Source organism: Chiloscyllium punctatum, chromosome 7 (genome assembly GCF_047496795.1).
Source record: "Chiloscyllium punctatum isolate Juve2018m chromosome 7, sChiPun1.3, whole genome shotgun sequence".
Classification (NCBI taxonomy): domain Eukaryota; kingdom Metazoa; phylum Chordata; class Chondrichthyes; order Orectolobiformes; family Hemiscylliidae; genus Chiloscyllium; species Chiloscyllium punctatum.
Window position 1 is genome coordinate 98,872,883 of NC_092745.1, and position 1,153,433 is coordinate 100,026,315.

The following is a 1,153,433-nucleotide window of genomic DNA, read 5'->3' on the forward strand; positions in this document are numbered from 1 at the left end:
TGCAGCAAGAACATTTTGTGCTCAGGGATACACAGCCAGCCTGAGATGCAGACTGGTCCAGTCTGCACTCTTCATGCTCACTCGCTTTCAGCCAACTTGAATGCTCACAAATTGCAACTCTTCCTACCATGCTTTGCACATTACCCCTCACCAAAGGATCGTAGCGTCATAGTACTGCAGTTTTGTATTGCCATTCAGTGCAGATGTAAAGGCAGAAGCATGGCATGGTTTTCAATGAGTTAAAGGCCTAACTTAGGGGGTGCCGGCACAAATTTGGGCAGCATGGTGGTCAGTGGTCAGCACTGCTGCTTCACAGCACCAGGGACCCAGATTCGATTCCACCCTCGGGCAACTGTCTCGTGTCTGCGTGGGTTTCCTCCGGGTGCTCTAGCTTTTTCCCACACTCCAAACATGAGCAGGTTAGGTGGATTGGCCATGCTACATTGCCCATAGTGTCCAGGGATATGTGGGCTAGGTGGATTAGCCATGGGAAATGCAGGGTTACAAGGATAGTGTAAGGGGCTGGGTCTGGGTGGGCTGCTCTTCAGAGGGTCAGTGTGGACTTGGTGGGCCAAATGGCCTGTTTCCACACTGTAGGGATTCTAGGATTCTATGATTAATTTAGATATCTGGTTGGCATGGACGAGTTGGATCAAAGAGTCTGTTCCTGTGCTGTACGCTCAATTACCTAACATTCTGAATGACATCTCAAGATAGCTGAAGATGAATGACCAATTTAGTGTGTTTTGTTTTACTTTCACAATTGTGATTAACTCCTTGCTTTGGATATGCTTTGGAAATGAGTTCTGAAAGGACTAGACGCGTTTAGACACTCTTCCAGCACCACTAATCCAGAAAGCGTTTAGACACTGGTCGATTCCATTGGTAGGTGGGATGATCTTGCGTTTCCAAGTCAGGTAGGTGGAACATGATTCACGAATTGGTGCCACATCTCCACAATATTTCGGCGCCTAGTGTAACATGATGCAACACCTGACAGAATGTCAACTGTAGGGCTTCTTCATCCAGTATATGTTTTTTTCCTTTGGATGATGCATTGTAAAATAATGCATCAAACTCCCCCTGCAAAATCTCAGTTATTACGTGGTTGGCATTTATTTTGAAAGCACTACAGGGTGAGAAAAAAAACAATTTCAACCTTCGTTTTCATTTTATTGTTAACAAATTTCTACTCCCTTTCCCGGCTTTGACCATTCGCCGATCACGTAGACGCGAGAAGAGCCTTCAGCTGGCTGTGGTGGGGGCGGGCACTGACAGAGTGAGTGCAGCCTCTGTACAAATGAGATTGCAGGCGAGAAGGAGGAGTCTTGATTGGAGTGGGTCATTCAGTACAAGAAAGGCTGACGCAACTCACTGGATCAAATCTGTCTGGAAGGTCTCCACCAGAAGACAAAGCGAAGAATTGTCTGTATGTGTATGTGTTCTTTGTAAAGCGCTCACTGATGATCAGACCTGCCAACATACAGAAAGGTAAGGGCCATGCCATCGTTTTACAGTGTTGCATCGTTTGTCTTGAACACCCGTTTCTCTCATTGATTTGGTATGCTTTGCTATAGTGGAGGGATTTTTTTTCTCTCTCTCTCTTTGTACACTTACTGCAGCAAGCAACGTCTTCACTAAGAGCTGGCTGGGTTAGGCTTTCGGTGAACGTGGTCAGTATAAGAGTACGTGTCGCACAGGCTTGAAATATATGTGGTGTGTTTTATGTTGGCTGTAAAGAAACTTAGTGCTTTGGGAAGGGGCTCCTTTCATTGCAAACTGATATTGACGAGAACACGTGGCAAATCGTGCTGCCAGCAAACGGGAACATTAATCTTGTAAAGAACTATACGGAGCACTGTAAAGAGTCCCAGTCATGTGTAATGGTAACAGCAGCCCAAGTGTAAATGTATGACAAGTGTATTCCATAAGCCGGGTGCACGTTAAAGTCTGCTGTTGCTGTTAGCGACACCGTGCTGTAAATACAGAATGCTAACCTCTCTGGATGTGGACATGCACTGCATCACTAACTGTGCGCCTCGTCCTGTTACGAAGCGATCACGTTGAAATAATTGCCGCATTTGCACGCTTGGTAATTTTGCTTTGCTAGTGTGCAATGCTTCAGTCTCATGTGCTTTTAGGAAGGTAGAATTATTAATTAAGACGACAATGTGTGCTTTAAAAAAAAAACCCTTGAGTATTTGGAAGTTTCTGTAAGAATTAATCCCCCCCTCCCCACTACCCCCAACGCGAAACTGAACGTCTGTAATGGTACAGCGCGGCATCTGCAAAGACAACATACAGATTCAGCCGAGGACGGAAATTTACAGCAAGCTTTTCAGTATCTTAAAAGAGAAAGGACAGAGTGACATTTTGGATGTTAAGAGACTTCAACAGGGTCATGAAATCAATTAGCCCCTTTTTAAAAAAAATTCTCTTTGAAGATGTCAGCAGATATGCTGTGCATTTTTAACGTTTTCTCCATTTCTAAGGATGGACTTCCTGGCGCAGGTTCGTGCAAATATTTGGCTAAGCAAGAAAGAATGGCTTGCACTAGATTGAAACTAAAACATAAGCCATTGGAACATAGATAACGCTGATAGGACAGTGTTTCTGTAAAGCCCTGACAGTCATAGAGGGTTGAACTGGAGAAACCTAAAAAGCAAATTAGATCAAGTGAGAGGTTCTTTTCCATGTAGGATTTTGGTGAGTGAGCAGTCTCCATGGTCAGTTCACGACTGATTCCATGCAAACAAGTCAAATTCAGTTTTGCGGGTTTTCCTTGTGAGATTATGAATTTTGACGCTGTTGATTTCTTAATCCAGCACCACAGGCACTAAATTACTGTGCCCATAATGCTTCAACTGCTCCCGTGTGCTCTGTAAGAATGACTATTTCATTAATTTGACATTTTGTTTTGTGAATTATTTTTAATCAGGGGCACAAGGGTCCGAAGAGTGGCAGATTAAGTTTAATTTAGATAAACGTGAGGTGCATGCATTTTGGGAAAGGCAAATCAGGACAGGATATGTAGACTTAATGGTAAGGTCCTAGGGAATGTTGCTGACAAAGAGACCTTGGAGTGCAGATTCATAGTTCCTTGAAAGCGGAGTCACAGGGAGACAGGATAGTGAAGAAGGGTTGGTATGCTTGCCTTTATTGGTCAGTGCATTGAATACAAGAGTTGGGAGGTCATGTTGCAGCTGTACAGGACATTGGTTAGGCCACTGTTGGAATATTGCATGCAATTCTGGTCTCCCAGCTATAGGAAAGATCTTGTGAAACTTGAAAGGTTTCAGAAAAGATTTACAAGGATGTTGCCAGAGTTGGTGGATTTCAGCTATAGGGGGAAGTTTAATAGGCTGGACCTATTTTCCCTGGAATGTCAGAGGCCTTATAGAGGTTTGTAAAATCATGAGGGGCATGGATACTGTGAACAGCCAAGGTCTTTTCCACAGGGTAGGGGTGTCTAAAATTAGAGGACATAGGTTTAATGTGAGAGAGGAAAGATTTAAAAGGGATCTAAGGGGCAACTTTTTCACACAGAGGGTAGTACGTCTATGGAAAAAGCTGCCAGAGGAAGTGGTGGAGGCTGGTACAATTACAACATTTTAAAAGACATCTAGATGGGTATATGAATAGGAAGGGTTAGAGGAATATGTGCCAAATGCTGGCAAATGGGTCTAGATTAACTTAGGATATTTGGTCAGCATGCAGAGTTGGACCGAAGGGTCTGTTTCCATGCTGTACAACTTTATGACACTATGACTCTAAATGATCAATGATGGTCATCGGATCTTCTGTACATTCTTTTGTCCATAGCTGGTGGGATCATCGCAGTGGACTATCCTGGAATTGGAGACTAGTTTTCATGAAACATAGGCTTCAGGAATACAGTTTGGGTATTCACTTGGCCACAACTGTTGGGACTGGTGAAAGTGAAAGCAAATGATATGGTTAGTGTGAGAAAGAGGTTTTGCAACAATCTGCTACTTCTACAACTATGTTGCAGCAAAGAATTGCAACAAACACAAAGCACTGTGATTGTTAGATCCAGAATTAATGGGAGTTACTTTTATTGTTGTTTCAGATTTCTTATTGCATGATACTCCCTTGGTCTCAATTTAACAGCAGTGTTAGCCTTTTTACATATTTTTGTGCACCTTCTTTTGTCTAGATATTTATCTATGCTGTTCTTCCTCTATTGCTGGATAGTTCCTTTTCATTGGTTTGCCACTTTATTCATATCTGTCGTGAGGCATCCTTAGTCATTCTTGCACCATTACAAAACACAAACATTTTACATTTAACTATTTTGTTTCAAGGATGTCCACTGATTAACATCAAACCACAATCTTAACATGTTGAGACTATATCATTTCATATCCAGGTCGTATTTATATTGTGAAAATTCCAGTATTCTCTTTGTATGAAACAAAAGAAGGATTTTTGACATATTTATTCATCTTCAATTATTGTTCAATACCAATTTCCTTCTAGTATAAATTTTTACAGGAGTTCTCAGACCAATGGCTATGCCAAGGAAGAAATAACTTGCATTTATATATTTCATGACTTGGGTTGTTCCAAAGCACTTCACCATCTTAAAGAATACTAGGGTTTAGTCACCGCTACAAATGCTACAACCAATCCAACAAATAGCAATAAATTAAATGAATAAAAAAAAAATTTGATTTCTTTGGATGGTTTTGATTGAAGAATGAATGTTGGCCAGAATTCCTGCTCTTGTTCAAATAAAGGTAGACAAGCAGGAGGCTGGAAGAATACAGCAAGCCAGACAGCATCAGGAGATTGAGAAGTCAATGTTTCTGGTGTCACCCTTCTTCAAGACTGGAAATGGATGCAAGAGGAGCTACAGATAAAGGGGGGGACGCGGTGGTGAGGTAGGGATAGGTGAACGCAGATAGAGGGTACAACCTGGTTGGTCAATGGGAGGAGTGAATCTGGTTGGAAGGGTTGATCAGAGGAATGGAAGGGAGGGAGAGGAGCTGAGAAGGGAGTTGGGGTATGGGAAGGGAGGATATTTGAAATTGGAGAACTCAATGCTGAGTCCTCCGGGTTGTAGGCTGCCCAGGTGGAAGATGACGTGTTGTTCCTCCAATTTCCAGTCTGATTCGCTGTGGCAATAGAGGAAGCCAAGGATGGTCATGTTGGAAAGGGAGTGGAAAGGGAGATTAAAATCAGCAGTGACTGGGAGGTCAGGTTGGCACCTGTGGGCCCGGCTGGGTGCTAGGTGAAATCTTCCCTTAGTTTATATTTGGTCTCACTGATGTAGAGAAGACACATCAGGAGCATCAGACACAGTAAACTAGGTTGGAGGAGAGACAGGTGAACCTCTATCTCACCTGGAAGGACTGTACTGGGGCCTGGATAGAGGTGAGTGGGGTGGTATGCCAGCAGGTTTTGCATCTTTTACATGCTGGCGGGTTTGACATTGTATTGGACCTTGTATGTCAACCTGAGAGGCCGAAGTGTCTCTTCATGTTTAATTTATCATCCAAAAGTCAGCTTTTTCTTCAGTATTGTACTTATGTATTAGCCTAAATCATGCACTGAAATTTGGGTTTGAGATATAGCCTTCTGATTCCAAAGTACAAGGGTTACCACTGAGCCAAGCTGAGACACAAAAACCTGCACTGTCTATCTATTGATTTCACTTGCGCACTTTAGGCAATATGTGTAATAATATTAAACCAACGCACATTTTCTTTTTTTTCTCTCCTCTTTGGTATCTAAGTTGTGATTCTTCATATTTGGGCCTGGAGGTTAGATTAGATTACTTACAGTGTGGAAACAGGCCCTTCAGCCTAACAAGTCCACACCGACCCGCCGAAGCGCAACCCACCCAGACCCAGGTTGTAACCAGGGAAAATGAGAGTAGAGAAAGGACAGGCATCACTGAGGTAAAAGATTGTATTACCTTTCACCACATTAAAAGAAACATTTAGATCATAGTCACTTCTTTAGTCCTGTCTCAGGATAATAATAAAGGAAAAATTTGATCGATTTTCTTTGCTCTCGTTAGCCCTGTCAATCTGTGTTCTGGTTAGTTCAAGGCCTGGAATTCTGAGGGTGGTAATAGATCTCTTCCCTAAGCTACTAAGTCGGAGATGAATTGACTTGCTATCAGCATGGATCTACGGTACCTTACCATTGGAAGAGGAATGCTGGAATGTATCTAGTGTGTATAGATAGAATAGAAGCTACCTTTGAAGTTGTTTGGATTGGGAAGCTCTTGTGCAGCGAAAGCAGGAGAGGACCAATTTGAGATTAAATAATGATTCCAACGGGATTTCTCCCTCTTCAGACCCTGTTTGGGGGCAGGCCCAGAATGTGTAACTGTGCGTATTATAATTGTGGGGAGGCAATGGCCCTGTGATATTATTGTTGGACTGTCAATCTAGAGACCTGGGCAACATTCTGGTGACCTGGGTTCACATCCCATGGCAGATGGTAGAACTTGAATTAAAAAAATATCTGGAATTTAAGATAACTATGAATCCAGTGTAAATTTTTGGGAAAGCCCATCTGGTTCACTAATATCCTTTAAGAAGTGACTCTGCTATCCTTACCTGGATTTGATTTATTGTTATAACATGTACCTAAGTAAAGTGAAAAGTTTTGTTTTGCATGTAGTACAGGCAGATCATAATGTACAAGGACAGATAGACCATAGGGTGTTTAGACAGAGCAAGGCATACAAGGTTGCGGCTGCACAGGAGGTGCACAAAAGCAAGGTTAGCATTGGACCTGGTCAACACTACCAGGCCACTATTGGAAAGACTGCCAGCAGACTCAAAGATCAATCCCACCCTGATAATGTTTTTCGACACCCTCTACCATCGGGGAGAAGGTACAGAAGCCTGAACACACACAGCGACCACTTTCGTAACAGTTTCTACCCTACTATTGTTAGAATACTGAATGGACTCACAAACTCTTATAGCTGTGTTTGTTTTTGCTGCTGTTTACCTATTATTTACATATCTATGCTGCTTATTTCTGTGAACTGCCTGCATTGCTCACAAGACAAAGTTTTTCACTGTGCCTCGGTACACGTGACAATAAATTCAATTCAATTCAATTCAGATTTGAAATTAGAGAGGTCCACTCAGCAGTCTAATAACAGCAGGGAAGGAGTTGTTCTTCAACATATTGGTGCATGAGTTCTGTACCTTCTGTCTGACGGAAGAGGTTGGAAAAGACTATTACTGGGATGGGAGGGATCTTTGATGATATTGGCAGCCTTTCCATGGCAGCAAGAAGTGTCAGTGGAGTCCATGGATAGGAAGTTGGCTTCCGTGATTGTCTGGGCTATGCACACAACTTTCTGTAGTTTCTTACGGTCCTGGGCACAGCAGTTGGTGTACAAAGCCATTATGCACCCAGATAGAATACTTTCTATCATTCATCTGTAAAAGTTGTTGAGGGTCCTTCTGGATTTGATGAATTTCCTAAGCCTACTGAGGAAGAAGAGGTGTTGCAGTGCTTTCTTGACCATTGCATCTACATGGGAGGTCCAGAACATGTTGTTGTTTAAATTCACTCCTAGGAACTTGATGCGCCCCACTCTCTCCACCTTGGCCTACATGTATCTGGCCTACGTGTGACTCCAGACCCACAGCAATGTGGTTGACTCTTAACTGCCCTCGGGGCAATTAAGAATGAGCCATAAATGCTGGCCTAACCAGTGACACCGTCATGCTATGAATGGAATTTTTAAGAAATTCATTTTAAATGAGAGGTATACTTCATTCAGTTTATTTCCCATAGTTATGGCTTCAGTAATGTTGGTATTGAGTATATACAATGACACCCAAAATTGCTTGGCAAAAAAATTGGGGGTAGAGTTAATATGAAATTAAATTGCACTTGGAGGAACAAGAAAGGCTGAATGGCTTCTTGTGCTGTGCCAATTCTGTGATTTTGGGTGATTCCAATTTACCTCAGGTTGTTGACAAGGCTGTAGCAAAATTAACCACCACCAGCTGGTGTCCAATCAGCTGGGTACATTCATCAAGGCGGAATTGTGCAGGCCTCTCTTCAGGATACTTCACATTCTCTAACTTTGGGATTGGTGATAGGATAAAGAACTTTGTTAGTGCATTTCACTGAATTTCAGTGCTGCCTCCAGTGCCTATTTAGGAACTTATGGGCCCACATCTTCTGCAACGGGGACTGCTGCAAGCTGATTTTGACAGTGAGAATTCAGCAATTAATACAAGCATCAAAATATTTTAAATTCTGTTTTGCTTAGTGCCGGGCTGGACAACAGAATCCAAAATCTCATTGATGTTGATTTTACCAGATTTTCTTGGGCTTGTCCAAACAATAGTGGCAAGGGGTATGTGTGTAGGAATTTCGAAATTGTTATTTATAACTAATACTCCTCAGTCCTGATGACAATTTAAAAAAAAAGGAATTATACAACTAGCCATTTCAAAACCTGTGAGGAGACTTAGTACTACAGACCTTTAAAGCTGCTGAAAAGAGAGGCAAGTGCTTAATGTCCTTTAGAGAAGGAAACTGCTATCCTCACATAGTCTGGCCTACATTTGACACCAGACCCACACTAATTATGATGCAAAGATAAGTGGAGGGGCAGGTAGCTTTCTGGAAACAGGAGGCTGCAGAAGGACTTGGACAGACTAGAAGAGTGGATGAAGAAATGGTAGATGGAATACAATGTGGGAAAGTGTGAGGTTATGCACTTTGAAGGAAGATAGACTATTTCTAAATGGGCACAGACTTTGCAAATCTGAAACACAAAGCAACTTAGGAATCCTAGTTCAGGGTTCTCTGGGTTAAAATATAGATTCGTTAGAAAGGTAAATATAATATTAGTTATCATTTCAAGAGGGATACAATACAAGAGCAGAGATGTACTGCCAAGGCTGTATAAGGCTCTGATAAGACCACTTTTGGAATGTTGTGAGCAGTTTTGGGCCCCCTGTCTAAGGAAGGAAGTACTGGCCTTAGAGTGGGTCCAGGAAGGGTTTACAAAAATGATCCTGGGGATGAAGGGCTTGTCTCATGAGGAACAGCTGAGGAGTTTGAGCTGGTTGTCGATGAAGTTCAGGAGGTTGAGAGGGGACCTGATTGAAGCTTACCAATCCTGAGAGGTCTGGATAGAGTGAATATGGAGAAGATGTTTCCATTAGGACCTGAGGGTACAGCCTTAGAGAGAAAGGGTGACCCTTTAGAACTGAGATGAGGAGGAATTGTTTCAGCCAGAGGATGGTGAATCAGTGGAACTCATTGCCACAGAAGGCTGTGAAGACCAAATCATTGAGTGCATTTAAGACAGAGGTAGATAGGTTCTTGATTGGTAATGAGATCAAGGGTTGAGAAAGCTCATGTCAGCCATGATCGAGTGGCAGAGCAGACTCTATGGGCCCAATGGCCTAATTGTACTCCTATATCTTTTGGTCCTAGCGCCCAGTATAGTTGACACTTAAATGGCCTCTGGGCAATTAAGGATGGACAATAAATACTGGCTTGATAAGCAATGCCCACATCCCAAGAATAAGTTAAAATAAAACTTATTGTCCAGTATTGATCAGAACAAATGTAAGAATGCCAAATTTCAAATGACTACAATAATTTATACTACCATAGAAAGCTGTGCTGTCAACTGTGATTGGCCAAGGCATCACCATGGCAATAGCAATCACGAACTGTAGGTTCCCAAGATCACAGATAATTGAAAAGAAGTGTCAGGCCTTAAAATACACCTTTTGTCTCCAGAGAAGACATTTCTGCACATAAGATGAGGCTACAGCAGTTTGTCAGCCATAGGCTTACCAAATCGTAGGCCTGCTCTCTCACTGGAGAGAGATTATTGGTAATAATTTAATCTGGAGGTCATCACATCTCAAGTGAGGGAAAGGCTGAGAAGAAAAATTCCTTCTGGTAATTTTAGCTGGTGTAGAAATTGAACCCATGTTGTTGGCATCCGTTCTGTATTACAAGCCAGACATCCAGCCAACTGAGCTAAACGACACTCTAGCAAGTCTTGCATAGTCTGGGAATCACATCCACCAGTAAATATTTTGTTTTGAGTTTCATAAGCACAAGCTGCCTGACTACATTCTGCTGCCTATCTATTAAGGTGAATAACCAAATGAACACACAGATGATTTCATAAGCTAACCTCTTAAGCAATTGAAAGATAGTCTTAGCAATGGTGACCAAAACGTTATCACTGGCTATTCTTAAATCCCCTCCACCATTCTTATCTGGGCTGCCTTACAACTGACTTCAAACCCACCGCAATGGGTTGACTCTTCAGTGACTTCTGAATTGGCCCAACAAGTCAGTCAGTTCAGTGGCAATTAACGATAGGTACTAAGTGCTCCATTAGAAGTGAATCACACACACTTTGAAAGAATAAGCTTTAAAGCTTTCTATCTAAGTTTTGAAGATATGTAAAAACCCAGCCTCTATAGAATAGGATAGAATAGGAATAGCCTTTATTATCACCATGGTCCTCTGTAGTATAGAACTCTGCAAATTCACTATCCTTTGAGAGAAAACAAAACCTTCCTCCTCTCTTTTTTTTACCTGGTGCGTGGTGCTGAACTGGAACTGGAAACTTCCGTGTCTTCAGTGAATACCCCATTCTGATCTTTTAAGGAAAAAAAACCCGAAAAACAAAGAACTACGGATGCTGGAAATCTGAAACAAAATCAGAAATTGTGGGAAAACTCACATTTATTTAATTTCTATAAGTTGTCATAAGCCAACTAGTGCTAGGTCAAGGGCTGTAACTTTATTTACTATAATGGACTGCGGCTCATCCTCTGAGGAGCTGACTTCTATCTTTTCCAAGGCAATGGCAGATCCTATCATGTTATCACCTGATTTTGTTACTGTTACCTGTCGGGCAACTTCCACTTCCTGGTTCTGCTGGTGGTTCCTTATTGGGTTGGTGAGCTAGCCCCCTGTCTAATTACAATGAGCAGGAGAATCGACGTTTCGGGCATGAGCCCTTCTTCAGGGCTCATAAATAATATTCTTGCATTCCCAATACAGTTGAAGTTTCATGACAGGACTCAAGAATTTGTCCTGGTGTCAGGTTCCTGTTACTGCTTTGAGAAACCTTCCTGATGTCTGTCATGAAGCTGGTTTTTTCCAGAAATAGCAGTGATCCACAACATCGAGATGTCTTGCAATGATATGACAATGTTAACTGAAAAAACAGTCTGCAGTTCCTTCACGACGTCATAAATTCCACAAAAGTTTCTGTGAACCTTTCCCAGAATGCACCACTGGAATTTTAGATTTGCACAGTAGTAAAACCAATGCCCAATAGAGATACTTTTGAGGAAACAAGGTCAAGCTGCATTGGCAGGGATAGAATGAAGAAAGGTTTTCTTTCTCATTAGCCTACTCTCTGAGAGTTTTAAAAAATTCTTTCACAGGATGTGGATGTTGTTGGTTCAGTCTGAATTTACTGTGCATCCTTAATTGTCTTTGAGAAGGTGGTTGTGAACTGCCATTTTGGGCCACTGCTGTCCATATGGTGTAGGTACCACTGTCCTATTTGGAACAGAGCTCCACAATTTTGACTCAATGAAGGAACAGCAATATAGTTTTAAGCCAAGACAGTATGTGGCTTGGAGAGGAGACCCTTTGGGAAGTCAGGAGTTGTTAGATGCTGCAGAATTCCCAGCCTGTGTCCTACTGTTATAGCCACAGTGTTTGCATGGCTGGTCCTGTTCAGTTTCTCATCAATGGTAACATCAAACATGTTGGTAGCAGGGAATTCAGCAAAATAATACCATTTGAACATCAAGAGGAGATGATTAGAGTTTGTCTTGTTGAAGGCAGTCTCTGCCTCACACTTGTGTGGCACAAATGTAGCTTGCCACTTATCAGTCTAATCCTGAATATTGTCCAGATCTTGTTGCAGATGGGCATGGACTGTTTCAAATTCTGACAAGGGAAAGCCATTAATGTAATAGCTGAAGATGGTTGGCCAAGGATTGGCCTTCAAACAACCACAGTTACCTTCCTTTATGTTAATACTTGTGCACTCTGGCTATAAATCCTCAAACACCAGAATAAGAATAATAATTCGAATCACTACAGTGTGGAAACAGGCCCTTCGGCCCAATAGGTCCACACCGACCCACCAAAGAGTAAACCACCCAAACCCATTCCCTTACATTTCTCCTGAATAGTGCACCTAACCTACACATCCCTGAACACTATGGGACAATTTATCTAACGTGCAGAAGCAGAAGTCGATGTGTGCTCCTCATGTGTATGGCTTCTCAGTGGGAGCAAACAAGTGTAAAAGTTACCATTTCATGCCAAAACATTCAATCACAAGATTAATTATCTTGAGTGCAAAATTCACCCAATAATGTCTACTATTTTTAAACAAACTTTCATCTGGATATCTAGCTCACACTTCCATTGTGAGCCCTAGTAACTCTTACTGTGTTTTCTATTTGCCAGGTATTACCAGTTGAGATCGAAAGCAAGGGAAGGAATTGAGAAACCATATTGAGGTAAGGTGCATCACTATTTGCAAGATTTCAAAAGACAAAAACAAATCTCCTGCCTTCTCCAGGCAAAATATGATTACTGAACAAGTATGTTTTTATCTGCTTCCAAATCACTGCTTCTCCAGGTCTTAATGTTGTCGGTATAATTTGCCTGATCATTTATTAACTGTCAGGATGACTAGGAGTTTAAGGATCTTTAAAACTGGTACTATTTAATTCACATTCTGGAAAACGAGCGACTGAGCTGGTTCTGATTATAGATGTCAGTCCATCAAACTTCTTTATCCCAGCAGTAGTCAAAGATTCAAAAAAGCTGACACTGGGATTTGGGAGCTGAAGGTAAATGCCTAAACTGAACCATGGATATCCATCTTTGTAAATCTAAACTAAAATGGACTCAATATGGTATTTAGGTAGATCTAGATCATGATCTAGAATGGTGAAGCAGAGTTGAGGAGATAAATGTCCTGCTCATATCCCATGTTACTATGTTTCAATGTAAAAGCAGCCAAGACCTTCCATTCTTGGTACTGCACGTGCTTTTAAAAATGTCTGCTTCAGAGAAGCATGTTGTTGATCAGTTGATATATACATGAAATCTTTCCCCCCAAAAAGCCATAATTGTTGCTTGTCTTTGAGATCATTTCCTCCATATGAAGTTTGATTTTTATTGATTAAAAAGCCAAACCCAAAAAAAACCCAGCTTACACATAAAAATAATGGTCAAAATCCTGGACGCTTATATGATGTCATTGAAATTTGACTTTTATTTTCTCCCTTTCAGCATGACCCAATGGCTAAATAATTGCACCCTCAAACCCTCAATTTTTACTCTTCATATGATTGGATTTGATGCAGAACTTAAAAAGCAGCACATGTAATTTGACTGAAAACAAATGTATGATGTGAAAGTATCAATCCACTAAGGCCAAGACAGAGTAGAAATTAATCATTTCAAGATTAAATATATTTGTCATATTCATCAAATTTTAATAATCATTATGTGAATGCTTTGTAAATGATCTATAACTATAATAACAATTCAGTTGTTGAATCAGAATGCTCTTTAACCTATCCTTGATCTATCAATATTGTTGACAGTATGTATAGAAGGAACACAGTTAATGTTTCAAATCAAGCAACCCTTCATGAGAACAGTTCTGACTAAGAATCACGAGATTTGAGCATTAACTTTGTTTCTCTCTCTACAAATGCTGTCAGATCTGCTGAGTTTCTCCAGAACTTTCTATTTTGCCTCTTCTTTATTGAGTACTCATAGATTTTCCCTTATCCACCCAAAGAAATAAATGAAATCAATGTCTTGCCTTCTCTGCTCCAGCTACAGTGTCATAAATACTAAAACTTTACTTAAGAATTCACTTAAGAAACCTTGAAAAATACCTTCAAAAATAGGTATTCTGATATGCCAAATATAAGAGTAAACCATTGCTACTGATTAGGGTTATTGTCATCTGTGTTGCCTCCTTGAATATAGTTATGAAGTAAGCTAAACATAGACCCAGCGGGCTGCTCTCCCATTAGCATGTGATAACTAGTGGACCAGTTTAACTCAAGGATCACCATGCCTTAGGTAAGGGGAACATTCAAGATGGAAGGACTTTAATGGCAACCTCAGTTGGGTATACAAATTGAAATATACTGTTGGTGTACCTCTACTCTGCTAACCAGTCCCGTGCATCCACATATATGGTACTGATAAGTCAAACATTAACTCATGGTGTAAGAAATTGAAACTGACTATAATTCTGGATGTAACATGTGGTGGCTGAATAGGGGAATCGACCTACATGCTGGGTACATGTACTTGGGGTGGCCAAAGAAATTGGGCTGCTCTGCATGCAGGGTCGACTAATATGCTGTGATTTATGAAAGCTGTTCATGTTATCCGAATAGAATCTCACATTTTAAACAATATTGTCAAACCTCTCAGTGGTTTGAAGTAGTCCCAAAATCTCTAATCTATCCTCTAACTATAATCTCTCATGCCAATCCTTTAAAGTACTGGTTATATCGTGGTTATAGTGTCATTTTTATAGACTAGAGACCTAACCAGAGACTATTGCCTAATCATTGCCTTGCATAACCATATATATTTACCCTTGTACTCTGTGCCTCTATTTATAAAGTCAAAAATGTTCCTGGATATATTATTTGTTTATTACCTTCCCTCATATTTATGGGGAATGGAACATTTGAATCTCTGCGTCTTAGTTTGTCACACTCCTAGCATTATTTAGTTGAGTTCATAAGTCCACTTTTTTTTTCAAACCTATAATGGTGTTTAACATCAACTTGGTAAAGGAGTAAGAGGGCAAACTAGAGGTGTGGACCAGCTTACCGGAAGGAAAACTTGCTCTTTTTGGCATAATGTCGATAAGCTACTGAGTGTAGAATTACCATAAATGCAAGGAAGAAACATAGGCCAGTGTATGACACCAAAAGAAAAATAAAAGCGTTGGCAAGTATTACAGTTATAAATCAACATGGCTATCAGAGAGGCCTTAGAGTCATAGAGATGTACAGCACAGAAATATATCCTTTGGTCAAAATCGTCCATGCTGACCAGGTATCCCAACACACCTGCCAGCACCCAGCCCACATCCCTCCAAACCCTTCCTATTCATATGACCATCCAGATGCTTCTTAAATGTTGCAATTGTACCAGCCTCCACCACTTCCTCTGGCAGCCCATTGCATACGCGTACCACCCTCTGTGTGAAAAAGCTGCCCCTTAAGTCTCTTTTATATTTTCCCCTCTCACCCTAAACCTATGCCCTTTAGTTCTGGACTCACTCACCTCAGGGAAAATACCTTTTCTGTTTACTCTATCCATCCCCCTCATGATTTTATAGACCTCTATAAGATCACCCCTCAGCCTCTGACACTCCAGGGAAAGCAGCCCCAGCCTGTTCAGCCTCTCCCTATAGCTCAAATCCTGCAATCCTGGCACATGCTTGTACATTTTTCTGAACCCGTTTGAGTTTCACAACATCCTTCCAATAGGAAGGAGATCAGAATTGCATGCAATATTCCAAATGTGGGCTAACCAATGGCCTGTACCGCCGCAACATGACCTCCTAACTCCTGTACTCAATATTCTGCCCAATAAAGAAAAGCATACCAAATGCCTTCTTCACTCTATCTAAATGCAACTTTACTTTCAAGGAGCTATGAACCTGTACTCCAAGATCTCTTTGTTCAGCAACACTCCCTAGAACCTTACCATTAAGAGTATAAGTCCTGCTAAGATTTGCTTTCCCAAAATGCAGCACCTCGCATTTATCTGAATTAAACTCCATCTGCCACTTCTCAGCCCATTGACTCACCTGATCAAGATCCCATTGTAGTCCGATGTAACCTTGTTCGCTGTTCACTACACCTCCAATTTTGGTGTTATTTGCAAACTTACTAACTGTACTTCTTAAGCTGACATCCAAATCATTTATATAAATGATGAAAAGTAGTGAACCCAGCACCAATCCTTGTGGCACTCCACTGGTCACAGGCCTCCAATCTGAAAAACAACCCTCCACCACCACTCTCTGTCTTCTGCCTTCAAGCCAGTTCTGTAGCCAAATGGCTACTTTGTTGGTCAAGCCCAGGCTAGGTGAAAATAAGACCAGAAATCTAAGTTAATAACAATTCAATAATCCAGTGTTTATGTGGACAAGTAGGAAGCACATCACCTCCAAAAAACAGTTTGATGAAGTCACCTGGATACTCCTGCATTACACAACTTTAAATCAGTTCGAACATACACATGTAAAACCTGCATGTTTACATTTCCCCATTAGAAGTATTGTACACCCTCTAATAGTCAGCGGGAAATTCAGAAACAAATTTTTAAGGAGATCTCAGTTATCTGTAAGATTAATACACTGGTTTTGGTAGGGGATTTAAACTTTTCAAACATAGACTGGGACTGCCATAGTGTTAAGGGTTTAGATGGAGAAGAATTTGTTAAGTACAGACAAGAACATTTTTTGATTCAATATGTGGATGTACCTACGAGAGAAGGGTCAAAACTTGACCTACTTTTGGGAAATAAAGCAGGGCAGGTGACTAAGGTGTCAGTGGGGGAGCACTTTGTGGCCAGCGGCAATAATTCTATTTGTTTTAAAATAGTGATGGAAAAGGATAGACCAGATCTAAAAGTTGAAGTTCTAAATTGGAGCTTGGCTTTTTTTGATGGTATTAGGCAAGAACTGTGGATAGTGGTTAGCACTGCTGCCTTACAGCACCAGGGACCCAGGTTCGATTCCAAGCTCGGCGACTGTCTGTATGGAGTTTGCACATTCTCCCCGTGTCTGCGTGGGTTTCCTCTGGGTGCTCTGGTTTCCTCCCACAATCCAAAGATGTGCAGGCCAGGTGACTTGGCCATGCTAAATTGCCCAATGTGTTAGGTAACTTAGAGGGAAATGAACCTGGGTGGGTTACTCTTTGGAGCGTCGGTGTGGACTTGTTGGTCCAAAGGGTCTATTTCCACTCTGTAGGGAATCTAATAAAAAAAACTTTCAAAAGCTAACTGGGGGCAGAGGTTTGCAGGTAAAGGAATGGCTGGAAAATGGGAAGCCTTCAGAAATGAGATAAAAATAGTCCAGAGACAGTATATTCCTGTTTGGGTGAAAGAAAAGGCTGGTAGGTATAGAAAATGCTGGATGACTAGAGAAATTGAGGGTTTTGTTAAGATAAGGAAGGAAACATTTGTCAGGTATATACAGGATAGATTGAGTGAATCCTTAGAAGAGTATAAAGGCAGTAGGAGTATACTTAAGAGGGAAATCAGGAGGTCAAAAAGGGGACATGAAATAGCTTTGGCAAGTAGAGTTAAGGAGAATCCATTAAGGACAAAAGGGTAACTAGGGAGAGAATACGGCCCCTCAAAGATCAGCAAGGTGGCATTTGTGTGTAGACGCAGGGGATGGGGGAAGATACTAAATGAGTATTTTACATCAGTGTTTACTGTGGAAAAGGGCGTGGAAGATATAGAATGTAGGGAAATAGATGGTGACATCTTGAAAAATGTCCGTATCACACAGGAGGAAGTGCTGGATGTCTTTCAGTCATAGAGGTGTACAGCATGGAAACAGACCCTTCGGTCCAATTCATCCATGTTGACCAGCTATCCGAAACTAATCTAGTCCCACCTGCCAGCACCTGGCCCATATCCCTCCAAACCCTTCATATTCATATACCCATCCAGATGCCTTTTAAATGTTGCAATTGTACTAGCCTCCACAATTCCTCTGGCAGCCCATTCTATACACACACCACCCTCTGCATGAAAAAAATTGCCTGTTAAGTCTCTTTTTTATATCTTTCCTCTCTCACCCTAAACCTATGCCCTCTAGTACTGGATTCCCCCACCCCGGGGAAGAGACTTTGTCTATTCATCCTATCGATGCCCCTCATAATTTTATAAACCTCTATAAGGTCACTCCTCAGCCTCCAATGTTCCAGGGAAAACAGCCCCAGCCTATTTAATCTCTCCCTCTAGGTCAAATCCTCCAACCCTGGCAACATTCTTGTAAATCCTTTCTGAATCCTTTCAAGTTGAGATAAGAAAGATTTAAAATGACCTGAGGGGCAACGTTTTCACACAGAGAGTGGTTCATATGTGAAATGAAGTGACAGAGGAGGTGACAAATGCTGATACAGTTACAACATTTAAAAGACATTTGGATAAAAAAAACGAATAGGAAAGGTTTAGAGGGTTATGGACCAAATGTATGGGACTAGTTTAGTTTGGGACTTGACATGGAAGAGTTCGACTGAAGGATCTGTTTCCATGCTTTATAACTCTATGGCTGAGTTCTTAAAGGAATGGTGACACTGTGTAAAGATAAAAACCTAGAGTCAAGAAATTATCAGTCTAAAAATAATTACTGCTTGGATTAGTATGTGAATTTTAGTATTTGTGTGTAAGTATTTTTGACATTCGTTTATCTGCTGTTTTTGTGCAAACATTTATCTCAAGGGTTAATGCAGTTGCTAAAATAATGGACAGAAATGTCATATGTACGTGTTAAGCATTCACCTAATAATATCACCAGCAGTTGTTTCGAAGCTAATGTCTAGAAGTGAGAAATACAAAAATAAAGCCGTGTTTAAAGTTTTCAGAATGTTCAAACACTGGTAAAAATGGAAGTGAACAGAAAGAAAGGTAGATGGACTGAAAATTCAACAAAACCTCACATAATGTACAGTAGCAAATTTAAAAAAGACAAGAAAAAGAAATTGAAATTCAACATATGTAATCAGAAGTTGAGGAAAAGGATTGTATGGCCTGTTACTGTGTTGTAACAGTACAATAAATATATGGTTTTGCACTTCTAAGAAATGAGCACTGTTGTTTACAAACACTGTGGGCGGCACGGTGGGCACAGTGGTTAGCACTGCTGCCTCACAGCGCTGGAGACCCGGGTTCAATTCCCGCCTCAGGCGACAGACTGTATGGTGTTTGCACGTTCTCCCCGTGTCTGCGTGGGTTTCCTCCGGGTGCTCCGGTTTCCTCCCACAGTCCAAAGATGTGCAGGTCAGGTGAATTGGCTATGCTAAATTGCCCGTAGTGTTAGGTAAGGGGTAGATGTAGATGTAGGGGTATGGGTGGGTTACGCTTCGGGGCGGTGTGGACTTGTTCGGCCGAAGGGCCTGTTTCCACACTGTAAGTAATCTAATCTAATCTAAGAACCATTAGACTAATTGGAATAAAATGTACACGGCATTATAGCCTCACAAAACCTGGTGACTGTTTGTGTGGAGTTTGCAAGTTCCCTCTGTTTCTGCTGGGTGCTCCAGTTTCCTCCCACAGTCCACAGATGCGCAGGTTAGGTGGATTGGCCATGGGAAATTGCCATATAGTGACCAGGAATGCGCAAGCCTCTTTTTCCCTGTAAGTTGCATAAAGAGGTCCAGTTAATTACTGATGCTCAGCCACATATTTTAGAGTACTTTAGTTTAAAGTACAAGATGCAATTGCTGGTTCCTTTTTTAATAAGATTCTCTATGTCATGGGATTAAATCAGAAAGAAAAACTTGAAGAAGCACATCATAAAAAGGATTGTGCAAGTAGGAACCATAACCTAAATAGGACTGCCCCACAACACTATTTAACATGAAACAAGAAATCTAAAGAACTGTGAATGCTGGAGATCAGAAACAAAAGCAGACATTGCTGGAAAAATTCAGCAGTTCTGGCAGCCTCTGTGGAGAGAATTAACATTTCTGAAACAAAGTTTTGAAGAAGGGTCACTGGACCTGAACCGTTAATTTTGCTGTCTCTCTGTAGATACTGCCAGACCTGCTATGCTCTTTTCAGCAATTTCTGTTTTTGTTACTATTTAGAATGCACTGATTATGGAACCTTCCTCATGGTATGTGATTCAGTACCGAGAGGCGTTTTTGTTAATTCAGCAAGAAAACTCAACGGACTCATCCCTAAAAAGATTTGCTTAGGAAAGGGTGGAGATTTTTAAAGTTACTGAACACTTGAAGTAGTTTTCATTGTTTTTATATAATCAACTAAAAAGTTTTAGAGGAATGAGATAGATTTTCCGAAGTAACAGTCAGAAATGGATGGATGTTATATAAGACTCTACAATTCTACGCGCAGTTTAGCTTTGTTCCTGAACTCATGATGTGTTTGTCCATTCTACACAGTCCAATGTCATAATGATATCCAAGGTATTTTGACTATATGTGAAGGATTCTGTCAAAGCATTGTATTCATTAACTTCTGAATTGGAGAAGTGTTTCCTTCCTTTTTATTGTTGAATTTCTTGTACAATGCATCGTGGTGGCTCAGTGGTCAGCACTTTTGCCTCACAGCACTAGGTCTGTGTGGAGTTTGCATGTTCTCCCCATGTCTGCATGGGTTTCCTCCGGGTGCTCTGGTTTCCTCCCACAATCCAAAGATGTGCAAGTTAAGGGTGAATAAGCCATGCAAAATTGCCCATAATGTTCAGGGATGTGTATGTAAGGTACATTGGTCAGGGGTAAATATGGGTTAGGGGATTGGGTTTGAGTGGGTTACTCTTCGGAGTGTCAGTGTGAACCTATTGGGCCGAAGGGCCTGTTTCACAATGTAGGGAATCTATGAAATCCACGACTAATGCCAAATCATTGAGGACCTTCTATAATATAATGGAGCTTGTCAATATAAAAACAATGAGTTGTGTTCACAAATAATGAAATGAAGGAATATCTTGGTACACAAGGGCATTCTGCTAATTTTAAATACAACAAGCCTGAAACTTTGAGGGAGCAAAACTGAGGCTGTTTTCTAAACAAATTTACAAACTCATAAATCAGACTTCAGACCCTTAAAGTGAAAGCAAAGCTAAATATTCATTCCTGCTAACTTTCACATTGTCAACAACAGACTGTTAGGTCTCTACCTGAATACTACAGTGAGCTTGCAATTTGCTAAGTTTACTGTGAACATTAATATTTCTAAATGATGAATCATTCATGTATCATAAATGAAAAAGGTGGTTGGAGTACAAGTTACTTATGAAATGTACCTATGTAGAAAGGAGTCAAATGAGTTGTGAAGTGTACTTCAGCTTTTGATTATTGCCATTGAAAGAGGAGACAGAAGTGTAGAGTAAAGTGAGGAGGAGATTGGGAGATTGTACATTGTGGTAAGAGACAACAATGACTTCAAACTGATATGTGTAGATTAAAAAATGCATTGACATTTTACAGTGGAAATACATGTTGAAAAAAAATTGTAATACAATCATCTTTAATCTGGAGGCTGACTGCTGCTGATGCCATTGAACTGGACTGGAATAAAACACACTGTGTCACATGTCATTTCAGAGTGTCCAAGGTTTCTGGATTAAGCAGACAGAGAATTTCATTACAACCACAGCAAGAGAGAGACAGAGGGCAGTAGTGACTGAACAGACTTGAACAGACAGAAATCCATGAACAGCGTATTGTAAAAGCTCGGAACAATCATATAGACCATGGTTGACAAAAGCTCAGAAGCCATGCTGGTAAGACCTGAAAAATAACGTAAACTTTATTTAATGTAAAATGATGGTGGTAAAGTATGGAATTTGTTATCTACCCGTAGCTTGAGTTTTGAATGTATAGCTGTCTTGCATTTTTAAGCTGCAGGCTTAGATCCACTATTGGTGTCTTATTGGGTTCAGTGGTGTCAGTGCATCTACAATTGGGATGAGTATCCTATTTTTATAGGAAGTTAAATCACACAGCTTTATATCGACTTACAAAATAGCATAGCTGTAACACAAACAGCACTTTATGATCTTGGGCTAGTCTGTTAGGATTTTTCCACAGTTCTTCAGTCTTGAAATGTATACAACCTGTATAACAGCTAATTTATTTCATTGCAAGATGAATGTAGAAAATAACATGTATGTTGAGACTTCTTTAATTCAAATATTGTAATCTACATTTGTGTAACAGTACGAAATATATCATGCCACCTCTCTTTGTAGAATTAATCATACTGTTCCTTCAGTGTTTTAAACTCTCTGAGCCTGACTAAGCTTACAAAGTTCTCTGTTTAAAAACCCGATCATTGCCAGAGGATCTTTCATCATTTTGTTCATGAAACCCAAAGGTGGGTTTTTTTTTCCCTACTCAGTCTCCTTGTGTAGGGGTTGGTTGAATAAGTTGCGATCTAACCTTTTACTGTGCCCCCCTTTTGAAACCAGATGCAAGCAAAACTCACCAGTAAGAACATTTCAGCCCTTTGTGGTGACAGCATTTGCAGGGCACTCAGGAATTTTTTTGAATGCCCCAGATAGAAAATAGTGGATGGTTTTAAGGCACATTCTCTGAATGACTACAGTAATGTATTTTTAAAATTGGGCAAATCCTTTAATATTATCATTTAGTTAAGGCACATTACTATTTGTTTTGTGGGAAAATTCATTATATTGCTTAAGTTTGCCATTAGAAGGTGAGTTATCAAACTTAGCTGAACTCATCAGTCGTGCAGATTTTCACTAGTGTCTGGTTCTGAGAAATAGGAAGATTGCATATAAAATAGAGCAAAGAACTCTGGATGCTGGAGGTCTGAAACAAACAAAAATAGAAAATTGCTGGAGAAATTCAGCAAGTCTGGCAGCCTCTGTGAAGAGAGAAAACCTAGTTAATATTTTGAAACCAGTGGGACATAAAAATGGGACTAGGTCAACTTTATAAGAAAGATTTCTAAACATACATGGACTACATTTTATCATTAGAGAAGTTTGACATTGCACAAAAAGGTTATGAGTTTTTCTGGAGCAGAGCAATTTCATCAGTGCTTATAATTTAGAATGCCTTTAAAAGATAGTTGCATATTATTCAACAATGTCAAGACTAGAGTGGTGCTGGAAAAGCACAACAGGTCAGGCAGCATCCAAGGAGCAGGAAAATCAACGTTTCAGATTCCTGATGAAGGGCTTTTGCCTGAAACGTCGATTTTCCTGCTCCTTGAATACCATCTGACCTGCTGTGCTTTTCCAGCACCACACTAACCTTGACTCTGATCTCCAGCATGAGCTGAAAATGTGTTGCTGGAAAAGCGCAGCAGGTCAGGCAGCATCCAAGGAGCAGGAGAATCGACGTTTCGGGCATGAGCCCTTCTTCAGGAATGAGGAAAGTGTGCCAAGCAGGCTAAGATAAAAGGTAGGGAGGAGGGACTTGGAGGGGCGTTGGAAATGCGATAGGTGGAAGGAGGTTAAGGTGAGGGTGATAGGCCAGAGAGGAGGTGGGGGCGGAGAGGTCAGGAAGAAGATTGCAGGTTAGGAAGGTGGTGCTGAGTTCGAGGGTTGGGACTGAGACAAGGTGGGGGGAGGGGAAATGAGGAAACTGGAGAAATCTGAGTTTATCCCTTGTGGTTGGGGGGTTCCTAGGCTGAAGATGAGGTGCTCTTCCTCCAGAGGTCGTGTAGCTATGGTCTGGCGACGGAGGAGTCCAAGGACCTGCATGTTCTTGGTGGAGTGGGAGGGGGAGTTGAAGTGTTGAGCCACGGGGTGGTTGGGTTGGTTGGTCCGGGTGTCCCAGAGGGTTGGGTTGGTTGGTCCGGGTGTCCCAGAGGGTTGGGTTGGTTGATCCGGGTGTCCCAGAGGGTTGGGACACCCGGACCAACCAACCCAACCACCCTGTGGCTCAACACTTCAACTCCTCCTCCCACTCCACCAAGGACATGCAGGTCCTTGGACTCCTCCATCGCCAGACCATAGCTACACGACCTCTGGAGGAAGAGCGCCTCATCTTTCACCTAGGAACCCTCCAACCACAAGGGATGAACTCAGATTTCTCCAGTTTCCTCATTTCCCCTCCCCCACCTTGTCTCAGTCCCAACCCTCGAACTCAGCACCACCTTCCTAACCTGCAATCTTCTTCCTGACCTCTCCGTCCCACCCCCACTCCAGCCTATCACCCTCACCTTAACCTCCTTCCACCTATTGCATTTCCAACGCCCCTCCTCCAAGTCCCTCCTCCCTACCTTTTATCTTAGCCTGCTGGGCACACTTCCGTCCTTCCTGAAGAAGGGCTCATGCCCGAAATGTCGATTCTCCTGCTCCTTGGATGCTGCCTGACCTGCTGGGCTTTTCCAGCAACACATTTTCAGCTCTGATCTCCAGCATCTGCAGTCCTCACTTTCGCCATATTCAATAGTGTATCAGTTTTTCACAGATTGTTTACAGTGAGGCTAATAACGTCAAATGTGACCATTCATATCAAACCAAATGACTTGTTGGATTTCTGTCAGCAAGGAATTCAACAGGCCGCCCTGTAAAGCAGCAAAAATCTACTGCCAACAAGTTATGGATTTCTGTGTTTAACTGCATATCACAGTTACTGTCTTGCTGGCAAACACTGACAATTTTGGTGTCAGAACTATTGCAAAATCTAGGCATATTCTGCCAGTATTTCAGAACAAACCAGCATTGATTTACCAGTGCTTTATCTCTAATTGCTACTAAAACTGGTTTGTCTTTCAAATGAATAAAGTAAAATAAATCTAAATTCATACATGGCATACACCGGAAAAGCAAAATTGGCCCTGAGTAGGGGCTTATGATCTGCCATCCAGCAACTGTGCATTTTCTGAATTGAGTTTGATGTGACTGTTGTTACAGACAGAGGTTGTGCGTTCCCTTTACTTGCCATGATCAGTATTTTTTATACCTCATGGCTCCTTCACAATGTAACTTTGCACAAGTTCAAAGGTATTTTTCAAATAGAGGGTAGTGTTTTGGTTGATTCCAGCATTCTGCATTGTTTAACACATTTAAGATTCATACAGACGAGCTTGGATGGGGATTACCATCCTAATTCAGGCCGATAAGGTACATTCAGTTCCATCTGCCACAAATTGAGTTTTGATGGTCTTTCCTTAACCAAAGGGATGTGTGAACTCCATAGATGGTTGTCACAGTCGACTTGTAATTTGATGATGTTTTGAGAAATAGGACTGTCTATAATTCAAATGTCAAAGATCTCAAAATTTGCTGCACATAAACCTTTGTGTCATCATATCATTTCATCTGGACCTAACCCCATCTGAGGTCTCTGATCAGTCTGCAGTCAAACCTTAAAGTTGCCGACACTTCGCTTGAATACTTCCATCTCTTTTCTTAGAAAAAAAACCTGGCTTCTTCTCCTTCCAGTGCTTTGCATATGTCTTCCCAACTGGTAATGAGGTGCTCCGACCTGGTAACAGAGACCCTGCCCTGCATAGTGAGCAAAGCTCAAAGAACGTAACTGGGCCCTGGTTACTCTCAGTAAAAAGCAAAACTCCTTGGCCAAATTTAGGAATGTTCAGATCTGAATTTAACGTATCTCCTAATACTTTGGAATGTATAAGTAAAATAGCTATTGCACTTTATTTATAATAAAATAATTGCTTGTTAATTTGATGTAAACCAACCTCCCAGAGTTGGGAATGATCTTTTTTAATATTTAAAGATTCCTTTATCCTTGTGGCTGATAATGAGAGAATTCATTTCCCTTTTAAGAAAATTATCTAATAGCAAGCAACAGATTTTAAAAAGATTTTAATGGATGCTGCCTCATTGTGATTTGGGATGTTGGCAATAAATTGAGAATGCTATATACTCCTCCTATCTTATTGGTACATTTATATTGAATGTTAATGGAGAATGATTGCACAGGTAAAAATCTTTAAAAATGGTGCATTCTAGTTCATTTGAAGCACCTTTACCCTTCACAATGGATCAATAAAATAAACTTAAAACAGGAAAAAACAAATTGACATTGATGTTTTCAAAAAGACTCCACTCAGCCAACTTCAAACACATGTTCTTCCCTCACTAACCTGTGCCTCTCCCTGTCACCCACCATCCCCAGCCCCATGATCAAAATCATAGACAGTCATTCCAATCAGCACGAAGAGACAGACACTGCTAAGTTCAACCTGCCAGTCACTGTAGTACATAATTGGGTCTTTCTCCTTGATTTCAATGTGTTCATTTCCTCCACCTTGTTTAAAAATCCTCTGCTTCCCATGTTTACCTTGATATTCTACTTTCCCTTGCCTACATTTAATGAGGATGTTGTGTCCCCCTCCTTCCACCTCCTCCAACACCTACAACTGCATTCTTTCACCCACTTCCAAAATGGCCAGCTCACTCTTCACTTTTTCTCCTCAACTTGCTGGACTAAATAGAGCAATCTTTAGTAAAATTCAATCTGGTCTCTATTCTTTGTACAGCAAAAATAATTTTAAAAATGCTTTAAAAATGCTAATGGCTTACGATATTTGGCACAACTTTTACAAATTTGCATTGGCTGAGCTGAATAGTTCTAACCTTGAAAAGAGAAATCTCACACTTTGCAACTGTTTCCACTGTTAGTCCTTGCAGATTGGATGCACCCTTTTTTAGTTCGAACGGGTCTTGACCTCTGGCCTTCCCAGGGCACCCCATGTCCTGGAATTGAATGATTGAGTTTCCAATGATACCTACCATGTCAAGCAATAATCTCACCACTCAAGATATTCAAAAAGCTCGTCTTGAAAGCTGAGTCCTAATTGGTGGAGTGAAAGGCAGCTACTCTGGTATATCAAGATTAATTTCAACTTCGGTTCAGGCAGGCACTGGCAAGCCATTTTACCTGATTGTTATCCTATTAATCTCAGTAGGATTCAAAAGGTTGAGGTTCTTAAACAGATGGACAGTCTGTTCCGATCTTGAAGGAGCAAAGTTGAAAATTATTTCCATTGTGAGAATATTTACTGGAAATCACTTTGAACGATGTTTGTTGTCTCAAGCTGTGTGTGAACATCATTTGTGTAGCTGGTTCATCTGTATCTAGCACATTTCAAAACTGAATTCAGTTTCAACTTCCTAAAATCTACACTGTGAATTTAGATAGCTGCCACAAGTAGCAATTAAGATTCCTGAATTATGTCAATAGAATCAGAAGCCTTTTTAATTATTGCTTGATTTGGAACAGTAAACAGAGGGAATTGCTTTCCTAAAGAATCCCCATTCTATTTTGTTCAAACATGTACTATATTTACAATATTCTGTTGGAAAAAAATAAGCCCCTAATTGCCTGACCATATTTAAATTAATATAGCTAATTACTTCACCTTGTCCCCCTTATATCTCTCTCAGACCTAACTATATCAGTAAGGACTGCCTTTGTAACAGCTTTGTAGGCATGTCTAAACCAAATGGACTGCAATGGTTCAAGAAGGCAACTCTGGGCCAACTAAAGATAGGAGGTAAATGTGAGCCCAACCTGCAAAGCTTGCATCCCATAAGTAAATGAAACAAAAACGAATTTCAGAATTAGATAACCACAGTAATTGAATTGAGTTGAATAATTTATTGTCACTTGCATTTTACAATGTATAACACATTTAAATACATTCCATCTGTTGCTAACTTTTGGTGTTTCTTTGCTTGGATAATGGCCTTTTTATTAATTGAGATTTGAAGTGAGCTCATTTGCAGCTAGTTGAACCGATCTATGTTCAAAATGCAACTTGGACTTCCCATTATATATTATTCAAATAGAATAATTTTACTTGGGTATTTGAAAGAGGATGAGGATGAAGATATGGAAGAGGTTAGGTTGAAAATGTTGAAGAGGCTAGATTGCTAGACGTCAAGCATCAGGCATTACTGAAGTTTTGGTTGGAGGATTCCTAGGCGGAAGATGAGGCGCTCTTCCTCCAGCCATCGTATTGCTATGGTCTGACGATGGAGGAGTCCAAGGACTTGCATGTCCTTGGTGGAGTGGGAGGGGGAGTTGAAGTGTTGAGCCACTGGGTGGTTGGGTTGGTTGGTCCGGGTGTCCCAGAGGTGTTCTCTGAAACGTTCCGCAAGTAGGCGGCCTGTCTCCCCAATATAGAGGAGGCCACATCGGGTGCAGCGGATGCAGTAAATGATGTGTGTGGAGGTGCAGGTGAATTTGTGGCGGAAATGGAAGGATCCCTTGGAGCCTTGGAGGGAAGTAAGGGGGGAGGTGTGGACGCAGGCTTTGCATTTCTTGCGGTTGCAGGGGAAGGTGCAGGGAGTGGAGGTTGGTTTGGTGGGGGGTGTGGACCTGACGAGGGAGTCACTGAGGGAGTGGTCTTTTCGGAATGCTGATAGGGGAGGGGAGGGAAATGTATCCCTGGTGGTGGGGTCCGTTTGGAGGTGGCAGAAATGACGACGGATGATACGATGTATATGGAGGTTGGTGGGGTAGTAGGTGAGGACCAGTGGGGTTCTGTCCTGGTGGCGATTGGAGGGGCGGGGCTCAAGGGCGGAGGAATGGGAAGTGGAGGAGATGCGGTGGAGAGCATCGTCGATCACGTCTGGGGGAAATCTCTCCAAGGCCCCAAGGGATCCTTCCATATCTGCCACAAATTCACCCGCACTTCCACACGCATCATTTAATGCATCCGCTGCACCCGATGTGGCCTCCTCGATATTGGGGAGACAGGCCGCCTACTTGCGGAATGTTTCAGAGAACACCTCTGAGACACCCGGACCAACCAACCCAACCACCCCGTGGCTCAACACTTCAACTCTCCCTCCCACTCCACCAAGGACATGCAGGTCCTTGGACTCCTCCATCGCCAGACCATAGCTACACGACCTCTGGAGGAAGAGCGCCTCATCTTCCGCCTAGGAACCCTCCAACCACAAGAGATGAACTCAGACTTCTCCAGTTTCCTCATTTCCCCTCCTCCCACGTTGTCTCAGTCCCAACCCTCGAACTCAGCACCACCTTCCTAACCTGCAATCTTCTTCCTGACCTCTCCGTCCCACCCCCACTCCGGCCTATCACCCTCATCTTAACCTCCTTCAACCTATCGCATTTCCAACGCCCCTTCTCCAAGTCCCTCCTCCCTACCTTTTATCACACTGTCCTCATTCCTGAAGAAGGGCTCATGCCCGAAACGTCAATTCTCCTGCTCCTTGGATGCTGCCTGACCTGCTGCGCTTTTCCAGCAACACATTTTCAGCTTTGATCTCCAGCATCTGCAGTCCTCACTTTCTCCATACTCAAGTAGTTGTCAAGGTTGTTGCATCTTCTGTCACTGCATTGGGAAGATTCATTAACTGATTGCAGTCTTTAATTTGTTTCTCTCCTGGTACCAGTACTTTGAGAAGGAGCAATCTTCAAGCTTGTGAACCTCTTTACATGTGGCTGTTAAGGATATTAGGAGTGAATTAGCTTCAGTCGCACATTGCCTGTTAGGACTGGCCTATCCCAAACCTACCAATGGAAGGAGATTCAGATCAAAGTGTCAATTATCTAAGCAAAAGTTTACATTCATACCAAATGTAAATTGTTACGTCCTGAGACGTTGGATTGAATCTCAATCTTTGTTGGATTGAATCTCAATTTGGCACCTTCAGAAGCATATTGCATTATTATATTGATTTTTGGCACTTGATGTGGTATTTTAGCACAGTAAAGGATATCTTGCTAATTCAAACCCAATTAGCAGTTGATCAATATTACTTCAACCCCTCTTTATTGATTTGATGCTGAGATTTCTATAGACTCAAGATTGGAATTTTGGTTCAAAACTGAATACATAGAAATTAAAATGTGATGTAGGCCATTCAACCCATTGTGGCAGTGATTTATTTAGTTATAGAGTCATAGAGACTGCAGCATGGAAACAGACCCTTTGGTCTAACTCATCTGCACGAAACAGACATCCCAATCTGGCCTAGTCCCATTTGTCAGCATTTGGCCCTTATCCCTCAAAACCCTTCCTATTCAAGTACCCATCCAGATGCTTTTTAAATGTTGTAATTGTACCAGCCTCCACCACTTCCTTTGGGAGCTCATTGCATACACGCACCACCCTATGTGGGAAAATATTACCCTTCGGGTCCTTTTTAAATCTTGCCCCTCTTAAACCTATGCCCTCTTGTCTTTTCACCTTATCCATGCCCCACATGATTTTACAAGCTACTATAAAAGCACCCCTCAACCTCAAAAACTCCAGGGAAAAAAAAACAGCCTCTTCAGTCTCTCCATATGGTTCAAACCCTTCAATCCCAGCACCAGCCTTGTAAATCTTTTCTGCAGCATCTCAAGCTTAACAACATCATTCCTTTGGAAAGGTGACCAGAATTATATGTGGCTTTTTTAAAAGTGGCCTCACTAATGTCCAGTACAGTCACAACGATACTCAACACTCATTGTTCTGATGAATGAAGCCTAGCATACCAAACCCCTTCTTCATCACTTTGTGTACCTGCGACTTCACTTTCAAGGAATGTTACACTATGAAATATTTGTTCAGACACGTTGACATTGTTGGCTCAGCCCATCATTTATAGCCCATCTATAATTGTCCAGAGGGGTAGTTAAGAGTCAAATAGATCGTTGTCGACTATTGCAGGTAAGGAATGCAGATTTTGTCCCCTAAAGAAAATTTATGAACCAGATGGATTTTTATGAAAATTAGTTGTGGTCATGTGGTTGCCATTAGGCTAGCTTCCTTTGTTTTATTGAATTCAAGTTTCATCACCTGCAGTGGTGGGATTTGAACCCATGTCCCTTGAAAATTTTGGATTACTAAGCCATATTACCAACACAGCACTTAATCATGCTCACCTCGATGTGAGAAAATAGTCACATTTGCCCACTCTGCTCTCTGCTTTATTCATCTATCCCATTCAATCTTGAATCTTGACATTGTTTCTGGATGGATAAGTTCTTAAGTCAAATCCTTACATGCTAAGAGGCTTTTATTCCAGTGTGGTAAATGTCTAGTTATGTAAGGTAAATTGTTTTTTTTAGGTCTTGCTTATTAAAGGTTTACAGTTTTCTGCACCTGGCTTAATGCTTGAGGAGACAGCACTCTCAGGCTAGATGGGCTTTATTTAGCAAGATTTCTACCTCTTGCTCATCAACAACTGTCAAGTCTTGAAAACTAATAATGATCAAATTACCCTCTTAAAGTAGAGCAATTCACTCTTGGACATCTTTAATAAGTTATTTGTTGCAAATAATGTCAAAATAAGGAAGTAAAATATTGCCAGTTCATTGTGTTCTTATTATTTCTAAATCATATTTTGGTGGAGTCTATGTATGGCTGATTCTATTTTTAACACCCAATTTATAATAACATATTTAAAGTGATGTTGGGACCAAACAAAACTTTGAACCACCAGTGCAATTTTATATTGTTACTTCTATTGTTAGGGATATTTGTTTGTCAGGCACCTTTATCAGGAAATAGATTCCTGTGTGTATCATAGAACAAAGAACAATATCGCACAGGAACAGTCTCTTCAACGGATCGTGTTTTTGCCAACCACGATGCCATTCTAGACTAAACCCATCTGCCTGTACATCGTCTTTATCCCCCAATTCCCTGTCTGTTCATGTGCCTGTCTAAATGCCTCTTAAACCTTGCTAACATAAATGCTTCAACCACCTCGCCTGGCAGGCATCTGCCACCCTCTGTGTAAAAAACTTTTAGCGCACATCTCCTTTAAACCTTCCCCCTCTCAGATTAAGCTTATGACCCTTAGTATTTGAGATTACCACCCAGAGAAATGATTCCAACGATTCACTCTGTCTATGGCTATTGTAATTTTATATACCTCTTGTGGAGATCAATACACCTTAATTCACTCAGTGTACCATTCCACATAGTTATAATGAATTTCAACTGAGAGTAAAGACAGGGACAAATGTCTTACATCCCTGGTTATCATGTGCTTTGTAAAGATTAGAGAAATTCCACTCCTTACGCAGCACGTAGTGTTGGTCTTTCATCAATACTTTTAGCAGTGAAATATGGCTCAACACTCCGGATGATGTATAGGATTATTAGTTACCTAAAGGCCATTGGCCCTCACCCTGTGAAATAAGTGTGTATAATGTTCATAAAACTGCTTTTCAGAGAATGTTGGCAAAATGATCAGTCCAAAAATTTATATTTGGACTGAAACTTGTAGGCTGCAAAATGATAGTGCTTGATTTACTGGATGGAAACGGGCTTCTAAAAGGAGTTTGGAACTCCATATATTAATACATAGGGTCCTATTCTTTGCAGACAGAAAGAACTTGAAAGGGCAGGGCACCTGTTTCAACTCAACAAAATAGGTAACAGGTATAATAACATAAAAACCTCAGATACCAGAGATCTGAAACAAAAACAGAAATTGCTGGAGAAACTCAGCAGCATCTGTGGGAAGGGAGCAGAGTTAATGTTTCAAGTCCAGTGACTCTTCGTCAGGCATATGTGAGCTCATTCCTCAGGATAATGCCTTAACCAGTCAGGTGCAACCTGCCTGATTTAAAATTAGATAAAACTTGGAAGTTAACCGTCAACCGTCATAAACTGGTGGATTGTCCATGGTGACACCTCAACCAATCAAAGTTCACCTGCTAACTAGTCAAGACTCGCCTTTCATACAGGATAAATGTTGATTTCTCTTCATATTGGTATTCTTGTGGAATTGTTCTGATGAATGCAAGCTTTAACAAAATGTGTCTGTTTTTGATCAATACTTAAATAAGGTTTTTCATGATGTACTGGAATGCTTGATCAGAGGGAGGAAAAGGGAAAACCGATGAACCAATCATGGAAAGTTTATAACAAAGACCCATGAAACTGTGTTGTTTGTTCCACCAAAAATGGATGCAGAATAACCGAGATGTAAAATAAAGAAACTAAATGTTGGACAAATGAAATGAAACCATTGCAGAAAAAAAAGTCATCAGTATTTGAATGAGAAGTAAATTTGGGACATGCGCTCGCAAATATATTCAAATGGAAATAATAAGGAAGGTCAAAAATGAGAAAAATAAATGGAGAATTAGTTTTATGTAAGAGTATATTAGTTAGAGCCTGTAAGATACATAAAACTGCATGAAACAGCCATTAGTAACTGGATTGATATGAAAACACTGTGACCCAAATTTTCCTTGGAGGTTGCATGAATTGACCAAAATGCAAACAAAAGGGAATTGTGTTTTGTTCATATTCCTGTGTTTCCTGTGTTGGAAATTGCTGTTAAAGTAATCAAAATGAGCTTAGGAGCACATCCTGTGTATAGTACATACTCCATTGTGCTGGTAGTGAGGAGGTGGGTATTGATTTCACTGACAAATTAAACAGACTTATTCGATGTTGAGCTTGCTAATTGCTATTGGAACAACACCAATCCAGGCAACCACTGCGCCTTCCCATTTGAGATTGAGGGATCATATTGTGAAACTCATCTAAAGATGAGGCTCCAGCCTCATCTTTAGACATGGTATTCACTGACTGAATTAATTGAATGTCTAGTTAATTGTGCCCTCAAAGATGTCAGTGGTGGCACACTCCGTAATGAGGTGGTAAGAGAAACGTTTGGGTTTTCTACTGTTCAAGGTGACTGTTACCAACCAACTAGGAGCCACAAATGCTACCTCCTACTTCTCAACTGAAGTGTTGATGTCTTTTAAGTTCTGTTGCAACCTGCTTTCTGTTTCATTGGGATGACTGGAAGTGAATGTTGTAGAATCATCAATGAACAGAGCGAGTCCTGGCCTTATGACCGAAGGAAAGTTCTTAATGAAGCAAATGTGCTGCCCTAGGAAACTTTGATTGCAATACCCCAGGATGATTCATAGAATGCTTACAGTGTGTAGACAAGCCATTTAGCCCAATAAGTCCTCACCGACCCTCCAAACAACATCCCACCCAGACGCAAACCGCTACTGGTCTACGTTTCCCCCGACAATGCAGCTAGCCTACACATCCCAGAACACTGTGGGCAATTTAGCATGTCCAATTCACCTAACCTGCACATCTTTGGATTGTAGGAGGAAACTGGAGCACCAGGAGGGAACCCACACAGATATGGGGAGATTGTCTGTGTGGAGTTTGCACAGTCACCTGAGGCTGGACTCAAACCCAGGTCCCTGGTGCTGTGAGGCAGCAGTGCTAACCACTGAGCCACCGTGCCACCCTTAAAATTAAAATTTGACACTTAATCTAATATTGTGCTCATTGTCAGTTCATTGAAAGCCAACTATGAATTTGACCAAGTCACAAGCAAAGTTAATAATGTACTCTGACCAAAACATTAAGCTATTAGGAAAATACACTGCCATATGCAAACATACATTCAAATTTAAAGCTTTGAATTTTAAAATCGCCACAGCTTTTAGCATTTGGTGTAGCCTTTGTAGTCATGGCTATAGCTAGGTGGAAGTTCTGGGAGCTTGTCCAGACATTTATCATACATCAAACAGCCTGAAGAGCTCATTTTCAGTTGGCCTTTGATCATTGGCCTTAATTGCTTTCCTAACTAAGGCACTCATGGCTTGTGGTTAGTGTTTTGTGTCTGATCCAACCTTTCTGTAAATGAATTGATCATGAGACAGTGTTAGCAAATTGACACATGACCCACAAGTGCAAAATTGCATTCCTCTCTGCTTCACTTCTCACGGCCACCAGCTTCCAAAAATCTTTTCCTTACTTTAGAAAACAACATGAGACAACCAAGCTAAAGTATCAGCTTCATACTGGCAGCAACAGGCAAGCCAAGCAGTGAATGAGAATATGCCAATGAGATACATTCATTGTCAATGTTTTGATAATCTGCTTTGCATGTTGTGTAGTTGAGGATAAACATCCTTTATCCTCACTCATGTTACATTTGAACATCGTGGCTGATATACCAGAAAATATATTTTATCCCCTATATACTACTTTTAGCACTGATGGTATGCAATAATCAGCCTCATACAGCTTTGACCATCATTTTGTGAGCAGTCACCAGAAGTGTTTGCATTTGGTCTCCATTGACCATGATTTTGCTAAGAGCTTTTGGTGTTTGGTATTGAGGAGAGATACACTTGTGATTTATCTTGCATTTAACATGCATCTCTACATGGATTAGAATTGTGAAAATATCTTAAGCCAAGTAGACATGGCAGAACCTGAATAAAAAGGAAGTGAATGTCGTGAAGGAACAATATAAAAGTAAGAGTCAATTCGTTTTATGGAATTAATTGAAACAGAAGACAGTGATGAATTAATTATAAATCAAACTATTTGTTTAAATTAGGATTGTGACTTTACCAAATTTGTTTACAGTCAATCCACAAAAGCCAACTGTAAACATGCAAGGTTGGTTATGTAACTATTGGCTGAAACATCAAACAAATCGCAAAACACCAGCCTCTGTGTATTTTAAAAATTAAGTCTTTATGAAAGCGTGATTTTCAGACCACAAAATAGGGAGGCCTCAGTCCTGACTGTTAATGCTCAGAATAACACAAAGAAAAGACAAATGTTCCACTGCATTAACTATTGGATTTAAGGAGAAGAGTTTGAATGAGAGATGTCTGGGGTCGTCCACAATGCTGTTAGCCTTTCGGATGCAGTGTCTGTAATGGAGGGAAGAGAGACCCTGATGATCCTTTCAGCTGTCCTCACTATCTGTTGTAGGGTCCTTAGTTCTGAGACGGTGCAATTCCCAAACTATGCAGTGATGCAGCAGCTCAGGGTACTCTCAATGAACCTGCTGTAGAATATGGTGAAGTTGGGGGGGGTGAGAGGTGGGCTTTCCTCAACTAACACAGCAAGTAGAGATGCTGCTGGGCTTTTTTGATTATGAAGCTGGTGTGGAGGGACCAGTAAGACATTTAGCGCCTTGAGCCTGCTCTGTCATAAGATCGTAGTTGATTTGATTGTGACTTGATATTTTTTGTCCGTCTGCAATACACATTGACTCCCTTGCCAGTGTAGTAATGCCTCTATTGCTCTCCGGGGAAGAGAAATCCAGAGACTAATTACTGTTGGTGGAAAGCTATGATGAATGTCTTGACGTCATTGTGAAAAACATATCTTATGAACCTCCATTAAGATCCCAAGATATATCATTTAAATTTCAAAACTAAAATTTGACGGTGTCTTTGTTGGATAAAGCTTCTTGATGTAAGTGGTAAGGAAGTTAGAAAGATCACAGTCATTAAAGGTTTTACAGATACAAGGTGACATTTAGGAGTAAAGCTTCTATGTGCCTCCGCAGAGTGTTGTTAAAATAGGTCAGAAAGTAACTGCAAAATCCTTGAATAATTCTAGCGAGAATTTAAGCACTCTTTGTATATCTGGTCCAAACTGGGTTTGTATATTTCTAATTATTTCAGTTCTAAATTAATGTTTCTCGTATTTATGACTTACATTTATCAAAGACATGCTGTACAACTATGAGCTGTAATGAAATGTCACACTGGAAATATGACCACTTCCTCTTGCATCAAGAATTGTTTAATGCAATGTCTGTTTTTTTTGGGCTGATTTTAATAGGGCTGAAGATTTTCCATGCCCTTGCCATAGGAGGCGAAGTATGTCAGGAGAGAATTGCAGTTGGTAGATCTTTTGATTTCAAGCAGTATTTTAAAAGTGCACTTAAATCCAGACAAGCACATCCGCTGTCCCCAATCAGATCCTTTTATACAAAGCCAGAATCTTAAGACTTTATTTGCTGTCAATATTCCAACATTTAACAAGGTTCCAAAATTCCCCGACAGGAAAGGAACCTGGAGACTTGCATGATTTCTGGGAGCAAATTTATAGAAAATTGATTGTAACGTTTATATGCAGCGGGTTGGTTAGCTCAGTCAGTTGCATAGCTGGTTTGTAATGCAGAGTGATAACCACAAGCATAGGCTTCATATCCTCACCAAGGTTATTATGATGGATTCACCATCTTCACCTCTCCCCTCACTTGGGCCTGTCATGGCCCTCACACTAAACTACCACCATTTGTCTCTCAAATGAGAGCTCAGTGTATGGTCATGTAGGGCTATAACAACTTTCTTCTTTGAATTTGAATGATAGAGTCTGGGAATCTTTTATCTGCTGCATTCATCTGAATGTACTAAGGGATTCCTGTCAAATTCTCCTTTGTATCCTGCAGTTGTGAGTCTTTCTGAGTCACTCCTGCTGTGTTCTTGAGTGAAATAAACTTGTTTATAGCATGGAAGATGCAACACACCCTGCATTGCAGTTGACATTCCTTTTCCCTTATGTGGAAATGTTAGAGATTTTGTTCTTGCTGGGAAAGGGATTATTCTTACACAATAAGGGTGTAAGTATTTTTCAAACTATTCAGAATTTTTTGACACACCTTTTCCCTATACTGCCCGAAGTGTGAAGAATTAATGAACTGGTCATCAGGAGAGACTCAAAGGTTGGAATAAAAAACTTTGTCCCAGGAAACAAGTGAACGATAACATTGAAGTGGATTGGAAAACAATTTACCTTCAAATTCAATGCCAATGAATCGCAACAACTTTGTCTATTTCAATTTCTTAGTTATGAAATATTATTAACGACAACTAATATTCACATTGCAATTAACATTGCATACCTGAAAAATTCTAGGATTTTAATGACATTATCTGGCCTTCTGGTCTTGATGGTCTACTGAGTTAGAGAGGTTCAGTGCTCAAGCTGGAAGGTGGATTGCTCCAAGCATTGTAACAGTTATTATCCAAATCTTTTATTCAGTCACTCTCTGAACTAACAATGTGCAGCTTTTTTGAGATTATTTTAGCCAGCAATGAGTGCCTGGTTTTAAAGGGGAAGCATTTTAAAAGTTATTAAAGGGCATTATAAAGTATTCATAAAATCCAAATGTTTGTAAATTCAATCTTGATGCTGCTGTTGATACTCCTATTGAGGTCTGCACTTCCAATAAGAAACTCAAATGCATAACTTGCACCAAATCAGAAAATAGTCACAGCCTTTGAAATGGAGCACAGCTCCTTAATTCGTGGAACTGGAATTTCGTATATAATTGAGATAGTTAGGATGCAGATATTACTAAAAGGTCCAGACAGTTGGGATAGAGATCTTTCCAATAGATACCTAATTAGAATTAAAATAGATTTGAGTTGTCCCTGTGAACCACAAGATCTCAGTGAACAATAGCAGATATGAAATGACCAGCTTAATTTGAAATTTCTAATATTCAATAACTCATTAAGCAACTTTACTCAGTCACAAAACCTTTATACTTATATATTTTCATTTCTTTGTATTGTGTGTATGTGTGTGTGCTCTGTAATTCTAAAACAACATTTATTACATAAAAATAGTGAATGCTGCCAAGTCTTATGTAAGTCTGCAAAGTGCTGTCAAGGACTTGTATTCTTGTAACAATTCATACAGCTGTAATACAATCAGTATTGGATTCACAGAGAGGAGAGACAAAAGTTTCTTGCTGAATGAATACTAACTACTGATCAGAAGAGACGTTTCTGTGTTCAAAAGTCTAACAAATTATGGGATTTGAAGCAAGCAAGCAGAAAACATAGAATTACCTGTTATTGCAACATTCGCTTTGATAGATTTGGTTATATCACTACTATTTCAACCTTGAGTGCAATGCACTGTACATTAGTAAATTATTAGTAAATGTCAAGAATCACAATTCACTATTCTGTGAAGGACAAAGGGCTAAAATTGCACCACAGTTTATTGGCCTGTGGCCTGAGCTTCATTTTCATTCTTATGTAGTCTCTCATTTGGATCATGACTTTGCTTGCAAACCCTGGTCACCATTACAGCAGAAGGTTAGGACGTATGTCTATGATTATCACATCAGCCTGTCTGGGTTTGATTCTAGGATCTTATAATGAAGTTTAAACCATTGACTGATAAATGTCAAAATTGTGTGGCCAATTCCCCAATGCATTTGTGAAATGTAAATGTTTGAAGATAAGAATGAATTTGACATGACATGTTTAGAAAACTATGCTGTTTACCTAACCAATCCACTTTACCGAACTAGTTTTACCACTGAAACATTCAATACTCTCAGGGACAGAGACGAAGAGTCTACACATCAACTCTGTCATAAGAAATTTGAACAGAGCTGCCTGGTCAGTGTAAATTTTATATAGGAATTAAATATGTTTCTGAATGTAAAGGTCGGTGAATAGATATGAGGAAAAGTCAGGAAGATTTTGGTTTAAACTTTTAAAAAAGTAAGCTTTTAGTCAAATGGCAGAGGGATTGGTTAGTTTAATTTGCTAGACAGCTGGTTTTCAATGCAGAGTAACATCAACAGGTGGGTTCAATTCCCAGACTGGCTGAAGCTCCCATGAAGGGCTCTCCTCAAGATCTCCTCTCAGCTGAGGTGTGGTGACTCCCAGGTTAAACCACCACTGCTTGCCTCTCGCTAATGAGACAGTGGTCCTCTGGAACAATGGTGACTTTACCTTTCACTTACTAAAATTTTCTATGTTCACATCTCAGTCTTTGGGAATCTGGATCAGTTTGAGTGGCTCAGTGTAAATTTTTTGATTTCCAAAGCTGTTGCAAAATACCTTTGGCCATTTTATTACATTTTAAACATGATATAAATTCAAGTTATTGCTGCTGAGGATTTATTCCTATGAGGAAGACTTACAGAATTGAATGGTAAACCATTCATGTTCATGAACACAAATGAACTGAAAATTAAACTAAATCTTTTGAAGATTTGGGTAATACCATTATGATTCACTTGTACTTATTCCCCATTAAACCATTTGAAATTTGTGCAACATCCACTGCATAACTTAAACTACCAGAGAGCTGATCCTATGTAGCAAAAATAGCTTGGCCTTTACCATTCCATCTACTCAATTTACAAGTGGCTATATCAGTGGTGACAGTTATTGGAAGATGTTACTGTATTAGAAGACGAAGAAGCTTCTTATTCAGTGAACTATAACAAGGTTGAGTGGTTCCATAACCAGAAATTGATTTGCAGTCTGTCATCTCAAATTTAATCTTTAATTGAGAACAAAATGTCTCTATGTACCTCATCACGTGCAGTGCCGTTGACATAGATATTTAAACACTGAAGTGTTATTCTCAATACTTACTCAAACTATACAGAGTTTGCGTAATATTGATGCAATTCATCCCATTTTTACTTGCTTCACTCCTGCATGCCTAGACTGGCTGTAAAATGTACAGCAATGAGCTCTTATACAACCATGGTGTTCAGTTTTGCAAAGGCTTCCCAAAACTTACAGCATTTAGCAATGAAAATTTTAAAGACAATTTCTGTTGATTTCCCTGAAGTATTGAATTTCCTCCAGTCTCAGAGAAAATTGTGTTCTTTTTAATTCCTTTCGGTAAAATCATCTTTGGGAACCAGCCATAAAGCCTATTGAATATAGTTATATACAATTTATAATACAGGTCATTCGGTCCAAGTGATTTATACTGATGTGTATTTTCCACACATGTTTCGTCCACTCTTCTTCCTTTAACCCTACCAGCATTTTGTCTACTTTTTTCCTTCATGCTCTTGCCATCCCTTAAACACAACAAGGCCTTAATTACTTCATGTGAAAGCATGCACTTTCTGAGTAAAGAGGTTTCACCTGAATTCTTTCCTGGATTTAGTGATGATCTTCTTATCTTTATAACATCTAGTTTTGATCTCTTCACAAACTAAAACATATTTTCTTTAACTTTTTCTGTCTGTTATAATTGCTCAGTTCTGGAGTTAGTCTTGAAAATAGATTTTGCACCTTGATCTATTATTTTTGTAATACGGAGGTCAAAGTTGTTTTAATGTCATCTAATCACACATTTCTGGTGAATGCCATTTGATGCTAAGCCAAGGGTAATTCTTTGTCACTTGGTGACAGGTGTAATGAACAAATCGCATGATTTTGTCAAGTAAATTGAATTTTAACACACTGCCTTTATTTGAACAAATATCATCCTTATTTTTAAATATGGTCATGGTCCATGCCTCCACACCAGCCTGTGGTATATATGTGGCCTTCCAATTCTGGCTGCTTGTTCCTACTTGAATTTAATCCTTCCATCACTGACATCTGTGCTTCAGCTACCAAAAATCCAAGATTTACAACTCACGCCTTAAATCTCTCTTGCCTACCTCTCTTTCCTCCTTTATGACTTCCTGAAAATTCAGTTCTCTAGAAAGCTCTGACTCATTGACCTAAGTCTGTGACATGGTGTCAGATTTTGTTTGATGGTGCAATTATATAGCTCCTTATGATATTTTCCTACATTGAAAGAACTATATGAATGCAAGTTGTTGTTGTTATTGTTGTTGACTGTGACAGCCATCTAATTATCTGATTTATTTCAGACTGTTACACATAAGAGCTGACGCCTGTGATCAGCTGATTGTACCACTCTGTTCATCATGTCTGCTGGGAACAGAACAGATGTCTGCCTTCTCCCCTCTGGGGCAGTACGACATGTCCATTTATTCACTTTATATATTTAGTTTAAATTTTGTAGCCTCAGTTGGTTTACCAGAAAGCAAATAATGACTGGCAGATGCACAGTATGAGATTCAGATGACAGCAGCTGAGGCATTTGTGTATGATCGTGAAGACTTCAATCATTCGGTTTTGCAAAGCATTCATCCTGAAGGAATTAAAGTTTGCATGTGCATGTATGCATGATGTGAAATTCAAAGCGAAATATCTTGGATATTCAAAGAAATTGTAATTTACAGCATTCCTCCTTACCCTTGAAGACCAGGATTGAAACAATTTCTCTAAGTAGGCAAGGGAGAAAGAGGAAAGGAGGCAATGAGGTCTGCAGATGGTGGAGATCAGAATTGAGAGTATGTTGCTGGAAAAGCACAGCAGGTCAGGCAGCATCCGAGGAACAGGAAAATCGACGTTTCAGGCTAGAGCCCTTCATCAGGAAAGCTTAACAGGTTGAACTTTTCTTCATAATGTATGTCCTTCATCCCAGGAATCAGTTGAATTCTCTGCACACGTCCATGGAAACTATAACCTTGAAATGGAATTTGAATAGATTTGTTTCTGTAATACCTGGGTTTGTTACAGCATTACAGGTTAGCAATAAGCTATCTAGGCTAAGGGGATTGATATTCCCTCGAATGGTTGGCAAAATGGTTAAGCCGATTCATGTTCCGAACTTGATGTCCCCCATTTTCCAGCACGAGATCTTTCATGTTTTGATATAGTTTCTCCTTAAAAGGGAAGTGTTGCTGTCAATTTGTGGATGATTATCTGATGTGGGGAGTTCTCTTTTTTTTCTCACATTGCATCAAAAGGAATGGAATAGGGACCTATTACATCTAAAGGACTGGCATAAAGCACCTAAGGTTGCACCCAAAATAGTAGTTCATCTGTCTCATCCGTCATGTTATTCTGCCAGATAACCAGATAGCTCCAGTATTGTTTTAAATTTGATTAATTTAGTCAAGGTTGTTCCCTCCTAAGTGGAAACATATAACATTAAGTTTCTGCCTAGATCCATTATTCTCCTCATAACTGAAACAACGTGTGCTTATACATTTTTACAGCCAGGATTTATGCATTAAGTTGAGCTGCTTGCAATTTCCCCTTAGCCACAGAAATGTAATGTCAACGTTATGTGCAGTTGCCGAACAAAAGTTTCACTGAAATAAGATGGATTGACTTTCCTTCAGATTTTATCATTTTTTACTCTTCACGGTTGTCTTCTTCTGGGAGGATTCATAGATTTGTAGAAGATCTTAGAATCTGTTTGGCACAAAACTTGTTCAAGCCAGTGTTTATGCTCCCACCAGCTTCTTTTCACCCTGATATTTCTTCCAGCATTGCTCTTGATGTTTGTTGATAGCCTTGCTGATACCACATCTGGATTATTGTCCACACTTCTGTCTCCTTATTTGGAAAGAAAAGGTTATAGTTTCCATGGAGGTGTGCAGAGAATTCAACTGATTCCTGGGATGAAGGAATACATTATGAAGAAAAGTTCAACCTGTTAAGCTTTCCTGATGAAGGGCTCTAGCCTGAAACGTCGATTTTACTGTTCCTCGGATGCTGCCTGACCCGCTGTGCTTTTCCAGCAACATACTCTCAATTCTGATCTCCACCATCTGCAGACCTCATTGCCTCCTTTCCTCTTTCTACCTTGCCTACTTAGAGAAATTGTTAAGTAAACACAAAAGCTCAGCAAAGTCTGATACCATCTGTGGAGACAGCAACTGCATTATAAACATCATCAACCTTTCATTAGAACAGAGTAATATTAGTTATGTAGCACAGAGTAAGCATATGAAAGAAGGAAAGGTGGGAAGAAGAGCAAAAAGGTAAACTGGAGGCTTTTGATAAACTGAAATCTAGAAGAGATTAAATAACAGAAGTTTTCATCATGTAATTCCCAAGGAAGTAATAATGGGGTGAGTAAACATTAAGAGCAAAAAGGTAAAGTCACCATAGTCATACCACACTACAGCATTGCTCTCTAATTAGAGAGAGACATAACTGGTGGTGGTTTAAGCTGAGAGGTACTACACCTCAAGCAAGGGGCAAAGTTAAGAGGGAGAGCCCTTCATGGCAACCACAGCTGGCACAGGAATTAAACTCATGCTGTTGGCATTACTCTGCAAAATGCCAAATGGCTAAAGCAACCATTTAGCCATCTGAGCTAACTCATGAGGTGCATAGATAAGGTGAATGGCCAAAGTCTTTTCCCTGGGCTGGAGGAGTCCAATACTAGAGGGCGTAGGTTCAAGGTGAGATGAGAAAGATTTAAAAGGGATCCAAGGGGCAATCTTTTCACGCAGAGGGTGGTGCATGTATGGAATGATTCTCCTGAGAAAGTAGTGAAGACTGGACCAATTACAACATTTAAAAGACGTCTGAGTGGGTATATGAATAGAAAGGGTTTAGAAGGATATGGGTCATATGAGGCAAATAGGACTAGATTAGTTTAAGATATCTGGTTGGCATGGACAAGTTGGACTGAAGGGTCTGTTTCCATGCTGACATCTCTATGACTGTCTCAATTGGACATGGAAGGAATGTTTCCTGTTGTGGGTAAGTCCAGAAGTAGTCAACATTCTAAAATTAGGCAGTTGCTCTTTTAGATCAGAGGTGAGGGGAAATGTTTTCTCACTTGTGTGACTTCAAACTCTCTGCCTTAGAATGTTGTGAAGGAGGGGTGATTGAATATTTTATGGAGGAGGTAGACAAATTCATGCTTGACAAGGAAATCAGAGATTATTGTGACAGGAGCTAGGATAGTTGAACATGTGGAATTCAGAACATAAATAGATCAGTTATATCTTATTAAATGGTGGAGTTGGCTTGAAGGGCCAAATAGTCTACTTCTGCTCCGAATTCATATGTTCAAGAAAGATGCATCAAGTTGAAGTATGAGTGAGATTATAGTTGTTGTCCAAAGCCAAACTGAAGGAAACAAAAAAACAAAAGATAAACCAAACCAATAATAAAACAAAAGGCAGCAGAGGCTATGATCTTTAATCGTCAAACTCAAAACTGAATCTAAAAGGCCTGAAGTGACTTGTCCAAGGTTTGTTTGGGCTTCTGTCACTTGCAGCTCTATTAAACACATCTTGTCCTCCTTTTTAAGCATTTTGGACAGCTTCCTGCACCACACCTTGGTTAACTTCTTAGTCACATTTAACAACTCATCTCTTTGTATACCACTTTTCCTTATAAGCATAGGAGATGCAACATGTGATCTTTTTACCTCCAGTTTTAATCGTATAAGAAACTAAACATTTTTTCCAAGTGAAACAGTGATATACATGCAGTTATTTCACTATAGTAGACTTGTGATGTACTCTCTTGAGAATGGAGAGATTAAATGCTGATTTGATGATCCCTTTGAGAAACATTTTTGTTAAGTTTGAAAACGTGACCCCAAGCTTCTAGTTACCTGTCATTTTAATTATGCGCTTTGCTTTCATTCTAACCTTCCTGAACTTGGCATGCTGCAATGTTCCCCATTTTGTTTTGTATATCTTTGCTGGTTTGATTTTGTTTCTTCATTTCCATTTGTTTTGTTTAGATACATCTCTTCTGTAAATGCCTTTACTTGGCCCACTATCACTTCTTTTGGCTTTGAACCAAGAAAACTACCTGTTCATTGTTCCTGCCCTGCATGCAAACGCGCACCCTCCCTTTTATTCATCTTCTCACCCTCCCTCTGTTAATTTGTTCAATTACATTTTTAACTTTTCCCAGTTCTGATGAATGTTCACAGATGTAAAAGGCTAACTTTTTTTTCTCTCTGCTGATGCTGCAAGATCCACTGAGCATTTATAGAATTTTATTTAAGATTTCCATCATCCATAATATTTTTAAAATGGGAAGTTGCGATTCATAGCTGTGAGACCTGACACTTCAGATCAAGTGGAGCTTTTGATTTTTGCCTCCACCAAAACCGTAAATTGATCAGTGAAAAACTCTTTAATGAACTAGAGTTCGAAACCCACCACTAATATACTTGGATCTGACCATGTCTCTAGGAGGTCAACAATATACTGGTCTTTATTGTGTCAACATTGATACTTGGCTCTTTATTAAACATTGCGGCAACATGGAATTCAATGAAGGGTAAAAAACAGACATGGGATCCCAAATGTATTAACTTACATCAGAACAGGACATCCTCAATGGCTACCTGGATGACATTAACCTATCAGAACGTCAGTGATCCCAGAGGAGCTCAGTAATCCGTGATCCTCATTCACTTTAAGCAGTCCCTTGCAGGTTTACCAAGGTACCCTTTCCAATAGTTGCCTGCTGTGCAACACCTCTTGACTGTGTAATGTGGAACCAGCTGCCATCAGTCTAACAGATAGCCTCATTGAGGTGGGTGAAATTTCAGCAACAAGCAGTCATATCATTACAGTTTGCACTTGAGGGCTTCCATAGTCAACATTAGTTGAACAAAAATATGGCACACCTTAACCTTCAAATGAGGAAGAATAAAGGGCTGGTATAATTGCAATAGCAAAAATAATGATTTCTCCTAAAAGGTAGCCCCTTTACATTTTTAAATTGATGACCTTTGAGGAAGAGATTGCTACGTTTTGTATTAAGGGTACTCTCTCACAGAACAGAACACCTTTAAAGATTTGGAGGAGTAAACTATATAATTTAATAATTACATAATAGTTAAACACTTTCCTGTCTAAGTCATAGAGATGTACAGCATGGAAACAGACCCTTTGGTCCATGCTGATCAGATATCCCAACCCAATCTAGTCCCACCTGCCGGCCCATATCCCTCCAAACCCTTCCTAATCATATACCCATCCAGATGCCTTTTGGATGTTGCAATTGTACCAGCCTCCACCACTTCCTCCGGCAGCTCGTTCCATTCATGTACCACCCTCTGTGTGAAAACATTGCCCCTTAGGTCTCTTTTACACCTTTCTCCTTTCCCCTCTCACCCAAAACTTATATGCTCTAGTGCTGGACCCCACCCCCCCCGGGGGAAAATACTTTGTCTAAAATTAGATAAAATTCTGTAGATAATGTTATGGATGAAATATTCTGTAGTGCTTGGAACAGTGAGCAAATGATTGTACATGTCTGCACAGGACATCTGATGGAGATGTGTGGTCAGGTGGGCTGCCTCCAGCAGCATCAAGAGCCCAGCTTGGACCCATATGTTCCATGAAATCTGGATGTCCTCATGTTTTCTGTTTGATTTGTGCTTCATTTGCTTCCATTGCACTTCTTTCCACACAGGATTTCGAAGTGACAAGAATTTTCTTTATCAAACAGCTGGGTTGCCATGAGCAAAATGCTTAATAACCCACAGAACAAACAGACTGTGTTCTCTTTAAAGCTGAATAAAACCCAAAAGCATTGGCCTACAAATTCTATGCATTATGTAAGCGTTTAAAGTGAAAATTGAGGTTCAATGAAAGTTGTCATGCTGATGATCGCCAGTTTTTGCTTTATGGGTTCAATTGGCTCTGCATAATGTTCTGAGGGGGATTGCTACTCACATTTAAAGAAAATGATGCATATACCAAATTGAAAGCCCTGGTGATAGCTGCTGAATAGGTATCAAGAAGCTATTCGAGTAAGATTGCTTCATTTGAGATACAGTTCTGAGTGTTGTAATATTTAATTAATGAATCATAATAAAGACCCGTATCGGTAAAGTGATTGCCAAGATAATTGGAATAGTGTTCGAAAAGTTTTGGCTGCACCTTTCACTTTGTTGTCAAGTTCCTACAAGTTAGGGCCACCAAGCTTACTGTCAGTACAATTGCCTCATGGCTTATCAGAAAAAATGGTTTTGTAGGTTCAGCATTTATTCTGCACTTCTAGATTCCAACATATTTGAGATTTATGTGTTTCTGATATTAAAAGCCTTCATACGTCAGCCAGAAGCATTGGACAGAGGCCATACCACTACTGCCCATTATCTTTACATGAGAAAGATTTTCATTTTCTAAGCTTAAGGCAATAGAAGAAGTAGAAAAATATTAAATTGGAGGATTCTCTAAGTTGTTGACCAGCAATATAACGTTATTTGCTAATCTTTCTCTCCTCTATTTATTTATGCTATCCATTGTAGTATAACACACGATGTAAACTGCAATTAGAGAGCTGTCTTGTTTTTATCTGAAAAATAACCATGGGAAGGAGACCCCAAGGGTCAAAGTTTGCTTTAGCACCCATCACCTCACATTACCTGATTCTTTCCCTATGACACTGGTGAATAGCAGCACAAATGAATCTGCCAAGCAGGTACAGTAAGTGATATGGAGGAGGGAGCACAATTTAAAAGGTACAGAAGAATTAGCCCACTGTTAATTTGAGTCTCATATGTGACCTCAAGCATTTAATACAGCAATTTGAATTTTTCCCATGTACCATTTCCAAGTGTGGCAATGACTGTGGAGGAGTCATGTTTTAGCACCCATCATAGAATCATAGAATCCCTACAGAATAGAATGAGCCCCTTTGGCCCAACAAGTCCACACCAACCCTCCAAAGAGTTAACCCACTCAGACCCATTCCCTTACCCTATTACTCTACATTTACCCCTAACAAATGCACCTAACCTACATATACCTGAACACGATGGAAATTTAGCATGGCTAATTCACCTAACCTGCACAGTCTTGGATTTTGGGAGGAAACCAGTGCATCTGGAGGAAACCCATGAAGACACTGGGAGAATGTGCAGGTAACCCAAGGCACGAATCAAACACTGGTCCCTTGCACTGTGAGGCTGCAGTGCTAACCACTGAGCCACCTCACTGCCCCTCGTATGAGGTTTAACTACTTCACTGGACTATACAGAGGCATGTTGAAAGTGGATGCTTCAGGACTACTTGGAGTGGACTCTCTGTGGTTGGGTTAGGGTTAGGCAAACAGTGGCAAGACCATGTAGGCACCAACCTTACTCTGATGCCTCTTTATATTGTCCTTCACAATCAGCAAGTGAAGTGGTCTGTTCAGAAGGATCCTATCTCCAGAAGCTGCTAATTAAATGCAAAAAATCAATGCTGCAAAAATTGAGTGTAAAATACTAAAATATTGGACCATATTAAAAATCTGTAGCATATTCAGTTTGATGACTGAATGGCAGATTTGGGTATGGAATAGGTTATGAACCTATCACTCAACTATATGCCTCATGACCTTCAATTGACATTAGTGCCAATGGCAACCTGATTACATTTAGCCCCATTGTTAGTTCTGGTCCAGAGGGAAACCTGAGTTTTTCAGTACACAAGTAAAAGTTTAGGAACTTCTCAAGCTGAATCTTAATTTTTTTGGCTAAGTGTGAGCTGTGTGGAGCTTTTCAGAGGGGTTGTCGTGTAAGGCTTATTGAGTGCTCTTGCTATATCTTATCAAGCTGTCCTTACTAACTCACAACGTTGCTCTTAACGGCTTCCTTCCTGTCCAGTTCCAGCCCCATCCTCCCGTGCATCGCTGCCAAAATATCGCAGAATTAACTGGCATCCCTTGTGCTTGCACTACCTTTAAAGCCTGTTGTACACCCAGACAACATTACAATTGAACAGTACAGTAATAGAGGCCATGCTTCAGAACATGTTCAGAACATCTTTTCCAGAACCGTTCTGAAGAAGGGTCACTGCACCCAGAATATTAAGTCTGCTTTCTCTCCACAGATACTACCAGATCTGCTGAGTTCTTCCAGCAATTTCTTATTATGTTTCTGATTTCCAGCATCTGCAGTTCTTTGGTTTTTTTGATTACAACAATATTGCAACTGCAGCTCAAGATAACGTGTTTAAGTGTAGAAGCATCCTGTAACTGGATTGGAGATGTGCCATAAGCATTCTTAGTGGCTGGCACGTATTGGATGCCAGTGAGGAGTGGCTTATGAGGAGTACATGGCCAGTGCCCATGGAGCATGCCCTGAGATGTTTGTGCCTGGTGTCTACAACAGAGGTCTTTTGGAGCAAGCAGTGAGCTGAAGTTGTCGGGTACCTGCTCTCACTTCCATATAGAGAATTTTTGGTGTCCAGTTTGTTGGGTGCATTTGTTAATTTAGGAAGCTGGATATCAATGAAGTGAGTTGGGTAATTAAAAATACATTTAACAAGCAATAATCCCCTAATTGGCAACTCATCACTACATAGTAAGAAACTCACTTCGCTGCTTGTTAAAAGCATGAAAGTTGGAATGAGATACTCCCAATGTCATGTTAAGCCTCGTTGGATTTCTTCTTTTCCTGATAGATAGATACCAGGTTTCAGAAAGAAGTGAGTATAATTAGTAATTCAAATTTCTCAAAAAGAAGCATCCTGAAGTTTGCATAACGTTTACAGATAATGGAACTGATTTGCTAAAATCATTTGGTTATCAGAATTTGTTTATGGCAGATGTTTGCTTTCAGCTTTCTTAGCTCCATGTTCACAGCCAATGTTAGGATGTTATAAAATTTGCTAAAACAAAACATATTATTAATGCTTGCCCAATCATTCAGACAACAAATTACTTTTGAAGTGCATTCACTGGCAAATGTTTTCATAAATCAAAATTTTCAGCAGGATCCATTACATACACAAAGGCAAAATACTCCAGATGTTAAGAATTTGAAATAAAATGGAAATATGCAACAAGTCAGTATCTGTGGAGAATGCTACAATTTCAGTAGAGTTCAGAAACTGTTTTTCAAAAAATTAAATCCAGAACTAAGCTATTTGCGATCAGAACTAAGCGATAATGTTACATGGTTTGGAAGAGAAGTTTTTTTTGCCATATCAGAGACAGACAAGGCAAATATTAAATATTATCTGAGATGACCTCTGATACACCAGCGTTCGGAATATACGTAAGTTGAACATATATTAACAGACAAATTGTTGTTGATTGTCAATTATGAATTATACATTAAATGGCAAATGTATTTAAGACAAATCTTACAAATTTACTCAGCAGTTCACACAGCCAGTAGGTCATCAAACTCGGTCACAAAGTCCCCTCAGACTCTTGTCATCCTGAAGAAGGATTTTAGCTTTTCTCCTTCTACAATGTAGCCTGATCACAAGCCAACCCAAATATTCCACAGGCACAGTCTCCAATACAAATGGCATATGCCTGTAGAACCTCTGAAATGTGGTCTGGATGTCGTAGATCAACTAGTATGAAACAGCTGCAGCAAACGTATTCTCAGTTTCTGGAGCTGAACTCTCTCTTGTCACTTGGCTTGTATTGAACCACTAGACTCACAGACCGCTTTTAGTGAGCTTGGATGATTTACTTGGCCTCAGCCAATTTCAGCCTGAAGTTTTGGGTTATTTAGATTTCAATTTTTGCTATCTTAGAGACTGGAGGGATTAGATATTTTTTCTTTATTCATTCATGTGATGAGGGTGTTGCTGGCTAGGCAGCATTTGTTGCCCATCCCTAATTACCCAGATGGCAGTTAAGAGTCAACCACATTGTTATGGGTCTGGAGTCACATGCAGGCCAGAACAGGTAAGGATGGCAGTTAAAGGATATTGGTGAACCAGATGGGTTTTCCAACAAATGACAATGGATTCATGGTCATCATTAGATTCTTAATTCCAGTTTCTTTTCTCTGTTTTGCCTTTCACTTTCTATTTTCAGTTAGGGGCTACCTCAAAGAACACAAACTTGGCCACCATGAATTCCATGATGAGAAAATCTGAATTAACAGTTCAAGCTGATGATCTGTTATCAGAAAGTTTAATTTCCCAGCCCAGTATTCCAGAGCTTGAGGACAACTTCAAACCTGATAGTCCAAGAACACTGAGGAAGTGCTGCACTGTTGGAGGAGTCTTTTGATCTAGATCTTCAAAAGAGAAGACATTTTGGACTCAAAACTTTAACTCTGTTTCTTTCTCCATTGATGCTACCAGACTTGCTGAGTTTCTCCAGCTCCTTCTGTACTTTGCTTTCATTTTGATGGAAGTTCATTGATCTGACATGTCAGCTCTGCTTCTGTCTTCACTGATCTCGCTAAGTATTTCTTTCATTACCTATCATTTATACATAGACTGGGCTGACAATTCAGGTTTGTGTATCAACAGTTGGTAGCACTCTCACCTCTGAGACAAAAGATTATAAGTTCAGGTCAAACTCAAAGACGTCAATGTCAAAGTCAAGATTGGCACTCTAGTTTATTCCTGGGGCAGATCTACATTGGTGGGGCTATCCTCTTTTTGATATGATGTTAAGTTGAGGTTTGTCTGTTCTCTTGAATGGGTATAAAAGATCCCATTGCACTATTTTAAAGAAAAACATGGAAGATATTCCCAATGTCCTGACCAGTTGTTCCTTATCACTCAGTTGATGGATGATCTCTGTGGGTTGAGATTTGGCCTGCTAAGTCCCATGAAGATTCACAACAGAAACCTGTTCACAGATTAGTGAGGATGAGGTAAAGTATGTTTTTGCCTTTTGTTAGTTATCTCACTACCTGCAGTAGACCAATTCTAGCAGGCAGGTAGGACTGCTAAGTCCTTTAGGATTTGACCAGTTTGGTCTGTAGTGTGTTGATGAGCCACTTTTATTGGTGGAAATTGAAGACTGTACGCAGAGAACATTCAGCACCCTGAATCCTCCCTCAAGTGGATCAACCTGGAGTACTGATTCATCAACCGAGGCAGAGTATGGTTCTGTTTTTATCATCACATTTCTGTGCTGCAGTGAGACCTCAATTATGCATTGGAGACACATAAGAGCATTAGGGAAATTCCAATAGCATTACCTCACTGGCATTCCCTGGTCTCAGTGGGAGAACTTAAAAACAAATATTAGTGACTTCCTAGAAGCAAACTTTACAAGCACTCAGGCAAAACTCAGCAAAATCATGATTATGATTTTGAAGGCTGAAAAGTGTCTTTTAGTCAGTATTCCAGGGAGAGGTCAAAGAAAAAGTTACAAAAGACATGCTGTAGCTTTCCTTTGAAGAATGGCAGAATTGACAGTAATCACTATGAGTTTGCCACCAGTCATTTACAACTGACAATTGCTACCAATAATTTGCAATTGACAAGTTATCCATCAGGGTTTGAGTTCAGATATATGTGTTACATGCAGAACCCTGTCCTTTGTAGCCAAAAGGAATATGTACGCACATATAACCATTTTCAATGAGGAAAGGAGAGAGGTAATATCAATTATATTTCATCAGTAAACTAAACTAAACTAGTTAAAATTCTTGCTGCGTCTCCTTGCTAATCACGGCCCAGTCATAATTCTGTTATGCTGGATGAGTTGATAGTTCATTTCTAAATTTAGCTTTCTTTCAGGCCTGATGAGTGCAAGATGAAAGTATTCAACTTTATGTCTTTTCTTAGCAATGATTCAATAATTTATGTATTTGTAACCCATGTTCACTTCACATCTCTGTCTGATTTAGTTTCTTATTTTTAAGTAATATTCAAGTATTAAGCATATCATTAAAGGAATTGTATATCACCTTATTTTTTTCTTAACAAACTTTAATGCCTGATTTTGTTGAAATTCATTTGCCAATGATAAGCCCATTCTGCAAGTTTATTAATGTCTTCTTTAATTTGCTGCAGTCCCTATTTGGTATCATCCTAATTTAGAATTACATTTTTGATTATGGAGTCTAAAGTTGTTAGTATATGTTGTGAACATCAATGGTCAAGGACTGATCATGTGGAATCAGACCTCCCAAGCTATGCCATTTTAGTTGGATACCCTCTGTGCCTACCCTCTGCTTTCTATCTACCAGCTATGTATAACCCCTCATTTCACAAGCTTTGATATTATACAATAACTGATTATGTGTTACCATATCAAAGACTTTTGAAAATTCCAAACAATTAACAAAGTAAACACTTATTCCATGGAATTAAAATCAATATGGCATGAAGGAAAAATGTGGAACTCTTGACAAATGAAGTGATCAAACGGGAAAAATCAAAAGAAATGAGGAAAATCAGGAAAGTGGATATGAGTGATGTCAGTTCAGCTATGATCCTATTGAATGGTGGAGCAGACTTGAGGGACTGACTGGCTTACTCCTGTTTCTATTTCAAGTGATCTTTTGGTCTTAAGTGCAGAGTTATTCCCTATCTTTCTAATTGCCAGTGTCAAGATGACTATTATTTTCCTTCTATTCAGTTAGATTCTTGAAATCTAACCTACTCCCTCCAAGTTCCTGTGCCAGTAAACTTACCAGTAAACATGTCACTTATTTTAAGATTTGTGTGCTATACTTGGGTAAGCTTGGAGCAAAATGTTTTTCATGTTTTTAATACTTTCGGATTTAAGAGATACAACTGAGTCTATCAACAGTCATCGCTTATTATTGCATGTGACTAAATGTTTCGTGTTTCCTATAAGATTGGAATTAGCATAGCGAGAGTCTTGCACAATCTTATATTTTGTAGTTTTGTTAAAGCGCATTAACATTTAAGTTGTGCCTGTGATTTACAAGCCATTCAGTCAAAAACTTCAGATATTCATGCTGATTGGAAATGAACTATTGTACCATAATATTTTATTAGTTTAATTGCTTTGGCAGAGTTTTAAAGTAATTGACAGAATTTTAACATCTGTTGATTGGGTGTTTTGGACTCAAATTGGGGGTGGTGCAGAATTTCTAAGTAGGTCGAGAAGAATATTTCAATCTGTTTACTTCCTGGTCTTACTGAGGTAGGGCGGAGGACAAGTAACTTATCTCTACCAGGAGGTTGGTTGACATTTTAAGTGCTTGGATTTAAATTGGTCCATTTAACTGGGAAATATGGGTGCCCCAGCAAATCACAGCAAGTCTTGTATACGTCATTGGGCCAGGAGGTAGAAGATTTGTTCCTCTCAGTCACTGAAACCCTCCCTAGATTGTATCTCCCTTTCAAAGCCTGTACAATAGCTGCCTCCAGCCCTGCTTATGGAGGATTAGTTCTGGTCTCACTCCAACTAGCTTGGAAACCAAGTCCAGACAACCTGACTGATTTTCAGGCCAGGCACCCATCTGGGCCAAAAATTAGGGTCTTGAAGTTATACCTCCACAGAATGTAAGGTAACCACAACTTCTCGGATTTTCATATGCAGCCCTTACCCTCCTACCTACACTCTCAGTATTTTGGTATCACCTTTTCAATGAAAAGCTCCCAAAGTTAAACACGTAGAGATGCAAAAATGTGGATTTTTGGACCAAATCTGATTTATCTACATTGTACCAGGCAGAAACAACTCCAAGGAGAGTAGTTTTGCCAGGATGTGTATGTCAGCCATTGGTCTTCTGTAAGAAGCAAACCTGTGGACTATCCACCTCTTTCTAGACACGTGTCTATTTTTTACCCATGTTCAGACAAAAAAATTGCAAATCAGGGAGAAGTGAAATAAAATTAGGAGAGAAAAAGAGTATCAGTGTTCCAAAGAAGAGATTTCAGCTGACAAAACTGCTTAATATAAGAGCATAAAAGAAGAGCAAATACATCATTCAGCCCCTTTGAGCCTACTCCCTTCTGATTAGATTACCTACAGTGTGGAAACAGGCCCTTTGGCCAAACAAGTCCACACTGACCCTCCAAAGAGCAATCCACCCAGACCCATTTCCTACATTTACCCATGATCTAATGCACCGAACACTATGGGCAATTTAGCAGGGCCAGTTCACCTGACCTGCACATCTTTGGATTGTGAGAGGAAACCAGAGCACCCGGAGTAAACCCACGCAGACACTGGGAGAATGTGCAAACTCCACACAGACAGTTACCCGAGGCAGGAATCAAACCCAGGACCCTGGCTCTGTGAGGCAGCAGTGCTAACCACTGAGCGACTGTGCTATCATGGCTGATCTGAATTTGACCTCAACTCCAGTTGCCTGTTTTCTATAACCCCTGACTCCCCCAGAAGATATTTTACTAAACCTTAAATTTAATAACCCAGCTTTCACAGAGAAATTCATATTCACCTCCATCTAAAATTAGAGATCCCTTATTTTGAAACTGTGCCTCTCGCACATCACATCTTATAACATCTCCCTCAAAATCTTACACCTTTCAATGAGATTACCTCTCATTCTTCTAAACCCCCATGAATATATGCCCAGTCTGCACAAAAACCAGCCTTTCTTCCAACCAGATCATTGTAGTAATCAAGCTGGTGAAGACCACCAATTTCCCCTCCAGGCCACTGACTTCGGAATATACTGCCGTTCCTTCAGTATCATTGGGTCAAAATCCGGGAATTCCTCTATCACAGCATTGTGAGTCAATGGACAGCACATGGGCCGCAGTAGCTCAAGAAGACAGCTCACTATCACCTTCTCAAGGGCAATTAGGGACAGAAAATAAATGCTGGCCAACTCATGTTCACCATTCCATGAGTGAACAAAAAACAATTCCCTGAATTGTTTCCAATGTGAGTATCTCCCTCCTTAATTCAGGTGCCATACACAATTGTCGATAGAAGGAACTCAGTTTTCTGCTGCACTCACCTGGCAAAAAATGCCAATATTCCTTTTGCCTTCCTAATGCTTAATGTCCTTGAATACTACCGGTATTTCAACTACAAGTATTCCTACACCCCTCTCTGCCACAGAATTTTGTGATCTCTCTCTTACTCCATTTAAGCGATATTTTGCTTTTCTGTTCTTCCTACCAAAGTGAATAATCTTACATTTTCTCACATTTGCCAAAATTTTGCTTCCTAACTTCTCCAATGCACATTCCTTTGCAGACTTTTTGTATCCTCTTTGCAATTAGTTTGCCACTTATCTTTGTCTCATCAGCAAATTTGGCTGTGATACACTTAGTTCCTTTCTTAAAGTAATTAGATTACTTACAGTGTGGAAACAGGCCCTTCGGCCCAACAAGTCCACACCGACCCGCCGAAGCGCAACCCACCCAGACCCTACCCCCTACATTTACCCCTTCACCTAACACTATGGGCAATTTAGCGTGGCCAATTCACCTAATCTGCACATTTTTTGGACTGTGGGAGGAAACTGGAGCACCCGGAGGAAACCCACGCAGGCTTGGGAAGAATGTGCAAACTCCACACAGTCAGTCGCCTGAGGCGGGAATTGAACCCGCATCTCTGGCGCTGTGAGGCAGCAATACTAACCACTGTGCCACCGTACCGTCCATTGATATGGATTGTAAATAATTGAGGCTGTAACACTGATGCCTGCAGCACCCCACTGGTTACAGATTGTCAATCTGAAAATGACCCACTTTTCCAGACTGTATTTCCTGTAAAGTAAGTCCGATCTCTATATTTGCAAATATATGGCCTCAAACACCACAAGATCTTAGCTGTGCAATGAACCTTTATTGATATCTTACTGAACGCCTTCAGAAATCTAAATAAATATGGAATCTATCAGGAGCCTGATCACTGTGGGCAATGACGAGATTTGTGGCAAAATTGTATAAGAAATCTGACAAGGCTTATCTCAACATAAAGAGTAACTTGCTGATTCCATGCATTTGCCATGTGGCGCGACCCTAGTTTCTCACCAGGCAGTGGCAAATTGCTAGTTAAGGAGGATTAACATTATTACATGCTTATTACATGCTTTACCAATGACACAGCTCACCTCATTATTCTTCAGCTTCATGCTCTAACACCTGCTGCCAGCAAACTAAATACTGCACATTCTCAACATGGAAGACAGAAAGGGTGCGGTGACTTCAGCTTGCTGCTGGCTGTGAGGAGCCCCCCTGTTAATCACCACAAAACAGCATCTCAGGCTACATCCATGGGCACTAGCTGCATGTGCCCCTCATTCACAGACTTTGACATTGACATCCCACCTTCGCTAACCCCTCAAGATGCTCATGGCACCTCCCCAATTGCAGGACCCGACTAAAGCACAGAGCTGCATTGCAGGGTGCATTGGAAACTAGCTTTGAAATGCTGCTGAAGAATACAAGTTAGAAACAAAGAAACTGCAGATGCTGGAATCCCAAGTAGATGGGCAGGAGGCTGGAAGAACACAGCAAGCCAGGCAGCATCAGAAGGTGCAGAAGATCAAACCTGAAACGTTGACTTCCACACCTCCTGATGCTGCCTGGCTTGTTGTGTTCTCCCAGCCTCCTGCCTATCTACTGTTGTTGAACACAGGGCCAGACACCCAGTTCACATTGCATGAAGGAGGCTCCATAACACATTCAAGGGCACTGGGGACTGCAGGCTGGGGACAAGGAGAGATGACAGTTTTGCAGAAGGAAATTGTATTCTAAGGTGTTACATACATTGAAGCATGGACAGAAACAGGGTCATGCAGAAGAGGTCTTTATCCAAGGTCAAGAGCACCCTGACTTTGGGTGGAGGCTCAGTTAATGACCACATCTGGCATAGTCAGCTCATATAACAGGGGTCTCTGGTGGTTGAGGGGGGATGAGGTGAGCATGGGCAGGCTCATGAGTGAGATTGGGTAGGGATCTGGATACGCGTGAAGTCTTTGAGATTCACAGGATGGGCGATGGGAAAGGGATCTGGATGTTTGAGCGCTCACCAACAAATGTGAGGTTATGGAGTCATATTATCATACAGTAGAGAAACAGGCCCTTAGGCCCACTATGTCCGCCGACCAACAAACACCAAGCTGCACTAATCTCCTTTACCTGTATTTGGTCCATAACATAATATGCTCTAGTATTTTAAGTGCTTATCCAGATGCTTCTTAAATGTTGAGAGATTACCTGCCTCCACCACTTTCTCAGGCATCATGTTCCATATTTCTACCACACTTTGGGTGATTTTTTTTTCTTAAATTCCATCTAAACCACTTACCTCTCATCTTAAACTTGTGCCCTCTGGACTTTTACACGTCTGCAATGGGGAAAGGATTGTTACGATCTCTTCTGTCTATGTCTGTCATAATTCTGTATACTTCAGTCAGATCCCCTTTACCTTCCCCTGCTCCTTCAGCCCAGGCGTATTCTTGGTGAATCTCCTCTGCAAGCTCTGCAGTGCAATCGAGTCATTCCAATAATATGGTGATCAGAACTACACACAGTACTCCATCTGTGGCATAGCCAATGTTTTATCAACTCCTGACAAGACTTGCTTGCTCCTGTATTCCATACCTCAGTTAATGAAGGCAAGCATCCTATATGCCTTCTTCACCACTCTGTCTGTGCTGACACTTCAGGGTTCTATGGACTTGTACACCATGGTCTCTTTGTTCTGCAGAAGTCCTTCGGGACCTACCATTCATTGTGCATATCCTTCTCTTATTGGACCTTTCAAAGTGTGTCACCTTGGACATATCGAGATTAAATACTATCTGCCATTGCTCAGCCCAATTTACCAGCTGATCAATATCAGAGTGTTGCCTGAGACCCTCCACCTCACTATCAACACCATTACCAATTTTTATGTCATCTGCAAACTTACTTCTTCACATCCAAGTCATCAATGTTCATAAAAAGCAACAAGGTCCCAGCACCTATCCCTGTGACACACCATTGGTCACAGCATGTGCGCACGTTACTAGAGAGTGCTGGACCTGCCGTTCTATGGCAGATGCCAACCTACGGATGGTCTCCACAACATGATTTCCTCCAGTTTCTGGTTACTGAAGGCCATTGTCTGACATACCTGTCTGCCAATCCTGTTCTTCGCAGGGATTAAGTCCCTATTTGCCAACACATCACCAGCCTGGTGCAGAGCAGATGCCTGGTCTCCACGTACAGGCAGTCTGGGGTGTTCCTTCCTCAGCTGGCTGTGGAGCTATTGTAGTAAGGTGCTCACCAGTGTATTTTCTCACACTTTCTAAACCTGTCATTCACACTGAGATGTCATTATCTGACCTGGTTGGGGAGCAGGAAGCAGCCTTGCAATACTTCCTCGGAGACCTTGGTACTGTAGTCTTTAGAGGTCAAGGAGGTGGCTTATGATGAAGCAGGCTACTCTGCTTAGGTTGTTGACATCTCACTGGTACCTGCATGTCAGAGAGATCGTCTCCTTCTGTAGGACTTGATGCCAGACACCATCACCCATTCAGACTCCTTCTGCCCTATTGTGGGCTGTCTTCTCCTGGAAAGAGAGAAACAAAGGGACTGAGTGAAATGAAAGTGGGTGGCATAGGCTGGTAGTGCTGGTGCACAGCCTTGAAATGTGGTGTTCTCGGTGGGTGAGTAGGCAGTGCAGGGATCATGCAGAATTAGTGGCCTGAAATGTTAGAGGGTACTGTTGGGGAGCGTGAGGGAAGGTGACATAGGCAGTGGCGAGAGTAGCAGAACATGAGCCTTGGTAGGGGATAGTTTCAGTAGCAGGGACAGTGAATGTGAAATAGCAGAGAGAAGAATGTGGCAGTTTCAGTGGTGAGCAGTGAAGGTCATTTATCTCCTTGTGCCACTGCTAGCTATCCCTCCAGACCTTCTAAACCACACTAGTCTGAATGGCTGCCTCAAACCAAGCTGCCAGGGTCTGGTGTTGCTTGCTTCTCTGTGGTCCTCTGAGGATAGGCCTCCATCCTGTGGACAACCCCCTCCACCACCTCCATGTTCCTGACCAAGAATCATGTTGCAAACCTCTCCTTCATCATCTCCAGAATGAGGACTTTTTAAAATATGGTGTGGGACTCAAGGATGCTAATCTTTTGAGAGATATCAGTTCAGTGGCAAGTTGCTTCAAGAAGAGTGTCGAGAGAGTGGTGCTGGAAAAGCGTAGCAGGTCAGGCAGCATCCGAGGAGCAGAAGAGTTGATGTTTCGGGCATAAGCCTCGAATGCTGCCTGACCTGCTGTGCTTTTCCAGCATCACACTCTCGACTCTGATATCGAGGATCTGCAGTGCTCACTTTCTCCTGCTTGAAGAATAGCTTGTGTTAAGATGGCAGTAGAATTGGATGTGAAGGATGCTATGGGGTGAGGTAGATTATTGATGAAGTGAAATTGGAAAGATATGGCAAGTAATCTCCCTAGAACTCATGACAAAAAAAACTTCCAAAAATATTCAGTGCAACTGGCGATTAGATTAGATTCCCTACAGTGTGGAAACAGGTCATTTGGCCCGACAAATCCACACCAACCCTCCGAAGAGTAACCAGATCCATTCCACTACAATTACTCCTTACTAAAACACCTAATACTATGGGCAATTTAACATGGACAATTCACCTGACCTGCTCATCTTTAGATTGTCCAAAAAGTGTGAGCATCAGCTGTATATCTTACTTGTATCCCTTTATCCAAAACTGTTCATTTACATCCTCAAAGAGAACCAGTTTATATGTCAAACATGACTTCACTTCCGTAAATCCGGGTCAACTCTGCTTGATTATATCATGACATACTCTGCTATTACTTCTTTAATCATTGATTCCAGCATTTTCCAATGATTGTTATTAGGCTTAATTAGCTTAAAGTTTCCTGCTTTCTGTCTCCATCCCTCCTTTAATACAACTGGCTTCCAATACACAGTGACCATTTCAGAATCTACATAAAATTGGAAGACTGCAAACAATGTATCTCCCACCTCAGTTTCTATTTTAATATCCAACAATGCAGGACTCAAGTTCCAGGGACCTTTCTTTAGGTATAATGATTGTTTTAATTTCTTCCTCCCTGTTGCCCTCTGATTTTCTACTACTATTGGGATACTTTTAGTTTCTGTGTAGTGTGAGAGAAAACATAAAAAAGTTGTTCACTATCTCCTTCATTTTATTGCCATTATTAATTTCCCAGCCTCATCATTTAAAAAACAATGTTGGCTACTGATTTTATTTTTTAATGCCTTGCTCACCTCCCCATAATGTATTTTCTTTATCTATCATTCTTTTATTCATCTATAAATTTCATAATCTTCTGCCTACCACTAATTTTTAATCCTGTGCCTTTCTTTCAATTTGAAACCATTTCTGATAACCAACTTCCCTGGTTAGCCATGGATGGCATAACCTTCTTGTAGAGTATTTTTTGTATTTGTATTTGAAATGTAACTTTGTTAAAAGTGTATTTTTTAGCACTTTCTGTTCACAGTACAGTCATTTATATTAGGTGGACAAAGAACAGGAGGGGAATATCACAGTTTTTAACATAAATACTTGCTATTAACAAGTTGGACAAATAATATGGAGTATTTTATGTTATCAAGCTTCAAGTAATTTTATTTTGCCTTCAACGTCACAGTTTCTTACTTAAGTAAATTTTATGAGCTAATACCCTTGAATGATGGTCCTGACAGGAAGCTCTACCGTCGCTCTTTCATTGAATGGATATCTGAAAAATTACCTGTCCTTTGCTAAACAGAAAGATACCATACTATAGTGAAACCTAGGGACCATAGCTATTCTGATATCCAAAATGCACCCACTTCATTGAGTTTTCATCAGTTTTTGTAGGGCTACGAGGGCTAAGTGGGCTAGTTCTTTTCCCATAGCAACCATATCCACAAGCAAATAACCTAAAATTAACTGTACTGATGCAGAAGACATTATTGTCCTTCACTGTTGCCTGCCTCATATTGCAGTTGAACCTAATAGGTTCACCAGATCATTTTGGAGAGCACATCCAATCACAGTCAACCACATTCACTTGCTTAAGGGGTAAGTGGGGTGTATTCCTACTTTCTTTGTGCAATATGTTGTCCTCTCCAATCCAATTACATGGAATCGCTGACCTCTCAGTTGAGTAATTCTTCGAATACTCTGCAAACAATCATTATATTTTGACCTCTCATGGCAGTGAAAGGCAGTGGTTTCTCAAAAGCTCAGTTATATAATCATGTTAGCAATTTTGAAGCTTGCACACCAGCTACTATTGACAATATTATCTCATATTTTACTCTGTATGAGTGCCTGGAGACGGCAAGCTTTAAAGAGCGGCCTGTTTATAAAAGCTATGTAACAAAATGCTTACAGCACTGTGCCAGCATTTTATAGCCTCCAGTTTCTGATAAGCAACAAATGTCTGTATTGTAATATACATGACTACTAACAAAGAAGGCGACATCCTCAAAGCACAGCTTCCGAACTTTAATGTCTATCTTTGGAGGTAATGGTGAGCCAGCTGCAGATATTTTACATACCCCCATCCCTTGAAAATGAAGCTTAACTTCAGATTGGTCTGCAGGTTTGTCAGGAGATTCAACACATTTGATAGTTGAGTAAGGTAAACAAATGATATGTTTTGTTAGTTGGAGGTGATTTTCATTTTCTCCACAGTAAAGCTTCTTGTTTAATTTGCAAATGAAGCTTCATGCTGCGAATAGAGAAAGCCTCTTTAAGGCCAGCCTGTGAATGGAAAGTGGAGTGTTTTTGTATGTAACATTCTAGTGGCTGTGCAGCATTCTGCTTTTAATGGTCTTTGACTGGCTGAGCTCAGAGAAATAGATGCAAAGTCAAGTCCAATCACTGTTATAGCTTTTCAACAATTTGTTTTTGCTTTTTTAAAGGAAAGGCAAAAAGTGGGAATATTTGTACTTTAATGAACTGTGCAAATAGACCAATGTTTAGGTAGTCCGGGAACACACTTTTACTCAAAGAATCGCTTGAAGCTTTTCAGTAGTAATACCTGAAGTCACACGAAACCAGGTTATATTCCAACAGGTTTATTTAAAATCAAGCTTTCGGAGCACTGCTCCTTCAGCAGGTGAAGTGATTTCGCCTGTTGGAGCAGTGCTGCAATAGCCTGTGATTTTTAAATAAACTTGTTGGAATATAATCTGATGGCATGTGACTTCTGACTCAGTCCACCCCAGTCCAACATCAGCATCTCCACGTCATGGTGCTTCAGGACTGACTTCTTATTTTAGCCAATTCTAGCGAATGTGAATTCAATATTTCAGAATCTCTACCAGTAATTAAAAGCAAGGCACTTTACATGTGTCAGTGGGTTTTGCAGTTTATAAATTACAGCTAACAACTTGCTTTCCTATAACAGTCTGCATATGTGGAAAGGCATCTGAGACCCTTTAATGTATAGGAGGGGGAGCATATGGCTGTTTAACAGAAGGGCCATAAAGTGAAGAAGTCACAATGGTAGGCTGAAGAGGGTTTTTGAGGATGTGCTTTGTGATGTAAAGGGAAATAATGAGCTAGAAGGACTGAGTTGCCTTTGAAATGTGGTTCGATATTTTACAAGGCACAATGTACTCCACCCAGAATAAAAAGTTGGTCAGGAAGCCCACCCACTGAAAAGACAGCTGCCCTCAGCTATTTTGCATTTAGCGGGTATTAATTGGATCAAGACAGGACTTTCGCTCCCATTTGGGAAAGAAGTCCTGCTTTATAAAGCTGCTGGCCAATCTGATTTGTCTGATAGCTCTGTTATCCCACCAAAGGCAGGTTTAAGTGGGACTATAACCAGACGCTGGCACTATAACCAGAAGCTGAAGGTCATGGAAGGTGGAAGCTTTGTTTTATTCGGTCGTGGGATGTGGCTGTCACTTTTGAAGTCAACATTTATTCCCCATCCCTAATTGCCTAGAAGGCTGCTTGGTGTCATTCACACTGCCATGTGTTGGAATCACATATAGGCCAGACCCGGTAATAATAGCAGATTTCCATCCCTAGAGAACAATAGTGAACACAACAATTGACAGTGGTTACTTATTCTCTATTAAGCTAGCTTTTTATTCCTGACTTCATAATTAAAATGAAATTTCACATCTGTCATGGTGCAATTTGAATGCATGTCGCCACAATATTAGCTGGGGTTCTGGATTAATTGCCCAGTGACACTAGGCGATCAATTCAGTTCCTGGACTGAAGATGAATCCAGATCCTGCTCCTCGGATGCTTCCTGAACTGCTGTGCTTTTCCACTCTAATCCAGAATCTGCAGTCATTGTTTTTACCTTGAAGATAAATCCAGGGTATCAGTGCGACCTGGCCAGCAGACTCCAATGAGGTGGGTACTTGAGTGATTGGGGCAAGAGTTAAAGGGGGATTGACTTTGCAGGATGCCTCTAATGGACAGACAGGACACCCAAAACAGATTCCCATGTTACTTTTCTGACAGCAGCTTACCAGTAAGAACTGCTCGGCACCCATTTTGGTGGCATGTGACTTCTGACTTGGTCCACCCCAATCTGTACAGTTGAGATCACTGGCAAAGTGTAATGCAGCAGAACAGATTGAAATACCAGATTATTCACTCATATTTGCTTGAGTTGATTTATTTTTTAACTTTGCCAAATCAGAAGCAGCTAAGTCGACAAATAGGATTCACTAGACCACAATCCATGGTGCCATCTCATGTCTCCTTCATTATGATAAAGAGAATAGGCATGGCGATTCAAAGGAAAAACAAATCGAAAATGTTTAGACAAAGGGTAGACAATTTTAAAAAGAAGGAAAACTAATGATTGTGGATACTTGATAATAGTGAATGTTGTTGTATAAGCTACTGCTGTTCATGGAGATGATTGTAAATGGGGCGTTCTTTTGTAGTGCAGTTTGCTTGTGTAGTGCAATGTGCTAAGGTGACTGTCAAAATGTAGGTTTTCAAAACAACTTTCATAGAGCAGTCGTTCATTTAATTTGAAATTTAGTAGATGATTACCTGTAATATGCCTTTGTATAAGCTATAAAATGTCTCTTTTTGACAAACAGATAAGCCCATTTTGAGCTGTTCCTGGTTTAAGGGATGGTCAATTCATATCAAATACAGAAAGCTGAATGTTACATTTATCTGAATTAAAAGTAACTGTCAGTATAGAAGGGACTTCTATGCTCCTAACCAGGAAAAGTGCCTTAGAAGATAATAAGTGTTAGTTCTTGAGGATTCAACAGCTGCAGAAAATTCATAAAAAACCTAGAATGGCTTCAGAATAGAAGAAAGCACTTAGCTCTTCATGTGTATATCAACTCGCTGCAAAAGTGACTCATCAAGCCCTGTTCTCCATCATTTCCCCATGACCCACTAAACTTCACCATAAAGCCAAGTGTGGTAGAAGCTTTGAAAAGAATAAATAATAAATCAATTGAACAGCCATGTAAGTCCTGACATCTCTATAGGAACTTGCCACTGCTCAACGCCAATTTCATGTGCCCAGTTGCAGCAGATTGCACCTGAGGCACAAAATGTGTGCTGTATTTCATGGACCCAGCTCTTTAGCAAAGTACTATGCAGGAAAAGAAACAAGCACAACAGGGTTAATGAATGAGTTGCCCAATAATGCACAACCCCCTTTACAGAGATCACAATCTACTGGAAGGAAACTGGGCATTGGTGTGCATGTCAGTGCTGTGATGTTAGCTGTAGAATTTATCTATTATTTACTGCCAATTTAGGTTTCTGGATTTTGGGTTAGTAACCGGTGGGCTTTCCGTGTGCTTGAAGTCAAAATTTAACTTGTACGTATTTCTGTCGTCATGTTGATTTCTTTTAAAACATTTTTTGAAGCCTGACTTTACAGTGAGTGGGCTTGTGTGCACCACTAATGGACTTTTGTTTACTTTAGATTGTTTAAGACAGCCTAAGAATAAAGAGTAAGCCATTCAGGACTGAGATGAGGAAGAATTTCTTCACTCAAGAGAATTGTGAACCTGTGGAATTCTCTCCCACAGAAGGCTGTTGGGGACAGTTCATTAGATATGTTCAAGAGGGAGCTGGACATGGCCCTTGCGACTAAAGGAATCAAGGGATATGGACAGATGATGGGAATGGGATACTGAGATTATATGATTAGCTATGGTCATATTGAATGGTGATGGAGGCTCAAAGGGCCAAATGGCCTACTCCTGCACTTAATTTCTATGTTTCTATGTTTTGCAATCTAAAAGGTAAATAATGAAGCTGCAGGGCTTTCTAGAGACTTCTGGAATCTTTTTTAAGCTTAAGGAAAACACGTTATAATGTAGAAAGGGAGACATTTGGTTTCAGTTTTTACTTTGTTTGGAGCAGTCCCGTGAAGTGCTTAGAATAGGAGGGTTATATAGCCCCATGGTCTTGAGAAGGGAAGAAAATATAGTGAACCAAGCAACTTTTCAGTGAAAAGTTAATGTTAGTCTGAGACCAGAAGTGTTGGGACAAAACCATGAAAAGATTACTTTAAACTATGTACTTTGAATCTCAGGTGTATGATAGATCCAGGAGAAAGTTATCTGCAGTTCCAGTCTAAAAGTTGAATTGTTGAAAAGATATAAATGATTTAAACAAATCAAAGTGTTAGATGCAATAACTCTGATGTGAGTATTGCAAGAGTAATGTTTTTGGTTACTTTACCAGGATGCATTTTAGATATTATACAAAAGCTGTTTTGTTTATTTTCAATTGATAGAAGAGTGTTTGGGGATTAAAGCACACATTTTTAATGTATGTTTTAAAATCTTTGCAATTATATTAAATGTGGATGGTTTGGTTTCTATTTTAACTTAATTTTGGTTAAACTTCAATTTTACCTTTGAGGCAAAATCTGCAGCATTTTGTGTTTTTGTTTTAATCACAGGCTACTTTGCTAAAGCCAAAACAGAACAAAAATGAGTTATCAAGCCATGGTTTCAGTCTGAGATCTGACTTATCTAGTACAGTAGTCCCTCCCGTACCCATAGGGGATACATTCTAGGACCTACCGTGGAGACCGGAAACCATGAATAGGAGTGAACTCATTCAGTTAAGTGGGAAACATACCTTCCTAGCAGTTTCCTGGTCCCTGGTTTCAGAATGTTCCCTATAATATGTTCACCACGGGAAACGATTCCACAGATGCGGGGGTCGCCCTGTATTAATATCAACTGGGACCATAATAATCTACTCGTCTGTTGGCCAACTTCACAATGTAATTGCTGAGATTTTCTGTACACAAAAAGGAGAACACGTGAACAGAACCAGCCTGAATTAATAGAGATGAAATGCTGCTTAGGATACTTACAGCAAACACTTTAAGAGCACTGGCTGAAGAGTGAATTTTATTTCAAAAGGAAAATCCTACCAAGTTATGAAACTTGAACTTTTGAAGGAATGTTTTATGCTTCGCTGATGCGCCAGATGCTTAATGGCATGTAACCGACCCCTTGAGTCCGGACACCAAAATATAGTGGGCATTTTTGTTGCTATCCTTCAAAACACCAAAGAGCTCCTTCAGTTATATGACAGCTTCCTTTTAAATTGAGAAGTTGGAATATTTTTGCACTTTACAGTATTGTCTGGTCTAGCGAGAAGCTCCCAAAGCCTCCGCCAGTGTTGCTGTTGAGCTGAGTGCCAGAGCTTGTATAAGAGTAGACTAATTCTGATAACTCTCCACCACCACGCATTTGGTGAAGATCCAACCTGCATATTTCTACTCCATCCAATCCTGTGACTCAAAGCAGAAACATGCTGCCTTAATCCTTTTTTAAAAAAACTTTCAGAGGTGAGCACAAAATGTGAGTTATTCAGGGTATTTCACAAGTCTCTTGACAGAATGTCACCCAATTTGCATTAAAATTTCCAGTTTTCTGTCGGTTATTGTTATTTCCTTGTGACCTTGTGATTTTACAGTGAAGTGCAATTCCACTGACTCTTCCAAATTGTATTCTTCCATAAACTTTTACAACGTTTTTCAGTGTTGATTTAAATGCAGTGATCAGACATTTGTATGACTGTTATTTCTGAGGGCAGTCTGATAGCTAACCACAATACTGGTAACAATCAGAGCAATTCAGTGAGTTGCTATTATACAAGGAATCAAAAAACCTGCCACCCCTGCTTTCCTCTCTGTGACTGTCCCCTTCACGATCATGAATACCTGGGATCTGGGGGAGGGGCAGTTGATGGTGGGAGGCCAAGTGATGACATCTTCCAGAATATGTCCAGTTAGAGTTGGACATCCAATAGATGTTCTAAAGGTGCCATCAGTAATGAAGTCTCAGCAGAAAAAGAATAGTGACAATTCCCTGACAGTACAAAGTGATGAGCTGGTTGCTTAAAGGAAGGAGGAGAAAGTTCCACACAGATTTTCTCCCTTCCAGCCCCGCTAAACAGGGACTTTGAACAATTTGGAAGAAGTTGTCAAAACACCAGGACAGTTGGTGAAAAACTGTCACGGCAACACCAGGACATCTGATCAACGTCCCTTCAGACCCTCACCCCCCCCCCCCCCTCCCCCACTTCTTCAGTCCTCCTTTCACCCACAGTATTATTTTCCTGCCTGTGTGTGGGTGATCTCTTATTTCTTGGAACTTATCTCAAAGCAGCTGTTGACATGACATCACGAGCAAAGATATTCAGTTCCAAAGATACTATCTTAATAATCATACCAGAAGACATCAATGTAATTAGATAGCACAAGATCAAATGTCACATGATCAGTTACCATGTGATCCACTGTCACGTGTTTACATGTCACATGATCAAGGCTTGCAAGAATACCCCCCAAGAACCCCGCAATAATATCTTTATTTTGTAAGAGTTTTGTTGGGCATGTCTAAACTCTCAAAGGAGCCAAACTCAGAGCATCTGATAGATTGATTGCATGAGTGCTATTTAAATATTGCTGCAAAATGACAGTGGATTCCACCATTATATTATCACCTTTCATTTATGTGAAAATTGACAGCATAACTGGAACTGGTCTTCTGTGCTTGGATCAAGTTTAGAATCAACCCTGCTTTTTTTCATTCTGTAGAGGAAGCTGGATTCTGAGTGAGTGATTAAAGTCGATTAGAGGCTGTGCTTCTTGAGCAAACAATGGTTTCATGTTTACTATCTGTTGGATTCAACAACCATTAGAAACAGGGCAGTCAATCTCAAAACCTGACATTAACTGTTTCTAATCAGCAAAAAAGGTTGCATTATTTCCTTCCACAGGTCAAGGTAAAGTTGCCTACCAATAGCCAATTGGTTCCTGCTGCATGGCTCCTTGCAGGAAACTTTTTGTGATCTCCTCTTTTGCCATGTCATATTGGTAAACTAGAGGATTTGGCCAATATCAAATTTGGCCCCTTCCCAAACTCAGAGTTCTGAAGTGGCACCCGCACAAAGTAGACTAAACAAAACCAGAGGTTTTGTGACAGTGATGGTTTTGACGTATGTGATTGGCCTTGAGCAGTAGATTCTTTCTATCACATGCTGCTTTGTACATAATCCTCTTGAACTGACTAACAAAATACGTGCAATATAGTGTGGGGAAGATCTACATCGATCCCAATCAAAGCAATCACTGCTGACACAAAGTACATGTTGTTTTTATTCTTATATGGAATATGCCCATTGTCTGCAAGGTTGACTGTTATTGCCCATCCTTAATTGCCTGTGATCTGATTGGCTCTGGATTACCAGCCAAGTGATAAACCCACTTGCACTGGTGATTCAACTTTGGGACAAATTTACTACAGGTGAAAGTGAAGACTGCAAATGCTGGAGATCAGAGTCAAGATTAGAGTGGTGCTGGAAAAGCACAGCAGGTCAGGCAGCATCCGAAGAGCAGGAAAATCGATGTTTCAGACAAAAGCCCTTCATCCAGAATTAGATTTACTACAACCTAAGAAAGCTTCCTCTCTACATGGACTGTTAATTTTTGTAGGGAGTGTTGTTTCTGATGGCATGGACCTAAAATGCTACATTGATAACAACACAGAGAGGTCTGGTGTGCAAAATAGAAAAAAATAGTAAATGTTGTTCTCCTGAGATTTCTGAGGTACATTTGCCCATCAAAATTTTACATTTCATTTATTGTCTGATGTTTCATTCAATGGACACCTTTCCCCTGTATGAGAAAATTGTACATTCAAGTTTCAACAACTTATTCAATGTTACTCTGGCGGAATGACAGACCCATTTGAATGACGAGTTAAGCTGAGGTCCCGTCTTCCCTTTCTGATGGATAAAAAAAATGAAAGCAGGGAAGATCTTCCTGCATCTTGGATAACCTTTATCCCTCAACCAACATCTAAGTACCTGAAAATTTGATCATTATTCCATTTCTATTTGTGGTATTTAGCTGTGAGCAAATTGGCTGTTGTGCCGTCTTTATTATTGCTATATGGTAAAAAACACACTTAATTAGATGTCAGGTGGTCTTGGATGATTGGTGGTAATGAAATGCTGTGTACAAATGCAAAGTTTTCTTATTTTACGTGCCTTGGGAGTACTTGACACTGTCATTAGGCACTTAAGGTAGAACAATGTTTCATTTCCTCACGTAAACATCACTTGCCATTCGATTGAATTGAACCCCTTGTTAAAAGTTGGAAAAATAGTGAGCACTGCCCAAAAGTATGATCATTACTGTCAAGATCTAGGCAAGTATTTCCTATAACAATTTTTATTTTCAATACCTCTTATGTTGACAGTTGTTAAAAAATGTAGGCTTGTGATGTTGAGTAGGCTTTACCAATTGAATCCTGTATTTTCCAAAGAAAGTGATCTCTGTGATATTCCCACATCCATTTTCTTTGCATCTGTTGTCAATCCTTATTTTATTTGTTCATGAAATATGTGTTAGGCCAGCATTCATTTCCCATTCCTGGTTCCCCTGGGAAGGCTGCATGAAGCTGCCTTTTTGAACCACTGTAATCCATATGGTGTAGGTGAACCCAGAAAGCTGTAAAGGATGGAGTTCTGGGATATTGATCCAGTAACATTGAGGGAATGGCAGTATATTTTCAAGTCAGCAAGGTGGGAGGTTTGGAAGGGAAATTGCTGTTGGTGGTGTTTCCATGTACTCGACCTTCTAGATGGAAGTTGTTGTGTGTTTGCAAGATGCTGTGTAAAGAAGCCTTTGTGACTTCTTGTAGTGCCAGTCAAATGGGATGCTTTGTCCTGAATGGTGTCAAGTTTGAGTGTTGTTGAAGCTACACTTATTCAAAAAAGTGAAGAGTATTTCATCACACACCTGACTTTTGCCTTTTAGATTGTGGACAGGCTTTGGAGAGTCAGGAGGTAAGTTACTTGTAGCAGAGTTCTTAACCTCTAACCTGCTCTTAGAGCCATTGAGTCATACAGCATAGAAACAGCTCCTTTGGCCAACCATGTCTATGTTGACGAACAAACACGAAACCGTATTAATCCCATTTACTTGCACTTGGTCCACACCGTACAATGCCCTGGCATTTTAATTGCTCCTCCAGATGCTTCTTAAATACTGGAAGGATACCTGCCTCCACCACTTTCTCAGGCAGTACATTCCATATTTCTGGTAAAAACAATGACTGCAGATGCTGGAAACCAGATTCTGGATTAGTGGTGCTGGAAGAGCACAGCAGTTCAGGCAGCATCCGAGGAGCAGTAAAATCGACATTTCGGGCAAAAGCCCTTCATCAAGAATAAAGGCAGAGAGCCTGAACCGTGGAGAGATAAGCTAGAGAAGGGTGAGGATGGGGGTGGGGAGAAAGTAGCATAGAGTACAATAGGTGAGTGGGGGAGGGGATGAAGGTGATAGGTCAGGGAGGAGGGTGGAGTGGATAGGTGGAAAAGAAGATAGGCAGGGAGGACAAGTCATGGGGACAGTGCTGAGCTGGAAGTTTAGAACTAGGGTGAGGTGGTAGAAGGGTAAATGAGGAAGCTGTTGAAGTCCACATTGATGCCCTGGGGTTGAAGTGTTCCGAGGCAGAAGATGAGGCGTTCTTCCTCCAGGCGTCTGGTGGTGAGGGAGCAGCGGTGAAGGAGGCCCAGGGCCTCCATGTCCTCGGCAGAGTGGGAGGGGGAGTTGAAATGTTGGGCCACAGGGCAGTGTGGTTGATTGGTGCAGGTGTCCCGGGGATGTTTCCTAAAGCACTCTGCTAGGAGGCGTCCAGTCTCCCCAATGTAGAGGAGACCGCATCGGGAGCAACGGATACAATAAATTATATTAGTAGATGTGCAGGTAAAACTTTGGATGTGGAAGGCTTCTTTAGGGCTTTGGATGGAGGTGAGTGAGGAGGTGTGGGCGCAGGTTTTGCAGTTCCTGCGGTGGCAGGGGAAGGTGCCAGGATGGGAGGGTGAGTTGTAGGGGGGTGTGGACCTGACCAGGTAGTCATGGAGGGAACGATCTTTGCAGAAGACGGAAAGGGAAATATATCCCTGGTGGTGGGGTCTGTTTGGAGATGGCAGAAATGTCGTCAGATGATTTGGTTAATGCGCAGGTTGGTAGGGTGGAAGGTGAGCACCAGGAGCGTTCTGTCCTTGTTATGGTTGGAGGGGTGGGGTCTGAGGGTGGAGGTGCAGGATGTGGATGAGATGTGTTGGAGAGCATCTTTAACCACGTGGGAAGGGAAATTGCGGTCTCTAAAGAAGGAGGCCATCTGGTGTGATCTGTGGTGGAACTGGTCCTCCTGGGAGCAGATGTGGCGGAGGCAGAGGAATTGGGAATATGGGATGGCATTTTTGCAAGACGTATGGTGGGAAGAGGTATAATCCAGGTAGCTGTGGGAGTCGGTGGGTTTGTAAAAAATGTCAGTGTCAAGTCGGTCATCATTAATGGAGATGGAGAGGTCCAGGAAGGGGAGAGAGGTTTCAGAGATGGTCCTCCAGGTAAATTTAAGGTCAGGGTGGAATGTGTTGGTGAAGTTGATGAATTGCTCAACCTCCTCACGGGAGCACAAGGTGGCACCAATGCAGTCATCAGTGTAGTGGAGGAAGAGGTGGGGAGTGGTACCGGTGTAATTACGGAAGATCGACTGTTCTACGTAGCCAACAAAGAGACAGGCATAGCTGGGGCCTGTACGTGTGCCCATGGCTACTCCTTTGGTCTGGAGGAAGTGGGAGGATTCGAAGGAGAAATTGTTAAGGGTGAGGACCAGTTCGGCCAAACGAATGAGAGTGTTGGTGGAAGGGTACTGTTGGGGACGTCGGGAGAGGAAAAAACCGAGGGCTTGTAGGCCCTGGTCATGGCGGATGGAGGTGTAGAGGGATTGGATATCCATGGTGAAGATGAGGCGTTGGAGGCCGGGGAAATGGAAGTCTTGGAGGAGGTGGAGGGCGTGTTGAACGTATATGGGGAGTTCCTGGACTAGGGGGGATAGGACAGTGTCGAGGTAGGTAGAGGTGAGTTCAGTGGGGCAGGAGCATGCTGAGACAATGGGTCGGCCAGGGTGGTCAGGCTTGTGGATCTTGGGAAGGAGGTAGAACCGGGCAGTGCGGGGTTCCCGGACTATGAGGTTGGAAGCTGTGGGTGGGAAATCTCCTCATTCCATATTTTTGCCATCCTCTGGGACAAATGTTTTCTCAGATCTCCTCTAACCCACTTGCTCCTCTGGTCTTTTACACAACTGCCTTGGGAAAAAGATTCTCACTATCTATTCTGTCTATACCTCCCATAATTTTGTACAGCTCATGAGATTCCCCCTCAACCTCTTCTGCTCCAAGGAAAACAAACCAAGCCTATACAGACTTCTTTATTCTGGTGAATCTCCTCTGCACCCTCTCCAGTGCAATCACATCCTTCTGATAGTGTGGGAACCAGAACTGCATAGTACTCCATCTGTGGCCTAACCAATGAGTTATCAAGTTGAAAATGGATGTCTGTGCTCCTTTTTTCGATGCCTCAGCTTACGAAAGCAAGCATCCCATCTACCTTCTTCACCATCCTGTCTACCAATGTTCATATCAATGGACTTAATAAAACAAAGTCTGCTAACCAACCAATCAATCAGCATCCTTTCTCTCATGCAGTATAAAGCATTTTTCCCTTTGAAAATTTTGTATTTCTTCTATCTAACCTGATGAATGTGAAATGAAAAGCTTTGATAGCATATCTGTTTTACTACCTGCAGTCAATTCTTTGTTTCTTTGAAATGCCTGCACAATTTTCACTGCATCCTAACCTCCATCCTGAATCCATGTAATTTTCACTAACACTTGAACTTTATCTCCAAAACTCCATTATGCTGATTTATCCTTATAGTCTAGGTTACTCAAGTGTGACAAGCTTCATTCTGCAGTTGTCCTTTGTAAGTCCTTGGGTGTACAGAACCAAGGTCTTTCATAAAGTATTTATCATTATAGCTAACAACTCTTTTTTTTTGTTTTGGTTCCCATTAAGATATTCATCCAACTCAGTTAATTAATATGGCTTCATATGGGCGGCTACATTGCTGCCTTACAGCCCCAGGGACTGGGTTCAATTACTGCCTCAGGCAACTGACTGTGTGGAGTTTGCACATTCTCCCCGTGTCTGCAGTGGATTTCTTCCGGGTGCTCCGGTTTCCTCCCACAGTCCAAAAATGTGCAGATTAGGTGAATTGGCCATGCTGAATTTCCCGTAGTACTGGGTAAATGTAGGGCACTGGGTGGGTTGCTCTTCGGCGGGTCAGTGTGGACTTGTTGGTCCGACGGGCCTGTTTCCACACTGTCAGTAATCTAAAAAATATTTTAATCTCATCTAAGTACATATAAAGATTAAATTTTAACAGGAAACTTGTGTGATGAGCCTTACTTGCTCTGTGTGATTTTTTTTTTCTTAAAAAAAAGTATAGAACTTTGAGATGTGTGCTGTTGCTAGTTATTCAACTTATAATTCAGTTAAACACGGACGTGCATATCTCAATTACCATCATAAAAATGTCTTAGGCATATGTTTGCTACCCTGATTTATTCATGACTGAGACATATACCTCTACTCCAATAGATATACTTATTGAGGAGACTTTTCCCATAATAATATAAAAATTCATGAAATATCAGTAGGAGTAAGCTATTGAGCCTCTTGAAGCTAACCTGCCATTCTAGGCCTTGCCTGCTCTGATTGTCGCCTTGACTTTACTTTCCTGCTTATATCCATAATCCTCAACTTTCAGAGTCAGTCAAAATATGTTTAAGTCAGATTAACTACTGTATATTCTTTGACTCAGCTTCTACTGTTGTTTGAGCAAACATTCCAAACACTATCAATCCTCTGAAGTGAAGAAATTCCTCCTCATCTGGCTGTTCATTGAAGCAAAATTGGTTACAACAATGAGAAGACCATTGGTCCAACCATCTCGCTAGTCTACAGCATTTCCTTGAGACATTTGTAGTAACCAAGAATCCCATTTTTTGAAAAGATTCCTTTTTATTCCTTTTCTTTAAACCCATTAGGGTTTTTGATTTCACTAGGTTTGTCAGCAAATGATCTATGTGTGCCTTATGCCTTGCCTTAAATTTTGTTTTTCACTATTTTTCCCAAGCCACCCACTGTCAAATGACCAGTACCTACCATTGTGACTAGGATGAAGTATGAAGGCAGTGTGTGATGTTGGAAGGCAGCTGACTAGATTTGAATATTACTAATGTCAGAATGGCTTGAGTATTTTGCATACTTGCTTAATGATTATCAAGGATAATTATGTACACACCCAAGAATGTTTTTCCGGCTTAATACATGTGAGAAAACAATTACAAAATGCTTTTGCAAGAAACGTAGGAATGTTGTAGTTAATGCACAAAAAGGTGTCCTTTTCATTCAGGTAGTTCTACAATCTTCCTCAGATTTCTATATTCTACATTACTTATTTTGATTAATTTTGTCATTCTCTTTTTCTGCTATTCTACACCCCTAACCCCCCCACTCAGAAATCCAGACTCTTCAGTGAATCTTTTGTCTTTTATTCCCTCACTGTTCTAGTATCATTGTACTGCCATTGAGCCAAAGATAACTTTATTGTTGGGAGGTAATGTTGCGGCTATACAGGACTTTGGTTAGGCCAATGTTGGAATATTGCATGCAATTCTGGTCTCCTTCCTATCGGAAAGATGTTGTGAAACTTGAAAAGGTTCAGAAAAGACTTTCAGGGATGTTGCCAGGGTTGGAGGATTTGAGCTACAGGGAGAGGCTGAACAGGCTGGGGCTGTTTTCCCTGCTGCGTCAGAGGCTGAGGGGTGACCATATAGAGGTTTAAAAAATTATGAGGGGCATGGATAGGATAAACAGACAAAGTCTTTTCCCTGGGGTCAGGGAGTCCAGGACTAGAGGGCACAGGTTTAGGGTGAGAGGGGAAAGATATAAAAGAGACCTGAGTGGCAACTTTTTCATGCAGAGGGTGGTACGTGTATGGAATGAGCTGCCAGAGGATGTGGTGGAGGCTGATACAATTGCAACATTTAAGAGGCATTTGGATGGGTATATGAATAGGAAGGGTTTGGAGGGATATGGGCCGGGTGCTAGCAGGTGGGACGAGGTTGGGTTGGGACTAGGTTGGGTTGGGACTAGATTGGGTTAGGATATTTGGTTGGCATGGACAGGTTGGACTGAAGGGTCTGTTTCCATGCTGTACATCTCTATGACTCTATGACTTAATTATCTAGTGTAATTTATAGTGTGCTTTGTTAGTGCCCTTATCTAAAAGTTTCCAATCAAAAGCAACAGCTAAGTCACTCAAAGTTAATTGCATCCACAATTGAAAATTAAGCAAATAAATAGTGTAATGTTTTCACTTCTAAGTAAACAAAGTTAATGTCCCTTGACAAGAATGTTAGCCACCGATCTTATTGCTGGGTACAAATTGTCTTTAGACGCAAAATTTATCTCTTTTCTGTGACAATCATAGTCAGTCCACACTGAGGTAAATATGTGGAAAAGGTGACTGAAAGAGCTGGTAGAAGAATGGAATTTCTCATGGAGGCAGTGCCACTTTTGAAACTTCAGGATGCTGCAAAATCTGGAAGTTCTGCTTGGCAATACATTGCACAGCATGAATAACCACAGGTAAGAGGATCACTGGTGCCACTCTCAAATATGAAAACAGTAGATTTAGAGAGCAATTGTGGCATGGCCAGACCACCTGTCTACTGGCAGAGACTTGCTGTGCTATAGATGATCACAATCTTAGCTTAACTACCATGCAAAGCTGGAGTTTATACCTGTATTTTGTGATCATATTCTAGCCCTATTTGGTAAGCAGCAAAATAAGATCCATCTCTTGTTCTTGGATTCAATACACTTGAAAGTCTTATTATGGAGGAGTAACTTTCATGAGGATATCCTACCCTATGCCAACATGCATGCATTATGTTCGAAAGTTTAGACTACTGTATAAAGTAGCTGATTTACAGTCATAAATGTTACGACTGCTTAACTGTTTAGTGTTTATGTTACGAAAGCAAGTGATTTGTAGTTAGACTTGAGGATACCATCAATTTGAAAAGGCTTCAGAAAAAAAGCAAGCAACATATCACTTCCATCTATGGAACTCCTTGCCAGTCATAATCTGTAATTTTGATTTTGAAATTTTAAAAAATTAACTGCATATTAGTCTTTCCTTCTCAAACAAAACTGAGAACATATGCTAGCCCTGTGGAGAATATGGAAACTTGCTTACAGGTATTCAAGTGCAAAGTCTCTAAGTATTTATGAACCTACTGTCTTCTAGTTGTAACATAAAATATACAAAAAAAGGATTCAAAACTTCAGGTCAGAGAAACTGCTAACTTTGATCATCATTCCGGTTTTCCTCCTACATTTTTTTCTGCCCATTTATCAAAGTGGCTGTCGCATTCTTTGAGTATCTGGGTGAGTCAATACAAATTGCAACTGCCAGCAGCTCCAGCACTGAATTCTGTTTCCAGTTAAGTAGGTAAAATGAGCAGAGAGAAATAAGCAATCGGAAAGTAGGAGACTGAAGAACTTGTTAGTTAGGACAAAAGCAGATCAAAGGTAACAGAGAAACAAAATGAAGAAGAACTGCAAAGGGAAAGCAATTAACAAGCAAAATATCCAAGATACAACTGATTTTTATAACATTTGCTTCTATCTGAAAACAAGGCATTTTGTTTGTATGAAATCAAAATACCTTAATGGTTTGTTTCCATATATTTCTTGATGTTTCTTTCTCATTGTGTATAGAGGAGAAATCAGGATTACCAATAGAACGTGGAGATTTTTTATGGTGTCTTCCAGAAAAATGTGCATGATCAGGGCAAACTATTCTTAGATGTTGTCATTTTAGGGAATGGAATCCGCAGTGTAAAATCTGATACTAGGGCGGTTTGCCATCTTTCATACATTGATACATTAGGAGGCTTCAGGACTCTGTGACAAACGTAGTCAAATGCAGGGCATTGAAACCTGGATGGGAGGAGATTAGCAACTGCAGCAGAAAGTAGCACATAGCACAGCGACAGCTGAGTTTAAAATTGCATTATTTTCTGTAATTCAGAAATTGGAAAGGTAGATAAACATTTTGCGTGAGCTGTTTCTCCATTGATGGCACTAATTAATTCTGTATCGCAGAAAGAACTTTTGTTAATATTGTCTTCCACAGCCGCTTCAAACATTTCACAGCCAATGAATCATTTTTGAAGTGTAGAACATAGAATATAGAACATAGAACATAGAAAAATACAGCGCAGTACAGGCCCTTTGGCCCTCGATGTTGCACCGATCCAAGCCCACCTAACCTACACTAGCCCACTATCCTTCATATGCCTATCCAACGCTCGTTTAAATGCCCATAAAGAGGGAGAGTCCACCACTGCTACTGGCAGGGCATTCCATGAACTCACAACTCGCTGAGTAAAGAATCTACCCCTAACATCTGTCCTATACCTACCACCCCTTAATTTAAAGCTGTGCCCCCTCGTAATAGCTGACTCCATACGTGGAAAAAGGTTCTCATGGTCAACCCTATCTAACCCCCTAATCATCTTGTACACCTCTATCAAGTCACCCCTAAACCTTCTTTTCTCCAATGAAAACAGCCCCAAGTGCCTCAGCCTTTCCTCATACAATCTTCCTACCATACCAGGCAACATCCTGGTAAACCTCCTCTGCACCCGTTCCAGTGCCTCCACATCCTTCCTATAGTATGGCGACCAAAACTGCATACAATACTCCAGATGCGGCCGCACCAGAGTCTTATACAACTGCAACATGACCTCAGGACTCCGGAACTCAATTCCTCTACAAATAAAAGCCCAGTACGCCATATGCCTTCTTCACCGCACTATTTACCTGGATGGCAACTTTCAGAGATCTGTGTACATGGACACCAAGATCCCTCTGCTCATCCACACTATCAAGTATCCGACCATTAGCCCAGTACCCCATCTTCTTGTTCCTCTTACCAAAGTGAATCACTTCACACTTAGCTACATTGAACTCCATTTGCCACCTTACTGCCCAGCTCTGCAGCTTATCTATATCCCGCTGTAACCTGCCACATCCTTCCTCACTGTCAACAACTCCACCGACTTTAGTATCATCCGCAAACTTGCTCACCCAAACTTCTAGCCCCTCCTCCAGGTCATTTATAAAAATGATAAACAACAATGGTCCCAAAACAGATCCTTGTGGATCACCGCTAGTAACTGCTCTCCAAGATGAACCTTTACCATCAACTACTACCCTCTGTCTTCTTCCAGCCAGCCAATTCCTAATCCAAACCTCCAACTCACCCTCAATGCCATACCTCCGTATTTTTTGCAGTAGCCTACCATGGGGAACCTTATCAAACGCCTTACTAAAATCCATATACACCACATCTACCGCTTTACCCTCATCCACCTCCTTAGTCACCTTCTCAAAGAATTCAATAAGGTTTGTGAGGCACGACTTGCCCTTCACAAAACCATGCTGACTATCCTTGATCACATTATTCCTATCCAGATATTCTTAAATCCTATCCCTTACAATTCTCTCTAAGACTTTGCCCACAACAGAAGTGAGACTCACTGGCCTATAGTTACTAGGATTATCCTTACTCCCCTTCTTGAACAAGGGAACCACATTTGCTATCCTCCAGTCTTCTTGCACTATTCCTGTAGACAACAAGGACATAAAAATCAAGGCCAATGGCTCCGCTATCTCCTCCCTTGCTTCCCAGAGAATCCTAGGATAAATGCCATCAGGCCCAGGGGACTTATCTATTTTCACTCTTTCCAGAATTTCCAACACCTCTTCCCTACATACCTCAAAGCCACCCATTCTAATTAATTGTGACTCAGTATTCACATCGGCAACAATGTCCTGTTCCTGAGTGAATACTGACGAAAAGTATTCATTCAGTGTCTCCCCAATCTCTTCAGCCTCCACACGCAACTTCCCACTACTATCCTTGACTGTTCCTACCCTAGTCATTCTTTTATTCCTGACATACCTATAGAAAGTGTTAGGGTTTTCCCTAATCCTACCAACTAAGGACTTTTCATGTCCCCTCCTTGCTGCTCTTAGCTCTCTCTTCAGATCCTTCCTGGCTACCTTATAACTCTCAATCACCCCAATTAAACCTTCACGCCACATCTTTACATAGGCCGCCCTCTTCCCTTTAACAAGGGATTCCAATTCCTTATTAAACTACGGCTCTCTCACACGACCCTTTCCTCCCTGCCTGATAGGTACATACTTATCAAAGTAATCTATTTAACTCCTCTGCCATTTCATAGTCATAGTTATACAACATGGAAACAGACCCTTCAGTCCAACTAGTGATAGAGTCATAGAGTCATACAGCACAGAAACAGACACTTTGGTCCAACTCGTCCATGCTGACCATTTTCCCAAACTGAACTAGTCCCACCTATCTCTGTTTGGCCCATATCCCTCCAAACCATTTCTATTCATGTACTCTTCAAATGTCTTCTAAACGTTGTAACTGTACCTGCACCCATCACTTCCTCTGGCAGTTCATTCCACACACTAAAGAATTTGCCCCTCATGTCCTTTTTAAATATTTCTCCTCTCATTTTTAAAATATGCCCCCTAGTTTTGAACTCCCCACCCGAGGGTAAAAGACTCTGGCTAATCACCTTACCAGTGCACCTCATGATTTTATAAACCCCTATAAGATCACCCCTCAACCTCCAATGCTCCAGTGAAAAAAACCTTTCACCTCCAGCAACAACATCTTGGTAAATTTCTTTTGAACCCTCTCATGCTTAATGATATCCTTCCTGTAGAAGTCAACCAGAACTATATACAGCACTGCGGTAGAGGCCTCACCAACGTCCTGTACAACCTCAACTGACATTCCAATTCCTATACTCAAAAGGTATGAACAATGGATGCAAGCATGCTAAACACCTTTTTAACCACTCTGTCTACTTGTATCACAATTTCAAAGAACTATATACCTGAATCCCTAGGCCTCTCTGTTCTATAACATTACCCAGGGCCCTACCATTAATTGGATAAGTCCTGCCCTTGTTTGTTTTACTAAAATGCAATACCTTTCATTTATCCAAGTTAAACTCCATCTGCCACTCCTCAGCCCATTGATCTAATCGATCAAGATTACATTGTAATCTGGGATAACCTCTTTCACTGTCCATTATATCACCAGTTTTGGTGTCATCCGCAAACTTACTAACCATGTCTCCTAAATTCTCATCCACATTGTTTATAAGAATGGCAAATAGAAGAGGACCCTGTGATGCTCCATTGTGGAACATCACAGGTCACAGGCCTCCAATCGAAAAAACAATCTTCCACCACCATCCTCTATCTCCCATTGTAAAGGCTATTTTGTATCAATTAGCAAGCTCATCCTGAATCCCATGTGATTTAACTTTATTGATTAGTCTACCATGCGAAACTTTGTCAAAGACATTACTGAAATCCAGGTAAACCATGCCTACCACTCTGCCCTCAACAACCTTTGCTGACTATCTCTAACCAGTCCTTGTCTCTCCAAATGCACGTAAATCCTATCTTTAAAATGACTTCCAGCAACCTACTTACTACTGATGTCAGGCTCACAAGTCTTTAGTTCCCACGTTTCACCTTAGAGCCTTTCTTAAATAAAGGTAGAATATCAGCCAGCCTCCAGACTTCCAGCACCTCACCCATGGTTATAGATGGTATAAGTATCTCTGCTGGTGGTCTCAGCATTTCTTCCTTAAGTTCCTGTCATGTCCTGGGATACACTTGATCAGATCCAGAGATTTATTCATCTTCATATTGTTTAAGATATCCAAGAGAACTTTCTCTTCTGCAATGTGAACTGTTTTCAAAACATCGGTGTATATTTCCCTGAGTTCTCAGCTTCCATTTCTTTCTCCACAATAAAAACTGATGTGAAATATTCATTTAGTTTCTTTCCTATTTCCTGAGGTTCAAAACATAGATAATTTCATTGATCTTTAAGGGGCCATATTCTCAACTTGTTCCCTAAAACCATTTGTCTAGATTCATTTTCCAAACGGACTAAATTCACATTGACCTTTCTTATTATCATTTTTTTTATTCCTTGTTAGTTTGCCCTCACTGTTTATTTACTCTGCCTTTATCGTTTTAGTTATCCTTTGCTTGATATTGAACTTATATTAGACTTTGGGTCAATCGCTGACTTTGGCCTCATTATTTGCTTTTTCTTTCAACTTATTACTTTCTTTAACTTCCTTGGTCAGCCATGATTGGTTTATCCCTCTCTTAGAATCTTTACTCCAAACTCTTTGCTGAGAGTCATGAATTACCTCTTAAATATCCACCATTACTTGCTTCCTGTCATTACTGCTAATCTATCAGCCCTGTTCACTTTAGTTAACTCTATCTCTATTTCATTGTAATTCCCTTTACTTAAGCTAAACACAGTTGTTTCTGAACCAAGTTCTCATTCTCAAACTGAGCATTAAATTTATCATGTTATGATCACTACTTCCTTGGGGATCTTTCACTTTGAGGTTATTTATTAAATCTGCCTATTATCAGATCCAAGATAGCTTGCTGTCTGTGGAACACCAGACATCAGGGATGAATTGGTGGATGTAATGGGCTTGCATTTTGTTATGACGAATAATACTGATAACCCAAGAGCTTACCTAATGTAATATAAAACCCTGGAAATTCAGGAATAGTATGCTCCATATCACATTCTAAATCTGTGCATCAATGTTTTTGCCCATTTTTCTATTTCTTACCAACCATTACATTTATCATTGATTCTTTCCCTCACTCTTGAAGATTGAAACTTCCATCTTGAAATTTCTGTTACTATAATTCTGTATAAAATCAAAATTTGTATTTGTTTTATAATTTATCAGTTTAAACTTCATGTTCCTTGGCAGTTTATGCACTTAACATGAGTGTTATCACTGAGAATATTAAAGGGAATACTCTTCCTTCTGTGCAGTTAAAAAATGTAAATAGTTATTACATCTTCTGGTATAGTTTTATTAAGAATATCATTCAAGAAAACCTATTTAAATGGACAGTCACTGATTTACGGCGATAATCTGTAAAGAACTTTAATTTTTCATACACAGCACAACATAGCCTTCTGTGTTTGAAGCATTAATTAAATCCTTTCTTGTGACTGAGAAGGAAATTAGATCCAGCTCCTGCAGATGAATAGATCAATACTAATCAGAATTCGCTGAATAGGAAAAAAATTGTATTCGGTAGTCTGAATTCTATATGAGTGGTAAAGGTCTGTGTTAACAATTATGAAGACATTAAGCTCTAATAGACATTGGAAGGAAAAAAGCAAAAGTATAATTTGAAAGGAAGTATGGAAAAAATTTAAAATATGCAAATATGAAGATCTTGGTATGGAGGGAACACTGTAATTAAAAATAAATGACTTCTTTGATGATTGTAGCTTATTAGAATAAATGGCAATAAATAACCAGCATTGCATGGCATTGGACATGAAATGAAACACAACAAAGGGGATCAGGCAGATACATATGGAATGATTTCAGTAAGTTCCTCCACCTGGCACTGAACTTTACATGCAAAGAACGCAGGTTGGGAGTCTGAACATGAAGCTTAACAGACCTGACATGATTTTGCACTTAATTTTGACTGTGAATGGAATATCCTGCAGGGCCACCTGACTTCAGTGCCAAAGTTTCAAATTGTCCAATAGCTCAATTTGAAAAGGGTAAAGTTGCAAAATCAGTTATTAGTGCGAATGGACTGGTTGGCACTTGTATTGAATGTTTCGGAGCGAGGATGTAAAGCAACAGTATACAATGTATTGGGGGGGGGGGTGCTTTTGGCTTCTCTGTTACCAAATGTAATGAAGGTATTCACAAACAATGATAGAATCTTATAGAACACAGGGAGACCATGTGATCTGTTGTGCTTGTGCCAAAATGTTTGAAGAACTCTCCAATTAGCGCCCCCCCCCGCCTAGTTCCTTCCATTCCAATTATGGAAGAGGACCAATTGGCACTAGATAACTGGCATACAATCTGTGGTTAAAATCAACAGATTTGGAGGCAAGAGGAAGCTAAGTATGGTCATACTTTTTTTGCAAAATTGCATATTAACATCTATATTAGAAAGCAAAGGAACAACAGACCATATGGCATTGACAAAGGCACTAGAATGACGACACATAGACAGCCACATCAACCCTGCAGAGTCTTCCTCACTAATATCTAGGAGCTTGTGCAAAACAATGGGAGATGACCAGTCAAGCAACAGCCTGATATAGTCAAAGTCATGGGATCTTCCCTGACAATGTCCAAGACATCACCGTCATCATCCATGAATATGTTTTTTCTCACCAACAGGACTGAAGTGCCTGAGGTGGCAGTACAGCAGTATGCTAAAGGGAAGGTGTTACTCTGCTAATTCCTGTTATTCACTCTGCATCACATGAAATCATATGATATCAGGTCAATCACTGGGAAAAAAACCTCCTCCTGCTTAACACCTATTTTCCATCTAACTGATGAATCCATACTGTTCAGTGTTCGTCACCATTTGAAAGAACCATTGTGAATGGCAAGAGAACAGAATACTTTCTGGATGGGTGACTTCAATATCCAATGCTCATAATGTTTTGGGAGTAGCACTACGAGCTACGAGCTGGCCAGGTGACGACTAAACTGGAGCAGTGGCAAGTGGTGAGAGAATTAACAACAGGGAAAATCTTTCTTGGCCTTATCCTCTCTGATCGACTTATTGCAGATGCATCTGTGCATGTCAGTATTGGTAGGACTGAATATTGAATAGTCCCCTTGTGGGAAAAAAATCCCATCTTGCCATTGTGTCGTGTGGCTCTATCGCCATGCTAAATGGGATAGACTTTCAATAGGTCTATCACCTTAGAACTGGGCTTTATCAGAGCATTGTAGACCATCAGTGGGAGCAGAATTGTATTCAACCATAATCTGTAACCACATATCCCGACATATGCCCCATTGTACCATTTCAATCAAGCCAAGATCATCACTGGTTCAATAAAGAGTGCAGGAGGGCATGTGAGGAGCAATACCTCACACACATAAAAATGAGTTGCCAACCTGGTAAAGCTACAACACAGTGACTACTCACATTACAAAGCCTAAGGAGCATGCAATAGATGGCTAAGCAATCCCACAACCAAAAATTCAGATCTAAGATCTGCAATAGTGCCACATCTAACCAGCAATGGTTGTGGAGAATTAGACAAAAATACAGCAGGTGGAGACTTCACAAAAATAAAGATGGGGAACCCAGAACATTAGTGCAAAAGGCCCGGCTCGAGCTTTTGCATTCATCTTTAGTGCAAAGTGCTGAGTGGATGACCAATTTTGGCTTCCTCCTGAAGGTTCCCTGTCTTCAATCAATTCAATTCAACCTCTGTGATGTCAAGAACATGCTGAAAGTAGTGGATACTGTAAATGTTGTTGGCACTGACATTTCAGCAATAATATTGAAGAATTGTGCATCTACTACATCCTGAGCCTAGCTGTTCCATTATAGTTGCAACACTGACCTTTACTGGACAATGTGGAAAATTGTCTACATATGTCATGTGCACAAAAAGCAAGACAAATCCAACAGCCAGTCACTGCACCATCAGTCTACTCTGGAACCTAAGTAAAATGATGAAAGGGTATTAACATTGCTATCAAACAGCACTTACATGCAAGGGAATAATCTGCTTAACAACACTTAGTTTAAGTTTTGTTAGAGCCACTTGGTTCCTGGTTTCATTACTGCCTTGGTCCAAACATGGATAAAAGAGCTGAATTACAGAAGGGCCGTGAAGGTGACTCCCTTGACATCAGGCAGTATTTGACCAAGTGTGACATCAAGGAGCCTTAGAAAAAATTGGAGTCAATAAGAATAAAGGACAAAACACTCTGCTGTTTGGAGTCACACCAAGCAGAAATGAAACTGTCTATGGTTATTGGAGGTCAATCGTCTCTGCGCTAGGACATCATGGCAGGAATTCCTCAAGTTCACACATTTTCAGCTGCTTCATCAATGACCTTCCTTTCCCATCATAAGGCCTGAAGTGGGGCTTTTCGCTGACTTTTACACAATGTTCAGCACCATTCGTGCACCAGGAGGTCTGTGTTCATATGCAGCAAGACCCCAACAATTTCCAGGATTAGGCTTATAAATGGCAAATAATATTTGCACTATATAAGTACTAGGCAATGACCATCTCCAACAATTGAAATTCTAACTGTCGCTCCTTGAAAATTCATTGCTATTTAACCCTCCACTATCAATATCCTGGGGCTTACCATTAACCAGAAACTGAATTGGATTAGTCATATAAATACAGTGGCTACAGGAGCAGGTCATAGGCCATGAATTCTGGAACAAGTGACTCACCTCTTGACTGCCCGATGCTCGTCAACCATCTCGAAGGTACAAATCAGGAGTCTGATGGAATACTCCCCACTTAGCTGGATCAATGCAGCTGTAACAATACTGCAGAAGCTCAACACCACCCACAACAAAGTAGCCTGCTTGAGTGACATCCCATCCGTGACATCAACATTTACTCCCTTCATCACCAATACACTATGGTAGCAGTGTGTATCATCTACAGGATGTGTTGCAGTAACTTGCTAAAGGTGCTTTGACAGCCCATTCCAAATTTGTGACCTCTGCCATTTAGAAAGAACGGGCAACAGATATGTGGGAAACACCATCACCTGCAGCTCTCCTCCATGACATTCACGATCCTGATTTGGAATTATATCACCATTCCTTCCATGTCATTGGGTTAAACCTCTGGAACTGCTTCACCAATACCATTGTGAGTGTACCTCAACTCCACCTTCTCTAGAGCAATTAAAAATGAGCAATAAATGCTGACCCAGCCAATAATGGCCTTTATTCGTCAGTGCATTGAGTATATGAGTTGGGAGGTCATGCTGCAGCTGTACAGGACATTGGTTAGGCTTCTTTTGAAATGCTGCATTCAATTCTGGTTTTCCTGCTTTAAGAAAGATATTGTGAAACTTGAAAAGGTGCAGAAAAGATTTACAAGAATGTTGCCAGGTTGGAGGGTTTGAGCTATAGGGAGAGGTTGAATAGGCTGGGGGTGTTTTCCCTGGAGCGTTGAAGGCTGAAGGGTGACCTTATAAAAGTTTATAAAGTCTTGAGGGGCATGGATAGGTAAATCGTCAAGGTCTTTTCTCCAGTGTAGGGGAGTCCAAAACTAGAGGGGATAGGTTTAAGGAGAGAGGGGAAAGATTTAAATGGGACCTAAATGGGCACATTTTCACGCAGAGGGCAGTGCGTGTATGGGATGAGCTGTCAGCGGAAGTAATGAAGGCTGGTACAATTACAACATTTAAAAGGCACAAACAGGAAGGCTTTAAAGGGATTTGAGCCAAATGCTGGCAAATGGGACTAGATTTATTTAGGATATCTGGCCGATATGGATGAGTTGGACTGAAGGGTCTGTTACTGTGCTGTACATCTCTATGATTCTATGACTGAGAACATCTCCCCTCCTCAATCATTCTCCATCTACCTAGAGAAGGCGGAGAGCAACGGATAATTTAATGTCCTAACTCAGACATTCATTTTCAGCCTTCCCTTCCCTTTGCTTTTGTGCTACCAAATATTTGTTCTGGGACTGCTGGAGCCAGCAGTCACAGAATTGTGGGCGGAGCCCAAATTAAGTTATTCTCTTTCATTTAATCTATCCTCTGAAATTGCACAAAGCAACCTGTCTGAGAGCGGGAACTCAATGCACAGATATTGCAAGTGCAAAATCCAGATTCCCATACTGAATGAAACAGCATATGGGAAACCAATATGTGGCCACACTGGACAGTTGCTATCTTAATGATTGAAGCTTGGAATGGGAACTTGGCAGTAGATTGTTATTCCTTATTACAGCTATTTGGATGGACATGGGAGGAATATACTGTCACTAAGTGATATTGTGCACTCCTGTTACAGCAGATTGCATTGACCATATTAGTTATTTGGTTTTAATAAGTATGCTGTAATGGAAAGGTTAAGTTAATTTAAAAAAATAGATTTTGTCATGAAAATAATGGCACAGCTTTGGATTAGTTTTGAAAATGGGCGAGGTTTAACTGATTGAATTTTGACATTAATTTCACTACAGAATAAGATCAAAGTGTTCATTCTATTGATGAGCAATTTTATTGTGGGTCTGGTGGCACAGCCTGCCTACTCCAGAAGCTTACAAACCTGACAGGGAACCAGCACAATCTACATAGCTGTTTTATGCAAATTTAAGGATTAAGGATTCAACTCTGCTACAGCAGCAGGAATACAGAGATCTGACCTATGCTTCGGTTGACAAATGGAAATTCTATGTACTGCAATGCAGGAACAAGACACTACAATTTCTCTTGCAAATTAGAAGTGTGATAGAATATTCTGCACTTGTCTCGTTGAGTCCAACAACACTAAGAAGCTTGACATCATCCAGGCAAAGCAGCTGGCTTAATCAGCATTCCATCTATCATCTTAAATATTCCCTCCCTTTATCGCTGCTGCACCATGGAGTGTATAATTTATGACCAGATGTTCCACTGGACTCGCCACATAAACAGAGTGGCTACAAGACCAGGTCAAAGGCTAGGAATACTGTGGCAAGTAGCTCACCTCCTGACTCCCCAAAGCCTGTCCACCATCTACAAGGAATAGGTCAGGAATGTGATGAAGTATTCCCCATTTGCCTGCGTGGGTGTAGCTCCAACAATACTAAATAAGCTTGTCACCATCCAGGATAAAGCAATCCACTTGATTGTCACCATATCCACAAATATCAACTCTGTCTACCACCACTGTTCAGTGACAGCAATGTGTACTATCTAGAAGATGCACTGCAGAAATTCACCAAAGAAACTTACACAGCACCTTCCAAACCCAAACCTTCTAGAAGTATAAGCAGATAAATGGGAATACTGCCACCTGTAAGACCCCCAAGAAACTCACCGTCCTGACTTGGAAATACATTGCCATTCCTTCAATGTCACTGGGTCAAAATCCTGGAACTCCCTCCCTAATGGCATTAATGGTCTACCTTCAACAAATACTCATGGTGATTCAAGAAGGCAGCTCACCACCACCTTCTCGAAGCCAAAGCCCAGCCAGCAATGCTCATGTCCTACTAATGAATAAAAAAACTCTATATGATGACTTTGAACTATATCATTGTTCCTTCACTGTTGCTGCACCAAAAACCTGAAACTAATATCTCTAGCAGCATACCCACACACCACGTGGACTACAGTGCTTCAAGATGGCAGCTCAGCATCCCTTTCTCAAAGGTAATTAGGGATGGACATTAGAGAAAAGATAGGTTGGAGATTCTTGTACATTGTTTCAGCTGCGGTCATCGAAGGATGTAGAGTGTATTTGTCATGCCCCTAGTTTGTGCCTTGTAGAAGATGGACAGTCTTTGGGGTGTCAAAAGAGGTGAATTAGTCAACACAGAATTCCAAGTCTCCCGTATGCTTTAGTTGTTACAGTATTTATGGTTAGGTTTCTGGTCATTGGTGACCCCAAAGGATGTTGATGGTGTACGATGTAGCAGTAGTAATGCCATTGATTGCTGGGGGGGTATTAAGTGGACTAAGCAGGCAGTACAATGTTGCTGTGCTGCCTCCCCTATATGAGTTATCATGATTGCCATCCCAATGCTGTCTATTTTAGTGCCCAGTTTCCCTGAAGAATAGAAAAATAAGGTTAGAAATCATTTTTTTTTTCTCTTCATAAATATTGGATTTCATCTTGCATGTTAAGGCTGGTAAGTAACACATTCCAGTCAGAATCAAATGTAGGCCACATTCCCAGCAAGGCTGTCCTCAGTTATTCGAAAGGTTTGAGCTACTTTCAGCAGGACAGCACCTAGCTCCTGGCAATAAGATACCGTTTCTTGTCAGGAGCAGATGGAATATTCTCATTGCTGAGCTGACGTTGCTAAGTATTGTGCTTTACTGACTGATCAGGAACTGACAGCGCATAAAGCTTTTAATAGCTATTTGCTATCAATAGTATGGATTTTGTTTAGCCTGGAAGCAACTTTGATTGAACTGATGGCACAGTGACTAAATGCACCTCTTAGAGTGTAACTCCCCTGCTTCAAGAGTTTCCAGCTTTGTGCAAGGCTGGCTTAATTTAGCTTGACACACAATGACTTGATGGGAAATCCAAGGGCATTTGGATATCATATGTGGATGAGATCAGGAAAGTGGAACAGTGATATTCTCAAGGTCTGATACCTGGTCAAATGGCACAAGCGTGAAGAATAGGCACATGTCTGAAACAGGAGTAGTGCCCATGGAGCTGTATCCTAGTTTATCTACAGAATGCAGTGTTGGCGTGGTTATGTTACTGGACTGATAGTCCAGAATCCTGCATCTGTTATTCAGAGATTATAAATGTAAACTCCCACCACGGCAGTTTGACAATGGGGATTCAATTTAAAAAGAAATCTGGAAATACAATAAAGATACCAATGGAAGTGGAGCCCTCGACTCAGTCTACATCTAATTCCAATCCCATACCAATACATGAATCTTAATAAAAACAGAAAGTGTTCTAGAAATTCTTCAGGGTCGGGCAGCATTTGTGAAGAGAAATAGAGTTAGTATTTCAAGTCCAATGCAACTCTTCATTGGAACCAAAGGGACTAGGAGAAAGATAACTTGCATGCTGTCAACATGTTTCACTTGTTCCTCCTCCCTCTTTGTCATGAGAGTGCCCAGAAGAAAAGGCAGAAGGAGTGCTAATGATACTGGAGGAGAGTTATAGAAACATGGGTCAGTGGTAGGTGTGAATAGCACTGCTGAGAGAAGCGGGGGTAAGGAGGTTGCAATCGAAATGAAGGAAAGTGCTTACAAATCTCAAATTGTTGAGTCCACTGAGACCTGAAGGCTGTAAAATGCTATTGTACAAAATGGGGTATTTGGCATTCCTGGAACAGGCTTGCAACAAGTCTGGGACCCCAATATTAGCACAAGAATAAGATGATGCATTGAAATGACAAGCAATTGGAAGATTGGGCTCATTGTTGCAAACAGAGTGGAGACATTCCACCAAGGTGTCTGCCCAGTTTGCATTTGATCTCACCAGTGTAGAGGAGACTGCATTGTGAACAACAAATACAGTACAGCAGATCAAATGAAGTATAGAGTAAACCGCCACTTCACCCGGAAGGTAAACCTTGGGAGAGTGAGGGGAGAGGACCCATGGGAAGATGACATGGTCAGGGAGGGGGCAGCTCGGGTGAAATGAGGAAGTTTTAGGAGTGATAGTGGTGTGGATGAGGGTGTCACAAAGGGAATGGCACTTACAGAATTCTGACAAGGAGAGGAGAGAATGATACATTGGGTTGAGATCTGCTAGAGGTGGCAGAAATAGTAAAGGATGATCTTTTGAATGCAGATGCAGCTGGAGTAGAACATGAAGAAAAGGGGAACCCTATTAATGTTCTGGGTAGGAGGGGAAGGGGTGTGGGCAGAGTGTGCGAAACAGGTTAGGCATGGCCTTGTCAGCCACAATGGGGGTGGGGTGTGGATGTGGTCCTTGGTTGAGAAAAAAGAGAAGATATGTTGGAAGCAACCCTGTGGAAAGTGGCATCATCAGAACAGATGAAAGGGAGAAACTGGGAAAATGGAATGAATGGAATGACTGTGTATTGAGTCGGAAGAGATAGGAGAGGTCTTGAACAAGTACTTCTCTTCAGTATTTACGAACGAGAGGGACCGTATTGTTGAAGAGGAGAGTGTGAAAATGGGACGGGTTGCACCTGAACCAGAAGGGCACCAATATCCTGGGGGGTAGGTTTGCTAGCACTCTTCGGGGGGGTTTAAACTAATTTGGCAGGGGGATGGGATCCGGACTTGTAGTCCAGCAAGTAAGCTAGCTGTGTGTCAGGATGTCCAAGACTGTAGGGAGGCTGTGGAGAAGGTAGCACTGACAGGGACTACTTGCGGACACAGAGATGGGCTCAAGTGCGTATACTTCAATGCAAGGAGTATCAGAAATAAGGTGGGTGAACTTAAGGCGTGGATCGGTACCTGGGACTACGATGTTGTGGCCATCACGGAAACATGGATAGATGAGGGACAGGAATGGCTGTTGGAGGTTCCTGGTTACAGATGTTTCAGTAAGATTAGGGAGGGTGGTAAAAAAGGAGGGGGGGTGGCATTGCTAATTAGAAATGGTATAACGGCTGCAGAAAGGAAGTTTGAGGGGGATCTGCCTCTGGAGGTAGTATGGGCTGAAGTCAGAAATAGGAAAGGTGCAGTCACCTTGTTGGGTGTTTATTATAGGCCCCCCAATAGCAGCAGAGATGTGGAGAAACAGATTGGGAAACAGATTTTGGAAAGGTGCAGAAGCCACAGGGTCGTAGTCATGGGCGACTTCAACTTCCCAAATATTGATTGGAAGCTCTTTAGATCAAGTAGATTGGATGGGGCGGTGTTTGTGCAGTGTGTCCAGGAAGCTTTTCTAACGCAGTATGTAGATTGTCCAACCAGAGGGGAGGCCATATTGGATTTGGTACTCGGTAACGAACCGGGACAAGTGGTGGGCTTGTTAGTGGGTGAACATTTTGGTGATGGCGACCACAATTCTGTGACTTTCACCTTGGTTATGGAGAGAGATAGGTGCGCACAACAAGGAAGTTTTTACAATTGGGGGAAGGGAAATTACGATGCTGTAAGACAGGATTTGAGGAGCATACGTTGGGAGCATAGGCTGTCAGGGAAGGATGTGGTGGAAATGTGGGACTTTTTCAAGGAGCAGATACAACGTGTCCTTGATATGTATGTACCGATCAGGCAGGAAAGAAATGGTCGTGTGAGGGAGCCTTGGTTGACGAGGGAGGTTGAATGTCTAGTAAAGAGGAAGAAGGAGGCTTACATAAGGTTGAGGAAACAAGGTTCAGACAGAGCAGTGGAGGGATACAGGATAGCCAGAAGGGACCTGAAGAAAGGGATTAGGAGAGCTAAGAGAGGGCATGAAAAATCCCTGGCGGATAGGATCAAGGATAACCCCAAGGCATTCTATGCGTATGTGAGAAACCTGAGAATGACGAGAACGAGGGTAGGTCCGATCAAGGACAGTGGTGGGAGACTGTGTATTGAGTCGGAAGAGATAGGAGAGGTCTTGAACAAGTACTTCTCTTCAGTATTTACGAACGAGAGGGACCGTATTGTTGAAGAGGAGAGTGTGAAACGGACTGATAAGCTAGAAGAGATACCTGTTAGGAAGGAAGATGTGTTGGACATTTTGAACAACTTGAGGATAGACAAGTCCCCCGGGCCTGACGGGATATATCCTAGGATTATGTGGGAAGCAAGAGAGGAAATTGCAGTACCGTTGGCAATGATCTTCTCGTCTTCACTGGCAACTGGGGTGGTACCAGGGGACTGGAGAGTAGCGAATGTTGTGCCCCTGTTCAAAAAAGGGAATAGGGATAACCCCGGGAATTACAGGCCAGTTAGTCTTACTTCTGTGGTAGGCAAAGTAATGGAAAGGGTACTGAGGGATAGGATTTACGAGTATCTGGAAAGACACTGCTTGATTAGGGACAGCCAGCACGGATTTGTGAAGGGTAGGTCTTGCCTTACAAGTCTTATTGAATTCTTCGAGGAGGTGACCAAGCATGTGGATGAGGGTAGAGCAGTGGATGTAGTGTACATGGATTTTAGTAAGGCATTTGATAAGGTTCCCCATGGTAGGCTTATGTGGAAAGTCAGGAGGCATGGGATAGAGGGAAATTTGGCCAATTGGATAGAAAACTGGCTAACCGGTCGAAGTCAGAGAGTGGTGGTAGATGGTAAATATTCAGCATGGAGTCCAGTTACAAGTGGAGTTCCGCAGGGATCAGTTCTGGGTCCTCTGCTGTTTGTAATTTTTATTAATGACTTAGATGAGGGAGTCGAAGGGTGGGTCAGTAAATTTGCAGATGATACAAAGATAGGTGGAGTTGTGGACAGTGAGGAGGGCTGTTGTCGGCTGCAGAGGGACTTAGATATGATGCAGAGCTGGGCTGAGGAGTGGCAGATGGAGTTCAACCCTGCCAAGTGTGAGGTTGTCCATTTTGGAAGAACAAATAAGAATGCGGAATACAGGGTTAATGGTAGGGTTCTTGGTCAGGTGGAGGAACAGAGGGATCTTGGGGTCTATGTACATAGATCTTTGAAGGTTGCCACTCAGGTGGATAGAGTTTGTAAGAAGGCCTATGGAGTATTATCGTTCATTAGCAGAGGGATTGAATTCAAGAGTCGTGAGGTGATGTTGCAGCTGTACAGGACTTTGGTTAGGCCATATTTGGAGTACTGTGTGCAGTTCTGGTCGCCTCACTTTAGGAAAGATGTGGAAGCTTTGGAGAGGGTGCAGAGAAGATTTACCAGGATGTTGCCTGGAATGGAGAGTAGGTCGTACGAGGATAGGTTGAGAGTTCTCGGCCTTTTCTCGTTGGAACGGCGAAGGATGAGGGGTGACTTGATAGAGGTTTATAAGATGATCAGAGGAATAGATAGAGTAGACAGTCAGAAACTTTTTCCCCGGGTACAACAGAGTGTTACAAGGGGACATAAATTTAAGGTGAAGGGTGGAAGGTATAGGGGAGATGTCAGGGGTGGGTTCTTTACCCAGAGAGTGGTGGGGGCATGGAATGCGCTGCCCGAGGGAGTGGTAGAGTCAGATTCATTGGCGACCTTTAAGCGGCATTTGGATAGGTACATGGATGGGTGCTTAATCTAGGATAGAAGTTCGGCACAACATCGTGGGCCGAAGGACCTGTTCTGTGCTGTATTGTTCTATGTTCTATGTTCTAAGTCCTTCCTGGAAGCAGGGTGTGAGGAAGTGGAGTCAAGATAATAGTAAGAGTTGGTAGATTTCTAATAGATACTGGTGGACTGGTTGCCCCCACCTCCAACCCCAGATACAGAAACAGGGAAGTCAAGACATGAGAGGGAAGAATCGAGATGAACTAGATGAAAATGAGCAAAGGATAGAAATTAGAAACAGATTTGACAATTTTTCCAATTCAGGATGGGAGCAGGAAACACCTTTGAGGTGTTGACTCTTAACTGCTATTTGAAAATATCCAGTTACATTTTGTATCAATTTATTGTCAAGAAATGTAGCAATTTCTGGGAAAGCATCTTTCTGGTTTTTGTAATACATGCGAGCTTTGTCAGTAATACTAACGCCGTCTGTAAGAATTTAATAACTTAGGAAAAGGATGGGGGTAAAGTCAGAAAAAAAAACAAAATTCACTGGAGTTATTAATTGAACTGTAACTGTGGTATTGAGTCTTTGACAGGAACAAAATTTAGTTTTTTGTTACAGACGAGGAACTCGCGAGAGAAGCAGTGATATGCAGCAGGAAAGCAGAGACAGAAATGAAAAGGATTAAAAACAGAAGGAAAAGTACAGCGGTGTCATATTCTCATTAACTACTTTCAGCTCTGGTGAAAGTAGAACTGAAAATATCTTGACCCTTGGCTCGCTGGTGAGTGGAATTTTCCACTCCAAACTTAAACCTCCCACAATCTTTCTAGAAGGAGATAAATGTTGGGATTCAGCCAACCAAGAAGCACTAAGAAAAAATCATCTTCAAAATTTAAATTCATGTTTGCTTAAGATAAATCAAGACATGCAGTCAACAGGATAAGGAAGTTGAGAAAAAGAAATGATTGAATTTGGAGATTTCTTAGTTAAATTCTTGCCTTAGTCTATCCTTTATTGTCAGTTTTGGTGTAATGAGGTCTTTGATACTTGAAAGCATTTTGAAATCCTGTACAGAGAGAGAGATGTCTACTTAGATTAGATTAGATTCCTTACAATGTGGAAACAGGCCCTTAAGCCCAACAAGTCCACACCAACCCTCCAAAGAGCAACCCACCTCCCACAGACAAATGCACCCAATACTATGGGCAATTTAAAATGGCCAATTCACCTGACCTGCACATCTTTGGACTGTGGGAGGAAATCCACGCAGACACTGGGAGAAAGTGCAAACTCCACACAAACAGTCACCCAAGGCTGGAATCAAACCTGGATCCCTGGCACTGTGAGGCAGCAGTACTAACCACTGAGCCACTGTGCCACCCAAGAGACTCACGTGTATGTACAAACTCATATAACAATGTCCTTATATTGAAATACTCATTGAAATGGAATTAAATGCAACCATTAAATTGAACTGAAAGTAATTATGTAAGCTAAGGTGTAGTTATTTCTCAATAAACACAAGGTTCCTGTGTTACATAATGTATAGTAGGATCAATGAAGTAAAAGGTGTAAGGAACTGAGTCAAACAGTGTTCATTTACAGCAACGAGATGTCATCAAAGGTGTAGGCAACAAGTGAAATAGAAAGGTTAGTTAATCTGGTAATATCCTTTGTGAAACTACGAACAGTTTTTAAATTAATAATTTTGTATTTAGTTCTGCACGTTAATTTAGTTTAAATTTCTTACCCACGTTGTATCTTCTCTCCCCACTAATGGGCATAATTTTGTAGTGCTCACTGGAATGGGCAGTTGAGCAGGGGGAAATGCATGGAAAGCTGAAAGTTTTCATGAACAGCAGAAATACTGTGCAACACTTACTGAGCAACAGGAAGGGGCTGATATGGAAACCTGCCTTCCAGTCAGAAGAAGGCAATTAAACTCATTAATAAGACATTCGAAACTAGTTATCAGAAGGATTCTTGGTAATCCAAGATGGAGGATGGGAAAAATTTCTGTCTATAACAACTGTCCTTTTTTGAGGTATTTTAGGTGTTGGAGGTGATTTCCTCGAATTCCCAGAGCAGCAATTACTGTTTTATATGCTGTTGCATTGTTTTGGAACTTTGGGGAAAAAAAAGTCAAAACCACAGCAGTTTTAAAAGGGAGAGGAAAAGACAAAGGAAGTTCTTGGTGAAGTCAGTGCAGGAGAGAGAGAAAGAAACATACACTTCGAACTGACAGAGCAGTGAACCTGCACAGGTTCAATCTTTGCTGTTTGAATTCATGTATCGCTGGGCATTGGAGTGCATCTGGGAAGATTAACAAACAGTGAAATTTACAACCAATCTTGGAGGAACCTGTTTAGGAGAGGCCACAGCACAGAAACAGATAAGTGAATATTTTAACTGTGGCCTTACAGTAAGTCTGCAGTAGTGAGTAGAGTGGGTTCTTTCTTGATTTTATGTTTTATTGAAATATGTCACTTGATTAAACTTAAAATATAAGCCATAAGTATGAATTTAACCTGGAGCAGTAATACGACAGTGCTATTTTTCTGGGGCTGCAGATTGGAAGAAGCAAAAATGGCCTTAAGTAGAGTGAAATGCTCTTTTTGTCGAAAGTAGGAGTTTAGGGGAGTTTACGGGGTACTGAGGATTATATCTATAATAAATGCCATTGGATGTGAACCCTATCAGATCGAATGGATCGGTTGGAGAGACATTTAGAAGCGATGGGGAATTTAAAAGGGCAAGAGGATATGAGGGATGGCAGTTTTTGGAAGGGGGAAAAGTCACAGAAACAGTCACATAGATGGGTTAAATTCAGGAAAGGTTAGAGAGGTAGGTAGTTAGTACAGGAGTCTTCTGTGGCTCTCCCCATTTCAAACAAGTATGCTGTTTTGGAAAATGTAGGGGGTGATGGATTCTCAGGGGAACGTAACATGAACAGCCAAGTTTCTGGTATTGAGACTGGCTGTAATGTAATGTAATGCGAGGTACGTCAGGTTCCAAGAGATCAATTGTGTTAGGGGACTCTCCGGTCCAAAGTTCAGTTTTCTGTGGCTAGCAGCGAAAAATCAGAATGGTGTGTTGCTTCCCCGGTGTCAGGATCAAGGATGTCTCAGAGATGGTGAAGAATGTTCTCAAAGGGGAGAGGGTCCAGCCGGAAGTCATTGTACACATTGGAATCAACGATGTAAGAAGGGAAAAGGTTGAGATTCTGAAGGGAGATTACAGAGAATTAGGCAGGAATTTAAAAAGGAAGTCCTCGAGAGTAGTAATATCTGGATTACTCCCGATGCTATGAGCTAGTGAGGGCAGGACTGGGAGGATAGAGCAATGAATGCATGGCTGAGGAGCTGGTGTATGGGAGAAGGATTCACATTTTTTGGATCATTGGAATCTCTTTTAGGGTAGAAACGACCTGTACAAGAAGGACGGATTGCACCTAAATTGGAAGGGGACTAATATCATGGCAGGGAGATTTGCTAGACCTGCTTAGGAGGATTTAAACCAGTAAGGTGGAGGGGGTGTGGGACCCAGAGAGATAGTGAGGAAAGAGATCAATCTGAGATTGGTACAGTTGAGAACAAAGGCGAGTCAAACAGTCAGGGCAGGCAGAGACAAACTGGAGAACAAGGTAGGACTGATAAATTAAACTGCATTTAATTAAATGCCAGAGGTCTAACAGGGAAGGCAGATGAACTCAGGGCATGGTTAGGAACATGGGACTGGGATATCATAGCAATTACAGAAACATGGCTCAGGGATGGGCAGGACTGGCAGCTTAATGTTCCAGGATACAAATGCTACAGGAAGGATAGAAAGGGAGGCAAGAGAGGAGGGGGAGTGGCATTTTTGATAAAGGATGGCATTACAGCTGTGCTGAGGGAGGATATTCTTGGAAATACATAGGGGAAGTTATTTGGATGGAACTGATAAACAAGAAAGGGATGATCACCTTATTGGGATTGTATTATAGACCCCCTAATAGTCAGAGGGAAATTTAAAAACAAGTTTGTAAGGAGATCTCAGCTATCTGTAAGAATAATAGGGTGGTTATGATCGGGGATTTTAACTTTCCAAACATCGAGTGGGACTGCCATAGTGTTAAAGGTTTAGATGGAGAGGAACTTAAGTGCATACATGACAATTTTCTGATTCAGTATGTGGATGTACCTACTAGAGAAGGTGGAAAACTTGACCTACTCTTGGGAAATAAGGAAGGGCAGGTGACTGAGGTGTCAGTAGGGGAGCACTTTGGGGCCAGCGACCATAATTCTATTCGTTTTAAAATAGTGATGGAAAGGATAGATCTAAAAGTTGAAGTTCTAAATTGGAGAAAGGCCAATTTTGACGGTATTAGGAAAGAATTTTCAAAAGCTGATTGAGGGCAGATGTTCACAGGTAAAGGGACGGCTGGAAAATGGGAAGCCTTCAGAAATGAGATAACGAGAATCCAGAGAAAGTATATTCCTGTTAGGGTGAAAGGAAAGGCTGGTAGGTATAGGGAATGCTGGATGACTAAAGAAATTAAGGGTTTGGTTAAGAAAAAGAAGAAAGCATATGTCAGATATAGACAGGATAGATGGAGTGAATCCTTAGAAGAGTATCAAGGCAGTAAGAGTATACTTAAATAGAAATCAGGAGGGCAAAATGTGGACATGAGATAGCTTTGGCAAATAGAGTTATAGAGAATCCAAAGGGTTTTTACAAATAAATTAAGGACAAAAAGGTAACTAGGGAGAGAATACAGCCCCTCAAAGATCAGCAAGGCGGCCTTTGTGTGGAGGTGCAGGAGATGGGGGAGATACTAAACGAGTATTTGGCATCAGTAGTTACTGTCAAAAAGGACATGGAACTTATAGTATGTAGGGAAATAGATGGCGATAGCTTGAAAAATGTCCATATTACAGAGGAGGAAGTGCTAGATGTCTTGAAACACACAAAAGTGGATAAATCCCCAGGACCTGATCAGGTATACCCAAGATCTGTGGGAAGCTCGGGCATTGATTGCTGGGCCTCTTACTGAGATATTTGTATCATCAATAATCACAAGTGAGGTGCCGGAAGACAGGAGGTTGGCAAACGTGGTGCCACTGTTTAAGAAGGGTGGTAAGGACGAGCCAGGGAACTAAAGACCAGTGAGTCTGACGTCGGTGGTGGGCAAATTGTTGGAGGGAATCCTAAGGGACAGGACGTACATGTATTTGGAAAGGCAAGAACTGATTAGGGGTAGTCAACATGGCTTTGTGCGTGGGAAATCATGTCTCACAAACTTGATTGAGTTTTTTGAAGAAGTAATAAAGAGGATTGATGGGGGCAGAGTGGAAGATGTGATATATATGGACTTCAGTAAGGCATTTGTCATAGTTTCCCACGTGCGACAGGTTAGCAAGGTTATATCTCATGGAATACAGGGAGAACTCGCCATTTGGATACAGAACTGGCTCAAAGGTAGAAGACACAGTGTGGTGGTGGAGGGTTGTTTTTCAGACTGGAGGCCTGTGACCAGTGGAGTGCCACAAGGATCGGTGCTGGGTCCTCTCCTTTTTGTCATTTACAAAAATGATTTGGATGCGAGCAGTTAGTAAATTTGCAGATGACACCAAAATTGGAGGTGTAGTGGATAGCAAAGATGGTTACCTTAGATTACAACGGGATCTTGATCTGATGGGCCAATGGGCTGAGAAGTGGCAGATTGAGTTAAATTTAGATAAATGCAAGGTGCTGCATTTTGGGAAAGCAAATCTTAGCAGGACTTATACACTTAATGTTAAGGTCCTAGGGATTGTTGCTGAACAAAGAGACCTTGGAGTGCAGGTTCATAACTTCTTGAAAGTAGAGTCGCAGGTAGATCGGATAGTGAAGAAGACGTTTGGTGTGCTTTCCTTTATTCATCAGGCTATTGAGTACAGGAGTTGGGAAGTCATGCTGCATATGTACAGGACATTGGTTAGGCCACTGTTGGAATATCGCATGCAATTCTGGTCTCCTTCCTATCAGAAGGATGATGTGAAACTTGAAAATGTTCAGAAAAGATTTACAAGGCTGTTGCCAGGGTTGGAGGATTCAATCTATAGGGAGAGGCTGACCAGGCTTGGGCTGTTTTCCCTGAAGTGTCAGAGGCTGAGGGGGGCTACCTTATAGAGGTTTATAAAATTATGTTGGGCATGGAGAGAATATATGGACAAAGTCTTTTCCCTGGGGTGTGCGAGTCCAGAACTAGAGGGCATAGGTTTAGGATAAGAGGGGAAATATATAAAAGAGACCTAAGGGGCAACTTTTTCACACAGAGGGTGGTATGTGTATGGAATGATCTGCCTGAGAAAGTCGTGGCGCCTAGAACAATTGCAACATTTAAAGGCATCTGGATGGGTATATGAATAGGAAGGGTTTGGAGGAATATGGGCCAGCTGCTGGCAGGTGGGACCAGATTGGTTTGGGATATCTCATTGGCATGGACAAGTTGGACCGAATGTCTGTTTCCGTGCTGTACATCTCTTTGACTCTATGACATGGAATTTGAAGGTGTAGCAGGGTTTGCACAAGACTCAGACAGGTCTGACTCCAGAAAACTGCCCAGCAAACCCTGATATCAATTGAAATGGAGGCACTGAGCATCACTGCACTAAGCTTGAATATGACCCCTGCTGTACCATTGATCCTCCTTCCTGTGACCCCAATCCTGCCCCAGGTAACTCTGTCTGAGCATCTACTGCTCCTGGTGATATCGATATGATGGAGAGCCATGAGCTTCTGATTGGCTAACAGCTTTTGGGGAAGAGAAGGGGTACTTCTGCCCGACTGGGGATTTAACCTGATGTGATGCCCAACGTTGTCCACATAAGTGCCTTCTAACCTTGCAATTGTGTCAGATCTCCCAGAGAAAAGCAATATCAAATTTCCAAGCAGTAGGCAAGACTCTCATTGGCAACAGTTCGATCTGCCCCATGTCTGATATCTGTAAGACCACTCTTCAAGTGCTGGGGAATGCAGAACTACAGAGCATGGAGGGAAGACTGAGACTCTGTTTTCCCTTCTTCCCTTCTGTTTCATACCTCGCAAAGGTCTAGCTGATCAAGCATGCATCTGATGCAGAGGAAAAACCTGGTGACACAGCCAAGCAAGTGCCACTCCATCGTCGTGGCATTACAGTCACATGTTTTGAATTTGTTTTTCCATAGACATGTTAGCATTCAAAAGACCACGGCCTTGAAATAGCTGCTTTCTGCATGATGTCAATGTATAATCACAGGAAATAACATCTCTGTTGAAAGCAAAATGGTGTGCAAGCTTTTTTTTTCCACTCCAGGGTCAAATGCCCCCAAATTGCCTTGAACTTTTCGCCATTGCTTAATGCAGCTGCCTGGTTCTGAGTGAGTTGATTTCCACACATCATTGTGAAGGCCAACCATGCTGCAATTCTGAGTTTCCAACTTTTGCGCACACACTACAGCTCAAACTAAACAAGTCACACTAAGAGTTATAACCTGCAGATTATCTGCAAAAACATGAGGAAGTGAAGAGCTTGAACCTTAAACTCTGTGAATCTCATTGCTAGCAATTTGTGTCACTGAGGCAGATTCTTTGAAGCAATTTTTTCTCAGGCATTCTATCTACCCAGCCATATACTGCTTTTCCATGTCATCTGACAGTGTGAAATGACTGGGTACTTTTCATGCACATTAAGTACTTTTTAGCGCAAGAGTGGTATTTTTGTGGTTATACCATTTATCATTCTGAATGGAGGAAATGAGTCACAGGATGGTGCAAGCGAGGCAGGGAGCAGTCAAGGTGGTTTCACTTCTAACATACAGGAAAACCAGGTCATGGGAGGACTAGTTGGAGAAGATGTTTGAAAGAGGAGGTGCAGTTTGGGATCTCTGTCCATTCCTGCATGTGTACCTGCAACCAATCCGAAGGAGAGTATGTGTTAATCTGGTCTATAAACAATAATTCTGTACCAAATTGCAGATTGATAGCCATACTTGATTGTAAACACAGTCAGTTTCATTTCTATGCAATTGCTTTTTTATGACCTGAGAAGCTTGCAATTGTTGTCTGAGAATTCTGAATCAATCACATTATCTCTTATCAGGCCCTGTTGATAAGAGAAATGAAACCCATTCTGATGAACTGTGCATAGAGCACAGCTCATTGATGGATTTTTCAATGCATCTGAGCTTTCATACCTGTGCCTCCTCTCTGACGTGTTAGACAGGGGGGAGCCTGCACCCCCGACTAGCAGCTGATCTGCAGGGCTCTTATGCCTGTCGGACCACAAATTGTTTTCAGGGCATTTCCCACCAAAAGGTCCTGTCCTTGATAGCTATCTGACCATTCTGGGAATGGTGGCTATTACTTGGTCTGCATGAGCCATTTAGTGCCTGACCACGAGGAGCCATGGGTTCAGAATGAAGGGTAAATTGTTGGGGTTGGCAGAGCAATATCCTAGGGCAGGAAAAAATTGGCTGCTGCCCAGACAAAATAAAACTGCTAAAACTTGTGAATGACTCAAATTGGTTTGACTCATCGTGTATAGCTCACAATAGAGCTCCAGTGTATCCAGTATGATCATGTCTAATATTATTGATTTTTTAAACTGGTTTTGCTCTTTGTTGGCAGGCCTTGGGTTGGCAGGCCTTGACTCAGAGGAGTGGGAAAGGACAGGCCTAGCATGCGGAGAGGGTCACGTAGCTTGGGGAATTGAGTGAATGCTGTGGAGGCAGTGGTGAGGGGGTGGAGGGGAGACCTGGAGAAACCTCATTAGGCCAGGAACCTTTGGAGGGGCCACCCCCTTTGCCTATGACCAGCATGCATTGCAAAAGCTGCCAAGTATGGACAATTGGCAGAGGCCTTTTCCATCACTGGCTAAATACCAGCCAGCTGAGAGCCTCATTTGACTGATGGGTAGAAAGACATAGGCCCTAACTGGGAATTCACCAGAGCCCTAAATGTTTGGATGTGTGGTTAGGAGTTATTTCCTCATAATAAATATAAAGATATAAATACATAAAAATTTAATTCAATTCCGTCCTTTATAACTTCCATTTGGACTATAACAATAACATCTTGATTAAGCTGCTGCCTTGAAATCATTTGTGGTGTTTATTACTTTTCATAAGTCAAAGGAACCTTCTGACATGACAGATTTGTAATAGAAATCATTCCCAGATATCTTGCATTCTGAGTGTAATTCATCGTATATGAGATATTGTGGTATTAATAATAGTTCCTTCATGCTGTCTTCCAATTACATAATGAACATATTGACAGCTTTATTCACTGATCATTCCCATAGAACACTTTTTCTTTAATATTGTTTATAACTACGATTAACACTTTTTTTTCTTTGTTATACATTGTTGGGCACTAGCCTGGTTCTGACCATTAGATCATTAGTGCTTCCTGCATCAGCAATCTCAATAAATCCTTTCCCTCCATAATCCAAGATGGTAAGAGGCTGAGATGAAGCTAATCATTCCTTCCAAGAAGTAGAATGCATTAGGAGTGGATTACAAAAATCATGAGAGGCATGGATGGGGTAAATAGACAAGGTCTTTTCCCTGAGGTGGAGGAGTCCAGAACTAGAGGGCATAGGTTTAGCGTGAGAGGGGAAAGATATAAAAGAGATCTAAGGGGCAACTTTTTCATGCAAAGAGTGATGCATGTGTGGAATGAACTGCTTGAGGAAGTGATGGAGGTTCGTACAATTGCAACATTTAACAGGCATCTGGATGGGTATGTGAATAGGAAGGGCTTGGAGGGATATGGGCCAGGTGCTGGCAGGTGGGACTAGATTGGATTGGGATATCTGATCGCCATGGACGAGTTGGACCGAAGGGTCTGTTTCTATGCTGTACAGCTCTATGACTATGACTAGATGAACCTGCCAGCTGGCAACTGAAGCCATCCTACATTAGTTGTTTGGGGAATGAGGCTGTATGCCTGCACTTAAGTAGAGGCATGGCATCCTTAATAATCTTTTGAAAATTGCATTAAAAAAGATAATCTAGCATTTAATATATGAGAAGTATTTTACAGAGAAGTCATGTGTGCTAATCTTTCAAATTTAGCAATTTAATTTGCATGGAGTTCAAACTGATGGGATTTTCTTTTGAGCAAATCCAGAAGCTCATGTGAATGACTTTGTGCCTAACCAGCTATTTTTAATGTGTGTGGGTCCACAGCATGTTACTGCCTATAATTTAGAAATAATTAACACAAATTATCCATCTTGCTCAGGGAGGCCACAAGGATAGGCTGTTGTGGGGCAAAGAGAAGTCATACTGTGCAACAGGAAGGGCACTTTAGAGTTTAGTCTGTGTTATAATTGCCCTTTGTCTACTTGATGCTGTGTGACAGAAGTGAAAAAAAAAGACACAATTTGCTCAGTTCAAATGTCCCCCGTTTTAATGAATCCAAAAAGTGAAGGATTGTTTAACTAACAGTCCAGATGATTTTCTCCAGCTCTGAAATTTCACTTTTCTGGCTAATCCCTGATCTGAATTACAGATGCGTTACTGAATGTGTGAACACAGACTTGCCACGTTAACATCATTGGAAGCCAAAATGCTAATTTTACAAGTTAAGAGCAGCAGTTCAAATATAAAATGGTAACTTTGTCCCTAATGCTGAGAACTTTGTTGCATTCATGATATGTTTTGTTTGCATTCAGAATCCAGTAACATTTAGTCCAAAGTAGTAATTTAGTGAAGAAAAATCACAAATGTGATCTTCTAATAGTAATCAAGCAGATTCTGTGCTGACTGCGGCCTCAGATTGAACTTTCGTTCTAGTACATTATTTACCATTAAACAACCTTCCAGAACTAAACATTAAATTTAACTCCTATTTGCCGTTGAGTTATCCTTGTAAATACAACTATTTGAGTAGCCATTCTTTCCTGTTACTGCATCGAATGGTTTAGAGATCCCCAGCATCAGAAATGCTAAATTGACCTTTACTCTTTACTGATATTGGGTTGGATTTTGTGCAGCTTAACATGATGGGAAACATGGAGGCTGAGGCCACAAATTATGGGAATGTCCTGTGTCAGTCTCCTGGTTGATTAAATAGGAGAGCAGAAGGGGCTGACTTGGGATTCCCATCCACCGGCTGGAGGAGCTCAATTATGTTCAATAAGAAGTCACTGACACCCATTATTCCTGAGCTTGATCCAATTCAGCAGCAGTTAAAAGTTTAAATTGCTTTCCCACAGTCTCAGAAGGCTGCCCCAGCATCTCCTAGAGGCTTATTCAGTGGCCTCCCTGAGATGGAGATGGGGCAAAGGGATTGCATTGTCATTCACTCAATGTGCTGTCAAGGGACCCAGCATAAGATCACTGAAACATGTGGCTGCTGAGAAAGACTCTTGACCTTCACCCCCATCTCATCTACACCAACAGCAAATTCCATCCTGCCCTCACTCACCTTTGGCCAGGGATTTGATGGTGATTCTGGACAAACAGTGCTGTTACCAAGCTGCCATTGGCAGCCTCTGCAGCTGGGAGCTTCAATCCTAGGGAAGGTCTGCCATTGGTCATTTCCATGCTTAAAAGATCCTTGACTTAATCAGATCTGTCCCTGGGGAACTGCCAGATGTTCCCTGCAGGTCACTGGCGGCAGGGTAAGACCTCTGTCATGCCAACAAGTCACAGGTATTGGGTGAGGTAGTAGCAAACTATGGCTAGCATCACTGCATTATAGCAGAATGTATGGCTATCCCAACCACATTTGTATTCCATATCTGGCTGGTGAAAGTTTAACCATTTTGCACGGATGAGGTTTAAAGGCACACACGGCATAGTCTCATCAAGTTGTGCGATCAAGGGTGCAAGAAATGTAAGTTTAATTATGCAATGTTGTATTTCTGTGTCTAAAATCATTGACCAGATGATGGACTATAGCAAAAGGAATCAGACATCAAATAGTTGATTATGGTATATCTGGAACAAGTGCTTGACTTATTTGTTTGTTGTAGGATTCTATCACAAAAAAAACTCAAAAATTCTTGCTTATAGAAATAATTGGAAGACAATTCAAAAGAGCAACTCTACATCTTAATTGAAATGTTTTTCAAAGTAATGTACATAAAGGGTCGAAAAGTGCGACGCTGGAAAAGCATAGCCAGTCGGGCAGCATCTGAGGAGCAGGACAGATGACATTTCAAGCATAAGCTCTTCATCAGGAATGTGGGGTGGGGGTGTTGGCCCAAAGGAGCTTAGAGATAAATGGGAAGGGGGGGGGGGGGGGGGAAGGTAACTGGGAATGCTGTATGTAGATGAAGATGGGAGAGGTGATGATGATAGGTCAGAGAAGAGGAGTGGATAGGTGGGAAGGGAGATAGACAGGTAGGTTAGTTCAATAGGGTGGTGCTGAGTTGGAGGGTTGGATCTGGGATGAGATGGTGACAGAGGAAATGAGGAAACTAGTGAAATCAGTATTGATCCTCTGTGGTTGGAGGGTCCCAAAAAGAAAGATGAGGCATCCTTCCTCCAGGCATTGAGTGGCTCGAGTTTGGCAGTGAAGGAGGCCAAGGACTTGCATGTTCTTGGCAGAGTGGGTTGCGGAGTTGAAGCGTTCGGCCACAGTGGTGGGGTTATTTAGTGCGTGTGTCCCAGAGATGTTCTCTGAAACGTTCCACAAGTTGGCGTCCTACCTTCCCAATGTAGAGTAGACCACATCAAGAGCAATGGACATATTAGATGATGTGGAAATACAGGTAAATCTCTGCCAGATGTGGAATGATCCTTTGGGGCCTTGGACAGAGGTGGGGGGTGATGTGGATGCATGTTTTGCACTTCTTGTGGTGGCAAAGGAAGGTGCCAGGAATGGAGAGTGGTTTGGTGTGGGGACGTGGCCCTAATAAGGGAGTGGTGGAGGGAATGGTCTCTGCGGAACACAGATGGGGTGGGTAGGGAAATATATCTCTGGTGTTGGGGTCTGTTTGTAGGTGGCAGAAATGGCAGATGGTGATGCGTTGTATCCGGAGATTGGTGGGGTTCAAGGTGAGGATCATGGGGGCTCTGTTCTTGCTGTGATTGGAGAGGTGGGGTTCAAGGGCAGAGGTGCGGGAAGTGGAGGATTTGTGCGGGAGGGCATTGTCAACTACATGGGAAGGGAAATTGCAGTCTGCCTTGCGACCTTCCAACTACACAGGAGTTTCACCAGTTTCTTCATTTGCCCTCCCTCACCTTATTCTAGATCTAACCCTCCAACTCGGCACCCTCTTGAACTCTCCTACCTGTCCATCTTCCTTCCCACCTATCTGCTCCACCCTCTTCTCTGACCTATCACCATCACCCCCCACCTTCATCTACCTACTGCATTCTGAGCTACCTTCACCCCAGCTCCACCCCCCTCCCATTTATCTCTCAGTCCCCTTGCCCTTTACCCCCACATCCCCCCATTCTTGATGAAGACTCGTGCTCGAAACATCGACTCTCCTGCTCCTGGGATGCTGCCTTACCGACTGTGCTTTTCCAGCACTACACTTTTCAACTCTGATCTCCAGCACCCGCATTCCTCAATTTCTCCTAATGGACACAAGAGTCAAAACATTTGTTCTGAGACTAAGTAATATAGAAATAGCCCATTTCACCCAACCATCTGTTAGTAGCATGGAAACAACTGCTCAAATTATGCGCTGAACCTCGTTTCTGTATCTGTATGACGATATTTTCCTGACCTCTGTTCTAACATCTTTTACGTATTATCTTGCATCTATCAGCCTGCTTCCAATAGGTTCCTTCCATTTCTTCCTAATATTAAACACTCCCAAAAAATGCTGATAACCACATGCTAACAAGAAAACACCCCATTCTTTATCTATTTTGTCATAATTGATTTTCCTACACCAATCAGCATCTTAGGGTTCTGTAGAAGAGTCATGTTTCGTTCAAAATGTTAATTGCTTCGCTCTACACAACAGATCCAAGACCTGCTGAGTAAGTACAACATTTTTAGTTTTTATTTCAGATTCTCAACATCCTCAATATTTTTGCTTTTGTTTTATCACCCTAGTAAGCTGTATTATATCCTTTCTAAAGCCTCAAAATTTGTAGAGCCCTGTGTTAGAAATATTACTCTAATTGAGGTCTTATCAAGACTCATCATTTAGCTTTTGGCTTTTATGTTCAATACCTCTTGAGATTCAACTTGTTACTATTATTATTCTTAAAAGAGCCAATTTAAGTAACAATGACTGGAAAAACATTTCTCGATGTTTGTTCGAGTTCAGTGGGGTTTTGGAAGCTTGGGTGGAGCGGAAACATCTTGCAGTCAAGGTCAGCAGTGCTAGAAACAGAAAGTAAAAGAAATGAGAGAAAAAAAATTAAAATGCTGCTTCTCTGACAGATAGTGGAAAATTACTTCAGGCACTAATCCAGATAGTAATCACAAAATAATCTGCACATTCTGCAGCGTTACTGTATCTGGACGGATAAATCATACAGCAACTAAGCTTCCAAGATACACCAACTTTGAAATTTTAGCTTGTTTTAAAATACTTACATACTTATGTAAGGCATAAAATTACATTTCCTACACCAAAGCCTTTTCCAATCCACAACAACATAGCTTAAGCACTGCTAAAGATTCACCACAAGATTAACGCTCCCCATTCTCGTCTTTTGAGACACAATCATAGAAAATGTGCAAGACAGAATGAAATTTTAAAAACTTATTCTTTATGGACTGTGGATGTTGGTGACAAGGCCAGCATTTATTGCCCACTCCTAATTGCTCAAATCGATGATGGCTTGCCTTCTTGAATTGCTGCAGCCCAGGTTGTTCAGATCATCATATCTGTGTGGCTGCAAAAGAGCAATGTTATAACTTGTGCCCTATGGCCCTCAAGGTTGCCGTATTTCAAATACATGTATCTCTTAAATGCAATGAGGTTTTCTGCCTCTACCACATAATCATAGTATTCTCATTGAGGTCTTATTAAGGTTCATCTTTTGGCTTTTATGTCTATACTTCTTGAGATTCAACCTATTATTAGAGTCTTGTGTTTAAAAAATAACACAGCTAATTTAAGTGACAATGGCTGAGAAAACATTTCTTGATGTTTTTGTTCGCTCCAAGTATTTCGTAATTTTATATATCCCAAATAAATTTTCCCTCCGTGTCCAAACAAAACAAATCCCCAAGACCTTTCCTAACAGCAATGATTCTTCATTCTCGGCAACAGCCTTATAAATTTCCTGTGTACCCACACAGTGACCATTACAGTATTCGTTACTCTGGCTGTGGTCTCAATATTGTTGCCTACAGTTTCAATATAACCTCTGAGATGTAAAGTTTATGTTTCCATTTGTAAACTATCCCATAGATCTTCTTAAACACTTCAATTTCTGATATCTTCATGATTCTGTCATGCATACTAGATGGAACATACACTCCAGAGTCCTTCAGTTTCTCAAGGTTTTCAGAATCTTACCATTTGTTGTGTATCCCAATGCTATGTTTGCCCTCAACAATGAATGCATTTCCACAAATTTCTCTAGATTGCATTCCATTTGCCATTTTACAGCCTACCTGACCAGTCCATTGAAAGCTCCTCTCTCACTATTGTTGGGCCACCCATACTTCACATTCCTCCTCCTCCTCATTTGCACTTATTGCATTAGCCCCTCTCTGGGAAAACCAGTGTGAAGTATTCATTTAAAAGCATGCCCACTTAGAACATAGAACAGTACAACACAGAACAGGCCCTTCAGCCCACAATGTTGTGCCGACCATTGATCCTCATGTAAGGTAAACCTCATGTACGAACCCTCAAATTTCTGTGACCATACGCATGTCCAGCAGTCTCTTAAGTATCCCCAATGACCTCGCTTCCACAACTGCTGCCGACAACGCATACCATGCTCTCTCAACTCTCTGCGTGAAGAACCCATCTCTGACATCCCCTCTATACTTTCTGCCAAACAGCTTAAAACTATGACCCCTCGTGTTAACAATTTCTGCCCTGGGAAAAAGTCTCTGGCTATCAACTCTATCTATGCCTCTCAGTATCTTGTACACCTCAATTAGGTCCCCTCTCTCCTTTTTTCCAATGAAAAAGTCCGAGCTCAGTCAGCTTCTTTTCATAAGATAAGCCCTCCATTCCAGGCAGCATCCTGGTAAACCTCCTCTGAACCCTCTCCAAAACATCCACATCTTTCCTATAACAGGGCGACCAGAACTGGATACAGTATTCCAAGTGCAGTCTTACCAAAGTTTTATAGAGCTGCAACAAGATCTGACGGCTCTTAAACTCAATCCCCATGTTAATGAAAGCTAAAACACCATATGCTTTCTTAACAACCCTGTCTACTTGGGTGGCAATTTTAAGGGATCTATGTACCTGCACACCAAGATCCCGCTATTCCTCCACACTGCCAAGAATCCTGTCTTTAATCCTGTACTCAACTTTCAAGTTTGACCTTCCAATATGCATCACCTTGCATTTATCCAAGTTGAACTCCATCTGCCACCTCTCAGCCCATCTCTGCATCCTGTCAGTGTCACGCTGCAGCATATAACTGTCCTCTATACTGTCAACGACACCTCCAACCTTTGTGTCGTCTGCAAACTTGCTAACCCATCCTTCAATCTCCTCATCCAAGTCATTAATAAAAATTTCAAAGAGTAGAGGCCCAAGAACTGAGCCCTGTGGAACACCACTCACCACTGACTTCCAGACAGAATATTTTCCTTTCACTACCACTTGCTGTCTTCTGTTGACCAGCCAATTCTGTATCCAGACAGCTAAATTTCCCTCTATCCCATTCCTCCTGACCTTCTGAATGAGCCTACCATGAGGAACCTTATCAAATGCCTTGCTGAAGTCCATATACACCACATCCACCGCTCGACCCTCATCAACTTGTCTAGTAACATCCTCAAAGAACTCATTAAGATTCGTGAGGCATGACCTGCCCCTCACAAAGCCGTGCTGACTGCATTTAATCAAGCCATGCTCTTCCAGATGGTCATAAATCCTGTCGCTCAGAATCCTTTCTAACACCTTGCAGACGGCAGACTGACTGGTCTGTAATTGCCGGGGATTTCCTTATTTCCTTTCTTGAAGAGAGGAATTACATTTGCCTCTCTCCAGTCCTCAAGTATGACTCCTGTGGACAGCGAGGATGTAAAGATCTTTGCAAGCAGTAAAGCAGTCACATTTCTTGCTTCCCAAAGCAGCCAAGGACAAATCTGGTCTGGCCCTGGCAACTTGTCAATCTTAATGTTTGTCAAAATTTTCAGCACATCAGCTTCCTCAATCTCGATCCATTCCAGCATGCTTACCTGCTCCTCAATGGTTTCATTCACTACAAGGTCCTTTTCTTTAGTAAAGACAGAAGCAAGAAAACTCATTTGGGGCTTCCCCTACCTCCTCAGACTCTGATCGGCCCTACTCTTTCTTTGATCATTCTCTTATTCCTCACATACGTGTAAAATGCCTTTGGATTCTCCCTAATCTTTCCTGCTAAGCCTTTTTCGTGCCCCCTCCTAGCTCTCCTCAGACGATTTTTGAGCTCCTTCCTCGCCTGCCTGTAACCCTCTAGAGTTGAGCAAAACCCTTGCTTCCTCCACCTTACATAAGCTGCCTTCTTTCCTTTGATGAGAAGCTCCTCCGTTCTCATCATCCAAGGTTCCTTTATCTTACCCCTTCTTGCCTGTCTCAGAGGAACACATTTATGCATCACTCGCAACAACTTTTCTTTAAACAGTCTCCACATGTCTATAGTGCCCTTTCTATGGAGCAATTGCTCCCAGTCCATGCTTCATCACTGACGTCTGATAGCATCATAGTTTCCTTTTCCCCAATTAAATATCCTCCCATTGTGCCTGCTTCTCTCCTTCTCCATAGCTATGTAGAATGTGAGGCAGTTGTGGTCACTATCACCAAAATGCTCTCCCACCACAAGATCTGACACCTGCCCCGGCTCATTGCCGAGCACCAAATCCAAAATGGCCTCTTCCCTCGTTGGCCTGTCAACGTACTGAATTAGGAAACCCTCCTGAACACACCTTACAAAAACAGCTCCTTCCAAACCATCTGCTTGAAGGAGGTTCCAATCAATATTGGGAAAGTTAAAGTCACCAATTACAACAACCCTACTACATTCACACTTTTCCAAAATCTGCTGACCTATGCTTTCTTCAATCTCCCTGCTGCTATTGGAGGGCTTGTAGTAAACCCCTACCGTTCCTAATTTCTACCCATACTGACTCAGTAGGCAGACCCTCCTCGACAATGGTAACTTCTGTAGCTGTGATACCCTCTCTGATTAGCAGTGCTACACCCCCTCCTCTTTGTCCACCCCTCCCTATTCTTTTTAAATGTGCTAAACCCTGGAACATCCAGCAACCATTTCTGCCCCTGAGAAACCCATGTCTCTGTTATGGCCACAACATCATAGCATCATCTTTCACCCTTACATGCAAAGTGACTTTCTAGTTTGTTATTCGCCTTATTCTTCCCTTATTTATCTGCATGCCCTACATCAATTTTGAAGTATCTTTGCATTTCTAATAATCTGACCTGCTACGGAATCACACAGCTTTGCAATAGTGCAGAAGGAGGCCATTTGTTCCATTCTGCCTGCACTGGCTCATCAAACAAGCACCATTACCTAGTGTCAAACCCCTGCTTTTTGTCCCATAGCCTTGCACACTAATTCTATCCAAATAATCATCCACTGTCCTCGATAACGCCTCAATTTAACGTTCCTCTACCATTCCATACCCCAACTACTCACTGTGTGAAAAAGCATCTTTTCTCACATCACCCTTGCTTCTTTTGAATGGGAACAGCTTCTCCCTATCTACCCTATCGTCACTCCCACACCTTCTTACATCTTTCCATTAAAGTGGAAGCGAGGTATGCACACAGTACTCCAGGTGGGGTACAACAAACGCCTTATGTAGGTTCAACATCACTTCCTTTCTCTTGAACTCGCTGCCGCTGTTAATAAATCTATGCTTTATTAATTGCTCACTCCACCTGTCCTACCACCTTCAATGATCTGTGCACATATACTTCCAGGTCGCTGTGCCCCCGCATGCCCTTTTGAACTGTATCCCCTAGTATATATTGTCTTTCTGTGTTCCTCCTGTTGAAATGTATCACTTCACACTTTTCTGCACTGAACCTCATCTGCCACCTATTCGGCCACTCCATCAACTTGTCAATGTCTTTTTGGAGTTTTATTATGCCTTCCTAACAGTTTACAATTCTTCAAAGTTTTGTGTCATCTGCAAACTTTGAAATTGTCCATTGCATACCAGAATCCAAATCATTAATATATATCAGGAAAAGCAAGGATTCCAATACCAAGCCCTGGGAAACTCCAAAGCAAACCTTCCAACAGCCTGAAAAATATCCAATGACTATTAATTTCTGTTTTCTAACACTCAGCCAATTTTGTATCCATGTTGCTACTGTCTCTTTTGTCCCATGACCTAGAATATTCCTAACAAGTCTTATCAAACTCCTTCTGGAAATCCATGTATACAATGTCAGTAGGGTTACCTTCATTGAGCCTTTCTGTTATCTTTTCAAAAACTTCAGCTGGTCAGTTAAACACAATTTTCTCTTTAGAAATTTGTGCTGATTCTTCCAATGCAATCCATCTTTTGCCACGTGACTCCTAATTGTATCCTGAATAATTGTTTCTGGATGTTTCCCCACCACTGAAGTTAAACTAACCAATGTGTAATTGCCAGGATTATCTTTACAACCTTTCTTGAAGTAGGCTGTAATGTTTGCAATTCTGCAGTTTTCTAGCATTCCCCCTCCCACCATCTCCTGACTCCATGGACATCTGAAAGATAATGACTATTGTCCTCAATTTCTACTCTTACTTCCTTCAAAATCCTTGGATCCATCTCATCTGGTCCCAGTGAGTTTTCACCTTGAAGTATCAAGTTTATCCAAGACTCCTAATAATTTTGAACCCTTCTAGTGACAGAGTTTGCACCTCTGTCACCATAGCCTGGGGAACATCGCACTCTTTTGTATTTATTAACACCTCAACCATGTCTACAGATACTGTGTAAATCCTCTTTTTGGTCTATACTCAGCCCTACTCCTCCCTAATCACACGTTATATGCCCATCAAAGGTGTTGGCATTCCCATTTATAGAAACTGTCATTCTTTTTTCAAAAATCATCTTTGTCTCTCTGAATTACTTTGTCAACTCCCCACTAAAGCTTTGGTATTCCTCTTGGTTCTCTATTGCATTTTCTGCCTGACACCTGTCATAAGCACACTTTTTCTTTCTAATGTTAATTTCTACCTCCTTTGTCATGAAAGGAACTCTTGTTTTGTTTGTCTTACTTTCCCAGTTGAAAAAATAGAATTAGAATTAAAATTAGAATTGGCTTTATTGTCACATATGCTCACATGAATACAGTGAAAAGTTTACAAATTGCCACTTATGGTGCCATTTTAGGTACCCAAGTACAGAATCTTAAGTACAAATTCTTAGGGAACAAAAATGGAAAAGTAGAGAAATGAGAGGTCCAAGAATAAAATAGAAAAATAGAGATATAATATTCAGAATAAGTCAATTTACCTCAAAAGTATCCCAACTGTCTGCTTTTTGATGGAGCCCATTGTTCAGTTACTGCTTTCCTGTCACCCTCTTGTTCCAGTCAATCCTGCCCAGCTCTGTTCTTGCCCCATTGAAGTCAGCTATCTGCCAATTGGTTTTTCTTAGTCTGGATTGTTGCATGTCATTCTCACCACCATCTTGAACCTTATGAAACAATGATTACTGTCTCCTGAGTGTTACCCCACTGACACTTGATTCACTTTGTGCACCTCATTTCCAAGGACCAGGTCCAACAATGTATCCTTTCTTGTTGGACGAGACACTTATTATTGTAGTAAACTCTCCTGAACACTATCTAGGACCACTTGCCCTCACTGTTCCTCACATTATCAATATCCCAGTCTATATTTGGGTCATTGAAATCACCATTATAGCTTCTCTATAATGTTGTCAGTTCTTTGCAATTTCCCTGCATATTTGCTCCTCTATACCTTTCCAATAGTTGGTGGTCTATTGACTATATCATGCAATGTAATTGTTCCCTCTCTACTCCTTAGCTCTAGCCAAACTAACTCTGTCCTTGAACCCTCTGAGACAGTCCCTTTCTTCAGCAATGTAATGCCCTTCTTAATGAATACTGTTACTCCTTTCCCTTTCCTTCCTTTACTATCTTCCCTGAACAACTTAGACCAAGAAATATTTGATATCTTTCTAGCCCTTCCATCTATTTTCACTTGTAACACTCAGTCTTATTTACTTTACTGCATTCAACATATATTTACAATTATATTTTCTGCAGTATTGAATTCTTGGCATCTGGCATAAGCTTTCCTGTCTTTACATGGTGGGGGATGGAGCATACTTGAAAATTCTGTCCTTTGGTTTTCTAAATCTTTCCTATCCCCTCTTGCAACACCTCTTCCCAGTGCTCTGATGCTAAGTGCACCATAAGAATCTACCCCATCCTCAATTGGTTTGAATTTCTACATCTTCATCATCTAGAAGGATACTGATAATACAATTCATTACATCACTGGTCTATTCATGTGTTATATTGGTGCAGCAATGGTCTGTTCCGTGGGTTATATTGGACCAGATATTCCAATTTCCATTGGAATCATTTCAAATGACAGTAATCCTCTTTAAAATTACCTACCTATCTGTCAGCAATTTTTCCAGCCAAGATTCCGAGTCTGGCATTACAGCCAAACACATGGCCCCTTCATAAAATACTTGATGCTATATTTTGGGAGTGAAAGGTCTCAAAGGCACTTTGACAGCAACTGAAAAGAGTAAAATTTTTAAAGTAAGTGAGGGAGTAGTGTGGCATTTTGGTAAGATGGATAGGGTAGGATGCCGTGACTCTGTCCATTGGAATATCTTTGCCTGTGTTGTAGGAGTTGTCAATGAAAAGGTTATATCATTTCACAAGTGGTCACTTCAAAGGGTTGTGCTGCTGCAGCAGTAGTTTATTCATGGACTTTATTGGTGCAGTAATGGTCTCTTGAGGGTATTGTGTAGTTCCAAAGTGGATTTTTAGGAATTGAATTGCTTCATTAATGATTCATTCAGCTCTTGTATTGCTGCAGTAACGATTAGTAAGGAGCATGCATTGCTGCATTAATGGTTGTGCATGGGTTATCTTGCTGCAGTCGTGGTTTGTTTAGGGATTATTTTGTGGAAATAGCTGTCTGTTTGTGGGTTGCATTCTACAGGAGTGATTGGTTCAGGGATTACATTGCTGTAGTCACAGTCATAGAGTCATACAGATGAACAGCACAGAAACAGATCCTTCGGTCCAACTTGTCCATGCCGACCAGGTATCCTAATCCATTCTAGTCCCAATAGCCAGCACTTGGCCTACATCCCTCTAAACCCTTTCTATTCATATACCCATCCAGATGCCTTTTAAATGTTATAATTGTACGAGCCTCCACACTTCGTCTGGTAGCTCATTCCATACACGTACCACCTTCTGTGTGAAAACTTTGCCCTTAGGTCCCTTTTATATCTTTCCCCTCTCACCCTAAACCTATGCCCTCTTGTTCTGGGCTCCCCATCCTCAGAGAAAAGACCTTGCCTGTTTATCCTATCCATGCCCCTATATAAGGTTACCCCTCAGCCTGCAATGCTCCAAGGAAAACAGCCCCAGCTTATTCAGCCTTTCCGCATAGCTCAAATTCTTCAACCCTGGCATCATCCTGGTAAATCTTTTCTGAACCTTTTCAAGTTTCACAACATTCTTCTGATAGGAAGGAGACCAGAATTGCACGCAATGTTCCAAAAGTGGCCTAACAAATGTCCTGTAGAGCCACAACATGACCTCCCAACTCTTTATATTCAATGCTCTGACCAATAAAGGCAAGCATACTAAACACTTTCTTCACTATCCTATCTATCTGGGACTCCACTTTCAAGGAAACCCCATTCAGGAGGCTGCATTGCTGCATTGTTGCAGTAGTGGCCTGTTCAGGCATTATATTATTATGATTTGCCATGTTTCCTCACCTATTTAATGTCGACCATTAATTACTGTAACCTGTGTTTTCACTGTGTCAGCACTACGTTGATTTCTTGTAAACAGCTGTGTTTCAGTTTACAATCTTGTTCAGTTTGTGTGGTAATTGGCCATGCAAACGTTTCCTGGTTGTTTCTTTTATCAGTTCCATCTTTATGCTATTACTTTCATTTTGCTTTAACTGTTGCGTCTTACTACTGATAAACATGTAGCTATAATGTTGACTGTTCCACTCCAACTTCCTCACCATTCCCCAATTTCCATGGAAAGAGAAACACAGAACCATTATATGGTTAGGGGATTGAAAACAATCCCTTGTCTATCTAGTTAAAAAGACATACCGGAAGTTTTATAAAAGCTTAGTAAATCTAAACTGATTCATTTGAACTCGCTGACCAGAATTTCAATAATTTTCAATAAATATGGAGTTTACTTTCTTGTCTATTCTCTTCTCCAGTAAATACTTGTCAAGCACATCTTAATTACAACAATCCGTGTTAATTACTCTGAATGACAGCAAGTACCCCATTATCACTACTCTTCATATATTGGAGGTCTGCAATACACACATCATCCCTCTTATTACTACCAAACCTTCCCTGTTTTAGCTCAATCTACATGAATTTTGGTTTTTGTTTCTTCTTGTTCATCTTATCTTTTCTTGCTATTGTCACTATGTTATTTCTAATTGACATAGCTGCCCCACTTTCCCTTCTTTGACTCCTATCATTTCGATGTACGTTATACATGTGTATATATTCATAAGTATATCCATGTACATTATATGTGTGTAGTCATCTACCAAAAGAAATTTTCCTGGGCTGCCATTGCCATTGTATATATAAAATGAACATTAGGCTTTACAGGAATGTTCTGAAAATAAAGAAAACTAAAAAATCTGAGTTAGTAGAACTGCATTAATGTGACCAGTGATGGGCCTTGGGTTTTTCTAGCATTAAATTTGAGCAATACTATTTCACTGAATGGGATCATTGAAATTTAATTACTTTCTAATTACACTCTTAATAGGGTTAAACAAAATAAATAGCCAGGATAATAGATACCTGGGAGTGGTTGCTAGGCAGTCATCTCATTAGGACTTTGTATCTCGAAGTGTGTAAGCAAAGTTTAGAAGTTAAATTTAAACCCTGCATGGAATAACACCTATTAACGTCATCTTTTATAACATGCTGGCAGATCTTCTGTCAGTGCTTTGGGCAAAAGATGAGCATACTTGAGTTTGTGGCAGGCCAGTTTCAAGGGTGTGCACACGAGCATCTCCATAATGGTGGTTGTCGGGTTATAACTTATAATGTGCCAAATTTGGATGTTGAGTGCAAGTTGATGGGCAAAGTAAAGATATTTAAAATGAAGGTTAGCCTTACTGTGTGGCATGGTAGAGTGTAGAAGGATGGATACATTTGAAGCAAAAGTTATAACTTGACCTCTTCCACTTTTTAAATGTATTCCTATATACAGATCTAATCTATGCTGGCTTTATTTTTTTGTATATCACTTCTCTTTTGTTAGTATGTATGTTATATTTTAGCATTTGCAACTCTCAAAACATCCAGAAAGCAGAACCATTCCAATCTCACATGTTTGTTAAGGATTAGACATAAATTTAGCACTGTAATAATGTTTCTGTTGACTGAGAAGTAAAAGTAGTACACCAGGACACTATTGTTTGTCAATCCAATAAGTTTATTTTGAGGCTGCTGCTGGTTGGCACAAGCCAGGAACTGGTAGCACCCCTGTGATGTAAACAAGAGTAGAAACAGACACCTTTTCATACCATGAGAGTTCTGTTTCAGATCTAACTTGACCAGACAAGTAGGTAGGTGTCAGTGAGAAATTCATAGTTCACACATTTTTCCGACAGTTGTCCCCTTTTCTTGTCAAATGTTTTCTTTTTACTCTCTTGCCTGTCTCAATTTAAAAATAAAATGTAATCTGTTTTTCTAATTAACCTGTTAAGAGATGTTATTACACACCTTTGGAGCAGATGGGACTTGAACCTGGGCCTCCCAGTCCAGGGTATAGTCACTACCACTGCACCACAAAAGGGCCCTTATTGCCGTTCTTAAAACGAGGTTGCTTTATATTCTCCAGCTGCTGGCTACCTCTGAGCTGCTGTACTTCTGATGGAATGCAGATGATTCAAGTTTATGACATGATTTCCTGGAGTCACTCAATTCCAGATCTTCACTTTTCCTGCTGATCACTCTTAAGTACACCATGCAATAGCTTAAACTTCAAACTCCATGAATTAGAACTCTGCTCCCTACTCTGCAACTGGATTCTTGACTTCCTGACCTGCAGACCACCATCAATAAGGGCAGGCAACTACACTTCCTCCACAATAATGTCAACATTAGTGCCCCACAATGATGCGTACTCAGCTTCTTATTATACTCCTTATACACTCACGACTGTGTGACCAAATTCAGCTCAAACTCAATTTACAAATTTGGTGATGGCATCACCATGGTGGGTTGGATCTGAAATAATGATGACACAGAGAATAGGAAATTGGTAGAGAGCTTAGTGGCATGTTATAAAGACAACAATCTTTTCTTCAATGTCAATAAAATGAACTATTTGGTCATCGACTTCAGGAAGCGGTGTGGAGGACATGGTCTGTATCAACGGTGTTGTGGTGGAGGTGCTCAAGCGCATCACATTCCTAGGAGTAAATATCACTAACCATCTATCCTGGTCCATCCATGTCAACACTACAGTCAAGAAAGCAGACCAACGCCTCTACTTGCTAAGAAGGCGAAGGAAATACGGCATGTTGACGATGACTCTTACCAATTTTTATAGATGCACTGTAGAAAGCATCCTATCTGGGTGTAGCACAGTGTGATATGGTAACTGCTCTGCCCAAAACTGCAGGAAGTTACAGAGAGTTGTGAACGCAGCCCAGAGCATCACAAAAATCATCATACCTTCCCTTGATTCTGTCTACACTTCCTGCTGCCTCAGGAAAGCAGCTAAGATAATCAAAGACTCCTCCCACCCAGGTTATACCCTCTTCACCCCTCTTCTATGGGACAAAAGGTCCAAATGTTTGAAAACACTTACCAACACATTCAAGAACAACATCTTCCTTGCTCTTGTCAGATTTATGAATCGACCTCTTATATATTAGAGTTGATCTTCTCCTGCACCTTTTTTTGTAGCTGTAACACTTTTTTCTGCTTCCTGTCCTATTACCCTGACACATTAATGTAAGGTATGATTTGTCTGGTTAGCACGCAAAACAGTACTTTTCCCTGTATCTTGGTACATGTGACAATAATACAGTAAATCAAACAAATCAGAAAATTACTTTTTTTCAGAAAATAGCATGGCCAAAAATAACCACTCTTTCAAATATTCTTATCTTTTTATCACACCAGTATTTAGAATGTTCAAATCAGTTGATGTGAAGGTGGGGCTACCTACACATTTTATAAATGGTGGAGGCTGGGATTGAATCTGAAGACAAAAATGAGAAGTTGTAACTTTTTTCCTGATTCCGTCCTATTTTTAACGCTTTTGTATTTGATGAGCTTTGAGACAATTTGTGTGGTTCTCTATTATCGCTAATAGCCTGCAAAAGAAAATAGGACGAGTCCAAGGCTTCCTGGCTCTCAGCGTGAATTTGGCAGGATTGTCCAGTTCTAGCAGTGAGTTACAGGCTCTTTATTCAAGCAGAGAGATGACAACAAGTATCCCAAAGACTACTTCTGGCAAGTGTCTGTCCTGTGCAACAAAAAATTAGTATAACTTCAGAGTAGAGGAGGCTTCATACATTGAGTTTCAGATAGGAGGGCAGATAATTGTACGGAAGTGGCAAAAGTGTTGAAAGAACTGTTGCATCGTCAGATGAAATGAGGCAGACTTAATTCACACATTAATCAACTCTGACCAACGACTACTTTTTTCAGTTGGTAGCTAGTAGTCTGGGAAAGAAAGGTATGAAAGAGACAAGAATGATTTTCAGACTACCAAGAAGAAGTGGGAAACTTTGTATTCTGGTCCCATGCTGGTTTACTTTGTTATAATTTATATATTTTAAAATGTGCTAATCATAATTGCAATGATCAGGGAAAGGATGTGGAAATTTGAGTATGGTAGGTTGAATGTGAATGCAATGTCTTTTGTAAAAGTTGTCTTGTATTGAGCTAACCCCAGTACTGAGAAAAACCTTCACTGACCAAGGGGAAGTTTGTGTCGGATTCAAAGCAGCATTGTTCGAGGCTCCAGGGGTGATGGCGTGAGGTGCTTAGGAATGACATTTATCAACAAAGTGCATTGTCCCCCCTGCCTCTCTTTCTGTGATTACTCAGGGAGTCCCTGACGACTCAGTGTGGCTTCCACCGTGTGATACAAGGCCCTGGCCTTCTTAAAAAGTCTGCCAGTATGCATTTTGAAAACATTTTTTTAAAAATCACTTCGGCCAGAGTGGGCAAAGCGAGGGACAAACAGAGAGACGGAGAGAGAAAGCTTTCTGAGTGGTGGAGTGGGTGTAAGTAAGTGCATTACTGGGGCATGTCTATCTTCATATTTATGGCAGCACGTAGTATCCTGTTGCTTTCATGTGAATTTGACAGATGGACAATTCAGCAACACTTGTAAGCAACTACACCAAAAAAAAAATTCGTTATGGCATATTGTCGGAATGGGATTTATATCGAGAGCCAAGTGTTGAATGATTTTTCTGATTTTTTTGCCACGGAGGCAGAAGCGTGTTCTTTTGGTAGACAACCGAAACTTCTTTTCCAACAAATGTATTTTATTGCAAAGTTCAAAAAGCTAAAGGGTCAACATTAAACTCCTCGTTAGGAATGGGGCTTTTTGCGGTAGGTGAAAAATTATCAGTTCTAAAAATATATTTTATCCATAAAGCACACACTACTGCTTTATTCTGAGATTAATGAGCAACTGAATTTGAAAATAGTGGTTTTTCTGATCTTTTTCAGTGGGAAAGGTTTAAGGAGGACAATCCATAGAAAGACATCAAGTTGCCAGATTTAAAGGAAATAGTGACATTAGTTTATCAAGCAAAGAAAATGATTACCTTATAGACTTTCAACTCAGTCTGTTGTCTATAAATATTTAAGGTGATTGTATTTTGTAGCTGTCATTGTACGTATTTTGATCTTGGGAATTATTTGAGATTTGTAAAGTTCCTGTTCGATAAATTTTACTATGGAAAGTGATTGTACATATCACCCAGTCAAAGTTAAGAGAACTGTCTAGTGCATAGTTTGAGTGTTATGCAGTGTATGATCACCATTCATTGGGAAAGTTGGAATCTTCTCACAAAAGACTAAAATGCAATTCTAAGAACAACAAATGGTCTTCTGTCATAGAAATGTCACTATGTAAGCTATTGGAAACAGATATTCCTCAGGTTGTCTGTGCAATAGGTCCATCACAGTAGAAGTTAACTGTTCCTAGAAGACTACTAACCTTTGTACATAGATAACTGTCTATTGATATTGTCAATGTTATAAACAATATGGTCTCTCTTCTTACCTCTGGGATGAACGTGACTGCATATGAGTACATAGTTAAAATGTTACACAGAAGGCTGAATAAAGAGATAATTTAACCTAAGTAAAAATTATCTGCCAACATTTGGGAAATTTAGTTCCAATATTTCAAATTACTATGTTGTTTAAATAAAATAGCAGCTGCAGTGTTCACATATGCAACCCTGAAAGCAAGGCATCTTTAAAATTGAAAAGCCCTATTTACAATGATGCCTACAGGAGTAACTGTGGACACTAATATTCTAATGAAACATGTCGCACGTGGGCTTACAATACAATAGAGGAAATATGCTTATCTCTTCACTACATGTAAATGATTGAAGACTGTTAAATCCAAGCAAATGCTTTCTTCGTTCATGTTATCTAGTAAAACTTTCTTTCTTTACTCATTTTTTGTAATTAAAATTATTTTCCTTTGAACACATGTTAAATAGACTACTCTTTGATTATAACATTAACACCCTAGACATGAATAAGTAATTAAGACAAATTAATTTAGAAACAAAATACATTTCAACATCCTTTATAAATCTGTAGTGGAAAACATATTTATAAGCAATTCATTAGGCTTGCATGTGAAACCATGGCATTTCTTTGAGGATTTTTCAACTTGTGCTTTGCATGCTACTGTAATGCTGCATTATTTTACTTCCTATATTAAAACTGTTCTTAAATGCACTTGATTCCATTATTTTAAAATGTCACACATGTAGCAAAACACCCTGGAAGTTTTGTATTCCATTAGTTAGATTCTCAAATTCATGCTTGTGAGTACCTCTAGTTGCAAATGATCATGAGGCCACAGTTCAATTTAAATAAAATATTAAAAAGGAGAGCCCAGTACAAAGAAAATTTGCAAATTCATGCAGTTACATGAATTATATAAAATCTTTTGAAAGATGAATTCCCTGATTATTGTACAAAATCTAATCTCAGTCATTGCAAAATTTTCTGTTCTGTATCAGCTCAATTGTTTCCCATTAATCTGACGATATTTTCTCAAATAAACTTTAAAAATAGCTAAAGAGAGCTGTGAAGTTTTCTGTGATTTTGAGATGCCGGTGTTGGACTGTGGTGCACAAAATTAAAAATCACACAACACCAGGTTATAGTCTAACAGGTTTAAGTGGAAGCACTAGCTTTTGGACCACTACTCCTGAGATTAATCTTCTGTGTCCTTTGTTTTCTGTAATTTGAGAAGTGCAATATATCTTCCTTCTTAGATTCGGATCACTCTTCAAATCAGTCATTCTGTCTTTTGAATACAAGAGTTTGTAGATAACTCAGTATTTTCTACATTTCTGCAAACTTCATGTTTTGTGCACTATGCTCAGATAAGTCTGTTTTTTTGGGACAAATGATAGTAGAAGACAGCAAATTCAACGCTGAGTCAGAAGAAATTTGGAGATAACCATAAGTGACTTTGTATAGGTGAGGGATGTGGTAACTAGAAAACCCAAGTTTGTAGCAAACACTAAAATGCTCACAAACTTGGACAATAAGTAAGGATCTGTTGAGAAAAATGTGCCTTTGAAATACGATGCTGAGACATATGCTTAAAATTCCACATACAGACTGTAGACAGATGGAGAGGTACTTGAAAAATAAGACAAATGAGGAGGTACTTAAAATTACAAGTGCAAAATGAACTCTAGAAAGTGAAATGAAAATGTCATTGTGCCTTTTAATCAGGGCTGAAAATCTACAGAAATCTTTTCTAGAAGACAAGGTGAAGGGCAGCAAAAAGGGACACAGTTGGGTAGGGTTGGCTCAGGTAGAAAATTCTGATCTTGCTAATGATACCTAGATTATGAAACAGTTTTAAAAGCTTAGCAGTTTAAAAAAAACTAAGTTACATGAATGAATGCTACATGTGTTTCTGATTGGTGAGTTTTCTCATGTTTCTGTCCCGCACTCATTTTTCAAAATTGTATGCACCCAACATATTGAGTTTGGTCCTGTAAAATCAATAACAGGCTTAATATTTAATCATACTTAATATCTGTCAGTGAACAATATGTCTAAGTGTTAGTTTTGATTCCTTTCCCACACTTTAGTAGGGATTGTTGTATAATTGTTGTATAAGGACTTCCAGATCCTAGTGCAAACTTGAGATGATGTCTTGGAGCTGCCTCCCACTGAGCATAGCTTTCACAATACTAGAACAGAATGGGGTAAAGAGTAGACTGGTTAAGAACAAAATAGTATAGATTAGAATAGAGTGGGATAAGATAAAATAGATAGAAACACATTTAGATTATAGTCTCAATCAATGGTAAAATCAAGGCCTGATATATTTCAAATTACAACATATTTAGTATTAATGTGCATAAATAGAGTTCTAAGGAAGCCAGTGTCTGGAGACAGTTCTTGACCTTGTCTTCTCCTTAATCAGTTTACCTTCAATCGAAACTTCTTAGACGTGGGCATACAACCACACAAAAAGAATGCTGATGTTATATTCATAGAACGAGGAAACTATGTAGCCAGAACCTCATCAAGAAGTGAACTGTTTATGTTTTGAACAATCAACACCTGGAAGTGAACTTCAATGATGTAATCAAATGAGGGGGCTGGGCAATATTGTAATCCTGACAGTTTCGTGTTTCATATTTAACCATGAGTTAAACCATGTACTCACTCTCATATATAATAGAATGCAAGGAGAGAATTGAGAACAACTTTCTCATCCAGTGTTCTGAGATGATTGTGCTGGAGGACAGGATGGATCTCTTTCCTAATTGTACTAGTTAGTGCACCCATTTGATCAGTGGATTCAGACTTCCCATATTAGTAAGATGTCGACTGGTAACCATGGAGTTTGGGAAATTTGAATCTACTGATAAAATTACAGACACACCAAAGCAGGTTACCAGCCATATGGGTTAATTTATAGTATGTCATTGCAGAGCTTGTAAAGATTTATTCCATTGTCTTTGTGTGAGGTAAATGTCATGGCAACGAACAATAAGCAAAACCAACAATAACAACGTCTCTGAATATAGTTTATACTTGATGGCATCTGCACTCAGGGATTAAAGACTATGACATAATCAGTGAGTGACAATCAGAGAGCATTATAAAAGTCCCTCTAATTTAATAACAGATCTGTTTTGTTAAATACCATTGCACAATTGACATCTTTTAGCAGTCAACTCTGGGATAAGTTTATGTCAAAAGGCTTATTGTTTGGAAACGCCCGCTCTTGTAAAATTATACGAGGCTGCCTACCTCCTTTTTACACATCAGTGTACTGAAGGGTTTTGAGTTGCAAGAGTTTTACACTCCTTCCTTATTTCATGAGCTCAGGCATAATGAAGTCTCACTGTTTGTTGGTCAGAGAAAGCAAAAGTTGCAGTTTCATAATACAGACCTCAAAGAAGGTCAGTCATGTTCAATGCAAATATTTGCATCAAATCTAACTGGTTGCGCGAGAATCTGGTACTTGTCAATGATTTACTTCTGTTCATATTTTGTTCGTGCTTTTGCGTATTCTGTGAAAACCTGACAAGACTATGCTAACAATCTTATTTGTAGGTTATCTGATGCCAATGCACCAATTGATTTTATTGAGCAAAAGAAAATCCTGCAGATACTGGAAATCTGAGATAAAAACTGAAAATACTGTAAACACAGCAGGTCTTGCAGCATCTGTGGAGAGAGAAACATTAGGCAGAACCTTATATAATCCACTGGGGGGCTGAGTGACATGGGCTATGGTGAGATTTGTGCCAGAACTGGATGAGACACCTGACAATGCCCATCTTGGGAGCTCACTCCATCTTTTATGCTTTTGACAATCGAAACAGTGAACATTCCCACAAGGCAGCAGCAAGTGGGTGGTTAAGGGGGATTATTGCTTGTTAACTATTCTCTTCATAGCCCAGCTCACGTCATTAATAATCAATCTCCTATCATGCCAAATGCACCAAAAGCTATACCTAGAGAAAAACTCAACATGGAGAACAGAGTAGCTACCTGGTAATTTCAACTCATTGCTTGGTCCAAAGGTTAGACACAGGGCACCAACATCTCTTGGCATGCTCCGTGGATACCAGCCACATGCACTGTACATATACAGACTTTGACACCCAATTCTCAGCCTATTTGGATGCTCATAGTATCCCTGCCTTGCATTGCATTGCCTTGCCTTGTCCCCAAAGCCAGAAATACCAGGCTTATATTCCTACTATCTTGCCTTGCCAGTTAACACAGACACAAAGGGAGGCAGCTTGTCACAGTTGTCAGCAGGCCTCAGTCAAGTCAAGGAAAATAGCCTTTGGTCAGGGAGATCCAGCACAGTAAGTTAATGGCAATACTAGCTCAGGGATTTGGATACAGACAGTCAGTCACTTGATGCAGTCAGAGTCAGGAAGTTCTCCATATAAAGAGTAAGGGAGTGGGATGTCAGGCTGCAGTCCTTCTGTCCTATTGTGGATTGTTTTCCTCCTAGACTGAGGGAAAGACAGGCATTGAATGAGATAATAGTGGCTGGCACAATTGTTATTTTCACTCAGGGGTCCCAAGCAACTGAGTAGGCAGGACAGAGGGCATGCATAGTTAGTGATGTTAGGATTGGAGTGGGTGAGAGCGAGCAAGGGAAGATGTTGCAGGCAAGTAGCCAGAGTGGGAGAGCATGAGTTTTGGTGGAAGTTAGCAGCGGTAGCAGAGATAATGGTAAGATTTCAGTGGTATTGTAAGATGGTAAGATGGTGGTATTTACGATGGCAGAGCAGAAAAGTTTGTCAACCTTCTTTCTACAGTGCTGGACCATGTTGACATGATCTGGTGCCATGGCCTCCACTACTGGCCCTGGGGAAAAGGAAGTCCTGCACAACCTCATCTAATAGAACCTTCAGGGCTTTGCCCACAAAGCAGGGCATCAATTTTCTCATCTGTGTCTGGAGCAAATATCAGGAATTGCGCAGGGCAGCTCTGAACTGGCGTTGCTTATTCTGGTAGAGAATGGGCTTTTAAAGATGGCATAGGTGCAAGGGATGCCAGTGAATTCCAGGATATCTGCTGACTGGTGAGTCGTCCCAGAAATGCCAAAATGCAGCTAGAATTGAACTTGAAGGAAACCATAATGGTGGCGTCCGTATTTATTATGTTGGGTTTGGTAAGGTATGATGGGAAATTTTGCAAGATTGTGGTGTGGAAAAACCCTCCAAAAAACATCTGACACTACTAACATTTAAATTACAAATAAAGTAAGAGTTAGCCCACTGTTAATTTTTCAGATTAATGACTTTTCAGCCAATATTTTTTGAAGTTTAGTATATAAAGCAACACATTTTTTGGACAGTGGCTTTTTGCAGGTTACACTTGAATGTTCAGTTTGTAATTGCACACACATGATGGGAAAGGTGATAGGGACACATGGTATATTTGGTTGAAATCTCTGCTTGCCCAGTGTGAGTGGTAATTGAACTCGAACCGGCACAGAGATTTGCACTATTGCAAAGCTTGCATAGTCCTATTGCTGTGAAATACAGAGTTTGAAGATAGGGAAAGTCAACAGCTGTTTTTGCACACCTCCCAGTGGTCTGCAGAGCTTCATCTGATGCATTGGAATGTACTTGTTGCCTGTTTCCTTGATTAGTGAATGATGCATGCAGTTAAAGAATGTGATACTTAATTATCATTGACTGATTAATTAGTCTGTATTATTAATTAGTTTGATTGCATCAGGATTAGATGCCAGGTCTATATCAATACAATTATACAATACATATTTTGCAATATAATTTAAACTGAATTGTTAAAGCTCTTTTTGAAATGCATTCAGATAACTTTGTATTATTGTTCATGCAAGAAGAAACTTCCTTCAATACTGCTCAGTTTTTATTCTCAGAAACATCATACTTCAGGGTTTATTACATAATCCTAATGTTTTCAAATTTTTAGGAGATATAATCACTGTCTTGGTGCATTTGTTCCAAGCTCCTGAGTAAAGATAATAACCAATTTTCTGAAGCTCTTGTCTTAACTGCAGTCAGCTTCAATTAATCACATCTTTGTATGAGGATGTTGTTAACCTATTAATAAGATCAATGAATGCAATTTATGTTTGCCTCTGGGAGTTTAAAACAGTATTTTAAAAGCCAAAAAATAGCAAAACTTTAACCATGGAATACATCTGACTGCACGAGCATAGCTTAAGAGACTTTTTTTAAAAATTATGCAACAAACAAGCTATGAATATTTGTTCTTACCTCAGTAGATAGTGGTTGTGTAGGAGGTTTTTGAAATGTGTTTTTTAACAATGGCAAGCTAACAAAGCATTCGGGAAGATGTATTTGGGGATAAATTCTCATACTTTCAGGTGAGATATTTTGGCTATCGGTCATTTGAAGCACAGCATTTAGAGCAGATTGAAAGCAACTTGCCTGACTCCTTTTACAGAAGATCGAGGAATAAGGAAGCTCCTTCTTGCAAAATATCTGGTCAAAATGCCCACATGGATAGCCAGATTTTCAATCACTGTTGAGGTGAGGGACTCAGTGTAGGTACAGTTTAAAAATTGTGATGTTGGGACTATCTCTGGATCCAGGCACTGCTGGGACAGTTTACAGTTTTCAAAGTGCTGTCAGGGTTAGGGGAGAGAATTGGAAACCTGCACATCTTTGGACTGTGGGAGTAAACAAGAAAAATCCCACACAGATAGTCATCCAAGACTGGAATCAAGGTAGGGTGTTTGACATTGAGGCTGCAGTGCTAACCATTGTGCCACTATGCTATCCTTACTGCTGCTTCTGGCTTGTTACATGTATGCTCTATAATGAAGACTGATGGGAAATATCTGATTAACTCATCTGTGCTTTTGAATTGTTAATTCTTCAGGCTCATTTACTGTTGGACTAATGATCACTTTGTTAATATTTTCATATAAATAATTATAGAACCCTGCATGATCTGTTTTAACTATCTATTTTAGCTTTCTCTCATACTCACTCATAATTATTCCCTCATTAGTGTTTTTGGTCATTCTTTGATTTTTACAACAATATATATTGTCCAATTATCTGACCTACTACCTGTCTTTGCACAATTAAATGTTTTATTTTAAATTGATATTATATTAAAATTTCTAGTAAACCCATTGATGGTAGGTTTACTTTCAAACTTGATCGTTTGAATGTATCTATTCTCTTTTCTGAGATATCCTTTTAAATGTCTGCTATTGGCTGTCTGTTGACCTGTCTTTTAACCTAATTTGCCAAGTCACTTTAGGCAGATTAGCTTTCATTGTATTAATTGTTTTTTATTTTTCAAAAATAGTCTTGGACCCACTCCTCTTTCCCTCAAATTGAAACCTTCGCTATGAGATCACTAATACGTTTTCATTCTACATTACCAATTCTAATACAGCTTGCTTTCCATTCACCTTCAGAACATGCTGTTCTTAGAAATTATCTTAAGCATTATATGAATTTCTCATCTCGGCTATCTTTACCCACTTGATTTGTCCAAAATTGTCTAATATAAATTAAATCTCCCATGATTATTGATGTGGTTATTTTTAGGGGGTTTGTACCCCATTCCCACAATTGAGCTCTTCCCTTTTTTCATTTCCCATTTCTACCCAAACTGTTCCTACCTCTCTGTTTCCTCAGCTAAGGTCATCCTAAGTTTCTAATATCATTACCAACTAACAAATCCCTCCACCTAGGTGTCCTGTGCTCTTCAGGATACACATCCCAGTCATGTCATCCATCTCAATAATGACTAATAGATCATACTTATTCATTCTTATTTATTTTCTCGATCTATCTGTTTTGGTTTGAACGCTTGATGCATTCAGATTTTTAAAAAGCACTTAGTCTAATGCACTTACTCATTTTTGTAAATTCTAATTTTATCTGTTAGTTGACTTGTATATTTGTTACTCTCTATCCTGTTTGTCATCTTCTAGTCATATTTTCTATACTAATACCTTTCTCTTTGGCCTTGACTCTACTCTTTTTTTTATTTACGACATCTTCCCAAAGATTATGACCATTGATGTTCTGCTTTTTGATGTGGCCCCTAGCTAATAACTATATAGACACTCCTTCTTTGTCCTGTCTACATTGTTAATACCTACGTAAACCATGATGACTGGATCCTGCCTCTCTCGCTACAAATTCCTCTCCAGTCTTGTGCAGATTTTCTAAAATGTGGCACTGGGTAGGTAGGCAAGACAGCTTTCAGGACTCACGACCCCTACTGCTCAGTCTTCCATCTGTTGCTGTAGATCTGTTTGCTCTGAATCAAACTGCCATCCAAGAACTGCTGCAGCTGTGACACATCACCTATCCTGCAATCCTGAATGTGTTCTAAGGAACTTTTAATTATTTTATTGTTATATATTCACCCATGTTTTCATATGTTTTCCACCATTTGTTATACAGTTTAACCACTTAACTCTAGCACCTTATTGTAAGTCACAATCAAGAGTCAACATAGGTCAACGAGGATTGGGATTAAGCTGCTTCTTAATTAGCCTTTTCCACTGAAGGCTCTGTTAAAACCTGGTTTAAGACCAGCAAATACAGAATTTAGACTGTAAATTTCACTTTAATGTGAATTTATAAATAAAATCTATGTTAGGTTTGTATAAAACTTAAAAAAAAGAGGCCTGCCTTACCCATCAACTGCAAACACTGTCACAGCACTCTTCTCATCTCAACCAAATCCCTTCAAGAGCCTCACATTGTAACAGCTCCTGTACCAACACACTCAATTCACCCTGTATTTGTTTTGGCCTGCGTACATCTTCTGGAAATAGTCAGTCTAATCAAGAATATAAAGTTTCAGGTCATATATAAACCTAGATTAGATTACTTACAGTATGAAAACAGGCCTTTCGGCCCAACAAGTCCACACCGACCTGCCGAAGCGCAACCCACCCAGACCCATTCCCCTACATTTATCCCTTCACCTAACACTACGGCCATTTAGCATGGCCAATTCACCTGACCTGCACATCTTTTGGATTGTGGGAGGAAACCGGAGGAAACCCACACAGACACGAGAATGTGCAAACTCCACACAATCAGTCGCCTGAGGTGGGAATTGAACCTGTGAGGCAGCAGTGCTAACCACTGTGCCACCATGCCACCCACGGTGAGATCTGAATCTCATTTATGAATAAATAAAATAATAAACTGTGGTTGCTGGAAATCTGAAACAAAAAACAGAAAATTACTGGAGGAACTCAGCATCTGTGTTCTGACCTGGTTAATGAGGATTGAAATTCATCTGCTTCTTAAATAAGCTCAAAGTTCTGAAGAAAGGTCACTGGACCCAAAATGTTTAACTCTGCTTTCTCTCCACAGTTGCTGCCAGATCTGCTGACTTTCTCCAGCAATTTCAATTTTTTTATATTGATAATATTATATAAATGTCATTTATGGATACTTGGTTGACAGACAAGACTTGACACCTGGTTAGGATGTATTTGTAAAATCAGTCCTTGCATACTAAATCCAAGTTACAATTTGTGCCCATTCATAAAATAAATTACCCTGTAAATTAAATAAGGGTTGTTGGGCTACATTGAGCACACATGATTTGTTCTACTGTTTTGAGTTATTTAATCTCTTATTACATAGTTTGGGCAATTATATGTGAACTATATAATTTGTTTCTTTTTTAAATCAAAGATGCTACCACAAAGTTCACCAACCTTCCATAAAACAAAGACAAATGGGATGATAGACTTGACACATGAATGCTGAAGGAATATTTAGAAAGTGCAAAATCTGCCTCACCTATATTACTCTGTCAGTTTATTCATACTCTCCAAGTGGAATGATGTCATAGTATCTATGAAGATACATGTGTCAATTACCACCTTGTTTGACAGTGAGGCAGTAACAACAGTAAAACAAGGATGAAAACCCAATTGTAAAATATCATCCATAAAGCCTGAATTTTGTGAAAATTCTTGACAGTGATCTGTGAGTATTTTGCCATCATTATCCTACTGAAACTGACTGCAACTTCAGGACTTAATATATGGGCAGATGAGTATGTCAGTCCTGAGTTATGTTATGTCACTCGCTGCACTGTTATGGCCTGCATTATGCTCCCAATGCCATGAACCACTACCCACATGAGAGCCAATAACCAATTAACTCACCTCCTGACTGTCCATCATTTGCAAGGCACAAGTCAGAAGTGTGATGAAATACATCCCACTTGTCTGGATAGGTGCATCTCCAACAACACTCAAAAAGTTTGACACTATCCAGGGAAAAGCAGCCTGCTTGATTGGCACCATATCCACAAGCATCCACTCTCTTCACCACCGACACTCAGTAGCAGCAGTGTATATTATTTTGAAAACGCACTGCAGAATTTCACCAAAGATCCTGAGACACCACCTTCCAAACCCACAACTACTTCCATCCAGAAGGACAAGGGCAGCAGATACATGGGAACACCATCACCTCACGCTTCCCCCACCACCCCCCACCCCCCCACCCCACCAAACCCCTCATCAACAGTAATATATCGCTGTTCTTTCACTGTTGCTACATCAAATTCCCAGTATTCCCTCCCTGATGACGTTGCGGGGCAAACCACAGTAGGTGGACTGGAACAGTTCAAGAAGGTAGCTCAACACCACTAATGCCCTTATCCCACGATGAATAAAAATAAATTAAATCAGTTTTAGTGGAAATCTCCTCTCAACATCACTATTACAAACTCCAAAGAAAATCACATATCCCTCAATCAGAGGTAAGTGGATTTTCAAAAAGTGATTTGTGTAATGACTATTACTGGACAGCAGATCTGGCCATGAAAATGTAATTTACAATTAGAAGAGAGTTAAATATTTCCATTGTGCTGAATTATGAGGATCTTTCAAATAACTTTTTAAATATATTTTAAAATCATTTTTGATTATATTCCCCCACTTTTACAATCATCTAATTTACGTGTACTGAACTTTATTTTTCTGTTTGGAATTTTTCTTTAAAGGGGGAATTAAATATGACAGCTTTGCATTTCCTAGCTGTCATGAGAGTTTTTGAATGTGATAAGCTGTTTGTACTGTTTGTTGACACAACCTCTATTCTGACCTCAGAATCCCCATTTAAAAATATTGCAATCAGCTGCATAATGAGAGGATGGGGAGTTCTTGCTATTGCGATCAGTAAATCCCTCAATGAGACTTCCCTCAAGGTCAGTGTTGAGGGCCGTTACTTCACTAACTTAGCCAATAAGTGTTGTAAATACTTTATGGTAGCTGGCGAAAGCTCACACTAAAAACAAGCAGATTATTGAAATGAACCTTCATGAGGTGCAGATAAACCATGCTGCTTATTGAAGTTGTAGTCCTGTGTTCAGTATTTGAAAGAGGCTAAAATCTCAGCATGTTCTAGCTGTGGACGTGTATTCAGTTGTTGATTAATCCATCTACACCTATAATAATTGTGTTCACAATCAGTGATGCATCAACACACCTTTAATTCATTTTTGAGCATAGAATGTGCAGCAGAGAAATATCAATTTTCCCAAACCAATCCTTACCATCTTTGATTCCTGTAATGCCCATTACAAAACTATGACCAATATGTAATAATTTAAGCAGACTTCAGTATAGAGGCACACACCATTATAACTAAATAGGTATTTTTAAAGTATACGAGCATTTGCCATTTAAAAAAAAACTCATTTAGAAGCTGTTCATTGAACACCAATCCTGGTCAAAAGAGTTAATGTACACCTCAGGAAAGGAGGCCTGAGGGATGCATGTGATTAATTCCTAAGAATCATTGAGATGTACAGCACAGACACCGTCCAACTCATCCACGGCGACCAAATATTCTAAACTAATTTAGTCCCATTTGGCCCATCTACCTCTACATTCTTCCTATTCATTTACCATCCAGATGCCTTTTAAATGTTGCAAGTGTACCAGCCTCCATCACTTCCTCTGGCAGCTCATTCCATGCATGCATCACAATCTGCATGAAAAAGTTGCCCCTTAGGTCCCTTTTAAATCTTTCCCCTCACACCTTAAAACTGTGCCCCCTAGTTTTGGACTCCTCTACCCTGTTCATGATTTTGTAAACCTCTGTAAGGTCACCTCTCAGCCTCCGACGCTCTGGTGAAAACACCCCCAGCGTTTTCAACCTCTCCCTGTAGCTCAAAACCTCCAACCTTGGCAAGCTCTTGTAGATCTTTTCTGAACCCTTTCAAGTTTCACAACATCTTTGCTATTGGAAGGGGACCAGAATTGAATGCAGTATTTCTAAAGTGGCTTAACCACAATTTCCTATTCAGTTGCAACATGACCTCCTAACTCCTCTGCTCAGTGTACTGACCATTAAAGGAAAGCATACCAACGCTTTCTTCATGGCCCTATCTACCTGCGACTCCACTTTCAAGGAACTAACCACCTGTACTCCAAGGTCTCTTTGTTCAGCAACACTCCCCAGAACCTTACCATTTTAAGTTTATAAGTCCTACCCTGGTTTGCCTTTCCAAAATACAGCACCTCACATCTATCTAAAATAAACTTCATCTGCCACTCTTTAGTGCATTTGCCCATTTGATCAAGGTCCTCTGGTACTTTGAGGTAACCTTCTTCACTGTCCACTATACCACCAATTTTGGTGTCATCTGCAAACTTACTAACCAAACCTCGTATGTTCACATCCAAATCATTTACATAAATAACAAAAAGCAGTGGACCCAGCACTGACTCTTGTGGCACACTGCTGATCACAGGCCTCAAGTCCAAAAAACAACTTCCACCAACGGCTAGTGTCTCCTACCTTCAAGCCAATTTTGTATCCAAATGTCTGGCTCTCCCTGTGATCTAACTTTGTTAACCAGTCTGCCATGTGGAACCTTGTCAAACCTTGCTCAAGTCCGTACAGACAACGTCCATCACGCTGCCTTCTTCAATCTTCCCTGCTGCCACTTCAAAAAGTTGAAAAGTGTGGCGCTGGAAAAGCACAGCAGATCAGGCAGCACCCGAGGAATCTTCAGCATCTGTAGTCCTCGCTTACTACTTCGAAAAGCTCAATCAAGTTCATGGAGTATTGAAAAAGAGAGACTAATTTGTATCATCGATAGTCACAGGTTAGGTGCCGGAAAACTGGAGGTTGGCTAATGTGGTGCCACTGTTTTAAGAAGGGTGGCAAGGACAAGACAGGGACTATAGACCTGTGAGCCTGATGTCAGTGGTGGGCACGTTGTTGGAGAGAAGCCTGAGAGACAGGATGTACAAGTATTTGGAAAGGCAAGGACTGATTATGGATAGTCAACATGGCTTTCTGTGTGGGAAATTGTGTCTTACAAACTTGATTGAGTTTTTTGAAGAAGTAACAAAGAGCTTTGATGGCGGCTGAGTAGTAGAAGTGATCTATATGGACTTCAGTAAAGCGTTCAACAAGATTCCCCATGGGAGACTGGTGAGCAAGGTTAGATCTCATGGAATACAGGGATAACCTGCCATTTGGATACAGAACTGGCTCAAAGGTAGAAGACAGAGAGTGGTGGTGGAGGATTGTTTTTTTGACTGGAGGCCTGTGACCAGTGGAGTCCGACAAGGATCAGTGCTGGGTCCACTACTTTTCATCATTTATCTAAATGATTTGGATGCGAGCATAAGAAGTGTAGTTAGTAAGTTTTCAGGTGACACCAAAATTGGAGGTGTAGTGGACAGCAAAGAAGGTTACCTCAGATTACAACAGGATCTTGATCAGATGGGCCAATGGCTGAGAAGTGGCAGATGGAGTTTAATTTAGATAAATACAAGGTGCTCCATCTTGGGAAAGCAAATCTTAGCAGGACTTATACACTTAATGGTAAGGTCCTAGGGAATGTCGCTGACCAAAGAGACCTTGGAATGCAGGTTCATAGCTCAGGTAGGATAGTGAAGAAGGCATTTGGTATGCTTTCCTTTATTGGTCAGAGTATTGATTACAGGAATTGGGACATTATGTTGCAGCTGAAAAGGAAATTGGTTAGGCCGCTTTTGGAATATTGCGTGCAATTCTGGTCTCCTTCCTATTGGAAAGATGTTGTGAAACTTGAAATGGTTCAGAAAAGATTTACAAAAATGTTGCCAGGGTTGAGCTATAGAGAGAGATTGATTAGGCTGGGGCTATTTTCCCTGAAGTGTCAGAGGCTGAGGGGTGACCTTACAGAAGTTTACAAAATCCTGGGAGCCACGGATAGGGAAAATAGGCAAGGTCTTTTTTCCTGGGATGGGGAAGTCCAGATCTTGAGGCCATAGGTTTAGGGTGAGAGGGGAAAGATATAAAAGAGACCTAAGGGGCAACTTTTTCACACAGTGGGTGGTACATGTATGGAATGAGCTGCCAGAGGAAGTGTTGGAAGCTAGTACAATTGCAACATTTAAAAGGCATCTAGATGGGTATATGAATGGGAAGGCTTTAGAGTGATATGGGCTGGGTGCTGGCAGGTGGGACTAGATTGGGTTGGGACATCTGGTCAGCATGGACGAGTTGGACCGAAGAGTCTGTTTCCATGCTGTACGTCTCTATGACTCTATGACAAGAAATGACACAAATCTTTTCCAGTCTACTTGTGTCTGTGGAAATTTTGATTGCAGTAATCAATTGCATACTCCATTCACTTTAAAACTTTGGAAAGCCAATACAGCAGGTACACAAGAAATCTCATTAGGCTGCATGTGGGGTCACTATATCAATTCTTTAGTGTCATGAGACCTCTCAGTAGACCACACTCAGTCCTCAGCAAATGGGATAGAGCCTCACAAAATAGCATTTAATTTCTTTGGTCTGAGGACTTCGCTCACATATCTGTTTTCACCAGAATTTTCAGAATGGATTAAGTTCTGTACTAACACTATTTTTGAAATTTGCCTGAAGTTCATTCCATTGAGTGAAAATGAGGTGGGCCCTACAACAATCAGGGGAACTGACGTGGCAAATTACCACCTGTTTGGTGAAAATATACAATGAGGCTAATGAGACAGTGGAACAGCCAGTTTTGATGTTGTGTAAGTGAATAAGGTTTGTATGAGTTAAAAGTGGACCAAACTCTGTTTAGGTAGTCATGATGCAGAGATGCTGGTGTTGGACTGGGGTGGACAAAGTCAGAAGTCACACAACATCAGGTTATAGTCCAACAGGTTCATTTAAAATCACAAGCTTTCAGATCACTCTGCTCCAAAAGCTTGTGATTTCAAATACACTGGTTGGACTATAACCTAGTGTCTTGCAACTTCTGATTGTGTTTAGGTAGTGAATGTTGACTAAATCAGAGGCATGGGAAATAGAATGTGCCTGGAAAAATGAGTTAGAAGTGTTTATAAAAAATGGCCATATTAGAATAATGGCATAGATTGTATTTATTTAGAATTAAAAGCCAATTCTTTCGGGTTCAATGTATTGATATAGAGAATTTTGTTTCAGCAGAGGAATGCATCTATTGGTGCCTTTTATTCTGGAAGATCATTACTGGATATATTTAAATAACAACAACAAAAATTTGTGTTAAGTAAAAAAAACAAAAACGCTGAAGAAACTCAGACTGTCTTCCCTAATACATTGCTTGGCTCTTCCAAACTAGTGCAATTGAGCAAAGAAGGCACAACATGCAAACATATGCTTCACAAAAAGGCAGAACGGGTATTAAGAAATGACTACTCATAGTGGAGAAGCCCTGTTAGTACTTAAAATGAGTATATATCTCAAGGAAACATTCTCTTCTGTCCCAAAGACTTTATCCTTTTTAAAGGCTTGAGGGAAGGGAAAAAACAAGAAAATGTGAATGGAGTGCAAGACACTGAATAGTTAGAAGGGAGAGAAGCAAAGAAAAATAGCATAAGCTAAATACCGAAAGCTAAGAACAGCAAGAGGTAAATGCAGAAACAAAAGAGAATGGAAGGAGACACAGGAGCAGCAGTGAAGCGGGGGAAGGAGAAAAAGCACATTGGATCCTGAGATCAAAATATTTCCAATCTTCATACAACATAAGTGTGGTGTAAGTGTGATGTATTTACATTCATCTGGATGAAGAACACTATACAGGAAAACAAACAAATGTTACAAGAAGAATGGTTGTCGCAAGAGGTCCAGCTATGATGCACAGCATTGAACAGAAGAAGCAAATAAAAGAGGATTGCAATTATGAGATTTTATCTAATATCTTCAATCTATTGGGAAATTAATTGACATTTTACATGTTACAATATTAGCTTGAATTCTTGAGGACTAATAATTGAAAAGAGACTTTAAATAATCCTTTCCATTTTAATTGAGCGGGAGCAACGTTATTACCATGACAGAATCACTTCAGAGATTTTCCTTTACCCATTGTTGACATCAATCACTCCTAGATCAAAGAAATTATAGTGTGGATACAAGGCAATGTTCCTTTTACTCTGCTCAAATAATGTTTTTCACTGTCAACACAATATCAACATCTGTCATAACACTTGCACCTCCACACCACTATCCTTATGGTCTTTCTGAATAAGACTGCCAATTTAATGAGAATTTGTGCCACTTTGTGAGCAGTTTTTCAGCTTTGCTAATCATGCCCACTGGAAACTAGATTAATACTGTCAAACACACAAGACCTTTAGCAGCTGTGAGAATGAAAAGTTTGATCCCTCCAGTCTGGACTGGATTCAAATCTGGATCCAAGATTGGAAAGAGTGTATTATAATTCACTGTTTCACCCAACTCCCACAACAGAAGTCTTTCTTCTCTGCTTCTGGATTCAAATCCTGGTTCTAAAATGGAACAGCAGTAGCCTTGTATATGTTGCTAGAAATGCTGATGAACCCAGGGAAGCAGAGGAATTATTTTTGCGCACACGTTTCATTAATGTCAAGTACATTGATGTTTTGCTATATCTAGTAAATGGCCCAGACTGGTATCCTTTTCCCTTCACAAGAACAAAACACTGCAGCCACGTGCAGGAAGCAGATTGAGTTGCCTCCCAGTTATGTACAGAAATTGCCGGCTGTCAGATCGCGGCAGTCTTACGCGCTAATTAAATGTTCTGGTTAAGTGCACAGCATGCTTGATGCCAACCTCTGACAGTATGAACAAATGCAAAATGACATTTCATTTTTATTTTTGGTGGGGTGGGGGAGAATGAAGCTGTTCTTGGCACATGACAGATGCCCATGTCTGCATGACTACCAAAGACTGTTCACTCAGAGCGAATCGAGAAGTAAATAAGTTGATGCTCCTTTAGCAGCATAACGTGAACTGAATGCTGTAAAATTCATGAATTTTGATGAGTTTAGGATTTTGACTTCAGTATAAAGCAAATCTGATGTTTTTCAGCATGAGAAGTAAAAATTAAGAGCACAGAATAACTTATTCAAATGAACTAAAAAAACTAAGGATTAGCAATGTGGGTATATATTACATAACAGGAATGCAACTGAAGGAAAGGAATTTAAAATACCAAGTGAAATGTTTAACATTACCAGAACATTACAAAAATCAGGGGTATCTATTAAGGGTATTCAATTGTCCCTTCAAGGATTTATCTTTTGACTTGCTATAAGATCTGCCTAACCTGGTTCAGATTTTGGTGAAGGAATAGTCATAAGACAATCATCACACTTGTATTTTGTAGCCCACAGATGTCTCAACGGCTTTTAATTTGCAACATTGAAGTCCTAGAGATAACTTCCAGGATAGTACCATATATCGGGGATAAGTGACCTGGACGAAAAGGACAAGCAACTGCATGTGTTCACCAATGAATCCGATTTAAAAGTTCCCATTGAGGCACGCAGAGTGTAATAATGAAGTATACATTAGAATTTTGAATACATTGTAAAATCAGGCAAAGTAAGCAAAATAAAGAAAGGCATAGAAGGAAGGAAGGAAGGAAGGAATGTGTCTGAGAGAGAGAGTGAAAGAAAGGAGTTAAAAATCACATTAAGTCTCCAACAATAAATTGATTCTGGAGAATGGAGTTCCACCCTTGTCAAATTTTCAATGCCAGAGACATTCCTTAGCAATAATTAAAATTTAAGTTGATGTAAATTTTCTTAGTCCTGAATGTACACATGCTGTTCCACCCAAACCCAAGAACAGAAGTCTTTCTCCCCACATTGGCCTGCTTTCAAATCCTGGATCTAAAATGGAACAACAGTATACTTTTACAATCTTAATTTTGATAGAATTAGGAACAATACAGGAAAGGAAACAAATCCTTTCTATAGACAATTTCCATTGATTCCAAGCACCTACTCTGGCATTTACCTAAAGTAATTCAATGAGGAATCTAGAAAATCATACAGGATGTAGCACTCGGTTATTCTAAAAATGTGATGCAAACCTGATGAAGCTATAAAGAAGAACAGTATGCAAATGTATCATGCTATAGTCAGAGATAAGTTACCCCTCAGCTAATGAATTGGATCAAAGTCCTGTCACCTTCAGTTGTGATAATTAAGCAATATTCGACGGAGGAGGTTACTTGAATTTCCCCATCTTCAATGATACAGAGGGCAAAATGAAACGTTTGCAACCATCTTTGCCACGTGGGCGGCACGGTGGCACAGTAGTTAGCACTGCTGCCTCACAGTGCCGGAGACCCGGGTTCAATTCCCGCCTCAGGTGACTGTGTGGAGTTTGCACGTTCTCCCCATGTCTGTGGGGGATTCCTCCGGGTGCTCCGATTTCCTCCCACAGTCCAAAGATGTGCGGGTCAGGTGAATTGGCCATGCTAAATTGCCCGTAGTATTCGGTAAGGGGTAAATGTAGGGGTATGGGTGGGTGGCAGGTCGGTGTGGACTTGTTGGGCTGAAGGGCCTGTTTCCACACTGTAATGTAATCTAAAGTGCATAGTGGATGATCTATTTCAGCCTCTTCCTGACATCACAGAAGCTAGTCTTCAGTGAATTCAATTCACACTTCATGATATCAAGAAATGGCTGAAGGTATTGGATCCATCAAAGGCGAAGGACCCTAGCCAACATCCTGTCTGTGGTGATAAAGAATTGTGCTACAGAACTAAACATGAATCTCATTGGCAAAATACTTCAACTGGAAATTGGGAAACTCAGCCAATTGATTTTGTTTATCTCCCCATAAATACTCCCAGATTTGCAGAGTGTTTCCAGTGCTTTGTTCTTGTTTCTCAGATTTGGAACAGCCATGATATTTTAATTATCAAAGTAAATTGTGGATTGCCTACTTATGTACTTGCAATAATGAAATTGCTCTCATCAATAGAGCAGTGGAGAGATTAACCTAATTATTTTTAACACCTGTGCTAAAGAAAAAGGAGTTTCTGGGAAAATATGCTTGTTTATAAGTTAGCACCATAGACACAGATAATCGAGATAAGTCTTATTTCTTGTTTCTCATCCTAATATTCTCTGATGTCTTGCTATTAGAAAGTGGCACTACTTACTTGTCTTTGTTGAAATACTGAAGCCAATATTTAGTCTCATTTGGCTGCTTTGAGTTACAAAGTGGGTGGTTGTTTTGATAATCTTCAGAATCTATTGGCATTGTCTGAAAAATGTTATATTTAAAATTAAACACAGTAAACCATGTCCATGTATGTGTCTATTGTCTTCAAAGTTTAGTTGATTTCCTCAGCCACTGGAAGCATTCTATCTTCTACATTCAGTGAGTTTCAAAGCTTAGTGACTGATTAGTTCGTAGAGCGGTTGACTGTGTTTTTGCAGATGCATGGTACAGCTGTGGTGAATAACTTTGTGAAATTTGACGATCTGTCCTGTTGTATTCCTAGGTAGAGAATCATTTGTAGAGTGGAACAGCACGTCATTAAGAATGAGATCAAATCAATTTTATTGTAAATAAAATCTAGCCAAGGTGTAGGCATTTTATAATCACAAATCATTCTTGTCGCAAGTATTCAGAGGTTGTTCAATTATTATTTTACCTCATATTGGCTAAAATGTAATAAACATAGGAGGGATAGGTGGTGGATTACTCCATGTCAGCTTTTTTCTGTACGATAGATTTTGGGTTTTATGGTCCAGTAAGTACTCTTACTTGCTATCACTTTCATCAGTGATTTGCCTGGCTGGAGCACTTTTTGTCTCATTCCTCTTGATATTAAAATTATGATGGTATTCCACTGTTACCAGTGTTACTCCTATCTTTCTGGTGTATGGATAGTACCAACCCAGATATTAGCAGCTTAACAGTGACTCTTCAACAATACCCCTAGTCTGATTAATTTCACTACAGCAAATTATATCCTTCTTTGTAGCTTTCAATTGCAGTTTCTCCATCGTCATCACCTCATACCTACTGCCTTAAAGACAAGATTAGATCAGATTCCATAAGGTGCCATGTTATGATTATTGTGAACACTAATCACTGCAGGACATTAATGAAGCTGCTAACTATTTACAATCTTCTACAAATCAACATGAGAATAATTCACCTGATAACAACTAACAGTGGGCACTCACAACACACTTGGAGGTGATGGAAATTATTCAGAGATGCACGTAGCAGGTTTTATGCCATCAAAAACAAAAGTTAATGAAGGTAAACCTTCCTTCTTAGAAGAATTTAAGAAGGATTATGGTTCAGGCTTTTAAAATAATGAAAGGTTTAGATGAGGTGGATGTAAAGAGGTAAATTTAGAAATTCGTGTCCAGAAACGAAAATAATTACGAACTGATTATAAAATAAAAAAAGTCAGAAGGTTAGATTATTTTTTCTTTCTATAGAGTTGTCAAGAGACATATATCAAAGTGCAACACATTTTGTCATACCAAAATATTGCTGAATCATCTAGAATAAATTCCAGATTCAGGCCAACAGAATTGCATTTGTGTTTGGGGCATAAAAATAATTATTTTAAAAAGTGATTGAACTAAATTCTGAAAAGGACCTTATGATAGCAACCTGGTCGGCTCAAATGACTGTATCTTAATTTGTCCAACCTTCTATAAAGCATAAAGGATGACTGATGTTTAGAGTTGAGCTATACACCTCAGAGCTGACTCAATCTTTGATGGGACTTCTGTGAGACATCATTAATTGTTGAAATTGCAAGAATGTTTCAATTCATTTTAGAAGTGGGATTATTTATTAAGCAACTTTATTATTTTACTTTAAAACCTAAAATATTCCAACTGACATTTCCATAATAACTGCCTGCTGCAATCATCAAAGTATAATTACAAATACAGAAAGATCTTGTAATCTAAAGAAAAGGCTTTTAAGGCAGATTGGATGACCAGCAAAATTTTACTGATTTTAATGATGGCATATAACTCCTTACAGCAGTTAAATTCCTCTTTTAATAGTTGGATCATTGTGAAAGTGTAATAAGTGAAAACATTGTGTGTTTGTCAACTCTGGGTCATCATTTCGTTTAGATGCTTTGATGAAAATGTAGTTTTCAACTGATTATGTGATCAGTTGGAGTAGCTTGAAGTCTGACCAGAAAAACATTGTAAGTGGCAGGAAGCCATGGTATACAATTGTGTCATAAAACCAGAAACAACTGGAAAAACTCAGCAGGCCTGGTGGCATATATGGCAAGAAAAACAAAGATAACGATCTGAGGAACAGTTGTATCACTGAAGAAGAATCATATTGAACATGAAACATAATTTGGCTTTCTCCTTCTAGGTACTGTAAAAACATTAGAAGCAAAAACAGAAATTGTTGGAAAAGCTCAGCAGGTCTGGCAGCATTGTGGAGAGAAATCAGAGTTAACCTTTTGGGTCCAATGACTGTTCCTCAGAACTTTAGGAGTTCCTCAGGTTTTTGTCACAACAATTTTATATGATTCTTATAATATTGATATTCAATAAGATTTTAATGTGGATTTAAATATTGTGTGTAAATTTATAGTCAAATAATCATAACAATTTTCAATATTCTATGATACTGTTTTCATTCCTATAACAAAATATATTATTGATTCTTGCAATAAATATTCAGAAGCAATAACAAAAGATCGTAGTCTCCTATTTGTATCCTCACAAACCTATTTATAAACAAGGGATTGAGAGTAGGCCATTCAGCCCCTCAAGCCTGTTCTGCCATTTAATGAGATCAGACCAAAGATCTGTTTCCATGCTGTACATCTCTATGACTCTGTGACTCTATGGCTGATCTGTGGCCCATGTCCCTTAATACTTTTGCTTAACAAAAATTTGTCTGTCTCGGATTTGAAATTAGCAACTGATCCTGCATCCACTACCATTTGTGGAAGAAAGTTCCAAACATCTACCATCCTTTGCATGTAGAAGTGCTTCTTAACATTTCTCCTGAATGGTCAGGCCCTAATTCTTGAACTATGCTTCCTAGTCCTAGAATTTCCAATCAGTGGAGATTTATCTACCCTGTCTTTTTCATGGTAAGACTTGAAGATTTCGATTGGATTCCATATTCGAGCAAAAACGGGCCTAATTTGTATAATTCCCCTCATAACTTAAGTCCTGAAATCCAGGTATCATTCTTTATAACTTGTTTTTTACTCTCTCCTAGGCCAACATGTCCTAACTAACAATGTCTTAGAATTCATAATTTAGGATTCTGCTTGATGATATTGGTAAACTTTATAATAGAAACAACCTTTTTTTAATATATACCTCACATACACTTTTCATGAGTTAATTTGCTGGTTTGAAATTCCTGGAGGAAGAGGACATTTCAGTACAAAGCTCAATCTGTTGCTGGTAAAATTAAGTTTCTGGAAAAGCGCAGCAGGTCAGGCAGCATCCAAGGAACAGGAGAATCGACGTTTCGGGCATCAGCCCTTCTTCAGGAATGAGGAAAGTGTGTCCAGCAGACTAAGATAAAAGGTAGGGAGGAGGGACTTGGGGGAGGGGCGTTAGGAATGCGATAGGTGGAGGGAGGTCAAGGTGAGGGTGATAGGCTGGAGTGGGTGGGGGCGGAGAGGTCAGGAAGAAGATTGCAGGTTAGGAAGGCGGTGCTGAGTTCGAGGGATTTGACTGAGACAAGGTGGGGGGAGGGGAAATGAGGAAACTGGAGAAATCTGAGTTCATCCCTTGTGGTTGGAGGGTTCCCAGGCGGAAGATGAGGCACTCTTCCTCCAACCGTCGTTTTGCCATGGTCTGGTGATTGAGGAGTCCAAGGACCTGCATGTCCTTGGTGGAGTGGGAGGGGGAGTTGAAGTGCTGAGCCACGGGGTGGTTGGGTTAGTTGGTCTGGGTGTCCCAGAGGTGTTCTCTGAAACGTTCCGCAAGTAGGTAGCCTGTCTCCCCAATATAGAGGAGGCCACATCAGGTGCAGCGGATGCAATAGATAATGTGTGTGGAGGTGCAGGTGAATTTGTGGCGGATATGGAAGTGTCCCTTGAGACCTTGGAGGGAAGTAAGGGGGGAGGTGTGGGCGCAAGTTTTGCATTTCTTGCGGTTACAGGGGAAGGTGCAGGGAGTGGAGGTTGGGTTGGTGGGGGGTGTGGACCTGATGAGGGAGTCACGGAGGGAGTGGTCTTTTTGGAACGCTGATAGGGGAGGGGAGGGAAATATGTCCCTGGTGGTGGGGTCCGTTTGGAGGTGGTGGAAATGACGGCGGATGATACGCTGGACATGGAGGTTGGCGGGGTGGTAGGTGAGGACCAGTGGGGTTCTGTCCTGGTGGCGGTTGGAGGGGCGGGGATCAAGGGCGCAGGAGCGGTTTTGGAACTGGTCCTCCTGGGAGCAGATGCGGCGGAGAAGAAGGAATTGGGAATATGGGATGGCGTTTTTACAGGGGGCAGGGTTCCAAAACTGTACCACCCAGATGGCCTCCTTCTTCAAGGACCACAATTTCCCCCAGATGTGGTCGACGATGCCCTCCACCGCATCTCTTCCACTTCCTGCTCCTCCGCCCTTCAGCCCCGCCCCTCCAACCGCCACAAGGACAGGTCCTCACCTACCACCCCACCAACCTCAATGTCCAGCGTATCATCCGCCGTCATTTCCACCACCTCCAAATGGACCCCACCACCAGGGACATATTTTCCTCCCCTCCCCTATCAGCGTTCTGAAAAGACCACTCCCTCCGTGACTCCCTCGTCAGGTCCACACCACCCACCAACCCAACCTCCACTCCCGGCACCTTCCCCTGCAACCGCAAGAAATGCAAAACTTGCGCCCACACCTCCCCCCTTACTTCCTTCCAAGGCCCCAAGGGACACTTCCATATCCGCCACAAATTCACCTGCACCTCCACACACATCATCTATTGCATCCGCTGCACCCGATGTGGCCTCCTCTATATTGGGGAGACAGGCCGCCTACTTGCGGAACGTTTCAGAGAACACCTCTGGGACACCTGGACCAACCAACCCAACCACCCCGTAGCCCAACACTTCAACGCCCCCTCCCACTCCACCAAGGACATGCAGGTCCTTGGACTCCTCTATCGCCAAACCATGGCAACACGACGGTTGGAGGAAGAGCGCCTCATCTTCCGCCTGGGAACCCTCCAACCACAAGGGATGAACTCAGATTTCTCCAGTTTCCTCATTTCCCCTCCCCGCCCACCTTGTCTCAGTCAAATCCCTCGAACTCAGCACCGCCTTCCCAAACTGCAATCTTCTTCCTGACCTCTCAGCCCCCAGCCCACTCCGGCCTATCACCCTCACCTTGACCTCCTTCCACCTATCGCATTCCCAACGCCCCTCCCCCAAATCCCTCCTCCCTATCTTTTATCTTAGCCTGCTGGACACACTTTCCTTATTCCTGAAGAAGGGCTGATGCCCGAAACGTCGATTCTCCTGTTCTTTGGATGCTGCCTGACCTGCTGCGCTTTTCCAGCAACACTTTTTCGGCTCTGATCTCCATCATCTGCAGTCCTCACTTTCTCCTCGAAAATTAAGTTCCTGTAATGATCTGAAATTTTTCTTAGTTTGGTATTTTAAACTGACAGTAAGCTTGACTGGAAGATTTGTATTACTGGGAGGTAACGATATTAGAACCAGATCCTTTAATGATCGGAAATTTATCTTCGTTTGACCTTTTAAATTGACATTAGGTTTGACTAGGAAGATTTGCATTGCTGCGAGGTAAAGATAATAGAAGCAGGAAGAGCACCCCACTTCCAACAGTCACTCACTTCACCATCAGTGCAGAGTGGCAATAATCTTCAAGATACAGTGCAGCAACTCGCCCAGGCTTCTTTGAAGGTACCTTCCAAATATACAACCTCTACCACTTAGAAGAATAAGTGCAGCAGCTGGATGGGAAGTTCCCCTCCGAGCCACTCATGATCTGCACTTGAAATTGTAACACCGTTCCTTCAAGCTGGTTTGTTGATAATTATATAATTATGGTACTCCCTTCCTGACAGCATTACACCCCAGGGTTCTGCAGCAGTTCAGTAACACAACTCGTTACCACCTTCCTGAGGGCAATTGGGGATGGGCAATCAATGCTGGCTTAACCAGTGATGTCTCCTTTCCACGAATGAATGTTTAAAAAGCCACCTTTCCCAACTAGCAGCAAAACTTCAGATCTTTTTGCAAAGAAAATATATCTGAAAAGAGGGGATAAAATAGTTTGATTAGTACACGAGAGACCAAGCAATGCCCAAAGGAAGAATTATAATTGGTGCAAAAGACCAGATGGAGCAAAAATAAAACAAAGGGATATTGAAAGACTGGGGCCTGGAGATAAACATGGTGACGTAATGTGCAGGCCAGTGAATTATTGTGTTTATCACTTTGACCAAAGTGGAAAAACAATTCATGCCTGGTAGTTAGCAAACACATTGTTATTTTGATGACCTCCAAGGGCAGTAGCTTCTCAATGGATCATTCACCTACCATGAACTTTATTGAACCGTAAAACTCATGTGCTGCATTGTTGAATTGCTTTTGTTTAAAAATTGCCTCATTTTCCCAGTGTCATCCCCTGCACTGCCCAAGGGTGGGTGCTGCAATCGACTGCCACTGTCTGCTTGCAATATGGCTGATAGAAAATGCAGAGAATCAACTTTGTGATTGTGGTAGGGTGACTCGCTGCCCTCATTTTACTATTGTCCTTGTGAGGAAGTGCTGACCTTCTACATTGTATTCCCCCATTAAGCCAGGGCTATGATGTTTGAACCATGCAGATTCTAACATGTCCCCCACATTTCATTATCACATGCTATGGCCATATCCTGTTTGGAAAAGTCCATGCATATATATGCTTAACCTTGCAATAAATTTCACCAGCTTCACTGTCTTGACTGTACTCCAGCTACTCTTCCAGGTTACAGGGAATGCAGCTACAGATCTAATTCTTTTCATTTATTTCAACAGCTTTTTATCACTGATCAAATTCAGAAAGTAAGGGTTTTGCACTGCAGTATTTCTCAGACCTTACAGTGCAGACAATAAGACAAATGATGTAATTGTAACAATGATAGCTCATATAGGCAGAATCATACAGGGGCCTGAGATAAATGGGCTACAGCAAGATTCATGGCTGAAGTCCAGTGAGGCCCAACTCAATGTCAGGAGCATCTCGTGCCATCTTTTATGTTTTAGACAAGCAGCGTGACACGTTAAAGGATATTATAACTGTACATGGTAAATACCTTGTTAAGATACATTGTGAACATGGACAGGTACCTAGCTCATTGGAATGGAGCAGGTTGCATATCAGAGCTCCACTCTTGCTTTCTTAGCGCTTGTTCACTTAGCACCTCCCTGCTTGCTAACAGCATCCTGGCCTTGTCACGTCTTACTGTGCCAGTTAGTGCAACTGCACAACCAGGCAGCTTGTCTCGCTGTGCAGCAGTCCTCAGTGAAGGGGATTTAGCAGTGAACACATCAGTCTCATACCTGCATCAACAATCTACATAGTAAATACACTGCATGTGCAGCAAGCAAACAGCCAAGGCTCCAAATCTTAGTGGAATAGCCCTCACCAAATTCCAAACAGGAGATTTCAGCTGACACAGTAAATCAAGGGCAGCCTCGTATACCAGTGCAGGGGATAGGCCACAATCAAGAGTCCACTCAGGGTGATCTCAATTGGGTGCCCCTACAATCCAGACAGTAGGTCACAGTCAGTCATGATGCTGTATAGCAGCCAGTCCAGGGTTGGGAAAATGTCCAGCCTCCAGTCTGCAGCTGGGGCACTTCTTATATGGGGCTGTCCAATGGGGTCGCTTAAGGGGGTGGGTCTGCAGAAACTAAGGGGAAGGGGAGATTTGGGGAGAGGTAGCACATTTGCTGTAAGAAGGGACTGCAGCATCCAGATATTAGGGCTTTTAAAGGGAAAGAAGATGGCGCACACAAACCCTTTAACTGTACAGGACACAGACCTATGGGATCATTATTCCCAGGCCATCTGAAAGCATCGACCCATCTGTGTGTTGGCATTCCTTGTCACAGACATTGCTGAACAATTTGACAGATTCTGTTTTGAATACAGAGGCTTCAAAAGAACAGGAATGCTGTCCAAGGAGGGCCAATGGTATTAGCATGACCCACAGCCATCTAAACCCATTGTTCCTCTTGCTTCAAGATCATGCAACAGGCTCTCAACACTGACCTCCATCCATAGAGTCAAGTGGTGCCTCATGTCACAATGACATTTGGGCCTATACAGAAAGACTGACAATCAGATTTAAGATTAAGTTTGTGACATTTATACAAAAGTATAAAATCAATTGCAATGCATTGTCTCCTGTGCTACCAAAGTAGCCTTAATAAGTTTGCTTCATTCTCTTCTTCCACATACTCCCTGATTGCACAGCTAGGGTGGTAGGAGCCTGCTTGATAGCGGAGCCCATTGGCCCTTGCGGTTTTTTATGGCAATTCTGTGAATGGATGTGTCTGAATGAGCCACATGCCAAGAGATTTTCTTGCTAGAGGCAGGTTGGCTCAGTGGTTAGCACACAGTGCCAAGGACCCAGGTTCGATTCCAGCCTCAAGTGACTATCTGTGTGGAGTTTGACATTCTCCCTATGGATTCTATGCACCTTCCTCAGTGTGAACTTTAAAGAGTAGGCGCAAGTCAATAGGGAGGATGTGGAGACCCTGGCCAAGTCTGGAGAGTGCTAAGAGGAGACCTTTGAAGGACCTGCGAGAGTTTCCACCTCTGGCTGGGTGTCTCATAGTATTGCCCTGTCTCCTGTTGAGGAAGGTGCACCTATGCCAGGGTACCTATGCCTTGTTGCGATGCCTTTGATCCTGAGGACCAATGGCTGGGGAATGGAGTGCAGGTTGTACACCTCACCAGCCAGATGCAAAGGAGGTGGACCTGTCTCTTCGTGGTGACTCCAACCTCACACTGGCTGTGGAGGGATTGTTGCATGACTTGCTGCAGGTTCCATTATACTCATCTCCTGTTCCTATTCCTCCCTGTGTAGTGGATGAAGTCCCTGATTGCTGACAACACAGTGCCCAGTCTTCAACAAGTGCCTGATATCCAATAACCCTCTGAGTGCCAGCAACCTGGAATGTTTCTTCCTTAGCCCCCTGCCGAGCTGTCACAGTGAGGTGCTCACTACTTTGTGCTCCCACACTCTCAAAGTCCAACACTCCCAGTAGAGGTGTCAGTACTTGAACAGGAGGGGGCGGTGACGTAAAAAGCCATGTCCATGTTTCACCTGAGGTTTTGGTACATTTATCCCCCTGAGACCAGACCGGAAGGATGTGGTGGTGTGACCTCCCCTACTGGTCCTCTGGAAAGTGGACAGCCCTCCGTTGCACCAACCCTTCAACTAAGACCTCCAGCTCCCTATCTGAAAAACGTGCTACTATTTTTCCTTTTATCCAGTAGCTTCACAATCTGTCTTTCAGTGAGTAGCTTTGGAATGCCGGTACTAAACTCTGTGCAAAATGGCTTTTTAATGAAGGTGCTGCACAAGGGATGCTGATCTTTTGTCGGATTTAGTGAGTTGTTCCAGGAATGGTGCGTGGTAAGATGGAGACAGAATTGGACTTGCAAGAAACCACAGAGATAGGATGGGTAGTTAATGAGGTGAGTTCATTAAGATACAGTGAGAATATTTCCTAGACCTCACAATGAAAAGCCCTGCAAACAATTTGACACAACTTGGACTTGGCCACAAATATTGTAGGATTCAGGCCTACAGAATTTCAATCAAATCTTCAGCTTTAATACCATTATAAATTGGAGGGATTGTTACAGATTGGCAGAGTTCTCTTTTGCACTCCATGATGCTGGCAGCCTTCAATTGTTAGCCTGTTCCCAGGAGTGTAGCATGAGCTCGGCTTTTCAGCTGTGTCAATAATATTAGTTGAGCATTAGCCAATTCACAGTGGGCTACAAATGTCTTTGGTAAAATAGTCTTCTGTCTCCTCTACTGGCGCAGAAGTGAGATGCACTTTGAGAGCTCCCTCTGACTTTTGTGCAATGCTGGTAAATGTAGAGGTGAGAAGCCTTGGTCACTTAGCTTTTTCTGATGCTTTTCATCAGTTCTCAGAGCTGACAATATGGCAGGGCATCAAAAAAAAAGTCTGCGACTTCGAGAAAAGGGAGAGCAGAAAATGCTAGTTTACTTGGTCTTTCTGGAGAACCAGAACAGAAAGTCCTTCTCAAATTGTGCACCTTAGGGCCTGGTGTCATTCAATTGTTCCACTCCACAGAAGCCTTACCTTAGTGCCATAGAAATGGGAGAAAAACAGAGTAAACACAGTAGCTTAGCCACAATGTGGTATCATCATCAATTGCTATATAAATAACATAAAATGCTTAAAAGATAATGATTGGATTAAAAGAGCCCCAACCGGATTAAAAATGTCCTGATGGTTCCCTCTTGTGATGCAGTAGTAGCGTCCCTTTCTCTGGACCAAGAGAACCATGTTCAAGTCCCACCCGCTCCAGAGATGCATAATAACATCTCTGAAGAGGTTGATTAGTAAAATAGATGAGAAAACCCCATGAAATGGGAAAAACGTGTCCCAATGGTAATATCTTTCCTTCGGTAGATCTCTGCAGTATGTCATTGACAGTAGAAAAAAACCTGTAAATATTGAAAGTCCATAACTGACAATCTGCCTTATAAAATGCATGTATTATTGAACACTGTCTTAAAAAATGAAAAGTCTTTGTTTATACTGCTGCAATCTCCCCACCCCAACCTTCTGACGTTCCATTTCAAGGCAGTGGGAGATATGATAATAGACACATGAACACAGTCAGATCTGTCACTCCAGCTGCTTTATTATCCCAATGAGGACTTGATGGCACATTAAAGTACAAGTTACATTGCAATTATGTTACTAAAGAACTTTCTCAAATAGTACAATCTTCCTGAAAAATTATTTGATGTGTGTTTTGTTTGTTTATAATCTCATGTCGCCATTACGTAAATCACATCAAATAGATCACAGTGTAATGTCACCTGATAAAGACTGCACAAGGTTTCTCTTCATTATGGGAACTGCCAATCACTGTTATACTGTAGTAGGAGGATACAGACAAATATCCTCCTACTAAACATACAGTTTCTTTCCTATAGACTAACACATGCAAAAGTCATAATATATAACTGTTCATCCTTCCTGTTTGTATTTCCTGTGTTATCCAGGCCCTAAATATTATTTGAGGTTTTGAAATATTGACCCTGAATGGTTTGCACTGAAAACTGACTAGAGTTCAAAATAAAGAAATTAGAGCAGTTTTTCATAAACAGTAAAAGTTAAAGGAAAACCCACGAACTGCTACAAACCTGAAATAAAAACAGAAAATCCTATAAGTTCACTCCAGGACAGTCAGCATTTCGAAAGGCAGATAGAACATGCATAAAATGGCTAAATCTATCACCTAGATCTTATCTTGCAATGCTGTCAATTTTCAGCAACAGATCTGAAATAATCAGCACCTTCATGTGGAGATGAGCGGAGCAGTAATGAATATATCTGTCCCACTATATGGCCTCATCTTAGCACTAGGCAAAAGTGGGGACTGCAGATGCTGGAAGTCAGAGTCTAGATTAGAGTGGTGCTGGAAAAAAACTCATCTCAGCATTAGGTCTTATGTTCTTGTGCATTCAAAAATTGTCAACAATCAAGATGTTACTGATCAATCAATTGCTAGGATTTAGTGTGATTTATATATACTCTGCTTCACACAAGTGGAAGAGTCTGTAGTGACAAATCAGGACTAACTCACTTTCAAAGAGTTGACCCGATACAATGGACTGAATGTAATGCTGTCTTGTGATGAGTTTGGACATAGGTGGTGGCCCTTGGGATATAGGGCAGGTGGCATTTAACCAAGTAGGAGAGTGACAATTGAGAACCATGTTACCTTCCTACCTCTGCTCAAATTAAAACCAGAGTAAGATGCACCTGTATGATCTTTCCAGCCCAAAGTCATTTGAGACCATTGTAATATTTGCCATGCTTGCTTATGAATTCTATAGGTAACCCTCATTGTCACACAATCAGAAGCTGATAGAGGGACCCACATCGGGGAGAACAGTCACTAAGAATCTGCCCTTGACTTAGCCAGCAATTCTGTCCCCAGTGACAGCCGTCCCATTGTCACTTAGCTCTGGCCTAGAGCCTTCACTGATCCAGGATTCTGGTGGGTGCATTGTCAGTAGCTATCAGTGCTCCCACAGTGACACAGACAGCAATGAGGAGCTGCTGGCTGCTGATTAGGCTGCAGCTCTCAATGGTTAAAACAATGACTGCAGATGCTGGAAAGCAAATACTGGATTAGTGGTGCTGGAAGAGCACAGTAGTTCAGGCAGCATCCAACGAGCAGTGAAATCACTCAGTGCCTGACTAGTACTGAACACAATGGACCTTTCCATTGGTGTAAAGGTGATGCTTCAGCCAGCGGACATGACCCCTACCAATTGTATCAGATTTCACAAGTAGGCTGAATGCTTCTCCTGAGCTGTAAAAATCCTACATTTCTATGACAGACCAGATAGGTCTGTATATAGTTGTATATTCATTTTCTGTAGTGTTTGAAAGACAGTGTGCATGACAATGTTCAGTCACATCTTGAAGCTGGATTCAACCAGATTGACAACAGAAAGATCTTTACAACATGAAGATACGGTAGTCAGGCAACATCATCAGATCACAGTTGGTTCTTGATTTAGCAGAGATGGTCAATGACTGGCAGAAGTAATAAGGATGCATTGGTCTGGAAGTGAAACAATTCACAATGGCTACAGTGGTAAATGCTAAGACACAGTAATGAACTTTTCTCAGTCTGACCACGCTACACTCAACCCTGAATGCTCCACACTGACAAAGTATTTATTGGCAAAAGTATTTCCCTAATGATGACATTTTCACCTTAATAAGCATAAATTTCAGCATGAGAAACACCATCATATTGAAATTCTCTTGTGTTTCAGTGTGAATTCCGGATAAGGATGGGTCTGATTGACAAATGGCTTTTGTGAAGCAGGCCATCCATTTTTAACAGGAATTGGCTCTACATTCCCAAGCTTTGGGAATATACACAGCTGTTTGACCTGTGATAGAGCACTTGCACATAAATAATTTGTCAAAATAATTATTTAAATGACAGCTTCATTAATGGGAAGGGCTGGACTGAGAAAGTGAAAGTAATACCAGCATTATTTTCATCAGGAACCTCATGTTCCTGCAGCCATTTCACTGTCCATTGTCATTCAGAACATTAGAAGAGAGGTTGTGTGAATCTTGTGATGGTAGAGGTTCTGCGTTTGCAAGGTGTTGTCAAAGAAGCCTTGATCCTGCAATGCATCTTGGATATAGTACACATTGCTACCACTGTGCTGGAGGGAGTGAATTTTTAAGCTGGTGGATGGAGTACAGGTCAAGCAGACTGTTTTATCCTGGATGATGTTGAATTTGTGTTGTTGGATTCAGTACAACAACAATTCAGCGGAGGGTATTCCATCACGCTCCTGGTTTCTGCCTTGTGCAAGTGGACAGGCTTTGTGCAAGGGCGACTATTTAGCATGTGGCTCAGTTTAATGTCAACAGTTACTGTTCAGTTCACAGAACTGCTGAGGAGCTGAAGACCTGCCTCCTTGCCTGTCTCACCTTTGATGTGGAGCGGGGCCCTTCAAGCTGGATAAATAATTGTCTTACTCTAATAGGGAGTGATGCCTCTGATCCCTTGTGAAATAGTTATCCATCTATCTTTAGGAATAGATGCTAGTAATCTATTACTTTTGCTAGTAATAAAGTCATTTGGCATGCTTGCCTTCATTGATCTGAGCATTGAGTACAGGAGTTGGGATGTCATGTTACGGCTGTACAGGATATTGATGTGGTAAAAACAATGACTGCAGATGCTGAAAACCAAATACTGGATTAGTGGTGCTGGAAGAGCACAGCAGTTCAGGCAGCATCCGACGAGCAGCGAAATCAACGTTTCGGGCAAAAGCCCTTCATCAGGATGGCTTTTGCCCGAAACGTCGATTTCGCTGCTCGTCGGATGCTGCCTGAACTGCTGTGCTCTTCCAGCACCACTAATCCAGGATATTGATGTGGCCACTTTTGGAATATTGCATTCAGTTCTGGTTACCCTGCTATAGGAAGGATACGATTAAATTGGAAAGTGTACAAAAAAGGTTTACACGGGTGTAATTGGGACTGAAGGGTTTGAGTTAACAGGAGAAGCTGGATGGGCTGGAACTTTTTTTCCTGGGGCGTAGGAAGGGTGACCTTACAGGTGTTTATAAAATCATGAGGGACAAACTGAGAGTGAAGAGCAAATGTCTTCTCCCTAAGATAGGGGAGTTCAAAACTAGCAGATTTAGGTGTAAGCTGAGAGGGAAGATATTTAAAAGGGACCTCAGGGGTAGCTTTATCACACAGAAGTTGATGCGTGTATGGAATGAACTGCCAGAGGAAGTGATAGATGTAGGTGCAATTATAACATTTAAAATACATGCTGACAGGTACCTGAACAGGGAAGATTTGGAGGGATATTGGCCAAATGCAGGAAAATGAGGCTAGTTTGGTTTGGGAAACCTGGTCAGCATGGACAAGTTGGACCGAAGGGTCTGTTTCATGCTATATGTCTCTATGACTCTATAACATAGCTACTCAGACTTTCCAGCTTCTGACTGCTTTTGTCATCCTATTTATTTGGCTGGTCCAATTTAGTTTTTGGTCAATGGTAACACACAGGGTTGTGGATAGTAGAATATTTTGGAGGAGTTGAGAGCCTTAACAAACTTATCTGAATATGTAGCTAAACAATATTCTGTAATTGATGCTACAGTCTTGAATTTGGCTGTTAGAAATGGGGGTAAACATGTCTGTCTGGATTCATGATTTGGAGATGCCGATATTGGACTGGGGTGTACAAAGTTAAAAATCACAGAACACCAGGTTAGTCTAACAGGTTTAGCATTAGCTTTCAGAGTGCTGCTCCTTCATCAGGTCCACAAATGGTGAAGGAGCAGCACTCCGAAAGCTAGTGCTTCCAAATAAACCAGTTGGACTATAACCAGGTGTTGTGTGATTTTTAACTGTCTGGGTTGGGGGTGTTGGAAAAGTGAGAGGATTATGTTATACTACCATTATACTTATTAGACCAAGAAAAATATTGTTACATTGTGTTTGATAATACAATGAAGAATTGCTTTAGTTCATTCCGGTGAAGAGTTCCATTGTGTCTCTTAGAGTGAAAAAATCGTATTGTTGCAACTCTTTATCATACAATGCACTTGCAATATGTCCCAATATCACTTACAGGTTTAATATGAATCTCAGTAATACATATTGGAGATCTGATGATGTAAGCTTTGTGCTATGAAAATAATTACTAGGAATTCAAGTGTGGAGCTCAAAACAATAAACATTGTTTGGAATGTTCAAGAGGAATTGACATTTTTTTATGTAAACATATAATATGTAATCTTACGAAAAGTAATAGAAAGGTTTGTGTACAATAAGAAGCTTTAATAACTGGAGTTTTCTCATAAATAATTTCAACATAATTACACCGCACAGTTTCAACTAAGGTTGATGAAAAATTATACTTTTGCTCTAAGTACTTTCAGAGGATATTAGGCAAATGGAAAGAAAGACTGAAGATAATTGAAAGAACAGATAGGTACAGAGGGAGAGATTAATGAGAGAACAAATGACAGAAGAACTGAGGTAATGAGAGAATGCAAGTATTGAGCAAATATGTTGGGCCAAAAACATATTAAAACTTACATTATTAGTTTCAAATTTCTTGCTTGGTATATTTGAATTGACAGTTGGATTATCAGTAATAAAGAAATAATTTTTCATTTAAATGTCATCTCAATATATTTCTTAGAAGCACTTTAAACACTCCATACCAAGTGAATTACTCTTTAAGAATAGTCAGTATTCTGTGGGTGAACACAGTATTCATTTCTGGGTGCAGTGACTACTGGCCTGTTTTGATTTGGTTTGAAAATGCATGGGGCCGCTTGCCTAGATTCTGCATGAGAGGATTTTAAAGACCTGTATGGAATGGTTACAAAAACGTTTTGCGTTTTAAAAAAAATTGGTTTTGGTTGGTAAATGTTGATTTTTAGTGACATGGATGTTGTATCTGTGGTTTATGAACTGACAACTATTTTGATTTAGTGTGCAATACCAGAGCATAATTCATAAAAAATTTAAGTAATTCTGTCTCTACAAATCTGATATTCATGAGGATTGACTATAAATGGCTCTCAAGATCTGCCATCATAATACTCAACCATAATAATGTCATGATATAAACTCATTGAACATATTAATTGAACATGAAATAGTTAACCAAACAGTGATTCTTGTGGGACTGTTCCTATGATTCGACAATCTTGTCAGGAAGCATTAGGAAGGGAATGTGGTTAGGAAGTTACACAGCTGCAACTGGACTGTCCAGACTGAAGATGCCATTTGCAGATGGCATTTCTCAACTGATTTTCCCAGGGCTTCTTAAAGTTGGATAGCTGTTATAGGCTTTTCCCTGGAAAACTGTAGCTCCCACCTGATCACCCCCACTTGCTCTTACAGACCCCCCCCCCCCATTCCACTCTTACATTTCTGGCAAGGGATCACAACGATTTCCGGCCTTGGATGGAGCCATATTGGGAACCCATGGATTGCAATAAGTGTTTTCCTCGGATCACACTTTAATGCTGCATCTCTGAAACTCACTACTTATTTTTAACAAATTTATACATTGCTTGACAATTGAGGACTTCAGAAGTTAGATGTGTCCAAATTTATTGAAGTGCTTTTGATTAATGTTGAATATTTTCATAAATCCTGTTTAAAATGTTGCAACCGTCTTGAGCTACTGATGCTGGCTTTCACCTGGCCTATTCTTCTGCCTCCCTGTCTCATCCCTTGACAGCATTCAAAGATTTAGCCAGGCAAACCCCAGCCCTCCACTCCGAATTCAGCCAGGGCCATATGGAGTGAGCAGCTTGGAGATGCACGTGATGAGGACAGCTGTGCTTTTGGTTTTGTCTGTCCCTATGGGAGTGTACCCAGGTTTCATTTTCTGTCCATTGCAAATGAATGGCTTGAAAATCAAACGCATGCTTGGCTTCCACATGCGTTTTCTCATGAAGCTGAGAGTATAATGTCATAAGCAAAGGAATAAAGTGGCACTGGATTCCAAAATTAGTTCAGTGCCATTAACAAGGTAAAAGGCAGAAGTGCGATCATATTTGTCTGCAGTTCCAAAAACACTGAGTTTTGTCTGAGTGCAGTTCCAAAAACACTCAAGAAACTCAAATGCCATCCACCACCTTCCCCATTCACTGCCTCGTCCTCTGACATACAGTGTCAGCAGTCTGTATCATCCTTTGACAGCAACTTAAAAAAAAATTATAGATAGTCATCAATTATGGACAGAATCTTAGAATCCATTAGTAATCAAATTATTGAGTATTTATAACTTGATAGGATGGTTTTTAAAAAATCCAGTACAGTTTTGTTAAAGGCAATTCATTCTTGACAAATGTAATCGGATTTTTGTTTTGAAGAAAGAACTGATTTTATACATTAAGGAATGTAATAGCTTTAATGTATATCAATTTTTAGAAACTCCTCAGTAAGATGTCACATAGGAGGGTATGACAAAAATTCAGCTATAAACAATAAGAGAAAATTTTAAAACATGGATGAAAGATTGACTGGCAAGTAAGAAAAAAAGGATAATTGCAACTGTGTAGATATTTACAAATCAATGTATTTAGAGATGTTACTGCATAGCTTTGGAGTGGGTGGGACTTTAACTGGGCCTCTGGTGCCAAGATAGGGACACTACCACTGCATCACAAACATTTGCTTATAAATGGAAAAGGGATATAAAGGATGTTGAAATTATAGAGTTGTAAAGACGTATAGCATGGAAACAGGCCCTTCATTCCAACTCATCTGCACTGACTAGATGTACCAATCTGACCTAGTCTTATTTGCCAGCATTTTGCCCATATCCTTCAAAACCCTTCCTTCTCATGTACCCATTCCGATGCCTTTTAAATGTTGTAATTGTACCTGTCTCCACCACTTCCTCTGGCAGCTCATTCTTTTCATGCACCACTCTCTGCATGAAAGACTGAACCTCCAAGTCCTTTTTAAATCTTTCACCTTTCACTTTAAATATATACCCTCTAGTTCTGGACTCACCTACCCGAGGAAAAAGACCTTGGCTATTCACCCTATCCACGCTCCTCATGATTTTATGAACTTCTGTAAGGTCACCCTTCAGCCTCTGTGCATCAGGGACAAAAACTCCCACTTATTCAGCCGCTCCCTATAACTCAAACCCTTCAGTCCCAGCAACATCCTTAGCAATCTTTTCTGAACTCTGTCAAGTTTAACAACATTCTTCCTGTACAGGGCAACCAGAATTGCACGCAGTATTCGAAAGGCAGTCGCAACATGACATCCCAACTCCTGTACTCAATGCTGTAATCAATTGCTGAGTCAATTTTGTTTGTTCTCAATCTGCATATAAGTGATTTTGAGTTGGGCTATTTAAATATATTAGATAATGCAAAGGTGAAGAAATTGACTAGTGCTGAGATGACTTATAAAAGCCTTAAGTAACACAAGATTACCCAGGCAGATGCAATGTAATTTAAGGAAAATAAAGAATAGAGGGAATGCTCAATGGAAAGATACCAAAGGTGTGGAGAACAGATGAACCCAAGAGAACAGTACATAATTCCTTGAAATTCTCAATTCCAGCAGGTAAAACCACAAAACATTTATTATGTAGGATATTAAATCCATGAGCTAAGGAAGTATGAGAAATCTGTTAGATAGAGATGGGTAACTGTGCCTGGTTTTGAGTGTTGTAGAGAATTACATTATTGATTTAGCAGTAATACAAGAATGAGAAATTTGAGGCGAGATTGTAGTCTGGTTTCTGCTAGTATATGGAAAGCTGAGAATGAGACTGAACAGGGTTTTAAAGGTCTGTCTAGGGTTTTTCTTAGGATGAATGGAGATGTAATTGAAGAAGGGAACTTTGCAACTTGTGAGAGAAACGGAAAGCATTTGAAACAGATGAAGATACAGGAATAGAGGGGAACAGCAAAGCAACATGCTCTTTATAATGTCATGATGCTGTAAACTTCAATGATTACATGTTTACAAATGCGGATCATCCTACAGTTCAACATAACCAGTTCTAAGATACCTGAAAAAAGAAAAGGAACAGGTGTGGAAAATTGAAAAATATCTAATGGAACATGAAGTATAGGTGGGCAAGATTAGAGAGTGTTTTGCCTATTGTAGACTTAAGCCTATTGTGTGTTGTAAGAAGAACACAGAGAAGTGTTCCAGAACTTGGCTTTACTAATGACAAAGAAAGTGAACTCCCACTCAAAGCATTCAATTAGACTTTAATTATTTGTCTATTTTTCACATATCAACATTAACCACATATTAATAACAGTCAAACTCAAAGAAGCACATTCGTTTTACAGGAACTATCTTAATTATAACATTGGCTTTAAATTCAACTGAACAGGGTGCAGTGAAGAAGTTTGAGGCTGATATCAGCATCGGAGATCTGAGGTAGAAAAGACCGAAGAATTTAATCTTTAAACACAATAAAAACAAAGGGAGGTGGAGGAGGCTGTATAGCCTCTTTAGCCTGCCCTGCCATTCAGTAAAATCATGTTGACCTTTCCCTCACTACCCTTTTCCTGACCAATCCCAACTTGATTCCCATAGTGTCTAAAAATCTATCAATCTCAGTCTTGAATATGTTCATCAACTGAGCATCCACAGCCAAAGACCCTTCAAGTGAAGAAATTTCTCTTCATCTCAGATCTGGGCCAACAGCTTATCCTGAAACACTGACCTTTAGTCTTAGATTGTGCAGCCCAGAGAAGTAGCCTCTTTGCATCTATCCTGTTAAGTTGTGTAAGGATTTTATAAGCTTCACTGAGATCACTTCACTTTCAATTTTCCAACCTCCGGGTCCATTCTATTCAGTCACCCCTCATTTGACAATCCTTTCACCCCAGGAATCAGTTCAGTGAACTGGCGATATATTCCCTCAGAAGCATATGTATCCTTCCTTTGATAAGGAGATCAAAACTGTTCACGGCACTCTAGCTGTGATTGCACCAAAACATTTTATATTTGCAACCAGACTTTTTATACTGCAACTACTTTACAAATAAAGGCTGATATACAATTTACCTTCAAGATTGCTTTCTATATCTGCATGTTAGCTTTCTGTGATTTGTATACAGACTTCAAAAACCTTTTGCATAGCCGCGTCTCTCGCTATTGCACAGCAACATCTCCCGCTTCCAAAAATAATTGTTTTACATTTCAGATCAACAAATGAATAATTTCATTTTTTTCCATAGTCGTCACATCTGCCACCTTCTTTCTCAATTATTTAACCTTTCTATATCTTCTTACGACCTCTTTGTGTCCGCCTCATCGCTTCTTTTTCACCTATCTTCACATAATGTGGATACATTACAATTAGTTCCCTCATCTGAGTCATTGACAGTGATTGTAGATAGAACACAGAACATAGAACATTACAGCGCAGGACAGACCTTTCGCTCCTCGATGTTGTGCCAACCTATGAAACCAATCTGAAATCCATTTAATCTACACTATTCCATTCTCGTCCATATGCCTATCTAATGATCATTTAAATGCCCTTAAAGTTGGTGACTGCACTACTGTTGCAGGCAGTGTGTTCCATACCTCTACTACTCTCTGAGTAAAGAAACTACCTCTGATATCTGTCCTATATCTATCAGCCTTCAATTTAAAGCTATGTCCCCTAGTGCTAGGCATCGCCATCTAAGGAAAAAGGCTCTCACTGTCCACCCTATCGAACCCTCTGATTTTCTTATGTCTCAATTAAGTCACCTCTCAACCTTCTTCTCTCCAACAAAAACAGCCTCAAGTCCCTCAGCGTTTCCTCATATCACTGAAACCCTCCTGCAAACATTGGACAAAAACTGACCCATCTAAAGTACCTGAATTATTCCCGGTCAATATTTGGAAAGTTAAAATCCCCCATAACAACTACCTTGTCCCTCTCACTCCTATCGAGGATCATCTTTGCTATCCTTTCCTCTACATCTCTGGAACTATTCAGAGGCCTTTAGAAAACTCCCAACAGGGTGACCTCTCCTTTCCCGTTTCTAACTTCAGCCCATACTACCTCAATAGATAAGTCCTCAAACATTCTTTCTGTAAATGTAATACTGTCCTTAACTAACAATGCCACAACCCCACCTTTTACCGTTTTCTCTGTTCTTACTGAAACATCAAAATCCTGGAACCTGCACCAACCATTCCTGTCCCTGCTTTACCCATGTTTCCGAAATGGCTACAACATCAAAGTCCCAGGTACCAACCCAGGCTGCAAGTTCACCCACCTTATTCCGGATGCTCCTACCGTTGAATTAGACACACTTCAAGCCAACTTCTTGCTTGGCAGTGCCTTCTTCCGACCTTGAAACCTTATTCCAACCTCCTCTCAACCTCCTGTATTTTTGAACTACAATATGGGTTCCCAACCCCCCGCTGAATTAGTTGAAACCCTCCCGAAGAACATGAGCAAATATCCCCCCCAGGATATAAGTACCCCTCTGGTTCAGGTGTAGACCATCCTGTTTGTAGAGGTTCCACCTACCCCAGAAAGTGCGCAAATTATCCAGGACTTCAAAACCCTCCCTCCTGCACTATCCCTATAGCCACATGTTCAACTCCTCTCTCTCTCTATTCCTCTCTTCACTTGCACATGGGGCAGGCAACAAACGAGAGATAAGAATTCTTTTTGTCCTATCTCTAAGCTTCCACCATAGCTCCCTAAATTTCTGCCTTAAATCCCCATCTCTCCCCATCTCTCTTCCTACCTATGCCATTGGTGCCTCTGTGGATCACAACTTGGGGCTGCTCCCCTCCCCATCAAGGATCCCAAAAACATGATCAGAGACATCTCGAACCCTGACACCTGGGAGGTAACACACCAACCTTGAGTCTCTCTCTCGTTATCACAGAATCTCCTATCTGTCCCCCTAACTATGGAGTCCTCAATGACTACTGCTCTGCTCCTCTTCCCCCTTCCCTTCTGAGCAACAGGCACAGATTCTTGCAGCATCGAATTACTATTAACCAAAAACAATCTCTTTACTCTTTTTTTTGTTCCTTCGTCAAGCTGAATTCCTTGCCATCCTCTGATCATTTACAATTGGCAATTGCTTCTTTTTTTTTCGTGGTTGCATTTAAGGGGAAGGTGATGGCCTAATGGTATTATTGCTGAACTGGTAATCCAGAGACCAAGGTAATGTTCCAGGGACCTGGGTTTGAATCCAGCCACGGTAGATGGTGGAATTTGAATTTGAATTCAGTTAAACATCTGGAATTAAGTGTCTAATAATGACCATTGTTGATTGTTGGGAAAACTCCATCTGGTTCACTAATATCCTTTAGGGAAGAAATCTGCCATTCTCACCTGGTCTGGACAATGTGTGATTCCAGAACAAAAATAATGCAATTGACACTGAACTGCCCTCTGGGTAATTACGGATGAGTAATAAATACTCGCTCAGCCAGCGATGCCTGTGAAAGAATTTTAAAAAGCGTGTGCTGCTGATTATTCCCTGGGTTTGTGAATGCTCCATTAAATCCCATTTTGGTTTAACATAAATGACCTCTAGCAACTTAATTAATGCATTGGATGTCACAAATAGGCTTGAAAACAATACACTGCTTTTTCTAAAGGAAAAACAGATGTAAAGAAATCAAAAGCCACTCCTGTTATGGACTGAAAAGAAGAACAATGAAAATAACCTAATTAACCTCACTTTCTTGTCTGTGACACCTTTGTAGGTATCCATTCAGTGATTTATTTAAATGTTAACTACACATCATATCATTTATATCTCAATACCATTAGCAACTATTATGTTACAAGTCCCAGATCCTGTCAGGCACAGGCAGTGAGACCAGATGGTTAAGACAGGCATTCCATAGTTTGTCTACTTAATCCATCTGGGAACTACCCTTGAGCCCTCGTAAATGGGCTCCATTATATTAAACTCTAGATGTTGGATCAAGAGTTGACCCTTGTTTTGATCAAGTGAATTCACCACTGGGAATGCACATCAAAGGCTCATGAAACAGGGAAAAAAAAATTTCATAGCAGCGTGGACAGAAAGTTGCTGATGGTTTTGATTTTTTTTTTTGCAAATGTATCAATTTCACAGAATTTAATGGACATTTGACAGAGCAACACACACACCAAAATAATGTAGCAAGTGGCATGACAATGGAACAGTAATCAAAATAGAAGACTCTATACCAGAGCCAATAACTTGCATTTGCTTTTACTGAACCAGAGATTTATGACAATAAATTAATAGAGAATTGCAAGAGCTTTCTTCACCAAACAATAATTGATTTTCTCACTGTTTAAGGTGTTTTTTTAAAATTATTTGTTTATTCGTGGAATGTGGGTGTCACTGGTAATGCCAATATTTATAGCTCATCCCAAATTGCCCACGAGAAGGTGATAATGCACTTCCCCCATAAAGTACAAACCAATTTAAGATGCGATTATTATTGATTATCTCACTTTCCTACAAAACAAGTTCAATTGATTCCAAGGTAAAAACAATTACTGCAAATGCTGGAAACCAGATTCTGGATTAGTGGTGCTGGAAGAGCACAGCAGTTCAGGCAGCATCCGAGGAGCAGTAAAATCGATGTTTCGGTCAAAAGCCCTTCATCAGGAATAAAGGCAGAGAGCCTGAAGGGTGGAGAGATAAGCTAGAGGAGGGTGGGGGTGAGGAGAAAGTAACATAGAGTACAATAGGTGATTGGGGGAGGGGATGAAGGTGATAGGTCAAGGAGGAGGGTGGAGTAGATAGGTGGAAAAGAAGATAGGCAGGTAGGACAAGTCATAGGGACAGTGCTGAGCTGGAAGTTTGGAACTAGGGTGAGGTGGGGGAAGGGGAAATGAGGAAACTGTTGAAGTCCACATTGATGTCCTGGGGTTGAAGTGTTCCAAGGCGGAAGATGAGGCGTTCTTCCTCCAGGCGACTGGTGGTGAGGGAGTGGCGGTGAAGGAGGCCCAGGACCTCCATGTCCTCGGCAGAGTGGGTGGGGGAGTTGAAATGTTGGGCCACAGGACAGTGTGGTTGATTGGTGCGGGTGTCCCAGAGATGTTCCCTAAAGTGCTCTGCTAGTAGGGGTCCAGTCTCCCCAATGTAGAGGAGACCGCATTGGGAGCAACGATACAATAAATGATATTGGTGGATGTGCAGGTAAAACTTTGATGGATGTGGAAGGCCCCTTTAGGGTCTTGGATGGAGGTGAGGGAGGAGGTGTGGGCACAGGTTTTGCAATTCCTGTGGTGGCAGGGGAAGGTGCCAGGATGGGAGGGTGGGCGGGGGGCATGGACCTGACCAGGTAGTCACAGAGGGAATGGTCTTTGCAGAAGGCGGAAAGGGGTGGGGAGGGAAATATATCCCTGGTGGTGGGGTCTTTTTGGAGGTGGCGGATGATTTGGTTTATGTGAAGGTTGGTAGGGTGGGGTCTGAGGGCAGAGATGTGGGATGTGGATGAGATGCGTTGGAGGGCATCTTTAACCACATGGGAAGGGAAATTGCAGTCTCTAAAGAAGGAGGCCATCTGGTGTGTTCTGTGGTGGAACTGGTCCTCCTGGGACCAGATACGGCGGAGGCAGAGGAATTGGGAATACGGGATGGCATTTTTGCAAGAGGTAGGGTGGGAAGAGGTGTAATCCAGGTAGCTGTGGGAGTCGGTGGGTTTGTAAAAAAATGTCAGTGTCAAGTCGGTCATCATTAATGGAGATGGAGAAGTCCAGGAAGGGGAGGGAGGTGTCAGAGATGGTCCAGGTAAATTCAAGGTCAGGGTGGAATGTGTTGGTGAAGTTGATGAATCGCTCAACCTCCTCGCGGGAGCATGAGGTGGCGCCAATGCAGTCATCAATGTAGCGGAGGAAGAGGTGGGGAGTGGTGCCGGTGTAATTACGGAAGATCAACTGTTCTACGTAGCCAACAAAGAGACAGGCATAGCTGGGGCCCATACGTGTGCCCATGGCTACCCCTTTGGTCTGGAGGAAGTGGGAGGATTCAAAGGAGAAATTGTTAAGGGTGAGGACCAATTCGGCCAAACGAATGAGAGTGTCGGTGGAAGGGTACTGTTGGGGACATTGGGAGAGGAAAAAACAGAGGGCCTCTAGGCCCTGGTCATGGCGGATGGAGGTGTAGAGGAATTGGATATCCATGGTGAAGATGAGGCATTGGGGGCCGGGGAAACAGAAGTCTTGGAGGAGGTGGAGGGCGTGGGTGGTGTCTCGAACGTATGTGGGGAGTTCCTGGACTAGGGGGGATAGGACAGTGTTGAGGTAGGCAGAAATGAATTCAGTGGGGCAGGAGCATGCTGAGACAATGGATCGGCCAGGGTGGTCAGGCTTGTGGATCTTGGGAAGGAGGTGGAACTGGGCACTGTGGGGTTCCCGGACTATGAGGTTGGAAGCTGTGGGTGGGAGATCTCCTGAGGTGATGAGGCTCTGTATGGTCTGGGAGATGATGGTTTGGTGATGGGGGGGGTGGGGTCATGGTCCAGGGGGCAGTAGGAAGAGGTGTCCTTGAGTTGGCATTTGGCTTCAGCGGTGTAGAGGTCAGTGCGCCAGACTACCACTGCACCCCCTTTATCTGCTGGCTTGATGGTGATGTCGGGATTGGAGGGCTGCACGTTGTGAGGGTGAGAGGTTGGAGTGGGGGAGGGATGTAGACCGGTTGAGGTGGTTAATGTCCCGGTGGCAGTTGGAAATGAAGAGGTCGAGGGCAGGTAATAGGCCAGCGCGGGGTGTCCAGGTGGATGCAGGGTGTTGGAGGTGGGCGAAGGGGTCCTCGGAAGGTGGGCGGGAGTCCTGATTGTGAAAGTAAGCTCGGAGATGGAGGCGATGGAAGAAGTGTTCAACGTCACAGCATGTCTTAAATTCATTGATGCGTGGACGGAGTGGGATGAAGGTGAGTCCTTTGCTGAGGACTGATCGTTTGTCCTCAGTGAGTGGGAGGTCTGGAGGGATGGTGAAAACCCGGCAGAGCTGGGATCTGGTGTGGGTGTGGAGCTGAGAGGGGGGCGGAACCTGTAACTGGAGTGGGAGTGATGGTGGGGGGAATGGGGGTGGAGTCATGAGCAGGGATGGTGTTCCCCTCAGGGTTCTGGGGGCCGGGAATGGTGACAGTGGGATCTATGGGGGGCGTGTCAGCAGAATGCAGGTGAGTGGCATTGGTGGGGGCGGAAGTGGTGGCAGACACAGCAGTAGGGGTGGCGGAAGTCACTGAGCGTGTGACATCAGCGATGATGTGAGGGGCGGAAGTGATGTCACGTGCGATGCATGAGTAATTGTGAGGGGTGGAAGTGGTTGTGGGAATGGACATGATGGGGGTGGAAGTGACATAATTGATCAGCGTGGGGGTGGCAGCTGCATGGCTAATGGCGTCCGAGCAGTTCCAGAGGCTGGGGGAATCTTGTGGAATGTTTGAGGAGCGCTGGTTATGGAGGTGGGTAGATAAAAGTTTGTTGTACTTACAGTTTTTGATGTTTGAGGTGGAGTTGAAATACTGTTTGTTGAGAGTATGAATTCTCCTGAGGATGTAGTACAGAGTGGGTCCTTTGTAATTCTGAGAGAGTGTGGCCCTCAGCTGAGGCAGGGCTGACTGGAGAGAGGTTAGGTGCCGGTGCATTGCTGCAAGCGTGGAGCGGAGGATCTTGAAGGAGAACCGTGGCTGGTGTTTTTGAATCTGTAGTCTGTACTGTTTGTCCTGTTCGGGTCCAAACTCTGCTGGTTTAAAGGTGATCCGGAGTCCATGTGGGATGAGTTGGTTACGGAGGCAGGCACTGAGGAAGCAAATGTGGCTGTGGTAGCAAGTTTGTTTCACGACATGGTTGAAGAGCTTCAGGGCAGAGGAAATGACCTGGGAGTTGCAGTGGGAGAGGGACTCCCTGAGATTCTTGTAGAGAGAGGAGGAAAACTTTTTCAAGGCAGGCATCCTTGCAAGAGGATTCGCAGTAGGGTTAAAATCAACTAGGTAAAAATAATGACTACAGATGCTGGAAACCAGGTTCTGGATTAGTGGTGCTGGAAGATTCCAAATTCAACTTATGCCTGGAGGCACTACCTTAAACCAAGTTTTTCTCTGGGTGTTTTTACAAGTGTACTCAATATTTGTACCAGAAAATAATTAATAGAAGATGCTCTAGCTTATCAGCAACATAAACTGCATCCCTAAATATTCAGAACTATGTATAATTTTCTGTTTTAATAAAATATGATCTGTGTTTTACAAGTTATTTTCTAAAATTAACTTAAAGAACTGCAGAAGCTATAAATCAGAAGCAAAAAAAAAGCAGAATTTGCTGGAAAAGCTCAGCAGGTCTGGCAGCATCTGTGCAGGGAAATCAGAGTTAACGTTTCAGGTCCGGTGACCCGGTGTTCTGAGGAAGGCTCACTGGATCTGAAATGTTAACTCTGATTTCTCTTCACGATTGCTGCCAGACATGCTGAGCTTTTCCAAAACTTCTGTTCTATTTTCTAAATATTCTCGGCAAGTCAGTAAAATAGAGGGCATGGAAAAGCAGAGTTAGTGGAAGGCTTTGGTGTTGAGGGGATAGGTGGCAATGGGCAGCAGGCAGAGATAATATTCTGTAAAGGGCCCAGGGAACGTGCAACAGGTTACAGCTGAGACAGTATTTTTGGCAACATGGTTGTGGAAGTGCTTAGAGCAAAGAGAAAGAGGTGGACAGTGGGCCGTGGGAATACATGAGGACTTGTCTGTTTAGTTTTATGTTTCATGGGCTGTCTGTAAACACTGAAGCGGGAACCTGTCATGGCAGCTGACAGGAAGGCCAGATGTTTTTCTTTAGTAGGTGAGTGGGTCCATCTCGCATAAGAAAAAAAAACAAACCAGTCAGAATCTCAAAACAATAGAGACGCAAAAAGAAGATAAAACGTTCCTTCTCACGTCTTTATAAAATAAATCAATGAGGAGACAGAACAAAAAAAACTTTTTTTTAACAAAGATACACCAAATAAAGATGTAAACCTTATAAAAAGGAAACTTAAATAGTGATGTTCTTGCCAATGCCCAATATACAATCCAGACTCTGCAGTTTCCACTGGTTTCAGAAGGCCTCAAGCATACTAGTGTTTTTCTGGTATGATTCCATGGGATGAATTTTATGTTTTTATGCCTTTGTCTAAGCTGCATCAGGTTTTTAGAGGACCATTGCATTTTCTCATTATAGCTCACCAAATTCACCTCATTAACTACCTTCCCTTCCATTACGGCATCCCTCATATCTGATTCCAACCCTATCCCTACCACCTGCCATTGCCAGGTCTATTCAGGATATCCAAACATTAACAGAATCCCTTGCACTCTTACCATCTTTAAAAGCCCCTGTCAGTTCAGAGCTACCTTGCACAGTTCCTGATGTTTGGCTCAGATGTGGGAGACAGGAGGAAACTGTCACCCTTGCTTTGCAGGCAGGGACCTGCTGGATGGGGTGGGGCACAGGCAGGGCTATCTCTTCCCCCAATACCAGCAGTGGAAGCCACAAGCGAGATTGACACCCAGGTTAAAGCAGGCTCAGCCACTGGAGGAATGCTCAAGACCAAAGAAAGAAGGTCAGTGTCCCTCTGCCAGCATATAGATTCTCTCCAATACCTCGCTCTATCTCTGCTGCATCACGATGAGTCTGTACTCAAGAAGTTGGCTACCACTTCCAAACTGGAGAAGATGGGCTCCAAGCCCTGTATAAAACCCGACATGAATTGGTGTTGGACACCTCCATGTTCTTTGGCAGTAACCAGAGATTTCTGATAGGCCTGTACAATGCAATAAGCATTCCCATCAGATAGGATTGATTAGATTAGATTACTTACAGTGTGGAAACAGGCCCTTCGGCCCAACAAGTCCACACCGCCCCGCCGAAGCGCAACCCACCCATACCCCTACATCTACCCCATTACCTAACACTACGGGCAATTTAGCATGGCCAATTCACCTGACCTGCACATCTTTGGAGTGTGGGAGGAAACCGGAGCACCCGGAGGAAACCCACTCAGACACGGGGAGAATGTGCAAACTCCACACAGAGAGTCGCCTGAGGCAGGAATTGAACCCGGATCTCTGGCGCTGTGCCACCGTGCCGCCCACCAAGATTGAGAGATAGTGAGAGACAACTATGACCAAGACTTGCCTGTGGGCAGTGCACATGTGATGATGGCCCATCCATCCGTTTTTTGTAGACAGCCACCACAATGTCCTCATCTGATTCTTCTGCAAAAAGAATTTTTAGTGATAGGGTGTCTGTGCTACCCTTTTCCAATGCCTTGCCTGCTGTATTATTCCATACAGATCCTGGTAATATGTTATTCTCTAAGGTACAAGCCTTCTTAATAACCAAAATGGTAGCTGCGAGTTTAAAAGTGAGTGATAATATTTCTTATTCATTAGTATCTTCCTTATACACTTAATGGTAAGGTCCTAGGGAGTGTTGCTGAACAAAGAGACCATGGAGTGCAGGTTCATCGCTCCTTGAAAGTGGAGTCACAGGTAGATAGGATAGTGAAGAGGGTGTTTGGTATGCTTTCCTTTATTGGTCAGACTATTGAATACAGGAGTTGGGAGGTCATGTTGCGACTGTACAGGACATTGGTTAGGCCACTGTTGGAATATTGCATGCAATTCTGGTCTCCTTCCTATCAGAAAGATGTTATGAAACTTGAAAGGGTTCAGAAAAGATTTACAAGGATGTTGCCAGGGTTGGAGGATTTGAGCTACAGGGAGAGGCTGAACAGGCTGGGGCTGTTTTCCCTGGAGCGTCGGAAGCTGAGGGGTGACCTTATAGAGGTTTACAAAATTATGAGGGGCATGGATAGGGTAAATAGACAAAGTCTTTTCCCTGGGGTTGGAGAGTCCAGAACTAGAGGGCATAGGTTTAGGGTGAGAGGGGCAAGATATAAAAGAGACCTAAGGGACATTTTCACGCAGAGGGTGGTACGTGTATGGAATGAGCTGCCAGAGGATGTGGTGGAGGCTGGTACAGTTGCAACATTTAAGAGGCATTTGGATGGGTATATGAATAGGAAGGGTTTGGAGGGATATGGGCCGGGTGCTGGCAGGTGGGACCAGATTGGGTTGGGATATCTGGTCGGCATGGACAGGTTGTACAGAAGGGTCTGTTTCCATGCTATACATCTCTACGGCTCTATGACTATTCTCTTCCATCACTGCCTGACCACTTGCAGTTCTTGCACTACAGCAGTGAGAAAGCTTCAATGATTCTGATGAGAGGAAAGGTGGAAGGCAAGAGCTACATTCTTATAACATCTCGACTTGTAAATCAGAAGAAATTATGGGATGACAGGGAAATGGGATATGAGAAGGAAGATTAAGATTGAACTCTAATCTTGATGGTTTCAGTGCCACCACTGGATATAGGTTTCACCATGGCTGCACTGATGATGCTGAACACCATCTTCTCCATCAGGTTGATGATGTGCAGCTTTGGCTGTCGCTTCCAGTCATTTGCAGCTGCTTTTAGTTATGTGATACCTTGTCGTGCACAAGAGAGGGAAGTGTATCAGTGAGTGTGGTGCAATGCATTTCGATTATATGGCTGTCATAGTTGAATAGTCAGTAACTTGGTGTGCAGTTGATGAGATGTGGGCATGTGTGTCTTGCAGCAGTGCTGTGTGAGGGTGAGGGGAAGGTGGATATTAGATATGAATCATGATTTGTGCATATTATTGGTGGGTGAATGATATGGGTGTGGTGAATTGAACAGAGTCTGATGCTGACATTTGACGCATTCACTGATCTTTATCAGTCATGTGACATCATTGAACATCTGAGTGTGTGTCCAGGTTGTTGGGTGTAGTCTTTGGGTGAAGCATTTGTGAATGTTCTTGTTTACTTCTAGATATTTATCAAAGATTGTTCATAGATTATAAATTTCCTTTGTTCTTACTCCAGGTCCAAATCCAGGCTACGTTTCTCAAATTTCAGCTTCAAATCTGTTATTATTTCTTTCTTTTATGATTTCAAAGATCAAGGATGGCACGATGGGTCAGCGGTTAGGACTGCTGCCTCACAGTGCCAGAAGCCTGGATTTAATTCCACCCTCGAGTGACTGTCTGTGTGGAGTTTGCATGTTATCCTGTATCTGCGCTGGTTTCGTCCAGGTGCTCCAGTTTCCACTCCAGTGTCCAAAGCTGTGCAGGTCAGGTGGATTAGTCATGGGAAACCCGGGGTTACAGGGATGGGATGAGTCTGGGTGGGATGCTCTTTGGAAGGTCGGTGTGGACTCGATGGGCTGAGGGCCTGCTTCCATGCTGTAGGGATTCTATAATTTAAATTAGATGACTCATTAAGTTTACTGTTCTAAAATGATTATACCACATTGCTTTAAGTTTGTTAGGCAACAAAGAATAATGAATGTCTCAAGTCATTAGGAATGAACCCTTTGGGATGATTTGAGCACAGATTCCTGATATCACTTCTAATTCTGTTTCTCCAAGGGCTTTTAAATGTTTTGTTGGTATTATGTGTCCCGCCTGGAGCTTTTGCAGCATTTGTCAATTTTGAAGCATTCTGCATTTCCCACAGCATAATAATGGTCCTTTATTTATCTCTGTGCTGAAGGCACTGACAGAAAGCTTTGAACTGTGGTCATTGGGTCAATGGTCAAATGCATTTTTGCATCTGGACGATCTTGACAGAGGCAAGTCATCACTCACAATAACTACCAGCCTCTCAGGGGCGGGTGGTGTCTAAGCACCACTTGTGGGATGTTAAGGTGCTGCTGGAATGGAGACCTAAGTCCAGTACCTGAAGATAGTTTGACAGTGGCCAGCGAGAGGACTCCGAGTTGAAAACTGTGGTGCTGGAAGAGCAGAGCAGGTCAGGTGGCATCTGAGGAGCACTTTACAAATTAATTTCTTCAGTATAACCTTCTAACTAATACCAATTTCCTTCAACACGTCATTCTCCCTAGTCACCTGGATCTGTAAGTCTGGGAAATTTCTTATATCTACTTCAATGTAAACAGATAGAAAGTAATTATTTAGCTTCTCTGCTATTTCTCTATTTCACATTATAAATTCTCCCAAGTGCCTCTAATGAACCCAGATGGATCTTAGCCAAATATTTCCTTTTTCATCAAAACGGCATGGATCAACTGGAGACAATCTTGTGCAGGGCGTTCCTGGCATTTGTGGTTGCATGTATATTTAATAAACCACAAACCCTTCAAAGCACACCTCTACCTGTGGGGCTACCATCCTTCCAAGATTGCTAGTCCCTTGATTGGGCTAAGAGTCTCAACAGCCTGCAGCCAGCTAGAACTGGAAGATGGATATGTTTGCCAGTTCTTCAAGTCTTTCAGGCATAGATGGAAATGAGGAGTTAGGTGTGGAAGTGATCCCAAGCCACTAGTATTTTTAAGGTCCTATTATATGCAGTACATTACTGTAGTTGATGGAAATGACAGCACTATATGATGTTATACAGCTTCACTCCTGAGTCTTCGGATTCTTTTACCTGCATCACAACAGCATTAATCGGTTCAACCGAGTCTGCCGAAAGATGGATACATTATATTAATTAGGCTTGCTTGTCTTTATGAATTAGAAAGTTAAAGTGGATGCATGAGAATACAACTGAACCTTTTGCTGCCAATAATTTGTAACTTAAATAACTCCCCAGTAATAGGATCCGAATGCAGACAAGCAAGGTATGGTTGAGGTTAGCATGAAACACATACTTTTGGATTAGTAACTGCATTATTTTCTGGAATAACCTTTTTTTTCTGGGTGACTAATTAAAATAAAAAGTTTCCTCCATTCTAATTTGGTTCCAAAGTATGTCATTATTGGTCTCAGGAAATCTCGCTGTTGCTTTCTGCCCTTAACAATCTTGCAGTATGGCTGGTATTGGCCCCTACTGTGAAACCCAGTTTTAGTTGATTAATTTTGCTACTATAACATCAATATCTAGTGTACCGATCCTGAAAATGTTCTTAATGTCTACAATTCACAAAGTAAAAAATAAACCCTTTTACAGTATTATTACAGTTCCCTTTAGTTCCATGCTATATTCTCAAAATTCACAAAGATATTGATGTGAGTGGAATCTACTAATCAGATGCCAGGTGCATTTTTCTTTAATATAGTTAAAATTGGGACTATTCTCACTTAAATTCTGTTAACTCTCATAGGAATAGCTTTCCCTGCAATTGTCTAAACTGTTTTGCTTATGGCTTCTATCTTCCATAATCTGAGAAGACATTCATTAACAAACTTGGTGTGGGCCAGTCAATGGCTAACACACCATGAATGGATGACAGCACATTAGATTAGATTAGATTACTTACAGTGTGGAACAGTGCCAGCTTTTCTTCAGTAGGTTCTTTCAAAACTGAAATGGAAGAATTTGTTATTAAGTGCACAAGTTGTTCGTATTTTACCTTCCAACAGCTTGTAAATGGGAAGAAGACTCTTAGGGAAAGCTGGAGAGTTCCTGAAGACTGGTGTGAGAATCACAATGCTCAGCTTCTGATGAATGCAGTACACAAGCTTTGTGCTATCTGCTCATTTTAGGTGAATCAAACTTGTAGCCCAGTGCTAAATTCCAGTAAGCCTTACAACACTTTAGCCAGCACTAGTTAAAACAGGCTTGCACCTCTTAAAGGACCAGTGCAACCTGATTAGAGAGGTGCAGCAAGTAGTTGGGGAAGTTACTTTCCCAACAGAGAAGGGAAGGTTCTAAGATTCTGCTGTGATGGCCTTGGTTCAGGATGCAGAGAGGAAGAGGGTTGTTCACAATCCAAAAAGGACCATCAGGCTCTCCAGAGTGACACTGTGGTTATAACCTCCAGATATATCACATCAGCCTCCACCATGTCTGCCACCTACAAACAGACCCCACCACCAGGGATATATTTCCCTCCCCACCCCTATCTGTGTTCTGGAGAGAACATTCTCTCCGTGACTTCCTTGGAGGTCCATGCACCCCCATCAACCCATCCTCTCCTCCCGGCACCTTCCTCTGCCACTGCAAGAGGTGCAAAACCTGTGCCTACACCTCCCCCCTCACTTCCATCCAAGGCCCGAAAGGATCCTTCCACATCTGACAGAGATTTACCTGCAGTCCCACACACATCATCTACAGGCTCCGTTGCTGTCAATGTGGTCTCCTGTACATTGGGGAGACAGGGCACTAACTTGCGGAACATTTTAGAGAACATCTCTGGGACACATGCACTAAACAACCCCACCATCCTGTGGCCAAACACTTCAACACCACCTCCCACTCCACCAAGGACATGCAAGCCCTGGGCCTCCTCCACTACCAAACTCTAGCCACCCAATGCCTGGAGGAGGAATACCTCATCTTCCATCTTCGGACCATCCAACCACACAGGATCAATGTGGATTTCTCCCCCCCCCCCCCAACCTTATCCCAGACCCAACCTTCCAACTCAGTACCGCCCTCTTGAGCTGTCCTGCCTGTCCATCTTCCTTCCTACTTATCTGCTCCACCCTCCTCTCTGACCTCTCACCTTCACCCCCACCACCTATCGCATTCCCAACTACCTTCCCCCCCCAGCCCCACCCCCCCTCCCATTTATCTCTCAGCCTCCATGGGCCACCCCCACCCCACCTCTTCCCCCCCCCAAACACACGCACACACCATTCCTGATGAGCTTATGCTTGAAACGTTGACTCTCCTGGCCCTCAGATGCTGCCTGACCGGCTGTGTTGTTTCATTTCTGGTGAAACGTAAGTTATGAGAAATACAGTAGGAGAAGATTTCAATCAGACTGAACCATAAGTCTTATTCCTGCACTCAATTTTAGCTGGTTATCCCAGGTTCTGAGTAATTGCTACCAGTTAGTTTGGCAGAGTCTACAGAAAGGGTTGATGTCATAGTGGTTACACTGACAATTACTCACTTTGGTGCACGATAACATTTATGAAGAAGTGGGGCAAGATCTTAAAATATTGAAATGATGTCTAGAACAACTTTAGGTATATTGAGGTGCACATTATTGCAAATGCTGGAATCTGTCCTGAAAACAAAAAGTGTTGGAGATCACAGCGGGTCAGGAAGCATCCATAGAGAGAAAGCAACGTTTAACGTTTAAGTCTAGATGACTCTTCGTCACAGCTGAAGTGAAGTGTGGAGGGAGCAGCATTTATGCAATGGGTTGAAGTGTCAGAGAGGGTTGGAGTGCTGAGGGAGGAAGGATGTTGGTAGTTCAGATTAGGTGATCAGAATGGGAGAATGGCAGAACAATGTGACTAACTGTCAAACTGGAAAGAACTGACATTCCCATTGGGGTGGAGGGAGGGCAGAGAGGACATGGTGACAGAGAATGTAACAAATTAAAGCTAAACGAAAGGGAAAGAATGGATTCACAATTTGGAGGTGTTGAACTCAATATTGAGCCCTGAAGGCTGTAAAGTGCTTGGTCTGAAGATGAAATGTTGCTCCTCCAGTTTGTGCTGTGATTCACTGGAATACTGCAGCATGCTGAGGACAGACATGTGAGCACGACACTGTATAAAATGACCAGCTACAGGAAGTCAGGGGCATGCTTGTGCATGGACTGGAGGTGTTCTGCAAAATGGTTACCCAGTCAACATTTGGTTTCTCCAATGTAGAATAGGTCACATTGAGTACAGCAAATACAATACACAACGTTGGAGGAGGTATTGGTGAAATGCTGCTTCATTTGGAAAGACTGTTTAGGCCCTTGGATGGTGAGCAGGGAGGAGATGAAGAGGCAGGTGTTGCACCTTCTGCAGTGGAGTTGCCATGGGAAGGGAGGGGATCGTGTAGGCAGTCGTGGAATGGACTAGGATGTCCCAGGGGGAACAGTCCCTGCAAAATGGGGGAGTGAGGGGATGATGTATTTGGTGTTGGAATTCTGCTAGAATTGGCTGAAGTGGTAGAGGCTGGTGGGATGAAAAGTGAGAATAAGGGGGACACAATCACACTGTTGTGAGTGATGGGAAGGTGCAAGGGCAGAAGCACAGGTAATAGGTCAGATGCAGTTGAGGGTGCTGTCAACCACAGTGGGAGAGAAACCATGGTTATGGAAGAAGGAAGCCATGTCAGCAGCATTGTTTTGGAAGGTGGCATCATCTGAACAGATACGACGTAGGCAAAGCAACTGGGAGAATGGGATGGAATCCTCGCAGGATGTGGGGTGTGAAGGGCTGTAGTGAAGGTAGCTATGGAGATCAGTGGCTTTGTAGTGGATGACAGTGGACAGTTTATTCCCCAAAACAGAGATGGAGGTGTCAAAGTGTCAGAAATGGAAGATGTAAAAGTTATAGAGGCAAGCTGGAGACAAAATACAAATACTTTAGTCCTGCTGGTATCAGAAATCAGCATCAACAAGCAGAAAATGATTAATTGCTAAGATTGTTTTCCTTTTAATGGCTAAATCCTACCTGTGAGCTGCAGCATATAGTCACCAAGTAACCTTGGATGTCATGTTTCTTGTATGTTAGTTGCCCCGCAGAGTAGTAACTCTCAGTTATAAAAAGGGCCTTATTACATTAAACAGCTAAAACTCAGAATAGTCCTATACAGTGCTGTCACATAAATGCCATTGCTCACTATTTATTGAAGGCTTAACTCACTTTAAATTGGTTATCATCTGGTGAAGTACTGGATTAATTAATTAGAATTCATTAAGATTACATGCAACAATTTCACACAAAGTGTATCTAGCATTAATATTTTAGTGCTCTTTTCTGAATTGAATATTACACCCAGTAATACAGTTTCTTGTGTTTCCAGATCAGGTTTATACCTGTCAATGCAGAAAGCCAATAGCTACAAAATGGTTACTTTCCCTTATAAATGGCTGCCTAGATAAAAGTCTGCAGTATTTCTCTGCAGAGGTCAGTGAATTGTGTTTAATCCCTGGTTCTTCAGTGCACCATGTACCATATTAGCATGCCAATTTCTAGTCAATGCATCCACTGCATTCAAGCGTGATTTTGATGAAGTGGTTGCAGTACATCTGTTTACCCTGCAGCATATTTAATGGGAAACAGTAAAACTCGGAAAAACACTGAAGCACTGAGTATGTTAAGGTTTGAGAACAGTTTGTCCTTAGATTAACCTTATTCAGAGAAATCTCTGCCATGTAATCTACTGTGATTCTGTAGTCTGCTTTTAAATAAATACTGAATACATTCTGTAGTAGCTTTTGTAAAGCATATGTGCTAATGCTGGGACCACAGCAATTGAGCTGCACAGATGTCTGAGTGCTCTCTTGTAATTAAAATACCATAACAACAAGTGTCACTTTTAAAATGTTTTTAACATTAATTTGTACCAATAGGACTTCCTTCTAAAAGTGGTAGTACCTTCTGTGCACTCTCTTACTTTTCAAGATAAGGGGAAGGTTAACACTTGAGAGACATGACACTTTTCCAGAAATGAACATTATGCTATCAATGTTAAGAATGTTTGACAATGTATACAAAATGTTGAAGAAAAGTGTGTCTTCGTGTGATGTGGAATTAAAGGCCAGAGGTAATTCAAAGTTGCGACTTATCACTTTTATTTTCTGTACTTATTTTTAAATTTCCATTATGAATTGTCTGGCCCAGATTTGAAATAGAAACAGTCTGTGCAAATTTGTAATTTTCACATTGCATCTTTCTGCCATTAATGATGTTCGAATGCCCCTACTGTGGAAAGTGAAATTAGTGAGAAGGGTATATTACACTTGCATCATGAACGTGAGCATAACTTTATAATAGGATAAACTGAGAGTAGGTATATGGAGGGATACATTTGTTCAAATATTAAAGACTATCATATCCCACAACTTTAATTGAGATTCTTAATTTGCTAATGTAACTTGCTTGAAGTAGCAGTGTCTCTTATTTGTAAATCTTCATGGCTTTAATTTAAAAAATGTCCAGTTGGCTTGTAACGTGAATGAATGCACCCAGGTGCCTGGAACATATTTGTGCAGAAGCTGTTGAACAGGATGCTTTCCCTCATTGAAGTCAATGGGCCATACAATTGTTCTGTATTTTTTTCTTAAAGGAGAACTGTACCCTATTGTAAACTTCACAAAATAAAGGACTCCATATGCCAAGTAGTCCACACGCATTGTGGAAGAGTCTCCACAGAGTGCTGTATTTTCCACTACCTAGAGTGCTATTACTTCTCCTGCGACAAGACACTGTGGGTCAGGTGGCATCTTTGCGGGTGGCTTGATTGCTGTGGTTATCTATGTGATCCTTACAAAATTTAGCAACAATAAAATAATATTCATTTCAAAGAACTTTGTGGAAGGTTAAATACAGTACAATGTTTCAGAACACAAAGCTGTGCTCAGCCTGTCTTTGGAAAGATATGTTAAATGATAAGATTAGAGCCAAAATGAGGATAACAAAAGATAAGACAAAGAACTGTGGATGCACGCGATCAAAAACAAACAAAGGTTGGCAAATGTAATTTCCTGACAATTTCCACAATATTCTTTCATAATTAGATTGCATGTCAGTGCACAGTTCCATTTTCTGTTTCATTTTCCTTTAGTTTTGCACTTTCCTGCTTTGTACTGGTTAAATAGATGTCAGTGCTAGGAAACTGATACCTGTACGTATTGCATCATATTTTCATCTCAAATGTTTTTACGTTAGCTATGAACTAGATATAAGACCTGTCTCTTGCTCTGGAGCTAATAGATACCAGATGTTAGAGGGGGGTGCATTAGGAAAACAAGGGCAGGAGTTTGTTGCAGAGGCATATCCATACAGGACTATTTCTTCCAGTAGAGTAGCACCACAGCTGACTTTTCAAGACCAAATTGTCCTTAGGCATGTGGAAAAAATTTGTTGACTGTTTGTAGTTTCATGTTACGCCCATCTTCCTCTTGAATTTTGTGCCAAAAGGCATGGTTGTTCTAAAGCACTGTGATCTCCATCACTGGTAGGATGACATAGCAGGTCCCAAATCAATGACAGCTAGAAACCTTATGCTGTTGGCACCGATCTACTTCCCACCAGCTATCCAGGCAAACAAGCCAAACATCTTCCTTTTCAAGGAGTCTTGAATAAGATGCCGACCAGGATTCTTTCCTCCTCTTACTACCTGCCATTAGTGCATGGTGGAAATGTTTACAAGTGGAAATTCAAATCTCAGTCTGTTATGAGCACCATTCTTGGCCATGAATTCTTCAAGTGAGACTTGAGTTGTAAGCTTCTGACACTGAGTCAATGACGCTACCCATTGCTCCACAAGATCTCATTATGTCCTATCCCCGCAAGGAATTAGATTGGAAGTATCGCAGTTCATTCATTTAACACCGTGGCACCAAACGTGTGTATGTGAAAATGGATCGGTTCTGATGAAGAGTCATCAGACTCAAAATGATAACTCTGCTTTCTTCCCACAGCTGCTGCCAGACCTGCTGGGTTACTCCAAATTTCTGTTATTGTTTCAGAACTCCAGCATCCGCAGTTTTGTAGTTTATTATTATGGCACACGTAGGCCCCATTGCAGCTTTTCTTCTCCTCTGGCTTACAATCAACAATCCCTTTGTCTGCCAACCTTTCTTTCTTTCTTTCTTTCTTTCTTTCTCTCTCGCTCTCTCGCTCTCTCGCTCTCTCTATCTATCTCAGTTCCATTTCCATGTATTCCACTTCCCCCCCCTACCACCCACCCTCTGTCATCAGCATAAATTTCACCATTTCTTAGCTGTTATCAGTTTTGAAGAAGGGTCACTGGACTTGAAGACTTGAAACATTAACACCATTTCTCTCTCCATGGATGCTGCCAGACCTGCTAGATTTCTCCAGAAATTTCTATTTTTGGTTCTGTCAGATCTTTAGCATTCACGGTTCTTTGTTTTAACTTAGAGTTAAAAGAATTTCAAGTAATGTTCCCTGATCTCAAAAAAGATTTAAATAGCTGACTCACGTTTATTCCCAGACTATCATATCAATCAAACTTGTGGTTAATTTGAGCAAAGGCATGTTTCTTCATTATCCTTGGTGGGAAGCTAGCTTATTCTTCGATTTTTAAGTGAACTCAGAAGGAAACATTGGACACTGAGAGGATGTTTGGAGTACAGAGTATGAAAAAATACAATGTTCCCTACTTCTTGCTGCACACAATACAAAATCCATCATTGACTGGAAAATGGCTAACCTTTTTAAGAGGAGAGGGAGGTAGAGGACAGGAAATTGTAGGGCAGTTAGCCCGACATCTGTCGTTGGTAAGATTTTAGAGTCTATTATGTGGTTGTACAGGACAGTGGTTAGGCCACTTTTGGAATACTGTATGCAATTCTGGTTTTCCTGCTATAGGAAGGATATTGTGAAACTTGAAAGGGTTCTGAAAATACTTGCAAGAATGTCACCGGGGTTGGAGGGTTTGGGCTGTAGGAAGAGGCTGAATAGGCTGGGGCTCTATTCCCTGGAGCATCGAAGGCTGAGGGGTGACCTTTTAGAGGTTTATAAAATCATGAGGGGCATGGATAGGGTGAATAGCCAAGACCTTTTCCCAGGTTGGGGGTGTCCAAAACTAGAAGCATAGGTTTAAGGTGAGAGGGGAAAGATTTAAAAGGGACATAAGGGGCAATGTTTTCACACAGAGGGTGGTGCATGTATGGAATGAGTTGCCAGAGGAAGTGGTAGAGGCTGGTACAATTATAATATTTAAACATTTACATTACAACATTTGGATAGATGTATGAAAAGGAAGGGCTTAGAGGGATATAGGTCAGATGCTGGCAAATTGGACTAGATTAATTTCAGGTATCTGGTCGGCATGGACAAGTTGGATCAAAGTGTCTATTTCCATACTGTACATCTCCATGACTCTATTCAAGATGAGATTGCAGACTACCTGGAAGTGCGTGGTAAAATAGGGCTGAGTTAGGTATGGCTTCCTGAAGGGGAGGTCATACGTGACAAATGTGTCAGAATTCTTTGCGGCGGAAACAAGTAAATTAGACAAAAGAAGACCAGTGAACATGATGTATCTGAATTTCCTGAAGGTGCCACACAAGAGGCTGCTAAACGACATGGCAAAGTATTGGCATGGATAGAGGATTGGCTGACTGGCAGAAGGCAGAGGTAGGGATAAAGGCATCTGCTTCAGGACGGCAGCTGATAATTAGTGGAGTGCTGGGCCACAACTATTCACATTATACATTAACAATTTGGACAAAGGAACTGAGGGCAGTGCTGCTAGGTTTGCAGATGACACAAAGATAGGTGGATGGACAAGTCCTGTTAAGGAAGTGGAGAGGCTGCAGAAGAACTTGGACAGGCGAGGAGAGTGGGTAATGAAGTGGCAGATGAAATTGAATGGGGGAAAGCGTAAGGCACTTTGGTAGGAAGGATATAGATGTATACTATTTTCTAAGATTTGAAAATATGAGAGAAAAAGGACTTGGGAGTCCTAGTTTAGGATTCTCTTACGGTTAACATGCAAATTCAGTTGGCAGTTAGGATGGCAAATGCAGTGTAGCATTCATTTCAAGAAGGCTAGAATACAAGAGCAGAAATTCACTGCCAAGGATGTATAAGGCTTTGGTCAGACCAGGTTTGGAATATTGTGAGTAGTTTTGGGCCCTGTATCTCAGGAAGAATGCACTGGCCTTGGAGTCAATCAAGAGGAGGTTTACAAAAATGATCCTGGACTTGTCACATAAGAAACAGCTGAGGACTCTGGGTCCGTACTCAATGTAGTTTAAAAGGATGACAAGGGACCTGATTGAAACTTATAGATTACTGGATGGAGTGAATGTGGAGAAGATGTTTCCACTAATAGGAGAGACTAGGACTCGAAGGCACAGCCTTAGAGTGAAGGGATGACCCTTTTGAACTGAGATGAGGAGGCGTTTTTTCAGCCAGAGGATGGTGAATCAGTGGAACTCATTGCCACAGAGGGCTGTGAAGACCAAATCATTGAGTATATTTAAGACAGAGGTAGACAGGTTCTTGATTGGTAATGGGATCAAGGATCATGGGAGAAGGCGGGAGAATGGGGTTGAGAAACATATCAGATGTGATCGAATGGTGGAGCAGGCTTAGTAGGTCAAATGGCCTAATTCTGTTCCAAACCTTGCGGTTGTATGGTCATCGTCTTGCCTTAAATTCAAATATAACACAGAAGAATATTTGCATTCTTTGATTTGCACCTCTTAAATAAACCTTCGCTTTTCTTCAGACTGCTGAACATATTCTTAAAAGCATTCTCAATACTTTTTCTCTCGTAATTGTTTCTTTGCTCTATCGATGGCAAGAGTCCATGCCATTGTTGAATGTACTGCTAGCATTGCTTTGTACTCCTATACGTGCACAATAGTAAGTTATCTGTCCATAGTAAGAATGCTATGGAACTTAAACACAGAATTTCCTCACTACACGAATGTTGCATATCTTCCAGTAGCCAGACTTGGTATGGACAATATTGTGGGGTTCTGATGGTATTAATAGCCTCTTGATGTGTTGCCATTTCACAATATTAACTGTAAAAATCATCTGTTCGCAGGGATTCTATTATACCCAAGCGATGTGGTATACAATGTGCATGTCAGTATAACTTTATGGTGTTTTGCATGCCTTTTCACAATAAGATAGCAGTTTTTTGAAAAGAACGGGTTCTGAACCAACTGTTACATATCTTGAAAGCATTAATTCCAGCTGGTTTTGATTCAATGCATGTTAACCACTTTCACTGCTTTGCCCAGTCCTCATGTTTAAGCCAGGCAAGTGAGTACCTGTAGACCTTCATTTTTTTTAAACAAACCTTCAGAGATGTTATGACACACATCTGGAGAAGGTGAGACTTTAACCAATGTCTCCAAGCCCACAGTTAGTCACTGCATCACAAGAGCTCTTTTGATGGACTTTCTATCAGAGCAGGGTGAAGGATTGAACCTTATTTTTGTACAGGCTTCACCTTACTCCCATACATGGCATTTCTAACAGTAGTTACAGGACAAGAGAGGAGTTGGAATTTTGTATATTATCCAGTTTTCTGAAGAAGTAGCACTGGGATTGATTGAAGCACCTCTGGGGATGAATCTGAATCTCCTTATGTGTGTGTGTGTCTCATTCATTCAAATTCCAGAATTAAGCTGCTGTTCTTTATTTAGTACATGCCCAGGATGTGATCTGCATTTCATCACTCAATACTGAAATAACTCCACAAAGGCCATTACCCCATCACATGACACCCTTTACTTACACGTAACTAGTGGTTAGCACTGGTCCAGCCAGCACAGAGCTGGCTCCTAGAGTGAGCAGAACCCCTGATACTCTATTTATATCTGCCAGGACTCCCAGATTGCTCCGGGTTACAGCCCCAATCAGTGAACTCAATCTAAGTCTGAACTTATTCCAATCATTACAAATACAATTACAGTGTATTCTGGATCTCAGTTCATCACTTGATAAATTTATTGGCAAAAAAATTTGGCTCATTTGTGTTTGGCTTCCAAAATGGCGTAATTGTGGTGTTAACAGTGCCAAATGCAATTTTGACAAAGCAATAACATGAACACAGGGATTGTCTGTCAAAAGAATATGGACTAAGCAGCATGTAATCAGAATCATGTTGGAGCTCACCAGTACAGTTCATGTTGTACCATGACCATGTATAGCTAAGTACACCAGTGGCACGACTAACCCTCACCAGTGCAATTTAAAGGAGTCAGGTTAGTTGCTATTTGATTTCCACAGCCCCTTGCATTAATTGTAGAAGTGTTTTTTAGAGCATAAGAAACAGGAGTAGGAGTTGGCCATTCAGCCCCATAAGCCTACTCTGAGCAGGTGGTCTATCTCCTGCTCCCTTCATAACTTACCTATTAAAATGTTGATAGTGCAGTTCCCTGTTCCCCACATTAGCTGTTACTGTGAAGGGTTCTCTCCAGACACTGTCCCTGTTCCCTTTAAATGTGCTGTCATCACCCCTCTCTACCCTTTAAATTACCATCCCATCTTCAGCTTTTCCCATCCACAGTCGTCAAACATGTAGTCATTTCTCAAATGCATATCTGTTTTTCCTGAAATTCTTATGTTTGAATCCCTGCAGTTAAGTTTCTGCTCATATCATTTTACTCTAATACTGCTTTTCAAAATCACAAATGATATCCTGTGTGACTGGACAAAGATAAACTAACTCTTCTTAACCAGTCTGCAGCCTTGGCTGTTAAGATTTCTCTAGTGTCTTCCTCACTGTTGTCCAATTGAGTGTGACTACATTCATGTGGTTACATTTTTATCCATCTCACTGTAGCTAGGGAATCACCTATTTTGACTTCTGTTTCTAGTCTCACACCATTACCACGGATATCAGTCATGGGTCTACATTTGGCCCTCTAGTTTCTCCTTGACCTGCTGCTCTTCAATGCAAGACAACTAAGTGTAATTGGACATGGATCCTTCTGGTCTGCCTGGCCCAGTACTTGGATACACATTGTAAATGCAGTATTTAGGGAGCATAGAGCAGAGTCATTTCCATCCTTAGTTTTCTTATTGTGGAAGTGGGATGGTTCCATGCTGTCAGAAGGGAAAGAATGCTGAAGTCTAATTGTGAATTAACATGTGATGGTACAGTAGCATTATTAGAATCCGGCCATGATTTTCTAAAAAAAAGAGTCATCCACTCCACCAAAACCAAGCAACAAATGTATTGGACCAGTTCCATTTGCTATTGAAAAACTGGCTACTGAGAACAATGGCCATGTGCAGAACGCTGGATACTCTGTAGTGGAGCTGTGGAACTGTTTGTAACTAGCTAATTCTGTATCTCGCCCTTTTGTCTGGATTCAAATTCCACACACTCCGATGAAAATGAAAGCTCTAATTCATTGATGCTAACATTCTATCAAAGGGCTACATTGTTTCATTTAACATAACGATTATCTTTTGTTAATCCTATTTTGTGGAGTTTACAGAGACACAAAGTTTGCTACTGTAGCAGCTTCCTTCAGTTTTGCTTATTAGTTTCAATAGTTCTTTTTTATATAGTTTATCCTGTGTTTTATTATTCTTCTCAAAGGCAGTCACATAATGGATTATGGTTTCAGCAGTACTGGAACCTTAGTCTGTAGTCATTTTCAGGTATAAGCTTAGACAGATGATCACTGGGCTATTTCAGATATTCAGGGCATAGATTTTATATTTCAACAAGAGTGACTGGATAGCAATTGTAATATTTTCGCCTTAAAACTTTCAGAAATGCTGAAGTCACTGTGACCTACCCATGTCCCTTCTACCTGACACTAAAATGGAAATCGGTTTTGTCACAGATTCATAACAAAATAATGTGGCATCCTTTTGGACTCATGAGATTTTTGATTTTCTTTTTCCAGTTGACTGCTAATATTTCACTCTCACACATCAAACATGGATTAAGATTAAAGCTAAAACTGGAACTGTATTGCAGTTCCTTATCTACTCTCTCACTGATTTGTTTTTTGTAACCCATTGCTTGGTTCTATAGAACCTTTTGTGCAGCAGATTGCTGAGAATTGTTCCAACTTAATTCTGGGTTGGCTCAGCCTCAGATGGTCCTGGATAATGAGACATTTCTCCTGAGGAAGGAAGAGAACCAGAGACAGGAAGTTAGAACAAGCTGGGTTTCTGATTAACTGGCAGCCACAGAAGATTGGGAACAGATAGCTTGCTGTCCATCTTAACTTAGCATGATGTTCTATAGGACAGTTGGTTATGCAGACTTGAAAATAAAAACAAACGTATAAAGACTGAACAATTTTTATGTTTTAATGGCAACATGCCAGAAAATATGATTGGGCTTACTTCCAGAGCATTGATGATTACATTTGAACATTTTATTTTTTGCAGAATGGTGCTATTCCAGGTGAGATGGTGAAGAAAGATGAAAACTTGAAGCGTGGGAACTGGTCAAATCAGATAGAATTCATCCTGACTAGTGTTGGCTATGCTGTAGGCCTTGGAAATGTCTGGAGGTTCCCTTATCTGTGCTACCGAAATGGTGGAGGTATGTAGAAATTTGGTGTGTCAGAGTTTGTGAAGGCATGTGCAGGTGCCTTCGAACTTATGTGCATGAGAATACATACTTGTTAATGTTTAAGAGTGATGTTTTACATGTATATATTTTTCTGTGAAAATTTGCATGTGTATGTGAATATGAGATGATCTATGTATAAAGTGTCAACTATATCATTCCTCTTTCATCACCAGCATACAAGTATGCACTGTAATATGGAGATGACCAGATTCTGAAGGGCAAATGGGAGAGGGAGGAAAAAGCTATGCAAGCACAGCTTGTAGTTAGTCACTATCCATTTTGTTTTCTTCTTTTTTGTGAAGAAATCAAAGGCTTCAATCAGCTACTTCAATGACATGATAAAGTTGGCTATGAAAATGCAAATGTTACCTTTCCATTCCTGGCACATTATAGTGCAGCTGATTTGTGGTCAAACTATACCTTGGGCACAGATTTGTCATAGTTCCTGGATTCATAAGGGTTCCTGAATCCAAAAAGTTAATCTGAGTTTTAATCTGAGCCCTTACTGTGAGACACTACATTCAACTTTCTGATGCTGTTCCTTTAGCCTTCAGAAAAACACTTATGCAGTACTGTCCTGTTGAACATGCTAAATGCTTCCTCAAACCTAATATTGGCATACTTTATAGTTACAATCTCTACAAACTTCTTTCACTCTTTTCCACAGGTAATCCCATATATTTCCAAGAAGTTAGACATAAGCATAAATATACAAGTAGACTGCCTACTCTCAGTAGTGATTGGCTCAGTTGTACAATGAAGTTAAAAATGGCAGTATTAATTTCTAACATACAAACAAGATAAATGTCAGTCTGAAATAAAATCTATATGTTTGACGCATCAGCTTCATAAAGATTTTCTTATGTATAACACTGTCATGTGACAGACATTCTCTTCTTCTCATTCTCTATTTTTTATGAAATTCATTCACAGGTTTAGTTTCTTCTACTTGTATCACATTGCCAGATGTACTATTTTCTGGATGTTTCCAATAAAGTGTCCTAGAATCAGATGTCTTTTATTTTTATTGTTAACATTCTCAGATGTCTGTTATTCTCACTCTAACACATTACCAGAAATCTGTAATTCTCATTGTGCCATTTACTCAGCTGTCTATTATTCTACATATACCATAATGGTAGGTGTATTATTTTCTGGATATTTCTAATAAAGTTTGATTCTCTCTGTATCCGAGAAACTTGTGTCTGTTATTCTCATTGTGTCGCACTCTCAACTGTCTGTTATTCTCATTTATATCATTTTCTCAGCTGGCCATTATTCTTATGGCGTCATTTTCTCAGCTGTCTGCTATTCTCATTGTATTGCATTTTCAGCTGTCTGTTATTCTCAGATCACCACTTCTGCAGTGTCACACATTCTCCAACTGTCACATTCTCGAATGTCTGTTTTCAATCAGCCTCATTCCAAGATGTCTGATATTCTAAATGCTTAGGCTGTTTTCCTGAGAAAAGAGAAGGTTAAGGGATAATACAGTAGAGATCTTTATGATTATGGAAGAGTCATAAAATAATAAAAAGATTTTTCAACATGTGAGGGAATTAAAAAATGAGACATCATAAATATAAGGCATTCATAAATAATTCCAATAGGGAATTTAAGAGAATTTTTTTTTACCCAAAGAATTTTAAGAATGTGAGGAGTTTTGAGAAAAGTAGCATAGGTGTGTTTAAGGAGATGCTAAACTAACACAAAAGGTGGGACAAATTAGGCGGATTACTGATGGGGTTAGATGAAGAGAGGTAAAATATTAGTGTCAAATGCAAATAGCAACATGGACAAGTTGGATCAAATAGTCTTTTCCTCTGGTATAGACCATTGGTTACTCCATGTAGGACATTATCAAGTGTCTGTTATTCATATCCCAATACATTACCAAATGCCTATTGTTCTTGGTGTTTATATTTCTGTTACCTCCAGAAAGTTTCTCAGAAATCTATACTTTCTGGTGTCCCAACTATATTTAATATCTACATCATAATTATAACTGTTATTGCATGGTGTTATTTTTCATTGGAACCATGTAACCCGCATAATTTCAGATTCTAGTGTCAATATATAATATTAAGGATGTATTATTTTCATTTATAAATCTATTATTTGTGCAGTTTCTTTAGTGAATTAGCTGTAAGTGATCCACTTTCTGGTGATTAGTAGCAATAATTCTTTTTGGATTATCTAAGAAGAAAAATTACCACTCAAATAATTTCTCAAATTTATTGATATAACAATATGTTATACTAAAATATCTCTCAGTGAGAAGAATGCAGCACCAAAATATGCCACAGCAGAGCAAAATGCTCCAAAGCCTTTTCTCCTCTGCTTCACTGCACATATTCATTCAGAATAGGATTTGCAGGGGAAATGTTTAAAGATATGCAAGTTCTTCAGAAACAAGACATAAAGTATTTTCAATATACTTTTGGCCAAATCGAAATAGCTAATCTAATCCTGGGCAAAAGGATCCATTGTAAAACATACACAAGATCGAGTCCCTTTTGGTTCTGCTTTGCAGTAGGTCAACCGAGTAGAGATGAAGAAAAACCCACCTCCTAATATATGCCACTTTTAGAACAAAACAGCCCAATGTGTTGGGCTGTATTCAATGACAGCTTTACTTAAATTTTACTTCTGACAATTTTTCCACAGTCTATTGTGGCTTGAATGACACCAGGACAATTTCAAATGCTGAATTAAAACGTGGTTTCACCTATTGAAGTGATTTGAGCTATTAATTTAAATAGCAAACTTGCTTTCTTCTATCTTATGTTGTTGTAGTTGCACACCATATTTTTCAGAGCAATATGAGGCTATACAAAAGACAAACCTAAATATTTGTATCAAAAAAAAACTGAAGAACTATAGATGATTGAAATCAGAAGCAAAAATTGCTGGAAAATCTCAACCAACTTAGAAGAGTCACTGGATCCAAACCATTAACTTTGTTTTCTCTCCACAGATACTTTCAGACCTATTGTGCTTTTCTAGCTATTTCTGTTACTGTTTCTGTTACTAAACCTTTTGTTTTATTGCATCTTTAGGAAAATTAGTATAGTGTTGATTTTCATGATTTCAGAAAAGGCTTGACCTACAATCGCATGAAATTAGAACATTTAAGATCCTACTTCATCATCAAAAGGATGTTTTTGAGGTCTTGTTAACTCACTTTGAGGTTTTAAGCTTTTGCAGTTACATTCTGCCCCGTTTGTTCTCTGCATTGACTGGTTTTCTGCAGGGTAGTTTGCCATTGGTGCATTCAGAGATTTTTTTACTTTATTCAACATTGTTGTTGTTGTCATTTAAATATTACCATGCAAAGCGGTGAGGATGGAATTTTACTTGGGCATTAAACACATAAATGCGGATACAGCAAAACCTGCGGTGTTTTATACTGATCCACTACTATCCTTATGTCTATATTTATAGATATGCCCTGTGTACATAACTGAATAAAGAAGTGTAAGTGCTGGAGATCTCATAGAGTCATAGAGATGTACAGCATGGAAACAGACCCTTCAGTCCAACCCATCCATGCCGACCAGATATCCCAACCCAATCTCGTCCCACCTGCCAGCACCCAACCCATATCCCTCCCAATCTTCCTATTCATATACCCATCCAAATGCCTCTTAAATGTTGCAATTGTACCAGCCTCCACCACATCCTCTGGCAGTTCATTCCATACACGTACTACCCTCTGTGTTAAAAAGTTGCCCCGTCGGTCTCTTTTATATCTTTCCCCTCTCACCCTAAATCTATGCCCTCTAGTTCTGAACTCCTCAACCCCAGGGAAAAGACTTTGCCTATTTATCCTATCCATGCCCCTCATAATCTTGTAAACCTCTATAAGGTCACCCCTCAGCATCCAATGCCCCAGCCTGTTCAGCCTCTCCCTATAGCTCAAATCCTCCAACCCCGGCAAAGTCCTTGTAAATCTTTTCTGAACCCTTTCAAGTTTCACAACGTCTTTCCGATAGGAAGGAGAACAGAATTGCACTCAATATTCCAACAGTGGCCTAACCAATGTCCTGTACAGCCGCAACATGACCTCCCAACTCCTGTACTCAATACGATGACCAATAAAGGAAAGCATACCAAACACCTCCTTCACTATCCTATCTACCTGCGACTCCACTTTCAAGGAGCTATGAACCTGCACTCCAAGGACTCTTTGTTCAGCAACACTCCCTAGGACCTTACATTAAGTGTATAAGTTCTTTCCCAAAATGCAGCACCTCGCATTTATTTGAATTAAACTCCCATCTACCACTTCTCAGCCCGTTGGCCCATCTGGTCCAGATCCTGTTGTAATCTGAGGTAACCCTGTTTGCTCTCCACTACACCTCCAATTTTGATGTCATCAGCAAACTTCCTAACTGTACCTCTTATGCTCGCATCCAAATCATTTATATAATGACAAAAAGTAGAGGACCCAGCACCGATCCTTGTGGTACTCCACTGGTCACAGGCCTCCAGTCTGAAAAACAACCCTCCACCACCAGCCTCTGTCTCCTACCTTTGAGCCAGTTCTATATCCAAATGGCTAGTTCTCCCTGTATGCCATGAGATCTAACCTTGCTAATCAGTCTCCCATGGGGAACCTTGTCAAATGCCTTGCTGAAGTCCATATAGATCACATCTACCGCTCTACACTCATCAGTCCTCTTTGTTACTTCCTCAAAAAACTCAATCGTTTGTGAGACATGATTTCCCATGCACAACGCCATGTTGACTATCCCAAATCAGTCCTTGCCTTTCCAAATGCATGTACATCCTGTCCTTCAGTATTCCATCCAACAACTTGCCCACCACTGAGGTCAGGCTCACTCATCTATAGTTCCCTGGCTTGTCCTTACCATCCTTCTTAAACAGTGGCACCATGTTCACCAACCTCCAGTCTTCCGGCACCTCATCTGTGACTATCAATGATACAAATATCTCAGCAAGAGGTTCTACAATCACCTCTCTAGCTTCCCACAGAGTTCTAGGTAACACCTGATCAGGTCCTGGGGATTTATCCACCTTTACCCATTTCAAGTACATCCAGCACTTCCTTCTCTGTAATATGGACATTTTTCAAGGTGTCACCATCTATTTCCCTACAGTCTATATTTTCCATATTCTTTTTCACAGTAAATACTGATGCAAAATACTCATTTAGTATCTCCCCCCATTTTCTGCGGCTCCACACAAATGCCACCTTGTTGATCTTTTGAGGGGCCCTATTCTCTCCCTAGTTACCCTTTTCTCCTTAATATATTTGTAAAAACCCTTTGGATTCTCCTTAATTCTATTTGCCAAAGCTACCTCATGTCCTCTTTTTGTCCTCCTGATTTCCCTCTTAATTATGCTCTTACTTCCTTTATACTCTTCTAAGGATTTACTCAATCTATCCTCTATACCTGTCATATGTTTCTTTCTTTTTCTTTACCAAACCCTCAATTTCTTTAGTCATCCAGCATTCCCTATACCTACCAGCCTTTCCTTTCACCCTGACAGGAATATACTTTCTCTGGATTTTCGTTATCTCATTTCTGAAGGCTTCCCATTTTCCAGCCATCCTTTTACCTGGGAACATCTGCCTCCAATCAGCTTTCAAAAGTTCTTGCCTAATACCGTCAATTTAGAACTTCAACTTTCTCCAATTTAGAACTTCAACTTTTAGACCTGGTCTATCCTTTTCTATCATTATTTTAAATCTAATAGAATTATGGTCGCAGGCACCAAAGTGCTCCTCAGTCTGAAACAAAAACAGAGATTGCTGGTAAATCATAGTTAATGCTTTGAGTCTGGTGACTGAAAATTAGAATCGTTCTGATGATGAGTCACCAGATTAAATGTTAACTCTGCTTTCTTCTCACTGATGCTGCTAAACCTGCTGAGTTTCACCAAAAGTCCCTTATGTATATTTTGACATGTCAGGTTGTTACAGTGATGTTATCTGAAAGTATTGTTACTAGCATTAGGTGAAGTGGGTTGCAAGGAGGTTTGTGTGGAACGTTGAACCTAATGACCTGTTTCTATAATGTATGTTCTGTGAAATTTTGCATAACCAACTAATAAATGACGATGAGAGACAGTGAAGACTAAGATGCTGGAGATCAGAGTCAAAAAGTGTGATGCTTGAAAAGCACAGCCAGTCAGGCATCATCCGAGGAGCAGGAGTGTCGACATTTCGAGCATAAGCTGTTCATCAGGAATTCCTGATGAAGAGCTTATGCCTGAAACATCAACTCTCTTGTTCCTTGGATGCTGCCTGACCGGCTGTGCTTTTCCAGCACCACATGTTTTGACTAATAAATGACAATATTTCGCCTGAACAACTCTATCTGGAGAAGTGAAGGCTACATTGGCATGAAAATACAGGGAATGCTAAACAGAGGAATAGGCCATCTGCCAATTTCTGCCAATTAAATGAAGTTTGTTATGTTGGTGTCATGTGTATAACATAGGACACACCTGAATGTAGTGCCCATGAGCAGCTGGCACTGGTCATTTCCAGGACTGATTGGAAATGTTATCAGCAGCTTGTAAGCAGGACTGGATCATTGATGTAAGTTTTATCTGCACTGATGCTCCATTGCTGCCCATTGAGCTGGCGTAAATTATCTGTCAAAAACTCGGGGAAGCTGGTATTATCCAAAAATACTTAATTATGAGTAGCACAATGTTCTAATTTGCACATTTATGTTGGTATTTTTTAATAGATTGCATTCTTTAGCGATCAGTAAACAAGACAATTACCCAATTTAATGAGGCATTCCTACCCTAACCTATCAGACTTTATTACCTGAACTGAGGCGATAAGTTAAGTTAAATTTAACCACTGATGCATTCTTGCCTAAAGGAACATTCCAATCTAAAACTGAGGCGTAGTACAAACTGTTCTTCGAGATACTGGCTGTACAGTCTGTAATGATGGGTCTTCTTTTTTTAAAGGTGCATTTATGTTTCCCTATATCATCATGCTGGTCTTCTGCGGTATTCCTCTTTTTTTTCTGGAACTTTCCTTTGGGCAGTTCACCAGCCAAGGCTGCCTTGGTGTATGGAGGGTTAACCCTATGTTCAAAGGTAAGAAGGTCCATTTCAGAAATCACCGTGCTGTACAACAAGGAAAATGCATAGGCAGCACGGGAAAGCTCGACATGGGAATGTAACTTAAGAAGGATCCCGTGTTTAAAGGATATTGGAAGTATTTTCAAGCAGACACTGGAGTCATGTTTTCACAATGCAATTTAAATGCTGGCAGAGAATATTTTGTACAGCAACAAGATGTAATATCTGCAGCGATTTTGACTTGTATAACTGCAAACACCAGCTACGTCACAATCAATGAAAACACAGGACAACTATTTTAAAATAACTATTATCATGATGTTTGTTACGTTATATTACAGGAACTTGAGATACATATTAAAGAGTAACTGTTGCCTTTTATGAAAATCAAATAATTTTGAATACAATGTCATGTAACTTGATCAGACATTTCATGTTCATCGCATAATTTTGTTGCATTCTCTAGTTGTTCTTATACTTTTTTCTGTATGTTCATACATGCTAATCCATCAGGGAAAGAAAAAGAGGGTTGGATATTATCAACTGTGAACATCCCTCCCCACCCTCCACGCCCTCTTCTGTCCACCCATCCCTGTGCTTTCCCTGCCTGATGACAATTTATCTTCAACAACTTTGAACCAAATGCAGCCAAAGTATGTGCTGAATTTAAATGCCAGTAATAACACTGGTGCCTCGACTTTTTCTTAATAGACATTTGTGAGATGGGTGTGACCCTGTCAAAGTTTCCAGAGAAACCTACTAAGGTACAGCAGAATGACATATCAGACTGTTTGGAATAACAGAAAGAAACATCCAACGCATTCCCAGTCCTAGTCCTCATTCTCCCTCCTAGAAACACCATGATTTTGTGTCTTGCACCCCTACTACAAACCCTGGCACTTCTGTGTTTTGGGGCACATTCCCTTTGATTTATTTGGTTTAAGCTTCATTGTCCTATGTACTCAAGTATAGGAGTACAGTGAAAATTGTACAATGTTGCCACACACAGCGCCATCTTAGGAATGAAGGTACCGAGGTCCAAAACCTAGCCAGAAGTAGTAAAAAGAAGCACAGTTACATAAGCCCAAGAACTAGGAGCAGAAGTAGGCCGTCTGGCCATTGGAGCCTGCTCCGCCATTCAATAAGATCATGGCTAATCTTTTCATGGCCTCAGCAACACTTACCTCCCTTCTCACCATAACCCTTAATTCCTTTACTGTTCAAACAAAAATCTACCTTGGCTTTAAAAACATTTACTGAAGAAGTCCCAACCACTCCACTGGGCAGGGAATTCCTCAGATTTACAACCCTCTGGGTGAAGCTATTCCTTCTCAATTCAGTCCTAAATCTGCTCCCCCTAATTTTGAGGCTACACCCTCTTGTCGTAGTTTTACCAATCAGTGGAACCATCCTCTCTACATCTATCTTATCTATTCCCTTCATAATTTTATATTTTAATATAGGATCCCCCCTCATTCTTCTAATTTCCAATGAATATAATCCCAGTCTACTCAGTCTCTCCTGTTAAGCCAACCCCCTCAACTCCAGAATCAACCCAGTAACCTCCTCTGCACCCCTTCTCGTGTCAGTACATCCTTTCTCAAGTATGGAGACCAAAACTGCATGCAGTATTCCAGGTGTGCCCTCACTAGTGCTCTATACAGCTGCAAAATAACCTGTCTGCTTTTAAACTCAGTCCCTTTAGCAATAAAGAACAAAATTCCATTTGCCTTCCTAATTACCTGTTGTACCTGCAGACCAACCTTCTGTGATTCATGTACAAGGACACCCAGGTCCCTCTGCATAGCAGCATGCTGCAATTTTTTACCATTCAAATAATAGAAATTGCAGTTAAAATAGAAAGTTAAACATAAAGCATTACTATTCTTCTTAGAATAAGTAGTAAAATAAAGAAATAAAGTTAAAAGTTAACATGATAGTCCTTCCTAATATTAAATGGAAGAATAAAGGTAAAAGTTCAACAGTTTTCTTCCAAGATGGCGGTGACAGAGTAGCAGCAGTGTGTTTTGAGTTCCTGGTTAAGGGCTCATCCACCTCCGTCTGCTTTCTTTGTTTCTTTTTTTTCCAAATTTTTCCCATTGATCCCAGTCGCATCTTGATTGCCAGTATTGGTCCCAGCTCAATTCTCACTCCTGATCCAACCAGTTGTTCCTTGCCTTGCTGCACTTGTCAGGTGCACCTCCTATAAGGAACAATTCAGACACTCCAATCTTCACCCAGCACCCATGCCAAATGCCCCAAATTAAAATTGTGGGCATCCTTATTGTCTCTGAAACTGATTCTATACTAATTCATTGTGTGCATACAGAAAATACTGGCTTGAACCCAAGATATGCCAGACTATGTAGAATTTACCTTGTGTCTTCGCTGCTGTTCCTGCTTACCTGTTTAGTCTAATTGCTCCATGGATTTATTGCTGCTTTGTTCCATTATGTTTTTGTAAGGAATGCAACTTTTGTTCAACTTTGTTCTTGTCGTTCTGAAAAATTATCTGTAGTGGGAATGGCACGGATGATACTTGCCCTTAGAATTCATACGTCTAAGTTGCAACAATTTAAAATGTGATACAAAATTGACACCCGGGAGCCACAGTTGTGAAGATTATTGCTGTGCATTAGATGTGACAATATTTTTAAGTGCACTCCCTAAAATTAGAGCCCACAGTCTAATTAGATGTATAACAGAGAGGATATCTTTCTCTAAGGTCAGATAGAGTATTTCCATTTTGTTCACATGCTTCATGAGTGTAGCATTTCCTGACAGGAATAAAAACTAAACAACCCTGAGAAGTATAAAGTAGAATTGTTTGATTTATATTCCTTATTCTTGTGAACAGGAGTGGGGTATGGGATGATGGTGGTTTCTACATACATTGGAATCTACTACAATGTGGTCATCTCCATCGCCTTCTACTACTTCTTCTCCTCCATGACTACACTCTTGCCTTGGTCATACTGCACTAACCAGTGGAACAAGGAGGATTGCAGTAGCATGCTGAACCCCAACAGAACTGCCAACATCAGTGATCTGTCACGTAACATCTCAACATTGCTGAACCAAACTGCAAAGCGGACCAGTCCTAGTGAGGAGTACTGGAAGTAAGAGCAGCCTTTCCAGTTAAGAATAATGTAATGCTGTGGGTCCTTGATGTTAGTAGAAGCTTTCTGTTGTTTCTTTAGTTCCAATTCTCAGGCACAATTCCAAGAGCATTAGCAGTCATTTGGTTCCTCACCAATACACACTCTCCCTGTCTAATGTTAATGTTTGGAAATCTATAATGGGCACCATTTTGGTAGACGTGCCTGTCAGGCCCACAGATAATGCTTGCCCATTACTCTTCCAATTTTGACAGCGAGATTCTAATTGTGGTCACCAGTGTCACCTTGGACATTTCTATGACACTCGCCTGTCAATGGGAGTGTTTGGGCATCGTAGTGGGACATATAAAACTGTTCTAGCCTCCAATTAGAGTCTGTACCTTAATCAAAAGAAAACTGTTGTCACTTGAATGTGCAAGATTTGAAACCCCAATTCATTCTGGTCCCATCCATTTTCACATCTGCTATTCGTGGCAAGGATTGCCGAGGCAATTCTGGCTTCTGTTGGGACGCTGTGAAACTGGAACTGCTGACATAGAAAATGCCCAATTCCTTGTTGCCCTCTTACAGGCAACTGCAGGCGTTGATGTATGGATGGGGTCTGGACTTCTGAATTCCAGGCTAGTTTTCTCCTCACCCAAAAGCATCACCAAACTTACAGCAGCAAATATGAGGAAGGGGCTACATGTTTCAGGGTTTTATAAGTTGAGATTTTATGACCAGCTGAAGATGGGAACAGGTGATGCAAGGGGAATCCCAAAGGTACTGGCATCAGGCAGTATTTGGGTTTTGCCTCCAACACTGGATTCCCTTGTGTACAGGGCCTCATCAGTTGTGCTCCTATTTTCATCAGCACGATTCCATTCACTCCGTTTTCAAGTAGTCTGCTGCTATGCCAAAAGCTTCCTCCATGTATGCCTTTGCTTTTCTAGCAGCTGCCATGCCTCATTCATCCTCCAACTGTCGAGTTTTCCTCAGATCTTCATTTGAGTTCCCAAAATGTGTGGATAGATTCTGAGGGAAAAGGGAGATCCTTGAAAAGACGGCGTCTGACTTTGCTGTGGGAACTCCCCAGTATAGACACAGATGTTATTAAGTCCTGCTCAACAATACAGTCAAAGCCTCCTGCTCAGTAGGACACCCTTGAGATTTCCGAGGAAGGAATTCCGGTGCCTGGAACAGTTGGTTATTGCCCTCTTTTTCCATCCTGCAAGGGTCTCCAACACAATGGTATTCTCATAACATTGCCCTAGAGCGAAGGATGGAGATTAAGGACAGTGAGTCCTGACATTGATGGGAGTGTGGTGGAGAGCATGAGGTAAAAGAGGAGTATGAGGAAAACGAGGCAGAGGGAGTTGTTACTGAACAGAGAGGCAGTCTTGCTGGAAGACAAGGTGACTTCTGTTGTCACCATCTGCGAAGTGGACTCACTTCTCTCCTTTGCAATCCCCAGTGTTAGATCCAGGTTCTCATCAATGAAGCAAATAGACCAGGGTGCCAAGCTTCCAACTCCCCTATGACAGCTCTTTTCCCTCCAATACTTTACAAGGCTTTGGTACGAACAGCAGTTTCTCCCTGATGATGATCAGCAGCTTCATTAATGGCTGCCGTGAGGACTCTAAATTAATCCCACACTTCAGCTGATCTACCTCCGTTGCTGCCCTCACTGGCTGTAAATGGACAGTAAACCTGTTGCTGTATCAATTAAGGCTTCAACCCCAGTGAAAGTTTGAATTACAATCAGTTTGCCAGCAGAGGTAGGGTTCAGTCAGAAAAACAGACCCAGCTCCATTGGGAAAAAGTGAGGACTGCAGATGCTGGAGATCAGAGCTGAAAATGTGTTGCTGGAAAAGCGCAGCAGGTCAGGCAGCATCCAAGGACCAGGAGAATTGACGTTTCGGGCATGAGCCCTTCTTCAGGAATGAGGAAACTGTGTCCAGCAGGCTAAGATAAAAGGTAGGGAGGAGGGACTTGGGGGAGGGGTGGTGGAAATGTGATAGGTGGAAAGAGGTTAAGGTGAGGGTGATAGGCCGGATTGGGGGTGGGGGCGGAGAGGTCAGGAAGAAGATTGCAGGTTAGGAAGGTGGTGCTGAGTTCGAGGGTTGGGACTGAGACAAGGTGGGGGGAGGAGAAATGAGGAAACTGGTGAAATCTGAGTTCATCCCTTATGGTTGGAGGGTTCCTAGGCGGAAGATGAGGTGCTCTTCCTCCAGCCGTCGTATTGCTATGGTCTAGCGATGGAGGAGTCCAAGGACTTGCATGTCCTTGGTGGAGTGGGAGGGGGAGTTGAAGTGCTGAGCCACGGGGTGGTTGGGTTGGTTGGTCCGGATGTCCCAGAGGTGTTCTCTGAAATGTTCCGCAAGTAGGCGGCATGTCTCCCCAATATAGAGGAGGCCACATCGGGTGCAGCGGATGCAGTAAATGATGTGTGTGGAGGTGCAGGTGAATTTGTGGCGGATATGGAAGGATCACTTGGGGGCTTGGAGGGAAGTAAGGGGGGAGGTGTGGGTGCAAGTTTTGCATTTCTTGTGGTTGCAGGGGAAGGTGCCGGGAGTGGAGGTTGGTTTGGTGGGGGGTGTGGACCTGACGAGGGAGTCACGGACGGAATGGTCTTTTCGGAACACTGATAGGGTAGGGGAGGGAAATATATCCCGGGTGGTGAGGTCCTTTGGAGGTGGCAGAAATGACGACGGATGATATGATGTATATGGAGGTTGATGGGATGGTAGGTGAGGACCAGTGGGGTTCTGTCCTGGTGGTGATTGGAGGGATGGGGCTAAAGGGTGGAGGAGCGGGAAGTGGAGGAGATGCAGTGGAGAGCATCGTCGACCATGTCTGGGGGGAAATTGCGGTCTTTGAAGAAAGAGGCCAATACCGAACAACCCAGATGGCTTCTTACTTCAAAGACCGCAACTTTCCCCCAGATGTAGTCGACGATGCCCTCCATCGCATCTCCTCCACTTTCCGCTCCTCCGCCCTTGAGCCCCCCCCCTCCAATCGTCACCAGGACAGAACCCCACTAGTCCTCACCTACCACCCCACTAACCTACATATACATTGTATCATCCGTCGTCATTTTCGCCACCTCCAAAGGGACCCCACCACCTGGGATATATTTCCCTCCCCTCCCTTATCAGCATTCCGAAAATACCACACCCCCCGTGACTCCCTCGTCAGGTCCACGCCCCCCACCCTACCAACCTCCACTCCCGGCACCTTCCCCTGCAACCGCAAGAAATGCAAAACTTGCGCCCACACCGACCCCCTTACTTCCCTCCAAGGCCCCAAGGGATCCTTCCAAATCCACCACAAATTCACCTGCACCTCCACACACACCATTTACTGCATCCGCTGCACCCGATGTGGCCTCCTCTATATTGGGGAGACAGGCCACCTACTTGCGGAACATTTCAGAGAACACCTCTGGGACATCCGGACCAACCAACCCAACCACCCCATGGCTCAGCACTTCAACTCCCCCTCCCACTCCACCAAGGACATGCAAGTCCTTAGACTCCTCCATCGCTAGACCATAGCAACACGACGGCTAGAGGAAGAGCACCTCATCTTCCGCCTAGGAACCCTCCAACCACAAGGGATGAACTCAGATTTCTCCAGTTTCCTCATTTCCCCTCCCCCCCACCTTGTCTCAGTCCCAACCCTCAAACTCAGCACCACCTTCCTAACCTGCAATCTTCTTCCTGAACTCTCTGCCCCCACCCCCACTCCGGCCTATCACCCTCACCTTAACCTATTTCCACCACCCCTCCCCCAAGTCCCTCCTCCCTACCTTTTATCTTAGCCTGCTGGGCACACTTTCCTCATTCCTGAAGAAGGGCTCATGCCCCAAACATAGATTCTCCTGGTCCTTGGATGCTGCCTGACCTGCTGCGCTTTTCCAGCAACACATTTTCAGCTCCATTGGGAAAACCCAGCCCTGTGTATCAATAGGCTTAGTCACCAGTGGGACGTTATGATTCTGCCCTTATGAAGTCCACACACACACAAATTTGGACTAAGATCATAGAATTCAATTATGAACCTGAATTCTGGCTAAATTTTATTTCCCTTTCACTAACTGGGTTGGGGAGTTGAGTATAATTGAAATGCCATTCCTACCCGCTGCTCAAGCTGAAACGAGTGAACTCAGCAACAGGTATCAAACTAGGGTTTGAACCTGGAGTCTTTTTGGCTGTAAGATTTGCATCATACTGTGCAACTCATTTACCAACCAAGGCATTAGGCAAATATTTATCATTGCTTCAGTTCTCAAAATTGCCTTGACAGCATTAAGAGGGGCTGTGATCGCAGAATGGTTAATTGCATGACTGAGATTGCTAATTGCTCACTCAGCTTCCTGTTGATTTCTGCGTGGGAGCTCAGAAGGCTGTGAAGTCCAAGGCTGTGGCAAGAGAACATGAGATATCATGAGATCATGTGGATTGGTCTTAGGAACACTGTTTCTTAGTTCCTGTGCATATTAAATAATTGTTTATAAATAAAAACCCTTCTGTACCAAGAAGAAAATAAAATTTTCTCTGTTACTGCATCTCTATCACCAAAGAATAGTGTATGCCTTGAGAGCAAATCTAGTCTCTTCTGTGATGATCATACCGTGTTCTTCACTCCACCTTTAATGGCAGCTGTAGGATTGGGTGTTCATCCCTTCTGGGATAATCAGAGGCACAAACCTGTGTCCTGGTGGATGATGAACAGCGTACCATCCCGACAGTGATTCTGTCAAAGGTGGATGGATCAGGCTTCCTCACCACCACTGTGCAGCTAAGAACTGTGCAAACTTTTACCCTAAAAATAACAGCTGATGTTAGAATGCCTCCTGCATATCAATATGGAAAGCATTGAGGCAATGAATGACAACAATTCGTTCGTTCTAAACTGAACAGAAGAATTACAATGGAATTTGTAACTGATAAGTGAAACAAAACAATGTTTCTAAGTCAATACTAACTGAACACAGAAGAGATTAGAGCCTTTTGACTGGTTTGCTGCTGGAAATAAACAGCTATCTGTCAACCAGCTATTGAATAGCTGGAAGTAATAGTATGTTTTTACAGGATTTTCTCTGTACTATTAAAATGAAGGAAGCCATAGTTCTGTTGAAACATTTCCCCACCATAAATCTACCAAATCATTCAGCTACATTAATGTTTAACAGCAATCTGATTGGATTGGAGATTGTTATTGATCTCTATTCTCTGATTGCTTGAAATCAGACAGCGAGAGGTTGGGTGTTTTAGCATTTGAGTGCTACCAGTCTCCCTGGAGCTCTAATGTGGTGTCAATTGCAGGCACACACATTTGTGCAGTGCATGACATCAAACTGATGCAGTCATTGTCATGTATGCATGCCCATGAGAAGTATGCAGAGTAGGCAGATCATGACGTTCCTCAATGTCCTACACACTGTATAGTGGTTTCTCTTAAACTCACATTGCAGAACATGTTCAACGGCAGTTCTCTTTTGGAAATATCAACTGATTATAGATTGAAGTAGCATTGAGGAGCAGTATATGAGACCTTTATGCTCCATTAAGGACATCTTCACTGAAATAGTCCACCTGCTGCAGCCAAACTACAATATCAATACAGAGTATTGATGGAAGGAAGTGATGCTACCCCTTGATAAATCATTGGTCAGATCACACTTGGAGCATTGTGTTCAGTTCTGGGCATTTTATTTAAGGAAGGATGCTAAAGGCTTATCAAGAGTGCAAAGGGGATTTACTAGAAGGATATCAGGAATGAGGGATTTTGGATAGAAGGAAAGATGAGGAAAATTGGGCTTATTCACTTTGGTGCTGAAAATGTGTTGCTGGAAAAACACAGCAGGTCAGGCAGCATCCAAGGAACAGGAGAATTGACGTTTCGGGCATAAGCCCTTCTTCAGGAATGAGGAAAGTGTGTCCAGCAGGCTAAGATAAAAGGTAGGGAGGAGGCTTATTCACTTTGGAGCAGAGAAGCTTAAGAGATGACTTTATTAAGGTGTTCAAAACTCTGAACAATTTTGACAGGGTAAAGAAGGATATATTTATGTTATTTGGTGTGTCAGTAACTAGAGGTCACAACTGCAAGATTGTCAGCAAGAGAGCTGGAAGTGAGATGAAGAGAAACCTCTTTACTCAGAGATTTGTTAGGATTTGGAATGCGCTGGCAGTGAAAGGGGTGGAGGCAGACCCCATACACAATTTCAAAAAAGAGCTGGATATATATTTAAAAGTGATGAAGTTAGAGGGCTATGGTGATAGGACTGGAGAATGTGACTAACAGGGTAGCTCTTTTTGGGTTGGTACAAACATGATGGGTTGAATGGCCATCATCTGGACTGTAAAATTCTATGATTTTATGCTCAGTGCCTGTGACATTAAACTTTTTTCTATCCTTAGGCTCTTCTAGATGAGAATTAGAGATATTTGCAACATTCACAGTTTGGCATCTAATGTTGCAACGTCAAGATAGATGAACCTTGAAATCTAAAGAAAGCAGGCAACACTTAATTTTGACTTGCAAGGGATAAACAGGCAGTGTGAGCAAGTAACTTTCCAAGAATTACGAACATCCTCATGTTATAGGGTGTTATTGTCTGCACACATGTCAGTTTATAGACATTAGATCTCATCTCTCCCCTATAATGGAACAGAAAGGGTTCCACTCCCTCAACATCCAGCTAGTATGTTACCATAGTGAGGGTGGCAGATCAGTAATCATGAGCCACAAAGGCTTTATTTGACAACAGTTGATTGTGCCACTTGTATTTGAACCACCAAGGCAACCATAGGGTGGTTACTGGGTGAGAAGGGCTATCTGCTGGTCACAGAGCTAATGTTTCAATTTGCCATAATGAAATAATATGTTCACTCCTTGGCCTACTCAGGGCAAACTCTATAGTACTTGGAAGAGTGGGTGTTTAGGTTCATTGTAGTCTCCTGACTCCCTCATCAGGGACAGCTCCTGCCATCAGGTATATGAGAGCAAGAGATATACGTTTTTGTCCAGCTGCCCATGAAGGACTCATCTCACTACAACAGTAGTAACTAGAGCATCAATTCCCTGTTCACCAACAGTCTCACACTTCCTTTTAACTCTGCTACTGGCCATCATAGCAACCACTTGGCCAAAATGCAACATTAAAAGCCACCAAAAATAAACATCTCAAACCAAAACATATATATCTTATAATTATGCCATGTTGCATGCAGATGTCATCTAATTATCAACGTTCTTCACGTCATGTGGACCTTTGGCATATCTTAATCATCCTTCTGTATTTTTTTCATGCCACGTTCCTTTGCTTGCCTTAACAGTTTTCTCACAGTGGCTGTAAAATGGCTGATGGGAGGATGTTAAATTCTAATGGAAAAGCCTACAGATGGTCTTTGAGGATGACCTCAAGTAGCTCTGTGCTGGAGACCACACAGTTTCAGCTAGCTAGCTGACAGGGACTAGCAAGGACTACTAGCCAGTTCTAATCATCAATTGGAGGAAAGATCACTGGACTGTTGGGCCACCCTGCACACACTGCTGCCAAGGCATCAGCTGTCGGAGCTTGTGTAGCACCAAGCTTTAGCAACTTAACTTTTCGGTGTTTTATTCAGTCTTTGGGTGGCTCCACAAGTGTGTACATAAATTTGGTCACCACTTTCATACTGGAATGAATGAGCTCCAAGCTGTGCCAAGCTGATGCTCAATTCTTCAATGTTCCTTCACATTAGCTGGTGGCATTCCTGCAAGCTTCCCAATGCACTGTACATATCTATCAGTGTATCTCTAAAGACTGCTCCAGCAGTGTCCTCATCTGTAACTTTGCCTGTCAGTGAGCATGTCCATATGCTGTTTGCAGCCCACCCAGGTACAGATCCTGTCTTTCAGTTAAGGTCAGTGCCAGTGTCTGCTGCAAATGAAAATCAAGTGATGAAGCAATGTCTTCTTTATCACTCGTAATGGAGTTCCTCCACTGCCTAGGTAGCCTGCATCTCTTGACTGTCAGAAAGGAAAAAAATGTCAGAGTGAGGTTGGGATGCGTGGAGAGGAGAAAATTCAGAGTTGCATGCTTGCACCACCCCTCATCAGCTTAGATGCCATAAGAATGTTTGAGATGACGGGGTGAGGTGGGATACAAGAAGTAATATTAATTATGAGGATGTGGTTATCTTCAATGGTTTTAGTCCTGTTGTTGACCATTGCCTGAACAATGGGTGTCTCATAAAAAGTCCTTCATGGGGATTAGAATGTGCACCTGCACCAGTCTCCCTCAGATTGACTCTTAGCTCTCTCTGGGCAAGAAGGAAGGGGCAATAAATGCTGGCCTAACCAATGATACCCACATTCTATGAATGTACAGCTCTGCCCTATAATGAAAGAGAAAAATGTGTTGTGTAGCCCACTTGGTTGATATTGCAATCATTGTTGACTAATTGACAGTGTGTACAAACTGAGATGTGGATGTGAGAAACGGAACAGTGTTAAGCTGCAGGGAAGTGTATGAATTTTCATGGTTGTTCGAGTTTCTTGGCAGATCAATGATGGGGAGATGGTGACTTAAGCAATAGCTGAGCTACTCGGGTAGTTGATGTGATAAGGTATTTGAAGACATATTCATTGACCTTGACCATTCATGTGTGATCTTTGAGCTCTTTGACACTGCTTCCAGGTCTTTAGAGTTTGACTCTATCCATTGATTGGTGTGTCTAGAGGCCTTCCTTCCCCAGACCAATGCCTGAAGGACATTTCTCCTAAGACCTGCAGTGTCGTGCCTACGAATGGTAGTTGTTCTCTCCCTATTGAGTTATTTTTCACTTTTTCCAGCTACCTCCAACCATAACATCCAGTGACTGGTCCCACCACATATTGCACGTCCCCTCTAAGAGGTGCAAGCTAACCATAAGCAATGCATGATAGCTTTAAGTGATGTTAGCCATTCATATTGTTATACATCTGCTGCTGCATCTAGGTAATCAACAGTGTAGTTAACACTGGCTAAGTACAGAAATCATTGAAATAAGTAGGGCAACAAAGTTACACTGACTGCATTGCAGGTTACTGTTCCATTGTGAGTCCTTGACCATTTTTTGGGGGTATTTAATTTGATCCCAGTTCCCTGAATTGGTCTTCAGCAGATTAATCAGTAACTTTGTTATTGTAGATTAAATAATCTGTAATTAATTTGTGGGTCAAAAACAAAAATAAATTACGACAACGTGAATTTCAGAATGTTTGATCCTGATGGAGAATATCAAAAACTACAAGATTCTGATTCAGAAGTTAGAGACTCACGTGCAGGCTTGGTGTTGTCAAAATCTGATGCTTTCCCATCTTTCATATCATTTTACCAATACCATTTATACCCATATCTGTTGAAATAGTCATCAAGATAAAATATACCCCTGGGTTGGTTAGACAGGAGCCGGGTTAAGTATCTCATTTGCTGATCTTTGTGAAATGTCAGTATAAAGAAATGTACTACTGAGTCACTTGCCATTGATTGTAATGTGTTCTACTGAAATGGCTAGCATTAGAAATATAGTAAGGACAGCCAGCCTGATTAAAAGAAACATTCTGAATGCATTTTTAAAACCATTAACACAGGGGTGTCAAATCTGATGCCATGGAAACATAAATTATGCCAGGACCAAATTACGCCAGAACCCATTATTTTCTTTCTGTTTCTGCAGAATTTGCAAATAGGCTTTCCTGGGTCAGAGGGTGTGTACTGTGGGAGGGGACAGGGGATAAGGATAGTGGAGGGAACAGAAACCTTTCCCAGACTGAGAGTTTGCTTGTTCCACAATCTTGTTGAGGAACAGTCAACCAAGTATACAGAGTGAAAGCAGGTATTCTGATCTGCAAACCAGCAGATGTGGATCCCAGCGTGACTCTAAAGCTGTCACTGACTTGGAATCATTCCAGCACCCAAACTTCTCTCAGAATAGGTATCCACCTGCCAGGTTTTAAGGCCTGTTAGGACTAAGAGTATATGGATGCTTAGTGACAATTCCAACCACTGGCATATTTTAAATGCTGCACAATAAATCTTTTCTGCAACATTGTTTTATCGGAAATCCTGCCCATAGAATATACTTATGATTTAACTATTGAGAGTTTGGGTGTGGAATATCGTTTTCGAAGGTTGCAGAAAATGTGTCAGCTGTTATTGCCATGAATGGTTATAGTATTTTACCTGCTGTGCTCCCCTTTTAATGGCGAAATCAGCTATAAGTATTTGTTTCTTATTGCGATGTTGTCTTAATTTGTTTTTCTTCCAAAAATCCCAGTTCTCTGTAGAAGCTGAGACCAAGGTAAGTTACAGAAAAGTCACGTGAGTTTGATGGAGGTGAAAACAATATGCTGGCCTTGGAATTTGGACTGACTGTGATCATATTTATTGACAGCTACTATGTGCTGAGGATATCCAACGGCATTGGTAATTTTGGGGAGATTCGCCTGCCTTTGCTGGGCTGCCTAGTTGTAGCCTGGGTTGTGGTCTTCCTCTGCCTCATTAAAGGAGTCAAGTCTTCAGGAAAAGTAAGTGCACTGTTCATATTTACAAATACACAAATGGCAACACAATGTCTTGAAGTACGGGTGTAGCTGACTGCAGCTAAGGAAACCTATTTGGTGGAAGAAAGGGGGAGGAAGAACTGGAGTGGTAGTGACTTCTAAAGAGAGAAAAGCTAGCGTTTCCAGATCAGAAGCAATTTTACAGATTACAAGATGAATCTCCTTAACAGGCCCCACTTCTCCTGTATAAGGACTGACAGATGGAGGCTTCATCCCTGAACCTGTACAAATCGGATATGTCAGGTGGAATGTATTGTTGCTGACATTGATCCTATTCCACTGGTCAAGGAGCCATTGGGAAACCTGCATCACCTCTTTGGGGAAATTAGGTGTCTATTTGGCACTTAACTGGCTGGAGTTGGGCCTCCTCCAGTATTCAGGGATATTTAGCAGTGCCTGCAGGAGTGGTGGTTGCTGCTGGTAGTACTTCCGGGATCATCGATGGATCCCTGGACTCAGGTAAGTGAAGCAGGAATGGGAGTCTTGGGAGGAGAGGCAGGAAGGTTAGAGGCTGGAGCAGTTCGGTCACTTTCAGAGGCCACTCACTTCCTAACGTCAGGTGTCTCGGTCAGGCATTAAGTGGAGGAAATCTATGCTGTTTACATTTAATTCTTGACTCATCACTAAATTCAGGAATAGTTAGTGTCAGTTGGGTCAAAATAATCCTAATTGAAATTGTGCCGTAAGTGAGCGATGGACCACATTGGCGGGTCCAACGTAAACATAAGATGGTTTCCTGTTATTGGGAAATTGATTATGTAGATTTGGTCACCATGTTCTCTGACATGATGGACAGGATTAAATCCAGCCCAAAGAAGTCAGTAGAAGCCAAAGCAGATAGATTCTTCCTGCTGAGACCCCTCTCCCTAACGATGTATCCAAGAAAGCAGCTCATTTCTGAACTTGGACCCGAAACATTTCTGCCCTAAACTACAATATTAACAGAAAGATACAAGAGAAATAAATACCTGGGCATTTTATAGATTAAAGGGAAATTTATTGGACTTCTTATATATCACTGTGACCAATCTGATTTCTCCCAATACCACACTCAAATCTGCATTTCTACCTGTTTCAAAACTGTGCTGAACTAAGGAAAGGTATCAAATCAAAATATGTTCCATGTTGTCAAATATCTCACAGTAATACTAAGCATGGCTATAGAGAGTGTGAGCAATTTTAATTCTCTCTGTAAATAAAAGGGTCTGGAAACTTACATTAAAATTAACAGAATATTAGTAATGTTAAACTCATCATTATCAAAAATCCAAAAACAGCAAATGACATTTTATGCACCTTGCATCATGACCCAAGTGTTAACTTACACAAGCAATTGTGAAAATCACTCCTTCAGCTTTTTTTTCAAAGTTCCAATGCTTTCATGATTACCACTTGGTGACATTTTGGGCTCACATCAGTTCCTATGGTGATAAAAACCTGACTGTCACTGCTGGTTCCTCACATCATCAGCTCAGGTCTGAGCTGCATTAGCTACAAGCCCGAGCAAAGGCAAGGCACTATGTTGCCGTTTCAGTTCTTGTGATCATAAAATGGGCCACCTCAGATTGACTGCTCACTGCACACTTGAGTTGGTTTTCCTTGAATAAATAAAGTATGTGAGATATTAAAATGCTAAGGCATAGTAGGCTGTGGACCAAGTACATGTAAATGGGATTACTGTAGTTTGGTGTTAGTTGGTCCTCATAGACATGCTGGGTCCAGGGCCTGTTTCTAAGCTATATGACTCTATATGTCATGGGACAGCCACTTCAGTAACGCCCATTTTACCCTGTCACCTCAAGAAAGGGTCAGGAGTTGGTCAGCTGCAACTTTGAGGGTGAGCACAGGTTAACTTTAATGGAAAAATAAAGATTAATTAATATAAGATAATGCATTGTGAAACTTCTCCACAGCCAAACAGTAGCCACATGCTTGCAAATTTAAGGGGTCAGTAAGTCAACATTCTTCCCAGTTGTTTGGTTGATCCCTTAATTAATGGTGAGAAAGATCTAAGGAAGAAAATAAATAGCTGAACAATTTTCTGCATTCCTCAGTTTCAACAAGTTTACAACAGTCAGACACTTTCTGGAGTATAATTAAAGAATACACTCTCCCAGTTTAGAAATTAAGGAAATCACAGATACAGTGCTACAGGAGCATCGCCTGTGGCTGTACTCAACAGATATAACGTTTTTGCTGCCTGTATTGATGTGGGCAATGTCTGCAGAGAGTGGATGTGCAAACTGACTACTGCACCACAGCACAGAGCACCAGTTACCTGGGGGAATGAAACATAATGTGGTAACAGGAGGAGACTGTAAGTACAGAAGGATAGGTGATCACTGCACGTTCCAAATGTTGTGTTGTCTGTGATGAGCCAGAGTTACAGAGAGCTCCTCAAGGTTTGAGGGGCTAGCGGGCACATTCCACTACTGTTTCTCAGAGTTTTACTTAGAAGCTTTGCAAAACATAGTTTATTATGGCCCACTTCATATTTTAGAATGGGAAGAAACTTCCTTTCTCCACAAGTAGTGGTTACTTTCTACTAATCTTTGGACCCTGCTGAGCATAAATTTTGGATTCAGTTTTTCTTTCGTATTGCTCTATTTCTCTCCGATATTGCGAGCATAAAACCTGCTCAATGAGGAGTGACAATCATATATTACTTCGTTTTGCCATACCCAGCATGAATACTTACTCTGCTGTTTTCTCTAGGTGGTGTACTTCACAGCAACATTCCCATATGTTGTGCTGACAATTCTGTTTATTCGTGGAATTACTTTGGATGGCGCTGTCGATGGCATAAAGTACTATCTCACGCCACAGTGGGACAAGATCTTAGATGCAAAGGTGAGTTGACCACAAAGTTTGCAACATCATCAGAATCCAGTCAGAAAACTCCTGTATTCTTGAAGACTGTGTCATGGCATTATACTGTATGGTTTTGTAACACGTTCAGTGTGCATCTTACTACTGGGGGCAAAAGACTGAATGGAGACCAGTCACCAATTCACTGGGAGAGAAAAGTGAAGAGTCAATTTCAACGAGCCCAACTTTTGCAGTTTCCCAACATCCCATAATACAACAATGGTAGGAAATCTTAAAGGAGTACACATAATTTCACCATTTGTTGGAAGAAGTAATTATGGTCTTGACTGCCATAATTGTGCTGAATTTCAATCTGGTTATTGAGATCAGTGATGGTGCTAAGCAGAAGTAGGGCATATTAATAGATGGAATTTTCGACTTCAGCGAGCTATACGCTTGGCGGTCGTGAGTTGGTCACCACCAGAAATGAAGTGCAGAAATGCAGTTCAACTTGTTCCCACCATTTTCTACCCTCACTGAACTCGAAGATTTCACCCAATCTGAGAAAGTATGCTAACCCTGGATGCTACTGCCAATGTCAAAGTGACCAGTTACAACATAGCCCTGACAAATGATGGTCAAGTTGTTATTGATGTTGTCCTGAGTAAATAGATAAATTCAGTTGAATTAAGCAATAAACATGGGAGACAATGTATTTATTTTTAAAAAGACTTGAGTGCAGAAAAGGATTGCTAGATCGTGCGCTGTTTGTGAAGGCACATTTCCAGTGTGGAGTATCTGCCACTCATAAGGATTAGTATGTGGGGAAAAATTCTGAGGAGGAGAGTCCTCACAGAAAATTAAGCAAATGTCTTTGCTGCTATGTTTTATAAATCGTTAAGACTTTTTTTTTCATTCTATTTCAGGTCTGGGGTGATGCGGCTTCCCAAATTTTCTACTCCCTCGGATGTGCCTGGGGTGGCCTGATAACCATGGCCTCATACAACAAGTTCCACAATAATTGCTACAGGTTAGCGTGTATTGTCAAGTACAGAACAAATACAGCATGTTATTTTAATTCCTAATTTGTTATAGAATCATAGGAGCAAAAAATACACCTTTAGGCCCCTCAAGTTTCTTCCATCTCTCAATATGATAAAGGCTGATCCTTGTCTCAACAGCATACTCCCATGAACTCACATTACCCCTGATGCTTAGTGTCGAGAAATCTAGTTTTTAAAATATATTAAGCTTCATAAAGGTTTAAATTTTCTTGGCTGCTCTTAGTGTCAAGAGAAACCAAGTTTCTCAGTCTAGACCCAATTAATGGTTGATTTAAGTATGTAAATTCATATGAACATGGCCTGTTATTTTTCTATGATTAGACTGCACCGAAGACTGAGCTGGGAAAGAAATAATGCAAAGAGGGAACTGCGAAAAACAAAGCAGTCTCTTCCTGTTTAATCTTAATGAAGCAATCCTTTGAAAAATGCTATGACATGGATTGAAAACGAGAAGATATAACTTCACTATAAATCATTCTTAATTTCTTTAGTTTGAACACCCACAAGAGCGATACATCTTACTTGCTGCAGTGCCATTCCAGATTTTTTTTTCTTTTTGATAGACTTGCATTTTATATGTTCATGCAGAGTTTAGAATAGAGTTTGCCAATCACATTTCTTTGAAACAAGTACTACTTTAATATTGGACAATACAAACATTGCTCCTTGCAAAACATTGCTCCTTGTAATGGTATAGTAGCTGATTGACTGGACTATTAATCCAGACACTTCAAGCTAATGCTCTGGGGACTAGATCTTAAATTCCACCACATCCTCTGGTAGAATTTAAATTCAGTTATTAAATGGGGAACTAAAAGCTAGTTTAAGTAATAGTGACCATGAAATCATTCTTAATTGTTGTTCTGGTTCACTAATACCCTTCAGGGAAATAAATCTGACATCCTTACTGACTCCAGAGCTGCAGTAATGTGTCTTCAATTGCCCTCTGAAAAAGCTTTGTATGCCACACAGCTCAAGGGCAAGTTAGGATAGGTGACAAATACAGGCCTGACAAGTAATGACCACATCCCAAAGATTTTAAAAAGTATTAATATTGAAACACGATTGAGGTAATCCAGACAGCAGTACTACTGCAAGCATGGAACCTATGTGATTGCATCCAAAGATGCAATAGTTACAGAGATATTAGGATATTTACATAATCAGCAGTCAATCAAAACAAAATCAGAGCTGTTCACCTGGGAAGTTATGACGCAGCTACCCCCCGCACAGTTTGAGTGACAAGAAGAGTGCTCTTACTTTATGCTATAAATATATGGATTTCTAAGTTAACATTCAAACCTTTTCACGACATTATGGAATGCACCTTCCAAAGCCATCAAGTCATGGAATGGGACACAAATCTAAAACTTCTAAGGCAGGGACACTACGCACTGCTCTACAAAACCTCACTGTATTAGGATACATAATGATGGTAAATACAGCTAGAGCATTCTATAATTAACAACAAGCACCAACATCTGCATGAAAACGTTGCCCCTTAGGTCCCTTTTACATCTTTCCCCTCTCACCCTAAATCTATGCCCTCTAGTTCTGGACTCTCCACCCCAGAGAAAATACTTTGTCTATTTGTCCTATCCATGTCCCTCATGACTTTATAAACCTCTATAAGGTGTCCTCTAAGCCTCCAGCATTCCAGGGGAAACAGCCCCAACCTATTCAGCCTCTCCTTATAGCTCAAATCCTCCAACCCTGGCAACATACTTGTAAATCTTTTCTGAACCCTTTCAAATTTCACATGAATAGGAAGGGTGTAGAGAGATATGGGCCAAGTGTTGGCAAATGGGACTACATCAGGTTGGGATATCTGGTCGGCATGGACGAGTTAGACCAAATGGTCTTTTTGCATGCTGTACATTGCTATGACTCTAAGCCCAAAGAAGGTGGAATGGCAATGCTAAATTGCCCAAGGTGTCTAGTAATGTGCACGGTAGGTCGGTTTACCATGCGGGGTGATAGGGTAGGGCTGTAGGTCTGGATGGGATGCTGTTTGGAGGGGTGATGTGGACTTGATGGGCTGAATGGCCTGTTTCCACACTGCTTCCACAACCACCAACACTGTACCCTCCCATCCTATGGCACCCTCCCCTGTAACCGCAGAATGTTCAGTACCTGCCCCTTCACCTCCTCCCTGCTCACCATCCAAGGGCCTAAACAGTCTGTCCAGGTGAAGCAGCATTTCACCTGTACCTTCTCCAATCTTGTGTATTGTATTCACTGCACCCAGTGTGGCCTACTCTACATTAAAGAAACCAAACGTAGACTGGGTGACCGTTTTGCGGAGCATCTCTGGTCAGTGCACAAGCATGACTCCAACCTTCCCGTAGCCGGTCATTTTAATACAAAGTCCTGCTCACATGCCCATGTGTCTGTTCTCAGCATGCTGTAGTGTTCCAGTGAAACATATTGCAAACTGAAGGAACATCTCATTTTCAGATTAGGCATTTTACAGCCTTCTGGACCTAATATTGAGTTCAGCACCTTCAAACTGTGAAATTTTAACTGTTACATTCTGTTATCATGACCTCTCCCCTCCCTCTGTCCCAGACTGTCTGTCCCAGACTGTCTGTCCTTTCAAGTCTGGCAGGAGACACGCCTTTGTTCTGCCATTCTCACAATCCGCTCACTTTATTCGAACTATCAACATCTTTTCTCCACCAGCGCCCTACACACACTATACCCCCAGCCACCCCCAAAAACTGTGGCATAAATGCTGCCCCCTCCACACTTCACCTCAGCTCTGATGAAGAGTCATCTAGACTCAAAAGGTTAGCTTGCTCTCTCTCCATGGATGCTGCCTGACCTGCTGTGATCCCCAGCACTGGTTGTTTTCAGTCCAGATCCCAGCATCTGCAGTAATTTGCTCCACACTCGGGATTCTATGATTCTAATAACCATATTTTTATGATTGTTGATGACAGCAGACAACAATGTGCTAATTTTACATGTTGATATTTATTCCTAATATTATTGTAATTCATTTATTCGTTGCTGATGCATTTCAAAATGAATAATCAATGATTGGGTGCATATTGTGCTTGAGGCTTTTATGCATATTTTAGTGTATAAATTTAGAGCTGTTTGGGGGAAGCAGATCTGAAGGGCAACGCAGGTGCATGCAGTGAATTATCCAGAAAGTGCAAGTCATAGACAAATTTAAGTATCACGTTGTCTCTCCCCTCTTGATCCCATCGATGTTCAGGTTACGCTACTGCTGCAGCCACTACTTTTGGCAACTATCCAGCGTTTGCAAGCTTCTAACTGACAGTAGCTGGCTCCAAGACTCCCTAATGAGGCCTGGGCCTCTGAACAAGATCACCAAGCAATGTGCTTGGCTGCATTCGCTCACCAGAGCTTCCTGCTTTGACAGCTGAAGTGGATTGTTGATTTTTATTGACATCCTTAAATGGTTGTGATAAGTCATTCTAACTGAAATCTCTTCTCAATGTCTCAGTGTTATTTGGACAAGATTAAGGAGTGTGAAGTGTTATTGATACTTTAATGATCTTTCAAATTGATATTTTTATATGGGCGTTGGAAAAGCTGTTGTTTTAAACAAAGGAGAGTTTGTGAATTTTTTTTTCTCTGAATAGTTCAACATGTTATTGGCTCATTGGTTATGTATAGAGTGGACATTGGGTAAAAGGGGCCTGAGGTGGCATGGACATTATAAGGGGTCATATTGAAGGACACAAACAGCCATTAAGATAGCATGGAAAGGCTAAAGGGCCAGTTGGAGTGATCGGGGGTATATGACTTGACATAGAATGTAATGAGTCTGTGGTGGTATGGGAAAATGACACAACTGGATCAAATCCCTTAGGAACCAAGATGGGTTTTTTAATCACTCCTCCTCCATACTTGCTACACTTCCACCAAAGCCATTAAAGCTTCGCTTCTGAAGTTAGCAGACCTGACCCAATTACACAACCATTCCTCGAAAGCAAAAACTATGTGTATGGGGCCCATTTGACTGCAGTAAGTCAGGGAAATTCAGTGCCTTGACTAAGGAGCAAGGGCCCATGTGAGGCTCCACTCACCCCTGCTTATTTTTCCTCTTGCAAAAGGAAAAACTGCAAGGTGTTGCAGAAACTGCTAAGAGTGACTGAAATGTGTTGCCACTTTCTTAGGGATTCTATCATATCTGGCAGAGAACTGCTGAAGACACTGCTCCATTTCAGACCCTCATTTAAAGTGTGATATAATAGTAGTTAATGGTGCGTGAAAGGTGCTTGATGCTAAATTCTCTCATTGCTTTAATCCCTTAAGTCATCCTCATAATCTCACTTCCATCTGTTACTGTTTTTCTTCTTGCTGCTGCAGGGACAGTATTATTATCAGTATTACCAACTGCGCGACCAGTGTTTATGCTGGGTTTGTCATCTTCTCCATTCTTGGATTCATGGCTGCGCATCTGGGGGTCAATGTGTCGGAAGTAGCAGATCATGGTCCTGGACTGGCCTTTGTGGCCTACCCAGAAGCCCTGACGTTGCTGCCGATCTCACCCTTCTGGTCCCTTCTCTTCTTCTTCATGTTGATTCTGCTGGGACTGGGTACTCAGGTAAGTGGCATTTGACACAATGTTCCCTTGGGTAGCAGATTTCAATTAGAACAAGGAATAGACAAACTGATAAAAACTGCTTTGGATAAAACACCCTGGGGGCAAGCCTTCAGAGTATAGTTTTCTTCATTCTCTTTGGTTTTGTACACTTCAGAAACTTCAATGAAATTCAATGATGTGACTCTACTTAAAAGTAAACCAAGGCTGTTTTGCATGGTTGGAGAAGAAATGGTTAGATCTTGTGTTTTGCATGAAATCAATGATCCAGTCTTGAAACTTGAAAACACCATATGTTGTTGTAAATTATGTCATATAATTAGCAAAGAAATTTCAAAACAGATTAATGAGGTTTTATATTTTGATTAGAGAATAGTCATGTACATCTTGGAAAATATCATAAATAGGGTTGAAGCAAAGGCATATACATAAATCTTAGCGTATAAACTTATAAATTACTAAACAAAGTGATATGGATTAGTAATACCTTAAAAGGACAGTATAGAGGTATTTACAATTATGAAAACTACTATAGAACAGGGACAGAGCAAATGTTTTCACTTGTGGGGATAGGCAAAATTAAGAGGCTTTCAATAGAAGATCTAAAAGCGAAGAAAGAAGAAACTTCTTTGCCCAGAGAGTGGTGGGAAGAGATAGTTGTTGAAACAAATAGTCTGGATGCATTTAAGAGCATCTGGATAAGTAAATGAGGGAGCAGAGAATAGGGCTTTATGCTACTTGAATTAAATGAGAAAGCATTGGATGAGGCCTAAGTGGAGCAAAACTGACACTGTGCACCAGTCAGGATGAATGGCCTTTTCTGTGTAATATAATAGGTGCAATTCTATGTAATAAATATCATGACTTCATTTTCAAATAATGCTTCATTTTTCATGACATTAACCACATCTCATTATTATTAGGATTGCTGTTTTCACATGATTAAATTGTTTCAAGATAAATTTGACATTAATATGATTTAAGAATTGTTGAAGACATTTACATTCTTATCATAGAACAAGAGACAATTCATCTTCATAATCTAGCACTTTTGCAATGAAATATTGTATATTCAATGGTATTTATGGAAAATGTCTTATGACTGAAGGAATTGGTATATGATGAAGTTACAGAAATGCCTTTTCCCCCTTGGGACCTTGACTCAAATGCATCCCAGACAGATGGGATGGAAATCTCTTCTGTTTGGTGGTTTGTCAGTGGTCAAAGTGATGCCTCGTGTGGAAAGTGGAAATGTCAGACTGGTGTAATAGGGGTGATTTTTTGACATTGAGAATATAAGAAATGAGTTGGGAAAGTGTAGGAAACTTTACTGGGTAACTATTCCATGCTGTTGTCGACCTGGGAGCACTTAATGCTGACATTGAGTGTGAAGAGTGAAAAGAAGTGAACACCCCAGCACTGACAGCCCACGCCTTAATGAGCGCAAAAAATTCACCCAATTTCTTGTGTTTTTTTAAAGATCATACCCATGGGTAGCCTGCGATACGATATTTATACAAGCCAACCAGGTAACACATCATGAGGAAATTAAAAGAGTGTTATGTCCGTTGGATTCATGAATTGTATAAATATTGCATTATGCTGCTATTTATACAATGAAGGTGGTGAGAAATGTCAGCCCTTTCATTGTACAAAATATTTTTGTTTTCATTTTTTTTTATTAGTCCGGTACTTTATTTCCATGGAGATGGAGAAGTACCTGACACAACTTGTCACGCTGTTGTGAAAGATTCAACATGGCTGTGCAGATTAGGGCATCAGCCCAGAGACGAAGGCCACTTTCATTGCATAAAAAAACAAATTAAACCGCCCCAGGGAGGAAAAAAACTTATACTGCAGTACCATTAACATGATGCCTGGGCTGAGTCACAATCAATGTCATTAACATCTCATCAATAACCACACATAATTTTACTCACAACCAGGTTCCAATATGATTTAGATAATATATTTTCAAATAGCAATATTATGTTTAATCATTTCTAACCACCATCTGAGAGTACACTTTGATACATGTAAGATTACATGTTGGCATCTTGTAGTTAGTACTGAGGTATTACCAGCTTTTTTCCCCCCATACAGCGGAATTGCTGGAGTATTGTGTCCAAATCGGGTCAACATACTTTAGGAAGGATGGAGAATCCTTTTCTTTACTAGAATGCGACAAGAGATGAGGGATTTCAGTTACCTAGAAAGACAGAGGTTAAGGAGAAATTTAATAGAGGCATTGAAAATCATGACGGACTTTGATAGAGTGACTAAGGAGAAACAGTTTTCATTGGCAAATGGGTTGTTACCCAGTGATGCAGATTTACAACAATTGGCAAAGGAACCCAAAAACGAGGTGAGAAATTATTTTATGTGTATATTGATTTGAAATGTACTAAGTGAAAGGGTGGTGGAGGCACATCGAATTGTGACTTACAAAGGAAAATTAGATAAGTACTTGAACGGGAAATTGCAGAGCTAAGGGAAAGGATGGGAAATGGGACGAAGTAGATAGATTGTTCAAAGAACCCGCATGGACATGATGGGTTGAATTCCTTCCTTCAGTGCTGGATTAATATAAGAATACCGGGAATTAAAAAGCACTATATAATCTGTTTTATGTCATTTAAAATGCAGTTTGCATACATAATGTATAGCATAGGTTGCTGTGAATTATGTTATATAATGTAAATTACATTGAATAATGTACTTTATACTAAAATGAAGTTAAAGTACAGTATATGGTATCGAAAATACACAATGTGATATTTGCACTATTATACCACATAATATATTTAATTATATTCTGCAATTTATATTACACCGCACAGTATAAAATTTTCCTTCATAAACTTAATAGTATCTGTGCTGTATAATGTAATTTATGTGCAATATTTGCTATTTGTCACGTTGCAATGTAAATTGTTCCATATAATACTCCACTGAGGATACTTATTTGGTAACACTGTATTTACATAACTCAAGTGTGGTGGATGCCTGAGCTGCAGCAGCTCCAAGGATTAATTAACCATTTTACACAGAAGAGCAGTCCTTAGTTGGAAAATCACACTGTATACAGGAAGAGTAAATACTTGTGAGATTTGACCCAAGGATTCAGTTTGAGGTAAATTACTCCCCAATTAGTCACTACCGAAATACTTCCAACCATCTATTGAGAATACATCGGTCTTTTTATAAAATGACATATTATTTTGAAATATGTGCACAATATTTAATATATAATTTACATCAGGTAGTGCCATTTACCCTATATGGTATAGAATAACTTGTATAATAAATAGTAATGCTTTTGTTTCCTTCCTAGTTTTGTCTGTTGGAAACATTGGTCACTGCAGTTGTTGATGAGATTGGCAGTGATTGGATTCGTAGGCAAAAATCCTATGTGACGCTGGCAGTTGCCATTATTGGCTTTCTTCTGGGAATCCCACTAACTACCCAAGTAAGACTATTGAAAATGTGCGTTTGCCAATCGGTGCTTTATTCCATTCATATTGACAGAGAAAAATGACCACATTCAACAACTTATATTAGAAAACGTAATTGGGCCTAGTTAGAAATGGTTTGATTTATCAGATCTACTCTCATGGTTAGTTTATTCCTTAATATATTTTAAGGCACATTTCATGTAGCAATAAATCATCTGTTTTTTCCTTTACAAAAATGAGTTATGTTTAATTCAGATTATTTCTTTCTTTAAGACTTTGCAATTTTTTAACCACATGCTTAAACCTCTCTTAATTTCTCTGAGTAATTTGTTCCTGTATCAGATTTTAAAACATTACATCTGTGTCTAATGTTTCAAATATGTTCCTAATATGCTCCAATGCTCTATGAGCCCTTTCGTTCTCAATTTGTGCAAACGCAATCAAAAATGTTTTAAAAGGAACATCTAAAACTAAAGGAAAATGTGTCTTATTATCAAATTTAATTAAAAGCTAATTTGAAATGTATTAATTGTTAGATAGGGTAACTGTGAAGAGGTACTACTTTCTTAAAACAGATACTAGCTATGATTAAAACCCACATCTCAAGAATGGATTAGTTTTTATAGAAAATATTCATGTCCTTTTTTCTGTCTGTCTGCTGCAGGCTGGCATTTACTGGCTCCTCCTCATGGATAACTATGCAGCCAGTTTTTCACTTGTTGTGATTTCCTGCATTATGTGTATCGCCATAATGTATATCTATGGTAAGTATCAGTGAAGAATTATGCTGCCACAGTGTAGACCAAGATGATCTAATATCAATAGACTGAGTATGACTAGCAGTGCACAGCTGGTATTGCTTCGAAAACTGGAGAACTAAATATTGTTCTTTTTCAGACAAAATTGTATTAGTTATGCAAAACTATCAGACGCGATGGATTGAATGGTTCTTTCTCAAAATACAGTTCTTGCATTCAGCTGGTGTCCTTAGCAAAAGCTAATTTTGTTGGCACTATTTATGGTAGCATCTGAAGCCACCAATTGCATTGCTATTCTGCAACTGATAGAAATGTAACATTCAACTTTCTCTGAGAAGGTACAAAAGGATTCTTCTTATATTCTACTAACAAAAGTTAACATGCGAGAACAGCAGATCCACTGGTGTGTCTCAATACATCACAAAATAAGTACTTAACCATTTCAAATAATGTTGCAAACTTACAAATGTTACGTTGGCATACATGCAGCTATTTTATAACAAGAAAATATATATGAACAGGACTCTGTAATAAATTGCATCACTCAAAATGCTTGTTTTTAAAAAAAGTCATTTTCAGTAACTGAAATATATGTTATTGAGAAAGGACTTTATATAAAAGAAATAAATTGATAAAGAAGTATATATTTTTCAAGTGAAATCCTTATACATACAAGAGCAATGCTTAGGCAGAAAACCACCCTGTACACAAAGTTAAAAATCACACAACACCAGGTTATAGTCCAATAGGTTTAATTGTAAGCACACTAGCTTTTGGATCGGCACTCCATTATCAGGTGATTGTGTCGCACAACCATCTGATGAAGGAGCGGCGCTCCAAAAGCTAATGTGTTTCCAATTAAACCTGTTGGACTATAACCTGGTGTTGTGTGATTTTTAACTTTGTACACCCCAGTCAAACACCGGCATCTCCAAATCATGACCCTGTACACAGGAAGTGTAAGTACTTGTGGGTAAATACTTAGTGTTTTCTTTAAGCATTTTAGACTCTTTTGAAATAGTTTGGCCTTGATGTAATTGATCAGAAAAGAAACTGTTAGCTGATGACAGTACATGCAATACTGACTATGTGCAGTGCACAACTCCTGTTAGCCACTTAGCAAAGAATTGCAACTAAAGAATTGCAGATGCTGGAAATTGGGAACAAAAACAGAAATTGCTAGAAAAGCACAACAGATCTGGCAGCATCTATGGAGAGAAGCAGAGTTAATGTTTCAGGTTCAGTGTCCCTTTTTCAGAACAGAGAAGATTCTAAAGAAGGGTCGCTGGACCTGACACATTAACACTGCCTTCTCTCCACAAAATATGCCATCTGTTTTTGTTCCTGTAGCACTTAAACCAGCAAAGTGATAGCATCCAACAAAAATCTGGTTGGGAAACAAAAATTGGAGGATTGGAAGTTTACTTATTCAGGTAAAATTATGTTGTGCCTTCTTAAGAAAAGTAATTGTCTGTCTGTGTATCTGTGAGAGAAAGATGAAGAAAATCTGACAGGCTGTGCTGATTACTCATCAATTTTACTCATCGGTGTCCAAGTTACAATCCGTGAACTTCAGAAAGCATACTCAATTGACATGCAAGCACAGAGATGTTCCAGATTCAAATTGGATTTTTGTTTTATTAGAGTTCAATTTTGAAAGCAGACACAAAAATTATTAGCATAGTTGCTTACAAATTTATCCTTCACAAGTTTTAGGATGGAATTTAATGCATTATTTGCTTTCATTGACTAATGATGCAAATATAACATAAAGAAAAAGACTATTAAATCTCTTGTTTCAGGACATCATAACTATTTCAAGGATGTTCAGATGATGCTTGGCTTTCCACCTCCAATCTTCTTTCAAGTCTGTTGGCGTTTTGTGTCACCCAGCATTATATTTGTAAGTAATTGTTATATTTTTAAGAAATGTTTTCAGAGCCAGTGTGAAGTACTTTCTCATATTTTCACTTAGAAATGATATTGGTTTTAAATGCTTTGAGTTTACAGTCCTGTCCTTTCACTTCCAAAGCATGGATTCTATATCCAGACTCAAGAGAACAGGTTTTTTTTCTTTAAAGCCTTTGAGGATATAAGAAGAAATGAATCATGTGCTGAAATGAGGTCCCACATAGTTGCCTCCTTACTTCACAAATTTATGTGTAAATTTGGAACCTCCATAAAAACAGAAATGGACATAATTTTCAATAGTTGGCATTATTTAGATAACTACCCAAATGGATGATTGGTTTAGGAACTGAAAAATGTAGTTGTCGTGCAGTGGAGGCAAGAGTTACCTATTCCATGGTAGATGGCTGGAGTATATTATTGAGATGGAGTAGGAAACGTTTGACCCCAGTTATGTTTTGACTTCCATTAATTGGGCGTGGGTGGCATGGTGGCACAGTGGTTAGCACTGCTGCCTCACAGCGCCAGAGACCTGGGTTCAATTCCCACCTCAGGCGACTGACTGTGTGGAGTTTGCACGTTCTCCCCGTGTCTGTGTGGGTTTCCTCCGGGTGCTCCGGTTTCCTCCCACAATCCAAAGATGTGCAGGTCAGGTGAATTGGCCATGCTAAATTGCCCGTAGTGTTAGGTAGGGGTAGATGTAGGGGTATGGGTGGATTGCGCTTCGGTGGGGTGGTGTGGACTTGTTGGGCCGAAGGGCCTGTTTCCACACTGTAAGTAATCTAATATACCCAGTTCACAAATCCATGATACTGACATTGGATATTGGAGTGGAAACTACAGCTTTTCCTAATCTTATTATATATAAAATTGACCTTAAATACGTGGAATACCAACTGTTTAATGACCTCACTGTAGTTTGTAGAAAGTTCCTATATAAGACGATAGGAACAGAAATTAGGCCATTCAGCCCATCAAGTCTACTCCGCCATTCAATCATGGCTGATAAGTTTCTCAACCCCATTCTACCACTTTCTCCTCATAACACTTAATCCCCTTTACAATAAAGAAGATATCTATGTACATTTTAAATATACTTAATGACCTGGCTTCCACAGCCTTCTATAGCAGTGAATTCCACAGATTCACCTCTCTGGCTGAAGAAGTTTCTCCTTATCTCTGTTCTAAAAGGTCTTCCCTTTACTCTGAGGCTGTGTCCTCTGTTCTAAAAATGTGTTGCTGGAAAAGCCCAGCAGGTCAGACAGCATCAAAGGAGCTTGGCACACCCTCCTCATTCCTGAAGAAGGGCTTAGAACATAGAACATAGAACATAGAAGAATACAGCGCAGTACAGGCCCTTCGGCCCTCGATGTTGCGCCGATCAAAGCCCACCTAACCTACACTAACCCACTATCCTCCATATACCTATCCAATGCCCGCTTAAATACCCATAAAGAGGGAGAGTCCACTACTGCTACTGGCAGGGCATTCCATGAACTTACGACTCGCTGAGTGAAGAACCTACCCCTAACATCAGTCCTATATCTACCCCCCCTTAATTTAAAGCTATGCCCCCTTGTAATCGCTGACTCCATACGTGGAAAAAGGTTCTCACTGTCAACCCTATCTAACCCCCTAATCATCTTGTACACCTCTATCAAGTCACCCCTAAACCTTCTTTTCTCCAATGAAAACAACCCCAAGTGCCTCAGCCTTTCCTCATAGGATCTTCCTACCATACCAGGCAACATCCTGGTAAACTTCCTCTGCACCCGTTCCAGTGCCTCCACATCCTTCCTATAGTATGGCGACCAAAACTGCACACAATATTCCAGATGCGGCCGCACCAGAGTCTTATACAACTGCAGCATGACCTCAGGACTCCGGAACTCAATTCCTCTACCAATAAAAGCCAGTACGCCATATGCCTTCTTCACTGCACTATTTACCTGGGTGGCAACTTTCAGAGATCTGTGTACATGGACACCAAGATCCCTCTGCTCTTCCACACTACCAAGTAGTCTACCATTAGCCCAGTAATCCATCTTTTTATTACTCCTACCAAAGTGAATCACCTCACACTTAGCTACATTGAATTCCATTTGCCACCTTTCTGCCCAGCTCTGCAGCTTCTCTATATCCCGCTGTAACCTGCCATATCCTTCCTCACTGTCTACAACTCCTCCGACTTTCGTATCATCCGCAAACTTGCTCACCCAACCTTCTAACCCTTCCTCCAGGTCATTTATAAAAATGACAAACAGCAATGGTCCCAAAACAGATCCTTGCGGAACACCGCTAGTGACAGCACTCCAAGATGAACCTTTGCCATCAACTACTACCCTCTGTCTTCTTCCAGCCAGCCAATTCCTAATCCAAACCTCCAACTCACCCTCAATGCCATATCTCTGTATTTTCTGCAGTAGCCTACCATGGGGGACCTTATCAAACACCTTACTAAAATCCATATATACCACATCTACCGCTTTCCCCTCATCTACCTCCTTAGTCACCTTCTCAAAGAATTCAATAAGGTTTGTGAGGCACGACCTGCCCTTCACAAAACCATGCTGACTATCCTTGATCATATTATTCTTATCCAGATGTGCATAAATCCTATCCCTTACAATTCTCTCTAAGACTTTGCCCACAACAGAAGTGAGACTCACTGGCCTATAGTTACTAGGATTATCCCTCCTCCCCTTCTTGAACAAGGGAACCACGTTTGCTAGCCTCCAGTCCTCTGGCACTACTCCTGTAGACAAAGAGGACACAAAAATCAAGGCCAATGGCTCTGCAATCTCCTCCCGTGCTTCCCAGAGAATCCTAGGATAAATGCCATCAGGCCCAGGGGCTTATGCCCGAAACGTCGATTCTCCTGCTCCTGTGGCTGCCTGACCTGCTGTGCTTTTCCAGCAACACATTTTTAAGCTCTGATCTCCAGCATCTGCAGTCCTCACTTTCTCCGCGGGCTCCAGTCTCTCCTACCAATAGAAACATCTTCCCAACATCCACTCTGCCCAGGCCATTTAGTATTCTGTACTTTTCAATTAGTTACCCCCCCTTATCCTTCTAAACTCCATCAGGTACAGACCCAGAGTCCTCAAACATGCTTTATATTATAAGCTATTCATTCCCGGGACCATTCTCATGAATCTTCTCTGAAAATGCTTCAGGGCCAGTTGGTCCTTCTTGAGCTTTGGAGCCTAAAACTGCACACAATACTCCAAATGTGGCCTGATGAGAGCCTTATAGAGCCTCGGAAGTACATCACTGTTTTTATAGTCAAGTCCTGTCAAAATAAATACCATCATTTGCATTTGCCTTCCTAACTACTGACTCAACCTACATGTCTACCTTGGGAGAATCCTGGACTAGAACTTCCGAGTCTCTTTACATTTCAGACTTATGAATGTTCTCCCCATTTAGAAAATAGTCCATGCCTCTATCCTTCCTACCAAGGTGCATTACCTCACATTTTCCCACATTGTACCCCATCTGCTCCTTCTTTGGCCACTCTCCTCATCTGTCCAAATCCATCTGCAGCGTCCCTGCCTCCTTAATGCTACCTGACCTACTACCTACCTTTGTATCATCTGTAAACTTAGCCAGAATACCCTCAGTTCTTTCATCTACATAGTTAATGTATGAAGTGAAAAGTTGTGGTCCCAACACTGAGCCTTGCAGAGTACCACTTGTCACCGGCTGCCACCATGAGAAGGACCCTTTTATACCCCAGACTTCTATCCATGCTCGCACCTTGCCTCTAACACCATGGGCCTTTATCTTACTCAGTAGCCTCCTTGTCAAAGACCTTCTTGAAATCCAGGTAGATAGCATCCATTGTTTCTCCTTCATCTAATGTGCTCATTACTTACTCAAAGAATTCTAGCAGATTTGTCAGGCATGACCTCCTCTTGATGAAACCATGCTGGCTCCGCCCTATTTTACCATACACTTCCTTTCAGAAAGCTCATCCTTCACAATGGATTCCAGAATCTTACCCATGACCGAGGTTAGGTTAATTAATCTGTAATTTTCCATTTTCTGCTTTACTCCCTTTTTAACAGGGGTGTTACTTTAGTAGTTTTCCGATTGTAGTGATTCCTGAAAGCTTACCACTAATGCCTCTACTATCTCTTCAGCTATCACCCTTAGAACCCTGGGGTGTAGTCCATCAGGTGCAGGTGATTTATCTACTTTCCAGTCATTCCGTTTTTCTAGCACCTTCTTGTTGGTGATGGCCACATACTCAGCTCTGACCTCTCACTCTCTTGAATTTTTGGGAAATTACTCATGTCTTCCATTGTGAAGACTGATGAAAAATAATTATTCAGTTCCTCAGCCATTTCTTTGTTCCCCACTACTATCCCTCCTGTGTCATTTTCCAGTGGCCAAGTGTCCACTTTTGCCTCTCTTTTGACCTTTACATATCAAAAGAAACTCTGACAGTCTTCCTTTATATTACTGGCTAGCTTGCCCTAATATTTAATCTTCTCCCTCCTTATTTCTTTTTTTGTTGCCCTCTGTAGATCTTTATAAACTTCCCAATCCTCTGGTTTACCACTTTTCTTTGCAACTTTATATGCTTTCTCTTTTGCTTTTATGCTATTTATTAATTTATTAAGATTACATTTATTAAGGGGGATTCTTGTGTGAAAATTAACAATAGGAATTCTGTTATTGCTCAGCTGCTGCAGCAGTTCAAGAAGGCAGCTCACCACAACCTTCTCAAGGGCAACGCTAGCCAATGATGCCTACATCCCACAAATGAGAAAAACTGAACAATTCCTTGTCTTCCTTGGTTTTAATATTTCACTATATCACACCATCCCCCATGTTCTGACGACTGTTTCTGGCCTCTGCCTGCTTCATTAGAGTCATAGAGATATACAGCACGGAAACAGACCCTTTGGTCCAACTTGTCCATGCCGACCAGATATCCAAAACCAGAGTCTAGATTAGAGTGGTGCTGGAAAAGCACAGCAGGTCAAGCAGCATCCGAGGAGTAGGAAAATCAGCGTTTGGGGCAAAAGCCCTTTGCCTAGATATCCCCAACCCAATCTAGTCCCACCTGCCAGCACCCAGCCCATATCCCTCAGAACCCTTCGTTTTCTTATACCCAGCCACATGCCTTTTAAATGTTGCAATTGTACTAGCCTCCACCACTTCCAATGGCAGCTCATTCCATACACATAGCACCCTCTAGTGCATATTTAAATATTTCTTCAATATTGAGGGTTTCTTCCTTTACCACCCTTATGGGCAAAGTGTTCCAGATTCCCACCACCGTCTGAGTGAAAATGTTTTTCTTACAATCCCTCTAAACCGCCTGCTCCTTACCTTAAATCTATGCGCCCTGGTCATTTAACCCTCCAACAAAGGGGAAGTTTCTTCCAACTACCCTGTTTATGCCTTCATAATCTTATACATTTCAATTATTTACCCCTCTCAGTCTCCTCTGCTCCAAGGAAAATAAACTCAGTCTATCCCAATCTCCTTTCATAACACAAACTCTCCAGCACAGGTAAACCTCCTCTGCTGTCTCTCCAGTGCAATCACATCTCTTCAATAATGTTCTTAGATATTTTCACATCAGCCTGTTCAGATATTATAACCCACCTCTAGATTAGGTGGGATTTGAAATGGCCACTTTGGAAAGAGCCAAAGTGGTCCACTTCCTTCTTCCTCTGTCTGCAGTTTCCTGTGAACCATCTCTCTTTATACCACAGCCATATCAGGGACTAACATAAGGAAGCATTAATGATTTAGGACACTGCTATGTTGTACTATGTACATTAATACATCAGTATAGCTTTCCCTTTATGACTGTGCATCACCAGTTCATACTAACAGCAAGTTCAGTCGACCAATAAAAGGCTGATCCTGCTATGTATTTCTTTTATTAGGATCTTTCTTTACCACTACCCAAGGCAACAAACAGACTCAGGATTTGCCCACCAATAAGTTGCTTTTAATTATATCCTTTCAAGTAGTGAATGCAAGAAAGAAATTGCAGTGACTGTGTAAAGTCTATAACATTTTCATTAAAAAAACTTTTGGGAGAGATCTTGTTCCAGGACTGACTTGATCTTATTTTAGTGAATAAGAAAAAAATTTTCACCCTGAGAAACTTAAAATTTTAAGTTGAATTTGCTTTTATCACAATTACCGTTAAGTAAATGAAATCAATAGATTTGAGTGAACTCATTTATACATTTGTTTGATTTTTCCAGTTCATACTGATCTTCACTGTGGTCCAGTATAAACCCATCAGTTACAATGACTACATCTACCCATCCTGGGCGATCATTCTTGGTTTCTTGATGGCTTTGTCTTCAGTAATCTGTATACCCATTTATGCCATCTGGAAGATATGCATGTCCGAAGGATCCACATTTTGGGAGGTGAGTGGACAAGATAACAAATTGATAGATTTCTGTATGCCAAGAGGAAGTGACAAGCAATGTTAATTTGAGAAAGTTAAATGAAAGCCACAATGGTAGCTTAAATGATGAATGGAGAAAACAAAATATACCAAAGCAGCTTTTAGTTGATACCTGACATGGCTTTTAAAGATTCCTTTCAACAATTCTAACTTTTGTTCTAGTATTTTGTTATTCTTCGAAGTAAAAATCAACAAACTTTACTTCTACCATTTAATAAATGATGTTGCCTCCTTTCCAAATGAAAACATCTCAGTGTTTGTAAACTCCTCTGTATCTCAACCCTGTGATATTAGAGATTAACTGTATGATCCGATTCTTCACTGTCTGCATCACTTCAAATTCTTAACACCCATAGATGGCAGTCATGACTTGGCTGGTACCATTCTCACCACTGAGTCAGATTGTTGTTGATTCAAGAATTAATTCAGCACTTAAGCACAAAGCACTAGGCTGGCACTCCAGTGCAGTCCCAATGGGGTGTAGTGCTGTCAGAGGTGGCATTTTTCATTGAGATGTCAAACTGAGGCTCAGCCTCCCCACTTGGGTAAGCAGAAAAAATTCTGTGCCAATACTTTTCAAGCAGAGAGGGGAGTTAATTCGGTTTCCTGGCCAATACTTGCTCCTGAATCAATATCAACAAAAATGTGATCTGGTTATTATCAATTACTTTCTCTGCTCAACCATATTTCCTACATAACAACAAGTTTTTTTTTCAAAAAAAAGCTATTAAATTGGCTGTAAAGCAAAATTGTCCACTGTGCTCCTGTAATTGAGTACACATGACAATAAAATCTAATTCTAAAACTTTGGGCCAACCTGAGGTCATGAAAGGCCCCATATAAATACATGTGTTTATGAGTTTTGAGAAGATTTGTAGCTCAGGTTGAGCTTCTGGATGTAGGTTTATTGAGCTCGAAAGTTCATTTTCAGATGTTTTGCCACCATACTAGGTAAGATCATCAGTGAACCTCTGGATGAAGCACTGATGGTATGACCCACGTTTTATTCATGTGTTTAGGTTTCCTTGGGTTTGTGACGCCAGTTCCTGTGGTGATGTCATTTCCTGTTCTTTTTCTCAGGGGGTGGTAAATGGAATCGAAGTAAATGTGTTTGTTGATAGAGTTCCGGTTAATGTCATACTTCTGGGATAGCATATCCATTCTAGGACAAGCCAAACAGAGACACGTGCGAGAATTCCTAGAAGCATGACATTCCAACCAGAACTCTATCAACAATCACATTGACTTGGATCCTATTTACCACCCCCTGAGAAAAACAGCAGGAAATGACATCACAACTGGAAATGGCATCACCAACTCACAGAAACCTAAACATACAAATAAAATGCGGACCATACCACCATGGCTTCTTCCGGAGGCACAATGATGATGTTACCTAGTATGGTGACGAAACATCTGAAAACAAACCTTCCAGCTCAGCGAGCAAACCTACATCCAGAACATGTGTTTATTTCAAGTAAACTGAATATGGTCGTGAAGATAAAATGGAAATATTACAGTTTGTAATGCTGCTGAGAAAGAACAAGCTAAATAATACAACTAGGAGAAATACGTAATGTGAAAAAAGGAGGAAGAATAAATAAAATTTGAGTTTTTTTCCTGCATTAAAATTATTATTAGTATGTACGTGGTTTGCAAGTGGTTAATATTCCTGTAATAAAGTTACTTTAGAGTCTAACTGTTATAATACAAGCATTTGGTTCAACTCAAAGCTTAGGCTTGGTTAATAAAATTAAGCACCATAGCAGCAATGCTGTGCCATTCGGATACCTGATTTCATAAATATTTTACTTATAGTGGGGCAGGCATCAGGTGACTGAGTGACCAGTGGGCTACTTGAGGTCCTTAAGTAACCGATTAATGGTCACTTAAGGGTTTCCTCAAATCACCATTTAGATTTTACCTTTGGCAGGGGAGTCTGGCACCAAGTGGTGACGTTGTCTGTTGAAATCAGGGGGCCAATTTGCAAGGTGAAGGCATGGTCTTTCTCGTCAAGCACTCTGTGCCCAAATGTTGCCTCTTTAAAGAGCTATTCTTTCCCCTCCCCCTCTCAAGCATTGCTCCAACACTATTTACTGACCCCCTTTCTCCCCCACCCTCAATTCTCCATTCACCTCCCGGAGCCTGACAGCCTGATCCCAATAAGACCCTGGACTTCACTTTACAAGAGCTCTATAAATTGTCCCAAAATTGTTCACCTCTTCTAATAGGGCTGTTAGGATTGAGGTTTGGCAGCCATTTGATTGGCTTATTGAAGGTAGAAATATTTCCACAAGGGCAGGCTGAAGTGTCCACTTGAACCATGAAACAGCCCAGCAGCTGCAACTAGCTGCAGAGTGACCTGGCCAAGAGGGGATAAGCTCAACTATGACCTAGCCAGAAAATAGAGTTACCATCCACACTTCATACTGCTCAGCCTTTGATGTCTAGATTTCTTAGACTTGCTACCAGTGGCATCATAAAACAGACCATTTTAACTTTGTCTTAAATTGATTTAAAAAGACTTCTTATAAGGGCATTTATGATTTTTCAGAAACAGGTTTGCTAACCATAGCATAAATTAGCCACTTTGATCTGACTACTAATGACTACGAAATGAATTGGTATCTGGTCAGAGTCAAATATCTACTTTGAAATAGATTTCTTTCTCCATTAATTGAATTAGTGGAGAAACTGGATATGGCAGAATAGTCTTGGTATTAAATAATGGTCATGTTTAAACTAACTTAGTAAGTTAGTTATGTGGTAATTAGAGTTCCTGTGTTCTGCTATCAGTTCATACAGCTCAGTATAGACATTCAGCATCATTATTGCTTTCTTGCTTTCCCAGCGTGTGAAGAATGCAAATAAACCAAGCAAGGACTGGGGACCAACTTTATTAGAGCACCGCACTGATCGATACGCAACAGTTGGCAGCTCATCGTATGAGTTCAGTCTGGAAATTCAACAACTGAATCCAGATAAAGAGCGAGAGAAGGAGCAAATACCAATAGAAAATATAGAACACAACCTCACCATACAGGGCAGCAATGGTTCTGCCAGAAACCAGGAGCTTAATGTGTAGTCAAAGTCCTTTTAAATCAAAGAAGACAATTAATTGGGGTTAGGAGGGTGGGGTTTGGGAAATAGAGCCTTTACTTATGCCGAAAGGTTCATTCCCTTTAATTTCTTATCTGATCTATGGAATTTGACAAGTAGTCAACACAACTTAATTGATTTTTTCAGGTATGTGTGTTTTTCTTCCTCTTTTCATTTTTTTATAGTTATCGATAGAATCTCATAACTTAATATTTAAACCTGATTTTTTTTTTCAGAAATTGGTTATGTTTGTTGTCATTTTGTGGAATGCAATACGTTATATACACACTGTTTGCCTGTTAGTACAACTGATAGCTGATCAAAATGTTTCCCAGTCTCAATATAGGTTTTCTTTCTCTCTGGGTCTCATTTCTTTTGAACATCTGTTTGTGCTTGTCTACTCCACACCATAGCACTGTGTTTTATCAACATCAGAATAGTTATTAAGTAACACAAAAGAACAATCTGAGGAAGAAGCTGAAGGTAATGCCCATCTTATTGTGACAGCACATTTTCAAAGTAACCTACTGTTTACCAAGCCAAAACTATATCGGAGATCCGAATTACACTGTTCACTGTATTTGGTAGCTTTGTAATTTTATTGGCTCTGTTTCTAATGTTTTGATATCTATATATTATTTTATATATGTGTTAATTGGAACAAACTTTCCCCCATAGTAAGCAGTTTCCATGAAAGCTTTTACAGAAAACACAGAAAGAAGTTATATTACATATATTTAAGTTAATTTTACTGAAGCTCTAAACCAGTTGTACAGCTGCAGCTATTGGATACAAATAGATCATTAGATGTTTTTATCCATCCACAAAAAGTGATCTGTCATTGAAATATCTTTTCTTGTTTGTTATGATGATTTGTCTATCAGTATCTCACTCAGATGCACTCTTCATTATCAGCACTGCTGCAGAAGAGAGTCAGCATGAGTAAACCAACGGTACAGTGTGCATGTCCAACACAGTATCAGGCATGCATGAATACATAGGAAAATTTGAACATATTATTGATGTGTCAAATGCTCATCTTTCAAAATCTATTGGTACAATTTTAAGATATACTTTAACCTATTGTTTATCTGATACATAGTGGGAATTAACCAATTCAGAACAGTTGTTATCAAAACGTTGCATAGGTTTTTAAGAGATTGTGATGTGTTCACGAAAGTTGTAGACATTAGACATTAAACATTGGCCCGATCTGAGGGGCTACCAGCTGACTATTCCCCCAAGACTAAGCCAATCATTTAATTGTTAGACAGTACTTCTATCATGCGCAGAGGACACTGAGATTCTGGAGCTGGGTTATTCGGTGGCAGTAGCTGTTTAACAGACTGTAATTGCTTTTCAAGACGTATCCAATTCTTTTTTTGAAAGATTAGTTTTGGAATTAAAGGGCCAATTAGGTATTGGAGGCTGCAATCCAGGAAATCCTAGCAGATATAAGAACCTGATACAAAGTTGAGAACCATCCAAATATTCCTCATTCCTGAAGAAGGGCTTATGCCCAAACGTCGATTCTCCTGTTCCTTGGATGCTGCCTGACCTGCTGCGCTTTTCCAGCAACACATTTTCAGCAGCAACTATCCAAATATAGCAACTTTTCAATTATTTTCTCACCTTGATTCCCTGGCATATCTTTTTAAACCAGGTGCTAAAAGTGTCTGAAGCATTGGTGCACTGCTTCTGTTGCCTTATGAGTCTTTAACAAAGTTGGATTTGTGCGAGTATGCAAAATTACAAATTCAGCACAAACCTTGACCCACTTGTTGGATTGGAAGAAGTAGAGAAAAGAAGAAATTTCTTTGAGCAGCAAAGTACTTTTTTAACATAATAGGACTGGTTGAATATCTGAGGCACCCCCCTTTTGACACCCATCATGCCTGTCGAAATAAGGCAGGAGTAATCTTGAATGTGTAAATCGAGGTCTCTGCCTGTTACAGGACCTCCAAATGCTGTTTTCATGGGCTCATGGTGAAATTTGTGCCATTTTAGGCTTGGAGTTAAAATGTGCACCTAAAATTTTAAAATAATTTGACAAAAAAGGGAGAAGATGTTCATAAATCTGCAGTGCTTAGTGTAAGGAGAGATAGAACAGCACAAGCAGATGACTTATCCCTTTGCTGCTTTGGTACCTGTATTGTCCCACAAACCAAGTTGTAACAGAATGGGTCACCTTATTTTCTTGAAGCCAAAGCTGGCTGGTTGAAACTGATGTACAGTTGCATTGATGTATCAAGTTATGTGTTAAGTGCTTAAATTGTACAGTGTGCATTCCAGTCTGAACCTAACTAACCCAGAATGGGTTTCTGCCAAGAGATGCCGTGCTTAGATCCAAATTTTGATCAGATTGGGAATTTCCATACAATGGAAAGAGACAAAAATGTTCCATTCGATTTCAGTTTCTGGAACAGAATTATGTTTATATCGGAATGCTTGCATGATGGGAATGGTCATGATGGGATTCTGTGCTTGGCTGTGATACACATTTATGTAGATTCCATTGCATTTGCTTGATAATGTGAAATCTTGATTACATGGAAGTATGTAATATAACAAAATAGGTATTGCCATTATGAAGTTGAAAATTTAATTGCCTCTCTCTTAATTCTCCTTTCTATCCCTTTCCCTTTTTCATTCTGTCCTAAAGTTGCTCTTTTATCATCTAAACTTATTCTTCTTTTCAATACGGAGTTTAATCTAGTCCAAGTAATTGAGATATCAGCCAATTAATATTGTGAATTTTATTAACTGCATTTGAAGATAGTTGTAGTCTAAGAGTCGGAGAATTTGGGTTCAGGTCCTGCTCCAGAGACTTAAGCAGAAAATCTAGGCTAATGTTCCACTGTAACACTGAAGTCATGCTACATTGTTGGAGGTACTGTCTTTTGGATAAGACATTAAACTAAGGCCCATCCTCCCGTATGATGGGTGTAAAAAAATCCCATGGCACTACTTTGGTCAAGTGTTCATTCAGGCCATCATTGTACTTCAAAAGTACTTTGTTGGTTGTAAAGTGCTTTGTGACAGCCTGAGGCCATGGAACAGCACGTATATATGCAAGTCGCTCTTTTTTGATCTAGAGGAGACCCGAACAGTGTGCAATTAATCTCTCACCTTTCAAGCCATTATAATATAGTTTGTTTTGCCTACAGGCTATACAACATATTCAATCACATTTATAATCTAATGGGAAATAGTTTACAAGTTACAACCAAAACAATTAATTTATGTGTTCAATTATACCCCTGAGCTGCATATACTGGCTCTTAATTCATGTTGAGAAAACAGTAGGTAAACTTTGCTGACTTCCTTTAGCAAATAGTAGGGACAAGTATTTTCTCACATAGTTGAGTTAATCGCACTTTGTATTTCAGTCTAAAGGTAATCAAGGTGAATTAAGTGTATACAGTTTCCAGCTCAATGACTCTAAACTATTATAACATTGATATATTGTTAATTAATTAGCATTAACATTCATTGATAAATTTCATTCTAGCTTAAAAATGTTTTTCTTTATTTGTCAGGTAACTAAGCAAAACATGTGGGATGGTTAAGGTTAATTCAATAAAATTTAGTTTGCATAAGGGAGTATTTAGTAACTAGTGGCTCAGTGAAATTTGACAGATATGTCAGTTGAAGGTTTGCTTAATTTCTGCAGCAGTGAAAGTAATTGCCAACCAAGTAAGTTTTTTCACCGGTGCCAATGCTGCTTCATTCAACAGAGACTGGAGACATTGAAACTTAGATTTTCGAATCTGTGTTATTTTAAAGCCAGCAGTAAACATTCTAAAATTAAATAAGTGTATTTTATTGGGTTTTCACTTGTATTATAACAACACTGATCAGAAAATTCAGTTTATGTCTCCTGTTACTACATAATGTTGAAAACCTTTACAATAGTTTTTGCACATACATCTACAGCAAACATCTTTTTCTGGATGATATTTATGCTGTTGCAGACCTTGAACAGTACAGCAACACCTTGAACCGAATCACAGTAACATCACGTGACTTTTCTCATGACATACAGCAGAGTGAAATAAAGGGTCACACCAATATTATACCACCTCCATATTTTACAGCATACTGACATGTCTTGATTTGGTGAGAGGATTTGGGGGTGGTGAAGGTTAGGTAACAATGCTCACTCTTCAGTGAAGCTCACTCAAGCACACACCTTTATAGTAAAAGCAATGATCTGGATTGAACCATATTTCTGGTTCACCAAATGTTTTCATTATTCTCAGTTCAGTTTGTTTTCTGTGCATGCACTTCCTCTATCTCTTTCTCACAATTACCAAGCCTTTCAACCTTTTACCTATTTATAGCTGTAAATATGTAGATTTGTAATCTATCAAGTGTTCCATCGCACCTAGCAATCGTCCTTTCTTTCACCTTTTCCGAATAGCATTCACTCAGTAAAGGTAATTGGAAAGACATTTGTAATCTGTGCTTCCTTCCTACCTCTGCCTTTTATCTATATAAAATACTCATGCTGTATTTAATGTATGATTTAAGTTGAGCACCGCCTTGCTTTCCTGATTAGATGTATGTGCCAGAAAACAAAGGAAGTTTTTACTTTCCAATGTGCCAATAGCTCAAAATGAGAACTATAATTGTGTACACAGTATTTTCTTGATAGTGTATATTGTTTCAAGTGACTGTAATCTGTAGTCTTATATGAACAGTTTACTTGACTCTTTCAGTGTTTAGGAGAAAAGATAAATATATATTAAAGAAGCTACTTGTGTAAATCTCTTTCATTCTGGGGTCAATTACATAGACTGGAAACTATAAAATATTCACATCTCTGTAAGAGTTATGATTTTGTCATTGTATTTTGCGTATTGTGCATTTCATATATTAATATTCAGCACTTAAAAATACCTAACATTGAGGAGAAATCACAAATTGAGTGAATGTTTGACAAAGCATCTCCATTCAGGGTAACAAGTTTCCTTTGTGCCTCTACCTCCTGGATGCAGTTATTGCTGAAACATTTTCAAGTTAAAGTTAAGAAATTTGCTTTTAAGCTAAATGGTCCAGAGGAGACCGACATGGCTACTTCTCATCTTCTTCTTCAATTGAGTCAGTGATAACCAGGTTTCAGTCTAATTTGCATTGTGGTTTGTTAAAAGAGGTATTTCCCCCCTGAGCTGTATGTATTTACTTTGGTCTGATCTCTGCAATTATTGACACTGTGTGGGTTACTGTTAATTTGACTGACTTTAAAAAAAGTAAATTGAAACTTTTCCAACAGCTTGAACATTTACCAATGGAATCCAGCCAGCTCCTCCTGGTAATAATAGACATTTCTACATCTGCCATTTTTTATCTCTTGTCAATAATTCTCCATGCAGGAAGTTTGGTAAAGTATCTAGTTTACTAGTCCACAGGAAGTGTCAATTGATACTGAGAATGTTCCGAAGAGTGCAAGCAAATGGCCCACATAAAGTCACCCTTTAAATTTCCCTTTTAAGCTGTTAAGCATGGGAAGACTGAGTATTACCTCCACCAATCATAAAATATGAAATCAGGAACACATTATTTCACAAAATGAAGCAACAAATCCAAATTACTAACCATTCCATCCCACTGGTAATTGCTACACTCAATAATAATTCTCTAATACATATGAGCCTACTGAGGAGGTACGCTTCAGTTACAGTATATGTACAACTGGTTGAGAGACTTATACACAAAATGAATGTGGAAGAGTACATATTTCAGGTGGCAGGGTGAAATGTGTCTCTTTAATTGACATCTATTTAGTAGACTCGGTGATATTATGGATCAAATGGAATAGAAGGGAAACTGTCATCATTTCCCAAAGTTGGATTTTAATGAACTCGAGGCAGATTAATTTATACTGTGCTTGACATAATTGTGTTTTGAGGCTAACAGTATTACAATTTGATGAAGGGCTCTGGCCTGAAACGTTGATTCTCCTGCTCCTTGGATGCTACCTGTCCTGCTGTGCTTTTTCAACAACACGTTCTCGACTCTGATCTCCAGCATCTGCAGACCTCACTTTCTCCTAGTACCACAATTTGCATTCCCCAATTTGCTGCTCTTCACTTGAACTGTCAGAAAAAGAAGGACCAAAACACTGTTTAACTTTCCTTTGTTTAATTGGCCCAATATTTGCTACCACTGATGCTAGAGAACTGGTATAACAGAAGGAGGATTTACTCCAGGACACCATTTCAGCACAGTGTTCATTACATCAAAGAAAATCTGCTGTAAACTTTATTAATTGACATATGAACCAGTAAAGCTTTAAAGGGTAACATGCTGATTCCAGAGTATCGATTTTAGAATCTGTCAGAAATATACATTGTAAAGAAGTCAGCATTTTTTCAATTGTTTATTTTTATCATGATGACCAAACTACTTGATGTTTCTTGTGCTTTTTTTCACCAAACTAATCAAGTAGTCAGTGCTTTAATTCCTAAGCAGTATGAGTAGGCCATTCAGCCCTTCAAGCCAGCTTCACTATTCAATAGGATATGGCTGATCATCCAACTCAGTACCTTGATCCCACTTTCTCTCCATAGCTTTTGATTCTAGCTCAAAGAACTGTATCTAATTCCTTCTTGAAAACATCCAAGGTTTTGGCTTCAATTGTTTTCTGTTGCAGAGAATTCTACAGGCTCACCACTTTCTGGGTGAAGAAATTTCCCCTTATCTCAGTTGTAAATGGCTTACCCTATATCCTTTACTGTGATCCTTGGTTCTCAGTTCCTTGTAATTAGGAATATCCTTTATGGCTTTTATCCTTCTAGTTTATATCAGAATTTCATAGGTTTCTGTGAAATCCACTCCCCGCCCCCCCCCCCCCCCCCCCCCCGCCCACCATTCTTCTAAATTCTAGTGAATATAGTTCTAACTGATCCAGTCTCTCTTTATATGTCAGTCCTGCCATCTCAGGAATAAGTATGGTAAACTTCTGTTGTACTCCCTTCATAACCAGAAGAACATTCCTCAGCTAAGAAAACTAAAATTACACATGTTACTCCAGGTGTGGTCTCACCAAACACCAGCACGACATCCCTGTTTCTGTACTCAAATCCTCTCACTATGAAGGCCAACATACATTTTTTGTTCATCATGGCCGAGTGCACCTACATGCTAACTTTCAGCAACTGGTGTACAAGGACACCCAGGTCTCATTGCACTTTCCCCTTTCCCAATCTATCACCATTCAGTTAATAATTTTTCTTCCTGTTTTTGTAATCAAAGTGGATAACTTCACATTTGACCACATTATTACTTTATCTGCCATGCATTTGCCCACTCACTTGTCCAAATCACACTGAAGCATCTCTCCATCCTCACAGTTCACTCTCACCCAACGTTGTCACATCTGACTAACCCACTAGCCACTGCCTGCTATAGGAAAAAATCACATTTATTCCTATTCTTTGTTGCTCAAGTTGCTAACCAGTTCTCCCAGTCCCAAGCACTTTAATTTCATATGCTAATCTCTTTGTGGGAGCTTAACGAAAATCTTATGAAACCCAAGTAAATCATATCTCCTTATCAACTTTACTAGTTTAACCTTGAAAGATTCAGGTAGACTTGTCTGCAGATCAGTGCTAACTCTGTCTAATCTTGGCATTGTTCTTCAAGTGCTCTGCTATTAAACCTTTTAGAAGAAGAAAAAGAAAAATCCCTACATTGTGGAAACAGGCCCTTCAGCCCAACAAGTCCACATTGACCCTCCAAAAGGTATCCCACCCAAACCCATTCCCCTATTACTCTAGATTTACCCCTGACTAATGCACCTAGCCTGTACATCCCTGAACACTATGGGCAATTTAGCATGGCCAATTCACCTAACCTGTACATCTTTGGATTGTGGGAGGAAACTTGAGCACCCAGGGAGAATTTGCAAACTCCACACAAACAGTCGCCTGAGGCTGGAATTGACCACTAATCCTTTGTGCTGTAAAGAATCAGTGCTAACCACTGTGAGCCACCATGCCACCCCAGTGGAGTTGAGTATTTTTTCTATTACAGAGGTACCTCGATTATCCGAATGACACGGGCAGGGAGTATTTTGTTTGGATAATTTAATCGAATGCTGGATAACACAGTTAGGCAAGCATCAGGACCTTGCGATCTTGTTCAGATAATCAGAAATTCAGATAATTGTATGTTGGATAATTGAGGTTCCTCTGTATTGATGTCAGTCTATTGTTGTGTTTTCTCAACCTCATTTTAAATAATGGAGTTGCATTGGTCACCGTGCAATCTGTTTCAGAGTCTGTAGAATCGGGAAAGACGATTTCCCGGGCATCCTCTGTTTCTAGGGCCACTTCCTTAAGTACTCTGGGATGGAGATTATCGAACTCTAAGAATTTTATCAGCTTTCTCTAAACACCATTTCCTTATTAATACGGACTTTTTTCAGACCCTCCCTCGCTCGAGACCCTGTGCTTCCCAACATTTTGAGGCTTTATTTGTGTCCTTCTTTGTGAAGGCAGAACCAAAATATTCATTTAATTAGTCTGCCATCTCTTTGATCCCAGTAGAACTTCCCGTGTTTATGACTACATTTGTCTTTGCTAATCATTTTCTCTTCATAAACTTTTCACTATCCGTTTGTGTGTTACAAATTTGTAATCTCAATCTGGAAAGTAAAGCATTTCTGTAAAACAGTATGTTGGCATATAACTAAAAATTGCAAATTGACTTAAAGTTCCTGAGTGGTGATGGTACTAAAGCAACCTGCCTATCACTTGGCCTGAAACCATAAGCCTTAGTGAAGTAATATGGCTGAGCAATGTGGGAGGTTTATGTTTTTAAAAGATCACATAATTTCAGTAGAAAGTGTTTTTCTGAGGGGTTTACTGGAAACACATTGGGATAGAGAAAAAGGAATATACTATAAATTTGGTTTCAGCTGATCCTGACACAATGACCAGTGAAATTGTGAACTCCTCGTTCAAAAGTAGGTTAACGATATTTTAAATTTTTCTGAAAAGAGAGATGTTGCAATTGCAAAATCGAAAACAAAATATATTCTGTCAGATGAAATCCCACAATTCAAATGGAATTGTGCTAATAGTTACACCAACAACTAAGATAATCAATTGAGCGCATAACATGGCTGATGTATACTAAGTGACTGACTCTGTACAGTCAAAGACTGAGATCACAGCATCTTTCTGTTTGTAAATCAAGTGGCGGGGGATGTTTATCATGAAAAGGCGATGCTGAAATTTTGTAGGAATTCTTCTTCAGCCTAGAACATTATAATGTCTCTGAATGTTTTCATAACCCTTTGCCTGAAGTTCTACTGAATATTCACTACCTTGATAACTAGGACCCAGTGGGGGAAGAACGTGGTTTCTGGTCAAGGGTGATAACTGGAGCTGTGAGACTGAAGATTGTACCATGTCTTATAATGGAATAATGTCCTGTCCATAATATTAATGACTGTCAAATTAAATGGACCAATTAGGGCCAATCCAGATTGCAATCATTGTTAACATTGGATCAGTCTCAACTCTGAACTCCAATTCACAGCAGAGAAAATGAATCAAATGTTGGGTCTATGTTGTTTTGGCTTTGTGAATAGATTTAATTCTGGATCGCATTTATTCTCAATATGTAATTTGGGTTTCGGTTCTCTGAGCTGGTAGACTCTTTTGACCACTTACTGAAACTGCCACATTACACATTGACATCATATCAACAAATATATACTTGATTTTAGTGCTGTTTTGTCAAAATGAGTTTTCAATCAATATCAGAAGCTAGCAAGAACAAAAATAACCAAAAGATCAAACTATGTGTTGAAAATACACAAACAGAAAACAGCTACCAGCAAAGAAGAGGAACAAATACAAGAACTCACCACATTCTGGAAAAACTTTCTAACCATTTCTTAGTAACCGAGCACATAATATTGGCCATAAATGCCAACAATTTACTCCTAGCTCCTTCAAATTGCTGTAACTTCTAAGGAGGTTTGACATGAAATATATACAAGGACCTCACCACTCCCACTTTAGTCAAGCATCTCCTGGGATCAACTATTCATCAAAGAATGCTTGCTGACAGTCAAGGAGGAAGGTTTGTTGTGTGGCTAGTTGACCCACCCCAACATGTACCATGTAACCAGACTCAAGGTAAACTGCATGGAAGTTACTATACAGAGACCAGCCATACAGCCTACCTAGCCTCTGCAAGTGTTTATGATCGACAAGAGGCTCCTCTGAACTCACAACCTAAAACAAAAGGTAAAGTCGTCATAGCCTTACCAGGCTGTTGGGATGCTCTCTTAGTACAGAGCGATAACAAATAGTGATTTAACCTGAAGGACATTACGCCTCAGGCGAGGAGAGAGGTTACAAAGGAGAATCATTCATAGCAACATCAGCCAGTGCAAGAACTGAACCCCCTTTACCTTACCAAATAAACACACCATTAAATTTTTATCTCTGTTACATTTTTGGATTGTCTTCAATGTTACTCATATCAACCACTCTATCTGGCAGCACATTCCATAATCTTATCAAACCTTGGGTGAAGAGATATCTCCTAAATTCTGTATTGGAATACTGACTATTGTATATCTAGATTAGATTCCCTACAGTGTGGAAACAGGCCCTTAGGCCCAAAAGGTCCTCTCCGACCCTCCAAAGGCCCAGACCCATTGCTCTACATTTCCCTCTGACTAATGCACCTAACACTATGGGCAACATAGCTGGGCCAATTCAGCTAACCTGCACATCTTTCTTTGCATTGTGGGAGGAAACCCACACAGACACAGGGAGAATATGTAAACTCCACACAGTTGCCCAAGGTTAGAATCAAACCCCGGTCCCCTGGCACTGTGAGGCAGCAGTGCTAACCACTGAGCCACCGTGCTGCCTTTTATTTAGTTTTATACTCAGCCACATACACTCACTTGGCAACATCTTTGCCAAGTTTACCCTCTGAAATCCCTTCATAATTTTAACGATGACTAAATGATCACCCAGATACTTACCTACTGGTCTAATTGTGCAACTTCACTCTAATTACATTTGAAGTGTGAGAATTATTTTTAAAATGTATCAAAAGAATGAATACTCTCACATGGAGAAAATTGTTTTTGTGTCATGACAAGGTTACAGGCAGGATGCATCCATTGTTGACTCAGACTCTTAATTCCCACCCTCCCTTAAACCAGACCCAAATAAAGGGAGGAAACTGCAAACCTTGAACAATCTGAAATACAGATTTATTCTTGAGATAATGATGCAAACAATCAGCAAACAAGGCAACATTTGTAAGGAATGAAAAATATCAATGTTCCAGACTTCATCTTTCATGTATGTATTCTGGTTCACAAAAACTTAGAATCCCTAGAGTGTGGAAACAGGCCCTTCAGCCCAACAAGTCCACACTGACCCGCCAAAGAGCAACCCACCCAAACCCATTCCCCTACCATCCTATAGTTACTACTGACTAGGACAGCTAACCTACACATCCCTGAACACTATGGGCAATTTAGCTTGGCCAGTTCACCTAACCCGCACATCTTTGGATTGTGGAAGGAAACTCACGCAGACACGAGGAGAATGTGCAAACTCCCCACAGACAGTTGTCCAAGGTTGGAATCAAACCCGGGTCCCTGGTGCTGTAAGGCAGCAGTGCTGACCACTGAGTCACCATGTTGCCCACTTGTTAAGAAGGCACTTAACAAGAATTGAAGAAACAAGGTGGAGTGGGATAACATTCAGAGAAAACAAATGATCAGGCGGTGAGGAGGAGATGGTTGTATGTCAGGCCTAATAGTACAATCATAAATACAAGTTATGGAGAGCAGAATGAAAAGGCATGTCTTGGATTATTATGATCTATGGGCTAGCCAGATTCCAGGTTGACATATAGACTATAAGTTTTATTTTTACAATTTGGTAACTGTGGTTGTTAGTCACTGAACATATTCAAACAATGCTGCTCATGTACATTCAAAAGAATGTAAGTTTATTGCAGAAAAAGAAAACCACTAAATACGTGTCTGACAACTTTCAAAGATTGAACCATAAACAGCAGAAAGATTCAACCTTTTTATCAGCAATATCCTTTGCAGACACTCAACCCCAGTGAATTATCACTCCGACCTTTTACTTAAAATTTCTTACTAAACTGACAAGTTCACATGTTCCTATCAATGACACACTGCACATTCACTAAATATGATACCCTCTGTCAAATTGTTGAAAAGATGCAAAGTTAACTTTGAAGAAAGTTAAAAACACTAACTTAATGATACTTCTCTGACTATTTTGTGGTTACGAAAATATCTGAAGACTCTTACAACTCTGCTGTCTGAAGACTTGCACAAACTAAAAGCTGCTGATGTAGATATTTTCTTCTGAATTCATCTTGATTGTGGCCCCTAGCCATCTGTCCCTGTTCACTGTAAAGGTTCCAATTAATAAATACCCAAGCAATCATCTCCTATGTAGATCGCTAGTCACTTAAGTCCCAGGCTTTCTTGGAAAGGCTGGTTTGAGCTTCCTGTTCACGAATGATTTTCTAACACTTAAGAGAATCATCTTCACTGAACTAAAAGCAAAAATCTGTTTTAATTGTAGAATCCAAATTTGCAGAACAAAAATGATCATATACCACAAAACTGTTGAAGCAGGTCAGGTAAATTACAGACAGGAATATAGAAATCTGGAAACCATCTCCTGTTATAAGCTCAATGAAGTTAACAGCACATTCTTATTTATCTTAAGCTGAAACCCCACCATTGCACAGTGTACGTACTGCCTTAAGAAGACAGCAAACAGACAGAAAAAAGATCAACCAAAGGGGACTCAATACCATCCACCATGTACACAGCAGGTACTCATGTGACTCAGCCAACGTTATCTATCTAATACACTGCAGGCAAGTATGCCCAGAGGTATGGTACATTGGCGAGATTAAGCAGACACTACAACAACCGATGAATGGACACCACACAACAACCGCCAGACAGATATGTTCTCTCCCAGTTGGGGAGCACTTCAGCAATCAGAGACATTCGGCTTCAGATCTTCGGGTGACTGTCCTCCAAAGCGGACTTTGGAATAGGCAATAACGCAAAGTGACTGAGCAGAGGCTGATAGCCAAGTTCAGTACCCATGGGAATGCCCCAACTAGGATCCTGGCTTCATGTCACACTATAGGTGACCCCACTATACTATACACTCTCACACACACTCTTACATACTAACATACTCACGCAAACCCTCTCTCATACACACGCTCTCTCTCAGACATACACACATAAAGCCCCCACACTCACCTCAGGACTCAACTTCTCACAGACTTATACTCCATCACGCTACTGCATACTACCAAGCATGCACACATGTAAACACGCACTCTCTCACTCACACGTACATGCACACTCCTAGAACAGTACAGGCCCTTCGACCCTTGATGCTACACCAACCCATGAAACCGATCTGAAGCCCATCTAACCTACACTCTTCTATTTTTGTCCATTTGTCTACGCAATGACCATTTAAATGCCCTTAAAGTTGGCAAATCTACTACTGTTGCCAGCAGGAAATTCCATGCCCCTACTACTCTCTGCATAAAGAAACTACCTCTGACATCTGTCCAATATCTATCACCCCTCAATTTAAAGGTATGTCCCCTCATGCTAGCCATCATCATCCGAGGAAAAAGGCTCTCACTGTCCACCCTATCTAACCCTCTGATTATCTTGTATGTCTCAATTAAGTCACCTCACAACTTTCTTCTCTCCAATGAAAACAGCATTAAGTCCCTCAGCCTTCCCTCATAACACCTTCCCTCCATACCAGGCAACATCCTAGAAAATCTCCTCTGAACCCTTTCCAAAGCTTCCATATCCTCCCTATAACGCGGTGACCAGAACTGTGTGCAATACTCTTAAGTGCGGCCGCACCAGATCTTTGTACAGCTGTAGCATGACCTCATGGCTCCGAAACTCAATCCCTCTACCAATAAAAGCTAACATACTATATGCCTTCTTTAAAACCCTATCAACCTGGGTGGCAACTTTCAGGGATCTATGTACCTGGACATCGAGATCTCTCTGCTCATCTACACTACCAAAAATCTTACCATTAGCCCAGTACTCTGCATTCCTGTTATTCCTTCCAAAGCGAATCACCTCACAATTTTCTGCATTAAACTCCATTTGTCACCTCTCAGCCCAGCTCTACAGATTACCTATGACCCTCTGTAACCTACAACATCCTTCTGCACTATCCACAACTGTACCAACCTTAGTGTCATCCGCAAATTTACTAACCCATCCTTCTTACCATCATTCAGGTCATTTATAAAAAAGACAAACAGCAGTGGACCCAAAACAGGTCCCTGCAGTATACCACTAGTAACTGAACTCCAGGATGAACATTTCCCATCAAACACCACCCTCTGTCTTCTTTCAGCTAGCCAACTTCTGATCCAATACTTTAAATCACCCTCAATCCCATGTCGCCATATGTTGTGCAGTAGCCTACCATGGGGAACCTTATCAAATGCCTTACTGAAATCTATAATACGCCACATCAACCGCTTTACTCTGTTTGGTCACCTTCTCAAAGAACTCAATAAGGTTTGTGAGGCATGACCTACCCTTCACAAAATCCTGTTAACTAACCCTAATCTACTTATTCCTTTCTAGATGATTACAAATCCTATCTCTTACAACCTTTTCCGACAATTTACCCACAACCGAAGTAAAGCTTACTGGTCTATAATTACCAGGGTTGTCTCTAATCCCCTTCTTGAACAAGGGAACAACATTTGCTATGCTCTAGTCTTCTGGCACTATTCCTGTAGAAAATGACAACATAAAGATCAAAGCCAAATGTTCAAAAATCCCCTCCCTGGCTTCCAAGAGAATCCTAGGATAAATCCCATCTCGCCCAGGGAATTTATCTATTTTCACACTTTCCAGAATTTCTAACACCTCCTTGTGAACCTCATTCCCAACTTGTTTAGTAGCCTGTATCTCAGCATTCTCTCACCAACATTGTCTTTTTCTAGTGTGAATACTGATGAAAAATATTCATTTTGCGCTTCCCCATCTCCTCTGACTTCACGTACAACTTCCCACTACTATCCTTGAATGGCCCTAATCTTACTACAGCCATTCTTTTATTCCTGATATACCTGTAGAGAGCCTTAGGGTTTTTCTTGATCCTATCTGCCAACAACTTCTCATGTCCCCTCCTGGCTTTTCTTTACTCTTTCCTGGCTAACCTGTAACTCTCAATTGCCCTAAATGAGCCATCACATCTCATCCTAACATAAGCCTTCTACTTCCTCTTGACCCAAAGTCCTTGGTAAACCATGGCTCATGCACTTGACAATTTGCAGATTCATTTTATTTATGCTAAAAAAAAAGCACACAGCCTGCAGGCCGTCAATCCATATAACATCTTATAAATTCCTACTTTGGAAATAGAACAAGTCTGACTCAAGATTGGGATACAGACAGATTCTAACCTCAAACTTTTTATTACATCGTCTGAGCTGAGATGTTACTTTTTTTATAAAACCTTATGCCATCTTGAGAACGTGACTTAAAAGAAGTTCTGGGATTTACATATTAATGAACTGCAACCTGCAACTCATTCTAAAAGATGAAAGATTTAACAGGATTCTAGTCTTGTTCAATATGTCATTTTAATTGCATGGCACTATGATCTTTTGCTATAAATTCTATGTTTCATGATCATGCCCCACTAGTTACCTGATGAAGGAACAGTGCTCTAAAAACTAGTACTTTTAAATAAAACTGTTGGACTATAACCTGCTGCTGTGATTTTCAACTTAATAGGAGAAGGCAGGGTTACATTTGCAAATTGTACCAATGGTTATCATGTCTTAAAACCCGAGGGATATATCCAAGCCGAATTGACAGGTTTAACCTAATCAGTTTTGAGCAGTCAACATGTATTCTTAAATATGGCTCAGCTCATGAAGAAATAGGAGAGTAATTTTAAGGTTACAGAATAATGAAACTTTATTTTCATAGATTATATCATTTAAGGGATAAATCCCCATTCTTTTACCAAATTCAAAATGCAAAGGTATAAATCATAGAGCTCGATCTATATAACCGCAAGTTTTTGTTTGTTACATTCATACCTTTTTGGAACAGCACAGTTTTATTTGATATTTATTTCTAATAGTTTTCTTACACATCAATATAACTTAAAAGAGAATTGCTGAACTTGAATTTGCTGTTGAACTGCACCAATTGCAATAAAGGTTTGGATCAGATTTGTGTGTTTAAATGCTACAGGTGTAATACTTCATTTGACAGAAGCCAGATTAGACAACCAATCACAGCTGCAATGGTGAAGTGGGTGGCGATGGGTGAGCAAGGCTTTTTATAACAGTGAAAATATGGACCAATGGACAATGGCAAATCAGCACAATATTTCATTATAATGATCATTTTTAATTTGACTATTACAAATTAATTTGCAGACAACATGCTCTTTTCAAAGTTAACTGTGCACTTTTTCAACAATTTGAAGATTTACAAAAAAAGATTGATCCTGCTGACGCTTTCAAGAATCTAGCTAACATTGACTATTCATTCAGTAGCAATGCTCAGCAAGATTACTTTGCCATTGATACTCAGTCAGACAAACAGGATGATAAAAGCATGACTTTGGCCATTTTCCATCAGAAGAGTCATTGATCTAAAAGTAATGTTTTTTCTCAGATAAAATTTTATCTACTCTGGGTTTCTGTTATGAACTCTCTCACAATTTGTCTATCACTACTTCTCAAGTACTGCAGGCCAAACTATGCTGAGAAAATGATCACGAGAATCTTATCTTTGCTCACACCTTTGCTAATTCCTTGAAAGCGGGTCAGTCAACCTCATAAACTGATAGTTTTCTTTTGAATTCATTCATTGGATGTAGGTGTCACTGGTTGGGCCACTATTACCCACCCACCAGGAGTTGTCCATGCTCGTTTCAACTTGTTTCCCAATACTATCCATTACAGAGACTCGATTCCAGAAAATAAAGGTCTCTTATCTCAGCTTTGTAAATATTTTCTAAGCAAGGCTTTTCAGTTTGTCTTTTTTTTGGAATAATGAGTTTTTTATAGTCTGTTGATATGAACATCTTGCAATTATGATTGCCTACACATTCTCAGTTCTGGCAACTTAAGAATTTCTATCCACACTGTCCTGGCCTGGAAGCGCTACATACTAGAAATCAGATTTGTTGAGGAGACAGTTTCCTCTGTACTGACTTAAGTTGCTTGCCATGAGAAACTGTTCTCTTCTGAACTGAACTCTTAATTCTTCTGAACTAAAACATTGAGCTTTGTTGTAAATGCAAAACTAATTGTTTAAATATGTTTACTCTGCTTGTCATCAACCCAGCAATATAAATATTTTATCAATTAACACTACAGGATTGTCTAGGCATTCCATTGCAGTCACATGTTTTCTTGGAACGGATCCATTTAGGTCATGGTTCCAACTTGAGTTTATGACCTTCAGAAAAATCTTCACATTACTAACCCATATCTATCAGTCTTTAAGATATAAATCCAAAAATATAACTTTTATGATACATCTTTAATCATTGAGGCATTATGTAATGGACTCCTCTGTCCATGACATTCTTAGCAACTGCTGGAACAAGAAAATTATATCCACTGTAGATCTTCCAGTTTTGATATCATACTGGAATTCAGAGGAGATGTGTTCAGTTAGCAGCTACAGTTTTTCCAAGTCCAACTCAGAGAGAATATTTATTCCACAAGGCTCAGCAGGGACATCCCCCAATTTTTGTTGCAATCACTGTGGTCACCATTACTATTGTAAAGTCACAATTTTTACATCTTGCATATCCTGATATGCTGCTCTCTCCTCCAGTGGGATGAGAAGTTTACATAGGTACTGCGGTGTTGCCAATTTCTCTTGCGTGATGATATCAGGCAAAACAAAATCATCACTGGAGCTTTGCCTTCTAGAAAACCACTACAACTTCACTAAGGCCTCAACATCCTTCCCAAAGTGTGGAGTTGCAAATAGAAAATGATATTCCAATTGAGGCCTAACCATGTTTTGCAACACCTGTCACTTGTACTTGTATTCTATTTTGCTGTTATTAATATGCTTTTTATGGATAGCAACCCTCTATTCCTGATGAAGGGCTTTTGCCCGAAACGCTGATTTTCCTGCTCCTCGGATGCTGCCTAATCTGCTGTGCTTTTCCAGCACCACTCTAATCTAGACTCAGGTTTCTAGCATCTGCAGTCCTTGTTTTTACCTTCTAAACTTGTCTTGTAACCTTCAAAGATTCACACAACCCAGAGCTTGCTTCTCTTGCATATTTAAAATTGCATCATTTCGTTCAAATTGCCTCTTACTTCTTCCAACCAAAAATCCATTATTTATTTGCATTAATTGTATCTGCAAGGTACGAGCCATTTTATTAATCTTCCTCATTTCTCCAGGTAATGGTTACTGGCCTCCTCACTTATTTACTACATTTCTAAGTTTGCATCATCTCCAAACTTTTAAATTTTGTGCAAGTCCAAAGTCCAGGTCATTGATAGGCATGGGTGGCCGTGGCTGACGAGGGAAGTTCAGAAACATATAAAGTTAAAAGAGAAAAAGTATAACATAGCAAAGATAAGTGGGAAAACAGAGGACTGGGGAGCTTTTAAAGAACAACAGAGGATTTACTAAGAAGGAAATACGCAGAGGAAAAATGAGGTACGAAGGTAAACTGGCCAATAATATAAAGGAGGATAGTAAAAGCTTTTTTAGGTATGTGCAAGGCAAAAAAAATGGTTAGCACTAAAATTGGGCCCTTGAAGACAGAAACAGGGGAATATATTACGGGGAACAAAGAAATGGCAGAAGAATTGAATTGGTACTTCAGATCTGTGTTCACTGGGGAAGACACAAGCAATCTCCCTGAGGTAACAGTGGCTGAAGGACCTGAACTTAAGGGAATTTATATTTGCCAGGAATTGGTGTTGGAGAGACTGTTAGGTCTGAAGGTTGATAAGTCCCTGGGGCCTGATGGTCTACATCCCAGGGTACTGAAGGAGGTGGCTCGAGAAATCGTGGATGCTTTGGCGATTATTTTCCAGAGTTCGATAGATTCAGGATCAGTTCCTGCAGGTTGGAGGGTGGCTAATGTTGTACCACTTTTTAAGAAAGGTGGGAGAGAGAAAGCAGGAAATTATAGACCAGTTAGTCTGACCTCAGTGGTGGGAAAGATGCTGGAGTCTATTATAAAGGATGAAACTACAACACATCTGGATAGTAACAGGATAGGTCAGAGTCAGCATGGATTTATGAAGGGGAAATCATGCTTGCTTAATCTTCTGGAATTTTTTGAGGATGTTACTCTGAAGATGGATGAGGGAGATCCAGTAGATGTAGTGTATCTGGATTTTCAGAAAGCTTTTGATAAAGTCCCACATAGGAGGTTAGTGAGAAAAATTAGGGTGCATGGTATTGGGGGCAAAGTACTAATTTGGATTGAAAGTTGGTTGGCTGACAGGAAACAAAGAATAGTGATAAACGGGTCCATTTCGGAATGGCAGGCAGTGACCAGTGGGATACTGCAGGGATCAGTGCTGGGACCGCACCTTTTTACAATATGTATTAATGATATAGAAGATGGTATTAGTAATAACATTAGCAAATTTGCTGATGATACTAAGCTGGGTGGCAGGGTGAAATGTGAGGAGGATGTTAGGAGATTACAGGGTGACCTGGACAGGTTAGGTGAGTGGGCAGATGCATGGCAGATGCAGTTTAATATGGATAAATGTATGGTTATCCACTTTGGTGGCAAGAACAGGAAGGCAGATTACTACCTAAATGGAATCGATTTAGGTAAAGGGGCAGTACAAAGAGATCTGGGTGTTCTTGTACACCAGTCAATGAAGGTAAGCATACAGGTACAGCAGGTAGTGAAGAAAGCTAATAGCATGCTGGCCTTCATAACAAGAGGGATTGAGTATAGAAGCAAAGAGGTTCTTCTGCAGCTGTACAGGGCCCTGGTGAGACCACACCTGGAGCATTGTGTGCAGTTCTGGTCTCCAAATTTGAGGAAAGACATTCTGGCTATTGAGGGAGTGCAGCGTAGGTTCACGAGGTCAATTCGTGGAATGGCGGGACTACCATATGCTGTAAGACTGGAGTGATTGGGCTTGTATATCCGTGAGTTTAGAAGACTGAGAGGGGATCTGATTAAGACATATAAAATTATTAAAGGATTAGACACTCTGGAGGCAGGAAACATGTTTCCGCTGATGGGTGAGTGCGGAACCAGAGGACACAGCTTAAAAATATGGGGTAGACCATTTAGGGCAGAGATGAGGAGAAACTTCTTCACCCAGAGAGTGGTGGCTGTGTGGAATGCTCTGCCCCAGAGGGCAGTGGAGGCCCAGTCTCTGGATCCATTTAAGAAAGAGTTGGATAGAGCTCTCAAGGATAGTGGAATCAAGGGTTATGGAGATAAGGCAGGAACAGGAAACTGATTAGGAATGATCAGCCATGATCATATTGAATGGTGGTGCGGGCAGAATGGCCTACTCCTGCATCTATTGTCTATTGTCTATTGCCAAAGAACAATAGTCCTAATATTGATCCACTGTTAACAACGCTCCAGTCAGTAAAATGACAACTCATCACTGTTCTTTGCTTTCTGTCCCTTAATCACCCCTACAAAATGATACAACAGTTACAGTATTGCAGGTGGCCATTCAGCCATTTGTTTTGTGCCAGTTATTTGCAAGTAGCAACAATTTTTTTTAAGTTAATTAGCCAAATTCCTTTTGGAATACAGACATTCCTACTGTTGAGGTAAATAACAAACAATCACATCAGCTAAATTGAAAACCTTGCAGCAGTACAATGCAGTCTCATGTAAATAATTCCTTTTGAAGCTTATATTGAATCCTTCTCCACCATACACTGTCAGGCAGTGCAATCTAGATTATAACTATTCGTCTTTTCTCTGATTTTCTTTCGGGGATGATTCTCATTGGGAGAGCCAGGAAAGGCACGACGGGCCAAATGCCTTCCTTCTTGTGCCATAATAATTCTGCAATTCTTATTCAGGGTCATGGACTTTAATTGGATTGGTCCATAGAATAGTTATTTGCAATTGTGCTCTACAGGCTAAAAATGGGAATGATTCACAACCTGATAATCAGCTTGTTTATCTCCATTACAAATGTGCCTTCCATGACCAGCAGGTCCTGCATTGGACTCAAATCAGGAATGTCAGACACAGGGTCAGGAATACTACCCCAGGGCCACGAACATTCTCCATATCCTAACTACCCGGTACATAAAGGAGGTTTTGTTAATCACCTTAAATCTGGCTCTCAATCCTTCCACCAACAGGTCAGGCCTTTCATGACTTTGAACCCCTTTATTAACTATTCTCTTGATCTTCTCCAATCTATCCATGTAGATGAGGCTCCTCATTCCTTGAATTATTCCCCTTTTTCTTCACCTTGCTCGTGCCTTCCAAAATTATGATGCCCAGAACTGGACTAAATATGTCACCTGAGGTTGAACTATCATTTTATACTTTACTGTCTCTTTAACGTTGCAGGATTCAACTGTCTCTAGATCACTTTTTGAATATAAAATGAAATATTGATTCAAGCAACATCATTATTTCTGATGAAGAGTAACTAGACTTGAAGTGTTAACTCTGCTTTCTTACCACAAATGCTGCCATGAGTTTGCCAGCAATTTCAGTTTTTGTTTCATCAACTTACTGACTGCTTTTTAATTGATGTTCAGTACCATGTTGCCACCTTGTGGCCTTTTTGTGTTTTACATGTTCAGTTGCAATATGGAGTTAACCAAATTATAGTCCAACAGGTTTATTTCAAATTACAAGCTTTCGGAGCGCTGCTCCTTCATCCAACACCGGCACCTCCACTTCATAGCAACCTGTTGGACTATAACCTGGTGTTGTGTGATTTTTAAAGTTGTAACACAGACCAATGAGGTAAATAACGAACAATCACATCAGCTAGGAGAAAGTGAGGACTTCAGATACTGGGGATCAGAGCTTAAAAATGTGTTGCTGGAAAAGCGCAGCAGGTCAGGCAGCATCAAAGGAGAAGGAGAATCGACATTTCGGGCATAAGCCCTTCTTCAGAAAAATCTGAAAAAATCTGAAAACCTGAAGAAGGGCTTCTGCCCGAAACGTCGATTCTCCTTCTCCTTTGATGCTGCCTGACCTGCTGCGCTTTTCCAGCAACACATTTTTAATCACATCAGCTAACCTGAAAGCCTTGAGGCAGTACAATGCAGACTCATGTAAATAAGAAGATAGGTAAATGCATTTAATTTCTGCACACATTTTTATTCTCAGCAGGGAGATACAAATAAATCAATGTGTTCACAAGAGGATGAAACTTACCATTTTTTGGCTCAGTGCAAGTCACGTTGAGTTTGGTTGTGTGATTCTCACTACGAGGCAGAGTGTCTCTTCACTGTATCTGAAACTTACCACATTAATCGCTGTTTGAGTTCTCAGGGCAAGAAACGCACTCTATCTTTGACCCATTTTACCATGGCCTGTTCTGGAGGAACTCACAGCTCAGTGAGGGTCCTCCATTGGACCAGCATCCTTAACTGGCCCACAATCTTTCAAAGCCTGCAGGGTGCCTGCAGAAAGGTTGCCATCTACGAGCTGGGCTTCTTGACTGTGTCAGGTATCTGGAGAGATGTTGCAGAAAGAAACTTCTCGGTCCTTGTGAATGGGGTGGGGGAGAGGAGTGCTTTTCCTGTAGGACCAGCAAAGGAGGCCACACCACCATCCCATGTCACTGTGGTCACAGACTGCTATCCAGCTCAGTGCCATCTCTACAGCAAGGAAGATATGCTGCCTTCCATCATAGGCTTCCTCTTTCTAGGTTCCCATTCTATTAACTCCACAGGCCTCACACTTCCCCAGGTCACCATCCAAGTCACATGCATATGATTAGAATTGCTTGCTTTCACCCACTTCCTCCTTAATTTCCATAACAGAGGTAACAGGATGACCATAACACATCCCTCAAGTGGCCTGACCTGCCAGCACTAACCCTCATCTACCCAGACCCTTAACTGGCAGGCAATCATGTCCCTGACATTGATGGCATTCCCCACACGCATGGACCGGCTCTTGTGGAGACAAAGACTGACCGTGACGCTGCTCCCTGCACTGCCACATTGACCAGATTCTTGACTGTGCCTAAAGCCTGGGACCAGTATGGGAGGTTGCACTGAACTAACTGTGCTGGGTCCCTCTGACTGATAGGTGCCTCCAAGGATTTCATTGCAGACAACTTCCCTGAGACTTTCAGCTATGTTGCACTGCTTGCTGCAAATGTCAGGTGATTTGCACAAACATAGCCACATGACATATGTACAACTGAGGAATGCTACACAACACAGCACCTTCCTCATTGTCTGAATTTCCCAAAAATTCATGTGCACTGTTTGAATAAACCTCATCTTTCTGAAATGTACTTACTAGTTTGCCTGAATAAAAGAAAAATCAAAATGTGGCCCTCTCATGCCAAAAGGTTAGACAACCAAGAGTGAACAGAGCTAAGTAATCCCACAACCAAAAAAACCAAAGAACTCCAGTCCTGCCACAGAGTTGAGAGAGTGTCAGTGGACAATGAGGAGGAGCAGTCTACATAAACATCCTTACTCTAAAGGATAGTGGAACTCAACAAATGAATATAACAGACAAGGGTGGAGGATTTGCAACCATTTTATCCAAAACTATTGAATGAATCGTCTACCTCAGCCTCTTCCAGAGGTCCCCAGCATCATGGCCATGAACCAGATAGCCAATTTGATTCATTCCACATGAATTCAAGCAACAGGGAAGGTTTTGTGCTTACTGTCTCCTTAATTCCAGACGCAGTTGGAAACTGGCAGCAGATGGATCAGAAGTAAAATTCTCAAAGTATTACCACCTCCCAGGAACTTTGAAAATACATCCCAATTTCCAAAACTAACATTTGATAATGCACCATACAGCAGATGAAAGTATCTCTACATGCTGAAAATATTTTATTAAGTATTTCACTGCTCAGAAAAGATCAAACAATCATGATTGACTTTCAATCTTCCCTACCTTCAGATCTGATCTTCAGAGTTTGCTGACTTATCAGTCATTACGAAGTAAAAGGCTACTGCAATTCAGCCAAATGTCACTCAGTAATCTTTTTAACATTTTGTTCGATACAAATGTTTTTAAGTATCAAAAAGCCCAGAAGGTCAGGCAGCATCCACGCAGCAGGGGAGTCAAAATTTTGGGCATAAGCACTCCATCAGGAATGATGGCGGGGGGAAAGGGGGTTGAGAGATAAATGGAGAGTAGGTGGGAGGTGGGGCTGGGGCAGATGGTAGCTAGGAAAGCATTAGGTGGATGCAGGTGGGGGGCGGAATTGTGATAGGTTGGTGGGGAGGATGGAGTGGATAGATGGGATGATGGACAGGTAGGACAGATCAAGACGATGGCGACGAGTTGGAGGGTTGGATCTGGGATGAAGTGGGGGTGGGGTGTGGGTGGAAGAGGACATTCGGAAACTAGTGCGGTCGATGTTGATGCCATGTGGTTGAAGGATCCTGAGGTGGAAGAGGAGGTGTTCTTCCTCCAGTTGGTGGATGGATTTGATTTGGAGGTGGAGGCGGCCCAGGACTTGCAGGCCCTTAGGGGAGTGGAAGGGGGGTAGTTGAACTGGTCAGCCACAGGGAGGTGGGGTTGTTTAGTGCACATATCCCAGAGATAGTCCCTGAAATGCTCTGCAAGTTGGCATCCTGTCTCCCTAATATAGAGGAGACCACATCGAGAATAACGGGCACAGAAGATGAAGTGGGTGGATGTGCAAGAAAATCTCTGCTGGATGTGAAAAGATCCTTTGGGGTCTTGGACAGAGGTGAGGGGAGAGGTGTGGGCACAGGTTTTATACCTCCTGTCATGGCAAGGGAAGGTTGGAGGGGGACGTGGACCTAATGAGGGAGTCGCGGAGGGAATGGTGTCTGCGGAATGCAGATGGGGGGGGGGGGGGGGGGGGGAGGGAAATATATGTCTGGTGGTGGGGTCTGACTGTAGGTGGTGGAAATGGCAGAGGATAGTGCACTGTATCCAGAGATTACAGTGGAAGGTGAGTACAGGGGCCGTTCTCTCCTTGTGGTTGGAGGGGTGGAGTTTGAGGACGGAGGTGTGGCAAGTTGAGGACATTGTTGATTACATTGAAGGAAAACTACGGTCCCTGAAATAGGATGACATCTGGGATATCCTGGAGTGGAATTGCTCCTGCGAGGGAGGTGTCTGAGATGGTCAATGCGAACTTGAGGTCAGGATGGAAGGTATTGAAGTTGATAAATTGTTCAATCTTCCCATGGAAGCATGAGGTGGCGCCAATATAATTATCAATGTAGCAGATGGTGCCAGTGTAACTATGGAAGATGGACTGTTGTATGTACCTGACAAAGAGGCAGGCATAGTTGAGGCCCGTGCGGGTGCCCATGGCTACCCCTCTGGTCTGCTGGAAGTGGGAGGATTTTAAGGAGTTGTTGAGGGTGAGGACCAGTTCTGCCAATCAAATGAGCATATCAGTGGAGAGGGACTGGTGAGGTTGGTGGGAGAGGAAGAAACCGAGAGCTTGTAGACCTTCGCCATTGTGGAGGGGGTGTGGTGGTGGTGGAGGTATATAGGGGCTGGATGTCCATGGTGAAGATGAGGTGTTGGGATCCGAGGAATCGAAAGTCATGGAAGAGGAGAGGGGCATGGGTGTTGTCCCGAGCATATGTGGGGAGTTCCTGGCCCAAGAGGGACAGGACAGAGTCGAAATATGAGTTCAATAGGGCAGAAGCGAGTGGAGACAAGAAGTCGACTGGGTCAGTCAGGCTTATGGATTTTGGTAATTGCCCCCCACCTGCATTCACCTATTGTCTTCCCACCTACCTTTGTCCTCTCCCCACCAGCCCTACCCCCACACCCCTATTTATCTCTCATCCCCCCCCCTTTCCCCCCCCTTCCCCCCCCCCCCCCCCCCCCCACATTGCTAATGAAGGGCTTATGCCCAAAACATAGACACTCCTGCTCCTCGGATGCTGCCTAACCTGCTGTGCATTTCCAGTACCACCTTTTTTGACTCTGACTCTCCAGCATCTACAATCCTCACTTTCTCCAAAAAGCTGGATTGGTTTTATTAAAATTACAAAGAATGGCACTCCAGTGTTATAACAAGCTCCAGAATAGTGTTCAAGTCAAGCAAAACATTAGATCAGGGTCTAATTCTATCAAGTGGGGGAGGGAAGGAAAAGACAAATACAAATACAAGGCAATAGAGTCATAGAAATGCACAACATGGAAACAGACCCTTCAGTCCAACTCGTCCATGCTGACCTAAGGCAGAGGAGAATAATGCTTGGAGAAATATGGATGCAAAGGCAGAAGAGAAATAGGAAAGGGAGGGCAGCAAAGGTGAGGAGATGGAGGAATAAGCAAAAGGAAAGCTAATAGGAGAAAAGTGAAGACAAAGAAACGAGGACATAAGGAAAGAAACGAGGACATAAGGAAAGAAACGAGGACATAAGGGAAGAAACAGGAGGGCGACAGAGGAATAAGTATGTGGCAGTAATAGGGTTAGTGAGTACTGTAAGGGGCACATTTGAAAGACACAAAATGGTGGACAAACTGATTAAAGCAGAATGAAAAGCCTGCTCCAGCATTTAAGTGAAACAATGGTACTTTTGAGAAGGGATTATTTTGTATTTTCTCTTTAGTTACGACAGTTGGGAAAATACAAGAGGAGTAACAGAATTTAATAGAGAAAGCAAAAGAATACAATGGTCACCAGAATTCAAGCAGACCTTAGAGAGTCTGGGACAAAGTATAACTAATAAACTTGGAATGTGAATTAATAGGATGCATAGAAGGATCCCAAGGCCTGGAGATTACAATGTCTACTAAACATCATGATATCATGGAAATTTAGCGCTGTCCAGATGAGTGTCAATCATTGATGAGATGATTCACAGGATTGGATGTATAGATTAAGGGGAAGGGCACAATAACCAGATTGTTTTTGATTACCGTAACACTAAATGTATAAAATATAGTATCTCACTGTGAACAGTCACTGCATCATTGATCTCTCTTCCAATCAGAGCTGAGCATTAAGAGAATGAATACCTTGAAAAAATGTCCATATTACAGTAGTGGTGCTGGATGTCGTAAAATGCATAAACATGGATGAATCCCCAGGTCCTGATCAGGTATAACCTACAATGCTGTGGGAATCTAAGGAAGTGATTGCTGGACCCCTTTCTGAGATATTTGAATCATCGATAATCACAGGTAAGGTGCCAGAAGACTAGAAGTTGGCTAAATTGGTGCCACTTTTAAGTAAAGTGGTAAGGAAAAGCCAGGGAACTATAGACCAGTGAGCCTGACATCAGTGGTGGGCAGGTTATTGGAGGGAATCCTAATGGACAGGACTTACATATATTTGGAAAGGCAAGGATTAGGGATAGTCAACATGGCTTTGTGCATGGGAAATCATATCTCTCAAACTTGATTGAATTTTTGAAGAAGTAACAAAGAGGATTGATGAAGGTGGAGTAGTAGATGTGATCTATATGGACTTCAGTAAGGCTTTCGACAAGGTTCCCATGGGAGACTGATTAGCAAGGTTAGATTTCATGGAATACATGGAGAACTAGCCATTTGGATACAGTACTGGCTCAAAGGTAGAAGACAGAGGGTGGTGGTGGAGGGTTGCCTTTCAGACTGGAGGCCTGTGACCAGTGGAGTGCCACAAGGATCAGTGCTGGGTCCACTGCTTTTCATTATTTAGATAAATGATTTGGATGTGAACATAGGAAGTATAGTTAGTAAATTTGCAGATGACACCAAAATTGGAGGTGTAGTGGGCAGCGAAGAAGGTTACCTCAGAGTACAATGGGATCTTGATCGGATGGACCAATGGGCTGAAGAGTGGCAGAAGCAGTCTAATTCAGATCAATGTGAGGTGTGGAATTTTGCAAAGGCAAATCACAGCAGGACTTATACACCTAATGGTAAGATCCTAGGCAGTGTTGCAGAACAAACAGACCTTGGAGTGCAAGTTCCTTGAAAGTAGAGTCACAGGTAGATAGGATAATGAAGGCAGAATTTGATATGCTTTCCTTTATTGGTCAAAGCATTGAGTATTGGAGTTGGGAAGTCACGTTGCAACTGTACAGGACATTAGTTAAGACACTTTTGAAATATTGTGTGCAATTCTGGTCTCCCTCCTATCAGAAGGATGTTGTGAAACTTGAAAGAGTTCAGAAAATATTTACAAGGATGTTGCCAGGGTTGGAGGATTTGAGCTATAGGGAGAGGTTGAATAGGCTAGGGCTGTTTTCCCTGGAGCATCAGAGGCTGAGTGGTGACCTTATAGAGGTTTAGAAAATCATGAGGGGCACGGATAGGATAAATAGACAAAGTCTTTTCCCTGGGTTGAGGGAATCCAGAACTAGAGAGCATAGGTGTGGGGTCAGAGGTGAAAAATTAAAAAGGGACCTAAGGGGCAACCTTTTCAGGCAGAGGGTGGTGCATGTTTGGAAAGAGCTGCCAGAGGAAGTGATGGAGGCTAGCACAATTACAACATAGAATAGGCACCTGGATGGATATATGAATAGGAAGGGTTTAAGAGGAATATAGGCCAAGGGCTGGCAAATGGGACTAGATTAGTTTAGGGTATCTGGTTGACATGGATGAGTTGGACCAAAGGGGTTTTTTTTCCATGCTCTACATCTCTATGACTCAATGTGTCAAGGCAAGATTCAAGAAATCTTGCATGAACTGGTGATTGCTTGAATAGGAATAAAATCTGTCACGTGCCTGAATCCTGCTTGCCTCCTGAGTCTTTGTCCTGGGTTAGGGGTTACACATCTACAAATGTGAAAAGGATTGGGAAGAATCACAAAAGGCTCTCAGTGGAGACGCACAATTGGGCAAATACTGGAAGTCATGCTTAAAGAAAACATTACATTGGATTAGTTAGAGATTGCTCCAGAATGAGTGCCAAGGTCCAGATACATGTGACAGGAGGATTTTATTTTAGTCACATAGATACAATAGAAATCCAAATGGAGAACTCAGCTGTCAATAGTGCAAACGGTGAGCATGAGGACTGAACAGTGACTAACTGAGAAACATTATTAGTAGTCCAGGAAATGCATGTTGGAAAGAGTGAGGATGTTACAGATCAGATGAGAAATGCTGAATTTGGGAGTCAGGAGCAAGCTTACAGAATGAGAAGCAGGCTGCAAAATAAAAATAGCATCGGGGTAGATGGAGAGAACCCAAAACTGGCTGAATGGAATTTTGTCCAGAAATCAGAATTTAGGCTTTAAAAATAATTTGAAGGGAAGCATGAATTGGTGTTGAGGAGGTACTCTTCCATAAGTAATCAAAATAGAAGAGTCAGGATGCGAGGATAAATTAATAAAGAGAAAGGGAACGCTAACCATTTAGATTTCACAGAAAGACATTGATCCCAGCTGTGTTAAAATGTACACTTCCACTTTGTACAGGTCCCTCCTGCCCTTGAACAGATGGCCATGCAGCAAGAATCTAAAGCCTTCCCTCTAGACATGCATTCACTGGTCTTATCTTATTATTCCTGTACTCGTCAGTGTGGAGCAGTGGACACAAAATGGAAATAAATGGCCACCTTACTTTTACATTTTTGCAGGGCTAGAGACAATAAGAAGCACAGAGGACTTCAAAAGGAAATGACCCACACAGAGGCTCATAGGAGCTAAATTTTACATAAATGGAACAATATTTTCAGTTAGAATTTCCTCACTTTTTAACCTCCCACTTTTTCCAATTGCCTGATTGTATGAGCTGAAAAAAATTAATCTGCCCTACAGTTCCATCTATTGCTGAGAGTCCACACTGTAAACAGGGTGACCCTTACAACCACGGAATGGTTTTCTGTGGTTTATCACAGCCTGAGTATATTATAGGGAACGCTCCAGCACCAGGCAGGAAGCTGCCAGGAAAGGACATTTCCCATTTAAATGAATAGGTTCACTCCTATCTGTGGCTTCAGGCTTCTGCAGTAGGTCCTGGAACGTAACCCCCGCGGGTACTTGGGGGGGGGGCGCTATGTATATAGCTACAACCCAAAGGAATCATCTTGATCCGGGCGATAAATAAAGTGGGCACAAGTCAATTGAAAGCCAATTTTAAATCTCTCCCAATTTTATTTACAATAGCATCAATGTCAGTCCACACTTCGCAAAAAAATGCTTTAAGTGCATTTTGGATAGAATCAAATGTACATCTGCTTCCTAAAAAAGCTCTCACCATTAAAATGACTTAGTTAATGCAAAGAAAGCAAACATCTTTGGGATCTACTTTATTTTTATTTTATTTAGCACACATCTTAAAGTAAAAATGAGGTAGCACAGTGGAAGTAAACTATCAAAACAGTGGGAACTTTAGCATTTATTCTTTAATCGATTTAGGTCAACCCAAATTAATCCAAACTTCAAAATGGAGGCCAGCTCGCTGGAACATTTAGGCTGGATTCACTGTTCAGGCACTGCCAGCCAAACTGTCTACTCGGGCTCTTCTCACTCTGTGCATGTTCCTGGGCTTTTCACCCGAAGGTGGCGATGGAATGAGAACACGACCATCCTGTTTAGGTATTGAAGATAATACCTCAACAGAGTTTCTCAAATTTGATGACAAAGTCCTCTTACTTTCTGTGGTGCAATGATTATCTGTTCGGATGGAGGAAGAAACTGACTGCCCCCAAACAGCGAAGTTATTAGGAGATTCTGAATACGCCAATGACTTCTGAACATCAGCTTGTAAAAGTAGCGATCCTTCAATGCAAGTTCTATCAGGTGTAGACTCAATTTCTCGCTTATCAAATGGTCCTGACACATCACCCATTAGATGTAGTTGAACTTTACTCTGGCCTTTCATGTTAGACTGAGGATGAGCAGCACATGTATTTTCTGATGTAGGACAGCTTGCTGAAGCTCGCTCATCGTGGTAACTAGGCAATGATAAGTCCACTGCCCTAAAAGATGTCCTGTGTGAGGATGTTGCAAGGGCTTTTAAGTTCCCAGTTCCATTGGAACTGGATTCACCTTTAGTCGAAATACTGTGTTTTTTTATTTTCTGTTCTAGATCAGCTTCTGACAGGTCAGCTGCCAATATGGAGTATTGAGTTTCTTCTGATGTCTTGGCTGCTGTGTTGCTCCACCTCGATATGTTTCTACATCAAACAAAAAAAATGCTTTATGTGGAATGTGATGGTACATTAAACTCTGCTATAATAACACTCGAGGCGGTCTTTCTTTCATGTAAGTAGTGCAAGACATAGGAGAGTAATAGTAGTAGCCATGTTCAGGACAATATTCTGGTACAGTGCACCAAAGTTCTGCAAAAGCTCTGCAGGCTGATAACTCAGTTTCACAGCTGCAACTGCTCACTTACTAAGTTACTGATCTCAGTTATACCATCATGCTGAGACAGAAAGCAGAGGCCAGCCTTATCCTTCCTATGAAAGGAAACAAAATGAAAGGATAATCATTCTGGAGAGTTATTCTCATGTACCTCCTAACAGCCAGTTACACCATAATCTCCAGAGATTCCCACCATCCTAGATGCCAATGAATTCCATTCACCTTATCTCACATCAAGAAAGGCTGAAGGCAATAGATGCAAAAAAAACCTACAGACACTGATAATATTTCAGCAGCAGTACTGAAGATTAAAACAACCCATGCCCCTGTCAAACTGTTCCAGTACAGCTACAAACACTGGTGTCGACCTGACAATATGGCAAATGAACTGGATGTGTTCTATTCACATAAACAGGAAAACCTAATTAACTGTATCATCAGTTTACTTGTAACCATCAGCAACATGACAGAAGGTGCTATCAAACAATCCTCCTCACTCAATTAACTACTCAACAACACTGAATCATATAAACACCAACTCTCAGTGAAAAGAAGAGGGTTATGGGTCTGTGGGGAGATTAGTGATAAGGAAGTGTGAGATTATGAAAGGATTTGAAAACTAAGAAGGAATTTAAATATCGAGATGTTGCTTGGCCAGTTCAGTGTGGATGAGTTAACACAGGGGTGGTAAGCAAACAGATGGGAATCACAGGCACAGGCAGCAAAGATTAGATAGCTACAGTTTTATGGATGGTACAACGTGGGAGCTAACCATCAGTGCACTGGAATAATAAAGTCCAGTGGTAACAAAAGCATGAGGGTTTTAAGCAGCATATAGATTGAGTCTGATGTGGAAAATGTTGATGCTCCAAAGATGAAAATGGGTGGTCTTAACAATGGTGCTGATACATGATCCAAATCTCTTTTCGGGATCAGGTACGAGACGAAGATTATGAATAGTTAGGTTCAGGCTCAGACAGTTGCCAGGAGTCAGGAGGTAGTGAAAGTGTTTATGGACAAAGTCGAACACAATTGCTTGTGTCTTTGCAATATTTAATTGGAAGTCATTTCTGCTGAACCAGCTGTCAGACATGCAACATGATAATTTAGCAACACTGGATGAGTATAAGGAGTGGTGTGACAGAGCTGATAGTGTGTACATGAAAAAAACAAATGCTGTGTTTTCAAAGGATGTCACTGAGGGGCAGTTTGTAAATGTCAAACATAGAACTTTGGGAAACATCAGCATGGAATTGGAAGGTATTGGTGTGTTCAAGGAGTTTGGAAAGGAAAACGGCATTGGAACCGAATTTGAGGTTTACAGGACAGTTGGAGCAAGAGGTATTTTTGAGGAGCTGGGCGACGTTAGCAAAATTAAATGTGAGACAGTACCCGAGGATCAACAACTACTAATAATATCAGCTCACACAGGGATCAGGAAAAGTAAAGGAACAAGGAGTGGATTACATGGACATGATTAATTCATAAATACATGAGAGAAGTTTGAAGAGAAGCTAGGGTAAGATACAAGTTCGATATTAGGACAGGAGGCAACCTTAGAGGCAGTTTGTCCTGATGGGATAGTGGAAGAGAGGAAAGTAGAAGAGACACCTGATATGTATATCTAAATCTTAATGTGAAAGAGATCTCTGAGGTCCTGGCAAGGCCACAATGTGGCACCAAGAGAACTGGAGTATTGGTACCTGCTCTAATATTTCCTCAGAATATTGAAGTGGTTCCAATTTGATAGCCCCTGCCACAACAGCTTGGTCATTGTGGGGGGTACAGGCAAAAGATGCTATTGTCTGCCCCTTATTGTGTTTGAGAAGGTGGCAGTCAGCTTTCTTTAACCACTGTAGTCCATGTGATTTAAGTACATTTGGTGTTATGACGGAGGATGTACCAGCACAGTGATAATGACGCAACAATAATGTGGCTCTGAGTCAGGATAGTATGTGTGGTTTAGAATGGATCTTGCAGATAGTGATGTACTCCATCTACAGCCCTTTTCAAGGTGATAAAAATTGTAGACTTAAACATGTTGTTGAAAGAACCTTGTCAGGTTGCTGCAGTGCACCGTGTAAATGGTACACACTGCCACTGTGCAACACTGCTGGAGAGAATGAATGTGTAGGTGCTCGATGAATTAGAACATTGAATAGTACAGTACAGTACAGGCCCTTCGGCATTCGATGTTGTGCTGACCTTTGATCATACTCTAAAATCAAACTAACCTACATACACTTCAGTTGTACGATCTTCCATGCGCCTATCCAAGAATCGCTTAAATATCCCTAATGTATCTGACTGTACTACCACTGCTGGCAGTGCATTCCAAGCATCCACCACTCTCTGTGTAAAGAACCAATCTCTAGCATCTCCCCTAAAACCTTTCTCCAATCACCTTAAAATTATGCCCCCTCGTGATAACCATTTCCACTCTGGAGAAAAGTCTCTGGCTTATCCACTCCATCTACGCCTCATCATCTTGTACACCTTCATCAAGTCACCTTTTATCCTTCTTTGCTCCAATGAGAAAAGCCCTAGCTCCCTCAAGCTTGCTTCATAAGACATGCCCTCCAATCCACATCATTCTGGTAAATCTCCACTGCATCATTTCAAAAACTTCCACATCCTTCCTATAATGAGGTGATCGGAACTGAACACAATATTCCAAATGTGGTTCAACCAGGGCTTTACAGAGCTGCAACATAACCTTGCGGCTCAAACAAAATCCCACTGCCAATGAAAGCCAACACACCATATGCCTTCTTAACAACTATCAACTTGGGTGGTAACTTTGAGGGGTCTATGGACATGAATCTCAAGATCCCAGTGTTCCTCCACAATCCAGCCTTAAACTCTGTATTCTGCATTCAAATTCGACCTTTCAAAATGAATCACTTCACGCTTTTCCAGGTTGAACTCCATCTGCCACTTGCCAGCCCAGCTCTGCATCCTGTCAATGTCCCGTTCCAAACTATAAGAGCCCTACACACCATCCACCGCTCCACCAACCTTCGTGTCATTGGCAAACTTACTAACCCACCCTTTCAATTCTTCATCCAAGTCATTTATAAAAATCACAAATAGCAGAAGTCCTAGAACCGATCCCTGTGGAACAGCACTGGTCACCAAGCTCCAGGCTGAATACTTTCCATCTACGACCACCCTCTGTCTTCTATGGACCAGCCAATTCTGTATCCAGACAGCCAGATTTCTCTGTATCCCATGCCTCCTTACTTTCTGAACGAACCTACCATGGGGAACCTGATTAAATATCTTGCTAAAAATCTATGGACATCACATCTACTGCTCTACCTTCATCAATATGTTTTGTCACATCCTCAAAGAATTCAATAAGGCTTGAGGCAAGACTGTCTCTCACAAAGCCATTCTGACTCTCTCTAATCAACCTATATAGTTTTCCAAGTAATCATAAATCCTGACCAATAATTTGCCCACCACAAATGTAAGACAATTGATCTGTAGTTCCCAGGATTATCCCTAATCTCTTTCTAGAAACAGGGAATGACAATTGCCACCCTCCAATCATCTGGCACTACTCCAGTGGGCAGTGAGGGCACAAATGTCATTGCCATTCGCGCACTAATCTTTCCCCTCACTTCCTTCGGCATATTCTGTCTGGACCAGGGGACTTATCTATCCCTAGGTTTCTCAAAATTTTCAGCACTTAACATCAACCTGTTTGAGCATCTCAGTATGTTTCATGCTGTCCTCACAAAATGTCAAGGTCCCTCTCAGTCGTGAATATTGAAGCAAAGTATTCAATAAGGACCTCTCCTACCTTCTCCGACTCTAGGCATAAGTTCCCTCCATTATCCTTGACCGACCCTATCCTCACTCTGGCCACCTTCTTGCTTCTCACCTGAGTGTAGAATGCCTTTGAGTTTTTCTTCATCTGAACTGCTAAAAATTTTTCTCATGCCCCTTCTAGCTCTAAGTCCATTCTTCAGTTCTTTCCTGCTACCTCGTAACCCTCCAGAGCCCGGTGTGATCTTTGCCTCCTCAACCTTAAGTAAGCTTCCTTCTTCCTCTTGCTGAGATATTCCGCATCCCTTGTCATGCACCGTTCTTTCAATCTACCAACCCCTCCTTGCCTCAGTGGGACAAACCTGTCCAGCACTATCAGCAAATGCTCCCTAAACAGCCTTCACAATCAACTGTGCTGCTTTGTCCTGGATGATGCTGGTCTTACTGAGAATTGTTGGAGTTGCATTCATCCAAATGAGTGGAAAGTATTCCATCACACTCCTGTCTTGTACATGGTAATCTCTGACAAATACACAACTTTCTGGCCACTTGCTGTAACTTCACTCAAGGGGACTAAATGTCAATTGTTTTCTAGCACTGAAAAAGTGCCTTGGGACCTTCTATTAATTTGCTGCTGCTCAATGACATTGTCAGCAGGCCGCAGTGTAAGCTGCTGCTTCTTCCTGCAGTTGAGCCTAATGTTGAGACAAGCGGCAAAGATTTCCACAAAGCAAGTCAATGGTAAAGCACAAGCTGAAATGCACCCAAGGAGTGTTTTCAGTGCAAGGACAGATACTTGCTTTTTTGAGTGATTTATCACGTTTTCAAACTTTTGCGACACTCTGTCACAAACTTCAGAATCCTGTCATCACATTTATAACAGGCTTTAGAAGTCTTCTTGGGACTGCCCTTCAGTTAACAGCACACAGTTCTCCTCTCCACCACCACCCTACTCTCCCTCCCTCCCCATTTCCAATATCCCCTCAGCTTTTGCTGTTAATGTGAAAGAAAAGTCTAGGCCTTTATTTTAAAGGCAATACTGAAAAGCAAGTTGTCATTGTCATTACCATTTACCCTATTCCCACAATTCAGGAGCAGAATCAGTCCTGTTTACTGCATTTTTAATAGCAGAGCAACTCTAAAATATTTTGTGAATTATATTTTTTCCTTGTGGTACAATTTGATTGACCAAGTCAAATTGCCAATGGGACTCATAACATCGTTTCATTTTTGTGCATGTTCTGAAAAATCATGATATTCACTAGACTTTTGCCATTAAAGTTTGGCAATAAAGCAGACTGAGGGGGAGGAGTTTGGGGAGTCTATCCTTGCGATTATAGGAAGACGGCAATCAACCTGTTTCAGCATTCTAGCAGATTACAGCTGACTTGCAACTTAACTTCACTTTCCCCATCTTGATACCTTATCCTTACAAAAATCTATCAACCTTAAGTTTGAAAATGTCAGTTGTTCCAGCATCTATTTACAAGAATAGGTTTTTGCTACCCTTTCTGTGTGAATAAATATTTCCTGATTTCACTCCAAAATGGCAGAGGTCTACTCTCAAGATAATAATAATGTTTTGTTACGATTCCTTTGGTTACAAAAGGAAATTGTTTACTTACATTCACCCTATTAAATCCTTCATTGTTTGTAACATCTCAATTAGGTTAGGACAATGAAAATCAAATTCATGCATCCTGCTCTCAATTTCTCTCCTTAAGGCCCATTAGCCCTCCCCCGCCCAAGTTCCTAACACATTGCTCCAGATGGAGTCTTACTAAGGCCACATGCAACTGAATATAAGTTCATCTTTGAATTTCAATCTTTATGATTAAAATCAACACTGCAATAGTACTTTGATTACATTTTGTTTCATGCATGAGTGTTTCAATAATTGGGTGAAGAAACAATTTTTTGTTTTATTCCCCTACAGATCCAGATTTCTCAGAAGCAATTACCGATTTTTCTAAATTAGATCTAAAGTGAAAGTCCTCATATGCCTACATTGAATTCCAGCTGTTACACTTTTTGTGTACTGGATCAGTCTCCTATGTCCTTTTGCAACTACTTGATTTTATCTACAGAACATCCTGTTCCTAACTTAGCACCATCCATAAACTCAGATGTAGAATTTTGACCACTAAATCTGAAGTATCCACTTCTGTTCTCCCCCAGCACTCCACCTTCCCTACGCCACCTCCCTCACTGTTGCATAAATGCTGTCCCCTCCACACTTCACTTCAGCTCTGAAGAGTCATCCAGACTCAAATCGTTAGCTTGCTTTCTCTCCATGGATGCTCTCTGTCCCACTGATCTCCAGCACTTTTTGTTTCACCATAAGACATAGCAGCAGGAATTAGGCCATTCAGCCCATCAAATCTGCTCTGCCATACAATCATGGCTGATTAGTTTCTCAACTCCATTCTTACACTTTATCCCTGTAACCCCTTTACAATCAAGAACCTATCTATCTCAGTCTTAAAATATACTCAATGACCTGGCCCCCACAGCCTTCTGTGGCAGTGACTTCCATATATTCACCACTTGCTAGCTGAAGAGGTTTCATCTTATCTCTATTCTAAAAGGTCTTCCCTTTAGTCTAACGCTATGCCCTCAGGTCCTAGTCTCTCCTACCAATGGAAACATCTTCCCAACAGCCACTCTGTCCAGGCCATTGAATATTCTGTAAGTTTCAATTAGATCCCCCTTCATCGTTCTGAACTCCGTCAAGTATAGACCCAGAGTTCTCAAAATTTCCTCATTTGTTAAGCTGTTCATTCCTGGGACCATTCTCGTGAACCTCCTCTGAACACGCTCCAGGACTAGTACATCCTCCCTAAGAAATGTGGCCCAAAACTGTGCACAACACTCGAAATGTGGCCTGATCAGAACGTTATAGATCCTCAAAAGTACATCCCTGCTTTTATATTCAAGTCCTCTCGAAATAAATGCAATCATTGCACTTGCCTTCCTATCTACTGACTCAACTTGCAAGTTTACCTTGAGAAAATCATGGACTAGAATTCCCAAGTCTCTTGCACTTCAGACTTCTGAATTTTCTCCCCATTTAGAAAATAGTCTCTATTCTTTCTACCCAGGTGCATGACCTCACACTATCCCACTTTTGGTCCATATTCATTTATCTAGCTTTAAAAATAGCAAGAAGTTAAACTGAGGCTCCATTACAGATCCCTGGACCTCACCACTTATCATATTCTGCTAGAGAATGAACCCTTTAATCCTTACTCTTCCTTTCTCTTGTCTTCTAACCAATCATGTACCCATCACATGTTTGGCCTATACTCTTTGCAATCTATCTTCGCTAATTATCTTTTGCACAAATCCTCATCAATAGTTTCTGGCCACCTGTGTAGACAACATCCACGACACTATGCTAACCACCAAGCTAATAACATGCTTAAAAACGAGAAGCCTGGACAAAACAGCCCAATTACCACCCCACCCACACTTTCAACATTAAGTCCCTTCACAACTGACGGCAAGTGTCAGTAGTATGTATCATTTACAAAATGCACAGCAGTAACTCACCAAAGCTCCTCCGACATCATTTCAAAAACCTGCAACCTCTATCATTTAAAAGAGCATGGCAGCAGATGCATGGGAACACAACCACTTTCATTTCACCTCAAGTCACATACCACCGTGACTTGGAACTATTTCATGGTTCTTCACTGCCAATGGGCCCAATTTCCTGGACCTCTCTCTCTCTAACAGCACAATGTGTCCTGAAAACTCAACAGCTGCCGCAGTTCAAGAAAACAATTTACCTTCACCTTATCCAGGGCAATTAGGATGGGTAATTACAATCTAAGTGCATAATTTTAATTGCAGTTTATTTTTTAATTTGAATTTTGAACGAGGACATGTAAATATTGGTTTGTGAATGTGGAAGAGTTTAATAATTTGTTTGCATTAGGCGAGTTTAATGAGTAGATAAGAGGAGAATGATATATTTGTTAGTTTAGGGATCCTTAAATTGATTTAATAATCTGCTGAACAGATCCCTCAAACAAGCAAAGTACTTTAGGTGTAAAATACCAGAGCCTCCCTGCTCACCTATGATCTGAGGAGGAAGAAACTGCTCTGAATACATGTTACCTGCAGGATCTTTTTGAGGACCTGCACCCAGGTGGTTTGTGAACCTGTAATAGACTTTGTATTGATGGTGCCTGCTGCAGGTCACGTTCCAGAATTTTCCGTTCATCTTTCAACTCTAAGGATGAAAACAAAAGCTTTTAAGACTATTTACTATAGCCTTTCAAACAAGTGGGCATGAGTTACAAAACGGAAAGGATGAGAACTTAGCAGATGAGGGAAATAAAATGTTTACTGTTTATCCCAAACAGAATATGCATTCAGTTTAAACACAGTATTAGGCGAGTAGAGAATTGTGTTTGGAACATATCAGACAATGATTAAATGATTTTTGAATTTATGAGGGAGAATAATCTCCCATTACAATAAATGACTTTGAATTGAAGCCATCAACATTCTTTAGCAACTCGTTACAAATTTTAATAAAATAGGGTTTAAAAAAGGGCATAGATAGATGAAACTGGGGCTTCTTCTGGCATATATAAAGCAAACCGCGAGTTAAATCAGCTGATTTTTTGTTTTACTAATTCTTCGCTTCTTCAACGTTCAAACTTCTCATATTTGTATAGTTTTCAGCGTGTGAAGTCAAAAAGGAGAACCATCAGCCATTGAATAACACTCTACTTTGATTTAGCATTCTTTCTAATACTACAAGGCTCTTACCTGAAACTGTTATAGTTGCAAGCTTGTAAAGGGGTTAATAATTTTAAAGATCCACAAACATAGCTAAAAATATTCACACTTTATAAATGTTTAGAAGGGAGGTTGAAAAGGGAGAGGAGAATATGATTTTAATGTTATTCTTAAACATACAGTTTGCTGAATATCCTCACCAATTCATTGTACATTAATATTTGCACATAAACCTTTGTTTCCATTATATTGAACATTTAAAGTGGTTGACAAACCAATGTGGGGGCAGCACGGTGTCTGAGTAGTTAGCACTGCTGCCTCTCAGTGCCAGGGACCCGGTTCAATTCCAGCCTTGGTGACTGTCTGTGTGGAGTTTGCACATTCTCCCGTGTCTGCGTGGGTTTCTGCCGGGTGCTCCGGTTTCCTCCCACAATCCAAAGATGTGCAGGTCGGGTAAATTGACCATGCTAAATTGCCAATTGTGTTAGGTACATTAGTCAGGGGTAAATATGGGGGTTTGGATCTGGGTGGGTTACTCTTCGGAGGGTTGGTGTGGACTTGTTGGGCCGAATGGCCCGTTTTCCATACTTTTGGGAATCTAATCAACTTATGAGATAGTGAGGACTGCGGATGCTGGAGAGTCAGAGTGGGTAGATGAGGCCCTGGAAAAAGCAAAGTAGGTCAGGCAGCATCTGAGCAGCAGGGAAGTCAATGTTTCGGACAGAACCGTTCATCAATCTGATGAAGGGTCCTGTCCGAAAGATCAACTCTCCTGTTCCTCAGATGCTGCCTGACCTGCTGTGCTTTTCCAGCGATAGCCTACTTATAATCTATTGTCCTGCCTTTTTCCTCCATAACCCTCTATTCCCTTACTGATTTAAAAATCAGTCTATCTCAACCTTGAATATAGATATCAATCAGACCATGATGGCCCTCTGCAGTAAAGAATTCCACAGATTCATCACCCAGAGAGAAATGAAAATCCTCTAATCTGACTTGAATGGATAACTCTTTATTCTGAGATAATGCGTTCTGGTTTCAGACTCTCCGAAAAGGGGAAAGCCTCTCCACATTTACACTGGCAAGAACCCGAATAATCGTAGTGCTTCAGTAAGGTCTCCGTTAGTTCTCCTAAACTCTGAGTACATTCCTGATGAAGGGCTTTTGCCCCTTGGATGCTGCCCAACCTGCTCTACTTTTCCAGCACTCCACTCTTGACTCTTGAGTATAAACCCGACCTACTCGGATGACACGGTGACTCAGTGGTTAGCACTGTTGCCTCACAGCACCAGGAACCCAGATTCGATTCCCGCCTCGGGCAACTGTCTGTGTGGAGTTTGCACATTCTCCCCGTGTCTGCATGGGTTGCCTCCCACAGTCCAAAGATGTGCAGGTCAGGTGAATTGGCCATGCTAAATGCTCGTAGTGTTAGGTAAAGGGGTAAATGTAGGGGAATGGGTGGGTTGTGCTTCGGCGGGTCGGTGTGGACTTGTTGGGCCGAAGAGCCTGTTTCCACATTGGAAGTAATCTAACCTAATGAGTCAGGGGGAAATGGATCTGGATGGGTTACTCTTTGGAGGGCCGGTGTGGACTTGTTGGGCCGAAGAGCCTATTTCCACACTGTAGGGAATCTAAACTCTAATCTACTCAACTCTCCTCAAATAAAAATCTTCCATACCCAAGCATCAACCAAGTGAACCTTAGTATATCTTTTCTTATATACAGAACCAGAACTCTTTACGGTATTCCAGCCATGGTCTAATTTGTACATTCCCTTTGGAATAAAGGCCAACATTTCATTTGCCTTGCCTATTACCTACTGTATTTGGAGGCTAGTCTTTTGTGAATCATGTATGAGGACATCAAAATCCCTCTGTGCTGCAACTTTCTGCAATCTTTCCCTTAATATAATAATTAAACAACATTCAGGTCTTCTTTTCTTCCTGCCAAAAAGTGTGTAATCTCACATTTTTTTATTATTTCCCATCGGCCAAGATTTTGCCCACTCCCCTCTGTAGACTCCTTGTGTCATTCTCACTACTTGCCTTCTCATCTATGTTTGTGTTATCCATAAATTTGTTCTGAGGAAGGATCACTGGACCCAAAACATTAACTCTGATTTCTCCTCAGAGATGCTATAAGACCTGCTGAGCTTTTCCAGCAATTTCTTTTTGTGGATCCATGTCACTAACATATGTCATAAATAACTAACTCCAGCACTGATGCTCATGTCATTCCACTGGTTACAGGTGGCCATCCTCAAAACACCCCTTTTATCCCAAATGTCTTCCATAAGTTAGCCAATGCTCTATCCATGCTAATATACTACTCCCAACACCATGTGCTCTTATCAACTTTCCTTATGTGTAGTACCTTATGTAATGCTTTTTAGAAATCTATCCTACCTGCTGAGAGAACTACTCGCCTGAGCACATTATAGGTTGCTAAATGCTTTGCTATTAGTCCTTGATAACATTTTCCCGAAAACAGATGTCAAGCTAAGCGGCTTATAGTTACCCCTCTTGTCTCCCTCCCTTTTGAATGAGGATATTACATTGGCAATCCTCTGATCCACATGGACCTTTCCAGTAGACAAGGATTCTTGGGTGATTACAACCAGCGCATTGACAATTACTGTAGATACGGCCTTTATCATAGGCTGCAACCCATTAGGTCCATGGGTCTTATCAGCCTTTAACCCCAGTAATACTTTAATGATAAAGGTAGTATTTATCCTCTTGCGCCTCCCCTCTTCACCTCAAACAAACACTGCTAACCTCTTCATTATTTAGTAAGTTTGGAATGCCATTCTATCATTTACGCTGGAGACTTACACAAAATATTTGTTTAACTCCTCCACCATTTCCTGGATTGCCATTACTAGTTCCTCAGGCTCATTTGCTAAGGGCCAAATGTTCACTGATGCCTCTCTCCCTTTTTAGACATTTCAAGCAGCTTATACTGTTCATTTTTATTTTACTAGCCAGTTTAACCTCAGTTTATTATTTTCCTGCTCATGTTATTTTGGCCATCTTTTGCTGACATTTAAAACTTACCCTTTCCTCCAAATGACCACTGATCTTTGACACGTTATGTGATTTTATTGATACTGTCCATAACATCCTTTATTAATCATAGTTGGTTTATCCTCTTCCTAGAACACTCCTTCCTCACTAGGATGTTGCTGAGTCATGAATGTTCTTTTTAAAAACGTCTGTCAATGTACATTAACAGTCTTTTTTGTTTTAAAACTAAACTCCTTTCTCAGTTTACTCCAGCTGACCCCACCTTAATTACATTAGTAAGCATGATATAGAACTCAAAACACACATAATAAAAATATACCTGCAATTGATGGAATTGTACTTTGCATCATTGAATTCAAGCTGCAATTATGTTCTTCTTCTATGCATTCCTACAAAAGGAAGACAGTCATATATTATCATTCCTTAACAAAGGCACTGGTTCTCCAATTCACGCTCTGCAAAAAGCTAGGGAGCAGTTCTAGCTTGGTGAAGCCAGTGGTCAGTTGTGCTTGAAACTAAGTACTACAGTGAAGGCACCAGAATCCAGAGGAGGATAGACTCAAGAAAGGAAATTGAACAACCAGAATAGGAGCAGGCAATGAGGCAATGCACAACAAAGCAGCACTTGGGATGCAGTTTCAAGACCACACTGGCAAAAGTGAGCAACTGGAACCCTTTTAAACTTTAAAGAATTAAAGTTACATGAGAGTTGATTACCCACCATGACATAATATTAGGAGGGTGGAGGGGGTATGGAGGTGATAGTGAAGAGTTACCAAGAAGCCTATGAGATCTGAATTGATTAAATTTGCTACTTGGTCCGTGCTGTGGTTTGTTCAGTCAATATCAATCACCAATATTTGCTACTATAATCTGGGATGCTAGAATAAGTTGCATATGTATCGAATTACTATTCTAATGCTGCATAATGAAGTTTACTGCTGTTTGTTAAAACAGTGGAGGGTGGCTATAATCTCTTAGTAAGTCTTCTACATCTCTCACTTTGTCAAAATTGTTCCTTTGCTAGATTATAACATTATTTGGAAGTCTGGTCAGAGATCATAGCAGGACTAACACTGTTAGATTGCCATATATTTTAGTTGAACACAATTATTTTACTGGAATAAAGTTCAGTCAAATATTTTCAATTGCCCTTTTTGAGCTAATATCAGAGACAAGTTTGAACACCATTAACTTTGAATGATCATTTATTGATTGAGAAAGGATTATTGTAATAGAAAAAGAAAAGTGACAGAGTGGACTAAACAGAATAAAGAATCATAGAATCCTTACAATGCTGGAACAGGCCCACTCAGCCCATCGAGTCCACACTGACTCTCCAAAGAGCAGCCCACCCAAACCCCTACTCTATCCCTGTAACCCCACATTTACCACGGCTAGCTCACATAACCTGCATAACCCTGGATACTACGGGACAGTTTTAGCATGGTTACTCGATATAAACTGTATATCTTTGTAATGTCAGAGGAAACTTCTTTAAGATGCATTTTCTCTTACTATTTTCTCCTTTATTACCATATACTTTCTTTGATATACTCTCACAGTAGCTTTGCAAATTTGGCCCAAATTTGATACTATATATTTCTGAGGATAAACATGATTCTAAAAGATTGTTGATCTGTAATTCTTGTGAAAAACAAGCATAATGTTGCACATGTTTGTGGGGCAGGGGTGGGAGAGAATTGTTAGGGATTTTAAAATCAATCACTAAGGATTTTCCAACCAACTATTCCAAAAGCCCCAAATCTTTAGCAGTTGGTAACTGTAATGATCTGAACTTCTGACAAATTACCTTACAGTTCAAGATCTGATGTCATATACCATGCAAATTCTGACAAAAAGAAAATAATTCCTTTATTTTTGCTTTACCACCACTGCTACTTACATTTATAAAATTTCTGCTTGGTCTTATGTAAAATATATTAGTAAACTATGCTGGACAGTAGCAGGGGAAAAACAGCGGTTTTTCCAAAGTACATCAGTATCACCCTGGACAAACACTCACCCAATAACCACACCTCGTCAACAACTGCCAAAACATTTTTTAAAAAGCAGTGAAACTGATCAAGTTACTGCTAGAATGTGAGCCAGAACACTCCATTTTGCAGCAGTGATCTGTACTTTGCTGCAGACTAGCAATCTGACTCACGATCGCAGCTATGACACACATATTGTGGATTTGCAACTAAATTCCACCATGAGGATATTGTCAGGAACGCTTAAATCCATTCCAACTTCTGGATACCATTCACCATGATGACACCACACATTGTGTGACAGAAAAGGTCATGAGCAATACGGACTTTCCCACTTACAAAGATTTGAAAAATCTTCCAAACAAGTGCTTAAAATCATACAGTCCATTCTGTAGCTGCAGCATTTAATATTCATCCAGAATATTCATCCAGTTAGCATCAGCCCACTATCCTGATAGACAGTAATCAATTTCTCAACTCAGGCCCAGCAGCTGAGATCCCAGGGCTGAACCTTAATGAATCTCCCTACATGTGGGCAGCAGTCCCAACTCCATTGGTGAAAGATGGGAAAGAATGTGATTGCAACCATGAATTCCAAACTATGGCACACACGGCATCAATGATCTGGCTAAGAATCAACGAAAGAGGCACCTCCTTTTACAATTCACCAATGAAGGAGTCAGTCAGATGGATAACTAGACAATCCATTGCAAGATTCTGTCATCATACTATAGTTGCATGGTGAAAACTACACCAACTATAGATGTGATCTATATGGACTCCATTAAGGTGTTCGACAAGGTTCCCCATGGGAGACTAGTTAACACGGTTAGATCTCATGGAATACAGGGAGAACTCGCCATTTGGATACAGAACGGGCTTAATGGTAGAAGACCGAGGGTGGTGGTGGAGGGTCGTTTTTCAGACTGGGGGCCTGTGACCAGTGGAGTGCCATAAGGATCGGTTCTGGGTCCTCTACTTTTTGTCATTTACATAAATGATTTGGATGCGAGCATAAGAAGTACAGTTAGTAAGTTTGCAGATGACACCAAAATTGGAGATGTAGTGGACAGCAAAGAGGGTTACCTCAGATTACAACAGGATCTTGACCAGATGGGCCAATGGGCTGAGAAGTGGCAGATAGAGTTTAATTCAGATAAATGTAAGGTGCTGCATTTTGGCAAATCAAATCTTAGCAGGACTTATACACTTAATAGTAAGGTTTTAGCGAGTGTTGCTGAACAAAGAGATCTTGGAGTGCAGGTTCATAACTTCTTGAAAGTGAAGACGCAGGTAGATAGGTTAGTGAAGGCGGCGTGTGGTATGCTTTCCTTTATTGGTCAGAGTATTGAGTAAAGGAGTTGGGAGGTCATTTTGCAGCTGTACAGGACATTGGTTAGGTCACTTTTGGAATATTGCGTGCAATTCTGGTCTCCTTCCTATCGCAAAGATATTGTGAAACTTGAAAGGGTTCAGAGAAGATTTACAAGAATGTTGCCAGGGTTGGAGAATTTGAGCTATAGGGAGAGGTTGGATAGGCTGGAGCTGTTTTCTCTGGAGCGCGGAGACTGAGGGTTGACCTTATAGAGGTTTATAAAATCATGAGGGGCATGGATAAGATAAACAGACAAAGTCTTTTCCCTGGAGTGGGGGAGTCCAGAACTAGAGGGCATAGGTTTAGGGTGAGAGGGGAAAGATATAAAAGAGACCTACGGGGCAACTTTTTCACGCAGAGGGTGGTATGTGTATGGAACGAGTTGCCAGAGGAAGTGGTGGAGGCTGGTACAATTGCAACATTTAAAAGGCATCTGGATGGTATATGAATAGGAAGGATTTGGAGTGATATGGGCCAGGTGCTGGCAGGTGGGACTAGATTGGGTTGGGATATCTGGTCGGCATGAACGAGTTGGATTGAAGGATCTATTTCAGTGCTGTACACCCTGTGCCATCCCTGCCCTGACTCCAGACTTCTTGCATGGCCCAGCTGTCACCCCAGTTTGTGCTTCTGCGTGTTCTTTTTTAAACTTAGCCCTGGATTTCTTCTTCAGTTGGTTGCCACTCCTTGATGCAACCTTCTACTCTCCGTTGAAGTCATGGGCTCCATCTCATGGTAGAAATTAGTTGGTGCGGGTTATCCTGGCCGACTGCAGTAAACCTGCACTGAACAATGTTTACCATCAGATGGAGCCTGGGCAATCAAAGTAGTTAACTATTAGTGAGTAACTATCTTCAACAATAATGCGCTACACTTCATAAAATTTTTGTAATATTTATTTAATTCAATTTATTTTGCTAGTTATTTCAGCTGGAAATGCAATTTCTTTTTGTTAAACGAAGAATGCTCCTTTCCAAAATTCTGTTTTAGACTCCAGAAGCATTAGCTAGTTTAGCGTAAAATTTTAGGATTCCTTTTGGAAACCACTTTTACTTCTGCCGATATTTTGATATTTTTAACTGCGTTCACAAATCAACTCTCCAGCCCCTGCTTGATGTCTGTGCTATCATTTGTGGAACATTTTGGAACATTTAAGAAGTTAATCAGGGCGGGATATCGGTAATTTGGCTTGGCAGACATGTGCATAATAACTTTTATTTAACTAGAAGAACAAAGTATGACTGTAAACCTTTGGCTGTGATGAAATGGCAAGTTCCCAATTTAACTACTAAATTAAAATGAACAAAACAGTACACATCATATGCAAACATACAAGGTGGGCTGCAGAAGATAACACAGTTGGAAGTGACCAAGCTTAACATTAATAAGTAGTTAACTTGTAGAATGGATATCTACTTTTTTCTGGCATTATCCAAATTCAAAAGTCAAAAGAATGCACAGAAATGAACATAGAACTATGTACGACAAAGCGATGTTGACAGAGCAACTAATCTGTGAATCTGCGGAAATGGTCAAGTAATAGTGCTAAACACTAGTGTTCCAGACCAATGCCAATTAATCACATTCCTCTTCTAGTTGTCATGCTCCACTCTGCTTCTTTTTCCTCTCAGCTGTCCTTCTCCACAACTGCACCTTCCTTAATCTCCTTTCCAACTCACCATTACTTTGTAGCAAACATCTTCTGCGACAAATCACCCAAAGTTCAAAACCTTTTCTCAGTCTGAATTTTGATTTTTTTTTTATATTCAGTCGTGGGATGTGCATGTTGCTGGCTGGCCAGCATTTATTGCCCATCCTTAATTGACCTTGAGAAGGTGGGGATGAGCTGCCTTCTTGAATTGTTGCAGTCCTCATGCTGTATATTGACCCAAAATGTCATTATGGTGGAAATTCCAGGATTTTGAACCCACAAAAGGTGAAGGAATAGTGATATATTTCCAAGTCAGGACGGTGACTACCTTGGAGGGGAATTTGAAGGTGGTGTTCCATACATCTACTGCCCTGGCCCTCCTAGATCAAAGTGGTGTGGGTTTGGGAAGGTGCTGCCTCGTCATCTTCAGGGAATTTCTGCAATGCATCTTGTAGATAGTACACACCGCTATTCCCGAGTGTCGGTTGTGGAGGGAATGGATGCTTGTAGATGTGCTGCCAGTCAAGCGACTGCTTTGTCCTGGACGGCTTCAAGCTTCTTGAGTGTTGTTGGAGCTGAACCCAAACAGGCAAGTGGGGTGTATTCCATCACACCCCTGACTTGAGCCTTGTAGTTGGTGGTCAGGCTTTGCACTAGTCAGGTGATGAGTTTTTGGCTGCAGTATTCCTGGCCTCTGATCTGCTCTTGTAGGCTCCACATTTAAATGGTGAGTCCAGTTGAGCTTCTGGTCAACAATAACCTCTAGGGAATTTGACAGTGCCAGATTCGGTGATAGCAACACCACTGAATGTCAAGGGGTAGGGTTTGGATAGGCTCTTAATAGAGACAGTCATTGCCTGGCATTTGTGTGGCACAAATATTTGCAAATTGTCAGCCCAATCCTGGATATTATCCAGATTTCATTGCATTTGAACATAAATTGCTTTAGTATCTGAGGAGTCACAAATGGTGCTGACTATTGTGCAATTATAGGTAAACATCTCCACTTTGGACTTTATAATGAAAGGGAGGTCTTTGATGAAGCAGTTGAAGATGCTTGGGCCTGGAACACTACCCTGTGGAGCTCCTGCAGATGTGCTGGAGCTAAGATGCCTGACCTCCTACAGCCACAAACATCTTCCTATTTGCCAAATATGTGCATAACCAGACTTTGTGCCTTTCAGCATTCACAATCACAGTTGAATTGCATGATCCATTATGCACTCTTTATGAATTTAGATATTCTTCAGTCTTGTCCTTAATGTCTTTAAGGTCTCAGTTATGGCTCGGTGGTAGTAGTCTTTTCTGAGAAGTGAGAGTTCAAGCTTCATTACACGTGCTTAAGTCCACTAAAATCAAGTCATTTTAGTGCAGAACTGAGAAATGTTGCATGTTTCTTGGACTCACTTTGTTGGACATAAAAGATCTCCAAGTAATAGCTTAAAGAAAACTAGTGTTCTGGCCAATATTTATCACTCAATCAACATAATTAGAATATTATCTCACTCCTGTGTATGAAAATACTTTGTGAAAATTAACTGCTGCATTTTTTAAAAAATGTGCAGGGAGTACACTTGAAAATACACCATTTAAGTGGCTATAAAGATATTTGCGATATCCTGAGATTGCAAAGGATCTAACATAAATATTGATTTGATCTCGGTCCAGATCACCAAACTTATGTTGTAATCTGGCTAAGGACCAGAATCTTCTAGCTTTGAAGTAGACAAAGAAAGAGATTCAGGGATTTATTAAGAGAATAAAGTCTGAAGATTCCAGAATTTGGAACAAAACAATAAACTTTACAATACAAAGTTAGAACAGTAATACAATTCACATGTGCACCTTATTTCTAACACGCAGAATAAATGCGAGATTAACATGGGTAATAGACTGCAATCAAACACCCGTACAGCACACATCAAGTAACAAATGTGGTAAAGACAGATCACTATGGATTTTGGAGCAATTCTCTCCAGACTTTAAAACATTTTGGGTCATCAAATCTCACAATCTCACTAAGAATCACAATTCGTCACTTTCTCCAATCTGGCTTTGAAAATCCCTGTCACAAGCTGCTCTTAATGATTTCTCTTGTTCTGATTTATTACCTGTTCTCCCAGGACTCAGAAACTGTAGTGCAGTGGGAAGGGAGATTAAGGACAGCGTAATTATAGAGTCATATAGCTCAAAAACAGACACTCGGCACAACTCTGTGCCGACCAGACACCGAATCTGACAGGATCCCATTTGCCAGCATTTGGTCTATATCCGTTGAAACCCTTCAATTCATATACCATTCAGATGCTTTTTAGAAGTTGTAATTGTACCCACCTTCACCACTTTCTCTGGTAGCTTGTTCCACACAGGCACCACCCTCTATGTGAAAAGGTTACCCCACAGGTCCTTTTTAAATCTTGCCCCTCTCTCATTAAATCTATGCCCTCCAGTTTTAGACTCAAGTTTGGAAGTTTGGAAAAAAACCTTAGCTATTCATCCTATCCATGTCCCTCATGATTTTATAAACCTCTAAAATCACCTCTCAGTCTCCGACACTCCAAGGAAAAGAGCCCCAACCTATTCAGACTCTCCCGGCAGCTCAAACCCTATAAACATCCCTATAAACATTGGTTGGCAACACTCCCCAGAGCCCTACCATTAAGTGTATATGTCCTGTACTGATTTGCCATATCAAAATGCAAAACCTCACATTTATCAAAATTAAACTCCACCTGCCACTCCTTGACCCATCTGATCAAGGTCCCATTGAACTCTTGAGATAATCCTCTTCACTGTCCACTACACCACCTTTTTGGTGTCATCTGCAAATTTACTAAACATCATCCTATATTCAGATCCAAATCATGTATATAAGATGACGAAAAACAGTCAGCACCGACCCTTGACACACTGCTCGTCACAGGCCTCCAAACCACAAAGCAACCCTCTACCACCACTCTGTCGCTTACCTTCAAGCCAATTTTGTATCCAATTAATTACCTCCCCCTAGATCCCATGTGATATAACCTTACTAACCAGTGTATCATATGGAACCCTGTCAAATGCTTTACTGAAATCCATATAGACAGCATCTACCACTCTGCCTTTTTGTCACCTCATCAAAAAAACTCAATCAAATTAATGAGACATAATTTCTCCCACACACAGCTGAGGAAGATGACAGACAAAAGAAACAGAGTGGAGCATGACAATTAGAGCATAACAAACATAACTCGAGCTCTTCAACAACGGATAGCTTCATCAAATCCGTTGAATTTGGTTGAGTAACAGTACCACTTCAAATTTATCCTTCTTCCACTATTCTTCCATCACTTTACTTTTTTTTGTTAAACTCTTCAATTCTTACACTATTCTCTTGAAGTCTTTGTAGCTATTTTGTTCCTTCTCTATTCTAAGTATACTTTGCACAGCCTGACCCATGATCTCCAATTTCTGTATTTGAAGTTGTCAAAGGGCCCTAACTCTACGTCGTGAAGATCTTTTTTTGTGTCATCCCATTATACTTTCAATACTAATTTCTTCATATGGAATTCGATACAGAAGTCTTCAAATAAATTGTGATAACTAGTGAGATATTAGCCCCTTTCTTCTGTGACAAGCATTGGTCAAAAAACTGCACACCATTTTGGCAAATGGGAGTTATGTTATTTTAATAAAACACTGCTCAAATGTTTTGCTGAAAGAGAAGTTGTTCTGAAAAAACATTTTCCATCAGTTTTCCTGAAAAACTAAAATGAAATTTGTCAATAGACTATGGCAGGTTTCAAGAATGCCCAGAATACTTCCGCAGTCATGATTAATTAATATCACTGTCACTCAGATTATTCCCATGACAACATGCCAATTGAAGCTGAAGAAAGTAAATTGTTACCTCAGCTAATATAAGGTACATAACAGCTGCTGTTGTTGGAGACATAGCTTTGGGATTTAATCTACCAACACAACTCTTAAAAAGCTGCATGTCATTTCAATAAACTGGGATATTGCCTACAACTTCAATTAGTGGTGTTCTGAAATCCATGGTTGACTGAAAAAGCATTTTTAGTTGTGTAAAAGGAGATGGATTTGGCATTTGTCAAAGTGTCAGAAGATGTTTTCCATTTGCAAAAGGTTTCCTGTGTAATGATGGAAGAACATTGGAAACCTTGCCAACAATCTATCTGAGCTTTATACTCTCAAACTCTCCTGACAAGCTGCAGCTGCTGGAGTTGCCAGTTCAAAAAAGCAAAATTTATGTTCAAAGTTCATGATTGGTCTTCTTTTCTGATTACATTGCAATTTAATGATGCCATCTAGCTGGGGAGTATAAAAATAATGGGTACAAGGAAGTACTTGACTTGGAAGTACAAGGCACAACTTAAGAAAACTGCAGATAACAAACTTGTAAATATTGTGATGTGTGATTAGAATAGTTCCTGTACTTCAAGAGGACATAAGCAGGCAGAATGGTACACACAGCATTTAATTGAGTAGGAACAAGTGAGGACCGCAAATGCTGGAGATCAGAGTCAAAAAGTGTGGTGCTGGAAAAGCACAGCAGGTCAGGTTGGATCACGAGCAGAAGAGTCGGCGTTTCAAGCATAAGCTCTTCATCAGGAATGTTGGGGGGGCAAGGGGGTGAGAGATACCACTTGAACTTCCCCTCCCACTCTGCCAAGGACATATAAGTACCGGGCCTCCTCCACCGCCAAATCCTAGCCACCTGACAACTGGAGGAAGAACACCTCAACTTCTGCATTGGGACCCTCCAACCACATGGAATCAATGTTGATACCACCAGTTTTCTCATCTCCCCTCCCCCCACCTCATCCCAGGTCCAACCCTCCAACTCGGCACCGCCCTCTTGAACTGTCCTACCTGTCCATCTTCCTTCCCACCTATCCGCTCTACCCGCCACTCTAGCCAACCACCATCAGCCCCCACCTTCATCTACCTATCGCATTCCTAGCTACCTTCCCCCAGCCAAACCCCCTCCCATTTATCTCTCAGCCCCCTTGCCCACTGCCCCCCCCACTCCACATTCCTGATGCTCAAAATATCCACTCTCATGTTCCTCAGGTGCTGTGCTTTTCCAGCGCCACACTTTTTGACTCACACAGCATATGATGTTGAGTGCTGCAGTCATGACGTAAAGTCAGTGGGTGTAAAGTTATACATTTTGGTATGAAAAATGAGGACAAGGAATGAAATGAAGGATATAATTAGGTGAATTGACCATGCTAAATTGCCCGTAGTGTTAGGTGAAGGGGTAAATGTAGGAGAACGGGTCTGGGTGGGTTACTCTTCACCGGGTCGGTGTGGACTTGTTGGGCCGAAGGGCCTGTTTCCATACTGTAACTGATCTAATCTAATAATTCTAAATAGGATGTAGCTACAGCGATATCTAGGCTGTATGTACACAGATCATAGGGGAGGTTGAGAAAGCAGATTTAAAAAAAGGGGGTATCCTGGGTTTTAGAAGTAGAGGCAGAGAGTACAAAAAGCAAGGAAATTATGGCGAATCTTGGATTGGCTTCAACTGGAATAAAATGTCTAATTCAACACACTTTGGGAAGGATATGAAGGCATAAGAGATGACATAGAAAAGATTTACAGGAATGGTTCCAGTAATGAGGTACTTTAGATGGGGATTGGGGAAGTTGTTCTCCATAGTGAAGTTAAAGAGAAGGTTTGATGGAGATGTTCACAATCATGAGGATTCTGAACATAACAGATAGACTATTCCTAGAGTTGAAGCATCAAGAACCAGAGAACACAAATTTCAAGAAAGTAGCAAAGGAACTGAAGGTGACATGAGAGAATTTTTTTTATTTTAATACAATCAGCGGCTAATCTCTTGAATAGCTTCCCTGAAAATGTGGTGGAAATAGATTCAATTGTAGACTTTCAAAAGGAAATTGGTTAATTATCTGAACAGAAATAAATATTGCAGGGCTATAGGAAAAAGGGAACTAAGTGATATTAGCTAAATTTCTCTTGCATGGAGAACAGGGTCAATGACTTATGTGACTCTCCAGCATCTGCAGTCCTCACTATCTCCTGATCAGTAACTTCTTCACAGGTTGTAAATATCCTATGATTTTATCAGAACAGCATTAGAGTTTCCCACAAATGTATACTGATGGATTTCGAACACGTTGCAATTTTACTGAGACTTTCTGTTTCTTGGAATATAGGGACAGGAGTAAGCCATTCAGCCCCTGGAGCCTATTCCAAAATTCAATGAGATTCTGGCTGATCTGTGGCCTAATTTCGTATACCTGCATTTGGTTCATATCCCTTAACAACTTTGTTTAACAAAACTTTATCTATCTCTGATTTAAACTTAACAACTGAGCCTGTCACCACTGTCATTTGTGGAAGAGAGTTCCAGACATCGACCATTCTTTGTGTGTAGTTTCTGCTTTTGTTGTGTTGGTATCATAAATTAATATCTGTATTCCACCAACATTTGTAAAGGGTAGTGCTAGCTAAACAGACACAATCTGCTAAAATGCTAGTCCTGATAATGAAAACTTTTAAACAGAATTCATCCCAAAGGTGGGTCTTGATTTCAACTGGCTACCTCCTTTGGTAACTTGGTTCATTGTGGCTTATGGAATGTAATTGCTCTGAAATATACTCTTTCGAAAATAAAAAAAAAAGTAAAGAGTTGAAGTCTCCCCAGGTGAAGTTGAAAAAGAACTGTGTATTTATGAACTCAGCACTCTTGCAACTATAAAACAACAGACAATCAAAAGAAACCAGAACAAAAACTGCTGGAACAACAGAGTACAATGGGCAGCACCTGTGAAGAAAAAGTGAAGTCAACATTTTGAGTTCAGTGACCGTTCTTCAGAACTGCAAGGAGCTAGGAAAAGTTGATTTTTATGATGACGACAGGGGTGGGGTGAGGGAGGGTAAGTGGATAGGTGGAGGTAAAGATCAGGAGAAAAAGTCGGTAGGGCAGATAAAGGAATGGGTGATAGAGTAAACTTCAGAACTTTAATAACTGTTCACAGACTGAAAGCAGCAGCAATAACTCTGGAATAAACTATTAAGGAACAAGGACAAATGTATACATGAATTGAAAGCACTAAGCCACGTGTGGGAGGAGAAGGCAAAGCTACAGGAACAAAACTGTTTTAACAACTGCTTGATAAATAGGTGCCTTATGCCACAAAGACAATTGATTACTCTGCAGAAGTATTTGAGGAGTTAATCTTAATCTGTGTCTTGAAAAGGACAGTCAATGCCAAATGTAACAAGAAACAAAGGAACTACTTCTGATAAGGTGGCAAGCTACAGATTTAATGGTTCAAGAGGTGTAGTTAGTCAATAATTTGGATGAAAGAATCTAAAGGGTTAACAATAATGTTACGCCACAAACTTAGAATTCAATTCCGGAATCCTCAGAATAGAACTCTGGAAAACAACAAGGTCATGTCCAGAGACTAGACACAGTTGGGAGGAATCATACTAAATTTCATCTTTAACCTGGTAGTAATCAAGTTGAGTTGTGAGGCTTAACTTCTTTACTGAGGGATCTTATTTTGGTTGCTATATGTAATAACGTTTAAATAATTGTTTCAGTATTTGATTGCCTGTGAGATTTCTTAATGAAAAGTTTTATACAATTATAGTGATCATGTTAAATTGACATTAAATAGTAAATGTATTACCATGGATAATTACACTATGACTCAAATTACACATTAGCCCGTGTTGAGTATTTTGTGGCCAAAGATTACATATCTGGCCCATGGGATTAAAGTGAAGCAAATTGAGCTGGATATGAAAGCACTGTTGTTGTATTCATCCACTTATTCCAAATAAAGGTGTGATACTTGTGGAATTTCTTCCATCTTTTCCTTTCTCATCCCCAATATCTCATACTTGGAATGGTTTAAAGAATCAATATTTACATCATTACTCATTATACTTGCCTTGAAAAAGTCAGTTGAGATACTTGAATGCTAAGAAATTGCAACATGTTGCTGTGCAGAGGGACTTGGGTGTCCTTGTGCATGAAGGTTGGTCTGCAGGTGCAACAGGTAATAAAGGCGGCAAATGGAATTTTGTCCTTCATTGCTAAAGGGATTGAGTTTAAAAGCAGAGAGATTACATTACAGCTGTACAGGTTGCTGGTGAGGTCATACCTGGAATATGGTAAGAAGTTTTGGTCTCCTTTCTTGAGAAAGGGTATACTGGCACGAGAAGGGATGCAGAGGAGGTTCAATAGGTTGATTTCGGAGTTGAGGGGGTTGGCTTTTGAGGAGAGACTGAGTAGACTAGGATTATATTCATTGGAATTTAGGTGAATGAGGGAAGATCTCATAGAAACAAATAAAATTATGAAGGGAATAGATAAAAGTAGACTGGATGTTTCCACTGGCAGGTGAAACTAGGACAAGAGGACGTAGCCTCAAACGTAGGGGGGGGCACATATAGGATTGAATTGAGAAGGAATTTCTTCACCCAGAAGGTTGTGAATCTGTGGAATTCCCTGCCCAGTGAAGTAGTTGAAGCTTCCTCAGTAAATGTTTTGAAAGCTATAATAGATAATCTTTTGAACAGTAAAGGAATTAAGGGTCACAGTGAGAGGGCGGGTGAGTGGCTCTGAGGTCACGAAAAGATCAGTCATGATCTGGTTGAATGGCGGAGCAGGCTCGAAGGGCCAGATGGCCTACTCCTGCTCCTAGTTCTTATGTTCTTCTTTTCATAACAGAAGCCATTAAAATTGTATTGTAATTTCTAGATTAAAGAAACACCATCTTGTAAAGTTCATGATGGAACTAATACAAGGACACAATCAATTTTTAAACTACTGATTTGCTAGTTCAAACATCTGAGTTTCATAATTTTAGACAATTGTTGAAACTAAATTATGAAGAAAATGTTACTAATATATTTCCTGATTTGACATGCAGAATGGAGGAGAGAGTGAGGACTGCAGACGCTGGAGATCAAAGTCAAAGAGTGTGGTGCTGGAAAAGCACAGCTGGTCAGGCAGCATCCTAAGAGCTGGAGAATTGACGTTTCGTGAAAAGCCGATACACCTGCTCCTCGGATGCTGTCTGGCCAGCTTGATATGCAGAATATCATATTCCAGTCATATCTGTGAAGTGAATATGCAGGATTCCTGGGTGATTGTAAAAATAGAGTTTGGGATAGTGTTGCTTTATTTACAGAAATTTCTGTATTTGCAAGTAACTAGTTCTACAGTAATACAGGAATGTCCAAATATAGGACTTTACTGAAAGTTAACTTTCTGTAAATTTGTGCAATTAGTATAGGCAATTCTACTTCTTCAGGCAAACGTCACAGAACATGGAAATTTTTTTGGATCTTGGCAAGCAAGGCCTTTGAGGTGAACTTAGAGCTCAATAAATCAGTATCATAGACTATGTAACTAATGAATTATATCAGACTCTTTAAGGCCATTTACCTGTAGGAACTGGATATGTTTCTCCAAAGTGTTGCATTCCTCTTGTAAAATAGATCTGGAGAAGATACATACATATCATTAAAACCCAAAAGAATTTATCAAAGTATCTAAACATGGAAGCTGAACTACTCAGATCCTCACTGAAAGATGCAGTATAAACTGTCCAAATTATTTTGGATAACATCTACCAATTATGATTTGGAGATGCCGATGTTGGATTGGGGTGTATAAAGTTAAAAAATCACACAACACCAGGTTATAGTTCAACGGGTTTAATTGGAAGCAGCACTAGCTTTCGGAGTGCCTGATTAAGGAGCGGCGTTCCGAAAGCTTGTGCTTCCAATTAAACCTGTTTGACTATAACCTGGTGGTGTGTGATTTTTAACCATCTACCAATTATATTTCAAATTTCCATACAAGGTAAAGACCAATAATTAAATACTGCTGTTAACAGTTCCTTGCTAACTTGAGTAATCAGATGTCATTGACTGGGATTCAATGACAACAGCATAATTAAAGTAGCTTCTTTTATATAAAAGACTTGATTTGCACCCTCTCTACTGAATACTACATCCCTGTAAAACCTAACGGTTTCCGGACACTTTCACCATAGGTATCTAGACAGTAACGAAAAACAGAATCAAAGAACAGGAAAATTAAATTCATTATTTCCAACATTTAAAAGCTCAAAAATTATCAATGACATATTGTGCCTAATATCTCTACAGATCTATGCAAACATACTCAAATTATTTGAATTATCTTCAGTTTATCACTGTCCAACATCTCAGTGTTTGCAGCTAAAAACGTGGATGTAAACATTATTTTTTCCCCTTAAAGGTCTATTTTCTAATCTTGACATGGCTGTAGATATCAAACAATGGAGACACCACCTCACAACAGTATAAGTAAAACCTCAGCATATTAAACTGAACACAAGCATATCAGTAAATGACACCCTCTATCAGACATTCTTTAATGCATCTGATCGAAAACATAACTGAAGGCGTATTCCTGGTATAGGTCAGACAAAGGTGTTTTTTATTTGAACATTTAACACTGGCAGGTACACAAGACTCTGCTTTTATTATACTTTTGCTTGGATACACTCTGATGACATAAAAGAATATTCTAAACAAGCAATGACTTTTGACACACATTGTTGTAATTCAACAGATCAGAGGTTTATGGTGATGTGTTACTGTCTGTAGTCAATAACAGTGCTACATTCACAGTGTCTGAAGATCATAGTTTTAAACCCCAATCCAAAGGCCTGCACCCATAATCCAAGCTCGCACATCTGTACACTGCTGATGTTGTGATGTACTGTTGAAGGTACCATCTTTCAGATGAGATATTAAACTGAAGTGCCACCTGTCCTTTCAGATGCACACGAGAGATTCCAGGGAGTTGTTCTCAGATGAGGATGATAGTTCTCCAATTATCTTCACCAATATTTAAAACTGTTAATGAGTAACACAACAAAATAATTCAACAGCCATTTATCTCATTCCTTCTTCTGAAACTTTGGTGCATATAAATTAGCAGTCATCTTTGCAGACATGGTAATAGTCACAACGCTCCATTAGATGCAAAGCACTTTGGAATGCCTTAAAGATTGACGATAGATGTCCTAAAAATGCCTCTGCATAATTTGCATTTATTTCCCTCTTGCCTAGCTGACACACTATGAATGATACTGCTCCACACTCAATGTACTACAGGCAGGCTTAATTAGAGCACAGCAAGTCTTCAGCCCCTCAATGGAAACAGCCCTCTGGATCTGATCAATCTAATTGACCAACTGCTCCAGCAGAGTTTGTAGTGACACTGCCAGAACTGCAATAAGTCCTAGAGTAAAAGCCCCAATACATTCCTTTGGTGGCCTTTGTTTTTGTCCTATTCTGTGGGATCTACTATTCTTTACATTTTTATAAGCCCTTTGATTTAATTTTATGGTGTCCCACCCCTTATCTCCTCTGATGCCCAGGGCTGTATTTTTTTTTGAGGTGGAGCTTTTCCGTCTTATGGGTACAAAGTGCTTCTGAATAACTAAATGTTTCTTTGTACACCCTCCACTGTTCCCGGGTTGTTTTATCTATTAGCAGAACTTTCCAGTTTACTGTGGACAGTCTCTGCCACATCGGCAAAAGTGAGGACTGCGGATGCTGGAGGCCAGAGTCAACAGTGTGGGGCTGGAAAAGCACAGCAGGTTAGGCAATTTTCGAGGAGCAGGAGAATCGACATTTCGGGCAAAGGTCCTTCATCAGGAATCGGGCTTTTGCCCAAAACGTCGATTCTCCTACTCCTCGGATGTTGCTGTGCTTTTCCAGAGTCACACACTCGACTGGAGACTCTGTCTCATCTCATCCCATTGAAGTCTGCCTTACTTAAATCCAAAATTCTAGTATCCAATCTTCACTTATCTCTTACAAACACTACATGAAACTTGATCATGTTATGATAACTATAACATAAGAGTGGCTGTTCAAGTTCACGTTGACCTTCATTTGAGGTCTGTTATTTTGCAGGCCTGTTATTTTAATTTTCTGTACCATTCTAGTCTTGGTCGGCAACACTCAATGTGAGCCTCATTTTACAACAGTTCCTTTGTCGTTAAAACAGGATTTCTACACTGAATTCCCTTTAGAGTCTGGCACTTAAATTTACAGTTTGCATTCCTTTGATGAGTCTAGGAATTCAGTGCAATCCAGATGGCAGCTATTACACTTGGAAACAGTCAATGTAATAAGATTAAAAGACAGCAGTTGGTTTTCTCTTATGGACGACAATGTATTTGAAAGTACACTCAGTTTTTTGCAGATGTTTTACTGAATCAAAGGAACATTCTTAACATTACCAATATGTTAAATTCAATATGAATAATGAGGATTGGTAATGTTACAAGTAACAGTGCAACTCAGGAATTTCCACAAAATAAAGAACAAATTGATGGAAGAACACGTCGTTTGGTCATTTTGTAAGTGTGGACAGTCACAAAACAATTTTATATGATTTTAATTATGAATACATAACATACAAGTGCCAATAATAAATTAAACAGTAAAGTGACTTTTTTGTTCAGGGAAGTTATGCAATATGGGATGGGTGGACAATGGAAAATTCACACTGGTATAGTAAGAGATGCTTTTCTGAAGTTGGTGCAATTAGAGGTATTTATGTTGTAGCTATCTTTTGTGTCAGTTTTATGATTTTATATGTAGAAATATGAAACAAAATTATAAAATAGTTATATCACAGCACGAGGCCATTTTGACTATTAAACTTATGCTAAAGAGTAACACTCCCTTGTCTTTTTCCTGTAGCTCTGCAAATTCTCCTTGGATAATTATTCAATTTCCTTTCGAAAGCCAACCTCTCAGGCAGATATGAACCATCGCTACTTTAAACAAACTGATCCCATACTGTCATCTGTATTTTTGCCAATCACCTTAAATCAACATGCTTTGGTTCTCAATCCTGGCATTATCGAGCCATAGAGATGTACAGCATGGAAACAGACCCTTCAGTCCAACCCGTTCATGCCGACCAGATATCCCAACCCAATCTAGTCCCACCTGCCAGCACCGGGCCCATATCCCTCCAAACCTTTCCTATTCATATACCCATCCAGATGCCTTTTACATGTTGCAACTGTACTAGCCTTCACCACTTCCTCTGGCAGCTCATTCCATACACGTACCACCCTCTGCATGAAAAAGTTGCCCCTTAGGTCTCTTTTATAAATCTTTCCCCCTCACCCTAAACCTATGCCCTCTAGCTCTGGACTCCCCCACCACAGGGAAATAACTTTGTCTGTTCTTTGAACAGTTCATCCACTTTACCAACACCTTCCACCCCGACCTCAAATTTACCTGGATCGTCTCAGACTCCTCCCTCCCCTTTCTCGACCTCTCCATTTCTATCCCAAGTGACCGAATCAACACAGACATTTACTCAAAACCGACCGACTCCCACAGCTACCTAGACTACACCTCCTCCCACCCTTTCTCCTGTAAAAACGGCATCCCATATTCACAATTCCTTTGTCTCCGCCGCATCTGCTCCCAGGAGGACCAATTCCAATACCGAACAACCCAGATGGCCTCCTTCTTCAAAGACCGCAATTTCCCCCCAGATGTGATCGACGATGCTCTCCACCGCATCTCCTCCACTTCCCGGTCCTCCGCCCTTGAGCCCCGCCCCTCCAATTACCACCAGGACAGAACCCCACTCCTCATCTACCACCCCACCAACCTCCATATACATTGTATCATCCGTCGTCATTTCTGCCAACTCCAAACGGACCCCACCACCAGGGATATATTTCCCTTCCCTTCCCTCCCCTATCAGCGTTCCGAAAAGACCACGCCCTCCGTGACTCCCTCGTCAGGTCCACACGCCCCACCAACCCAACCTCCACTCCCGGCAACTTCCCCAACAACCGCAAGAAATGCAAACCTTGCGCCCACACCTCCCCCCTTACTTCCCTCCAAGGCCCCAAGGGATCCTTCCATATCCGTCACAAATTCACCTGTACCTCCACACACACCATTTACTGCATCCACTGCACCCGATGTGGCCTCCTCTATATTGGGGAGACAGGCTGCCTACTTGCGGAACGTTTCAGAGAACACCTCTGGGACACCCGCACCAACCAACCCAACCACCCAGTGGCTCAACACTTCAACTCCCCCTCCCACTCCACCAAGGACATGCAGGTTTGGACTCCTCCATTGCCAGACCATAGCAACACGACGGCTGGAGGAAGAGTGCCTCGTCTTCCGCCTAGGAACCCTCCAACCACAAGGGATGAACTCAGATTTCTCCAGTTTCCTCATTTCCCCTCCCCCCACCTTGTCTCAGTCCCAACCCTCGAACTCAGCACCACCTTCCTAACCTGCAATCTTCTTTCTGACCTCTCCGCGCCCACCCCCACTCCGGCTATCACCCTCACCTTAACCTCCTTCCACCCATCGCATTTCTAATGCCCCTCCGCCAAGTCCCTCCTCCCTACCTTTTATCTTAGCCTGCTTGGCACACTTTCCTCATTCCTGAAGAAGGGCTCAAGCCCGAAACATCGATTCTCCTGCCCCTTGGATGCTGCCTGACCTGCTGTGCTTTTCCAGCAACACATTTTCAGCTCTGATCTCCAGCATCTGCAGTCCTCACTTTCTCCTATTCTTTGTATCTATCCTGCCTGGACCTCTCTTGAGTTTGAACACTTCTTACCAAGTTATTTCTCAACCATATCTTCTGAAGAGAATAATCCCAATCAAATTTATTAATGTAACTGAAGTATCGCATTCTTGAAACTATTCTCAGATCTATTTTCCACCTTGTTGAAACCATTCTGATCTCTCCCAAAGTGTAATGTTCAGAACTGATCACTATACTCTAGTTGAGTTTCAACTAGCATTTTATCATAACTTTCCTGTTTTTGTACTCTTTATTAAATCAAGGATTTCATGTACTTTTTAAAATCACTTTTAGAGCCAATAATTACTGATGGCATGAACATAATTCAGAGGAATGACCTAAGTTCAGGGAAGTAGAGTGCAAAAATAGCTTGGGTAGACATGAGAAATGATAAAGGAAAGAAGCCAGTTGACAGAATGGCTTATAGCAAACAGTAACCTTACAGTGGGGCAGAGTGTAAAGTAGTAATAATGAGAGCTTATTAGAAATGCATCATGGGGATTTTAATTCATATATACACTACAAAAATCAGATGGATAAAGGTAGCCTAGATGAGAAATTCATGCAAAAGGTCTTCACAATAGTTCCTTGGAATGAAATATTCTGAGGCCAATCAGAGAGCAAGTTTAATTAGACCAGGTATTGTACAATGAGATGAGATTAATGAATGACCATAAGATCACAAGGTACATGAACAAAATTTGGCCATTCAGCCCTTTGAGTCTGCTCCACTAATGAGACCATGCCGATCTGATAATCCTCAATTCTGCTTTCCCTCATAATTAATATGCCTCTAGGTAGCTTGATGACACTATGGCTTTAAGAGATGTATTCTGTCCTTTTTTTTAAAAACGAAGAAAGATCGAAATTAGAGATGCTGATCGGTCTGTTTCAAACCCCTAAAGTAAACAGCTTGTGAGGCATTGGGGTTTATTTTTAAGGTTGCAACAAAAGCAGCCTGAATGGGGTCAAGCTCACACAGATCCAAGGTTTTTAGTTTTAGTTTCTTAGTAGACGTTGCTGGGATTCGGAAGCTGTAGTACATCTCTCCCTGCTGCTCTCTCTCAGTTTTCTCAATGTTTTTCCTCCTGTTCTGGAGAGTTGCTTGTGAGACTATCTATTTTACTGAACTTGCCTTTGCTAACGATGAGTCTAGATTAGAGTGGTGCTGGAAAAGCACAGCAGGTCAGGCAGCATCCAAGGAGTAGGAAAGTCGACATTTCAGGCTTTGCTAATGATGTACTTATGGGATGGTACTATATTGGAACAATTAATTAGTAGTCAATATAAATCAACTATTTTCGATAGAGTTGCAGTTCATTCAATTTTTTAAAAAGTCTGTATTTTAACTGTAGTGTAAAAATGAAGTGTGTTTTATTTAAAGAAGAGTAGTTTGGCCAATCAAATTGCATCTGGAATACAGAATCTTGCACTTGCCTTCAAAATAAGAACAAGTTAGGGTCTAGACCATCTTCTGAATATATTTTGAGGGGGTTTGGTCTAGTCCATAACAGTAGCATTGATCATAATATGACTGAACTTCACGTTCAGTGTGAGAGAGTGAAGGGTGGGCTCAAGACTGGTATTATACACTTACATAAAGATAATTCTTAGGGTATTAAAAAGCTAAAGTGAACCAGCAAATTAGGCCAAGAGGTAGGTTACAGATGTGCAGAGGTAGATATTTAAGGGAATATTTTAGAATGCACAAAACAGATACATTCCAACAAAAAACTAAGGGGAGGGTACACCATGTGTACTAAACTATAAGTATTATGGCATTAAATTTAAAGAAAAAATACAATTGTGTGAAGATAGGGGACAGGTTGGATTAGACAATTTTTTTTTGAAGAAAAGTAATGATTTCTAAAATGAGGAAGGGAAAAAATAAAGTACATGAGACAGCAGAAATATAAAGATGAGTAGTGACAATTTTTATAGATTTTTTAAAAATACATTAAACATTGGTCCTTTTGAAAAATAGAAAGTCAGGAAATCACAGAAGAACTGAACAGGTCATTTATATCCTCTACAGTAAAGAACATTGCAAGTAACATCCCAGAAATATTTCTAAATCACAAAACGGGAGGGAGGAACTCAAGGACTTTGTGATAACTTGGGGCAGGTATAAAATAGGAAATGAATAAAGTTTGAAGCATGTGTAGCACAACAATCATGGATGACTTCAATCTGCATATAGACTAGGTAAACTAATTGAGCACAAAAGCTGTAAAGGACAAGTTTCTAGAGTGCCTTCGGGATGATTTTCTCGTGGTGCATTTTGAAGAGCCAATAAGAAAACTGTCTATTTTAGATATTGCACCTTATGATGAAAAGGGCTTATTATTAATTTTGTTTGTACAAGGGATGAGTGCCCACAATATGATAGTTTCAAACATAAAGTAAGATTTTGAGGTAGTCAAATCTGAAGCAAGTTAAGTTAAAAGTTAAGAAAGCAAATTATGAAAGCAAGAGGCACAAGGTGAGCGTTCTGAATTGGGAAAATACATTAAAAAGCAAGACTACACAGGCAATGGACAGTCTTTAAATACAAACTGTTACAGCAATTATACATTCAGCCAAGCTACTAAAATACATAACGTCAGATAACCAGGGCTGACAAAGGAAATTAAGGATTGTACAAAATTAAAAGAAAAGGCTTATAAAGATGCCAAAAATAGTAATAAATCTGAGGACTGGAAATGTTGTTAAAATAGTGAAAGAGGATCAAGAACCAATAAGGAAAGGAAGAACAGGCTATGAACAACCTAGCAAAAAGCATAACAATGAACTATAAAATTGAACTGTAAAAGCTTACAGGTATGTAAAAAAAGTGTCTGACAATTGTGGATCATTAAAAGCAGAGTTGGAAGAATGTAAAATAGAGAAACAGCAGAGAAGCTAAATAGTTATTTTGTGTTTGTTTTCAGAAAGGAAGACACAAGATATCTCCCAGCATGAGACACCCAGAAGTGTCTGAAGACACTGACGAGTTGAAGGAAATTAGTGTAAGAAGGTTGTACTCAAGAAAGTAATGAGGCTGAAAGTTGGTAAATGCCCAAGACCTAACAGTCGATATCCCAGGGTGTTCAAGGAGATGGCTACAGAGATAGTTGATGTATTGGCAATCAACTTTCAAAATTCCATTGATTTTGGAATGATTCTTGCAAACTGGAAGCTTGTAATTTTCATCCACTTTTTAAACAAAAGGAGCAAAAGGGAACTACAGATCCATCAGCCTTCCATCAGTAGCTGGGAAAATGACTATTTACATTCTTTTTAAGGCAGTGAGTGGGTCTTGAATCTTGGCAGACACTGGGTATGTTTTGCAGAAAGACTGAGTCTATGGTCTTTCCCCACTGCACCTTACCAACAGCTGCCCCAAGCTTCAGTGCATCCCTCAGGATGTAGTCCTGGACCTTGGAACATGCCAGTCAGCAACACCTTTTTTTGTTAAAACTTCACCTGGTTGAGGTCAACTCTTTGCTCTGGAAGAGCAACACATTTTGGGCAGACAAGAAGAAAAGAGTGTTTTTAACCTTGTTGATGGTCCTTCAGGTGCAGTTGATGTTTGTCTCGGTGTGTCACAGAGAACAGCCCATTCAGCAGGGCCTTGGGTCAGGGAGCTACTCAGGATGAACCACAACAAAAACCACTGCATCTCACTCTAGAGCTTCTTTGCAAAGGCAAAAGAGATGTGTGCAGGCATACATGAAGGATCTGATGGGTACTGTCCTTCTCCCCAACAGGCCAAGCAATGCTTTAGCGCTTGATGGAAAGTTCTGTCAATGAGGCATTCTGTCAAGTGACTTTGGTAGTCTACTCCAGGAACCACCAGACAGGATCAACCCTCTTCTTTAACAACAGGGCCTTGAGGACTTTACATGCTGACTACTGCCTGATGGACTTGTTATCAAAAGTGTTTTCATTTACAAACTTTAGAGAGTACCTTACAAGTTCTTACATACCTAGCTCCCCCAAATCAACTGATGGGCGTACATGCCTTATCCAGATTCCCTTCTATCTCTGATTGGACTAGCATGTCATGTGACCCTTCCTCAGCACTCGAACTTAAAGGGGCCAACTACTACACAAAGAATAGGAATAGCTGGATCATTCTCATACAGGCAGATAGTGACTAATAGGGTACTGCAAAGATCAATAGATGTATCGATGATGTGGAAATATTCGCAAATTTGCAGATGATACAAAGCTAAGCAAGAATTTTTTGAGTGAGGAAGATATAAAATGTTTTCAGAAGGGTTTGAACAGACTTCGTGATTGGGCAAGAACATGGCAGATGGAATTTAATGTGGAAAAACATAATGTCATCCATTTGGTACAAAGAACAGATGCACAGACGACATCATAAATGGAGAGATGTTGGAAAGGGTAGGAATGCAAAGGAACTTAATTGACTCTGTTAGTAAATGACTGAAGTCTAACATGCAAGATCAAAAGCTATAAGGAAGGCAAATGTAACATTGTTTGAATTGGGGAAGCAGAAAAGATCTTACCCAAAATTTGATGTTAACAACCCCAACTTTTGGATGAGCTCTCAGGAAAAAAAGGTAAGGGGTACATTCTGAAGAGATGACAGGCTCTTTCATTCCTAGTGCAGAGGATGCTAACCCCCTCTTAAAAATCTTCTAAGCATCAGCATGACATTCCACAAAACATCATCCAAAATGGCGCAGTTTTAACAATAATACCTAAATGCCATAACTGGGACTTCCCTTTAATCATTTAGCAGTTATATGAAAAATGACAAAGACAATATTTTTCATCACTCACTGTGGCAATTTGATAATACTTTTGTAAATATCAGAGATCTCCAAAAAATGTAATTGATACTCACTGCAAATGTGCCACAACTTCATCAATATTTCTGACATTAATCTTGTCTTTTATGGCATTTATATTATCCTTGTAGTTGGAATTGGAAAGGCCTGAAAGGCTAAAAGAGGAAGGAGTCAAGGTTAAGGAAAACATATTTCTGAAAATCTGTATATCTTTTCATAATAGTTCCTTACAAAAATCTTGATCTTACACAATTAAAATTATCTTAGCTGTTGTTTCAACCAAGTCTCTAAAATACTGGGTGGAAATTTCCCCACTTTGGTGTGGCATGGGTATTGGTGAGGAAGATGGGAAAATGTGAGAGAACATAAATCAGATTCTGGATACAGAGAAATTTTCCCTTCAAGCTGTAAATGGTGAATCCAGAATCCTGTCTTGAGTAATGACTACTTTATTTCCATGCATCTTATTAAAATCCCAATTCACATTATTTATATGCCATTTCAAAGTCTCCATCCTTTACTTAAAAACTAGACAGGGCAAATTCCCAACAAATAAATCAAAGCAGGTACCTGGTGGCTGCAGCTCACTGAATGTTTGCTACATCGTGTCAAGTACAAAGAGACCTATTTGTACCTGTTCGTTGCTCCTGTTAGCTATCCACTTTTCTATCTACACCAACATATCACTATTAATCAAAGTCTCTGAAAATAAGGCAACACTAAACGACCCCATGCTGTACTGTCAACTTGTGACATTTTACTGTAGCATAAGACTTGTTCAAGATTATAAAGAAATGCAAATATGCCAATCAATAGCAGTAGTTCATGTTGGAAAAATAAAGCCAAATTCAATTGGTGATATCAGCTGACATTTTACTTTACTACCAAGATATTAAAAAGTCAAATCAGATGAAACTGCCTCTGCAACTGTGCACAGAATGTGTGAGACAGCTTATCTACCACACACAACTGAAGGTACACTTAATTAGATCATTAATTTGCAAAATAGATTATGATGAATATCCATTCAGGAAGAATGATAATAGACTGAACATAAAATCACAAGGATATGATCACTGCACTACATGGTCAAAAGATCAGGTCCATTTATCTTGGGCTTTCATAGCAGGAGTCCTTGAGAACGATCACATAGCACATTAGTAAATTTGAAGAAGGAAGACAGACGCTGCCATGATCAACAGAACATGGCTGACTGCAGACTGTGTTGAACATCACTGATTTAATCACAGACAATCTGTTATGAAGATGTATGTGTACCTTTAAGAGAGGGAAAAGCAGCAGAACTACCGGACACAGCACCAAGTGTTCTCGATAAGGCAACAATGCAACACTGGGTCAATTAGTTCCTTGCCTGGAGACAAAAACAAATTTGAATTCGGCCAATCAGTTGAAATTATACCCTGGAAAAATACCAATTTCCAATCAAGTTTCAATTGAGTATATCGACAATCTTAAAAGCCAATGACACAATCCAATGCTCTGGGGTATAAGACCAGGGGAAAATTGAACAGTTGAGAGGAGGACTGCCAAGACCTAGCACGTTACAGACTGCTTGAAAAGAATCGCTCATAAAAGTATTTTTTCGACCCGTGACACAGAAATTCCTAACAAGGAGAAAAGACGACACAGGAAGATCTGACGACAAGAACCTACAGCTGCCTGATTTCGAGATAAGTGTTGTTTTGTAAATCTTAAATGGGAGTTTTAGCGGACTAGAATTATGGAAGGAAAGATAAAAGATAGGTTAGAGAAAGAAATTGTAAATAGTGGTTGGTTAATTATTCTGTTATATTTTAAGAAATAAAGTTGTTAACTTTTACGTTATATAGTTCTTGGCCATTCAAATTTTTTGGAGATTACTGCATAGGATAAACTGCATTTTCTGTGTTGCTGGTTTTAAATTAAGCAGGAGAGTTTACCCAGTGTCATTATAGTTTGGGGGCTCGGGTCCGTGATTTGAACTGGTTTAGACAGAGTTGAATAGATTTGGGGGCACAAAAAACTCCCAGCAGATTTAAACACTTACAGATCTTTAAATAAAACATAGGTGAGACAATTTGTTTAATTTTGGTGACTTGTGGTCAATTAAATTAAAAGTGAAAGAAATGGCTCTTAAAATTGCAGAAGAGGTTCTGGAATTTGAGGACGATTCTCAAATTTGCCAAGGAAGTTTTGAAGGAAAGAAAAAGGCCATACTTTTAGAATTAGCAAATAAGTTAGATTTGGGTTTAATCAAGGACAAAGGTAAAGCTGAAATTGTAAAGGGCTTACTCAAACACTTACGTGTATCAGAGAAACAGACAAATGCAGTAGAGAGAGAAAGATTTAAATTCTAATTGAGGAAAATTGAGTTAGAAGATAAATAAACAGAGAAAGAGGGAAAGAGAAAGAGAAAGGAAAAAGAGAGAGAGAAGGTTCTTGGCTGAGCAAAGAAAGAGAAGAAAGGGAGAGAGAAAGAGATAGAAAATGTGAACTTAAGAAGTTGCAGTTTAGTCAGCAAAGTCAAGTTAATAGGATGGAGATTAAAAGTGAAGGTAGTTATATATATCAATATGTCAAAACTTTGCCACATTTTGATGAGAAAGATATCAAAGCTTACTTTATTCCATTTGAAAAATTGGCGAGGCAGATGGAGTGGTCCAAGGATTTATGGGTAAAGCTAGTTCAGACTAAATTGGTAAGCAGAGCGAATGAGGTATTTGCTGCACTGTCAGATGAGGTGTCAAGAAATTATGAAGTGGTTATACAGGCTATTTTAAGTGCTTATGAATTGGTACCAGAAGCATATAGACAATTGTCCAGAAACACAAAGGAAGAACCAGGTCAGACTTAGGTTCAATTCTTTTAGAATTCAACAGTCATTTTGATCGAGGGAGAATGCTTTGAAAATACGACATTTAAGGCTGTCAGAGAGATTATTCTGCTGGAGGAGTTTAAAAACTCACTTCCAGAGATGGTAAGAATTCAGGTGGAGGAACAGAAAGGTCAGGAAATGAGAAGGGCTGCAGAATTAGCAGATGAGTGCATGCTGATGCATAAGACAAGCTTCCAGCCAGAATTTCGTCCTGTGAGGGATAGAAGTTGGGAGAAGGGGAGATCCTACACTACTAAACCAAGACTAGAGAGCACTGTTAAGATTTTACCACAGGACGGTGGAAAGGAGGTGAAAGGCCTCAGGTGTTTTCACTGTGGTAAAGTGGGACACAAAGACAGTGCTGTCGTTAAAGGACGCTGTGGGAAAAGATGTGGTAAAAGAAGCTAAGCCAGTGGCAACAGTGAAGGTAGTAAAGGAGACCCCAAGAAGAGCTGAGGAGCTGCAGGAGAGTGCACAGCCTAGGCAGGGGCTGGATATGGAGTTAGTACCCGACCTCTGCAAAGAATTCACCTCAGTGGATAAAGATTACTCAAAGAACAGGGGGAGAAGGACAAGAAGTTATAATTTTGAGAGATATAGGATCTAACCAGTCGCTGATAGTAAGGGACGAGCAAAAATGCACTCTTTCTGATCTGTTGCCCAAGAGTGTGTAAATTTGTGGGACAGATGGACAGAAGTTTAGCATGCCTCTATGTAAGATCACGTTGGCGTGCCAACTTAAGACTGGGGAAGTTACAGTGGGAGTGATTGACAAGGGTGTCAGTTCCAGGAATTCAGTTTGTTCTTGGGAATGATTTGGCAGGATCAAAGGTGGAAGTGACACCCTTGGTGTGGAGAAGGAAGACCAAGAAACTGAGAAGTTAAAACAGAAATATCGTGGTATTTTCCCAGGCTGTGTGGCAACCAGATCCCACTATCATAAGTCACAGCACAAAGCAAAAGGTAAAGAGAAAGATGAAAGAGTTGACGTTCAGTTAGCGGATACCCTGTTTGATGTAATGGTGCAGGAAAAACCTGAACATGCAGAGTCAGACAGAAGTGTTTAGTCCTGTAAAAAATATATGTGTGGATGCGTATTCTGAAGAGTTATTATCTGAAAGATAGAATCAGATGAAGAGACCATGGCAGGTTAGTGCAGAGGAGAAATGGGCTGAAGTGTACCAGATTGTGTTGCCGGTAATATACAGACAGGGACTGTTACGGATAGCACATGAGCTACCTGTAGGAGGTCACCTGGGGTTATGAAAGACTCAGGCTAAGGTACAAAAAAAATTTTATTGCCCTGGAATGCACAAGGATGGGGTTAACTTTTGCTTACGTGCCATACATGCCAAATAGTAGGCAAGCCACAGGCAGTAATAAAACCAGCACCTTTGTTGCCAGTTCCCGCATCTGAAGAACCTTTCACGCTGGTTATAATTGATTGTGTAGATCCTCTCCTGAGAACTAAAAGTGGAACCCCGTACTTGTTAACCATAATGGGGGTGTCTACCAAATTTCGGGAGGCAATTCCATTATGGAGTATCAAGGCAAAAAGGGTAGTAGAGGAGTTAGTAGCTTTCTTCACACATTATGGGCTACGCAGAGAGATTCAGTCGGACCAAGGGTCAGATTTTACTGCACAGCTGTTTAAGGAAGTTATGAATAGCTTAGGCATGTAGCACTTTAAATCCAGTGCATATCATTCTGAATCCCAGGGAGCTTTAGAAAGGTGGCAGCAGACCTTGTCGACCATGTTAAAAGCTTAGTATTAGGATTACCAAATGATTGGGATAAAGATATCCCATTCATATTGTTTGCCATTAGAGATGTCCCAAACGTATCTACTCAGTTTCCTTCCTTTGAGTTAATATTTAGTCATGAAGTCAGAGGCTCTTTGAAACTAATTAAAGTAAAATTGACAGGACCAAAGTCAGAGATCTCACAATTAGATTATGTATCGGAGATGAGGGAGAGATTCAATCGAGTAGGTGAGTTAGCTGAAGAGGGTACAGTGTAGAATGAAGCAGGTGGCAGATAAAAACTGAGACTTGGATGTTTTCCCCAAGAGAATATCGTGTTAGTACTGTTACCAATGATACTTGCTGTGCGAAAAAGATTCTTCTTACAGTACAATTGCTTCTTTTGCAAATCACTTTAACCCGATTCAGTCTTGTTCATGTTCCATTTACAAGCAGGAATAGTGTCTCCAGTCCACTCTATCCAGCCTGCTCATGATTTTGCAAACCTCTACCAAATCTCTTAGACTTCCCTTCAAAGAAAATTCTTCAATCGAGCTTCATAACTGATTTTCATAATCCCTTGAACCAATGTAGGAAATAATTTCTGCATCTCTCCAAAGCATTCACATTCTTTCTATGATGTTGTGCTGTTACGACACCAAGACAGATAAACCAATTCAGGTAGGAGAAAGTGAGGACTGCAGATGCTGGAGTTCAGAGTCGAGAGTGTAGTGCTGGAAAAGCACAGCAGGTCAGGCAGCACCCGAGAAGCAGGAGAATTGACATTTATGGCATAAGCACTTCATCAGTTTCCAGCACTACAGTCTCGACAGATGAGCCAAAACAGCATTTTTTACCTCTATATTTGCAATACAGTAAAATTGAACTGAAGATCCCTGAATAGTCACTCCATAGTTCCTAACCCAGACTTCACCAATAATTAATTTTCAGAGGCCAATGTTGTATCTTAAAACAAAAGACCTAATCTTATTAGATACAGAAAAACTTTAGCCGAGAGAAAATTAAACAACATGTTAAGTTGATTATTGTCTGTGCTTTAAACCCAAAAAACATTTGTTTTCAGTCCCCATTTACAGACAATACGGATAAAAAGTCAAGGATAAATAAAAGAAAGCAACAAAGCTAGTCAGATTACTGAAATTGCTTTCAGAATGTGCTATTTCATAGGCATAAATATGGACTCCTTGCTGCTTATCTGATACCTTAATAAGGGTCACCATCTCAGTTCACAGGCAACGGCTACAATACTTAACTCAGCTCTCTAATCTTCAGGCTTCCAGAAGCTGATGTATCAGATTAGGCAGGAAGTTTTCAAATCTTCATGCTGTCTCAGCAGTAGCCCAGAACCATCTCTTAGAAAACAGTTTAAAGAAGAACCTTAATTCCAGTTCTTTCATGATAGAATGGTAGGCCTCATTACCATTCAACAACTGCTATCCGCTCAAACAGAATTGCCAAAACCACAATGCTCCTCCTGGGGATGCTGTGTCGGTTGCTTAATCAGCCTATTAGCCTCCAGGTCTGACTTCACGAACAAACCAATATCACTTACATTGTGAAATACTGCAACCTAGCGCACCGTGAAGAATGCAGCATGAAGACCAATGTAACGGTAATGACATTAATGTCATCAAGTCTTCTGATACAACATTTCTTATACTAAACCACAGCTAAAAGCAAGGCTTGTACACCTTTGTAAATGTGGGAAGAGCAGTTATCATCAGTCATACCTGGCTAGGAGGATATGGAACAGGGCAAACCGAACAGCAAATTAATACCACCAGAGGTTTTGAACACAAATTATTAAATGAACCCTTGGAATTTAATTCATCTCAAGCACAAATCATCAGTAAAATGTCACACTGTTGACAAAGTTCCTGTATGGTAGCCTAGTGGTAAGGTGTGAAATTAAGGTTAAAAGTACTATATGTTGTGGACTATAAGTAGAAAATAACAAATAACTTAGGGCTGTAAAACATTGAGGTTTTATATGTTGACTTCAAATGCCCAGGTGCAATATCATTGCCCTCATCACAAGAACAAGATGTAATTCAATTATATTAGACATACAATTATAACACAATCATTGGAAAAATCCTGTAATATTGTCTAATCTTACCAACCTTCCATTCTCATTTCTGTTGCTGGTTTCAAAGGTTCTTAGTCCCACCTGCTGGTTTATCAAATTCACTGTGCTTGCAGGATTATTCATGGTGTTTTGAACTTTACTTTGTCCCATTGCAAAACTGACGACATCAGGATTATAAGGTGCAAGTGCATCATTCTTATCCCTAAAGAAAAGAAATTGTATCAGCCATGACTCAGACAAAGAAACCAGTCAGCCTATTATTATGCTAAATTTTACAAATGGTTGTGGTAATAGTAAAATAATATGGTTTATTCCACTCTCTATTTCTCCATACTTCTTTTCCATCTGTGTGAAATTCAAACCCTTGGGAATCTCAAGCCCTTTAAAAATACAACAGATGTCCAATTGGAAGCAATTTTACACTATGAATGTACCATGACCTACTGTAAGGCTGGAATAAACAGGAAAACTCATTATCTGTTGAGATATATAAATTATATTCTTTAGATGGAAACCAACACGCTAATTAGTTGCAGTTTATAACACTTTTAATCACAAACTCTTTTCTCATAATAAAAACTGATCATGCTCTAGAATGTAGAAAATCTTTATATCTAATAACATCAAAAGATCCCGACAGGTATATCTTGGGTTAATGCAAAATTGGGTCAATGATCCTAAGTTTCATAAAGATAAAAATGATTACTCTACTCAAACCTGATCTTCAGAAGGGAAGTATGATATTTCTTTTCCCTATTTTAGAATCAATTTACAATCTCACACCAGGGGTCTGATTCCAGATTTACAAATATTAATTCCATGGGATACAATAATTCCCATTCAATATTATTTCATTCAGAAGAGCTCGTCAATAAATTCTCTGTGAAGCTAGGTATGTACCAAACGTAATACTATTAGTTTAAAAGCAATTGTAATGAGAGGTCCTTCTACTCTACAGCCATGTTAAATGTTGACCTCAAATGGACAGGACAAATAGTTAAACAAACTATGAAAGGTTGGAAAGTGTACATGTGCAAAGGGACTTGGGTACCCTAGATAATAAATCGCTGAAAGTGAATGTGCAAGTGCAGCAAGCTATTAGGAAGGCTCAAGGAATGTTAGCCTTGTCACAAGAGCAGTGAAATCTTGTTTCAGTTATATAAAAGCTTGGCCAGACTGCACCTGGAGTATTGCATGAAGTTTTGATTTCCTTATCTCAGGAAAGATATTACAATTGGGAGGGAGTGCAACAAAGGTTTGTCAGCTTTTCTGCTAGGTTGGTAGACTGTCCTCTGAACAGACAGTAGGCAAACTAGACATATATTGTCTCGAGAGTTTAAGATTGAACAGTGATCTCATTGAAGCCGACAAAATACTTAAAAAGAATTCAGGGTAAATGCAAACAAGCACAATTTAAAAATAAGGGGAATCCAATTTAGAACAGATACGAACAGCACTTTTATCTGAAAGGGTTGTTTGTGCCCCTTTGGAATTTTCAAACCCAGAGGGCCATGGAAGCTCAGTCTTTCGAATATATTTAAAGTAGAGGCTGATAGATTTCTGATTACAACTAGTGTAAAGGATTATGGGGATAGTGCAGGTAAAAAGGTATTGAAGTGTTGCATCAGCCATGATCATATTCAATGCCAATGCAGACTCAACAGGTTGAATGGCCTACTCCTGTCCCTCTATTTACTCAACGTTCCACCCAAATTACTGATCACATCCTATAAATGCTCTCACTTTCAAAATTTATTACACAAACAACTTGCATATTGATACAGTACCTTGACTGTAGTGAAACCCAAGGTTCACATCAATTCTATAAAATTAAACAGATACAATGACATAATTGTGCTAAAATCTGACTGGAACATTAACTTACAGTGCAGCAGAACAGATGGTAAGAATCTATCTCCATGACACATGCCAGCTATAGTAAAATAAGCTGGAACATATCACCCTGAGGATAATTCTTATGTGGTACAGAACTTTTTTTGAAAAGGCATTTGATGAAGTGCCACATAAAGTTATTGTGGAAAATAAAAGCTCATGGCTTAGGGGCAACATATCAGCACAGATAAAGGTCTGGCTGGTTGGTAGAAAACAGACTGCGTGCATAAAGGGGCCTTTGCCTGATTGGAAGGAGGTGATGCATGGAGTACAGCAGGGTTCTTTGCTGGTGCCTCAAGAGTTTGGAATTTACATTGATTTGGCTAATAAGTTACAACATTTAAGAGGCATTTGGTTGGGTATATGAATAGGAAGGGTTTGGAGGGATATGGGCCGGGTGCTGGCAGGTGGGACTAGATTGGGTTGGGATATCTGGTCGGCGTGGACAGGTTGGATTGAAGGGTCTGTTTCTGTGCTGTACATCTTTATGACTATGACTCTAAAAGATAAATGCATCAAAATGAGCATCCATGTGTCTCAAAGCTGGTCCTTCTCTCAAATTTATTGTGCCCTTGAGTTTTTTTTTTCCAAGAGAGGGGTAATTGGCCAGGCTCCAACAAGGGCTGGGTTTTAAAGGTTTATTAGGGCCCGCTTTGTTTAGCCCGAACATATAATGCTTCCAGCTGAAGGCTTTCATGTCTTAAAAACAGATATAATCAAAGGGGAGCAGCCAGCTAGCTGTGTAGCTAGCATTTGTTTAGAATAGAATTAGTTCAGCAGCAGGGTGTATGAAGAAAGGCTGCTGCCATTAAGTTCAGCCTGGTACTTTCTCTGGCTTAAAACCTGTAAGCCTTTGTTTGATTCTACCTTTTGTGCCAAGAGGGTGTTTATGGGGATTAATGCAAGTACTTTTGGAACAGCATCATTAACTCAGGATAGTTGGTCAGGTTTTTGATAGGATAATTAAACCAGTATTCTATTTTCTGTTCTTTGTATTTCATTCTGTAATCTCATATAAATTGTTTGTTTAAAACTTAGCAGTCGGACCAACTAAATCAGGAATATCCACTGTACACTTACCTGAAACAAATAGCAAAGTTACAGTCTGGGCTACCTGCTGGAAAATGCTTTGAGGGGTCAGGCCTAGTCCATAACACATGTCAATGGCCTTTGTTCAGATTATTGCTCCTGCATATCATGCAGACTAGCAAATGAGTGATCCTGCAAAGTGCCCAATCTACCTCAAATTGTTGTGGAAAGGCAAAGTATTTCAAAGATTTGAAGAACAAGTTTGGGAAGCTGTTTCATGCTGCTACTATTCTGGATAAGTGTTATTTCCATTAACATAAGGTACAATTTGTCCAAAATGTCATTCTGAGTACCACTTGATTGAGAACAACCTAATTTGACTCAACATCGAGTACCAGTGCCAGGTATCTAGGCTGTACATCCGAGTGATTGGATGAATGAGAAATAGGGTACTCATTGAGCAGGGTTCCCCTACTCTGCTTTAAGACCAATCCCCACTGAACCACACCTGATACTCTAAAAGTAAGCAAGTGTTTAAGTAGGACCTTCAATGGACAGAATAACAGTTGAAACTGGAGTACCATGGTTTGGCAGCCTTCCAGGGGTGTATCCCTCATTAGGTATGAATCTAGCAAGTAAAACAGCCCATGAGAACTGTTAAACTTAAATTTCTAGGAACACCTCCAAACAGAACTGGCATTAAGTGCTGGTACTGCAAACACTATTTAAAAGAAAAGTCAAACTTCCGGACCCCAGCAATTATCACAAGGCATGAGTGATGGAAAGGAATAATAAAATGTCGAAGGAGTGAATGAATTTAAATGATTGCAGATTTCACATCAACATTATTTCACCTTCAATATTATAACATACAGAATATCACCTCAATTTTTGTAGTCAGTTCTTTGATGACTGATGAGTACACCATCCCTGGGTCGCCATACCTGTCTACCTCCAGTCACACCCACCTGTCCCTGATCACAGGCCAAATTTTAATGACCTAGTCTGAGGGTTGTGACCACCCCTGGAAAATAAGAAGCCTTTCCAATCAAATAAACAAGGCTGCCCCTTCTATCTGGCCTGGTTGTTTGTTCCATAGAATGTTTTGGCAAGTCCTTCAAGAATGATGCAGGCATAAGGGTGGCAATCCCAGGCTGTGGGGTGCAGGACAGAGCCTCCCCCCGTTTATGAATAATGTCGCCACTTTCTGCTCAAATCTGTTGGCGAGCAGACCAATGAGCATCAAAACAAGCTCAATTGGCCTCGATGACAAAAGGGAAATCACAGCAAGAGCGAGGCCATTTTCTTCGGGTGCTGAGCTAACTAGCTTTTTTCCTCTTCACACCCAGGTCAGACTATCTGAAGGTGTTGACGATATGATTCAGAGGGAGCACAGGTAGCATTAAAAACTGAAAGGAGCAAGTAGTGATGGGCAAAACCAAACCTGGGCATTTACAAGTGATCATGCTTTGTCACTGTGGGCAAGAATCTGGTCATCAGGTATAAGGGCCGCTCAGTGAGTTGTCTGGTCCATTCCACACGCCTGTTCTATTGCGATTACTTAAATCACCCTGCTCTACATTTCAAGGTCAAAAGTGAACTGTACTCTTAGGGAGAAGATACATAAATATCACATTAAATTGGGAATATATTCTTGGCAAACAAACATGAAATGCCTCTAAAGTCACTAAGGATAGGTTGCCATGGAACATTCCCAGCAGTTGACTACATCATACCATCTAACCCCTGCAGAAACACTTGTGCAGAAAAGTTAGGTTTGACTCTGAGACCATCAGGCAGTGGTCCACACGAAACATTGGAGAGGCCTTGATGGTAAAGGAAACAGTAGACTTTCTCATATCATTCTCTTAACACACTGTCAAAATCTAATCAGACGGTTACGGAGTAGGAGAATAGCGGCAGCAGCAACTCGAAGGGCGGGAGCTTACACCAGGGGCTTGCTGGGAGCGGTGAATCACTGATTTGTGCTTTTAAATTTGAAGTCAGAGAGCAAAGATTTCTGGGGAAGGAGGGACTTCTTATTTTTATTTCCATCCTGCTACATAAGTCAGTGTCTTCTCAACCTGAGACCCTATCTTTGTAGGGCCTCCCACCCAACCACCTCCTCTAACCTTAAAGACCAAGGACATATCAGGTAAGCGTCTCTTTTTAACTTTGTGACTAAGGGACTAACAGGGGTGGCAGTGCAGGGAGAGCAATGTTCCTCCTGCATGATGTTTGAGGTCAGGGAAACCATTAGTGTCCCAACCAAGAACATTTGCAGGAAGTGCACCCGACTCTCACTCCACCAAGACAGTTTTAGGGAACTGGAGCGGGAGCTGGATGAATTTCGAATCATTCTGGAGGCAGAGGCTGTGATAGATAGGAGCTACAGGGAAGTAGTTACTCCTAAGCAAGAAGAAAGCTGGGTGACTGTTCGAAAGGGTAAAAAAGTGGAGGGATCCCCTGTGGTCGTTCCCCTGAAAAACATGTATACTGTTTTGGATACTATTGAGGGGGACGACTTACCGGGGCAAGCAGTGGGGCCCAGGTCTCTGTCACAGAACCTGTCCCTGTTGCACAGAAAAGAAGGAGGGTAAGGAGGAGTGTGTTAGTCACTGGGGACTCAATAGTTAGAGGCTCAGATAGAAGGCTTGTTGGGAACAAACGAGACTCGCGGTTGGTATGTTGCCTCCCAGGTGCCAGGGTCCATGATGTCTCGGATCGTATCTTTGGGGTCCTGAAGGGAGAGAGTGACCAGCCTCAAGTTGTTGTCCATTTAGTACCAACGACATAGGTAGAAAGAGGGATAGGGATGTAAGGCAGGACTTCAGGGAGCTAGGGTGGAAGCTGAGAGCTAGAACAAACAGCATTGTTATCTCTGGATTGTTACCCATGCCACGTGATAGCGAGGCAAGGAATAAGGAGAGATATCAGCTAAACACGTGGCTGCAAGGATGGTGCAGGAGGGAGGGTTTCAGGTTTTTGGATAATTGGGGCTCATTCTGGGGAAGGTGGGACTTGTACAAACAGGGCGGTCTTCACCTGAACCAGAGGGGTACTAATATCTTGGGTGGGAAATTTGCTGGTGCTATTCGGGTGGGTTTAAACTAGCTCAGCAGGGGGATGGGAACCGGAGGTATAGTTGCAGTGCACAGGAGGATGAGAGTAGGAAGGACAGGGACAAGATTTCAGGGTGACAGGAACGTGCTGGCAGACAGCAAATTGGTTTGAAGCATGTCTACTTGAACGCCAGACGTATCCGAAATACGCTTGCAGCATGGATAGGTACCTGGGACTTCGATGTTGTGGCTATTTCAGAGACATGGATAGAGCAGGGTGTGGAATGGATGTTGCAGGTTCCAGGGTTTAGATCTTTCATTAAAAACAGGCAAGGTGGTAAAAGAGGGGGTGGCATGGCCTTGTTAGTCAAAGATAGTATAACAGTGACTGAGAGAATTTTTGATGAGGACTTGTCTACTGAGGTAGTGTGAGCGGAGGTTAGAATCAGGAGAGGAGAGGTCACACTGCTTGGAGTTTTTTATAGGCCTCCGCAGAGTTCAAGGGAGGTGGACGAGAGGATTAGCAAAATTATTCTGAGTAGGAGTGAAAGGAACAGGGTGGTCATTATGGGGAATCTTAACTTCCCCAACATTGACTGGAAATGTTATATAGCTCTAGTACATCGGATGGATCAGTTTTTGACCAATGTGTACGGGAGGGGTTTCCTGACACAGTATGTTGAAGGGCCAACAAGAAGGGAGGCCACACTGGATCTGGTGCTTACTAATGAACCAGGCCAGGTGTTTGATTTCGTTGTAGGTGAGCACTTTGGAGAGCGTGACCATAATTCAGTTACATTTAGTTTCGTGATGGAACGGGATAGGTACGTGCCACAAGTCAAGAGTTATCGATGGGGCAATGGGCAATTATAATGTGATTAGACAAGAATTAGGATGCATAAAATGGCGTAGCAAAATGCAGGGGATGCAGACAATTGAAATGTGGAGCTGGTTTAAGGGACAGATATTGCATGTCCCTGATAGGTGTGTCCCTGTCAGGCAGGGAGGAAGTAATAAGGTAAGGGAACCGTGGTTTACTACAGAAATTGCATCTCTTGTTAAGAAGAAGGAGGCTTACGTGTTGATGAGGCAAGATGGTAAGATGAGGTGATGGAGAGTTACAGATTAGCTAGGAAGGATTTAAAGAGAGAGTTAAGAGGAGCAAAGAGAGGACATGAGCAGTCTTTAGCAAATAGAATAAAGGAGAACCCTAAAGCTTTCTTTAGGTATGTGAGGAATAAAAGGATGATTAGGGTAGGAATAGGGCCCGTCAAAGATAGAAGTGGGAAGTTGAGTGTGGACACTGTAGAGATCGGAGAGGTGCTAAATGAACATTTCTCATTGGTGTTCATTCAGGAAAAGGAGAATATTGTCGAGGAGAATGAGGTATGAGATATTAGACTAGAAAGGATTGAGGTTAGTTACGCACAGGTGTTATCAATTCTAGAAGGAGTGAAAGTAGACAAGTCCCCTGGATCGGATGGGATTTATCCGAGGATTCTCTGGGAAGCTAGGGAGGAGATAGCAGAGCCTTTGGCTTTGATATTTGAGTCGTCATTTTTTACAGGTTTAGTACCAGAGGATTGGAGGATTGCAAATGTTGTGCCATTGTTCAAGAAGGGCAGCAGAGATGACCCAGGTAATTATAGACCAGTGAGCCTTACTTCTGTTGTAGGAAAGGTTATGGAAAGATTTATAAGAGATAAGATTTATAATCATCTAGCAAGCAACAATTTGATTTCAGATAGACAACATGGTTTCGTCAAAGGCAGGTCGTGTCTCACCACTCTCATTGAGTTTTTTGAGAAGGTGACCAAGCATGTAGATGAGGGTAGGAGAGTTGAAGTGGTATACATGGACTTCAGTAAAGCCTTTGATAAAGTTCCACATGGTAGGCTGATGGAGAAAATGCAGAGGCATGGAATTGAGGGTGATTTAGCAGTTTGGATCAGAAACTGGCTTTCTGGAAGAAGGCAGCGAGTGGTGGTTGATGGAAAATATTCAGCCTGGAGTCAAGTTATGAGTGGTGTGCCATAAGTATCTGTTTTGGGACCATTGCTGTTTGTCATTTTTATAAATGACTTAGACGCAGGCATAGGTGGATGGATTAGTAAATTTGCAGACGACACTAAAGTCAGTGGAGTAGTGGACAGTTTGGAAGAACATTACAGGTCGCAGGGGGACTTGGATAAACTGCAGAATTGGACTGAGAGGTGGCAAATGGAGTTCAATGTAGCTAAATGTGAGGTGATGCACTTTGGGAAGAATAACAGGAAGGCAGAGTACTGGATTAATGGAAAGATTCTTGGTAGTGTGGATGTGCAGAGGGATCTTGAAGTCCATGTGCATAGATCCCTGAAAGTTGCCACCCAGGTGGATAGTGCTGTTAAAAAGGCATACGGTGTGTTAGGTTTCATTGGTAGAGAGATTGAGTTCCGGAACCACAATATCATGCTGCAACTATACTAAACGCTGGTGCAGCCACACTTGGAATATTGTGTACAGTTCGGGTCGCCCCATTACAGGAAGGATGTGGAAGCATTGGAAAAGGTGCAGAGGAGATGTACCAGGATGTTGCCTGGTCTGGAGGGAAGGTCTTATGAGGAAAGGCTGAGAGACTTGGGTCTGTTCTCATTGGAAAGGCGGCGGCTAAAGGGGGGATTTGATAGAGACGTATAAGATGATCAGAGGATTAGATAGGGTAGACAGTGAAATACTTTTTCCTCGGATGAGGACGTCAGTTTATATGAGAAGGCGTAACTACAAGTTGAGGGGTGATAGATTTAAGACAGATGTCAGAGGAAAGTTCTTTACGCAGAGAGTGGTAAGGGCATGGAATGCCCTACCTGCTAATGTAGTCAACTCAGCCACATTAGGGAGATTTAAACAATCGTTAGATAAGCACATGGATGATTTTGGGATAGTGTGGGGGGGCGTCGAGCGGAGAATGGTTCACAGGTTGACACAACATCGAGGGCCAAAGGGCCTGTTCTGCGCTGTATTGTTCGATGTTCTAACATGAAACTGTCTATCGTGGCATGATATATTAAAAATAAGCATATTAACTGAATGGTGAGAGATTGCACAGATCCTCAATGCAGTTTGAGCTTGGTGTCTACATGAATGAATTATAGAAGATTAGTATGTGGATAGAGCAAGTATTGAGGAAAGGTAATGGAACAAAGAACAAAGAAAATTTACAGCCCAGGACGTAATGGAATGCTCCTATGTATTTAATTCTTCCAGCAATAAAAAGGTTGGGAAGTTATACTACAGCTATGCAGGGCACTGGCGAGGCCACATTAGGAGTTCAGTGCACAATACTGGTCACATTATTTAAGAAAGGATACACGTATGTTGAAAGTAGTCCTGAGATTTACCAGACTTATATTTGGAATGAGCATGTTATCTAAAGAGGAAAAGGTTTGATAAGCCAGGCTTGTAACCACTGGAAATTAGAAGAGCTAGAGGTGATGCGATCGAAACGTACACAATCCTGACAGGTTGGATGTGGAGAGAATGTCTCCTCTTATCGGAGAATTAAGATCTCAAAGTCTCTGCTTATATGAGAGGTCACACATTTAAAGTAGAGATTAAGCAAAATTTATTGACTCAAAGGATTAGAAGTCTGGAACTCTCTCTCTGAAAGGACAAAATAGTGGAAGCAGAGTCTTTGAACAGTTATAAACCAAAGCTGAATATATTTTATTTAAGCACAGATGTAAGAGGTACTCAGGGATAGGGAAAATGTGAAATTGAGGTTACAGTCAGATTGGCCATGATCTTTTTAAATGGGATAGCAGGTTCAAGGGGCTGAATGATGTGGTCTCAGTTCATTCAATCATAAGCCACTTGGCAAATGTCTAACTACCAGAACTTTCAATCAAGCACCAAGATGCAAGTTGGATGTTGGTAAGAAAGCTGACCCTTCCTTCCTACATGCCCAGAGTCTCTCATCCCTCCATATTTTGCCCTAAAAGTGGCTTTGGTGTGGAAGAGACAGTGTCCATCTCTTTTTGGAAAGTGCCTTTGGAAAGAAGGTTGAGAGAGAGAAGTGATGGATTTTGTTGCGGTGTGTCCGAAGTGGCTTCATGATGCTGTTCTCTATGCTCTACAGACTGTTGTCAGGGATGGACGTTGGGATTAACATCAACTAGAGCTGGAGGACCATCAGCATAGTGAAAAACGCATTTTGATCTTTGCAAAACTCACTGGACCTCCACTGCAAAGAGCTGTTCTTCACCTGTGTTGCAAGTTGGCACATTCCAAGATCTAAGACCATGTTCTGAGGGATGCACTACAGATTGGAGCAGTTGCCAGAGACGCCCAGTGGGGAAAAGTCAGTGCCTAAGTCCTATGAGTCATAATACACCAAGGGATGGAAACGGTATAAATCTTCAGACGGTATGCCGGACAAGGAATTGTGAATATCAAGAGTGCTGAAATTGTATTAAGGTATCTCAGAGGTACACGTGGCGTACAGAAAAGTTGATTATTTTGCACACGGTGAAATATTCAATTTGAAAAGCTTTGCTCATACACTGCCTGCCATGGAATCTATACTGTAAAAATCAAAGGCATTGCAATCATATTGAGACATCTAAAAGTGAACATGGTGGAAAGGAAATTGCATTTTACTACACTTGGTGGTTTTCAAGTCAAAAGGTTTTGTAATGTACTTCTAGAAATATAATGAATAAAGTGCATTCTTGGAGAAAACAGCAAGCCCAAAGTCACCACAGAAGATGCAAATGAGTCATCTTCTTTCTGTTCATGTGCTTTTTATTTGGTTACAACACGCATCAAGGTGCATGGTAGACATCCTCTTGGCTGCTCTTCTCTCTAGCAGCTATAATCACAATGATGTAGTGCAGAATTTGTCTCATTGTCTCTTCTGCTGACTCTTTGGAAAGCTATCTAGTTACTCTTAGGTTCCCTGCTTTTATAGAGACAATATTTCAGGACTTTAAGTATTCATCAACTTTTCCTTTCATAATTAGTATATTACACACAGATACTCTTCCAAATGATTGAGAATTGTCAACAAATTTTACTATTGCTGAAAAATGTTCCCTAGTGATGATTAGAAAGGGCAGCTATTTTTTTTTAAATCTATAAAATCAACATTCTTCTTAAATTATTTGCTTTTCTCAATAATAGAATAGTTACTATTAGCATCAGAAAAGAATACAGACAAACGTAGGTGGTCATTTCACACCCTCTCGAAGAGCTTTTTTGTTTCCCTCCCAAAATTATAGAGAGAAATATATAAAAGAAAAACAGGTTTTAAATCTTGGGACAACCATCAAAGCAATTCCATATTATTAATCTTACAGTCTACATAAATAGTTTGATGTAAGCTTCTTGCTGCTAATTAAATTCAAAGGATTTAGACTGTAGTAATACTCAAAGGCAAATCAGTTCTTATTGCAAATGAAACTAAACAACTAGGGAGCAATAGGTGTTTTTCAGTCCTTCAAACCAAGGGGCTGGAAACTTGCTGAAAATTATAGAACAGAACAAATACAAGAAAGATCAAGCAAGAAGGTTAGATCTTTTATTTTTAAAATGTTGTTTAACTGCAGTGTTCCAGCTTACCTTATTCGATAAATAGACTGGGGTTGTTTTCCTTGGAGCATCAGAGGCTGAGGGGTGACCTTAGAGAGATGTATAAAATCATGAGGGGCATGGATAGAGGAAATAGACAAGGTTTTTCCCCCTGGGGTGGGGGAATCAAGAAAGAGAGGGGCATGGTTTAGGGTGAGAGAGACCTAAAAGGGACCTAAGGACAACTTTTTCACACAGAGGGTGATGAGTGTATGGAATGAGCTACCAGAGGAAGTAGTGGGGAGGCTGGTACAATTACAACATTTAAGAAGGCATCTGAATGGGTATATGAATAGGAAGGGTTTAGATGGATATAGGCCAAGTGGTGGCAAATGGGACTACATCAATTTAGAATATCTGGTCAGCATGGACGAGTTGGACGGAAGGGTCTGTTTCTGAGCTGTACATCTCTATGACTTGGTGAAAGAATAAAGAAATCTTGTGAATACTCTACCTGCCCTCCTTTTGTGCTCTTTTTTGAACATCTAAAAGCAGTAATTGAATTTCTTGTCTAAGCAGATCTTTGATTGCAGGAGACTCTGGTAGGGCTGCACGTGAAGCTTGCAATTGAGAAACTGTCAATCTGGTTGCTCTCATCCCTTGCCATATTTCCATTAAAGTGGACACCTAAAATAGAGACCAACATACAAAGCTATAAACAAATGAACAAGTTGATTGCCGCACTGAGTGAATAACTAGAAAATAATGGCTAGCCAAGAATGATGATACTTCACTGGGGCACACTAAGTCTGTAACATATTAAGGAGTCACATAGCAATCTAAATTAGAGCAGTTTAACTCCAACAGTTTTTTTTTGACAAGCTGATTTTAAATGCACATTTTAGGCTAAATTATTCCACGTAGTATGAAATTCTATTTTTGGAGTTTGATTAATTGAAAGTTCATGCCATTTGAAAACAATAATTTTCAGTGGATTTCTGTGATCACGTCGAAAAGAAATGGGCTGTTAGAGACCAAATCAGCATTTCCCTTGCCCTCCCACACCCCAAACCCCACCAAAATATTTCATGGAGGTAGCCTAGACCCTAACTTTTACTTTATCTTAAAGGCAAGTGTAAGGTGCTGTGTTCCAGATAACATATGATTAAATTGGTCCACAGCTAAGCTTAGAGTCATAGAGATGTACAGCTCAGATACAGACTCTTTGGTCCAACTTGTCCATGTTGACCAGATAGGCTAACCTAATCTCGTCCCATTTGCCAGCACTTGGACCTTATCCCTCTAAACCCTTCCTATTCATATACCCACCCAGATGCCTTTTAAATACAGGGAGAACTAGTTATTTGGATACAGATTTGGCACAAAGGTGGTGGTGGAGGGTTGTTTTTCAGACTGGAGACCTGTGACCAGTGGAGTGCCATAAGGATCAGTGCTGGGTTCACTACTTTTCATCATTTATATAAATGATTGCGATGTGAGCATAAGAGGTATAGTTAGTAAGTTTGCAGATAACACCAAAGGTGCAGTAGACAGCGAAGAAGGTTAGCTCAGATTACAACTGAATCTTGATCAAATGGGCCAATGGGCTGAGAAGTGGCAGATGGAGTTTAATTCAGATTAATGCGAGGTGCTACATTTTGGGAAAGCAAATCTTAGCAGGATCTATACACTTAATAGTTAAGGTCCTTGGGAATGTTGCTGAACAGAGACCTAGGGTGCAAGTTCACAGCTCCTTGAAAGTAAAGTCACAGGTAAATAGAATAGTGAAGGCTGCGTTTGGTATGCTTTCCTTTATTGGTCAGAGAATAGAGTACAGGAGTTGGGAGGTCATGTTGCCGCTATACAGGACATTGGTTAGGCCACTGTTGGAATATTGCGTGCAATTCTGCTCTCTTTCCTGTTGGAAAAATGTTGTGAAACTTGAAAGGGTTCAGAAAAGATTTACAAAGGATGTTGCCAGGGAGCTATAGGGGGAGGCTGAACAGGCTGGGGCTGTTTTCTCTGGAGCATAGGAGGCTGAGGGGTGATCTTATAGAGGTTTATAAAATCATGAGGGTTATGGATAGGATAAATAGACAAAGTCTTTTCACTAGGGTCGGGGAGTCCAGAATTAAAGGGCATACGCTTAGGGTGAGAGGGGAAATATATAAAACAGGCCTTAAGGGAAACTTTTTCACACAAAGGGTGTTACGTGTATGGAATGAGCTGCCAGAGGAAGTGGTGGAGGCAACGTTTAAAAGCCATTTGGATGGGTATATGAACTGGAAGGCTTTGGAGGGATATGGGCCAGTTGCTTGCAGGTAGGACTAGATTAGGTTGGGTTATCTGGTTGGCATGGACAGGTTGGACCGAACGGTCTGTTTCCCTGCTGTTCATGTCTATGACTCTATAACTCTAAATGCTCTCATTGTACCAGGCTCCACCATTTCCTCTGGAAGCTCATTCCATACAGCGACCACTGTTTGTGTGAAAACGTTGCCCCGTAGGTCCCTTTTATATCTTTTCCCTCTCACCCTAAATCTATGCCCTCTAGTTCTGGACTCTCCCATCCCAGAGAAAAGATCTTGTCTATTTATCCTATCCATGCCTCTCATAATTTTATAAACCTCTATAAGGTCACCCCTCAGCCTACGATGCTCCAGGAAAACACCCCCAAGCCTATTCAGCCTCTCCCTATAGCTCAAATTCTCCAAATCTGGCAACATCCTTGTAAATCTTTTCCAAAAGTGACCTAACAAATGCCTGTACAGCCACAACATGACCTCCCAACTCCAATACTCAATGCTCTGACCAATACAGGAAAGCATATGAAACTCCTCTTCCACTATCCCATCTACCTGCAATTCTACTTTCAAGGAACTATGAACCTGCACTCCAAGGTCTGTTTGTTCAGCAACACTCCCTCGGACCTTACCGTTAAGTGTATAAGTCCTGCTCTGATCTGTTTTTCCAAAATGTAGCATCTCAAATCTATCTAAATTCAAACTCCCTCTGCCATTCTTCGTTCCATTGGCCCATCAAGATCGCGTTGCACTCTGAAGTAACCTTCAAAGTTTGGGAGAAGATTTGTAGCTCGGGTGCTCGTTGTTGTGGTTCTGTTCGCCGAGCTGGGAATTTGTCTTGCAAACGTTTCGTCCCCTGTCTAAGTGACATCCTCCGTGCTTGGGAGCCTCCTGTGAAGCGCTTCTGTGCAGTTTCTTCCGGCATTTATAGTGGCCTGTCTCTGCTGCTTCCGGTTGTCAGTTCAAGCTGTCCACTGTAGTGGCCAGTATATTGGGTCCAGGTCAATGTGTTTGTTGATAGAGTCTGTGGGTGAGTGCCATGCCTCTAGGAATTCGCTGGCTGATCTCTGTTTGGCTTGCCCTATAATGGTAGTGTTGTCCCAGTCGAATTCATGTTGCTTGTCGTCTGTGTGTGTGGCTACTAAGGATAGCTGGTCGTGTCGTTTCGTGGCTAGTTGGTGTTCGTGCATACGGATCGTTAAATGTCTTCCTGTTTGTCCGATGTAGTGTTTTGTGCAGTCCTTGCATGGGATTTTGTATACTACATTGGTTTTGCTCATGTTGGGTATCGGGTCCTTTGTTCTAGTGAGTTGTTGTCTGAGCGTGGCTGTTGGTTTGTGTGCTGTTATGAGTCCTAGTGGTCGCAGTAGTCTGGCTGTCAGTTCAGAAATGCTCCTGATGTATGGTAGTGTGGCTAGTCCTTTGGGTTGGCATTTCTGAACTCTTTCAGAAGAGCAGGTAGGGCTTCACCCTGAACTCAATAAAGAGGATTTCCTTGCAGAAAATGGAGAGCTCAACTGAGAAGGCCTTCCATACAAACGTCTTTAAAAAAATTCTCCAACACTTACAGTGATCTGTCATTGACCTCTTTTAAAGAAATTATTCCAGGCTATTTCCATAAGACTTGAAATCAATCAATTTTTCTACAATCAAAATTTGAATCCTCTCAGAAATATTAAATACAATGTATCGTAACATCATGAATAATCCAAGTTAAACTGCTGGAGGTTAATTTCCAGAGGAATTGCTTGGAATGTTATGTTAACTAAATATAGAACTACACTTAAAGCATACTGTGAACAGCTCTCGTCATCGGAAAACCTACAAAAATTATTTATAAAAGGATGATGCCTGAACTGACGGATTTATATTTTAGATTAGATTAGATTAGTTACAGTGTGGAAACAGACCCTTCGGCCCAACAAGTCCACACCAACCCTCCGAAGAGCAACCCACCCAGACCCATTCCCCTACGTTTTACTCCTTCACCTAACATTACAGACAATTTAGCTTGGCCAATTCACCTAACCTGCACATTTTTGGACTGCGGGAGGAAACTGGAGCACCCAGAGGAAACCCACGCAGACACAGGGAGAATGTGCAAACTCCACACATACAGTTGCCTGAGGTGGGAATTGAACCCGGGTCTCTGGCACTGTGAGGCAGCAGTGCTAACCACTGTGCTCCCACCATCAAACAGGAAAGGCTGGAAAGGCTAATGTTCCTCTATCTAGAAAGGAGAAGGCTGACAGGTGGCTTAATAGAGAGCTTTAAAATAATGAAACAATATAACTGGTTAGCTGGGTAGGTGATTCTACTGGTGAGGTTCCAACTCAAACTGGTTCATTGTTTACATCTAAATTTGTTAAAGCTCGCTTGGCTTTCCTACTAAAATGAGAGAACAAGAAAAAATTAAAGTATTAAAGATCCTTTATTGATTGCTTCTCACCACGTGGCAGGGGAGCCCAGCAATCCCGAGTGCGTGCTTACACACTAGGTAGTGCAGCAGGCACTCTCCCGTGTAATTACACAAGGCTGTTTATATCTTTTTATAAAAGAGGCATTTCCTGCAGTTTCGTGTGCAACTGCCCCCCAATTCAGTTACTGCTGGGACATGTTGGGGCAGGACTACTGCTGGGACATGTTGGGACAAGCCTTTGTTTTTTATTTTCTTTGTTGACACTTGGCCATGCCCAAGCTAACCACACCCTGCTCCGACACGATTTTGTTTAACATATCAGTTATATCAGTTTCAAAAAGTTTCATATGGTAAGAGATTAGCAACAGCACAGATGTTTACGTGGGTTTTCAGCTATTTGTTAGATATGATCTCACATAGCTCTCTAGCAGTATTGCTGTAGACAATCGGACAGATCTAACTGATAATACACTATTAAGCAACAAACTTCAGGCCACTATTAGAATTGAAGATATTTTAATGTTAGTTACATCCGTCCCAATGGAGCTCCAGATCTGTGTGATGATACCATGGCTTTAAGTGTGTTTTGTCCTTTTTTTTGTGAAGAAAGGTTGAGACCAAGATACTGAGCTGTCGGCTCAAAGCTAGTAAAGTAAATAGATTACGTGGCTTTGGGTTTTTTTTAAAACAAGTTGGAACAATAGAAGCAGCCTGGTCAGGCTCCCACAGAACTAGGATTTGTAGTTTCAGCTTTCCTGCAGTTGCTGGGGTCATGAAGCCGAATATAGAAGTTCTTATTCCTCTCTCTCTCTCTCTCTCTCTCTCTCTCTCTCTCTCTCTCTGTGTTACAGATAAAAGCCAAGGTTCTCTTATGAATGCAAACAAAACAACTCAGTGTAAAAAGAAAACAATACAGTACAGATCAACAAGTAAAATGTAAAATTAGATAACTTCAGGAAAGCTCAGAACAAATTAGATTGTAAATTAACACATAAGGAACATAACTTACAAAAGGCCTTAAATATCAAACACTTTTTGTGATGGGGGTGAGGAAGAGACAGAAAATCCTCTCCTGCCCTTACTCTCTCATCACTGCCTCCTCACCTCTTCCCTTCATTTTGCCCACTTCTCAACTTTATTCCAGCCTCTACACAGCTTCCCATTCAACTCCATGCTCTCCTTCAACCCTCCCCTATAAAGCTAATGTTTTTGGGGAAAATACATTAATCTCATACAAACGCCTTAATTCAATATCTAGTTAGTTATTTGCGTGCAATTATGTCCCCAATGATCCAACATTTACTAATGTGGTCACAGCATGTTTATAAATATATCTACAATCTTTCCAAATTGAACACACTACCACAATGTGAAAAAGTACTTTGCTTAGGATTTAAACTAAAATACATTTGAAGGAAACTTCATTTTTTGAACTTCAATTCAAATCCATTCCAAACAAAAGGACAACATTAAAAAGATCTGAATGGTAAAAGTCTCTATTAGCTTCAAGTGAAATTCCAGAAAGAGAAATTCAATAAAACATCCAACAGGAATAGAAAAGCAATTGGAAAAAGCTATTCCACAGAAGGATCCTTACTCAAGTTTTATAGATGATCATAGCATTCCTGATACATCAAGAATATAGCTCCCAGTTTCCAATTACACTTTTAATGCTCAAAGACATGATGAAACTTTCAGTCACCATACTATACTCTACTTTTTTGATAACTGTCTTTACTCTATGACACTGAGCAAAAATGCATTTAAGAAAAATCCTACCGTTTGCACCTGCTGTTCAGTATTAAGTGCATATCAAACATGTTAAGGCTTGTAATTTAAAGTAGCAAATTTAAGAACAGGAATGGGCCATTCATCCCTCAAACTTGCTCCGTATTCAATGAGATCACCATTTATCCACCATTGCTTCATACGTCTTAAAACACTTAAACTAAAAACTACTTTTCTTAATCTTTCATGTAATTCTCTATTAGTTTATCATTTCCTTTTTTAAAAAAAACAAAAACATTGTTGGGAAAACTCAGTACTCCTGGCAGTGTCGGTGGGAAGAAAGAAAAGTTAACATTTCAAGTCTGGTGACTATCATTTTTGAGTTTCACCAATAATTTTTGTTTTTGTTCGTTTCACCAACATCTGCAGTTCTTGAAGTGTATTTTCTTTTTACATTATGACTTGTGTATAAATGTTTATTAATGGCATGAAAATGTGCACTTAGAGTGCCTTTAACATAGAAATATCCCAAGAACCTCCACAGAGTCATAATCAGAACAGAAGATCTGGATGTGGGTTTGCTCGCTAAGCTGGGAGGTTCATTTCCAGACATTTTGTCACCCTACAGGTAACATCATCAGTGGGCCTCAGGCGAAGCAGTGTACATGATTCCTGCTTTCAATTGATATGTTTGCGTTCGTTTGGGTTGGTGATGTCATTTCCTGGGGTGATGTAATTTCATATTCTCTCTCTCAGGGGGTGGTGGATGGGGTCTAACTCGATGTGTTTGTTGATAGAGTTCAGGTTGGAATGCCCTGCTTCTAGGAATTCTCCTGCGTGTCTCTGTTTGCCTTGTCCTAAGATGGATGTGTGGTCCCAGTCGAAGTGGTGTCCTTATCTGTATGTAAGGATACTAGTGAGAGAGGGTCATGTTGTTTTGTGACTAGTTGGTGCTCATGTATCACGGTGGCTAGTTTTCTGCCTGTTTGTCCAATGTGGTGATTGTTACAGTCCTTGCACGGTATTTTGTAAATGGCATTAATTTTGCTTGTTGTCTGTATAGGGTCTTTCAAGTTCATTAGCTGCTGTTTTAGTGTGTTGGTGGGTTTGTGGGCTATCATGATGCCAAGGGATTGAGTAGTCTGGCAGTCATTTCTGAGATATCTTTGATGTAGGGGTGAGTGGCTAGGGTTTCTGGACGTGCTTGTCTGCCTGTCAGGTTTGTTCCTGAGAAATCAGCGGACTGTGTTCATTGGGTACCCATTCTTTTTGAATACACGGTATAGGTGATTTTCCTCTGCTCAGCGTAGTTCCTCTGTGCTGCAGTGCATGTTGGCTCGTTGAAATAATGTTCTGATGCAGTTTCGTTTGTGGATGTTGGGATGATTGCTTCTATACTTCAATATTTGGTCAGTGTGTATTGTTTTCCTGTAGGCGCTGGTTTGAAGCTGCCCATTGGCTGTTCGCTCTACTGTGATATCTAGGAATGGCAGTTTGTTGTTGTTTTCCTCCTCTTTAGTGAGTTTTATGGCAGTAAGGGTATTACTGGTGATCTTGAAGATTTCCTCTAATTTGTTTCGATTAGTGATGACAAAGGTGTCATCCACGTAGCAGACCCAAAGCTTGGGTTGGATGGTTGGCAGAGCTGTTTGTTCGAGTCTTTGCATTGCTGCCTCTGCTAAGAACCCTGATATTGGAGATCCCATGGGTGTTCCGTTGGTTTGTCTGTAGGTTGTGTTGTTGAAGGTAAAGTGTGTGGTAAGGCATAGGTCCAATAGCTTGATGATACTATCCTTGCTGATGAAGGTAGTAGTGTTTGGTGTATGTGTCTTTGGGTCTCTAATAGTGTAGTCAGTGTTTCCTTGGCCAGGTTAATAGTAATTGATGTAAACAGGGAGACCATTTTGTCATCCTCTTCTATCTTAGTATCTTTGATGGCCTTCAGGAATTCTTGGGTGGAGTGGATGGAGTGGCGCGAGTCTTCTACTAAGTATTTTAGTCTTTGGTGTAGCGCCTTGGCTAATCTGTATGTTGGTGTTCCAAGTAGCGAGACTATGGGTCTGAGACTCACTAAGAACAGAAGATATTAGAAAGTGAGAAATTCTTGGTGAAAGTAGTAAGTTTTTAAAGGGAACTTTAAAGGATAAGGAGGAGTATTGGATGAGAATTTAACAGCATGGGTGCCAAACATCCGTATACAGTCGTTAATGGTAGGGCAAAAGATAGAAAGAATCCACAAGAAGCCGAAGTCAGAAAAATAAATTGAGACATTATTAACAGTTGGATGCAGTTGCAAAGGTAGGGAAAAACAAGTCCCTGAAAAGATTTAAACAGGTAGACAAGCACTGTAAACTGATGAGGTTGAAAATAAATGTAGGAAAGGACTGACTAAGGAGTATAACTTTGTGTGAGATAGAATGGAATAGTAGAGTCTTGGATGAACTAAAGTCCAACATTTAAATTCTTAAAACTATAGCTCATCCAATACTGATTGTAAAAAAAGTAGCCAGGCAATGGAGGAGGCAAACTAAAACTGAGCCCCATCAACATATATACCAGCTAGCAACATATCTTCAGCGGGTAGAGGCTTAGCGGTCGAGGCTAAGGCTCCAGTACTAGGAAACACCGGAGGTAAAACGTATGCAGGCAAGATGGAAAACAACTGTTAGAAGATGGAAACCAGATAAACAAGAACTGATGTAGGAATCACAAAGTTAATGCTGGACTGTGTAAAACTGATGAAGGGCTTATGTCCAAAATGTCGCTTTGCTTGCTCTTCAGATGCTACCTGACCAGCTGTACTTTTCCAGCACCATATTCTCGATTCTGATCGCCAGCATCGAGAATCCTCACTTTCTCCTCATTAGTGTAAAACATGTAATTGTTACATGACTACCAATGCTTTATTACCATTTTCTGATTGGCAAACAGTAACTATTGGGGTACCACACAGAGCAGAACTAGAATTACCATATATGTTCATTACATTTAGTTCCATCATCTAAATCATATCTCAAAATCTGCAAATGACACAAAATTGTGTGGAGATGTGAGCTGTGAGGAGTGAGAGATACTTCGGTGTGACAGCTACAGGTTGAGTGAGGTGGCAGATATAGTCTAAGTGGATAAATATTGGTAAGTGGATAAACTTTGGTAACAAAAATAAGAAAGCAGATTATTGCTTGAATGGCTGTAAACTGAGCCATGGGAATGGTCAACAAGACCTGGGTATACTCATGCACCAGTTGCTGAAAGAAAGCATGCAGGTATCGCAGGCAGTAAAGGCAGCAATCTATACATTGGCCTGTACACAAACAAGCACATCTTGTTGCAATTATACAGGCATTGGTGAGGTCATATCTGGAATATTATGCAGGGTTTTGGTCTCCTAATCGGAGAAAGGATGTTCTTGCTATAGAGGGAGTGCAACGAAGGTTGACCAAATTGTTTCCTGAATGGGAGGACTGACATATGAAAACAGACTGAGTCGGTTAGGATGGTGCTCACTGAAGTTTAGAAGAGGGGAATCCCACAGAAATGTATAAAATTCTAACAGGACTGGACAAGTTACATGCGGGAATGTTTTCCCAATTGTGAGTCAGTCCAGAACCAGAAACTATGGATAAGGGGCAAATATCTTTTCGGGCTTGCGTTAACTGGTCAGTACACTAGAACATCATGTGATGATACAAGACATTGTGAGGTCACTTTTAGAATTGTGGTTGCCCTTTTACAGGGAGGAAGTTGGTAAAACTTGCAAATCTTTTCTGCACCCTTTCAAGAATGTTGCCAGGATTGGAAGGAGGGGTGGAATAGGCTAGGGCTATCTTTTACCCCTGGAGCATCAGAGGCCGAGAGGTGACCTTATAAAGGTTTTTAAATCACGAGGCGCAGGGATAGTGTGAATAGCCAAGGTCTTTTTCCCTGGATGGGGAGGGTATTCAAGACTAGACAGCATAGGTTTAATGTGGAATGGAAAGATTTCAAAAAGACGCTGAGGAATAACTTTTTCAGACAGATCATGGGGTGTGTATGGAAGAAGCTACCAGAGGAAATGGAGGACACAGATACAATTCAACATTTAGAAGGCATCAGGATGGGTTTTAGAGGGATATGAGCCAAATGCTGGTAAATAGGACTAGGTCAGAGTGGGATGGCTGGTCAGTACAGTCGAGTTGGATCAAAGGGTCTGTTTCCACGCTGTATGACTATGACTCATAACAAAGATGAGGAGACATTTCTTCTTTCAGACAGTGGTGAACTTGTGGAATTCACTATCACTAAGTGGCTGAGATGAAAACACAATCTTTTGGCCTCAACCATTTTCAGTGGTAATGAATTAAAGTAGGAGACAGATAGTGTTGTTATTACTAAAAGGATCAAGGGATATGGGGAAATGGAGAGATTAGGATATCAAGCTTAATGATCGGCCATGATCATATTGAATGACACAGCAGGCTAGAGGGGTTAAGTGGCCCACTCCTGCTCATATTTTTTATGATCCTATATGTAAAATAGGCTGCCAATTCACTCTCTTTTCACATTAAGTCAACATCTACTCTCCTTTTACATTTCATATATCTGTAAAGCTGACATAGCCTTACCACACCGTAGGAGGTGACAGATGGTGGTTTAATCCAAGGGTCACCAGACCACAGACAAGGGGAGAGGTTGAGAAAGAGAGAGACTCATTCATGGTAACCTCAGTTGTTGCAGGAATTGAACCCAATGCCATTGGCATTACTCTACATCACAAATCAGCTGGCCAGCTAACTAATCTAACTGAGCTTCAAATATTTGAAGTGTATCTACAAGGAAATAAGGCACTGCACAAGGAAGGTCGAGTGCTTTATCAATATCTTGACCAAAAGTTCAGTTTCCTACTGGAAACACATCCCATATGCAGTATTCTGTGTTTTTGTATATGCAGAACTACTTATAGCCCAAATGATAGATAAATATGCAAATATTTAAGTAAATATTAGCAAAGTCACTTACTACTTATTGGCATCCTAGTTATTTTGCTGAATGGAATTATTTGTGCTGTAGATACAACTAATCGAGAAATAATGATGCTGTGTCTACATTCTAAACTGCAGTCAGTCAATCTCACAGCTTGCAGATCCATCAATATGAGCTTTGTTTTACAGTTTTAAATTGCGTCAAATGGAAATGCTTCAGTAGCCATGTCAAGTGAACTATTGAGGTAAGCATAAAGGGACAGGGAAATGAAGGGCGTAGAGGTTAGACATTTTCTGTTTATGTGAAAGACAATTCAAATTGTTAACCCAGTTCTGGTTAAGCAGCATTTTCTTTCTGGAAAGGAACACATGAAGAAAGCTGTTTAGTTTTAATACCCACAGTGGCCTCTCTATATTCCAGTCAACATTACTTAAATTAGGCTTCCAAAAAAAATAAAGACATATTCTGAAGAGTAATGTAGTCCAGATAATACACAATTGATACCCCTTCCTTTTGTATAGGGACATATCTAGTTCATAGTTACAACATCCACAATGTAGCATGAGAGTATAAAGATGCAAATATAATCAATATTTAAGTGTCACTACAATAAAACCCTTTTATGATTGCAGAACTGGTGTGCCTTCCCTGTGACTTTTGTTTTAAGACTGCTTTATTTATCCTGGCCACATTTATTTTATAAAACTGGCCATTGGGGAGGAACTATAGTGTGATAAGTAGGATACACTAGTTTAGGCACCCAGCATGAATAAATCACCTACATTGCTCAATGATAGATCGTGCTTGCAACAAGCGAGTTTCCCTGTTGCAGTTTAAATAGACCAAGTCTATATTGACGTTTCCATTTCTCAGCAGCTTTGCCACCAGTACGTTGATTCCACCTCTTCCCTTCCTCTGCCTTGATCTCCATCAATGCTACCTGCCAACTTACAGATGGTGGAACTGACTATCTTTTGCACAAGAGTTCAAAAGCCTCTGGGAGGCGTGCAGGTATACTGTGTACACAGGTGCCACATATAAAGGAGAGGTGCAATGACAACATGCTTGGGACAGAGGGATTACAGCAAGTTAAAGTGTGTGTGTTTTTGGGGGTGGTTGCACAAAATTGAGAGAGCTGGAGCAGGGGTGATTGCAAGGAGGCAAAGGGAATGTGCAACAGCAGAGTGGGCAGTTACCAAGAATTGCAAAAGGAGGAGTAGGGGAATCAAGAGTTGTGACATCAGGAGGAGAATCATGATAATGAGGACAGAGAGGATTCATAGAATCAGAGTCATACAGCACAGAAGTAGACCCTTTGGTCCAACTGATGAAGTTTCCCAAACTAAACTAGCCCCAATTGCCTGAATTTGGCCCATATCCCTCTCAAGCTTACTTGAGAGTCCAAATGTCCTTTGAATGTTGCAACTGTATTTGCATCCACAACTTCTTCTGGCAGTTTATTTCACATACAAACCATCCTGTGTTAAAAAAAATTGCCCCTCACGTCCCTTTTTATATCTTTCTCCTCGCACCTTAAAAAAATATGTTCCCTAGTTTTGAACTGCCCCATCTGAGGGAAAAGACCTTTGCTATTCATCTTATCTATGCCTTTCATGATTTTATAAACCTCTATAGGTCATCACTTAGCTTCCAACGCTCCAGGGAAAACAGCCCCAGCTTATTCAGCCTCTCCCTGTAACTCAAACCCTCCAGTCCCATCTGAGATTCGACCAACTATGGTGGGGTCGTCAGCATACTTGTAAATGGCATTAGTCTGGTATTTGGCGACACAGTCTTGGGTATACAATGAGTTCAGTAAGGGCTGATTATGCACCCTTGGCGGGGGGGGGTTGCGCTCCAGTGTTAAGTGTTAGTGACAATGAAATATTGTCCCCAATCTTCACGGATTGTGGCCCTAGGTGAGGAAACTGAGGATCCAGTTGCAGAAAGTGGGGCTTAGTCCGAGATCACTAAGTTTAGTGATCAGTCTCAAGGAGATAACAGTGTTGAAGGCTGAACTGTAGTCAATGAGTAGGATTCTTACAGAGCTGTTCTTGGGATGAGTGAAGGGCAAGTGATATGGCATCCGACATGGATCTGTTGGTCCGACAGGCAAATTGGAGTGGGTCAAGAGTAGTGGGGAGGCTGGAGTTGATTAATGCCATAGGCAAAATTGAGGACTGCAGCTGCTGGAGATCAGAATCTAGATTAGAGTCGTACTGGAAAAGCACAGCAGATCAGGCAGCATCTGAGGCGCAGGAAAATTAACATTTCGGTAAAAAGCCCTTCATCAGGAATGATTAATGCCATGACCAGTCTTTCAAAGCACTTCATGGCCACTGAAGTTAGGGCCACTGGGCAGTAGTCATTGAGATATGTTACATGAATCTTCTTAGGCACAGGGATGATTTGGCCCTCTTGAAACAGGCAGGGACAGTGGGCTGCTGCAGGGAGAAGTTGAAGATGTCAGAGAAGACATCTGCCAGTTAATATGCACATGCTCCGATTGCATGGCCTGGTACTCCATCTGGTCCCATCGCTTTCCTTGGATTCACACGAAGGAAAACTGATCTGACCTCTGCTGAGGTGACTGTTGGGTTAGGTTCATCAGGAGTTACAGTCATAGAGTCATAGAGATATACGGCATGGAAACAGACCCTTCCGTCCAACCCGTCCATGCTGATCAGATATCCCAACCCAATCTAGTCCCACCTGCCAGCACACGGCCCATATCCCTCCAAACCCATCCTATTCATATACCTATCCAAATGCCTCTTAAATGTTGCAATTGTACCAACCTCCACCACTTCCTCTGGCAGCTCATTACATACCTGTACCACCCTGTGTGTGAAAAAGGTGCCCCTTAGGTCTCTTTTATATCTTTCCTCTCACCCTAAAATGATGCCCTCTAGTTCTGAACTCCCTAACCGCAGGGAAAAGACTTTGCCTATTTACCCTATCCATGCCTCTCAATTTTGTAAACCTCTATAAGGTCACCCCTCAGCCTCCAACACACCAGGGAAAACAGCCCCAGCCTGTTCAGCCTCTCCCTACAGCTCAAATCCTCCAACCCTGGCAACATCCTTGTAAATCTTTTCTGAACCCTTTCAAGTTTCACAACATCCTTCTGATAGGAAGGAGACCAGAACTGAACGCAATATTCCAAAAGCAGCACAGTTCATTGTGGAGGTTCTTTAGGGAGCACTTGCTGATAGTGCTGGACAGGTTTGTCCCACTGAGGCAAGGAGGGGTTGGTAGATTGAAAGAACGGTGCATGATAAGGGATGCAGAATATCTCAGCAAGAGGAAGAAGGAAGTTTATTTAAAGGTTGAGGAGGCAAAGATCACACCGGGCTCTGGAAGGTTACAAGGTAGCAGGAAAGAACTAAAGAATGGACTTAAAGCTAGAGGGGGCATAAGAAAGTTTTAGCAAGTCAGATTAAGAAATACTCGAAGGCATTCTACACTTACCTGAGGAACAAGGTGGCCAGAGTGAGGGTAGATTAGATTACATTACAGTGTGGAAACAGGCCTTTCGGCCCAACAAGTCCACACTGACCCGCCAAAGCGCAACCCACCTATACCCCTACATTTACCCCTTACCTAACACTACGGGCAATTTAGCATGGCCAATTCACCTGACCTGCACATCTTTGGACTGTGGGAGGAAACCGGAGCACCCGGAGGAAACCCACGCAGACATGGGGAGAATGTGCAAACTCCACACAGACAGTTGCCCGAGGTGGGAATTGAATCCGGGTCTCAGGCGCTGCGAGGCAGCAGTGCTAGCCACTGTACCACCGTGCCACCCACAAATTATTAAACTCAAACAGCAGGATTAGAACCCAGGTCCCCAGAACATTATCTAGCTCTCTGGATTAACAGCACAGTGATAATACCACTAGGCCATCACCTACCCCTTAAGGAAGTGGAACATGCGGGCATCGATCCCACTATCTCTCGCATGCAAAGCGAGCGCTCTACCATTTGAGCTAGTCCCCCCTGTAGGGCTGGACAGGGATAGTGGAGGGACTTATGCCTGGAGTCAGAGAAGATAGGGGAGGTCTTAATGAATACTTTGCTTCAGTATTTACTACTGAGAGGGACCTTGACGTTTGTGAGGACAGCATGAAACCGAGATGCTCAAACAGGTTGACATTAAGGAGGAGGATGTGCTGAAAATTTTGAGAAACATAGGGATAGATAAGTCCCCTGGTCCAGACAGGAGATACCGAAGGTTACTACAGGCAGTGAGTGAAAAGATTACCGCACCGTTGGCGATAATCATTGCGTCCTCACTGTCCATTGGAGTATTGCCAGATTGGAGGGTGGCAAATGTCATTTCCTTGTTCAAGAAAGAGAATAGGGATAATCCTGGGAACTACAGACCAATTAATCCTACATTTATGGTGGGCAAACTATTGGAGGGGATTTTGAGAGACAGGATTTATGATTACTTGGAAAACTATAGTTTCATTAGAGATAGTCAGCATGGTTTGAGAAGGGCAGGTCTTGTCTCACAAGCCTTGTTGAATTCTTTGAGGATGTGACAAAATAGACTGATGAAGGTAGAGCAGTGGATGTGATGCACATAGATTTTTAGCAAGGCATTTAATCAGGTTCCCCATGGTAGACTCAGTCGGAAAGTAAGAAGGCATGGGATATAGGGAAATCTGACTGTCCAGATACAGAATTGGCTAACCAATAGAAGACAGACGGTGGTCGTAGATGGAAAGTATTCAGGCTGGAGCTTGGTGACCAGTGGTGTTCTGCAGGAATTGGTTCTGGGTCTTCTGGTCTTTGCGATTTTTACAAGTGACTTGGATGAGGAAGTGGAAGGGTTAGTAAGTTTGCCAATAACAAGGTGGTTGGTGGAACAGTGGATCGTGTGAAGGGCTATTGTAGGTTGGAATGGGACACTGACAGGATGCGGAGCTGGGCTGAGTGTGGCAGATGGAGTGATTCATTTTGAAAGGTCGAATTTGAATGAATGATACAGGGTTTCAGGCAGGATTCTTGGCAGTGTGGAGGAGCAGAGGGATCTTGAGATCCCTGTCCATAGACCCTTAAAGTTGTCACCCAAATTGATAGTTGTTAAGGTGGCGTATGGTGTGTTGGCTTTCATTAGCAAGGGGATTGGGTTTAAGAGTCATGAGATTATGCTGCAGCTCTGTAAAGTCCTGGTTAGATCCCATTTGGAATGCTGCGTTCAGTTCTGGTCACCTCGTTATAGGAAGGATGTGAAAGTTTTAGAGCCGGAACAGAGGAGATTTACCAGGATGCTGTGGATTGGAGAACATGTCTTATGAAAAAAAAACAAAGTTGAAGCAGGTAGGGATGGCTTTTCTCATCGGAGCAAAGGAGAATGAGCGCGGACTTGATAGAGGTATACAAAATGACGACAGGCATAGATGGAGTGGATAAGCCAGAGACTTTTTCCCAGAGCAGAAATGGTCATCATAAGGAGACATAATTTTAAGGTGACTGGATGAATGTTTCAGGGAGATGTTAGAGGTAGGTTCTTTACACAGTGTGATGAATGTGTGGAATGCACTGCCAACGGTGGTGGTAGAGTCAGATACATTAGGGACATTTAAGCAACTCTTGGATAGGTGCATAGAAGATAGTACATGAAGGGTATGTAGGTTAGTTTGATCTTAGAGTAAGATCAAAGGTCCGCACAATGAGGGCTGAAGGGCTTGTACTGTGTGGATTGTTCTATGTTCTATATTCTGGAAGTGGGTGGAGGCAACATTCTGTCTCACAAAAAGCATGTAGAATCCCGATAACTGTCTAAATGAAGTGTAAATTACAATTGATAGTTATTTGCTATTACTCCCCTACTATTGTCAAGTTAAACTATAATTCAATCTCTTCCAATCAGAAATGTTTTCTGGCCAGAAGTATGTTGCACCTGCATTGACTTGGGGGAAAGGTGGAGTCGGGAAATTGTCTGTATGATGATTCCCCAGGATCAGGGCATTAGTATTTGCATTATTTCAGAGGATGATCTAATTCTGCCATTATACATGTGACTAAGTGATGGGGCAGGGGGGTGTTGTCTTGAGTGGCAGGTGACTATGGGGGAGTGGCTAGAGCATCTGTAACATTGGTGGGTATTGAGAAGACTTATAGCTCAGGTTGAGGTTCTGAATGTAGGTTTCCTGACTGAGCTGGAAGGTTCATTTAGAGTCACAAATGTACAGCATGGAAACTGACCCTTCGGTCTAACCTGTCCACGCCAACCAGATATCACAACCCAATCTAGTCCCACCTGCCAGCACCTGGCCCATATCCCTCCAAACCCTTCCTATTCATATACCCATCCAAATGGCTTTTAAATATTGCAATTGTACCAGCCTCCACCATTTCCTCTGACAGCTCATTCCATACATGTACCACCCTCTGCGTGAAAAAGTTGCCCCTTAGGTCTCTTTTATACCTTTCCCCTCTCACCCTAAACCTATGCCCTCTAGTTCTGGACTCCCTGACCCCAGGGAAAAGACTTTGCCTATTTATCCTATCCAGGTAACATCAGTGAGCCTCCAGAAAAAGCTTCATAAAGCTAAATCTTCCAGCTCAGTGAGCAAATCTATTTCCATATCTGTAGCATTGCCAAGTGACTTGTACATGGGGATGTATTTTCTTTGTTCGGGGTCTCTCTTCTGACTTTGCATGCTCGCAAAGAGTATCAGAGGGGTTAACCAGCTTGAACAAGCTTTATTAAAGTTTTAACAGTTTGCAGAAGTTGGTGTGTGCAAATTGCATCTCAGCTTCTTTTTCCAAGATTTCGCACACAATATATGGTAGGAACGGTGGGATTCCAACATACACGGAGCTTCCAGGTGGACTAAATAAGCAATTGTCTGAGTGTTGGTTGCGTGAGACTGATGAGCCCACAAAAGGTAACTTGATCTCTCTCTCTATTACGATCCCGACAGCAATCACTGGCCCAGAGACGTCGCAAACAGAATTGCTAACCCCAGCCCACTAACCGAAACAGAACAGGCAACACAGCTCATAAACACGAACAGAGACAGTCCCTAACCAAAACCCTGGCACGGGGAAGAGGCCACCACACAGGTTAACACTCCCTGGCAACACCAAGAGATGTGCTTGATCATGTCCCACGCCCCCCAACCAAAAGACCAATCCAGAGGATTTCATTGATTCTGTTACAAGCACAATTCAAATGTATCAAGCCACACCATAGGACCTCTTCAGTCTGTGCTTCATGGCTTTGACCCCAACCAAGGGTTCTAGCTGGAAAACCCTGTTCAGGGATTACAATGATTGGGAGGCATTTTCCAGAGCCATTCCCCAGCCTGGGGACCAAATCCAGGTGATAAGAGGGGCTCTCCAAAGAACCCTGCAACAACTGGTAGATATAACTAAAGGTATTGGCATGCCAAAGCAGGGGGCAGCCGGTTCAGGCTTTTGGGATCAGCTTTGCTCCACATACTCCACCTATGCAGGTGACACCGCTTATAATGCAGGATAGAAAACTGGCTAACCGGTCGAAGTCAGAGAGTGGTGGTAGATGGTAAATATTCAGCATGGAGTCCAGTTACAAGTGGAGTTCCGCAGGGATCAGTTCTGGGTCCTCTGCTGTTTGTAATTTTTATTTATGACTTAGATGAGGGAGTCGAAGGGTGGGTCAGTAAATTTGCAGATGATACGAAGATAGGTGGAGTTGTGGACAGTGAGGAGGGCTGTTGTCGGCTGCAGAGGGACTTAGATATGATGCAGAGCTGGGCTAAGGAGTGGCAGATGGAGTTCAACCCTGCCAAGTGTGAAGTTGTCCATTTTGGAAGAACAAATAAGAATGTGGAATACAGGGTTAATGGTAGGGTTCTTGGTCAGGTGGAGGAACAGAGGGATCTTGGGGTCTATGTACATAGATCTTTGAAGGTTGCCACTCAGGTGGATAGAGTTTGTAAGAAGGCCTATGGAGTATTATCGTTCATTAGCAGAGGGATTGAATTCAAGAGTCGTGAGGTGATGTTGCAGCTGTACAGGACTTTGGTTAGGCCACATTTGGAGTACTGTGTGCAGTTCTGGTCGCCTCACTTTAGGAAAGATGTGGAAGCTTTGGAGCGGGTGCAGAGAAGATTTACCAGGATGTTGCCTGGAATGGAGAGTAGGTCGTACGAGGATAGGTTGACAGTTCTCGGCCTTTTCTCGTTGGAACGGCGAAGGATGAGGGGTGACTTGATAGAGGTTTATAAGATGATCAGAGGAATAGATAGAGTAGACAGTCAGAAACTTTTTCCCCGGGTACAACAGAGTGTTACAAGGGGACATAAATTTAAGGTGAAGGGTGGAAGGTATAAGGGAGATGTCAGGGGTGGGTTCTTTACCCAGAGAGTGGTGGGGGCATGGAATGCGCTGCCCGTGGGAGTGGTAGAGTCAGATTCATTGGCGACCTTTAAGCGGCATTTGGATAGGTACATGGATGGGTGCTTAATCTAGGATAGAAGTTCGGCACAACATCGTGGGCCGAAGGGCCTGTTCTGTGCTGTATTGTTCTATGTTCTATGTTCTACACCCCTCGGCCCAGTTTAATGCCCTCCTATTACAACATATCACAGAGGGGATAGGAGCTGCTATTAGAACCAACAATGACATGAGTGCTCACTTAATATTGGTATAGTCCTAACGACCCTAAACAGACAACAGTCAAGCATGAAATGATACAGCACGCCTTGTCTGCCCCGTTACAAAGATTCTAATGTCCCTGTTGCAAGCCCTGATGCCCTCACAAACCACCCAATGGAACCCCACCATTGTCCCCAAGGGTGGGTCGACAAATATGACCATACAAATGCCACTCACCCAAATGGCTCCAATGCACATTTTCATCGTTCCCCTTACACCCATCCACCCCCTTTCCCCAACTACCATGGTCACCCCCGACCCAGTGGTAGTCCTCCCCCACGGACAGTTACACATCCAATACAGATATGTTTTCACTGTGATGCAGACAGACATTGGCAGTGCAACTGCCCACTCTTGAACCCGCGATATGGACCCCCAGGCAGGGGGTAAGTTCACTATGTTGGAGACCCTCCCCAGCCTGACTAACCTCCCCCCCCCACCCACCCTTCTGCTTTACCCTGTCCTGACTAACAACCCAGAGGATGAACCTATAGTGCGCTTGACTGTTGGGGGTAAAGAAATCCCCTTCATGATTGATAGCGGCACCACCCGAGATCTCCTGTGCGCACTAACATAGGTTGGACTCTCTCACAGCTCTAAACATCTTAGTGGTCTAACTGGACAGGAGAGGCAGTATCCCTCTAACAGAACTACTCACTGTTCAGTTTAGTCCCCATACCTGCACTATCCAAATCACTCAAACCTCTAATTTAGGCGTTAACCTAGCAGGGAGGGATTTGTTGGGTGTCCTTCAGGTTGAGATTCTCTGCCTTGGTGAGGGCATTATAGTTAGACAATTCTACCAAGAGACAATTCTGAATCTATTGCTTCCCCAATAGTGGGCACTCTAATTACAGCCAAGGAATTTTACGTCTCCTATACAAGTCTGTGATCCCCATGTAAACCTTTGTTACGATTCCACCAGAGCCTGCACTGAACTGGCAGCCATCTTCGCCCTCTTCCGAGTCCATTGTCACAGGACACATTGAAGGTAAAGAGGGATCTGCCATCTTAGTAGACATTCCTCTCCACCTCTGGAACCAACCAGGGTTGGTTTCTTCCCACATTGCCTTTTTGGTAAAAGGGGGCTACAAAGCAAAGGCTCTGGGATTTTTAGCACACCAGTTACAGCAACAGTTGGACCCTGGTATCACTCACCAGGCCCAAATGCTGACCTACAGGAAGTTATTTCTCTAGCCCTTACACCGTGGTGGGTTCACTTTGCCACTACCAACCCTGACACAAACCCTCAGAAGAACCCTTTTCTGACCTCTGGTCAGCTGCTAAGCATGAAGTCAGATGCACCTCTATGGGTCCTCAAAATTCAGATTACATCAGGAGCAGAACTCCCTTCAATACCCTCTAAGACTAGAGGCCATAGAGGGGACATCAGCTTTGATAGAGTTATTCCTCCAGCAAGGAGTTCTATTCCCCTGCAATCACCCTGTAACACCCCCATTCTACCGGTCCCGAAGCCAGGATGCCCAAACTGGAGGTTAGTACAGGATCTCCAACAGACCAACAAAATAGTGCAGCCACTACCCTTGGTCGTGCCAAAACCTGTGACCATTCTCAGCAACACGCCTGCCAGCATCTGTGTTTTCACCACAGTTGATGTGCAGCATGCATTCTTGGCTCTCCCCCAGCAGCTGAGCCACAATATTTACTTGTTTTCACCTTTAAGGGTCAGCAGTACACTCGGACATGCCTCCTTAAGGGATTTATCCATTCGTCCACTCTATTCTCCAGGTATGGCACCGGCAGCTCTGACAGCTCCACAGTCGTCTAGCATGTGAACGGCCTTCTCCTAGCTAACTCCTCAGAATCTGCTAACATTGCAGATACCAACCATCTCCTAAATGCCCTCCACTCTTGGGGATACATTATACCATCCAATAAGGTTTAGTGCGCCCAGCAACAAGTTACACTCCTAGGGATGTTGCTCAGCACTTCACAATGACAGTTGACCCCGGACCGCATCACACCCATCCTGGAGACCCCTCCACTCACGAACGCTAAGCAGATGCATGCCTTTCTAAATTTGATTAACTACTGCCAGCAGTGGTTCCCCAATGTTATGTTACTTACCAAGTAGCTAAACCCCTTTAGCGTCCAATGAGGCCTCAGGGACTTCTGGTCTTCCACTAGGGTGAAAGACAGCTTTCAATTAATTTAAAGGAGCCCTTGCCAGTGCCCTGGCCCTCAGGAGACCACTGTATGACAGATCCTTGCAGCTGTATGCCAGTATGTAGAGGACTGCGCAACCACTGTTTTAACCCAGACTCAGATCATAAGAGGCCGTGGCCTATCACTCAACTCGCCTTGACCCTGTCGCCAGGGGACTCCCACAGTGCTCACAAATTCTGCCGGTTATATAAACCCTTGTGACAGCTGCATCCAATATAACCCTGCAGAAACCCTTGATCGTCTATTTGTCACACACGATTGTAGCTCTCCTCACTTCCTACCAGACCAAACACCTTTCACAAGCTCGACTCAGCTGTTATGAGGTAGCCCTTCTTAACAACCCCCTTCCTGACCTTCTACTCCTGTTCAACCACTAACCTGGCAACTTTCCTCAGTGCCCCACCAAGAGGAGCTTCCCCATCCTCTCATGACTGCCTTAATACAACTACTTCTTGACATTCCCCAACCAGACCTCTCAGATGCTCCAATGCCCACACTGGATTTAACCCTCTTTGTAGATGGTAGTCATCAATATCGCCCCTAGGAACGCATCTCTCAGGATGCGCAATCAGCACCCTCATGGACACATTAGAAGCAGCCTCCCTCCACCCCACTGTTTTCAGCCCAGAACTCTGCGTTGACACAAGTCTCTATCCTGGCCACAGGGAAAACAAGTCAATTTCCACACAGACTCTCAGTACGCCTTAGGCGTGGTTCACAACTTTGGCCAGCTTTGGTCCCAGTGAAGATTCCTGACCTCTTCGAGCACTCCTATTCACAACACTATGTCCAAAATCTCCTTAAGGCCATCCCCCTCCCCAAACAATTGGCCATAAATCAAATGGCCCATATCATGAACACTACAGATGTCAGCCATGGCAATGCCAGAGCTGACCAAGCTGCCAAGGTCACGGCAAGGGCTTGCAATTCAATCATCTCCACTATTAACCGGTAGGCACCCAACCAAAGCAAAAGGCATTCCAGGCATTGTCACGGCACAGCGTTTACAGGGGGTTGCCCCTGATTCAGAAAAGCAGATATGGAAGACACACAGGGGCTCACACTCTGCATCAAGAGGACTCTGGATCACTCCAATCGGTCAAGTATGCATACCTGATACCTTGTTACCAGTACTCATTGATTGGCTTCATATCAATACACACCTTGGCAAGGAAGGAATGACTAATATTGTGTTGAGAACCCAGTGGCACCCCCTACTGGGCAAGGCAATTCAAAAGCACATCAGATCATGTTTGATACCTCAGCAAAATAATGCAGGTCAAGGGGTGTGGTGTGTAACAGGAAAAACTCCCTTGCCAGCAGGTCCATTTGAATGTATTCAGCTTGATTTTATAACAAGTTACAACATTCTCACATCAGGACTGAATTCCTATGCCCCAGAACTTGCCATGCTCCTAGCCAAGCTGTCCTGATACAGTTACTGTACAACTGGCATCACCAACAATGTGAAAAATTGCTCAGGCATGTCCATTCCACAAAAGCAGGACAAATCCAATCCTGTAAATTATTGCACCATGAGACTACTCAATTATCAGCAACATACTGGAAACTGCCATTAACAATGCGATCAAGCAGCACTTACTCTCCACTTATTCTCCGTTTGGACAGATTCAGCTTCTGGCCTAATCCCAGCCTTGGTGGACGGACGGATGGAGCTATTGTTGTCACATGCAGAGGTACAGTAAAAAGTGTTGTGGTGCATGCTATACAGGCAGATTGTACAATACAAAGTGTAATGCAGAACACTGGATTAGTGGTGCTGGAAGAGCACAGCAGTTCAGGCAGCATCCAACGAGCAGCGAAATCGACGTTTCGGGCAAAAGCCCTTCATCAGGAATAAAGGCAGTGAGCCTGAAGCATGGAGAGATAAGCTAGAGGAGGGCGGGGGTGGGGAGAGAGTAGCATAGAGTACAATGGGTGAGTGGGGGAGGAGATGAAGGTGATAGGTGAAGGAGGAGAGGGTGGAGTGGATAGGTGGAAAAGGAGATAGGCAGGTTGTTCAAATCCGGACAAGTCAAGGAGACAGTGCTGAGCTGGAAGTTTGAAACTAGGATGAGGTGGGGGAAGGGGAAATGAGGAAGCTGTTGAAGTCCACATTGATGCCCTGGGGTTGAAGAGTTCCGAGGTGGAAGATGAGGCATTCTTCCTCCAGGCATCTGGTGGTGAGGGAGCGGCGGTGAAGGAGGCCCAGGACCTCCATGTCCTCGGCAGAGTGGGAGGGGGAGTTGAAATGTTGGGGCACGGGGCGGTTTGGTTGATTGGTGTGGGTGTCTCGGAGATGTTCCCTAAAGTGCTCTGGTAGGAGGCGCCCAGTCTCCCCAATGTAGAGGAGACCACATCGGGAGCAACGGATACAATAAATGACATTAGTGGATGTGCAGGTAAAACTTTGATGGATGTGGAAGGCTCCTTTAGGGCCTTGGATAGAGGTGAGGGAGGAGGTGTGGGCACAGGTTTTACAGTCCTTCACCACCGCTCCCTCACCACCAGACGCCTGGAGGAAGAACGCCTCATCTTCCGCCTCGGAACACTTCAACCCCAGGGCATGTGGACTTCAACAGCTTCCTCATTTCCCCTCCCCCACCTCATCCTAGTTTCAAACTTCCAGCTCAGCACTGTCTCCTTGACTTGTCCGGACTTGTCCGACCTGCCTATCTCCTTTTCCACCTATCCAATCCACCCTCTCCTCCTTGACCTAACACCTTCATCTCCTCCCCCACTCACCCATTGTACTCTATGCTACTCTCTCCCCACCCCCACCCTCCTCTAGCTTATCTCTCCATGCTTCAGGCTCACTGCCTTTATTCCTGATGAAGGGCTTTTGCCCGAAACGTCGATTTCGCTGCTCGTTGGATGCTGCCTGAACTGCTGTGCTCTTCCAGCACCACTAATCCAGTATTTGCTTTCCAGTATCTGCAGTCATTGTTTTTACCTCACTGTTTTTACCTGTAGTGCAGAACATGCTGTTACAGCTGCAGAGAAGGTGGAGACACAGGCAGTCAAGAGGGACAGGCAGAGGCAGATCAGAGGTCCATTCAAAAGTCTCAATAGCAGGAAGGGCAAATAAAAAAAAAAAGTGTATTCCATTAGACATCAAGGAATCCAAGTTAAATTGAATCAGGAAATAGTCATACATTTTTGGAGTCACAGCAATCACAAAGACAGAAAGTTATGGTTGTTGGGGAAAAAAAAAATCAATCAACTCAGCCACAAAACATCGCCACTGTTCCTCTGGGTAGTGTCCTTGGACCAAGTCTCTTCAGTTACTTCATCAATGACTTTGCCATCTTCATAAAAGGGGAGAGGGTAGAGATGTTTGCTGATACGTGCACAATGTACAGCACCACTTGAAGCTCATCAGATGGTGAAGTAGTCTATGTCCAAAGACACCAAAATCAGGTTCAGGTGATAGCTAACAACATAAGCACCATTCAAGCGCAAAGCCATGGCCATCACCAAACAATCTCTCTGACACTCAATGGAACTACCATCACTATCTTGAACCAACATCCTGAGGTTCACCATTGACTAGAAACTGAACTAGACTAGCCATCTTAACAAAAGTAGATCAGTAACAGAATTTTACAATGCGTAACTCATCTCCTACTTTTCTTTCCAGCAGTGAAGGCCTCTGAAGTCTGTGCATGGCAATGATTTCAGAACTGGAAGTTAACATTGCAAAGTGCCAGCTCTAATAACTGTGCACAGAAGTATGGAGCGGTCTCACCTTAAAGGGAATGCTGCTTCTGACTACTCAAAAGCCTGTTCACCATCTATAACACACAAGTCAGGTGTGTGAAGGAATACTCTTCATATGCTTATATAATGCAGTTCCAATAACAGGTTTGACACCAACCAGCCCACTTGATTGGCACTCCATCCACCACCTTCAATAGTCACACCTTTTGTAACAGATGTACAAGTGCAGCTCAAAATTAACTGCAGTAACGCACCAAGACATTGCCTTCCAAACCAGTGACCTCGAACACCTAGAAGGGCAGTGGCAGCAGGCGATGGTGTTCACATGCAAGTTTCCCTCCAAGCTACACATCATTCTGTTCCTGGGTCAAATTCTTGCAATGACATTTCCCCCCCACCCCCCAAACAGCATTATGCATGTACTTGTACCACATGAACTGCAGCAGCTCACCAACACCTTCTCCAGTACAATTAGGGATGGAAAACAAAAACTGCCCCAAGCATTGGCTAATAAAAAGAAAAAGTATTTTTCTAGAAAATACAGGACTAACTTTACCATGAAACAACTCCAACAAAGTGCTAGCTGTGTCCAAAGAGAAGTCTGAAATTTTACTTAACTAGTAATTTTCCACTTCAGTTGCAGATTTACTATGGCATTGCTCGTGGGTAGAGCTTTAACTCTGGATCCTCTTCTTTATCTCATCTTCACTTGAAAAAATATAATCTTATGTCCAACCAAAGGTATAACAGATACTGGTTCTCAATCACACTTCCCATAACCTATTTGCAGTTCTTCCTGAACCTGTCATTACTGTTCCACTTCTCAATAAAGTTCCCACCTACACTAATGTACATCTGGTCATTTGATCTGAAGTGGATTCTGGCACCCTTGCTGGTGGTGAGCTTGGTGTTGGGAGAAGCACGTAACCAAAATGGATGGGAACTCTATTGCATAAGGAGGAGTAAGCCATTCAGCCATCAGAGACGATTCCAGCAGTCATAGCTGGTCCGATAAACCTCAACACCACTTTAATGTGTTAACCCCATAACACTTGATACCCTTATTGACTAAGGATTGTTTTCAGCTCAGCCTTGAATATACAAATTGACTCAGCTTCGACAGTGAAGAGCTCCATAGAATCACTACCCTCAGAAGAAATTTTTCTTCATCTGTCATAAGTGGGTGACCCCTTACTCAGATTATGCCCTCTGGTCCTAGACAATCCTATAAAGGGGAATCAAACTCTCCACATCTATCATATCAAGTCCCCTAAAAATCATACATGTTTCAGTAAGTTCACCCCTCATTTTCTGAACTGTAGTGAGTACAAGCCCAAACTCCTCAATCACTCCTGCGAAAATCCATCCATACCTGGGATCAACCCAGTGAGCTTTCTCTGGATTACATCCAATGCCAGTATATCTCTGCTTTGATAAGGGGACCATATTGTACACCTTACAAGATCATAGTTCATCTTATCATTACCTCAACCATTCCCAACTACCCAGATAGGCTCATGGAAGCAAGGGGTAAAAGCTTATCTAGCTGGACTTTATAAATATTCTAATACTTGACTTCCACTGTCATTTCAGGAAAAGAGATCCAAAGACTGCCAGCCTTGAGGGGAAAAAAAGCTTCATCTCTTAAATGGGCAACATCTTATTTTAAAGAAATGCTTATTAGAATTCAACAGCAGGATTTCATAATTAATTGCTTCACAAAAGCTGGTACTCCACTGTCTTTTTCCATCATTTTATCATACGTACAGGAGCAGTCAAGAAGTGACAATTTTTACTGTGCATTTCTTCCACAATTTTCTACTGCTGACGTTAAATCTCCAACACCAACCCAGATGAAGTTTCCAAATGTGAAAGGCAACCATATGGGACAAAACATCTCAGGCACTCCGAACCTTTAGCATCTAATTTTGAATACATTATGATAATATTCGTGCATTTTTCTAATTATTCACATTATGAAGCTTTCTTTCTTGCTATATAAACTTAAATTGTACAAACAAAATGGGCAATTTTATTTCTTGGGTTTCTGCTGATGCAAGCTATTGGATTCATTGAGATTTTGATATCAGTAATTTGGCATTTGTTCTACAATTTATTTATTTCAAAATATTTATTTCAAATTATGACATTTTAGTGTTTGGTGGCGTAATGCCACTTTCATATGCAACATTTTTGATGAGTCCAATACTTCCAAGATGTGCCAGAATAAAATTATATTTATCTTTCTTTGAGGAAAGATAATCTTGCCTGTAAACTATCCATGCAGGTATCTGCTTTGGTGAGCATGTCAATAACCAGAGGTCACAAATTTCAAATTGGAAAGGATCTGGAGAGAAGATGATATCCTGTTCATGCAGGGTTGCCACATGTACAACCGCTGACCTGAAATGGTCATGAAAGCAAAATGCATTAAATGATTTTAAAAAGGGAGTTAGACAGGTACATGACGATTTGAAATTTTCAGGGTTATTGAAAAAAAGGGACTGTGTAACTAAGTACAACAGCTCGTTCAAAGAGCCATCACCATTCAGATCTAATAGCTCCTTCTGTGCCATAAGTTTCTGTGAATTTAGATCAGAAACACCTGACCAGTCAAACAGCTTTATCCCCAGGGTTAAGATAAAACTGATCATTCTCACCTCTGCATGCAAATCCAGGCTGAGGTCGACTAAAGATGCTCCTAAAATCTTCCGGATTTCATTTCTTTCGCTTGGAGGGACACATTCCTCTATTATGTTCCATAGTGATGAAGGGTTTTCAACGTTACCATGAAATCTATTATCACCTTCAGCACAGTTCACATTCATAGCTGTGTGTCAAATCCAGATGCATTAGAAATCAGGGAGGCCTGTTCTATTTGAAAATTCCCCAATTATTTCTCCTGTGATAGAACTGCACAGACTCCTTAGTACCAGCCAATGCACTGATGGATATTCTAGCAATTTATGCACGAGATTGTTTTTAAGAAAAAAAAAGGAAGGAAGTGGCAGGACTACAATGGGGCCTGAAGAGGGAAAGCAGGGACAGTTGATTTACATAATAGGGCGATTGTAGGTCTATGTGCTTTAACCGGACACAGCAGGCTCACGAGGCGAGGAAATTTTATTCATTGTAATGGAGGTCCAATTGTGTCTAAAGTTGAATTGTGAAGCAGCCTGCAATCATCTCAACTGATTAGCACTTGTTATGTTGACAGAAAACAGAAACACTCCATTTACATTCTAACACTTGGCAGAGCAGATAACTTGCACACTGTGCCAATCTTCATATTCAACTGCCTGTTCTGCTAAAACTCAAAATCAAGTTCACAATTCTGCCAAATATCCAGAGGAAATTCATTAACAACTATCACAGAATGATAAGTGGGTTGAACAACTAAATTCCCAAAGCACCAATAAAAAAAAAGTCACAATATATTAAAAATGAAGTTCAACTTTTGCACTGTAATGGACTAGAAGGTCCAACTGGATAAAAATCGACTTCAGGACAAGCACAAGTTGTAATGAAAGGTCAGAGTTGTGATAAACAAAGGGTCAGTGCTTTCCTATTTACAAATTATTCATTTTTGGAATACAAACGAGAATTTCAAATTTGCTGATGTAACAAAACATAAGAGGAATAAGAAACAATGACAGTGAAAAGAATCACCTACAGCATCAAATGGACAAGCAAGCAGAATGGCAGACTATTTAATACAGACAAGGCTGAACTGATGCAATTCCACAAAAGGAAAGTAGAGTAAATACAAATTGTGTGCCAGAACTGAGGGACCTTGGGAGGTTCATTTTCAAACCAGTCTTTGAAAATGGAGGACACATTAAGAAAATAGTTAGCAAAGCTTACAGATTCTTGGGTTTCACACAGAGCTGTTCAGTACAAAATGAGAGTAGTTATGCTGAATCTTTATAAGTGTAGAGAACCCTTAAAGTATTCCCAAAACACCAAATAGTCAAGGAGCAAAAGAGGAGGGAGGAAATAAATATTCTACCACTAGAGAAAAAGTGCTTGTCAAATTAACAGGTTAATGGCTAATATGTCAACTGGACATGATGGGCTAAACACTAGGATTTTAAGGGAAGAAGCTACACAGATCATGCATGCACTGGTACTACTCTTCCAAAAATCCCTAAATTCTTGGACATACTAGAGAATTGGAAAACTGCCAGTGTAAAATGCTTGAATCAAAAAGGAAGGGAAACAAAAACAGAAACGTTACCACACAAAGGCAGACAGCTGAACCAAATCAGCCTTTTGACCTCTGTATTTACAACACAGTAAAATTAAACAAAGACCCCCAACAGTCACTAATGGCACCTGACCTGATATTTGAATAACCAATCCCAAATCTTTGTGAATGAATAAGTTTCTAGGCCCTGTATTTGTACCTTAAAAAGACTTGAAGAAAATTAAATAACAGTAATTTAATTAATGTCTCTGCTTTAATCCCAACAAGTGAGTTTTCAGCCCCCATTTACACACAAGATAGACAAACAAATGCAACTAAGGAATAAATAAAAGAAGCAACACAGGTCAAATTACTTAAATGGCTTTCATAATGCACTGCTTCACAGGCACAGATGTGGACTCCTTGGTTACTTTTCTAAAACTGCGAATTAGCATCACTTCTCAGTTCACTCGGGTATACATAACAATCCTTCTACTTTCTACTCTTTAGGCTTTTGGCAGCTGGTGCAGGAGATTAGACAGACAGCTGTTAAATCTTCATGCTGTATTGTCAGCAGCCAAGCTCATCTCCCCTGAAAACATCATTCAAAATAAAACTTCAATTCCGTTTCCAAGTGACAGACTGATTGTCTTCATCACCCACGCCACACACATCCTTCCCTCCCAACCCCCTCACAGAGGCCTCAATTACCATCCAACATCTGCCATCTGCTTGAACATAGGGTTTCTTCCAACTTACCAGAACCAATTCCCAGATACCGATCTCATTAATAGTAGAAGTTGGCTATCTGTTTAAACACAATAGTCTTCTCTGGCTCACTGTCTGCAGCAAATCTTTTAATCAAGAATTAGCCTTACAAACAAGCAATTTTTTGGTTTGTTCCTTCCCTTTTACTACGAGCTGTCCTAAAGTCCACAAGTCATCCTCAGTTCACAATTCCCAGATCATAAAACTCCAAACCAAAATTGATAACAAAAAAGAAATAAAAATAATGCAATATCAGCACAGGATCTAACAGTAACAACAAGTTAGTGTAATATTTGACATTGGGAAAGCGGAGCATTTTCAGGATAGAAATTTAACTAGTGGAGTGCCACTGTAGTAGGTGCTGGAGGGACAGAATTAATTACAATATATGTTAATGACTTGAAGAAGAAGGTGAATGTACTACAGACAAGTTTGCAGGTGAAACAAAAATAGATAGGAAGTGGTGAGAATAAAAGAGTGAAGAGAGCTGTGTACAGGCTCAGTGAGTAAGCGTAAATTTGGCAGATGAAATGTGAGAAAATGTGAAGTTATCCACTTGGGTAAGAAGAATAGAAGGGCTGAATATTATTTAAAATGGAGAAACTTGCAGAAAGATGTCACATGAGGGATTCAGAGCCCTTGAATATGAACTAAAAAATGATAGTATACTAAGTTAAGCCAACAGTAGGAACAATAAATGAATTATTGGCCTTTATTCCAAAGGATGTGGAGAATAAAAATCATCTTGCTCAAGTATAAAAGGCATTAGTCAGACCATATCTAATATGCAGTGAGCATTTTCGGTTCCCTTTTCTAAGGAATGATTGTCTAGCATTGGAGGCAGTCCAGAGAAGATTCACTCTTAACCCCAGGTACAGAGGGATTTTCTTGTGAGGAGAGATTGTTTAGGTTGAGCTCAGAAGAAAAAAGGTGAGTTTATTAAAACACAAGAGCCTTAAGGGGTTTGGTAGGGTGGATGCTGAGAGGTTGTTTTCACTTATGGAAGAGTCTCGGACCATAAACACACTCTTAAGAGTAAGGGTTCAGCCATGTAGTACAAGGATGATGAGGATTTTTTTCCACACTCAGGTCACTGAATCCACTGAATTCTTTACCACAGCGGGTTTGAGGCTGGGTCATTATTTGTATTCAGGCCAAGATAGATTTTTCAATCAGTATAGCATTTAAGCGCTATGATGAAAAGACTTTTATCTTGCTGAGTTGAGAATGATCAGATCAGCCATGATCTTACTCAGTGGTGGAACAGACAGGATGAGCTGACTAACCTACTTCAATTCCTACATCATACAATCTAACTTTTGTTAGGCCACAACTGTTCACAATGGCTGAGAAAGGATACAAGGGTGTCTAAATAGGTGCAAAGAGAAATTTAACAGAATGGTTCCAAAGAGGTGAGATTTTCAGCTGGGTTGTTCTGTTTGGAGAGAAGGGGATTGAAAGGAAATTTAAGATATAAAGCGTACAAGATGACAACAGATTCATGCAAGGTAAGTATTGAAAACTGTTCTAATCGGCTATTCTAAGGGCCAGAAGACTTAGATTTCAGTTTTGGGCAAAAGTTGCAAGAGGGTGAAGGGGAAGCTTATTCTTTTCAAAAGTATAAAGTGTAATGAGTGGGAACCCACTATCAACAAGAGCCAGCATTTAGTATCCATCCTAAATTGCTTCTGAAAACATGGTGAGCTGCCTTCTTCAACCATGCAGTCCCTACAATGTAGACATACACAATCTATTTTGTCAGGCAGAGAATTCCACGTTTTTGATCCAGTGACAGTGCAGTGATCTAGTTCCAAGAATGCATTTAATTCTAGATGTTGACTTAAGTATTTTTGTCAGTTTTAGCAAAAATTTCACAATTCACAGAACACAGATGTGCATGACTAAAATCATAATTTCAGTGAATGCCACTCACTGTGTAAAGAAGGTCATTGCATGGACAGAATATAATGCAAAGAATGACTAAAAATAAGGATGAAAAAATAGAGCATGAGAGAAAATTATTCAGAAATATAAAAATAGATAAGAGTTTCTATAAATATTTAAAAAGAAAATGATTTAACAAGATGAGTTTTAATCTTATAGAAAAAGTTATTTTGTATTATTAGTTCTTCAACTAAGGAAATGGCAATGGAACAAGTATTTTGCATGAGTCTTCACTGTAGAGAATTCATGATGAAGGGCTTTTGCCCGAAACGTCGATTTCAAAGCTCCTTGGATGCTGCCTGAACTGCTGTATTCTTCCAGTACCACTAATCCAGAATCTGGTTTCCAGCATCTGCAGTCATTGTTTTTACCTCTACTGTAGAGAATACACCTAACTATGGTTAAGCCACATTTGAAGTATTGTGTGCAATTCTGATCGCCAAACAGGAAGGACACGACACGAGAAAGAGTGCAAAGGAGGTTTACCAGGCTGCTCCCTGGATTGGATGTATTAGTAATAAGGACAGATTGGACAAACTTTGATTGGTTTTGCTATAGAGTGTCAGACGCTGAGGGTTTTACCTGATAGAAGTATATAAAGTTATGAGAAACATGCACAGGGTGGACAGACAGTCTTTTTCCCCACGGTGGTAATTGAAAATACTAAGACTCTTAATATAAGATGGGGGGGGTGATGTTTAAAGGACAGGCGTGGCATATTTTTTGTAAAACAAAAGTTAAGTGGAAGGTGCCTGTCAAGGGAGGTGGTAGAAACAGATGCAATAGCAATGTTTTAGAGGTACTTCAACAGACACGTGAACAGCCAGGGAATAGGAGGAGAGGGACCCTGGGATGCATGCAAAATGGGATTAGTTTAGAACGGTCAGCATAGACATGGACAGAAGGGCCTGGTCCTGTCCTGTACTGTACTAACTTCATTCCCAGAGCAGCAAAAAATAAGGCAATGGAAAGGAGGGGAGGAATTCAGGAAAATTACCAGAGAAGTGGTACTGAGCAAATTGCTGACAAGTGCTTGGGTCCTGATGGCCTTCATCTTAGGGTCTTAAGAGTGGCTAATGAAATAGCTGAGACATTGACTGTAGTTTTCCAATGTTCCCTTGATTCAGGGATGATCCTATTACATTGGCAGATGGCATTCTCCCAATGACTATTTGTAAAGACATTATAGCAGGCATTTAGATCATTAGTTCAAAGAAATCAGGCTTGCTTTTGTGCAAAGGAAACTAGCTTTGACCAATCCACTGAAATTGTTTAGAGAACATGCTGTAGATAATTAGGAACTGCTGGATGCCCCTGTTCTTAGATTACCAGGACGCATAAGGTACCACATCAAACATGGATTACAGAAAGTAAAAGTTAGTCATACAGAGGACAGCATATTAGCACGGTTAGAAGTTTGGTTGACCAACAGAAATCAATAGGGCAGGAGCCTTTTTCTTCAAGCTAGCAAAATGTAACAATTGTTGTACTACAGGGTTTGGTGCTGGAATCTTAACGGTTTACAATTTACATGAATAACTTGAGAAAACACAGGAGGTATGGTTATCATATTGGCTGATGGCACAAAGATAGAAAAGTGGGTTGTGAAGATGACACAAGGGGGTTACAAAAACATATCGTTGGATTATATGATGGGGCCAAAGATCTGGCAAGTGGAGTAAAATGCAGGAAAGTCTAAAATTACCCATTTGCAAGAAAAATAAAAAAAGTGCAATATTTAAATGCTGAGAGATTACAGGGCTCAAATGCAGAGAGATCTGGGTATCCTCATACTTTAATCACAAAAGATTTTATGTGGGCACAGAACTAAATTACAAAAAGGTTATAGGATTATAAGAGGACTTCAACACAATAATTTAGTTATGCTTCAGTTATACAGGACACCTGTTTGATTTGATTTATTGTAGTCACATATACCTCAGTACAGTGAAAAGCTTTGTTCTGCAAGCAGATTAAAGCAAACAAGGACATACAGACCGTAGGGTGCTCAGACAGTGACAGGCAGACAAGGTTATGGCTGCACAGGAGGTAGACAAAGGAAGATCAATATTAGCAAGACCAACAATTATTTGAAGTTAGAGAAGTGTTGAGCCCATGAGTGGAGTACTGCAGTGTATTGGTCTCCCCAGCGAAGGATGTCAATGCACTAGCAGCAATTCTGAGAAGGTTTACCAACCAGTACGTAAATGAAAGAGTTCTCTCATGAGCAAAGTCTGGAGTTTCGAAGAGCAAGAAGTGACTGGTGTCCAGAACAATAAATTCTAGAGCAGTCTTGACAAGGATGTGGAGAACACAAAGAATCGAGAAATAGGGATCGCCCATTTAGATTAGATTCCCTACAGTGTGGAAACAGGCCCTTCGGCCCAACAAGTCCACACCTACCCTCCAAAGAGAAACCAACCCAGACCCATTCCCCTACATTTACCCCTGATGAATGCACCCAACTACGGCCAATTTAGCAGGCCAATTCACCTAGACTGCACATATTTTGGACTGTGGGAGGAAACCCACACAGACATGGGGAGAATGTGCAAACTCCGCACAGACAGATGCCTGAGGTGGGAATTGAACCCGGGTCTCTGGTGCTGTGAGGCAGCAGTGCTAACCACTGAGCCACCGTGCCTAAAAGACAGACAAGAGGAAATCACATCAGAGGACAGAGTACCTTTGGAACGCTCTTCCTGGAAAAAAGGGAATTGGAAGCAAGGTCTTTTCCCCAGGGTAGGAGTGACCAAAACTTGAGGGCATAGGTTTAAAGTGAGAGAAAAGATTTAAAAGTGACCAGAAGGGCAACTTTTTAAATTGAGGGTGGTACATATAGAACATAGAACAATACAGCGCAGAACAGGCCTTTCGGCCCCCGATGTTGCGCCAACCTGTGAACTATTCTCAGCTCGTCCCCCTACACTATTCCATCATCCATGTGCTTATCCAAGGATTGTTTAAATCTCCCTAATGTGGCTGAGTTAACTACATTGGCAGGTAGATTTAAAATAGCGATGGAAAAGGATAGACCAGATCTAAAAGTTGAAGCTCTAAATTGGAGAAAGGCTAATTTTGACAGGATTAGTCTAGAGCTTTCGAGCGCTGATTGGGGGGCAGATGTTCACAGGTAAAGGGACAGCTGGAAAATGGGAAGCCTGCAAAAGTGAGATAACGAGAATCCGGAGACAGTATATTCCTGTTACGGTGAAAGGCTGGAAGGCAGAGAGAGAATGCTGGATGACTGAAGAAATTGAGGGTTTGGTTAAGAAAATCCTTAGAGTATAAAGGCAGTAAACATATAGTTAAGAGGGAAATCTGGAAGGCAAAAAGGGGACAGGAGATAGCTTGTGGCAAACAGGGTTAAGGAGAATCCAAAGGGTTTTTACAAATACATTAAGGACGATGGGGGTAACTAGGGGGAGAACGGAGCCCCTCAAAGATCAGTAAATCAGTGATGGGGAGGGGGGAAGGGGGAGGGAGGGAGGAGCGGGGGGGGGCGGGGAGGGAGGAGCGGGGAGGAGGAATGGGAGCGGGGGGGGGGAGGGAGGAATGGAGCGGGGGGGGGGGGAGGAATGGGAGCGGGGCGGGGGGGGGAGGAATGGCGAGCGGGGCGGGGGGGGGGGGGGGGGGAGGAATGGGAGCGGGGCGGGGGGGGGGGGGGAGGAATGGGAGCGGGGCGGGGGGGGGGGAGGAATGGGAGCGGGGGGGGGGGGGGGAGGAATGGGAGCGGGGCGGGGGGGGGAGGAATGGGAGCGGGGCGGGGGGGGAGGAGGAATGGGAGCGGGGCGGGGGGGGGGGAGGAATGGGAGCGGGGCGGGGGGGAAGAAGGAATGGGAGCGGGGGGGGGGGGAAGGAGGAATGGGAGCAGGGGGGGGGGGAAGGAGGAATGGGAGCAGGGGGGGGGGAAGGAGGAATGGGAGCAGGGGGGGGGGGAAGGAGGAATGGGAGCAGGGGGGGGGGGAAGGAGGAATGGGAGCAGGGGGGGGGGGAAGGAGGAATGGGAGCAGGGGGGGGGGAAGGAGGAATGGGAGCAGGGGGGGGGGAAGGAGGAATGGGAGCAGGGGGGGGGGAAGGGGCAGGGGGGGAGGAATGGGAGCAGGGGGGGGGGAAGGAGGAATGGGAGCAGGGGGGGGGGAAGGAGGAATGGGAGCAGGGGGGGGGGAAGGAGGAATGGGAGCAGGGGGGGGGGAAGGAGGAATGGGAGCAGGGGGGGGGGAAGGAGGAATGGGAGCAGGGGGGGGGGAAGGAGGAATGGGAGCAGGGGGGGGGGGAAGGAGGAATGGGAGCAGGGGGGGGGGAAGGAGGAATGGGAGCAGGGGGGGGGGAAGGAGGAATGGGAGCAGGGGGGGGGGAAGGAGGAATGGGAGCAGGGGGGGGGGGGAAGGAGGAATGGGAGCAGGGGGGGGGGGAAGGAGGAATGGGAGCAGGGGGGGGGGAAGGAGGAATGGGGGGAGGGGGGGGGGGAAGGAGGAATGGGGGGAGGGGGGGGGGAAGGAGGAATGGGGGGAGGGGGGGGGGGAAGGAGGAATGGGAGGGGGAGGGAGGGGGGGGGAAGGAGGAATGGGAGGGGAAGGAGGAATGGGAGGGGGAGGGGGGGGGAGGAGGAGGAATGGGAGGGGGAGGGGGGGGAGGAGGAGGAATGGGAGGGGGAGGGGGGGAGGAGGAGGAATGGGAGCGGGGGGGAGGAGGAGGAGGAGGAATGGGAGCGGGGAGGGGGGGGGGGGGGAGGAGGAGGAGGAGGAATGGGAGCGGGGGGGGGGAGGGGGGAGGGAGGGGGGGAGGGGAGGAGGAATGGGAGCGGGGGGGAGGAGGAGGAGGAGGAATGGGAGCGGGGGGGGAGGAGGAGGAGGAATGGGAGCGGGGGGGAGGAGGAGGAGGAATGGGAGCGGGGGGGAGGAGGAGGAGGAATGGGAGCGGGGGGGAGGAGGAGGAGGAATGGGAGCGGGGGGGAGGAGGAGGAGGAATGGGAGCGGGGGGGAGGAGGAGGAGGAATGGGAGCGGGGGGGGAGGAGGAGGAGGAATGGGAGCGGGGGGGAGGAGGAGGAGGATGGGAGCGGGGGGGGGAGGAGGAGGAGGAATGGGAGCGGGGGGGAGGAGGAGGAGGAATGGGAGCGGGGGGGAGGAGGAGGAGGAATGGGAGCGGGGGGGAGGAGGAGGAGGAATGGGAGCGGGGGGGAGGAGGAGGAGGAATGGGAGCGGGGGGGAGGAGGAGGAGGAATGGGAGCGGGGGGGAGGAGGAGGAGGAATGGGAGCGGGGGGGAGGAGGAGGAGGAATGGGAGCGGGGGGAGGAGGAGGAGGAATGGGAGCGGGGGGGGAGAGGAGGGGAATGGGAGCGGGGGGGAGGAGGAGGAGGAATGGGAGCGGGGGGGAGGAGGAGGAGGAATGGGAGCGGGGGGGAGGAGGAGGAGGAATGGGAGCGGGGGGGAGGAGGAGAGGATGGGAGCGGGGGGGAGGAGGAGGAGGAATGGGAGCGGGGGGGAGAGGAGGAGGAATGGGAGCGGGGGGAGGAGGAGGAGGAATGGGAGCGGGGGAGGAGGAGGAGGAATGGGAGCGGGGGGGAGGAGGAGGAGGAATGGGAGCGGGGGGGAGGAGGAGGAGGAATGGGAGCGGGGGGGAGGAGGAGGAGGAATGGGAGCGGGGGGGAGGAGGAGGAGGAATGGGAGCGGGGGGGAGGAGGAGGAGGAATGGGAGCGGGGGGGGAGGAGGGGAGGAATGGGAGGCGGGGGGGAGGGGGGAGGAATGGGAGCGGGGGGGGGGGGGAGGAATGGGAGCGGGGGGGGGGGGAGGAGGAATGGGAGCGGGGGGGGGAATGGGGGAGGTTGGAGGGAAGGAATGGGAGGGGATGAGGGAAGCGGGGGGGGGGAATATCAGAGCGGGGGGAGGGGGATCGGAGCAGGGGACATGGGGGAGAATGGGGGCGAGCGGGGCGGGGGGAATGGGTGGGGTGGAGTGGAATGGGAAGGGGTGGGGTGGAGTGGCATTGGGAGGGAGGTGGGGGGATGGAGGTGGATGGGGGTGTGGAGGGGGAGGGGGAGGGGGAGGGGGGGGAGAGGGGGAGGGGGGGGGAGAGGGGGAGGGGGGGGAGAGGGGGAGGGGGGGAGGGGGGGAGAGGGGGGAGGGGGGGAGAGGGGGAGGGGATTGGGAGGTGGGGGGGGAAATGGGAGGATGCGATTAGGAGGTGGGGTAGATGGGGGCGGGATTTAGCCGGAGAGTGTGACTGAAACACCGAGAACGGCACTTGGCACGCGGACTCAGGCAATGTCGGCCGCAATGTGCACTCACCTCCGCCTCCACCAAACCTCAGCTCTGCCCGGACACTGACCCTCCCTGACACCGTCGCCATCACAAACTCTCATCTCCCAAGGCCCACCTCTCGCGAGAACAGCCGCCGCCAATTTACGATCGTCCAACCCCTAAATGGAGTTCTTCTTAAAGCGAGACCCAGCAGCAAATCCATGCAGGGTCAGTGCATCATCCAGGTGCTGGTCACCAGCATAAACTTGATCACTTCCACAAGCACAAACTACTGGAGATGTGCTTGAACGAAAGAACGTGCAATATTAACAATTACAGAACTCAGCAGGGGGAAAACACTGAAATAAAACCAAGAACTACAGATACTGGAGATCTGAAACAAACAAAACCAGAAATTGCTAAAGACACTCAATTTGCCTGGCAGCATGTGTGTGTGTGTAAAGAGAAACAGAGTTAGCATTTCGACTCCTGTTTCTCTCTCCAAACATGCTGCCAGACCTGCTGATTTTCTCCAGCAATTTCTGTTTTTGTTGCTGAAGGAAGATCAAATTGAACTCGCAATGTTAACTCTTTACTTCTCTCAATAGATACTGTTGAGTTTCTGACTTGGTTTCAGATTCCACTATTTCCCTTTAAGATCAAGTTCAGAACTGTTTTCCTCCCTTTCAGAGTGCAATTGCTGCTTATAAATTTTAATATTACACATCAAGATCAGTTTACTCAAACATGTAGCTGGACAATTAAAACCCATTTTGTTCCAGTGTTAAATTTAAAGTTTTCAACTTATGCACGTAGCCTTTCTAAGTCAGTTATTTCTGATATGCTTGAACTGAAGAAGATGCAATATTAATGGTTACAGAACTCACCAGGAGGGAAACACTAAAAATAAAACAAAGAATAGTAGATGCCAGAGGTCTGAAACAAACCCAGCCAGAAACTGCTGGAGAAACTCAGCAGGTATCTGTGGTAAGAAAAACAGAGTTAATGGTTCTAATCCAGTGACACATCCTCAGAACTGATAGCTGCTTGGAAAAAAGATAGTATTTACGCTGATGATGTTTAGGGTAGTTGGAGGTGAGAGAGAGGCGGAAAAAAGGTAAGGCAGACAAAGGGATGATCTATAATAAGCCAACAAAGAAGCAAGACTACATATATGATAATGGGAACTATGAGTGGGTGAAAATGGCTTGGCTGTGCTAAAAGCAATTAATGTTATTATAGAACCTGAAAACAATGTCATATAATGATAAATAAATGAAATTGCATAAATGCCTGTGTAATCAGTATTCCATTTCAAGCTATACATAAACAGTACAGAACTTAAACATTGGTAAAAGGAGACGATAAGTTGAAGCTTTTCACCTTGCACTCATCAGAACCAGGATGCAAGAAATGGAGTTAAAAATAAACAACGCTATTTTATAGGAAGAAGTACTGATTTGCTGGACCATTCTTAGCAAAGGCAACAGCCTGGCCAATCAGAATCTTCTTACCTGGTCTGAGAATTAAGATTGACAGTTAAATGGTCTTGTTGCATCTCCCTGTCAATGATGACTCAACCAGTCAGCACCCTCTTCTCATGCTGTATAAAATGGTTTATCTTTTATTCAAGTCTTCCGTCCTAGCTCGGATGATTGCATGTTGAAAAGCTTCAACCTCCAGTCTCCTTTCAGCAAATGTAAAGCTTGCCTCCTGTTTCCTTAATATATGTTCAGATACAATCCAATTAACACCAACGTTTTCATATGCCATATTCTCTGAAGTTAATCAATCTTAAATGTGGCTTGAATGATGAACACAAGCTTCAGAATTAATAATTATAATTTTGCATTTGATGTCAGACAGTCGGCTCCTTTGCGCTACTTGCGCTCACTGGTGGATTGAATAAGTTACGTAGCCAGGCTGTTTTATTTAGATTCAACCATGAAATGGTTATTTACAAAATTGTATCGGAAAGGATAATGCAAGGTTGTAATCATATAAATATTTAGAACATTGCAAACATTGAATTAAGATTGTAGATGCTTGAAAGTAGGTATACCTTATGCATAATATGCATACTCCAATGTACTTATGATGCCTCTATTATTGATTGGGTGCTGTGCTGGTCTCACATCACAGAGCACAGGTGTTATCCTGAATCAGGGGTGTACTACATCCCAACATGTCCATGAATGCTCTTTGAAGAATAGACCTCCAACGTTAAAGCATTGTAATATCATTCAAAGCATAACATTGTTATGATTTCTGCTGATACTTGATTTTCTATTAAATTACCATGACAATCTTTTACTGACAGTCTCTGATTGAAACACAAGGCTGCAGATTTCTCTTTAACAATAAAAGAGAAATTTTATGTGTAAAATTAGTAAAATTAAGTTAAACCAAACTAATTTATCTAAATATAACATGGAGTCATAGAGTCGTGCAGCACAGAAACAGACCCTTCAGTCCAACTCATTCACACTGACCAGACATCCCAATCTGACCTAGTCCCATTGGCCAGCATTTAGCCCATATCCGTTTAAATCCTTTCTCTTCATAAACCTATCCAGATGGCTTTTAAACATTGTAATGTACCTACCTCCACCACATCATCTGGCCGCTCATTCCTTGGACACACCATCCTCTGCATGACCATCAGGTTTTTTTAAAATCTTTCTCCTCTGACCTTACACCTATGGCCTCTGGTTTTGGACTCCCCATGCTAAGGTTGAAAATTGTCAAAACATGAAGCAAAACCAAATCCCATCTACTCCCTACTAACACCACCTTATAGTTTCTTAAAATCCAGAGAATGCTTCCTTCTCTTGCAAATCAGTGAGTTTGATTAAACTACTTTTCTCATTAGTTCCTGTCCTGTAAGCAGTGAAACATTTTCCTTGAATTCTTGCACAAGTGAAACCTTAGACTTGCCCTGCTTTGAATAGCCAAAGCGAACTTCTAACCAAACACTCTGGTCTGGAGTTTTCACAAGCAAAGCCTTTTACTGTGGTAAATTATTTCCTTAACGGGTTGAACAATCCCTTGTCTAGCAGAACCTTTGCTTGTATATGATCAGTTAAATCTTCTTCAAACTGCCCCCAAACCTTACCAAATTCTGATTTTCTCTAGATTAAAATCAAGTCTCGATTATTGTAAGCTCAAAAGCAACCTAGTACCTTTCAATGTTTTCTTTCTCCTGTTGTAAATCCATACAATATAGACAAGCCTCCGTGAACACTTCAGGACATACAGGTTTAAAATCATGTTTTTGGAACGATTGATCTTCTCAATGTCTAAAATCCTTTACAAAATACATCAATACCCACATACCACAAGTTTGAAATCCAAACTGTAAATCATACATCTTTCATTACAACACGCAGGTTCACAAAATTTTCTATTTGAACAGGTCATTCCTGAAGAAGGGCTTATGCCCAAAACATCGATTCTCCTTATCCTTTGATGCTGCCTGACCTGCTGCGCTTTTCCAGCAACACAATTTTAAGGTCAGTCATAATCCAACAAAGGGAACTGAAATAACAGGAATTGCCAACATTCCTCAAAATATATTCCAATTTTAGTAAACGTGGAGCACAGAGCTGTCAATCAAGTCAAATCACAAAAGATCTTTCACATTGGTCAGTTCCTTTCAGGGACCTTTCATTATTTAGGGCTAGTGATTGTAGTACGAAATGCAGCGATTGTAATGCGGTTAGCCAGCTCGACCTCATAGAATAGGAGGTCACTGTTTGGACATGTTAACCTCATCCAATCAGGAAGCCCTAGCTGACAGATAAAAAGGGGTGTGTCAGAGATACTGATACTCTGATAGCTGACTCTGGAGGGGCAATACTAAAGTCAAGGACTGTTCATGGGCAAATAAAATGGAGTAGGTGACAGGGTACATGGAGTTAATTCATAAACAGTCTTTGTTATTTGAACAGATGGTAGTATTTCCATCATTGTTTGTAGAGATGTTTCCTAAGTAAGGTCAAAAACAAAATATTTTGAAATTCCATTGAGCATAACACCCCTTTCAAGCTTCAGCCTACATCTGACAAGTGGATGCAAAATGACTAACTCACATGCATTTCTATGTGAACAAACTGAGGTAGTAACTAAACAAACTTGATCTAATTAGGTTTTATTTATATTAACAAAAGAAGACTAGTTTCCTTTGAAAATAATCATGTACACCAGACAGCATTGCATATTTCTTAAACTCAGTCCAAAAACATTACTTTGAAAATGAAGCAACAAAGTTGTATTTATCTTAACTGAAAGTTTAGGTAAAGAAAAAAGACACAACAACATTATAGATGAAAGTGAGTGAGAATTCTTTATTCATCATATACTTCTTTAGTGAGTTCAACATATCTCTTCAGAGAGGCGATATGGAAGCAATGGGCCGAATGGCCTACTTCCACACTGGAGGCATTCAATAACTTCACTCATTTACCTGATTCAAATTGTTAAATTTGGAAGTTGACATAACCATAGCAGATGAAATTCAAAACAGCTAAATTAAAAGGATCATATTTACTCTATGCATAATGTTGATCTGGCTAGAAAAAGGGGTAAAGAAATTTAAAGCAATAATAGACTTAAGACGTAGCCCATCCAATGAGTGCAATGTCACAAAATACAAAGCTGACAAAATATTACCCAGTAAAGTAAAGTCATTACAGTGGTGCATATCCAGACATCTCTAAGAATACTGAAATTGGAATAGATATAGAGAGCTTCTGGCAATTTCCTTAGTTTCAGTTCCCTGTATTAACTAGAAGTGAACTACCTACATAGTAGATCATGCATGCAACCCAGAAATGGTTCTACAGCACTACATAATTGCTGTCCCTTGCTTCAAAGAGAATTCATATACCTCTTTGTGATATTATAAACTTCAAAAATTTAATAACTGTTCATGGATTAAAAGAATCAAGATAACTTGTTACATACGGAAAGAAGCAGCAACAACTCACTAGAATAAATTATTAAGGGACAAAAACAATTAGCACTAAGCAAGGAGTCCAGGCTACAGAAAAAAGACTGTTTTGACACCTGCTTGATAACTAGATGCCTTATGCCATAAGGACAAATGACTGCCTTGCTGAAGAATTTAAGCAGTTAATTACAAGACAGGATGTGGCTTAAAACAAACAGTTTAGGCCAAACATAACAAGGAACAGAGAAGTTTAATTCTCATAGCAGCAAGCTGTACACCCATGGAATCCAGACAAGTAATCAATGTTTTGAATGAAATGAATCTAAAGAAACATCAATAATATCATGGACTTGAAGGACAAAAACCTGTATCAAAAAGCAACTCCAGAACTCTCCCCTAGCAGAACTTCAAAGAACAACACGACATAAGAATCGAACCCTGAATGCATCCAGAGACAGACACTGTTGGTTGCCATCGTAGCTAAGTTCCATCATAAATCAGGTAATAGCCAAGTTGAGTTGTGAGGCTTAACTTGTTTACATGAGTGGTCTTATTTTTGTTGCTATGTGTAATAAAGTTCAAATCATTGTTTCAGTACTGGATTGTCTGTGAGATTTCTTCGTAGAGTCAGAGAGATGTAGAACACAGAAACAAACCCTTCAGTCCAACTGGTCCATGCCAACCAGACATCCCAACCTAATCTAGTCCCACTTTTCAGCACGCAACCCATATCTCTCCAAATCTTTCCTATTCATATACCCATCCAGATACCTTTTAAATGTTGTAATTGTACCAGCCTCCACCATTTCCTCTGGCAGCTCATTCTATGCACACGCCACTCTCTGAGTGAAAATGTTGCCTCTTAGGTCTCTCTTATATCTTTCCCCTCTCACCCTAAACCTATGCCCTCTAGTTCTGGACTCTCCCACCCTAGGGAAAAGACCTTGGCTATTTACCCTATCCATGCCCTTCATGACTTTATAAACCTCTGTAAGGTCAATCCTCAGCCTCCAAAGCATCAGGGAAAACAGCCCTAGCCTATTCAGCCTCTCCCTATAGCTCAAATCCTCCAACCCTGGCAACATCCTTGTAAATAATTTCTGAATCCTTTCAGGTTTCACAACATCCTTCCGATAGGAAGGGGATCAGGATTGCACTCAATATTCCAAAAGTGGCCTAACCAATGTCCTGTACAGCTGCAACTCTTGTACTCAATACTCTGACCAATGAAGGAAAGTATACCAAACGCCTTCTTCACTATCCTATCTAACTTCGACTCCACTTTCAAGGAGCTATGAACCTGCACTCCGAGATCTCTTTGTTCAGCCAACTCCCTAAGACCTTACCATTAAGTATATATGTCCTGCTAAGATTTGCTTTCCCAAAATGCAACACCTCACATTTATCTAAATTAAATTCCATCTGCCACTTCTCAGCCCATTGGCTTATGTGATCAAGATTCCGTTGTAATCTGAGGTAACCTTCTTCGCTGTCCACTACACCTCCAATTTTGGTGTCATCTGCAAACTTACTAACTATGTTCAGTAAGCAGCTAAATTAAACTTCTGTTGATTTACCTGCAACATCTTGAAGCAGTTCAATCCCTAAAATGACAACTATGACACTCAAACATCGAAACTAGGAAGGGAAGTAGGTCCACCATTCAATCTGATCATGGCTGATCCTCAATCTCAATGTCATGTTCCTGCTTTCTCCCCATACTCCTTGATGTCTCTAAATCTACAAACATTTATCAATCACTTTCTTGAATATATTCAGTGACTTCACCTCCACTGTGTTCTCCAATAGAGAATTTCACAGATTCACTACCTTTTGTGTGACAAAACCTTTCTTCATCTCAGACCTAAATGATCTATTCCATATTGTTAGACTGTATCCATCAGTTCTAGACTCCCCCAAGCAGCAAAAATATCCTCCCTATACCTACTCTGTCCAGCCCTTTTAGAATTTTACACATTTCAACCAGATTCCCTCCCATCCTGCTAAATTCTAGTGACCCAGTCAAATCAATATTTCCTGCTAAGACAGTCCTGCCAACCCCAGTATCAGCCGAATGAAACCTCTGATACACTCCCTCCATGGAAACTATATGCTTTCTTAGAGAGTCTACACAATACTTCAGGTGTGGTTTCACCAAGGCCCTGTATAGTTTCAGTAGGATATCCCTATATCTGAACTCAAATTCTTTTGCAAGGAAGGCTAGAATGTCATTTGCCTTCCTAATTGCTGGCTGCACTTGCCTGTGTGCTTGCATTTACTGGTTTACAAGAACACCCAGATCCCTTTTTACATCCATACTTCTGAATATATCACCATTTAAAAACATAGGTTTACACACCTAAGTGTACAACTTCATGTTTAGTCATGTTGTAACAGCCATGTGTTTGCTAACTCACTCAATTTATCTTAATCACTTAGAAGCCTCCATGCATTCTCTCAGAACTCACAATCCCACTCACGTTTGTGTCACCAGTAAACTTGGAAATATTTCTCATGGTTTCCTCATCCAAGGTACTCTTATGGTCACATATAATGAATAGCTGTTGCCCTAAACACTGATCTTTGCAGTACCCCACAGTCATAGCCTGTCACTCGGAAAAAGACGCATTTATTTTCACACTCTGTATCCTGTCTGTCAATCAATTTTTGATCCATGCTAATATATTAGCCCCAATCCAATAAGGTATAACTTTACCCACTAAGGGGTTTTATGAGGAACCTTACAAAAGGCAAATTAAATTCAAAAGTAGTGATCTTATGATCAACTTGTAATGCACCTTAGGCAGGCCACATTTATGCTGCACTGTTCTGGTCTTTATTCAATAAAAAGAACATAGATGCAGTGGAGAAAATACAAAAGAAATGGAAGACACCTGACCAAGAAATTACAGCAATTTGAAGCATTTGAGCAGGTTCTGTCTCTTTTGTTGAGAAAAAGAGAAAATTGAGAAAAAGACCTTAGAGAGGTTTTTATATCAATAGATTGGTTGGTCAGGTTAAGTGTGAAGGGAACATTTTCACTTGCAGGAGAATCTAAAACTAGGGAACATTGCACAAAATAGATAAAAACAAGAAATTTCTTGACTCAGAATAGTACAATTGTACAACACAATACTGCAAGCAGTGGTTGAAGCAAGTAGCTTAGAGGCTTTGGAAATAAAACCAGATGAACACAAGAGAAAGGGGAATAGAAAGACTTGTCTGAAATAAATGGATTGGGTTGAAATTCAGGTAGAGTACATACAACAACATGGACTCATTGGATCTAATAAGTTGTTTCTACAACTCTAAAGCCAATGTATTTTTATTTTTGTTCTTTTTTAAATTGTGGCTTAGTATGAGAAAAGAACTGTTTTAAAATTAGGGATTGCAAGGATTGTTGTATGGTTCGAAAGCAAGTAACTTGATACTTATTGTGTAAACTGTGCACAGCATTGGATTACAGCAGTGGTTGCAGATGAACTGGAGATGAAGAGTGTGTACTAATGGAGCTTTCATTGACAAAATGTAACAGATTAGTTTGTGGGCTAGTTACTAGTTACCAATGACAATGATCTTCTGCTTGTTAACAATTACGTGATTGGCTCTCAGGTACCTGACCAGTTTGGGGCTGTGAACAAGATGCAGAGAAGCATTTGGACTACCAGCTCTCTTGTTTCTCTCTATAGTAAAAGCCAATTTAAGCCTGATGAAAATCAGCTTATCTTTCCTCTAACAGGTTCTATATGCTGTGATGTTTAATTAATAAGCCTGAGACATTTTATAAAAGAACCAGCCACCATGTGCCTCTTGAAAACTCATGAAAACACCTAGAGAAGAATGATTGAGAAGCAGTGTTCAGGCCAACACAAGAATCATAAGAAATATCTGAACAACCCTTGTGAACAGGAATCACTGAACTCTTTTCCTAGCTTTTCACTCCAGTCGTAATCTGTTTTTTCCTCTGTGTCTAAGGGGAGTTTATAAGGGGATTAAACTTTTAATTAATAGAGATATATGCTGACTGTTCAGAACTGCTTAGGGTGTAAATATTTCTAATTAATTCTGTGAAGTACAGAAACATGACCTGTGCTTTCTGTCAATGTGGATCTGAAAAGCAGATACATTGGGGAATCTTCACATATGCAGGAACTACATGGCCAATATCAGTCGTAGAACGAAAGCATAGGGTTTAAATGTGCCATATGTTTGCAAAGGTTGGGATGTTATACCAATATTGTGACAAGTTTACATAAACAAAACTGATTATAAATGTGGTCATAGGAATTTGTAATAAACAAAATGTGGCACAAGAAACATTGCAAATGTATTAAGAATAAATCAACTTGTGCAGAAAAAAAGTGTGCATAGATCTAATTCATTAATTTGAGACATATATTACTAATTATTATTATTATTATTCAGTTACAGGAATTTGCCTGATTTCATAAATCCCCTAGGATTGACCTTACTGGAATCATATGTCTGAACTGAAGTTGTGTCATTCATCTAACCCTGACGTGGAAGTCATTCAGCAGCATCATAAAATTTGGGCAATGGCTATTCAATTAATTCCCACCTGTCAACCTTTTTTTGAAAAGATTCTGTAAAACAACAATAATTTGTATTTACATTTTTTAAAAAAACTGTTCCAATGCACTTCCGAACAGGATTAGCAAATGCATTTTAACATTAAATTGAATTGAATTTATTGTCATGTGTATCGAGGCACAGTGAAAAGCTTTGTCTTGCAAGCAATGCAAGCACCTCACCTAATTAAATAGCATAGATAAGTTAATAGTAGGTAAAGAGCAACAAATCAAAAGCACAGGTACAAGCAAGTGCTAAGAGTTTGTGAGTCCATTCAATATTCGAACAACAATAGGGTAGAAACTGTTTTGAAACAGGCTGGTGCGTGTGTTCAGGCTACTGTACCTTCTCCCTGATGGTAGAGGTTGTAGAAACACATTGCCAGGGTGGGATGGATCTTTGAGAATGATGGCGGCCTTTCCTTGACAGCAGGCCTGGTAGATGGATTCTACAGATGGGAGGTCACACCAACAGATATTAGGACAGATAGTTGAAAGCCGAGTCAAAGAGCCAGGAGAGAAAGAAAGATGCAGAGATTCAGAGAGTAAATTCCAGCAGTTAGGGTCCAGACAAGAAGATCAAATTCAGCAATAGGCTGGAATTAGAGGGAGAGATTTTGCAAGATTGTCAGGTTAGAGGACGTTACAAGGATAGAGAAAATGAAGGCATTTAAAAACAAGAATAACAATTTTAAAATTAAAGCAAACCCCAAGTGATTCTATGAATTCAGAGATGATTGGTGAATGGAACAATGTGTGTTAGAACATGAGGGAAAGAAACTCTTGGATAAACTCAGTGGTATGTAAAATGGATGATGAAATGCTCACCAGGATAGCATTGGAATAATTAAGACTAGAAGTATTAAACAGATGGATGAGTGGTTCAGTAGCAGATTGGCTGAGATAGGGAAATAGTTGGCAATGTTACTGAGCTGGAATTAGGTGGTCTTGACAATTAAGTGAATTCTTGCCACAAATGAGTTTGTTATGCTGATGCAAATTGGAACTCTCATGGGTGCCTTTTGAAATACTGGATCTGTCTTTTGGTGGCATTCTATTCCACAAAAAAGTAAATGAAATTTAAACATGCAAATGTTATAAATGCCTTGATATGATTTCACACACTTCATACCACAGAATCAGAGGAAAATGATGTAAGAGATGTTATTCACTCAGATGAACGAAACCTGATGAGCATTAAGGTAAAAACTGAGGTTATGTCCCTGAGTTACAGATTGCGTTGTGTTTTAATAGATGAATAAATAAGGGCATCTCAAGTGCAATCATTTCTATCCCTGTACATCAAACAAGAATTTCCTGAGTGTAATTGTTTCCTGTTTTTCCTGTTTTTATTTCAGGCCTGTCAGCACGCTCAATTTTCCTTTCATCTTTAAAATTGTTGCTGCTTACATTAGCTTGTCCTTTGTAGCTCTTCACTTGATAAACAACCAGTAGAATCTATGATTTGTTTTAAATGTGACATTGCATGATTCAATGCCTTATAATGAAATTCCATATTAAATGCAAATATCAAAATCTTCATTCTGATTGGTGATTGCTTGGCAGAACAGGCTCAACAAGCCGTACAATCTTCTCCTGTTCTATTCTTTGTGTTCATCAGCTGGAAATCCCATTACGGAATAAACTCCACAGCACACTTTAAAACTCAAATACTGTGTGTACTTAAGTAATGATCAAACCTACAAAAAACTCAACCTGTACTTCTAACTTAAAAATCCAATCTCACTCTATTTACCATGCACTCCCTGCTAAAGACAACCTGGAATACTGTGAATAGTTTTGATCCCTTTATCCAAGGAAAGATATGTTGGCATTGGAGGCAGTCCAGAAAAGAGTTAACATTGATCCTGGGTATGAAGGGATTTTCTTAAAAGGAGAGGTTGAGTGGGTTGGGTTTGTAATTATTAGAGTATCGAAGAATGAGAAGAGACCTTATTGAAACATATAAGATTTTTAGGGGACTTGACATGGTAGGTGCACAGAGGTTGTTTTCCTTAGCTGGGCCAGAGGGCGTAATCTCAGAAAGGTAGGCCACCAATTTGAGACAGAGATGAAGAGGATTTTTTTCTCTCGTAAGATAATGAATCTGTGGAATTGTTTATGGCAGAGAGCTGTCAAAACTGGGTTGTTAAGTGTATTCAAGGCTAAGATGGACAGTTTTTCTTATCATTAAGGGGATTGAGGCTTATGAAGAAAGGCAGGAGCTGAGGATTCAGAGGAGCTATGATGAGTCAAATGGTCTACTTCTGCCCCTACATGTTGTGGTCAAACTCATCCTGTGCAAACCTACTCATTGATAGGACCAGACAATAGGACACTTTCATTTGGGTCTGAAAGTTTTAATACCAAGGAGAGCCATAAGCACCATGTTGACGTCATGAGGATTTGTGAATCTTGAAGGAATGAGATTTAACATCTGGTTAAATCAATACCTCTCTAATAATCTGTCATGTCAATGTAACCTGTAACTAGTTGCTAACATGCAACAGATTATATCTTGTTAATTGTAAGAGAATCTTCTAATTGAACCAGGAAGTGTTTTTTTCTCTACTACATTAGACCAAGCAGGCTCTGAGTTTTCTATATTTAAGGAGATTACTGACAGCTTTCTCCCTCATGAGCAGCAGCTCATACAGCATAGTGCACTGGCATCCCTATGAAACATACACCATTGAATGTGGCTGTTCAGCTCCTCGCATCTGTGCATGGCAACATGTCATCAAGGTTACCACCTCATGGGTGCATGCTGGGTTCCCACACGTCCCATCCTCTAATGTGGCAACTTGATATCAAGAAGGAATGTCTGATGCACAGTTCAATTCATACTTAAAGTTGTTGAGACTGCAAAGCAGACAAATAATTGTGCAGCAGCTAGGGATTTCAATATACCAAAGAATATTAGAGATTAGAGGAAGCTTAGGAAGATGTCTAAGAGTAAATAGCAAAGTCTAGCATGTGGCCACTGTTGAAAGACTAAGTGCAAAACATGTCAATGCAAATTGTCAGAATGGACTCTACTTTTTGAGGATTTGTCCAAATTGTTGCCCTGAAACAAGTGAGAAAATTAGGCATTGTAAATTTCAAAGCATTTCTGAATGGTGTAACATGTTTATGAACAGAATCAATATTGTTCTGTAAGAGAAGACAAAGTTTCACAGCCCCTCTGAGGAGAACCTGATAACAGGCGTTTTGGATTTCAGCTATTTTTAATCAAACATGAACAAAAGCATGAATGAGTTTTGACATGTTGGCCAGTCAAAATAGTGAGCAAAGTTGAAGAGAAAACGATATTAGTGAAGATGGGACAAAATTTAAGCCAATGATGATAAACCAGCAATTCCTAAATGAAGTGGTCATCCATGTTCATGATAAAGGATGAATTTGAAGGTGGTTTGAAAATTGTATGTGGAAAGCTTGGAGATTCTGAGTAGGAGTAAAGAAAAGTCTTCTCTTCTGGGTTATGTCCAGATCACAATTTGTTGATTTGATCCTAGAATTTAATCACAAAACAGTGATACTGTTGTAATTTGTGGAGGTTGAACCAGCCTTGGTCACCCATTCAATGCCTCTCTAATATGTCCTATTAAGATAATATGAGAAAAAAGCAGAATGTTTGGATGATCAGAGAAGAGATTCTTCAGGGGAGGCAACATAGCATTTTGACATGAACAATCCTGTGGGTGTTTTAGAAATTTGGAGTGTGTTCAACTCATTCAATAAATGTGAGATAACTTGATGGCACAGAAAATGGTTTGTTGCTTTTTTTTCTTCTTTTGTGTGGATATTGTTGGCTAGGCAAGCATTTATTGCCCATTGCCACTTGGCATTGAGGAGGTGGTGGTGAGTTCGCTTTTTGTAGTGTAGACACACAAATGCACTCATAGTGCAATTTGGAAGGGAGTGCCAAATGTTTTGATCACATGACAGTGAAGGAATTGTGATATCGCTTCAAGTCAGGATGGTATTCGGTTAGGTGGGAATCCTATAGGTGGCGGTATTCCATTGTCTTTGATCTTATGGGTGGTAAAGGTTGTGGGTGTTGGATAATGTACTGCAAATGAGTCTTCGTGCAATGCTGAATTGTATCTTGTTGAAGATGATACACAGTATTGCCATTGCTGCTGGAGAGATTGAATGTTGAAGGTTGTGGATGGGGTATCTATCAAATGAGCTGCTTTATCCCAGATATTTTCAAGGCTCTCAATTATTTATTGGTGGACAGACTTCAAGGAGTCAGGGCTTGAATTACATGCTGCAAAATTCCTAACCTCTAACCTGCTCTTATAGCTGCAATCATTATGTTGCTGGTCCAGTTCAGCTTCATGTCAATGGTAATAATCAGAGTGTTGATTGTGGAGGATTCATTAACGGTATTGCTAAATAATCTCACTCTGGTCAGTTATTTACAACTAAAATGGCAAGCCTGCAGAGCATATATCTGATCCCTTGGTTATGGTATCACAGCTCTGTCCTTTGTGTTCAGCTTACATTACTTGGCCTGCAAGTGTGGTTACTTTACCAGATTGACATCTCATTTTCAGGCATGTTTTGTCACATGTTGCTCCTGGCATGTCCTCCAACATTGTTTACTGAACAGAATTGAACCCCCATTTGATCATAAACAGGGAGAGAATATGCTGGACCATGAGATTTCATGTGGTTTGATTGTGCGAGAAAACAACAAGGAGCAATCAGCGTTGACAGCAAGGTGGAGAATTAAGTTGACAAGCAAATATATGCTCACAGTTGTGCTTGCCAATTAAACAGCGAGGTTTTAAGGAAAAAAAATCATTGACCTGAAATGTTAACTGCCGACCTTCTGAGTTTTTTTCAGACATTTCTAGTTTTCATGTCAGACTACTAAATATCTGCTGTACTTTCCTTTTGTACATTAATGTCTTGCTGAATACGTATTAATTTTAATTAATAGCATTTGATTCAACTTAGAAGAATTTTTTTAAAAGTATCATTAAAATTTATTCATCAAAAATGCAATGAATAAAGCTGCAGCCTGTTTTTTGTGGGCACCTGGCAAAATACACAAATCTATTAACACAACAGGAAAGGAATTTTGCTTCATCATTCATCATTGCTTCTTGTGTTAAAAATCTTGTATTCAATAAATGTAACTTGAGACTGACACTTTGTGAGTCCAACTGGTGCGTCCTATAAGAGCGTATGATGCTCTAAATAATAAGCTATTAGAATAGTGTACAATATTAACCTTGGATGAAGCAACAGATTATTTATAATTTATCTGACTTTTGTAATCTTCTATTTTGTCATGAGCCGCAGTGGTCCCTTTGGTTGAGAAGTCTACAATTAAGTTTTGCCATTCTTTACTTGGCAAAGTAATGTCTGATTTAAGGCTCCATAAACCTGGTGCCCCTGCTAGTTAAGCCAAGATGATCAGGACATCCCAGCCCCTTATCTTTGAGTCAGAAGGCTTGACTTGGAGTACCATCTGTCCAGAGGTGTGTCAGAACATCTCTGAACAGGTAACAATATCTCAAACCTAACTCCTTGACATAGCGGTCCTTACACCCAATAATTCTAATCTAGGATAGAAACGCCTTGGTATTATGGTGCTATGGTAAGGCCACATTTGCAGTATGTGTGTAGTTCTGGTTGTCCTACTATGGAAAGGATATTATTAAACTAGAAAGAGTGCAGAAAACATTTGCTAGGATGCTACCAGGAGTGGTAGGTTTGAGTTATAAGGATAGGTTGGATAGGCTGAGACTTTTTTTTCCCTGGAGTGTAGGAGACTGATAGAGGTCTATAAAAATGAGAGGAACAGCTAAAGTAGATAGCTAACAGCTTTTCCCCATGGTAGGGGAGTCCAAAACTAGAGGGCATAGGTTTAACTTGAGAGGGGAGAAATAACAAAAGGGTTCAGAGGGACATATTTTTCGCAAAGCAGGTGGTGAGTGTCTAGAACAGGCTACCGAGGTAATGGTGGACGGGAGTACAATTTGTCATTTAAGAAACATTTAGACAGGTTCATGGATGGAATAGGTATGGAGGGATATGGACCAAAAGCAGGCATATGGGACTAGTTTAAATTGTGAAAATTGGGCGGTATGGACAGGTTGGGAAAAGGGCTTGTTTCCATGCTGTAGACCTCTTTGACTCTATTTTGTTCTCCAGCACAGACTCAGTCCCCTGAACTGAGTGGACTCCAAATCTCCTGGTTTTCAAAATTCCTTTTTAAATATTTTTTTCTCTGTAAAGAAACTTCCAATAAAAGAAACAAATGTCTTCCCTAAACGAAGGGGGAAAAAGACAAAGAAACTCTCCTCCTCAATACCAACAGGAGCACACAGACTGTGGCACCATCCAGCCCAGAGTCAGGTTCCCCAAACCGAGGAGACTCTAAATCTCCTGTTTTTTTTAAAACATTAGCCCCATACTACTGCCGAACTGCGGTAGTGCTTATATTTTCCCCAGCACCCATGAAGTGTATGTGCAGATGTGAGACACAGTGAAAGACAAGTGTACAAATCTTTATTCAATTTTGGTTTGGAGATGCCAGTGTTGGACTGGGGTGTACAAAGTTAAAAATCACATAACACCAGGTTATAGTACAACAGGTTTAATTGGAAACACTAGCTTCTTCATCAGGTGGTTGTGGAGTACACAATTGTGAGACACAGAATTTATAGCAAAAGTTTACAGTGTGATGTAACTAAAATTATACATTGAAAAATACCTTGATTGTTTGTTAAGTCTCTCATCTGTTAGAATGACCATGTTGCTTTCACTTCTTTCATATGAAAAACACAAAACGTGTTTTAAACTTACATTCTCAGGTTAACTTTAACATTGGGGAAACCGAGCAGAGGCTACGGCAATAGATGAATGGGCACCGCACAACAATCAACAGACAGGAGTGTTCCCTCCCAGTTGGGGAACACTTCAGTGGTCCAGGACATTCGACCTCGGACCTTCGAGTGACCATCCTCCAAGGTGGACTTCAGGACAGGCAGCAACGAAAAATGGCCAAGCAGAGGCTGATACCTACATTCGGTACCCATGGGGAGGGCCTCAACTGGGACCTTGGGTTCATGTCACACTACAGGTGACTACCATTGCACTCTACACAAACACAGACACTCCTGCATACACACACACACACAAAGGCACTCCTACACACACACAGACACTCCTATACACAGACACACACACTGACACAGACACACACTCCCACACTCAGACATGCACCCTCCACAGACTTTGACCTGTCTACACTCATATACACTCTCTCTCACAGACGCTCACAAACCCCCACCCCTGATACATACACATACACATATACATTTGTGGGGTGAATTTATACTTGCAGAGTTACATTGTACTCTGTTTAAAAACTGCATGCAAGACTCTGTTAACTCATTTTTTAGATTAGAATCAATCTAAACATTATGGCACAGACAGAGAACACGGGCTAACACCTTCAACATATTTTCTGACACCAATTTTTAAAGTTAACCTGAGATTTGTGATTTACTTATGAAAGAAATGAAACTAACATGGTCATTCTAACAGGTGAGAGCCTTAACAAACAATCATGGTATTTTTCAATGTATAATTTCAATTACATCACACTGCAAACTTTTGCTATAAATTCTGTTTCTTACAATTGTGTTCTCCACAACCACCTGATGAAGGAGCAGCGCTCAGAAAGCGAGTGCTTCCAATTAAACCTGTTGGACTATAACCTGGTGTTGTGTGATTTTTAACCTATTTTTATTGGTCCAGCACGTGCGAGGGGGTGGGACGACTCTTGGTATCTGCAATGACACAAGATAGGCAGGAAAATCAAGACAAATCAATAATCCGGGCAAAGAATCCCTCCCACTGAGAATAAGAATTAAACTCATGTCCTGAGCAGACATTGTAGCGTCAAGCACTCGCTGGGGGGAATAAAAGAGACATTTGGGTGACGAACCAATAAGCATAAGCAGTGACTTTTGTTTTGCGTTTTGTTTACAGCTGGAATTTGAACGTTTTGCAAATTCTACATTTACAGCTGCTGCTGCAGTTACTCCCCTCCTCCCGAAATCCACAAAGATAGATCTCGGCGTTTTCCCAAAAGAGTTTTAAAAATCTGTTCGAGCATTTATTTGAAACGAAAGTATTTCTTTGCAGTGACCGCCGTATCCAAACGTCTGGAAACGGAGACAGTGGAAGGAGACCGGATCGATACAGCAGCATTCCTGCGCATTTGGACGGAAGGTGCCTCCCCAATCCCAGATGCTCCAAACAATTCTCCCGCATCATTGCAGCCGCCGGATTTACAAGGAGCCACCAAGCGGCATGTCAGTGCAGGCGGGCCAGCTGCTTTTCGCCCTGCTCCTGGCACTGTTAGGAGGGCACAGCCTGGCATTCTCAATGCCCAGGACTTGCGAGGCGAACGGCAGGGTGTATTATGTGGGTGAGTGGTACACGCTGGAGTCGGATCCCTGCAGCCAATGTGAGTGCACGCTGGCCGGCCCAGTGTGTGCCCCTCACACCGAGTGTGTACCGCTGCCTCCAGCCTGCATCCATGTCAGCCACTACCCGAGCGACTGCTGCCCTCGCTGCGAGAGGATCGGCTGTGAATACCGCGGAGCTGTGTACGAGCTGGGCCAGCACTTCCAGGTATCAAAGCGGCCATCCAGAAATACCATTGTTGCAGGGGACAGATTTGGCATTTTGTGAAGGAGGACTCAGGGGCAACTAATCCCAATTAGATGATAAACTACAATTGGGATTCTCACAGAAAGTTGCTTCATGTCTGTCTAGCTGTTTCTGTTCCCTTTCTGGTCCATCTGGTCTGCTTTCTGGTGTTTCATATTCTCTCTCTCTCTCCGAATTTTTTTTGTGATATTACTTTGTTACATGACATTTTCGTCTCCACCCGACATTTGTCTTTGTCTAACCCTTAAACTCGCCAAATCCTTTGCGATCATCTTTATTTCACGGCTTCGTTTCTTGCTGTCTCTCTACTCTCCTGTTTAACGCTATGATCCGTAAATGTTCATTCCCCAACTTTTGTTCCAGGTTTGTTTTCTGTAGTCTTTCTTTCCGCAAGGCTGCGTAGATGTGCAGTCAGTTTAATCCCTTGAGCGCTGACAATGCTTTTCAAGAATATTCCACTCAAACAGTCTGCTGTGGTTAAAATAAACTTTTTTGTTAATGTCTACCACAGAAGATTTTGGAACAGCTGTCTGGATAACAGCACATAAGCATTCAATTAACTGTCTTCTCAGAAAGAATAGTGATATTTATTGTTTTGTGTTCACACTTAAAAGGGTTGTCTGAAATACAGATGTACTTCACAGGTAGAAGCACTTTGATACAGAACACTATAAACTACACTTCAAAAGTACTCATCCTCTTTAGTATGTCTCCCTCTTGACTGTGCTCTCACCAGCTGTCCAATTTCCACTTTTCAGCAAATTCTTTCAAGATGTTATCAATTTAGATTTGTGCTTTTGTCTCTGTCTGAATCTCTCCAATTCTGTCTCAGACTGTCCCTCCTACAACACCAAAATGGCTCCAACCAAAGTCATGAATGATCTATTCTGGTACCATCATGTGTCACAACTCCTCATCGTTGTAGCCTTTAGCACAGATAAAAACATCGTTCAAAAAAAAACTATCCATCTCCTCTTTCAATACTTTCAGTGATTTAGCCTCCAAAATGCTATGGGGAAGAGAATGCCAAATATTCACTACTGTCTTGGAGAAGTCATCAAGATGAACAGCACGGAAACAGACCCTTCGGACCAACTTGTCCATGCCAACCAGATATCCTAATCTAGTCCCATTTGCTAGCACTTGGCCCATATCCCTCTCAACCCTTCCTATTCATCTAACCATCCAGATGCCTTTCAAATGCTGTAACTGTACCAGCCTCCACCACTTCCTCTGGCAACTCACTTCATACATGCATCTGTGTGAAAAAGTTACCCTTTAGGTCCCTTTTATATCTTTTCCCTTTCATCCTAAACCTATGCCCTCTAGTCCTGGACTCCTCCACCCTATCTATGCCCCTCATGATTTTATAAACCTCTATAAGGTCACCCCTCAGCCTCTGGCACTCCAGGGAAAACAACCCCAGCCTCTGACCAGAATTGTACACAATATTCCAAAAATGGCCTAACCAATTTCCTGTACAGCTGCAACATGACCTCCTAACTCAATACTCTGACCAATAAAGGAAAGCATACCAAATGCCTTCTTCACTATCCTATCTATCCACTTTCAAGGAGCTATGAACCTGCACTCCAGCATCACTCCCCAGGGCCTCACCATTAAGTGTATAAGTCCTGCTCTGATTTGCTTTTCCAAAATGCAACATCTCATATTTATCTAAATTAAACTCCATCTGCTACTCTTCAGCACATTGGCCCATCTGATCAAGATCCCGTTGTGATCTGAGGTAACCTTCTTCACTGTCCACTACACCTCCAATTTTGCTGTCAGCTGCAAACTTACTCATTATGCCTCCTATGTTCACATCCAAATCATTTATATAAATGATGAAAAGTAGTTGACCCAGCACTCATCCTTTAGTTTTTCAGTTGTCTCGCTGGGAATTTTGAATAGTGAGAATGGAAGTTAGGGCAGTTGAATGTTCCTTCTGTAGAATGTGGGGGGTAAGGGTCATCACTAGTGTACCTGCTGACTGCATCTGCGGGGAAGTGCACCCAACTCCAGCTCCTTGAAAACCGTGTTAGGGAGCTGGATCTGGAACTGGATGACCTTCGGATCATTTGGGAGGCTGAGGGGGTTATTGAGAGGAGTTACAGGGAGGTAGTCACATCTCAGGTGCAAGAAGGTGGGAGATGGTTTACTGTCAGGGGACAGAAAGGGAACTGGCAGGCAGTGCAGGGATCCCCCCTGTGGCCGTTCCCTTCAACAGCAAGTATCCCGTTTTAGATACTGTTGCGGAGGATGACAGGCATAAGCCATGGGGTACAGTTCTCTGGCACGGAGTCTGTTCCTGTTGCTCAGAAGGGAAAGGGGAAGAGAAGCAAAGCAATAGTTAGGAGGATAGATGGGAGGTTCTGTGGGAACGAGAGACACTCACATTTGGTGTGTTACTTCCCAGGTGCCAGGAATAATGATGTCTCTGATTGTGTTTTTGGGATTCTGGAAGGGGAGGATGAGCAGCCCCAAGTCGTGGTCCACCTAGGCACCAACGACAGAGGTAGGAAAAGGGATGGGGACTTAAGGCAGAAATTCAGGGAGCTACGGCAGAAGCTTAGAGCTAGAACAGACAGAGTTGTTATCTCTTGTTTGTTGCCCGTGCCATGTGCTAGCGAGGTGAGGAATAGGGAGAAAGAGGAGTTGAACACGTGGCTACAGGGATGGTGCAGGAGGTAGGATTTTGGATACCTGCATAATTGGGCCTCTTTCTGGGTTAGGTGGGAGACCTCCACAAAAAGGATGGTCTTCAACTGAACAAAAGGAGTACCACTATCCTGGGGGTGGGGGACATTTGCTCATGCTGTTCGGGTGGGTTTAAATTAATTTAACAGACGGGTTGGGAACCTGAATTGTAGTTTGAGCATACAGGAGGTTGAAAGTAGTGAGGTCAGAAATAAGGTTTCAAGGATGCAAGAGTGCACCGGCAAGTAAGAAATTGGTTTGGAGTGTGTCTACTTCAACACCAAGAGCATCCGGAATAAGGTGGGTTAACTTGCAGCATGGGTTGGTTCCTGGGACTTCGATGTTGTGGCCATTTCAGAAACTTGGATAGAGCAGGGACAGGAATGGTTGTTGCAGATTCAGGGTTTAGATGTTTCAGTAAGAGCACAGAAGATGGTGGTGGATGGCTGGGGGGCATTGTTCACCAAAGACAGCATTACAGTTGCAGAAAGGACATTTGAGAACTCATCTACTGAATTAGTATGGGCTGAGGTTAGAAACAGGAAAGGGTTACCCTGTTGAGAGTTTTCTATAGGCCTCCAAGTAGTTCCAGAGATTTAGAGGAAAGGATATCAAAGATGATTCTCGACAGGAGTGAGTGACAGGGTAGTTATCATGAGGGACTTCAACTTTCCAAATATTGACTCAGAATACTATAGTTCGAGTACTTTAGATAGATCAGTTTTTGTCCAATGTGTGCAGGAGGGTTTCCTGACATAGCATGTAGACAGGCCAATAAGGGGCGAGGCAACACTAGATTTAGTACTGTGTAATGAGCCAGGCCAGGTGTTAGATTTGGAGGTGAGGTGAGCACTTTGGTGATAGTGACCACAATTCGGTTATGTTTACTTTTGTGATGGAAAGGAATAGGTATATACTGCAGGGCAAAAGTTATAGCTGGGGGAAAGGCAATTACGATACAGTTAGGCAAGATTTAGGAAGTATAGGATGGGGAAGGAAACTGCAGGGGATGGGCACAATTGAAATGCAGAGCTTATTCAAGGAACAGCAAGGGAGCCGTGATTTACTAAAGAAGTTGAATCTCTTGTCAAAAGGAAGAAGAAGGCTGATGTTAGGATGAGACATGAAGGTTCAGTTAGGGCACTTTTGAGTTTCAAGTTAGCCTAAAGACGTAAAGAAAGAGTTAAGAAGAACCAGGAGGGGACATGAGAAGTCATTGGCAGATAGGATCAAGGAAAACCCTAAAGCTTTCTATAGATATATCAGAAATAAAAGAATGACCAGATTAAGATTAGGCCAATCAAGGATAATAGTGGGAAGGTGTGTATAGAGTCAGGGGAAATAGGAGAAGCACTAAATGAATATTTTTCATCAGTATTCACACTAGAAAAAGACAATGTTGTTGAGGAGAGTACTGAGAAACAGGCTACTAGACTAGATGGGATTGAGGTTTACAAGGAGGAGATGTTAGCAATTCTGGAAGATGTGAAAATAGATAAGTCCCCTGGGCCGGATAGGATTTATCCTAGGATTCTCTGGGAAGCTAGGGAGGAGACTACAGAGCCGTTGGCTTTGATCTTTATGTCGTCATTGTCTCCACAATTAGTGCTAGAAGACTGGAGGATAGCAAATGTTGTCCCCTTGTTCAAGAAGGGGAGTAGAGACAACACTGGAAATTATAGACCAGTGAGCCTTACTTCGGTTGTGGATAAAGTGTTAGAAAAGGTTATAAGAGATAGGGTTTATCATTTAGAAAGGAATAAGTTGATTAGGGATAGTCAACACAGTTTTGTGAAGGGTAGATCGTGCCTCTCAAACCTTACTGAGTTCTTTGAGAAGGTGACCAAACAGGTGGATAAGAGTAAAGCGGTTGGATTTCAGTACGACGTTTGATAAGTTTCCCCACTGTAGGCTTTTGCACAAAATACAGAGGCATGAGATTGAGGGTGATTTAGCGGTTTGGATCAGAAAATGGCTAAATGCCTTACATTGAATTGAATTGAATTTATTGTCACGTGTACTGAGGCGCAGTGAAAAGCTTTGTCTTGCAAGCAATGCAGGCAGTTAAACAGCATAGATAAGTAAATAATAGGTAAACAGCAACAAAAACAAAAACATAGGTACAGGCGAATGTTAAGAGTTTGTGAGTCCATTCAGTATTCTAACAACAGTAGGGTAGAAACTGCTACGAAACTGTCTGGTGCATGTGTTCAGGCTTCTGTACCGTCTCCCCGATGGTAGAGCTTGTAGAAAAATATTGCCAGGTTGGGATGGGTCATTGATAATGCTGGCAGCCTTTCCTTGACAGCGGGCCTGGTAGATGGATTCTACAGATGGGAAGTTGGCCTTTGTGATTGTCCAGACCGAGTTCACCACTCTCTGTAACTGTCTCCGATGTTGAAAGGTACAGTTGCCATACCAGGTAGTGATACATCCAGACAGAGTGCTCTTGATGGTGCACCTATAAAAGTCAGCAAAGGTATTCGCCGTCATGCCAAATTTCCTCAGCTGCCTGAGGAAAAAGATACATTGTTGGGCCTTTGTAACCAGTGTGTCCACATGAAGAGTCCAAGAAAGCTTGTTGTGGATGACCACTCCCAGGAGCTTGACACTCTCCACTCGTTCCACCTCTGTTCTGTTAATGGGTAGAGGGGGCATGAGTAACATCCTGTCGAAAGTCAATAATGAGTTCCTTGGTTTTGCTGGCATTGAGAGCTAGGTTGTTCTCAGTGCACCATTTTTCCAGATCTTCCACCTCCCGTCTGTAATCTGTTTCGTTGCCATCTGAGATTCGACGACTATGGTGGTGTCATCAGCGAACTTGTAAATGGCATTAGTCTGGTATTTAGCGACACAGTCATGTGTATACAGTGAGTACAGTAGGGCCTGAGTACACACCCCTGGGGGGGGGGGGGGGGGGGGGGGGCTCCAGTATTGAGTGTTAGTGAGGATGAAATATTGTCCCCAATCTTCACTGATTGTGGCCTGTGGGTCAGGAAACTAATGATCCAGTTTCAGAGAGTGGCACTTAGTCTGCGATCACTACGTTTAGTAATCAGTCTCGAGGGGATAATAGTGTTGAAGGCTGAACTGTAGTCAATGAGTAGGATTCTTACGTAGCTGTTCTTGGCGTCAAGATGTTCTAAGGAGGAGTGAAGGGCACGTGATATGGCATCTGATGTGGATCTATTGGTCGGATACATTTCAGATTTAAATGGTGTCCCTTTATTTTGTAACTATGTCCCCTAGTTCCTGTTCCCTCATTAGGGGGAACATCTTCTCAACACCTACGGTGTCAAGCCCCATCAAAATCTTGTGCTCCAATTCTTCTAAGCTGTCATGAATAAGGGCCTAACCTGTTTAACTGTTCTTGATAAGTCAACTGCATTACCATAGGAATCAGCCTTTTGAACTGCCCTCAGTGCTGGTACGTTTTGTTAAATATTGAGACAAACCTGAACTCAGCGCTGCAGTTGCGGCCTCACTAACACCCTGTATAGTTGTTATAAGTTGTAACTATTTTTTAAACTCCAACCCTCTGCAGAAAAGGTCAAAATTCTGTTTGCCTGTTTAATTACTTGCTGTGCCTGACATTTTCAGTTTCATGCATAATAATACCCACATTCCTCTGTGCTACATCTTTTTACAGTTTCTGTCCATTTTAATAATAGTTTGCCTTTTGATTCTTCCTAATAAAGTGCTTGACTTCATTTTAAACTCCATATGCCAAGTTTTTGCTTCTCATTCAATCTATTTATATCTTATGTGCTCATCACAACATGCCATCCCATCTATTTTTGTATTGCCAGCTAATTTGGGTACATTACGCTGTGCCCCTCCTCCATATCATTAATGTAGATAGTAAAAATTGAGCCCCTCAGACTGATCCTTGTGGTACTCCACTTGTTACATCTTTCCAACCTGAAAATCCTGACTCTTTGTCTTCTGCAATTTTCAATCTATGGAAGGTCAAGTCCATTATCTTGGCCTCCAGAAGAAACTTTGTACCCTGGAGACTCCTCCTACTCAACATTATGTAAACTTGCAACATTTTAAAATCAGGAACAATACGGGCGGCACGGTGGCACAGTGGTTAGCACTGCTGCCTCACAGCGCCAGAGACCTGGGTTCAATTCCTGCCTCAGGCGACTGACTGTGTGGAGTTTACACATTCTCCCCGTGTCTGCGTGGGTTTCCTCCAGGTGCTCTGGTTTCCTCCCACAGTCCAAAGATGTGCAGGTCAGGGTGGATTGGCCATGCTAAATTGCCCGTAGTGTTAGGTTAGGTGTATGGGTGGGTTGCGCTTCGGCGGGGCGGTGTGGACTTGTTGGGCTGAAGGGCCTGTTTCCACACTGTAAGTAATCTAATCTAATCTAATTCCATGCTCATAACTTTGGCAAAAACATTATGGTAGGCCAATAGCAGGGAGACAGGAAGTTTTGCATGCTTTGAGTTAAGATTACTGGTCTGTTGCTACTAATATAACCATTTTAAGTAACTTGTTTTCCAAAGTTGTCATTAGAATGATTCTTATTCTTGGCAAATATTATGGAACCTGAACTCATAACATTTTGTATGATTTCCAAAATAGCATTAGAAAGGGTTCTATTGTATTTGATATCCATAAATCAAAGGACATTACTTCCAGGAATTTTTCACAAAAGTTTTGAAAGGTAACAATTTGAATTGGCTAATAATCCAAGTTGAAGCAGGTGGACTTAAATGCCTCAATCCATGACTTTTGTATTTTTTGTTTTATAGTTATTGTGTCAGGTTGGCTCAGAGTTATTGGCAGAGCTTTTTGCCTCAAGTAAGATGAGGCATTGCTCTGATTTTATTGTGAATTTTGTTCATTCTGGATCCATTGGACTATTTAGATTCAGGATGTCTCAGGGTAAAAACAAGGACCGCAGATGCTGGAAACCAGAGTCTAGATTAGAGTGGTGCTGGAAAAGCACAGCAGGTCAGGCAGCAGCCGAGCAGCAGGAAATCGACGTTTCAGGCAAAAGCCCTTCATCAGGAATAGAGAGGGTGGAGAGATAAATGGGGGTTGGGGGAGTGGGGGGGAGCTGGGGAGAAGATAGCAAAGAGTACAATCAGTGAGTGGGGATGGAGGTGATAAGTCAGAGAGGAGGGTGGGGAACGTTAGCAGAGTGAAACTCATAAAATATTTTCAGAGACTAAACCAGTTTTGGAGTTGGTGAGCAACATTGTTTCCCATCAAAAATTGAGAACCAGCAAATCCATTGTCTTTAATCAAAGGTCACTTCATCCTTTGCTCTTATCACTGTCTGGGTCTGAGAGAAATTGTTTGTAACCCTAGCACACTATTTGATCCCTGCTGAGCTTCTGACTCCATGTCTGTTCAATCAGCAAAAGATTACCTCCTCCTTCTCTGTATCATCACCTGACTCAGCTCTTCCCATGGTCCCTCTGTTCGTGAATGGAGGGGTTGAGTTATAAAACTAGTTCGTATAGGCTGGGACTTCTTCACTGGACTGTAGGAGGTTGGGGGGTGACCTTATAGAGGTTTATAAAATCATGATGGGCATAGATAAGGAGACTAGAAAAGGTCTTTTCCCTCAGATGGGGGAGTTCAAAACTTGGGGGCATATTTTTAAGTTGAGAGGAGAATGATTTGAAAATGCCCCCGGGGCAACTTGTTTTACACAGAGAGTAGTTAGTGTATGGAATGAACTGCCAGAGGAAGTGGTCAACGCAGGTACGGTTTAAACATTTCAAACACATTTGGATAAGTACATGAGTAGGAAACACTTGGCCAAACACAGGCAGGTGGGACTAGTTTAGTTTGGGAACATGGTCAGTGTGGACTAGTTGGACCAAAGGGTTTGTTTCTATGCTTAACGACTCTGTGAAACCTTAATTCATAGCTTTATTACCTTTAGACTTGACTATTATTGTGTTTTCCTTACTGGACACCTGTTCTCTACCTTCATAATGTTTCATTTGCCCAAAGTCTGATGTTGTTTCCTAATTTAGACCCAATTCTGTTCACCCCTCTACTTGCCAACCAACACTGGCTCCCAGTTTGAAATGCAGCAATTTAAAAATTCTCATCCTTACTATCAAGTTCCTTAAATTGCTTTTTTTTTTAAAACACCCACCCTTCTGGTAAGATTAGAATCAACTGTCTCAATATTCCGGCATGTGGTAGTGTCAAATTCTATTTCATAATGTTCCTGTGAAACATAATCCAGGCATCAAAACAAAGCAAATTGAATTTATATTGCAACTTTTTCTTGGATGTTCCAAACAATTTTGTAGTCAATGTAATACATTTGAAGTTAAGTTAAAAATATCAGACACAGTAAGAATGTGGGGGCCAAGAGGCGGCAGTGAACTAGAGTGGGCTGTTAATTGTTGAAAGTGTTGACATTTTTACTGTAACTGTAAATTTTATTATCAGAAGGTGGCTTCTGGCTCAATATTAGTAAAATCAGTGTTAGCTCAGAATGGCTAGTGTCAGGAACAGGTGAGTCAACATAGGATGGGAGATTTTCTTTCTCTGAGAGGATGTGAAATTCACTTCACCAAAAAACGAAGGCAGGGTCATTGAATAATTCTAAGGCAGAGGTAGACAGATTCTTGTCAAAGAGTAAAGTAGGTGGGCAGAAAAGTGAAGTTGAGGCTATAATCCGATCAGCTCCAATCTTATTGAATGGTGGAACAGGCTCAAGAAACCTTCTCCAGCTCCTAATTTGTAAATTCACGTGTACTTTCATAAAAGCAGACTTTCATCTCTTAAAACACTTGGTTAACAAAAGTATCAATCTCATTCAAAATTAATAATCTATTAAGCATCAATTAGCATTTGAAGAAGAGTTTCAAACTGTTACATAAAAGATTTGACTCTAACTTAAATTCGCCCACTAGTTCTCGACCCTTCAATTAGCAAAAGTTGTTGCTCCCTGTCTATACTAGTTATTTGCCTTAGTACCTCTTAAACTTCACTGAAATTACACTTTTCATAGGTTCCAGGGAATTCAACTCGAATTGTTGCAATCTTGCTTCATAACTTAACCTCTGGAGTCTAGGTATCATCCTGGTAAATCGGTCATGTTTCCTCCAAGGACGATATATCTTCAAAAGGTGTGGAACGTGGAGTGTTCACAGTACTCCAAACAGTCTTTAGGCTTTAGTATAACTTTCACATTTTTGTCCTCCAGATAAAAAGACCAACATTCAATTAACACTGATTATTTGCTGCACCTTTTCATAATATGTTAATCCATTTATATGGGATCCTAAGTCTCTGTGGACCTCCAATGTTATAAGTTTCTTTTCAGTAAAAGGCTCTCTGACTTACCTATTTAATTAAGACATTGACCTGACAGTTGCCTACACTGAAATCCATTTGCCACTGTTTCACGGACTTGCTTACTTTATTAATATCTCCTTATAATTTATGTTTCTATATACACTGCTCATACTGCCACCTACTTTTGTGTCATTGGCAAACTTGGCTAAATAGCTTTCTAGTCTGTCAGTAAGTCTTCAGTAAACTTAGTGATGTCCCAAAACAAATCACTGCAGGCTGACAGCACACCACTAGCCAGCTCTTGTCACTTGGAGGATCTTCCCAATATCCCTAGTTTCTGATTATTGACCTGTTAAAGAAATTGAGTAGCAACGATGTGCCTTCAATCCCACGAGTTCCAATTTAGCTTAACATCATCAATTGCCTTCTGGAAGTTTGCATATATAACATTCATTTGCACTAATTTGCCCTGTAATTTAGTCAACTCTTCAAACGGTTCAGTCAACTTCATCATGGATATACTATCCTTTACAAATGAATATAAATTTTCAAAGTGTTCAGTACTCTATCCTTAAATATAGACAAATAATTTCTAACAATACTGTTAGTGATCTGTAATTCCCTGTTATCCTTCTCACTTTTCTCCAATAATGGAGTAACATAATTTTGCATCTAAAGGAATTGTTACTAAACCAAAAAAATCTTTGGAATACGGCAACAAGGGTTTTCATCTGTTTTGTTTTAAACTCTTGGGATGGAAACTATCTAGTCCGAGGAAGTTGTGACTATCGAGTGCCATTATTTACTCCAGTGCTAAAATTTTGCTTAAGAAGCAGCCTGTTAGCTTCAATAACTAATGTTTAAGATAATGCGACGGCAAAGTTTTATTTCTGATTTGACTTAAGTAAACTTGTCCCTCTGAGTGGAAAGCAATTGCAAACCATCACTGACTAAAACACCAAGAAAAGATGGTTCAGCAAATCGCGATCCAAAGACCTTCGTTTGGGCAGGAAACTCATAGAATGGAATTATTTTGCTTATGTAATCTTGTTAAGCTTCCCTGGGATTTTCAGAATGCCACCACCCTCCTGTACTGCAAATATTAATGCAAAGTTATTATTCAATGTTTATCATTTCTTTGTTTTCATTGACAATATCACTAGGCAATTCCTGATCACCCTGTATTTCCTAAATATTATTGTAAATGTGGTAAGCCTTTATATCATGCAACAATATTTATCTTAAACTGTAAGATTTTACTTGAGAATGTGAAGTCCCAGATTGGGTATTTTTAAAAAACCTGTTCAAATATGTGATGACACACTTCTGGAGTAGGTGGGACTGGAAACCTGGCCTTCTAGCCCAGAGGTAAGGACACTAACACTGCACAGAGTGGGAGATATTTTTAAATAATTTGTTCAGATATGTTATGAGCAGGTGGGATTTCAAACCCTACCTCTTCATTCCAAGGTACGGACACCATCACTGCACCACAAGAACCCTGAAGTCCAAGAATAAGCTGGGAAAAATGTGCCAGTGAGGATAAGTGTCAGAAATTAGATCATACGTAATGGTTTAGATGAGGTTGGACACTTCCCTCCAATTCAAATTCTACTCAAGAATGAACACCTAGCCATGAGTGCCGGAATTGACATCTGTATTAGCACCCCCGCCTTCGAACGGCCCACCACACAACTCTGCTCAACTGCAGTTGTTTTCAATGCCCTAAGTAAGAGTATAGTTTTTGAAAAATGAGCAATTTTCAAGGATTCTGATGACTTGCCTGGCTGTATCTCACCATGGGATCCACGTTCAGCCTTTTGAAGATTGGCATTGCTCCATTCACTCGACATATTGGCTGCCAGACAAAAGCTGAAGCATCAGTAAGAACTTTTAGTTTGAAGGTAGACTTAGACAACAGAAAAAATGAAATTAGGATGCTTTTTAAAAAAAAATACAAAACATTGTGGCAATCTGGAGCTCTGATTTACCAAATGTTTATGGATCCTAAGGGTCAATTGATACTTTTAGGACAGGGATTAATGTGGAGTTGACAAACTATCCTGCGATATTAGATATGAATGGTAGAACATTCTCGAAGAGCTGAATAGCAAATTCCTGTTTCAAATTTCTTGCCTTTAATTCATTTTATGACAGATTGCTTGCAAACCTTCATGTGAATATTTTCATGTTATATTTCAGCCATCAGAGTGTGAACAATGTACCTGTGACATGGATGGCATTGCACGCTGTCTAGTTGCTGATTGTGCTCCACCTGCATGTGTTAATCCAGAGTATGAGAAAGGAAAGTGCTGCCCAGAGTGCAAGGATGGTAAGATTTAAAAATTAATATAGCTCACTGAATGGGAAGACATTGGAAATTATTTGGTCATGTGGGAATGTGTTCCTAATTGAAGTACCGGTTATTTTCTCACTTAACTGCAGAGACATCTTGAGGTGAGAGAACAGTCCTGCAAATCCTAGATTAGACCATTTTGGAGAGACTTACTCAGTTTTCACCACAAATCATTGTCGTTCTTCCCTTTCATCTCTCAATGCAACTGCATTGTAGCAAATACCTATACCAAATGTCATTGTTCAAGACATAAAACATTGCGGGCGGCACGGTGGCACAGTGGTTAGCACTGCTGCCTCACAGCGCCAGAGACCCGGGTTCAATTCCCGCCTCAGGCGACTGACTGTGTGGAGTTTGCACGTTCTCCCCGTGTCTGCGTGGGTTTCCTCCGGGTGCTCCGGTTTCCTCCCACAGTCCAAAGATGTGCAGGCCAGGTGAATTGGCCATGCTAAATTGCCCGTAGTGTTAGGTAAGGGGTAGATGCAGACGTAGGGGTATGGGTGGGTTACGCTTCGGCGGGGCGGTGTGGACTTGTTGGGCCGAAGGGCCTGTTTCCACACTGTAAGTAATCTAATTCCTTCTATCCGATAAAGATTTAGCTAACATATATGGTGATCATGAAACAGTCTGTTTTATTTGGGAAGGACAAATACAGATTAGGATCAGCTTTGCTAAATATTGCTATTTTATCAGCAAATATGAACGTGTGTGATTTTGATTTGACCTTTTGACTCCTGCTTCCCTACTACACCTCCCACCTTGATCTCTCAGACTGCTGCATGCCCACACAGCTTAGCAGGAACTTTGCTCCTGACTCCTGAAAACCTTTTGATCATCTATAAACTCAAGTCTAAAGTGCAGTGTGGTGAGTGGAGCTTGCTATGATTCTGTGTCAGCACCTCCAAAACAGACTAAATAGATGAGGCACATAGGAAATGCCCATCCAAGTCACAAACCGTCCAGATATGGCAATATATTGCTATTATCACTGCATCAAAATCCTGGGAACTGTGCCTCATCAGTTCTGTGGGAGTACCTTCAGCACACGGATTGTAGTGGTTAGGAAGGTGGCTCACCATTCCCGTTTCTATAGCAACTGAGACAGGCAATAAATTCCAGCAACATCCATATACCATAATTTGTTTTTAAATGTCCTATACACTAATTGGGTCAAACCTTGTCCTTTTCCTTTCTGGTAGAGGAAACTGATTGGGTTGATACTTGGGATGGAGTTCATTTAACACAGTGCTGGGAGAGGGGGTGAAGGGGGGAATTGCATGGGCTGCTTCTGTGTTTGACCTATTGTTTTGTTTTAGGGAATAATGAGAGATGCACTGCTTACCAGCATTTTGTATTTTAAGTACAAATGTGATGGACAATTCTTGGTCTCAATTTCTCCCTTTTTAAAATATTTTAGACAATAGATAATAGACAATAGGTGCAGGACTAGGCCAATTTGCCCTTTGAGCCAGCACCACCATTCATTATGATCATGGCTGATTATCCTCAATCAGTATCCTGTTCCTGCCTTATCCCCAAAATCCTTGATTCCACTATCCTTAAGAGCTCTATCCAACTCTTTCTTGAAAGTATCCAGAGACTTGGCCTCCACAGCCTTCTGCGGCAGAGCATTCCACACACCCACCACTCTCTGGGTGAAGAAGTTTCTCCTCAACTCTGTTCTAAGTGGCCTACCCCTTATTTTTAAACTCTGTCCTTTGGTTCGGGACTCATCCATCAGCGGAAACATGCTTCCTGCCTCCAGAGTGTCCAGTCCTTTAATAATCTTATACGTCTTAATCAGATCCCCTCTCAGCTTTCTAAACTCAAGCATATACAAGTCCAATCGCTCCAACCTTTCAGTGTAAGGTAGTCCCACCATTCCGTGAATCGACTTTGTGAACCTACGCTGCACTCCCTCAATAGCCAGAATGTCTTTCCTCAACTTTGGAGACCAAACCTGCGCACAATATTCCAGGTGCGGTCTCACAAAGGCCCTGTACAGCTGCAGAAGGACCTCCTTGCTTCTATACTCAATTCCTCTTGTTATGAAGGCCAGCATGCTATTAGCTTTGTTGACGGCCTGCTGTACCTGCATGCTTGCTTTCATTGACTGATGTACAAGAACACCTAGATCTCGTTGTACTGCCCCTTTACCTAATTTGACTCCATTTAGGTAGTAATCTGCCTTCCTGTTCTTGCCACCAAAGTGGATAACCACACATTTATCCACATTAAACTGCATCTGCCATGCATCCGTCCACTCACCTAGCCTATCCAGGTCACCCTGTATTCTCCTAAAATCCTCCTCACATTTCACCCTGCCATCCAGCTTTGTGTCATCAACAAATTTGCTAATATTACTTTTAATACCATCATCTATATCATTAATGTACATTGTAAAAAGCTGCAGTCACTGCCTACCATTCCAAAAGGGAGCCGTTTATCTCCACACTTTGTTTCCTGTCAGCCAACCAATTTTTAATTCATGTCAGTATTTTGCCCCCAATACTATGTGTGCTAATTTTGCTCACTAAGCTCCTATGTGGGACTTTATCAAAGGCTTTCTGAAAGACCAGGTATACTACATCCACTGGATCTCCCTTGTCCATCTTCAGAATTCCATCCTCAAAAAATTCCAGAAGATTAATCAAGCTGACTTCCCCTTCATAAATCCATGCTGACTCTGACCTATCCCGTTATTGTTATCCAGATGTGTCGTAATTTTCTCTTGCATAGGTCTCTTCCTGCCTTTTATATACACACTTTATTTCATTTCTTTGATGCATTCAATATTTCTTTGTGTGCCTGGCTGAAGTAACCATTAGCTGAAAAATGTGTTGCTGGAAAAGCGCAGCAGGTCAGGGTGTGCCAAGCAGGCTAAGATAAAAGGTAGGGAGGAGGGACTTGGGGGAGGGGCGTTGGGAATGCGATAGGTGGAAGGAGGTTAAGGTGAGGGTGATAGGCCGGAGAGGGGGTGGGGGTGGAGAGGTTGGGAAGAAGATTTCAGGTCACCATTGCAGTAACCATTACTTTGCTTAACAATCTCTCTGCTTGGAATATTGGTTCCATTTTCTATTTTTTTTCCTCATCCTCCAATTTAAATTCTGATCTTATTAAATACAGGGCAACCGCAGTGTAGCGAATCCATTCATTTAAATGGGAAATTTACCTCTCCAGCAGCCCCGATTCCTGGTTCTGGAATGTTCCACATAATAAGTTGGGGACGCAGTAAACTGCGGGTAACTGAAACCATGGTAACCGGATCTGTGGATACAAAGGTCGCCCTGTACTTGCTTCTCTTTTCATTTTTTGTGCTGAGGAAGTGCAATTAGGCCCTGCCCAAATTGTTAACTTATACTGACTGATCCTTCTGTTTTATGTAGAGTCAGAGATGTATAGCTTGGAAATAGAACCTTCGGTCCTCTCAGACTTTGATATTTTTGCTTTTCTGGCTTTAATTCTTTTAAGTGTTGCAACCTGATAACTTGATTCCTTCATCTCCAATCCATAGATCCACAATGAATAATTTGAATTTTTTTCTCCACTATTTCAAATTTTAAGGTCCAAATTGTTACAGCGACTTCACGCAAAGTCATGTAATCCCAGGAGGGACCACTGTGTGGGTTGACAAGTGCACCAGCTGCCACTGCCATGATGGTCAGGATGTTGGTTACTGGGAAGGCAATCGTGTAGCCAAGTGTGTGATGGTTCCTAATTGCATTTTGAATGATGATCAGAATTAATGAATACAAGACTGTAGATAGTATTGATATTTTTTACATCTCCTCAGTTCCCTGATATATTCTGAAGGATGATTGATGTTAAAAAAAGCCATGGATCTATAATTATAAACTGAAGTTTAATGAAATACACAATTGTACAGAAGATTAACCTTTCTTATTACAATGGTTCTGTGGATTACTTTTTGTCCTTAGGCTCCATGATCGTTAGATATGGTTTATTTTTAATAACAGAGCATATTTGCATATAATAGGAACTGCTCAGTGTATTACATTGTTAATGATACCAGGAGGGAGAAAGAGAAATTATCTTTCAATGTGAGATTCATAACTCACTGTTAAATTGATTTCATTGGACGTAATATAGAACATTTTCTTTAAATTCTGTTGCTTAGGAAGGATTAGAATAGCAAATTCTGTTGTTAAGTTAATGAATATTCATAATTTTTTCCACATAAAGATTACAATGGAAGATCCATTAGCATTTTAAATGCCATCAGAAATGTGTTGGAATTTCACCATAATTCAATTCTTCCAGCTGAGTGATTCTTCTCAATAAACCTGCCAGTGTGAAACAAATAAACCCCCAACTGGAACCAAAGGTTTTGTATTCCACAATTAAATTTGCTACCACTTTGAAGTCAAAGGAATTAATTTTTCAACACCACAATGTTTTTCCCAACAATGATCAACTATTCTCTTCCGTGTTTTGAGTGAAGAAGTTAGGAACATTCAAATAATAATCGACAATGAAACATCCAACTGTCCATCCCTGTTCCACAGACTATGATGTCTGGTGCATCACAATACATACACTCCCCATTTTACCCAAAAAGCAAGCAAAACAAAACCTAAGCCAATTTGGGAAAAACAAATGTGAGAATGTCCTCTTTGTATGTCTTAAGTGATCAAAATAAGTGCAGGAGACCAATCTGACCCTGATAAATATTATACAGTAATTACCTTCTTTACAAGGTGATCTCTAGGTAGGAACAGATCCAAACTTGTCTTTCACTGCACAAACCAGTAGCCTGTTGTAAAAGTCCACTTTTCTCTTAGAAAGGCACAGTCTTCTGACATCTAACCTTGCTCTGTCTTTATGTTCACCTGCCTCTCTTCCAACCTTGTTTACTGCATCAGATGCTCCCGATGTGGTCTTCTCTACATTGGGAAGACCAAACGTAAACTAAGGGAACGTTTCACCAAGCATCTCAGTCAAGCACACATGGTCCGACCGGACCTCCCAGTCACCGCCCATTTTAGTTCCCCTTCCCATTCCAACATGACCATCCTTGGCCTCCTCTAGAGGAGGACAACACAAACCAAACTGAAAATTGGAGGAACATCACCTCATCTACTGTCTGCACAGCCACCAGCCTGGAGGACTCAACATTGAGCTCTCCAATTTCAAATAACCTCCCTTCCCTTCCCCTCCCTTTCACTTCTCCTGGCCACCTACCAGATTCATTCCTCCCATTTACCAACCAGGTCATACCCTCTGCCTGTCTTCATCTGTCCCCACTTCACCACCCTGCCCCACCACCCCCTTTATTTGCAGCTCCCCGTATATACACCCCCAGTTGAAGAAGGGTTACACCTTAAACACTAACTTCTCCACCTTCTGCTGCTGCTTGGCTTTCAGCGTTCTTCCAACCTCCTGCCTGTTTACTGTCTTTGTGTAAACCAAGCCCCGACATACTTAGTTGAAGAACCTGTCTAGATATAACAAACTCCAGCTTGCTTGGAGTTTCTTCCAGATATGATTGATTAGTTCAGATGGATCACTTTTTGTTTCATAATTGAGGATAAAGGTGTAAGAGAGTGACCAATATAGCAGCTGATTTTCATTCCAAGCTGAAACAAAGTTTAAGGTTCAATAATTGTGTAATTATTGATTTGGGACCAGTTCAAGCTTCCTCTTGTCAATCAGTATTTAAGTTAAAGTCAAAATTACTTCTAATTGAGATCTGTGCATCTTTTCAATCAACTGCTGACATAATGCGATGGATATCCCAATGCAATGATCATAATTTAGAAACTGCAAACTTACAGTATAATGGTAGGCATTTAGTCCAGTGTTCCTAAGCTGACTGTTATAGCCTTTTGAGTACATGCTCAAATATTTCAAAGTATGACAAGTGTCGTTCCCATTACCATACTTTAAGACAGTTAGTTCTAGACCCTGACCACCCTTTGGGTGAAAAATTGTCTCCACAACTCCTTTCTAATCCTGCTACCAATTACTTTAAATTTATGTTCTGAATTATTGCCCTCTCTGATAATGGAATTTTATTTTGCATGTACTCTGTCTGGGTTTCTCATAATTTGTACACTTGTATTAAATCCTTGGAACTCCTGTTGCAAAAAAAGGAACGTAAACCTATGCAAATTTGCCTCATAGCTAAAATGCTTCATTCCTGAAAACATCCTCATAAATCGCCTCTGTAACCTCTTTGATGTGACCACATATTTCCTGTAACATGTTTCTGAAAATTATGTTGCACAGAAATATTAGGTTAGGTTCCCTACAGTGTGGAAACAGTCCACACCGACCCTCCGAAGAGCAACCCACCCACACTTACTTCCCTCTGACTAATGCACCGAGAACTATGGACAATTTAGAATGGCCAGTTCACCTGACCTGCACATCTTTGGACTGTGGGAGGAAACCCACGCAGACACGGGGAGAATGTGCAAACTCCACACAGACAGTCGCCCAAGGCTGGAATCGAACCTGGGACCCTGGTGCTGTGCGGCAGCAGTGCTAACCACTGAGCCACCATGCCACCCCATGTCATTAATTAATAGGTTCATGGAGAATTTGAATCAGTGGAAATGTACTATATTATAGGGCTGGGGATATATTTTGTGGTTAACTCATACTATATTGCAAGACTTTACTGTGAAGTTACTAAGAAGTAATTTGGGAAACAATCAGTTGGAGAATTGTGCACAGAATCTTTCCTTATGAAGGGTTTTTGCCCGAAACATAGAATTTCCTGGTCCTCGGATGCTGCCTGAACTGCTGTGCTTTTCCAGCGCCACTCTAATCTAGAATCTGGTTTCCGGCATCTGCAGTCATTGTTTTTACCGAATTGTGCAAAGAATATAAGGTTGAACAATCCAGTGGAAAATGAAAAAGTAAACAAGGAATAATCAAGGGTGACATAGGATTAGGAGCAGGTCAGGAATTATGAATGGCAGGAGTTGAAGAAGGAATGAAGAGGAATATGAATACTGCCCAGACACCTTGCATTCACTTTAATGGTGGATAATGTTGCTCTTCAATAGCACCTCAGTACTGCACTTTTTTTCAAGGCTTTTTAAGGCTCTTGTGACGCAGTGATGGCACCTCTACCTCCTGAGTTCAAGTCCCATCTATTCTAGAGCTGTGTCATAATATCTCTGAACAGCTTGATTAGAAAGTATCTAGATCTCTACTCAAGTACCTTGAGTGAGGATGAACCTACAATTTTATGACTTGGAGGAAAGAATGCAAATCTTGAGCCAAGCTGACAACAGCAGAGATAGTTTCAGAATGAAGGAAGTGTTGAATTGAACTTGAAATAAAGGCTTGTGAGAGGAACAGGGATGCTTCCACTTAACAATTAGACTGCTGCACTGTTGATCATGTCTATCTTCTGTTATGCATGTTTAAAAGTAAGTGCTTTTTTATACAAAGAGAAAGCACAGCAACCTTCAGATGTAACTTTCTTTCTGCTTGAATGACTCCATGCATATTTGCTGACACTGATTGCTTACAACTGTGTGAAGTCCATGGAAAGAAACTTACAGCTAAATTAAGGATTTACTCACCATCACTTGTTTCCCATTGCTGCACAGCAAGGGGACAAGGCTTACAAACAACTAGGTTGCCCTGCAGATAGTCTGCCTTTCTGAAAATTATGCATTTAAAAATTCTTGGCATGCATTATATCCACTCTCTACACCAAATGTGGAATGTTCATTGGACTCAGGATGGAGGCAGTCTTTCATTGCATCTGGGATTGTAGTCAATAGTTTAGATACAGGAAACATCACTGTCACATTCCTGGTGAAGTATCCCATTTCCTGGTTAAGTATCTTCATTTAGGATAGTTAGAGCCAGCAGTCTTTACTGCAGAAAATCCTATGAACCTAAATTCCACTACTTGGAAGAAGTTATGTTTCTGAATGGAAACCTTGATTAGAGAGATTGCAAACACAGGAAAGGTGATTTTAGAAATTAATTTGTGTTAAATTATTTATTTTGTGTCACTTCTATTGAAACCTTATTATAGCATATCTTCAGGATACAAATTAAATGAGATGGCGACGAAAGTGTTTATCAAAACTATTGCGTTTTCACTGGCTTCAGTTATTATCTTTGCTAATTGTTTGTTAATATTGATTGGTAGTTTTGTACTTCCTTCGTTTGCTACCTGCTTGATATTTGTTCATAAGTTCCCAGAATAGTTGCATTTATTTTTGCTTTTAATGATAATTATCAATGTTCAGTCTCAATTGTGTCATCTTATGATTCTGCAGCATAATCAAGAATACATCATAATTACTATCTGTACATATCACATGACTGTCATATTTACAAATCAAATTATGGATTGCTAAGGGAAACCATTACAGATTAGGAATTCTAGAGTCCAGTCCAATACTGATCTCATGAAAACTGGACGTGCAAATATTGCTTGGCTCCAAGATAACAACAAACAGGAGTGATGCTCCAATGCAATATTTGGGTACAAAGGAAATAGAAAATGTAACAGCTATCGTTTCTATTTTGCTCCTTTCACAAGATAGCTAAGTTATGAATTTTCAAGCATATTAGAATTTGTAATTTGAAGTAGTTATCCATAAAGCATATCTATCCGTAAAACCCTAGTGCTTATCATTTTGGTTACTGATGATTAAAACTCATGAATATATTTGTAATGTACTCAGTTGCAACGTTTAAAGAAAAGAACAAGCTGGACTTGTATCAGTTTAGAGGAAGATAACAGAATTGCTGAGCCACTAATATTGGTTGATTTTCAATCTTGGTTTACTGTCCCTTGCATGTTCATATGTTATTATTGTCCTGAAAGGAAAACTGAGGAGAAACTAAACAGACCTTTCCATTGGACTACATTCTAGTTAGTCAACTTGGATGTTACAATGCGAATAGAAATAGACTTATTTGATGATTTTCTGTTACTTCCTTCCAATGGCTAAAGACTTCCTTTTGCTGCACTGTTGTATGATAAAGCTGAAATTCACAGTCTATTCTGTTAAAAAGTCAAACATTTTTTAAAAATTGAGAAAATAAAAGACCCAAGAACGTAGTGTGTTTGAGAATGATGGAGTGCTGGAAATTAATATCACACTGATGCACAAATACAATTAGCACCAGGGGAACCACAATGAAAATGAGTCTGATCTAAAAGAGCTGTAAGCTGTGTGTTCAATATTGCATTGTATTTGAATGTAGACCACTTTAGTCAATACTGTATTCATAGCAAGATTTTACTTTCTTTCCATTCGCAATAATTTGGTGCATTGGTTGTTTTACCTGCAAAGTCAAGTTTCCTCACTGATTACTTGTCTTACATATGGTTCTGCAGTTATCAGCTCAGCCCATACAAGAGCAAATTCCAAGGATAATTATAAATTGGACCCTATTCTTTAAAGAGCATCACCGTATTGTTCAAATATCACAACATAGTTTTACCTTTAAATTGGCGTATACTTTTGTCAACTTTCTTTTAAAATGTCATGAATTCCCAAAATTTTAAAAAGAAACCATTCAATAATAAGTAAGACATTGCGATCTATCTAGAAAATGCAATCAACTCAGCTGCTTGATTGGTTTAAATAAACATGCTCCAGTTGACTCAGTATTTTTTGGAACTACCTATGCAAATAACATCACTCAAAATTTTGTTTCCCATTGGTAAGATCTGCTATTAGAATGATCTCAGAGAATGATTGAATAATTACTTCATCCTTCTAGTATTTGTGCAATGTTCAACAGCAACCTGGAATAGATTGCTTCTTTGCAAATCTCAATGTACTGTTCATTCAGAAATCATCTTTATTTCTGTAAAATCTGTATTACAATGGTACAAATGCATTTTCCATTACTGTACTATAATAAAAGTGGAATACAGATGTTAATGCCCATCTTCAAATTCATTCATATTATAACAAAGCACACCTCAATGTTTGTATGTGCAACACGGTCTTGTATGATTGCCAATTTTCAGTCAATTTTTAAATAATCTATCTTAGTTCTCAGCAGTTGGTTCATATGATGCACACTGAGATGACTATGAGAACATGAAATATTTTACCAAATGATTTCTTTAACTCCTGTACTATTTTTAATTAAAATATATTCTCTCAACATCTTTTCAAACTGGATTCTGCAATTTTATTAAAAGGCCTGCATTTGTTTCAAGACAAATTGGCTATAAAATATTGCTGATATATCAAAATACCCATGATGGTTTAACTGGAGAGTTATGAGGATTGATGTCTCACTAAAACTCTTCCTGTTACCTTCAACAATGTTTCACCAATATTATTCAGCATCTCAAATGTCTTCTCCTCAGTAAGGTCATCCTTACCCCTATCATGATCAACAAAATAATAATCCTTCAATTAGATTAGATTACCTACAGTGTGGAAACAGGCCCTTCAGCCCAACAAGTCCACACCGACCCTCTGAAAAGCAACCCACCCAGACCCATTCCCTTACATTTACCCTGACTAATCCACCTAACACTATGGGCAATTCACCTAACCTGCACTTCTTTGGATTGTGGGAGGAAACTGGAGCACCCGAAGGAAACCCACGCAGACATGGGGAGAATGTGCAAACTCCACACAGACAGTTGCCCGAGGTGGGAATTGAACCAGGTCCCTAGCACTGAGAGGCAGCAGTGCTAACCACTGAACCACCATGCCACCCATTAAGGGCATAGCCAGACTGGTTAATCCTATGGGTGCTGTCAATTAACAAAAATCTTAGGAAATAGCTCAAATAAAACCATAGTACAAAAGAAATGCTAGATATACTCACCAGCACTGAATAAAGTGACTGAATCTAGTAAAGGAAAACAGGTTGAATCCAGATGAGGTGTGAATAACTACATACCAACCATCTAAATGCAACATAAATGGATAAAGAAAGAAACAAGCCAGCAAAATAAGTAGAAAATAAGAACATAGAATAAAATGAAGACGGAGATCATTATTTAATGTTATTCAACTCAATTTTAAGTTCAGTAGGTTGGAGAGTACAGAGTTGAAAGATGATTGGTTTTTACATGAACTTGCATTGTTTTCACTGAAGCACTTTACTAGGCCATGGAAAGAAAATTCCCAATTGAAACAAGGTGGAGAATTAAAATGGCAAGGGACAAGATCATGCTTGTAGTCTGAATTGAATGAGATAATCTGCAAAGTGTTTGGTTTCCTACTGTTGAGTAAATCACATAGTCAACAATGAGTACAGTATACAAAACGGAAAGGGGTACAAGTACATCACTGCCTCAATTCCAAGGAACATATAGGCTCTTGGGTCACATGCAGGAAGGTAGCAATGAGACACATTGTATCTCTGATGCTTGCACAGAAAGGTGTGGCTGCGTGCCAAAGGGAAGGGTATTAGAATTGAATCAAGAGTCAACCATGGTGTCATGGTAGGAATGATTCCTCTTGAATGCTCAAAGGGGAAGGTGGGGAAGCATGTGTTTTGTTGGTGCCATCACACTGAACTTAGCAAAAATAGTACAGGATAATTCATTGTATATGGAGTATGGTGGAGTAGAGTTGTATACTTAGAGGAATCTGATAGGTAGGGCAAGTGGTGAGATTGAAAGTGGTCAAATGGATCAGACCTGGTGGAGGAGTCTGCCAATTATACTGGATGAGAATCTTCAGTTGAAGAATAAGGAAGATATGTTTGCATGTGCTCTTGAGGAAGGTTGCATCATCAAAACAGATGTTACAGAGACAAGACTATATGGAATTTTCTGTAAAGGCAATTATGTCAATATTATCACTGCCCAATTTCTGAGGTATGTTCGAGTACACCTTAATAAGACAACCAAAACATCCCAGTTATCTCGCAGCTGTGACTTGCTTTTCCTGATCTCTGACAAAGTTGTTGGTTTCTATGCAATACATTCTTTCAAATGCTTATTTTTAGCTTCAAGCTTGGCTAAGTCCATGAAATGTTTCTGAAGTGAAATGTCGCCTGCTGGTGTAAAACAGAAGGAATTCCTGCTTTATTACATAGTGTGTGTATGAAAATGGTGTGATATTACTCAGCGTTAAAACTTCTTCCTGTTGCAGGTAAAATTAACTGATCCCACAGGGAAGCATCTGAACCAAAGTAGAATTGGGTCCGAATTGCTAGCTGCGCACAATCTATTCATGCATAATATCAGTTTCCATAGATCACAAACAACATGCACTCAGCATTTTAGTGCACAAAGCAGGTCACTTTCTGTGATATTTGTGAGTACTAAGTCAACTCTTGGATTGCAATATTTTACCAGATGGAGTGAGTGTGTGAACTTATGGCTGGTTCATTGTGGTCAGGCTTGCAGGCTGCTTTTTGGACATCAACCCACAACCATGGAGATGTAACAGCATGGATACAGACCCTTCAGCCCAATTCGTCCATGTTGACCAGATACTCTACATTAATCTAGTCCTATTTGCCAGCATTTGGCCATGTTCCTTTAAACCCTTCCTACTCATATACCCATCCAGATGCCTTTAAATGTTGTAATTGTACCAGCCTCCACCACCTCCTCTGGCAGCTCATTCCATGCCTGCTCCACCCTTTGCATGAAAAAGTTGCTCCTTAGGTCCCTTTTAAATCTTTTCCCTCTCACCTATGTCCTCTAGTTTTGGACTCTCCTACTCTGGGGAAAAGGCCTGAGCTATTCACCCTATCTATGCTCCTCATGATTTTATAAACTTATATAAGGTCACCCCATATCCTCCAATTTAACATGAATAGCATGGTAGGCTAATGTTTTAATACTTATCACAAGTTTGTTTCATCTCTCTTGGCTGGATGCATGGCTGCCCAGGGATAACACATTACTGCTTCATGCATTTATATGGGAAGCTATATATATATAGATCCCCATCCGTGTGATTTGATGTCTTCCATCTCTTGTTCTCAAATGTCAAAGGGAAGAGGCTTCAAAAATTCAAGATTAATAACACAGAACATGCAGCTGAACACATTTCACAAGCGAAGGTACTTGTTGAAGCTCCTCAAATTTCAAACTGAATTCATCATAGATATTTTCACATCAATGGAGTTTGATATCTTTGAATTGTTAGGAGGTTTTCATGGGCATCTGACAAGCCATCACCAACTCCAGCCTTATAAATCAGCACAAATATAATGAATGACAGTGAACACAAGTTAGAACAACATGGAGGAATAACATATTGGCATACAGGACAGATTGAGACTAAATGACAAAGGTAACTGTGGGAGTAAAGAGGTAATAATATTTACATCAGGCAGCTCCCACAAACAAGGACACAAATGGCTTGAGAGGCTTTGCAGTCTTACTGCATAGTTAATGGAGAAAATCATGGAAGTCAGTCATAATTTGTACAGGGAGATTTTGGGGGCCAGAAAAGAGTGCTAATTCGGGTGGTGATTCTGGGTGGAAATTTGCATATGCTTCCTGCTCAACATTCTGAGTCTCAATAGGTTGAATAACACCTGAAAATGGCATTGTTCAGCCCCACCTGACCCTCACCAAGTTTGGAACTAAAAAAGGCATCAATGTATTTGACCAATGGCAAATAGGCTGAGGTGAGGTAAGATTAATGGAAAGCAATATTGAAGCTGGATGATGTTTGGGATATACAGAATCAGTGCTACAAGGTAAGAGTTCATATTCAAGACAAAAGGCTGGAATTGGTCCAAGGCTTACCTGTGTCACTCTTTCTGGTCACATCTACCTCAAACTTTGTCTCACATCAAGGTTGTTTGAAGGCTGCAAGAACATGCAAGTAACCTTTTAAGCATATGGCATCTTTTGACCTCAAAAAAACAAGTTCACAAATTCCCACTTTGACCATTGTATTCCTCGTTCCTTAACAAAAACCATGAATATGATAGACCATAAGTCGTAAAGCAGAAATTAGGCCATTCAGCCCATCGAGTCTACTTCACCATTCAATTATTGAAAAATATGGTGCTGGCAAAACACAGCAGGCCAGGCAGCATTCGAGGAGGAGAATCGACATTTCGGGCATAAACCTTTCTTCAGGAATGAGGCTGGTGTGCCAAGCAGGCTGAGATAAAAGGTAGGAGGGAGGGAATTCAGGGGAGGGGCGCTGAGAATACAATAGGTGGAAGGAGGTGAGGGTGAGGGTGATAGGCCGGAGAGGGGGTGGGGGCGGAGAGGTCGGGAAGATGATTGCAGGTCAAGAGGGCAGTGCTGAATCCGGGGGGGTTGGGACTGAGATAAGGTGGGGGGAGGGGAAATAAGGAAGCTGGAGAAATCTACATTCATCCCGTGTGGTTGGAGGGTTCCTAGGTGGAAGATGAGGCACTCTTCCTCCAGGCGTCATGTGGTCAGGGCCTGGCGATGGAGGCGGCCAAGGACCTGCATGTCCTTGGCGGAGTGGGAGGGGGAGTTAAAGTGTTCAGCCATGAGACGGTTGGGTTGCTTGGCGCGGGTGTCCCAGAGGTGTTCCCTGAAACGTTCCGCAAGTAGGCGGCCTGTCTCCCCAATGTAGAGGAGGCCACATCGGGTGCAGCGGATGCAGTAAATGATGTGTGTGGAGGTGCAGGTGAATTTGTGACAGATATGGAAGGATCCCTTGGGGCCTTGGAGGGAGGTGTGGGCGCAAGTTTTGCATTTCTTGCGGTTGCAGGGGAAGGTCCCTGGAGTGGAGGTTGGGTTGGTGGGGGGTGTGGACCTGACAAGGGAGTCACAGAGGGAGTGGTCTCTCTGGAACGCTGATAGGGGTGGGGAGGGAAATATATCCCTGGTGGTGGGGTCTGTTTGGAGGTGGCAGAAATGATGGATGATGATACGATGTATCATCGTTTGTGGGGTGGAAGGTGAGGACCAGTGCAGTTCTGCCCTGGTGGCGATTGGAGGGGCGGGGCTCAAGGGTGGAGGAGCGGTGGAAAGCATTGTCGACCACGTCGGAGGGGAAATTGCGGTCTTTGAAGAAGGAGGCCATTTGAGTTGTTCGGTAGTGGAATTGGTCCTCCTGGGAGCAGATGCGGCAGAGGCGGAGGAATTGGGAATATGGGATGGCGTTTTTACAGGGGGCAGGGTGGGAGGAGGTGTAATCTAGGTAGCTGTGGGAGTCGGTCGGTTTCTAGTAAATGTCTGTGTTGAGTCGGTCGCCCGAGATAGAAATGGAGAGGTCTAGGAAGGGGTCTGAGACGTTCCAGGTAAATTTGAGGTCGGGTTGGAAGTTGTTAGTAAAGTGGATGAACTGTTCAACCTCCTCGTGGGAGCTCGAGGTAGCGCCAATACAATCATTGATGTAGCAGCGGAAAAGGTGGGGGGTGGTGCCAGTGTAGCTGTAGAAGATGGACTGTTCCACGTATCCGACGAAGAGGCAGGCATAGCTGTGGCCCATGTGGGTGCCCATGGCTACTCCTTTGGTTTGGAGGAAGTGGGACAATTGGAAGGAGAAGTTGTTAAGAGTGAGGACCAGTTCAGTCAGTTGAAGGAGGGTGTCAGTGGAAGGGTACTGGTTGGGTTGGTGGGAGAGGAAGAAGCGGAAGGCTTGGAGGCCTTCGTGATGGGTGAATGGAACTGTATAGGGACTGGATGTCCATCGTGAAGATAAGGCATTAGGGACCAGGGAAGCGAACATCATGGAGGAGGTGGAGGGCATGGGTGGTGTCCCGAACGTAGTTCTTCGACTAAGGGGGACAGGACAGTGTCAAAATATGCAGAGATGACATGCAGGTCCTTGGCCTCGTCCATCGCCAGACCCTGACCACACGATGCCTGGAGGAAGAGCACCTCATCTTCCACCTCGGAACCCTCCAACCACACGGGATGAATGTTGATTTCTCCAGCTTCCACATTTCCCCTCACCCCACCTTATCTCAGTCCCAACCCCCGGATTCAGCACCGCCCTCTTGACCTGCAATCTTCTTCCCGACCTCTCCGCCCCCAACCCCTCTCTGGCCTATGCTGTTAATGTAACACAGGAGGAAGGAAATAATGACAAACAAAATTAAGTTGAGATATTGACCACTGAACACAGCTGCAATGCTTAAAGTACATGCAGGATCCACTCTACAGAGTCCCAAAGGTTCCTCTTGGGGGCAGAGTGTATCACATAGCATGTCAAAATAATTGTTATTAGTTCAGTCTCTGTTTGTAAAAGAAACTAAGGAAATGATAAAGGTGTGTTTAACTCCTGTTGTACTGATCACAGAATTATAAATGGCCAATGAAACCTACACACCCTAGACAGGATAGTTCTAGGTCCATCATTTGTCAAAATGGCAAATCTTGATCCAAATTTGGCAACAAATGCCCAAAGAATGTAAATTTCCTGTAATCCCTCTACCTAGAAGAAAGAAAACAGCTCCCACAGTTAGCACAATAAGTGAAAGTAAACTCTGGGAAAATTCATCAAAGGAGACCTAAGGCCTACAGATGCAGAGAACTAGCACGTCGGCGCCCATTTGTATGATCGGCAATGGTGAGCACAATGTGGGAATCTCATTCTAGGTAGTTCTCCTATAACGCCATAGTTGTGTTCCAACAAAACCTCACTTAATAGAAAATCACTGAATATAAATAATGGGGCCTCTGGGAAAAGTGGGGCTGGGGCAGATCAGCAAACAATATCACTCATGATCACTCAAAAATCACCCAAACGTCTAACTTAAAGTATAGCACTGTCTGAATGAAGGTATAAATCATATCTATCAATGAAACAAAAATAAAATTAACAGTACATTTTTTAAAAAATTGTTAATTCAGGGACAGATGACCTTCATGGTGCGTAAGGTAGACTCCCTCACTCTGTTAAGCGAGCTACATCACATATTCTCTCCTCATGCTCAAAACACTTTACAATATCCAGCTTCTCTTCCAGTCTTTTTGTGTTCCACCCAGAATTTTATCTCGGTACGCTTCTTGCTAACAGTCTTGTCACTATACCCCTCCATTTTTTCCAACAAAAGGGATAAATCCAAGAGTAGTGTACCTTTCACAGGAAGCTGTTCAATGTGTCTCTCAGGAAGCTGCTGTCTGTACAGTACCTCTCACAGAAAGATGCTCTGTCGGCAGCTGACATTGGCGCATGCGCAGGACTCAGGGCACAAAACGATTTCTGCTGGAATTGTGCTTTTGTGAACAGAGGTAAACATTCTGGAAAATACTGTTTCTTAATTCCTCAGGAACATTACAAGCAAACCGTGTTGCTGGAACATGTGCTGAGAACTACATATATATAATATATATGTGTGTGTAATACTTGGGTTCATTAATGTATTGCAGTTTTATGTGGAGGGACAGGGTATGGGGAAGAAAACATGGGGAAAACATAAAACAACAAAATACATCAGCAATTTGTATTGACCATAGCAAGTGCACTAAACACAAATGACAGCATATAATAAACTATACTCACAAATGTTTGTACAGTAAGGAAAACAGCACTAACAGACTTACCCAGTGCGGGGACATGAAAGGTTCCTCAAGATGAATTAGCATAATTATACCTGACTAATGCAGCGGAGAAAAATGTGAGGCTATAATAATTGTAGAGCTTACTCTATGATCAATACATCTCTTGGTGACACCACCACAAAGGTTATGGTGCCACTGTTAGGAGCCTACTAAGGTGCGACCATTAAAAATTATGAATCGTAACTGTGATTAAAACATCAATCAACTGAAATCAGCCAATGGATCACATTACATATTTCAGGTTATCAACTAACCAACCATACGAATTGTTGCTGGTTAGGGTGGAACACGGTGCTGTGAACTCACAAAATACAACTGTGATTAAAGTAGCAATCAATTTAAGCACAAAGACTGATTTCTAACAAAACTGCTAAGAATTACTATTAAGTTTAACATACTGTTACTATGATTTCACTGTATTTAAAGCACTACTACAAATTATTACAGAAGTTAACAATTAAAGTTCTGTGTATTGTTATTTAACTGTAAACCAAGGATAGCCAAAGGCACCAACATACAAGCAGCTTCAGGCTCCAGACATTTCAAGTTCAAGGCAAGGCAAGACAATATGCTCTGGTAGATTCCATTTCTATTCTCTTTCAGTCAGCTCTCCAGAGCCTAGATGCATATGTGCCATAGAATGGAAATGAACACAAAGAGAGGGAAGCCTAGCAAGTAATCACACTGTGAAAATATTGTCTCCATCAGCATCGTTGGCAAACACCTTCTATCTGTTCAGCCAGTTCAGGGACATATGGTAATGTCATACTAAAATAACAATACTATCACCATATGTAGAAGCTATGGTTAGCGAGTTTGCAAATGACACCAAAATTGGAGGCGCAGAGAACAGTGAAGGTTACCTCAGAGTACAATGTGATCTTGATCAGATGGGCCAATGGGCTGAGGAGTGGCAGATGGAGTTTAATTTAAACAAATGTGAAATGCTGCATTTGGAAAGGCAAATCAGGGTAGCACTCATTCACGTAATGGTGAGGTCTTGGAGAGGGTTGCTGAACAAAGAAACCTTGGAGTGCAGGTTCAAAGTTCCATGTAAGTAGAGCTGCAGATTGACAGGATATTTAAGAGGGTGTTTGGTATGCTTGCCTTTATTAGCCAGTTCATTCAGTATAGGGGTTGGGAAGTCATGTTGCGGCAGTACAGGACATTGGTGAGGCCAAGTTTGGAATATACCATGCAATTCTGACCTCCCTGCTATAGGAAGGATGGTGTGAAACTTGAAAGGGTTCAGAAAAGATATACAAGGATTTTGCCAGGATTGGAAGATTTGAGCTATGGGGAGAGTCTGAATAGGCTGGGGCTATGTTCCCTGAAGTGTCGGAGTTTGAGGGGTAATCTTATAGAGACTTATAAAATCATGAGGGGCAGGTGAACAGCCAAAGTCTTTCCTCAGGGTGGGTGAGTCCAAAACTAGAGGGAATAGGTTTAGGAATGGGGCAGGGAGGGGGGGGGGGGGGTGGAGAGATTTAAAAGGGGAAACCTTTCACACAGAAGGTGGTGCATGCATGGAATGAACTGCCAGAGGAAGTGGTGGAGGCTGGTATAATTACAACATTTAAGGGATGTCTGGATTAGTATATGAATATTGAGAAAAAGCAAGGACTGCAGATGCTGGAGATCAGAGTCGAAAGTGTGGTGCTAGAAAAGCGCAGCAGGTCAGGCAGCATCCAAGGAACAGGAGAATCAATGTTTTGGGCATAAGCCCATCATCAGGAATAACAGAATTATAGTCAGCTTTAGTGTTTGATCTGTTATTTTATGAGAGAGTAGCTGGAAGGGTCAGAATTTATTATCCATCCCTTATTGTGCTTAAGGTGGTGGTGGTAAGCTGACTTTTGAATCACTGCAATTCACCCATTGTAGATGCAGCCACATTGCTCTTAGAAAGATGATCCGGGTTTTTGACGCAGTAACAGTGAAAGAACAACAATATTGTTCCGAGTCAGGAATGGTGTATGGTTTGGAAAAGAACTTGCTGTTCCTAAGTCACATTAACATCTTGTTAGAATCAGATGCATCACTTAATGTGTCCAAAGTAATAAACATTCCTTTCATCATTCAAAAGAATGACCAGCAATCTGCTTGTCTGAGAATATTGATTTCAGATTTACATTTGGTTTACAGATGTGCAATAAAAAGAGGAAGGAGTCAAAGCGGAAAAGTTTTCATGCCTCCAGATTGCTCTACTGTTCTTCTGCTGGCTTTTTATGTCTGTGTGCCAAAACATCAAAGCTGTGTAATGTTTGTTTATGGTGAAATGAAAAGTGGTGAAATTCAATTTTGGTGAGGACACAATTGGGCAGTAGCAGAACTGTAAACTTCAAAAGAATGGAAAAGTGGATTGTGCACTTGGGATTTCACTGAATTAAAGGATTTCAATTCCTTTCTGCTACTGCTATGTGCAACTACTATTGCCAGAAGAACAGCTGTCATGTTTTGTCACACTAATTTGTCTTGTGCTGTCTTCATTCATCCACCATAAGATAAGACGCAGGAGCAGAAGTACACCTTTCAGCCCAATGAATCTGCTCCATCGTTCAATGACAGCAAGGCTGATCTGATTATCCTCAACTCCACTTTCCTGCCTTTCCTTATAGCCCTCGATTCCCACAGCGATTAAAAAAACTATCTCAATCTTGAATATACTTAATGAGCCAACAGATACCTCCTCATCTCTGTCTTAAATGTATGACCCCTTATTCTGAGATTGTGTCCTTTTGTGGATGTAGGTTTGCTCGCTGAGCTGGGAGGTTCAATTCCAGACATTTCATCACCTTACCAGATAACATTTTCAGTGGGCCTCAGGCGAAGCAGTGTACATGATTCCTGCTTTCTATTTATATGTTTGGGTTTCTTTGGGTTGGTGATGTTATTTCCCGTGGTGATGTCATTTCCTGTTCTTTTTCTCAGGGGTGGTAAATGGGGGTCTAACTCAATGTGTTTGTTGATAGAGTTCCGGTTGGAATGCCATGCTTCTAGGAATTCTCATGCGTGTCTCTGTTTGGCTTGTCCTAAGATGGATGTGTTGTCCCAGTCGAAGTGGTGTCCTTATTCATCTGTATGGAAGGATACTAGTGAGAGATGGTCATGTCGTTTTGAGGCTAGTTGGTGTTCATGTATCCTGGTGGCTAGTTTTCTGCCTGTTTGTCCAATGTAGTGTTTGTTACAGTTTTTGCACGGTATTTTGTACATGATATTAGTTTTGCTTGTTGGCTGTATAGGGTCTTTCAAGTTCATTAGCTGCTGTTTTAGTGTGTTGGTGGGTTTGTGGGCGACCATGATGCCAAAGGGCCCGAGTAGTCTGACAATCATTTCCGAGATGTTTTTGATGTAGAGGATAGTGGCTAGGATGTTCTGGATGTGTTTTCGCTGCTTGTTTGGGTTTGTTGCTGAAACATCAGCGGACTGTGTTCATTGGGTACCCATTCTTTTTGAATACACGGTGATTGTCCTCTGCTCTGCGTAGTTCCTCTGTGCGCAGTGTGTGTTGGCTCGTTGAAGTAATGTTCTGATGCAGCTTCGTTTGTGGATGTTGGGATGATTGCTTCAGTAGTTCAATACTTGGTCAGTGTGTGTTGTTTTCCTGTAGGCGCTGGTTTGAAGTTGCCCATTGGCTGTTTGCTCTACTGTGACATCTAGGAATGGCAGTTTGTTATCGTTTTCCTCCTCTTTAGTGAATTTTATGGCAGTAAGGGTATTATTGGTGATCTTGAAGGTTTCCTCTAATTTGTTTTGTTTAGTGATAACAAAGGTGTCATCCACGTAGCAGACCCAAAGCTTGGGTTGGATGGTTGGCAGAGCTGTTTGTTTGAGTCTCAGCATTCCTGCCTCTGCTAAGAATCCTGAAATTGTCCAAGAGTAGAATTGAACCTGGATCCCTGGAACTGTGAGTCAGAAGTACTAACCATTGAGCCACCATGTGATTCAACCTAAGCCTTCAGAGAGACTGGAACCAAAATCCAACAGTGAGCCTACTTGGCCAATTTACCTCAATTCAATAAGCAATCATAGTGGGATTTGACCCATATCCCTACAGAATTGACCTAGGTCTTTCAATTACCACTCCAGTGACATTACCACGACAATATTACCTCATATACAAACACTCAAGGACATCCTTCATCCAACAATATCTTGGTTGATCCTTTTTCTTCCCTCTGGAGACATCATTGTAGCACTTTGGATCTGATCGAGTAACCGGAATACTGATATTTTCTTGAAATTTTCAAGGATTTCCTCATCTGTTTCATGAGGAGCACATGACTTCCTATAACTCTATTTTCATCTGTAGTTCTTATTTACTTATTTCTGAGGCATATGTGAAGGTGGATAGAATGCAGCAATTTCAGATTTCTTGTTAAAGCTTGAGGTTTCTTGTCTTCCTTTGTCTTCACAAATTTATATCTATATCTATCCTCCTAACTACGTGTCACATCTGCCATCTTGTTATCATTTTTTTTCTCTAAAAAGCCAAACTTGTCTACTTTACCCAGTTTGAGACCATCAAGTTCAAACTTCACACTTGTTTCTTCTAAGAAATTCCTTCCAGCTATCATTACTTCTGTCTTTTTGGCAGCACCACTCCCCACCTCTTCCTCCGCTACATTGATGACTACACTGGCACCACCTCTTGCTCTCGCAAGGAGGTTGAGCAATTCATCAACTTCACCAACACATTCCACCCTGACCTTAAATTTACCTGGACAATCTCTGACCTCCCTCCCTTTCCTGGACCTCTCCATCTCCATTAATAACGACCGACTAGACATCGACATTAATTACAAACCCACTGACTCCCACAGCTACCTGGATTACACCTCTTCCCACCCTACCTCCTGCAAAAATGCCATCCCGTATTCCCAATTCCTCTGCCTCCACCATATCTGCTCCCAGGAGGACCAGTTCCACCACAGAACACACCAGATGGCCTCCTTCTTTAGAGACTGCAATTTTCCTTCCCACGTGGTTAAAGATGCCCTCCAATGCATCTCATCTACATCCCGCACCTCCGTCCTCAGACCCCACCCATCCAACCGTAACAAGGAAAGAACGCCCCTGGTGCTCACCTTCCACGCTACCAACCTTCGCATAAACCAAATCATCCGTCGACATTTCTGCCACCTCCAAACGGACCCCACCACCAGGGATATATTTCCCTCCCCACCCCTTTCCGCCTTCCCCAAAGTCTGTTCCCTCTGTGACTACCTGGTCAGGTCCACGCCCCCCCTTCAACCCACCCTCCAATCCTGGCACCATCCCCTGCCACCGCAGGAATTGCAAAACCTGCGCCCACACCTCCTCCCTCACCTCCATCCATGGCCCTAAAGGAGCCTTCCACATCCATCAAAGTTTTACCTGCACATCCACCAATATCATTTATTGAACCTGTTGCGCCCGATGCGGACTCCTCTACATTGGGGAGACAGGATGCTTCCTAAAAGAGCGCTTTAAGGAATATCACTGGGACACCCACACCAATCAACCACACCGCCCTGTGGCTCAACATTTCAACCCCTCCTCCGACGCTGCCGAGGACATGGAGGTCCTGGACCTCCTTCACCGCCGCTCCTTCACCATCAGATGCCTGGAGGAAGAACACCTCACCTTCCGCCTCGGTACACTTCAACCCCAGGGCATCAATGTGGACTTCACCAGTTTCTTCATTTCCCCTTTCCCACCTCACCCCAGTTCCAAACTTCCAGCTCAGCACTGTCCCCATGACTTGTCCTACCTGCCTATCTTCTTTTCCACCTATCCACTCCATCCTCCCCCCTGACCTATCACCTTCATCCCCTCCCCCACTCACCTGTTGTACTCTATGTTACTTTCTCCCCACCCCCACCCTCCTCTCATTTATCTCTCCACCCTTCAGGCTCTCTGCCTGTATTCTTGATGAAGGGCTTTTGCCCGAAACGTTGATTTTACTGCTCCTCAGATGCTGCCTGAACTGCTGTGCTTTTCCAGCACCATTCTAATCTAGAATCTGTTCATATTCAATCCACATTCTAAACTGGATTTTATCCAATCTACCAAATTTTTCAGTGCCTCTTCTGACTCTGCAATTAAGTGCTGTGCTCTGAGCAAATTGCAGGTTTCTTATGTTCTTGCCTCCAAATTGTATCCCTGGAAGCACCTCCAATTCTGATCATCTTTTCAGTGGACAGGCGAATACTTTTGGTGACAGATATGGCTGTTTCATACACCCCTTTTCACTTGAAATTTTACTCAATTGTCTTTTTTTTGTCCTGATACTCACTATTTAGGATCCAATATGGATAAATTTCACAGTCAATATCACTTTTCACCAACCCATCTATGAAATTTTACTGATAAGCATTATCAAAAGCTTTTTCATAGACTATTTGTAAAAACTTTGTAAACCCAGGCATTTATTATTCCTTTTTTTTCCTTTAATTGCTTTATTTTTTAATAACTTTGTAACATTCAATATTAGAAATTTACAAGAAACTTCTTATGTTATATGGTAGAAAACATGAGCATACAGTAATTCTTAAAGCTGCAAAGAATATTCAGCAGTCAAAGAGTTAAAAACCATTGTGACCCATAATGACCTTGCAGGCACATCTTCTTGTAGATAAGGTCTTACCAAAAACAAAAGTAATCTGGCATAAGGTTCGGTTGCAATGATCCTTCAGAGAACCAGATCCAAACAGACTAAGTTTTTTTTCGTTAGAGGAAGCCATCTTAAAACAGACCAAGAATTTTGTTAAAGAGTACTAAAGAGATTGTATAGAGCTGCATTTCCCACTTGATTTCACACAAAAAGAGCTTAAGAACAATAAATGCTCCCAGATTAGTGTATCCAGGTCTCATCTTGTTTACATCTCTTAATTGTAGAAGGCAGTATTTTAGCCACTTCATACAGCAAGAGGATCTTTTCCATTCTGCTTGCCTTCACATGCTTTGTTAGTTTTATTTTTGTAATTTAGTCACCATAATTCTTTGGAGAGACAGAACGAGAAAAATGGAGAAAGATAGATTGGAAGATTGTCCATTGTGAGGCTAATGGACCAGGAGAACCACCTTAAGAATAGTATGACCTGCTATCCTCTTGAAGGCCGAGGTGGTGGTGTGCCAATGTCCACTGTGATGTTTGTGTACATCGGGTATTTGGCTACATTCACCAGTTTGTATTTCAAGGAGTTGATCCCATCTTGCTTCATTGTAACTTTAGTGTTCTGGATTTTTGTAAACCTGAAAGAGAATTTAAATTTAAATATTTAATCAAGACAATTAGTTGTCAAAAGATTCCTTTTAAAAGGTTAAATATGGTTGGGTTTTCTCTCACTGCAACTTGTAGACTTAGTAAACCTTCAAAAAATGAATCTCATGTCCTCAGAACCAACTAATAGATCTCAGGTTTTTTGAAAATATGAATGGTTACTGCCTTCTATAATGTATCACTGAGTGAAAATTACAAATGACATAGACGTAGAGTCATACAGCACAGACATAGACCCTTCGGTCAAACCAGTCCATACCAAACATAATCCCCAAAAAAACTAGTCCCACCTGCCTGCTCCTGGCTCATATCCCTCCAAACCTTTCCAATTCATGTACTTATCTAAGTGTTTTTTGAACAGTGGAACAGTGCCCACCTCCACCATTTCCTCAAAGTTCATTCCACACATGAACCACCCTCTGTTTAAAAAAAATTGTTCCTCATGTCTTTTTTAAATCTCTCTACTCTCATCTTAAAAGATATACCCCCTAGTCTTGAAATTTCCCATCCTAGGGAAACAACACCTACTATTAACCCTATCTATACCCCTCATGATTTTATAAACCTCTATAAGGTTACCAATCAACCTCCTACGCTCCAGTGAAAAAAGTCCCAGTCTATCCAGCCTTTCTTTATAAGTCAAGCCTTCTGTACTCGGCAACATCTTGATAAATCTCTTCTGAACCCTCTCTGATTTACAGGGCGACCAGAACTGCATACAATATTCCAGAACAGGCCTCACCAATGTCCTGTACAACCTCAAAATGTCTTCCCAACTCCTGTACCCAAAGGACTGAGCAATGAAGGCAAGTATGCTAAACACCTCTTTAACCACCCTGTCAACCTGTGATGCAAACTTCAAAGAATTATGTACCTGATCTCCTAGGTCCCTCTGTTCTACAACACTATCCAAGGCCCTATCATTATTTGTATATGTCCTGCCCTTGTTTGTTGTACCAAAATCCAATACCTTGCATTTATCCAGATTGAACTCTCATCTGCCACTTTTCAGCTTATTAACCCATTTGAAGAAGATCCCTTTGTAATCTTAGAAAAACTTCTTCCCTGTCTACTATGCAAAGTTACTAACCATGCCTGCTATATTCTCATCCAAATCATTTATATAGATGACAAACTTCACACGTTAAAAGAGGTGTTGCATCAGAGACAGACAGCTGATCTCTTCTAACATATTGGCAGTCTTTTTGTCAGTGTTAACAGGACAATGAGCCTGCTGACCCCTGTTTGAGGTCCTGAATTAGCTCCCACAGAACTATTTGCTTAATAGATTTCGACCAGTGTGCAAATCCCTTTAGGATTGGGCAAGTGGTTGAAAGTACAGACTTAAAAGCTCAAAACCTTCATTTCCTGAGTCTCTATTATGCTCTCATGAATTTAATGAAAAAAAACCTGGAATTAAGAGTCCCATAAATTATTGTCGATGGCTGGAAAACCCATCTGGTTCACTAATGTCCTTTAGGAAAGAAAATTGCCATCAATATCCTCGTCTGAATAACATACTGTTGACTCAACTGCTCTCTGAGTTATTAAGGACTGGTAGTAAATGCTGACCTAGCCAGCGATGCCCACAACCCGTGAATAACTTTTTTAAAAATGTCGAGTCTCATGGAGATCAGAATATGTGAGAAAAAAAAACTGTTCCTGTGTGCCAGTGCCTTCGAATGAGGGCCCTCAAGTGTGTATAAATAATGTGCCTGCTACTGGGTTAATAACAGCCATACTAGGATGGGGCATCTAACTGGGCATAAATTGCTGAGCCACCTTCATTCAGGAAAGAAAGTGCTCCTCCAGCCTCAAGTATTAACCATGTAGACTGTGTTGCTAGTCAGCATTACATCCACCTATCTGACTGTCACCTCAACCCATCATCTCAACATGCAGATTGGCCCCATTCTAGATGCACATTCCTGATGATGCCCGAAACTTCGATTCTCCTGTTCCTCGGATGGTGCCTGACCTGCTATGCTTTTCCAGTACCACACTCTCGACACGCATTCATTCACCCCCTTCTTCACTCATTCTCTCTTTTCCTCGTCAACATCTGTTTTGATTGCAACTCCTTGCCCTTTAATGACTTACCCAAGAGTCACTGCTACCAACACAATCGTTTAAATATCAAAAACCCTTCACTGGACAGTTAGAAACATAGATAACAGCAACAGGTGTAGACCATTCAGCCCATCAAGCCTGCCCCACCACTCAACACTATCATAACTCAACACCATACTCTTGCTCTCCCTCCATACTCCATGACATCTTTAGCATCTAGAATCTATATTTCTTTCTTAAATAAATTCAGTGACTTCATCTCTACAGCGTTCTGTGGCAGGTTTGCCATCCTCTGAGTAACAACACTTCTCCTCATCTCAGTCTGATATGCCCTAATGCATATTGAAGAACAAAGACAGTACAGCACAGGAACAGGCCTTTTGTTTCATCAAGCCTGGCCAACACATGATGTCTTTCCAAACTAACAGCCTTATGCCTCTATGCAGTCTGTATTCCTTTATTCCTGCCAATTCATGTATCTGTCAAGATATCTCTTAAACGTTGCTATTGTATCTGCTGGTGTCACCTCCTCTGGCAGCACATTTCAGGCACTTACCATCCTCATGTGAAAAACTTGCCTCTCACATCTCCTTTAAATTTCTCCTCTTTTACCTTAAACCTATATTCTCTAATAGCTGACATTTCTGTCCTTGGAAAAACACTCTGACTCTGTTATATTCATGCCTCTCATAACTTTGTAAGCTTCTACAGGGTTGCCCCTCAGCCTCCATACTTAAGTGAAAACAAATCAAGTTTGTTCAATCTCTACCCATGGCTAACACCGTCCAAGGCAACATCCTGGTCAACCTTTTCTGTACCCTCTCCAAAGCATTCACATTTTGATGGCAATGTGGAACCTTAACTATGCGCAATATTCCAAATATGGCCCAACTCAAGTTCTACACAGCTGCAACATGACCTATCAATTTTTATCACCTCACATTTTTTCCAGATTAAATTACACCTGACATTTTCCTGCCCAAGTCTCCACCCTATCTATTTCCTGCTGTATCCTCTGGCAATTCTTCTCACCATCTGCAGCTCCCACAATTTCTGTGTTGTTTGCAAACTTCCTGATCGGACCATCCACATTCTCTCCAAATCATTTATATATATTACAAACAACAGGGATCCCAACACTGATCCCTGTGGAACACCACTGGTCACAGTTCTCCACATTTCGTACAAGGCTCCGACAATTTCCTTCCTCATATCCCTCAGTATTCTGGAATAGGTCCCATCAAGACCTGAGGACTTTACTAAATACCCAACACCTATTTTACATCAACATGCACCAGAAAATCAACATACCATTCTCTGGACTCAGCATCCATCATGTCCTTCTCCTTTGTGAATACAGATGCAAAATATTTATTAAGAACCTTACCCTTTTTCTCTGGCACCACCTGTATCTTGAAACTGTACCCCTTTATTCTGTATCCGTTGTCAGGCGAAACATAATCCCTGGAGCATCACAATGTTTCAATGAGATTCCTTCCCATTCCTCTAAACTCCAACCGTACTGTTACACCATGAGTCCAGTTTGAACTGGTAATTTACTGCAAATGAATTTCTATGTTATACGGTTATTGTTTTGACTCATATACTTCAGCACTGGCCATCAAAATACTTTTAAACTTACACAAACTCACTTTGAATTTAAAATACAACTTAAAAATAATCTTTCATGGAATCGGTCAAAACATCACAAATTGGTCAAAATGAAGAACACTTTTTTTTAGAATGCATCCAAGTCTGTTTGCGAAATAAGTCTTTTTCCAAGTCAAAGAAAATAGAAAACAGTATTGAAGATTCAAAGCTAATGTGATTGAAGGTAAAGTGAATGAAGCAGGAATTGGCTCTAATTAACTAACGAGAAAAGTGATCAGCATTGCGTCCTCAAATCTGAGATGGTATTATAAAAAAACACATTATTTCTGTAAGATTACAATGTGGATTCTTCAATAGAAAGAGTTGCAATGATAAATAGATAAAACTGGATAGAAAATTAAAAATGAAATAAATCACGGACTAATAATGCAAAATATAGCTCTGAGGAACACAGAATTATAGTGTGGTGGTGGAAATGGAACTCAGATGTTAAAAGGAAATGTGAACAAGTCGAGCTGATCCTACACTGATCCAGGTACTGGAATGCACATCCTGGACAAAATCCAAAATTTGACCATATAGTCCTATATCTTGCAGCTAATCATCAAAGCCGCAAACTATTGGTTTCAAAACCTTACAAAAAACTCTCAATAAAAGCAATGCAAACTGACTTCCCCAATCATTTAATACCAACATAGGTAGAAAGAGGGAAAGGGATGTAAGGCAAGATTTCAGGGAGCTAGGGTGGAAGCTGAGGGCTAAAACAAACAAAGTTGTTATCTCTGGATTGCTACCCGTGCCATGTAAAAGCAAGGCAAGGAATAAGGAGAGATATCAGCTGAACACGTGGATGCATGGATGGTGCAGGAGGGAGGGGTTTCAGGTACTTGGATAACTGGGGCTCATTCTGGGGAACTTGGGACCTCTACAAACAGGACGGTCTTCACTTGAACCAAAGAGGTACGAATATCCTGGGTGGGAAATTTGCTGGTGCCATTTGGGTGGATATAAACTAGTTCAGCAGGGGGGTGGGAACCTGAGGTGTAATTCCAGTGCACAGGAGGATGAGAGTAGGGAGGACATGGACAGGATTTCACGGTCATAGGCATGTGCTGGCAGACAGCAAGCTGGTTTGAAGTGTGTCTACTTCAACGCCAGAAGTATCCAAAATAAGGTAGGTGAGCTAGCAGCATGGATAGGAACCTGGGACTTTGATGTTGTGACCATTTTGGAGACATGTTTACAGCAGGGTCAGGAATGGATGTTGCAGGTTCCAGGATTTAGATCTTTCATTAGCACAGGCAAGGCGATAAAACAGGGGGAGGTGTGGCCTTGTTAGTCAAGGACAGTATAACAGTGGCTGAAAGAACTTTTGATGAGGACTCGTCTACTGAGGTAATATGGCTGAAGTTAGAAACAGGAGAGGAGAGGTCATACTGGTGCAAGTGATTTTACAGGCCTCCGCAGAATTTCAAGGATATGGAGAAGAGGATCAGCAAAACGATTCTGGGTAAGAGTGAAAGGAAACAGGGTGGTCATTATGGAGGACTACAACTTCCTCAACATTGACTGGAAATGCTATAACTCTAGTACATCGGATGGATCAATTTTTGTCCGATGTGTGCAGGAGGGTTTCCTGACATAGTATATTGAAGGGCCGACAAGAGGGGAGGCCACACTGGATCTGGTGCATGGTAATGAACCAGGCCAGGTGTTTGATTTAGTGGTAGGTGAGCACTTTGGACAGTGACCATAATTCAGTTACATTTAGTTTACGATAGAAAGGGATAGGTACATGCCACAGGGCATGAGTTATCGATGAGGCAAGGGCAATTATAATGCGATTAGGCAAGACTTAGGATGCATATAATGGGGGAGCAAAATGCAGGGGATGGGGACAATTGAAATGTGGAGCTGGTTTAAGGAACAGCTATTGCGTGTCCTTGATAGATATGTCCCTGTCAGGCAGGGAGGAAGTAATAAGGTTTGGGAACTGTGGTTTACTACAGAAGTTGCAACTCTTGTTAAGCGGAAGAAGGAGGCTTATGTGATGATGAGATGAGATGGTTCTGATGAGGCAATGAAGAGTTACAAATTAGCTAGGAAGGATTTAAAGAGAGAGTTAAGAAGAGCAAAGAGAGGACATGAGCAGTCTTTAGCAAATAGAATAAAGAAGAACCCTAAAAGCTTGCGATAGGTATGTGAGAAATAAAAGGATGACTAGAGTAGGAAAAGGGCCAGTCAAAGACAGAAGTGGGAAGTTGTGTGTCGATCCTGTGGAAAGGTGCTAAATGAATATTTCTCATCAGTTTTCACTCAGGAAAATGAGAATATTGCAGAGGAGAAGAATGAGATATGAGATATTAGACTAGGAAGGATCAAGATTAGTAAGGAAGAGGTGTTATCAATTCTAGAAGAAGTGAAAGTAGACAAGTCCCCTGGGCCAAATGGGATTTATCCGAGGATTCTCTGGGAAGCTAGGGAGGTGGTGTTGGAGCCTTTGGCTTTGATCCTTGAGTCGTCATTGTCTACAGGTTTAGTACCAGAGGACTGGAGGATTGCAAATGTTGTGCCTTTGTTCAAGAAGGACAGTAGAGATAACTCAGGTAATTATAGACCAGTGAGCCTTACGTCTGTTTTTGAAAAAGGTTTGGAAAGGATTATAACAGATAGGATTTATAAGCATCAATCAAGCAGCAACTTGATTGCAGATAGTCAACATGGTTTCAACAAGGGCAGGTCAGGTCTCACAAACCTCACTGAGTTTTTTGAGAAGGTGACCCAGCACGTGGATGAGGGTAGGGCAGTTGGTGTGCTGTACATGGACTTCAGTAAAGCCTTTGACAAGGTTCCACAAGGTAAGATATCAGAGAAAATGCAGAGGCATGGGAGTGAGGGTGATTTAGCAGTTTGGATTAGAAACTGGCTTTCTGTAAGAAGGCAGCGAGTGGTAGTTGATGGAAAATATTCAGCTTGGAGTCCAGTTACTAGTGGTGTGCCACAAGAATCTGTTTTGGGACCACTGCTGTTTGTCATTTTTATAAATGACTTAGATGCAGGCATAGGTGGACGGGTTAGTAAGTTTGCTGATGATACTAAAGTCAGTGGAGTAGTGGACAGTGTGGAAGAATGTTGCAGGTTGCAAGGGGTATTGGATAAACTGCAGGAATGGGCAGAGAGGTTGCAAATGGAGTTCAATGCAGATAAATATGGGCAGTACGGTGGCACAGTGGTTAGCACTGCTGCCTCACAGCTCCAGAGACCTGGGTTCAATACCCAACTCAGGCGACTGATGGTGTGGAGTTTGCACAATCTCTCCGTGTCTGCGTGGGTTTCCTCCAGGTGCTCTGTTTTCCTCCCACAGTCCAAAAATGTGCAGGTTATGCGAATTGGCCATGCTAAATTGCCTGTAGGGCATACTAAATTGCCCGTAGTGTTAGTGAAGGGGTAAATGTAGGGGAATGGGTCTGGGTGGGTTGCGCTTCGGCGGGTCGGTGTGGACTTGTTGGGCCAAAGGGCCTGTTCCCACACTGTAAGTAATCTAATCTAATCTAATAAATGTGACGTGATTCACTTTGGGAAGAATAACAGGAAGGCGGAATACTGAGTCAATGGAAAGATTCTTGGTAGTGTGGATGTGCAGAGGGATCTTGGAGTCCATGTACATAGATCCCTGAAAGTTGCCACCCAGGTTGATATTACTGTTGAGAAGGTATATGGTGTGTTAGGTTTTATTGGTAGAGGGATTGAGTTATGGAGCCATAATGTCATACTGCAACTATACAAAACGCTGGTGCGGCCGCACTTGGAATATTGTGTACAGCTCTGGTCGCCCCATTACAGAAAGGATGTGGAAGCATTGGGAAAGGTGCAGAGGAGATTTACCAGGATGTTGGCCTGGTCTGGAGGAAAGGCTGAGAGACTTGGGTCTGTTCTCATTGGAAAGAAGAAGGCTAAGAGGGGAATTGATAGAGACATATAAGATGATCAGAGGATTATGATTTGGAGATGCCAGTGTTGGACTGGGGTGCACAAAGTTAAAAATCACACAACACCAGGTTATAGTCCAACAGGTTTAATTGGAAGTACACTAGCTTTCAGAGCGCCGCTCCTTCATCAGATGGTTGTCCTGATGACAGTCACCTGATGAAGGAGCAGCGCTCCGAAAGCTAACATGCTTCCAATTAAACCTGTTGGACTATAACCTGGTCTTGTGTGGTTTTTAACATCAGAGGATTAGATAGGGTAGACAGTGAAAGTTTTTTTCTTGGGATGATAACATCAGTTTGTACGAGGGGGCACAGCTACAAATTGAGGGGTGATAGATTTAAGACAGATGTCAGAGGCAGGTTCTTTACTCAGAGAGTGGTAAGGGCATGGAATGCCCTGCCTGCCAATGTAGTTAACTCAGCCACTTTAGGGAGATTTAAAGAATCCTTGGATAAGCACATGGATCATGATGGAATAGTGTAGAGGGGGTAAGCTTAGATTAGTTCACAGGTCAGTGCAACATCGAGAGTCGAAGGGCCTGTTATGCACTGTATTGTTCTATGTTCTACAATCTACATAATGCAGCAGTGCCTTCTAATTTCATCACAAGAATAAAATTCACACATTCCACCTTTCTTCACTGTCATCCAAATCATCTGAAATGAACCAGAACACATTGACTTAACCTTTCAATAGATACTGATAACATGAAACTAGTCAGTAGTTTTTGCTTTCACTAGGATTCCTTGGCACGTAAACAGACATCACGTTGCTCTAGAATGTCAGAAGTACAGAAGCCACAAGGGAAATTCTATTCGCCAGACTCTGAAAGGTAGTTAAACACAGAACACTTGCTTTCTGGCACTATTCTCCAAAGCCACTGATGATTCTCCTTCACTTTCCTACTGCACTTTTATGAATTCATCATGAATACTATCTACACCTGCAGATTTACTATTAACCAGGCAACAGAGCAGGGAGTTCGCTTCCTCCCAGTGAACAGCTTAATTAAGGTTTATCTGCATTATACATCAGTTTTTCCAGATGGACCATTACTATAGATTGTTTAGTTAGTTACCAACTCAGCACATTCCTCTCTCTAGATCCTAAGAATGCTCTGATGGGTTAACTAAAGAGCATATGTCAATCACTGGAACCATATCAAAGGAATCCTTTTGACCATGATTAATTACAGATTTTAGCCAAAACATTAACAATTCTAAGATAAGCCTGGTATGCTGGCTTGTCCATTGCGCACATATTATTTTCAAATGTTCTGCTTAGCTGGGTCAAAATCCTGGAATTCCCTACCTAATGGCACATGAACTGCAATGGTTCAAGGAGGCACCATCTTCTTGAGGGTAACTAGGGATGGGTAATACACTAGGGCCAGACAGCAACATCCATGTCCAATGGAAAAGTTAAATAAACCTTTTAACACATGATGGAATCTGAGGTGCTGCTAATTGAACATTTCACAGTTTTGCGGAGGAGGTGGAAACAATCATTCCCAGGAAAGGCAAAGTCCAAACATGGGTTCCTTCCCATCCAAACATTTAGTATTTCTAATGGAGAAAGAAATTTTGTGAGGTAGTCCTGTGCTTTCCTAATGCAGCAACCTTTAACAGATGTTCAAGCTATTGCCCATTTTAGACTCTTATGACCATGGGTCCCACTTGTTTTTCTGGCAAATTGCTTTAAACAGATTGGCCAAAAGCTTCCATTTCATTTACTTTCCAAATTCAATTCCCAAATCTCAATCTTTCAGTTGCCAGTGCTTGCTGTGTGCATTGGATGATGGAGTTTGCACTGAGATTTCCTCATGATTTGTCTTAGGAACATCAGTAATCACATTCCTCAACTTTCAGCCAACTGAAATCAAATGTCCAGCCCATTCTTCTGCAGACTTAATGCATTTGGATTTTTTTTTAGAAAGACTGAAATATATATATAGACTCAGAAGCAAAGATTTTAGCCTTCTCTGTTCTGTGAAGTTTCTGAATACTTGTAAGCCACAGTGAACACAGATAGACCAACTGATTCATTTTCCAGTGTAGAAATGCACTTTACTGGGAGAGGCTATATTAGTCCAACGCATTCTCAGAACAGAGCTGGTTATGAGAGGTCATGCACTTTAGTGAGCAACAATTTTACCTATCTCATTGTAATTCATTACACGCAAATAACTGATTATAGACCTGATTTTACACAAGTGACCTAATTGTTATCAGGATAAAATAGATTCCAACTTTCTGAATATCTAATCATGTCTGCATTTCATTGCATGGAGAGCTGCAGGTGGCAGAACCATACAATGGAAGGTAACCAATGACAGGAGAACAAATCTTTTGAGGAGTGGCAATCTGATCCTTTTTACCTAACCTGCCCCTGAATGTGTTTCACACCTGAATGCCCAGCATAAGCCTCTTGAGAAATATAGAGCAGACATGATATAGGAGACTTCCAGCACTTGCACAACTAGTACTGGAGGCTAAATTACACCACTGTTTACAGCAGTAACTCTCACACTCCAGGGCTTAAAGTTCCAATTTATGATAGCAAATGGGTAAAGGGATCAAGTGGCTGGTGTGGATAAGGGAATAGGGATTTGGGAAGTGGGTGATTAGTAGAGTCTCTAGGAAATGTAGGTGAGGATGTAGGGTTCCAGGTGGGCAGGAGCATAACCTGCCTGGTTGGATGAGACGGTGAGTTTGCTGTTGAGTGCTCATCAGTTTGGAAGAACCAGTTGGGTGTTGGGAGAAGAGATGTATGGGAAGGGAGTTGAAAGTCAGATGTCCGCTGTTGGAGGGTAGGCCAGAATGTCAGTGAGAATGGTCAGCTGTCAGTAGTATATTTATCCAGGGATTACAGTAGGTTGTAATCTCCTCTCTAACACTTCCTGATTTGCTATGAAGGTAAGTAAGTTGGAACCCTAAGTCTTCAACTCAATTCATCATGCAATTGGAAGGTTAAATCTTCTAGGCAATTACTGCATAGTCATCCCATAGCACATCTGTCAGAGTATGTCATCCCACACCTCATCCATCTGGGTATGTCATCCCATAGCACATCTGTCAGGGTCTGTCATCCCATAGCTCATCTGTCAATGTCTGTCGCCCATAGCTGATTTGTCAGGGTATGTCTGATCTTTGATTCTCCTTAAACCAGATGATCTGTGTCAGTGTTTCAACTCAAGGTTAGCACCTCGTGCATTGCCTTGAGTACCTCATAACAATAATGAGTACTTTCTACATGGTGCATTTTACATACTAGGATTTCCTTCCACCATCTAACAGTTGCATCGGCATGTGTTATACAAGCACAATGACACCTCCAAGAAACTGACTTCATTAAATTGGTCACATTCTTCAATTATAAATAACCATAGAAATTCTACATGTGCTAATTGCTGAACACTGAATACATTACTTCCCATTAAAGAAAAGTAAAGGTTCCATGTTTTTCCTAAATTAAAATCATATATTCCTCATGAAGTATGAGCTATTACATTGGAAGGATGAATGCCCGATAAGGTCAGAGGCAAAGTTTAAAAAGTCAATGAAATTGCATTTGGCAGCTGTAGATGTGGATTTACATTAAATGGAGATAGACTAGGTTCACAATGGTTCATACTGAACTGGTGCCATGCACAATGAACAGGGAGGAAAGAATGGCAGGCATGAATCAGTCTTGATATAATGCTCAATACAATGGAAGAGGATGAATGAAATGTGAAATTTAAGAATAGATTAGATTAGATTCCCTACAGTGTGGAAACAGGCCCTTTGGCCCAACCAGTCCACACCGACCCTCCGAAGAGTAACCCACCCAGACCCATTTCCCTCGGACTAATGCCCCTAACACTATGGGCAACCTAGCATGGCCAATTCACCTGACCCGCACATCTTTGGACTGTGGGAGGAAACTGGAGCACCCGGAGGAAACCCACGCAGACACGGGGAGAATATGCAAACTCCACACAGACAGTCACCCGAGGCTGGAATTGAACCTGGGACCCTGGTGCTATGAGGCAGCAGTGCTAACCACTGAGCCACCATGCTGCCCCGTGATATAAAATACACTATCATTGGCATTGACAAAAGAACTAGAAACAAATAACATCCATTCTGCATACAGGATCCCAGCAACGCCAAAGAGGGAATGATCGGTTAATCTGTTTAACTTGTGGTGTTGGTCAAAGGTGAGGCATTAGTTGGATAACTAGAGAACATTTAGTCATCTTTCAACAGTGACACTGTAACATTAAAAACATTGAAACAAATGATGTTAATTGAACATCATGTCTCAATGCACTTTTCTTTCATTAGAGTGCCAGTGTGGGCGTGTGGTATGTGCTCAGATCCTAGAGCAGGGGATGAAATCCAAAAAATGTTTGAGTCATCAAACAGGTCACAATTGCCATGTTATTTATTTGGCACATTTATTTGGCAGTAATACTACACATACCCAAGGCCCTCCAAGAGGTTCCGCTATCCTGGGTTTTTTAAAAAATACGCACCTACTTTTCTCTCATTCTCTTTATCATCTTTCGGTGTGGCCACCTCAGTTTTCAAACTACTTTTGCCCTCTATTTTAATTTCTCACTTCTCCACCCCTTGAAGTGGTAAATGAAGCAGAACAACATAGTCAAAATGAGCATTTGGTCATTAAACCTTGTAGTTAAATAGCAATGCTTTGGGAAATGGCTCCACTAGCAGGTTCCTCTCTTGACATAATGACGGTAGTCCATCATTGTTGTTTGTTGTCCCTCCCTCGTCAAATTCATGAACAAGAAGCAAACACTACCTGAACATTTGCACTGTATTCTGGTCTCCAAAATACTTAAAATTACATAACCATATCCACTACTCTTGTTGCATTTGCATAAAGGTCCAAAAACTCAATTATGCCTCTTTCAATCTCGACTCACTTAGCTCTCATTCTCACTAATGCTACATTGTTGCTTATTCCAATTACTCTTCCCAATCCTGCTATTATATTTTCTATTCAGCATTTGACCTAACAGGGAAGGAGTATGAATGGTGTAATAATACGATATAGGGGATAGAACAGTGATCACAATAATGTGCTTTTGTTCAGCCTTCCAAATCCGAAAAGAAAAATTGAAGTCAGTAGTTACTTTTAGGCTAACAGGAATTTCCAGCCTTATTCAAGTAGATATGAACTACTGACTCTTTACCAAGATATAACAGTTGGTGATGCTGTTGAGTTATAGCTGAAAGATATACCAGCCTCTCGGGAAGATGAAAATCCTTGAAAAAGTATGAAAAGTCACAGGTAGTGCAAGTCTGATTCTTTTTATAATTCAAAAAGGTGCTTTAAAAGCAAACAAACCACAAATCTTCATTGATTTACACGGGTATAGTTTTAGCCCCCCCCCCAGAATGGGCAGGGCAATGCTGAGATAATTAAACAACTAAAAATAGGAAAACTAACCTGGCCTTAATGACTATTTAAGGGCTTCCTCCCACCTCCACTTCTATTTTGGAATAATCCTGTACTGTTATTGCCTGTGGGGTCAACACTTGCCTGGAATTTTAAAGCCACTGAAACATAAAACTAGGAGCACTGAATAAATCAGTGACTTGACATCTATCTTGCTATTACTCTGCAGTGACCCCCAAAGTTTCTCAAACTTCAGAATCATGAGCTTGGGCTGGGAAATCTGGAGATATTAACTGTACATCTAAGCATTGAGACAAATTAAGTTCCTCTGTAATGGAATTGAAAACAACAGATTTCAGGTGCCCATTCATGCTCAAAGAAAACAAACCTTGCATTCCCTCTTTTGCAATGTAATCAGTGCCCTGTTTAAACTATTCATTATCATTGAATCTACTTTTGCTTCAACCACTGAAATGCATCATTTGGCTGGTCACATTTATAATAGCTCTCGAAATGAGCATCCTAGTTTACTGACATTCTCCTGACTTTTCCCCACATTCTTGCATGTTGTTTCTACTTAAATATTCATCTAACGCTCTCTTGAATGCCTGTATTGAACTTGTCTTCATCATACTTCCAGGCAGCACATTCCAGACCCATTTAGATCTGCTATTTTATATCTCCCCCCCACCACTGTCAGTCGGGTCTCCCTGTGCTCTCAATCTCACGCCTGTCGCTTGTGGGAGATAGTCATCGCCTGACGCTTGCAGTGCATGAATATTATTCATAAGTCCAAACCTGAATGTTGCCCAGGTTTTGCAGTATACTGGCATAGACGGTTTCATTATCTCAGGAGAGGTGAATGGCACTGAATACTTTGCAATCATCAGCGAACAGGTGATGCTATTCAGACACACGAGCTTTCATTTTTTTTCCACACAATAGTTGTGCTATTAACCAGAGTCATCAACTAAAAAGGAATCGTAATTCTATAAGCTCAAAATCTGTAATTATCTGAATGGAACCGACAAACAAGATTATCACATTATTTTGAATTACTCGATGCTGCTGACCATTAGATTCCTGATAATATCCCTGAAAGCCAGACCGAGACACAATATTACATTAAGGATAGATTTGCCATATAATAATGTCAAGCTCTTGTAATGCCCTCAGTACATCATTTCCCATATACCAAGTAGTGACATCACTGGCACAGCAGAATGCATCAATGTAAACTTGAAAGAAAAACATCAGCTCTGCTCATCTCAGCATCTCATTACTTTATACTAATTTCAAGCAATGGCTTCTAATCTCATTAGCCTCTCTGGTTACCGAGAGACCTCTACTCGGTTAAAGGAACACCATACTTGGTTTGTCTTTTTGACTTTCTCTAGAGGTAACAAAATAACGGTGGTTCCAATAACTTTTAGAGCTTTTGTTCTGTAAAGATTAGAATTAATGTTAGAATATCAAAATAGTTCATCAATGTACTGCATTGATATTGTCCTGTCAATTTCAGACAACACAGTTTGAATCACAAACCCAACTATGGTCACAGAATGAGACCATATACAAGTTTTGCCAGTGGTCTGATTTTTTAGCATTTGAAGTCTATGAAGAAGATGATACCACAGTGAAACTGTTGAAGGTAATTATTTATTTTCTAACACTAAGGTAGTTATTTATTTTCTAACACTACCCATTGCTGATTTCCTTGAGTTTTAGGCGATATACCTCCCAATAATGTTGCAAAGGATTGTGCTCTACCATGAGAAAAGACCAGTGTTACGTTACTTTCTGACCCCCTTGAACAATGACATTGCAGTGATGTACAGGAGTCAAGTATTTAGATTTTTTTAGCACTAGTTTTGTGTTACAGATCACTTGGTGTCTGAGTTGCATTTGAAACATGCAATTTTACATTCCATTTGTAGTGTGGATCTTTTGGGTGGTGACAGCAGAGGCTCCAATTTTCTTTCCTTAACATAGCTGACCAGGAATCTCTCCTGCACTTGTTGCCTGCCTTCAGTGTGTTTTGGCAGAAATTGCAGGTTGCGAATCAAACTATTTGGCTAAATTATGAACACGGAGAAAGTGAGGACTGCAGATGCTGGAGATCAGAGTCGAAGAGTACGGTGCTGGAAAAGCACAGCCAATCAAGCAACATCTGAGCAGCAGGCGAGTCAATGTTTCGAGTGCCCACAAATCTCTCAGCCCCCTTGGACCACCCCCTCATTCCTGATGAAGAGCTTCTGCTCAAGACGTTGACTCTCCTGCTCCTCGGATGCTGCCTGACTAGCTGTGCTTTCCCAGCACCATACTCAACAAATTATAAATACATCATCCTTGGTGATAAGATTCTGGTGTGGGACTCGAAGCGGGAGTCTCTGACTCAGAGGCAGGTATCCTATCGAGTGTGCCACAAGCCCTCCCATTAATACAGATACTACAGCCCTGTCTCTGGGTTCTAATAGTTAAATCCAACACAGTCAATAGCCACACTGGTTTAAAATTGGGACCAAGGTTTCCTTATGCACAGATTCACAGCCTTACCGCAGATGGAGAAAAATCCTCCTAAATATTTTCAGAAAGTTATAAAATGCAGAGAAGTGGTTTTTTTTTAAGGAATTCGATGAGTTTTTTCTAATGTATTGCATTAACTCAGGTCTGGTTTGATCGTTCATGCAAAATGCAAATCATTTCTACATAACGCATATTTAAATTATTCTCTTTCCTCCAACAGCGCTACCCTATGGCATGCTCTAATCTTCAGGTGAAAGGTCTGGCAAACTGCTCTCCTTCCCCAATGTTAATTTTAAAGTCCAACGTAGCGTGTAGGTGTGTAGGTTTGTGACCCAAGGAAAGATGTGTTCTTCACATTCTGGCTTCTCTTTTGCCTGTAGGGAAGCAGGCTGTCCTCATTCTGAAGAACAATATCAGGCTCCAATCCTGTAGCAGGCTTTAGCACTACTCACAGCCCCCCATCATCCCCTCCTTCTACCCTCTCCACAGGCACTGGCAGACCAGAATATATGACACCATCATACTAACTGCGCCAGTCATTGAGTCTTCATGTCAAAAGGCACAAATCTGTGTGTCACACCTACCTCTGGGGGTTGGGCTCGTTGTGCTTATCTCGTTCATGCTTTATCATTCGGTATTTTCCAATCTTGGAGTCTGGTCGGGACACTTTCATACCTTTCAGTGTTATTCTGAAGAATAACGATAGATTTTTAAAAATGTCATTCAAAAGCCAGCAGAGCAGTTTCTCAAAAATAATTTAAAATATTAATGTATACTGCAGAAATAACTTGCTGATTCAATAATTTACAGCAACAAGAACCAAAATCATTAATTCTTTAGTGCATTCACTCTGGCTGCCATTGTGTGTTCAAACCTGAGAAATTTCAACTGTCACCAATTTATGTATAGAAATTTATGTATAGAAAATAACTGATGAACTGGTGTATTTTAAAACAAGATTCTAATCTCAAGATTCAGATCGTAGTTATAATTACAGGCAATAGTTATAGTTACTTGCACTGTATTTCAAATGCTTAGATAGTTCCTTATTATCATTTTTAGAAGCTCTGCATACCACATCAGGCTGAGAATGACAGTGATGAGATGCTGAGAGAGAGAGTAATGAGGGGACAGATCTAGAATGTTGGATGTAAAGAGAGAGGGCATTGATACAATATTGGAGGCAGAGAGGGCAGTAACAAAATGTTGGAGGCAGAGAGAGAGTGCAGTGATGGTTGTTGGAGGCAGAGAGAGGGGACAGTGATAGGATGTAGAAGCACAGAGAGGTTCAAGACATGTTGGAATTGCAGGAAAACTAGAGATAAGGCACATCAAAGTTCTTGAGAGTGGTGATTTGTGGGATCTCATAGAAAGGAAATGTATATATGACAAATGGAGAATATATAACTTCAAACACATTTCTTTCATTTGAGATTTCTGTTACTTTCTCATCTGTACTGAAATCATGGAAGCTGCTTGATGCATCTTTTGAAGCATTCTGACTTGAATATCACCCTTTATGTATTACACCATGCACATCTTGTGATATGGATTTAGAATTCCAAGAAGTTAGTTTTAGTGATATGAGTTTTATCCTGTTATATTAAAAAAATCTCATTGTCGAATAGCTATAGGGATAAGAGGTATACAATTATTTTACTATTGCAAAATTTCTTTCATCCACGAGAAAGCACTTAGTTTTCTGAATATTGTTCTATCCAGTCCAACTCCAATTCTATCAAAATATCCTGTCTCCCACTAAACTGATTGTAAATTTATAGACTCTGACATAAACTCCTTAACTGTCTCATCTCATACTGCCTCAGTGATCTCCTGCAGCTTTGTGTTTCCACACACCTCTGCTCCTCCATTAACAGGTGACATTTTGGGTTAAACTCTCACTGTTCTATCTTTGCTGGCTGCATGTTCAGTCACGACACATAATTCCATTCTCCTGAACCACAGCCAATGCTCTCTGCCTCTTGCCTGCTCTGATTTCAAGTTCTTCCTGGAAGTTCTCCAACTGTATTTTTATCCCTCCCTACAAGTGCATTATCTCCCTTCTTGCTTCTTTAGCCCTTACTTAGTATGAGGAACTTTGAGATATTAAAGGATTCTCCAGGACTGGATGGCCCCTTCATGTCACAACAACTGTACAGAATAATTTAGATGCGGCTATTATTATGAACCAGACCAGAACCCCTCAAAATATGTTAAAAAGTAGCCTAGACCCTAAACCTTTCTTATTTTAAAAGCAAATGTAACATGCTGTGTACTAGATGCAATTTGAATGATCAAAATACCCGATGTTAAGCAAAACACAATTTATTTAAACACTATAATTAAATTGAAACTAAAGAAAGAACTTACAATAACTTAACTCAATTGGAAAACTTAACTAAATAATATACTGTAACTATTACTAATTAACTGTTCCAGTATAGTAACATCCCATAAACACTTCCCTTGGCAAAAAGGCAAATTCAGAAAAACACATTTTGTCTCAGATGCACTCTAGGAGCCGAGGAGAAAAATAATTTGGCTATACTTGAGAGATAGAGAAATAGCTTCCACTTCTTCAAACCCACAATAGCAACTGCTTAAAGATGAATGTAAAAAAAAACTCCTCGAAATCCTGGTCTTTGACAGCTGGCCACACCTATCCAGGCTGCTTCTATTGTCCCAACTTCAAAAAAAAACAAGACCTCACAACCTGTTTACTCTAGTGGCTTTGGGAAACTGCACATCACCTCTGCCTTACAAGCTTTCTTCAAAACAATCAGGACAAAATAACCTCTTAAAGCTACAGCATTGTCACACTATTCAGAATTAGGTAGATTGCTGGTGAACTGGATTCCACAATCAGGCAATCTATTTGATCTACTGATTGCATCACTGGTATGCTGACTGCATCAAAATAAACAGGCCATTTTTAACATCAAAGAGAGTGACAGTCCATTTTAGTGAACTGTTAGGAAGCAGTTCTGCAATTTAAGCATAAAATAAGATACCTAGCTTGTATTCAAATGCACCCTGCAGACATTCCTTCATAAATGTTGTGCATTCAAGATTTTCTTTATGCATTAGTGCTTGTCAGTGTTTTTGTTCCTTTGATTTAAAATTGGATGAAGACAAATGCAAAACTAAGGCAGAAACATCATATGTATATATATTATGTAAAATAACAGATGTTCATAGAATTCAGTGGAGAGATGCAAAGAACTCTTCATAATTTTCTGTCAAGATATGGGCTTATATGCAACAGATTCTAATTTTAAATAATTTTAATGCCACTACTTACTGGAAATAGCCACAAGACCATCCCAATCACTCAACCATATGCCAGTGATTGTTCCTTTGGTCCCATGTGATGAACAACTACAGCTTGATATCTCAATGCTATCCAATGATCAGCTGTCATGTTCAATTAGGAACTGGTTGTTGAGGGGAATATACAGATTGAGAGTTAAGGTGCTGATGCAGCAGGAGTTAAGATCTCCAGGTCCTCAATGAGCAGAGGACAGCTTACTGTCTAACTCCATCCAACTCCTTCTCTCGTCAAAACTGGGAAAGATGCCTTGTGTTTCAGCCTGTTCACATATAAGTTATTCACTCAAAAGCTGTGACATGTCTAAAATATGTGGGTGCCTAGAATTCGATTCATTTTCTATGTCCTATTTTCTATCTTTCCCACATTGACCCTCACCACCACCTTATGAGTTGTTCTATAAATCTAAGTCCATCACCCTGTGGCAAAATGCACAATAAATATCTCATTGCATCACAATAGTGTAATCATATTCTTTTGAACATGGGAAGTTCTAACCCGTAATTTATTTAAGGAGTTAATTATCTGCAAAATTAGCAACTGGCAACTAACATGCCCCATGTAAATGTAAAGCAGTAAGTACACCTGGAAAAAAAATGTCTTCCCCATTATGTTTCCCTTTCATTCAACAATTTCTGAGGTTTCCACCAAATGAAACAGTGAAGGCCAATGCAGCATGGTTCATCACATTGCAGAAATTATAATGTAGGAAGAGGTGGTATGACAGATTGCTCTTGAATGGATTCCAATTCTTCAACTGGAGCTATCTAGTTGACTCCTATTACCCATATCAATTTGTCTTTTCATTGAAATAATTACTCAGTTCCATTTTACATGCTGCTAGAGTGTGTGCCTCATTAGGCCCTTGTGGTAATAAAACGTTCTATGTGTCATTTAGCATTCTGAAAGAAGAGGAACAGCACAGATGAGGGATAGAAGTTTGTGAAGCAATACAGGTGGCACATGACATCCACCTGCTGGTATGCTCACATCAGAGAGTAACGACAACAATATTGCGAACTGCAATTCAGTAATGTGCAGTGGTTGCTGTAAGATCAAGGAAGCTGGAATAGAATTTGTTCATATGCGGTATATGGGCTTACTTTTCACTTCTATCATTAGCATTGCTTTGGCAACCTGGATAAAATGGACAGGCTTTACCAAAGTAATTCATTAACTTAAATCAATGCTCATTTTTATTTTGTCATGCAGAGGGTAGGCAGCAGAAGTCGTGTAATGTTCACAGAATGAATAGTGACTCTATATTCAGTCTATAAAATGCTAATATATTGTTCCCTAACCTGGACAAACAGCTGCTTATTCACCCAGTACCAAATCAAGAAGCACAACACTAAAGGTCACCATTTCTGGATCTGAGCCACATGCAAACTGGCACAGGGCAAATCAGATCGGGGCATGAAGGTATGGCTTAAAGACTGGTGTGTGAGAAGTGGGTTCTGATTCATGGGGCACTGGCATGTGCAATGGGGAAGGTGAGATCTGGATCAATGGGATGGTCTCCACCTGAACCATGCCGGGGCTGGTGTCAGGCATAATTTTACTGAATGGTGGAGCAGACTCAAAGGGATGAGTGGCCTACTTTTGTTCCTGTCTCATATGTTCTTCAGACCATAAGATGTAGGAGCAGAATTAGGCAATTTGGCCCATCAAGTTTGCTCTGCCATTTAAATGTGGATGGTCTGTTTCTCAACCCCATTCTCTTGTCTTCTCCCCATAACTCTTACTAATTAGGAACCTATCTATCGCTGCCTTCAAAGATGACTGGGCCTCCACAGCCTTCTGTAGGACAGGGTTCCACAGATTCACCACCCTCTGACTGAAGAAATTCCTTCTCATCTCAGTTCCAAAGGGTCAGCCCTTCACCTTAAGACTTATAGAATACCAAGAGGCCTCGAGAGCACAGCCTCAATGGGGTGGGGGGTGTTCTAATTGAAACTTAGAGAATACAGAATAGTCTGGATAGAGTAGACGTTAGAAGATACTTCCATTCAGTAGAGACTAGGACCTGACGGCACAGCCTTAGACCCTTTAGAACAGAGATAAGGAGAAACTTCTTCAGCCAGAGAGTGGTGAATATATAGAATTAATTGCCACGGAAGGCCGTGCAGGCCAGGTCATTGAGTATATTTAAGACAGAGATAGATAGGCTCTTGATTGTCAAGGGGATCAAAGGTTACAGGGAGAAAGCTGGAGAATGGGGTTGAGAAACTTACTAGCTTGATTGAATGGCGAGGCAGACATGATGGGTCGAATGACCTAATTTCTCCTCCTATGTCTTATGCAGATGGATCGAACATGGCTAAGGGCCCTGTCAATCATGGTAGTGAGGAATCTTTGGTTGAGGAAAAAGCTGGACATTTCTGAGGCACCCTGGGGAAGATGGCTTCACTGGAATAAATGCAATAGAGACAGAAAACCTGAGAGAATGGAATGGAGCTCTTACAGGATCCAGGATGTGAAGATGTTTGTTCAGGTAACTCTGGGAGTCAGTATATTTATAGTATGTACCAGTTGTCAGCCTATCCCCAGAAATGGAAACAGAAAGTTTGAGGAAGGGAAAGGAGGAGTCAGATATGTACCAGATGAAGGTGGGGACAGAGTAAGAATCGGAAGCAAAATTGATAAATCTTTGTGATTCTGAATGAGAGAGGGAAGCAGCACCAATGATGTCACTAATATACCAGAGAAAGAGTTGTGGGGAGGGTCCTGAGTAGGATCGGAACAAGGAATATTTGTGGGATCTATGAACACACTTTTGACCTGAAGAAAGTGAGAGGAGTTAAAGGTGACTTTGTTCAAATTAAGGACAACATCTGCCAGAAAAGTGGTGGACGGGGCAGTTCAGGCCGTTTTCCGTCAGGCTCACTGGTCTATAGTTCCCTGGCTTGTCCTTACCACCCTTCTTAAACAGTGGCACCACATTAGCCAATCTCCAGTCTTCCGGCACTTCACCTTGACTATCGATGATACAAATATCTCAGTAAGAGGCCCAGCAAACACTTCCCAAGCTTCCCAAAGAGTTCCAAGGTCCTAGGGATTTATCCACTTTTATGCTTTTCAAGACATCCAGCACTTCCTCCTCTGCAAAATGGAGATTTTTCAAGACGCCACCATTTATATCCCTACATTCTATATCTTCCACGCCCTTTTCCACAATAAATACTGATGTAAAATACTTGTGTAGTATCTGTCCCATCTCCTGCGGCTGCACACAAATGCCGCCTCTCCCTAGTTACCCTATTGTCCTTAATGTATTTGTAAAAACACAAACTTGATTGAGTTTGTTTGAAGAAGTAACAAAGAGGATTGATGAGGGCAGAGTGGTAGATGTGATCTATATTGACTTCAGTAAGGTGTTTGACAAAGTTCCCCATGAGAGACTGATTAGCAAGGTTAGGTCTTGGAATACATTTGGATACAGAACTGGCTCAAAGGTGGAAGACAGATGGTGGTGGTGGAGGGTTATTTTTCAGACTAGATGCCTGTGAACAGTGGAGCGCCACAAGGATTAATGCTGGGTCCACTACTTTTCATCACTTATATAAATGATTTGGATGTGAGCATAAGAGGTATTGTTAGTAAGTTTGCTGATGACACCAAAATTGGAGGTGTAGTGGACAGTGAAGAAAGTTACCTCTGATTACAACAGGATCTGGACCAGATGGGCCAATGGGCTGAGAAGTGACAGATGGAATTTAATTTAGATAAATGTGAGGTGCTGCATTTTGGGAAAGTAAATCTTAGCAGGACTTATACACTTAATGGTAAGGTCCTAGGGAGTGTTGCTGAATAAAGAGGCACAGTGGTTAGCACTGCTACCTCACAACACCAGAGACCCAGGTTCAATTCCCACTTCAGGTGTGGAGTTTGCACATTCTCCCCGTGTCTGCATGGGTTTCCTCCGGGTGCTCCAGTTTCCTCCCACAGTCCAAAAATATGCAGGTTAGGTGAGTTGGTCATGCTAAATTGCCCGTAGTGTTAGGAGGTGGGGTAAATATAGGGGAATGGGTCTGGGTGGGTTGTGCTTCGGCGGGTCGATGTGGACTTGTTAGATCGAAGGGCCTGTTTCCACACTAAGTAATCTAATCTAAACCTTGGAGTGCAGGTTCATAGCTCCAGGAAAGCTGAGTCTCAGGTAGATAGGATAGTGAAGAAGGTATTTGGTATGCTTTAGTTTATTGGTCAGAGTATTGCGTACAGGAGTTGGGAGGTCATGTTGTGGTTGTACAGGACATTAGTTAGGCCACCGTTAGAATATTGCATGCAATTCTGGTCTCCTTCCTATCAGAAAGATGTGAAACTTGAAAGGGTTCAGAAAAGATTTACAAGGATGTTGCCAGGGTTGGAGGATTTGAGCTATAGGGAGAGGTTGAATAGGCTGGGGCTATTTCCCTAGAGTGTCGGAGGCTGAGGGATGACCTTATAGAGGTTTACAAAATTGTGAGGGGCATGGATAGGATAAATAGACAAAGTCTTTTCCGTGGGGTGGGGTAGTCCAGAAATAGAGAGCATGGGTTTAAGGTAAGAGGGAAAAGATATAAAAAAGACCTAGGAGGCAACTTTTTCACTCAGAAGATGGTACGTGTATGGAATGAGCTGCCAGAGGAAGTGGTGGAGACTGGTACAATTGCACCATTTAAAAGGCATTTGGATGGGTATATGAATAGGAAGGGTTTGGAGGGATATGGGCCAGGGGCTGGCAGGTGGGACTAGAATGGGTTGGGATATCTGGTTGGCATGAACAAGTTGGACCAAAGGGTCTGTTTCCATGCTGTACAACTCTATGCATCTACGACTCTACAACTCTAAATGGAGATCCCTGAGACCATTCTAAAGAGGCAGCATCCAAAGCTCATGAACTGAAATTCTGAAATTGACGTAGAGCATCAGAGGAATCACAGATGTAAGTTGAAAGGGACTGGACAAGAGGAGAAAATAATTCAGCTGAAGTATGAAGAGATGAGTTCTGTGGAACAGGAGCAGGTAGAAACAATGAGTCTGCCCAGGCAATCCTGTTTGTGGAGGTTAGGAAGGAGTTAGAAGTGGGCTGTACAGGATTGAGGGACTATGATCTTAGAGCTCTGGGGAGGAGATTGATATATAAAATGAGATTAAAGATTTCATCCATAGCCTGGGATGAAATATAATCATTTAGATTTCACCATAACACTATTGCTCACAATACTGAACACTGTAAGATACTTCTGTTATTGAGAAAAATAGTTTCAATTCATCAAGAGCGGGGTCCTACAATAAGTTGTGCCAAGCAACTTCAAGAAATCCCATTACCTCCCAAACTTTTAGAATCTTCACAGATGCAGATGCTCTTAGTACCTGAATAGATAACTGTACGTAAGGTATCTACACTGGACATGTCTCACTTTAAACAACTGAAAGCAAGAAAACTCTTACAAATATAGTTCTTAGCCAACTCTTCACTGGTTTGGATGCAGTTCCCTTGTTTTATTTTCGAACATGTTCCAGTAGATTGTTGGCCAAAATTCTACCGTAAGCCTTACCAAAAGAATCCGATAAAGTTCATTTTAAGAGATGTCAAGAATGACAGACAACTACCTCAAACCCCTCCTAATCAATATTAGACATGTCAAAATTCAATCTTTGTGGAGGGAAATTCATAGCTGGATCCTAACTGCTCCACACATAGGTACAAACATCAGTAGCACATTTTCAATTAATGATTGGGAATGAGAAAGCTTTTCAGTCAATTCTAGAGTCAGACAAGGCTATCGTCTCTCTTATATCTTACTTGTGCACTGTATCAAACTTCATGAAGAATGCAAGGTTAATGGAGGTAACAATCTAAAGCAGTATAGGCCTGCAGGTCAAAGGCTCCCTGTATATTGATGATATTGCTGTCTCTGCACAGATTGATCAGAAGCTGTGACCATATGATCAAGGAACAAGAATAGGTCATTCTATCCTCAGAGGTAAAAACAATGACTGCAGATGCTGAAAAGCAAATACTGGATTAGTGGTGCTGGAAGAGCACAGCAGTTCAGGCAGCATCCATCGTTGGATGCTGCCTGAACTGCTGTGCTCTTCCAGCACCACTAATCCAGTACATTCTATCCACAGCCTGCTCCACCATCCAATCAGAATGATTTTGATGTCAACTCTACATTGCTGTATATCATTCATCCTCTTGGCAATCAAGAACCTATTTCCCTCTGCCTTCAAGCTATTTAAAGTTTCTGCACCCACTACCTTTTAAGGAAGGGAATTCCAAATACTCACAACCCTCTGAGGTTAAAAAAAATGTTTTCTTGTCTCTGAAATGGGTGCTCCCTTATTTTTAAACAATGGCTCCTAGCTCTTGATTCTCTCACAAGTGGAATCATCCTTCCCACATTCACCCAGTCAAGGCTCCTCAGCAATCAACTCAATCAAATCCAAGGTATTAGTTGAGTAAGCATTTTCTGAACTGCTTTCAACAGTGATCAGTATGTATACATTAAACTCCAGATGTAGTGCAGTTCACACCACTTTCAGAAGTCAAATCCTATCAAGGCAAGAGTGAGGCCATGTTCTGTGAACTGAATTAATTTTGCCCTCTCACCATCAGATCACACCATTTCATGGAATATGACTCAGGTTGATCAGGGCTTGTGCAATAAACTGAAACGAGAACATGGGGGTTTAGATCAGACTGGTGCTGGAAAAGCACAGCAGGTCAGGCAGCATCCAAGGAGCAGGAAAGTCGATGTTTCAGGCAAAAGCCCTTCATCAGGAATAGAGGCAGGGAACCTCCAGGGTGGAGAGATAAATGGGGGTGGGGGGGTATGGCTGGGGAGAAGGTAGCAAAGAGTACCGGGGTGGGGGTGGTGATGGAGGTGATAGGTCAGAGGAGAGGGTGGGGGAAGGTAGCAAGGAGTACAATAGGTGAATGGGGGTGGGGGTGGGGATGGAGGTGATAGGTCAGAGGGGAGGGTGTAGCGGGTGGGGGGGGAAGGGAGATTGTCAGGTAGGACAGGTCATGAGGACAGTGCTGAGCTGGAAGTTTGGAACTGGGGTAAGGTGGGGGAAGGGGAAATGAGGAAACTGGTGAAGTCCACATTGATGCCCTGGGGTTGAAGTGTTCCGAGGCGGAAAATGAGGCGTTCTTCCTCCAGGCGACAGGTGGTGAGGGAGCAGTGGTGGAGGAGGCCCAGGACCTGCATGTCCTCGGCAGAGTGGGAGGGGGAGTTTAAATATTGGGCCACGGGAGATGAGATTGATTGGTGCGGGTGTCCTGGAGATGTTCCCTGAAGCACTCTGTGAGGAGGCATCCAGTCTCCCCAATGTAGAGGAGACCGCAACGGGAGCAACGGATACAATAAATAACATTGATGGATGTGCAGGTGAAACTTGCCAAGGTAAACCAGGGACTGGGGATGTGGGAGTGACGCCCCATCTCCATTGTTCATAAGAACCTGATCATTGGGTGTGAGGTGCTCTCCATGTCCTGCACAAATCACTGGTCTAGCCCAAACCCTGTTCCTGCACCATGCCATCACTCACATCAACTTCCATTATATCTGGACATTAAAGGTGGATTGTGTTCGCAGGAGCATTATCCGCAAATCTTCAGATAAAGAGGTGTAAATGAACCTAACATCACCTTTGCTATTGGCTGCATTGAATTGTACCTAGGTCCTCAGTGTGGGTGGCACGGTGGCACAGTGGTTAGCACTGCTGCCTCACGGCGCCAGAGACCCAGGTTCAATTCCCACCTCAGGTGACTGACTGTGTGGAGTTTGCACATTCTCCCCGTGTCTGCGTGGGTTTCCTCCGGGTGCTCCGGTTTCCTCCCACAGTCCAAAAATGTGTAGGTTAGGTGAATTGGCCATGCTAAATTGCCCGTAGTGTTAGGTGAAGGGGTAAATGTAGGGGAATGGGTGTGGGTGGGTTGCGCTTCGGCGGGTCGGTGTGGACTTGTTGGGCCGATGGGCCTGTTTCCACGCTGTAAGTAATCTAATCTAATCTAAAAACCAAGAGATATTGCATGCTGAGGTTTTACCTGTCCCCATTATTGAAAAGGATGGATCAGGCCATACTGCTGCTGAACACTCCATTTGGTTGGACTGTGTCATTCACCTGCTCCTAATAGAAACGTTTATGTTGTAAAATACCACTGACCACAACTCACGCAATATCCTCAAGGCTCTGCAGGAAAATATGATGGTGCATCCTATTGGACAATTCCGTAAGACACGATAGAGGTCATCTGGCAGACTGCCTCACCTCCCAAACTTACAAATAAGCATCAAGATTTTGTCTGCTGGTTATAAGAAGGCCCTGAGCTATCACATTTTCATGTACAGTCAACATCTGAGTACCAAAACTTACATCTGTTGAGACAGACTGTGGTGGGGAATAAACTGTCGCTACCACCATCTTCTGAATTGTATCTTTGCAAACAAATTCCAGAAAGATAATGTTTTATTTTGCTGAGTTTCATTCCTAGCTCCTTCATAACAGAAGCATGCTGTGCTATATGGGCTGTTCCCAGGACACATGCTGAGATAAATATAAACTGCTGCTGGAGGACTTATAATTCGGTGAATGATTTTCATAAAACTTGCAGCCCTTGCAGTGAAGGAGCTATAGTTGACTGAGTGTTGTAGACTGATGCAGTCACAGCTCCATGACAAAATGCCAAAGGCCATTCTGAAACCTGTGGAAGCCATTGTCATGGTTCAGTAAGGAAAAACTTGTCGAAGTCCTTCCTATCATAGCACACAAACCCATGAAAAATTATTCAGGCTATTATGTATCAAAGGTAGTTTGACATGAAATGTAAATGTATAATGTAATTATAACTGGTAATTAATGCAGTGAGGCATCACAGAATGCCCTGTACAGTACTAGGAAACATTGAATTTTATTGCACTTCCTGTCATGTCAAAGTTGAACTGTTATGTTGTCTACTTTTATAAATTTTATGAATAAAGCATATTCTTTTAAAAAATATTGACTCTTCGGAAAGGTTGCACTGTTGTCTATGAGGAACATTTACAGGAATGCAGCTCGATTACTCAATTAGCGAGTAATCAGATCAGCCATGGTCTTTATTGAATGATGGAGCAGACTCGTCAAGTCAATTGGCTTACTAATGCTCATCTAAGACTAAGCTAAATACACTCTGTTAAGATAATAATGGAATCGTTTCGATCGAAGGAGCACAATTATGCATTATAACAAAATTACATTAAGACTGATGAGTGTTCTTACATTTGTCAAATATGTCAAATTGAGATAGTTTTTCATTACAGCACTAACATTCCTCATTTTGTTCAAAAAAGCAAATTAAACCCAGAATTAATTTTTACAATAGAAAACTATGCATTGTGTGTCATTTTTTGTTATTAGGTATCAACAATCAAACCTCACCATCACCTTCCTTTCAACCGGTTACATTCTATTTATAGTTATAAGCATAGCAGCTCAGTCTTTGTTGTGGTTTTGAAAGTGCTTGTTTATCTCTTGTTATCTGTGCTATAATGAGAATTGGTACATTCTGACTCGCTCAAGAGTGAAAATGGAATCAGACAGTCGATGACAATTGTTTTGTTCAGGTTCATATGCTGAATGCTTGGCTCTCAAGGGCTGATGGGAAAAGCAGCTGCTTATGTAAAATGGAATTGTTCCAGAATTAGTGTCAGAATCTGTCAGCTATAGCGCAATATGTAATCTCCTCAATTCACTGGAGTGGCAAAAGTGCAACGACTTTGTTCATCTTACAAAGATCTTTCAATAGGACACAATGTGACACTCTCTCGTCTACACAAAACCTGACATTTGTTTAATAATCACGGACATTAGGTCTGGTTATATTTTTGAATTGCTTGCACAGTTCCACAATTGCATTTAATATTTTTCTATATGTCATTTAATGTCAATTGGAAGTACAAAGATTGAACACAATTATTAAGTTATATATTGAGCTGTCCCAGTAAATCTTCCCCGTACTCAGATATTGGAACCAATGTGCTTTGACAGAATTGTCAGAACTTATTTGCTTCTAGATAATAACTCTGACCTCGTGAGCGATTTTTTAAAAACACAACATAACTGACACTGAAAACATATGAGACAGCAGTGATCATCCAAAACAAAGTCTGCTTCACAGTATGCCTGGCAAACGATAGAATACAAAGTCAAGATTCAGAAAGGAATTATGCAGAAAATGAACAAACTACAAGAATAGGCAATTTCAAATATGTTAGAAAGTTCCCTTCCTGCTGCACTTCCTTTTTGGTGGATGGGGTAGATAGGTGTGGTCAGGTGGCTACTAGACTGGCTAAGAGCTAAAATCAGGCATACTGGGAGTTTTGGTCAAGGTAGTTTAAATTTGGATGTCAGTTAAAACTGTAGCCAGGACCTGTTGTGATGTGTAGTTTCCTGTGTTTACCAAATAGGGAAAGTCTCATGGTGTTTCTAGACACTCTGACACCTTATTACCTTATATGGAGCATGGACTATTACTGTTTATGATTATGACTTATTTGGGAATGGTTTACCAATAAGCTCCATTGGTTGAGATTGAACAATGTGATCAGGCTTTGATCATTCACTGACTGAGTGAAATAACTCCGTAGAAGCCAGTAGCCCATCACCCTTTTTAACACATGACTAGTCCTTGACTTTAGTACTGCCTTTTCAGAATCAACTATCAGAAGGTCAGTATCTCTGTTGCTCCCTATTTTATGTGTCAGCCAGGGCTCCCTTTTGTGGACCAGATTAACAGTTGAAATCATGGAACTCATGTTAAGGTGCAGCTGGTTGATCTTTTTACAATAATAACATCCCACCCCACCTGAATCTAAGGACATAAGCTGCTCCTTTATCTTGGAGAACCTCCTGGGCATTTTAGCACCAGATTAGGTTCCTCTGACTTGGCATTTGATACAGGGCAGCGTGTAATGCAAGGGAACTCAGTTCTTGCACCAGGAGCACCTTGGCAAAATTTCATTCACTCCTTCCTGCGGCAATGACGTTAAGGCAACTACATCCATCTCTGATTCTGAGAGCCTATCGATGCTTGACGGAGAGGGTGAACTCACGGGTTCCAGCAGCCTTTTTGACTGTTCTGAGGGCAGGGTACATTTTGCTCTTGCACTGTTTGCGAATTTGCATTTTTCATATAGTCCATGTGTTTGTTCATGGACCATTGTGTTTACCTGAACCTTATACTGATCTTGACCTCATGTCAACCATACTGTTACACATGTGGGGCCATTCCCATGATTCTGGCTATATTCTTTAACTATGTTTGTCAATTCTTGAAAGGTTTTAGTATCTGGTGCTTTAGGGAAAGTTAGGCTCTTAATAACAGTAAAATCCGCAGCTCCACAGGCAGTCAGGAGAATTACTCATTGCTTTTCATCTGCCACAATGTCTTTTGCCTGGGAAAAAAAACACAATCTTTCCACATATGGGGCCCAGTCCTCGACAGCAGGGTCAAATGAGTCAAGCTTCCTGTAAAAAAATGCTTACCCCAACTCAAAGATGACTGTTATGAGGAAGTTTATTCAGGAACACACTTTACTCTCGTTGTCACTTAATTAATTCCACAGAGGCTGGTATCCCATCATCCTTTATTTACACATGAACAGTCCTTGACAATAGGACTGCTTCTTCAGTGTCAGCTATCACAGTGTCAGTATCTCTGACACTCCCCCATTTTTTCTTTTTTTTCTTTAATTTTTTTTTCCTTCTTATTTATGTTGTGTGTGTGCACGTGTGAGACACAGTAAAAGACACAAGGTGCATGAACTTTTATTCAGTTTCCATCACCAGAAAGAAAGGAAACACCCAAGTGGCCAGTGACAAGCAGTGCCTTCACATCAAAGGGCAATGCTGCATGATCAAACAGTGAAGGGGAGGGCAGAGGTTAAATCAAAATAGAATTGGACAGGGAAATAATACACTCCACTCCCCGCGATGCCCACCTCTTCCTGAACAACTCCAGGGTGTTGGTGGACACTGCGTGCTCCTTCTCCAGAGACACCCGGATTCTAACGTAACCGCGGAAGAGGGGCAGGCAGTCAACCCTAATGACCCCCTCCACGGCCCGCTGCCTGGACCTGTTTATGGCCAGTTTGGCCAGGCCCAGGAGTAGACCCATGAGGAGGTCTTCAGACCTGCCCTCCCTCCTCCGTACCGGGTGCCCGAAGATCAGGAGCGTGGGACTGAAGTGCAACCAAAATCAGAGAAGGAGGCTTTTGAGAAAATCAAAAAGGGAGTACAAGTACCCACACCCAATATATACATGGTCCATGGACTCCACAGCACCACAGAACAAGGACGCTCCCCTTTTTATCTGTCAACTAGGACTCCCAGATTAACAGCCCTAATCAACTAACTTACATTCTATGAGGTCAAGCTGGCTGACTTCCTTACAATCATGACACTGAGTGCCAGGGATCTTACTGGAAATGGAGAATGTTTAAAGATAAGTTGGCAGAACAAAGGAATTTTCTCAGAAGCCTTTGTGACCACATTTGGGAAACATGCGCCCTAAAGTTCAGAGAAGACAAAGAACCATGACGCAAGACCTACATGGAGAACAAAATTGGCTAATTTACACAAATTGGGGTAGTATTTGATTCAAGCCAAATTTTTAGAATTAAAGTAGTAGTTATGGTTAAATGTTGATAAAGTTACAGCTAAGGTAGAGTTACGTTAAATGAAGTGAGTGAAAGTCAAAGCTAAGTGAGATGAAATAAGAAGTAAATGTTGCAATGAATGTATGATTTATATTGAGCATTGGTACTTAAAGAGTTAAAATAAAACAGATTGGTTTAATTCAATTTTGAGTCAGTTCCCTGCCTTTCGTCTGTCACACATGGGAAGATTGCCTGGCGAAAACATTTGAGTACTCCTTTTTGGGCAACACAGGTGTCACTATGTCACTGACTGGTAGTCGGGAGAATCAAGCTTGGTTGAAATAGATTTAGCTGTACAATATTGTTTTAGACCACCAGCAGCAAGTTTGCCTTCAAGCATCGGATTTGTAAAATTCTTTATGAAAGGAGATGATAAAACATTTTTTTTGAATGGAGGTGACACATGGCTAAAGAATCGGGAGAAATTGACAAGATCCTGAGTTCCATGTTTCAACCAAATCGGCTTCAGATAACCTTTGTTGCTAGGCCCCAACTTGACACTTGTGTATAATGCCATGAACCTGAGCCAAGAGTTTACTGGAGTCTGGCTCAAGTTATTAACTACTTTATTGGGAAGGCACTACATGTTCTCAAGACACATGCCAATGTGACAAATAATGTAACTAATTTGATATTGATATGTAATTTTTCAGGACCAGCTTTTATTGATAAAAGAGTTTCTCCATCAACTCAGCAGGTAAACTTTCAGTGAACTGCCTGCTGATTTCCATTTCAGTCGTATTTCTAAGAGCCAGATATCAGGAAACCCACACTGCTAATGGCTCAATGAACTCACACAAAAAACTACCCATCAATTGCCTCCTGCTCCATGACATTGTTTCAGTACTAGTCATCCTCAGACAAGTACTGCATAACAATCACATCATTCTACAGCCAACAGACACAATGCAGAGAACATGTCTAGCACGACAAGTTAAATTTAAAACATCTTTCAGTGTTAAATTCGATGAACTGTCCAAAGATTCATTTAAATATTTGTGAACTTCAAACTTGCTAAATTCCTGTGCATGTGCCTATTCTGTGAAAGATCTAGAAAGCGTTCTTATTCTGAATGCCATGAGTTGGTAGCAAGATAAAGTGCCACCTGCCAAACAATAATGGCTTTCGCCAGCCAGCATACTGACAGAGTACGTACAGCAACATAAAATGGCATAGAGTCATAGAAATGTACAGCACAGAAACAGATCCTTCGGCCCAACTCATCCATGCCAACCAGATACCCTAAACTAATCTAGTCCCGTTTGCCAGCACTTGGCCCATATCTTTCTAAATCCTTCTGAACCATACACCCACCCAGATGCCTTTTAAATGTTATAATTGTACCAGCCTCCACTACTTCCTCTGGCAACTCATTCCACACGTGCACCACCGTCTGCATGAAAAAGTTGTCCCTTAGGTCCCTTTTAAATCTTTCCCCTCTCACCTTAAACCTATGCCCCCTAGTTCTGGATTCCAGCACCTCAGGGAAAAGACCTTGCCCATTAACCCTATCCATGCCCCTATAAACCTCTATAAGGTCACCCCTCAGCCTCCGCCGTTCCAGGGAAAACAGCCCCACCCTATTTAGCCTCTCACTATAGCTCAAAACCTCCAACCCTGGCAACATCCTTGTAAATATTTTCTGAACTGTTCCAAGTTTCACAACATCCTTCCTATAGCAGGGAGACCAGAACTGCACACAATATTCCAAAAGTGGCCTAACCAATGCCCTGCACAACTGCAACATAACCCTCCAACTGCTGTACTCAATACTCTGACCAGTAACAGAAAGCATACCAAATGCCTTTTTCACTATCCTATTTACCTGTGACTCTACTTTCAAAGAGCTATGAAACTGAAGTCCAAGGTCTCTTTGTTCAGCAACACGCCGGAGGACCTGACTATTAAGTGTATAAATCCTGCCCTGATTTGCCTTTCCAAAGTGCAGCACGTCACATTTATCTAAATTAATCTCCATCTGCCACTCCTCAATCCATTGGCCCATCTGATCAAGATCCTGTTGTACTCTGAGGTAACTGTCTTCGCTTGCCACTACACTTCCAATTTTGGTGTCATCTGCAAACTTACTAACTATACCTCTTATGTTCACATCCAAATTATTTATGTATATGACAAACAGTAGTGGATCCAGCACCACAAAAGATTCAGAGTTGGAAATTAGAGTCCATCAATTTATTTGGAATTGATGTGGACTAAAATAGTAGCAAAACACCATGCATTTATGAGCGTGGTTTTAATACCTGTGGACGTGGGCTGCAGAGCTAGTGGTAGGATCCTACCACTGACATATCTGGCAAATAGTTGTCTGCTGTTTGAGATTCTGATCCTTTAAGGGCATAACATCCACCTCCAGGAGCTGCTGGTCAGTCAGAGGCCCAAAAGCCCTTCATTCCAATAGGGCACCAGGAGCAATGGCCAGGATGGCAACAATGACAAGCCCCCAGTATGAAGCAGGGGCTATTTATGCTAATCAGGCATGGACAAGGGTTTGTTCTTGAGGGAATAAGTGTAATCTTCCTAGTTGGCGGTCCTTAATGCCTGGGAATAGGGTCCATGGTCAGGACTGGCCCAATGAATATACAAGGAGGTTACTGGCTTTTACTGAGCTGCCTCTTCAAATAGTGTAAGATGGCCTATGTCTGGCTGATGCAACACTCAAGGGCTTCAACTCATGTCGCAAGGCCATTCCCAACTTTTCTCTCTTGAGCCAATTTCAAGGAATTCATTCTTTCCCAATTCTGTGCCCCACACCCACCCAAAACAATGGTGGAATTAACTTTTACCATATCATGCCTTTTAAAGATCTCAATATGTCAAAAGCACTTGATGGCTTATTTAGTAACTTTAGAAATTCAGTCCCTGTTGATATCTTGGGAAAAATGTCAATCAATTTAAGTACAAGCTCTTATCAATAATAATGAGATAAATAACTCGGTGTCTTGTTTACTTCAAAATCATGGTTGAGATATAAATGTGAGACATGACATGAGAAAATCCTGTTTTGTGGAAAATACCTTTGTCTTCATTGGCTTTAAAGGGCAGATGGGGCTGCAATCTGTCTCATTCAAAAAGTAATGCCTCAAATCAATGCAGTAATTTTTCTTCATGCTAAGCATGGCTATGGGGAAGGGTACTAACAAAATCAGACAATGTTCCACCGGAAATAGAACACATAGAACATAGAAAAGTACAGCACAGAACTGGCCCTTCGGCCCATGATGTTGTGCCGAGGATTATTCCTAATCTAAAAGAAAACAACTTTACCCCTCAATTCACTGCTGTCCATGTGCATGTCCAGCAGGCGCTTAACTGTCCCTAATGACTCTGCTTCCATCACCACTGCTAGCAACGCATTCCATGCACTCATAACTGTCTGCGTAAAGAACCTACCTCTGACGTCCCCTCTATACCTTCCTCCTAATATCTGAAAACTATGACCCCTCGTGCCAGTCAATCCTGACCTGGGGAAAAGTCTCTGGCTATTGACTCCAATCCATGCCTCTCATTACCTTGTATACCTTGATCAGTTCACCTCTCTTCCTCCTTCTCCCCAGAGAGAAAATTCTGAGCTTTGTCAACCTCTCTTAGTAAGAGGAGCCCTCCAATCTGGGCAGCATCCTAGTAAACCTCCTCTGCACCCTTTCCAAAGCCTCCATATCTTTCCTATAATAGGGCGACCAGAACTGGACACATTACTCCAAGGACTTGTAGAGCTGCAGCAAAACCTCACGACTCTTAAGCTCGATCCCCCTATTAATGAAAGCCAAAACATCATATGCTTTCTTAACAACCCTATCCACTTGGGTGGCAACGCTGAGGGATCTATGCACTTGAATACCAAGATCCCTCTGATCCTCCACACTGCCAAGAATCCTGTCTTTAATCCTATATTCAGCATTCAAGTTCGACCTTCCAAAATGCATCAACTTTGCATTTATCCAGGTTGAACTCCATCTGCCATTTCTCAGCCCAGCTCTGCATCCTGTTTATGTCGCATTGCAACATACAATAGCCCTCAATACTATAGACGGCACCTCAACCTTTGCGTCAATGGCAAATTTACAAACCCATCCCTCAACCTCCTCATCCAAGTCATTAATAAAAACTACAAAGAGCAGAGGCCCAAGAGGCCCTGTGGGACCCCACTCAACACTGACCTCCAGGCAGAATAGTTTCCATCTACAACCACTCTCTGCCTTCTGTCAGCCAGCCAATTCTGAATCCAGACAGCCAAATCTCCCTGTATCCCATACTTCCTGACTTTAAGAATGAGCCTATCATGGGGAATCTTATCAAGTGCCTTGCTGAAGTCTATATACACCACATCCACTGCTCCACCTTCATCGACCTGTCTCATCACCTCCTCAGAGAACCAATAAGATTTGTGAGGCAGGACCTGCCCCTCTCAAACCCAAGCTGACTGCCTTTAATATGCTATGGTTTTCCAAATAGTCGAAAATCCTATTCCTTAGAATTCTTTCCAAAACTTTGCTGACCACAGACATAAGACTGACTGGTCTGTAATTGCCAGGGGTTTCCCTATTCCCCTTCTTGAAAAGAAGAACAACATTCGCCTCCCTCCGATCCTTCGGTACGACTCCCTTGGAGAGTCATGAAGCAAAGATTTTCTCCAGCAGCTTAGCATCTTCCTTTCTCGCTTCCCGGAGCAGTCTAGGATAAATCTGGTCTGGCGCTGGCCAGTATCAATCTTAATACTTGCCAAAATTTCCAGTACTTCATCAATCTTGATCTTTTCATCCTGTTTCCCAGCTCCTCAAAGTTATCATTCACAACAAGATCCTTTTCCCTTGTGAAAACCAAAGCAAAAATCTCATTTAGGGCTTCCTCTATCTGAACAGACTCCAAGCACAAGGCCCCTATGCTATCTTTGACCGACCCTACCTTTTCCTTTGATCATTCTCTTAATCCTCATGCATGAATAAAATGCCTTTGGGTTCTCCCTAATCTTTCCTGCTAAGCCTTTTTTGTGCCCCCTACTGCTCTCCTGTCCATTTCTGAGCTCCTTTCTAGTAAACCTGTAATCCTCTAAAGCTGTGCTAGAGCCTTGCTTCGTCCACCTTACGTAAGCTGCCTTCTTCCTTTTGACAAGAAACTCCTCTGTTCTCATCATTCAAGGCTCCTTAATCTTACCCCTTCTTACCTGTCTCAGAGGAACAAATCTGTGCATCACTTGCAACAACTGCTCCTTTGTGGGTGGCACAGTGGTTAGCACTCCTGCCTCATAGCGCCAGAGACCTGGGTTCAATTCTCGCCTCAGGCGACTGACTGTGTGGAGTTTGCACGTTCTCCCCGTGTCTGTGTGGGTTTCCTCCGGGTGCTCCGGTTTTCTCCCACAGTCCAAAGATGTGCAGGTCAGGTGAATTGGCCATACTAAATTGCCTGTAGTGTTAGGTAAGGGGTAAATGTAAATGTAGGGGTAGGGGTATGGGTGGGTTGCGCTTCGGCGGGTCAGTTTGGACTTGTTGGGCTGAAGGGCCTGTTTCCACACTGTAATGTAATGTAATCTAATCTTAAACAGTCTCCACATGTCTGTTGTGCCCTTTCTGTGGAACAATTGCTCCCAGTTCTGTGCTTCCCAATTCCTGTCTGATAGCATCATAATTTCCTTTTCCCCAATTAAATATCTTCCCTTGGTAACTGCTCTTTTCCCTCTCCAAGGCATTGGTAAACGTGAGGCAGTTGTGATCACTGTCACTAATGTGTTCTCCCACCGCGAGATCTGATACCTACCCTGTCTCATTGCTGAGCACCAAATCCATATGGCCTCTCCCCCCATTGGCCTGTCTACATACTGAGTAAGGAAACTGTCCTGAACACACCTGACAAAAATGGCTCCATCCAAACCATCTCCACTAAGGAGGTTCCAGTCAATATTGGGAAAGTTGAAGTCACCCATAACAACAACCCTGTTACATCTGCATTTTCCCAAAATCTTCCAGCCTATGAGTTGTTTTATCTCCCTACTGCTATTAGGGGGGGTGTAGAAAACCCCCAATGCAGTGGCTGCTCCCTTGCTGTGGTAAAAACAATGACTGCAGATGCTGGAAAGCAAATACTGGATTAATGGTGCTGGAAGAGCACAGCAGTTCAGGCAGCATCCAACGAGCAGCGAAATCAACATTTCGGGCAAGGGCTTTTGACTGAAACGTCGATTTCACTGCTCGTTGGATGCTGCCTGAACTGCTGTGCTCCCTTGATGTTCCTAACTTCCACCCAAAGTGACTCAGTAGACAAACCTTCCTTGACAATCTTTGTTTCTGTAGCTGTGATGCACTCTCTAATTAGCAATGCTACACCTCCTACTCTTTTTCCACCTTCCCTGTTTTTTAAAATGTTCTAAACCCTGGAACATCTAGGGTATGGATTTAAGGAAAATCACGCTTGTGTACATATAGTTGCAGTTAATTTAGAACTACGTAGATATATAACCGAGAGTAAACTGTCACAGCTATATAAGATACTACATATAGGTCCCAGATTAAACTTGAACAAATTAATTAGTAAAACCACCCAAAAGTCGATTGAATCATAGAATCCCTACAATGCTAGAGGAGGCCATTCAGCCCATTGAGTCCACACCGACTCTCCAAAAAGCATCCTACCCAGACCCAGACCCCTAACCTATCATATTTTCCATGGCTAATCCAACTACCCTGCACATCCCTGAATACAATGGACAATTTCAGCTGGCCAATCCACTCAACCTTCACATCTTTGTACTGTAGGAGGCAAGTGGAACACCTGGAGAAAATCCATGTAGTCACAGGGAGAATGTGCAAACTCCACACAGACAGAACCCGTGTCCTTGGTGCTGTGAGGTAGCAGTGAGCTGTTGTTGGTTATATTGGTTTAAATACAATGTGAATAATGATTAGCAAGGAAGAAAATGACAACAGTGGTAAGAGAGAGATAGGTGGAGAAATTGCTCTCTGAAAAGGTGCAGATTTACAGTCAAAGTCAAACAGCACGGAAACAAACCCTACTGTCCAACTTGTCTACGCTGATCAGACATCTGACCTAGTCCCATTTGTCAGCATTTGGCCTATATTCCTCTAAACCCTTTCTACCCATTTATCCATCATTTATCTTTTAAATGTTGTAATTGTACCTGCCTCCACCACTTCCTCTGACAGCTCATGCTATACCACCTTCTGCATGAAAACGTTACCCCCTAGGTTCTATTAAAATCTTCCCCCTCTCACCTTAAACCTTTGCCCTCTAGTTCTGGACTTCCCTACCCATGCCCTTCATGATTTCATAAACCTCCAGAAAGTCACCCCTCAGCCTCCGACGTGCCATGCGATAAAGCCTTCGCCTATTCAGCCTCTCCCTCCAATCCCTGCAACATACTTATAAATCTTTTCTGCACCCTTAGGTTTAACAACATCCTTTCTATAGCAGTTTTCTTCAGAACAGGGTAGGTGCAGGGGGAAACCTGATCGAGGTGTATGAGATCATGAGGGACATGAGCAAGGTGGATTGAAAGCAACTTGTTCCCTTAGTCAAAGGATTTAATAGGAGCTTTTGGAAGGAAATTGGGGAAAGAACAGGGGAGTGGGACCAAGTGGAAAGGTATTTCAGAAATCTAGCAGATGATGGATTGACTAAATGGCCACCTTCTATTGCGATTGATTCCATGACACAATGACAAGGCAGTCAGAGCAGATGTAAGGCTTTAAAGATGTTTTGTGACATTGTTTGAAAGTGTATGCATGATGATATAGCAATATTTAAACATTACAGGCACTGTTGACATCTCAGTGCCATTATCAGAGGAACCTGTAGGCATTTCTTTCAGTTATAGTATGTGAAACGGCTATTTTTCCATTAAATTGCTAGCCCTTGGAAAGTAGTATTCTTAGAAACAGCTGACATTCCCATGGTTATATGCAGAGAAAGTTATTTTTAAAAGTATATACGCACAAATCACAATTCAATCCTTTTTCAGCATGACATTTGTGTGACTGCTCATCCTAAAAATGATCAAGAATAAAAAATGGCAAAACAGGCATTGAATTCAGGTAATGCTTGCAATTTATCTTCTACTTCATGGAGCACGAATCCACAGTCTGCTGAGGAGGCTTCCACTTGACAGCTGCTAATGTTCCAACTGTGACAAAACATAGCAGTTTCTATCAGGGTGAGTGTACATCTGCTTCCCTCTGCTGATTGGGTTCACTGTAGACAGCCTCAGAAAATCAACGCCAAAGATTGGACCAAGTTTAGTTTTGGTGGAAACTGAACAACACTGGGCTCTGCCTGCTTGCATATCAAGACAATTATAATTTACAGTGGCAACGTTCTTTTAATAAATGATCATGTTTTTCCAATTCACAAAGTAGAAATAATCTAGATTGTCTATGCTTGACAAAATAGAGTTTAAGAAGATTAATGTGCACCCCCCCCCCACCTTTAGATTCTAATGGACTTATGTATTTCCAGTGTCTTCTGTTTTAATTACAGAAGATTGCGACAGAATTGAAGTCCAAATAAGTGGATATAGTAACTCAATAATCCATTTTCCAAATAGTGTATCCAATGATATTTTATCAAATAACCAATAAGCAGTGAGGGAAAGTTTAGGACCTGAGGCCATAATCTCAGAATAAGGTGTTGCATGTTTAAGGCAGAGATGAGGAAGAATTTCTTCTCTCAGAAGAAATCTTTGAAATTCTTTGGTATAATGGACTGTACAAAATGGGTCATTAAGTCTATTCAAGGCAGAGGTTTTTAAATGGTAAGGGAATTGAGGCTTAAACAAAGAGCTAGGAACATTACAGCACAGAAACAGGCCCTTCGGCCCACCAAGATTACGTTGACACATGATACCTTTCTAAAATAAAAACCATTGCCTCTATGTGGTCTCGAACCCTCTACTTCCTGCCTATCCATGTACCTGTCAAAATGACATTGAACATATCAGCTTCTACCACCTCCTCTGGTAGTGCATTCCAGGCTCTTAGGTTGCATTCCAGGTTGCTCTGTACAAAAATACTTACCTCTCACATCTCTTAAATTTTCCCTCAATCACCTTAAACCCATGTCCCCTCGTAATTGACATTTCTACCCTGCGAAAAGGAATCTTCGCACCACCCTCTGTGTGAAAAATCTGCCCTTTAGGTCACTTTTAAATCTTTCCCCTCTCACCTTAAATGAATGCCCTCCAGTTTTGAACCACCTACCCTGGAAAAAAGACCCTTGGCTATTCACCCTAACCATGCCATGCGTGATTGTATAAACTTCTATAAGGTCCCCCCCCCCCCCCCCACCCCCCCTCAGTATCCGAGGGAAGAAAGCCCCAGCCTATACAGCCTCTATGACTCAAACCTCCCCAGACCCGGCAACATCCTTGTAAACCTTTTCTGAACCCTTTCAAGTTTCATATTTTTCCTATAGAAGTGCGAATATAACTGAATGCAGTATTCTAAAATGTTTTTTTAAATTATGCTTTGAGTTCTGATGTTTGCTACAGTGAGGATGAATATTTTTGCAAATAAGAAAAACAAATGCTTCTGCATCATAAAATGGCTAGTATTTAAAACAGTTTTGATATCCAGCATTAATAAGAAACTTCTGTGCAGCTCACTAAAATGAACAAACTAGCTGCCTCAAAACCAGACATGACAATACTTTCTGCATGGCTGCATTAGAGACACATAGTAGGTTTCTGCAGGACTGCTCAAGGGTATCTAGAGGAATTGTGATGGGTGCCTTTTCTGGTGGAATGATATTACTGCATTCAATTAAAATGAATTGACTTAATCCTCAATTGGTGGTGTCAGTTTACATTACATGGGTGAGGCTACTTGACATTTCTTACATGTCTAGGTCCAATCATTAATTTCTTTGGAAAACAGGAAAGTCTGTAGATGTAATTACTGGTGCTTAAAATTGGCCAGCAGGAACTGTGGTACAGATATGCAAAATACATTTTAAAAAGGAATATTCAGGATAGGAATCCAACATCACTTATCTTGATCACGGACATGTAGGACATTGAATTGGGACACTGAATAAAATAATCTTTTGACTGCTCTTTTTGAGTCCAACCTTTCTGGCTAATTGTTATGCCCAAGACAGTCCCAACGCCCAACATTTAGATTAGATTACTTACAGTGTGGAAACAGGCCCTTCGGCCTAACAAGTCCACACCGACCCGCCGAAGCACACCTACCCAGACCCATTTCCCTACACCTAACACTATGGCAATTTAGCATCATCAATTCATCTAACCTGCACATTTTTGGACTGTGGGAGGAAACCGGAGCACCCGGAGGAAACCCACACAGACACTGGGAGAATGTGCAAACTCCACACAGTCAATCGCCTGAGATGGGAATTGAACCCGGGTCTCTGGCACTGTGAGGCAGCAGTGCTAACCACTGTGCCACCGTGCCGCCCACATAGTTTACAAAGTGTATCTGGTCTGTCCTGATTTTTCAGAACTGAGAGATTATTTTTGTCAGAAGGAGCCTTTGAAATGGCTCAAATTAACATTTCCACAGCTCTTTGACTGTGGAACATAATGGCCCAATTTTAATTTTTGTACAAATGATCAATTTTGAGTGAATTAGGCTCTCATCTCATGAGCTTAAATTTTCAGAGGATGGGGACACGTGCTGCATGCCCCAGTCTACCTCTGGAAATTCCAGCCGCACTCTAGCTCACTCTAATGGGTACTGCTGAAACTGCAATAAAACCTTAGGAAGCAGAGCTCTGGACTAAGAGAAATTAGGTCTGAAAAGTGACGGGAACCTAGAGAGGAGGGCAATGGAGAATGGGTTTTCAAGGCTAGTTGGGAAGGAACACAAGGGGTTGTACCTGTTATGTGCATAAGGTATATCTTCCCCAACCTTCCTGCCATCTTTTTTCACCAAGTTATTTAAATGTGGGCCTTCTGAATCTTGACTGTCAATACCAAATGTTTTATCACATGGGCTGCATAATGTTCAGACCAACTAGCTGGTTAACAAGCTCAATTAGCTATCAAGTATTTAGTTTTTAAAAATTGCACAAGGCTCTCAGTTTGGTGCTTGTTTGCTGACCCTGTTATATGGATCAGGTTAGTGGTGGGGGAATGCAGTGGGCTGTCTATTTGCCATGTGTTACATTTTCCTGTAATGGCCAAACATATGCTCCAGGTGAGGGGGAGGGCTGCAAAGTGCAGCTCCATGTGGTAGTCAGCAATAACTTTTTTTCATCCTCATTAACCAATGGCTCAAGTGTGATTCTCCCAAACATCGCCCCATGTACAGACTTGAAGTTTTCCAACAATTTAAAACCATTTGAAATAAGAATTGATTTCCATATAGCTGGCAGTGAGGCATAATGCAGGTTCAGGTCCATATGTTGTCAAACAGTGAGTCACTGACTTTAGGTGGAAAACTTCCAGAGAAAAAGCAAGAACCAACAACTCAGAAAGCTCTACATGCCTCCTTACAATATCCCAGCCGGGGGGGGATAGAATAAGATGTGCCACTGTAAACCCATGTGGAAAAGAGAAAGAAACAAGGACATATTTGTCAGAGTAATGGGAAAACAGATCTGTATTAGAGATCAGTATTTCATTCTTGTCAGTGTGCACTGCTTGAAGGCAGGTCTTTGGGCTCATTGCCTGCTAATTCTTCATCTGGAGCTATTTTCTCAGCAGATTTTGTCAGCGATGGTTGCCATTGACTTTTCAGGGGCAATATGAGGAGCCAAGTCCAATGACCACATGACTCAGGTCCAATGACTCAGCCAGAATGGGAACTGAACGTATGCTGTTGATGTCATTCCAAAGGACATGCTCTCAAGTTAACTGAAACAACTGGGAACCCATTTACCTTGTATTGGTCACACAGCAATTAATAAAAATCATTTAGATCAGGCTTACAAATAGCTTTTGTAAGAGCGTGACCAGTCAGATTAATTCTGACAAAGAAATCAATAGCCCACAGATATTATTCTATTGTGTGGAACATATCATCAGTTCACATCTGTTATCCCCTGATATGAATCCTTTTGCCACAAAAGCCCATTACCTCCTCAAAAATGACACACCTAGTTAACTCACATCATTGAGCTTTGGTGAACATTATGAACATTGGTGTTCCCGATTACTATGCATTTTTTAAAAAAAGAGTAATTATTCCATTAAATTATAAACTGTATCTTCTTTTTTCTTGACCCTCCAACAAAAACAAGCCATTAAATAGAAAGAAGGTTAATCAGATAAAACTTTGGGAACAATCAAGAAAACATGCAGCTGTCAAAAATTCTACTCTTCAATGATAACGACAGAAATTGTGGAGACCACTCATATAAATGATATGCATCTTTAACAGCTAAGACTACTTCCTAACACACTGGCAAAACACTTGTGAAATGTCACTTGGAATGTCAGAATCATGCAACAGAATTAAATTTGTACTTTTTTTTTCAGTCAACCTATCTAAAACATCAGCATTATAGACTTGTGATGCTTCATTATTCTGTACTTACCTTTTGGTGAAATGCAACAACTTGGAGCTGAGGGAAAGCCAGCAGATATGGCTTGTTCGGACTTACAGAAAAAAATTCAAAGATTAGTGTGTAAAATTAAAGCACATGGAATTGGGAAGAGAATTGGTGTAGAAATGGATAGAAAATCGGTTGGCAGACAGGAAACAATGATTAGGAGCAAGGAGATTTATTTTTCCCAAATAGCAGGCATCAACTTATAAGGTATAGCAGGGATTAGTGATAGGACCCAGCTATTCACAATATGTATTAATGATTTGGGTGACAGAACTAAATATCTCTAAATTTGCAAATGATACAAAGTTGGATGGAAGTCTGAGCTGTGAGAAGGATGCAGAGATGTGACAGTGTGATTTGGAAAAGCTGGGTAACTGGGCAAATGCATGGCAGATGCAATATAAAGTTAATAATTGTGAGGTTACCCACTTTGGGTGCAAAAGCAGGAAGGCAGATTGTTTTCTGAACGTTTATAAATTAAGAGAAGGGAATATGCAATGAGACTTGGGTGTCCTTCTACACCGGTAATTGAAGGTAAGCAGGCAGTAAGGAAGGCAAATGGCATGTTGGCCTTCATAGCAGGAGAATTTAAATACAGGAGCAGGAATGTCTTCCTGCAATTATACAGATCTTTGGTGAGACCACACCTGAAATACTGTGTACAGTTTTTGTCTTCTTGTCTGAGGAAGGATGCTCTTGCCAGAGAGGGAGAGCAGCATAGGTTTACGAGACTGATTCCTGGGATGGTATAGCTGACATATCAGGAGAGCCTGAATCAGTTAGGAGTATAATCACTGGAGTTGAGAAGAATGGGTGATGTCTCCTAGAAACCGAAAAAAAATTCTAACAGGACTAGATCTCCCCCTCTCTGAGGATGAACGATCAGTCCTCAGCAGTGGCCTCACTTTCATCCCCCTATGCTCCCAGATCAATGAGTTCGACACGCGGCTAGATATCGAGCATTTCTTCTGCCGCCTTCGCCTCCGCGCCTACTTCTTCAACAAGGACTCTCGCCCACCCTCTGATGACCCCTTCTCCCGCCTCCAACACACCCCATCCACCTGGACACCCTGTGCTGGCCTCTTACCCACCCTCTATCTCTTCATATCCAACTGCAGCTGCGACATTGACCACCTCAACCTGTCCACCCCTCTCACCCACTCCAACCTCTCACCCTCACAAAACGCAGCCCTCCACTCCAACCCCAACCTCACCATCAAACCGGCAGACAAGGGAGGCGCAGTGATGGTTTGACGCACCGATCTTTACACCGCTGAAGCTAGACGCCAACTCGCGGACACCTCCTCCTACTGCCCCCTTGACCATGATCCCACCTCACATCACCAACCCATCATCTCCCAGACCATCCATAACCTCATCACCTCAGGAGATCTCCCAACCACTGCCTCCAACTTCATAGTCCCACAACCCCGCACCACCCGTTTCTACCTCCTGCCCAAAATCAACAAACCCAACTGCCCCGGCTGACCCATTGTCTCAGCCTGCTCCTGCCCCACTGAACTCGTCTCTGCATACCTCGCCACAGTCCTGTCCCCCTGAGTCGAAGAACTCCCCACCTATGTTCGGGACACCATCCATGCCCTCCACCTCCTCCATGATTTTCACTTCCCTGGCCCCCAACGCCTTATCTTCACGATGGACATCCAGTCCCTATACACTTCCATCCCCCATCACGAAGGCCTCCAAGCCTTCTGCTTCTTCCTCTCCCGCCGACACAACCAGTACCCTTCCACTGACACCCTCCTTCGACTGACTGAACTGGTGCTCACTCTTAACAACTTCTCCTTCCAATTGTCCCACTTCCTCCAAACCAAAGGAGGAGCCATGTGCACCTGCATGGGCCCCAGCTATGCCTGCCGCTTTGTCGGATATGTGGAACAGTCCATCTTCCGCAGCTACACTGGCACCATCCCCCACCTTTTCCTCCACTATATCGATGATTGTATTGGCGCTACCTCGTGCTCCCACGAGGAGGTTGAACAGTTCATCCACTTTACTAACAGCTTCCAACCCGACCTCAAATTAACCTGGACCGTCTCAGACTCCACCTTCCCCTTCCTAGACCTCTCCATTTCTATCTTGGGCGACCGACTCAACACAGACATTTACTACAAACCGACCGACTCCCACAGCTACCTAGATTACACCTCCTCCCACCCTGCCCCCTGTAAAAACGCCATCCCATATTCCCAATTCCTCCGCCTCTGCCGCATCTTCTCCCAGGAGAACCAATTCCACTTCCGAACAACTCAAATGGTCTCCTTCTTCAAAGACCGCAATTTCCCCTCCGACGTGGTCGACGACGCTCTCCATCGCATCTCCTCCACTTCCCACACCTCCGCCCTTGAACCCGGGCCCTCCAATTGCCACCAGGACAGAACCGCACTGGTCCTCACCTTCCACCCCACCAAACTCCGGATACATTGTATCATCCTCCGTCATTTCCGCCACCTCCAGACAGACCCCACCACCAGGGATATTTTTTCCTCTCCACACTTATCAGCATTCAGGAGAGACCACTCCCTCCGCGACTCCCTCGTCAGGTCCACACCCTAACAACCCAACCTTCACTCCCGGCACCTTCCCCTGCAATTGCAAGAAGTGCAAAACTTGTGCCCACACCTCCCCCCTCACCTCCCTCCAAGGCCCCAGTGGATCCGTCTATATCCGTCACAAATTCACCTGCACCTCCACACACATCATTTACTGTATCCGCTGCACCCAATGTCTTCTCTACATTGGGGAGACAGGCTGCCTACTTGCAGAACATTTCAGGGAACATCTCTAGGACACCCTCACCAACCAACACAACCGTCCCGTGGCTGAACACTTTAGCTCCCCCTCCCACTCCGCCAATGACATGCAGGTCCTTGGCCTCCTCCATCGCCAGACTCTGGCCACACGACACCTGGAGGAAGAGTGCCTCATCTTCCGCATAGGAAGCCTCCAACCACTCGGGATGAAGGTAGTTTTCTCCAGCTTCATCATTTCCCCTCCCCCCACCTTATCTCAGTCCCAACCCTTGGATTCAGCACCGCCCTCTTGACCTGCAATCTTCTTCCTGACCTCTCCGCCCCCACACCCCCTCCGGCCTATCACCCTCACCCTCACCTCCTTCCACCTATCGTATTCCCAGCGCCCCTCCCCCCTACCTTGGCACACCAGCCTCATTCCTGAAGAAGGGCTTATGCCCGAAATGTCGATTCTCCTGCTCCGAAAATGCTGCCTGGCCTGCTGTGTTTTTCCAGCACCACATTTTTCAACTCTGGTACTCTAGCATCTGCAGTCCTCACTTTCTCCTCAATGTTGGGGGAGTCTAGTATCGGGACTTTTAGTCTCAGGTTACTGGGTAACTGTTTAGGATTGAACTAAGGAAATATTTCTTCATCTAGTGAGTGGCCAGCCTGTGGAAATCTCTACAATAGAAAGCAGTCAAGGCCAAAATATTGCATGATGTCAAGGATGTATTGGATATAGCACTTGGAGTTAAAGGGATGAAAGGACATGGGGAAGAATTAGGAACAGGCTATTGAGTTCAAAGAGCCACCATGATCATAATGAATGCCAGAACAGACCTGAAAGGCCAAATTTTGCTGTTATTCCTCATTAATGTATAATGCATTCACAATAATGTGATTAGTCCTGTGGCTACTGAACTACACCCAGATATTTTGTTGGAATCACTTGTGTACTTCAATCCCTGAAGTACAATGAGTACTGCTATATCCCCTCACCTTCTTCTTTTGTTCCCTCTCCTGAGTGTTTTATGCCTAGGAATATTTTCTTGCCAATCCTGCCACAGCTACAGCCAGATCTACATCACTATGAATTACTTTGCCATTTTAATCAATGAGTCAAGATCTCCAATCTTGTTTCTTATGCTCACAGCATAAATGCACATCAGTCTACATTTCCTAGATTAAGTTAGTTATCTCCTAGTTCCTAGTTTATTTCCTAGTTTAGTTAGTCTTTCTAAGTCAGGAGTGGAATGAAAAATCTTGTCCTGTTTAATCTACTTCAATATTTCTGCCTTAGTTTTGTCCATAGGCCTAAATCCTACATTTCCCTCTGAGAAGCATGTATCTGTATACAGAACGACCTGGGTAGGACTCAGGTTTAGGTTAAGTGGCAAATAACATTCATGTCGCTCAAATTTCAAGCAATGACCATCTCTAACAGGAGAGAATCTGTTTCCTTTTGACAGTGAATAGCATTAACATCATTGGCCCTCCACTATAAACATTCCAAGGTTTACCACTCCCATAAAGTGAACAAGACACCAAGATAAATACTGAGGCTATGAAGTCTGTGGTCAGTAACTCATTTCCTGTCGCCCAATGACTGTCCACAATCTACACGGTAGAAGACCAGAGTGTGAGGTAAATAACCTCCACTTGCCTGAATGAGTGCAGTTCCAAGAACACTCACAAAGCTTGATACCATGCATGGCAAAGCAGCCCACTTGATCGGCACTCAGTCCACTGCCTCCATCACCAAAGCACGGTAGCAGCAGTATATACCATTTATAGGATGCACTGCAGCAATTCACCCAGGTTCCCTTGACAGCATCTTTGTAATCATCTGCAAGGGCAGGTCAGGAGATACAACCACTAGGAAGTTCCCCTCCAAGACACACACAAGTCTGATTTGGAACTATATGGCTATTCCTTCAATTTCCTTGTGTCAAAATCTTGAAACATCCACTCTAATCATACTGTGGATGTCTGCAATGACTGTGACATATTGTCTAGCTATCACCATTGTTAACAGCTAACCTGAGAATGCAACTTTTTAAAAAAAATGTTTTGTGATTTATACATGAAAGAAGTGTTATAACAGATGAAAGGCTTAACAGACAATCAATTTTTCAATATAGAATTTCGGTTACATCACACTGTAAATTTTTAATATAAATTCTGTGTGTTAGGATTGAGCCCTCCACTACCACCTGATGAAGGAGCGACGCTCCGAAAGCTAGTGTGCTTCCAATTAAACCTGTTGGACTATAACCTGGTGTTGTGTGATTTTTAACTTTGCAATGACTGCAGCAGTTTAAGAATGCAGCTCACCACCACCTTGGGATGGGCATACGTAATTGCCTAACTAGTGACACCCACATTGCATGAGCAAATAAAAAAGCCTCACACTTCCTTTCACCCACTTCCTAACTTTAGTTTAAATCTATCACCATATCTCTAAAATATTAACCTAATACAATTCACTCCTGTCTCGCAACAATTTCAAATACCCACATAACCGAATGGCTCTCTGAGGCACCAGTGGTGTATTTGCACACAATCTTACTCACCAGACACTAGAATCAAGGCATTAAATATGTAAATGAAATTAAAAAGATTATAATCTCTGCCCTGCCTGATTTCCAGAGTTTGCCAATTAAGAGGTACAATTGCTCAGCCTGGCACCCATGTGCTAAACACCACGGAACTGGTCAAAAAGCACATGCCTGCTGCAGCATTTTAAATCAATGTCTGACAGAAAACCCCTCTGGGGCTCAAATGCTCCATTCCTGAATCACTGAGAAGTAACTTGGCTCAAAAGGTTCATTTCTGCTTTGTGCATTATACTGTTGCAATGAGATGCCATTCTTTTTCCACACAACCATTGCTCCTCACATAGATAAATTGCACCTCAACTCACTTCATTACAAATACTGACCCGCTGCATTCATCAAGTGACATTAAGGTTCTCACACACAGCATAAACAATTGTGGTTGGGGTTGATATAGTGAGAGCGGGAGCTAAACAGTCACAGACTTGCAGAATGCGAAAGATAAGTAACACTAAAGATATTATTTATTTCAAAATCAGTTAAATATGTATGGTGAAAGATGTTTAAACTACTTTTGACAGTTATAACAGACATCAGGACAACCTTTTCAGAAATATTCAATTTATAGTTTTTTTAATATCTATAACTGTACTTAAAATAGATTAGAACTTGTGCATCCCACAGATAAGCTTGAATTTTACGTAGCCCGTCATCATCTGATAACTGCACACATGTAACTTTAGGAGAGGCCCTTTGCCAGTGGTTTGAGTCAAACCTCTCTCATTAAGTCAGAGGCCAAAGGAAACTGACACAGAATTCCTGCCTGCTAGCAATGGGATCCTATTAATTATTCAAATGAGAGTCCTCATTCTTGAACCCCTTGCAATTTAGTGGTGGCTCAGGAATTAAACAGAAGCTCTCCAGCTCTCCCGTACCCTTAAAAGATTTGTTAGTGGCCAGCTTGAAAGCTCCTCTAACATCCTTGCCTCCCAACCACTGACCCCATTTCCATGCCCGCCATCAGACATTCACTCACTGGACCTCTGAGGTGCATTGTTGCGAACTGTCACCACTCTCTGCGACTGCCTGGAAGTACTCGGTAGTTCCTTCATTTCCTGAGACCCCAATCATGGAGAAAGCTTGAATCTGGACACCTCTGAAGGACATCTCTCCTCATGTCCCCAACCCCCACCATTCCCCCATATCTCTCCCCACTCACCTACCATGGCACTGATGGGAATTCCCCACAGGTTCTCAAAAACAGTGGGCGAGACTCTTTTCAGCCCAAAAAAATCCTGTCTTGATTCCTGGGGGCTATTACTCAGAACTGCAATGTTATAAATAAAATTTCAATTAGGTTGTCTGAGCATGAACACAGTACCTAATTTCTCGAGATACAACAGCGTCAATTGACTACACGAAGGAATACTTCTTTCTTTAGCTGCTAGTAGTTTCCACATAAGATTTTTAACAATATTTGCTGAGATATTTGTCTCACTGATAGCCTCAGGCGAGGTGCTGGAAGACTGGAGGTTGGTTAACGTTGCACCACTACTTAAGAAAGGTGGTAAGGAACAGCCACGGAACTATAGACCAGTGAGCCAAACATCGGTGTTGGGCAAGTTGTTGGAGGAAATCCTGAGGGACAGGACTTCTTTGTATTTGGAAAGGCAAGGACAAATTAGGGATAGTCAACATGGTTTTGTGTCACAACCTTGATTGAGGTTTTTGAAGAAGTAACAAAGAGGATTGATGAGGGCAGAGTGGTGGATGTGATCTACATGGACAGTTGTAAGGTGTTCGACAAGTTTCCTCATGGCAGAGAGGTCAGCAAGTCTAGATCATATGGAATACAGGGAGAACTAGCCATTTGGATAAAGAACTGGCTCAAAGGTTGAAGATAGAGTGTGATGGTGGAGGGTTGCTTTTCAGACTGGAGGCCTGTGACCTGTGGAGTGCCACAAGGATCGGAGCTGGGTCCACTACTTTTCGTCATGTATATAAATGATTTGGACGTGAACATAGGAGGTATGGTTAATAAGTTTGCAGATGACACCAAAATTGGAGGTGTAGTGAACAGTGAAGGAGGTTACCTCAGAATACAACAGGATCTTGATCCAATTGGCCAATGCGTGGCAGATACAGTTTAATTTTGATAAATGTGAGGTGCTGCATTTTGGAAAGGCAAATTAGGGCAGGACTTCTACACTTAATGCTGAACAAAGAGACCTTGGAGTGCAGATTCATAATTCCTTGAAAGTAGAGTCGCAGGTAGAAAGGATAGTGAAGAAGGTATTTGGCATACATGCCTTAATTGGTCAGTGCTTTGAGCACAGGAGTTGGGAGGTCATGTTGCAGCTGTACAGAACTTTGGTTAGATCACTTTTGGAATACTGCGTGCAATTCTGGTCTCCCTGCTATAGGAAGGATGTTGTGAAACTTGAAAAGGTTCGGAACAGATTTACAAGGATGTTGCCAGGGTTAGAGGGTTTGAGCTATAACGAGAGGCTGAATAGGCTGAGACTGTTTTCCCTGGATCATCGGAGGCTGAGGGGTGACCTCATAGAGGTTCATAAAATCATGAGGGATACAAATATGGTAAATAGACAAGGTCTTTTCCCTGAGGTCAGGGAGTCCAAAATTAGAGAGCATAGGTTGAAGGTGAGATGGAAAAGATTTAAAAGGGAGCTAAGGGGCAACTTTTCACACAGAGCATGGTGCGTCTATGGAATGAGCTGCCGGGGAAGTGATGGAGGCTGGTACAATCACAACATTTAAAAGGCATCCGGATGGGTACATGAAATAGGAAGGGTTTGGAAGGATATGAGCCAAATGCTGGCGAATGGTAGTAAACTTATCTAGGATATGTGGTCACCATGGGCGAATTGGACCTTAGGGTCTGTTTATGTGTTGTACATCTCTATGACTCTATTTTACAATTTCAAAACCTTTACTGAAGCATATGCCTTCTGTTTATTTTCTACCATGTCTCAATGGGACTTAAAAAGTGTTCTGATTACATAACTGTTGAAGGTTTTGATTTCTGTTCATTGGTATAGAAGCCATGCAGATGAGTGTGGTGATGGTGGGGTGGGAGTGGTAATGGTGATGATTTCAAAAACCCAGAAGCAGTGTTTTCTGGTCCCCACTGAGCAATGCTAGAGCTCTGGAAAATCCAGACGTTGTTCAGGCCTAGTGCAAGTTGGGGGTTTGTGAAAAGCTGCTTGAGAGGGAGTACAGTTTGTGGAGTCCAGGGGATCGTAGACCCAGGAATGGAAGGTGATGGACCGAAATAGGGAGCAGTCTTTGAGGCAGTTCGTGACAGATTGGCTTTTAAGAGGCCAGTTCAGCAAAACTGAAGAATTGTAACTCATTTTGCAGTTTAATGAGATTTAATGATCCACCACTGCATTGATATATGAGGTGGGAATTGCTGAGAAATCTGCGAGTTCTAAGTTGAACACATTTGTTATTTGATGTACATTACGGTTGTTCAATCATAGTCTTTTATTCGTTTTTTTACATGTCAATTCTGTGTGTAAGAAATAAGCAGTACATGTATTGTCGATCATATTACTATTCTCATGCTGGAGAGTAAAGTTGTTCGTTTTTTGTTCCAAGCAGTGGAATCTTGTGGCTTTATTCACTTTGTAAGTCTCAGGATCTCATGTCATTTACTTTTAAAGTTGAAGTTACTGGCTTCTAACTAGATCACAACATAAGTTTGGTAGTTTGATCTGGGATCGTAAGAATGTAAATGTAAAAATCACACATTAAATACATTTGAATTTGACCTTTTCTATCATAATAAACCTGGCTCTTCTGCTATCTATCTCGCATAACCAAAACTATTTTTAATAAATTCAAGTAAATTTCTCTGTATACACCATAAGTAATTCCTTGAGAAACAAGCAGAAAAAAAATTGGTTAATCAAGAGTTGATTGGGACAGTGGTTTGCCTGTACTTTTACCCGATGATCCCAAGTTTAAAGCAGTGTAACTCCCTCAACCTACAAAAGGACATACAAATCTCAGCTAAAAAACTGTTCTTAGCTCCTCCTAATATTGTATCCTGTCACAACAAGTTTTCTTCAGTCATCTGGTTGGCATTCATGAAAACACAACACCACACTTAAGCAATCCCTGCAACTAGAATTTGTACGTTCCTGATATTTTCTTTACCCACGGAGGCATACCCAAATTAAGATATTCAAACACTTTAGTAGGTATGCCACATGAAGGGTCATAAGTTCCAAATTTTAATAAATGTATTGTTCAGCTTCCTGCTGCTTACCCAGGTTTAGTGTACCAGGTTTCAGGGCTTACTGTTTTAAAAAAAAACGTTTGTAAGAAATGGGTATCACTGGCCAATTATAGGCCAATTAGCCTAACCTCGGTTGTTGGTAAAATTCTAGACTCCATCATTAAGGATGAGGTTTCTAAATTCTTGGAAGAGCAGGGTCGGATGAGAACAAGTCAACATGGATTTAATAAGGTGAGGTCGTGCCTAACAAACCTGTTGGAATTCTTTGAAGAAGTGACAAGTAGGTTAGACCAGGGAAACCCAGTGAATGTCGTCTATCCAGACTTCCAAAAGGCCTTTGATAAGGTGCCTCACGGGAGGCTGCTGAGCAAGGTGAGGGCCCATGGTGTTCGAGGTGAGCTACTGATATGGATTGAGGATTGGCTGTCTGACAGAAGGCAGAGAGTTGGGATAAAAGGTTCTTTTTCAGAATGGCAGTCGGTGACAAGCGGTGTCCCACAGGGTTCAGTGTTGGGGCTGCAGCTGTTCACATTACATATTAATGACCTAGATGAAGGGACTGGGGGCACTCTAGCGAAGTTTGCCGATGATACAAAGTTAGGTGCAGACAGGCAGGTAGTACTGTGGAAGTGAGGAGGCTGTAGAAGGATCTAGACAGTTTGGGAGAGTGGTCCATGAAATGGCTGACAGAATTCAATGTGAGCAAATGCGAGGTCTTGCACTTTGGAAAAAGGAATACAAGCATGGACTACTTTCTTAACAGTGAGAAAATTCATAAAGCCAAAGTACAAAGGGATCTGGGAGTGCTCGTCGAGGATTCTCTAAAGGTAAACATGCAGGTTGAGTCCGTGATTAAGAAAGCGAATGCAATGTTGTCATTTATCTCAAGAGGGTTGGAATATAAAAGCACCGTTGTGCTACTGAGACTTTATAAAGCTCTGGTTAGGGCCCATTTGGAGTACTGTGTCCAGTTTTGGTCCCCACACCTCAGGAAGGACATACTGGCACTGGAGCGTGTCCAGCGGAGATTCACACAGATGATCCCTGGAATAGTAGGTCTAACATACGAGGAATGGCTGAGGATCCTGGGATTGTATTCATTGGAGTTTAGAAGATTAAGGGGAGATCTAATAGAAAGTTACAAGATAATACATGGCTTGGAAAGGGTGGACGCTAGGAAATTGTTTCCGTTAGGCGGGAGAGACTAGGACCCGTGGACACAGCCTTAGAATTAGAGGCGGTAAATTCAGAACAGAAATGCGGAGACATTTCTTCAGCCAGAGAGTGGTGGGCCTGTGGAATTCATTGCCGCAGAGTGCAGTGGAGGCCGGGACGCTAAATGTCTTCAAGGCAGAGATTGATAAATTCTTGATGTCACAAGGAATTAAGGGCTACGGGGAGAATGCGGGTAAGTGGAGTTGAAATACCCATCAGCCATGATTAAATGGTGAAGTGGACTCGATGGGCCGAATGGCCTTACTTCCACTCCTATGTCTTATGGTCTTATGGCAAAGCCAGCATTTGTTGCTCATCCACATATTGCACTTGAGAAGGAGATGGAAGTGAATTTGAAGACCCAGATTAATACTGGGGACCTGGCTTAGTTAGAGTCACTAACTCTATTACCGTGGGTGGAATAATCTGTTCCCTTGAACTGTGCGTGCAATAGCAGGAAATGTGGGATAATTTTGCAAAATGAAAAAAGTCAATTTCGACATTGAGAAATGGGTTTAAATTTTCTCATTAAGGTTGAAAGAGCAAGTTCAAAATCTCACTAAGGTACAGCAACTGCCTTATTTCCATGCACTTTCAAGTTATTAATTGCGCAGCCTGTTTCATTTCTCTGCACCTTCCAATTCTTAATCCTGCCTAAGCATTTAAACAGCAACAAGTCCCAAGGTGAAAGCCCGAGCTGTTAATTTGCTGCAGCAGCAGCAGATTGCCATTTGCTTCCTCAGACCTTTATCTAACTCTCTTCATCACAAAGTCTCTGCAAGTTCCATGGACACTCTGCTTGCCCACCTTTCATCAGAGGGAGTCAGCATTGGAAAATCAAAGCCTCATTATATCATCATGTCTGCTCTCAGACTAACTCACAAACTGATTCAGTCCTTCAGGTCTTCTCTTTGAAACTCAGGGACACTTACACCTTGTGAGCATCTGTCAGTTCACTTTCTGTGCAAGAACACACTTATCCACACAGGATGCATCTTATGTGTCTTAGCTTCATTGCTGACTCACATTACACACACTTGCAGGCTTCCAGGATTTGTGACTTGCATTGCTGTACAGCACAGAGGAAGAGTCAGGCAAGTTAGCACAGTTCAGAGCACTAAACAGGCCAGTAGATTGTGTGGCAATTATACCCCAATTGCTTCAACTAAATGGCCAGTTGTGAATGTCTTCAGTGGGGTCAAATAGAAATACAGTCAGTCAGCTGATACACTCAGTCAAGAGGCTCGTTCATGGTCAGAGCTGCATTCAAATGCAACCAGTCTGGGCATTACTCGTACTTTCCGTAGGATGTTGAGAAAACATCATTTTGAGGGTGGGCCAATTTTTCCTGCAGCAAGACAAAGGGAGTGACTAAGTATGAATATTGTAAGGAAAAGCAGTTGATGATGATGTAAAAGCAGATGTGGTGAGGTGCTTCCAGTGAGTGAGCAGAAGTATAGAGGCAAGAAGGGTTAATAGTTTGGGAGAATGAGCTGGGTGCAAACTGTTGAGTGGTCATGACACATCAATAATGAGAGTTGCAGAATGGCAGTGCAAATTGCTATTCCTAACTTGCAGTGAAATATTATGCAGCTGTGATTTATGCAGAGGACCAGGCAGTGTAAACATCACAAAGTCCTGGCAGCAGCATGATTGAATGGCGGAGTGGACTTGATGGGCTGAAGAGAGAGGTGTAGAAGGGGCCTGTTGCATAATTAATAAGACAAAGAGTGGAAGAGAAATATCATCGTTGGCCAGTGAGGACCCAGTGCCATGAGTTTCACTCAAAATAAATCCTTTGCCAAAAAGATGGGAAATTTGAATCCATTGACTCCATTCCAATCTTTTCTTTCAAGGCAGGCTGTTAATTATTCATCCAAGAAGGCAACATCTGGGAAACTGTGAAGTCTGACCTCACCTCTTCAGAGGATTCTCAGGGTGGCATGTAGAGATAAGTCCTAGGAAGGAACCAATGAGAATAAAATATTTTTGCATCTTCTGTTCCTAACGCAGCAAATTGAGCTTCTTGAAAAAAGTAATTAATTCAGTCTTCTTGAAAAAAAATCACCTTTCCACCTTTTGCAGCCATTACAAGATTCGCACAGGGACTCACAACAGCTCCAAACTACTCACTAAGTGTTTAAAAAGGTGTCCCTGAGTGGGATAATGGAGTGACTGGGAACTCCTCTGGAGACAAGCTTTCGGAGTGCAAGGAGTCTCCTCATCAGAACTTTTTATTTTCGTAAGAAGAGGATGGAGCTCCATTTTTAATTTACAATCATGCACTTAATAGCCTAACTAGAGATTTCAAAGCAAGTCAGGTAGCATCCAAGGAGCAAGAGAGTCGATGATTCGAGCATAAGCCCTTCATCAGGAATTCCTAATGAAGAGCTTACGCTTGAAACATCGACTCTCCTACCCCCCGGACGTTGCCCGACCCACTGTGCTTTTCCATCACCTCACCTTTCACTCTGATCTCCAGCATCTGCAGTCCACACTTTCTCCTAGAGATTTCAAAGGCTGAACAATGTGTTGCTTGGTAGTAATACAAAAATTTCAAAGTAGGATGCATTTACACATCAAAATAGGCAAATCTCACTCCAAATAACTAATTTGATTAGTTCGCTATTAAGATCGTGACAAAAATATAATTTTGTCATGTTTACATATCTTGCCCATGTGGCTTTCAACTTTTTATTACCTATGTTTTGACAATGTTCTTAAAAAATTAAAATGGCTGCCCAGGGAAAATGAATCTCTTTCAGCCAGACGATCGAAAATTACTTGATACAAATGTTTGGAGGGGGACAGTGCAGTTAAAATGAAAATATATACATTCAATAATCAGTGGCTCCTTTGAGAAATGTGATACATAACTGACACAGTGCATCAATCTAATCTCCTAAAAGATAACTAACAACGTTAATACTTCCCTGGAACTAATGTGACCATGTATCAGCTGGTTTATTAAATATCTCAGTAGGGAGCATCCACAAGTTTACAAATTTCTATGACACAAGCAATTTCTAAATCAGGAAAATATTTTCTTTGAAGGAATTATAACTCGGCACTTCTATGGTATAGCCGATACCCATGAGTGATTGGAACATTTTAAGCAGGTGGTTTAAATATTAAACAAAGAAATTTGGAATTTAGAACAGAACAGCATGAAAAGTAGGAGCAGGAGTATACCATTCAGTTCCTGGAGCCCATTGGCCCATTCACAGATATCGGAAGTGATCTGCCTCAACACCATTTCCTTGTATTACCCCTATATCCCTTGACGTTTTTTAATATGCTTATGATGAACACATTCCTCCAATGATTAAGCTTCCACAATACTCTGGTGCAGAGAATCCCAAACATTCTCAGCCCTCTGAATGAAGAAAATCATAATCATCCCAGCCCACAATGGCCTGCTCCTTATTCTGAGACTGTGTTGTGACTGTGTCCCCTGGTTCTTGACCTTCCCGGCCAGAGGAAAGAACCATCCTGCATTTACCCTGTCAGTCCCTGTTCGAAATTGCTACGCTTCAATAAGCTCATCTCTTATTCTTCTATACTCCAGACAATATCGGCTCAGCCTCATTAAACTTTCCTCATCGGACAATCCATCCATTCCAGGAATTAGTTTGGTGAACTTAAGTTGCACTCCTGCAGCAGTAAAAATACTTTTCCTTTGCTAAGGAGATCAAAACTGCACACAATGGTGACAAGAGTGGGAAAATACAATCTGAATGAAAACATCTGATTCCTAACGTTGAGGAATAGCTTTCTGATTTTCCTCTCAAGGCGTAAATAGTGACCTCAGAATTTAGCCATTGACCAGTCACTATCTTATTCTATGCACTTGAATTGCTTTAAATCATTAAAATACCTTTCTTTTATAGGCCATTTCTAATTCTTCTCCCCTTCTCCAAGAAGGTACAATTTCCCAACATATAAATCAAAGTGGGTACCTGGCAGCTTTAGCTTACCAAATACTTATCCAAACCATCATCCAATTATTTCTTTGCAACAATGCTCCATGATCACTCTTGTTCTCAACCCTTCATTCATGCAGGTCAGCAACATCAAAGTGCCTGCCTCGGAACATCATGCTTGCCCTAAGAATAACTCAGGCGCAACATCAACCCATATACATTTTTTTTTGGAGTTCAGGGGTATCTCAAACTTGCTTGTTTCTGCCAGGTTGTTTTGCACAGAGGGAGAGACACATATCTCATGTAACTACTCAGATATGTTTGCACACATGCATTTCATGGAGCTCTATTTTTTTTCTTAAAATCACTCACCTTAGTGCTTACTTGGAGGCTGCCAGTCACTATCTACCTCACATTTCTTTCTTGTTGATAAAGGGGAAACATTAGATGTAGTGTATTTCGAGTCATAGTGTATTTAAAGGTATTCAATAAGATGCCAGATAAAAGGTTAATACACTAGATAAGAACTCACTGTATTGGGGCTAATGTATTAGCGTTGACTGGGGATTGGTTAAAACACAGAGGACAGAGGGTCAGGATTAAAGGTCTTTTTCGTGTAGAAAGTTGTAATGAGTGGAGTGCCACAAATATCAAAGATAATTATTTAGTGTTTATATTAATGATTTGATGGAGGGGAAGAGAGGAACGTATGTAAATTTACTGAATAGGTGGGAGGGTCTGTTGTGATAAGGACATAAGGAATCGGCAAGGGGATATAAATAGGTTTAGTGTGTGGGTCTTTTTCATGTTGGAAACAAGTAACAAGTGCAGTGCCACAGTGATCAGTCAAAGATCAATTATTTATGATTTATTTTCATGATTAAATGGAGAAGAAAGATTGTCATGTTTCCAAATAGGGAGGAGGGTATGTTGTGATGAGGTCATAAGGAATGTGCAAGGGATATAAATAGGCTTGGTGAGTGGGCAAAAACTTGGCAAGTGAAGTTCAATGCAGAAAAGTTTGAGGTTATGCTCCTTGCTTGGAAGAATCAGAAGCCAAACTATAATTTAAATGGAGACAGACTTCAATAAAATTGTACTGTTCAGGTATTTGGGTGTTCTTGTGCATGAAACACGAAAATGTTAGTATCCAGACACAAGTAATCAAGGAGGCAAGTGACATTTTAGCCTTTATTGTTCAGGGGTTGGAATTTAAAAATATGGAAGTCTTGATATGACTAAATAAGATGTTGGTGAGGCTGAACCTGCAATGCTGCGTACAGGTTTAAAGTCTCTGCATTTAAAAAAGGATACATTGACCTTGGAGACAGTTCAAAAAAGATTCACTAAGCTGATTCCCGAGATGCAGGGTTAACTTATCAGATGGGACACGATCTTACTAAATGGCGAGGCAGGCGTAGGAGGCGAAATAGCCTAATCCTGCACATTTATTGACTGCAGCACTAACTTACAGGCTTCCAGCCTCTGTGTGGGTCACATAGCTTATTTTAGCGCACAAGGTCTTTTGCTCAGAGGCTGCTAGCATCGAGGGGTTGCATTGTTTTTTAGTACAGAGGGTGGAGGCGGGCAACTTGTGACAGTGGGGAGTACTGAATAGTTAGGCTATCAGTTGGGGCTGAACATTTCACTGTGCAACACCACATTATATCAATGTCAGAGCTACAGCAAGTACTCACTGCCTACATAACAAACACACTACTTGGCCATGTGTGAAATTCAAAGGAAGTAGTTCCTAGTTGGTGAAGGAGGGCTACAGTCAGTCAGGTGTTACTACCACAGTCAAACAGCTTGTCCTATTCTGGTCCAGAGGCTTAGCCACAGACAGTCGAATACTTGGTACTATCAGACTTTGGAGACCCATGTCGTTGGTTGTCCAGGAATTGGGCCACAGTCAATCTTGCAGATTAAGTGTAAGCGAACTGGAGGTTACAGGTATGGTAAACTTGATGCTGTAGAGGCAACAGGCCAATTTTTCCCAGATACACCGAAGACATGAACGGTAGCAGATTAAATGGACATAGAGTCATTGAGTCATTGAGTCATAGAGATGGAAAGCACAGAAACAGACCCTTCAATCCAACTCGTCTAGGCTGACCAGATATCCTAATCTAATCTAGTCCCATTTGCCAGCACTTGGCCCATATCCCTCTAAATCCTTCATACTTATAAACCCATCCAGATATGTTTTAAATGTCGTAATTGTACCAGCCTCCACCACATCCTCTGGCAGCACATTCCACAAACGCACAACCCTCTGCGAGAAAAGGTTGCCCCTTAGGTCTCTTTTATATCTTTCCCCTTTCACCCTAAGCCGAAGCCCTCTAGTTCTGGACTTCCCTCACCCCAGGGAAAAGACCTTGTCTATTTACCCAATCCATGCCCCTCACAGAGTCATAGAGATGTACAGCATGGAAACAGACCCTTCGGTCCAACCCGTCCATGCCGGTCAGATATCCCAACCCAATCTAGTCCCTTCTACCAGCACCTGGCCCATATGCCTCCAAACCCTACCTATTCATATACCCATCCAAATGCCTTTTAGATGTTTCAATTGTACCAACCTCCACCACTTCCTCTGGCAACTTATTCCATACACGCACCACCCTCTGCATGAAAAAGTTGCCTCAGAGGTCTCTTTTATATCTTTCCCCTCTCACCCTAAACCTATGCCCTCTAGTTCTGGACTCCCCGACCCCAGGGAAACGATTTTGTCTGTTTATCCTGTCCATGGCCCTCATAATTTTGTACAGCCCCAGCCTGTTCAGCCTCTCCTTATAGCACAAATCCTCCAACCCTGGCAACATCCTTGTAAATCTTTTCTGAACCCTTTCAAGTTTCACAACATGCTTCCGAAATGAAGGAAATCAGAATTGCATGCAATGTTCTGGACAGCCGCAACATGACCTCCCAACTCCTGTACTCAGTACTCTGACCAATAAAGGAAAGCATACCTACCAAATGCCTTCTTCACTATCCTATCTACCCGTGACTCTACTTTCAAGGAGCTGTGAACCTGCACTCCAAGGTCTCTTTGTTCAACAACACTCCCTAGGACCTTACCATTAAGTGATTAAGTCCTGCTAAGATTTGCTTTCCCAAAATGCAGCACCTCACATTTATCTGAATTAAACTCCATCTGCCACTCCTCAGCCCATTTGCCCATCTGGTCCAGATCCTGTTGTAATCTGAGGTAACCTTCTTCGTTGTTCACTACAACTCCAATTTTGGTGTCATATGCAACTTACTAACTATACCTCTTATGTTAAAACCAAATCATTTATATAAATGATTAAAAGTAGTGGACACAATACCAATTGTTGTGGCACTCCACTGGTCACAGGCCTCCAGTTTGAAAAGCAACCCTCCAACACCACCCTCTGTCTTCTACCTTTGAGCCAGTTCTGTTATCCAAATGGCTAGTTCTCCCTGTATTCCATGAGATCTAATCTTGCTAACCAGTCTCCCATGGGGAACCTTGTCGAATGCCTTGCTGAAGTCCATATAGATCACATCTACCGCTCTACACTCATCAGTCCTCTTTGTTACTTCCTCAAAAAACTCAATCAAGTTTGTGAGACATGATTTTCCAAGTACAAAGCCGTGCTGACAAGCTGTCCTTGCCTTTCCAAATACATGTACATCCTGTCCCTCAGGATTCCCTCCAACAGCTTACCCACCACCGACATCAGGCTCACCGGTCAATAGTTCCCTGACTTGTCCTTACCACCTTTCTTAAACAATGGTACCACATTAGCCAGCCTCCAGTCTTCTGATACCTCACCTGTGACTATTGATGAAACAAGTATCTCAGCAGGGGGCCCAGCAATCACTTTCCTATCTTTGCACAGAGTTCTAGGGTTCACTTAATCACGTCCTGGCTATTTATCCACTTTCATGCATTTCAAGACATCCAGCATTTCCTCCTCTGTAATCTGGACATTTTTCAAGATGTCACCATCTATCTCCCTACAGTCTATATCTTCCATGTCCTTTTCCACAGTAAATACTGATGCAAAATACTTGTTTAGTATCTCCCCCATCTCCAGCAGCACCACACAAAGGTCGCCTTGTTGATTTTTGAGGGGCTCTATTCTCTCCCATTACCCTTTTGTCCTTAATGTATTTGTAAAAACCCTTTGGATTCTCCTTAATTCTATTTGCCAAAGCTATCTCATGTCCCCTTTTTGCCCTCCTGATTTCCCTCTTAATATATTCCTACTGCCTTTATACTCTAAGGATTTACTCAATCTCTCTGTCTTTACCTGACACATACTTCCTTCTTTTCTTAACCAAACCCTCAATTTCTTTAGTCATCCAGCACTCCCTAGGCCTACCAGCCTTTCCTTTCACCCTAACAGGAATATACTGTCTCTGCACTCTTGTTATCTCATTTTTGAAGACTTCCCTTTTCCAACCGTCCCTTTACCTGTGAATATCTGTACCCAATCAGCTTTTGAAAGTTCTTGCCTAATACCGTCAAAATTAGCCTACCTCCAATTTAGAACTTCAACTTTTAGATCTGGTCTATCCTTTTCCATCACTATTTTAAAACTAATAGAACTATGGTTGTTGGCCCAAAGTGCTCACCCACTGACACCTCAGTCACCTGCCCTGCCTTATTTGCCAAGAATAAGTCAAGTTTTGCACCTTCTGTGGTAGATACGTCCACATACTGACTCAGAAAATGCTGTTGTATACTCTCATCTAAACTCTTAATGCTATGGCAGTCCCGGATTATGTTTGGAAAGTTAAAATCCCCTACCATAACCAACCTATTATTCTTACAGATAACTGAGATCTCCTGACCAAATTTGCTTCTCAATTTCCCTCTGACTATTAGGGAGTCTACAATACAACCCCAATAACGTGATCATCCCTTCCTTATTTCTCAGTTCCACTCAAATAACTTCCCTGGATGTATTTCCGGGCATATCGTCCCTCAGTACATCTGTAATGCTATCCTTTATCAAAAACACCACTCCCCCTCCTCTCTTGCCTCCCTATCCAGTTGTATCCTGGAACATTAAGCTGCCAGTCCTGCCCATCCCTGAGCCACATTTCTGTAATTGCTATGATATCCCAGTCCCATGTTCTTAACCATGCCCTGAGTTCATCTGCCTTCCCTGTTAGGTCTCTTGCCTTGGAATAAACACAGTTTAATTTATCAGTCCTACCTTGCTTTCGGCTTTGTCCTTGCCAGCCCTGACTGTTTGAGTCACTTCTTTTCTCAACTGTACAGGTCTCAGATTGACCTTTTCCTCACTATCTCCCTGGATCCCCCCACACCACCTTAATAGTTTGAATCTGCCTGAGCAGTTCTAGCAAATCTCCCTGCCAGTATGTTAATCCCCTTCCAATTCAGGTGCAATCCATCCTTCTTGTACAGGGTACTTCTACTCCAGAACAGATTCTAATGACCCAAAAATGAATCCTTCTCCCAGACACCAGTTCCACAGCCACACATTCATCTGCTCTATCCTCCTATTCCTAACCTCACTAGCTTGTAGCACCCGGGAGTAATCCAGATATTACTACCCTCGAGGACCTTCTTTTTAAATTTCTGCCTAACTTTCTGTAATCACCCTTCAGAATCTCAAACTTTTCCCTTCCTATGTCGTTGGTTCCAATGTGTACAATGACCTCCTGCTGGCCCCTCTCCCCCTTGAGAACATCATGCACCCTCTCTGAGATATCCTTGATCTGGGCCCCAGGAAGACAACACACCATTCTAATTTTTCACAGCTGGCCGCAGAAACATTTGTCTGTGCCCCTGAATAGAGCATCCCCTAACACAATCGATCGCTTGCAACCCAACATATCCCTCATTGCATTAGAGCCAGTCTTGATATCAGAAACTTGGCTGTTCGTGCTACATTCCCCTGAAAGTCCATCACCCCCCCCTACATTCCCCACAACAGCATATTTGTTTGAAATGGGGACAGCCACAAGAGACTCCTGTACTACCCGCCTACCTCTCCTACCTTTCTTGGAGTTAACCCATCTACCTGACTGTATCTATGGCCTTCAGCCCTTCCTAAAACTGCCATCCATCACACCCCCTAGCTCTTGTAAATTCCGCATTGCCTCTAACTGTCGCTCCAACCAATCCATTCAATCTGATAGGATTTGCAACCAATGACATTTACTGCAGATATAATCCTCAGCAACCATTAAATTCTCCTAAAACTCCCACATCCTAGAAGAGAACATATCACTCTACTAAAGGCCATTTTGCTCCTTCCAATCTACAGGCCCAGAAAATAATTCCACGTTATTGCTCTCCAAAACACTGCTCCAGGCTAACTTAATACTTATGGCTTTTCTTTTTAAAATTTAATCAAGAGACAGATCCTAATAAAAACATATAATCAAGAAAAACCCACTCTACTCTATTGTAGATTTACAGCAAGGCTGTACTTAAAACTGTGCGCTTATGCAGCATGCAATGCTGAAAACTGTAGTCCACAAGCCATGGTGCATGCTCGAGTTAGAGTAACTGTTGGCCCTATGAGTGTGAGGTAGCAGAGGGAAGATGGTGGCACTTATGCCAATGACCTTCTTCCTACAGTGCTGGCATTCCTCTAGACGGCTGAGACTACTTCAATCTGGGTGGCAATCTCAGACCAGGCTGGCACTGTCTGGGATTGTGGCATTTTCTTTTGGTCCTGGTGGAACAGGAACTTCGTCTGCACTATCCTGTACACCACCCTGTCCAACTGGAACTCCAGCACCCTGCCCATAAAGCAAGCACTGTCTTCCCCCTTTTTGCCATGAGTGGGGTAAATGTTATAAGCCATGCAGGGTAGCTCTGGACTAACAGAGCTTCTCCGGTTGTACAATGGCCTTTTCGATAAGGCACAGGTGCAAGTGATGCAGTTTAATTCCGGGAGCTCCAGTGAGTGGTGAGTTGCTCCAGGACTGGTGCATAGTGAGATGGAGTATAAATTGGACTTGATACTTGCCATGAGGACTGAAATGCCAGTTGATGTGGTGAATTTGGTAAGAGATGGCAAGAAAAATTACTTCTCCGCACGATGAGAATCACTTCACTAAACTCAATGTGACTTGCACTTAGCCAAAAATAGCAAGATACAGCCCATAGTTATAACAGAGAGAGAGAGAGAGAGAGAGAGAGAGAGACAGACAGACAGACAGACAGACACACAGACATCTTTTGGCCCATTGTGACCATGTTCATATCCCACCTTTCAGCATTTTGCCCAAAACCTTGTATGTAATGATGTCTCAAGCGATTATTTAAATATTTCTGAAATGTTGTGATGATTCCTGCCTTTACCACCCTTTTACAAAGTAATTTCCAGTTTGCCTCCACCCTCTGGGTGAAATCATTTTTGCTTAAATCCCTCTAAACCTCTTGCCTCATACCTTAAATCTGCGCCCCTGGTTAATGATAACACCACTAAGAAAAAAAGTTCACAACTATAAATCCATTTATGCACATCATAATTTTGTAGGTGTCAATCAGATTCCCCCTCTGCCTTCTTTACTCCAAGGAAACCAACCCTATTCAACACAGTGTCTCATCATAGTTGAAGAACTCTATTCTATCTAACTTTACACAGTGTTCCAATATCCTCTGCAGTCCCATCAAAATTTTCCAACTTTTGTATTCTATGTCTTGACTAAAATAGGCAAGTATCTGATATGCCTTCTTAACCACCCTGATGAAGGGCTTATACTTGAAACGTAGACTCTCCTGCTCCTCGGATGTTGCCTGACGTGCTGTGTTTTTCCAGCACCATGCTTTTCGACTCTGACTCTCCATCATCTGCAGTCCTCACTTTCTCCTTCTTAACCACCCTGCCCACCTGGTCTGTTGCCTTCAAGGACCTGTGTACATACACAAAAAGATGGGGATGATCCTCAGTATTACCCAGGGTCTTACCATTCAATGTGTACTCCCTTGCCTTGTTAGTTCTCCCAGACTGCATCACTTCACACTTCTCACGATTCAACTCCATCTGCCACTGTTCTGCTCATCTGACCAACCTGCCTGTATCCTCCTGTCATCCTCGCTGTTTACCATGCTGAAAGTTAATTTGTCTTAAACAGTAACTTAACTGCTTTAAACTGCGATTTTTGGTTACTTGATAAATGTAAACAAAAATTAGACTTTAAAGAGATATTAATCCTTTTGATCTCCTCAGTTATCCAGCTCTTGGCTTCACATATTGTGCACTCAAGAAACACTTAGCATTTTGCCTGAAATGGTAGAATGTTGGACTGTATAGCATTACCCTTGGTACATTTAATGTAAATTAGCATTCTTATCTCCTTCTTTGTATAAATCACCATATATGTTTGAGCACCAGTCTTTAGTTTGATTTAGCATTTCATATCGTCAATCATCCAGATTGGAAGGAGACATAGTAAAAAGACTGCATAGGTTCCACTTCACAGTCCTGATTTAAATAAAAGGGTAACTTGTAGTTCTTAAAAATGTGTTGCTGGAAATGCACAGCAGGTCAGGCAGCATCAAAGGAACAGGAGAATCGACATTTCAGGCATAAGCCCTTCTTCAGGAATGAGGAGGGTGTGCCAAGCAGGCTAAGATAAAAGGTAGGGAGGAGGGGCTTGGGGGAGGGGCGTTGGGAATACGATAGGTGGAAGGAGGTTAAGGTGAGGGTGATAGGGTGGAGAGGGGGTGGGGGCGGAGAGGTCAGGAAGAAGATTGCTGGTCAAGAAGGCGGTGCTGAGTCTGAGTCCGACCCATTGTCTCAGACAAACCTGACTGCCCCGGCTGACCCATTGTCTCAGCAGACTCTAATTGGATATGGTGGCAAAGTTGGCAACAAGATATCAGAAACAATTTTCTTCTTCATTGTTCAAAGTTACCTTTAATCACTAGATTTCAGTCAATAGCACTGTGCGCTGGGCAACTCAGTTAGAAATAGTGCTCCTAACCATTATCACCAGAGTGAACACATGTTGATATCCCAATCCACAAACTATGATGCCACAGCAATATAATATAAAAGCTGAATCTACAGGATCATTAGACAGTTCAGCAAAAGCAGGGATGTTGTTGTTTATATATCTTTATCCTCTTCCCTTAGAGGGAGGTGGAAGACTTGCTGGCTGGTTGATGTTCTGTCAGGTCAGAAGGTGAATGTTCTTTCCATGGCTATAGTGGGAGGATGTTCCAGGTTTCCATAGCCCCATACTATGAGGAATGAAGTACAAATATCCCATAACCTCCCTTATTCATAGTTAAAGTTTGGTCTCCACTTACTGGGATTGTAGTGAGTAGGATTCAAACTCTACACTTTCTGTATCAGAGGCAGGAGATAAGCATTTAGTAAATTTTCATGCCATCCAGAACAGGGTGGTCAGTCAATATATTCTGTCTGCATTATAGTACTGTACCCGTTGAAGAAATGTAGAGAAGGCATGAAGAATGACCTTCAGCATACTAAATATTTGTCCTCCATACAGATTTTGCTGTCACAGTCAGCACCACCAGTGTACAAGGGCTTTGACTTACACACTTCAGGCTTTTGAACACAGGACTGTGAGAATAAAAAGAGAAATAGCTACAAGATGCAAACACTTCAAGGCAGCAATTAAAAAACTTTGCAGGATACTCAAATACTCTCTCCTGGTGAGGAGGGAATATTAGTAATTCATAATATCTATGTTCTGAAAGAGTGCAGAGACACTTACTGCTGATGGACAAATGAATCAAGGCAGCTCCCATATTCTAGGCAGTGAAACTTGTGCTGGACATTGCACGTTAATTAAATATTAAAGCAAGTGAAACTCTTCATTTGACATAACGGCATGGGTTGACAGCAGATGTTTGCATTGCAATGTAAAATCAATCTTTGTCTCCTAGAAACCCATCAATATAATGGAAATGAATAGACTTTGCACTCAATGATATTGCTCCTCGGCAAAATGCGATTAACCATTCTGCACTGGCAAACTTGGAATTCATGATTCTTCTTATGCAAGAATGGGCTTACTTGGTTGATGTGGCAAGTTCCTCCTTGAATTCATCTGAAGCTATACAATGAGGCACAGTCATAATTGTTTTGATCCATAATTTATGTTGTTTTGTTTATTGAGGAACTTTGCAGATCTTCCTATAGAGGTAGCAAAGAACCTAGAAGACCTCTGACATGGATCTTAATGTCTTTACATTTAACCAGGAGGAAAATACTCAAGGGAAACCTTGGTCTATCGATCAGTTGGCTGTAGCATCTATAAGTGTGGTACTGGCAAAGCACAGCAGGTCAGGCAGCATCCAAGGAAGAGAGTCTGCATTTTGGGCATAAGCCTTTCATCAGGAATGAGGTTTGTGGGCCGGGAGGACGGAGAGATAAATGGGAGGTGGGTGAGGTTGGGGAGAAGTTAGCTGGGAATGCGATAGGTGGATGGGGGTGAAAGTGATTGGTCGGAGAGAGGGATGGAGCAGATAGGTGGGAAGGAAGATGGACAGGTAGGACCGTTCAAGCGGGCTGTGCCAAGTTGGAAGGTTGGGATTGGATAAAGTGGGGGGAGGGGAAATGGGGAGACTGGTGAAATCCACATTGATCCCATGTGGTTCATGCTTAGCATTCCTGGCTACCTTTCCCCCACAGCCCCAATCCCCTCACATTTACCTCTCAGCCCTCTTGGTCCATAAGTCTCATGCCTGATGAAGGGCTTATGACCAAGATGTCGACTCTTGTGCTCCTCGGATGGTGCCTGACTAGCTGTGCTTTTCCAGCACCACATTCTTCGACTCTGATCTCCAGCATCTGAAGTCCTCACTTTCACCTAGCATCTCTAAGATGAAGTAAATATTCTATTGTGCTGTCTTGCTGGCCTCATACCTAAGTTCTTTTCCATCCCTCTTTCTGTTCCTCCCCAGGAAATAAGTCAGAATGGGGGTAAACATTACGCAAGTTCTGGGGAAACTCACAAATAAGAAATAAACATTCTCAAGATAGATTTGACAGCAACCACCCCAGTCGCACTTAGGCTGCTGTACTTAATTACTTGGGAGGTATGTCATTTTCCCATCTCCCAGGAGCACGTTAATCAGGGCAGTGATATGAAGAGACTCTAATTGGTCAATTAGTGATGAGTTGGGAAGGCTGACCACGGGCCTTCATGCCCAGCACTTACTTTTGAGGTGGCAGGAAGCATCTGGGAAACTTCCTGTGGCCAACTGTTCAATCATTTGTTCTTCACTTCCACTTCTTGGCAGAAGAAAATCCCAGTCGATATCTTTTTTTAACAGTATCATTACTGTGTAGGAAGCAGGTCATTTGACCCATCGGATTCACACCAACTTTTCAAAGAGCATCCCGCCCAGACCCATCCTAACCCAGTAGCCCTGCATTTCTCATGGCCAATCCACCAGCATATACACCCCGAGACACTATGGGAAATTTATCATAGCCATCCACCTAACCTGCACATCTTTGGACTGTGGGAGAAAACCAGAGCACCCGGAGGAAATCCATGCAGACATGGAGAATGTGCAAACTCCACACAGACAGTCACCCGAGGCTGGAATTGAACCCTAGCCCCTGGCGCTGTGAGGCAGCAGTGCTAACCACTGAGTCACCGTGCAGCCCCATTGCTGTTCCACTGCTGGAAGTGCAACAAATACCTTGCTCGTATTGGTAAATGGAGTTTTCATCACACAACCAGCAAAGATACAACACAGTTGAGAGCAAATGCAAATTTTCAACCATGTTGGCTAGAGTGAGTGTCATGGATGTTCGATATGAAAGGAATGAATTTACACCTTGGGAGTTTCTACAGTACTCAACTCCTCAGAACAAAACAAAAGGAGGTGATATTCATTACACTTTTCTTCAGCTTTACAGGATCAAATTATTTCTATTCAATCTCATTGGAACATAGAAGATGACTTTCCATCAAACACAATTTCTTGTCAGGCAATAACATTTAAGTGGACCATTCTCTTCCATTATTCATGTCCCATTATTCACCAAGGTCATATTTTGCACATTAGAAGTAAGCTAACATTTCAGGACCAAATATATTTTCTGCTGAAAACAGACATGGGTATTGCAACAAAGGATTAACATCCAACTGTACCTTCCAATCAGAAAACGTATGTACTTTGTACAGCCTGCTATTCTAGATGACAGTAACTTTCAGACCAGCACTAAACTCCTGCTTAGTGGCTTCACATCTCAGCAGGAGGCCCACGTTTGTGTGACACCAACATCATTTAAAGTCAACCTGTGCTCTTTAAAGTGCTGGGGAAGAGTGCGGCTCACAAGATGCCTGCATTTGATATATCAGAGGATAGAGCATGCTCCAGGCTTTTTTCAAGTGGCACTAAGAGCCTGTATATAAGTGAAAGAGAGAAAGGCCCGTCCATCCAAAGAGACTACAAGATTCCCTTGACAAACTACGCATAGGCAACGAAACTAGACAGCCATCATGGTCTATACAGCCCCAAGGGCCTGGGTACAGTGTAGGAAGAAGGTCAGTGACCTTATATTAGTGGGCAAGGTCAGAAAATTCATCATCAGGTGTCATATTGTTACAACTAATGCACTTGTTTCACACATTGATCAATTCAACATATCCCTTTGCACTCATTGAACAAGAATCACAACCAATCATGATTCATACCTCACATTCATAACATCATCTGATCCTCACACATTTAGTGATGTTGAAAACCTCACACCCAATACTCATAACTCGCATGTATTGCCAGCTGTTTACCAATTAAGAGCATGTCATGCAAACACATTGCACTGCATTCACTCACATCCTTCCTTCCTTCCTGCAGGATAAGGTGGTGGTAAGATCGCGGGAATTAACTAGCAGGAGACAGCTGTGGCTTTATATGCTAACCCAGATGGAGGTGATAGTGCTTATCATTAGTACAATGTCTAGGTCTGAGGCCTTGGTCAACATGGGCAAAAATCATCGAAGGTGACTGTGTGTTGGCATCTAACCTTCATTTTCAAATCCTGTTCCCTCCTCATCGCTGAATTTCTGATTTACAAACTCTGGTTCAAGAAAGCAGTTGTTTCTCTCTACTCCACCTCCCTTTTCAATAAACTGACTTATGTGACTTTATGCTTTTAGATACTGAAGAACTGTAAAATGGCTAGGTAGAGATGGAGGAGCTACAGGAAGATACGGTCACTTTCTCTGATACCAAAGGATTTTGGACACAAAACACTTGGAAAATTGACACATATGTCACTGGCAAAAGTCTGACAATTACCTTGTGTAGAGTGTAGTGTTGTATGTTGCCTTAAAGAAAGTGCACCTTTAAGCACTCCATGTGTTGACAATGTGATGACAATGTGACGAATTTGCCTGGCAATCAGCCAGCTATGTATCTGCAAGTGGCGCTCACGGAAATTATTATTCTATAGTTGTTGTAATATCTGCTTCATAACTTTTCATGTGTTTTATTGCTTCAAATAAACTAACTCATGGAGCTAATTAATTATTAATGAATGCCTCATTAATAGGCCATCATCTTTAACACTGCATGGTGAACGGCAGGATAAGTCCTATTGTGCTTGAGCAGTCAGCAAGCAGTTAATCTACAGGTGGAATGTCTTAAATCAAGTTGGTGTATGAGAAAACTCTTGGTGTTTTTGTTCACTACAGCATCGGAGAGTGTTCAAAACACAGCATGCTGCTAAGTAGACAATCCCCACTGAGAGACCAGTTTAACTCAATTGAGAATGACAAATGGTCAGGGCGTGTGCCAGATCAATAGCAAGCAATGTCAAATCAAAGATACAAATCACACAACACCAGGTTATAATCCAACAGGTTTAATTGGAAGCACTAGCTTTTGGAACAGTGCTCCTTCATCAGGTGGTTGATGAAGGAGTGGCGCTGCAAAAGTTAGTGCTGCCAATTAAACCTGTTGGACTATAACCTGGTGTTGTGTGATTTGTAACTTTGTACACCCCAGTCCAACACCGGCATCTCCAAATCGTCAAATCAAAGATGTGTTGTTAGAATGTCCACAAAATTCTCCAGTTTAGACTGGGACACAACAGATCTCCGAAGAGAATGTGAAATGTTCACATTAGATGCAAACATTACAAGGCCAGCATTTGTTATCCATCTCTAACTTGAGAAAGTAGCTATGAACTGCCAACTTCAAAAACATACATTAGCCCATACAGAGTAGCTACACTAACCAAGTTATTAAGAAGGGAATGAAAGGAATTTCATCCAGTGTCACTGAAGAAACAACAATATAGTTCCAAGGGAACTTTGAAGGAGAACTTGCAATTTCTGGTGTTTCTATATTTCTGCCACCATTACCATTCTAGGTGATAGATATTGTAGGTTTCGAAGGTGCTGCCAAAGGAGGCTTGCTGTGCTTCTGCGGTACCTCTTGTAGATTGTATACACTGTTGCCACTGTGCACTGGTGGTGGAGAGAGTGAATGTTTCAAGTGGTGGAGAATGTGCTGATCAAGCTGGCTGCTTTATCCTGGATGAGCTTCAGAGTTGTTGAAGCTCCACCCAGACAAACCAGGAAATCCCATCATTAGTTTGATTTGTCCCTTGTAAATGATAGACAGGTACTAAGGAGTTGGGAAGTGAGATATTCATAACATAATTCCCAGCCTTTGGTCTGCTTTTGTAGACACAGTACTTATAATGGGTGGTCAACTTGGAATTCTGGTCAATGATACCTGCCAGGATGTGGATGGAGGGGATTCAGCATTTACGTAAAGCCAAGGGCTCACGATAGTAAGTAAACATTTTGACTAACAATGCAACATCCAGTGGATATTAATCAGCAAGTATTCTGAAAGTAAGTGATGATACTGGAGATAGCAGTGATGGGGTGGGGATGGGGGGAGGGGGGGGTTCCTTTTTGCTGTACACAAGTTTAGTCTTTTAGGTCAAACAATAGCTTTAGCTGGAATGTTGAGGTCAAAAATGGCACCATGGCATTAAACCAGTATTATACATTGACTAGCATCACAATGTATGACTCTTGTCCATGTTTACCAATGACTTTACCAGAATGGATATAATGTATCCATTGTTTGTGACTTGCTTCTCAATCAAGTTGTTAAATTTAAATTTAGTACCGATGTTTTAATTAAACGTAGATACTATTCATTATGTTTGCTCATTTTTTGATTTTCCACTCTTAGTTTTCCCTGCTGCCTACAATAAAATATGACACCCTCTTCAACAATACAATCAGACTTCTGCTGAAACCTCCAGTGATGCTCAATACTGACAGTGTTATCAATGCCATCAGCTGTCTTCATCAATCACTAGCCAATTTTTGTATAACCTAAAGTCAAAAAAAGGCAGGTCTAACCAAATTTGTTGGCAAAACTGGTTAACTACCAGGAGCAAACGGCCTTTTCTGAAAGAGAGATTGCATTTAGAATTCACTGTTTTCAATTGGTTTGTACTTGCTTGCTTTATTATATGGTTTGGTTCTCTCAAGCATTTGTCTCTATTTAACAAGACAACCATAAAATAGTGTTCATTTTATCCTACAGGGCACTTAAAGAGAAATAGAAGGACAACAGAGTTTGAAACAAAAACAGTAGAAAGAATACGACTAGATGAGAAAGGAATTGAGAGCAGAATAGAAATGGATGGCAAAATAGAAATTTTCAACAGCAAGCAGTCATTGTTACAATATATCAGTGCCAGCTCTTTGTTGATGCCAAATAAAACTAATCTCCCATTCTCTATCAATAGCTACGTATCTTCAAATTTTCACCTAATCTACCCCTAAAAGCTATTTTCCTGCTTCAATCACTCCCTATGGTCACACATCCTATCTGTGAAATGTTTTCTTTCAAACTTGTTTGTTCTAGTGGAAGAATTTAATTGTTTCAAGTTTATCGTAACCATTAGCCATATCCTAGGTGCACAACTAGACAAAGTAATTAGTAAAAAAGTAAGAATCCCTCGCTGCAAAGTTTATTTTTATATAATTACTAAAATGAAGCTAATCTCTGACAGGATCATAAACCAGCATTAAATCAAACTCAAACAAGGTTCCTTCAATTATGACATCTGCATTATCTTTCCTAATCAAAACTAACTTGGATAATTCTGATAATTCAATGGCATAATGATCTAAGTACCTGTATTGTCTTACCTGTTGTAAATATCATCATCTTCACCACCCCAGCCCCAGTACTCATTAGGGAAGCCATTAATTTTTAAAAATTGCTCCTTGCTCAGTCCTGACACCCCACCAAAGTAGCCACTGTACGGCAACCTAAGCAGAAAAAGAAAACAAATTAGAGAAAAAACATTGACAGAACAATGACCATCAATTGTGCAACACAATTTCATTTTTCCACTGAACAGATTAATATTTAAACTTTGAAACTTTATCTGCCCAAATTTCAGAAGCTTAACGTTTGACCTTTTGGGCCGATTACAGCATTAATTTACTGTTGATTTGCTTTGCTGCAGGACAACATACAATCAAAAAAATTGAGAGCAAGCTGCCATTTGTATGACAGTTATAGAGTGCTGTGAATTACCTAACAGGGTAAAACCATTCAGAACCCTTTCTGCACTGTTTCTTTGCCTGAACATACTGGTTGATTTGCATTGCAGCAGTAACATGTAGTCTGAACACTTCTATTTTTCGAGTAAGATCTGGGCCATTCTATTTTCAATGAGTGGCAACACAAATACAAATAGGATGTCAGACTTCTGCAAAATCATTTGCCATATGGATTCCTGAAGTTGTATTATGAGGCAAGATTGAACAGTTTAGGTCTATGCTCGCTGAAGCTCAGAAAAATGAAACATATTAGATTCTGATGGGCTTAACGCATTGATGCTGGGAAGATGTCTCCCTTGAGGGAGAGTCTAGGACTAAATGGTGCAGTTTAAAACTTAAGAACTTCCCATTACGATGGAGATGAGGAGGAATTTATTTTCTCAAGAGGATTGGTTAGTCTTTGAAGTTCTCTTGCTCAAGGAGCAATGGAGGTTGGGTCACTGTTCGAGGCTGAGTTTGACAGATGTTTGGTTGACAAGGAAGTCAAAGGTTATGGGTGAAGGTGAGAAGGTGAAGTTAAGGCCACAATCAATGGGGAAACTGTGCAGCAGGCTCAATAGGCCTACGTATATCTTGTAGGAATTTATTCTTGGACTAGAAACGAATTGCAAATACTTCCAAGAAGAGCACAGAGAGAAACAACATACGTGCAAATGATTGACAGTCAGAAATCAGTTTAAAAATTTAATTAAGGAGATAGATCATTCCTAGAAACTTTGTTTTGTTTGATCAGTAACTATTTCTCCATGCTTGAGATTTATAAGAAGTTACACGCTGACAGTCATTGCCTTGTTTTAACAAGTGGAGAGATAAGGAATTCTCAGATCACAGTTTTGATGCTTATCAAGAAGTGAGCTCCATTACATCCATTACAGAGACGACCACAAAGCTCTGAAGGTTTTTTTTTGTTAAGCTCGTAAGCTGCAATTCATCTTCAGGTTTAGCTCGCTGTCAAGAGAGTTGAAGAAAATGTGAATGAGATGAAAATAGTATTCTACAATCATAGTTACAGATGATTCAGCAAAGAAAGCCTGTGGGTCTTACTGGGCAGATCACCAAGTGTGTCATTTCAAGTTGCATGATTGCAGAAAAGGATTTTTACAGGGTTTTTGACAGCTCTTTTGCCACAAAGTCAATCTTAAAAAGTGCTGAAATGCTCTTTGGCAAATCTGCATTGCATTCTGCTCGCACTTTAATTCACACTGGCATCTCTCCAAGGCAAAAAGCAGGTAATCTGTCTGTTGTTATTTCTTGCATAGGTAGCTAATGCAGCTCAAGCGTGAGTGTTTTGCAGTTGGTACTATGCCTATGGGGAACAAACATCTTCCTAGAAATGTGAGTAGTGACAGTCTTCCTGCAAAGCTGATTTTGCATATTTTAATGACCTGGAGATTATGTTGTCTGCACTGGTATCACTTCCACCAACTTGTCATCTTGTATGAACTTGCTTAACTTCCTTCATCACATCAAACAACATAAAAGTTATGCTCCTGCACAGACGCTACAATAATTTTGCACTTGAGTATTCTGTGAAACCATTTTTGACAACTCCCTGCACATACAAACCAGCAACTCCCAGTCAATGTAAATCATTTACCTGCAGCTTCTTTTGCAAGGCTGTACTTTTTAATGGTATTTGAGCTGATACGATAATAGATGCCAATAGTTAAGGAATAGTTTTGGATCAGTATTTTCTACTTCAGTATGCCTGCTGCATGTTAATAGTTCACAACAAGAATTTGTTCATCTCATAACGTATAATTTTCCTTCTACAAAATTAATGGTTGAGAGAGTGGTAATTGCTGGCCACAGCATCTCATGTCAGCACAAAGCACACATGGATAAGTATAATACACGGTCTGTGTCAAACAAAGCTCCCTGCATTTGGCCCCAGCACATCAGTTTGCTGATTCCCTTACTTAGATTGAGTCAGCCTATAGGCCTTTTACATTTATATTTATTGCCTATTTGTTCTGAACAATGGAAGGTGGCACAGTGGTGAGCACTGCTGCCTCACAGCACCAGAGACCTGGGTTCAATTCCAGCCTCAGGCAACTGACTATGTGGAGTTTGCACATTCTCCCCGTGTCTGCGTGGGTTTACTCCGGGTGCTCCGGTTTCCTCCCACAGTCCAAAAAATGTGCAGGTTAGGTGAATTGGCCACGCTAAACTGCCTGTAGTGTTGGGTGAAGGGGTAAATGTAGGGCAATGAGTCTGGGTGGGTTGCTTTTCAGAGGGTCAGTGTGGACTTGTTGGGCCGAAGGGCCTGTTTCCACACTGTAAGTAATCTAAAAAGTAATCTCAAATGGGTTACAGCTATTCTAAACCCCAAAAGGCTGAAATTAACAGTGGAAATGGAAGGCAGAGTGGGACTCTGGTCTCATTAGGTTTTGGCTCTAACCCCACTCTTAGATGTAAGGGTAGCTAACTTAAATAGTAGAAAGGGTGCAGGACATAGATAGGATGCACAGAACACTCACAGAAGACTGAAGGCCTGAAAAATAAGGCAAGGAGTGTAGGTGCTCAGAAAATGCCTGGCAGTGGGCAGGGCACAGGTTGTGTAGTGGTGGGGTTGGAATGAAAGTTGTAGGTCTGGGTTAATAAATAGTTGCTGTCAAGGCAGCAATGTGGTGCAGCAGGAAGATATAAAAGTTCTCTTTCTTTAAAAAGGAAATGGAAGCAATTGAGGGAATGAATTATGTGGGCGAAAAGGATAGCAGTCAGACTGATGAACAAAGCAATAAACCTCACAGAATTAGAACTATAAGTGACTTACTGAAGACATATACCAAAAGGAACAGACTGGAGTTAGGGGCCAGAGATCTGCCGAGAATATGGCATGTACATTGAGAAGGGATGCTGATGACTGATATTTTTGTGAATCCCAAGACTGTGTGGTAGTTCAGGAAGAACGTTCTTAGCCTCAACTAGAGCTGTAAAGGTAAGCTGCCTACTATCTCTAACTTATCCCTTTGTTCATTATCCTTATAGTGCCGTAAGATTCAGGGGTGAAAGTAAGATTTGACAATAGGAAATACTGACTGTAGATTTTAGCCGTATGGATTCAGATGTCTATGTTTTGCTTAAAAATAAAGATGCTGATGAACATTCATGTGGGGACAAAGGTAAGACATAACAGAAGAGGGAGAAGCAAATGTTTGCTCCTTTTGTGACCTGAGAAAGCAGTTTGCAGAATTCTCCCCAACATTTCTATTGTAACTGCACTGTAAAAGATCCTGAGGTCAGAAATGGTGCTATATAAATGTACACACCTTTTTCTGTACTTTCACAGCTGAGAACAGATTTCAAATTTTTTTCAAAGATGACATTTGTGAGAGTTCAATAATTTATGTAAGTTTATAATGAAAATATTAATTTAAGGATAAGGCCTTAAAATGCAGTGAATTGTGTCTGTGCATTTTGTCTAATTATCCATCAGCCATCAGCCACTTGATTTTGATGGGAGATTTAGTAATAAATAACTAAATTGAGGGAGCACATTTTAATTAAGTTAGTCATTTTGCCTTGCTTTAAAAAACTGCAAAAGCACGATTAAAAATAAATGCAGATAGTCATCACACAAATTTGAATATGGTAAAGTCTAAAGCTTGAAACAAAACAGAGCTCTAATCATGCAAAGGCAAAACTTGGCACAGTTAGAGCTTCTGAGTGCATGACTGAATAAATATAACAGGCAGATGGGAAAAGCCTACACAAAAGATTGCTGAGAGTTCACCTACTGACTGCATGGCTTGCATTCTCAACAGGGAAGATGTCAAAAGAGAAAACAGAGAAGGAAACTGTAGGGAAAATCTAACAGCCAGAATGTGTTAAGTGCATACATATAAACCATGTACAACTTTATACAACAGTGCGTAAAAGGCCAGAAAATACAACAGCGGCAACAAGAAGATTGAATCCTAAATTAAAGCACGTGACGAGACAGACTTAGCACAGAAATGTTCAGAATTCAATGGCAGAAAGTTAAACTGAATAGGTAGATTATGTTGCTGTCTATGATATGACCCTTTATGCATTTCATTATGCTGCAGTGCTCTTTATGTTGTTTGGATAATGGGTCAACAACCATGACGATTGTAAACGGCTTTCAAAATCTAATTTTCAAATTTTAATGATAAAAATCAGAGGCTGAACATTGTTGACATACTCTTCTGTAAAATATGTAGCACTTCCCCACTGACTGCACTTGATCCTGTCAGAAGTTAATTGTCATTGTGATTTTCCAAATTTTAAGGCAAAAGGATTTTCAGGCAATCAAGTGTAGATGTGAAAATGGATGAATATAGCAACGATACTAGGTTTATTATTTTGGAACATTAATAACGATATACTTAAAATTGAAGTATAACAATACTTAGCGGCATACAAAAGGTACGGCTTGAAGCTGTTGTGAATTCATATCCACAAGATAACTTGGCCAAAGGGTTTCTAATTAGGCAGAAACAAAGGAAATGGGCAAGCTGCTTATCATAGAAACATACAAGCAGCAGCTATTTAGTTCACTGCTGCCTGTTTAAAAGTACAGTTACGATGAGTCATATAACCACACTTTTAGGATAGAATATCCTTCATTGTCATGGGCATCCAATCACGGATGTACAGGAGTACAGTGAAAAGTTTACAACGTACTCCCATCTGGTGCCATTTTAGGTACAAAGTACCTAGGTGCAGATCTTAAATACAAAATACAGAAATGAAGGGAAAAAGAGAGGAATGAAAATTGCATTAATTACAGTTGTGCATAGCGGAAGATGGAAAAATGACAATAAAGTTAAAAAGACATGCATTACAGGCTTTCAGTAGATCAGCGCAAGGGGCTCCCACGTGTGGTCTGCCTCAGTTTACAAGTCGCTGGCAACTGGCACCAGTCCCCAGTCCAACAACTGTCTTGCTCCACTCAGGTCACCAACCCAGTGACCATCTCCACTCGGGCCTCCAACCCACTGACAATCTCCACTCGGGCCTCCAGCCCACTGACCATCTCTGCTCGGGCCTCCAGCGCACTGACCATTTCTACTCAGGCCACCAACCCACGGACCATCTCCACTCGGGCCTCTAGCCCACGGACCATCTCCACTCGGGCCTCTAGCCCACTGACCATCTCCACTCGGGCCTCTAGCCCACTGACCATCTCCACTCGGGCCTCTAGCCCACGGACCATCTCTGCTCGGGCCTCCAGCGCACTGACCATTTCTACTCAGGCCACCAGCCCACTGACCATTTCCACTTGGGCCTCCAGCCCACTGACCATTTCTGCTTGTGCCTCCAGCCCATTGACCATCTCCGCTCAGGCCTCCAGCTGACTGACCATCTCCTCAGACCTCCAGCCCACTGACCATCCCCACTCGGGCCTCCAGCCCACTGACCAGCTCTGCTCGGGCCTCCAGCCCACTGACCATCCCACTTTGCTCGGACCTCCACTCCACTGTCTGTCCCTGCTCTGCTTGGGACTCCAGCCGACTGGCCAGCCCTGCTCTGCTCAGACCACCAGCTCATTGCCATCTATGCTCAGGCCTCCAGGCCCCTGGCCATCCTCATTCCGCTCAAGCCTCCAGCCCACTGACCATCCCGCTCTGCTTGGGCCTCCAGGCCCCTGACCAAACTCGTCCCACTCGGGCCTCTAGCCCAATGGCCAGCCTAGCTCTGCTTGGACCTCCAGCCCACAAGCCATCCCCACTCTGTTTGGGCCTCCAGCTCACTGGCCATCCCTGCTCCATTCAGGCCTCCAGCCCACCGGCCATCTGCACACCGCTCATGCCTCCAGGCCCCTGACCATACCCCCTCCGCTCTGGCCATCTTTATTCAGGCATCCAGGCACCCGGCCATCCCCACTCCACTCAGACCTCTAGCCCACTGGTCATCTCCTCTCCGCTTGAGCTCCAACTCACTGGCTATTCCTTTACACTCATGCCTCCAGCCCACTTGCCATCCCCACTCAGCTCAGGCCTCCAGCCCACTGGTCATTTCCTCTCTGCTTCAGTCACCAGCATGCTGGCCATACCCGCTCCACTCAGGCCTCCAGCCCACTGGTTATCTCTCTACTCTGGCCTCCAGCCCACTGGCCGTCCCCACTCCACTCAGGCCTCCAGCCTACTGGCCATCCCCGCTCAGCTCAGGCCTCTGCCCGCGGCTATCCTCATATTGTTCAGTCCTCTAGTCTGCTGGCTTTTTATTTGTTTCATGTGCACCTTAGATATAGATTTGTTCGCTGAGCTGCAAGGTTCATTTCCAAACATTTCGTTACCCTTCTAGGTAACGTCTTCAGTGGGCCTCAGGCGAAGCAATGCTGAAGATTCCTGCTTTCTATTCATATGTTTGAATTTCTCTGGGTTGGTGATGTTATTTCCTATGGTGATGTTATTTCCTGTAGTGAAGTCACTTCCTGTTTCTTTTCTCAGGGGGTGGTAGATGGGGTCTAACTCGATGTGTTTGTTGATGAGAGTTCCAGTTGGAATGCCATGCTTCTAGGAATTCTCATGCATGTCTTTGTTTGGTTTGTCCTAGGATGGATGTGCTGTCCCGGTCAAAGTGGTGTCCTTCCTCCTCCATATGTGAGATACTAATGAGAGAGGGTTATGTATTTTTGTGGCTAGTTGGTGTTCATGTATCCTGGTGGCTAGTTTTCTGCCTGTTTGTCCAATACTGTGTTTCTTACAGTTCTTGCATGGTATTTTGTAAATGATATTAGTTTTGCTTGTTGGCCGTATAGGGTCTTTCATGTTCATTAGCTGCAGTTTTAGTGTGTTGGCAGGTTTGTGGGCTACCACGATGCCAAGATATCTGCGTAGTCTGGCAGTCATTTCTGAGATGTCTTTGATGTAGGGGAGAATGGCTAGGGTTTCTGGATGTGTTTTGTCTGCCTGTTGGGATGTTGCTGAGAAATCAGCGGACTATGTTCATTGGGTACCCATTCTTTTTGAACACCCGGTATAGGTGATTTTCCTCTGCTCTGCATAGTTCCTCTGTGCTGCAGTGTGTGTTGGCTCATTGGAATAATGTTCTGATGCAGCTTCGTTTGTGGATGTTGGGATGATTGCTTCTGTAGTTCAATATTTGGTCAGTGTGTGTTGTTTTCCTGTAGGCGTTGGTTTGAAGCTTCCCATTGGCTGTTCGCTCTGCTGTGACATCTAGGAATGGCAGTTTGTTGTTGTTTTCCTCCTCTTTAGTGAAGTTTATGCCAATAAGGGTATTAGTGATGGTCTTGAAGGTTTGATCGTTGCTTGCTGCTTGCTCTGCTATGAACCCTGATATCAGAGATCCTATGGGTGTTCCATTGGTTTGACTGTAGATTTTGTTGTTGAGGGTGAAGTGGGTGGTAAGGCATAGGTCCACTAGCTTGATGATATCCTCCCTGTTGATGAAGTTAATGGTATTTGGTGTATGTGTCTTTGGGTCTTCTAATAGTGTAGTCAGTGTTTCCTTGGCCAGGTTAATGTTGATTGAAGTAAACAGGGCTATTACATCAAAGGAGGCCATTATTTCATCCTCTTCTATCTTAGTATCTTTGATGGTCTTCAGGGATTCTTGGGTGGAGTCGATGGATTAGCGTGAGTCTTCTACTAAGTGTTTTTGTCTTTGGTCTAGCTCCTTGGCCAATCTGTAAGTTGGTGTTCCAGGTCGCAAGACTATGGGTCTGAGGGGGGCTCCTGGTTTGTGAATTTTGGGTAATCCATAGAAGCATGGTGTGTTGGATCCATCTGGTTTCATTTTTTGGAAGTCAGCCTTATTTATTTCTCCAGATTTCTGAAGTTTTTTGAGTAGGGCTGTGATTCAGTTCTCTAGTTGTGGGATCAGGTCTATCGCCACTTGTTGGTAAGTGTTGGTTTCTGTAAATAGTGTATTTGCTTTTTCAATGTAGTCTCTTCAATTTAGAATGACTGTTAAGCGTCCTTTGTCTGCAGGTTGGATAACAATGTTTTTATCTTTTTTCAGTCTTTCTAGTGCTTTCTTTTCTTGTGTATTGAGTGTGTTTCCTTCCTTTTTTCTGCTTCATGTTGGTGTGACTACCTGTCTGATGGTTTGCTAGGTTTCTTCCGTGAGTTGGTTGTCTTTTAGTGTTGTTTCTAATGCTGCTAAGAAATCTTTCTTGTCTGCATCCTGGTGGTTGTAATTTAGTCCTCTTACTAAGACAGCTTTTTTAGTGTCTGTTAAGGTTGGTCAGATAAGTATTTTATCCATGCTTCCGTGTTGTCATTGTTGTTACTTTGTGTAAGTTTGTCTAGTTTTCTGTGCAGGTCTTTTTTTTTACTTTCTGTGTTTGTTGCTGTCTAATATCTATGGCTTGTTGTACTGTGTCTGTCCATTCATGGTCTGTCGCATGACTTAGTAAAGATTTTTGATGCAAAATTTCCCAGTTGTATTTATGGAGTCTGTTATGGGCATCCTTAATAATTTCTCAAAGCATTCTGCGGCCGTTTTGCACTGCTATTCATATGGCTAGTGGGGTGTTAAGGGACAGTTTGTATTGAAGACATTTAGGTCGTACCTATTTCCTTAGGCATTCGTGCAGGAAGTACAGCTGTTCGCGGGTGGCACTCTGTCAGATGGCATTCGTTTCCCAATTTCGGGCCAGTTTTAACATATTGTGCCCATAGGTCTTAGTGAGTTTTGAGAAGATTTGTGGCTCAGGTTGAGGTTTTGGATGTAGGTTTTCTCACTGAGCTGCAAGGTTCATTTCCAGACATTTTGTACCCTACCAGGTAACATCTTCAGTGGGCCTCAGGTGAAGCAATGCTGAAAATTACTGCTTTCTATTTATATGTTCGGGTTTCTTTGGGTTGGCGATGTCATTTTCTGTGGCAAAGTCACTTCCTGTTCCTTTTCTCAGGTGGTGGTAGATGGGGTCTAACTCGATGTGCTTCTTGATTGAGGTCCGGTTGGAATGCCATGCTTCTAGAAATTCTCATGTGTGTCTTTGTTTGGCTTGTCCTTGGATGGATGTGTTGTCCTAGAAGCATGGCATTCCAACCAGAACTCTATCGACAAACACACTGAGTTAGACCCCATCTACCACCCCCTGAGAAAAGGAACAGGAAGTGACTTCACTACAGGAAATAACATCACCACAGGAAATGACATCACCAACCCAAAGAAACTCAAACATATAAATAGAAAGCTGGAATTTTCAGCATTGCTTTGCCTGAGGCCCACTGAAGATGTTACCTAGTAGGGTAACGAAACATTTGGAAATGAACCTTGCAGCTCAGCAAGCAAACCTCCATCCAAAACCTCAAACCGAGCTACAAATCTTCTCAAAACTCACTTGTTCACCTTCTTCTTGAGATAATTTCTGGAATCTCTTTTACAAGTCAAGCATTCCAAACCTGGCAACTCAGTGAAAAAAGAATAGCTTCTTGCCAATGACATAAAATCTATGAGCTCTATTGCTAGGAACTTCCTTGGGATTTCTCCCACTCAGTTACTCTGTCACTAGCAGATGTGCTCGTCATAAAGAGGGTTTCTGCTGCTGTTAAGGCAGTGGAGGCAAAACATTGTCAATGAAATTCCTAACCCAAGTGAATGACAACTGGCAAATCTGTTCCACAGTAATTGCTCCCTTCCAAGAGCTAATCCAGAGTCATCTTGTCCTTATTATTAAGTGTTTTTTTTCAAAAGATATTCTTCATTCTGAATGTGATCATTAATAAGACCTTACCTTCCCATTATATTGTTCTACAAACTTTGAAGAGCATTTTTTTCTCCCCCTCTAATTTCTTTTTCAAATATGAGATCATCATTCATTAATAGCCCACAGTGCTCTTGGTGCTCTGAACATTCCCATTAGAGAATGATTTTTTTTCTCTAAAAATGTATTTCTTCTGTTGAGCCAATTAGGTGAGAACACTGGCCAGCTCTGCACTTGAAATCATCTGCAAACCTTTTTCAGTCTCGAAGGCTTGACAGCATTGTGTGATTGCCAATGAGGCTTTTAGGTCAGGAGTCTCTTTGAGGTAGTTGGGCTCCTCCAATTCTCATTTAACTTTGATCGGGTTCGAGTTTCTTTGGTGCTCAACATTAAGCTTCACCTGGGCATTCTGTATTCCCAACATCCCATTGTTTGATCATCAAGTTGTTGATTGAGAAAACCCTTAGACGTTTCCATGGCTTGATGCAACTCCTTTGCAAAGTCTACAGTCATTTAAGCAGATTCACAAGTTCTGAGTGTTGACTTCTGACATAATCTAATTTAAACGCAAGCATATTCTTTCTCCTGTCTAGATTTTTATCAGATACTTGCAGTTGTTTACTTGAGGGACTTGCTCCAAGGCTTGATGCTTTTTAAAAAAAAGTATCAAATTCATGTTGGTGCTCTCTGAGCATGATTATAAAAATGCCTTGCATACAGTTAGCTTTTACCAATAGAGCTGGTGCATCATCCCGTCTGCCTGAAGCTTCAATATCTATGAGTCCTTGCAGGAATGCTGAGACCTCTTTAATAATTTAAGATCCCTTTCTAACTCCAGAACCGAAGCCACCCCAGATGTTTGGAACACTGTTGGCTGTAGAAAGTTTTGAATCTTCACTTATTATTGAATAAGGCCTTCTTCCACTGCTTGACTGTAAAAATGAACTATAGTTATTCAACTTCCATCACCTGATTTTAGTACCTAAGATTTTTTTGGTGAAAGATGATTTTTTTTGTAGGCTGTTATGCTCACCTGACAAGTCCAGGCAATCCACGTGGAATATAGGAAATGATGATTTGGAGATGCCAGTGTTGGACTGGGGTGTACAAAGTTAAAAATCGCACAACACCAGGTTATAGACCAACAGGCTTAATTGTGACAACCACCTGATGAAGGAGCAGCGCTCCGAAAGCTAGTGCTTCCAATTAAACCAGTTGGACTATAATCTGGTGATGTGTGAATTTTAACAATATAGGAAACAGTTTACATTAGAATTACCATTTTAATGAGCAGGCACTAAGATGTTTATAAATTTGCTTCTCTTGCTTTCCTCACACTTGAATGAAAATTTCACATATTCTGCAATGAAAGTTTACCTATGGAGAACTCAATTTGTAAAAAGCAAATGAGCTGAGACACAGAATAGACAAACAAACCATTTTCAAACAGCTTGCTTTGGAACGGCAAAGAGAGAGAAAGAAATATAATTTGACAGGTAACAGAAAGCTGAAAGCTCTTCTCTCCCTTTCAGAAAACAACATTGAGAAAGCAACTTGGAAAAGCCATCATCCATGGAGAAATCAAGGTCATCTGTCAACTCCAGCACTCTGCCCTAACGATTCAGCTGTTCTCACTCTGCAACTCAAGAACTTTGAACTACAGCTGTCTTTACCCTTCCTATCTGGCTAGGCACATGCCTCCTCACTGTTTGATGTCACATTTATTATAGACATTTCCAAGACAGAAGGTAATACAATTCTTCTTTTTTTCACTCAAGAAAATCTTGAAATGGGTCTCTTCATTTTGATCTAGTTAACCAAGCTACAACTGAAATGGGACAACTGCATGCCAAACTTTGCTTGGCAACCGACGAAGTTCTGGTTAAAAAGAAAGGGGTTGCTTACCCCTCCCTGCTTGGTTATAACAAATATCAAGGCTTCAATTATTTGTGCCTATTCGTTGCATTTACCCTGCACCACTGGCAGATCCTTTACCATCAGCTGCGTTGTCTGTAACCTTGTTTGTTGTTTGTCATGTTCACATCTCACAGATGTGGAAGTGCAGCTGACAGCTGCTGAAACCACAGGACGTCATCCTCCTTCTGCTTCCCTGTGATGTGCCATTCTTCATGACAAGGAGGGTTTTTTTCCCTTCTAACTGTGGTTGTAGTTGCCATTGTTGCATGTCCTTTTGAACAGTGATGCCCCAATTCAAGAGATCAGCAAGATCTAGAACTTCTACCTCCTCAATTAACGTGAGTGGTGGGTTTTTCTCTACCTGACCATCCTGAAAAAGCAAACTAAAGTCTAGAACCCTCTCAGGTAACTGGTTACTCTTATCTTTTCTCACTTCCTCTTGCAGCCTCTCTTTTAAGAGTAAAGGATGCTCTGCATTATCTTCTTGTAGTCTTCAGCTGGAGAGTCTCAACGAGAGAGTGAGTCCTGTGTACTGAGTCAACTCCAGTGTCTAATCAAAAATAGTCAAAGCAAATGATGTAAGATGTTTCAAGACCTTTCTTCCATTGTAATGAAATGCAGCATGCTTTGGTCCTCTCAGCTTGTATTCTCTTTAGCTTCTTGCTCCCTTTCCTTTGCTGCCAATGCATCTCTATACTATGCTTATGACATGCTGTAACATTAGCTGGGCCAACCTCCTGCACATGGAGTCTCTCTGTGTTGTTGCTCGCACCCTATTTGTTTGTCAAGTTTCTGCAGCTGAACCTTTTTAAAGTACTCCCCATCTTGGTAAAGGTTGGTAATCTACAGTCATTTTCTATTCACCGTGGCCGCTTTTTTAGATTTACTTTTGCTTGTTATATTGTTAGCTGTGGACTTCCTCTCTTGCTTTTTCAGCTTCCTGGTGTTTTTTTTCCTCTCCTGTCTGTGACCTTGATGGGCCTTGATGTCAGTCAACTACTTTTTCTTGTCACTGCTGGGCTTCTGTACAGGTTTTTCCACCTCTTATAGAGACAGAGTCGACAGCATGGAAACTGACCCTTTGGTCCAACTAGTCCATGCCGGCCATGTTCCCAAACTAAACTAGTCCCACCTGCGCTTCGCCCATATCCCTCCAAACCTTTTCTATTCATGTACTTATCCAAAAGTCTTTTAAATGTTGTAAAACTGTACCTTCATCCACCATTTCTTCTGGCAGTTCATTTTACACACGAACCACTCTCTGTGCGAAAAAAGTTGCCCCATGTCCTTTTCAAATCTTTCTTCTCCCATCTTAAACTTATGCCCCTAGTTTTGAACTCCCCCACCTTAGGGAAAAGACCCTTGTCATTCAACTAGTTTATGCCCCACATGATTTTATAAACCTCAGTAAGGTCGCTCCTCCAGCCTCTCTTTATAATTCAAACTATCCATTCCTGGCAAAATCCTGGTCTATCATTTTTGAACCCTCTCCAACTTAGTAATATCCTTCCTAATAGCAGGGTGACCCGTTCTGCACAAAGTACAACAGACAAGGCTTCATCAATGGATAACCTCAACATGACATCCCAAATCCTATACTCAGAAGTTTGAACAATGAAGGCAACTGTGCTAAACCCCATTCAAAACCACCCTGTCTACTCTGGCACAAATTTTAAAGAACTATGTACCTGAACTCAAAGGCTCTCTGATCTACAACACTACCCAAATCCCTACCATTAATTGTATAAGTCCTGCCCTTGTTTGCTTTACCAACCAGGTGGCATGGTGGCTCAATGGTTAGCACTGCTGTCTCATAGTGCCAGGGACCTGGGTTCAATGCCCATCTCAGGTGACTGTCTGTGTGGAGTTTGCACATTCTCCCCGTGTCTGCGTGGGTTTCCTCCGGGTGCTCCGGTTTCCTCCCACAGTCCAAAGATGTGCAGGTCAGGTGAATTGGCCATGCTAAATTGCCCGTAGTGTTAGGTAAGGGGTAAATGTAGGGGTATGGGTGGGTTGCGCTTCGGCGGGGCGGTGTGGACTTGTTGGGCCGAAGGGCCTGTTTCCACACTGTAAGTAATCTAATCTAATCTAATAACTTTCTTCACTCAGGGTGGATTGCTAGAATGGCCTCACACTTCACCTTTGGAATTTGCTGTCTTTCTCTGCATCTCTTCAGGCGCTCCTTGTCATTTGCCTCTAGTTTCGTGGGCCTGGTCATTGTTTCTATAATTTTATGTAGATAAATGATTTGAAGTTGGGCACCACGTGTAGTGTGTTAAACTTTTGGATGACACTAAGATGAGTGGTAGAGCAAAGTTGGCAGAGGGCTGTGAAACTTTGCAGAGGGACATGAATTGTTTGAGTGAGTGTGCAAAGGTCTGGCAGATCAAGGACAATGTTAATAAATGTGAAGCTATCCATTTTGGTAGGAATAACAGTAAAAAGGACTATTACTTAAATGGTAAAAAATTGCAGCATGCTGCTGTGGGTGTCCTTGTGCATGAATCATAGCGGGTTGGTCTGCGGGTACAGCAGGTAATTAAGGCAGAAAATGGAATTTGTCCTTCATTGCTGAAGGGATTGAGTTTAAAAGTAGGGAGGTTATGTTGCAGCTATACAGGGTGCTGGTGAGGCCACACCTGGAGTACTGTGTGGAGTTTGATCTCCTTACTTGAGAAAGGATGTAACGTGCTGGGGTGCAGAGGAGGTTCACCTCCCTCATCCCCAGCACCTCCAAACCTATTACATAGCTATTATTTTAAATTTGAAAAATCACAGACCTGAAACATTAACATTTTCTCTCTCTACAGGTCCAGCCTAACTTGCAGGGTGTTTCCAGTAACTTCAGCTTTCGTTATAGCAGTAATCATGGCCTCAAACCCCACTGGAAATGTCCCTGGTAGCATGTACAGCCACATGAATGATTAAACCAGGGCTTCATACAGCTTGGAATAGGGACTTCTGTCAGAGATATAAAGCAATTGCCTTGTATGGGTGCCCCTTCGTTACAAAGAGTTGCACTCAGGAAGTGCTTAATTATTCACCTTGACAGTCAAAATTCTAGGCATAAATTGTCATTAAGAAGTGACTGATGCTTTTGTACCAGACAAGCTAACTCAACAGCACTAAAAAAAAAAGCCCTTTAATATACGGCTTGTTTGAATTGAAATGTGCTTCACAGTGGGGTATAATAGGGCAATTGTTTGGCAGTTAGGAAGCGACACTGCAGAATTACTGAACGACTGAAGCATTTGCCCACTTCTTTCCCCGTGATCAGCATACTCGCAGGCATCTTTTCTCTCTCTGCCAACTATCTGCTCCAACATAGTTAAAAGCTTGGAAGGCAGAGGGGATAAAAAGACTAATCAAATTGGATGTAATCAAATTGATATCAATGATACAAAGTGACAGGATTTAAGACAATTCCTTGGTTTGCGCATCTGGGCAAATGCAGGATTTTATGGAGGAAACTTGCAAGTGAAATTATTTTCAAAATAAATCAATCATGACTGGGGAACACCATGATGCAAAATTTCCCATCCATAGGAAAGTTACACAAGGAATTGGATGGATGCAAGACAAGTGGAGTTTGCGTTGTCCACTATGAGACCAGTCAACGACATTATTCATAATTTAAATTCAATTTGTCAAATAGCAACTTTCAAATAGAAGGGGATTGTCATCCAGTAATAAGGTTAAAATTTCAAAGGGGAATTTAGTTTTTAGTTTTAGTTTTACTCACTGACTGTCCTGGGAAATCTAATATTGCACTTACTTACATAGGTCTAACATTCCTCAAATGACATTAACTTACCTCAAATCAGCTTAATATAAGAGAACAAATTACTGACCAATATAAGATTCCAGTTTTTTTACATATACAATAGGGGTGGCCACACAATTTTACAGTAATTCATTCCCTTACATATATTTTAATCATATTTTTATTCCGTTCTATTAATAACATATGAATTCAGGTCCCAGGACAAATTTTATTGATTGGCTTTAAATTTCCCAACAAAGAAGTTGTATTATGCAGCACTCCTTGTGACAGGAACATCTGCAAAGTTTACATTCAATTTCTTTATCAGAAGGGAAATTTACTGCCAGGAATACTAAATATTTCAATGGGCAGGTTGGTGAGGGCTTAATTTGAATAATAATTGCCAATGAACAAGGGATTCTATTATAGCACAGTCTCAGTGAAGCTCTTGTCATGTCTGCACCCTGTAGGAGTGCTGCCTTTAAACTGAAGATGTAATTACTTTGCCAAGTTTATTCTCTAAAAATACTGTAAATTGAGAATTAGTGTCCTTCTCCTGTATAGCTCTCTTTATAATGATTTTGTCAAAGTTTTGGGTGTTATTTGGTCAGCTTATGTTAACAGTTTCAGAGCACAATCAGCAGTATCAGTTCTGTGAAGGTGCTTTTTGCCTTCCTTGGCTTCAGTCTGTAATATGTCACCCTGTTTATCTTTTTATTCACTCACAGGATGAGGGCATTGCAGGCTAGGCCAGCATTTATTATTACTAATTGCCCAGCAGAGTCAACCACATTGCTGTGGATCTGGAGTCACATGTAGGCCGGACCAGGTAAGGATGGCAGTTTCCTTCCCTAAAAAACATTAGTGAACCAGATGGGTTTTTCCTGACAATCTACAATGGTTTCATGGACACTACTGGACTGGTTACTTGTTATATGCCAGTCTCTTAAGGCCACTGGATGCCAATACATAAAATGGAGACACAAATGTAACAATGTTTGGACATGCAATACATATAGTAGTTTGTACTGAGAGATCTGTGTGCATAGTCAGTGAATGCCTTTCCCAAATATGAAATGTTTCTGACGTGCTGTATCATCTGAACCACCAGTTACTGCTGGAATTTGTGTGCCATGCTTAAAACAATTACTACTTATTATTCATTCAACTGTAACTCCTGGTTACCCAATATTTGTTCTGTAGTCATGCCTAGGTCTCAGTTATTTTTTATGAGACACTCCCTTGTATCCTTTCTTTTTTAACTGTGGTACTTTGAATTTGCATGCTTCAATGCATTTTTGATTACTGTACTGTTTTGCAAAACAGCACCAAGGGAGACAGGCCAAGTGATATATTAAAATATGAAAGATGCATGCACTTATTTCCTATTATGCATGTAATTCTTTAGGACTAGGTATCAACTCAATGTAGATCATTCATATTCAAGGGTAATGCAAGAGTCGACCAAAGATCCAGACACCTGCTACTGAGGTCAATTTACCCTCTAGTGCAGGTACTTGAACCTGGGCCTCCTCTCTGAATCACTGTTATTGTGTATTTATTACATTGTTATTGTGTAGTTATTCAGCCCATTTATCAGGCACCACTTCTTCAAATGAGCATCTTTGCTTCATACGGATCTCTTGTTTCTCCATATACCCTTGCACACTATTTCTATCCAAATAATCATTTAATATCATCTGAAATACATCAATTCTCTCTTGAATGCCTCAAAAAAATAAGAACTCTACACCCGTGCCACAACAGCCCTAGATGACAATGATTACACCTTGATGTACTCACTGACTGGGCAAATATATGATTTTCAACCAGAGAAACCTGGTGTGGTCAAATGAGGAGAGGTCAAACAGGGAGGCAATTTGACTCCCCATCACCTTATCAAAGCATCGTACTAAAATCTCAATGGTAACCTGGAACAATAAGATGTAGATTTACTGGTCTCTATTAACTGGTGTATCTGTTGTATGACAGTGTTGTACAAGATGGTCCCTTGAAGAATGAACCAGGACATGCAAATTAAATTACAAAGGTAGTCTCGCTCCTGCAACAATAAATGGATGACTAGCAATATGACACTGTCAGTGGTTTCTGACTATCGATCGTAGTTTTGCCAAAGGTCCAGGGCAGCTCGTGGGTATTAAGTCTAGCATTGCAGTGAGTTCCATTAGTTGTTGTCTACAATATTTATTAACGAAGCTAAATATTGAGGATGGTTCATTGTCAGTAACAACCATTATCTCACCTGAATCCAAATTTGTCCATTGCAATGGCAAAATGTCGTGGCTGGTCATAGCAGTGGTACAGGTTTCTGTCATCCATAGGAATCAAGTCCACATCACTGAATACAAAACAGTCATATTCTTCATCCTTCAGCACTTCTATGTAGCCAATATTCAGCAACTTTGCTCGGTTAAACATGCCTTCCCCGTGCTGCGAAACAACAAAAACATAGAAATACATGTAAGATATACAACTCATGTATGTGAACTCAGAGATGGCAGACAGGTTGTAAGTACAGACAACAATAAATAAATTGAAATATTTCATAAGGTATTGATACGATCTTGAAGTATTGATGGTGATTACAATTTGTTGTGAACATCCTGTAAATAGTGGGCATTCACAAAGTTCTATAACTTGTTCCATTTAAATGTAATTGGATATACAAGGGAACTTCGATTATCCGAACGTGTTGGGCGAGCACTATATCGTTTGACTAATTGATTATTCGGTTAATCGATTAAATGCCTTTCCTCTGGGGCTCAAATTTTTTAATAGTCTGCTCCCTGTTCAGGAGACTGCAGCAGCAGCACATGGTGCACGAGGCCCCTCCCCCGCCCCGCCCCCATCTGACACCGCCTCCAACCTCGTGCAACGTCTCCCCTGCCCCCAAATCTGTGCAACACCTCCCCTGCCCCCGAAGCCTCCCACGTCCCCCGACACCTCCCCCGCCCCCCCCAACGCCTCCCCGCCCCCATGCCTCCCCAGCCCCCAACGCCTCCCCCATCCCCAATGTCTCCCCCGCCCCCAACACCTCCCCGCTTCAAGCCCGTGCAACACCTCCCCCACCCCCAACATCTCCCCCACCCCCAACACCTCCCCACCTCAAACCCTGCAACACCTCCCCTGCCCCCAACACATCCGCGCCTCAAACCCGTGCAACACCTACCCCCGCCCCCAAAACCACCCCAGACCCGTGCAACACCTCCCCTGCCCCCAAAACCACCCCAGACCCGTGCAACACCTCCCCTGCCCCCAAAACCACCCCAGACCCGTGCAACACTTCCCCCGCCCCCAAACCTGTGCAACATTTACCCCCGCCCTAACACCTCCCCGCCCCAAATCCCGTGCAACACCTAACCCCACCACCAACACCTGCCGGCCTCCAAACCCATGCAACACCTCCCCCACCCCGAACACCTAACCCTGTGCCCAACACCTCCCCCCAACCCCAAACCCATGCAACACCTCCCCCACCCCAACACTTTCCCCCGACCACAAACCGGTGCAACACCTCCCCTGCCCCCCACACCTTCCCCCGACCCCAAACCGGTGTAACACCTCCCACCGCCCCCAACACCTACCCCACCCCCAACACCTACCCCTGACCCCAAACCCATGCAACACCTCCCACTGCCCCCCAACACCTATCCCATCCCTAAACACCTCCCACCACCTCCAAACTCGTACAACACCTCCGCGCCCCAACACCTACACCCGCCCCCAAACCTGTACAACACCTCCCTGCCCCAATACCTCCCCCCACCCCCAAACCCGTACAATACCTCCCTGTCCCAACACCTACACCTGCCCCTAAACACGCACACCTCCCCCCACCCCAACACCTCCCCCGCCCCAAACACGCCCGACACCTCCCCCTGCCCCCAACACCTCTCCCCGCCCCCAAACCTGTGCAACACTTCCCCGCCCCAAACACACACATCTCCCCGCACCCAAACACCTCCCCCCGCCCCAAACCCGTACAACATCTCCCTGCCCCAACACCGACACCCGTCCCCAACACCTCCCCCACCACCAGCACCTCCACCTGCCCCCAACACATCCCCCACCCCCAGACCTGTGCAACACCACCTCACCCCCAGCACCTCACCCCCCTCCCCCCCAACACCATTCCCGCCCCCAAACACGTGCAACAACTCCCCCAGCCACAAAACCTACACCCACCCCCAACACCTTCCCCTGCCCCCAAACACGCACAACACCTCCCCCCGCCCCCAAACACCTCCCCTGGCCCTAAACACGCACAACACTTCCCCCTGCTCCCCAAACACCTCTGCCCACTCCCAAACACCACCCCTGATCCCAAACACACGCAACACCTCCCCCGCCCCCAAACACTTCCCCCCACCTCCAACACCTCCCTTGCCCCGAAACACCTCCCCCTGCCCCCAACACACACACCTCACCCTGCCCCCAAACACCTCCACCTACCCCAAACACCTCCCCCTGCCCCCAAACACCTCCCTCTGCTCCCAAACACCTCCCTCTGCTGCCAAACACCTCCCCCCGCTCCCCAACACTCACCTCACCCGCCCCCAAACACCTCCCCCGCCCCAAACATCTCCCCCGTCCCCTAACACCTCCCCCCACCCCCAAACATCGCCCCTCACCCCCAAATACCTCCTCCCACCCCCAAACATCGCCCCCTGCCCCCAAACACGCACAACACCTCCCCCTCTCCCAAACACCTCCCTCTGCTCCCAAACACCCTCCTTTGCCCCCAAACACCTCCCCCTACACCCAACACACACCTCCCCCTGCCCCCAAACACCTCCCTCTGCCCCCAAACACATCCCCCTGCTCCCAAACACATCCCCCTTCCCCCAAACACGCACACCTCCCCCTGCCCAACACGTACCTCCCCGCCCCCAAACACCTCCCCCACCCCCAAACACCTCCCCCCACACCCAAACATCTCCCCCTGCCCCCAAACACGCACAACACCTCCCTCACCCCCCAACACCTCCCACCACCCCCAAACATCTCCCCCTGCCCCCAAACACGCACACCTACCCCTGCTCCCCAACACACACCTCACCCGCCCCCAAACATCTCCCCCACCCCCTAACACCTCCCCTCACCCCCAAACATCTCCCCTCACCCCCAAACACCTCCCCCCACCCCCAAAAACGCACAACACCTCCCCCGCTCCCAAACACCTCCCTCTGCTCCCAAACACCTCCCTCTGCTCCCAAACACCTCCCTCTGCTCCCAAACACCTCCCTCTGCTCCCAAACACCTCCCTCTGCCTCCAAACACCTCCCACTGCCCCCAAACACCTCCCACTGCCCCCAAACACCACCCCCTGCCCCCAAACACGCACACCTCCCCCTGCCCAACACGCACCTCCCCCGCCCCGTAACACCTCCCACCACCCTCAAACACCTCCCATCACACCCAAACATCTCCCCCTGCCCCCAAACACGCACAACACCTCCCTCGCCCCCCAACACCTCCCCCCACCCGCAAACACCTAACCCTGCCCCCAACACACACGTCCCCCTGCCCCCAAACACCTCCCCCTGCCCCCAACACACACCCCCCGCCCCCAAACACCTCCACCAACCCCCAAACACCTCCCTCTGCCCCCAAACACCTCCCTCTGCTCCCAAACACCTCCCTCTGTCCCCAAACACGCACACCTACCCCTGCTCCCCAACACACACCTCACCCGCCCCCAAACACCTCCCCGCCCCAAACATCTCCCCCGCCCCCTAACATCTCCCCTCACCCCAAACACCTCCCCCCGCCCCCAAACACGCACAACACCTCCCCCGCTCCCAAACACCTCCCTCTGCTCCCAAACACCTCCCTCTGCCCCCAAACACCTCCCCCTGCACCCAATACACACCTCCCTCTGCCCCCAAACACCTCCCTCTGCTCCCAAACACCTCCCCCTGCCCCCAAAAACCTCCCTCTGCCCCCAAACACCTCCCTCAGCTCCCAAACACCTCCCCCTGCCCCCAAACACCTCCCCCTGCCCCCAAACACCTCCCCCTGCACCGAACACACACACCTCCCCCTGCCCCCAAACACATCCAACTACCCCCAAACACCTTCCCCTGCCCCCAAACACGCACACCTACCCCTGCTCCCCAACACACACCTCACCCGGCCCCAAACACCTCCCTCGCCCCAAACATCTCCCCCGCCCCCTAACACCTCCCCCCATTCCAAAACATCTCCCCTCACCCCCAAACACCTTCCCCCCACCCCCAAACATGGCCCACTGGCCCCAAACACGCATAACACCTCCCCCGCTCCCAAACACCTCCCTCTGCCCCCAAACACCTCCCCCTGCACCCAACACACACCTCCCTCTGCCCCCAAACACCTCCCTCTGCTCCCAAACACCTCCCTCTGCCCCCAAACACCTCCCCCTGCACCCAACACACACCTCCCTCTGCCCCCAAACACCTCCCCCCGCCACCAAACCTGTGCAACAACTCCCCCACCCCCAGCACGTCCCTCGCCCCAAACACTTTTCCCGCCCCCAAACACACACAACACCTCCCCCCGTCCCCAACACATCCCACCGTCCCCAATCACGCACAACATCTCCCCTGTCCCCCCAACACCACCCCTCACCCCCAAACACCTCTGCCCCGCACCGCCAACATGTACAACACCTCCCCCTCCCCCAAACACTAACCCCGCACCCTCAACACCTACCCCCGCCCCAAACACCTCCCCTTGCCCCCAAACACCTCCCCTTGCCCCCAAACACATGCCACACACCCCTGGCCCCAACACTTGCCCCAACCCCCAAATACCTCCCCCCGCCCCGAACACCTTCCCCATCCCCAAACACCTCCCTCTGCCCCCTAACACCTTCCCCACCCCCAAACACCTCCCTCTGCCCCCAACACCTTCCCCACCCCCAAACACGCACAACACCTCCCCCACCCCCAATCATCTCCCCTAGCCCCCAAACACCTCTCCTGCTCCCAAACATGCACAACACCTCCCCGTCCCCAACACATTCCTCTAACCCCAAACACAACACCTCCCCCGCCCCCAAGTACCTCAGCCTGCCCCCAAACACGCACACCTCCCCCTGCCCCCAAACACCTCCCACTGCTCCCAAACACCTCCCCCCACCCCAAACACCTCCCCGCCCCCAAACACCTCCCCCGCCCCCAAACACCTCCCCCCAAACGCACACAACACCTCCCCACACCCCCAAACAACTCCTCGTCCCCAAACACCTCCCCCCACCCCCAAACATCTCCCCCGCCCCCAAACACCTCCCCCCAAACACACACAGCACCTCCCCCGGTCACCAACACCTCCCCACACCCCACCAACACTCCCCTCACCCCCAAACACCTCCCCTGCCCCCAAACACCTCCCACCACCCCCAAACATATCCCCCTGCCCCCAAACACCTCCCCCTGCTCCCAACACCTCCCCCTGCCGCCAAACACCTCCCCCTGCCCCCAAACACGCACAGCACCTCCCCCGCCCTCAAGCACCTCCCCCTACCCCCAAATACCTCCCCCTGCTCCCAATCACTTCCCCCGCCCCAAACACCTCCCACAACCCCCAAACACCTCCCATCATCCCCAAACACCTCCCATCACCCCCAAACATCTCCCCCTGCCCCCAAACATGCACAACACCTCCCCTGCTCCCCAACACCTCCCCCTGCCACCCAACACCTCCCCTGCCACCAAATACCTCCCCCTGCTCCCAAACACCTCCCACCACCCCCAAACATCTCCCCCACCCCCAAACACGCACAACACCTCCCTCGCCCCCCAACACCTCCCCCCACTCCCAAACACCTCCCCCCACCCCCAAACACCTCCCCCTGCCCCCAAACACACACACACCTCCCCCTGCCCCCAAACACCTCCACCTACCCCCAAACACCTCCACCTACCCCCAAACACCTCCCCCTGCCCCCAAACACCTCTCCCTGCCCCCAAACACCTCCCCCCACCCCAAACATCTCCCCCGCCCCCAAACACCTCCCCCGCCCCCAAACACCTCCCCCCAAATGCACACAACACCTCCCCACACCCCCAAACATCTCCCCGCCCCCAAACACCTCCCCCCACCCCCAAACATCTCCCCCGCCCCCAAACACCTCCCCCCAAACACACACAGCACCTCCCCCGGTCACCAACACCTCCCCACACCCCACCAACACTCCGCTCACCCCCAAACACCTCCCACCACCCCCAAACATCTCCCCCTGCCCCCAAACACGCACAACACCTTCCCCTGCCCCCAAACACGCACAACACCTTCCCCTGCCGCACAACACCTCCCCCTGCCCCCAAACACCTCCCCCTGCACCCAACACACACCTCCCCCTGCCCCCAAACACCTCCAACTACCCCCAAACACCTCCCCCTGCCCCCAAACACGCACAACACCTCCCCCGCTCCCAAACACCTCCCTCTGCTCCCAAACACCTCCCCCTGCCCCCAAACACGCACACCTACCCCTGCTCCCCAACACACACCTCACCCACCCCCAAACACCTCCCTCGCCCCAAACATCTCCCCCGCCCCCTAACACCTCCCCCCATTCCAAAACATCTCCTCTCACCCCCAAACACCTCTCCCCCACCCCCAAACATGGCCCACTGGCCCCAAACACACACAACACCTCCCCCGCTCCCAAACACCTCCCTCTGCCCCCAAACACCTCCCTCTGCCCCCAAACACCTCCCTCTGCCCCCAAACACCTCCCCCTGCCCCGCCCTCAAACACCTCCCACCACCCCCAAACACCTCCCCCCACACCCAAACAAATCCCCCTGCCCCCAAACAAATCCCCCTGCCCCCAAACACGCACAACACCTCCCTCGCCCCCAACACCCCCCACCCCCAAACATCTCCCCCTGCCCCCAAACACGCACAACACCTCCCCCTGCCCCCAAACACGCACAACACCTCCCCCTGCCCCCCAACATCTCCCCCTGCCCCCCAACATCTCCCCCTGTCCCCCAACACCTCCCCCTGCCCCCAAACACGCACAACACCTCCCCCTGCCATCAAACACCTCCCTCTGCACCCCAACACCTACCCCTGTCCCCAAACACGCACAACACCTCCCTCTGCTCCCAAGGACCTCCCCCTGCCCCCACACACCTCCCTGGCCCCAAACACCTTCCTCTGCCCCCAAACACCTCCCCCTGCCCACAAACACCTCCCTCTGCTCCCAAACACCTCCCTCTGCCCCCAAACACGCACACCTCCCCCTGTCCCCAAACACCTCCACCTACCCCCAAACACCTCCCTCTGCTCCCAAACACCTTCCTCTGCCCCCAAACACGCACACCTACCCCTGCTCCCCAACACACACCTCACCCGCCCCCAAACACCTCCCCCGCCCCAAACATCTCCCCCGCCCCCTAACATCTCCCCTCACCCCCCAAACACCTCCCCCCACACCCAAACACCTTCCCCCGCCCCCAAACACGCACAACACCTCCCCCGCTCCCATACACCTCCCTCTGCTCCCAAACACCTCCCCCTGCACCCAACACACACCTCCCCCTGCCTCCAAACATCTCCCCCCGCTCCCAAACACGCACAACACCTCCCCCTGCCCCCAAACACTTCCCCCTGCCCCCCAAATCCTCCCCCTGTCCGCATCCACGCACAACACCCCCCCCTGCCCCCAAGGACCTCCCCATGCCCCCAAACACCTCCCTGGCCCCAAACACCTCCCTCTGCCCCCAAACACCTCCCCCTGCCCCCAAACACCTCCCCCTGCTCCCAACACAGACACCTCCCCCTGCCCCCAACACACACACCTCCCCCACCCCCAAACACCTTCACCTACCCCCAAACACCTCCCCCTGCTCCCAAACACGCACACCTACCCCTGCTCCCCAACACACACCTCACCCGCCCCCAAACACCTCCCCGCCCCAATCATCTCCCCCGCCCCCAACACCTCCCCCCACCCCCAAACACCTCCCCCCACCCCCAAACACCTCCCCCGCACCCAAACACGCACAACACCTCCCCTGCTCCCAAACACCTCCCTCTGCTCCCAAACACCTCCCCCTGCACCTAACACACACCTCCCTCTGCCCCAAACATCTCCCTCTGCCCCCAAACACCTCCCCCTGCACCCAACACACACCTCCCTCTGCCCCCAAACACCTCCCTCTGCCCCCAAACACGCACCTCCCCCGCCCCCAAACATCTCCCACCACCCCCAAACACCTCCCACCACCCCCAAACACCTCCCCCAGCCCCCAAACACGCAAAACACCTCCCCCTGCGCCCAAACACCTCCCCCTGCTCCCAACACCTCCCCCTGCCGCCAAACACCTCCCCCTGCCCCCAAACACGCACAGCACCTCGCCCGCCCTCAAGCACCTCCCCCTACTCCCAAATACCTCCCCCTGCTCCCAAACACTTCCCCCGCCCCAAACACCTCCCACCACCCCCAAACACCTCCCATCACCCCCAAACATCTCCCCCTGCCCCCAAACACGCACAACACCTCCCCTGCTCCCCAACACCTCCCCCTGCCACCCAACACCTCCCCCTGCCCCCAAATACCTCCCCCTGCTCCCAAATACCTCCCACCACCCCCAAACATCTCCCCCGCCCCCAAACACGCACAACACCTCCCTCGCCCCCCAACACCTTCCCCCACTCCCAAACACCTCCCCCCATCCCTAAACACCTCCCCCTGCCCCCAAACACACACACTCCTCCCCCCGCCCCCAAACACCTCCACCTACCCCCAAACATCTCCCCCTGCCCCCAAACACTCCCCCTGCCACCAAACATCTCCCCCTGCCCCCAAACATGCACAACACCTCCCCCTGCCCCCCAACACCTTCCCCTGCCCCCAAACACGCACAACACCTCCCCCTACCCCCAAACACCTCCCCCTGCCCCCAAACACCTCCCTGGCCCCAAACACCTCCCTCTGCCCCCAAACACCTCCCCCACCCCAAACATCTCCCTCGCCCCCTACACCTCCCCCCACCCCCAAACATCTCCCCTAACCCCCAAACACCGCCCCTGCCCCCAAACAAGCACAACACCTCCCCCGCTCCCAAACACCTCCCTCTGCTCCCAAACACCTCCCCCTGCCCCCAAACACGCACACCTCCCCCTGCCCAACACGCACCTCCCCGCCCCCAAACACCTCACCTGCCCCCTAACACTCCCACCACCCCCAGACACCTCCCCCCACACCCAAACGTCTCCCCCTGCCCCCAAACATGCACAACACCTCCCCCTGACCCCCAACACCTCCCCCTGCCCCCAAACACCTCCCACCACACCCAAACATCTCCCCCTGCACCCAAACACGCACAACACCTCCCTCGCCCCAACACCTCCCTCCACCCCCAAACACCCCCCCGCTCCGAAACACCTCCCCCTGCCGCCAAAAAACCTAATCCTGCCCCCAACACACACACGTCCCCCGCCCCCAAACACCTCCCCCTGCGCCCAACACACACCCCCCCACCCCCAAACACCTCCACCTACCCCCAAACAACACCCCCTGCCCCCAAACACCTCCCTCTGCTCCCAAACACCTCCCTCTGCCCCCAAACACGGACACCTACCCCTGCTCCCCAACACACACCTCACCCGCCCCCAAACACCTCCCCCGCCCCCTAACATCTCCCCTCACCACCAAACACCTCCCCCCACCCCCAAACACCTCCCCTCGCCCCCAAACACGCACAACACCTCCCCTGCTCCCAAACACCTCCCTCTGCCCCCAAACACCTCCCCCTGCACCCAACACACACCTCCCTCTGCCCCCAAAAACCTCCCCCTGCCCCCAAACACCTCCCTCTGCCCCCAAACACGCACACCTACCCCTGCTCCCCAACACACACCTCACCCGCCCCCAAACACCTCCCTTGCCCCAAACATCTCCCCTGCCCCCTAACACCTCCCCCCCTTCCAAAACATCTCCCCTCACCCCCAAACACCTCCCCCGACCCCCAAACATGGCCCACTGCCCCCAAACACGCACAACACCTCCCCCGCTCCCAAACACCTCCCTCTGCTCCCAAACACCTCCCTCTGCCCCCAAACACCTCCCTCTGCTCCCAAACACCTCCCCCCGCCCCCCAAAACCTTCCCCCGCCACCAAACCTGTGCAACAACTCCCCCACCCCCAGCACGTCCCTCGCCCCAAACACTTTTCCTGCCCCCAAACACACATAACACCTCCCCCCGTCCCCAACACCTCCCACCGCCCCCAATCACGCACAACATCTCCCCTGTCCCCCCAACACCGCCCCTCGTCCCCAAACACCTCTGCCCCGCACCGCCAACATGTACAACACCTCCCCCTCCCCCAAACACTACCCCCGCACCCTCAACACCTACCCCCGCCCCAAACACCTCCCCTTGCCCCCAAACACATGCCACACACCCCTGGCCCCAACACTTGCCCCAACCCCCAAATACTTCCCCCCGCCCCGAACACCTTCCCCATCCCCAAACACCTCCCTCTGCCCCCTAACACCTTCCCTGCCCCCTAACACCTACCCCACCCCCAAACACCTCCCTCTGCCCCAAACACCTCCCTCTGCCCCAAACACCTCCCTCTGCCCCAAACACCTCCCTCTGCCCCCAACACCTCCCTCGCCCCCAAACACGCACAACACCTCCCCCACCCCCAACACCTCCCCCTGCCCCCATACACATCCCCCTGCCCCCCAACACCTCCTTGGCCCCAAACACCTCCCTCTTCCCCCAAACACCTCCCCTTGCCCCGAAACACCTCCCTCTGCCCCCAACACACACACCTCCCCCTGCCCCCAAACACTCCCTCTGCTCCCAAACACCTCCCTCTGCTCTCAAACACCTCCCCCTGCTCCCCAACACACACCTCACCCGTCCCCAACACACACCTCACCCGCCCCCAAACACCTCCCCCGCCCCAAACACCTCCCCCCATCCCCAAACATCGCCCCCTGCCCCCAAACACGCACAACACCTCCCCGTCTCCCAAACACCTCCCTCTGCTCCCAAACACCTCCCCCTGCCCCCAAACACCTCCCCCTGCTCCCAAACACCTCCCCCTGCTCCCAAACACCTCCCCCTGCCCCCAAACACCTCCCCCCACCCCAAACATGCACAACACCTCCCCCGCTCCCAAACACCTCCCTCTGCTCCCAAACACCTCCCTCTGCCCCCAAACACCTCCCCCTGCCCCCAAACACGCAACCTCCCCCTGCCCAACACGCACCTCCCCCGCCCCCAAACACCTCCCACCACACCCAAACATCTCCCCCTGCACCCAAACACGCACAACACCTCCCTCGCCCCCCAACACCTCCCCCCACCCCCAAACACCCCCCCGCTCCGAAACACCTCCCCCTGCCGCCAAAAAACCTAATCCTGCCCCCAACACACACACGTCCCCCGCCCCCAAACACCTCCCCCTGCGCCCAACACACACCCCCCCGCCCCCAAACACCTCCACCTACCCCCAAACAACACCCCCTGCCCCCAAACACCTCCCTCTGCTCCCAAACACCTCCCTCTGCCCCCAAACACGGACACCTACCCCTGCTCCCCAACACACACCTCACCCGCCCCCAAACACCTCCCCCACCCCCTAACATCTCCCCTCACCACCAAACACCTCCCCCCACCCCCAAACACCTCCCCTCGCCCCCAAACACGCACAACACCTCCCCTGCTCCCAAACACCTCCCTCTGCCCCCAAACACCTCCCCCTGTACCCAACACACACCTCCCTCTGCCCCCAAAAACCTCCCCCTGCCCCCAAACACCTCCCTCTGCCCCCAAACACGCACACCTACCCCTGCTCCCCAACACACACCTCACCCGCCTCCAAACACCTCCCTTGCCCCAAACATCTCCCCTGCCCCCTAACACCTCCCCCCCTTCCAAAACATCTCCCCTCACCCCCAAACACCTCCCCCCACCCCCAAACATGGCCCACTGCCCCCAAACACGCACAACACCTCCCCCGCTCCCAAACACCTCCCTCTGCTCCCAACACACACCTTCCTCTGCCCCCAAACACCTCCCTCTGCCCCCAAACACCTCCCCCCGCCCCCCAAAACCTTCCCCCGCCACCAAACCTGTGCAACAACTCCCCCACCCCCAGCACGTCCCTCGCCCCAAACACTTTTCCTGCCCCCAAACACACATAACACCTCCCCCCGTCCCCAACACCTCCCACCGCCCCCAATCACGCACAACATCTCCCCTGTCCCCCCAACACCGCCCCTCGTCCCCAAACACCTCTGCCCCGCACCGCCAACATGTACAACACCTCCCCCTCCCCCAAACACTACCCCCGCACCCTCAATACCTACCCCCGCCCCAAACACCTCCCCTTGCCCCCAAACACATGCCACACACCCCTGGCCCCAACACTTGCCCCAACCCCCAAATACTTCCCCCCGCCCCGAACACCTTCCCCATCCCCAAACACCTCCCTCTGCCCCCTAACACCTTCCCTGCCCCCTAACACCTTCCCCACCCCCAAACACCTCCCTCTGCCCCAAACACCTCCCTCTGCCCCCAACACCTCCCTCTGCCCCCAACACCTCCCTCTGCCCCCAACACCTCCCTCTGCCCCCAACACCTCCCTCTGCCCCCAACACCTCCCTCTGCCCCCAACACCTCCCTCGCCCCCAAACACGCACAACACCTCCCCCACCCCCAATCATCTCCCCTAGCCCCCAAACACCTCTCCCGCTCCCAAACATGCACAACACCTCCCCGTCCCCAACACATTCCCCTAACCCCAAACACAACACCTCCCCCGCCGCCAAGCACCTCAGCCTGCCCCCAAACACGCACACCTCCCCCGCCCCCAAACACCTCCCACTGCTCCCAAACACCTCCCCCCAACCAAACATCTCCCCCGCCCCCAAACACCTCCCCCCAAAAACACACAACACCTCCCCACACCCCCAAACATCACCCCGCCCCCAAACACCTCCCCCCGCCCCCAAACACCTCCCCCCACCCCCAAACATCTCCCCCGCCCCCAAACATCTCCCCCGCCCCCAAACACCTCCCCCCAAACACACACAACACCTCCCCCGGTCACCAACACCTCCCCCCACCCCACCAACACTCCCCTCACCCCCAAACACCTCCCCCGCCCCCAAACACCTCCTACCACCCCCAAACAACTCCCCCTGCCCCCAAACACGCACAACACCTTCCCCTGCCCCCCAACACCTCCCCCTGCCCCCAAACATGCACAACACCTATCCCTGCCCCCCAACACCTATCCCTGCCCCCAAACACCTCCCCCTGCCCCCAAACACCTCCCCCTGCACCCAACACACACACCTCCCCCTGCCCCCAAAAACCTCCAACTACCCCCAAACACTTCCCCCTGCCCCCAAACACCTCCCTCTGCCCCCAAACACGCACACCTACACCTGCTCCCCAACACACACCTCACCCGCCCCCAAACACCTCCCTCGCCCCAAACATCTCCCCCGCCCCCTAACACCTCCCCCTATTCCAAAACATCTCCCCTCACCCCTAAACACCTCCTCCCCACCCCCAAACATGGCCCACTGCCCTCAAACACGCACAACACCTCCCCCGCTCCCAAACACCTCCCTCTGCTCCCAAACACCTCCCTCTGCCCCCAAACACCTCCCTCTGCCCCCAAACACCTCCCCCTGCCCCCAAACACGCACACCTCCCCCTGCCCAACACGCACTTCCCCCGCCCCCAAACACCTCCCACCACCCCCAAACACCTCCCACCACCCCCAAACACCTCCCCCTGCCCCCAAACATCTCCCCCTGCCCCCAAACACGTACAACACCTTCCTCGCCCCCCAATACCTCCCCCCACCCCCAAACACCTCCCCCCACCCCCAAGCACACACAACACCTCCCTCGCCCCCCAACACCTCCTTCTGCCCCCAAACACCTCCCCCTGCCCCCAAACACCTCCGCCTGCCCCCAAACATCTCCCTCTGCTCCCAAACACCTCCCCCTGCCCCCAAACACCTCCCCCTGCCCCCAAACACGCACACTTCCCCCTGCCCCCCAACACACACCTCCCCCCTCCCCAAACACCTCCCACCACCCCCAAACACCTCCCACCACCCCCAAACGTTTCCCCCTGCCCCCAACCAATTCCCCCTGCCCCCAAACACGCACAACACCTCCCTCGCCCCCCAACACCTCCCCCTCCCCCGCCCCCAACACCTCCCCCAGCCCCCAAACACACACACCGCCCCCTGCTCCCAAATACCTCCCCTGCTCCCAAACACTTCCCCCGCCCCCAAACACCTCCCATCACCCCCAAACACCTCCCATCACCCCCAAACATCTCCCCCTGCCCCCAAACACGCACAACACCTCCCCTGCTCCCCAACACCTCCCCCTGCTCCCAAACACTTCCCTCGCCCCCAAACACCTCCCACCACCCCCAAACACCTCCCATCACCCCCAAACATCTCCCCCTGCCCCCAAACACGCACAACACCTTCCCCTGCCCCACAACACCTCCCCCTGCCCCCAAACATGCACAACACCTATCCCTGGCCCCAAACACCTCCCCCTGCCCCCAAACATGCACAACACCTATCCCTGCCCCCAAACACCTCCCCCTGCACCCAACACACACACCTCCCCCTGCCCCCAAAAACCTCCAACTACCCCCAAACACCTCCCCCTGCCCCCAATAATGCACAACACCTATCCCTGGGCCCAAACACCTCCCCCTGCCCCCAAACATGCACAACACCTATCCCTGCCCCCAAACACCTCCCCCTGCCCCCAAACACCTCCCCCTGCACCCAACATACACACCTCCCCCTGCCCCCAAAAACCTCCAACTACCCCCAAACACCTCCCTCTGCCCCCAAACACGCACACCTACACCTGCTCCCCAACACACACCTCACCCGCCCCCAAACACCTCCCTCGCCCCAAACATCTCCCCCGCCCCCTAACACCTCCCCCCATTCCAAAACATCTCCCCTCACCCCCAAACATGGCCCACTGCCCTCAAACACGCAAAACACCTCCCCCGCTCCCAAACACCTCCCTCTGCTCCCAAACACCTCCCTCTGCCCCAAACCCCTCCCTCTGCCCCCAAACACCTCCCTCTGCCCCCAAACACCTCCCCCTGCCCCCAAACACGCACACCTCCCCCTGCCCAACACACACCTCCCCCGCCCCCAAACACCTCCCACCACCCCCAAACACCTCCCACCACCCCCAAATAACCTCCCCCTGCCCCCAAACATCTCCCCCTGCCCCCAAACACGTACAACACCTTCCTCGCCCCCCAATACCTCCCCCCACCCCCAAACACCTCCCCCCACCCCCAAGCACACACAACACCTCCCTCGCCCCCCAACACCTCCTTCTGCTCCCAAACACCTCCCCCTGCCCCCAAACACCTCCTCCTGCCCCCAAACACCTCCCTCTGCTCCCAAACACCTCCCCCTGCCCCCAAACAACTCCCCCTGCCCCCAAACACGCACACTTCCCCCTGCCCCCCAACACACATCTCCCCCCTCCCCAAACACCTCCCACCACCCCCAAACGTTTCCCCCTGCCCCGAAACAATTCCCCCTGCCCCCAAACACGCACAACACCTCCCTCGCCCCCCAACACCTCCCCCTCCCCCGCCCCCAACACCTTCCCCAGCCCCCAAACACGCACACCGCCCCCTGCTCCCAAATACCTCCCCCTGCTCCCAAACACTTCCCCCGCCCCCAAACACCTCCCACCACCCCCAAACACCTCCCATCACCCCCAAACATCTCCCCCTGCCCCCAAACACGCACAACACCTCCCCTGCTCCCCAACACCTCCCCCTGCCACCCAACACCTCCCCCTGCCACCCAACACCTCCCCTGCCCCCCAACACCTCCCTCTGCCCCCAAACACCTCCCTCGCCCCCCAACACCTCCCCCGCCCCCCAACACCTCCCCGTCCCCAAACACGCACATCTCCCCCTGACCCCCAACACCTCCCCCTGACCCCCAACACCTCCCCCGCTCCCAACACCTCCCCCGCCCCCAACACCTCCCCTGCCCCCCAACACCTCCCCTGCCCCCCAACACCTCCCCCACACTGGGCAACACCTTCCCCACCCCCAACACCTACCCCAAACCATGCAACACCTTCCCCACCCCAACCCCGTGCAACACCTCCCCCACTGCCAAACCCATGCAACACCTCCCCGACCCCAGCACCTCCCCTGCCCCCAAGCCCATGCAACACCTCCCCCACCCCCAATACCGCCCCCAAACCGTGCAACACCTCCCCCGACCCCAAACCCGTGCAACACCTACCCCCTGCCCCAACACCTCCCCGCCCCCAAACCCATGCAACACCTACCCCGCCCCAACACCTACACCACCCCCAATATCTACCCCGCCCCAATCCCGTGCAACACCTACCTCGCCTCAACACTACCCTGCCCCCAAACCCGTGCAACTCCTCCCTGCCCCCAACATCTTCGTTGCCCCAAACCCATGCAACACCTACTCCACGCCCCCAACATCTTCGCCGCCCCAAACCCATGCAACACCTACTCCACGCCCCCAACATCTTCGCCGCCCCAAACCCATGCAACACCTACTCCCCGCCCCAACACCTCCCCCACCCTCAATCCCATGCAACAACTACCCCCAACTCTGTGCAACACCTAACCCCGCTCCCAACTCCATGCCACACCTACCCTCGCTCCCTACACCTCCCCCCGCCCCAACTCCGTTCCACACCTACCCCCGCCCCCAACACCTACCCCTGCCCCCAACTCCATGCAACACCTCCCCCCTCCCCCAACCCTGTGCATCACTGCTCCCCCGCTCCCTCTCCGGGGCAGCTGGATTGGACACCAACATGACTGCTGCTGCTACCTTTGTGGGGTAAGTCTCCAAATAACTAACACACACACACACACAACTTTTTAACAAGTTCCACCTTTGCCCTGTACAGGACATTGTTGAAAAGATTATGTGGGGAAGGGGAGTTTAGGGTACACCCCTATGTAGAATTCCAGGGAAAGAGTGGGGGGAGAGAGAGCGCGGGCAGTCAGTCATTCAGAGACGGCGCTTTGCTTAATCGCTGTAAACAAAAGACACGATCACTGTTGGGACCCCGAGATCTCCTTCGGATAATCCAATTTTCGGATAATCGGTATTCGGAAAATCAAGGTTCCTCTGTACACCTGAAATGCTGTGAACAAAGCTTTGAATCAAGAGCTAAGAAGTGCTTTTGGCTGGATAGCTGTTTTTCAGCTGACATGAACACACGCCAATGGCCTCCTTCTGTGCCATAAATTTTCCTGGTTCTATGTGGGAGACTCTTGTATTTCTGTATTATTGGATAACTAATCTCTTTAAATGAATTAGAACTATTTTATTGATCAATGCAATCCATGTTTAATATTAATGTAATTTTGAGAAGGAATATTAAACTTTTTGATGTGACTTTTGACACTCATGGAATGCTATGACAATGTCATTAGACTAGTGACTAGCCTAATAATGTATCAATCTTGATGTCATATGCAAACTTACTAACAATACCTCCTAAATCATTTATATAATTAACGAATAATATTGGACCCAGCATTGATCCCTGTAGCACACTACTGGTCACAGGCCTCCAGTCTGAAACCAACCCTCTACCACCACCCTCTGTCTTTGACCGTCAGGCCAATTTTGTATCCAATTGGCTAGATCTCCCTGGATCCCATGAGATTTACCCTTACTCAACCTATCCTGCAGTACCTTGTCAAACACCTTGAAATGTCCATGTAGACAATGTCTATCACACTGCCCTCATCTGCTTTCTTAGCTACATCTTCAAAAAATTCAATCAAATTTGTGAGACACGATTTCCCATGCACAAAGCCATACTAACTATCCCAAGTAAGTGATTGCCTCTCTAAATGCTTATAGATCCTGTATCTCAAAATCCCCTCCAACAACCTACCCACCACAGACATTATGCTCACCGGTCTGTAGATCCCAGACATTTTCCTGCAGCCTTTCTTAAATAAAGACACATTAGTCATCCTCCAATCCTCAGGCACATCATCCGTGGCTGCCAATAATATAAATATCTCCTTTAGGGGCCCTGCAATTTCCTCCCGAGCCTCAGACAAAGTCCTGGGATACACTTCATCAGATCCCGGGGACTTATCTACTTTACTACGTTTTATGACTTCCAGAACCTCCTCTTCTGTAATGTGGACACTCTTCAAGACATCAGTATTTATTTCCCTAAGACCCACACCTTTCTCATTGGTAAATACTGACGCGAAATATTCAGTTAGGATCTCACCCATCTCTTGTGGCTCCACACATAGATGACCTCATTGATCTTTCACGGGCCCTATTCTCTCCCTAATTACTCTTTTGCCCTTCTTTCTTTGGATTCTCTTTTATCTTATCTGCCAAAGCCATCTTGTCTCCCCTTTTAGCCATCCTGATTTCTCTCTTAAGTGTACTCCCCCACCATGACTGATGGTAAAACTTGAATTCAATTCATAGATCAGGAAATAAAAATGAACCTAATAGTGACCATGAAGCCATTGTCAATTGTTTTGAAAACATATTTGGTTCCCTTATTTTAGGGAAAGTGATCTGCCATCCTTATGCAGTCTGGCTCCAGACGCACAAGAATATCTTCTAAAATGTCAAAAATCACACAACACCAGGTTATAGTCCAACAGGTTTAATTGGAAGCACACTAGCTTTCGGAGCGACGCTCCAAAAGCTAGTGTGCTTCCAATTAAACCTGTTGGACTATAACCTGGTGTTGTGTGATTTTTAACTTTGTACACCCTAGTCCAACACCGGCATCTCCAAATCATTCTAAAATGTCAGAAGTCACACAACACCAGTATATAATCCAACAGGTTTATGTGAAATCACAAACTTTTGGAGCGCTGCTCCTTTGTCAGGTAAAGTGGAGGGACCCGCACAGGTACAGAATTTATAAGCTGAGAGATCATTGCAAGGTAATTCCAGGTAAACAAGTCAAGTGATAGTATGAATGCAGTGAGTGGAGCGTCAACACGCCCAATAAGTCTTTGCAGGGATCAAAAGTGTAAGACGGCGTGTGTGAAGTGTCAACAGCTGAACAGCAAGTGAAGGGATGACCTATGATCAAATAATTAAGGCACAAAGACCATTGTTCGCAGCAAACTACCCAGCCTTCAGGAGAACAGTGACCACAACATCCCACAACCCTGCCACAGCAACCTCTGCAAGACATGCCAGATCAATGACACAGATACTACTATCACACATGGGAACACGACCCACCACACACACAGCAGATACTCAGGTGACTCAGCCAATATTGTCTACTTCATATGCTGCAGGCAAGGATGCCCCGAGGTATGATATATTGGAGAGATCATGCAGATGCTACGACAATGAATGAATGGACACCACGGAACAATCGCCAGACGGACATGTTCTCTCCCAGTCAGGGAACACTTCAGCAGTCAGCGACATTCAGTCTCCGATCTTCGGGTCAGCATTCTCCAAGGCAGCCTTCGTGAGACACAACTGTGCAGAGTCATCAAGCAGAACTGATAGTTACGCTCCATACCCATGAAGACAGCCTCAACCGTGACCTTGGGTTCATCTAGCACTACATGTAGGTAAAAACAATGATTGCAGATGCTGGAAAGCAAATACTGGATTAGTGGTGCTGGAAGAGCACAGCAGTTCAGACAGCATCCAACGCTGCTCGTTGGATGCTGCCTGAACTGCTGTGCTCTTCCAGCACCACTAATCCAGTAGCACTACATGTAACCCATCACACTGTTCTGGTAAAGTCTTCCTTATTGTTCTGTTTCAAACCATCATCCCGATAATTTGTTATGATCTCTCTAACTTGATTAGTTTGTACGGTTTTTGATTACTTGTTAATTTAGTTAAACCTTCATTTACTAATCATGTAATCCAGCCATTTGGTTCGTCCCTAGCACCACCTTTTGAGTTTTTTTTGTATTTATCTCTCTGCTTTAATTAATTGGATCATAGGTCAATAACTTCACTTGCTATTCAGCTGTTGACACTCCAATCACACCATTTGTACTGTCATTTAACACTTTACCTGGAATTATCTTGCAATGATCTCTCTGCCTATGAATTCTGTGCCTGTGTGGTTCCCTCCACTTCACCTGACGAAGGGGCAGCGCTCTGAAAGCTTGTGATTTCAAATAAACCTGTTGGACTAGTACCTGGCGTGGTGTGATTTCTGACTTTGCCAACCCCAGTCCAACACTGCCACCTCCACATCCTGGCTCTTAAATGCCCTTCAAGAAAGCCACTTGGTTGTCTCATACTGGTAAAAACAATGACTGCAGATGCTGAAAACCAAATACTGGATTAGTGGTGCTGGAAGAGCACAGCAGTTCAGGCAGCATCCAACGAGCAGCGAAATCGACGTTTCGGGGATTCCTGATGAAGGGCTTTTGCCCGAAACGTCGATTTCGCTGCTCGTTGGATGCTGCCTGAACTGCTGTGCTCTTCCAGCATCACTAATCCAGTGTCTCATACTGGTAAAAAGTCCAAAGAAAGTTGGCAAGTCCAAAGGGACATAACCGCTAGACTGGGTCTCCAGTAGGTCATGAGTGAAGCAACAAAAAAAACCTATTTGACCTCATCCTCAACAACCCACCAATGTTGGTAAAAATGGCCATCACAAAATTCTTATGGGGACAGAGTGCCACCTTAAGGTGTCATGGGACATCAGCAGCAGCAAAACTGTAGTCAATCACAACTTGTAAGTTCATTGCCGTCCACTTGTCCCATTCTACCCTTGCCATCGAGCTGTGGAGAAACCTTGATTCAATAAAGAATACAATCGGGCATATCAGGAGCAGCACCAGTTATACCTAAAACTGAGGTATCAACCGAGTGAAGTTACACCACATGCATGCCACACAGTGAAAGCAGTAAGTCTCAGACAGAGTTAAGTGATCCTACAAAGAGAAAATCAGATCTAAACTCTATAGTCTTACCACATCCAATTGTGAATAGTGGTGAGCTATTAAATATTAACAGTAGTAGGTGGTTTCACAAACATCTCCTTGCACAATTAGGATTCCAGCACATCAGTACAAAAGACATTTTAAAACCATTGCATCCATTTTCCGCCAATTACCTGATGATCTACCTCAGCCTCCCCCTGAGGCCTTCTGCAATTCAGATGCCTTTGGCCAATTCGATGTGCTATCAAGAAACAGCTGAAGGCATGGGATATTGCAAAGGCTACAGGCGCTGACAATATTCCAGCAACAGTACTGAAGACTTGTGCTCCAGAACTTGCCACACATCCAGTCAACTTCTTCCAGTACACCTACAACACTGGCATCCTGACCTGCAAGATGGAAAATTGCTCAGATATATCCTGGGCATAAAAAGCAGGACAAATTCAACTCAATTACCACGGTATCAGCCTTCTCTAAACAGCAGCAAACTGATGAAAGGGGTTCTTGACAGTTCTCACAAGCAGCTTCTGCTCAGCAATAATCTGCTCACTGCTATACAGCTTAAGTATGACCAAGGCAACTCAGCTCCTAACCTCATTACAGCATTGGTCTAAAAACATGGACAAAAGAATTGATTTTCAGAGAGTGGCAGCCCTTGATATAAAGGTTACATTTGATGGGATGAAGGAGCCCTCACAAAATTTGTATCATAGGGAATCAGGAGGAACAATTCTCCCCTGGGTAGAGTCATACCTAGCATAAAAGAAGATGGTGGATATTGATCATCTCAGTCTCAGAACATCACTACAGGAGCTCTTCAGGGTTTGCTTGCTTAATCTAATCAACCTATTCAGGTTATTACACACCTCGGAAGCAGGTGGGATTTAAACCAGGACCCCTCAGTCTAGGAGTAGGGATACTACTACTGTGCAACAAGAGGGCCCCAGTTCTTCAGATTGTTTTTAATTACCTCATTTTTCCAATCAACCTGTTCAGCGATGTTATTACCCACCTCTGGACGAGGTGGGATGTGAACCCAGGCCTCCTAATGCTGGGACAGGGACACTACCATTGCACCACCAGATGGCCATTCAGTTCTTCAGGACTATGTCTTAGGCTTAACCATCTTCAGCTGCTTCAACAATGACTTTCCTTCCATCATAACATTCATGCCACACAAACACTGAAACAGTGATAGTAATGCCATTGAATGTCAAGTGGCAATATTTAGCTTTTCCCTTGTCGGAGATGATCATTGTTTCAGTATTTGTGTGGCATGAATGTTAGTTGTATTCCTCTGCAACCTTTCACTATAGAAAATCATTCTGTGGAAAACTGCTACAAAAAATTGTGTTGTCGAAGATTGCTAAGAGAAAATCGTCATACCCGTTCAGTTGAAAGTTCACGTTATCTGAACGTCTACAATTCATCAGTCGAGTTACAGCTAATTCACGCTGACGAAACGTGCATTATCGCAGAACGACTTGTAATCAGGTTCCTTCAAATTCACCTTCCAAACTTGCAGTCTCTACTATTTAAAGGGCAAGGATAGCAGATGCATGGGAACCTGCAAGTTCCACTCCAATCCGGTCTTCAAATTATATTGTATTGTGAAGTTAAAATCCTAGAACTCCCTTCCAGACAGTACTATGGCTGTACCTACACCACACTGACTGCAGCGGTTCAAGTAGGTAGCTCATAAGCATCTACTCAAGGACCATTAAGAATGGACAATATACACTTGACCGATCAACCTCTTGTTTAATAAACTGTATACTGTACACACAGTATTTATTTTCAAATTAATTTCTTTCACACGTTTAAATTCACACCAACTTGACTCAACTCCTGTCCTCACATTTTATTATCTTTTAATTAGTATAACTAATGCCAGCCTGGGAATGGGGTAATCTGCTCTGTTGTGACCAACTAGCTTTTAAAAGAATCCCAGATGTTAGATATGGATTTAACCTCAAACAGCTGCCCCCAATCTAATTTCTTCAGTTCCTGCCTAACACTGGAGTAATTAGTCTCCCTCCAATGTAGCACTTTCACCCAAGGACCAGTATTATCCTTATTCATAACAACCTTAAAACTTACAGAATTGTGATCATTATTCACAAAATGCTCCCCCACTAAAACTTTGATCACCTGGCCAGGCTCATTCCTCAAACAAGATCTAGTACAGCCCCTTCCTAGTTCTACTATCCATATATTGTTTCAAGACATCCTCCTGGATGCACCTAACAAATTCTGCCTGATCTAAGCCCCTGGTAAGGGAATTCCAGTCAATCCTGGGGAAGTTAAAATCACTCACTACAACAGTCCTGTTGTTTTTACATCTTTCCACGATCAATTAATGGTAGGGTCTCGGGTAGTGTTGTGGAACAAAGAGGCCTAGGGATGCAGGTACGTAATTCTTTCAAGTTTGTGTCACATATACACAGGGTGGTTAAAAAGGCATTTGGCACACTTGCCTTCATTGCTCAGTCCTTTGAGTATTGGAGTTGGGAAGTCATGCCGAGGTTGTACAGGACATTGGTGAGGCCCCTTCTGGATATTGTGTCCAATTCTGGTTTCCCAATTATAGGAAGGATATTATCAAACTGGAGATGGTTCAGAAGAGATTAGCCAGGATGTTGCCAGATATGGAAGGTTTAAGTTATAAAGAAAGGATGGATATACTGGGACTATTCCCAGTTGGAGGTCAAAAGGCAACCTGATAGAAGTTTATAAAATGATGAGGGCTCATGATAGAGTTAATGGTAGTTGTCTTTTCCCGATGATGGGGAATCTCAAGACTAGGGGCCACATTTTTAGGTGAGAGGAGAACAATTTAAAAAAGGCACGACAAGCATTTTTTTTAAAAAAGCTTGTGGGATGAACCTCCTGAGGAAGTGGTGGATGTGGGTACAATTATAATGTTGAAAAGACATTTGGATATGTATATGAGTAGGAAAGGTTTGGAGGGATAAGAAGCATGAGTAGGCAGGTGGGATTCGTTTAGTTTGGGATTATGTTCAGCTGTTTGGGTCAAAGGTTGTGGTTCCATGCTGTATGACCCTACCTGCCTTTATGTCTGTTTCCTCCATCTCCTGCTGGCTATTGGGAGGTCTATAGCACAACCCCATTATAGTGTTTGCACCTTTCTCATTCCAGAGTTCTACCAAGATGACGTGACTGGGTGAGCCCTCCAAACTGTCCTCTCATAGTGCAGCTATGACATTCCCCTTAACCAGCAATGCCACTGCTCACCTCTTCTACATACTGGATTAGTGGTGCTGGAAAAGCACAGCAGTTCAGGCAGCATCCAACGAGCAGCGAAATCGACGTTTCGGGCAAAAGCCCCTCATCAGGAATAAAGGCAGTGAGCCTGAAGCATGGAGAGATAAGCTAAAGGAGGGTGGGGGTAGGGAGAGAGTAGCATAGAGTACAATGGGTGAGTGGGGGAGTAGATGAAGGTGATAGGTCAAGGACCTCACCTCTTCTACATCCCTCTCCATCGTGCCTGAAACATTTACACCCTGGAATGTTGAACTTGCCATCCTGCCCTTTTCTCAACAAACTTTCTCTAATAGTTACAACATCATAGTTTCACGTACTAATTCAGGCTCAAAACTCATCAGCCCTACCTTTTATACTTGTTGAACTAAAATAAATACACTTCAGAATGTTGCATTCAACCACTTGGCCATGCCTTTTCTTCCTATCAGATTTACTTGATTTAACCTCTGCCTTCTCCTCAATCTTTTCACATGATGACCTACTGCTTTGGTTCCCACCTCCCTGCCACACTCGTTTAAACACTCCTAGTGGCACTAGCAAATCTCCCTGCAAAGATATTGGTGCCCCTCTAGTCTAGGTGACACCATCTTTCCTGTATATGTTCCTCCTGCTTTGGAAGAGATCCCAATGATCCAGAGACCCTCCGGTTAAATTCACCACCAGTCATCTCGAGTAACACTAAGTGGAAATGGATGTGACCACTCTGGGAGTAGGTAGACTGAGATTGTTTTCTGTCTGAGAATGTGGTCTCTACTTGTGTACAATGAGAGACTCTTCAAAAGCAATCAGATTAAACAGGCACTTTCACATTACAATGTCAGCTATAATCATAGAGTCACAGAATTTCTACAGTGTGGAAACAGAACCTTCACCAAACAAGTCCATATTGACACTCTGAAGAGTATTGCACCCAAACCCATTCCCCATTACTCTACATTTACCCCTGACTAATGCACCTAACCTACTTATCCCTGAATCCTATGTACAATTTAGCATCTCCAATTCACCTAACCTGCACATCTTTGGATTGTGAGAGGATCATAACATCCTGCATGTGAAATGAATGCAGTGTCTAACAGTGTGAAATATAAATACTGGTCAGAGGCAATCTTGACCATGTCATAAATCATTTAAGATTGAAGGTAGTCATCTTTGAGAGAAAGAAGTAACTACAGGTGATCATAAAAGCAGCATCAGCAGGCCACAAAGCAACAAGATAAGTCAAGATCTCAGAGCCTTCACAATGGCAGCCCTATTACCAAACTTTATCAACATAACTGGCTTCTCTCAGATGAAGTGTGCCATCGATTACAGACATTGCATTGACAGCATCATATCATAATGCAACTGATGCCACCAACTGAAAAAGGTTTCATTCCATCAATACAGAAATCATCTCTAATCATCAGTACCACATTAGAAATGTGTGCCAGGTAGCCTGGGAGCTGCCATACTGCCCATTTCCTTGAAATCTTGGATGTTCCTGCTTCATTTCAAGGGCCAGTTACAAGGGCCACTCTCTGCAACCATGGCTGATGATTCCACTACACATTCCACTGAGGCCAAGCAGTTAGAACAAATACAATACTGGCCATTTTCCAAACAGGGCCAGGGTGGAGTAGAGGATAGGCCTTCAAGAGGCAAGGATCTGATTCTTGGATCAGTTTGAAGTGGGCGGTTTCTAGTACACTGTGGATAGAGTGTGCCACATAATCCAAATACGCTCTGCACTGCACAACTGAAACTGGTAAAGCACGGTTGTGATACAGTGGCAAGTGGTTGTAATTGTTTTGTACTTGCATTTTGTACACAGGGTACACATTGGCCATTTTCCACAATGTCCGGTAGATACCAGCATTAGAGACATGCCCAGCTCTGGAGAATAAGTCGTCTGTACCATTAGTTATCCCTTTGTCTGCCCTCTCTCTCTCTCTCTCTCTCCACCTGTTCGGTTACTCCTCCACACTGCTCCACCACTAGCCCCGACCTCCACAGTCAAGAACTCCTTATCTTCAGCATATATACCACCTTTTTCTAGCTACTAATAATTCTGAAGAACGCAACCTGAAATAATAACGATGCTTTCTCTCCACAGATGCTGCCAGACCTGCTAAGCTTCTTCAGCAGTTTGCATTTGTTTCGGATTTACAGATACCGCAGTTCTTTGTTTTCTTTTGGTGCTTAACTCACAGCTACAGCTCTTCTAGACATGCCCACCTCGAAGAAGTTCTGTTCCTCTCTCCAGCAGGATTCCAATCCTAATCTTTGTTTGTCATTAATTTTGTTGGGTCTCCTAGTTTTGACAAAGTATTTGCCGAAGCTCATTTCCACAGCCACACCTCATTCCTCAGTGACTTTTTCCGGCTCAGACTCACCCCACGTGGATTCCAACTGAAGTTTTATCCTTTGTGTTTTGAATCCACCCAGGATCATAGGGATCTCCATGACGTACACCATTTCTCAAACAGCTGTTCTCACTGCATCCTGAGATCCACATTCAGTGTCATGTGCTGAGAAATGCACACTCTCAATCTCTTCCTCCACCAGCATCGCCTCACAGTGTCCCAGAGTGGTCCTGCACCCTAGTTCCACTTCATTCTCCAACTTGTTTGACATTGAAACAAGAAATGTTTTCTTTCAGAAATTAAGAAATGCAAGCTTCAATGACTCAAAAGCCCATCTAGAATCTTCCAGCCCTCTCTTTCCCCATGTCTATCCCTTCTCCTCCTCCCACATCTTGTAAGATATTTACCTGAACACCTTTATCTTTGTCTTTTACCCATCCTTCTACCTGTCATGACATGGGCTGCTTCAGCACAGCCAACCCATTTTCATCTACTTATGGTCCCTACTATCAGCTTTTCTTTCTCCCTGGCTTAAAATTACCCACCCTTTGTCTGCTGAACTGTCTTTTTCTCTCTCTCTGAGCTCTGTTTCCATCTATTTGCTTACTCCTTCACACCCCACCCCCATCTTTCAGCATTTATACCCCTTTCCTAGCTACCAGAAGTTGGTGGCAACAGTGGTGCACAATCAGGAGGGAGATGGCCTGAGAATCCTTACTATTGAGTCTGGACTGCATGATGCGTCATGGCATCGAGTCAAATGTGGGCAAGGAATCCTCTTGCTGATTACCTCATCCCTCCCCTCCAGCTGCTGGATAAATACTCTTCCATGTTGGACACAACTTGGAGGAAGGACTGAGGGTGGGAACAACACAGGATATACACTGATGAAGACATTATGAAGAAGGGTCACTGGACCCCAAAATACGAATTCTGCTTTGCCTCCAGATCTGCAGAGTTCCACAATTCTTTATTTTATCCTCAGCACTAATGCAGAAACATTGTCAGGATTCACAGCATTTGCAATATCCAAAAGTATTCCCTTGCTTCTTGATATCATCTGGAGTGAATTGAATTGGTTGAAAACTGGTGATTGTGGAGACCTCAGGAACTTGCTGAGATGGATCAATACTTCAATCTTATCTTTGCACTACAGTTTCCTGGATTTCCCTATAATTGACGATGGGGATATTTATGGAAACTTCATGTCCTGTTATTTGAAAAAAAAAGCATATTTTTAATCAACCTACTCTGCCATAAGAGGGCCCCAGACACTACTACTTTTTTTATTTAGCCTATTTTTCTAGTCAACCTGTTCAGAGATATTATTGCACACCTCAGGAGCAGATGGGACTTGAACCTGTGCCTTTCAGTCCAAGGGTAGTGACACTACCACTGCATCACAAAAGGGCTCTTTGTTGTTTGATTATCCAATACCATTCCCAACTGGATATGGCAAGACTGCACAGCTCACATCTGCTTAGCCCTGTCTATCACTTGCGACTTTCCTGTTTGGCCCACAAGTAGTTTTCTCACCCGATTAGCACCTCCTTAAGTACGCCTGGTACTGCTCCTGGCATGGCCTCTTTATTGACACAAGGCTGATCACCTGACCTGCTGGCAATGGTACAGAAGGGGATATGCCAGATCATGAAGTTACAGATTGTAGTTGAATACAATTCCACTGCTACTTATGGTCAACATCACCTCATGGATGTTAGAACTGTTCAAAGTCTTTCTTATTTAGCATGGTGTTAGTGTCATACAACACAGTGGAGTGAATTCTCAATGTGAAGATGTGACTTTTATCTCATTAGGACTGTGCAGTGGTTATATGTGACAGATACATATGTGACAGGTAGATTGGTGAGGATGAGGTCAAGTGTATTTTTCCCATTTGTTGGCTCCGTGCCTAACTCGGAGACCACAGACCAAACCTTGGAGCTATGTCCTTGAGGACTGGGCCAGCCCTATGGTACTGTTAACCCGTTCTTGATGATGGACAGTGATGTCTTCATCAGTGTATATCCTGTGTTGTTCCCACCCTCAGTCCTTCCTCCAAGTTGCGTCCAACATGAAAGAGTACTTATCCAGCAGCTGGAGGGGAGGGATGAGGTAATCAACAAGAGGTTTCCTTGCCCACATTTGACTTGATGCTATGATGCATCATGCAGTCCAGATTCAATATTAAGGATTCTCAGGCCATCTCCCTCCTGATTGTGCACCACTGTTGCCACCAACTTCTGTAACTGGTGGTAGTTGTGTCTGAGATATTGTCTGTTGGATATGAATCTTGAAAGAATGCCAGTGTAACACTGCTGCTTGACTAATCTGACAGACATCTCTCTCAATTTTGGCACAAGCCCCCAGATGTTAGTAAGGAGATTTTTGCAGGGTTGATAAGGCGCTGGTGCCTGGGTCCATCTAGTTTCATTACTTCATTTACTTGTATCAATCCACTATACCATCTGAAATGCTAGGCTATTTTAGAGCCACACACAATAATGTGTGTATAGAGTCACTCATGGGTCAAATCAGGTAACATTGGCAGATTTCATTTCTTTATGAACATTAAAGGACCAGATAGATTTTTATGATAATTAACTGGTTATTGCCATTAGGCTGGCTGTAAGTTCCTTGGTTTACATTGAATTGGTTTTTCACTATCTGAAACTGTTCAAATTGAACCCTTGTCCCCAAAACAATAGCTTGAAGCTCTTGAATGCAGGGACATTACTATTAGACCACCCCATATCTTATACCAGTGTTCAAACAGATAAAAGCAAACCACTGAACATTAAAAAAATACAGGCAGCTTAGCCATCCTTGCGGTCTCTTTTTGCTTCACTTTGTACCCAGTTCACAACCAGAAAATAACACTCTCCTACAAGTGACACATCCACATCCGAATGTTACCAACTACAAAAGAACCAATGTACCAGAAGACAGTGTAATGAAGTTGGAAACACAGAACATAGAACAGTACAGCACAGAACAGGCCCTTCAGCCCACGATGTTGTGCCGACCATTGATCCTCATGTACGCACCCTCAAACTTCTGTGATCATACGCATGTTCAGCAGTCTCTTAAATATCCCCAATGACCTTGCTTCCACATCTGCTGCTAGCAACGCATTCCATGCTCTCACAACTCTCTGTGTAAAGAACCCGCCTCTGACATCCCCTCTATACTTTCCTCCAACCAGCTTAAAACTATGACCCCTCATGTTAGCCATTTCTGCCCTGAGAAATAATCTCTGGCTATCGACTCTATCTATGCCTCTCATTATCTTGTATACCTCAATTAGGTCCCCTCTCCTCCTCCTTTTCTCCAACGAAAAATGTCTGAGCTCAGTCAACATCTCTTCATAAGATAAGCCCTCCAGTCCTGGCAGCATCCTGGTAAACCTCCTCTGAACCCTCTCCAAAGCATCCACATCTTTCCTATAATAGGGTGACCAGAGCTGGACGCAGTATTCCAAGTGCGGTCTAACCAAAGTTTTATAGAGCTGCAACAAGATCTCACGACTCCTAAACTCAATCCCCCTGTTAATGAAAGCCAAAACACCATATGCTTTCTTAACATCCCTGTCCACTTGGGTGGCCATTTTAAGGGATCTATGTACCTGCACACCAAGATCCCTCTGTTCCTCCACACTGCCAAGAATCCTAAGAAATATGAAAAGTATAAACTGGTGTAATAACTGAGACTTCAATTTGAAAGAAAACACCTTTGAATGAATGAGGATGCTGTTTTAAAATGGCTTCAAAAGCACCTCACCTGGAAGATGGTCAATAGACAATAGACAATAGACAATAGATGCAGGAGTAGGCCATTCTGCCCTTCGAGCCTGCACCGCCATTCAATATGATCATGGCTGATCATTCCTAATCAGTATTCTGTTCCAGCCTTATCTCCATACCCCTTGACTCCACTATCTTTAAGAGCTCTATCCAATTCTTTCTTAAATGAATCCAGAGACTGGGCCTCCACTGCCCTCTGGGGCAGAGCATTCCACACAGCCACCACTCTCTGGGTGAAGTAGTTTCTCCTCATCTCTGTCCTAAATGGTCTACCCCGTATTTTTAAGTTGTGTCCTCTGGTTCAGCATTCCCCCATCAACAGAAATATGTTCCCTCCTGCCAGAGTGTCCAGTCTTTTCATAATCCTATACGTTTCAATCAGATCCCCTCTCAGTCTTCTAAACTCAAGGGTATACAAGCCCAGTCGCTTCAGTCTTTCCGTGTAAGGCAATCCTGCCATTCCAGGAATTGACCTCGTGAACCTACGCTGCACTCCCTCAATAGCCAGAATAGTCGTGTTGCACAGTGAACTACAAAACAGATGCAGAAAGTACATTGCTAACGAACTGATTTGAACAAAACAAAATCTTCATCTTACAATAATGAATAAACAATTCATCTACAGGAACAGCCAGGGACAAAATGAACCTTATCAAAACCTATTTTACAAAACAGATACTAAGGACAGTTGAACCACCTTGATAGTTTTGATAAGCTTAAAGCTTCTTTACTAATATGGATTGCCTCCATTGTGTGCCAATAGTCAACTGTCACCTGATCAAAACCCCCCTTTTAAAAAGCTATGATAAACCTGTTCGTTTGTTGTCAAAGGCAATATCATCAAGAGGATTCCAGAACAGAACAGGCGACAGTTTTCTCTCAACATTATTTCAAGCTTGGATTCTATGTTTGTTCTGTGGGAAACAACACAAAGATAGTTATTTTAAAAAATGAGGAGAATCTGCTCTAGAAAAGGACTGATTTCAGTTTATTAGAGACCAACTACCAGAAGAATAACCAGCTTACATTGCCATAACTCCCAGTGGGACTTCCAGATAACTGAAGAAATATTACCATGTATAATTCTTCAACTGTTAACGTTTCTATAGACACGTCCAACAATTCTGTAACTTATTCCATTTCCTCATATATGTACAGTGCAGAATCTTTTCTACCTTTTATCGTCTTATACTTTATACCTTTTAATAATGTTTACACTTTTAACTGAATTAGTTTCTTTAAAATGAACTCTTTTAACAAAAACAAAATACCACAGATGCTGGAACTCTGAAACAAACACAAACAGCTGGAGAAGCTCCACTGGTCTGGCAGCATCTGAGAAAAACAGGATTAACAATTCGGGCTCAATATACCTCCTCTTCACAAAATTCCAAAAATGTGGTCCTACTGGATCTGGAACAGCAACTATTTCTCTCCACTAACGACATCCTGAGTTTCTCCAGTAATTTTTGTGTTTAAAATAAACTCTTTACTTGCTAATTCAGAAGATATGGCTGAAAACTCAAATTGACGTAACAACCAGAACCCTTGGTGAGAATAATTTCCAGATTCTCACCACAAGTAGTGTGGAAAAATGATTCCGGCTTCTATCGCAAATAGCATGGGCTCTATTTTTATCATTATGAGCTCTCATTCCACATTGGTGGAAATAGTTTTGTGTATCTAAGCAATTGAATAATTCCTAAGTTTGAATAACTCTCCGACATCTAAACATAAGTGATCCAAGCAAAAATAATACAAACTGCCCTTATACCCATTATAGTCAGCCAATGTTTCCCACTATACATTTTCCTTCCAGTTGAACTTTCACTTCCAACATCATTATGTCCAAAGCTGCATACATTTATAGAGAACTATATTTTTCTATAATTTGGGTAAGTGTGTCCACCCTGTCCATATGTTTTGCTGATTCCTGGGAAGGCAGGACTGACATATGAGGAAAGGCTGGATTGACTGGGTTTGTACTCACTGAAATTTAGAAGAATGAGGGGGAGGGTCTCATTGAAACATCTAAATCTCGACAGGATAGATGCAGGAAGAATGTTCCCGATGTTGGGAAGTCAGAACAAGGTGTCACAGTTTAAAAATAAGGGGCAAGCCATTCAGGACTGAGATGAGGAGGAACTTCTTCACTCAGAGAATTGTGAACCTGTGGAATTCTCTCCCACAAGAAGTTGTTGGGGCCAGTTCATTAGCTACATTCAAGAGGGAACTGAACATGGGCTTTGTGGCTAAAGGGATCAAGGGATATGGGAGAGGGCGGAAATGGGATAATGAGATTGCATGATCATATTGAATGGTGGTGCAGGCTCAAATGGCCGTATGGTCTAATCCTTGCAACTATTTTCGACGCACTTTTCCTCATTGGTTTTAATTGTCTGGATTTTCACTGCTCATCACCCTAACCAACCACCCACCAACCCCAACTTGTTTGGATCTTTCCTCAATGCACTAGTAACCCCCTTCATTGCAGGTATAGATGTCTCTCTAATTAAGGTCAATCCATAAGTACAATCTTCTCTGGCTACAAAAATGTTCCTCCAAATCTAAAAGCCTTTTTTCTATGCTCACTATTCGGCAACATTTTGGTGATGCTAGGCTCTCTCTCCATCTGTCTTTGCACATCACATTGGGAATAATTGAGATAGAGATTACCACCACAGTTTAAACTGCTAAATCTAGAATTAAACTCTTTGAAATCCTTTTGACAGAAAAACACATTTTGCCAGCAAAGGTAATCTCCAAACACGGGGTGAAACAAGACAATTGTATTTTTTCTATGAAAGACACACTTGTCTTTTTTCCACAACTTATTGGGTTACCAGTTTTAAGAACAATATATAATCAGTAGGGAGGAAATTGTCCATCATATATACAGTTCTTAAATGGCTACAGTGACTTTAAACACATAAAACCAACTTTTGAATTAGTAATGTGATTTGAGCTAAGCTAACTGGGAGGGAACATGATTATATGTTCCAAAGCCCATTAAGAAAACACGAGGAAAATTTTGACAAAATGAATGCAGTAGCTTATTAATAATAAATGTTCTTTTCTCCTCCTGTCTTCTCAGGGGAAATAATTAACATTTGACCAACTCATTATTACCGGGGAATGAAGGGATACTATGTGCTGATGTCTTTCAAATTGCAATAAAGCACACTGGATGGTCAGATTCCACTCAGGCTAATCTCAAAACATCAAGCAGTAATGAGTGCAATTTTAGCATTCACCATTATTAATTGGAAACTGTGTCTTAAAGTAGCATAACTCTGGTTGCATAAGCAATGTTTGGCACAAACGTAGGCTGCTATTATGATATGTGTTCCTCACATGTTTGTGCCATCAAATTTATCTTTTTATTCTGCACTGTTAACCGATCAGCAATTTACCATCTCCAAATTAGTGTTCCACATACTTGCAGAGAATGTTCATATCTGTTGAATTGTTGGTTTATCAATTCTCAACACAGTCAATAAATACATACTTTATTTATCACTGGAAACAACACCTACAGATTAGCAGATCACACATTAATCGCCATTCTTAAAATGGGATGAAGTGTCTAATTTTTAAGTCATTTTTAATGTCCTGACACATTAGCTGTTAAACTGTTAACCCACATTATCTCTGCTGCACTTTGTCAATGCCAGTAATTAACTTGACATCACCTTGGCGACAATGAATCGAACCTATAACATGAAGAAGTGCATTATATGAAAGAATCTATTTGCTTTTGTTTTGTCATATTCTTTTCAATCTTCCTGTCAATTGGTTAGAGCATTTAAACTGATTAAAAATTAAGCCTTGTCTAACTTTCCATCTTTAACATATATTAGAGATGCAAAGATCAAGTTAAATGTAGGATTTTATTTGGTTCCCCCATTGCACTAACATTTTAACTATCTTCAATCTTTCAATTCCAACTACTTAGCAGGTGTGAACGTTTAAATGATGTATCCAAAGAAGTCTCCATTTAACAATATCTCATCTTCAAAAATACAGCAACCTCTAGCCAAATGTTACCATACAATAGTAATGATTGTTGTTCATGGCAATTATTGCAGCTCTTAGTTAATCGAAACACCATATAATTTCAGATTGAGGTGCTCCAAAATGCTCCACATCTGCAAAACCAGGACAATGCACTCCTGCCATTTCTGTAGATGCAAGGGAATTCTTTAAAAAACAGGATTTTGATTAGTCTTTGCATGTCAAACAATTTATCCCCTCACAAATAGTATTTAATGATTACGTCTAAAAGGAAATTAGGGCTACACCTGCGACAGATAATAAAATACAGTAAATTCTAATTCAAATATGATCGATTTATCAGCTCTACTTTTGCTTCAATCCATAATCACAAATATAGGATCATTGATGATATCCTATTCCCACTACTTCATAATACTTTTAATTCTCTGGCACACAATGTTAACTTGCTGTCTTAGTGTCCAATCTATGACCATTAGGTAGTAGCACCAGTTTAAGTGCAGTTGCATACCAGAAATTAGCTATGATGTAGCTCAGTGGTAAACATGGCTGCCTGAGAGCACCAGAGGCATTGGTTCAATTCCAGTCTCGACCAACTGCCTGTGTGGAGTCTGCTTGTGTTTCCTCCTGGTTTCCTCCGACTGGCCATGCTAAATTGCCCATAATGTCCAGAGATATGCAGGCTAGGTGAATTAGCCATGGGAAAAACAGGGTTCTAGGGTTGGGGTTGGTCAGGGTGGGATGCTGTTTGGACCGTCGGTGTGGACTTAATTAGCTGAATAGCCTGCTTCCAGGCTGTATCAAAGTTTTTGTAAAGGTTTGTTCATGGGAGGTGGATTACTGTTTAGGCCAGTATTTATTGCTTATCTCTCATTTCCCATAGCCATAGTTCTGCAGTCACATGTGGACCATCAGGTAAAGGGGACAGATTTCCTTCCCCAAAGGATGACCCAGATGCATTTTTATGACAATGAACAGTTGTTATCTGATCACGATTAGATTTTAAAAAGATTCCAAATTTTTATTGAACACAAAATTCACCACCTGCCATGGTGGGATTTAAACCCAATATTCCCAGCATTTTAGCCTGGGTTGCCAGATTACTACTGCAGGGACAGGCCATTATATCACTGCCTCCTACTAAAAATTCAGCATTTAGCTTTGCCTCAGGCCATGACCAAGACCAATCCAACTATGATTGCTACTAACTATACTTAAATTATAAGTAGCAAATATCTCTACAGTTATGAAAAATGATCAACACTGGCTTATATTAGAAACAATTCCTGCTTTCAATACCACTTGAGTGCCAGTGCCTTGAAAAGTAAGCAAAGTGAGAATCTCTGTTACTTTTCAATCAAATGTAGCATTTTTTTCGCATTCCTGGTTTAAAGATGGAGGTTTCAAGTTTTCAGCAGGCAGGCCAATAATTTCCCTTTGATGTTGCATAATATATCTGGCAATGGAGCAGGCCTCCTTTATCAAGTCAACTGGGCTCCATGCCTTGGTTTTTACTGGTTCCAGGAATAAAAAATTGAATTTCTCTTCAGCCTGTAAAATAGGCTGTCTATTCAATCAGATATATGCTTTGCGAGACAGTAAAGCTATACAGTGACATATTGTAATTTGTCAGACTCACATTTCCACTGCCAACCTTCTCTGTCACCTACGTTTACTTATTTGCTCCAGTATTGATTATGTTAAAATCAGTCCCTAAGTGAGGCTATCCAATTTGTTTGGATTCCAGATGGGATACTCACACCAAATGGATTTGCTCCAGGTAATATAATAAAAGATAAACCACCACAGTCCAAGAGGACCATGTGGCTGCACTGTCATTGGAGGGAGAGATGACTGGTGGTGACTTTAACCTTAGGGTCACTACAGCTCAGGCAAGGGGCTAAGTTAAGAAGGCGGAACCTTCATAGTCACTACAGGAACTGAAAAACAATTACTGAAAAAGCTCAGCAGGTCTGGCAGCAACTGTGCAGAGAAATCACAGTTCACGATTTGTGTCCGCAGTTCTTTCAGTATGGGAATTGAACCGATGCATCCGCAGTTCTTTCAGTATGGGAATTGAACCGATGCTGTTGGCATTACTCTGTATCACAAACCAGACCTCCATCCAACTGAGCTAACCAGCACTCAAGTAAGGAGGGATGAATTGGCTCCCCTTGTTGACTCAACCCATGTCTTGGTTAATTGCAACAAGGTGATTTCAAAAGTGATTGCTTCCCTCAAAACCTTTACCAGCCCAAATGTGCCTTCACTTTAAAAGGAGCCAACTTAACCAGGCTTTTTCTTGAGTCAAAGAAAGAGTGAGATATCAGTTACTAAAATGTGTAAATAAATATCAAAACTTGACACACATACACACATTAGTAATCAGAAATGAGTTCAAATAGTAAAAGCGAAACAAAGAATAAATAAGTCAGTTTTTGGAATGTCTGTGATGAACAGATACTTAATTTTTAAAAATGCTATGGAATTACCCTCCTTAAAAACATTTCACAATCTATTTTTTTGTGTGGGTCAACCTACAGCACATGGACTGCAATGGTTCAAGAGGACAGCTCACCAACATCTTCTCAAAGACATTTATGGATGGGCAATAAATGCTGGACCATCTAGCAACACCCATGTCCCATGAGTCAATGAAAAAAGGTTGTGAAATGCTTCTGTTGGGGTGGGTAATTGCAGTTGTACCAACTTTTTGATTTGAGTCGGTGTTTGAAGACCGTTGAATGCTGCAGTTAGTGGAAAGTTAGTTTCCTTCAACAGTGGCTTTTGCTGACTTGACTGGTTTTCAGCAGACAGAAAGACTGTATTTCTTCTCTGTATACACACAGGGCTGTCCAGTGGAAATTATTACCTGTATCACCTCATGACGTGTTTTTACCACAGTGGCAGTGAAACCCAAGCTAGAACACAGAAACCATCACTGTATCTATTGAAAACCGATATAGATAAATGTTTGCATGAGAATCAAGGGATAAATCATTAGAGTGAAGTAGGAAGGTGGACTTGAGGCAGAAAATGAACTAGGATTATATGGTGATTAAATGGTGAAAAGTGTTTGATGGCCTCATGGTCTATTCTTTAAGTCATTACAGGAAGGACACCAGTTTGTCATGTGTTGATGGCAATATCCACTTCAGCCTCTGAAGTATTTACTGAAACCACTAGTGGGCTGTAATTGAGCTCTGTCAAAATTACTAATCATGTCAGCAATGTTTCCAAATTCATTGCTTACTTTATTGCAGAGCAGTCATTTTGCTCAAATCTACTGCAGTTGTAAGGTGGCAGAATAACAGTACATGGATTGTTTATAAAAGTGTCATAAAGCCAAAGTGATACTCATCGTCATCGAATGGATTGGATGGAGAGACATATAGAAGCAATGAGGAATTTGCAACAGCAACAGTATGTGATGGATGGCAGTTATAGAAAGGGGGGAAAGTCTCCGATACAGTCACATAATGGGTTAACTCCAGGAAGGGTAAGAGAGGTAGGCACCTAGGGCAGGAGTCTTTTGTGGATATACCCATTTCAAACAGGTATGCTGTTTTGGAACATGTAGGGGGTGATGGATTCTCAGGGGAACGTAGCACGAACAGCCAAGTTTCTGGTATTGAGACTGGCTCTAATGCAACGAGGGGTACGTCGGCTTCCAAGAGATCAGTTGTGTTACAGGATTCTGTAGTCTGAGGTACAGACAGACGTTTCTGTGGCCAGCAGAGAAAAAGCAGAATGGTGTGTTGTTTCCCTGGTGCCAGGATCAAGGATGTCTCGGAGAGGGTGCAGAATGTTCTCACGGGGGAGAGGGGCCAGCAAGAGGTCATTGTCCACATTGGAACCAACGATATAGGAAGGGAAAAAGTTGAGATTCAGAAAGGAGATTACAGAGAGTTAGGCAGGAATTTTAAAAGGAGGTCCTCATGGGTAGCAATATCTGGATTACTCCCAGTGCTACGAGCTAGTGAGGGCAGGAATAGAAGGATAGAGCAGATGAATGTGTGGCTGAGGAGCTGGTGTTTGGGAGAAGGATTCACATTTTTGGGTCATTGGAATCTCATTTGGGGTAGAAGTGACCTTTACAAGAAGGACAGATTGCACCTAAATAGGAAGGGGACTAATATACTGGCAGGGAAATTTACTAGAACTGCTTGGGACGACTTAAACTTGTAAGGTGGGGGGGTTGGGGGTGGGGGGGGGGGGGGGAACCCAAGGAGATAGTGAGGAAAGAGATCAATCTGAGACTGATACAGTTGAGAACAGAAGTGAGTCAAACAGTCAGGGCAGACAGGGACAAGGTAGGACTAATAAATTAAACTTCAATGCAAGGAAGGCAGATGAACTCAGGGCATGGTTAGGATTGGAATATCATAGCAATTACAGAAACATGGCTCAGGGCAGGACTGGCAACTTAATGTTCCAGGATACAAATGCTACAGGAAGGATAGAAAGTGAAGGAAGAGAGGAGGGGGAGTGGCATTTTTGATAAGGGATAGCATTACAGCTGTGCTGAGGGAGGATATTCCCGGAAATACATCCAGGAAAGTTATTTAGGTGGAACTGAGAAATAAGAAAAGGATGATCACCTTATTGGAGGTTGGCAAACGTGGTGCCACTGTTTAAGAAAGGCGGTAAAGACAAGCCAGGGAACTATAGACCGGTGAGCCTGACCTCAGTGGTGGGCAAGTTGTGAGAGGGAATTCTGAGGGACAGGATGTACATGTATTTGGAAAGGCAAGGACTGATTAGGGATAGTCAACATGACTTTGTACGTGGGAAATCATGTCTCACAAACTTGATTGAGTTTTTTGAAGAAGTAACAAAGAAGATTGATGAGGGCAGAGCAGTAGATGTGATCCATATGGACTTCAGTAAAGCATTTGACAAGGTTCTCCATGGGAAACTGGTTAGCAAGGTTAGATCTCATGGAATATAGGGAAAACTCGCCATTTGGATACAGAACTGGCTCAAAGGTAGAAGACAGAGGGTAGTGGTGGAGGGTTGTTTTTCAGACTGGAGGCCAGTGACCAGTGGAGTGCCACAAGGATCAGTGCTGGGTCCTCTACTTTTTGTCATTTACATAAATGATTTGGATGCGAGCATAAGAGGTACAGTTAGTAAGTTTGCAGAATGACACCAAAATTGGAGGTGTAGTGGACAGCGAAGAGGGTTACCTCCAATTACAACAGGATCTGGACCAGATGGGCCAATGGGCTGAGAGGTGGCAGATGGAGTTTAATTTAGATAAATGCGAGGTGCTACATTTTGGGAAAGCAAATCTTAGCAGGACTTATGCACTTAATGGTAAAGTCCTAGGGAGTGTTGCTGAATAAAGAGACCTTGGACTGCAGGTTCATAGCTCCTTGAAAGTGGAGTCGCAGGTAGATAGGATAGTGAAGAAGGAGCTTGGTATGCTTTCCTTTATTGGTCAGAGTATTGAGTACAGGAGTTGGGAGGTCATGTTGCGGCTGTACAGGACATTGGTTAGGCCACTGTTGAAATATTGCGTGCAATTCTGGTCTCCTTCCTATCGGAAAGATGTTGTGAAACTTGAAAGGGTTGAGAAATGATTTACAAGGATGTTGCCAAGGTTGGAGGATTTGAGCTATAGGGAGAGGCTGAACAGGCTGGGGCTGTTTTCCCTGGAGCGTCGGAGGCTGAGGGGTGGCCTTATAGAGGTTTACAAGATTATGAGGGGCATGGATAGGATAAATAGATAAAGTCTTTTCCCTGGGGTCGGGGAGTCCAGAACTAGAGGGCATAGGTTTAGGGTGAGAGGGGAAAGATATAAAAGAGACCTAAGGGGCAACCTAAGGGTGGTACGTGTATGAATTGAACTGCCAGAGGATGTGGTGGAGGCTGGTACAATTGCAACATTTAAGAGGCATTTGGATGCGTATATGAATAGGAAGGGTTTGGAGGGATATGGGCTGGGTGCTGGCAGGTGGGACTGGATTAGGTTGGGATATCTGGTCGGCATGGATGAGTTGGACCAAAGTTTCCATGCTGTACATCTCTATGACTCTATCCCAGTGGCATATTTTTCCCCTGGGAGACTTCCCAATTTTGGGAGTTAAGGAGCTAAAGAATGTAGATCAGGTCGCAGTATAGACTCAGGGAGAGGACTGAAGATCATGGGCTCGGGTATAATCAGGTTGGAAATGACAGAACTCTGTGGTGTTAGAGGTGCCATCTTTTAAATCAAATTGGTCTACTCTGGTGAAAATGTTTATGGTAATTTCTGGAGAAAACCAGCTGGGGATTTCTCCCAGCATTGTGCTAAGACAGTATCCCTCAAACAATATCACCAAGACAGATGATCTTCTAAGTTATTGCAGTGCTGTTTTCGAATCCTGCACAGAACTGACTGCTACATTTCCCACATCACAACATTGACTACACTTCAAAAGGTGGCAAACTCTAAATGGAAACTCATTCTTTTCGTTTTGTCACATTGACATCCTTTCTACATTAAACAATGATGCTTTTGAATGCAAAGCATGTTGTTGCCATGTACGAAACACTGACACGACGCTTGTCTCACAACTTTTCACCGCGAACAATGCTACTTTAAAAGCAGCACTGAAGAAAGAAAAATGGAGAGAGAAAAAAATTAATTAAACCAAGGGGCAAGTAAGGGAAAAAAAATGAACTAAACAAGAGAATGACAGGGTTTGGTTTTTAGTTCTGATGTCTCCTTAATATGAAGTGCTGCTCTGAAACTGAACTTTTCCTTTAGTTCTGACAAATATGAAGTGACAAGTTCCTATGTTCACAGTCAGACAGTCTCGTGCTGGGTTCTAAATAATGCCATTAAACAGGAATGAAAACATCAAGCTTAATGCCTTCCATTAAATTCAAAGGCTGAGTCATCTAATCACATCCCCAACGTATACTGAACTGCTGGGCACATAAATCAAACTGATAGAAGTACTGCTCACAGACGCTAACTATCTCTATTACAGCCTATATGGAGATTGGAAAGGCTGAATGTGGAGATAACACATTGGAGGAAAAGCTTTAGCCCTTAACAGCAGATAATGCTGTAGTTGCATTGTAAAACGAGAATGTATTCTTTTTAAAAAGGCTCCAGTTTTTGAAAGAATAAAGGCTGCAGTGCAATATGGATAAGAAACTCTTACAATGCTATCATTCAACTTCCAATAATTTTGTCAAACAGTCCTTTCTTTACATATCCAAATTGTCAGGAAGTGTGCTAATGATGGAATTAACAATAAAGTTGTCATAATTTAATTAGTCTACTTATGCAACTCATCCAGACCATCCAGATATCTTAAATTAACCTAGATCTATTTGCTGGCATTTGGGTCACATCCCTCTAAACCCTTCCTACTCATATACCCACCTGCCTTTAAAATGTTGTAATTGTACCAGCTTCCACCACTTCCTCTGGTAGCTCATTCCATATACACACCAGCCTCTGTGTGAAAACGTTGCCCCTAAGGTCCCTTTTAAAATCTTGTTCCTCTCACCTTAAACCTATGCTCTCTAGTTTTGGACTCCCCTACCCTGGGGAAAATACCTTGACTATTCACCCTATCCATACCTCTCATGATTTTATAAACCTCTATAAGGTCACCCCTCTGCCTCCAACGCTCCAGGGAAAATAGCCCCAGCCTTTTCAGCCTCTCCCTATAGCTCAAACCCTCCAACCCTGACAACATCCTTGTAAATCTTTTCAGAACCCTTTCAAGTTTAACATCATCTTTCCTCTAGCAGAAGAGCAGAATTGAATGCAGTATTCCAACAGTGTACATCCACAACATGACTTCCCAACTCCTATACTCAAACTATTTACTAATATCTTTATGCCATAATGTGGAGGTGCTAGTGTTGGGTTAAGGTGGACAAAGTCAGAAGTCACACAACACCAGATATAGTCCAACAAGTTTATTTGAAATCAGACCCTTCAGACAGCCTTTACCTGATGAAGGAGCAGCGTTCTAAAAACTTGTGATTTCAAATAATCCTGTTGTGCTAGAACCTGGTGTCATGTGACTTCTGACAATATCTTTATGCATAGTAAAAATGAGTCAACTTGCTAAATGTTTGTTCATGTGTGAACCATTTTTTATTCAGCTCCAAATACACACTTTGGACCAATTCAGGGTTAATGATTTTAAAAAGTCACCACTGGCAACCCACATTTGTCTGATATTAACATAATGAAATATGTTATTTTGCAGGACCATTATAAAAGAAAGTATAACATTGAGTCACAGAAGAAGCCATTGGGGGAGAAAAGCAAAAAAAAGTTTGGTCAAAGGAGAAGGGTTCTCCCTGATTTATTATTTTTCTCTCAAATTTTCTTTCTTAATAAGAATTTTTCTTTCTTAATAAGATTTTTAAAAAGTGGTATTGTTATCATTGAAAAGCTGTGAGAAACTTTGTGTTAGAACTTCATAGAAGCACAATACAACAACATGCTTTGCATTTAAAAAACATCACTGCTTAACTTAGAAGTGATGTCAGGGTGACAAAAGCAAAAATAATGAATTTGTATTTCAGGTCTGTCACTTCAGTCGCCACCTTGGAAATATAGTAAATGTTGTAATGTGGAAAAGGCAACAGTCAGTTCTGCACAGGATTTCCAAACAGCACTAAATTAGCAGATCATCTAATTTGGTGATATTGGTTGAGGCATAGTTATTTTAGCACAGCACGATGTGGACTATGGCAAGATATGTGCTAGACTCAGATGAGAAGTCTGATGAGGTCCATCCTGATGTCTCATGACATTCTTTATGCTTTGCACAAATGGTGTGTTATGTTTCTTGCTTGCAGTGGCAAGTTGCTAGCTAAGCAGAATTATTACTTTTAAACTCATCATTCATCCAACTTGCCTCAAAAGTTACCAAACAATCTAGATGTTGAGAAAACATGGAAACCAGAGCAGATAACATGGCGGATTCAGCTCACTACTCACCCCAAGCGATTCAAACCGTATGCAGTCTATAGCATGATCCTTGGGAACCAGCGATGTGCACCCCTTATCCACAGACAATAGCACCTGGCATCTGCCAAGGCCTGAGGACCATCATGGCACCGTTTAAATACATTGGCACTGTGCTCTGGAAGCACAGACCTCCCTTGCAGGATATACCATTGAAATTCTGCAACAGGGTCACTCTGCAAGCACAGATTGGCTCACAGCTCAAGGGGTTGGATAAGGCTACACTTCAGGGTTGCTCATTTGCTCTCTTAGCATCACTCAATTAGTTGCTCACCTGCTTGCTGATAACATGCCTATGTTGCCTTGTCTTGCTGTGCCAATTAACACAGTCACATAACCAGGCAGCTTGCCTTGTTGTGCACAGTCCTCAGTCAGGGGAGCTATACATCTTGCTGTACAGCAGTGTGCGACATCAATTCACACATAACCATGCGCCAACAGTTTTTGCAGTAAACACACTGCCCCAAGCAAGCAGCCATGTCACAAAGTCCTAGGGGAATAATCCTCACCAAAGTCGATGGGGGGCACCTGTCAGTCAGAGAGTTCAACTGGCACAGTAAGCCAAGGGCAGTCTCCCATACCAGTGCAGGGGATTGGCCACAATCAACTGTCCACTCAGGGTGATCTCTACCAAGGAATCTGTGCCTCTGTAATCTGGGGAGCAGGTCACAGTCAGTCCTGTGGCTCCAGTGAGGCTAGTCTCCGGTGCAGGGCAAACACAGTCAGCGAAACATGAAGCCACTAGTCAGGAATCAGAGCACTTCTTGTCTCAGGCTATCTGGTAAGATTTCTCAAGGGGGTGAGCCAGTGACAGGTCTTCAGGTCAGTCTACAGAAACTAAAGGGAAAGGGGGTTGGGGGCAAGAGTGGCCATTAAGACTTGAAAATGTGACTCAGTAAATAAGACTTCAGGAGTGGAGTGGGGAGTCTGCTGATGGAATTACCATTCTGCACCATCTCCATACTGGTGACCTGGTCTTTTCAGGATATGTCAAGGATACTTCTAAGACAGCAAAAGTGGAATTTCTTCAGCCTTTTCTCTTGTCTAGCAAATATCGTCCATGTCTGACCTGTGTAGAAGGATGCACCGTGGACACAGGCTTGTCAGCTCCCAGTTTGGTGTTCTCAGTTGGGGGGGTTGTTACTTCACACTCTTTACTCAGCTTGCACATATCAATTGCAACCTTTGTGGTATGTGTACTGATTTCAGCATCAAGTGACAGATTGCTGGTGATTGTGGGACCTAGCTTTGTGAAACTATCAAAAACCTGCAGCGACACATTGTCAATGCTAAAAGATGGCAGTTTGGCAACTTCCTGGGCCACGGCACTTCTTGTCTGGTACTGCTAGGCAAATCAAACTTTTCACAGGCAATAGAGTTAGTCCAGGAACAAATTAGTGCAGATACTGGAATCCATACCGAAAACAACAAATCTCTCTCTTTATGGATGCTGTCTGACCTGCTGTAATCTCCAGGATTTGTTGTTTTCAATACAGAGTCTGCCCATTTACTGCTGCAGACGCCACTTGCTGTGGAATGCTGGTTCAGTTATCATAAGCATGGAGCAACTCTCTAATGAGGGGACTTGGATTACTTTCGTCTTGGATTTATCCAGAGACTCTTAGAAACCTAGGCCTCTTCCAAAAATAGTTAATTAACAGTTTGAAAGAAGGAATTCCAGAATGCACTGCCATAATATAACAATATACAATATCTCTGCAATTGTTCTGTGAGGAAACGTTTAACCTGTTAATATAACTCTGACCACATTGCCATTTCTCTCCCTCTACTTTGATTTTGAGAGTTTTGTGCCAAGCTAACAAATGCACTGATGCTAGATTATCTAATCATGTGTCTCAGATGTCCAGGCTATAGATTTTACAAACGCAAACTTTAGAAACTCTCACAAAAATAATAAGTATTGGAGGACTGACATTGTGACTGAAATTCTCTTCTTGTATCACTAGAAGTCACTAGAGAATAGTTGATATACAAAGTTCAAAAATAATGGTTGGCTAGTGATAACAGTGTAGTGCAATATCAGAGAAGCAAGCAGCCTCAGAATCCAAACTCCAGGCCTATATTGTAAAGGTCGAGAGGATGATTTAGGCTGGAGGCTCTCCTGCACAAGACATTGGTCTGTTTCCACAGCTTTTTGTTTCGTCCTGGAACAGGTCACTGGCCTGTCGCTAGATTCTCCACATCAAACATGATTAAGCACAAGTCTTTCCTATTTTCACCACCTCCAATGGGAGCACTGCAAATATTTACAGGCCGATAATTAATCTGTTTGACCACATTCCATAGGCCATCAAGTTCCGGATTAGGACTTGAACACAGGGCTTCTGGCTCAGCTGCAGGGATGCTCCCCAACACATTCCAATACCTCCACAGGAGGATGAGGGGATGCCACATGTTACATGGCAAAACCTTCTGAGCTCAGCAACCTGATGCCTGGGAGATTTGAGGCTAATCCCCTCTCCTGAATGTATAAATTGGTGTAAATTTTTCAAGTCTGTTGTGACCTAGTCTGATGAGTGCAAAATGAAACATTTCGACTTCTTGACTCCTCTGGGCAATTAGAAACTCACTATTTCAAGCAATTCATGAGCTGCAGTAATCCAAATTGACAGAATTTATTCAATCAAGAAAAATGAGCACAAGTGACAGTGCTGGGTTTACACATTGTGATCTTCAGATCAAGGCCAAATTTGCTGTCTGCCTGGAGATGTATTAACTGAAATAAAGGAAAAGGGCTACTCTCTAATTAGATGGAGATGACTGCTGTGATGGTGAATTTAACCTGAGAGTCATCATGCCTCAGGCAAGAGAGGAGTTAAGAAGGCAGGACTGTCATGGTAACCTCAGCTGGTGCTGGGAATTGAACCTGTAAGCTGGTATCAGACTGCATTGCAAAACAACCAGCCATCAGCGCTCACTCACCCCTGTTTAACTGAAATAGTATATCCAACATCACTGACATTGACTTTCTATTAGTAACTTATCAAAATGAAGGACATTAACCAATACAATAAAAATCTTATTAAAATATCTTGTGTTTCTGGTCTGGAATGTGAACAATCATTTTTTGTATTCTGACCTTTGAAAGGTTTATCTACTCCCGCATAAGTTATTTTGCATTTCTGAAACAAGTTCTGCAATTTAAATCCAAAAATCCAGGCTGCCACTTCAATGTAGTGCTAAGGCTGCACTATTGGAGGTGCTGTCTTTCAGACATCAATTCACACTAAAAAAAGCTTATCTTCTCATTGTCACACTGCTATTTGTGACTGTGTGCAAATTGGCTGCCACATTTCCCAGAATAGTGACTATACCTCTGAAGACTGGAACTGCTCGGAGATGTTTGGTAATTATGAAAAGTGCTATATCTCAGAAATAAGCAGAAGTGACACTATTTTCTGAGCGTAACTGGTGTTATTTTCAGTGCTTCAAAATGTCTACTTGCCTGTCCCAGTTCTAGCTTCTAACTCTTTCTACAACTTTGAATCCACACCAGGCTTAACAGTGAGCATTAGAAGTATATGGACTAAGTTCAAAGTTGTTAATACATCATACACAGCACTTGCAGAATTCAGGAAAGCAAATGAACAGCTTAAAAAAGCTACAATTTATAAAGTATTACAAAGTCCAAATTACCATTGTGATAACATTTCAAACAAAGTACTTCATTGGTTACAAAACAGTTTGAGACATAGAAGTTGTGAATTTTTCTACAACTGAACAGGTTAACTTATTTGCCTTACAATTTCAAAATGCATATTGCATTTTTTTCACACTGAATGCTGAAGCCTAATAATTACATATAAAAGAAATTAGCTCCAGTGGGAATACAGTGGGACATAAATGTGTCATAATCAGTTGTATAATAAGGGGAAGAATAATTAAAGTACTCAAATCCAGGAAGTGAGGTTTTGTCGTGCAACACTTACTTTCTAAGAGTCTTGGGGGAACACTTCCCACAGGAATCTTTTTTACTTTCGGCACTTCAATCCACTTTTCAATATTTTGATGTTAATTATGATTTTCTTCTTTGCATCCTTTTTTCTAATCTTTCCATATATCTTTTACATATTTGATTCTTCCTTTATCTTGATGCAAAAAATGAACCTAACCCTGATGTTTCCGTGCTCATGTCGTTCCATCTTTAAAATAGGAGTGTTAGAATGGGACTTGAACTAATGAAATTGCAACACTTAATATAATTCAAAATAGCAGGGTCAAAGATGAAAGAAACAGAAAGACAAAATGCTGTTGCAACTGCAAAGTAATCTGAAACAATTGTTAACCTGTGGTTTGACCAACTGCAGAATTGACATACAGCACCCTTGAGATTTTCCATATTGCATTGACATTTTCCTGAAACCAATGGTCACTTCCATTTATTTTCAGCATTTGTTCTCCTTCAAGAAACCAGAAGGTGGATAAGCATGAGAATGCATTGCAGATATGTTGCAAGAAGGGGGCTCGCTCTGTTATCTTCAGCATTGCAACTTATTACAGTCCTATATATTTCTCAAACAAAAAATGGCAATTCTGTACAACTGTTGCATTCTGGTGCACATGCGAAATGAGCAGTTCAGTTTGTCATGCAGTGATTTTGATCAGAAGCTGGAAAGTAATTGCTCCAATACTGCCTGTAGTTTATCAGGGATTCATATTTTGAAACTGGTGTGTCTTAAATGATTTGTTCTCAATGTTCAAATCTAATTACACTATCTAGATCCACATAAGGATCCAGCACATTCTCATTCTTTACCCCTGGAGTTATGGTTCTGTCAATTTCAAAAGTGGTGGCAGTCAACAAGTGTAGAAAACTGCATTGTTTTAAATCTCATCATAATGACAAGCAGAAAAATTGATCAGCTATCAACCATGTACAAAGTGAACTAATATTAACTGCTGCAATCTATGAATGCTTTCAGGAAATAAAAAGATACATTACCTGGAAGGACAACAACTGTTTGGGAAGGGAACATGTTAAAGTCAATCACTATCTTGATTTTGACCTATATTGTCAATGTTTTTACTGCTACTGGTTTTAAATCCTGTCTCTCCTCAGTGTTGCTTAATAATTTTCTCCACACAACAGGAGTGCTTCCAAAACTGACCCACAACCAGCTTCTCAAGGCACCTAGGACTGGGAAATAAATGCCAACCTTGCCACACACTGAGAACAAAGAGATGGAGAAGTTAAAAGATCATCAGAAGAGTGGAAAAAAGGATAGAACCCAAATCTGAGAAACTGAGATAGTTTATTGTCACATATAAAAGGAAGAAGAAGTAACAAAGAGGATTAATGAAGACAGAGTGGTAGATGTGATCTATATGGACTTCACTAAGGCATTCGAAAAGATTCCCCATGGGAGACTGGTTAGCAAGGTAAGATCTCACGGAATGCAGGGAGAACTAGCCATTTGGATACTGAACTGGCTCAAAGGTAGAAGACAGTGGGTGGTGGTAGAGGATTGTTTTTCAGACTGGAGGCCTGTGACCAGTGGAGTGCTACAATGATCGGTGCTGGGCCCACTACTTTTCATCATTTATATAAATGATTTCGATGTGAGCATAATAGGTATAGTTAGTAGGTTTGCAGATGACACCAAACTTGGAGGTTAGTGGACAGTGAAGAAGGTTACCTCAGTTTACAACGGGATCTTGCTCAGATGGGACAATGGGCTGAGAAGTGGCAGATGGAGTTCAATTTAGATAACTGTGAGGTGCTGCATTTTGGGAAAGCAACTCTTAGCAGGACGTACACACTTAATGGTGAGGTCCTAGGGCTGGGGTGGGGAACTGCGGCCCTCTAGGCCACTTTGTGTGGCCTTTTGAATGAATCCAAATTTTGCAGATTAAATCTTTTATTATTTATTAATGTTTTTTTCGTCCTTTATTATTTTTATTTTAATCTTAAAATGAATGTATTTAAAATACCAGACAGTAAAAGAAATACAATGACAGGTTCTCTGACTTTGAGAATCATGGCATCACACTCAAATTAGCATTTCAACCTCACCTAGTTGATGTCTCCAAGGCTCCTGAAGAACTACAGATGGAATTGATTGAGCTCTCAGAAGATGACATTTTAAAGTCCTTAATTGACGCTAAGAAAGATTCCTGATGAAGGGCTTTTGCCCGAAACGTCGATTTCAAAGCTCCTTGGATGCTGCCTGAACTGCTGTGCTCTTCCAGCACCACTAATCCAGAAGCTAAGAAAGATCCGATTGATATATGGAAAAATATGCATGAAAAATGCTTTCTTGCTTTTCAACCACTTATTGCTGCGAATCTACAATCTCTTACTTAATCAAAATTAAGACGCCCTTAAGGTCACAAATGATAGTTATCCATCTAGAGGATTAGCTAAAACTGCAGACCTCCATGCTGCAACCAAATATTCAAATGCTTTCCACCAAAAAGCAGTCACAACAAAGCCATTAAGAGATTAGTTAACTTTAGAATTAACATTTATTTTTCTTTTCTTTTAGTTAGTAATGATAGTTAGATTTTTACAAAATAATGTGAATTTTGATGAACATACAATTGAAGTTTCTTGGATGCGGCCTTATTAGATTACAACTAACATAATGCGGCCTTCAAACATGAAAAGGTTCCCCACCTCTGTCCGAGGGAGTGTTGCTGAACGAAGAGATCTTGGAGTGCAGGTTCACAGCTCCTTGAAAGTGGAGTAGCAGGTAGATAGGATAGTGAAGGAGTCGTTTGGTATGCTTTCCTTTATTGGTCAGAGTATTGAGTGCAGGAGTTGAGAGGTCATGTTGTGGCTGTACAGGACATTGGTGTCCAGGACATTGGTTAGGCCACTGTTGGAATTGTGTGCAATTCTGCTCTCCTTCCTATTGGAAAATGTTGTAAAACTTGAAAGGGTTCAGAAAAGATTTATGAGGATGTTGCCAGGTTGGAGGATTTGAGTTATGGGGAAAGGTTGAATAGGCTAGGGCTGTTTTCCCTGGAGCGTCGGAGGTTAAGGGATGATCTTATAGAGGTTTGCAAAATTATGAGGGTATAGATAGGATAAATAGACAAATCTTTTTCCTGGGGTGGGGAACTCCAGAACGAGAGGGCATAGGTTTAGAGTGAGAGGGGAAAGATATAAAAGGGACCTAAGGGGCAACTTTTTCACGCAGAGGGTGATACATGTATGGAATGAGCTGCCAGAGGAAGTGGTGGAGGCTGGTACAATTGTAACATTTAAAAGGCATCTGGATGGGTATAAGAATAGGAAGGGTTTGGAGGGATATGGGCCAGGTGCCAGCAGGTGGGACTAGATTGGGTTGGGATATCTGGTCGGCATGGATGAGTTGGACTAAAGGGTCTGTTTTCGTGCTGAACATCTCTATGACTCTAAGTAAATTAAGTTCTCTTTTTATTGCTCTCTTCTCTCTGTAAGTGGAAGTGAGGACTGTAGATGCTGGAGATCAGAGTTGAGAGTGTGGTGATGGAAAAGCACAGCAGGTCAGGCAGCATCTGAGGAGCAAGAGAATCGACATTTTGGGCATGAGCCCTTCATCAGGAATGAGGCTTGTGGGCTATGGAGGCTTAGAGATAAATTGGAGGGGGGTGGGGCGGGTGGGGGGAGGGGGAAGGGGGAAGGTAGCTGAGAATGTGATAGGTAGATGCAAGTGGGGTTGAAAGTGATAGGCCGGAGAGGAGGATCAAGCGGATAGGTGGGAAGGAAGATGGACAGGTCAAGAGGGTGGTGCTGAGTTGGAGGCTTGGGACTGTGATAAGGTGTGGGGAGGGGAAATGAAGAAACTGGTGAAATCCACATTGAGATGGCTTCTGATTTATGTTACTAATTTTATTTATTTTCCCATTCAAAATCTGTAATCCTGTGCCCTAAAACCCCAACAACTCTCTGGTTAAGAAGTCAAACTTTTAAATGACTCACCATAAACTGCCTCAAGGGTAAAAACAAAAGGATAGTTTATTCATGCATTCACTCTGGGGATTATTTCACCACACAGACAAGCATACAAATAAGACAGAAGAGAAAGAGAATATGTTGACACCAGCCACTCTTTTATGACATAGATAGGGAGGAATTTCTTCTCTCAGAGAATAATAAATATGTGGAAATCTTTACCACTGTGCTGTTGAGGCAGAGTCATTAGGAATAGTAAGAAGGTTCTGAAGAGGTGTCTCTGGACTCGAATGTTATCTCTGCTTAGGTGTTCCAGACCTGCTGAGTTTCTCCAGCAATTTCTATTTTTGTTTCCGTCGTATGACTGGGACTTCCAGTTGAGATACTCAACTGTGGTTAGCACTGCTGCCTCACAGCACCAGGGACCTAGGTTTGATTCCAGCCTCAGGCAACTGCCTGTGTGGAGTTTGCACATTCTCCCAGTGTCTGCGTGGGTTTCGTCTGGCTGCTCCGGTTTCCTCCCGCAATCCAAAGATGTGCAGGCCAGGTGAATTGGCCATGCTAAATTGTCCATAGTGCGAGATGCATTAGACAGGGGTAAATATGGGGAATGGATCTGGGTCACTCTTTGGAGGGTCGGCGTGGACTTGTTGGGCTGTAGGGTCTGTTTTCATACGTAGGGAATCTAATCTAAAAGCCATCCTAAATATTTATGGGTGGCACTGCTGCCTCACAGCACCAGGGTCCCAGGTTCAATTCCAGCCTTGGCGACTGTCTGTGTGGAGTTTGCACATTCTCCCAGTGTCTGCGTGGGTTTCCTCCCACAGTCCAAAGATGTGCAGGTCAGGTGAATTGGCTATGCTAAATTGCCCACAGTGTTAGGTGCATTGGTCAGAGCGGAATGGGTCTGGGTGGGTTACTCTTCGGAGGGTCGGTGTGGACTGGTTGGGCTGAAAGGCGTGTCTCCACACTGTAGGGAATCTAATCTAATAGTCAGACCCTCATCAAAAACTTTAGGAGGTGGCAGTAGAGGCCATTTGTACCATCTTAGACATAATGTCCTTCAACAGTTTTCTTTGTTCCAAACTGGCTGAGCATAAACATCTCTTCAGCAAATCCCTTGTGTTGGCTTGACTGGATTGTCTTTACAATTAAAGGGTGTGTAATCTGAGAGGATAATGCAAGCTTTTGATTCCTGGTTACTGCCAATCAGAAGTTTCCAGAAATTGTGATCCATTGGCATCATGTGATCAGTGGGATCATGTTGTCAGTCTAACAAAGTGCCAATTTTTAAGTATAATTTAAGCATGAAAATGTAGTTTTTTTAAAAAAAGAAATTTAAGATTGATCTTGTCATGGTTTTTGGGCAGGAAAACATTCAAGTCAAAATAACTTTTGATATTCAAAGAACGGATCAAGATCCAAAAGTCATTATTACATTTTCAAATGGGTATAATTTTAATCATAGAGGAAAGTTGAACAGACTGTTGGATGGGGCATTCCAGACAGTGTTCAACCTGGCAGGACCATTAAGATGTAATGAGAAGAGTGAAGAAACAATAGACTTACTCACGTCAGATGTGAGGAGGAAGTAACTAAAGACTGGAGCTGATCAGGATACAGATAGATAGAGACTAAGATGCTACAAGTTGGAGATGAAAGGGTGACAAATGACTTTTGTAAGTTGTTTGAAATTGTTCAAGAAAAGGATTTATATCTTAAACTGGAGAAATGGCACAATGTATAAAATCCCTGAAGAGGTGGATCAGTGGATATTTGATAACTGGAGAGGAGTGACCGTCCACTTTGTAGCTGGAAAAGCATTTTGTATCATCATTGTTGAATAAAAAATGAAGCCTGCTGATAACATACACAGGAAGAACAAGATGCATTTGAATCAGGTAGGTTTTCAGTTTAGATTTTCTCCTTGAGAAGATTTACTGCAAAAGATTGAGAATACCAGTGAAAGTTCATAACTTTATTGATTTTTAAAAAAAACATTTCAAATCATTCACAGAAAAGCTCTCTGGATGGTTCTGAGACATTACAGGATTCCAGATAGTCATCTCTTAGAATCTTTTTATGATGAATCTACAAGTTGTATCAGGGCAGATGGTTTCAGATTTTTGTTGCTGTACATTAAGGTTGCCTCTGATTTCTATTCAGTGTCTACATTGTCAGAGACAGGGACTGCAAAGGAGACTGCTTTGTTTGAGCAAGCAGTAAATGTTGAGGCCTAGATTTAGCAAAAATGAACAACTACTTAGATTTCGCAAAAATATTCTGAGTATAAAACCAAAACCTACCAAAGTGGGACCCAGAGAACCAAGGTAACAGAGACAGGAGAGAATGCTGTCAATACTGCTGGGTGTGTGAATGAGAGAGAATAATAATAATATAATATAATATGAGAGAGAGTAATAAGTTTGCCTGCCTTCCAAATTAAATAACTGATACCAACAAGCACAACAAAGGAGGTAAGGCAACAATCAGCCTTCTGTTCAGTTTCATAGGTCAACAACTGGAAGAGAATGAAGATGAAATATAGACAGCAAAATTAATCTCTGGAATATTACTGTCCTCCTATCTCTACTGTATAACTTGAATGCATAGCAGATGGTGGAAACACACAAAAAGAAGATAAATACGTTCTGCCAGCTTTGCTCATGATGACACTTGGATGTTCACTGGAGAGACCGTGTCATTAATGTGGAAGTGTTATACATTACAGGTCAGCCACAGTGGGTAGAGTAATCAGTGCGACACAGAACATAAAACATTGAAAAGTACAGCACAGAACAGGACATTGGGCCTACGATGTTGTGCCGAGGATTAATCCTAATGTAAAATAGGATTTTACGCTGACCTACGCACCCCTCAATTCACTGTGCATGTCCAGCAGGTGCTTGAATGTCCCTGATAAAATATACAGGAAGAACAAGGTGCACTTGAATCAGGTATATGGTACGGTGTTTGGTTTATGTCATCCGGCTAGCTTGGGGCAAGTACACATAGGAGGTCTTGGGCTGGATTCTACTTAAAGAGCACACAAGGTTCTACTTAAAGGGCAGGCAAGCCACTGGGGTTCAAAGAGAGACCAATTGCGCGATGGCCAGAAAACAGGAAACACCATCAGGAAAACAGTTTAATGGTGACAATCACACACTGGACAGATCTCATTGGAAGAAATGGATTGCTTCACATGCTAGGAGATACAGGAGGTGATAGTAAACTAAATATTGTGCTCCCACCACTTTAGTTTGACACTATTAGTATCATATGGTTTCAGTGATGCAAAATAGGAGCAGAGACAAGTTGAAACACAAATCAACTTCCTTCACATATATTTTGCAATCTCTCCAAATATATTGTTGCGTTGGCAATTTACAAAAATGTCAATACTAGTTTGTTGCAGCTCCCTATCAACCCCAGTCATGTGGGTGTGAAAGAACAGTTCTCACTTTAGCTAAGTGGCAAGTTGTTCTAGAAATGGCATGTGGTAAAATGGGTGGAAATCAGACGTGAGAGAGGTCATGGAGGCAAGGTAGGTTATTAATATAGGGAGTTTTGTAAGATATGGTGAGAGTACTCACTACACCTTGCATCAATGAACTTGCCAAAAGACTAAATGCAGCTCAGACTTAGCCAAAAGAATTCAAGATTCAGCCCAGAGTTAACATTTTGAGTGCGATATGACTCGTCTTCAGAATCCTCAGTTCCAAATAAGAGTCATATGAGATGCCTTTCCTGAACATAAATGGATGACAGCCACGTTGGTATTTTAGATATTTATTTCCAATTAGCCCATTGAGATAGGCCCTGAGCATCTGAAATTTCTGTCTTTAGCACAACTGGAATCTGAGCTTGTTGGATTGCTTAAGCATAAGATTCTAGAATTGTAGGTCAGTTGCTAACTGATCTCTACAGGGACAGTAGGACTCCAAGCTGAAGATGGCAGCCTTCCTTGGACTCTCCATCTCTGTCTCCAAGTTACTGCCTAGAAAGCTGGGAAGCTGACACTGCCTACAAGAAGGTAGACTACTGAGGCCAGATCACTGAAGAAAGTATGACAGGCCAATGACATCCAGGAAGTTGTAACTCAGGTAAACTGATTTTTTCAAATACTTCCAGATTTACCAAACTTGTCTTTATAACTGTGGTGATTGGAACCAAGTGGATTGACTATAAGATCCCTGATTGTGTTTGTTCACCTGGGCCAATCAGGGAGTCCTGGCTGACAGATATAAACAGGGGATTAAGGGCACTGCTTGTCACTGGCCACTTGGGTATTTCCTTTCTTCCTGGTGGTGGAAATTTGAATAAAGATGCGTGCACCTTGTGTCTTTCACTGTGTCTCACACCTGCACACACACACACAACATGGGTGCTGGGGAAAGAATAAGCACTAAAAAAAATTTTAAAAAATAAACAGGAGTGTCCAAGGTGCTGTTCACTCTGAGAGTTGGATCTGAGGGAGCTGGGTCAGTGTCAAGTACTATGCATGTGTAGATAAAGGGAGACTTCGTGATGTGATACCGTCCTTTGTGGAGTTATTTCAAGCTCCTCAAAAAGTTCTAACAGATTTGCTGGGTTTGACATCCTCTTGACAAAACCACATTGACTCAGCCCTTTTTTGATCATGTAGTTCCAACTGCTCCACAATCTCATCCTTAATAATGGTCTTTGAAATGTTACCAACTAGTGAGGTAGGGCTAACTGGCTTATAATTTCCTGTGTCCTGCCTCCTGCCTCCGTCCCTAAAACACAAGATGGTTTTAGGCTTGTGCATTTTCCTGCAGTTTATTGGTTTATTGTGTTAAGAAAAGAGGGGATTAAGGGCACTGCTTGTCACTGGCCACTCGGGTGTTTCCTTTCTTCCTGGTGGTGGAAATTTGAATAAAGATGCGTGCACCTTGTGCCTTTCACTGTGTCTCACACCTGTGCACACACAACATGGGTGCTGGGGAAAAACAAATATTACTGCAGTTAGGCGGAAGTGTGGGGGTTAAAAAAAAGACAAAAAAAAATTAAAAAATAAAACAGGGGATTCAGAGAGCCAGCTGACTTCAGGGACTGACTCCGAGCTGGCTGGTCGCAGCCAGTGTACTGTGCATATGTCAATAAAGGGTGAGCCGATGACAGAATACCAGCCTCTGTGCAGTTATTTCAATAACCTACCTCATCTCCTGTCCTATCTACTTTAATTGTGTGTGTGTGTGTTTGTTGATAGAGGAGGTCCTCTTTCTTTTGAATGTTTTGTTAATAACCCTGTCTTCGATTTGGAAACTGACAGCCAGAATTTAGAATTAGAATTAGATTAGATTAGATTACTTACAGTGTGAAAACAGGCCCTTTGGCCCAACAAGTCCACACCGACCCGCCGAAGCGTAACCCACCCAGACCCATTCTCCTACCTTTACCCCTTCACCTAACACTAAGGGCAATTTAGCATGGCCAATTCACCTAACCTGCACATTTTTGGACTGTGGGAGGAAACCAGAGCACCCAGAGGAAACCCACGCAGACACGGGGAGAATGTGCAAACTCCACACAGAAAGTCACCTGAGGCGAGAATTGAACCCGGGTCTCTTGGCGCTGCAAGGCAGCAGTGCTAACCACTGTACCACCGTGCCACCCACAATTAGGTTTATTGTCACATGTACTCAAGTACAGGAATGCATGAGTACAGTACAACGTGTACGAAATCACTATTTGCAGTGCCATCTGAGGTACTAACATACCTAGGTACAAAATCTTAGGTATAAATTAGAAAAAAATTAGGAAATAAATGTAAAAGTTCAGCATTACAGTCCTTCTAAAGCAGGGAGTTACACACTTGGCTTCACCTCAAGGCTGGGAGTCCACACCAGGAAACATCCTTTGGCCTTCCTCAGTAAGGGGCAGGATGAAAAGGGAAAACTGAAAAGCAGACTATACCTCATTATAGGAGAAAGTGAGGACTGCAGATGCTGGAGATCAGAGCTGAAAATGTGTTGCTGGAAAAGCGCAGCAGGGATTGCAGCATCCAAGGAGCAGGAGAATCGACGTTTCGGGCATAAGAAGGGCTTATGCCCGAAACATCAATTCTCCTGCTCCTTCGATGCTGCCTGACCTGCTGCGCTTTTCCAGCAACACATTTTTCAGCTATACCTCATTATATCAGGCTTAAGAGAAAAGCAATCATTTTTTCAAATCATCCCTGTTCCTTCTTTGATATCAGTTCTTCTAAATGTTAATTTGTTGGCTGCTAGGTTGCACAGATAAACAACTGTGTTGAGCAGCATACCTATGAGCACTGAAGAGAAGGTCATTTGGCCTAATAAGGCAGATCTTTCCACAGTTCGTGTTGATCTACTCCAGGCATGGGTTTGATCCAACTACTTCACCTCCTAAGGTTACGGTACTGCAAAATATCTTTCCAGTGAAAATTCTCACACAAGATTGCAAAATCCATTTAATCCAAGAACACTTTGCTTTTCACATGACATTTCCAATCTCAGCAGCATATTAAATACCCTATTCAATTGACTAATTCAGTTTATTCACCCTTATAACATTCAATTCTAATTTCCCGTTCTTAATCAGATATTGGGCCTTTTATTCGAGACAGATGGCATCTTGGAAATATTTTTAAAATCTTAGCCATCGTGCAAAAAAATCTGCCCACAGGAGGAGACATTTGATATTATTGCTGGCTCTGTACCATTACTTCACAGATCTCAGCCAAGAGACATATGTGAGGAAATAAGAGCTGTGGAACCAAATCATCTCTCCTCAGTCACTCAATGGGTAATTGCACTGTGCTGTCTGCCTGACACAAAGCTCCTTTACATTGGATGTTTCTGGATATTGAGTGATGCCCGTGTGTTGACTCTTTGTGGATATCTTGTTAAAGCTGTCAACCTTGTCCTAATTTCTGGATTAGTGGTGCTGGAAGAGCACAGCAGTTCAGGCAGCATCCAAGCAGCAGTAAAATCGATGGTTTGGGCAAAAGCCCTTCATCAGGAATGATACTTTTGCAGTTTGAAAATGCAACCACTCGGATAAAGGGGCAACTTTTAACAACATAGACATGCGGACTGAATGCACAGAAGTTGTTTTCCAATGACTAATCCAAAGAAGTACCACGTACAAAATCATCGATAAATGACATACAAACATGGCAGAGGAGGAGTAGGGGTCTCAGTCCCTTGTGTCTGCTTATCGAATGTGCGCCACCCAATAACATTATGGCTCAACTGCCTGTGTACTCTCAATAACATTTCACCATCTTGCTTACCATGAATCTGTCCACCTCTAGCTTAAAAAGCAGTCAAAAACCCTGCTTGTATTGCCTTTTCAGGAAAGAAGTTTTAACAGAGTCACAATCCTCAAAGTGAAAATTCCTATCTCTGTTCGAACAATGAACAACTCTGGATTTTTAACCAGTGATGACTTTGTTTTTGATTCACTCACCAAAGGAAACATTCTTTATACATGCATGCTATCAAAACCCCACATGACAGTTGAACCAAACTAGGCTAGAGTGGTGCTGGAAAAGCACAGTAGGTCAGGCAGCATCAGAGGAGCAGGAAAATCGACGTTTTGGGCAAATGCCCTTCATCAGGAATAGAGGCAGGGAACCTCCAGGGTGGAGAGATAAATGGGAGAGGGTTGGGGGTGGGGAGAAAGTAGCAGAGAGTACAATGGGGAGGGGAGTGGGGCTGGAGGAGAGGAGTGGGGGTGGGGATGGAGGTGAAAGGTCAGAGAGGAGGGTGGGGGAAGGTAGCAAAGAGTACAATGGATGAATGGGGGTGGGGATGAAGGTGATGGGTCAGAGAGGAGGGTGGAGCGGATAGTTGGAAAGGAAGATAGGCAGATAGGACAGGTCATGGGGTCGGTGCCGAGCTGGAAGGTTGGATCTGGGGTGAGGTGGGGGGAGGGGAAATGAGGAAACTGGTGAAATCCACATTGATGCCCTGGGGTTGAAGTGTTCCAACATGGAAGATGAGGTGTTCTTCCTCCAGGCGTTGGGTGGTGAGGGAGCGGCGGTGGAGAAGGCCCAGGACCTCCATGTCCTCGGCAGAGTGGGAGGGGGAGTTGAAATGTTGGGCCACAAGGCAGTGTGGTTGATTGGTGTGAGTGTCCTGGAGATGTTCCCTAAAGCGCTCTGCTGGGAGGCATCCAGTCTCCCCAGTGTAGAGGACACTGCATTGGGAGGAACGGATTCAATAAATGATATTGGTGGATGTGCAGGTAAAACTTCCTATCCCCCATACTCCAGGAACTCCCCACATACGTTCAAGACACCACCCACGCCATCGACCTCCTCCAAGACTTCCGTTTCCCCAGCCCCCAATGCCTCATCTTCACCATGGATATCCAATCCCTCAACACCTCCATCTGCCATGATCAGGGCCTCCAAGCCTTCCGTTTCTTCCTCTCCCGACGTCCCCAACAGTACCATTCCACTGACACTCTCATTCATTTGGGTGAACTTGTCCTCACCATTAATAATTTCTCCTTTGAGTCCTCACACTTCCTCCAGACCAAAGGGGTAGCCCTGGGCACATGTATGGACCCCAGCTATGCCTGTCCCTTTGTTGGTTACGAAGAACAGTCCATCATAGGTAGTTACACTGGCAGCACTCCACATCTCTTCCTCCACTACATTAATGACTACATTAAGAGCGGAATGGGGATGGAGGAGGGAAGTAGGCTGGAGGAGGGGAGTGGGGCTGGAGGAGGGGAGCGGGGATGGAGGAGGGGAGTGGGGCTGGTGGGGAGTGGTCTGGAAGAGTAGAGTGGGGCTGAAGGAGTAGAGTGGGTCTGGAGGAGGGAAGTGGGCTAGAGGAGGGAAGCGGGCTGGAGGAGAGGAGTGGGGCTGGAGGAGGGGAGTGGGGCTGGAAGAGGGGAGTGGGGCTGGAAGAGGGGAGTGGGGCTGGAAGAGGGGAGTGGGGCTGGAAGAGGGGAGTGGGCCTGGGGGAGGGGAGTGGGGCTGGGGGAGGGGAGTGGGCTGGAGGTGGGGAGTGGGCTGGAGGAGAGGAGTGGGGCTGGAGGAGGGAAGTGGGCTGGAGGAGAGGAGTGGGCTGGAGGAGAGGGGTGGGGCTGGAAGAGGGGAGTAGGCTGGTGGAAGGGAGTGGGCTGGAGGAGAGGAGTGAGGCTGGAGGAGGGGAGTGGGCTGGAGGAGGGGAGAGTGACTGGTGGAAGGGAGTCAGCTGGAGGAGAGGAGTGGGCTGGAGGAGAGGAGTGGGGCTGGAGGAGGGGAGTGGGCTGGAGGAGGGGAGTGGGCTGGAGGAGGGGAGTGGGCTGGAGGAGGGGAGAGGGCTGGAGGAGGGGAAAGGGCTGGAGGAGGGGAAAGGGCTGGAGGAGGGGAGAGGGCTGGAGGAGGGGGGAGGGCTGGAGGAGGGGGGAGGGCTGGAGGAGGGGAGTCGGCTGGAGGAGAGGAGTCGGCTGGAGGAGGGGAGAGGGGCTGCAGGAGGGAAGTGGGCTGGAGGAGAGGAGTGGGGCTGGAGGATAGGAGAGGGCTGGAGGAGGGGAGAGGGGCTGGAGGAGGGGAGAGGGGCTGGAGGAGGGGATTGGAGCTGGAGGAGGGGACTGGGATTGGAGGAGGGGACTGGGATTGGAGGAGGGGAATGGGGTTGGAAAATGGGACTGGGGTTGGAGGAGGGGACTGGGGTTGGAGGAGGAGGCTGGAGGAGGGGAGGGGAGGGGGCTGGTGGAGGGGAGTGGGCTGGTGGAGCAAAGTGGGGCTGGAGGAGGGGAGTGAGCTGGAGGAGGGGAGTGGGCTGGGGGGGCTGCAGGAGGGAAGTGGGCTGGAGGAGGGGAGTGGGGCCGGAGGAGAGGAGAGGGGCTGGAGGAGGGGACTGGGGTTGGAGGAGGGTTGGAGGAGGGAGGTGGGCTGGAGGAGAGGAGTGGGCTGGAGGAGAGGAGTGGGCTGGAGGAGGGGAGAGGGACGGGAGGAGGGGAGAGGGACGGGAGGAGGGGAGGGGGCTGGAGGACGGGAGGAGGGGAGGGGGCTGGAGGAGAGGAGTGGAGCTGGAGGAGGGGAGTGGGCTGGAGGAGGGGAGTGGGGCTGGAGGAGGGGAGTAGGCCGGTGGAGGGAGTGGGCCGGTGGAGGGGAGTAGAGCGGAGGAGGGGAGTGAGCCGGAGAAGGGGAGTGGGCCGGAGAAGGGGAGTGGGGCTGGAGGACAGGAGTGGGCTGGAGGAGAGGAGTGGGCTGGAGGAGGGGAGTGAGCTGGAGGAGGGGCTGCAGGAGGGAAGTGGGCTGGAGGAGGGGAATGGGGCTGGAGGAGGGGAGTGGGGCAGGAGGAGGGGAGAGGAGCTGGAAAAGGGGAGAGGGGCTGGAGGAGGGGAGTAGGGCTGGAGGAGGAGAGTAGGGCCGGAGGAGGGGAGTGGGCCAGAGGAGGGGAGTGTGGCTGTAGGAGGGCAGAGGTCAGTGGGCCGGAGGAGAGGAGTGGGCTGGAAGAGAGGAGTAGGGCAGGAAGAGAGGAGTGGGGCTGGAAGAGAGGAGTGAGGCTGGAGGAGTGGAGTGGCCTGGAGGAGAGGAGTGGGGCTGCAGGAGAGGAGCTTGGTTGGAAGGGAGGAGTGTGGTTGGAGGAGGGGAGTGGGCTGGAGGATGGGAGTGGGGCTGGAGGAGGGGAGTGGGGCTGGAGGAGGGGAGTGGGGCTGGAGGAGGGGAGTGGGCTGGAGGATGGGAGTGGGGCTGGAGGAGGGGAGTGGGGCTGGAGGACGGGATTGGAGCTGGAGGAGGAAAATGGGATTGGAGGAGGGGACTGGGGGTGGAGGAGGGGACTGGGGGTGGAGGAGGGGACTGGGGGTGGAGGAGGGGAATGGGGTTGGAGAATGGGACTGGGGTTGGAGGAGGGGACTGGAGGAGGGGAGGGGACTGGAGGAGGGGAGTGGGCTGGAGGAGCAAAGTGGGGCTGGAGGAGGGGAGTGAGCTGGAGGAGGGGAGTGAGCTGGAGGAGGGGAGTGGGCTGGGGGGGCTGCAGGAGGGAAGTGGGCTGGAGGAGGGGAGTGGGGCTGGAGGAGAGGAGAGGGGCTGGAGGAGGGGACTGGGGTTGGAGGCGGGTTGGAGGAGGGAGGTGGGCTGGAGGAGAGGAGTGGGCTGGAGGAGGGGAGAGGGGCTGGAGGAGGGCAGAGGGACGGGAGGAGGGGAGGGGGCTGGAGGACGGGAGGAGGGGGGGCTGGAGGAGGGGAGTGGGGCTGGAAGAGGGGAGTGGGCTGGAGGAAGGGAGTGAAGCTGTAGGAGAGGAGTAGGGCTGAGGAGGGGAGTGGGCTGGAGGAGTGGAGTGGGCCGGAGGAGGGGAGAGGGCTGGAGGAGGGGAGTGGGCCGGAGGAGGGGAGAGGGCTGGAGGAGGGGAGCGGGCTGGAGGAGGGGAGAGGGCTGGAGGAGGGGAGTGGGCTGGAGGAGGGGAGAGGGCTGGAGGAGGGGAGAGGGCTGGAGGAGGGGAGAGGGCTGGAGGAGAAAGTCGGCCGGAGGAGGGGAGAGGGCTGGAGGAGAAAGTCGGCTGGAGGAGAGGAGTCGGCTGGAGGATGGGAGAGGGGCTGCAGGAGGGAAGTGGGCTGGAGGAGAGGAGTGTGGCTGGAGGAGGGGAGTGGGGCTGGAGGATAGGAGAGGGCTGGAGGAGGGGAGTGGGCTGGAGGAGGGGAGTGGGCTGGAGGAGAGGAGTGGGCTGGAGAAGGGGAGAGGGGCGGGAGGAGGGGAGTGGGGCTGGAGGAGAGGTGTGGGGCTGGAGAAGGGAAGTGGGCTGGAAGAGAGGAGTGGGCAATAGGTGGGGAGTGGGGCTGGAGGAGAGGAGTGGGGCTGGAAGAGGGGATTGGGGCTGGAGGAGGGGAGTGGTGCTGGAGGAGGGGAGTGGGGCTGGAGGTGAGGAGTGGGTTGGAGGAGGGGAGTGGGGTTGGAGGAGGGGAGTGGGTTGGAGGAGGGGAGTGGGGTTGGAGGAGGGGAGTGTGTTGCAGGAGTGGAGTACGGCTGGAGGAGGGGGAGTAGGGCTGGAGGAGAGGAGTGGGGCTGGAGGAGGGGAGTGGGGCTGGGGGAGGGGAGTGGGGCTGGGGGAGGGGAGTGGGGCTGGGGGAGGGGAGTGAGCTGGTGGAGGGGAGAGTGGCTGGTGGAGGGGAGAATGGCTGGTGGAGGGGAGAGTGGCTGAAGGAGAGGAGTGAGCTGGAGGAGGGTAGAGGGGCTGCAGGAGGGGAGTGGGCTGGAGGAGGGGAGTGGGGTTGGAGGAGAGGGGTGGGGCTGGAGGAGGGGAGTGGGCTGGAGGAGAGGAGTGGGCTGGAGGAGGGGAGTGAGCTGGAGGAGGGTAGAGGGGCTGCAGGAGGGGAGTGGGCTGGAGGAGGGGAGTGGGGTTGGAGGAGAGGGGTGGGGCTGGAGGAGGGGAGAGAAGCTGGAGGAGAGGAGTGGGGCTGGAGGAAGGAATTGGTCTGGAGGAGGGGAGTGGTCTGGAGGAGGGGAGTGGGCTGGAGGAGGAGAGAGGAACTGGAGGAGGTGAGTGGGCTGGAGGAGGGGAGTGGGGCTGGGGGAGGGAGTTGTGCTGCAGTAGGGGAGTGGGGTTGGAAGAGGGGAATGGGGCTGGAGTAGGGGAATGGGGCTGGAGTAGGGGAATGGGGCTGGAGTATGGGAGTGGGCTGGAGGAGAGGAGTGGCCTGGCGGAGGGGAGTGGCCTGGCGGAGGGGAGTGTGCTGGAGGTAGGGATAGGGCTGGAAGAAGGGAGTGGGCTGGAAGAAGGGAGTGGGGCTGGAAGAAGGGAGTGGGGCTGGAGGTGGGAACTGGGGCTGGAGGAAAGGAATGGGCTGGAGGAGAGGAGTCTGATGGAGGAGGGTATTGGGGCTGCGGGAGGGAGTGGTGCTGCAGTAGGAGAGTGGGGCTGGAAGACGGGAATGGGGCTGGAGTAGGGGAGTGGGATGGAGGAGGGGAGTGGGGATGGAGGAGGGGAGTGGGGATGGAGGAGGGGAGTGGGGCTGGAGGAGGGGTTTGCAGCTGGGGGAGGGGAGTGGACTGGAAGAATGGAGTGGGCTGGAGGACAGGAGTGAGCTGGAGGAGAGAAATGGGCTGGAAGAGGGGAGTGGGCTGGAGGAGGGGAGTGTGCTGGAAGAGGGGAGTGGGGCTGGAGGAGAAGAGTGGGGCTGGAGGAGGGGAGTGAGCTGGAGGAGGGGAGTGGGCTGGGGGGGCTGCAGGAGGGAAGTGGGCTGGAGGAGAGGAGTGGGCTGGAGGAGAGGAGTGGGCTGGAGGAGGGGAGAGGGACGGGAGGAGGGGAGAGGGACGGGAGGAGGGGAGGGGGCTGGAGGACGGGAGGAGGGGAGGGGGCTGGAGGAGAGGAGTGGAGCTGGAGGAGGGGAGTGGGCTGGAGGAGGGGAGTGGGGCTGGAGGAGGGGAGTAGGCCGGTGGAGGGAGTGGGCCGGTGGAGGGGAGTAGAGCGGAGGAGGGGAGTGAGCCGGAGAAGGGGAGTGGGCCGGAGAAGGGGAGTGGGGCTGGAGGACAGGAGTGGGCTGGAGGAGAGGAGTGGGCTGGAGGAGGGGAGTGAGCTGGAGGAGGGGAATGGGGCTGGAGGAGGGGAGTGGGGCAGGAGGAGGGGAGAGGAGCTGGAAAAGGGGAGAGGGGCTGGAGGAGGGGAGTAGGGCTGGAGGAGGAGAGTAGGGCCGGAGGAGGGGAGTGGGCCAGAGGAGGGGAGTGTGGCTGTAGGAGGGCAGAGGTCAGTGGGCCGGAGGAGAGGAGTGGGCTGGAAGAGAGGAGTAGGGCAGGAAGAGAGGAGTGGGGCTGGAAGAGAGGAGTGAGGCTGGAGGAGTGGAGTGGCCTGGAGGAGAGGAGTGGGGCTGGAGGAGAGGAGCTTGGTTGGAAGGGAGGAGTGTGGTTGGAGGAGGGGAGTGGGCTGGAGGATGGGAGTGGGGCTGGAGGAGGGGAGTGGGGCTGGAGGAGGGGAGTGGGGCTGGAGGAGGGGAGTGGGCTGGAGGATGGGAGTGGGGCTGGAGGAGGGGAGTGGGGCTGGAGGACGGGAGTGGGGCTGGAGGAGGGGATTGGAGCTGGAGGAGGAAAATGGGATTGGAGGAGGGGACTGGGGGTGGAGGAGGGGACTGGGGGTGGAGGAGGGGAATGGGGTTGGAGAATGGGACTGGGGTTGGAGGAGGGGACTGGAGGAGGGGAGGGGACTGGAGGAGGGGAGTGGGCTGGAGGAGGGGAGTGGGCTGGAGGAGCAAAGTGGGGCTGGAGGAGGGGAGTGAGCTGGAGGAGGGGAGTGAGCTGGAGGAGGGGAGTGGGCTGGGGGGGCTGCAGGAGGGAAGTGGGCTGGAGGAGGGGAGTGGGGCTGGAGGAGAGGAGAGGGGCTGGAGGAGGGGACTGGGGTTGGAGGCGGGTTGGAGGAGGGAGGTGGGCTTGAGGAGAGGAGTGGGCTGGAGGAGGGGAGAGGGGCTGGAGGAGGGCAGAGGGACGGGAGGAGGGGAGGGGGCTGGAGGACGGGAGGAGGGGGGGCTGGAGGAGGGGAGTGGGGCTGGAAGAGGGGAGTGGGCTGGAGGAAGGGAGTGAAGCTGTAGGAGAGGAGTAGGGCTGAGGAGGGGAGTGGGCTGGAGGAGTGGAGTGGGCCGGAGGAGGGGAGAGGGCTGGAGGAGGGGAGTGGGCCGGAGGAGGGGAGAGGGCTGGAGGAGGGGAGCGGGCTGGAGGAGGGGAGAGGGCTGGAGGAGGGGAGTGGGCTGGAGGAGGGGAGAGGGCTGGAGGAGGGGAGAGGGCTGGAGGAGGGGAGAGGGCTGGAGGAGAAAGTCGGCCGGAGGAGGGGAGAGGGCTGGAGGAGAAAGTCGGCTGGAGGAGAGGAGTCGGCTGGAGGATGGGAGAGGGGCTGCAGGAGGGAAGTGGGCTGGAGGAGAGGAGTGTGGCTGGAGGAGGGGAGTGGGGCTGGAGGATAGGAGAGGGCTGGAGGAGGGGAGTGGGCTGGAGGAGGGGAGTGGGCTGGAGGAGAGGAGTGGGCTGGAGAAGGGGAGAGGGGCGGGAGGAGGGGAGTGGGGCTGGAGGAGAGGTGTGGGGCTGGAGAAGGGAAGTGGGCTGGAAGAGAGGAGTGGGCAATAGGTGGGGAGTGGGGCTGGAGGAGAGGAGTGGGGCTGGAAGAGGGGATTGGGGCTGGAGGAGGGGAGTGGTGCTGGAGGAGGGGAGTGGGGCTGGAGGTGAGGAGTGGGTTGGAGGAGGGGAGTGGGGTTGGAGGAGGGGAGTGGGTTGGAGGAGGGGAGTGGGGTTGGAGGAGGGGAGTGTGTTGCAGGAGTGGAGTACGGCTGGAGGAGGGGGAGTAGGGCTGGAGGAGAGGAGTGGGGCTGGAGGAGGGGAGTGGGGCTGGGGGAGGGGAGTGGGGCTGGGGGAGGGGAGTGGGGCTGGGGGAGGGGAGTGAGCTGGTGGAGGGGAGAGTGGCTGGTGGAGGGGAGAATGGCTGGTGGAGGGGAGAGTGGCTGAAGGAGAGGAGTGAGCTGGAGGAGGGTAGAGGGGCTGCAGGAGGGGAGTGGGCTGGAGGAGGGGAGTGGGGTTGGAGGAGAGGGGTGGGGCTGGAGGAGGGGAGTGGGCTGGAGGAGAGGAGTGGGCTGGAGGAGGGGAGTGAGCTGGAGGAGGGTAGAGGGGCTGCAGGAGGGGAGTGGGCTGGAGGAGGGGAGTGGGGTTGGAGGAGAGGGGTGGGGCTGGAGGAGGGGAGAGAAGCTGGAGGAGAGGAGTGGGGCTGGAGGAAGGAATTGGTCTGGAGGAGGGGAGTGGTCTGGAGGAGGGGAGTGGGCTGGAGGAGGAGAGAGGAACTGGAGGAGGTGAGTGGGCTGGAGGAGGGGAGTGGGGCTGGGGGAGGGAGTTGTGCTGCAGTAGGGGAGTGGGGTTGGAAGAGGGGAATGGGGCTGGAGTAGGGGAATGGGGCTGGAGTAGGGGAATGGGGCTGGAGTATGGGAGTGGGCTGGAGGAGAGGAGTGGCCTGGCGGAGGGGAGTGGCCTGGCGGAGGGGAGTGTGCTGGAGGTAGGGATAGGGCTGGAAGAAGGGAGTGGGCTGGAAGAAGGGAGTGGGGCTGGAAGAAGGGAGTGGGGCTGGAGGTGGGAACTGGGGCTGGAGGAAAGGAATGGGCTGGAGGAGAGGAGTCTGATGGAGGAGGGTATTGGGGCTGCGGGAGGGAGTGGTGCTGCAGTAGGAGAGTGGGGCTGGAAGACGGGAATGGGGCTGGAGTAGGGGAGTGGGATGGAGGAGGGGAGTGGGGATGGAGGAGGGGAGTGGGGATGGAGGAGGGGAGTGGGGCTGGAGGAGGGGTTTGCAGCTGGGGGAGGGGAGTGGACTGGAAGAATGGAGTGGGCTGGAGGACAGGAGTGAGCTGGAGGAGAGAAATGGGCTGGAAGAGGGGAGTGGGCTGGAGGAGGGGAGTGGGCTGGAAGAGGGGAGTGGGGCTGGAGGAGAAGAGTGGGGCTGGAGGAGGGGAGTGGGGCGGGGGGAGGGGAGTGGGGCTGGAGGTGGTGAGTGGACTGGAGGAGGGGACTGGGCAGGTGGGGAATGTGCTGGGGACTGTGCTGGTGGAGTGGGCTGGGGGAACGGAGTGGGTCTGGCGGAGCAGGGTGTGTTGGGGGAGCGGGCTGGGGGAGCAGGCTGGGGTGTGGCATGTGCTGGGGTGCTGGGGGAGCGGGCTGGGGAGCAGGCCATGGGAGTGGGGTGGGCTGGAGGAGCGGGCTGGGGGAGCAGGGTGGGCTGGGGGAGCGGCATGGGCAGGGGGAGCGGACTGGGGAGCAGGCTAGGGGAGAAGCACGGGCTGGGGGAGCGGCATGGACTGGGGCAGCGGGCTGGGGGAGCGGGCTGGTGGAACGGGCTGGGGGTGTGGCGCGTGCTGGGGGAGCAGGCTGGGAGAGCGACGCGGGCGGGGGGAGTGGCGCACCCTGGGGGAGCGGTGCGTGCTGGGGAAGCGGTGACTGCTGGGGGAGCGACGCGGGCTGGGGGAGTGGGCTGGGGGTACGGCGCATGCTGGGGAAGTGGGCTAGGAGTGTGGCGCGTGCTGGGGGAGCGGACTGGGGGTGCGGCGCGTGCTGTGGGAGCTGGGGGATGTTCTGGGGGAGTGTTCTAGGGGAGGGGAGTGGGCTGGGGATGGGCTGGGGGAGTGGAGTGGGCTGGGGGAGTGTTCTGGGAGAGGGGAGTGGACTGGGGTAGTGTTCTGGGGGAGTGGGCTCTGGAGGGGAGTGGGCTGGAGGAGGGGAGTGGGGTGAGGCAGGCTGGGGGAGTGGGGTGAGGCAGGCTGGGGAAGCGGGCTGGGGCAGCAGAGTGGGGACAGTTGTGGGACTGAGGACCGGTGTGGGCAGTCACCAGCTCGTGAGCCTAGTTGGAGCTGATCTACTGCAGTGTAATGTTTATCTGTAGTTGTTTTGTCTGATTGTAGTATTTATCCTTTTATCTTCATGAAAAGTTATTTTCTAACGTATACTACAAATCACTGCTAGGTTATTTAACTTCTTTTTCTTTATTTCTCTGTTGTATCTCAGATTTATTTATATCTAGCTACTTTGTTACTGAGCTCGCACCATGAAGGGTGACAGCATAAACTTTTTGTTTCTGTGCTTGAGGACACGTGACAATAAACCTAATTCTAATTTTAAGTCATTGGTCTAATTGTAAAAAGGTTGAGGCCCCAGAGTAAGCCATATGGCATACTGAATGTAACACCTTGCCAACCAGAAAAAGACCCATCCTGTTTCCTAGCTATTGGACAATCCTCTATCCATGTCAATACATCACCTTATAAAGCATGGGCTGATATTCATCCAAAGACTTCTTTTAGTTGATTAATCCAAACCTGGCCGACCCACGAAGATGATGGTTTGAGGGGTTGAATGCCCACTCTAAATCATCGTCCAGATTGCTCAAATATAAAAATTGTCATTAAATCATGCACTGGCTCCAGAAAAAATGGACAGGAATAAATTGTGCATACATTTTATTTAATCCTGATAATTTGCTGTGATTGACTGTCGATACTGTGGAGAAATAAACACAAATCTATGACTTAAGCTGGGAGAGGGAGATCTGGTGATTCTGACTGATCTCAAGCTTTTCAATGACTGTCATTTCTAGTCACAGAGTCATAGATGTACAGCATGGAAATAGACCCTATGGTCCAATTTGTCCATGCTGACCAAATATCCTAACCTAATCTAGTCTCAGCACTTGCCCATATCCCTCCAAACCCTGCCTATTCATGTACCCATTCAGATGCTGTTTAAATGTTGTAATTGTACCAGCCTCCACCACTTCCTCTGGCAGCTCATTCCATACACGTACTACCTTCTGTGAAAATGTTGCCCCTTGGGTCTCTTTTATATCTTTCCCCTCTCACCCTAAACCTATGCCCTCTAGTTCTCTCAGAATCCCCATCCCAGGGAAAATACCTTGTCTGTTTATCCTATCCATGCCCCTCATGATTTTATAAACCTCTATAAGGTCAGCCGTCAGCCTCCAACGCTCCAGGGAAAACAGCCCCAGCCTGTCCAGCCTCTCCCTATAGCTCAAACCCTCCAACCCTGGCAACATCCTTGTAAATCTTTTCTGAACTCTTTCAGGTTTCACAACATTCTTCCAATAGGGAGACTAGAATTGCACGCAAAAGCGGTCTAACCAATGTCCCGTACAACCGCAACATCACCTCCTAACTCAATGCTCTGACCAATAAAGGAAAGCATACCAAACGTCTTCTTCACTATCCTACCTACCTGCGACTCTACTTTCAAGGAACTATGAACCTGCACTCCAAGGCCTCTTTGTTCAGCAACACTCCCTAGGACCTTACAGTCAAGTGTATAAGTCCTGAGTGGACCCGGTCAAGATAATTGGCTGTAGACAAGATAAAATATGCATCTTGTATTGAACAAGTTCCAATTGCTGACAGCCACAATAATCTGCTTGTTCAGCCTCCAGTACTGCCTCTATTGTACAGACTGTAAGAAAATCTTGCCAGGTCTGAATGCAGAAAACGATGTGAAGGACAGGAATGTGCCTACAGTTGACAATCCTGGCCAGCTGATAATTATCACATATACAGTACACAATGGGGATTAAACACAAATGCATTCATCAATTGAAAAGTGAAAAGTTTTCCTTCTTCTTGCCATGTAATGTCAGCACTGAGCACTCCGTCCAGATCCACTGCATTACAACTTTGGCACAATTCAGAACCACCTCCAGCTGCCAAAAACTGTGCACTGGTCGACAGGACATCAATTTCTACTCAGTAAACCAAACAATCCAAATCTGTGGCTTGATGAGCGTTGCAACTTTCGGAAGGGGTTAGAAAGAGTCAAGAAAGTAGAGACGGCCTTTGTCATCAACTCGTATTCAGTGGATACCAAAAAATTGCGCGAGGGTCCATCCTCTTGGGATCATTGAAGTGAAAGAATGGGAAGATTTCATTTATTAGGCTGCAGTTTCTCAAAGGAACTGTACAATGCTTTATTTGAACAAGAAGCAATTTAAGAAATAGAAGTTTAGCACAATAAAAGCAAGTTACTTTAGATAGCTCCCATTAAGGAACATCCACATTATTTAGACAACTGTTGCAAAATCAATTATTTTAACTGAGAAAGCAATGAACAAGCAGTCTTGTTTTCCACAACAAAGTTATAAATTCTGTTTACTAAATAGCAAACACTCAAACCCATTGGCAAAGTCAACAATAGCACAGAGAGCAATAGAATCCACTCAGAATTCTAGAAATATGAGGAATTCCATGTTATAACATGGAGAAAATGACAGAAGGCAAAGAATCTGCTTTCTCACTTTGATGTCTAGTTGGGGGAACAAATGACAAACAAATCCCTGCATATATCAGTGCACTCTCTTTAGGATGTTAGAGCCAGGAATTTCTCCTGACTGGTGGCCAGCCATTGTGTTCACCTGCCCTTTTCTCTCCCATCTTTATTTTTTCTTTTGTCCGTCTTGTAGTGTGGGAATGCTGAAGAAAGATATCTTTGGCCAGTAGAATCTGGTGGCCAAGTGATGTTGGATGATATTTGTCTAACAGCCTCCAATCTAGCTTCCTTTCTGTCTTCATTCTCCTATTGTTCTAACTTCTGTTCTAATTGACAAGACTTGGGCACAGCTGAAAATGTGTTGCTGGAAAAGCGCAGCAGGTCAGGCAGCATCCAAGGAGCAGGAGAATCGATGTTTCGGGCATGAGCTCTTCTTCAGGAATGAGGAATGAGGAAGACTTGGGCACAGCTGAGCACATATGGCAGCAATCGTATAAAACAAATACACAAAAAGGATGCCTCGACAGATAGAAAAATGGGATGCAAAAACAGGCTTCCATGATGTGGTGACAAATGGATAAACACAGGGACCAGTACTCGGGGTCCAGCTATTCACAATATATACCCAGAATCTGGATGAGGGAATTAACTGCAATTTTGCTGACAACACAAACCCAGGTAGGATTCCAAATGGTTTGGAGGACATGAAGTAGTTTTATGGCAAGCACAACAAGCTAATGGAGTGAACAAATACATGGCAGATGCAGTATAACATAGGTAAGCGTGATATTGTCCAATTCGCTAAGACAGCAGAATGACAGTGTGCTATTAAAATGGTGATGGATCTGGAATTGATGACATACATGGAACCTGGGTTCCAGTCACTGAAAGCAAGCATTTAGGTCCAACAATCAGTTAGGAAGGCAAATGATGGCCTTCATTGCAAGGAAGGTTTGCGTACATGAGCAAAGAAGCCTTTCTGCATAGGTACGGGGCTTTGGTGAGACAATACCTTGAGTATTTTGTACAGTTTTGGTCTCCTTGCCTAAGAAATATACACTTGCCTTCGAGGGAAAGCAGCAAAGGTTCACCAGGCTGGTTCCTCGGAGGTCAAGTTTTCCATACGAGGAGAGGTTAAGTTGATTAGGCCTGCATTCATTGAAATATAGATGAATGAGAGTTGGTTGCAGTGAAACAAAGTTCTGAGATGGCTGGATGCAGTGGTAATGTTGCCTCTGGCAGAGGAGGGGTGGGGGTTCCAGGGTGCAGAACAAGGTGCCACAACATCAGAATATGTAGTAGGCCGTTTTGGCTGAGGTAAGGAAGCATTTTTCATTCAAGGGTAGAGAACCATAGAATTCTCCACCTTATAAAGCTGTGGATGCCATGTCACTGAATATGTTTAAGGAAGAAACAGAGTTCTAGAGGTTAAAAGTGTTAAGCGTTATGGGGACAGAGTGGGAGAGTGGCACTGGGATAGAGGATTACCCATGGTTGTGCCGAATGACCTACATTTTTTCTCTCTCTTTATTCATTCACAGAATGAGGGCACCACTGGCTCAGCAGCATTTATTACCCATCCTTAATTGCCCAGAGAGCAGTTAAGAGTTGACCACATTGCTGTGGGTCTGGAGTAACATGTAGGCCACACCAAGTAAGTATCCTTCCCTAAAGGACATCAGTAAACTAAATGGATTTTTCCAACAATCAACAGTGGATTTATGAACGTATGCTCCCATTTTACTTAAATCTACATTTCAACATGGTATTTGCCTCACAGACAAACTGCAGCAGCACTTACCTTTACTCATATTGTTGTAATAGTTATTTCAGGTGGATTTGAAATAGAAATATGGCCACGGGTGCAAAGACATTGACTATGCTCCATGTTCCCAATTAAAAATGATGCAGCAAGCATTTAGTTGGCTTTAAAAAGAATTGCTGCTTTTTTTCAGTAGGAGAATGCAGGTGAAATGTCTTTGTGGTGGAATTAAGGAAGTAGGGTTTAAAACACCTTATATTTTCCCCCAACACAGGCAATATTTAAGAGTGCATTCCATTTGTTTGGCAAATCCACAAGACTCCTGATGAATAATTAGAAAATGTGAAACCCCTTTTTCTCTTCACTGTAGTTCAAGCTAAAGTAAAAGGACTCTGTATAAAGTACATAACCCTGAAATCAATTTCTTTATAATTTTACAATCAATTGAATTCAGTTGCACTACAATACCTGGCTGTGGTTATTAATGATACAAAACAAACAAGGTCATTACATGGGTCTTTATTGCTTGAGTAAACTATAATTAATCTCACAGCACCACTGAGCTAAATTCCCTTGCCTCAGCATCCACTCAGTGCCCAAGCTTAACATTTCCTTTAAATTGCTGTCTGGATTTTACCAGAATACATGTTTAGCTACAGAAATTTCAAACTACAGGTGCAGCATAATAAAGAAGAATACATATTTGATAGCAATACAACTAAAAGGATCTGGATTGTCCTTGAGTGCCTTTTGAATATCTTCCCCTTGTAACATTCAGACACACAAAAAGCCTAATACTGTGGATAATATTAATTTCCTGAGCTTTCACTCATCACTTCATAGGTAGTGCAATTAAAGAATTTGCTTAAATGAAATATACTCTTGCATGTGAGCAGCTCCTTATCAGGATATGGTTAGTATCCCTGTCTGACATGTGGGAGGCCAGGGCTCAATTCCCCACAATGGAGCATGTAGTAAATCTGTGCATTGCAATGCACAAGCAAGGCTGTGTTTTTTTTTAAAAGAGGTGACGGCATAATGATATTATAACTGGACTGTTAATTCAGAGATATGTAGTTTTCTGAGGACCAAAGTTCAATCCCTACCACAGTGGAATGTGAATTCAAAAAAAGAAAATCTGAAATTAAGAGTCTAATGATAAGTATGAAACCATTACTGATTGTCAAGAAAAACCCATCTGGTTCCCTAATGCCCTTTAGGGAAGGAAATCTGCTTACCTTACCTGGTCTGGCTGCATGTAATTCCAGACCCACAGCAATGTGGTTGACTCTTAACTGCCCTCTGGGCAATTAGAGATGGGCAGTAAAGGCTGGTGACAACCTCATCAAGTGAATAATAAAAAAAAAAGTTTCTGTAAGATTTTCTCAGTACATCAATTGCCAGTGTTTTGAAATCTCTACAGGTTCCAAAGGCATCAGAATTAATTTTCCCACCGGATTTCAAAACTAGCTGAAGTAAGAATTTGAGAACCTTTCATATAGATTTTTGCATGAGATTCTATTTTCAATAACAATCAGAAAGAAGATGTCGGCTGATAGGTATGCAAGAAAGATAAAGTACAAAAGGACGGTTAGAGTGTCAATGCTTCATTATGTTCAAAATCTTTATGAATGGTCAAATAAAAGCAAAATACTGTGGATGGTTCTAAGATTAAAAGAGAAAATGCTGGATAAATTCAGCATGGGGAGAAAGTGAGGACTGCAGATACTGGAGATTAGAGAGTGAGGTGTTGGAAAAGCACAGCAGGTCAGGCAGCATCCAAGGAGCAAGGGAGTTGACATTTCGGGCAAAAGGGGAGCATTGCTGGCAGTAAAACCCTCTCTTGACAATTTCTATCAGACCTGATGAGTTTCTCCAGCATTTTCTGTTTTCATAACTTTTATGGATGGATTTTTCAAATGAATTGAAAATGAACTGAAATATAAACTTTACAATCTTTCAAAACACAGTGAGCATGTACACCAATATCAGATCCTTCCTAATATATTGTTTTAGCTAGTAAAATGTTCTTGCTAGAATTCCTTCTTTGTTCCTTTATTGAATCATTACCCTCTGAAACAGATCTCCTTTGAGGCCTCGCTGAGAGAACAATATGGTCTGGAGACTCTGGTGAAAAGCTATCGACACAACCTTCTCCTTACCTCTCAGTATTTCCTCTTCCTTCTGTAACTGCTCTACCTATACAAGAAAGTCAGACATATAACTCTAATTATGCTGTAGAGTAAGCAAGATAAGGTCTTAATAAGGGAAAGGTAAGAAGAAAACGTTTTCTTCCTTAAAACTGCAAGAACCTTTTCATATAGATTGCTGCATGAGATTCTATTTTCAATTACAATGCAGAAAGAAGCTGTAGACTGACAGGTATGAAAGAAAGAGAAGTACAAAGGGATGGTTAGAATGATAGGTCCAGTCATGAAATGTTCAGACTAGCACAGTGGGCAAAAAAGTTGCTTATAATCTCTTCCCTGAAAGCTGATGCTTTACAGAAAGTCTGTCTTGACTGTAACAAGGTTAGCTAGGTGGGCCTCATATAGTAGGAGTTTCCTGATTGAGGCTGTTAATCTGTCCAATCAGGGAGCCCTGACTGACAGATATAAACAGGGGTGTCACTGTTTTTTTTATGTAACTGGATTGTCTTTTTATGTACTAATGTCATTGTTGTTGTCGTCATGCTTGAAACTGGGATTTGGGGTTTGTCCTCATTTCTCTGTAAACTGGTTGAAAGGTAGGGTTTGGGACCTGGCTTTGCTGCTCCTCTCCCTTGTAAAATTGCTGTTCTATACAGCTGTAAATGTAAACTGTGTTTTGTAATTGTTTAATAAAATTTTTTAAAAAACAGGAGTGTCAGAAATTCTGTTCACTCTGAGAGCTGGCTCAGAGGAAGCCAGACTAATGTCAAGTACTACACACATTTAAATAACAGGTGCCTTGGTGAGGGGATTTTAGCCTCTGTGGAGTTATTTCAAGTTGTGGATAATCAAAATGTAAATTTATGAATTCAAAATGTAATCTATTCCCTTATGTCATGAGTTTGAATTAAACCAAGGCTTTTCAATGTAAGTCCATTGTTTCTGCTAGACATCCGATATTCTAGCTAAAGAGACCGACTCAATTTGATGATTAATAAATGGTAAGATTTACATTTCAATTTATTATTATGAAGACAACTGGCTACTAGACATCCATTCAATTTTTGATGGACATATTTACTGGTCTAAAATAGACTCAATAAAATGTATTGGGTATCAAACGCATTCCTACACTAATTATCAGCGTCTTTCACTGTTCCTTCTGACACTGTCTTGGGGAGACAGTTCTACAAAAGATGAGAATAATGAGCTTAATTACGTGGCATTAAGCAGGCACTAGAAAAATGCTCACTTTGCCCTTTCCATTCAGTTCTCATTTAAAAGTAATTGTCCCGCTGCTGATATTTAATAGGTTGAATCATATTGACAAGAGCCTGGAATAGCAGTACTTAAAGAACCAGTTACCCATTTCCCAATAGTAGCCAAAATGAAAGCACAAAATACCTCATCAGATCAAAAATAATGTAATCAGGTGCAGCATGGTAACGCTACACCTCTGTTGCTCTCGAAGGTGATGTGAATCCTTGATATAATATAATATCACATAAAATAAGTCTGAGGATTCACTTTTCCGACTCTTCTTATCTGGAGATATCAAATTAAGATATAAGAATTCTACTATCAGCATGTCTTACACAGATGATCAAGGGAAAAATCTTTTCATTTGTGAATTATAAACTTGGATGGTTATTAGATTATTACCTTATCCCAAAAGTGATGAGGACAGATATCTGCAAATTTACTGTGTGACCCAGTTTGATCAGAAGTAATTTAGATACAGGCATTTTGTAAATAATTCCCTATAAATGACATCAAAGATGAAGCAGTAAAAAAACACAAAACCATAAAATCTACACATGGAAGCAGACCATTCAATCCACCATATCCATGAATAAGAACAAAGAACAAAGAAAATTACAGCACAGGAGCAGCCCTTCGGCCCTCGAAGCCTGCGCTGATCCAGGTCATTTATCTAAACCTGTCACCTATTTTCCAAGGATCTGTATCCCTTTGCTCCCCACCCATTCATGTATCTGCCTAGATGCATCTTAAGTGATGCTCTCGTGCCCGCCTCTATCACCTCCGCGTTCCAAGCATCCACTACCCTCTGCATAAAGAACTTTCCACACTCTTCCCTAAACCTTTCCCCTCTCGTGAGCTTGTGACCCCTAATAATTGAGTCCCCCACTCTGGGGAAAAAGCTTCTTGCCATCCACCCTGTCTATATCTCTCATGATTTTGTAGACCTCAATCAGGTCCCCCCTCAACCTCAGTCTTTCTAATGAAAATAATCCTCATCTACTCACCTCTCTTCATAGCAAGGAATAGGGATGTAAGGACAAGCCAGTGTGTATAAAGATAGGCCTCTTCAGAAAACATTAAGCTTTAAATGGAAATTAAGTAAGGTGCACATTGCATTGAAAACATCACTATTGTATTTCTTCCAACATTGACTTAACGTTTCTATGAGTCAGCTGAAAGGGAAGCCACACAGCATCTCATTTAAAACATGCAGCAAGGCTTATTCACAACCGGTCATTTGGAGATGCAAAGATGGATTAAAGTTTTGATTTTCTCTCCTTCACTGTCAGTTTTCCCATATGTCCTTTCCAAACAAGTCAGCTCAGCTCGGCATGAAGGATCAAAGCTTATTTCCAAATGAGGTAGTTCAGCAATTTATTTTCAATCTTTTCGTTTTGGTCACATAGGCTGAGATGAAGCAGTCATTGTGCATGGGGCCAGTTGTCTTCGGGTGACAGGCACCTCTAACAGCGAGGGAAAAGGGCAATTCAACCTCTCAAGAGCCGACTACTGAGTCTCTATCAAAGTGTCACATTCCCCACTGCACCCTGGCCCAACCACAGAAGCTGCCAGCCAGTCGTCCTCAGGTGTATCTGGCTCCCCACAAAAAAAAATGGTTTTGAAGTTTAATAACAGTTGCCCCAGGAATTGGTTTCATTCAGTTGTCTGGATCATTGGTTTACAGTGTGATGCCAACAGCGTGGGTTCAATTCCCATCACCGGTTTGAGGTTAGGATGAAGGACTCAACCTCTTCCCTCACCTGAGGTCTGGTGGCCCTCAAGTTAAGTCACCATCAGCCACTTCTCTCTAATGAGAGAGCAGCCCCTATGGTCTGGTAAGACTATGGTATCACAACAGCAGTTGTCCCCAATGCTGATGTAGGATGCAAGCCTGCCAATCCATTCACAGCAAGGTCCTATGGATAATCATGTGATGACGACTAGAAAATTTATTTCAAGAATGTTAGTGAGAGATAAATGAGACTCGGGACACCAGGGATAACTTTCACAAAGTGAGTATTATGAGACTTTTCTCCCCCCACATCAACCTGACAGGTAAATGTCTAAAAACAACAGAAATTGCTGGGAAATCTCAGTCAGTCGATAGTATCTCTGGGGAGAAAGCAGAGTTAATGCTTCATGTCCAGTGACCCGTTATCAGAACTGATTGTAGCCAGTGAAAGATAAGTATATATGCTGAAGATGGGGTGCTGGGAGGGGGAGGAGTAAATGATAGGTGCAGATGGAGCCCAGTCAAACAAAGGAATGTGTAAAGGGCAGCCTGGAGGAATCAATAGCTGCTAATGGAGATCATTAGTGGCTGACAATGGGTTGTTTGTGGTAGCAGCCCATGTGATGACAAGGCCCAGGGTGTGGGGTTGGGGTAAAAGGTCGTGGGAGAAGGTCCTCAGGCTCTAAAATTATTGAACTCAATAGAGTCCAGAAGTCTGAAAGGTCCCCAAGTGAACAATGTGGGGTGTTCTTCCAGCTTATATTGAGCTTCACTGGAGCACTGCAGCAGGCCTGTGACAGAGATGTTGGCCAGGGAACATGGTGGTGTATTGAAATGGCAGGCAACAAGTGGCTCAGAGTTATTTAGCAGACACAACATAGGTGTTTTGCAAAGCAGTCACCCATTCTGCATATTATCTCCCTAATCTAGTGGAAAACACACTGTCAGCAACAAATACAGTTGACTGAGTGAAATCCAGGTAAACCATTGCTTCACCTGGAAGGTGCATCTGGGGCCTTGGACAGTGAGGGGGGAGAACCGAAATGGACAGGTATTACACCTATCTACGATTGCATGGGAAGGTATCTTGGGGGTGTGGTTACATATTGAGAGTGAAGGATGAGTGGACCAAGATGTCCCAGAGGGAACAGTGCCTGCCTTGTTTTTACCTAGTTGATTTTAACCCTACTGCGAATCCTCTTGCAAGGATGCCTGCCTTGAAGAAGATTTCCTCTTCTCTCTACAAGAATCGCAGTGAGTCTCTCCCTCTCATTTATTTCTCCACTCTGCAGGCACCCTGCCTCTATTCCTGATGAAGGGCTTTTGCCCGAAACGTTGATTTTCCTGCTCCTCGGATGCTGCCTGACCTGCTGTGTTTTTCCAGCACCACTCTAATCTAGACTCTGGTTTCCAGCATCTGCAGTCCTTGTTTTTGCCCTCTGTGAAAGGCTGCAGGGGGTAAAATGGGTCATATCTAAAGGATGGCACCTGTGATACTGCATTAATTCTTTAGTTCTATCTTTACTTATTAGTCTAGGTTGTGTGCTCAAGTGTCTGAAGTGTAACTTGAGCTGAAAATCTATTGATTCAGAAGGAATCATTCTCTTTGTGCCCAAGTTATCCATGTAGATGAGCATAACAAGGATAGCAAACATAATAAGCACAACCCTTTATAAATACGTCAGTAATAAAAGAGTCATCAAAGGATGGGTGGCAATGATTAAATACCAAAAGGGAGAACTCATGCAGGCAGAGAACATGGCTTGGGTGTTGCATCTGTATGTATTAAAGAAAGCATGTTGTCAATGTCACAGTAACAGGGAAATTTGTTTGTCATGCAATTACATAAAGAAGAGGCACTGAAAAGCTTGGTGTTGTGTAAAGGTTCAGGAACTTGGAGCAACCCTGCAATGATGTCATGGTACTGCACATCACTGAGCAGAATAAGCACAGCATGGGCAGAATTAAACTTCATTAGAAAGACTGGGAGAGTATATGGTGATTAGGCCAAACAAGATAAGAGCCAGGTATATCTATGATTGCCTTGTACAGCAGTGTTTAGTATTAATGTATAACAAGTAGTGTTACTTTGATCTCAGAACGTGAAGACATTTCATGACATTGCCTTCTCCTTGACCATTCTGTCTCAAACCAAGACTCATTGTCTGGCTTGAAACTACACAATTCTACGGCCTGGCATGAAACCACACTTTAAAAGATCATGGCAATGATGGGATGCAATGCCTAGAAAATCATGATACCAGTGAAGATTGAGAAACACGCCTGAGATCATCTGGAATATAGAAAATAACTTTTTCAAGCAATTGTATGTACAGCTATAGAACCAGCAAAGCATTCCCAGCTGCTGTGAAGGAAACATCACTGAACAGAAACCTCCACCTGAGAAACCAGCAGAAAGTTTAGTAATTTGCTTAGACTGTGCTCCCGTTATCAAAAAGTGACCTAACAATGATCAGTTTGGGATTTGTACACTCTGGCAACAACATTATCTTAGTCAGTCTCCAAAAGCAAACAGAACGCCAACAAGGATGAGTAAAAGAAGGATCCTTGTTATATCACTGTGTGCACACATTACACCAAGGATGGTCTGGACCTTAATTCACGGACTGAATCATGAAGGCTTACTTCAAGTATAGGCAGTACTTTCTTACTGTTGATGGTTTAGTGGTTTTCAATGGTCAACTAGTGCACTCACAAAATGGTCACACAACTGGAAGATCAACATGCAAATACTTCCAATACATGCTGGTGGTAGCAGTAAGAATGAAATATTCCTGCTCACCATGTGGTGGAAAGCAAATGGGAGCCTTCACCATCATTACTGACTACTCTGGATTACACTATGCATTTAAAGTAACAAGCGGTCATAGTAACTCATTGCCACCTTCTCAAGTGCAATTTGGAACAGCAAAAAATGCTAGCCTTAGCAGTGAAATCTAATTGCTAACAAATGGCCCATTAAACGTCCTCCACGATTCAAAAAGATCAGGAACTTAACAACTTCACTTCCTTATCCCCACATTCACACCTCTTCCGGCTGCGTCTTTTATTTCTTGGTCCCATTCCTCTTTGGTTCTGCATCATCAACTTTTGTCATGTAATGGTTAAATTTCTTCCCCAGAGCAACGACTTCAAACCTTGCCAACTTCTTCCAGTTCTGAGGAGCAGTCACTGAGCTAAAACAATAACTTTCTCTTCAAGTGATGCCAGGCCTGTTGAGTATTACCAACATTTTCTGTTTTTAATTTCCTTCTTTCCTTTGTATCCAATTCTCAGGTTTTTACACACTAATTAATGCAATATCAATAGTTCTCTGGTACATTGAATTTCAACAGTTGACAATACTCGTAAGGAAGAAATTTATCTTTTCAGTCTGAAATAACCAATCCCTGCCACCATCCCTTAAAGCAATTAAGGGTTTTGACAGGCCCAATGCAGGAAAACTAACCACTCCTCTCAAGGTGGAATTCATAAGGAAAGATGGAATTCAGCCATTCAGAGAGACTCCATCTACACAAAAGGCATTAGAAGTCTAGAACTCACTCCCTCAAAATGCTGAATCAGTTGGCGTTTTTAATACTGATATTGATAGGTGACTGCATTGGGTATCAAGGGATATTAATAGTTGAATAAAATACAGATCAGTCATGAAACAGCATCACAAAACATATAACAAATGGCAACAGGCTCAAGATGCTAAATGACCGATTTCTTTTCAAGATTTTTTCATATGATGTGGGCATCGTTGGCAACATGGCATTTATTGTCTATCCATAACTGCACTTGAATGGATTTGTTTGCTGGACCATTTCAGAGGGCAATAAAAGTCAACCTCAATCCTATTGATCAGGAACCAGGTAAGGCTGGCATAGTTTCTTCTGTAACAATTGATGGAACTTTCATGGCACCATTATTAAAACTTGATTTATATTCAAAATATATAAACTGAATTTAAATTCCATTAGCTGCCATCGTGGGACTTGAATGCCTCGTCAAGACTTGAGTCTCTGGATTACTAGTCTAGTGATTTTACCATTATGTCATGGCCTCCTCTACATTTCAAAATTGTCATTTTCTGTGATTTCTTTTGAAATCAGCCATGGTCTCGTTGAATGGGTGGTACAGACTCAAGGTGCTACTCCTGTTCCGAGGATGTCTTGAGAATGTGAAAGGTAATATAAAACATAAATGTTTAGCTTGCATATGTTTGGATCTGTTGTGAAAATATGTCGCCAAGATTAAAACAATGTCAGAGAAATATCTGAAGCTGAGCTGGACTGTTGGGCACTGTTGTAAGAACATAATATTGGGGTTCTCAAACTGTGGGTCATCAACTCCCCCCATGAGATCACTGGGTAAACAATTGGAGAGACAAGCTCTGAGACAGCAATGGGAACTGTATATCAAAGACTCAGATTTGACAAAGTGTAAATGGGATCAGATGCAAATTTCCTTTACATGCACATGATTATTTTTGCCTGTGGGTATGGCCTGTTTATGAGATGTGGGCATCACTGGCTGGCCAGCATTTATTGCCTGTCCCTAGTTGTCCTTCAGAAGGTGGTGGTGAGCTGCCTTTGTGAACTGCTTCAATCCATGAACTGTGGGTTGACCCATAGTGCCATCAGGAAGGGAATTCCAGGATTTTGATCAAGCGAATGTGAAGTAATCCAATGTATTTCCACGTCAGGATAGTGAGTGGCTTGAAAGGGAACTAACAGGTAGTGGTGTTCCCATGTATCTGCTGCCCTTATCCTTCTGGGTAGATGTGATCGTGGGTTTTGAAGGTGCTGTCTGAGGATCTTTGGTGAATTGCTGCAGTGTATCTTGTAGATAGTATACACTGCTGCTACTGAGCGCCAGTCGTGGAAAGAGTGGATGCTTGTGGACGTGGGTCAGTCAAGTGGGCTGCTTCATCCTGGATGATGTCAAGCTTTTGTGTGCTGTTGGAGCTTCATTCAGCCAGGCAAGTGGGAATATTCCATCTCACACTCCTGACTTGTGCCTTGTCGATGGATAGGCTTTGGGGAGTCAAGAGGTGAGTTACACGTCACAGTGTTCCCAGCCTTTGACTTGCTCTTTTAGCCAGTTTGTTTATGTGGCCAGTCCAGTTAAGTTTCTGGTTAGTGGTAACCCCCAGAATGTTGATAGTGGGGGATTCAGTAATGCTAACACCATTGAATATCAAGGGGCGTGGTCAGATTGCCTCTTATTAGAGATGGTTATTGCCTTGTATTTGTTTGGTGCAAATGTTAGCTAATCCAATGAGTCCTGAGGCCCAATCACTGATATATACAGAGCCTGAAGAATAATAGTTGTTAATAGCCTTTGTTATTTTCTGTGCCTTTGAAGTCTCATCCCCCTCAACCACTCTGCTCAACATCTCAATTTTCATATTGCAGTTGCAACAAGTTGAACCAATTCTTCCCTTGAGGTCACAGCAGTAAAAGGTTTGGGAGTTTGTCACTGACATAAGAAATAGAAGAAGGAATAAGGCATACAATTGTTTGAACCTACACCATCAATCAATGAAGTCATGGCTTATTGTTGACCTCAAATCAACTGTCTTATCTGATTGTGTATCTCTCAATCTCTCTGCAGCCCAAAAATCTATCTCAGCTTTAAAGATTCTCAATGAGCCAGCTTTCACAACCCTCTGACAGAGGGAATTCCAAAAATTGACAACCTTCCCAGTCAAAAAAATCATTCCTTTTTTTTCATGGAATCAGAATAGAATATCATGATTACAACATAGAAAGACATTATCTAGCCTGACAACTCAGTGCTTGTGCAACTTAGTGACACCTCTACCTCGCCCCAACAGCACCTACCCTTCTCCCAAAGCAATTTATTTTCTCTTCAAATGCTTATCCAACTCCTATCAGACAGTACCAATTAAATCCATCTCTGCCATCCCCTCAGACAGTGCATTCCAGATCCTTACAACTTGCTGAGAGAATCAAATTTGTCTTCTAACGGGTCTGTGTGCACCAATCCTGTAATTTGGGCATCACTTTTGTGACTATAAATAGGCTACAATAGAGACAATTAATCTTCATGTTCCAGTATTTAACAACATCACATCTATCATAATATGAAATGTTAAAAGGCTCAGCCTGATTAGGTAGCCAGTGAAGAATGAACTTCATAAAAGCTTTAGAAGTTCTGTTTGCACAAGGATATCAGATGCAGCTCAGCTCAGTATGATCACTTATTGTACAGATGTAACTTGGAGAACTAAAAGGTACAATGAGCGTCAACCGCAGCTGATGAAGCAAAGAAAATACAAGATCTCAGCTCTCTTCTGACAGAAGTGGTTCATACAATTTTATTGCATTGCATCCAGGTTTCTTTTCTTTCCCCCCAAAGCTTCAGACAGGCTTTGGCAGGATTGGTGTATGAAGACAGTCTGGATCAGTTCAGAAGAATGAGGGGAGATGCCAAAGAAACCTGTGAAGTCCCAACCGGGCTACACAGGGTAAACAGGGAGTCCAGAACCAAGGGTCACGGTCTAAGGTGTGGAATAGGCTGGTTAGGACTGAAATGAGGAGAAATGTCTTCACCCAGACAGTGGTGAGCCTGTGGAATTCTCTGCCACAGAAAACAGTTAAGACCAAAACATTGAACATTTTCAAGAAGGAATTAGATATACTGAAGGGATTTGAAGAAAACAGGAACTGGCGTTTGAGTTAGATGGTCAGCCATGATCATATTAAATAGTGGAGCAAGCATGAAGAGCTGAGTGGCCTACTCCTGCTCCTAGTTTCTATGTTTTCATCCATCTTGGCTAGACAGGGCTGCTTACAGAAAAAGTCAACGTTGAAACATCTTTTACCATCTTTACTGGAAGTGCCAAGTGGATAACAAACTTCAACCTTCCTTTGCGGTGCCTATCATCACGGATGTCAAACTTCACCAAATTCAATTCACTTCATGTGACACCAGGAAACAGGTCAGAGCACTAAATGCAGCAAATACCTCAGTACATTTTAGTTTTAATGGTAAGATCATGGTTCATAACCAGCCACACTTCTAGCCAAGATTAGGGATATCAGGAAAATTGTTGACATGTATTTAAGTGAGACCTTCAAAAATAAAATTGAGGTATATAGTTCAATGATTTAGAAACAAAACAAGGGCAGGAGAGAGAAAAATGTGAAAACTGCCCAGCAACAGGTATCTTCTGACACTGGGAGATCAGAGACAGAAACAGTTTCCTTTTCAAAAAGACAGAATCATCCAGAAAGTCAGTTGGTGTGCAGGTTTCTTTCAGAGATAAGCAGGTATTTCAGGGAGAAAAAGCTTGCCAGAGAAGCAATGTAGATTAGCAGACCCCATGAAAACTCAGCAAGACTCAGGGGCTTGAGTGCCTTTAGATATCCTTGCCATAGTGAGCTCAGGTATATAGATTCTTGATCAGTAGGTGAATAAGGATTATGGGGAAAGTGCAGGAAAGTGAACATGAACTATGTTGGATGAGTAATGATTCTACTGACTGGCAAAAAAGCAGTCCTGAGTCATTTAATGTCATTAAGAGAAATGGGATGTAGAAATGGAATTAAAGGAATCTGTGTTAAGAAATAAGCGACCTGTGTAAGCAGTTTAAGGACCTCACAAACAGACAATACTAAAGAAACTAAAGAGTCTATACAGATGCTTATCAGAAAACAAACAAGTGCAGGCATGCCAAATGAACAAGTGAAAATGGTGCGTCCCTTCACTGAAGTTTGAACATTGTTGTTGTGGGTAAAAATATTGAATGACTTTCTCAAATAGTTTTTATACAGTGTAAAATGGTTTTGTATTTTTCTACCCTTCATTTGCAATAAATTGAATGTACATTTTTTTAAAAGTACATTGGCAGCCTCTCGTGAATATGTTCAGTGATAACCAAATTTTAAAAGTAAAAATTATCATCTATCAAGCCAGGTTTCACCTTGGGATCTTACTTTCCAATATTACCTTCAGCTGCGATCATGACAAATATGAAAAACATCAACAACACGTCTCTCTTGAGAGCAGGTCTCTTAATGGTATTATAAGATTACAGATACAAAGATTAATTAGCTCAGTTGGCTGGATGACTGGTTTGTGATGCAGAAAAGCCAAAAGTATGGGTTCAATTCCCACACAGTCAGACATTACCATGTCCCTCACCTGAGGTGTGGGGACCCTTGGGTTAATCCATCACCAGTCATCTCTCTAATGAGAAAGCAGGGCAATGGTAATTTCTCTTTTACTTTATTCATATAATCACATGTAAATAAAATCTGTTGGAATAATAAATTTTGCTTACCAGACGACATACACAAGTAATGCTGCATACTGTAAATAAGTCTAGTATTAAAGTAGAAAAAAGGAGTCTGTTTTCCTACTTCACCATCTGTCTTTGTAATGAATTAACAAAGGATAGTTTCCTAAAAGGTGAAAAAAGTGAGATTTTATTTCTAGACAGGAGGTTGTGATTGGAGTATCCTCATAAGGAGTTGGCTGAAATCAGGTGAAAATTGTTTGGATATGATTACTTACTGAATTTCTCTGCATCCAAACCCACAGAAAATTAATTATACATTAGACAGAGGTTACATCCTTACTGAAGAAAAAACTGGGTCTTAGCATTATTGCTTTCAAATAAAGGTTAAATCAGAAGCCAAGTATTTTGTGGGTTGGATGTCCAATTAGATCTGAAAGAGATTTGGAACTTCTATTCAATTTCATGGATGAAACATTAAAAAAAATCTATTAGAAGCCTATGAGGCATGGTCATATTTTGATAGTTCTCAAAGATGGATGATCATTCGAAAAAGGGAAAGAAAACAGACTTTAAACAGATTTTATAAAAGGATGAAGAAATTCAATTTAGAAGTCCTCATTCAGCGCTTACATTTGAATTGTTGGATTATTCTAGGATGCTGCATATGTTTAGGTGCCTCATCTTGACAGGCATTCAGTTCTCAGAAAAAGGGATCTATTTGAATCAAATGTTTGCTGCTTCAAAAACAAAACATCTTGGGAAGCAGTCATTTCCAGAAGCCCTTGTGACACAGATGGGACATTCTGCTGTCTCAGATGGAAGACTTGATGATCGCAGCCTTTTAAGATCATTCTCACATGTGGCATGTCAGTACAAGCAGAAGGGTTACAGTCAAAAGGAGTGAAGATGAAGGCATTTTTAACAGATCTGGAAAATACCAGGTTTGGAGTCGCAATAATAAAGAAATGAACACCAGAAACACCAGGGGAACTGTTAAAAGGTGCTTTAAATGTGACTCAAAATGTCATTTTGAAATACCCAAAGTGGAATAGCAGGGTTTTTAAAGCGATGTATGATCAAGAATTCAATAGTTGAAGAAAATGAATAATGATTAGTGAGGAAATTGCACAAGTCAGAAGAAGCTGTAGTTCAATCATGAATGTCCTCACCATAGACCCACTTAATCGTGCCATGTTACACAGTGGTTGCATCTTGGCAGTGTGTAGAACAGATTGGTTAAAATGTTATTTAGATTCACTCAGTAGTAATGTCTAAATAATGCCAGGGCACAGAGAAATTCCACTTGTTCAGGTTCAGACCATAATGACGTGATTGAAAACAGTGCTTATTCCCTGCAATATTACTGGTGTAAGACACGATATACCTTACATACAGACCTAACCTCTGGTTAGATATTGTTGCTACTGAGTAGGCCTCCCAAAGGGGGGAAAAAGATACAGATGGAATTGGATATGAGAAAGTAATTGCTTTTGAAAAGTCAGTAAATTGTCAAATTAGAGCATTTATTGTATCTCATTAACAAAAAGAGAATTTCTTATTAGAAACTTAAAGTAGTATTAATGGCATCAGGTGAAAAGAATTTGAGAAAAACAAAATTATCTTAAAGTTATATCAACAATTGCTTATCTGGGATCAGTACCTGATTTTCTACTTCATCAAGGTAATTTCCATCTTTCCATCTCCATCAATGACGACCAACTTGACACCGACATTTTTTGCAAACTCACCGACTCCCACAGCTACCTGGATTACACCTCTTCCCACCCTGTCTCCTGCAAAAATGCCATCCTGTATTCCCAATTCCTCCGCCATATCTGCTCCCAGGAGGACCTGTTCCACCACAGAACACACCAGATGGCCTCCTTCTTTAGAGATCGCAATTTCCCTTCCCATGTGGTTGAAGATGCCATCCAATGCCTCTCATCCACATCCTGCACCTCCGCCCTCAAACCCCAACTCTCCAACCATAACAAGGATAGAACCCCTCTGGTCCTCACCTTCCACCCTATCAACCTTTACATTAACCGCATCATCCGCCGACATTTCAGCCACCTCCAAACAGACCCTGTCACCAGAGATATATTTCCCTCCCCATCCCTTTCCGCTTTCCGCAAAGACCGTTCCCTCTGTGATTACCTGGTCAGGTCCATGCCCCCAAACAACCTACCCTCCCCTCCTGGCACCCTCCCTTGCCACTACAGGAATTGCAAAACTTGCACCCACACCTCCCCCCTCACCTCCATCCAAGGCCCCATGGGGCCTTCCACATCCATCAACGTTTCACCTGCACATCCACCAATGTTATTTACTGTATCCGTTACTCCCGATGCGGTCTCCTCTACATTGGGGAGACAGGATGCCTACTCACAAAATGTTTCAGAGAACATTTCCAGGACACCCGCACCAATCAACCCCTCCGCCCCATGGCCTAACACTTTAACTCCCCCTCCCACTCTGCCAAGGACATGGAGGTCCTGGGCCTCCTCCATTGCCACTCCCTCACCACCCAACGCCTGGAGGAAGAACACCTCATCTTCCGCCTCGGGACCCTCCAACCCCATGGCACCAATGTGGACTTCACCAGTTTCCTCATTTCCCTTCCCCCCACCTTACCCCAGTTCCAACCTTCCAGCTCAGCACCGTCCTCATGACCTGTCCTACCTGCCAATCTCCCTTCCCATCTACCCGCTCCACCCTCCCCTCTGACCTATCACCTCTATCCCCACTGCCATTCACCTATTGTACTCGTTGCTACCTTCTCCCCAGCCTCCCACCCCCCCACCACATCCCCCCCCCCCCACTTATCTCTTTGCCCTGGAGGTGGCTCCCTGCCTCTATTCTTGATGAAGGACTTTTGCCCAAAACATTGATTTTTCTGCTCCTCGGATGCTGCCTGACCTACTGTGCTTTTACAGCACCACTCTGATGTTAACCCCAAAATTTCTACTTCATCGTCTGGCTTCAAAATGAATTAACAAAGGGGGCCTGCTAATACTCCGACTGAGCAATGGGAGCTTCATTCTGTATGAGATTATCCTCGAACCAAGAAATAGCTTACAATAACCACATTTTCCTGATATTCAAGTCAGCATCTTTTTCTTTTTGCTTTCTTTACAACAATAAAACCAAGTTATAGAAGTAAGCAATTGAATTGTGAAGAAAGGAAGTTGCTTTGAATCCAATATAAATTTGATTCTATTGAATCTCACAACTATTTTGTTAGACATTTTGAAAACGGCTATAATTTCACTGGTTCCTTTAGATGTTTTGAGTATTTATCAGGAGCAGCAAATGGCTCTAAAGATCCAATTGTGTTAAAAACATTTCAAGCCTCATTGATATTAATGTGACAGTAGCTGGTCAGGTTAACCAGAATGGTTTGCTAATGTGGTTCACTCTAGACTATAGCTTTTGAGTTTATTCCAATAAACTTAGGAATCTTATACTAATTATTCAAGATATTGCCTTGAATATCACTGAATAAGTCAGTTTTTGTTACATTGTACTCTGATATTTATTAACTGGAAATTGTAGATCACGTTTCCATAATTGAGACTGTTTGTTTTAATCCATTCAATCCTCACCTATGGTTCTGAGATGAGTTAGGATGGTCTGCAGTGGATAGTGCACGGACAGAATTTATTTATGGTCAGTGTTTTGGTATGTGAGATGCCTACTTTCTTACTATCAGTGTGAATGTTCCCACTTAAGTAATTCCAGGAACAAGCTTTTTGGAATGCTTAAAACTAAAGGGTATTTTTATCTTCCACTTACTCCTGGAGGTTTACAATTCACTCAGTCGATTCACTCATACCATCATTTGCAGAAAGCTTATGTATTACGCATGGTCATCTCAGTCTCCCTTCTGTGGTCGGCCTACAGTTTCTTAGAGGAGATTATGCTTTTATTTGATGTGAATGTCTTGTAAGCTGAGGCTCTTTAGGCTTTTTATTGCTGAATTTCCAGGAGGTTAGTCTCAGGCAAACCTAACATTGAAAGTTTGGTGAAAGCCCTTTTCCCATTTTTCAAGTTTTATTGTTTCCTTCTGTGGCTGCTCAATTGACTTGCGACTGGTTTGATGGTTTTTCTAACGGAATTTTGTCTGCACGCAGCCTCTCCTGTTATTTTTAAAGTAGCTTAAGCTGAAGGATTCCTCGTGACTTACAATAGTTCAAATACTTTCTGCCAAGACAAGGTAATACGTTGGTAACACATCTTGCTTTTCACTGGACATTTGAAATTCACCAGTCTCGTTAGGCCGAACATAAGAACCATGAGTAAAAGTAGGTTATTGAGCCCATTAAGCTTCCTTCTACCATGTAATAAGAATATGACTGCTTCGATTGCAACTAAAATCCACACCTCCACCTAACCCTGATGACACTTCACCACCTTGCTTAGTAAGAATCTACATGCCACAAATCTATCCACCATCATAGGTCAACAGGACCCATTTCACATTCAGCTCACACACACAGAATGTCTGAGTCCTTGGAATATGTGTATATCTCGAAATGTCTTTAACTGTCCATATGAATTAGATACTTCTTTGAGATTCAGAAACTTGGACTCAAAATGTCACATGATTTGCAGTAGCCCTTTCAAATAGATTTTGTTCTCAAAACTTGAAAATATTATCTGCATGTTCATAATGCACAGGAGCACAAGAGTGTTTAGGCAGGAGATGGTGTGAATTGTAGAGAATGGCAGGTCAAAGACTGACCCAGAAATTTGAGAAGACAGAAATACACAGAAAACAAGTCTGTACCAGCTTAAATTCCTGAAATGTAAGCTTTGCATAATTGAAAAAGGAGAAATCCGTATGGGCATGGATGGTAGCATCTGGAGCACAGACAGAAGCCACAAAAATACAATAATTAGAACAAAACATAATGAAGCAGGCAATCGGATCTGCATCCTATTCAATCAAGGCTGATAATGTTTTGCTACCCCATTCTTTTGCCTTTTACCTGTAGCCTTTGATCACTTTATTAATCAAGAACTGCTTGGTATCTATCTCTACCTTAAATACACTCAATGACTTGGCCTGCACAGCCTTCTGCAGCAATGAGCCCCATTGATTAACCACTTCTGACTAACGAACTTGCTCCTCATCTCAGTTCTAACAGGTCATCCCTTCATTCTGAGGCTGTGTCTCATGAACCTTTCTCTCCTATGAATGGAAACATCTTCTCCATGTCCAATCTATCCAGGCTCCTCAGCTTTCCACAAGTTCAGATCCTCCCTCATCCAAGTAAACTCCATTGAGTACCAACCCAGAGTCCTCAACCATTCTTCATGACAACACTTCATCCCTGAGCTTATTCTTACAAACCTCCTCTGGTCACCCACCCTCAAATCCAGCACATCCTTCCTTAGGAGAAAGTGAGGACTGCAGATGCTGGAGATCAGAGCTGAAAAATGTGTTGCTGGAAAAGCGCAGCAGGTCAGGCAGCATCCAAGGAGCAGGAGAATCGATGTTTCGGGCATAAGCCCTTCTTCAGGAATGAGGAGGGTGTGCCAAGCAGGCTAAGATAAAAGGTAGGGAGGAGGGACTTGGGGAAGGGGCTTTGGGAATGGGATAGGTGGAAGGAGGTTAAGGTGAGGGTGATAGGCTGGAGATGGGGTGGGGGCGGAGAGGTCGGGAAGAAGATTGCAGGTCAAGAAGGCGGTGCTGAGTCCAAGGGTTGGGACTGAGATAAAGCGGGGGGGGGGGGAATGAAGAAGCTGGAGAAATCTGCATTCATCCCTTGTGGTTGGAGGGTTCCTAGACGGAAGATGAGGCTCTCTTCCTCCAGGTGTCGTGTTGCCATGGTCTGGCGATGGAGGAGGCCAAGGACCTGCATGTCCTTGATGGAGTGGGAGGGGGAGTTGAAGTGCTCAGCCACGGGGCGGTTGGGTTGGTTGGTCCGGGTGTCCTAGAGGTGTTCTCTGAAACGTTCCGCAAGTAGGTGGCCTGTCTCCCCAATGTAGAGGAGGCCACATCGGGTGCAGCGGATGCAGTAAATGATGTGTGTGGAGGTGCAGGTGAATTTGTGAAGGATATGGAAGGATCCCTTGGGGCCTTGGAGCGAAGTGAGGGGGGAGGTGTGGGCACAACTTTTGCATTTCTTGCAGTTGCAGGGAAAGGTGCCTGGAGTGGAGGTTGGGTTGGTGGGGGGTGTGGACCTGACGAGGGAGTCACGGAAGGAGTGGTCTTTCCGGAACGCTGATATGGGAGGAGGGGGAAATATGTCCTTGGTGGTGGGGTCTGTTTGGAGATGGTGGAAATGACAATGGATGATACGATGTATCTGGAGGTTGGTGGGGTGGTAGGTGAGGACCAGTGGGGTTCTGTCCTGGTGGCGATTGGAGGGGCGGGGTTCAAGGGTGGTGGAGCGGGAAGTGGAGGAGATGTGGTGGAGAGCATCATCACTCACGTTTGAGGGGAAATTGCAGTCTTTGAAGGAGGCCATCTCGGTTGTTCGGTATTGGAATTGGTCCTCCTGGGAGCAGATGTGGCGGAGGCGAAGGAATTGGGAATATGGGATGGCGTTTTTACAGGGGGGCAGGGTGGGAGGAGGTGTAATCTAGGTAGCTGTGGGAGTCGGTCATTTTATAGTAAATATCCGTGTTGAGTCAGTCGCCCGAGATAGAAATGGAGAGTTCTAGCAAGGGGAGGGAGGAGTCTGCGACGGTCCAGGTAAATTTGAGGTCAGGGTGGAAAGTGTTAGTAAAGCGGATGAACTTTCAACCTCCAAATGCAGTCATTCTAATCAGAGTGCTTAAGTTAAATGTCAACAGGATTGTTCAATATGATGGATAACGAAAGATGTATGCAAATGAAGAAACACCTTCAGTTTACTTGATACCATTCTGAAATACAAATCTACTTATCCTTCCTTCCAGTAAAGAACACTTTTGAGATGAGGCTCTCTTCCTCCAAGTGTCGTGTTGCCATGGTCTGGCGATGGAGTTTCTTGGTCTCAACCACTCATTCTGATGATCTTCTCTAGCTGTTGGTTCATGCTTGATTTAACAAAGTATGTTCTGTGATAGTACTATGGCTTTAAGAGGTACATCTTGTCCTGATTTTCTTTTGAAGAGAAGTTTCAATATACAGGTGAGAGCTGTCTATTTGTTTCCAATAAACAGCTTGTGAGGGCTTGAGTTTTTTTGTAAAAGTTGGAACAATAGAAGCAGCCTGAATGGGTGAGGTCAAGCTGCTTCAGAGCCAGGAATTTTAATGTTAGTTTTTCAGTAGTGGTTGCTGGTATTTTGAAGCTGCAGTGCATCTCTCCCTGCTATGCTCTCTCTCTCTCTCACACACACACACACTTTTGTCTTGATTTTCTTTTCCTCCTGGACTGGTGAATTGCAAGTGAGACAATCTGTTTTATTGAATTTGCCTTTGCCAAGGGTGTGTTTATGGGATGTTACTATATTGGAACAGTTACTGTTTCGTAGCTAAATAATCCCGTATCCTGTTACATTTTTAAATAGAATTAAGTTATTCCAATTTCTTCTTTCTCTTGTTGTAATTTAGCTATACTGCATGAATAAAGTGGTTTTGCTTCAAGGCTGATGGTTAGACCAATCGAATTATATCCAGAACACGCCTGGCATTTGCCTTTAAAATAAGAAAACGTCAGGCTATCTTCTTAATATATTTTAAGGGGGTTTGGCTTGGCCCATAAAAGTATGAATATATTTAGCTAAATTTGTCATTTACAAAACTGAACCTTTATTTGCCAGATCTGAGACTATTATTTGAGTATCCCCATTTAACAAAATATCCTTTGTGAAAATTATATAGAACAGCCTGGCATTCCAAACTGAACGCGATCAACAAACACATTTTCTTAGATCCCATTTACCATCCCCTGATAAAAAGAATGGGAAAGGACATCACCACAGGAGATGTTGCTGCCAGAGGAAATGACATCACCAACCCAAAGAAACCCAAACACCAACAGAAAGTGGGCCATACCACCAGTACTTCATTTGGAGGCTCACTGATGATAATAACTCATATGGTGACAAAGCGTCTGAAAACTAACCTTCCAGCTCAGCGAGCAAACCTATATCCATCTATATGACTCTATGACACTATTCCCCTTGCAATGAATAGCACCATTCAATCTGCCACCCTGATATTGGCTGTATCGTACATTTTAACTTATTTTGTGATTTATGTACTAGGTTGGCTAGGTTGCTTTGTACCATCGAGTTGTGTAATTTCTCTACTTTTTAATAGTATACTATTTTTTCCTATCCTTCTTGTCAAAGTGGATAAGTTCACATTTTCCAATGTTATCCTCCATTTACCAATATTTTGCCCATCCGTGTAAACAGTCTATATCTCTTTGCAGACTGTATTCAGCCTTTATTACCTATCTTGGCGTCATCAGCAAATTGTACCATACAGTCAGTCCTTTTGTCCAGATCATTGGAATAGAATCTAAGTCAATGAGGAATCAACCCTTTAGTTCTCCAGTTGTTACAGCTTATCAACCCAAAAAACACCTATCAATCCCTACAATCTGCTTCCTGTTATCCATGATAACATGTTACCTCTACACCACGTCTTCTTATTTTGTATCATAATATTTGACATGGCACCTTACAAAATTCTTTATGAAATCTGGGAAAACCAGATTTAAAGGTATGCAGTGTTTGTTCTTTCTCCAATTAAAATAATTTAAACATTATTTCCTTTCCACAAAACCATGCTGACTCTGTCTGGTCACATTTTGATTTTCCAGACAGCTTTGATCTCCTCAAAATGGACTCGAGCAATTTCCCCATAGATTTATTGTGATATCTTATAAAATAATAACATACAGCCACAACATGACCTGCCAACTCCTGTACTCGGTGCTCTGACCAATAAAGGCAAGCATACCAAATGCCTCCTTCACTATCCTATCCATCATGGGCGGCACGGTGGCACAGTGGTTAGTACTGCTGCCTCACAGTGCCAGACACCCGGGTTCAATTCCAGCCTCCGGCGACTGACTGTGTGGAGTTTGCACATTCTCCCCGTGTCTGCGTGGGTTTCCTCCGGGTGCTCTGGTTTCCTCCCACAGTCTAATAATGGGCAGGTTAGGTGGATTGGCCATGTTAAATTGCCCGTAGTGTTAGGGGCAGGGGTAAATGTAGGGGAATGGGTCTGGGTGGGTTGCGCTTCGGCAGATCGGTGTGGACTTGTTGGGCCGAAGGGCCTGTTTCCACACTATAAGTAATCTAATCTAATCACAGCTACAGAAATTAAGGTTGTTGAGGAAGGTTTGTCCATCCATACTGAGTCAGTATGGATGGAAGTTAGGAACAGCAAGGGAGCAGCCACCTCATTGGGTGTTTTCTACAGATCACCTAAAAGCAATAGGGAGATTGAAGAACTCATAGGCTGGCAGATTTTGGAAAAGTGCAGATGTAGCAGGGTTGTTCGTATGGGTGACTTCAACTTTCCCAATATTGACTGGAACCTCCTTAGTACATATGGTTTGGATGGAGCCATTTTTGTCAGGTGTGTTCAGGAGGGTTTCCTTTCTCAGTATGTAGACAGGCCGACGAGGGGAGAGGCCATTTTGGATTTGGTGCTCGGCAATAAGCCTGGACAGGTGAAAAATCTCACAGTGGGAAAACACATCGGTGACAGTGACAACTGCCTCACATTTACCATAGCCTTGGAAAGGTAAAGGAGCAGTTACAGAGAGAAGATATTTAATTGGGGAAAAGGAAATTATGGCGCTATCAGGCAGGAGTTGAGAAGTACAGATTAGGAGCAATTGTTCCACAGAAAGGGCACAACAGACATGTGGAGACCATTTAAGGAGCAGTTGTTGTGGGTGAAGCACAAATTTGTTCCTCTGAGTCAGGTAAGAAGGGATAAGATTAAGGAACCTTGGATGATGAGCACAGAGGAGCTTCTTGTCAAAAGGAAGAAGGCAGCTTACGTAAGGTGGAGGGAGCAAGAGTCTAGCACAGCTTTAGAGGATTACAGGCTTACTAGAAAGGAGCTCAGAAATGGAGAGGAGATCCAGGAGGGGGCACGTGAAAGACTTAGCAGGAAGGATTAGGGAGAACCCAAAGGCATTTTACTCATATGTGAGGAATAAGAGAATGATCAGGGAGAAGTTAGGGCCAGTCAGGGGGGCAGAGGGAACTTGTGGTGGAGTCTGAGCAGATAGGGAAAGCCCTAAATGAGTATTTTGCTTCAGTTTTCATGAGGGAAAGGTACCTTGCTGTGAATGGTAACTTTGAAGAGCTGGGAAACAGGCTTGACTAGATCAAGATTGATGAAGTTGATGTGCTGGAAATTTGGCCAACATTAAGATTGATAAATCCCCAGGGCCAGACCAGATTTATCATAAGTTGCTCTGGGAAGCGTGAAAGGAGGTTGCTAAGCTGCTGGCGAAGATCTTTGCTTCCTCACTCTCCACAGGAGTCGGACCAGAGGATTGGAGGGAGGCGAATGTTGCTTCTCTTTTCAAGAAGGGGAATAAGGATATCCCTGGCAATTACAGACCAGTCAGTCTTACGTCTGTGGTCAGCCAGGATTTGGAAAGAATTCTGAGCAATAGGGTTTATGACTAATTGGAAAAGCATAGCATGATCACAGGCAGTAAGCATGGCTTTGCAAGGGACAGGTCCTGCCTCACAAATCTTTGAGGATGTAACGAGACAGGTTGATGATGGTCCAGCAGTGGATGTGGTGTATGTGCACTTCAGCAAGGCATTTGATAAGGTTCCGCATGATAGGCTCATTCATAAAGTCAGGAGGTATGGGATACAGGGAGATTTGACTATCTGAATTCAGAATTGGCTGGCTGACAGAAGGCAGAGAGTGGTTGTAGATGGAAAGTATTCTGCCTGGAGGTCAGTGTTGAGTGGAGTCCCCCGGGGCACTGTTCTTGGGCCTCTGCTTTTTGTAGTTTTTATAATTGACTTGGATGAGGAGGTTGAGGGGTGGGTTAGTAAATTTGCTGATGACACAAAGGTTGGGGGTACCGTTGGTAGTATCAAGGGCTATTGCAGGCTGTAGTGCGACACAGACAGGATGCAGAGCTGGGCTGAGAAATGGCAGATGGGGTTCAACCTGGATAAATGCGAAGTGATGCATTTTGGAAGGTTGACCTTGAATGCTGAATATAGGATTAAAGACAGGATTCTTGGCAGTGTGGAGGAACAGAGGGATCTGGGTGTGCAAGTGCATAGATCCCTCAAAGTTGGCACCCAAGTGGATAGGGTTGTTAAGAAAGTATATGGTGTTTTGGCTTTCATTAATAGGGGGATCGAGTTTAAGAGTCGTGAGGTTTTGCTGCAGCTCTACAAGTCTCTGCTGAGACCACACTTGATATAATGTGTCCAGTTCTGGTTGCCCTATTATAGGAAAGATACAGAGGCTTTGGAGAGGGTGCAAAGAAGGTTTACCAGGTGCTGCCTGGACTGGCAGGCTCGTCATATGAAGAGAGGTTGACTAAGATTAGATTAGATTACTTACAGTGTGGAAACAGGCCCTTCGGCCCAACAAGTCCGCACCGCCCCGCCGAAGCGTAACCCACCCATACCCCTACATCTACCCCTTACCTAACACTACGGGCAATTTAGCATGGCCAATTCACCTGACCGGCACATCTTTGGACTGTGGGAGGAAACCGGAGCACCCGGAGGAAACCCACGCAGACACGGGGAGAACGTGCAAACTCCACACAGTCAGTCGCCTGAGGCGGGAATTGAACCCGGGTCTCTGGCGCTGTGAAGCTTGGACTTTACTCTCTAGAGAGGAGGAGGAAGAGAGGTGATCTGATCGAGGTATACAAGGTAATGAGGGGCATGGACTAAGTCATTAGCCAGAGACAAGGCAGGATTGACTGGCATGACGGGTCATAGTTTGAAGATATTAGGAGGAAAATATAGAGGAGACGTCACAGGTAGGTTCTTTATGCAGAGAGTTGCAAATGCATGGAATGCGTTGCCAGTGGTGGTGGTGGAAGCAGAGTCATTAGGGACATTTAAGCAACTGCTGGACATGCACACGGACAGCAGTGAATTGAGAGGTGCATAGGTTAGGTTATTTTAGTTTAGATTAGGAATAATCATCGATATAACATTGTGGGCCAAAGGGCCTTTTCTGTGCTGTACATTTCTATGTTCTATGTTCTACGTGCAACTCTACTTTCAAGGAACTATGAAACTGCACTCCAAGGTCTCTTTGTTCACTCCCCAGGTACTTACCATTAAGTGTATAAGTCCTGCCCTGATTTGTTTTACTAAAATACAGCACCTCACATTTATCTAAATTAAATTCCATTTGGCACTCCTCACCCCACTGGCCCATCTTGTCAAGATCCTTTTGTAATCTGAGGTAACCTTCTTCGCTGTCTACCACACCTCCAATTTTGGTGTCATCTGCAAACTTATTAACTATACCTCCTGTGTTCACATCCAAATCATTTCTATAAATGACGATAATCCTTGCAGCATACCACTGGTCACAGGCCTCTAGTCTGAAAGGAAACCTTCTACTACTGCCCTCTATCTTCTACCTTCTAGCCAGTTCTGTATCCAAATAGCTAGTTCTCCCTATATTCCAATGTAATCTAATCTTGTTAACCAACCTACCACGAGGAACCTTGTTGAATGACCTAATGAAGGCAATATAGATCATGTCCACTGCTTGCCATCGTCAGTGCTCTTTATTAGTTCTTCAAAAAACTCAATCAAGTTCATGAGACATGATTTCCCACGCACAAAGCCATGCTGACTATCCCTAATCAGTCACTGTCTTTCCAAATACAGGTACATCCTGTCCTTCAGGATTCCCTCCAACAACTTGCCCACCACCGAGGTCAGGCTCACTAGTCTACACTTGCCTGCCTTTTCTTTAAATAGTTGCAACACATTATCCAATTGCCAGTCTTCCAGCATCTCACCTGTGACTATCGATGATACAAATATCTCAGCAAAGGGCCCAGCAATCACTTCCCTAGCTTCCCACAGAGTTCTAGCGTATACCTGATCAGGTCCCAGAGATTTATTTACCTTATTTCATTTTAAGATGTCCAGCATATTGTCCTCTTTAATATGGACATTCTTCAATACATCACTGTTTATTTCCCCACATTCTCTATCTTCCATAGCCTACTCCATAATAAACACTGATACAAAATACTCATTTAATATCTTCCACCATTTCCTACAGTGCTACGCATAGGCTGCCTTGCTGATCTTTAACCGGTCCTATTCTCTCCCTAGTTACTCTTTTGTCTGTAATGTATTTACAGAATCCCTTTGGATTCTCCTTAACCTTGCTTGCCAAGGCTATCTCCTGTTCCCTTTTTCCCCCCCCGACTTCCCCAGTAAGTATATTCCTATGGTCAGTCTACTCTTCTGGGGATTCACCTGATCTATCCCGTCTATACCTGACACATGCTTCCTTCTTATTCTTGACCAAAACCTCAACTTTTTTTGTCATCCAACATTCCCTACACATACCAACCTTACCCTTCACTCTAACAGAAAAACACTGTCTCTGGATTCTCATTATCTCATTTCCGAAGGTTTCCCATTTCCAGCCATCCTGTGAACATCCACATCCCCTCCTCCAATCAGCTTTTGAAAGTTCTTGCCTATTACCATCAAAATTAGCCTTCCTCCAATTTAGAACTTCAACTTTTAGATCTGGTCTATTCTTTTCCATCACTATTTTAAAACTAATCGAATTATGATCACTGTCCCCAAAGAGTTCCCCTCAGTTACCCACCCTGCCTTATTTCCCAAGAGTAGGTCGAGTTTTGCTACTTCTTTAATAGGTACATCCACATACTGACTCAGAAAATTTTCTTGTGCACACTTAATAAATTCCTCTCCTTTCAAGCCCTTAACACTATGCCAGTCCCAGTCTATGCTTGGAAAGTTAATATCTCCAACCATAACCATCTTATTATTCTTACAGATAATAGAGACCTCCTTACAAATTTGTTTCTCAATTTCACGCTGACTATTGGAGGGGTCTATTGTACAAGCCCAATAAAGTGATCATCCCTTTCTTATTTCATGGTTCCAGCTAAATAACTTCCTTGGACGTATTACCAGGAATATCCACATAAGTAGAGCCATAATGTTACCCCTAATCAAATACGCCATTTCCCCTCCCCTCTTGCCTCCCTTTCTACCTTCCTATTGCATCTATGCCCTGGAGCATTAAGCTGCCTGTCCCTGAGCCACATCTCTCTAATCGCTATAACATCCCAGTCCCATGTTGCCAACCACACCCTGAGTCTATTGGCCTTACCTGTTTGGCCTCTTGCATTGAAATAAATGAAGTTTAATTTATCAGTCCTATCTCCTTTTCCACTTTATTCATGCCTCACCTGGGTGTTTGACTTGTTCCTTTTCCCAACTGTATCAGTCTCAGACTGATCTCTTTCCTCACTATCTCTCTGAGTTCCACTTTCTCCCTTACTAGTTTAAATCCTCCTGAGCAGCTCTAGCAAATCTCCCTGCCAGTATATTAGTCCCCTTCCAATTCAGGTACAATCGGTCCTTCTTACACTGGTCAATTCTATCCCAGAAGAGATTCCAATGATCCAAAAATGTGAATACTTCTCCCCTGCACCAGCTCCTCAACCGAGCATTTATCTGCTCTATCCTTCTATCCTACTCTCACTAGCTTGTGGCACTGAGAGTAATCCAGATATTATTACCCTTGAGGACCTCCTTTTCAAATTCCTGCCTAACTTCCGATATTCTCTCCTCAGAATCTCATCCTTTTCTCTTCCTATGTTGTTACTTCCATAGTACACAACAACCTCCTGCTTGTCCTTCTCCCCTTTGAGAATGTTCTAAACTCTCTCAGAGATATCTTCGATCCTGGCACCAAGGAGGCAACATTCTGATGTCCTGCTGCAGAAAAGTCTGTCTGTGCCTCTGACTAGACAGTCCCCTATTACAATAAATCACTTAGAACCCAATGTATCCCTCATTACTTTCAAGCCAGTCTCAATAGCAGAAACCTGGCTGTTTGTGCTACATTTCCCTGAGAGTCCATCACCCCCTACATTTTCCAAAACAGCATACTTGTTTGAGATGGGGATGGCCACAGGAGAGGTCTGCACTACTGCCTTCCTCTCTTCCCTTTCCTAGTGTTAATCCATTCACCTGACTCCTGCACTACCTGCTTTTCTCTCCTACCATTCACCTGACTGTATCTTTGGTTTATCTCCCTTCCTGCAACTACCATCCATCACACCCCCTAGCTCCTGTAAATTCCTCATTGCCTCTAACTGCCGCTCTAACCACTCCATGCAATCTGATAAAATTCTGAACCAAACACACTTCCTGTGTAATAATCATCAGTAACACTGAAATTCTCCCTAATCTTCCACACCTGACAGGAAGAGCACATCACCTTACTAAAGGACATCTTTGCACCTTAACAATCTGCAGGACCAGAAAATAGCAGTCCTACTGTTCTATAACCACGGCTCCAGGCTAACTTGTTACCTCGGGTTTATATTTTTAATGTTTAATCAAGAGACAGATCTCAATCAAAAATAGCCCACTCTATTTACTACTGCAGATTAACAGTAAAGTTACATGTTAAAAACTAGCCACATAGCTGCTCTTCTGTTGTGAGCTCTTCCATGCAGGTATTTTCAAGGTCACCTGTGAATTTCGCTGTTTGTTTATTTTTCTTAGACAAACTGCAATGTCTAGAGATACTTGAAACCAAACAGCAGAGTAAGTTAGCTGTACAGATTCGCTTCTGGGTCAGACAGCTGTGCAGGTTAATGTCTCTGTTTGATTCACTTCCCAGGTGGCCACCGACTTTGCCTCTCTTCCCCCTTTTTAAAGTGCTGTTGTTTGGATGTTTTTTTTCCCCAAAGTTCCAGAACAATGCTAAAGCTTATAAAACAGTAATTACTTCTCGTAGAATTTGAGGAAATGAGCTCCAGCACTGAAAATACCTCAGAAAAAAGGAGCAGCTTTTATAGCCACATTTACTTTCTGTCCTCCATCTTGGATTACCCCGAATCCTATCAATATGATTTAACTTATCATAACAAATACTAAAAGAGACATAAAAATGTTTAAGCAAGAATAAATAATTATCAAAGGAAAGGATTCAGTGGTAATGCAGAGTAAGAAATATAGAAATTAAAGATGTAACTAATAGTGAAAACACAGATACTATTGACAAGGGAAACAATCTTTTAGTAGAGGTGGACGAAAATATAAACTGAGCAGAATATCATAGACTTTAATAAAGACAGGGCTAAGACAGAGGAGTAGCAGTAGTATCAGCTATCAAAATCACATAAGGGAACTAGAGAGAGAATTTAACTGAGACATTACTTGACTTGAAATGGCAACTGTTTCATGCTGCAGACATTGCCTGATCTGTTGAGTTTTTGCTTTTAGCTTTGAGGGAGAACTTGCTCCCCAATCAACACTTCATGAAATTCTCTTCATTGCATTCAAAAACAAGGGAAAGAAATATCTATCACAAAGAGATAAGAGTTCAATGCCATATAGCATAACTCTAACAACAACCCATTGTTAAATTAACAAACTTATTCAATGAGAGGAGTACTTTTTAACCTTATAGCCATTATTTCTGAGTTAGAACAATTGTTGTGTTTTGATATTCTCATTCTCCTGAATTTCACTAGTCATGATTTTGAAAGAATTTGGGAGTCAATGAGATCGTAATTGATTTTAATTCATTAAAGAAGTATGAATTAAGAACTGAGAAGCACTCTGGCTACTATTTCAAGAAAAGAAACATTCAAATTATTTGCTAAACAATCACATTCAATGTGTCCATAATTATAGAAAAGCAAACAGCACGTTAACAACACTGCCTCATGGCTTTCAAGACATCTAATGGCACCTCAAACAAGCTGTAGGCGGCATGGTGGCACAGTGGTTAGCATTGCTGCCTCACGGCGCCAGAGACCCAGGTTCAATTCCCACCTCAGGCGACTAAATGAGTTTGCACATTCTCCCCGTGTCAGTGTGGGTTTCCTCTGGGTGCTCCGGTTTCCTCCCACAGTCCAAAAATGTGCAGGTTAGGTGAATTGGCCATGCTAAATTGCCCGTAGTGTTAGGTGAAGGGGTAAATGTAGGGGAATGGGTCTGGGTGGGTTGCGCTTCGACAGGTCGGTGTGGACTTGTTGGGCCGACGGGCCTGTTTCCACACTGTAAGTAATCTAATCTAATAGCACAGTTTCAAATATTTGTCTTGCATCACACATCATCCAATAGCCAGCAGGATGACCTCAGAATGGAGGTCTTACAGAATATAGTCTCCAGCTGTTTCCCCAGAGCATCTGGTTTAGGAGATAACCAGTCCAGCAAATTAAAATAAACAAAATTAAAGCAAATTTACACTCAGCTTTTCCTTTGACAACACATTAAAATAAGAAAGAAAGTGAGTTGTGTGCATCTTGTAAATAAAACCTAATCCAAGAGTTAGCCATTTTACAACAAAATCTTCTTCAAGAATGGGTCAGAAAGCTCAATTGGTTGAAAGGCTGGTTTGCCAACAGTGTGCGTTCAATTCCTGCAACAGCTGAGGTTACCATAAAGGACTTTCCTTCTCAACTTCTCCACTCTTCTGAGGCTTGGTGCCCCTCAGGTTAAACCACCACCGCTCTTCATCTCTCTGATGAGACAGCAGTCCTATAGTTCACTTAGACATTGTGACAGGAAAAGTAGGATTGATTACAAAACAGATTCTATTAAAACAATAGTTAGAGAAAGCATCAATGGATACTGATTAAGTCTTTCAGCCCTGGCTCTGAAGTAAATACTGCTCCTTTATTGGCACTTTCTAAAAGTGAGCTTTTAAAACTTTGTAAAATATATTAGCACAATTGCTCTTATGGACCAAAATAAAGAACTGAAGCTTAAGAAGAAAAAATGAAAACTCTCCTTGTAGGAAAATGTGACTCCATGAAGGAGATAACTAATTCTATGCAGGTAGACCATGTTTAAAATTGTTAAGTAGTAAAAATGAAAAAGAAAGAAACAGAGAAATAGTAAAGAACAAGGATTCTTGAAACACAGTGGTAACGTCCCTACCCCTGAGCCAGGAGACTCAGTTTCAAAACCCACCTGTTCCAGAGGTGTGTAATAACATCTCTGAACAGGTTGTTTAGAAAATAAAAAAAACCATAGAGATGTCCATGACATAGATGCTATTGTCTGCTTCCCCTCAACGTAAACTCTCAAGGATTGTGAAGCAATAATGCGGGTAATTTATTTAAACATAAAACTAAATACACACAATATTCACTGGGAGCTAAGTGAATTAAAGCTGCCTTTTATCACAACTGCTCATAAACTGCCTACAAATCATGGGAGTGCTATACTGTATTGATTGAGATATACCTAACTTCACCTGCGGAAAGTGCACCCAACTCCAGCTCCAAGAAAACTACATTAGGGAACTGGAATTGGAGCTGGATGAACTTCGGATCATTTGTGAGGCAGAGGGGGTTATTGAGAGGAGTTACAGGGAGGTAGTCACATCTCAGGTACAAGAAGAAGGTGGATGGATAACCGTCAGGGGACAGAAAGGGAACCGGCAGGCAGTGCGGGGAACCCTTGTGGCCATTCCCCTCAACAACAAGTATACAGTTTTGGATACTGTTGGAGGAGACAACTTACCAGGGGTAAGCCTTCGGGTGCAGATTTTTGGCATGGGTTGGGTACGTTTTGGCGCCGATCATTTGGCCCCACCGTTTTGGCTCTAAACTATTTTGGCGCTCATTACTTTGGTGCTGAGCTGTTTTGGTGCCAATTCAGAATTTTAAAAGTAGTCTTGTTTGGTTAAAGAAGAGAGGATGACTAACAACCCGATGTAATTTTCTCAACTAGCAAGAGTTGATAGTCAAAGCTGTAATGATCCACTGTGGATTCAAATCTCATTTTGTAATCATTTTCTCATTTAACAATTGTTAATAGTCATCTACTGCCTTGAGGACACTTAAGCCCTTCTGTCTTCACATTGGAAAGCTGTAATACAATTTTCTTTCTATTTTCTTATACAGCTCATACATAGAAGAATACAGCATAGTATAGGCCCTTTGGCCCTCGATGTTGCGCCGATCCAAGCCCACCTAACCTACACTAGCCCACTATCCTCCATATGCCTATTCAATGCCCGCTTAAATGCCCATAAAGAGGGAGAGTCCACCACTGCTACTGGCAGGGCATTCCATCAACTCACGACTCGCTGAGTAACGAACCTACCCCTAACATCTGTCCTATACCTACCACCCCTTAATTTAAAGCTATGCCCCCTCGTAATAGCTGACTCCATACGTGGAAAAAGGTTCTCACGGTCAACCCTATCTAAACCCCTAATCATCTTGTACACCTCTGTCAAGTCACCCCTAAACCTTCTTTTCTCCAATGAAAACAACCCCAAGTGCCTCAGCCTTTCCTCATACGATCTTCCTACCATACCAGGCAACATCCTGGTAAACCTCCTCTGCACCCGTTCCAGTGCCTCCACATCCTTCCTATAGTATGGCGACCAAAACTGCACACAATACTCCAGATGCGGCCGCACCAGAGTCTTATACAACTGCAACATGACCTCAGGACTCTGGAACTCAATTCCTCTACCAATAAAAGCCAGTACGCCATATGCCTTCTTCACCGCACTATTTACCTGGGTGGCAACTTTCAGAGATCTGTGTACATGGACACCAAGATCTCTCTGCTCATCCACACTACCAAGTATCCGACCATTAGCCCAGTACCCCATCTTCTTGTTACTCTTACCAAAGTGAATCACCTCACACTTACCTACATTGAACTCCATTTGCCACCTTTCTGCCCAGCTCTGCAGCTTATCTATATCCCGCTGTAACCTGCCACATCCTTCCTCACTGTCAACAACTCCTCCGACTTTTGTATCATCCGCAAACTTGCTCACCCAACCTTCTAACCCCTCCTCCAGGTCATTTATAAAAATGACAAACAGCAATGGTCCCAAAACAGATCCTTGTGGAACACTGCTAGTAATGGCACTCCAAGATGAACCTTTACCATCAACTACTACCCTGTGTCTTCTTCCAGCCAGCCAATTCCTAATCCAAACCTCCAACTCACCCTCAATGCCATACCTCCGTATTTTTTGCAGTAGCCTACCATGGGGAACCTTATCAAAAGCCTTACTAAAATCCATATACACCACATCTACTGCTTTACCCTCGTCCACCTCCTTAGTCACCTTCTCAAAGAATGCAATAAGGTTTGTGAGGCACGACCTGCCCTTCACAAAACCATGCTGACTATCCTTGATCACATTATTCCTATCCAGATTCCTATCCTATCACTTACAATTCTCTCTAAGACTTTGCCCACAACAGAAGTGAGACTCACCGGCCTATAGTTACTAGGGTCATCCCTACTCCCCTTCTTGAACAAGGGAACCACATTTGCTATCCTCCAGTCTTCTGGCACTATTCCTGTAGACAACGAGGACATAAAAATCAAGGCCAATGGCTCCGCTATCTCCTCCCTTGCTTCCCAGAGAATCCTAGGATAAATGCCATCAGGCCCAGAGGACTTATCTATTTTCACCCTTTCCAGAATTTCCAACACCTCTTCCCTACATACCTCAAAGCCATCCATTCTACTTAATTGTGACTCAGTATTCACATCGGCAACAATGTCCTGTTCCTGAGTGAATACTGACGAAAAGTATTGATTCAGTGTCTCCCCAATCTCTTCAGCCTCCACACGCAACTTCCCATTACTATCCTTGACTGGACCTATTCCTACCCTAGTCATTCTTTTATTCCTGACATACCTATAGAAAGTCTTAGGGTTTTCCCTAATCCTACCAACGAAGGACCTTTCATGTCCCCTCCTTGCTGCTCTTAGCTCTCTCTTCAGGTCCTTCCTGGCTACCTTATAACTCTCAATCGCCCCAATTGAACCTTCACGCCTCATCTTTACATAGGCCGCCCTCTTCCATTTAACAAGGGATTCCAATCCCTTATTAAACCACAGCTCTCTCACACGACCCTTTCCTCCCTGCCTGACAGGTACATACTTATCAAGGACACTCAATAGTTGCTCCTTGAACAAGCTCCACATATTAATTATGCCCTTGCCTTGAAACCTACTTTTCCAAGCCAGGCGTCCTAAGTCATGCCTCACCGCATCATAATTTCCCTGCCCCCAGCTATAACTCTTACCCTGAAGTGCAACTTATCCCTCTCCATCACTAAAGTAAAAGTCGCCGAATTGTGGTCACTGTCCCCAAAGTGCTCACCTACCTCTAATTCTAACACCTGGCCTGGTTCGTTACCCAGAACCAAATCCAGTATGGCCTCACCTCTTGTTGACCTATCTACATATTGTGTCAGGAAACCATCCTGCACACATTGGACAAACACCGACCCATCTAACGAACTTGAGCTATAGCTTTCCCAATCAATATCAGGAAAGTTAAAGTCCCCCATAATAACCACCCTATTACTTTCACTCTTCTCCTGAATCATCCTCGCAATCCTTTCTTCTACATTTCTAGGACTATTAGGAGGCCTGTAAAAAACTCCTAACAGGGTGACCTCACCTTTCCTATTCCTAACCTCAGCCCAAACTACCTCAGATGGCGAGTCTTCATCCATCGTCCTTTTCACCGCTATAATACTATCTTTGACAAGCAATGCCACACCTCCCCCTCTTTTACCTCCACTTCTGACCCTACTAAAACATTTAAACCCTGGAACCTACAACAGCCAATCCTGTCCCTGCTCTACCCATGTCTCCGTAATAGCCACAACATCGAAGTCCCAGGTACCAACCCACGCTGCAAGTTCATACCAGAAATGGCTGAAAACATTCTAAGCAAGAGAGACAAACCAAAATTTTCACACGATGGTTATCTATATGTATTGGCGCCAAAACAGCTCAGTGCCAAAGTAATGAGCGCCAAAACAGTTTAGAGCCAAAACGGCGGGGCCAAATGATCGATGCCAAAAGGACAGCGCCAAATAGTCTCATTCCGTTTGGCACAGAGTCTGTCCCTGTTGCTCAGAGGGATGAGGGGAGATGAGCAGAGCATTAGTCATTGGGGACTCCATAGTTAGGGGGACAGATAGGAGGTTCTGTGGGAACAAGAGATACTCATGGTTGGTGTGTTGCCTCCCAGGTGCTAGGGTTCGTGATGTCTCTGATCATGTTTTTGGGATCCTTGAGGGCAAGGGGCAGCAGCCCCAAGTTGTGGTCCACATAGGCACCAACGGCATAGATAGGAAGAGAGATGGGGATTTAACACAGAAATTCAGGGAGATAGGATGGAAGCCTAGAGCTAGGATAAACAGAGTAATTATCCCTGGTTTGTTGCCCATGCCATGTGCCAGCGAGGTGAGGAATAGGGAGAGAGAGCAGTTGAACACTGGCTACAGGAATGGTGCAGGAGGGAGGGCTTGGATTCTTGGATAATTGAGGCTCTTTCTGGGATAGGTGGGACCTCTACAACCAGGACGGTCTTCACCTGAACCTGAGGGGTACCGATATCCTGGGGGGACAGTTACTAATCCTCTCTGTGTGGGTTTAAACTCATTCAGCAGGGGAATGGGAACCTAAATTGTAGTTCCAGTGTCCAGGAGGTTGAGAGTAGGGAGATCTGAAACAAGGTTTCAGGGTCACAAGAGGGCACCAGCAAGCAAAAAGTTGGTTTGAAGTGTGTCTTGTTCAATGCCAGGAGCATCCAGAATAACTTGCAGCATGAGTTAGTACCTGGGACTTCGATGTTGTGGCCGTTTCAGAGACATGGGTAGAGCAGAGACAGGAATGGATGTTGCAGGTTCTGGGATTTAGATCTTTCAGTAAGAACAGAGAAGATGGTAAAAGAGGAGGGGGTGTGGCATTGTTAGTCAAGGAAAGTATTATGGTTGCTGAAAGGATATTATAGGGACTTGTCAACTTAGGCAGTATGGGCTGAGGTTAGAAACAGGAAAGGAGAGGTCACCCTGTTGGGTTTTCTATCGGCCTCCGAATAGTTCCAGAGAGTTCGAGGAAAGGAGAGCAAAGACAATTCTCTATAGGAGTAAGAGTAACAGGGTAGTTGTTACGGGGGACTTCAATTTCCCAAATATTGACTGGGAATACTATTGTTCAAGTACTTTAGATGGGTTAGTTTTTGTCCATTGTGTGCAAGAGGGTTTTCTGACAAATTATGTAGACAGGCCAACAAGGGACAAGGTCCCATTAGATTTGGTATCGGGTAATGAACCCAGCCAGGTGTTAAGATTTGGAGGTAGGTGAGCACTTTGATGATAGTGATCATAATTCAGTTATGTTTACTTTTGCAATGGAAACCGGAGGTCAAGTGCTACAGCTCGGGGAATGGCAATTATGATGGGATTTAGGATGCATAGGATGGGGAAGGAAACTGCAGGGCATGGGCACAATAGAAATGTGGAGCTTATTCAAGGAACAGCTACTGCATGCCCTTGATAAGTATGTACCTGTCAGGCAGGGAGATGATGTGCAGGCTCAATTAGGGTGATCGAGATTTACAAGGTAGCCAGGAAAGACCTAAAACGAGAGCTAAGATGAGCGAGAAGAGGACATGAGAAATTGTTGGTGGATAGGATCAGGGAAACCCTAAAGCTTTCTACAGGTATATACGGAATAAAAGAATGACTAGAGTAAGATTAGAGCCAATCAATTATAGTAGTGGGAAGTTGTGCGTGGACTCAGAGGAGAAAGGGAAGGCTAAATGAATATTTTTCATCAGCATTCACACTGGTAAAAGAAAATGTTGCCAAAGGAAATACTGAGATACAGGCTACTAGACTTAGATTGGATTGAGGTTCACAAGGCGGAGGTGTTGGAAATTCTGGAAAGTGTGAAGTAGGTAAATCCCCAGGGCGGGATGCTAGTTATTTTAGGATTCTCTGGGAAGCCAGGGAGGAGATTGCTAAGCCTTTGGCTTTGATCTTTATGTCATCATTGTCGACAGGAATAATACCAGAAGACTGGAGGATAGCAAATGCTGTTCCCTTGTTCAAGAAGGGGAGTAGAGACAACCCTGGTAATTATAGACCAGTGAGCCTTACTTCGGTTGTGGGTAAAGTATTGGAAAAGATTATAAGAGAGGGATTTATAATCATCTCGATAGGAATAAGTTGATTAAGGTTAGTCAACACAATTTTGTAAAGGATAGGTCATGCCTCACAAAACTTATTGAGTTCTTTGAGAAGGTGACCAAGCAGATGGATGAGGGTAAAGCCATTGATGTGATGTATATGGATTTCAGTAAGGCATTTGATAAAGTTCCCCATGGTAGACTACTGCACAAAATATGAAGGCATGGGATTGAGGGTGATTTAGCAGTTTGAATCAGAAATTGGCTAGCTGAGAGAAGGCAGATGATGGTGGTTAATGGAAAGTGTTCATCCTGGAGTTCAGTTTCTAGTGGCGTACTGCAAGGATCTGTTTTGGGTGCACTGCTGTTAGTCATTTTTATAAACAACCTGGATGAGGATGTCGAAGAATGGATTAGTAAATTTGCGGAGGACACTAAGGTTGGTACAGTTGTGGATAGTGCCAAACAATGTTGTAGGTTACAGAGGGTCATAGATAAGCTGCAGAGCTGGGCTGCGAGGTAGCAAATGCAGTACGAGGTGATTCACTTAGGAAGGAGTAACAGGAATGCAGAGTATCGGGCTAATGGTAAGACTCTTGGTAGTGTAGATGAGCAGAGAGATCTTAATAATGTCCATGTACATAAATCCTTCAAAGTTGCCACCCAGTTTGATAGGACTATTAAGAAGGCAGACAGTGCGTTAGCTTTTTTTTAGTGGAGGGATCAAGTTTCAGAAGCATGAGGTCATGCTGCAGCTGTACAAAACTCTGGTGTGGTTGCACTTGGAGTATTACATGCGGCTCTGGTCACCAAATTGTAAGAAAGATGTGGTAGCTTTGGAAAGGGTTCAGGGGAGATTTACTAGAATGTTGCCTGGTATGGAGAGAAGGTCTTATGAGGAAAGGCTGAGGGACTTGAGGCTGTTTTCAAAAGAGAGAAGAAGGTTGTGACGTGACTTAATTGAGACATATAAGATAATCAGAGGGTTAGATAGGGTGGACAGTGAAAGCCTTTATCTTGCGTCGGTGATGGCTAACATGAAGGGACATAGCTTTAAGTTGAGGGGTGATAGATATAGGACAGTTGTCAGAAGTTGTTTCTTTACTCAGAGACTAGTAGTGGTGTGGAACGTACTGCCTGCAACAGTTGTAGACTTGCCAACTCTACGGGCATTTAAATGACCATTGGATAGGCATATGGACGAGAATGGAATAGTGGAGGCTAGATAGGCTTCAGATTAGTTTCACAGGGCAGCGCAACACCATGGGCCGAAGGGCCTGTACTGTGCTGTAATATTCTACATTCTTTGTAGAAGTTATGTGCATATCATATCACAAATATAGTAAAAGAATATAAATTATTATACTATATTCCATCTTATATTAATTCCACAGTTCAAAACTAAAGTCTAAATAGCTTAAATATAACTGGCAGGCTACATGTGTAGAACATTAACAAATCTAGAAGGTCATAACCATAAAATAGCTTTTGATAATTAGAATCTTTTCACGATAGATCACTTATTATTTTCAGTACAAGTAGATGTGGTAATTATGGTTGTGCCTAAATTTTGTGCCGTACAGTCTTTGATACTTTGTGCTAATACAACCGAATGTAAATTTAACCCTGAAGGCCAGAAAGAAGTAGTAGCTGTATTTTACTGAACTTGAGTTTAACATCAAGATCATCATAAAGCGAAGTTGAAAGAAATTGGGAGAAAGAGAGACAAAATTGAGTATACGAGGCCATAGTGAAAATATCTTCTGTAGCCAGCTTCTTTTGTAACCTCACCTTTTATGCAATTATTCAATATAAATGGCACTGACAATACACAGTGAAATATTTACAGTTCAACAACAGCATGAAATTGTGTCACATAAAGCCACCAAATCTACAATTTCTGGTCTTGGTCATTTGCTCATTCAAGGTTTAATAAACATCCAAATGTTTTGAAATTGATAAGGTCTGCAGGAGCAGCCCATTTGGCCAATTGAATCTGCTCTGCCATTCTATAAAATTGCAACTGATCTGATTGTGTGGGCTTCCCCGATAACCCTTGATTTTCTTGTCAAGCAGAAGACTGTCCAGCTCATCCATGGATTTATTCAATGACCCAGCTTTTACTGCTTCCTATGATTTTTAGTTTAGATTCCCTACAGTATGCAAACAGGCCCTTTGGCCCAACAAGTCCACACTAACCCTCCGAAGAGTAACTCACTCAGACCCATTCCCCTACCCTATATTTACCCCCTGACTAATGCACCTCACACTAAGGGCAATTTAGCATGGCCAATTCACCTGGCCTGCATATCTTTGTGATTGTGGGAGGAAACTGAAGCACCCAGAGGAAACCCATGCAGACACGGGGAGAATGTGCAAACTCCACACAGACAGTCACCCAAGGTTGGAATTGAACCTGGGTCCCCGGTGCTGTGAGGCAGCAGTGCTAACCACTGAGCCACCTTGCCGCCCCAACGTGAAGAAAATAAAACGCGAGGAACAGCAATCCCTCCTGATCTTAGTCTGAAATGGGAGACTCCTTATTTTCAAAATGTGCCCAAACTTCTAGATTCCTTTGCAAGAGGTTTGTACTCTCTCAGCATCTATCCTGTCAAACCCACTTAGGATTTTACATGTTTCAATAAGGCCACCTCTCATTCTTCAAAATTCCAATGGGTGCAGGTCAAACCTATTTAACTTTTCATTAGGCAATCCCATTGTCCTAGCCATGAGCTAGTGAAGGTTCTCAGAACAGTTCTAACATAAGTATATCTCCCCTTAAATAAGGAGACCAAACATGGTATTCCAAGTGTGTGCTTACCGATGTCCTGTAGAATGCTTCATCCCCCATACAATAAAAGCAAACATTCCATTTCCATTCCTAATTACTTGCTATACCTGCATGTCAACATTTTGTGATTCATGTACAAGGATTCCTCTGTCATGCCATATCTGGAGTCTCTCTCCCACTAAACCATATTCTGCCTTCTGTCCTGCAAAACAGAACATCATCTCATTTTCCCTTAATTTATTTGTATTCCTTGGCAAAATCTTTGTATTCACCTCACAACTTATTTACCTAACTATCTACATGGCTGCAGCAAATTTAGCACCAATATAATTGGCCACTTCAGCCAAGTCATTAATGTAAATTGTAAGTTATAGAATCATAGAGATGTACAGCACGGAAACAGACCCTTCAGTCCAACCCGTCCATGCCGACCAGATATCCCAACCCAATCCAGCCCCATCTGCCAACATGCGGCCCATTTCCCTCTAAACCCTTCCTATTCATATCCCCATCCAAATGCCTCTTAAATGTTACAATTGTACCAGTCTCTACCACTTCCTCTAGCAGCTCATTCCATACACATACCACCCTCTGTGTGAAAATGTTACCCCACAGGTCTCTTTTATATCTTTCCCCTTTAAACCTAAATCTATACCCTCCAGATCTGGACTCCCCAATCCCAGGGAAAAGACTTTGTCTATTTATCCTATCCATGCTCCTCATAATTTTGCAAACCTCTACAAGGTCACCCCTCAGCCTCTGATGCTCCAGGGAAAACAGCCCCAGCCTGTTCAGCCTCTCTCTGTAGCTCAAATCCTCCAACCCTGGCAACATCCTTGTAAATCTTTTCTGAACACTTTCAAGTTTCACAACATCTTTCCAATAGGAAGGAGACCAGAATTGCACGCAGCATTCCAACGGTGGCCTAAATAATGTCCTGTACAGCCACAACATGACCTCCCAACTCCTGTACTCAATACTCTGGCCAATAAAGGAAAGAATACCAAACACCTTCTTCACTATCCTATCTACCTGTGACTCCACTTTCAAAGAGCTATGAACCTGCACTCCAAGGTCTCTTTATTCAGCAACACTCCCTCGGACCTTACCATCAAATGTTGAACCCGGCAACATTTCACTCATTATAGCTTACCTACTTGGAAATATGATTTGGAGATGCCAGTGTTGGGCTGGGATGGATAAAGTTAAAAATCACACAACACCAGATTATATTCCAACATGCTTATTTGGAAGTGCAAGCTTTCAGAATGCTGCTCCGAGCTACCTGATGAAGGAGCAGCGCTACGAAAGCTTGTACTTCCAAATAAACCTGTTGGACTATAACCTGTTGTGGCATTTTTAACTTCACCTGAAAAAATCCACTTCTACTCACTTTGTTTCCTGTTAGTTAACCAACCTCTTAGCCATAGTAGTATATTACCACAAAAATCATGAACTCTGTCTTCTACAGTTACATCTGATGTGGTATTGTACTGAATTTCATTTGGAAATTCAAATACACTACCTCATCAGTTTCCCTTTCATCCACCCTACTTGTTGCATCCACAAAGAAATCTTATAATGTATCAAGCACCATTCCCCTTTCAAAATATTATGCTGACTTTGTCTGTCTGATTTATGATGATTTTCTAAATGTCCCACTATTACATTCTCAATAATGGATTCTTGCATTTTTCCAATAATGGATGTTAGTCTAACTACCTATGGTTTCGTGCTTTCAGTCTCCCTTCATACTTGAGTAGTGACGCTATATTTGGGGATGGTCCAATCTTTAGGAACTTTCCACATTCTTGGAAGATTATAAGCAATGAATAACAGAAGTATTACAGTGCTGAAAGAGTCATTCAGCCCATCAAGCCTGCACTGGATTGTTAAAGGAGCTAGAATCACATTCTTTAAGACCCTAGAATATAGGCCATCAAGCCGAGAGGATTTGTCAGCTTTTAGACCATTAGTTTTCCTTGTGATATTTCTCTAGTGATAGCGATTGTTTTAAGTTCCTGCCTCTCTTTTGCCTCTTGATTTTTCTTATTATTCTTGGAATGTCGTGTTTTTCACAGAGAAGGCAGATTCAAAATGTTTTTTTTAACTCAGTTATTTCATTGTTTCCCATGATTCTTTCCCCCAGTCTCTCTCTCTCTAAAGGAGAAAGTGAGGACTGCAGATGCTGGAGATCAGAGCTGAAAAATGTGTTGCTGGAAAAGCGCAGCAGGTCAGGCAGTATCCTGAAGAATTTCCTGAAGAAGGGCTTATGCCCGAAACGTCAATTCTCCTGCTCCTTGGATGCTGCCTGACCTGCTGCGCTTTTCCAGCAACACATTTTTCAGCTCACTCTCTAAAGGACCAACATTTACTTTCGCTACTCGTTTACTTTTTATACAAAAATTAGCATGTAAACACATTCAGTAAAAGTTTATATACATATAAAAGCTTTTACTGAATGTGTTTACATGCTAATTTTTTCTCAAACTACCATTTCACCCTTGTTTAAAATTCATCCTTTGCTGACTGTCAAAACTTTCCCAGTCTCTGGTCTTCCAGTAATCTTGCCAGTATTGCTCATTTTTCTTCCAATTTCGGTTTCATCTTTACTTCCTCAGTTGGCCACAGATGGTACTTTCATCTGGTAGAAGTTTATTTTTCTTTTTTTAGTGAAATACATTATTATTTAGAATTATGAATACCTCCTTAAATGTCTGCCCTTGTTTCTCTAGCATCTTTCATTTTAATAAGATCCAAGTACGAGGGATGCTGGAGTTCTGAAATAAAGCAGAAATTGCTACAGAAGGAGAAAGAAATTTTACATTTCTAAGCTGATACGACTGTTTGAAAAAGGATCATGGCATCACACAGTACACAATAGACCCTTTGGTGCATTAACTCTGTACTACAAAAGTACACTACAACCTACACTCGTCCCACTTTCCTACACTAGACTGTAATCTTGAATGTTGTGATGTTGGACTGGAAATGTTAATATTGTTTCTCTCTTTATAGATACTGCAAACCTTTCTCCAGCACTTGTTTTAATTTTTGTTTCACCTACTTTTCGATTCCACTTTAGTCTACACTATCTAAGTACCTTTATTTGGAGTTAAAGCTTAGCTTCAGGCCCAAGATTCTCAGAACTAGTCTAAATATGGCATTCTTAAATGTTATGATCATACTTCCTAGATGCTCTTAATTAATCCTGTCTTTGAAGTCAGTACTAGGCTAAAATTGCCTCTCTCCTGTGAGTTCCAGAATGTACTGGTCTAAGAATTTGCATCCAATTATTGGGAAAATTACTGCAAAATTAAATTCTGGACACTTTCAATAATAATGATGAGAAATACTGCAAAGTAATTAACTCATTAAAAGTCAGAATTCAAAATTCAGTTCTAAGTGCATGTATAAACGTTTCAAATCAAACTGTTTATAAAATGTCCTCATCCTATGTCCAGCTATTACTGTCCTGGAGTTTAATTATCAATGGAATTATGTCTTAATTACACTTTTTAGAAGGTTAAAACTATTATTTCACTTGATCTCTTTTAATATTCCCCAATCTCACTTGTCCCTCGGAGCCTGCATGTCCATTTATTGAAAAGTAGAGATGGTGCAAATACCATTCTTAAGTACTTTTCTGAAAACCTGGAAGCTTGGTCCATTCCACTTGTGCTTTAGAGCAACATTTCACCTCCACTAAGCCCCTTTATGAAACAATGTGATATTCAAAACTGATGCAAAATGAAGCCATAATAATGCTTTGTGAAGTGTAACAAGGACCTTGGAGTCATTACAGCACAGGAGGAGGTCATTCAGATTATAGAGTCCATGCTGTTTTTCTGTAGAATAATTCATCAGTTCCATTACCCCATTCCATCCAGTAGCTTTCCAAGTTCATTTCCATCAAATACTCATTTAATTTATTTTTGAAATCATTCATAATCACGGTTTCTCTTACTTTTACAGGCAGAGTGTTCCAAGTCATAAAATATTCTTCCTCAAATCCTCTCTATGTCTCTCATCCAATAGCCTTCAACTAACTCCATCCCCAGCCCATGTAATTTGAAGCGTTCTCAAATATTAAAGAGAATATAAGAGAATATATTACTTGTTCTCTATTCTTTATTTTAACTTCTCTGCTTTAGCCATCATCATAAAATGGAATGCTGCACTTAACATTTCACCAATCTGCACACACTAATCTTTTCTAACTCTTTCGGAGTTTTCTCTTTTCAGCCATTTGCTTCTCTATCTTGTGAGGCATGCTTTTCCTTCCAAATTCCAAGTCTCTTTCAGTGCTACTCCCGGTCTTTTAACATGATGCTTTCACAAACAGCTTGGTGCATGGGGAAAACAGAGACTTGGCTTAGAATATTTCCATTGAGGCCAATTTACATTATGAGCAGCAGGAATCAAAGGACAATCACTGGGAATCCCATTGCTGAACTACTACTATCTCCATCATCTGGTAGCTCACTAGAACAGGGCAAATAGAACTTCATTGTAACAGAGGATGAAAATTGTGCCTGCCATTTCCCACATGGCAAGTTCTTAATCTCAGCCATGCCTTTACGGAAGACACCAAGGTAGTGGCCAAGTCACCCCAGACCCTCTTGTGCATCTCCGAGCTGGCAGTTAACAGAGTAGCTAGTAAGGTATCTGCCTGCCCTCTCAGTCAGGCTATGATACATGTTGTATGAAAACCTAAAGAGGGGAAGGTGAGAAAATATGTCTTTAATATCACATTGGCGAAGGGAAAACCGAACTCACAAATTTGATTGATGCTATGTCACATTCAGGTTTGGGTGGACTGACAGTCATCTCAATCTGGAGTGAGAAAATTATCTCTTGACACATTGTTTATACATAATTTTCTGTGCCACCACAGAGAGAATAATTAATAAAATTAATTAATAAACATATAGGAAGCCAACTGTTGATTATTGCTTTGACTAGCAGGTAAATTGGGTAATTCACTTTAGGAACAATATGAAGTGCCATACTATAGTGGACATAGTCTAATAATCCAAAGGGCCAGACTAATTCAGAGAATGAGTGTTCAATTCTAACTAGAATAGCAAGAATTTGAATTTGGCTTAAACAACTGGCAATAAATAAAAAGCCATCAGCAAAAGTGATTGCTCGGCTGTAGAATTGTTCTAAAAACCAAATCACTTTGCTGATGTTCTTCAGGGAAGACAGCATGCTGTCCTCATCTAGGTTAGCCTCAATGTGGTTCCAGACACATTCGCAAATGATTGACTCAGTGCCCAGTGTTTGAGTAAACTAGTCAGTTGTATGAAGTTCAAGGTAACTAGGGATGAGCAATATATGTTAGCGGCACTTACTTCCAAGAGTGAAAAAAAACCCTTTATCCAGTTTGTAACACATTTCTACCTGCACTTTATTATAATAGATCAAGCGTATTCCATTCTGCACATTTTGGCCCTACCAAAGCCATTCTGTGTTGTGTAAAGCCATTTCTTTAAGGCCACCCATCTCTTTCCCTTTAAGCAATGAAGGAATAGCCAAGACAGTCTCCAGTGCATGAGCACACAAAAGGAAACAAAAACAAACTGACTTTCAATTTATGTGGTCCCTTTGATATCCTCAGAACAAACCTTTGCAGGCAATTAAGTAGTTCTGAAGTAACTGCTACTATTGTAGGCAAAGATACCAAGCAATGCACATAGCATATCCTCACAAATGTGGTGAATAACTAGTTTATCTGTTTGTGTGATGCCAATTGAGGGATAGATTTAACAAGAACACTGGGACGGTTCCATTTTTTTTCAAAAAAGTGAACTATGCCCAACTGAGCAGGGAGACAAGGTCTTCATTTAACATTTCATACAAAAAAAGGTATCTCTATGATTGCAGAATTCCTTCAGTATAATGCTGTACAATATTTCTTCTTCACTCAAAAACGATTTAGTCTCATTTGTCAGTGTGTGGCTTTGGCCATTTGTAACAGGGCCGTTGTGCTGAACGCTGGTAATGTGTACCACACAATGGTTGCCTTATTAATCCATTATTTCCCATTCCATAACTTGACTTCATAATACTGATGGTTAGAAATTTACAAAAAAAGAAAACCAGTTGTACATGTTACATCTGTTTTGTTCTAATCTACCACATTTCTGCATCTTCCTGAACAAACAAATATTTCAACCACACTTTTTCTACTTTCTGATAATAACTGACATCTTCCAAAAAGTATTTTTTGGGACTGGCGTTTGCCTATATTTGACAACTAAAAGGACTGTGTCCAAGACAGTTAAACAGAATTGAATTCGCTTTGAGTGCCAACCTAGTCCAAAGCATTCACAAATAATCAATACTCTTACAGGCAGTGTCAAGATGCTTCCCTGATTAATGAAGCTTCTTAAAAACTGAAGTAAAAAAACACCAAGATAACTGCTTTAAGTGTAAAGTAATCCTCTACCACAACCTTTGAAAAGAATGGAATGAGCTGCCAGAGGAAGTGGTGGAGGCTAGTACAACTGCAACATTTAAAAGGCATTTGGATGGGTATATGAATAGGAAGTGTTTGGAGGGATATGGGCTGGTTGCTGGCAGGTGGGACTAGATTGGGTTGGGATATCTAGTTGGCATGGACGGGTTGGACCAAAGGGTCTGTTTCCATGCTGTATATCTCTATGACTCTATAATAGAGTTGTGGCATGTTGCAAAAAACTACATCTAACATCACAGCTCCAATCTTTCTTGAGTTAGTCAGAAGTCACACGACACCAGGTTGTAGTCCAACAGATTTATTTGAAATCATAAGCTTTCGGAGCGTTGCTCCTTCATCAGGTGAAGTCTTATGATTTCAAATAAACCTGTTGGACTACAACCTGGTATCATGTGACTTTTGACATTGTCCACCCCAGTCCAACACCCGCACCGCCACATCATTTCTTGAGTTAAATATAATGCTTTTAAACTCGAGGTGAAGGGCAGCCCAGTTGTAAATGGGAAATTCTTTCACTGGTTGCAGAAACTTGAAACATTCTCCTGATCTTTCACTAAAGTTAGAGAGGTTGATTTTGTGTGAAATTCATGGCTAAGACGCAAAGAAAATACGTGGAGGGGGTCTGTACCCTTCATAGATGTTCATCCACAGTGCCACCATCACCACAAAGCAATACTGTATTATTAGATATCTTCCAATCAATCTCTTCAGCAATATTACTCCACACCTCTGGAGCCGGTTGGACTTGATTACAGTCCTCGTGGCTCAGAGGTAGGGACACTAACACTATGCCACAAGAACCCTGGATAATGTTGCAGTATTACCCAAAACAATTAACTTAAGACATCTGCTCACAGGCTGTCTCTGATCATCAACTCTGAATCACAAAACAAAGGAACAAGAGGAAATAAGCAGCAACATGTCTAGTGTAGGTACATCCCCCTTTTGGATCTGTAATAAGTTGCACATCCCCCAGTATCATTTTCCACCTTCCCATTGTAAATTATGTAAAAGGATACAGCTGATCACAAATTCTAATTAATCAAATACCTTTCGTTTACTTCTTGGATGAGAATCAGACGTTGACATTCCTCTGAAGTAATATTGGCGACTAATTTGAATTGAAAATATTTCTCTAGAGCAGTAGGCTTGACAGAATTAGAGTAGACACAACAACTTGCAACTCAGTGAAGATGAAGTGTCAAACCTGAAGAAGTTGGAGAATCATTGTAATTTTGATCTTTCATGCAGATAGAGTCATAGTCATAGAGATGTACAGCTCGGAAACAGATCGCTCGGTCCAACTTGTGCTTACCGACCAGATATCCCAACCCAATCTAGTCCCACCTGCCAGCACCCGGGCCTATATCCCTCCAAATCCTTTCTATTCATATACCCATCCAGATGCCTTTTAAATGTTGCAATTGTACTAGCTTCCACCACTTCCTCTGGCAGCTTATTCCATACACATACCACCCTCTGCGTGAAAAAGTTGCCTCTTAGGTATCTTTTATATCTTTCCCCTCTCACCCTAAACCTATGCCCTCTAGTACTGCACTCCCCGACCCAGGGAAAAGACTTTGTCTATTTATCCTATCCATGTCCTTCCATGATTTTATAAACCTCTATAAGGTCACCCCTTAGCCTCCGACGCTCCAGGGAAAACAGCCCTAGCTATTAAATCTCTCCCTATAGCTCAAATCCTCCAACCCTGGCAACATTCTTGTAAATCTTTTCTGAACCCTTTCAAGTTTTAAAACATCTTTCCGATAGGAAGGAGACCAGAATTGCAAGCAATTTTCCAACCGTGGCCTAACCGATGTTCTATACAGCCGCAACATGACCTCCCAACTCCCGTACTCAATACTCTGTACAATAAAGGAAAGCATACCAAACTCCTTCTTCACTATTCTATCTACCTGCAACTCCACTTTCTAGGAGCTGTGAACCTGCGCTCCATGGTCTCTTTGTTCAGCAACATTCCCTTGGACCTTACCATTAAGTGTATAAGTCCTGCTAAGATTTGCTTAAACAAAATGCAGCACCTCACATTTATCTAAATTAAACTCCATCTACCCCTTCTCAGCCCATTGGCCCATGTGATCAAGGTGCCGTTGTAATCTGAGGTAACCTTCTTCGCTGTCCACTACACCTCCAACTTTGTCATCTGCAAACTTACCAACTATACCTCTTATGATCGCATCCAAATCATTTATATAAATGATGAAAAGTAGTGACCCGGATTACAATGTCAAGGAGATAGATGATAGCAAATCAGATATAGCTCATTTAAATATAGTTGTGTTTTGATATTCAATTGACATACTAAGGGCAAAAGGTGTAAAACCATAAAGTGGAATCATATAAATCAAATATGATCAACAGCTCACGCTCATAATTAGCTCCATTGAAATCCTTGGCTTACAACAAGGCATCACCATCTCAATGTCAGACTTCTTGTTCAGGGACTCACCTGGTTTATAATATAAATTCCATAGTTGATCTTCTGCCTGCGTAGAATGGGGTGTAAGTAATGCAGCCAGAACTTCAAATGATGTTCCCTGTGCCTGAATGGAATTATGATGGCAACTCTTTGCTTAGCGATGCAGTCTGAAGGCTTGTATTTGCCACCCATTCGTACATCTGGATTTTCCCGCTGAACTTTCTCCATTGTCATCAGTGAGTTGAATTCTATCAGCAATCTTCCAACTGCAACATAATTTTTTCAAAAAAGGAAAAAAAAAATTGTCAATCGATACACATATATTTGCAAAGGGTGTTTTTCTTTTGTAAAGATATCATATGAAGGACATTCGGAAACCCTAGAGGCCAACGGTCTGCATTTTCACTTCCCCAGTCTGTCAGGTGTGGATGTAGGTTTGGAACTCGGGTGGTAAGGTCTCGGGGTCTCAGACGTTGAGATTCCCCATATTTTGTGGTGAATGGCAGGGTTGCCCAGTCGGGTACACTAGACCACGCAAACAATTACTGCCTGGATTCAGCAGCCCAGCCAGGACATAGTTGCTGGATTTCCTGTGGAAACCAGGCCATCCATTGATAAATTCAAATTGTGAGCAACAGTAAGGCTTACATTTCAACATACCACCATGTTTTCTGGCCAACATTTCTGCCTCAGGCCTGCTGTCCTATTCCAGTGAAGCTCAGCACAAGCTGAAAGAACAGCATCTCATTTTCCACTTGGGGATCCTGTTGCCTTCAGGATTCAATACTGAGTTCAATAATTTTAGGACCTGAACATCTTCAGCTATATCCTTGATCCACCCCCACATCCCAGGCCTTGTCATGACATGCATTGCTGTCAGCATAGTCAACCCATTTTCACCTACTTATAGTCCCCATTATCAGTGTTTCTTTCTCCCTCTGCATACTATCATTCATCCCTAACTGTTGTTCTCTCCCTTTGTGGCAAAAATTCTATGTCTTATGACCTTATACTCCACAACCTGGTGAAGGAGCAGCGCTCTGAAAGCGAGAGCTTCCAAATACATCTGTTGGACTATAATCTGATGTTGTGTGATTTTTAACTTCTCTCTCTCTCTGGTATCCATCTCTGCCTATCTGCTCAGTCCCTTACCCCATCCCCACGTCAGCTTACATACCACCTTTTCCTAGCTATTATCAGTTCTCAAGAAGGGTTACTGGACCCAATGTTAACTCTGCTTTCCTTCCACAAAAGCTGGCAGACCTGATGGGTTTTTTCAGCAATTTCTGTTTTGCTTAACAATCAAAGGGTCACTTTAATACTAAAGTGCAAACTTGCACTCGCCTTGCAACAGGCAGTATTCCAACTTCCAACCTTCATTAATGCTGGAAATTTGTGGATTTGAGCTTATATCCTGATTTTTTTATAAATTAAATCATCCCCATGCACAAACACAATGAATCCAAAGCCTCTAATTATTTTGTGGTTAAAACTTCTTCAGCTATGAGAAAAAACGTCTCTAGCTATGAGAAAAAACTCAGTCGCATTCCCAAGGATGTGACATTCCAAATTACTTTTCCTATATATAATTTTCTTTAAAATGCAATATTATATAGGTTGAAAGGTAGATTATTCAGGAATGCTACTTAGCTTCATTAATTAGCCTCATAATTGAAATTGCACAGCAGCAGATTGAAATATAAATGTGTATACGAATTCCAAATCATAGTCTTGTTCCCTGAGCAGGCTGCTTCCATTACGTGGTGTCATTCTGCTTAAAATATCATTGAGATCAGTAGACACATGAAAAACAATCTCTGGGGACTTCATTAACATACTAACATTCACAAGCATCTGGGTATAAAAGTTTTAAGTTACTATAATATGAAGTAAAAGTTGCTAGTCCTCGCCAAGGCACTGAAGAATAACCCTGTAAGTAGACAAACAACAAAAGGTTTTGTTGCAAATCAGCTCTGCCAGAGACTGCCATCAGCCGTCTTCAAATCATAGAATCCCTAGTGTGGAAACAGGCCCTTCGACCCAGCAGGTCCACACCAACTCTTCAAAGACTATCCCATCCAGACCCATTCCCCTATGACTCTACATTTATCCCTTAGTAATGCATCTAACCTACAGTCCCGAAACACTTTGGGCAATTTAGCATGGCCAATTCACCTAACCTCATCTTTGGACTTTGGGAAGAAAATGGAGCACCTGGAGGAAACCCACGCAGACACGGGGAGAATGTGCGAACTCCACACAGATAGTCGCCTGAGGTTGGAATTGAACCGGGGTCCCTGGCACTGTGAGGCAGCAGTGCAAATCACTGAGCCACCACGCCCCCCTTCTCTATAGGTCAGTTGTCTATTGACTCTTTTGTACTTTGTAACAAAAAATGGGTAGGAAACCTTGCTCTGCAGAGTTACTGATAATACTTTCCCTATCCACATCACCAAAACCTGATTGTAAGCATGGACTTGTGACAATCCAACAACAAAAGACAAAAGAATGAAAATAGCTCAACAGGTGTGATTCAACTTCAACAAACTGAAATTCAGTGTTGCATACCCTATCATCACCCACATCAGTATTGGACATCGAGTTACTATGTCCCCATGACAATGGTCCCAGGACTTTGGTGAGCAGCCATCAATTTTTCACTTTATAATGAGCAGGGGTGTTCATTATGATACTAAACTCAATAGATTACAGAGAAACAATTTGCTCCAGAGACAAAAGAAAATAGAAATTAACTTCCATCACGTGATTAAAAAAAGGCCAATAACATTTCCATTCACTTCTTCAGGTTCGTAAATCCTTGAAAGCAGTGTTCCGCATAGACAGGGTGGTGAGGAAGGTGTTTGGTATGCTTGCCTTTATTGGTCAGATATTGAGTATAGGAATTGGGACATCATGTTGCAGCTATACATGACATTGGTGAAGCCACCTTTGGAATACTGTGTACAATTCTGCTTGCCATACAAAAGGAAGGATGTTGTTAAATTAGAAAGCATGCATAAAAAAATTTACAAGGCTGTTGCTAGGACTGGAGGGTTTGAGTTATTAAAGAGAACTTGGATAGGCTGGGACTATTTTCTCTGGAGCATCAGAGGCTGAGGGATGACCGTATAGAGGTTTGTAAAATTATATAAATAGATAAGGTAAATAGCCAAGGTCTTTTTCCAAGGGAGTCCAAAATCATAAGCCATATACTTAAGTTGAAAGAACCAAAATTTAAAAGGGATCTGAGAGGCAAAGTTTTCACTCAGAGGGTGGTGCACATATGGAATGAACTGCCAGAGCAAGTGGTAGAGATGGGGATAATAACAACATTTAAAAGACATTTGAACAGGTACATGGATAGGAAAGGTTTACAGGGATGCGGACCAAATGCAGACAAATGGGACGAGTTAAATTTAGGATACTTGGTTAGCATAGATGAGTTGGACCGAAGGGTTTGTTTCACGCTGTATGACTTTATGACTCTAAAAACGCATGCTCTAACGCACTCCCAGTCTTTGACCGTGACAGGATTTTGAACACAAACATGAAGCTCCTGGTCTATATATATGATGATATACTATAATGTGGGAGATTTTGTGTTACATTGGGTCAGTTGTTTGGATTTTATAGCACATTTGCTTTTGCTTTTCTCATATTTTGCTGGTGTACTACAAGAACAATGGCCTCATGGGATCATTGTTGAACACGTTATGTAAATCATGTAATTAAGCCAAAGCTGGTTCGACAAATTGTGTCAACCACGTGGATAGGATTAACTTTGGGGCCACAGCAACTGTGGAAACGATTTATTCCCTGCAAATATTTCTGTCTAACACAAGTGTCACTAATTAAAATTCAGTTTACAATAACTAAAGCCTAAATTTGTAGCAATTGATCAGGATAAATTGACAAACATATTAAATTTTACAAAAGCAAATTAATTTATTTCTACTTCTCAAAGGAATAATACCACAAAAACGAGTTAAGCAATTAAATCATTGGATATTTCAACAAGACCTGTCAGCCTGACTTCAGCGGTGGATAAGTTGTTGGAGGTGATTCAGAAAGATAGGATTTGTATGCATTTGAAGAGGCAAGGAGTTTTTAGGGATACTGGATTAGTGGTGCTGGAAGAGAACAGCAGTTCAGGCAGCATCCAAGTAACTTCGAAATCGACGTTTCGGGCAAAAGCCCTTCATCAGGAATATTCCTGATGAAGGGCTTTTGCCCGAAACGTCGATTTCGAAGCTCCTCGGATGCTGCCTGAACTGCTGTGCCCTTCCAGCACCACTAATCCAGAATCTGGTTTCCAGCATCTGCAGTCATTGTTTTTATCCAGTTTTTAGGGATAGTCAGCATTGTTTTGTGCAAGAGAAATCATGTATCACAAACTTGATTGAGGTTTTTGAGTAGTAACCAAGAAGATTGAACAGTGAAAGGCATTGTTTACTTGGACTTCAGTACAGCCATTGACAAGGTAACCATAGGCAGCATCTGAGGAGCAGAGTTGACATTTCGGCCATAACCACTGGAAACATTGACTCTCTCCTGAGATGCTGCCTGACCTACTGTGCCTTTTCCAGCGCCACACTTTATCGACTCTGACTCTGCAGCATCTGCAGTCCTCGCTGTCTCCCAGACTAATTGGTAAAGTTAGATCATTTGGGATTCAGGGTGATTTTGCCAATTGGATACAAAATTGACTTAATGGTAAGACTTAGAGTGTGGTGGTGGAGGGTTGTTTATCAGACTGGAGGCCTGTGACCAGCGGTGTTCCACAGAGGTTGGTGCTGGGTCCACTTTTCTTTGTCATTTCTATGAATGATTTAGATGGGAATATAGGAGGCATGGTTAGTAGGTTTGCAGATGACATTTATGTTGGTGGAATGGTGGACAGTAAAGAAGGTTATCTAAGGTTACGAAGAGATCTGGTCAATAGGCTGAAGAGTGGCAGATGGAGTTTAATTTGGATAAATGTGAGGTATTGTATTTTGGTAAAAGAAACAAGGGCAGGGCTTATACAATTAGAAGTGGTGCTTTGGGAAATGTTGTAAAACAGAGTGACTAAGTGGTTCAGGTACATAATTCTTTGAAATTTGTGTCACATGTGGACAGGGTGACTAAGAAGCCATTTCGCAGACTTGCCTTTATTACTCAGATCTCTGAGTACACAAGATGGGTCATCATGTTGAGGTTGTACAGAGTGTTGACGAGGTCTCTCCTGGAGTACCGTATCCAGTTCTGGTTGCCTTGTTATAGGAAGGATATTATTAAGCTGGAGAGAGTTCAGAAAAGATTTACCAGGATGTTGCCACGAATACAGGTTCTGCGTTATAAGGAGAGGCTAGATAGGCTGGGGCATTTTTCAGTGGAGCACAGCAAGTTGAGGGGTGACCATAAAGAGGTTTATAAAATCATGAGGGGTATAGATATGGGAAATGGCAGGTGTGTCTTTTCCAGGTTGAGGGATTTCAAGATTGGGTGCATACTTCTAAGTGGAGAGGGAAAGATTTACAAAAGTCATGGGGGCATTTTTTTAAACATGGAGTGGTTCACGTGTGGAATGAAATTTCCAAAGTAAGTGGTGGATGCAGGTACGGTTACAACATTTGGTTAAGTACATGAATAAGAAATGTTTGGACGGATATGGGTCAAACACAGGTAGGTGAGGCTAGTTTAGCTTGGGATTATGGTCGACATGGGTGAGCCAAAGAGTCTGTTTCCATGCTATATGGCTCTGTAACTCTAAGAGCAATTGGCAGGTTGTGAAAAAATACTTTCGGCTGTCCCATATTTTACAGCAGTGACCAGGGGTTCTGATACTAAAAAGCTAATAAAAATTCATTGCTGCACAGCTTAGCAAAAGCAAACACCTGGAAAAGCAGCAATTTCTTCTTAAATTTTGAATATACAGCAATCCAATTCCTCATTTTACCAAAGCTTAATACAGTCTATCATGTTTAAATGGACTGTAACAGCTACTTTGAGATTATCACACTGACCTTGACAGAAGTCCACAGCAGTGGTTCCAACCACTAGCCAGAAAGCCAGGAGCAAGTCAATCATAGCCATTCTCAGAAGATCCGATGCATTTCAATGGATATCAGACATTAAATGTCTGCTGTCAATAATCTTCTGCAGTTAACGGCAAAAATTTGTTGTGGAATGTCAATGAGCTCGTTCAGTGGATGAAGCCCTATTGGGGTGGAGTTGGGGTTATGTTGGCAGGGACAATTACTATCCGCCTGATATCATTTCACGGCTCTGCAACCAGTTTCGTTTTTGACAAACTTGCAATAAATGTAGAAAGACCGTCTTTTTTATTTGAATGATTTTCTATGACTATACAAAGCCTAATCACACAGCAATGGCATTGTCCTGTCCGTGTCAAGTAGAAAAAAAATATCAGGAAATATGCATTGCGAGTTAATGAAATAATTGGATTGGTGCACCTTTCATACTTCAATGGGATTAAACTTTTCACCAAGATTGGTTTGGGATGTGAAATGAGTGGCCAATCTGATTCCAATATAGTCAGTTTCCCACTGGCAAAGTGTGGTTAAAATTTAATCAAAATTAAACTTGACATTTATTGAGAGGAGCAAAAGTAACATTTGCGCTGGTACAATGCACAGGATTCTGCTACAAATCAGTCTGATTATGTTAGCCCTACTTGGTACAGATGATCTTATGACACATGATCTTATACAGTAACCTATAAATGTCAAAGGTGCTGGAGATGAGAAGCAGGCATTATAGGACAGCTGTTGAGAGATCAACAGCCAACAATTATTCCAAAAGTTCTGAGGGGCTTCACCTAAAAAAAAAGAATTCTGATACTTCACTCTATAGGAGTTCCCACACGGAAGGGTCAACTTGATCCTTAGCATTTTGTTAGATGCTCCTCTTTGAGTCTACGCAAGAAGTGGGAGGAGGGCCTGAGGTGATAGTGCAGAGGAGAAGGACAGGTAAGCAAGATGGACATCCTCCTCACTGCAGGTGTATAACATCCCTTCTCTGGACTCCAAGAACTTGTGCATCTTCTCCTTCAGTCCCACCATTAAGTAACCTCCCTGTGTGTCAGCCAGTACATCTGATATCCTTGGTGGATGGTTGAGCCTTGATCCCATATGTATTATTCAATTCAGTCCTTGATTTCAAAGCTTACAGGAGTCTGTGTTAGAACCACCAGGCATATCCAAATTAAACCAGCAATTTTGACTAAAATGGCCTGTTAAAACCATTATGTGGAGGAGCCAGTGTTGGACTGGGGTGGACAAAGTTAAAAATCATGCAACACCAGGTTACAGTCCAACAGGTTTATTTAGAAACATTAGCTTTCGGAATGCTGCACCTTCTTCAGGTGGTTGTGCAGTAGGACCAGAAGACACAGAATTTGTAGCAAAAGATTAGAGTGTCATGCAAGTAAAATGATATATTTAACAAGCCTCAATTGTTGTTAAGTCTTTCATCTTTTAGAATGGGTTACAGGTTTTGCTTCATTAATATGTAAATGCCAGAACTTCTTTTAAGTCACGTTCACAAGTTAAGTTAAAGTATTTTAAAAAAGTGACATTTCAGCTCAGACAATGCCTTAAATGTGTGAGTCTGTGTGTATCCCAATCTTGACTCAGACTGGTTCTATTTCCAAAGTGGAATTTACAAAATATTATATGGATTGACTGTCTGCATTGACTGTTCACCGGTTGTAGATTTTTTGAGCAAAATAGAGTGTAACTGTAAATACAATTCTGCAAATACAAATTCACCTCATAGACGTATATGTGTGTGCGTGTGCAGGACTCAGAGCAAGATAAAGACAGAGATAGATAGGGAGAGAGATATAGAGAGAGAGAAAAGAGTGTAATGGGGTCACCTGTAGTGTAACATGAACCCAGGATCCCAGTTGAGGCCATCCTGACGGGTACCAAACTTGGCTGTCAGTCTCTGCTCGGCCACTTTGCATTGTTTCCTGTCCTGAAATCCGCCTTGGAGGATGGTCACCCGTAGATCTGAGGCCGAATGTCTCGAACCGCTGAAGTGTTCCCCGACTGGGAGGAAACGCCCCTGCCTGGCGATTGTTGCATGGTGTCCATTCATCCATTGTCACAGCCTCTGCTCAATCTCATCTTGCCTGCAGCGTACAAAGTAGACAATGTTGGCCAAGTCACATGAGTACCTGCCATGTAGATGGTGGGTAGTGTCCCCACGTGTAATGGTGGTGTCCATGTCGACACTCTGAACGTCTTGTAATGGTTGCCAGGACAGGGTTTTATGGTGTTGTGGTCAACGTTGTCCTGAAGGCTGGGCAGTTTGCTGTAAACAATGATCTGTTTAAGGTTTGGCAGTTGTTTAAATGCGAGAAGTGGAAGCATAGGGAAGGTCTTGGCAAGGTGCTCATCCTCATTGATAATCTTTGGCAGGCTGCGAAGATCATGGTGTGGTTTTCCGGCTCCCGGGAAGTACCGGACAATGAAGGGTACCCTACCAGTTGCAACCCGTGTCTGTCTCCTGAGGAGGTCATTACGGCTTCTTGCTGTTGCACGTCGGAACTGGCAAGCGATGAGTTGAGCATCATATCCTGTTCTTATGGCAGCATCCTTGAGCACTCTCAGATGTCTGTCACTTTCCTCCTCATTTGAACAGATCCTGTGGGCATGTAGGGCTTGTCCATAGGGGATGGTTGTTTTATTATGTTTAGGGTGAAAGCTGGAGAAGTGTAACATTGTGAAGTTATCCGTGAGTTTGTGATAGTGTGAGGTGTTGAGGTGCCCATCCTTGATGGAGATGCACGTGTCCAAGAATGAGACATATACTAAAGAGTAGTCCATTTCTTCCTCTGGACTCATGGCGAGGAGTCACTGAAACAACTACATAGTGACATAAATGATGTTTCATCCCACCATTAGACTTACCATGGACTACTCTTTAGTATCTGTCTCATTCATGGACATCTTTTCAATAGCAGGAAGACCAGAACTGAATGCAGTATTAAAAAAGTGGCCTAACCAATGTCATGTACAGCCGTAACATGACATTCCAATTCTTAAACAGTTGGTTCTGCTATAAGGTGAAAGTGAGGACTGCAGATGCTGGAGATTGGAGTCAACAGTGTGGTGCTGAAAAAGCACAGCAGGTCAGGAATCATCCGAGGAGCAGGAGAATCAATGTTTCGGGCAAAAGCCCTTCATCAAGAATGTGAATCTCTCTCATTCCTGATGAAGGACTTTTGCCTGAAATTTCGATTCTCCTGCTCCTTGGATGCTGCCTGACCTGCTGTGCTTTTCCAGCGCGACACTCTTGGTTCTCCTTTAATGCGGGTTTCTTCAATACGAATTGGCTACAAGGTGATCGAAGAATTTAGACTGTCGTCTGTAGAAGGTGAACTTTCCTTACCTGTATTGGCTTTAATGTGATTCTGGCCCCTTTGGTTTAAATGGTGCTGCTATTACGCAATTTTCTTATAATATGGGATCGCACGGGAATTAAACTATCGCATTATATCAGAACAGACTGATACCACTGACTCAGAGGAGTCTTAGCATCTGACCTCCTGCAGTCACAATATTTATGTAGCTAGTCCAGTTCAGTATGTGGTCAGCGGTAACCTCAAAGATGTAAATGGTCAGAGATTCAGCAATGGTTGCTGTAAATCAGAAACAAAACCATTCTGAGGAAAGGTCACTGGACCCAAAATATTAACTCTGACTTCTCTCCACAGATGCTGCCAGACTTGCTGAGCTTTCCCAGCAATTTCTGTTTTGGCTTCTGGTTAGATTGTGTCTTGTTGGAGATGGTTATTGCTTGGCACTTGTATGGTGCAAATGTTACCTGATAATTGTCAGCCCAAACCTGAATACAGTCCAGGTGCTTCTGTATTTGGACATGGGGGACTGCTTCAGTATGTGAGGAGACACAAATGATGCTGAACATAGTACAATCATCGCCAAACACCTTCACTTGCAATCTTAGAATGGACAAAATGTCATTGATGAAGCAGCTGAAGATGGCTGGGCTGAGAACATGACCCTGAGGAACTTCTACATAGACTTCCTGAAGCCGAGATGAGTCAACACCAAGAACAACATCCATATTCCTTTGCCAGGTATGACTCCAACTTGTGCAGAATTTTCTCCTGATTCCCGATGATTTTAGTTTTGCTCGGGCTCCTCAATACCAAATGTCAAAATGTTGATTTTATTTCAAGTGCAGTCACTCTCCTCACCTCTTGCATTCAGCTCCAAAGTAGGTGCTGCTTGATCCCACTGTTGATGACCCCTTTCATCACTATTGATATTCAAAAGTAGACTGTTGGGGCAGTAATTGGCAGGGTTGGATTTGCCCTTGTTTTTGTGCACAGGACATAGCTGGTTTATTTTCCACATTGTTGGGTAGATGCCAGTGTTGTAGCTGTACTGGAGCAGTATGGTTAAGGATGTGGCAAGATTTAGAGCACACACCTTCAGTACTATTGCCAGAATGTTGTCAGAGCCAAGAGTGTTTGCAGTATCCAGTTCATAGAGTCACAGAGATGTACAGCATGGAAATAGACCCTTCGGTCTAACCCATCCATGCCGACCAGATATCCCAACCCAATCTAGTCCCACCTGCCAGCACCTGGCCCATATCCCTCCATACCCTTCCTATTCATATACCCATCCAAATGCCTCTTAAATGCGCAATTGTACCAGCCTCCACCACTTCCTCCGGCAGCTCATTCCATAAACGTACCACCCTCTGCGTGGCACGGTGGCACAGTGGTTAGCACTGCTGCCTCACAGCGCCGGAGACCCGGGTTCAATTCCCGCCTCAGGCGACTGACTGTGTGGAGTTTGCACGTTCTCCCCGTGTCTGCGTGGGTTTCCTCCGGGTGCTCCGGTTTCCTCCCACAGTCCAAAGATGTGTAGGTCAGGTGAATTGGCCATGCCAATTGCCAAATTGCCCGTAGTGCTAGGTAAGGGGTAGATGTAGATGTAGATGTAGGGGTATGGGTGGGTTACGCTTCGGCGGGGCGGTGTGGACTTGTTGGGCCGAAGGGCTTGTTTCCACACTGTAAATAATCTAATCTAATCTAATCTAATCTAATCTAAAAAAAAGTTGCCCATTAGGTCCCTTCTATATCTTTCCCCTCTCATCCTAAACCTATGCCCTCTAGTTCTGGACTCCGCCTCCCCCACCCTTCCCACCCCCCCAAGGAAAATACTTTGCCTATTTATCCTATCCATGCCCCTCATAATTTTATAAACCTCTATAAGGTCACCCCTCAGCCTCTGACACTCCAGAGAAAACAACCCCAGCCTATTCAACCTCTCCCCATAGCTCAAATACTCCAACCTTGGCAACATCCTTGCATATCTTTTCTGAACCCTTTCAAGTTTCACAACATCTTTCCAATAGGAAGGAGACCAGAATTGCACACAATATTCCAACAGTGGCCTAACCAATGTCCTGTACAGCTGCAACATGACCTCCCAACTACTGTACTCAATACTCTGACCAATAAAGGAAAGCATACCAAATGCCTTCTTCACTATCCTATCTACCTGTGACTCCACTTTCAAGGAGCTATGAACCTGCACTCCAAGGTTTCTTTGTTCAGCAACACTCCCTAAGACCTTACCATTAAGTGTATAAATCCTGCTAAGATTTGCTTTCCCAAAATGCAGCACCTCACATTTATCTGAATTAAACTCCATCTGCCACTTCTCAGCCCATTGGCCCATCTGGTCCAGATCCTGTTGTAATCTGAGGTAACCCTCTTCGCTGTCCACTATGCCTCCCATTTTGGTGTCAAATGAAACTTACTAACTGTTGTTGCTTGGTATCATGTGGAGTGAATGGAAATGGCTGAAGACTGGTGTTTTTGATATTAGAGAATTCTGGAGGAGTAGATCATCAACTTGGCACTTCTGGTTGAAACTTGTAAATGCTTCAGCCTTAGCCTTTCCACTGGAATGCTGGGCTCCCCCATCATTGAGGATGGGAAATTTGTGGACCTTCCTCCGATGAGCTATTTAATTTCTCACCAATATTCACGACTGGATGTAGTGGGACACAAAGCTTAGATCTAATCTATTGATTGTGGAATCAATTAGTTGTGTCTATCACTTGTTGCTTATGCTAAAACACACAAGTAGTCTTGTTTGGTGGCTTCATCAGGTTAACATCTCATTTTCGGTGTACCTGGTGCTGCTTCCGGCACACTCTCCCGGACTCTTCGTTGAACCACCATTGATCTCCTGGCTTGATGGCACCGAGACAGTGAGGATATGCCAGACCATGAGGTTGTAGATGGTGTCTTATTACAATTCTGTTGCTGCATGTGGCCCATAGCACATCACAGGTGCTCAGTCTTGAGTTGCTAGATCTATTCAAAATCTGTTCCATTTCGCCCGCTGAAAGTGCCACATGACATTTTGGAGGGCATCTTCAATGTGAAGACAGCACTTTGTCTCCACAAGGACTGGGCAGGGGTCACTCTTATTGATACTGATTTTGGTGGAAGAAAGCTGCAGGAGACACAGTCCATGGAGAATTCAACGACATGTTGATGAAGGGACATTCAAATGAAATCCCAGAGATGAAAGCAACAACCTCCAATCTGCCAGGTAATTGCTCTGACTTTTAAGTCGGGAATTGTGACTACCTAGTGTCTCAGGAGAGGAGGGGACAGTTGTAGGTGTTTTCTAATCAACCTGCTTAGAGATGTTGTTATACACTTTAGGAGGAAGTGGAATTTGAATCTGGCCTCCTTGGCCAGAGTTAGGTACACTACCACTGCACCACAAGAGCTCTCATGTGGAAAGCTAATAATGTAAAGTAAATGTATGGAAATAAGCTACGTATTAAAGAGATTCAGAACTTGCTATTGAAACGTTAAGGTGAAAATCGGAACTTCCCTTCTAAATGTTAGACTCTGTTTTTTGCAATCGTATCAGATTTTCCCACATTTCTTGCCACTGCTCACACCACAGAAGAGCTGGGCAAATTCAGCTCATGGTTATTTTTCTGTGATGCATTTTGGCTGGAAAAATGAGAAGGCACCACACTTCTTGGAAAATAAGAGTCTAACTGGTTACGTGCAAAGGATTTCAGAAGCTCAGGTTCATAACAAAATTGCAACAGCTTAACAGGACCAAAAGAAAGTGAAAACATTCAATTTCCCAAGGAATAGAAATGAAAATTTCAATTGAATTGAGAAAGGAAGTTGTGTTAAACTTGCATAGAGCAATAGTCGGTATATAGTCAGAATACTGTTAAGACTTTCTGTCTCCACAGATATTGCCAAACCTGCTGAGTTTCTCCAACATTCTTTCTTATTTTTGAATAATGTACAGAGTTTTGATCTCAATGTTACAAAAACGATATAGACACTGGAGAAAAGACTGATTCTGGAATGCAGGGGCCCCCAAGCAATCTCTCCTTTGATGTCAAAACACAATTGCACCTCCAGTAATCATTTTATATTTAGCTCTAACATGGGCAATTTTCCAAACATCTCATCTTTGCACACTGACTTTCATCTTCATGCTACAGGGGTACCTTCATACCAATACTAACAAATGCTTGCCATTACTCCACAGCTTTCCTCCAGCAATGGCATGGCAAAGCGCGGTTGCAGCAGTGTAGTCGATTTAACAGAAGGGACTCAAGGATTTGGGGTGGAGGAGCATGGATCCAGGCCCATGGCTGAGCTGGAAGCAACAGCTGTTCCAAAGACTACCTAACTTATCGAGGTAAGACTATCAGATTAACTTTACTGGTTTTCTTTCAGGCGTTTTTTTCTGTGTTTTAAGATGGCGTCAGAGAGAGGCCGCACTAAACAACACTTCGCACTGTATTTGTAACAAACATACATGACAATAACTCAAATCAAATCAAACCAAATCAAATCAAGCTGCTTCAGACTCTTGGGAATTGTTACTGCAATCTGCTTACAAGTGCAGTTTAAAGTGTTGGGTAAAAAGTCACCCTCTGTTGCTTGTAACATGTTTAAATAAAATGAGGTTAGACACCAGTTCACTCTGCATGCCATGAAATGGGCTATAATTTGTCACTAACTGGAAATTACAGTTGATAGATAGTTCGTACAGAAAAGAATGGGATAGTATATCAGGAGTAATTGTTCAGAAATCCGGATAAGCACACTAGAGATGTGGAGATATTTAAGCTGTGTAATCATCACTCAGTTAGACACTGACAAATGAGCAAAATGTATAAATACTTGCTGACTTGTCAATTGTGGGGAACAATCTTAACTAAACACAATATTTGTTTAGCTTAATGGGCTGGGAAGACATGGACATTGGCAGATGGAAGTCAAACATATCAGGTAACTGAGCATCATAAAGAATTACTTCACTGATATATTTCAAAATTCACAAGAAAAGTTTCAGAATATATTGTATTTAAACAATTTACTTTGATAAGCAACGGTCTACCTTAGCAGTTTTGAAACATAAGCCACTAGCTGGAAAGGATGAATACCAACTACACAGAGAATTCAATGCAATCCATTAAGATGAAATAACCCATCACAACTTCTGCCTTATTTATTAATGATTTTGTAATTTAAAATGCAATTTATGGAGAATTTAACCTGGTGACATGATAATTGCTTTTCACTTTGCCAATCCAAATAATTCGAAGGCTTTCTGAGTTTGGAAAGTGATTTTGAAAAATTCATCTATTCTTTATAAAAATTCATTGTCTTGATTAATGTGGTGGGCTCATTTAAAACAGTAAAATAAATGATCTAAGCACATTTTTACAATATTCTATACTAAATTATGTAATCAGTTTCAGTGTAGATATAACTCCAGGCATCGCAATTCATCTGGTTGTTTCACATAAATTCAATGTTCATTTTGGCTTTATATGGGCAAACTCATAAGAATGGTGAGATTATAAATGGATTTGTGCAGGGCTTACCAGAATTGGCTGCTTCTTAAAACTGGTATATGGGGGCTGGCTCAGCATAGATACCAAATTAAACTATTATGCAGTCTATGCAGGATCAGCAACAAGCAAGCTTAAGTATTATTCTCCAACAGCTAACCTATAGTCCACTGCAAAACATTCAGTACAGTAACACAGTGGAACAGTGCACACAGATCTGCAAAACTGCCAATTCGTCGCTTTTAAATTTGAATGCAGAAACATAGAAATTAAGTGCAGGAGTAGGCCATCCAGTTTCTCATGCCTGCACTGCTTTTCAATACGATCATTGGTGATCAAACTAATACCCTGTTCCTACTTTCGTCCCAAACCTTTTGATCCCTTTAGCCCTAAGATCTAACATCTTCTTGAAAACATTCAGTCGTTTGGCCTCAACCATTTTCTGTAGTACAGAATTCACAGGTTCACCACTCCCTGGGTGAAGAGGTTTCTCCTCATCTCAGTCCTAAATGGCCTACCCTTTATCCTTTAACTGTGATCACTTGTTTTGGTCTCCCTGGCCATTGGGAACATCCTTCCTGTGTTTGCCCTGTCAAATCCTGTTAGAGTTGTCCGGTTTACTATGAGATCCCTCTCATATTTCTAAACTCCAAAGAACATTGTCTTAAACAATCAAATTTCTCTTCAAACAACAGTCCTGCCGTCCCAGGAATCAGTCTGGTAAACTTTGTTGCACTCCCTCCACAGCCGGAACAACCTTCCTCAGATAAGGAGACCAAAACTGCACAATACTCAGGTATGGTGTCACCAAGGCCTATAAATTTGCAGCAAGACATCCCTCAACATGCTCAAATCCTCCCACTTTGAAGGCCAAGTTCCATTTCCTATCTTCATCTTCTGCTTCATTTGCTTGTTTGCTTTCAGCAACTGGTGTACAAGGCATCCAGCTCTTGTTGCACCTCCCCTTTTCCCAATTTATTATCATTCGGAAGATGAGAATCGACGTTTCGGGCATCAGCCCTTCTTCAGGAATCCTGAAGAAGGGCTGATGCCCGAAATGTCGATTCTCCTGTTCCTTGGATGCTGCCTGACCTGCTGCGCTTTTCCAGCAACACATTTTCAGCCCTGATCTCCAGCATCTGCAGTCCTCACTTTCTCCTCCATTCAGAAGATGAGCTGAGTTCCTGTTTCTGCTAACAAAGTCGATAACCTCACATTCGTCCACACTTAGTCTGCCATGCATTCGCCCAAATATCTATGGTCCAAGCATTCATTCCTGCGGGACACCCCACAAGTTACTGCCTACCACTCCAAAAATGACCAGTTTATTATTACTGTTTGTTTTCTGTCTGCCAATCAGTTCTCTATCCATGTCATCACACTACCCAGAGTCCCATAAGCGTAAAATTTACATGCTAGTGTCTTTTCACGGACCTATCAAAACCCTTCTGAAACTCCAAATAAACCATATCCTCTAGGACCCCCCCCCCCCCCCCCCCCCTTATCAAGTCTACTAATTCTTGAAAAATTCCAGTAGATGTGCCAAGTATGATTTCTCTTTCTTAAATCCGTGCTGACTCTGTCCAATCCAGTCACTGTTTTCCAAATGCTCTGCTATTGAAGCTTTTATAATGAACTCTAGCATTTCCCAAAGACTGATATGTGGTTAAATGGTCGATATTTCCTTATTTTAAATCACTACTGCCTTTTTTTAATAGCGGGGTTATATTAGCTGCCCTCCAATCCATTTAAATGAAACATTTGTGTACAATATATTTTTTAAACTTGCCATTATCATTGCACTCGTTATCTTGTATTTATATCACTGGCAAGGCTTCCTGTATTGTCAATCCTTACGAATTAGAAGGTGACCGCACATCACAATGTGCACTGAATTCTGCTGTTGTTGTGGAACTCTCACTACTAGTTGTTAAGTCAGGCTGATGAAGGGGACTAAGCTATGAAAACTCTCACTGCTGTTGTGTGTTCCAGCAACTATCTGGGAAAATAATTGCTTCATTAGTCATGTCCTATGCTATGCAATTTCATCTACAGGACTAATCTGTCTCTATGCTGCACTCATTTGAATTCTACATTTGAATATTTTCATTGCTGTGGATCTGGAGTCACATGTAGCCAGGCCAGGTAAGATTAGCAGGTTTCCTTCCCTGAAGGCCATGAGTGAACTAAGTGTATTTTTAAAACAACAATTGACAGTAGTTTTATGGCCATCATTGCCAATTATTGGTATCCAATTCAATTCCTGATTTAGTTAGTGGATTTAAATTCCTCCAGCTGCTGTGGGATTTGAACACGAGTCCCCAGGAGAATTATCCTGCGTTTCTAGATTACTGATCTAGTGAAATTACCAGTGTGCCACCATCTCCCCATCATTACAAGCGTTCATATAATAATTTGTGCCATTGCAAATTTATGCTGATTTTGCTGTGCACCTAAACAGTCAATACTGAAGGGACTTTTAAAATAATAACCACAACAGAATGTAAAGACACTCTTCACTTCTGTTACATATCTGATGGGACCAGCATTGAATTAGCAATCAAATTTCACCATAAAACAATTTCACATTAATTACCACTGCAAGAGACCATAAGTCTCTTGCGCACGGTCATAAATAGGTCAGAATCCTTTCTACTTTCTCCATACTGTAAGTACCACAAATCAGAGTGTATGAGTAAATGTGGCATACAAAGTCATCACATTTTTATGGCCCTAAAAATCACATTTGATTGCATGCTCTCAATGTAGAAATCAAACGTGTTTGCAGCCAGAACATGCTTCACTCACATTAGTTGTCAGCCTCATTTTTTTTTCTCTCCCCACAAATACATATTTCGTTTACTCGTATCTTGTAAGTGGGTGTAAGGGTTCAAGTGGGTGATACAGGCTGTGTGAGTATACACCCATTCTTTGTGTTGGATGTAGACAATTTTTCAAAATGGTGACTTGACATGCCCATGCTGGGATTTCACTTTTCTACATGGCATAAACATCAATTCCCATTTTTAGAGGGATTTTTAGAACTTCAAACATTGATGGATCAGTCATCATTATGGTATATAAAAACAAGATAGTTTTTCTTGTTATTAACACCAGCTTTACACCACAGTGACCACTCCCACAGTAAGTCACCCAGACCTAATAATTTTGATCATTTCCAAAATTTTTTTTTAAACTCAGTGGCTCAGTGGTTAGCACTGCTGCCTCACAGCGCCAGGGACCCAGGTTCAATTCCGCCTCCAGCAACTGTCTGTGTGGAGTTTGCACATTCTCCCCGTGTCTGCGTGGGTTTCCTCCAGGTGCTCCAGTTTCCTCCCACAGTCCAAAGATGTGCAGGTTAGGTGAACTGGCCATGCTAAATTGCCCTTAGTGTTAGGTGCATTAGTCAGGGATGAATGTAGGGGAATGGGTCTGGGTGGGTTGCTCTTCGAAGGGTCGGTGTGGACTTGTTGGGCCGAAGGGCCTGTTTCCACACTGTAGGGAATCTAATCTAATCTAATCACTTTAAGTTCACAAAACAATTTTTAAATCAAAAGTTTTGCAATTCTGCTTTTTTCCAGCAATATGCCAAGTTACATTCCACTTTGTGTATTTCTTATTGCGGTCAAATAGATCACTCTTGAGGACACAAAGCCAGTGCCTGAAGGAATATTGTACGGTATGTTCCTATATCTGCAAACTAGGTTCATCCTTGGGTCTGGGCCAAAGAACCTATGTAACAGCTTTGGGAATTTGGGTGCAGCTTTAAAATTGCAACTGAATGTCCTTGATACTTTGCGCTTTAAGTTAACAGGGCATGAAACCTTTACTGTCTTTTAGGTACAAATTGATGGGAAATTCTGGGCCACATTCATCAGATAACATTGCTAAACATGAGGAAGTTACATTATTCTTATTCTGATTTAAACAATGAATACTGAGGGCATATTCAAAGGAACTGGCTTAGGGGTGTTACAGAGCCACAGCGTGCAAGACAAATTCAAGTGGCAGCTGAAGTATCATTTGGTTAATGACTATATTTCTACTGAATCTTAATTCAACTCCTGCGCACTGTCAGGATCTGCAATTTTGCTCAGCCAATTACTCCAATAATATCATCAGCACCGTTTTAAAATACAGCCACAAAGAATTGCATGCTTAAAGACAAGGGGAATGCTGTGCAACACTTTCACAGGGACAGACGTCACCTTCATAGAAACTTTAAAAAAAAATAACCAATGTAAGAGCTGACTTGTTTCCAAGATGTAATTGGAATTCTAATGGTGATTAAAAGCATGGAGAGCGAGAGACAGACAGACTGAGAGACTGGTATCTCCTCAATTAAATCCCATTTAGAGCCAAGTTGAATTCATTTTCTTAAATTATTCCACCTCCTCCTCCTAACTAACTACACAGCAACAATGATTCTGTACATGGCTCCAACTACACCGCAGACTTCAATTACAGAGGCACGGATTTTCTGATAGTCAGATAGTTGCTCCTGCAGCGTAAATGGGATAGGCTCCTTGGAAACCCGCAGAATTACTGATATAGAAGACTCTGAGGAATTGCTCAGGCAAATGAAAATTTCCCGGTGCCTGGAACCCTCTGAAAGAATAGCTTTAGATTGTAGATTTGGAGAGTTCCCTTGCTCTTAAGTTAATAATTAGCCATGAAAAACTAGACTATTAAAAACAGAGTCTAATGCCTGGGGAGCAATTAAATTGACCCCCCAATAAATCACACCCACCTCCACCCATTGAAAATCATTTAGACCCCCTCCATTAGCCCTTGATCCTGACCTGATACCCCTCTCTCCTGGGATTAGACAGCATCCCACAGATCACCCCATCTGCTGTAACTGGCAGTACACCCTGCGTCAGCAGATATAACATTGCCCCTTCTGCTGGAGCTGACACACTCCCCTCTCCCCAAGAACACAACCCCACCTCCACCTAGCCTGCCATTGGCCCCAATAACCATCATTGCTCAACTCCGGACATAACATTTTCTATTCCCAGAGCGGTGTCTCTAGAACCCAAAAACAACTGTCTCCTCAACCCTGGCACCTGCTCCCTAATATCCTCTACCCATCGAAACACTCCATCATGTACGTGGCCCTCCTTCCCACCTTACGGTCTGGCTCATACCAACCCGACACCCTGGCACAATACATAGCTGACACCCTATTCCCGACTTACCTGGCAGTTCTACCACTCGGCTCCTGTATATTATCCCCTACTCACATGCACCCTGCCTAACTGGCACCCTAACCTCATGCTTACCAAACACACTGACCTTATCACAGGAGCTGTCAAAGTGGCTGTGATGCTGGACATTTAATGCATAGAATGCAGCAACTACTATTGTGAAGAGGTTTGACTTCCCCAGACAACTTACACTATGAGAGACTAAAGGTCCACTCTACATTTCTGAAGTAGCTCAGATCAGAATCTTCTGTTAGAAATCTTCTTTACATAACAATATTGGAGCAGTGACAATCTGATTGTCATTTGGAAAATGTGGCCCATAATTTCTGAAGTCATTACGAGCATGATCACAGGGAATTATTGGCAGGTGCACGTGAACAGCATTCATTCAATGCCTTTATTCATACATTTATTCAGAGCAATAGCACCACTACATTTCAGCAAGTACATTAATTAATACTTTGGTCCGACAATATATTTTTGCAAAAATATTCTTTCCTTTGCATTTCAATTGAAAAGTTATTCTGCAGAGGAAATGAAAAGACAACACTGGCTGTTAGGAATGTTAATTAGAATCAAGTTTAGGTAGGTGTATAATCACATGACTCTGGCATTCCATTTGGCTACAAGCTTTGTACATTGTACAAGCTTTGTACAAGCTACAAGCTACAAGTTTTGCTCAAGCTACAAGATATTGGCTGAGTGCCTGAAAGAGAAAATATTTCAGGTGGAAAAGGACAGGGACATCAGTACAGTTATTGCATTGCTTTGATGACACAGATGTAATGGGTTGAATGTTCGCATTCCATGCAATATCATTTTATAATTTTAAGACAATGAAACCCATTCCAGCCAACAGAACTCAGCCACCCTGTAATATTGCAACTACCTCCACCCACTGCAGCACCCAGCTGGTTACCGAAATGAGTCCAGGGTTTTCACCTTTACGACCTGATGATTTGTTACACACACGGAAGGAAGAAACTCCTGATATCAATCAACACTAATATAAACTGATTGGAAGCAATGTCTGAGTTCTAGTTCCAAAGTTAACTTAATAGTCCAGCAGCTTTTCTTATCGCCTTCATTATTTTATATACACCTAAAACTGTCTCAGAAGAGGCCTTTGTTTGAGGATGCGAGGCCCAGGTTTTAGTTCCTCAGAAAATAAATGTGGACTATCCCATTTTTGCACCAATTCCAATGCTACACTGCTTATTGATTGTTATGAAGAACAAAATTTTCCATAATATTCAGGGTTCTGACATACCACAGCACAATGCAATTTGATTGTTGTTTGCCATGACATGGGAACATAAGAGCAGGAGTAGGCCATTCACCCTTTCAATCCCACTCCAGCATTCATTCTACTTAATGCTGATTATCAACTTCAATGCCTTTTACCCACACTATCCCCATATCACTTTACATCTTGGTATTTAGAAATCTGTCAATCTCGAACTCAAACATAATCAATGATTGCACTTCCACAACTAGCCGAAAGTGGGTACTGCAGATGCTAGAGATTAGAGTCAAGGTTAGAGTAGTGCTGGAAAAGCACAGGTCAGGCAGCATCCGAGGAGCAGGAAAAGGCTTTTGCCTGAAATGTCGATTTTCCTGCTCCTCAGATGCTGCCTGACCTGCAGTGTTTTTCCAGCACTACTCTAAGCTTGGCATTTCCACTACTATCCAGGGTAGGAATTCCACAAATTCCTAACCCTCTTGGTAAAAATACTTCTCCTTAATATACTAAACAGGGAAATCAGGAGTGCAAAAAGGGGACATGAGATAGCTTTGGCAAATACGGTTAAGGAGAATCTAAAGGGATTGTCCAAATGCATTAATGATAAAAGGGTAACTAGAGGAAGAATACGGTCCCTTAAAGATCAGCAAGGCCCCCGATGTGTGGAACTGCAGGAGATGGCGGAGGTACTAAACGAGTATTTTGCATCAGTGTTTACTTTGGAGAAGGGTAAGGAAGATATAGAGCATGGGGAAATAAACAGTGACAGCTTCAAAAATGTCCATATTACAGAGGTGGTGGTGCTGGAAGTCTTAAAATGCATAAAGATGGATAACTCCCTGGGACCTGATCACTGTTTGTTTTTTATCTGCTCAATTGTTTTCCCTGGATTGTCAGAGGCTGAGGGGTGACCTTGTAGAGGTTTATAAAATCATGAGGGACATGGATAGGGTAAATACACAAGGTCTTTTCCTTGGGTTGGGGTGAGTCCAGGACTAGAGGGCATATGTTTATGGTGAGAGGGGTAAGATTTGAAAAGTACCGAAGGGGCAACTTTTTCACAAAGGGTGGTGCATGTATGATTTGAGCTGCCAGAGGAAGTGGCGAAGACTTCTACAATTACAACATTTAAAAGACACCTGGATGGGTACATGAATATGAGGGATTTAGAGGGATACGGGCCAAGTGCTGACAAATGGGACTAGATGACATTAGGATATCTGGTCAGCATTGAAATAAACCGAAGGGTCTGTTTCTGTGCTGTGCATCTCTATGACTCTAAGTGTAGCCTAGAACTCTGTGGAAAGTTAGGGAAGTGATTGCTGGGCCGCCTTGCTGAGATATTAGTAACATTGATAGTCACAGGTGAGATGCCAGAAAACTGCAGGTTGGCTAACGTGGTGCCACCATTTAAGAAAGGTGGTAAGGAAAAGCCAGGGAACTATAGACTGGTGAGCCTGACCAAAACTAGAGGGAATAGGTTTAAGGTGAGAGGGGAAAAGATTTAAAAGGGACCTAAGGGACAACTTTATTCATGCAGTGGATGATGTGTATATGGAATGAGCTGCCAGAGGAAGCAGTGGAGGCTGGTACAATTACAACATTTATAAGGCATCTTGATGGATCTATGAATAGGAAGGGTTTAGAGGGATATGGGCCAAATGCTGACAAATGGGACTAGGTTAAGTTAGGACATCTGGTTGGCATAAATGAGTTGGACTGAAGGATTCGTTTCCATGCTGTATATCTCGACTGACTCTTCGACTCATCTCAGTTCTAAGTAGCTTCCTCTCTTTTCTAAAAAAAAACTCTGCCTAAACCTAACTTGATTCCCAACTCCCCAAGGATTTACAATTTTTTTTCTCTGATCAAGCTGTTTCAAAGTATCACAACAAATCTGGGTAGCAGGTGGGACTTGAACCGAGGACTCCTGGCTCAGTGATAGGGACATTAGTACCACACTGCAACAGTACACCAGGATTCTATACAGCTGAAGACAGCTTTTGCTATATCTGTACTTAAGTTATCCTGCAATAAAAGATAACATATAATCAACCTTCCTCATTGTTTTCTGCACCTGTGTTAACCTTCGCGCAAATTGTTGAAGAGGACACCTTGGTACTTTTGTCCATCTACATTTTTTGATCGTTTGCCACTCAAGAAATACGCTGCATATCAATTCTTTTTACTAAAGTAGATAACCCCATATTTTCCACATTACACTGCACCTGTCATTTTGTTGCCAACTTAGTGCAAATTCATACCAACCCATAACCCCACCCCTTTGCCCTTACACTATGTAAACACCTAACGAGTCATACTGAGATGAAATAAAGTTAAATTCTAAGTGACTATTGCAGACTTTATTTTCGAAAAATGTTCTTTTATGAAAGCCCATTCAATATATTGGAATACCTCAACTACTCAACCTGTTATAAAACAAACATTTGTATTCATAGTTGAAAAGTGTGGTGCTGGAAAAACACAGCAGGCCAGGCAGCATCCGAGGAGCAGGAGAATCAACATTTCGGGCATAAGCCCTTCTTCAGGACATAGCCACACTTCAAATGCTTATAATTTTTCAGAGCTGCCAATCAAACTGCGAGCTGACAGGCACCCCATTAGGATAGATCAGTCATGTAGCTCTAATCCTACAATGAAAACCCTCAGGCTTATGTCAACAGAGAGAATGAAACAGCAATTTCTGATATTTTATTAAAATCTCAGCAAGGGAGCCCAGCAATCACTTCCCTACCTTTCCACAGAGTTCTAGGCTACACTTAGAGTCATAGATGCGCAGCATAGAAACAAATCCTTCGGTTTGTTTCGATGCTGGACTTACCCCAAAGGGTCCATTACCTGTACAAAATGGTACCCTATACACAAAGAGCTCCAGACAGATCACATATCAAAAAAAAATCTATCAATGGCCTTTCCCTCTGAAATATGGATGGTCAGCAACAATTGCACAATGTTCAGCACATTCACAACTCCCCAGATGTTGAAGCTGACCATATCCATATGCATCACCAAGACTACGGTAACATTCAGGAATGGGTTGACAAGTGACAAATTTAAAAAATCATATTCTCGGAGACTTCTTTAGTTGAACTCTGGGTGTGAGATTCCATCGTATGAAGCCAATGAACATGCAACAATATAGATAATTAGTAAACACTAGCATTTCTCCAGGTTCAGCAGTTGCTGCTGTTTATGTAGTCAATGAGGAGAGTGACAGAATTGGGCAAGGGTTTCATAAACATGTTTTGTTTCATTATATTTCCTATAGTAGCTCCTTAGTTTCCAGTCAAAAGGGAAACATTCTTAAAGACAAGCTTGCACTACCAAGTAAATGAAGACAGAGAACGAACTTTGACAAAAACCACTTAATACGGATTTTAAACAACATATTAATCAGTTGCCAATTCTGCAAATGGTTAAGAAGCAGTGTATTATTATCAACAAGAAAACAGAAATTGTTGGAGAAACTCAACAGGATCGGCAGTATCATTGGAGATAAAGCAGAGTTAACATTTTGGGTCCAGCAACCTTTCTTCAGTGTGCTATATATCCATGGCTCTTTCAAGCCTTCTGCATTGTATGGAGCAAAGTTAGAACTGGTCAGAGATCCAGTTCCTGATGGAAATTTTCATCTAGTTGTCACAATGCAGTCACAACACGGTTCTCATAGAAGTGTTAATTCTCAAAGCTATATCTTTGGCTTGGTGTTTTTGTGTCCATTTCTATTGATTCACATCTGAAATATTACTTCCATTGCTTTAATTTATTTGCTACTCTGTATTTTATCATGGGACCAGTGAACAAAGCATTCCAGTCTGAAGAACAAACTATCCAACATAAGCCAGCAGTTTAGAAAGTATATTTGGTGTTTAGTGGTTATCACAAGTAGAAATCCAAAAGTTTAAAAGCTTGAGAAGTTCTTTGTGTCACCTTAATCTATTGGGGTCATTTTAATCTCACTCATCAGCTTGGAAGGAGATAGGTTCAGGTCAGCTGTCACTTTTTTTAAACACAGCACACAATTCCACTCAGTATGTTTTGTTGTTGTGCATCAAATACAAGTAGCCAATGATCTACATATTTTTAAAAGGAATTAAGTACAGTATGACAAGCTTACAATTTAAATTATTTTTGTAATTTTTCTTATAGAATATTTGATTTAAACTAGCCTTCAATTCAAAGGATGAGGGAAGATGGTAGTGAGCTGCTTTTTTGAACTGTGGCACTCCTTGGCATGCAGGGATACCCACAATTCTGTCAGGGAGAGAGTTTCAAGATCTTGAGCCAAAAACTGAAGGAAAGCAAAACAATTCCAAACTGACAAAGAGACAAAGGTAGGTTAGGGCCTAGAAACAATCATTATCATTGAACAGGGAGTGTTGGGCAAGCTGATGGAGCTAAGCATAGACAAATCTCCTGGCCCTGGTGGAATGCATCCCAGGTTACTGAAAGAGATGGCAAGATAAATAGCAAGCGCACTTGTGGTAATTTTCTAAAATTCACTGGACTCTGGGGCAGTTCCAGCAGATTGGAAAACAGCAAATTTGATGCCACTGTATAAAAAGGGCATTAGAGAAAAAATGAGGAATTACAGACCAGTTAGCTTAACTTCTGTAGTGGTGAAAATGCTTGAGTCTATTATCAAAGAAGAAATAGCAATGCAGATAGAAATTGTCCAATTGGGCAGGCGCACCATGGGTTCATGAAGGGTAGGTCACACTTAACTAATCTTTTGGAATTCTAAGAACTCATTACCTGGACAATGGGGACCCAGTAGATGTGGTGTACCTAGATTTCCAAAAGGCCTTTGACAAGTTGCCGCACTAGAGGCTGCTGCATAAGATAAAGATGCATGGTGTTATGGGTAAAGTATTAGCATGGACAGAGGACTGGTTAACTAACAGGAAGCAAAGTGGGGATAAACGCTATTCTGGTTGGCAATCAATAACTAGTGGCATTCCTCAGGGGTCAATGTTGGGACTGCAAGTATTCCCAATTTACATAGATGATTTGGAGTTGAGAACCACGTGTAGTGTGTCAAAGTTGCAGATAACACTAAAATGAGTAGTAGAGCAAAGTGTGCATAGGACTATGAAACTTTGCAGAGGAACATAGAAATTTTAAGTGAATGGGCAAAGGTCTGGCAGGTGGAATACAATGTTAATAAATCATCCAACCTGAATGGTAAACCGTTGCAGCATGCTGCTATGCGGAGAGACCTGGTGTCCTTGTACATGAATCATAGAGGGTTGGTGTGCAGGTGCAACAGTTAATTAAGTAAGTAAATGGAATTTTGTCCTTCATTACTAAAGGGATTGAGTTTAAAAGCAGGGAGGTTATGTTGCAGCTGTATAGGGTGCTGGTGAGGCCACACTTGGAATACTGCGTGCAGTTTTTGTCTCCTTACTTGAGAAAGAATGTACTAGCACTGGAGGGGGTGCAGAGGAGGTTCACTTGGTTGATTCCGGAGTTGAGTGGGCTGGCTTATGAGGAGAGACTGAGTAGACTGGAATTATATTCATTGGAATTTAGAAGATTGAGGGGGGATCTCATAGAAACATATAAAATTATGAAGGAAATCCATAAAACAGACGCGGAAGGGACGTTTCCACTGGCGGGTGAAACTAGCACAAGGGGGTATAGCCTTAAAATTAGGGGAGCAGGTTTAGGGCCGAATTGAGCAGGAACTTCTTCAGCCAGAGGATTGATAATCTATGGAACCCCCTGCCCAGTGAAGTGGTTGATGCTACTTCAGTAAATGTTTTTAAAGCTAAGTAGACATTTTCCTGAATAATAAAGGAATTAAGGGTCACAATGAGAGGGTGGGTAAGTGGAGCTGAGGCCACAAAAAGATCAGCCTGGATCTTATTGAATGGCAGAGCATGATTAAAAGGCCAGAAAGCATACCCCTGCTCCTAGTTCTTATGTAAATCAGGATGGTGTGAGATGTGATGGAGAACTTGCATGCAGTGGGGTTTACGTGCATCTACAGGCCTCGTCCTTCCAGACAGTAGAAGGTGAGAGCTTGGAAGGTGCTGGCAAGGGAACTTTGGAGCTTTACTGCTTGCAATTGTTTTGGACAATACACCAGAATATGTAGCTAAAAGTACAGCTTGTAAATACAATTAATTTGGGCAGACATTCATTCAATCCTGCCATTTTTTTTTCATTTCTTCCCATTAAACTCTGCAATACAAACCAATCTGTGGGGGGTGATTGGTCTTGCACAAATATACTAAATGTGCCTCTTGTGAATCAGACCAAATCCATTTCCACTATTTCAGATGCTTGTTCCCATTTACATCAGTCTGCTGATTCATTACTGGCTACTTCACACTGAGCCAAAGCCTCCTTCCATCCTCTACAACTGAAATCTATAACCAGTGAGAGGAACACTGAACAGAATCCGATCTGGGTGTAGCCTTTCTAGACAGAGGCTAAAAATCAAAACTTCAGGCCTTCACTCACCAAGCAGTCAGGGAGGGGAACAGCTCAGCACTTACTGTGCTGAGTTTAAAAATCAATCCAAATGTGACATCACAGGAAAGCTATGAGTTGATTTGATTGTTGAACAGCTAATGTTGTTCTTTACATAAAGTCAAGTCATAAGTCAAAGTACTAATATAAAGTATTGTTATATTTTTCAGTCAACATGCTCAGACATATTATGACACACCTCCAGGGCAGTTGGGACTTGAACCTAGACCTTCTAACCCAGAGTCAATTGCAGTGCCACTGTACCACGAGACTCCTCTGAATAAAGTGCTTGTTATATATTCAATATTGTTTAAACTAGAGGAGGTAAAGTACAGAGTGTCATTTCTGGGTAAGTCATGTCCAGGAAGCATGGTCACACTGGATATTCCCTTCTGTGTGATGTGGGAAATCAAACTCTTTGGGTTCAGGGTTATCATGTATGCAGGAGTTGTCTCCAGCTGCAGCTACTCAAAATCTCTGCTTTGCATTTGAAGCAGTAACTGTATTCGCTATGGAGAATCCACTCGTATGAGACCTTCATAGTAGCACAAACAGTGAGGTGGTCATGCCACAAGTGAAGAGTGCGCAGGACAAAAAGAAAATGGTGACCACCAGGCAGTGTAAAAGCACTCGGCAGTGCAGAGTACCCTGGGTCCATCCCCTCTTCTAACAGTGGTTCTGCTTTCATTGTTGGAAAGGTAACAGCATTGTTAAAAAGGAATGTGGTCCAAGCAGAATATTGGGAGCGAGGAAAAAAATTAGAATGCATGACTATGGATAGGTAATAGTTAATATTTAAAGAGCAAATGCATGCATTGCAACAGTTATACATTTGTTACCACAACAGGCAAATTGACCCAACCATGGCTAGCAATAAAAATTAAGGAGAGTATTAGATCCTACCAGGAATCAAATAAAGTTGCTAGAAAAATGTAACAAGCCTAAGGATTGGGAATAGTTTAGAATTTGGCAAAGGCAGAACAGGAGATTGATTTAGATAGGAAGAATTGAGTACAACAGTAAATTTGCCAGGAACATTGGAGTGGACTGTAGAAGCTTCTGTAAGGATGTAAAAAGAAAAATAATGTTTCGTAAGGAAAACTGACACCTCTTATTGTCTGAAATGGGAGAACTGATAATCAAGAACATGGAAAGGACAAGGCAATTGAAAAACTACTTTAGTTCTGTCTTCAGGAAAGAAGAACAAATAACATGCTTGAAATGTGAGTGAATTAAGGGTATAGAGAAAGGAAGAATTGAATGAAATTTGTATTGCTGAAAAAAATTAATGGGAGTCAAAGTTAATAATGGGCATGTCTGATAATGAATTTCCCGATAGCTTTTAGTAAAGTCCCAAACAAGAGGTTAGTGTATAAGATTACAGCACATGGGGTTTTGGATAATTTACGGACATGATTGAAAATACTTTAGCAGACCTAAAATTGTCAAAATAAGTTGGTCTGAAGAAGTCATTTTAGATGAGGGAACCAAATGTAATGCTTCAATGTTTACTCATAACACAAAACTGTGAGCGATGAGGAGGACACAAAGAGGCTTCAATATGCTTCAGACAAGTTGACTATTTCTATTTTCATTCATTCTCAGGCTGTGGGCTTTGCTGAATGGGCCAGCATTTAGTGCCCATCCCTACTTGCTTCTGAGAAGGTGTTGGTGAGTTGTCTACTCGAACTGCTGCAGTCCATTTGTTGCAAGTACACCCACAGTGTTGATAGGGAGAGTGTTCAGGATTTTGACCCAGTGACAGTGAAGGAAAGGTTATATATTTCCAAGTCAGGATGGTGAGAGGCTTGGAGGAGAACTTGCAAGAAGTAGTGTTCCATGTATCTGTTGCCCTTTTTATTATTAGGTGGAACTAGTTGGGGGTTTGGATACACCTCCTACAGAACGTTTGTGAGTTTCTGCAGTGCATCTTGCAGATGGTACACCTTGCTGCCACTGTGCATCAGTGGTACAGTGAGTGAATGTTTGAGGATGGACAATGCAATTTAAATGGACAAGTTATTTACTTAAGTAGGAAAAACTAAATGAGTATTATTCAACTGTGATAAAATTGGCAAGTGTTGGTGTAAGAAGGGTTTACACCAGTTACTGAAAACAAGCATGTAAGTGCAGCAAGCAGGAAGGAAAACTAATGATTTGTTGGTCTTCTTTGCGAGACGGTTTGAATATAGGAGCAAAAATGGTTAGCTGCAGCTACACAGGGCCTTGACTCTACATCTAGAGCATTCTGTGCAGTTTTGATCCTTTTATCTAGGATAAGATATATTCACCATTAAAGGAGTGCACTGAAGGTTCACCAGATTGATTCCTGGGACGGCAGGACTATCGTATTAGGAGAGATTGGGTCAACTGGGCCTGTATTCACTTGAGTTGAGGTGAACGAGAGGAGATCTCATTGAAACATGGGGATGCTGAAGGGATGGGGCTGTGCAAAATAAGGGGCACAGTCTCAGGATACAAGGTGGGCCATTTCAGACAGAGATGAGGAGAAATTTCTTTACTCAGAGGGTGGTGAATCTGTGGAATTATCCACCACGTAAGTCTGTGATGGCAAAATCAGTTAAGCATATTTAAGAAAGGAATACATTTCTAGACATGGGGAATGGGGAGAGAGTGGCAGCATGGCATTGAGATAGACAATCGATTATCATCATATTGAATGGTGGAACAGGCTTGATGGACTGAATGGCCTTCTCCTTGTCCTGTTTTCCTTATTTCTAAAATAGACAACTTTTCACTTAGACCATAATGGAAACTTCGAACAGAAACTCCAGGTACAAAATGTTCCACTTGTCCATTAACACCTCCTACATGTACACAAGACAAAACACTATTAAATCACTGAGTTAAAATTTTAATCAGATCCCAATGGGGAAACCGGAACATGAAAACTTTATTAGATCGTTTGAAACACTCAAATTGCGTGATAGTTAATTCACTGGCAGGCATCCATAGAAACAAGCAGTAAGAGTAAGCTGCTTGACATTTCAGATTTGAACCAGTCCATGAAAGAAAAAGAGACAAGCAAACAGTCAGTTGAGCTCCGTTGTTTGACTTTCTAGTGCTTCTTTGCAAAGCGAAAACTCTCTTATCCCTTTCATTACGCAATTTGCCTGTGAACATAAATATGTCTAACTACAGAAATAAAACCAGAAAATGATGGAAATACTGCTGAGGAGATGGTGGTGTAGTGGCAATGACACTGGACTAGAAATCCATGCTAATATTACAGGGTGCGTGTCCAAATCCCAAATGGTGAAATTTGAATTCAATAAATATCTGAAATTAAAATAACTAATGACAATCATTGATCCGTTACCAACTGTCCCAAAAACTCATCCCTTTCCTTTAAGGAAGGAAATCTGCCACCCCCTACCTGGTCTGAACTACACATGGCTCTAGACCTACAGAAATGTGGTTGCCTTGTGAAATGGTCTAGCAAACCACTCAGTTACATCAAACCTCTGAGGACAGTAAACAAATATATTAAATGGAATGGACCACCCAGCACTGAACTCAATATGCGAAATGACAGTGATAGACATAATTCTGTCCATCCTGTAAAGTCCTCTTTACCAATATTCAGGGGCTTGTGTCAAAATTGGGAGATTTGTTTTACAGAATAGTCAAGCAACTGCCTGACACAACCATACTTATGGAATCATACTTTGCAATATGTCAGACATTGTACTGGTAGCAGGATAAACCCAGCAGAGGTGACAGTGCCGTGGTATATATTCAGGAGGGAGTTTCCCTAGGAGTCTTTAACAGTGACACTGGACCCCCATGAGTTCCCATGGCATGAGGTCAAACATGGGCATGGAAACATCCTGATGATTATCATCTGTCCACCACCATCACACCACTGTCCCTCCTCCCACCCCCAGCTGACAAATCAGTACTGTTCCATTTTGAACGCACTTTAAGTAAACATGGAAGGGGCTAAGGGCATAAAATAGACACTAGGGGGATGTCAATGTCTATCACAAAGAATGGTTCAGTAATAATGCTACTGATTGAATTGGTCAAGTCCTCAAGGACACAACTGCTCGACTAGGTCTGTAGCAGATGGACAGGGACCTAACAAGGGGCAAAATCTGCATGATATCATAGGAACATGGGAATTAAGAATGACAATTCAGCCCTTCGAGCCCGCTCAACCATTTAACATGACTGATCTTATCCTGGTCTCAACTCCACTTCCTGCCTGCTTCCTCAGCCCTTGATTCTGTTTTTCATCAGAAACCTATCCACTTACTTCTTGCATCTGTTGATTGATTCTTCCTCTGCTGTGAGTTCCACAGATTCACAATCCTCTGAGAGACTTAGTTTCTCATCATCTCAATTTTAAATCTACCTTCTTTCACTCTATATCTTTGACGTCTTCTTTAAGATTGTCACAAAATTGGGAGCATCTGTTATCATGATTCCTGAAGAAGGGCTCATCCCCGAAACGTCGATTCTCCTGCTCCTTGGATGCTGTCTGACCTGCTGCGCTTTTCTAGCAACACATTTTCAGCTCTGATCTCCAGCATCTGCAGTCCTCACTTTCTCCTCAGCATCTGTTATCATCCCAATTGTTAACATCCCCATCTGTTATCAATCCCCTGAGCATTTTATATACCTCTATCAGATCACCCCTCTCATTCTTCTCATCTCATTGAGCAATCTGCACACATGCATCTGTGCATGATAAGTATCTGTAGGAGTAACTACCACACAGTCACTGTGGAGATAATGTCCCACCTTCATATTGTGGATATCATCCATCATTCTATGTGGTACTATTACTGTGCTAAAGGGGACAGATTTCAAACAGATCTCACAACTCAACACTGGGGTGGTGTGGACCAAAAGCATCAACACAGAATTGGGTTCAATCTCAATTTATAACCTCACTGCCAGCATAACCAGTCTCCATTATTACTATCAAGTCAGGGATCAAAACTGGTTAAATGAAAAGTTTAGAAGGGCATTTCAGGCATTCTTAAAAATAAGGTTACAACTAGGTGAAGCTAAAACAAAGGTCTCTTTGCATGGCAGAACCAGCATACAATAGATAATATAAGCCATCCCACAACCAACAATCCATAACCAAGCTCTTCAGTCTGGCCAATTCTAGTGTGCACAGGGGTCTACAAACAAACAGCTAACAGGAGGTGGAAACCTTTACAAGTAACCCCATTCTCAATGATGGGGAGCCCAATTACATCAGGACACTAGACAAGTCTGGAGTACTTACACTACGTTCAGTCAGAAGTGCTGAGTCGATGATCTATCTCAGCTTCCTCCTGTGGTCCCTAGTGTCAGAGATGTTAATGTTCAACCAATTCAATTCAATCCATAGGATACTGAAGACTTGTGCTCCAGAACTAGCAGCACTCCTAATCAAGCTGTTCCAATACATCTTCAACTCTGGCATCTATGTCATCTACCACACAATGTGCAAAGTTATCCAGATTTGTAGATGACACCAAAATTGGAGGTATAGTGTATTGGACAGCGAAGAGGGTTACCTCAGATTACAACAGGATCTGGACCAGATGGGCCAATGGGCTGAGAAGTGGCAGATAGAGTTTAATTCAGATAAATGCGAGGTGCTGCATTTTGGGAAAGCAAATCTTAGCAGGATTTATACACTTAATGGTAAGGTCCTAGGGAGTGTTGCTGAACAAAGAGACCTTGGAGTGCAGGTTCATAGCTCCTTGAAAGTGGAGTTGCAGGTAGATAGGATAGTGAAGAAGGCATTTGGTATGCTTTCCTTTATTGGTCAGAATATTGAGTACAGGAGTTGGGAGGTCATGTTGCGGCTGCACAGGACATTGGTTAGGCCACTGTTGGAATATTGCGTGCAATTCTGGTCTCCTTCCTATTGGAAAGATGTTGTGAAATTTGAAAGGGTTCAGAAAAGATTTACAAGGATGTTACCAGGGTTGGAGTATTTGAGCTATAGGGAGAGGCTGAACAGGCTGGGGCTGTTTTCCCTGGAGCATCAGAGGCTGAGGGGTGACCTTATAGAGGTTTACAAAATTATGAGGGGCATGGATAGGATAAATAGACAAAGTCTTTTCCCTGGGGGTTGGGGAGTCCAGAACTAGAGGACGAGAGGGTTTAGGGTGAGAGGGGAAAGATATAAAAGAGACCTAAGGGGCAACTTTTTCATGCAGAGGGTGGTACGTTTATGGAATGAGCTGCCAGAGGATGCGGTGGAGGCTGGTACAATTGCAACATTTAAGAGGCATTTGGATGGGTATATGAATAGGAAGGGTTTGGAGGGATATGGGCTGGGTGCTGGCAGGTGGGACTAGATTGGGTTGGGCTATCTGGTCAGCATGGACAGATTGGACCGAAGGGTCTGTTTTCATGCTGTACATCTCTATGACTCTATGTCAGGAGTATTCCAGGACAAATTGCTGCTGTTTCGGTCTAATCTCAATCATGACCAAAGTGATGGAAGGGATCATCAACATTGATATCAAGTGGCATTTGCAAAGGAACAGCCTGCTCACTGATTTTTAATTTGGGTTCATGGGGGCCACTTGGCATCTTTATAACATTGGTACAAACATGGACAACACTCCAGAGGTGAGGAGAGAGTGACTGCTTTGGTTGCATTCATCCAAGTATGGCATCAAGGAGCAATTGGAGTCAATGGAAATAAATGGGAAAACTCTCCGCTGGTTGGAGGCGGACCTAGCAAAAAGCAGACGGCTATACTTGTTGGATGTCAATCTTCTAAGCTCCAAGACATTTCTGTAGGCATTCCTCAGGGGAGTGTCTTAGGTTCAACCACCCTTAGTTGCTTCATCAATGACTTTCCTGCCATTATAAAGTCAGAAGCTGTAACATTTGCTGATGATTGCATCATGTTTAGCATTTTTTATGACTCTTCTGATACTGAACCACCCAGAGTACATGTGGAGTAAAACCTGAAGAATGGTCAGGCTTGGGCAGGGACATGGCAAATAATGTTTATGACACATAAGTACGAGTAGTGGCCGCCTTCAACAAGAGAAGATCCAACCATTGGATATTAATTTTCATTGGTAAAATCATCGCTGAACTTTCTATCAACATTTTCGGGGATAACAATGACCAGAAACTGAACTAGACCAGTTATTTAAATAATGTGGCTATAAAAGCAGATCAAAGCTAGGAATTCTGCATTCACTTTCTGTCTGCCTAATAACTTTCCACCATTTGCAAAGCACAAGTCAAGGATGTGACTGAATACTGTCCACTTAACTGGACAGTGCTGTTCCAACTACATTCAAGAAGTAGCCTGCTTTTTGCTACCCCAACCAGCATTTTCAACATTCACTCTCTTCACCATCAATATACAGTGGCAGCAGAGTGCACTATCTACAATGTAAAGAAATGCAAGGTGCGCCTATGAATAGCGCCACCAATTGTACAGATCGTCAAAATATTTTATGAATAAAGTATATTTTTGAAATAAAAAAATAAACAGTGCAGCAACTCACCAAAGCTCTGTCACTACCATCATTCAAATATGCACCTCGATGCATGAAGGCAGCAAATATATGGGCACTTCACCACCTGCAAGTGCCCCTCCAAGTCACACGCCATCCAGACTTAGAACTATATCACTGTTGCAATGTCAAAATCCTGGAAGACCATTCCGACCAGCACTACAGCTATTCCATTACCTCCAGTACTGCAGTGGTTCAAGAAGGCAGCTCACTCGCACCTTTTCTATAGCAATTAGGGATAGACAATAAATATTAGTTATGTCCACATTCCCTTTAACAAATAAAAGAATTGTCAGGCAATATTTATGGAGGTAAACAGAATTAACACTCTATGACCTTTCATCAGAAACTGACATGTTAAGTCCATCTCTCTCCACAACTGCTACCTGAGCTGCTGAGTATTTCCAGGAACAGAAACTTACAGTCTCCCACCAAGGGGTTTTCAGGTGAATGAACAGGTGTCCTTCCCTCTGCTCTCCCAGATGCCCCATGACCTGTCTGCAATTTTACAGGCACATGAGTGAAGTCTAGGGCACCCTTTCCAAAGATGTCCCAAATGAGGCCCTTAATTGGCAAATTATTGGCTGCTTAAGGGCTGTGTCCTACAATATTGAAATGTCAGGAGGATTTCAGGAGCAGGAACCCAAAGATGTGGGAAAGGCTGTGTCGGAGGGAAGGCAGTTTCATCACTAGGCCCATTTATAGATTAGATCCAACTCCCTTTTCCCATTCTGCTCATCGTCAGTGTTTCATCCTTTGCAACTGCCCCATAAAGCCTGCCCTCCAGTCCCTACTTCAAAATCCTGAACCATACTTGGCCAGATTGCGGGGACTGTTTGTAATGCGGGCTGTGGCCAGCCGTTCCAGTGGTGCTGCTGGATCCATAGAGCCATTTGCCAATCAGATTGGTCAGCAGCTCTCCAGGATAGGACTTCTTCTCAATAGAGCATTAAATGGCAGGCTGCAGTGCTTTCAACATTAGCGGAAATGCCTTCCCTGCTCTTTCGTCAGTGATGACTATTAGAAACTAAGTCATCCAAAGAAATTGCCCGAAACATCAATTTTCCTGCTCCTCGGATGCTGACTGACCGGCTGTGCTTTTCCAGCAACACTCTAATCTAGTGTCTGATTTCTAGCATCTGCAGTCCTCACTTTTGCCCAAAACAAATTCTGCCCCAGTATGGCTGGTTTCTACTTTGGGGTTCCAGCATCTGCAATATTCATTGTTTTTGTATTAGTTTCGAACTTTAGAGCTGCAGTGTGGTGTCTCTATTCTATTCCTGCATGGGTAAAGGCTTAACAAATGGAATATCAAAGATGGCCTCATCTTTACACCTGCTTGACACCTTAAATTTGGATTAGCCTTTGAGAAACCAGTCTGGAGGGCACATTATTTTATTAAATGAATTGTTATCTATTTTAGGATTACAAACTGTCGGGTAGAGCTCTTTCCACCTTCTCAAAAACAATTTATGGTCTCCTCTAAAAACCATACTCTCTGCTCAAAATATTTGGATTGGATTGAGGTCTCTTATTGAAGCAAATTAACTGCTTTTAGCAAGGGGGTACATGTTGAGATTATCTTCACAGACAAAAAAAAATTGCTGATGGATGTATAAAGCCTCAATGCAGAGCTACCAAAGTGATCTCCACACACAAAGTTGCAGAGGTCCTTTGGTCCAGACAAAGTTTTCAACTGTTGCCCAGCACAACAAAGGGCACAGGAGTAAATTTGAAAAAAAAAAGTCCCAATGCTTGGCTTACTAAATTAATTCTTAAAGTGGTTTTGAAACCAGTGACAACATTCCAGCCTGACATAGGCAGGAGCCCAATTAAAACCGGAAGAAAGTGAGAACAGCAGATGCTGGAGATCAGAATCAAAAAGTGTGGTGCTGTCAGGCAGCATCTGAGGAGCAGGAGAGTCGACATTTTGAGCATCCAATTCTTGAAACATCAACTCGCCTGCTCCTCGGATGCTGCCTGACCGGCTGTCATTTCCAGCACCAACCCTAATTAAAACCGCCACAACCTATTCTTTCACTTGAAATGGTTGATATTTGAACTGATTTCATCTTCTGTGTTACTATTCGGTTTTGTGAAGCAAGTAAATCAATAAAGCTACTCATATTCAGAAGATCTGCACAGAGTTCAGACTTGGATGGATGGCCATGAAAGGATGGGAGTTGTCCGTTTCGAATCTTCACAACCTCACCTTGGAGAGCTGCATGACATCATGAACAATTCATGGGTCAATTAACAGTGCTTGGGATCTGAATGTGAATGATCCTCCAACGACCATCACGATCCCTACATCAACTATAGGAGAAAGTGAGGACTGCATATGCTGGAGATCAGAGCTGAAAAATGTGTTTCTGAAGAAGGGCTTATGCCCAAAACATCAGATTGTCCTGCTCCTTGGATGCTGCCTGACCTGCTGCGCTTTTCCAGCAACACACTTTTCAGCTCATCCTAAATGGCATCCAGGTTTAATGAGCTCTTGAAAGTCATAACTTGACGGTGGAGGGTCAGCCGCACCCCGGATAGAAGATTAATGTAGGATATCCATCCCGATCCAGAATTCAAATCCCCAGTCACTGGAACTGGTGGAGTGGGGTTCCCTTTCTATTGAGAGGTGGGAAAGCTATCACTAAGTTCATAAGGATTTTGGGCATCTCATACGCATGACATTTCCACAAGGCGGCAGGAATAAGGAGATAAAATCTGAAACAAAGTTCATAATTTGTGTATTCCTATGTCCTCATTCAGATGCTGGATACTAATAAGATCAGATGCTGCTGCCATCATCTGATCTAAGGTGTGACAGTGGGTAATAAGATTAGTAACCATCTAATCCCTAGCCTCGGGGTGGGGAACGTTTTTACACTGGAATGCCACATTTTATTTAACTGAGATTCTACTAGGCCACATGCTGAGAATTTAACTTAAAGAACAAAATGCCATTTCTTTTTTAACATATTTACTAATTTTAATTAGAGTCTACTATTATATGAGGACTTCAACCAAAATAAAAATTCAGCGAAGACATATTATTTGTTTGGCAAAGTTGACAACAGAACTAGTAATAAGTGAATAATTTAGACAACAAAAAATTTGATGTTTTTTTTGTGATTGTTTATTGCAAGATCGGAATCAGACATATTTTATCCAACATTGTTGACCTTGGCTCTATCTGGTCCGCCAGGTGTGTATCCATCATCTGAGATCTCAAGCACATTTCAATTTGTGTCACATATAAAAACATTGATTCGCAATGTGCCAAAACAGACAGCATTCAACAAGCATGTTGACATAGACATTGGTATTCAACATCATTTTTCCATATTTCAATGGGATCCTGCTTAACATCAAATAGAGACTTCAGAATATTGCCTTCTGAGGGCTCAATCAATTCCAGCTGCAAGTCATCAGGTGCTTTGGAAGCATCAGCCAGGTGTGGTTGAAAAGCTAGTTTCAGCGTGAGATCATGTTTCTCAAAATCTGCAAACCTTTCATTGTATTCTTCAATCAGGGAGTCTAGAAGAGCTGTGTATATTCTTTCATGTCACATTTCCTGAATGATTTGCTTGGATCCTGTTCAATAACTTGCCAGTTCAGGCAAGTGTTCAGCTGGAAGTTCTGATCGGGTAAGGAGAGTTTTGAAAAAGGTCAGTCTTTTCTGAAATGCCTGGAATTTTAGCTACTTATCAGATATACATTTAGTTTCACCTTGCAAAAAACATTCAAATCTGTTTGCTTTGACATTATATCACACAAAAATGCCGAATTTTTGCAAAAATAAAAATTCTACAAGTATTTATCCTTGTGACAACCAATGTAGTTTAGAATGATATGGCAGATCCACATTGAATATTTCATCATCAAGCTGAAGCATTTTGCAAAATCAGCAATGGCGTGGTGCATTCGCTTGAATGTAGTTTACAATACCATAACTTCCTTTAATGTGTCACTTAAAATAGAAGATTTGGCACAGACAATGAAAGGAAACCAAACTATCTGGATCTGGCAATTATTTCATAGTAATGCAACAAATCCTTCATGTTTTCCTCTCATGGAAGGTGTACTGTCTGTGCAAACACTTACTAAACTACAGAAATTCAGTTTTGCTTCACAGCATTTTTCTGTGAAGATGTCAATTCCACATGTCCTCGCCATAAGGGCGCACAAAGCCAGTAACTCCTCATGGCAGTGAAAATCTACAGTTATAACACAAATAAAAAATAACACCTGCGCTGAGTCTGTAATGTCAGTGGATTCATCCAGAGCAATCGAATAATAAATGTCTTCGCTTTGGCATGTTATATGAATTTGTTCTGTTATGCTGAGAGCTAATTCATTTTGCTGATTGGATACAGTCCTTTTTGAAAAAGGTAGTGGTTTGTACTTATTAAACATATTTGAATCTAAACATCCTACAACTTCAACAATGCAATCTTTTATGATTTCCACCTTGTTAAATGGCTTACCTCTTCTTCCAATATATATACTACTTTATAAGTTGCTTCAGTGATGTCAGTCCCTTGTACTGACATTGTTTTAAATACTTGCTGCTGCTTTTGATCTTTCATTCTCTGAAGTGCACACTTTCGGTGTTCTCCTTCCAGTTTAGCATATTTGTGGTCCTTATGAGTTGCATAATGCTGATATGCAGTGTATTTTTTCACTGTTGCGATTATGGCGTCACAGAGCAAACACATCATTTTATCTTTTCACAGTGACTACGTATTACTGCAATTCCTATTCTTTATTGAACTCTCTGTTCTCTTCCTTTAATGCTTTTTTCTTAGTTTTTGTCATGACTGGATTACCAGTAAAAAAACCATTTAAATGGTACACTGATTTAAAAAGGTGGATTTAGTATTTGCAAACAAATAGGCAGAAGGTCACAACTAATACCCCAAAAGGCTGCAGGTTCCCCACCCCTACCCTAGCATATACTAATGTGACTGCAAAGATGAATTTTGTACAGGTACCGACACTGATGGCTATAGTGCAATGCTGAATAGCATTCTGTCTACCCATAATAAGCAAGTTTCTAATTAACAACCCAAAAATAAAACAATATACATGTCTGCATAATACGATTGTACATCACATTGTTCAAATTTGATCAATTTCTCTCATCATTTTCCATCCTCCTATCCTGGTAATCTTTTCTGAAATTAAGTTGAAGTACTAACATCTACCTCATTTATCTTTGTGGTTCTTCAATACTAGTAAGAAAATAATGCTGAATGGCTTCCAAAGGATCTTGCTCAAACCATACATATCAAATTATTAAGGGAGAAAAAAAGACTTCGAAAATGATAAATTTATCAATTTGGCCAAAGTCACACCATCGAGTTCTAAATCACTTTGGTACGCAAAACTCCCATTTTATCAAACTTTTGGCAAGGTACTCAACATCCGGCAGATGGCAAGCTGATGTGGTCACAGTCACAGAATCAAAAAATTATGCCCCATAATTCAGGGACAATCGTAAAACGGATTCCAGCCATCTTTCTCTAGTTGGAGAATGCTTTCACAATCACAATTGTTAAGCAATGGGTCATAATAAAATGCTGGATTTAAAAAAAATCAATAATGGGATATGGGTGAGATATGGGCCAGGCCATCATTTTATTGCCCATTCCCATTTGTCCTCGAGATGTTGGCGGTGAGTTGTCTTCTAGAGCACTGCAGGTACCTGCAGTATTCTTTGGAAGACATTTCCACAATTTCGACCCAGCAACAATGAAGGATTAGCAATTCATTCCAAGCCAGAATGGTGCATGACTTGGAGAGGAAGCTGCAGGAAGTGATGCCCATGGAGGTAGTGCCCTAATTTTATGGATATTTCTGGCTTGTCAAGCAATAGTGGGTTCAATCTATGTTCTATGTTGGAGCTTTGATGCCTTGCCTTCTAAATTTTCTATTATAGCAGAAGAGTGGATTCAATAAGCTGGCAATGATCATGTCTCAGCAAACAGCATTATATCCAGAGACAAAAAAATAAATAAAATGAGCAAATATGTGCATCATTGCTCAGACTGCTGCAGTTGGATTTGTTCCTCATCCAGGAAAATTACTGGGCCTTCAATAATTGAGGGCATGGCACCATTTAAAATGTTCTACTTCCTGGTTTCATATATTTAGAGTATCAAAGCAATGCGCCAGAGTTGGAAAATACTGATGCAAGACGCTCTCATTGAACTCAGTTCCTTTAGCTTACTCCACCATTCAATCATGGCTGATCACATTTGAACTCTATCCACCTGCCTTGGTTATATTACTGTTTATGCCTTTAACCAGCAAAATCTATCAACATCAGTTTAACTAGAACTACGGTTTTTTGTGGAAGGGAGTTCCCCCGAGGAAGGAGGACAGTTTCCTATTTTTACCATGAAGTGCCAGCCATGTTCAGTTGGCAGTTTTGTTGCTCCAAGTCAGTAATCGGTTAAATCACACTGCAGTGACTCGGATTCCACAACCAAGGCTGGTATTCCATTGTAACATCAAAGGAGTATTGCATTGTTCAATAATTCATCCTTTAAATGAGATGTTAAGTGAATGCCCCAGCTTCACTCTCAGATGGATGTAAAGATTCATTATTTCCAGGGAAGAACAGGGGATAGGCAGGGATTTCTACAGTGATTACACTCCAAAAGTCAGTACGTCTTTGATAATAAAGTACTTAAAGATATCTAGATACATACATGTCAGTCTTTCAATGGCCCGACGCTGACTTTAAGGTCATTGTCCTCAAGAGTGGAAACATCAAATGACTTCAATCGAATCACTACATTCCAAGAAATCCCAGCCTTATTTGTGTAATCTCTCAAATTTTTACTCTTGGAGCCTGGTAACATTCTGGTAAATGTGTATTACACTAGCTTCAGAGGAAAAAATATCCACCCTTTGGTGTGCGCAAAATGTACACGATACCCCAGCTGTGGTGCTGTCAGGCTTTTCAGTGTACATGAACAGAGAATTCTTGGGTTTGAGCTTTGTTTACCATAGATGGGACGGAGCAGGATACGGGAGGGGAAATTATATCAGCCATATTTTGCAATTTACCACAAAAATCTAAATTTGAGCAATATTAGTCATGCAGAATAACAGGCAATCAAATTCTTTATTAAAATGTATTAAATTTGTACAAATTATGTATAATGAAAAGTAACAAGTTGGTAAGGAAGCACTCTTCCTCTGAGCAGAACATGAGGATCCGATAACTTTACTGTTCCAATACCCATCTAAATCCAATCTAGGGAGGATTTGGTAACTTTGTTTTTCAAAAATGTGTTTACTGCTGATGTATATTTATCCTGAAATTCAGGCTCTTTGTTATTGAAAATAAAATGTATTACTATTCAGCAAACAGGCCAAATCTCCCTCAAATTCTGTCATCACTCAGTTGCACTGTGTAACTTTTCTGTACATCAACGTCAATAGAACTGTTAAATTTCCCTTTATGTTTGGGTCCCTAATGGGCAATGGCCTGTGGACTGATTTAAAGAAACCTAGTCGAGCAAGAAGAAGAAAGGAGACTGAATGGACAGATTACAGGGTAATGTCAAAAGATGGCAGCCCAGACGTAACATAGATAAATGTTGTTGTAAAAATGATGAACAGTCAAAAGTACTGTACAACAGCTTGAAAGCAACAACTCAGAAAACAAAACAGAAAATTGGAGACAGTAGTCATAAAGACAGCCAAAAGAGAAACCAAACATTGATTCTCAGGGTGGAAACAAGAAATAGGAGCAAAAGGGAGGGCTGAAACAGTAAATAGCTGAAACAGTCCATCGAGTCTACTCAACTATTCAACATGATAGCTGATCTTCAACACCATTTCCTTTCCCATTTTGCACACACCATATTCCTTGTTTCCAACAGGGCCCAAAAAACCATCAATCGTGATCCTGTGTGCGTGCAGCAATTGAATATCCACAGGCTTCTTTCTGGGCGACAAGGATTTTTATTGCTCTGAGTGAAGCAGCCAAAAGCAAGAGCTACTTCCATTTGGGGCCAGGTTGGACTTTCCCATGCAACTACATTCTTGTCAGTTCATTACATGGTCATGTGTTACTATCCAGCAAGGACTGGCAGAGATGGCTGAGGCCAAATGGGACTAAGGAACAGATGATGGATGGGAGTTTATAAAGGGATAATTAGGTGAGAACTTGACTGGTGTGTGTCTATAAATATTGTGGACAAGTAATTAATCTGTTGCAGATGATGGCATTAAAATTGGAATAAAACTCTGAATAGAAAAGTACATGCCATAATTCTGTAGAACCCCAGTTAACCTCTGATATTGATCAGCATATACATATAACACACCAGATTTACTGGGAAGGCAGGCAGTAGGTCCTCCCCCTGCAAGTACATTCAAATGCCATATTTACAAGGTATCTGAATAGCAGTTTACTCTCTGTAACCAAGGAGCACCACTCCCTCTCTGCTCTTCACCCCTACTCATTGTTGAAGATGCCAGAGAGCAGACAAAGTATGGCACCACGCTCTTGCAATATTTCCCTGGAGTTTCTCCAAAAGACTACCCAAAGAAAAGGGAAAGATCATTGTCCTGAGGATAGTAACATGAAGCCATCCTGACAGACAAAGCTACACCAATGCCCCTTCCCGTGACCACCAGCTGTCCCAAGTGTTACAGAGCCCGCGGTCGCAGCATTGATCTGTACAGCAACCTATGGACTCAGAGTGGAAGTGTCATCCTCGTCTGGAAGGGACCGCCAATGATATCATGATACCCTCTGTACACTCATGACTGTGGGGCCAACGTTTGTCCGACATCCATCTACAAGTACGCTGACATCATGACATTGTAGGCTAGATATCAAACAATGACAAAACGGAATACAGGAAGGAGAATGCTTGGTGGTGTGGTGCAATGATAACAATCGCTCCCTCAATGTCAGCAAAACTAAAAGACTGATCATCGACCATCTACAAAGATTGGAACTGAGGCGGAGATGGTCGTGAGTATCCAGTTACTTGGAGGACGATCTATCCTAGAATATTCACATTGATGCGATGGTCAAAAAGGCATAACAACATTTCTTCTTCCTCAGCAGGCTAAAGAAATTCAGCATGCCCATAAGGACTCTCACCAACTTTTACAGATGCACCATAGAACGCGTTCTATCTGGTTGTATCACCGCTTGTTACAGCAACTGCTCTGTCCAGGACAGTAAGAAACTACAGATTGTTTTGAACACAGTCCAGAGATTACGCAAGCCAACCTTCTATCCATTGACTTCATCTGTAGTTTATGCTGCTTTGGAAAAGCAGCCATCATCATCAAAGACCCCTCCCACCAGGTTATAATATCTTCCAACCTCTTCAGTCAGGCAGAAGATTCAAAAGCTTAAACACATGTACCAACAGGTTCAAGAACAGCTTCTTCCACACTGTTATCAGTCTTCTGAATGGTCCTTACAAGTTTCAAATCTAATGCTGATCTTCCCTTTGTGTACCTTCATTGCAGCCGTAACTTGGCATTCTTTGCACTGTTTTATCATCCTATGATCTTTGTATGTTGTGATCAGCCTGGCTTGCATGCCAAACAAAACTTTTCACTGAACCTAGGTACATGTGACAATAATAAATAAAATAAAATCAGTCATTAAAGATGGCAGGACAGGCTGAGGGAGCATTTAACAAAGCATACAATATCCTGGGCTTTAGCAAATAGAGTACTGGAGCAAGTTAAGTGTCAGCTGGAATATTGCATCCAGATCGGAGAAACAATGTGAAGCCATTGGAGAGTCAAAACAGGCTTGTGAGAATGGTTCCAAGAATGAGGAAGTTGAATATGAAGATAGATTGAAGAAGCTGAGATTATTCTTCTTGAAGGATAGCCAAGAGGAGATTTGATTGAAGTATTCAAAATCATAAGCTGGAAGGAGAAAATGTGCCTATATGTGAAAGGATCATGGATAAGAGGGCACAGAGTTCAACTAATTAGTGAGTGAAGCAAAAGTCATATGAGGCAAACATTTTCACACAATGAAATATTAGGGTCTGGAATATACTCAGAGTGTGACGGGGACAGCTTTAATCAAGGCATTTAGCCGAATGTTTGATGGTTACTTAAAAAGGAACAATGTGCAGGATTACAAGAAAAAAGGCAGGAAAATGGCAGTGGTACGTTCATTTGGACAGCCAGTTATAGAACAATGGCCACTTCTTTGCCTGTGACAACTGTGCTGTGATTATCAACCTTTGGCTCCCACAGGAAAGTTATGGAAACATTCTGAGTTGATATTCTCTCAACTTCACATTTCTAGATTATTCTACATGAAAATGACAATGACCAATCAAGGGTGGGCATCCTCCCACTTCCTCCAGACCAAAGGTGTAGCCATGGGCACACATATGGGCCCCAGCTATGCCTGTCTCTTTGTTGGCTATGTAGAACAGTTGATCTTCCGTAATTACACCGGCACCACTCCCCACCTCTTCCTCCGCTACATTGATGACTGCATTGGCGCCACCTCGTGCTCCCGTGAGGAGGTTGAGCAATTCATCAACTTCACCAACACATTCCACCCTGACCTTAAATTTACCTGGACTATCTCTGACACCTCGCTCCCCTTCCTGGACCTCTCCATCTCCATTAGTGACGACCGACTTGACACTGACATTTTTTACAAACCCACTGACTCCCATAGCTACCTGGATTACACCTCTTCCCACCCTATCTCTTGCAAAAATGCCATCCCGTATTCCCAATTTCTCCGCCTCCGCCGTATCTGTTCCCAGGAGGACCAGTTCCACCATAGGACACACCAGATGGCCTCCTTCTTTAGAGACCGCAATTTCCCTTCCCACGTGGTTAAAGATGCCCTCCAACGCATCTCGTCCACATCCCGCACCTCCGCCCTCAGACCCCACCCCTCCAACCGTAACAAGGACAGAACGCCCCTGGTGCTCACCTTCCACCCTACCAACCTTCGCATCAACCAAATCATCCGTCGGCATTTCCGCCACCTCCAAAAAGACCCCACCACCAGGGATATATTTCCCTTCCCACCCCTTTCCGCCTTCCGCAAAGACCGTTCCCTCCGTGACTACCTGGTCAGGTCCACACCCCCCTACGACCCACCCTCCCATTCTGGCACTTTCCCCTGCCACCGCAGGAACTGTAAAACCTGTGCCCACACCTCCTCCCTCACCTCTATCCAAGGCCCTAAAGGAGCCTTCCACATCCATCAAAGTTTCACCTGCACATCCACTAATATCATTTATTGTATCCGTTGCTCCCGATGTGGTCTCCTCTACATTGGGGAGACTGGGCGCCTCCTAGCAGAGCGCTTTAGGGAACATCTCCGAGACACCCGCACCAATCAACCAAACCGCCCCGTGGCTCAACATTTCAACTCCCCCTCCCACTCTGCTGAGGACATGGAGGTCCTGGGCCTCCTTCACCGCCGCTCCCTCACCACCAGACGCCTGGAGGAAGAACGCCTCATCTTCCGCCTCGGAACACTTCAACCCCAGGACATCAATGTGGACTTCAACAGCTTCCTCATTTCCCCTTCCCCCACCTCATCCTAGTTTCAAACTTGCAGCTCAGTTACTAACTCCTTGACTTGTCCGACCTGCCTATCTTCTTTTCCACCTATTCACTCCACCCTCTCCTCCTTGACCTATCACCTTCATCTCCTCCCCCACTCACCCATTGTACTCTGTGCTACTCTCTCCCCACCCCCACCCTCCTCTAGCTTATCTCTCCATGCTTCAGGCTCACTGCCTTTATTCCTGATGAAGGGCTTTTGCCCGAAACGTTGATTTCGCTGCTCGTTGGATGCTGCCTGAACTGCTGTGCTCTTCCAGCACCACTAATCCAGTATTTGATTTTCAGCATCTGCAGTCATTGTTTTTACCATAAAAGAGATGTCAAGGTGCCGGGTGCAGGTCCAGGGCCATAGTTTGTCGAAACCTAGTCCTAGGATACAATCATGAGGTTAGGACTACAGGGGAATCTTCATTGTCCGAATATCAATGATCCAAAAGAGATCTCAAGGTCCCGATAGAAACATTACATCAAGGATGTGTCTTTTGTTTACAGTGATTAAAAGTGAACTCGGCTGACTGAAATGCTGCCGAGAACAGTCCTGGATATTGTTGGGAGTACAGACATCGTCTCCAAATGACTGACCTCCCGCTCTCTCTTTCTCTCTCCCCACACTTTCCCTGGAGTTCTACACAGGGCTGTACCCTAAATCCCCCTTCCCCAGATATTCTCTCCAACATTGGTGTGTGTGTGTGTGTGTGTGTGTGTGTGTGTGAGTGAGTGAGTGAGTGAGAGAGAGAGAGAGAGAGAGAGTATGTGCGCACGCGCACACTTTGGAGACTCAACCCCTCCAAAGGCAGCAGCAGCAGTCTTGTTGTTGGTGTCCAGTCCAACTGCCCCGGATGGGATTAGGGGACATGTGGGGGGTGGTATTGGAAGGGGTTTGCGGGGGGGTGGGCGGGGATGGTGTTGGACGTGTTTAGGGGTGGCAGACTGGTGGCGGTGTTGAACGTGGTTGGGAGGCAGGCTGGGGGTGGGGTCGGGCAGGAGGTTAGGGGACAGGGAGCTGGCGAGAGGCAGTGTTGGACGGGTTTGGGGAAGGTGAGCGGGGGCTCATGCGCAGTGTGCTGCTGCCCGTCTCCTGAACGGGGAGCGGACTTAACAGAAAATTCCGAGCCCCAGAGGAGAGGCATTGAATCACTTAACCGAATAATCAATTATCTGAATAAAATAGTACCCGCACAAGTCGTTTGGATAATCGAGGTTCCTCTGTAATGCCCTCTTCAGGCAGGTGCCTGGTCCAACAGGCTCAGTAATTCTGGAATCCATCACAGGAATTTTGTTGGTGCTGGGCCCAAAACGTAGGGCCTAGCCCAACAGCGTTTAATGCCCCAAGTTCCAATTCACAACTTTCTGATAATAATACATTCGTATTGTTTTCAGAAAAACAGCCACTTAAAATAAATACAATCTGTCAGTACTTTTTTCAATGTGAACAACTGCAGGGACATACAGGTGCATTTTTTCCACGATTGTCGAGAGCCACTGTGCATGATGCAATTCCCACAATTATATTTCACAATGTGATTTCATAAGGGACCCCCACGTATGCAAGTATATCCCTCCTAATTCCTGCAGTTGAGTGAAAAACCCAGTGTTAGCCAGGTCAACTGATTCCCATTCCATATCACATTCATACTGAGACAAATTATATCAGTTTCTCAATGAATAACCAGAGAAGCTTCAGGCTCCACCACCAAAACAAGTGGCAGCACAACATCAGGAATGCAGAGCCTTCAATGTTAAAAAAAATTCCAAAGCATTTTTGCTGATAAGAACAGTAAAGTAAGATAAAAGAAATGGATGTCACAAATGTCTTAACACTGTGTGAGCCTAAATAATTAAAGTTTGTTCTTTGAAGATCACAACATGATTTCTCTCTTTGAAGAGCTTCATATTGAGATATTTCAAACGAACCTCCAATGCAAGCAAATTTGCCTTTTATACTCTAGAAGTTAACAGAACTTGCCGCGCAACGTATGTTCCTGCATTTTGTTTTAAACACTATTTTGATTTAAAGGAACAACCATTAAATGAAAAAAGAAAACTCATTTTGGGCAAAGGGGTAAGAATGCTCAAGCAGATCACAGAAATCACACCAACACAGAATTGTTGCTGTTCACTTGGTGTCCATTAGGCCCATCATATCTGCACCAGTTCTTCAAATGAAGAAACTAACTTAGCACCTTTATCCAACCATTTACCCATAATCCCACACCTCATTTCTACATAAAGAATCATCCAATAACCTTCTTGGATACCTTCTTTGAAGTTGCCTCCACCACACTTCCAGGCAGTGTATTCCAGATCCAAACAATTTACTCTTGCACTACAATTTCTGCCTCTCACTCTTTCGTGTACGTTTGTTCATACCATGTATTTGATGCTTGCCCCTTGAACTGAGCGGCTTATTAAGGTCATTTAAGAGCGCAGACAAATCTGATAAGAATTTTTAGAACCTATTACTAGCAGTGTCAGTAGGGTGAAACCATTGGTTGCAGTATATTTGAATACTCAGAGAGCTTTTGAGAACGTACCACTCAGGAAACCTCGGAACATATTAAGCATAATTCCAGCCTTGGGCAACTGTCTGTGCGGAGTGGGTTTCCTCTGGGTGCTCCGGTTTCCTTCCACAGCCCAGACATGTGCAGGTTAGGTAAGGCCACTGTTGCCAAGTTTGCAGATGACACAAAGATAGGTGGAGGGACAAGTGGTGCTGAGGAGGAATGAAAGCTGCAGAAGGACCTCGACAGGCTAGAAGAGTGGGCAAAGGAGTGGCAGTTGGAATACAATGTGGGAAAGTGTGAGGTTACGCACTTTGGTAGTAAGAACAGAGGCACAGACTGTTTTTTAACTGGGAAAAGGCTTCAGAAATCTGAATCACAATGGAACTTGGAAATCTAAGTTCAGGATACTTTCTAAGGTTAACATGCAAATTCAGTTGGCAATTAGGAAGACAAATGCAATGTAAGCATTCGTCTTCAGAGGGCTAGAATACCACAGCAGGGATGTACTGCTGAGGCCTTATAAGGGTCGAGAATGTGGTGCTAGAAAAGCACAACAGGTCAGGCAGCATCCAACGAGCAGGAGAATCAATGTTTCAGGCATAAGCCCTTCATCAGGAATGAGACTTGTGGGCCGAGGTAGCTGAGAGATAAATGGGGCTGGGAATGTGATAGGTAGATGAAGGTCGGGGAGGTGGGTGGAACAGATAGGTGGAAGGAAGATGGACATCTTCCTTTCCACCTAGTGGCTCCACCCTCCTCTCTGACCTATTAATCCGGCATCTGCAGTCATCACTTTCTCCTGAGGCTGTATAAGGCTCTGGTCAGACCATAGTTGGAATATTGTGAGCAGTTTTGGGCCCCATACCTGAGGATGGATGTGCAGGCCTTGGATGTGGTCCAGAAGAATGATATCAGAAATGATGGACTTGTCTTATGAGTAGCAGTTGAGGGTTCTGGGTCTGTAGTTGATGAAGTTTAGAGGGTTGAGAGGGGGATTTGATTGAAACGTAGAGAATACTGAAAGGCCTGGATAAAGTGGATGTATGATGTTTCCATTAGTAAAAGAGATGAGGACCAAGTGCACAGACTTAGAGGGAAGGGACAACCCTTTCGAACGGAGATGAGAAAGAATTTCTTCAGCCAGTGGGTGATGAATCTGTGGAACCCAATGCCATAAAAGGCTGTGGAGCCCAAGTCATTGAATGTATTTAAGACAGAGGTAGATAGTTTCTTGATTAGTAAGGGGATCAAGGATTATGGGGAGAAGGCAGGAAAACAGATTGAGAAATATCATCCACGGTCAAATGGCGGAGCAGACTTGATAGGTTAAATGGCCTTATCCTGCTCCTATATTTTACATCTGAGGGATTTGCAGCTGTGGCTGAAGTTCCATCAACTCCAGTTAGACCCCACCACCAAGAACATCTTCCCCTTCCCAGCCCTCTCTGTCATCCATAAGGACCATTCCATTCGCCAATCCCTGGTTTGCACCACTCTCCCCACCTATCCTCCTGAACCCTCAGGTACCTTCCCTGTAACCAGGAAAGATGCAAATTCCGCCGGCACACCATACCCTTCACCTCCACCCAGGGCCCCAAATAGTCATTCCAGGTGAGACAGAAGTTCATCTGCCTCTCCTCCAGGTGAGACAGAAGTCCTCCAACCTAGTTTACTCTATCCAGTGCTAGCGAAGTGGTCTTCTCTACATCATGCAGACCAAACATAAACTAAGGAAATGTTTCGCCAAGCATTGAAGCTAGATCCGCAGGGGCCGACCGAACCTCCCAGTCATCATCCACTTTAATTCCCCTTCCCACTTCCTTTCCGACCTGACCATCCTTGGCCTCCTCCATTGCCACAGCGAATCAGACCACAAATTGGAGGAACACCACCTCATCTTCTGCCTGGGCAGCCTACAGCCTGAAGGACTCAACATTGAGTTCTCTAGTTTCAAATAACCTTCCCATCCCCGTCTCCCTAGTCCGCCCCCCTCCCCCTCCCTTCCATTCCTTTGACCAACCCTTCCTTCCAGCTACCAACCGGATTCACTCCTCCCATTGACCAACCAGGTTGTACTTTCTATCTGTGTTCACCTATCCCTACCTCACCACCCAGCTGCTGCCGCCCCCCTCCTCCCCCACTCCACCCCTTTATCAGCAGCTCCCCTTACATCCAACCCACCTCCCACCCCTCCACTCCAGTCCTGAAGAAGGGTTACACCTAAAACATTGACTTCTCCACCTCTTGATGCTGTCTGGCTTGCTGTATTATTCCAGCCTCCTGCCTGTCTACCTATATTTTATGACATTATGGCCTTAATTCAAATTAAAGATTTCAAAAGCCAATGTCCAAATGTTCCAATTAGATCAATGAGCTCCTGTTTCTTAAACTGTCAAACCAATTATTTTGTGCCAATTTCTGTGCCCATCGCACATTGTAACTTTTCTTATTTTCCTTCCTGCCATTCAGTTTTAAGATCATAAGATTTCCTCCAGCAGTCAAGCCAATTTATCCATGACTTTCAATCATCCAGCTATTTACAGTTAAACAGTTGGTGCTACTACTCCTTTCACTAATGTAGGGTAACTTGCATAAAGAGCACATTACTTCTTTAACAATTAACCTGCATAATGTGATCTCAGTACCTTGTAAATACACATGCAAGTATAACTTTTTTCTGCACCGTCGCGTACACGGTCCTTTAATATGCTTTATGCCAACTCACTGAAGGACAGTTAGGTGGAATTCTATCATCAGCTCCTGCATTTGCTGAACAGTTGGGATGCAAAAATAACTTGAATACTATCCAAACCTCCACAAGCAATGTGACTGCCTATTTCAAAAGAATATTAATATCACTAAACCAAATTTTTGCAGGGCTATATCAAAACAATAATGTAGATTTTCTTTGAGTATCATTTACTGTTTCCTCCCTTCTATTAAAGAAATGTGGCATCACATGGTATATCCAATTCATGGCCCAGAGGCACTACCTCTCAGATTTTCAACAGATTTTCCATTGTTCCAGCATTTAAGTGTTTGAACATTACCTCTTTACATCATTGATGAATGATAACAATGTGGCAACTTCCTAAATTAGAAGATTCCTACTCTATTCAATTTACACAAGAATTTAGTAATAATGGCACATGAAACGTCAGCTTCACCATCAACAATGTCAGAGAACTGATGTCATTCTCTATCTTTAACAAAAACTAAATGCTGACATGTGTACATTTATGTACTACTAGTCACCTGGTAGTACAAAACGTGAATACTGCTAAAAAGACACACTTATCAAAGCTTTGTTTTCTTATACTCATTAGGATAATTGATAAGAATTACGCAAGTATAGGGACAACATTTATGTGTATGAAAGTAGAATGCTAATTGGTTGACTATTGGACTCTGATTGGTAGAGATGGGGAATGCACTAGCTAATTATGACTGACAAATAACTACCAAGCTTTGGTTATATTTTAAACTGCGCAGGTTGACTTTGATTGGTCAAAACAATGCCCTGAGAAATAGACTGAAGAATGGCTGTCACTTATTTTGGTGAGTTGACACAGGTGCAGAGTGTGTACATGTTCTTCCTGTCTACAAAGAACAGGGAGAAAGTCAGGACTGCAGATTCTGGAGATCACAGTCGAGAATTTGGTGCTGGAAAAGCACAGCAGGTCAGACAGCATCCGAGAAGCAGGAGAATTGCTGTTTTGGGCATAAGCCCTTCATCAGGAATGAGGCTTATGGGCTAGGGGAGCTGAGAGATAAGTGGGAGGGTGGGTGGGACCGGGGGGAAGGTAGCAGGAAATATAATAGGTAGATGAAGGTTGGCGGATGTGATAGATCAGAGAAAAGAGTGTATGGATAGGTGGGAAGGAAGATGGACGTGTAGGACTAGTCAAAGGGGTGGTGCCAAGTTGAAGGCTTGGGACTAGGATATGGTGGGGGGATGGGAAATGGGGAAACTGTTGAAATCCCTTTTTATCCCCTGTGCTTGCAAGGTCCCAAGACGGAAGCTGAAGCGTTCTTCCTCCAAGCGTCCAGTGATAAAGTTGGCGAAGGAGGAGGTCCAGGACCTGCATGTCCTTGGCGGGGTGGGAGGGAGGGTTGAAGTGTTCAGCCACTGCACGGTAGGGTTGGTTGGAGTGGGTGCCCCAGAGATGTTCTCTGAAACGATCCGCAAGTAGGCGTCTTGTCTTCCCAATGTAGAGGAGACCACATCAGGTGCAGGAGATAACATGTGAGGGAATAGAGGTAAATTTCAGTCGGATGTGGAAAGATCTTTTGGGGCCTTGTACAGAGGTGAAGGGGGAGGTGTGGGTGCAGGTTTTGCACTTCCTTCGGTGGCAGGGGAAGGTGCCGGAGTTGGGGGGTGGGCTGGCTGGGGGTGAGAGTCTGGCGAGGGAGTCATTTTTTTTACAGATAGCAGTTAGGAGGGAAATATATCCCTATTGGTGGGGTCTGAACAAGCCCTATATACTAATATACATAGTTTGCAGTACAGGGGTGCACCATAGGGTGAGCCCAACTGAAAATCCAAAATTGCTTGTCAGCATGATTCCTCATGCATTCAAGATTACTGGACAAACAGTGTCCCATTGTAGAATCACATTTAATATTTGGCACTGTGTTGCGAGTTTTATAAATGTGGGATGATTGAATAAGGTCAGTAACTTATTTGGTGCAAATTGCCAATGGAGTTGTTATAAGCCAGCATGTCGTTTTCGGGATTTACGGCCAAATTTCTGAGCACCACACCAGCATTAAAAAAATCAAATACCACATCACCAATTTGTACGAGAGACAGAACACCTTTCTGGCTTGATGGCTGTGTTTTGTGTTGTTACTGTACAGTAGCAGTGTATAACTGCTGGCTTGGCCTGTTGCTCAAATGCTTGGGATACCTTACCCGTCCAGGTTAATCTGAGGCACACAGGGCACTTTTCATGATTAAAAGTAATTAAATCACGCTTATTCATGAGTTTGCGCAAAGTCCATTGAGAAAAGAGCTGACCTGATTCAATTCATACAAGTCTTTATCGACAAAAAAAACACATGAAGCATCAGCCCCCCCCACAATCAAAATTACAATGTAATGCTACATTTTTTTAAAAAGACTTTCTTGCGGGATGGCTTTGATGTGCTTTATTTTAGCATCAAGCTTGCACCATGAAGAAACAGCTCAGGCCCTATTGACAAGATTGTGAATAAAGGTCAATGTTATTGCATGTAGAACTGAAGGAATTCCAATACGTTCACTGACCAGTGAAAGCAGGTTTGTGGTAGACAGTAGTAGAGAAACCCCTGGCTGATTTATCAAGGAAAATGTGCTCACTGGTCCTCTCAATTACCAAGGTGATTAGAATGCATGAAAAAGCCCATGAGATATGCAAGAAAACTATTAAATGCAGATGCAGATTCAAATGTAGCAAAAATATCAATTTTGCATTAGAAGTTTAAAAAAGGTACAAGGCTTGGTGTGTAGTTATCGAAGACATGTTTTTCATGGAATCCAATAAGGATGTTTTCCAGATCTGGGCCAAGTAAGAATCCCATGGCAGTGCTAATCTTTCTTACTGTCCTGTTTTGAAACCATCGCTTTGATAAATTGTTATGATTTCCCTACCTTAATTAGTACGTACAATTTTGGATTACCTATTACTTTGATTAGATCCTTAGCATGCAACTCTTATACGTATAATGTTATGCCAGTCATATTAATGAACCAAAACCTGCAACCCATTCTAAAAGATGAAAGACTTAATGGCAATCTAGGTTTGTTGAATATATCATTTTAGTTGCATGACACTGTAATATTTTGCTATAAATTCTGTGGCTTATGATCCTGTCCCACAGCTACCTGAAGGGGCAGCGCTCTGAAAGTTAAAGCTTCCAAATAAGCCTGATGGACTATAACCTGGTGTTGTGTGATTTTTAAATTTATCTACCCCAATCCAACGCCGGCTCCTTCACAATAAGATTCTTGGCAGCTGCACAGACTGCATCTGGTCACTGTGAAGCCTCGTGTTGAATTTACAGTCTCCTGCCACAGATTGTGAGAAACAGCAGAATGGGTGGAGCTCAATGTAACATGAATGTTAACACCTTCAGACCATTACCATTCTTGACAAAAGGAACACCAATTTTTCAATTTAAAAGATGGACAAATTGCAAATATATGGTTCATGTACCTTACTCAACTGTTAAAAAAGAACAAATACAACTAATACAGGTGTACAGTGAACAGCTGCATCGACACTATTTGTAAGACCACCTCAGTACTTAGTTGGAATAGTGACACAAAAATAACTGCATTCATCGACTGATAAAACAGCATAGCACATTGATAGTTCAGAAAATTATCGACCAACCAATTCACCATTCCTTCAACACACTCTAATTTTAACAAAAAAAAGAAATAGCACTTAGATTTGAAAAATTGCATTGTCAAAGGTATGAAATTTTTTTATTATTCTGTAATATTGGGTATTCTGCAATGAATGACTTACTTTCTGACTCCTCAAAGCCTCTCAATCTTCAAGACAGATGTCAGAAGTGTTATAGAATACTCTCCAGTAGCTTGGATAATTAAAGCTGTAACAAGAAGGTTAATACATTCCAGCTCTCAGCAGCTGAATTGATTGACATTCCATTCATCAACTTTAGCATTCAGCCCCTTCAGCACAGCAACTCAAGCCAGTGTGCTGTCTGAAAAATGCACCATAGTAAATCAACAAGACTTCTTGAAAAGTACCTTCTAATGGTCACCTAGTCCTGGTTGTCAATTATAAAAATATAAAAACAAACAGTGAACTTCAAACATAAATGAGAGAATTATCGGGCAAAGTAGCAACTTATCACGTTCGAGAATTCAAAAGTTTGTATTCAACTATAAATATCAGCCCATTGACCCAGGTCAATTAATCATACATTGTTTCTGAAGTAGATCTCTATGATTCACAAGGCATGAGGTAATTCTCGAAAAATAAATTTAAAACAAAGACACTGTTAAACTGATTTGAATTGAATCTGGATAGCAACAGATTAGTGGCAGGTTCCATCAAGAGGACATTGTCCTCACCAAACAGTGTTTGATCAATTATTTTGTATGTTTGGCAAGATGGTGACCTGGAACAGTATGCATCTTTCTAATCATATTGATGTCTTATACAAGTAGTGTATTTCACCTAAAAATTACTATTCCATTATTATATATTGTTCACGTTTTACAATAACATATTCTTATTCCAGAGAAACAGAGACAATTTGGGGGTTAATCGGATCCTTTTGTGAGCTATATTTTGTGCATTTGCTTTCTGAACTTTTAAAACTGAGCATTTCCCAGACTTGACAACCCCACTTACAGGAAATAGCTTGCTGAAAAAGAGTTATGATTCTTGTCCTATCTCTTGAGCTTCAGCAAAGCTAGCATGATTACTTTGGTGTTATTTCCAGGTTTGAAAAAGCTGCACAAAATCACTGGCACTGTAATAACATTTACACAATAACTTTAACACAGTGAAATTACCCAAGATGTATAAAACATATAAAAACACTTTAATGGTTGGTCTGTAAATTGAAAGAGCTTGTGATTTTCAAATTCAATGTTCCCTTGAAATTCTTCGAAGAAATAAAGCCAGAGTTCCAGACTGGTGCAGACATTGGGATCTTGTCTTATAATGTCAGCACTTAAGAATGTGTTGCTGGAAAAGTGCAGCAGGTCAGGCAGCATCAAAGGAACAGGAGAATCGACGTTTCAGGCATAAGCCCTTCTCTTATAATGTCAGCACTCTCTCACATTAGGTTATATACATAAGAGCCATCTTCTTATCATATAATAATAATCAGAAACATTTTAATCTATAATAATAATCAGAAACATTTTAATCCACTGTCGCAATAGGCTGAATTCTACAAAAAAGGGTAAGAATTACTTCCCCTTCTTCGGGTCCATCTGAAACAAAATTAGGTCACAACAGAACAGGGTTTCCGACTCACCCACCAGAAATTCTGTCCTGGATTAGGCTTTCTGCTCAGGCCAACTAATCCAGTGGGAAACTCACTGGTGAGAAACAGGATTTTAAAAAGGCTCAGGTGTGTTTTTTGATGGCAGGACCCCACAGGATTGTAGATAATCTATTGTTGTGTATATTCAAGAGTGAGTTCAAACAATTTTTGAACACTCAGGGAATCGAGGGATATAGGAGCTGGCAGGAAAGTGAAGTTGAGAGTTGAAGATCAGTCACTGTCTGACTGAATAGCAAAACAGATTCGAAGGGGGTGGGTGAATGATCTACTACCTATTTCATATGTTTTTAGTAAAGTATTAAACCAGAAATTTCATCATTGAAAACTACCTGACAGCAAAATTTGAGCAGGTATTACCCCTCATAGAGATGCGAAACAAGATAGACAGCAGAATCCAAATCACAAACGTGAAACATTAACTCTATTGTACTCTCCACAGATGCTCCTTGACATGCTCAGTATTATCAGCATTCTCTGTGTTTTCATTTTCAGCCACTATTAATAAGGTAATTATCAAGAAATGAAACAGAAAATTTAGGAAGAAAACTCTGCACACAGGGAGTGTTGTTAAAAAGGATAATGAGCCAAACAAGCATGAAGACTTCAAATAGCTTTTTGCAAACTATTTCAGAAAACAATTCTATCAAAGAACAGAAATCTTATTTCACCATTTCTACCACTAATTACAACAAACTGAAATCTAAAGTCGAGGGACTGACACAAGAATAAAAATAGTTTTCCCTGGACAGCTAATTAAACATGACAGGAACATATGGTGCATCATTCATTTTCCCCTCTTCACACCTGACTGTCACTCTGCAGAGAGAAAACATCAGCTCAAAGAGATTTGTTCAAATAGCTGAACAAAGTACTGAAAACAGATTCTTTCTCCAAGCTCTGGGGACCAGAATAATGGGCATAAGTGTTTGGCTGAATATTAGATCAATAAGTAACTCTCCAATTTCTTGAATAGTTCTATGCTGTAACAGATAGCTTTTGGTGAGCAGCCAATTTATATGTTTGTTTTATTCAAGAATATAAAAAATTAACCAATTAGCTAAGGATATTCGAACATTCTTATTGACTGTTCTTGGATATACTTAGTACACAACTTTGGCTTTTACCCTCATTGTTAATTTATTGAGATGACTTGATTTTTCAATCTCTGATGAAACTTCCATAGAGAAAGAAAGATTATCACATTATTTTCTGCAACCGTCCAATTTCTTCCCAATTCTTTTCAGGCAAGAGAACGGTTGTGCCAAAGTAGAGAAATCATACAAGAATGTCAGTGTCAAATATTTCAAGGAGAAGGTTATTATGCTTTTGGGATGCATATGTGCAGCTCACTCTTTTTACCAACTTGTTCCTGACAGACTCTGTTATATCATACATCATTTGAGCTAGTACTTAATAAAGCTTGGAATCCAACTGCTTCCAGCAACCTAACAGAACAGGCAGCATTTATTATTCAAATGATAATTTCAAAGTAATAACATTATAAATATTTCACTGATGAATAATTTGTCTGAATAATACACAAATGTTATAATATTGGGAATGTAAGAAAATGGAACTATACACCAACATAATTTGCCTGTCTTGTTGCCCTCTCTTGACACCAGTACTGCACAATATGCAGGAGAGAGTTTTTACTCAGACTTTGGACTCAGGCAGAGGCTGAAGACACAGCACAACGTAAGTTCTTCCTCAGTGCCATTGTAGCCCTGTACTACATGGCACATTGAAACTCATCAGAAGTTAGAGACTGAAAAACAAGCAACATTATTGTGCCAACTACTGTTAACACAAGGTATAAATTCTGATTTCAAATAGAACGGTGGAATAACGGCTATTGAATTATGTCTATGATAACTGAATCTGGGTGAATGTTGAGCAATAGATAGACTGTATGAATTTCTCAAGATTCATCAGTTTGTTGAGGGTATGATTTCAAGTAATTTCCTCAGTTTTGTAAAATTAGCAACTTATGCTTTGGCACAGAGTGATAATGTGGGATGCATTCAAGAAGGAAATAGGGAGGCTACAGGGCCAACATGTCACAATAAGGATAAAAAGTCAGACCAACAAAAACCTGTGAATCCTGGATATCAAGGGATATACAGAATTAGACAAAAAGAGTAAAGGTAGTTTATGGCAGACACTGAGGCTAGAGCCAGCAATAACCCCAGCAGAGTACCAAACGTGAAAGAGAAAACTCTAAAAAGGAAATTCGGAGAGCAAAAAGGTGACAGCTAAAATAAAGGAATATGCTGAGTTATTTTACAGGTACACTAAGGATAAAAGAATAACTGGGGAGAAAGTAGAATCAATTAAGGACCACAATGGTAATTTGTACATGGAACTAGAGGACATTGTCTGGGCTGGAGAGTTTGATTTATGAAGATAGATTGGGTAGGCTGGGGTTATTTCTCTTGCAGGAGAGCACACTGAGGGGTGACATTATTGAGATTTATAACACTATGAGGGGCATAGATAGGGTACACAGGAAGAAATGTTTCCCCTTGGTAAAGGGGTCAATGACTAGAGGCATTGATTTAAGGCATGGGACAGAAGGTTTAAAATTGAATGTGAGGAACAATTCTTTCACTTTGAGGATGAGGAGGATCTGGGATTCACCGCCTGTAAGGGTGGTGCACAGAACAGCAGAACATGGAACAGTACAAAACAGAAACAGGGCCTTCGGCCCATCATGTCTGTGCCAACTAAGATGCCATTCTAAACTAACCCATCTGCCTGTACATGATCCATATGCCTCTATTCCCTGCCTGGTCACATATCTGTTCACCACCTCCCCTGACAGCACATTCCAGGCACCTCTAACCCTCTTAAAAAAAAAACATACCTCCCGTGTCTCCTTCAAACTCTCACTTTAAACCTGTGCTCCCTAGTATTTGGCGTTGTCAGTCTGGAAAAAAAATAACGCTGACTATCCACCCTATGCATGCATCTCATAATTGTGTATACTACTATCAAGTTGTTCCTCAGCTTCCAATGCCCTTGCAAAACAAATCAAGGTTTGTCCCACCTCTCATTATAGCTAATACACACCAATCCAGGAAACATCTTGGTAAACCTCTTTTGAATCCAACGCAAAGCATCCACATCCTTCCTGTCCTGTTACAACCAGAACTGCTCACAATATTCCTAATATGGCCTAACTGAAATTTTATACAGCTGCAACATGACTTGCCAACTTTTAGACACAGTGCCTGACCAATGAAGGCAAGCATGCGATTAATTATATTTACTGCCTTAGCCACTTTTGTTGCCAAACTCGGGGGACTACGGACTTGCATCCAAGCTCACTCTGCATGCTCCTGCCATCCATTGCATACTTTTCTCTTACATTTGACCTTCCACTTATCCAGATTAAACTCCATTTGCCATTTCTCTGCCCAATTTCCCAACTGATTTACATTCTGCTGTGTCCTTTCACAACCTCCTCACTATCCACAAATCTAACAATTTTTGTGTCATCTGCAAACTTATTAATCAGACCACCTATATTTTCATTCAAATCATTTATATACATTACAAACAATCGAGGTCCCAGCACCGATCTTTGTGGAACATCACTGGTCACAGACCTCTAGTCAGAAAAATACCCGTCCACAAGTACCCTCTGTCTTCTATGACCAAGATAATTTTGTATTCAACTTACCAACTCACTGTGGATTCCACGTGACTTCATTTCTTGACCAGCCTACCATCAAGGACCTTGTCAAATCTTTAGTAAAGTCCACGGCAGCAAAATCCACTGCCCGACCTGTATCAATCATCTTCATCACTTGCTCAAAAAAAACTCAATCAAATTTGTGAGACAAGACCTACCCTGCACAAAACCATGTTGATTATCCCTAATAAGTCCATTCTTCTCCAAATGTGAATAAATCCTGTCCCTAATACTTTTTTTCCAATAACTTCCCCACCACTGATATAAACCTCACCAGCCTACAATTTCCTGGATATTCCCTTAAACAAAGGAACAACTTTAGCTATTCTCCAATCTTGTGGGGCTTTACTTGTGGCTAAAGAGGATACAAAGGTCAGGGCCCCAGCAAACTCCTCCCTTGCCTCCCTCAGTATGCTGGGATAGATCCCTAATCTACCCTAATATTTTCAACTCAACACCTCCTCATTCTGGGGCATGTCAATATTAAGAAGTTCAATATATCCTTTCCTAATCTGACCTTCATCCATGTCCTTCCCCTTGGTCAATACTGATGTGAAGTACTCATTAAAGACCTACCCCCTCTATCTGCGTCAGACAAAAATGCACTCTTTTGTCCTTGAGTGGACCTAGTTTTCCGGCTTTCTTCCTGCGAGAGGTCCTGGGTTCAGATCCCAGATGAGCTCCCAAACTGTTTAATTTAAAACCAGCAACACAGAAAAGATTTATCTCATGCAGTAATCTGTGAAACTTCGATAGGCCAAGAACTAGTTAAAGTAAAAATTAACATCTTTATTTCTTTAAGTACAACAGAGAATAATTAACTAACAACTATTAGAAGTCCTTACTCTAACCTATCTTTTACCTTCCCTTCTATAATATCAGTCCGATAAAACTCCCAATTATGACTTCCAAAACAAAACTTCTTATCTCAAAACCAGGCAACTTTTGGTTCTTCTATTTGGATCTTCCTTTGTCTTCTTTTCTTCTTAGGTATTTTGCTTCAGAGGTTACTGATCGATAAAGGTACTTTTAAGAGAGCTATGTCCCAAGCAGGCTTCTTACAAGCTGGTAGCTTGGCAGTTCTCCTCTCAACTGTTCAATTTTCCCCGGTCTTATACCCCCCCAACGCAGCAGATTGTGTCATTGGCTTTTAAGATTGTCAATAAACAAAATTCAAACTGAATTGGAGTTTGGTAATTTCTGAGGTATAATTTAAACTGATTGGCCTAATTTGAATCTGCTTTGTCGTTTCCAGACAACTAGCTACCCTAGCTATCCCAATAGATGGAGCACATGTTACATTGTATCTTACTGAGAACACTTGGTGCTGTCAGATAGCTGTATCAGCTTTTAACTATCTTAGAGGTACAGTACATCCACATCCTCATAACACCTACCCCCTTAAGAAAAAAATGAACCATTATAATGAAAAGGTGGCTTCATTTTTTTTCTCTACTTTTCAAATATGTTACCCTAACGTACAGATAACTTTAATATAAGTTCACCTTAATGTCTGCCCATATACCTGTATATATATAAAACATTAAATGAATACAAATCTCATCTAAACTCTAACATTAAATCAGCGATAACGCATCTGCAATTACATTCTTATGCCCGCAACATGTTTGATTTCCAATTAAAGTCTGTAAAATAAGACTCCAATGAAACAGTCTATTCTTGTCTTTAAAGTGTTCTAAGAATGTAAGCGGGTTGTGATCCATGTACACAATTGTCTCCGACACATTGTTACTGATATCCATATTAAAATGTCGTAAGGCCAGTACAAAACTCAATAGTTCCTTTCGATTGTGGAGTATTTCCTCTGGTGGACCTCCATCGAACCTGTCTGGCTTTGAAAAGATTAAGCCAATAGGGGTGTTGTTTAATCGGAGCAGTATTCCCGATGTCTAATAGCATTAGTCCTCCCCATCTGATTCTTACATATGTCCTTATCCTGCAGTAACAAATCTTTCAAATGCATTCTATGCTCCTGAGACAGATCGCTTACTAAACTATCCCACCCCTAGAGTCACAGAGTCATAGAGATGTACAGCATGGAAACAGACCCTTCGGTCCAACCTGTCCATGCCGACCTGATATCCCAACCCAATCTAGTCCCACCTGCCAGCAACCGGCCCATATTCCTCCAAACCCTTCCTATTCATATACCCATCCAAATGCTTTTTAAATGTTGCAATTGTACCAGCCTACACCACTTCCACTCGCAGTTCATTCCATACATGTACCACCCTCTGCGTGAAAAAGTTGCCCCTTAGGTCTCTTTTATATCTTTCCCCTCTCACCCTAAGCCTATGCCCTCTAATTCTGGACTCCCAGACCTGAGGGAAAAGGCTTTGCCTATTTATCCTATCCATGCCCCTCATGATTTTGTAAACCTCGATAAAGGTATAATCGAACAAGAAACATTCTTATATGTACCTATTACAATTGCAATTCTTTTCAGACTTGCAATTCTTTCTTCTTGCAAGCTTAACTTGTGAAAAAAAGAATGAACGAGTTTAGTCTGTACCCACTAAAGTTTGGAAGAATGAGGGGGGATCTTACTGAAACATCGAGAAAACAGGACCTCTTAGTGGGTATGGGAAGTGTTGGCACCACTCTTTCACAAATGATCTTACTAAAAGTGAGAAGACTTGATAGGATTGATCCCAGAAAGATATTTCGTAGTGAGGAAGAGGAGAAGATGTGGGGGAAGATTGTTTAAACATAAACAGTCTCCCATTTAAGGAAGAGACAATTTTTTTCACTTAGATGGTTGTTAATATGTGGAATTCTCTTCCCGAGAAAGCAATGGAGGCTGGGTGGTGTCACCAAATTTATTCAGTGCAGAGTTAGCTTGATCTCTGCCATAAAGCCTAGAGTTGCAGCACTCATTTTATTAGTAGCTGTTAAGGTGCAGTGACAGGCTACAAAGATGCATATTTACTTTTACAAAAATGTCATTACAGATTTAAAAATATGCCACTCTCTATATTTTAGCAGACTAGTTAAATCAGGGTCATAGAAATTAGTCTATTTCCTCAAGGCAGTTGTCACAAGATTTCGCAACACACACAAAATATAATCCCATTAATTCCAAAACACATTTTAACAAATTCCAAAAATATCACTGTATGGTATCCAAAAAACATTCCTTGTATAGTCCCTCAGAATATTCCTTCCTCTAACACCTTGTGGGTTTAATTTGACTTCAGCTCCAAGTATGGAAATCTAATGGCTTCTTCCTGGAACTATCATGCACCTAAGATTAAATGTGCTCAGTTTCAAATAACCTCTTCAGAGTTTTATCCAAACACTTCTGGGCTGGGACTATCATTAACTCCTTACTCTGATATCATTTAGTGGTAGCAAACCTGACTATTTTCTCCCTTTCTCAGGAGCAACTTTACACATGAAAAAAGTTTTGCAGGCCTCCCCAAAACTAAAAGTAAACTGAAAATCTCTCTCTCTTTCTCTGAGTTAGGGGTGTTTCCTCGTTTAAAAACATGTCTAGAAATTTCTAACAGACTTTGAGGCACAATTGTTCCCTTGCTAGGTTGTAATCCCTCCTAAGGTTAAAAAAAAAATCAGATCAGAAACTAGCAATTATAAACTTTCTTTAAAAAGCACCAGAAGGACTCACAAGTTGATTATTAATTCCTTCAGAGACACAGAAAATATCCATATACAACAGTCACATGTACCACTGTCAAGCCTGTGCTGCAGTTGTCAAATAAAAGTATCAAGAATCATTGTAATATTATGATTTAGAACCTGTGGCTTATGTGTACATTCAATATCATATGTGTTTATGTTTGGAATTTTTAGATTTTAAACTAGTGACATATGGGTTTTTTGTGTGTCTAAAGGAATTAATAATTAAGCAATGGTACATGTTATGAACATCCTGCTGGCAACATGCAACTCATGATTCTGTGTCCTTGGATGATGCAAATAGATTACATTTAGCGGCAAAATGTTACAAATGGTTTTATTTGTGAATGGGAAGGATATTGGTAATATCTCAAATAACTCATTCTTCATCTGAGATGTTGAATCTCAGAAGCCATTTCACTGCTTATTAGTGCTGTGAAGAGTGATACTTTTGGCATGATGAACTGAGAATTGTGCTGAGCGGTGATCATTGAGCCAATATATTGGTCATAACAAATGCCTGGATGAGAAGGGGTTGTTTGCATTCCAATATGACTACTATTATATTTCACAGCACTTTATCTTTATAAAGTGCTGTGAAATATGAGTGCAGTTCATATTTTGCACTGAACTGATTCCCAGTCCATTCTCCTGTATTCACAGACCTGTCAACCATTGGCTCCATGGAATATACAGGAAGATGTGTACACGAAGAAAGTACAAAAATGAGTGAGGCATTGTCTGTAATTGCAAGGAAAGTGATACAACTATTCCTTACATAACTTGTTCTAAGCTGTGGTATGTTCCAAGCTGATACGAATACCAGATGAGTCACATCGCCATGTGAAATCTGGCTTGATAGACAAGAAGCTTACTTTTCTTTTGTTTGCTGTGGAAATCAATCAATGAAAATATTCACAAGTAGTTGCCAATGTACCTTTAACAATATAACATAAAAGTCTACTACAAAAATAAAACATAAAAGTCTACTTTAAAAATAATATCGCAGTAGGCAATAAAAATTGGCAAGATTCATGCCCTTTATCCCAATAATGTCCTTACTGACACATAAACCTCAGTGAACAGTCATCCCTATCTCCATACAAAGACGTTTTGCTTAGCTGACATGCCTACAATTGGAAATGGAAGGGACAGTCAGAGGAACTCGTGCCTTATATACTTTTAGAGAGACATCCTTATTTTTATGGTCCATTCCCTTTGAAATAATGACCGACATTTAATTTGCCTTTCGCATACCCGCTGAACTTGTATGCTAGTATTTTGTGAATCATACATATTAGTATAAATCATACATGATACTACATATTTCTCCACTTAAATAATATTCGGCTCCTCTATTCTTTCTGCCAAACGCATAAATTCACATTTTTCCACATTATATTCCATGTGCAAATTTTTTGCCTACTCAGTTAACCTGTCTATATCCCTCCACAGACTCTTTGTGTCATTTTTACCCTTTGCCTTCCGACTATGTTTGCGTCACTCGCAAACTCGGCGACACAACTTTCACTTCCCTCATCCAAGTGTACATTACATATAAAGACATTGAGTGAGGAAGCGACGTTAAAACTGAATTTATGTTCTATTAGGTCTTCCTTAGCAGAGAGAATACATGCCTGAAAGCGAGGGCAGAGTGGAGATGAGGCTGGGAATCAAAGCTAGGGTCAGACAAGCAGGTTGGAACAAGCTGGGAATTAAGGCAGTTTGGAGCAAGCTGAGAGTTAAGGCTGGGAAGTAAAGTGAAGACAGAGACATGACCACTTGCCTAGGCAAGAACAAAAGGGAGAGTGAGAGGCAAGCATGTAGGCCTTGCACTACTGGATACTGATGTTGGCAAGATATGCTACCAAAGCATACAAACAACGCTAAAATGAAAAACAACATACAAAACGAAACAGGCACAAAGGAACAAAGTATGTTAAAACAAAGGGTCAGTTAGACTCGAAAGGTCAGCTCTTTTCTCTCCTTACAGATGCTGCCAGACTTGCTGAGATTTTCCAGCATTTTCTCTTTTTTGGTATGTTAAAACAAGATCATGTTATATGGGGAAACATTAAGTAGGGACTACCTGGATATTGATAGCACACATACTCAATGATTGCACAACTGTATTTGATTGCACAACACAGGGTCAGGTATGGTTATAACAGTGAGCTCATTTTAAACACTGCAAAGACCTTTTAGATTAGATTAGATTACTTACAGTGTGGAAACAGGCCCTTTGGCCTAACAAGTCCACACTGACCCTCCAAAGAGCAGCCCACCCAAACCTGTTCCCCTACATTTACCCCTTCACCTGACATTACAGGCAATTTAGCATGGCCAATTCACCTAACTGGCACATCTTTGGACTGTGGGAGGAAGCCCACACAGACACGGGGAGAATGTGCAAACTCCACACAGAGAGTTACCTGAGGCGGGAATTAAACCTGGGTCTCTGGCGCTGTGAGGCAGCAATGCTAACCACTGTGCCACCATGCCAATTTTATTTTATGTCACATATATCTTGTTACAAAATCCAGTGAAAAGTGCTTAATAGTGCCACCACTTTCCGGCACCATTTTAAAACACAGAAAAATAAACCAAAACGTGGAATATAAAGTCATAAAAATGAAGAAATAAAGAAAAAGTGTTCAACTTTACAGGCTTTCTTATTAAGTGCTATGTCATGGGCCATGGGCCTGGTGGCCAGGCCACAGTCTCCTTCGCCATGCTCTGTTTACAGGTGATTTTTTAATCACATCTTTTTATTTTTATGATTCCCTACATAGTAGTAATGCATCACTCCTATTTAGTTGCTGCTTTAATGTTACCTAGTTTTAGATGTTCGATATTTTTAAGGCAAAAATGGATATATTATTGATTACAAAGGGAGGAAAGATGGTAGAGTTAATGCTTAATTGGATCAGCCATGACCTTACTGAATGGCAGGACAGGCTTGAAGGGCTGAGTGGCCTACTATCCTTCCTTGTTCGTATATTTGAGAGTTTAGCAACTTTAGCACACATTAAGGTTTATGTATCTACAGATGTTGTCTAGTAACATTTTCTTTAAGACTAGAAGAACTGCCATGTAAGATAGTCTGCCAGGTTGAGCTAGCTTGGCTGATGCTCAATATGGAACTCATACTCTGGTCATGAGTTCCAAATACTCAACAAGGGTGGATTGTCAAATAACTATGAACAAAAACAAAAATGCTGGAGATTGCAGCAGGTGATCACAGAGCTGTGAGGAAGAATCATTTCAAGTCAAAACATTAGCGTGCTCTCTCTCCATGGATGCTGCCTGACCTGCTGTGATCTGCGGCACTTTTTATTGTCAATACAGATTCCAACATCTGCAGTAATTTGCTCCTGCACAAGTTTATGAGTGGCCTCTGATTAATTGTAATTTCAACCTTATATTTATGTCTACATCTGTATGGAAGTAAGATATCCCAAGTGATTGTAGGCACTTCTCGCTCTGTTTGTAAATGATGTTACTGTCTAGGTATCAACTTGCTATTGCAACAACTGATGGGATCCCTGCCATGTCTATTGCACATGAATGGCACATAAGCAAAGCAAAATTGCATCCAAAACTATCTGGGTGATTTTCTCAGAATTGAAAAATGTATTTGTGCAACTCATTGACATCTTTGTTTTTGATCAGAGATAGTCTCTTTTTACCTCTTGTTTGATAAAGTCCACTCCCACTAAGCGCCTCTTTCATCAAATTGTGCAGAGGTGAGATAATGTAGTGGAGTGAAGAAAGAAGAGACTACAGTATGTGCTGAGTTCGAGAAGACTCCTGGCTTTTTGAATATTTGTTGGATCCACAATATTTGAAATGATTTTAACTTTCCATTATTAAATATATTATCACAAAATTTGGTGTTGTTTTCATAAAGCAAGCACTTGTTTATGTTCAAAGTGAGATTACATTCTCTACGTTGTTGTAGATTTTCATGAAGGTGTTACTCGAGTTCACCTTCACCGTCATAGAGACGTCAGCAAGGCATTTGACAAGGTTCTGCACAGTAGACTGGTTAGCAAGATTAGATCCAGGGAGAGCTAGCCATTTAGATACAAAATTGTCTGGAAAGTAAAAGGTGGAGGGTTATTTTTTGGACTGGAGGCGTGTGACTAGCGATGCACTGCAAGGTTTGGTGCTGGGTCTACTGCGTTTTGTTTTTGATGTAAATGATTTGGATATGAACACAGAAGGAATGGTTGTAAGTTTTCAGATGACACCAAAATTGGTGGTGTAGTCGACAGTGAAAAAGCTTATCTCAGAATATAATGGGACCTTGATCAGATGGGCCAAGGAGGAGCAGATGGAGTCTAATTTAGATGAATGTGAGGTGATGCGTTATGGTAAGGCAAACAAGGGCAAGACTTACACACTTAATGGAAGGACTTTGGAATATGTTGCCGATCAAAGAGACTATGGATTGCAGGTTCATAGTTCATTGAAGGTGGAGTCACAGGGCAGACAGGGTAGTGCAGAAAGCTTTTGGTGTTTGGCCTTGATTGGCCACTGCATTGATTACAGGAGTTGGGATGTCATGTTGCGACTGTACAGGACATTAGTTAGGCCACTTTTGGAATAGTGCATGCAATTCTGGTCTCCATGCTACAAGAAAGGTGTAGTTAAACTTGAAACGTTGCAGAAAAGATTTACAATGATGTTGCCAGAGTAGCAGGTTTTGAGCTGTAGGGAGAAGCTAAATAGGCTAGGGCTGTTTTCCCTGGAGTGTTGGAGGCTGAGGGGTGATGTTACAGAGGTTTATAAAATCAAGAGGGCCATGGATAAGGGGAATAGCCAATGTCTTTTTCCCAGGGTACAGGAGTTAAAAGCTGGAGAGCTTAGGTTTAAGGTGAGAGGGGAAAGATATAAAAGGGATTTAGGGGTTAACTTTTTCTCGCAGAGGGTGGTGCGAGTATGAGAATGAGCTACCAAAGGAAGTGGTGGAGGCTAGTATAATTATAACATTTAAAAAACCGATATCATCCCTCTTTACTTCCTGGAGAAAGAACGCTGAACACTTCAACTCCTTGTCCCAGTCCACCAAGGACATGCTGGTCTTGGGCTACCTCCATTGCCAAAGCACCCTACGCCTGGAGGAATAATGCCTCATCTTCCACCTTGGGACCCTGCAACCACATGGGATTAATATGGATTTCACCAGTTTCCTCATTTACCACCCCCCCCCCCCAACATCTTACTCAACTCAGCAAAGCACTCCTGAACTGTCCATCACCTTTCTTATCTATCCCCTCCACCCTCTTCTCTGACCTATCAGCTTCTCCCTCCCGTTCATCTACCTATTGCATTCTCAACTACCTTTCCCCTAGCCCCACCCCCCCTCCCATTTATCTCTCAGCACCCCCCAGCTCACAAGCCTCATTCCCTGATGAAGGGCTTATGCCCAGAATGTTGATTCTCCAGCTCCTCAGATGTTGCCTGATCTGCTGTGCTTTTCCAGCACCACACTCTTGACCCCAACATTTAAAAGGCATCTGGATGGCTACATGAATAGGAAGGGTTTAGAGGGAGATGGGCTAAATGCTGGAAAATGGGACTAGATTAATTTAGGATAACTGATTGGGATGGATGAGTTCGTTCAAAGGGTCTGATTCTCTGCTGTACAACTCTATGACTTTATGATTGCAGATGAGAATGCAATATTGATGTTCAGTGCATCTGCACTTCCAAGATTTGAAGAGTGTACCACATACTGAAATATCTGTGTCTGAATTGGCAATAAAGTGGAGCATCTTGAATCAATAGAAGTCCAATGTAAGTGAAGAATACTATAAGATATCTCTACTCGTGGGCAAGTTCAATTTGATGGAATTATTGGTGTCAACAGTATTTCTTTTGAATGGCTGCTTTAGTAATCATAGATTCCAATCTAGTTCTTCCTCTTGGGTTTTTTTAACAACTTGTATCCCAATTTGTTTTCAATAATGTCAAGGTCAAGAAGACACTGAAGCTTCTTCTCTGCCTGCTTCCTGACATCAAATAATATTGGTTATCATTGATATATGGCTGGGACACATTGGGATCTCCATGAAACTTGCACACAAGACTATTCAGTTTGCCAACACCAGTGAAGCAATCAGCATTCAATTCAAAAATGCTGTTGCTATGCACAGGAATCACTTATGTGGCATAAATCATGTTCAATCTGTTAACGCATGGAAACTACCAAGTGTATCATATTCTCCAGGTATAACAAATTACTGCATTCATTCTGTTGTCATTAAATGAAATTAGAGTTTCAAGTGTCAATAATTTTCAGTGGTTTGTCACGATTGGAAAAAGCAATTTTCTGATTTGTAGGGAATGGGGTAATCTGAAGATTATTCAACCTTTCGTTTCCTTTGATGCTTGCAGACAGTCCTGTATCTATGAGAGCATTTAAGTCTGAGCAGTTTGTGGTCATTTATACATGCAGCTAATCACCCCCATGTCTGAAGGTCATCACAAGTACCTTCTGGGTCATCCACATCTACAGTGATGACACTCTCTTGTCATTTTGCTGTGATATCTGTGCATTGATCTTGGAGTTGGTTTCACTGATGAATGACAAACATGAGCAAACTGGTTGGGTTTTCCATGAGATTCACAAGACTTACCAACAGCAGCGCACTCTGCCCAGTGTGGATAATAACCGCCACATTACTTTGATGCATGATAAATATGTGACGCAGCTGTTGCTGCTTGGCAGATAATTTCTTGACACATGAACCAGAATTGCATTTACAGTCATAGAGTCACAGAGATGTACAGCACGGAAACAGACCCTTCAGTCCAACCTGTCCATGCCAACCAGATATCCCAACCCAATCCAGTCCCACCTGCCAGCACCCGGCCCATATCCCTCCAAACCCTTCCTAATCATATACCCATCCAAATACCTCTTAAATGTTGCAACTATACCAGCCTCCACCACATCCTCTGGCAGCTTATTCCATACACGTACCACCCTCTGCGTGAAAATGTTGCCCCTTTGGTCTCTTTTATATCTTTCCCCTCTCACCCTAAACCTATGCCCTCTAGTTCTGGACTCCCCAACACCAGGGAAACGACTTTGTCTATTTATTCTATCCATGACACTCATAATTTCGTAAACCTCTATAAGGTCACCCCTCAGCCTCCAACGCTCTAGGGAAAACAGCCCCAGCCTGATCAGCCTCTCCCTGTAGCTCAGATCCTCCGACCCTGGCAACATCCTTGTAAATCTTTTCTGAACCCTTTCAAGTTTTACAACATCTTTCCGATAGGAAGGAGACCAGAATTGCACGCAATATTCCAACAGCAGCCTAACCAATGTCCTGTACAGCTGCAACATGACCTCCCAACTCCTGTACTCCCAATACTCTGACCAGTAAAGGAAAGCTTACCAAACGCCTTCTTCACAATCCTATCTACCTGCGACTCCATTTTCAAGGAGCTATGAACCTGCACTCCAAGGTCTTTTTGTTCAGCAACACCCCGCAAGACCTTACCATTAAGTGTATAAATCCTGCTAAGACTTGCTTTCCCAAAATGCAGCACCTCACATTTATCTGAATTAAACTCCATCTGCTACTTCTCAATCCATTGGCCCATCTGGTCCAGATCCTGTTGTAATCTGAGGTAACCATCTTCGCTGTTCACTACACCTCCAATTTTGGTGTCATCTGCAAACTTACTAACTGTACCTCCTATGCTCACATCCAAATCATTTATGTAAATGACAAAAAGTACAGGGCCCAGCACCGATCCTTGTGGCACTCCACTGGTCACAGGCCTCCAGTCTGAAAAACAATCCTCTACTATCACCTTCTACCTTTGAGCCAGTTCTGTATCCAAATAGCTAGTTCTCCCTGTATTCCATGAGATCTAACCTTGCTAATCAGTCTCCCATGGGGAACCTTGTCAAATGCCTTACTGAAGTCCACATAGATCACATCTACTGCTCTGCCCTCATTAAACTTCTTTGTTACTTCTTCAAAAAACTCAATCAAGTTTGTGAGACATGATTTCCCACTCACAAAGCCATGTTGACTATCCCAAATCAGTCCTTGCCTTTCCAAATACATGTACATCTTGTCCCTCAGGATTCCCTCCAACAACTTGCCTACCATCGAGGTCAGTCTCACCGGTCTATAGTTCCCTGGCTTGTCTTTACCGCCCTTCTTAAACAGTGGCACCACGTTTGCCAACCTCCTGTCTTCCGACACCTTACCTGTGCCTATCGATGATACAAATATCTCAGCAAGAGGCACTGCAATCACTTCTCTAGCTTCCCACAGAGCTCTTGGGTACACCTGATCAGGTCCTGGGATTTATCCACCTTTTACTGTTTCAAGACATCCAGCACTTCCTCCTCTGTAATCTGGACATTTTGCAAGATATCTCCATCCATTTCCCTACAGTCTATATCTTCCATATCCTTTTCCACAATAAATACTGATGCAAAATATTCATTTATTATCGCTCCCATTTTCTGTGGCTCCACACAAAGGCTGCCTTGCTGATCTTTGAGGGGCCCTATTCTCTTCCTAGTTACCCTTTTGTCCTTAATATATTTGTAAAAACCCTTTGGATTCTCCTTAATTCTATTTGCCAAAGCTATCTCATGTCCCCATTTTGCCCTCCTGATTTCCCTCTTAAGTATACTCCTACTTCCTTGATGCTCTTCGAAGGATTCACTCGATTTATCCCGTCTGTACCTGACATATGCTTCCTTCTTTTTCTTAACCAAACCCTCAGTTTCTTTAGTCATCCAGCATTCCCTATACCTACCCTGACAGGAATGTACTTTCTCTGGATTCTGGTTATCTCATTTCTGAAGTGCAGGAGATGAATTTGAATTCTGGTGATTACCTTTTGCAGCTTCAACTTTAGTAGCTCCAGACTCTGAAAATTATAGTGATCTTGTCAACTCCAAACATCGCTGAAAGCTTTCTGTCTTTCTCAAGTGCTTTTTGGCACACTTATCAAGAGAAACAGCATTCTATTATTTGTGCTTTGATTTCCTCTTCAACATGTGTGCAATTCTGGTGTCCTTCCTATCAGAAAGATGTTGCGAAACTTGAAAGGGTTCAGAAAAGATTTACAAGGATGTTGCCAGGGTTACAGGGTTTGAGCTATGGGGAGAGGCTGAACAGGTTGGTGCTGTTTTCCCTGGAGTGTCGAAGGCTGAGGGGTGACCTTATAGAGGTTTACAAAATTATGAGGGGCATGGATAGGATAAATAGACAAAGTCTTTTCCCTGGGGTTGGGGAGTCCAAAACTAGAGAGCATAGGTTTAAGGTGAGAGGGGAAAGATATAAAAGGGACCCAAGGGTCAACTTTTTCATGCAGAGGGTTGTATGTGTATGGAATGAGCTGCCAGAGAAAGTGGAGGCTGGTACAATTGCAACATTTAAAAGGCATTTGGATGGTTATTGGAAGGGTTTGGAGGGATATGGGCCGGGTGCTGGCAGGTGGGACTAAATTGGGTTGGGATATCTGGTCAGCATGGACGGGTTGGAATGAAGGGTCTGTTTCCATGCTGTACCTCTCTATGACTCTATGCTCTACATTACCAAAGCCACATTTGTTTGTTGGCTTCCTCAACAATATCCAATGTAGGCGAAAGTGAAGACTGAAGATACTGGAGAGATTTTGATACTGGAAAAATACAGCAGGTCAGACAGCATCAGAGGACCAGGAGAATCGATGTTTCAGGCAAAAGCCCTTCACCTGGAAAGAGCGGGATTTGCATCCTTCATAAAGTGCTTTTGCCCGAAACGTCCATTCTCCTGCTCCTCAGATGCTGCTTGACCTGCTGTGCTTTTCCAGCACCACACTCTAGTCTCTATATCCAATATAGTATTGGTTAATTGTCACATTTGCTTCTTGCTAAATGAATCAGATGACAATTTTGTCATATTTTGCATTTATCTTGAGTTTTTAATTAGTTTTTTTTTTAATTATTAACTGAGGTGTAGTCATTTTGCTCAGGTGTAATTGTTTTAAGTATCTTCTAATTCTTCATCAACACAGTGGAAAACTAAGCCCTTATTTCTTTTGTCACCAGCCATTGTAAAACATGCTATCGCTCCTTCAAAATGTCACAGCCAATTTTCTCAAAGTGGCTCTGAGTGCTTATCAAAAGGTGGTAGATTTGACATAGTGAATGCCATATTCAAATCTGTGATAATCTGAGATTAATGTTTTTATTTAATTAGGATGGTTACATGTGCAAGATCAGTGTGTGTGTGTATACACAATGCAAACTTGTGTGCATTGAACAACCCGTGTTCGTCTCAGAGTCTCCAATTTAAAATGCTATCCTAGGCAAACCCTCCACCAGAATGCACACCTGGAGCAATGCTTATTAATTTTCATCATCATTGAGAGATTCTGAAGACTGAAGCAGCCAGATACCCCGATTTATAACTGCATGGGGATGAAATGACTTCATGTTTATCTCTCCTTTTATAAACTCCCTCTGCTGATACATGTTTGCTGAATAGCCTCAAAAGGACAAAATGTTGAGTGTAATTACCAATAAAGAGGATCCACTGCAAACTTTGAGAACTGTTCTGAAAAATCTTGTATTCAAGATATTATATATTATCACTATAATCTTCATCTAGAGGGTCTTCATTATTGAAGAACCCAAAATCAAATACATAAATGAAAGCCTAGGAAAAAGCACTCTAGGTATTCAATCGAACTTCAGTGCAACAAGCTTATGATATGCCCACTTCTTCACTCACCAATGCTATGTCTAATACCAGTTAGCAAGCTACTCTCTCTTGAACCTAACCTTGGATGAGATATGATCAGAAGATCCTTTTGAAATTGGGGTGGTCCTTAAATTTATAAACTACAGAAATTGAGAGCACGGAGGTAATCATAGTAACTGAGCCAAGGGGAATCAGTTACAGCTTCTGCCCACAGGTTCAAACTATGCAGGCCAAGAGCATTGGCAGAAAAGATGCCATTCATGTAACAGAATCAATGCCTTTGCAGCCAAGATCCTGTTGTTGCTAACTTCATGGACACTAATTAATGTGAGCTCATGGTAAAAATGAGGACAGAAGTGCTTTACCTCATTTTCTTTATCCAGCTGTTCCCCACCCAGTCAAGCCAGAAGAATTAGCTCTGAACTTCAAATGCCTACAGAGGTGCACTGAGCATCTGAGAGAGGGAAGCCTCTTAGGATCTCTGATCTAATCGGATGCGTTTCAGATCCTTGGAGTTGACAACTTGCCTCATGGAGGGCCGGGGTGGAGTAGGTTCATGTATTTAGTAGTTTCATCTAAAAGGGCAACCCTCTTGCAGCAAGTTACTTGACACAGTTCCTAATAAATGCATTAATTCACAATGCTCAGAAAGCAACCTCAGAAATATACTAAAGGATCTAACTCCTGTATTCTTCCTACATTTCCAGAGTTTGTCCATTTGGAAATTTTAGGCCATTTCTTCAAATTATTTCCTGTTAACTAGCCTTGCGGACAGCTTCTAATTTCAGAATCCTAAATCTATCAGTACTGCAAGCCATTGTTGATTTTCCGCACAACAGTCCTGAAATATTATATACAGATTCTGTCTTTAGCTTCTACAAGCACAAAAGGTTATGAATAATGAATTTTGACTCTGGACTCTCTGGGGTGCTAGTGGGATTTTGTATGGAGTTTTTGATGTGTATTTTCCAGTGACTGATGATAAGTAATAAGTTTTTGGATTTTACTGGTTGGGTGATTTGATGTGTGAATAGAATGTAATGTATTGCATTTAATGGGGCACTGTTCTTATGAGAAAGTAGTCAATTTATATTTCTTGTAAAGGGCTGAATGCCACTTTTATAATGCTGTATTCACAAACATGTTAACAAAAATGCTGCACTGATACACCTTATGTTTTGCACTCACAAACAAGAAAGAGTTTACTCAACACATTCTTAGTGAGATCACATCCACTTCAACTTAAAACAATCCATTACCTTTAATAAGAAAGCAGCCACAGAAATAATTTATGATGGTCAGCTGCTGGACCAATGCCTATTTGTTTTTATGTCAATGGGTGTGATTTCAATTCATTCAAAACCTATCCAATTAAATAAAGTTAAAATCAGGCCCTTTGGTCTAATTCTCTTATGTTTGATTACTTAGATGTCTAGGATTTTCTGTTCACTATTTTGCTATGTTACATTTGTATCCCACCAGAGCAATCAATCATATCCAATTTCCGTTTCGCTTTCCTGAGCTTTCTAATTTAAACATGCAGTGATCTTGATCTCAACCATTCTATGTTGTTAAACATTCTTTGCTCCAACAAACCACAGAGTAAACAGATTTCTCTTCGTGCCTGTCCTTAACCTTTTAAATTAATGACAAGGCAGTGATCAACACTGTAGGCAAATAAAATTATGAGGGCAAAGATTAAGGAAAGGTAGAGGACTGACACTGTTAACTGATGATGGCATAAGCATAATAGATAGGGATGACCTGAGTTTCAGAAACTAGGTAGTAGAACCTGTTTGGGAATGGTGCACAGGCCCCCTAACAGTAACCACACAATAAGATGGTGAAAAAGGAAGAAACAATGAGAGATTGTCAAGTACAGAAATACATGTAGACCGGATAAAGTCAGGTGCACCAAAGCAGCATAGAAGGGGAGTTCATTGCATGTTTTCATGATTTTTTTTAGAATAGCAAGTTCCTCAGCCAACTGAGAGCAGTCTATTGTAGATCTGGTATCGTGCACCAAGATAGGATTAATTATTGACCTCATAGCAAAGGTGCTCCTGGGTACAGTGATCACAACATAACTGAATTTTACATTCAGGTTCCGTGAGATGGGAATGAGTTCAAGACTACCATTTTAAACTTAAATAAGTGCAATCATGAAAGCATGAACTTGAAGCTAGTTAATGTGAAATAGCTCAATAGAGATGAAGTGACAGATATTTAAGGGAATTTTGCAGAATACACAGGATGAAAACATTCCAACAAGAAAAAAAAGATCCTAGGGAAGAATTCACCATGTGCAATTAGGTAAGAAAATTAAAAGAGAATATCAAACTTTAAAAAAAATTATTGTACAAAGCTGTGGAGCAGGTCAAAAGATTGGACAGAATGTAACAAATAGCAATTATGGCTTAAAGGTTAATATGGAGGAAAGTTAATGTACAAGAGTCAGCCAGAAATATGAAAAAAAGAGTTTCTATTATAATTTCCTAAAAATGTTAACAGAGTGAACATTAGTCTTACAGGAAGTAAACTTGGAATTAATAATACAAAAGTAGGAGATGGAGGATGAGCTGAAAAGGTGTTCTGCATTTTCTTTCCGATGGAGAATACAAGTGACCTGCAGAAATAGCTGTAAATTAGAATGTAGAAGGGAGGGAGGAAGTAAGAAAAATGATAATCACCAGGTCCCAGAAGGAAAGCTCTGTATGGACCAATATGAACCTAGCACAAAACCAGTTTGAGATCTCCTGGTCAATACTATAGTATAATGGCTTCAATATGATTGGATCTGGATTATTCCACTTATATGAGCTATCACCAGTAGACCTCATGGCTTTTCAGCAGACTTGACTACTCCACACTCCAATGCTGCCTCTACTAATGACTTTGGAAACTTGCATATAAAATCCATTTGAGCTTTCTGTTCATGATCTAATTTGTCATCGTCGTCGTCTTAAGTTTTAGACACATCCTCCAGTCCTGGATTGCTGCTGGACAGGAGAAACTTGGGGGCGGCACGGTGGCACAGTGGTTAGCACTGCTGCCTCACAACGCCGGACACCCGGGTTCAATTCCCGCCTCAGGCGACTGACTGTGTGGAGTTTGCACGTTCTCCTAGTGTCTGCGTGGGTTTCCTCTGGGAGCTCCGGTTTCCTCTCACAGTCCAAAGATGTGCAGGTTAGGTGAATTGACCATGCTAAATTGCACGTAGTGTTAGGTAAGGGGTAAATATAGGGGTATGGGTGGGTTGCGCTTCGGCGGGGCGGTGTGGACTTGTTGGGCCGAAGGGCCTGTTTCCACACTGTAATGTAATGTAATCTAATCTAAAAATACTACAGCACACCAGCTCTGGACTCACTATTGATGTGAGCAGTATATTTGCAATTACACCTTTGATACCAACAGAAAGATTATTTCAGGATGAACTTCAATATTCTAATTATGTTGACCTATATCCACCAGGTGTTTTGCAAAATTCTGTGCCTGCAGCCATGCCCACCAATGCAAATACAGGACACCTTCCCATCCCTTGCAGTTATTGGCAGTTTCTGCCTATGCCAACCAGAACTCCACAACCAAAACTTGTCCCAGCCTGTCTCCACACCCACACAAAGTCGTCCTGTCTTACCTCATCCTACCGCCCCTGCCTCAACAACTCATCACCCTCACCAGTACTCTGGCTGTGAGCAAATTGTTGGAGCAGTGGCTATCAAGTCCTTGGATCCTGATGAACATCACCATAGGGACGGAAAAGAAGTGCTGAGTGAGAAGGTTGTTCCCTTGGTTTTAATTTTCTGTGATTCTCTAGATTCTCGGGAAGGTTCCATTAGAATGGAAAATAGTGAAAAGAACTCCTTGTCTCAAACAGGAAAGAGACCGCGAGCAGGAAACTCCAGACTAGTTAAATTCATACCTGTCAAAGAGACAATGTTCAAAACTACTAACAAAGATGTTATGGCAGGGCACAGAGAAAAACCCAAATAAATCAGGCTGTGTCAATACAGTATTGTCAAAAGAAATTCATATTACAAAATTTATTGAGTCCTTTGAATGAGAAACATGTACTTAGAGAAAAATGGACATAATGTACTTAAAGTTCCAAAACACATTTGATGAGGTTCCACATCAAATGTTATTGTGAAAAATAAAAGCTAACATACAGGCATGGATAGAAGATTGGGTAGCAAGCAGGAAACTGATAATGCGTGACAAATAGGTCTTTTTGTTTTGTTTGACAAGGTGTAGCAGGTGGTGTATCGTAAGGATTGATGCTAAGATCTCGATTTCTTACATGGATGAAGCCAAAGGTAATAATACTAAATTTGCTGATGATACATAAATAGGCGGGAAAGTAAGTTGTGAAGAGGACATAAGGAGCCCATTAAAAGGTTAAGCAAATGGGCAGGACATGACAAATAGAGCATAGTGAAGCATTTTGTGATATGGTCCATTTTGACAACAAGAATAAAATAAAGCAATACATTGCCTAAATGGTGGGAGATTGCAGAAGTCTGCGATGCAGAGGAATCTACCTAGTTCAGAAATCATAAAAGGTAACGGTGGCACAGTGGTTAGCACTGCTGCCTCACAGCGCCGGAGACCCGGGTTCAATTCCCGCCTCAGGCGACTGACTGTGTGGAGTTTGCACGTTCTCCCCGTGTCTGCGTGGGTTTCCTCCGGGTGTTCCGGTTTCCTCCCACACTCCAAAAAATGTGCCGGTCAGGTGAATTGGCTAAGCTAAATTGCCCGTAATGTTAGGTAGGGGTAGATGTAGATGTAGGGGTATGGGTGGGTTACGCTTCGGCGGGGCGGTGTGGACTTGTTGGGCCGAAGGGCCTGTTTCCACACTGTAAGTAATCTAATCTAATCTAATCTAATCTAATCTAATCTCGTAACCGTGATACAGCAAATAATTAGGAAAACTAATAGAATTACATCTTTCATTTCAAGGAGAATTAAATACAAAAGCATTTCAACATTATTCTACAACTAAACAGGACACATCTAGAGCACTGTGTTTTACATTGACTTTCTTAAGATAGGTTGTAAATACATTGGAAACAGTTCAGGGGAGGTTTACTAGGCTAATATTGGGAATGAGCGGGTTACCTTATGAGGAACGGTTGGACAATATAGGCTTACATCTGCTGGAGTTTAATAGAGTTAAGAGGTGACTTGATTAAAACATTTAAAGCCTGAGGGGTTGTGACAAGATGGATGCGGAAACAATGTTTACTCTTGTGGGAGAATCTAGAAATAGGGGTTCACTGTTTAAGAATAAGTGAGCATCTATTTAAGACAAAGGCAAGAATTTTGTTCTCTCAGAAGTTCATGAGTCTTTGGAACTCTGATCCTCCAAAGGTGCTGGAAGCAGAATCTTTGTATAATTTTTAAGGAAGAGTTGGATAAATTCTTGGTAAGCAAGGGATAAGCATTCATCAAGAAGTCAAGGTTACAATCAGATCAGCTATGATCTTATTAAACGGCCGATCAGAAATGAGGGCCAAACAGCTTATAGCTGCTCTTAACTCTCATGCTCATATGTGCTCAAAATGTAAGGAAAATCCATATTGTCGAAGAAATGTATTGTGGATTAAAACTACGTCAGGCCCAGTCATAAACTAGTTTAAACTCATGAATCCTCCAACTTCATTATTTGATACAAGTGTCTTGGCAAGTTAAGTAACAAATGCACATTCATTCCAAAAAAAAGTAGACATTCTGTAAAATGGCCACGTTAACGGTACTGTGTGGTCGGAAGGTTATCAGCAGATAGTTCATGGATCTGAGCCTATCTGCAATGCCTTAAAGAGATGATAGCACATCTTTCTGTCTACAGATTGTCAAAGAGAAAGCAGCCCATAAATGCTTCTACAAGCATATTTCTTTAACATGTCTCCATTCAATTCAAGAGGATAAAATATACATTGCATAGAGCAAGAAAGATACAAAAGTGACTTTCAGTGGTAAGTAAATAGAGTTAACACCATACTCAGAGATTCCACTCAATTGAAACAGGCTGATTTGCTTGTGATTTTGTAACACCTTGCTAGGGAGGTTTGCAAAATTAAAAGCCACTTAGGGCGAGTCTGCAGAAGCCATTCCTCAGTTCATTAAATTCCTTGGTGCAAAGATTTGCAGGAGTTCAAGGGAAAAACAGGGGACTGGCAATAACTGCTCCAGCCAATGTTCAGCAGAGATGGAAGCAGCTAAATAGGCTCCTACTGTTCTAGAACCACTGTATAACAGCCCGAAAACCTGGTCATTAACTGGAGGAACAAACTCTGAGATTTGTTCAGCAAATCCTTCAACATCTGCAGTACTTGCAGAGGGCATTATTTTTCTTTCTGCTAAGCCACCTTTAGAAATAAGATGAATGTATTCCAGAAAATAAGTCAAATTATTTTGATGTTACTTCTTGTATTTCTCAACAGTTCACAGAATTGATGCTTTTTTTTGATAGATATTAGGAAAACATAAAAGGTCTGTAAGAACAGATTATAATTTATTTTAAACAGCAGTCATGCTGTATGAATAGAGTAAGTTCAGTATAAATCATGATTACAGGATTCCTTTCAAATACATTAAAAAATGCACATTCAGCAGGAAGGTTGGCAGTAGATACCATGGAAAATGAAAAAGGAATGATGATATTATCAATCGTGACCTTATATGAGGATAAATGAGATGGGAACAGCTTCATATAAACTTTTTTTTGTAATATACGAAGTAAAGACGCAAACATAATTGCCGAACTTGTATTTTCAGGAAACTCAGGCATATCAGAGGCCTAACTATTGGAACACAAAAACCAAATGGCCTCCCCTGTACCAGAAATGAGTTGATTCTATAAATTCTAACTCACCTTTGGCCTCAATGATTAAACGACACCCTGTTAAAATTTTCTTCATTCATAGTGCGTGGGCATCATTTGTTTTTCAGCATTTATTGTCTATCCCCTAAATGTATTGGATAACTAGGATGGTGAGCTGCCTTCTTGGACTACTGCAGTCCTTGGGATGTAGATAACTCCACAACATTGTTAAAGAAGGAGTTTCAAATATTTGATCCAGTGACTGTAAAGCATTGGTGATAGATTTCCAAGTCAGGCTGATAAATGATTTGGAAGGAAACTCACAGGTGGTGGTGCTCCTACATGTCTGCAGCTGTGGAAACTTCACAGCTGAATAAAAAAAAGTATCAAAAATCAATGGTAAGAAATAAACCTCATTGACATCACATCATCATTCCTTAAAATGCTTTATACAGTGAATCACTTTGTGAAGTGCATGGAATGAAGTATAATTTGAAGAATTTAAGTTATTTAATGTGTAAACATTAACTTGGGGGCACTTGGGGATGCACAGTGGCTCAGTGGTTAGCACTGCTGCCTCACAGCACCAGGGATCCGGGTTCGATTCCCACCTCGGGTAACTGACTGTGTGAAGTTTGCACATTCTCCTTGTGTGTCTGTGTGGATTTCCTCTGGGTGCTCCGGTTTCCTCCCACAGTCCAAACATGTGCCGGGTCAGGTGAATTGGCCATGCTAAATTGCCCATAGTGTTAGGTGCATTAGTCATAGGGAAATGTAGGGTAGAGGAATAGGTCTGGGTGGGTTACTCTTCGGACAGTCGATGTGGACTTGTTGGGCCAAAGGGCTGTTTCCATACTGTTAGGGAATCTAATCTAGTCTTAAACATTCCTCAAACTTAAAATACAAATAAATGGACCAAATATTGACAAAAATACTTTCAGTGACCAATCCAAGTTGCCCCATTGAATGTCATCAGACATCATAATAAAGCTTAACGCTGTGCTCATCTGATTCTTAACTCTGGTTCTACATTTCCAGCATGAAATGCAGAACCTGTGCCAGGTTACATAGATTGGCAACATGCAATCTTTATGATGCATCTTCATCTGGGTCATTTCAATCTGCAACCCAGTACAGAATACACTCCACCCCCATTCCCGCTAACACCATGCCCACTCCAGTTACAGGCTCCGCCACCACTCCCAGCTCCACACACACACATCAGGTCCCAGGTCCCAGCTCCCAGCCCTGCCGAGTTTTCACCATTCCCCCTAAACTCCCCCTCACTGAGGACAAACAATCAGTCCTCAGCAAAGGCCTCATCTTTATCCCCCTCCGTCGACACATCAATGAATTTAATACACGCCGTGATGTCGAACATTTCTTCACCCACCTCCGCACTTACTTTCACAATCAGGACTCCCACCCACCTTCTGAGGACCCCTTCACCCGCCTCCAACACACTGCATCCATCTGGACACCCCATGCTGGCCTAATACCTGCCCTTGATCTCTTCATTTCCAATTGCCGATGAGACATTAACCGCCTCAACCTGTCTACCTCCCTCCCCCACCCTCAACGCACAGCCCTCCACTCCCTCTGCTCCAATCCTAACCTCACCATCAATCCAGCAGATAAAGGGGGAGCAGTGGTAGTCTGGCGCACTGACCTCTACACCGCTGAAGCCAGACGCCAACTCGAAGACACCTCCTCCTACCGCTCCCTCAACCATGACCCCAACCCCCCCATCCCCAAACCATCATTTCCCAGACCATACAGAACCTCATCACCTCAGGAGATCTCCCACCCACAGCTTCCAACCTCATAATCTGGGAATCCTGCACCCCCCGGTTCTACCTCCTTCCCAAGATCCGCAAGCCTGACCACCCTAGCTGACCCATTGTCTCAGCATGCTCCTGCCCCACTGAACTCATCTCTACCTACCTTGACACTGCCCAATTCCCCCCTACTCCAGGAACTCCCCACATATGTTCGAGACACCACCCACGCCCTCCACCTCCTCCAAGACTTCTGTTTCCCCAGCCCCCAATGCCTCATCATCACCATGGATATCCAATCCCTCTACACCTCCATCCGCCATGACCAGGGCCTCCAAGCCCTCCACTTCTTCCTCTCCCGACGTCCCCAACAGTACCCTTCCACTGACACTTTCATTTGTTTGGCTGAACTGGTCCTCCCCCTTAACAATTTCTCCTTCGAATTCTCACACTTCCTCCAGACCAAAGGGGTAGCCATGGGCACACGTATTGGCCCCAGCTATGCCTGTCTCTTTGTTGGCTACATAGAACAATCCATCTTCTATAGTTACACCGGCACCACTCCCCACCGCTTCCTCCACTACATTGATGACTGCATTGGCGCCACCTCGTGCTCCCGAGAGGAGATTGAGCAATTCATCAACTTCACCAATACATTCCACCCGACCTTAAATTAACCTGGACCATCTCTGACACCTCGCTCTCCATCTCCATTAGTGACGACCGACTTGACACTGACATTTTTTTACGAAACCACCGACTCCCACAGCTACCTGGATTACACCTCTTCCCACCCTACCTCTTGCAAAAATGTCATCCCATATTCCCAATTCCTCCGCCTCCGCCGTATCTGCTCCCAGGAGGACTAGTCCCACCACAGAACACACCAGATGGCCTCCTTCTTTAGAGACCGCAATTTCCCTTCCCACGTTGTTAAAGATGCCCTCCAATGCATCTCGTCCACATCCCGCCCACCTCTCCGCCCTCAAACCCCACCCCTCCAACCGTAACGAGGACAGAACCCCCCTGGTGCTCACCTTCGACCTTACCAACCGTCGCATAAACCACATCATCTGAAGACATTTCCGTCACCTCCAAACAGACCCCACCACCAGGGATATATTTCCCTCCCCACCCCTTTCCGCTTTCCGCAAAGACCGTTCCCTCCGTGACTACCTGGTCAGGTCCAAGCCCCCCCAACAAGCCACCCTCCCGTCCTGGCACCTTCCCCTGCCACTGCAGGAATTGCAAAACCTGTGCCCACACCTCCTCCCTCACCTCCATCCAAGGCCCTAAAGGAGCTTTCCACATCCATCAAAGTCTTACCTGCACGGCCACCAATACCATTTATTGTATCTGTTGCTCCCGATGCGGTCTCCTCTACATTGGGGAGTCTAGATTAGAGTGGTGCTGGAAAAGCACAGCAGTTCAGGCAGCATCTGAGGAGCAGTAAAAGCCCTTCATCAGGAATACAGGCAGAGAGCCTGAAGGGTGGAGAGATAAGTGAGAGGAGGGTGGGGATGGGGATGGGGAGAAAGTAGCATAGAGTAGTTGCAGTGGGAGAGGGATTCCCAGAGATTCTTGTAGAGAGAGGAGGAAAACTTCTTCAAGGCAGGCATCCTTGCAAGAGGATTCGCAGTAGGGTTAAAATCAACGAGGTAAAAACAATGACTGCAGATGCTAGAAACCAGAGTCTAGATTAGAGTGGTGCTGGAAAAGCACAGCAGTTCAGGCAGCATCCGAGGAGCAGTAAAATCAACGTTTCGGGCAAAAGCCCTTCATCAGGAATGGACGCCTTCTAGCTGAGCGCTTTAGGGAACATCTCCGGGACACCCGCACCAATCAACCCCACCGCCATGTGGCCGAACATTTCAACTCCCCCTCCCATTCTGCCAAGGACATGCAGGTCCTGGGCCTCCTCCACTGCCGCGCCCTCACTACCAGACACCTGGAGGAAGAACGCCTCAACACTTCAACCTCCCATTCTGCCTCGGAACACTTCAACCCCATGGCATCAATGTGTATTTCACCAGTTTCCTCATCTCCCCTTACCCCACCTCACCCCAGCTCCAACCTTCCAGCTCAGCACTGCCCTCATGAATTGTCCTACCTGTCTATCTTCCTTTCCACCTATCCACTCCACCCTCCTCTCTGACCCATCACCTTCATCCCCACCCCCAATCACCTATTGTACTCTTTGCTACCTTCCCCCACCCTCCTCTCTGGCCTATCACCTCCATCCCAACCCCCAATCACCTATTGTACTCTGTGCTACTTTCTTCCCACTGCCCACCTCTCATTTATCTCTCCACTCTGCAGGCACCCTGCCTCTATTCCTGATGAAGGGCTTTTGCACAAAATGTCGATTTTCCTGCTCCTCGGATGCTGCCTGACCTGCTGTGCTTTACCAACACTACTCTAATCTAGACTCTGGTTTCCTGCATCTGCAGTCCTTGTTTTTACCCAAAATACACTGTTGTCTGACTGCATGGTCCAATGGCACCCCTGCAATATTCAGGCCTGGTGGATGCACAACTCCCTGGACCTCTTTTAAGCAGCTTGCCTTTCTCTAAAAGGGAATCATACAATTGTAGCCACTGCAATTGTTTCTGTAATACTTGGCTGGAAGGAAATGCACAGAAAATGAAGCAATAGGCAGGGGAGAGGCCTTCCAAGTGTCCTGATGCAGTGCTGCAGGTATTAAAGATGGAAGGAGCAAGCAGTAAAGCTGCTATGTTCTCAAAGAGAGATACCAGCAAAGGGCAATAGCAGCATTAGACTATCTCACAAGAATAATTAGGCCATTCAGCCCATCAAGTCTGCTCTGCCATTCAATCTTGGCACTCCATTCACCTGCCTTCTCCCATAACCCTGATCCCCTTATGAATCACAAACCTCAGTATAGGTTTGCTCACTGAGCTGGATGTTTCGTCACCATATGAGGTAACTAGGTAAGCCTCCAGACGTAGCACTGCTGATGATTCCTGCTTTCTATTTATATGTTTGGGTTTCTTTGGGTTGGCGATGTCAGTTCCTATGTCATTTCCTATGGTGATGTCATTTCCTGTTATTTTTCTCAGGGGGTGATATCAACAAACACATTGACTTGGACCCCATTTATCATCCCCTGAGAAAAATGACAGGAAATGACACCACCGTAGGAAGGGACATAGGAAATTACATTACCAACCCAAATATATAAATGGAAAGCAGGAATCATCAGCAGTGCTTCGTCCAGAGGATCACTCAAGATGTTACCTAGTATGGTGACGAAACGTCTGAAAATAAACCCTCCAGCTCAGCAAGCAAACCTACATCCAAAACCTCAACCTGAGCCACAAATCTTCTGAAAACTCATTAATCATGAACCTATTTATCTAAGAAGAAATTCCTCCTCCTCTCAGTTCAAAAGGATTATTACTTCACTCTGAGGCTGTACCCCCGGTTCGTACCTCTCCCACTAATGGAAATATCTTCTCCACATTCACCCCATCCAGACAACTTAGTATTCCATCAGTTTCAATCAGATCCACCTTCATCCTTTTAAACCCCATACAGTAACAACCCAGAGTACTCAACCACTCCTCACATGACAAGCCTTTCATCCCCGGGATCATTATTGTCAACTTCTTCTGGACCCTGTCCAAGACCAGCATATACTTCCTTAAATACAGGACCCACTCTTAATTATCTGGAACTATCTTCCGTTATTTCTAGGCCGATATATCCTGTGCACTTCTCTCCACTTTACCTGACAAAGCAGCAGCACTCCAAAAGCTTGTGATGTTAAATAAACCTGTTGGACTATAACCTGATGTCATGTGACTTCTGAATTTGAAATAGTTAATATGAGAGGTGTGACTGTGTTCTTTCTCTCCTTGATGTGTTGCAGTATTCAAAGTTCAGATTCCAGCTCAACAAATCTGAGCCAGAGTTCATCAAACAACGAATACTTGCTGCAGATGTGGTCACTATGTACCACAGTGGGGTCCATCAGTTCCCACATTATGCAGATACAACACATTGCCTGGTCCTGCATCTATATTTTATTTACTTAGTTGTAAATATGTTTTAATCGTTTCCTGCTAGGTTTTTAGTTTGCAACTTGTAAATCATTCTATTTACCTTCAATCTGAAAGTAGCTGTAATAGACAAACAAATTAGCAGCCAGTAACAACCAATGAGCTTATGGTTTTCCTCTGATGTTACTCTGTTTTGTGCTGGGCCCCCAATCCTGGGCATCAATTTATCCAGTTTAATAATAAAAAAAACTTACGAACTGTGAACTAAAAAGCAAGAAAGAAACACCTTTCCCACTCTATATCAAATTCCCACACTCCCTTCAAAGTCCCTGAACTATATACTCACTCGGGTCGTGTCTCACTCTGGGTGTGATGTCTCTTTCCTGACAGTACAAAGCTTACTGATCTTCCACCAGCCAGGGCACAGCCACTGGTCTAGCACTGTGTAGAAGCTTGAGGACAAAGTAAAGACACACACAACAAAGGCACTCTGAGAATAACTCAGGTGGAAAATATCAGTGATTTTTATTTCAGGAATTTGGCCAAGAGAATGCCATGATGGTCTGCAGCACAGGAATGGAAAATTGCCAATTGTGGAATAACTACAATGTGGGGTTACCATCTCACAGAAACTGGAGGCTGAGTTTCTACTCAGACAGCTTGGCTGGAGTGAAGTTGTCCAAGATCCACTTCACCACCTCTTCCTTTTCATTCAGAAATGCCATTGCAGGCATGGTGGTAAGGGACATCCTCATGATAGCAAGGTTATGGAGGATGCAACAGTCAAATGTAAAACAAATTTGAGACATGCTTTGGTGAACACCGGAGAGCTCCCAGAAGCAATTCAGAGAATGACCACCATTGCTTTACTCTATTGGTGTTTTGCTCCACAACATTTTGAATGGCTGTTATTGAAGGTGCACGGGTCAGTCCATGGTCTGATGGCAGGGTGTAGTCATAAGCCAAGTGTAGAGTCGGTATTCATTGCCAACCAGTCAAGATGGACAAGTACAACAGAATGATGCAGAATGAAAGTGCCCTGACTGCTGCTAGGATAGCAGGCATTCTCTAAGAAAATCTTGTGGCCGGGGCACACGTCAACTCAGTATTAACGAAGCTATCGTGTTTCCTGTTATGGAATAGTGTCACAATGTTGATTGCATCCCCCCTCCCCCAACCCAAATCCCATCAGCGTGGCAAATCCACATCAATGAAGGCTCCTGTGTTATACTGGGCCTTTGTCACCTCTCTGATGCTGTGCTGGATAGGGAGCTGCGAGGTCTTTTTTGAATGTAACCTGCTCCTGCCTGAAAGAATTCACTGGTGTGGAAACTGAAGGAGACTTTAATGTGATGGTTACTGATAACCTGTCCTCACTTTGCTCTGAGGCTGAAGATCACAATGTAGGAGGTGTCATAGTTCACATTCACTCCGCTGGTGAAAGTAGGTGCCTCATGAACTGTTCCCATTCAAAGGTCAATGGGAAAAATGCTCTCAAAACACTCTTAATCATCAACTGACAACTCTCCTCCAACCTCTACTCTTCTCTGCAGCCAGTGTTCCATGTCCAATTCAGGTTACAGCCCAAGAGGAACTGCAACAACAGTCCTCTGTTCTGAAGTTATATCGTCCCGATCAACTCCTCTCATGTCCATTTCAAGTTCCAGTACCATTCCCCTGAATATCCAAAAAGGTTTGATAAACATGTCCACTAACAGTGAACAAGATACATTCCACAAATTCTGCGCCAGGAATGATTAAAACAGGGCAATAACTGCACTTGCATGGTTTGAACCGGCACAGCATGCACCAAAACAGAATTAGATAATATAAGATGGCATGATTGGCCCACACTTCCTGGCTCTGTGCCCCATCAGTCAGGGCAAGACATGCAGTCCAAGTTGGAAGGGATTGATGTCTTGGAAATAACTTAGAAATAACATTTGGGCTCAAAGTTCTAAACTTCTGAGCATCAAAGCAAGAAGATGTAACTCGTTTTAGTCAAAATATTAAGATCCCATCTCTAACCTCCAATCACAAACATAAGAACTAGGAGCAGGAGTAGGCCATCTTCGAGCCTGCTCCGCCATTCGATAAAAGATCATGGCTGATCTTTTCATGGCCTCAGCTCCACCCACCCACCCTCTCAGCATAACCCTTAATTCCTTTACTGTTCAAAAAAATTATCTATTTTAGCTTTAAAAAATTCAATGCGGACGCCTCAACTACTTCATTGGGCAGGGAATTCCACAGATTCACAACCCTTTGGGTGAAGAAGTTCCTCCTCAAATCAAGAGAATTTTGAGGCTATGACCGCTTGTCCTAGTTTCACCCACTAGTGGAAACACCCTCTCTATGTCTATCTTATCTATTCCCTTCATAATTTTATATGTTCTATAAGAGCCCCCCCCCCCCCATTCTTCTAAATTCCAATGAATATAATCCCAGTCCACTCAATCTCTCCTCATAAACCAATCCCCTTAACACCAGAATCAACCCAGTGAATGAAGAACTAGGAACTCTATGTATGAACTTGAATCCTTCCAGCTCACCCGTCATTCTCCAGTGATTAACCCTCATATAAGAGTCGCTTAAAAATAGGTAACTTACACCAAGGCCTTCTACTGGAAGGCACACAAGAGCAGTGATAACTCAGCTTTAATTATCCCTCTAGAAAAGGGCACAGCAGTTTTGCTGCTGAGATTCTGAACTCAGTAGTGAGAGATCACACCTCCATCATTATTTCCTTTTGAAGCTGCATATTGACAGTATCATTGCACTTAATGCAAATAATGATCCATCTCGCAAATCTAATGCATACTTTTCTCATTTCAGAAGAACAGTAGAATTCAAGTACATTACAGAAGATCAATACATATCTAATTAATGCACAGCAGACAAAAAGAATATTGATGTTACAGACATGGTAATTAGTGTACATACAAAGGGAAAGGTAAAAATAATTCTGGAGAATTTAGTTGTTTCAAAACAGCTTGTCTCATCAGCCCGTTTTGCATTGAATAAAGGTTTACATCAGTGTTGGTATTAGAATGGAAGCAAACAGTCCTGCTTGTCCAAACACTTTGAACATCAGCATCAACGAGCACGGTTTAAGGCCTGTTGCCGACCTCACTAGCTCAATCATCCATCGTGCCTACAGCATTTTTGATCCTTGGTTGTTCCTCACTAGCTTTCAGAATATTTAATAAAGCTGAGCTGCCTCTCTGAATTTTTGCCATCCTTGAGAAAGGGTCACAGCATAAAAGCAAACAGTGTAAGGCTACAGGTTACATGAGGGAGCTCCGGAAGGACTATACATAAGATGTCTGCTCTGAGCTATAATTGCAACAAACAACGCGACATGTCCAGATGCAAATGGATGCAGTGAGACTGAGGATAGCATGCAGACAGAAATATTCTGAACAACGAAATGTTCATTCTTTTCAATGAAAAGAAAATAGTCACCTGAACTTCCCCTTCAAAAGTTCCAAAGATTATCACATCATAGGCAAATGTAGCTAAATTGCCTAGAGTGTAAGGAAGCCATTACAACCTGCTCTATGCAGCTGGAGTACCATTTCTATCTTCATGGTCCCATCCATTGAGAAGTTATGATCCTTCCTGTGTTTTGTGCACATGTACACCAAAGTTACCTTGCATTGCAGCTTTCTGCAGCTTTTCTTAATTTAAATAATATTCTGTTCTTTTGTCCTCCCTTCTAAAATGAACGTCAACATTTTCCCACATTGTACTCCATTTGCCAACTTCTGTCCACCTGCCTAACCGATCAATATCTCTCTGAAAACTGTTTGCATTGCAATTTACCATTCCACCTATTTTTGTATTGTCTGTAAATATGGCTATAGTACATTTGCTTCCTTCCTCCAACTTGTTAATGTATTCTGCAAACAGTTGTGGTCCCAGCACTGATCCCTGTGGAACCCCACAGATCACAGGTCACCATACTGAAAAGGAAACCCTATTCCCCACTTGCTGTTTATGTCCATTAGCCAATTCTCTATCCATGCCAATTTACTATCCACGACACCAGAGCTCTTATGACTTAACCCTGTGTGACATATGGTATTGAATTCTGTCTGGAAATCCCAATAAAACACATCCATTCAATCCCTCTATCTATTCTGAGACTTCCTCAGAAAGCTCTAATAAATTAGTCTTCACGACTTCCCTTTCATGAAGCCATGCTGACCTCCTCAGTAATTGATTCAATACTTCTCCAACAATAGATGTTAGGTTGATCAGCCTTTACTTACCTGCTTTTTGCCTCCCTCCCCTCTGAATAGTTTTTTCCAATCCTGTGGTATTTCGCTAAAATCCAAGGATTTTTGACTAATTACAACCAAAACACCCAGTATCTCTGTAGCTACCTCTTTTAGAATCCGAAGATACAAGTCATTTGGGCCAGGGAATTTACCTGCCTTTCGCCCCATTAGTTTGTCTAATACTATTTCTCTAATAGTGGCAACAGTACCTAATTCCTCCCCCGCATTCTTTAGCATTGATGGGATGTTCAAAATAGCTTCCACTGTGATGACTGATGCAAAATATCTGTTTAACGTCTCTGCCATTTCCTCGTTCCCCATAAATGACTTCTGAGATCCTTTTTCTAAGGGGTCTCTGTTCACTTTCATGTCTCTCTTCCTTTTTATATATTTAAAGGCTGTACAGTTACATCAGCCAGACAAAAATGTGCCATTAAAAATTTCTAAAATCCCTGAGGTCAAACAAACTTATGTCATTTGGTCCTATTTCAACTGTTTGTGCAGGAGCTGAATCTAACTTGGAGAGAAGCAAATAAAACAGGCAGCAAAGATGAAGAAGGCAATGCAAACTGTTCATCCATGTTAACTCAAAGCGAAGGTACTAAAGGTTTCAAAGCATCACCAAGCTTTAATACCAACAATATTGTAAATTCACAGTTTTAAAGTGCCATTTATCATTTTATCTTTTTTAGAAGTCCTAATTCAAAATAATCGCAGCATTTAAGATCAATCCTGAAGCATAAATGCTAACTGTCAATTTATATTAGCACAAAATTAATGCTGAACCACTGTAAAAGTAAATAATCAACTCTGTAGCCTTATATTTAATCAATTAATCTTACCTACTAATTACTTTCATTGAAAATGTTTAGCTGTTGATAATTATGATTCTATAGTTTATAAACATTTGTTAACTTATGACTTGCCTGACTGTTTGGCAAGGGTTTATTCAGTCACTCAATAGATAATGATGGGAAGTTAGTTATATAAATGCTCATATGATTCAAAGTGGTTAATGCAATACAGTGGATGACAAATAGTAATTTGGTAGCATAAATGCTGTTTTCCCTTTGCTTTCTAATTCTTCTGAATTTTACTGATGAATACAAGAAAAAACCATTGACAAAAACATGTCTTTTTTCAGCAATACTACCGTTTGGTAAGCCAAATTTAAGCATCATTAACTCCTTAGCATAGACTGGGTAATAAATCCTAGACAGATCCTTGATGCAGAATTAATTTGTCTGGTATACTTGATGAATATTCCTACAAGCCTAGCAAGAGCAGCTGGGAAAACAGTGCTATGCCTGCCCAGCCATCTTGGTTCTTTCTACCTCAGAACCACTCAGAATGGAGAGGAGGTTAAACCAAAAGGATTGGCTGAACAGGTTGGGCTCACTTCATTAAAAAAAAGTGAATGTTCAATATGACCTGATAAGTCTGAAATATCATTATGAAACAGTAGACATAAATCACGCATTTGTAGGAAAAGAAATCGAAGATTGTCACTAATAAATCCAACTGATAGGTTCCTTGTAGTGTAGTGGTGGTGTTGCTACCTCTGAGCTAGAGCTGGAACTCTGCTCCAGAGGTGGGTAATAACAACGCTGAACAGATTAATTAGAAAATATTAATATTAATAAAGCCAATACAGGGGCTCTGCTGATCCAGTGGCAGTGTCCCTGTCTTTGGACAAGGAGGCCTGGGTTCAAGCCCTGTATATTTAAATGTGGAAAAACACAAAAGCAGAAACTGCTGGAGACAATCAGCAGGTCCCTGGAAAGAAAACAGAGTCTATGTTTGGATCCAGTAGTGCTTCTTCAAAACAATTCTGGATTTAAAATTTTAACTCTGTTTTCACAACAGAGATGTCATGAGGCCTGCTGAGTTTCTCCTGCAATTTCAGTGTTTGTGTTTCAGATGTCCAGTGCCTGCAGTTTTATTTCACATGTACTATCTCTGAACACATTGACTTTAAAAAATCTAAAACATCTAATCAACATCTCTGACCAGAGATCAGTTACAATGTGGAATTTACCACCACAAGGAATGGTTGAGCTGAATAATATAAGTATGGGAACACTCGGTAAACACAAGAGACAAAGGCGGCACGGTGGCACAGTGGTTAGCACTGCTGCCTCACAGCGCCAGAGACCCGGGTTCAATTCCCGCCTCGGGCGACTGACTGTGTGGAGTTTGCACGTCCTCCCTGTGTCTGCGTGGGTTTCCTCCGGGTGCTCCGGTTTCCTCCCACAGTCCAAAGATGTGCAGATCAGGTGAATTGGCCATGCTAAATTGCCCGTAGTGTTAGGTAAGGGGTAGATGTAGGGGTATGGGTGGGTTGCGCTTCGGCGGGGCGGTTTGGACTTGTTGGGCCGAAGGGCCTGTTTCCACACTGTAAATAATCTAATCTAATCTAAATACAAGGTTATGTTAAAATATGATACAAAATAAGGTGAAAGAAGATATATGTAGCATTTAAACACCAGTTAGCTGAATCGCCTATTTCCACAAAGTTGTGAATGACATTAAAATTGGTGTTATTGTAGACTGTGAAGAAGGTTATCTAAGATTACAAGGAGATCTTGATCAATTGGGCCAATGGGATGAGGAGTAGCAGATGGAGTTTAATTTGGATAAAAGTGAGGTATTGCATTTTGATAAGATGAACAAAGGCAGGACTTACAGAGTTAATGGTAGGGCCCTGGGAAATGTTGTCAAACAGAGAGACCTATAGGTTCAGGTACAGTTTCCTGAAAGTTGTGTCACAGGTAGACAGGGTGGTTAGGAGGATATCTGGCACACTTGTTTCCACTGCTCAGGCCTTTGAGTACAGGAGTTGGGATGGCATGTCGAAGTTGTGCAGGACCTTAGTGAGACCACTTTGGGAGCATTGTGTGCAGTATTGTGTAGGAAGGAGAATATTAAATTGGAGAGGGTTCAGAAAATTAACTATAAGGATGTTGCCAGGACTGGAGATTTTTTTGGGGTGGAACATGGGCATCGATGGCTGGCCAGAATTTATTGCCCGTCCCTAATTGCCCTTGAGGTGGTGATGGAGAGTTGCCTTTTTGAACTGCTGCAGTGCACCTGCTGTGGGTTGACCCACAATGCCAGGAGGGAGTAAATTCCAGGATATTGACTCAGTGACAGTGAAGGAACGGCAATATATTTCCAAGTCAGGATGGTGAGTGGCTTGGAGGGGAAGTTGAAGGGGGCGGTGTTCCCACGTATCTGCTGCCCTTGTCCTCTAAGATGGAAGTGTTTGTCAATTTAGAAGGTGCTGCTGAGGAGGATCTTTGGTGAATTTCTGCAGTACATTTTGTAGAGAGTACACACTGCTGCGACTAAGCGTCGGTGGTGGAGGAGTGGATGTTCGTGGATATGGTACCAATCAAGCCTGCTGCTTTGTTCTGGATGGTGTCAAACTTCTGGAATATTGCTGGAGCCTGCACTCATCCAGGCAAGTGGGGAGTATTCCATCACACTTGTGCCTTGTAGGTGGTGGACAGGCTTTAGAGAACCAGGCGAGTTACTTGCCACAGTATTCCTAGCCACTGCGTTCATGTGACAAGTTCAGCTGAGTTTCTGGTCAATGATAACCTCCAGGATGTTGATAGTCGGGGACTCTGTGATGGTAACACCACTGAATGTCAAGGGGCAGTGGTTAGATTGTCTCTTATTGGTAATAGTCATAGCCTGGCATGTCTGTGGCACAAATGTTCCTTGCCACTTGTCAACCCAAGCCTGGACATTGTCCAGGTCTTGTTGCATTTGAACATAGACTGCTTCAATATCTGAAGAGTTGCGAGTGGTGCTGAATATTGCACAATCATTGGCAAACATCTCTACTTCTGCTTTTATGATGGAGGGAAGGTCATTGATGAAGCAGGAACTCCTGCAGAGATGTCCTGGAGCTGAGATGACTCACCTCCAACAACCACAACCATCTTCCTACGTGTCACATATGACTCCAACCAGTGGAGAGTTGCCTCTGATACCCATTGATTCCAGTTTTGCCAGGGCTCTTTGATGCCACACCCAGTCGACTGCAGCCTTGAGGACAAGGGCTATAACTCTCACGTCACTGCTGGAATTCAATTCTTTAGTCCATGTTTGAACTAAGGCTCTAATGACTTCAGGAGCTGAGTGGCCCTAGCAGAACCCAACCTGGGCATCACAGAGTAGGTTATTGCTAAGCCAGTACTGCTTATAGAAATGTTGATGACACCTTGTTTCACTTTACTGATGATCAAGAGTAGACTGATGGGGTGGTAGTTGACTGACTTGGATTTGTCCTGCTTTTTATGTACAACATACACCTGTGCAATTTTCCATATTGTCAGGTAGATTCCAGTGTTGCAACTGTACTGGAACAGCCTGGCAAGAGGAGTGGCAAGTTCTGGAGCACAAGTCTTCAGTACTATTGCCAGAATGCTGTCAGGGCTCATAGCCTTTACAGTATCCAGTGGCTCCAACCGTTTCTTGATATCACGGGCAGTGAATTGAATTGGCTGAAGACTGGTATCTGTAATGCTGGGTAACTACTGGAGGAGGCCGAAATTGGTCATCGAGCCAGCACTTGTGGCTGAAAATTGCTGAAAATGCTTCAACTTTATCTTTTGCATACATGTGCTGGGCTTTTCAATCATTGAGAATGAGGATATTTGTGGAGCCTCCTCCTTTGCCCTGTACAGGACAATGTTGGAAAGATTATTTGGGGAAGGGGGGGGTGGGGGGGGTGCAGGGGGGTGTTAGGGTTCACCCCCGTGTAGAATTCCAGGGAAAGTGTGGGGAGAGAGAGAGAGAGAGGGTGGGAGGTCAGTTATTTAGAGATGGTGCCTGTTTAATCACTCTAAACAAAAGACACGATCAGTGTTGGAAACACTCCTTTGATGCAATGTTTCTACTGAGACCTCGAGATCTCCTTCGGATATCCCATATTCAGATAAATGAGGTTCCTCTGTAGTCCTGTTTAGTAACTTCACCAGGATGACACTTCATTTTTAGGTATGCCTGGTGCTGGTCCTGGCATGCCCTCCTGCACTCTCCATTGAGCCAACATAGATGCCCTGGCTTGATTGTAATGTTTGAGTAGGGAATATGTTGGGCCATAATGTTGCAGGTTGTGCTGGAGTACAAGTCTGCTGATGGCCCACAGCACCTCATGGACATCCAGTCTTGAGCTGCTAGATCTGTTCAAAGTCTGTCCCATTTAGCACAGTGATTGTGCCACACAACACAATGGAGGTTATTCTCAGTGTGAGGGCAGGACTTTGTCTCCATAAGCTCTGTGCAGTGGTCACTTTTAGCAATACTGTCATGGACAGATGTATCTGCAGCTGGCAGATTGGTAAGGACGAAGTCAAGCATATTTTTCTGTCTTGTTGGTTCCTTCACCACCTGCTGCTGATCCAGTCTAGCAGCTATGTCCTTTAGGACCCGGCCAGCCATCAATATTATTGCTGTTGAGCCACTATTTATGATGGAAATTGAAATGCATCACCTAGTGTACATTTTGTGCTCTTGCCACCCTCAGTGCTTCCTCCAAGTGTTATTCAACATGGAGGAGTATTGATTCATCAACCAAAGGACGACAGTATATGGTAATCAGTTGGAGGTTTCCTCGCCCATGTTTAACCTGAAGCCATGAGATTTCATGGGGTCCAGAGTCAATGTTGAGCACTGCGAGGGCAGCTCCCTCCCAACTACTTACTATTGTGCCGCCACCTCTACTGGGTCTGTGCTGCCAGGGGGACAGAATATGTCAATGGAAGGAGGTAGTGATGTCAGGGACATTAGCTCTAAGCTATGATTCCATGAATATGACTATGTCAGGCTGTTGCTTGACTAGTCTGTGAGACAAGAGTGGTACTGGAAAAGCACAGCAGATCAGGTAGCATCTGAGGCCCAGGACTTGCATGTCCTCGGTAGAGTGGGAGGGGGAGTTAAGTGCTTGGCCACGGGGCAGTGGGGTTGACTGGTGCGGGTGTCCCGGAGATATTCTCCAAAGTGCTTTGCGAGTAGGTGCCCTCTCTCCCCAAAGTAGAGGAGACTGCATCGGGAGCAACAGATACAGTAAATGACATGTGGAAGTGCAGGTGAAACTTTGATGGATGTGGAAGACTCCTTTGGGGTCTTGGACAGAGGTACGGGAGGGGAAGTATGGGTGCAGGTTTTATAATTCCTGCAGTGGCAGGCGAAGGTGGGTTAACGTGGCACGTGGACCTGCCGAGGTAGTCATGGAGAGAACGGTCTTTATGGAAAGCGGATAGGGGTGGGAGAGAAATATATCTCTGATAGTGGGGTCCATTTGTAGGTGGTGGAAATGGTGGAGGATAATGCAATGTATACAGAGATTGGTGGAGTGGAAGGTGAGGACCGGGGGGGTTCTGTCCTTGTTGCAGTTGGAGGGGTGAGTTCGAAGGCGGAGGTGCAGGAAGTGGATGAGATGCGCTGGAGGGCATCATCAACCACGTGGGAGGGGAAATTGCATCATTAATGGAGAAGGCCTTCTGGTGTGTTCTGTGGTGGAACTGGTCCTCTTGCGAACAGATGCGGCAGAGGCAGAGGAATTGGGAATAAGGGATAGAATTTTGCAAGAGGCAGGTTGGGAGGAGGTGTAATCCAGGTAGCTGTGGGAGTCGGTGGGTTTGTAGAAAATGTCAGTGTTGAGTCAGTCAGTCACTGTTGAGAGGTGCTGGAAGGCGAGAGTGGTGTCAAAGATGGTCCAGGTGAATTTAAGGTCAGGGTGGAATGTATTGGTGAAGTTGAGGAACTGTTCAATCTCCTCGTGGGAGCATGAGGTGGCACTGATGCAGTCATCCATATAACAGAGAAAAAGGTGGCAAGTGGTGCCAGTGTAACTGTGGAAGACAGACTGTTCCATGTAGCTGACAAAGAGACAGGCATAGTTGGGGCCCCATGTGGGTGCCCTTGGTACCCCTTTCGTCTGGAGGAAGTGGGAGATAGCTTTCCCAATAGTGGCACTGGATGTTCATGAGGAGGACTTTGTAGGGTTGACAGGGCTGTTTCTGCCATTATCTTTTCCAGTACCGAGGTCAATACCAGGTGATCCACCTGGTTCCATTTCTTTAAGACTATGTAGTGATTGGTACAACTGAATGTCTGAATGCCCCATGTCTGTCCTCAGCATGCTGCAGTGCTCCAGTGAACGACAGCACAAACTAGAGGAAAAACATCTCATCTTCAGACCAGGCATTTTAGAGCCTTTTGGACTAAATACTGAGTTCAACACCTTGAAATTATGAACATTCCTTTCCCTTCTTTTAGCTTGTTATCATGTCCTCCCCTCCTTTCACATTCCACTTGGCAGGAAACACACCATCATTCTGCCATTCTCACATCCCAATTACTTAATCTGAACTATCAACATCTTTTTTCAATAGCAACCAACACCCACTACCCCCAGCAAATCCCACCTCAATGATAGCATAAAGGCTGTCCCTTCTACACTCTAATTTAGCTCTGATAAAGAGTCATCTTGACTCGAAATGTTAGCTTGCTCTTTCTCCATGGCTGCTGACTGCCCTGCTATGATCTCTAGCACTTGTTGTTTTCACTACAAATTGCAGCATCTGTAGTAATTTGTTCTGCCATTTCAGACAAAGAAAGAACATGGTGAGTACAGTGCAGGAGAGAGGAGAGAGAGAGAGAGAGAGAGAGAGAGAGAGAGAACCTGCACTGTTACCGCCTTTGCTGTTTGAATTTGCGTATCGCTGGACATCAGAGTGCATCTGGGAAAATTAACAAACAGTGAAATTCACAACTAATCTTGGAGGAACTGTTGGGCGAAGTTCACAGCACAGAATCAGATAAGTTAATTGCTGTTTTAAGTCTGTCCAAAAGAAAGGCTGCAGTCTTGAGTACAGTGGATTCTTTCTTGATTATATGTTTTGGGAGATAAGTCTCTTGATTAAACTTAAAATATAAGCCACAGCTATTAATTTAACCTGGGGCAGTGTTTGTAGAGGAATAAGACGGTGTTGTTTTCTGGGTCTGTAGATTGTGAAGGAGCAAAAATGGCCTTTGCAGTGATATGTACTTCTTGTCAGATGTGGCAGTTTAAAGAGAGTTTAAGGTTTACTGCGGATTATACCTGCCATAAATGCTATTGGATGAGAATCTTATTAGATTGAGTGTATTGGTTGGAGAGACAGATAGAAGCGATGAGAAATTTGCAACAGCAACAGTGTGTGATGGATGGCAGTTATATGAAGGGGGGGAAGTTTCAGATACAGTCACATAGATGGATTAACTCCAGGAAGGGTAAGAGAGGTAGGCAGCTAGAGCAGAAGTCTTTTGTGGATATACCCATTTCAAACAGGTCTGCTGTTTTGGAACATGTAGGGGGTGATGGATTCTCAGGGGAATGTAGCATGAAAAGCCAAGTTTCTGGGACTGAGACTGGCTCTAAAGCAACGAGGGGTATGTCGGCTTCCAAGAGATCAATTGTGTTAGGGAATTCTGTGGTCAGAGGTACAGACAGACGTTTCTGTGGCCAGCAGAGAAAAAGCAGAATGGTGTGTTGTTTCCCTAGTGCCAGGATCAAGGATGTCTCGGAGAGGGTGCAGAATGTTCTCACGGGGGAGAGGGGCCAGCAGGAGGCCATTGTCCACATTGGAACCAACAACATTGGAAGGGAAAAGGTTGAGACTCGGAAGGGAGATTACAGAGAGTTAGGCAGAAATTTAAAAAGGAGGTCCTCAAGGGTAGTAATATCTGGATTACTCCCGGTGTTACGAGCTAGTGAGGGCAGGAATAGGAGGATAGAGCAGATGAATGCATGGCTGATGAGCTGGTGTATGGGAGAAGAATTCACATTTTTGGATCATTGGAATCTTTTTTGGGGTAGAAGTGACCTGTACAAGGAGTACGGATTGCACCTAAGTTGGAAGGGACGAATATACCGGCAGGGAAATTTGCTAGAACTGCTTGGGAGGATTTAAACTAGTAAGGTGGAGGGGGAGGGGGGGGGGGGGGGGGGGGTGGGTGGGGGTAGGGGGTGGGACCCAGGGAGATAGTGAGGAAAGAGATCGATCTGAGACTGGTATCGCTGAGAACAGAAGTGAGTCAAACAGTCAGGGCAGGCAGGGACAAGGTAGGACTAATAAATTAAACTGCATTTATTTCAATGCAAGGGGCCTAACAGGGAAGGCAGATGAACTCAGGGCATGGTTAGGAACATGGGACTGGGATATCATAGCAAAACATGGCTCAGGAATGGCAGCTTAATGTTCCAGGATACAAATGCTACAGGAAGGATAGAAAGGGAGACAAGAGAGGAGGGGGAGTGGCATTTTTGATAAGAGATAGCATTACAGCTGTGCTGAGGGAGGATATTTCCAGAAATACATCAAAGGAAGTTATTTGGGTGGAACTGAGAAATAAGAAAGGGATGATCACATTATTGGGATTGTATTATAGACCTCCCAATAGTCAGAGGGAAATTGAGAAACAAACTTGTAAGAAAATCCCAGCTATCTGTAAGGATAATTAGGTAGTTATGGTAGGGGATTTTAACTTTCCAAACATCGAGTGGGACTGCTATAGTGTTAAAGGTTTAGATGGAGAGGAATTTCTTAAATGTGTACAAGACAATTTTCTGATTCAGTATGTGGATGTACCTACTAGAGAAGGTGCAAAACTTGACCTACTCTTGGGAAATAAGGCAGGGCAGGGATGTGTCAGTGGGGGAGCACTTTGGGGCCAGCAACCATAATTCTATTTGTTTTAAAATAGTGATGGAAAAGGATAGACAATATCTAAAAATTTAAGTTCTAAATTGGAGAAAGGCCAATTTTGACGGTATTAGGCAAGAACTTTCAAAAGCTGATTGGAGGCAGATGTTCGCAGGTAAAGGGACGGCTGGAAAATGGGAAGCCTTCAGAAATGAGATAACGAGAATGCAGAGAAAGTATATTCCTGTCAGGGTGAAAGGGAAGGCTGGTAGGTATAGGGAATGCTGGATTACTAAAGAAATTGAAGGTTTCGTTAAGAAAAAGAAGCAAGCATTGGTCAGGTACAGACAGGATAGATCAAGTGAATCCTTAGAAGAGTATAAACGAAGTAGGAGTATACTTAAGAGGGAAATCAGGAGGGCAAAATGGGGACATGAGATGGCTTTGGCAAATAGAATTAAGGAGAATCCAAAGGGCTTTTACAAATATATTAAGGACAAAAGGATAACTAGGAAGAGAATAGGGTCCCTCAAAGATCAGCAAGGCGGCCTTTGTGTGGAGCCACAGAAAATGGGGGAGATACTGAATGAATATTTTGCATCAGTATTTAGTGTGGAAAAAGGTTATGGAAGATGTAGACTGTAGGGAAATAGATGGTGACATCTTGCAAAATGTCCAGATTACAGAGGAGGAAGTGCTGGATGTCTTGAAACGGTCAAAAGTGGATAAATCCGCAGGACCTGATCAGGTATACCCGAGAACTCTCTGGGAAGCTAGAGAAGTGATTGCAGTGTCTCTTGCTGAGATATTTGTATCAGCGATAGCCACATGTGAGGTGCCGGAAGACAGGAGGTTGGCAAACGTGGTGCCACTGTTTAAGAAGGGCCAGAGAACTATAGACCGGTGAGCCTGACCTCGGTGGTGGGCAAGTTGTTGGAGGGAATCCTGAGGGACAGGAGGTATATGTATTTGGAAAGGCAGGGACTGATTCGGGATAGTCAACATGGCTTTGTGCATGGGAAATCATGTCTCACAAACTTGATTGAGTTTTTTTGAAGAAGTAACAAAGAAGATTGACGAGGGCAGAGCAGTAGATGTGATCTATATGGATTTCAGTAAGGCTTTCGACAAGGTTCCCCATGGGAGACTGATTAGCAAGGTTAGAGCTCATGGAATACAGGGAGAACTAGCCATTTGGATACAGAACTGGCTCAAAGGTGGTGGTGGAGGGTTGTTTTTCAGATTGGAGACCTGTGACCAGTGGAGTGCCACAAGGATCGGTGCTACGCCCTCTACTTTTTGTCATTTACATAAATGATTTGGATGCGAGCATAAGAGGTACAGTTAGTAAGTTTGCAGATGACACCAAAATTGGAGGTGTAGTGAACAGCGAAGAGGGTTACCTCAGATTACAACAGGATCTGAACCAGATGGGCCAATGGGCTGAGAAGTGGCAGATGGAGTTTAATTTAGATAAATGCGAGGTGCTGCATTTTGGGAAAGCAAATTTTAGCAGGACTTATACACTTAATAGTAAGGTCCTAGGGAGTGTGCTGAATAAAGAGACCTTGGAGTGCAGGTTCACAGCTCCTTGAAAGTAGAGTCGCAGGTAGATAGGATAGTGAAGAGGGCGTTTGGTAAGCTTTCCTTTACTGGTCAGAGTATTGAGTACAGGAGTTGGGAGGTCATGTTGCGGCTGTACAGGACATTGGTTAGGCTGCTATTGGAATATTGCGTGCAATTCTGGTCTCCTTCCTATCGGAAAGATGTTGTGAAACCTAAAAGGGTTCAGAAAAGATTTACAAGAATGTTGCCAGGGTTGGAGGATCTGGGCTATAGGGAGAGGCTGAACAGGCTGGGGCTGTTTTCCCTGGAGCGTCGGAGGCTGAGGGGTGACTTTATAGAGGTTTACAAAATTATGAGGGGCATGGATAGGATAAATAGACAAAGTCTTTTCCATGGGGTCGGGGAGTCCAGAACCAGAGGGCATAGGTTTAGGGTGAGAGGGGAAAGATATTGAAGAGTCCTAAGGGGCAACGTTTTCATGCAGAGGGTGGTACATGTATGGAATGAGCTGCCAGAGGATGTGGTGGAAGCTGGTACAATTGCAACATTTAAAAGGCATTTGGCTGGGTATATGATTAGGAAGGGTTTGAAGGGATATGGGCTGGGTGCTGGCAGGTGGGACTCGATTGGTTGGGATATCTGGTTGGCATGGACGGGTTGGACCGAAGGGTCTGTTTCTATGCTGTACATCTCTATGACTCTTTGACTCTGTTTGCTGTGGGTCTAGAATCATATGTAGGCCAGACCAGGCAAGAATGACAGGTTTCCTTCCCTGAAAGATGTTAGTAAACCAGATCGGTTTTTCCAATACTCGACAATAGCTTCATGGTCATCAGTAGATTCTTAATTCCACATTGTTTTTTTCTATTCTTGAATTCAAATTCCGCCATCTGCTGTTGCGGGATTTGAAAGTGGGTCCCCAAAACATTAGCTGAGTTTCTGGATTAATAGTCTAGTGATAACACCACTAGGTCATTGACTCCTCTTGAATTTTAAGGAGAGGCAAGATAGGCTGGGACTTGTTCATTGGAGCGTAAGAGGTTGACGGGTGACCTTACAGAGGGTTGTAAAATCATGCAGGTTAAAGATAACACGAATAGCAAAGGTCTTTTCCTTACGGTAGGAGAGGGCATATTTTTAAGATGAGAGGAGAAAGATTAAAAGGGATCTGAGGGACGTTTTCACACAGAGGGTGGTAACTCCCCACGTTTGGAAATTGCTGAATCTCAGCCAAAACAAGGAGGACACTCCGCCCCAGAGGGCAGACCATTGGCAGAACCTCCGGACCGAATCCGGCTGGTAGATGCAGGTACAGTGACAAAACTTAAAAGACATTTGGACAGTTACATGAAATAGAAAAAGTTTACAGGGATTTGGGCCGAGAGCAGGTAAATGGAACTAAATTAGTTTGGGAAACTTGGTCGGCATGGACGATTTGGACCAAAGGGTTTGTTTCTGTGCTATGTAATTGCTCAGCATCTTCTATTGAAAAGAAAAACTACGGGGTTATATTCAATAGAAAGTGCCTCATGCACCATGTGAACCAGATGCAGCTGCCAGGATAGATTGAGAAAAACTGGAAGATGCAATACTGTTATCCACGCTCCTTCTCCCTACCACAATCGCAGACATTGAACTTAACTCATTCATTGTATGCAAAATGAAAAATGTAACTTGTTATTTCTTAAATGCATTTCAGTGCTCCTTACCGTGGACTGGTACAGAAAAGTCAAAGAACAAAGAAATGGAAAGCAATTTTTAAAAAATCAGGTATGAGTGCATTGGGCATACTGCATTCACAAAAGACTTTAGTGGGGATGGGAAAGGTAGAGGGAGATTGTTTAGAGATAAATATGTTTCGGGACAACACAAGAAGAGAGACAGCGAGAAGCCACTTTGCAGATAATTATCATTTGCAGTCCAATTTCTGAACCTGTATTGTTATTGCAATTTATTCCTAATCATACTTGGATTATCACTTATGAAGCCAAATCCAGACTGATTATGAGATATTAACAAGCTTGCAGGAAAACATGATTAAACCCAATTCACAGTGGGTTACTACTGATCCGTAAAAATGCCCTGATATGCAAACCTGACAATATAACAACTTCATGGACATTTCAGTGATACAATCTCTTTCCGTCCATCCAAGACTGCATGTCATTCGAACAGCAGTTCACGTTTTCGTTCCTAATAATCCAATGAGACACCTTGTATGTCATACGATATTAAAGACATCATCTAAATGTAGGTCACTGCTCAGTATTTCTTTTCCGGAATGTCTTCTCCCCTTCCCTGAACTTCTCACACTTCTGACAAATAGGATTTTGTGTGTTTTCAATTGGAAATGAGTTTTTTGACTTGCTCCATTAGCCTACAGTGATGCTATTTAACCACCTGAATAGCATTAAACTCAGCATTGATTTTCTTCAAGAGCACTTATAGCAGAAATTACTGTGAGCTTGAAAGACAATTAAAATACAGAAATCCATTCGTGGTCAGAAGAGTTCCTAATTAAGTGTATCACCAAAAACCTTTTTAAAACCAACAAAATCACACTGATACCTTCTTCACCCTCAGGTTACAATTGTAGCTTCCTGATATCTATTTACGTATCTTTCCCTAATGTATATTCGTCAGGTTAAGGGGAAGCTGGATAAGTACATGAGGGAGAAAGGAATGGATGGATATACTAATTGATTCAGAAGATGGGAGGCATATATGGAGCATGAACACCGATTTTGACTTATCTGCTGATCTGTAAACTTATACATGAGTATTTAGAATATTTACCACAGTAACACTGAGGTGATGGCCTAGTGGTATTATTGCTGAAACCATATAATGTCTGGGGACCCGGGTTCAAATCCTAGCATGGCAGATGGTGGAATTTGAATTCAATAAAAATATCTTGAATTAGGAATCTAATGATGACCATGAAGCCATTGTCGATTGTCAAGAAAAATCCAACTGGTTCACTAATGCCCTTTAGGAAAAAGAACTGCCATCCTTTCCTGGTCTAGCCCACATGTGACTCCAGACCCACAACAATGTGGTTGACTCTTAACTGCCATCTGGGCAATTAGGGATGGGCAATAAATGTTGCCTGGTCAGTGACGTCCTTATCCCGTGAAGGAATTTTTTTAAAAGTTAGATTTTCATCAATATTCTAGTTCTTTCTTTTCAGAAATTTTGAATATTGATAACAAAAAGATAAATTACTGGAAAAACTCAACAAGTCTGTCAGCATCAACAAAGAAATAGCAGAGTCAACGTTTTGGTCCAGTGATGCTTCTTCATTTGGTGAACCTATATGATAAGTAGGTGAAGTAATAACTGCAGGTTGACAGAGAATAGCCACATGAGCGGTACTTGCTGAGCTGCTCTTACAGATGCTCTGCATGGACATGATGGGCTGAATAGATTCTATGTTTCTAGTACAGCGACATACTGACTTAACACATCAGTTTCTAGTTTATCATTCATTTGCTTGTATTGCCAACACAAAGTTTACTTTATCCTGTAATCATAGGATCAACCTGGAAAAAATACAAGGTGGCAAAATCTGTGACAAGTATGGACTGTTCTCTAACTACGCGTATTCCAGAAGTGAAAATTACGCAGGGGCATGACAACAGATGTTTCCTTGGCAAGGGAACACTGGCAAGAAGTGAGATCAACTATCAGAGGTACTGTCAGGTAATATGGACGGGCAGTAAGATCAACTGTCAGAGACTCTCAAGTCGACCAGTCCATTGCAATCTACGTGTTGGAGACTACAGCTCTACTATAATTCAATTTAAATTTACATTTGATGACTATAAATATACAAGCTTAAAGAATAGCAGATTATATACAGTACTGAAATAATACAGATTTAAAACACGCTTACATTAATAAGAATAAATAAACACATTGAGAAGAAATGGAACGAGGTATGGTGCTGCCTCAAAGGTTTAACATCAGAGATGGCTCATTAAGAACACAAGACTAGATTTCTTAGAAGGAATAGTTCTTAAGATGTCACACAGTCTCAAAAGTAAACACTAATTCTGAAGCTGAGCATGTTAATACACTCCTCTATTTGGTGGTGTGATTGCAAATGGTGTGATTAATCAACACAACACAATATTAAAAAAAGGACAGATACTTTTATGTTGTTCTAAAAGTCTTTGATAATTACTTCAATCGGAGAACAAATACATTTCTTGAATGAGCAAGATTAAGCAGAAGAATTCAACATCCTGGGAAATTGATAGATAATTTCATAACAACCTCTACGGATTAGTACAAAACTGTAAATATGGGGCTTTGAAGTTATGAATTGTAAGAGATGAAATGTTTTTTGGAATTCTTGATGAACACTTTTGTCAGATTTATTACAGTTCAAAAAAGGTTTAGCTTTGGAGAAAGCATTTCAAATGACTTTTGAGGCTGAAACCAGAAAGACACTCAGACAGATCCTGACAGAGGAAATCTAAACGTACATTAAAAGGATAATAGAGTCTATTCACTTTAGAAATTATGAACACTCTGAAGACACACATATTAACATCGAGCAAATGAGACACTAAATGCTCAGAATCAGTGCCAGTACGATGATGCAAGAAGGCCTCATATGCACAATGTCTGAAGAATTCCACACTTGTAAAACTCAGGTCATTTTTAAGAGGATGTGCAGAAATAAGACAGTTTCATAATAGTGAAATACTGATGGTCTATATAGTAGAGCACCCACCATAATTAGAAAAGATTCCTGTATTAGTTGAGCTACTTCCATTTGATAACATACCTGGGGCATTTCTGTAAGAACAAGCTGATCCAGATGAACCAAAAGATACAGAACTTGTCTATGTCAATGAATTCATTCTAAGCTTGACACAGAAGTGTTACTTTCTATGAGACCAGTTATCATGGCTGAGGAAGCAGAAGTCATTGCCTACAGAAAGGAGACCACATGGTGAAAGTGAAATAAATGTCAAGGGCATAACTAGGTAGCTGGTTACCCTGCTCTGTAATATACAAAAGAACTGAAAACACATACCTTGCTTGCAATCAAAAATATTCATTATCAAGCCTGTACATATGTCCCAACCTAAACTTCATTACAACAGCTGAAGGAGATCAATTACATCTCAGAGATCAACTGGTCAAGATACAAACAGTTGCTGAAACATAGCTCCAGTAACAAACAATGGCTGATCAACCAGCAGAAAACATCATTGGGCTTTCTAGCATCATGGGGGAACAAAGTAGAATGAATCCTGTGAACTTACTTTTTAACGTAAGAGCTATTTCATATTGTCAATATAGGGGAAGCCACAGATTTTACAGGCTAGGTAGGAATGTTCAATTCTGTCTTTTAAAATAGTAGTCAATCCCAGTGAGAGAGACATTGCTGAATGAGAAGCAATTTTTCAGTTAAACTTATCAAATAACCACAGAGGAAGATCGACAGTATTCAGCCTGATGAACAAATCAAAGGAGATGAACTGCATATGACGACATGTGAACCAGACAAATGTTCACTGACAGAAGAAGTATTCAAGAAGAAGAAAGCGATTGGTCTAAGCATCCACAATACTGAAGAAGAAGAAAATAGCTGATCCAATCAGAAGGATACTGCAAAAAAAAGATCTTGTTTCAATAGAGCAGGTGTCTTCCATGACGTACATTCAAGTTTATAGGTCCTTCATGTGATAGTATGAGGCAAGTACTGACAGCATAGAAGAGTTCTCTATGAAGGATACTCAGGAGATTCAGGATCCCCCATTTAAGGAAACAGACCAACAATTAGGTCAACAATGAATGATATCCTCTAACAATGTCTAATAGATAAAAGAACCCCCAGAAGAGAAAAGATCCATGGATTCAGAACCGAGTTCAACAGGCATGAAGCAGACAATGATTATTTTTCCTAGTCCAAGGAAAGCGATATCTGGGGAAATAGTGAAATGTCCAGGCTGCTTGCATTTGTGAAGTCAGAGACTAGGGGGAAGATGGGGTAGCTGTAAATGTAATATAGTTATTTGCAAGACTATGTAATTGTTTAACTATGGGGAAAGAACATGTTGAATAAAGTACAAATTCTGAAAGAATTAATGTTGACATTGCATCAGTCTCACTCAATCTGATGATGTCACAAACAGTCTTTAGGTTTTTCCTGCATGGAGATGATGTATTCTGCTAAAGTCCTCATTAGTTATGTCTTACTAGTAAAGAAAACGTATTTATTGCTCTCATGCAATAAGCCATTTTATTAACTAAGACAAGCCTTGTATAATGAGTAAGTTCTAATTGTTTAATATTATTATCGCAGAAAACAATGTAACATCATGATTGGGTCTCTTGTGCACCCATGTTTAAGATGTCAGAACAATAAGATGTGTTCCATGGTGGCTCAGTGGTTAGCAACGCTATCTTACAGCACCAGGGATCCAGGTTCAATTCCAACCTTGGATGACTTTCTGTGTGGAGTTTGCATATTCTCACCATGTCTGCGTGGGTTTCCTCCAGCTGCTCTGGCTTCTTCCCACTGTCCAAGAACGTGCAGGTTAACGACAGATTGACCATGCTAAATTGTCCACAGTGTCCAGGGATATGCAGGCTAGGTGGGTTGGCCATGGTAAAACATGGGGATATGGGTGGCACACTCTGTGGAGGGTCAGTGTAGACTCAATGGGCCAAATGGCCATTTTTCACACTGTAGGCATTCTATGATTTTTCTAAGAATAAAGCTCTCATTACTTATACCTTTGCTGACTCATTGAGTATTTTTTCATTTGTTTAACTGTGCAAAAATATCATAACTTGAGGGGATTTTTGTCGGATATTCTATCTGGAACCTGTCCTTCCATACAAATAGGAAGTGGAATGGGAGATTTATTGCATTTTCCATCTGGATGAGAATAGTCAACCAAGCAGCAAACTCACGGAATGTTACAGCACCACTCTGTACAAATTGGATGGGTGGATTCTAACTCACAGAATTCAACCAAGGTTCTCCTCCATCCAATATAAAGTATATTGATCATTCATATGTGCTAATCATTAACATTGTTCTGAACTGGTAAAACAAAACTTTCAGTTCCAGTTTTCAGAATGGATCTGGATAACCAATTTTCATATAATAGATGCCATCACTGTCCACCACTGAACAAAATCAAAGGAATAAATGTGTATTGCTCCTTTTACATTGCAGTTTACTGGCTCTCTTCCTCTTGTTCTGCTCCACAGCCCGGGGTCTCAATCTGTTTTGTTCCCCAAATCAAAATAAGACTACTGGACCATTACAAGCAGGCTTTAGGCCTCCGAGTAGTTTCGAGCAGTCCCCACCAAAGAATAGTTACTGCAGTTGAAAAACAGATAAGGCATTCTTGTGTTAATCATACTTCTGATCTGGTGATAGTTCCTCCAGAGCTATTTGAAATATGTACTTGTGGGATGTTTGCATGGTATTTGTGATATCTGCTGCAGCTGCTTTGCTTTTAAAATTACACATTCAAAATTAAACGAGATGAAAATAAATTTCTCCCAACAGTATTTTTGTTAACCAGCAACATATTGTTCTCATATTCCAAAGCTGCTTGCAAAGCTGATATGCAGCACGCACATGACCCATCACGAACAAGACCTGAGTGAATGAACGTTACTCTCTTCAATATTTATGGGGACTTGTCCAACAAACATAGTTAGGCCCCTTGACAATGTGCAGCTCAATAGCAATGTACTTGGTGTGGCCTTGCTTAATACTTTGTTTAGATAAATTTCCTGTCTCAAAGAGCTTCAAGTGAGTCAAACATAGTATTCCTCTGTCAATCTGCCAAGACTTTTTTCTAAAAATCAAAGGTGCAAAACAAAACCAAAAATCAATTCAATAAGTCCAGTGGCTTTTTGGTCCAGGAACACTTGACGCCCCGTCAGTTCATAAGTTGAGAGTTCTGCAGCAGCTTTTAAAGTCAATTCCAACAACACAGTTGGCAGAGAAAGGTCATGCTGTTTTCAGAATGTATGACATTGCCCTAAAGCTAACTTGAAAGACCTTGCTCCTTTTATTTATTATAAACACGGCTGGAAAATTTTCAAGTGAATCCTTCAAGCAGCTCAGTTAGCACCCGAAGCACAACACCAAACTCTTTCTTTCTCCTTCACTGCTCCACTGTAAGTAGTATCATTTATGCGGAGCTTTTGAAGGAGGACCAGAAGATGAAAATGGGTGCTTTTCAATTCAGGTGAACATACTTCAACCAACTTTAACTAACAGCTGAGGCATATTTAATATAGTAATCACAGCAGAGAGTTTACAAATTACCCTACATAATGACAGGATTCCTAGCATTCAAGGAAATACAAAATATATCCAAACGGTCATACCAATTCCCTTATCAGTCACACCTTGGGAAGAATTTCACATTCAATGTTGCACTCATCTATTGAAGAAGTTGAGTTCATAGAATCATAGAATACATATAGTGTGGAAGCAAGCCTAGAAAATACTGACCTGGAGGACAGTCTTGAGAATTGATGTATTTATTGCATTAAAACTTTTATCTTAGAAGGAGGCCTACATCAGAAGGTCCTATAGGCAGGAGGAACCTAAGCACTGAGAGGTCTTTCAGAGAAGTTACAGCTGCTGAAAAATTATGTGATGGCACAACATCTTGCTTGCTAGTTACAAGAGATGCTTGTGCCATTCCGAAATAGGAAATCTTTAATCAACTTCCAGATCTATATCTATATATATTTCTACATCTTCTTTCCTTGACAAAGATGACACCACCAGCAGGTATTTTGTGCATTATCACCCAAGGCCAGTCCTGTCACTTCAAAGCCACTTTCAAACTTTGCCAAAGCAATTTCTGTGCACACACATAATCTGAAAGAAAATCTATAACTTGCAGATAGATATCTCTTCTTATTATCTGTTCTCCTCCCCACCCTCCACTACGATGCAGCACAAATGTGTTAACTTTGATCTTTTCAACCTAATCTCACATTCCTGGCCAAGTAGCAGCAATTTAATCTTTGCTATGTTACTGCCACCCAAGCACTGACATGTCCAAGGCTCTCAGACCAGCAATTTCTTTCTCATAGATCTACGCCTCTTTTCTCTTCAGTGCACCAGGCCACCTTCTCTCCTACATGTGACCATCCCTTCTGAAATCATCCCTCCTTTGTTTCTTCCCAAACAGGCTCTCCACTCTGCCTTACTCAGGCCAACAGTATTTTCAGTGTTAGCCTTAATGGCTAGACTCCTTATAAATAAAGTTTTTAGTTGGGCTGCCTGATCCTTTCAACTGATGCAGGCATTTCAATCTAGCAACAATGATGGCCATCTTTTTAAAAAAGACTCCAATATCTTTATGGTGGTTATTTGCAAAACTAACTGAAGACTAACTGGATAATGGTTAAAAGAGAATTGGGACAATCAGTAGCATTATTTACTCCGAGTACAGGTAACTGTGAACAAAGCATTGACCACCAAGATAACAGAGCTAATTTCATTTTGATTAGAAGGAACACTCTTTCAAAACACCAGAAATTTATAAAGAGCTCTCAAAAGGCTTAAGTTACAAATTCAATCAAAAATCCAGGCAGTTCTCCTATAACGTGGTAGTTGTGTTCCTGTGCGATACCATGTTATAGAAAATGGTGCAATATAAATATTGAGGCCTATGGGAAAAACAGGATTAGTGAACCACCACAAATATCAGTAAAACTCATAACAAAAATAGTAGTTAGCCTAACACAAATGATAGCAGATAATTCTTGACTATCTTCTCTCTCTCTGAAATTTCTCTTGCCTGTATGAACCTGAGGTTGAATTTGCCTTTTGCTAAAGAGTGTGTTTATCATGTTTTGTGGGACTTGGAGCAGCTCTTCAGTTACATTGTGGTATCGCTTCAATTGAGTTTTCAAATAGTTAAGCTGTTCTAAATTCTGTTTTCTTTTGTTCGCATTTCAACTGTAGTGTTTAAATAAATTCTGTTTTGCTTAAAGCAGAGTGTTTTGACCAGCTGCATCACATCTGGAATATCCACTTCACATCTGCCTTTAAGATAAGAAAAAGTTAGGGTCTAAGCGACTATCTTGAAATATTTTGAGAGGGTCTGGCCTGGTCCATAACAACAGAAGCCTTGAATATTCTACCTCAGCTTTTCTTTTAAAAAAAGCTTGAGAGATTGTTAATCCTACTTTTAGCAGAGAGCTTTAAAATGGACATAAAAGCACAGCTCCAAGGCATTCTGTTAAGAAAATACGATCATACAAATATGAAATATTGGAAACTATTCTGTCCCTTCTGCCTTTTCTACCATTTAATCAGGCCATGTCATCATCTGTGCTTTGTGTTCCAAATGCCACATTCCCATTTTCTCCTGTCTAACAAAAATCTATCTCTACCTGAAAAATATGTATCAACCCCACCACCACTACCTTCTGAAGCCCAGAGTTCCAAAGTTACAGAGAAAACTTCACACTCTGTCCTGGAAAGGCAACCGATTATTTTAAAACAGTGCCACTATTTCTGGACTCACCCGCAACAGGAAACATCCTTTCTATATCCAACTTGTCAAGATCATTCAAGATATTATGGACTTCAATTAAATCATCTCCCCTCTTCTAAACTCCAATGGAAACAAGGTTTGCCTGCCCAAATTACCATCATAGGACAGCCAACTTATCCCAGGTATCAACTTAGCAAACCCCCTTCAATGCATTGACATCTTTCCTTAAATAATGAGACCAGAACTGTACAATGTATTCGAGATGTAATCTCACTAATACCCTGTAAAACCGAAGCATAGCATCCTTATTTTCATATTTAAATATTATCGCAATGAAACATATTAGCCTTCTTTATGACATACTGTATGACATAAAGCCCATTAGCCTTCTTTATGACATACATAGAGCAGCACAGTGGCTCAGTGGTTAGCACTGCTGCCTCACAGTGAGAGGGTCGTAGGTTCGATTCCAGCCGTAGGCGACTGTCTGTGTGGAGTTTGCACATTCTCCCAGTGTCTGCGTGGGTTTCCTCCAGGTACTCCGGTTCCTCCCACATTCCAAAGATGTGCAGGTTAGGTGAATTGGCCATGCTAAATTGGCCATAGTTGTTGGGTGCATTGGTCAGAGGGGGGTGGGTTGCTCTTCAGAGGGTCGGTGTGGACCTGTTGGGCTGGGGGGCTTGTTTCCACACTGTGGGGAGTCTAATCTAAATCCCATTAGCCTTCTTTATGACATACTGTAATTGTACAGAAACATTTTGTGACCTAGAGACTAAAACCCCAAAATAGTCTACTCCTCAGAATTCTGCAGTCATTCCCCATTTAAGTAATACCCTGCTTTCTCATTCCTCCTGCCCAAGTCAACAGCTTCATATTTTCCTGCATTATATTCCATTTGCTGAATGTCTGCTCATCCACTCGACCTGTCTATACCAGCCTGCAACCTTATATTTTCTTCACAATACTTCCTTAGTAATGTCTGCAAATTCAGACAGATAAGGTGAGCGAAGGCATGCTCAGTCATTGCTGTAAGTTGTAAAACATTGAAGCCCTAGTGGAGACTCCTGCAGGAACCCATTTATGACATTCTGTCAGTCAAAGACCTATTTACGTAGACTCAGTTTTCTGCCAACAGCCAATCTGTATTTGATAATAAATTACCCACTACACCATGATGTAGAGGTTGTAATAAGGTCTGCCAGGTGGACCTCATAGAATATGAGTTCTCTGATTGGGGCTGTTAATCTGGTCCAATCAGGGAGCAATGGCTGACAGATATAAACAGACGTGTCAGAGACTCTGTTCACTCTGACACCTGGCTCTGAGGGAGCTGGATTAGTATACACGTATTCTCCACATTTAAGTGAGGGGTGACCTGGTGACGAGGTACTGGCCTCTGCGGAGCTATTTTACGTGAATTTTTAATTCCTGCAGTAACCTTTATTAAGTACTAACATTTAAATAATACTTGAAACCACTTCTTAAATAAAGAAAACGTTTTCCCACATTAAGATAGCTTACCTACAATCAATACTGCTGTTTTATTTCTCCAAATCACAGCACTTTTTAAAAAAAAGACCAGCAGTATCATCATTACTTAGTTGGCATGATCTCTATCTTAAGGCAGAAACCTGCTACTATCAAAGAAGCAGTTATAGAGTCATAGAGTCATAGAGATGTGCAGCATGGAAAAAGACCCTTCGGTCCAACCTGTCCATGCCGACCAGATATCCCAACCCAATCTAGTCCCACTTGCCAGCACTCGGCCCATATCCCTCCAAACCATTCCTATTCATATACCCATCCAAATGCCTCTTAAATGTTGCAATCGTACCAGCCACCACCACATCCTCTGGCAGCTCATTCCATACATGTACCACCCTCTGCATGAAAACGTTGCCCCTTAAGTCTCTTTTATATCTTTCCCCTCTCACCCTAAACCTATGCCCTCTAGTTCTGGACTCCCCCACCCCAGGGAAAAGACTTTGTCTATTTACCTTTTCCATGCCCATTATAATTTTAGAAACCTCTATAAGGTCACCCCTCAGCCTCCAACGCTCCAGGAAAAACAGACACAGATTGTTCAGCCTCTTCCTGTAGCTCAAATCCTCCAACCCTGGCAACATCCTTGTAAATCTTTTCTGAACCAATTCACATTTCACAACATCTTTCGAATAGGAAGGAGACCAGAAAAGCACACAATATTCCAACAGTGGCCTAACCAATATCCTGTACAGCCGCAACATGACCTCGACAACTCCTGTACTCAATATTCTGACCAATAAAGGAAAGCATACCAAACACCTTCTTCACTATCCTATCTACCTGCAACTCCACTTTCAAGGAGCTATGAAACTGCATTCCGAGGTCTCTTTGTTCAGCAACACTCCCTAGGACCTTACCATTAAGTGTATAAGACCTGCTAAGATTTGCTTTCCCAAAATGCAGCACCTCATATTTATCTGAATTAAACTCCATCTGCCACTTCTCAGCCCATTGACCCATCTGGTCCAGATCCTGTTGTAATCTGAGGTAACCCTCTTCGCTGTCCACTACACCTCCAATTTTGGTGTCATCTGCAAACTTACTAAACGTACCTCTTATGCTCGCATCCAAATCATTTATGTAAATGACAAAAAGTAGAGGGCGTAGCATCGATCCTTGTGGCACTCCACTGGTCACAGGCCTCCAGTCTGAAAAACAACCCTCCACCACCACCCTCTGTCTTCTACCTTTGAGCCAGTTCTGTATCCAAATGGCTAGTTCTCCCTATTTTCCATGAGATCTAACCTTGCTAATCAGTCTCCCATGGGGAACCTTGTCGAACGCCTTACTGAAGTCCATATAGATCATATCTACCGCTCTGCCCTCATCAATCTTCTTTGTTACTTCTTCAAAAAACTCAATCAAGTTTGTGAGACATGATTTCCCACTCACAAAGCCATGTTGATGATCCCAAATCAGTCCTTACCTTTCCAAATACATGTACATCCTGTCCCTCAGGATTCCCTCCAACAACTTGCCCACCACCGAGGTCAGGCTCACCGGTCTATACTTCCCTGGCTCGTCTTTACTGCCCTTCTTAAACAGTGGCACCATGTTTGCCAACCTCCAGTCTTCCAGCACCTCACCTGTGACTATCGATGATACAAATATCTCAGCAAGAGGCCCAGCAATCACTTCTCTAGCTTCCCACAGAGTTCACGGGTACACCTGATCAGGTCCTGCGGATTTATCCACTTTTAACCGTTTCAAGAAATTCAGTTCTTCCTCCTCTGTAATCTGGACATTTTGCAAGATGTCACCATCTATTTCCCTACAGTCTACATCTTCCATATCCTTTTCCACAGTAAATACTGATGCAAAATATTCATTTAGTATCTCCCCCATTTTCTGTAGCTCCACACAAAGGTCGCTTTGCTGATCTTTGAGGGGCCCTATTCTCTCCCTAGTTACCCTTTTGTCCTTAATATATTTGTAAAACTCTTTAGATTCTCCTTAATTCTATTTGCCAAAGCTATCTCATGTCCTCTTTTTGCCCTCCTGATTTCCCTCCTAAGTATACTCCTACTTCGTTTATACTCTTCTAAGGATTCACTCGATCTATCCTGTCTGTACCTGACCAATGCTTGCTTCTTTTTCTTAACGAAACCTTCAATTTCTTTAGTCATTCAGCATTCCCTATACCTACCAGCCTTCCCTTTCACCCTGACAGGAATATACTTTCTCTAGATTCTTGTTATCTCATTTCTGAAGGCTTCCCATTTTCCAGCCGTCCCTTTACCTGCGAACATCTGCCTCCAAACAGCTTTTGAAAGTTCTTACCTAATACCGTCAAAATTGGCCTTTCTCCAATTTAGAACTTCAACTTTTAGATCTGGTCCATCCTTTTCCATCACTATTTTAAAACAAATAGAATTATGGTCACCTGTCCTGTCTTATTTCCCAAGAGTAGGTCAAGTTTTGCACCTTCTCTAGTAGGTACATCCACATTCTGAATCACAAAATTGTCTTGTACATATTTAAGAAATTCCTCTCCATCTAAACCTTGAACACTACGGCTGTCCCACTCGATGTTTGGAAAGTTAAAATCCCCTACCAAAGCTACCCTATTATTCTTACAGATAGCTGAGATCTCCTTACAAGTTTGTTTCTCAATTTCCCTCTGACTATTTGGGGGTCTATAACATAATCCCAATAATGTGATCATCCCTTTCTTATTTCTCAGTTCCACCCAAATAACTTCCCTGGATGTATTTCCGGGAATATCCTCCCTCAGTACAGCTGTAATGCTATCCCTTATCAAAAATGGCACTCCCCTCCTCTCTTGCCTCCCTTTCTATCCTTCCTGTTGCTTTTGTATCCTGGAACATTAAGCTGCCAGTCCTGACCATCCCTGAGACAAATAGCTAGCAGCAAGAGAGAAGTAAAATAGGGAAGCAAACCACTAAAAGAATTAAACGCATACTTAATTATGAATTGATCAGCATCCTGACACCTTTACTGAAGTACTACTATTCAAACAATACATGCAGAAGTAATAACAGATGATCTCAAGAAAAGGACTTTTGAAATCTTGTTTGCCATTGGCAAGGAGGGGGCTTCATCAAATTAACACATTTCATCTATCGATGATTAGAACTATCTAGGAAAGATTTGGAAAGTTCTTGATAACCAGTTCAAGGTAAGAAGTATTTTCAGGATTAACAGACTCCAACTCATGTCTTACAGACAGCAAGACCAAGAGGCTATTGATTACTTTGCCAGAAGATGCTGCATCAAAAGGATATGAGCGCGATCGTTCTGAAGAGAAACTGTCAAGAACAGCTCAATGAGTAAGTCATTATTTCGACATTAATTAAAGCCTTTGGGGAGGAAAAGGGTCTCCTAAATTACTTTGGCACATTACTTAAGGATGAATGCAAGTATGAAACTCCAGTGGCAGGCCAAAAACAGATGTTTAGTTGCAACCATAACTATCGCTACAGTCAGCAAAACACTTCAATATAAGCAAATCTGTAATGAAGGCAGCCTGTTGTACTTGTTCAAAAGCTATTCTGCTTATCTTGATTAAGCATGTGGTACCAAAGGAATGGGGTGCACATGTGAAGGATATATGGGTTCAAGGATGATTCAGATCCCAGAACAAAACATAGGTACCAACAGAATGGTACAATGCCACAAACTGGCAGCAAGAGAAATGTTAGAGAGGTGTATTAGATTAGATTAGATTACTTACAGTGTGGAAACAGGCCCTTCGGCCCAACAAGTCCACACCGCCCCGCCGAAGCGCAACCCACCCATACCCCTACATCTACCCCTTACCTAACACTACGGGCAATTTAGCATGGCCAATTCACCTGACCTGCACATCATTGGACTGTGGGAGGAAACCGGAGCACCCGGAGGAAACCCACGCAGACACGGGGAGAATGTGCAAACTCCACACAGTCAGTCGTCTGAGGCGGGAATTGAACCCAGGTCTCTGGCGCTGTGAGGCAGCACTGCTAACCACTGTGCCACCGTGCCGCCCACCATGCAAGCAGTGAGATTCAGAGTCAATCAAGCTAAAGCAAATTTCAGAAGATAACCAAGCTTTCCATCTTGTTAAAGACACACACCATGTCAACAATAAGGTTATTGGTTGCCTTTAAAACCATTAATATCATAGGTCCTGAAATGGCAGGACAACACACATATGGCCGATATCACATAATCACCGTGTATTCAAGCTCAAATGGTCTACAGCAGAATGTATAGTACATATTATCAAATCAATTTTTAATTTGGCAGAAAATCTAAATTGTTTGATTAGAATTAGTGATAGAGACTTAAAGGGTGCGTACATAGCATAAGATATCTAGAGACGTCATACAAATGATATTAATCTAGTAGGGATTAATCTAACTGATTTCAACCACTAAACTCAGCCAGACATAACTTCACAGCAGAAAAGTTTATGTAACCAGATATAGAGTCATAGAGTCGTGCAGCATGGAAACAGACTCTTCGGTCCAACTCGTCCATGCCGACCAGATATCCCAACCAATCTAGTCCCACCTGCCAGCACCCGGACCATATCCCTCCAAACACTTCCTATTCATATACCCATCCAGATGAGTTTTAAATGTTGCAATTGTACTCACCTCCACCAATTCCTCTGGCAGCCCATTCCACACACATACCACCCTCTGCGTGAAAAAGTTGCCTCTTAGGTCTCTTTTATATCTTTCCCCTCTCACCCTAAACCTATGCCCTCTAGTTCTGGACTCCCCGACCCCGGGGAAAAGACTTTGTCTATTTATCCTATCCATGCTCCTCATGATTTTATAAACCTCTATAAGGTCACCCCTCAGTCTCCGACGCTCCAGGGAAAACAGCCCCAGCCTGTTCAGCCTCTCCCTATAGCTCAAATTCTCCAAATCTGGCAACATCTTTGTAAATCTTTTCTGAACCCTTTCAAGTTTCACAATATCATTCTGATAGGAAGGAGACCAGAAAAGCACGCAATATTCCAACAGTGGCCTGACCAATGTTCTGTACAACCGCAACATGACCTCCCAACTCCTGTACTCAATATTCTGACCAATAAAGGAAAGCATACCAAACGCCTTCTTCACTACCTGCGACACTTTCAAGGAGCTATGAACCTGCACTCCAAGGTCTCTTTGTTCAGCAACACTCCCGAGGACCTTACCATTAAGTGTATAAGTCCTGCTAAGACTTGCTTTCCCAAAATGCAGCACCTCATATTTATCTGAATTAAACTCTATCTTCCATTTCTCAGCCCATTGGCCCATCTGGTCCAGATCCTGTTGTAATCTGAGGTAACCCTCTTCGCTGTCCACTACACCTCCAATTTTGGTGTCATCTGCAAACTTACTAACTGTACATCTTATGCTTGCATCCAAATCATTTATGTAAATGACAAAAAGTAGAGGACCCAGGACCAATCCTTGTGGCACTCCACTGGTCACAGGCTTCCAATCTAAAAAAACAACCCCCCACCACCACCTCCACCCAAAGGTCTTCTACCTTTGAGCCAGTTCTGTATCCAAATGGCTAGTTCTCTCTGTATTCCATGAGATCTAACCTTGCTAACCAGTCTCCCATGGGGAACCTTGTCAAACACCTTACTGAAAGAAGAGGAAAGACAAGACCTATTTCAGAGCTTTTATTCCTTATCCAATTGAGCATATACTCACAAATTTCAAAAACAGATGTATGAAGAGTGTTTGTCAACTAACTGCGGTCAATTTACCAAGGTCTGGAACTGAGCGATTTCAACTCTGCTGCCACAGTGATTTCTTGGTTCATTATGAATCATTAATCACTATAATACCATGCCTATTATAATTGATCAGTTTACTACCAATACACATCCTCCTCCCTTCCTATTGCCTTCCTTTCTTTTCACTAAGTAACACAAATCCAGAATTGCTAATTTGATTACAAATGCAAGTGTGGGAGAATTCAACCTCCATGGTGTACATGATGCTTTCACACCAAGATACATTCAACAGGCTTAGGCTTTCTTTAATGTTTACTAATTGACCTGGTCTAGGTTCTGAAAAATAGCTCCAGTTGCATTGACTGTTCATAATTTGATTTTCTTTCAACTTATGTGAACTAAACATAGCTGTTAAATTTTTGATGGATTATTTCTGAACTCTACTGAACTTATAAGTGTCTTTATTTTAGTCACCCTCTCAGCTGACCTCTGATTGTCAAAATTGAGATGGCATACAGCAGAATGGCAGCGAAGCAAAATGCCCGACTTCACAAATATAAATGATCAGCAAAACAAACAGCAGTCCCAACTGAGGTAGTCATTCCTCCTAAAGCAAAGCAGTTTCTTCCATTCTTTTGATTTCTTTCAGTTCTACCCCTCGTTCTGGCTTTCCATCATGCCTATTCTGAGCTGTTTGCCCTATTTGCCCTTAATCATTCAGAAACTCATATCAAGATGGAATTTGAAAAATTATATTTTGAAGGTTACCATTGTAAAGAAAAGAGGCTAACATATTTTAAAATGAAAAGCTATCGGAGCAGTCTGCCTTAACTCTGGATTTAAAGACTCCTTTACCTCTACGGAAAACTACAAAAGTCACACCTTACCTTGAAAGATTTATTGGAATTCAATGACTATCCACAAATGTTCCTGGCTGTCTTTCATGGCCTTTCTTCTCGTGCCAAGACAGTCAATGTACAGATAACTTTAAAGTGTAAAAAGCCAAGCATGCAGTGGGTGAAAAGGTCTGAAGTTACTGCAACATCCTATTTGGAACATGATCAGAATTTGTTAAAGGGTCACACGCAACCACCTTTCCTCTATGTTGAAAAGAGAGCAGACTGTTATTAGCTGGGAGATAGTCGACGCAGGCCGAACTCCATCACTGGGTTAAAAATGACACAACACCAGGTTATAGTCCAACAGGTGTATTTGAAAGTGCAAGCTTTCGGAGCGCTGCTCCTTCATCAGGTAGCAACACCAGAACTTCCACTTCACATCGATCACTGTGACAGAGGGACTAACAAGCCCCTCTGCTGTGAAACAACCAGGTTTTGAAAGGGTCATATCTGCAGGTGGATGCAAAAGAAACAAGGATGCACGCTTGCCACTGTTGTGTTCCACCGAAAAGGTACCGGTGAAGAAACCTCCAGCAGATCAATGATGGAAACCATTACAGGCTGTTAAGTCATTTTTGCAAATAAATTTCTTCACTTCTGACAGCTTGGCATCTCGACCTTGAAACAACAGGCCTGCTTCAACACACAGCCTTTGGTTCATTCAATATGTAGGAGTATTGTTTTTCATTTTCATCTGCAACTAGTGTGTGTGTGTGAGTGTGTGTGTGAGAGAGAGAGAGAGAGAGAGAGAGAGAGAGAGAGAAATACAGACAGACATGAAACATAGCTTCTTAGTAACCTCTAGAACAAGGATGTGAAAAATAAACTAACTTTTCCTTAAATGATTACAGGATAATTGCTGCTGGATTATTTAAAATTGACTGGCTAACCCCAAGGGTAGGAAATACAGGGATCCATATACAAATATGTCAATCACGGACAAGATTTGAAGAAACGCCTCATAACTGAAGGTTTGAATGGTGAAGAATTTGTTAAATGTGTTCAAGAAAATTTTCTTTACTCAGTAAGTAAATGCTCCAACTAATGAAGGAGCAAAACTTCACCTTTTCGTGGGAAATAAGGCAGGGCAAGTGACTGAAGTCTTCGTAGGGGAACACTTTGGGACTAGTGATCATAATATTATTAGTTTTAAAACAGTTATGGAAAAAGATAAGTCTTTTTATAAAAGTTAAAGATTTTAATTGGAGTAAAGCAAGTAATAAGGCTACGAAACAAGAACATTCATAAGTTGATTGGAGTTGATTGTTTGCAGGTAAAGGGACGACTGACAAGTGGGAGGCCTTCAAAAATGTGACACCGTGAGTTCAGAAGCGCTATGTTCCTGTTACAGTGAAAGACAAGGCAAGGAAAAGCCTGGAGACTATAGACCTGTGAGTCTGACATTCATAATGGTTAAGTTGTTTGAGGTGATTCTGAAAGATAGAATTTACATGCATTTGGAGGGGCAAGGAATGATTACGGATAGTCAGCACGGTGTGAAGAAAAATCATGTCTCACAAATTTGATTGAGTTTTTAGTAAACTAACCAAAAAGATTGATGAGGGCAGAGTGGTAGGTGTTACTTATTTGGACTTTAGTAGAGCCTCTGGTAGAAGAGACTAATTAGTAAAGTTAGATCATATGGGATTCAGGGTAAGCCTGTCAATTATATACAAAATTTGCTTGACAGTAGGAAACAGAAGGTGGTGGTGGAATACAGGAGTTGGGATTTCATGTTGAGGTTGTACAGGAAATTGGTGAGACCTCTTCTGGAGTACTCATCGTCCTGTTATAGGAAGGATATGATTAAACTGGAGAGGGTTCAGAAAAGAATTACAAGGATGTTGCTGGGAATAGAGGGTTTCAGGTATAAAAATAGACTGGGAAAACCAGGATTGTTTTCACTGAAATATAGGAGGTTAAGGGGTAACCTTAATGAGGTTTATAAAATCATGAGGGGCATGGAGAAGGTGAATAACATGAGTCTTCTCCCTAAGGTGGGTGGGTTCAAAATTAGGGGATATATTTTTCAGGTGAGAGGAGAAAGATTTAGAAAGAGCATGAGGGGCAATTTTACTTTAAACACAGAGTGGTTCATGCCTGGAATGAACTACCAGGATGCAGGTACAGTTACAATATTTAAAAAGACATTTGGATAAATTCATGAATAGAAAAGGTTTAGAGGGATATGGGCCAAGTGCAAGCACATGGGACTAGTTTAGTTTGGGAACATGGTTGGCGTGGATTGGTTGGACCGAGGAGTCTGTTTCTATGCTGTATGGCTTTAACTGCCCATAACACACATAACTCACTCTCCAGACTAATTCCTTTGATTATCTATGCCATCATTGTCTGCATATGGTATCTTGGGTTTCATTAATATTGGCATTAGAACACAAGAAAGTAGGTTATGCTCAACCTATGTTAGACATCAGCTGGAGTCCTGGGCACCACACCTGTGGAAGGATGTGAACACATTGCGAGTGTGCAGAAAAGATGAGTGTAATTCCATGGAAGGTAAAGTTCAATTATGAAGCTAGATTGAAAAGTTTGAGACTGCTTTCTTTGGAAAGGAGAGGGCTAAGAAGAAAAATGATTGAAGCTTCCAAAATCATGAAAGGTCTGAACTGAATACAAAAGGAAGAAACTATTCTATCTCATGAAAGGATCAGGAACCAAAGGGCACAACTTTAAAATGATTTGAAAAAGAAGTGGTCCGGGTCTGGAATGTACAGCCTGGAAGTGTGATGGAGAGTGTCAGAAGAGCATTTGATGATTATTTAAATAGAAATAATGTGCAGGGTTACGGTTAAAGAACAGGAGAATGGCACTAAGCCATGAAGGTCACTTGGAGAGCTAATGTAAACATGAGAGGACAAGTGAAACCAAAAGAGAAAATGCTGGAAAATCTCAACAGGTCTGGCAGCATCTGTAAGGAGAGCAAAGAGCTGACATTTCGAGTCTAACTGACTCTTTGTCAAAGCTAAAAAAAAGGGGAGAAATAGAGAGGTATTTTTATGAGGCTGAGAGGTGAGTCATGGCTCCAGAAGCAAAGGTAGCAATAAAGAGAACAAAGGACCAGTTAGACTCGAAACGTCAGCTCTTTTCTCTCCTTACAGATGCTGCCAGACCTGCTGAGATTTTCCAGCATTTTCTCTTTTGGTTTCAGATTCCAGCATCCGTAGTAATTTGTTTTTATGAGTGGACAAGTGGCTGCCTTCTATACTATAATAATTCTGTGACTCTTCCTTTTGTTTCTTCCTTTTGTATTCGCCACCAGAGCCAAGTCACTTATTTACAAATGGTTAATTATCTATGTCAACTCCCATATTGCATTTGACTGGTGGCTTAGGTTCTGAAAAGATAGCCTGCTCAGACTGAGCTTTACAACATCAACTTAGGTTTCAAGAACACACAGTTCCACTACGTGCCTTCTATCTACCTTTAATTAGTTATGACTAAATTCACATTACTCTAACAGTAATTTAGTTACTGCTGCATTTAAGTTTTTGAATACATCAGTTCCCTACATATTATACTGAGGAAAATATGGCATTTTCCATTTTCAAAAGTGGACGAGATAGGCCCTTCTGCCCATTCTCACATATGAAAATGTTTGGCGGGAAAAGTGCATCTGCCTCACACAGTCAGGATAGTAGAATGATTACCAGCAGCAGCCCCGTAATCTTCTCATTGATGTAGACAAAAAGCTAAAAGCCTAAAGCCAATTATGAACAAAAACTGAAAATCTGGAAATCTTTCCTCTCATTCCCTTAGGCAACTGAAACCAATCCAGAAAACCACATAGACAATTATACAATATAACAGTTCTGTGAGGGTTAATGATGTCTGCATTAATCTCCATCAATGGATGAATTGCAAGCACCCCTTCAAGCCACACATCATTATGAATTGAAAATATGTAATCATCATTTCACTGTCACTGGGTCAAAGTCTTGGAACTCCCTTTCTAACAGCATTGTATGTGTTAAGAAGGCAGTAGTTTAAGAAGGCAGCTCACTACCAGGGCTAGTGGAATGAGAAAAGAATATCAGTCTAATCAGCAATGCCCACAAAGTTTTACAGATATTTAGGTTTGGGTTGGGATAAGTTTTGGATTTGCATCACCTATGTGAAAACCTGTAACGTACCCCTTCTCATTGTCTTGGTGATGATGATTATCTTACTAATGTAACTTGACCTGATTGTGAAAAGGCAATAAATAACATTGTAATTAAGATTCTTCTCTTTAGGATTCACTGGCTGCCAGCAAACGGCCCCAACCACAAAAGCTGATATTGGTTGACATCCCAAAACATACAACATAGATCATCATTTTATGAGTTAGTAGTCCAACAATGAACAATTTATTTTCTGGAACTTTGCCATTCACTTAACCTATCTACATCCCTTGGTAGCATTTTTATCTCCTCTTCAGAACTTATTTCCCACCTGTTTTTGTGCTGGCAGAAAATTTAGTAATCACACCGTCTAAAAATGGTTAGAAATTGAAGTTCCAGCATTGATCACTGTGGCATACACACATCATTTCTTGCCAAACAGAAAATGTTCAATTCATGACCACTATCTGTTACCTATTAGCTAGCCAATTTTCTAACCACATCTATATGTTAGGTCATTCATCAGGAGTTTTATTTTCCATGATAACCCTTGATGTGATACCATATCTAATGCGTCTGGTTATCTAAATACAGTACAATTCCTGGTTTCCTTTTTATCCACAAGACATCCAATAAATTGTTTAAACAGGATTTCCTTTTCACTAAACCATTGCGACCCTGCCTGATTACCATGAATTTTTCCGAGCGCCCTGCTGTAATGTCTTCCGGAATAACTTCTAACAGCTTCACTATGATGGATCTTAAGCTAATTTGTTTGTAGTTTTCTCCTTCCTGTCTCCCTCCCTTTCAAATTAAAGATGTTACATTTGCTATTTAGTAATCTCATGAAACCGTCCTCAAAATCTAGGGAACTTTGGAAAACTAAAACCAATGCATCAACTATCTTACTAGACAATCTTTTTAAGTCAAGAGTGTGGTGCTAGAAAAGCACAGCAGGTCAGGCAGCATCTGAGGAGCAGGAAAATCAACGTTTCGGGCAAAAGCCCGTTATCAGGAATGAAATCTTTTTAAGGTCAGAAGTCACATGACACCAGGTTATAATCCAACAGGTTTATTTTAAATCACACGCTTTCAGAGCACTGCTCCTTCAGTGTAACATGTGACTTCCGAGCTTGTCCACCCCAGTCCAACACCGGCACCTCCACATCATGGCTCCTTTTAAGATCCTGGGATGAAGCCCATCAGGACCCAGGGACTTGTCAGCTTCCAACTCCAACAAGTTGTTCAGTGCCACAGTGACTGTAACTTTCTTTGGTTCCTCCCTCCCTTCTACTTTTTTTATTTGCACTTGGGATGGGTAATTGTTAGCTCAACAGTGAAGAATGATGCAAGATACCTATTCAATTCATCAGTCATTTCCTTATTTTCTGTTATTAATTATTCAGTTTCACCTTCCTTAGGTCAAACATTCTCAGTTAACTTTTTCCCTTTTGAAGCACCTATAGCACCATTATTTGTTTACATATTTTTAGATAGCTTTCTCTCCATCTAATTTTCCCTCCTTTTTTAATCTTTGGGTCTAGCCTTACTTTTTTAAAAACTATTTTATAAGCTTGATCAAGTTGGAAATTAGTGTTGTGTGTCTTATATACAGGGAATCTAATGGTAAAGGACAAGTCCACAGATATTGCCAGACCTGCTGAGCTTTTCCAGCAATTTCTGCTTTTGTATTTATTTGTGTTTCTCATTTCCAGAATCTGCAGTTCTTTCATTTTAGTTTGTGGAGAAGGGTATAACTGGAGCTAATCTTCACATTTCTATAAGCTTTTTTTTCAACAGAGTTAAAGAACTAGGGAAAATGGGTGGCTTACTCTTCAGAGGGTTGGTGTGGACTGGTTGGATCAAAGGGCCTGTTTCCACACTGTAGGGAATCTAATCTAACTCTGTAGCAAGGAGCCCCAAATCTAACAGTCACAGTTTCATTCCATCATTTTTCTGGAGTAGTAAATCCCCAGTAAATACTTACTATACAATTTAACACAATTAATATATAATTAAGACCTGAATCGTTCCCAGAGCTTGTATAACACCCACCACATTAAGTAGGCAATTAACATGTCTTTATCAGAAATGATTAATTCAATAAACACAAAAAAGTGAAACCAGAACAGAAAAGTATGTACCTATTACCTCCTAAATATATTACTTCCTGATAAATTGCCTGGGGAATGGAAAATATTGGGTGAATTCAAAATTTAACATTTTATGGACATGTCTCATGAACTGGCAACTTCCCAAGAAGCATTGCTTCAAAATACAATCACCCATCAAACTGCCAGATCCCAAAATCACACATTACAGAGCATTAGCAGCTATCCGGAAATTTTTTCAAGCTCTGTTCAGAAATTCTGATTTTAAAAATTTAGAATATTCTTAATATTGAAAGAAATGTCAAAGCTTTGGACAATTTTCATCATAGAAATAAGAACACCTTAAAAAATAGAAAAGATTTAGTATTTGTATTTTAACTAACATTAATGAGGGATGACAAATGGGCAGCCATTACCCAGAAGCTTTCATGATGTGCATGAGTGACATTACTGGTAGGCACTAAGAAGACAATTTTCACCAACATGGAGCTTTCTTCATAAATATTCACAGGTAAAGAAACTATCATATCCTTGGGTTGGAAAAAACTTGAGGAAAACTCAACTTCTGGGAATTTATTAAACTAATTTAGGGGAAAAAAATCAGATTCTGAGACCAGCAGTAATTCCTCAGGAACTGATGAGCTCTCCAACACTGCTCTTGTTTCTATTGTTGGATGATACCTGTCCTTCTCCCCACATCTCTTCACTCTTCCTAGTCACCCATCTTACATGTTTCCAGCTCAGTACCATAACATTATCCATTAGCTTCCAACTAGCAATTCTCCCTAAAGTCTATATGCAATACACTAGTTTGAATTTTTTCCTTAAAAGTACTGATGGTCTTGTCACTGTGTTTTCAATCTTGGTTTGCCAGCATTTGCAGTTCCTTTCCTTCTATCCAGTGCAAATAGTCAAATTAAAGGGAAATGTTGGTTTTTATGCAGAAGATATGGGGGTGGGGGAAAAGAGTGTGGTGGTAAATAGTAAATGAAAGAGCCCAAAGTGAGAGAAGGACAGTTGGAGAAAGGAATGAATAACCATCCAGCTAGAACAGTGAAAAGTTAATAGTGGAGACTATTTGTGGTGAACCAGGAGTTTTTTTTTCCCCCCTAGTTATCATCAGTTATTATATTAGATTAGATTACTTACAGTGTGGAAACAGGCCCTTCAGCCCAACAAGTCCACACTGAAGCGCATCCACCCAGACCCATTCCCCTACGTTTACCCCTTCACCTAACACCAGGGGCAATTTAGCATGGCCAATTCATCTAATCTGCACATTTTTGGACTGTGGGAGGAAACCGGAGCACCTAGAAGAACCCACGCAGACACAGGGAGAATGTGCAAACTCCACACAGTCAGTCGCCTGAAGAAGGGTCACTCAACCCAAAATGTTAACTCTGATTTCTCTCTACAGATGCTGCCAGACCTGCTGAGTTTTTCCAGCAATTTCAGTTTTTGCTTCTGATTTACAGCATCAAGAGTTCTTTATTCAAATCAAGGCATTGGCTGAGCTGTAAACATCATGAAAATATCAGAATAAAAAAATATACATTAAAAACACATTTAAATGGACTTTAATTAATTCTTACACATGCCAAATTAAGTGACTTCAAAATGAGTAACAGAAATTCAGGAAGAAATTCAGCACTGGATTCTACACAAGGGAGAGGGTGTGAAATTCTTCACAAATTCACGCATATTGATGCAGAGTTGGTTCATGTGAAATGTAAAAACAGGTCAAAAAATAGCGGTGAAAATATGGAAGTGTGAAGGGTTGGGGTGGGGGAAGGTAAAGTGTTTTTGCATCAGAATTCCTGGTTTGGAAATCAGTTTAATACCACATTCTTAAAAGAAGCACAGCATTCTCATTAAGAAAAAAAGGCCATATTTACCAAGTGACCTTCAATACGTGAAATGTCTATTTTCCAAAAATAGAATCCAATTTTTGAAAAGAAACTGTAACCCTTGGCTGCTTGAAGTAGATTCTAACTGGCTGGTCCTGCTGATAATGCTTGGAAAGGTTCAGCCCAAACACCGTGTGCTATACACGTGTACACATCATAGCTGTGTCTCAGGTATAAACCTGGCATGATTAGATTAGATTCCCGAGGGTGTGGAAATAGGCCCTTCGGCCCAACAAGTCCACACAGACCCACCGTAGAGTAACCCACCCAGACCGATTTCCATCTGACTAATGCACACAACGCTATGGGCAAGTTAGCATAACCAATTCGCCTGACCTGCACTTCTTTTGTTTGTGGGAGGAAACCACAGCACCCAGAAGAAACCCACACAGACACGGAGAGAATGTGCAAACCCCACACAGACAGTCGCCCAAGGCAGATCTCGAACCTTGGTTCCTGGCACACTGAGGCTGCAGTGCTAACCACTGAGCCACCGTGCCACCGAGTATGTTATATAGTAATTTTTAAAAATTCACTTCCTGGATGTGGATATCATTGGATAAGCTAGCAGTTAATCCCTGTCCCTAGTTACTCTTGAAAAGTAGGCCAGCATTTATTCCCTGTCCCTAACTGCCCTTGAGAAGGTGATGGTGAGCTGTTTTCTGGAACTGCTGTACTCCACATGCTGCAGTCTGACCCAGAATGCTATTAGGGAGGGAGTTCCAGGACTGTGACTCAGCAACAGGGAAGAAACGACAATACATTTCCAAATCAGAACGGTGAGCAGTTTGGATGGGAACTTGAAGGTGATGGTGTTCCCATGTACCTGCTTTGTTGTTCTAGATGGAAGTGGTTGTGGATTTGGGGGATGCTAAGGACTTTTAGTGAATTTCTGCAGTGCATCTTGTAGATAGCATACAGTGCTGCTATTGAACGTCAGTGGTAGAGGGAGTGGATGCTTGTGGATGTTGAGTCAATCAAGTTGACTGCTTTGTCCTGGATTGGTATTAAGTGTCTTGAGTGTTGTTGAAACTGTAGGTAGAAGCATTCCATCACACTCCTGACTTGTGCTTTGTAGGTGGTGGTCAGGCTTCCAGGAGTCAGGAAGTGACTTATTCATGACAGTATTCCTAACCCCTGACCATCTCTTGCAGCCAGTGTTTATATGGTGAGTATGGTTGAGTTTCTGGTCAAAAGTAATCCCCAGAATGTTGATAGTCGGGGATTCAGCGATGGTAACGCCATTGAATATCATGGGGTGGTGGTTAGATTGACTCTTATTGGAGATAGTCATTGTGCGGTGCCAATGTTACTTGCCACTTGTCAGCCCAAGCCAGGATATCATCCAGATCTTGTTACAATTGAACATAGACCGTTTCAGTATCTGAGGAATCACGAATGGTGCTGAACATCATACAATCATTGGTGAATATCCTCATTTCTGACTTTTTGATAAAGGGAAGGTCATTGATGAAGCAGCTGAAGATGATTGGGCCAAGGGCACTACCCTGAGGAACTCCTGTAGAGATGCCCTGGAGCTGAGATGACTGACCTCCAACAACCACAACCACCTTCCTGCGTGCCAGCTATGAATCCAATGAGTGGAGAGTTTGCCTCCTGATACCTATTTATTCTAGTTTTGGTCGGGGTCCTTGATGCCACACTCAGTCAAATGCAGCCTTGATGTCAAGGGCTGCCACTCTCACCTCACCTCTGAAGTCCAGCTCTTTTGTCCGTGTTTGAACCAGGACTGTAATGAGGTCAGGAATTGAACAGTCTTGGCAGAATGCAAACCGGGTATCACTGAGCAGGTTATTGTTGAGCAGGTACAAGTAGACAACCCTTTAACTGAAACCCACTCGATGTGTGTCACTCAGATGCTATCTTGGGGGGGGGGGGGCAGCAATGATAGGCCTCAATTCTTTCTCAAGGCCCACTGAGTGAGTTTGCTTTCTCTTTTAAAAGAGTTCACCATCAAACTATCACTTATTCTGATTTTCAAAAAATTCTAAAGTCCGAAAATCAGCTGGTCCCAAGCATTTCAGACAAAGGATTGTGCACCTGTACTGCTTGATAGCACTGTTGTCACTTTACTGATGATTAAGAGTAGACTAATGGGATGGTAATTGGCCAGGTTAGATCTGTCCTGCCTTCTGTGTACCGAACATAGCCAGGCAATTTTCCACATTGTTGAGTAGATGCCAGTATTGTACACATTAAGTTATGCATCTAATCACAGCTGCAGCATAACAGCTGGCATATAGATCCCTGCTGTTTGTAGACACCCTTGACTGCCAACTGAAAGCATTGCTAGACCAATTTAAGCATAAAATGATCCGGTTAGTTCCAGGACCCTGCTGTAAAAGTTGTGATGCTCTTGCTGGAGCAGACATGAGGAAGGCACCATCCACTCAGTCACAGGGCTGTATTCAATTGTTGGCCTATAGCAGGTTGCCTTTGAAGGTGATGGGTGTCAGCAGCTTATCTCCATTATTATTATAATTAAATATTTACAATATAAATTCTGTTATCCAATTCCTCAGCCAACAAGTGCAAACAAAATCATAATATGTTAAGCTATTCTCTATTTATCCCTGAGCTGAATGTTACTACATAATCTAAACTTTAATTTCATTTACTCTCTCCAACATGCTCCACTATGTCTGTAAAATACAAAACTCGCAATGTATCAACAAATAGAGCTGGTAGCTGGATCTTTATTTGTCACAATATTTCGAACATTATGGCATGGATAGGCTTGAGGAGCTGGGCTTCTGCATCGATTTTGTGTGAATGTGAACAATCCCGCAGCATGATTTCAAAACAAAAAGCGAGAGTCTACCGAATATCCTGGCAAGAACTTCTCCATAATCACCACCAAAACAATACTCATGGGAAACTGCTATGTCACACTCAGAAAGGTGACTGCACTTCAAATGTGATTAATCAGCTGCGGAGTTCTTTGGGATGACTTAGAGTCATAGAGATGTACAGCATGGAAACAGACCCTCGGTCCAACCCGTCCATGCCGATCAGATATCCCAACCCAACCTAGTCCCACCTGCCAGCACCTGGCCCATATCCCTCCAAACCCTTCCTATTCATATACCCATCCAAATGCCTATTAAATGTTGCAATTATACCAGCCTCCACCACATCCTCTGGCAGCTCATTCCATATACGTACCACCCTCTGCATGAAAAAGTTGCCCATTTGATCACTTTGATATCTCACACCCTAAACCTATGCCCTCTGATTCTGGATTCCCCGACCCCAGGGAAAAGACTTTGTCTATTTAACCTATCCATGACACCCATAATTTTGTAAACCTCTATAAGGTCACCCCTCAGCCTCCAACGCTCCAGGGAAAACAGACCCAGCCTGTTCAGCCTCTCCCTGTAGCTCAGATCCTCCAACCCTGGCAACATTCTTGTAAATCTTTTCTGAACCCTTTCAAGTTTCACAACATCATTCCAATAGGAAGGAGACCAGAATTGCATGCAATATTCCAACAGTGGCCTAACCAATGTCCTGTACAGCCGCAACATGACCTCCCAACTCCTGTACTCAATAGTCTGACCAGTAAAGGAAAGCATACCAAATACCTTCTTCACTTCTTCTACCTGCGACTCCACTTTCAACGAGCTATGAACCTGCACTCCAAGGTCTCTTTGTTTAGCAACACTCCCGAGGACTTTACCATGGAGTGTATAAATCCTGCTAAGATTTGCTTTCCCAAAATGCGGCACCTTGCATTTACCTGAATTAAACTCCATCTGCCACTTCTCAGCTCATTGGCCCATTTGGTCCAGATCCTACTGTAATGCAGGTACCCCTCTTCGCTGTCCACTACACCTCCAATTTTGGTGTCATCTGCAAACTTACTAACTGTATCTCTTATACTCGCATCCAAATCAATTATGTAAATGACAAAAAGTAGAGGGCAGAGCACCAATCCGTGTGGCACTCCATGGTCACAGGCCTCCAGTCTGAAAAACAACCCTCCACCACCACCTCCACCCAAAGGTCTTCTACCTTTGAGCCAGTTCTGTATCCAAATGGCTAGTTCTCCTTATTTTCCATGAGATCTAACCTTGTTAATCAGTCTCCCATGGGGAACCTTGTCAAACACCTTACTGAAGTCCATATAGATCACATCTACTGCTCTGCCCTCATCAATCTTCTTTGTTACTTCTTCAAAAAATTCAATCAAGTTTGTGAGACATGATTTCCCATGCAAAAAGCCAGGTTGACTATCCCGAATCAGTCCTTGCCTTTCCAAATACATGTACATCCTGTCCCTCAGGATTCCCTCCAACAACTTGTCCACCACCGACGTCAGGCTCACCGGTCTATAGTTCCTTGGCTTGTCTTTACCGCCTTTCTTAAACAGTGGCACCACGTTTGCCAACCTCCAGTCTTCCGGCACCTCACCAGTGACTATCGATGATACAAATATCTCAGCAAGAGGCACAGCAATCACTTCTCCAGCTTCCCACAGAGTTCTCGGGTACACCTGATCAGGTCTTGGGGATTTATCCACCTTTAACCGTTTCAAGACATCCAGCACTTCCTCCTCTGTAATCTGGACATTTTGCAAGATGTCACCATCTATTTCCCTACAGTCTATATCTTCTATATCTTTTTCCACACTAAATACTGATGCAAAATATTCATTTAGTATCTCCCCCATTTTCTGTGGCTCCACACAAAGTCCGCCTTGCTGATGTTTGAGGGGCCCAATTCTCTCCCTAGTTATCCTTTTGTCCTTAATATATTTGTAAAAACCCTTTGGATTCTCCTTAATTCTATTTGCCAAAGCTAACTCATGTCCCCATTTTGCCCTCCTGATTTCCCTCTTAAGTATACGCCGACTTCCTTGATACTCTTCTATGGATTCACTTGATCTATCCTGTCTGTACCTGACATATGCTTCCTTCTTTTTCTTAACCAAACCTTCAATTTCTTTAGTCATCCAGCATTCCCTATACCTACCAGCCTTTCCTTTCACCCTGACAGGAATATACTTTCTCTGGATTCTTGTTATCGCATTTCTGAAGGCTTCCCATTTTCCAGCCGTCCCTTTACCTGCGAACATCTGCCTCCAATCAGCTTTTGAAAGTTCTTGCCTAATACCGTCAAAATTGGCCTTTCTCCAATTTCGAACTTCAACTTTTAGATCTGGTCTATCCTTTTCCATCAATATTTTAAAACAAATAGAATTATGGTTGCTGGCCCCAAAGTGCTCCCCCACTGACACCTCAGTCACCTGCCCTGCCTTATTTCCCAAGAGTAGGTCAAGTTTTGCACCTTCTCTAGTAGGTACATCCACATTCTGAATTAGAAAATTGTCTTGTACACATTTAAGAAATTCCTCCCCATCTAAACCTTTAACACTATGGCAGTCCCACTCGATGTTTGGAAAGTTAAAATCCTCTACCATAATTACCCTATTGTTCTTACAGATAGCTGAGATCTCCTTACAAGTTTGTTTCTCAATTTCCCTCTGACTATTGGGCGTTTATAATACAATCCCAATAAGGTGAACATCCCTTTCTTATTTCTCAGTTCCACCCAAATAACCTCCCTGGATGGATTTCCGGGAATACCCTCCCTCAGTATAGCTGTAATGCTAAACCCTTATCAAAAATGCCACTCCCTCTCCTCTCTTGCCTCCCTTTCTATCCTCCTGTAGCATGTGTATCCTGGAACATTAAGCTGCCAGTCCTGCCCATCCCTGAGCCATGTTTCTGTAATTGCTATGATATCCCAGTCCCATGTTCCTAACTATGCCCTGAGTTCATCTGCCTTCCCTGCCAGGACCCTTGCATTGAAATAAATGCAGTTTAATTTACTAGTCTTACCTTGTCCCTGCCTGCCCTGACTGTTTGATTCACTTCTGTTCTCAGCTGTACCAATCTCAGATCGATCTCTTTCCAACTATCTCCCTGGGTCCCACGCCCCCACCTGACTAGCTTAAATCCTCCCAAGCAGATGTGAATGCAGGGCATAGATTAAAAAGACTTCATTTCCTTTAAAGTATCAGTGATTTTTAATTGTACCATATGATACCTTGACTGAGCTATTGTCAGCATTAGGAAATCATCAGGAATTACAGCATCTCATTATATTTGTCCCAGGTGACATTTTCCAAGAATATTTTGTTGAGACAGCAAGTGCTGATGCAGTTACATGGAATCACTAGAGTCACTCAGCCCATCGAGTCCACACCGACCCTCCAAACAGTATCCCACGTAAACCTACCCTTTGATCATTCCCCATGACGAGTCCACCTGGTTTGCACATCCCTGGGCAGTATGGACAATTTAGTGTGGCCAATCCACCTAATTTGGATTCCATGTAGATATGGAGAGAAAGTACACTACATCGTCAGTCAAGGGTGACATCGAACCCAGGTCCCTGGTGCTATGAGTTAGCAGTACCAAGCACTGAGCCACCGTGCTACCCCAACTTATTGAAGCAATTAGGCTGACTGTTGTTATGATGTGAAAGAACAGAATGATTAAAACTGTTGCTGCAACATCCGCGTTAAACTAATCTTCACTCACCACTGACTTATTAACTGCAACAAAATTCCATTAATCCTCACAATTCATCAGAACAAATGGATTAAACCAAGTCAAAAAATTCTGAACTGCTGCAATTTTAATTTAAATAAATGGTGCCTTTCATTAAGTAGCTGCGTTACTGTATCTAGAAGCAGAACGTCATAGAAATTCGCAGCACAGAGATGGTTATGCTGCCAGTGTCAGCTGAAAACAAGCTTCAATTAAAGCAAATGACTGCAGATGTTGGAAAATGGAAATAAAAACAGAAATTGCTGGAGAAACCCAGTAGATTGGGCAGCTTCTGTGGAGACACAAACCGAGTTAACGTTTAGGTCTGATTTGACTCTTGTCTGGAACTGTGGGGAGCTGGAATGTGAAGGCTTGAGGGCTGTTGACAAAAGTCGGGAGGAGTGAGTAGAACAGTTGGTGACAGTGCCCAGAGTAAAAGTCAAGAGAGAGTGTTAATGGTGGCAGAGGAGGGGTATAAGTGCAAAACTGGTGGCAACAGTAAGTGTGAATAGTAGAAAATGTCAGCTTTGATGAGAGAAAACCCAAACAGGACACCTGGGGATAATGAAAATGGAGGACATTGTTCATGCTCTGAAGCGATTCAATTCAGTGTTGAGGCCTGAAGACTGTAAGGTGGAAAATTAGGTGCTGTTCCTCCAGATTGGGCGCTGCTGGGACACTGGAGCCAGCCCCAGTCAAAAATGTTAACCTGTAGCAAGATGGTTACTGAAACAACAAAAAATTCAGTGTCATTCTTGCGAATGGACCTGAGGTGTTCCACAAAATGGTCACCCAGTCTGCATTTGGTCTCACCATGTAGAGGAGACCAAATTTGTGAACAGTGAATACAGTAGAGCAGATTGAAAGAAATGCTTTCTTAAATACATCAATTATGTCTTTGGTGTTATTTCTTTCTCATCCGGAATTGGAAAAGTTCATCGGTTTTACTTGTAATTTCCATTCTGCCTTCATTTTCAACTGGTCAATCTCGGATTCTTCCCAACCCTTCCCTTCCCCAATTTCCATTTCTGGGAAAGGCTGTCCAACTTTGAACCCACTAACGCCCACTATTACCCTGACAAATTTTCTTACATCATGCTTCCTGCAAGATTCCACTGCATTCTCCCAGTTTCACTATGCTTATTTAATCTGTTCTGATGGTAGAACATAGAACATAGAACATAGAAAAGTACAGCACAGAACATGCCCTTAGGCTCACGATGTTGTGCCGAGACTTAATCCTAATGTAAAAGATAGTAACTTAACCTACGCATCCCTCAACTCTCTGCTATCCATGCGCATGTCCAGCAGTCGCTTAAATGTCCCCAATGACTCCGCTTCCACCACTCAACTGACAACGCATTCCATGCATTCACAACTCTCTGCGTAAAGAACTCTCTGATGTCTCCTTTATACCTTCCTCCTAATATCTTCAAATTATGACTTCTTGTACCAGTCAATCCTGCCCTGGGGAAAAGCTATTGGCTCTATCTATTCCTCTCATTATTTTGTACACCTCGATCAGGTCTCCTCTCTTCCTCCTTCTCTCCACAGAGAAAGGTCTGAGCTATTCAACGTTCCTTCATAAGGCAAGTCCTCCAGGCAGCATCCTGGTAAACCTTCTTTGCACCCTCTCCAAAGCCTCCACATCTTTCCAATAGTAGGGCAACCAGAACTGGACACAATATTCCAAGTTTGGTCTCACCAGGGACATGTAGAGCTGCAGCAAAACCTCGTGGCTCTTAAACTCGATACCCTTGTTAATGAAAGCCAAAACACCATATGCTTTCTTAACAACCCTATCCACTTGGGTGCCAATTGTGAGGGATCTATGTACTTGCACACCCAGATCCCTCTGTTCCTCCACACTGCCAAGAATCCTGTCTTCAATCCTATATTCAGTATTCGAGTTCGACCTTCCAAAGTGCAGTACTTTGCATTTATCCAGGTTGAACCCTATCTGCCATTTCTCAGCCCAGCTCTGCATCCTGTCTATGTCGTGCTACAGCCTGCAGTAGCCCTCTCTACTATCGACGGCATCTCCAACCTTTGTGTCATCTGCAAATTTACTAACCCACCCTTCAACCTCCTCATCCAAATCATTTATAAAAACTACGAAGAGCAGAGGCCCAAGAACAGTGCCCTGTGGGACCCCACTCAACACTGTCCTCCAGGCAGAATATTTTCCATCTACAACCACTCTCTGCCTTCTGTCAGCCAGCCAATTCTGAATCCAGATAGCCAAATCTCCCTGTATCCCATACTTCCTGACTTTATGAATGAGCCTACCATGGGGAACCCTATCAAATGCCTTGCTGAAATCTATACACACCACATCCACTGCTCGACCATTGTCGACCTGTCTTGACACCTCCTCAAAGAACTCAATAAGATTTGTGAGGCATGGCCTGCCCCTCACAAAGCCACTCTGACTGCCTTTAATCACACTATGCTTTACTAAATAGTCATAAATCCTATCCCTCAGAATTCTTTCCACAACGTTGCTGACCACAGATGTGAGACTGACTGGTCTGTAATTGCTAGGGATTTCCCTATTCCCCTTCTTGAAAAGTGGAATAACATTCGCCTCCTTCCAATCCTCTGGTACTACTCCTGTGGAGAGTGAGGAGGCAAATATTCTCACCAGCAGCTTAGCAACCTCCTTTCTCACTTCCCGGAGCAGCCTAGGATAAATCTGGTCTGATCCTGGGGACTTATCAACCTTAATGTTTTCCAAAATTTCTAGCACATGATCTTCATCAATCTTGATCTGGCCAAGACTGTATGCCAGCTCCTCTAAGTTTTCATTTACAACAAATTCCCTTTCCTTGGTGAAAACCAAAGCAAAAAACTCACTTAGGGCTTCCCCTATTTGCTCAGACCCCACACACAAATTCCCTCCACTATCCCTGATCAACCCTACCTTCTCCCTGATCATTCTCTTATTCCTCACGTATGAGTAAAATGCCTTTGGGTTCTCCCTAATCCTTCCTGCCAAGCCTTTTTCATGCCCCTCCTGGCTCTCCTCAGTCCATTTCTGAGCTCCTTTCTAGCAAGCCTGTAATCCTCTAAAGCTGTGCTGGATCATTGCTTCCTCCACTTTAGGTAAGCTGCCTTCTTCCTTTTGACAAGAAGCTCCTCTGTTCTCATCATCCAAGGTTCCTTAATCTTACCCCCCTCTTACCTGTCTCAGAAGAACAAATTTGTGCATCACTTGCAACAACTGCTCCTTAAATAGTCTCCACTAGTCTGCTGTGCCCTTTCTGTGGAACAATTGCTCCCAGTCTGTACTTCCCAACCCCTGTCTGATAGCGTCATAATTTCCTTTTCCCCAATTAAATATCTTCCCTCAGTGACTGCTCCTTTCACTCTCCAAGGCTATGCTAAATGTGAGGCAGCTGAGATCACTTTCACCGATGTGCTCTCCCACCGCGAGATCTGACACCTGTCCTGGCTCGTTGCCGAGCACCAAATCCAAAATGGCCTCTCCCCTCATCGGTCTGTCTACATACTGAGTAAGGAAGCCCTCCTGAACACACCTGACAAAAACGGCTCCATCCAAACCTTCTGCACTTAGGAGGTTTCAGTCGATATTGGGAAAGTTGAAATCACCCATAACAACAACCCTGTTACTTCTGCATTTTTCCAGAATCTGCCTGCCCATGAGATCTTCAATCTCTCTACTGCTATTAGGTGGTCTGTAGAAAACCCCCAATGCGTTGGCTGTTCCCTTGCTGTTCCTAACTTCCACCCATACTGACTCAGTAGACAAACCTTCCTCAACAACCTTCATTTCTGTAGCTGTGATGCACTCTCTGATTAGCAATGCTACACCCCTCCTCTTTTTCCACCCTCCCTATTCTTTTTAAACATTCTAAACCCTGGAACATCAAGCAACCATCCCTGCCCTTGTGAAACCCACGTCTCCGTTATTGCCACAACATCGTACCCCAAGTACTGATCCATGCTCTAAGTTCATTATTCTTATTCTGGACACTCCTTGCATTAAAGCAGACATACTTTAACCGATCCCTTTGTTTCATCGCGTGATGCCACCTTCCACAGGCCAAGTCCCCATTTTCCTCAAACAAGGATTGTTTCCCCACCCACCCACCCATTACCCGTGATTGACAGGGCCCTCAGCTGCATCCAAATTATTTCCCACACAATTGTCCCACCCTACTGCCCCTCCCCCATACTCTTCCTCCTGGAACAAGGACAGGATTCCTCTTGCCCTTACTTTCTTCCCACTAGCCTCTGCATTCAAAAGATCACATCATTTCAGTCATCTGCAGTCAACTTCCACAAGCAAATCCATCTTCCCCTCTCTTCCCCTGTCAGCATTCATGGGGATAGTTCCTTCCATAGCCTAATCCTCCATCACCCCGAACACTTTCTCATTTCCTTGTTTCCCCCCCTCCTACCCCGCAAGGCACCTTCCCATTTACCTCCTTCCTACTCACTGTCCAAGGCCACAAACATTGTGATTACAAGGGCAGATGCAAGACTGGGCATTATGGAATGAGTAATTAATCTCCTGGATCCCAAAACCTGTTAATTATCTACATGACCCAAGTCGGAATATCATGCCTGATGGATTGGTATATGTTCTTTCCCATTTTATCTACTTGTCCTATTACCTTTAGGAATCTATGGACATGAACACCACAGTCACTTTGTTCCTCGACACTTTTTAGCACCTATCATTTTTTGTTATATATTACTTTTACATGTTTGGCCTTCTCAAATTCATTACTTCACACTTCTCCAGATGGAATGCTATTTGCCACTTCTGTTCATCTGACCATTCCACTGATAGCTCCCTGCAGTTGATAGCTTTCTTCCCCATTATAAGTCATACAACCAAAGAATTAAACACCAAAATATAATGGAAACCAGACCAGTTATCAATGACTGCAGTCACTAAGACTCTCAAAGGAAGGCTTACATTAGGCCACATGTCACACTGATTGTATGTGCAGATTTTCACATGACATAGGAGTAGAGGTGACTGAAAATCATTTAGCATTCAGCTACCATGGGTCCCAGACTGTGCTGCCAGTGACTGGTTTGAGATAACTTCTATTTTCCCAAACATGTACTAAGGTACAATTGGAGGAAATGGAGAAGAAGGCAGAACAGGGGAAATCACGAGACCTGGGAAGACAGCTCCTCGGATGCTGCCTGACCTGCTGTGCTTTTCCAGCACCACTCTAATCTAGACAATATTGCCAGCTGATAGCCCTACACCCTGGGATGACCCAGACTTGCATTCTCAGTGGCACATATGGCCTTCTCCTGGCATGCATGTCTGGGCTCTGACCCTGATTGCGTATAATAATCAGCAGCTCCATCTTTTACATCGGCCACTTATAAAAGGAGCTAAGCATTCTGTGCTATCAAAACTCCAAGTCAGTGGCTTGACCTCACCACTTTTGAATCTTTTACCCTCTCTCTCGAGTTCTCGCTCTCTCACTCTGAGAGGGTGACCTTGCTGTCCCTCCTGGCATTTTGAAGGGTCAGGAAAGCAAGCCTTGAGCACTCTGATTGGCTTGTACCTCTAAACCCATTTCATTCATTTTTAGCTCATTGATCTGTGGGAAGCAGAACTCACAATGAAAGCAGTCGGACATGTCGGACTTCTGGAGGACATCCGGAAAGTTAGGAGAAAACCAACTAGTTAAAAACAATTACTAAAGCTGTTACCAAATATATATTGATTGTTATTAATATCATTTGAATGTTTAATGTAGGACAAACTGAAATAGTTTAATGCAACATTATATATATATATATATATATATATAAAGCCTGCAACAAAGATTGCAATAAATGCAGGGTCAGGTGATAGTACAGTATGAGGACTTCCACCTAATTATCTTCACCCAAATGGACATTTGAGGTTGGAATTTGGATTTCTAACATTAATGGTGATTCAGACCCAAGACAGGTATTCACCATTCCTTAAATTATTCCGGGAACTGGATTTAACAGAGACATCACATTGGTGATTTCATTATTGTACAGCATAGGTGGGTTAATGGTAGTTAATTGCAACTCTTGTTGAGGGTCAAGACCTGACCTTATATATCTTATTAATGATTGCACTCAGGTGCGTTTCGAATGTCTTAAATGACCTGAATAGTAATCAACTGCACAACTGACAAACAACTGAAAACAAATATGAAGAGTGATTCAATAAGCCAAAAAAGTACTAGGAAGAAGCAAACAACAGAAGATAATTGTAAGAATATAACCAATACCAAAAAACATCAGCTAGGAACTCAGTGTGACCACTTCAATTACCAGTACCTGGAATTAATGATAGAACATCACTATTTGTGGGATGCATTCAAGCGATCAGAATTGACAGCAATACAAAACACTGGCTGAGGAAAAATAAAACATCAGAAAAATAATAAGGCATTCAGACCAAGAATGGGAATAATCCATACTGGGTTGCTGACCTGACACTGGTTTCCAGGGAATCGTGTCAGAGGTAGCCTAACACAGGCAAAGGCTACTCATCGAGCTAGTTAATTAGTAGCAATTAGGAGGCTAACTGTGCTGTGGGGTGGACTCCATTGGGATTTTCCTGTCCTCAGAAGAGCCTCCAATGGAGTGCTAATCTCTGCATGGCGGACACCCTCTCATGACCAGCCAGATGACCACCACAGCGAGATGCCCTGTACCCTGCAGGATAATAGGCAGCTAATTATCTTCCACATGAGGTAAAACATCCAGAACAAATCTAGATACAATCACTTATATGAAATGAAACTTATTTAAGATTCAACTACAATGCATCATTGGCTTATTTTGTATTAACTCAAGGGATACAGACATCACTGGCAAGACCCATCCCCAAGAGGCAACCATATTGCTATGAGTCTGACCAAACCAAATAAGGATGGTAGCTTTCCTTCCCTAAAGGGAATTAGCTATACTGCCAGCAGCTGCTTAGGCTGATTTGATCTGCAGCCTCAGGAATCCATACACTCTCCTTATGTGCTCCTCAACATGGTCTCTTCATTGGCCACCTTCAGGAAAATCAGGCAAGTGGGCACAGGTCACTGACCACTGAACACTGAACACAAGGCTGCATTTGTCCCGACTGGAAGAATATTCTCAAAGGTAGCACAACTCCATTAAAAGCAAAATCACCAAACCATTCATGCCCAGTGTATCTCTCACATTTGAAGGGCATTCAATTAGAGTTAATTTGTATCTAACAAAAACAAACTACCGTAGACAGTGGAAATCTGAAATAAAAGCAGAAAATGCAGGTGAACCTCCGCAGGTCTGTGAGAGAAAAACCCAGTTAATGTTTCAAGTTTGGTATGACACTTGTTGAGGACAATTAACTTGCATCTCGATCGGTTCAGTGGAATATCTACTGAACATTAGTCACATTGTAGCTGTTGATGAAATAGGTATGGATAGATGGAGATACGTAACATCCATATGTAGATGTGCAAAGAATGAAAATATCCAGGCTTTGATCAAAGTTTTCCTCACATGTGGCACTTTCTTTCTGGTTGAAACTCTTGCCTTTGTAATGCTTTCCACCATCTGCCTCATCAAAACTGTCTGGGTGGCAGTAGAGGCCTTGTGCTAACAAGCTATTGGCTGTGTTGCCTCCAAGTAACCCAAAGAACTCCAGCACTAACAGCTCTTCTTTGAAATCCTCAGAGATTTACTGACCTACACTCAAGCCCTATCCTGGTCCCTTGCCATGGTACCTTCCCTTTGGTTCAACTTCAAGCAATTACTAATGTTCAGCAAATTTGGTTTTCACCTCAGCTTGCTGTACCTCTTTCCAAATCCCACTAAAACATCTACAAATATATAATATTCCATCCACCTAACTCTTATAGAGTCATAGAGTCATAGAGATGTACAGCATGGAAATAGACCCTTTGGTCCAACCCGTCCATGCCAACCAGATATCCCAACCCAATCTAGTCCCACCTGCCAGCACCCGGCCCATATCCCTCCAAACCCTTCCTATTCATATACCCATCAAAGTGCCTCTTAAATGTTGCAATTGTACCAGCCTCCACCACATTCTCTGACAGCTCATTCCATACACGTACCACCCTCTGCGTGAAAAAGGTGCCCTTCAGGTCTCTTTTATATCTTTCCCCTCTCACCCTAAACCTATGCCCTCTAGTTCTAGACTTCCCGACTCCAGGGAAAAGACTTTGTCTATTTATCCTATCCTCATAATTTTGTAAACCTCTATAAGGTCACCCCTCAGCCTCCGACGCTCCAGGAAAAACAAATCCAACCTGTTCAGCCTCTCCCTGTAGCTCAGGTCCTCCAACCCTGGCAACATCCTTGGAAATCTTTTCTGAACCCTTTCAAGTTTCATAACATCTTTCCGATAGGAAGGAGACCAGAATTGCATGCAATATTCCAACAGTGGCCTAACCAATGTCCTATACAGCCGCAACATGATCTCCCAACTCCTGTACGTAGTACTCTGACCGATAAAGGAAAGCATACCAAACGCCTTCTTCACTATCCTAACTACCTGCGACTCCACTTTCAAGGAGCTATGAACCTGCACTCCAAGGTCTCTTTGTTCAGCAACACTCCCTAGGACTTTACCATTAAGTGTATAAGTCCTGCTAAGATTTGTTTTCCCAAAATGCAGCACCTCGCATTTATCTGAATTAAACTCCATCTGCCACTTCTCAGCCCATTGGCCCATCTGGTCCAGATCCTGTTGTAATCTGAGGTAACCCTCTTCGCTGTCCACTACACCTCCAATTTTGGTGTCATCTGCAAACTTACTAACTGTACCTCTTACGCTCGCATCCAAATCATTTATGTAAATGACAAAAAGTAGAGGGCCCAGCACCGATCTTGAAGAAAGAAATCTGAATACAGTTGTATTAGATCATTGTTTTAGCAGCAGCTAAAGGGGATGTTCAGATGAACCTTGCTGCTGTGATTTAAACATGGCAGTGAGGTCCAAAAGGTTCAGCTCTCCTGATGCTGGCTCAGGGTGAAGAGTACAGTCATGTCCATTGTCTCTGACCACTTTTGGGCAAAAGTCAAAAATCTCACTCCTTCTACAAGTTAACCGTGCCTGGAAGCATGTACCAGACAATGTGCAATTGCATAAGGTGAGCAGATTATTTTCTCACTTCTAACCTTGCTAAAATCTTTGACATTTTTCCAATCACGTCCATCAGTCTTTTAAACATTCCTCAAAATCGGAACAGAAGCAGGCCACTCAGCCCATTTAGTCAGTGCTACTATACAATCAGGTCTTGAGCATTCACTTCGATTACTTTTCCTAACCCTTCATGCCATTGGAGTCCAGAACCCACCAATTCCTGTCTTTAACATGCCCAGTGACTGAGCTTCCATGTCCCTCCGTGGTAAAGAATTCCAAAGATTCACTACCTTCTGAGCAAAAAAAAAGTCCTTTCACCTCAGCGCTAAATGGTCTTGCCCTTATCCTGAGATTACAGCCTCTGAACTCAGATGCACCAACCAATATCTTAGTTATATCCACCTTGTCATGCCCTCGAAGAATGTTAGAAGTTACAATCAGTATATCCCTCTTCAGAGGAGGGATAGAAAACTATGCACAATATTTCAGGTGAGAACTTCTGCAAAGCATCTTCACTTCTATACTCAAATCCCCTTAACACAAAAGCTAACATTCCATTTACCAACTGTTTGCTGCACCTGCCAAATGTTAATGAAGGGCATCCAGGTGCCTTTGGATATCAACACTTCCCAACCTCCCACTATTTATGGCACATTCTGCCTGTTTTTTCTTTCAAACGCTGAAGTGAATAACTTCACACTAATTCATATTATATTCCACCTGCTATATTCTGGACCATTCACTTAGCCAGTACAAAATCTCGACACCTCCTGAATCTTCTTCATCATGTATATTTCTGCTTAGTTTGGTATATTCAGCAAATTTGGAAATATTATAACTGGTCCCTACATCCAAACAATTTGTATAGATTGTGAACAGTTTTGAACCTAGTACCGATCCTATGATATCTCACTAGTGACAGCCTGCCATTCTGAGAATGATCCATTTATTTCAACTCTCTGCTTTCTGTCTGTATAGCAATTTTCAATCTGTATCACTACATTCACCCCAATCCTACACGTTCTAACTTTATTTATTAACCTCCAGTGTAGGAAATTACCAAAAGACTTCTACAAATCTAAATACCCCACATCCACTGGCTCAGTAATATTCCCAAAAGGCTCCAATAAGATTATCAAACATTACAGCAACAGTAATTGCTGAAAAAGCTCAGTTAACATTTTGGGTCAAGTGATCTTCATCCGAACAGTTTCTAAATCTTTCTAACCCAGCTTTGGATATTTTCTAATGACCCAGCCTCTCCTGCTCCACGTGGAAGAGAATTCCAAAGACCAATGACATTGAGAGAATTTACATTTCTCCACCTAAATGGAAGAGGCCTTATTTCTGAACTGAATTTCCTAATTCTTGATTCCTTCATGTGGGGGAACCGTGCTCTCAGCCTCTGCCCTATCAGGTAGAACTAAGAAGGACATTGTGAGGGGCCTAAATCTTTGGTACTCACAGGATCAAAACTATTGGATTCTTTTGTTATGTAGTACATTGGAAATCACTATTTCCCAGAGTCATCACAAAATTTAAGGGTTTAAAAAAAAGACTTTCCCAATTTGCCTACCTTTTCGAATCAGGTTGTCAAAAAGGACAGACACGGTTTTTGTACTTAACAAGAATTACTATTACAAATAAACATACTCTAGCTACCAGCAAACAAGCATTAACCCTGATTTCTCTTCATAGATGCTGCCAAATCTGCTGAGCTTCTCCAGCAACTTCTGGTTTTATTGTTGTTGTTGAAGAGTGCATGCAGTAAACATTCATCTGGATCTTCCAAATAATGGCAACAATCATCAAATTGCTGCAGCAGTCATAAATTTACCCAACGCAGCACTGCTGCACATTTCTACTGGAATCTGACTCCATACGACTTTTACAGGAGCACACAGTGAGCACCAAGAAACTCCAGAGAGGAGTAGACTCAGGCAAAGGACATGCCACTTTTGAACAGCACTAGCTGTCATATGTAACTTTAAAGGTTCAGTTTGAATGTTTGAGAATGGACAAGTGGCTTTGTTGACATGACCTATATTTATCATTTATCTTTGACTGTCCCTGAGAAGGTGGTGATGAACCACTGAGGTTTTCATGGTGTAGGTATACCCACAATTCTGTTAGGGTGGGAGGTCCAGTGATAATAGAGGAAAGGTCACTTATTTCCAAGTTGTGTGTGTGTGCGCCTGCCTGCCTGCCTGAGGTTTTGAACATGCTGCTAAAGGATCCTCCGTGTTGTTGAAGTGCGTTTTGTCGATGGTGTAGTTATTATGAAGAATATGAACATTAACTATCGTGAATGGGTGGCAAAGATGTGGGTTTTTTTTAATTCCCCTGGGAAGTGTTCAGATCCTTGGTGTTAGTGGAGTTGCACTCATCCAGCTAAGTGCAGAGTATTCCATCACACTCCTAGTTGTCCCTTCTAGATGGTGGGTAGGCTGTGGGGTGTTAGGAGGTGAGCTACTCACTATAGAATACCCAGCCTCTGTCCTGTGCCTGTAGCCAGACTGTTTATATGTTGGGCTCCTGGTGTCTGATAAGCTCAAGATGTTGAAGTTGGGGAATTCAGCACTGGTAATGCTGTTCAATGTCAGGGCCTATAGTGAGATTTTCTCCTGCTGGAGATGGTCATTTTCTGGCCAGTGCTAACTGTCACGCAAAGTCTGATGGAAGCCCAAAACTCACTTTCCTGGATACTGGGTCAATTGAAATGATCAAGAATGTAATTGTCAGAGTGTTATTCAGTAAGGGAACTATTAAAAATGACATTATTGCAAGTTAATGCAATGGAGGTACTGATCGATCTTGATACTAATAAATGGCTCATTAGCCATCCTTTGTTGTATGGGAAGTAATGCAAGGGAGCAAAGCATTGCACCAGCAACAACTATAAAACAAACTTGTTTATTTAGGGTTACAAAGCTAAATCTGACACCAAGAAAGAGAAGGAAATGTATAAGGGGATTTGTCAAAAGCTTGGACAATAAGGTAAGTTTTAATGAGTCTATTTCAGGCAGAATCACATTAGTATTACAGTAAAGAAAGGAGGCCATTTAGCCCATTATGACTGCATCATCTCTTCAAAGAGATCATTTCCTCATGCCAATTCTCTGCTTTCTCCCCGTACTCTTGCACATTTTTATCCAAATAATTGTTCAATGCCACAACGAATGCCTCAACTGAACCAGCCGCCATCATGTTTCCAGGCAGCGTATTTCATACCCTAACTACTCACCAAGTGAAAAGATTTTTTTCTCATATTACTTTTGCTCCTTTTGCAAATCATTTTAAATCGATGCCCTCTCATTCTTGTTTCTTTTACACATAGGACCAGTTTCTCCCTATTTACTCTGTCCAGCCCACACATGTAAACCTCTGTCAGATCTCCTCTTATCCTTCTTCCCTCCAAGGAGAACAGTCCCAACTTCTTCAACCTATCCTCATAAGTGAAGTTTCTCACCCCAAAACCATTCATGTAATATGCTTTGTGTCTGTTTTCGTATAACAATCAATGATGGAGACCCATCTTCTACAATTCAGGTAAAATACACAAAGAACAAAGAAAATTTACAGCCCAGGAATAGGCCCTTCGGCCCTCTAAGCTTGTGCCGATCCAAATCCATTGTCTAAACCTATCGACCAATTCCATCTGCTCCCCACCTACTCATGCATCTGTCCAGACACACCTTAAATGAATCTACCTTGCCTGCCTCTACTATCTCTGCTGGCAATGCGTTCCAGGCACCGACCACTCTCTGCGTAAAGTACTTTCCAAGTGTATCCCTCTTAAATTTTCTCGTCTCACCTTGAACGCGTGAACCTCTCGTTATTGAATCCCTGACCCTGGGAAATAGCTTATCTCTACCCACCTTGACTATATCCTTCATGATTTTGTAGACCTCAATCAGGTCCCCCACTCAATCTCCTTTTTTCTAATGAAAACAATCCTAACCTCTCTTCATAGCTAGCACCTTCCATACCAGGCAACATCCTCATAAAACCTTCTCTGCACCCTCTCCAAAGCATCCACAAACCTTAAGCAATGTGGTCACCAAAACTATACAATATGGAAATGATCTCTCTCATGTACTGAATCATAAAATTACTTCTGAAATCTATTTATCTTGCATTCGCTTCCCTAAAAATGACTGCCTTCTGGCACAAAGGGCTGCAAGATTGACAAAACTCGCACGCAAGAGCAAGTGCCAAAAGAAAATTTAAATAAATCTCAAAATTCTCTCAGAACAATTCATGACCTGCTGCAGTGAGTGGCTAAAACTTTGTCACTTTCCCGCTAGGCTTTCAAGGTTGAATTTCATGGCAGACCCATTAATCCTTTCATTAACCTCGTGCTTGTGTCAATGGCAAGATTAATTCTCATCTACAGTACATATCTATCAATTTCATGGCATTCAATTATTTCCAATGACAAGGCTCATAGTAAAGTAATGATTTATTTCTGTTTTGTCAAGGCCAACAGAGAATTGGAACACCCTAGCACATCTCTTCTCCCCACAAATTGCTGGAGTTTTGCAAAAGAATAGTGTAAGTGCCATTAATTCACCATAATTTGGCCAACTCATTATGGGCCTTACTCATAAAACAGTTTCAATCACATCTTCAGCATGAAATTTCCATTATTTCAATCTGTTAGAAAGTCATATCCAGCAGCGACCAAACAAGGGTGAAGAAAGTAAAGAATGAAAAAGTTAGACAGCATGGAAGAAATCCCTCTTAAATCAGTATACTTTGAAAGTTTGTCATAAATGATCTGTGTGTGCTATTTCTTGGGTAATGTTTAATTTCATATATTTATGCAATAAAATATTTAAACAAATTAATTTTACTTCTGTTGTTGAAGAGGAGAGTGTGAAACGGACTGATAAGCTAGAAGAGATACCTGTTAGGAAGGAAGATGTGTTGGACATTTTGAACAACTTGAGGATAGACAAGTCCCCCGGGCCTGACGGGATATATCCTAGGATTATGTGGGAAGCAAGAGAGGAAATTGCAGTACCGTTGGCAATGATCTTCTCGTCTTCACTGGCAACTGGGGTGGTACCAGGGGACTGGAGAGTAGTGAATGTTGTGCCCCTGTTCAAAAAAGGGAATAGGGATAACCCCAGGAATTACAGGCCAGTTAGTCTTACTTCTGTGGTAGGCAAAGTAATGGAAAGGGTACTGAGGGACAGGATTTATGAGTATCTGGAAAGACACTGCTTGATTAGGGACAGCCAGCACGGATTTGTGAAGGGTAGGTCTTGCCTTACAAGTCTTATTGAATTCTTCGAGGAGGTGACCAAGCATGTGGATGAGGGTAGAGCAGTGGATGTAGTGTACATGGATTTTAGTAAGGCATTTGATAAGGTTCCCCATGGTAGGCTTATGCGGAAAGTCAGGAGGCATGGGATAGAGGGAAATTTGGCCAATTGGATAGAAAACTGGCTAACCGGTCGAAGTCAGAGAGTGGTGGTAGATGGTAAATATTCAGCATGGAGTCCAGTTACAAGTGGAGTTCCGCAGGGATCAGTTCTGGGTCCTCTGCTGTTTGTAATTTTTATTAATGACTTAGATGAGGGAGTCGAAGGGTGGGTCAGTAAATTTGCAGATGATACAAAGATAGGTGGAGTTGTGGACAGTGAGGAGGGCTGTTGTCGGCTGCAGAGGGACTTAGATATGATGCAGAGCTGGGCTGAGGAGTGGCAGATGGAGTTCAACCCTGCCAAGTGTGAGGTTGTCCATTTTGGAAGAACAAATAAGAATGCGGAATACAGGGTTAATGGTAGGGTTCTTGGTCAGGTGGAGGAACAGAGGGATCTTGGGGTCTATGTACATAGATCTTTGAAGGTTGCCACTCAGGTGGATAGAGTTTGTAAGAAGGCCTATGGAGTATTATCGTGAGGTGATGTTGCAGCTGTACAGGACTTTGGTTAGGCCACATTTGGAGTACTGTGTGCAGTTCTGGTCGCCTCACTTTAGGAAAGATGTGGAAGCTTTGGAGAGGGTGCAGAGAAGATTTACCAGGATGTTGCCTGGAATGGAGAGTAGATCGTACGAGGATAGGTTGAGAGTTCTCGGCCTTTTCTCGTTGGAACGGCGAAGGATGAGGGGTGACTTGATAGAGGTTTATAAGATGATCAGAGGAATAGATAGAGTAGACAGTCAGAAACTTTTTCCCCGGGTACAACACAGTGTTACAAGGGGACATAAATTTAAGGTGAAGGGTGGAAGGTATAGGGGAGATGTCAGGGGTGGGTTCTTTACCCAGAGAGTGGTGGGGGCATGGAATGCGCTGCCCGAGGGAGTGGTAGAGTCAGATTCATTGGCGACCTTTAAGCGGCATTTGGATAGGTACATGGATGGGTGCTTAATCTAGGATAGAAGTTCGGCACAACATCGTGGGCCGAAGGGCCTGTTCTGTGCTGTATTGTTCTATGTTCTATGGCAGTAATGCTTAATGGCTGTGATAATCACTTTACCTTTACCAAGGATTGGTATTAATGCTTTTAAACTTACAATTTAACTTGGAGTTTGAGCTTGTCAAACTTACTAATACTTTGCTAAGTAAGGATATACATGATTCAGTGACCAGATGAGCTGCCCATCTTCCTATAATCTTTATCACTCTCCCTTTTTTTTAATTTGATTTGATTACTGTCACATGTACTGAGATACAGTGAACCGTATTGGTTTTCACACTATCCAGGCAAATAATTCTATATGTAAATACGTCAGGATAATAGAACAGAATTCAGAATATGTTGTTACAGCTACAGAGAATGTGCAATAAAACATGAACTTTAGTACATGAGTGGTCCATTCAAAAGTCTGATAACAGCAGGGAAGAAGCTGTTCTTTAATCTGTTGGTAAATGTTTTCAAACTTTTGTGTCTCTGTCCAACTGAAGAGGGTGGAAGAGAGTATAACCGAGGTGGGGGGGGGGTCTTTGATTATGTTGGCTGCTTTTGGCAAATAAATGTCAGTTATGCAAGGCTTGAGGGCATTCTTAGCTCCTTTGAAATTTAAAACTAAGGCCCCATCCATGGGCTCAATAACTGAGCTTTCTCATTTTATAAAATACTTACTATGTCTTATGCATAAAAGATTTCTATATGAAAGTAAGTTGTTTGTTTCAGCAAGAATAAAACAAAGTGAGAAGGTATGCCACTAATATCCTTTTCGTAGTGAACCTCTCAGAAACCTTAATAAATCACAACACCAGATTATAGGTCATCAGGTTTGTTTGGAAGCACTAGTTTTCAAGATGCTGCCTCTTATAGTCTCTTGGACTATAACCTGGTGTTGTGTGATTTTTAATTTTGTCCACCCCAGTCCAACACCGGCACCTCCAAATCTAGAAAACCTGTCATATTGATTCGACTTCCATTATGTCAATGGTTCATGTTCCTTGCCAAACATATTTATTTTTTTCTTCTCCATCCATCTGTTGAATTCAAATAATTGTTCTGTCCTACATGCATGCACTTAAAAAGATCTGTGTATAATCTTAAATGTTAATGATTCATTGTTTTAAAAAAAAGACTTTTATTTCAAGAACATTCTAAAACACTTTCCAGCCATTGTGGTACTTATGAATTTTCATCTAATAGAAAGACAGCAGGAAATTTGTACATACACATGCCCTATAAACAGCAATGTGGTAATGACCAAATAATACCCTTTTGAGATGTTAATCAAGAGATAAATATCTGGCAAGACTCGGAGGTGGTGAAACGTCATACCCTAAACTAGGGTAATTTGGGGGTGGGGGGGGAAGAAAAGGGGAAAAGAAGAAACTGGTGAAGTCCACATTGATGCCCTGAGGTTGAAGGTTCCGAAGCGGAAGATGAGGCTTTCTTCCTCCAGGCGTCAGGTGGTGGAGGAGGCCCAGGACCTGCATGTCCTTGGCAGAGTGGGAGGGGGAGTTGAAATGTTCAGCCACAGGGCGGTGGGGTTGATTGGTGCGGGTGTCATGGAGATGTTCCCTGAAGCGCTCTGCGAGAAGGTGTCCAGTCTCTCCAATGTAAAGGGGGCCGCATCTGGAGCAACAGATGTAATAAATCCCCACCACAAGGGATATATTTCCCTCCCCACCTTTATCTGCTTTCTGCAAAGACCGTTCCCACTGTGATTACCTAGTCAGGTCCACACTCCCCCCAACACACCCACACACCCTCCTGTCCTGGCACCCTCCCCTGCCACCGCAGGAATTGCAAAAGCTGCACCCACACCTCCACCTCACTTCCATTGAAGGACCCAAAAGAACCTTCCACATCCATCAAAGTTTCACCTGCACTTCCACATATGTCATTTATTACATCCGTTGCTCCCAATGCAGTCTCCTTTACATTGGGGAGACTGGATGCCTTATCGCAGCGCGCTTTAGGGAACATCGCTATCACATCCGCACCAATCAACCCTACCACCCCCATGGCCAAACATTTCGACTCCCCCTCACACAGACATGGAGGTCCTGGGCCTCCTCCACCGCCGCCACTCCCTCACCACCCGACGCCTGGAGGAAGAATGCCTCATCTTCTGCCTCGGAACACTTCAACCCCAGAGCATCAATGTGGACTTCACCAGTTTCCTCATTTCCACTCCCTCCACCTTACCCCAGTTCCAAACTTCTAGCTCAGCACTATGCTCGTGACCTGTCCCACCCGTCAATCTTCCTTCCCACCTATCCACTCCACCCTCCTCTACGACCTATCACCTTTACCCCTTCCTCCATCCACCTATTGTACTCCCAGCCACCTTCTCCCTAGCCCCACCCTCTCCAAGTTATCTCTCCAACCCCAAGGCTTCCAGCCTCATTCCTGATGAAGTGCTCCTGCCCGAAAAGTTGATTTTCCTGCTCCTCAGATGCTGCCTGACCTGCTGCACGTTTCCAGGGCCATTCTAATCTCGACTCTAATCTCCAGCATCTGCAGTCCTCACTTTCGCCCAATTGAGTGCACAGACAGGTCCTCAGATGAAAGTCCATCTGAAAGATGACACCTACGACAGTGCGAAGCTCTTTCAATATCGTATGCTGGTATATCAACCTTTATCTTTGTGCCAAAGTCTGGGGTGGATATCACAGTCGGTCTCACATTCAGATTGTCCAAATTTGAAATCATACAGCACCAGGTTATAGTCCAACAGGTTTATTTGGAAGCACTATCTTTCAGAGCGCTGCTCCTTTGACAGGTAGCTAGTTTACAGACTGGGGTAAGGTTGAGAAAGTGAGACCTTCGTGGTGACCTCAACCAGGGTGGAAATTGAACCTATGTTGTTGGCGTCATTCTGCATTGCAAACCAGCCAGGTAAAACACAGCATGCCATTAGGCGCATGATCTTCTGCTGGAACCTAATAGCTTAATAATAGTCTAGGCTCATATGTGTCTGTGAATGTAATACCTGTATTTAATAGCCAGCTGTAATGACCTTCTGTTGGATCCTTCAATACTGCATTATCCACACTTAGTTTCTTATGCTGTGTGGGAGAACATAAACATTGATGCATCAAGTAAAACAACCTGGTGCAGGCAGTGAGAGTTGACTCCATAACCTGAGGACTCAGAGGCAAGTGTGTTGCTAACTGAACCAAAGCTGTGCCAGTGATAGCCATAACACAGATAAAATTAGAAAATGTGTGGCCATTATTTGATACAAACAACCTGGTAGGTTAAGTCAGTGCCTAATTCACAGAATTTTCTAAACACAACAGCATACATGTTACAAACCAATTTTTAAATAATCAGATCAACTATTTTATATGAAACAATGACAAACAAAAAAAAATGGATATCAAAACAAGACTGTGATAAATGGGCAATTATCAACTTATTGCAAGATTAACACAAGGTCCTTCACTATTAGGTAACTGTACATAGTGATATTCATCTTTATGGATGGTCTGGTAGATGTCATCAAAAGTGGTGTTCCTTTTGCTGATAATAAATCCTGATGCAGTATAATTCATTCTGACCTTAACAACATGTAAACGCAGATAAAAGGGAACTGAAGAGGCAACTGATAAATAGTTTAGATTCTTTAGAACTGGAACAAAGCAAATCAATTAGTGTCTAGAAAGACAAATTGGAAGTTTACAGTCAGTTCACACTTAGAGTCAGAGAGATGTACAGCACAAAAACAGATCAATCGGTCCAACTCATCCATACCGACCACAGATATCCTAAATTAATCTAGCCATTTGCCAGAACTTGGCCATATCCCCTCAACCCTTCCTGTTCATATACTGTACCCATCCAGATGTCTTTTAAATGTTGTACTTGTATCAGTCATCAACACTTCCTCTGGCAGCTCATTCCATACACGTACCACCCTCTGTGTGAAAAGGTTGTCCCATAGGTCTCTTTTATATCTTTCCCCTCTCACCCTAAACCTATGCCCTCTAGTTCTGGACTCCCCCATCCTAGGGAAAAGACTTTGTCAATTTATCTGATCCATGACCCTCATGATCTTATAAACCTCTATGAGGTCACCCCTCAGCTTCCGAGGATCCAGGGAAAATAGCCCCAGCCTATTCAGCCTCTTCCTATAGGTCAAACCCTCCAACCCTGGCAACATTTTGCCAGAGCGGCAAGGAGAGAAGGAGTGGTGAAGCAAGGGCTGCCGGGAAAGGTGAGTTTTCCCGCATTAAAAGGGACTTACCACGGGAGTCGGGCCTCCATTTGCCGAGAGGTACGAGGGAGGAGCGAAGGACTTCTGGGAAGTCATATATTTGGGTGGTTGCGTTACCAGAAACACTACTCGGATAGTGTCTCCCACCCATCCTCCTCCTCAAACCAAAAAAAAGGTTCTGTGCACCAGATTGGTAAGGTAACAAGTTTATTTTTTATTCCTTATTTTTTCAACAGTCTCTTTGGGAATTTAGAATAGTGGAAATGGAGATTAGGGCAGTTGAATGTTCCTCCTGCAGAATGTGGGAGGTAGGGGTCACCACGAGTGTCCCTGCTGACTACATATGCAGGAAGTGCACCCTACTCCAGCTTCTCAAAAACCGCGTTAGGGAACTGGAGCTAGAGCTGGATGAACTTCGGAGTATTTGGGAGACAGAGGGGGTTATTGAGAGGAGTTACAGGGAGGTACAAGAAAAAGGCAGTTGGGGGTTACAGTCAGGGGATGGAAAGGGAACCGGCAGGCAGTGCAGGGATCCCCTGTGGCCATTCCCCTCAACAATAAGTATACCGTTTTGGATACTGTTGGGGTGGTGGGGGGGGGGAACGACTTACCAGGGGCAAGCAGTGGGGCACAGGGCTCTGGCATAGAGTCTGTCCCTGCTGCTCAGAAGGGAAGGGGGAAAGAGGAGCAGAACAGTAGTCACTGGGGACTCCATAGTTAGGGGGACAGATAGGAGGTTCTGTGGGGACCAGAGAGACTCACGGTTGGTGTGCTGCCTCCCAGGTACCAGGGTCCATGATGTCTCTGATCGTGTTTTTGGGATCCTTAAAGGGAAGGGGGAGCAGCCCAAGTCGTGGTCCACATAGGCACCAATGGCATAGGTAGGAAGAGAGATGGGGATTTAAGGCAGAAATTCAGGGAGCTAGGATGGATGCTTAGAGCTAGGACAAACAGAGTTGTTGTCTCTGGTTTGTTGCCCGTGCCACATGCTAGTGAGGCAAGGAATAGGGAGAGAGAGGAGTTGAACACGTGGCTACAGGGATGGTGCAGGAGGGTGGGTTTGGATTCTTGGATAATTGGGGCTCTTTCTGGGGTAGATGGGACCTCTACAACCAGGATGGTCTTAATCTGGACCAGAGGGGTACCAATATCCTGGGGGGGGGGGGGGGGGGGAATTCGCTAAGCTATTGGGGTGGGTTTAAACTAATCCAGCAGGGGGATGGGAACCTAAACTGTACTTTGAGTATAGAAAAGGTTGAGAGTAAGGAGGTCCGAAATCAAGTTTCAGGGACGCAAGATGGCAAGCAAGAAGTTGGTTTGAAGTGTCTACTTCAACGCCAGGAGCATCCGGAATAAGGTGGGGGAACTTGCAGCATGGGTTGGTACCTGGGACTTCGATGTTGTGGCCTTTTTGGAGACATGGATAGAGCAGGGACAGGAATGGTTGTTGCAGGTTCCAGGATTTTGATGTTTCAGTAAGAACAGAAGATGGTAAAAGAAGGAGAGGTGTGGTATTGTTGGTCAAGGACAGTACTCCAGTTGGAGAAAGGATGTCTGGGGACTCGTCAACTGAGGTAGTATGGGCTGAAGTTAGAAACAGGAAAGGAGAGGTCCCCCTGTTGGGAGTTTTCTATAGGCCTCCGAATAGCAAAGATGATTCTCGATAGGAGTGAGAGAGACAGGGTAGTTGTCATGGGAGACTTCAACTTTCCAATTATTGACTGGGAACACAATAGTACGAGTATGATAGATGGGTCAGTCTTTGTCCAGTGTGTGCAGGAGTGCTTCCTGACACAGTATGTAGACAGGCCAACAAGGAGCGAGGCCACATTAGATTAGGTACTGGGTAATGAGCCTGACCAGATGTTAGACTTGGAAGTCGGTGAGCACTTTGGTGATAGCGATCACAATTCTGTTATGTTTACTTTAGTGATAGAAAGGGATAGGTGTATACCACTGGGCAAGAGTTACAGCTGGGGGAAAGGCATTTACAATGCGATTAGGCGAGCTTTAGGAAGCATAGGAAGGGGAAGGAAATTGCAGGGGATGGGCACAATTGAAATGTGGAGCCTATTCAAGGAAAAGCTCCTGAGTGTCCTAGAGAAGTATGTACCTGTCAGGCAGGGAGGAAGCTGTAGAGCGCGGGAGCCGTGGTTTACGAAGGAAGTGGAATCTCTGGTCAAGAGGAAGAAGCAGGCTTATGTTAGGATGAGATGTGAAGGCTCAGTTAGGGTGCTTGAGGGTTACAAGGTAGCCAGGAAAGACCTAAAGAGAGAGCTCAGAAGAGCCAGGAGGAGACATGAGAAGTTGTTGGCGGATAGGATCAGGGTAAACCCTAAGGCTTTCTAAAGGTATTTGAGGAATAAAAGAACGACGAAAGTAAGACTAGGGCCAATCAAGGATAGTAGTGGGAAGTTGTGTGTGGAGTCAGAGGAGATAGGGGAAGCACTAAGTGAATATTTTTTGACAGTATTCACTCTAGAAAACAACAATGTTGTCGAGGAGAATACTGAGATACAGGCTACTAGACTAGGTGCGATTGAGGTTCACAAGGAAGAGGTATTAGAAATCCTGCAGAGTGTGAAAATAGATAAGTCCCCTGGGTCGGATGGGATTTATCCTAGGATCCTCTGGGAAGCCAGGGAGGAGATTGCCGAGCCTTTGGCATTGATCTTTAAATCATCATTGTCTACAGGAATAGTGCCAGAAGACTGGAGGATAGCAAATATGGTTCCCCTGTTCAAGAAGGGGAGTCGAGACAACCCTGGTAATTATAGACCAGTGAGCCTTACTTCAGTTGTTGGTAAAGTGCGGGAAGAGGTTATAAGAGATAACAATTATTCTCATCTAGAAAAGAATACTTTGATTAGGGATTTATGAAGGGTAGGTCGTGCTTCACAAACTTTATTGAGTTCTTTAAGAAGGTGACCAAACAGGTAGAGGAGAGTAAACCGGTTGATGTGGTGGTATATGGATTTCAGCAAGGTGTTCAATAAGGTTCCCTACAGTAGGCTATTGTACAAAATGCACAGAAATAGGATTGTGGGAGATATAGCAGTTTGGATCAGTAATTGGCTTGCTGAAAGAAGGCAGAGGGTGGTGGTTGTTGGGAAATATTCATCCTGGAGTCCAGTGATGTACTGCAAGGGTCAGTGTTGGGTCCACTGCTGTTCGTCATTTTTATAAACTACCTGGATGAGGGTGTAGAAGAGTGGGTTAGTAAATTTGCAGATGACACTAAGGTCGATGGAGTTGTGGATAGTGACGAAGGATGTTGTAGGTTACAGAGAGATATAGATAAGCTGCAAAGCTGGGCTGAGAGGTGGCAAATGGAGTTTAATGTGGACAAGTGTGAGGTGATTCACTTTGGTCGGAGTAACCAGAACGCAAAGTATTGGGCTAATGGTAAGAGTCTTGGTAGTGTAGATGAGCAGAGAGATCTCAGTGTCCAGGTACACAGATCCTTGAAAGTTGTCACCCAGGTTGATAGGGTTGTTAAGAAAGCATACAGTGTTTTAGCTTTTATTAATAGAAGGATTGATTTCTGGAACCATGAGGTTATGCTACATCTGTACAAAACTCTGGTGCAGCCGCATTTGGAGTATTGTGTACAGTTCTGGTCACCGCATTATAAGAAGCATGTGGAAGCTTTGGAAAGGGTGCAGAGGAGATTTACTAGGATGTTGCCTGGTATGGAGGGAAGGCCTTACGAGGAAAGGCTGAGGGACTTGAGGCTGTTTTCGTTGAAGAGAAGAAGGTTGAGAGGTGACTTAATAGAGACATATAAGATAATCAGAGGATTAGATAGGGTGGACAGGAAGAGTCTTTTTCCAAGTATGGTGACGGTGAGCACGAGGGGGCATAGCTTTAAATTGAGGGGTGATAGATATAGGACAGATGTCAGAGGTAGTTTCTTTACTCAGAGAGTAGTAAGGGTATGGAATACTTTGCCTGCAACGGTAGTAGATTTGCCAATTTTAAGTACATTTAAGTCGTAATTGGACAAGCATATGGATGTACATGGAATAGTGTAGGTTAGATGGGCTTCAGATTGGTATGACAGGTCGGCGCAACATTGAGGGCCGAAGGGCCTGTACTGCGCTGTAATGTTCTATGTCCTATCCTTGTATACCTTTTCTGAACCCTTTCATGTTTCACAAAATCCTTCTTATAGCAGGAAGGCCAGAATTGCATACAGTATTCCAAAAATGGCCGACCCAATGTCCCGTACAGCTGCAACATGACCTCCCAACTCTCATACTCAATGAGGAGAAAGTGAGGACTGCAGATACTGGTGATCAGAGTCGAGAGTGTGGTGCTGGAAAAGCACAACAGGTCAGGCAGCATTCGGGGTGCAGGAGAATCGACATTTTGGACATAAGCCTTTCATCACGAAAGGAGGGGTTATGCCCAAGTTGTTGATTCTCCTGCTCCACAGATGCTGCCTGACATGCTGTGCTTTTCCAGCACCACACTCTCGACTCTTACACTCAATGTACTGACCAGTAAAAGCAAGCATACCCAAAGCCTTCTTTACTATCCTCTCCACCTAGGACTCCATATGAACTTGCACTCCAAGGTCTTTTTATTCAGCAACACTTCCCAGGACCTTACCATTAAGTGTATAAGTCCTGCCCTGATTTGCCTTTCCAAAATGCAGCACCTCATATTTATCAACATTAAACTCCATCTGCCACTTCCTGACCCACTGGCCCATCTGAGCAAGGTCCCATTGAAATCTGAGGTAACCTTCTTTGCTGACCGTTACACTTGATCTTACTGAGTGGTGGAGCAGGCTTGAGGACTAAATTGCTAATTGCTCCTCCTTGTTCATATGTTGATTAACAAAATAATGGAAGTAAAATTGCATTAGCTTCTAAATGTCTGCCGATTTAAAAGGGTATGAGGTTATATCAATAGAAAATGTAGCGGTGTGTGAAACTTGACAGGAGAAATCCATTGAGCGATACCAACAAACTTTGCAAAGTGTTCATAAATTTGAATTGAATACTTTGATAAATTTGGGACTCCAATGCTAAAAGGCCAAAGTGAGCATCTAGCCTCACCAGAAGGGATGCATATTAATCTATATTGAAAAAGGAGGTGCAGTCTCGTTCCACTGGAGGAAGTTCACAGATGATTCCCAAATACAGGGGTTGTCTTATGAAGAGATGGAGCAGTTTAGGTCAATATGCTCTGTAGTTTTGAAGGATGAGAGGAGATCTAATTGAGGTGCATAAGATGCTAAAGGGCATTGACAAAGTAGGTTAGAGAGTGTATTTCCTCTTGTGGAGCAATTTAGAATGCGAGATGAAAGCTTGCAGATTTAAAATCAAGTCAAGGAGAAATTCTCTCTCTCAAAGGGTCATGAATCAATGGAATTCACTATCTCAGAAAGCAGTAGATGCTGAAACATTGTGTAAATCTAAGGAGGAGATACACAGATTTTTAATTGTAACATGTTCAAGGGTTTTGGAGAGCGGGCAGGAAAGTGGATTTGAGGCTGAGATGAGATCAGCCATACAGTCATCGAGTAAGAGATGTACAGCACAGAAACAGACCCTTCAGTCCAATCCGTCCATGCTGACCAGATATCCCAACCCAATCCAACCTGTCAATACCCGGCCAATATCCCTCCAAATCCTTCCTCTTCATATACACATCCAAATGCCTTTTAAATGTTGCAATTGTACTAGCCTCCACCATTTCCTCTGGCACCTAATACCCTGCACGTACCACCCTCTGTGTGAAAAAGTTGCCCCTTAGGTCTCTTTTATATCTTTCCCCTCTCACCCTAAACCTATGCTCTCTAGTTCTGGACTCTTCCACGTCAGGGAAAAGACCTTGTGTATTTTCCCTATCCATGCTCCTCATGATTTTGTAAACCTCTATAAGGTCACCCCTCAGCCTCCAACGCTCCAGGCAAAACAGCCCCATCCTGTTCAGCCTCTCCCGATGGCTCCAATCCTCCAACCCTGGCAACATTATTGTAAATCCTTTTTGAACCATTTCAAGTTTCACAACATCATTCCGATAGGAGGGAGACCAGAATTGCACGCAATATTCCAACAATGGCCAAACCAATGTCTTGTACAGCCGCAACATGACCACCCAACTCCTGTACTCATTACTCCGACTGATAAAGGAAAGCACACCAAACGTCTTCTTCATTATCCTATCTACATGTGACCCCACTTTCAAGGAGCTATGAACCTGCACTCCAAGGTCTCTTTGTTCAGCAACACTCCCTAGGACCTTACCATTCAGTGTACAAGTCCTGCTAAGATTTGCTTTCCCAAAATGCAGCACCTCGCATTTATCTGAATTAAACTCCATCTGCCACTTCTCAGCCCATTGGTCCATCTGATCAAGATCCCGTTGTCATCTGAGGTAACCTTCTTTGCTGTCCACTACACCTCCACTACATCTGCAGACTTACTAACTGTACTTCTTATGCTCACTTCCAAATCATTTATATAAATGACGAAATGAATCCTTTGGCACTCCACTGGTCACAGGCCTCCAAGTCTGACAAACAACCCTCCACCACCACCTGTCTTCTACCTTTGAGCTAGTTTTGTATCCAAATGGCTAGTTCTCCCTGCACTACGTGAGAACTAACCTTGCTAACCAGTCTCCCATGGGGAACCTTGTCGAACGCCTTACTGAAGTCCACATAGATCACATCTACCACTCTGCCTTCAGCAATCCTCTTTGTTACTTCTTCAAAAACACAGAGCCGGCTCAAGGGACTGAATTGCTTACTCCTGCTCCTCGTTCTTATGTTCTTGATATCTGACATTGCCTCACACATCTTGCGTCACTGCTACCCAATCTAGCTTAAGTAGGTTTGTATCTATGAAGGTTCTTAAAGTACGAAAAGTACCTTACTCATCGCATTCAAAAAATACAAGTAAACTGTCACCTTTCCAATAACATCAGCAGTGGCTCAGTCTGCAACTGAGTGCAGTGACTGAAGAGTCAATGTGGGCAGAGATGCAGCCCAGTCTTGACATCAGATCTAAGTAAAGGCTGAACGGAGAAATTGAGATGTTAAAACAGGGAGAGAGACTATTAAAATCACCAACAACAAAAGCAACATTTTCACAACAGCCACAGTAACATCACAACCAGGAAGGAGCCAGTTGGATGGTAACTGGCAAATATTTCATGTTAATAGTCTAGAAAAAAAATGCATGGTAGGATTCTTCAGCCCCATGGAATACATGCCCTGTGCAAGGCAGGAGTTCCCAAACACCTCATGTCCTCCACGTCTCTACGTCAGGTATTGCCATTTAGAGTTGCTTGAGTTCTAGGTTATGAATCACCTCTTGATTTGAAAGAATGCAGGCAGAGAAGGAATGGGTGCCTACTTGGTACTTGAGAAAGATTGGAAGATCCTGCCAAGGAAATGTACTGCATCTGAAACTCTCACAGAAATGATACATCCGTCCTCCAACCTCTAATAAGCTGCTGGAAAACTCATAAATCAGAAGACTTTTTTTTCTCCTCCCACAATTATACTACGAACAGAGATTGTTCCTCGTCATTTATCATTTTCTTCCAAGATCGGAAGTAAAGTACTATGCTCAAAAATTTTGAGATGTACAGGAAACGAAAGCAATGTATCACACAGATTAAACAAAATCTACAATTTAGAAAAGGTGCATGGACTAAGATGAAAAATGCAGTGTTATCAGTCACGGAAAAAGACCTTTCAGCTCATCACACCGGCACTAGTCCAAAATAAACATTTAACTGATCTAAACCCAGTTTTCAGTGGACCATACCCTTGTATGCTGTGACATCACAAGTGTACAGCTAAAGCCTTCTTAGATATTGCGAGGGATTCTGCTTTATCACCCATAGTGAGTTCCAGAATCCTGCCACACACACAGTGAATTTTTTTCCTCAATCCCCTCCAAATCTCCTGCCTCCTGCTTATTGGTCCCTCCATCAAGGGGAGAAATTTCTTCCTCTCTACCCAATCTGTGCCCCTAATAATTTTATACAGCACAACAGTGCACCCCTGCTCCCCCACCGCCACCATCGTCTCCTCTAGTCCAAGGAACACAACCACAGTCTAACCAATCTCTCGTCATAACTGAAACTCTCCAGTCCATGCAACATCCTGGTACCTCTCCTTTGCACCCTCTCCAGTGCTATCTTAAACTGCACTCAAGACCTTAGCTGTGGCCTAACCTAATGTTTTATACAGTTCCAGCATAACCTCCCTGCTCCTAAATTCTATGCTTCAGCTCATAAAAACAAGTATCCCACATGCCTTCTTAACCGGTTTATCTACCTATCCTGCTATCTTAAGAGTCTGATGGACATGAACACCAAGGTCCCTCTGATTCCCGGTGCTTCCCAGGGTCAACCATTCATTCCGCATTCCCTTGTCTTGTTTTGTCCTGCCCAAGTGCACCACTTCACAAGGTTGCATCAACATATTAATAGCAAACCACATTGCCACCGAAAACCATGCTGAGTCCTTGCGCTGGTTTCCTGCTGATTCCACATGATGCTCTTACCCCTTGTACAAAGCTAAAATAAAATGCTTCTTACGCATCTCCTTCCATGTTGGAGAATGGGGTCAACTTCAATTGCAATGATTAAGACTGACAGATAACAATGGACGTTATGTAACACTGTGGCTAAGGGCTACAAAAGCAAAAGGTATATTTGTATAGCACTCTTCATAAAGTCACAAGAAGTGCCACAGAAGTGAAAGAAAGTGAAGAAAACCAAACTTAAATTTTAGAAAGGAACTTAATAATGGGTTCCTAATGGTTCACAGACTAATTTATAATTATTGGAATGAAGGACATATTCAAGTTAGATAAATGTACAAAGCTAGAGGAAATCATCAGACACAAATTCAAAAATGACTAATCAAATGCCTACCTTTTTAATATGTATAATTTCATAGTCCAAATACATACACCATGGCACTGAAAACATTTGGTTTGATTTGATTTGTCACATGTACTCAAGTACAAAAGTACAGGAGTACAATGAGAAGTGTATAATGTCATCACACAAGGTACAAGTACCCAGATACAGAATCTTAAGATCAAAGCAGAAAAAAAGAACTAAGTTAAAAGTTAAACATTAGAGTCGTTGTAGTACAGCATAAAACATATGAAATAAGATTAAAAGTTACACATTGCAGACCTTAGAAATAAGTCAAAAATAAAGAAATAAAGCTGCAGGTTGTGTCATTGTGCCCATGAATTGTGAACATAGGTCTGACCAGGTGCTTATAAGTAACAATTCACATAAAAAGAAACTCAGCCATAAATACTTGCTATGAACTATTGATGCCACTTCAGTTTCAAATAGCAACTAACATGACAAACGGAATATTTGATCAATTATTTCACTGCTGCTTGTGAAACTTTGCTGTGCACAATCAGCTGTCATGTTTCCTGCATTACAATGACTGTACTTCTAAAGTACTTCAATAGTTCTGAAGTGAAGTGTTTCGTGTCATTTATACATATTATGTAAATACAAGTTTTTTCACGTTTTTTTGATCTGGTACCTGCCTGAAACACTTGCTTGGGGACTGCTCTTTCTGTACCAGCTTGCCTATAGTCATTGATTCTTATGGAATACTCAGCATTGTAAGGGCTGCCCATATTTGAAAGACACAAAATGGCCAACAAGGGGATAAACAGAATTTTAAAAACCTGCTTCAGCATTTAAACATAAAATGGCTGACAAGTGATAAACAGAGCTAGAAGCCCTCTCCAGCATTTAAGGGAAACACAATGGTACCTTTGAATAGAAGTTACTCTGAGGTGAAAGGGGACACTGCACAATCAACAACCAGAGACAGTTTGAGAAGAAAATGTCAGAGGACAGACAGTTTCAAAGATTTGTAACAAACATTAAAGGAGGAAGTAACTTCTGCAATAACAAACACAGATGAACTAATTATATGAATCTTAAAACAGTTAGTTAGAACCAATTGTCTTTTCTATTTTTCATATATAATCAGGACAGCGGGAAACTATAAGAGTAACAGAATTTGATAGAGATAGCAAAGGAATACAAGGGGCAACAGAATTCAAGCAGACCTTAGAGATAAGCAAGTCTGAAACACATCCGTAAGGCATACAGCCAGTAACTTGGGAATGCCAATTCACAGGATGCAGAGAAAGATGCATAGAAAGGCCTTGACATTACAATATCTGTTAAACATATTGAGATCATGGGAACCTAGGGCTGTCCATGATCAATTAGGTATTTCACAGGATTGGATGTACAGAATAAGGGGAAGTGCACAGTGACCACAGTGTATGTAATTATTAGAACACAAAATGTATAAAAATGCTGTATCTCACTATGAAAAACTAGAGAATCATTCATCTCTCTTCTGATCTGAGCTCAAGATTAAGGGAACAACTGAATTGTTAATGCCACACGCGGGGGCAATCCTTGGTCCTCTCCCAGCATGATCTGGCCATTGCTTGAATAAGAATAACGACTGCGACGTACCTGAATTCTGCTTGCTCAATTGGGGGGCGGGGGGGGGCGGGGAAGAGGTTGTGCCTACAGGTACTCATTGCTGGTCTATTGCAATAATAATTTAGATTAGATTCCCTACAGTGTGGAAACAGGCCCTTCAGCCCAACAAGTCCACACCGACCCTCCCAAGAGTAACCCACCCAGACCCATTTCCCTCTGACTAATGCACCCACCACTACGGGCAATTTAGCCTGGCCAATTCGTCGAACCTGCACATCTTTGGACTGTGGGAGGAAACCGGAGCACTCGGAGGAAACCCACGCAGACATGGGGAGAACGTGCAAACTCCACCGTGCAGCCCAAAATCCAACAGTCGCATTCACAGTGGACATCAATGTTCTCATGACTTAAACTTTTCCTCCCCAGTCATCTCCATTGTCCAAGTGAGGTTTGTACCCTCACTCAAGCTCAGACTCTCTGACGAATAGTGACTGTCACTGGTCTCTTGCTCAAGAACTGTTTAATACTGTGCCTATGCGCTTCCCCCAATGAAGGAGCAGCGTTCCGAAAGTTTGTGATTTCAAATAAACCTGTTGGCCTATAACCTGGTGTCATGTGAACTCTGACTTTGTCCACCCCAGTCCAACACCAGCATCTCCACATCATACATACACCATGGCAGTGAAAACATGCCACTGTGCCCAAGAATTGTCAACGTGACTCAGGTGCTGAAAAGTAACAAAAGTCAGACTGAGTGGGACCAGATTTATGATGGAAGTGATAAAAGTTAAATCATAAAAATATGGTGAAGCACAAAAAAGAACAAGTGCTACTGTTGAACCTAGGGGAATCTGGAATTACTGACAAAATATATTTGCTCAAACTTGTTTTCTCACCGTTCTAAACAATCACTGTTGATTCGTATATAGTGTGAAGGGTGGATTTTCTGAATGAATGGCACATGTTGTTCAACAGGAGCATACACTGGGAAATCAGGTGCATGATTGCACCCCTTAGTTTTCCATCCGTTAACTCTAACAAATGAAAAATCAGGTTTGAATTTTGTCTGAACGTCACCAATAACTGGTAAAGGTCTGTGCTAGAAGTGCATATTTGTCAAATTAGTCTTACATTGTGGCTCACAATGGAAGAACCAATCACACATTCAGAATAAGTGTCAATCGCCAACAGCTCCTAAATCTCCATAAATATTATGTTTTCTTTTCCCCCTTCCTCTTTACACGTTGCATAGAGTACACACTGCGAAAGAACTGCAAATTCCTTCCCTCTCGGTACCATGCAAGCTCATGTGTAGGTCTGCGCCAGGTCCTGCACATACACCCAGCTGGTAAAAGCTGATAACGGCAGCAGGGCTTCACTACACAGCTCAGGAGGTTTGGTCACAGTTCATAGACCTGTCATAACACAATGACAAAAACTTTGGACATGTTGAATTCACATTGTGAGAACACAAATAAAAAGTGAAATGTATTCATTTATTTTATAAACTATTAAATTGAAAGCAAGTGATAAAGATTTGAGCTCTGAAGGGTGACTGTTAGGGTTCGTGACTCATAATTATGCTTTTGAAAAAGAACATACTGTCACATTCATTGGTATAGAATTCCATTGAAAGAGAGTTTTGGGACCTTTTGCCAATTTTTTAAACAGGTTGAGTGGCATGGATCAGGTCAGTAAGAAACCAGGAAGTCGATCACTAAGAGGTTCAGCAAGGACGATCATAAGCAAGTCAATAGAGTTAATTGAGTTTGACGGACAGTTGTGAAATCGTTGAAGCTTAAGGTTAACAGCACAGAGCTCTGTGAGACAATTCAAGCAAGACGGACAGCAGCAGATTGGCATGATGTACCAGCATTTGCAAATCTGAAATAAAATCTTAACATTTTAGATACAGGTCATTCTCCAACAACATTTCATCAACATGATTTGGTTCTAACACGATTGGTGAACAATTTTTTTAAAATGCGAACTCCCATTGGCTATTACAGGATTCCATCCCTGGTTACCTTAAGTCCACTCAAGGTGTTTACTTCTATAATCTCCTGCCACTCAATACTCTCCTTCATTGTGAAACCACCTCCAAACCCCACAACTTCTCCAGATCAGACCACTGCTCTCTCTGTAACTTCTTAACAGTCCTATTTATGTCACTTCCTTCAGACCCCCTCCTCTCCAGCAACCTCTTTCTGCCATTATAAACCTCCCAATTGTGCACCATCCTCTTGTGCTTAAACCCTCCCTATCTTGGAAACCTCCGCCAGTACCTACAACCTCACAAACTGCGAAACCTCTTCAAGTCCCTATAGTTCTCCCGACCTCTGAAACCTCCTTTGTCACCATGAATCCTACTGAAGCCTTCATTTGGAATTTTTTTTCTCATTATTTTTAAGTGGCAGTTTTGTGACATGCAGGAATTGGTTTCCAAATGGCAAGAACAGAACCTTTATCATTAACCTTAACCTATGCAGTGGAGTTTCATGGATTCCGTTGTTCTCTACAGACTGTCACATAGATGATTGCATAACCAGGGCAGACTGATATACAACCTGTATATCAGAAACCCTTTAACGTGTTAAATTTATTGTATTATTTCATTAAAATTTATGTTTGGCTACCTCCGATTTTTGTTTTATTTACACTGATATTTTTGGTGGTTCGCCCCAACCCTGTTTTTTCCCCATAGATCCTGTTATTTCTATTGCACAATTTTCTATCGCACAAGAACACAACTACCACATTAAAGCAGAACAGACTGTAACAGAAAGTGTTCATGGTTTATGAGTTGTTTCTAAAATTGGCCCTTAAATTTTAACATTATGATCAGATATGTGTACGGTCATTAATTATATAAAGTTATAATGTGCAGGAGTCCATAGCAAAGTACCAGTTTAGCAGTGTTAGTGCTCTTCCCTAACAAGTAAGATGATTATGGGTTCAACCTCCATTTCAATGCAGTACTGCAGAATTATTGCATTGTCGGGTGTGTCATTTGTTTCATTGAGACACTATACCAAGGTCCAGGAGTTCATGTGGCATAGTGTCAGTGTCCCTGCCTGAGGTCTAACAAGTGTCATATATGAGTTCAACATGACATCCTTACTTTTGTACTCTATGCTGTATGCCAAGGACACTGTTTGCGTTATTAACTGCTCACACCTCCTGTCCTGCCACTTTCAAAGATCTGTGTATATGTACACCTAGGTCCCTCTGCCCCTGCACCCTCTTTAGAATTATACCCGTTATTTTATATTGTCTTTCAATGGTCTTCTATTAAAATGTATCTTCTCTCAATTCTTTGCATTGAATCTCATCTGTCATATATCTGCCCACTCCACCAAATGTTCAATGTCCTTTGGAGTTTGACACTGTCCTCCTCACAGTTTACAATTCTTCCAAGTTCAGTGTCATCTGCAAACCTTTGAAATTATCCACCACACACCAAGATCCAGATTACTAATATATATATCAGGAAAGAGAAGGGTCCTAATACTAACACCATAAACCTCCCTCCAGCCTGAAAAATATCCATTGACCATTGTTTTCTGCTTGCTATCACTCAGTCAATTTTTCAATGCATATTGTTACTGTACCTTTTTATAGCATGACCTCTAACTTTCCCAAAGGCTGTTGTGTGGTACTTATGGAAATCCATACATATCACAACAACAGCATTAGCCTCATCAACCCTGTTACCACTTCAAAAAAACTTCCAGCAAGTCAGTTAAACATGATTTCCTCTTTAGAAATCCATGCTGATCCTTCCTAGTCAACCTATCTTTTTCCATGTAACTACTAATTCTATGCCAAATAATTGTTTCTGGAAGCTTCCCGACCAAAGTTAACCTGACTGGTCAGCAGTTGCTGGGATTATCCTTACAACCTTTCTCGAACAAGGCTGTAATGTTTGCAATTCTCCAATTAAGAGTTAACCATATGAATGTGGATCTAGAGTCACACGTATACCAGATCAAACGTATACCAGACTTACTTTCCTAAAAATTATTAGTGAACCAGTCGTGTTTTTATGACAAATAATGATCATTATCATGACCCATAATGAGATTTGCCTATTCATATTCCAGAGTTATTAATGGTCCTTACATTATTTAAATTCGACCAGTTGCCATGGTGAGATTTGAATAAAAGTCATCTGAGCATTACCTGGGCATTTGCATTACTAATCCACTGACATTACCACTACACCACCATGTCCTGTGGGCACTTCTCTGTAGTGTATCAATTCTATTATTCTATTAATTCTGCAATGGTGCCTGCAGATTGGAAGTTTGCAAATATAACCCAATAGTTTAAAAAAAGGAGAGAGACAAACAGGGAACTATTTGACCTGTTAACTTGGCATCAGCAGTAAGGCAAATGTTAGAATCTATTAGAAAAAGATACAAATACTGGATATTTAGAAATCATTAGTCTGATTGGACAAAGCCAACATGAATTTATGGAAGGCAAATCATGTTTGACAAAACTGATATAGTTTTGAGAGAACTGGAAGTACATTTTACAAAGGGGACGCAGTGGATGCGATGCATTTGAACTTTCAAAAGGATTTTTGATCAAGTCCCACAGAGGAGATTTGTAAACATAATTGAAGCACATGGAGGTAATGGATTAGCATGGATTGAGGATTGGTTAACAGCAGAGGCAGACAGTAGGAACAAATTCCTTTCCCACATAGTTAAAGATGCCCTCCAACGCATCTCGTCCACCTCTGCCCTCAGACCCCACCCCTCCAACCGTAACAAGGACAGAAGGCCCCTGGTGCTCACCTTCCACCCTACCAACCTTCGCATAAATCAAATCATCCGCCGACATTTCCGCCACCTCCAAAAATACCCCACGACCAGGGATATATTTCCCTCCCCACCCCTTTCCGCCTTCTGCAAAGACCGTTCCCTCTGTGACTACCTGGTCAGGTCCATGCCCCCCTACAACCCACCCTCCCATCCTGGCACCATCCCCTGCCACCGCAGGAACTGTAAAACAGTTCCACACCTCCTCCCTCACCTCTATCCAAGGCCCTAAAGGAGCCTTCCATATCCAAAGTTTTACCTGCACATCCACTAATATCATTTATTGTATCCGTTGCTCCCGATGCATTCTCCTCTACACTGGGGAGACTGGGCGCCTCCTAGCAGAGAGCTTTAGCGAACATCTCCGGTACACCCACACCAATCAACCACACCGCCCCGTGGCCCAACATTTCAACTCCCCCTCCCACTCTGCCAAGGACATGGAGGTCCTGGGCCTCCTTCACCACCGCTCCCTCACCACCAGACGCCTGGAAGAAGAACGCCTCATCTTCCGCCACGGAACACTTCAACACCAGGGCATCAATGTGGACTTCAACAGTTTCCTCATTTCCCCTTTCCCCACCTCATCCTAGTTCCAAATTTCCAGCTCAGCACTGTCCCCATGACTTGTCCGGACTTGTCCTACCTGCCTACCTCCTTTTCCACCTATCTACTCCACCCTCTCCTCCTTGACCTATCACCTTCATCCCCTCCCCCACTCACCCATTGTACTCTATGCTACTTTCTCCCCACCCCCACCCTCCTCTAGCTTATCTCTCCATGCTTCAGGCTCTCTGCCTTTATTCCTGATGAAGGGCTTTTGCCCGAAACGTCGATTTCGCTGCTCCTTGGATGCTGCCTGAACTGCTGTGCTCTTCCAGCACCACTAATCCAGAATCTGGTTTCCAGCATCTGCAGTCATTGTTTTTACCTACAATAGAATTACTGACAGGTTGTTGGGCTATGACCAGTGGAGTATTGCAAGGATCAGTGCTCTGTAGCCAGCTTTCCACAATTTATCTCAATGGCTTGAATTGCTTCACAATTGCAATATTTCCCGTTTGCAGATGGTACAAAAATTGAAGGAAATGTAATTGGTGAGGAGGATGCAAAGAGGATGTAGGCAGGTTGAGAAACAAGGGCATGGCCGATCAAATATAATGTGGGTAAGTGTGAAGTCATCAAAATTGGTTGGAAGAATAAAGGTGTAAAGTTTCTCTTAGACAATAGACAGACAATAGACAATAGATGCAGGAGTAGGCCATTCAGCCCTTCGAGCCTGCACCGCCATTCAATATGATCATGGCTGATCAGTCCCAATCAGTATCCTGTTCCAGCCTTATCTCCATAACCCTTGACTTCACTAACTTTAAGAGCTCTATCCAATTCTTTCTTAAATGAATCCAGAGACTGGGCCTCCACTGCCCTCTGGGGCAGAGCATTCCACACAGCCACCACTCTCTGGGTGAAGTAGTTTCTCCTCATCTCTGTCCTAAATGGTCTACCCCATATTTTTAAGTTGTGTCCTCTGGTTCGGCACTCCCCCATCAGCGGAAATATGTTTCCTCCTGCCAGAGTGTCCAATCCTTTCATAATCCTATACCTTTCAATCAGATCCCCTCTCAGTCTTCTAAACTCAAGGGTATACAAGCCCAGTCGCTTCAGTCTTTCCGTGTAAGGTAATCCTGCCATTCCAGGAATTGATCTCGTGAACCTACGCTGCACTCCGTCAATAGCCAGAATGTCTTTCCTCAAATTTGGAGACCAGAACTGTATACAGTACTCCAGGTGTGGTCTCACCAGGGCCCTGTACAGCTGCAGAAGCACCTCTTTGCTTCTATACTCAATTCCTCTTGTTATGAAGGCCAGCATGCTATTAGCCTTCTTCACGACCTGCTGTACCTGCATGCTTGCCTTCATTGACTGGTGGACAAGAACACCCAGATCTCTCTGAACAGCCCCTTTACCTAATTTGATACCATTGAGGTAGTAATCTGCCTTCCTGTTCTTGCCACCAAAGTGGATAACCAGACATTTATCCACATTAAACTGCATCTGCCATGCATCTGCCCACTCACCTAACTTGTCCAGGTCACCCTGTAATCTCCTAACATCCTCATCACATTTCACCCTACACCCAGCTTTGAATCATCAGCAAATTTGCTAATGTTATTGCTGATACCACCTTCTATATCATTTACATATATTGTATAGTAAATAGTAAGAGATTAGAAAATGTTGATATTGATGAAAACGGAGGGAAGTAGGTAAAGTAATTATGGAGGAAATGGCCATACCCTACCAATCTTCCTTAGATTTGGGAGTAATGCCAGAGAAAGACAGAATTAGCAATGTTCACATTCATTCAGAAATGAAGGTGCAAAGATAAACCCGTCAATTACAGGCCGGTTAATTTAAGCCCAGTGGTGGGAAGGCTTTCAGAAATGATTATCGAGAACACCATTAACAAGCACTTTAATGATTCATCAAGGCCAGCATGGAATTATTTAGATTAGATTAGATTACTTACAGTGTGGAAACGGGCCCTTCGGCCCAAAAAGTCCACACCGACCCGCTGAAGCATATACCACCAAGACCCATATTCCTACGTTTTACCCCTTCACCTAACAATTTAGCTTGGCCAATTCACCTAACCTGCACATTTTTGGATTGTGGAAGGAAACCGGAGCACCCGGAGGAAACCCACGCAGACACGGGGAGAATGTGCAAACTCCACACAGAGAGTCGCCTGAGGCAGGAATTGAACCCGGGTCTCTGGCGCTGTGAGGCAGCAGTGCTAATCACTGTGCCAGCGTGCCACCCACAATTATTAAATACAAATCTTGTTTAATGGATTGGTTTTTTTAATGATTTAAAGAAAAGAAAATTAAGGACTTTGATTGAGGTGAAGCAAATGGACTTCCAAACGGCACTTGTTAAAGTGTCATATAAGAAGTTTGCTGAGTAACAGGGAGCATACAATAGAGTTCATTACTGAACCAAAAGAAGGTATACATTGATGCTCCCTAAGGATCAGAACTAGAAGCCCTGCTTTTGCTGATGTGCATTAATAATCTGGATTTGGATGTACATACAGATCATGATTTCAAAATTTTCAGATGATGCAACATGTGAAGATATTGCAAATCGTGAGTAGGGGAGTGACAGACTGTAATAGGACCTACTCAGGCTGATTGAATAGAAAGTCACGTGAAATTTTACACCGCAAAGTCACATGAAAGAAAACCTGGTAGGAAAAATGAAGAGAGGATTGAGTACAATTCTAACGTGCCACAGAAACAGAGAGACCTGTGTGTGTTCGTCCATAAATAAGCAAATTTGACAGGGGAGGCACCATAGAATCTCATATGACCACCTACGAGATCAGAATTGGGCCTGGCTTGAGATTTAACCTATAAATTCAGTTTGGGAAACTTGGTCGACATGGACAAATTGAGCCAAATGGTCTGTTTCCAAGCTTTATGACTCTAAGACAGCATCTCCAAGGAGTAGAGCACTCCCTTGGTACTCTACTGGAGTGTAGGCATAGAGGTTTGTACTGGGATTGGGACTTCAACCTTCTGACTTAAAGCAGAGAGTGCTACCAATTGAGCCACAGCACTACCGTGGTAGCAAAGAATTAACTGGCAAGAGATTAATTGAACCAAGAGTAATGCTTAAAACATAGAAAAGTTGTGCAATAAAAAAAGACTTTTCTAATAATCTATCAATTAAGATCGTGGAATCCTGAAAATAGAGGAATTTAAGCTTTAATTGCACGAAAATTTATTGAATAAAAGTACTGGCAATGTGGATATGGGCAGAATTAATATTAATGATGTGGAATTATATTCATAATATTACAAAAACCACATACTTGACTTCTTCTGGACTACTTGAGACCTGGAGAATGCCAAGGCAAGAAATGTGTTTTACAGTCACATTTATATTTAAGTAAACCTTTGCCTTAATGAAAGTGGAGTGCTGAAATGAAAATGTCCTGTAAATTGCCTGAAGCTTGTTCTCAAAGTGGAAGTTTCAGCTCAAGTGGAGACAACAGCCAGATAGAATTATGGAAGTCTAAATGGCTGTGTATGTGAATTCCTCTGAGAGCAAGGTATTTTCACGGAAGAACGAGAAAGGTAACATTAGCACTGCAGACCAGAAATAACTTGGGAGATAAACTCTGAACTGATTCACAAATGAACACCGATTCTTTGTTCCTTTTGAGATGCAGCTAGGAATGAATCAACAACCTGACATGTTTGGCTTCTGAGGTTTACCTGTAATAATCCTGGGAGGAAGAAACTAGTTTTTTTGGGATTGACAAAAAAATAGCAAAACTGTTGTGACATCCAGCATACAGATTAGTCAACTGAATGGAAACAGTGCTTTTAAAATTTGAATTTAAATAATATAAGATCATGAGCATGCCTTTTAGAGAACAATCTTACATGTTCTAGACACTCATTAAATTTTCTTTGCTTGGTTATAGTAAGATGCTCTGTTGTCTCTCGCCTTCTTCTATAATAATTTACTGTATTAATCTTATCATTCTTGTGATTAAGTGACCCAACCATTTAATTCTAATTGGCAAAGCTTCCTTATTGGTATCACATATTCAATTGTTAAGCAACAAAGCCTTTTGATCTTCAGCTACCACATTAATCAACAAAAAGGTGCACTTATTATCTACTAGTTTGCTCTGCAGAAAGTCAGTTCTTGTTCTAATGTGTTTGTCTTTAAAATAAATGGACAGAATTGCCTGGGAATCAATGTGATTATAGAGTGAACAACGGGCTTAGGGCAATCCAGTGATATCAAACTGAATTTCCCTCCTTTAAATTGAGATAGAACATTATTTGTTTCACCTTGTTTGATAAATTTCACTGCTTGATAAATTCCACTGACAGTCTCATTCTCTCCCTCTCTTTCAGCACCTCACACAAGAATGGATATGGTCATGATGCTCCTAGGAAAGATAATAAACACCTCTAACAGACAGCTGATTGACCTAGCATCTGAGGATACAAATTACTTCCACTGGGCTCCAGAACCAAAATTTTTCAGCTGAGGGTCAAATTGCCACTCTTTCAACTCCATCATACCCCAGCCTCAGTTGGTGCTCTGTCCCTCAAATACTCCAGAATCTAACGCTGTTCCAATACAACATCCAAACATTGATTTACAGATACTCCAAGAAGACTCCTTTACATCCTTGTACTTTAATTACTCGATAATGCGAAAATTTTAACAGATATCAAGTAAGTGATTTTTTTTTCCTTTCACTCAAAATGAAAGACGTACACAAGATATTTGAAATTTTGGGTGCTGGGCTCAGAGAAGATGAATGAAACACCAATGGCTTAATCCATGGAGCCCAAGGGGGTGATCACATAAACTAGCTCACAGAAGAATGTTTGCTTTCTGCACAGTAGATTCCAACTGCACTGACTGAAAACATTAATGGCAGGTACACCCCTAAAACCTTCGCCAGTTATGGAGATGATAACTTACACTCCAGCAGCAGCTGGTCTATGGACTACATTTTAGATGACATGAACATTGCCATTCATGGTGTTAAAACAGAAGGTAGAGCATACAATGTCCAGTCCCAACCTCATTTTGAATAGTAGAACTATTCTATAATATAGAAAAGTAGGTAACAAAAGATAAGTACATTGCTCTCTAACATCAAATTACTCAGCAAATCAGTAGAATAAACTGCAACTTCATAATTACAGCCACAAGATGAATTATGACAGCAATGGTTGCAGAATGGTTCTGAAAATACAGTGGTTGTAAGCTAACTCCCAAGGGGTTAAATGTCTCATTTTCAAATTTAACACTTTCTAGATTTCCTATCTACAATGTGTGCCATTCATTGCAGTCTGATGTCTGGTATTAATGGACTTTCCACCTGTCCTTCAAACATATTTGCTACTTTGATCTGGAAGTGATGAGTGAGCTGCAAATTACAATGCAGAGGGGGAATATCAGAATGTATAATGTATTTTTGGTATAGGAACCAGAGGGATTGTGTAATGCTGAGCTTTAGTGTCTGTTGTAACAGTGGAGAGCTGTGACTGTCTGATACTTTATGCTATATCAAAAATCACAGCCCTGATATTTACAATCAGCAGAAAGCCACCCACCAAGATATAGCATGGACCTTGCCTTTCTTGAGGTGAACATCATTCTCTCGCCAATTACATGGGTCTCTGGTGCCAAGTAACAGTGCTGTCAACATGCAGGCTTAGTAGCCATTCATTGTGAAGAACTCACTCAGACAATAAACCAGGAAGTACTGAGCAGAATTTATCACATTGCAGAAAACAAAATCAAATTTGGCGAATACAAATGGAACTGAGCTGAAATAAATAAACTTTTTTGTAAATCACTGCAATTTGTTTTCACGTAATTGAGCAATGTGTTATTCCACCAATAAAATATCAGTCTTTCAGAACCAAAGAGGTTTTCCTAAATTATTACAATTTAATACACCATTAAAAATCCAGTTACACCCCATACAACAAGGCTTAAATTTTCTAAGGGTTTTACAAAGTGAATTTAGCATTCAAAACTTGAAGATCATGCTAATCCAGAGATTCCTAATTGATTTCCTTCTGCAAGGTTTTCACCTTGAAGTAGGCTAGGGAATCACTGACTGCAGCATACTAGAAATGGTTGTCAAGCTCACACACACAAAAAAAGAGAAACCACTGTACAGTCATTACTAATGCAAAATCCCAGAAAATATTTCAAAGCTGAGCTTTGGGCGGCATGGTGACACAAGTAGTTAGCACTGCTGCCTCTCAGCGCCAGAGACCCGGGTTCAATTCCTGCCTCAGGGAACTGTCTGTGTGGAGTTTGCACATTCTCCCTGTGTCTGCGTGGGTTTCCTCCAGGTGCTCTGGTTTCCTCACACAATCCAAAAATGTGCAGGTTAGGTGAACTGGCCATGCTAAATTGCCCGTAGTGTTAGGTGAAGGGGTAAGTGTAGGGGAGTGGGTCGCTCTTCGGATGGTCGGTGTGGACTTGTTGGGCTGAAGGGCTGTTTCCACACTGTAAATAATCTAATCTAATCTAATCTTAAGGACACCATCAGGCACAGAATGTGTGCATTTAAAGCAGACAGTGTATACCTTTGCAACCCGCTCAAGTTAAATGCACATTTGGTGCAAAGTTGGTCAGAATTCAGTGAGCAAATTACCAACAGCTTTTTAACTGTCCATCCATTCCATTTCCATCAGACAAACAGAATTAAATTCCTCTGTGTGGCAGTATATTCATGAATCCCATTATAAGTAATGGGGCACAAAACATTCAAATAAAAAGCTTATGAAAATCTCTTAGAACGTGCTTTCTTCAATATCATAATTCCAAAGAAATATCAGTGGTTCTTCTGTAAAGATTGCATTTTGAGAAGGTTAATAATGGATCAATTCATGTTCTGATCTAGAGTTTTAATATTGTTTCAGTTGTTAAACATTGGAGATTTATGTTTAATGAACCAACACATTATTGCAATGCCACATTTTCACTTTTCAGACTGCCTGTACCAAACACCAGAACGTAGCCTATCTGTTCCAATGAGGAAATATGTCATGACCCAATTTTCTAGCTAACTTCCTTGTATCCTGGCAAACATTAATCCCACAACCATCACCACTTTCAAAGATAGAGGAGAATGAAAGAGATTTCTGATGAGTAAGCAGTAGAGAACTACCAAAACTACGCATTGGGCAGAAATACAAATACAAATCCAAAATGGAGTTAGAAATACAAATACAAATGCTTGGACACCAGCAATTGTTTCTAAAATATGTAAGCAGTGCAGGCCATATGAAGTTATTACTGATAATACTGCTACTTTGAAAAGGAAGAGAAGCAAGCTCAGACCCAGCATGGCACACCATGCCTGAACAGACTTAGAAAGGACACTCTGATGTTAATGACTGAGCAGTGATTTTGAGTATCAGCAACCTTACTGCCAAGTTGGCAAATAAGGGCAGCAGACAACATGTGCCACTCCAGACCAGCATGAGTCGTCAAACCTCCAATGAGTTTACTTTGAAGTTTGAAATGTTGGTCTTGTAAATTCTGTTTTGCTTGTCTATTTGGATTAAATTTTCATCTTTGGAAGGAAAGACATGTTATAACTCATTGGTTTAGGACATATTTAAAAGATATGTTCATGATAACATAACAGTTTTAAAATATGTGACTTGAGGGTATAAAGGTCTCATACTCAATCTTTCCTGCGATCATTTGAAGTAGGACACATTTCTAGAAGCATGTTGTTCTCTGTTGTAATCTAATAAATTAATAGTAGCTGAGATAACTATGAACATATGAATGTAGCATTTCAGTTAATTTCCTTAAAACGTCAATCGGCATACCCATTTTCTTACATTAAGGAAGATAATGTAAGCATTATTGTATTAGGCAAAATACCTTGTGGGAGACAAAATCACATCATATCCCACAAATGCCAGCATAATGTTAGCTTGCCTTCAGCAGGGTATTCTACTTTATGCAGTAATGCTTACTTTATCTCCCGCAACATATGATAATTTAAGGTCGGAGTCATTATGGTATTGAATAATCCAACAGAAATTCATTTCAACTTAACATTATATACAAATATCATATTCTTCACACACATAGGCGTTTAAATAACATTAAACTAGAAGATTACAACAGAGCAACATGCTCCCATGGTGTGTCACACTTCAAGTGACCCTGGGATAAGAGAAAGGACAAATTTTTATACCTTCATGTTACAGTCATTCCTCAGTATCCACAAGGGTTCCGTTCCTGAGAACCCTGGCAAATGATGAAATTCACGATTGTACAGCTCATTAAAAATAACTTACAATGGTTAGAAATATCACAGAGATGTGAGTTTTGCCCTTGAATGTTCATTTTTGTTGCTACTTACTTTTTGGCATGGATAGGCAAATTCATAATTTATGATTTCGCTGAGAGAGGATTTACTGTACATGCTATAACCTATAACTGTGACAATATCATAACTACATCTTTTAGAGGTATACTGACATAGTACACTGAAGAAATAAAACTTTGGACAAGACGGGACACTGAAACTTTTGTTTTGAGGAACAGAAAGACTAGAATTGGCCCCAAACACAGAAGTAGATGGAAAAGGAAACTGAAGGAATACCAACAAAATGGTGGACCAGCTATGTGAAGCAAACTTTCACAGACGTGGTGACAAATATCAGAGGCTACTTCAGAACTAACAGAGGTGAACTCAAGCTACTTCACGGACGCTGCTGAGCTGATTGGCAGGGTCTGAGCAGTAGTTACAAGATCAACTGGCATTGAATGTTCTTTCAATCTCCGAGCTATATTAAAATTGAAGTGCTTGACAAGTTTTTAATACTTTACTAGTGAGATCATCCACATGGTGTTTGACAAACTGTACTACAACGTTACCAAATAATTAAGATGATTAAAGCATTTTCACATAAGATTTTGAAATTTACTTGATCATCAAATATTGTTTTACAATTCTCATTTCAGTTGCAATCCCCCCGAGCTTCACAGAGATTTAATATTTTGGCTGGGACAGCAAACAGCCACTTAGCTACAATCAGCTGCACGTCTCTCGCAAGTGATTTTCAGTAGATTATCATTATTTTATGACAACAATGCTAATTTCAAAGAAATCCACGATTTCTAATTCCATAGTAGGTATATTTTATAAATCAGTTTCGAAAATCTGAGTACGAGAGCCCTACATTTTTTTTTCAATTCTTTCACACAATGTGGGCATCACCAACAAGGCTATCATTTGCCACATAGGCCTAATTGCCCTTGAACCGAGTGGCTTCCTACCTAACCCAATTCAGAGAATAGCTAAGAATCAGCCTCATTATCTAGTCTGGAATCATCTGTAGGTCAGACCAGGTAAAAATGGCAGATGACCTTCCCTCAAGGACATTTAAAGCTAACCAGATAGTTTGTTTTAAATGATAATGGATGACTACTATTAGAAACTACTATTATATTCAAAATTTTATTATTTGAATTCGACCAGGTGCATTGGTGGAACTTGAACCCATCACCCCAGAGCATTATATTGAATCATATATTGACATGACCACAATGTAATCATCTCGCCATAATCAGAGATGTTAGGTATTAGATTGGCTAGAGACCAGACTGTGGAAAAAAAATCAAGGATCTTCATACGTACCACAGGAAGAGAGAGTCATAGCCAATTTTGGAAAACTGAGAAAATAAGTGGGCACAAGGCAATTGAGATGCTCAAGATCTTTAGAGCATTAATTAAACAGAAAAAAGGAAAAATAAATGAACATATAAGAAATGAACGTCCTCTTATTGGGTGGCACAGTGGTTTGCACTGCTGCCTCACAGCGCAAGGAACCCAGGTTCGATTCCAGCCTTAGGTGACTGTCTATGTGGCGTTTCCTTGTTCCCCACGTGTTTGTGTGGGTTTTTTCCCAGGTGCTCCGGTTTCTTCACACAGCCCAAAGAGGTGCAAGTTAGGTGGACTGACTATTGCGCCGTTGTATCCAGGGTTTTGCAGGCTAGGTGGTTTAGCACTGGTGATTGTGGGGTTATGGGGGTGGGAACTTCTTTAAAACGGTTAGTGCAGACTTGATGGGCTGAATGGCCTCTATCTGCATTGTAGGAATGCTATGTAGACAACAATTTCCTATTTTATAGGTATGCAGGGAAGGTACAGCAGAGGCAGAAAACCACATGATGAGGCTAGAGATGTGGATGTCACAGCAAATTTAAATCAGGGGATGGAATAATCAGCATTGCGAGCTTTGATTGACAGGGCTTACTCAGGTCAGCCATGATCTGCAGAGGGGCTGGGTGTAGAAAAGGAAGAGTGCACTTTGCACCCAGGCATGCCATGAGAAGTATTTAACTTTCTTTTCACCTGCCTTTCAGTGTAAAAAACCATAAGACCACAAGAAATAGGAACAGAAGTAGGCCATTTGGCCCCTTCAGCTTGATCTGCAATTCACCAGAATCGTGGCTATTCCGATATTCCTCATATCCACTTTCCCGCATTTGCTCCATAACTCTTGATTCTCCAAACTATCCATTTCAGCCTTAAATATACGAGGACTCTGCTCCCACAGCTCTCTGGAGAGAGAATTTCTAAGAGAAAAAAGTCCTCATCTCAGTCTTAAATTGCTGCCTCTTTGTCAAGACTGTATCCTCTGGTCGTAGACTCTCCCATGTAGGGGTCGGGGAGAGGGGGCACATCCTTTTCCTGCTCACTCTGTATTCTATGTGTTTCCATGAGCTCACCTCTCATTCCTCTAAACTACAGTGAGTAGGCCCCCAATCTGTTTAGCCTTTGCTCATAAGACAATCCCTCCATATTAAGGATCATCCTTGTGAACATTCTCCGAATTGCCTCCGATGAAATGATATTTCATTAAATAAGGGCACCAAAACTTCTTACAGTACCCTGGGTGTGGTCTCACCAGCAGCTTGTATCGTTGCATTGAGATTTAAAAAAACAGGAGTTGCTGACAAAACTTAGCAAGTCCGGCAGCATCTGTGGACAGAAATCAGAGTTATTGTTTCGGGTCAAGTAATCCTTCTACAGAACCATAGACTTCTAGGACTTCCCTTCACTTATATGCCAATCCTACTGAAGTAAGGGCCAACATTTCACTTGTCTTAATTACCTGCCGTTTCTCTGTGCTAGCTTTGTGTTTCATGTACAAGTAACCTCAAGTTGCTTTATGTTGTAGCTTGCTTCAGTTTTTTCTCCATTTAAATAATATTTGGTTCTTTTGTTTTCCTTCCAAAGTGACCAATTTCACATTTTCCCACATTATACTCAGTTTGTCAATTTTTTGCCCACTTACGTAATCTACGAAAATCTTTGTTCCTTCTCGCAACCTGCCTTTCCATCTACTTTTGTATTGTCTGCAAAATTGGCTACAGTCCATTCACTTCCTCCCTCCAAGTCATTTACCAGCATTGATCCCTGTCAACCTTCACTGGTCACAGGTTGCCAGCTGAAAAAGGAACCTCTTATCACCATTCACTGTTTCCTGCCCATGAGCCAATTCTCTATCTATGCCAATATATAATACATCTCCAATACCCATGGGTTCTTTCATTTGACTTCACCTTTTGTGAGGTATCTTGTTTTAAGACCTTCTGGAAATCCAAATACAACACATCTACTGGTCCCCCTCTATCCACTCTGGTTGAGACTTCCTCAAAAGCTCTAATAAATTAGTCAGACAGTTCTCCCTATCATTGTGTTTTGAGTGTGCCATTACCTTGGAAATCTACACAGCAACCTGAATTATTTTCTCGTATGCCGTCTTATTAATAGATCGTCCATCCTTGAGCCAGGGGTCCACCTGATGCTGCACACCAGAGCAATGCCGGTCCCAGGCCTCAATGGCCTCTATCCTGGGGATTTGCAATGGAAGCAGTCTATCAACAGATGCAGAACTGCAAGGATAGCTGATGGCCTTAACCTGGTTTGTAGCATTCCTAACCAATGACTGAACATTACAGTGCAGTACAGGCCCTTCGGCCCTCGACTGAAGCTCCTACTTGGTTTGAAAATTAACTCACACCAATGTCTGCTCCAAGATACTCCAGTCAGAGAGGTCCTCCTAGTGTTAGGGCCTGCTCTTTGGCAGGATTTGGTACATTTGTTAATTATAGTGGAATAATTGAGGAACCAAAACTGGGGAGGACCCCAGTCTTGCTTCCTTCCCATTATAACACAGAGGCCCTGTAACTACTGAAAGTACAGGTTAAGAGTTGACCTATTTAGAGAAGTCTGTACAGTGCCTGGAAATTCATTCCAAGTGAGGAGAAAGAGCAAGCTTCAAGTTTCATACATCATTAAGGAAGAAAAGATTAATAATGTGCTCAAAAACTGATTCATTATGAAATTACTAAATTGTACAGGATACTGATCTATTAATAAGACAGCATACGAGAAAATAAAAATCTAACATATATTTATAATCACTGACTAAAGCAGTCTCATTCCCCCATGATGATTTAGTTATTCATCCTCTCCATGCACCTCATTAGATTTAGAACTGACAACTATCATCTCCTGAAGTCTAGCAGAAAGTAATCATGTCTGAATGGAGACTTTCTCATTCTCTGTTTATGTATCTCACTATTGTATTCATGACAACTGAGGATGTAACAATACAACTGATTTATTTTTTCACAGAATTCTTTAAAGGAAAGACATTATCATGTCCATACATCACATCACAGTAAATAATGGAAAAACATTCAAATTTTAAAAGGCAGGAGTATAGGTTTTTCAAAATCAAATAAAATGAAAAATACATAATCCTTACTTTTAGAATCTCCAATCAGATTATAGTTCACAATTTGACTGGGGTAAAGAGAGACAGTGAGTTTCGGGGGAAATTTCAGAGCCAAGACATTTGATGGCACTGCTGCCAATCATGAAGTAATTTTAAAACAAAATGCTCAAGAAGCAAGAATTGAATGGACACAGAGATCTTCGTGAGTTGCAGGGCTGGAGGGAGATTCACAGAGGAAAGGCTACAGAGAAATTTTGAAACAAGGAGGGTAATTTTAAAGTTGCCTCATTGCCATACTGGGAGCCAATACAGGTCAGCGAGCAAATGGGTGATGTCGGAATGGGACTTAGTGTGAGTCAGTAAATGGGCGGAAGAGTGTTCATGATCCGAGACAAGACTGCCAAATGTACATTACATTCTGGTTCGGACCAATTAACATTTTGTTTAAAACAGATGAAGTTTGAAATCATGGTTATTTTTTTAAGAGAATAAAGCCACAAGATTCTAAAGCTTGTGTTAAAAAAAAACTTTACTATCCAAGATTAAAAAAGCAAAATAATCTAGAATATACAGAAACCTATGCACTTAACATTCAGGAATCCATGAAGCTAGTATGAGTTTACAGACAAACTGTGGTTAAACACCCTACAGAGTACATCAAACCCAGATTTCATGCATTCCTCAACAATGCAAACATAGGAACATGGGAACAGGAGTAGACCATCAGCCCCTCAAGCCTGTCCCACTATTCAATGAGATCATGGTTGATCTGTGGCCTAACTCTGTATTCCTGCCTTTGGCCCATATCCCTTAATATTTTTGGTGAATAGAAGTTTACCTATAAATGTAGGTTTGCTCGCTGAGCTGGAAGGTTCATTTTTCAGATGTTTCATCACCATACTAGATAACATCTTCAGTGAGCCTCAGGACGAAGCACTGGTGGTATAGTCCGCTTTCTCTTTATGTATTTGGGTTTCCTTGGGTTGGCAACGTTATTTCCTGTGGCAATGTCATTTCCCATTCTTTTTCTCAGGAGGTGGTAAATGGGATCCAAGTCAATGTATTTGTTGATAGAGTTTCGGTTGGAATGCCATGCTTCTAGGAGTTCTTGTTTGTGTCTCTGTTTGGCTTGTCCTAGGATGGATATGTTGTCCCAGTCGAAGTGGTGTCCTTCCTCATCTGTACGTAAGGATACTAGTGAGAGAGGGTCATGTCTTTTTGTGGCTAGTTGATGTTCATGTATCCTGGTGGCTAGTTTTCTGCCTGTTTGTCCAATGTAGTGTTTGTTACAGTTCTTGCAAGGTATTTTGTAAATGACATTAGTTTGGCTTGTTGTCTGCATAGGGTCTTTCAAGTTTATTAGCTGCTATTTTAGTGTGTTGGTAGGTTTGTGGGCTACCATGACGCCAAGGGTCCGAGTAGTCTGGCAGTCATTTCCGAGATGTCTTTGATGTAGGGGAGAGTGGCTAGGGTTTCTGGACGGGTTTTATCTGCTTGTTTGGGTTTGTTGCTGAGAAATCAGCATCAAAGACATCTCTAAAATGACTGCCAGACTACTCAGACCCCTTGGCACCATGGATAGATGAGAATGGATCTGGGCAAATGCACCCCAAACCAGCCAGCCAGCCAGACCACAGAGGAACAGCACTGCAGCCAAACAGTGTTAGCGATTATGGTGAAGGCTTCAGAAAAGGATGAGGACTCTGGGAGACATAGTTTGCCATGGTCACAATCACGTGGGATGCCTGTTGTAACTTTCGGAACAACTGTGACAACAGTACAAACCTGATCAGAGGGATTCACACAGAGAGATGGACCTGGATTTGTGAGGGGCAGCATCTTCAAGAACTTTGGACAGGAGAGAAAGGTTAGAGGTGGGACTACAGTTTGCAAGGACAGAGGGTTCAGAGGCTTTTTTCTTAGGAATGAAACAATGGTAACAGAATTGCAGGTGTGTGGACAAAATTTAAGGTGAAGGAATCATGCACAACATGAATAATATCAACTATCAGAGGTCCTGGGGGTGATATCATATGATCTGTAGTTTGGTAGAAACGCACCTGAGGGAGCAGAAGTTGGTTGAATGGTTGAGACTGCATTTTATGGTAGGTGTGCTATTGGGACCATTGCCCCTCGAAATTATTTTGCACAGTTCAGCCTTTCTAACCTTTACACTGTTTTGTGTGGCACCTTCCCGTTGTTTGATGTTGCTGCACAAGCCCAGTATTTCAAAAAGGGGCAACCTGTAAGTAGCTGGCACAACTTATTATAGGCTGCTGGAAAGTCACATGTGTGTGCAGAAAACATTTGCTCAAACCATGGAGATGTTGTTACCTGCGAAATACTACCTGTTGGAGCTGAATAATGTAGATTATAACATTAAAGTGATCTTCATCTCAATTTCTTTAAGCAGTCAAGAAAATTTATCTTAATGGAAAATGCACCTGCATTTATCGATGTGAATGAGGTGATTAAATAAATTGAAAAGTCCATGGCAGTGATTTTTTGGATGATACTGACTCAGTGGGTCAAATGGCTGTATCCCAATTTATGGTTTATGTTCTTGCTCAACATGCCTGTCTGCATTCATCGCCAGATTATCATCAAAATTTAAAACAGTTGCTCACACATCACCACCACCGCTAGCTTAATCTTTTTTCCAATGAGCAAATACAAGCTCATTTGTCTTTCTTTACAGCTCAATGACCTAAAGCCTAAACTCATTTGCCACTTGCTTCCTTGAAATCTTTTCACTGTCTCCAGGCAGCTGACCTGATGAGGTAGTGGTGCTCCAAAAGCTTGTGATTTTAAATCGTAAAAGTTGAGCAGACAAATCACATCACCATATCATTCACTAGAACCTATTTGCTACGGCATAATTAGCTTAGCAACCAGGATTATCCTAGTTGGAAGTCAACTCGCTCATCAATTTCAATTCACCCTGCCATAAGATCACTGTTCCACATTAAACTTCACTGCAGAAACAAAGCTGCTCATTTCTGCTATGGAAAGCTGAATCTCAACAGTGCCTTAAGTGTTATTGAGTTATCACATGGCTGGAACAATATTGTGGAAAGGCTCCATGCAAATTACATTTCAATGGGAAAGCTGAATTTAAAAGCAGCTGCCAACTATAAATATTAATACAGCCAGTCAAGTTCTAAAAATAAATCCGCTGTCAAGATAAATAAATCACGTTTCAGGCAGACTGGATGTTCTGCTTAATCATAGCTGTCACCAAGTGTGGCAGACTGGACTTCCACTCACTCAATGACACTCGCACTCAGCCTGTTGACTCTTCCAGGTCAACTTATCATGAATAGTGTGTTTGAGCTCTAGCCACAGCAAATACATCTGAATTAGAAAGAAAATAGTAAGTTACCGCAAGATTAAAACTGAGGAGGGCACGACATCAAACGTTGTTTAGCAGGCAGCTAATGTTGTTCAGTATTAGAGAGGGCAGTTGCAGAGCACGGAACTTCCCAAATCATGCATGCTGAGGTTTCGGGTTTTGGAGATTCTGAGTCGCTAGATGGATTTGAGAATCTTACAGAAAAGGAGAATCCTAAGGAGAGATGCAGTGGATAAATAAAAAGAGATGACTCGAGCTACCAGTGCCAATTCAACAACTTAGCACATAATGATTCAACCTAATAATAATTTTAACTACCTCACCACATCAGAGAAGCAAGAGCAACATCCATAGACTTCTGGGAATGGAATGATATGCATAGCCACTGTCCTGTGACTTACACAAGGACATTTCTCACTTACAAACAATCCTTTGTTGCCCAGCTGAAGTGTTTCAATAGTGTTCTATTCTTGCTCTCCAGTAACGTTTAGCTTTTCGCATGGAAATGTCCTTTTATTCGCTTCTGGAGCTAAGTCACAAGACAGAGGTTATAGTCCAATGGGTTTATTTAAAATCACAAGCTTTCAGAGCACAGCCTCTTTGTCAGGTGAAGAAAAGGTGTACAGGCACAGAATATATAGGTGGAGAGATAATGGCAAGATAATTCTAGGTGATTAAGAACGTCAACAGATAAATACCATGCGTGTGAGTAGAGTGTCGACAGGCTGAATAACAAGTCTCTGCAAAGTCACATGATGAGAGTCTATCAAAAGTCGAGTCTGATACCTATTCATTTTATTTCAGCCAACTGGTTTGTGTCTAGCACCATTTTTACTTTATTATTTATTATTATCTCTCTGTTTTAATTCATCAGTCCGTAAGTCATCCTTTTACTTGCTATTCCGCCTGTCAACACTCTACTCACAACTTGTATTTATCTGTTGACATTCTTAATCATGTGGAATTACCTTGCCATTATCTCTCCCCCTATATATTCTGTGTCTGTCCACTTCACCTGATGAAGGAGCAGTGCTCTGAAAGCTTGAGATTTTAAATGAACCTGTTGGACTATAACCTGGTGTCTTGTGACTTCTGATTTTGTCCAGCCAGTCCAACACTGGCATCCCCACTTCTGGAGCATGGTGTAGAATACAGCTTTGAGCCGACATCACCTCTAGTGGCTGCAATTCTCCTTACCTCTCTTCAGCACCCTTTGACCAAGCAGAAAACAGCAGATAGGAGTGAATTTTCAAGAGCTCGCCATTATATTTTATTTAATTAAAACCTTTAATTCAGGCGAGAATAGAATTCCAACCACAAGGTCAAAATTGGTTTATTAAAAAAGAAAAACATAGCTTTTGATATCCTGTCACAGAATATGGACTAGGCCAGCATTTGTTGCCGATCCTTTATTCCCCTTGAGAAAGTGGTGGTAAGCCAAATCTTAGAATTGCAGTAGAATCCACACGTGGTGCAGACAGAACCTGTTTGGAACCAATTTCCAGGATTTTGATCTAGTGACAGTAAAGGAACAGTAATGTCATTTCAATTGAGGGTGATGTGTGCCTTTGATTTTGACTTGACTTATTATTGTCACATGTAGTGAGATACAGTGAAAAGTATCGTTTTGTTTGCTAACCAGACAAATCATACCTTACACAATTACGTCAGGGCAATAGAACAGAAGGCAGAATATAGTGTTACAGCTACAGAGAAGGTTCAGAGAAAGAACAACTCTAATATATAAGAGGTCCATTCATAACTCTGATAATAGCGGGCACTGGTGTTGAGGATTATTGTGGAAGAGGTGTTGTCACCTATATTTACTGATTGCAGTCTGTGGGTCAGGAAGTCAAGGGGGGAGTAGACTCCTCGGTCTCAGAGTTTGGAGGTGAATGCTGATGTTGAAGGGCCTGCTAAAGTGATTAAATAGCAATATGACGTGGGTGACCTTCTCATTCAGATGTTCCAGGGATGAATATAGGGCCAGAGAGATAGCTTCTGCCACGGACCTATTGTGATGATTAGCAAATTGTAGTGGATCAGGGCAATCTGGAAGGATGAAGTTGATGTGTGTCATAACTAACCTCTCAAAGCACTTCACAGTGATGGATGTCAGAGCCACTGGGAGGTCGTCATTCAGGCACATTGCCTGATTATTCTATGGCACTGGGATGATAGCGGTCTTCCTGAAGCAGAAGAGGTTAAAGATGTCTGCAAATACTTCTGCCAGCTGGTCTGCACAGGATCTGGGTACACAGCCAGGACACCATGTGGGCCAGTGGCTTTCCATGGGCTCACTCTCAAGAAGGCTGAGCTAACATCTGCAGAGAGGCCTGTGGGTACAGGTGCACCCAAGGCTGTTAGGGCAGGTGATATCATTTCACTGGCCTTCTGTTCAAAATAGACAGAATGCATTCAGCTCATCAGGTTGGGATGCATTGTTGTCAGTGATTCACTTTGTAGCCCATTATTGTGTAAGCCTTGCCACTGTCAACATGTCTTCGTTTGGGTAGTCTGGGACCCTAGTTTAGTCTGGTATTGTCTCTTGATGTCCCTGATGGCTTTGTGAAGATCACATCTCAATTTCCCGTAAAGGCCATGGTCACCCAAAGTGAAAGCCTCAGACATGGTTTTCATGGGAAGTGGATCTTCTGGTTCATCTATAGTTTCCGGTTGGGGAACAAACTCTTTAGCATGCAGTCCCCAACACACATACGGGTGAGGTCTGTGATGAGAATGCTGTACAATGTGACGGAGAGATGACTATCCTCTCTCTGGTTGGAGATAGCCATTTCCTGGCACTGTATAGCACAAATGATACATGCCAGTTATCAGCCCAAACCTGGTTGCATTCTGAAGGGTCACTGGACCCAAAACTTTAACTCTGCTTTCTCTCCACAGATGCTGCCAGACCTTCCAGCAATTTCTGTTTATGTTCCCGGTTGCTGTCCAGGCTTTGTTGCAAATGGATATTCATTGCTTAATGGATCTGAGGAGATGTGAATTGTACTGAACATTGTGCAAATATCAGTGCACGCTGTCACTCCTGACCTTACAATGGAGGAAAGATCATCGACAAAACAGCTAACCTGAGCAACTGCGGCAGTGCTACCTGAAATTGAGGCAATCAACTTCCAAGAACCACAGCATCTTTCTTTGTACTCCAAACCGAGGATCTAGGAACAGAATATTATTGGGTCGAGCCTCGAGCCTCTTACACCACGGCCAATACTTTCCACCACTCTGATGATGATCAAGAGCAGACTCATGGAGTGGTAATTGGTCAGGTTGAATTTGCCCAGCTTTTGTCGTCTGGGATATGACAGGGCAATTTCTACATTATCCTGTGCAGTGTTGAAGCATTACTGGAATAGCTCGACTCTGGGCACCGCTAGTTCTGAAGCAGAAGTCTTCAGTGCTATGACAAATGTTTCCATGGACCAGAATCTGGCAATGGCCTGCTGACCTGTTCCAGGTAAAACTATCCACAGAAGAAGGCAGAAGAATATGCTTGATTTCCCTTATGCTCAGCTAGACATAGGAAAGTCTCTAAGTCAAATTCTAATGGTAGAATAGTACAAGAAGTCTCCCCAAAATACAGAGAGTGGCATAACTGAGTTGTGCAAGTCACATGTTCCAGAGTTTCATCTTTGTTTTTGTGCCACTTCACAGCGCTATAGTTGTGCCAATGGAACAGATAATCTGGACCACACAGGTTTTACTGAATGTCAGAGAAAAGGTTCACTCTTACTTAGCATGTAAAAACAGGACAGCCTGGTGTTAAAAAACATTAATTTTATTCATTCAGAGGATGTGGGGCTCATAAGCAGCAGCCTGCATTTATTGCCCATCATTAATTATCTCGCAGAGGGAGGTAGTGAGCAGCCTTCTTGAACTGCTGCAGTCCTTTGCTGTATGTGCTCCCACAATGCTGCTCAGGAGGGATTTCCGGGATTTTGACCCAGTTACAGTGAGGAAACAGTGATATATTTCCAAGTCAGGAGCTTGTAAGCAACAGTGTTCCCACGTATCTGCTGCAGGTTTTAACACTTGCCTTTTTATATCCTCCTTCCTCACTGTTCAAGGCTGTAAGCACACCTTTCAGATGAAGCAACGTTTTACTTGCACTCCTTTCAAACTGAGTGACTATATTTACTGCTCACCTGCAGACTCCCATACACTGGTAAGGTCAAACATAGACTAGGTGACCAGTGAACATTTCCACTCCGTACATAAGAATGACTCTGACCTGCCAGTTGCTCACCATTTTAATACAACATTGTACTCTCATACTAACATTTTAATCTTATCTCTACTGCAGTGCTCGCAACATAGATTTACACACTCTAGAGGAAAAGCATTTCAGTTTCCAATTCATTTTACAGCTTTCAGGACTCAACATCAAATTAAACTACTTCAGAAATCAAACCCTGTTCTCCATTTTCATTACACCATTTTCCATAGTGGGATAAGAACCCATAACCCATGACACAGACTTGGGATTCTGGATTACCAGCCAGAAATCCTATGTGGTATATTCATAAAATCCAATAGCCTCCCAAAAAATAGAAGCAATTAGCAAAACTAATAAGTGTTAACATTTATTACAGTGAGAGCTGAATACAAAAGCAGAAATATTATGCTTCATGTGATGTTATTGTGGCGTAACTGGTGAAACCACATCTGGTATACTGTATGGAGTACTGGTCACCACATTTAGGAAGTTTGTACATGCACTGGAAGAAGTTCAGAAAAGGTTTGCCAGACTAATATAAAGGCAGGTTGATTTACAAGGAAAGATTGAACAGGCTAAGTTTATATCCGGAAGTTTATATAAGTAAGAGGAGACTTGATTGAAACATATTAGATCCTGAGGGGTCTTGACTGGGGAGATGTACATAAAAGATGTTTCCTCTTATGGAAGGATCTGGAACTATGGTTCACAGTCAAAAAATAACAAGTCACCGACTTGAGACAGAGATAAGGTGGATTTTGTTCCTCACAGATTTATGAGACTTGCTGAAAAACTTTATGGAAACAACTGTTGAATACGTACGTTTAAGGCAAAAATGCATAAATTTTTAGTAAACAGATGGTGAAAGGTAAACAGGTATCGGGGAAATGTGGATTTGAGGGTATAATCAGATCTGCAGCGATCTTATTAAATGATGGAGCAAACTCAAGAGATTGAATTGCGTCCTATTCTCTGTTTGTATTTTCACATGACCCAAAAACAAGGTTTTGCATTAGCAATAACATTTTTAAATGGTAAACTTCATTCCAACTGTACCAAATTAAAAGCAAACATCTTTATACAAAGATCTCGCTATGATACAAATAGATTTGAGTGTCACTCTAGTTTCTCGTCTTTGACATTTAGTAATCATGTCTTTTATAGTAGCCTGAATATGTAAATTTTGAAACACCCTTTAAATAATTCTGCTCAACCAGGTAAACTGATCTTCCACTATATTTTTATGTGTGACCAACGTGTGCTAGAATTGTAGAAATACATTGAGTGCAATTATTCGTGCTGGCCAGCAATGTAACTGGAATGATGGATGTATCTTCCTAACAGGCTGATAAAGCAAGGAAACAATGGAAAGCTATAATCTGATCAACTCTGCATTGGTATTAAAGATTGCCCTAAGAAAGATACGATTTGAACAGCAAGCACAGATCGTTGGCATGAAATCTCAATAGTAACGACACAAAAAGGCTACCAATTCCAAACTGTAGCACTTTGAAATCTTTAACCACAATGCATTTTAATCAATGAACCCACAACAATTTTTTTTAAAATGAGAAGTTGAAGTGAGCAGCCTACCTAACCCCGGTGGGACATCAGGGCACATGGGTAAAGGCTTCTTCGTGACTGTAAGGTTATGGTCCAACTTCCTGCTCGACACAAAGTGATCTTCGTTCCCCAGGAATGTAAGTGAGGTCCCATTGGGCTTTGAGATGTTAAAGTATTGATGCACCTTGGAGAAATTCCTAGTATTAAAGCGGCTGAAGATGTCAAACCTTTGGGTGTAGATGTCCAAGTAGAAGATGGTCATTATAAGAAAGTGCACAAGACACAACAAGAGTACCGCTTTGCATATTCTTTCCAAAGTCTTCCCTAACATCAGTCTGGACATTTTCTGTACACAGCAAGTCAATGGAGCAGCACATTAGCTTATCTTCCAGAGCTTCTGTCCATTCCAAGTACTACCTGTGAAATGAAAAGATTGTATTTATTAAATCTTTCCAACGTTTACAAAGGAGTGACGTCAGAGGTGATTGAGGGGTTGGGGTAGAATCAACATCAGAATAACTTTAAAATATAGACGTTGGAAGCTGATCAAATTGTGTCCTTTTGGGGGTGGGGGGGGGAGGAAGGAGAGAGAGAGAGAGAGAGAGAGAGAGAGAGAGAGAGAAAGGACAGCCTGTAATCTACAATGTCCTTCTACTTGGCTGTCCATGTCTCTTTCATGGTGTGGTTTTATGCCCATACTACATGTTTGGATTCAAGGCAAACTGATCGAGGAGAACTGTATTCAGGCTTGGGCTTCTTTATAACACTGTATTACATATTGAAACTAAACATTACAACACAGACATACAAGGCTCTGATCTTACCAATATATTATTCAAAGACCATTTGCCACATCTATTTCTCTCTCGGCTCTGACCACACTGTTCTATTTATGCCCGGTGAGAATCAACACCTTGACATCGTCAAAAGGTTGTTCCAGGGTATTAAAGCCCTTACTGAACAATACCTACATCGCAATTGAAGCACATATCATTTTATTTTGTGGAGAAGAACTGTTTTAAGACAAAGGATTGTGGAAGGAATTACTGTGCTTTTTAAAACAAGTTACTGAAACGCTGTGTGGTCTTTACATTGCTGCATTCTTTAAGGGACTTTATATGTGTGGAAAAAGATGTGAATAAAGGAAGCAATGGCCTTGTGATATTATCACAAGACTATTGATAGAGATCCTGGTAATGATCTGGGCACTCTGGTTCAAGTCCTATCGTGGCAGATGGTGGAACTGAATTCAATTAAAAATCTGAAACTAAGATGACCACGTAACAGCTCACAGTGTCAGGAGAAACCCATCTAGCTCACTAATGCCCTTCAGGCAAGGAACTCTGCCATCCTTACCTAGTCTAGTCTGCATGTTACACCAGAATTGATTCTTAACTGTGCTCTGGGCAATTAGGGATGGACAAATAAATGCTGGCCTAGCCAGTGACACCACATCCTGTGAATGAAATTTTAAAATCGGCCCAGCACCTGGGTGAGTAGGGTCAGTGTGGATTTACTGACAACAAGTAGCTGATTAGTTTGTGCAACTGGGACTAGGTGTAAATGCTAAAAGTCAGTCAGATAATAACTCTCTGATTGGTTCCTGGATAGCTGTACAGCTTCTGGGTGTGACAAATGCACAGTCAGAAGCCTTTGATTTTCTGCAAGGTCAGGCTGTGTCTCTCCCTCTCGCTGGTAAAAATACCTGAAGCAAGCTTGTTATTTTCTCAGAATAGTTGCTCTAAGGTGGTGCCCTTAACCAATAAATAGGAGACATTTTGTATACCAATCACCCATGCTTCCTGTGAATAAGAGATGGAACCCAAAGAAAAAAGAATAAAGAACAAAAAGTCCAAGCATCATCCCTGCGAACCCTGCAGATTGGTGCTATTGAACTGTCATTTCCCTCTACCAATAAAACCAGAGTTATTTTGTTCATTTGTATGTGTGTGTAGGGGTTTTAAAAAGGGTTTAATTAGTAGACCTATATTTTGATAGTTCATAGTTGTTTACTGGTGATTAGAAGTTACGAATTTGTAATAAACAATCATTCTTGTTAAGAACTGGAACCTGGTCAGTGTTTTCTGTTAACATGATTCCATCAAAACAATAAATCAGGGACTTTATATGCTTTTGATTAGATCCTTAATTTTGTGGTGATGCTGAGGGTAGGAGGACTTGAGCATCAGTGCACTTTACCACAAAGGGCATAACTCTCACTACTCCCTTAAGAAAGGCACCATATTCAGTTCTCTTACGTCATACATTCAACACAGATGGAACTGGAAAAAGATAATTCCCAATAACAGAAGCTAGTATAAACTGGCTTCATATTTGGCAAAACAGTGCAATGCATTGTGCTTTAAATTACAGCATACCTTACGCCTACAAACTTAGCAATTTCTTTAATCATCCTAAAATCTCACGGAGATACAACAGAATTCTGTTGGTGGAACATTGTAATGTGAAGAAATTGACCTCAATCAATCATCCAATTCATGTATTCCAAGTTTCACCTTATGAAAATTACTTAGTAACTCATTCCCAGTTTAAATTAGAGAGAGGAGAAAAGAAAGTGGGACAGAGAGAGGATAAACTTGCATATACACAGATGCCCCTAAATCCTCAAGCCTTCTTGTACTTAGTAACATCATAATTTCTAACTGATATCTTGATGATTAGCTAGTTTCCCTGTCAATCATACCCCCAGAAAGCATACCTGGAAGTAATTTCACATGGGTATTTTGTTGGCTCAACTCACTGCAATCTTGCAGGTGAAAGCATCCTGTTTTTAAACTGGAAGATGCTGTTCTGTTTTTAAATTACTCTTTGCTGTCTGCTGAATTCTGCAGTAAATCACTAAATATTCCAATGCCATCAACAGATAATCAATATATTACAAAGCTAATTGCTTTTGAAGTGGATTTTGTAGAGCAAATATTGGGGAATAAAGGGTTAATCAAATTCATCAAAGAACCTCAGACAGCACCTTCCAAACTCATGACCACTTTCAACTAGAAGAGAAACAGCAGCACATCCATGGGGAGACCGCCACCTGCAAGTTCCCCATCCTGACTTGGAAATAAATCCCCGTTCGTTCATTGCTGCTGGGTCATTCCGTTCCTAATGGCATCATGAATCTACCGAGAGTAGATGAACTGCAACAGTTCAAGAAAGCTGCTAACCACCATCTTCTCAAGGGCAACGAGGACAGGCAATAAGTGCTGGTCCAGCCAGCAATGCCAATGCCTCCCAAGTGAATGAAAAAAGCTATACCTTCATTCTAAACACTGCAGAAGGAGATTGTCATTATGACATCAGGTCACATGGAAACGTTATTGAAACTATTGAGTGTCAGCGATGTCCTTTCTTACTATCCTCTTTTTATAAACCTGTTAATGTTCATTCATCTGAGCACAGACCTGATCTTACTATGCACTGATAAGCAGCGCCAGACTCTCAGAGCCAGGGGCTAGCTATAAAGAGCACCTGAATTGAAGGCCAGTGCTACACCCTAATAGTCATTACAAAAGTCTTTCTTTTTCTCAGCGTTTCAGAGCTTGATCATCAATGTGAATTAGTAACGGAGAAAAACATGCTGCTATAACTTGAGTAATGAGCCTACATTTGAAGAACCCTTGAGAGAAGAGGAATCTTGGTTTAAATTTGCAGAACACTATCACACAAAAGCAAGCTCTCATTAATCATAGAGATCAACTACATAATGATTACCATCTTTTGCAGGAGGAATCAGAAATAAATGGTGGAGAGCAGGACACTTATCAGCAAGCTATTTCAATCACTTGGCCGAGATGAAGACTGCTATGCAGCTAATGTATTTTGAATGTTCTACAATTGTCCCATTTCCCCTCAAGTCTGTACCAGAGCATAAGCAGGAATTTCCTACAGATTCTAGTCTAGAGCTTATTCAATTGGTGAAATCCTTTCAGCTGGAAGTGCAGACATCTTCTTGTGTGTCTTACATGGCCTCGAACTGAAGCCAATGTGAGGGCAATGCCATTAGCTGAAGAAAGCTAAGTTCCTACACTAGAAGTGCAAGGAAAATCCTCATTTACTTATATCCAGAATTGATTTCAGAATGTTCTTTCTTTTTCTTTTCATCGACCAGATTCAATAGGAACATCCATTCAAGAGCAGGCTATTCAGCCCATCGACCCTGCCCCGTCATTCCATATGATCATGGCTGATCAAACACTTCAATGCCTTCTAATGCCCCATAACCAAGGATACTGTATTAAACCCAACCTTAAACATGCTAAAAGACAGAGCCACACAACATTCTGCAGTAGAGAATTCCAAAGTTTCACACAATCCCCTGAGTGAAACAATTTCTCCTCATTTGAACCTGAGTGCCATCTCCTTTATTTTTACAAGTGTGCCCTTGGTTTTTGACTCCGCAACCAGGGAAAACATCTTACCTCCTTCTACCCTGCCCAATCCTTTCAATGAGGTCACCTCTCATTCTTCGAAACTCTAAAGAATACAGGCCCAGTTTTCCCAATGTCTCTTCATTGTACAATCCTGCCATCCTAGAAACAAGTTTGGTGAGCCTTTGTTACATAACAACGTTCCCAAGACAAGGTGCTTAAAACCATATACAGTATTTCAGGTGTGGTCTAACCAAGGTCTTATACTTGACACTTCAAGAACATGTACACTCATGATTCCAATACTCAAATCTTATCGTAATGACACTAACATTTTATTAGCCTTCCTTTCTAATAGCTTGCTGCACTTTACCCTTTACTGACATATTGACAAGGACACCTAGGGTCCCTTTGTGGCATCTACACTTTCCAACCTCTTAACATTTAAGAAATACTCTGCACATCTGTTTCCCCCATAAAATTGGATAACTTTACATTTTTCCACATTATATTCCATAGACCATATACTTACCCATTTTCCGAGTCTGTCCAAAACCTCCTGAAGCCACTTTACATCTTCCTTACAAAACACAATCTCACTTAGCTTTGCATTAAGTGGAAATATTACATTTGGTCCCCATCTCAAAAGCATAGATGTATATTGTGAACAACTGGGAACAAGCACCTATCCTTGCGATACCCGTTATTCTCAGCCTGCCAATATATATTCCTACTCTCTGCTTTCTGGCTATTAGCCAATCATTGATCCAAGATAGTCGACAACCTTCTATCCCATGTGCTTTAATTTTCTAACCAGTCACCTCGGGAGGACTTTACCAATAGCCTTGTGAAAACCTAAGTAAACTAAAAACTTATTGAGTCTCCTTTATCAAGTTTTTTCAGAAACATCTTCAAAAATCTTCAGACATCGCAGCCTAAGGGCCAGTTGCTGTTAGAAGCTGCCATCCAACTCCAATGTGTTCACCTTACAATGAAAAGCTATGTGAGTCAATATGTTCCAAAGGCATATAAGAGAGCAAAGAGCACTGTCGGAGATTGATGCCTCAGGTGAAAGAGACTTGGAGCGGAAAGTAAAAGTTGGCTGAAAACCATAAATAATTCATGAGATTAACAATTTGTGAGAAGAACAAACTTAGAGGAAAATGTGGAGTAAAGGGTTAATTGTACTTTTACCTTGAAATTAGCTGCTGAGTATTGGATAAGGAACTATGTCATGGTGATACCAAATCATATGGAACTGAGTATAGGTCATCCTTACATTAAGCAATAGTTGCATTCTTGTGCAACCCCGCATTAACAGAAAAACCATGCTTTAGAAACAGTGCACAAAGTGTTGGTGATGTAATCGCATTATTGCCAACACATGCTTTAAAAGTTCACGCTTTAGAAACAGTGTCCCCCTCCAATTCGTCAATCGCATTACAGTGAATTTGTATTAACAAAACATGTGTTATAGCAGAGCGACCTGTACAGAATCTGTAATAAATCAGAAAATTCATTCACAGGATGTAGGCACGGCTGGCTAGGTTAGCACTAATTACCAATCCCTCATTAAGAGTCAACTACATCGGTGTGCGTCTGGAGTCACATGTAGGCTCAACCAGGTAAAGATGGTAGTTTACTTCTCTGCAGGACATTAGTGAACCAGATGGGATTTTCCAACAATTGAAATTGGTTTTGTGATCATCATTAGACTCTTAGTTCCAGATTTTTGTTGAATTCAAATTCCAACATCTGTTCTGGCAGGATTTGAACCTGGGTCCCCAGAACATTATCTGAGTCTCTGGATTAACAGTTTAGTGATAATACCACTCGGCAATCCCCTCCCCTACTGTCCTCTCCTACTATCCTTTGTATACAGTTATAGTCTATGTACTATCATTTTACAGTCACATTCAGTAAAGCCTGCTAATGCCTGTTAAGATAGCAACAGTGGAGTAGGCAGCATCCAGGCTCAGACCACAGCTCGCCCTTTCCCTCTGCGGCCCTTTCATTTCCTTTTCTCATTCTTCTCTTTTTTTTCAATCTTACAGTCTTTTTTAAAAATAACTCACACTATGGAGAGAGCAGGAATGATGGCGCAAAGTGTTGCAGCAGATGTGGGCATGGAGTGGGGTGGTCAGCCAGTCCTAAGCGGAGCAGGGCGGCCAGCAGTCGGTGGGCCAGGCCACAGCGAGACAGCCAGCGAGCTGGGGGCCTGCAGCAGGGTGGCTGAAGGTCAGCAGGTCAGGCCTGATGCAGTACCTATCACAGATGGCAGTCAGGGTGGAGCGGGACAGCCAGCGGGCTGGGGGTCAGCAGGCTGGGGCCTGATGCAGTAGGCCTATCACAGATGGCAGTCAAGGCCTGCGAGCCCTGTTGAGGTCAGCCCAGCGCAGGGGAGAGCAAGATTATGTGTGGAAAGCTCCTAGCATGGAGAGACTGCAGACTATAGAAAGACTGTTCCTAATTTATTCTATGAACGACTGTAATGTAGAACATTTAACTCTTTTCTCTATTTCTCCATTTTTGTACCTAATCTATTTTAGTACCTAAGATTGATAACTAGGTGACTGAATACAAACTTGACAAGAACAGTCACTCCTCAGTTAGAATCCAGAGATACGCTGCATGGAAACAGACTCTTCAGTCCTACTCGGCCATGCTGAGCAGTAATCCTAAATAAATCTAGTCCCATTTGCCAGCATTTGGCCCATATCCCTTTAAGCCCTTCCTATTCATGTCACCACCCAGATACCTGTTAAATGTTATAATTGCACCAGCCTCTACCACTTCCTCTGGCAGCTCATTCCATACATGCAACATCCTTTGCTAAAAACAAGCTGTCCCTTAGGTCCCTTGTAAATCTTTCCCCTTTCATTCTGAAGCTATGCCCTCTAGCTCTGGACTTCTCCCACCCCAAGACCTTGCCTATTTACCCTATCCATGCCTCTCATGATTTCATAAACCCGTATAAGGTCACCCCTCAGCCTCCAACACTCCAGGGAAAATAGCTCCAACCTACCTAGTTTCTCCCTAGAGCTCAAACCCCTCCAACCCCAGCAACATCCTTGTCAATCTTTTCTGAACCCTTTCACGTTTCACAACATCATTCCTTTGGCAGGGAGACCAGAATTGCACACAATATTCCAACAGTGGCCTAACCAATGTCCTGCACAACAGCAACATGACGTCCCAACTCTTGTACTCAATACTCTGACCAATGAAGGAAAGCATACCAAACGCCTTCTTCACTATCCTGTCTACCTGTGACTCCACTTTCAAGGTGCTATGAACCTGGGTCTTCAAGGTCTCTTTGTTCAGTAACACTCCCCAGGACCTGACCATTAAGTGTGTAAGTCTTGCCCCGATTTGCTTCCTCAAAATGCAGAACCTCACATTTATCTAAATTAAATTCTATTTGCAACTCCTTGGCCCACTGGCTCATCTGATCAAGATCCCATTGTAATCTGAGGTAACCTTCTTCATTGTCCACTACACCTCCAATTTTGGTGACATCTGCAAACTTACTAACCATACCTCCTATGTTCACATCCAAATCATTTATATAAATGACATAAATCAACAACGTAGCCCAACGATATTTCCTGGGAACCAACTTTACTTCCACATTCAAGCATCCCTATCTTGCGAAACTATTCTTTGCACCTGCACTTGCAAAGTCAGTTAGGATGGCTAGTAATATCTTATAGCATAGAAATAACTAGACTAAATAAGGGAAGCATTGCCTGCTAATCTTTGTTAAGGCACACTATGGTTAATTCAGGAATGCAGCTTTTAGCTGCTTTAAGCAGAATTGCCAATTTGCAGCACCGATCTTTGTGGCACTCCACTGGTCAGAGGCCTCTAGTCTGAAAAGCAACCCTCCACCACTAGCCTCTGTCTTCTGCCTTTGAGCCAGTTCTGAAATCCAATTGGCTAGTTCTCTCTGTATTCCATGTGATCCAACCTTGTTCATCAGTCGACCATGAGGAACCTTGTCGGATGCCTTACTGAAGTCTATATAGATCACGCCCGCAGCTTTGCCCTCATCAATTCTCTTTGTTACTTCTTCAAGTTGAAAAAAGCTTGTGTTGTGCAGAGTTGAACTGCAAACATGGGAACAAACCCTCAACTCTGTTCTCTCATTTAATTAGATAATGGTTACTCTACACTCCAACTTCACATACCTGCCTTGATTGCATAACCCCAATATCTTTGGTTAACAAAAGCCTAACATATAATTTTTAGATTAGCAATCAATCCAGCATCAATTGATACTTTCAGAAGAGAGTTCCAAACATTTACTCCTTTGTGTGCAACAATGTTTGCCAATCTGATTCTAGAAAGATCTAGTATCTCTACCCTAAGTCACTGATTTGTGAAATAGGATGAAATGGGAAAAACTCTGTTCTCATTAATAGCTTTGAAATTATCCCATAATCTTCTAAATTCTAGGAAACACAGCCCCAGTTTAAGTTATCTATTCTCATAATCTTGCCCTTAGAGTCAAGTTAGCACTCTTTAAAAAAAAGTTAATACTGAAATAGCTAAAAGGCCAAGACCTCCTTCCTAATGTTCTAAACTTAGAACTGCTCACAGTCTGCCAACTGTGGTCTAACAAGAGTTTTGCCTATCTGAATAAAGGCTTTGATCCATTTATGTTCTATCCCAAAGACATATATATTAGTTTTGCAGTGGAGGTTCAAAATGTAGGCTATGAGTATTAAGGCTCGTTGCACTGGTAGCAAAGCGTGCCAAGACCCGAGCGAGCTCAAGGTATAACATCAAAGCTATCTATGCAAGATCACACTCATTACCTGAATGCAATGCTGCATGAATAGGAGCATCCTCCAGGTGAGAGATTCCCATTCTCGTGCAGCAACAGCAGCGGAAAGGCTAATCACCTTCCAAAATGTGTTCTCCACCCTCAACCTACAACTGGTCAAGGATCACAGGGCAGGTTGCTGAAATGAAAGGAAGATACCCTAGCAGACTACTAAAGAAAATTGTTTTGTTACCTCTACAGCCATGAAGGGAGCAAACTTTATCAATGGTTTTCAATTTGTGTAATAGCGACAAGGTGAGAAATGTACCACAAGATTATCAGGAAGCAGTGCCACTTTGTCTGCAGACACCAGATGCATGTACTGCAGGGGGTAGGGGGAGAGCAGCTCCCAGTGTCTGGTGCACAAGGGTGGCACTCAGGGTCTGTGACCAGTGAGGCTGTCCCCTTTGACCTTTACCCTTTTCCCAGGCTGAGTCAGAGCCCTGCATGCGGGGAGAGGGGGGAGAACAGCTGCTGCCACTGGGCTTCCTCTCAGTGCCTGGGCATCATGGCAACCTCTGCAAGATGGGCACACATTGAGAGAGATGGTTGGATGACAGTCAGATGGATAGTGGGCAGGGAGCAAGGAAGCTGTGGGGAAGCTTTATCAATCGCTTGGTATTGCCATGCCTACTATGGCCTTCTAAATGCAAGCAAATGTGGCATTTATGATTAATCTTCTCTGCTGAAGTAAGTGAGCGTCTGGAGTTTTTTCTCTCATCGAAGTGTGCTTGATCGTGTAAAGGTTGGCATCATTATAGACAAGGAGAAAGTGAGGACTGCAGATGCTGGGGATCAGAGCTTAAAAATGTGTTGCTCGAGAAGGGCTTATGCCCGAAACGTCGATTCCCCTTCTCCTTTGATGCTGCCTGACCTGCTGCGCTTCTCCAGCAACACATTTTTAAGCATCATTATAGACAACACAGTGGCTCAATGGTTAGCCCTGTTGCCTCACAACGCCAGGGACCCAGGTTCAATTCCAGCCTCAGGCAACGGTCTGTGTGGAGTTTGCACTTTCTCTACCCACCTGGGTTTCCTCCAGGTGCTCCAGTTTCCTCCCACAGTTCAAAGATGCACAGGTTAGGTAAATTGGCCATGTTAAGTTGCCCATAGTGCACAGGGATGTGTAGGCTAGGTGCATAAGTCAGAGGAAATGTACAGTAATAGGAGTAAGGGAATGAGTCTGGGTGATATAGTATTCGGTGTGGGCTTGCTGGCCAAATGGACTGATTCCACACTGTAGGGATTCTATGATTTTATGATCACCCACATTAACAGGCCTTGCATACCCAGTTCTGAAAAGGCAAAGACTGAAAACGCAAAAAGAAAGCTCAAGGCAGCATATAATCCCTCACTAACCACAAATCGGCTAACAGACATTCTACTGTTTGAAAAAGAAACTTTAAGAATCGCAGATGCTGAAAACTTGAAACAAAAACAGAAATTGCCGGAGTAACTCAGCAGGTCATGAAACATCTTTAGACAGAAAACAGAGTTAATGTTTCAAATCCAGTAACCCTTCTTCACAACTGATTGCAGCTAATTAAACGTTGGTACATAAGCTTTTTTGGGGGGTGGAGGGGTGAGTAGCTGGTAGGAGATGGAGCCCAATAAGAGAACAGCAATTGGGTCTAAAAAGAAATGGGTTAGGTCAGCCTGGGAAAACCAATAGCTGCTCATGAGGATCTGAAATCGGAATACAGGCTGAAGGAACTAGTTGTAGTCAGAAACAACCATTTAATACATGCTCTTACTAACATAGGCAGCAATAAAATGGCTTCCTGATGCAAACAACATAACAAAATGGCTTCTAAGCTGCAAACTGACAATTCTGTTTAAAGCTGCATTCCTGAATTAACCATAGTGTGCTTTAACAAAGATTAGCAGACAATACTTCCCTTATAGCATAGAAATAACTAGACTAGATAAGACATTACTAGCCATCCTAACTGACCTTGCAAGTGCAGGTGCAAAGAATAGTTTCACAAGATGCTTGAATGTGGAAAGTTGGTTCCCAGGAAATATCATTGGGCTACATCGCTGTCATAAAGCCATTTTATTAAATTTGACAGGTAATTGTTTGAATTTGCTCTGTAATTATGGCTTTACCTCTTTTCATGAAAAGATTTTAAAATGTCTTTGTCTTAAGCCATGTGTGCAGTTTCTCCTAGGGACACAGAAGTGTTTAACGTCTGTGTTGCTGGACAACCTGTGCCTGGCTGTGATAATCAAAGTGTGAGATCTTACAGAACCAGACTGGTTTACTAGTGTTTATTGACCGATCACAGAACAGAGAGACCGTCCCCAGGGGAGTCCAGATCTTCATTAATAGGGGCTATTAATCCCTGTTAGTTCCCAAACTGATAAAAAAAAATAGTTTGGAGCTCAGCCTTTGAGCGTGCACATATACACGTGTCATCTGCAGCTTGATGACAGAGATTGGGATAGTTTTAGTTCTGGACTGGCGCTCACATAGGCTGAACAGTTTCCCACTTGACTTGTAGATTGGCTTCTTTCAAGCGCTTCCATGAGGAGCTTCTTTTTTCAAGACTTTAGGGTTGGTCATTCTAGAGCTGTAATGATTGGCATGGAATCCCTGCCAAGCATTAACAGCTGCTTAGCCCCGTTAAAGCCTGGTCTATTTTTCCAAATGGTGGACCTGCCCTAAGATCTTTTGAGATGTAATTCTGGCTGCAAAAAAAAAAAGCCAGTCAAAAGGTAGGTTCTTAAAGAAAGCCTAAAGATTAAATATATGCTTTTCCTGCCCTACCTTCCCTATATCACAGCTCTCCCACCTCACTGTCCCACAGTTCTCACCGTGGCATCACAAGTTTCCAAGCCATGAAATGGGATCACAGTGGGAAAAGTTTTGGGAAATAATCATCTAAATTGTGAAGACAGACTTAAATAGTTCTAGACTGAAGTATCCAGAAGATAAAATCTGAGAACAAAGTTTTAAATAAACTAGACTTGGCTACAAAGGTCCCTGAAGAAGACAAACAAACACTGTGAAAAATACATTTCTTAAATCAAAGATCAACTTCTGCGGTTGACAAGTTAACAACTTATGACTAACACAGTATTATAATGTATAAAATCAATACGTTACAGTGCTTTATCTCTGTGCAATAGACTTTCTTTGTTGATATATAGTAAACCAGTTTTGATGTGCACTATATTGTCATTCCTGAACATTCACAGAATGATGCTTAGAAGGCTCAAGTAGCTTCCTACTTAAAAAAACATTCAAGCTGAACATAAAGTGGATGAGGGTGAACTAGATTAGGTGAAGGTCAAAGAAAGGTTTCATTCCCAGTGGCACAACCATTGACAGGTTGAATAATCACTTAAGCAAATACAAATGCTTATTGACGTTATGTGGCTGTCAATACACACATACAGCTGTAAATGAGTCTGAAGCATCATTTTTTTTCTCTGAAAGACATGCTATCCACTTCCTCAGAGTTGTTGGTGTCAATTTCATACACGTTCTTTTGTGGAATCAGACAACTGGAAAATTTCACAATACATCCAAAACCATTTACTCTGTAGAATCCTTGCATGTTTTTAAAAGAAATGGATGAAGAGAGTTAGATTAAGTTTCTAAATCTAGAAGTCAAATCATGCCTACCCTTGGCCCCTCCAACTCCTCTCACTACATTGAACCATGATGCTGTACCATCCTGTGCCAAATTCACATCAGATTCAATTAAGAGAGTGTCACTTGCGTGGGCCATTTATACTATCTTGATGATCACACATTAATTAAACTGGCACCAATTGTGACATAGAGTGGACTTGGATGAAACCCAATGTTTGATTTTGAATTGGAGAAGTTTTATATCATATTTTATATCAATGTTGAAATAAGTCTGCCAAACCTGCAGTCCAGGTGGGGGTAATTTGGCCTTACTCCCTTATACCCAGTATTAACCCTTCAACTATAACTATAGACTCTTAATTATCAGCCCCTTCCTCTGTGTCCGATTAAATTCTCATCTTTTAAATGCTAAACTAAATAATGATTAAATAGATACTTATAGTTAAATAGCCAAAATTTTCTACTTCTTTCACTGATACCTCTGAGTCTATGACTGCTTTTACTAATCAGTAGAAATAGAATTTTATTACATATCATCTCAAAATCTATTAGCTTTTTCCCTGTTTTTGTAACCCGCACAGCCCAGAAAATACATTGATTTTTATTTACATAAGCAAGATTTGCAAGACACAAGTGAACTTGAACCATCGATCACATCTATTGATGATAGTTTATATATTTATGTGGTGCAAACTGTACTGTAGTCTTGGGAGGATAATGTGAGAGTAGAAAAATTAATTTGATAATATTGTGTGCAAAAAAAGGAGAGGATATCGGTGTCAATATTTTACACCAAGAAGGAACTTTCGACATTTCTAGGTTAACGATTTCAAAACTTCCATGAACAGACTGAGGCAGTAATCTCTTTCTCATGTGGCAGAATTCAGGTGCAGGATGAATGGAGGGATGAAGGCTTTGTGCCACAGAAGATTTCAGTGTTGGGTTATGCAGGCATCTTCTTCCACCACTGCTGCATCCTTAGAGAAGTGTGATCGGGAGAATGAAGTATTCTTACAGTATTCCAAAAATCTCATGAAATATACTTCCAAAAGGCTCAGCTGTATCTACACGAGATCTCACAGGTCAGAGGTGGTCATCCAATCCTTGTCCATGCCATGTCTTTGAAAAAAAGCTACTGATTAGTTCCTAACTCCTGCATGTTCACCACTGTCAGGAAAATATTTCCCATTCAGCTGTTCACCCAAATCCCCTTTGAAAGTTACTAGTGAATCAACAGAAAACATGCGTGGGTGCATGCAAGTCTCAAAGCAAGGATTGAACAGTATTTGGCATCTGATTCTGGATCACATTGCAGGTAAAGAGAGGCACCATCACTCCTGTAGGTTGTTTCCAATTGTCAATTGTTAATTGCAATCTGTTGTGCTGTGCTCAAGTTTAGAGGGATATGATGTTGACATGGTGTCAGAATAATTAAAATACTAACCTATTTATCTTCAAAGAACGAACAACCTTCAGTTGCCTTATAAAGGTTACAATCAGAAGTAATATCAGACAGCTCTAAGTCAAATATTGCTGAGAAGCAAAACCCAAACAATAGTCAGGATTAGCAAACAAAGTTTGGAAACATTTCTCCATATACTTTCTGAATTAACACTCTCTGTAGGTGAAAGAAATCCAACTCTTAATATTTGGATGGGTAAAGTTCGACATTTTGTGCAACTAAAACCCAAATGTCAATTTGGCACAATGATCAGAAGGAATTGCCAGGAACAGCACCAAACAAACCTAAACAGGAGGTGTCAGCCTGATGAAACGACTGCTTGCACGCCAAGCAACAAGAGCAGCTTGCAATAGACAGAGATAAGTAACAGCAAGACATCAGACCTAAGCTCTATAATCCTGCTGAATCCAGTTGTGAATGGCGATGGACGATTAAACTCTTAACAGGAGGGATAAGATCCACAAATAACCCTGTCCTGAATTATGGGGGACCCCGCGCATCAGTGTTGAGGATAAGGCTGAAGCATATACAACCGTCGTCAGCCAGAAATACTGAGGAGAACGATCTATCTCAGTCTCCTCTGAGGTCGTCATGATCACTGTAGCCAATTTGATTCACTCCACACGTAATCAGAAATGGCTGACGGCACTAAATACTGATGACATTCCAGCAATAGTACTGAAGACCTGTGGTCCACAAATTGCTGCACCCCTAGTCAAGCTATTCCAATACAGCTATCATGCTGGTAGCTATCCAGCAATGTGGAAAATTTTCCAGGAATGTCCTTCCTTAAAGAGCTGTACAAGTCCAATCCAGTAAACTATCACCCCTAAAGCATCCTTGCAATCACAACATGTTGGAAAGTTTTGTTGACAATACGTTTAAGCAATACTATACAATAACAAGTTGCCTGGTGCTCAGTTTGGATAATTCAGCACCTGACTTCATCACCACCTTGGTCTAATCATGGACAAAAGAGCTGAGTTCAACAGGGGTAGTGTGAGTGATTGTCAAATGATGCCTTGCTGCTAAAGGTAGAACATAGCAGCAAAAAATCATAGAATCATCGAGTTGGACCTGTACATCTCTGCCATGCTGACTAGCTTTCCTAAATTAATCTAGTTCCATTTGCCAGCATTTGGTCCATATCCCTCTAAACCCTTCCTATTCATGTCCCCATCCAGATGCCTTTTGAATGTTGTTACTCCTAGCAAAACTGAAGTTAATGAGAATCAGGGGGAAAACACTTCATTAATTGGTGTCACACCAAGCACAAAGGAAGACGACTGTCATTACTGAAGGTCAATTATCTCAGTACAAGGAAACTGCCACAGGAATTTTTCAGGATCATGTACAAGGCCCAACAATGATCAGATGCTTGAACAGCATACTTCCTTCCATGAAAGGTCAGAAGTAGAAATGCTTGCTCATTACTGCACAATGTTCAGCGCCGCTTGTAACTCCTCAGATAATAAAACAGAGTCAAAAGATATGGTGCTGGAAAAGCACAGCTGGTCAGGCAGCATCTGAGAAGCAGAAGAGTCGGTGTTTCGAGCATAATCTTCATCAGGAATGGGTTCAATGTCGCAGCGCTTGTTGAATTCATTAATCTAGGAGCATAGTGGGATGAAGGCGAGGCCTTTACTGAGGACTGATCATTCATCCCCAGTGAGGGGAGAGGTCTGTGGGGATGGTAAAAACACCAGAAGGACCTGGTGTAGGGCTGGGGTTGGGAGTGGGGACAGAGATTGTTGCTGGAGTGGGTGTGGTTATGATATGGTTGGGTGACATCACCAATGGAGGTGACGCACGCAATGGGGGTTGGGGGGTGGAAGTAGTGCATTCGGTGCCATCCACTGGGGCAGAAGTGATGTTCCATGTGATCTCTGCGATGTCTTCAGCGGGGTTCCAGTGAGTAACGTTGGTGGGGGCAAAAGGTGCTGAGGAGGCAGCAACTATAGGGATGGAAGTGACATGCTGGATAGTCCTCACGGTGGTTTCAACCGCTGTGGTCTTTGCAGCAGTCTTGGTTGTCTTGGCAGCGATTGCTGAGGCTGTATAGTCAACAGTGGCTGCAGTCTATGGAGCGGGGGGGGGGGCGGAAGTGACGTCATCGTTTGCCACGGTAGTGGTGGCTGAAGCTCCCATGTGGCTAACAGTATCTGAGCAGTTCTGGAGGCTGGGAGAAGGTTCAGTGATAATCGAGGAATCCTGAGTTTGGAGGTAAGTACATGAAAGTTTAGTGTACCTATGTTCCTTGATGGCTGTTATGGTGGAGTAAAAGCACTTGCTGAGTGTGTGGATGCTTCTCAGGATGAAGAATAGCAGAGGTCCTTTGCAGGTCTGACCCTGAGTGTGCCCGTGAGCTGGGGAAGGGCTGACTTCAGGGAGTGTAGGTGGCAGTGCATGGCTGCGAGCGTGAAACAGAGGATCCGGATGGAGAACCATTTCTGGAGGCTTTGGATTTGCTGCAGGTAGTGGTTGTCTTGGTTAGGTCCAAATTGTGATGACCTGAATGTAGCCTGGAGTCCATCCAGGATCAGTTGGTTTTGTAGGCAGGCACTGAGGAAGGGGATGTGGCTGTGGTAGCAGGTCTGCTTCAGGAATGGCTGAAGAGCTTCAGAGCAGAGGTGATGACATGGGGGGTACAGTGAGAGAAACTCACTGAGAAGCTACTTGGATGCTGCCTGAACTGCTGTGCTCTTCCAGCACCACTAATCCATCACTGAGATTCTTGTAGACAGAGGAGGAGAACTTCTTCAAGGGAGACATCTTTGGAAGAGGCTTCGCTATGAGGTTATAATCAACTCAGAGAAAGTGAGAGCTGGAGATCAGTGTCAAAAAGTGTGGTGCTGGAAAAGCACAGCAGGTCAGGCAGCATCTAAGGAGCAGGAAATTCAATGTTTCGAGCATAAGCTCTTCATCAGGAATGTGATAATAAAGTAGTCTATGTTCATATGCAGCAAGACCTGGACAACATTCTGACTTCAACTATTAAGTGGTAAGTAACAGTGTGCCAGGGCGAGGCAATGGCCGTCACCAAAGGGAATTCGAATAATCTGTTTAGTATTCAATTGCATTAGAGTCATATGGCATAGAAACAGGCCCTTCAGCCCACTGTCCGAGGAGCAGGAAAAATCGACGTTTCGGGCAAAAGCCCTTCATCTATTCTTGATGAAGGGCTTTTGCCCGAAACTTCGATTTTTCCTGCTTCTCGGATGCTGCCTGACCTGCTGTGCTTTTCCAGCACCACTCTAAACTAGACTCTGGTTTCCAGCATCTGCAGTCCTTGTTTTTACCTAGTTGATTTCAGCCTTCAGTCCACCATGTCTGTGCCAACTGATAAACACCAAAACTACACTATAATACTGCTGTATCCCTCACTATCAACATCCTGGGGTTACCATCAACCAGAAACTGAACTGGACCAGCAACATAAACAGGTCAGAGGCTTGGAACTCTACATCACCCGACTCACCAACACCTGTCCAACATCTACAAGTAAGAATTGTGATGGAATCTGTAGTAATGATTTCTGCTCCAACAATGTTTTAACACCATTCAGACAAAGCAGCTCACTTGATCAGGACAATCTTCACCTCCTTCAGCATTTAGTCCTCCCACCACTGGAGAGCAAGGGCAGCAACCTGTATTATATAAGGCTGTCAATAAAAGATTCTTATTCAGCACATTCCAAATCCATGACCTTCAACATCTCAAAGGACATGGGCAGCAGATGTATGGCATCATCATGAACTTGCAAGATGCTCTCAAAGCTACGCCTGGTCCTAACTGAGGGCTAGATCACAGTTCCCTTACTGTTACAAATGAAAATCCTGGCATGAGCTCCATTTTGACAGAGCTGTGAGGAGAGAAGGTGGAGTGAAAAGAGGGCTGCCGGGAAGGTAAGGGTTGAATTTATATTTGGGCAGTGGCTAAACCCGCGATACTCCAGGTGTAATATCTCCATACCTCCCCGCAACCCCCCCCCCTCCCCCCCACCCTCACCACCACCCACTACACCCACTAACTGTAAGAAAAAGACTCTGTAAGGTGAGGCTTTTACTTTTATTTTCTCTTTATCTTTCTTTTTCATATATTTAAGTGCATTGTTTGGTTTTATTTAGTTCATATAATGCTAAGCTTACAATGGCAGGGGGCCAGACTTCTTCTTGATGTGGGAGCTTAGGAACGTGTCTGACATCCCTGACTCTTACATTTGCTAGAAGTGTGTCCAGCTGCAGCTCTTGTTTGACTGCATGACGGCTCTTGACCTGCGGGTGGACTCACTGTGGAGCATCCACGATGCTGAAGAGGTCGTGGATAGCACGTTTAGTGAACTGGTCACACCGCGGGTTAGAATTGCTGAGGGAGACAGTGAATGGGTGACCAAAAGACAGAAAAAGAGTGGGAAGGCAGTGCAGGTGTCCCCTGTTGTCATCTCCCTCCAAAACAGGTATACGGTTGGGGGAGACGGCTCACCAGGAGAGGGCAGCAGTTGCCAGGATCATGGCACCATGACGGGCACTGCTGTTCAAAAGGGTGGGAAAAAGACTCATAGGGCCATAGTCATTAGGGATTCTATTGTGAGGGGAGTAGATAGGCGGTTCTGAGGCCAGAAACGGGACAGCGGATGGTATGTTGCCTCCCAGGTGCTTGGGTCAGGAATGTCACCGATCGGCTGCAGTGCATTCTAAAAGGGGAGGGTGAACAGCCAGTTGTCTTGGTGCATATAGGCATCAACGATATAAGTAGAAAACAAGATGAGGTCCTGAAAGAAGAATTCAGGGAGCGAGGAGACAAGTTAAAGAGGAGGACCTCAAAGGTAGTGATCTCGGGATTACTACCAGTACCACGTGCTAGCCAGCGTAGAAATGAAAAAATAGGCAGGATGAACACATGGCTTGAGAGATGGTGTAGGAGAGAGGGGTTCAGATCTGTTGGACGTTGGGACTGGTTCTGGGGAAGGTGGGACTATTACAAAATGGATGGTCTACATCTGAAACAGACCGGAACCAATGTCCTTGGGGGAGTTTTTGCTACTGCTGTTGGGGAGGTTTTAAACTAGTGTGGCAGGGGGCTGGGAACCAGAGGGAAAACAAGTAGGCAGCGAGGTGAAGACTGGAGACTGGAGACTGTAAGAATAATGAAGATAGCATTAATAAAGGGAAGAGTAGGCAGAGAGCAGATGAGCGCAAAAGAACTGGTGGCCTGAAATGAATCTACTTTAATGCAAGGAGTATAGTGTGTAAGGCAGATGAACTTAGGGCTTGGATTGGTGCCTGGGAGTATGACGTTATTGCAATCACAGAGACTTGGTTGAAGGAAGGGCATGATGATTGGCAACTAAATGTTCCAGGATATAGACGCTTCAGACAGGACAGGGAGGGACATAAAAGGGAGGGGGGGACGTTGGAGTTGCATTGCTGGTCAAGGGCAATATCACAGCTGTGCTAAAGGAGCACACTATGGAGATTTTGGGTAGTGAGGCATTATGGGTGGAGCTGAGAAATAAGAAGGGTGCTGTTACACTGTTGGGGCTGTATACAGGCCTCCCAGCAGTGAGCGTGAGGTAGAAGAACAAATAGGCAAACAGATTATGGAAGGATGTAGAGGCAATAAGGTAGTAGTGATAGGAGATTTTAATTTTCCCAACATTGACTGGGATACACTTAACGTCAGAAGTCTGGATGGAGTAGAATTTGTAAGCAGCGTCCAGGAGAGTTTTCTAGAGCAGTATGTCCGATGAGGGAAGGGGCCGTATTGGACCTGGTACTGAGGAACGAGCCAGAACAGGTGGCAGAAGTTGCGGTGGGGGATTTCTTTGGGAACAGTGACCACAATTCTGTAAGTTTTGGAATACTCGTAGATAAAAAAAAAGTGGTCCTAAGGGAAAAGTACTAAACTGGGCCAAGGCCAATTATATCAAAATTAGGCAGGAGCTCAGAAATGTGGATTGGACCCAGCTATTTGAAACGAAGTCCACATTTGAGATGTGAGAGGCTTTCAAAGATAGGTTAAAGATAGTGCAGGATAGGCATGTCCCATTGAAGGCTAAGGATAGGAAGGGCAAGATTTGTGAAACGTGGATGACAGAAGAAATTGTACGACCAGCCAAGAGAAAAAGGGAAGCGTGCATAAGGTCTAGGCAGCTAAGAACAGAACGGGCCCTGGAAGAATATCGGAAGATTCGGACAAGTCTTAAATGAGGAATCAAGCAGGCTAAAAGGGGTCATGAAATAGCTTTAGCAAGCAGGATTAAGGAGAATCCCAAAGCATTTTATTCTTATATAAGAAGCAAGCAGGTAACTAGAGAAAGGATTGGTCCACTAAAGGATAACGAAGGAAGGCTGTGTGTCGAACCTGAGAAAATGGGTGAGATTCTGAATGATTACTTTGCATCAGTGTTCACTGAGGAGAGGAACACGATGAATGTTGAGATTAGAGATAGAAGTTTGATTAGTGGATAACGTTGATATAAGTAGAGAAGATGTGTTGGATATGCTAGAGGTTATTAAAGTGGAAAAATCCCCAGGACCGGATGGGATCTATCCCAGGTTGCTGAGGGAGGAGGGAGAGGAAATAGCTGGGGCCCTGACAGATATCTTTGTGGCATCCTTAAACACAGGTGAGGTGCCGGAGGACTGGAGGGTTGCTCATGTTGTCCTCCTGTACAAGAAGGGTAGTAGGGATATTCCAGGTAACCTCAGACCAGTGAGCCTGATGTCAGTATTGGGAAAGTTGCTGGAGAAGGTACTGAGAGATAGAATCTATTTATATTTAGTCAAGAATGGGCTTATCAGTGATAGGTAGCATGGTTTTGTGTGGGGGAGATCATGCCTTAACAACTTAATAGAGTTCTTTGAAGAAGTGACCAAGTTGATAGATGAAGGAAGGACTGTTGATGTCATATACATGGACTTTAGTAAGGCGGTTGATAAGGTTCCCCATGGTAGACTAATGGAGAAAGTGAAGTCACATGGCATGCAGGGTTTTCTAGCTAGGTGGATAACGAACTGGTTGAGCAACAGGAGACAGAGAATAGTAGTTGAAGGGTGTTTCTTGAAATGGAGAAAGGTGACCAGTGGTGTTCCACAGGGATCAGTGCTGGGGCCACTGTTGTTTGTGATATACGTAAATGATCTGGAAGAGGGCACTGTTGGTATGATCAGCAAGTTTGCAGATAACACGAAGATTGGTGGAGTAACAGAAAGCATAAGGGACTGTCAGAGAATACAGGAGAATATAGATAGACTGGAGAGTTGGACAGAAAAGTGGTAGATGGATTTCAATCCAGACAAATGTGAGGTGATGCATTTAGGCAAGACTAATTCCACAGCGAATTATACGATGAACAGAAGAGCCTTGGGAAAAGTTGACGGGCAGAGAGATCTGGGAGTGCAGGTCCATTGTACCATGAAGGTTACTGCACACGTGGATAGAGTGGTCAAGAAGTCATATAGTATGCTTGCCTTCATTGGACGGGGTATTGAGTATAAGAGCTGGCAAGTCATGTTAAAATTATACAAGACATTGGTTCGGTCGCATTTAGAATACTGTGTACAGTTCTGGTCACCACATTACCAAAGGGATATGGACGCTTTGGAGAGGGTGCAGAGAAGGTTTACGAGGATGTTGCCTGGTATGGAAGGTGCTAGCTATGAAGAAAGGTTGAGTAGGTTAGGTTTATTTTCATTAGAAAGAAGGAGATTGAGGGGGGACCTGATTGAGGTTTACAAAATCATGAAGGGTATAGACAGGGTGGATAGAGACAAGTTTTTTCCCAGGGTGAAGGATTCAGTAACGAAAGGTCATGCTTTCAAGGTGAGAGGAGGAAAGTTTAAAGGGGAAACTCGCTGTAAGTACTTCACACAGAGGGTGGTGGGCACCTGGAATGCGTTGCCAGCAGAGGTGGTAGAGACAGGCATGGCAAATTCATTTAAGATGCATCTGGACAAATGCATGAGTAGGTGGGGAGTAGAGGGATACAGATGCTTAGGAAGTGACCAACAGGTTTAGACAGTACATTAGGATCGGCTCAGGCTTGGAGGGCCGAACGGCCTGTTCCTGGGCTGTAAATTTTCTTTGTTCTTTGTTCTTTGAGCGTCCCAGCAGTACTGTTGATAGATATGGACTGCAGCTGTTCAAGAGACTCCTGACCACCACCTTTTCAAGAGCAATTAGAGAAGGAGAACAAGGACTTGCTTAGCCAGGAACCCCACCAATATCCCATGCAAGAACTAAAAATAAAACTCTCACCTTTGAGTCTGAAGCTTGAGTCTAAAGTGTTTAACAGACGTGGGCATATAAATGGTGGCCAATGCAACATTTTTGAATGTCGAACATGCTATCCTAAACCAAGATCCCCCCATGTCTGCTGATGCAGTCATAAATATCCCACAGAACCACTGAAAGAAGAACAGGGAGTTCTCCTGATCTCCCAGTTGGCATTCGTCCCTGTGGACACCACCAAAATCAATTGTATTAATACTTCGCTAAAGAGCAGCATAGTGCTGTTGAGTTGGTTTGCAGGGTGAGTAGCTTTGCAATGCTGTTATCAGCACGAGTACTTGTCCCCAGTCTAAAAAATGCTCCTGTCCCACAGTGTGGAACATGTACATGATGGGCTCACTGTTTTACAATGCCAACTGAAAGGTCAGCAGTAGTGTATCACTGGAAGGATCAGAAAACAAGAACATATTCACATCAAATGTTATTAAATCAAATGTTATCAAATCAATACCTTTTAAACAAATCCTGACACCTAAATATGCCTCTGTTACTTGGCACAAAATTAACTCAAATGAGGACAATGTTATGTTTCCAGCAGCTTTAAATCACGATGACAATCTGGAAAAGCAAAGGAAATTATTCAAAACATGGAGTAATATCTAAAAATCTAAATAAAAGATTAATCTTTAAACTGGATATACAGATGGTTCACCCTCAAGTTGTGACACATCTGTTCAACATTTTGAAGCTGTGTAACTGTTGTCAAAATGCAATGGTTGTCCATTGTATTGGAAGTAGAGACACATGACCACATTTCAAGATCATAATTACATTGATTCAACAATGACCTACTATGATTTTTCTTTCCCCATTTTTAAAACCAGAGGCTTCCAAGTTCATGCCAATTCCTGCTGTGCAGTTTTGTGCAATGTATTGAAAAAAATACAACGAGCAGACAACCAGAAAGGCAGGGCATTTTGACAGTCTGTACCGGATCTCAGTGGAGCCCTCCCTACTACAAAGTCCAGCAATATGATAACATAATTTTATCACTTCGAAGTAATTTAGTTTGCAAAGTAATTTATGGTTATGATGCCCGTTCCAGCTCTGTCGTTATCTCTGATAATGAAATTTTCTTTGAAATATTAAGAGTATCATGTGACAGCTGGAGTAGATGGAGGAAGCTGCTAAGCTGATTCAAGTCTCAATATCGAGTTGTTAAAACCTGCAGATAAGCGAAGAAAAAATCGTAAGCCTAGTTAAAAATACCTCACATCACAGTTCATTGGGCATTGAGGTATTATGGAACGAATTTCTAATTCAATTTTCCAGGCTACAAGAAAATCATTCACTTGAATCTGAACCATCTTCTCCCTATGCACACATCACTGATGATTTAGGGATAAATATTTGGGCACTGGGTGTGGGGAAACTTTGAAAAGCATTGTGTCTTGTAAATGGAACTTTAGATAAACATCTCATTCTTAAGGCCTTATCTCTGCCAGTGCAACACAACCTCAAGACTGAAATGTCAACCAAGTTTATGTGCTCAGATCTCGGGAGTGAGACTGCAATCCAAAATATTTTGTCTCAGGAAATGAGAATCTGACTAAGTAGATGATTATCACCCTACAAACCATTACCTGCATTTGCTGTTCAATCAGCCAGTTACTTGTAAGCAAATATTGACAAGCTTGAGAACATGGATATGGTGTAAAGGCAAAGGTGACCTGTCAGATCGGAATGGAGGGAAAGATGGGTGGAGTCTTTCCAGCTCCTGAACGACGTGTGCAATGGTGAGCAATTTGAGAAAATATGGCGACACTGGCAGATTCTAAACATCAAGAATAATAAAGAGACATACTACAATCAAGTTTTGAACAGCAAGATGAGAATCTCACTGTGAGTGGCAACTGGCTTAGATAGATACATATTTCCTATAGTGTGGAAACAAGCCCTTCAGCCCAACCAGTCCACAGCGACCCTCCGAAGAGCAACCCACCCAGACCCATTTCCCTCTGACTCATGCACCTAAGACTGTGGGCAATTTAGCATGGCCAATTCACCTGACCTGCACATCTTTGGACTGTGGGAGGAAACCGGAGCACCTGGAGGAATCCCACACATACACGGGGAGAACGTGCAAACTCCACACAGACAGTCGCCAGAGGCTGGAATCGAACCTGGGACTCTGGTGCTGTTAGGCAGCAGTGCTAACCACTGAGCCACCATGCCACCCCAAATGAATGTATTTGCATGCCATAAGAACCTAATGTTGTCTCATTGATATTCTCACATGCAAAGAGAAACTGGACAATGACAACCCCAACAGGAAAGTCAACAGTGGGTACCTGGCGACTTCAGCTCACTGTTTAATGCCCTGGCATCCATCTTGGACAGCAGATTGCAACATCTCTGGGTGCAATCAGTGGGCAGCGACTAACTGTGCGAGGAGGTTGGCACATCTCTAACCCACTTACAATATGGTCCTCCAATGCTGCACTTTGAAGCATATCAGCACCTTTCATTGTCATGCAGCTAGCAAATCACTTTGCATGCATGGACAGGCACCAATCTCCTAGATTAGAGCAGGCTACATCACAGGGTTCCTCACTTACTCTCCTCATGCTAACTCACCTTTTCACATACTTGGATGCTCATCGCATCTTTGATTTAATTTGATTTGATATATTATTGCCAAATATACCGAGTCACAGTAAAAAGGATTGTTTTGAGCACTATCCAGGCAAATCATTCCTTACATAAATACATCAGGGTAACAGAACAGAATGCAGAATATCGTGCTTCAGCTACAGAGAAAGCTCAAAGAAAGATCAATTCTGATATATGAGAGGTCCATTCAAAAGTGTGCAAACAGTGGGGAACAAGCTATTCTTGAACCTGTTGGTACATGTTTTCAAACTATCTTCTGCCTGATGGAAGACTATGGATGAGAGTGTAGCCAGGGTGGTAGCGGTCCTTAATTATCTTAGCTGCTTTCCCGAGGCAGCAGTAAGTGCAGATGGAGTCAACGGAGGAAGGCGGGTTTCCATGATGGACTTGGTTATTTGGACAGGATGCTATCTATGATACATCTGTAAAAATGGATACGAGTAATTGTGGACATGCCGAAGTTCTTTAGCTTGAGGAAGTAGAGGCACTGGTGTGTGTCCTGACCATAGCATCAAGGTGGATGGACCAGGACAGATTGTTGGTGATAGTTACTGCAAGGAACTCGAACCTCTCAATTACCTCCACCTCAGCACCCAAATACAGGCAAAGGCATGCCTTCCACTCCCCTTCCTGAAGACAATGACCAGCTTCTTCCTTTTGCTGACACAGAGGGGGAGATTATCTTTACACCATGCCACGAAGCTGTCTATGTCCTTCCTGTACTCTGTCCTGTTTTTGTTGTTTGAGTCTGACTGACTATGATGGTGCCATCAGCAAAGTTGTAAACAGAGCTAGAGCTGAATTTGGCCAGATAGTTGTGTATGTAGTAGAGGGCTGAGTACACAGCCTTATGGGACACTGGTGTTGTGAATCACGGCTGTCACCTATCCTTACTGAGTGTAGTCTGTGGGTCAGAATATCAAGGATCCAGTTGAGGAGGCGGAAGAGACTCCTAGGTCTCGAAGCTTGGAGATCAGTTCTGTGACCTGATTGGCCTTTTTGTGCTTTGACCCACTGCCAGAGCTTGAAGCTCACAGTATGTCTGCCTTACCTTGCCTTTTACCACAAACATAAAGTCAAGCAGCCTGTTATGGCTGTCAGTAGTCATCAGTTAGGAAGAGGACATGTTCCTACACGGCACCAAGCTATGTTAAAGTTGCACCTACACAGCAAACATACTGCATGGACTTCAACCAATGGTCCTCAATCAGATCTGGGGAGATACCCTTCAGTCAGGGAGTTTCGACACAGTTGGTCAAGGGCAGTGTCTGATTTCAGCACAGGGCTTGGACACCATCAGTCAGCTACTTGGGACATTTGTAGTTGGGGTCCATACTTCTACAGTCTGGGTAGTGGGCCAGTCAGTCCTACAAGTCCAGAACAACCTGTCCAAGGAGTCATAGTAAGTCACTCGGGGAGCTGCAGAGAGATCAGTTGGTACCGTCTGGACAAGTCAATGAAACTCAAGCAGGTTGATCAGGACCCACTGTTGTGGGAAGGAAGTTGGGCAAGTCAATTCTGAGGTTTGCAGGCATCATGTTGGAATGCAGAGGAGACAATAATTGTGAAGTGGGGCAACCCAGTATGTATGGGGAGGAGATGATAATGCGTTGGAGGACATGGCTGACAATAGGAAGAGGTGTCATCAATGGTCACAATCACCCTAACTTTGACCAGGGGAACAGAACTGCAGTTTCGTGCTGCACAATGGTTGACTTGACTAAATTGTAAGGCTAGGGCTCAGGGTAATGTTGAAAGATTAGGTCATAATTCAAGAGATTTGTGGCAATGTGTGGAAGCTCAATACAGATGGGCGTAACAAAGGATGCCAGGAAGAAAGGAGCATGGCAGTTTTGAGGGCTGCCCTTGATTACCAGGCTAAGCCAGCAACACTCTATGCCAAATGTGACCTACATTACCTTCCATACTCATGCCAATTGAAATGTGCACGCGAAGCAGAAAATGGCTGCAGCCACATCCTAAGTGGGCAGAGTAAGTGAATCATAGAATAGAATCATAGAATCCCTACAGTATGGAAACAGGCCATTCAGCCCAACAAGTCCAAACCGATGAGTAACCCACCCAGACCCATTCCCCTATGCTATTAGTTGACATTTACCCTTGACTAATGCACATAATCCACACATCCCTGAACATAATAGGCAAGTTAGTATGGTCAATTTACCTAATCTGCACATCTTTGGATTGTGGAAGGGAACTGGAGCACCCAAAGGAAAACCACGCAGACACAGGGAGAATGTGTGAACAGACGGTCGCCCAAGGGTGGAATTGAACCCGGGTCCCTGGCACTGAGAAACAGCAGTGCTAACCAATGAGCCACCGTGTACCCAGTACTTACTGAGCACATGGATTCTACTAGTCAGCGATCAGGGGCAAGTGTCAATTACGTTAATCAGGCACTTGCACACTACAGTTTGAAGTCGGCTGTAATCATAATAATCTGCATGTGAAATACATGAAGTGACCAACTATATGCAGTACTATTCCTGGTCACAAACAATCTTGATCAGTTCATCAGTCATTATAGATTATAGTTATCTCTGTGAAGCAAAATTAGTCTCAGATGACTTTAAAAGTGAGCCACATTCACAGCCAGAAACTGGTGGGGTACCACAGAGATCAGTGCTTGGACTACAGCTATTCAAATCATATTGATGATTTAGACAAGGGAAAGAAATGTAATATTTCTAAGTTTGCAGATGATGCAAAGCCTGGGTGGGAGGGTGAAGTGTGAGGAGGATGCAGAGATGCTTCAATGATTTGGACAAATTGAATGCGTGGGCAAATGCATGGCAGATGAAGTACAATTCAGATGAGTGTGAAGCTATCCACTTTGGTAGCAAAAACAGAAAGGCAGTATACAGAGGAATCTCAATTATCCCAATTTTGGATCATCCAAAGAAGATCTCAAAGTCTCGTAAAAGCGTTACATCAAAGAGGTAAGTGTATTCGGTTTACCTGTACTGAAGAACATGTGAAGATGCTGGCAAAAACAAAGAAACGCAAGCAGCTCAAGCATCAGCAACTGGGTAATTTTTACATAAGGGTTAGTTACACAGCCCTTTGTAAAAGTAAGTGCTTTATTCCCATGACTTTAACTGACTGTTCATGAAAAAAGTGGCAGAGAAAGTAAACGCATGCACGAGGCTGTACTTCTGGCTACTTGTCGTGACACTGAGTTCACGGGAACTGCTCTTGTGATTGTAGAAGCTGTTCAGGACCTTGTTTAATGCTGGGATTTCATATATTTATGTGATAATAAGGATTTAGTCCTTCCCAGTTTAACCTGTAATGTGCAGAATGCAAAAATTAGTTTGCTTAAAAAAAGACTCATCAAAATTATACTTTTAAACAAACTCCCCAGCAGAGAACAGCATTAAATCAGCATGGTTTTCCTTGTTTAAGGTCAAATCGAATATCTGAATAATCAATTATCCAAATGAAATACTGCCTGCCCATCTCATTCAGATAATCAAGGTTCCTCTGTATTACCTAAATGGTGATAGATTGGGAATGAAAGAAGTGCAACAAGACCCTGGCTCCTTATATACTAGACGCTGAAAAGTAAGCATGCATGAGCAGCTGGCAGTGAAGATGACAAGTGGTACTTCGGCCTTCGTAGGAGGATTCACGTACAAGAACGGGGCTGTCTTGTTACAATTGTACTGACTCTGTTGAGACCACACCTGGAGTATCATGGCAAGTCTTGGTCTCCTTATCTGAGAAAGCATATTCTGTCTTTGGAGGGACTGTAACAAGGATTTACCAGACTGATTCCTGGGATGGCAGGGCTGGCGTACAGACTGGATCAGTTAGGACGGTGTTCATTTGTGTTTAGAAGGATGATGGGGGGTTTCATTGAAACCTATAAAATTCTTACAGGAGTAGACAAGGTAAATGGCTGGACAAATGTTCCCAATCACTGGGGAGACCAGGCCAGCTTAAGGATACCTGACAGGCTTACGATGAGGAGAAGTTTCTTCACCGAAAGAGTGCTAGGCCTGTGGAATTCTCTGGCATAGAAACCAATTGAGGGCAAAACACTGAATGGTTTCAAGAAGGAATTAGATATAGTTCTTCAGGCTAAAGAGATCAAAGGATTGTGCGGCACAGTGGCTAGCATATTGCCTCTCAGTGCAGGAGGCCCAGGTTCAATTCCTGCCTCAGGCGACTGACTGTGTGGAGTTTGCACATTCTCCCCGTGTCTGCGTGGGTTTCCTCTCCGGTTTACTCCCACCGTCCAAAAATGTGCAGGTTAGGTGGTTTGGCCATACCAAATTGCAAGTAGTGTTAGGTGAAAGGAGTAAAAATGTAGGGGAATGGTTTGGGTGGGTTGCGCTTCAGCGGGTCAGTGTGGACTTGTTGGGCCGAAGAGCCTGTTTCCACACTGTAAATAATCTAATCTGTAAGTAATCTAATCTAATCAGGACATGGGGAGAAAGCAGGAACAGCATACAGAATAGTTTAACTGACCAGGATCCTATTGGATGGTGGAACAGGCTCAAAAGGTAGAATAGTCTAAACCTGCCCTGATTTTCTATGTTTCAATCTCAATGGCCATCAAGATGACAGCTTTGCTAAACTTTTGTGGAACTAGCAGCTTACAAGGAGCTCAGGGGTTCTATGTGGAATGCCTCAATCCTGAACCCACAGATATACCAAGGTTGGTACTGATATCATTTGTGTCGGATCATACTGCTTCACGATAAGGTCAGTGTTGAAGCCTGGGCAGTAGGCTTTGCAAACATAGCCAGGGCACTACAGAGTGTATGCATGCCAGGTTGAGAGCACCATATCACAACACAGCAGATGACATTGACTGAAAAGGATTTCATGATCATTGGTACCAGATCTCAGCCGTCTGTGTAAGATACCCTGGGCGCTGCCGTGTTAGCTGCTTACTTGAGAACCTGCTTTGTTTCAAGGGCTGGCTGGTTTACAAGGAAGATCATTGGAAGACAAGGGCTATCTCTGCAATCATAGCTGAAGATCCTGTAACACAGATGAACATAGATACAGTTCTCAGCTAAGGCTGTGACTGAGCAGATGGTAGACCTCCTGAAGAAGAGGTTGCAAAGCTTGGATTTGGCTGGTTCAGGTGGTGGCCACGCAGTACACTGCAGACAGAGTAGCCGTATAACCTAAGCACACTGTGCTCTGTACAACTGCAGTAGGCAATGAGGGGATGTAAAGGACTCATGAACTGGGAGAGTCGGAGGAGTCTTCCATGGAGGAAGATCAGGACATTGAGCAGGAAGATGATGGAGTAGTGCAGCATTAGGCAACAAGCCAAAAATGACTGAATTGAAATGTAGTTGTAATGGATGCAAGCTGGGCGCATTGACTGTCAATGTGTTGGTACTCTAAAGGCAAATAGACCCTTTCTATTCAGAGAAGCAAAACACAAATTATGTTCTGCAGAGTCACTGGACCTAAAGCGTTAACTCTGCTTTTTCTCCACAGACCTGCTGAACTTCTCCAGCAATTTCTGTTTTTGTTACAGCCTTTGGGTTTTTTTTTTGCTTTCACTTTGCTGAAGAAAGGTGAATATTTTCAATTGTTGAAGGCTCTCCATTTTGTAATGCTTGCACAATGAGAAGAAGTTAGGCCACAATGGGCATTAGATCAAGAGTAGCACTCCTTTAGAACCGGCTGTAAGATGAGATGACATGAAGGACAGGTAACCTGTGTGGCTTGGTTCTTAAGTAGTAATACATTTACAAATGTGCACTTCCATTTGCAATGAAGTTTCACCTATGTGCCTTCACAAGTGTGTTTTTTTTTAAATTCTGTTCTTCCCATACTACATGCACTCTGAAGGGCAACCCCTGGTTGGTAATGCTTGACCTGGTGCATAACTGGGCCTTAAAAGTGGCACCAGAGCCTGGAGTCCCAGGAACTCCTACCAGTGATGAGTATTGCCACGATTGATGGGCAGATGATTTTGCTGGGGCCATGGAGGTATGATGCAGAGCTAATGAGGTGGGATGTGGAGAATAGTATGAGAAATCATGAGGAAAAAGACTCCACAAAATTTGCCAAAATTGACAGTTGGCCAATTTCAAGTAAAATGGAGTCCAAAATTACAAATAAAGTCCTTCCTTTAGCTCTGACTACAGGAAACGCTGTCAAGTTCCTTTACAGAATTGACAAGAACAAAGATGTGGTGGTGGGGGTGGGGAGGGAGAGAAAGAGACAGAAATGGATAAAGGACTGGATTAGTGGTGCTGGAAGAGCACAGCAGTTCAGGCAGCATCCAACGAGCAGCGAAATCGACGTTTCGGGCAAAAGCCCTGTCAATTATGATAAATGCAAGCAGAAAGAAATGTATGCAGGTACTAGAATTAATTGCCATTGAATTGTTTTTTGTTCAAAACTGGATAGAGTGGAGAAATATTAAATTATATGCAAGCTCATCTCATCCAAGCTACGGGAATTCATTCGGAGAAAGTGAGGACTGCAGACGCTGGAGATTAGAGTCAAAAAGTGCTCTTACTGATGAAGAGCTTATGCTCGAAAAGTCAACTCTCTTGCTCCTCAGATGCTGTCTGACCAGCTGTGCTTTTCCAGCACCACACTCTTCAATACAAAAATTGATTAGAAAGACACAGTGAGTTAAACTGCTCCATGTGGAAGAGAGACCACAAAGATTATTAAGTAGGACAGAAATGAGTGAGAGTTAAAACCTCAGATCAATGACTAAAGGCAGTAACCCAGATGGAGAAAGAGGTATTGTCTCATGTTTGCACTGAAATGGGAAAGAATAGTGCAATAGAACAAAAGATGATACCATCTCAAGGGAGTCAGAGAAGGAGTGAGAGAAGGGGCAAGCCACATGGAAATCCGTAACAGATTTCCATGTCCAAACAGATACATTCAATAAAGCGGTTACTTAGTAAAGTCAGTAAAATGTATGAAAGTCAGTAAAACGAGCTACAAATATACTTGTCTGCTTATACTCCATAATGAAGAATCACTCAATCTACAATAACAAGGCCCAGTTTCTGTCTATCTCGAATGTTTTGATAGGTCAGCTTGTATGTTAAAGTGTTTAGTTGGCCAATTGTATATGGAAGTACATACAGGGTTTTCGTTTCTTATTTGCTCATGGGATGTTGGTCTCTGGTTAGAAGTAGCACTTACTGGCAGTTCCAAATTGCCCAAAGGATAGGTAAGTTAATCATGTTGCTTTGGGTCTGGAATTACAAATACACCAGACCAGGAAATTTGAGCTTTTCTTCCCTAAAGGAGATTAGTGAACCAGTTGGGCTTTTACAACAATTGGCACTGGTTATATGGTCGCCATTAGGTCAGCTGCTAATTCAAGATTTTATCGAATTCCGTTTTCATCATCTGCCAAGATGGAATTCATACCGTGAGCTTAGAACATTAACCTTGGGATTCTGGACTTCACCAGTTTCCTCATTTCCCCTCCCCCCACCTTACCCGAGTTCCAACCTCCCAGCTCTGCACCATTCTCATGACCGGTCCTATGAAGGGCTTTTGCCCGAAACATCAATTTCGAAGCTACTTGGATGCTGCCTGAACTGCTGTGCTCTTTCAGCACCACTAATCCACTACCTGCCAATCTCCCTTCCCACCTTCCCACTCCACCCTCCTCTCTGACCTATCACTTCATCCCCACCCCCATCCACCTATTGTACTCTTTGCTACCTTCTCCCCAGCCCCACCCCCCTCCCATTTATCTCTTCAATCCGGAGGTTCCCTGCCTTCAGTCCTGATGAAGGGCTTTTGCCCGAAACATCAATTTTCCTGCTTCTTGGATGCTACCTGACTGGCTGTGCTTTTCCAGCACCACTCTAATCTAGACTCTGATTTCCAGCATCTGCAGTCCTCACTTTTCCCTAATCTATTCTGAATTATAAACCCAATTACATTACCCACCACTTCCCAACAAATTAGCATTAAGCTTTCGCATTTTATTCCCAACACTATTTACGACTGGGGCAGAGGAAAATAGTGAGAATGAAATCCAAAATACTATTTTCAATGGAGTGATTATTAAAAGGAAGTTATTTTAAACTCTCTGTAGTTTGTAGAAACTTACTGTGCAGAAAACGGTTGCCACTTTATCACCCAGAACGGCACCAGATAATTAATTCTAAGCTAGAGAGTTTGGGACATTTGAAAAACACAAGAGAATTTTGAAGAGATGCAAATCACTTTTGTCTTTAGGGAGAGTCAACAACAGTGCAAGCTGCAGGGGATTAATAGACTTTTCTTATTACATATTCACGCACGCAGCTAAGAATCTTAGGAGGAAGGCAGTGACTGGCCAGCTGAGTGCAAAAGCTGTGGAAGTATTTCACAATAATGTATTAAACAGACAGCTGAAAAACATTGTGTCAGTGACATGGCTGCTGACTGTAATTTCTAAACTATGAGATATGCAAGTGTCATATACTTTAATACCAATGATTTTACATACCCACAATTTTATGTTGCATTTCCCATGTTGAGAAGTTTTGATTCTGCTCAAGTCCATGATGAAAGAGTTACAATCAATCCTGAATTCAAAGAAATGTGGTTGCAATGAAGATACTACTTTGATGGCCAATATTTTGCCAATCTCGAATACGGCGCATGCAGGAACATGAAGGTATGTTGGGGAATGCAGCACATTTTGTAACACCAATCCATTTATAATACATTCAATCAAACTTGATAACTAAATGTTTTTCTTGTGGGACACGTTTATTTTTCAGTACTATTGCAATTTTTTTTGAAACCCCCATTCCATTATTACATGCAAATGTTAATGGTTTAGGCAATGATTGGTAACTGAAGATACTAATTTGATAGCAATGTTTTACAGGTTTTACTTGTGTTACAGTATTACCAAGGTGTCAGGTGCAGCTACATTACTACTGTCAGTTTTATCATATCTCATTATGCTGAAATATTTTGAATGTGTCTTTACATCAACCATTTCTACCCCATCTCCATTCCTTCGTTTTATATCTAATTTCCACTTCTTGTTAATCCCCTTTCTGTTTCTCACACTTTCCCTCATTTTTGTTTGTGAAGCTACTTTTAGTTAGGATTTGTCATAAAAAGTCATTAAAAATAAAACAATCTATCTGTACTACTTTGTCTGCTCCTTATCTCCCATTGTCTCTATTTCTTACCTATGATCGTTCTATAGGCTCTCTCTTTGTTTTGATTTGAGTTGATTTATTATTTTCACATGTCGGTTGAGTCAGTAGTTAGTTAGGAAGGCAAATACAATGTTGTCATTCATCTCGAAAGGACAAGAATATAAAAGCGGGGATGTACTTCTGAGGCTTTACAAGACTCTGGTCAGACCACATTTAGAGTTTTGTGAGGAATTTTGGGCCCCACACTTCAGGAAGGATGTATTGACCCTGAAGCAAGTCCAGAGGAGGTTCACAAGAATGAATCAAGGAATGAAAGGCTTGAGGAATGTTTGAGGAGGCTGGGACTTTAGAAGACAAGGGAGAATCTGATTGAAACTTACAGAATACTGAATAGCCTGGACAGAGTGGACATTCAGAAGATGTTTCCACTGGCAAGAGAGAGGAGGGCCCAAGGACACAGCCTTAGAGTAAAGTGAAGACCATTTATAACAGATAATGAGAAACTTCTTTAGCCAGAGAGTGGTGAATCTGTGGAATTCATTGCCACAGAATGCTGTGGAGGCCTGGTCATTGAGTATACTTGACAAGAGATAGATAAGTTCTTGATTGCCAAGGAGATCAAAGGTTACTGTGAGACAGTGAAGCAGACTCGATGGGCCAAATGGCCTACTTTCTGTTCCTCTGTCTTATGGTCTTACGTACTGACATACAGCGAAAAGTACTGTTTTCCATGCTACCCAGACAAATCATACCCACATATATACATCAGCCTAATAGGACAGAATGTAGAAGATAGCGTTACAGCTACAGAAAAAGTGCAGAGAAAGGTCAACTCTGATATATGACAGGTCCAATCATAAGTCTGATAACAGCAGGGGAGAAGCAGTTCTCGAATCTATCGGTACGTGTTTCAAACTTTTGTACCTTCCGCCCAACAGAAGAGGGTGGAAGAGAGTATAACTGAGGTGAGAGGGGTCTTTGATTAGTTGGCTATTTTCCCATGATAGCGAGAATTGTAGATGGAGTCAATGGATGGAATCAAGAACAGAAGTTTTTGGAAAAGCTCAGCAGGTTTTGGCAGCATCTGTGAAGAGAAATCAAAGTTAACGTATTGGGCGACACTCAGAATGGACGTAACACTGGTTTTCGTGTTTGGCTGGGCTGCATTCATAACTCTCTGTAACTTCTTGAGCAGAGCAGTTGCCACACCAAGCTGTGATATAACAGATCTATGGTACATTTATACAAATTTGTTTTCACTTCTCCTTTCACTTCTCGTCTCTTTTCACTCTTGCTGCCATAAAACATTATGTGTGACAACTAAAACAAATCCTACACTTCATGCAACATCAGATACAATAAATCTGATTGAAAATAGTATCGCCTAGTTGCATATTCAGGAAAATAAGAACAAGAATAGGCCATTCAGCTCCTCAAAATAGTTAGCATGAACTAATCAAAAAGAAGATGCATTGCTGCTGTAGACCAATTGGAAGCCTGAAAATGGAGGATCACATCTTTAAAATTTGAGTGTAGATGCAAACTCAGTTGAGGACTGATATAAATGTTTGCAAGAAATGTATGAAAAATGACCCAAGAATTGACTTAAAGAATGGAGTTAGCTGACAGTCCATTGTCAGATATGCAAAGGACCTGTAGGATTTAAAATCACAAAGTCATATAATCAAAATACTTCATATCACAGAAAGTCAGAAGTCCTCAAAACTACAGGCGTACTTGTTAAGAAGCACAAAAAGATTTTCATGCTTAGCTGAGACTTTCCACACTCATTTGTTATCAAAGATTTCATAAATACCTCAGACGTAAAGGAGTTAATGAGTATGTTAACATTCTACATACCAGCGGTACACTGGTTGGTATGGATGGTATCAGGGTACTGACAGGGCTGTGGGGCAAATGATATGACATTTATTAGGAATATTTAGTCCTTCTGGTGTCACTTCTGGTTTTGATCAAAAGAACTGGGAAGGTTCCATTGGACATTGATGCTATCGAGGATGATCCTTTTGACATTAAAGTCTTCAGTTTTCATTTCTCTGTCCTTAGTTGAGTTCCACATCTTGTAGTTGTTATTGTAGTCAAAGGTATGCCAGTCCTTTGTCCAGTACATGTAGAAGGGTATTTTTAAAACCAAAACATACATTTCCAACTTGGAGAGAGTTTACGGAAAACTGCATGGCTATACCAGAGATTTAAGCCAATTATTCCAAATTCAGCAAAAATCATGGGAAATAGTTTACTTAGGGGTAAGCAATTGAAGGAGCTGGTATCTCCATAGACAGGAGTTCATCACTTGAATGTTGCCAATGACGAGCATTATTCTCCAAAAAGGTAGCAAGGTAAATAGCTCGACTGTGTTAACTCATATTGATAGAGTTATATGCCATCAACATATAACAAAGTAATATAATACCAACAAGGTCAGTCATGGGAGGAAAACATTAATATAATCCAAACTAATTGATTAAGACATATTCTGACTCTGTGATTCCACTCTTAGACAACAAAATATTTGGTCATCCACAGACAGTTTCTTGACAAGAAGTTAAAGTTATGGATAAAGGATTGGCTTGATCAACATTCTGAACAATATTCTAACTGACAACATATGGGCCAGGCAGCATCTGAAAGAAAAACAAGCTAATATTGCACCCCGTCAACATGGCTGGTGAGAAAAAACAATATCAATATTTAAAGATCTCTCAATTCACAAATTTTGTGTAATATATCTGTTATGTGCTTCTTTTTTTAAGTATCAATAACAGCAGCTCCAGAAATCTCTGCATGAAGCTGACCTTTAATTCCTCGAGAAATACAAAACACTAATTTGCATGAAAATAAGGAACATAGACTGGTACTTTCAGCTCGACATCATATCCTCTAAAATACTTCATATTTAATGAATTACCTTTCAAGCAAAGATACTATTGCTAGATAGCTAAACTCAGCAGCCAATTTACCCCAAGAAAGATCATACAAATAGCAATTAGTTCTTCTGTTGGAGTCATAGCAATGTCCAGCACAGAAATAGGCCCTTTGATCCAACTCATCCATGCTAACCAGATAGCCGAGATAAATCTCGTCCGATTTGCCAGCACTTGCCCCATATCCCTCTAAAGCGTTCCTATTCATAGATCCATCCTGATGTCTTTTAAATATTGCAATTGTACCGGCCTCCACCACTTCCTCTGGCAGCTCATTCCATACCCACATCACCCTCTGCATGAAAAAGTTGCCCCTGAGGTCCCTTTAAATCTTTCCTCTCTCACCTTAAACCTATGCCCGCTAGTTTTGACTAACCCACTCTGGGGAAAAGACCTTTTCTATTTACCCTCTCCATGCCCCTCATAATTGTATAAAACTTTACAAAGGTCACCCCCTACCCTCCGACGCTCCAGTAAAAATAGCCTCAGCCGATTCAACCTCTCCTGAAAGCTCAAACCCTCAACACCGGCAACATTGTTCTAAATCTTTTCTGAACCCTTTCAGGTTTCACAACTTTCCTCCTACAACAGGGAGACCACAATTACACACAGTATTCCAAAAGTGACCTGACCAATGTCCTGTAACATGGCCTCCCAACTCCTACACTCAGTGCACTGACCAATAAAGGCAAGCATACCAAATGCCTTCTTCACTATCATGTCTACCTGGGAGTCCACATTTTAAAAAACTATGAACCTGTACCCCAAGATCTCTTTGCTCAGCAACATTCCTAAGACCTTACCATTAAGTGTATAAATCCTGCCCTGATGTGCTTTTCCAAAATGCAGCACCTCACATTTATCTAAACACTATGCCTCCAATTTTGGTGTCCTCTGCAAATGTATTGACCATACCTCGTATGTTCACATCCAAATCATCTATATAAATGACGAAAAAGTGCACCCAGCACCGATCCTTGTGGCACACCACTGGTCACAGGCCTCCAGTTCGAAAAACAACCCTCCACCATCACCCTCTCTTGTACCATCAAGCCAGTTCTACATCCTTTCTAATGAGCCAAGTGGAGGCAGAAACAAGGGCAGCAATGAAGAGAATCCTCCCTCTCTCCTCAGTATCCAAGGCCCCAAACATACTTTCTAGATGAAGCAGCACTTTATCTGCACTTCTCACAATCTAGCCTACTGCATTCAGTGCTCACAATGTGGTCTCTTATACACTGGGGAAATGAAGTGTAGACTGGGTGACTGCTTTGCAGGACAACGACCTTTTGTCCACAAAAATGACTGAGAGCTTCCAGTTGCCTGCCATTTTAACACACCACCTTGTTCCCTGGCCAACATCTCTGTGTCAGGCTTGCTGCAGTGCTCCAATAAAGCTCAGCACAAGATAGAAGAACCACACATTTTCAGTTTCTGGACCCTGCAGCCCTCCAGACTCAATATTGAGTTCAATCATTTTAGAGCCTGAACTCTCCCATGTCCTAGCCCTCTACTCCACACACCACCTTTTGTCATCGCATGGTCTGCCATTACAGACTACCTATTGTTAACCAGTAACAGTCTTCATTCACTCTCATATCCAGATCATTACTCATTCCTTTGTCTGTCCAACTATTCTCCTCTCTCTCTGGGTTCTGTCCCCACCTATCATTTCTTTCCTAACCCCTCACCCCAACTTATCTTCTGCAAAAAAAACAGACTTCTGAGAAAGGGTCACTGGACCTGAAACATAAATTCTGATTTTTTTGTCACAGATGCCGCCAGACCTGCTGAGCTTTTCCAGCAACTTCTGTTTTTGTTTCTGATCTATAGCATCTGCAATTCTTTCAATTTTTATGGAGAATCCTGTTCTTGGAGTAGTGCAGTGGGATGCACCCAAACTGTTAAAACAGCCAGGCGGACACTGGTTTGAATTTTATCCGAAGACCAGCACCTTCAATCACAGCATTGTATTATTATTCATCGTATTCTTTCCGATTGCACACTCAATTGCTGGAGTAGAACTTCAACCCATAACCTCTAGTTCAGAAAAGAAACTGTGACAAACTGATACTTCAGATGCATACTTAAAACTTAGACTTGTTACCCTGTTTCAGATATCTACTGACTCATTGAAAAAAAAGGGGAGGAGTGCACAATTTTAATCAACATCTGTTGCTATATTGTCCTCGAACACCAAACTTACTCATCTTCCACTTAGCTGTACTGCTGTTCCAATGTAACTTAGACTGGGGAACAATATCATTAGAGGTGGCTTTCTCCCAGGCTGGAAATCAATTTAAATGGCTGGTTGACAGCCATTTCAAAGCAAAAACCTCATTATTTCAAAGCAGGTAACATTTTTGGAATATGCACATAAAAGCAGAAAAGACTGCTCGGTGGTCTAATGTGTTAACACGCAGCATAACACAAGTTCAAATCAACAATACCTGTTAGGGTCCAGAAATTTCTTTTAAATGTTTTACCAGACTATTTGATTAGGAGTCATATGTTTTATCGCTACGGATCCTATGTCATAGAGTCATAGAGATGTACAGCATGGAAACAGACCCTTTGGTCTAACCCGTCCATGCCGACCAGATATCCTAACCCAATCTAGTCCCACCTGCCAGCACCCAGCCTATATCCCTCTAAACTCTTCCTATTCATATATCCATCCAGATGTATTTTAAATGTTACAGTTGTACCAGCCTCCACGACTTCCTCTGGCAGCTCATTCCATACATGTACCACCCTCTGCATGAAAACGTTGCCCCTTAGGTCTCTTTTATATCTTTCCTCTCTCAACCTAAACCTATGCCCTCTAGTTCTGGACACCCCCACCCCAGGGAAAAGACTTTGTCCATTTATCCTATCCATGCCCCTCATGATTTTATAAACCTCTGTAAAGTCACCCCTCAGCCTCCGACACTCCAAGGAAAACAGCCCCAGCCTGTTCAGCCTCTCCCTATAGCTCAAATCCTCCAACCCTGGCAACATCCTTGTAAATCTTTTCTGAACTCTTTCAGGTTTCACATTATCCTTCCAATAGGAAGGAGACCAGAATCACACGCAATATTCCAACAGTGGCCTAACCAATGTCCAAGGTAAAAACAAGGACTGCAGATGCTGGAAACCAGAGTCTCGATTAGAGTGATGCTGGGAAAGGACAAGAGGTCAGGCAGCATCCGAGGAGCAGGAAAATTGACGTTTCGGGCAAAAGCCCTTCATCAGGAATAGAGGCAGGGTGCCTGCAGAGTGGAGAGATAAATGAGAGGGGGGTAGGGTGGGGAGAAAGTAGCATAGAGTACAATAGGTGAATGAGAGTGGGGATGGAGGTGATAGGTCAGAGAGGAGGGTGGGAGGAGGTAGCAAAGAGTACAGAGATGTTCCCTAAAGCGTTCTGCGAGTAAGCATCCAGTCTCCCCAATGTAGAGGAGACCGCATCGTGAGCAACAGATACAATAAATGATATTGGTGGATGTGCAGGTAAAACTTTGATGGATGTGGAAGGCTCCCTTGTGGCCTTGGATGGAGGTGAGGGAGGAGGTCTGGGCGCAGGTTTTGCAATTTCTGCGGTGGCAGTGGAGGTTGGGTTGTTGGGAGCGTGGACCTGACCAGGTAGTCAAGGAGGGAACGGTCTTTGCAGAAGGCGGAAAGGGGTGGGGAGGGAAATATATCCCTGGTGGTGGGGTCCATTTGGAGGTGGCAGAAATGTCGGCAGATGATGTGGTTTATGCGACGGTTGGTAGGGTGGAAGGTGAGCACCAGGGGGTGCTGTCCTTGTTACAGTTGGAGGGGTGGGGTCTGAGGGCGGAGGGGCGGGATGTGGACGAGATGCACTGGAGGACATCTCTATTCCTGATGAAGGGCTTTTGCGCGAAATGTCAATTTTCCTGCTCCTCGGATGCTGCCTGATCTGTTGTGCTTTTCCAGTACCACTCTAACCAATGTCTTGTACAGTTGCAACATGACCTCCCAACTCCTGTACTCAATACTCTGACCAATAAAGGAAAACATACCAAACGCCTTCTTCACTATCCTATCTACTTGCGACTCCACTTTCAAGCAGTTATGAACCTGCACCAAACATCTCTTTGTTCAGCAAAACTCTCTAGGACCTTACCATTAAGTGTATAAGTCCTGCTAAGATTTGCTTTCCCAAGATGGAGCACCTCGCATTTATCTAAATTAAACTCCATCTGCCACTTCTCAGCCCATTGGCCCATCTGATCAAGATCCTGTTGTAATCTGAGGTAACTTTCTTCATTGCTGTGGTTCTGTTCGCCGAGCTGGGAATTTGTGTTGCAGATGTTTCGTCCCCTGTCTAGGTGACATCCTCTTCTCCCAAACTTTAACTTTCTTCATTGTCCACTACACCTCCAATTTTGGTGTTCTCTGCAAACTTACTAACTATACCTCCTATGTTCATATCCAAATCATTTATGGGAGAAAGTGAGGACTGCAGATGCTGGAGATCAGAGCTAAAAATGTGTTGCTGGAAAAGCGCAGGTCAGGCAGCATCCAAGGAGCAGGAGAATCGACGTTTCAGGCATGAGCCCTGAAAAAGGGCTCATGCCCGAGACGTCGATTCCCCTGCTGTGCTTTTCCAGCAACACATTTTCAGCTCCAAATCATTTATATAAATGACAAGACATAGTGGACCACAAGCAACGATCCTTACGGCACTCCACTGGTCACAGGCCTCTAATCCAAAAAGCAACCCTCCACCATCACCCTCTGTCTTCTACCTTTGAGCCAGCTCTGTGTCCACGTGGCTAGTTCTCCCTGTATTCCATGAGATCTAACCTTGCTAACCAAACTCCCATGGGGTATCTTGTTGAACGCCTTATTGAAGTCCATACAGATCATGTCCACTGCTCTGCCCTCATCAATACTCCTTGTTACTTTTTCAAAAAACTTAATCCAGGTTTGTGAGATATGATTTCCCACGCACAAAGCGTTGACTAACCTAATCAGTCATTGCCTTTCCAAATATGTGTACATCCTGTCCCTCAGGATTCCCTCTAACAACTTGCCCACCACTGATATCAGGATCACCTGTCTATAGTTCCCTGGCTTGTCCTTACCACCTTTCTTAAATAATGGTACCACATTAGCCAATCTCCAGTCCTCTGGCACTCACCTGTGACTAACAATGATTCAAATATCTCAGCAAGAGACCCAGCAATGACTTCCCTAGCTTCCCACAGAGTTCTTGGGTACACCTGATCATCTATGTCTTGGTTGCTTCTTATCCATGCATGCAATAAACCTTTGTCGAATGTCTGCTTGGTTCTAAAGGTGGAGCCCTCCTATGGTGCAGTGGTACTGTTCCTACCCCTGGACCAAGGAGCCCAGGTCCAAGTCCCACCTGCTCTAGAGGTGCAATTATACCTCTAAACAGGCTGACTAGAAATATACATCCTCCATAATTAAAAATTAACTTATTCCGCACGAATGCTGCACACTAGTGTTGAAGTAATACCTCTATTACATTGCCCACAAGCTCAGCTCTATTTATGAAAAAGATTGTTGGAAGCACACAATCGGTAAGCTTTGCACGTGCAGATGGGTGAGAGAACAAGCTAAGTGAGACACAGCCAGAATGATTGTATATTTCTGGGAATCTGGAGCACAGTGAGAATTCAGTGCAAAGAAGAAGAAATGCTTTTTGCTCTTTTTTTAATAGTTTATAGTTTGTATTATATCCTGTAGAAATGAGGAGGAAATAAAGGCCTGAGAGTAATTCCATCACAAGAACAGGCCCTTTGGCCCACCAAGCCTGTGTTGATTCATAATCTTTACTTAGGCTTATTACTTATTGCCCATACATGGTTTCTATCCCTCTGTTCACCTCCCATTCATGTATCTCTCAAGATATGCCTTAAACAGTGCTCATGTGCCTTCTTCCACCACCTCCACTGGCAGTGTGTTCCAGGCACCCAACACCTTGTGTGTGAAAAACTTTTTCCTGCACTTCTCCTCTAAATCTTTCCCCTTCCCACCTTGAACTTGTGCCCTCTTGTAGTTGGTTTTTCCACTCTGGGATAAAGTCTCTGATTATCCACGCTATCTATGCCTTTATCAAGTAATCCCTGAGCCTCTCTTTAGAGTGAAAACAATCCGAATTTATCTAATCTCCCCTTATACCTAAGACCCTCCAGACCAGGCAACATCCGGGTGCAGAGAAAGTTTACCATCTCCAAAGCATCCACGTCCTACTGGTAGTGTGGTAACCGGAACTGCACACAATATTCCAAACTGTGGCTTAACTGAAGTTTTATACATCTGTAACATAACTTGCCAACTTTATACTCAATGCCCTGGCCGATGAAGGCAAGCATGCTGTATACCTTCTTGACAACCTTCTCCACCTGTGTTGCCACTTTTAGGGACTTGTGGACCTGTACATCTTGATCCCTCTGTGTATCAATGTTCCTAAGCGTTCAACCAATTGTTGTATAATTCGCATCTGAATTTGATCTTCCAAAATGCATTACCTTGAATTTGGCCAGAAATCTAAGGATCTTTGGTGAATATATGCTGTGCATCTTGTACACACTGCTGCAGTGGTGCCAATCAAGTAGGCTGCTTTGTTCGAGATGCTGTCTGAGTGTTGTTAGAGCTGAACTCTTCCAGGCAATTGTGGAGTACTTCATCACACTCATGACTTGTACGTTGTAGATGGTGGATAGGGGAGTCAAGAGACTATTTAGTCGGTGCAGGATTCTTAGCCTCTAACCAGCTCTTGTAGACACTGTTTATATAGAGAGTCCAGCTGAGTTTCTGGTTAATGGTAAGCCTCAGGATGTTAACAGTGGGAGATTCAGTGGTGCTGATAATTCCACCATCTGCCACAGCAGGATTCAATCCTGGCTCCCTCGCACATTATCTGAGCTTTTGGGTCTGATTGGGCTGCTCTTTGGAGAGTCAGTGTGGACTCGATGGGCTTCCACACTGTATGGATTCTATCGTTCTCTGAGTTATTTGGGAGTATAGGGAGCTAGAAGCAACTTGTAAAGTAGGACCTCAAAGGTAGTCATCATAGAATCACTGCCTCTGCTGGTCAGACTAGAAATAGCAGGAAATACAAAATGAATATGTGGCTAATGAGTTAGTATGAAGGAAGGGATTTCAGATTCATGGGGACTTGGGACACATTGTGGGGATGCTGGGACCAGTGCAAAATGGATGGGTTACACCGATGTCCTAGGTGAGTATTTTCTAGAGTGGCTGGGGAGACTTTAAACTATAATATCAGGGGAATAGGGACCTTAGGAGTCAGAGGAAGGGGAATCGAAGACCGGAACAAAAGACAGAAAGAAGAATAAGAAAAGGCAGAGAAATCAAGGTCCAGAATCAAACAGGGGTACCGTGAAAAATAATGGAGATACAACAAGTAATGTTAAAAAGACAAGCCTTGAGATTTTGTGCCTTAATGCGTGAAGCATCCACAACATAAGTAAATGAAATTAATCATGCAAACAGATGAAAAAAAGTATCACATAACTTGGGATAACAGAGACATGGCTGAAGGTGGCCAGGGTTGGGAACTCAACATCGTGGAGTGCTCAGTATTTCTGGCAGACTAAAAGGAAATGGCGGTAGAGTTGCATTGCTTGCTAAAGTAAGAATTAACCAGATAGTAAGGAAGGATATTAGCTCCAATAATGTGGAATCTACATGGGTAGAGCTGAGAAGCATCAAGCAGCAAATAACATTAGTGGGAGTTCATTAAATTTGAGATTACACACACGTAAAAAAGGAGCATTTATCTTTATGGGTGACTTTAATCTGCATATAGGTTGGGCAAATCAAATTGGTAACAATACCACACAGAGGAAGAATTCCAGAAATCTAAACAGGATAGTTTTCTACTCTAATATGTTGAGGAAACAACTAGAGAACAGGTCATTCTACATTGTCAATCATTCTTTTTTCATTATACAACACCCAATCTAGTTGGCCCTTTGGGGACAAGAAACCAGAATATGATAGAATTTTTCATCAAGATGGACAGTAAGGTCGTTGATCCTATGACTAGAGTCCTGAATCTAAATAGAAGGTGAAATAATTCCACACAGGCCAGTATCCCATTTACATATACACAGTACATGTGTGCTCTGACCAGCCAACTGAGAGCCAGTCCCTAAAATGAGGAGATTGCCTGAGACTCCTGTTTATTTGCTTTTTTTAAAATTCAATTTCCACCACCAGGAAGAAAGGAAACACACAAGTGGCCAGTGACAAGCAGTGCCCTTCTTAGAGGGTAATGCTGCATGATCAAACAGTGAAGGAGAGGGCAGGGATTAAATCAAAATAGAGTTGGAGGGGGAAATAATGTACTCCACTCCCTGCGGCGCCCACCTCTCCCTGAACAACTCCAGGGTGTTGGTGGACACCGTGTGCTCCTTCACCAGAGACACCCGGGCTCGGACGTAACTGCAGAAGAGGGGCAGGCAACTGGCTCTAATGACCCCCTCCACGGCCCACTGCCTGGACCTGTTTATGGCCAGTTTGGCCAGGCCCAGGAGCAGACCCACGAGGAGGTCTTCAGACCTGCCCTCCCCCCTCCGTACCGAGTGCCCGAAGATCAGGAGCGTGGGACTGAAGTGCAACCAAAAACAGAGAAGAAGGTTTTTTAGAAAATCAAAAAGGGGAGTGCAAGCGCCCACACCCAATTTATACATGGTCCACGGACTCCACAGCACCACAGAACAAGCAGTTGGGCTGGGAGTCCATGAACCACCGCAACCTGCGGTTGCAGGGGACCACTGCATGTACTCCTGTTTATTTTTTTTTCCTTTTCCCACACTGCCGCCTAACTACAGTAGTGTTTATTTTTTCCCCAGCACCATGTTGTGTGTGTGCAGGTGTGAGACACAGTCAGAGACACAAGGTGTACGAATCTTTATTCAATTTCCACCACCAGGAAGAAAGGAAAACACCCGAGTGGCCAGCGACAAGCAGTGCCCTTTGCACTCCTGTTTATTTTTTAAAATTTATTTTTCAACAATCCTGTTTTTTTTCTTTTGTTAAACCCCATGCACTCCTGTTTATATCTGTCAACAGGACTCCCTAATTGGCCATGGTTAATAACCCCAATCAGCAACCTCATGGTCAATGAGATCTACCTGGCCCTCATTCCAATCACAACAAGAGGAAACACAGTGGTGATGAGGTACGAGTTGTCTGTGATAGATTGGGAAACAGTGAGGTTAATGGTAGAAAGGCAATGATAAACGTTCAGGCAGCATCGGTGAACTGCAACAGAAGTTCATTGTTGTCCAGTGCAAATATGGGAAAGGTGGCCAAACCATAGCTCACAAGGAAAATTAGAGATAGCATTTGATCCAGTCAATAGGCATACAAATTGGAGGAAAAGGAAACAGACTTTAGGAATGGGAGCAGTTTAGAACTGAGCAAAGCAGGGCAAAGGAATTGAGTCAGAAAGGGAAAATAAAGTACGGGTGTAAGCAAAGAGCATAAAAACTGACCGTTAAAGTTTCCAGAGGTAGATGAAGACAAAAAGATTGGTAAAGGCAAATATAGGTCCCTTATAGTCAAAAACTAGGGAATTTACAATGGGAAACAACAAAATGGCTAACCAACCAAATACATACTTTGGGTCGATGTTCACAAAGGAGGACATAAATAAAATCCAGAAATGTTTAGCAACAAGGAGGTACTGAAGGAAATCAATGTTAGTAGAGAAAAAGTGTTGAGGAAACTGATGGAACTGAAGGCCAATAAATCACTTGGCCCTAACAAAGGGATCCGATGATATGGGGGAAATTGCAGGAACAGGCTATTAACTTTGATAATAATCAGTTACTATCATAACGAATGGCAGAGCTGGCTTGAAGGGCCAAATGACCTACTTCTGCTTATATTGTCTACGTTTCTATGTTTCAAACACAAAATTGTTCCACCTAAAACTGTGATAGAGTTGAAACCACTAAAATTCATTTAGAAATTAAACAGTGAAGCAACAGATTAAATATACTACACAGAAAAACACCATTGTTTAAGTGTAGTACTTAAAATGGCCACTGAAGCAGCACAGAGATTAAAGTCTAATAATCTTTTGGTGTTCAAATTGCTGTAGATGTGGTGCAAAGTGATGGACAAAATGGTATAAGTTAGATACATCCAGCGTTTCATCCCTTTATTACAAAACAATTTTGTTGAAATTCTATCACTCAGATTGAGCCCTCCAATTACACCAATCCATCTGTCAAATCCCTCCCTTCACTCAGCCCTCAAAGATGATCTCCCTTGCAATAACCCCAAAAATCACATCTTTCTCAGATCAAACCCACTTTGAGCTCATGTTATCTATCATACCCACTTGCAGTTCTCTCAGCCCTATTCCATTAAACTGCTCATCCTACCTTTATACAAATATTAAAGATTTTAGGATACTTTTTTGTTATTCAGTTTTTAATCTGCCAGTTTTATGAATATTTCCAATTTCTCCCTGCACTCTACAGTCCCATGTGTTGGTTTCTGACTGCACTTTCCAGAGATATTGTCCCCACACTAGTCCTCAGCATCAAATTTGTTAAACTCCCAGAGAATTATGACAACTCCTCTCCTTCAGAACTCTCTATAACCTAAGCTCTTGTGGCACACTGGTAATATCCCTACCTCTGAGCCAGTGGTACAGGGTTCAAGTTCCAACTGCTCTAAAGGTGTATTAAACACATGGATGGGTTGATTAAAAACAAACCTGTCAATGTGGTAATTACCTCCTGAAGCTCTAAGCTTTCCATATGGCACGGTAGTTATAACAGCCAAGATTGATCGGAAGCATTTATGGGTATTCCCTGAGATTTCCCAAACCAACCAACGTGCTCTGGAGTTGCCAAATAGCACATGCTCTTCATTCACAGCAGCTGCCATGTGCATGTTGACAAATAGTTATTTTGAAATGTTTTGTTTTAAAGCCAATTAGTTGTTTCACCAATACTAACAACTAACCGCCAAAGCACTAACCAATCTGTAATTGCAGCAGGGTGTGACAGTATCTATGGAGAGAAATCTGAGTTAATATTTCCGGTCTGGCAACCTTTCCTCAGTTTAGAGGAAGGGTCACCAGACCCGAAATATTAACTTTGATTTCTCTGCACAGATGCTGCCAGACTTGCTGAGCTTTTTCAGCACCTTCTGTTTTTGTTCTTTCAATTATTATCTATAATTTACCCACAATGCTCTTTGTGTTGGCTGCAATGTTCTGAGTTTTCCCTCTGTCTCTTGTTCTTGTTTTTTCTGACAAGATAGATATATGAAATACTCCAGTCGGCATATCGGTTAAATTAGAGTTCTGTCATTTAGGAGTGAAATTGGGAAAAAGAAATGCTGATATAGAGGGGAGCAGAAAAGCCAAATCTAGCCGGAGGACAAACATGCTGAGTCAATTCAATTTTTTTAAGTCCGTCATTGGCAGATTTTTGTCTAGTGAGGGCACTCAGGTATTTGGACCAATAGTTGATAAATGGATCGGACATTCAGAGCAGTAATGATCTATAATGGTTGCAGAAGCCTGAGTTCCCAAACGGCCATGTGCATCATCACAAGGTCTACACTGGTTAATGGAGAAGACTTGCCATCCCCTTTATGGGGCATCACCATCTTTTAAAATGTGACCTGCCCTGCATTAAGAACACTTTTTTAAAAAAGAACAGCACAACTTTACAACATTCCAGTTGATTGCTTCTTCAAAGATATATGAACACATCATGGCTCTCGGGCTAGAAACAGCAACAAACTTGGTTCTTTGAAGAAGTAAAGCCAAGTGAAACACATTCAACAGAGCTGAATTTTTTTTTGACACTTGATAGTCAAACCTGTTAAATGTTGAAATTATGGATCCAATCATATAAACATCCATTTGATTTTACCTTTCGGAAAGAAAGATTGTAGACATAGAAGGCTCGGTTGAACATATTTTGATTTCTCATAAGGAATACTGATTTTTTGAAAAAATTCCTCATTAAATTACTGCAATCTTACTGAATGAGTCAAGCTTTGGACCAAGTTTAAAATTGGTTAAATCTACATTTTCTACAAAGTTACTTTAATCAGGATAACTACTCCTACTGAATCAGGAACTGAGTCAAGTCCTTCATGGAGCAAAGTGATTTTCTCCATTGTTATACTGGTAGAGTTCATTCTCACAGCTCATTGTCATATTTGCTAATGTTTAATCCACAGCCTTCATTTTCCTGGACCCTGGATTTCTAAACCAACCAAGATTACGGTCCCTGGAACTGATGCAGTGATGGAGCTTTTTTTTCAATTATTACTAAAGCACCTGAATAGTTATCACATACTATGAATAGTCTCAAAGAGGTCAATCTAGTTTTGAACAATGTTTAGTTAGAGACACTATTTTTCAATTAGCATGGTTGAATATTAATTATAATCTCTAACACAAAAAACAATTGTAAAATAGATTTAATTGTTTCTTGAAAATAGAATGAGGATACATCAATCTTTCTGAAAATAAAATACGCACTGACTTCAATGTTCTTATCAAACATGCCCAGAGCTAGTCATTTATTAGCATTCACACTGCAATGTTGTGTGCCTCTCCCCAAGGCATTACAGAGCACTACACTAGAATGTGAAATCAGTGACATCTGGGATATAGTAATTGCAGAAACATGAGGCCATAATTTGCTGGTAAAACAATGGTGAAGCCAACAAGACTTAATTGTTCATTGCAAAGGGTCCTTCACGTAAGGGTCAGGCAGATGGTTCTGCACTACAGTTAACTTTGAAAATGGCCATGTCTTGCCATCGGGCGGCATGGTGGCTCAGTGGTTAGCACTGCTGCCTTACAGCTCCAAGGTCCCAGGTTCGATTCTACCCTTGGGTGACTGTCTGTGTGGAGCTTGCACATTCTCCCAGTATCTGCATGGGTTTCCTCCGGGTGCTCCGGTTTCCTCCCACAGTCCAAAGATGTGCAGGTCAGGTGAATTGGCCATGCTAAATTGCCCGTAGTGTTAGGTGCATTAGTCAGAGGGAAATGGGTCTGGGTGGGTTACTCTTCGGAGGGTCGGTGTGGACTGGTTGGGCCGTAGGGCCTGTTTCCACACTGTTGGGAATCTAATCTAATCTAAAACGCACTGAATAGCATGAGATTGCTATAATTGCATGGTAGCTACAAACTAAGCTTGACAGAGAAAGTGAAGCGTAGGCCATTACTGTTTGAGTAAAATTCTAATAACATAGCAAGCATTAAATATTCCAAACTACCTCCCTGGCATTCACAACTGACCTTAGACATCTTGTGTCTCATTTGTCAGATTTCAATTAACATTGAAGATATTTAAAATGTAAAAGCTTTTTAAAAAAAAAAAATCTACTCTTTCCTTTTGCCCCTTGTTGCATTCGTACTTAAGGACATACAAGAATGATAGACATTTTACTTCTTTACAACAAGACTAGCATAGAAAAGGGACAATTTATTTTGGCCCAAAATGGCATCTGGGATCAGGCAAGCTCTTCGCAATTTCTGTGTAGACAGAGACTAACTGATGTTTCTGGAAAGTCATTGAAATAGAAGTGACCATGTGAATGACACTGCATGGAAGTGACATTCATGATGCAATAATACTTAAAGAATCTATATTTACTTTTGCCTGGATACTTCCAGGAACTCAAATACAAGAGTCGCCCTAGACTTCTGCAGAATGAGGTGCAACAAGGAAGGGTGTGAAGACACCATTTTATCCCAAGCAGGTGTGAACAGCTGTCATTCATTCATCATTCTATGTCAATGGTTTACAATATCAAACTGATTGTGTGGATAATGGAAGTATTGATTCTGTGGTCACATGATCAAAGGTGGTTTGAGATAGCAAAGTTTATTTTTTGGAGGACAGGCCAAGGCAAAGGCAGTCTGAAACCATGAAGCTCAGAGGAATCATCTCTCAGTGATGAGGAGGAATCCTTCATTAGAACAGCCCGAACATCTGAAGCAGTAAAATTTGGGGATAATTTGCTTTGACTTGTGTGATCATATTTCTCCTTGACAGAATCTTAGCCACAACTTTGTATGAAACCCAGGAACTTCCATCTGCCTTTTGTCTTTGAACTACCAAAAGACAGAGACCCTTCAGGCCCCCAACCCTTCCCAAAATAAAGACTGATTAAGAATACAGAAATTGTTTCTTGTCATTCTGTTTGTAATGAAATTTCATGCTACTTTCTGCTATTTAAGTGTGTGTGTGTGTGTGTGTGTGTGTGTGTGTGTGTGTGTGTGTGTGTGTGTGTGTGTGTATGCGCACGCGCGTGTTTGGTAGAGCAAGTGCTTTCATTGCAATTATATTTCATATCTTGTATAAATAAACCTTTATTCTTTCCTTTGATTTCAATTTACCAGAAAGCTAATTTCATTCTATTCTCCAAGGTCACAACATTCAAAAGGTTCAAAATACTCCTTCTAAAAATTTATGTCGTGTTGTGAACAACCAAGGAGCAAGAGAAATCCAACCACCTCTCTCTGTCCATAACTCAAACTTTCTTTCCCTCTCTATTTCTCTTTCCATAGCTGATTTGGGGCACTAAATGCAACCATTTTAATAATAGACTTCAGATTGAGCCTCTCCACTGCTGATTTCACAATCTTTTGATTAAGGAGGTACACAGTTATTCACTCATGTCTCTGATTTCTCCCCCTCGAATGTGTCATCATCTGCTTGCAATTGCAGCAATGTGCAGCACAAAACAATTGCAAAGCTAAACCTGGAGGAGGAAGTCTAATGACAGTAAACACAGTTAGATGCCATTGCCAATGTGTTATCATAGCTTTCTGGATACCTTTGGAACTCATTTTAAACCTCAAGTGGTTGCACATAATTCTGATTTGTTCAATAGTATTCAGGATGCTTGAGGTAACGCTTGTTTCCACCAAAATAGTTATCTGGAGAACTGGACTATAAGCAATTGCTGAACTTGATTTTCGAAGACACACATGATTATTATGGAATTCTGAAACAGATCTAAGTGGGAGAGGTAGGATGGCATTTTATGCAGAGACCTTCAGGCCATTAGCTGCTTGAGAGTGAAACCTCTGCCCTGTGCCCAGCAGCTCTACTCTCAGCAGGAACAGTGATTATTCTGGCACTGCAGGAAATCCAAATGAACAGTATTGTTTGAGCTGGATTAAGAACTGAGTTAGAGGATTGTGTTGGGGCATGCTTGGCTTAAGCAGGACACAAATACATGGACAAACTCTGGAGGAGGCCCTCAAGTCACTATCAACCCACATTCAGATCTCTCGCAAAATGAAAGGAGGCAACCAGTGAAATGATGAGAAATCTCCTCATGAACAATTCAAAACGAATCACTGCCAGAATTCCAGGAAAGGTCGCCTGCATTCTCAGTAGTAATTAAGTCTCAGACATATGGGACCAAACAGTTTATTAAGTGGGAAGGAAGCATTTTAATAGATAAGGTGCCCTATTTACAGAATAAACATAACAAAGAAACTCTGATTCTTAGCAGATGACACCAACTAACATCTCTTCCAATCACAAGTCTATTGCAAGATAACTGCACATTGTTAAACTCAATTACTGAGAAATTATCCAATAGATGCCAACAATGAAACAGCTAACATCACCTTTTGTCTTCAGCTGTGTTGCCAGGTAACAACAATGTCTTCAGGGACAGAAATTCTGGATTCAAGCCCAGAAACAATTTGTCCTGCTGTACTTATTCAGATATATTAGACTTGCTCTTATATAGCACCTTTCACAACCTTTCGAAGGGTAGTGACCCTTGTAATAGAGGATATCGGCATAATGCCCACCTCTGGAGCACTGCACGTTATTTGGTAGTTGGAATCTAGGACTGAATAAAATCAGTTGCACTCCTGCATGAGATTCAAGTTCATGTTAACTTGTAGTAAAATAAAATCCAAGTGTATATAACTTGGATTATTTCTCCTTCGCTAACAACAGATTGCAGGACCTCATTATCTTCAAAACATTCCTCTATCAGGAAGGCTGCAGATTAAAAGTCTGTAAAATTGACAAGCATTCATTGTATATACAATCTGAAACACAACCTTTAAAAATACTTGGGGCATCGCTGGCTGGGCCAGGATTAAATATCTATCCCTAATTACCCCTGGAACTGAGTGGTTTACCAGCCCATTTCAGAGGGCAGTTAACACCTAATTGCACTCAAGATTAGAGGAGCACTGGAAAAGCACAGCAGGTCAGGCAGCATCTGAGGAGCAGGAAAATCAATGTTTTGGGCAAAAGACCTTCATGAGGAGAACCTTTCCTGATGAAAGGCTTTTGCCCGAAAGGTCAATTTACCTGCTCTGTGGATGCTGCCTGACCTGCTGTGCTTTTCCAGCAACACTCTAATCTTGACTCTAATCTCCAGCATCTGCAGTACTCACCTCTGCCTAGTTCGTCACGTTGTTGAGAGTCTGGAGAACCATGTAGGCAAGACTATATTAAAAGGGCAGTCTTCCTTCCCCAAACAACATCAGTGAACCAAGTGGAATTTTTAAGCAAATTGATGCTGGTTACTTGATTGCCACTAGACATGTTTTTAATTCCCGGTTTTGAATGAATTTAAGTTTCACCATTTGCCATGGTAGGGTTCAAACCCATATCCAAGCTTAGGACTCTACAGCTAGAGCTCAATATTCAAGCAACTCTTTCCTAATCTTTCGCTCCAAGTCAGTATGGTGTGTAACTTGCATGGGAACCTGCAAGTGATGGTATTCCCAGACACTTGCACCTGTTCCTCTTCTAGGCCACAGGTTTGGAAGGAGGCTTGGTGAGTTCCTGCAATGCATTGTGCATTGCAGCGGTACAATAAATATGTAATGTAATGCTTGGGGGAAAACAATTGAACCGGTTGCTTTGTCCTAGAGTGCATTGAGCTTCGTGAGTGTTGTTGATGTTGCTTCCATCTGGGTAAATGGAAAGTATTCTATCACATTCCAGATGTGTGACTTTTAGATGGTGGTCAGGCTTTAAAAAGTGAGGAGGTGAGATACACGCTGCAGGATTTCTAGCCTCTTGCCGGTTCTTGTAGCTACAATATTTATATAGCTGGCCTTGTTCAAGTTCTGGTCAATGGCACATTTCGGGATTCAGATAGTAGGGGCAATGTTAATACTGTTGAACCTCAAAGGGAAGATGGTTGGGTCCCCTATTGTTGGACATGATCATTGCCATGCTCTCGTTTTGCATGAACATTACTTGCCACTTCTTGTTGCAAACAGGCATGGACAGCTTAGGTACTTGGTAAAAATAATGGCTGCAGATGCTGGAAACCAGATTCTGGAGTATAGTGGTGCTGGAAAAGCACAGTAATTCAGGCAGAATCCGAGGAGCAGTAAAATCGATGTTTCGGGCAAAAGCCCTTCTTCAGGAATACAGGCAGAGTGCCTGCGCTCTCCACCCTTCAGGCACTCTGCCTATATTCCTGATGAAGGGCTATTGCCCGAAACATCGATTTTACTGCTTCTCGGATGCTGCCTGAACTGCTGTGCTTTTCCAGCACCACTCTACTCCAGCTTTAGTACTTGAGGTGCCACTAATATACAGTGCTTACTGGCAATCAGCAGTAACCATTTCCACTTCAGACTTTATGATGGAAAGGAGCTCGTTGAGGAAGCAGTTGAAGATGGTTTGTCCTAGGACACTAACACAAGGAAAACTCACATGGCTGAGATGACTATGGTCTCCAACAACAACATTCAGCTTAAAATAAACACAGATATTGCTGTGGAAACTCAGCAGGTCTGACAGCATCTGTGGAGAGAGAAACAGAGTTATTGTTTCAGGTCCAGTGACCCTTCTTCAGAATTGTCTTTCTCTGTGTCAGGTACGACTTCAACCAGTGGTGAGGTATCTGCGGATTCATTTTCACTTCTATATGGCTGGGGTTGCTTGGTGGCTCACTCAGTCAAATGCTTTGATTTGAAGGATAAGGTCACCTCATCTCTAGAATTCAGTTCTTTTATCTGTGTTTGAAACAAAGTTGTAATGAGATCAGGAGTTGAGTGACCCTGGCAAAAGGCAAACTGAGCATCAGTAATCGGGTTATTACTGTGCAAGTGCCACTTGATAATGCTGTCAAATGCACTATACATCACTCTGCTAATGATTGAGTGTAGAATGACGCAGCGATAAGTTGCCTGAGGAGATTTGCCCTACTTTTTTTCGGAACAGCACATACCTTGCCATATTTTGGACAGATGCTGATGCTGTAGCTTGGTTAGGGGTAGCTTGGTTCGGGCTGGCTTGACTAGTCCAGCAACATCAGCACTCTACTGTCACTGTTTAGCATGCATGTAATTCACATTGTTGGTTCATCCAAATTGCTACCTCCTTTTAAGTTTGTCTCGTGATGCTCTTGGAACTCCCTGCTGCACTTCTCAGTGAACCAGGATTAATCCCCCACAATGATAAAATGTGACTGCAGATTGTAATTAAATACAATTCTACTGCTAACGGCCCACAGCGACTCACGGATGTCCATTTTTGAGCTGCAAGATCTGTTTAAAGTCAGTCCCATTTTGCAAGGTGATTGTGACACATAACACGATGGATGGTCTGCTCAGTGTGGAGCTGGGCCTTGGTCTCCATTTGTACTGTGCAGTGGTCACTCCTATCCATACGGTCATGGACAGATACATCTGGAACAGGCAAATTGGTGAGCACCAGGTTAAGTATATTCTGGTTCTCACACCACCCGCCACAAACTTAGCCTGGCAAATATGTCTTTCAAAATAGTTCAGTGGCATTACTGGGCCACCCTTGGCAACAGACTTGAAATTCCTCATTTAGAAAACATTCTGAGTCCTTTCTACTCTCACTGCTTCTTCAAACTGGTATTCAAAATGGAGGAGCATGGGTTCATCATCATTGTAGGAAGGAATAGTCATCAGCAAGAGGTCTCCTTACCCTTGTATGACTTGATGCCACAAGACTTCATGGGATCACAGTCAACAATGAGGACTTCAGGGCTAACACCCCTCCAAGTGTCTACCCACTGTGAGATTAGCTCTTGTGGCGTGGTCCTGCCACAGGTTAGGTGATCGGGTCTGCTTGGATCAAAAACAATTGGCTGCAGGGCTTTCTCTGTGCTTAGATCTCTGAGAGTCTATAGAACAGGGTAAATCCACGGATAGTGACGATGATGATTGGGAGGTATGATTCAGTGAATATAACCATGTCAGGTTGTTGCTCAAGTAGATTCTAGTACAACTCCCCCATTGTGACACAAGCCTTTAGTAAGGAGGACTCTGCTGGATTGAACAGGCAAGCTGTTCCTTCGCATTTTCTGTGCTGAGGTGGTCTGGGTGCAGAGTCTGGTTTCACTCTTTTCTGCAGTGGTTTTATGCAACAAATGGACATACTGAGCTTTTCAGAAGGCAGTTAAGTATCAACTACATAGTTATGGGGCTAGAGTCATATTTAAGCCAAACCAAGGAAAGACAGCAGATTTCCTTCCCTGAAGGAGGAATGTGAACCAGGTGGGATTTTACAACAATTGCGCATTTTCATGATCATTGACACTAAGACTACCTATTCAAGGTTTATTAATTGGATTTAAATTCACCCAGTTGCTGTGCTGAATGGGGAACTCATTGGCCTCCAGATTACAAGCAAATGCAAAGTGCTGCATTTCCAAAATAGAGTCATAACAGACTTGAAACGTTAATTCTGTTCTCCCTCAACAGTCGCTGTCATGTCTGCCGAGTTTCTCCTGTAATTTCTATTTCTACATCTGTATTACAATCCATTAATACCAGCATTAATGTTACTATTCCCTAGTTTAAAGAAAAGGTTGTTTGCCTGAAACCTGGGCTATATAATTGGTTCAGGGAAGTACTTGCAAAGTACTGATATTTCTTGGTACTATTTATTTCAAAAGTACAATGATTTACAAATACAAAACCAAGATAGCACAGAAGTAGGCAATTCAACCCAGTCAACTCTGCTGGCCATAGATTACAGCACTTAAAATAAATTTTACCGTCCTGCATTCTCCCCACACCCTTGCATATTGTCTCCTTCTTCCAATTATCTATTTTATAAAAGATGCACTTTCTATCAAAGTTTGTTTATGAAGTGAAATAGCTTGTGGAAACCTGTCAACTTCTAATTATGCCCCATCTCAATGGAAGTAAATCAAAGAATCATACAATACAGAAGAGGCCGTTCAGTCTATATCAATAAAGCTATGCTAAACTTACACCAGTCTCACTTTCCAACACCTGGCCCATTGCCTTGAATGTTCTGACATTTCAAGTGCTCATCCTTGTACTTTTTAAAAGGTTCTGAGGTTTCATGTTTCAACTGCTATCACAGGCAATGCATTCCAGATTCTCTCAACCTTCTGGTGAAAAACCTTTACTTCACATCCCCCCCCTCAACCTCCTACCTTTCACCTTAAAAGGTATGCTCCCATGTTAGTAACTCTTCAAATAAGGGAACTGCTGCTTTCTATCCACCTTGTCCATGTCTCTCATAACCTTCTATATCTCAATCAGGTTCCCTCAGTCTTCTCTGCTCTAAAGAAAACAACTCAAGCTTATCCAGCCTCTCTTCAGAGCTAAAATGCTCCAACCCAGGCAACATCCTGATGAAAACAACACATACTGGAGATCGCAGTGGATCAGACAGCATCCATGGAGAGACAGTAAGCTCTGATGATGAAGAGTCATCTAGACTCAAAATGTTAGCTTGCTCTCTCCCCATGGATGCTGTCTGACCCACTGTGATCTCCAGCATTTGCGGTTTTCAGTACAGATTCCAGCATCTGCAATAATTTGCTCCAACATCCTCAGGAATCTCCTCTGCAGCCCTCCTAATGCTATTATATACTTCCAACAATGCGGTGACCAGAAATGTACTCAATACTCCAACTGTAGCCTAACAAACGTTTTGTAAACCTCTATCCTAACCTCCCTGCTCTTATACTCAACTGATAAAGTCCAGTATGTTTTCTTTTTTATTAAGAAAAAATAGATTTTTAAATATTACAAATACAAAACAATGTAATTCAAAACAGTACAAAAATAGTACAAAACTAAACCCAAATAATAAAAATAAAATTCCCCAACCCACCCTCCTATATAATGTATATAGAGAAGTATAATTTTTTTAAAAAACCTAAACTAGCTAACTAAATAAATACCTAACAAACAAATAAATAGTAATAACTCAGCCCAGCCAAACAAAACACTCATACATTCACAGTTCCTCCTCCCTGGATATTGGACTCATGAAACATAATCGTTATGGCTATATAAAAGCCCTTGTTAGTGTGGCAGATAAATCTGTGTCCAGGTATTTTAAAAAGGGTTGCCACGTCTTGTAAAAATTCTCAGTTTTGTGGTGTACCATATTTGTGAGAAAATCCAGGGGAATATGCTCCTTAACAATCTCCCGCCAACCCGACAGGCCTGGGGGGTTTTCAAACATCCAACCGAGCAAGATATTCTTCCTTGCGCAGAATGTAAGAATATTGAAAGGTTTTGCCTTATGCGAGTCTGCAGGAAATACAATGGGTAGGCCCAAAAGGAGCGAAATAGGATCCTTCTCCACTCCTACACCCAAAATCCTCTCCATTGCACCCACCACAGCGCTCCAGTATGTTTGAAGCCTGTCACAAGACCAAAGACAGTGGATAAGAGTACCCGTACAGACCTTGCACTTGGGACATGCTGAAGATATCCCTGGTTTAAATTTTGACAAACGGTCTGGGGCTAAGTGGACCCTGTGGAGAATCTTCAACTGTAAAGCATGGGTCCTATAGCAAATTGATATCTTCCTTGCATTCTCCCAAATATCCTCCCATGCCTCTGAAGAAACTTCAACATCCAGCTCTCTTTCCCACATCTTGCAGAGTCGATCAGACTCATCTGAGGTGGCACCCCCCCAATTAGTGATATTGAGTACTGACAGAGAGTGTACTCTTAGCCCTTAGTACCCCTCTTTTTATGTCAGATTTGTAGGGACCAGTCAAAAGTGTGGTTTTTTTTGAATAAAATCCCTAACTTGAAATAAACGAAAGAGGTGTCTATTAGGCAACTCATACTTCCGTACTATCTGATCGAAGGACATCATTACATCTCCCCCAAATAAATCACCCATGCAAGATACACCCCTAGCTGCCCAACGTTTAAATCCTGAATCTATCATACCTGGTTGAAAACTCGGCATACCCACTAAAGGTGTAAACAAAGATGTTTTGCCAACATTACCTTCCCTCTGCCGAATTGCCCTCCATGCTTTAACAGTATTGATGACTATTGGGTTATAGCAATATTCCCTAACTGTCCTCACCTTGTCCAAAAACAGCAAACTGGTAAGGGGGCACCTTGCCTGGGAGATTTCGATATCTAGCCATATTGAAAAAGGGTCCCCACAAACCCAATCACTCACGTAGGTCAAAAGCGAGCTTAATTGGTCATTTTTAATGTCCGGAAGGTCTACTCCCCCCAATCTGTGAGGCAACTGCAGTTTGGCTAATTTAATGAGGGGCCGTTTACGGTGCCAGATAAAGGAGCTGAACCAACTGTTCAGTCTCCTGAGTGTTTGCTTATCGAAAATCAGGGGGAGCATCCGTATAGGGTATAGCAAACAAGGGAGAATATTCATCTTAATAAGTGCTATCCGACCCAACCATGAGACTGGAAGTGCCTCCCATCTTTGGAGATCTTGTTTAATTTTTTCAAATAATTTAGTAAAATTGGCTTTGAACAGCCAGTCCAGAACTGGAGTAATGAATATGCTCAAATACACAAAACCCCCCTGTGATACCTAAATGGGAATCTATAGTCACTCTCATAAGCCAACTCTTTCGTAAGACCACCCATAGGCATAGCCTCTGATTTAGCAAAATTAATCTTACACCCTGAAAAAGCGCCAAACGTGTGAATGCACTGTATCAGGTAAGGCACTGAAACTGCTGAATTTGTCAAGAAAATTAGAACATCATCTGCATACAGCGAGACCCCACTTCTGGAGCTGATATATTGAGATCCCCATGATTGAACCGTTGGCAGAGGCCAATCACCAACGTAAAAAGCAATGGTGAAAGGGGACAGCCCTGCCAGCTGCCCCTAGAAATATTAAAATTGCTTGATCGTACCCAGTTGGTAATGACCGCAGCGAGAGGTACACTGTAGAGAACCTTTACCCATCTTATGGGAACTTTGCCCAGACCAAACCGGTCTAGAGTATAGAAAAGGTAGGGCCACTCAACTCGGTCAAATGCCTTCTCTGCATCTAAAGAAATCACCAATCCCTGTATTGACTGCTGTTGGCTTGCTTGAATTACGTTAAGCAGCCTCTTAACATTATTGGAGGATCTGCGACCCTTTATGAAGCCCGTCTGATCCTCTTTAATAATGGAGGGTAACACAGTCTCCAGCCTTAACGCAAGAGCCTTAGAGAGGATCTTAAAGTCCACATTTAAGAGCGAGATGGGCCTGTATGAAGCACAGTCTTCCAGATCCTTCCCTTTTTTAAGGAGAAGTGAAATATTGGCCTCTCTCAGGAGATGGTGGGAGACAAACATGACTGTATGAATCATTAAACATATTCAGCATCGGGCCTGAAGGTATACTTATAAATTCCTTATAGATTTCACTGGGAAGTCCATCAGGACCGGGCGCCTTTCCACTCTGAAGCTGCCTCACAGCTTCCTGCAGTTCTTGCTTTGATAATGGGGCATTGAGAAAGGACTGTTGTTTGGGAGTCACACTCGGGAGCTTCAGATCTCTAAAAAAGGATTCCATTTTGGCCTGCCTCTCCTCACAATTCTCAGACTGATATAACTTAGAGTAGAATTTCTGGAACGCCACATTAATCTTTTTAGAATCACAAGGTAGGTTCCCAGACCCTTCCCTAATTGCTGTAATGGTTTGTGGGGCAATTCTCTTTCTAGCAAGGTATGCTAAGTATTTGCCTGGCTTGTCACCATGCTCGTATAACCTTTGTTTTGCAAAAGCCAGCTCCTTCTTTGCCATCTGCGTGAGCACAGAATTTAGTGCAGACCGCAGTGCCGTAATCCTCTGTAGTTTGGCCAACGAGGGTCTGTCAAAATAGGCCTTCTCAGCTGCCTTCAACCGTGCTTCAAGGAGACGTTGCTGCTCACCCTTCTGCCGCTTCCTACTTGTGGAATATGAAATAACTAACCCTCTGGCATAAGCTTTGGCAGTTTCCCAGAGAACAGAAGAGTTATCAACTGAGCCTATGTTGATGTCTAGGAATGCCCGAAATTCCCTAGAGAAATACTCCACAAACTTGCTGTCCATGAGAGTAAAGGGGTCCATTCACCAGTACCTTGAATCCACTGTAACATCCTTAATTTTAACCATGAGGTACACTGCAGCATGATCAGAGATGGCAATATTACCAATCGTACAGGATGCCACCAGATCCAGGGTTACTGCAGGGGTCAGAAGAAAAATCAATCTTCGTGTGACATCTGTGCGGATTGGAGAAAAACGTGAAATCCCTACCTGTAGGGTGGAGATACCTCCAGACGTCCACCAATCCTAATTCCCTACACAGACCCAATAACTGTTTAGTTTGTGCTAAGGGTATTGAGGGACCTTTAGGCAACCTGTCTACTGTGGGGTCCATGAGGCAGTTAAAAATTCCCTCTATAATGATGTGCTGAGACTTGAGACTTATCAGTTTAGAAAAAGCATCTACCAAGAATTTAAAAGGATGAGCTGGGGGACAATAAACATTTTAAATGCCATATTCTTCCCCATTTATCAAGGCTTTAAGAATTACAAACCTCCCGTATGTGTCTTTAACACATTCCAACAATTTAAATGAGAGATTTTTACTTACCAATATAGCCACTCCCCTACTTCTGATATTAAATGATGAAAAATAAACTCGGTCAAAGCCATTCTGCTGTAATTTCAGATGCTCCTTATCATCCAAATGTGTCTCCTGTAACAAAGTAATATCCACCTTCTCCTTTCTAAGACTCAAGAGTACCTTCTTCCTCTTAATTGGTGAGTGACTTCCCTTGATATTCCAGGTACATCATTTAATCAAATCATTAGTCATAATCTTCTGCAATTGCATTTAAATTCCAGAGAGGAGGAACCCGAACCACAAATTGCTGAGCCTTAGTGTCGCATGGTCCACCAAATATAAAAACTACATAAACTAAAACCACTACATTTAACAAACATACAAAATTATTAAAAATAAAAAACAACAAAAACCAGAGCCAATAGTGCTGAGTAGGGGAACTCACCCCCTGCCCGGAGAGGACAACTACCCATTCCGAACTGCCAATAAATAGGCATCTAACCATCTCAACCACCTTCACTTCTCCCAGCTAGAGCCGCATTGCAAGCACAAGCTAAAAAGAATAAACACCCCATAGAATATCAATATGAATAAAAAAAAATCTTTTATATAAAAAAAAGGAATAAATACCCCACCCATCCTTTGGTATGTCCTAACTTAGAAATTTAAAATGTACATCTTAACCACCGCCAGATATAGCTTGAACCAAATTATTATCAATAGAGGGAAAATAAAGGGGAAAAACAAAGCTCCAATCGGATTTCCTCCATTTCTTTTACAGAATGATAAACACATACCCAAGCAACAATATTTATTCATACTACAATTGTTTAAATTAGGTTCGTTTGTCCACAAAGTCTCTTGCCTTCTCCAATGTGTCAAAGAGATGCATGGATCCATCTAAGATGATCCGAAGCACTGCCGGATACCTCAGGGAGTACTGAATCCCAAGCTCCTTCAATCTTCTCTTGACACCATCATATGATTATCGTTTCTGGATCACTGCCATTGAATAGTCCTGAAAAAACATGATCTTAGACCCCTCGTAAATTAGGGCCTTTGAATCCTTCCCCTGGAGTCTGGAAGCCTCCATGACTCTCTCCTTATCCCAGTAATGATGGAACCACACTAGGAAAGGACGAGGGCATTGACCCAGACCCGACCTCCGTGCTGCGACCCGGTGAGCCCTCTCTATCTTCAATCCTCTCATGCCAGCCTCCAAGTCAAGGAATTTCAGAAGCCAATCTTCAACAAATTCTGCAGGCCACTCACCTTCCTTACCCTCAGGCAGACCAATGATCCGAATGTTTTTTCTCCTGCCCCTGTTTTCAAGATCATCCACTTGGTCACGCAAATTACGAACCTGCATCTTCAGGGCTTGGATCTCATCCTTAAATGAACTGGCATCAGCTTCCACCACTGTGACCCTGTGCTCCACCTCATCCGTCCTCTTCTCCAGGTCTCCCAGCTGCTTCTCATGCTTCTGCAGTATGAGAGAGACTGGAGCCAGCTTCTCTTCAATCTGTTTCCCCAATGTCTCGCGAGATTTCGAGAGCTGATTCACCAGGTCCTGGAGAGTAATCGGCTCCGAGGCTGAGCTGCAGACCAGGCCTCAGATGCTCCTCCTCCCCTTTTAGGCATTTCTGGACAGCTGAAAATACAGGTAAGTCAATTTTTAAATGTGTCTTGGGGCTCCACAATCTTTTCAATGCCCCAAGAAATCCTGATGACCTGGGTTGGGTGGGTTAATGGACCGTCCTGCTCCTGCTGCGATGCGAAGCTCTGCAGTGTGATCTTCTCAGATCGCCGCCATCTTAAATCCCCCAATATGTGTTCTTAAGTCGCTTATTAACCTGCCCTGCTACCTTCAGGGATATATGGTCAAACACCTTAGAATCCCTCCTAAGTGTTTTGTAATATTCCGCCATTCATCGAGTACTTCCTTGTTTTGTTTGTTCTTCTGTAGAGTATAACTTCATTCTTATCAAGGTTAAATTCCATCTGCCACTGATCTGTCCACCTAATCAACATGTCTATATTCTCCTGTAACCAAAGACCTTCTTTCTCACTCTGTCAACTACCCGATCAATCTTTCTGTCATCCGCAAAATTACTTATCATCCCTTCCGCTCCCCCACATCCTCATCTATATCACAAACAATAAAGGACCCAGCACTGATCCCTGTGGTAAGCCACTGGCCTCCAGTGGCCTTCTACCACCACTCACCCGATGTGTCCTCCTCTATATTGGGGAGACAGGCCGCCTACTTGCGGAACATTTCAGAGAACACCTCTGGGACACCCGGACCAACCAGCCCAACACTTCAACTCCCCCTCCCACTCCACCAAGGACATGCAGGTCCTTGGACTCCACCATCGCCAGACCATGGCAACACGACGGTTGGAGGAAGAGTGCCTCATCTTCCGCCTGGGAACCCTCCAACCACAAGGGATGAACTCAGATTTCTCCAGTTTCCTCATTTCCCCTGCCCCCACCTTGTCTCAGTCAAATCCCTCGAACTCAGCACCGTCTTCCTAACCTGCAATCTTCATCTTGACCTCTCCGCCCCCACCCCACTCCGGCCTATCACCCTCACCTTGACCTCCCTCCACCTATCGCATTCACAACGCCCCTCCCCCAAGTCCCTCCTCCCTACCTTTTATCTTAGCCTGCTGGACACACTTTCCTCATTCCTGAAGAAGGGCTGATGCCCGAAACGTTGATTCTCCTGTTCCTTGGATGCTGCCTGACCTGCTGCGCTTTTCTAGCAACACATTTTCAGCTACATACCACTAAACCAATTTTGGATCTAACTTGTCAAGTTATCCTGGAACCCATGAACCTTCCTGATCACTCTCCCACGTGGGATATTGTCAAAAGCTTGCTGAGATCCATATTAGCCACACCAACTGCACTACCTCATCTGCATACCTGACCACCCCTTCGAAGAATCCAACCAAATTTGTTAGGTATAACCTTCCTCTGAAGCTATGCTGATTATCCTTGATGAAACCTTGCCTTTCTAGGTGGAGATTAGTTTTCCCTTCCAAAATTTTCTCCAATAGTTTCCATATCACTGATGTCAGTCTCAATGGTGCATAATTCCCTGGCTTATCTCTACCACCTTTCTTGAAAAGTGGAACCACATTAGCTGTCCACCTGTCCTCTGGCACCTCCGGTTGCCAAAGGGGTGGTGAAAGTTTGCATTAGAGCTGCAAACTTTAGAGCTCTCTCATCCCCCACAGCAGTCTGGGGTAAAATTCATCTGGACTTGGAGTTTAGCTCATATTTAAGCTTGCCAAAACTTCTAATACTCACTCACTCCCTATGTAAAACTGCTCAAGAACCTCTTGGTCCCTCGAGACAAATTCCGTTCCTTTATCTTCCAGCTTCCAAGCGAAGACAGATGTGAAGTACTCAATTAACATTCTACCAATATCCTATGTTCCATGCACAGATTATACTCTTAGGCCCTAATGTGCCAATTATTTCCTAGTTATCCTCGTATCTGTTATACCTATAGAATACCTCCCCAAACATACCTGCAATGTTTACTCATGCCCCTCTTGGTTTTAATTGCTTTCTTAAAGTTTCCTTCTGCACTTTCTATACCCCACTCTGTTGATTTCCTCCCTTTTTAACCTGTTAAAAGCCTTTCCTTTCTATCTATCCTGTCCAGAATATTTCTAGACCTTCAGAGTTCTCTGGGCTTGTTGCTCCTACATTTCACCTAAGATGAAATGTTTTGGGCCTGTACTATCCCAGATCCCTTTTTGAATGCCCATCCACACACCACCCCCCTCGCCCCAAACTTCTGTTGCTGATTTACTCACAAGCAGTTGTTCCCAGTTTACTTTGGGCAGTTCCTGCCTTATTTTAATAAAACCTACCTGCCCCCAATCTAAAATCCTTTTTGCAGATTGTTAAAGTTTGCTATGAAAATGGAAAGAGGCAAACAGTGTTGAGGCTGCTATCATAAAAGCGCTCTCCCACTGAAGAACTCAGGCTGTCCAGTCTGATCTTCAATTTAATCATTACTACTTTACGACAATTCAGAGTACTTTCAATAATATTCTTGCATTCACCATTTACTGACATTCCCAATGTGCCCATCAGCAGAAGGAAGAGTACGTCCCTTATTCTGAGGCAAGATGCAATATTCTTTGATTTTCCCCTCAAAAAAATAAAGGAGACTGAATCTAGGTTTTTATTTCAAGCAGATGAAGAATTTATATCAGTGTATTACAACATCTTTTAATCTTGTGAATACCTAACAAGAAAACATAACACATTAGAAAGGCAACAGCTATTGCCCAAGAGCCAACATGTGGAAACAGCAGCAGCTGTCATTGAACCTGTTGGTTAGAAGAAAAATGATTGTCTATCCCATACATTATGGCAACAGTAGCAAGTATTTGATGAAAATGGAAGATTGCTCATCTGCTTCCTTGTAATAGCTTGTTGTATTATGGATGGTATATAATTGCAAATAGCTGTTGTTGAAATCACTTCTTGTAAGCCACCTCTTTGTGAGAATACGTAGTTAAATCTTATGATTTTTGGCTAAGTGTGCTGCATTGATCTTTTTGGAGGATTGTTCACCACGAAGCCTCATAAGTTTTGTCACCATATCTTATTAAGCTCACCTCATTAACTAATTACCTTGCCTCTATGTTATCCATCATGTCAGATTCCATCCTAATCTTACCAGGCACTGTAACCAGAACAACGTGCCTCCCAGCAGATATCTGCCAAAGTAAGGACAACCCTTCTATCTGCGCCCTTCTGAAAAGTCTCTGTACACCAGGTCCACATTTGGCAATCTGGTGCTATTCATCAAAGCAATGTAATAGCACAGCAGCCACAAAGTGATACCCTTCATGGCACACAGCAGACATTCCCACACAAATACAACCTCATTCTCTCATCCGAGTCACTGTTTGTCCACGAGGTAACACAGTCCTTTGCTATATCCAGTCTAAACACACTCTCCAGATCACAATTACACACCCACAGCTTGTCATTGACCAGTGAGGGACTATCACATACAAGCAGACAATTCCAAACATGAGCTTTTATTTACAGCCAGTAACAGTGAACACAAGCGAGATGAGTAGAGGCTACAGTTTTCCTCACAATGCAACCCAAATACTGGCATGAGACCAAACGACTATTCCACTACAGTCTGCTGCACCCAGTTCTCATCTACTGGAATCAGGAGTCAGCCATGTTCTGTCTGAATTTGACCTGCACAGTTGAACACTGTCATGCAAAAGGACAATGTCATTCTCCTCAGTGTCCTACTGACCCTACAAGGCTCCACTTGTGACCTCCTCAAATGATCAACACACAGAACCCCAGATCTGAATTCTGAAAAACTTAAAGAGATCCCTGACCCCTGTTGACGCAGCTCTCCAACTGATGATATGCGACTCCCCTGACTGCTGGTGCTGACCCTATGGGACAGACCATTGCACATTCCCTGGGATGTAGTCAGACAAATCCCCTGACCCTGAATGCTCCAGGCAGATGTCTGACCACAACTAAGCACATGGACTGTGCTACCAACAGACTGTACCACAAATATCCCCCATTCACCCAACTGCGGTCTGAGGGCCAGCCTCCACCCAGTTTTTGCCCAAAATGCCAATTTTCCTGCTCCTCGGATACTGCCTGACCTGCTGTGTTTTTCCAGCACCACTCTAATCTTAATTCTGATCTCCAGCATCTGCAGTCCTCACTTTCACCCAGTTTCTGACAGGACCATTTGGTTGAGTACACATGCAGTTTGTTTTCCACGTAGGCAGTTGGCATATGCTGCAGGTGTTTAATTGACTTCTCAGTGTGCCATTCAATGACAAACATCATTGCACCCACCACAAAAATATGACAAGCAGCTTGTCTGTGCGTCTGCACAAAACAAAAGCACATCTATATGGCGGCACTGATAGCTTTTACCTCTGGTTCAAGTGAAATGCATTAACAATCATGGCACATCAAGGTCGTAGATAGATGTCAAGTGAGCAGGGCTGAGGGGGAGCCTGGTCCAACCTGTAATCTGGGTGTCTCTCCCTGTGTGCTATACATCCTTACAGCAGCCTTTCACTGCCAGTTGGCGGTGCACCACTTGGTGCATGTACGTTCTTCCTAAGTGACAGGTGGATCAGAGAGATGCAAAGATGGTATTAAAGGTTGCCAAATGTTGAATGCCAAACTCCATGGACGGAAGCTTGATGCCTGTGGATTGGGCCCGGAGATGTTGTTTGGTGCTGAGAAACCTGGAGGCTAGTCTAAAGTTGCTAAGTACCCGCTCTGATTTCCATATCAAGATTTCTTGACATCTAGCTTGCTCAGCACAAGAGCATGATAAGAAACCGAATGTTAATGAGGTAAGTTGTAGCATTAATAAATAATGAGTTTCGCAAACTATATTCCACATTAACTGGCATCTCATCACTGCTTTGAGACAAATTTGCTTTGCCATTTGGCAGATGTATAAATGATGCAGTACGTTGCTCCCAATATTGGGATAGGCTTCATGAGATTTCTCACATGATGCTGCAACAAATCTCATCACAGCCCACGTCTCTCAGGCCCTATAAAACTCTATCCAATACCTCGCCATGACTCAGTGGCAGATTTTATTTGATTGTACACCTATACAATGCCTTTGAAAAAATTACCATATTTAAAGGGGTTATAAAATGAAAATTTTGTACACAATATAGAAAAATTTAATCCTATTACCCTTTTAGTTCCCTGTCACTCATCAAAAGAACAATAATAATGGAAACAGCAACACCGCAACATGTAAATTTCTCGTCATCAATAACCAGCAAAGCAATAAAAAGGTGAAGTTCTCCAGATCTCAACATTTCCTTGACCTAGGTAGGATTACAAAGGCTGAATACCACAGGAGAAACTAGACTTACTGCCTTTTAACAGCAAGGCAGCACTGAACCAAGTACGGCACTATAAAGCCCAAATGAAAACTACTGTCAATCAAGCAAATCCTCCAAAGGCTTGATTCATGCCTAGCACAAAGGAAGACCCTTGTGATTGGCAGAGACAAGTCAACACAAGCCCAAGAAAATGCTCAAAATCACTTGAAACAGGGTCCAGCTACTTCACTGACCTTACATCTGTTAAAATCAGAAATAGGGTTGCTTGCTGATGATCCAGTGGTAATCAGTTTTATTCACCACTCATCAGAGCTAGCACACAGCAGGACCTCGATAACATCTTCTATTTGGGAAAATAAATGAAAAGCTCATGCTACATAAATGGTAAGTAATGCAAGCCAGTTATCACCCTGTCCCTGACTATCTCTGACACCTATGTACTCTGCTCACTATCCACTCCATTGATTACCAGCACTCTATGTCCTCCAGTTTGCAGGAAGCTCTACTGCATTTTATCAAGATTACTATGAGAGCACATCATTTCACGTGACTTATAGCACGAAAACAGAACAGAAACTGCAATGGTCTGTGAACACCCTCACCTCCAAATTCCCATTCAAGTCATGCAACACACTGGATGAGTAATATATCACTGCTCCTTTATTGTTTTTGGATCAACCTCCTACGTCACACCATTGTAAGAGCACCAAAAACATCAGGTGTACTCTGATTTGAGTCTACCAGTATTGGACAATAATTGCACCATTCCTAACTCCACAGCCTATAAATATTTCTAATGTAGTTGTCACTTTAATTAAATATAATGTAGTGACAAAAATCTTTCAAAACATTTTTGAGCTTAACAGCTTTTATACATTGATAACCACAAGCATTGACTTATATTAATAGAAATATATTAATTATGGGGACTATCTAATGTGGTGGTTAGGGTACAATACTTCAAATTGACCAACACTATTTTAAATCCATTTTCCTGGGCTCAACCTGACAAGGAATTTGGGGCCTGTTTCCTCTAGTAGTAGAAGATCCAATTCAAGTCTTGAAGTGCTAAAGAGTTTCCCTCAAAACATGCTAGAGTTCAAAATACTCAGAAGAATAATAATCTGTATCTGTTCCATTTAAACAAAACCCTCTCAATGATCATACGACAAGGTCATATGAAAACAGGAACATCAGTATGTAATTTGGCCTATCTGCCTGTTCCACTACTGAAGAGGCGAATAAGATTATGGCCAATGTGATTTTTGCCTTAACTCCACCTTCCTGCCTACCCCCATAATCCTCAAATGTTCCTTTTCTATCAAAAATCTGTGAAACTCAGTTCTTCTACATATTCAATGACCCAGGCTCCACTGTTTGCTGGTGAAGAGAATTCCAGCAGGCTAAAGACCCTCAGAAGAAATTCTCCCTCATTTCCATCTTAAAAGAGAGACCTTTTATTTTTAAGCCATTTAACCTAGTTCTAGAATCCTCTGCACAGTGTAACATTATCTCAACATCTACAACATCAAGATGCCTTGGAGTCAAAAATGGTTTAATAAGATCACTTCTCATTCATCTATACTCCTGAGGAGAGGCTCAACCTACCCATAAAAACCCTTGACCATATTCCCCATACTCTCTGAAAGCACACTAACTCCAATATCCTCAACCTTCTTGGAGGAGAGGAAACACAAGATTTTGTAGAGATAAACGAGATTTTGACAGGTTTAAATAAGGTAGAGAAAGAGAAAGCCGTTTCCATTAGCTAATGACACAAGAACAAAATGTCACAGATTTAAAAGTTTTGGACAAGAAGTCGAAGGGGAGGGATCAGAAGAAGAGCTTTTCTTTACACAACAATGGGACCATCCTGGAATTTACCATCTGCAAGACTGGCAACAATGCAGCAAAGATGCAGCGCTCTGAAACCTAGAACCTTCAAATAAACCTGTTGCACTATAACCGGATGTTGTGTGATTTGTAACTTTCTCCACCCCAGTCCACCACCAGCACTTCCACATCATGACTAACAATGGAATAGTCAAGGATTTCAAATGAAATTGGATGGATACTGGAGATCAGGGCTAAAAAGATAAAGCTTAGGAACAGGCCATAGTGGACTGCTCTCCAGTGAACTAGCAATGGGTTCAATCACCGTGGTGACCTGTGTGCTGTATTAACCTCATGGCCTTGTTGAAACTCCCATCCCAGTGTCCAAGATGCCAGACTCCCTCTACAGCAAATCTTGATTCTCGGACTTTTCTCAGTGTTATTATAAATGTTCTGTTGGGAATACACAAAGGACAATGCTCCTTGTCCCCCCAGATCTTGAGTTTCTAGCTTGGACTGTAGCTTAACCATGGGGACTAATCTCAGAACTGTCAGATACTACAGCACCGTACATGCTGACAAGTCAGTGGTTGTGATAACACTAGCAACCATGTTATAAAGCTCAACTTAGTACAAACAACATAGTAGATCTGCCCAACTCAAATAATACTGGCAAAGTCAAAAAGTTACCAGTACATAAATAATGTGGCAGCAGTCACAAAATGTACACAAAACAACAGACCAGTACATTTGAAGGTGATATTCAAATATTAGAAATTCTGGGTAAAACTACCCGACTTTCTTCTGCTTTATCCCTACTTGATTAAACCCACGGATGTCTTTCTGTCCATCCAGCTAATTCTGAACATAATGATAAATTAAACAAAGAAATGCAGGTATTGGAAATCTCAATCAAAAACTGAAATTGCTGGAGAAACTCAGCAGCTCTGGCAGCATCTGTGGAAACTAAGCTGAGTTAACATTTTGGGACCAATGATTTTCTTTAGGGCGGCACGGTGGCACAGTGGTTAGCACTGCTGCCTCACAGCGCCAGAGACCTGGGTTCAATTCCCGCCTCAGGTGACTGACTGTGTGGAGTTTGCACATTCTCCCCGTGTCTGCGTGGGTTTCCTCCGGGTGCTCCGGTTTCCTCCCACAGTCCAAAGATGTGCAGGTTAGGTGAATTGGCCATGCTAAATTGCCCGTAGTGTTAGGTAAGGGGTAGATGTAGAGGTATGGGTGGGTTGCGCTTCGGCGGGGCAGTGTGGACTTGTTGGGCCAAAGGGCCTGTTTCCACACTGTAAGTAATCTAATCTTATCTAAATAAAAACTGTTCTGAAGAGTTGCCTCTGGATCCGAAACATTAATGCTGCTTATTTTCCACAGATGCTGTCAGATCTACTGAGTTTCTCCAGCAATTTCTCATTCTGAACCTACTCTGTGATGCCCACATTTCAAAGGATGTTACTCTTATCCATTTTCTATGGAGTCCAATTCTCACGTCCATGGAGAGTTGCAATACCCTACACTGGTGACTGGGCTAGATGCTCGCTGTGCTTTGTGTTGAAGCTTTATAACTTCAAGAGTTGAAGTTCAGGAATCAAAATGGGTTGCTAAGTACAATTGAAGAGAGAAAAACAGTCAAGTACAGGCATTTGAAGCAAACACCTGACAGCTTTCTACTGTCAATGACTGAAGGAGAAATTCAGAGTATAAACAAAAGGAAGAAAAATTGAACAGCTGGAAAACATTAAGACACTGACTGAGGGAGGTTTGAAGAAAATCAGAGAATATGCCATTGACCCCAATGTGGTGAAAACAAGCAAACTTTTACTTCCTGTCTTAAGTTCTTCTCTCTCAAAAGGAATTGAAAGGTGCGCGGAAGTATTGTTGGAATTGCATGCTATTGTTTTCTGTTGCACTTCATTTAAAACAGGTTTGTTATATTCTTTAGTCAAAAATTGCTTTGTTAATTAGAACTATGACTTCAGTTATCTCATGTGTCCAATTAAGGACCTTCTGATAGTTGGTCTTTTCTTAAACTTTGTAAGGCAATTATAATGGTTGGGTGGATTGAAGCTGATTACTTATAACAGTGACTTTATTGTGGGAAAGATAAGCTACACACCGAATTAAATGGGTACTCCCTCTCCTAGGAGAAAGTGAGGACTGCAGATGCTGGAGATCAGAGCTGAAATTGTGTTGCTGGAAAAGCGTAGCAGGTCAGGCAGCATCCAAGGAACAGGAGAATCAACGTTTCGGGCATAAGCCCTTCTTCAGGAATGAGGAAAGTGTGTCCAGCAGGCTAAGATAAAAGGTAGGGAGGAGGGACTTGGGGAAGGGGCGTTGGAAATGCGATAGGTGGAAGGAGGTCAAGGTGAGGGTGATAGGCCAGAGTGGTGTGGGGGCGGAGAGTTCAGGAAGAAGATTGCAGGTTAGGAAGGCGGTGCTGAGTTCGAGGGATTTGATTGAGATGAGGTGGGGGGAGGGGAAATGAGGAAACATTTACTATAAACTGACCGACTCCCACAGCTACCTAGACTACATCTCCTCCCACCCTGCCCCCTGTAAAAGTACCATCCCATATTCCCAATTCCTTCGTCTCCGCCGCATCTGTTCCCAGGAGGACCAGTTCCAATACCGTACAACCCAGATGGCCTCCTTCTTCAAAGACCGCAATTTCCCCCCCAGACGTGGTCGACGATGCCCTCCACCGCATCTCCTCCACTTCCCGCTCCTCCGCCCTTGAGCCCCGCCCCTCCAACCGCCACCAGGACAGAACCCCACTGGTCCTCACCTACCACCCCACCAACCTCCATATACAGTGTATCATCCGCTGTCATTTCCGCCACCTCCAAACGGACCCCACCACCAGGGATATATTTCCCTCCCCTCCCCTATCAGCATTCCGAAAAAACCACTCCCTCCGTGACTCTCTCGTCAGGTCCATAACCCCCACCAACCCAACCTCCACTCCCGGCACCTTCCCCTGCAACCGCAAGAAATGCAAAACTTGCACCCACACCTCCCCCCTCACTTCCCTCCAAGGCCCCAAGGGATACTTCTATATCTGCCACAAATTCACCTGCACCTCCACACAAACCATTTACTGCATCCGCTGCACCCGATGTGGCCTCCTCTATATTGGGGAGACAGGCCACCTACTTGCGGAACATTTCAGAGAACACCTCTGGGACACCCGGACCAACCAACCCAACCACCCCGTGGCTCAACACTTCAACTCCCCCTCCCACTCCACCAAAGACATGCAGGTCCTTGGACTCCTCCATCGCCAGACCATAGCAACACGACGGCTGGAGGAAGAGCGCCTCATCTTCCGCCTAGGAACCCTCCAACCACAAGGGATGAACTCAGATTTCTCCAGTTTCCTCATTTCCCCTCCCCCCACCTTGTCTCAGTCAAATCCCTCGAACTCAGCACCGTCTTCCTAACCTGCAATCTTCTTCCTGACCTCTCCGCCCCCACCCCACTCTGGCCTATCACCCTCACTTTGACCTCCTTCCACCTATCGCATTTGCAACGCCCCTCCCCCAAGTCCCTCCTCCCTACCTTTTATCTTAGCCTGCTGGACACACTTTCCTCATTCCTGAAGAAGGGCTTATGCCCAAAACGTTGATTCTCCTGTTCCTTGGATGCTGCCTGACCTACTCCCTCTCCTAGGATCAACAAGCCTTCAATTAAGCAGTTTGTTGTGTTCAACGAAGCTACTATCAAAGAGTCTGAGATTGCAGTTAATGGAGGACACCACTACACTTGATCTTTTTCTCCCTGAGTTCCAGAACTAACTTGAAAACCTGTGTAAAGAATAAGTTGTACACTGCTAAATTGGTGGTGAGAACTGCAGATTGAGAAATAAGAATGAAAATAGAGATGAACTCCAGAAAGCACTGAGTTACCATCCAGATCATTCACCTCTCAAAGAAAAGGAGAGCTTTAAAAACCTAGCTGTTTAATGCGAGACCTCCAAGACCATTATAATGCTTTGAGACAATTTTCTTATCGCGGCATTTTTTAAAGCACTATTTTATCTCAGTAGCGCAGCTTCACATGGGACAACACAACTGCTCGATATATGTATCACAGATCTCACTAAAAGTAAATAAACCACAGCAAAAACAAAGAAACTCATGCCCCATCAGTTCTCAGGCTAACCATTAGATGGTGTAGCACATCAGAGTTAGGGTGAATGAGGTGGCAGGGTAGCAAGAGAACAAAATAACACCAACCACTCGGACTCACTTGAACGGGACTGAAATGGCTCTAACAAAGACTCACAACTGTTGAGAGATTTGTGACTTATCCAAGTGTGCAAGCTGGGGAAGGAAAGAAGGAAAACTATTTTGTCATTTACCTTCCCTTTCTCTCCCCCTTGCCCCATTACTCTTCTTAAACCTGAAAAGCATCACGTATACTTTCCACCTCTAACATGACAAAAGGAAAGATTTAATAGTTGCTATGGAAGCCAACGTGGCGACTGAGTTAATAAGTAAAAACAAAACACTGGCTCGCGGCACAAGTCTGCAAATTAATGTAACGCCAGCACAGGCATTTGACATGGTCTGATAAATTTATCAATGAGAATTTTGAAATAGTATACATTATCAGTACGTCATGCAAATGCAGAATGCATCCAAGATCAACTGAAACCGAAGATGTAAGTAGAACTTGGAGCTAAAGGCAACAAATTAAATAAATCAATTTGCATCCTTAAGCATACATGACATACTTTACAGACAAAAACGTAAGGAGGGCAGCCAATGATACTTTTCATTTTAAAACGCTACAAGGTAAAATAATATATTTTAAATGTGAGAAATATAGAGAAAATGTTGTAAAAAAATTGATGTCTAACATACTAGGAAATGATTGGACCACGGATGTGGAGCTTAACATTAATTGTACTGGTGCAAATCATAATCAGAAATAATAAAATTGGCCACAGCAAATTAACTGAAATGGATAGAGTATTGCAAAAACATAAATAAAATAGTTAATTGATTGCAACAATTTTTGCAGCCTAAAAACAGATGAACAAATACACCACTGAATCGGAACTGACACCTGAAGCCGACTTGATGGAAATTGAGCAGCGTTTAACAGGATCAATGCTGTCTAAATAGTATGGCGAGAGAACCCGGTATTAACTCGTCAGGTCCTTAGAAATCCGAGAACCGGGGAGGAAGAAAGGAATCCTAAAGGCTTTCATTAATTTTAAATAAATTAAATAAATCGCATCTGCGTATATTTCTGGACTAACACACATCTTAAAATATTAAACTCACCTGTTTTCCCACTGCAAAATGTAGCACCGATACATCTCCTACTAGGAATAAATCTTTGTTTGTCTTTACCTCTCCGTTGATCAAAACGAGCGAGATAGAAATTGCAGCGTGCAAAAAAAAATTCACCCAATGCAATCATCCGCCGCTAGAAAAGGCACTCAAAGAAACAAGACATTTAGAAATGAGAGGGGGAGGGGACAATATGGACAAAAGCCTGAAAATAAAATCTTACACATTCTGTATTAAAAAGAGAAAATCTTTGTAATAATCCCCTACATGCTGCGGCCGAGCAAAGGGACCACAAAGAACTGTCCAGCGGGAGGAGGACAGATTGTATCAATGCGGAGTAGAAACCTGGCTTCACTCCCAGCGGTTGTTACAATGTTACCATTTGCCTTGGAACCGCTACATAACTATTCTAAAAAAAAGGTACGGAATCCTGCAAGGATCAAATTCAAATCTGCCACCAGGGGGTGCAATGTGTGAAGGGGTTGAGGAAGAAAGATTGATTCCATTTAACCCTTTGTCTACTCTGGTTCAGCTTCACCTGCTTGTGAATTCTTTCAATAGGAGTGAAAGTAAGCACAAGCACGGTAAGTAAATCCTAAAAAATAAATAACAGAAGTTTTTTTTAGTGCCTTGTAAAGACAAGGACTTAGAAAGATATTTTGCAGAATTGTTGAAATTATGTTATTTGCATTAAAAGTGTTATGTAATGCATTTAACGTAATAAAACATCTCAAGATGTTTAAAATGATCAGTATACAACATTGAGCATCATAAGAAGGCATGAGGGCAGATGATCAAAAGCTAGGTCAACCTACTGTACATTTATATGGTAGAATATTTGGACATGTGTAGTATGCAATGATGCAATAAATGTAGACCTGTGAACTGACTTTCCCTTGTGTTGGTCTTCTTAATTTCTGCCAAGTAATATTCCACAAACTGGACAAGGAAGATGAACATGTTATATCAGCATGTCCAGGATCAGCTGAGCAGCTTTAAAATTTCAAATAAGTGCAGGCATGTCCCTCCACAAATCTGGGAAATCTCTGCTCCATCATGGACCAAAGGAGAGATGCCATGCTTAGACAGCGCTCTCACTAAAGTGAGGCAATTGTTCCAGTGCTTTAGAGATAGCAGTAGAAGCCAACCCAGACCAGAGAAGGAAAGATTCCTTAAACACTACAGAATCCTTCAGCAAACAGTATCATCTCCACGACTACATGAGTTGCTGAAGAAAATGTGAAATAGGAATGGTCCAATGCAAAACGAGATGTTTATATTAAAAACCAAAAGAAATGTAGATGTGTAAATCAGAAACAAGAACAGAAATTACCAGAAAAGCTCAACAGATCTGGCAGCATTTGTGAAGAGAAATCAGAGTTAACACTTCAGGTCCAGTGACCATTCCTCTATGTTGCTTGGAAGAGAAACCTCAGCAGTGATGCATTCCTTGTTTATTATAACCAAAATCGTTGCCTGAGGTCAGCACATAATGCTTTAAAACAGTGATTTCAAGTTTTGTTCCTGGACTTAACTCCACTTTAATGCCTCTGATTTTGTGTAAGATCAATGGTGAGAAGGATAGTCTGAGCTGCTGGGCAGGCATGGTGTTTTTGCTCATAACCAGCAGTGGGTGTGCAGAGGTTGTGTGTGGAGGCAATTGTTTAATCCAATTGAATCCTTTACAAAGAACCTCTGAATAAGCTTTATTTTTGCAGCTGCAAGTGGACCTCAGAGATCTGACTGTTAGACCGTGCCCACCATTAGAAAGAAAGTTGAGGATTTAAAAGGACGTCGGAGCACTAAGTGAGCAATCCTGTACTCCATAGTAGCCATCGGTGCCTTGGAACCAGTGACCCTGAAATCTTGTCTCGTGACCCCTCTGGGGATCATTGTGGGAAGCAATGCATTACACTATGGAACTGGTGCAATTCTGTCTTGGATGAGGTTAAAAGTGGCCTATATCACTTGTGTCATGTCCTCTTACCAAGCGTGAACACAACATTGTATAGATAGAAAAGGAATTGCTTGCAATCATCTTCAGAATCAAAAAATTTCAAACTTTGTAAGGTAGAAGCTAGTAGAAGATAATCAACCCCGGGACTATTCTCAGACCAAAATCTGCAAAATCAACAATGGTATTGTCAAGGAGACAGATGTGGGCTATACAATACTTCTCTTGCAATTCGACTGCAATAGATCAAAAGAGAATGCTATAGCTGACCTTTATCATGTTGGCTGCATTCAGACTCAGATGCAGGCTAAAAAGGCCCAATCTTCACAAAAGGGATTAGCAGATAGTAATGTCCCAATGACTGCAACAAAAATTAGTGCTGAAATTCAGAAAAAATGTGTAGTAAAAAGGAAATATGAGCAGACATTGAATGACTTACTTGATTGATAATTGGGATGAAGAGCAGCTCTGTTACCTTGTGAGGGAAAGATAGGCAGGCTAGACCTGTATCCTTTGGAATTGAGAAGAATAAGAGATGATCTTTTTGAGATGTATAGGTTCCTGGCAGAACTTGACAGGGTGGATGCTGAAAGAAAGTTGTCATTTTGTGGGAGGGACCAGCACTAGTAGATACAGTTGAAAAATAGAGTATCTTGCATTTAGATGGATGTTGGAGCAATGTTTTTCTCTCATAGTTTTGTGAGTGTTTGATTCCTGTTGTCAGAGAATAGTGAAGGCAATGTCATTGAATATTTTTAAAGGAAAAGTAGACAGGTTAATGACTAAGCAGGGAGTCAAAGCTTATCAGGAGTAGGTGAATGAACTAATTTCTTGGGTCAAACATCACTACTAGTATGAAATGGTCTAACAACTGCTATGTATATTGGCTCTTATAATATCTATCATGATGACTGGGTCTTGTTGAGACAGATGTCTTGAAGTTTATTAATAGCACTAATACTTTTACATTGCTACACATGGCCTAACTGTCATTATTGACACTATTGAATGTTACATACAAATAACTTAAACAATGATTTCATTATACTCAGCGCCTGAATGAAAGTGGGGTCCATACATTCATATTGGAATGTCAGATGTGCTACCATGTAACTATCTTAAAAATACACGTCTGTCTGGTCTGGTCTGCATACTTCTTAGATTTTGTTTACATGGTTGCATGCCACAGATGGAATTTTAGCTAAGTCCTTGACATTGTTCCTTGGTTGACCCTTCTTCACATAGTGCTGTTAAGCACTGTGTTGCACTTTGGGTTTTCCTGGACAGTATGATTTCTTGCACTTTTTAGACAAATATTTTCTTGTGGAACATAGCTTGCATATGTTGCATGATGCTAGGCACTGTTTAGGTAGGTGAGACAAGCTACAAGTTACATTTAGATTGAGATGTTTTGCTAAAGCTGTTGGAACAGATAGTCAATTTGAGCATCAGAAGATGTTGCTGACCTGCCACAGTTGTGTTGAAGTTGATTTCTTCTAGCAGTGTGCAATTTATGCTTTCTTTGGATTTGTCTATAAGTGATTTCCTGAAGGATTTAATAGGAGTATGCGCATGATAATTTTTGTAAGTCTTTCAGCTAACTTAGCTCCAGTGAAATCACATTCTGTACCTGCCTATGCAATGGTCAATTATTTCACCTGGCTGTCGTTGATATGATATTGAGTCAAGCCTATGTTTCCTGAAGTTGACTTGCACTTTTTGTTGTCCTTCTAAAAGCAGGACAATATTATCAGAATCTTTGAAGTCATCATTAGAAATGTTGGCAGAAATGAGCCATTGTAATCTTTTGTTTTCAAAAGCAGTAAAGAATCTTTCTACATCACCTACTCAGTGGTCCAGGCAGTTAGGATTAAGTCTATCTCTAAATAACTAAAATTCTAAAAGAATGTCAATAGAATGCCAAACCATGTTGAGATCTTGGCTTTCCATTTTTACTGTGTTCTTTAAAATACCACTGTAAGAATCAGTATTGTGGTGCTTTTGAATTGCTTTGTAATTTTTTTTATTGTTGGACACACTTTCTTTTCATGCTGTGACTTTGAAAGTAGTTGCCTTATGCCTGTAGGTGGCATTCATGGTGAACAAGAGAGACTAGTTTTTGTCATATGTACTTTGTTTTCACATGATTTCAAAAAATCAAAATAGCAGCAATGAACAACAGATAAAACTTAATTAATATAGAAAACATCCCTGTTCAGTGTTTTTCATGCTTTGTTCTCAGATTTCTTTGTAAGATTGGGTCTGTCCTTTAGCCCTTTTAAAACTTGTTTTCAAATCAGAAGTTGCTGTGGCTTCTTTTTTTTAAAAAAGGAGGGAGAGTGTTCTAATGAGTTTACTGTGTTTCAGGAAGTCTGTAACACTTTATTCTTGGTTATAATTGTAACTTCAGCTCTGACCTCGAGTACATAATGAGGTGTGATTGTTGGGAAAATAAGCTCTTCACGTCTGCCAATGATACTACCTATAGTTCTAGATTCTTCCAGATAGGGAATCATCCTTTTAGTATGCAGCTTTTCAAGCGCCCACAGGATCATAAATGCTTCAATAAGAACACCGCTGACTCTTGAAAACTCTAAAGGATACAGAACTAACCTGCCCAATCTCCCTCCATTCAAATAATATGCTGCCCTTTTATTGTTCATGCAAAAATTAACAAGTTTGCATTTTCCCACAATATACTACTATTTTTTCATTATGCCTTTGATCCCCTCATCTAAATCTGTGATATAAGTAAAAAATCACACAACACCGGGTTGTGGTCCAACAGGTTTATTTGGAAGCACTAGCTTTCAGGGCACTGCTCCTTCAAGAAGTGGTTGTGGATATAACCCGGTGTTGTGTGATTTTTAACTTTGTACACCCCAGTCCAACACCCGCAACTCCAAATCATGAAATAAGTCAGTTAACATTACAGTAAAGGTTCCTGTGGGACCCAAATTGTCACATCTGCCAATCTAAAAAGACTTATTTCTACATATTTTCTGTTTTCTACTGTCCAGCCTATCTTTTACCTATTTGTTACCCTCTAAACCATGAGCTCCTAATTTACGTAATAACCCTTTATGGAGCATCTTGTCAAATGTCTTCTGAAAATCCAAGTGCAGCACCACAATGGGCTCATCCTTACCCACAACACATTTTGCTTCTTCAATAAATTATAATAACTTAACTGAACATGATTTCCCTTTCACAAAGCCATATAAATATTCTTGATTATTTAGAGTTTTTCCAAGTGCACAGTTGCAACTTTCTTAATGAATGATTCTAACACCTTCTCCAGAATAACATAAAACTAACTGACTTACTGTTTCTGTTTGTTGCCTCCCTCCCTTCTTGAATAGAGGGTTATGCTTGTTACTTTTCAATGCAATGGAACCTTACCAAAAAAAACGAGGTTTAGAAAAGTAACACTGAGCATCTACTACTTCATTATGCACCTCTTTTAATACTCTAGGATGATGTTCATCAGATCCAGAGACTTATCAATCTACAGTTCCATCAGTTTTCTCAGTGCACAGAGTAATAAGTAACAAGACATTTCACAAAAGTAAGTCTTACATTTTATGTTTTATAATTAGTTTACATTGAAATTAAATTCTAGAACTTATTGGTATTTTTGAGAATGCTTACCTCTGTTCGCAGTAGCGCGATTCCAGTGGCGATCATTTGGCATGTTGTGTTCTGCGCATGCGCCGATGTCACCTGCTATCAGAGCATGTGAGAGTACAGTACCATATATTGAGCAGCCTCATCTCACAAATTAAACTAATGAATGTCCATTACTCTCTCTCTGAGATAAGAATATCCTTGTATAATTCCTGTATAAGCCCTGCATAAATCCTGCAGGACTGCATTATTCTTATGCATACCATTTACCTTTCTAATTTGTTCTTGTATCTGCATATCACACACTGTAAACCAACCCCCAAGAAAAAGTCAGAAGACAATCAACCACAGCCATCCACTTCTGCAACTACAACTGCACCTGAAGGTGGTGATGATGCTGACCCTCTGTTCCTGCATTAACAATATTTTTTCAATGTAATGTGTTAAATTTACTTTTGTTTTGTTAATAAATATGACTTAAACCTTCATTTAGGCTTTGTTATGCTTTGTGTTAGGCTTTTGAGTGATTTTTGAGTGAGCATGAGTGTTATTTTTTGCTGATATGCTTCTAAATCCATTTTTCCCAGAGGCATTAAGCGATGTTTTATTAAGCGAGGTTCTGCTGGAACGCAACTGAGGCATTATGGGAGAATTACCTGTAGGACTCACCATGTCCTATGACATTACAAAAAATTATTTCTGAACTTTCAGTTTTACAGATTAATGTGAATTATACTTTAAGTACATCCATGTGAAATAGTCTCCACAGCGTATAATGACCAACTTTATTCTGCGAATAATCAGTAGTCTCAAAGTTTCTACACATTGATGAGCTACAATACTAAAGATTGTAGCCTGGGAACTGATACTTCTATCTTTGATCATTTTATGAACAATAAAAAAATGAATTAAAAGCAGTTGGGCCCCAGGTTTAATAAGATGAAGTCCATTTCTGATGTTCTCCACAACTTGCCAACACAGCAGCTAGAATGACAATTGATCAATGACCAATTTCATAAGGTACTGCCTGTATTGTATTGATAAGACCTGGGAGTACAAGTGACGTCTATTCAGTGTGAAAAGGGAGAATGGGTGAGGAAATAGAAAAATAACAGGTCAAATGGTATTTCTTTTGATAAAGAATGTTATAGGTGGACAGCTGTATTATGATTCTGATAACATAGCATAATTCACCAATTCATCAGTGCCCATCCAGTTGTTTTACAAACTATTCCTTAATTATTATAAAGCTACCAGGAAATTACAGTCAACACATATAGGAGCAATAACATTGTTTACATGAGCTGTTTTTAAAGTATTTAAATTCATATTCAAGTGTGCCTTCTGGCAGTTTGGATCTATGAGGCATCAGCATTTAGAAGAATTATCAAGATGAATAGTCAACGTATGCTATTGTTCATAAGGTATACAATGCCACGCAGTGGTGACTTGTATATACACACCATCCCATACTCACTGTCTTCCCACTGTTTACTATCGCATCAGTTAAAGTTCTTTGTGACATCCTTCTTCAACAGGGAAATCTTATGTTAAACAACTTGCAAGAGAAATGTAAATTGCGTTCCAGTTTGCAGATGTACAGAGGTCACAAAAAGGTGAATTCACAATAAACCAAGAAAGAAACCATTTGAATTTGCATAGCTCCTTTCAGAACTTCAGAAATTTGAAAGTAGCCCTCACTTTGGTGGTCATGAAGTGCTTTGAAAGGCTGGTCATAACATTAGTCAACTCCAACCTCCCCACTACTCTTGACTCACTCCAATTTGCCTATCGGACCAACAGATCCACATCAGATGCCATATCACTTGCACTTCACTCCTCCCTAGAACATCTTGACACCAAGAACAGCTATGTAAGAATCCTACTCATTGATTACAGTTCAGCCTATTACCCCCTCGAGACTGATTACTAAACTTAGTGATCTCAGATTAAGCCTCACTGTCTGCAACTGGATCCTCAGTTTCCTGACCCACAGGCCACAATCAGTGAAGACTGGGGACAATATTTCATTGTCACTAACACTCAACACTGGAGCCCCCCAGGGGTGCATACTCAGCTCCCTACTGTACTCATTGTATACCCATGACTGCGTTGCCAAATATTAGATTAATGCCATTTACAAGTTTGCTGATGACACCACCATAGTCAGTTGAATCTCAGATAGCGATGAAACAGACTACAGACGGGAGGTGGAAGACCTGGAAAAATGGTGTATCGAGAACAACCTAGCTCTCAATGCCGGCAAAACCAAGGAACTCATTATTGACTTTCGGCGGGATGTTACTCATGCCCCCCTACACATTAACAGCACAGAGGTGGAACGAGTGGAGAGTGTCAAGCACCTAGGAGTGTTCATCTACAACAAACTTTCTTGGACTCTTCATGTGGATGCACTGGTTACAAAGGCCCAACAATGTCTCTTCTCACTTAGGCAGCTGAGGAAATTCGGCATCACCCTTGCCAACGTTTATAGGTGCACCATCAAGAGCATTCTGTCTGGATGTATCACTACCTGGTATGGCAACTGTACCATTCAAGATTGGAGACGGTTACAGAGAATGGTGAACTCGGCCCGGACAATCACAAAGGCTAACCTCCCATCCATAGAATCCCGCTGTCAAGGAAGGGCCACCAGCATTCCTAAAGATCCATCCCACCCTGGCAATGTTTTTCTACAACCTCTACCATCGGGCAGAAGGCACAGAAGCCTGAACACACGCACCAGCCAGTTTTGTAACAGTTCCTACCCTACTGTTGCTAGAATACTGAATGGACTGACAAACTCCTAACATTCGCCTGTACCTGTATTTTTGTTTTTGCTGCTGTTTACCTATTATTTGCTATCTATCCTACTTAACTATGTGATCTGCCTGTATTGCTCGCAAGCCAAAGCTTTTTGCTGTGCCTCTGCATACATGACAATCAATTCAATTCTGGGTAATCCAAGATGGAGGACGGGACAAATTTCTGACTGTAACAGCTGCTCCTTTTTTAAGGTAGTTTAGGTGCTGGAGGTGATATCCTCGAATTCCAGGAGCAGCAATTACTGTTTTATATGCTGTTGCATTGTTTTGGAACTTTGGAGAAAAAAAAAGTCAAAACAATAGTAGTTTTAAAAGGGAGAAGGACAAACAAATGAAGCACATGGTGAGGTCAGTGCAGGAAAGACAAAGAGAGAGAGACAAAAAGAACCCACATTGCTAACTAACAGAGTTAGCAGTTACTGCCTTTGCTGTTGAATTCATGTATTGCTGGACATCGGAGTGCGTCTGGGAAAATTTTTAAAACAGTAAAATTCACAACTGATCTTGGAGGAACCTATTTGGGGAAGGTCACAGCACAGAGGCAGATAAGTGGATTTTAAGCACGGCCTTAAAATAAGTCTGCAGTAGTGAGTAGAGTGGGTTCTTTCTTGATTATATGTTTTATTGAGCTAAGTCTCTTGATTAAACTTAAAATATAAGCCATAAGACCATAAGACCATAAGACATAGGAGTGGAAGTAAGGCCATTCGGCCCATCGAGTCAAGTATTAGTTTAACCTGGAGCAGTGTTTTGTCGAGGGATAAGACAGTGCTATTTTCCGGGTCTATAGATTGAAAGAAGCAAAAATGGCCCTTAGTAGAGTGATATGCTCTTCTTGTCAGATGTGGGAGTTTAAGGAGAGTTTACGGGTTACTGAGGACTATATCTGCAATAAATGCTTTTGGTTGCGAAGCCTATCAGATTGAATGGATCGGTTGGAGAGGCAGGTAGAGGCAATGAGGAATTTACAAGAGCAAGGGAATGTGATGGATGGCAGTTGTAGGAATTGGGGAATGTCTCAGATACAGTCACATAGATGGGTTAACTCCAGGAAAGGTAAGCGAGCTAGGCAGATAGCGCAGAATTCTTCTGTGGCTATCCCCATTTCAAACAAATATGCTATTTTGGAAAATATAGGGGGTGATGGACACTCAGGGGTACTGAGCATGAACAGCCAATTTTCTGGTATTGAGACCGGCTCTAATGTAATAAGGGCTACGTTGGGTTCCAAGCTGTTGATTGTGTTAGGAGACTCTCTAGTCTGAGGTACAGACAGATGTCTCTGTGGCCAGCAGCAAAAAATGAGAATGGTGTGTTGCTTCCCTGGTAGCATGATCAAGGATGTCTCCGAGAGGGTGCAGAATGTTCTCAAGAGGGAGAAGGACCAGCAGTAGGTCATTCTACACATTGGAACCAATGATGTAGGAAGGGAAAAGGTTGAGATTGTGAAGGGAGATTACAGAGAGTTAGGTAGGAATTTAAAAAGGAGGTCCTCAAGAGTAGTATTATCTGGATTACTCCCAGTGCTACGAGCTATTGAGGGCAGGAATCAGAGGATAGAGCAGATGAATGCATGGCTGAGGAGCTGGTGTACGGGAGAAGGATTCACATTTTTGGATCATTGGAAGCTGTTTTGGGGTAGAAACGACCTGTACAAGAAGAACGGATTATACCTAAATTTAAAGGGGACTAATATACTGGCAGTGAGATTTGCTCGAGCTGCTCTGGAGGATTTAAACTAGGAAGGTGGGGGTGTGAGACCCAGGGAGACAGTGAGGAACTGGATGTAGGTTTGCTCGCTGAGCTAGAAAGTTCATTTCCAGACATTTCGTCACCCCACTAGGTGACATCTTCAGTCGGTCTGTGATGTCATTTCCTGTGGTGACGTCATTTCCCGTGGTGACATCATTTCTTGTGGTGATGTCATTTCCTGTCCTTCCACATCTGTATGTAAGGATACTAGTGAAAGGGTTATGATGTTTTGTTGCTGGTTGATGTTCATGTACAGATGAGGAAGGACACCACTTCAGTTGGGACAACACATCCATCCCAGGTCAAGCCAAACAGAGACATGCATGAGAATTCCTAGAAGCATGGCATTCCAACCAAAAATCTATCAACAAACATATCGAGTTAGACCCCATCCACCAACCCCTGAGAAAAAAAAACGGAAATGAGACCACCACAGGAAATGATGTCACCACAGGAAATGACATCACCAGCCCAAAGAAACGCAAACATATAAATAGAAAGCAGGAATTATCAACAGTGCTTTGCCCGGAGGCCTACTGAAGATGTCATCTCATCTGGAGGCTCACTGCTGATTTTACCTAGTATGGTGATGAAATGTCTGGAAACGAATCTTCCAGCTCAGTGCCAGTGGGAAAAGTCGCCATTCCTGCATTCCTTCTTAGATACAAAGTTACTTAGGTACAAAATCTGAATTACAAAGTGGAACAAAAGTTAAAATTCAACATTACAATCCTTAAAAAGTAGATAAATAAAACAATAACATTACAAGTTCAACATTTGTCAGTCGTAAGTGCACAACTTCACAATTCCAAGGGATTGATCTCCTCTGTATTTGGATCCTCTACCGTACTGGCTCAATCTCCTATGCACCCTGTCACAGATGCTGGGAGACTGTTGGCTACCTGTTCTCACTGCTGCCTTGAGCTACCTGTTCTCACTGCTGCCTGTTCCCATCGATGCCTGTTCTCACCACTGCCTTGGGCTGCCAGTTCTCACCACTACCTTGAGCTGCCTGTTCTCACTGCTGCCTGTTCTCACTGCTATGATGGGCTACCTGTTCTCACCACTGCCTTGAGCTGCCTGTTCTCACCACTGACTTGGGCTGCCTGTTCTCACCGCTGCCTGTTCTCACTGCTATGATGGGTTGCCTGTTCTCACCATTGCCTTGGGCTGCCCGTTCTCACTGCTGCCTGTTCTCACCATTACCTTGGACTGCCTATTCTCAACGCTGTCTTGAGCTGCCTGTTCTCACCATTGCATTGGGCTGCCTGTTCTCACTGCTATCTTGGGGGTGCATGTTCTCACTGCTGCCTTGGGCTGCCTGTTCTCAAAGCTGTATTGGGCTGCCTGTTCTCAAAGCTGTATTGGGCTGCCTGTTATCACCATTACCTTGGACTGCCTATTCTCAACGCTGTCTTGTACTGCTTGATCTCACCATTGTCTTGGCTGCCTATTCTCACCATTGCTTTGGGCTGCCTGTTCTCAAAGCTGTATTGGCTGCCTGTTCTCACTGCTAGGTAAAAACAAGGACTGCAGATGCTGAAAACCAGAGTCTAGATTAGAGTGGTGCTGGAAAAGCACAGCAGGTCAGGCAGCATCCGAGGCGAAGGAAAATCGATGTTTTGGGCAAAAGCCCTTCATCAGGCTTTTACCCGAAATGTCGATATTCCTCTGTTCTCACTGCTGCCTGTTCTCACTGCTGCCTTGAGCTGCTTGTTCTCACTACTGCCTTGACTTGCCTGTTTTTGCCACCACTATAGATGCCAGGAGACCTCTTTCACTGCCATGCTGGCTCAATTTCCTCCGCATTGCACAGACCGGCTCTCCACAGAAGGTAAGTAGATTAAAGTAAGAAATAAAGGGAAGTGAAAGAAGGAAAACAAGTACAAACAAGACAAAGCAGGAACTCCAGGCAGGAGCCCACACTCTGCACTGCCACTCCTCTGCCATTTTGAATTAGAAAAAGGATATTGTATCAAATTAGAATTAGGATATCCTAGATATTACAGAAATGTGGCTCAGGGATAGATAGGGCTGACACCACAACATTTCAGGGTATGCATGCTCTAGGAAGGACAGAAAGAGAAGAAAGCGAGGAGGGGGAGTGGTATTTTTGCTTAGGAATAACATCATGGCTGTACTTAGGGAGGATGTTGCTGGGAGATCATCCAATGAAGTTAAACGGATGGAACTGAGGAATAAGGAAGGGATGATCACCTTGTTGGGATTGTATTACAGGCTCCCCAGTAGCCAGTGGGAAATTGAGAAGCAAATATGTAAGGAGATCTCAATATCCATAAGAATAATAGGGTTGTAATTAGATTTGATTCAGTATGGAAACAGATCCTTCAGCCCTACAAGTCCACACCAACTCTCCAAAGAGTAACCTAACCAGACCCATTCCCCTACATTTACCCCTGACTAGTGCATCTAACACCATGGACAATTTAACATGGCCAATTCACCTGACCTGCATGTCTTTGGATTGTGGGAGGAAACCAGAGCACCCAGAGAAAACCCACACAGACATGGAGAAAATGTGCAAACTCCACACAGACAATCGCCCGAGATGAGAATCAAACCCAGGTCCTTGATGCTGTGGGGTAGCAGGTCTAACCACTGAGCCACCGTGCCACACAAAATAGTTAGTGGCTTTTAACTTTCCAGACATAGACTGGGACTGCCATAATATTAAGGGCTTGGATGGAGAAGAATTTGTTAAGAGTTTACAAGGAAACTTTCTTATTCAATATGTGGGAGAAGGAGCAATACTTCTGTTGGGAAATAAGGCAGGGCAAGTGACTGAGGTGTCAGTAGGGGAGCACATTACAGGCAGTGATTATAATTCTATTAGTTTTTAAATGGTTATGGAAAAGGATAGAACTGATCAAAAAGTTGAAGTTCTAGATTAGAGTAAGGCCGGTTTTGATGGTATTGGACAGGAACTTTCAAAAGTTGATTGGGGGAGGCAATTTTCCCTGGAACATTGCAGACCAAGAGGTGACCTTATAGACATTTATAAAACCAAGAGGGGCATGGATAGGGTGAATAGTCAAAGTCTTTTTCCTAGGATGGGGGAGTCCAAAACTAGAGGGCATAGGTTTAAGGTGAGAGGGGGAAAAATTTAAAAAGGACATCAGGGGTAACTTTTTCAGGCAAAGGGTGGTGCATGTAGGGAACAAGCTGCCAAGAGGAAATGCTGGAGGTGGGTACAATTACAATATTTAAAAGGCATCTGATTGGGTATAAGAATAGGAAGGGTTTCGAGGGATATGGGCCAAGTGGTGGCAAATGGGAGTAGGTCAGATTCAGATGTCTGGTCGGCATGGATGAGTTGGACCATTAGGTCTGTTTCTGTGCTGTATGACTCTATGTCTCTAAACTTCACCATCCATCTATTCTCTTTTATAACCCTTTTTAAAACCTTGTAGACTAAATAATCAATACTAATATATTTTTATGTTCTCACAGGTTTTGTTTGGTAATACTCCTCTGAGGGGTATTTTACTACAGTAAAGACAATATAAATATGAATTGTTGTTGGCAATATAGCAGTCTGTTTGCATATAGCAATATCCCACAAACAGAAATGATATACTGACCAGATAATCTGTTTCAATGATAAACAATGATAAAAATTACTGAGGTAACTCCCTTGTTTTACTTTGAGTCATGTCATGGGATATTTGAGGTCCACATGGAATGCAATCGGGCTTCAGTTTTCAATCTCATCTGAAATACGACATTTTTAATAGTGTCTGTCAATATCCTGGATTATGTCTTCAAGTCTCTGGAGTGAGACATTAAACTGCATCCTTCATTCACGTGAACTCCCGCTCTGAAGCTAACAGAGGCAAATTAAATTCCTTCAACAGAGAAGCATGACCAATCTTTTGATGCATTCATTGCTGATATTCTGATTACAAATTAAATTTACATAAATTTAAGTGTATAAAAACAAGTCAACGATTGTAGAAGGTAAGAGGTAATTCCAGGCTGACAGGAGAACCTCCAGCTGATAGACCATTTTCTGTTTGTTTATAGATGGTAACATTGTTCTGGGAACTCAGAAGTGTGATTCTGCCAATCATTTGGCACATTCTGATTTATAACAAACAGGTTAGTTACTCTTTTTTAATTCATTCTCAGGATGTGGACATCACTGGCTAGACCAGCATTTATTGTCCACCCTATTGCCCTTGAGAAGGTGGTCATGAGCTGTCTCCTTGAACTGCTGCAGTCAATTTGGTGTAGGGACATTGAAAGTGCTGTTGGGAAGAGATTTTTGGTTCAGCAACAGTGAAGAAACAGCTATGTATTTTGTGTCTATAATATATCATTAGGACAGTTTACAGGTCATTCTGCTATAACGTGAGTTTCATCAACACTAATTCGCTGAACCATGATTGATGAATTAGGGGCACTGTTTCTAAAGTGCAAACATTTAAAATGTGTTGGCTGTAATGCGATTATGTCGCCAACACTTTAAGTGCTCTTTTTAAAATGTGACTTTTCTATAACACAGGGTTGCACAAGAACGCAACCATCGCGTTATAGAAGAACCGACTCTATTATAAAGCATGTACTAACACAGCATTTAGAAGTACTTAATATATCAAGCAGAGTCTGCATGGCTTCATGAAGTGGTAGTCATACTTGACAAATTTATTCACATTTGAGGAGATAACAAACATGATAGATAAAGGGGAACCTGTAAGTGTAATATATCTGGATTTCCAAAAGGTGTTTGATAAGATACCACACAAAAGACCACTTAAGAATACAGATTGTTCTGCTATAATGCATGTTTTGTTAACATGATTTCGCTGTAACACAATTGACAAATTGGGGACACTGTTTCTAAAGCGAAAAACTTTAAAGTGTGTATTGGTTATAACCCGATTCTAGCCCTATTAGTTTAAATGGTGCTGCCATTATGCGATTGCGTGAGAACAAAACTCTTGTGTTATTGCAGAACTGACTGTGTAAGTGCCAATGATGTTTGGGTCATATATTGGTATGGATAGAAGATAACAAATAGAAGACAGAGAGTTGGGATAAGAAGCCATTTTGAGCTGTAAACTTTAACTAGTGGAGGGCCAGAGTGTTTAGTGCTGGTATCATGACAATTTACAATATATATTAATGACTTGAATGAATGAAGTGAATGTAGAATCAACAAGTTTGTCCATGTTACAAAAATAGGTGGAAAGACAAATGGTGATGATGACATAAAGAATCTTCAGACAGATATATACAGGATTTAAAAATTGCTAAAACGAGACTAGAATTTAATCATAGTATACACATCTTAATAACCTCCACTCTGCATTCAAATTTACTATTAAAGTGGAGCAATCAAGAGCTCTCCGTCTTCAATGTATTTATTAAGAAGTCTGAAAATGGGTCCTTAATAATGTCAATCAAAAGCCTCTATTCACTGGTCAATATAAAAGTTAGCATTCCCACAGTCACTTGAGGGTCAAGATGAATTTTATTGCAACCTCATAAATAGGGCCAAGTCATCTGTTCAGTAGGTAAGCTTGATGGTGAGATAGGGCATATCAAAACTATCCTGTGGGAAAATCAATACCCTGGTCAAATCATCACTCAATGTGTCTCATAAAAATTCATGACAGAGCCTATGTCCTGTATTTATGGTCCTGATTGGTGTCTAGTCTACCTCAGATTACCCTGGAAAGAGGAGGAATCTCAAAAATTTGAACAAGTGAAACTAGCTGTCTTGCACTACTACGAAGCAGTAAATGCACAAGAGGTTTTCTGCACTAATGGAATGCTGCTGTCAAACCGAAAAGATGTTAAGCCTACATTACAAATGGGTAATGTGGTATATGAGTTTCAGTACTGGTGCAATGCCAAGTAAGTGGGCCGCACTGGCAGCATGCCAAGCATACACAACCATTCTGTACTTACAGAGTAGTATTTCCACTATTAGTTGTGATTCTGTTATTGGAAATAATTTCTTAAATAATGATGACTGTCCTAAGAGTTACATAGGAAACCAATTTGACATTATCAGCTGGCCCACAGCATGATACATTTGCTTGTGCTAGAAACTACCTGCATAGATACTCAGGACCCTGTGTTAGGTAGGTAAGAGAAAATTGAATATACACTGCACCTTTTTTGAAAAAAAGAGTCAAGGAGATTTCCAACTCTGTTACTTCCCCATGGCAATGCTCTGATCAATAAGAATCTATCTGCCTGATCTGAGAATTAAAATTGACAGTTAACTGTTCTTGCTGAATCTCCATGACAATCAGGACCATCCTTTAATGCTGTGTAAAATGTCTCTTTTTTCAAGTCTATTTCTTACATCCTAGTTTTGATGCGTGCAAGATGAAAAGCTTCAACTTCTTGTCTCCTTTTAGCAATGTTTAAGTTCTGTACTACCAACCACTTATTGATACAGACAGGTTAAGTGAGTGGGCAAAAACTTGGCAGATGGAACATGATATGGGACAATGTGAGGTTGTGTTCTTTGGCAGGAAGAATAGAGGAGCTGAATATTATTTAATGAAAGAAAGACTGTGGAAAGCTACAGAAGAGTTGCTGGACTTAAAATGTTAACTCTGCTTTCTCTGCATATGATGCCAGACCTGTTGAGTTGCTATAGCAATTTCTGTTTTGTTTCTGATCTCCAGCATTTGCAGTTCTTTGTTTTATGTAAAGAGGAATAGGAGTAATCAATTTGGCCCCTCAAGCCTTATTCACCATTCAGTAGGATTGTGGCCAGCCTGCTAATTCAAACATCCACATTCCTGCCCTTTCCCCTTAACCCTCAATTCCCCAACTGATCTGGAATACATCAATCTCAGCTTTAAATATACATTGGATACTGCTCCCAGAGCTGTCTGTGGCAAGGAAGTCTAAAGACCCATAACCCTGAGAGGGAAGAAATTCTTCCTCATCTCAGTCGCTCCATCAATTCTCGCCTGTCAGTCACCCCTGATTTTCATCATTGTATCACCTTCAGCTGCTTGTTTCTTAACATCTAGAATTCCAAACCTACACCTCTCTGTCTCTCTTTCTCCCCTTGTCTAGTATGGTTTTGTTCAGCCCATCCTAATATTTCCTAATGTGACACAGAGTCAATTTTTTTGTTTGATAATACTATTAGGAAATGCTTTGAACATTTTCCAGATACTATATAGCTGCAAATTGCCACTTTTGGTTGGGAAGGAGTTGGAAAGTTTCATGGAATACAGTATGAGGGTAGTGAATCTTTGGAATTCTCTACCTCAAAAGATTATGGAAGTTCAGTCACTGAGTGTGTCCAGTATAGAGATTGATAGATTTCTAGATTCCACTGATATCAAATGATGTGTAGCAATAAAGTAGCTAACTGACCATGAGCTTGAATAATAGTGCAGGTTTGAGGGGATGAATGACCCAACTTGCTCAGCATTGGACAGAGTACATTGTAGGTTCACAATAATGATACCTGGACCTGGAGATTACTCATAATGGAATGGAACTATTCAGAATGGACGAGCCATTCGACTTGAGGTGAGAACAGGAAATTGGAAACCGGATGAAATTGCTTAAGAGTGATTAGATTTGGGCAACAAATGCCGACTTTGCCAATGATATCCATGTTCCTCAAATTAATAAAAGTATATATTGAAACAGATGGCAAAATAGGTACAGACAACTGCAGACTCATTAGTGTCAAATGTCTGGAGTAAATCTGGTTTCATGGAATCCCTTCAGTGTGGGAAATTCAGCCCAACAAGTCCACCCAACCCTCTATAAAGACTCACTCCCCTACCCTATCCCTGTAACCATGCATGTCTCATGGCTAATCCGCCTAACCTACATATCCCAGGACACTATGGGTAATTTACCATGGCCAATCCACCTAACCCTGTGCATCTTTGGACTGTGGGAGGAAACCCAGCCACTCAGACATGGAGAGAATGTGCAAACTCAACACAAACTGTCACCAAGGTTGGAATTGAACCTAGGTCCCTAGCACTGTGAGGCAGCAGTGCTAACCACTGAGCCACCATGCCACCCAATAGCCAATAAAGAAAGTATTTGCATTTGTAATGCTGCCTTCATAACCTGAGGACACCACAGAGTACTTTTCAGCCACTGAAGTGCTTTTGATGTAAACTCACGGGATAAAATTGCCTCCTCACCGAGGTGATGAGAATAAGGCCTCCAATCTCCTGTGAGGTTGGTGGAAAAAATCTGTCACCAGTACATAAGCAGCAAAGGTAAATTGATAGTAGTACATTCTAACTGGTCCCTTGGGCAGATGCAAAACTACACTGTGTGAGGGCAAATCCTGGAGCTTAATGGGGAAGGAGGTTAGGGCTGAAGCATTCCTTGACAAATAACATGTACTTTCTCCTAATGTTCTCAGAGATCTGCTGTAACTAGAGATATATTGGCTGAGGTCAATGAAGCTATTCTTCTTATAGTGTTGCTTCCACAACAAAACCATCATAGAAAATAGCAGAGAGACCAGCTTCTGCAAGACCCCGAAAGAACAGCCACCACCAACTGCTGCATAGCATCCAGAGGGAGAAGCAACCTGACAAAATCCACCACAGAGGAGAGTCTGGTGTGGGACAGGATCCACAGGTTTAAATGCTCTGTAGATAGATAACAGGGACATGGCTGGAGGCTGACATAGATTGTGGCCTGAATATTAAAGGGTATTGGACATTACAGAGGAAGAAGAAGCGAGGAAAATGTTTAGGGGTAGCTCTAATCATTAGTCCTGATATTGTCATGATAGAGAAGGGTGATTAATTTTTACATCCTGGTTTCCTGAACTTAAGCCATTTGTCTCTAATGCATTAATACCATGATTCATTAAAAAATAGAAATAATAAAGGCTATAATTCACTTCTGGCACCAATAGGAGGATAGAGCATAATGGAAGAAGCAATGGGAGCTTGTTAGAATGGAATGGTGATAGTTATGGAGCTTTTAATTTAAATGTAGACTGTAAAAGTCGGGTGAAAGAAGATAGCCTAGGTAAGGATTCCACAGTATGAGTTGGGGATAAATAGGTCTAATATTAATATTTTATTTAATTAAATAGTAGTAATTACTATTACTATTTTAATCTTAAATCAGGGCAATTGAGAATATGAAGAACATGAGTTAGTTAAAGTGACCTGGTTAATTAGGTTAAGGGATAGGTCAATATAGATGCAGGGGCACACATTTAAGGGGATATTCCAGTTTAGAATAAATACGCTTGAATAGGAAAAATAAGATCCAAGAGGCAGATGAACCTTCCCTAGTTAACCATAAAGATTAAAAATATCATTCAATTTGAAGAAGGGTCATGTAATATTCAAAGTTAGGTTTCAGATCAGAGGATTGGACAGAATATTTTAAAAAGGCAAAGATTGACTAAATGATTAATAAGGAGAGAAAATTATAGCATGAGAGAAAGCTAGCTAGAAATAGAAAAACAGATATTAAGAATATCTACTGACATTTAAAAAGGAAAAGGTTGGTCTGTAAACCAAAAATGAAGTGAGTCTGTAGATCAAAAATAGAAAATAAGGAGAGAGTCAATAAATTAAATAGACATTTTACATTAGAGGATACAAGGAACATCCAAAAATTGATGTGAATCAGGAAATGAAATCAGGGGGAAGTCAGGCAAATCACGATCACTGGGTAATTGGTACTGAGCAGACTGTTGGAGTTGTGGGTTGACAAATCCCTTGGGTCCTGATGGACGTCATGTGAAGGGTTGAGAGAAATATGGGCCAAGCGCTGGCAAATGGGACTAGATCCGGGTTGGGATATCTGGGCGGCATGGACCAAAGGATCTATTTTCATGCTTATATACTGACTCTTTTGGATTTTGGAAGAAGTGAGAAAATGACATATCTGATGCATTGGTTTTAATTTGCCAAACTCCCAGGTTTCAGGAAGGTTCCATTAAAATGGAGAATCCTAAATGTAACTCCTTTATTCAAAAAGAGAAACTCCAGGCCAGTTATTTTAACATCTAACATAGGGAACATATAAGAAACTGTTATTAAAGATGTGATAGCAATGTAATGTCAAGGTAATTAGGTTGAGTTAACCTAGTTTTGACCAATCTATTAGAGTTATTTGAGGAAGTTATATGCTGTCGAGAAAGGGGATGTATTTGGATTTCCAGAAGGCATTTGATAAGGTGCTACATTAAAGATTATTATGGAAAATAGGGACTCACAGTGTAACTAGTAACATAATGGTTTGGATAGAAGATTACAGCTGATAAGAAACAAAGTAGTCATAAATAGGCCATTTTCTTGTTGGCAAGATGTAACAAGTGATGTGCCAGGGATCAGTGCTGGGACAACTTATGTAAACATCTTCGATGAAGGGGCTAAAGTTATGATTGCTAAATATGCTGATATCACAAAATTAGGTAGGAAAGTAAGTTGTTAAAATGTAAGGAAGCTAAGAAGAGATATAAATAGGTCAAGTGAATGGGCAAAGGTCTTGCGATTGTTGCATAATGTTAAAGAATGTACGTAGAACTCTGAGATGCGAAGAGATCTGGTGTCCTCATGCATAATTCACAAAAACTTAGTATCCAGCTACAGCAAGTACTTGGGAAAGCTAATGAAATTGTATTGTTTATTGCAAGGATAATTGAATACAAATGTAGGAAGATAATGCTTCAATTGTAGAAGGCATTGGTGAAAACACATCTCAAGTACTGTGTGTAGCTTTGATTTCCTTTTTAATGGAAGAATGTAAATGAATTGGAGGCCATTTAGAGGAGATTTATTATGATGCCAAGAATGACAGTTTGCTTTATGAAGGAAGGTTGGAAAGGCTAGGCTTGTATCTGCTGAGTATTAAAGTGGTGGCTTGAGTGAAACACACAAGATCCTGAGGCCATGACTGGATAGCTATGGAAAGGTGTTTGTGTTTGTCATTGATGAGAATCCAGAACTAAAGGTCACTGTTTAAAATAAGGCACTTGCCTTTTCAGACTGAGCTGAGGAAATAGGCAAATTCGCAGTATAGTTAAAGTTGTAAGCTCTGAATGCCTTCTTCATTCATTACTTAAAACCTAACAATAGAATTGATATTATATAACTCCAATGATTTTATGAGTTTAATTTAATCTTATTTACATTTTAGTATAGACATCTAAATCTGACCAATATTTTAAAAATCCTGTGATACCAATGGCTTATTTTTTATCTGCAGCCCACTGAGAAATTATCTTTTACCTGTTAAAAGGTGAAAAACTGATATTCCTCATCGTGTACAATCACAATGGAAATGGATTGAGTATTGTTTGTTCCAAAATTTTATTTAGCAGATGAAGATTTTTGATCCAGTCAGGTTGTATTACAATGGGAAGAAGTTTCTTCAAATTTTATACAAGGAATCCCAGGTTGCGAGCTGGCTCTGTTCTTGAGTTTGCTTGCAAGTCAACTTGCACGCAAGCTGGAACATGATGTGGGACAATATAAAATAGCCATTCATAGGTACAGGAAATGTTCACATGTCAGATCCTAAAAATTACATCCTATTTGCATTTATTAAGTATGAGCATTCCAAAACTGGGGGGCCCTGTCCAAGGACTGAGAACCACTAGAATTGTGCTCAGTTGGAATAATTGGGAAAGATTAGTTGTTTAAATTGTGAACTAACTAAACTCACCCAGTCATAGGAAGGATATTATTAAGGTGGAGAGGTTTCAGCAGAGATTTACCAGGATGTGGCTGGGTATGGAAGGTTTGAGTTATAAAGAAAGGCTGGATAGGCTGGGACTTTTTTCACTGGACTGTAGGAGGTTGAGAGGTGATCTGATTGAAGTTTATAAAATGGTGTATAGATAGAGCTGATGGTAGTTGTCTTTTCCAGAAGGTAGGGAATCTCAAGACTAGGGGACACATTTTTAAGGTGAGAGGAGAGCAATTTAAAAAAAAAGACATACCAGGCAAAGTTTTTACACAGAGGGTGGTTCGTGTGTAGAATGAATTTCCCGAGGAAGTGGTGGATCCGAGTACAATTACAACGTTTAAAAGAGATTTAGAAAAATACATGAATAAGAAAGGTTTGGAGGGTTATGGGTCGTGAGCAGGCAGGCAGGACTAGTTCAGTTTGGATTATGTCCAGCACGAACTGCTTGGACTGAAGGGTCTGTTTCCATGCTGTATGACTCTATGACTCTATGAGGATCAGTGCATTAGAATCCAGTGATAGAATTGACTTTCTTCGGATTCACTGAAAGGGATATACTTATGACAGTTTAAGAAGGGTATTACCTTTATTTAAATCCAGTGGGGTAGATTAAGTAATTTGAAGATCATGCTGCGTTGATACAACTTAAAAAAAATTTGTTCTTTCAGCACCCAATGGTGGAACTGATGTTTTAGAGTCCAGTGATGTGACGATTAGAAACTAAACACTTGAAATCTAATAAAAAGGTTGGGTTTATTACAATCCAGTAGTTAAATTACCTTTAATTTGATTCAATGATGGATTTGGCTTCACTGAAACTGGAGATGTGAACAGGTTTTTTAGAATCTGGATTTGACACTGATCTTACCTTTTTATTCTTTCATGGGATTTGGGTGTTACTGGCAAAGCCAATATTTGCTGTCAGTCCCTCATTTCCTTTGATTGAAATGGCATGCTAACCTATTGCTGAGTGCAGCTAAGAGTAAAATGCTTTGTTATGGGTCTGTAGTCACATGTCGACTAAGTTAAGTAAAGGATTTTTGGTAAAGATAAAGGGCAGTACGGTGTCTCAGCAGTTAACACTGCTGCCTCACAGTGCCAGGGACACGGTTTGATTCCACCCTCAGGTGACTGTATGAAGTTTGCACATTCTCCCCTTGTCTGTGTGGGTTTCCTCCAGGTGTACTGGTTTCCTTGTGCAGGTTAGGTGGATTGGCCATGCAAAATTGTCCAGGGATGTACAGGCTAGGTGGATTAGCCATGGAAAATTCAGGGTTACAGAGTGGTGGGGTGAGTCTGGATGGAGTTGTGATGTGGACTGGATAATCTGAATGGCCTGTTTCCACACTGTTGGGATTCTATGTTAGATTTCCTTCTCTTAAAGTCATTAATGAATCAGATAGGCTTTTATGACAGTTGGTGAGAATTAATACAGTCACTATTATTGAGAACAGCTTAATCTTCCAGACTCTTTAATTATATCTCAATTCCATCAGTGCATTAAACTGGGCTTCTAGATTAATAATACAGTGACAACACCACTATGTCTCCCCAAAACAATTAATTGAGTGATAGGATTCATTATATTCACATCTAGTAATGGGAAAGACTTTTTAGAATTCAGTAGTAAGATTGACTTTATTTGACATCAGCAAAAGGATTATCTTCTTACCAAGCAATAAGATTGGTTGAGTTGGAAATGTAATTTGGGTCTGTTGAAAATTAGTAATTGGATTATCATTAGTAGAATCCATATAAAGTATTGACTGAATTTGTTTTCAGTGATATTGGCATGATTATAATTCATCAAAGTGATTATCTTTAATGGTGATACAGGCTTTCTTAGAATATGATAACAGGATTGAACTATTAAAGGACTTGAATTCAATTGACTTCAATATCAGGATAAGCATTAATAAATCCAAAGCTGGGATTGGCTTTTCAAACCCATGACTGGGGCAAGGTTTTACTTGTATCCAGAAAGGGAATTAAAATGGCAATTCTGGGATTGACTTTTAATTTTGTTGCCAATAATTAGAAAGGATTTGTTGAAATACAATGAAGCAATTGTGTTTATTATTTATTAGATATGTGGTGAATTTGAATGGGGGTTATTAAAATATCATGGGATCGATTGCATTAAATTTCTAAGATGTGATTGGTTATATCCAATGAAGCAATTGACTACCTAATCTAATAGTTTAATTGTGTTTCTTAGAATGTAACGATTTCCATTTATATTGTATTCTTTTAGCAGTGGGGAGAAGTCCCAGAATATCAAATGGCGTGCTTCCCTGTTGTAGGGATTCTATGATTCCACAAATGTAATTTGGCAAGAAGTAATTCTGAGCCAAAGCAGAAAATATTCAAGCAGATGCCTGAAAGCTTGGTTAATGAATTAGGATTTAAAGAATGTCTTCAAGGAGGAGGCAGATAAATGTAAGGAAGATATACTGAGTTTAGGGTTTAAGCACATCTGAACTAAAATGTAATATTATAAATAGACATTTTAGTGCGACTTAGCACTTGGGTGTGATGTAGAACAGTTTGGTGAGTAAAGCAACGAGGGAAGAAGATGTTTCTTTGCTTTGCTTCTTCCATTTTTTTTCATCTCCTAGGAATTATTTCTTCCTCTATTACTGGAAAAGAACCTAACTGGCTAGTATTAAGTAAGTGGTTAAGGTCTATTTTATTCTGAAGATTTAAAATATTACAGAAACAGATGATAGAGTTAATAAAATATACTAACATTTTTTTTTGAAAAAGGAACCAATTGCATAAGTAGTTAATTAAAACACATTTAAGGATAGCAGAACAGGTGGTGCATCTTGATTATAATATGTAGAATTTCCTGAAACCATTGTGACCTTGAACAAACATTTATCTGGGTCTGCAATGGCTTAGTGATATTATTGCTGAAGAACTTAATCCAGAAACCTAGGTAGTACTTGTGGTCCCAAGTTAGAAGCCCCCCACAGCAAATGGTGGAAGTTGAATTCAATAAAAATCAGGAATTCTGAGTTTAATGATAACCATGAATCCATTGTTGAATTACAGGAAACACCTAGCTGGCTCACTATTATGTCCTTTCTTCTAATTTACACCTTGCCCTCACCTTCACCTGATCTGTCTGTCTCTGTCTCTGTGTGTCTCTCCCCTCCCTTCCTTGAAATCTCTGATTCCATCTTGTGATACAGGCGAATGTATTATTTTTCTATTGTTCAAGGACTGGGTGAATGCAAAACTCATAATTTCCAATGAGCAAATTACAGTAAGAAGGGAGGCCTGTTCAAACCTGAGTGAAACTATTTTACTTGGCAGTGTACACATACAGTAATATTTACAATTTTTAGGTTGACAGCAATATTGGTTCTGTTCTTTTGTTTCAGATTTTCAGTTCCTTTTGGTTTTTATTTAGGATCATGTTATGTTGATTTTTAAAGTGAATATTTCCCTGAGTAAGAATCAGTAATTACACAGAAACATTTATAAGACATGGCATCAAACAGAGGGCTCACAAGTGAATTTTGACCCATACATATCAGGGGGCTATTGACAGCAAGATTTGCTGCACAGTATGTTCTGGAAAATTCCTCAATCAATTGAACATAAGTATCTTTACAATCTGGTTAGGCTTTCTGTCTGTGCTGAAGATCCCACTCTGAGATAGAGGGAACAAAATTACTGCTAAGATGGAACATGGGTCCCTGCAGTAGTTATAAAGTGGCCAGCAGCTAGGTCCCTATTTAAAAATATAAATGCTGAAAAACTGTCTGAAATCTGTTTAATTTCTTCATAATTACAAGAATTAATTAGCATGGAGATATTCTAGTTTTTGTTGTCAGGTGGACCTGGAAAACTATCCACATTATCTGATAGATTCTAATATTATAGTTGTAGTAATCTGATTTGAAGATGGACCACTTTTTAAACACATTCATGGGGTGTGAATATCACTGGCCATGTCTGCTTTGCCAGCCATCCCTAACGGCCATTGAGAGGGTTTGAAATAGTTATTTAAATGATCACTAGAGTAATGGTTATAGTAATAATGAAGAATGTGCAAGACATTAATCAAAAGTCCAGAAATGAAAGTTGAACTAATAAGTAGTGCAAGTTAAAATAAGACAGTAAAACAATATAAATTACATTACATAATGCAGTTGGCTCAGTGGTTAGCACTGCTGTCTCATGGCATCAGGGACCCAGGTTCCAGAGAGTGCTCAGGTGTCCTCCCACAATCCAAAGATATGAGGTCTAAGTGGACTGTTCATGCTAAATTGCCCATAGTGTCCAGAGAGGTGCAGGCTAGGTGGATTAGCCATGGGAAATGTCGGGTTATATGGATTGGGTGGAAATGATCTGCAGAGGACTGATGTGGACTTGATGGGCCGAATGGCCTGTTTCCCCACTGTCGGGATTCTGTGGAAATAAGCCATTACAAAATAAAAGAACAAATTGCAGGAAAGTACAAATCCTATCACAATTATCTTATACTTCAACATTAAACATGTATCATTGCATACATGAACCAGCTACTGGATACAAAAATGTTCATTTAGTTTTTCGATCCTGGTGCTCAACTATCTAAGGTAATGGAAGTTTCCAGTTTGTTACCACACAGTGAGTGCTCAATTCATCAGCTTCATTTAGCTTATAGAATTTGATCTGAACTATTGGGGAACTGATTGCTCGCTGATTAAGACTGGTTGTGACATTAATCAGATTCAGCAGGCAATTTTGTTGGGTTGTTTTCTTGGCGTTGTAATTTAACTGAACTGAACATTTGTTGAGCTACAGTGCAGCAACCATTCTGTAATCCTTGTTTCTGTAAATCCTATAATCTGTACTTCTTTCTAATCTCTTTATTACATAGTTCACAGTGACATAATTAAATGTATCAACTGAAATGTCTATTACTGCCTTTTTTCACTTAGTCTAACCCTTCAAGCCAGTGTTTGAGCTTTATCTCATAGTGTAGACTTATGCCTGCATTGAAATTAAGATGAAAGTTACTCCTTGTTTTAATAAGTTCTCTGCCTTTGATACATATCAGATTTAAGAAAATTGTACACTCCAACATTCTAATTTTTGTTTATTAATTTCAAAAAGCAGATAATATTTTTAAAATAATTTATTCATGAGATATGAGTATCGCTGGCTAGGCTGGGCATTTATTACCTATCCTTAATCGCTCAGGTAAAGATGGTGATAATCTGCCTTCTTGAACAGCTTGTGATGTAGCGACAGATAGAGTGTGGGGTTAGGAAGAAAGTTCTAGGATTGTGATTTAGCTGCAGAAAAGGAATGGCTAGAGAAATCCAAGTAAGGATGCTGTGTGACTTGGAGTAAAACTTCCAAGTGATGGTGGTGCCAATAATTTGCTATCTTTTACCTTCTTAGTGGTAGAGATTGCAGGTTTGGAAGGTGTTGTTGAAGGAGCCTGGGTGAGATACTGTAGTACATCTTGTAGGCAGTATATATTGCTGACACTGTGCATAGGTGATGAAGGAATTCAGTGTTGAAGGTGGAGGATGGTGATATCAATCAAGTGGGTTGTTCTGTCCTGGATGGTATTAAACATTTTTAGATTAGATTACTTAATGTGGAAACAGGCCCTTCGGCCCAACAAGTCCACACCGACCTGCCAAAGCGCAACCCACCCAGACCCATTCCCCTGCATTTACTCCTTCATCTAACACTACAAGCAATTTAACTTGGCCAATTCACCTAAACTGCACATTTTTGGACTGTGGGAGGAAACCGGAGCACCCGGAGGAAACCCACGCAGACACGGGGAGAATGTGCAAACTCCACACAGTCAGTCGCCTGAGGCGGGAATTGAACTTGGGTCTCTGGCGCTGTGAGGCTGCAGTGCTAACCACTGTGCCACCATGCCGCCCACTTCTTGACTCCTTGGTGCTGCACCCCACCAGGCAAATAGAGATTATTCTCCAATACTTCTGAACTGAGCCTTGCAGGTGGTGAGCAGGATTCGGGGAAACAGTAAGAGAATTACTCGCTGCAGGATGCTTATCCCCTGACCTTCTCTTCTAGTCACAGAAATTATATGGCTGATCCAGTTCATTTCTGGTTAATGATTCACATAATAATAACAATAGTAGGGGATTCAGTGATGGTAATGCCATCGAATGTCACGGGCCAGTAGTTATAATCTCTCTCGTTGGGAGGTGGTCAATGTATGCCACTTGTGTGACATGAAAGGTACTTGGTACTTATTAGGTCAAGATGGATGTGCAGGTCTTGCTGCATGTGGACATGGATTATTTCATAATTTGGCGTGTCACGAATGGTGCTGAACATTGTACAATCATCATCATTCTGACCTTATGATGTAGGGAAAGTAATTGATGAAGCAGCTGTAGATGGTTGGGCTGAGCTGGATTTAAATGATTGACCTCCGACAATTACAATGACCTTCTTTTGTGTTAGGTGTGATTCTAACCAGTGTGGTCGTGTTCAAAATTCACATTGGCTCCTAAACAAAAACAGAGTGCTGGAGAAATACAGCAGGTCTGCAGCAGTTGCTGAAGGAAGAATAGAGGTAATGATTCAAAACCATCCATTAGAAATTCTACAATTATACTTTGTTGGCTTTATATTACTTTAACTACACAATTATTTCTTATTTGATAATCTGACCTATACAAATTCAGTAGTGACAGGTTTGATTCCTAATAATGCAATGTTATCTAAGCGTGCAATTGCCTTCTCTGAAGAACAAAGGAAAATTGTACTGTTCCTTCAAAGTGACTAAAATCACATGGAACCAGTCAGGAGGATAACTAGAAATTACTTCAATAAGATGACTGTAATCCTTAAGAAACAAATCAGACATTTTGCTTGCTCTGCTTAGTCAATCTAAGATTGATCATATGTTATATCTGTGTTGGTAAACTAATCAAAACTTGGATGTCACTGTGAATGTCCAGGTAGTGGATAGCTGCAGTTAGTAACCAGTAATACTCTTTGCTTTTGCACGTTCATTTTATTACAATGCCACTTAACTGAAATTGTTTGCAGAGGACCTCAAAGTGCCTTATATGCTCTTAAAATCTGTTATTTTGTATTATGACATTAATATACTCGATTTGGTACTTCAGCTACAATTTGATTCACATGTCAAGTAGCATGACTCAATGTTGGCATAACCCATATGATGTGACAAACAGATATCTCTTTAGCCCTTGATGTTAATAGCACTTGCCAGTAGCCCTTCAAGAGGTAAATATTAGAAAAGAATGAGGTATTGCCAAGCCTATCAATACAATCTTGGAACTGGGTATGGATCTATTTTCATGACTACATTTACTTTTCTGAATCTATGCAGAATCTGGTTGATCCATCCAGTTTAGGAACCGACATTATTGGTGAACTCCAGTTGCTTTGGTTAGGTTTAATCAAATGAATTTTCAGAATGTACTCCATCTCTTTTCCCACCTGAGTTTGTTTTCTCTGTGCTCAACCAATAAGCATGCCGATTTATCAGTCCCAATTCTCCTACCTCCTTCCTCTAAATATAACAGCACAATGTCTGAGCACTGCAGTATCTCCATAGTGGCTAGACAAATTCTTGGAGGTTCACTTTGTGAACTGTCTATCTCTCCTATCTCACTCTCATTATTTCTGTCATCTTCCACTACTCTTACCACCTGACACACTTTCTCCTTTCTATCCTCTTGATACGTGGATGATACGTTTTAGTCAAAACCAATTATTCTTACAATGTTCAGTATTTATCTGATAAGGTACTTATCCTGATGAAGGGCTTTTGCCTGAAACGTCGATTTTCCTGCTCCTCTGATGCTGCCTGACCTGTTGTGCTTTTCCAGCACCACTCTGATCTAAACTCTGGTTTCTAGCATCTGCAGTCCTCACTTTTGCCTACTTTCTTTATCCTCCTAACTACATTGTATGGATCACTGAGTTTCATTTAGAGTTCACCTAGCAAAGGCAATAATACTGATTGTTAGGTTTTTTTTATTATTCATTCATAAGGGTCTCACTGGCTAGGCCAGAACCTTTCTCCCCATCCCTTATTGCCTGGAAGGCAGTTAAGAGTCAACCACATTGCTGTGAGTCATATGTAGGCCAGACTAGGTAAGGAAGGCAGTTTCCATCCCTAAAGGGAATGAACAAATCAGATGTGTTTTCCCCAACAATTGGCTTTGTGTTTATCCATATTTTTATTGAATTCAACTTCAACAATCTGCCTTTGTGGGTTTTGAACCCACGTCCCAAGAACATTAACCTAGGTCTCTGGATTTAAAGGCTAACGATAATACCACTAGGCCATCACTTCCCCTAGTTTACGACATGAAATGTTTTTGTTGCAGCATGTTTGTCTGCCTATTCTTTCATTTTTGCCTTGAAAAAGATAATTGCTTTTGTGCTACTTCACATGTTCCTGTGAACTTGTCTAGAAACACAGATATATAATCCAACATTAGGGAATTTGTCATTTTTGGGTTGTGAACTTTTCCTTAATTAATTTTAATGGATTTTTTATCTCAAGGCCATAGATCAATTCAAGTGGACTAAGTTCAGTAGATTCATTTGGGAAATCTCAGAAAATTAAGAAAACAAGTGCTTTGCCCCAATTCTGTGGGTAATCAGAACAAAATGTCATATTTGTGATTTTGGGAGTCTGATGGTATCTTTCCAAAACACTATTTGCAGATCATATACATATGACGATGCTGTCACTTTTTAAAAAAGTTATTTTGTCCTGGCTTTTTTTTTTGAACAGAGGTTGTAAAAGGAGAGGTGCTAAAGTGACTGGAGAGCCAGAATGAATCAATGTAGTTCTCCCAGTTCAGGGCTTTCTGGTTTTTTTTTAGCTGTAGCAGTCACAAGATGTGTGAGTACCAGAAGGGTTGCAAGCTTTAGTAAATTATTCCAAACTGACTTTGTCTGAAATCCTTCTGGATGTTATTCCCTCATGCCTGTAAAGAATCTGTGTTTGAATTTACCTTTTTGCCAAGGTGTCTGTTTATGGGATGTTACTATAATGGAATAGTTGATTAATTAAGTTACTGTATTGAGTATTTGGTCAGGTTTTCCGATCATTAAGTTATTCTAAATTCTGCTGTCGTTTCTTTGTATTTTGCTGAAAGCAGAGTGGTTTGACCAGTTGTATCACACTTAGAACACTCACATCACATCAACCTTTAAAATAAGAAAAAGTTTGTGTCTAAATTACTTTCTTGAAATATTTTGATAGGTCTTGCTTGGTCCAGAACATACAATTGCCTTCAATTGTTCTATATCAAAAATACTGCATTCTGGAAAACTTTAGAGAAAGAATTAGAAATTTGATCAGGTTGTGTATCGATTTGTCATTCATAATGTGTAAAAACCTGACTTACTTGCCAACTGCAACCTGACTGTAATTGTCCTTAAAAGAAATAGCTTCTGGAAATTGGATTGTCATATCTATAATTGTTATATAGGTGCCCTGCTTTTGTTTTTGGTAATGGCCCTACATTCAACTGACTGGTTCTCCAAAAACTGATATGGGTATTAAAGACACTGGTTTGATTACAGATTAAGTGTTTTCCCACTATCTGACATGTATGACTCATTTTACAGAATTTCACTATTTGAAGTCTTAATCAAGCAAAATACCGATTCTTACATTTTCTGTGTCCTACTTGCTCTGCCGTAAGAATTCCATGTGCCCCTTGCATTAATACCACTCTATCACCGCAGTCTGGGTGGTACTGCTACCTGATGACCAACCATCCATTCTTCATCGTCAGGTCTCTAAGGGCGTCTCCACTTTCTTATCAGAACTCCACTGTTAACAGCGTAGAATTCCTTTACCTTGCTCCTCGGATGCTGCCTGATCCGCTGTGCTTTTCCAGCACCACACTCGTGGCTCTAATCTCCAGCATCTGCAGTCCTCACTTTCACCTAGAATTCCTTTAGCCTTAGCTTCAGGCAGAGTTGATGGTGTTAACTTATTTAAATCTGGATTTGCCTTTTGAGCTTCGAATTAATGAAGACCTGCTAAACTATTTAGAATTACCCTCATTCTGAAATAGCATCAGCTATTCTAACATCTGCACATGGTATTATTTTGACCTCTGGTGGTAGGCTTAGCTAGCTATTGTTCTGATCACTTCACATGATGGAAAAATACATGGAACCTGTTGCTGTAATTGTTCCATCACTTTAGTCTCACTCAGACTTTGTGAACTTGAGTTCGGAACAACTTTGTGTAACTTAAATAAAAGATAATTACAAAATGGTGAGAACTGATAAAGGCAAATTACTGCGGATGCTGGAATCTGAAACCAAAAGAGAAAATGCTGGAAAATCTCAGCAGGTCTGGCAGCATCTGTAAGGAGAGAAAAGAGCTGACGTTTCGAGTCTAACTGACCCTTTGTCAAAGCTTTGACAAAGGGTCAGTTAGACTCGAAACGTCAGCTCTTTTCTCTCCGTACAGATGCTGCCAGACCTGCTGAGATTTTCCAGCATTTTCTCTTATGGTGAAAACTGAATTAGGTGGACTGGGCTGGTAAAGGCATTTAGCAGAAAAGATGGTTGATGAATAACAGCAGACATTTTTTTTAAAAAGCTCACGACTCACAGCAAGGATATATCTCAATGAGAAAGAAAAATTCTGGCGGGGGGGCAGGGGGGGGTAATAAACAAACCATGGTTAAGCAAGATAGTTACGGATAGTATCAAATTTCATTTTTTTAAAAATATAGCAACAATTGGTGGTAATTGAGAGATTAAAAGACAATATAAGTTGACAAAACTATGTAATAAAAAGGAGACAATACACTGAGGGCAAACCAGCAAGTAATTTAAAAATTATCAGTAAGAGCTTCATTAAATATACAAAATAAAAGGGAGGCCAAAGTGACGATAGGCTCCTTAAAGAATGAGGAACCAGAAAATGGCAGAGGAAATAAAAAATACTTTTCATCAGTCTTAACAGTAGAGGACATGAGGAGGATTCCAAAAATACTAAATCAGTTGGCTTGGGAGAGGTAGGGGGTGAAATAAACACAGCAACTTTCACTCGTGATTAAAAAAAGTATGGGGGAATTTAATGGGGTTAAAGGCTGATAATTGGTTGCTCCTAGGATTCTAGAAGTAGCTAAAGATAATGGATGCATTCGTAGACTGAGCATGTATTCATTGAAGTTTACAAGAATGACAGACTTTGTTGATACATATACAGTTATGTAAGTAATTTGACAAACCCAGCAGCCAATTTGCACACAATAAAGTCCTGTAAACTACAATGTAATAATTATTAGATAATCTGTTTTTGTGATGTTGATTTCATATCGGCCAATTGTCCTCTATTCTTTATTCAAAATAGTCTCATATAATCATTTTTATATCCACCTGAGAGAACAGATGCTGTATCAGTTTATCAACATCTACATTATCAGAAAAAACTCATTGATTTGGTTGGTGACAACACATTCAAGGACTATCAGAAAGATGTTGTGAAACTTGAAAGAGTTCAGAAAGGATTTACAAGGATGCTGCCAGGGTTGGAGAATTTGAGCTGTAGGGAAAGGTTGAATAGGCAAGGGCTGTTTTCCCTGGAGCATCAGAGGCTGAGGGGTGACTTTATAGAGGTTTATAAAATCATGAGGGACTTGGATAGGGTAAATAGACAGGGAGAAGTAGCCAGTTGGATACAGAACTGGCTCAAAGATAGCAGACAGAGGGTGGTGGTGGAGGGTTGTTTCTCAGACTGGAGACCTGTGACCAGTTGGGTGCCACAAGGATCTGTGCTGGGTCCTGAATTTTTTGTCATTTACATAAATGATTTGGATGTGAGCATAACAGGTACAATTAGTAAGTTTGCAGATGACACCAAAATTGGGGGTGTAATGGACAGCGAAGAAGGTTACCTCCAATTACAATGGGATCTTGACCAGATGGGCTAATGGGCTGAGAAGTGGCAGATGGAGTTTAATTCAGATTAATACAATGTGCTGCATTTTGGGAAAGCAAATCTTAGCAGGACTTATACACTTAATGGTAAGGTCCTAGGTAGTGTTGCTGAACAAAGAGACCTTGGAATGCAGGTTCATAGCTCCTTGAAAGTGGAGTTGCAGGTAGATAGGATAGTGAAGAAGGCATTTGATATGCTTTTCTTTATTGGTCAGAGTATTGAGTACAGGAGGTGGGAGGTCATGTTGCAGCTGTACAGGACATTGGTTAGGCCACTGTTGGACTATTGTGTGCAATTCTGGTCTCCTTCCTATCAGAAAGATGTTGTGAAACTTGAAAGAGTTCAGAAAAGATTTACAAGGATCCTGCCAGGGTTGGAGGATTTGAGCTACAGGGAGAGGGTGAACAGGCTGGGGCTGTTTTCCCTGGAGCATCGGAGGTTGAGGTTTATAGAGGTTTACAAAATTGAGGTGCATGGTTATGATAAATAGACAAAGTCTTTTCCCAGGAGTCGGGAGTCCAGAACTAGAGGGCATAGATTTAGAGTGAGGGGGGAAAGATATAAAAGAGACCTATGGGACAATTTTTTCAGAGGGCGTTACGTGCATGGAATGAGCTGCCAGAGGAAGAGGTGGAGGCTGGTAAAATCGCAACATTTAAAAGGCATCTGGATGGGTATATGAATAGGAAGGGTTTGGAGGGATATGGGCTGGGTGCTGGCAGGTGGGACTAGATTGGGTTGGGATATCTGGTCAGCATGGACGGGTTGGACCAAAGGGTCTGTCTCCATGCTGTACATCTCTATGACTATGACTCAGGAGAGAAGAACAAGATTACAAATGGATTCGAGGGTTAAAGTCTCTTTTATTCCAAAAGGAATACTGGGAACTTTTCAGGGTGTCTGAAGAGAGGAAATAAGTTGTGAGGATTTTTTTTTGTGTGTGCACTTTTTCCCATCATTCTGATTCCATTTGATTGTGTATCAGTCTGCTCTAATGACAAAATTTGTTGTTTACCTACCTCTGGACCAGAGGATTTGATGGCAATGGATGGTACATTTGTAATGTGGTCAGAGCAGATTAGCTTTCAGCTTTTTAAGTCTTTCTAATATTCCTGTGGAAGACTGCAAGAGTGGGAGAGTCTTCCAGTCAACCATGCTTGATATGGAGTAGTGCCACTCAAGCTGTAGTCTCTGGTGATGATCTCATGACCAGTTCCGGTAAAGTTCTAGCTATGGAAACGTGTGTTCTGCTCATGTGCCAAAAAACTTGAACAAAGAAGAATATCTTCCAGTTATGATGAATAAGCCCCATCTGAAACCTCATCAACTTCCCTGTTCTCTACATATGCTGGTTGTCCTGCTGGCTGTTTTTGGCAATCTTTGTTTTTATTTCAGCTTGACAGTCGTAAGTTAATAAATAAGTCACTGAGCAAATACTACAACCACATAAAGAAATCGTTGAAGGCATTTCATAGTGCCTGAAGTTTGCAACTGACAAATCTCAAGTAAATGATCATTTTACAGACTGATGTGAATAATTAAACATACAATTGACATTTATAAATAATTAATTGTCTGAAGCAAATGAATGATCAATTGACTCGAACAAATAAATACTTAATTCACTGCCTGGAAGAAATAAATTCCCAATTGTTCCAAATAAATTACTTCCTCAATACAATAAATAAATCAACACATTTCTCCAAGTCCAATTTGGTTGCCTAAATAATTCATCACTGTCTACTCTCACTGACCCTGTTTGCAGAAATAGGATTACTCTAATAGATATTAACCTTGTTTACCCACTCTGATTTCAGTCATACCTACCAAAACCTGCAGTACCTCGAAATGAGGTACATCATGTTAAACATCAGTGTTTGTGGAGACCATCTCGACACATGAGAGTGGCTGGGTTTCTTAAGGGGCCTCTGGTAGCAAAGTTCATGAAAGTGATTTGACATCAATCATCCCTGAAGCTAAAAGTCAAGCTTGCAACTTCTGAAATATTCGAGTGCATTTTTTTTGATTAAGTTCGATTGTTTCAGTGCTGCAAACAATGTTCATTCCACACCACTTCAGTCTGGCAAATTCACAGCACAATATGGGTTATACCAAGCTGTAACCCAATTACTGTCCTAATTTATTTCTGTAGCAAATCTACCAAGAAATGCAGAAAATGAAGAGTTTGTAATCATAAGTAGTCCCCGTCATTGGTGCACAGCTGGAAGTTAACTACCAAGTGGGGGTGGAGAATCAACTGTGAGCCAGCAAAGGTGAATTCAGGAACAAGAGGACGTGATCAGTGACCTCTAGTCTTAGCACTACACAGCAGATGGATCTGGAATGGTGACAGGACAAAATGGAACAAAGGAATGAATTCCAAGGAGAAAGAGAATAGGGATGAAAGGTGCATGAATGGAACTAGGACGGTGGTGGGATGTAGGAATAGGAGTGGGCCATTCAGCCCATTGAGCCTGACCACTATTCAATTCGATCATGACTGGTCATCTGCCTCAATGCCTGTTTCCTGTACTATCTTCATGTACCCATGGAATAATAAGCCTTCAGAAATCTATTGAGTTGCTGTCTTGAACACACTCAATGATTGAGCTTCCAGAGCCCTTTGGGATTGAGAATTCCAAAGAAATTCCATCTCATCTCAGTCTTAAATGGTCTGCACATCCCTATGGACAATTTAGCATGGTCAATCTGTCAGACCTGCACATCTTTGGACTGTGGAAGAAAGCTGGAACCCTAGAGGAAACTCTCACAGACACAGAGAGAATGTACAAACTCAAAGCCAGAGAGTGGAATTGAACCCAGGTCCTTGTCGTTGTAAGGTAGCAGTGCTGATCACTGAGCCACCGTATTAATCTCTTGCAAAGAACCTTATGAGAAGTCTTCTGGAAAGCCAAATACATCACATGTACTGGTTCTTCTTTATCAATGCTGTAAGTAATCTCAAAAACTCAAATGAGTTTGTCAAACATAATTTCCCTTTCATAGATTCATGTTGATTACCCAATTTTACCACATTGTTTTCTAAACTGTTTAGCCATCACATCCTTCACAACAGAATCTAACAATTTCCCCATTATTGACATCAAATGACCAGGCCTTATAGTTCTCCATTCTCCCTCTGCCTCCCTTCTTAAATAGGAGAATTACATTTACTACTTTCCAGTCTACAGCAACCTTTCCAAACATTACAGAGATTTGAAAGAATGAGATGGTCAAAGGTCCAACTGTTAAAAGGTGAAGGCCACAAAAGATCAGAAGTAGGAGAGTGAGATTCTGGTCAAAGCCAGACCAGCAAGAGGTGATTTGAGGGGTTCTGAAAAATTATTTTGGCTACACAATGCAAACAGATGGCAGCAAAGCAGGGATCATTCAACAACTTGGCAATCTTTATGAACAGATTATAAACCAGCAGGAGCAGATCAGAGTGAGTTCAGTGTAGAATGAAAAATCCCAGTGGAAAAGCAGAAAAGCAGCCCAGGGAAGTAAATCAGGTACCAAAATAGAAGCAGTCTAGGTGAACATAGGTTCAGTAGCATATTGATGGAAGATAAAGCAGAGCTCAGAAATTGCTGGAGAAATGGAGAAAGGACCCAGTTCTCATTATTCTGCATAATAAAAATATAGATAAACATTACCATAAACCAACAGGTTTATTTGGTGTTGTGTGATTTTTAAACCTTGTCCACCGCAGTCCAACCTCCACATCATGACTACCACTCTAAGCAAAGGGTTTTTCTATTAATCTGCATTCATATAGACTCCCTGCTATTGTTCCCTCACAATCTGATCGAAAATGTTTACAAAAGGTGTCAATGAGTCATTTTCGCAGACATGCTAACTGAGACTAGATAGAAGATACTTCATTTTAATTACTAACTAAAGTAGTTTGGGAAACTGAGTAAAATTGTATTCAATTTTACATCTGAAATAAATATGCAAACAATTATTTATAAAGTATTTACTGAATGGTCTTTTAAGTCCTGGACTTCCCATGTAGATGCAATGGCCAAGGAGGCACAACAATGCCTCTTTTTCCTCAGGCAGCTCAGGAAATTTGGCACATCCATAACATCCCTCAGCAACTTTTACAGATGCACCATTGAAAGCATACTGTTCAGATGCATAGCAGCCATGTATGGCAACTACTCAGCCCAGGACTGTAAAAAACTACAGAAGGTTCCGTGCACTGCTCAGACCATCGCAGACTCCTTCCATCCATAGACTCCATTTACACGGCTAATTACCATGGAAAGGCTGCCAACATCAAAGACCCATCATACCCCAGCAATGCTCTCCTACAACCTCTTCCATCAGGCAGAAGATACAGAAGCTTGAACATAAGCACTAGCAGGTTCAGGAACAGCTTCTTCCTGGCCATTGTTAGGCTGATGAATGGACTCTCTAACTTCAAATAATGTTGATCTTGCGAATGTTGATTTTTGCCTTGTGCACGCCCTGTGTGATGTAACCCGTATGCCTTTAAGTTTTCCTTTACCCTAAGACCTGTTTGTCCTTGCTTACAACGATGTGCTTATACTGTTCATAAACAAAGCTTTTCACTGTACTTAGGTACACATGACAATAAATGATAGGACTTAAATATGGTAGTAGTACATCATTTGGCAGACCTGAATTGTATAGGACCAGCTGCATTGTTATATTGTACCTGTATGGAGTTTGATATGAATCTGTTACAGCTTCTGAATTATAAAATGCATATTTTCCAGATTTAATGCAAATATGTACAATTTATAAGGTTAAGCAGATTGTTAATTTGTTTGCTTGCTTTCATTTATAAAGGAATAAATCTGTAATTTCTCAGAAACCCAGGAGATGGCAGTCAAGGTTAACTTGATTTAGAGAGTGAATACAGTTACTGTGGGTGCCTAGATAGCATCTCAAGTGAATTTTTTCAAAACATGAAATTTCTGTTATTGGAAGTTTATCCAATGTATGATAACATAGCTCACTACAGTAAATATATTTTTATTTATTTTAGAAAGTTTGCTAAAGTTTAAAAAAAAGCCACCCTAAAGTATGTAAAAATAGATTGCTGTATTCAGCTCAATATATTTCATCTGATTTCATGGGCCAGCTGGATGTAAAATGGCAACTAAAGTTAACCAGTTGACTAACACTAACTGATGTAGCAATTCTTGGATTGGAATAGTGTCAAGACACACCCAGCATTCCACCTCTGGGTGGCACAGTGGCTTAGTGGTTAGCACAGCTCCCTCTCAGTGCCAGTGACCCAGTTCGATTCCAGCTTCAGGTGTGTGGAGTTTGCACATTCTCCCCATGACTGTGTGGGTTTTCTCCAGATGTGCCAGTTTCCTCCCAATCCAAAGATGTGCAGGTCAGGCAAATTTGCCATGCTAGCGTGCCATTAGTGTTAGGTGCTTTACTGTAGTCAGAGGGGAATGGGTCTAGGTAAGTTACTCACTGTAGGGAATCTAATCATATATCCACTGATTCACCATCAACCCATGTCTTTGCACATAGCACTTTATGTAGACAGTGATTCTTCAAACCATATGGCCAATGACTTGGATCACAGCCAAAAAACTGGGCATATTTCACATTTGATACACTCGCAAGTGAAATTTCCAGGTCTGAAATCCACGAGGATTATAAACCTCATGTTAATGTGGAATTCAAATTTAATCTTACGTGATTCCATTTTATAAACAATGCTTGGTGCTCATATTATAACCTGATATTGGTGCCAATCTGCTTTGAAATATTAGGGTCTGGTGTGACATTGAATAACAGAATATTGGAATCCTGATTAATTCCCAAACGGACTTTCAATTCAGTTGAAGTGAATCAAAGGAAGCAAAAAGATTGCTACCTTTGCTTCTGGAGCCCTGACTCACCTTCTCTCAGCCTAGTATAAATACCTCCATATTTCTCCTTTTTGTTTTAGCTTTGACAAAGGGTCAGTTAGACTCGAAACGTCAGCTCTTTTCTCTCCTTACAGATGCTGCAAGACTTGCTGAGATTTTCCGGCATTTTCTCTTTTTTGGTTTCAGATTCCAGCATCCACAGTAATTTACTTTTATTGAAGCAAAGATTGCATTTGTCTAAACCAAAATAACAAAACTGCTATATTTGGAAAGAAGTAAATTAGCATCAGTGACGAGGTGTTGTTTCAAAGAGTGATTCGGATATTTCACCATGAATAACTCAACTTTTAAAATCCTATTTCCTCGAGAATACAAATTCATTGCTCCTTGAAAGATTAATTCAATATTTAACCTCTTTTTCAAATGTACCTACTTTGCATACAACCAACTTTCTAAACATTTGTTTTGACATTAGTTCTCAATTCTCTACAATGCTGCTTGAAATTTTTGCATTATACAGGTTGAACAATGTTTGAGAATATACTTGTATTATTCATTTGAAGTTGCAACGTGAATTAGTGCCAACTCTAAATGGTATTGAATCAGAACCATCTATGCATTTTATATCGTGTAACCCAATTAACAAGATATAACTGCAATTGCTTAAAAGGGATAAAAGTGGAAGTTTTGAGAGAAATAAATATTAAAGTTCCAGTAGTCATGAACTGTTCTCTTCCATACCATCTATCAATTAATTACAAAGCAGCTTTGATAGAGACTTGAGAACAGATGTCAGTCCAAATAATCATCAGCGCACTCTTAAGTCCTTCAATTGAACCAGCCTCCACCACATTTCCAGGCAATGCATTCCATACCAAAACTGTATGCTGTAGAAAAATCTTTGTCTTGTCACCCTTGCCTCTTTTGCATTTAGAAATTAAATTTATATTTAAATCGACACCCCTTTGTTCATGTTCTTTTAATCTGCGGCAACAGCTTCTGGACCAAGTACTGGCACATGGGACTGGATTAGTTTAAGATACCTAGTCAGCATGGACGAGTTGGACCAAAGGGTCTGTTTCCACACTGTATATCTCTGACTTTGATTCTTTTGGTTTACGTTTAGAAAGAAGAGAAACACTTTCTGGTTTGAATTTCATTTTTCTAATTGTCTTGCTCTTAAAAGGTATATTCGTTGAGTTTATAATGTGAATAATCATTTTGCCAGCATTTGTTGTTAACTTTCTGGGTACATGAAAAGAAAAAAAAAAAGAAGACAAATCTAGGTCCCCTACAGTCAGAAACTGGGAAGTTTATTATAGGGAGCAAAGAAATGGCTGAACAACTAATGTGTACCTTAATTCGGTGTTCACAACTGAGGACAAATTACATACCAGAAATGTTGATGATTGTGGAGCTCGTGAGAGAGTAGAACTAAAGAAATATCAGTACTGGTAGAAAAGTAATGTGGGGAAATTGATGGATTTGAAGGTCGATACATCCTCAAGGCCTGATATGTTTGCATCCCAGAAAAATTAAGTGCTGCCAGAAATAATAGATGCATTGGTGGTCTTCCATGATTTTATAGACTCTAGAACAATTCCTTACAGATTGGAGGGCTGATAACATAAGCCTAAAATTTAAAAAAGGAGGTAGAGAGAAAACTGGGAATTATACACCGGTCAGGCTGATGTCAGTTCTGGAAAAACATTAGCGTACATCATAAAAGCTTTAAATAGTAGAGCACTCAGAAAAATGACAGGATTGAATAGGGTCAGCACTGATTTATGAAGGGGAAATTACAATTGATAGATGTACTGGAAATAATTAAGGATGTAACTATTGGAAATGATGAATGGGAGCCAGTTGAAATTTATTTGAACTTTGTTGAAATCAAAGTGTATGGGGGTTGCGTAGTATATCAAGATAGATAGAAAATTGTTGGAAGATAGGAAATAAACTAGGAATAAAAGGGTCTTTTTCCAAATAGCAGGTTGTGACTAGTCGGGTACCATAGGAATCAATGCTTGGATCTAGCTATTAACAATATGTATTTAATGATTTATAACAGACACGGTGGCGCAGTGGTTAGCACGCTGCCTCACAGGGCCAAAGACCTGGGTTCAACTCCCACCTTGGGCAACTGTGTGGAGTTTGCACATTCTCCTCATGTCTGCTTGGGTTTCTTCTGGGTGCTCCGGTTTCCTCCCACAGTCCAAAGATGTGCACGTTAGGTGAATTGGTCATGCTAAATTGCCCACAGAGTTAGGTGAAGGGGTAAATGTAGGGGAATGGGTCAGGGCAGGTTGCTCTTCAGAGGATCGGTGTGGATTGTTGGGCTGAAGGGCCTGCTTCCACACTAAGTAATCTATTCTAAATGTAATATCGCCAAACTTGCAGATGACACAAAGTGGCAGGAAGGATGCAAAGATGTTGCATTGTGATTTGGACAGACTGAGATAGTGGGCAAATGTAGAGGAGTTGCAGTATAAAACGGATAAATGTGAAGATATCCAATTTGCTAAAACAGGGAAGCGGGTGAAAATCTGAATGGCTACACATTGCAAATTCTCCACTTACAATGAGACCTGGGTGTCAGAGTCCGAGAGATGTACAGTATGGCAGCAAACCCTTCCTACAAATAGTCTATACTGTCCATTTGGCCCTCCCCTTTAAACCCTTCCTATTCATGTACCCACCTTTTCAAAGTTATAGTTGTCCCAGATTTCACTACTTCCTCTAGCAGCTCATTCTATACACTGAAAAAGTTGAACCTTTTAAAAGTCCCTTTTAAACCTCTCCCCTCACCCGAAGTCTATGCCATCTGGTTCTGGACTCCCACAACCCAGGAAAAAGACCTTATCTATTTATCCAAGCCATGCCCCTCATGATTTTATAAACCGCTAAGTTCACTCCTCAGGCTCCAGTGCTTCAGGGAAAACAGTCCCAGCCTATTCAACTTCTTCTCATAGATCAAACCCTGGCAACAGTCCTACCCATACCAGTTGTTGAAGGTAAGCGCACAGGTGCAACAAAAACAGCAGATTGCATGTTGGCCTTTATAAACAAGAGGATTCAAGCTCAGGAACAGGGATGGCTTACTGCTGTCGGACAGACACCTGCAATGAGACCTGGAATATTGAGTGCAGTTTTTAATTCTCCTTATCTGAGGAAGGATATTCTTGCTAAAGAAGAAGGAGTGCAGCAAACATTTTCCAAACTGAGCCCTGGGGTGGCAGGACTGACCTATGAGGAAAGGTTGAATCAGTTAGGATTATATCATTGAAGTTTAGAATTTATTTAAATTCTGAGATTACACAAGGTAGATGTAGAGTAGATGTTCCAATGGCAGGGTAGTCTAGAACCAGGAGTCAGTCGATGATGTAGTGTAAACTACTTCATTTCAGTCTTAAAGAGAATGCTTTGCAACCTGAGTGCAGTGAGCCAGAGGAATTTGCTAACAACAGAAAACAGTCAAGACCAAAATAATGTGATTTCAAGAAGCTGGATAACACTTAAAAGGGATCAGAGGATACCTGAGAAAAGCAGGAACAGGATATTGAGTTGGATGCTCAGCAATGATCGTAATGAATGACAGTGCAAGCTCAGACGCCAAATGATACTGTTTCTCTCAAACTCTATGCTTCTAACTATTAGAAAACAGACACCAAAAGATAAACGCACTTTGTATAATACACTTGATGTCTGAAAATGAGGCAGTTTTGTTCCATTGATAGACTGTAGGAAACTAGAATAGAAGTTAGGTGCTTGTTTGTGACCAGTGCAAATTCAATGGGCCAGATAGCTCTTTTTCTGTTCTTTAGACATCTACGACTCTGACTGTGGTGAAGCAGAACTCCAGTCTGTACCTTGAGAAATGGGATAATTTAATATGCTTTGCAGAGACACCCAACACTTGCTCATTTCAAGCAAATAGTCTGCAACAGCTCAACAGCTTTTTCCAGCAGCTCAAAAGACAGCACTAAAATTAACCAAGTGTGTTGAAAAATTAGAAGACGTTATGGGGCCTTTATTAGCTCCCAAATATCTCAAAATTGGACATTTGCTTTGTATGTGTACATTAGAATTTTTAAAATTAATTTTTAATGCACATCTACAGAAGTTAATGACTGATTTAGAAACACATTAAACAACCCTAAAAGATGGGTTCTAAAATCAGGTAACTGTACTTAACAATAACCTCTTAGAAGGTTCTCAGACACCTTCATCCAGACAATCAATATCTTACACTTTCTGATGAGACTAGAATGCAAAACTATTGTAATAAGCTGCTTATAGAAATTGTCTCCAAGAAAAACCCCTTTCTAATTTAATTGGAAATTACACACAATTTACAAGATGTGTTCAGTGGTGTAGTAGTGTTCCTACCTTTGAGCCAGAAGCTTGGGTTCAAGTCCCACTTGCTCCCAAAGTGTGTCATTATATCTCTAAGAGGCTGACAGAAAATACCTGTGTATGTATGACCTTCCACAATCTATGGAATGGGTTATGTACAGTTAAAAGCAAAATACTACAGAAACTGAAAATGTGAAATCATAGTTGAGAAACTCAGCCAGCTTGACAGCATGTGGACAGAGAAACACAGAATTAGTGAAGTATGACTTTATCTACTGCAATGCAAGCCTTTGTCTAGACAGTAACTGCATCTCCTTGCCAGGAGACCTGGCAATATGATTCCCATATAATATTGAACCCAATTGCCTTTTTAATTTTACAATTTTGTAATAGCAGTCAAGCTACAAAGAAAAGCCTTTGGCTTGAAAAAAAGCAACCTATATTGTTCGCTGTAAGTTACAATTCAGGAAAACTTCCTCAGGAAGATTTTGCAAGAGAATTTTAAAGAGAATAAGCTGCCAACAATCCCTCAATTACTGGCTGGCTTACCAATCCAAGCCCACAAAGGAATTCCAAGCTGCACATTCAGATTCCATTTTAAAGCAAAAACACTTGAACTGGTATCCTTTGGTTATTTTTGTATTTGTTACTAATTAAATGTTATCAAATCATATCAATTGATATTAGTAACTGCATACCCCATATCTAGAATGTATAACATAAACCATACTTATACTTTAACTCCGATTAGTAAAACCCTCCAAATGGATGAAGAGAAAATACACACCCACTATTTTATTGAAAAAAAAGAAATTAAATAAATTAAATTTCTTAAAGACAGGTGGTGAGAAGAGGTAGATAAATACTTGTAGTATCAGGGCATGAAGTTAAATTTGAAGATCTTGGACTTCAAAATTATATCAAGATACCAGCTTTCAGAAAACTAAAAATCTGACATAATTATTGTATAAAATTAAAGATAGTTACATTTCTGGAAGAGTGATTCCAAAATGATTTAAGTTGAGAGTTGGATAAGGAAAACAAGTACAAATTGAAAAAAAAAACAGGTATTCTTCACAGTGAATAATGTGTAATAGATTTCCCTGTAGGGTAGCAGCAATGTCAAACCTTAAATATTTGAGGAACAATTGGATGCTGCGATACAGAGAAGATTCAGGAAGTTTCAGGATAGATTAATTTTAAATAGGCAAAAAGCTATTTTCATTTATTCTGCAAAACACCAAACCTTCTCAGCTATCCCGTCACTCTTTAGCACTCAATGAGAAACAGCAAATGGAGGTACCAATTAACAAGACCGATTTTAATTTGAAAACTTTGAAACAAACAACTAGTCATCTCAAAAAACAAAATTAAACTACAGCAGTTTTGTTTCTCCACAATTTAATTTGTTTCAGACATTTTGCAAGTTGAACCCTGTACAGTGCCGACATAGAATACATTCCCAAATGGCATTCTACAAAGTTTATCACTTGCACATTTCAACATAATCACAGAACATTTGGAATAATTCGTATCATCCACCATGAAGAAATCAGATAGTGATTTTCTGGCTATTTTTACACAAAGTACAGTTATAATTCCTTGATTGGAGATGAACATTTCATACAAGAATCTGCAAGAACATGTACATTACAAAGGATATAAGAAAGGCTCATGATCGATTTAAAATCTTCTGCTGCAAATCTGCAGGAACTATTCAGGCAGATTTACTATCAAATAGATGCAAGGGGCTGGTTACTATATTTAGTTCAGTAGGATTTACCAGAATGCAGTAGGTTGCTCCATTTAATCCACTCTTATTTGCCTGCTAAACTAGAGCATTATATACAGATAATTATTCAATTAAAAACTGCAATTTAACTTGTAACATCATTCTCTTTACATATGGTTATAGGAAGACAGATCTCCAAGACTCAAACTACTGTTGAACATAGCTAACCAGGTTTACCAAGACAGCATTTTTATTTGCTTTGAAAATATTCTACAATTGCGTGCTTGAACAATCACAAAAACTCACTCTAGCTTTATACATCATTGTTACTTAAAAGCTACTTTGCTCCATCTTTTTATTATAGGTGATATAATCCATTGCACCTTGGGATCTGTTGAACTGTTCATAAAGAATCCCAGATGAAAATAATTCAATGAGAATCTATTTGATTAATAACAAAAATTCCACAAATCTGTTTGAGTGCTTGCTCCAAAATGCAAATGGACTTACATGCCAGAGAGGGTTGGAGCAAGAAAGAGGAGGGAGAGACCCAACCAAAGTCCTTTGTTTTAGAAGTTTGCACTGAATTATAACTATTTTGCCCCCCTCATCCTAGTGTTTTAGATCTAAAATAAGAGTTTACATACAATGCATCCCAAGTTTCGCATCATGGCAGGTGGAGATTAATGTAATGGTCTCCATTATAAACCATTTAAAGATTTTCAAATAGTCATGGTTTACATTTCCAATTCATGCCTGGTTTAAAAAGTATAGAAAAAAATGCAGAGTTCCTTGAACAAATCCTGCTGCTGGCTAACGTTTTTATAGTCAGTCATTTCATCAAAAGGTGTCAAATCAAATGCAAGAAGCAAAGTAGTTGCAATCTTTACAGTACAGTACCACTTATGATGCAGGTATCTAATCTCAGATGTTATTGTCCAAAATAAATTTGAAATCAGATTCAGGTATAATTACTATTTCAATTTGGCTTCATAAATTATTTTTCCACATCCCATTCAAAAAATAAATTCAAATATACTTGAAAAATAAATACTTTAACTATCATTTGCGATTTGAACATCTGTACTATTACAAAGGGCAGTTTCAAACTGTTGCATCCATTTGCAAATATTCTGTCTCATCTTCAACTTCATGTGTCCAGCTAGTAGCAAAGTTAGTTCTCAAGTTTAGGGCTAACTGGAAATTATCAAAATATAAATTTCCAAGACAACTGTAAAATTATTTCACAAATTTAAGCACAAATCCATAAACAGAAAAAGTGCCCCCTAAACTGGGCTGCATCACATAACCATCACAAAATTAAGAAAAACATTTGAAAGTTACATTTGAAAACAGACATGCAAAACTGAATTTCTAGAGGGACCAGGGAAAAACTTTAAAGGATCAGAAAATGTCTTAAAATAAACAGATCTATAAATGGGTCAACAAAAATGCCACAATGTTAAGTAATAAAAACTTTAGCTTGATTTGATTTAACTGATTTTTGTCTATCATTTTATGGCTCAAAGACCATCATGTGTACTTGAACACAGATGAAAAGGCAGCATAACACAAAGCATTTAAGTAGTACATTTTGTACAAGGTGGCAGATGATCATATATAATTAAGAATTCAAGGCAGATAATAAAGAATGAAGCTAATTATCAATATCTATCCAAGAAAGCAGTGCAATACCTTTCTTCTGCTTGCACCTACTAGCAGATGTGCATTAATGCGTATATACACCTATTCAAAATCAGGTTTTGAACTGAAGGAAGACAATGGCATAAAAGTATTTGAAACAAATCTCTACAACATAATACCAAAATAGTAAAAACTATGGTATGTTTCAGTTTACCGAAAATATACACCATAACAGAATATCAGGTAAATGCACCAGTTACATTATGGATCTGTCTCAGGAGTGGATAAACCAAGCACTCATATACTTTGAATTTTGTCATCATCAACAGCAAAATCACAGCCTTGACCTTAAAGGAAGCTCCCTCTCAGAGGCAGCAATATCTGTGGTGCCGATTTCCCTTTCCTGGCTTGAATTTTGTATTCAAGGTATTTTCAGGCATCCAGCAGTCAGGTCAAGGATAAGAAACCATATTCAAGTATTCTCAGACCACAGTGCATTAATCATGCTTCACTTTTAATTACAGTTTACAGAAGCTGAAATAAATATTTGGGACATATAGGCCAGAGGTAGAACCTGAATTTTTGTTTTGAAAAACTAGTGTTGAATCTTTACAGTGGAGAGGTCTGAGATTCCACAAAGTTATTCCACAGGTTTTGCAGCAGTAATTATGCATTGACCACACCACTAAAAAGAAACCCAGTTACACCTCATCCAAAAACAATTTGCATTTTCAATGGTTCACTGTCTGTAAATCAGTTCACTGACAAATTCCCTTATCAACATTTTCCTACTTCCTTGTAACTGCAACATCTTCCTTTTCAGTGAACAGATCAATTCTTTTCAATGTTTTCATTGAATTACACGATATTGCAAACATTTCAACTTAATCTGTGAAAATTATTTTTGACTTATCACTTTTAACAGTAAACTCTTTAAACTCAGTAAATTTGCCCTCTTGCTCTTAAGTGGGAGCAGTTTCTCCCATTTACCTTCATGATTTTGAATACCTCTACCTTGTCCCAGTGTTTGCTAACTAGGGAAACAATCCTAACTTCAATTTATCGTCACAACTGAAACTGCTCACTCCTAGAACCACACTCCTGAATCATTTCTGTACTTGCTTCAACATGTTCACAATCTTCCAAAGTGCAGCAACTTAAACAGGATGAAATACTGCAAGTTATAGTTAAGTGAAAAGTAAATCCTATGGAGAAATGTAGAATCATAGACATCAATCTCTGGATTTCCTGTTATGCTGCACATGTACCGACTCCAGAATTGTTGAGAATTTCAGAGAAATGATAGCTGTGAGCATTGACAGTTTCAGAGTCATTAGTACCTCAAAGTCTGGACCACTGCGCATAAACAAATAGTTTAAGAAAATTCCTACTTTCAACACAGTATCAGTTTTGGGGGATTAGAACATTGTTTCCAATGTGCCCGCCCCCCACCCCCCCCAAATAAGTGGAGTACTGATCAGATGTTTAAGTGTCAGATAAAATTGGAAACAGGGATAATATGTCCTAAACATTTTGATTTTAAATAATTTACTTCAGGTGTCAAATCATTCTCAAACTTGGGGGGACAAAAAAATTCAGCTCCTTGGTTAAGCAACAGTTACATCTTAAAAATTCTCACCATGGTTTTCAAATCTCTCCACTGTTTCACCTCGTTCTCGAATCACCTCAAGCCCTACAAACACCCGAGATAGCTGAAGTCCTCCAATTCTGTAGGAGCAAATTGTTGCACATGCTGGAATCCGTACTGAAAACAATAAATGCTGGAGATCATAGTGGGTCACGAAGAGTCATCTAGACTCAAAATGTTACCGTGCTCTCTCTCCATAATGCTGCCTGACACGCTGTGATCTCTAGTGTTTGTTGTTTTGTCTCCTCCCACTCTGACCTCTCTGGCATCCCTGATTTTAGCCGATCCACACAGGCAGTCATGCCTCTGCTACTAGTTCCCTTCATCCTGCCACGTTTCTCTTTCTTTCAGAAGTTCTTAAAACTCACTTGACTGGGCTTTTTAATCATCCGTCCTAGTATCTTGTGGGAAAATGCCAAATTTAATTTGATAACTCTACTGAGTGTGTCACAAGATTTTTCCCTCTACAATACAGGAAAGATATAAGTGTTAAGTTGTTCAAACTTAATTGGCAAAGAGACTTAACACGTTCTTGCAGTTAAATTTAAAAAAGTAAGCATAATATGCAATTATAATGGGCACAAAACTTTTATCCATTAAGGTGGAAGGGCAACATTCATGAGGAAATTTTCAGATTAAACTTCCACTCAGCAGCAGAGAGTGTCATGTTGGTTACAAGAACAGTTCATAAGGGAGCATTTCACACTCAACCAGAACCATCACTTGCCTCCATTAGTCATGATCATTCCGCATAAGTTCACAAATTCGTTACTCGCAAAAGGAGGCAGATCAACTGATTAGCACAAGTTAGATGGAGTTAACTTTTTTAAATATTATATCTTCATTACTGCTTAAAAAATACTCCAGTGATAACAAAAACAAAATATGGTGGATGTTGGGAATATGAAATAAATAACAAAGTGCTGGAGAAACTCAGGTCCTATAGGACTTAAAACATTAACGGTTTCTCTCTCCATAGATACTGCCAGACCTTTTCAGTTTCTCCACCCCTTTCTTTTCCCCCTTTGCAGTTACAGCCTGTTTATATTTCCTGATTTAGCCAAAGCGGATTCAGTGTGAAGAGACCTAAACACTGTTGTACAATTATATATACACATATACATACACACTTTTACTGCCCTAGTCACTGAAATGATACTTTGTCTCAGTAATCCAATACTCTGATTCAATTGGTATGGTTGAAAGCATTAATCCAACTCGGATACAAATATGAATAGGCAGGCAAATGAAAACAGACCAGCACAAAATTTAATAAAAATTGGTTTCTCTTAAAAGTATAGTGGGGAAAGCAGCAGCAGGATGGGTGCAGAAAGTGAATGCGTGATGCAAACCCACAAATAAACATGTACTTTATTTTTTCTGGTTATCATTGCGGTATAACACTCAAGTTGCTCCATTACATTTACAAGAAACATATAACATACAAAGGTGCAACTTAGGTACACAAATTGATGGGAAGTGAGTTTTGTATAACTCATCCATTGCAGATTTGATGACTGGAAACCACAGAACTCGAATGCAAATCTATCAGATGGTTCTTTATCATAGTCACAGTTCAACACAGGTGTTTTCAGCTGCTGTCTTGTACAAGGCCATAAGAAATAAATCTCTCTATTTATAAGAGACAGCAAGAGTAGTCTTCAACATTCTGTCTCATTATTCCACCCCATTTAGAATCTGAAATGGGTTACACATTTGCATGTTAAACAGAATACAGACTAAACTACGGAATACTGCTGGACAGCACCTGGCCCATTTTGCAGAACTGATCAGGAATCACTTCAGACTGTGTCACAATCACGCCTCAGCAAATGATGGGTTAAAAACCACATACGTTGGAAAAATGTACACTTAAATAAATTATATACAGCAAATCTTGGTCTCATTGCCAGAATTCGGATTTTCAATGTCTTCATGATGGCTAATCTCCCATTTTCACTTTAGATGTCTGTTACAAAAAAAAGTAATTAATTCTATTTTACAGCAATAACTGAGTGCATAAGTAATTTATAACTTTGCATAAATGAACAAATAGTATTATTAACTAAAAACAGATTATATATTCTTCCTTCTACATTTATAAAGCAATGGCAATTAGCATTCAAGGGTATAATTCCTTTTCAACCCTATATTCAACATTTTTCAAAACTGATAGGATATTAAGATTGAACCAAGAAGTGTCCGTGACATAACTCTGCACATTCTATTCACATAAAAACAAAGCCGCAATGATAATAGATAATGATTTTAAGAAGCAAACATCTGTGTTTTACAGAACTGTCAGCAAAACAATGAATGTTTTCCTGAAATAAAAATTGTGATCCAAAGTTTTGGTGAAAGAGCTAGCTTTTAAAAGCTGAGGGGTGGAGAAGCAGAGAAATTTGAGAACATTGTAAACACAGAGGGCAAACATGGCTGATAAATCGCAGGATTAAAAAGGTCTGAATGAGAAGAATGGAAACTTCTACGGTGGTGACAGAGCTGGAGAAGTTTGCGGATTTATGGAATAGCAAGACTTTGAAGGGGGCTGATCACAATGAGATTTTTTAAAAAGAGTGAGCGGAAGACAATGTAAGTTGGCAAGGACAGGAACAATGGTCAAGAAAAATTGGCATGATAGGATTAGGCTGGCTAAAAGAGTTTATAGGCTATTAGAACTTCAACATTTCAAGGCAACTTGAAATGGGTTTCAGTCGCAATTAGACAAATGGAGGGGTGAAAATCTATTGAGGAAGGATGTTTGGAACTTTGAGCAAGTTGTCGAGGATACCAAGCAGTTAGCTTCACTCAAACATGCCTCGTGAGACAGAAGTGCTAGCAGCAGTATGCACATTGTGGAGCCAAGGACAATACTTAGCTGGAGGAAATGTCAGTTCACCTAAGAAGCAGAGGCAGTGGAATGGGAGAGCTTGGCATCTCAGTGTATGTAGAAGCCACTGATAGTAACTGAAAAGTGATGAGAGCTCAAATGAGGTTGTTTGGGATTATAGTAAATTAGGCTGATCCTGCCATTATAATATGCAACAGAGCAGATCATACGGTCAGAGAGATATACAGCACGGAAACCGGCCCTAACTCGTTAATGCTATAAGACCATAAGACATAGGAGTGCAAGTAAGGCCATTCGGCCCATCGAGTCCACTCCGCCATTCGATCATGGCTGCTAGGCACTTCAACTCCACTTACCCGCATTCTCCCCATAGCCCTTAATTCCCCGAGACTACAAGAATCTATCAATCTCTGCCTTGAAGACATTTAGCGTCCCGGCCTCCACTGTACTCTGCGGCAATGAATTCCACAGGCCCACCACTCTGGCTGAAGAAATGTCTCTGCATTTCTGTTCTGAATTTACCCCCTCTAATTCTAAGGCTGTGTCCACGGGTCCTAGTCTCCTCACCTAACGGAAACAATTTCCTAGCGTCCACCCTTTCCAAGCCATGTATTATCTTGTACGTCTCTATTAAGTCTCCCCTTAATCTTCTGAACTCCAATGAATACAATCCCAAGATCCTCAGCCGTTCCTCATATGTTAGGCCTACCATTCCAGGGATCATCCGTGTGAATCTCCGCTGGACACGTTCCAGTGCCAGTATGTCCTTCCTGAGGTGTGGGGACCAAAACTGGACACAGTACTCCAAATGGGGCCTAACCAGAGCTTTATAAAGTCTCAGTAGCACAATGGTGTTTTTATATTCGAACCCTCTTGAGATAAGTGACAACATCGCATTCGCTTTCTTAATCACAGACTCAACCTGCATGTTGACCTTTAGAGAATCCTCGACTAGCACTCCCAGATCCCTTTGTACTTTGAGCAAGTTGTCCAGGTTTCCTAAACTGAGCTGATCCTATGTGCTTCCATTTGATGCTTATCCCTTTAAACCCTTCCTATCCACATCCCTGTCCAAAAGACTTTTGAATTTTGTAACTATTCCCACCTCTACCACTTCCTCTGGCAGCTTGTTCTATATATGTATCACTGTGTGAAAACGTTGCCCCTCAGGCTCCTTTAAATCTTTCCTCTCTCATATTAAAATTATGTTCTCTAGTTTTGGACACCTCTGTCCTGGTTCAGAAACTAGATCATTTCAGTAGTAAGCACAATCCAAACTCCAGATTTCCAATCACCTCTTCTGAAACTCAGCAAGTCATCTTACCTGTAGGATGGCCACAATGACTCCAAACAATCCAATGGCACTGCCGAAAATTTCAACAATCAGGATTTTAACAAACAGGCTGGCATTCTGGGCATCAGCCAAAGCAGCACCACTACCCACAATGCCAACGCAGATACCACAAAACAGATTAGAAAATCCAACAGTCAGGCCAGCACCAAACATGGAGAACCCTACAAATGAAAACAAAGAATTGAGAAATCTACTAATTGGAAACCAAATCAATTCAGTTTTACCCATCACTTATTCAGTGATAGCAACAATGTAATCGCAAACAGCTCAAAGGTTTCCTCTCAGTTTCACTGCTCACATGTCTAGAAGCAGTGAAGAAAGAGGAAGAGAACAGACTCAAAGGAATGGTCCATTCTTGTTCTTATTCTTCCCTCCCCTAAAACTACAAGTCAATTACAATCTCCCCTCTCACTCCCCCAAGATTGAATTCTGGTTAACAACACAGCCAATAAAAGGAGATTTATTTGAAGGAAAGACAACATGCTGATTTAGTCAGGGTGACCATTATGAAAAGCCATCCCGAGAGTGTTAAATGTATAATGTTCTAACAGTACTAAGATATTAATTATGCAGTGAAGCATTACGAACAGTTATTCAATGGTTTGAATACATTTTCTCTGAACTGCATCTTTTATTTTAGTTGGACAAAGTCTGTACATACCAAAGAGCTGAAAAACTCACATCAAGAGTGGGCACAGACCAGTTCAGTGGTAAGAAACAGAGATGACACTATTTATACAGCCTTCTTGCCAAAACTGGAGCAATTAGTAATGGTTCCTGGTAAAAACACCCCTGCCTACAGATTACCATTTCAAATATAATGCATACAAAGGACTAAGGTACAACAGAAACAAAACCTACCTGCTTGATAATTCCTGGCTCCAATTGTCTGAGGAGTGGTGCCACTGAATGGCTGTGCAGAACAGAAAAAGCAAATTGTAGCAAAAATTGAATACTTGCAACCAGCTCCTAATCTTTCAAATTATTAATAAGAACAAAAGTCATGCATTTCTGGTAAAAGGCAGTTTTTGTTGGATTTAGGTAATCTTATTTATTTTGTTAACAAAGTCTTTTAACTACTCCTCAAAGCATTGTTTACACAATAAACAGAAATACTCAAATGGTGAAGAATTTGGGGGATACTTTTCTAAAAGGTGGCATTAGTTGCGACATGTAAACTGAGACATGGTTCCAGAAATAAGAAGTAACATTCTTATACCTAAGAAAACTAGTAAAGCACGTATAGGGCAACAAAATTCTCAAGTTAATTTGCTTGTTTCTCAATTTTAACTCACTAAACCATAGACTATTCTTCATCCAAAGTATAAAGTCAGGTAATTTGCCCCAAGATTCTGTTAATTTCAGTTAATCCAAATATGCACAAATGTGACTCAGGGAGACTTAAGGCAAATGTTTTCAAAATACAGATGAGGCATATGTTCAGAAACAAGGGAGCACATGTGACTCAGATTGGAGTAATATTGGCAAAAGTGAGGACTGCAGATGCTGGAAACCAGAGTTTAGATCAGTGTGGCGTTGGAAAAGCATAGCAGGTCAGGCAGCATCCGAGGATCAGGAAAATCGACGTTTCAGACAAAAGCATTTCATCAGGAATAGAGGCAGGAAGCATACATAGTGGAGGCCTTTGCCCGAAACATCGATTTTCCTGATCCTCGGATGCTGCCTGACCTGCTGTGCTTTTCCAGCACCACTCTGATTTGAACTTTAAGTAATATTGGGCCATCCTTGCCACATAATTACACAGGCAAAAACATATGACTTATATAAATCATTGAGAGCTTTCACCTCGAAGTATGTAGATAAGCAACACTGCCATTGCCTTGTAAAGCCAGTTTCTGTTCAATATTTGAGGGGACAGCAATGTAGAAACATTACTAATTGGCAAGTGTTATATGCAAATCAGAATTACTCATTGAATGATACAGCTTTAATCAAGATGGAGATGGTATACTGTATTTTTACAAAACGGATCAGGTCAGATTTTGACAAATGTATCTCAGGTAACACTAAGATTAAAATTTCACATACCTCTGCCATATTACTGATGACAATAGCCATGATAATCCCATAAATTGCAACAGCTTCACAGAAAATGATGCTGCAACACAAATGGTAAGAAGTCACTCCTGGTGAGGTGTATAGCAATGACAACCTGCTATGTTTATCATCTCCATTATTATGGCTACCCTAGTCACCATAAAACTTGCCAACCCTGATTTTCACAGATATTTAATTCTCTAAGCATTGCTTCTGGCATTCTCATTCCTTGTAGATTATTACATTCAGATTGTTCTCTTTTTCTTCCCCAAACGAAATTTTACCACCTCAGCTCGCAAAAATGTGCACATTTCCTGCAATATGAAACTTGGTTATTTGAGAGGTGCACAATATAAAAACTGACCATTTTGCCCCACCTGCTCAATGGTGATATCCATACATAAAGTTCTGAACTAGAGTGCAAGCATTTACCATATTAAAATCCTTCATAACTTTAAGAAACTCTGACTTAACTTTGTAGTTAGTTCTTCCAGAAATAGAATCTCTAGCCTGACCAATCTTTATTAAAGTTATTCCTGTTTAATTCTGGTTTCCTTTTTCAGTCTCTCAATATCCTTTTATTGTGACACTTAAATCAATATAGTGCAGAATATTCCAAATTTAATCTAACCATATGTAACATTACCTCTCTGATCTTGCCCCCCAAGTGAAGCCCAGTTGTTTGTTTATACTTTGTGGCCTCAACTTGTGTTATTAGTCTCTAGGAGACAAACAGAAATTGCTAGAGAAACTTAGCAAGCTGTAAAAGCATCAAAGGAGAGAAAGCAGAGTTAACATTTTGAATCCAGTGACCCATTTCAACATTCTGGAGGATCCTGCCAAACCAGAGTTTTTCCAGCAACTTCTATTTTTGTTTCATGTTTCCAGAATCTTCATTTAACTACCTTTAGTGATATCAATGCTTTTCTACCTTATTTAGTTCTTTATCTTCCATAATAATTTGAGAAAATGAAATGACCAAGATAAATCATTGTTCTAACATCTGAGAAAATATGCAAATTAGCACATTGAGAAGATTTGTAGCTCAGGTTGAGGTTCTGGATGTCGGTTTGTTCACTGAGTTGGAAGGTTCGTTTTCAGACGTTTCATCAACATAATAGGTCACATCTTCAATGCGCCTCGAATGAAGCAATGGTGGTGTAGCCCGCTTTCTGTTTGTGCGTTTGGGTTTCCTTCAGTTTGTGATGTCATTTCCTGTGGGGACATCATTTCTGAGATGTCGCAGTAGAGCGAAAAGCCAATGGGGAACTTCAAACCAATGTCTATGGGAAAACATATACGGACCAAATACTGCACAGAAACATTCATCCCAACAACCACAAATGAAGCTGCATCAGAACATTATTCCAACGAGTCACCACACACTGCAGCACAGAGGAACTACATAGAGCAGAGGAAAATCACCTACACAGTATTCAAAAAGAACGGGTACTCAATGAACACAGTCTGCCAATTCCTGAGTATCAAACCCAAACAAACAGACATAACATGTCCAGAAACCCTCGCCACTCTCCCCCACATCAAAGATATCTCAGAAATGACTGCCAGACTACTCAGACCCCTTGGTATCATGGTAACCCACAAACCCACCAACACACTAAAACAGCAGCTAATGAACTTGAAAGACCCTGTACAGACAACAAGCAAAACTAATGTCATGTACAAAATACTTTGCAAGAACTGTGACAAACACTACATTGGACAAACAGACAGAAAACTAACCACTAGAATACATGAACATCAACTAGTCACAAAACAACATGACCCTCTCACACCAATATCCTTACATACAGGTGAGGAAGGAAAACACATCCATCAGAGGACAAGCCAAACAGAGCACAAGAATTCCTAAAAGCATGGCATTCCAACCAGAACAAACACATTGACTTGGATCCCATTTATCACCCCCTGAGAAAAAGTATGGGAAATGACATCACCATAGGAAATGACATCACCAACCCAAGGAAACCAAAACACAACAAGAAAGCAGGCTACACCACCATTGCTTCGTTCGAGGCACACTGAAGACGTGACCTAGTATGTTGATGAAATGTCTGAAAACGAACCTTCCAGCTCAGTAAGCAAACCTACATCAAAAAAATATGCAAATATTTGCAGATTGTCACTAAACAAAAACTGACATTTGCTCAACAACTCGCAGGGAAAAGAATCTGCCACAACCATCTCGGAAGCTTTCATATTATTTGGACTGCATACAATTAGTCCACTGCACGAGGTCCATTCTTATTGCTCTTAGAATGACTCATTAAATAATTTAGTTGTTAATGCAACTAGGGAGGGACAAAACATATACTGGATTAGTGGTGCTGGAAGAGCACAGCAGTTCAGGCAGCATCCAACGAGCAGCGAAATCGACCTTTCGGGCAAAAGCCAGACAAAATATAGTCTTGCCAATATGCCCAGAATGTAACAAGCAATACTGGATTTAATAAATGAATAATGAGCTAGACTCAAATCAGTAACCTAATTGTTGGTGAATTTTTATCAAATAGAGTCACAGATGTACAGCATGGAAACAGACGCTTCGGTCCAACCCGTCCATGCCGACCAGATATCCTAACCCAATCTAGTCCCACCTGCCAGCATGCAGCCCATATCCCTCCAAACCTTTCCTATTCATATACCCATCCAAATGCCTCTTAAAATGTTGCAGTTGTACCAGCCTCCACCACATCCTCTGGCAGCTCATTCCATACACGTACCACCCTCTGCATGAAAAAGTTGCCCCTCAGGTCTATTTTATATCTTTCCCCTCTCACCCTAAACCTATGCCCTCTAGTTCTGGACTCCCCGACCCCAGGGAAAAGACTGTCTATTTATCCTATCCATGCCCCTCAATTTTGTAAACCTCTAATGTCACCCCTCAGTCTCCGATGCTCCAAGGAAAACAGCTCCAGCCTGTTCAGCCTTTCCCTGTAGCTCAGATCCTCCAACCCTGGCAACATCCTTGTAAACCTTTTCTGAATCCTTTCATGTTTCACAACATCTTTCCGATAGAAAGGAGACCAGAATTGCACGCAATATTCCAACAGTGGCCGAATCAATGTCCTGTACAGCCGCAACATGACCTCCCAATTCCTGTACTCAATACTCTGACCAATAAAGCAAAGCATACCAAACACCTCCTTCACTATCCTATCTACCTGCGACTCCACTTTCAAGGAGCTATGAACCTGCACTCCAAGGTCTCTTTGTTCAGAAACACTCCCTCAGACCTTACCATTAAGTGTATAGATCCTGCTAAGATTTGCTTTCCCAAAATGCAGCACCTCGCATTTATCTGAATTAAACTCCATCTGCCACTTCTCAGCCCATTTTGTCCAGATCCTGTTGTAATCTGAGGTAACCCTCTTCGCTGTCCACTACAACTCCAATTTTGGTGTCATCTGCGAACTTACTAACTGTACCTCTTATTTACATAAATTATTTGGATGCGAGCATGACAAAAAGTAGAGGATAGAGCAGATGAATGCATGACTGAGGAGCTGGTGTATGGGAGAAGGATTCACATTTTTGGATCATTGGAATCACTTCTGGGGTAGAAGTGACCTGTACAAGAAGGGTGGATTGCACCTAAATTGGAAGGGGACTAATATACTAATTTGCTAGAACTGCTTGGGAGGATTTAAACTAGTAAGGTGGGGGGGTAGGGGGTGGGACCGGGACCCAGGGAGATAGTAAGGAAAGAGATCGATCGGAGATGGGTACAGCTGAGAACAGAAGTGAGTCAAACAGTCAGGGCTCATAACATGATGAGTTCAATGTCATGTTTGAAAACAAAAAGCATGAATCAGTCACTAGAGTTTTAGATATAGTCAAGGCTAGCTTCAGTGAGATGAGACAGACTGTCCAAGGTACACTGGGAAAAATCTATTCTACTGGGTAAAACAACTGAAGAACAGTGGCTATTTGAAGAAACATTTAACATCATACAAAAACAGCTAATACTTTGGGGGCAGGTGGAATCTTCACTTCACAGAAAACACAGCTGTGGATAACTAAAAAGACAAGGGACAGCATAAAACTGAAAGGGCTTAAAAATGCAAAAAAAAAGCACAGATCCTACTGAATGGGAAAGATACAAAAACAAAAAGGACCACATAGCAGTCTATAAGAGCTCCTAAAAAGGATTATTAAAGGATCAATAACAGAAACTTTACAGTTACATTAAAAAAAATGAGGTGATGAGCAACAATGCTGGCCCACTAAAGACTGGAAGTGCGGATATTGTCAATGATTACGTGAAATTGGCAGAGATGGTGAATACTTATTTTGCCTCATATAGTAGAAGAGGGTCAACTTGCTGAAAGTCACAAGGAAGCTAACAGTGGATCCAGCAAAGCTGACGTCCAAAAGGGACTTTGGAGTTCAGGTGCATAGACCTTTAAAAATGTCACAAAGCAGTGCAGAAAATAATCAAGAAAAATGAATGAAATGCTAGCCTCTATATCTGGAGGACTGGAGAACAAGGATACACTGGTTAGATCCCACTCATACAATGAGCAGATCTGGGCATCATACCTTTACAAGTATGTATTGCCCTTGCGGGAAGTACAACATTAGTTTACAAGAATAGCACCTGGATTTCAGGGGTTAAGTTTGGAGGAGAGACTATACATATTAGGCCTGTTTTCTCCAGAATTTAGAGGTTACAGGGTAACCTGATCAAATTCTTCAAGCCATTAACAGGAAGATAAGGCCGAATAAAAAGAAACTAATCCCACTGATTGGGGATTCAAGAACTAAGGTGCACAGTCTGAAAATTAGGGTCAGACAATTCAGGAGAGATGTTCGAGAGCACTTCTACAAAGGGTAATAGATAATTGGAACACTTCCACAAACAGCAGTGAATGCAGGACCAGTTGTTAATTCTAGTCAGGTAATGTTTGTTACATAAAGATATTAAGGAATATAGGCCAAAGGCAGGTATATGAAGTGAGGCCACAGGACAGCCATGATCTTATTGAATGGTGGAACAATCTTGAGGGATTGAATGGTCTACTCGTGTTCCTATAACAAGTGTTTTGAAAAATTGGTATATTGTGGGGCACATAATGATTCCTTTAATATAATTTTGCAACTTGATAATTCACTACATCATGCACTTCAGATGACATTATCAACAATTGAACCCAAGTAGTAACTGGATAATTAAACAGATTTAATCACACAATAGAATAGAATAGCACAACAGCCAACTAGGAGACTGGAAACAGGCAGATGCGGCCTTAAGATAAATTTGTATACAGAATTTGAGATTTAGTACTTCTCAAAAAAAATCTCAAACTCCACCAAAATAATAGCCTTAAGAATTGCTTGAGTAAAGAATCAAATTCATGCTTTTGTTCAATGGTGAGACAAACTAAATTACCACCATAAGACTGCAGTTTTCTACATGCACAATTCAACTGGGACAACACAACTATTACAGGACAAGCCAAACAGAGAACAGCCAGGGAATTCCAAGAAGCATGGCATTCATCCACAGATTCAAATCAATCGATCTGGACCGAATATACCGGCCACTGCAATGGACAGCTGGAACTGACAACCGGAAGCGACAGATTCAAACCACTACAAATGCAGGAGGAAAGATCACAGAAGCGCTTCACAGAAAGCTCCCAAGCACTGAGGACGTCACCTAGACAGGGGACGAAACGTCTGCAACACAAATTCCCAGCGCGGCGAACAGAACCACAACAACGAGCACCCAAGTTACAAATCTTCTCTCAAACTTTGAACACCTACGGGCGAGAAACGCTAAGACAAGCCAAGAAATGGGAATCCTGTGCCAACCGCCTAAGCGCCACATATGAACAACTCCAGTTCCTGCATGAATGCCGAAAGAATCAAATCCTTCCACCATGTGTCAGATACAGAACACCAGTCAACAACCCACAAGCCAGAGACACAGCCAGAGAGAACGGATTCAGGATGATCCAGGTAATGATTACAGACACTCACAACAGACTTCACAAATACAGACAAGAAATTGCGTGCCAAAAATCATTCATTTCAAAAACCAATCAGGAATGGACCCGAACCATAGAACAGGCCATCACCATAGGACAGAACAAGACCACACACCGCAAAAAAAACAGCACTAAAAGAAAAAAATGGCCAAACTAACACACAGAGAGGACACCACAACACACACCTGGATTAGAAACCTCTCCCACAGACACAAAGAACAATACTGGCCAAGGGACTCAACTACAACCACAGGGACGCCAAGACAGCAGACTTCCTAGCAGCACTAGAATGCACACTCAGAAACAATGGACTGACAGAAGAGACACAACAAACAGTGAGACAAAGTATCATACCTCTGATAACAAGGAAAAGACAAACACATAACCTCAACACCAAGGAGAAGGAAGCACTAAAATCACTAAGAAATGATAAGAACATAATTATACTACCAGCAGACAAAGGCAGAATGACGGTCATCCTGGACAAAGCAGAGTACATCCAAAAAGCGCAACAACTACTTACAGATACCAACACCTACCAAGAGAGGGAGTTTGACCCCACCCCACAGCTCACCAATAGGATAAACAACACCCTGAGGAACCGACAAAAAAAAGACAGATAGATAACCAGGTCTGACCTACAAAGAATGAAACCTGAAAACAACAACAGCCCCAGATTCTATGGACTACTTAAAGTGCACAAACCAGACATCCCACTCAGACCCATAGTATCACTACCAGGGACACCATCACACAAACTGGCTGAAGAACTACAGCAGAAACTGAAACACCTGATCAGCGGACCCAGACACACTATACAATCAACACAGGAATTCTTGGACATCAAGAATACAGACATAGACAAGGAAGAAACCATGGTCTCATTCAATGTAATGGCACTGTTCACCTGTATCAACAAAACCCTAGCCAGAGAAACAATAGCCAACCCTCTGGACATACAGAACAGACAACAAGACGGGGAACTTATCAACGAAGACTGCATACTCAAACTACTGGACCTGTGCCTCACAACACACTTCACATTCAACAACCAAATATATGAACAAATCAACGGCACACCCATGGGCTCACCCATCTCTGGACTCCTAGCAGAAGCGGTAATGCAAAGATTAGAACAAACAGTGTTACCGCAAATTCAACCCAAACTCTGTGTCAGATTTGTGGATAACACCTTTGTAATCATTAAAAACACAGAAATAGAGAACACATACCAGATCATCAACGCCACACTCACAGGAATCAGATTCACTAGAGAGGAAGAAAAGGACAACCAACTCTCATTCCTAGACGTGATGGTACAGAGAACACCGAACGGAGAATTCACCACAAAGGTTTACAGGAAAGCCATTCACACAGACCAAGTCCTGAACTACGAAAACAACCACCCCAACACACAAAAGTAGTTACATCAAGACACTAATCAAAAGGGCCACAACACACTGCAGTACACCAGAACGGCAAAAAGAAGAACACCTCTACAATGTATTCGTCAAAAAACGGATACCCATGCAATTTCATCAACAGTTGCCTAAGGGAAAGGCAACGGAATGAGGACATGCCGCAACCCAAAGGACTAGCCACGTTATCATACCTCAAGAACATTTCTGAACTGATAGCCAGTTAACCACGACCACTAGGACTCATAACAGCACACAAACCAACAGCCACTCTCAGACAACTACTCACCAGGACAAAGGACCTGATACCCAGCATGAGCAAAACCAATGTAGTGTACAAAATCCCATGCAAGGACTGCACAAAACACTACATAGGACAAACAGGAAGACAGCTAACGATCTGCATCCATGAACACCAACTAGCCACGAAACGATACGACCAGCTATCCTTAGTAGCCACACACGCAAATGACAAGCAACATGAATTCGACTGGGACAACACTACTATTATAGGACAAGCCAAACAGAGAACAGCCAGGGAATTCCTAGAGGCATGGCACTCATCCACCGATTCAATCAATAAGCACATCGACCTGGACCCAATATACCGGCCACTGCAACGGACAGCTGGAACTGACAACTGTAAGTGACAGATTCAAACCACTACAAATGCCGGAGGAAAGATCACAGAAGCGCTTCACAAGAGGCTCCCAAGCACTGAGGATGTCACCCAGACAGGGGACGAAACGTCTGCAACATAAATTCCCTGCTCGGCGAACAAAACCACAACAACGAGCACCCGAGCTACAAACCTCCTCACAAACTTTGAACTAGCCTTCTCATCTTTTTTTCTGTTCTTTTGATCCATCTCCAACTCTCCGGATGCTTTCTTTAGTGACTACACATTATTCATCATAATAGTTGGCTCTGTGACAAAGAACAGCACACCTATATCTGCCTCTGTGCGAGAAGACTGGATTAAAGTTCTACCTGTTCCAGAAATATGTTATAATACATTTGAACAGGTTGATTAAAAATATCAGCTTAATCTACCTTGTTCTTTCTTTCCATATGAAGAGGGCTAATCTTCCAATTCTGATAAAGTTTAACCGGAAGATTAAACTTCTCCACTTTTCTGACAATGAAGGGCATTGTGGTGATTTCCAATATCTTGTTTTAAGTTGAAAAACTATAGAGTGCATCAAATGCCAGCAATGAATTGAAAACTCTGCAAAAGACTAATGGCTCTGGAATGGACAATAAAATTAACTTGCTCAACATTAGCAGCAGCCCAATGAAGAGAAAATCTTAACTATTCATTATTTACCCTCTGAGTCTCCCAAGTATTACTCTGGTAAATAGATACTCTACAAAACGAAGATATAGCAAATCTGAAAAACCAAATCCCCCATCCAACTGCTTGTAAAACAGGTTCCCTTTCAGGAAGGGTGTGCAAGTAGTTCATAGAGATGTACAGCATGGAAACAGACCCTTGGGTCCAACCTGTCCATGGCGACCAGATACCCCAACCCAATCTAGTCCCACCTGCCAGCACCTGGTCCATATCCCTCCAAACCCTTCCTCTTCATATAGCCATCCAAACGCCTCTTAAATGTTGCAATTGTACCAGCCTCCACCACATCCTCTGGCAGCTCATTCCATACATGTACCACCCTCTGTGTGAAAAGGTTGTCCCTCAGGTCTCATATCTTTCCCCTCTCACCCTAAACCAACGCCGTCTAGTTCTGGACTCCCCGACCTCAGGGAAAAGACTTTGTCTATTTATCCTATCCATGCCCCTCATAATTTTGTAAACCTCTATAAGGTCACCCCTCAGCCTCCGACGCTCCAGGGAAAACAGTCCCAGTCTGTTCAGCCTCTCCCTATAACTCAAATCCTCCAACCCTGGCAACATCCTTGCAAATCTTTTCTGAACCCTTTCAAGTTTCACAACATCTTTCGATAGGAAGGAGACCAGAATTGCACTCCAAGGTCTCTGTTCAGCAACACTCCCTAGGACCTTACCATTAAGTGTACAAATCCTGCTAAGACTTTCTTTCCCAAAATGCAGGACCTCGCATTTATCTGAATTAAACTCCATCTGCCACTTCTCAGTCCATCTGGTCCAGAACCTGTTGTAATCTGAGGTAACCCTCTTCGCTGTCCACTACACCTCCAATCTGCAAACTTCCTAACTGTACCTCTTATGTCACATCCAAATCATTTATGTAAATGACAAAAGGTAGAGGACCCAGCACCCATCACCCATCCTTGTGGCATTCCACTGGTCACAGGCCTCCAGTCTGAAAAACAACCCTCCACCACCACCCTCGGTCTTCTACCTTTGAGCCAGTTCTGTATCCAAATGGCTAGTTCTCCCTGTATTCCATGAGATCTAACCTTGCTAATCAGTCTCCCATGGGAAACCTTGTCGAACGCCTTACTGAAGTCCATATAGATCACATCTACTGCTCTGCCCTCATCAATCCTCTTTGTTACTTCCTCAAAAACCTCAATCAAGTTTAGATTCTTTATTTTGAAAGTAAAATTGAGTTTATAAATAGAACAAAGCAGTTTCATTATGTTCACCAAATGCAACTTTACAAGTTAAGAGATGTTTTAGAACTATTACCTGACAAGATTTTTGGTTTTAATCCTTGGTGCCTTCACACCCCCACCAAGAATGCTGGATCCAGTTGTATAAATTCCCCTGAGTAAATAAAATGTGAAAGCAAGTGGTTATGTCTTTCTTTTTCAATAAAGTCCGGTTAGCATTCCTCAGCTAATGGGAATACATTGTCTATGTATATCCTAAGACATTGAAAATTCGTGTGGTACATCATTCATTAAGGAATGCCTGGCCTCTGATCTAGTTTAGCAGCCATATCACTTATCAAAATGATGAGGAATTCAATGAAGACAATGCCATTGAATGTTATGGAGAGATGGTTAGACTTTCTGGTTAGAGATAGTCATTGTTCACCAGTTGGGTAGTACAAATACTAAATGCCATTTAGTAGCCCAAGCCCGGACGTTTTCAGAGTCTTGCTGCATACAGACATGAATACCTTCGTTATCTGAGGAATTACCATCCCAATTACACAAAATGACATCTTGATAATAAAGGCATTCCTCAGAACACCTTGGTTTAACCAAGGTTTTTGATTTAAGGGACAATAATTATTACACTTCGATTCATCAGCACAACGATGTGCGGGAATCCTGGTCAAATCTATGAAATCTATCAAAGAAAGCTCTTACCATGCAGCCCCCACAACAGACAAAGAGATGGCTAATCCAATTCCAAGGTTTGCCCACATAAACGGAGATGTTTCTGTTAAAAACCTATCAGAAATTTTAAAAATGATGAAATAAATCACTTTTCTCTTTTGTACTCATTGCTTAAAGTATCAAGTATATACGTACAAGCCTTTAAAATGTTTGAGTTGAAAAGAAACTACCAATATTAATCCAAGGATGCCTACTTGAAAAAAGATCACACAAAGCAATGCCCAACAAGATATTCATTTCAATACTTGTCCCTGTTTCCCATCTCTTTTGAAGATGGAGCATATCAAGATCATGAAATAAATGATTTTACTGTAAGCAATAAATCAGTGCCAATGGTTCTGAAAAAAAATTCTACAAATATCTACTGCGAAGTAGATTTGTGTTTTACCAAAAAGTTAGACCGAATCTGCCAAAAGGAATTCAACAGTGACATCAACAAGATAAATAGCCAGTCACAATGTAGTCAAAAAACTAGAAACCCAAAATCAAGACTTAATTCACCAAAATTTTCCATATAAAGTTCCTGAGTCAGAAGATATTATGAGAGTTAAAACCCCATTAACATTTTTAAAATGTGGAATTTTTTAAAATTTCAAGTGACATTCAATGAATACAAAACTTGAAGGGCCAGTGAGGTGTTTTGTTATTAAATTACCACATGGTTAAAAACATAGTTAAACCTTTACAAGGTGCAATATTTTAAGGACTTTTACAGAGAGAAAAAGAGCAGTTTAAACCTCTCATCAGTTAAATAATTTTTAAGAGGCTGCATTCTAGGATGGATTTCAAAAGCAGGCAGTCTGGAGAAGCACAGAATCACTGACTGCGACATTTGGATTTCTGTGCTTAACAGCACATGTAGAGATTCCAGACGTTGCGGTTAAGTTCACTGTCTTTACTATCGCAAAATCCAGGAAATATATCGATTTACAAATATCACATACCAACAGCGAGATGACATTAAAGCAAGACAACAATAAGAGCCTACATTTTTATACACCTAAAAAAATGCTTCCACAATCCAACAGCGCAAACCATTTTTGCTGCATGAGTTGATTGCACAGTAAGGGCAAAATGAGCAGCTTTAAATGCATTAACAAAAAGCTATTTTTTTAATAAAGTAATAATCTAGAATACTTAGAAACCAATTTGCACCATTTTTTATACAACTACCCAATTTACAAGGTCATTGTTCAGCAAATATTTTAACTAAAAACAAGAGTAAAATTTACATCAACACGAGACAAGATTAAAACAAGATTCTACTGCAGAAATCAGGCCACATACTGTCCCTGGAAGCAGCTGTGATATACAGACAATTCAAGATTTGGACATGTTCAATGCTCAACAGCAATTTATTTTCTATAAAGTCTTAATCACCCATCAAATGAACTGTGGTCCTTGGTATTGCATTTGAAGTCAAAAATAACTGAATTTCACCCCTTGAAGCAACCTTTAATTCAATAATTAATATTGTTTCTGACAGATGATCTGTAGTGATTTGACATATAATTTCTTAATAGTACCAAAACTGCTTTAACAATTCTGGGGTACTTCCCCCTCCTCAAACTTTTTCTGTCTTACTTAAATAAACAAGCATTCATTAGTCTTTCAGACATTGTGAGCAAAGGAAGGGGAGATGGAGAAAATTACTGAGTCTCCTGATTGCATTCAAATACATGGCATGCTCATTTATCACCATTTCCTTTTTTTCTCACTACCAATGCAAAGCCCCCATTCCCTGTGGTTTGGAGTTTTCTGGTTCATAAAACTCCAAACCACACTAAAGTTATAAATGCTTTATTATGAGCTGGATGAAGATGTATAAAACCTAATAAAAACATCCACTTGTGTTTAATTCTTAATTCTCTAAGAAAAAAAGATTGAACTTTTATCACATTGTCAAAGCTGATTAGCCTGACATTACAAAAATTAATGAAACAGACTAAAATATATTCAAAAACAAAAAAAAAGAAATTGCTGAAAAAAGTCCAGTCTGGCAGCATCTGTAGAGAGAAAGCAGAGTTACTGTTTCGGGATCAGTGACCCTTCTTCAAAACACCATTAACTCTGATTTCCACATACAGATGCTGCCAGACTGCTGAGTTTTACGAACAACTCGTTTTTGATTTCTAGCATCCACAGTTCTTTTGGTTTTTTAAATTAAAATGTATACTAAGTTTGGTTTCTCCTCCTTCTTGATTTTTCTCTCTATGTCCCAGCACTAGTTTTAACCAGATCTATTTCTTTTCTTTAATGGAAGTGATCATTCCTACAATCACTTGCTTAAAATGTATGCAAATCAGTACTTCAATGCAGCAAAACAATACTCTCTCATTACATTAATAGTATTCCATGTCCTGAACAATCCAAGTAAATACTTCCTTCATTGCATAATTGTGGTTTATTCCTTTCCAATCTACAACAGCTGAAGGCTACACTACCTCAACCCAACTCTATGAAATGCCCTAACTAAATCAGCCAGTCTTCTTTTTCACTCTACTTTTTAAACTCCTCTTGATCAAGTCTTTAGAAATCTTGCCCAATTTTCATGTGATTTGATGGCTGCTCCTTTGATCCACGTTTTTCTTCCTTCTATATAAAATTTTTTTGTAAGTTTATGAGAAAGAGGTTACAAATATTTGATATGGAGCAAGATCTCTTACCTAATCCATCCTCCATTCCACAAAACAAGTTGAACTTTGCTTCATTCCCCGAATGCTGCATGATGTGCTGAGATTTGCCATTAACGCCTGCTTTTATTTCAAACTTCCAGCATCCATAGTTCTGTTTGATTTATCAGGACATGGGTCCTACTCAGATCCACAAGGACGCATTTGTACTTGTCTTTGCTCATGTTAACCAGCCAATCATTTCTGCAATTTATTGTCTCCCTTGTTCATGCTTGTTCTCATTTCCAACTTTTGTCTCTGCTCTTACCCAGACTTTATGCGTCAGTCATGATTCAAGTGATACAACTAAACTTTACTTATTCAAACCTCATCCAAAATGTTTAGAAAAGAAACATGGGCACAGAAATCTAAATATTAACATATAGAATTCACAAGGCACGTCAGAACAATGAGGAAGTAGCAGCCAGAAGAGGCCAGCATATTAAAAGAAACACTTGCAAACTACACCTATCTCTGGAATTTTAGGATCAGGCAGATCCCTCAAATGCAATATCAGGCAAAGTTCACATGATGGGTTCACAAGAATTCAATCCTCTTGACACTTATCCAAATATTGTTACATATAATGGGAGTTTGCAGAAACTTCCTCTTTATTATCAAGAATCAATTTCTACATGTGATTTAGTAACTTGGTTTTACTATTCAAAAGCTATGAGACAAAAACACCACTTTGAAATTTAATATTTTTTATGTCAGCAAATCTTGGTCCGAAAATTCCGAGCCAAAGACTACACTGCATCAGGATCTTGCAAAATGAACATACAAGAATATTCTATGATGTTTCAGGAGTACAGCCAAGAACTGTCACTATGGTGAAACAGGAGTTTTGGAAGATGAAAAATGCTTTTTTCTAAGGGGTAGGTTTTAGAAAGGTCTAAAAGGAAGAGGCAGACAAACAGAATTTTATGGAGGAAATTTTAAAGTCTAAGGAGTGTCATCAGCACTTTTCCAAGCAAGGTACTGATCAGTATAGGATTTGGACGTGCTAACTCCTGGCATACAAAAGCAAAATAAAATGGAACAAAAGCTAGACAGCGTAATTTTCACATCAAGTTCCTAGCAAGCTGTCCTCGTAACAACTGCATGCAACAACAGCCGTTGCTTTTTGTCTCAATTTACAAAAACGTTACAAAAAAATTCTTATGAGTTTTTGATAAAAGGCTGGTTCAGCCAGACAAGTGCCACACTTTGGGAAGAATGTGAAAATTTTAGATGGTGAGAAAATATTTAAGAGAATGGTTCCAGGGATGAGGAACTTCAGTTATAGATATAAATTGGAAAAAAGATGGGGTCATTCTACAAAAGGAGGTAGAAGGAGACTTGATCAAAGTCTTCAAAATTGTGAAGTGTCTAGACAATAACAAGAGAAATTGTTCCCATTGGAGGAAGGGCTGGGAACCAGAGGAAATGGCAGCTGGTAAAAGGACAAAAGGTGATGCAAAGAATAAAATTTTTGTCGTGAATGGTTATGGTCTGAAAGACATTGCCAGAAAACAGGATAAGCCCAAATAAGTGCATGTCCTTATAAATTTGCACACACTAATATTCAATTTAGAGTGTAACCAAATTACTAGCAATTGTTCGACTCCCATAAGTTTTCTGAAAGTTACCTTTGATTAGTAGAAGCATTTCCAAGCTGGTTGGATTGTTGCAACAAGTTAAAAAAGTGCTAGAAATAAGAATTTCACTTTTCCTTTAAAATAACTTACCATCCTATATCAAAGCGAAATCCTAAGTCAAATATTGTGTAACAAATGCCTGGAATAGAAAAAAACAAAGTTGCATTTGAGAACAATTAAAAGCTTTCCAAAATTTCACTTTTTCAGAAAATTTCATGTCTAACTCTCCAGAAATGTCAGATCCATTTGGGGCAATTGTAATTCAATACACAAGAGGCTTTTCAAGTTCAATGTGACAAAACACTTCAGTGTTATCTTGGAGACTGTAACGAGAAGACAGTTTCCTCATTAGCACTCTTTCCCCCATAAAGACAGCTAATGCAGAATTCTCTTCATATCTTCAATTAAATCATAAACTGAAGCCCGATAATGGATTCAGAACTTTAAACTGTACATTGACAAGTATAAAGTTCATGTCAGGTTGAGATGAGTTACATGTGACAATTAACTTCTCTCCATTTGAATGTACATTCTCATATTGGTCATAACCAAAGATATTTTGAGCTTAAACTCAACTTAAAATTAGAATTTTGCACATTTCGAATCAGATACTACCCAAGTCCTCTCCTCTGCCCTGAAGCACTTCAGCCACATCCTCAAGCAGACTCTCAGCTACCTTCGCCCCAGCCCCACCCCCTCCCATTTATCTCACCACTCCCAGCCTCTTTCCTGATGAAGGGCTTCAGCCCGAAACGTCGATTTTCCTGCTCCTCAGATGCTGCCTGACCTGCTGTGCTTTTCCAGCATCACACTCTCTAATCTGATTGCTAGCATCTATAGACCTTACCGTCTCCTACAGAAGACAGTGGGCGGCACGGTGGCACAGTGGTTAGCACTGCTGCCTCACAGCGCCAGAGACCCGGGTTCAATTCCCGCCTCAGGCGCCTGACTGTGTGGAGTTTGCACGTTCTCCCCGTGTCTGCGTGGGTTTACTCTGGGTGCTCCGGTTTCCTCCCACCATCCTAGATGTGCAGGTCAGGTTAATTGGCCATGCTAAATTGCCCGTAGTGTTAGGTAAGGGGTAAATATAGGAGTATGGGTGGGTTGCGCTTCGACGGGTTGGTGTGGACTTGTTGGACCGAAGGGCCTGTTACCACACTGTAATCTAATCTAATCTCGAATTACTCAACCACTCCATTACACGGGGTAGACGCTACCCATTTACTTTAAAACCGAGAAAAAGAATAAGCTCCTTAACTTGGATCTTGATTCAGGCCCAGTGAAGGTCACAAAATGCAAGTCAGTGGTTGAAATCATATAATTCTTGGAGTATTTGTTTGGATCTGATCCAAACAGGGAACAGTTAACCCAGATAAAAGACAATACTCAGAACTACTAAAGTTTGTTCTTCTAAGCAAGAGTTTACTTAAAATGTCAAAGGACAGATTAGTCATTATACTGGATCAGATTTCTTTGGGAACTACTAAACATTTCACACTTAGCAATTACTAAAGTTAGCCAATTTAAAATATCAGATCATAGCTACATACAGAAGTAACACTGGGCTTCAAACATAAGGATTGTTAATTCGGCACTTGTTCTTCTTTCTGGTTCTAACTAAAAAAAATTTTGCCAATAATACATAAACCAAAATCCTGTAACAACTTTACTTAAGTACAATGTAGCTGGTACATACTGAAGTACAGAGACTGTCATATTGTTGAATATTTGTTTTTGAATGAGATATTAAACAAAGTCAGTCTCTGCCTTTGCCTTGCTCAAAGAAGCACAAGTTAACTCTCCCAATTTCCCTGATATTTATCCTTCAACCTAATTCATTGAAACAAATCAGATAGGCATTAATCTCAATGCCGCACTGCATAATATGAATGCCGTGTCGCCCTGGTACAGCAGTGATACACTTAAAAACTTTAGGGGCTTTGGGATGTCCGGACACTATGAATGCGACTACATAAATCTAAGTGCAACATGAAATTGTAACAGCTAAGCAAACAAGAAAATTGAGTGGATGAGCACTGTGGGGGTAGCTCTGAAGGGAAACTGAGAAGAGGAACTGAGAGCCTTCGCCCAAAGATTCTTCTTTTCTTCAAGTTACAGTTCAGCTGCCAGAGTCTCAAAGTTGTGGGTGCATGTCCCACTCCAGAAATTTGAATATAAAGCTTAAGCTGATATTCCACTGACATACCGAGCTTAAGGTACTCTTTCAGGTGTGACATTAAATGAAGGTGCTGTGTAATGTTGGGTGGGCATAAAGGATTCAGTCGCACTAGTTCAAAATACAGGGTGCTTAGCCCTGGTGCCTGCTCAATAATAAACTCTCATTAATCACTATAAAATCATCTGGTTGTTAAACCATGAATAATTATGGAATCTTGCTGCATCCACATTGGGTGCCATGTCTACAATAATGCAATAGTGAATGCAGCTTAAAAGTATTTAACTGTCTGCAACACACTTTGCAAGGTCATAAAAGATATTATAAATTATTTTTGTTTTCTTTTCTACTGGGAGGGGACAAGTCTATCACTAAATGAACAAGATTTACCAACCACTGAATGTGCATAGTTTGCCAATATTGAGTTCCAGTACTTGCACGTTGCTCAACTACTCAAATAACGAATTAGCTGAAAGTACTTGAACTATTTAAAGCAAAGGTTATGGCATAATTTCCTGTGAAGAGATGTTTCGTCAGGAGTTTAAGAACCTACAGGAAAAGATCCATTTTTACTGCAGGCGTTATCAAGAATACTGCAAAATTTAGAACCAGTGGATATGATAGGAAAACTATACCAAATAAATGTTGAGCAAATGATATTAGTTCGGAGGAAGAGTCACTGGACTGGAAATGTTATCTAATTTAGTGGGCGGCACAGTGGCACAGTGGTTAGCACTGCTACCTCACTGCGCCAGAGAACTGGGTTCAATTCCCGCCTCAGGCAACTGTCTGTGTGGAGTTTGCACATTCTCCCCGTTTCTGCGTGGGTTTCCTCCCACAGTCCAAACATGTACAGGCTAGGTGAATTGGCCATGCTAAATTGCCCATAAAAGTAAAGGAATGGGTCTGGGTGGGTTGCTCTTCAGAGTGTTGGTGTGGACTTGTTGGGCCGAAGGTCCTGTTTCCACCTGTAAGTAATCTAATCAATTTGTCTTTACAAATGCTGCCAGACCTGCTGAGCTTTTCCAGCAACTCCTGTTATTGTTTCTGATTCATAGCATCCGCAGTTCTTTCAGTTTTTAGATGAGATTAGTGTCTCACCAGCAAAATACCTTCATTGTTCTTTTACTTGTCTGTGATCTCGATTGATAGTAATTATGGATTAGTTTAAAAGGATCAACAGTCATGCTTTACAGGAGGCCATTCAACATTTAGACTTAACCTTTCCAAAGAATTCTCCAACATTTGCCAACATCCTGGCTTTCTCCCCAGAACTCTGCACATTAGTTCTCTTAAAAAACAAACATTGACTTCCTTTTGAAAATCTCTTTCAGGCTTTTAATTCCATTGTAACAAGCCTGTGTGAAATGAAATTGATGTCTGCCCTAGCAATTTTGTCAGTGATACTAAATCTTGTATTACGGACCAGACTAAACTCAGTCAAAACATTTTATGGAGATCGCCTAGACCCTAACTTATCTTATAAAGGCAACTGTAACATGCTGCATTCCAAACGTAATTCTATTGGTTACACCTGTAGGCTTTAAGTAAAACACCTTATTCTTACACTACAGTTAAAATACAATAGAAAATTGGTATAACTAACTGTCCCAAAATACCTCATTACTCATCAACTGTCCCAATATAGCAGCATCACAAACACACCATTGGCATAGACAAGTTCAGATAAAGAGATTTCCCTGACTTGCTATCTCCCCCAGTCCAAGGGAAAGGCAAAACACATTGAATGAATTAGCTGAGAGAGAGAGAAGTTAAATTTCTTGCAGCAGCAGAGAGCTGTATGTAGCAGCTTTCACTCCAAAAACCCAACTTCAACAACTGAAAGCAAAACTAAAACATTGGGTCTGTGAAAAGTTGACTCCATGCTTTCTTTGCCTAATTTTGACAAAACCCAAAAGCTATTTACCCTGTTTTTCCTGGAGCAGACACTTCAACACCAAATTTATAATATTCCTCTTCAAGAGGGACAAGCTGAGCAAATCTCTTTTAAAGGCACATATCATCACACTACAACCTCTTGTAACTGACTCAATTTTCAGAGCAAACAAATTCTTCCGACTTGTTTTATCAAAACCTATTCTGAGATCTTTTAGATTCCCCTTTGATCTTACTGATGAGTCAAATGTACAGCAAGGAAACAAATGCCTTTTACATCTTGTAAAACTATCAAGCCTCCACCACCTCGTCTGGTAACTCATTTCACATTTGCACCACCCTCTGGCATGAAATGTTGCCCCTTAGGTCCCTTTTAAAATCTTTCCCCTCACCTTAAACCTATGCCATGTAGTTTTGGACTCCCCATACACTAGGGAAAGACCTTGACCATTCACCCTTTTGATGCACCTCATGATTTTATAAACCTCTATAAAGTCACCCATCAGCCTGTGACCCTCAATGGAAAAAAAAAGCATGAGCCTATTCATCATCTCCCTATAGCTCAAACCCTCCAACCCCGGCAACATCCTTGTCAATCTTCTCTAAACCCTTTCAAGTTTCACAACATCTTTCCTCCAGCAGGGAGCCAGAAGTGAATGCAGTATTCCAAAAGTGGCCAAACCAATGTCCTGTATGGCTTAACATAACCTCCCAACTCAATGCACTGACCAATAAAGGCAAGTACACCAAATGCCTCCTTCACCACAATGTCTACATGCAACTCCACTTTCAAGGAACTATGATTCTGATCCCCAAGGTCTCTGTTCGGCAATACTCCCCAAGACCTTATCATTAAGCGTATATGTCCTGCCCCTATTTGCCTTTCAAAAATTCAGCACCTCATTTATCTAAATTAAAAATAATCCCACTTTGGACGTAAGTTTGCTTACTGAGCTGGAGGGTTCATTTTCAGATGCTTCATCACCATGCTAGTTAATATCAGTGAGCCTCCAGATGAGGCTCACTGATGATGTTAACTAGTATGGTGATGAAACATCTGAGAACAAACCTTCCAGCTCAGCAAGCAAACATACATTCAGAACCTCAACCGGAGGTACAAATCTTCTCAAAACTCGATAACCCCACTTTCTTTAATCTCTCAACATATTTGAAGTCCCTGATCTTTGTAAGTCTCTTGTGTACCCTCATTGACATCCTATCTAAACTTTGGTATTTTGAATTGTATACAATACTCTAGAAGCATTTGCTCAGTTGTGACATTGCCCTCTGCTCTCAGATCCCCACTTTCCCACCCTTTATACAGTCAAAAAACAGAACCTCAAAACAGAGGCTTGCAAAGGGAGTTAACAAACTAATATTCTTTCAATTTTGACAGATTTTTATTCAACTTTAAGAACTGCAAGAAATGTCAATTATTTCACAACACAAAAGGTTTTAACAATGTAATCAGTTCCCAAAATGCTTGCCTGACACCACAAATACTATTACCACAACGGTGGAATTTCCCATGTTATGCAAAATTGAAACACTTTGCAGACTGCTTTAACTCTTTGAGAACCAGAACTTTCTCCCTATTTCCAATGAATTTGTAGTTTACTCCTTTTTTTTCAAAGATAGATGTATATTAGATTTCAAGCTCAATTTGCAAGTTCTGAATTCCAAACAATAACTGTCATGACAAAAGTTGCAACTGTAAACTATAAAACTGAATCAGTTAAAATGACACACACAAATGGAGAACAGAACAAGCTACATAAAATGTACTTGTTGGGCAACTGACACTCATTACCACTATTAAAAGCAACTCCAAATTGTTCACCCTGTTTACAAGACATTCAGGTAAAATACCAATTACCACACGGTTATAGGTTTGCTAACTCAACAACACAATGAAAGCTTTGAGAAATGAGGACTGCAGATGCTGGAGATAAGAGTCGAGTGCGTAGGTTCCTGAAGAAGAGCTTATGCCCGAAAAGTCGATTCTCCTGCTACTTGGATGCTGCCTGACCTACTGTGCTTTTCTGTACTACACTCTCAACAATGAAAGCTTTGGAAAATTTTTATTGCATACTTATTTCTGTATGCCATGATGCATTGAATGAGCTAAAGGCCCAATAATTGCATTAGATTTTTCTTAAACAATGTGTCCCATGACCACAGGATACTAGGGAGCTTCCAGTCAATTTCACCTTTTAACTGCAAAATAGGAAATGTCTTTGCCTGCTTCTTCACAGCTCGATTTGACAAACAGCAGGAAGACAGTGACCTACTTGTGCAATTAACAGTTGGACAGCCTGCTCTTTGAAAATATGGCATTGGATCTTCAATGCCAACCTTAAAAAGGGACAGGATCTCAGTTTACTGGGATGTGAAAACTGATACATTTAAAAGTGCAGCATTTCCTCAATATAGAACTGTACAAAAATGTACAGAAAAACCACACATACTGGCCAGATCCTTAATTATAAGAACTAACCAAACACACAAGAGAAACAGCATTAGGACCCTGTTCAAAAGGGCTACAACAGACTGTAGCACTCCTGGTCTGCAAAGAGAAGAACACCTCTACAGATTCTTTGCCAAGAATGGATATCCCCGCAACTTTATCTGCAGATGCCTGGCAGACAAACAATGTGATGAGGACATGCCACGACCCAACACACTAACCACTCTACCTTACATAAAGAATATCTTTGATTCCTCCAGACTCCGCTGACCACTCAGATTTACAACACCACGTAAGCCAACAGCCATGCTCATACAATTCACCAGAAAAGACCATGTGCAGGAAAAACATGGTGTACAAGATTCCATGCAGAGACTGCATGAAACACTGTACAGAACAAATAGGCAGACAACTAGCAGTCCACAACCATGAACACCAACTAAACATCACGACCAGCTACCGCTAATAATTACATAGACAACGAGGACCACAAATACGACTGGGACAACACAGCAATAATAGGACAAGCTAAACAGAGGACACAGACAATTCTTAGAAACATGGCATTCATCCACAGATTCCATCAATAAACACATTGACCTAGACCCAATATACTGACCACTGCAACAAACAACCAGAACTGGCAACCGAGAGCAACGGGAGCGAAACCACAAATTCCAACTGTCACAGGAGGCTCCACAACACTGAGGATCTCACCTAGAAAGGGATGAAACATCTGCAAACCAAATTTCCAGCTCAGCAAACATACCCACAACTACTGCAACTGGCAGCCAAGCTACAAATCTTTACACAAACCTTGAACAACATTGGAGTGGCAATTCAGTGTCTGAACTGGGATCTGGGACCTCAATCTCAGACTCAAAATAAGTGTGCAATTGCTGAACCACACCTGATCCCCTTAAACATACATGAAACCAAAGATGAACATAAATTTAAATGCTTAGTCCTGCAAACACACAGCTGATAAAGAAAGTTACACTCAACCTTGAATTTCAAACATAACATTTCAATTTCCAGCCACATCAGCTTGATTCTAGAAATCTATGCTAATTTCCAAAAAGTCAGCAAACATAACTAACACAGAATGGTAGGTGTATAGAATGCACTGCCAAAAGTGGTAATAGTCACATACATTAGGGACATTAAGGCAACTCTTGGATATGCGCATAGATGATAGTAAAATGTCAGACACGTAGGTTAGTTTGATCTCAGAGTAGGATACAAGGGTTGGCACGATATTGATGGCCAAAGGGCCTGTAATGTTCTATAACTGTTTAGAGATTGGATACTACTGCTCTGACAGGTTCACAAAAAAAAAATTCCAAAACAAATGCGCAACTGTCAAATTCCTTATTCCTCTATTGTTGATCAGAAGACTAGCATAGGAAGTCGTGGTAATATTCACCACTGACAGAATTAGAACCTTATCCCAGCCAACTTCCAGCAAAAATCAGCATGAATACTCAATCACAAATGTCTGCATGATCAACATACTGTTACAGCAACACAAGAAAAAGTGTGATACATAAGGATCATTATGGCACAGTGGTAGTGCTCATACCTATGGGTCAGGAGACCCAGATTTGTCACATTTGTTCAAGATATTAATTACATCACTGAATAGCCTCATTTGAAATTATAAAAAGAATTTCAAGTCTACATGCATCAGAATGTCTTTTTTTCAGATATCTTTTCATGTTCTCTTAATCCTGAGAAATAGAAAAAACTGTTCAGCTCAACCCTACACACTTGCACAGGGATCACTGCACTTTTAATGCACTTTAAGGTCAGAAACCACATGCTACAAAATGTTTTAAGTATTTACTCATCCAACACCTGCAACACTCCACATTACTCTATAAATCTGTAATTAACCTCGCTCTTCATTAACAAATTCATTTTCATGAGGTTGGCAAAACGAGGTTCACTGGACCCGAAACGTAGATACCGTCTCCTCATAGATGCTGCCAGACCTTTCTCCAGCAACTTCTGCTGCTTCTGATTTCCACCATCCGCAGCACTTTGGGGGTTATTTTGACGCCTAATTTCATTCCTGGCAGTGATTCTCAACAGGTTGTGGGTTCGCTCATTAAAAATACAGCCCTCACAAAGCGATACAGCCGGGAGACACCTCCATGGCTGCAGGTTAAAAGCTGCAACATCGTGCGCCTATGTTTAAAACCTCCAACAGCAGAAGGTGCTGCGCCCGGGGAAGGACCCTCGGACCACGGCTACACTAGGCCCGACACAGGGCTGGGCTGGGCTCGGCTCGGCTCAGACGGGAGCCACCCTCCGTCTCCGCACTCCCGCTGTCTTACCTACTACCAGGATGGTGGACCAAAAGGCCACAGTGATGCCGCCATAGAGCAGCGCGTAGCCGTTCATTGTTCCGGACAGACGGCTCGCGGTCGGTGACCAGGGCGATTCTGTCCAACGCTCGGGCACCAGTCACGTGAGGCGTTGGGCGATATCACGTGAAGCGCGTCACCGCCCGCGCGGCATCCTGGGAGATGTAGGCACGGAGAGGAACTACAATGACCGGCATGCTCCACCCGGTTGCCTGCGTGCTCAGAGCAGAGGGGGAGACCTAAAACAAACACAAAAAAACCTTGGAGAGACTCAGCTGGGCTGAGTTAAGGTTTAGAATCCGATATGGCTCTTCCTCAGAACTGCAAGGTGCTGGAAAATGGTTATTTTTATATTTTGGACAAGAGGAGGAGCAAGGCCGCGGATGGTGTAGAGGCCCAGTGCAAAAAGAACGGGTTTATTAGTGGTTGTGAAAGACAAATGTAAAATAGGTGTAAAGTGTGGAAGACTTCTCTCTATTAACAACATAATCATTTACCCAGCCTTTTAAATGTTGTAATTGTACCAACCTCCACAACTTCCTCTGGCAGCTCATTCCATAAACGTATGGCCCTCTGCGTGAAAATGTTGCCCCTTAGGTCTCTTTTATATCTTCCCCCACCTCACCCTAAACCTATACCCTCTAGATCTGGACTCCCCCACCACAGGGAAAAGACTTTGTCTATTTATCCTATCCATGCTCCTCATGATATTTATAAACCTCTAAAAGGTCACCCCTCAGCGACTGACACTCCAGGGAAAACAGCCATAGCCTACTCAACCTCTCTCTATACCTCAAAACCTCCAATGCTGGCAATATCCTTGTAAATCTTTTCTGAACCCCTTCAAGTTTCACAACATCTTTCCGATAGTATTCCCACAGTGACCTAACCAATGTCCTGTACAGCCGCAACATAACCTCCCAACTCCTGTACTCAATACTCTGACCAATAAACAAAATCATATCAATTGCCTTCCTCACTATCCTATCTACCTGCTATTCCACTTGCAAGGATCTATAAAGCTACACTCCAAGGTCTCTTTGTTCAGCAACATTCCCTCGGACCTTACCATTAAGTGTATAAGTCCTGCTAAGATTTTCTTTCCCAAAATGCAGCACCTTGCATTTATCTGAATTAATGTCCATCTGGTCCAGATCCTGTTGTAATCTGAGGTAACCCTCTTCGCTGTCCACTACACCTCCAATTTGGTGTCATCTGCAAACTTATTAACTGTACCTCTTATGCTCACGGCCAAATCATTTATATAAGTGATGAAAAGTAGCGGACCCAGCACCGATCCTTGTGGCACTCCACTGGTCACAGGCCTCCAGTCTGAAAAGCAACCCTCCACCACCACCCTCTGTCTTTGAGCCAGTTCTGTATCCAAATGCCTAATTCTAGATCTAGATTACCTACAGTGTGGAAACAGGCCCTTCGGCCCAACCAGTCCACACCGACCCTCCGAAGAGTAACCCACCCAGACCCATTTCCCTCTGACTAATATACCTCACGCTATGGGCAATTTAGCATGGCCAATTCACCTGATCTGCACATCTTTGGACTGTGAGAGGAAACTAGAGCACCCGGAGGAAACCCATGCAGACACAGAGAATGTGCAAACTCCACACAGACAGTCGCCCGAGGCTGGAATCAAACCTGGGACCCTGGTGGTGTGCGGCAGCAGTGCTAACCACTGAGTCACTGTGCCGCCCTTCTCCATGAGATCTAACCTTGCTAACCAGTCTCCCATGGGGAACCTTGTCGAACGCTTTACTGAAGTCCATATAGATCATGTCTACCGCTCTGCCCACGATCAATCCTCTTTGTTACGACTTCAAAAAACTCAATCAAGTTTGTGAGACATGATTTCCCATGCACAAAGCCCTGTTGACTATCTCTAATCAGTCCTTGCCTTTCCAAATACATATACATCCTGTCCCTCAGGATTCCCTCCAACAACATCAGGGTACTAAAACAGAAAGTAGAATATAGTGGTACAATACAGAGAAGGTTCAGAGAAAGAGCAACTCTAACATATGAGGAGTCCATTCATAAGTCTGACAAAGCAGAGAAACTGTTCTTGAATCTATTTGTACATATTTTCAAACTTTTGCATCTTCTGCCTGATGGAAGAGAGTAAAACCAGGGTGGGAGGGGTCTTTGATTATATTTGCTGTTTCCCTGAGGCAGTGGGAAGTACAGTATAGGCAGAGTCAATGGAAGGAAGGCCAATTTTCATGATGGATTGGCTCTCTGTAATTTCTTGTTGTCTTGGGTAGTTACCATAACATGCTGTGATGCATCCATTTAGAATGCTTTCAGTGGTGCATGCATAAAAATTGGTAAGAGTCATTGTGAACATGCCAAATTTCTCTAACCTTCTGAGGCAGTAGAAGCATTGATCTGCTTTCTTGACTATAGCATCGATGTGGATGGACCAGGACAGCTTGTTAGTTACGTTTACTGAAGCCTTTGACAACTTCCACCTTAGCACCATTGATACAGACAAGGGCATGTCCTTCACTCAGAAACCCCCAAAAAAATATTTGCATGAGAACAAGGTGTTTTCTTAAATAGTGAGCAACTGGGAAGTCATAGTCATTTCTACAGAAAGAGTAAAGGTATTCTGAAAAGAGATCACCCAGACATCATAAGCAGGAATGTAGAAGACTAAATTGGAAGCAGTAGAAGTAAAATATTGCTTTGTGAAAGCTTGTATCCTTACACATCTGCGACAGAAGATGTAGGAAAGTGCTTGACCATAGTGCGGGGGAGGGGGGGACTTTCTTCAGAAGAATTAAGGATATGTGTCAATGGATCAGTGTAAATAAAGTGATAACATGTGTTCACTTGTGGAATGTGTGGCAGTACTTCCTTCTCACCCTAGGGGCTGGAAGCTGCGCATATTTCACAGTGGGATGTTGGATATCTGAGTTTCTTGTTTATATTGAAGACTCTTAACAAAACTCATACTCATTAGGAAAAGAACTTGCAATTTAATAAACAGAGTGGAATATGCATGTAATAGAACAATCCTGATGCATTTTCATGTATACCACACTGAGCAGATTTGAATTTATGAAGATCAGCTCCCAAATCTTGATTGTTCAGGAATGTGAATGTCTCATTACCCTTACAAGCTAGGAAAACACAAAGGCTGAAACTGACAGTACAAAAGTTGGAAGATGTTCATCTGTGTGTGTGTGTGTGAGAGAGAGAGAGAAAAAAAACATTCTTCTGTAAATTACATTCACTGACCTAAGGGTTCAAGGGATCAAAGAGAGAGAGACAGGACAGAGGCTATTAGAAAGGTTAACTCTTCGTGGTCTGATTTGAGTGTACACTAGCTTGTTATGGATTAAATATTTGTTTGTTGTTCCCTGGAGCTCAAGATCCAGGAATGTTGTGAATTTAATTTGCATTTTGTGAATCTAAGATGATTTTAAAAGAAATAGCCATTTTGTAGGACAATGATACTGGGCATGTTAGCTGAGCAAGGTTACCTCATGACATTTTCCACATAGTTTAGATAGTCTCGTTATGATGTACTGTTAAAAGGGAAGGTCATTTAGCTAAAGCAATTGGCCATGAGGCCTGGCTTGACCACAGTTCCCACTTTGATGTGCATGTAGCTTAATTAGTCAAGTGTACTCAGACCTGTCAATGAGTTACTCTTCCTCTGCAAACTTTTGCCATTTTATTGCTGCTTATCTGATTAAGGACATGTGGTGTTTTTGTAATTTTAATAGCAATTTCTGTACAAAGACAGCTTATTTGCAGCAATAAGGGGAGTAGCCTGAGAGAGCTCTTAGGGGTAAGAGCCTGTGCTGCTACTCTGCTAATGATTTTAGAAACTTAGCTCAAGCCTGGCTTGTAGGTATCTGTTATAGTCTAACATTGTAAGAGTTTTATATTCCAGACTACCACAGAGCACAATCTCCAAGACGAATGAAGAGAGACATACAGGTCGGGTCCATGAGGGATTCCCTGAGCCATCTCGAATAGATACTTCAACAGTTTCATTTGTGGCTGGGGCCTTGGAAGGAGTGAAGAAGTGTTAGGAGGAATGGAGAATTGATTGAGGGTGTCACAGAAGGAATGCTCCCTGCAGAACTGTGACACTGGGAGGGAAGGGAAAGATGTGATTGGTGGTGGCAACCTGCTGGAGGTAATGGAAATGGTGGAGGATGATACTTCCAATGTGGACATGAGTGGTTTGAAAGTAAGGAGAAATGGAACCTTTCTGTTGATCTGGAAAGGAAGGGAAGGAGTGATGGCGCATGTATGGGAGATGAGTTTGCTACAGCTGAGGCCTTCTGAATCACAATAGAGAAAAGAGGCCATGACAGAGGCAGCTCATTGGAAGGTGGTGTCACCAAAGCAGACTGAGAGGTCATTTTATTCAAACATAATAATCTGACAAGGGCTGTTGTGTACATCTGGGCCAGGATGCCTGGGTTCAATTTCCCCGCACCCTGGAGGTGTGTCTAAATATGCTTGAATAGATTGATTAAAGTAACTACAATATCCTGAGGACTCTTGTGGTGCAATGGTAGTGTCCTGACCCCTGAGTTATGAGGTCAGGTTTAAATCCCACCAACTCCAGACATACAGGTATATAATCTGAGGAGGCTTCTACCATCGAGATAATGAGAGGATGTTTCTCCTTGTAATAGGAATACGAGGCTGTTGTCAAACTTTAAAGAAAAATGTGTTCACTGTTTAAGACAGATGTGGAAGATGTCTTTTGGAGGGTTGTGAGTCTTTGAAATTCTTTTTAAAGATAAAGGTAAGACTAGGAAAAATGTGAATGATGCATACTGTTCTGACATGTCTTGTACACTTTAAAATATCTGGTATGTTCAATTCCAAGTGTTACTTTTTTTTAAAACTGGCAATTCCTGTTGAACTTTTCTCCTGACGTATTTTTAACCTCTTTTAGAAGATTGTCCCGAAGTTGAACCCTGACTTGTATGTTTAGAATGTTAGGGATAAACATAGATCTTAGAATTCATGTTTAAGTAAATGTACTTGCTTAATGCATTCCACAGCGTTAACCATTTCAGACCTTTTTATCTTTACACATGAGGATACACAATAATTGGATGAGAACTGGAGCAGCACAGAGTTATAGGTGGAGAGTTATAGATATGGAGAAAATTACTGAGATAGGAAAGGGCAAGGCCAAGGAAGATTTCTCAATGTGGATAAGAATTTGAAATTGACATATTCCAAATCGGAAGCAAGTACAAAAGCCACGAATAAATTTATTGTGGAAAACAGGGAAATCACATAGAAACTGAAGTTACTTTACATTTCTGTTCATGGAAGAAGATACAGAAAAGCTCCAAAAGTTATTTAGTAACCAAGGGATTTGTATCACTGAGAAACTAAAAGTGTGCTTTTAGGAAAGAGGTAGTACTTTATGAATGATCTAGCTTGAGGATTGAGAAAACTCCTGGACCAGTTGAGGTTCATCCAGAAGGGAGGAAGCAGGAGAGTGGAGAGCAACATATTTGTTAGGTTGACAGTTGTAGGAGGGAATCGGTTACAATTTATTATTAAGGCCAATGATATCTGAACATTTAGATCAGAATGGCAAAATTGGGCTGAGCCAACATGGGTTTATGAAAAGGAAATCATGTTTGACAAACATTTTAAATTTTGTTACTTGTAGCACAAAAACACAAACAAAAGCAAACCAGTGGATCTGCCCCATGCAGATTTTCAGAAGACTTTTGATAAAATCCCATGCAGGAGGTTAGCAAATAAAATTACAGTGCATGGGATTAGGAGAATGTAATCGTATAGATTAAAAATTAGTCAATAGACAGAAAGCAAAGAGTGGGAGTAAAAAGCTATTACTGTTGGGTATTGCAAAGGTCAATGTTAGGTCCACAGTTGTTCATAATGTTTATAAATGATTTGGATATGAACATCAAATATAATATTTCCAAATTTGCTGATGTCAAAATAAACTAGATGGGGATGCAAGTTGTGAGGAGGGTGTAATGAGCTTTCAAGAGGACTTGGACTTGTATGGGTGTATAGAATATAAAGTACAGGTTGTTCTTCTATAATGCAATGGTTCCGTTCTTGTGTAACGATGTGTTATAGAAAAATCGCACTTTAGAAACATAGCTTAAAGTGTTGGCGATGTAATTGTATTACAGCCAACACACATTTAAAAGTTCACACTTTAGAAAGTGTCCCCAATTCGTCAGTTGCGCTACAGCGAATTTGTGTTAATGAAACAGCATTACAGCAGAATGACCTGTAAATAAGTGCAAAGGTTTTTGCTTGGTATAAGTAAAAGGCAGAATATTTCTTAAATGGTGAGAAGTTGGAAAGTGTGATGTCCAAAAGGATCCTTGTCCTTTTACATGAGTCAGAGTCATAGAGATGTACAGCACGGAAACAGACCCTTCGGTCCAACCCGTCCATGCCGACCAGATATCCCAACGCAATCTAGTGGAGGTGGGTGGGGGGGGGGGGGGGGGGGGGGTGTGGAGGGGGGAGGGTTGGGGGGTGGGGTGGAGAGGTGAGGGGGTGGGGAGGGGTGGAGTGGGGGAGTGGGGAGGTGGGTGGGGTGGGTGGTGTGGTGGGGGGGTGGGAAGGTGGGTGGGGTGGGGGTGTGGGGAGGTGGGTGGGGGGTGGTGTGGGGGGTGGTGGGTGGGATGGGGGGTATGGGGAGGTGGGTGGGGTGATGGGGGCATGTGGGGTGGTGGGTGGTGTTGGGGAGTGGTGGTGGTGGGGAGTGGTGGTGGTGGTGGTGGTGGAGTGGGGGGGGGGGGGGGGGGGGGGGGGAGACCCAGGGACATAGGAAAGAAATCGATCTGAGACTGGTACAGTTGAGAATAGAAGTCAGTCAAACAGTCGGGGCAGGCAGGGACAAGGTAGGACTAATAAATTAAACTGCATTTATTTCAATGCAAGGGGCCTAACAGGGAAGGCAGATGAACTCAGGGCATGGTTAGGAACATTGGACTGGGATATCATACAAGTACAGAAACATGGCTCAGGGTTGGAGCTGGACTGGCAGCTTAATGTTCCAAGATACAAATGCTACCGGAAGGTAGAAAGGGAGGCGAGAGAGGAGGAGGAGTGGCGTTTTTGATAAGAGGTAGCATTACAGCTGTGCTGAGGGAGGATATTCCCAGACATGCATCCAGGGAAGTTATTTGGGTGGAACTGATAAATAAGAAAGGGATGATCACCTTATTGGGATTGTATTATAGACCCCCCAATAGTCAGAGGGAAATTGAGAAACAAACTTGAAAGGAGATCTCAGTTATCTGTAAGAATAATAGGGCAGTTATGGTAGGGGACTTTAACTTTCCAAACATCATGCCATAGTGTTAAGGGTTTAGATGGAGAGGAATTTGTTAAGTGTGTACAAGACAATTTTCTGATTCAGTATGTGGATGTACCTACTAGAGAAGGTGCAAAACTTGACCAACTCTTGGGAAATAAGGCAGGGCAGGTGACTGAGGTGTCAGTGGGGGAGCACTTTGGGGCCAGCGACCATAATTCTATTTGTTTTAAAATATTGATGGAAAAGGATAGACCAGATCTAAAAGTTGAAGTTCTAAATTGGAGAAGGGCCAATTTTGACGGTATTAGGCAAGAACTTTCGAAAGCTGATTGGAGGTGGATGTTCGCAGGTAAAGGGAAGGCTGGAAAGTGGGAAGCCTTCGGAAATGCGATAACAAGAATCCAGAGAAAGTATATTCCTATCAGGGTGAAAGGGAAGGCTGGTAGGTAAAGGGAATGCTGGATGACTAAAGAAATTGAGGGTTTGGTTAAGAAAAAGAAGGAAGCAATGTCAGGTATAGACAGGATAGATCAAGTGAATCCTTAGAAGAGTATAAATGAAGTAGGAGTATACTCAGGAGGGAAATCAGGAGGGCAAAACGGGGACATGAGATAGCTTTGGCAAATAGAATTAAGGAAAATCCAAAGAATTTTTACAAATATATTAAGGACAAAAGAGTAACTAGGGAGAGAAAAAGGTCCCTCAAAGATCAGCAAGGTAGCCTTTGTGTGGAGCCACAGAAAATGGGGGAGATACTAAATGAATATTTTGCATCAGTATTTACTGTGGAAAAGGATATGGAAGATATAGACTGTAGGGAAATAGATGGTGACATCTTGCAAAATGTCCAGATTACAGAGGAGGAAATGCTGGATGTCTTGAAACAGTTAAAGGTGGATAAATCCACAGGACCTGATCAGATGTACCCGAGAACTCTGTGGGAGGCTAGAGAAGTGATTGCTGGGCATCTTACTGAGATATTTGTATCATCGATAGTCACAGGTGAGGTGCCGGAAGACTGGAGGTTGACAAACGTGGTGCCACTGTTTAAGAAGGGCGGTAAAGACAAGCCTATAGACTGGTGAACCTGACCTTGGTGGTGGGCAAGTTGTTGGAGGGAATCCTGAGGGACAGGATGTACATATATTTGGAAAGGCAAGGACTGATTTGGGATAGTCGTGGGAAATCATGTCTCACAAACTTGATTGAGTTTTTTGAAGAAGTAACAAAGAAGATTGATGAGGGCAGAACAGTAGATGTGATCCATATGGACTTCAGTAAGGCGTTCGACAAGGTTCCCCATGGGAGACTGATTAGCAAGTTTAGATCTCATGGAACACAGGGAGATCTAGCCATTTGGATACAGAACTGGCTCAAAGGTAGAAGACAGAGGGTGGTGGTGAAGAGTTGTTTTTCAGACTGGAGGCCTGTGACCAGTGGAGTGCCACAAGGATTGGTGCTGGGTCCTCTACTTTTTGTCATTTACATAAATGATTTGGTTGCAAGCATAAGGGGTAAAGTTAGTAAGTTTACAGATGATACCAAAATTTGAGGTGTAGTCGACAGCGAAGAGGTTTTCCTCAGATTACAACAGGATCTGGACCAGATGGGCCAATGGGCTGAGAAGTGGCAGATGGAGTTTAATTCAGATAAATGTGAGGTGCTGCATTTTGGGAAAGCAAATCTTAGCAGGTCTTATACACGTAATGGTAAAGTCCTAGGGAGTGTTGCTGAACAAAGAGACCTTGAAGTGCAGGTTCATAGCTCCTTGAAAGTGGAGTCGCAGGTAGATAGGATAGTGAAGAAGGCGTTTGGTATGCTTTCCTTTATTGGTCAGAGTATTGAGTACAGGAGTTGGGAGGTCATGTTGCGGTTGTACAGGACATTGGTTAGGCCACTGTTGGAATATTGCATGCAATTATGGTCTCCTTCCTATCGGAAAGATGTTGTGAAACCTGAAAGGGTTCAGAAAAGATTTACAAGGATGTTGCCAGGGTTGGAGGATTTGAGCTGTAGGGAGAGGCTGAACAGGCTGGGGCTGTTTTCCCTGGAGCATTGGAGGCTGAGGGGTGACCTTATAGAGGTTTGCAAAATTATGAGCGGCATGGATAGGATAAATAGACAAAGTCTTTTCCCTGGGATCGGGGAGTCCAGAAGTAGAGGGCATAGGTTTAGGGTGAGAGGAGAAAGATATAAAAGAGACCTAAGGGGCAACATTTTCATGCAGAGGGTGGTACGTGTATGGAATGAGCTGCCAGAGAATGTGGTGGAGGCTGGTACAATTGCAACATTTAAGAGGCATTTGGATGGGTATATGAATAGGAAGGGTTTGGAGGGATATGGACCGGGTGCTGGCAGGTGGGACTAGATTGGGTTGGGATATCTGGTTGGCATGGACAGGTTGGACCGAAGCGTCTGTTTCCATGCTGTACATCTCTATGACTCTAATACCTTGTGCTGTGCAATTTTTCTCAAACCCTGAGAATTTAAAAAGTGACTGCAATTGCTCCCTCTTGTGGTTCTGACTGTATACAATGAACTACATGACTCCTCACTTTCAGCTTTCAACACCCCCCTAGTTTTGAAAAAACAAAAATGAAATATCCAGGACATAGTCATTCAATCAAAAGACTTAATTCCGTAAAGACCAAACAACCTCTTTATCTTATGAATTTTTTCTTATTTAGAAAAATGTAAAAATGTAATTGTTACGACATGGAGACAGACAGCTGATCAAATCAGCCTTTCTGCCCCTGCACTTTCAATGCAGTGAAATTACAACCTTCAAAGTCCTTCAAAATTGATCCCAAAAGGTTCTAACAAACATTTTGAGTAACCAGTAACTTTGCAAATAATTAATTCTTAACATCAGTTTGTAACTTAAAAGACTTGGCAATTTATTAACAACACATTCACTTTAGTAGGGTCAAGTTAAACAAAAAGTAATGTAATTGGTCTGTGCTTTAAACCCAAATACTTTTGTTTTCAGCTCCATTCACACAAAAAACGTAGTTTAGAGATAAATGGAAAAAGAGTAACAAAACAGGCCAGATTACTTAACAAAAGCACAATTTGCTGGAAAAGCTCAGCAGGTCTGGCAGCATCTATGTAGAGAAATCAGAGTTAATGTTTCAGGTCAAGTGATCCTTGCTTAGATTACTTAAGTAGTTTTCATGATGTATCATACCACAGTTAAAGATGATGGTTTCTTAGTTGATTTTATGAAGATGTCAATCACGGTTACATTTACAGTTTACTCAGATAAAGGCAGGATTGCTTACAACTTAGTTTTCTGTGAACCTCCAAGAATTGCTTTTGAGAGATTAGGCAGAGAGCTTTCAAATCTTCATGCTGTAGCATCAACAGCCAGATTTCTTTTTTCACAGAAACACAGCCCAAAATCCAATTGAAATTCTGACCACTCCCTGACAGACTGATCATCTGAGTCCAGTAACCATTCAACATCTGCCTCAGCATAAGTTCATTTTGAAATTTGCTGGAAACCTAATACTCTACTTCGGTGATGAAATGTCTGCAGAACCTTTTGAATAGGTGTCACATTATAGAGTCGTAGAGATGTACAGCATGAAAACAGACCCTTCGGTCCAACCCATCCATGCCGACCAGATATCCCAACCCAATCTAGTCCCACCTGCCAGCACCCGGCACATATCCCTCCAAACCCTTCCTATTCATATACCCAACCAAATGCCTCTTAAATGTTGCAATTGTACCAGCCTCCACCACTTCCTCTGGCAGCTCATTTAATTTCCACATCTGGCCTCTCAAAAAAAACAAAACCCAGTTTAGTCTTTTGTCCTTTTAACTCCGTGTCCAAAAGTAGCCTTTAGCTCTCAGATCACAGCTCAAACCAAAATTCATAAAAGGATAAAATGTAAATAACGAAATATCAATGAGAGTTCTAACACACTGTGTTATATACAAGGACAAGTTGTATCAACAGAAGGAAGAATTTTCATTATGTGAAGAATCCTCTATTTTGGTTAAAATCCAAACTGTACTGCTATTATACAAGAAAATTTCAGGCTGTATTATTGAAGCCCGTTTTCTTATATACCTCCAGGTTTCAGAGATATCTGTAGATAGTTTTAATCAACCTGTCCAGACATGCTATTCCACACTTCAGGAGCAAATGGGATTTGAACTTGGACCTCCTGGCAAAGAGATGTCTGTATACTTGTGAAATTAACAAGGGTGTATGTGGAATTAATTAAATTGTTTTTTGTTCATTTGTCAGCTGAAATGCTCTAATGCAAGTTAAAGATACTTGAACTTAACCTCTGTTCACTAGAACAGCTGCTTAGCTAATTTTAAAAGTCAAGAAAGTTAAGTTTTAAGCACCATAAACCAATTAATAATGGGTGTTAACTTATGTCAGTTTAGCTATATTAAGAAAGGCACACTACAAAAGTAAGAAGGCAGCTAAAGAACCAGTTTGAATCATGAAAGATTTGACTTGGAGGATCAACATATGATAATGACACAGATTTTGCAGTGATAGTGATGGTGAAACTCAATGTTGGGCATCATTATCTCTTGAAACCAACAGTGACTTATGAAACTCTACGCACAGAATTATCCAGAAATCCAAAAGTTGCTTTCACTAATTTTTCACTACTTTTGCAATTATACTATGAAGGCATCCCAGACTGAAATGAATGAATATCAAGTAAATTAACAAAGCCATTAATTCTGGTTAAATCTCAATGTTAGTAGCACTTTGAAAAGTTACATTCTATTGAATGAGGTGTAGCTTCAGTTTAACATTGTACTAACCCCATGATGAGTATTAATCTTTGAGGAGAAAGTGAGGACTGCAGATGCTGGAGATCAGAGCTGAAAATGTGTTGTTGGAAAAGCGCAGCAGGTCAGGCAGCATCCAAGGAGCAGGAGAATCAACGTTTCGGGCATGATTTCCTGAAGAAGGGCTCATGCCCGAAACGTCGATTCTACTGCTCCTTGGATGCTGCCTGACCTGCTGCGCTTTTCCAGCAACACATTTTCAGCCATGATGAGTATTATCAATTCAGAATCTGAAAAGCTGAATTTATGTAAGTGGAAAACCATTTTTTAAAATTAGGATACAAAAATTCCATAATTTTAAATTAATGAAGGTACTTAATGACTTCATATTAAATTTGATCTTAATAATTATGTGTTTCAGTCTTTGGAAATTTTAATTAAAGAATATTAAGTGTTTTACACTTCCTGGTTTGCTGTGTGTGAATATTTCAAAACGGTTGGTTACCAATCTGTTTACTGATATCAGGGCTGCTGCACATCAAGAGAACCCTTTGATTTGATACTGGATTTAAATTGACAACAGGAAAGGACATAAACCATCTAACAGAGATTGTTAGATACCTGCAGGCAGTTTCTCCCAAATTCTAGTATTTTGTTGCTGACTGCAAAACCCAGACTATGAAGTTGCTTTAAGTATTCACAGGGTCTCATTAAAAAAAGACCAATTCAAAATTCATTATTTCAATGCAAAATGAAATCATACTCCTCGAGTAGCTAAAAAGGCTCAAGAAATGAATACCTAGCAAGTGATAGTATTGATTCCACAATATGCAGAGGCACTAATGAGAGGACTTATGAAGAATCAACTCTCATTTGAGATGCTGGACTAATAATTATTACTTTAACCACAGCTTAATACGTTGAAAGTGAGGACTGCAGATGCTGGAGATCAGAGTCAAGATTAGAGTGGTGCTGGAAAAGCACAGCAGGTCAGGCAGCATCCGAGGAGCAGGAAAATCAACATTTCGGGCAAAAGCCCATCAAAAGTTTGATATGGTGCCTGTTTTCAAATCAAAGGTAATAAGACAGAGACAATTGGAGAATTTTTAGATTTACTTTCTCATTCTGCATAATAGAATAAAATCTTGTTATCATAATCTTGAGGATTGAGTGTGGGATAACTCTAAACTGTCATCCATATGGCCTCAGAATTAAAGAAGATCCTTCTCCTTCAAGCAAGTCTGATTTCACACGGATCACAAAAAACCTTATGGCAATGAATTCAAAAGGTGACAAAATATATAATTAAGCTTCAGAGAGGGTGCAGTACTTGTCTACAATATTCTAAGTTATGTGGGTTTGCCACCATGTAAATCATTCCACACACTACACCAAACAGCCATGTGCAACCCTAGTTCACATTAAGATGCATATAGAACAGTACAGCACAGTACAGGCCTTTCAGCCCAGGATGTTGTGCTGCGCATTTATCTTAATCTATACCACACACCCCTCAATTTACTGCTGTCCATGTGCTTGTCCAGCAGTCGCTTCAATGTCCCTCATGTCTCTGACTCTACCGCTGGCAATGCATTCCACGCAACCACCACTCTACATAAAGAACCTATCTCTGACATCTCCCCCACACCTTCTTCCAATCACCTTAAAATTATAGCCCCTCATGACAGCCATTTCTGCCCTGGGGAAAAGTAGCTGGCTATCTACTCTTTCTATGCCTCTGATTACATTGTACATCTCAATCAAGTCACCTCTCTTCCTTATTCTTTTCAGTGTGAAAAACCCGAGCTCACTCAACCTCTCTTCATCAAACCAACCTTCCAATTCAGACAGCATCCTGTCAATCATCTCGACACCCTCTCGAAAGCATCTCCATCCTTCCTATAATGAGGCGATCAGAACTGGACACAATATTCCCAGTGTGATTTTACGGAGCAGCAGCAAAATCCTTGGCTCTTAAACACAATCCCCCTATTAATGAAAGTCAAAACACTATAAGCCTTCTTAACAACCCTATCAACTTGGGTGGCAACTATGAGGGATCCATGTACATGGACCCCAAGATCCCACTGTTCATTCACACTGCCAAGAATCCTGTCTTTAACCCTGTATTCTGCATTCAAATTCAACCTTCCAAAATGAATCACTTCGCATTTATCCAGGTTGAACTCCATCTGCCACTTCTCAGCCCAGCTCTGCATCCTGCCAATGCATGTTGTAGTCTGCAACAGACCTTGAGACTATCTACAACACCACTGACATTTGTGCTATCGGCAAACTTACTAACCTACACTTACACTTCTTCATCCTAGTCATTTATAAAAACTACAAACAGCAGAGGCCCACGAACAGATCCCTGTGCGACACCACTGGTCACCGACCTCCGGGTGGAATACTTTCCATCCGCTACCAATCACTGTCTTCTTTCGGCCAGCCAATTCTGTATCCAGACAGCCAATTCGCCTATATTCCATACCTCCTAACTTTCTGAATGAGCCTACTGTGGGGAACCTTATCAAATGCCTTACCGAAATCCATATACACCAGAACCCCTACTTGACCTTCATCAACTTGTCTCATCACGTCCTCAAAGAACTCAATAAGGTTTGTGAGGCATGGTCAGCCCCTCAGAAAGCCATGCTGACTATCTTTAATCAAACAATGTTTTTCTAAATAGTCATAAATCCTGTCTCTCAGAATCCTTTCCAGTACCTTGCTTAACACAGATGGAAGACTGACTGGTCTATAATTCTCAGGGATTTTCCTATTCCCTTTCTTGAACAGAGGAACAACATTCACCTCCCTCCAGTCAGCCGGTACTACTCCCCCTCAGAGTGAGAATGCAAAGATTATCACCAGAGATGCAGCAATCTCATTGTAGTAACCTTGGATATATCTAGTCCAGCCCTGAACCCTTATCTATCATGATGCTTCCCAGAATTTCCAGCATATCCACTTCCTTGATAGCCATCTGTTCAAGCCTATCAACCTGTTCCACGGTGTTCTCACTGTCAACAAAGTCCCTCTCTCACATGAATACTGAAGCAAAAAACTAATTTAGGCCACCCCTACCTCTTCAGACTCCAGGCACAAGATCCTTCCACTATCTCTGATCAGCAATATCCTCTCTCTGATCATTCACTTATTCTTCACTAAGTGCAGAACGCCTTTGGGTTTTCCCTAATCCTTCCTGCCATGAACATTGCACTGAATCAGAACCCTCAGACTGAATTGGGCCCCTGATCGAATTTTTGGCGCAGCCAGTGGGTTCACTGCTTGATCAGTGAGATTACTCACAATATCAATCTCACAGCACCAGGGAGCTGGGTTTGATTGCAGCCTCAGGTGACTGTCTGTGTGGTGTTTGTGTGGTGTTTGACTATTCTCCCATGTCTGCATGGGTTTTCATGCGCAATCCAAAGATGTGCAATTTTTGTCCATATTGTCCAGGGATGCACAGGCTATGTGGATGAGCCATGGGAAATGTGGAGTTACAGAGATATACTGGGGCTTGTGTCTGGGTGGGATTCTGTTCAGAATGTTGTTGTCCACTCCATGGGCTGAATGGCCTGATTCCACATTGAAGAGACCCTATGATTCTATCAGCCTCACTATCTGCAAACTGCCTTTTCATGCTCCCTTATAGAAGTTTACAAGTATCTCTGTCTTGTTTAACATGTGACTATGTTAAACCGATATCAGGCTCGGCAAGTCTGGCAGCATCTATGGAGAGAAATCAAAGTTAATCGAGTGACCTTTCCTCAGCACTGATGGAGCTTGGAAAATGTTGGTTTATGTACAGAAGATAGGGTGGTGAGGAGAGGATAGAACATAGAACATAGAACAATACAGCGCAGTACAGGCCCTTCGGCCCTCGATGTTGCGTTGCCCTGTCATACTAGTCTGAAGCCCATCCCACCTACACTATTCCATTTATGTCCATTTGCCTGTCCAATGACAACTTAAATGCACTTAAAATTGGCGAATCTACTACCGTTGCAGGCAAAGCATTCCATACCCTTACGACTCTCTGAGTAAAGAAACTACCTCTGACATCTGTCTTATACCTATCTCCCCTCACTTTAAAGTTATGTCCCCTCGTGTTTGCTGTTTCCATACTTGGAAAAAGGCTCTCCCCGTCCACTTTATCTAACCCTCTGATTATCTTTTATGTCTCTACTAAGTCACCTCTCAACCTTCTTCCCCCTAATGAGAACAGCCTCAAGGCCCTCAGCCTTTCCTCGTAAGACATTCCTTCTGTACCAGGCAACATCCTGGTAATCTCCTCTGCACCCTTTCCAAAGCTTCCACATCCTTCTTATAATGCAGTGACCAGAACTGTACAAAATACTCCAAGTGTGGCCTTTCCAGAGCTTTGTACCCCTGCAGCATAACCTTCTGGTTCCAGAACTCAATCCCTCTATTAATAAAGGCCAAAACACTGTATGCCTTCTTAAAAACCCTGTTAATCTGGCAACTTTCAGGAATCTGTGTACATGGACACTGAGATCTCTCTGCTCATTTGCACTCCCAAGAATCTTACCATTAGCCCGCATTCCGATTACTCTGTCTAAGTGTATCACCTCACACTTGTCCACATTAAACTCCATTTTCCACCTCTCAGCCCAGCTCTGCATCCTATCTATGTCTCTCTCTAACCTATTACATCCTTTGTCACTATCCATAAGGATAGGGAGTAAACAATAGTTGGAGACAGAGCCCAAAGAGAGAGAAGAGCAGTTAGCTAGACAAAGGACCCAACAACGATCAGGGTTGGAGGGTGAATAGCTGTTAATGGACCCTGCTAATGGATCACAATGGGTGGTGTGTAATAGCAGACTCTGTCATAATAAGTGGTCAGACTGGTGAGTCTTGATGAATGATCCTGACTGGTAATGTTGACTTTCCTACAAAATAAATTAGAACAATAAGAGTTATGGATCACTGCCCATTGGAAACAACACAGTAAAACGACATTCCCTCTACAGTAGATGGTAACACTTTGAAAACCTTTTTGATATGGTTCAGCAGGTTGTGTCCATCTTGTGCACAAGGGTCTCTAAGCTAGGCTAAGTGGGTGGTAACTTTATGAGCTTCCATTAAAGTTGCAAATAAGTCACATAAACTCATAAAGGCTTTGGCAAAGTTGATAATACCTCATGATTGCTAGTGAGCTTCAAACATTTCTCCTTTAATGTCTGCCCTATGGAGACATTGTCCCTGCGTTGTTAAAATTGACTGGTCTTTGACAATTCTTACTGAGTGCTGCTTGTTTTAGATGCCCAAAGCACAGATTCTGCACAGAGTTAAAATTAAGACAGTAGAAAGTTCAGTACTCCAAGTAACATGACAAAAGGAAAAATTGTTAGGATGTTTTCATGACACAGAAAAGTCAAAGCAGAGTTCCAAGATGTGCAGATTAGGTGATTTGGCTATGCTAAATTGCCCATAGTGTTCAGGGATGTTTAGGTTAGGTGCATTAGTTTGGGGTAAATGTAGAGTGATAGGGTAGGGTCTGGGTGGGTTACTTTTTGGAGGGTTGGTGTGGACTTGGACTAAATGGCTTGTTTCCACACTGTAGGAATTCTATGATTCTTAGCTATAATACTTTAGAAAAAAAACTTTGGAAATGTGTTAGAAAAGTGGAGAATATACAATCTTTTCAGAGTTAGCATGCACTATTTTTTGGAACAGTGAAATGTTCATACTTAGGAACTTTTCTATGATGTCAATGTTTCATACGTATCAGACCACGTGACCAATTTCAGAAATTTGACCATCATCTTGAAATAGAATTAATGTGAAGACTATATGTACGTTTTCATCAATACATCACAGTAATCTGTCTACTAATATCTATCATTAAATAAGGAAACATCCAATATTTCCATTCAGCAGCTCAAGAGGCTATCAAATGGATAACTAAACATCCATGATAAACTTTCCCTGTTATACAAAAGCAGTAGCACTGAAATATCTGAAGTGGCTTCACCAAAAGGAATTTAGGTAACTGTCATTTTGATTTGTACATCGAAGATCTTTACTGCAGGTCAGTCAATCTTTACAAGCTATTTCAGCTCTTCTGTCCTAAAACAAATTTTATTAAAGGAAATGAACTTGTTTGAAACAGCAAGAATGCCTTGGATATCTTTGTATTTCAGTACAATTTCTTGAATCTCATTTACTGCACGAACATTCAATAGCCATCAAAAATTTACACAACCAGTTGAAGTAGAAGATTCTCAGGAGTATCACATGTGCCTAGAGAATAATAAGCAGGAAGATCTCTGAAGTGTGGAGCTGAGATGAAATATTAGTTTTGACTGAATTATCAAAGAAATTCAAACAAGATTTCCTTCTCCTATCTTACATAATATCCCTTTAAAATATGGGAATATGAGACAGCTAGAATTCTCTCAAGTCTTTCAAATATTAGGGGTTGTGTAAAGCTTTTAAGTGTTCAGTAACTTACAGTAACTTGGAATTTTTAAAAAAGTCACAGAATACTAAAGTGAATTTCAGTTTGAAAGCTAAATCTATTCAATCATTAAAGATGACTCGACTCGAGTTTAAAATTGTGACCACTGAAGTGACGTATTTATGGTTATTCTTATTAGAGTGAGTTATGTTGCCCAATGACAAGAATAAGAATTTGTATAAATGTATTGCTGAAAAAAAGACAGATTTTTTCAACACGATTATTTCTCCACTCATTAATTCACAAAACTACCAATTTAAGAGGAAAGTCAACATTTATACCATCTAAAAGTGTGCCCCACTCCCCTCCCAGCCAACTACTGGATTTATTCTTACCATTGAACAACCAGGTCGGACTCTTTGCCTGTCTTCATCTATCCCCACTTCACCACCCTGACCCTGACACTCCCTTTATCTGCAGCTCCCCTTACACCCACCCCCAGTCCTGAAAAAGGGTTACACCCGAAACTTTGACTTCTCCATCTCCTGATGCTGCCTGACTTGCTGTATTCTTCCAGTCTCCTGCCTGTCTATTCTGCAGGATGGTGGCTATCCGAATCAGATCAATTCTCACTGTATATTGCCCAATCTCATGTATGGCCAAAAGACCATAACTTTGGCTCTAAAATGTGCCGCGTTTACCTTGGATTGTCCTGGAAGGGTAAAGTACATTAAAAGTTTGAGCAACAGGTGAAGCTGATGTGCAGGAAGAACACAAATTCACCACTAACAGGATGCTGACATCAATAACAGAAGACATTCTGCCCATCACCCAAATCAGCAGAGAGATATATGAATTTCAGTGCTGCTGTGATGCAAGGCAATGTCTGACTTTAGATGTGATTCAGTGATTGAACAATGTTTGCTACCTAATCTGGAGTGTGTGAAGTGTTACACTGACAATCAATTCATGATAGTCAGTCAGCTCATAGTTTGCACGTTTGCTTGAACTGGAAACTACATACATTAAAATAGAGGGTCCTGTTTCTTGCAGGCAGAAAGAACATGTACATGTACCGTATCTGTTTCAACTTAACAAAATTGGTGACAATCATTTGCTGGTTCAATTCTCAGGGCTATGTCTTAACTAAACAGAGTCAACCTGCCTGGTTTAAAATTTAAACAAAATCAGGCAATTAATTATCAATCATCATTAACTGGGCTATTCTCCATGAAAATCTCTCCATTAATCAGAGTCCATTTGTCAGCCAATCAGAAATCTACGTTTATACTGGTTGAACCTTGGTTTTCCTTTTCAATCAGTATTCTCGTAATTTGTTCTAAAAAAATGCATGACAAAAAGTTTTGACCAATGTATCTCCTATTTAGTAATGCTCAATTTCTGTACTAACAAATAACAGTTTATGTTTAGTTTCATGTGTCAAGTACCTGTAAGACCACAAGACTTAGCATACTTCGGCTTTCACCTGTTTGAGATCATGGTTGATCTGGTGACCACCAACTCAACTTTTCTGCCTTTTCCCTCATAATCCTTGATTCCCTTATTGATTAAAAATCTGCCTATTTCAGCCTTGAATATACTTAACAATCCAGCATCTGTGGTAAAGAATTCCACAGATTCACAACCCCAGATTCATTCAGTTCAGTGGAGGCAATAGCCTTGTGGTATTATTGTTGGACTGTTAATCCAGAGACTAGGAGAAAGTGAGGACTGCACATGCAGGAGAGTCAGAGTTGAAAAGTGTGGTGCTGGGAAAAACACAGCAGGTCAGGCGGCATCCAAGAAGCAGGAGAGTCAATGTTTATGTCAACTCTCCTGCTCCTCGAATGCTGCCTGACCTGCTGTGATTTTTCCAGCACCACACTTTTCGATTCTGATAATCTAGAGACTCGGGTAATGTCCTGGGGACCCAGTTCCAAACCTGTCATGGCAGATGGTAGAATTTGAATTTGATAAAAAATCTGGAATTGAGAGTCTAATGATGACCATGAATCTATTCTCAATTGTTGGGAAAACCCATCTGGTTCAGTAATGCCCTTTAGAGTCATAGAGAGGAAGGAAAATGCCATCTTTACCTGATTTGGCCTGCATATGATTCCAGATTGACTTTAACTGCTCTCTGGGCAATTAGGGATGGGCAAACAATACTGGCCAGCCAGCGATGCCCTCATCTCATGAATGATTTTTTTAAAAAATCCTCTTGAGAGAATAAATTTCTTGTCATCTCTGTCTTGTGTCATCCCTTATTCTGTGATTGTGCCCTCTGCTCCCAGACCCACAAAGACAAACAACTTGTTTATTCACAATGGACAATATGGTAGTGCATATGGACATACAAAATCTCAGAAAAGCATGTTTTAGAATGTAATTGAATATAACTTTCAAAGACCTACATATATAAATAGCATTTGTGGTTCATCTATAAACAGTCAGGAAACCTTTCAATAAAGTACTTGCAGTCCTCTCCATAATCAAGGCCAGCTACTTTCAATTTATTAAGATTACCTCTTTGCCTTGCCTGCATATTTGTTGCTAAACACACATCAATATTTTTGTCATCTCTAGGCTCAAGTGTTCCAATAATCTACTGTTCACCATCCCTTCAAACTAGAGATCATCCAAACCTCTGTTGCTTGTTTCTTAATTCACACAGTCCCAATCATCCAACATCCTTGTGACTTCTGATCTACATAAACTCTAAATATGCCAAAGCCTCAATTCTAAAATTCCCATCCTTGACTGTCCCATCTCTGGAATATGCTCCAACCCCACACTCATCCAAGATTTCTGCATTCCTCCAATTCTATCTTTTTGTCCATGTCTGTTTTATCTTGCTTGACAAATGGAATCCATCCTTTCAGCTCCCAAAGCCCAAGAACTTGGTAGTCCCTCCGTAAATTTCCCTTTCTCCCTTTCATTCCTCCCTTAAAATGATCCTTAAGTCTTAACTCCTCAATAAAGCTTTTGGCCATCTTTAGCTTTCGCATTCAAGAGCACTGAGGTTAAGCTAACACTGAGCTGTAGTTAGACCCCAGCAGGTGTATTGTATACAGTTCTGGGTGCCACATTTTTGGAAGGATGTGAAAACATTGGAGAGATTGTGGAAGAGATTTACAAGAATGATTCCAAAGATGAGAAACTTCATCTCTTGAGATATGTTGGAGTGGTTGGAATGGTTTTTGTTGATGGGAATAGAGCTAAGAGGAGATTTTATTGATGTTTTTGAAATCATGACAGATCTGACCAAAGTAGACAGGGAGAAATTGGTCCTGATCTTAAATGTATCAAGAATGAGAGGGAACAAATGTAACATAATTTGCAAAAGAAGTAAATGTGAGAAATAATGTTTTGATGCAACAAGTGGTTCAGGTCTAGAATGCATTGCCTGGAATTGTGGTGATGGCAGGATCAATGACGATATCTGAGAGGGCACTGGATGTCTATTAATTATCTGTTAATATTTATATTCCTTAATTGACTATTATTAAATAGGAGCCACACCTAAGGTTACAGAGAAGGAAGAGCGAATAGTATTTAAACACAATGGGTTGAATTTTCTTCTTCTGCACCAGAATGATTCTGTGTCAAATTTTGTTTGATAATCCCTCATGAAGTGCCCATGGATGTTTTATTATGTTAAAGACATTATATAAATGCAAGCTGTTGTCATCTATTATACTTTGCTTGCTTGATTACATTAAAGTAAATGTTTAACATTAAAAAATGTTCTAAGGAATGGATTAATACAGTTCTGGCTGCTAATCTTTAGTCTTAAAATATATCAGACTCAATATGCACTGGAAGCTTGTATAATCCATGAATGAAATCTTACCTGTTTCAAGACTGCTGTCTCTGTCACTGAGTTTATAGATTGCAAGTTATTTATTAAGGAAAGAGAATGTAACTGATTAGTCTAAAGAACTTCTCATGTCCGAAAAAGTAAATGATCTGAAATATTGATGATGTTTCTCTCTGCACCATTGTTGCCTGACCTGCTGGGTATTTCCAAACATTTTATGCTTTTATTTCCTACACATGTGGAGCTAACTTTCCAATATCATAAAGCTGAAGGTATTCCGACAATTTGCAGAGTATATACTTCACTGCTCTAAAGTAGGCATGTCTCATACAGATCATCTGTACTTGTAAATATTAATCGTAATACTTAATCTTGAGAGAGTCAGGCTTCAAATACTTAAAGGTAATTCTCAATCTCAAAGAAATGTGCCTAAAACCCTCATCCTGCATAAACGTGGTCATAATAGGAACTTAGGAACAGGAGTAGGCTATTCAGCCCCTGATGTGTGATCCAACATTCAATGAAATCATGGCTGATCTATGGCCTAACTCCATATTCCTGCCCTTGGCCCAAATCTTTTGATGCATTTGCTCACAAAGATTTATCTATAATTAACAACTGATTCAGCATCCACTGCTGTTTGTGGAAGAGAGTTTCAAACATTTACCACTCTTTGTTTGTAGAAGTGCTTCCTAACATCTCTCTTGAACAGTCTGACCCAAATTCTCATACTATGCCCCCTAGTTCTTGAATCCCCAAAGATTGGAAGCGGTTTCTCTTTGTTCTACTTGTCTTTTCCTATTTAATCTTTTGAAGACTTTGATCATATCATCCTGTAACATTTAAAGAAAACAGGCCTAATTTATATAATCTCTCCTCATAACATAACCCTAGAAATCCAGGTTTTGTTATTCTTGTAAACTTATGTTGTACTCCCTCCAAGGCCAATATATTCTTCCTAAGGTGTGATGTCCAGATCTGCTTACAATTTTCCAAATTGGGTCCAACCAGGGTTTGTATAACTGCAGCATAACTTCTGCATTGTTGTATTCCAGTCGTCCAGATATAAAGGCCAGAATTTCACTAGTTTTCGTGATAACTAGTGTCATTTTAAAGATTATACACTTAATGGTAAGGTAAAAACAATGACTGCAGATGCTGGAAAGCAAATACTGGATTAGTGGTGCTGGAAGAGCACAGCAGTTCAGGCAGCATCCAAAGAGCAGCGAAATCGATGTTTCGGGCAAAAGCCCTTCTTTGCCCGAAACGGCGATTTTGCTGCTCGTTGGATGCTGCCTGAACTGCTGTGCTCTTCCAGCACCACTAATCCACTTAATGGTAAGGTCCTACAAAATGTAGCACCTCGCATTTATCTGAATTAAACTCCCTCTGCCACTTCTCAGACCATTGGCCCATCTGATCAAGATCCTGCTGTAATCTGCGGTAACCTTCTTCGCTGTCCACTACACCTCCAATTTTGGTGTCATCTGCAAACTTGCTAACTATATCTCTTATGCTCGCATCCAAATCATTTATGTAAATGACGAAAAGTTGTGGACCCAGCACCGATCCTTGTGGCAATGCACTGGTCACAAGCTTCCAGTCTGAAGAACAACCGTCCACCACCACCCTCTGTCTTCTAGCTTTAAACCCTTCCTATTCATGTACCCATGCAGATGCCTTTTAAATGTTTTTATTGTACCAGCCTCCAGCACCTCTGGCAGAACATTCCATACATATACCATCCTCTGTATGAAAAGGTTGCCCCTTGGTTCCCTTTTAAATCTCACTTTAAACCTATGATGTCTTATTTTGGACTCCCTACCCCAGGGAAAAGACCTTGGCTATTCACCCTATCCATGCCCCTCGTGATTTTATAAACCTCTTTAAGGTCACATCTCAGCCTCTGATGCTCCAGGGAAAACTGTCCCAGCCTATTCAGACTCTCCCTATAGCTCAAACCCTCCAACACTTGCAATATCCTTGTAAATCTTTCCTGAACCTTTTCAAGTTTCACAACGTTTCCTATAGCAGGGAGACCAGTATTCCTAAAGTAGTCTCACCAATGTCATGTACAGCTCTGCAACATGACCACACAACTCCTATGCTTAGTGCACTGACCAATAAAGGCATGCATACCTTCTTCATTACTCTGTCTACCTGTGACTCCATCATGTTGCCCATGTTGCCTCTTTCCTTTTTAGAATCCCTTCCTCAATCTTCCTAAGTCATTGTATTATTATGAATGAATAACTATTAACAATTCAGTAATATTTGAACTCTTTTTATCAAAAGTTTCTAAAACAAAGTACATCGAAACGAAGGACTCTCTGAGGGATAGGCTATTTTGCTAGGTTCCCAATTCTTTTGCTACCACATCTAATCAGACTGGTTCATGGTGGGAAAGAATTGGGAGCCTAGCGGGATAGCTGGGTAGCTTGTTCCTCAGAGAGCTTTTTGGTTTCGATGTTTTTTGTTTTAGAAATTTGTGATTAAAAGAGTTCAAATATTACTGAATTGTTAATGATTATTTGTTCATAATAATATGACATAAGACGATTGAGGAGGTGGGCGGCACGGTGGCACAGTGCCCGGAGACCCGGGTTCAATTCCCGCCTCAGGCAACTGTGTGGAGTTTGCACATTCTCCCCGTGTCTGTGTGGGTTTCCTCCGGGTGCTCCGGTTTCCTCCCACAGTCCAAAAATGTGCAGGTTAGGTGAATTGACCATGCTAAATTGCCCGTAGTGTTAGGTGAAGGGGTAAATGTAGGGGAATGGGTCTGGGTGGTTTGCTCTTCGGAGGGTCGGTGTGGACTTGTTGGGCCGAAGGGCCTGTTTCCACACTGTAAGTAATCTAACCTAATCTGTATACCTGTTCTTTTTCATCCAAAAATGGATAACCTTACACTTGTTTACTTTGAACTTCATCTGCCACATTCTGCACATTCACTCAGTCTATTAATACCCCGTTGTAATTTTATGCCATCATCGACATGATCTACAATGCCATTTAACTTTGTGTTATAAACAAATTAGGATATATACTTTCAATGCCATTATTCAAGTCATTAATAAATAATGTGAATAAATGAGGCCCTAACACAGATTATTGTGGGACTCCAATGGTCACATCCTGCCAATTTGAGTACCAACACATCATCTCTACTTTGTGTCACTTGCCACTCAACCAATTTCCCAGCCATGTCAATAATAGAGGAAAGTAATAAAAGAAAAATATCTAACAAAATCAAAAATAGTGCAGTAATTTTTGGATGGTCACAAAGCTAAGTAGAACAAAATAAGACAAGAATTGGAAAACAAATCATTTGGATTCTTGCTAAAGATATGTGACTTAATTCATGAAATGGATGTGAAAAATTCCAAAACTAGTTAAGGAATGAGTATCAATGCTTGCAACAAACACATTTATCTGATTGTATATCTTAATCAGGGACCAAATGAACAGTTACATTGTTAAGGTGAACCATTCTTTTCTTTGTCCCTTCTTGTGTAAATTCAAATTAATAATTTCCAAACTGTACTCAAGGGCAAAACCAGTTAAAATTAAATGTGTCATTTCATGGAACTAACCAGTAAAGAGACCAATAAGCTGCTTGTTTTTAGACTGCAACGAATCAACTTTCATCGACCATCCTGTTTAATGGAATGATTTTAAGAGATGAGAGTCACTTTCACCGAGTTGAAGCCCATTAATTATAATCAACTGTTTCCTTTATATTAATATCAAAAGCATACATTTTACAATACATAATATTTTCCCCTAAACATTGACTTCCATTAATATTTATGTAATACACTATTATTTTTCATATTTGGTATTGTTAGTGTAAGTATCACTGGCTGGCCTATCCCTATTTGCCCTTGAGGACATGATGCTGAGATGCCGACAGAAACTGCTGCTGCCTATGAGATGTACGTTCACTTAACGGGCTCTTAGGGAGGATGTTCCAGGATTTTGACCCAGCAACAATGAAGGAATGGCAAAATAATTCCAAATTCAGATGGAGTGTGACTTGCGGCATTCCCATTCATCTGCTGCCCTTATCTTTCTAGGTAGGAGAGGTTAATGTTGAGAATGCGGTGCTGGAAAATTACAAAAGGTCAGGCAGCATCCAAGGAGCAGGAGAATCGACATTTTGGGCATAAGCCCTTCATCAGGAATTCTGATGAAGGGCTTATGCCCAAAACGTCGATTTTCCCGCTCTTCGGATGCTGCCTGACCTGCTGTCCTTTTCCAGCACCACCCTCTCGACTCTGAGCTCCAGCATCTGCAGTCCTCACTTTCTCCTAGTAGAGGTTATTGGTTTGGGAGGTAGTGTATTCGTGAAGAAGTGTCAATGAACATCTGAAGCCCGATCAATATCAATTATATTGTTGCATGGAAACTTTGTTGATTAAACAGGAGAAATTTACATTTAACTTCTCTGTCTGAATAAAAAGCATGCCCTCTGCTGGTCAATTAAATTAACAATTTCTCCTGCCTTTCAAAGGAATTTCTTAAGGAAATGACATTCAGAACATTATAAAGCTGGTGATCATTGAGAACAAGCATTGAAGCTATTTGAACCATTATGCTGAATATCAATTGAACATAAAGCAATTTTAAAATTTTTAACACAGTTTATATCTATGAGTTCTTGTGAAATTCACCAGTGACAAGTCTTATACAGAGAACTATGCAAACTATCTATTCACCTGTCTTCTCAGTGTGAAATGTATAGGAAGGATTAACAGGCTGAATTATTAGATTAGATTAGATTAGATTAGATTACAGTGTGGAAACAGGCCCTTCGGCCCAACAAGTCCACACTGACCCGCCGAAGCATAACCCACCCATACCCCTACATTTACCCCTTACCTAACACTACGGGCAATTTAGCATGGCCAATTCACCTGACCTTTGTGTCTTTGTTTTGTCAATCTTTTATCTTAATGTGACAGGAACCTGTTATCCTGTATTCCCAACAATGTTTGCTGTATTGGCTATATATAACCAGCCAAATTAAATGTGAGCTTACAATGAGTGAAGAAATGATGATGTCATACATGTGATTTTTCTTCTTGGATAAGAAGAATGTTAATCAAAACTACATTAAAACAGAGCTTTTCCATTATGAGATTAAAACAAAAGAGGGTAGTTCTACCATTTTAGGCGAAGGAGAGATGTTGGAAGAGAATAGTGTGGTAAATCATGTCAATAAGGTCAAAGCGGTTGAGGAGATATATTGCATCACAATTACTGTTGTTTATGACTAAAACTAAGAAGACTGTGAGTGACAATCATGATTAGTGTAGCAATTTCTCAGTAAGTGTTCTGAGCTGGAAGGTTCATTTTCAGACGTTTCATCAGCATGTTAGGTAACATCTTCAGTGAGCCTCCAGATGAAGCATTGCTAATGATTCCTGGTTTCTATTTATATGTTTGGGTTTCTTTGGGTTTGTGATGTCATTTCCTGTGGTTATATCATTTCCTATGGTGATGTCATTTCCTGTTTTTTTTCTCAGGGGGTGGTAAATTGGGTACAAGTCAATGTGTTTGTTGATAGAGTTCCAGTTAGAATGCCATGCTTCTAGGAATTCTCATGCGTGTCTCCGTTTGGCTTGTCCTAGGATGGATGTGTTGTCCCAGTCGAAGTGGTGTCCTTCTTCATCTGTATGTAAGGATATTAGTGAGGAGGATCATGTCATTTTTGTGGTTAGTTGATGTTCATGTATTCTGGTGGCTAGTTTTCTGCCTGTTTATCCAATGTAGTGTTGTTACAGTCCTTGCATGGTATTTTGTACATGATATTAGTTTTGCTTATTGTCTATATAGGGTCTTTCAAGTTCATTACCTACTGTTTTGGTGGGTTTGTAGGCTACGATGATGCCAAGGAGTCTCAGTAATCTGGCAGTCATTTCTGACATGTCTTTCATGTAGGGAAGAGTGGCTAGGGTTTCTGGATGCATTTTGCCTGCTTGTTTGGGGTTGTTGCTGAGAAATCTGCGGACTGTGTTCATTGGGTACCCATTCTTTTTTAATACACTGTATAGGTGATTTTCCTCTGCTCTGCATAGTTCCTCTGTGCTGTAGTATGTGGTGGCTCGTTGGAATAGTATTCTGTTGCAGCTTCATTTGTGGATGTTGGGATAATTGCTTCTGTAGTTCAATATTTGGTCTGCATGTGTTGTTTTCCTGTAGACACTAGTTTGAAGTTCCCCATTGACTGTTCGTTCTACTGTGACATCTAGGAATGGCCGTTTGTTGTTGTTTTCCTCCTCTTTAGTGAATTTTATGGCAGTAAGGGTGTTATTGGTGATCTTGAAGGTTTCCTCTAATTTGTTTCATTTAGTGATGATAAAGGCGTCATGCACATAGCGTACCCAAAGTTTGGGTTGGATGGTTGGCAGAGCTGTTTGTTTGAGTCTCTGCATTACTGCCTCTGCTAAGAACCCTTATATCGGAGATCCATTGGGTGTTCCGTTGGTTTGTCTGTAGATTTTGTTGTTGAAGGTGAAGTGGGTGATAAGGCATAGGTCCACTACTTTGATGATACTGTCTTTGCTGATGAAGTTGGTGCTTCATGGTGTATGTGTCATTTGGGTCTTCTAATAGAGTAGTCAGTGTTTCCTTGGCCAGGTTGATGTTGATAGATGTGGACAGGGCTGTTACATCAAAAGAGTCCGTTATTTCATCGTCTTCTATCTTCCTGTCTTTGATGGTCTTCAGGAATTTGTGGGTGGAGTGGATAGAGTGGTGTCAGTCTTCTACTAAGTGTTTTAGTCTTTCTTGTGGCTCCTTGGCCAAACTGTAAGATGGTGTTCCAGGTAGCGAGACTATGGGTCTGAGGGGGGGGCTCCTGATTTGTGAATTTTGGGAAATCCGTAGAAGCATGGTGTGTTGGATCCATTTGGTTTCATTTTTTGGAAGTCAATCTTATTTATTTCTTCAGATTTCTGAAGTTTTTGAGTAGTGCTGTGATTCGGTTCTCTAGTTGTGGGGTCTATTGCCACTTGTTGGTAAGTGTTGGTATCTGCAAGTAGTGCATTCACTTTTTCAATGTTGTCTTTTTGGTTTAAGATGACTGTCAAGCATTCTTTGTCTGCAGGTAGAGTAACAATGTTTTTATCTTTTTTAGTCTTTCTAGTGCATTCCTTTCTTGTGTATTGAGTGTGTTTCTTTCCTTTTTTCTGCTTAATGTCAGTGCGACTACCATCCTTCTGTGAAGTTGGTTGTCTTGTAGTGTTGTTTCTAATAATGCGAAGAAGTCTTCCTTGTCCGCATCCTGGAAATTGTAATTTAGTAAGTATGTCTGATCACTCTTGTCTTTTCAAGGTGAATAAGGATAATATGTTTTTATCACAGAATTACTTCAGCACAGAAGGAGGTTACTCAGCCCTACATGTGCACCAACTCTCTGAGTGAGCAATTCACTTAGTGCCATTTTCTAGTCTTCTCCCATATCTCTGCACATTCTTTTCTTTCAGAAAACTGTCCGAATGCTTCAGCTGAACCTGTTTCCGTCGTAGTCCCAAGTAATGAGTTAGAATTGGGCCATAAAGGTGGCAGATAAAAATGACCACCTCCTTCCAACATGTCTGAATATTTCTTTCAAATGTCCTACTCCTTTCTGTCCCAAACAGGACCTCTTTCGGCCATTGCGCTTTAACCATCGTCTCTGAAAACCTGTGCGAGCTTAAGTTATGAATTTGAATGTTCCTGATGTACCAACCTTTAAACTGTCATTTGTGTTTGTGTCTTCCAGCCAAAAATATTTATTTTACCATCACCCTGGTTGGTGAACTCTCAATCAGACTCTGAGAAAGTGAGGACTGCAGATACTGGAGATCAGAGTCGAAAAGAATGGCACTGGAAAAGCACAGCAGGTCAGACAGCATCCGAGGAGCAGGAGAGTCCACATTTCGGGCATAAGCCCTTCATCGGGAATGATGGGTTTATGCCCAAAACATCAACTCCCCTGCTCCCCGGATGGTGCCTGACCTGCTGTGCATTTACAGCGCCACACCTTTTGACTCTCAATTAGACTCTGACTGAATTATTTAAATGAACCCTAGAAAAATCTGTCAGCATTTGCAAATGGTAAATTGGACAGGCATTGCACTTTCAACAGAAATCTGTCAGGGAAGGTATTCATGATTAAAATGTGGAAAAGATAATCCAGTCTTCACATATAGGAGTGGTAAAGTCATTATTTAAAACATATTACTGGAAATCATTCCAGAGATGCTGTAGGCAATGCTGGCCTATCTGCAATAGAGTGTATTGCTGGAAAAGCACAGCAGATCCGGCAGCATCCGAGGAGCAGGAGAATCGATGTTTCAGACATAAGCCCTTCATCAGGGTTGCTCCTCAGATGCTGCCTGATCTACTGTGCTTTTCCAGCACTACACTCTTGACTCTGATCTCCACCATCTGCGGTCCTCACTTTCTCCTGTTTGCAAAAGAATCAGATAAGATAAACAAATATTGAAGGCTAAGTTCCATCTTGTCATTGAGGATACCATCCATCCTGTTGTGTGGTGCTACCACTGTGCTAACTGGGATAGATTTTGAACAGATCTAGCAACTCAAGATTGGACATCTAAGAGGCACTATGGGCCATCACCAGAGACAGAATTGCCTGTAAAGGTCCACTCTTAATATCAAATCAGGGGATTAACCCTGATTTAATGAAGAAAGCAAGAGGGCATGCCAGAAGCAGTACAAAGCATACCTAAAAATTAAGTGTCATCCTGGTGAAGCTACACTACAGAACTACTTGAACAAAAACAGCAAGTGATAATGGTGCCTAGCGATTCCACAATCAACATATCAGACCTAATACCTGCAGTTCTGTCACATCTAACCAGGAATGGTGGTGAAAAATTAAGCAATTCACTGGAGGAGAAGGCTTCACAAATACCATCTTCAACAATGGAAGAACCTAGCGTATTAGTGCAAGAGATAAAGCTGAAGTATTTGCACTAATTTGCCAAGTGGATGATCCATCTTGGCCATCTCTGGTGGTCCCCAGCTTCATAGATGCCAGGGTTTTGCAAATTTAATACATTATGGGTCCTGACAATATTCAGGCAATAGTCCAGAAGATCCGTGCTCCAGAACTTGTCATGCCCTCGCCAATCTGTCTCAATACATCGACAAAACTGGTATGTTCCTAGAAAATTGTCCAGGTATGTCTTGTACATAAAAAGCAGAACAAATCCAACCCAGCCAATTACACCCAGCAGTCTTTTCTCAATCATATTGTGATGAAAGATGCCATCAACAGTGCTAAGAAGCAACACTTGCTCAGAAATGACCTGCTCACTGATGTTCATTTTGGGTTCAGTTTGCTGCCAAAACCATCCAGTTCCTGACCTCATTATTGCCTTGGTCCAAATATTATCAAAAAAGATGGCCTCCAATGGGGAGAAGGAGTAATTGCCCTTAATTTCAAGACAGCATTAGACCAATTTGGCATCAAAGACTCCTGGGTCGAAAAGCGTAGTGCTGGAAAAGGCATAGCTGGTCAGGCAGCATCCGAGAAGCAGGAGAATCGACATTTTGGACATAAGCCCTTCATCAGAAATTCCTGATGAAGGGCTTATGCCAGAAACATTGACTCTCCTGCTCCTTGGATGCTGCCTGACCTGCTGTGCGTTTTCCAGCACCACGCTTTTCAACTCTGACTCTCCAGCATCTGCAGTCATCACTTTCTCCTAATCAAAGACTCCTGGCAAAACTGGAGTAAATGGGATCTGGGGCTAATTGTCCATTGTTTACAGTCATACCTTGCATAATGGAAGATGATTGAGGTGATGGAACCCAGTCATCTCAGCTCAAGGACATCTCTGTAGAAGTTCTTTAGAGTATGATCATAAGTCCATCCACCTTCAACTGTATCATCAATGAAGTTCCGTCAATTGGAGGATCAAAGTGGGAATGTTCACTGATGGATGCACAATGTCCAGTATAATTCATAACTTTTCAGAGACTGAAAATACAGTTGGACCTGGACAATACTCAGGTTTATAATAAAACAAACAACTGTGGATGTTGGAGATATGAAACAAAAACAGAGATTGCTGGAAAAACATGTCTGGCAGCATCTGTGGGAAGAAAGCAGAGTTAATGTTTCAAGTCTGGTGACTCTTCATCAAAAGATGTCCTACAGATATCCAGGTTCAGGCTAAGAAATATCAAATAACATTCATGCCACACAGTTAAGGATGTGATTGCACTAAAAAGGTGCAGAAAAGACTCACCAGGACGTTGCCTGGCCCGAATCAAACAGTGTGGCGCTGGAAAGCACAGCATGTCAGGCAGCATCCGAGGAGCAGGAGAATTGATGTTTCCTGACCTGGATCAATCCAGCTACGAAAAGAGATTAGGCAGGTTGATGTTATTTTCCTTAGAGCAGAGAGGTTGAGGGGACCCGATTGAGGTGTGCAAAGTTCTCAGTGGCATAGATGGTGTAGACAGGGAGAAATTATTCCCCTTTGTTCAGGGGTCAAAGACCAGGGAACATAGTTTTAATGAAAGGATCAGCCTATTTAAAGGGGATTTGAAAAACAGTAATTTTTCACCAGAGAATTTGTATATCTGGAACTCACTACCTAAGAGAGCGGTAGAGATGGGAACTCTCAAGATATTAAAGAACTATTTAGCTGAACACTTGAAATGCCATAGCATACAAGGCTGTAGGGCAAGGGATGAAAAATGGGATTATGATAGATGGGTATTTGAAGACTGGCAGAGAAATGACAGGCCATACAGATGGCATCATCGTCATCACTCAATCTCCCGTTATCACAATCCTGGGAGTTACCACTGACCAAAAACTTAACTGGACTAGCCATAGCTACAAGAGCAGGTCAGAGGCTAGAAATCTTACAGTGAGTATCTCACCCCTGATTTCCCAAAGTCTGTTCACCATTTACAAGGCTCAAGTTAGAACTGCAATGAAATGCTCCCCACTTGTCTGGATAAGTGTAGTTCCAATAACATTGAAGAAGCTTGACACCATCTACCTCAAAACAGCTGCTGATTGCCAAGATATCCACAGCATTCACTCCCTTCTCTACCAACACAGAAGCAGCAGTGAGCACCTTCTACAAGATGTATTGCAGAAATTTAACAATGCTAGTTTGATCTTCCAAACACATGACAATTACCACCAGAAGGTCAACAGCAGCCAATATTTGGGAACACTACCCCCTGTAAGTCCCTCTCCTATATATTGCCATTCCTGCAATATCACTGGGTCACTGGAATTCTCTCCTGACAGTAAATGGACTGCTGAGGTTCAAGAAGACAGCTTACCTACACCTTCTTAAGGGCAATAGGGGTGAGCAATAATTGCAGGCCCAGCCAGCAAAGCCCATGTTTTCTGAATGAATTTAAAAATTGTCCAGTACTCATGGTAGGATGAAGCAATAAAACATCACAATTAGAAAGTAATTTCACTCGGAATTTTTTTTTATTTGTCTTTTGCCTTTTAAGTTACTTTGTGGTCCTTTGGTGCACAGGACCGCTATTATTAATTCAGTTGAGAAGATGAATAGGTAACATACTATCAGAACTATCCTGATCTATCTAGAATTAGTAACCTGAACTTTGGCATTGATTAATCATTCATCCTTCTGTAAAAGTACTTGTCTCCATTTGATGGTCTTCCTTAACATTAGTAGATAGGAAAGCTAGTTAATTACATCATAATTTATTATTCTACCATTTTATAACAGTGGTTGCTGGTAAACTAAGGCTACAAAAATGGACAGGAAAATAATAAATAGGTTGAATATTCACTCATGCAGCTCTGCAGTAACTAAATATATAGAAATGGACAAAGCTGCTTTAGCATGTAATCAACCCTTCTCTTAACTGACATTAGTGGGACAGCTTTGAAGCAAAAGAGAGTTCAACAAAGAAACAACACTAATGCCATTTTAATTAACAAAGTTGAATTGATTTATTTGGTATACGTATTTTCAGTTAATTCTAGCTTTAACCAGAGAGTATTCTTTGTAGTTTGCTTTCTACCTTCCTTCCTTTAAAATTAAAATTTGAATGCAGCATTGGAGGACTTGAACAAAAAAAATTGGCAAGCATTAAGTGAGCCTCAAGATTAAAAGAGATTTTGACAATATGTTGATTGCATTCCTATCTGTAACATGTTCTGCCAATTAACCCAAGTAATCCTTTGAACAGAAGCCAGACTTTTAGACTGTAAAATGGATGGAAGGTTAAGGCAGTTACTGTAAATGAGATGATCAAAGACTCTAACCAACACCTTGCTTTCATCTTTCTGGAGTCTTAGGACTTTCATTGAGACATAAGTCAGCATAGATCAAGAAAGGGTATTTAATCAACTTAAACCAAAGCAAACATTTATACAGAATTTATTCAGTTCAGCTACTAAGATTTCTGAGGAAAGAATATATAATTTCTGCAGCATAATTTGTAGATGGTACAAGCTGCTGCCACTGCATTAGTGGTAAAAGGAATGAATACTTGTGGATATAATAGCAATCAAGGAGAGTTATTTTGTGTTGAATGGTGCCAAGCTTCTTCTATGTTGTTGGAGTTGTACCGATTTAGGACAGTGGGGAGCATTCCATCTGACTAGAGCATGCTAAATGGTGAACAGACTTTGGAGAGTTATCCTTTGAACCCAGAAATATGTCTATCAAAAGTTTAGATATACTATTTTTTAAAAAATCATTACTCATGGGGTGTGGCATTGCTTCCTGGCCTAGCATTTATTGCTGGTCCCTAGTAGCCCTGTAAAAATTAGAGGAGAACTGCTTTCTTGAACCACTGCAGTCTATTTACAGAATTGTAATGAGTTGTATCCCTTGAAATGGATTTTCAATGGTTCCAGCAGCTCAGGAAGCATTAGGCTGCACATTTTTTAAAAATTTGTTCATAGGATCAGGGCATCACTGACTAGGCCAGCATTTATTGTCCATCCCTAATTTTTTTTAAGAGAGTCCTTGCGATAATCCCAAACTAAACTAGTCCCACCTGCCTGCTCCTGGCCCATATCCCTCCAAACCTTTCCTATTCATGTATCTGTCCAAATGTCTTTTAAATGTTGTAATTGTACCCACATCCATCACCTCCTCAAGAAGTTCATTCCTCACGCGAACCACCCTCTGCGTAAAAACAAATTGCCCCTCATGTCTTTTTTAAATTTCTCTCCTGTCACTTTAAAAATGTGCCCCCTAGTCTTGAAATCCCCTATCCAAGGGAAAAGACAATGACCATGAACTCTATCTATACCCCTCATTATTTTATAAACTTCTTTAAGGTCACCTCTCAACTTCCTATGCTCCAGTGAAAAAGTCCCAGTCTATCCAGCCTTTCTTCATAACTCAAACCTTTCATAATTTTATAGTAATAGAAGCAAGAGTAGGCCATTTGGCCCATCGAGCCTGCTCCACCATTCATTAAGACCATGGCTGATCATTCATTAAGATCATCGTCTCAGCTCCTTCTACCTGCATTATCCCCATAAACCTTAATTCCCCTACCAGGCAAAAAACCAGTCAATTGTGTCTTGAATATATTTAATGAAGATTCTTCTACTGCTCCCTTGGGCAGAGAATTCCATAGATTCACTACTCTCTAGAAAAAGCAGTTTCTCTTCATCTCTGTCCTAAATGTACGCCCCTAATCTTGAGGCCATGTCCCTACTCTTAGGCTCACTCACCAGCGGAAACCTGCCTCTATCCTATCTATCCCTTTCATAATTTTATATGTTTCTATGAGATTCCCTCTCATACTTCTAAATTCTAGTCAGTACAGTCCTAGGCCGTTCAACCTCTCTTCATAGGGTAACCCCCTCATCTCCGGAATCAACCTGATGAACCTCCTCTTCACCACCTCCAAAGCCAGTACATCCTTCCTCAAGTAAGGAGACCAGAACTGTGCACAACACTCCAGGCATGGCCTAACCACCACCATATACAAGTGCAGCTCTTAAACTAAATTCTTCTAGCAATGAAAGTCAATAATCCATTTGCCTCCCTGATTACCTGTTGCACCTGCAAATCAACTTTTAGTGATTCATGTACGAGCGCTCCGAAGTCCCTGTGCACAACAGCATGCTTCAATTTTTCACCAATTGAATGATACTCCGACCTACTATTTTTACCTCACATTTACCAACATTGTACTCCATCTGCCAGATCCTTGCCCACTTACTTAACTTATGTAAATCTCTCTACAGACCCTCCACATCCTCCTCCACTCAGTTTAGTATCATCAGCAAACTTGGATACATTACACTCGGTCTCCTCTTCCAAATCATTTATATATAGCATGAACAGTTGTGGGCCCAACACTGACCCCTGCGGCACCCTGCTCACCACTGATCTCCAAACAGCGAAACACCCACTTATCCCAACTGTCTGTTTTCTATTGGTTGGAACATCCTTGCAAACTTCTTCTGAACCCTCTCCAACTGAATAATATCCTTCCTATACCTGGGCAACCAGAACTGGACACAGTATTCCAGAAGAGACTTCACCAATGTCCTCTACAATCTCAGCATGACTTCCAAACTCATTTATTCAAAGGACTGAACAATGAAGGCAAGTTGCCAAACGTCTTTTTAACCACTTTGTCTATATGTGATGCAAACTTCAATGAATTACACACCCTGAACTCATGGTCCCACTGTTCTACAACATACCCAAGGCCCTCACAGTAATTGTATGAGCCCTAACCTTGTTTCTGGTAGCAAAATTCAATACCTTGCATTTATCCAGATTGAACTCCATCTGCCATTTTTCAGTCCATTGACCCATTTGATCAAGATACTTTTATAATCTTAGAAAACCTTCTTCACTGTCAACTGTGTCATTTATTTTGGTGTCGTCTGCAAATGTACTCACAACGCCTTCTATATTCTCATCCAAATCATTTATATAAACAAAAAAGAGGACCCAGAACCGACCCCTGGATTAAAGGTCAGCCACATTGCTGTGGGTCTGGAGTCACATGTAGGCCAGCCTGGGTAAGGATGGCAGTTTCCTTCCCTAGAGGCATAAGTGGACCAGATGGGTTTTCCCCAAAAATTGGCAACAGACTTATGGTCATCAATAGACCCTTAATTCCATTTTCTTTCATTGAATTCACATTCCATCATCTGCCATTGTGGTTTTTGAACCTGGGTTAATACCACTAGGCTATCATCTCCCCACATAAGTTTCCTTCATGGCTACACATAATTATGTTTCTAGGTTAGCTTTCAAACCATGTTTGCACAGTACTAATATCAAATATTCCTGTCGTCATAACATCAGCTAACTCTGTCCTGTCTCAATCTTCTACTGCTGAAACTCTCAATAATTCCTTTGTTATCTACAGAATTCACAATGCTAAACTATGCCTGGGTTGTCATTCCACATTCTACCATCTGCAAACTTGAGATCATCCAAGATTCTATTGCCTATATCTCAACTTGCACCAAAATTTGTTCATCCATAATCCTGAATCTTGCTGATTTACATTGATTCATATTTATATATTGCCTCAATTTAGACATTCTCATCCTTGTTTTCAAATGCTTCCACGATGTTATCTTTCCTTACCTGTATAATCTCCTCCACTGCTGTGCACCACCTAGCTCCCCGCCCCCGACCCACCACTCCCCAATACTTCACCATGATATTTGTGGTTCTCAAATTCCAGCACCTGGTACATCTTTTATTATAAATACTCTGTCATTGGTAGTCATGTCTTCAGATGCCCAGGATTAGATTAGGTTCCCTACAGTGTGGAAATAGGCCCTTTGGCCCAACAAGTCCACACCAACCCTCTGAAGAGCAACCCACCCCCCTCTGACTAATGCACCTAACACTATGGGCAATTTAACATGGCCAATTCACTTGACCTGCACATCTTTGTGACCGTGGGAGGTAACCCACGCAGACACAGGGAAAATATGAAACTCCACACAGTCACCCGAGGCTGGAATTGAACATAATCCCTGGTTGTGTGAGGCAGCAGTGCTAACCACTGAGTCGCCATGTTCTTGAACCTAAACCCAGGAACTTTATACCTGTCTGACTATCTACCTCAGTTTCCTCCTTTCACTCTGTAAAACCTCTCTCTTCATCCAAATACTTGATCTTTTACCTGAATGTGCGGGTTAATGTCAATTTTTTAAATAATGCCTTTGTGAAGAGCTTTAGAACTTTGTACATATTAATGCCGCTGTATAAATACAATGGTTGCATTGCAAATCAGATTATGGGATCACTGCAAAGTAATTCTAAGTTCAAATGGATACTCTAAGTTCAAATAGCTACTGCAACATAACTGAAAAAATGAGAGCAAAGGGCATTCCTAATGAATATTCTGAACAAGTCTTGCATTGAGTGAACAATATGTGTACTGTTCTTATGAATGGTAAACATTGTGTGGCCATATAATCAGAAAATGCACCCGTTTTGCCAAATTCCAAATGTATTTTTGTGTAGTCAGTTAAATATTTGATTGTGGCATGCCAAAATCTGAATTATAAATACAATTGAGGATTTAGTTTTTTTCTGTAAATTTACACAGGTTGTTAGTTATTCTGAATAATTTGGATGAAATAGCTTCTTAAAAATAGTAACTGACAAATAAAACAAGACAAACCAAAACATATCTGTTTTTATGTCCGTTCAATTTGTTGTTTCCTACTCATATTCTATTCTGCAGCATCTCCACTAACAATTTGTGCTCAATCTCCTTTTAGCATCAACTGACTGCCCACTTTTAATTCAATCTGTGCATCCTCTGCCATCGTCTACATTTTTGTGTTGAGAGCTCACAATTTCGTCTTAACATTAGCATGCATCTTTTCACTGGAATTAGTTTTTGAAAGATTGTGCATCAAAATGTAACCAGTTTTATCTCAAGCAGCAAAATAATCTATTTAACCAATGTAGTGCACTTGTAGAGTCAAGATTGGAGTGGTGCTAGAAAAGCACAGCAGGTCAGGCAGCATCCGAGGAGCAGGAAAATCGATGTTTCGGGCAGGAGTTCTTTGCTGTTGGCAGCATACAAGTAATTTTGAGAACAAGACAAATTCCTTTCACCAAACAATTTATGTCTCTTAATCCCCTCCAACTGCTTCTGGAAATTGATTCTTTGTGCCCTGAAGTTTGTAGGGATTTTGACCACAAAACTGTGAGTGCATCAGTACCCCTCTGAATCTGACTTCGCATTAAGATTTCTGTGCAAGTGCAAACTAATATGAAAGTTGCCCTTTGTCAGTCACTGCTGTGCCATAGGCTGATTGATGAAGTGGATTTGAATAATGATGGAAGATTTATAAATTAATGTACTACTTTACAGAAGTGTCACTTTTGCAGCAGTAACTGAAGCAACAACCCATTATTTGGAATGGAAACTGACCATGGATATCAGCCCAGAGAAGTGACAATTGTGATATTATTATGAAAAAATACTTATTTGCTGATACATCACTAGTTATCTACAATTATTTTGTTAGTTTGTTGCATCTGGAGAAAATAGCATCACTTACTGGTATAGAAAGGGGACAAATAAATCAGTATTCGCCCCATTTCTGATTGATGTATTCAAGAAAGAAGTCTTTCAATCTTAGATAAAGCACATCTTATTCGTCACTACGATGGCAGCAGTGATACTGTGCCTATTGTCCCTAAATCAAAAAGGCTTTTAAAATTGGCTATAAGATCCTTTCTTATGTTTTAGCACTAGTGTGACAAAAGAATACACAATACAAGGCTCGTTGCTGGAAAGAAAGATGTGTCTATGGAGAGAGATTGAGTCAAGATTTGTATTCCCTAAAGTTTAGGAGAATGAAAAGTAATCTAATTGAAATATACAAAACTTTCTAAGGAACTTGGCAGGTTAGATGGTGAGAAATGTTTTCCCAGCTGTAAAATCTACAACACAGAGTCGCGGTCTCAGAATCAGAATCAGCCATTTCAGACTGAAACTTCTTCACACAAGTAAATGCTTGTGAATCTTCCAAACTTTCCACCAGCATTGAATGCTCAGTCATTGAGTATACTTAAGATAGAGATTGACAAATTTAAGAGAATTAATGAATATGGGAATAGTGCAAGAGGTGAAGTAAAGGCGAAAGGTCAAACATAATTTGTTGAGTAACAAAGCAGAGTTGAAGTGCTGAATGGCCTACTCCAATTCATGCATCTTTAAGTTTTGCTTGTAATCTCTTGAATGTAGAAGTTTAAAGTGTGATTTTTTGGGGTAGTTTAAAACTTTAAAAGCATTCAATAGGATAGATATAGAGATTTTGATTTTTTTTTAGAATCCCGACAGTATGGAAACAGGTCATTTGGCCCAATAAGTTCACACCGACCCTCTGAAGAGTAACCCACCCAGACCCATTCCCCCTACCCTATATTTACCCCTGACTACTGGCCCTTTTCCAGACCAAGTGTGGGAGGGGGTCTAACACACTGCCCTCACCACTGAGAAAATGCACTGGATAGCATGCCAATCAACTTAAGAACTGACCAGCAAGATTCAAAGTGAACTGCAGATCTGGAAAGTGGCATCCCAGCTTGCCGAATGTGCTGCCCGATCATAGGCCGATCAGTTCCATGTCCTAAAGACCATCAGTTGAAGCCTACTGTTCAGGAGATCCAATGGCAAGACAATGGGTCTTTTCCTTTTGCTTCTTGTGTGTGAAGGTTGCAGGGAGAGGGGATGTTGCAGGCAAGGTCAGAGGTTGGCTTTCAGAGGTCAACCCCTCACCCTCACCCTCATCCTCATTTCATGCCTCAGATTTCTCCAAGAATGGAGCAAATTGATGCCCGCCATCCGAATATGGCAGGCAGGTAATTGGGCCTTTGGCGAGTTGAGGCCCTTATCTGTTCATTAACTGTGGGTCAAATGTTTCCAGTGGATCTTGTCTCCCAGCAGTTAATTAATAAAGTGGCAAGAAGGGGGTGGACACCTCTCCAGGGCTAACTTGCCTGATTATTTCATCTTCATTACTTTTAAGGGTGGGTTGACAGGAACAGTCTCTGACTTGACAATTCAGCCATAGCAAAGCAATGGGAAAGGTTACATTTCAATATTTCCAAAATGTTATGGGTATAAACAGTGAGCTTTTATTTTTTCCACCAAACATTTTGGATTAGAAAATTGACTTTTACATTAGTATAAGCAAGAGATTTTTAATAGGTCAGCCTAAAAATTGGTAAGGAGCTAAAATGGGTAAATGAAGTTGAGGTATCAGCTCTGTAATAAATTAATTGAATGGAAGTGTAGGTTCCAAGGTTGAATGGCCTACTCCCGTTTCTGTATTCCAGAATGTTTTCACATTACTTTTTTTTTACTATCCAGATCTTTGTTATTTATGTTATTATTTGATACATACTCAAACTTATGTAGCTTTACTTTTGGGAACAGCAATTCATTCAGACAATGTCCCCAGCATTAATTCCTACATCACAAAGCTCGTGACCTTTTGCTTTATCAACATGGCTCAGATGCAACAAATACAGAGTTTATAAGATTGTTTTCTTTGATTTTTTGGATTCTCTCTTTAATCTAAAGTTAAATTGAGCAGTTATGGGGATCATGTGACCTGCTTTGAATTCAGCCCAACCACAAGCCTAGCTGGATATGAACTGCCACTTAAGGTATTCATTATACCTCTGCTGTAACCTTTCAGTCTGCAGGGAAGACAAACACAAGGCTAAGAGCATTGGCAGTGTGAGCAGGAAGGCAGGAAGGTGGAGGGATACATCTTTTTTTGAAAGCCAGGCCTCTAGGAATTCCTGTGCATGTCTTTGTTTAGCCTGTCCTAGGATGGATGTATTGTCCCAGTCTAACTGGTGTCCCTTTTCGTCTGTGTGTGAGGATACTAGTGATAATTGGTCACATCTTTTGGTGGCTAGTTGGTGCTCATGTGTCCTGGTGGCTAGCTTCCTGCCCATTTGTTCAATGTAATGATTTCTGCAGTCCTTGCAGAGTATTTTGTATGTGACATTTGTCCTGCTGGTTGTTGGTACAGAGTCCATTAAATTCATCAGGAGCTGTTTCAGTGTGGTTGTAGATTTGTGGGCTACCATGATGCAGAGAGGCGGAGTTGTCTGGTCGTCGTCACTGAAGAATCTGAAGATGATGAGCAGCTGTGCTGAACTGTTAGTTTACAAATCTCACAGGGAACTGCTCAAACTGTGTGTTTCATTCCAAGATACAATAGAATTGGGGATCCAAAAAATAGTTAATTAGGTTTCTATCTGGATACAAAGCACATCTGATTTATTGTCAAAGAGGTGAGCTTTGCAAAGGAAAATACTCATAGAAAACTCATAGTACTACAGTACTAACTCATAGTAATTTCAGCTTCCTGGTGTTCAAACATATCCTTGCAAGGTACAGCCATAAACCAACAGAGACTGTAAGCAGAAAATGAAAGTAGTCAATCCTGCACTAAAACCAAAGAAAATCAGGTTGCAAGTTTGCTCGATGAGCGGGTAGATTTGTTCTCAGACATTTTGTCACCATGCTAGGTGACATCAGTGAGCCTCCGATGAAGCGCTGGTGTTCTGTCCCACTCGCTATTTATCTGTCTTGGTCTGTTATGGTAGTTGATATCACTTCCGGTTCTTTTTCTGAGAGGTTGGGTAAATGGGATCCAAATCAATATGTTTGTTAATGGAATTCCAGTTTGAATGCCAGGCCTCTAGGAATTCCCATGCGTGACTTTGTTTTGCCTTTTGCAGGATGGATTCATTGTCCCAGCCAAACCGGTGTCACTCTTCATCTGGATATTAGTGACTCCCCTTCCTAGATGTCATGGTAGAATGCAAAGCCAATGACAAACTAAAGACCATCATTTACAGGAAAGCCACACACACTGACCAGATACTCAACTACAGGAGCAATCATCCCGACACCCTCAAACGGAGCTGCATCAGGACATTATTTAAATGAGCCACAACACACTGCAGCACCCAGGAACTAAGAGAAGCTGAGGAAAAACACCTGTACAACGTATTCAAGAACAAGGGTACCTGATAAGCTCAATCTGCCGATTTGTACACAACAGAGCTAAACAAGACATTATATGCCCAGAAATCCTAGCCACTCTGCCATACATTAAAGACATCTTGGAGATGACGACCAGACTACTCTACCTCTAGGTATCATGGTAGCCCACAAACCTACAACCACAATGAAACAGCTCCTGATGAATTTAATGGACTCTGTACCAACAACCAGCAGGACAAATGTCATATACAAAATACCTGCAAAGATAGCAGAAAACATTACATTGGACAAATGGGCAGGAAGCTAGCCACCAGGACACATGAGCACCAACTAGCCATCAAAAGACGTGACCAACTATCACTAGTATCCTTACACACAGACGAAAAGGGACACCAGTTAGACTGGGACAATACATCCATCCTAGGACAGGCTAAACAAAGACATGCATGGGAATTCCTAGAGGCCTGGCATTCAAACCGGAGCTCCATTAACAAACATATTGATTTGAACCCCACTTACTAACCTCTCAGAAAAAGAACCGGAAGTGATATATCACCCACTACACCAGACCAAGACAGATAAATAGCAAGTGAGACAGAACACAGTGCTTCAATGGAGGCTCACTGATGATGTTAACCAGCATGGTGATGAAAAATCTGAGAACAAATCTATCAGCTCAGCAAGCAAACTTACAACCTGAGCTACAAATCTTCTCCAAAATCACCAACTAAAATGCTGACTTTATTGACCACTGTACAGAATGTGGGTGGGAGTTAATGTAGATTGAAAAGATCAAGATGCAAAAATTTAAATGAGTCTTTAAATCATGAGGATTCTCTGCAGCATCAGCAGCAACTGATAAAAACTTCCCACTTCCTGGACTACAATCAGTCTCATGAAGTTACCTTGATAACAGGTAACTATGGGGAGTTTGAGTGGACAAAGCTGGGAAACCCCAATAAGGAGTATGGGGAACAGGATAGGAGGGTGGAGGGAAAGTGAGGGTATCATCTTGATGAGTGCTTTTACGAGGGACACCCCCCCCAAAAAAAGTATCCCTCCACCTTCCTGCCTGACAGTAGCTCACACTGCCAATGCTCTTAGCCTTGTTTTTGTCTTCCCTGCAGACTGAAAGGTTGCAGCAGAGGTATAATGAATAACTTAAGTGGCAGTTCATGTCCAGTTAAGGGTTTCAATATTCCTCAGGGCAGGCAGATTGCCTGATACCATACCTGCTCCTTGTTATTTGGGAGACCGGTCAGGGTGGATGGGAAGGCAGCAGATCTCTACTTCCAAATAAGCTGGGCATTGTCCATGTATCAAACTCACTCTCATATGTATAGGAGAAGATTTGAAACAAGAATTGTAAGTTGGATAATTGGTTACTCTGACATGCTGGCGTCTTAAAGGCATAGAGATTTGGCTTCAATGTGCTATTGCTCATCATATAGCTACCTATGCTGTAACTTTGAAGATATACAAGAGGCCAGAACTGGAGAGTTCCATGTCTGGATAAGGTCACAGAGCTAAAGGAAAGTGAGAACATGGAACACCTTAACAATTTAGAACTTTAAAACCAAGCTGTCACTAGATGAGAAGCCAAAGGATGATGGGTAAAATGAATTTGAAGAGTTGGAACAAACACAAAGATTGGCAGGGAAACTTAGCAGATTTGGTAGCATCTGTGGAGAAACAAACACATTGGTTTCAAGTGTGATGCGACTTCTTCAGAACTCTTCTTTGTTCTGTGGGGCTGTGTAGACTTTGTAGTTTTGTCAGTGTAGACTCAAAGGGCCAAAGTGATATGATTGTATATGATTGTATTCTATATGATTGCAGGAGTCATATCACAAGGTTCCCCATGGGAGACTGGTTAGCAAGGTTAGATCTCACGGAATACAGGGAGAACTAGCCATTTGGATACAGAACTGGCTCAAAGGTAGAAGACAGAAGGTGGTGGTGGAGGGTTGTTTTTCAGCCTGGAGGCCTGTTACCAGTGGAGTGCCACAAGGATCGGTGCTGGGTCCTCTACTTTTTGTCATTTATATAAATGATTTAGATGCGAGCATAAGAGGTACAGTTAGTAAGTTTGCAGATGACATCAAAATTGGAGGTGTAGTGGACAGTGAAGAGGGTTACCTCAGATTACAACAGGATCTTGACCAGATGGGCCAATGGGCTGAGAAGTGGCAGATGAAGTTTAATTCAGATAAATGTGAGGTGCTGTATTTTGGGAAAGCAACTCTTAGCAGGACTTATACACGTAACGGTAAGGTTCTAGGGAGTGTTGCTGAACAAAGAGACCATGGAGTGCAGGTTCATAGCTTCTTGAAAGTAGAATCGCAAGTAGATAGGATAGTGAAGAAGGCGTTTGGTATGCTTTCTTTTATTGGTCAGAGTATTGAGTACAGGAGTTGGGAGGTCATGTTGCGGCCGTACAGGACATTGGTTAGGACACTGTTGAAATATTGCATGCAATTCTGGTCTCCTTCCTATTGGAAAGATTAGATTAGATTAGATTACTTGCAGTGTGGAAACAGGCCCTTCGGCCCAACAAGTCCACACCGACCCTCCGAAGAACAACCCACCCAGACCCATTCCCCTACATTCACCCCTTCACCTAACACTACAGGCAATTTAGTATGGCAATTCACCTAACCTGCACATTGTTGGACGGTGGGAGGAAACTGGAGCACCCGGAGGAAACCCACACAGACATGGGGAGAATGTGATATTGTGAACCTTGAAAGGGTTCAGAAAAGATTTACAAGGATGTTACCAGGGTTGGAGGATTTGAGCTATCGGGAGAGGCTGAACAGGCTGGGGCTGTTTTCCCTGGAGTGTCGGAGGCTGAGAGGTGACATTATAGAGGTTTACAAAATTATGAGGGATGTGGATAGGATAAGTAGACAAAGTCTTTTCCCTGGACTGAGGAGTCCAGAACTAGAGGGCATAGGTTTAGGGTGAGAGGGTGAGAGGGGAAAGGTATAAAAGAGATCTAAGGGGCAACATTTTCACACAGAGTACATGTATGGAATGAGCTGCCAGAGGAAGTGGTGGAGGCTGGTACAATTGCAACATTTAAAAGGCATTTGGATGGATATATGAATAGGAAGGGTTTGGAGGGATATGGGTCGGGTGCTGGCAGGTGGGATTAGATTGGGTTGGGATATCTGGTCGACATGGACGGGTTGGACCGAAGGGTCTATTTCCATGCTGTACATATCTGTGACTATGTGACTCTATATCGAATTAACTTTAATTCTTTCAGCTTTACCACTGCACAAGTACTGCTGAGCTTCTCCAGAACTTTGTGTTTGTTTCAGATTTTCATGCTTCGTCGCCAATACAATCGGTAACTTCAAGATGCACAAATTTAAAGGCATTGCGGTGATGAATTACAACTGATGACCGGGCCATACACACTTAATTTGTTTCTCTTCTGTAACGAGCCTGTCTAGATAAGGAGTGCGGATAGTACTCGAAACCGTAATTCTCGAGATTTGATGTTTTACTCTACATGCTTTATAAACTGGACGGACACCTTTTATTATTACGTGGCAATATTGCCTCAGAGTACCGGGGACTTGAGCTCAACTCTTGTCTGTGAGTGCAAACTCTACATTCTCCCAGTCTCTTACGTGGGTTTCCTCCAGGTGCTCCAGTTTCCTCCCCACAGCGTGAAGGTACGGAGGTTAGGTGAATCAGCCGTGCCAACAATTGTTCCAGGGCAGGGGATGGGCAAGTTAGGTGGTGGTTAGCCATGGTTTATCAAGAAAATCCATGCGGGGTTATGTTCTTCGGAGGGCAGGTGCAGACTCGATGGGCCGAAAGGCCTCTTTCCACGCACTTTCTTCAAAAATGGAAAAAAAATCTTCTTTAAAATAGTTTATAGGTAAAGCGAAACAACTTTCTTTTCCCCAGTCTTTGGGAGCCGGTCGGTATTACAGGAGCAGTGAGGGGCGGAAGATGGATAAAGCTGTCCCTGGCACTGACACAGAGAGAGTGAGAGATGAGGAGGTCTCAGACATGCGCAGCTGAGATGGGAAGTTGACGCACGATTTTGCTGTGAGAGGTTTTCGTTGCTTTCCGCTTGGGAGCCGGAGCTTTCTCCTTTGGCTTGTCTCACGGGGACATCAGCACGCGGGAGTTGAGTGTCGGAGCAGACAGCAGCCAGGTGAGTGTGGCTTGTTGCCCTCCTCTCCTGTACACCCCGAGTCTCTCCAAGTTGTTACTCCTTTTGTTCTTTTATCAAGGCGTGGCATTGCCCGTTATTGATTACATCACTTGTTGAACGATAACTGCAAAAGATGCACTCGCGGCACGTTGGGACCCTGACGCTTCACAAGTACTGATAGAAAAGTCTCCTCTCAATGCTCCTTTTTACGACCAAGCGTTTCATTTTGGGACCATGTTGATAGTTGGGAAACTTTTTTTTAAAAAGGAGAACATGTTCCTCAGATTGTATTAAAGTTCAGGGTTCTCGGAGTTGAACAAACTTTAATGAGGTTGTCGGGGCTAACCTTCAGTCCGAGTTAGTTATTTTTGGAACAATGTTATAAAGATGGTTGCAGGCCTACCCTGGTACAGGGTTTGGTTAGTTTCCTGTTGAGTGGAGCTGGAACGTTTCCCTCGCAGCCCAGCCCTACTCTGGTGAATTTTCACCAGCCTCCCTTCAGAGGGGCAAGTTAGAGCCAAAGAAAATACCAACCCTTCCACATCGCCTTCAAAAAGAAAAGCAACACATCTTGCTAAGGAAAACTTCTACGGATTAAAGTTAGAATACAGGCAGGCAAGGCAAGAGAGGATAGAAAAACACATGGCAACTAATGAGGAAGTCTACCCAGCTCTTCAGCATGGTTGTGAGCTGATGATTTCAGAGCAAGGAGCATTGATGCCTGGCATAGCTGTTTTCAAGCTGGATATAATAAGTGTTTCAGAACATGAATAGAAGATTAGAACTGAGCGATTCTGTGCCGCTCAGAGAAAAAAGAACAAACACCCCGCTTGCTGTCCTTTGCCTCTCTACCCCAAGTTCGTAAGTTTGGTTTGTCCAATACTTTTTGATTGGATAGCAATTTGTAGCTTGGGTGATATGGACAATCAATTCCTGAGGAATCACAATCGTGTCAGCCCACATTGGGCGAAACTAACACTACAGGTCTGCTGAGTCTGGACAAACTACCAATGTAAAAACAAAGTATTCTTGAAGTGCAGTCGCACTTTCAATACCAGTGAAAACAGGAGAACAACTGTGAGATAATGACTAAGTAAATTTATAAGGATGTTGCCAGGGTTGGAAGGTTTGAGCTACAGGGAGAGACTATTTTCCCTAGAGCATCAGAGGTTGAGGAGTGATCTTGTAGATGTTGATTAAATTATGAGGGGCATGGATAGGGTAAATAGGCACCCCTTTCCCTAGGGTGCGGAGTCCAAAATTACAGGGCATAGATTTAAGGTGAGAGGGGAAAAATTTAAAAGTGACTTAAGTGGTAACTTTTTTATGCAGAGGGTGGTGTGTGTATGGAATAAGCTGCCATAGGAAATGGTGGAGGCTGGTACAATTACAACATTTAAAAGGCATTTGGATGCATATATGAATAGAAAGGATTGAGAGGGATAAGGGTCAAATGCTGGCAAATGGGACTAGATTAATTTAGGATATCTGGTTGGGATGGACAAGTTGGACCTAAGGATCTGTTTCCGTGCTCTACATCTGACTCTAAATACTGAAAGAAATGCATATCAGGCTGAGAAAATGATTGGCTATGTTAGCCACTAATTGTCCCCATTAGTAGCTACTCATTCCTCCTGACAGTTTGTTGTTCAATCCTTTGTCCAACTGTTGTTCTCTTTCTTTGGACTCTATCTCCATTTATTGTTTATTCCTTACCCTCCCCTGCCACCGTATCTTCTGCATAAAAAAACAATTTTTTCCTAGCTGCCATCAGTTCTGAGGAAGGGTCACTGGACCCAAAATATTAACTCTGATTTCTCACCACAGATGCTGCCAGACCTACTGAACATTTCCAGCAATTTCTATTAATGATAGTGGAATTTGTTATATTCACCTAAAATGGGACCTTGTTTTAAAGTCTGTTCTGGAATGTGCCATTGCAAAGAAGGTTCGAGAGAGATGCAGTGGTTTTTATTGAGGTTTTCCCAGGCAGCTTCGTGAGCTTAGTGCTCCACTGGCTGTTCCCCGGGATGAACACTGAGACCAACATTAACTGCACCTGGAAGATCATCAACTTGGTGAAAAAGGCTCTTTGGTCTAATCAAAACCTGCTGATCTTCCAGTGTCGAGAGTGTAGTGCTGGAAAAGCACAGCAGGTCAGGCAGTATCCGAGGAGCAGGGAATTGACGTTTTGGGCATAAGCCCTTCCAGAGATCTTCCGGTGCACAGAGTTGTGCTCAGTTGTGTGCTGCAGATTGGCATATTCCACAGTCCAGGTCTACATGCTGAAGGACACATTAAAGCTTGGGGCAGTGGGGAAAGACGGCAGCCCAAGGTCTTTCAGCTAAAGTACAATGATGGACTGTTAAATTTCAAGATTCTCCCATTGCCTTAATGTGAATTTAAAAAGTTTTCTTGCATGATAAGAAAATGTCTTTGTTGCAATTGGATTGGAGCTCTAAAGAGGAAACTTAAATTCTACCGTATTTTCTACAAGATTCACAGGGAACTGTTTTGGAACTTTTATGCTTAAATATACTTTCTTCATAAATTATCTGTTTGCAACAAAAATGTCTGTTTTGAAATACAGTATCCCCTTGCAGCACTTCTGCGATAAGGCACTGAAGTGTCCGTTTAGATTAGATACTCAAACCTTGCTGTGTGACTTCTGACTCAAATGGGAATGTTACCAACTGGGGCATATCTGTGAGGAACTTTATTTTTAACTTGATCACAATGAGTAATATTGGTGTTGTCATGATAATAAAATTACATGGTCAGATCAAGAGTTAAAATTGAGTCTTGGCATATCTTTGCTATTGGTATTTTCTGGTTCTAATTACTAAATAGAATTATTTGGAATTATCAGCACTGAACAGATTGATAGGCCATAGAAACTCTGCCTAATTGGTTTGTGCTGGTTTTTGTGCTACAATTAGCATCCTCCTATCCATCCCTTTGTCGCTCCTCCTAATATTCTTTATTTTCATTCTCTCTTGCATACGTCAGTCCCCTCTGTATCAATGTGATAGAGGCTTCCACATTGTCACAACTCTTGGTCAAGACAGTCGTCCTAAATTTTTCATTTGATTTTGTTATTGGCTACCTTATGTTTATGATCCTCTTTTCTGGACTAATGCCCACTGTATTGTGCCACTCGACAATTTTATTAAGCTGTGATCAGGTTTCCTCAGTTTTCAAGAATAATATCTGCACCACAGCTCCTCTATTAACATTGCTGTAACTGACAGTAATATGCATATGGGTGAACAGCAGACATTTTGAAAACCAGTGCATAGAAAGTATAATCCTGTGGGTCTCCTGAGTCAGGAGGCATGGCCAAGTGGATTATTTGAAGAAGAAAACCTGGACAGTTAGGCCTGTATCCACTAGAATTTAGAAGAATAGGATGTGATCTTAATGAAACATGTAAGACCCTGAGAGAACTTGACAGGCTGGATGCTGAAAGGATGTTTCCCCTCTAGATGAAAACTAGAGGACACAATTTCCAAATAGGTCAGCTTGCATTTAAGAGGAGATTTTGATTCATTAATCTGTGGAATCCTCCCTCCCCACCACCACCAATAATATTGGATGCTGGGCATTGAATGTCTTCATGGCAGATTTGGGTAAATCCTTGATTAACAAGGAAGGCAGAGTGGGTAGACAGGAAAGTAGAGGCCATAGGTCAGTCATGATCTTATCAAAGGTGTGGAGGAAGCTTGAGGGGATGAGTGGCCTACCCCTATTTTTGTCTAAGCTAGACTGAATCACTAAAATACAACCGACTCCTCTTGGCAAGGAGGTAGGTATAGGTCATTAGAGAACTGAGGAGTAAATCTAGCAGAGCTGGACACAAAACTAAGTGATGGGCCAAAAGTGCAAGTGGTCCAAGTTTGGAGTTGTTGGGCAGTGGTTGTCTGATACATTGTAAGATTAAGAAATGAATTGACAGGAAGGGTGAGGCTATACTTGTAATTGGAGATAAAGCCAGAGGAAAGGGAATATCAAAATGATAACTAAGTATAGGTAATAACAGTAGCTTATGTAGCTATGGTGCTGTGGAACAATGATTCGACAAAGGAATAGGGTGAAAGAGAGCTACCTCAGTGGAGAGGTGGGCAGATGTGATGAGAAGACGGTCTATATTTGATGTTCATGTGTATGGCAGGTTATTGGCGAACTACAGAATGTCTTAAGTGCTTCATTGCTGCCTGTCATCCATTATGTGCTGATTGTGAGGATAGAAAGGTGGTATTGTTGGTTGAAACATGACAAGGAGACGTGGGTGTGGCAATCGACAGGAACAAAATGGAAACAACAGACATAAATACTGAGCAAATTATCTACGGGGAAGATTGGCTATTACAGTAATCCTATTCATTTCTTTATCTCATTTAGTTTACTGAAAGTCTACTAATGTAAAGGTATGAATAAGAGAAAATTGGCTAAGTACTTCCAGAGAGTTGATATCTTGTTGGAATTATGTGTATAGGGCTTCATCTATTATATTAAGTCGGTTCTGCTATAACATGTGTTTCTTCAATGTGAATTGGATTTAACATGATTGAAGAATCGAGATGGTTATCTGTAAAGTGTGAACTTTTCTTACCTGTATTGGCTATAATGCGATTTCGGCCCCATTTCATTAAATGGTGCTGTTATTGCGCGGTTTTCTTAAACGTGAGATTGTCCCATTCTCATGCAATCGCATTATATCAAACTGACTGACTGGATATATTTTAATAGATTACTCTGAGTATTGTCAATACTATGCTATTGTCATGTAGCCTGTCAACTTAAAGCTAGTAAAAAAATCTTGATGGCTGTTCTATACATAAAATATCATTCGGTGTACATCACGTGTCTTTCTGATCAAGTTTGAAAATGCAGGTCAAATTGAAAATCTTTCCATTTACAAGTCAAGGGTGGTGAATTGGGAGAGGTCTTATCTCAAAGGTTGGATTGATACTGGATAATTTGGATGTGTTAGGATAGCTGTTTTATTGATAAATAATTTGTAACTATGTGCAGGAGGACTGAATTGCTAACAATATTTAAGGACTCTCCTGGGATCCTTGCACTGCAGGGTATCAATGTAATTGCTCAGATGGTGTTAATAGGATTTTGATGTCTTTTGAATTGGTTCTGAGAATTAGTATCGAGGTAGATGAATGCCAAAATATATTTGACAGTGATACATGTAGCTGCAACCACCTTAAACAGTTTCAGTAGATAATCTTATTATTTACACCCTCCCATAATCTTCATTTGGTGTATTTTTATCAACCCTGAAACAGATTTATTAAGAATAATCTGTTCAGTTCTTTATTGAACAACATCATGGTTTTTAGTATTGCTACCTCTCATTTATCACCTATTTTGAGTTTTAAAAAAAAATGTTCTTCCATCATGTCCTCTGTATTTTATCTTACATTTGTTCCTTTTGTACTGAAACTCTGCATGTGACAGATGGGCTTACTTCTGATATAATTTATGTAAACCTTTCTTAGCTCTAACTAATTCGATCATGTCCTTCCTCAGTCTTTCCGAGAGAGAGAACTACATGATAGTCAATGGTTAATTCCTGTTGTGTCCTTCTCTTCGGTTATATGGTCAACTATGAAGCCCTTGTCTGAAGTTTTGATAATTGAATAACACAAGAACAAGATGGCATCGGAGTAGGGCTCCTGAGTTGGAACTTATCAGCTCCGACCAGTTTTTTTCCATTTTCTTTTCTTCTTTTTCTCTCTTCTTGTGTTTTTTCTCTTTATACGTTCTCTCCCCTCTTGTCCTGAGCTTGGATAGCATCAGTGACAGTAATGGTCTAGCATGGAGGATTGTGGGCCTAGCATGGACCTAGAGTGAGCCCCTACTTAGTTTTCTGGGGCAAGCACAGGACCTGGCATTGGAATTGGTGGCTGCTACATCAGAGTTTCATAGAATCCCTACAGTGTGGAAACAGGACCTTTGGCCCAACAAGTCCGCACTGACCCTCTGAAGAGTAACCCACCCAGACCCATTCCCCTACCCTACTATCCCATGTTTACCCCTGAATAATGCACCTAACTACACATCTTTGAACTCTATTGGCAATTTAACATGGCAGATTTACCTAACCTGCACATCTTTGGATTGAGGGAGGAAAGTGGAGCACCCGGAGAAAACCCACGCAGACATGGGGAGAATGTGCAAACTCCACACCGTCACCCAAGGCTGGAATCAAACCCTGTTGATGTTGGTGAGGTAGGCCCAGTGGTGAAAGATGGTGCCGGAGGTTTGGTGACTTCATTGTTCATTGGATACGGTGCTGGCGGCAGCAAAATGGTGGCATCACAGCAACATCAAGGTCGGCCCAGCTGTGAGAGACACGACTGCGATGTTGGTTGGTCTCGTACAGGCAGTGGTGGAGGAATATTGGCCTAGCAGTGAAAGATGGCACCTCAGGATCGCCAACTTACAATGTTAATTAGGTCTTGCAGATGGCCGCGAGAAGGGGGGGATGGCAGCACAGGTGTTGTTCATAGTCATTAAACTGGGTCAGGACTGATGGCTCTTTTTAACCTCTTTTTTTTTCTTTTCCCTTTATTCTTAAATTATTTAAAAAGACACTGAATCATGGCAACAAATGAAAGGACTGTCTGTTTTATTGTATTCTTACTGTAAAGTCCACATGATGATAAAATCCACATGATGATAAAATCATTCATTTATCCATTTTGATCCGTATCAAAATTGCCCTCTTCCTTATTGCTACTGCTTGCCTCCAGCTCTGCCTGCAATCCTCCTTTTGAGTTCCTAACGTTTCCGTGATTGTACTGCATTTATTTTTCCATGTTTTGAAGAACCTTGAGTGATTTTTCTGCTATAAAAATAAATTAGATTAGATTCCCTACAGTATGGAAACAGACCCTTCAGCCCAACATGTCCACACTGATCCTCCAAAGAGTAACCCACTCAGACCCCTTCCCCTACCCTATATTTACCCCTGAATAATGCACCTAACACAATGGGCAATTTAGCATGGCCAGTTCACCTGACCAGCACATCTTTTGGATTGTCGGGGCATCTGGAGAAAACCTACGCAGACATGGGGAGAATGTACGAACTCCACACAGACAGTCATCCAATGTGGGAATTGAACCCGTGTCGCTGCTGCTATGAGGCAGCAGTGCTAATCACTGAGCCACTGTGCCGCCCCAATTAGTTTCTGTGGTTACATAACACTTTCTTAAATCAGGATGAATCACAATTCTGAGACGTGTTTTGAATACATGGCATGGTGGCTCAGTAGTTAGCACTGCTCCCTCACAGCGCCAGGGACCCAGGTTCGATTCCAGCCTCAGGTGACTCTGTGAAGTTTACACATTATCCCCATGTCTGCTTGGATTTCCTCCAGGTGCTCCAGTTTCCTCCCACAGTCCAAAGATGTGCAGGTACGTGAATTGGCCATGCTCGGTGGCCCATTGTGTCTCGAGATGTAGAGGTTGGGTGCATTGGTCATGGGAGGTGTAGGGTTATCGGGTAAGGGGACGGGTGGGGTGTTCTTCGGAGAGTCGGTGTGGACTTGGTGGGCCGGATGGCCTGTTTCCACACTACGAATTCTATGGTCTGTCGTAATACCTTAAAATCTTATTTTATTGAGTTGTATCTGGTAAATAGACAATTTTGAATTGGAATGGTAAATTGACTTGTGAAAACTGCAACAATCATCCCCTTATGAACTCACATTGGAAATGCAAATGAGGATGATTCTGTCAGTTGGCAAAGTGATGTTGGTTTATAGATGATTTTATTAATCAACAATTCAGAGATGTTATTGCATATTTCTAGACTTGGTGGGACTTGAGCCTGGGTCTCTTGGTTGAGAGGAAGCTACACTACCATGGTGCCACTAATGCCTAATGTGATGGCCTAAATGCTATATATTCAAATTTATTTTACCGATAGTTGGGGGGGGGGGTGGGGAAACAAAACTCAACTTGTCTTTCCGTCACTGCTATTTGATTTAACAAATCTGATGTTGGCCATCTCATTCAGAAGCAAGGTAAATTTGGTTGTGTGGCACTCTTAGTTCAGTATTTGGGGGATTAAAATATTTGTGCTGTGCTGTCAGACTTGAGGTTTTCGCAAAGCTTTTTTGGTCATCAGACCTGATTTGGCCCTCCGATCCAGGGTTAAACTAAGACCAATAAACATACAAATTAGGAGCAGCACAATGCCATTCAGCCCCTTGAGCTTGATTCACCATTCATTAAAATCATGGCTGTTCTCAAAACTGCATTCTCATTCAGCCCTGATATTAACCCTTAACAAGAATCTAACCATCCCTGCATTAAAAGTATTCATGGTCTCTATTTCCACTGCCTTTTTTCAGGAAGTAAGTTCCAAAGATTCTCAGTCATCTGAGATAGAATTTTTTACCTCATCTCTTTTATAGTTGGATGGCCCTGATTTTAAGGCAGTGCCCCCTCGTTCTGGGTTTACCCATGAGGAATCGTCCTCCCCACATCTGCCTTGTCAAGACCCCTCAGGACGTTACATTTTCAATCAATTCACCCCTTAATCCTTTAAGCATCAGCAGATACAAGCTGTACCTGGAGCCTTTCTTCTTAAATGACAACTCCCCCCCCCCCCCCCCCCCCCCGCCATTCCAATATTAGTTTTCCTGTCTGAGTGGCCTCTAACACATCTGCATCCTTACTTAAGGAAGTTGTTCAATATTGTGCACAGTACGCCAGATCTGGTCACACCAATGCCTTGTATCACTGAACACAAATTCCCTACTTATGTATTTGATTCTGCTTGTGATAAATAATAACATTTAGTTTTGTTAATTACTTGCTGTACCTGCATACTAACCTTTTGCGCCTCATGCATGAAGAAGCCCAGATCCCCCTACAAATCTGAGCTCTTCAATCTCTTACCATTTTGGTAATGTTTTTATTCTTCTGTCAAAATGGTCAATTCATGTATTCTCACATTAATACACCACTTACCGCATCAGCTGGACACACAATCTATCTATATAGCTTCGTAGCTTCCTTATTTTCTCTTTATAATGTGCTTTCCTAACCTTTTTTTGTGTTGTCAGCAAATTTAGCAACTATCTTCTGTCCCTTCATTTAAGTAACTTAAATTGTAAAGAGTTGAGGCCTGTAGTTTATTTAAGTTAAATCACTTGTGCAACATTGAATGTTATTGTTTTAAAGACATTTGCGGGAGCTGTGAAAAAGCTATATGCCGCAAACAGTTTAGTGCAGCTGAGTGTGTGGATGGAGGCATCCCATAAACAGTATTCGCTTTGTACAGCTGAGCAAGATTAGAACGTGGAAAAACATAGGCAGTAACAGCTCGACAAAGCCAGCGGTCTGTGAAAAGCTGAAATTGTGCCTATGAGTAAATGTTAGAGTGCACTTTCCAGAATCTAGAGGAGTGCCATCTCAATTGATAGTCTGTGATGGAATGGATTTTGAGAGACAGCTCTTGAACTTGGTTTTCAACAGTGAAGAATTTGACTCCTTTGAAAAGTTTTTGAGATTTTGTTGATGCACAGTGTTGCTAATGTCTGGAGCCTGAGAAATCCATGGAATCCCTTTGCCGCTTTGCTATTTAATATGCTCCATTGGCTATTTGACACTGTTATTCATGTTTATCACTGATTAATTGTAATTGGATGTTAATCTTTGTTATATATTGTAAGTTGTACGTCCTACTTTGTAAAGTTTATTGATTTCTTTAAATCATGAAATCTTGTGGATTTATTCTCTCAGTAAGTACCTAGGATCTCACATTTTGTCTGCTTCAAAAAAAAAGTTACTGCCCCTAGCCAGATTGTAAAATAAATTTGGTGGACTGATCCAGGGTCATGACAATTTTAAGAGCACCCCTATGTCCAAAGCCAGCAGCTTGGTTTTATTTCTAGACTAAGGTAAAAACCATGACTGCAGATGCTGAAAACCAAATACTGGATTAGTGGTGCTGGAAGAGCACAGCAGTTCAGGCAGCATCCAACGAGCAGCGAAATCGACGTTTCGGGCAAAAGCCCCTCATCAGGAATAATTTTTATTCCTGATGAGGGGCTTTTGCCCGAAACGTCGATTTCGCTGCTCGTTGGATGCTGCCTGAACTGCTGTGCTCTTCCAGCACCACTAATCCAGTATTTATTTCTAGACTGTCAGTGAGCTTTTGTGCCATGCTGGCTTCATTGTAATGAAACCCTTGGCCCTTAATTACGGTGTGGTTTGTAACTATGTCCTAAAAATTTATTTTTAATGCAATGAATATTTATTTCTGGCTTATAATGTTGCATTTGAAACTAATGACTGTAACAAGTTATTGTGACCTGCTTGCAATCCATGAAAGGGAACACCTGATTCAACCTATTATGCCAAAAGCATTAGTGCACATAACAGGACAGAGAATTATAGCTTTCACGTATTTTATTTCCTGATAGTGGCATGTGCTGTTTTAACATTTTTATTTTGTTGAAGGAATTAAAATAGACTACAAGTATTCAAATTACGTCCCTTGCGCGTGCTCTCTCGCGCTCTCGCGCTCTCTCTCTCTCTCTCTCTCTCTCTCTCTCTCTCTCTCTCTCTCTCTCTCTCTCTCTCTCTCTCTCTCTCTCTCTCTCTCTCTCTCTCTCTCTCTCTCTCTCTCTCTCTCTCTCTCTCTCTCTCTCTCTCTCCTTACATCTAGTTCATACCAACACATTTAACAGGTGAGGGGTACCACGTGCAATATTTTTATGAATAACTATCAGTACTTGTGTGTCATTTTGTTTGGTATGTATCCTGTAATGTTGGTACAGAAGAGCCACCTTTTCTCTGGCTTGTAGGCAATGCATAATGTTTGTTTGTATAGCACCTTGTTGGAAGTTGTGGGGTTGGGCCAGCTGGTTTGGACCTTTTTTCAACTGATTTAAGGATGCTTCCCTCCTGAATTAATGCTTTATATTGAGCTGTGTTTTGCTTGTTTAGTTTGTGGATGGGAGCTTTTATTCAGTTTATCATAAACTCTGCTCCTGAAAATAGGAATCTGATTTTTGAGCAACAAAGATTTATCTGAAAAAATAGCTCGAATAAACAACTCAGAAAATGTACTAATTTTAGTTATGATTCCAAGTAAAATTAGGCTATGATTGTAGCAATATTGAGTTTTAAAATTTGATTGTCATACCTCAGACCATTGCACGAAAATGCTTTTTAAAAAAGTGAATGAATTCTGACCTGACATGGCTGCTGTGATTCCTGGCTACAAATTGAGAGAGGTCCAGGGAACCCATTTAAGATAAACCAAACCAGCTGCGTTGAGGTCACACTTTTGGCGAAAGCCTGAAACCAGCCAACTGTGTCAGCACTATGAAATTCACAATCTCTTGTTTTTATAGAATCTCTACAGTGTGGGAACAAGCCCTGTCGGCCCAACAAGTCCAAACTGACCCTCTGAAGAGTAACCCAACCAGACCTATTCCCCTACCCTATTATCCTACATTTACTACTGACCAATGCAGCTAACCTATACATCCCTGAACACTATGGACAGTTTGGCATGGCCAATTCCCCTACCTGCATATTTTCACATATTGGGAAGTGAAAGATTATCTGTGGAGTATTCCATTTGCAACGACAATAGAGCGAACTCGGGAATATATACAAATGGGCCTATATCAACACTGCTTTGAGCACCAGAACAAAGACATTTTTTTTAAAAAAAGGTCTGATGGCATCGAGAAGCTCGAAGTCTGTCTTTGCCTGTCTGGGCACAGACTCTGATTGCAAAACATTTTAAAAAAAAGTCATCTGGACAACAATCATATGAAGAACTAGATGTCTGCAAACTATATTGCTGCAGATGGAGTCAAAAAAAGGCCTTGGATTTAAAATCTAAAACTTTCAAGACCCCAGGGTCTTGACTGTGCAACCTATTCTTGACATACTAGCCACTTTTTTCTCTTTTGAACTTATTATCTGTGTTTATGTGTGTGTTGATTGCTGAGTTTTTATTATTTTTCAGGTGAGTAGATAATATTCCTCGCACTCCAATATTGTAAATTTGGCTTCTTCATTATACTTTATACTTTAGTTGAAGTAAGATAGATATGTGCTTAAAAAAATTTGTTACAACCAACCAAGAGAGAGAGTTAATGAAAGGGAATTGATTTCCCCATTCTTCACCTTGTCATAATAAAATACTTGATAAGTATCTAGCACTGAGACCATTTATTGCATAGCATTCATTGATTTTTGTTGCTATTGTAGGATATAATTTAACAGTACTTGTGTTACGTTCCTTTCCTGAGGTTTTGCATACGAGATACAATTTACATACACCAACTTCTGCAAACAGTTAAAGTTTAATAAAGCTTGTACAAGCTGGGTAACCCCTCTGATACTCTTTGCGAGCGCACAAATTCGAGTCAGAAGAGAGACGCCAAACAAAGAAAATATATCCCTTTTATACAAGACTATTGGCAATGCTACAGATGCTCTGGCCACTCCCCCATAGTCACATGCCACTCAAGACAACCCTTAGTTACTTCTTCGAAGAGAAAGTGAGGACTGCAGATGCTGGAGATCAGAGCTGAAAATGTGTTGCTGGAAAAGCGCAGCAGGTCAGGCAGCATCCAAGGAACAGGAGAATCGACGTTTCGGGCATCGATTCTCCTGTTCCTTGGATGCTGCCTCTGCGCTTTTCCAGCAACACATTTTCAACCCCTAGTTACTCTCAGTCACATGTTACCCCAGAGAATGGCAGGATGAGATCATCCTTGGAGATAATGCTAATGCCCTAATCCTGGGCAATCATTATGCAGATGATTTTCTGCCTCAGTGATTCCCCAAGACTATGCAGGTGTGACATACCTCTGGCCAGAAAACATTTTTGGATGGATGAGATTGAATTATTGTTTAACTTGACAATCGCAAGGGAGTAGTAGCAAATGATTGTCCAGATGAATTGTAAGTTACAATGGATAGTCATCACATTTGACATGCTTTTTAAAAGACAATGTCGTCCCCACCCACCTCCAGAATGTTCCGTTTTGCAGTCTAACTCTTTAATATTACATTATTGTCCGGAAAGATTTTCCCAGTTAATCTTTTTAACCGTACACTTGTATAGAGGAGTTGATGTGCAAACATAGTATTGTGCGGCTGGTTGGTTTAACTGGTGTGTGCTGCAAATAAAATGTATGTAGTCTGCCTTGACCTAAAAAGTAGTGAGCATGACTATATGGTGGGGAAATGTGACATTTTATCCTAACTGAAATTTAGAAGAATAATTTGTTTGAGATTTAACATTAGTTACTTGAGTGATAGGAATGTCACTGTAACGATTTAAAAAAAAATTTAGTAGATTAATGCTTTTCATGTAGTTCGTACGTTCTTCTTTATTCCCATTCATGTTATTTGCATTTCTTATATTGTCATAGCTGGAAAAAATGGTCAGATGGCCTCTCTACAGACTTCTCCCTAGTCTAGCCTTTTTGGAATGTGTGCTTATGGCAGAGTGAGACTTTAGTTTGCTCCTAATAAATAAAAGTTATCTCTGCTTAGCAACCAACCAGATGACTGAATCGTTTAGGATGTTTTCATGAAGACTCATGCACATTAACTTTCTTCTTTTGACATCTTGTGGTTAGGAGAAACAAAATCTCTGGTTCCCTGCACCTTTTCCAATTAAACAGAAAATGCAAGTTTCAGATGAGAGCTGGGCATGCACCTATAGTTGTGAAGTTTCTAATTGCATTTCAGGGGAAGATGGATAAGCACAAAGGAGAAAATAAATATGCAGTGGTAGGGAAAATGGTGTGAGGAAGCTCATGTGGATTGCACAGCATCACCAAGGAACAGTTGACGTGCTTGACCTGTTTGTATGCTGTGTGTTCTATGCTGTTATCCAAAATAGTAGTGAGCATTTAAGTAAATTGCTTTATGATGTTTCACTCTGTCTTATAGTAAAAGGTGTGACTTTCCACTTGGTGAAAATCATTTATGCTGGTGAATAAATGATAACTGGTAGGTTACTTGGACATAAAATAGGGGAGGCAATGGCTTAGTGGTATTATCACTGGACTGTCACCCCGGGAGACCCAGGAATGTTCAAGGGACCCAGGTTTGACTCCTACCATGGCAAAAAGTGGAATTTGAAACCAATTTGAAAAAAAAATTCTGGAATTAAGTGTCAAATGATGACCATGAACTGTATTGGTTGCCAGAAAACTCATCTGATTCACTAATGTCCTTTCCTGAAGGAAACTGCCTTCCTTACCTGGTCTGACTGCATGTGAATCCAGAGCCACAGCAATGTGATTGACTCTTAACTATCAGGGATGCTGGCCTGGCCAGTGATGCCATCAAACTGTGAAGAAACAAAAAAAGCACACTGCTGAGCATGTAAGTTTGTCAAAGCTAGCTTTTCAGGATTGAAAATAGACAGCTCATTTCTGTTGGTTATGTGATAAGTCCTTGCTGCAACAAGTGAAGAGGATACTCAAAACAAATACCTCACTGCACTTTGTGTATTTGTTATAACACTGAGTTAAATCGCTCTTCCTTGAGGTTTTAGATAGATAGTCCATAACCACAAAGCTGCAAAAATAAAACTTTTATTAAAAGCTTCCATCTTGCTGGGAAAGCTTCAGGCCAGTCTGAATGCATAATAGTAAACTGAAAACTCAGTTTAAATTTTGATTGCTGTGACAAATTTCACTGCAGCAAACCACACCATTGTAAATGAAACAACCCGCCATATTCTTAAAAGTCACTCTGCCCTATCTCCCAATGTTAACAGTTCTCAAAAATGAATCCAGGATCTGGATCTGGATCTGTACTTGAATAATTTTTTTTCCTTGAAACAAGATAATGAAAAAAGAAATCTTTGAACAATAAAGATGCCGTTCCGGTTAACTTTGCTAAAGCCTGCAACTGTCCATTCCCTGAGGGTGCCTCCCACACTGAGATTTCATAATGTACAAAAGCATCTCCCACTTGTGACACTTGCATATTTTACTCTGACCCATCTTGATCGCTCCATTTAGTGAGCAATGAAGAAAACTCATTTTCTTAAACCGGCTCCAAAAATGTTGTTGATGTGATAAATAAAGGTGACATTACCTCCTTTTTTGTAGATGAAACAAAAATGTGTCTGGATGTAACTATTTGCTTTTATTTCAAGGAATATTGAAGTATGGCATTAATTCATAACCACACATAATAAATTTTAGTAATTTAATGTAAAAAGTGTGACTTTCCACTTGGTGGAAAACATTTATGCTTGTGAATTGTGTAGGGGAGTGAGTGTGACAGTGGAGAAGTGTGTGGGGGTATGAGTGAGAGAGACGGTGGCGGAGTGTGCCGGGGCGGACAGTGGCGGAGTGAATTTTCCAAAAATCAGCCAAATGTCTATTTTGGTGAATTTTGGAGGGTTTCTCCCTTTTGAGCACTTGCAAGTTATCTCAGTCTGTTGTCTACTGCCCAGTTTATTAACTGTGTACAAAACATGTATAGAGCCCTGCTTTCATTATCATGCTTTCAGCAGTGGCAGACATACTCACTCCTGTTGGGACCTTTTTAGGATTCTCAGTGCATGTGCCATCAGTTTAAGGGGTTTTGTGCTTCAGGTCAGACACTGCTCTTCATATTGCACGTGGCTGAGGGGGAACAAGAAAAAAAGTTTCTGAATTCAGCTGGGTGGCATGGTAACATCTCGATGTAGATAGAATCTCACACTCAAAATGTATTGCCATTTTACGTTATAATTTGCCTGACTTCTTACAGCTGCAGTTACAAAGGCTTGAGCTATGCAGGTTATCTGCCCTTAGTGTCCGCCATCTTAAAATGCTACCCAAGGAGGCGGTGCTCTTTTTTTTCCCCTCAGCCCATCCTATTGTGCTAGAATTACATGACACACTCAGCGGAGCAAGGTCTCCACAGAACCATCTGAGCATCAGAATCTCTTCTTCATGAGACCTATCATCTGCTGCATCATGGCTTTCGTGGAAGAATGGGCTGACTGTATCTATCCTGGCTTCAGTCAGTGGGTTTGTGTAACTGAGTTATCTGCTCTGAATCAGGGAATAGTCCTTGTCTCCCATTTGCCATCCTCATAAGGCATCTGGCCCTTGAAACAAAGGAGTTGGAAGTTTTTAGTGAAATAGACGTTATGTGAGCTCCCAGGGTACCTGATGCCCTCCAACGCATCTCGTCCACATCGTGCACCTCCGCCCTCAGACCCCACCCCTCCAACCGTAACAAGGACAGAACACCCCTGGTGCTCACCTTCCACCCTACCAACCTTCGCATAAACCAAATCATCCGCCACCTCCAAAAATACCCCACCACCAGGGATATATTTCCCTCCCCACCCCTTTCCGCCTTCTGCAAAGACTATTCCCTCCGTGACTACCTGGTCAGGTCCACGACCCCCTACAACCCACCCTCCCATCCTGGCACCTTTCCCTGCCACCGCAGGAACTGTAAAATCTGCGCCCTCACCTCTATCCAAGGCCCTAAAGGCCATCAAAGTTTTACCTGCATATCCACTAATATCATTTATTGTATCTGTTGCTCCCGATACAGTCTCCTCTACATTGGGGAGACTGGGCACTTTGTAGCAGAGTGCTTTAGGGAACATCTCCGGGACACTCGAACCAATCAACCACACCGCCCCGTGGCCCAACATTTCAACTCCCCCTCCCACTCTGCCGAGGACATGGAGGTCCTGGGCCTCCTTCGCTGCCGCTCCCTTACCACCAGACGCCTGGAGGAAGAATGCCTCATCTTCCACCTCGGAACACTTCAACCCCAGGGCATCAATGTGGACTTCAACAGCTTCCTCATTTCCCCTTCCCCCACCTCACCCTAGTTCCAAACTTCCAGCTCAGCACTGTCCCCATGACTTGTCCGGACTTGTCCTACCCGCCTATCTCCTTTTCCACTTATCCACTCCACCCTCCTCCCTGACCTATCACCTTCATCCCCTCCCCCACTCACCTATTGTACTCTATGCTACTTTCTCCCCACCCTCACCCTCCTCTAGCTTATCTCTCCACGCTTCAGGCTCACTGCCTTTATTCCTGATGAAGGGCTTTTGCCCGAAACGTTGATTTTGCTGCTCCTTGGATGCTGCCTGAACTGCTGTGCTCTTCCAGCACCACTAATCCAGTACCTGATGCAGACTTAGAGTCATTGAGTCACACAGCATGGAAGCAGACTCTTCCGTCCAACCAGTCCATGCTGAACATAATCCCGCACTAAACTAGTCCCACCTGCCTGTTCCTGGTCCATATCCCTTCAAACCTCTCCTATTTATGTACCTATCCAAATGTCTTTTAAATGTTGTAATTGTACGCTCATCTACCACTTCCTCAGGAAGCCCATTCCACACGCGAGCCGCCCTTTGTGTAAAGATTTTGCTTCTTGTGATTTATCTTCTCTTGATGTAAACATTTGCACCCTGGTCTTGAAATTCCCCATTTTAGGGAAAAGTCAACTACCATTAATCTTATCTGTATCCTTCATGAGTTTATAAACCTCTATAAGGTCGTCTCAATCTCCTATGTTCCAGTGAAAAGAGTCCCAGCCTTTCCTTATAACTCAAATCTTCCATGCTCAGCACTAACCCGGTAAATCTCTTCTGATCCTTCTCCACCTTAATTATATCCTTCCAATAACTAGGTGGCCAGAGCTGGATACAATGTGGTAGCAGTAATCACAGGTTAATAGTACATTGATAGAATGAGACTCCTTTTCTGGTGATGAAATCAGCTGGGTTTATGATATGGCTCTGGAATGGAATATGTACAATCTGTAGTGCCCTGAACCTGGTCTGCAGCATTGGCTTGGTCACCGGCGAAATGAAGTCATGGGGAGGTGAAGGCCTGAAGGGATTGTCGGTTGGGTTGTTAATCCAGCGACCCAGGTTCGAATCCTGCCACGGCAGATGGTGGGATTTGAATTCAATAAAAATCTGGAATTAAGTGTCTAATGATAATGAATCCATTGCCGATTGCCAGAAACATCCATTTGGTTCACACGTGTTCTTTAGGGAAAGAAACTGCAGTCCTTACCTGGTCTGGCCTGCGCTGACTCTTAAACTGCCCTCTGGGCGATTAGGGCTGTGCAATAAATGCTCACCTGGACAATGACACCCACATTCAGTCAATGAATTAAAAAAAGTGAAGTGTTGTGATCTAGCACAAATTGCATCGGTGACACCTTTGATAAATTTGAGAGTTGAATTTAGGGTCCCTAGTGGATCCTTGGATTCAGACAGCTGCATAAAAGTTTAGCATAGCTGTCACCTTGATGGCTACCATTTCAGGTTACAGATCCCCCTCCAGCAGTTGACATAGCTCTGTGACAGTGTTCCACGACATCCACAGTCTGAGGTGACATTGTCCCTCAGTTATCTGGAGGAAATGGCATCAAGGACCATAGACTCTTGGCCTCTGCATCCTGAGGGGGCTTTCAGTTACAACTTTTTCATATGGAGGCTGTTTGGCAGCTGCTGGAGCTTGCTCTGATACTGGGTTTACTGGTGTATCGGTTTCTCCTCCATTTCTTTGCTCATAAGACCATAAGACCATAAGACATAGGAGTGGAAGTAAGGCCATTTGGCCCATCGAGTCCACTCCGCCATTCAATCATGGCTGATGCGCATTTCAGCTCCACTTGCCAGCGTTCTCCCCGTAGCCCTTAATTCCTCTAGACAACAAGAACCTATCAATCTCGGCCTTGAAGACATTTAGCGTCCCGGCTTCCACTGCACTCCGTGGCAATGAATTCCACAGGCCCACCACTCTCTGGCTGAAGAAATGTCTCCGCATTTCCGTTCTGAAATGACCCCCTCTAATTCTAAGGCTGTGTCCACGGGTCCTAGTCTCCTCGCCTAACAGAAACAATTTTCTAGCATCCACCTTTTCAAAGCCATGTATTATTTTGTACGTCTCTATTAGATCTCCCCTTAATCTTCTAAACTCCAACGAATACAACCCCAGTATCCTCAGCCGTTCCTCATATGCTAGACCTGTCATTCCAGGGATCATCCGTGTGAATCTCCGCTGGACACGTTCCAGTGCCAGTATGTCCTTCCTGAGGTGTGGGGACCAAAACTGGACACAGTACTCCAAATGGGGCCTAACCAGAGCTTTATAAAGTCTTAGTAGTACATCTCTGCTTTTATATTCCAACCCTCTTGAGATAAGAGACAACATTGCATTCGCTTTCTTAATCACAGACTCAACCTGCATGTTTACCTTTAGAGAATCCTCGACTAGCACTCCCAGATCCCTTTGTGCTTTGGCTTTATTAAGTTTCTCACCATTTAGAAAGTAGTCCATTCCTATATTCTTTTTGCCAAAGTGCAAGACCTCGCGTTAAATTCCATCAGCCATTTCCTGGACCACTCTCCCAACCTGTCTAGATCCTTCTGTAGCCTCCCCACTTCCTCAGTACTACCTGCCTGTCTACCTAACTTTGTATCATCGGCAAACTTCGCTAGAATGCCCCCGGTTCCCTCATCCAAATCATTAATATATAATGCGAACAGCTGTGGCCCCAGCACCGAACCCTGCGGGACACCGCTCGTCACCGGCTGCCATTCTGAAAAAGAACCTTTTATCCCAACTCTCTGCCTTCTGTTAGATAGCCAATCCTCAATCCATCCCAGCAGCTCACCTCGAACACCATGGGCCCTCACCTTGCTCAGCAGTCTCCCGTGTGGCACCTTATCAAAGGCCTTTTGAAAGTCCAGATAGACCACATCCACTGGGTTCCCCTGGTCTAACCTACTTGTTACCTCTTCAAAAAATTCCAACAGGTTTGTCAGGCATGACCTCCCTTTACTAAATCCATGTTGACTTGTTCTAATCAGACTCTGCTCTTCCAAGAATTTAGAAACCTCATCCTTAATGATGGATTCTAGAATTTTACCAACAACCGAGGTTAAGCTGATTGGCCTATAATTTTCCATCTTTTGCCTTGATCCTTTCTTGAACAAGGGGGTTACTACAGCCATCTTCCAATCGTCCGGGACCTTTCCTGACTCCAGTGACTCTTGAAAGATCTCAACCAATGCCTCTGCTATTTCCTCAGCAACCTCTCTCAGAACTCTAGGGTTCTGAGAGAGGTTGCTGAGGAAATAGCATTGCAGCAATAACGACAGCAATTTGTAGCATTGCAGCAATAACGACAGCCCTTGCTATGTCTGGATCCATTGATCACCAATTCTAATAAACCTGTGTGAGGAATATTAGAAACAAAACAGGTCCTCAGTAATTTGAGCAGTCAGGATTAGTATCACACAAAACTGATGGTTTAGCGTCATTCTCCATCTGATGGGAACTGGTGGACTCCCACAAGGAGGGCCCTGGGATTCTTCGACATGAATCTGTAGACATAAGGAGCCTTATTTTGATATATGCAGAACAATCCATATCATGCAAAGACTGTCTGAGATTGTTAGTGTTTGTGGGACTACTGAAACCATATCCCCAACCCCCTCATCACCCCAAAAAAGCAGCATTGCTTATCAGAGCATGTTGTTAAAACTTGGAATTCAAGGTGAGAGGAAATCAGCTTTGGTTGCCACTTCATTTCTCTATTCTGTAACTGGGGTTTTACGGAGATACTCCGTATCTGAGATGATGCCATGTGTTGGTGACGTTGCTCTAACTGAAGAAATTGTATCTAGGTACTTTTGTACATAAGATTATGCGTAAAGTGGCAACTTATAAACTTGTTGTCTTTGTGATTGGGGCACACGTAATCATATGTGACCTTTAAAGTACGTTTATTTCACAGAGATTACTATGATCAATCAGTAAATAACCAATGACACAGTTGAGATAACTTGGGTCTAGGATTTGTATACCATGCGGTTGGACACTCTGTTTAAACAATGATTTCATTGCAAATGCCTGATTAATGTAATTGCCCCAAGAAGGGTGTCTTATCACTCATTAGTAGAACCCATCTGTTCAGGTGAAGAAAAACTTATTTACTCTGCTCATGCTGGGTATGGTTGCAGCCATTTTCCATTACCATTGCTCATTACCAATTCACACAAGGATTGAAGGCAACTCGGTTCACATTTGGAACAGAGGGCCATGGGCTCAAGCTGGTAATTCAGATACATCTGCCAAACCCCATGTCTCCTTTCTTCCTGTTGACCCCAAAGGTAGTGAGTTTCCAGATGTTCCAACCCAAGTCATTTCATTTCTGTCTTCTTCTTAGTCATACAGCATGGAAATGGACCCTTCAGTTCAACTAGTCCAAGCTGACCAGATTCCCAGACTAAACTTGTCCCACTTGTCAGCATTTGGCCAATATCCTTCCAGACCTTTTCCTATTCACGTACTTATCCAAATGTACTTTTCACCATTGTTAACTATACCTGCATCCACCTCTTCCTCCGGCACTTCATTTTGCATACAAACCACTCTCTATATGAAAAAAAGAATTGCTTCTAAGTCCTTTGTAAATCTTTCTCCTTTCACGTTAAAATTATGCCCCCTTGTTTTGAACTCCCCCAGTTTATGGAAAAGACCTTTGGTTTTAACCTTATCTATGCCACCATGATTTTATAAACCTCGAAGGTCACCACTCAACCCCTATGCTTGTTTTCATAACTCAAACATTTGATTCCCAGCAATATCCTGGTAAATCTTTTCTGAAGCCTCTCAGTTTAATAATATCCTTCCTATAACAGACTGACCAAAACTGCACACAGTACTTCAGAAGAGACCTCCCCAACGTCCTGTACAACCTCAGTATGATGTCCCAACTCCGATACTTAAAGATATGAGCAATGTAGGAAAGTGTACTAAATGCTTTCTTAACCACCCTGTCTACCTGTGATACAAATTTCAAAGAATTATGTACCTGAACACCTAGATCTCTCTAAATAAAAACTGAAAGAACTGCAGGTACTGTAAATTGGGAACAAAAACAGAAGTTGCTGGAAAAGCTCAGCAGGCGTCTGTGAGGAGAAATCAGAGTTAATGTTTCATGTCTGGTGTTCTGAGGAAGGGTCACTGGACCCAAGACATTAACTCTCATTTCTCTTCACAGATGCTGCCAGACCTGCTGAGCTTTCCCAGCAATTTCTGTTTTTGTTTGGCCCTAATCTCTCTATTCTGTAACGCTACCCTTAATTATCTAAGTCCTGCCCTTGTTTGTTTTACCAAAATGCAATATCTCACATTTATCCAAGTCAAATTCCATCTGCCACTCCTCAGCCCATTGACCCAATCGATCACAATCTCTTTGTAATCGTAGATAACCTTCACTGTCCACTGTGCCACCAATTCTGGTGTTGTCTGCGAATGTACTGACCATGCCTCCTATATTCTCATCCAAATCATTTGTATAAATGATAAATAAAAGTGGATCCAACACTGATCCCTGTGGCACACCGCTGGTGACAGGCCTCCAGATTGAAGAACAACCCTCCACCCTCTGTTTCCTACCGTCAAGCCAATCTTGTATTCAATTGTCAAGCTCACTCTGAATCCCATATGGTCTAATTAGTCTACCACGTGGAACCTTATCAAAGGTTTTACTAAAGTCCAAGTAAACAATATGTACTGTTCTCCCCTCCTCAATCTTTTTGGTTACTTCCTCAAAAAACTCAATCAAGTTTGTAAGACACTATTTCCTTCTCAAACAACCATGCTGACTATCCCTAATCAATCCTTGCCTCTAAATGCATGTAAATCCTTCCTTTCAGAATCACCTCACCAACCATCGATGTCAGACTTGCAGATCTTTTGTTCCCAAGTTACTTTCTTCAGCCTCCTTAAATAAAGGCACAGCATTAGTCACTCTCCAGTCCTCCGGCACCTCACCCGTGGTTACAGATGATAAGAATATTTCTTTTCCAGAAATAGCCTCCTCTGCCTCAGCTTAGTCGTGCAACCATCATGCTGCCCTGACCCTCGGTCCAGCCAGGGTGTTCACAACTAATGACTCCATCCTTCCACAGTAACACATGTCCAGCAATGCACAATAGTCTCCAATCCTTATTGAATCTCGTCATCTTCACAATTATTGTCCCTTCTGCATCCCAGCATTTTGCGATCAATTCTCTATTATTCCAAGAAGGCAGCAGAATAGAAAGTTTCAGCCAGAAATCATCCGCTCTGTACGTTCTTTTTTTCTTCTTTCTTCTCTCCTCTTTCTTTCCAGCCTTGGACTCCCTGCCTCAGCATGGGCTCAGAATCTCAGCCTCGGACACCTTGCCTCAGTGAAGGCCCAGTGAGATGTCCTCCTGGCACAGTGTGACATCATCTTGGCCTGACATGGCAATGTCCCATCTGTTATGGACCAGACCAGACTCCCTCAAAACATTTCAAGAAAGTAGCCCACACCCTAACTTTGCTAGTTGTTCTAAGCAGGTGTAAATTGGATATTCCAGGGGAGATGCCACTGGTTAAATCACTTAGTTTTAAACAAAACAGAATTATTGAATGAAATGTAAACAAAAGAGAATAGAATGCAGAATAACTTAACCTATCCAAAAACCCAACAGATCATCCCACTTAATGATGCTGTTCCCAATAATTGCAACAATCCCCATAAACACCCCTAGGCACAAAAAGTAAAATCAAACACAGGGAGTACCAGCATGGACCTGCTTCTTGGGGTTCAGCAGCATCAAAACTGCGTGATTGTTTTCAGTGAATTGCCAGATTGCCAAAAACCAAATCAAACCAGACGAAAGCTGAGCTGAGAGAACAGGCCACTCCCCTTTCATTGTACAAGGGTTTTTAAAAATTGGAAGCCTTTTGCCTGAGGCAGTACCTGTTAGCTATAATCAAATTAGTCCTAAAACTCTTCAATGGAGACATTTTGGAGTCTGTGTCTTTTTATGACCTCTCTGGGGAAAAAACCCAAGGACAACACTAACCTTGTGAAAGAAGCAGCGGCAACCTCCCACCCTGACCTAGCAGTCTTTCAGCCCTGCGTGACCTCCACTTGGACTTCTGGACTCAAGGTGATTCAGAACAGTCTTCCAACCTCATGAACCGAGAGGTGAAGCCGGTTGAGGCCTGGCGTGAACTGAAGGCTAGGTGTCATCATGGACCCGGTTGGAAGGACTGTTGTTCTAAACTTATTATTTCTCTACTATCTAACTTATTCCTACAATGTGTCAAGAAAGCTAATTCAATTCAGATGACTTCCCCAGATTGCCTTGCACATCACTGTCCACTGTAAGTCTCCTTGACCTTCAATGAGGTGACCTTCAATGAGGTGACCTTCAATGAGGTGACCTCCAAGACTGACCCATGACCCACTCCTTTGACAAATTTGGATGGAGAGTCACAACTGATGAACGACCAAAACCCTGTCTGGTCTCTGTGCAGCTCCCCAAATGATTGCCACTGAACATTGTTGTGGCCCTAACTGGCCCATATTCCCCGAATTGAATTGAATTTATTGTCGCGTGTACCGATGCACAGTGAAAAGCTCTGTAAAAAGCTTTGAAACGCTGATCCTGACTGACCAAAGCAGCTGGCCAACTGTGTCCATTGCCCCGGATTGAGATTGGACACTGCCCTTGACTGATTGTATTGGGAGCTCCTGACTGACCAGAGTCTCACTCCACTTGACCAAAAACATTTCCTCCTTGGCCATTTGGTTGAAGCACATTGTATGTTTTTGGTTAAGCTGTTTTAGCGCGTCAGTGTCATACCTACAATATGATACATTGCAGTTCAGTAACATGCCAACCCTTGCAGACTTCTGACAACCATGACAGTCTGCACGGCTTTGTGCCTGAGCTAAACAAGCAATGTGGAAATACTTTGGGCTTTGAAGTTCTGATTTGAGGTGACGAGTGTAAAAATGCAAAGCAGAGAAGTAGTGAGCATTCAGGTAGGTATAAAGTGAATGAATGCTGGGAGAGTGACTGAGGAGCCCTGATGTGTGTCTTCGTTCAATCTATGAACTGGGTGCCTGTCCATGTGTAACAACCCTACATGCAAAGAACAAGATAGCGGCAGAGTAGGGCTCCTGAGCTCCACCCCGATCATTTCTGTACTCTCTTTTTTCCCTGTCTCTATACCTTTACTTCCCTCTTGTCCTAAGTTCGGATGGCACTGGTGGCTGAGAGCGCCCAGTGTGGACCTCAAGTGAAACCTTCCTTTTCTGGAATGAGCACAGGATCTGGCATCGGAATCCGAAGAAGTGATGTCAGCAAGGTAGGCCCAGTGGCAAAACATGGTGCCTGAGGATTGGCTACTTTGTTGGTTGGATCTGTGGCAGCAGCAAAGTGGTGGGGGAAGGGCGTCACAGCAACATTGACATGTGCCCAGTGGCAAGAGACGCGACTCTGGCATTGGTTAGTCTGGTGCAGATGACTGCAAGGCAGTGACAAAGGCGTATTGGCCCAATGGCAAAAGATGACAATTGATGATGGGCAACTTGATTGGTTGTGTAGATGGCGGCAAAGTGGTGGAGGAGGGATGGTGGCACAGGTGTCATTGGTGATAAGTTGGCTCACGACCGATGGATTCTCTTAAGCTATATCTTTTTTTCTGGTTCCCTTGTTCTTAAATTATTGAAAATGGCCTGAACTGTGGTGACAAATGAAAGCTTTTCACTTTTCTTATATGTTCTTACTGTAAAATGCACATGACGATAAAAAAATTCTTTCTTTCATTCATTCAACAAGTGTCCTGGCAGCACCATTACAATGATGAGTACAGCTTTGTAAATGGATCAGAAATGTGTATTGTGATGTGGTGAGGCTGGAGACTAAATGATACCAATATCCATAGAGAAGGAGCATACAAATGATCACTGACTGGAGTGTGCCCTTGGATGTTGAGGAAGAAACATATCAATTAGAAATAATTAAAATAAATCCTAAAACTGAGGATGCTCAGGATCTAAACCAAACAAAAACAGAAATTGATGGAGAAACTCAGCAGGTCTGGCAACCTCTGTGAAGAAAAAACAGCCAACATTTGAAGTCCTGTAACTGAGTTCTGAAAAAGGGTCACTGGACCCGACATGTTAGCTCTGTTTTCTTCCCCTGGATTTCAGTGAATCTTTGGATTTTGCTGTTTTTAGAGACTTTGGCTGTCACTCAACTTCTTCTGTTCAAAACTGAGCTTAATAGTAAGGAAATCAAGGGATAGAGTTGGAATTGGTGCAGAAGGTAAGTCGTGACCTCATTGACAGAAAAGGGGTCATTATAGCTTTCTTGTATATTTTGTCGTCTTAGGTAATTTGGTTTTGATAAACTTTTTACAGTGTTGATCCTAAATAACTTGTACACTTGTCATTGATTTTAATTAGAAAAATTTACAAGTAAGTATGTTACAACTGAATCTGTTAAGAAGTCAAGTTGTCGGCTTGAATCTAGTTTTAACTGGCAAAAACTCTTCTGTTGAGACCACTAATATCAATTTACAATTGTCCTATGTGCAGGGTAACTCAAAGCTGTAAAGATTTTGCAATTGTAGGATACTCCCATCCTGTGGGAATTAGATAATAAATCCAATAGAAGCGCCATTGTCTATGTTGCTATTATGAGCCTGTATTTGAAAAAAGCATTCTTTAGCAACATAAACTGTTGTGGCACGTCTGTGTTACAGCACTGATTTGACTGGTAGTTGAATTAGCTATTGTATATAACATAATGTTTCATATTGTGTTGTATTTCTGTGTTTAAAAAGAGCTTTTTTAAAAATAAAAATAGGCTAGATGTAGGCTGTTAAGGTGTTTAACTGTTGGATTTCACAAAGCAAGATGTATCTGTAAAATAATTTTTTTTAGATTAGATTACTTAGTCTGGAAACAGGCCCTTCGGCCCAACAGGTCCACACCAATCCTCCGAGGAGCAACTCACCCAGACCCATTCCCTTACATTTACCCCTTCACATAACACTACAGGCAATTTAGCATGGCCAATTCACCAAACCAGCACATATTTGGACTGTGAGTGGAAACTGGAGCACCCATACGAAACCCACACAGACACTGGGAGAATGTGCAAACGACAGTTGCCCGAGGCGGGAATTGAACCCAGTTCTCTGGCGCTGTTAGGCAGCAGTGCTAACCACTGTGCCACCCAAAAGCATTGTGGAGAATGTGGGCAACAATCCCATACATCTCGCATGCCAAGCGAGAACAGGCTTTGTAATATTTACATATGTTTGTAAGTGGGAGGATAAAATCTTTAACTCTATCTGATCTTCATTGATCAAATATATTTGCAAATGAATTATTTATAATTAATACATCTGTGCAGTTCATGAGTAAACATTAATATCAATTAAAATATTATACACTGTGGAAATGGGTAAGAAAGTGAAGAAAGTATTTTTGTTTGGTTTCTTCCGCTGTCAAGATTATTTCATTTACTGTGGATTAGCTTTTGGTGGAAATGAAACACCGTTATCTGCAAATGCTTAAATCTCTCCACAGTTGAGGGATTGCAATAGGCTTGTGGGGGAAAAAAAGGCTGGCTAGTTTCATACCATGTCTTGCAAATGGCACATTGCACATCATCTATTTCAGTCTTTATCAATGTTGTCACTGTAGTTGTTTGGTAGTACACAATTTTAAACAATACTGAAGACAAACAGACTTGTTTTAAGTGTTTTGCCTTGTCAGTTGACCTGATGAGTACAAGAAATACCAAATAAAGGGAAAGCACGATTAGTATTGTGCATATGAACTTGGTTGGTTGGCAATATGCACTCTGATTGCTAGAGGTGTTGTATCGGAGAATACAACAGTTAATGATGATTGGCAATTAATCGCCAAACATTTAAAACAAGGTTGATTGACTCTAATAACCCTGGGAAATGAACCAGAGAATAGTTGGCACCTGTTCTGTTGAGATAAAACAGGTGCAGTGTATGTGCGTGTTCTTTCTGTCAAAAGACAAAGCCCTTTTGATATATGTAATTTTCAGTATACACCAATGCATTGTTCTCTGGTGGTCGATGCCTCGCCCTTACAAATGATTTAATTGCAATCAATCTGTCTACTTTAAAATGTAAACAAAGCTATGCAATTAACTATCAGTCATCTCTAACTATTACATTCTCTGTGGCAATGTCTGTACCAATTGGAGTCTACTTGGCAACCAATCAGCACTCTTCTTTATGCAATATTAAAGTTACTTTCTCTTCTAGCATTTCTTGTGAAGTGACCTGATGAGTGCAAGATAATATGCTTTGATATGAGTCAAGAGACCGAGAGGTGCCCTGATAGAAGTTTATAAAATAATGAGGGTATAGATAGAATTAATGGTAGTTGTCTTTTCCCTCAGATGGGGGATTTAAAGTTTCAGGGGCACATTTTTAAGTTGAGAGGAGTGAAATTTGAAAACGATACGAGGGACGAATTTGTTACACAGAATGAACTTCATACTTCAGAGAATGAGTTGTTGGAATGAGTTGTGGGTAACATTACAACGTTTAAGACATTTGGATAGGTACATGAATAGGACAGGTTTAAAGGGTTTTGGGTCAGGAACAGGCAGGTGGGACTAGTTTAATTTGGGATAATGTTTGGCATGGACTGGTTGGACTGAAGGGTCTACTTCCCTGCTGTATGACTCTATAATGTCTTTTTTCAGTGTTGTATTTGGTGTGGGGGGGGGGGTCACCTTCAATAACTTGGATCTTCATGTGATATTTTAACTTTTCATATGGATGGCATGGCTAATATACTGCAGCACAGTGCATTGTGACTTCTAAGCGCATTCTTCTAATCTGGTTAAGAGCAAGCTTTCCTCTGATTCCCTCATTTTGGCATGCAGAGCTACCAACTATAGGCCAGGCAGTTTATTCACTGGGGTTTGAAAACTGTAATAGAGAGGAAAAGGAGGACAAGGGCATTTGGAGTTAGAGTCCTACAGCATGGAAACAAACCCTTCTGTCCAACTCATTCATGCTGACCAGGTTTCCCAAACTACACTGTTCCCATTTTCCTGCTTTTTGGCTCATATATGCCTCTACACCTTTCCTATTCATGTACCTGTCCAAATATCTTTCAAATGTTGTAACTGTACTTGCTTGTACCAATTCTTACTGGTGCAGCTCTTTTTACTGGCTCATTTCAAAGCAGTGGCGGAAGGATGGGGTGATTTTTTGCAACAAAAATCTGTTCTAGTTTTTATTGGCTCAATTATAGATGTTTTATCAATAAGAGCTTGATTTATAAAATAAGCAGAATAGTCTACCATTAACTTGTATTATGTTTATATCTTCCAGGAATTTCAATTATAGAGCATTGTGAACTCTATGGCTTCTACCTGGGAAAAGATTAGAGACTTTTATGACTGGGCAGTGGAAAATGGAGGTAAGAGAAACAGCATTCCAGCATGCCCTCAAGAACTTAATTTATTACTGGATTAAACTGGTGTAGAATATGGTTTGTCAGCCAAAATAGGAGGAGAAAAACTGGTGTTTGTTTCACTATTTGTTTCCATTTTCTTCAGCATCAGTAATTATTCCAGTCTTTAATTTGTTGAAGCATGGATTACTTTATCAATGGGAATAGGTGGAGAGTGTGGATTATTGACATTCTTAAGGACAAAAGAACATATGGTGCACAGGAAATAATATAATGATAGAATTGGTTTTAATTCTTCTTGAAAACACATGACAGGTTGCCTGCCTTCCTGCCCTATAATCTCACTGGATTTATGTCCGTCTTTTATTTGGCTTAAACACACCTTGTACTTTTCTTACGAATACAATAAGAGGATCAAAGCTTTCTCTTCTCGTTAACATTGTGCCTATAAATTTCTGCAGATATTCTGTGCCTTTTGCTGTCCCCGACTGCTACTACAGTTCCTAGATTTGGCTGGCAAAGTGTTTTTTTTTTGGGTGTATGGGACAGAGGATTGAGTACTAGCCTGTTTCATGTTTAAGGTACTGAGCATTTAGTGTAGTTCCAATTACATTTAGCTAGAAGGAATTTTGATTACCATTTATTAAATTACTATGGCCAAAAAGTTTGCCTATAATTCAGATCTATTTTAAAGATAGTGTGTTCTTTATGTGGGGCAAAAGGTGTGTATGATTGTGTATGTTTCTCAGCTGTCTTATTTGTTTTAATTGTCTCTTTTCAAATATTTCAGACAAGAGGACTGACCCCTGGTTCCTGGTGTACTCACCAATTCCCATTATTATGACCTTCATAATCTACCTTCTAATCTGCAAATATGGACCAAAGTATATGCGCAATCGAGAACCATTCAATCTGAAATATGTACTACTTGTTTACAATTTTTCCCTAGTTGCTATCTCTGCTTATATTTTTTGGGAGGTACGTGTGCTTCTTTCTAATTTTTTGTACTTAAGAGTAATCCTGTTATACTGCTAAGTCAGAAATCTCACAGCAGTAGGTTATAGTTCAACAGGTTCATTCAAAATCACAAGCTTTTGGAGTGCTGCTCCTTGGTCAGGCTTTTCTACTCAAGATCTCCTACTTCTGAAATCATGTGCTTTGTTCCCTTTTGAGAATACGTCCTGCCACAATCAATGATCTATGCTCATGAACTCCCAGGTTTCTCTGTCTCTAAATACTTTTGAAATTGTTCCATTAAATCTATATTGCTTCTTTCTAACACACATGCTGCTTGTGTACCCAATCTGCAGGCCTATATCGAATTCAAATCTAACCCAGCCAGTTACCACCCTATCAGTTTACTCATGGTCATCAGTAAAGTGATGGAAGGTGTCTTCAATAGTGTTATCAAGCAGCACCTGCTCAGCAATAACTTGCACAGTGATGCCTAGTTTGGGTTCTGCCAGGGCCACTCCACTCTTGACCTCATTACAGTCTTGGTCCAAGAATGGACAAAAGAGCTGGATTCCAGAGGTGAGGTGAGAGTCACAGCCCTTGACATCAAGGTCACATCTGATCAAGTGTGGTACGCAGGTTGTGGTTGTTGGAGGTCAGTCGTCTTTGCTCCAGGACACCTCTGCAGGAGTCCCTCAGGGAAGTGTCCTAGTCCCAACCATCTTCAGCTGCTTCATCAATGACCTTCACGCTATCATTATGTCAGAAGTGGGAATATTCACCAAAGAGTGCACAATGTTATGCAGCATTCATGACTGCTCAGGTGCTGAAGCAGTCCATGTCGAAATGCAGCAAGATCTGGACAATTTCCAGGGCTGGGCTGACAAGTGGCAAGTAACATTTCCACCACACCATTCCAATTGATTGGTCAAGCATGATTTCCTTTCATAAATCCATGATGACTCTGTCTGATTCTAATACTGTTTTCCATCTGCTCTGTTGTTAAATCTTTTACAATGGATCTAGCATTTTCCCAACTCCTGATATCAGGCTAACCGAGCTATAATTGGCATAGACAGTTGAAAGGGCAAAGTTGCAGTCAGTGTGATGGGTTGACGTGTGTCTGTTTTTAATGCAAGAAGTGTCAGGCATAAGAGTGATGAACTTAGAGCGCGGATCAGTACTTGGAGCTACGATGTTGTGGCCATTATGGATACTTGGGTATCCCAGAGGCTGGAATGGTTATTGAATGTTCTGGGGTTTAAATGTTTCAAAAGGAATAGGGGAAGGTAAAAGAGGTGGGGAAATGGTATTGCTAATCAGAGTATCACAGCTGCAGAAAGGGAGGTCATCAAGGAGGGTAAGTTGACTGAGTCAGTATGGGTGGGAATCAGAAACAGGAAAGGAGCAGTCAGTTCATGGGAGTTTTCTATCGACCCGACAATAGTAACAGATATGGAAAAGCAGATCGGGAGGCAGAATTTGGAAAGGTGCAGAAGTAACAGGATGGTTGCCATGGGTGACTTCAACTTCTCTAATATTGATTTGAACCTCTTTAGTTCAGATAGTTTGGATGGAGCAGAATTTTGTCGGATTCCTGATTCAAAATATATAGACCGACTAGAGGGGAGGCGGAATTGGATTTGTTGCTTGTCCAGGTAAGTCCCCTAAGCCGGATGGGATACCCAAGGTTACTACGGGAAGTGAGGGAAGAGATTACTGCGCCTTTGACAATGATCTTTGCATCCTCGCTGTCCACTGGAGTAGTACCAGATGATTGGAGGGTGGCAAATGTTGTTCCCTTTTTCCTGGGAATTACAGACCAGTCAGTCTTACATCGGTATTAAGGATTCTGAGAGACAGGATTTGTGGTTATTTGGAAAAGCATAGTTTGATTAGATATAGACAGTATGGCTTTGAGGGGGAGGTTATGCCTCTCAAGCCTTACTGATTTTTTTTGAGGATGTTACAAAACACATTGAAGGTAGAACAGTGTATATGGATTTTGGCAAGGCGTTTGATAAGGTTCCCCTTGGTAGGCTCATTCAGAAAGTAAGAAGGCATTGGATACAGGGAAATTTGGTGGTCTGGATATAGAATTGGCTGGCTCATAGAAGACAAAGGGTGATAGTAGATGGAAAGTATTCAGCCTGGAGCTCAGTGACCAGTGGTGTTCCGCAGGAATCTGTTCTCTGACTTCTGCTCTTCATGATTTTTAGAAATGACTTGGATGAGGAGTGGAGGGGTAGGTTAGTAAGTTTGCCGATGACAAAATGGTCGATGAAGTTATGGATAGTGTGGAGGGCTGTTGTAGATTGCAACAGGACATTAACAGGATGCAGAATTGTGCCAAGAAGGGGTAGATGGAGTTCAACCTGGAAAAATGTGAAGTGATTTGTTTTAGAAGGAATTTGAATGCAGAATATAGGGTTAAAGGCCGAATTCTTTACAGTGTGGAGGAACAGAGGCATCTTCGGGTCCATGTCCATAGATCCCTCAAAGTTGCCACCCAAGTTGATAGGGTTGTTAAGGCGTATGGTATGTTGGCTTTCATTGCTGGGGATTGAGCTTATGAACTGCGAGGTTATGCTGCCACTCTGTAAAGCCCTGGTTAGACCACACTTGTAATATTGTGTTGAATTCTGCTCGCCCCGTTATGAGAAAGATGTGGAAGAGAGAGTGCAGAAGAGATTTACCAGGATGCTGGACTGGAGGGCATGTCTTATGAAGGAAGATTGAGGGAGCTAGGGCTTTTCTCATTGGAGCAAAGCAGGATGAGAGGTGACTTGATAGAGGTGTAAAAGATGATGAGAGACATAGAATGAATAGCCAGAGACTTTTGTCCAGGGCAGAAATGGCTGTCACAAGGGGGTGATTGGTGGAAAGTTTATGGGCGATGTCAGAGGTATGTTCTTTACACAGGGAGTGGTAGGTATGTGGAATGCACAATCGGCAGTGGTAATACAGTCAAATACATTAGGGACATTTAAACAACTTTTGGATAGGCACGTGGGTAGGGAAATGAAGGGTTTGTAGGTTAGTTTGATCTTAAAGTACGATAAAAGGTCAGCACAACATCGAAGGCTGAAGACCCTGTACTGTGCTGTACTGTTCTATGATCTGTAACTCCTTGTTTTCTCTCTACTTCTATGACTTCATTTTTTAAATCTTAGGGTTATATTAACTACCCTCAAATTCATAGGAACTGTGCCATTGATGATAGAATCTTGAAACATGACCATCAATGCATCTATTATTTCTGGGGCCACTTTCTGGAATCACCTTTTACTGTGACTCAAATGCCTGTCTGATTGCTTGACTATGGAGTCCCCTATCACTGTTGCTCTTCCATACTTCTTTCTTCCCTCCTACCTTGTAGAGTGATTGTGGTACCACAGACCTGGCTGTGATTGAACTCTGAGGAATCATGACCCTCAGCAAAATGAAAAAATCTATTAGCAAGCAAGCTTTTTTTATTTTCGAGATTGCATTGTTTTAGGGACTAATTTCTTAAGAGGCAAATCTACTGATGATTAACAACAGTATCAAGTTATAAATCAACAGAATTCATTGCACCCACATCATGATTAGAAGATGAGTGATTGCTATGGAGGACTTATCATTGAAGCTAGTGTAATTGGTCCTTTCTAAACTAATCAGGGTAGACTTCGGAGTTTCTACTTGGTGCTAATTGTTTGATAGATGTCATTTAGACATTTTGTACCTAACATTGAACAAGACTTAAGCTAATTTAGTTAGCAGCTTCAGTATTTAACATATCTAGATTTGGAGATGCCGGAGTTGTCACAACCACCTGATGAAGGAGCAGTGCTCTGAAAGCTAGTGCTTCCAAATAAACCTGTTGGACTATAACCCAGTGTTGTGATTTTTAACATATCAAGAGTTGAGATATTTGGATCACACGCAAAGCAATGAATATCGTTTCAATGCATCATTATTAAATGTCTGAAGTGAACTGAGACTCATTATTTATTGGCAGCAGAGATAAAATTTAACGTGATACCATTTGATTTCATCTATGACGACATATCGTTCTGTTTCAGCAAAAGTGTTCATTGTGTGGATATTGTGTTTTTTAATAAATCTAATACCTAATGTTTCTTTCTAGTTCCTGGTGACTTCAATTCGTGCAAAGTATAGCTATCTTTGTGAGCCTGTGGATTACAGCAACAGTGAGCTTGGACTGAGGGTGAGGAATGTTGATTGAAAATAGGGCTAAAGATCTATATAATGAAATGTATCAGTAAATCTGATGTCCAGCATTTAAGTTTGATTCTGTGAAGTGAGCAATGATTTTAGTCTGTTCATGTCACTTTTTTACTTGTATTTAAAAGCATGACAATGTGGAACAGTTTTCCTGAACAGTTACAATTTGACCTCTGCAAAGTGGCTGATTTGTTGATTTGGAATTTGGAAAGGGCCTAAGAAGTGAGGACCTAAACTCACAGACGCACTTTGCATTTTCCATTCCTTATAGGTGCTTTAGAGTCCCATTTTTAGATTCAGTGACATGTCACTTCGTAAACTTATCTGGATCAGATGCTTATGGCTTTGCATGCAAATTTCTTCCATCTCCCTAAAGGCTAACTAAATTAGCAGTAGTTGAGGTGACATTTGATTCAAGTCATCATCTGTTTTCGTGACACAAGCTAAAATATACAAAACAATAGGTATGGGCATAATCGATTATTTGTTGAAAGGCAACTTATTTGTGTAATCATGAAATGCACTTATAATGCTAATTCTCCTTTGTCATTTCTTATTTCCACAATTTGGATTTATGGAAGGAAAATCATGTTTGACAAATCTACTGGAGCATTTTGAGGATGTAACCAGCAGAATACTTGGAGAACCTGAGGATGTGGTACATTTAGGTTTTCAAAAAGCTTTTGGTCAGGCCCAGCACAAAATGTTAGTGCGTAAAATGAAAGTGCATGGGAGTCATAGCAATATACTGGCAAGGATTGAGAATTGATAGCAGATGGAGACAAACAGTATAAATTAATGGGCCAATTTGAAGTGAAGGAATGTGAGAAATGGGATACCATAGAGGTCCAGTACTTGGGCTCCAACTATTCATCATATATGTTAATGACTTGTTTGGTGCGTAAATGCTGAGGAGGACATACAGGCTTCAGGGCGATTTTTGACAAATTGAGTGAGTGGGCAAATACATGGTAGATGCAGTATAACATGGGAAATAATGAAGTTGTCCACTTTGGTTGGAAAAGCGGAATGACAGAGTCTTATTTAAATGGTGGTAGATTGGGAAGGAAGGATTGAGGTACAAAGATTCTTGGGTGTCTTTGTACACTGGTCTTTGAAAGCAAGCATGCAGTGCAGCAAGCAGTTAGGAAGGCAAGTGGTTTTTATTACAGAAAGATTTGATGACAGGAGCCAGAAGGTCTCTCTGCTGCTGGACGGGGCTTTGGTGAGAAAACATCTGGAGTATCGTTCAGTTTTGATCTCCTTTCTGAAAAAAGATACACTTACTTTGGTTTGTTCATCTGATTTTGGGGATGGTGGATTTGTCAATTGAGGAGAGATGAAGTTGATTTAGTCTGTATTCATTGGATTTTAGAAGGAAGAAAGGGTTATCTCATTTATAACATTCTGACAGTGCTGAATAGATGCAGGAAAAACATTTTCCTGGCTGGACAGTCCAGAACAAAAGGTCACAATTTCAGGATAGGAGTTAGGCCATTTCTGACTGTGATGAGAAACGTCTTCACTGAGGGGATGGTCAACTGTTTTCTACTACAGAAGGCTATGGAGGTGAAGTCACTGAATATATTTAAGAAAGATGCAGATTTCTGCAAGCTTATAAGTATCGACAGCTATGGTGTTGTGAAGGATGATCAATCATGACCATGTGGGCAGCACAGTGGATTAGTGGCTTCCTCTCAATACCAGGGACTGATTCAATTCCAGCCTCAGGTGACTATGTGGAGTTTGCACATTCTCCCCATGTCTGTGTAGATTTCTATCAGATGTGCTAGTTTTCTCCCACAGTCCAAAGATGTGCAGGTTAAATTGTCCATAGTATCTAGGGATGTGCAGGCCAGCTAGATTAGCCATGGAAAATGCAGGGTTACTGTGTTAGGATAGAGGGGGTAGGTTTGGCTGGGATGTTCTTCAGTGTTGGTGTGAACTTGATGAGCTGAATGGCCTCTTTCCACACTGTCTGGATTATGATTCACTTTTTTGAATGGCAGAGTGAACTTGATGAGTCAAGTGGCCAACTTCTGCTCCTACATTCTATGTTTCTATCTTCAAATGTGCAATTCAGGGGGGTCAATTAGCTCAGTTGGCTCTCTGGCTGGTCTGCAATGCACAGTGGCTCCAAGAGCATGGATTCAATTCCTACACCAGCTGAGGTTACCGTAAAGGATTCTCTGTCTGACCCTCAGGTTAAACCACCAGCTGTCATCTCTCTTGCGCTCTCTATGGGGAGCAGCCCTACGGTTTAGAATGTGGTGGCTTTACATAATTCATCTGAACAGGTTTGCAAATATGGTGGCAATAAAACGTGGAGCTGGTAAAAGCATAACAGGTAAAGCAGCATCAGAGGACCAGGGGAGTCGATGTTTCAGGTCGGAAACTTTCAGCAGGACTGATAAAAGATTCCAACCTGAAACATCGACTCCCTTGCTCCCCTGATGCTGCTTGACTGGCTGTGCTTTCTCCAGTCCATACTTTATCAATTCTAACTTTCCTGCATTCGCAGCCCTCACTACCTCCAAATGTAAGTATCGTGGTCAACCAAATACAAATCCATAAATACTGCTATCAAAGCAGGAAGGAGGTGAGGTGTTGCATTCTTCATATAGTTTCACATGGAAATAAAATCATTTAAACATGATTCATTTTTATAATGCTATGCAATCTGTAGCTCCATCCCTGGCTGTCCTTTGGTTTTCCAAAAACAAGAAAGGTGGGCTGTGGAAGTGCTATGTCTGAGATTTGTTCTGAGTCCAACAATAATGTTGTGGGAATAATTCCAAATGGGAATTTCTTTGCATGTTGATGGAGAGAGGAACAACACTATTGCATTTCACCCCAAGCCATGCTCATTGGTTCATTAATTGTGGTTAGCTTCAGAGTAGCATTAACAGAAGCCCATTCTTTACAGATGATTGGGAAGAGACATGAAACAGAAAATATAAAGTCATCTTAAAACATGAATCTGTCCCTCAAGGAATCCAATTATATTTTTAAAATCTACAGCATGTGTAAAATTACTTAACATTGACCTTTGTGTATCCTTGGAGTTAATTGGCTTCAGTTTTTAGACCTCATGTTGAATACATTCATACAATGACAATTTAAACATTATTCTCTTTTTTTATGACAAGTTGAGATTTTCAGGTGGTTTTATGTTGGCATATGTATGCATTACATGTTGAACTGAATCTCAACTATCATGGGAAAAGGGTGCCAAGCAAGGGCAAAAATCCAAATCGTCTGTCAGTAATGAACCAGTATTGTTAACAATCATGAAACAAGTTCAAGGAGCTGAATCGCATTAAAGTATCCGCTAAGGTGTTATGTTGTAGTCCTTATGTGAGGTTTGAACTTGCTGAAAGATGAGTGTGCAACCATTGATATCTGAGCAGAAAGAGGGATTCTGTACTTTAATCTTCAGGTTGTTTGTGACTGGCTTGAGGCTTGTCATTAAGCATTTTATTGTCACTGGTATTCTCTCTCCCCCTCCAAGCCATTTGAGATTGAAGTCGTTTCCTATTTTTCTCATAGAATCAGCTCCATCACCTTTCACTTGGACAGTCTTTTTATTTAAAATAAGTTATGTCTGTATAAACATTGGATGATAAGGGTGTTATCTTACTGTGTTTCTTCAGTGACTGAAGATTGAGTTTTTGCAACATTGATGACTCAATATTTTATCTGCAAATAATAACAGTTCTCTGATAGATTTGTGTGCAAACACATCAAGTTCATTCTGATTCTTTATTGAATTAGGTAGGATAGCTACACAAAAGTTGCATTTGGTTCTTGTACCTTCTAGGGAAAAGACAAAGTGCTAGTTTCCACTTTTGGACAATTTTCCAGTGCTAATCGTTATTATTTACCTTCACCCTAGTTAGACGATGAGCATGAGCAAGATCAGAATCTCTGGCATTATTCCCTGCTTTCCTGATTTAAATTGTCTATCGATGCTCCCAGTACAGGCTAAAATATGAAAAATAATATATGTAATTCAAACACTGGCAGGTATTGTTTATACATTAATTGATTTTTTTTTCCTTTGGTTTTGCTACTTTTTTCCCTTTATTTTATTTGTTGCGTGTTATCAAGGATCTATCTGGTCATCTGGCAGGGAACATTGTGAACAGACTGTTGGAGACAAGAATATATCCTTGATACTTCTCCATGCCTAAATTCTATGTTGGCTCATAACTGATAAGTGATTGGATTTTCCTTGCTGCTGCCTACTCCCTTCCCACTTATGATTGTGGAGGTGCTGGTGTTTGACAGGGGTGGACAATGTTAAAAATTACACAACATCAAGTTATAGTCCCAACAGGTTTATTTGGAAGCACTAGCTTTCGGAGCGCTGCTGCTATATCAGGTGATCATCAACCACCTGATGAAGGAGCAATGTTCCAAAAGTTAATGCTTCCAAATAACTTGTTGGAGTATATCCTGGTGTTGTGATTTTTAACTTCCCCACTTATGCAGTTTTCAATGGTGGTATTGAAACAACACCCTCCAGTGATTACTGATTTTGCTTTGGTACCATTGAAAAGCTAGACCATTTTGTAAGGGGTGCCATGCTGAAATGCTAAATAATTTGACTTAAATATTTTACTAATATGTTCTTGCACTTGTTGCATTACAAGGCAGATGGCTCCTTCAATGGTTCAGATTGCTTATTTGCTTTTTCCCCAGAAAAGGGAAAGGTTTAATCTCAATGTAGTTGTAGACTACAGCTGAACCCTGTTTACAAGTAATCAATCTCAGAAAATGGCTTGTGTGGGAAAATGGATGGATTCACACTGGCATAATAACAGTGCTTCTTGGAGGTTGGATTAGGTAGTTTACAGGGGAGAGTAAAAGTGGTTTAATTCTGCTCTTGCACCAGCTGAGGTTACCATGACACTTCCCTTCTGAGTACTTGGAACTAACACTTACTCAAAATAGATAATTTCCCAATATGAAACCGAATTGACTTAAAAGTTAAACAAAGCAAATAGTCCAGCAGCACTGTTCCTTTTAATAGAAACATTTATACAATCTGTATGATCAACAGAGACTTTTACATTAACTGTGAAAATCCCCATCCCAGTTTTGCTTTTCCAATAATCGTTGTATTATGCATAGTGACTTAAAATCCTAGAATCGCTACAGTGTGGGAGCAGTCCATTCAGCCCATCAAGTCCACACTGATGCAGCATTCCACCCAGACCCACCCTATCCCTGCACACTGGGGTAATTTAGCATGGCCAATTTATCTAATCTGCACATTTTGGACTAGAGCACCCAGAAAAAACAGCTGGAGGAAGAGCGCCTCATCCTAGGAACCTTCCAACCACAAGGGATGAACTCAGATTTTTCCAGTTTCCTCATTTTTCTCTCTCCCCCCCCCCCCCCCCCCACTTGTCTCAGTCCCAACCCTCAAACTCAGCACTACCTTCCTAACCTGCAATCTTCTTCCTGACCTCTCTGCCTCTGCCCCTGCCCCACCCCACCCCCACTCCGGCCTATCACCCTCACCTTATAACCCTCACCTTAACGTCCTTCCACCTATCGCATTTCCAACACCCCTCCCCCAAGTCCCTCCTCCCTACCTTTTATCTTGGCCTGCTTGGCACACTTGCCTCATTCCTGAAGAAGGGCTCATGCCCAAAACGTCGATTCTCCTGCTCCTTGGATGCTGCCTGACCTGTTGCACTTTTCCAGCAACAGATTTTCAGCCCCCACCCAGAAAAAACCCAGGCAGACACTGGGAGAATGAACAAACACTCATCTAAGAATGGAATCAAACCCGGGTCCCTGGCACTGAGAGACAGCAGTGCTAACCGCGGAGCCATCGTGCTGCCCACTAAAAAGTTTAGATCTGTATCCTGTGCAATCAGTATAAATGTTGTGATTGTTTGCAGAAGTATAATACTGATGTCATAGAGATGTACAGACCCTGTGCTCTGACTTGTCCATGCTGGCCAAATATCCAAAATAAATCTAGTCCTATTTGCCAGCATTTGACTCATTCCTCTTGATCCTTCCTATTCACATACCCATCTAGATGCCTTTTAAATGCTGTAATTGTATCAGTCTCCACAACTTCCTCTGGCAGCTCATTCCATACATGAACCACCCTTTGCGTGAAAATGTTGCCCCTTACTTCCATTTTAGTCTTGCCTTAGATCTATGCCCTCAAATTTTGGACTGCCCCATTCCAGGGAAAAGACCTTGTCTATTTAACCTATCCATGCCCCTCATGATTTCACAGACTTCTTTCAGAGCATGCCTCAGCCTCCAACGCTCCAGGGAAAATAGCTCCAGCAAATTTAGCCTCTCCCTATAGTTCAACCCTCCAACCCTGGCAACATCCTTGTAAATCTTTTCTGAATCCATTAGGAGGGAGACCACAATTGCACGTGGTATTCCAAAATTGACCTAACAAATGTCCTGTACATGACCTCCCAACTCTCGTACTCCATGCACTGAAGAATAAAGGAAAGCACACCGAACGCCGCCTTCTCTATCCTATCTACCTGTGACTCTACTTTCAAAGAGCTGTGAACCTGCACTCCATGGTCCCTTTGTTCAGCAACACTCTCCAGGACCTCACCGTTAGGTGTACAAGTCCTGCCCTGATATGCCTTTCCAAAATGCAGCACGTCACATTTATCTAAATTAAAATCCATCTGCCACTCCTCAGCCCATTGGCCCAACAGATCAAGATCTCCTTGTACTCTGAGGTAACCTTCCCTGTCCACTACACCTCCAATTTTGGTGTCACCTGCAAACTTATTAACCGTACTTCTTTTGTTCAATCCAAATCATTTATATAAATGATGAAAAGCAGCAGACCCAGCACCGATCCTTGTGACACACCGCTCGCCACAGGCCTCCAGTCTGTAAAGCAACCTTCCACCACTAGCTTCTGTCTTCTACCTTTGAGCCAGTTTGCATCCAAATGGCTAGTTCTCCTTGTATTCCATCTGATCTAACCTTGCTAGTCAGTCTACCATGAGGAATCTTGTTGAAATGCCACACTGAAGCCCACCGCTCTGCCCTCATCAATCCTCTTCATTACTGCTTAAGAAAAACTCAATCAAGTCAGTCAGATGTGATTTCCCACACATAAAACCATGTTGACTATCCCTAATCAGTCCTTGTCTTTACAAACACATGTACATCTTGTCCTTTTGGATTCCCTCCAACAACTTGCCCACCACTCAGACTCACTTCTCTATAGTTCCCTGGCTTGTCCTTACTACCTTTCTTAAATAGTGGTACCACGTTAGCCAACCTCCAGTCTTCCAGCATCTCACCTGTGTCTATTGATGATACAAATATCTCAGCAAGGGGGCCTGCAATCATTTCCCTAGCTTCCCACAGAGTTCAAGAATACACCTGATCAGGTCCCAGGGATTTATCCACTTTTATGTGTTTTGAAATGGCCAACACCACCACCTCTGTAATATGGACATTTTTTCAAGATGTCATTATTTATTTCCCTACATTCTCTATCTTCCATATCCTTCTCCAAAGTAAACACTGATGCAAAATACTCATTTAGTATCTCTCCCATCTCCTATGGTTCCACACATAGGCAGTCTTGCTGATCTTTAATGGGCCTTATTCCCTCCCTAGTTGCACTTTTATCCTTAATGTATTTACAGGATCCCTTTTGGATTCTCTTTAACCCTAATTTGTCAAAGCTATCTCATGTCCCCTTTTTATTCTCTTGACTTCCCTCTTAAGTATACTCCTACTGCCTTTATACTCTTCTACATGTTCACTCGATCTCTGCTATCCATACCTGTCTGGGCGGCACGGTGGCACAGTGGTTAGCACTGCTGCCTCACAGCGCCAGAGACCCGGGTTCAATTCCCGCCTCAGGCGACTGACTGTGTGGAGTTTGCACGTTCTCCCCGTGTCTGCGTGGGTTTCCTCCGGGTGCTCCGGTTTCCTCCCACAGTCCAAAGATGTGCAGGTCAGGTGAATTGGTCATGCTAAATTGCCCATAGTGTTAGGTAAGGGGTAGATGTAGATGTAGGGGTATGGGTGGGTTACGCTTCGGCGGGGCGGTGTGGACTTGTTGGGCCGAAGGGCCTGTTTCCACACTGTAAGTAATCTAATCTAATCTAATCTAATATGCTTCTTTCTTATTCTTAATCAAAACCTCAATTTCTCTAGTCATCCAGTATTCTCTACACCTACTATTCTTGCCCTTCACCCTAATAGGAATGTACTGTCTCTGGACTCTCATTATTTCATTTTTGAAGGCGTCCCATTTTCCAGCCTTCCCTTTTTCCCTTGAACATCTGTCCCCAATCAACTTTTGAAAGTTGATGCGATCAAATGCCATCAAAATTGGCCTTTCTCAAATTTAGAACTTTAGCTCTTAGATCCGGTCTATCCTTTTCCATCACTATTTTAAGCTGATAGAATTATGATCACTGGTTCCAAAGTGCTCCTCCACTGACACCTCAGTCACCTGCCCTTAAGTATTTCCCAATAACAGGTCAGGTTTAGCACCTTCTTTGGTAAGTACATCCACATATGAAACTTTTCTTGTCTACACCTGTCACATTCCTCTCCATCCAAGCCCTTAACATTCAGGCAGTCCCAGTCTATGTTTGGAATGTTAAAATCCCCGACCATGACCATCATATTATTCTTACAGATAACTGAGATCTCCTTACAAATTTGTTTCTCAATTTCCCGGTGATTATTGGAGTGACTACAGTGCAATCCCATTCAGGTGATCATCCCTTTCTTATTTCTCAATTCTTTCCAAATATCTTCTCTGGATGTATTCCCATGAATATCCTCCCTAAGTACAGTCGTAATGTTATCCCTAGTTAAAAAACACCATTTCCCCTGTTCTGTTGTCCCCTTTTCTAAACTTCCAATAGCACTTATACTCTGGAATGTTCAGCTGCCATCCTGTCCATCCCTGATCCATGTCTTTGTAATTGCTATGATATCGTAGCCCTGTGTTCCCAACCATACCGAGTCCACTGGCCTTACCTGTTAGGCCTATTGCATTAAAATAAATGCAGTTAGATTTATCAGTGCTACCTCCTACTCTGTTTTATTCCTACCTCCCCTAAGTATTTGACTTGCTCCTTTTTCCCAACTATATCAGTCTCAGACTGATCTCTTTCCCTCACTATCTCCCTGGGTCCCCTGCCCCTCCTAATAGTTCAGATCCTCTCGAGCAGTTCTAGCAAATCTCCCCGCCAGGAAATTAGTTGCCTTCCAATTCAGGTGCAATTCATCCTTCATTTACAGGTCACTTCTACCCCAGAAGAGATTCCAATGGTCCAAAAATGTGAATCTTTCTCCTTTGCTATTGAGCATTAATTAGTTTATTCAAGTTACATCTTCTACAAAAAGTTTCAATAGTGCAAAACTCTATCTTTTCTGCATTTGAATCTGAAGAATAAGTATAAATTGAGAAGTGTAGCCTGGTGTTTCGGCATAGGAAGATTAATCTAATGCCTCTTCTAGTACCAGTACCAGCATGATCGAACCTGAACGTACAATTGCCAGTTCAACAATTTAATTTTATATGACCTGTGTGTACTATTTCAGCTGATTTTTGCACTTTTTCTAATTGAATGCACACTCAATCACTACGTGTCACACTTCATTGCCTTGTTGTGGTGACATATATTTAAGAATTTGATGTTTCTACTACTATTTAATTATGGAATTAATAACACTGGGCACTAATTACACAAACTTTCTATAATTAATGCATAATCTGCAATGTGTTATATTTGAAAATGTGAATCAACATATGAAGATGCAGAAAACAAATATTGATTTAAAATGGTCTTGTTCAACTTTGCAATATTAAGTGTACACATAGATCATGAGGTTGTTAACAACTGTATAGATAATCTGGTCATTCATTGGGACCAAGATTTAAGCACCAACTGAGGGTTCACATTTCCAATAATTGGAAATTAAAGCAAAATATATACATTGCATTTTTTGTGTATAATACTTTAAAGATTATCTCACGTCACAATTTATGGGTGAATGTTGCCCTGCCAATGTCATGTGTTGTAAAATCTGACCATTTAATACAGAAGCAAATCAATAATCAGAATCAAAGTAAATAAATGCTTAGGGATATGTAGTATTTATTGCAGTTTAGTAAGTAAGGTTTGTCAATACAGGAATTGACTTGTCTCTCAGGAGGTTCTAGCAGATCGGAAATTGGTTGACATTTCCATTTTCAAAAAGGTAACAAAGCAGACATAGGCAATAACAGACACATCAATTTTGCTTCAATAGCTTGCAAAATAATATCAGAAATAAATTTGAGAATTATCTGTACAACAAGCTAGATATCTGTCAAATATAGATTCAGATTGGGAAGACCCTGCCAAACCCGTTTCCATTTTGACCTTATTTAGAAAGTGAGAATGTAGGTTTATTGTTGGGAACTCTGTTATATGTACCTGGATTTACAAAAGACATTTCCAAAGTAATGGAAATATACAAAAATCATTGGCATAGGTTAGTAACTAGCCAAAGAGAGTATACTTTCATTGTAGAATCATTAGATTGTTACAATGAAGAAGCAGACCACATAGTCCATTGTGCCTACAGTTATTTTGGGCAATGGTTTGGGCCAAGCAAGTTGAGTGAAACACCCCCAAAAACTGCATTGGAGCTACCAGTATTTTTAAATTACAGCATTGGTTTGGATTTTAAAATCTGACTGACTACAATTTGGCTGCATTTACAGGTGATGCCGAACTCATAGAATCATACAATGCAGAAGAGGCCCTTCGGCCCATTAATACTGCACTGATAAAAACTGCTGAAAATCTATACCAATCCCACTTTCCAGCATTTGGCCCATAGCCTTGAAAGTTATGATATTTTAAGTGCTCATCTAAGTACGTTTTTTTAAAGTTTGTGAGGTTTCCCAATTCAACCACCCTCCCAGACAGTGTATCCCAGGTTCCCGACTCCCTCTAAGACAAATATTTTTCTCAAATCTCCACCAAACCTCCTCTTCACCTGACATTTTGTCCCCTTGTTGCTGATCCTTCAATTAAGAGGAACAGTTGCTTAATATCCACTGTGTCCACGCTCCTCAATCTTATACACCTCATTTGTGTCTCCTATCTGCTTTCTCAGGTTGCTTTCTTCAGAGCAGAATCTATTTGGCCTCTCTTCATGGCTAAACTTTTCCATCCCAGGTGAATGTCCTCCTCACCCACTTCAGTGCAGTCCTGTACTTCCTATAGTGCAGTGACCTGAACTGCGCACAATACTCCAGCTGTGGCCTTACTAAAGTTTTGCGCAGCTCTAACGTAACCTTCCTGCTCTTATATCTGTGTCACTTTTTGTTTGGATAAAGTGTGCTTCTTAGCTACCCTATTAACCTGTCATGGCAATTTCAGGGATACTCAGGCAGTGCATTAAGATCTCTCTGGCCCTCTGAGCTTCTTAGTGTCCTGCCATTCTCTGAGTACTCTCTCTTGTCTTGTCACTTCTTCCAAAGTGTATCACCTCACACATCAGGGTTAAATTCCATCTACTGCTGATCTGCCCATTTGGCGAATAGCTGAAGTTCAAAAATAGGCCTAGCAGAACCGTGACAGGTCAAATTGAATCAGGGTACAAGTGAGGGAACGCTGAAAATCTCAAGTAAAAAGAAGCATTGGAAATAAACAGACATCTGAAAATCTTTGAGCAGAATTTTTATCAGTAAATTTCAGTGCAAAATGCCTGCTCACAGTATCAACGTTTCTTTTGTGATGGCAATAGGCTTCCTTTGCATGTCTACCATTTTATATTTTTATTTTAGTCTTTATCTTTTCAGCTTTTTCTTCATCACCCTTGTCTGTTTACAGATGGCAAATGTCTGCTGGTGGTTTTTCTTCTCTAAAGTCATTGAATTGATGGACACCGTAAGTGATCAACCTTTAATATGGGAAATACTGTACTTTTAGTTTTTTCAGTGATTACATTGCACATTGTTTTCAAAATGCTGTTTGCTCTTAAGAGGCAATATTATTGCTTTTCTCAGATTTTCCCTTCAAAGAGGTTTTTGAATTGGAAACTAACATTCACAATTCAATTACTAATTGACCAAGTGTGCCGTTGGAGGTTTTTTTTTGGAACTTCCCTTTTTTTCCAATTTGCAGTGATTAGTGAATGCACCTCTGGCACAATAGTACTAACCCATGCTGACAATAAAACTGCGTGTGCCATAGTACTTACCATATATGAATAAATGACTAATAATGGATTGAGTGTAATTCATTAGGACAATGTCACTACTTTCACTGCTTCTGGCAAGGTACTATTATTGAGCGTGCATTAATTTGGCTGAGACAACTAACCAGTACACTTATAACTCATGACTTGATACAGTATGGTTGATTCTCACTTAAAAGTGAAAAATGCTTTCAAGCTCTATTCTAGGACTGGCACCACTAAAATAGGCGAATGATTTGCCTGGAGATGAGAATTAATGCCCCAAGTGCTTTTTGAACTGAATATTAAATGATGGTAGGCTATTGAAAAGTGACCAAAGGTTTTCAGTGTCCTGACCAGCATTCCACTGGTAACATATTCCACCAAAAATAAGCATGGCTTCTTGTGAAGATTTTTCCGTGTAAAATGGCTGCCCTATTTACATGTAGAATAGTTGCTACAGTTCAATGACTTTTACTTTTGTTCAGTGCTATGAGATTGTTGCTGAAGGAAGCAGTGAAGTGCTGTATAATTGCAAGTTTTATTCCTCTTTCTTTGACATCCAAATACAGTTTGAGCTTCTTTTCTAAACCTGGTTCATCCATGTTTTTGAGATAACTTCAACTTCTGTTGGAACAGAATGGAAACTTGTCGATTACATGATCAAATCTGAAATTAGTATTCCTTGCCAGTAATAGTATGGTGAATTGGATTCCTGCTTATTTGGGATTGATTTTGATAAGAGGGTTCGTATCCTGGCTATGAATGTTAATTCAAAGCCAAAAAAAATTAATTAGTACCATCTAAAATTCAGGACTTGGCTTATGGACAGGGAGAATGAGCTGCAAACTTGTTACTTTTTGCACATTAGTGTTGCATTGCATGCATTTGCATATGCAACCATGATAATTAAGAGAACTCTTATAAATGCATCTACTTACTAATATTGTTTACTATCTGGTAAAGTATGCTGTGAAATAAAAAAAATTGAATGACATCAGTTCTGCCATAGCATTTTTAACGAATGTTCTAAGCATGTTTTTCAATTGCCATACTGCTAAATTATTTTGACATTCATCTCTGTGGAATACCATGCAAGAAGAGACTGAATGTAATCCTATTAGAAATTTAATCTCCCAGTGTGAAATATGATTTTCATGGCTTCAAAATGGAATTTGAATAAAATCAATACTAATATCTCCTTGGAGATTTTACACTTAAAAAAAAAATGCTTTATATAGACTAACATTATTAATGGCATTGGCCTGGTGATAGACTAGTCTGTCTGTCTGAGATAATTAGAGAGCATCCTAAATAATATACTGTACATCAAATCTAATGAACTTTATATTCCTGAATTTAACATCATTGTGAATGAAGTACAGTTGATTCCAACTTACTCTTTGCACCAATCTCGAATTTTTTTGTCAGTTTTTAGAAAAGCAACAACATAAAAATTGACTGTTCTCTTGTTTCGTCTCTCACTGCGACCATTTAACGTATTTGTTCATTGTCAAGAGGTGACAAGGGGGCGAAGCAGAATGGATTAATTATTTTATCTCCCTTGAACCTGCATTATAGATCCTACAAGTTTCCAACCTTTTCTTCATCATTTCTGCAGCCCTTTTGACTCCCTTTTTTTTTGTCTTGTTTTCTTTTGGACAGATATTTTTCATTCTGAGGAAAAAGTATAATCAGATCACATTTCTTCATGTTTATCACCATGGTACAATGATTTTCAACTGGTGGGCTGGAGTGAAGTATGTACCAGGGGGTCAGTGTAAGTATTCAACTTGTGGCCAACAGGACAAATATAGCTTTATGAAAAACCTTTTACATGAAGTGCCCAGTCATTGACTTTTCAAATCAAATTTTATAAGAATACTTTAAAATTATTTGCAAGTAACATCTTCCATTGCATCATTTTTAAACTGGAGCACGTTATCAGCAGAATTGTTGGCAAATATCCTGGTGTTTTATAATCAATGTATTCTGGTCTCTCAGTGCTGTTGTAGAGCAGAAACAACTTAAGCAAAATATCTGTAATGATAGAGGTATACTGTTCAGTGCCTTTTTATCTATGCTGGCCCTTTGAAAGCATTGTCCAAATTAATGCCATGATTTCTGCCCATGACTGGCCAGAGGAAACAGTCTCTTCCTACTAATATGATCAAAACTTCTCATAAATTTGAATTCTTCTGTTTAGGTTCTAATGAGGAACAGCCTCAGTTTCTCCATTTAACTATATATTTAAACTTACTCATTTCTGAGAAATTTCCTTTGCCCTCTCCATAGGGCTTGATTTCTAAGCACTTATTCACTTTGACTTTACTTGGAGGCTGCCAGCCTCTTGTGTTTCAGTGCAGAGGGAGAGGCAGGCAGCTTATCACAGTGGGGAGTGCTGCTCAGAAAGAGGGTGGATATGTTGCTGTAAAGCACAGGACTATATCAGTGACCCCTACAGCAAGAATCAACAGCTTGCATGGCAAACACGCTGCACGTGTTTCAAGTAAATAGCCATGTATGAAATTCAAAGGGACTGGACAGTAATGTGTTAAAGGGCATTAGTCAAGGGGTGCTGCTGCATTATAGTTCAGATCAGGGGCATACTCAATTCCAGTCTGGGTAGTTGGCCACTGTCTGTCAAGCACTTGGTGCTATCAGAATGTAATGACCTGTGACCTTGAAATCCAGGAATTGGGCCACTGTCACCCCTGTCAGTGAAGTTCATCTAGTCACAGAATTCAGGTAGGTAGGTCAGTCAGGGTGGTGTGGAGACATCAGTCTAGGGGGTTTAGCCACATTTCTTCCTGCAATGTGACAAAGGGAGAGTTTGAGTTTGTTCGACATGGATAGAAGACTAATGAATGGTAATGCAGGAGAGGTGATGGATGACCCCCGGTGAGTCAATAGAAAGCATAGAGGACGGAATAGGTTAGTTATTGTAAGATGAGGTGGATGAGGGCTGTTGACTTGGTGTGATACATGGAATAGTGAGATTTGCAGTCCATGAGCCTTGATGTGAGTGTGCAGTAGTAGAGCTCATGTGAGTGATGGCTCTAGGAACGTGGGATGGCAGAGAGAAGATGGTGGTACTTAGTCTTGTGATACACAGTGACCTTATTCTTGAACTGGTGGGTGTTTCTTTTAATTTAGGTTATTGCACTGTCTCTGCATGCTAACTGGGTCCAGGTTTCCTGGTTTTGGCCAGGTCTGCCCTCCTCTCCAAATCATTTCTCTCCTCTTCACCTCCCCCCGGTAGGTGATACTGGTGAAGTCCAACAGTGTGAGGGGCAGTTCCTGGTTTGCCGTTTGGAAGTGGTGTGCAGCTAGGCTTTAAATAAAGTGCCTGTAGGATGAATGCAGAAGTTCACAGTAGTGGTGAGTGACTCTGCTTCTGCTGCTATGCAGTTATGTAAGAAGGCTATCAAAGAGCTCCATAGTATAATTAATGAGTTGAAAAGCTCAAGATTGTGTGAGACAAGTAGTTGTGAACTGTGGCAAACTGGACACAATGACACAATGCTTTACCTGAGAATGAAAATATTCAGCCCAAAATTGTTATAGCACAGAAAGAAGCCATTCCACGCATTGTCTGCACCAGATTTTTGAAATAGCATTTCATTTACTGTCATCTCTTCTGTCTTCTCCATATTTTCCTGCACATTGTACTCATTGTGTCAGCTGATGTGAAACTTCTTTCTCTGTTTTTCTAAATTATCTCCTACTTTTTCATTTCCAAATAAATAAAACATTGCAGCACAGGAAAGACCATTGGTTGCTGCTGGTTCTTTGTTTGGACAGATTGGCTGATAACATGACCATGAGCCTTTTTCATAAAGAATGCAATTGTTCAGCTATTGACAAACTTGATCTCTTAGGTAAAAACAATGACTGCAGATGCTGGAAAGCAAATACTGGATTAGTGGTGCTGGAAGAGCACAGCAGTTCAGGCAGCATCCAACGAGCAGCGAAATCGAAGTTTCGGGCAAAAGCCCTTCATCAGGAATAAAAGCAGTGAGCCTGAAGCATGGAGAGATAAGCTAGAGGAGGGTGGGGGTGGGGAGAGAGTAGCATAGAGTACAATGGGTGAGTGGGGGAGGAGATGAAGGTGATAGGTCAAGGAGGAGAGGGTGGAGTGGATAGGTGGAAAAGAAGAGAGGCAGGTCGGACAAGTCCGGACAAGTCAAGGAGACAGTGCTGAGCTGGAAGTTTGAAACTAGGATGAGGTGGGGGAAGGGGAAATGAGGAAGCTGTTGAAGTCCACATTGATGCCCTGGGGTTGAAGTGTTCCGAGGCGGAGGATGAGGCGTTCTTCCTCCAGGCGTCTGGTGGTGAGGGAGCGGCGGTGAAGGAGGCCCAGGACCTCCATGTCCTCAGCAGAGTGGGAGGGGGAGTGAAATGTTGGGCCACGGGGAGGTTTGGTTGATTGGTGCGGGTGTCTCGGAGATGTTCCCTAAAGCGCTCTGCTAGGAGGCGCCCAGTCTCCCCAATGTAGAGGAGACCACATCGGGAGCAACGGATACAATAAATGACATTAGTGGATGTGCAGGTAAAACTTTGATGGATGTGGAAGGCTCCTTGAGGGCCTTGGATAGAGGTGAGGGAGGAGGTGTGGGCACAGGTTTTACAGTTCCTGCAGTGGCAGGGGAAAGTGCCAGAATGGGAGGGTGGGTTGTAGGGGGGTGTGGATCTGACCAGGTAGTCGCGGAGGGAACGGTCTTTGCGGAAGGCGGAAAGGGGTGGGGAGGGAAATATATCCCTGGTGGTGGGGTCTTTTTGGAGGTGGCGGAAATGTCGGCGGATGATTTGGTTTATGCGAAGGTTTGTAGGGTGGAAGGTGAGCACCAAGGGCGTTCTGTCCTTGTTACGGTTGGAGGGGTGGGGTTTGAGGGCAGAGGTGCGGGATGTGAACGAGATGCGTTGGAGGGCATCTTTAACCACGTGGGAAGGGAAATTGCGGTCTCTAAAGAAGGAGGCCATCTGGTGTGTTCTATGGTGGAACTGGTCCTCATGGGAGCAGATATGGCGGAGGCGGAGAAATTGGGAATATGGGATGGCATTTTTGCAAGAGATAGGGTGGGAAGAGGTGTAATCCAGGTAGCTGTGGGAGTCGGTGGGTTTGTAGAAAATGTCAGTGTCAAGTCGGTCGTCACTAATGGAAATGGAGAGGTCCAGGAAGGGGAGCGAGGTGTCAGAGATGGTCCAGGTAAATTTAAGGTCAGGGTGGAATGTGTTGGTGAAGTTGATGAATTGCTCAACCTCCTCGCGGGAGCACGAGGTGGCGCCAATGCAGTCATCAGTGTAGCGGAGGAAGAGGTGGGGAGTGGTGCCGGTGTAATTACGGAAGCTCAACTGCTCTACATAGCCAACAAAGAGACAGGCATAACTGGGGCCCATACGTGTGCCCATAGCTACGCCTTTGGTCTGGAGGAAGTGGGAGGATTCAAAGGTGAAATTGTTAAGGGTGAGGACCAGTTCGGCCAAACGAATGAGAGTGTCAGTGGAAGGGTAATGTTGGGGACGTCTGGAGAGGAAAAAACGGAGGGCTTGGAGGCCCTGGTCATGGCGGATGGAGGTGTAGAGGGATTGGATATCCATGGTGAAGATGAGGCGTTGGGGGCCGGGGAAACTGAAGTCTTGGAGGAGGTGGAGGGCGTGGGTGGTGTCTCGAACGTTTGTGGGGAGTTTCTGGACTAGGGGGGATAGGACAGTGTCGAGGTAGGTAGAGATGAGTTCAGTGGGGCAGGAGCATGCTGAGACAATGGGTCGGCCAGGGTGGTCAGGCTTGTGGATCTTGGGAAGGAGGTAGAACCGGGCAGTGCGGGGTTCCCGGACTATGAGGTTGGAAGCTGTGGGTGGGAGATCTCCTGAGGTGATGAGGTTCTGTATGGTCTGGGAGATGATGGTTTGGTGATGGGGGGGGTGGGGTCATGGTCGAGGGGGCAGTAGGAAGAGGAGTCCTTGAGTTGGCGTTTGGCTTCAGCGGTGTAGAGGTCAGTGCGCCAGACTACCACTTGATCTCTTGTATAGCTGCAAGCAAATTTTCTTTCTTTTCTTCAGCCTTCTTCATCGGCTTGTTAAATTCCTTTGTTCATATTGTGATGTACCTCTACTATGGAATTGCTGCAATGGGACCACACATGCAGAAGTACTTGTGGTGGAAGCGTTATCTCACTATGCTTCAGCTGGTAAGTTTGCTTCATATTCATATGGTGTGATTCTCTGTGGGGTTTTCGTTGTATAAGTGAGCCAAAGACAATCTGCAAATATTTTTAAAAATCTGATAGTGTATAAAACATTTCAGATATTATGTTGTGCATCACAAGAATCTTCATACCTGAAAAGACATCTTATCCTTAAACAATACTTAAGTGACGCTACAAATGTGTATTTCAGTTGTGAAAATTTTCTGCGGGTCAGGCTTTTGCACTTTTTATTGCAGCAAATGAAATTGGCATTAAGAACATAGAAGCGGGAGTAGGCCATTCGATCCTCAAGTCTGCCCCACTGTTAACAAGATTTGTGACTGATTTGGCCGAGGCCTCGGCTCCTTTTGATGCCATCTCCACAGAGCTGTCAACTACCTGATATTTCAAAGATCTACATAATGCATCAGGCACAGCCTCACCAACACCCTGTCTTGTAACAGGTTTAAAAATCTCTCAACACCAGGTTATAAGCCAACAGGTTTACTTGGAAACACTAGCTTTCAGAGTGCTACTCCTTCACCAGGTGGTTGTGGAGGATAAGTTCATACGACACAGAATTGATAGCAAAGGTTGTAACAAGAATTCCTTGTGTTTTTAACTTCAACTCCCTAGCATTAAAGGCCATAATTCTATTTGCCTTCTTAATTACTTGCTGTATCTGCATGCTAATGTTTTGGATTTCATGTACATATCCCTCCAAACCTTTCCTATTCACAAACTTATTCAAATCTCTCTCAAACATTGTAAGTGTACCTACGTACAACAGTCTCTCTGGAAGTTCATTTCACACATAAACCACTCACTGTGTTAAAGGATTGCCCCCATGTCCTTTTTTTAAAACTTTCTCCTCTCAACTTAGCAATATGCTCCCTAGTTTTGAATTCCCCCACCCGAGGGAAAAGACTATTGCTATTTACCTTATCTATGCCCCTCATGATCTTATAAACCTCAATAAGGTCCTCCCTTAACCTCCTATGCTCCAGTGAAAAAGTGCCCGTCTTTTCAGACTATGTTTGTATCTCAAATCTCCATTCCTAGCAACAGCCTGGTAAATATTTCCGAATCCTCTCCAGTTTAGTAATTTCCGTCCTATAGCAGGGTGACCAGAACAGCGCACAGTACTCATCAAGAAGACTCTTGAGCATCCTCTACAACTTCAACATGACGCCCAAACTCCTGTACTCAAAGGTCTGAACAATGAAGGCAAGCATGCTAAACGCCTTCCTTACCATACACTCTACCTGTGATGCAAATTTCAAAGAATTATGTACCTGAACCACTCTATCTCTCTCTCTGTTCTACAACATTATCCAGGGCCCACCATTAATTGTCTAAGTCCTATCCTTGTTTGTTTTACCAAAATACAGTACCTCACGTTTATCCAAATTTAAACTTCGTCTGCCACTGCTCGGCCCATTGACTCAATTGCTCAGGATCCCTTTGTAATTAGATTAGATTCCTTACATTAGATTAGATTCCTTACAGTGTGGAAATAGGCCCTTCGGCCCAACCACACCGACCCTCCAAAGAGTAACCCACCCAGACCCATTTCCCTCTGACTAATGCACCTAACACTATGGGCAATTTAGCATGACCAATTCACCTAATCTGCACATTTTTGGACTGTGGGAGGAAACCGGAGCACCCAGAGGAAACCCACGCAGACACTGGGAGAATGTGCAAACTCCACACAGACAGTCACCCAAGGCTGGAATCGAACCTGGGACCCTGGTGCTGTGAGGCAGCAGTGCTAACCACTGAGCCACCGTGCCACCCTAAATCTTGAGATAACCTTCACTGTCCACTATACCACCCATCAGTTTTGGTGTCATCTGTAAACTTACTGACCGTGCTTCCTATATTCTCATCCAACTCATTCTTACTTCCACTCATATGTCTTATGGTTATAAGGCCGTTCGGCTCATCGAGTCCACTCCGCCATTCAATCATGGTTGATGGGTATTTCAACTCCACTTACCCACACTCTCCCCGTAGCCCTTAATTCCTTGCGAGATCAAGAATTTATCAATCTCTGCCTTGAAGACATTTAATGACCCGGCTTCCACTGCACTCCATGGTAATGAATTCCACAGGCCCACCACACTCTGGCTGAAGAAATCTCTCCTCATTTAATTCTAAGGCTGTGCCCACAGGTCCTCATCTCCCTGCCTAACAGAAACAACTTCCCAGTGTCCACCGTTTTTAAACCATGCATTATCTAGTAAGTTTCCATTAGATCTCCTCTCAACCTTCTAAACTCTAATGAATACAATCCCCAGGATCCTCGGCCGTACATCATATGTTAGTCCTACCATTTCAGGGATCAACTGTCAGAATCTCTGCTGGACGTGGTCCTGTGCCAGTATGTCCTTCCTGAATTGTGAGGTCCAAAATTGGATGCAGTATTAATGGCCTAATTAGAGCTTTATAAAGACTCAGAAGCACATTGCTGCTTTTATATTCTAACCCTCTTAAGATAAATGACAACATTACATTTGCTTTCTTAATCACAGACTCAACCTGCAAGTTAACCTTTAGAGAATGCTAGACTAGCACTCCCAGATCCCTTTGTACTTCTGTTTTATAGATGTTTTCATCATTTAGAAAATAGTCCATGTTTGTATTCTTTCCAAATTGCAAGACCTCGCATTTGCTCACGTTGAATTTCTTCAGCCATTTCCTGGACCATTTTCCTGAACTGTCTAAATCTTTCTGCAGCCTCTCCACCTCCTCAGTAGTACCTGCCTGTCTGTCTAACTGTATCATCAGCAAACTTCGCCAGAATGGCCCCAGTCCCTTCATCTAGATCATTTATACATAAAGTGAACAACTGCGGCCCCAATGCTGAACCCTGTGGGACACCACTTGTCATCAGCTGCCACTCTGAAAAAGAACCATTTATCCCAACTTTTTGCCGTCTGCCAGACAGCCAATCCTCAATCCATGCCAGTAGCTCACCTTATTCAGCAGACTCCCATGAGGCATGTTATCAAAGGTCTTTTGGAAGTTTGGATAGATAACATCCACTGGGTTTACCTGGCGGAACCTACTTGTTACGTCTTCAAAGGATTCTAACAGGTTTGTCAGGCATAACCTCCCCTTACTAAATCCATGCTGACTTGTTCCTAATCCAACCCTGCACTTCCAAGAATTTTGAAATCTCATCCTTGACTATGGATTCTAGAGTTTTACCAACAAACGAGGTTAGGCTAATCAGCCTATAATTTTTCATCTTTTGTCTTGATCCTTTCTTGAACAAAGGGGTTACAACAGCAATTTTCTAATCATCTCGGACTTCCCCTGACTCCCGTGACTGTTGAAAGATCACAACCAATGTCTCCACTATTTCTTCAGCCACCTCCCTCAGAACTCTAGGATGTAGCCCATCAAGGCTAGGAGATGTATCAACTTTTAGACTTTTTAGCTTTTCTGGCACTGTCTCTTTCATAATGGCTACCATACTCAACTCTGCCCCCTAACGCTCCTTAATTGTTGGGATATTACCCATGTCTTCCACTGCGAAGACTGACGCAAAGTACTTCAGCCATTTCCTTATCTCCCATCACTAGCCTTCCAGCATCAATTTGGAGCAGCCCAATGTCTACTTTTGCCTCTCATTTGTTTCTTAAGTATTGAAAGAAACTTTTACCATCATTTAAAGTATTACTTGCTAGCTTACCTTCATATTTGATCTTCTCCTTCCTTATTTCTCTTTTTGTTCACCTCTGTTTTTGTAGTCTTCCCAATCTTCTGATTTCCCAGTGCTCTTGGCCACTTTATAGGCTCTTTCCTTTTCTTTGATACATCTCCTGACTTCCTTTGTCAGCCATGGCTGTCTAATTTCACCCTCCCCACCTCCCCAGATAATCTTTCTTTTCTTTGGGTTGAACCTCTGTACTCTATCCTCAGTTACACCCAGAAACTCCTGCCATTGTTGTTCCACTGTCTTCCCCGTTAGGTTCTGCTTCCAGATGATTTTCATCAGTTCCTCTATGCCCCTGTAATTACTTTTATTTAACTGTAACACCATTCCATCCGATTTTGCCTTTCCTCTTTCGAACTGCAGACTGAATTCTACCATATTATGATTGCTGCTTCCTAAGTGTTCCCTTACTTTAAGATCTTTTATAAAGTCTGGCTCATTACATAGCACTAAGTCCAGATAGCCTGCTCCCTTGTGGCCTCCATCACAAGCTGTTCCAAAAAGCCATCCTGTAGGGAAATAATGAATTCCCTTTCTTTGGATCCACTGGCAATATTATTGACCCAGTCCACCTGAATATTGAAGTCCCCCATGATCACCATGACCTTGCCTTTCTGACATGTCCTATCTATTTCCCACTACATCTTGCGCCCCTGGTCCTGACCACCGTTAGGAGGTCTGTACATAACTCCTATTATGGTTTTTTGTCTTTGTGGTTCCTCAACTCCACCCACACAGACTCTACATCATCTGATGCTATGGCATTCTGTGCCATAGATTTAATTTCATTCTTAACTGACAAGGCAACCCTGCCCCCTCTGCCCACCTCCCTCTCTTTTTTCGACAAGTTGTGAATCCTTGGATGTTTAACTGCCAGTCCTGAACCCCCTGCAATCACATCTCTTTGATGCCTACCATATCATAATCATTCACAATGATTTGTGCCATTAATTCATCTACATTGTTACGAATACTATGGGCATTCAGGTAAAGTGCCTTAATGCTAAGTTTCTTTCATTATTAAAGATATTAGATGTCCTAAGTTATCCTTCCTTTTTGCTGCATTCCTAGTCTGCTTCGAGCTTAAACCCACCTGCACATGTGTTATCCTGCTGGTTATCTTTCCATTTAACTCCATACTCCCTGTCGCTTTTGCTTTCCCTCCCCCTTGCCTCATAAGTTTAAAGTCCCCGTGACCAGCCTATTTATCCTTTTTACTCGAACACTGGATCCAGATCGGTTCAGGTGGAGACCGTCCCATTGGTACAGACCCCCTGGTTTCAAAACTGATGCCAGTGTCCAATGAAATGGAATCCCTCTTTCCCACACCAATCCCTTCGCCATGTGTTTACTTCCCTAATTTTCGTATGCCTATGCCAATTAGCACATGGCTCGGGCAGTAATCCAGAGATTATGGCCCTTGAGGACCTGCACTTCACTTTCCTTCCTAGTGCTTGATAATCTCCAAACAGGTCCTCCTTCCTAGCCTTGCCTATGTTGTTGGTACCAACGTGGACCACAACAACTGGATCCTCCCCCTCCCGCTCCAATATCCTTTCAAGCCGGTCAGAGATGTCCTGCACCCAGGCACCTGGTAGGAAAAACACCATGTAGGACTCCTGATCCAGCTCACAAAGGATACTATCCATCCCACTAATTATACAATCCCCTATAACAACTGCTTGTCTTTGCTTCCCCTTCTTGAATGGCCTCCTGCACTATGGTACTGTGGTCAGCTGGCTCATCCTGTCCACAGCTCTCTTCCTCATCCATACAGGGAGCAAAAATCTCATACCTGTCAGATAAGGTCAAGGGCTGAGGCTTCTCCACTCCTGAACTCAGAATCCCCCTACCTGCCTCACTTACAGTTACACCCTGTTGTTCTTGATCACTGAATGAATTTGAATTAATTAATCTATCAGGTGTGACTGTCTCCTGAAACAAAATGTCCAGGTAACTCTCCCCGTCCCAAATGTGCTGGAGTGTTTGAAGCTCAGATTCCGGATCATCAATTCTGATCTGGAGTTCTTTCAGCAACTGACACTTGCTGCAGATGTGGTCACTGCCATTCACAATGATCAGCCAGCTCCCACATCATACAGTAACAGCACATCACCTGCCCAGCCATACCTCTTTATTTAATTAACTTTAACAATTTATGTATTAAATAATTTCTGGTACCTCTCTTGGTCTTATTCAATTAACAAATTAAACTTTTAATCAAGCCACATGATACGCAAGAAATATAAATTGAAAAGCCTGTTTAACAAACAGTCATTGCTGGAGAAACTCAGCAGGTCTGACAGCATCCGTGGAGAGAAAGCAGAGTTAACGCTTCAGGACCAGTGACCCTTCTTCAGGACTTGCAACGTCCTGAATAGTTAACTTTGTTTTCACTCTGAGATGCTGCTCAACTTACTGAGTTTCACCAGCAGTTTCTGATTACGTTATGCTCTGTGTCTCCTCCAAGTCACTAATATCGATAGTAAATAATTGAGGCCCTGGGCCTGATCATTGTGGCAGTCCACCACTTTCCAGTTTGGAAAAGACCTGGTAATCCTGACTCGGTCTTGTGTGTGTTAAGATTTCTCTGCGGTGTTAATGTGTCATTGCCTTTTCCGTTTTGCAAAGATAGCACTAACAACTATGGTCCTCCTACAGTGATCTCAAAATGTGCACTGTATGCTTGAATGCTGAATAGAAGTAACAGTTTCCAGCACTGCCAATTCTGTGCAAGGTGACAACCTGTCAGCAATGCTCCCTCTAAGCCAGGGAATTGAAAGTTCTTGTATGAGTTGCTTAGCATTATCTCAATACGTAACTGCACCAAAAATGGTAAGATACCTGTGCACTTAAACAAATCACCCATACACTATAGGAAAATGACAGGGTACATTGGCTGTAATGTATTGCCGTTGGGAGATGCGTGTTTGTGTATGAAGTGAAGTAGGCCCTCTTGCAATAAGCATTTAAAGAAAACATTGAAATAAATGAAAACTAGAAATAGCTGGTAGTATCTAGTAGGTTTAGTATCTCAAAGATGGATTCATACTTTGAGTGGGCCCAGGAAAGTTCTGGCATATAGAGTAAGCCTTACAAGACAAGTAACAAATATGCTGACATTCCCTTTTGTTTTTGAATTCTAGCTTCAGTTTTTTGGAATCGCTGTGCACACCTCCTATAATCTTTTCACGGACTGTGACTTCCCAGATGGATTTAACCTTTTTGTATTCATCTACATCATCACCATCATTATCCTCTTCAGCAACTTCTACTATAAAACGTATATACAGAAAAAGATCAAAAAAGCATAAATTTTGAAAAGACTGTCTTTAGTTTCTTTAATGACTTGGGAATATCTGTGTCAAAGTTCTCACGATAAATGCGCGTTTTGTTTCATATCACAAGAAAGGTTAAAATGCATTCTTTGTCATTGTAGAAAACCTGCTGTGTTAAATATTGCTGTCGTCATTGTTATTTGTGTCTCTACTTTGAAGTTCCCTCTTACAGCTCATAATAATCACCCTTGTAATAGGTCACCATTTAATTATTTAAAATTTAAAGCAAGTGCTTTGGCCAAGTTTATTTGACAGCTCTGTAATAAACAGAAATCTCCAGTTCCATAGGATCTATCTGGTTGTGTTCTGTTGTGGATTTCCCCTTTTGCTACTGATTTTCCTCCATGCCAGGGACTGTTCTGTAAAAGCTTGGGCATGAAAGTTTGCTTTGCTCTCTTTATACAGATGGCTGTCCTGATGAGAAGGGGTGGCATGGGGTGGTAGTGGTAGTGACACCTCATTTACTTCACAGTGCTGCGATTGAAGCTGGAACAGTTGAGAGGCAGCATTGTAAGATAAAAATGAGTTGTTTCATTTGACTGCTGCAGAGCAATTTGGACTTTGCTACTGTTGCCAGGGGATCGTCATGCATTATTTTCTTAATTCATGATTGTGATTCTTGTAACTTTCTTGAATCATGGTACAAAGGTGCTCTTGGGTAATTCATTTTTCTAGCTAAATTTCAGTTGTGCCCATTTACCATCCATTCATCTGTGACCACATGTCACTCATAAAATTTTCACTGTACCTTTTTAAGTGCGCGTTTTACCATATTTAATTAGGTTCAGATTTCAGTGAATTGTTTTCTTTCACAACTCTATTTTGTTCATATTCAGTTGACTTGCGCAGAGCTCTCTCTTCCCTCCTGGTACATCTTTGTGAAACAAAATACAAAGCTATCAAATTAATGCTGCTGCCACAAATATTTTTCTTCTTTGGGTTTGGGTTGGACATTTAACTTTTTTAAGCAGGTTGAAAGATGATCAGAAGTCAAAGTGAGAAACTCTGCAACTAAAGACCTGTTTTTGTTTTAAGCTGCATTTTGTATGTGCTTCTTCAATGTATGGGCATTTCACCAAAAAGGCTGCCACTGTTCGAGGTTCCCTTTTCCAAACTCTCAAAACAGCTCACATTACAGGAAAATTTGTTTTGTAAAAGGGGAATAACTGGTATCTTAAGGAAGCAACACATAGATTTGTACCTATTCGTACAAGTACTCAAGTGCCAACCTTTGTTTAGTAGACCTCTAGTGTAGTGTTTTCTCATTTTTATGATTATGAGCTGTTTTCTATTGAGCTGAGACACAAGTGACCTATTTGCACTGTTAGCTTTATGAGGCATTTAAGAATATTTTTATTGCATAAGATTCTTTTCTATCTTGCACTTCTCCCATTTGTGAAGGGATGACATGGGGGGGGATAACATTAACAGTGATCATCATTCCATCCTCAGTGTACAGTTATTTTTTGGATCTAATCAGGCTTAATGCTGAGGGATATACTGACACCATGTGAGTGTTGTCAATCAGAATGTATTTTATTCTTCTTGAGTTGTGATAACCTTGTTCTTCGTTTCACTTGTGGTTGACTTGACTGGAAAATGGCATTTCTTCAAAAAGGACTGCATTGTATTTGATCCCTCAGTAAACAGAAAGCTCAATCATTCTCTTACACGAGCAAAATATATTTTTACACTAAATAATGTAAACATACTTTAACTCCTTAATTGCTGATTTAAAAGATACACCCTAAAATCTTAGTGAAACATCATTCTAATTGGATCTCTATTTTTCTGCTAGACTTATAAATGTAGATGTTTTATTAATGATTAGGTTTAATCCCCAGTCTCTCCTGTGCTGGTTATTTTCAGTTTTGGTATTAAAAGTACTTGCAGTTTGTCTCCGTGATCCTGAGCTAGTGACCAGGAAGTCAGGGACAACAGAAAAACAAAACCAAGCATACAATGTAGTGAAGATTAGTGGGAAGCCAGAAGATTGGGAAGCCTTTTAAAAACAAGTAGAGAACAAATAAAATAACAATAATGGGAGGAAAAGATGAAATGTGAGGATAAGTTAGCTGGTAATATAAAAGAAGTTTGCAGGAGTTTGAGATATATTAAAGGTAAATGAGAGGCAGGAGCGGACATTGGACTGCTGGAAAATGAGGCTGGAGAAGTAGTAATAGATAACGGAAATGCCAGAGGAACTGTATATGGTTTACATCAGTCTTCATATGGAAGACATTGTAAACATACCAGAACTTTGAGAGTCAGAGGGCAGGAATGAGTGTAGTGGTCATCAATGTGGAGAAAGTGCTGAGGAAGCTGAAAGGTCTGAAGTTATTTAAATTACCCGGACTGTACGGGCCACACCGCGGAGTTCTGAAGAGATCACTGAGGAGATGGTGAAGGCTTTGGTGATCTTTCAGGACTCATTAGGGTCAGGGAGGATCCCAAAGACTGGAAAATGGCTATTGTAATACTCCTGTTTAAGAAGGGAGAGAGGCAGAAGACGGGAAATCATAGGCCAATTAGCCTATCTTGGTCGTTGCTAAGAATTTTGTATCCGTCATTAAGGCTAAGATTGCAGAGTACTTGGGAGTGCATGATAAAATAGGGCTGAGTCAGTATGGCTTCATCAAGGGGACGTCTTGCCTGATTAAATCGTTTAGAATTCATTGAGGAGGTAATGAGCAAGTCGACAGTGGATGTGATCTATTTGGATTTCCAGAAGGTCTTTGACAAAGTGTTGCACAGGATGCTGCCAAATAATGTAAAAGCCCATAGTGTTAGGAGCAACGTATTGACATGAATAGAGGATCGGCTAACTGGCAGAACTTGGGGAATGGGAATAAAGGAGGCTTTTCAGGAGGGCAGCTGTGATTAGTGGAGTTCCACAAAGATCAGTGATGGGACCACAACTATTCATGTTATACACTAACAATCTGGACCAAGAAACTGAGGGCATTGTTGCTAAGTTTGTAGATGCCGCAAAGATAGGTGGAGGGACAGGAAGTGTTAAGGAGATGAGAAGGCTGCAGAAGGGCTTGGGCAGGCTAGAAGAGTGGGCCACTTTCTCATCCTTTGTCTCGCCTCACATTCTCAAGTCTTTGACTCGTGGTCTGCCATTTATTTCGCTATCTGCTCTGATCTACTGTAGTTTCCTGAATATATTACTTTTATTTGTGCTTTGGTCCCTTCACCAGTTTTTCTCATTCATTCATTGGTGTCAACTTCCTTTCCCCTTTTGTGACAATTTGCGACACTGAAGTTGCTTTAAAAAAAAGGAATACTGTGGCTTACTGAAGTATTTGATCAAATTCTAACAATGAACAATGGAGTGCCTTGTTTAAACATTAGCTGAAAGCAGAACTGAGCTTTTCTCTAATGCTTGTAGTTCTCTATCACTTACCAGAAAGCCTGCTAAAACTTAAATTTGATGGTCAAATGGCAGAATGGTGAGTTGCTAGAGGACAACCGACGACAGTGGAACAAAACGCTAAATAAGTAGGTATCTGGCAGCATCTGTGGAGAGAAGGCAGTTAATGTTTCAAGTCCAATGAGCTAAGAAAGGTCCTTGAATTCCAAATGTTAATTCTGCTTTCTGTCTGCAGATGCTGCCAAGCCTGCTGAACTTCCCCAGCAATTTCTGTTTTTGTTTTAAACTTCCAGCTTCCGCAATGTTGTTTCATTATACCTAACTAAATTGTCATTGCTGTATGAGATGAAAATTGTTGGGAAGATTGTAGTCCAACTATTTTCTCTCATTGGGCTTCTACACTCCTTTGTCTGAAGACTAGTACTAATAACCAACCAAGACGTTAGAGAGCTGACTTACATGCGACTTGCATATTTATGAGATAAAGGTGAGAAGTATAAAAAACCCCCCTAAATTCAAATGAAAATATGTATATTGTGGGTGGGTTGTTTGGGGGGGGGGGGGGGGGGGGAGAGCAGGGACAGTAAACACTATCCTTTAATTTGATTACAGTACATAATGAAGTTTATTAGGAAAAGGACCTCTAAAGCATTAGTGTTACTTGATTTGCAATTGATATTAATCGAGAACTAATTTTAAGCATGACCTTTTTGTGTTTTTATTGTTTGTGCCTGAGGTGGGCATCTTCTATTTTCTTTATAAGTCTTAGTTGTTGAACATTTGCATGCTCAGGTGACTACTTCAGAAATACTAACTACTGCTATGAAGAAAACATTAACCATTTATTGATTTGCAAACAGATATCAGCAGACAATCTGGAGGGAACCAAAAGTGTCCCACAGAAGCCTATTTAACCTAATTTAAAAAAAATTGACTGATCTAAGTTCCATTTGCACTGTTTCCTTATTTCAATTTACAGCAATTTCATTTTTAATCTTTACTCTACTGCAAGGTAGAAGAAAATGTAAATTACCTTTTCTACCAAATAGTGAAAGATGAAGTATTTGACTAGAAAATAATATGGTGGAAATGTCCTGCCAGATGCTGTCCAGCTAACTTTGCACTTATAGCAATGATGCACAATGCCCTGCTGAATGGTTTTTAGCTGGTGCTGAATGCACTTTCTTTTGAGAAAATCAACCTGGTAGTGATCTCCAAAAAAAAATGAAGCTGGTGATTTTCTTTGTGAATATGTCCACTGTAACCAAAGCTATTTTCACTGGATCTTTTTTGCTTTCCTTTCTCCCTCCCTCAAAAATGCCAGGCAGAACATTGTTGTCCTTGCATGCTCTTGAGATCTGAATTGCTAGTGCTCCTGACTTAATACAAGTAAGAAGACCTCAATTAATTCACTCCACTAGTACCCCGTGGACATGTGAAACTTGACACTGAGACATTTCAGCACCCTATGACGTTCTGAAGGCTGCTCCTGTGGATGATCATATTAGAATTTTGGCCTTTCATGGTCTAAGAACAATACATTATGGCCCCCAAAATCAAAAGACATTGTGCAGCAGCATCATCTTAAGCTATTGAGAGACTGGGTGCTTGAATGCTGGCTTAGTTAATACAAGGAATGCTGCTGGTAAAACTGGCAGGCTAAGACATTGCTGAGCCCTGCATTAATTCAGGGCACGTCCTGAAATTGTAAACTGAGAATCAAAGTTGTCATCATACTGTGTATACAATTTATATGATACAGGTAGTTCAGGTGTGCTCAGAGTCTGCGGTGTGTTAACAGAATTAAGCCTTTTATGTCCCAGGAGACTCAACAATGCTTCTTACCATAGCAATCCCCTAAGCAAATTGTATGGAAAGGCTAGTACCAAAACCACAATTGCCTTTAACAATTTTATCAAAGTGTAATAGTATTTTGTGATTTGTTAAATTTGAATGATTGTAAATATTTGTGATTTTTTTTAAAAAAGAGTTTGTACTGATAATTGCACTTGAAAATTAACAAAATGTTACAAATGTAATATTAAAGCTGCAGGACTTGTATAATAAATGCTGATAGCTATCCTCAGTCTAGGTTTGAATGGAAAAAGGCTTTTGTCCTCCTTTTTCTTGACTTTTCATTTTCTTGATCAAAAACATTAATCTCTGCTAGAGATGATTGTAAGAGACAGCAGACGCCTTTTGTGAGTTCCTCCACTGTTACTTGAACTACCTGTCCTGGTATGAACCAAAGTGGAATTCCAGCCAATAGTTATTATTTTCTCCTGTTCTTTTGATTGCAGCCCTTGTTTAGAGTGGCTAATGTTCACTGAGGCTAATGCTAATCTTTCCAAAAGGTTTAAGTTGAGTTTTGTGTTTTGTTACATTATGTTGCATGCTAATATTTTGCATTTAACTGGAGTTGTTTGTTTAATGGCCTGTTACATTTCCAAGTTCCTGAATAAAAGCTGATCATTCATTCCATTTTGGTCCTGTGATACTTGTATGTGTGTCTTAATATAGTAATGTACAGGAAGTGAATGCAAGCTTGTGCCCTACCATGACCTCCGTGTGTTGAGTACCAGCTGTCTAAGCATGCAAGTCCTACTTGAAATACCGGTTGTAGCATTTAATTTACCTGTGATAATTAGGACACTGTAATTTCTTATTAGCTTTTAAATTCAACTTAAAGTATGCTAGTTTTACGGAGGTCATGGTAGGGCACAAGCTTGCACTCACTTCCTGTACAAGTAGCAGCAAAGTGTTTCCCAGTGGATAAGAGGCCAACTATTTATACAGTTAAATGCAGTAATTCCTGTCATGATTTTGTTGACAAAACTTTCATCCACTGTTTTGATATAAATTAAGGGAAGTATTCTGCATGTTGATGTCTTAACATGTGCTTTATTTGCCAAGGCAAGAACCTTCGGCTCAGACTGATTCAGTATAATTCGCTGGAACCTGCATAAGTATCTGAAAAGTGGGCTACTGTTAATTGGTTTATAATAGTTAGTTGGAATGATTATAAGCCTGTAATCCAAAAGCACAAGGGATATTGTGGTGTAAGTTGCCAAGAAAATGGAATGTACGTTAGCTGTAATATTTCTCACTTGTGACCTTTTTTATGGCATTTCTGTCTTCCAAGGTATTCAAAAACCAAAAGAGTAAGTAAAATGAGTGTTGATTCTCTAGAGAGAAAGGATGGGAAGTTTGAGAGATTTTCATAATAGTGGACACAATCAACCTTCCAGTCAATCAATATTGATGAGCTTTGATCCATTTAGTCAGAGTCACAGACCCAAAAACAACAAATGATGGAAATCACAGTGGGTCAGACAGCATCCATGGAGAGAGAGCAAGCTAACATTTTGAGACTGGATGGCTCTTAATCAGAGCTGAAGTAAAGTGTGGAGGGGGTAGCATTTATGCTGTTGTTGGAAGATGGGAGTTGTGGGGTGTAGAGTGCTGGGGAGAAAGGATGTTGAAAGTTCAGATTCAATTATCAGAATATGAGAATGGTAAAACAATGGTGTGTCTAACTTGAAAGATCAGACCATCCCACTGGGCTGGTGGGTGGGGAGAGAGGGCATGAAGAGAATGTAACAAGTAAAGCGAAAAGAAAGGGAAGGAATCGAAGTTGGTTCAGAATTTGAAGGTGTTGAACTCAATATTAAGTCCAGAAGGCTGTAAAGTGCCTAGTCTGAAGATAAAAATCACACAATACCAGGTTATAATCCAACAGGTTTATTTGGAAGCACTAGCTTTCGGAGCGCTGCTCCTTCATCAGGTGGTTGTAAAGACCTGATTCTCCACAATTATCTGATGAAGGAGCAGCACTCTGAACGCTAATATTTCCAAATAAACATGTTGGATTATAACCTGGCGTTGTGATTTTTAACTTTGTCCACTCCAGTCCAACCACCAGTTCCTCCATATCATAGTCTGAAGATGCGATGTTACTCCTCCAGCACTGGAGCACTGCAGGATGCCGAGGACAGACACGTGGGCATGTAAGCAGGATGCTATGTTAAAATGACTGGCTACGGGAAGGTCAGATTCTTGCTTGTGTACAGACCGGAGGTGTTCTGCAAAGGGGTCACAGATTCTCCAATGTAGAGTAAGCTTCATTGGGTGTAGTGAATGCAATACACAAAGTTGGAGGAGCTACAGGTAAAAGTCAATAAAATGTGAAGCTGGGAAAAGCCCAGCCAGTCAAACAGCATCAGAGGAGCAGGAGAGTTGATGTTTTGGGCAGTTCCCTTCATCAGGACTAGTTGGGGGAAGGGCTGAGAAATAAATGGAGGCAAGGGGTTGGGCAGGGGAAATGGTAGGTGGATGTAGGAAGAAGGTGATTGTGATTAGTCAGTGGGAAGGGTAAAGCAGATAAGTGGAAGGAAGATGAATAGGTTAGGTGAGGTCAAAGGGCAGGGTGGAGAAAGAGGGTTATTGGTGACTTCTATGTTGAGGCCCAACATCTTCCATCTTTCTCCCCACCTATCCTCTCCACCCTTCCCACTGATCAATTGCAATTACGTACCTGCATCCACATATTGCTGTCCTACCAACATTTCCCCTAGCCCCATTCACCTCCCCCATTTATTTGTTACCCCCTTCCCTTTCCCCAGTCCTGATGAAGTGTCCTGACTGAAACATCAACTCCCCTCCTCTGCTGCTTGACCTGTTGTGCTTTGTCCAGCTCCACATTTTATCGGCTCTGACTTTTCAGCATTTGTAGTCCTCACTATCTTCAAGGTCCAGGTGAAAGACTGCTTCATCTGGAAAGTGTATTTTGACCCTTGGATGGTGATCAGGAACGAGGTGAAGGGTACGTGTTGCACCTTCTGCGGCCACGTGGGAAGATGCTGGGGAGCGGGTTGGCGTTGGTAGTGGAATGGACTAAGGTTTTCTGGAGGGAATGATCCCTCTGAAACGCAGACGGGGGTGGGGGTGGGGGGGAGGGGGGAAGATGTGTTTGATGATGTCATTCTGCACGTCTGAAATGGTGGGTGAGATGAAAAGTGAGGAGAAGGGGAGCCCGATCACACTGTTGTGTGTGATAGTAATGGGCAAAGGTGGAAGCATGGGTGATAGGCCAGATCCAGTTGAGGGCCCTGTCAACCTGGAAACCATGCTTATGGAAGAAACAAGCCATATCTGTAGTGCTGTTTTGGAAAGTGGCATCATCTGAACAAATGTGCTGCAGACAAAGGAACTCTGAGAATGGGATGGAATCCTTGCAGGACTTGGGGTGTGGAGGGCTGTAGTGAAGGTAATATCGGGGTCCATGGCTTTGTAGTGGTTGGCAGTGGACAGTTGATTCCCTGAAACGGAAACAGAAAGGTCAAGGGGAGGAAGGGAAGTGTCAGAAATGCAAGATTGAAAGTTACAGAGGGATGGAAATTGAAAACAAAAAGAACAAATTTTTTCAAGGTCTTGGTGGGAGCATGAAGCATCACCAAAGATATCCTAAATAAATCTACTCCCATTCACCAGCATTTGACCCATATCCCTCTGAACCCTTCCTATTCATACACCCATCTAGCTGCCTTTTAAATGTTGTAATTGTACCAGCCTCCTCCACTTCCTCTGGCAGCTCATTCCATATATGCACCACCTCCTGTGTGGAAAAAGTTGCCCCTTAGGTCCACTTTAAATCCTTCCCCTCCTACCTTAAACTTATATCCTCTAGTTTTGGACTTCCCACCCTTGTGAAAACATTTTGTCTATTCACCCTATCCATGCCCCTCATGATTTTATAACTCTCCACTAGGTTACCCCTTGATCTCGGACATTCCAGGGAAAATAGCCCCAGCCTATTCAGCCTCTCGCTATAGCTCAAACTCTCTAACCCTGGCACTATCCTTGTAAATCTTTTCTGACCCTTTCAAATTTCACAACATCCTTCCTATAGTAGGGAAACCAGAATTACATGCAGTATTCCAATAGTGGCCTAACCAATGTCCTGTAGAGTCACAATATGACCTCCCAACTCCTGTACTATAGACCAATAAAGGCAAGCATACCAACTGCTGTCTTTACTGTCCTCTCTGCCTGCAGCTCTACTTTCAAGGAACTATGAACCTACACTCCAACATCTCTGTGTTAGCAACACTCTCCCGGACCCTACCACTAAGTGTATTAAGTCCTGCCCTGATTTGCTTTTCCAAAATGCAGCATCTCACCTTTGATTAAATTAAACTCCATCTGCCACTCCTTGGTCCATTGACACATCTGATAAAGGTCCCATTGTGTACTCCAAGGTAAACTTCTTGGCTGTCTGTTATCCCATCAACTCTGGTGTCATCTGCAAATTTACTAAACGTGCCTTCTATATTCACATCCAAACCATTTATAAAATTGACAAAAATCAGTGGACCCAGCATCGATACTTGTGGCACACTGCTGGTCACATGCCTCTAATCTGACCATCAAACCTGCACCACCAAACTCTGTCTCCTACCTTTTAAGCTAGTTCTGTATCCAAATGGCCAGTTCTCCTTGTATGACTAAGGGAAAATGACCATGAGGATCGCAACCAGCAGGGCAAGCCCCCCCCACCCCCCGCAGCAACAGATACCCCCGCTTTTGCAGCATCAGCCTCTGTGAACACCCCGCGGACTTATTGTCACCCAAGGCTGGAATCAAATCCATGTCCCTAGTTCTGTGAGGCCAACCACTGAGCCATTGTGCTGCCCATGCAATGCTCTCATCTCCATTAAGAGACAATCTAACCACTGCCCCCTGACATTCAATGGTGTTAGCATCACTGAATCCCCCACTATCAACATCCTTGGTGTTACCCTGGACCAGAAACTCAACTGGACTTGCTACATAAACACAGTTGCTACAAGAGCAGGTCACAGGCAAGGAATACTGTGGTGAGTAACTCACCATGTGACTCCCCAAAGCCTCTCCATCATCTACAAAGCACAAGTCATGAGAGTGATGGAATACTCTCTACGTGTCTGAATGGGTGCAGGTCCAGCAACACTCAAGAGGCTTCACACCATCCAGCACAAAGCAGCTCACTCAATTGGCAGTACATCCACAAGCATTCACCTGCTCCATTACCGATGCTCAGTAGCAGCTGTGTGTAAGACCTCATGAGACCTTCCCTCCAGACCATGCAGCATCCTGGTACATCTCCTCTGCACCTTTTCCAATGCTGCCACATCCTTCCTGTAATGGGGCGACGAGGACTGTACACAATATTGCAAGTGCAGCCGCACTAGTGCTTTGTATAGTTGCAGTATGATATTATGACTCTGGAACTCAGTCCCTCTACCAATAAAACCTAACACACCATATGCCTTCTTAACAGCACTATCAACCTGGGTGGCAACTTTCAGGGATTTATGTACACAGACTCCAAGATCCCTCTGCACATCCACACTACCAAGAATCTTTCCATTGACCCAGTGTTCTGCCTTCCTGTTATTCTTCCCAAAGTGCATCACCTCACATTTAGCTGCATTGAACTCCATTTGCCACCTCTTAGCCCAAATCTGCAGTTTATCCTCGTCCCCCTGCAACCTGCAACATTCTTCCACACTGTCCACTACTCTATCGACTTCAGTATCACCTGCAAATTTACTAACCCATCCACCTATGCCTGCGTCCAAGTCATTTATAAAAAATGACAAACAGCAGTAGTCCCTAAACAGATCCTTGTGGCACACTACTAGTAACCAGATTCCAGGCTGAATATTTTCCATCAACCACCACTCACTGCCTTCTTACAGAAAACCAGTTTCTAATCCAAACTGCTAAATCACCCTCAATTCCATACGTCTGCATTTTCTCCATCAGCCTACTTTGTGGCTTATCAAAGACCTTACTGAAATCCACGTACATCCAGTCAACTGCCCTACCCTCATCTACATGTTTGGTCACCTTCTCAAAAAACTCAATGAGGTTTGTGATGCCTGTACTTCATTGCAATTAAAGCTCTTGTATGGTCCAGTAGTCATGAAGGTTGCTACAAAAGTGCAAGTCTATTGTGTGACTGCAATGCTGAGTAGGATTCGTGCACAAATAACTAATGTTATAAATTGGGCCCAGAGCAAGAATATCATTATTATCTGTTTACCATCTGAAAACATAACCTTGTACTTCAACATTACATTCAACAATTGCAGACCATGGGCTCTATGCCCATTCTTTTTCCTTTCGTTTTGCATATAGAGTCATAAAACATGGAAGCGTACCCCTTAGTCCAACTTATCCATGCCAATTAGATTTCCCAAACTAATCTAGTTCATTTGCCTACATTTGGCCCATATCCCTATTTTGGGGTTGCCTCTGTTTTTGTTTTCTTATAGCTCTTGTGTATTGTTTTGCCATTCACACCTCCTACAGATTTGTTTCTTTCCTTATCCCATAATATCCTTTTAGCCTTGTCCTACCAATTCCTTTGTCATTTAATCTCTTGCTCTTCCTATCACAAAGCTTCCCATTTGTTCTCTTCCCCCAACCAAACCTCCACCCCTTCCTCCTTTTGCTCACTTGAAAGGTTTATTATGTTTCTAATGTTTCCCAATTCTGATGGAGAGTAATTGACCTGAAATATTGACTCTTGTCTCTCCACAGAAGCTCCCTAACCAGCTAAATGTTTTCATCTGTATCTGATTTTAATTTGTAATTTCAGATTTCCAAATTCTACAGTTGTAATATAAGATGTTTGATTTATCTCTTAATATTATTTACTTTAGAGTTTGAATTTGAGCTGATGGCATGTAGTTTTGTCTGCTGGCCTGAAGGGGTTTAATGATTAACTCGTAAGTATTTCTGTTACCATGGTGATTCCTTTTTGAAGACAGGTTGACTAATAGAGTTCTCAGAGGGCAATGGGAATCTGTTTACACTTGGAAAAGTTTTTATGAACTAACAAAGTAAGCAACTGTGAATTAGGTTTTCAATGTAGATAGTCAAAGAATTTTATTTTTTCTTTTTGATTAGGGAAAATGCCCATAGTTTGCAGAATGCTTTAGGGTTTCAGTTTGTCTGTGCATAGAAGCCTTGTCTGAAGTTGGGTGCTCTAAGGCAGTTGTTCCTAACTACTAGGAGATAGTGTGGAATTGTTTAAAAATTAATTACTTAAGTGTAAGGAGTTTAGTTTTAAAGATCTAGGTCAGATGTAAAACCATGAAGGAGTTATTTGAAGCTGGAAAAGTTTATGTGCCGTTTTATGAAAGTTCAAGGAAGATGCTTTCAATTTCTGAGGACTATGAATTGAAGCATCTAAATCAAACCTGATGTGTGATAGAGAAAGGAATTCTCACTGGTGTAAGCACCGCAATGGAATGCTTTTGGAATTTTCTTTGGATTGTATTTTACTTTATGTTTCAAAAACTTTAAACTTTTGCTATAAGTCAATGGTTTGGTTTATTCTATTTTACCTTCAGTGCTTGTGTGTAATAAAATCTTGAGTTATTTTAAAAACCAAATCTATTGCCTAGCATGTTTATGTTTCAGTGAAAGGTCACCTTGTTAAAACAAAAACAAAATTTGATCTATCAAGCCAGGTTTCAATCTGGGATTTGACATGTTCAGGCAGGTGAAAGTGAGGACTGCAGATGCTGGCGATCAGAATTAAGATTAGAGTGGTGCTGGAAAAGCACAGCAGGTCAGGCAGCATCTGAGGAGCAGGCAAATCAACATTCCTGATGGAGGGCTTTTCGATTTTCCTGCTCCTCGATGCTGCCTGACCTGCTGTGCTTTTCCAGCACCACTCTAATCTTGCCAGTAATGATATCAGCTGAGATAATAACACATTGTATTATTAGCACAGATCTGAAATGGTTACCTGACCAATGGAGTCAAGCATAAATTCTGTCTCACTTAAACACTGGTTCCACAATATGCCCCCATAAACATTCTCAAATCAAGCAACTGTATGTTCTCAAACAATTAATATAACTAGAATTCATAATCCAATTAGCATCTGTAGGAGCAGTGATGGAGGCTGTAACTCAAGAAGCCTCTGGCAATTGCAGTTGCTTTTCACAGAGTACTTAACATTGGCATCTGCTAAATTTGAATTTCCAATCAATTAAATAGAAATGTCTGTGCCACACTGTAATATTTTTATTTGACACTAGATGTCAGCATCTCCCTATCTATGAAGCATCATCTCTTTATTTAATCACAATTGTATTATATCGTACTCTGACCTTGCTGATCCAGACAAATACATATCTGTTTAATTGAACTTGCACCCTGCCCTACATCACCTTACAGTGAAGGAAGGGATAATAATGAATTCCTGCACAGATTATTCCAATGCATCACCTTTTATTGTACCTCAAAACCAGCATTGGCTAAAATCTTTGAAAACTATCAGCAGAGAAATGAGAAATAGGATTGAACAAAAATAAAAACATGAGCAAAGAGGACAGAGAAGCACAATTAGACCATTCGGCCCATTCAGTCTGCCTCATCATTCAATCATGGATGATATGTTTCTCAACCCCATTCTCCTGCCTTTTCCCTATAACACTTACTCCTTTTACTAATCAGGAAGCTATCTATCTCTGTCTAAATGCACTCAATGACTTAGCCTCCACAGCATTGAGTCCACCACCATCTGGCTGAAGAAATTCCTCCTCATTTCATTTCTAAAGGGCAGTCCCTTCACCTTGCTGCTGCGCCCTCGGGTCCTAGTCTCTCTTACGAGTGGAAACATTTTCCTCACGACAACTCTATCTGGGCCTTTCAGTATTCTGTAAGTTTCAATCAGATCCCCCATCATCCTCTAAACTCCATCAAGTACAGATGCAGAGTCCTCATCTGCTCCTCATATGACAAACCTTTCATCCCTGCAATCACTCTTGTAAACCTCCTCTGGATCTCCTTCCTGACTGCCAACTGAGCTTGCATGTAACTCAAAAGAGCATCTTGAACTAGGACTCCCAAGTGCCTTATGCTTCAGATTTCCAAAACCTTTCCCCATTTAGAAAACAGTCTATGCCTCACACTTATTTCCACATTGTATTCTATCTGCCACTTCTTTGCCCACTCTTCCAGCCTGTCCAGGTCATTCTGTAGCTTCCCCGCCACCTCCCTTGTCAGCCATGGTTGCCTTGTCCTCCCCTTAATATGTTTCTTCTTGAAGATGAATTTCTGCTGTGCCTCCTGAATTACCCCCTGAAAGTCCTGCCATTGCTGCTCCACCATCTTCACTGCTGGGCTCCCCTTTAATCATCTCTGGCTAGGTGCTCCCTCATGTCTTTGTAATCTCCTTTACTCAATTCTATCACCGTTGCATCTAATTCTAACCTCTCTCTCTCAAACTGCAGGGTGAATTTTATCATATTATGGTCACTCCCCCCTAAGGGTTCCTTCACCTTAATCAATTCTGCCTTATTGCAGACTATCCAATCCATAAATGCCTGTTCCCTAGTTTGCTCTGCTCCAAACTACTCCATAAAAACCATCGCGTAAACATCCATAAATTCCTTGTTTTGAGGTCTGAAACCAGTCTGATTTTTTTTTCAGTCCACCTGCATGTTTAAGTCCCACATGATTATTATAATAGTGCCTTTCTTACATGCCTTTTCTATTTCCTGATATATTTTTCTGTCCCACATCCTGACTGCTGCTAGGAGGCCTGTACATCAAGGCTTTTGTTCCTTATTGTTTCCTCAACATTATCCACACAGATTCTATGCCTCTTGACTCTATATCACTTCTTGCTATTTGTATTTTTATTTCTTACTAACAAGGTAACAATGCCCCTCTGCCCATCTACATGTCCTTTCGATAAGGACGTGTACCTTTGGATATTTAGTTCCCAGCCCTGATCCTTTTGCATGAATGCCTCTGTGATACCCACAACATCATACCAGCCAATTTCAGTCTACATTACAATCTCACTTACTTTGTTTCAAATACTGAGTGCATTTAAATGCAACACCCTCAGTCCTGCATTGACTGTCCCCTTATCTGCTGTGTCCGAATTTAGACTCTTGTCCCTTTCCATACTCTCTGGCATATTACTTGTTCTGGAAACTCTAATAACCTCTGCTGAGTAGCCCTCCTCCCCTTTAACCTTTGCCATAATTTTTCACACAACTGACCACAGCTTCCCATCCACCAGCCTCCCACCCCTTCCCATCCACAGCCCTAGGTATGTGATCCACCTAGCCCCAGCCTGATTCAGGTGGAGCCTGTCCCATTGGAACAGCTCCTTACTTCCCCAGTACTGGTGTCAATTTGAACCCATTTCTCCCTCTGTGAGCCTGAATTTTTCTCTTTAGTCTTGTTGACCCTATGCAAATTAGCTCATTGCTCAAGTTGTATTGTGGAGATTATTCCCTCTTTGGTTCTGCTTTCTAATTTAGCCCCGAGCTGTTCATATTCCCTCAGCAGCACTCCTTTCCTCTTTCTGTCTATATCACTGGTATCTATTTGGATCATGACAATATTGTCTGGTGGATTGCATACCTAGGGCTGGGGCTGGGAAGGGGTGGAAGGCTGGTGGTTGGTGGGTGGGTGGGAAGCAGTGGTTCGTTGTGTGAAAAATGATGACAATGAAAACAGGATCTTTCCCCTACCACTCCCACTCTAAGTTCCTCTGCAGCCCAGATGAAAGATCCTGAACCTGGGCTCCAGGCAGGCAACACAGCCTTCAGGACTCTCGATCCTAGCCACAGAGAACAGTCTCTATTCCCCTGATTGTACTATCCTTGAATACAATCACGACTAACAAAAAAACCTGAAGAATATGTTGACAAGCAGGCAGATATGAAAGAAAATTACTTTAGATACTCCAGATTTTTTTGAAGATTTAAAGGCAGGACTTCTAAATGCATTGGTATCTTGACAGTCGATTCTGTGAGATTCTCTTCACAGTTTTAATGGGTCCCTTTGACATATGTTTCTGTCAGTTAATTTTAATACGAGTGTTTATGAGTCAGTTTATGCCCTTATACATACTTATTTATTAATTTTTCCATACTTTTGATGGAGCACATTATCACTGGCAACAGTTTCCAGATTTCTGCTATCAGCTGCTCATTTGCATCTGCTGGATATTGCTACCTTATTTACACTATCAGAATAGTGAGCACTGCTAATTTCACCATTAGCCTTCAGTAAAAATCCAGTCCAATGACCTTGAACATTCCAATATTTGGTGAAGGGACTTTTTTCTCGTCCAGTATTAAATGCCAGAGAAAAAGGGACAAGTTCAAGGCAGGGCTTGAGTTGAGTTAAGAGGTGTAATAGAGCTGGGAGTCAGCTTCAGATATATGGATCCTGAAATGTTTAGGGATGATATTGCCGAAGGATACCATGTAAATGAGGAAAAGGACAGAGCCCAAGGTTCCTTGAGTACACCAGAGGTAGTACTGAGGGAACTGGAAGATAAGGTATAGCAGGTGGTTTTCTGATAATGAATGGATATTATAAAGCAATGGAACTAAATCAATGCAGTTGCACCCACCTGGACAACAAATAGAACATAGAACATAGAACATAGAAGAATACAGCGCAGTACAGGCCCTTCAGCCCTCGATGTTGCGCCGATCAAAGCCCACCTAACCTACACTAACCCACTATCCTCCATATACCTATCCAATGCCCGCTTAAATACCCATAAAGAAGGAGAGTCCACTACTGTTACTGGCAGGGCATTCCATGAACTTACAACTCGCTGAGTGAAGAACCTACCCCTAACATCAGTCCTATATCTACCCCCCCTTAATTTAAAGCTATGCCCCCTTGTAATAGCTGACTCCATACGTGGAAAAAGGTTCTCACTGTCAACCCTATCTAACCCCCTAATCATCTTGTACACCTCTATCAAATCACCCCTAAACCTTCTTTTCTCCAATGAAAACAACCCCAAGTGCCTCAGCCTTTCCTCATAGGATTTTCCTACCATACCAGGCAACATCCTGGTAAACTTCCTCTGCACCCGTTCCAGTGCCTCCACATCCTTCCTATAGTATGGCGACCAAAACTGCACACAATATTCCAGATGCGGCCGCACCAGAGTCTTATACAACTGCAGCATGACCTCAGGACTCAGGAACTCAATTCCTCTACCAATAAAAGCCAGTACGCCATATGCCTGCCAAATATCGAAGGACAGAAATTTCGTCAATGTTGTTAATGGTTATGGACAGTTTGAGGACATACAGTTTGAAATTTGTATTAGTCACAAATGGTAGTTCTGGGTATCAAGATAAAATTCTCAAGAAGTAGCAGTGAGTTGCCTATTAAGGGGAATTCTTGCTTGTTAATGACATTATTGAGTGTAGATGTCACTTCAATAATATACAGCTTTCTGTCTTACCACCCGCAGTGAGCACATTCAATGCTAAGAATTCTTCACATGGAAATCAGAGTGGGCACCTGGCAACTTCAGTTCACTGCCGGCTATGAGGAGCCTTCTTATTGGTGAGCAAGCAACAGCATCTCAGAGCATGTTCCAAGGACACTGAGCTTGATACTGGCATCTCATGTGCCAGCCTCTGAGAACCTTCATAGCACATCACTGGTCTACTGACAGGATGCTTCTGCACCTCAATGATACACCTCAGGGTGCATCGGTAATGACAATTATAATGCTGCAGAAAGGAAACTTTGTCCTCAGAAACTCTCATCAAGCTTCTGGACTGGACCAGACTCCACCTCTGGGCTGTTTGCTTATTTTCTGAGCACTCACTCACTTTGAGCCTATCTGGATGGTCACAGCATCCCTGCCTTGCAATACTTTGTCCTCCCTTTTTTGTGCCTTTCCCCTCAGCCAAAGATACCGGGTTCACAGTACTGTTGGATACCTTTGCCATTTAGTCAGGAAGCTGGTCATAGTGGTCGTTAGTCCTCAGTCAAGTCAAGGAAAATAACCTTCAGTCAGAGAGCCCCAGCACAGTAAGTCAACGACAGCCTCTGATACCAGTCCAGGAGATTGAACACGGTCAGTCAATCACTCAAGGCAGTCTGAGTCAAGATTTTCTCCACTCGGGGTGAGGAGGCAATTGTCAGGCAACCCATCACCCATCTTGACTCTTTCTGCCCTATAGGGGTCTGTTTTCATCCTGGAAAAAGAGAGGGAGATATTAAGGGAGATGAAAGAGGGTGGCACAGCTTGGAGTACAAATGAGTAAGTGTCCTGAGCATGTGAGTAGACAGCAGAGAGGTGCATGCAGTGTTAGTGGTGTCAGGAGTTGGTTTGGGCCTTTAAAGTTGTTTGCAGGAGTAGAAAGAGAGTGAGGGTGAAGTATTGGAGAGAAGATAGTGCCACTGATACTGGCGAAATGGAGAAGGTCATTGACATTGCTGTGTATTCCTGTAGACAGCTGAGACTACACTGACCCAGGTGCCAACCTTGGACTAAGTTGGCATGAGCTGGAGACATGGCCTTCTCTGTGGTTCAGGGCAAGTGATCATCCTATTTTGTTTCACCTTATTCTCCAGGACCTGCCTGCAAAATGAAATGCCAGTTTTCCCTTCTCTGCCATGTCAGGAGCCATGCAGGAGCAGGACAGGGCCACACTAACAGTGCTCACCTGGGTGCACAATCGCCATTAAGGATGGCTGCAGTGTCAGGATGCCATCTGTTCAGGGGTGTCCCAGCGATGGAGAATTGTTCTGGGTGTCCTGGGTGGTAGAATGATTCTAGAATCAGACAAAAGGAATGCTAAAAGGTGACTGAGTTTTGCAAGATGTGAGAGTACTGGTAGGCCTCACAGGGAGAAACCTTCTGTGAAATACAAGGAACCTGACACAACCAAAAAAAAACCACAAGTCTCACCCCTTAGAGTTTCATTGTGACTTTAATCAGATTCTCAGTGTTGACTGGGACTGCAAATGTTTCCATGAAAAGATGCTCATCTTACTCTTCCATTCTGTGCGAAATATCTTAAACTGAAGTCTCCTCTTGTTCCCTATCCTTCTTATTTACTTTACCAAAATCAACCAAAGAAAGTAGTTCAGGAATAAAATAGACAGTTACAAAAGAACAAAATTTGTGGTAAAACAATGGCTTTGCTTTGTTTGCTATATACAGCACAGGGTCAGGGCCTTTGGCCCACCAAGCCTGCGTTGATTCCTACTCCTTTTCTGTTCGCCTCATGTTCATGTGTCTATCAAGATACACTTTAAACGTTGCTAAAGTGCCTGCTTCTACCACCTCCACTGAAAGTGCATTCCAAGCAGCCACTACCCTCTGGGTGAGTTTTCTCTGCACCTCTCCCCTAAATATTCCCCCACTCACCTTGAACCGATGCCCTCTTGTAGTTGACCCTTCCACTCTGGGATTAAATCTCTGATTATCCACCCTATCTACGCCTCTCATAATTTTGTAGACCTCTATCAGGCTGCCCCTCGGCATCCATCTTTCCAGTGAAAACAACCTGAATTTCTCCAATCTCTCCTCATAACTAAAACCCTTCAGTCCAGGCAACGTTGTGGTAAACTTGCTCTGCACCCTCTCCAAAGCATCCATGTCCTTCTGGTAGTGTGGCGATCAGAACTGCACGCAATATTCCAGATGTAGGAGAAAGTGAGGACTGCAGATGCTGGAGATCAGACGAGAATGTGGTCCTGGAAAAGCACAGCAGGTCAGGCAGCATCTGCAGAGCAGGAGAATCTACGTTTTGGGCAAAAAGTGAAACTGGATTGACTACCCTGCATTAATCTAAGCTCCAGAAACAAAACAATGTCAAACCCAGCCCTGTTGACTCTTCCCATGCCAAAATTGGCTGTGCCACAAACTAGTTAAACAACAGTCTGTCATTGTTTGTACTATCTGATTCTTTGATACGAGTAGGATCCAGATATCATCATCACCATGCTTAGACATATCCTGTCTCACCAGCAGGACAGAACCCACCATGGGCAATGGTGAGTGGTACACTGTCAAAAGGCCTCAGGAGTCATTGGTATTGATTCCAGATTTCGCAGCATCAGTCCAACAAGGGCATAGGAGCCTCCAACCTGATTACTGTTTTTTTTTAGATTACTTACAGTGTGGAAACAGGCCCTTTGGCCCAGCAACACTCTGAAGAGCAATCCACCCAGACCCATTCCCCTACATTTTCCCCTTCACCTAACACTATGGGCAACTTAGCATGGCCAATTCACCTAACCTGGACTGTGGGAGGAAACCGGAGCAAGCCCACGCAGACATGGGGAGAATGTGCAAACATAACACAGACAGTTGCCTGAGGCGGAAATTGAACCCAGGTCTCTGGCGCTGTGAGGCAGCAGTGCTAACTGCTGTGCCACCATGCCGCCCATGCATCTGGTTCGTCACGTTGTCAATGTGGTGAATGGATTTATGTAAGTTTAGGGGAAACAGTTACTGGCTATTATTTGTGTTATGATGCCAGCTGATATTTGGGGGGGCTCTTGTGATGCAGTGATAGTGTCCCTACCCCTGAGTCGTGGAGGCCTGGGTTCAAGTCCAATCTGCTGCAGAGCTGTGTAATAACATAGCTGAACAGGTTCATTAGAAAATATGTCCCAGCTGATGGCACCAGTGGACAAGTCAGACTCCAGAGAGAAATCTGATTTGATAGAACATCTTATTTTTGTGAGTTAGTCAACATAATGTTTTGTCATAGACATATTCACGAGGTTGCAGGTTTTCTTCACCAACAGAACAGGAATTTATTCCACAAAAAATGAAATAAAACACAAACCAAGCTATCCAAATACAGAAGACAATTAAAAATTGCAAAACATACAGTAAAACAAGGTTCTAATTTGTTTCCTGATGCTATCTATTATAGAGACTCAAATCCAGAGAAATTATATCCCTGTCTCAACTTTTTAGAGTTGCTACTTAACTGGCTCCTGACAGCTTCTTTCACATGGTTTGTGGTGTCAATTTGATGCTTCCTTTCTAAGTCTGCTGACATGAGCTCTTCACAAATCTGACAGCCTAAACTTTCTCAGCTTAAATAACCAGCACATTTCTGTTTGGAAGTTTCACAAACTTCTGCTCAGGGAACAGGTTGACTGAACCATGTATTGAATTTATCACATGCAGGCTATTCTGATATAACGCAATGGTTCTGTTTGTGTGTGATCCCGCATTATAAGAAAATCATGTAATAGCAGCACCATTTAAACCAATGGGAACGGAAATGCGCTATAGCCAATACAGGTAAGGAAAGTTCACACTTTACAAATAATAGTTTAAGTTCTTCAATTGCATCACAGCCAATTCATATTGAAGAAATGTATACTGTAGCAGAACCGACAGCTAGAAATAAATCGTTGTTTCTTCAGTGTTGCTGGGTCAAAGTCCTGATGTTCCCTCCCTACGGCATTATGCATCTACCGATAGCATGTGGACTACAGCAGTTCAGGAAGACAGCTCACCACCACTTTCTCCAGGGGTACCTGGGGATCAACAGTATCTGCTGACCTAGGCAGTGACAACCCCATCCAATTAATGATTTTTTTTTAAATAAAGAAAAGCTACCCTGAACTCCTCCTAGGAGCTACACTACTTACTTCTGGCCTCAAATCTGGTGTCTTCCAGATGGCAGGTAGACAGGATAGAGTAGAAGGCATTTAGTATGCTTGCCTTTATTTGCGTGCAATTCTGGTCTCCTTCCTTTCAGAAGGATGTTGTGAAGCTTGAAAAGGTTCAGAAAAGATTTACAAGAATGTTGCCAGCATTGGATGATTTGAACTATAGGGAGAAGCTGAATAGGCTGGGGTTGTTTTCCCTGGAGCATCGGAGGCTGAGGAGTGACCTTAGAGAGGTTTATAAAATCATAGAACAATACAGCGCAGAACAGGCCCTTTGGCCCTCGATGTTGTGCTGACCTGTGAACTATTCTCAGCTTGTCCCCCTACACTATCCCAAAATAATCCATGTGCTTATCCAAGGATTGTTTAAATCTCCCTAATGTGGCTGAGTTAATGGCGTTAGCAGGGAGGGCATTCACACCCTTACCACTTTCTGCATAAAGAACCTGCCTCTGACATCTGTCTTAAATCTATCACCCCTCAATTTGTAGTTATGCCTTCTCATACAAGCTGACGTCATCATCCTAGGAAAAAGACTATCACTGTCTACCCTATCTAATCCTCTGATCATCTTGTATGTCTCTATCAAATCCCCTCTTAGCCTTCTTCTCTCCAATGAGAACAGATACAAGTCTCTCAGCCTTTCCTCATAAGACATTCCCTCCACACCAGACAACATCCTGGTAATTCTCCTCTGCACCTTTTCCAATGCTTCCACATCCTTCGCGAAATATGGGGACCAGAACTGTACACAATATTCCAAGTGTGGCCACACTAGCATTTTGTATGGTTGCAGCATGATATTGCGGCTCTGGAACTCAATCCCTCTACGAATGAAACCTAACACACCGTATGCCGCCTTAACAACACTATCCACCTGGGTGGCAACTTTCAGGGATCTATGCACATGGAATGCAAGACCCCTCTGCACATCCACACTACCAAGAATCTTTCCATTGACCCAGTATTCTGCCTTCCTGTTGTTCTTCCCAAAATGCATCACCTCACATTTAGCTGCATTGAACTCCATTTGCCACCACTCAACCCAATTCTGCAATTATCCAAGTCCCCCTGCAACCTGCAACACTCTTCCAAACTGTCCACTACTCCACCGACCTTAGTGTCATCTGCAAATTTACTAATCCATCCACCCATGCCTGTGTCTAAGTCATTTATAAAAATGATGAACAGCAGTGGACTCAAAACAGATCCTTGTGGCACACCATTAGTAACTGGACTCCAGGCTGAATATTTTCCACCAACCACCACTTGCTGCATTCTTTTAGAAAGCCAGTTTCTAGTCCAAACTGCTAAATCACCCTCAATTCCATGCCTCTGCATTTTCTCTAGCAGCCTACCATGTGGAACCTTATCAAAGGCTTTACTGAAGTCCATGTATACCACGTCAACTGCCCTACCCTTATCTACATTCTTGGTCACCTTCTCAAAAAACTCAATGAGGTTTGTGAGACACGACCTGTCCTTGACGAAACAATGTTGACTATCCAAAATCATGATGGATATGGATAGGGTAAATAGACAAGGTCTTTTTCCTGGGCTGGGGGAATCCAGAATTGGAAGGCATAGGTTTAGAGTGAGAGGGAAAAAAATTAAAATAGACCTAAGGGGCAACCTTTTCATGCAGAGGGTGATACGTGTTTGGAATGAGCTGCCAGAGGAAGTGGTAGAGGCTAGCACTTACAGCATTTAAAAGGCATCTGGATGGGTATATCAATAGAAAGTGTTTGGAGGGATATGGGCCAAGTGCTGGCAAATGGGACTAGATTAGGTTAGGATATCTGGTCAGTATGGATGAGTTGGACTGGTGTCTGTTTCTGTGCTATACATCTCTGTGACTCTATGACTACATTAGAAAGTTGGCTGTATTGTGGATTCTTATGTACAGAAAACAAAGTTAATGGCTTTGCATACTTACCCTTCCTGTCATAACCCAACAGTATAAACATTTCCCATTAGCAGCATGGGTTTTTACCACTTGCTTTCTAACAAGTGCTTCTAATAAGTCACTATTCTGGAAACAGCCTTTAACTGTGTTTTCCTTTTAAAGAAAAGTCTTCACAGAAGTAACCAGCACTCACCTATCTCTTTATTGAAATTGAAATTCCAAAAATGATATTAATAAATATAAATTATATACCTTTCATCTCAATTAAATAGGGAGCAGTTGTGAAACTAGGAGTGGACTGAGAGAAATAAAAACCAAAAATGTTGAAGAAAGGGTGATGCAGCTGCTGTTTTAACAAGGTTATGCAGCCTTTGGTCTTTTCTTTGGAGTGAGGTTGTAAATGGCATAGACTTTGAAAAGTCTGAGGCTGAAGGACTTTAGGGCCAATTTGATAGTAGCTAACAGATGCTGCCTTAGGCAAAATGCTTTCAAGTTTAAAATAAAAACACATGTACAATGAAAGGGGGATGGTCAGATCTCCCAATTCAGCTTTTCTCTGGTTTTGGTTTCTAGCAGTAGTATAGAAAAAGCTGTTGGACCCACAGAAGCAGGTCCAGGCTGGTACTCTCTCTCTGACTTCTATACTGTAAGAACCTGTTTGATTTTACCTTTTGTGTCAAAGGGTGTTTCTGGGGATTTTTGCAAGTATTTGCAACAGCATCATTAAATTGGCATGACCTGCTGGGTTTTCAAAGATGTTTAGTTATTCGGTTTTCTGTTGTTTGTGTTTCATTCAATAATCTTGCAAATAAATTCTGTTTTGTTTAAAATTACATGGTTGAACCAGGGGCATCTCTCCTGGAGTATCCATTGTACACTTGCTTAAAACAACTAGCACAGTTAGGGTCTGGGCTAATATTTTGAGGGGGTTTGGCCTGGTCCATAACAAAAGTCCTGAAAGTTTCGAAGATGGGTCATATTGGACTTGAAGAGTAAACTTTGTTTCTTTCCCCCTCCACCAACTTGACCAGCTTGCTAAATTTCTCTTGCATTTTCTGGTTTTATTCCAGATTTCCAGTATCCACGGTGCTTTATTTTTAAGTGGCTAAGAGGGATAAGACTGAGAAAGCCAATAAATTCTCTCCACAAAGAATATCTGTATGTATCTTGGGTTTTAACCTTACTACCTGAATTGGAGAATATTAGAGAGGATAGGTGCCTAAAGGTAGAGTTTGGGAATTAAGAATTCTTTATCGTAGAAAATTGCAATTGGAGTTACTTTAGGGAACAATGACTGAGACCTAGTCTAAAATATTTGGAAATAACTTCCCAATGTTTTGTGAAGCTGGAGCTTGTGATCAATGGAAAAAGAATGAAAGGAAGACATGGCTTTAACTCTGTCATTTTCTATTAGAAGCAAAAGCAGATATAAATTATCCTCTGTGCTGAAGCCTTAACAATTGGACACTGAGGAAAATTTGGAAATTCTATTCAAATTTATGTTCAAAATTTATAAGAAAGATGACCTATTAAATGCACGTGAAACATAGTCAGATTTTGGTAGTTTAGAAAGCTGGAAGAAATTTTAGAATTATTTACCTAGATTCTCTAAATAATAACGATCAAAGTAAGGATTAGGGATTCAAGAGTTCTTCATGCTCTATATTTGGGATGACCATGTTCTAAATGACCAAAAGTGGTCATTTCATATACAATAGCAGGTGTAAATCATTTTATCTGCACAGATGTGGTGTCAAATGAAATAACCTTTCTGTTCAGCAAGCTACTCTAGAAAAGAAAAACCAAGGAAACTGAGTGCAGATTACAACAGGGCAATTACTTTTGGGAAGTCAATGGATTTGCAGTTCATAATCTTGACATTATCCCTTTAAAGAGACCTAACTTCTGTGATGAAAATACTAAAGAAGTGTTCATGGCATTAGTGGATAGGTGCTTAAATGGACCAATTGTTTTAAAATTATATCAGCAGTTTCCTTATCCATCTCATCCATTAAAATTCTGATCAAAAGAGGCAGAAGAAACAGTAAGTACACTAATCTTATAGAAGAGATCAGTGATAAGTGTGAGATATATAAAACAAAGTATGCCTAACAAATATCACATTGAAGAGACTTTAAAGACACTGTAGGAATGGATTGGAAATATGAGGTAAGGTAAAAAAAAATTCCAAACAGCACCTCATCCCCATGTGATTAGATTTACACTAAAATATGGTAAAGAAAACATAGGAACAGGCGTAGGCTATTCAATTCTTGGACCTTGTCTGCCAATTCATACCATCATGGCTGATCAAACACTTCAATGCCTTTTACCCACACTGTTCCTCATAACCTTTATGCCATTGATACCAAAAAAATCTACTAATCTCTATTTTAAATACACGCAAATACAGAGCTCTCAGAGAGATAAAGAATTCCAGATATTCATAACCCTCTGAGTAAAAGAAATTCTTCTTATCTGAGTCTTTAGTGGCGTCTCCTCTATTTTTAAGTTGTGAACCTGGGATTAGATTCCCAAACAAAGGAAACATCTTATCTGCATCTACCCCATAGTTTCCTGTTTTTTACTCTTGCTGTTTTCTTAAATTTTTCAGAAGTTTCCAATCTACAAGAATAATCCCAGTATCTATGGAATTTTGGAAGATGATTACCAGTGCATTGACTATTTATATAACCATTTCCTTAAACATTCTGGGATGTAAACTATTAAGTCCTTGGGACCCCTCAATTTGCAACACAATTAATTTCTCCAGTACAACCTTTGTACTATGCTAATTTCCTACAGCTACTCATTCTCCCTATTCAGTTTGATCTCTACTTTTGGGAAATATCTTGTAACTTCATCAATGAAAACAGACTCAAGAAAATGACCATGGTCAATGTAATAGATAAGGACATGTCTTGCACAGCAACTAAGATTTCAATTGACTATGGGTGATATTTTTTCAAATTATGAATTTAAAGATATGTAGGAAAATTTGAACTTTGTAGTCATGAATACAGGAGGGGAAGTCCCTTTAGTAATGGAGTTGGTGAAATAAATTTGACAATAATAGATAAGATGTTTCATAAAATCATGGCAGACTAGCCAAGTTGTAAACCAATGTTTATGCTGGTCTGGTCAGTATATGCGACGTACTCACTGCAAATTGTTGAGAGCAACAGTCCATATGAATTAGTTTTGGGGAAATCCAAAAATTCCTTCATTGATGAGTGAACATCTTGGGAAGGGACTCTAACTAGCTCAGTATTTTATTGAGTTGCATGCAGGAGAAACGATATTCATTAAAGCTGGTTTCAGAGAAAATTCATTGAGCTTTGTGGATTTGAATACAGCCATCAGAAATAAATTTTAATCCAAGAGACATAGTATCGTAGAAAAATGAATGCAGAGAAGGGCAAACGTTATAGTTATAGGTAGTGGTGGATCATGGCAATCAAACTGTTATTGCACATTCCTCAAGGTTAATTGGCTCTGATTATGCATTCACAAGTAGTAGGAAGTGATGCGGCATCATTCACTTTGCCTCTATATATTGGATAATTATGGCAAATAAAGGGCTCACTGAATTTTGATATACTGATACTGTAGATAAGGCGATTTGTTCCAGAAGGCAACCAAAATTTGTCACTACAGTGCCACATATATGCCAAGAGGACCCAGTGAAAAGAAGGCTACCATCATTTGAGGGAGAGTAGAAAAAGACATCAGCAAATACACAGATTAGCTAAATGTACAAGACACCTGTAACCTGCTTCCTAAGCTTTGACAAATTCCTAGGATGGTAGCATTTATTGTTGAGCAATACAGGATTGCTGTTTATCTAATAACATATTCTAGGAAGGATTTGTGCAAGTTCCTGTTCATCGTTGAGTAATCACCTTCAGATCAAGGATGCAGTCTGAAAATATCCCTCATACCAAGGCGAGATTCTCCTTCTCAATCAGGGAGTGTTATCGAACAAAGAGATCTAGGGGTGCAGGTGCATAGTTCTTGTAAGTGGAGTTGCAAGTAGACAGAGTGGTGAAGTAAGCATTTGGCACACTTGTCTTTAATGGTCAGATCATTGAATAAAGGAGTTAGGGAGTCATGTTGTGACTGTACAGGACACAGGTGAGGTCAGTTTTAGAATACTGCATACAATTCTGGTTGCCCTTCTAGAGGAAAGATGTTGTTAAATTTAAGAGGATGCAGAAAAGATTTGTAATGATGTTGCTGGGATTGGAGGATTTACGTTGTACAGAGATGCTGAATAAGCTGAAACTTTTTTCCCCGGAGTGTTGGAGGCTGAGGGGCATTGACAGAGTGAACAGCCAAGGTCTTTTCCCCAAGATCAGGGAGCCCAAAACTAGAGGGGTCTGTTTCTGTGCTGTATAATTCCATGACTCTACGAGGGACAAAGTAAGATGCATGGTTGGCAAAATAAGGTAAAGATGTAGATGGGCAAGAAAGAGGATCTGAAAGTCAGCACAGTACTAGGAAAATAGGATTGGCAAAGAGAAGTTTCACCATAGGAGGTAGAAAGGTCGTAGTAGTGTAGAACAAGATGGAATGGTGAGTTGAGGTCATATTTTGATAACAGTAATGACTACAGAACAGGCCAGGGTACAAGGAGCAGTAGAAATCCTGGATTTGAGACTTTTTTCTGGCAGCTAACAAATTACAAGATAAGTTGATAAAGGATGTCAATCAAAAAGAGTTGGAAAACTGGAAACAATTTGTTGGTGTTGCAATCTTCATAATTGTTATTAATGGGCAAATCAGATCTCAAACTGAAATCCTGCTTGATTGATAATTGTTTCTTTAACTTAACACAGTTGTCTTTCACTGCAACATAACCACATAATGCTGCAGGTTATTAGAAGTTTATTAGACAAAAGGAAAGAACATAGACCATAGAACATAGAACAATACAGTTCAGAACAGGCCCTTTGGCCCTTGATATTGCGCTGACCTGTGAACTCATCTAAGCCCATCTCGCGAAACTATCCCATCATCATCCATGTGCTTTTCCCAGGATTGTTTAAATGCCACTAATGTGGCTGAGTTAACGGCATTGGCAGACAGGGCATTCCACACCCTTACCATTCTCTAAGTAAAGAACTTGCCTCTGACATCTGTCTTAAAGCTATCACCTCTCAATTTGTAGCTATGCCCCCTCATACAAGCTGACATCATCATCCTAGGAAAAAGACTTTCACCCTCTACTTTATCTAATCCTCCGATCATCTTGTATGTCTCTACCAAATTCCCTCTTAGCCTTCTTCTCTCCAATGAGAACAGACCCAAGTCCCTCAGCCTTTCCTCATAAGACATTCCCTCCACACCAGGCAACATCCTGGTTAATCTCCTCTGCACCTTTTCCAAGGCTTCCACATCCTTCGCGAAATATGGGGACCAGAACTGTACACAATATTCCAAGTGTGGCCGCACTAGCGTTTTGTATAGTTGCAGCATGATATTGCAGCTCTGGAACTCAATCACTCTACCAATGAAACCTAACACACCGTATGCCTTCTTAACAGTACTATCAACATAGGTGGCAACTTTCAGGGATCTATGTACATGGACTCCAAGATCCCTCTGCACATTCATACTACCAAGAATTTTTCCATTGACCCAATATTCTACCTTCTTGTTATTCTTTCCAAAGTGAATCACCTTACACTTATCTGCATTGAACTCCATTTGCCACCTCTCAGCCCAATTCTGCAATTTATCCAAGTCCTCCTGCAACCTGCAATTCTTCCACACTGTCCACGACTCCACTGACTTTAGTGTCATTTGCAAAATTACCAACCCATCCACCGATGCCAGTGTCCAAGTCATTTATAAAAATGACAAAACACATCTTTGTGGTACACTACTAGTAACTGGACTCCAGGCTGAATATTTTCCATCTGCCACCACTCACTGCCTTCTTACAGAAAGCAAGTTTCTAATCTAAACTGCTAAATCACCCTCAGTCCCATGCCTCTGTGTTTTCTCCAACAGCCTACCATGTGGAACGTAATCAAAGGCTTTACTGAAGCCCATGTATGCTGAAAATGTGTTGCTGGAAAAGCGCAGCAGGTCAGGCAGCATCCAAGGAACAGGAAAATCGATGTTTTGGGCATAAGCCCTTCTTCAGGACTTATGCCCGAAATGTCGATTCTCCTGCCCCTTGGATGCTGCCTGACCTGCTGCGCTTTTCCAGCAACACATTTTCAGCTCTGATCTCCAGCATCTGCAGTCCTCACTTTCTCCTTGAAGTCCATCTATACCATGTCAACTGCCGTACCCTCATTCACATGCATGGTCACCTTCTCAAAAAACTCAGTGAGGTTTGTGAGACCTGACCTGCTCTTGACGAAACAATGTTGATTATCTGCAATCAAATTGTTGCTTGCTAGATGATTATAAATCCTATCTCTTATAATCCTTTCCAAAACTTTTCCTACAACAGACATAGGGCTCATTGGTCTATAATTACCTGGGTCATCTCTACTGCGCTTCTTGGGCACAACATTTGCAATCCTCCAGTCCTTGGTACTAAACCTGTAGACAATGATAACTCAAAGATCAAATACTGGATTAGTGGTGCTGGAAGAGCACAGCAGTTCAGGCAGCATCCAAGGAACAGCGAAATCGACGTTTCGGGCAAAAATCCTTCATCAGGAATAAAAGCAGTGAGCCTGAAGCATGGAGAGATAAGCTAGAGGAGGGTGGGGGTAGGGAGAAAGTAGCATAGAGTACAATGGGTGAGTGGGGGAGGGATGAAGGTGATAGGTCAGGGAGGAGAGGGTGGAGTGGATAGGTGGAAAAGGAGATAGGCAGGTAGGACAAGTCCGGACAAGTCATGGGGACAGTGCTGAGCTGGAAGTTTGGAACTAGGGTGAGGTGGGGGAAGGGGAAATGAGGAAACTGTTGGAAGTCCACATTGATGCCCTGGGGTTGAAGTGTTCCGAGGCGGAAGATGAGGCGTTCTTCCTCCAGGCATCTGGTGGTGAGGGAGCGGCGGTGAAGGAGGCCCAGGACCTCCATGTCCTTGGCAGAGTGGGAGGGGGAGTTGAAATGTTGGGCCACGGGGCGGTGTGGTTGATTGGTGCGGGTGTCCCGGAGTTGTTCCCTAAAGCACTCTGCTAGGAGATGCCCAGTCTCCCCAATGTAGAGGAGACCGCATCGGGAGCAACGGATACAATAAATGATATTAATGGATGTGCAAGTAAAACTTTGATGGATGTGGAAGGCTCCTTTAGGGCCTTAGATAGAGGTGAGGGAGGAGGTGTGGGCGCAGGTTTTACAGTTCCTGCGGTGGCAGGGGAAAGTGCCAGGATGGGAGGGTGGGTTGTAGGGGGGCGTGGACCTGGTGCGGTCTCCTCTACATTGAGGAGACTGGGCGACTCCTAGCAGAGCGCTTTAGGGAACATCTCCGGGACACCTGCACCAATCAACTACATTGCCCCGTGGCCGAACATTTCAACTCCCCCTCCCACTCTGCCGAGGACATGGAGGTCCTGGGCCTCCTTCACTGCCGCTCCCTCACCACCAGATGCCTGGAGGAAGAACGCCTCATCTTCCGCCTCGGAACACTTCGACCCCAGGGTATCAATGTGGACTTCAACAGTTTCCTCATTTCCCCTTCCCCCACCTCACCCTAGTCCCAAACTTCCAGCTCAGCACTGTCCCCATGACTTGTCCGGACTTGTCCTACCTGCCTATCTCCTTTTCCACCTATCCACTCCACCCTCTCCTCCCTGACCTATCATCTTCATCCCTTCCCCCACTCACCTATTGTTTTCTATGCTACTTTCTCCCCACCCCCACCCTCCTCTAGCTTATCTCTCCACGCTTCAGGCTCACTGCCCTTATTCCTGATGAAGGGTTTTTGCCTGAAACGTCGATTTCAAAGCTCCTTGGATGCTGCCTGAACTGCTGTGCTCTTCCAGCACCACTAATCCAGAATCTGGTTTCCAGCATCTTGCAGTCATTGTTTTCAATTCAAAGATCAAAGCCAAATGCTCCAACATCTCCTCCCTAGCTTCCCAGAGAATCCTCAGATAAATCCCATCCGGTCCAGGGATCTTGTCTACTTTCACTCCTTCTAGAATTGATAACAGCTCCTCCTTACTAACCTCAATCTTTTCTAGCCTAATATCTCTTATCTCATTCTTCCCCTCTGCGATATTCTCATTTTCCTGAGTGAAAACAGATGAGAAATATTCATTTAACATCTCTCCGATCTCCACAGGGTCCACACACAACTTCCCACTTCTGTCTTTGACTGGCCCTATTCCTACCCTAGTGGTCCTTTTATTCACACATACCTATCGAAAGCTTTGGGGTTCGCCTTTATTCTACCTGCTAAAGACTGCTCATGTCCTCTCCTTGCTCTTCTTAACTCTGTCTTTAGATCCTTCCTAGCTAATCTGTAACTCTCCATTTCCTCATCTGAAGCATCTCGTCTCAACATCATGGCTTGGAGAGGGTGGACGCTAGGAAATTGTTTCCGTTAGGCGAGGTGACTAGGACCCATGGACGCAGCCTTAGAATTAGAGGGGGTAAATTCAGAACAGAAATGCGGAGACATTTCTTCTGCCAGAGAGTGGTGGGCCTGTGGGATTCATTGCCTCAGAGTGCAGTGGAGGCTGGGTCGCTAAATGTCTTCAAGGCAGAAGTTGATAAATTCTTGATGTTACAAGGAATTAAGGGCTACGGGGAGAATGCAGGTAAGTGGAGTTGAAATGCCCATCAGCCATGATTGAATGGCGGAGTGGACTCGATGAGCCGAATGGCCTTACTTCCACTCCTATGTCTTATGGTCTTATGGTCTTATCACATAAGCCTCCTTCTTCCGCTTGCAATTTCTGTAGTAAATCAGGGTTCCCATACCTTATCACTTCCTCCCTGCCTGACAGGAACATACCTATCAAGGACACGCAATATCTGTTTCTTAAACCAGTTCCACATTTCAACTGTCCTCATCCCCTGCATTTTGCTATCCTATTCTATGCATCCTAAGTCTTGCCTAATTGCATTATAATTGCCCCTCCCCCATCTATAACTCTTGCCCTGTGGCATGTACCTATCCCTTTCCATCGCTAAACTAAACGTAGCCAAACTATGGTCACTCTCTCAAAAGTTCTCACCTACAACTAAATCAAACACCTGGCCTGGTTCATTAGCAAGCACCAGAACGTGTGGCTTCCCTCTTGTCGGCCCATCAACATACTGTGTCAGGAAATCCTCCTGCACACATTGGACAAAAACCAATCCATCTGACGTACTAGAGTTATAGCATTTCCAGTCAATGTTGGGGAAGTTAAAGTCCCCCATAATGACCACCCTGTTCCTTTCACTCCTACCTAGAATCACTTTGCCGATTCTATCCTCCACACCCCAAGAACTCTGCGGAGCCCTATAAAAAATTCCCAGCAGTGTGACCTCTCCTCTCCTGTTTCTAACCTCAACCCACACTACCTCAGTAGACAAGACCTCATCAAAAGTTCTTTCAGCCACCGTTATACTGTCCTTAACTAACAAGGCTACACCTCCCCCTCTTTTACCACCTTCCTTGTTCTTAATGAAAGATCTAAATCCTGTAATCTGCATCATCCATTCCCGAACCAGCTCGATCAATGTCTCCAAAATAGCCACAACATTGAAAGAAGATAAAATAACTAACAGAGTTTGAAAGATTGGGTAAAAGTATAATATTCCATCTATCCCAGCAACATTGCTTTACAGTATACAAAAACAAGAGGGATTTTCCTTGTCTATCACATCTGTAGGTTTGACTTAACTGTTACTTTCAATTCTCATTCCTGAGAGTTTGATACCTTCTCCCAGTATTCACACAACTGAGTTTAGATTTTTTCCCTTTCAAAGAACTCCTTCAGGCTTCTAAGAAACACTGTGGCCTAGAACTTTCAAACTAAACTCCTTACACTGAGGTAAATTATCTCTTAATAATCCTAAATTATATCCTTTCTTCAGAAGAAACTGTTTTATACATCTAATGTCCGCCAGGACCTCCATGAATGGAAAAAAAAAATCCCCAAACTATGGGCTTTCCCCAAAATATAAACAAAATTCCTCAATATTCTGAGAGAAAACAGGCTGATCCTCTTCGGTGTTTATTCTTTCTGCTCAGAATACTCTCCCAGTGAAGACAATGACCCATCGGCGTTATAGAGACGTTCTTGATCATTGGTTTGAAAAAAAAATGTCCTGGTTTCAGAGATAATAATTAAACACCCTGATGCATAGAGAAAAATCCACTGTTTGAAGTACAAACTCTGAAGCAAACAGAATAAAAAATACATAATTTGCACACCTTACATCACAGTATATATATTGAGGTGCAGATAGGAGTCAGCTGGTCTGATCGCACAGGTGGATATGCACAGGAAAATATTGCATGTAAGGCTAAAACAGATGGTTGTCTCAGGGTTTCAAGGAGAGATTTGGGACCAAAATGTTTTTAGCTCTTTCAGCAAATTATTCTTGGAAATGTAAAATAATCTGAATAGAAGCTACATTTTTGCAAGGGTTAAATGTTTCAAACATTTCATTCAGTAAAGCTGGCAAAGAGTGGAAATATTAGGAACAAACAAGTTTTAAGAGCTCATCTCTCTTTAAAATGTAATGGTATTCGCTTCTAGCATTGAGCATTTGAATAAAACTTCACTTGAACAGCAAACCTTCAGTCTAAAGTTTACTCCAGGCTAACATAAGGATGCTCTCTACAGATAACAGCTGTCATGCAGTTAGAGAGCTAGCTGAATAATACTGCCCAACATAGGGAATGTGAGCCCAGAGTCGGGGAGAGCAAGCGCAGAGTGGGGGAGAGTGAGCCCAGCGCGGAGGGGAGCGTGAGCCAGAGTAGGGTAGAGCGAGCCAAGTGCAGGGTAGAGCGTAAGCCCAGCACAGAAGGGAGAGCGAGCCCAGCGTGGACATGAGAGCGAGCCCAGTGTGGAGGGGACAGCAAGCCTATTGCAGAGAAGAGTAAACCCTAAGGTGATGTCAGTGAGATAGACCCAGCAGTGAAAGATGGCACCTGAGAATTGGCGATTTCATGGTTGGCTGGGTCTGGCACAGATGACAGAGAAGCAATGGTGGGAGGGCACTGTGGCAACATCGACTATGGCGATAGTGTCTGAAGCTGGTGTGCCCAGCACAGGTGGTGGCAAAGGTGAATTGACCCAGCACCTGAGAATTGGCAACTTCAACGTTAGTTGAGTCTGGCAGGGCCATGTCTGTTCTGAGGCAGCTCTGAATTCATACATAGATGAAGTTCACTTCAAGGTATATGTTTTTATTTTCTCTTATTTTTAAACTATCAAAATGCCACCAGATTATGGTAGAAGTTTCTCACTGGTGTATTTTATTGAATTTCAATGTGAAATATACATGACAATAAATCATTGATTCATTCATTTGAAATATTCTACCAACAACAAATTCTGTACGAGGCTGAAATTTCTTGTGACTAATGTAATGCCTTCTCTTTGATCTATATTTCCACCTTCTTCTGAATTTTACATTTTGTGTTTGGTCTTAAGCAGTCTATTATGCTGCTAGGGACAACTTATGGTATAATGGAATTTTGAATCACACATTGACTACAGTCTGGTTATTTCTAGGTTCTTTATTTTGTTGTAAGTTCCAAATTCTCTCCTCTCTCAAACTTGTCAGAAGCATTCCTGTCTTCATTGCTTTGTTGAAATTCTTTTGGATTCTGACCTGTGTCCTGTTTCTAGGTGGCCTCACAATTAACATTATGTCCTGTATTTTCTGTGGTACGGTTGATTGCCCCATTTGTATCATGAACACTGCTGGGAAGAAATGATTTCCAAGGAATATTTCCCTGATTCCAACATTGATTAGATTAGGTTACTTACAGTGTGGAAAATCCACACCGACCCTCTGAACAGCAACCCACCCAGACCCCTTCACCTAACACTACGAGCAATTTAGCATGGCCAATTCACCTGCACATCTTTGAACTGTGGGAGGAAACCGGAGCACCCTGATGAAACCCACGCAGACACAGGGAGAACATGCAAACTCCACACAGACAGTTGCCTGAGGCGGGAATTGAACCCAGGTCTCTGGCGCTGTGAGGCAGCAGTGCTAACCACTGTGCCACCATGGTTCCTGCTGTGTGTTTTTAACAGAAAATTTAACTCCCACTGAAGCAATAGTCTGGCTGAACTCTATATTTGGCACAGTCTAAATGCCAGCACAGATTGGGAAATTTCAAATAGACTTTCTGGAGTCTTGCATACATTATCATTCCGTATTCTATGGAATTCCTCTTTTTCAGAAGAAGGACTTTTTAGGAAGGACAGGGCTGGATTCGCCATTTGTCATTTTTGATGCCTAGAACACTGCTAGGGAATCTGACTGGTTTGAGCCCTCTCTTTAGACTTTGAAGCATCATGTTTCTTTCAATGGGATATTTTCATAGTTTCTCTAGCACAAGACCAATCTATTCAATATCCTTATAAATTTCAAGCATTTGCAGTTTTAAAAGTGCATAGAAATAATAATATGTTCACTGCAAAATGCGGTAATAATTGTAAAAAAAGTTTTCATACGAATTTAAATTGCAAGTTTCCTCAAATAATGAACACAACATGCTCTACAATCAATTCTGTGTTCCCAGTTTGTCCTGAACTTTCTACAGTGATCAATAATTGTATAGCATCCTCCAAGGTTTATGTGTTGGAACCATATTTTCCCATAGTGCTGAGTGCTAAATTTTAGTTTTGCTGTAATGAGGAACACCCAATAGAAATCAACCACTTCTCTGCCATAGGTTACAAAACAGCCGGTGGGTGGGTTGAGAGTGGTCATGTGTCTCACAATGGCCATCTGAGTGTATCATTTACAGCGGTCTTTGATCGATGGCTTCTAACTAAATAGTTGTAGCCATTGTCGGTAGTATAGAACCATGGAAAATTAACTCTAGCAAACTTTTAAAAGAAACAACTGTTGCTGCAGCATTAGAATCTACATAGTATTGCAATTTCTCCAGACCACATACAACCCCCAATCGCCCAGATGCTTGGCCCATCCCAGTCATGATGAGGCTGATCTTGAATTCTGCATGTGTTTTTATTTTGGCGTTATCTGCGCCCCATAGCCTCCTGCAAAATTGATAGCATTAGTAGAAACCACAAAAATGTATTGAAAGAAAACCTGATGTACAGAAAGGTAAATAAATCTGCCCTTTATGTCAATTGTGTGAGCCTTTCAGATTAGTAAAATGAAAGTCAGCCACTTTGGAGTCAGGCAAAATAAGAGTAAAAATATAGATACAGTTTCTCTTCCCAGTTGTGCTCTGCAGATTCATTTCACCAAGGAAAACAGTTCATATTATAAATTTGGCAGATTTTTTTGTGAAATCTATAACCACCTACAAAAGTTTTCAGTAAACCTGCAGCTTCTAACTGCTCCCACATCTCAATAGCTTCTGCTTTGAGGTCATTCTGTAGAATTTGTTTTCCAACGTCTTATACTGTTAGTTTTGCTGATTTAATATTTTTCAGTCAGTTTATTGCTTACAGAAGCGCTAGAATTTCCTTTGTTAACATGTAATGATATTCACACTGCAGGATTAATGACTGTGATGTTATTGCTGCAAATTGATCCAGAAATAATTTATTGCTGATTACCAGGAAATATGGTCGTTCATATTAGAATAAACATAGACACCCCTGAAGTGGAATGATTGTGCTCTGTAGGTAGCACACAGACTGGCATAGGCTTGTATTTCTGCATAACCTTATTAGCATGAATAATTATTTAATATGACAAGAGGCAAATGAAAAGTAAGTTCTGAAATCATACAAATGAAAGATTCTATTATTTTCATTTTTTGGTAAAGAAAATACATAACCTTCTTGATTTATAATGCAACCCTGATCAATTATTTACAAGTTGAATTTTAATATGAAAAATAAAACCTAAGTAATTTTAAAACGCCATCAAGAATTCTAGAACTCCTGCTTTAATGTGACACTGCAGTAAAATGTGTTTACATCTATCTTACAGCTGCAGCACACACAGCTAATCTCCTGTGAAAACTTCTAATTTGTAATTTATTTTAAACATTGCATATGTTTAAAGTTTTGATAATTATGTTCTTGTCTCTCAATATTAAATGGATCTTCGGTTCAGCTGACTTGAGAATGAGATCCTCTCATCCAATTTTCTGAGATGTAATTCAGCTCTATCCATCTCGTTAATTCCCTGCACCTTGGAGTGGAGTCTCCTGTCTCCCCATGACAGGAGCTTGGCAGTGTGTGAAGAACTCAGCCCACTCTGCAGGGGCCCTGTGTCAGGAGGAAGGCCTCATTAACTGCCTTGCACCTCAAGGGCACCAGCTAACCTTTTCAGCCATCAATAAGGGTTTTATCTTTCGTCTTCGTCAGGTGCATTAGTTGGGCCAAACCATGCAATGTGTTTTCATTAGAGTAGGGTTATTTATCAAATGGGAGCAGCTTTGATGATTAATTCATCTTAGATTCATATGGCTCTTTTTTTTTATTAATACTCCACAAGGGTGCATTCATTAGCACTCCAGTTACAGACTTATACAATTGATTGCAATCGCTTTTTTAAATTAGAGAATGGCTTGCTGTTAAAATTTCAGACAGCCTTTCCTGTTCAAAGAAAATTGCAACAACTCTCCAAACTCACAGTTTTGTTTGCAGGTACTCAAAATATTCTGAGATATTGTGATTTATTTTTGTGCTGCTCTCAGTCACTTCCACATCTAATAACTGCATGATTCCCATATGTAAAAACAAAAACTGACCATTGAGAATTTGTCAGTAATTAGGTTAACAGTGTTAGACGCTCAGCATTCAAATTCCTCACTTGACTACAGTTTGTTCTCCAGTGTCAGCTAAAGGGTAAAATTATTGGTCTCATCTGTGATTTCCTAGGATGGAGGCATAATGTCTACAGGTCAACACACCCAGTTCAAATTGAACTAGACTCTTTGGCTGAGTGAGCAACTAATTTAGAAAAGAGAATATATAATCAAAATAGGAAGTGAAGAAAAATTACCAGTAAAATTGGCATATAAAAACAGAACAGTATCTGTCAGAAGCAGCATATATTATTTGAAAGATTCTGAGAAGCAGTGGATTGTAATGTGACACATGCACTGTAGCTGGAGCAGTACATGATACAGAATAGCTCAATTTGTCTTCAGGAGTCTGCCATTCAGACACCTGAATAATAATAGTTGTCTACAGAGCTGTAAAGTAAGTAACAGGTCAGCAATCAAGGTTTTGCCACATAAAGTAAAATTCCACCATTTAAGCCACTTTAGAATTCCATTTAATTCACATTATTCTGATTCTTAGTTTCAGGTGAAATGGGTTGATGCAATTTTAATTTGGTCCCCAACATAAAAACACACTCCATAACAGAAGAATAGATATGAACTTGCTTGCCTAATTTAGACTGGCTCTGATGATGAATCATCTGAGAAATGACGAGATTACTACAATACTTTAGAGGGCGCTCTTCAGAAGTGAAGGCATAAGTGAACAGAAACTGTAGAATATTGTCTAAGTTAAAACCACAATTATCAAAATGTGTTACTTGACACACTCTCTCTTTCTTTCTGTTTAATTCACTCTTCTTTATCACTTTTATTATGTGTACATATATTTGCAAACATACACCCATAAATACACATCCACATGCATGTGAAAATAGGTATACATGGTGCATGTATGTGCAGAATTTTTCAAACCTAAATTGCTTTTCACTTCTACCTAGCATAAAAAAAGTTTGGAAGCGAAGTCAGGCAATGACTGTCAATCAATGAGTTCTAAACTTAGTTAAATTATGGTCAAATTCATGGGTTAAAAAGAAAGATGTGCTGTTTGCACCTCAACTTTATAGACAGAGAGAAATGAATGTTTTGCAAATAGAATTCCAAGGTTATTGAAGCAGCATTTCTGACTTGGAAACTTGATTACGAGTTGGAAAATGAGTTATAGATTTCATGCATTCATTCATGTGAATGGCATCAGAACCCTACTACTCAAATCATAACATCACTTATTGGAGATTGAAACATTATTGCTGTTAAATAAATAATCCAGGTGATATATTTTATGATAAACAAAATAAACTTTATTGAAAAGTAAATAAATAATACAGAAATGTACAGAGTAATGTATTTTAAAATATACATCAGACAGTATAATATTTAACATTAATATGACCTTGCAGCATGAGGAGCAATTTTTCTTCTCACTGCACTGAGTTCTTAGCTGTTAAGTAGAAAGATAACTTAATATAGTAATAAGTAAGTTGCTTATCTGGATATGATGTGGAATTTCAGGTGGTGAATCAGGAAAGTGAAAGAAATGTGCCGAATGCTGCAGTGCAGAACTTCCATGTCCTGTAATAGTTTTCAGCTTAAGTGGTCCACTTTAATGTTGAATAATGTGTGTCAACTGATGCAGTTTGGGTGAGTTAATCCTGAAAGTACAGTTTTATGTTGAGTAGGGCAGATTCATATTGAGTGGCTCAGTGGAAGTGGAGTCAGGTGTGTTCATGACATGGATTTATATTGAGAGCTAGCAACAGAATTTTGTGGATGTTAAGTACTTGGGCTTCATCACATTGCCAGCAGTCCTACACATTCTTGCCTTTTCTCTTCACTTAATCAGTTCTCTCTCAAACATTTCTCATTCCTCTGAGGTTTGAAAGATATTGACCAGAATCAGTGAGTTATCAACCTGGTGAAATTACAAAACAGGGCTATTTGTTTGCCCAATAGCATAAGCAGCAAGTGATAGACAAAGGAGAAAGATCAATATGTATTTCACCAGTTTCCTCATTTCCCCTTCCTCCACCTTATTCCAGTCCCAACCTCCAACTCGACAGTGCCCTCTTGACCTGTCCATCTTCCTTTCCACGTATCCGCTCCACCCTCCTCTCTGACCTATCACCTTTCCCTCCCACCTTCATCTACCTATCACATTCCCAGCTACCTTACCCCCCCAGTCCCATACCCCCTCCCGTTTATCTCTCAGCCCCCCCCGGCCCACAAATCTTATTCCTGACGAAGAGCTTATGCTTAAAATGTCGGTTCTCCTGCTCCTGGGATGCTGTCTGACCTAATGTGCTTTTTCCAGCACCACACTCTTGAAAGTGATAGACAAAGCCAAGGGTTTGCACAACCACAGAATCGGATCTGCAGTCCTGTCACATCTTGTTGTGAATGGTGGTGGACAATTATACAACTCACTGGAACAGACAGCTCCATCTTTAACGTTGGAGGAGCTCAGCATACTTGAGCAAAAGATAAGGCTGAAGTGTTTGCAACAATCTTCTGCAGAAGTGCCAAGTGGATGATCCATCTTGGCCTCCTCCAGAGGTCCCAGCATCACAAGTGCCAGTCTTCAGCCAAGTTGTTTCACCTCCATGTGATATCAAGAAACATTTGGAGGCACTGTTTATTGCAAAGGCCATGGGTCCTGACCATGTTCCTGTAATAGTACTGAAGACCTGTCACACCCCTAGCCAAATTGTTTCAGAACAATTTCGACATGGCATCTACCCAACAAGGGGGAAAATTACCCAAGTATGTACACAAAAAGCAGGACAAAGCTAACCCAGCCAATTACTACTACATCTGTCTACTCTTGCTCATTTGACTGAGTGTGATATCAAGGAGTCCTAGCAAATCTGGAGTCAATGGAAATGAGGGATTGGTTGGAGTCGTACCTGGTGCTAAGGAAGATGGAAGTCTGTCACCTCAGCTCCAGGACATCTCTGCAGGAGTTCCTCAGGATAGTTCAATGTACAACCATCTTCAGGTGCTTCATCCATGACCATTCCCCAATCATAAGGTCAGAAGTGGGGATGTTTGCACAATGTTCAGCACCACTCCCAACTCCTTAGATACTGAAGCAGTCTATGTTCAAATGCAACAAGATCTGGACAATATCCAGGCTTGGGCTGACAAGTGGCAAGTAACTGGATTAGTGGTGCTGGAAGAGCACAGCAGTTCAGGCAGCATCCAAGTAGCTTCGAAACCGACGTTTCGGGCAAAAGCCCTCTTCCAGCATCACTAATCCAGAATCTGGTTTCCAGCATCTGCAGTCATTGTTTTTACCAAGTGGCAAGTAACATTTGCACCTCACAAATGCCAGGCTATGACTATTTCAAACAATAGAGAATCTAACCACCTCTTGACATTCAATGATAGTACCATCACTGAATCCCCCACTATCAACATCCTTGGGTGGACCGAAATCTGAATTGTGGATTAGTGGTGCTGGAAGAGCACAGCAATTCAGACAGCATCCAAGTAGCTTCGAAATCGAGGTTTCGGGCAAAAGCCCTTCATCAGGAATAAAGGCAGTGAGCCTGAAGCGTGGAGAGATAAGCCTGCACCACTGAACTCATCTCTACCTACCTCAACACTGTCCTATCCCCCTAGTCCAGGAACTCCCCACATACGTTCGAGACACCACCCATGCCCTCCACCTCCTCCAAGACTTCCGTTTCCCTGGCCCCCAACGCCTCATCTTCACCATGGATATCCAATCCCTCTACACCTCCATCCGCCATGACCAGGGCCTCCAAGCGCTCCATTTTTTCCTCTCCAGATGTCCCCAACAGTACCCTTCCACCGACACTCTCATTCGTTTGGCCAAACTGGTCCTCACCCTTAACAATTTCTCCTTTGAATCCTCCCACTTCCTCCAGACCAAAGGGATAGCTATGGGCACACGTATGGGTCCCAGCTATGCCTGTCTCTTTGTTGGCTATGTAGAGCAGTTGATCTTCCATAATTACACCGGCACCACTCCCCACCTCTTCCTCCGCTACATTGATGACTGCATTGGCGCCACCTCGTGCTCCCGCGAGGAGGTTGAGCAATTCATCAACTTCACCAACACATTCCACCCTGACCTTAAATTTACCTGGACCATCTCTGACACCTCCCTCCCCTTCCTGGACCTCTCCATCTCCATTAATGATGGCTGAATTGACACTGACATTTTTTACAAGCCCACCGACTCCCACAGCTACCTGGATTACACCTCTTCCCACCCTACCTCTTGCAAAAATACCATTCCAGCTCCTCTAGCTTATCTCTCCACGTTTCAGGCTCACTGCCTTTATTCCTGATGAAGGGCTTTTGCCCGAAACGTCGATTTCGAAGCTGCTTGGATGCTGTCTGAACTGCTGTGCTCTTCCAGCACCACTAATCCAGAATCTGGTTTCCAGCATCTGCAGTCATTGTTTTTACCTCCAAAACTGAATTGGACTAGCTGTATAAGGTTAAGAACCTTGCAGCAATTAACTCACCTCCTGACTCTCCAAAGCCTGTCCACCACCTAAAAACACAAGTCAGGAATGTGATGAAATGCTCCCCACCTGCCTGGATGGGAGCTGTTTGAACAAAATTTAAGAAGCTTGACATCATCCAGGACAAAGCAGTCCTCATCATTGACACCACACCCACAATCATTCAGTCTCCTAGCCATGGATGGTCAGTAGCAGCAGTGTGCACCATCATCAAGCTGCCCTTTAGAAATTCACCAAGGCTCCTCAGACAGCACTTTGCAAACCCACAAACACTCTCATCTTGAAGGACAAGGGCAGCAGATACATGCGAACACTACAACCTCCAAGTTCACTTCCTAGCCACTCAGCAGCCTGATTTGAAAATGATTTGCTGTTTCTTCAGTGCCACCGAGTCAAAATCCTGGAACTCCCTTCCTCATGGCATTGAGGGTGTATCCACATCAAATCGACTGCAGCAATTGATGATGGCAACTCATCACTACCTACTCAAGGGCAGCCACAGGCGGACAATAAATGCTGCCCTAGTCAACACCCACATCCCGTCAGTGAATTAAAAAACACTTCTTGGCCCCAAATGACATGAGCAAAAGAGGTTCAACTGGAAAAATTTACCAAGTATAGCAGTAATGAGATTCCCAAAGTTGAGCAAAAAGTCTGATTCTGCAACTAAGTTTTGAATGGAGTGACACAAATCTCACTGGAGAGTGGCAAGCATCCTATTTGCAGCATTGGCATGAGAGTATTGCCTACTCTGCCTTGTTGATATGTATGATGTGGAGATGCTAGTGTTGGACTGGGGTGGACAAAGTTAAAAACCACGCAACACCAGGTTATAGTCCAACAGATATATTTGGAAATACAAGCACTGCTACTTAGTGAAGGAGGAGTGCTCTGAAAGCTTGTTCCTCCAAATAAACCTGTTGGACTTTAGATTAGATTAGGTTACTTACAGTGTGGAAACTGGCCCTTCGGCCCAACAAGTCCACACCGACCCTCCAAAGAGCAACCCACCTAGACCCATTCCCCTACATTGACCCCTTCACCTAACACTAGGGGCAATTTAGCATGGCCAATTCACCTAACCTGCACATTTTTGTACTGTGGGAGGAAACCGGAGCACCTGGAGGAAACCCACGCAGGCACGGGGAGAATGTGCAAACTCCACACAGACAGTTGCCTGAGGCAGGAATTGAACCTGGGTCTCTGGCGCTGTGAAGCAGCAGTGCTAACCACTGTGCCACCGTGCCACCCATTATGCCACCGTGCCGCCCATGTGCCACTGTGCCGCCCAGTGTTGTGTGATCTTTAACTTCGTTGACATGTGTTTTCTCATTTTCCCATGCTCTGGAGAGAAACTAAATGGTGGTACCCGGTGAGTGCAATTGCTGCTTACTCCTTCATGCCTCCATCTTGGACAGCAGCCCCCAAAATCTCTGGGCATGCTTCATGATCGGTGACCACCTGGTCCATATGCTCTCCCTCCTTAAGTCTGTCTTTTTATTTGAACTGTGGTAATAGTGGTGTCCCATACTATAGACATTAGCCTTTAATGATTTAATTTTGTGCCACAGTGTTTGGAATGAAACCCAAATCCTACATTATATCTTAATGTCATTTAATTGGTAATCTCCAAGTAATTTAACTCCTCATAAGAAAAAAAATGTAATATTGATCAGGTTAGTACAATTTGTTAGCAACTCCAGAACCACATTTTTTCTGATCGATGAAGTAGTAACACAATATTCTCATTCAAATTCAAATGCAAATATTTAAAAATAACTACACTTCATCAATCTTATGGTGCAGTGGGCCGCATATCTGTGCTTGAGCTAGAAGCTCTGAATTGTATCCTTCTCCAGGACATGCTGCCCACGGATGGTTGTTATGATGACTACTTACTTAATAATTGTTGTAGACTTGAGTTTGAATGATTGTGGATTTTCTTTAAGCAGCCAATGAAAGGACAATGGAACTTCTTTTTGAAACAAGGCATTTCTTGATAGTCACATCTTGTAATAGCAGTTTGTTTATGATGACCCCTTGCTTGTGCTTATGACTGTCATGTTGCAGTTTATGCTTTAGATATTATTCAGGGTAGTTGTAGACTAGCCTGCTGAAAGGAAACAGTTCACAGAAAAGCTCTCCTATTTCTGAACAGACCTTTTGTTGTGAATTCTGTCTGTTCTCTTGAGGTACAACTGGAATCCCTCTCAATATTATATTTCCTGAGAAATCTTCATTTTCCAAGATCCCAGAGCCAACTGCATACTTTTTGTGACACCAAACATAATATGGAGGTGCCAGTGTTGGGCTGGGATAGCCAAAGTCAGAAGTCACACAACACCAGCTTATAGTCCTGACTGATTCCAGGTTATAGTCCGACAGGTTTATTTGAAATCAGTTTTCGCAGCACTGCCCTTTCATCAGGTGAAGTCACTGCACCTGAATAAGGAGCAGAGCTCCGAATGCTTGTGATTTCAACTAAACCTGTTGGACTATAACCTGGAGACAGTAAGGACTATAACTGGGTGTTGTGCGACTTCTGACTTTGTTCATCCCAATCTAACACTGGCAGCTCCACATTATGTTTGGTGAGACGATCTATACATGCTGTAACATTGAACTGACAGCCATCCGAAAATTTTCAAAATTGCCACTTTACATTTAAGAACTGGGAGCTTTTGGCCAAAAGTGTTCTTTTCCTACCAGCATCCCTGTGGAGAGAAATCATTTTTTCCCTTTACCCTCCTTGAGTTGTTTGCATATATGTGTTTAGGTAAAGATTTTATTTTACAAACTAAGTGTGTTAACTTCAATGAACAAATTTTATTTTACAATAAATCAATAATTCTGCATTGATATGACATTGATGTATCATTTTTGTTTGAAGTCTAATGTAGATAAAGCATTCAATTGTCGATATCAAGGCCATGTAAAACAATTACATTTATGTTGTGGCCCATGGAGTACTGAGACACAGAAAGATAGTGCACTCTTCCCAATGTCTGGAAGACTTCTTGCTATTGTGTTTCCTGAGCACGCTGCATTTGCCAAAATACCAAAGCCTCAGATGGCACCTGTCTACACAGGCCAGGACATCAGAGAGATAGCTTGGTCACTCACAAGTTTAAACTTAATCATTTGGTTTCCATCTTTCGCTCCTGAGAAGTAGGTGAAAATGTGGCAGGAGGAGCAGATAACTGAGTGGACTGGGATGATGTCCCCTCCTCTCATCACCACAGAAATTAAGTTTTGGACAGGAAGATATAATTGTGACTTTTGATTTGAGGCCTTTGAGTGGTCAATTAACCATAATGCTCTCACTTTGGTAGACAATGCATTTACCTTCAGAAAAGTTTTCTGCTTTCAGATTTGGTCCAAACATGACAAATTCTTAGCCTTAGACAGGTGTTAGGTTGGTGCCACTTTTGTGGCCTTATCATCGCACTCTCCTACAGCATTTCCCTAATTTTATAACCAACTTTCAAGCAATAATGAAGAAGTAAAGCCCCATTCTGCACAGATTCAGTAACACTAAATACAACCATTTCCCACTCAAACCTCATTAGTTACTCTTGCTGGCAATGACAACTCAATCCACACCAGGCACAGACAAGTTCAAGATGAGTGAGGCTATTTTGTTAGCAGGTTAACAGGCATTCAGAGTTTCTTGTCTTCTCTGTTTCTAGCTGTTCTTCCCCAATTGTTGTTACTGACGTGTGTGTGGAACAAAATTGTCATAACATTGTAAAGCGAACATTCTTTTTATATAATCATTATCATTTTTTGATTCTTTCAACAGCACATGCTTTAGTTCTCAGTCAAAGTTTTACTAAATGAATGAATTAAGAATTAACATAAGTTTACAGTATCCTTGAATGTAATTGCAGCTACATAATATCATTTTTAATACTTGGTCATTGTTTGTTTCTGAGTTCCATCTCCTGTTTTCAAAAGATCTCAGCAGGAAGTCCAGGAAAGCAAGAGATGAAGTATTTAACAAAGAATTTACTTGATAGTTGCATGGTTAAAAAACTGTTTACCTGACATAAGGAGAATTTAAAATGTAGTTTACTTGACAGATTAACAGTCTAATAGGGAGTTTACTTGACAGATGAACAGTTTAACAAGGGGTTTACCTGATACTGCATCCAGCTCACTGCACTGAATCAAAAGCAACATTCATCTGAGAGTCAAACTGTATCATTTCAAGACTGTAATCAGTATCTGACCCCTCCCTGCACTAGGTGAGGTAAATCAACTGGAAATTACCTGTTAATGTGCACTCCAATGTAACGTGCAATTTAATTGGATTCCAAACACTGCATTATCAAAGAAAAACAAATGTGGAATTTATTCTTATACGTATAAAGGTTCTCATCATCTGAGAAGGGAAGCAAAATATAAAGAAATTTACACTAGTGGAAATGGCAAATAACTTCAGTCTACGACTAGATATAATGATGGCAGGTCAATATAAGTTTTCTTCATTCATTTGTGGGACGTGGGCATCGCTGGCTGTCCACCACTTATTGCCCATCCTGTTGCTTTTGAGAAGGTGATGGTGAGCTGCCTTTGTGAACTGCTGCAGTCCACCTGCTGTGGGTGACCCACAATGCTGTTGGAGAGGGAACCCCAGGATTGTGACCCAGCAACAGTGAAGGAACAGCAATATATTTCCAAGCCAGAATGGTGTGTGGCTTGGAGGGAAACTTGCAGCTGATGGTGTTCCCACGTATTTGCTGCTCATGTCTTTCTATATGAAAGTGTCTTAGGTTTGGAAGGTGCTATCTGAGGATCTTTGATGAATTTCTGCAGTGCAACTTGTAGATAGTGCACACTCTTGCTACTGAGCACCGGTAATATAAGGAGTGAATGTTTGTGGATGAAGTGCCAATCAAGCGGGCTGCTTTCCCCAAATGGTGTCAAGCTACTTGAATGTTGTTAGAGCTGCACCCATCCAGGCAAGTGGGCAGTAATGCACCACACTCCTGACTTGTGTTGTGTAGATGATAGACAGGCTGCGGGAAGTCAGAAGGTGATTTACTTACCACAGTATTCCTAATCTCATCATTCTAACTATTGTAGCCACTGTATTTATGTGGTGAGTCCAGGTGATTTCTGGTCAGTGGTAACCCTCAGGATGTTGATGGTGGGGTAATTAGTGATGGTAACATCATTGAATAAGAAGGGGCTGGGGTTAGATTGTCTCTTATTGGTGATGGTCATAGATTGGCATTTGTCTGGCATGAATGATACTTGACAGTTTTCAGCTCATGCCTGGATATTGTCTTTAATTGGAATTGTGTTTAATACTGTCAGCCCCAGCCTGGAACATGGATTGCTTCAGGACCTGAGGAGAATGGTGTTGAACATTGTGCATCCTCATTTATGACTTTATAATGGAGTGATGAAACAGCTGAAGGTGGTTAGGCCTAGGACATTACCCTGAGGAACCCTTGCCAGAAATGTCCTGGAGCTGAGATGACTGACCTCCCAGAATCGTGAGCATCTTCCAATGTGCCAGGTGTGACTCCAACCAGCAGAGGGTTTGCTCGCTGGTACCCATTGATTCCACTTTTGCTCGGGATCCCTGATGTCACACTTAGTTGAATGCAGCTGTAATGACAAGGGCTGTCACTCTCATCTCACCTCTGGAATTCAATTTTCTTGTCCATGTTTGAACCAAGGCTATAATGAAGGCAGAAACTGAGTGACCCTGGCAGAACACAAACTGGGCGTCACTGAGCAGGTGCTGGTTAATAGAACTATTGATGACACCTTCTGTCACTTTACTGATGATCGAGAGTAGATTTATGGATGGTAAATGGCTGGGTTGGAGTTGTCCAACTTTTTATGTATAGGATGTACTTGGGCAACTTTCCACGTTGTTGGATAAATACCAGTGTTGAAATGTCCTGGGAAAGCTTAGCTAGGGAAGCAGCAAGTCCTGGAGCATAAGTCTTCAGTACTATTGCTGGAATGTTATGAGGGTCCATAGCCTTTGCAATATCCAGTACCTCCAACAATTTCTTGAAATCACGTGGAGTGATTCAAATTGGCTGAAGACTGGTATCTGTAATATCATGGATGACTGGAAGAGGCCAAGATGGATCATCCACTCAGCACTTCTGGCTGAAGATTGCTGTGAAAGCTTTTTTTGACTGGATGTGGTGGAGCTTAAATCTGGTTCGTTGGTTGTGGAATCACTTACCTCTATCTATCACTTGCTGCTTATGCAAGTAGTCTTGTTTGGTAGCTTCACCAGGCTGACATCTCATTTTGAGGTATGTCTTGTGCTGCTCCTGACATGCTGTCCTGCATTCTCCAGTGAACCAGGGTTGGTGGTAATGGTTGAGTGGGAAAATGCTGGACCATGACATTGTAGGTTGTGCTGGAGTACAATTCTGGATTCTGGGTAATCCATGATGGAGGACAGGAAAAATTTCTGGCTGGAAGAGCTGCTCCTTTTTATGAGGTATTTTAGGTGTTGGAGGTGATTTCCTCGAATTCCAGGAGCAGCAATTACTGTTTATATGCTGTTGCATTGTTTTGGAACTTTAAAAGGGAGAAGTTTAAAAGTTTAAAAGAGAGAAGAGCAGACAAAGGAAGCACATGGTGAGGACAGTGCAGGAGAGAGAGATACCGCCTTTGCTGTTTGAATTCGTGTATCGCTGGACATTGAAGTGCATCTGGGAAAATTAACAAACAGTGAAATTCACAACTAATCTTGGAGGAACTGTTGGGCGAAGTTCACAGCGCAGAATCAGATAAGTTAATTGTTGTCTTAAGTCTGTTCAAGAGAAAGGCTGCAGTAGTGGGTACAGTGGATTCGTTCTTGATTATATATTTTTGGAGATAAGTCTCTTGGTTAAACTTAAAATATAAGCCATAACTATTAATTTAACCTGGGGCAGTGTTTGTAGAGGAATAAGACGGTGTTATTTTCTGGGTCTGTAGATTGTGAAGGAGCAAAAACGGCCTTTGCAGTGATATGTACTTCTTGTCAGATGTGGGAGTTTAAAGAGAGTTTAAGGGTTACTGCGGATTATATCTGCAATAAATACTGTTGGTTGCGAATCTTATCAGATAGAGTGGATCAGTTGGAGAAACAGATAGAAGCGATGAGGAATTTGCAACAGCAATAGTGTGTGATGGATGGCAGTTAAAAAAAGGGGGGAAAGTCTCAGATACAGTCACATAGATGGGTTAACTCCAGGAAGGGTAAGAGAGGTAGGCAGCTAGAGCAGGAGTCTTTTGTGGATATACCCATTTCAAACAGGTATGCTGTTTTGGAAAATGTAGGGGGTGATGGATTCTCAGGGGAATGTAGCACAAACAGCCAAGTTTCTGGTATTGAGACTGGCTCTAATGCAACAAGGGGTACGTCGGTTTCCAAGAGATCAATTGTGTTAGGGGATTCTGTAGTCAGAGGTACCGATAGATGTTTCTGTGGCCAGCAGAGAAAAAACAGACTGGTGTGTTGTTTCCCTGGTGCCAGGATCAAGGATGTCTCAGAGAGGGTGCAGAATGTTCTCACGGGGCGAAGGGCCAGCAGGAGGTCATGGTCCACATTGGAACCATCGACATTGGAAGGGAAAAGGTTGAGACTCTGAAGGGAGATTACAGAGAGTGAGGTAGAAATTTAAAAAGGAAGTCCGCAAGGGTAGTAATATCTGGATTACTCCCAGTGCTACGAGTTAGTGAGGGCAGGAATAGGAGGATAGAGCAGATGAATGCATGGCTGAGGAGCTGGTTTATGGGAGAAGGATTCACATTTTTGGATCATTGGAATCTCTTTTGGGGTAGAAGTGACCTGTACAAGAAGGACGGATTGCACCTAATTGGAAGGGGACTAACATACTGGCAGGGAAATTTGCTCGAACTGCTTGGGAGGATTTAAACTAGTAAGGTGGGGGTGGGGTGGGACCCAGGGAGATAGTGAGGAAACAGATCAATCTGAGACTGGTACAGCTGAGAACAGAAGTGAGTCAAACAGTCAGGGCAGGCAGTGACAAGGTAAGACTAATAAATTAAACTGCATTTATTTCAATGCAAGGTGCCTAACAGGGAAGGCAGATGAATTCAGGGCATGGTTAGGAACATAGGACTGGGATATCGTAGCAATTACGGAAACATGGCTCAGGGATGGGCTGGACTGGCAGCTGAATGCTCTAGGATACAAATTCTACAGGAAGGATAGAAAGGGAGGCAAAAGAGGAGGGGGAGTGGCATTTTTGATAAGGGATAGCATTACAGCTGTGCTAAGGGAGGATATTCCCAGAAATACATCCAGGGAAGTTATTTGGGTGGAACTGAGAAATAAGAAAGGGATGATCACCTTATTGGGATTGTATTGTAAACCCCCAAATAGTCAGAGGGAAATTGAGAAACAAACTTGTAAGGAGATCTCAGTTATCTGTAAGAATAATAGGGTAGTTATGGTCGGGGATTTAACTTTCCAAACATCGACTGGAACTGCCAAAGTGTTAAAGGTTTAGATGGAGAGGAATTTGTTAAGTGCATACAAAACAGTTTTCTGATTCAGTATGTGGATGTACCTACTAGAGAAGGTGCAAAACTTGACCTGCTCTTGGGAAATAAGGCAGGGCAGGTGACTGAGGTATCAATGGGGGAGCACTTTGGGGCCAGCGATCATAATTCTATTCGTTTTAAAATAGTGATGGAAAAGGATAGACCAGATGTAAAAGTTGAAGTTCTAAATTGGAGAAAGGCCAATTTTGATGGCATTAGGCAAGAACTTTCAAAAGCTGATTGGAGGCAGATGTTTGCATTAAAGGAACAACTGGAAAATGGGAAGCCTTCAGAAATGAGATAACAAGAATCCAGAGAAAGTATATTCCTGTCAGCGTGAAAGGGAAGGCTGGTAGGCAAAGGGAATGCTGGATGACTGAAGAAATTGAGGGTTTGATTAAGAAAAAGAAGGAAGCATATGTTAGGTACAGACAGGATAGATCGAGTGAATCCTTAGAAGAGTATAAAGGAAGTCGGAGTATACTTAAGAGGGAAATCAGGTGGGCAAAACGGGGACATGAGATAGCTTTGGCAAATAGAATTAAGGAGAATCCAAAGGGGTTTGACAAATATATTAAGGATAAAAGGGTAACTAGGGAGAGAATAGGGCCCCTCAAAGATCAGCAAGGGGGCCTTTGTGTGGAGCCACAGAAAATGGGGCAGATACTAAATGAATATTTTGCATCAGTATTTACTGTGGAAAAGGATATGGAAGATATAGACTGTAGGGAAATAGATGGTGACACCTTGAAAAATGTCCATATTACAGAGAGGAAGTGCTGCATGTCTTGAAACACATAAAGATGGATAAATCCCCAGGACCTGATCAAGTGTACCCAAGAACTCTGTGGGAAGCTAGGGAGGTGATTGCTGGGCCTCTTGCTAAGATATTTGTATCATCGATAGTCACAGGTGAAGTGCCGGAAGACTGGAGGTTGGCAAACGTGGTGCCACTGTTTAAGAAGGGCGGTAAAGACAAGCCAGGTAAGTGAGCCTGACCTTGGTGGTGGGCAAGTTGTTGGAGGGAATCCTGAGGGACAGGATGTACATGTATTTGGAAAGGCAAGGACTGATTTGGGATAGTCAACATGGCTTTGTGCGTGGGAAATCATGTCTCACAAAATTGATTGCGTTTTTTGAAGAAGTAACAAAGAAGATTGATGAGGGCAGAGCTGTAGATGTGATCTATATGGACTTCAGTAAGGCGTTCGACAAGGTTCCCCATGGGAGACTGGTTAGCAAGGTTAGATCTCATGGAATACAGGGAGAACTATCCATTTGGATACAGAACTGGCTCAAAGGTAGAATACAGAGGGTGGTGGTGGAGGGTTGTTTTTCAGACTGGAGGCCTGTGACCAGTGGAGTGCCACAAGGATCGGTGCTGGGCCCTCTACTTTTTGTCATTTACATAAATGATTTGGATGCGAGCATAAGAGGTACAGTTAGTAAGTTTGCAGATGACACCAAAATTGGAGGTGTAGTGGACAGCGAAGAGGGTTACCTCAGATTACAACAGGATCTGGACCAGATGGGCCAATGGGCTGAGAAGTGGCAGATGGAGTTAATTCAGATAAATGTGAGGTGCTGCATTTTGGGAAAGCAAATCTTAGCAGGACTTATACACTTAATGGTAAGGTCCTAGGGAGTGTTGCTGAACAAAGAGACCTTGGAATGCAGGTTCATATCTCCTTGAAAGTGGAGTTGCAGGTAGATAGGATAGTGAAGAAAGCATTTGTTATGCTTTCCTTTATTGGTTAGAGTATTGAGTACAGGAGTTGGGAGGTCATGTTGCGGTTGTACAGGACATTGGTTAGGCCACTGTTGGAATATTGTGTGCAATTCTGGTCTCCTTCCTATTAGAAAGATGTTGTGAAACTTGAAAAGGTTCAGAAAAGATTTACAAGGATGTTGCCAGGGTTGGAGGATCTGAGCTACAGGGAGAGACTGAACAGGCTGGGGCTGTTTTCCCTGGAGTGTCGGAGTCTGAGGAGTGACTTTATAGAGGTTTACAAAATTGTCGGGGCATGGATAGGATAAAAAGACAAAGTCTTTTCCCTGGGGTCAGGGAGTTCAGAGCTAGAGGACATAGGTTTAGGTTTAGAGAGGAAAGATATAAAAGAGACCTAAGGGGCAACATTTTCACACAGAAGGTGGTACGTGTATGGAATAAGCTGCCAGAGGAAGTCGTGGGGGCTGGTACAATTGCAACTTTTGAAAGGGATTTGGATGGGTATATGAATAGAAAGGGTTTGAAGGGATATGGGCCAAGTGCTGGCAAATGGAATTAGATTAGGTTGGCATATCTGGTTGGCTTGGACGAGTTGGACAGATGGGTCTGTTTCTATGCTGTACACCTCTATGACTCTATGACTTTAAATACAGGTGCTGGAAATCAGAAACAAAAATAGAAATTGCTGGAAAATTTCAGCAGGTCTGGCTGCATCTGTGGAGAGAAATCAGTTAAATCTGTAAGTTAGCTTGCTGAGCTTTGAAGGTTTGTTTTCAGAATTTTTGTTACCATACTAGATAACATCATCAGTGAGAAGTGAGACATACTACCAACACTTCACCAGAGACTCTCACTGATGATGTTACCTCGTATAGCAATGAAACATCTGAAGACAAACCTTCAAGCTCAGCGAGCTAACTTATAGACTTATCATCAACCTGAGCTCCGAATCTTCTCAAAAATCACTATCAGAGTTAATGTTTCGGGTCAGTGACTCTTCTTCAGAATTCAGAGTTCTGAAGAAGGATCTCTAGACCCAAAATGTTACCTCTGATTTCTCTCCAGTGATGCTGTCAGACCTGCTGAATTTTTCCAGCAATTCAGATTTTAAGCTCTCGGGATCAAAGTGTGAATTCTGGTCTGGTTCCAGAATTGTTTTTGTTTGCACCCGACACATTCTTGACATATTATAAGGCAAATGCCTGCAGAAGGCTGCAGAAAATTTTCCAATTTTAAAATTAGAGACAATAGGACAAATTGTCATTTTCACTGCCTCAGAGATAAACTGATGGACGAAGTCACACACATTCCAGAATCTACCCACGTTCCATGGTATTCGGATTTGTTGAATGCTCTCATGAATTGTGGGCATCACTAGTCAAGCAACATTTATTGCTCATCCCTGATTGCCCTAACTGATAGTGAGCTGCATTCCATGTGGTATAGACACATCCACATTGCTATGGGCACAAGTTCTGGGATATTTACCCAGCAACAGTGAAAAAACAACATTTAGTTCCAAGTCAGACTGGTTTGTGATAGGTAGATTGTGGTGTTGCCATGCCTCTGTGCGTATGACATCTATAGCCCTTCCTTCATATATCAACATGGTCACTTTCTCAAAGAACTCTATTAAATTGATAAGGCATGATCTCCCCTGCACAAAACAATGTTGCCTATCACTGATAAGCTCATTCTTTTCCAAATATAAATAGATTCTATCCCTCAGTACCTTCTCCAGCAACTTTCCCACCATTGATGTCAGGCTCACTGGTCTGTAGTTACCTGGAATATCCCACCATCCTTCTTATACAGGGAGACAACATTAGCAACCCTCCAGTTCTCCAGCACTTCACCTGTGTTTAAAGATGCTACAAATATATCTGTAAGGGCCCCAGATATTTCCTCTCTAGCCTCCCTCAGCAACCTGGGATAGATCCCATCTGGTCCTGGGGATTTTGTCCATCTTAATATCCTTTAGCCTATCCAACACATCTTTATATCAACATGATCCAGAGTAAACAAACTTCTATCTCTAATCTCAACATTCATCATGTCCCTCTCCTCAATGAGCACTGATGCAAAGTAATCATTCAGAATCTCACCCATTTTCTCAGGTTCAACACACAACTTCCCTTCCTTATCCTTTAGTGGACCAACCTTCTGTCCAGTAACCCCCTTGCTTCTTATATATGAATAAAAGGCCTTGGGATTCTTCTTAATTCTGCTTGCTAAGGTTATTTCATGATCACTTTTAGCCCTTTTGTTTCCTCGTTTAAGATTGGTCCTACTCTACCAATATTCCTTCAGGGCCTGTTCTGTTCTTAGCCACCTGGACCTTATGTAAGCTTCCCTTTTCCTCTTGGCTAGTTACATGTTTTCTCCTGTCATCCATGTATCACGAATCTTGCCTTTCCTATCCCTTGTTTTCAAAGGGACATGCCTATCCTGCACTATCTTCAACATATCTTTGAAAGCCTCCCATATATTAAATATGGACTTCCCTTCAAATAGCTGCCCCCAATCCACATTTCCCAGCTCCTGCCAAATTTTGATATAATTGGCCTTGGCCCAGTTTAGTACTCTTCCCTTAGGACCACTCTCATCTTGACCATGAGTATTCTAAAACTTACAGAATTGTGGTCACTATTCCCAAAGAAATCCCCCACTACAATTTCTACCACCTAGCCTGGCTCATTCCCCAACACCAGGTCCAATATGGCACCTTCCTTAGTTGGACTATTGGCATTCTGCTCTCGAAAACTTTTATGGCTGCTCCTTACAAATTCTTCCCCATTCAGACCTCTGACACTAAGTGTACCCTAGTCAATGAAAATTAAAATCTCCCATCACTACCACTTTGTATAAAGTTATACAGCACAGAAACAGATCCTTTGGTCCAATTCTTCCATGACAAATAGATATCCTAAACTAATATAATTCCATTTTCCAGTATTTGGCCCATATCCCTCTAAACTCTTCTTATTCATATAACATAGAACATAGAACATTACAGCACAGTACAGGCCCTTTGGCCCTCGATGTTGTGCCGACCTGTGGAACCAATCTGAAGCCTATCTATTCTTCACTATTCCAATTTCATCCAGTGACCATTTAACTGCCTTAGAGTTGGCAAGTCTACTATTGTTTCAGGCAGTGTGTTCCACGCCCCAAATACTCTCTGAGGAAAGAAACTACCTCGAACATCTGTCCTATATCTATCACCCCTCAATTTAAAGCTATGTCCCCTTGTGCCAGCCATCACCATCCGAGGAAAAAGGTTCTCACTGTCCACCCTATCTAACCCTCTGATTATCTTTCTTGTCTCAATTAAGTCACCTCAAAACTTCTTCTCTCTCACAATAACAATCTAAATTCCCTCAGCCTTTACTCATAAGACCTTCCCTCCATATCAGGCAACATCCTAGTAAACCTCATCTTTCCAAAGCTTTCACATCCTTCCTGTAATACAGTGACCAGAACTGTATGCAATACTCCAAGTGTGGCCACACCAGATCACACCTCCATTGTTTCAGGGAATCACTAAGTCAGGAAATCATTTGCTTAATGATTCCCCAGGATTAGGGCATTTACATTTTATTATCTCGGAGGATGACCTCATTCTAACATTGTACCTGGGGTAACAGGTGGTTATGGGGGAGGAGGCAGAGTACCTGTGAGCATTACCAACTGACCTGTATAAAGAGGATGTGTTTTCTTTGTTCGGGGCCTCTTTGATTCGACTTTGCACGCCTGTGTAAAGGGTCAAAGGGGGTCACCCAGCTTGTACAGGCTTTAATAAACTTTAACTGTTTGCAGAAGTTGGTGTGTGAAAATTGCATCTCGTGTGTGAAACCTTGGGAAAATAACCTAACAAAAGGCTCTGCAATCTCCTCCCTGACTTCTCAGAGAATCCTAGGATAAATCCTAACCAGCCCAGGGGACTTATCTATTTTCACACTTTCCAGAATTGCTAACACCTCCTCCTTGTGAACCTCAATCCCATCTAGTCAAATAGACAGTATCTCAGTAGTTTCCTTGACAACATTGTCTTTTTCCAGTGTGAATACTGACAGAAAATATTCACTTAGTGCTTCCCGATCTCCTTGGATTCCACGCACAACTTCCCACTACTATCTTTGATTGTCCCTAATCTCTCTCACATCATTCCTTTATTCCTGATATACCTATAGAAAGATTTAGGCTTTTCCTTGTTCAAATCTGCCAACAACTTCTCATGTCCCCTCCTGGTTTTTCTTAGCTCTCTCTTTAGGTAGTTCCTGGCTAACTTGTAACTCTCAAGTGTCCTAACTGTGCCTTCATGTCTCATCCTAACATAAGCCTTCTTCTTCCTCTTGACAAGAGATTCAACTTCTTGAGTAAACTACGGCTCCTTCGCTCAACCACTTTCGCCCTGCCTGACAGCTACATGTGTATCAAGGACCCACAGTAACTGTTCCTTGAATAAGCTCCGCATTTCAATTGTGCCCATCCCTTGCAGTTCCCTTCCCTATCCTGTGCATTCTAAACCTTGCCCAATTACATCACAATTGTCTTTCCTCCAGCAATAATTCTGGCCTTGCATTATATAATTATCCCTTTCTATCACTAAATTAACATAACCAAATTGTGGTCACTATTTCCAAAGTGCTCACCTACCTCCAAATCTAACACCTCTCCAGGTTCATTACACAGTACCAAATCCAATGTGACCTCACCCCTTGTTGGCTCATCTACATACTGTGTCAGGGAACCCTCCTGCACACATTGGACAAAAACTGACCCATCTACAGTACTCAAACTTTAATATTTCCAGTCAATATTTGGAAAGTTAAAGGCCCCCATAACAACCACCCTGTTACCCTTGCTCCAATCCAGAGTTATCTTTGCTATCCTTTCCTCTAGAAAACTCCCAACAGGGTGCCTTTCCTTTCTGTTTCTTGCCTCAGCCCATACTACCTCAGTAGATAAGTCTTCAAACATCCTTTTTGCCACCGTTATACTGTCCTTGACTAACAATGCCACACCTCCCCCTCTTTTACCATCTTCTCTGTTCTTAGTGAAACATCCAAACCCCAGAACCTGCAACAACCATTCCCGTTCCTGTTATATTCATGTCTCCAAAATGGCCACAACATCGAAGTCCCAGGTACCAACCCACACTGCAAGTTCACTCATCTTATTCCAGCTACTCCTGGTGTTGAAGTAGACACACTTCAACCCAACTTCCTGCTTGCTGGTGAACTCTTGCAACATTGAAACCTTATTTCTGACCCCACTACTATCAATCTCCTGGACACTGGAACGACAATTTAGGTTCCCAAACCCCTGCTGAACTAGTTTAAACCCTCCCAAAAAGCATTCACACATTTATCCCCCAGGATATTGCTACCCCTCTGGTTCTGGTGTAGACCATTCTGTTTGTAGAGGTCCCACTGGGACCAGAATGAGCCCCAATTATCCACTAAGGAAGGGAATCTGAAACCCTTCCTCCTGCACCATCCCTATAGCCACATGTTCAACTCCTCTCTCTCCCTGTTCCTCGCCTCGCTAGCATGTGGCACTGGCAACAAACCAGAGACAACATCTCTGTTTGTTCTAGCTCTAAGCTTCCATCCTAGCTCCCTGAATTTCTGCCTTAAATCCCCATCTCTCTTCCTACCTATGTTGTTGGTGCCTATATGGGCCATGACTTGGGGCTGCACCCCCTCCCCCTCAAGGATCCCAAAAACACGATCAGAGACATCATGAACCCTGGCACCTGGGAGGCAACACACTAACCATGAATCTCTCTCATTCCACAAAACTCCCATGTGTCCCCCTAACAATGGAGTGCCCATTAACTAATGCTCTGCTCATCTGCCCCTTTCCCTTCTGAGCAACAGGGACAGACTCTGTGCCAGAGACCTGTACCCCACGGCTTCTCATTGGTAAGATCTCCCCCCCCAAACAATATCCAAAATGGTATACTTGTTGCTGAGGGGAATTACTACAGGGCTTCCCTGCACTGCCTACTGGTTCCCTTTCCATCTCCTGACAGTAACCCATCTACCTTCTTCTTGTACTTGAGGTGTGACTGTGTAACTCCTCTCAACCCCCTCTGCCTCCTGAATGATCTGAAGTTCATCCAGCTCCAACTCCAGTTCCCTAATGCGGTTTTCAAGGAGCTAGAGTTGGGTGTACTTCCCGCAGATGAAAAAGGGCTGATGCCTGAAACGTCGATTCTCTTGTTCCTTGGATGCTGCCTGACCTGCTGTGCTTTTCCAGCAACACATTTTCAGCTCTGATCTCCAGCATCTGCAGTCCTCACTTTTTTCTTCCCGCAGATGAAGTCATCAGTGACTCCGGTGGTGAACCTTACCTCCCACATTCTGCAGAAGGAATATTCAACTGCCCTAACCTCCTTTCCCACTATTCTAAATTCCCAAAGAGACTGTAGAAAAATGAAGGATGTAGAAAAAAACATTGCTTTACCTTACCAATCAGGTGGACAGAACCTTATCTTTTAGTTAGAGGATTAATATACCCATCCAGATGCCTTTTCAACACTGTAATTGTACCAGCCTCCACCACCTATTCTAGCAGCTCGTTCCATATATGAACTATCCTCTGTATGCCCCTTAGGTCCGTTTTAAACCTTATCCCCCTCACCTTAAACCTATGCTGTGTACTTTTGGACTCGACCTTCCTGGGAAAAGGATCTTGGTTATTCACTCTATCCTTGACCCCCCCTGATTTTATAAATTTCTATAAGGTCACTTCTCAGCCTCCATCGATCCAGGGAAAGAAGTGCCATTCTATTCAGCATCTCCATATATCTCAAACCCTCCAGTCCCAGCAACATCCTTGTAAATCATTTCTGAACCCTTTCAAGCTTAATCATATTTTTGTTACAGCAAGGAGATTTGAATTGAATGCCTGTACACCTGCAACATGAAGACTCAACTCCCATATTCAATGCACTGACTAATGCATGCTAAATGCCTCCCTCACCACCCTGTTCTACCTGTGACTCCACTTTCAAAGAACTATGCACCTGCACCCTTAGTTCTCTTTGCTTGGCAACACTTCCTTGGGCCCTACCATTAACTGCATAAGTCCTGGGCTGGTCTGTCTTACCAAAATGCAACACCTGACCTTTATCTAAATTAAACTCCAGCTGCCACTCTTCAGCCCATTGGCCCATCTTATCAAGGTACCGTTGTACTCTGAGATAACCTTCTTCACTGCCCAATACACTCAAACATTGGTGTAATCTGCAAACATAATAACCATACCTCCTGAATTCGCATCAAAATCAGTTATGAAAAGCAATGGACTCAACATTGATTCTTGCAGCACGCCGCTGGTCACAGGCCAACAGTTCAAACAACAACCATCTATCACCACATTCTTTTCTCATACCTTCAAGCCAATTTTGGATCCATTTTTGGCTAACTCCCCCAGGATTCCATGTGATCTAACCTTACTGACCAGTCTACTCTGTGGAACCTTATCGAACGACTTGCTGAAGTCCATATAGACAATGCCATCATCAATGGAATTTTTAGTTGAAGATCATTGCACATGCTTCAGCCTTGTGTTTGTTCTCATATTCTAATAATAGTTGGAGTGATCTGCTCTGCCAGATGACAACTGAAATACACCCCACCTTCATTTGGACAAGATGTGACATCACTCTTCCAACAAACCGCACTTGTCCAGGTGCACAATGGCCATTGAAAGATGTCATGGATGCAAGGGATCCTGATGAATTCTGGGATATGTGCTGTTCAGTAAAATACAACGACAAGATACGTCTCTCTAAAAAACTCAAACCAAAAAATATAAGATTCTGCCCAAGGTGTTTTACTCGAGCTTTCAGAGGGAGCAGACGTATTTATTCTAAATACCAAAGAATCCTGGTAATTATGCCTGACCAAATATAGTTGTACTTATGGCTATCATGCAATAACCATCTTGTTATGTCAGAACAGTGCCTCTTTTGTGGATACTTTCTACTGAAGTATCTTTGAGCAATAATCACTGAAAAGGCCCCAGGCAAAGTAAAGATAAGAGATGACTGGTCATAGCAAACTAGCTTAAACATCTTTTTAATGAGTACTGCATTCTGATAGAGGTGGCTAATACTGTAAAGGTTAGCAAGTTTTGAGAAAATTTGTAGCTCAGGTTGAGGTTCTGGATGTAGGTTTGCTCGCTGAGCTGGAAGGTTCATTTTCAGATTAGGTAACATCTTCAGTGAGCCTGCAGATGAAATTGGCTTTATCCAGAGGTTCACTGAGGATGTTACCTAGTATGGTGATGAAATGTCTGAAAATGAACCTTCCAACTCAGCGAGCAAGCCTACATCCAGAACTATAAAGGTGCCAGAGGTGATCCTTTGGGGAAAATACCACAACAGGTGGCATAAAACTTGTGTTATCTAGTTTCTTTAATACAGAAAATAGCTTCCTATCTTAATTCTTGAAGGTGTCTTTGTCCATTACCCTTCTGTTAGTCCACAGCTGGAACCCAGCCTCTGTCAAGATTCTGGCTAGTGCGTAAGTTCAGTACAGGTTAGCTCTCTTATGGTCAGGCAAAAATTGAAGACTCATTGTGTAGGTAATAAAACTGTGGTGCAAGTGCAACTTTGACCCCCCATGGCATAGAACATAATAACTGATGCTGACCATTGTCAGTTTTATAGTTACTTCCATGAGTTATTGAGAGTAACAACTATTGTAATGTTTATGTAGATTGGCCAGCACTGGAGGCACATGAAAGAACTGGCATTAATATAGTGCCTCATTAATTCCCTAGCATATTCCAAAGCGCTTTACATCCAATTAATTTCTTCTGATGTGATGCTCACTATGAATTATATAGGAAAAGATAATCTAGGCAAATTCTGATACATCAAAGTTACTTTGGAACAAACCTGGTTGGAATTTAGACTCATTCCAATTCATAGATGCAAAAACTACATAGTCTGAATGAATCATAAAAATGTAATCTTTACTGGTGGATTTTAGTTTTCTTGGAGCTTGAATTTCTTTTTCTGCAGGATTTCTGATGATCTGAGCTTTGATTTAGGAGAGATTAATTCATCCAGAGATAGCTGTGAAGGTTGGGTTTGAAATTGCAATGAGGTATTAAAAAGAAATCTAACTCTACCCTTTGTAATGCATTCTAACATTTAAAATTAATTATATTTTACTATTAAGAGAATTTTTAATGTATTATGGCTAACAAAATATCATGTTTAGTGCTGCACTGATAGACAGTGACTCTGACATTTAGTTTAGTTCTACTTATTTCAGTTTAGTTTAGTTATTTCGCCAGTAAGACAGTTTCAAATTATAGCCTCGAAAAGCCAACAGAGAGGTACTTTAATCTTTCATTTATTTATATATATACATATTCTTTACCTTATTTTAAAGTAACAAAACCATTCTGGGGAACCATTTCTCCTTGCTCTAATTCTTCCTTCATTCCAAACTCAGTGTGATTTTAATCAGGGCTTTGTTTTCTGTGCTGTCTCTTCCATCCCAATTACACTCCTGAGACACCAGTCTTTTGATTGCATGAACCCTTGTACCTTGTAAAGAGCATTCAATTAAAATGCACATAATTTCCCGACAGATTATTTTAATGTACTTTGTTTTTGAACTCTCCTTAGTTCAGCCAATGTGTTAATTCATACTATGTAGTAGATTGTCTATGGTTCTGAAATAGGAGGATATTATTTGTTCGTTCAGTAAACTTATTTCAGTTCTCCTGGCAATATTTAATTCTGCCTCACTAGACTAGGGGAAACTGTACAATGCGGTCATTATAGAAGGGATATAAAGTTATTTCTCTTTCAGTTTGCTGGGATTGATGTTATTCATCTTATACTAACTGTACAGTCCTATACAGCAAAAACATGGCAAGGTGTGATTGATCATTGACCCTATTTATAAGAAATTGCACAAAATCATTTTCTGTTCACTAGTTTTTGATTGCATTCCCTGTATTAATGATTACTTCTCTAACTTGGTCAATGGGATTTCAGTGGGTGCTTCCTTCACTGTTTGGAAGAATTAATCAAGAGATTCTAAAAATTGCTATGGTATTAGAAAAAGGCTGCTTATGTTCAGAGTCTCAACAATCATGAACCAGTTACTAGATGGATCATCACATTTCGTTTGTGGCTTACATTACTCATGAGTTAAACTTTGCGTAGCTGTTGTCAATTTTAAGCATTTGTTAATATTCCAAGATTTTCTGGAATCAAATTTTTTGGTAATAGGTGAACACTTTCAGTTAAAACAAGTAAAATAAGTCTCCAATATTACAAACATGAGAAAATGAGGTCAATGGTTTTGTTGTAATTTTCATGACTTTCTTCAAGTTTCAACTACACAATCTGGAAATAATCATGAAGTTACTGTGAGCTCAATAACTGTTTGTTGGAGAAATTAGCCCAATAAATTAGAGATCACAAAGCACAGTTTGAAGTGAAATTGCCAAACAGTTTATTAGTACGGCGATATTGCGGAAGAGCACTTGACGAAGCTGAAACAGCACAGACAGTCTGTCCAGGTAGCCGAGAGTTCTCTCCTCAAACTGAGGATGAAGCCAGGTTTTATCGGAGCCTTGTATAATAAATGGGGAAAGAAACAATGCATTTGGAAATTAAATAATCCAGTTACAATGATGATAATTGAAAAATAGTTATCAGAAGAATGTCCTGATTGTCGATACAATATAGTGTCCTGACAGTATCAATGAGTTCTTGATGGGATCAGGAGATTCCAGCTCTCTTTGCAGGTAACTGAGAATGTCTCTTTTGAAACAGTAAGGTGCTTCCATTGTTTCTGTCCTGGGACCGAGGTATTTTGATGCCTTTCCGTCTGACCTGTCCTTTGTGTGGCTTTGGTATTGCTGTGTTTTGAGTTAAAAATCACACAACACCAAGTTATAGTCCAACAGATTTAATTGGAAGCACTAGCTTTCGGAGCGCTGCTCCTTCATCAGGTGGTTGTGGAGGACACAATTGTAAGGCACAGAATTTATGGCAAAATTTACAGTGTGATGTAACTGAAATTATACATCGAAAAATACCTTGATTGTCTGTTGAGTCTTTCATCTGTTCGAATACCATGATAGTTTCACTTCTTTCATGTGTAAATCACAAAACCTTTTTTAAAAAGTTGCATTCTCAGTGTTTTGAGACTGCCCACGGGGCTTTGGGACAGCTGTGTTGACTGGGTATTGTTAGTGTGTTTTGGGAAATGTATTCCCTTGTCTGCGAGTGACTATAGTTCTGTCTGGTTTTGCTTGTCAGCCTGTTTGGTCACTGCAGAGGCATTCTGGGGTTTCTAGACTAGTTTGGCCAAGCTTGCTTTCCTATGTTCTGTGTGGCCCTACTATGGGCAGACCAGGTGGCAGATTTTTTCCCCACGCTGTCATAATCACCAATTTGACACCATCAATCCAATCTCTTCATTATAGCTGCTTTTTGGCTGAGCTGTTGTTTAATTTTTTTTTCTCTCCCCTTCTTTAATGTTATTTTCTCTCATTCCTTGCATATCTGTTCACCACAATGTCATGAATAGTTGGAGAGAAAAAGCAGTACTGGGTATTTGCTAACTTTCTGTCATGTCTGACTATTGCTGCAGCCCAGTACTCATCAAGAGTCCTTAGTGCTAATAGGGGAACTGCACATACAGCAGTTGAAGTTAAATAAGTGTAGAAGCTATTGGAAGGTAAAAGAAAATGGTTACAGGCAACAGTAAGAGAAATCCAAAGAAATACTTAAATTATATAATAATGGAGTCATGCCATACGTATTAGCTTGTACAGAAATTCTTTCTCCAATACTAGATGAGTGGTATAAAGGCACCTGAATTGAAATTGTTTCAGTAATTTATTTTAGGTGTGAAACAACTTACAGACATTCATCTCTCAATGATTTGACTTCAGACCATAGATGAATAACCTTAGTTTCAAAAAAATGAGGATGCAAGATCTATCTGTTTCTGTTATTAGTGTGCCAAGAGGTGCATTTCAAAAACGAGGGAAAGGCATATTCTTTTGGTACAGATATATAGGACAGCTGCAAGACCTTTGGAAAAGCACAGGTCTGATTTCACTTGGCTTTTTAAAAATTCTTTGTGGGATGTAGACATCGCTGGCTGGGCCAGCATTTATTGTCTGTCCCCAGTCACCCTTGAGCAGGTGGCGATGAGCTGCCTTCTTGAACTGCTGCAGTCTACCTGCTGTGGGTTGACCCACAAACATTCAGGTGGGAATTCCAGTAAAGGAACGGCGATATAGTTCCAAGTCAGGATAGTGAGTGACTTGAAGGGGAACTTGCAGGTAGTGGTGTGCCCATGTATCTGCTGCCTTTGTCTTTCTAGATGTAAGTGATCATGGGTTTGAGAAGTGCTGTCTATTGATCTTTGCTGAATTTCTGCACTGCATCCTGTAGGCAGTACATATACTGAGCATCAGTGGTGGAGAGAGTGGATGTTTGCGATGTGGGACCAATCAAGCAAGTTGCTTTGTCTTGGATAGTGTCAAGTTTCTTGGATGTTGTTGGAGCTGCCCCATCCAGGCAAGTGCCAGGGATCCGGAGTTCCAAAGAGAAACTCGACAAACTCTTCATTAGAGCTGAAAATATGAAGTAGCTAGTTTGATAGCAATCTTCTAGAACACCTTTTGTTGCAGTGAAAGGAGTAAAGAGAAAATGGTGATTATTAAGAAGGCAATGAAATGTCACATTTTATTTTAAACAGCAAAGGAGCCAAAGGTGCAATCGGAACAATGTGTAGAAAGTGTAAAGGTAAAAGGGAAATGATTTAAAAAAGATTTGGGGGATAACTTTTTCTTGCAGAGGAGGGTTGTGTTTATGGAATGAGCTGCGAGAGAAAGTAGTGGAGGCGGATATAATTGCAACATTTAAAAGGCAGCTGGATGAGTACATTAATGGGAAGCGTTTAGAGGGATGTGGGCCAAATGCTGGCAAATGGGACTAGATCAGATTGGGATGTCTGGTCGAGGAGGACAGGTTGGACCAAAGGGTCTGTTTCCATGCTGTTTGAATCTATCACTCTATAACAAAAAAATGTTTTCTACATAGTGTAGTTATAATGTGGAACTTTCTGTCACATATCATTGCTAAAGCAGAACCTATTTTTCATTGGAAAAGAATGAGAGAGCCATTTACACAAGTTGAACCATAATATATATGTGCTTGATGTGGCTTTAGACTTGGCCCCTAAACAAATTGCATTAACAAACTTGATGGTTTCAATGATATGCCTTTGTATTGGAGCATTTTACGAGCCTCTAGAAAAATTACCCTCTTTATCACAGATGAACCTTTTGAGATTGGTGCACCTCATCCTCAAAGAGGAACTTGTTTGAATATCAATGAAGAGTAAGTCTCAGTTTGCTAGCAATGATTGCAATGTTAGCCTTCACACCAGGCTACCAGCAATAGGCATTTGTTCCTCGTAGTATGAAACCTTTCAATTTTCCCATATATAAATATGGATCTATGTCTGCCTGAGTCAAACATCCACTGCAACTGAG

At 41.9% G+C, this 1,153,433-nt stretch overlaps 6 protein-coding genes across 15 annotated transcripts; 3 read left to right on the forward strand and 3 right to left on the reverse strand.

Annotated features, from left to right (window-relative positions):
* Positions 1-1,326: 1,326 nt before the first annotated feature.
* slc6a9 (solute carrier family 6 member 9) lies at positions 1,327-238,713 on the forward strand. 5 transcript variants are annotated; one of them, XM_072574415.1, is made up of 15 exons: positions 1,327-1,491; positions 12,487-12,539; positions 21,381-21,559; positions 188,809-188,965; positions 195,953-196,084; positions 198,927-199,188; positions 209,595-209,727; positions 212,479-212,613; positions 213,498-213,601; positions 217,980-218,217; positions 221,549-221,683; positions 222,334-222,433; positions 224,230-224,330; positions 230,572-230,742; positions 233,635-238,713. In XM_072574415.1, the coding sequence occupies exons 3-15, from the start codon at positions 21,530-21,532 to the stop codon at positions 233,866-233,868; spliced, it is 1,932 nt and encodes a 643-aa protein (XP_072430516.1). In that variant the 5' UTR covers positions 1,327-1,491; positions 12,487-12,539; positions 21,381-21,529; the 3' UTR covers positions 233,869-238,713. The 5 variants fall into 5 exon arrangements, with proteins under 5 accessions (XP_072430516.1, XP_072430518.1, XP_072430520.1 ...); XM_072574417.1 differs by lacking the exon at positions 21,381-21,559; XM_072574419.1 differs by lacking the exons at positions 1,327-1,491; positions 12,487-12,539; positions 21,381-21,559 and adding an exon at positions 122,378-122,497.
* A 25,621-nt stretch (positions 238,714-264,334) lies between these two features.
* On the reverse strand, positions 264,335-359,001 carry ccdc24 (coiled-coil domain containing 24). 4 transcript variants are annotated; one of them, XM_072574420.1, is made up of 9 exons: positions 358,854-359,001; positions 348,327-348,496; positions 320,204-320,376; positions 308,193-308,360; positions 301,488-301,586; positions 291,431-291,485; positions 277,279-277,348; positions 273,304-273,418; positions 264,335-265,217 (listed from the first exon to the last, which is right to left on the reverse strand). In XM_072574420.1, the coding sequence occupies exons 1-9, from the start codon at positions 358,912-358,914 to the stop codon at positions 264,527-264,529; spliced, it is 1,602 nt and encodes a 533-aa protein (XP_072430521.1). In that variant the 5' UTR covers positions 358,915-359,001; the 3' UTR covers positions 264,335-264,526. The 4 variants fall into 4 exon arrangements, with proteins under 4 accessions (XP_072430521.1, XP_072430522.1, XP_072430523.1 ...); XM_072574421.1 differs by lacking the exon at positions 348,327-348,496 and adding an exon at positions 344,914-345,010 and having other exon boundaries at positions 358,854-358,945; XM_072574422.1 differs by lacking the exon at positions 358,854-359,001 and adding an exon at positions 344,914-345,010 and having other exon boundaries at positions 348,327-348,437.
* A 17,276-nt stretch (positions 359,002-376,277) lies between these two features.
* Positions 376,278-399,492, forward strand: LOC140479967 (von Willebrand factor C domain-containing protein 2-like). The gene is made up of 3 exons (XM_072574424.1): positions 376,278-377,009; positions 389,230-389,359; positions 392,948-399,492. Exons 1-3 carry the CDS (start codon positions 376,623-376,625, stop codon positions 393,127-393,129), a joined length of 699 nt encoding a protein of 232 aa, XP_072430525.1. The 5' UTR covers positions 376,278-376,622; the 3' UTR covers positions 393,130-399,492.
* A 13,759-nt stretch (positions 399,493-413,251) lies between these two features.
* b4galt2 (UDP-Gal:betaGlcNAc beta 1,4- galactosyltransferase, polypeptide 2) lies at positions 413,252-900,123 on the reverse strand. 3 transcript variants are annotated; one of them, XM_072574425.1, is made up of 7 exons: positions 899,721-900,123; positions 823,608-823,994; positions 628,929-629,164; positions 507,110-507,297; positions 489,101-489,223; positions 430,278-430,382; positions 413,252-414,062 (listed from the first exon to the last, which is right to left on the reverse strand). In XM_072574425.1, the coding sequence occupies exons 2-7, from the start codon at positions 823,918-823,920 to the stop codon at positions 413,912-413,914; spliced, it is 1,116 nt and encodes a 371-aa protein (XP_072430526.1). In that variant the 5' UTR covers positions 823,921-823,994; positions 899,721-900,123; the 3' UTR covers positions 413,252-413,911. The 3 variants fall into 3 exon arrangements, with proteins under 3 accessions (XP_072430526.1, XP_072430527.1, XP_072430528.1); XM_072574426.1 differs by having other exon boundaries at positions 899,997-900,119; XM_072574427.1 differs by lacking the exon at positions 823,608-823,994.
* Positions 900,124-945,051: 44,928 nt separating this feature from the next.
* On the reverse strand, positions 945,052-979,102 carry atp6v0b (ATPase H+ transporting V0 subunit b). Its single transcript, XM_072574428.1, has 8 exons — positions 978,952-979,102; positions 970,164-970,212; positions 965,732-965,815; positions 965,103-965,180; positions 955,030-955,099; positions 953,842-953,893; positions 952,951-953,141; positions 945,052-950,744 (listed from the first exon to the last, which is right to left on the reverse strand). The coding sequence occupies exons 1-8, from the start codon at positions 979,016-979,018 to the stop codon at positions 950,718-950,720; spliced, it is 618 nt and encodes a 205-aa protein (XP_072430529.1). The 5' UTR covers positions 979,019-979,102; the 3' UTR covers positions 945,052-950,717.
* A 47,263-nt stretch (positions 979,103-1,026,365) lies between these two features.
* On the forward strand, positions 1,026,366-1,086,762 carry elovl8b (ELOVL fatty acid elongase 8b). Its single transcript, XM_072574429.1, has 8 exons — positions 1,026,366-1,026,508; positions 1,055,748-1,055,835; positions 1,056,620-1,056,807; positions 1,060,913-1,060,993; positions 1,072,881-1,072,937; positions 1,074,892-1,075,006; positions 1,079,290-1,079,417; positions 1,086,288-1,086,762. Exons 2-8 carry the CDS (start codon positions 1,055,778-1,055,780, stop codon positions 1,086,453-1,086,455), a joined length of 795 nt encoding a protein of 264 aa, XP_072430530.1. The 5' UTR covers positions 1,026,366-1,026,508; positions 1,055,748-1,055,777; the 3' UTR covers positions 1,086,456-1,086,762.
* Positions 1,086,763-1,153,433: the final 66,671 nt, after the last annotated feature.

What these genes read in the sequence shown, in the direction of transcription:
- slc6a9 (XM_072574415.1), top strand. Translation starts at nt 21,530, where the DNA reads ATGGTTGACAAAAGCTCAGAAGCCATGCTG. An exon ending in TTCCACAATAATTGCTACAG is followed by an intron (nt 213,602 to 217,979) that starts GTTAGCGTGTAT and finishes TTGCTGCTGCAG; the next exon opens with GGACAGTATTATTATCAGTA. An exon ending in AAGGATCCACATTTTGGGAG is followed by an intron (nt 230,743 to 233,634) that starts GTGAGTGGACAA and finishes TTGCTTTCCCAG; the next exon opens with CGTGTGAAGAATGCAAATAA.
- ccdc24 (XM_072574420.1), bottom strand. Translation starts at nt 358,914, where the DNA reads ATGGCGACGGTGTCAGGGAGGGTCAGTGTCCGGGCAGAGCTGAGGTTT. An exon ending in AACATATCCAGTTCCTACAG is followed by an intron (nt 277,349 to 291,430) that starts GTAAATGGCCTT and finishes TTCCTTTTGTAG; the next exon opens with GAATGCATAGAAGAAGAACA. An exon ending in TACAATTCCATCAATTGCAG is followed by an intron (nt 273,419 to 277,278) that starts GTATATTTTTAT and finishes TTTCATCCTTAG; the next exon opens with AGTTGAAAGATGAACGGAAA.
- LOC140479967 (XM_072574424.1), top strand. Translation starts at nt 376,623, where the DNA reads ATGCTCCAAACAATTCTCCCGCATCATTGCAGCCGCCGGATTTACAAG. An exon ending in AGCTGGGCCAGCACTTCCAG is followed by an intron (nt 377,010 to 389,229) that starts GTATCAAAGCGG and finishes GTTATATTTCAG; the next exon opens with CCATCAGAGTGTGAACAATG. An exon ending in CTGCCCAGAGTGCAAGGATG is followed by an intron (nt 389,360 to 392,947) that starts GTAAGATTTAAA and finishes TCAAATTTTAAG; the next exon opens with GTCCAAATTGTTACAGCGAC.
- b4galt2 (XM_072574425.1), bottom strand. Translation starts at nt 823,920, where the DNA reads ATGTCCAGACTGATGTTAGGGAAGACTTTGGAAAGAATATGCAAAGCG. An exon ending in TGATGTCCCACCGGGGTTAG is followed by an intron (nt 629,165 to 823,607) that starts GTAGGCTGCTCA and finishes ATTATGTTGCAG; the next exon opens with TTGGAAGATTGCTGATAGAA. An exon ending in GAATTTATATTATAAACCAG is followed by an intron (nt 507,298 to 628,928) that starts GTGAGTCCCTGA and finishes GTTGTTTCGCAG; the next exon opens with CACGGGGAAGGCATGTTTAA.
- atp6v0b (XM_072574428.1), bottom strand. Translation starts at nt 979,018, where the DNA reads ATGAACGGCTACGCGCTGCTCTATGGCGGCATCACTGTGGCCTTTTGG. An exon ending in GTCCACCATCCTGGTAGTAG is followed by an intron (nt 970,213 to 978,951) that starts GTAAGACAGCGG and finishes TTTCTATTCCAG; the next exon opens with GCATTTGTTACACAATATTT. An exon ending in TCATCAGTAATATGGCAGAG is followed by an intron (nt 953,894 to 955,029) that starts GTATGTGAAATT and finishes TGTTCTGCACAG; the next exon opens with CCATTCAGTGGCACCACTCC.
- elovl8b (XM_072574429.1), top strand. Translation starts at nt 1,055,778, where the DNA reads ATGGCTTCTACCTGGGAAAAGATTAGAGACTTTTATGACTGGGCAGTG. An exon ending in CTGCTTATATTTTTTGGGAG is followed by an intron (nt 1,056,808 to 1,060,912) that starts GTACGTGTGCTT and finishes GTTTCTTTCTAG; the next exon opens with TTCCTGGTGACTTCAATTCG. An exon ending in TCATTGAATTGATGGACACC is followed by an intron (nt 1,072,938 to 1,074,891) that starts GTAAGTGATCAA and finishes TCTTTTGGACAG; the next exon opens with ATATTTTTCATTCTGAGGAA.